Source organism: Phyllobates terribilis, unplaced genomic scaffold, assembly GCF_046119375.1.
Source record: "Phyllobates terribilis strain yellow unplaced genomic scaffold, ASM4611937v1 Scaffold_2__4_contigs__length_985480577, whole genome shotgun sequence".
Lineage (NCBI taxonomy): Eukaryota > Metazoa > Chordata > Amphibia > Anura > Dendrobatidae > Phyllobates > Phyllobates terribilis.
In genome coordinates this window covers 953,830,501-954,983,933 of record NW_027362762.1, presented here as the reverse complement: position 1 = coordinate 954,983,933, position 1,153,433 = coordinate 953,830,501, and the positions used below count along the sequence as shown (strand labels likewise).

At 45.4% G+C, this 1,153,433-nt stretch overlaps 2 protein-coding genes and 2 long non-coding RNA genes across 5 annotated transcripts; 2 read left to right on the top strand and 2 right to left on the bottom strand.

Moving 5' to 3' along the window:
- Positions 1-311,464: 311,464 nt before the first annotated feature.
- On the bottom strand, positions 311,465-829,611 carry IGSF11 (immunoglobulin superfamily member 11). The gene is made up of 7 exons (XM_073668585.1): positions 828,934-829,611; positions 353,523-353,686; positions 352,532-352,739; positions 333,007-333,162; positions 323,128-323,250; positions 320,525-320,672; positions 311,465-320,223 (listed from the first exon to the last, which is right to left on the bottom strand). Exons 1-7 carry the CDS (start codon positions 828,995-828,997, stop codon positions 319,773-319,775), a joined length of 1,314 nt encoding a protein of 437 aa, XP_073524686.1. The 5' UTR covers positions 828,998-829,611; the 3' UTR covers positions 311,465-319,772.
- A 128,193-nt stretch (positions 829,612-957,804) lies between these two features.
- On the bottom strand, positions 957,805-958,616 carry LOC141253103 (uncharacterized). Its single transcript, XR_012314228.1, has 4 exons — positions 958,313-958,616; positions 958,134-958,206; positions 957,993-958,058; positions 957,805-957,882 (listed from the first exon to the last, which is right to left on the bottom strand). It is a non-coding gene; the product is annotated as an uncharacterized lncRNA (long non-coding RNA).
- A 6,642-nt stretch (positions 958,617-965,258) lies between these two features.
- Positions 965,259-965,925, top strand: LOC141253102 (uncharacterized). Its single transcript, XR_012314227.1, has 4 exons — positions 965,259-965,416; positions 965,523-965,595; positions 965,671-965,736; positions 965,847-965,925. It is a non-coding gene; the product is annotated as an uncharacterized lncRNA (long non-coding RNA).
- A 16,252-nt stretch (positions 965,926-982,177) lies between these two features.
- On the top strand, positions 982,178-1,056,905 carry TEX55 (testis expressed 55). Of its 2 annotated transcripts, XM_073668583.1 has the most exons (6): positions 982,180-982,346; positions 983,918-983,967; positions 1,003,527-1,004,549; positions 1,018,708-1,018,845; positions 1,033,329-1,033,391; positions 1,056,593-1,056,905. In XM_073668583.1, the coding sequence occupies exons 2-6, from the start codon at positions 983,920-983,922 to the stop codon at positions 1,056,626-1,056,628; spliced, it is 1,308 nt and encodes a 435-aa protein (XP_073524684.1). In that variant the 5' UTR covers positions 982,180-982,346; positions 983,918-983,919; the 3' UTR covers positions 1,056,629-1,056,905. The 2 variants fall into 2 exon arrangements, with proteins under 2 accessions (XP_073524685.1, XP_073524684.1); XM_073668584.1 differs by lacking the exon at positions 1,033,329-1,033,391 and having other exon boundaries at positions 982,178-982,346.
- The last annotated feature ends 96,528 nt before the right edge of the window (positions 1,056,906-1,153,433 follow it).

The following is a 1,153,433-nucleotide window of genomic DNA, read 5'->3' as shown; positions in this document are numbered from 1 at the left end:
GATCCCCGTCCCTGGTGGCCGCAGGACTCCGCGAGGAGCAGGGAGTCGCCTTCCCGCTAACATCTCTGAGTGAGTAAATCCTTGGAAGTTCACCCCTATGGCCTCCGGACTGTTCATTACGCGCCATACCACGCGACGCGGTGCCCGTACTCCCCGCGCTACTGCTACCCCCCCTCATCCTGTTTGCCTGCCCTGAGGCCTTGCTCCGCCTGTGGGGAGCAGTAATAACTTTAGCCGCCATGACACCGGGCATCAGTGGACTGCTAGCGGCGCTGGTGACCCTTCACCAGACACCACAGGTGGCGTAGTCGTTAATCAGCCACTCAACCCGGACAAGCCCACACCATCTCTTTCTAATGTGATGGCCCTGAGCACGGGTCGGGCCCGGGCCACGGCTGCATCCCATCTCTCCATCACAGGGCCCGACACCGAGTCCCCCAACACCCAGGGTAAAACACGGGCTTTCTGAATAGAGGCGTCACACATCATTCACACTGAAGAACTGCTAAAATCTGCCTTGTAAACAGGGACAACCAGTTCACTGAGTTATCAGGTTACAGCTGCTGTTCAAAACTATGGAGATAGGAAGGGGACTGAAAAAAACGAGCAAAGTCATAGAGAGAGGCAGAGAGAGAGGAACATACACAGACAGATGGTGCTGCTGCTTCAAGCATTTTGTCTCACTCCATAGCTGTATTCACAGATACATTACTCAGTACTTGTATATAATGTCCTCCATGCTACAGTTTCTTGCTAGGCTCAACTGGTGAGATGGTTTCACAAAGCCATTAGTAAAGGTGGACACACAGACCCAAAGCTTTATTACTGCAGGCGGGAAGGCACATGCAACTGTGAGGAAACAAGTTCTGCTGACAGACAGGCAACAGAAGCGGGACACACCAGAAGCCACTGGACCAGGAGGGCAGATGCCGGTCTGAAACAGCCTGTCTGAAGCAGCACACATACTGTATGTAGGTAGAAAGTTCACAGCAGGTAGCAACGTAATATGAACTGACGCTAATAACAGCTCTCAACAGACACTTACAGCAAACGATGGGTTATCCAGAACAGATGCAAGTTATAGAATCCACTGCAGAATGTTACATAGTGAAAACATTCTCTAATAACAGTTTGTTATTAGTGATGAGCGAACGTGCTCGCCACTACTCGGTACTCGCCTGAGCTTCACGGTGCTCGACAAGCTCGGCGATCGGCGAGTATTTCCTGGATGCTCGGGCAGGAGCTCGGGTCCCCTCCCTGCATGTTTGGTGCTCTTTAGAGAGCCAATGAACATGCAGGGTTTGCCTGCCACTCACAGCAATGCCGTACCATTTTGGTTGTGGGCATTACAGTGATTGGCTGGCCGCACAGCGTCATCAGGTTTATATCAGACCTTGCGCCGCCATGCTCGTCACAGTCACTCCAGATCAGACAGTGTAGGGAGAGGTGCTGCTGCTGCGTCAGGGAGAGATTTGCTTGTTTATTAGTTAGTGTAGGTATTCCACAACATATCTATATATCCATCTGAACTAACAGTCCTTCTGAGGACTAATCCAACTGCATATATTCATATTCAGTGGTGATAGCAGGAGTTAGGTAGGCAGCCAGGGTATGTGGCAGTGTATACAGCACAAGAGGGTCCATTGCACATTCTGTCTGCTGCTGTTACTGATATTTGTAGACATAGCCTTAGGTATGAGGGGCCAGGGCAAATTTTTTTTATCTTAATCCTGATTATTTGCTTAAAAAGCAATCCAGAGTACACCATTTTTTTTTCTCCACTTGCTTGTTAGCACTGCAGAATACAGCCAGATCTTTTCCATATTACAGCGATAAAAATCCAGAAATTTGTAGTGAACGTGGAAAATATTGGCCTCCATTTACAGTTTGTTGCAGTGTGTCAGTAAAGTTATTCACACGTGCTCGATGTGAAGAATAGTAAGCTACAGGCCCGCTATTTAAAGTCGTGGTTGTCCATCAGACGCATCACATATAACTGTGTTCCAAATTCAGCCATTTCTGTCCTCCATTTACAGTTTGTTGCAGTGTGTCAGTAAAGCTATTCACACGTGCTCGATGTGAAGAATAGTAAGCTACAGGCCCGCTATTTAAAATCGTGGTTGTCCGTCAGACGTATCACATATAACTGCAGTCCAAATTCAGCCATTTATAGTGAACGTGGAAAATGTTGTCCTCCATTTAAAATGGGCAATTCGCATGGCAATGGACGGGGAAGTGGATGTGATGGTGATGGTGCATGCAGAGGCCGAGGCCGTGGGCAGGCTGAAATTGTGCCACAAACAAACACTCACATCTTGTCGCTCGACCTTCCTGTCCCAATTACTAGGGGACCACAGAACACCACTATTGAACCCAGAGCAGTGTCAAAAGGTTGTTGGTTGGATAGCAGATAATGCTTCCAGTCACTTTGCCACCACCACCCTGTCTTCCACATGGTCAAGTCTCAGTAGCCGTGAGTCTGGATCGCATATTTCTCACCCTGATCCTCCTTCCTCCCACCATGCCGAGTGCTCGAAGACAATTGATCGCACACTTGGACACTCCAAAGAGCTGTTCACTTTTCCATTTATAGATTCGGGCCTCTCGCCCGGCCAGCTTCAAGCGGGGCAAAAGGAGAACGCGTTTAGCGATGCCCAAATATTTTAGCAGCCACGGTCACACGAAGGCAACGGTGGGAAAGTGCAATTATTGCCGCAAGAGGTGGATGATGATGAGACACAATTGTCAGAAAGTCAGGAGGAGGACCAGGGTGCAGAAGTGAAAGATGAGGTGGTGGACGATATAGTCACTGACCTAACCTGGCCGGGGGACATGCAGAGAGAGGACAGCAGCACACAGGAGGAGGGAGGCGTAGCATCACAACAGGCAGGAAGAAGCAGTGTGGTGGCCAGCAGGAAAGCGTTCCCCATAACACCAACTGTCACGCAAGGTGTGGCAAAGACTTAGTGCAACACAAAGGGAAGAGGGAAAGGGAGCCCAGACTCTAGGGAAAGGGGGAAATTGGAGACCTCCTTGGTTGATCTAGGGTCACCCTGTCTCCCCTAACGTCCCTGTATTGGCTCTTCACCAATCGCTGCACGCATGCCTCGCCCTGTCTTTCCCTGGAGTATTGCTAAGGCTAGGAAAGGGAGGACATGAGCACTAGTCAATCTCCACTAAACACTAAAGACAACAAGGGTGGACAAACAGGGTAATTTGCTTAGCTTTAGACGAATTCAGACAAATGTGCCCACGTCCTCAAGCTCCAGAGAGGACGAAGTACTGCTCTGCTAAACCCTTCACAAGTAGTAATGATTATCGCTGGCACCTCCCTCTGAAACACAGCAAGTATTTATACACCCAGAGTCTTTAAGAAACAACCAGACTCGGGAAGACCTAACAGTTGGCAACTTCCATCGTGTTGATGTCACGGGTGTGTCAGAGGTGACAGACTGTCGCCCTGCAGTTGGTTGCAGGAGATCTCTATGTTTGGCATTGCAGACATCTTTTTAGAGGCTGTCTCTACGACCCAACAGCTAACTTCCTCTGGCTAACTAACACCCTGGCTTGTGTGTATAAATACCTGCTGTGTATCAGAGGTAGGAGCCAGCGATATTCATTACTTCTTGTGAAGGGTTTAGCAAGAGTAGTACCTCTTCCTCTCTGGAGCTTGAGGACGTGTACGCATTTGTCTGGAGTCATCTAAAGCTAAGCAATATCCCCCTGTTTTGTCATCCCTTGTTGTCTTTAGTGTGCAGTGGGTATCAACTAGTACTCATCTCCTCCCTTCCCTAGCCATAGTCATATGCCAGGGAAAGACAGGGCGAGGCACGCGTGCAGCGATTGGTGAAGAACCAATATAGGGTCATTAGGGGAGACAGGGTGACACTAGACCTGCCTAGGAAGTCTCCACTTCCCCCTTTCCCTAGAGTCTGGGCTCCCTTTTCCTCTTCCCTTTGTGTTGCACTAAGTCTTTCCCACACCTTGCGTGACAGAATTGTGAGCAGCAGAGGGCAGTTGTTGACTACCAGCATCAACACGGCGTGGATTGGGTGACAATGAGGAAGAGGAGGAGGAGGAAGAACAGGAGTTAGTTTTCTGCGCTATAGACAGTACTGCCAGCACAACTGTCATACCGTCTGTTCAGCATGGATGGCCTGAGGAGAGGGAGGAGGAGGATGAGGAGGAGAGCATGGTCAGTCGTCCTCTTGGTGAGGACACGGAAGTCGTGCCTGTTAGCAGTCTGGCACACATGGCTGAGTTTATGTTACACTGCCTTTCCCATGACCCTTGCGTTCTCCAAATTTTGCGTGACAGTCATTACTGGTTGGTGACACTTCTAGACCCACGCTACAAGGAGAACTTTCTATCTCTTATTCCCGCGGCGGACAGGTCTGCTAAAATGGGACAGTACCAGAAGGCCCTTGCTGCGGAATTATTAAAAAAATTCCCATCTGAAAATGCTGGCGGCAGAGGGCACAGTTCGTTGGACAACCAAGGAGTGTAGGCAAGAGATACACAAATCCAATCCAGCAGAGGCAGGTGAACACTCTGGGACAGTTTTCTCAGACCCTCCCATCGCACAAGCCCTGAGGCGCAGGGTAATCTCACAAGGAGGGAAAAGTTTGGCAAAATGATTAAGGAGTACCTTTCCGACCCTATCAACGTCCTCTGTGATTCCACTGTGCCTTATAATTATTGTGTATCCAAGCTGTACACGTGGCATGAACTGGCTCTCTATGCCTTGGAGGTCATGGCCTGCCCTGCCGCTAGCGTTTTGTCAGAGCGGGTTTTTAGTGCCGCTGGTGGAATTATAACTGATAGGTGCATCTGCCTGTCAACTGAAAATGCTGACAGGCTGACTCTTATAAAAATGAACAACGACTGGATTGGGTCAGATTTCTCAACACCACCGAATAATAGCAGCGTAACATAAACTCCGATCCAGTGTCTTTTCTTGGGAGGTGTATTCCCATGCACCTCTTCACACCCAGACATGGGTATACGCTTCCTGATTTTGTGTATTTGCTCTTGTCCTCCTCCTCCTCATCCTTCACCACCATATCACCACCATATATACCATATCATCATAGCTACGTCTCTTGCAAGGGGCATTGGGGTGCCTCCAAATTTTTGTCAGACATTACAGTCACTGCATAAGCAAGAACAGTATGGGAGACCCTCTCCTTTTTAATGGGAACATGTCGTTACTGTGGCCCTGCTCTATGTGTCTTTAAATAGGTATTGGGGTTTTTCCTAAATTTTGGCAGCCGTTGTACTCACTGCATACCCTACAACTGTATAGCAGACCCTCTCCTTTCTAATGGGAACATGTCGTTACTGAGGCCCAGCTCTATGTGTTTCTAAATAGGTATTGGGGTTTTTCACAAATTTTGGCAGCCCTTGCAGTCACTGCATGGGCATTACCACTATAGGAGACCCGCTCCTTTATAATGGGAACATTTTTTTTTTACTGAGGCCCTCCTCTATGTCTCTTCAATGGGGTATTGGGGTGCATCCAAATTTTTGGCAGCCCTTGCAGTCACTGCATACGCAATAACAGTATAGGAGACCCACTTGTTAATAATGGGAACAACAAAGCATGGCTGATGGCTCTCTAACAATAGCAAGGGCCGACAGCTGGCCCTTTAAGAATAGTAAGGGCTGCCTGATTGTCCTATAAAAATAGTCTTTGTGACTTTCAGAGTCCCTCCTTCATAAATGAAACAGGATGTGTCTGATGATGTGTCACACGCCACATGGCCAGATAAGGTTGTAAAATGTTAAAATTACATTTACCGGTGAACGCATTTTTCACTGTTGAAAGCAATACAAGGTGTGGAGGAGTATTTTTGGTTTTGGTTATTTATTTTGCCTTATACACAAGTCATTACCCTGGAAAGGATGTTCCTTAACATTTTTCCCAGGAAAACCCATTTTGGTTTCGTTTTTGTATGTTTTATTGTGAGTCTGTAAAAGTGGCGTAATACTCTGACAACGTTGTTCACAGCAGTGACCTGGGAGTCAGAAATGCTTCCATGGGTCTTCGCCATGCTGATCCCATGTCATTTGAGCACTGTTCCCATTGATTTGGGCAATTTTTAGGCCCTCTGCAGACCGCCGGGGGGGGCGCCGGAAAAATTCTCGAGTTTCCCATAGACTTACATTAGGCTCGTTGCTCGTCTCGAGCACCCGAGTATTCCAATTTGCTCGACTCGAATAAGTACCCGAGCATTTTAGTGCTCGCTCGTCACTATTTGTTATGCTAGCAGCGCACAATGAGTTAACCAGGAGCAGACTCAAGTATTGTGAACAAAGGCTAATAACTGTGCATAAGGCTTATGGCAAACAATGGGTGACCAACAGCAAAAGCAAGTTGCAGAAACGACTGAAGCCTGAGGAGGTAATAGCAACCAAAGAAGCTGGACATTGGCAGAGTCCAAAAACAAAGCAGCTAAACACAGTATTGTCATAACACTTCTAGTAAGTGTTTTATCTCGCCCAAAGCTGGATCCACAGCTATGCTACTCACTACTGCAATAGAATATATAATGTCCTACATGTTTTTAAATTTTAAGAATTTATGGCCCTGGTTGAATTATAATATCTTAAGATGAGTGATGTGAGATGTCCTGCTTTGCAATAAAAAAATAATGATTTTGTGACACTCTGTTGGGAGATGTTTATGCTGTAGGTGTCTAAATGTGGCCACCCAGTGGTTGTGATGTGCATTACAACCTGTTGAGTGTTTTGCTTCTCCACATTTCTATGATCACAGTGGTTTTCTGATTGGCCGTAATAGATTCAGTGAAAGTCATTAACATTCAGCTCTGTTTAGTCTAATTTATGCAAATTAAGTCACATGATCAAGGACTCCTGCGTCTCTCCAGTTTAGGCACACGTAATTGATATAAATGGCTCTATTTGGAAGAAATGCGGAGGATAAATGACTACAATGTGTCATGGATCGTTTGGAAAATTGATGGTCCTTTCTTCTACCTCATTTTACTTCATAAAGTCCCTCGCTGGTTTTATGAATGAGGAGTCAGGAGTAATGAGCCTTACACGTGTATTAGTGAAGACGAGAAATTATTAAAAATTAGTTTTACTTTGTTGTTTGCGACTTTGAACCTGTAAGAAAAAAGTTTCTGTTTTTCTTAAAGTGAACCAGACTTCAGGGATGGCTCGTCAAAGGGGGCGGGGCATGTGTCATGTGACTGCTGTCATGTGACTGCTGATGGATGACAAAGAAGGCTACAAAGGGGCGAGAAAATGTAACAATTTATGATTAGTGATTGGAACAGTAGAAATCATTCTGAGCTTGTGCTTGTTACAATGTATCAGTGTAAATCACACAGACAGGAGGTATGTGCTCTGTTTACTCATAGAGAATCACTTGGGCTGAGACAATGAAAGAACTCCATAAGATGTGTGAGCTGGACTAGATCAGGAGCAGACAGTATACAGCCACCCGCTGCATTAGGTCTTCTGTCATTGCTTTTGCACTCAGTATGCTCCTAAGCTAGTGGGCTCCCTCTAGTGGTGGCTTCAGAATCAGTACAAGATAAGTCTTGTAATGTATGTGTGTCACCCCAGGCCTGGATGCCACAAATTTGTAAGGCTGTGTCTGAGAGCAGGAGGGAGGTTCTCTGGTCATGGACCATTTGCATGCCGCACCTCCTGTCCCAGGCCAGTAGGGGGAACAGGCTGCCCCTATAAAAACTGGTACTGAGGGCAGGGTTAAAGAAACCAGGACCCACTTCTGAAGTATCCAGAAGGGTTCCCAGAAGCAGAGGGACAGGTCAGCCGCAGCTGAGGAGTCCAGGAGGCATAGAAGGAACACCAAGCCAGGGACAGAGGCGACGAGTGCCGGTCCTGGCAGAGAGGAAACTGCATACCGGACACTGGGGTCCGAGGCTGTCAGGATTGCAAGTCCTGCCGCAGATCATCTACCTGCGAGGGATTTTAGGTCCCTTGGCCTAAGAAGCCTGGAGGCTCCGCCACACAGAGGGACCGGTACAGCACGGAGAAGCTACAGGTACCTAAGGCCCGAGTCGCAAGCCATACAGGCGTAGTACACGGCAAGCTCAGGGACGTGGGCTATCATACCACTAAAGGGGGAGATAGTCAGCAAGGGCAGAGAGAGAACGGTAGGCCTACCCACTCACCCTGACCAGCGGAGCTCGCCCGAATGCCCTCAGACACCCAGGTCCATTCCTACCCTGTACTCCTGTTGGGTCTATGATAAGATCAGTAAAAGACCCTGGACTGCATTATTGGACTCTGTGTGGTTACTGCTGCGCCTGCACCATCACCCCCAGCATCCTATCACACGGCCCTGAGGCTACACTCCTCCCGTGGGGAGTTGTACTATTCCCTGCTGCATCCCCAACACCAGCCTCAGCGGTCTGCCTTGCAGCGGCGGTCCTCGCTGACCGCAATCCACGGGTGGCGTAGTCGGACATTACCTAAAACACATCATAGACTACCACTGGTCTGACCACCCTGAGCCACGGGACCGGGTCGCCACTACTACTCCCAGCATTGCCCTGAAGTCCGGTCTCGAGTGCCCCACGGTCCAGGGGGCGAGTCAGCTTTGGCATAGTCGGCAGGATTGAGACCAACCCGCCACAAATGGGTATTGCGTGCCTGAAAAAGACTGTACACGTACCTGAAGAAGAGGTTTCCCGCCATCCGGAGCCGTTTCCCGCCATTTTCAGCCGTCTCCCGCCATCTTCCGTCGGTTCCCGCCATCTTCAGCCGTTTTGCCGCCATCGGACGCCATCTTGAGGACGCCGCGCGGGAAGAAGAGGGGCGTGGACGTCCAAACCGCGCGAGACCCGAAGCTCCGCCCCACGCACCGATGCTGCGCAAGGTCCTGGAAGGGAGAGAGAGCGACGCTGACGTCACCAGGACGCGACGCAAGGTCCTCGTCCGGAGCAGCACCAGCGGAGCCGTGGCCTACAGAAGAAGATCGTCGGAAGGTAGACCACGCTTAACTAGGGGGGAGGAAGATGACGGACACGGAGGGGCCTTCTACAACCAGCGGGGCTGCAGCAGCGGTGATGCCGTTCTCTATGCCCTACATCCCCGGAGCAACCTGGCTACCCCAATACTCAGGGGAATCCCATACCTTAACTGACTTAGGGAAAGACTGCACAGCTTGTTCAAAGTTTATCCCCTGACAGAAGAACAGAAAGTGAGCATTCTAAAGGGGCAGCTCACCGGTGCAGCCCAGCGGGAAGTGAAATCATGGTCAGATGAAGAGAAAAAGACAGTAAAGGACATTCTGACCCGGCTGCGGAGTACCTTTGATACCCGTATCTCAGCAGAAATAAAAATGCGGTTCTATGGCTGTAAGCAGCGGGCCCAGGATAGTATCAGAGACTATGCCTTGAACCTGCAAGAAGCCCTGAGAGCTATCAAACAAGCTGACCCTGGTAGCGTGCAGGACTCTGATAAACTGTTGACTGACCAGTTCATAGAAGGTCTGCTGTCCAGCTCCCACAGAACCCAGCTGCGCCTCATGGCCCTACAGAACCCCGATTTGACTTTTGCGCAGTTCAAGGATCGGGCCATCCGGGTGCTCAGAGAACCCGCAGCAGGTGGCGCTGTAGCTTCCCAGCGCCCTGCCATCACTTACCACCAGGGGGCAGCACCCTACCCTGCAGACTTTGTGGGGGCTGATGCACAGGCCCTAAATCCATCCCAGCCTGCAGACCTGTTGCAGGTGCAGGTGGAACCGTCAAGACCAATCGAGCTGGCTTCCAGTCCGGAGGATGTCCCGTGGCGTCGACAGAGGAGGATCCCGCCGTTCAGAGGGAGGCCCGCCGACCGCTACGCTGAGGATGGACAGACGATTTGCCGCCGTTGCAGTCAGCCAGGACACATAGCAAGGTACTGTACTTTAAATGGGTCCGACCTGGGGCAGAGGGCCAACAACCAGGCATAAGGTCATCAGGCCCATCTAATTGGCGTGATAAGTACGTGGGAGGACGCCCGGTCTTACCCGTAGTACTGGACGGTATCCCCATGAGTGCACTGCTGGACACCGGGTCTCAAGTGACTACCATCCCCTACGTACTTTTCAAGCGGTACTGGAGTGACGCTGACATAACCCGCTACCCAGACAATGACTTAAGCATCATTGCCAGCAATGGCCAACCCGTGCCGCAGGTGGGGTTCAGAGAGATGACCATCAAGATTGGTAAGGTGGAACTGCCGGCTCAAGGAGTGATCATTGTGGATATTGACCGTCGTGAAAGTCACCCTAAAATAACTGTGGGTACTAATATAATTGAAAACTGTCTTTCAGAAGTAATTGTGATTTTACAGCAGGTGGCGATGAATGCGAGCTCCAGCCAACAGAGGGTCCTCCAGAAAGAGATAAGAGCCCTGATGAGACGGCAGCAGGTAGAACTGTCTGGTGGTGAGATCGGTAGCGTAAGAATGAGTGACCCATTCCCCATTTCCATGCCTCCCAAAAGTGAAATGATGATCTGGTGTCGGACTGCAATCGGGTTGAGAGGCAGAGACTACCAAGCCATGGTAGAACCCGTGTACTCAGACAGCAGGCCCACCATTTTGACAGCCCGGGGGGTGGTTGATGTCCGTCATGGGAGGGTGCCCGTTCGCATTCTCAACATTGGGGAGAGGGAGGTACACTTACCCAGGTACGCTACACTTGCCAAATTGTTTGCCGTCCAACACAAAGCTATCAGGGCCGTGGAACCCTTGCCTCCATCTCCACAGGCGGAGGGTAATGGCTCCCAGAAACAAAAGGAGGACTGGTGCCAGAAACTCTATGTGGGTGCTGACTCCACTCCCCTGCACCAAAAGCAAGGAGTCTACCGGGTGGTTCAGGAGTACGAAAGAATCTTTAGTAAGCACCCGCTGGACTTTGGCAGAGTAAAAGGGATAGAACACCATATCCCCACGGGGAGCCACCCACCAATAAAAGAGAGGCACAGGCCTGTACCCCCTGCACATTATCAGAACGCCAAGGGTATGCTGAGAGAAATGAAAGAAGCTGGGGTCATTAGAGATAGCAGTAGCCCCTGGGCAGCTCCCTTAGTTTTGGTAAAAAAGAAAGACGGTACCATGAGAATGTGCGTGGACTATAGGCAAATCAATCGTATCACCCATAAAGATGCGTACCGGTTACCTAGGATAGAGGAGTCTTTAGCAGCTCTAAAATCAGCTAATTTCTTCTCTACTTTGGACCTTACTAGCGGGTACTGGCAGGTTCCTATGGCAGAGGCTGAAAAGGAGAAGACTGCCTTCACCACCCCGATGGGACTGAGCGAGTTCAACTGTATGCCCTTCGGGCTCTGCAACGCACCAGGGACCTTCCAGAGGCTGATGGAATGCTGTCTAGGGCACCGAAACTTCGAGACGGTCCTCCTTTACCTGGACGACGTGATCGTCTATTCGAAGACTTACGAGGACCATGTAAAGCACCTGGCCGAGGTGTTCGAAGCCCTGGCAGGCTACGGCCTGAAAGTGAAGCCTTCTAAGTGCCACCTGTTAAAACCGAAGGTCCAGTACCTAGGACACGTGGTGAGTGCAGAGGGAGTAGCCCCCGACCCCGACAAAGTCACAGCCATCAAGAGCTGGCCAAGCCCCTCTAACATCAAGGAAGTGAGGCAATTCCTCGGGTTGGTAGGCTACTACTGAAGGTTCATCCCCGGGTTCACTAAGATGGCAGCCCCTATTCAGGACCTCCTGATAGGGCAATCTAAATCCAGAAGTCACAAGCCACCCTTCAAGTGGGACAAGCCGGAAGAGGAGTCCTTCCGCCAGTTGAAGATGGCCCTCACGGGGGATGAGATCCTGGCCTACCCCGATTATGGTCAGCCTTTTATCCTCCACACAGATGCCAGTAAAGTGGGGCTGGGAGCCGTACTGTCACAGAACCAACAGGGCAGAGAAAGGGTAATCGCGTATGCCAGCCGGAAGCTGAGGCCCACTGAAAGAAATCCGGAGAACTACAGCTCCTTCAAGCTAGAATTCTTGGCAGTGGTATGGGCCGTCACAGAACGGTTTAAGCATTACCTGGCCTCCGCAAAGTTCACCGTGTACACGGACAACAACCCGTTGACACATCTGGACAATGCAAGACTAGGTGCCCTAGAACAGCGGTGGTTGGCCCGGCTATCCAATTACGATTTCACAATCAAATACCGGGCAGGCAGAACCAACGCCAACGCAGACGCCCTATCAAGAATGCCCCACCTACCTGAAGGAGAAGACGACTCGGAAGAGCTGGAGGAAATAGAGCTCCCTGCGTTCCACCGGTATGGGGCCACTCAGTATTCTCACCGGGTAAGAGACAAAGACTTGACCACCGTCATGTTCAATCCCTTACCCCACCACGGCTGGGCTGAAACGCAAGATAGCGACCCTGCAATACGCCTGGTGAAAGACATGTTAATCCAGGAAGACGCTAGCCCTGGCCCGGACGCTCCAGAGGAAGCCAAGCAGATATGGAAGGAGAAAAGCAGGCTATTCCTCTACGAGGGTAAGCTGTGCAGAAGGCTTGTCAACCACCGGACGCACGAGCTGACCTGGCAGATAGTGGTCCCAAGGCGAGATGCAGCAATGGTCCTGGAGGCCTACCATGACAGAGCGGGACACTTCGGGTGGAAGAAACTGGAGTTCCTACTGAGAGAGCAGTTCTACTGGGTCGGCATGAGAAGGGCCATCGAGAAGTGGAGCAGGGACTGCGGCCCATGCCACCTCAGAAGGCAGGACCGTACCAGCCAGCAGACACCCTTGAGGCCCATCGTCACCAGGCAGCCTCTTGAGCTGGTAGCTGTGGACCATGTGAAATTGGCTCCAAGCCAGTCGGGCTACGTCTATGCCCTGACAATTGTGGACCGTTACTCCCGGTTCCTGGTAGTGGTCCCTGTTAAAGACCTGACAGCCCAAACAGCGGCCAGAGCCTTCCAGCAACACTTCTGCCGTCCACATGGGTATCCGGAACAGGTCTTGACAGATCAAGGTCCAGCGTTTGAGGCTGAAGTATTCCAGGAGTTGTGCAACCTCTACGGCTGTAGGAAGATTCGGACAACGCCTTACCACCCGCAAACCAACGGGCTGTGTGAGAAAATGAACAATATCGTCATCGATCTCCTCAAGACATTACCCCTGGAAGAACGCAGCCTGTGGCCGGAGAAGCTGCCAGACCTGATTGACTTGTACAACCATATCCCTGTGAATGCTACAAATTGCACCCCGGCTTTCCTGATGCGAGCAAGACCAGGTAAACTGCCGATAGACCTGGAGATGGGAGTCCTGACACCTGACGACACCTCCCCAGACGCAGACTGGGATACGGAACGGCGGCTACAGTACAAGAAGGTACAGGAGAGTGTGGAGAGGAGTCTGGCTCAAGCGAGAGAAAAGCAAGAGAGGCTCTTCAACCAACCCTGCTGGTCCCCTGGAACTTGGTGAGCAGGTCCTGAAGCGGAAGAGAAGGTTACACAAGCTGGATGACCAGTGGGAGAGAGACCCGTACACAGTACTGCAGTCCGACCACGACAACCCGAAGGTATGTGTGATTACCAAGGATGGAGGAGAAACCACTAGCACCGTCTCCAGAGACCACCTAAAAAGGTGCCCCGAGCAACTACAGAGTCCAAGTGAAGATCAAGATGACCTTGAACCCGCAGAGGACAAGGAAGAGATGATCAGCACAGTTCTTGGAGAGTTCCTTCGGACCTGGGCTCAGATAAATGGCGCAATAGTGGTACCCGTCCTACACTTCCTTCAGCCTACCCAGCAGGAGCCTACAGGAGGACAGGAAGAACAAGAAGAGCAAGCGGCCCCAGAGGCGGAAGAACCCACGCCAGCAGCCCAGGAGAGTCAACCCTCTGCTGACAGTGAGCCTGCCATGCCTGCAGTGAGCCAAAGGACCCGCAGACAGCTGCCTGCCCTGCCTGTACAACCAGCTAGTAGCGGTAACCTCAATGATGGTGGGGAAAGCCAGGTTGGTCCACCACCAGACAGTGGGTTAAGGAGGTCAACCAGGAGCACTAGGGGTCAAATGCCAGCTCGCTGGAAGATCTAAATGTATAATGTCTATATTTAATGTGTTATGTTTGTACCCTGGTTATTAATACTGTTTTCCAGTTTTTCATAGTGACAAATGGACTAAAAGGTTATGAACTTTGAGTAACCGGGACTTCCTTGTAAATATGTTCGGAACCTAACCAAAGGAAAGAATAAAGACTGTCAAGGACTCGGGGCAAGGACAGACCCCCACCTGCTTAAGGCTCCCGTTGTGTTGGTGAAATGGACACCCGGTCATGGATCATACTGTGACCCTCTTCTTTTGTTGGTGATATGGACACCCGGTCACAGGCCATACTGTGACCTAAAGAACTCAATATGTGGTGTTGTTTGTTGTTTTCTTCTCTGTTATGTTTATGTTATAATTTATACCCAGTATCTGTGTTTCTCGTTTAGTCCCGGAGTACTACGCTTTCCTAGGGGGGAATGTGTCACCCCAGGCCTGGATGCCCCAAATTTGTAAGGCTGTGTCTGAGAGCTGGAGGGAGGTTCTCTGGTCATGGACCATTTGCATTCCGCACCTTCTGTCCCAGGCCAGTAGGGGGAGCAGGCTGCCCCTATAAAAACTGGTACTGAGGGCAGGGTTAGAGAGACCAGGACCCACTTCTGAAGCATCCAGAAGGGTTCCCAGAAGCAGAGGGACAGGTCAGCCGCAGCTGAGGAGTCCAGGAGGCATAGGAGGAACACCAAGCCAGGGACAGAGGTGACGAGAGCCGGTCCTGGCAGAGAGGAAACTGCATACCGGACACTGAGGTCCGAGGCTGTCAGGATTGCAAGTCCTGCAGCAGATCATCTACCTGCGAGGGATTTTAGGTCCCTTGGCCTAAGAGGCCTGGAGGCTCTGCCACACAGAGGGACCGGTACAGCACGGAGAAGCTACAGGTACCTAAGGCCCGAGTCGCAAGCCATACAGGCGTAGTACACGGCAAGCTCAGGGACGTGGGCTATCATACCACTAAAGGGGGAGATTGTCAGCAAGGGCAGAAAGAGAACGGTAGGCCTACCCACTCACCCTGACCAGCGGAGCTCGCCCGAATGCCCTCAAACACCCAGGTCCATTCCTACCCTGTACTCCTGTTGGGTCTATGATAAGATCAGTAAAAGACCCTGGACTGCATTATTGGACTCTGTGTGATTACTGCTGCGCCTGCACCATCACCCCCAGCATCCTATCACACTGCCCTGAGACTACACTCCTCCCGTGGGGAGTTGTACTATTCCCTGCTGCATCCCCAACACCAGCCTCAGCGGTCTGCCCTGCAGTGGCGGTCCTCCCTGACCGCAATCCACGGGTGGCGTAGTCGGACATTACCTACAGCACATCATAGACTACCACTGGTCTGACCACCCTGAGCCACGGGACCGGGTCGCCACTACTTCTTCCAGCATTGCCCTGAAGTCCGGTCTCGAGTGCCCCACGGCCCTGGGGGCGAGTCATATGTACTGTACACAGTGACTGCACCAGCATAATAGTGAGTGCAACTCTGGAGTATAATACAGGATGTAACTCAAGATCAGTAATGTAATGTATGTACACAGTGACTGCACCAGCAGAATAGTGAGTGCAGCTCTGGAGTATAATACAGGATGTAACTCAGGATCAGTACAGGGTCAGTAATGTAATGTATGTACACAGTGACTGCACCTAGAATCATAGAATCATAGAATGGTAGAGTTGGAAGGGACCTCCTGGGTCATCTGGTCCAACCCCCTGCTCAAAGCAGGATTCACTAAATCATCTCAGACAGATGTCTGTCCAGCCTCTGTTTGAAGACGTCCATTGAAGGGGAACTCATCACCTCTCGTGGCAGCCTGTTCCACTCATTAATCACCCTAACTGTCAAAAAGTTTTTTCTAATATCTAATCTGTGTCTCCTCCCATTTAGTTTCATCCCATTGCTTCTAGTCTTTCCTTGTGCAAATGAGAATAAAGATGATCCTTCTACAATGTGACAGCCCTTGACATATTTGTAGACAGCTATTAAGTCTCCTCTCAGTCTTCTTTTTTGCAAGCTAAACATTCCCAAATCCTGCAACCGTTCCTCATAGGACATGGTTTGCAGACCAGTCACCATTCTGGTCGCTCTTCTCTGAACTTGCTCCAGTTTGTCTATGTCTTTTTTAAAATGTGGTGCCCAAAACTGTACACAGTATTCCAGATGAGGTCTGACCAAAGAGGAGTAAAGACCGATAATGACTTCACGTGATCTAGACTGTATGCTTCTGTTAATACATCCCAGAATTGTATTTGCCTTTTTTGCTGCTGCATCACACTGTTGACTCATGTTCAGTCTATGATCTATTAGTATACCTAAGTCTTTTTCACATGTACTGTTGCTTAGCTCTATTCCTCCTATTCTGTATATGCTTTTTTCATTTTTATTGCCCAGATGTAGTACTTTGCATTTTTCCCTGTTAAAAACCATTCTGTTGGTTGCTGCTCACTGCTCCAGTTTATTTAGGTCTTTTTGAATCCTCTCTCTCTCTTCTCTAGTATTAGCTATCCCTCCTAGCTTTGTGTCATCAGCAAATTTAATCAGTTTACCCTCAATTCCTTCATCTAAATCATTGATAAAGATGTTGAACAATACAGGTCCCAGGACGGAGCCCTGTGGTACCCCACTTGAGACATTCATCCAGCTGGATGTGAAGCCATTTACAACCACCCTTTGAGTCCGATCACTAAGCCAGTTATGAATCCACCTAACAGTTGCCTGGTCCATTGCATACTTGGTCATTTTTTCAATAAGGATGGTGTGAGATACTTTGTCAAATGCTTTGCTGAAGTCAAGATATACTATATCTACAGCATTTCCCTGATCCACCCAGTCAGTGATTCTGTCATAGAAGGAAATTAAGTTAGTCTGACATGACTTGTTAGTTACAAACCCATGCTGACTCTGGTTAATCACTTCATTCTTATCCATGTACTTACATACATGTTGTTTAATAATTTGTTCAAAGATCTTTCCTGGTATAGAAGTCAGACTCACCGGCCTATAGTTCCCTGGGTCCACCTTCTTCCCCTTTTTGAAGATAGGAACAACATTTGCTCTTCTCCAGTCTTCTGGGACTTCTCCTCTTCTCCAAGAATTTTCAAAGATTATGGAGAGTGGTTCTAAAATTTCTTCTATGATCTCCTTCAGTACTCTGGGGTGTAATTCATCTGGACCTGGAGACTTGAACTCATTTATGTTAGCTAAATATTCCCTCACAATCTTTCTGTTTACAGATAACTTGGATTCCTCTATTCCTTTAAAAGGACAGTGAAGATCAGTTGATGTTACATTTTCTTTCTGAGAGAAAACAGATGCAAAATAGGAATTAAAGAGTTCGGCCTTCTCAACATCCTCTCTTACCATTTCTCCATTTTCATCCTGTAAAAATCCTATAGCAGCTTTGACTTTTCTTTTACTTTTGACATACCCCCAAAATCCTTTTTTATTGCTTTTGACATCTTTTGCAAGCCTTAATTCATTGTCAGCTTTAGCTAACCTGATACGTGCCCTGCAGGATCTGCAGACTGCATTATAATCTTCTTTAGATATGCCTCCCTCTTTCCATTTAATAAACATTTCTTTCTTTCTTTTTAGCATGTGTTTAAGTTCTGTGTTCATCCATCCTGGTTTCCTTAAATGCTTCCCGTCTTTCCTACTTTTCGGGATTGTTAACGATTGCGCTTTGAGAATCTCATTTTTAAAAATTTCCCATCCTTCCTGGACATTTTTGTCCTTAAGAACATCCAGCCATTGGATCCCTCCTATTCTCTTTCTGAGTCTCTTAAAATCTGCCTTTCTAAAATCTAACCTTGAAGTTTGAGTCTTCACATGTCTTCCTCCTCTAGTTATCCAAAATTCTATAATAGCATGATCGCTGCCTCCTAGCGTCCCAGCCACCTTTACCTCCTCAACCATTTCCTCCCTGTTTATAAGGATTAGATCCAAAGTAGCAGATCCCCTTGTTTTCTCCCCTACCTTTTGGAAGATAAAGTTGTCAGCAAGAGAGGATAAGAATTTGCTTGACCTGTTAGTTTTACTTGAGAGAGATTCCCAACAAATGTCTGGATAGTTGAAATCTCCCATGACCACTACGTCATATTTTTTGGAGAACTTGGTCATTTGATACATAAAGAGTTCATCCATATCTTCAGCTTGCCCAGGTGGCCTGTAGTAAATGCCTACAATGGTGTCCTTTCCGTTGTTCTCTCCTTGTATTCTTACCCAAACAGTTTCCACAGAACTCCCAGTCTCTGAAGCTTCAATCTCTGTGCAGATATACGCTTTTCTAACATACAATGCGACACCTCCTCCTCGTTTATCAAGTCTGTTTCTTGCAAATAAGTTGTATCCTTTTAGCCTTTTATTCTAATCATGTGTATCGTCCCACCAAGTTTCAGTGATTCCAATGACATCATATTCCTTTTCCTGCGTTAGTAGTTCCAATTCTCCTTGTTTGTTGCCCATAGTTACATAGTTGCATAGTTTATAAGGCCGAAAAAAGACAAGCGTCCATCCAGTTCAGCCTATTTCTTGTGCACTGCAGCTATTCCGCAGCGTTGATCCAGGGGAAGGCAAAAAAAAAAAAACCATGCGGTATAGGCCAATTTACATCATTGAGGAAAAATTCACTTCCCGACACCAATCTGGCAGTCAGATTAAATCCCTGGATTAATTAACTATCACTAAGCATAAGATGTAATTTTATTGTTCTCAAGAAAGGCGTCCAGGCCTCTCTTGAACTCATTAAGTGAGTTGGACATCACCACTTCCTCTCCCAGAGACTTCCAGAGTCTCACGGCTCTGACCGTAAAGAATCCCCTTCTATGCTGGTGAAGGAACCTCCTTTCCTCCAGACGCATAGTGTGCCCCCTCGTCTTTGTCACCATCCTTGGTATAAACAGGTCATGGGAGAGATCTCTGTACTGCCCCCTGATGTATTTATACATGTTTATGAGGTCTCCCCTAAGCCTTCTCTTTTCCAACGTAAAGAGGCCTAATTTTGACAACCTCTCTGGGTATTCTAGTCCCTCCATTCCCTTTATTACCTTAGTCGCCCTCCTTTGTACCCTCTCTAGCTCCAATATGTCTTTCCTGAGCCCCGGAGCCCAGAACTGTGCACAATATTCTAAGTGCGGCCTTACCAGCGCTTTATACAGAGGAAGAACAATGTTCTCATCATATGCCCCTATTCCTCTTCTGATGCATGCCATGACTCTATTTGCCTTCGCAGCTGCTGCCTGACACTGGGCACTCCAATTTAATTTGCTATTAACCAAGACGCCCAGGTCCTTCTCCATGTCAGATTTCCCCAACGGTTTCCCATTTAATATGTATGGGTGACTGCTGTTTTTCTTTCCCATGTGCATGACCTTACATTTATCGGCATTGAACCCCATTTGCCATTTTTTGGCCCAACTCCCCAATTTATCTAAATCCTCCTGTAGCTGTGCCCTACCCTCATCTGTATTAACTACTTTACAAAGTTTAGTATCATCTGAAAATATTGCTATTTTACTATGCAACCCTTCCACTAGATCATTAATAAATATATTAAATAATATAGGGCCCAAGACAGACCCTTGAGGCACCCCGCTAGTAACCCTGACACCCCCGGAGCTTACTCCATTGATAACCACCCTCTGCTTTCTATCACTCAGCCAGCTATTTACCCACTCGCACACATTATCCCCCAGACCAAGCATTCTCATTTTATATACCAACCTTTTGTGTGGCACGGTATCAAACGCTTTGGAGAAGTCAAGGTCTACAACATCCACTGACTCTCCCCGGTCCAGCTGTGAGCTCACCTCCTCGTAGAAGGCCATCAGGAGCGATCCCTCATGAATCCATGTTGATATGGAGTTAGACAGTTATTATCATTAAGATATTCTACAATAGCATCTCTAAGAAATCCTTCAAACAATTTACCCACAACAGACGTTAAGCTGACTGGTCTATAGTTCCCAGGGTCACTTTTAGACCCCTTTTTGAATATTGGTACCACATTTGCTTGGCGCCAGTCTAGTGGGACAGTCCCTGTCCATAAAGAGTGCTTGAATATAAGATACAGCGGTCTGTCTATCACATTACTTAATTCTTTTAGTACCCGGGGGTGTATGTCATCTGGGCCTGGTGACTTGTCTATTTTGATATTATTTAGGCGTTTCTGAGCTTCCTCCTGGGTTAGGTGGGTGATATTTAGCGGAGGGTTTACTTTATCACTCTGCATTTCCTCCGATAAATTGTTTTCTTTTGTGAAAACAGTGGAGAAGAAGCTATTGAGTAGGTTTGCTTTACCCTCATCGCCCTCTATGATTTTACCCAGGTTATTTTTCAATGGGCCAACTCCATCAGTTTTAATCCTTTTACTGTTTATATAGTTAAAGAACAGTTTGGGATTCGTTTTTGCCCATGCTTTGTGCATTTGTATAAAAACATTTTAGTTTGTGATTGGTTTCTCTTCCTCCCATATTTTTATTATTTAAATTGTTTTGTCTTTGTTCTTCCTTTCCACTTCCAGTAGCAGAGATCTCAATAGTATTTGTCAGCTGTATGGCTTTTTCTGGCCTTTTGCTTCCTTTCCCACATTGTTCTAGTTTAAAGCTCTCCTGATGAGTGTAGCAAGGTGACTTCCAAATACATGTTTTCCAGTCTTCGTAAGGTGCACCCCATCTCTAGCAAGTAGTCCATCGTATAGGTAATTCATTCCGTGATCCAGAAATCCAAATCCTTGTTGACAGCACCATCGACGTAGCCAGTTGTTCACCTGTAGAATCTTATTCCACCTCATTGTTCCATGGCCATCCACTGGGAGGATGGATGAGAAGACCACCTGCGCTCCCAATTCTTTCACTTTCTTGCCTAAGTCTTCAAAGTCACTGCAGATGGTTTCCAGGTCCTTTCTTGCGGTGTCATTTGTCCCCACATGTATTAGCAGGAATGGGTAGTGATCTGTAGGTCTGAAGAGTCTTGATATCCTGTCAGACACATCTTTAATTTTTGCTCCTGGAAGACAGCACATTTCTCTTGAGGTTATGTCTGGTCTGCAGATAGCGGCCTCTGTTCCTCTTAACAGGGAATCCCCCATGACCACCACTCTCCGTTTTTTCTTCACAACATTCTTCTTTCTCCATCCAGGAGGATTCTGAGGGCTTACAAGGTTATTCATTGCTGGCAAAGTCTTATCTTGCTGTATTTCTTCATGGTTCTCCTGTGTGAGAGCCTGGTACTGGTTCCTGAGCAGTATGGGTGCTGACTGCCTCTCGATCCTCCTGCTTCTGTGGGTCACAAGCTTCCATTCCTGTTTCATCAGGTGCAGTTCGAATTTCTTCTCTTTCTGAATCATGAAGAGATAATTCTGCTCTGTCTAAGAACTCTTCACCTTCCTTAATGATTTTCAAGGTAGTTAACCTCTCTTCTAGATTTTGCAACTTTTCCTCCAACAGAGACACAAGCTTGCATTTCTGGCATGTGAAGTTTGGCTTTTCCACTGGCAAGTCTGTGAACATGTAGCAGGATATGCAGCTCACCAAATGGCTCCTGGACTCTTCCATGTTCTTATTGTTAATGTTCTGAAAACAGTGAAAAAAGCTTAAAAAAAAAAGCTTCAAAATGCGCGCGGTTTACCGATGTCCTCTTTTCAGCTCCAACAGCCAAAATCCAGTGTTCTTTGAGCTCGCGGAGACTCTTCACTTACCCCAAAATGCAGTGGGAATATGCAAATTATCTCCTCAGGACTCCTCCCCTGGTTTGACTGCACCTGTGACTGCACCTGCAGAATAGTGAGTGCAGCTCTGGAGTATAATACACGATGTAACTCAGGATCAGTAATGTAATGTATGTACACAGTGACTGCACCAGCAGAATAATGAGTGCAGCTCTGGAGTATAATACAGGATGCAACTCAGGATCAGTAATGTAATATATGTACACAGTGACTGCACCAGCAAAATAGTGAGTGCAGCTCTGGAGTGTAATACAGGAGGTAACTCAGGATCAGTAATCTAATGTATGTACACAGTGACTGCACCAGCAGAATAGTGAGTGCAGCTCTGGAGTATAATACAGGATGTAACTCAGGATCAGTAATGTAATGTATGTAGACAGTGACTGCACCAGCAGAATAGTGAGTGAAGCTCTGGAGTATAATACAGGATGTAACTCAGGATCAGTAATGTAATGTATGTACACAGTGACTGCACCAGCAGAATAGTGAGTGCAGCTCTGGAGTATAATACAGGATGTAACTCAGGATCAGTAATGTAATGTATGTACACAGTGACTGCACCAGCAGAATAGTGAGTGCAGCTCTGGAGTATAATACAGGATGTAACTCAGGATCAGTAATGTAATGTATGTAGACAGTGACTGCACCAGCAGAATAGTGAGTGAAGCTCTGGAGTATAATACAGGATGTAACTCAGGATCAGTAATGTAATGTATGTACACAGTGACTGCACCAGCAGAATAGTGAGTGCAGCTCTGGAGTATAATACAGGATGTAACTCAGGATCAGTAATGTAATGTATGTACACAGTGACTGCACCAGCAAAATAGTGAGTGCAGCTCTGGAGTGTAATACAGGAGGTAACTCAGGATCAGTAATGTAATGTATGTACACAGTGACTACACCAGCAGAATAGTGAGTGCAGCTCTGTAGTATAATACAGGATGTAACTCAGGATCAGTAACGTAATGTATGTACACAGTGACTGCACCAGCAGAATAGTGAGTGCAGCTCTGTAGTATAATACAGGTTGTAACTCAGGATCAGTAATGTATTGTAATGCAGCGACTTGCTGGCATTACGGTAATGGTCCAGGATGTGTTTTACCTGACCATGTACCTTCCCCCTCAGGTGACTGGTCACATGACTGTGACATAGCACAGGTCCTGAGCGCACAGAATGTCTGTCTGATCACATGACTGTGACATCAGCAAGGTCCTGTCAGTATGTGTGTGAGTGCACGGGATGCATATATAAACCCTGCTTGATGGGAGACAGATGTGTTCTGTGAGAGGCATGAGGCCTGTTCCCCATGTGTGTGGGACACCGTTCGTGTGAGGCCTAGTGAGGCTGAGTGAAGCCTGGCAGCCTGAGAGGTCGAGACTGGATCCTGTGAGTGGATGCTAGTGGCCTTGGAAGACAGAGGCTTGGTGAAGAGTCCTGAAAGGCAAAGCCTGGATCCTGTGTGGATGTCAGTGGCCTTTGAGGGAACAACGGCTGGAGACCCCACCTGGGAAGCCGCAAAGCCACAGTGGTGGCAAGCCTAAAGGACTGCAACAGCTAAACCCGGCAAAGGTAATATACTGTGTTATTTGGACATTGATATGGACACTGCTATTTTATTACCTTGCTGAAGGCTGTTACTTGGGCCACTTGGGCCTGTCTGCTACTTGAGAGACTCCCGGATGTTAAGTGTGTAAACATGCCGGTGATAAACTAAACTGTGTGAACTGCGGTTTATGATAATAATAAACGGCTGTATTGTGAAATACCGGAAGGACATTGCACGTGTGCTTAATTTACCCGGTGCAGCGAGTATCCCCCATTATGATGACTAGTGCTGCCTTACATATGGTTCGAGAATGCGGGCAACTGCAGCCCGGTTGCTAGGGCAACTGCAGCCCGGTTGCTAGGGGCAACTGCAGTCCGGTTGCTTGAGGCAACTGCAGCCCGATTGCTAGGGGCAACAGCACAGGACGACGAGTGTGGAATTAAAGCATCTGGCTGCAACTCGGCGGGGTTGCGAAGATTGTCGTCGCACTCAAATCCGGTTGTTTGCTGCAACTCGGCGGGGTTGCGAAGATTGTCGTCGCACTCAAATCCGGTTTTGCGGTGGCTAGGGGGGGGCCACGAAAGTTTTCGGGGAGAGCGGTGGAAAGTGTCTAGTGTGTACCGTGATGGCCATGAATGGTGCAGTATCTCCAGACGGAATGGAGAAGGAGTTAGATGACCGTGTGCAATCGCTCTTCGGCATAATGGAGTTTCCTGAAGAAATACAGGAGCAGATAATGATGGCTGTGAAGGGAGCAGCAGATGAGTCTGAAGCTGTTGAGCGATTGAAATGCCTGTTGGAGTCGCAGCAGCAGGTATTTGAGAAACCGCGACAGGACTCGCAGCAGGCATTGGAGTCGCAGCAGCAGCCATTGGAGAGACAACAACAGGACTCGCAGCAGGCATTTGAGAAACAACAGCAGGTATGGGAGAAACAACAACAGGACTCGCAGCAGTCATTTGAGAAACAACAGCAGGTATGGGAGAAACGACAAGAGGTCGTGGTGCAGGAAGGGCAGGAGCTGTTGGCCCGTTACAGAGAGGCGGCAGCGGACCATTCTGTGAACTCTCCGGGGGCGCCATTGTTGTCCCAGAGTGCCCGGGGAGGTGGTAAGAGCTGTTGTGAACTGAGTCCTAAGACTATTGTTGATTTTTCTTGTAAAAATTCCCCTGCCGGTGTGGTTGTTCAAAAGGGGGCGGAGTCTAAAAAAGGGGCGGTTGTTCAAAACAGCGTGGAGGATAGAAAATAGAAAAAAATTACTGGTGGTGGGTTGGTACCTCCTAAAAATGACAATGTGACCGTTGATAACAGGGTAGCTCCAGTAGAAGAGGTTGACGTCAAAGTGGGAGGTGACCTGTTAGTCCACAACACCATGGGGAGTGACACAGACCCCGTAGCTGACGGTGACGAAAGTAGAAGGGGAGGTCAGTCAGGAGGGGCTAGACGAGGTGAGAAAGTCCCCATCCCGCAGACCGCGCAAGGGCCACAAAAAGGTTGCTCTTGTAGACTTGGCTGAAAGAGAAAATAAGGAAAATGTAGTACTGTGTACCTTTGTTTCAAGGGTGGATCCTCCTTCCGAGGCAGAAGAGGAGGTGACGTTGCCAGTAGCAACCTCCGGTACGGTACCGAGTCAGAAGGATCTGACAGCCCTGAAAGAGGAGGCGGCCAGTCGTGACCAAGAGCTGGAGCCTATCAGCCTGCAGGGTCAGAGTGACGTGCAGCAACTATGTGGAAACCTGGAGATCGTGTCCTCAGACCAGCTGGGCCTGGAGTCTGAACGGCAGAAAATAAACCAGGTTGTGAGGAACTTGCAGTGAGAACTGGAGGAAAACAGCAAGGAAGTCAACAATTGGAAGGAAAAGTTCCGGAGAAATAAAGAGGAGGTTTTTCAGTTGGGGCTTGACAAAGCGGAGTTTGAAGATGAGCTGTGTGAGTTGAAAGATCGGTTCTCCCTGGTACACGTAGAGCTGTCTGCCTTAAAAGAGGCGCTGCAGGTTGAAGTTTCCGGACGTGACCAAAACCTAAAACGACTGCGCGAACAGTTCAACCGGGAGCTATGTGACTACAAGAAGGAATATGGTGAACGCAGTGGGGAACTGCAACAAATCAAGAGAGACTATGAGGATCTCCTCAGGGTTAAAGGAAAACTAGAGGATGATAAGGTGGATGCAGAGCACATGCGCCAAGTGGCTGAGACCACTCTGCAGGACAACCGTGATGAAAATGGTGATCTCCGCAGAAAGACCCTAGGTCTGGAAGCTCAGGTGAAGGAGCTGCGGACGTTCTGTGATAATCTCCAGAGGGCAGAGACGTGCCTTAAGGAAAGGCTCAGCAAGATGGAGGCTGAGCAGAAGCAGATGGAGGAGTCTATCGGAGAAGCCACAGACCAGGGCCAGGAGTGGGCTGCTGGTGATGGGAGGTATGAAGCAGATACCTCCTCGAGTGATGTGAGCTCGGATGACTCGGTGGATGTAGGAGCCGAGATCAAGGAGTCGCTACAAACCCATTGGAAGCAAGAGGAGCTTCAGAGACGGGCCGCTGAGAGGTGAGTGGCGGAGCTAGAGGAAGAAGTTTCCGGGCTCAAAAGTCGCCTGACAAAGTATCATTCAGTGAACGAGGCCTTCTTGGAGAAGGAAAAGGGCGAACACGTTGCACTCACTCCCTTATACCAAGAGAGGGTGGGCCTGAGGAGAGCTAAGAGAGTGTTAACCACAGATAAATATGAGATGGAAGTGGTCAAGACGAAAATTGGTGAATTTGTAGCTGTGAGTCAGCTCAGGGGAAGCGTAAAGGGGGAAGAAGCTGAAAGTCAGTTGTCCCTGAACCCTGAGCTGGTTGATCGTATGGAAATCACTGGTGAGACCGAAACGTCTTGGTACAAGTGCCTCATAGATGTGCCCGAGGATTTGAGGGAAGAATGCACCAGTGAGTCCGTGCATGAGGAGTTTAAGAAGGCCGTGGGAGCCTGTAAGGTGTACTTGACCTCAGAAGCTAAACAGCTGGTGGTCCTATCCACGACCAAAATCACAGTGAAGAGGGTGGCTATCCTAAGTGACATGCACTGGCGATGTATTCGCACAAAGCGGTTTCTCCGGTTGAAGACGGAACAAGCCATTAGACAACTGGAGTTGAGTTGATGAGGAAAGCTCACAGTATGCGTGAAGAGGTCATCCGGGTGCCTCATGTTCTGGTGAGGAAGCTCGTTGGGAGAAATGGTCGAGCCATGCAGATGATGGTCAAGAAGTCTGGTGTGGTGAAAGTAAACAGTCCACGTGATCGTAAGGACTGGATACCAGACGAAGACGGCATGGTATCATTCTCCGCTGTAAGAACAGAAGAAAGCCTGGGATATATGCGCATGCTGTTGGAGTACCGAGTGACCTACCTGCGAGAGGTGGAACAGTTAAATCTTGCTAGACTGCGAGTGGATAGACAACATCATCTGAGTAGCAGAAGATGGCAGCCGTCTAGAAATTATGAGACCAGACAGAGAAAGGGCCCCCTAAATAACAGAACAGCTATAGCTGGAGTTAGGGACCTTTCAAGATGTCGTGAGAGTAGTGGGCGTGAGTTTAGAGGTAGTGAGACCTCCAGTAACTCAGGTTTGAGCAGCCCATACAAACGACCCAATAGAGGACGGGACAGTACTGAGTCGAACCGGACCTTAGATACCAGGGTATGTGAGTCACACCGCTGTACGACTGACCGCTGGGAGCTGGGGAGGTCTGACAAGATTTTGACTGACCGCTGGGAGCGGGGGAGACCTGACAAGGTTACAGCTGACCGCTGAGAGCGGGGGAGGTTACGACCCGGAAAGGTGACCTGACTAAGTCAGTGACAGTGACAAATGGTAGGTCCCTAAGGAATGGGCTAATGTCGTTGACTAATGTTCCAGGGGCTGAGTAGCACAATTGTAAAGTATGTGGTCTCTATGTGAGCTGGGGGTTATAGTGGTTGTGTATATTATGTGTTCAACCCCACAAGTTTGAACAGAGGGGGGGGATATGTAATGCAGCGACTTGCTGGCATTACGGTAATGGTCCAGGATGTGTTTTACCTGACCATGTACCTTCCCCCTCAGGTGACTGGTCACATGACTGTGACATAGCACAGGTCCTGCGCGCACAGAATGTCTGTCTGATCACATGACTGTGACATCAGCAAGGTCCTGTCAGTATGTGTGTGAGTGCACGGGATGCATATATAAACCCTGCTTGATGGGAGACAGGTGTGTTCTGTGAGAGGCATGAGGCCTGTTCCCCATGTGTGTGGGACACCGTTTGTGTGAGGCCTAGTGAGGCTGAGTGAAGCCTGGCAGCCTGAGAGGTCGAGACTGGATCCTGTGAGTGGATGCTAGTGGCCTTGGAAGGCAGAGGCTTGGTGAAGAGTCCTGAAAGGCAAAGCCTGGATCCTGTGTGGATGTCAGTGGCCTTTGAGGGAACGACGGCTGGAGACCCCTACCTGGGAAGCCGCAAAGCCACAGTGGTGGCAGAGTAACGGACTGCAGCAGCTAAACCCGGCAAAGGTAATATACTGTGTTATATGGACATTGATATGGACACTGCTATTTTATTACCTTGCTGAAGGCTGTTACTTGGGCCACTTGGGCCTGTCTGCTACTTGAGAGACTCCCGGATGTTAAGTGTGTAAACATGCCGGTGATAAACTAAACTGTGTGAACTGCGGATTATGATAATAATAAACGGCTGTATTGTGAAATACCGGAAGGACATTGCACGTGTGCTTAATTTACCCGGTGCAGCAAGTATCCCCCATTATGATGACTAGTGCTGCCTTACAGTATGTACACAGTGACTGCACCAGCAGAATAGTGAGTGCAGCTCTGGAGTATAATACAGGATGTAACTCAGGATCAGTAATGTAATGTATGTACACAGTGACTGCACCAGCAGAATAGTGAGTGCAGCTCTGGAGTATAATACAGGGTGTAACTCAGGATCAGTAATGTAATGTATGTACACAGTGACTGCACCAGCAGAATAGTGCGTGCAGCTCTGGAGTATAATACAGGATGTAACTCGGGATCAGTAATGTAATGTATGTACACAGTGACTGCACCAGCAGAATAGCGAGTGCAGCTCTGGAGTATAATACAAGATGTAACTCAGGATCAGTACAGGATCAGTAATGTAATGTATGTACACAGTGACTGCACCAGCAGAATAGTGAGTGCAGCTCTGGGGTATAATACAGGATGTAACTCAGGATCAGTACAGGATCAGTAATGTATGTACACAGTGACTGCACCAGCAGAATAGTGAGTGCAGCTCTGGAGTATAATACAGGAGGTAACTCAGGATCAGTAATGTAATGTATGTACACAGTGACTGCACCAGCAGAATAGTGAGTGCAGCTCTGGAGTATAATACAGGATGTAACTCAGGATCAGTAATGTAATGTATGTACACAGTGACTGCACCAGCCGAATAGTGAGTGCAGCTCTGGAGTATAATACAGGATGTAACTCAGGATCAGTAATGTAATGTATGTACACAGTGACTGCACCAGCAGAATAGTGAGTGCAGCTCTGGGGTATAATACAGGATGTAACCCAGGATCAGTAATGTAATGTATGTACACAGTGACTCCACCAGCAGAATAGTGAGTGCAGCTCTGGGGTATAATACAGGATGTAACCCAGGATCAGTAATGTAATGTATGTACACAGTGACTCCACCAGCAGAATAGTGAGTGCAGCTCTGGAGTATAATACAGGATGTAACTCAGGATCAGTGCAGGATCAGTAATGTAATGTATGTACACAGTGACTGCACCAGCAGCATACTGGGTGCAGCTCTGATCAGCTGCTAGTCAGTGTGGTGATTGCGGGTGTGGTGGTTGCAGATACTGCTGTGAGCTCCTGATCTCTGAGAAACCAACACCTCTCCACCTGGGGACCTGCTTTCTCTCTTTCCCAGGGAGGGAGCGGGTTTCTGGGATGAGTGATGGAGCCAAGTCCCAGGCTTCTGCTTCCCGAACCAGGCCGGCGGGGGACAGAAGAAACCAGCAACCGGCCTGCACATCAGAGGACTCGGGGGTGAGACGCTGCACAAGGAGTCGCAGCAATGTGGCTCCTACTGCCCCCGGGATTGTGGAGACCCCCAGAAGCCGCAAGGCTTCCAGCATGGAGGAAAAGCCTGACAGCGGCGTGCAAGATGGCGCTCCTTCCGGAGGAAAGCTGAGTGCTCACGGAGGTGAGGCCGACCTCCCTGAGGGGGAATGGGCGCTGCAGGGACCCCGGGAGTCTGTGTCCACCTATGCCTCCCGGGTCATGATCCGCCTCCGTGAGTATGAAGATGCCAGTAAGCTCATCAGGAGGCTCCGGGAGGAGCTGCGCTGCACAAGCGCCAAAGCTGCGGGGGCCTCCAAACCAAGGAAGACAAAACTCCAAGCCGAGGTAAAAAGACTGAGCAGTGAAATTCAACGCCTGGAACTTAGGAAAGCCACCATCAGGGAGCAGAGTGGTCTTTTCAAAGAAAAACTTATAAATGAAGACCGCTACAGAGAAATGGCTGATACCAGAGAGCAAAGGCAGATAGGGCTGCAGCCTGAGAGCCAGGTGGATGATGAGAGTAATGATGACCAGCAGCAAGCCCCACCTGGCAGCCTGCAAAGTCACCCGCAGGCCACGTGCAGCGAGCTCCCTGCAGGACAGGCGACAGTGACATCCGGTCTCAGTTCTGCCGGCTCTGGGGAGGACAGCGGCCAGGGAGGGGCGCTAATGGCGGAGATTAAGCTCCTGGAGTCCCCAGTGTGCCTCCAAAACTTCCATCTTGGTGACGATCTACCAGAAGAGGCACCTGGGGGCCACAAAAAGGCAAAGAAGACCAAGCCAAAGCTGCAGGAAGCGGTAAGATACGTATATGCCCCCCTCCCTGTACCCCCTGAGTCGGCGGCAGGCTCAGCTCGCTGTATAAGCCCCGTTGCCCAGCCCAGCCCGGGTTCTGCTGTGGATCCGGTGCAAAGGCGCGGGGAGATTACAGAGCGCGGTAGTGAGGCGCAGAGCTCCGTCTCTGCTTGTAGTAGTGGGGACGTAGCAGGAAGTGCATCAGCCGAGAGGCTGGACAGTGAGGGCGGCCCGGCGGCGGGCGTTCCATCAGGCCACGATGCTGTGGTGCGCTCCTCAGTGGGAGGGGGGAGCAGCCCGGTGTCGGGGGCAGCTCCGGTAGCCTCGGCGCCTCTGAATGCTGTTGCCACTGATCACTTAGTTGAGAAGCGGCGGCAGTGTGAGGGGGCAGTTGGGGCTGAGCGTTCCGGTCCTCCCATGAAAGTGCTATTTTGTGTTGGCGTCGCTGGTCCAGAAGATCCTGATGCTAAAGATCAGCGGCGCCTAACTGCAGCTAGAGATCAGCGGCACATTATACCAAATGCCAAACAGCGGAAATTACCGACCGATGATGTGGAGGGCACACATAAGACCGGGGGTGAGGTCGCCTCCAGCTCTATGGAGGTGACTGAGCCCCTTGTGCCTGATGCGGAGGTCAAAAGGTCATCCACCATTGTTACTGGTCCAGCAGGAATGAATGTGGTGGTGGAGGTGAATGAGGATAATTCATTGTCTAGTGGTGTGGTTGCTGGTTTGGTGGAGGGTGAGATGGAGGTGGGTAATGGTGATACTGTTGGGGCTGATGTGGTCACTGGTCCGGTTGCCCCCCCCGGAGGTGGCAACACCTGTCCAGAGTTATGCCAGTGTCACCTCCGGGGCAAATAGGGCATCCTCCTCGTCTCCAGGCTTTGGGGACGGCATGTTGCAACGGAGCCTTCTGGAGGCTCTAAAGAAGGGGGAGAGATCACTAATGGTAGAGGGTCGAGAGGTTGATCTATCCTTCTGGATAGAGAGGCATGGCCTCGGGGCCTTCCGAGAGCAAAAAGGGGGAGATACAGTGTGGTCCCTCCCAACAGCCGGGCCAGGCAGTGTGCGTAGGAATGTGGTCCGTCTTCGGTGAAGGGGCAGTGATGCATGTCCGCCAAGGTCTAAAGTTGTGGAGCTCCTGCTGAGGATGGGCTTCAAGGCGATTGACATCTACGCCTTGATACATCCCTATTCCACGCCTGAGTTTGATGTCAGCTTTGTTCGGCCGGAGGGGCTTGAGCTCTTCTGGGCGAATTATGAGTTGGCAAAAAATGAGCCCGGCTGGCGAGACTTTGCCGTTCAGGCAGTGTCTCGCCAAAACCAGATCAAGAAAGTGACCGTGATGACTCGTAACGAGTCGCTTTCTTGCTATGACATCATGACGTGGCTTGGTCGGTATGGAGAGGTGGTGGAGATGCCAAAGAAAAACCGCGACGAGTTTGGTATCTGGTCAGGGGCCTGGACGTCTATGGTAAAACTTAAGCGTTCAGGTGGTACGGTTGCCCACATTCCATCGTCTGCCTTCCTGGGTAGGGATCGTATCCTGGTCTTCTACCAGGGGCAACCGAAGCTCTGTCACAGGTGCGGCGACCCCACACACTTCAGTGCAAACTACACCGTGCAGAAATGCGCGTTGTGTGGGGGTGTCGGCCATCTTGCCGCCTCTTGTGTGGAGATTAGGTGCCACCTGTGTGGTGAGTTAGGCCACCCATTCAGCCGTTGTCCTCGCTCCTTTGCTAATGCAGTCGAGACCCCGGTGGGAGTAAGCCGTGAGGCCGATTCTGCTGGAGAGGGGACTAGCAGGGGTGGGGGAGCTGAGGGGCCAGGGAAGAAAAGCAATAAAAAGACGCCTGCCCAGCTGAGGCGTCTAGACAAGCGCAGACAGGAGAGGGAGTGGGGCGAGCCCCAGACTACCGGGGCAGCCCCTGTCCTGGATGCCAGTGTTGCTGCTGAGGCCCCGAGGGATGATGAGTTGGATGAGGAGGTCAGGAGGATCCACAGGGAGGAAACTGCCTCTGCTTCAGAATCCTCCCATTATGAAAGTATGGATGAGGATAATAAGCGGTGGCTAGAGCACAAGCGTAAGCTCGGCACCAAAAAGAAGAGAAAGAAGGGAGATAAAACATCTTCTCCCGCTCTGACCAAGGTACCTAAGGAAGGTAAAACCGACTCCCCTCTAGTTGGTCTTTCTAACCGGTTCCAAGCCCTTGATAACATCTCTTCCTCTGAGGAGGAGGCTGAGGGTGAGGTTCCGGATTCAGCGGAGCTTACAGGGGGCGCCGAGTCTCCTTCTCCTGGGGATGCAAGGTCCTTGGGGGGAGGGACTGGCCCAGAGTCCGGAGACGAGGACGAAAAAAGAAGGAAAAATGTGGGAATGGACACCTCTGTGTCATTAAAGAGGGGGAAGGATTCCTCCTCTGAGGCAGAGGATAAGGGGAGTGGGAAGAAGAAAGCCATCTAACTCAATCACCATTGATGGCGGTACCCACTCCGTTGACGCTGGCGTCCATTAATGTCGCCAGCATTAAGTCAAACATGGCTAGATTTGCGGCCTTTGATTTTCTCAGCCGGGTTGAAGCTGACATTTTCTTTTTGCAAGAGACCAGGCTGCCAAATATGGCAGAGGTGTTTATAGCTAAGAGGGAGTGGAGACTCGGGCCCTCCTATTGGTCTCTTGCGGCCGAGCCGTATAGCGGAGTGGCGATTCTTTTTACCGCACCGGTAGAATGCCGACGGGTTATTGAGTTAGAAATGGGGAGGTGCCTGATATTAGATGTCCTCATGAAGGGACAAGAGCTTCGGCTCATTAACATCTATGGTCCCCAATCTAAATGAGACCGGAAGTGTCTCTTTATGAGGATCAAGCCCTACCTTTTTACGAGTCGGCAGGTCGTCTTTGGAGGGGACTTCAACACTGTCACGAGGCCCCGGGATAGAGGAGGTTCCAGAGACAAGCTGACTTATGATAGCGTCGCCCTTAATAGTATAGCTCGTGAGGCTCGCCTGGTGGATGTCCACATCCGGCACACCGCAGGCCACGAGGGGTTCACCTATCATAGAGGTAACTGTAGGTCCAGGATAGACAGGTTTTATTTAAAGGAGGAAGCCGTCTCTTCAGCAGTATCTGTTGTTGAGGTGGAGTTCTCCGATCACTGTATGATTTTGTTTTCCCTGAATGTTACAGAGACCCCCCGGATGGGAAGAGGCTTTTGGAGGCTCAATTCGTCTCTCTTGGAAGAAGCGGAGATAAGACAGTCCTTTGAGGATTTTCTTCAGAGCCAGGTACCCTTACTGGATCTTTGTAGTAGTAAGTCAGAGTGGTGGGAGATGTTTAAGAAAAGGGTGGCGAGATTCTTCCGCCAGCTCTTGAGCCTCAGGAGCCTGGACAGGTACCGCCTGTATCAGGGCCTGAGGAGGAAACTCGAGCATCTTGTCTCAACTGGAGGTAGCCGCGAGGAGATCTCCAGAGTGAAATCTTTGCTAATGAGGTGTCAGTATGATAGACACGCATCTTTGGTTTTTGAGAGGGATTACGGGAAGTACCGCTCGCCCGACCCTTATAGAAACTGCAAGATGTCAGTGAATAGTAAAGTTGTTACAGGACTGGTTGACACTGCGGGGTCCCTGAAAAGATCCAGATCAGGGATCCTGGAGGTCGTCAGATCCTTCTACTCGCACCTCTTGGGGAAGAGGGATCTGGATTGGGATGAGATGTCGGCTTTTCTGGCTGAAGCCATCCCCGAACCAGGGGTAGACCCCTCTCTTGGAGTTTTGACAGAGATGATCAGGGAAGAGGAAGTTAAGTTGGCGATTGAAGGGCTTGCCCTGAAGAAATCTCCCGGTCCGGATGGCTTAACATCTGAATTCTATAAGACCTTTAAGGACGCCTTGGTTCCCCTCTTGACTGAGGTATTCAATGAGTGTCTTTCCTCGGGCACTCTGCCAAAGTCAATGAGGAGGTCTGCCCTGATCATCTTGTCAAAGGGTAAGGACCCATCTTGCATTGAGAATTGGCGTCCCATAGCGCTTCTCAATGCAGACAGGAAGGTTTTGGCAAAGGTGCTGTTTAATCGGCTGGTGAAATTTGCACCCCAGCTCCTTTCGGGGGCCCAGCATTGCTCTGTTCCGGGCTGCAGTACAATTAGTGCTGTACTCTGTGTCCGAGAGGCGGTGGAGCAGGGTAGGGCTGGCCACTGGAAGGGGTACATGCTGTCATTGGACCAGGCAAAAGCGTTTGATCGGGTTAATCATGAGTACCTCTGGTCTGTCCTTCTGAGGTATGGCCTGCCGGGGGGGTTCGTTGATTGGCTTAAGACCTTGTACGCTGGTGCAGAGAGTTTCCCGCTTGTGAACGGTTGGATTGGCAGCTCTTTTGAGGTTGGGTGTGGTGTTCGCCAGGGTTGTCCCTTGAGCCCGCTACTGTACGTGTTTGCGATTGACCCACTTCTTAGGAGGGTGGAGCGTGGACCGTTGGCTGGGATCGGGAAGGACCGGGCAGCACCGGAAGCCACTCTGAGAGTGGTGGCGTATGCCGATGACGTCACCGTTTTTGTTTCCTCTGATGGGGAGGCAGAATGGCTGATGTCAGAGGTAAATCGCTACTCGGAGGCATCCGGGTCTAAGATCAACCGGGATAAGTGTGAGAGTCTCTGGCTGGGAGGAGGAGATCCTGGTTTTGATCTCCCGGACACCCTTCCAGAACCCAAAGTCTCTGCAAAAGTTCTTGGCATCGAATTTGGCCAGGGGGATTACCCCAAACAAAATTGGGACAGCAGGCTAGAGATCGCCACTCAGAAGGTGAACCAATGGAAAGGTTGGTCTTTGACCCTAAGGGAAAGGGTAAACCTGATCAAAACTTACCTGCTCCCTTTGCTGATCTATCTGGGCAGTGTGTGCATCTTGCCAGAGCCTCTCTGGACTCGGGTCTACAGTTTGTTCTTTCAACTGTTATGGGGGAATAGACTGAACCTGGTCAAGAGGGAGGTTACTTACCGTACGAGGAGACTAGGAGGGTTGGGTATGGTCAACCCTGTGGTATTCCTTGTGAATACCTTCATTAAGATCAATATTGCAAACCTCTGGAAAGAGAGGGCTCCTCCGTGGGTATTCTCGTGTAAGGGATGGTTTCAGCCTTTCTTCCAGGAATGGGAGACAGGAGGGCAAGTGAAGGATCTCCGCACACCGCATGGACATCTCCCGGCTTACGCTACCGTGGTTCTGAAGGTAATTCGCCGGTGGGGTCTGGGAATGTGGGAGGTCAGGACTCTGCCAAGGAAGCTCCTTGACAAAAGTGTTCTGTTGACCCATTTTCAGAGGCCTCTGGCGCTCAGTGATTGCCCAAGTCGGGATCTTGGGGTGGGTCTGCATCTTTTGAATTCTATCAGGATCCCCTCGAAGGTTTGGGACTTGGCTTGGCGCTGCTTCCATGGGAAACTGTGTGTGAGGGACAATCTGAAGTGTAGGAGCTCTGAGGACAGGAACTGTCCTCGGGAGCATTGTGGTACCATGCTTGAAAGCATGGACCACTTCCTGCTTCGTTGTCCCTTTAACACAGAGGTGTACAACAGGGTGGGCGCCTCCATTGGCTGGCCCCGGCTGGCCGGTCTCTCTTATGCGGAATGGGCCTATGGAGCATTCGGGGACCTGGGTGGTCGGGACCGCTGCACCTTATTTCTAGTTAGCGCAGTGGTTAGGTATCACACGTGGAACGGTGCTTAGTATCGACGCAGCGGAAAATCCTCCCAGTGGACGATGTGTTTAGGACCATACTCGGTGACCTGGTGAAGGTGCGTTCTCTGGAGTATGAGAGACTGGGTACACGGAGGGCCGCTCTCCTCTGGAGGGGCTTTTCTTTTAGTGTGCCCTAGTCTGGTCATCTCCTCATCTGGTGGTGGGCGGCTGCTGACACCATAGATTTTTCTTTTATTGATCAGTAGACAGTGATGTAGGGCTGCAGGCGCCGAACTTTGTCAGTTGTGGTTATTGTATTGTTTGTTTCTGTATATATTGTATATATGGGTTTGGGTGTAGGTGTTAGGTTGGGTGGAGGGAAAAGGGGGGAGGTGGGTTCATCTTGTGGGACACTGGTTATTTGGGTGAAAAACTGGCACTGCCTGATCTGGCCTATGGACGTTGGACATGGACTGAGGCATGAGGCGCAGGACCAGCTCTCAGGTCAGTGCCGGGGAGGGACTGGTGGGCTCGAGTGTGGAGGGTTTTGTTTTGTCTTGTATATATTTGTATAAATAGTATTTATTTTATTTATTTAAAAAAAAAAAAAAGAATGTATATATTAGTTTGTATATAATTTGTCGGTTATTGTTTATTATATTGTTATTATTTGTTTGGTAACCGGACCAGATGTCACAGTGTAGGTAGTTATTATTGTGTATATATGTATAATATGTGTGTGAGGAGAGAGGGAGCGGCTGGACCAGTTCATTACATTGTTTATTTTCTGGTTATTATTATTGTTATGTTTTTCATTTTTATAATAAAAGATCTACAGGATGTAACTCAGGATCAGTAATGTAATGTATGTACACAGTGACTGCACCAGCAGAATAGTGAGTGCAGCTCTGAGGTATAATACAGGATGTAACTCAGGATCAGTAATGTAATGTATGTACACAGGGACTGCACCAGCAGAATAGTGAGTGCAGCTCTGGAGTATAATACAGGATGTAACTCAGGATCAGTACAGGATCAGTAATGTATGTACACAGTGACTGCACCAGCAGAATAGTGAGTGCAGCTCTGGAGTATAATACAGGAGGTAACTCAGGATCAGTACAGGATCAGTAATGTAATGTATGTACACAGTGACTGCACCAGCAGAATAGTGAGTGCAGCTCTGGAGTATAATACAGGATGTAACTTAGGATCAGTAATGTAATGTATGTACACAGTGACTGAACCAGCAGAATAGTGAGTGCAGCTCTGGAGGATAATACAGGATATAACTCAGGGTCAGTACAGGGTCAGTAATGTAATGTATGTACACAGTGACTGCACCAGCAGAATAGTGAGTGCAGCTCTGGGGTGTAATACAGGATGTTACTCAGGATCAGTACAGGATCAGTAATGTAATGTATGTACACAGTGACTGCACCAGCAGAATAGTGAGTGCAGCTCTGGGGTGTAATACAGGATGTAACTCAGGATCAGTAATATAATATATGTACACAGTGCCTGCACCAGCAGAATAGTGAGTGCAGCTCTGGAGTATAATACAGGAGGTAACTCAGGATCAGTAATGTAATGTATGTACACAGTGACTCCACCAGCAGAATAGTGAGTGCAGCTCTGGAGTATAATACAGGATGTAACTCAGGATCAGTAATGTAATGTATGTACACAGTGACTGCACCAGCAGAATAGTGAGTGCAGCTCTGGGGTGTAATACAGGATGTAACTCAGGATCAGTAATATAATATATGTACACAGTGACTGCACCAGCAGAATAGTGAGTGCAGCTCTGGAGTATAATACAGGAGGTAACTCAGGATCAGTAATGTAATGTATGTACACAGTGACTCCACCAGCAGAATAGTGAGTGCAGCTCTGGAGTATAATACAGGAGGTAACTCAGGATCAGTAATGTAATGTATGTACACAGTGACTCCACCAGCAGAATAGTGAGTGCAGCTCTGGAGTATAATACGGGATGTAACTCAGGATCAGTAATGTAATGTATGTACACAGTGACTGCACCAGCAGAATAGTGAGTGCAGCTCTGGAGTATAATACAGGATATAACTCAGGGTCAGTAATGTAATGTATGTACACAGTGACTGCACCAGCAGAATAGTGAGTGCAGCTCTGGGGTGTAATACAGGATGTAACTCAGGATCAGTAATGTAATGTATGTACACAGTGACTGCACCAGCAGAATAGTGAGTGCAGCTCTGGAGTATAATACAGGATGTAACTCAGGATCAGTACAGGATACATACTGCATTTCTTTGCATTTACAATATCTTTGTGTTGTATCCGGTGATTCTCGCTGTCCACTAGAATAATACAGATATCTGAACCTCCAGTGTCCAGGAGTAATACACGTATTGTATGTAAAGCACACACAGCAGGAGCGCAGACACATAAATAACACTGCAGTGTAATCAAGTGCTGGGGAAAAGAACAATCCACTTTTCTCAGTGTTTTCTTCTCCGCAGTTTATGAAATTGAGGGAAATTGCCTAAAACACAATGACTCGTGAACGAAGAAAGATGAAAACTGCAGCAGAGAGTTGTTCTAATGACATCGGGCAGGAAACCTCATACTGAACGTCCATTAGTCCTTTATATAACAGGGAAACTGTGTGTGAAAACATTACAACAAGGGCTTCATTAAAGAAGAAAAACCCCTCCACACTCCCTGCTTGTTCAGTGGCTGCATACTGATTTACATTATGCGTCTTTACTCCAGGTACTTCTGATAGAGGAGAAACTAACTGCCCCCTTAAATATGGAAGCTTAGCTAATCAGTTAGGGGGTGTCAACAACATGCTTGCTGACTGTTTCCAATTAAAACAAGCAGAATTGTGAATGCAGCTCTAGATTAAAGTATATCATATAAATCGCGGTAGAAACGGCTCCTACTCCGTAGACCCAACTCATCCATAACATGACCATACAATGGGCAGATGAGTCTTCCCTGGTTAAACAATGAAGGTTCAAGTGGCCAAACCCTTGGCGATCAATTGATCTCTGAAGTTGCTGCTTTTATGAAGACTCTATTTGTCCAAAGACTACACAGCAGTACTTTGCAATTTGTATCTCTCCAGTTTTTGCAAAAACAAGATTATTAGAACCTTCAGCAATCACCTGCATTCAGTAAAGCCTCGGGAGCAAGTGTTTAGTATTTCTGCAGTGCCTGCAGAAGTATTACTATACTGTATATTAAGTTCTAGATGGTGGCCCGATTCTAACGCATCGGGTATTCTAGAATATGCATGCGGCTAACCGGGCGCAATCAGCAGAGCGGTGTTTAAATTTGGAACCAATGTCGCCGATTGGTCATGACCGCCGGCCGCAACCAATCGGCAGAGCGGTGTTTAAATTTGGCGCCAATGTCGCTGATTGGTCGCGTCCGGCGGCTGCGACCAATCAGCGTCATATTAGCGAGGACCGGGCAACGGTGCTGCCTGTGCGGGTACTTTCGCTGCGAGCTGCTGGGAGATGAGCGGCTGCTCGCAGCAGAAGTATCCCGACCGGCGGCGCCGCTCCCCGGTCCTCCGTTCACACTTGTCGTCGGGAGATCAGCGGTCCTAGCCGCTGATCTACCGACGTTAGCCGCATGGAGGTCAGCGGCGCCGCAGGTCAGGGTAGTTCTGCTGCTAGCGCCGCTCATCTCCCGGCTGCAGCGCCACTGACCTCCGTCCGGCAGATAAGCCGCTAACGGCCGCCATCTTTTTTCTGAAATCCCGCGTCGCTAATTGGCCGCGGCCGGACCAATGAGCAACGCAGGATTTCCTTGACAGACAGCGGCCGGACCAATGAGCGACGCTTGATTTCCTGGACAGACAGACAGAAAGACAGACAGACAGACAGACGGGATAAGACAATTATATATATAGATTAGTATACTGCCCCCTATGTGCAAGAATGTAACTGCTATAAAACTGCTCCTATGTACAAGAATATAACTATTATAATGCTGCCCCCTGTGTACAAGAATATAACTACTATAATATTGCTCCTATGTACAAGAATACAACTACTATAATACTGCTCATATGTTCAAGAATATAACTACTATAATACTGCTCCTATGTACAAGAATATAACTACTATAATACTGCCCCTATGTACAAGAATATAACTACTATAATACTGCTCCTATGTACAAGAATATAACTACTATAATACTGCCCCTATGTACAAGAATATAACTACTATAATACTGCTCCTATGTACAAGAATATAACTACTATAATACTGCCCCCTATGTACAAGAATATAACTACTATAATACTGCTCCTATGTACAAGAATATAACTACTATAATACTGCCCCTATGTACAAGAAAATAACTACTATAATACTGCCCCCTATGTACAAGAATATAACTACTATAATACTGCTCCTATGTACAAGAATATAACTACTATAATACTGCTCCTATGTACAAGAATATAACTACTATAATACTGCTCCCTATATACAAGAATATAACTACTATAATACTGCTCCTATGTACAAGAATATAACTACTATAATACTGCCCTCTATGTACAAGAATATAACTACTATAATACTGCTCCTATGTACAAGAATATAACTACTATAATACTGCCCCTATGTACAAGAATATAACTACTATAATACTGCCCCTATGTACAAGAATATAACTACTATAATACTGCTCCTATGTACAAGAATATAACTACTATAATACTGCTCCTATGTACAAGAATATAACTACTATAATACTGCTCCTATGTACAAGAATATAACTACTATAATACTGCCCCTATGTACAAGAATATAACTACTATAATACTGCTCCTATGTACAAGAATATAACTACTATAATACTGTCCCCTATGTACAAGAATATAACTACTATAATACTGCTCCCTATATACAAGAATATAACTACTATAATACTGCTCCTATGTACAAGAATATAACTACTATAATACTGCCCCTATGTACAAGAATATAACTACTATAATACTGCCCCCTATGTACAAGAATATAACTACTATAATACTGCCCCTATGTACAAGAATATATCTACTATAATACTACCCCTATGTACAAGAATATAACTACTATAATACTGCTCCTATGTACAAGAATATAACTACTTTAATACTGCCCCCAATGTGCAAGAATATACAGTTAAGTCCATATATATTTGGACAGAGACAACATTTTTCTACTTTTGGTTCTAGACATTACCACAATGAATTTTAAACAATTGAGATGCAGTTGAAGTTCAGACTTTCAGCTTTCATTTGAGGGTATCCACATTAAAATTGGACGAAGGGTTTAGGAGTTTCAGCTCCTTAACATGTGCCACCCTGTTTTTAAAGGGACCAAAAGTAATTGGACAGATTAAATAATTGTAAATAAAATGTTCATTTCTAGTACTTGGTTGAGAACCCTTTGTTGGCAATGACTGCCTGAAGTCTTGAACTCATGGACATCACCACACGCTGTGTTTCCTCCTTTTTGATGCTCTGCCAGGCCTTCACTGCGGTGGTTTTCAGTTGCTGTTTGTTTGACTCCAAGGCTATTTCATGGACAGGTGTGGGCAATCCCTTCGTTGTGTCATTCTCAATTAAGCGGATAAAAGGCCTGGAGTTGATTTGAGGTGTGGTGCTTGCATTTGGAAGGTTTTGCTGTGAAGTAAACATGCGGTCAAAGGAGCTCTCCATGCAGGTGAAACAAGCCATCCTTAAGCTGCAAAAACAGAAAAAACCCATCCGAGAAATTGCTACAATATTAGGAGTGGCAAAATCTACAGTTTGGTACATCCTGAGAAAGAAAGAAAGCACTGGTGAACTCATCAATGCAAAAAGACCTGGGCGCCCACGGAAGACAACAGTGGTGGATGATCGCAGAATAATCTCCATGGTGAAGAGAAACCCCTTTACAACAGCCAACCAAGTGAACAACACTCTCCAGGAGGTAGGCGTATCAATATCCAAATCTACCATAAAGAGAAGACTGCATGAGAGTAACTACAGAGGGTTCACTGCACAGTGCAAGCCACTGTATAGAACCAAAGTTAGAAAAATGTTGTCTCTGTCCAAATATATATGGACCTAACTGTAACTACGATAATACTGCCCCCTATGTACAAGAATATAAGTACTATAATACTGCTCCTATGTACAAGAATATAACTACTATAATACTGTTCCTATGTACAAGAATATAACCACTATAATACTGCTCCTATGTACAAGAATATAACTACTATAATACTGCTCCTATGTACAAGAATATAACTACTATAATACTGCCTCCTATGTACAAGAATATAACTGCTATAATACTGCCCCTATGTACAAGAATATAACTACTATAATACTGCCCCTATGTACAAGAATATAACTACTATAATACTGCTCCTATGTACAAGAATATAACTACTATAATACTGCCCCTATGTACAAGAATATAACTACTATAATACTGCTCCTATGTGCAAGAATATAACTACTATAATACTGCCCCTATGTACAAGAATATAACTACTATAATACTGCCCCTATGTACAAGAATATAACTACTATAATACTGCCCCTATGTACAAGAATATAACTACTATAATACTGCTCCTATGTACAAGAATATAACTACTATAGTACTGCCCCTATGTACAAGAATATAACTACTATAATACTGCTCCTATGTACAAGAATATAACTACTATAATACAGCTCCTATGTACAAGAATATAACTACTATAATACTGCTCTCTATGTACAAGAATATAACTACTATAATACTGCTCCTATGTACAAGAATATAACTACTATAATACTGCCCCTATGTACAAGAATATAACTACTATAATACTGCCCCTATGTACAAGAATATAACTACTATAATACTGCTCATATGTACAAGAATATAACTACTATAATACTGCTCCTATGTGCAAGAATATAACTACTATAATACTGCCCCTATGTACAAGAATATAACTACTATAATACTGCTCCTATGTACAAGAATATAACTACTATAATACAGCTCCTATGTACAAGAATATAACTACTATAATACTGCTCCCTATGTACAAGAATATAACTACTATAATACTGCTCCTATGTACAAGAATATAACTACTACAATACTGCCCCCTATGTACAAGAATATAACTACTACAATACTGCCCCCTATGTACAAGAATATAACTACTATAATACTGCTCCTATGTATAAGAATATAACTACTATAATACTGCCCCCTATGTACAAGAATATAACTACTATAATACTGCCCCCTATGTACAAGAATATAACTACTATAATACTGCTCCTATGTATAAGAATATAACTACTATAATACTGCTCCTATGTACAGGAATATAACTACTATAATACTGCCCCCTATGTACAAGAACATAACTACTATAATACTGCTCCTATGTACAAGAATATAACTACTATAATACTGCCTCCTATGCACAAGAATATAACTACTATAATACTGCCTCCTATGTACAAGAATATAACTGCTATAATACTGCCTCCTATGTACAAGAATATAACTGCTATAATACTGCCCCTATGTACAAGAATATAACTACTATAATACTGCCCCTTTGTACAAGAATATAACTAGTATAATACTTCTCCTATGTACAAAAATATAACTACTATAAAACAGCTATGTACAAGAATATAACTACTATAATACTGCTCCTATGTACAAGAATATAACTACTATAATACTGCTCCTATGTACAAGAATATAACTACTATAATACTGCTCCTATGTACAAGAATATAACTACTATAATACTGCTCCTATGTACAAGAATATAACTACTATAATACTGCCTCCTATGCACAAGAATATAACTACTATAATACTGCCCCCTATGTACAAGAATATAACTACTATAATACTGCTCCTATGTACAAGAATATAACTACTATAATACTGCCTCCTATGCACAAGAATATAACTACTATAATACTACCCCTTATGTACAAGAATATAACTGCTATAATACTGCCCCTATGTACAAGAATTTTAACTACTATAATACTGTTCCTATGTACAAGAATATAACCATTATAATACTGTTCCTATGTACAAGAATATAACTACTATAATACTGCCTCCTATGTACAAGAGTATAACTACTATAATACTGCCCCCTATGTACAAGAATATAACTACTATAATACTGCTCCCTATGTACAAGAATATAACTGCTATAATACTGTCCCTATGTACAAGAATATAACTACTATAATACTGCCTCCTATGTACAAGAATATAACTTCTATAATACTGCTCCCTATGTACAAGAATATAACTGCTATAATACTGCTCCCTATGTACAAGAATATAACTGCTATAATACTGCCCCTATGTACAAGAATATAACTACTATAATACTGCCCCCTATGTACAAGAATATAACTGCTATAATACTGCCCCTATGTACAAGAATATAACTAATATAATACTGCTCCTATGTACAAGAATATAACTACTATAATACTGCTCCCTATGTACAAGAATATAACTACTATAATACTGCCCCTATGTACAAGAATATAACTACTATAATACTGCCCCCTATGTACAAGAATATAACTACTATAATACTGCTCCTATGTACAAGAATATAACTACTATAATACTGCCCCTATGTACAAGAATATAACTACTATAATACTGCTGCTATGTACAAGAATATAACTACTATAATACTGCCCCCTATGTGCAAGAATTTAACTACTATAATACTGCTCCTATGTACAAGAAAATAACTACTATAATACTGCCCCTATGTACAAGAATATAACTACTATAATACTGCCCCTATGTACAAGAATATAACTACTATAATACTGCCCCCTATGTACAAGAATATAACTACTATAATACTGCTCCTATGTACAAGAATATAACTACTATAATACTGCTGCTATGTACAAGAATATAACTACTATAATACTGCTCCTATGTACAAGAAAATAACTACTATAATATTGCCCCCTATGTACAAGAATATAACTACTATAATACTGCACCCTATGTACAAGAATATAACTACTATAATACTGCCCCCTATGTACAAGAATATAACTACTATAATATTGCCCCCTATGTACAAGAATATAACTACTATAATACTGCTCCTATGTACAAGAATATAACTACTATAATACTGCCCCCTATGTACAAGAATATAACTACTATAATACTGCTCCTATGTACAAGAATATAACTACTATAATACTGCTCCTATGTACAAGAATATAACTACTATAATACTGCTCCTATGTACAAGAATATAACTACTATAATACTGCTCCTATGTACAAGAATATAACTACTATAATACTGCTCCTATGTACAAGAATATAACTACTATAATACTGCTCCTATGTACAAGAATATACCTCCTATAATACTGCTCCTATGTATAAGAATATAACTACTATAATACTGCCCCTATATACAAGAATATAACTACTATAATACTGCCTCTATGTACAAGAATATAACTACTATAATTCTGCTCCTATGTACAAGAATATAACTACTATAATACTGCTCCTATGTACAAGAATATAACTACTATAATACTGCCTCCTATGTACAAGACTATAACTACTATAATACTGCCCCCTATGTACAAGAATATAACTACTATAATACTGCTGCTATGTACAAGAATATAACTACTATAATACTGCTCCTATATACAAGAATATAACTACTATAATACTGCTCCTATGTACAAGAATATAACTACTATAATACTGCTCCTATATACAAGAATATAACTACTATAATACTGCCCCCTATGTACAAGAATATAACTACTATAATACTGCTCCTATGTACAAGAAAATAACTACTACAATACTGCCCATATACCTCACTGCATTGAGGTATAGCACTGTTCCCATAAATATAAATGGTTTGTTTATGTATTGCAGGGACTGATGTGGTCCTCCAGAGAGGAAGAGGGTACAATTTTATATATTATATTAGAATAATATAATAGGAAATTAAAAAATGGGAAAAATAAGTCTTAAAAGGGCAAAGGCAAAAAAGTAAAATCAAAATATAAAAAAAAAATCCCTTTTCACCCATATAGCTTCTTACTATAATTTTCTTTTCTTTATTTAACCGGACTCTCACAAAAAAAAAAATCATTTTATTTTTAATCCTACAGCAAAAAAATGTGAAATCTAGCAGTGCCACCTAGTGGCATATTGTGTAATTACACGTCAGATCCTGTCCAGGTTCTGTAGGAGCTGACGGGCCTTGAGATGTGTTATTTCTAATTACGCTCACGGTATCTTATCTGCGGGAAAACAGAGCCATTCACCTGAAAGGTGCAGCACGCTCCGATGAAGGTATTCATGTTTCTCAGAGATAAAACCATTCAAAGCTGGATTCAATCCCCCCCTCCTCATCTATCCGGCTGGGGAGCTGATGCCATGTGGTATGTAAAATGGCGATACTCTTATTTTTGCCTTAGCCCGTTAAAGGAGCCACGCGCTATCTGATGGAAACTGTGAAATTTCCCTTCTGGATAAAGATTCTTTGTATATTTTTTTTTTTATTCTCCTTCTTCCTTTTCCATATTCACCTGAATTCCGAAAAAAGCTTCAATAATTTATAACGTTTAAGAAAAAATGGTGACAGTGAGCTGAACACGACTGCAATGTGAACGGACGCAAAAGACGCTGAAGCTCCTGCATTTATCTCCCGCACAGACAGAACTCGTCATAAAAGGTAAAGTGTTGGAACAATCGGATTCTTTACGTCCTCGCTATCTTCTCCCTGCCAGGACTGACATCCATATATCTGGACGGTGACTTCATTAAGAGGTTATTTAACCTTTATATATATATATATATATATATAAGTGCAGACGTTTCTCTGTAACGTGGGATAAAAAGTAATCAATGGAATAAGATATTAAAAAAGCGCACTCTGCTTTACACAACCTCTAATTATTAGGGCTTCTAAAACAAATGTAATCACAAAGTCCCCACTGCCTGAAAACAAGTGCCCAGTCTCTGTAGAATATAAATAATATAATACTGCCCCCTATGTACAAGAATATAACTACTATAATACTGCTCCTATGTACAAGAATATAACTACTATAATACTGCTCCTATGTACAAGAATATAACTACTATAATACTGCTCCTATGTACAAGAATATAACTACTATAATACTGCTCCTATATACAAGAATATAACTACTATAATACTGCTCCCTATGTACAAGAATATAACTACTATAATACTGCCCCTATGTACAAGAATATAACTACTATAATACTACTCCTATGTACAAGAATATAACTACTATAATACTGCCCCTATGTACAAGAATATAACTACTATAATACTGCTCCTATGTACAAGAATATAACTACTATAATACTGCTCCTATGTACAAGAATATAACTACTATAATACAGCTCCTATGTACAAGAATATAACTACTATAATACTGCCCCCTAAGTACAAGAATATAACTACTATAATACTGCCCCTATGTACAAGAATATAACTACTATAATACTGCTCCTATGTACAAGAATATAACTACTATAATACAGCTCCTATGTACAAGAATATAACTACTATAATACTGCCCCTATGTACAAGAATATAACTACTATAATACTGCCCCTATGTACAAGAATATAACTACTATAATACAGCTCCTATGTACAAGAATATAACTACTATAATACTGCTCCTATGTACAAGAATATAACTACTATAATACTGCCCCTATGTACAAGAATATAACTACTATAATACTGCCCCTAGGTACAAGAATATAACTACTATAATACTGCCCCTATGTACAAGAATATAACTACTATAATACTGCTCCTATGTACAAGAATATAACTACTATAATACTGCCCCCTATGTACAAGAATATAACTACTATAATACTACTCCTATGTACAAGAATATATCTACTATAATACTGCCCCCTATGTACAAGAATATAACTACTATAATACTGCTCCTATGTACAAGAATATAACTACTATAATACTGCCTCTATATACAAGAATATAACTACTATAATACTGCCCCCTATGTACAAGAATATAACTACTATAATACTGCTCCTATGTACAAGAATATAACTACTATAATACTGCTCCCTATATACAAGAATATAACTACTATAATACTGCTCCTATGTACAAGAATATAACTACTATAATACTGCTCCTATATACAAGAATATAACTACTATAATACTGCTCCTATGTACAAGAATATAACTACTATAATACTGCTCCCTATGTACAAGAATATAACTACTATAATACTGCTCCCTATGTACAAGAATATAACTACTATAATACTGCCCCTATGTGCAAGAATATAACTACTATAATACTGCCCCCTATGTACAAGAATATAACTACTATAATACTGCCCCTATGTACAAGAAAATTACTACTATAATACTGCCCCCAATGTACAAGAATATAACTACTATAATACTGCTCCTATGTGCAAGAATAAAACTACTATAATGCTGCCCCCTATGTACAAGAAAATTACTACTATAATACTGCCCCTATGTGCAAGAATATAACTACTATAATACTGCCCCCTATATACAAGAATATAACTCCTATAATACTGCTCCTATGTGCAAGAATATAACTACTATAATGCTGCCCCCTATGTACAAGAAAATTACTACTATAATACTGCCCCCTATGTGCAAGAATATAACTACTATAATACTGCCCCTATGTGCAAGAATATAACTACTATAATACTGCCCCCTATATACAAGAATATAACTCCTATAATACTGCTCCTATGTACAAGAATATAACTACTATAATACTGCCCCTATGTACAAGAATATAACTACTATAATACTGCTGCTATGTACAAGAATATAACTACTATAATACTGCTCCTATATACAAGAATATAACTACTATAATACTGCCCATATGTACAAGAATATAGCTACTATAATACTGACACCTATTTACAAGAATATAACTACTATAATACTGCTCCCTATGTACAAGAATATAACTACTATAATACTGCCCATATGTACAAGAATATAACTACTATAATACTGCTCCTATGTACAAGAATATAACTACTATAATACTGCCCCTATGTACAAGAATATAACTACTATAATACTGCTGCTATGTACAAGAATATAACTACTATAATACTGCTCCTATATACAAGAATATAACTACTATAATACTGCTCCTATGTACAAGAATATAACTACTATAATACTGCTCCTGTGTACAAGAATATAACTACTATAATACTGCTCCTATGTACAAGAATATAACTACTATAATACTGCCCCTATATACAAGAATATAACTACTATAATACTGCCCCCTAAGTACAAGAATATAACTACTATAATTCTGCTTCTATGTACAAGAATATAACTGCTATAATACTGCTCCTATGTACAAGAATATAACTACTATAATACTGCTCCCTATGTACAAGAATAGAACTACTATAATACTGCCCCCTATGTACAAGAATATAACTACTATAATACCGCCCCCTAGGTACAAGAATATAACTACTATAATACTGCCCCTATGTACAAGAATATCACTACTATAATACTGCCCCCTATGTACAAGAATATAACTACTATAATACTGCCCCTATATACAAGAATATGACTACTATAATACTGCCCCCTATATACAAGAATATAGCTACTATAATACTGACACCTATTTACAAGAATATAACTACTATAATACTGCTAACTATGTACAAGAATATAACTACTATAATACTGCCCATATGTACAAGAATATAACTACTATAATACTGCTCCTATGTACAAGAATATAACTACTATAATACTGCCCCCTATGTACAAGAATATAACTACTATAATACTGCTGCTATGTACAAGAATATAACTACTATAATACTGCTCCTATATACAAGAATATAACTACTATAATACTGCTCCTATGTACAAGAATATAACTACTATAATACTGCTCCTGTGTACAAGAATATAACTACTATAATACTGCTCCTATGTACAAGAATATAACTACTATAATACTGCCCCTATATACAAGAATATAACTACTATAATACTGCCCCCTAAGTACAAGAATATAACTACTATAATTCTGCTTCTATGTACAAGAATATAACTGCTATAATACTGCTCCTATGTACAAGAATATAACTACTATAATACTGCTCCCTATGTACAAGAATATAACTACTATAATACTGCCCCCTATGTACAAGAATATAACTACTATAATACTGCTCCTATGTACAAGAATATAACTACTATAATACTGCTCCCTATGTACAAGAATATAACTACTATAATACTGCTCCTATGTACAAGAATATAACTACTATAATACTGCTCCTATGTACAAGAATATAACTACTATAATACTGCTCCTATGTACAAGAATATAACTACTATAATACTGCTCCTATGTACAAGAATATAACTACTATAATACTGCTCCTATGTACAAGAATATAACTACTATAATACAGCTCCTATGTACAAGAATATAACTACTATAATACTGCCCCTATGTACAAGAATATAACTACTATAATACTGCCCCTATGTACAAGAATATAACTACTATAATACAGCTCCTATGTACAAGAATATAACTACTATAATACTGCTCCTATGTACAAGAATATAACTATTATAATACTGCCCCTATGTACAAGAATATAACTACTATAATACTGCCCCTATGTACAAGAATATAACTACTATAATACTGCCCCTATGTACAAGAATATAACTACTATAATACTGCTCCTATGTACTAGAATATAACTACATTAATACTGCCCCTATGTACAAGAATATAACTACTATAATACTGCTCCTATGTACAAGAATATAACTACTATAATACTGCCCCTATGTACAATAATATAACTACTATAATACTGCCCCTAAGTACAAGAATATAACTACTATAACACTGATCCTATGTACAAGAATATAACTACTATAATACTGCTCCTATGTACTAGAATATAACTACTATAATACTGCCCCTATGTACAAGAATATAACTATTATAATACTGCTCCTATGTACAAGAATATAACTACTATAATACTGCCCCTATGTACAAGAATATAACTACTATAACACTGATCCTATGTACAAGAATATAACTACTATAATACTGCTCCTATGTACTAGAATATAACTACTATAATACTGCCCCTATGTACAAGAATATAACTACTATAATACTGCTCCTATGTACAAGAATATAACTACTATAATACTGCCCCTATGTACAAGAATATAACTACTATAATACTGCTCCTATGTACAAGAATATAACTACTATAATACTGCCCCTATGTACAAGAATATAACTACTATAATACTGCCCCTATGTACAAGAATATAACTACTATAATACTGCTCCTATGTACTAGAATATAACTACTATAATACTGCCCCTATGTACAAGAATATAACTACTATAATACTGCTCCTATGTACAAGAATATAACTACTATAATACTGCCCCTATGTACAAGAATATAACTACTATAATACTGCCCCTATGTACAAGAATATAACTACTATAATACTGCCCCTATGTACAAGAATATAACTACTATAATACTGCTCCTATGTACTAGAATATAACTACTATAATACTGCCCCTATGTACAAGAATATAACTACTATAATACTGCCCCTATATACAAGAATATAACTACTATAATACTGCTCCTATGTACAAGAATATAACTACTATAATACTGCCCCCTATGTACAAGAATATAACTACTATAATACTACTCCTATGTACAAGAATATATCTACTATAATAATGCCCCCTATGTACAAGAATATAACTACTATAATACTGCTCCTATGTACAAGAATATAACTACTATAATACTGCCTCTATATACAAGAATATAACTACTATAATACTGCCCCCTATGTACAAGAATATAACTACTATAATACTGCTCCTATGTACAAGAATATAACTACTATAATACTGCTCCCTATATACAAGAATATAACTACTATAATACTGCTCCTATGTACAAGAATATAACTACTATAATACTGCTCCTATGTACAAGAATATAACTACTATAATACTGCTCCTATGTACAAGAATATAACTACTATAATACTGCTCCCTATGTACAAGAATATAACTACTATAATACTGCTCCCTATGTACAAGAATATAACTACTATAATACTGCCCCTATGTGCAAGAATATAACTACTATAATACTGCCCCCTATGTACAAGAATATAACTACTATAATACTGCCCCTATGTACAAGAAAATTACTACTATAATACTGCCCCCTATGTACAAGAATATAACTACTATAATACTGCCCCCTATGTGCAAGAATATAACTACTATAATACTGCCCCTATGTACAAGAAAATTACTACTATAATACTGCTCCTATGTGCAAGAATATAACTACTATAATACTGCCCCCTATGTACAAGAATATAACTACTATAATACTGCCCCTATGTACAAGAAAATTACTACTATAATACTGCCCCCTATGTACAAGAATATAACTACTATAATACTGCTCCTATGTGCAAGAATAAAACTACTATAATGCTGCCCCCTATGTACAAGAAAATTACTACTATAATACTGCCCCTATGTGCAAGAATATAACTACTATAATACTGCCCCCTATATACAAGAATATAACTCCTATAATACTGCTCCTATGTGCAAGAATATAACTACTATAATGCTGCCCCCTATGTACAAGAAAATTACTACTATAATACTGCCCCCTATGTGCAAGAATATAACTACTATAATACTGCCCCTATGTGCAAGAATATAACTACTATAATACTGCCCCCTATATACAAGAATATAACTCCTATAATACTGCTCCTATGTACAAGAATATAACTACTATAATACTGCCCCTATGTACAAGAATATAACTACTATAATACTGCTGCTATGTACAAGAATATAACTACTATAATACTGCTCCTATATACAAGAATATAACTACTATAATACTGCCCATATGTACAAGAATATAGCTACTATAATACTGACACCTATTTACAAGAATATAACTACTATAATTCTGCTCCCTATGTACAAGAATATAACTACTATAATACTGCCCATATGTACAAGAATATAACTACTATAATACTGCTCCTATGTACAAGAATATAACTACTATAATACTGCCCCCTATGTACAAGAATATAACTACTATAATACTGCTGCTATGTACAAGAATATAACTACTATAATACTGCTCCTATATACAAGAATATAACTACTATAATACTGCTCCTATGTACAAGAATATAACTACTATAATACTGCTCCTGTGTACAAGAATATAACTACTATAATACTGCTCCTATGTACAAGAATATAACTACTATAATACTGCCCCTATATACAAGAATATAACTACTATAATACTGCCCCCTAAGTACAAGAATATAACTACTATAATTCTGCTTCTATGTACAAGAATATAACTGCTATAATACTGCTCCTATGTACAAGAATATAACTACTATAAAACTGCTCCCTATGTACAAGAATAGAACTACTATAATACTGCCCCCTATGTACAAGAATATAACTACTATAATACCGCCCCCTATGTACAAGAATATAACTACTATAATACTGCCCCTATGTACAAGAATATAACTACTATAATACTGCCCCCTATGTACAAGAATATAACTACTATAATACTGCCCCTATATACAAGAATATGACTACTATAATACTGCCTCTATATACAAGAATATAACTACTATAATACTGCCCCCTATGTACAAGAATATAACTACTATAATACTGCCCCTATGTACAAGAATATAACTACTATAATACAGCTCCTATGTACAAGAATATAACTACTATAATACTGCTCCTATGTACAAGAATATAACTACTATAATACTGCCCCTATGTACAAGAATATAACTACTATAATACTGCCCCTATGTACAAGAATATAACTACTATAATACTGCCCCTATGTACAAGAATATAACTACTATAATACTGCTCCTATGTACAAGAATATAACTACTATAATACTGCCCCCTATGTACAAGAATATAACTACTATAATACTGCTCCCTATGTACAAGAATATAACTACTATAATACTGCCCCTATGTGCAAGAATATAACTACTATAATACTGCCCCCTATGTACAAGAATATAACTACTATAATACTGCCCCTATGTACAAGAAAATTACTACTATAATACTGCCCCCTATGTACAAGAATATAACTACTATAATACTGCCCCCTATGTACAAGAATATAACTACTATAATACTGCCCCTATGTACAAGAAAATTACTACTATAATACTGCTCCTTTGTGCAAGAATATAACTGCTATAATACTGCCCCCTATGTACAAAAATATAACTACTATAATACTGCCCCTATGTACAAGAAAATTACTACTATAATACTGCCCCCTATGTACAAGAATATAACTACTATAATACTGCTCCTATGTGCAAGAATAAAACTACTATAATGCTGCCCCCTATGTACAAGAAAATTACTACTATAATACTGCCCCTATGTGCAAGAATATAACTACTATAATACTGCCCCCTATATACAAGAATATAACTCCTATAATACTGCTCCTATGTGCAAGAATATAACTACTATAATGCTGCCCCCTATGTACAAGAAAATTACTACTATAATACTGCCCCCTATGTGCAAGAATATAACTACTATAATACTGCCCCTATGTGCAAGTATATAACTACTATAATACTGCCCCCTATATACAAGAATATAACTCCTATAATACTGCTCCTATGTACAAGAATATAACTACTATAATACTGCCCCTATGTACAAGAATATAACTACTATAATACTGCTGCTATGTACAAGAATATAACTACTATAATACTGCTCCTATATACAAGAATATAACTACTATAATACTGCCCATATGTACAAGAATATAGCTACTATAATACTGACACCTATTTACAAGAATATAACTACTATAATACTGCTCCCTATGTACAAGAATATAACTACTATAATACTGCCCATATGTACAAGAATATAACTACTATAATACTGCTCCTATGTACAAGAATATAACTATTATAATACTGCCCCCTATGTACAAGAATATAACTACTATAATACTGCTGCTATGTACAAGAATATAACTACTATAATACTGCTCCTATATACAAGAATATAACTACTATAATACTGCTCCTATGTACAAGAATATAACTACTATAATACTGCTCCTGTGTACAAGAATATAACTACTATAATACTGCTCCTATGTACAAGAATATAACTACTATAATACTGCCCCTATATACAAGAATATAACTACTATAATACTGCCCCCTAAGTACAAGAATATAACTACTATAATTCTGCTTCTATGTACAAGAATATAACTGCTATAATACTGCTCCTATGTACAAGAATATAACTACTATAATACTGCTCCCTATGTACAAGAATATAACTACTATAATACTGCCCCCTATGTACAAGAATATAACTACTATAATACCGCCCCCTATGTACAAGAATATAACTACTATAATACTGCCCCTATGTACAAGAATATAACTACTATAATACTGCCCCCTATGTACAAGAATATAACTACTATAATACTGCCCCTATATACAAGAATATGACTACTATAATACTGCCCCCTATATACAAGAATATAGCTACTATAATACTGACACCTATTTACAAGAATATAACTACTATAATACTGCTCCCTATGTACAAGAATATAACTACTATAATACTGCCCATATGTACAAGAATATAACTACTATAATACTGCTCCTATGTACAAGAATATAACTACTATAATACTGCCCCCTATGTACAAGAATATAACTACTATAATACTGCTGCTATGTACAAGAATATAACTACTATAATACTGCTCCTATATACAAGAATATAACTACTATAATACTGCTCCTATGTACAAGAATATAACTACTATAATACTGCTCCTGTGTACAAGAATATAACTACTATAATACTGCTCCTATGTACAAGAATATAACTACTATAATACTGCCCCTATATACAAGAATATAACTACTATAATACTGCCCCCTAAGTACAAGAATATAACTACTATAATTCTGCTTCTATGTACAAGAATATAACTGCTATAATACTGCTCCTATGTACAAGAATATAACTACTATAATACTGCCCCCTATGTACAAGAATATAACTACTATAATACTGCTCCCTATGTACAAGAATATAACTACTATAATACTGCTCCCTATGTACAAGAATATAACTACTATAATACTGCCCCCTATGTATAAGAATATAACTACTAAAATACTGCCCCCTATGTATAAGAATATAACTACTATAATACTGCCCCTATGTACAAGAATATAACTACTATAATACTGCCCCCTATGTACAGAGTAAAAAAATATATTTTTTCTTTTGCTAGCCACAGTCCACCAAAGATTTTCTTGTGTCACAGACGTGTTACACTCTACTATGAGCCACCTACTGACTTTAGTGGCGGTGAAATTAAGCTGTTTTCAGAGTTAAAAAATGAATTTTTTCTCATGCTAGTCAGAGTCCACAAAATATTTTTTGGTGTCGCAAACTTGATACACTTTGCTAAAAGTCACATACTGTTTTAGTGGCGGTGAAATTCAGCTGTATGCAGAGCTTATACAGAGTAAATAAATCTATTTTTTACTGAGACTAACGTGATACAGCAGGCTAGATCTAAGTTTGAAATATCTTGGAGCATAAATTCTATGTTATACTGGCCTCATCCACAGTCAAAAAATACTTTCTTTGATTCCTAACGTTATACAGCAGGGGACATCTCAGTTTGAATTAGTTTGGAGAATATCTCGTATGTTACACAGGCCTCATCCACAATAAAAAAAATACTTTCTTCTGTTACTAACGTCATACACTAGGGGACATCTCAGGGTGCCAAGGGAGGGTGGTTCACTGCGATCGAGGTGGGTTAGCGCTACTAGAAAAACTATTAGTGAAGGTGTTAAGGCCCCATCACACTTAGCGACGCTGCAACGATCCCAACAACGATACGACCTGTCAGGGATCGTTGCTGCGTCGCTATGTGGTCGCTGGTCAGCTGTCAAACAGGCAGGCTCACCAACGATCAGGGGAGCCGCGACATCGTGGAAAGAATCTTTCCACGATGTCCTGCTCCTGGTTACGAGCCTGCTGAAGCAGGAGCAGGCTGGTAACTATGGTAAACATCGGGTTACTAGGGGCACACGCGCTCCTAGTAACCCGTTGTTTATCATGGTTACCACTCTGCTAGAGTGAGCGGGAGGTTACCGCTCACTTTAGCAGGCTCGTAACCATGATAAACAACGGGTCACTAGGTGCGCGTGTGCCCCTAGTAACCCGATGTTTACCATAGTTACCAGCCTGATCGCCTCTCCCGCTGGTCACACACAGCGATGTGTGCTGACCAGCGGGAGAGCAACGACCAAAAAATGGTCCAGGACACTTTGCAGCGATCAGCGACCTCACAGCAGGGGCCTGATCGCTGCAAAGTGTCACACATAGCGACATCGCTGGTGAGGTCGCTGTTGCGTCCCCAAAACCGCGACACAGCAGCGATCTCGCTAGCGATCTCGCTATGTGAGACGGGGGCTTTAGTGAAGGTGAGGAACAAATGGAAGAGGTGTAGGGTGAGCAACAGTCAAAACATGAAAAGGATAATCATCCACTCTCTGTTTGTGTTTGGCAGGAGGGGACGGAGGAAACGAGCAACAGAATTACCCAGCCACCAACACAGCATGGGCTTGAACCTCAGGAAAGAGGCCGACGTATGAGCGCGTTCTTGCTGCACTATCTGCAACATGATCCCCGTATAGTTATGATTCAAAATAGTGCTGACAACTGGGTTGCCACTCTGTTAGATCCACGTTATACGAGTAAATTTTGCCAGATGCTTCCCGCCCTGGAAAGGGACCCGCAAATGCTTGAGTATCAAAACACTTTTTTACACAACCTTAAGATAGTGACTCGCCCCCAGGGCCGTGGGGTACTCGGCAGCCAGGCCTCTGGATGCCGATGGGGGATATCACGGTGGCTGGCCCGGTCCGTGGCCCAGGCCGGTCACCAAAAAGGGGATTATTATAGGGGATTTGTAAAGTGTTCGTGACGCCACCTGTGGTATGCAGCTAAAGGGAGCCGCCGCTGCGGAGCAGTCCTCTGAGGCAGATGGTAGGGCAGCTTGTGATGGTGTGGCTCCCCACAGGTGGAGCGGGCCTCAGGGCAGCGTGGGGGGTAATTGATGGTGGTGCAGGGGAGAGGCGGCCAGGGCGGGTCAGGGAGAAATGATGGACACTCACACTGGGGTTCGCCTCGGTACCTTTACTGATGTAGTTGCAGGTATGGTCCAGGGTACTCAGTAGGCAGGATGTACTTCTGGACTCTCCCCAGTGAGCGGGTATAGGGCCTCCTGATCCGTTGCTTCCACTTCTTAAGCTTCTGACCTGCCTGGAGCTAGGCCTGGCTTAATTGCTGTCTCTCTCTCTTGCACCTGCTGACCTGGTGATAGGGCCTCCTCTTGGAGATCACTCTCCCTGGACGCTGGGGCCTCCGTGACTCCTAGCCCTGGTACTGTAGTCAGCGTTGGTCGACCTGGGACTTGTAGTCCTCCAGGTGTCCGCTGGTCCCTACTGGGTATAAAGGGGCCCGGTAGGCGTGGACCCGGTGTCCGGTGTATATCTCAGGGTGAGCCTGGTACGCTCCTCTGCCCCCTCAACTCCTCTCTCCTCTCCTCCTTGCCGTCGGCCACACTCGGGGCCCTCACACGGCAGCAGCAGACGAGCTGCATCTTCGCTGCTCTCAGCGTCAGCACACTCTCAGACTCTTTCCTCTGACTAAAGACTAACTGAGCTGCCTGGCTCCACCCTCTCTATATATCTCCCTAACGGGCTCCCTCTGGTGGTGTGAGGTGGTAGGGTGGAGATGTGTGAATGTGTGAGGGCCTCTTGTGGGGAAGTCCATCCATGCACCCTACTGGGTTCTGTGGCACCTGTGCGGAGCAGGGCACCACAATAGGTTTTCCCCAAGCCAGCAGTGAGGCTCACAGAGTTCATCGCAGCTCTACACTTCCAATCTCCGGCACGTCAATTTGCCCAAGCCAAAATATTAGCAGCAGCAGTAGTGTAAGTGGCAGAAGCAATATCTGTGAGTCCTTTCACACATTTTTTAGACCAGCTCGTGCACCTGCACAACAGAGTACAAGTATGACATGTGGTGAACGACTGGAGAGGATGGTGCACTCCTGACTGTGTCTCCATCTGCTGGGTTGGCTGTAGTGGAAGAGGTTTTGGTTCCTAATTCTACAATTTCTACTGTAGTGAAATTAATGCCACTTTGCTGGTGTCTGCCACTAATTTTTGGAAATGTGGGGAATCCTGATTGGGTCTCCATCAATTGGGTTTGGCTGTAGTGGAAGAGGTTTCTATCTCCATTAAACTACTTCTACTCTGGTGAAATTGATGCCACTTTGGTGATGTTAGGCCCTAATTTAGGGAAATGTAAACACTTCTGATTGAGTCTACATCTACATCTACTGGGTTGGCTTTAGGGGAAGACGTGTGATTCCTAATTCTACAATTTCTACTGTACTGAAATTGATGCCACTTTGCTGGTGTCTGCCACTGCCACTAATTTTTGGAAATGTAAGGAATCCTGATTGGGCCTCCATCTATTGGGTTGGCTGTAGTGGAAGAGGTTTCTATCTTCATTAAACTACTTCTACTCTGGTGAAATTGATGCTACTTTGCTGGTGTCTGCCACTAATTTTTGGAAATGTGGGGAATCCTAATTGGGCCTCCATCTATTGGGTTGGCTGTAGTGGAAGCGCTGTAGGTCCCCATTATACTACTTCTACTCTAGTGAAATTTATGCCACTTTGGTGGTTTTAGGCCCTAATTTATTAAAATGTGAACTCCATCTATTGGGTTGGCTGTAGTGTCTCCACACTTTGCTGGTGTCTCCACAAATTTTTGGAAATGTGGAGAACCATAATTGGGTCTCCGTCTATTGGGTTTGGCTGTAGTGGAAGAGTTGTCTGTCACCATTATACTAGTTCTACTCTAGTGAAATTAATTCTTTGGTGCAGATATTTTTGTCACAGGGGTACACAAGATATAATCGAAATTAGTTTTCTTAGTACCGTGGTATATAAAGCAGGCTATATTTCATCTTTTCATTTTTTTGGTGCTGATATTGTTCTCCATACTGGGGTACATATTAGTAATGAGAGAGCACTAAATGCGCTCAACTTAATGGTTCAGCGGTTTCTCAAAACCTACCCAGAACTGCCAGAGCTGCTTGTGAAAGTATAACGCGTGTGTGCGCATTGCAGAAAGTCAGCTATAGATTCCGCCACCCTGGCAGTGCTTCAGCAGCATATGCAGCTTCCAGTTCACCGACTGTTGTGCGATGTCAGCACATGTTGGAAATGAACGTTGCAGATGTTGGGAAGGATTTGTGAGCAGCAGAAGGCAATTGTTGAGTACCAGCTTCAACACGCCCATCAGCATTCAGGTCAGCCTCCGCACATAAGAACTGATGAGTGGGCATGGAGGTCTGACATCTGTGCTGTCCTCCAAAACTTTGAGGACTCCACCAAGATGGTGAGCGGCGATGACATCATAATTAGCGTCACCATCCCGCTTCTCTGTCTACTTAAATGCTTGGTGCTCACAGTTAAAGAGGAGGCATTGCAGGCGGAGCAAGGAACTATGCAGCCCAGCCTCATCTCATCTCAATGCGGATTGGGTGATAATGAGGAGGAGGAGGAGGATAAGGAGGAGATCATGGACAGTCGTCCTCTTGGGGAGGACAGGGACTTCTTGGCTGTCTTGGAAGTCTTTATACCCCTCTTTCAGTCTGTGGGAAAGCTGTATGAGTTTCACTTAATGACCTTCAGTGACCTAAACCGTGGCTTTGCTTATGAATGTTATTTCTCAAAACGCATTGCTGATCAGGTCATTGTCCAACTTTGTAGTGATTAAATTCAAGGCGTAAAGAAAGATCTTTGTCTGTGGCTAAGCACCACCGAGAAGTGTGAGCTGATATTGGACAGGCTGCCATTGCTTATGCAACAAGCTGCATTAGAGGACTTCCTGGGTGAAATGACAGCCGGAGTAGATACGGTTTCCCTCTATGCCAGTTCTTTAAACGAGCTAAAGAATATGGCTGTGGTGAAATACAACTCTCACCGAGAAGCAATGTCAGACTGAAGAACATTGGGCCCAACAAAGGATTAGATTCTGAGGGACCACCTTTTTCTCCCACTAAAAAGCCCTATAGCAGCTGCAAGGTTTGCGCTATGAACTCTCCTGAACGAGAAGCCAGGGCCCACCATAGGAGTGTTCGGTTCTCTGGTGGGCCCGTCCAACCCTGCCAAGAAGCAGCCCTGGCTAAGAAAAGTGGGTGGGAAGATTCCCGGACACTCTATGGCTGTTTTTTTTTTACTGTGGACTGGCTCCGTACCGTCCCTGGCCACATTCACTTGTCCACGTGTTTGTAGTTAGGCGGTCCTTCCCATTAAGTGCACTGGGCAGGGCATGGGTAATGTTCTGGGACCCGTGCTTGTGGAAGGTGGGGACGACACCGGGAGAAATAGTGGCGGCTGGGGCCCGAGTATGAAGACCCGGCCGCCACCACCATGAGGTTGTGAAAAGCTTCCGCCTCCACGAGCCTAAAAGGCAACATTTCAAGTGCAAGCAGCTGTCCAGAAATGTGGCAGTTTAGTATTGAAGTCTGTGGGTGGGTGGGTGGCTGGCTGCATACTTGCGCTTGCATTCCAAGTAACAGAAAACTAAGGCGATGGATGGCCTCATCATCATCACAACCTGCAAGGTTTGCACTATGAGCTCTCCTGATGGAGAAGCCAGGGCCCACCGGAGGAGTCACCGTTTCTCTGAATGGCCTGTTCAACCCTGCCGAGAAACATCCCTAGCAAAGAAAAGTGTGTGGGAAGGTTCCCGGACACTCTATGGCTGCTTTTTTACTGTGCACTGGCTCCAGCAATCCATAAGATTGCAATCTATAAGATCCTTTCACTGGCTCCCAATTGCCCAGCGTATCCAGTTCAAACTACTAACACTGACGTACAAAGCCATCCATAACCTTTCGTCTCCATACATCTCTGAACTAATCTCCCGATATAGTCCCTTACGTAATCTCCGGTCCTCCCAAGACCTCCTTCTTTCCACAATTATTTGTTCCTCACCCAATCACCTCCAATACTTCTACCAAATATCCTCTGGAATTCTGTGCCTCAACACATCCGATTAGCCACCATATTCGGATCCTTCAGACACATCCTGAAAACCCATCCCTTCAAGACAGCCTACAGCCTGCCAGTGCCTCACTGCCACCTCACCTCAACACCACCAGAGCTAATGCAACTCCAAAACCTACTGTCTCCTTTCCCACCATCCTGTAGAATGTAAGGCCGCAAGTGCAGGGTCTATAAGACTTAAGATGTAATATGGCACCTTGGCAAAGCCCAGTTATGTTCTCCCTCTGATATCTATCAGTAACAAACAGGTCATGCTGGAGAAACTTCCACCTACTGCCACTCAGTGTCTTCAGCTCCTTTGTGAGAAACTAATGTTTGCTCAACCAGTCTACCAAATAAAATTCCTGAGGTACGGAAATTGTGGATGGCTTTGCTTCTGGTAACTGAGTGCTAATATCAAACCGTGGCGTGCCATTCACTGGATATTCCTAGCTGGTTTGAGACAAGCTCATTCCCACATCACGAAGGAGTTTGCTCGTTGTCTAGTAGTCTGGCTTTTATACTAAAGTAAGTGAGCATGCAGAGACCGTGGTTTCTGCAGCAGCGCACCCAGGCCTAGATAGTGGTGGAGAAATTGCTGTACCATTGAGGATACGAGCCATGCAAGTGGAAAAACACACTACAGGCTGATCCAACTTTGATGTAATGTCCTTAAAACAAGTCAAAATGAGGCTCAGTATTGTGTGTGACCTCCACGTGCCTGTATGACCTCCCTACAACGCCTGGGCATGCTCCTGATGAGGCTGAGTATTGTGTGTGGCCTCCACGTGCCTGTATGACCTCCCTACAACGCCTGGGCATGCTCCTGATGAGGCTGAGTATTGTGTGTGGCCTCCACGTGCCTGTATGACCTCCCTACAACGCCTGGGCATGCTCCTGATGAGGCTGAGTATTGTGTGTGGCCTCCACATGCCTGTATGACCTCCCTACAATGCCTGGGCATGCTCCTGATGAGGCTGAGTATTGTGTGTGGCCTCCACGTGCCTGTATGACCTCCCTACAACGCCTGGGCATGCTCCTGATGAGGTTGCGGATGGTCTCCTGTGGGATCTCCTCCCAGACCTGGATTAAAGCATCCGCCAACTCCTGGACAGTCTGTGGTGCAATGTGACGTTGGTGGATGGAGCGAGACATGATGTCCCAGATGTGCTCAATCGGATTCAGGTCTGGGGAACGGGCGGGCCAGTCCATAGCTTCAATGCCTTCATCTTGCAGGAACTGCTGACACACTGCAGCCACATGAGGTCTGGCATTGTCCTGCATTAGGAGGAACCCAGGGCCAACCGCACCAGCATAAGGTCTCACAAGGGGTCTGAGGATCTCATCTCAGTACCTAATGGCAGTCAGGCTACCTCTGGCGAGCACATGGAGGGCTGTGCGGACCTCCAAAGAAATGCCACCCCACACCATTACTGACCCACTGCCAAACCGGTCATGCTGAAGGATGTTGCAGGCAGCAGATCGCTCTCCACGGCGTCTCCAGACTCTGTCACGTCTGTCACATGTGCTCAGTGTGAACCTGCTTTCATCTGTGAAGAGCACAGGGCGCCAGTGGTGACTTTGCCAATCCTGGTGTTCTGTGGCAAATGCAAAGCGTCCTGCACGGTGTTGGGCTATGAGCACAACCCACATCTGTGGACGTCGGGCCCTCATACCACCCTCATGGAGTCGGTTTCTAACCGTTTGTGCAGACACATGCACATTTGTGGCCTGCTGGAGGTAATTTTGCAGGGCTTTGGCAGTGCTCCTCCTGTTCCTCCTTGCCCAAAGGCGGAGGTAGCGGTCCTGCTGCTGGGTTGTTGCCCTCCTACGGCCCCCTCCACGTCTCCTGGTGTACTTGCCTGCCTCCTGGTAGCGCCTCCAGCCTCTGGACACTACGCTGACAGAGACAGCAAACCTTCTTGCCACAGCTCGCATTGATGTGCCATCCTGGATGAGCTGCACTACCTGAGCAACTTCTGTGGGTTGTAGAGTCCGTCTCATGCTACCACGAGTGTGAAAGCACAACCAACATTCAAAAGTGACCAAAACATCAGCCAGAAAGCATTAGTACTGAGATGTGGTCTGTGGTCCCCACCTGCAGAACCACTCCTTTATTGAGTGTGTCTTGATGATTGGCAATAATTTCCATCTATTGTCTATTCCATTTGCACAACAGCATGTGAAATTGATTGTCAATCAGTGTTGCTTCCTAAGTGGACAGTTTGATTTCACAGAAGTTTAATTTACTTGGAGTTATATTCTGTTTAAGTGTTCCTTTTATTTTTTTAAGCAGTGTAGTTTAGTTCTCCATGTTCTGGTGTGAATTTATTTTTTTCTCCAATCCATCCATGCCCACCTCCAGGGGTTAACGTCTGGTGACGAGGGTTTGGATTCTTCTCGGACCCTACTTCATTCGGGCCCGGATCAACTGAAAATAAATTTTGGACATCGCTACACATGCTTTTCCCCTCTTGAGTCTGTGAAGCTTTGGATCAGATCTCTGATGCCCCGGAATAGAATGTGTGAACAGCTCTGCAGACTCGCCCATCTGTGCTTCCCCATAGTCAGTTGGAGAGTTGTGACATGGGTGAAAACAAGGGTAATTGAGGTGGTACCTCTGAGGACTGTACTGTGTGTGATGTTAATATGGAGGAAAAGGAGCAAAGACCACTTGATGCAGCGCTTGTCATCTACTGGAGCACATGTTCTTACTGCCCCTCATCTACAAGGCATACCGCTGTGCGACTGCCAAAGAAAGGGAGTGGAGTCCAGTAACAGAAGTTTTCAAAATGCTGCACAATTGCTTACTGCAGCAAAACAAACCTACTTCTCATCTCTCATATCATATGTGTCTCACAACCCTAAACAGCTATTCAGTACTTTCAAGTCCCTCCTCTGTCCACCAGCTCCCCCTCCCTCTCCTCTCCTCTCATCTCAGCTGAAAACTTAGCCTCATTCTTCAAGCAAAAGATTTACCTAATACCATCCCACCTCATTCCAAACCGTACCACAGTTTTCATGGCAAGCCTAACTCTCCTCTTCTACCTGTCACTAACAACTGGGATCTTCCCATCATGATTCAAACATACCTCGATCACACCCATCCTCAAAAAGCCCTCCCTTGACCCATCCTATGTTTAGCTATTGCCCCATCTCACTTCTCCCCTATGCCTCCAAACTACTGGATCAACATGTCTATTTTGAACTATCATCCCACCTCTCCTCCTGCTCCCTCTTTGACCACTTACAATCTGGCTTCCGACCTCACCATTCTATTGAAACTGCCCTGACTAAAGTCACCAATGACCTACTAACAACCTAATCCAAGCCAGACAACTCTGTCTTCCTCCTCCTAGATCTTTCATCTGCCTTTGACACAGTGGACCATTCCCTCTTACTACAGACTCTCATCTCTCGGCATCACAGACTTGGCCCTGTCTTGGATCTTTTCATACCTAACCGACAGGACATTCAGTGTCTCCCACTCACACACCACCTCCTCATCTCACCCTCTATGTGTCTGACGCGCTCCCCAGGGCCGTGGGGTACCCGGATCTGGGCCTGTAGACGCTGGGGGTTGTAGTCACCGTGGCGGTGACCAGGTCCGTGACCCAGGGCGGTCAAACCAAGGGTAGTCTGTGTAAAGGTGTTTAATGTCCGACTACGCCACCTGTGGAATGCGGTCAATAGGAACCGTCCTCTGAAGCTGGTGGTATAACAGCTAAGGTAGTGTAACTCCCCACAGGAAGAGTGTAGCTCCAGGGCAGCGTGTAGATGATGGTGGTTATGGTGCAGGTAGTCAGTAATAACACGGAGTCAGATAGTGCAGTCCCAGGGACTTTACTCACGATTATAGCAGTTCCAGTTACAGGTGCCAGTGCAAGGTCCACGGCGTCCTGTTTTCACGCAGTAAGGGGTTCAGTCAACCCTTAGGTAACTCCAGAGCATTTTACAGGACCCCCTTCTGTGTGTCCTCTCTCTGGCCTGCTCCCTGCACCTCACAACCAATGGCACTTCTATCCGGTCTCCTCGGGCCTTGGCGGGCGACGTGTGTTCCGTCCCCTGGGTCCTATGCGGCTACCTTCTTAGTGTGCTGGTGTGGACTTGTAGCCTGCGGTACTTGAAGTGCTGCAGCCTCCGGTTTCCTAGTTGGGCCTTGTAGCTCTGTGCTAGTTGAGGGACCAGTTCCCTTTTTCTGGCCTGACCCCCCTCCTTTCTAGTAGCGGTGGGCGTACGGGTGGCTTGCTGCACGGCCCGTACCCCTAGGGTCCCTTCTGTTCCTGGAGCCTTCCTGCTCCCACTCCTCTCAGGCTCAGGCCTCCTGACTAGGCCCACCTGTGGAGCAGAGCTCATACAGAGCCCTTGCTCCCTGTCTTCACCTCAGTCCATCTGGACTGGAACTCTCTGTCGGGACTCCCTTGATCTAAGATGGCTCCCATACTTATACTCCTACTCCAGTGCTCCCAGGATCTACGTCCTCCACCCATCCACTACATAGTTTCCCCTTTCTAAGTGGCTCCTCCCCACTCAGGCCAGGGATCAGGGACTGTGCTCTCCCGTAGGAGCAATCTCGCCCTGTCCCCCGGAAATGTGGTGTAGTGGATGTAGTGTTAGGGTCCTGAGCCAGACTCCTTCTTTACCTGAGAGTGAGGTACCACATCTCTGGATGAGATGCAATACCTCTGTGGCGACCGAACCCTTAGGGGCGCCACATGTCCGTGTCCCCCTAAGGCTCAGTTGTAGGACGAAGGCTCTTCTCCATCTACACTTTCGGCCTGGGACAGCTCATATAGTCTCACGGCTTTCAGTATCACCTCTATGCTGATAACACACAGATCTACCTCTCTGGACCTGATATCACCTCCTTACTAACTAGAATCCCACAATGTGTGTCCTGTATTTCATCTTTCTTCTCTGCTAGATTTGTAAAAATTAAGATAGATAAAACCGAATGCATCATCTTTCCACCATCTTATTCACCCCCCCTCAACTGACCTATCTATGAAAGTGAATGGCTGCCCACTCTCCCCAGTCCCGCAAGCTTGACTCTGATATGTCCTTCAAATGTCAGATCTAAGCCCTTTCCACTTGCTGCTGACTCCAACTCCAAAGTATCTTGGGCATCTGCACATTCCTCAACCATGAATGTAGGAAAACACCAGTGCACACCCTCATTATCTCCTGCCTCTACTACTACAAGCTTCTGCTCTGTGGCCTCCCTTCTACCACTCTCGCACCCCTCCAATCTATCTTAAACTGTGCTGGCCGATTAATCCACCTGTCACCCCGCTATTCCCAGGCTTCTCCCCTCTGTCAATCCCTGCACTGCCTCCCTGTTGCCCACAGACTCCAGTTGAAAAGCCTAACTTTGGCATACCAAGCCATCGAAAACCTGTCTCCTCCATACATGTGTGACCTAGTCTCCCTGTACTAGATACCTGCACGCAACCTCCCATCCTTCCAAGATCTCCTTCTCTACTTCCCTCTTATCTCTTAATGTCACGATAGCATACAAGATTTGTTCTGTGCATCTCCGCTACTGTGTATTGCTGTACCCCAACACATCAGACTCTCGCCTACCGTGCAAACCTTGAAAAGGAAGCTGAAGACCCACCTCTTCCGACAAGCCTACAACCTGCAGTAACCACCATTCCAACATACCGCTGCACAACCAGCTCTACCCTCACCTACTGTATCCTCACCCATCCCTTGTAGATTGTTTGTGCGCCCTGGTGGGAAGGGTCCTCTCTCCTGTTGAACCAGTCGATAAGTCACCGACAGTGACTCCTTTTCACATGAAAAGCACCACGGAATAAATGTTGCTGCAATAGTAATAATAATTATAGTACTTGTACTCTGCGTCAATTGATGGTGCTTTCCAGGTGTCTACCCCTAATTTGATGTATTTTGGCAACTTTTAGGCCTGTTTTAAGGTGTTGTGTATGCGTTTGTCCCCCCATTGAATCCTATGGCCTTCGGTAACGTTCGACGATCATTCGACGAATAAATCGGCGAATATTGCAAATTCGGCGATCGTAATCCAAATCGAATATTGAAACATTCGCTCATCTCTATTCATTAATAATCGGCTCCACTCCTCAGTTTGATTTCTGTTCCATATTTTAATTCAGCTGTATTGAAGATAATGGGACGGAGCTGCCATATCAGTCCGCACCCTATGGACCGGTGTCTCGTTCTTTTTACAAATCCATGAAGGAGCATCGTGCTGTAACCGGGTTGTTATTTTTCACTTTCTATTTAGTTAGTTCTCATCTGGAATTAGATACTTCTCTCGCAGATTATATCTGATTTCTGTGCTTTACAGTCATGGGAAAACCTGTGATCAGATAATTTTTACCTGGACACTTTATATAAAAAAAATGAACAATCCTTTTAAGGAAATGACACAGCAAGATGGTATAATATACTGTACTTACAATGTGCAATAGTAGAATTTTCCTTACTGTAAAAACAATGTAAAATTAGCTGTAAATCCAAAAACACAAAAACATCAGTCTGGAAGCGTCTCACGCAGCGCACATTATTTTCTATACATCCTGGAGTCCGTCTCCCATTCCAGCGGACCAAGTTCATCCATACATCCCATGGTCGGCCATTCATCTGATGATGCATGACTCTTCCCCAGTTGTGGGTTTGAGTAGCCAAACCATTGGCCATCACATGATCTCCGGGGGTGGCTACTTTTAGTAGAAGTGTTATTTAGCTTACATCTGTCCATTAACTGTAGAGATGAAAAAATCTATTTTGTTATGAATTTTTGCAAAAAGTCTCCCCAAAATATAATTTTTTTTTTGTGATTCCATTTTCTCAAATTCTATCAAAAAGGCCCTCACTGTACCTGTCCCACCGTCGCTCTTCCGATTGGCTTCTCTCTTCTATCTTTTTCTGTTCACTGGCTTCTGGTGCTGATATTCTTGACTGTGTCCCATTAAGTTGAGGACGTGTGCAGAGTGCCATGTGACAAAGTGGGACCAAGTGAAGAATGGCAGCACCAGAGACTAGAAGGAAAACCGAAGATACGAGAACATATTGGAGGACAAATATGGGGAGGGCCAAGGAGAGGTGAGTAAAGGAGGAGTTTTATTTATTTTTTTAATCCCCTCCTTTTTGATTCGATTTTCCTTATCCCAAAGGTATCAAAACCTCCCCTCCCGAAATGAGCAAATTGAGGCCTCATATATAATTTTCATTCATGATATATTTGTGGTGTCCCTTGGCTACATTTACTAATTCCTTTATCAATATGGCAACCAGCCAGAATAATTAACGGCTAAGTAACATCCGAAAGGAAAATAAAAACAATATCATCAATTATGGTAAACGAACTGACGGAACAATATAAAACACAATTAGAACCGAGCGCTTTCTCCTTCTAACATATTTCCTGCATTTTCTTCTCACCACAATGCTGTACTGTCAACAGAAAACAGATCATTCTGAAAACTCCCGATCGGCCCTAATTGTTTTCGCGAGTTGGAAGAAACAAATATGCTAATCTGGAAACCCAAAATGAAAGGTAAAACTAAGAGATGCAAGTAAGATAAATACTGTACCAAGAACATAGTGGGGAGCGGATCTAGAAGGGACCATCATATCCTGCGCTTTAAGACCTCGGAATCAGACACCTGTAGAAATAAAAGAATTAGTAAAATTGGCTTCCAAAAATTTGCATTCAGAATTTTTGAATTTTTAGGAAATCAGTCTAAAATCAACGATGGCACTGGGCAGCTCATGATGGTGCTGGGATCGAAAATCCTTGTGCCTTTTTGATGGCGGAAGGAAGGCAAAGCAAAGGAATATATGTTCGCTATTATGTCCCCTTTAAGAAATGTAGTCAATTTTATCACCATTTCATCTTCAAGATTTGGCCACTAACGAGCTTCGCACCAGCTTCCCATTGTGAGAGATATTGAGGCCGATCCATCTTTTTTTATATATATATAATTTTTTTTGTGTGTGATATTCATTGCCGGTTTTTGCACCAAGTTCTTCAAAATGTCACCTGCGGTTCTTGAATATTGCGCAAAGTTAAAAATGGTCTTTTGTTTTGCCTTGAACCTTTTTTTGTGACTTTTTAGCTCAATAAGTCGCACGTTTTACCAAATGGCGCTAAAAGTGTGCCAAAATCACTGATGTACATAAGAATAACTGGGGCGGTGGGGACAGGAGAACATTTGTGATAAATTTGTGATAAATTTTGTGACTTTTAGAAAAGTTGCAAGTGATAAATTGGGTGCAAACATCTGGAAACCCTAAACCGCGCCCAAAGTGGTGAACTGAAGATAAAAGCCAAGTGGACATGTACAAAATAGATTTTATAAAAGGCTCAATTGGAAAGATGAATATGGTGCAAACAAAGGTGAAAAACACTTAAAACTCGATATAGATATATATATATATATATATATATATATATATATATATATATATATATATATATATATATATATATATATATATATATATATATATATATATATATATATATATATATTTTTTTTTTTTTTTTTTTATGTGGAGCCATAATACTGTATGGAGCAATGTGGGGCCATTATTCTGTATGGAGGACTATGTGGGGTCCATAATACTGTATGGAGGACTATGTGATGCCCATTATACTATTTGGGGAACTATGTGGGGCCCATTATACTGTATGGAGGACTATGTGGGGCCCATTATGCTGTGTGGAGGACTATGTGGGGCCCATTATACTGTATGGAAGACTATCTGGAGCCCATTGTACTGTATGGAGGACTATGTGGGGCCATTATACTGTATGGAGGACTATGTGGGGCCCATTATACTTTATGGAGGGCTATGTGGGGCCATTACCGTGTATAGAGGACTATGTGGGGCCCATTATACTGTATGGAGGACTATGTGGGGCCCATTATACTGTATGGAGGACTATGTGGGGCCTTTCTGTATGTAGGACTATCTGGAGCCAATTGTACTGTATGGAGGACTATGTGGGGAACATTATACTGTATGGAGGACTATGTGGGGCCATTATACTGTATGGAGGACTATGTGGGGCTCATTATACTGTATGGAGGACTCTCTGGGGCCCATTGTACTGTATGGAGGACTATGTGAGGTCCATTGTACTGTATGGAGGACTATGTGTGGACAATTATACTGTATGGAGGACTATGTGGGGCCCATTATACTGTATGGAGGGCTATGTGGGGCCAGTATACTGTATGGAGGGCTATGTGATGCCATTATACTGTATGGAGGACTATGTGTGGACCATTATACTGTATGGAGGGCTATGTGGGGCCCATTATACTGTATGGAGGGCTATGTGGGGCCATTATACTGTATGGAGGGCTATGTGGGGCCCATTATACTGTATGGAGGACTATGTGGGGCCATTATACTGTATGGAGGACTATGTGGGGCCATTATACTGTATGGAGGGCTATGTGGGGCCCATTGTACTGTATGGAGGGCTATGTGGGGCCCATTGTACTGTATGGAGGGCTATGTGGGGCCCATTGTACTGTATGGAGGGCTATGTGGGGCCCATTATACTGTATGGAGGACTATGTGGGGATTACAGTTGGAGAATCATACTGTGATGGGGTCACCATTCTTTGTCTGGTGGATTGAGGGATGGGGTACAGCATGGTCATTATACCATGCATGTAGAAGGTATTGTGGAGGAATTCACTTTGGGGGTATCATATCTGCATTATACTTTATTATCTGTATTATTCAAGGTTTTTTATCCTTTGTTATTAAATATATAAATTAGGCCATTGGGCCTTATAATTTTTACTGCTCTTACGTAACATATTATATTATTCCAATATTTGATTCTAAGATCTATTAATTAAAATGTACTTTGTTAATGGGACAACCCCTTTAAGTTTATCATATGAATTAGTTAATCTTTATATTTGATGATAAGGAAAACTTCCTCAATTGTAGACGTTTTTTTTTTTTATAAATATCAAGGTTGGCCCGCAACTTTGTCCATGCTTTTAATTTTAGCCCTCTGTGTATTTGACATCCCTGGCTTAGATATTTCAGGCTTCAGGCTTAGATGTTTCAAGACTTACAGATCAAAATGAGCTCACTGACTGATCACTGGTAACTTATTCTTCACTCTGTGTACTATGATACATAAAAGTTGTAGAAGTAAAATGTTCCATCTGATTCTACAGTGTGCTATGTTCTGTGATAAACGATGATGTAGAAGTCATATGGTCCAACTCAGCTTTTTGCCTACTATGACACATAGAGGATGTAGAACCACGTTCTCCAAATCCTACTGCAGTCTGCTTTGTACTGTGATAAAAGCTGTTGAAGAAAAATGCTCCATCTTATTCTGCAGTCTGCTTGTTCTTTGATACACACTATATGTAGAAGACAAACTGCCGAACTCATTATTCATTTTACTTTGCACTGTGATACATAGAGGGTGTAGAAGTAAAAAAATCCAACTAATCCTACAGTCTTCTATGTACTGTGATACTGTACATAAAGGTTGTAGAAGCAAAATGCTGTAACTCATTCTGAAATCTTGTATGCACTGTGCTAAATAGAGGATGAAGAAGACAGAGACTACAACTCATTCTACAGTCTGCTATATTCTGCAATAAACAGAGGATATATAAGCCAAATGATCCAACTAATGCTGCAGTCTGCTATGTATTGCGATACAAAGATAATATGGATGCCAAACATTCCAACTCATTCTTCAGTGTGCAATGCATTCTGATAAATAGAGGATGTATAAGCCAAGAGTTCCAACTAATGCTGCAGTCTATGTACTGCGATACATAGATAATGTGGATGCCAAACATTCCAACTTATTCTTCAGTGTACTATGTACTGTGATAAATAGAGGATGTAGAAGACATATGCTTCAACTTATTCTGCAGTCTGCTATGTACTGTGATAAATAGAGGCCGTAGAAGACGAACAATTAAAATAAGTTGTAAGAAAAATGGAAGAAGTCAATTCACTAGCGATGAAAACACCTGTGCCATGAGGAGGAACGATGCACGGAGTGGCCCAGGTCAGGGCTGTAGGAGCAAATATAGGAAAAAAAGAGTTGATTCTCCAGCGATACGTCCTCAGGTAGGTAAAAACTAGATATTTATTTAAAAATACATTAAAACCAGGAATAATAGCACATACCAGACCAGACTAAAGAGAGATAGAGCCACAATCTACGCGTTTTGTCATATAGCCATAATCATGGTCAGCATTAAAGAGAATTTGTCACCCCCTTGACCGTACCTAAGCTATTAATATAGGAATACAGGTTCTAGAATACTTAAAATAGTCCTACCTATATGTCTCATATCTTGTTCTTAAGGAATCATCTTTTAATACTGTGTAGTTTCAGGCTCTGCGACGTACGGTGCCTAGAAGGAAGCTCTTCCTCCGGTCTTCATGTGAGTGCCTGTCGCCTCCCTACAGCGTCACAGTGCCCTGTGACGCCTTGTGGTAGTCCAGCACCTGCGCCCTGCAATTGTGAAATTCCACATTACTTTTCCGCCCTTCTATGGGCATTGGCTTCATGTTTCTTCTGCGCAAGTGCCGGTACCAATGCCTAAAGAAGAGTGGACTCATTCTGCAGTCTATGTACTGTGATAAATAGAGGATGTAGAAGACAGAGACTACAACTCATTCTCTAGCCTGCTGTGTATTATAATACATAGAGGATATAGAAGACAGAGACTTCAACTCATTCTCCAGTCTACTATGTACTATAATACATAGAGGATATAGAAGACAGAGACTTCAACTCATTCCCCAGTCTGCTATGTACTGTAATACATAGAGGATATAGAAGACAGAGACTACAACTCATTCTCTAGTATGCTATGTACTGTAATACATAGAGGGTATGGAAGATAGAGACTACAACTCATCCTCAAGTCTGCTATGTACTATAATACATAGAGGGTATGGAAGACAGAGACTACAACTCATCCTCCAGTCTGCTATGTACTGTAATACATAGAGGATATAGAAGACAGAGACTACACCTCATTCTCCAGTCTGCTATGTACTGTAATACATAGAGGATATGGAAGACAGATACTTCAACTCATTCCCCAGTCTGCTATGTACTGTAATACATAGCGGGTATGGAAGACTGAGACTACAACTCATTCCCCAGTCTGCTATGTACTGTAATACATAGAGGATATGGAAGACAGATACTTCAACTCATTCCCCAGTCTGCTATGTACTATAATACATAGAGGATATAGAAGACAGAGACTACAACTCATTCCCCAGTCTGCTATGTACTGTAATACATAGAGGATATGGAAGACAGAGACTTCAACTCATTCCCCAGTCTGCTATGTACTATAATACATAGAGGATATGGAAGACAGAGACTACAACTCATTCCCCAGTCTGCTATGTACTGTAATACATAGAGGATATGGAAGACAGAGATTTCAACTCATTCCCCAGTCTGCTATGTACTGTAATACATAGAGGGTATGGAAGACAGAGACTACAACTCATTCCCCAGTCTGCTATGTACTATAATACATAGAGGATATAGAAGACAGAGACTACAACTCATCCTCCAGTCTGCTATGTACTATAATACATAGAGGGTATGGAAGACAGAGACTACAACTCATTCCCCAGTCTGCTATGTACTGTAGTACATAGAGGATATCGAAGACAGAGACTGCAACTCATCCTCCAGTCTGCTATGTACTATAATACATAGAGGATATAGAAGACAGAGACTACAACTAATTTTCCAGTCTGCTATGTACTATAATATGACGCGCACAGGGGATGGGGATGACTACTCGGCGTCCAGGCCTTGCTGTTAGTTTTGGGGGAATATCGCGGTGGCCGGCTCCCGGGCCCGTACCCTGGGGTCACTCTTAAAAAGAAGGGGGAAAGTTATATGGGAAAGGGGAATGTTCGTGACGCCACCTGTGGTGTCTGGTGAGGATCACCAGCGCTGCGACAGTCCTCTGAGGCCGGTGTTCAGGCAGCTTAGTTGGTGCAGCTCCCCACAGGTGGAGCGGGGCCTCAGGGCAGCGTTGGAGAGGGGATGCAGGAAAGAGGGGACCCAGCGGGGTCAGAGGAAGGATAGAAGAATAGGCACGCACATCGGAGTTAACTTCAGTACCTTTACTGGTGGTGTTTCAGGCACGATCCAGGGCACTGTAGGGTGAAGGGTGCATATCAGGACTCTCCCCAGTGAGCGGGTGTGGGGCCTCCTGTTTCTTGCCTTTTCCTGATAAGTTTATGACCTGCCTAGAGCTAGGCCTATAACAGTCAGCTTTTGGTGTTCCTGGGACATATAGTTCGCCAGGGGTTCCGGTTGTTTCTGCTGGGCGTAGAGATCCCTGCAGACGCGGACCCGGTGTCCGGTAAATGGTCTTGGGGTGAGCTGACTAAGCTCCTCTGCCCCCTATGTAGCTTGCTTACTCCAATTGCCTTCGGCCACGCTAGGGGCCCTCGCTAGGCTTCACACGGGCAGTAGGCCTCACTACTCTTCACCGCTCTTATGGCGTCGGCACGCCCTAGGCTCACTAACTGAGCTCACTGAGTCTGTACTGACCTGACAACCTCTCTGGCTGCATCAGACTGACTTTAGACTGCGACTCCAGGCTTCAAACTTCAGACTAGACTGAACTGCCTAGCTCCACCTTCCCTTTTTTATATCCCTATCCAGTCTCCCTCTGGTGGTCTGAGGTGGAAGGTGGAGGTGTGTGAATGCTATGAGGGCCTCTTGTGGAGGAATCCGTCCATGCACCCCTCTGGGATCTGTGGCACCAATGCGCAGCAGGGCGCCACATTCCCCCCTAGCAAAGCTCAGTACTCCCGGACTGATGTCATTTTTATAACAGGTAACAACAATAACTTGCCTTTATGGGAGGCACTTTGCTTGAACGTTGCATAATAAAACATTATAAATAATATATGCATACATACAATAAGCAACCTCAGAATTTAAGTCTGTTCCGGTGAGGTCCCCTGACAGGGTGTCCATCTCAAGGTAGCTTGAGGGACCTGTCCAAAGCAAACCCTCAATGTAGGCCCTGGGGTGGCTGCAGGGCATGGCGATCCTGAGTTGGACCTCCACTTCTGCTATGCCAGACAGGTTTTTGTTCTGAGGTCACCTAAAGGAGCACTCCGGGGAGTGCAATTATTTACAGCAAACAGTTTTTGGGCTGCACACAGTCCTCAGCCACAAAGTTCTTTATGTACCCTTACGGGTAACTAGAGATAACAAGGGAAAGTGTCCATTTCACTTAGATTGTCCATTATAAGGCAAAACACAAGATAAATACATATACAGGAAAATACACAATATAATACCCCAAGGGCAACTATCTACACTGTCAGAGTTTCCTTCTCTATTCTCTGTCTCTGACAGGGGTCTGACCTCGTGTGCTACGTGTCGACCTACGTGGTACTGGGATGCGTGAGGCACTAGTGTTTTCACTACCTCCCATTCTGTCAGTTCTAAGTGTTGGGGAACTGCAGGGTTGCCTTAACCTCTCTACGGGACAGGCAAGTATACCATTGGCCAGGCCTTCTTGCTCTGCTCTAACCGGGGATCCTTATTCAGGGGATTCTTCTTGAGCAGGCTGTTCTGAAGCACTTACAGGCTCTACTTGCTGTGGGGGGGGTCTTCTGGCTGTTGAAAGAAGTGGATCACAGGTATTATTACTGCTCCTCCTAGTTGAGGCTAATCTGCCGGGAAATCTCCTAAGTCAGTATGGAGTACTGCTTCTTTAGGCTCCTCCGGTACAGTAAGAGGCACTTCTTCTTGGGGCTTTAGCAGGTTTGGACACAACTTCAGATGGTCTCTAGATACCGTTGCAGTCGTTATTCCTCCGTCTTTGCTAATCAAACAGGTCTTCTTGTTATCAAATCTTGAATTTAACACAGTGTAGGGTTCTCTCTCCCACTGGTCATCAAGTTTGTGGTTTCTCCTTTTCCTCTTTAACACCACTTCTCCTGGTGTGAAGGGTTCTGCGGGCGCACTTTTATTGTAGTGGGCTTCCTGCTTGTCCCTTACCCAAGTGAGACTGTCTTCGACACAGGCCTGTACTCTTCTGTACTGCTCCTGTCTGGTCGTGTCCCAGTCCTCAGTGGACATATCTGCTTCTGGTTCTACTACACCAAGCTCCAGGTCCATGGGCAACTTCTCGGGTCTTGCTCGCATGAGATATGCTGGAGTACAATTGGTGGAACTCACAGATCTACCAGGTCAGGTAGTAGGTCTGGCCACTGATTTCTCTCCTCTAGTGGTAAGGTCTTCAGCAGGTCGATGACGATGTTATTCATCTTTTCACAGAGACCGTTGGTTTGGGGATGGTACGGTGTAGTCCGGATCTTTTTACACCCGTACAAATGGCAAAACTCTTTGAACAATTCGGCTTCAATGGCAGGGCCTTGATCTGTCAGCACCTGCTCCGGGTATCCATGGGGCCTGCAGAAGTACGCCTGAAACGTCTTCGCCGCAGTTTCTGCCGTCAGATCCTTGACGGGGGCAACCACCAGGAACCGGGAGTAGTGATCCACCATGGTCAGGGCATAGGAATATCCTGACCTGCTGGGTGACAGCTTGACATGATCCAGGGCCTCGATCTCCAAGGGTCGAGTTGTCTTGATGGGTTGCAGGGGTGCCTTCTGGCTGCTGTAGTCTTTTCTTCTGAGGCTGCAAGGTCCACTATTCCGGCACCACCTCTCAATGGAACTGCGCATTCCTACCCAATAAAACCGACACTTCAGCAGGTTTTCTAGCTTCTTCCAGCCAAAGTGCCCCGCCTGATCGTGGTAGGCTTCCAACACCATCTGGATGTCTGTCTTGGGCACCACTATCTGCCATACCATCTCATGGGTTTGGGGGTTGACGAACATCCGGCACAGTTTCTCTGTATAGATGAACAGCCGGCTCTTCTCATTCCACAGTTGCTTGGCTTGTGGAGACGCGTCCTTCTCCAGGGAGGAACCTTCCTGGGTTATCAGTTCTTTGATACGGCTGACAACCGGGTCGCTGTCCTGGGTCTCCTTCCAGCTGTGGTGAGGCAGGGGGTTTAACGTCTTACGCGATGCCTCCTGGAGGCTTGTTGCTCATGGACCACTCCATTACGGTGGAAGGCAGGTAGCTCAATCTCTTCCAAGTCATCCACTTCTTCTTCAGTGTCCGACTGGTGAGGCATCCTGGACAGGGCATCGGCATTGGCGTTCTTGTGGCCCGCCCGGTACTTAATAGTGAATTGGTTGATTGACAGCCGACCATCCATCGTTGTTCCATGGCTCCTAGCTTGGCTGTTTCCAGATGAGTCAAGGGGTTTATTATCAGTGAAGGCAGTGAACTTACTGGAGGCTAGGTAGTGCTTGAACCGCTCGGTGATGGCCCAGACCAGGGCCAGGAACTCTAACTTGAAGCTGCTATAGTTCTCCGGGTTCCTCTCGGTCGGGCGGAGCTTCCTGCTTGCATAGGCGATCACCTTCTCTCGGCCATTCTGCTTCTGACTTAACACAGCTCCTAATCCCTCGTTGCTGGCATCAGTGTACAGCAGGAACGGTTGGCTGTAGTCAGGGTAAGCTAGGATCTCTTCGCCGGTCAGGATCTCCTTCATCACCTCAAAGGATTCAGCTTGCTCCTTACCCCACTGGAACGGGAGGTTTCTGCCTCTCCCGGACTGCCCTACCAGAAGATCTTGCAAAGGCGCCACTTTCTTGGTATAGTCCTTCACAAACCTCCGGTAATACCCGACTAGTCCCAGGAACTGACGTACCTCCTTGAGGCTCTTCGGCTCCGGCCATTTCTGGATGGCAGTGACCTTCTCCGGGTCTGGTGCTACTCCCTCTGGACTAACGATGTGCCCCAGGTACTGTACCTTTCGCTTGAGCAGGTGGCACTTTGAGGGCTTCAGCTTCATCCCATACTGGGACAGCGACTCAAATACCTCCGCCAGGTGCTTCAAGTGGTCCTCATACGTTTTGGAGTACACTATCACATCGTACAGGTATAGTAGTAGTACAGTCTCGAAGTTGCGGTGTCCCAGGCAGCACTTCATCAATCTCTGGAACGTTCCGGGGGCATTGCAGAGTCCAAACGGCATACTATTGAACTCGCAGAGTCCCATCGGGGTGGTGAAGGCCATCTTCTCCCGATCCTCCTCAGCAACAGCTACTTGCCAGTACCCACTAGTGAGGTCAAGGGTGGAGAAGTAATTTGCAGACTTTAAGGCAGCCAGGGATTCCTCTATAAGTGGTAAAGGGTATGCATCTTTATGTGTAATGCGATTTACTTGTCTGTAATCTACACACATTCTCATGCTTCCGTCCTTTTTCCTGACTAGAACTCGGGGAGCTGCCCAGGGACTACAACTGTCCCTTACTACCCCTGCCTTCTTCATGTCGTGCAACATCTCCTTCGCCTTCTGGTAGTGTGCTGGTGGTATAGGCCTGTAACCTTCTTTGATGGGTGGATGGTCACCTGTGGGGATATGGTGTTGAACCCCCTTAATCCTCCCAAAGTCAAGTGGGTGCTTACTGAATACCTGCACGTATTCCTGAACCACTCGGTGTACACCCTGCTTCTGATGGGCAGGAGTGGTGTCTGTCCCAACATGGAGCTGTTGACACCAATCCTCCACCTGGGTTCCCGGGTCATTATCCTCCACTGGTGAGGTTAAGGACTCCGTCGTGTGTATGGAGTTGTTATTTACTGTGTACAATATGGCAACAGTGGCATAGTGTGGTAATCTAACCTCGTCCTCCCCATAGTTCAGAAGACGGACGGGCACCCTCCCATTGCGTACATCCACTACCCCTCTGGCAATTAGGAGTGTAGGTCTGTGTTCGGAGCTAAGGGGCTCTACTACCGGTGGTAGCTCCGTCCTTTGAGACCTATTGCTGCTCTACACCAAATCAGCATTTCACTCATCGTGGGGATCGCAATGGGTATCGGTTCTGTCACCCGTACATTACCAATTTCACCACCTGATAGCTTTACCTGTTGCTGGTACATAAGGGCTCGGATCTCTTTCTGGAGCACCTTCCTCTGCAGCTATCTGTTGGAGCAAGAACACCACTTCTCCCAAACAGTTACTAACAATATTTGTGCCAAGCACCATATACAAGTCTGTATCATCAGGATTAGTCTCTACTACAATTAGTCCCTGGTCCTTCAGCTCCACTCTTCCCACCTTTACTGCCACATCCTTAACCCCGACTAGGTTAAGGGGGAGGCCGTTTGAGGCATACACGGAAAGATTTGGATCTGGTGGGTGAAGTTTGACTGTGGACCAGAACCTTTTGTAGAGGACATCAGGCATGATGGTTACCTGAGATCCTGTGTCCAGCAGAGCAGGAGTCGCGATGTCGTCCAGCACGATGGACAGGAAAGGTCTTCCTCCCACGAACCTGCAGTACCAGTTTGATGGGCCTGAGGGGTCTACTCCTGGGTGTCGGCCCTCGGCCCCAGGGTTTGCTCGTTTAAAGGACAGCTCCGGAAGGCGTGACCTGTCTTGTGGCAGCGGTGGCAGACAGGGTCCTTTGGCGGGCGGCGTTGGTCGCTGGTCCTCCTTCTCATCCAGGGGACATCCTCAGGGCAGTCGGCTAGCAGGATCCTTCCTTCCTCCTCGGGCTCCGTCCGCAGCTGCAGGGCACTCAGTACAGTGGTCAGGGTTTTGCTCAACTGACGCACTTCAGAGCGCAGGCTGTCCAGCTCACTAGGGGACGTTGCTGGAACCTTGGCTTCACCAGCCACTGGGGAAAGGGGGACAGTTATATGGTAAAGGGGAATGTTCATGACGCCACCTGTAGTGTCTGGTGAGGATCACCAGCGCTGCGACAGTCCTCTGAGACCGGTGTTCAGGCAGCTTAGTTGGTGCGGCTCCCCACAGGTTGAGCGGGGCCTCAGGGCAGCGTAGGAGAGGGGATGCCGAACAGAGGGGACCCAGCCGGGTCAGAGGAAGGATAGAATAGGCACGCACACCGGAGTTCACTTCAGTACCTTTACTGGTGGTGTTTCAGGCACAATCCAGGGCACTGTAGGGTGAAGGGTGCATATCAGGACTCTCCCCAGTGAGCAGGTGTGGGGCCTCCTGTTTCTTGCCTTTTCTTGATAAGTTTATGACCTGCCTGGAGCTAGGCCTAACTTGGTCTCTGTCTTGCACCTGCTGACCTGGTGGTAGGGCCTTCGGTTGGAGATCACACTCCCCGGTCTTTTGGGCCTCCGTGACTCCTGACCCTGGTATAACAGTCAGCTTTTGGTGTTCCTGGGACATATAGTTCGCCAGGGATTCCGGTTGTTTCTGCTGGGCGTAGAGATCCCTGCAGACGCGGACCCGGTGTCCGGTAAATGGTCTAGGGGTGAGCCGACTAAGCTCCTCTACCCCCTATGTAGCTTGCTTACTCCACTTGCCTTCGGCCACGCTCGGGGCCCCCGCTAGGCTTCACATGGGCAGTAGGCCTCACTACTCTTCACCTCTCTTATGGCGTCGGCACGCCCTAGGCTCACTAACTGAGCTCACTGAGTCTGTACTGACCTGACAACCTCTCTGGCTGCATCAGACTGACTTTAGACTGCGACTCCAGGCTTCAGACTTCAGACTAGACTGAACTGCCTAGCTCCACCTTCACTTTTTATATCCCTATCCGGGCTCCCTCTGGTGGTCTGAGGTGGAAAGTGGAGGTGTGTCAATGTTATGAGGGCCTCTTGAGGAGGAATCCGTCCATGCACCCCTCTGGGATCTGTGGCACCAATGCGCAGCAGGGCGCCACAAATACATAAAGGATATAGAAGACAGAGACTACAACTCATTCTCCAGTCTACTATGTACTGTAATACATAGAGGATATAGAAGACAGAGACTACAACTCATCCTCCAGTCTACTATGTACTGTAATACATAGACGATATGGAAGACAGAGACTACAACTCATTCTCCAGTCTACTATGTACTGTAATACATAGAGGATATAGAAGACAGAGACTACAACTCATCCTCCAGTCTGCTATGTACTGTAATACATAGAGGATATAGAAGACAGAGACTACAACTCATTCTGTAGTCTACGATGTACTATAATACATAGAGGATATAGAAGACAGAGACTACAACTCATTCTCCAGTCTGCTATGTACTGTAATACATAGAGAATATAGAAGACAGAGACTACAACTCATTCTGTAGTCTGCGATGTACTATAATACATAGAGGATATAGAAGACAGAGACTTCAACTCATTCTCCAGTCTGTTATGTACTGTAATACATAGAGGATATAGAAGACAGAGACTACAACTCATTCTCCAGTCTGCTATGTACTGTAATACATAGAGGATATAGAAGACAGAGACTACAACTCATTTTGTAGTCTGCGATGTACTATAATACATAGAGGATATAGAAGACAGAGACTACAACTCATCCTCCAGTCTGCTATGTACTGTAATACATAGAGGATATAGAAGACAGAGACTACAACTCATTCTCCAGTCTGCTATGTACTATAATACATAGAGGATATAGAAGACAGAGACTACAACTCATCCTCCAGTCTGCTATGTACTGTAATACATAGAGCATATAGAAGACAGAGACTACAACTCATTCTCCAGTCTGCTATGTACTATAATACATAGAGGATATAGAAGACAGAGACTTCAACTCATTCTCCAGTCTGTTATGTACTGTAATACATAGAGGATATAGAAGACAGAGACTACAACTCATTCCCCAGTCTGCTATGTACTATAATACATAGAGGATATAGAAGACAGAGACTACAACTCATTCTCCAGTCTGTTATGTACTGTAATACATAGAGGATATAGAAGACAGAGACTACAACTCATTCTCCAATCTGCTATGTACTATAATACATAGAGGATATAGAAGACAGAGACTACAACTCATCCTCCAGTCTGCTATGTACTGTAATACATAGAGGATATAGAAGACAGAGACTTCAACTCATTCTCCAGTCTGTTATGTACTATAGTACATAGAGGATATAGAAGACAGAGACTACAACTCATTATCCAGTCTGCTATGTACTGTAGTACATAGAGGATATAGAAGACAGAGACTACAACTCATTCTCCAGTCTGCTATGTACTATAATACATAGAGGATATAGAAGACAGAGACTTCAACTCATTCTCCAGTCTGTTATGTACTGTAATACATAGAGGATATAGAAGACAGAGACTGCAACTCATTCTGTAGTCTGCGATGTACTATAATACATAGAGGATATGGAAGACAGAGACTTCAACTCATTATCCAGTCTGCTATGTACTGTAGTACATAGAGGATATAGAAGACAGAGACTACAACTCATTCTCCAGTCTGCTATGTACTATAATACATAGAGGATATAGAAGACAGAGACTTCAACTCATTCTCCAGTCTGTTATGTACTGTAATACATAGAGGATATAGAAAACAGAGACTGCAACTCATTCTGTAGTCTGCGATGTACTATAATACATAGACGATATGGAAGACAGAGACTACAACTCATTCTCCAGTCTACTATGTACTGTAATACATAGAGGATATAGAAGACAGAGACTACAACTCATCCTCCAGTCTGCTATGTACTGTAATACATAGAGGATATAGAAGACAGAGACTACAACTCATTCTGTAGTCTACGATGTACTATAATACATAGAGGATATAGAAGACAGAGACTACAACTCATTCTCCAGTCTGCTATGTACTGTAATACATAGAGAATATAGAAGACAGAGACTACAACTCATTCTGTAGTCTGCGATGTACTATAATACATAGAGGATATAGAAGACAGAGACTTCAACTCATTCTCCAGTCTGTTATGTACTGTAATACATAGAGGATATAGAAGACAGAGACTACAACTCATTCTCCAGTCTGCTATGTACTGTAATACATAGAGGATATAGAAGACAGAGACTACAACTCATTTTGTAGTCTGCGATGTACTATAATACATAGAGGATATAGAAGACAGAGACTACAACTCATCCTCCAGTCTGCTATGTACTGTAATACATAGAGGATATAGAAGACAGAGACTACAACTCATTCTCCAGTCTGCTATGTACTATAATACATAGAGGATATAGAAGACAGAGACTACAACTCATCCTCCAGTCTGCTATGTACTGTAATACATAGAGCATATAGAAGACAGAGACTACAACTCATTCTCCAGTCTGCTATGTACTATAATACATAGAGGATATAGAAGACAGAGACTTCAACTCATTCTCCAGTCTGTTATGTACTGTAATACATAGAGGATATAGAAGACAGAGACTACAACTCATTCCCCAGTCTGCTATGTACTATAATACATAGAGGATATAGAAGACAGAGACTACAACTCATTCTCCAGTCTGTTATGTACTGTAATACATAGAGGATATAGAAGACAGAGACTACAACTCATTCTCCAATCTGCTATGTACTATAATACATAGAGGATATAGAAGACAGAGACTACAACTCATCCTCCAGTCTGCTATGTACTGTAATACATAGAGGATATAGAAGACAGAGACTTCAACTCATTCTCCAGTCTGTTATGTACTATAGTACATAGAGGATATAGAAGACAGAGACTACAACTCATTATCCAGTCTGCTATGTACTGTAGTACATAGAGGATATAGAAGACAGAGACTACAACTCATTCTCCAGTCTGCTATGTACTATAATACATAGAGGATATAGAAGACAGAGACTTCAACTCATTCTCCAGTCTGTTATGTACTGTAATACATAGAGGATATAGAAGACAGAGACTGCAACTCATTCTGTAGTCTGCGATGTACTATAATACATAGAGGATATGGAAGACAGAGACTTCAACTCATTATCCAGTCTGCTATGTACTGTAGTACATAGAGGATATAGAAGACAGAGACTACAACTCATTCTCCAGTCTGCTATGTACTATAATACATAGAGGATATAGAAGACAGAGACTTCAACTCATTCTCCAGTCTGTTATGTACTGTAATACATAGAGGATATAGAAAACAGAGACTGCAACTCATTCTGTAGTCTGCGATGTACTATAATACATAGAGGATATAGAAGACAGAGACTACAACTCATTCCCCAGTCTGCTATCTACTGTAATACATAGAGGATATGGAAGACAGAGAGTGCAACTCATTCTCCAGTCTGTTATGTACTGTAATACATAGAGGATATGGAAGACAGAGAGTGCAACTCATTCTCCAGTCTGCTATGTACTATAATACATAGAGGATATAGAAGACAGAGACTACAACTCATTCTCCAGTCTGTTATGTACTGTAATACATAGAGGATATAGAAGACAGAGAGTGCAACTCATTCTCCAGTCTGCTATGTACTATAATACATAGAGGATATAGAAGACAGAGACTTCAACTCATTCTCCAGTCTGTTATGTACTGTAATACATAGAGGATATAGAAGACAGAGACTGCAACTCATTCTGTAGTCTGCGATGTACTATAATACATAGAGGATATGGAAGACAGAGACTTCAATTCATTCTCCAGTCTGCTATGTACTATAATACATAGAGGGTATGGAAGACAGAGACTACAACTCATTCCCCAGTCTGCTATGTACTATAATACATAGAGGGTATGGAAGACAGAGACTACAACTCATTCCCCAGTCTGCTATGTACTATAATACATAGAGGATATGGAAGACAGAGACTACAACTCATTCTCCAGTCTACTATGTACTGTAATACATAGAGGATATGGAAGACAGAGACTACAACTCATTCTGTAGTCTGCGATGTACTATAATACATAGAGGATATGGAAGACAGAGACTTCAACTCATTCTCCAGTCTGCTATGTACTATAATACATAGAGGATATGGAAGACAGAGACTACAACTCATTCCCCAGTCTGCTATGTACTGTAATACATAGAGGATATAGAAGACAGAGACTACAACTCATTCTGTAGTCTGCTATTTAGTGTGATAAATAGAGGATGTAGAAGACAAACCATTAAAATAATTCTTCAGTCTGCTATACATTGTGAAAATAGAGGATGTAGAAGACTAATGCTTCAACTCATTCTTCAGTTTGCTACTGTGATACATAAATGCTAATGCTCCAAGTCATTCTGCAGTCTGCTATGTACAGTGAAACATACTGTGACAAATAAAGGATGTAGAAGACAAACTTTAAAGTCAGTGTGGTGCAGCTGATCCAGTGTGAAGTTGTCAGCCCTGAGAAACAGAGAGCGACCAGCAAATAGCGAGAGACCGGCGGTGAGCGAGAGACCGGCTGCCCTGAGGTCTGGGAATATCTCGCTTGTATGTTCCAGTCCCTTGGAGTGGATTGGTGTGGTGAAGAGCTTCAGTTTGAAGCTACGCAAAAGGGAATTCCTATAACTTTAACAAACCCTTAAAGAGGCAGTACATTATTTCTAACGGAAACTTTGTTAACCACTTTCTGGACTGGCACGCTGTACTTCTTTGTCATTATAGCCAAGGACGGCACAACCGCTGTGCCAGCACAAGTAATAGCAGGTTTACCATAAGACAGGGAAATCACAGTTTCCATTTGACACAGGTGGGGGAATTTCTGCACTGTATGCTACTAGGTTTCCACGCCATCGCTAGTGGGGTCTATTCACATGCAGCAAATTTAATGCTGAAATTTCCACAACTGCATAGTCACCAACATTGGTGTTGGCAAATTAAGGATGTCTAGGTATGTTTTAGTCATCCTGGCAGCTGCTCAATCCTGCTCAGCAATGCCCATTTGTTGAGGGGTTTATGCAAACAATTCTTTTTTTCAGCCCTGAACATCCGGGAATTTTCCTTGACTGTTCAGCAAAAATCGCAGGGACTGTTGGAAAGTACGCAGCTGTCCCATTTTCTGTAAATATGGCTTGTGAAAATCCATGCATCTGCTGCAGATATTCTTGCACTCGCTGCAGAATTCCATGAAATCACTGGAGAAATCCATGCACTCGCTGCAGACATCCAAACCATGCACCTGCTGAGGAAATCCATGCAATCGCAGTAAAAATAATTGCACTCACTGCAGAAATCTACGTACCCGCTGTAGGAATCCATGCACCCACTGCAGAAATACATGCATCTTCTGCAAAAATCTATGCACTTACTGTAAAAATTCATGCACTTGCTCCACAAATCCATGCGCATGTGACGCTCACAGCCCTAACCCTGGGAAGATGGGGGATTACTCGGAGTCGGGTCCTGTGTTTTGGTGGGGTGCGGCCGTGGCCCGGACCCGCTCCGTGCCCAGGGCCATAACATTAAAAAGGGTGGTACGGGCTTATCAGGGTTGAGTGGTTGCTATAGACTACGCCACCTGTGGTACCTGGTGAAGGCCACCAGCGCTGCTGCAGTCCGCTGAGGCAGGATGTTGTGGCAGCCGGTGATGATACTACTCCCCACAGGCGGAGCAGGGCCTCATGGCAGAGAGACAGTGCTGCGTAGTGCGGTGTAATGCAGAATAAAAAGTCCGGAGGCCATAGGGGTTGACTTCCAGGGTTTTTACTCAAGGTGGAGAGTACAGCTGCAAGGCTTCTCCCTGCTCCTCGCGGAGTTCTGCGGTCACCAGGAACAGGGGGGTCCGCCAACCTCCGAGTAAGTCAAGTGTTCAATCAAGTGTTCAATCAGGACCCCGCACTAGAGTGTTCCTAGACTTCAGACCGGGTCCTTTCCTGTCTGTGTGTGTGTGTAGATAGGCCGGGCCTCCCTCTGGACATCACTCAGAAAAAAGGGTACGGGTGGCAGCTCCGCTCCTTCCGTTACCCGGTGGGATCCTCTGGGCCTACCGGGCTTCCCTGACCAGGACGTAGTGTAGCAAGGTCAGGTGTCAGGGGCCGGTACCCCTCTTGCAGCCGGAATCCCTCTGACTAGATCAGATTAACGAGGACAGGTGGCGTATACCGCTCCGTCTGCATTCTCCCCGGGATCCATTTGCGGTGGAGCTACACTCCTAAGCTCCGGGCCTTCTTGGTCATGGTCCTTGACCGGGTTGAGACATACGTTATCTGCAACCTGCCCCTCAACCCAAGGCCAGGGTAGGAGGGCCGTGTCTCCATCTGCTGCAGGTCCACACAGAATCCACGTTCAGGGAGGGAGATCACAATCAAAGAACCAAGAGCCAAGATGGCTGTGTATTAAATATGAAATATTAAGTGTCACTAAAATGTGAGTCCTCCACCCTCACCCACTAATTGGTTCCCCCTATCTTTTGGTTCCCCAGTCTCCCAGTTTCCAGTAGGGGCAGCACCTAGTGCCTACTAGCCCCCTCTGGTGGGAGAAGTGTGTTGTTGGATGTGGAGGTGGGGTCCTGACCATCGCACCGTTCTTACCTCAAAGGAGGAACACTACACCCCATTAAAGAGATGCAGCATCCCTGTGGCTGTCGAACACTCAGGGACGCCACACGCGCACTACAGAAATCCATGCACCCGCTGCAGAAATCCATGCACTAGTTGCGGAAATCCTTGCATTTGCTGCAAAAATCAATGCATATTCAGGAGAAATCCATCCACTGGCTGCAGAAATTTATGGTATCGCTGCAGAAATACATGCACCTGTTGCAGAAACAACCATAATTAACTCATGCAACAAATCTTCTTTGTATAAATAACCATAAAAATTCCAAAAGTTCACAAAAATGTGTTGAGATGCATCATTGACGTACAATAAGAAGCATCTTAGGATTCAACTGCTTCTCAAGTATAATAATAAAAAAAAACAGCGAGAAACAGACGTCTTGTGAAATTTCCAGAACTGATGTTCAGCTGCTGAGAAGGCGCCACGAACTATAAAGCAGAACAATAATCTCCAAGGTTAAAACATCAATTAATAGGAGGCGCAGGGATGCTGTGCATGCTGCCTGCATATGCATGCTCTGCTTACAGGGAGCGACGCATTACATAGGAGACAGGTCTGAGCGATGGTGCAGCCAACTACATTGTGTATCCCAGAGACTGGGATGGCATCAATCTATTAACCTCTTATGGTCATTGATACCCCCCATACCTACAATATGCCATTATTGATAGTGGTGGTTCATATATGGCAGAGGGTTATTTAGGGACGCTCACACCCCAGGTCCGACTACTGCCCTTGGTAGAATTCCTCACTGATGAACATTAAGTCATACCTGTCATTTCAGGTGACTTTTCAAAATAAGTTGTAGTGGCTATACATGAGGAATAACACTATTTCTGACCATTATTGTATCCTGCTCTGTCACCAGTTTTGCTGCTCTGCAGGCTCTATTTCTAATTTTCAGTTGTCTCTGAGCTGGTGGGTGGAGACAAGCTGCCATGATGTCTGCCATACACAGCACACACAGACAAGAGGGATTCCTGCTTTCTTGACTCTATCTAGCACTTGTTCATATGCTACAGTAGTATGGAGGACATTTTAAAGCAGTACAGAGCAATGTAGCTGTGAATGCAGCCGTGGGCGAGAGAAAACACTTAATAGAAAACAGCAGCAGCAAGGAGGACAATATACAGCAGTACTGAGCAATGTAGCTGTGAATCCAGCAGTGTGTAGGATAAAACATTTAATAGTAAGCAACAGAATGAAGAACATTATGCAGCAGTACTGAGCAGTGTAGCTGTGAATCCAGCAGTGTGTAGGATAAAACATTTAATAGTAAGCAGCAGCATGAAGAACATTATACAGCAGTACTGAGCAGTGTAGCTGTGAATCCAGCAGTGTGTAAGATAAAACATTTAATAGTAAGCAGCAGCATGAAGAACATTATACAGCAGTACTGAGCAGTGTAGCTATAAATCCAGCAATGGGTTATATAAAACACTTAATAGAAAGCAGAGGATATTATACAAAAGTACTGAGCAGTGTAGCTGTAAATGCACTGCTGGGTAAGATAAGACATTTAAAGGGTTGTTCTCAAGTTTTGAAAGTAATCTCTTATCCAAAGGATAGGTAATAACTTTTTGATCACTGGGGCATTGACTGCTGTGGTCCCCACCAATCCCAAGAATGCAATCTCTGGTGCTCCCATTAAGAATGAATGGAGCAGTAGTGCACATGATCAATCTCTCTATTCAGCTGGGGCTCTTCAGAGCTCCATTTCTTGGGATCAATTGGGGGCCAAAGCGGTCAGACTCCAGTGATTGGAAAATTATCCTGTGTCCCGTGGATAGGGGATAACTTTTAATAGAGAACACTTCTTTAACAGAAAGCAGCAGCAGCACAGAGGACATTATACAGCAGTACTGAGCAGTGTAGCTGTAAATCCAGCACTAAAGTTAGATAAAACACTTAATAGAAAACATTAACACCCGTCTCTTTTCCTCTCTTTAATCCTCTTTCCACTTCCCCTCTCCATACACTTTAATAGGCAGCTGTAATCTGATCCCTCAGTGCGCTTGTATTCTGTCTTGTCTTCAGCTGGATGGATTTTATCAGTTTTTTAGAATAAATTATGCGTTCATGTTGCAGAGGGAGGAGAAGAAGTGGTTCATAAGTAGACAAAAAAGTAGATCTCTCTGATAAGATACATTACAAAGTTTCTTCTGTTCACCTGTACTATTGATTTATGCAAAGTTTGTTGAAACGACAAGGAAATATTAATCCTCCCTGAATCCTATGCAATGTAGATTTCCCTTTTCTTACACAGATGTATCATGCTTTCATCCTGACCTGCCTGATTCATGAATAGAATGCAAGACCTACAGTAAAGACTGACACAAAGGCCGAACAAGATTAAGCCTATGGCTCACGTGACTGCTGATTAACTGGGTACAATCTGAGTGTCTGTTAGTAAGATATTAAAGTGTCCTCAGTTGTTCTCTGGGAGAAAGAAAATGAGTTTTTGATTATAAATATCACCAGATACAGGAAATGAAAACCAATTGGATTGAAAAATTGTAAATTCACAATTATCATCAGGGAAACCACAAAAAAAAACAAAAGAACGAGAAGGAAGAGTAAGGAAAATGGGCCATGAAGATGAGTGATTATAGCGAGCCGTGAGAGGCGCGAGGCGCGGGGGAATTGTCACCTCGGGGAAGGGGGAGCAGGATAACTCGGAGCGAAAAATAAGCAACAGATAAAGGAGCAGCCGCAGCGCCGCCGAGGAATCCTATCTGGATGGGAAGGAAAAAAAAAAACAATTTGAATTTCATATTGTGCATTAACCCTGCAGGGCTGCGGGGAGCAACGCGGCGTTTATCCTGAATAAACATGATATGGAAATCTCCTACGGATAGTTGCACACATTTATATGGAAGTCAGCGGGCACCTGCAGCTATCGGCGGATGCTTTATTTAACCCTGTGGATCTACCGCCTCAACAGCTTCTCAGGAGTTTTCTGAGTGTCCTCATATAGCACAAGATAAACAACGCGCCTCAGAGGGACACAGTCAGCAATGTGGTGGTCCTAAACTCATTCCACCTGAGGAAGGGGTATAACGAGGTTATTTTCTTGGTTTCCATAGAAAATGAAGACAGTTACTGCAATATTATCAGACCATACAATGCAGCCACATAGTAGCAAGAAAATACTGCTGTATAGTAGCAAGAAAATACCGCTATATAGTACCAATAAAATACCACAATATAGTAACAAGAAAGTACTGCCATATAGTACCAAGAAAATACCGATTTGTGTGTGATGCATAAGCAGAAAATAGATTAAAGTGAGAAAAATATAGGCAAAAATTAAATTTATGGAATCAAATAACTAATAATTGTCATGTGCATATGTATTCACCCCTTTTGCAGTGAAGCCCCTAAGAATTTCTGGTGCAAGCAATTCCCTTCATAAGTCCCATGCTTAGTGACAGGACGTCCACCTGTGTGCAATCTAATGTCACATGTCTATCAGTATATACACCTTACCTTTTCTGAAAGGCCACAACGGCTGAAACACCATTAACAAGAGGCACCATTGACCGAACACCATGAAGACCAAGGAGATCTCCAAAGAACACCATGAAGACTAAGGAGATCTCCAAACAACACCATGAAGACCAAGGAGATCTCCAAACAACACCATGAAGACCAAGGAGATCTCCAAACAACACCATGAAGACCAAGGAGATCTCCAAACAACACCATGAAGACCAAGGAGAGCTCCAAACAATACAATGAAGACCAAGGAGATCTCCAAACAACACCATGAAGACCAAGGAGATCTCCAAACAACACCATGAAGACCAAGGAGATCTCCAAACAACTCCATGAAGACCAAGGAGATCTCCAAACAACAACCTGAAGACCAAGGAGATCTCCAAACAAGGCAGGGACTAAGTTGTTGAGAATTACAAGTCAGGGTTGGGTTATAAAAAAATATCCCAATTTCTGATGATCCCCAGAGCACCATCAAATCCATTATCATCAAATGGAAAGAACATGATACCACAACAACCTGTCAAGAGAGGGGGCCCACCAAAACTCTCAACTAGGGCAAGGAAGGCATTAATCAGAGGCAGCACAGAGACTAAAGGTAACCCTGAAGGAGCTGCAGAGTTCCCAAGCAGAGACTGGAGTATCTATCCATACGACCACAATAAGCCATAAACTCCATAGAGGTGGACTTTATGGAAGAGTGGGCAGAAAAAAGCCTTTTCTTACACAGAAAAATGGTAAGGCTATGTGCACACGAAGCGATTTTAATGTGTTTGTGCGGCGTATTTTCGCTGCGAAAACGCATTTAAATCGCTTGTTATAGGTCTGCCATTTACTGCAATGCAAATCCGCATGTGCTGTGCACATAATGCGGAAATTTCCGCTGCGAATTCGCATTGCAGTAAAACCCGCAGCAAGACCAATTCTAGTGCGATTTCGCTCTGAAATCGCCGCCATTGACTTGCATTGGATCGCATAAGATCCGCATGACTACATGTAGTCATGCGGATCTTTTGCAATTAATGTGCGGATGGTACCCAGATCTGGAGAAGAGAAGACTCTCCTCCAGACCCATGTACCATAGTACCTGTAAGTAAAAAAAGAATTAAAATAAAAAATAACATTATATTCACCTTCTGATGGCCCCGCTCAGCTCCTGGCATCGCTGCTGGCTCTGTGGGGGGTACCGGTAAAGTAAAAAGACCTTCCATGACGTCAGAGATCATGTGACAGGTCACGCGACCGCTGACTTTGGCAGACTTTTTTTTAACATTATGTTGGTCACACAATATAAATCCATGCCGGTTGCATGGATTTATATAGTGTGACCAACTTTCAAGCACTTTTCCAAGTGATGCTAAAATCTCTTGGAAAAGCGCTTGACAAAAGCATGCGAAATCGCATGCTAAAAATGCTTGACAAATGCTTGTCCCTGGCAGAAAAAACGCATGTAAAATGAGCATGCGTTTTTTCTGCCAGGAAGATGCAGAAACGCTCAGGAAAAATCCGGAGCATTTCTGCATCGTGGGCACATAGCCTAAGGCTCGTTTTGAGTTTGCCAAAACACATGTGGGAGACTCCCCAAATGTAAGTATGAAATAGAACTTTTTGGCCACCAAGGTAAATGCTACGTCTGGCGCTAAACCAACACAGCTCATCACCCCAAGAACACCATCCCCACACTGAAACATGGTGGTGACAGCATCATACTGTGGGGATGTTTTTCGGCAGCAGGGAAAGGGAAATGGTCCGACTCAAGGGGAAGATGAATGGTGCGAAATACAGGGATATTCATGAGCAAAATCTGTTTGTCTGTCAGTAATTTGAGAACGGGACAGAGGTTCACCTTCCAACAAGACAATGACCCAAAGCATACTGCTAAAGCAACACTCGGGTGGTGTAAGGGGAAATGTGTAAATGTTCTTGAGTGGCCGAATCACAGCCCAGACCTTAATCCAATGGAGAATCTGTGGTCAGATGTGAAGATTGCTGTTCACCAGAGGAAACCATCTGACCTGAAGGAGCTGGAGCAATTTTGCCTTGAGGAATGGACAAAAATCCCAGTGGCCAAATGTGATAAGCTCATAGAGACTTATCCAAAGCAACTTGCAGCTTTAATTGGCGCAAAAGGAGGCTCTGCAAAGTACTGACTTTATGGGGTGAATAGTTATACACACTGAAGTTCTCAGTTATTTTGTCCTATTTGTTGTTGGCTTCACAATAAAAAGAAAACCAAATGTTCACAGTTGTCAGCATTTTCTTTACGTGAACTGATGCAAACCCTCAGAAAAAACAGTGAAATCCCAGGTTGTGAGATAGCAAGACACAAAAAACGCCAAGGTGGGTTAATACTTTTGCAAGCCACTGTATAGCACCAAGAAAATACTGCTATATACCGTAATACCAATAAAATACCGCCAAAAAAGCCCATAGAATAAGAACATAGAGTGCCAAGTGTTATGTCTCACAAGGCGAGGTAGATTCTTGAAGCCTTTGGTCCATATAAGCATTTGTAATGCAGCATGGATAAATGATGCTGATGCAGCAGGAAGATGGATGGAACAACGGAAGATGTTGTGGCAAAACTGCAACTGAATGAGCATACAGGAAACATGGGATATGATGAAGCAGAGTTGAAATCCAAAGGTTGAAGAGACTCAGCGATGAAAAGTTGAGCTACACAATAATATGGCAAAGTTGACAGCAGAGCTAAGTTTGACACAGAGTCCAAAGCATAGCTTGCAGTAATATAGCACAGTTAACTCAGCTACATAGTAGAGGTGAGTGTTTCACAGAGTCCAATGCAAAACTGGCAGCAGTACTGCAGAGTTGACTCAGAAAAATATCAGAGCAAAGTCTGTCACAGAATCCAATGCAGAGCTGGCCAGCAGTATAGTAGCAGATACTGTATATACAACAATGTAGCAGAGCTGAGTTTGTGAGAGTGCAATGCAGCATTAGCAGAGGTACAGCAGAGTTGACTCAGCTATATATCAGAGCTAACATTGTCACAGGCTCCTATGCAGAGCTGTCAGTAGGACGGGAGTGATGATGATACAAAAATATAGCAGAACTGTGTTTGCTGCAGAGTACAATGCAGAGCTGGCCAGCGATATAGCAAAGTTATTCAGTGATTTAGTATATAGGTTATGGATGAAGGTAGACCATGCAATATCAAAAAAAAAGTGTAGAAAGGAAATCATCTTATCCATGTTTACCTGCGTGGACCCACTATGCCAGCAGCCTCAACGCTCGTTTTGCGTGAGCTTCCTCGGGAGGCTGTTAAGGAAGCCCACACGAAACGCGCGTTGGGGCTGCTGGCGTAGAGGGTCCAAGCAGATAAACATGAGTAAGATGATTTCCTTTCTACACTTTTTCCTTTGATATTCATTGGTCCACCTTCATCTATAACCTATATACTCTCACTAATACTACCCGGTGGGTTTTGTTAGCCTGGTTGGTTACACTGGATGAATACGTTTTGACTGTCACATGGCTATGAGATTAGGCTTTACTTTCCTATTGGATATTAATTTTGGTGATTATGCGCTAGCACTTTATTTGTCTATTGATTTATAGACACTGTAGTGGACCACTTTAATGGAGGAGAGGGACACTAGTTCATATACTGTTCTGATAATGTAAGGATCTGGGTTACCTTGGCCAGTTACATTATTGTGGATGGCCGGCTTAAACACTTGTGTTCTCGCTTCTTGACCTTTTTAATATTTATGTTATTTATGTCAGCCTGTCTTTTCCTGTATTTAATAAAGAAAGCTTTTGGTATTATGTATTGGACTTTGGTTCCATTGATTGTGGCCACTTACTTGTAGCGCGTGGCCATGATATACGTAAATTACTTATAATGTGTTCAGTATTGATTAACTGCACAGATTATCCAGAAGTGTAAGGTCTATATGATTGTAGCCGATCTCCCTGGACGCGGCCGCAAGAGGAAAATCAATGACAAATGGACCATGGAAATGCAGTGGATGTTGTGTATATGGACTTTTCAAAAGCTTTTGATACGGTTCCACACAAAAGGTTGATACATAAAATGAGAACAATGGGGATAGGGGAAAATATATGTATGTGGGTTAAGAATTGGCTCAGTGATAGGAAACAAAGGGTGGTTATTAATGGAAAACACTCAGACTGGGTCTCCGTTAACAGTGGGGTACTACAGGGGTCAGTATTGGGCCCCCTTCTTTTTAACATATTTATTAATGACCTTGTAGGGGGCACACAGAGTAGTATTTCAATATTTGCAGATGACACTAAACTCTGCAGGGTAATCAATACAGAGGAGGACAATTTTATATTACAGGAGGATCTATGTAAACTAGAAGCTTGGGCTGATAATTGGCAAATGAGCTTTAATGGGGATAAATGTAAGGTAATGCACTTGGGCAGAGGAAATAAAATGTATAATTATATGCTTAATTGTAAAAAACTGGGCAAAACTGTAACTGAAAAAGACCTGGGTGTATTGGTGGACGACAAGCTCACGTTTGGTGGCCAGTGTCAGGCAGTTGCTGCAAAGGCAAATAAAATAATGGGATGCATTAAAAGAGGCATAGATGCTCATGAGGAGAAGATAATTTTACCTCTATACAAGTCATTAGTGCGACCACACTTAGAATACTGTGTACAGTTCTGGTCTCCGGTGTATAAGAAAGACATAGCTGAACTAGAGCGGGTGCAGAGAAGAGCGACCAAGGTTATTAGAGGACTGGGGGGTCTGCAATACCAAGATAGGTTATTACACTTGGGGTTATTTAGTTTGGAAAAACGAAGGCTTAGGGGTGATCTTATTACTATGTACAAGTCTATGAGGGGACAGTACAAAGACCTTTCTACTGATCTTTTTACTCTGAGGCCTGAGACGGGGACAAAGGGGGCATCTTCTACGTCTGGAGGAAAGAAGGTTTAATCATAATCACAGACGCGGATTCTTTACTGTAAGAGCAGTGAGACTATGGAGCTCTCTGCCGCATGATGTGGTAATGAGTGATTCACTGTTAAAATTTAAGAAGGGCATGGATGCCTTTCTTGAAAAGTATAATATTACAGGTTATATATACTAGATTCCTTGATAGGGCGCTGATCCAGGGAACTAGTCTGATTGTCGTATGGCGTCGGGAAGGAATTTTTTCCCCAATGTGGAGCTTAGTGTTTGCCACATGGTTTTTTTTTTTTGCCTTCCTCTGGATCAACATGCTAGGCTATGGGTTGTACTAGATGGACTTAGTTTTTAAGGTTGAAGGAAGACTATGTTACTATGTTACTAAATAGGAGAGACGGATAAAACGAATGGGAACCACAGAGCCAAGAACAATTTCCAATGACTCAAGAGGTGAACTCCAAAGTCAGGGTCCATCAGTGTCAGATCACACGATCCGGCGCTGTCTTGGCCAAAGTGGACTTCATGGAAGATGATTGAGGAGGAAACCACTGGTGAAAGCAAATCATAAAAAAGCGACACTGGAATTTGCCAAAATGAATATTGACAAGTCACAAAGCTTCTGGGGGAACGTCCTGTGGACGGAGGAGACAAAACTGGATCTTTTGGCGTCACATCAGCTCTATGTTCACAGACACAAAAATGAAGCAAAGAAGAGAACATTGTTCCATGCTGTGACACATGGAGGAGATAAGGGATGTGTTGGGGCTTCTCTGCTGCATCTGGCACAGGAGGTCATGAATCTGTGCGGGGTACAATGAAATCTCAAGACTATTATGGCACCCCTGCGGGTTCAGTCGCCATAGAGGTACTGCACCTCACCCAGAGGTGTGGTATCTCACTCTCAGGTAAGGAGGGAGTGCTGCCTGGGACCCTAACACCTGCATCCAACACTACACTACTCCAGACCAGCAGGAGGAGCAAGATGCACTGCTGCGCTGTTGAGCCCTGTCCCTGGCTGGAGTGGGGGGAACCAAGAGAGGGGGAACCATGTAGTGCGTGTGGGTGGAGGAACAAGCTCAGGGGAGCACTTGAGAAGGAGGATATAAAAAGGGAAGCCATCTTGGGAGTCAGTTCAGTCAGTTCAGTCAGAGGAGGACAGTAAGAGGAGCAGGAGCTCTGTAGGAGCTCTGCTCAGGAGGAGCAGGCCTGAGTTGAGAGGCCCAGGAGGGAAGGCTGAAGAGGAAGGGAGCGGAGAAAGGCTCCAGAAGTGAGGGGATCCCAGGGGTACAGGAAGTGCCCCCCGTGCGCCCGAATCTACCAGGACTTGGAGGGATAAGGCCGCAGAGGGGACCAGCCCCTAAACTAGTGGAGAACTACAAGGCTCAGCTAGAAACCGGAGGCTGGTGTACTTGCAAGGTGCAGCTGCCAACCACCACAATTACATTGCCAAAAAGGTGGCCACAGAGGGTCCAGGGGACTGCAGGTCGCCCGACAAGATCCGAGGCTACCGGCTTGGGACACTGATTGTGAGGCGTAGGGCAGGAGGGTGAGGGCCAGCGCAGGAAGTCGACTGAGAAAGACACAAAGAACGGGGTCCCGTTTAAGTACTCCTGAAATACTTGAGAGATTGCTGAACCCCTTCCTTGATGAACGCAGAACGACGTGGGAGGTTACTCTGGTACTGGTAGCCTGGAGGTCAACAACTGTGAGTAAACCTGAAAGACTGCACCCCACTGTGTCCTAGAATTATTATCTGCGCATCACCTGCACTACACTGCACAGCAACATCTACCTCATTAACAATCACTGCACCGCCCTGGAGCTAAGCTCTGCCTGTGGAGAGCTGAACCAACTCTGCTGCATCACCATCAGCTCCAGAGAATCTGCACCGCAGCGGCGGCTCCATATAACCGCATACTACAGGTTGCGTCACGAACATTAAATTATAAAAAATATAAAATCTCCTTTTATTGACCGCCCTGGATCACGGACCGGTACACTGCCACTGTGACATCCGGAGCACCGACCGACCCGGCACCGAGTACCCTACGGCCCAGGGGGCACGTCACTATCAAGACATTCTAGAATTAAATGTGCTGCCGAGTGTCAGAAAGCTCGGTCTGAGCCACAGGTTATGGGTCTTCCAACAGGATAATCACCCAAAACACAGAACCTCCAAGAACGGCTGAGAGCAAAGCATCGGACTCTTCTGAAGAGGCTTCTATAGCCCTGATCTAAATCCTACAGAACATCTGTGGACGGAGCTGAGACCTGCAATCTGGAGAAGACACCACCACACCTGAGACACAAGGAGCCGTCAGCTCACGAGGAGCCACCAAAATATATATTTATTCACTGATTTAAATTTTTTTGTTAAATCAAAATTCAAAAGCAAAATCTGATTCTCATTATTGATAGTCAATAAATTTAAATTGAAAATGACTTTTGTCACATTCAAGTTACAGTAGTGTTCAAAATAATAGCAGTGCGTTCAAAAACATGAGTTAAGCACAAAATCTTGATACTAGTTTTTATTTCCCTGCATTGGGAACATTGCACACTGTTTTCTAAATCAAAACATGTAGAGAAATGTATATAATTTTTAAGTACTTTACAGAAAATAACAAATAATGAACATTGGGCTGTTCTAAAAAATAAGAGCGTCTGCATTTGTCTTTACAAACTCACAATATGTACTCTCTTTTTTTTTGTTGAGGATTTAGCATTCCTGTGAATCACTAACCTAATATTTAGTTGTATACCCGCAGTTTTTTTAGAACTGCTTCATGTCTATGTTGCATAGAGTCAACCAACTGCTGGCCCCTGTCACCTGTTATTCCAGCCCAGGATGCTTTGACTACATCCCACAATTTTTAGACTATGCTCTATCAGATTAAGGTCTGGGGATTGGGCTGGCCACTCCATAACCTCAATTTTGTTGGACTGGAAACGAGATTTTGCTCGTTTACTGGTGTGCTTATAAGGGTGTGACAGGGGCTGTCATATGCCTCTCCCTCTCTTCACAGTGTATGTACCAAGTGCATGGTTTTATTATATTTTTGTGGAGGAACGTTTGAGAAAGACAGAGGAAGAGTTCAGTGCCCTGGGGGCTGAAGGTCAGCAGAGATACAGAAGGAGGAAGAGGTAGATTAGATTAGGCAGCTTGGGTAATGAGAAAGTGGACAACTCTGAGGAGACTTCCCAAACTGTCCGAGGGCTACGGCCTGTAGAAGGACTGATGGAGCCAGCCTTCACTACTCCCAAGGAGGGGAGAACGGACGGGGACATACCTGTAGAGAGTGGCACCGTGTTCTCAGAAATTGCGGTACCGGGGAAACTAACTCCGAGGATAGAACAGGAAGGGACAGAAGAGAGAACTAAAACTGTAACGGCAACGTCCCAAAAGACTGTATCAGTGACCAAAACTGAACGACCAAAAAAGTTAAGTAAAGTTGTTTTTTATAAAAAAGAGACTGAGTGTGAAAGTTATTGTTTGCCTTCAGCTTCTGCACTCCTAAAGAAGATGGAAATTTCACAAAAAAATGTGAGTCTTGTGCACTACACTCAAATCTCAATACAACCCGGACATTATCTTTTATTTGTGGGCAGTCAGGGTGAGAATACAAAACCACAGCAAACCCTCGCCACTACTACCACCCTGCACCCCTCACATGTTTAGGGTCATTGTCTTGTTGAAACACCCATTTCAAGGGCAGCTCCTCTTCAGTGTAAGGCAACATGACCTCTTCAAGTATTTTAATATCTTCAAACTGGTCCATGATCCCTGATATGCGGTAAATAGGTCCGGCACCATAGTAAGAGAAACATGCCCATATCATGATGCTTGCACCACCATGCTTCACTGTCTGCAGGGTGTACTGTGGCTGAATGCAGAGTTTGGGGGTCGTCTGATGAACTGTCTGCAGCTCATGGACCCAAAAAGAACAATTTTACTTTCATCAGTCCACAAAATGTTTCTCCATTTTTCTTTAGGCCAGTTGATGTGTTCTTTGGCAAATTGCATCCGCTTCAGTACATGTCTTTTTTTAACAGTGGGACTTTGCAGGGACTTGTTGTTAAGAGATTAGTTTCACAGAGGTGTCTTCTAACTGTCACAGTCCTCACAGATAACTGGAGACTGTCTGTGATCATCCTGGAGCCGATCATTTTCTGAGCCTTTGCCATTCTGGTTATTCTTCCATCCATTTGAATGGTAGTCTTCCGTTTTCTTCCACATCTCTCTGGTTTTGCTTTCCATTTTAAACCACTGGAGATCATTTTAGCTGAACAGCCGATCATTGTCTGCACTTCTTTATAAGTTTTACCATCTCCAATCAACTTTTTAATCAAAGTACGCTGTTCTTCTGAACGGTGTCTCGAACGACCCATATTTCTCAGGCTTTCAAGGAGAAATGCATGTACAACATGTGCTGGCTTCACCCTTAAATAAAGGCCACCTGATTCACACCTGTTTCTTCACAGAATGATTGACATCACTAATTGAACTCCACACTGCTATTATTTTGAACACATCCCGTACAATTAATTATTCACATACACAGACTCAGAAACCTGTAGATCATGAATGTGGAGTCTGGGGTTTTTCTTACAATCTACTGCACCAACTCGTGAATTGACTGACATGTGGTGATTTAATTTATACCAAGAACAGTGATTATTCTGGTTAGTCATATTGGACGGCTATTATTTTGAACACTACTGTATTTCAGTGACCAGTGTGGGGATTTTTTACTTCACCAGAAGGAACCAACAATTTTGTCCATGTGTGTTGTAATTATAATATGTGCATGTAATTACTGGCAGAGAAATTGCAGTTATATACTGCTCCTATGTACAAGAATATTACTACTATAATACTGCCCCTATGTACAAGAATATTACTACTATAATACTGCCCCTATGTACAAGAATATAACTACTATAATACTGCCCCTATGTACAGGAATATAACTACTATAATACTGCCCCTATGTACAAGAATATAACTACTATAATACTGCTCCTATGTTCAAGAATATAACTACTATAATACTGCCCCCTATGTACAAGAATATAAATACTATAATACTGCCCCTATGTACAAGAATATAGCTACTATAATACTGCTCCTATGTACAAGAATATAACTACTATAATACTGCCCCTATGTACAAGAATATATCTACTATAATACTGCTCCTATATACAAGAATATAACTACTATAATACTGCCCCTATGTACAAGAATATATCTACTATAATACTGCTCCCTATGTACAAGAATATAACTACTATAATACTGCTCCCTATGTACAAGAATATAACTACTATAATACTGTTCCTATGTACAAGAATATTACTAATATAATACTGCTCCTATGTACAAGAATATAACTACTATAATACTGCCCCCTATGTACAAGAATATAACTACTATAATACTGCTCCTATGTACAAGAATATAACTACTATAATACTGCCCCCTATGTACAAGAATACAACTACTATAATACTGCTCCTATGTACAAGAATATAACCACTATAATACTGCTCCTATGTACAAGAATATAACTACTATAATACTGCCCCTATGTACAAGAATATAACTACTATAATACTGCCCCTATGTACAAGAATATAACCGCTATAATACTGCTCCTATGTATAAGAATATAACTACTATAATACTGCCCCTATGTACAAGAATATAACTACTATAATACTGCCCCCTATGTACAAGAATATAACTACTATAATACTGCCCCTATGTACAAGAATATAACTACTATAATACTGCCCCTATGTACAAGAATATAACCACTATAATACTGCTCCTATGTATAAGAATATAACTACTATAATACTGCCCCCTATGTACAAGAATATAACTAGTATAATACTGCTCCTATGTTTAAGAATATAACTAGTATAATACTGCTCCTATATTCAAGAATATAACTACTATAATACTGCCCCTATGTATAAGAATATAACTACTATAATACTTCCCCTTTGTACAAGAATATAACTACTATAATACTGCTCCCTATGTAGAAGAATATAACTACTATAATACTGCTCCCTATGTACAAGAATATAACTACTATAATACTGTCCCTATGTACAAGAATATAACTACTATAATACTGCCCCTATGTACTAGAATATAACTACTATAATACTGCCCCTATGTACAAGAATATAACTACTATAATACTGCTCCCTATGTACAAGAATATAACTACTATAATACTGCTCCTATGTACAAGAATATAACTACTATAATACTGCCCTCTATGTACAAGAATATAACTACTATAATACTGCCCCCTATGTACAAGAATATAACTACTATAATACTGCTCCTATGTACAAGAATATAACTACTATAATACTTCCCCTTTGTACAAGAATATAACTACTATAATACTTCCCCTTTGTACAAGAATATAACTACTATAATACTGCTCCTATGTACAAGAATATAACTACTATAATACTGTCCCTATGTACAAGAATATAACTACTATAATACTGCTCCCTATGTAGAAGAATATAACTACTATAATACTGCTCCCTATGTACAAGAATATAACTACTATAATACTGTCCCTATGTACAAGAATATAACTACTATAATACTGCCCCTATGTACTAGAATATAACTACTATAATACTGCTCCTATGTACAAGAATATAACTACTATAATACTGACCCCTATGTACAAGAATATAACTACTATAATACTGCTCCCTATGTACAAGAATATAACTACTATAATACTGCTCTCTATGTACAAGAATATAACTACTATAATACTGCCCCCTATGTACAAGAATATAAATACTATAATACTGCCCCCTATGTACAAGAATATAACTACTGTAATACTGCCCCTATGTACAAGAATATAACTACTATAATACTGCCCCCTATGTACAAGAATATAAATACTATAATACTGCCCCCTATGTACAAGAATATAACTATTATAATATTGCCCCCTATGTACAAGAATATAACTACTATAATACTGCTCTCTATGTACAAGAATATAACTACTATAATACTGCCCCTATCTACAAGAATAGAACTACTATAATACTGCCCCCATGAACAAGAATATAACTACTATAATACTGCCCCCATGTACAAGAATATAACTACTACAATACTGCTCCCTATGTACAATAATATAACTACTATAATACTGCCCCCTATCTACAAGAATATAACTACTATAATACTGCCCCTATGTACAAGAATATAAATACTATAATACTGCCCCCTATGTACAGCAATGGCAGATAACAGTTTGCCTGCTAGGACATAGCTGATGCACTATAGTTACAGTCTCTCTGACTTTTCGTGGTGACAGTTTTGCAGTTTACAGTCTCTGGCTTCTGATTTTCACGTCCGCCTCTTACATCCCATAAGGAAATAATAAGACTGACATTTGGAGCATTTGGGGCTGGTGTGGGTCTTATTCTCTCAGCTGATTATTTTTTTCTAGGTCCCAGAGATTAAATAATGGGGTGACTATTGTGGTCAGCAGGTTAATGAACCTCTCAGTGAGGAAATGGAAAATGAAATGAGACGCTGCGTTCTCCAGGTACAGAAAGCAGAAACTTCTACAAACTGGAATAAATATTTCTCCTTCAAGTAATTGAAACCCAATGAAACGACGTGGCTGGGTGTATAGAAGTGCATGTGGCACTCTGGCCTTCTGTCTGTCTATCTGTAGGGGTTTGTATACTTTTGCAATCATTTTTATGCTCTTTAAATTGAAAAGGCAATTTACAGTTTTTATTAAAAATCTTTTCCCATGTTGTGAATGCTGCTCGCTGGCTGCAGCAGTGATACTAATCCGAACCGAGCAGAAAGTTCAGAGACCATTGACGGACCGGGGCAACACTGGAGAAAATATTTATATATTCGGAGAAAACTACTTCTTTATCCACTCATGAGCAACTTCTTCATGTCCCTCCATCTCCTGAACTCATCAATTACTCTTTAAACAGCTAAAAACAGTCCTGCTCAAGACAGGACAGAAGGCCAAGTCACTGAGGTATCAGATTTCAGCCACTATGTGGAGAAAGAAGAGAGAAGCAGATTGAATGAGAAATATACAGACATATAATTACCAAAGCTGTTGATTTCTAGTAAGTGTGTTATCTCACCCAGTGCTTGTTTTACAGCTACACTGCTCAGTACTGCTGTGTATGATTTCCTCCATGCTGCTGCTGTTTCTGAACATGTGTTACATAAAAGACAGGAGAGCAGGAACTAATTACAGCTGCATCTCACTAAATTACAATATCATCAAAAAGTTACTTTATTTCAGTTCTTCAATACAAAAAGTGAAGCTCCTATATTATATAGAGTCATTATATAATATAGTAAAGATTACTATAAATCGAGTAAAGATCTCATCTGCAATACCAAAGTTCTATCAATATGTCAAATGTCCTACACGGGACAACAACACACTGGATCTCCTCTTTGCTAATGTTAAGAATGCTTATTCATCGGCTGCATTACCCCCCCTGGGGAAATCTGACCACAACCTCATACTATTGTCTCCTGCTTACCAACCAGACGTCCGCAAACAACCAGTGACAATTAAAAAGATAAGGAAGTGGTGTCCAGCAGCAGAGGAGGCGTTACAAGACTGCTTTGACTGTACAGACTGGGAGGTGTTGTGTACCATGAAAGAGAAATGTAATGTTAATGAGATTACTGGCAGAGTTACTGATTACATCAACTTCTGTATGGACATTGTAGTACCTGTTCAAGAGATTCGGTGTTATGCAAACAATAAGCCATGGATTACAAAAGAGTTGAAACATTTACTAAACATGAAAAAACTGGCTTTTAAAAGGAAGGACAAGGAGGCATTGAAAATTATACAGCGAGACCTAAAGGGGAAAATTAAGATTGCCCGTGAGGCATTCAGAGTTAAATTAGAAAATCAATTTGCACAAAAAAGCTCCAGAGAGGTGTGGGCTGGAATGAAGCTAGTGACTGGGTTTAAGGCAAGGTCGGAGCAGGGGGGTGGTGGACTTACAATGGCTAATGAAATGAATCAGTTCTTCAATAGATTCAGCAATAAAGGTGCGGTAGCAGCAGGGAAGGGGGAGGAGGCCGGGGAACAACTAGCTAAATTATCAGGGGGTGAAATAGATCATTTCTCGGTCTCCAAAAATGACGTGAGGGACCAGTTTAGTAAGCTGGCCATTGGCAAAGCAGCAGGGCCTGACGGTCTCAGTCCACGTGTCCTCAGAGTGTGTGCAAATGAGTTATGTACTGTCTTCCAGCATCTCTTTAACCAGAGCTTACAATCAAAGAGAGTACCAGTGCTATGGAAGACTTCCTGCCTGGTGCCGATTCCCAAGACTACCTTCCCGGCTTCCCCGGGGGACTATAGACCGGTGGCCTTAACATCGCATGCGATGAAGTCCTTGGAGAGAATAGTACTTGCTCATTTGTGTCCGAGGGTGATGGCGCATACTGATGCTCTTCAGTTTGCGTACCGGCAGGGACTGGGTGTGGACGATGCTGTAGCGTCTCTGCTACAAACAGTACATTCCTTTTTGGACAATGATGGAACCACAGTGCGTGCTTTGTTCTTTGATTTCTCTAGTGCGTTCAACACATTACAGCCACTCTTACTGCGAGGAAAGTTGATTAAAATGGCGGTGGATGAGGGACTTGTGAATTGGATAATTGACTACCTGTCGGATAGGCCACAGTTTGTTAGGTGGGGGACGGCTACATCAGATAGTGTACTGAGCAGTGTCGGAGCCCCGCAGGGAACAGTGCTGTCGCCATTCCTCTTTACATTGTACACAGCTGACTTTCAGTATAAATCAGACCGTTGTCACCTCCAGAAGTACTCGGATGACTCTGTGATAGTTGGCGGTATTGGGAAGGACCAGGACGAAGAGGAATATAGAAGGGTGGTTGCGGACTTTGTAGTATGGTGCCAGGCTAACCATCTAGAACTAAATGTTAAGAAAACCAGGGAGTTGGTGATGAGCTATGGAAGGTGCAAGAAGGTATGCCTACCTGTTACCATTGACGGTCAGGATGTGGAGATGGTGGACAGTTTCAAATATTTGGGGGTTTACCTGGATAGCAAGCTAGACTGGAAGTGCCACATGGAGAAGGTCTACAAGAAGGGGATGAGTAGATTGTACTTCCTAAGGAAGTTAAGGTCTTTTAATGTGTGTGGCAAAATGCTTGAGGTGTTCTACCAATCCATTGTGGCTAGTGCCACCTTTGCGGCAATAATTTGCTGGGGTAACAGTGTGCGTGTTGCTGACGCCAACAAGCTCAACAAACTTATAAAGAAGGCTAGCGCGACGGTGGGCCTACAGCTTGGGACTTTTGAAGAGGTGGTAGAGGATAGGATTAAGAAGAAGTGCAGAGCTATAATGGGCAACAACACACACCCGCTTTATGAACTGTTTGCGAAACAGAAGAGCACATTCAGCAATCGCCTAATACAACTAAGGTGTAAAAAGGAAAAATACAGGAGATCGTTTGTTCCAACAGCTATGGGGGTGTTTAACAAATGTCTGAAAAGCAATGTCTAAAGCATTCCAAATGTTTTGTTATTATATGTGTCATGTTCGAGATCTGTGTTCTGCTGCTGTGATACCGCAATTTCCTCCGGGATAAAATAAAGTATATCTTATCTTATCTTATCTTATTACACACAGAGGGATCTATTATATAGAGTCATTACACACAGAGGGATCTATTATATAGAGTCATTACACAGAGGGATCTATTATATACAGTCATATGAAAAAGTTTGGGCACCCCTATTAATCTTAAGCTTAATGTTTTATAAAAATTGGTGTTTTTGCAACAGCTATTTCAGTTTGATATATGTAATAACTGTTGGATACAGTAATGTTTCTGCCTTGAAATGAGGTTTATTGTACTAACAGAAAATGTGCAATCTGCATTCAAACAAAATTTGACAGGTGCATAAGTATGGGCACCTCACCAGAAAAGTGACATTAATATTTAGTAGATCCTCCTTTTGCAAAAATAACAGCCTCTAGTCGCTTCCTGTAGCTTTTAATGAGTTCCTGGATCCTGGATGAAGGTATTTTTGACCATTCCTCTTTACAAAACAATTCCAGTTCAGTTAAGTTTGATGGTCGCCGAGCATGGACAGCCCTCTTCAAATGATCCCACAGATGTTCAATGATATTCAGGTCTGGGGACTGGGATGGCCATTCCAGAACATTGTAATTGTTCCTCTGCATGAATGCCTGAGTAGATTTGGAGCGGTGTTTTGGATCATTGTCTTGCTGAAAGATCCATCCACTGCGTAACTTCAACTTTATCACTGATTCTTGAACACTATTGCCAAGAATCTGCTGATACTGAGTGGAATCCATGCGTCCCTCAACTTTAACAAGATTCCCAGTGCCGGCACTGACCACACAGCCCCAAAGCATGATGGACCCTCCACCAAATTTTACTGTGGGTAGCAAGTGTTTTTCTTGGAATGCTGTGTTTTTTTGCCACCATGCATAACGCCTTTTTGTATGACCAAACAACTCAATCTTGGTTTCATCAGTCCACAGGACCTTCTTCCAAAAAGAAATAGGCTTCTTCAAATGTGCTTTTGCATACCTCAGCCGACTCTGTTTGTGCGTACTTGCAGAAACGGCTTCTTTCGCATCACTCTCCCATACAGCTTCTCCTTGTGCAAAGTGCGTTGTATAGTTGACCGATGCACAGTGACACCATCTGCAACAAGTTGATGCTGCAGCTCTCTGGAGGTGGTCTGAGGATTGTCCTTGACTGATCTCACCATTCTTCTTCTCTGCCTTTCTGATGTTTTTCTTGTCCTGACACTTCTGGCCTTAACAAGAACTGTCCCTATGTTCTTCCATTTCCTTACTATGTTCCTCACAGTGGAAACTGACAGGTTAAATCTCTGAGACAGCTTTTTGTATCCTTCCCCTGAACAACTATGTTGAATAATCTTTGTTTTCAGATCATTTGACAGTTGTTTTGAGGAGCCCATGATGCCACTCTTCAGAGGAGATTCAAACAGGAGAACAACTTGCAAGTGGCCACTTTAAGTAGCTTTTCTCATGATTGCATACACCTGGCTATAAAGTTCAAAGCTCAATGAGGTTACAAAACCAAAAAAAGTGCTTTAGTAAGTCAGTAAAAAGTAGGCAGGAGTATTTAAAACAAGAAAATGATAAGGGTGCCATACTTATGTACCGGTCAAATTTTGTTTGAATGCAGATTGCACATTTTCTGTTAGCACAATAAACCTCATTTCAAGGCAGAAACATTACTGTGTTCAACAGTTATTACATAGATCAAACTGAAATAGCTGTTGCAAAAACACCAATTTTTATAAAACATTAAGCTTAAGATTAATAGGGGTGCCCAAACTTTTTCATATGACTGTAGAGTTATTACACACAGAGTGATCTATTATATAGAGTCATTACACACAGAGGGATCTATTATATAGAGTCATTACACACAGAGGGATCTATTATATAGAGTCATTACACACAGAGGGATTATTATATAGAGTCATTACACAGAGGGATCTATTATATAGAGTTATTACACACAGAGTGATCTATTATATAGAGTCATTACACACAGAGGGATCTATTATATAGAGTCATTACACACAGAGGGATCTATTATATAGAGTCATTACACACAGAGGGATCTATTATATAGAGTCATTACACACAGAGTGATCTATTATATAGAATCATTACACACAGAGGGATCTATTATATAGAGTCATTACACACAGAGGGATCTATTATATAGAGTCATTACACACAGAGTGATCTATTATATAGAATCATTACACACAGAGGGATCTATTATATAGAGTCATTACACACAGAGGGATCTATTATATAGAGTCATTACACACAGAGTGATCTATTATATAGAGTCATTACACGCAGAGTGATCTATTATATAGAATCATTACACGCAGAGGGATCTATTATATAGAGTCATTACACGCTGAGGGATCTATTATATAGAGTCATTACACGCAGAGGGATCTATTATATAGAGTCATTACACGCAGAGGGATATATTATATAGAGTCATTACACGCAGAGTGATCTATTATATAGAGTCATTACACGCAGAGTGATCTATTATATAGAGTCATTACACGCAGAGGGATCTATTATATAGGATCATTACACGCAGAGGGATCTATTATATAGAGCCATTACACGCAAAGGGATCTTTTATATAGAGCCATTACACGCAGAGGGATCTATTATATAGAGTCATTACACGCAGAGGGATCTATTATATAGAGCCATTACATGCAGAGGGATCTATTATATAGAGTCAATACACACAGAGGGATCTATTATATAGAGTCATTACACACAGAGGGATCTATTATATAGAGTCATTACACACAGAGGGATCTATTATATAGAGTCATTACACACAGAGGGATCTATTATATAGAGTCATTACACACAGAGGGATCTATTATATAGAGTCATTACACACAGAGGGATCTATTATATAGAGTCATTACACACAGAGGGATCTATTATATAGAGTCATTACACGCAGAGTGATCTATTATATAGAGTCATTACACGCAGAGTGATCTATTATATAGAATAATTACACGCAGAGGGATCTATTATATAGAGTCATTACACGCAGAGGGATCTATTATATAGAGTCATTACACGCAGAGGGATCTATTATATAGAGTCATTACACGCAGAGGGATCCATTATATACAGTTATTACACGCAGAGTGATCTATTATAGAGTCATTACACGCAGAGTGATCTATTATATAGAGTCATTACACGCAGAGGGATCTATTATATAGAGTCATTACACGCAGAGGGATCTATTATATAGGATCATTACACGCAGAGGGATCTATTATATAGAGCCATTACACGCAGAGGGATCTTTTATATAGAGTCATTACACGCAGAGGGATCTATTATATAGAGTCACTACACACACAGTGATCTATTATATAGAGTCATTACACACACAGGGATCTATTATATAGAGTCATTACACACAGAGTGATCTATTATATAGAGTCATTACACACAGAGTGATCTATTATACAGAGTCATTACACACAGGGATCTATTATACAGAGTCATTACACACAGAGGGATCTATTATACAGAGTCATTACACACAGAGGGATATATTATACAGAGTCACTACACACAGATGGATCTATTATATAGAGTCATTACACACAGAGGGATCTATTATATAGAGTCATTACACACAGAGGGATCTATTATATAGAGTCATTACACACAGAGGGATCTATTATATAGAGTCATTACACACAGAGGGATCTATTATATAGAGTCATTACACAAAGAGGGATCTATTATATAGAGTCATTACACGCAGAGGGATCTATTATATAGAGTCATTACACACAGAGGGATCTATTATATAGAGTCATTACACACAGAGGGATCTATTATATAGAGTCATTACACGCAGAGGGATCTATTATATAGAGTCATTACACGCAGAGGGATCTATTATATAGAGTCATTACACGCAGAGGGATCTATTATATAGATCCATTACACGCAGAGGGATCTATTATATAGAGTCATTACACGCAGAGGGATCTATTATATAGAGCCATTACACGCAGAGGGATCTATTATATAGAGTCATTACACGCAGAGGGATCTATTATATAGAGTCATTACACGCAGAGGGATCTTTTATATAGAGTCATTACACGCAGAGGGATCTTTTATATAGAGTCATTACACGCAGAGGGATCTATTATATAGAGTCATTACACACAGAGGGATCTATTATATAGAGCCATTACACGCAGAGGGATCTATTATATAGAGTCATTACACGCAGAGGGATCTATTATATAGGATCATTACACGCAGAGGGATCTATTATATAGAGCCATTACACGCAGAGGGATCTTTTATATAGAGTCATTACACGCAGAGGGATCTATTATATAGAGTCATTACACACACAGGGATCTATTATATAGAGTCATTACACACAGAGTGATCTATTATATAGAGTCATTACACACAGAGTGATCTATTATACAGAGTCATTACACACAGGGATCTATTATACAGAGTCATTACACACAGAGGGATCTATTATACAGAGTCATTACACACAGAGGGATCTATTATACAGAGTCATTACACACAGATGGATCTATTATATAGAGTCATTACACACAGAGGGATCTATTATATAGAGTCATTACACACAGAGGGATCTATTATATAGAGTCATTACACACAGAGGGATCTATTATATAGAGTCATTACACAAAGAGGGATCTATTATATAGAGTCATTACACGCAGAGTGATCTATTATATAGAGTCATTACACGCAGAGGGATCTATTATATAGAGTCATTACACGCAGAGTGATCTATTATATAGAGTCATTACACGCAGAGGGATCTATTATATAGAGTCATTACACGCAGAGGGATCTATTATATAGAGTCATTACACGCAGAGGGATCTATTATATAGAGTCATTACACGCAGAGGGATCTATTATATAGAGTCATTACACGCAGAGGGATCTATTATATAGAGTCATTACACGCAGAAGGATCTATTATATAGAGCCATTACACGCAGAGGGATCTATTATATAGAGTCATTACACGCAGAGGGATCTATTATATAGAGTCATTACACGCAGAGGGATCTTTTATATAGAGTCATTACACGCAGAGGGATCTTTTATATAGAGTCATTACACGCAGAGGAATCTATTATATAGAGTCATTACACGCAGAGGGATCTATTATATAGAGCCATTACACGCAGAGGGATCTATTATATAGAGACATTACACACAGAGGGTTCTATTATATAGAGTCATTAAACGCAGAGTGATCTATTATATAGAGTCATTACACACAGAGGGATCTATTATATAGAGTCATTACACACAGAGTGATCTATTATATAGTCATTACACACAGAGGGATCTATTATATAGAGTCATTACACGCAGAGTGATCTATTATATAGAGTCATTACACGCAGAGGGATCTATTATATAGAGTCATTACACGCAGAGGGTTCTATTATATAGGATCATTACACGCAGAGGGATCTATTATATAGAGCCATTACACGCAGAGGGATCTTTTATATAGAGTCATTACACGCAGAGGGATCTATTATATAGAGTCACTACACACACAGGGATCTATTATATAGAGTCATTACACACACAGGGATCTATTATATAGAGTCATTACACACAGAGTGATCTATTATATAGAGTCATTACACACAGAGTGATCTATTATACAGAGTCATTACACACAGGGATCTATTATACAGAGTCATTACACACAGAGGGATCTATTATACAGAGTCATTACACACAGAGGGATCTATTATACAGAGTCATTACACACAGATGGATCTATTATATAGAGTCATTACACACAGAGGGATCTATTATATAGAGTCATTACACACAGAGGGATCTATTATATAGAGTCATTACACACAGAGGGATCTATTATATAGAGTCATTACACACAGAGGGATCTATTATATAGAGTCATTACACAAAGAGGGATCTATTATATAGAGTCATTACACGCAGAGGGATCTATTATATAGAGTCATTACACACAGAGGGATCTATTATATTGAGTCATTACACACAGAGGGATCTATTATATAGAGTCATTACACGCAGAGGGATCTATTATATAGAGTCATTACACGCAGAGGGATCTATTATATAGAGTCATTACACGCAGAGGGATCTATTATATAGATCCATTACACGCAGAGGGATCTATTATATAGAGTCATTACACGCAGAGGGATCTATTATATAGAGCCATTACACGCAGAGGGATCTATTATATAGAGTCATTACACGCAGAGGGATCTATTATATAGAGTCATTACACGCAGAGGGATCTTTTATATAGAGTCATTACACGCAGAGGGATCTTTTATATAGAGTCATTACACGCAGAGGGATCTATTATATAGAGTCATTACACACAGAGGGATCTATTATATAGAGCCATTACACGCAGAGAGATCTATTATATAGAGCCATTACACGCAGAGGGATCTATTATATAGAGTCATTAAACGCAGAGTGATCTATTATATAGAGTCATTACACGCAGAGGGATCTATTATATAGAGTCATTACACGCAGAGGGATCTATTATATAGGATCATTACACGCAGAGGGATCTATTATATAGAGCCATTACACGCAGAGGGATCTTTTATATAGAGTCATTACACACACAGGGATCTATTATATAGAGTCATTACACACAGAGTGATCTATTATATAGAGTCATTACACACAGAGTGATCTATTATACAGAGTCATTACACACAGGGATCTATTATACAGAGTCATTACACACAGAGGGATCTATTATACAGAGTCATTACACACAGAGGGATCTATTATACAGAGTCATTACACACAGATGGATCTATTATATAGAGTCATTACACACAGAGGGATCTATTATATAGAGTCATTACACACAGAGGGATCTATTATATAGAGTCATTACACACAGAGGGATCTATTATATAGAGTCATTACACAAAGAGGGATCTATTATATAGAGTCATTACACGCAGAGTGATCTATTATATAGAGTCATTACACGCAGAGGGATCTATTATATAGAGTCATTACACGCAGAGTGATCTATTATATAGAGTCATTACACGCAGAGGGATCTATTATATAGAGTCATTACACGCAGAGGGATATATTATATAGAGTCATTACACGCAGAGGGATCTATTATATAGAGTCATTACACGCAGAGGGATCTATTATATAGAGTCATTACACGCAGAGGGATCTATTATATAGAGTCATTACACGCAGAAGGATCTATTATATAGAGCCATTACACGCAGAGGGATCTATTATATAGAGTCATTACACGCAGAGGGATCTATTATATAGAGTCATTACACGCAGAGGGATCTTTTATATAGAGTCATTACACGCAGAGGGATCTTTTATATAGAGTCATTACACGCAGAGGAATCTATTATATAGAGTCATTACACGCAGAGGGATCTATTATATAGAGCCATTACACGCAGAGGGATCTATTATATAGAGCCATTACACGCAGAGGGTTCTATTATATAGAGTCATTAAACGCAGAGTGATCTATTATATAGAGTCATTACACACAGAGGGATCTATCATATAGAGTCATTACACACAGAGTGATCTATTATATAGAGTCATTACACACAGAGGGATCTATTATATAGAGTCATTACACACAGAGGGATCTATTATATAGAGTCATTACACACAGAGGGATCTATTATACAGAGTCATTACACACAGAGGGATCTATTATATAGAGTCATTACACACAGAGGGATCTATTATATAGAGTTATTACACACAGAGCGATCTATTATATAGGGTCATTACACACGGAGGGATCTATTATATAGAGTCATTACACACGGAGCGATCTATTATATAGAGTCATTACACACGGAGGGATCTATTGTATAGAGTCATTACACACGGAGGGATCTATTGTATAGAGTCATTACACACGGAGGGATCTATTGTATAGAGTCATTACACACGGAGGGATCTATTGTACAGAGTCATTACACACGGAGGGATCTATTGTATAGAGTCATTACACATGGAGGGATCTATTTTATAGAGTCATTACACACGGAGGGATCTATTATATAGAGTCATTACACATGGAGGGATCTCTTATATAGAGTCATTACACATGGAGGGATCTATTATATAGAGTCATTACACACGGAGGGATCTCTTATATAGAGTCATTACACATGGAGGGATCTCTTATATAGAGTCATTACACACAGAGGGATCTATTATATAGAGTCATTACACACAGAGGGATCTATTATATAGAGTCATTACACACAGAAGGATCTATTATATAGAGTTATTACACACAGAGGGATCTATTATATAGAGTCATTACACACAGAGGGATCTATTATATAGAGTTATTACACACAGAGGGATCTATTATATAGAGTCATTACACACAGAGGGATCTATTATATAGAGTCATTACACACAGAGGGATCTATTATATAGAGTCACTACACATAGAGGGATCTATTATATAGAGTCATTACACACAGAGGGATCTATTATATAGAGTCATTACACACAGAGGGATCTATTATATAGAGTCATTACACACAGAGGGATCTATTATATAGTTATTACACACAGAGGGATCTATTATATAGAGTCATTACACACAGAGGGATCTATTATATAGAGTCATTACACACAGAGGGATCTATTATATAGAGTCTTTACACACAGAGGGATCTATTATATAGAGTCATTACACACAGAGGGATCTATTATATAGAGTCATTGCACACAGAGGGATCTATTATATAGAGTCATTGCACACAGAGGGATCTATTATATAGAGTCATTGCACACAGAGGGATCTATTATATAGAGTCATTGCACACAGAGGGATCTATTATATAGAGTCATTACACACACAGGGATCTATTATATAGAGTCATTACACACAGGGATCTATTATATAGAGTCATTACACACAGAGGGATCTATTATACAGAGTCATTACACACAGAGGGATCTATTATATAGCGTCATTACACACAGAGGGATCTATTATACCGAGTCATTACACACAGAGTGATCTATTATATCGAGTCATTACACACAGAGTGATCTATTATATAGAGTTATTACACACAGAGTGATCTATTATATAGAGTCATTACACACAGAGGGATCTATTATATAGAGTCATTACACACAGAGGGATCTATTATATAGAGTCATTACACACAGAGGGATCTATTATATAGAGTCATTACACACAGAGGGATCTATTATATAGAGTCATTACACACAGAGGGATCTATTATATAGAGTCATTACACACAGAGTGATCTATTATATAGAGTTATTACACACAGAGTGATCTATTATATAGAGTTATTACACACAGAGGGATCTATTATATAGAGTCATTACACACAGAGGGATCTATTATATAGAGTCATTACACACAGAGCGATCTATTATATAGAGTCATTACACACAGAGGGATCTATTATATAGAGTCAATACACACAGAGGGATCTATTATATAGAGTCATTACACACAGAGGGATCTATTGTATAGAGTCATTACACACAGAGGGATCTATTGTATAGAGTCATTACACACTGAGGGATCTATTATATAGAGTCATTACACACAGAGGGATCTATTATATAGAGTCATTACACACAGAGGGATCTATTATATAGAGTCATTACACACAGAGGGATCTATTATATAGAGTCATTACACACAGGGGGATCTATTATATAGAGTCATTACACACAGAGTGATCTATTGGATAGAGTCATTACACACAGAGGGATCTATTATATAGAGTCATTACACACAGAGGGATCTATTATATAGAGTTATTGCACACAGAGGGATCTATTATATAGAGTCATTACACACAGAGGGATCTATTATATAGAGTCATTACACACAGAGTGATCTATTATATAGAGTCATTACACACACGGATCTATTATATAGATTCATTACACACAGGGATCTATTATATAGAGTCATTACACACAGAGGGATCTATTATACAGAGTCATTACACACAGAGGGATCTATTATACAGAGTCATTACACACAGAGGGATCTATTATATAGAGTCATTACACACAGAGGGATCTATTATATAGAGTTATTACACACAGAGCGATCTATTATATAGGGTCATTACACACGGAGGGATCTATTATATAGAGTCATTACACACGGAGCGATCTATTATATAGAGTCATTACACACGGAGGGATCTATTGTATAGAGTCATTACACACGGAGGGATCTATTGTATAGAGTCATTACACACGGAGGGATCTATTGTATAGAGTCATTACACACGGAGGGATCTATTGTACAGAGTCATTACACACGGAGGGATCTATTATATAGAGTTATTACACACAGAGGGATCTATTATATAGAGTCATTACACACAGAGGGATCTATTATATAGAGTCATTACACACAGAGGGATCTATTATATAGAGTCACTACACACAGAGGGATCTATTATATAGAGTCATTACACACAGAGTGATCTATTATATAGAGTCATTACACACAGAGGGATCTATTATAAAGAGTCATTGCACACAGAGGGATCTATTATATAGAGTTATTACACACAGAGGGATCTATTATATAGAGTCATTACACACAGAGGGATCTATTATATAGAGTCATTACACACAGAGGGATCTATTATATAGAGTCTTTACACACAGAGGGATCTATTATATAGAGTCATTACACACAGAGGGATCTATTATATAGAGTCATTGCACACAGAGGGATCTATTATATAGAGTCATTGCACACAGAGGGATCTATTATATAGAGTCATTGCACACAGAGGGATCTATTATATAGAGTCATTGCACACAGAGGGATCTATTATATAGAGTCATTACACACACAGGGATCTATTATATAGAGTCATTACACACAGGGATCTATTATATAGAGTCATTACACACAGAGGGATCTATTATACAGAGTCATTACACACAGAGGGATCTATTATATAGCGTCATTACACACAGAGGGATCTATTATACCGAGTCATTACACACAGAGGGATCTATTATATCGAGACATTACACACAGAGTGATCTATTATATAGAGTTATTACACACAGAGTGATCTATTATATAGAGTCATTACACACAGAGGGATCTATTATATAGAGTCATTACACACAGAGGGATCTATTATATAGAGTCATTACACACAGAGGGATCTATTATATAGAGTCATTACACACAGAGGGATCTATTATATAGAGTCATTACACACAGAGGGATCTATTATATAGAGTCATTACACACAGAGTGATCTATTATATAGAGTTATTACACACAGAGTGATCTATTATATAGAGTTATTACACACAGAGGGATCTATTATATAGAGTCATTACACACATAGGGATCTATTATATAGAGTCATTACACACAGAGCGATCTATTATATAGAGTCATTACACACAGAGGGATCTATTATATAGAGTCATTACACACAGAGGGACCTATTATATAGAGTCATTACACACAGAGGGATCTATTGTATAGAGTCATTACACACAGAGGGATCTATTGTATAGAGTCATTACACACAGAGGGATCTATTATATAGAGTCATTACACACAGAGGGATCTATTATATAGAGTCATTACACACAGAGGGATCTATTATATAGAGTCATTACACACAGAGGGATCTATTATATAGAGTCATTACACACAGAGGGATCTATTATATAGAGTCATTACACACAGAGGGATCTATTGGATTCAGTCATTACACACAGAGGGATCTATTATATAGAGTCATTACACACAGAGGGATCTATTATATAGAGTTATTGCACACAGAGGGATCTATTATATAGAGTCATTACACACAGAGTGATCTATTATATAGAGTCATTACACACACGGATCTATTATATAGATTCATTACACACAGGGATCTATTACATAGAGTCATTACACACAGAGGGATCTATTATACAGAGTCATTACACACAGAGGGATCTATTATACAGAGTCATTACACACAGAAGGATCTATTATATAGAGTCATTACACACAGAGGGATCTATTATATAGAGTCATTACACACAGAGGGATCTATTATATAGAGTCATTACACACAGAGGGATCTATTATATAGAGTCATTACACACAGAGGGATCTATTATATAGAGTTATTACACACAGAGGGATCTATTATATAGAGTCATTACACACAGAGGGATCTATTATATAGAGTTATTACACACAGAGGGATCTATTATATAGAGTCATTACCCACAGAGGGATCTATTATATAGAGTTATTACACACAGAGGGATCTATTATATAGAGTCATTACACACAGAGGGATCTATTATATAGAGTCATTATACACAGAGGGATCTATTATATAGAGTCATTACACACAGAGGGATCTATTATATAGAGTCATTACACACAGAGGGATCTATTATATCGAGTCATTACACACAGAGTGATCTATTATATAGAGTCATTACACACAGAAGGATCTATTATATAGAGTTATTACACACAGAGTGATCTATTATATAGAGTCATTACACACAGAGGGATCTATTATATAGAGTCATTACACACAGAGGGATCTATTATATAGAGTCATTACATACAGAGGGATCTATTATATAGAGTCATTACACACAGAGGGATCTATTATATAGAGTCATTACACACAGAGCGATCTATTATATAGAGTCATTACACACAGAGTGATCTATTATACAGAGTCATTACACACAGAGTGATCTATTATACAGAGTCATTACACACAGAGGGATCTATTATATAGAGTCATTACACACAGAGGGATCTATTATATAGAGTCATTACACACAGAGGGATCTATTATACAGAGTCATTACACACAGAGGGATCTATTATATAGAGTCATTACACACAGAGGGATCTATTATATAGAGTCATTACACACGGAGGGATCTATTATATAGAGTCATTACACACAGAGGAATCTATTATATAGAGTCATTACACACAGAGGGATCTATTGTATAGAGTCATTACACAGAGTGATCTATTATATAGAGTCATTACACACACAGGGATCTATTATATAGAGTCATTACACACAGGGATCTATTATGTAGAGTCATTACACACAGAGGGATCTATTATACAGAGTCATTACACACAGAGGGATCTATTATTTAGAGTCATTACACACAGAGAGATCTATTATATAGAGTCATTACACACAGAGGGATCTATTATATAGAGTCATTACACACAGAAGGATCTATTATATAGAGTCTTTACACACAGAGGGATCTATTATATAGAGTCATTACACACAGAGTGATCTATTATATAGAGTCATTACACACAGAGGGATCTATTTCACTTGTTTATTTCTGTTACTGTTGATGATTATGGCTTACAGCCAATGAAAATACAAAAGTCATTATCTCAGTAAATTAGAATACTTTATAACAACAGCTTGAAAAATGATTTTAAAATCCGAAATGTCCTCCTGAAATGTCTGTTCAGTAAATGCCTCAATACTTGGTCGGCTCCTTGTGCATCAATTACTGCATCAATGTGGCATGGAGGGATCAGCCTGTCGCATGGAGGTATCAGCCTGTGGCTGCTGAGGCGTTATGGAAGCCCAGGTGGCTTTGATAGCATCTTCAGCTCGTTTGCATTGTTGGGTCTGGGGTCTCTCATCTTCCTCTTGACAATACCCCATAGATTCTCTATAATAGATCCTCTATGGGGTTAAGGTCAGGCGAGTTTGCGGCCAATCAAGCACAGTGATACTGTTGTGTGTAAACCAGGTATTGGTACTTTTGGCCGTGTGGACAGGGGCCAAGTCCTGCTGGAGAAGGACATTTCCATCTCCAAAAAGCTTGTCGGCAGAGGGAAGCATGAAGTGCTGTAAAATGTCCTGGTAGACGGCGGCGCTGACTTTGGTCATGATAAAACACTGTGGACCTACACCAGCAGATGACATGGCCCCCCAAACCATCACTGATTGTGGAAACTTCACACTAGACCTCCAGCAGCTTGGATTGTGGCCTCTCCACTCTTCCTCCAGACTCTGGGACCTTGTGGAGTGTGTCAGTGACTGCCTTCTGGACATCTATCAAGTCAGCAGTCTTCCCCATGATTGTGGAGCCTGCTGAAACAGACTAAGGGACCTTGTTAAACGCTTAGGAAGCCTTTGCAGGTGTTTTTTGTTAATTATTCTAATTTACTGAGTTAATAACTTTTGTATTTTCGTTGGCTGTAAGCCATAATCATCAACAATAACAGAAATAAACACGTGAAATATATCCCTCTGTGTGTAATGACTCTATATAATAGATCCCTCTGTGTGTAATGACTCTATATAATAGATCCCTCTGTGTGTAATGACTCTATATAATAGATCCCTCTGTGTGTAATGACTCTATATAATAGATCCCTTTGTGTGTAATGACTATATAATAGATCCCTCTGTGTGTAATGACTCTATATAATAGATCCCTCTGTGTGTAATGACTCTATATAATAGATCCCTCTGTGTGTAATAACTCTATATAATAGATCCCTCTGTGTGTAATGACTCTATATAATAGATCCATCTGTGTGTAATAACTCTATATAATAGATCCCTCTGCGTGTAATGACTCTATATAATAGATCACTCTGTGTGTAATGACTCTATATAATAGATCCCTGTGTGTAATGACTCTATATAATAGATCACTCTGTGTGTAATGACTCTATATAATAGATCCCTCTGTGTGTAATGACTCTATATAATAGTTCCCTCTGTGTGTAATGACTCTATATAATAGATCCCTCTGTGTGTAATGACTCTATATAATAGATCCCTCTGCGTGTAATGACTCTATATAATAGATCCCTCTGTGTGTAATGACTCTATATAATAGATCCCTCTGTGTGTAATGTCTCTATATAATAGATCCCTCTGTGTGTAATGACTCTATATAATAGATCCCTCTGTGTGTAATGACTCTATATAATAGATCCCTCTGTATGTAATGACTCTATATAATATAGGAGTAACACTTTTTGTATTGAAGAACTGAAATAAATTAACTTTTTGATAATATTCTAATTTAGTGAGAAGCGCCTGTATTTCTGTGTTCTGGGTATAGGAGACATCATAGCAGCTAGCCTCCATGCACTAGATCACAGACAACTAATTTCATCATTCTCTCTGAAAAGCACAAATCTGCATTGCTGCTTTCTAATAAATGTTTTCTCACAAAAGCTGATTCACAGCTACACTGCTCAGCACTGTTGTATAATATCCTCCATGCTGCTGCTTTCTAGTAAGCTTTTTAGCTCACACAAAATATGGATACACAGCTACACTGCTCAATACTGTTGTATAATATCCTCCATGCTGTTGCTTTGTAGTAAGTGTTTTATATCACTCTGTCGCTGGATTTACAGATATACTGCTTAATACTGCTGTATTATTTCCTCTTCGTACATTTTTTTCACACTCCTCAGTATTGCTGTGTACTATGTCCTCTATGCTACTTCTTCCTCTGAACATGTGTTACATCAAGACAGGACAGCAGGAACCAATTATTTTTGTGTGTTCTGGGTATAGGAAACATCATTGCAGCTAGTTTCCACCCACTAAATCATAGACAAATAATTTCATTATTCTCACTGAAAAACACAAATCTGCACTGCTTCTTTCCAGTAATTGTTTCATCTCACACAGAAGCTGGATTCACAGCTACACTGTTCAACACTGTTGTGTAATATCCTCCATGCTGCTGATTTCTAGTAAGTGTTTTACCTCACTCTAGCACTGGATTTACAGCTATACTGCTTAATATTGTTGTCTTATCTCAACCCAGTGCTTTTTTTCATTACCTACACTCTTCAGTACTGCTGTGTATAATGTCTTCCATGCTGCTTCTTCCTTGAACATGTGTTAGATAGAGACAAGAGAGCAGGAACCCCTTATACTTGTGTGTTTTGAGTATAGGAGGTGTCCTAAAGAGGGATTAAAATCCATAAGACATCTCCAGGGAGGGGACATTAACCCATTTCTGACATTTGTGGTAATAGTATGTCGTTGTGCCCTGGGCCTATTGGGCGAAGGATGTACTATTACTCAGAATGTGATCGCGCCCGCACACAAGAGGTGCAGTGCGGGGCGATCGCCGCTGGGTGTCACTTGATTGTCACAGCTAACACCCAGTACTATGTGCCAGGAGAGGTCCAGCATGGCTCCCGGCACATTAACCCCTGAAGTGCTGCAATCGAAGTTGATCACAGAATTCTGGTGGCAAGGGGAGGTAATCATCAATACTTACCTCCTCTCTGGTATCCCACACTGTCTGTGCGGGGTCCCAGTGGTTGTCATGGTGACCCGATATCGTCATGACGACATCTGGGTCACCAGATAGCAAGAATTTAGGTAGACCTTGCTCAGTGCGCGGTCTAACTAACTTGTGTGCAGGGGCTGCAGCCTGCATAGCATACAGATGCTGCTGCAGCATTTCTATGCTATGCAAGCGATCTGGGTGAAAAATAGTGGGATAAAGTGTAAAAGTTAAAAAAGTGTAAGAAAGTGAAAAAAAAATTGTAAAACATTTTTAAAAAAAATTACAAAAATAATCCCAAAAGAATAAAAATATATTGTACCCATGAATAAATATTATTCTGCAAAAAAAAAGCAAAACAATAAAAATAAACATATTTGGTATCGCCGCGTCCGGAATGACCTGACCTATAAAACTGTCCCACTAGTTAACCCCTTTAGTGAACACGGTAACAAAAAAAAAAAACTAAGCAAAAAACTGTGCTTTATCATCATACCGCATATCATATGAATCTGGTATCTCTGTAATCGCACCGACCCGAAGAATAAAGTTGTCTAATCACTTATACTGTACGAGGAAAGGCGTAAAAAATAAACTCTAGGGTCAGGGTTGTCCTAGGGTTAGGGTTGTGCCAGGGTTAGGGTTGTGCTAGGGTTAGAGCTAGGGTTAGGGTTGTCCTAGGGTTAGGGTTGTGCCAGGGTTAGGGTTGTGCTAGGGTTAGTGCTTGAGTTAGAGTTAATGCTAGGGTTAGGGTTGTGCTAGGGTTAGTGCTAGGGTTAGGGTTAGTGCTAGGGTTAGGGTTTTGCTAGGGTTAGGGTTGGGATTTTTTCAAAAGTAAAGAAAAAAAATGATGACGATATGGCGACTAGTGTTGAGCTTAAGTGCTCACTACTTGAGTTGGCATCGTGTGCTCGGGTATGCACTGAGTATCGTGGGTGCTCAAGTGACATGCTTGAGTCTCCCCCCTATATGCTTTGCGGCCAAAAAAAACTTGCGGGGATTACCTGCCATGCACGAGCGATCTCCAGCATTTTTTGGGTGTCTAACAACCATGAAACATATGGGGCGGGGACACGAGCATGTCACTCGAGCACCCGTGATACATGGTGCATACCTGAGTACCCGATATAAACTCAAGTAGCGAGCACTTGATGATGACCTAATGTTATCAAATTCTGTGTCGTACTTCTGGGTTTAAAATGTTCACTATACCCCTTGATAAAATCCTTGAGGGGTGTAATTTCCAAAACGGGGTTTCCACTATTTAGGCGCATCAGGGGCTCTCCAAACGCGACATGACGTCCGTTCTCGATTCCAGCCAATTTTATGTTCAAAAAGTCACACAGTGCTCCTTCTCTTCTGAACCCTGCCGTGCTTCCAAACAGTGTATTTTCCCCACATATGGGGTATCGGTGTACTCAGGAGAAATTGCACAAAAGTTTTTGGGGTCCATTTTCTCCTCTTACCATAGTGAAAATAAAAAAATTGGGGCTAAAACATCATTTTTGTGGAAAAAGTTAGATTTTTTTATTTTCACGGCTCCATGTTATAAACTTCTGCGAAGCACCTGGGGGTACAGGGTGTTCACCACAAATCTAGATAAGTTCCCTGAGGGGTCTAGTTTCCAAAATGGTGTCACTTATGTGGGGTTTCTACTGTTTAGGCACAGCAGGGGCTCTTCAAACGCAACATGGCGTCCACTAATTATTCAAGCAAATTTTACATTCAAAAAGGCAAATGGCGCTCCTTCCTTTCCAAGCCCTGCCGTGCTCCCAAACAGTGGTTTTCCCCCACATATGGAGTATTGGCGTGCTCAGGAGAAATTGCACAACAAATTTTGGAGTCCATTTTTTCTTGTTACCCTTGCAAAAATAAAAAATTTGGGGTCTAAAGTAACATTTTTGTGAAAAAAAAATAAATATAATTTTTTTTCTTCCATATTCCACAAATTCCTGTGAAGCACCTGAAGGGTTAATAAACTTCTTGAATGTGGTCTTGAGCACCTTGAGGGGTGCAGTTTTTAGAATGGTGTCACTTTTGTTTATTTTCTGTCATAAAGGCCCCTCAAAGTCACTTTGAAAGTGATGTGGTCCCTAAAAAAATGGTTTTGTAAATTTTGTTGGTAAAATAAGAAATCGCTGGTCAACTTTTAACCCTTATAACTTCCTAACAAAAAAAATTTTGGTTCCAAAATTGTGCTGATGTAAAGTAGACATGTGGAAAATGTTATTTATTAGCTATTTTGTGTGACATATGTGGCGCCCCTGCGGGTCCAGTTGCCACAGAGGTACTGCATCTCAGCCAGAGGTGTGGTACCCCACTCTCAGGTAAGGAGGGAGCACTACCTGGGATCTACACACTCACATCCAACACTACACCACTCCATCAGGGAAGGGCAAGATTGCTCCTAAGGGAGAGCACAGACCTGGTCCCTGTCTGGAGGATGGAACTAAGTAGAGGAGGTGGGTGGAGGAAGTAGTTTAGGGGAGCACTAAAGGAAGCACTGAAGGTAGAAGGGACGACATAGAGTGACAGTTGGTGACGTGGGTCGCATGACAGAGAATATAAAAGACAGGTAGAAAGATCTAGAAGCGGCCAGCCAGTAAGTGAGGAACATTGAGGAGTAGGGCCCAGGCAGAGTGAGGGCCCAGTCAGAGGGGCCCAGTAGGAGAGTGAGGAGAGAGGACCGGAGCAGTGAGAGGGGCTCCAGAGAGAGAAAGGATCTTAGGGGCATGGGAAGTGCGGAGTCCACCTGTGCGCCCGAGTTCACACTGACCATGAAAAGATCAGGTCGCAATAGGGGACCGGCCCCAGACTAGTGGAGGACTACAAGATTCAGCTAGCAAACCGGAGGTTGCGGTATCTCTATGCGCCGTAGCCAAAAACCACACACATTCGTTGAAAAGGTGGCTATATAGGACCAAGGGGACAGAGATGACGTCGCCCGACAAGGCCCGGGGCCACTGGCTTGGGACACTGTGTGTGAGGCGCAGGGCAGGAGGGCGAGAGCCTGCGCAGAGAGACGACCCGGGAAGGTACATAAGAAAAGGGTCCCGATCAAGTGCACCCAAGTTATCTGAGAGTTGGCTGGATCACTTCCCCGGAGGACACAGGACTCGGTGGGCTGTTATAACCTGCTGGCAGTTGTAATCTGGAACACCATAAAAACTGTGAGTAAACACTTGAAGACTGCACCCCGCTGTGTCCTAGACTTAATTGCTGCGTCACCTGCCTTGCACTACAACACCAACATTCAAAATTCTCCTATTTAACTGCTCTGGGGCCTAGCTCTACCCGTGGAGAGCTGAACCATCTCTGCTGAGTCACCAACAGCCCCAGTGGATCTGAACAGCAGCCGCGGCCACCTATAGCCGCATACCACAGGCGGCGTCACGAAACCTTATTCCCAAAACTTTATTCCCCTCCTTTTTCTTTTCTTATTTGACCGCCCTGGGCCACGGACCGGGTCACTGCCACCGTGACTACCCCAAATAGAACCGACCGGCCCGGCTACCGAGTACCCCACGGCCCCAGGGGGCGCATCAACTTGGCATCACGAACAGGATGTACCGACCAGTTACACCGGGTCTCGTGCACACCAAGACTGTGTTTGAGACTGAGTAGTGGCGCCCGCCCAGAAAGAACAGGCACCATGTATATGTCTAAGGAAGATAAACAACCTCCCATCGTGGGCCGGGCTAGAAGACGGTGCAAAGAGCCATGCCCGCCCGTTGCAATGATGGCCACATCAATAGACTTGTCCATCAGTCAACGGGACCCGCCCCCTGGTGTGGCCGACAGTGAAATGGGAAAGATCCACCCACGATAAGGGAGAGGGAAGAAGAAGTCCTGGGAGAAGGACAGATACACTGGCGGCTGCGGAGAAGTCGCCATAAACTCAGTACGCGTGATGGCGAAAGAAGGTGGAAAGGCTCAGGTGCGAGGAGTGGACATGGAAGACTTCCTCAGCTACCCCAGCTACCCGGAGGGAGCTTTGGAGCAGATGCCCCAAGGAGTCCCGAAGTTTCTGCAGAAGTACAGGAACTGGGTCAGCATATGAGGCAGGCCCAGATGGACGCAGTCGAAAGGTGGAAGGACGTGCTGTTGGAGTAGATCTCCCGGCAGTGGACGGAGTTACGGCCTGCTTTTTCAACTCCAGCCCAGGAAGAAGACGAGAAGGAGACAAGCGGCACCGAAGAGGCAGCTGCAGCAAGTAACACCCCTGCCCCGGTGGCTGATGATATATTAATTGGGCCCCTGGATCGCCCCAACAGTCCCTATGTGGCGCCCCTGCGGGTCCAGTTGCCGCAGAGGTACTACATCTCATCCAGAGGTGTGGTACCCCACTCTCAGGTAAGGAGGGACCCAAACACTCACATCCAACACTACACCACTCCATAAGGGAAGGTCCAGATAGCTCCTAAGGGAGAGCACAGGTCTGGTCCCTGTTAGGAAGGTGGAACTAAGTAGAGGAGGTGGGTGGAGGAAGTAGTTTAGGGGAGCACAGACAGAATGGTATAAAAGTGTAAGAGGGTGACCAGGACGGTCATGCGCCTCTTACCTCTTAATGCACATAATGCTGTGTTCAATGTTTTTATATGAGCATTCGTATGATCTAATGTCTGATGGGTTACTTATAGGTTCAGTATAGGTTAGTGCGGGTAGACTATTAGCTTAATAGAAGAAGTAGTGCAGAGGAGGGCACTGTAGCACACAGAGTATGCAGTTATAAGTTAGGAAAGAGTTAAGCGGTTTAGGAGCTGCTCCAGTGTGGGAATGGCAGGTTTAGTGAAGAACTGAGACACATCCTGATTGCAGACAGTTCCAGTTGAGTGAGGGACAGTGACTAGTGAGGACTTGTCAGGAGGACACAGGAGAAAGTACAGGAGAAGGGTGTGTGTGTGTCACAGTCTGGGAGTTTTTGGACAACCATATCTGCCAAGACAGGACAGCCTCATCAGGAAGGTGAATCCAAGCCGGTTAGGCAGTGGGACAGAGAATGGAGTTGCCCAGAGAGCTGGCGCGCTCGGCATTGGTCTTCAAGTCCAAATCGGTGTCCGTGACTTTCATCACTGGTAAAGTGCCGCTGTATGTGAAGAGATCACAAAGAGACTGTATCACTTGTTACTCCCTGTATGTGACTGTGGCTGCAAGTAAAGACATTTTTACGTGTTTAAGCTGGTCTGGTTTTCTCCTTCTGAAGGCTAAAAGACTCAACAGCCGGGACGGCGGGTCAGAAGTGAGTATGGAGGTCCCCTCCACGGAAGTACCACAACGCACACAGACCCAGGGATTCTCCGAGTCCCCTTTTTCTGTAGCGGGCCAGGGTGAGGATTTAATCACTGAAACTAACATGCCACTCGCCACCGACTGCCACCCTGACCCCCGTTACATTTGGCGTAGTCGGCAGGATATGAAGTCCTCGCATCCAAACAGCGGGGTGAACAGGTTCTGTGGCAAGAGAAAAGATGCCGGATAAGGAGTGCAAGAAAAATGCCCCTGGCACAGATGAGGCGCCTGAAGATAAACAGATTTCACGGAAAGAATTGAAAAACGTGCAAACCAAGATGGCGGACGAAAATGGCAATCTCAAGATGGTGGCCAGCAACATGAGTCCCATGGTGGATGATAGCGTGGAGGCTGGCGATAGCTCCCCCCATAGTGGGCGTCCTGAGCGCAATACGGCGCAAAAAACTGTATGGCATGGACGCCGGGCCGGGCTGAAATTACGGCCCCCTGTGAGCGGTGCCCGCCTGCGGTGCACGCGGCGAAGAAAGAAGAGACCCGGCTTACCATTGAAGATCCCAGACCAAGTGTCAGAGTGGAAGGAATTGCTGAAGGAGACGGTGAAGCAGCAACAGCCTGAGACCATGTCACATCGCGGTGACCTTGGACGCATGGACTGGGAGCAGCGCAGGCAGCGCCAGGAGGAAGTGCCAGAACCAATCTGGGTGGCAGGAGAACCAACGGCAGTGGTGGTGCCTGCGGATGATGGAGAGCCAGCTTCGGTGACCATGGCGCCGATGAGTCTTGATTCAGTTCCTGCCCCTAGTCCATCGCCCCATACTTACCAAGAAGTGGTGAGAACCCCCAGAGAGGAGGAGGAATGGTGGATCGCGGAGGCAATCGCCAATAAGAAGAGGCATTCGTGAGGAGCTGCAGAGCCCGGGGGGAGGAGCCATGTCCAGCCGCACTACGTACAGCCTAGTGAGGTACTATGAGTTTTCCCGCAGCTATGGGTTCATTCAGGAGACTGATACCGGCCACAAAGTATACGTGAATGCCGGATCTGTTCGTGGCTGCAGCCCCTTGCTATGGGGCAGTCGAGTGTCATTCGTTAAGGAGTATGGTCCCCGAAGGCCAGTATGCAGTGGCCTTCACCATATTGCCTGAGGCAGAACAGCAGCAGGACACAAACCGTCCTGTGCGGAAGGAAACCGCAGCCATCGTGCAGCAGTTGATTGTGGTGCCTGCAGATCAGGAACCAGACCCCAGTGAGATGACCTCGCAAATATCGGAGTCTGTTACTCAGCTGCAGCAGACCCTGTCTACAGCCCCGATGCGGCAGGAACCAGAGGGAGCAGTGGCTGCCGACCCGCAACAAGTACCCCTACAGAGGAGGCTGGCCCAGCAACTAACCCAGCTGTACGTGAGAGGACCAGGAGAGAGAGTGGAGGCTCCTCGTTTTCTACAGGATCGTCAGTCCTAATCTTCAAGGACAATGAGGTGGTTAACTACAGCCGCTATGCAGAAGCCGCTGACTAAACGGGCGCTGTGTGAACCGCCACCCAAGTTGTGCTAGTTGCACTGTGAAACAAGCAAAAGGAACTGTTCCGCGTTCCTAGGGGCAGGAGCCCCTGTTCAGCCCAGTGACGACCGGAGGTGGCCAAGGATGTGGTCATCAATAGAGACTGTTCTGCATCTCTGAAAGGGCAAGCAGCCCTGATAGCACCAGGAAGAAATGGTGCTGGCCAGAAGGCCAGAAGATGGCTTTATGTTTATGTGTTTCCCACTCTCCAAGTTCTGTTGCGCATGTTTGCGCATTCCCCTGCTGGATTACGGGACTGAACCCTGATAGGGTTAATTGAAGGACTGTGTGCATCTGCCCCATGGACAGTGCTCTTGTATGGGAGCTAGTGAGCAGTACATGGTTCTTAAATGGACCATACTCAGCAAAAAGGAGGGAGAAACTGTCAGGACGACCCGAGGATCGTGCTGGGTCACTGCTCAAGGACTGTCGGAGCAGGATTTGTTGGCCAGCGGGCCTGTGATGGACATTTTTTTGTGGATCCCAGGAGCAAGGGGACCGGGGTCAGACGGACACATATTCAAAGGAACTTGAACTCTGTGTTCCAGGGTCCCAACAGAGTGGGACCGAGGTCAAGGTTGACCAGCAAGAAGAAGTGATTAAAGTGAATTGATCTATCGTGCATTTTGATATAAACATATGTGTTGAATGTTTTAAATGTGCATTGGTGTTTCTTTTTTCAGGTGTTGTCATGGTCCGGGCGACCATGTTTTAGGAGGGAGGTATGTAAGAGGGTGACCGGGACGGTCATGCGCCTCTTCCCTCTTAATGCACATAATGCTGTGTTCAATGTTTTTATATGAGCATTCATATGATCTAATGTCTGATGGGTTACTTATAGGTTCAGTATAGGTTAGTGCGGGTAGACTATTAGCTTAATAGAAGAAGTAGTGCAGAAGTGGGCACTGTAGCACACAGAGTATGCAGTTATAAGTTAGGAAAGATTTAAGGGGTTTAGGAGCTGCTTCAGTGTGGGAGGAGCAGGTTCAGTGAAGAACTGAGACACATCCTGATTGCAGACAGTTCCAGTTGAGTGAGGGACAGTGACTAGTGAGGACTTGTTAGGAGGAAACAGGAGAAAGAACAGGAGAAGGGTGTGTGTGTGTCACAGTCTGGGAGTTTTTGGACAACCTTATTTGGAAGGTGAATCCGAACAGTCTAAACAGTGGGGACAACAGGAACAGATGTACATGGAGAGGTCAATGTGGGAACTTCACCTTACGTGCCAAGACAGGACAGCCTCATCAAGGAGGTGAATCCAAGCCGGTCAGGCAGTGGGACAGAGAATGGAGTTGCCCAGAGAGCTGGCGCGCTGGGCTTTGGTCTTCAAGTCCAAATCGGTGTCCGTGACTTTCATCACTGGTAAAGTGCCGCTGTATGTGAAGAGATCACAAAGAGACTATATCACTTGTTACTCCCTGTATGTGACTGTGGCTGCAAGTAAAGAAGTTTTTACATGTTTAAGCTGGTCTGGTTTTCTCCTTCTGAAGGCTAAAAGACTCAACACCCGGAACGGCGGGTCAGAAGTGAGTATGGAGGTATCCTCCATGGAGACACTCAGGTATTCTCCGAGTCCCCTTTTTCTGTAGTGGGCCAGGGTGAGGATTTAATCACTGAAACTGACATGCCACTCGCCACTGACTGCCACCCTGACTCCCGTTACAAAAGCAAGGGTAGAAACATCTAGAAGGGTCCATTTCTCCTATTCCATTGCTTGGAGCAGGAGTACAGTTCAGTTTGGGTCCATTTCTCCTGGCTCCAGTCCTAGGAGCAGGAGATCTAGAGGAGAGTGAGGAGAGAACACCGGAGCTGTGAGGAGGGCTCCAGAGATAGAAGGGATCCTAGGGGCACGGCGAGTGCGGGATGCAAACCGAGTACACGCTGACCGTGGAGGGATCAAGGCCGCAGGCTCAGGACACTGTGTGTGAGGCGCAGGGCAGGAGGGCGAGAGCCAGCGCAGAGAGAGAGACGACCTGGAGAGGTACACAGAAAGGGGTCCCGTCCAAGTGCACCCAAGTTATTTGAGAGTTGGCTGGATCACTTCCCCGGGGGACACAGGACGACGTGGGTGGTTATAATCCGGGGGTTGTAACCTGGAGCAGCTTAACAACTGTGTCCTTGCTTAATTACTGCGTCTCCTACCCTGCAATACACTGTCCCTGCTGACAACATCTACCTCTTCAAATCACCATATACTGCCCTGGGGCCTAGCTCTACCCATGGAGAGTTGAACTAACTCTGCTGCGTCACCATCAGCCCCAGTGGACCTGCATCGCAGCGGCGGCCCCATATAGCCGCATACCACGTGTGGCATCACAAACATTGTTTCCTAAAACTTTATTTCCATAATTCACTTTCCCTTTTCTTTATTTGACCGCCTCGGGACCACGACCTGGGTCACTGCCACCGTGACTACCCCGAAACGGACCGGCCCGGCTACCGAGCACCCCACAGCCCCAGGGGGGCGCATCACCTACACCCGGCTGGGTGAAATGCAACGTGGAGTGGGACTGGTCGGCGCAAGAAGAGGGTAGGCTGGCGGTTCCCTTAATACCTGTGCCAACGCCCCGGGCCGTCTGCATAGGCAGAGTAAAGTGCAGATGAGAGAACCCAGGAGGGGACCTGATGGGATTTCCTGGGGCCCAAGTAAGAGAAACCTGGGAGGAAACTCTAAAAAGAGAGGAGTTCTGCCGGCAACAAATCCAGAAGTGGAAGGCGGAGGAAAAGGAGTGGCAGACCCGATGGCAGGCCATGGAGGAGCAGAACATGAGAGCCAAAGCCCAGGCCCTTAAGGCCAAACCCGCCAACCGGGGTCAGAGAGTGCTGGGAATGGTTGTTAAGTTCAACCTGGACAAGGGCTGGAGTTTCATTCGGGAGCTCAATAGATCCCAGGACATATTCGTGACCAGGAGGGATGTAGAGTCGAACCTCCAGCAAGGTAATCCAGACCGCAACCTATATCCTTGCGACTGAGTCACTTACACCCGGCATCGAGGAGCGAAGGGGTGGTACGCGCTTGGTGTGTGGAAGGCGAGCACGGAGGACTTGCCCCTGACTTCTGGTGTCAAAGATCCTGGCCGTCCACAAGCAGCTTCTGCTCCGGCTGCAGCTAAGTACACATATCTCTCTGATTTAAGGGCATGAAAATTTAAAGTTTGAAAATTGCGAAATTTTAAAAATTTTCTCCAAATTTCCGATTTTTTCACAAATAAACGCAAGTGATATCGAAAAAATTTTACCACTATCATGAAGTACAATATGTCACAAAAAAACAGTCTCAGAATCAGTGAGATCCATTGAAGCGTTCCAGAGGTATTACCTCATAAAGTGACAGTGGTCAGAATTGTAAAAATTGATCCGGTCATAAATGTGCAAACCACCTTCGGGGGTAAAGGGGTCAAACCCACCCCCTTACCCACCACATAGAACAGCTGGGACAAGAGCTTACACTTCAGAATATAGACCTCATTGATATAGACCTCATTGGAGTAGGGGAAAAGGGAGAATTACATATCGCTGGGAAGTGAGAAAACCGATTAAGTAAGGAAGAACTAACCATTCAAGTTCCTTTTAAAGCCAGAACTCCCTGCAGTGTACAGGTAATAACACAAGAAAAGTCTTCTCTTGGAAGCAGATAAAAAAAGGATGTGTTTACCAGGGGAGGATAAATATGCTTTCCCAGGCTCAGACAGCCCGGCTCCAGGGCCCAGATAGGAATATTGGGCTTTGCATTGATCTGATATTTATGGGATATTGATTTCTGGCATTGTAGCGAAAGGACAAACGTAACACATCCACTCACACATGGGGCCACTAGAATCCCTCCAATTAAATAACATTCTGATAGATGGTGCAAACCAGGTCATAGTAACATAGTAACATAGTTTGTAAAGCCGAATAAAGACTTGCGTCCATCAAGTTCGACCTGTTAGTTCTGTAATTGCTAAAGTTGATCCAGAGGAGGGCAAAAACCCCAAATGATTTAGCCAATCTTCACCTGAGGAAAAATTCCCTCCCGACTCTGAAACCAGCAGTCAGAATAAATCCCTGTATCAACCTACTATTTTATTTTATTTTTAAGTATACGCTGAAATCTGCCTGGTATCTAGAAAAGCATCCAGTCCCCGCTTGAACTGGTGTAGTGAATCCGACATTACCGTCTCCTCACTCAGTGAATTCCATATTCTCACTGCTCTTACCGTAAAGAACCCCTTCCTATGCTGGTGCTGAAACCTTTTCTCTTCCAGTCTTAGTGAATGCCCTCTTGTTACCCTAATATCCCTCTTTTTGAACAAATCCCGGGCAAGATCTCTATACTGTCCCCTAACATATTTGTACACATTTATTATGTCCCCCCTCAACCTTCTCTTTTCCAGGCTGAATAGTCCTAGTTTTGCCAACCTCTCTGGGTATTGCAGTCCCTCCATTCCCCTTATTAATTTTGTTGCCCTCCTTTGTACCTTTTCAAGCTCATTTATATCCTTTCTATATATTGGGGCCCATAAGTGAGCACAGTATTCCAAGTGTGGTCTGACCAGTGCTTTGTACAGTGGAAGAACAATGTTCTCCTCCTTTGCAGCTATACCTCTTCTGATACATCCCATTACCCTGTTTGCCCTTACAGCAGCGGCCTGACTTTGGGCACTCCAATTTAGTTTGCTATCAATCAAGATGCCCAAGTCCTTCTCCATCTCTGAATTCCCCAATGATTCCCCATTCAGTGAGTACTGGTGACTTCCATTTTTCCTTCCCATATGTATGACCTTACATTTCTCCTTGTTAAACCTCATTTGCCATTTAATGCTCCACCTACCCAGCTTATCCAAATCCCTCTGTAGGTCTTCACTATCCTCTTTTGTATTAATTGTTTTACATAACTTTGTGTCATCTGCAAATATTGATATTTTACTATTTATCCCGTTGACTATGTCGTTAATAAAGATATTAAATAACATTGGGCCTAGTACAGACCCCTGTGGTACCCCACTAGTGACGCTTACCCAATCTGAGTATATTCCATTTATAACCACCCTCTGCCTTCTATCCTTTAGCCAGTTAGCTACCCACTTGCAGACATTTTCCCCCAGCCCCATCATTCTCATTTTGTATACCAACCTATTATGTGGCATGCTATCGAACGCTTTTGAGAAGTCGAGATACACGACATCCACTGGTTCCCCCTGATCTACTCGAGAGCTAACCTCCTCGTAGAAGTCAATCAGGTTTGTTTGGCAGGAGCGATTCCTCATGAATCCATGTTGGTTCGGGGTTAAAAGATTATTAGCATCAAGATGCTCCGTAATTGCCTCTTTAATGAAGCTTTCAAAAATTTTGCCCACAACGGACGTCAGACTCACCGGCCGATAGTTTCCGGCGTCACTTTTCGCTCCCTTTTTGAATATTGGCACTACATTCGCCTGTCGCCAATCAAGTGGCACAGACCCAGTCTCAACAGAGTCCTTAAATATAAGATATAACGGTCTGTCTATCACATTACTTAGTTCCCTTAGTACCCGTGGGTGTATGCCATCAGGTCCTGGTGATGTGTTTATTTTAATGTTACTGAGGCGTTTCTGTACCCCAGCTTGGGTTAGATTAGTCATACTTAGTGGAGGATTAAGCTTGTCACTTCTCATTTCTCCTGTTAGTTATATTTCCTTTGTGAAAGTTGTCGAAAAAAAAATATTTAATAGATTAGCTTTATCCTCATCTTCCTCTATGATTTTGCCTTCATCACTTTTTATCGGTCCAATATTATTCGATTTAGTCCTTTTACTATTTATATACGTAAAGAACAGTTTGGGATTTGATCTACTTTCCCTAGCAATACGTCTCTCTGTTTCCTCCTTTGCTATTTTTATTTGTTTTTTGCAGGTTCTCGTTTTTTCCTTGTAACACATTAGTGCCTCCTTACTGTTTTCCTGTTTTAATCTCTTGAATGCCTCTTTTTTGCTATTTAACGCCCCTTTTACGTTCTTGTTCAACCATATTGGTTTCCTCTTATTTCGGGCCCTTTTATTCCCATACGGTATATACCTCTCGCACTGAGTATTCAGAATTCTTTTGAAGGTTTCCCATTTACTATTCGTATTTCCTTTGATTAAGAACTTTGTCCCAGTCAATAAGTTGAAGGTTTTCTATCAGCTGATCAAACTTCGCCCTCCTAAAGTTTAATGTTTTAGTTGTTCCCTTATTGATAACCCTACTGAAGGGCATTTTGAAGTTGATAATATTATGGTCGCTATTACCTAGGTGCCCCCCTATCTGTACCTCAGTTATTCTATCAGGCCTATTAGTCAATATTAAGTCCAACACGGCCTTCCCTCTCGGTTCCTGCACTAGTTGGGAGAGATAATTATCCTTAATATTTGTCAAGAACCTTTTTCCTTTCTGAGATCTACAGGTTTCTGTTTCCCAGTCAATATCCGGGTAGTTGAAATCCCCCATTACAATCACTTCATTATGTTTTGCTACTTTGTCTATTTGTCCTAAGAGCAGATTCTCATTCTCCTCTGTTATATTTGGTGGCTTATAGCAGACCCCCAGTAATATTTTATTATTATTTTTTGCCCCCTCTATCTCGACCCACATGGACTCGACCCCCTCTTCTCCCTCTCCTATATCTTCCATTAGTCTGGGTTTTAGACATGACTTTACATATAAGCAGACTCCTCCGCCTTTCCCCTGTTTCCGGTCCCTTCTAAATAAACTATAATCTAATAAATTTACCGCCCAGTCGTAGCTATCGTCTAGCCAAGTCTCTGTTATACCTACGATGTCATACCTCTCCTCCGATATAAGCGCCTGCAGCTCATCCGCCTTATTGGTCAGGCTTCTTGCATTGGTCAGCATGCAAGATAAAACTTTGGGGTTATTTAGCATCCTATTCTTCTCTAACGATCTAACTGTACTATCCCCACCCCCCTCTCCACCCTCATTATATTCACTTCTCCCCTTCCCCCTTGCTTGCCTCACATCCCACCTATTTCCTTGGTTTCCCCCCCCATCTCTAGTTTAAAAACTCCTCCAACCTATTAGCCATCTTCTTCCCCAGCACCGCTGCACCCTCCCCATTGAGGTGCAGCCCGTCCCTACGGTAGAGCCTGTAGCCGACCGCGAAGTCGGCCCAGTTCTCCATGAACCCAAACCCTTCTGCCTTGCACCAACTCTTTAGCCACTTATTCACCTCCCTAACTTCCCGTTGGCGCTCCTGTGTGGCTCGCGGGATTGGTAGTATTTCTGAGAAAACTACCTTGGAGGTCCTTGCCCTAAGCTTCCTACCTAGGTCCCTGAAATCATTTTTAAGAACCCTCCATCTACCACTCACTTTGTCATTGGTGCCGATGTGGACCATGACCGCTGGGTCTTCGCCAGCCCCACCCAGTAACCTGTCAACCCGATCCACGATGTGCCGGACTCGAGCGCCAGTGAGGCAGCACACCGTTCGGCGATCCCGGTCTTTGTGACAGATTGCCCTGTCTGTCCCCCTAATAATAGAGTCACCCACTACCAGAACCTGTCTTGCCTGCCCTACACTTCCCCCCTCCCCCTCATTACTGGAGCATACACTCCCCCGGCGGTCAGAGGATCTGTCGTGCTCCAATAATGCCGGTTCTGAACCAGCCTTCCTATACTTCTTCCCTCTATCCCTCCTAACTGTTATCCAGCTCCCTGCCTGTTCAGCCTGCACTTCCCCTCTATGCTCCACCCCCAGTATTGACCCATTGAGTGTCTGCTCGGTGAGCAGCAAACTCCGTTCCATGTTGTCGATGCTCCTCAGTACCGCTATCTGAGCACTTAGATCCAGAATTTGGGCTTCCAAGTGCACGATATGCTCACATCTCTCGCAGCAGTATGGATCCTCGAGCGGTTGCTCACGGAATGCATACATTGCGCAAGATGTACACTGCACGGCTCCGGCCAAAATGGACGTCATTCTAAATATGGGGATACAGTCAGTATATATATACAAGTACAAAACACAATTATTTATATATAGGTGTATGGACGGGGATCAATTAGGGATGTGCAAGTGTATCAATTAGATATCGGCGGGGGATCAGTTAAGTATCAAGTATGGACGGGGGAATCAGTTAAGTAGGTCAGGTGGATTAATTAAGTAAAAATTAAAGTAAAGAAAGAATGAAATAAAGTCAGCAATTCAGTCCTAAGTCCTCCCTTCCAAACTCCCTGAATCCAAAGTCACTGAAAAACAAGTCACACACTTACTTTCGTTCGCACTTACGCTCCGGACACACGCAGCTCGTTCACACTCGCAAACTAAGAGATTTAAAGAGTTTTTTTTTGTTTTGTTTTTTTCTTCCTTTTCCAGCAATGTACCCTTCACCTCAATGCACTTCCAAAGGACTTGATGTCCAACCAGCTGCCCCTTATAAACCCTTAATTATGACCCCTTCCCCTTAATTAACCCCTTGTGAGTAAATCTACACCTCAGGATTTTAGTGCAATGTAGTTAACCCTTAAATACACAGGTAGTAAACTAAGAAACTAAAACTGTAGTGAGAAAATAGGTTTTAAAAAGCCCAATAAATCTAAACAGGTAGAAAAGCACTCAGCAGGTCACAATGCAGCACTCACCGCAATTCACACAGGTATTTTCTGCAGGATTCCCAAATACCTCTTCACTGAAAAACAAGTCACACACTTACTTTCGTTCGCACTTACGCTCCGGACACACGCAGCTCGTTCACTCTCGCAAACTACGAGATTTAAAGAGTTTTTTTTTTTTTTTTTTTTTTCTTCCTTTTCCAGCAATGTACCCTTCACCTCAATGCACTTCCAAAGGGTCATGTTTGGTCTCTGTGTAATGGTAAAATCATGATAGGAAAGATGACGGTAATATCTCCCGCCTATGACCCCCAGAGGCGGAGATATTTTGGAAGTTGAGAATTTCATAATTTTCTGAAACTGAAGCTGAATCCCATGACCAGCCCTGTTATGAGTCACCATTGGGGAGGTAACTTGTATTAATAAAAGGCAAATGCCTGATATTGGTCCTGGTCAGTCCTTGGAGGTGCAGCTAACTGTGGGTCCTGTCCTTTTTCTCTCTGGAGTACCCCCCCCCTCCATAAATCTGAAGCTATTGTAGTGACTTCAGGTTTAGTAATTTTCTTTTATTTATCCTTTTATTTTATGTAATTGCATATGCTGTATTGTTTTGTCCCCTTTGTAAAATATTTTGTATATTTTTATAAACAGTGCCTATATTTCTGGATTAAATATAAAATGTAATAGTTCTGTTCCTCTTGCTATGTGAACTTCACCCTAAAGCCATATGCTACCTGTAATAGGTGTCCAATCGGCCTATAAAACGATTGGTCGGGGCAGCTAATAATCTTTCTTGGGTTATTGTAGAGTTGGCAGTGACCGTACCGAGGTTTATATATACATGTATTCGATGCGTTGGAATCAGTTGTATATATACTGTACATACACTGCGAGTTCCCCAATAATCGGTCTAGTAGTGGAAATTACGTAATTGTCCTGACTATTTGGGGCAGCAGAGGGCTGTTCAGGACGGGAGACATTATAGCAGCTAGTTTCCACACACTAAATCAGAGAAAAGTGAACTCATCATTCACTCTGAAAAATACAGATCTGCTTCTTTCTTGCAAATGTTTTAGCTCACCTCAGAGCTGGATTCAGAGCTACACGACTCAGTACTGATTTATTTTTTTATTTTTTTATTATGCATTGCTTATATAGCGCTATCATATTCCGCAGTGCTTTGCAAACATTATTATTATTGCTGTCCCCAATGGGGCTCACAATCTACATTCCCTATCAGTATGTCTTTGGAGTGTGGGAGGAAACCCACGCAAACACGGGGAGAACATACAAACTCCACACAGATGTTGTCCTTAGTGGGATTTGAACCCAGGACCCCAGCGCTGCAAAGCTGCAGTGATAACCACTGAGCCACTGTGCTGCCCTTGATGTATAATGTCCTCCATGCTGCTTCTTTATTGTAAGCAATTTATCTCACCCTGCAGCTGGATTCACAGCTGCACTGTTCAGTACTCTTTCATAATGTACTCCATGCTAAGACTCTCTAGTAAGTATTTTATTTTATCAAAGAGCTGGATTCTCAGCTAGAGTGCTAATTACTGTTGTATAATATAATCTATGCTGATGTTTTCTAGGAAGTGTTTTTCTCACTATACTGCTCAACAGTGATGTAGAATATCTGTAATGCCACTATTGCTTTTACACGTATGCATATAAAAACAGAGGAGCAAAAATGCCACATAGTTGCATGTGTTGCTCCAGCTACTCTCTACTCACTAGCTCAGAGTAAAGAGAAATACAGGATACAAATCATAGAGTGATCAGAAATACTATTTTCCTCATTTGCAGACAGCCGATGGCTCATTCTGAAATGTCACTTGAAATGACAGGTAGAACAGGTACGCTTTAAGGACCCACTTCCTACACCGATAGTGTAAAGAGCAGTATTTGTTTGGTAATTTCTGATGATCATACTGTATGGTTATTATTTAGTATTCTGCTACTACGTCCTGGGAATGCAGAATGTTGTGTTCTCTACATAGGCAATCTCCTAGACGATCACAGCATGAGAATTATTTGTTATTATTTTCCTAATTCGGAAAGTCTCGCTCTGCGCGGATCACAGCTGAAATCAATTTACAATGAAATGTTTGTTTAAAAAAATTGCAATTTTGTAAAAATAAAATTAAGCTAAAAGAATTTGTGCAATATCCAGCCCTCCCGAAATAAAGGACCCAGAGCAGCAGTGCAGTAAAGCATACAGTGGTGGCCAAAAGTATTGGCACCCCTGCAATTCTGTCAGATAATACTCAGTTTCTTCCTGAAAATGATTGCAATCACAAATTCTTTTGTATTATTATTTCCATTTAATTTGTCTTCAATGAAAAAACACAAAAAGAATTGTCCTAAAGCCAAATTGGATACAATTCCACACCAAACCTAAAAAAGGGGGTGGACAAAAGTATTGGCACCCTTTGAAAAATCATGTGATGCTTCTCTATTTCGTGTAATTAACAGCACCTGTAACTTACCTGTGGCACCTAACAGGTGTTGGCAATAACTAAATCACACTTGCAGCCAGTTAACATGGATTAAAGTTGACTCAACCTCTGTCCTGTGTCCTTGTGTGTACCACATTGAGCATGGAGAAAAGAAAGAAGACCAAAGAACTGTCTGAGGACTTGAGAAACCAAATTGTGAGGAAGCATGAGCAATCTCAAGGCTACAAGTCCATCTCCAAAGACCTGAATGTTCCTGTGTCTTCCGTGCGCAGTGTCACCAAGAAGTGTAAAGCCCATGGCACTGTGGCTAACCTCCCTAGATGTGGACGGAAAAGAAAAATTGACAAGAGATTTCAACGCAAGATTGTGCGGATGGTGGATAAAGAACCTCGACAACATCCAAACAAGTTTAAGCTGCCCTGCAGTCCAAGGGTACAACAGTGTCAAACCGTACTATCCGTTGGCGTCTGAATGAAAAGGGACTGTATGGTAGGATACCCAGGAAGACCCCACTTCTTACCCCGAGACATAAAAAAGCCAGGCTGGAGTTTGTCAAAACTTACCTGAGAAAGCCTAAAACGTTTTGGAAGAATGTTCTCTGGTCAGATGAGACAAAAGTAGAGCTTTTTGGCAAAAAGCATCAACATAGAGTGTACAGGAAAAAAAAGAGACATTCAAAGAAAAGAACACGTTCCCTACAGTCAAACATGGCGGAGGTTCCCTGATGTTTTGGGGTTGCTTTGCTGCCTCTGGCACTGGACTGCTTGACCGTGTGCATGGCATTATGAAGTCTGAAGACTACCAACAAATTTTGCAGCATAATGTAGGGACCAGTGTGCAAAAGCTGGGTCTCCCTCAGAGGTCATGGGTCTTCCAGCAGGACAATGACCCAAAACACACTTCCAAAAGCACTATAAAATGGTTTGAGAGAAAGCACTGGAGACTTCTAAGGTGGCCAGCAATGAGTCCAGACCTGAATCCCATAGAACACCTGTGGAGAGATCTCAAAATGGCAGTTTGGAGAAGGCACCCTTCAAATATCAGGGACCTGGAGCAGTTTGCCAAAGAAGAATGGTCTACAATTCCAGCAGAGCATTGTAAGAAACTCATTGATGGTTACCGGAAGCGGTTGTTCGCAGTTATTTTGGCTAAAGGTTGTGCAACCAAGTATTAGGCTGAGGGTGCCAATACTTTTGTCTGGCCCATTTTTGGAGTTTTGTGTGAAATGATCAATGATTTGATTTTTGCTTCATTCTCTTTTGTGTTTTTTCCTTGCAAGCAAATTAAATGAAGAGAATAATACCAAAGAATTTGTGATTGCAATCATTTTCAGGAAGAAACTGAGTATTATCTGATAGAATTGCAGGGGTGCCAATACTTTTGGCCACCACTGTATGACCTATATAAACAAACAGCAGAAAAACATTGCGATATGTGGCTCATTATCTCCAAAAATGGCTGGATTTGTGACATTTTTTGCAGGCAATAATTCATAATATTTGGGCACATAAAAAGAAAGAGGGGGTCACATGGCTCGTGTTATGGATATACAGATGTGGGCAGAGATGCACAATAAGAACAGGGATTGTGATAACAGTAGACACTAGTGATGAGCGAGCACTAAAATGCTCGGGTGCTCGATGCTCGGGACTAGTGTTGAGCCACCCCCGTAGTGTTCGAGTTCGGTTCGGTTCGTCGAACACCCGTGTGTTCGCCGAACTGTTCGTCGAACTGTTCGTCGAACACCTTCGAACACCGTTAAAACCAATGGCAAACAAAAACACATAGAAACACATAGAAAACACCTTCAAAGGTGTCCAAAAGCTGACAAACTGCTCAGAAGACATATCTAACACATGGAAAAGTGACAAGTACATATAGTCATGCGAAAAGAAAAGAGGTGGAGGAGTAAAAGGAGGGGGAGACACAGATATAGGCATGTCATGCCCTTCTAAAATCCAAAAAGTGAGAAGCCGACACGGCCAGTCCGCTCCTGCCCGTGCCACCTCCGTGTCGCCGGGTTTGTGCCAGAGCCGCGGTGAACCCTGATGGCCAGCCCCCCTCTCCCAATACTGGTGCCTGTCCGCTGGTGGGTCGAGCGAGCCCCCCTGTGGTGGAGGCAGCTCTAAGCTTTTTAATTTAAATTGTCTCTCTAATTTGAATGAATACACTTTAAATCCATTTACAAGGATCTATTGGAGGGCAAGTCTCATGCCAGCAGCCGCGTAATTCCAGCTCCAGTAGCGTCCACTAAAGCTGCTGCAGTTAAAAAGCTTTTATAAGGATCGAGCTCGGCTGTCCACCGCAAGGCATCCTACCGCCAGTCCCAGCCCCTATGCCTTGGGGTGCCTCCTGATGCTCTTCACTGAGTATCCCATGGTCCCGAAACATTTCCTTTGAAAAAATTAAGTGTCTAAACTACAGGTGGTGTAGCTTGCTTAACAGCCGGGATAATCCGCTGACTAGCAGACACTGCTACTAGGCACAAAGTATTTCCTGGGCTAGATGCAGTTAAAAATTTGTAATTAGATACTCTCGTTGAATGCTGAGAAAGCATTCCATAGAGTCTCCTGGCACGCCATATATGATTCTCTTAAAAAGCTTGGGGTAGGGGTCTAGGGGACCCTTTTATAGCCAAAATCACGGCCCTGTATCACAATACGTCACCTAGGCTGAAGATAAATGGAACTGTAGCACCCTGAGGGCTCGGTTGCTACAGAGGTATTGCACCTCACCCAGAGGTGTGATATCTCACTCTCAGGTAAGGATGGAGTGTGGATCAGGACCCGACACCTGCATGCATTACACCACATTGCCGTGGGGCAGGGCGACCAATATGCCTCTGAGATGGGCACGACAGTCCCTGTCCCTGGCTGGAGTGGGGGGAGGGAACACTGAGGAAGGGGAACCCTGTACTGCAGGAGCAGGGAGGAAGCAGTTCCTGGGTGCATTGAGAAGGGAGTATAAAAGGTGGGCACCATCTTAGTTCAGTGCAGAGAAGTCTGAGCAGAAGTGGCAGGGAGCAGGGGCTCTGCATGAGCTCTGCTCCGGAGGCGGGCCTAGTAACAGAGGCCCAGGCCTGGAAGAGGGAGAAGGAAGGAAGAGGAGCGGAGAAGGCTCCAGGAACGAGGAATGAAGGGATCCCAGGGGTGCGGACGGGCGAGTCGCCACCGCACGCCCGAATCCACCTGCGTGGAGGGGTCAGGCCAAAGGGGAAGACCGGTCCCCGAAACTAGTGGAGGCAGGAAACGACCCTCAGCTAGAAACCGGAGGCTGTGACATTTTATGTGGCGCAGCCCCTCGCTACACCCGCTAGGAAGGCACCACATAGGGTCAGGGAAACTGGCGCCAAGTTTACCAAGAGGAGGCCCGAGGCAGCCGGACAGAAGGGTTGGTAAGAAAGGCCAGACAAAGGACACACAAAGGGGGTCCTGTGAAGCACTCCAAAGTTATCTGGGAGTTGTCTGAGCCCCTCACCTGGTGAGCACAGTACGACGTGGGCAGCCGTTACCTGCAGGCGTGGTCTGGATAATAAGAACTGTGAGTAAAGGCCCTGAACTGCATCACTGACTCCGTGTCGTTACTGCTGCTGCCCTGCACCATCACCCCCATCCTCCGCATACACTGCCCTGAGGCTATACTCCTCCCGTGGGGAGTTATGCTACGCTCTGCTGCACCCACAACACCAGCCTCAGCGGTCTGCCCTGCAGCGGCGGTTCACTCTGACCGCAATCCACGGGTGGCGTAGTCAGACATTTAAACATCAAAACCACATAAATAGTTCCGCCACTGGTTTGACCACCCTGAGCCACGGAACCGGTTCGCCGCCACGAAGACTACAACCACCAGCATCCACCAAAAAGGGTCCGGCTCCGGGTGTCCCAAGGCCCAGGGGGTGCATCAGAACATTTTCATCACCTTTCACAATCACCAATGGGACAAGGCAGGGATGTCCTCTGTCCCCTCTCTTATACATCCTAGTGACGGAGCACCTGCTCTCATCAATTCGCCATAACCCCAATATTAGGTGGATTGAGGTGGGAGGCACCGAGTACAAGTGCTCTCTATTTGGTGATGATGTCCTAGTATATATCACTCAATCACATATATCCATCCATGCTGTTATGGCTGAAATAGATCACTTTGTTACATGGTCAAATTTTAAAATCAATGCAGCGAAGTCTGAGGCCCTCGATGTCTCCCTCCCCAAATCCAAATAGGATTCCATCCAGTCCAACTTTCCCTTTGCCTGGCCCTCACAGGGTATCAAATACTTAGGAATTCCTATTCATAGAGACCTCTCCCATCTATGTTATCTTAATTTTGGGCCCTTTATTGAACAACTCCATACAGACCACGGTTGGCAAAGAAAAAGGATGTGTCGGCTGCTGAGAAGCAACAAATTGTGGAGTGTTTAGGTCAAGGCATGACTACAATCAACATTGTGCGATGATCAGGATGAAGTGTCTTGGCAATCAAGAAGTATGTAGCTGATTCACAGTACACACGTGTGCGTGCTGATAAGGGCAAATTGAGGACTCTTTCCTACAGGCAATTACGTCAGGTTGAAAGAGCAGCGGCAAAAAAGCCTTGTCATAGCAGCAGACAAGTTTTTGAAGCTGCTTGTGCCTCCAACGTCCCCCGAACAACAAGATGCAGGGTCCTTCAGAGGTTTGCAGCTGTGCATACGCCATCCTGTCGACCTCCTCTATCCTCTTCACACAAGCAGAAACGGCTCCAGTGGGCCAAACATTACATGAAGACTGATTTCAAAACTGTTTTGTTCACGGATGAGTGCCGTGCAGCGCTCGATGGTCCAGATGGATGGAGTGGAGGATGGCTGGTTGATGGACACCCCACGCAAACACGGCTACAGCGCCAACAAGGAGGAGGTGGAGTAATGTTTTGGGCTGGAATCATGGGGAGAGAGATTGTCGGCCCCTTTAGGATCCCTGAAGGCGCTAAAGATGAACTCCATAATGTATGTGGATTTTCTCAAACAGCACTTCCTGCCATGGTTCAAGAAGAAGAACCGTGTATTTCACAGCAAGATCATTTTTCTGCATGATAATGCACCATCTCATGCTGCACATAAAACATCTGCATCTCTGGCTGATATGGGCATAAAAGGGGACAAACTTATGGTGTGACCCCCATGCTCCCCTGACCTGTACCCCATTCAGAACCTTTGGAGCATCATTAAAAGGAGTGTCTATGATGGCGGGAGGCAGTTCACATCTAAGCAACAGCTCTGGGAGGGTATTCTGTCCTCATGCAAAACAATTGAAGCAGAAACCATCCAAAACCTGACAAATTCAATGGACGAGAGAGTTCAGAAGCTCCTTTCGAACAAAGGGTCCTATGTGAAAATGTAACATCACCTAGAATAAAGTTTTGAGTTGAAAACTGTTTGATTTCAGTTTCTAACAACCTGCTAATGCTTATAATTTCAAAAATGACCATTTTTTTGGTCTTTATTAAAATGAAAAGGTTGATCGAAAAGTTTGGGGGATCTAAGAGTGTGGCAACCCAGTAGTCATGATTACTTCGAATTCTGACAATATGAGGGTCATGCTGCAGGTAGTGCAGCAAGAAGGCACTTATGTGTCTTGCGCATCTCGGAGCCCCAAAATTATTTTCCGGGCTAGATGCAGCTAAAAATTATTATTAATTTTAAATCTGGTGAAGCTTTAGTATAGATGGCCTAATAGGATCAGTGCTGCACACTGCTACAAAGCCCAAATTATTTTCCAGTCAAGATACAGATAAACATGATTAGTAATTTTAAATCTGGTGGAGCTTATTATAGATGGCCTAATAGAATCAGTGCTGCACACTGCTACAAAGCCCAAATTATTTTCCAGCCAAGATACAGATAAACATGATTAGTAATTTGAAAGCTTAAAACGGTTGGTAGGGTGATTTTAACCAATCATCAAGCTTTTACTCTCCCCAGGATGACACAGGGGTAGAAAAGTCGTTTCGGATCCATGATTTGTTCATCTTTATGAACGTGAGTCTGTCTACATTATCAGTGGAGAGCCGCGTGCGCTTATCTGTCAGCACACCACCAGCAGCGCTGAACACACGTTCAGACAGAACGCTGGCTGCGGGGCATGACAAGATCTCCAAGGCGTAAGTGGCTAGCTCCGGCCATTTATCCAGATTGGAAGCCCAAAAAGAGCAAGGGTCCAGTGACACAGTCGTGGCTTCAATGTTTACTTGGAGATACTCCTGTACCATCGTCTCTAGGCGTTGACTATGTGTCAGACTTCTTGTCTCCTGTGGCCTTGCAAAGGATGGGCTAAAAAAGTGGTGAAATGATTCCGCAAAATTGATGTTACCAGCAGATACTGTGGTTCTGTTACGGTTTGAGTGCTGAACACTTGACGGTCCCACGGTTGGCAAGTTGGAACTGTGAGATTCACTACGTGCACCACTGGTATTTTGTGGAAAAGCACATGTAAGATTCTGCAACAGTCTCTGCTGATACTCCTGCATGCGTGCATCCCTTTCTATGGCAGGAATAATTTCTGCAAATTTACTTTTGTACCGGGGATCTAACAGTGTGGCAACCCAGTAGTCAGGATTATTTCTAATTCTCACAATTCGAGGGTCATGTTGCAGGTAGTGCAGCAAGAAGGCACTCATGTGTGTTGCGCATCCAGGAGCACCAAGTCCCTGTTGTGTTGGTGGCGAGGTAACAATCATGCTTCCTTCCTCTGTCCTCTCCCCCCAACCTCGCACAACAGAAATGTGATCAAGGTCTCCCTCATCTGATGAGTCTTCCATCAGTTCGTCCTCCACTTCTTCCTGGGCTCCTGCACATTCCTCACTAGTTTGGCTGCTACCATGCGCCCTGGTAAAACCATCTCCCCCACCCTCACATGCCTTCCGCCTTGGTGCTGCCGACCGTCTGGACCTTGCAGATGTTAGCCCTTCCGCATACAACTCCTCCTCCTCTACTTCCTCCACCTCCTCTTGTGCCACCACCTGACTCCGAATTCTGTTTAACATGTGCTCCAGCATGTAAATCACCGGAATAGTCATGCTGATAATGGCATCGTCAGCACTAAACATCTTCGTCGCCATTTCAAAACTGTGCAGAAGGGTGCATAGGTCCCTGATCTGAGACCACTCCTCCAGCGTAATTTGCCCCACCTCTGAATCTCGTTGGCCCAGGCTATACGTCAGAACGTATTGCACCAGGGCTTGTCGGTGCTGCCACAGTCGCTGCAACATGTGCAGAGTTGAATTCCACCGGGTAGGCACATCGCATTTTAGCCGGTGAAGTGGCAGGCCCAACGACTTCTGTAGAGATGTAAGTCGCTGAGCTGCGGGATGCGAACGGCGGAAGTGAGCACACAGCGACCGTGCCCTCTGCAGAAGGCCATCTAGTCTGGGATAGTGGGCTAAAAATTGCTGGACAACCAGGTTCAACACGTGAGCCATACAAGGCACGTGTGTGACATTGCCCCGGCGAAGGGCCGCACCCAGGTTTGCAGCATTGTCGCACACGGCCTTCCCTGGTTTCAGGTCCAGTGGAGACAACCATTCATGAAATTGGTTCTCCAGAGCTGACCACAACTCCTCAGCTGTGTGACTCACATTTCCCAGACATTTCAATGTAAAAACCGCCTGATGACGTTGAGCCCTACAGCCAGCATAGTAAGGAGGTGTGCAGGATCCCTTCTGCGCAGTTAGAAAGCTTGTGGCATGACCAGACAGGCTTTGGGTGCAGGTGGAAGACCGAGAGGAGGTTGAGGAGGCAGAAGCAGTGGAGGAACTTTGACATAAAGAGGATTGACGCACAACTCGTGGGGACGGCAAGACTTGGACAGCAGCCCCTTGTCCTGCTGTCACCATAGTTACCCAGTGCCCAGTCAGCGACATGTAACGCCCCTGTCCATGCCTACTCGTCCAAGTGTCTGTGGTGAAATGCACCCTGTCACACACAGAGTTTCTCAAAGAAGCGGTGATGTTGTGTGCGACATGCTGGTGGAGCGCAGGCACACCTTTCTTTGAGAAGTAGTGCCGACTGGGCATCTGGTACTGGGGCACTGCGACGGACATAAGGTCTCGAAAATCCTCTGTGTCCACCAGGCGGAAAGGCAGCATTTCTGTAGCCAAGAGCTTGCAGATGGTGAAATTCAACCTCTTAGCTTTCTCATGGCTAGGAGGAAATGGTCTTTTACTTGTCCACATCTGAGGGACCGAGGGCTGGCTATTGTGCTTAGACGGGGTTGATAAGGGTGTCCCCGGCAAACTGCCGGTCTGTGAGGAAGATGCAGGCGGACATGTTAGGTTGCCTTGATCCAAAGGTGGTGCTATCGATGTCGGACAGCGCTCAACACCAGCTGGTGTTACCACCTCCAAAGAAAATGATGACCTGCCAATCACGCTGGCTGTTGCGGGTAAAGAGGTGGCAGGTCTGCGCCCCAAAACAGGTGTGACTGCTGTCCCCCCAGTCACAGAGGATGAAGAGGCCGCGGATGCACAAGATATGGCAGACGGTGGTTGGCCCGGCCGGCTAGGCCGCATTGTAGCACACTGAGCTTCCCACTGCAACTTATGCTTCATGTCCATGTGCCGGTTCATGCATGAAGTACTCAAACTATGTATTTTTTGGCCTCTACTTAGCTTTTGCTGACAAATGTTACAGATAACACGAGTTGGGTCATCTTTATCGATCTGAAAAAATGCCCAGGCTATGCAAGGCTTAGCACCCATGCGACCTGAAGAGCCACCACGACTTGTGGTGAGAGGCAGAGTTGTGTTTGAGGATGCAGTTGTTGACGTGCTTCCAGTACTACGTCTCTGTCCAGGAAGGCGCAACCTGACCTCGTCGTCACTAGCATCTTCCTCCACCTCCTCTGCTGACCTCATCTCTTGGCTGACTGTGGGTTGACAGTAAGTGGGATCTCCAACCTCATCATCATCACCCTGTGCGTTATCACACCCGTCGTCCTCAGAGCCAACCTGTTCCTGCCCTGACAAAAAACTAAAGTTGTCGCTCCAATCAGGTATTTGAGTCTTATCATCGTCTTCCTCATTGTCTCCACCAACAGGAGTTACAGTTTGGGAATGAGGGTCTACATTATGGTCAGAACCTTCTGCGTCTGGTCCTGGATCCGACTCATAAAGATTCTGGGCATCAGTGCAGATCATTTCCTCGTCTAGATTCACAGAAGCGCTGGAGTCGACCTCTGATTCCCAGGCTATAGTATGAGTAAACAGCTCTGCAGACTCAACCATCTGTTCTACCTCATACTCAGACGGGCAGCTGGAGATTTGGGAGCTGTGAGGAAGCAAGTGCGATTGGGGTGACACCTTTGAGGACTGGAGTATTTGTGATGTTGAAGTTGATGTGGAGGAGAGCCCACTTAAAGGAGCACTTGATATCCGTTGAAGCACCTGCTGTTTTTGTGCCTCATCTGGAATTTGTAGCGATTGGCGTGGCCGTAAGAAAGGGATCTTATCACATTGTCCGCTAAAAAAAGTAGACATTTTAGTTTGGCTGGAAGATGGTCTTTCTTCTGCAGATGTTACTGTTGCTTTAACACCTACCCCACGGACACAACCTTTTTTCCCCTTCCCAACACGCCTATTCCCCTTTCCACCAGCAGCAGGCCTTTTTCCACTCATTTTGGTGGTTAACTAATTCACAACTCTGGAGTTGTTTGCACAAAAAAACAATGGATGGGAACCGAGCAGAGCTGAGTGGCCAAACTGTGGTATTAGGCCAAAACTATTGGCTGGGTTAGATGCAGAAAAAAATTATATTCAATTTGCAACCTGATGGAGGTCTGTATAGATGGATTAATAGAACAAGTCCCACACACAGCTAGAAGCCCAATATTTTTTCAGAGGTAGATGCAGAAAAAAATATATTCAGTTTGCAACCTGATGGAGGTCAGTATAGATGGATTAATAGAACAAGTCCCACACACTGCTAGAAGCCCAATATTTTTTCAGAGCTAGATGCAGAAAAAAAATATATTCAATTTGCAACCTGATGGAGGTCAGTACAGATGGACTAATAGAATGATGCTATGCCCAAAAGATTTTACTTCACTAGGTGCAGTAAAAAAATTGGTATTCTATACACAGGTGGTATATCTTGCAACACAGATAGGCTACTCCACTGACTAACACACTCTGCAATAGGCCAAAAAGGATTAACTTTGCTAGATTCAGCCAAATGCTGTGAAAAAAACTTGCACAGCACTGGCACAGACCTGCCTGGCAAAAACTGATAGGAACTGATGTAACCTAGTCCTGAAAAGGACTCCAATTACAATTAGTCTTTACTCCCACAATCTATCTATTTAAGAGCACAGACCTGCCTGATAAAAGTCGTAGGAAATGCTGTAACCTAGTCCTTAAAAGGACTGCAATCACAACTATTCCCTACTCCCAAGCTATCTGTAGATTTGTGCGAAAATTGGCTTGAAATTAACAAGGTATAGCGCACACAGCAACAGCGGTGCCGTCTAACACGCAGCTGCAGCAGTGAGAAAATGGTGGCGACGGGGAAAATGGCTGGGTCTTATAGGGCAAGGACATGTGACATACACTGCCAATGACACATGCCCTTGCTTGTGTGAAAAACAGCAGTTCGCTCCGTGTGTGTGACGCGCCCCCTGGGACATATTCCTTTTTGAGGGGAATACCCGGTACCGGATCAGATGGAGGGTTGTAGTCTCCGAGCGGCTGAGACCCGGTCCCGTGCCCAGGGCGTCAAGCTATGTGTTATGTGGCAGTCCTTACTGATGTTATAAGAGTTCTTTTGTGTCGACTACGCCACCCGTTGTAATGCGGTCACTGTGGCCGCCGCTGCAGCAGGGTCCGCTGAGGCTGATGGTGGATGTGCAGCTTGGTGGGATAACCCCCAACGGGAGGGGTATAGCCTCAGAGGGGACAGGCGCAGAGGATGGGGGTTGTGGTGGTGCGGTGCAGCCGGCAATGAAGACAGACTCGGGTTGTGCAGTTAAGGGAGTTTACTTACTGCTGATGTTTCGGTCACTCCAGCTGTTAGTGACCACCCGAGCCGTGCTGCGTCCACCAGGTCCTGGATCCGGCCAACCCCCAAACAAGTCCGGAGCGTGGCCCTGAGCTCTCCCTCTGTCCTTTCTTCAGCCGTCCCCACCAGTGATCCACCTAGGTCCAGCTCCCTCGGGCCTTCTGTTGGGCAACCCTTGGCCTTAGGTTCCCTGACCCTCCATGTGGTATGCCTTCAGGGTGGATGTAGTGGGTGGCCGTGGCAGATGCTGCCCACAGCCTCCGGTCTCTGGCTAGGGATGTTTTTGCCCCCACCAGCTTGGGTTCCGGTACCCTTGTGCTGACTCCTCACCCGGTGCTCTAATTTGGGTTCTTGGGTCCCTTCAGTCTTCCCCCTCTGGGTCTTTCTCTTTCTTTCTCCTCTCTCTCTCTCCAGGGCTGCTGTTTCCTTCTCTGCAGCTGACTTGTTCTCAGCGTCTGACCCTGATCTAAGTTGGTGCCCTCCTTATATATCCCTCTATGTGTGAGCTCAGGTGACCAGCACCCAATGAGCTCCTATCACTACCCAGACTGCTCCCCCTATCTGCCCCTACACTACATGGGATGTACCACCCCCCTCCCACTCCAGCCAGGAACAGGCTCGGTTGTACCTGCACATTTCTAAGTGGGAGTACCGTCGGCCTGCTCCTCTGGAATGGGATGTATGTAGTGCATGCAGTCTATCTGAGCTCAGTTCCACACTCCTTCTTTACCCGGGAGTGGAATATCACACCTCTGGGTTGAGGTGCAATACCCCTGTAGCAGCCGAATCCTCAGGGTGCTACATTCCCCCCTGGTAAATCACAGCACGTCCTCGGGCTGTAAGACATCAAACACCAAAACATACAAAATTTTTATATGAACATATAAACATATAAACATTATATATAACTTTTCATATAAAACATTCTCGTAGACTTCTCTGGTTTCAGGTTCCTCCTCCGGACACTGTGCAACGTGTGTCCGGGAAAAGTGCGACAGTCTTTCTAGAAAAATGGTTTCTCCTATAAAACCGGTAGGGGGCGCTTTAGGAAGCGCAACTATATACAGGGGAATTTGGCCGTTCTCAGTCCCCGGCCAAGTAAAGGGAAAGGGATGGCTGCTCACAGTCCTCAGCCTGGTTTGGGTAGGGGACACACGGGTTAAACTGTTCACTGGTCCCAACGGGGACTAAACTTTAAAGCAGCCACGGTTACTTGGGTACCCCGACAGGTAACTATATACAGTCCTTTGTACTATCTCAGTCATAGTACCTTCTAGCCTTGAACCCGTCCGGGTCTTCTGGCTCCTCCTCCCTACACCGCAACTTCTCCTCTGTCAGGCGATGCACGTGGAGGGCGTAAGGTCCCTTGGCACACTTGTGCCGGGTGAACGTTACCTCGTCACCGACGTAGAGGTCACGGCCTTTGTGACCCTCTGGCAGGTGGGACTCGACGTCCCGTCGGGTAACGAAGACGTCACCCATGGTGTTCCGGTCCTTTATGAAGCCCCACCCATGCTGCGCATTAAACTTTATTACCGTCCCGATGGTACGGGGACGATTTGCTGCACAGGGGTCCCTTCTGGTCCGACTCTTTTGCTCCGCGCTGCGGGTCTGGGCCCATTGCTCTCTGACCCGCCTCTCCTCCCGTTCTCTCTTAAACTCTGCCAGCTGTTGACGGCAACACTCTGTGCGTTCAGCTGCAGCTGCCCGAGTCTCTCCGGTGAACCCCATCAAATCTTCTCCCGTGGGGTCCCACACGAATTGGGCTTCTTCTAGTGGAGGCGAGACCCGAGTCACGGGCTTTGGAGCCGGAATCAGGGGCTCACACAGGGGACCTAACTTCTTTTGTCGCTCCAGTTCCAAGAATTCTTCGGGCCAGATGAAAGGCCGCCCGTCCGGCCACGCTAGCTGGCTGAAGGGGTCCTCTCCCAGATATGGCACCCTTGGTGTTTCGGGTGCGGGCGCGATGGTGGGGGCGCCCAGGTTACCCAGGCCTTGCGGCCAGGCCGGGGGCATCTGGAAGGTAAATGGAACTGTTAACACGGCGGCGCCCTGGGCTACCTGGCCTTGCGACCAGGCCGGAGGCTCCGCGGAGGTAGATGGCTCTGCTGGGGATGCGGCGCCCGGAAACGCTAGGCCCTGCGACCAGGCCGGAGGCTCCTCTTCCTTCGCCACGCTCCGGGTCACGACGCGTGACGTCACCGGGGTCGCGACGGCGGCTTCCGGTCGGGGCCTAGTCGGTGGCGGTGTCATGGCGGTCTCGGGTACGGCCGGGGGACCTTCGGGCTCTGCGACGGGGAGCTGGGGCAGATAAGCGGTCTTCCGGTATGGGGTATAGGCGTCCCCCTTACCTGCTGCCATGCGTCTCGCTCCCTCTTCTGCGCCGTCTCCGGCCTTGGGTCCTCCCGCGTCATCCGCAGAGGCAGTCGATGTCTTCTTCCAAGGGAGCGGGTTCCGTGGACGGGCTCCAGCTTGCTGGGCCATCTCCCGACCCCACTCCGCCAGGATCTCCCTCTGCACTCGGGCCATCCTTCCCGCGAGGCCCTCCAGGGCACTCCGCGCGCACTCCCGATCTCGGGGAAGCTGCGCCAGGATCTCCGCTAAGCCTAGCGGGGTTGTTGACTCCAGCAGGCTCCTGACCATCGGGTCGGTGCTGCTCTGCTCTCCTCTTTCTTCCTTTTGCAGGCTCCTGGCCAGCGGGCCGGTGCTGCGCTGCTGCCGCTCCATTCCCGGGTCTATTCTTCCTCTCCTCGACTCCGGGTGCTCTCGCTCTGGACACCTTGCCTCCGGGTGCGCTCGTTCTAGACTGCTCCAAGCGACACCCATCTTTTCTCTTCTCTTTCGTCTCCTCCCACTTCGAGGGCGGTCCCGGGGCAACTCGGTGACTGTCAGCTCCAGGGGGAGTTCTTTCACGCTGACAGACACCTCCAGCATCACAGTCTCCGTTGGTGGGGGCGGTTTCCACTTTTGGCGCCATTTTCTGTCCTGGCCCACGATGGGAGGTGGCCTCTTGCCCTCCTTTGGCACGCCCATAATGGCGTCCGCTGCTCTTCCAAGGCGGGAAATCTGCGGTTTTGGCGGGAAGCGTCGCCCAGTGGCGGGAAACTCTGCAGATGGCGGGAACAAGTTGGAAATGGCGGACAATCGGCGGGAAACGACTGGTGATGGAGTCCGATGGCGTGGACCCTCCGGAACCGGCAGGAGTCTTCTTTCTGAGGTAAACTTGCACTTTTCTTCAGGCACGCAGTACCCGGGTGTTGCGGGCACGTAATCCTGCCGACTACGCCAAAGTTGACGCGCCCCCTGGGACATATTCCTTTTTGAGGGGAATACCCGGTACCGGATCAGATGGGGGGTTGTAGTCTCCGAGCGGCTGAGACCCGGTCCCGTGCCCAGGGCGTCAAGCTATGTGTTATGTGGCAGTCCTTACTGATGTTATAAGAGTTCTTTTGTGTCGACTACGCCACCCGTTGTAATGCGGTCACTGTGGCCGCCGCTGCAGCAGGGTCCGCTGAGGCTGATGGTGGATGTGCAGCTTGGTGGGATAACCCCCAACGGGAGGGGTATAGCCTCAGAGGGGACAGGCGCAGAGGATGGGGGTTGTGGTGGTGCGGTGCAGCCGGCAATGAAGACAGACTCGGGTTGTGCAGTTAAGGGAGTTTACTTACTGCTGATGTTTCGGTCACTCCAGCTGTTAGTGACCACCCGAGCCGTGCTGCGTCCACCAGGTCCTGGATCCGGCCAACCCCCAAACAAGTCCGGAGCGTGGCCCTGAGCTCTCCCTCTGTCCTTTCTTCAGCCGTCCCCACCAGTGATCCACCTAGGTCCAGCTCCCTCGGGCCTTCTGTTGGGCAACCCTTGGCCTTAGGTTCCCTGACCCTCCATGTGGTATGCCTTCAGGGTGGATGTAGTGGGTGGCCGTGGCAGATGCTGCCCACAGCCTCCGGTCTCTGGCTAGGGATGTTTTTGCCCCCACCAGCTTGGGTTCCGGTACCCTTGTGCTGACTCCTCACCCGGTGCTCTAATTTGGGTTCTTGGGTCCCTTCAGTCTTCCCCCTCTGGGTCTTTCTCTTTCTTTCTCCTCTCTCTCTCTCCAGGGCTGCTGTTTCCTTCTCTGCAGCTGACTTGTTCTCAGCGTCTGACCCTGATCTAAGTTGGTGCCCTCCTTATATATCCCTCTATGTGTGAGCTCAGGTGACCAGCACCCAATGAGCTCCTATCACTACCCAGACTGCTCCCCCTATCTGCCCCTACACTACATGGGATGTACCACCCCCCTCCCACTCCAGCCAGGAACAGGCTCGGTTGTACCTGCACATTTCTAAGTGGGAGTACCGTCGGCCTGCTCCTCTGGAATGGGATGTATGTAGTGCATGCAGTCTATCTGAGCTCAGTTCCACACTCCTTCTTTACCCGGGAGTGGAATATCACACCTCTGGGTTGAGGTGCAATACCCCTGTAGCAGCCGAATCCTCAGGGTGCTACATGTGCGCTGCTGATAGGCTGACAGATTGCACCTCCCCACTGTAAATGCGGGAAAGAGAAAAAAAAATGGAGATCTTCATTGTTCCTGCAGAGATTCATCCCCTGCCCCTCCCCCCGCCCCGCTGTACACTCAAACTGCGTATTAACATTAATTTTCATCATTACTGAGAAAAATTCCAGTTATGATTTTGGTGCACGAACAGTTATCGAACATAACCTCGAACAGCCGAATTTTTCTCAAATTGTTCGTGTTCGCCGAACGGCTCGAACACCGCCCAAAACAGCTCGAATTTGAGATTGGCGAACAGTTCGAGTAGAACAACGCTCATCTCTACTCGGGACGAGCAAATTGGAATACTAGGGTGCTAGACCCAAGCAACGAGCCCAATGTAAGTCTATGGGAGACCCAAGCATTTTTCAGGTGGCTCCCCCCGGCTGTCTGCAGAGGGCCTAAAAATTGCCCAAATCGATGGGAACAGTGCTCAAATGACATGGGGACAGCATGGGGAAGACCCCTGGAAGCATTTCTGACTTCCAGGTCACTGCTGTCAGCAACGTGGTCAGAGTATTACGCCACTTTTACGGACTCACAATAAAACATACAAAAGCTAATCCAAAATGGATTTTCCTGGAAAATATGTTAAGGAACATCCTTTCCAGGGTAATGACTTGTATATAAAGCAAAATAAATAACCAAAACCAAAAATACTCCTCCACACCTTGGGCTATGTTCACACGTAGCGTTTTTGATGCGTTTTTGCACTTTTGCATTGCTTTCAACCAAGACAAATGCATTCACTGGGAAATGTCATTTTAACATTTTACAACCTTATCTGGCCATGTGCTGTGTTACACATCATCAGACACATGCATACAGTGCTGAAAAGACAGCATGGGGAAGACCCCTGGAAGCATCTCTGACTCCCAGGTCACTGCCTAAAAGTGTGCCCATCAGAAGTGATCCTTGGCGCATGCGAAGATGCCTCCCACCATGCAGCTGTCATTGCAGACTTGCAACAATCACCGTCCATGTCCTTGTCCCACTGCAGCGTTCAGTTGTCCCTACCCCATTCCTTGCAATGCAAGCGCAAGTATGCAGCCAGCCACCCACCCACAGGCTGAAAAACTAAACTGCCAGATTTCTGGGCAGCTGCTTGCACTTGAAATATGGCCTTTTAGGCTCGTGGAGGTGGAATCTGTCCACAACCTCATGCCGGTGGCTACCGGGTGTCCATACTCGGTCCCCAGCCGTCACTCTTTCTCCCGGTGTTGTCTCCGCCTTCTACAAGCGCGGGTCCCTGAACATTACTGCTGGTACTTTTCTGTGGGAATCTGCTTGCCTCCTACCAGCCTGGAATATTTCCAGTGAACTATGGTACGACGCCATGGTATTAGCACTGCCCCCAGTACCAGTAGCGAAGCCATCCCTACTTTCCTTCTCAGGAATTTTATTTGGTAGACTGAGTGCCCAAATACATTAGTTTCTCACAAAGGAGCTGAAGATAGAGTGGCAGTAGGTGCAAGTTTCTCCAGCCTGTTAGATGTCAGAGGATGAACAGCAGCACATTGGATCAGTGGTTAGCACTGAAGCCTTGCAACGCTGGGATCCTGGGTTCAAATCCCAGCAAGGACAACATCTGCAAGGATTTTGTATGTTCTTCCCGTGTTTGCATGTGTTTCCACCTCAGTTAAAAAAACAGCCATAGAGTGTCCGGGAAGCTTCCCACACACTTTTGTTAGCCAGGACTGCTTCCCGGCAGGGTTGGACAGTCCCACCAGAGAATCCTTGGGTGGGCCCTGACTTCTCCATCAGGAGAGTTCATGATAGCACAAACTTTGCAGCTGCTATGGGGCTCTTGAGCGGGGGAGAAAGGTTAGCCCTCAGAATCAAATCCTCTGGTGGGCACAATGTTTTTCAATCTGAAACAGCTTCTCAATGGGAGTTGTATTTCACCACAGCCATATATTCTTTAGCTCGGTGAAAGGGCTGGCATATCTACTCCGCCTGTCATTTCTCCGTCACCAGGTTCCGCCCATTGTCACACACGACCATGCCTGGCTGTATGTTCAGCGGTGAGAGCCACAGATCAGGCTGCTGTGTTACAGCTTTCAACAACTCTGCAGCGCTGGGTAGTTTGTCACCTAAGCATTAAGCATGTTATCTTCAGCACAGCCTGTTGCCGCTTGGCCAAGGCAGTGCTGCAGTGCTGTCAGCTTGTGACTGATGTGGTCATTTTGGAGATGGAGGAGGAGGTGCAGGAGCTGAACAATGTGATTACATTGAAGTTACATTGGCGACTCTGTTTTTTACACTAAAGAAAGAAACTACTGGGGGGTTTTTTACGTTATTTTTTAAGACAAATGAATTCACCTGGAAATGTCATTTTACAACCTTATCTGGCCATGTGTTGTGTGAGATATCATCAGACACATCCTGTTTAATTTATGATGGAGGGACTCTGAAAGTCACAAGCCTATTTTTATAGGGCCATCAGGCGGCCCTTACTATTCTTAAAGGGGCAGCGGTCGGCCCTCGCTATTGTTAGAGAGCCATCAGCCGGCTATGCTTTGTTGTTCCCATTATTAACGAGTGGGTCTCCTCTACTGTTATTGCATATGTAGTGAGTGCAAGGACTGCCAAAAATTCGGACGCAACCCAATACCCCTTTGAAGAGATATAGAGGAGGGTCTCAGTAAAAAAAATGTTCCCATTATAAAGGAGCGGGTCTCCTATAGTGGTACTGCTATGACTGCAAAGGCTGCCAAAATTTGGGAAAAACCCCACTAACAATTTAAAGACATATAGAGCAGGGCCACAGTAATGACATGTTTCCATTACAAAGGAGCGGCTGTGCTATACAGTTATAGGGTATGCAGTGAGTCAAACAGCTGACCAAATTTAGGAAAAACCCCACTAACAATTTAAAGACACATAGAGCAGGGCCACAGTAACGACAAATTCCCATTAGAAAGGAGAGGGTCTCCCATACTGTTTGCCTATGCAGTGAAGCAACAGCTGCCAAAAAATTGGAGGATCTCCAATGCCCCTTGCAAGAGACGTAGAGGTCAGAGGACCTCCTGAAAACAATGTTCCCATTATTAGGAAGTGGGTCTCCCATAGTGTTTGCCTATGCACTGAATGCAAAAGCTGCCAAAAATTGGGAGGCACTCCAATGCCCCTTGGAAGAGACGTGGAGGAGGGCCTCATAAAAAAATGTTCCCATTAGAAAGGAGCGGGCCTCCTATACGTTTAATGCCCATGCACTAAGTATATGGGCTGACAAACATTTACCCTTGGTGGGTATACATGAACATACTGTATAAAAAAAATATTTTACGGGCATCATAAAGACCCTTTAAAAAAATTATGTGGGTGTTGCATCACGGACCACGGTCACCCTGGTGATATGGTGGTTGAGGATGAGGATGAGGAGAAGGAGGAGGACAAGAGCAAATAGCCAAAATCAGGAAGAGTATACCCATGTGTGGGTGTGAAAAGGTGCATGGGAATACACCTCCCAAAAAAAAAAAACTGGTTTTGAGTTTATGTCACGCTGCTATTATTCGGTGGTGTAGAGAAGTCTGACCCAATCCAGCCCTTGTTCATTTTTATAAGAGTCAGCCTGTCACCATTGTCAGTTGACAGGCGGATGCGCTTATCAGTTATAATTCCACCAGAGGCACTAAAAACCCGCTCTGATTAAACGCTGGCGGCAGGGCAGGCCAGGACCTCCAAGGCATAGAGAGCCAGTTCATTCCATGTATCCAGCTTGGATCCACAATAATTATAAGGCACAGAGGAATCACGGAGGATGTTGGTACAGTCGGCAAGGTACTCCCTCAGCATCTTCCCAAACTTTGCACTCCTTGTGAGAGTACCTTGAGCCTCAGGGCCTGTGTGATGGGAGGGGATGAGAAAACTTTCCCAGAACTTTGACAGTGTTCCCCTGCCTCTACTGGATTGGAGTTGTGTCTCTTTCGCCTGTACTCCTTGGTTGTCCAACGAACTGTGACCCAGATGGGATTTTTTTAATAGTTCTGCAACAAGGGCCTTCTGGTACTGCCCCATTTTTGTAGACCTGTCTGCCTCAAGAATAAGAGATATGAAATTCTCCCCTTTAGCGTGGGTCTAGAAGTGTCACCAACCAGTAATGACTGTCACCCAAAATTTTGAGAATGCGAGGGTCATGGGAAAGACAGCGTAACATAAACTCAGCCTTGCGTGCCTGACTGCTAACAGGCAAGACTTCCGCGTCCTCACCAAGAGGACAAGTGACCATGCTCTCCTCCTCCTTCTCTCTGTCCGTCGCTGAACAGACGGTATGACAGTTGTGCAGGTAGTACCGTCTATAGCGCATGAAACTAGCTCCTGTTCTTCCTCCTCCTCTTCCTCATTGTCACTCAATCAACGTTGGGATGAGATGAGGCTAGGCTGTGTGTAATTGTGGCGCCCCTGAGGGTTCAGTCGCCACAGAGGTACTGCATCTCACCCAGAGGTGTGGTATCTCATTCTCAGGTAAGGAAGGAGTACGGCCTGACCCTAACACCTGCATCCAACACTACACTACTCCAGACCGGCAGGAGGGGCAAGATGCGCTGCTCCTCTGCTGAGCCCTGTCCCTGGTTGGAGTGGGGGGAACCAAAGTAGGGGGAACCATGTAGTGGGTGTGGGAGGAGGAAGAAGTTCAGGGGAGCTCAGTAAGAAGTGATATAAAAAGGGATGGAACCATCTAGAAGGGTTCCAGTCAGAAGAAGTGAGTTCCAGTCAGAAGAAGTGAGAGAGAGTTAGAGGAGGAGTTGGGAGCAGGAGCTCTGCTCAGGGAAGCACGGGCCTGAGTGAGGAGGCCCAGGAGAAGGAGAGGAGGAAGGAACGGGAGCAGAGAGAAGGCTCCAGGAGTGAAGAAAGGATCCCAGGGGTACGGGCAGTGCTGGAGGCCACCCGTACGCCCGAATCTACTAGGCGGTGGAGGGATCGGGTCGCAGAGGGGACCGGCCCCTAACTAGTGAGAATTGCAATATTCAACTAGGTAACCGGAGGGTGCAGCATTTCAGGTGCTGCAGCCACAAGCCACATCTATCTCACCGAGAAGGTGGCCATAGAGGACCCAGGGAACAGAGAAGACGTTGCCCGACAAGGTCCGCGGTCACTGTATTGGGACACTAGGCGTGAGGTGCAGGGTGACCACCTGAAGGGAAACACAGAAGGGGATCCCGTTATGTACTCCGGAGGTACCTGAGGGTTGGCTGAACCCCTCCCTGAGTAAGCACAGGACGACGCGGGAAGTTATGATCTGCAGTTGTAACCAGGAGCAAAGTGAGAACTGTGAGTAAATCCGGAAGACTGCACCCCACTGTCTCTGTCAATTATTACTGATGAGCCACCCCCCCGCTCACGACACTGCACCACAACCGCTACAGCAACATCTATAACATCACCATTTACTGCCCTGGAGCTAAGCTCTACCTGTGGAGAGCTAAACCAACTCTGCTGCATTCACACCAGCTCCAGAGGACCTGCTCCGCAGCGACATCTCCACATAGCCGCATACCACAGGTGGCGTCACGAACTGTATATAAAAACTTTATTCACTTTCTCAAATTCCCCTTTTATTGACCGCCCTGGGTCACGGACCGGGTCACCGCCACTGTGACATCTCCCCTAGCAACGACGGGCCCTGCTACCGAGTACCCCACGGCCCAGGGGGCGCGTCATAATCACCCTGTATGGTTCCTTGCTCCATCTCATCGTGCTCCGCCTGCAATGCATCCTCTTTGATTGTGAGCAGAGAGCGTTTCAGAAGACAGAGAAGCGGGATGGTGACGCTAATTATGGCGTCATCGCCGCTCACCATCTTGGTGGAGTCCTCAAAGTTTTGGAGGATGGTACATATGTCTGACTGTTATGCACACGCCCGGACTGACTGGCGTGTGTGTGTTTAGTGATCCCACTGGACCATGAACCGGAGAGTGCCTGGAGGGGCGTAACTAAGTATCTACCCGATCCGACCAAGGTCGCACCACGGCTAGCGACGCCAGTGCACCAGGGAGGAACCGAGCAGAGGGACCAGGTGCAACTCCAGGTCAGACCCCGGACACGGCTGTTGACCCACACCGGGGAATACAGGAACAGGCAGGTTAGAGCACAGGCTGGGTAGGGTCCAGTACAGACTAGGAGATGGATTCAGAGCCGCAGATGCGGTAATCAAGCAGAGCCAAGCGAAACCGCAGGTGCTGTGGACAAGGCAGAGCAGAGCGAAACCGCTAGTGCGGTGGACAGGGCTGAGCAGAGCGAAACCGCAAGCATGGTGGACAGGGCTGAGCAGAGCGAAAACGCAAGTGCGGTGGACAGGGCTGAGCAGAGCGAAACCTCAAGTGCGGTGGACAGGGCTGAGCAGAGCGAAACCGCAAGTGCGGTGGACAGGGCTGAGCAGAGCGAAACCGCAAGTGCGGTGGACAGGGCTGAGCAGAGCGAAACCGCAAGTGCGGTGGACAAGGCTGAGCAGAGCGAAACCGCAGATGCGGCAGACAAGGCTGAGCAGAGCGAAACCGCAAGTGCGGTGAACAAAGCAGAGCAGAGCGGGCAGAAACCGCCAGAGCGGTAAGTAAGGCAGAACAGAGATAAACCGCCAAGGCGGTGAGCAAAGACAGAGCAGAGGGGACAGGGCTCTGATGACATGGAACAGACTGGAAGGGAAAGGCAGAACCAGATACACACAAGGAACTTGCAAAGAAGTAGCGAGTGGACTCCAAACTCACAAGCAGAAGTACAGCGACAACGAGTAGGAGTTAAGTGCAGGTTCAGACTCTGCAGAAAAAGAGAGGAAACGGACACAGAGACAAAACAGGTAAGAGGCCAGGAGACAGTTCAGACAAGAATTGTACTGCAACGTAATACAGGAACGAGCTTAGGTAAAGCCAAGTGCTGGTTCAGACACTGCAGCAAAAGGGAGGAAACGGACATAGAGACAAAACAAATAACAGGTTAGGAGACAGTTCAGACAGGAACTGTTACTGCAACGAAATACAGGAACGAGCCTAGTTAAAGCCAAGTGCTGGTTCAGACACTGCAGCAAAAGGGAGGAAACGGACATAGAGACAAAACAAGTAACAGGTTAGGAGACAGTTCAGACAGGAACTGTTACTGCAACAGAATACAGGAACGAGCCTAGGTATAGCCAAGCGCTGGTTCAGACACTGCAGCAAAAGGGAGGAAACGGACATAGAGACAAAACAAGTAACAGGTTAGGAGACAGTTCAGACAGGAACTGTTACTGCAGCGAAATACAGGAACGAGCCTAGGTATACGGCCCCCAGAGGCAGAAACGAACAGGCCAGGAACGTGTTCAGACAGGCCTGGAAATACAGCCTCCAGGAAGGCGGATAGGCAGGCAAGAAAACAGAACAGGACCTGGCACATTCAGAGTCAAAGAGCACACTGAATGTTAAAGTTGCTCAGGCATCAGCTTCCAAGTGAAGCTGGTTTAAATATCCAGTGACAGACAGAAATAGGCTGAGGATGTATTAGGGGTGTGCCCACAGCAGCTACAAGAATCAGGAAGTAACCGGGCCGCCGCCCTAAGCAGTCAGAACAGAGACAAACAGACAGCATGGAAAGAAGCCAGGCTAGCAGACTGGACTGATGATCAAGTTTGCGATCTAGCCTAGTGAGAGATGGTGCACTCTGCAAGCCCGCCACCAGGTATGTCACACTGACATCCTTGTCCACTCCTGAGGTCTTATGTGTGGAGTCTGAACTGAATACCGACGGCCTTGTTGATGCTGGTATTCAACAACTTCCCTCTTCTGCTCACAAATCCTTCCTAACATCTGCAGTGTAGAGTTGCAACGCGTGGGGACATCACACACCAGTCTGTGAGCCGAAAGCTGCAAATGCTGCTGAAACACGGCAAGGGCGGTGGAAGCTGTTGGTGACTTTCTAAAATGGGCACACAGGTGGCGTACTTTAACATGCAGATCCGGCAGCTCCGGGTAGGATTTCAGAAACCGCTGAACCACGAGGTTAAGCACATGGGCAAGGCATGGTATCCACCAGGTTCCGGCCATTGTCACACATGACTATGCCTGGCTGTAGGTTCAGTGGTGTGAGCCACATTTCTGCCTGCTCTTTCAGAGCTGTCCACAACTGTTCAGCATTGTGGGGTTTGTCACCTAAGCATATTAGCTTCAGCACAGCCTGTTGCCGCTTGGCCGAGGCAATGCTGCAGTGCTTCCAGCTTGTGACTGATGTGGTCATTTCGGAGATGGAGGCTGAAGAGGAGGAGGAGGCTGAGGAGGAAGAGGTGCAGGAGCTGTAGACTGTGGGGGCAACCCTGATTGACCTAGGGCCCGCAATCCTTGGCGTCGGGAGGACGTTTTCCGTCCCAAGGTCTGACTGGGTCCCGGTTTCCACTATGTTAACCCAGTGTGCCGTCATCCTATAAAGTATAATGCACCCTCATAGTAATCATATAAAGTATAATGCATCCCCATAATCATCCATAGTAGTATAATGCATCCCCATAATCATCCATAGTAGTATAATGCACCCCATAGTCATCCATAGTAGTGTAATGCACCCCATAGTCATCCTATAAAGTATAATGCACCACCATAGTCATCCATAGTAGTATAATGCACCCCATAGTCATCCATAATAGTATAATGCACCCCCATAGTCATCATATAAAGTATAATGCACCCCCATAGTCATCCATAGTAGTATAATGCACCCCATAGTCATCCATAGTAGTATAATGCACCCCCGCAGTCATCCATAGTAGTATAATGCACCCCCATAGTCATCATATAAAGTATAATGCACCCCCATAGTCATCCATAGTAGTATAATGCACCCCATAATCATCCATAGTAGTATAATGCACCCCATGGTCATCCTATAAAGTATAATGCACCCCCATAGTCATCTATAGTAGTATGGCCTCTGATTTAGTAAAAGTAAATAAATAAATACTCATCGTTCCTTCGCTGCCACGCCGCATGCGTCCTCTTGTGAAGCCAGCAGCTGACTTCTGCATGCAACGGGAGCATGTAACATCACTGCCATGCGCCCGTCATGTGCACACCTACATCAGCTGCTGGTCTCTGGCCGGCAGTGTGTATTTTGGCGCATTAACACGAGCGCAGAAATACACTTGGACTGTATGTGCGTCCAAGGACGCACATCTAGTTGGAGTTTTTGCGGGCGTCGGCGACAGTCCTAACCTATTACCTTTTGCCCACGTCGCAGACTTCACCAGCCCTGACCTTCTATCTGTTACCTGTGTTGCAAGAACTCCAGCAACTCTGACATTTTACCTGAGTTGTAAGAATTAGACCAGCCCTGACCTAATTCCTATTGTGTTGCTAGAACTCTGCTAGCCAGTAGCTATGGGGCCGCTATGGGGCTTGTGAGCCAGAGGGAAGACTCGGTGCTAGCGCTGGGCACTGGGCCTCCCGCCTGTCATCGTAAGTTCAACTGTATCGGCAGATGCTGATACAGTTAAAAGCAATGATGAAAGAGGGAGCGTCAGCTGACGTCCCCTCCACCATGATTCTTCCTCGGCATCTGACGTCTCCTGGCGCGATGACATCACTACATCAAGGGGAAGGAGGAAGAGAGGTGAGCATTGTATTTTTTATTTCAAATCAGTGAGAACATTGTGGTGGCCATAATTCTGTATAGATGACTATAGGGTGCATTATACTATATGAAAGGCTATGTGGGGGCTATTATAATAGTTGGAGGGCTATGTGTATGTGTGTCACCCCAGGCTTGGATGCCACAAATAATAAAGGCTGTGTCTGAGAGCAGGAGGGAGGGACAATCAGCATACAGCACCTCCTGTCCCAGGCCAGTAGGGGGAGCAGGCTACCTTATAAAAGCTGGAACTGGGGGCAGGGTTAGAGAGAACTGGACGACCTATCTCAGGAGCGAGACTAGTCCCAGAGAAGGAGGGACAGTTCAGCTGTAGCTGAGGAGGTCGTGAGGTTGTGGAGGAACTGCTAGCCAGGGACGTACGGCGCCGAGAGCCTGTCCTGGCAGAAAGGGAGAATAGTCTACCGGACATTGGGGTCCGAGGCTGTAAAGACTCTAAGTCCAGCAGCAGAGAACCAATCCGCGAGGGATTTCATGTCCTTTGGCCTAGAAAGCCCGGAGGCTCCGCCACAACAGAAGGGACCATCAAAGCCAGAGGTAAAAGGAGCCCAAGTTGCAAGCCATACGGGTGAGAATACATGGCACACTCAGGGACGTGGGCTATTTTACCACTAAAGGGGGAACTAGTCAGAAAGAGCATAGAGAGCACGGTAGGCCTACACCCTCACCCTGACCCTGACCAGAGGGGCTTCCCGAGTGTTGTCAGACATCCAGGCCCCCTTCTAGCCGGTACTGTTGTTGAGTCATTACCATCTGTTATAATAAAGACCCTGAACTGTTTAAGCGGACTCTGCATTTTAACCGTCGCGGACGGAACTATCACCCCCAACATCCACCTACACTACCATGGGGCTACACTCCTCCCATGGGGAGTTATTCTACCTCTGTGCTGCACACCAACACCAGCCCCAGTGGCCTGCAGCAGCGGTTATCCCTGACCGCAATCCACGGGTGGCGTAGTCGGACATTCAAAACACTGATAAATAGACCGCCACAATTTGGTCTGACCACCCTGAGCCACGGGATCGGGTTGCCACTACTACCCCCAGCATCGTACAGAAGCCCGGTTCCGGGTGCCCCACGGCCCAGGGGGCGAGTCATATGCAAGCAATGAAACAGTGTGAAGGTTTGTGTGGGGTCCATCATACTATGTGCAGGGCTGTGTGGGGGCCATTATACTGCATGGAGGGCTAGTAGGGCCATTAAAGTGTGTGGAGAGGTGTGAGGCTATAATACTGTATGTAGGCCCATTATACTGCATGGTGGGCTGTGTGCGGATCACAGTTGGGGGATCGTACTGTGTTGGGGTCACCATACTTTGCCGGGGGAGTTAGGGGGTGGGGTACAGTAGGGTCATCATACTGTGCGTGTGGAGGGTACTGTGGAGCAATTCAGTCTAGGGTATCTTACAGTGTTTAGTAGGCACTTTTGTTGGCATCATACTTTATGGGGGCAATGAAAGGGGAACCTCGCGTTCCAGTAGGATGGAAAATACTTTGTAAAGGCTGGAAAGTTGTGAGATCTGCTCTTCTGTGACCCCAACGAATATTTTCTTTTTTTTCTTTTGGGGGGGGGCAATTAGAACGTCTGCTATGGTGCCCCATGATTTCTATGTACGCCCCTGCTGATAGCCCTGCCCTCCTGCCTATTACTCGTATTTCTAGATCTCTGCTAGCCCTGACTTCACGCACATTACTCATGCTGCTAGAACTCTGATGGCCCTGACCTACTGCCTTTTTTACTATAAACTCTTCCTAATGTCTTGAAAATCTGGACTAGGTTCCTTGCGTACACCAGGGGCGATGATTATAGGGTCCACCCTATATATAGAGATCATAAATGGACCTTGGTAATTGAGCAGACCTAAATACCCCTCTACCACATACCAACGTTAGTGTTGTGGGGACAGAGATGTTTAATGTAAGACCTCCCAGATATGCCCCTGATCCACAAACGCCGCCCGCCTCTGCTCAGGATACCCGAATTTACCAGGACTGAATCTGAAAATTGGGGACATTCCTAGTAAATTCCGGTCAAGTGGCAAGTATGGCTGATAGTTCAGATGAAAAAAATCAATTTACAGATATCTGGTCTAGTGGACTCATCAGTAGTCCGTGACCACCAGACAGGAGCCCTACGAAATGGCATCCTTAGCATCTCTTCTGACTAGTAGGTGTGACGCAATGTCATGTGTGCGTCACACCGCAACGATGGCATCATGCTGGGCCTACAAATTGGTAGAGGTACTAGAGATTCTGGCAGGTAGGAGGAAGTTTGCAGGGCACACGTCCTGTGGCCATGGACTACTGACGTGGCCAGTGGACCAGGGTCCTGTAAATGTATTCACTCAGCAGGAGTCTGTGTTACAGATTTTGCTTAGGCACACGAAAGCTTAAAGGGGCTGTCCAACCTAAAAAAAAAAAGGTCAGAGGATGTTAAAAAAAAATAAAAGAAGGTGTACGACCCACCACTGTCGCTCCAGGGAAGGTCTCGCTGGTGGTCTTTGCCAGGCCTTGAAGTGATGATGTCCTGTTCTCCAACCACTTGAAAGATGAGGCTTGTGATTGGCTTCAGCAGTCATGTGATTGAAATGGGACGTCATCGGACGTACCAATTGCTGACTTCAGCAGTCATGTGACTGAAGACCGGGAGGTCCTCACTGGCAGAGAGGAGACCACAGTGAGGACCTGCAGTGAAGTCATGGAGGTTGTAACCGAGCACGCTCACTTTCTTACCGATTGTCATTCCGTCGGATGGAGCGTTATTTACACTCGTGGCTGCAGATACACATTAGAACTAAAATACTATTTGTTTGGAAATGATAACGTCGCTCCGTCCCTGGGTGTGTGTAATGTATGTGAAAACTACATAGTTACATTTGCATTCATTTTCTCGGCACAAATTGCCTTCATTTCTGTTTTTTATTTTTACATCTTCTACCACCGATATTTTCTTTGCTTTTTTTTTTTTCTTTCAGTTGTTGGCAAATATTGAAATAAAAGAAAATTGTTGAATTATTCAGATCCGATCGCAGCTGCATGTGAATCGTAAACCTCAACTATCATTTGTGTAAGAGCAAACTTCAGCAAGATACTCGTTACTGGCGCGGCGTCCATCATGATGGGGCAGACTGAGCATTGAGCATTGTCATGCAGATGTAGTGATTTTAGCCGCAACTCAGTGATCGCTGAACGCCGCTGCTACATCGTAACATAATGCAAGTGAATGGGGCTGCATCGTGAAATGCAAGGTACCTGCGACTTGCCTATTGTACTCATGGTACCTTGCGAGCTGTAATTTGGCAGGACCATCCACTACACTGGCTGGTGGCATGTGCTCGTGCATAATACCAATAGGAGGTTGCCCATTTCTGGAGTATAATTTGCTCAGTAGGGATTTTTTTTTTTTTGTTGCGGAAGGACCGGAACAAGACTAGAGTTCCATTTTTATCACAAAACATATAAAAGGTTTCCAAAAAACAAAAGGTCTTCTATACTGCTGAAAAAGTTGGCAAATCTACTGTCCACTGAAAATAAAACTCCAAGAAACCAGCTCTTCTGGAAAGTTTCTTGCATAAAACACATCATCAGATGGTGCCCATGCGTCCCATGCATGAAGGGAAGATGACTGTGGAAGGGTGCCACCTATAATAGAGGCACGGCTATGGGTATAAATTTTCACTTTGCACCCCTCAAGCATCTATTTCTCAGACAGCTGGCTGCATTTTCTTGGACAACCACTTCCAGATTGCCCATTTCTGGAGAATGAATTACTTAGTAGGGTTTTATTTATTTTGGGTGGAGGATGTGAGGGGGAAGGACCAGAAAAGGACTAGAGTTCCAGTTTTTGGCACAACTCTCCAAAAACATATGGGTGGCTTGAAGGCTTCCAAAGAAAAGTCCTCTTGCACGCCTGAAAAAGATCTCCTGGGCATCAAAAAAAACTCTCCCAAAAACCAGTTGTTCTGGAAAGTTTCTTGTACAGGATGCATCATCTGATGGAGCCCATGTGTCCTCTGTGTGAAGAGTACATGGCATTGGAAGGCTATGGCTATAATAGAGGCACGGCTATGGGTACAAATATTCATTTTGTGCACCTCAAAAATCTATTTCTCAGAAAGTCAGCTGTATTTCTCAGAAAACCGCTCCCAGGTTGCCCATTTCTTGATCAATATTGTTTTATTTTATTTCTGGAGGGTGTGGGCTATGGGGGAAGGACCGGAATAGGACAAAAGTTCCACTTTTTGATACATGTGCCAACTTTCCCAAAGCAAAAGGGTGAGTTGAAAAGTTTGGTAAATCTCATGGGCACCAATAATACCTTCTGTAAAGTTTCTGGTACTAAATACAGCATCAGATGGGACCCATGAGTCCAGTTGTCTGAAGTAAAAATAAGCATGGAAGGGTATGACCTATAATAGGGACATGGCTATGGGTACAAATTTTCACCATGAACCCCTCAAAAATCCTGGCTGTAAAAGATGGAACTCTTTTTGGGAAGAAGAAAGATATTCCCACACCATGCACATCACCCACTGTCACTAGTAACGTAAAGACTGAATGACTCCTCTGCTGCTTGAAGACACCAATATAAGTAACGTACTTGGGGGTATTTTTGGAGATCTCACATTGGGGCCACGAATTTTGGAGTTATGACTATTTGGGCCCTTTGATGGAGTCTAGGGATATAATCTTAGCCCCCATATTGCTGTAGGTTGACCATCACTGAAAAAAAAAATTGGGTTCATGTCTGGTGTCTGAAATAATTTTGGGGTCTGAACTGGGGTTTTAATTATCTTTTGTGGTGTATTCTAGGTTCTGAATTTATTTAGGGGTCTGAATTGGGAATTTGGTCTAGTCTACGGTGTATTGGGTACCGATGACCACATAGTATTTATCTGGGGGCATATACAGTATGTTGATACATTATACAGCAGTCTAATGATCAGTTGTCAGACTGTGCCCCTCTTGGGGGTGGAGGCTGTCACCCAAAACTTTGCTATGAGATGCAGGAATTTCTAGTTACTCCATTGCTGACTTTCTGATAAGTTTTTTATTGACTTAGAATGTTACAAAATAGCCAATATAAACAAGCTGAGCTGCAGTGTAAAGCATGAGAAGTGAGGGAAGGGCCTGAGCCTCCAATGCAGTAGTTTCCAGCTATTGCAAATCTACATCTCACAGTGTACTGATGACAGACAGCACTTGTTCGGGCACACTCATTGTATTGTCTGTTTGCAACAGGCGTACGCTGCAGGTCGAGACTGGAGACAACTCTAATACACAAAGCTTCTAAGCTGGAGACACTGATCAATTATAGCAATGTTTAGACAGGACACTGCTGCAGTGACATCACCTGTTGTGAATGGTGGATCCTGTGTTATCTACTGAATATAGAGGTGTTATCAGTCATTGTACAGGAGGAGGAGGTGAGCTGTGACATCACCTATTGTGAATGGTGGATCCTGTGTTATCTACTGTATATAGAGGTGTTATCAATCATTGTACAGGAGGAGGAGGTGAGCTGTGACATCACCTATTGTGAATGATGGATCCTGTGTTATCTACTGTATATAGAGGTGTTATCAGTCATTGTACAGGAGGAGGAGGTGAGCTGTGACATCACCTATTGTGAATGATGGATCCTGTGTTATCTACTGTATATAGAGGTGTTATCAGTCATTGTACAGGAGGAGGAGGTGAGCTGTGATATCACCTATTGTGAATGGTGGATCCTGTGTTATCTGCTGTATATAGAGGTGTTATCAGTCATTGTACAGGAGGAGGAGGAGGTGAGCTGTGACATCACCTATTGTGAATGGTGGATCCTGTGTTATCTACTGTACAGTCATGGCCAAAAGTTTTGAGAATGACACCAAAATTATATTTTCACATGATCTGCTGGCCTCTGGTTTTTATTAGTGTTTGTCTGATGTTTATATCACATACAGAAATATAATTGCAATCATATTATGAGGACCAATAGGTTATATTGACAGTTAGAATGAGTTAATGCAGCAAGTCAATATTTGCAGTGTTGCCCCTTCTTCTTCAAGACCTCTGTAATTCTCCCTGGCATGCTCTCAATCAACTTTTGGACCAAATCCTGACTGATAGCAGTCCATTCTTGCATAATCAATGCTTGCATTTTGCCAGAATTTGTTGGTTTTTGTTTGTCCACCCGTCTCTTGATGATTGACCACAAGTTCTCAATGGGATTAAGATCTGGGGAGTTTCCAGGCCATGGACCCAAAATCTCTATGTTTTGTTCCATGAGCCATTTAGTTATCACCTTTGCTTTATGGCAAGGTGCTCCATCATGCTGGAAAAGGCATTGTTGGGCGCCAAACTGCTCTTGGACGGTTGGGAGAAGTTGCTCTTGGAGGACATTCTGGTACCATTCTTTATTCATGGCTGTGTTTTTAGGCAAGACTGTGAGTGAGCCGATTCCCTTGGCTGAGAAGCAACCCCACACATGAATGGTTTCAGGATGCTTTACAGTTGGCATGAGACAAGACTGGTGGTAGCGCTCACCTCTTCTTCTCCGAATAAGCTGTTTTTCAGATGTCCCAAACAATCGAAAAGGGGATTCATCAGAGAAAATGACTTTGCCCCAGTCCTCAGCAGTCCACTCCCTGTACCTTTTGCAGAATATCAGTCGGTCCCTGATGTTTTTTCAGGAGAGAAGTGGCTTCTTTGCTGCCCTCCTTGAAACCAGCCCTTGCTCAAAGAGTCTCCGCCTCACAGTGCGTGCAGAAGCACTCACACCAGCCTGCTGCCATTCCTGAGCAAGCTCGGCACTGCTCGTAGTCCGATCCCGCAGCTGAAACAGTTTTAAGATACGGTCCTGGCGCTTGCTGGTCTTTCTTGGGCGCCCTGGAGCCTTTTTGACAACAATGGAAGCTCTCTCCTTGAAGTTCTTGATGATGCGATAGATTGTTGACTGAGGTGCAATCTTTGTAGCTGCGATACTCTTCCCTGTTAGGCCATTTTTGTGCAGTGCAATGATGGCTGCACGTGTTTCTTTAGAGATAACCATGGTTAACTGAAGAGAAACAATGATAACAAGAATCAGCCTCCTTTTAAAGTGTCCAGTGATGTCATTCTTACTTAATCATGACTGATTGATCGCCAGCCCTGTCCTCATCAACACCCACACCTGTGTTAATGGATCAATCACTAAAACAATGTTAGCTGCTCCTTTTAAGGCAGGACTGCAATGATGTTGAAATGTGTTTTGGGGGTTAAAGTTCATTTTCTGGGCAAATATTGACTTTGCAAGTACAGTAATTGCTGTTAAGTTGATCACTCTTTGACATTCAGGAGTATATGCAAATTGCCATTACAAAACATGAAGCAGTAAACTTTGAAAAAATTACTATTTGTCTCATTCTCAATACTTTTGGCCATGACTGTATATAGAGGTGTTATCAGTCATTGTACAGGAGGAGGAGGTGAGCTGTGATATCACCTATTGTGAATGGAGGATCCTATGTTATCTACAGTATATAGAGGTGTTATCAGTCATTGTACAGGAGGAGGTGAGCTGTGACATCACCTATTGTGAATGGTGGATCCTGTGTTATCTACTGAATATAAAGGTGCTACCAGTCATTGCACAGGAGGAGGAGGTGAGCTGTGACATCACCTATTGTGATCCTGCTTCTGATGATAAGGAAGCTGCTGAAAACTCTTACTGAAAGGCCAGAGTCTAAAAAGCTCCAGTATCCAGTGTGAAAATTGCAAGATTACAAACATTTTTTAATAAAAATCGTGATATGAAAAGATGCCAATTTTTGAAAAAATAATTAATGTAACACGGTAACATTTCCTGATGACACATTTCCTTTAAAGGACACGTTGTCAGTTCACATGTTGGGAATGGAAAGCGTACCGCTCTCCTCACTTATCATAAGTTCCAAAGTGAATTTAGTGAATGACTTTGGAAGATGAAGTTTCTAAAACTTTCTCTCCGGTTCAGGTTTCATAAAGCGCTCGCGCTAAAGTAAAATTCCACTTGAGCGTTAAGAGACTAAAAGTCGATGGCCGAACCATTTGTGAAGATGAAGATGGAAAAAAAAAGCAAGAAAAAGAAAGAATTTGCTTACGCAGCAGCATTCTCTGTATTGTCGAGCCTCTCACAAGCAATCAGCACAACAATACATTGTGCTGGAGGAAGATAGCGCAGTATCCGCACCGGCCGGCAGCGCTAAGTGCTATTTCATAAAGCACCCGGCGTACGTGAAAGTGGCCACTATTGTATCTAGCGCACTTGAGTGAAGGTAAAATGGTCACTCGACCTTCTCACAGGACATGTAAGAAACAAGAATTCAGCAAGAGCAAAGTCCTTAAAGACGGAGTCTAAAATACTAAAGGCGGCATTGTTCTTCCATCCAAAAGAGTAAGAAATACATTGTATGTTAGTCCACTGAGTAGAATGAAGCAATCATCTGAGGATCATCTGATGATCTGGTGGACCATTCCATCCCACGAATCTGACCAAACTGCAGAAAATGTGGGGAGGAGAGAGCAGGGTCTCGCTATTTCTATGAAGCCTGGGTGACTCTGTGACTAAATTTCCATACCTTCCCGAGATATTTTTCTATATCTACTCACCGGACCCTGCAGCAGAAGAAGAATGATTCAGGCGCATCAATTATCCAAAAATTACCGTAAACAGATAACAAGATTTTCCAGCGCAGATGAGGTTGACACTCGATGCACATTTCTAACACGTCGATCTAAAATTAAGTAATTAAGAGCCATAAATCACAGAAAATGAAGATTACACACAGAAGCGAGTGCGGATGCTTAGCGTTGCGGCAATCTATTAATATTACTCCTATCGTCTCCCTTTACCACTGTAATTAGATAATACAACAGGGCGTTTGATTCACGCGGATTTTCCCAGGCGGAATAATTATAATTGAGTTTTAGCAAATTAAGAATAAATGTTTTCACTGGTTCGAATAACAACAAAATCCTCAATTACATTTCTATCAGAAGAGAAAAAAAAAAAAGTGGCGAAAATGGTTAACTCTTTAAGGAGTAATTTTTCACATTAGCACTTTCGTTTTTTTTCCTCCCCTTCTTCCAAGAGCCATGTCTTTTTACTTGTTTTTTTTATTTCTGAGGGTCAAATTAAAAAATTTTTTGACACCATCAATTTAACTGTAAAATTTACTAAAAAACGGTAAAAAAAAATCCGAATGAGATGAAATTGTGTAACAACAAAAAAAAAAAAATTCCTCCATTGTTTTTGAGGTTTTGTTTTTATGGCTCTCATCGTAGAGTAAAAATTACCCGGAAACTTGATTCTCCAGGTAAGGGCGATATCAAACAAGTTACATATGATTGTTATGCCGTACCATTGTGTACTTTAACTTTATATGTATGCGGCCAGACAGATTGCCACAAAAATGTGACATCAATGTATGAGGCGCCGCATGGAAATGCAAGTGAGCAGTGGCGTCAGAGCTATCGATTACATGGGAGAGACTCTCTGGATCAATGTAAGCCCTAGATAGAGTGCTGCAAGGTAGCAGTATAGTAATTTGCAGGCAAAAGTGAGGGTTTTGCACGATCATTATGGTTTTTGTACACTGAATTGCTGATGACATGGGTAAGTCAGATGACAGTGTGTGGCTGCTGTTATCATGCGTCTCCACACCTCTGTACCTACCAGAGGACTTAAAAACCAAAAATTTCCCACACCATTAGAAGTCAGACACGTGCAGACAGAGCAGTCAGGCAAAGGTGGAAAAGATGTGTAATACCGATAAATGTCTGCACCTTAGCTAGGAAGCAAGTGGGGGTGAGGAACACTTTCTAATAAGTCTCTACCGAAGGGATTAGGAAGAGCATAAAAAAACTACAGCCTCGTTAAACAACTACACCCTAAGCTAAAGTTTTTGTACTTTTGTCCCAGGTGGAGGAGACCAGTTTACCTGCATGACAGTACCCTAATTAGAAGAGGGTGAAGATTGCCATAAAAGAGGGTAGTATAGAGGTTTGTTTTTAAGCGTGAAGAGGCAATGCATTGGATAAGTCATGGAGGGGGGGGGGGGGATAGACACATCAGAGGAGTGTAAGTGCTGATGCCCGAGTGTGCAGAGGAGTATAACCACAGAAATTGGCGCATGAGTGTGAGAAGTAGGCACAAGCATTTGTAAAGTGCCCGAAATTATACTGGAGGATATACAGCCAGGGAGAAGTGACTGTAAGATTGGTGATTAGGATGCTACAGAGTGGCAGAGCAGTGGAAAGTGGAGAAGTGGCAAAGGGCAAATAGGGTAAAGAGTGGAGAAGGACAAATGTTGTCCCTATCTTCAAAAAAGTTAAGAATATGGAGCCAGGAAATTACAGGCCAGTGAGACTTACTTCTATACCAGGAAAAATCTTTGAACAAATTATTAAACAGCATGTACGTAAGTACTTGGATAAGAATACAGTAATTAACCAGAGCAAGCATGGGTTTGTAGCAAATAAGTCATGCCAGACTAATCTTCTATGATGGAATCACTGACTGGGTGGATCAGGAAAATGCGGTAGATATAGTATATCTCGACTTCAGCAAAGCATTTGATAAAGTATATCATACCATCCTTATTGAAAAAAATGACCAATTATGAGATTGACAAGGCTACGGTTATGTGGATTCATAACTGGCTCAGTGATCATACTCAAAGAGTGGTAATACATGGTTGCACATCCAATTGGAAGAGTGTATCAAGTGGGGTACCACAATGCTTTGTCCTCGCCCCAGTGTTGTTCAACATTTTTAAAAATGATCTAGTTAAGGGAACTGAGAGTAAACTAATCAAATTTGCAGACGAATCAAAGCGTAGAGGGATAGCTAATACTAGAGAAGACAGAAAGGATTCAGAAGGATCTAGATAAGCTTGAACAATGGACAGTGACCAATAGAATGGTATTTAAAAGGGAGAAATGCAAGATTCTACATCTGGGCAAGAAAAACGAAAATGACATCTACAGAATGGGAGGAATAGAACTAAGCAACAGCACGTGTGAAAAAGACTTGGGTATACTAATAGATCACAGACTGCACATGAGTCAAAAGTGTGATGCAGCAGCAAAAAAAGGCAAACACAGTTCCGAGATGTATTAAGAGAAGCATAGTGTCTAGGTCACGTGAAGTAATTATCCCCATCTACTCCTCCTTGGTCAGACCTCATCGGGAATACTGTGTCCTGTTCTGGGCACCACATTTTAAAAAAGACATGGAGCAAGTTCAGAGAAGAGCGGCCAGGATGGTGAGTGGACTGCAAACTGTGTCCTACGAGGAACGGTTAGAGGATTTGGGAATGTTCAGCTTGCAAAAAAGAAGACTGAGAGGAGACTTAATAGCTGTCTACAAATATCTGAAGGGCTGTCACATTGTAGAGGGATAATTCTTATTCTCATTTTCACATGGAAACACGAGAAGCAATGGGATGAAACTGAAAGTGAGAAGATACAGATTAGATATTAGAAAAAACTTTTTGACAGTGAGATGATCAATGAGTGGAACAGGCGGCCACGAGAGGTGGTGAGTTCTCCTTCAATGGAAGTCTTCAAACAGAGGCTGGAAAGATATCTGTCTGAGATGGTTTAGTGAATCCTGCAGGGGGTTGGACACGAAGACCCTGGAGGTCCCCTCCAACGAGAACATTCTAGGATTCTATGAGAGCAATAAACCCTTCATTGTCATTACCAATTGTCTTCCTCTCCTCAAGACAATCTGTTGCCTCCAGTGAAACTATCAAGCTTGTTGCCTCCCTGTGGGTATAGAGAGACATTTGTGTGCTCCTTGTATATTTCCCCATGGACAAGCATTGCATAGAGCATCTTATCCAGCTCCTGAAGCCCAGTGGACCCCGGCCTCCGCCCAGGTTTTTCCTTCACAGTCGAGCCAGCGTTGGTCCTGCTCTTATGAAATGGCTCCCTGAGATATGTAATAAGAGAAATATATCAATATGTGTTTTGTAAAAACCAAACAGAACCAGGGTCGAGTCAGCGAGGACATCAGGTCTGCAGCATCAGAGCGAACAGCGCGGCACTGCGGGGTGAGTTGTGCCGCCCCTCATTATCAGCCCCGTTTTCCGAACCCATTAACAAGCTGAAGCACATAACCGCCTCTGCATGCTAATGGAGGATCCGGCTGCCAGGATATTAATTAGGGACGACACTTCTGCTACAAGTTCACGTTTTCCGTCTCTCGGTGCCACTTGAAAGAAGCGATAAGATGTGAAGAAAATACAAATAAAAGCTGGCAGGCGACCAGAAGAAAAGGCGGACGTGAATGATACGGTGCGCGGGTCATAGGTCAGGAACGGCGGAGGAGAAAATCACAACGTCTATACATCACAGACTCGCAATGTGATCTTACACCACAGGCTGCGGAGGAAAAGGAATCTGAGACTTTATCCTGAAATATTCTGTGCTGCTGAGAGCTCTTGTCTCTGCACTGTACTGAGGATCTCTATTTCTTTTAAAGTGTCATTCATTCCCTTTAAACTCTTTGGATCCTAGGGGCCTAAACAAGACTGTGTATCATGAAGAGGCAGTCTGCTGTACAGCAGATAAAAGGGCTAAAAGTCATTGTAGTGAAATACTAGTCATAATTATATCAACATGCCATCTTCTATATATACTTATGTATGTACAGATGGTATAACCTGGGCATCTTCTATATATAATTATATATGTACAGCTGGTATAACCTGAGCATCTTCTATATATAATTATATATGTACAGCTGGTATAACCTGAGCATCTTCTATATATAATTATATATGTACAGATGGTATAACCTGGGCATCTCCTATATATAATTATATATGTACAGCTGGTATAACCTGGGTATCTCCTGTATATAATTATATATGTACAGCTGGTATTACCTGGGCATCTTCTATATATAATTATATATGTACAGCTGGTATAACGTGAGCATCTTCTATATATAATTATATATATACAGCTGGTAAAACCTGAGCATCTTCTGTATATAATTATATATGTACAGCTGGTATAACCTGGGCTTCTCCTGTATATACAGTAATTATATATGTACAGGTGGTATAACCTGGACATCTCCTGTATATAATTATATATGTACAGCTGGTAAAACCTGAGCATCTCCTGTATACAATTATACATATACAGCTGGTATAACCTGGACATCTTCTATATGTAATTATATATGTACAGCTGGTATAACCTGGTCATCTCCTGTATATAATTATATATGTACAGCTGGTATAACCTGGACATCTTCTATATGTAATTATATATGTACAGCTGGTAAGTATATATTTATTTATTTTATTCTTTTTTTTTTACAGTTTTCTATGGTACCCAGCTCCGGAGGAGAGTCTCCTCTCCTCTAGACCTGGGTACCATCCGCACATTAGAACGCTTGGATTACGCATCTACATATACAGTGATGCGTAATCCATGCATTCTAATGCAAGTCAATGGCGGCGAAAACGCAGCACTTCCACAAAATAATTGGTAGTGCTGCGTTTTTTTCCGCAATGATAATCCGCAGCGGTAATTTCCGCAGCATGTGCACAGCACATGCGGATTATCATTGGGGAACATGGCTGACCTTCTACCATGCGTTTTTTAAGCGTTTCTGCAGCGTTTTTGCTGCTGCGGAAACGCTTAAAAAACGCATCGTGGGCACACAGCCTTAGTTGGTAACTGATCTCCAACACTCCATAAGCAATCCATCCATCGGCTCCACGTCCACAGCCATAGATCCTATCCCTTTGGCATCCTTCCACCCACTTCTCACTAAAACATGTAGCTTCTCTCCCTCTGAGCTCAGCCCCCTCAAAGGTCAGAAGTGATGACACCCTCCCCTTAAGCATTTACTGTTAGCTGAAACAAAGAAGAATATTCCAGGAGCCTTCACCTGAGACAGCATGTAAGACCCCCTGTGGTGACGTCTCCACTGTGTGTACAATCAACACTTACTCAATTGGCCTAGTCCCTGTTTGGACAATGATATAAGGCTTCTGAGATACTGATGAGATTACTGTAATGCTGAAGAATTTACAAGTAAAATTACTGTACATAAACTGACGAGCAAGCAGAACATTAATAAAACCCAGCCAGCAAAGTTCTAATAAACAATAATATTGGTGGAACTGGTGCTCTGTCCGGAAAAGTCAAATGTTTGATCTGCTGCACCTCATCCAAAAGTGGTTACAGCTGGAGTCCTCTACACCAGCGCAGATGGTAGAGCGTGTTGTAATGGACTGGTTGGTGCTCTCCCTTCCGAGCCCGTTGCAGACTTGGGTTGTCCAGGGAGATCCCCGTAACGCCAATGACTTGGTCGGACTGGTTGAAAGGCATTGGGGTCGACGGGTCCTTGGGGAGGCAACCCATTCCATACAGGGGGGCGGTGGTTAAAAAGGGTGTGGGGTGTCCACAGTCCAAGGGGGTGGCAGAGGTCATGCCGAGGGCCTCATCAGGGGATGTAATTTGCTGGAGATGTCACGGCCCAGGTCATATAGGTACCCATTGTCCTCTGACCACCAAGCAAATGGACTGTAGCATGGGACGCAGTTGTTCATTCTACGTGCATCCAGCTTGCAGTGTGGACTGTCCACCCGGCGAGAGCCCTCAAATGGGTGTCCCGGGGTGAAGAGGAGAAGGTAGTATCCCTTGAGGCAGACATTCCTGAGATAGGGGTGACCATAAAAAATGTTGGGTTCACCCAACATAGGGACCTAACTCTAAAAGTGGTGTTCAATAAGGTAACAGTTCTAAACGGCATAGCACAGGAGTCAGGGGCTAACACCAGCTTTCCTTATTTCATGTTAAGTGGGGACTTATTGTACCGGGCTACTAAACTGAGGGAGGAGATAGTGGAGCAATTGTTGGTACTAGGACCCTATAGACAAAGGATGTTGGATAGAGCTCATTCACATGTCTTGGGTGGTCATCTGCGGATGGACAAAACTCAAGAATGGGTCATGCAGAGATACTATTGGCCCAGATGTCACCAGGAAATCCTAAGGTATTGCAAGTCCTGTCCCACCTGCCAGTTAACCACCTCTCATTTCCAAAATCCGCTCATGCCGCTACCCATCAAGGCAGGGCAGCAGAGAAACCCCATTGAAACTCCATGTTGGCTGGACAGGCAAGAAGGGAACGCTGAGGATGTCACCGTGGCAGAGACACTGTCACCGGCCCAGAAACAATAGTACCGAGAACTGCTTCAGCGGAATCGGGACCTGTTTTCGGAGTTGCCAGGACGTACGCAGGTGGTTGAACATGGAATTCTGACGGAACCACATGTACAGGTGAACCAAAAGCTGTATAGAATCCCTGAAGCCCACCGCAAGAGGATTTCGAAGGAGGTGGCTAAATTTGAAGTGTATCCGATACTCTGCGACGATGAACTCATATCGAATCTAGAATCAGCCAGATACATCACCTCACTGGACCTAACGAAAGGTTACTGGCAAATCCTCCTCTCTCATACTGCCAAGGAGATGATGGCCTCTTTTACACCAGATGATTGCTTCAAGTATACCAGAAGCCTATTCGGGCTGCAATGAGACCCGGCTACCTTCCAGAGGGCCATAGACTGGCTCTTAGCCCTTCACAAAAAGTACGCCGCAGCTTACCTTGACGATATTGTGATATTCAGCCCGGACTGGGGAAGTCATTTGCAGAAGGTCCAGGCTAAGCTGGATGCACTGAGGAAGGGAGGGTTTACCATAACCCAAAGAATTGTGCCATCTGGAAAAATAAAGGAAAATACCTGGGCTACATCGTCAGAAGAAGCAAAGAAAAGCCACAAGTTAAAAAGGTGGAGGCAGTCCAAAACTGGCCGTAACCAGTCTCCAAGAAACAGGTTTGGGCATTTATGGGAATGGTGGGATACTATCAGGGGTGTATCCTGCATTTCACCATGATAGCCGCACCCCTGACCAACCTTCTTAAGGACACGAAGACGTCGCTGGCCAAATTGTCTCTTGAAACAGAGATGGCGTTCCAATAGTTGAAATTCAGGGCTACAGGACTTCATCTTTCATGTGGAACACAGGCCTGGAAAGCTGCACGGTAAAGCAGATGCCCTGTTTAGACTTCCCAGTTTGGTGACTGAAGGTGCCAAAACTCCCGGCTTTGGGCAGAGGTGGGGGATATGTGACAAAGTCACTGGCAAAGTATTGGAGGGGAGATATGTAGCACTGAGATTCTTAGCTCCAGTAAGATACGCATAGGAAAATGATCCAGCATGCGAAGCGCTGAGAGGGGTTAATCAGCCATGTTTAGTGCTAGGGTGATTAAACAGCTGCAGAGTGGGAGAAGTCCAGAGGATAAATACCCAGCTTTCTAGAGCAGTGTGTGTGGGGTGGGCCTGGAGGTGAAAGTTCTGGAGCTGTGTTTTCATGTGAAGTAAAGTTAAACCTTGGGTTGTTTGTTCCTGAAGCCGGCAGTTACCCATAGCCACAAGGACTGTGCCGTAAATTATGTTTTGTTTTTCCTGTTAGAATTGGAAGGCCATGTTCGTTTTGCTAATGCTGCCCTGATTTATTCAGTGCTCTTAATAAACCCAGCAGAAGATTTAAAGATACAGTGTCCCCGTGTTTACCGGTTTGTGCAGTTGAGTGAGCCGATCTACCACAATATGTACAGCTGGTATAACCTGGACATCTCTTGTATATAATTATATATGTACAGCTGGTATAACCTGGGCGTCTCCTGTATATAATTATATATGTACAGCAGGTATAACCTGGACATCTAATGCATATAATTATATATGTACAGCTGGTATAACCTGGGTATCTCCTGTATATCATTATATATGTACAGCTGGTATAACCTGGACATCTCCTGTATATAATTATATATGTACAGCTGGTATAACCTGGGCATCTCCTGTATATAATTATATATGTACAGCTGGTATAACCTGGGTATCTCATGTATATAATGATATATGTACAGCTGGTATAACCTGGGTATCTCCTGTATATAATTATATATGTACAGCTGGTATAACCTGGGTATCTGCTGTATATAATTATATAAATACAGCTGGTATAACCTGGGTATCTGCTGTATATAATATACAGTACAGACCAAAAGTTTGGACACACCTTCTCATTTAAAGATTTTTCTGTATTTTCATGACTATAAAAATTGTACATTCACACTAAAGGCATCAAAACTATGAATTACCACATGTGGAATTATATACTTAACAAAAAAGTGTGAAACAACTGAAAATATGTCATATATTCTAGGTTCTTCAAAGTAGCCACCTTTTGCTTTGATGACTGCTTTGCACACTCTTGGCACAAATGTGGCAATTCATAGTTTTGATGCCTTCAGTGTGAATGTACAATTTTCATAGTCATGAAAATACAGAAAAATCTTTAAATGAGAAGGTGTGTCCAAACTTTTGGTCTGTACTGTATATATATACAGAGAGAGAGATATAGATATATAAATTTCTAGCCACAATTCTTACTTTACGAGACTTTTATTTCCCAAAGAAAGAACATTCTCACCTTTCTTAAAGTAAAGGGGAAGCTCTCTGTAAATTACAATGTAGCTCTCGTGTATTGTTAGGAAACGACACTCCAATTAAAATCCTTATTAAGACTCCAAACAGCTGAAATGACCTTATTCTGCCACTAATAAATTTCAGGCTGCAATAAAAATTAGTAAAATTCCCTTCTGCTCATGGAATGAATCACCATCTACTCTAATAAATTGATTCTTGGATTAAAGCGAACGCCGGCATACCGTCCAATGTACCCTGTGCGCTGCAAATCCTCATAAATGGCTTACTACGGCCGTAAGTGAAAAACAAAGCAAAAATAAATAAGTGTTTAACAAAGGCAGAAAAATATTAAAAGAAATGTTATTTTAATGTAATTCCTTTGTTTTATAATCTGAAGAAACAAACCAACGAGCAGCTGCGCGAAATAAATCCCGGAGTCTACTGATATTTAGTAAACTCATTTTTAGAACTTTCATTTTGAAAAGTTAAACTCGGGACAAACTTCTTCATCAGATGAGAAGTTTTTTTAAAAGGGGTTTTAAAGTACCCGGACCACCCCTTCATAAATTAAGCAGCCCCCCATTCCAGTGATGTCGGGGCCAGGTGTGCCGGGTTGTTATGTCACGTGAGCCCTGCAGCCAATCATTGGCCGCTAGGTTGGAGAAGCAGAAAAAGTGAGAGTGCAGTAGCCCAATAGTGGGCACTGATTGGCTGCAGGTTTTTTTTTTTTTAGTTTACAAGGGGGTCTACTTCAATTAAAATGCGTTGTCTATTATTTTAAACGAAAAACCTAGGCTGATCTCTGTATGTAGGAAAGCAATGCTAAGGCCCTTTACTTCCCCCAGTAGTCACTGCAGGCCCTACATTGGCACCACCACTCCCACTACCTCAATAGTCACTGCAGTCTCCAACACATTTCCAAAATGTTTAGCAACCTCAGCACTTGTCCTACACTCGTAATCACCCACAACTTCTTAGTGATTCAAGCAGCTCCCTAATTAATCCCCAGCAACCAGCAGCACTCCATGTCCTTAGTAGTCAAGTTTCTAGTAGTCAATGTCACATTCCCCAGAGGACACAGCAATCACAGCTTTACTGGTATACTTAATGCTCCCTCTAATTTTCCAGTAGTCACACCAGTTCCTTTAAATTCCATTAAGTCACAGCAAGCTCCCCAACTAAATCCCTTATAGTCACAAAAAAGCATTTTCTTGTACCTTCGGTTAGAGCTAAGGTAAGGTCAGGGCTAGGTTTTGGGCTATGGTTGAGGCTAGGATAGTAGCCAATGTTAGGGCTAAGGTTAGGGCTAGAATGGAGGCTAGTGTGAGGGCTAAGGTTGTGGCTAGAGTTAGGGCTATGGTTGTGCTGGGGTTGAGGCTAAGTTTAGGGTTGAGGCTAAGGTTAGGGCCAGGGTTGAGGCTAAGGTTATTGCTAAGGTTGAGGCTTGGGTTGAGGCTATGTTTGGTGCTAGGGTTGGGGCTAAGTTTAGGGTTAGGGCTAGAGTTGAAGCTAGGGTGAAGGCTAAGGTTGTGGTTAGAGTTAGGGCTATGTTTGTGCTGGGGTTGAGGCTAAGTTTAGGGTTGAGGCTAAGGTTAGGGCCAGGGCTGAGGCGAAGGTTAGTGCTAAGGTTGGGGCTTGGTTGGAGCTATATTTGGTGTTAGGGTTGGGGATAAGTTTAGGGTTAGGGCTACAGTTGAGGCTAGGGTTGGGGTTAAGGTTAGGGATAAGGTTGAGGCTAGGGCTATGTTAATAAAATAGTGGCATAAAAAAGCACAACAAATGTAAAAAAAATAAAAAATACAAGTGATAACAATGTATAACTTTTTTTTATTTAAAATTTTATATCTGATTTCAGCAAAGGGAAAAAAATAGAGGGGCATAGGTCAAACTATAATTATATCAGTATTTACTTAAAATACAATACATGTGTTTGAGGATATTGTGGATAAGTGGTTCAAGTTTTCTTTCTGACACATAGATATGTATTCTGTCAGCAGCAGCTCTGCTGGTCCCGATTGAGGTTCTCCTTTGCTCTGACTTTGGTTTAGTTGTTGGATTCTGCTTGTGTTTCACTCCTTGGTTTTCCCACCTGTTTATTTACGCTAGATTCTGACCACATCTACATCTCATCCTCAGATTCGGCACACATTTGGACACTTTTCTGGTGACAACTTTGACATTGTTCCTTGATTTGTTGCAGTTCATTCAGGGCACCTGCCGACAATCGCAGTGACCTGGGAAAGTTCATATCTCCTTGAGTGGTTTTGAGGGTAAAGAACTGAGAGATCCATTAGACTCCACACAGCAGTCTAGCCTGCCCAAACTCTTAGGCTTAGAGGATCCAATTTTTTTGGTAACAGATTTAACATTAATCTTGGCCAATGCATTTTTGATTCAACACCTATAGTCGGGAGGTCATTGGTTACCCAGTTTCTTGCTTAGGTTTAGGATTCAGTATACGTTTTGGGTGTTGAGTTGTAGTTATGGATTGGGTTTGACCCATGGAGATGACCTACTACAAGTCTCAACACTGTCATTCATGAGGTTAAATATTGAAAAAGGTTATCTCAAGGTGTACATGATCATTTGCCTAGAATGACTTAACTTTTTTTTACAATTGGTCTTTTGTTGAAAAGGACAATGTAGACAATGAACCCGTGCCCAGAACTGGCCGAGAGCACCATCGATTTCCATCAAAGCGAAGACAATAGCACAAATATAGACTTGAATATAAACCTGAAATGAATCGATTTTGCTACTAATTCGTCTCGTTTTTTTTCTTTTAAAGTTAAAATAATTTGTTAAAAATCTCATGTAAAAGTACACAAAGAATATAAAGAAAATCCCCACAATTCTTTCCTACATGAGATAATTCATCAATGCTATTCTGGCTGTTCTCCAAGTATAGGGCGCTGTGAAACACTGTTTCCAGACTGCCTCCTCACCTTACTTACAAGGGCGATGTTCTCAGATAGCTCGGCCTAAGGCAGGCTCATTGTGAAGATTTAGAAGAAACTTTATTCTTTCTTGCAAAAATCTGGTTGTAGTACATCAAGCAGCAGGAAAAAAGACTTTTCCTGAGAGATAGGCTTAGAGCACATGAGCTTCTAATGGTGGTTAAGATGGAGAATGAGGAGAAGCAGGAAGAAGAAGGGAGGGGTTAGTTACATCACAGCCACATCAGAGGGAGACAGGGAGAGAGAAGGGACAAACTTTAAGGAAAGTAAACATTACAGCAATGCAATAAAACAGTAATACATAGCAGCTGTAAGAAGTCCAATATAGTCTATGAAATTCCCAATCATGGGACATAACACTCCCCGCCTGAAATCTTTAGATTTCACAATGATTCTTTTGACATGATGTCTTCTGAGGATGTCACAGTAGACCTGAAAGACAAAAAGAAATATACAAGCATGCAACAATAACACTAACAGTAGTCCAATTTTCAGTTGGAGGCCTGAAGTCCTCAACAGCCGGATAATCCGAGTCCAAATGGAAACCCATCTTCGGATTGGGGAAGCCGCAACGTGCAAACACTTCCACCAACCCAACAATCCACTGGAGAAAGTTCCAATGATCTAACACAGCTGGACACAGCTCCCCGCCGTAAGCTGTGTCCAGTAGCAATGTCCTTCATGTGATACCTTCTCCCATGAAGCAATTGGCGGTATAAGTCAGGTGAATACCAGCCTGCACAACTGGTGACCAGATCGAGAAGCGTCCAGAGTGATGAGGCCTCAGCTTCAACTTTGGTGTCACAGGTATGCAGCGTGTAGAGACAGCGACTACTTCCTCAAGTTCAAATGTGCTGCCAGCATTGACAGAACAAGGGTCCTGAAGAACAAAACTTGGAAACGACAGCCAGGTGTTGTCACAAAGGCTTGGTGCAGCTAGGAGTCCTGATCCTTGGTAAGGTCAGTGGAGATGTGGTGCCACTGTTCAAGGTCAACTTCGGCAACCTCCACCACGAATATAGCAACACAAAGACCAAGTCTTGGTGCAGTGTGAGCAGGCCTTGAGGCTAGTTTGGCCCTGTCCAGGACAAATCAACAGTGTACCTTGTTGACGGCTCCTGAGGTCTTCAGGTAGGCTACTGCAGCTATGACCCTTGTAGGTGCGTCAGAGAAAATGTGGACTTCTCTTCTCGTGGCGGCTGAAAGAGACCTTAAGGCAGAACAAGATAGGAATGAGATGGGATGTTCTAAGATCTTCAGAGACGTTTTCCATGTCTCCCACATTTGTGGTTTCTGGGACGGTAGTGGAGTGTTCCAATCCATGTTCTCAGCACTCAACTGTCTCAACAGTATCTTACCTTGGATGGTGATGGGTGATGTAAACACGAGAGGGTCGTAGATGCTGTTCACGACAGATAAGACTCCTCGTTTGGTGAAGGGTTTATCGCAGACTGACACCTGGAATGTGAATGTGACGCGCCCTGTGGGCCGTGGGGTACTCGGTGCCGGGCCGGTCATTGCTAGGGGAAATGTCACAGTGGCGGTGACCCGGTCCGTGACCTAGGGCGGTCAGTAAAATGGGGTTATTTACAGGGGAATTAAAGTTCTTATATAATGTTCGTGACGCCACCTGTGGTATGCGGCTAAGGGGAGCTGCCGCTGCGGGGCAGATCCTCTGGAGCTGGTGTGAATGCAGCAGAGTTGGTTCAGCTCTCCACAGGCAGAGCTTAGCTCCATGGCAGTGTAGATGTTGCTGTTATGGAAGTAGCAGTGTAGTGCAGGGGGTGATGGCGCAGCAGTAATAATTGACAGAGACAGTGGGATGCAGTCTTCCGGATTTACTCACAGTTCTTACTTTGCTCCTGGTTAAAACTGCAGATCATAACTTACCACGTCATGCTGCGTTCTCCGGGCAGGGGCTCAGCCAACCCTCAGGTACCTCCGGAGTACATAGCGGAACACCATTCTGTGTGTTCCTTCTGGCCGTCTCCCTGCACCTCACATCTAGTGTCCCAATCCAGTGACCGCGGACCTTGCCGGGCGACGTCTTCTCTGTCCCCTGGGTCCTCTATGGCCACCTTCTTGGTGAGACAGATGTGGCTTGTGGCTGCAGTACCTGAAATACTGCAGCCTCTGGTTTCCTAGTTGAGGCTTAAAGAACTCTGCTAGTTTAGGGACCGGTCCCCTCTGTGCGACCTGACTCCTCCACCTCCTGGCAGATTCGGGCGTACGGATGGCCTCCAGCACTACCCGTATCCCTGGGGTCCCTTCCACGTTCCTGGAGCCTTTCTCCTGCTCCTCTCCTCTTCAGTCTGTCCAGGGCCTATCTCTAGGCCCTCCTCCTGAGCAGAGCTCCTACAGAGCTCCTGCTCCTCTCACTGTCCTCCTTGTGCCGTACTAGGAACCTAAGGTAGTTTCCACTGTCTTCTCTTGCAGAATTTAACACTGTTGACCCAAGGTTGTCATCACAGGACAGGAACATATTCATGTTGTCAGGGGTTTCTTGCTGCCACTTACTGTCACTCATCTTCTCTTTCACCCAGTAATGATGTGGGCATGGCTGAAAGTATGTGCTGCAACCATTTGGCAAGACATGAGTCTTAAATGAGAAGATTCTTGTAGGTCTCTTCGTCCTTTCCATGCAGACATCACCTATGATAACCCAGCCTAGATCATTTTTGAGCAAATGGAGCATCATGTGGCCAGTTGATTTGCCGACCTACCTTGTGTAGCCGCAGAATGTCTCAGCCAAGCAGAATTAGGATATTTACGCTGCTGCCAAGAGCTGGTATCTTGTTGGCTATAGTCTTTAGATGGAGGAGACAAAGAGCAGTCTCTGGAGTTGGGATCCCCTCTCTTTTGGATGGTATCTGGTTGCACTCGATTAAAGTGGGTAGGGGTATCGTTACATTGTTCTCAAGAGAAGATACTATGAGACCATTGGCTCTTCTCCCAGAGATCTCTGTAACACCACTACAGGTGCCCAAGGGAGTAGGAGTGAGCGTTTCCTTTTAAGTCAAACAAATCAAAGAGTTCTGACCTTGCAAGGGATCGGTTGCTCTGATCGTCCAGAACATATCTTCACACAGGACTTGTCACATAGGTCTTCTGCACAGACTTTGGTACATGAAGAAGATATTGTGGTTGGACTTGCCGCTTACACTGCATCCTCCCCGCCATGCTTTGTGGTGGGAGAAGGCGGAAGCAGTGCAGAGTCAGGTTGGGATGGATGGAGCACTTGTACGTGGTCCTCACTGTCACACTCAAAACACTTAATAGAGATTTTACAGTCTTTAGCAAAGTGTTCAGTAGACGCACAACATCTGTAACATACCCCAAACTTCTTTAGAAGCTCCTTAAGTTCCTGGAGCAGTTTCTTTCTGAAGCCAATGCACTTTTAGTGGATGTGGCATCCTATGGATGGGACACGTAAGATTAGGATTTTCGATCTTTTCACATACCTCGCCCTTGTCTGGAGCTGGTGAAGGTGTGGGAAGAACATCAGTCTTCTTCACTGACACTGGACTGCTGGGGTTTCTGTTGCTTGAACGTGGACTTTCATACTTGGGAGGAAATGAACCAGGGCCGTTGGGTTCTCCATTGAAAAAGCTTGAATCAGTCTTACACTCTGCAATATTTTTGATAAACTGACAGAAGTAGGAAAATGGAGGAAAGGAGACTTGGTAGCTTATAAACTATTGGGTTTACCCCACGAGCAGTGTCCAGTTAGCTGAGGCCAGGTAGGTGCGGTTCTGCTTTGGCCAGCTGAAGCTCTAACAGGAGGTCACTGAGCTCTTGGAATTTTAGACTGTCCTTACTGGATATTTTTGAAAAATCCTCTAGACTTTTGAACAGGGCATTTTCTATGGCCTCAGGACTACCATACCTTCGTTCTAGTCTCTCCCATGCAGCAGTGATACCAGCCATTGAATTACTGATGTGGACAGATCTGAGTCTCTTGACCTGTTCTGTGGATTGTGGCCCAAGCGACCTGATCAACAGGTCTAGCTCTTCAGCAGCGGTGATGCCGAAGTCACTAGTTGCAGTTTTAAAGGCACATTTCCAATCTCTATAGTTTTCGGGTTGATCATCAAACCTTGTAAGACCTGTCTTAGTTAATTCATGACGAATCATGTGACGCACCCCCTGGGCCGTGGGGTACTCGGTGCCGGGACGGTCGTTACTAGGGGAGATGTCACAGTGGTGGTGACCCGGTCCGTGACCCAGGGCGGTCAATAAAAGGAGATATTTACAGGGGATTTATAGTTTTTATATACAGTTTGTGACGCCACCTGTGGTATGCGGCTATATGGAGCCGCCGCTGTGGTGCAGAACCTCTGGAGCCGTTGTTAGTGCAGCAGAGTTGGTTCAGCTCTCCACAGGCAGAGCTCAGCTCCATGGCAGGAAGTAGTGATTTTATAGATGTTGCTGTGCGGTGTAGTGCAGAGGATGGCGCAGTTAATAATCAGTCCACAACTTAATGGCTGTTTCCTCTTATGTTTACTTGCGGTGGTTAGGCAGACCGGGGCACGGGTACTAGCTGGTAGTAGAGGTCCAGGCGGCCTGGAAGCAAGTTGTGAGATCCACCTAGCCAGGTGGAGTTGTAGGCCTTCCCTTTGCGCTACCTCTTTGGCCCTGATGCGTATAGCTATGCTGCGGCCCTTGTCCCTGAGTAAAACGTCTTTGTGCTCACCCGTATGGCAGGCAGCAAGGGCCTTTCTGGAGTGTCGCTCCCACGTGGCGGTGCTGGGCCCTATCGTGCAACTGAGCCTCCGGGCGTCTGATGGGGCCAGGAGACCGACAGTCTCCTGCCCTCCGGTTTCTGCTGCTGGGCCTTCGGTGCCCCACAACCTCGGATTCCGGTGTCCGGTTCTTCTGCACGTTCCTCTGGGGTGAACTGCCGTGCAGCTCCACTCCCTGGGTCTTTCCTCGTCGACGTCCTGACTTCAACTCCTCTCTGTTCTCCTCACACTAACTAACCCCGCCTCCAGATCCAGTTGCTAAGGGGAGGAGCTCCCCTTGCTGGTCTGGAGCCAGGAAAGTGTTGCATGCTAGCAAAACCTGATTAGGGGACCCCAGCTTGCTTCCAGGCATGGCATCGCCTCTTGTGAGGGAGACAATGCCACTGTGTCAACCGGACTCCTGGGGTGCCACATTCCCCCCTAGTTAACTTCAGTACTCCCGGACTGAGGATACCTTTTAAAATTAACAATCAACAATAACAATTCCCATTACAAACAGTTTACAAAATCTCAAAAAGCAAAAACCCAAGCAAAAACGTACAGCAGTCACTGCTTCGCTTAGTCTTTACACCACAATCCGGGTAACTGAAATTTTGCTGGTGGGAACCACATCAACCCACTTTGTGTATTGTCCCTGGGCGTGGCTTCAGGGCACTCTTTCGGTGGACCTGGTCTTCAGCCACGCCTGTGGTTTATTTTCTAGGCCAATTAGTAACTATATCCAACATTGTCCTGACCACACCTAGTCCTGTGGTCCAATTGTCCATAAATGTAACAAATATATATATTTCTAGCATTATTTAACGATTAAAACTATTTATAACATACTCTTTAGTTCTCTTACACGTTAGTTCCTCCAGCGGGCAGGGAGCTGACCTTTAGTACTCCGGGTCGATCTACATAGTACATTTGTTGTCACTGACCTACCCTGGTCCCTAGTGTATACCCCTGGTGTGGTGGGTTCAGTGTGAACTACACTACAGGCAGTCTGAGGTAACCCCGGTAGGCTGGGTAAGCTCCTACGAATTCTTTGACTCACCCTGGGTACGACAGGTTCACTGCTAGCAGAGGGTAGTTTCTCCTCATCTGCTGCTGATGAAGCATCTGTCTCTGGGGCTGACTGGTCTTCCAGATGTTCTGGAGCCTCTGCAGCTTCCAGTGAGGCCACTTGGAGAAAGGTCAGGACCGGTACCACAATTGCTCTGTTCACCTGCGTCCAAGACCGGGGAAATGCTCCAAGGACTGTCTGGACCGTTTCTTCCACCTCTTCTGTGGGCTGAGGGCTGTCTTCGTCTTCTTCTTTGTGTTTCAACTGTTCAGGACATATCTTCAAGTGGTCTTTTGAGACTGCCGCTGAAGTTTCCCCTCCATCTTTACTGATGAGGCACACTTTGGTGTTATCGTAATTCTAGGGTAGGACTGTGTATGGCTCATCCTCCCACTGGTCATCTAATTGATGGACTCGTCTCTTCCTCTTAAGTACCTGTTCTCCAGATGACAAGGGAACAGCAGGTGCGTGCTGATTGTAAGTTTTCTCCTGCTTCTGTCTCGCCTGGGACAAACTTCTTTCCACACATTCTTGCACCTTGCAGCATTGTTGCTGCCGCTCTGTATCCCAATCTGCATCTGGTGATGTCGTCTCTGGTGTTAAGACTCCCATGTCTAAGTCGAAGGGTAGCTTACCAGATCTTGCTCTCATCAGGTAAGCGGGTGTACAGTTGGTGGAGTTCACCGGGATGTGGTTATATAGGTCCTATATAGGTCCACCAAATCTGGTAACTTCTCTGGCCACAGGCTACGTTCTTCAAGGGGCAACGTCTTCAACAGGTCTATTACCACCTGATTCATCTTCTCACACAACCCGTTGGTGTGGGGATGATACGGCGTCGTCCTGATTTTCTCGCAGCCGTACAAGTTACAGAATTCCTGGAACACCTCTGCTTCAAAGGCTGGATCTTGGTCGGTGAGCACTCGTTCAGGGTAACCGTGCGGACGACAAAAGTGTTGTTGAAATGCTTTGGCTGCCGTCTGATCTTTCACTGGCACTACTACAAGGAATTAGGAGTAGTGGTCTACTATGGTGAGAGCGTAGACATAGCCTGACCGGCTTGGGGCTAGCTTCACGTGGTCCAAGGCTACCAGTTCAAGTGGTTGTTTGGTGATTATGGGTTGCAGGGGAGCCCTCTGGTTGTCACGGTCTTTCTGTCTCAGGTCGCATGGACCACATTCTCGACACCATCTCTCGATTGCTTTCCTCATGCCAACCCAGTAGAATCGCTCACGTAGCAGGACCTCCAACTTCTTCCACCCGAAGTGTCCTGCTCCATCGTGGTACGCTTCTAAGACCATTGGCGCATCCCGCCTCGGGACTACCACCTGCCAGACCAGTTCGTGTGTCCGGGAGTTGATACTTCTTCAACACAGCTTTCTCTCGTAGATGAACAGTTTGCCCTTCTCCTTCCACAACTGTTGGGTCTCCTGTGGAACATCTCGATCAGGGTGCGAGTCAGCTTGTGTTAGCAACTCCTTTACCAGGCGGACAGCTGGATCGCTATCCTGCATCTTTGCCCTTCCATGATGTGGCAATGGGTTGAACGTGGCCTCTCTGCTGGTGGAGCGCTTGTCCCTCACACAGTGGGAGCACTGGGTCACCCGGTGACGATGGAAAGCGGGTAGCTCTATCTCCTCCAGATCTTCCGGGTCTTCTCCCACATCTGGCAAGTTGGGCATCCTGGACAGCGCATCAGCATTAGTGTTTTTATTCCCTGCCCGATACTTGGATCTGGTCTCTCTGTTCCTTCACTTGTAACGATCGGAACGCCGGTCGAATGTGTATGAGGGATACGACGCTGCTATGAATGACTCCGACCTCGGTATAGTGGCAAATAACTTTCTTTATACTGGTCAAACAAATAACAGGGTTAAACATTTCTACAAAATATGGGCCACAACAGCCACGAACACAAAATACAAGTTATGCAGCCCGAGAGAGCCCAAGTGCCAATCTAGCGGGAATGAGCCAAACTACCCCTGGGCTATGCCGCTTCCACCCTTATTCAGTACAGGGCCTACCCAGGATGTTACCGCGGATGTGGCACGTGGTCCTCCCAGGAATATAACCTTACACCCCCCTCCCACACTAATACAATGGGATCCAGGTACCCTTGTTTTCTCCTTGAAGAACACTCATATATATTTAGCCAATGCGTTACCTATACAGTGTACAGTTTCTCTTCCTCTCAGACTTAATACATATACAAACAGTTAATAAACTAAACCTTTTATTAGACCCTGATCTCCGGCCACAGAGTTTGATCAGCTTCTCCTTCTCACCAAGCTGTCCAGCACATCCAGGTGTAAGCAGGAATTAGAATCAATCTCAGTCTCAAAGTGTAGTTCACAACAGGGCTCCTTTGTAGTATCCACATAAACAGAGTCTTAGTATACCAGATCCTTCACAATCTCTGGATCAAATCTGATCAGTCCATCAGCAGTGATATACACCATGCAGTTCTCAGCACTACTGGAATCACTAACTAGCTTTCCCTAACTGACTATACAGTTGGTGACCGGTCACATTTCTCAGTTACTCACAAGGCACAGCTTCTTCTTGGACACACCATCCAGCTCAAGTCTCTACAAGCTCCAAGCGTCTCTGGACACCAGACACGTCTCATCTCCTCAGAGGACTTCCTGGTTCTGTGTTTTCTGGACTTTTTACAGATCCCTGGGCTTTTCTTTACTTGTCTCTTGCTGACCCCTAATGGCCGGACTAAGTCATTGCAGGAGAAATTTATACTGTCAGTAATATGAACTCATTACTAGAAAGACATGTCAACATGTTACACACTCACATCTGGTCTCTCTATTCTTTCACTCGGATCAGGTCTCTCAGTTCCTTCACTCAGATCTGGTCTCTGTTGCTTCACTCAGATCTGATCTCTCGGTTCCTTCACTCGGATCTGGTCTCTCGGTTTCTTCACTCGGATCTGGTCTCTCGGTTCCTTCACTCAGATCTGTATTCTTGGTTCCTTAATTCGGACCTAGACTCTATTCTTTCACTTGGATCTGGTCTCTCGGTTCCTTCACTCGGATCTGGTCTCTCAGTTCCTTCATTCAGATCTGGTCTCTCAGTTCCTTCACTTGGATCTGGTCTCTCGGTTCTTTCATGCGAATTTGGTCTCTCAGTTCCTTCAATGGGATTAGGTCTCTTGGTTTCTTCACTCGGATCTGGTCTCGCTATTGTTTCACTTGGATCTGGTCTCTCTGTTCCTTCACTCACATCTGGTCTCTCTATTCTTTCACTCAGATCAGGTCTCTCGGTTCCTTCGCTCGGAACTGGTCTCTCGGTTCCTTCACTCAGATCTGATCTCTTGGTTCCTTCACTCGGATCTGATCTCTTGGTTCCTTCACTCAGATCTGATCTCTTGGTTCCTTCACTCGGATCTGATCTCTCGGTTCCTTTACTCCAATCTGATCTCTCGGTTCCTTTACTCCGATCTTGTCTCTCGGTTCCTTCACTCGGATCTTGTCTCTCGGTTCCTTCACTCGGGTCTGGTCTCTCGGTTCCTTCACTCAGATCTGATCTCTTGGTTCCTTCACTCAGATCTGATCTCTTGGTTCCTTCACTCGGATCTGATCTCTCTGTTCCTTTACTCCGATCTGGTCTCTCAGTTCCTTCACTCGGATCTGGTCTCTTGGTTCCTTCACTCGGATCTGGTCTCTTGGTTCCTTCACTCGGATCTGGTCTCTTGGTTCCTTTACTCGGATCTGGTCTCACGGTTCCTTCACTCGAATCTGGTCTCTATGTTCCTTCATTTGGATCTGCTTTCTTCATTAATTCACTCGCATCTGATCTCTTGGTTCCTTCACTCGGATCTGATCTCTCGGTTGCTTCACTCGGATCTGGTCTCTTGGTTCCTTCACTCGGATATGGTCTCTTGGTTCCTTCACTCGGATCTGGTCTCTCGATTCCTTCACTCAGATCTGGTCTCTCGGTTCCTTTACTCGGATCTGGTCTCTCGGTTAATTCACTTGGATCTGGTCTCTCGGTTCCTTCAATCGGATCTGGTCTCTTGGTTCCTTCACTCGGATATGGTCTCTTGGTTCCTTCACTCGGATCTGGTCTCTCGATTCCTTCACTCGGATCTGGTCTCTCGGTTCCTTTACTCGGATCTGGTCTCTCGATTCCTTCACTCGGATCTGGTCTCTCGATTCCTTTACTCGGATCTGGTCTCTCGGTTAATTCACTTGGATCTGGTCTCTCGGGTTAATTCACTCGGATCTGGTCTCTCGGTTAATTCACTTGGATCTGGTCTCTCGGGTTAATTCACTCGGATCTGGTCTCTCGGTTAATTCACTCGGATCTTGTCTCTCGGTTCCTTCACTCAAATCTGGTCTCTCGTAATGGCAGCTTTAAGCCAATTCCGTGGCCTTACACATCTGTCCTGCTACAGGTCCAGGCGTCGACTCCTCCTCTTCTTCGCCCTCCTGAGCCTTTTATCATTATTAACTGCAGCACAGCTACCAGCTGGTTTAGCGTATCTTTCAAACTCTTCCCCCCAGGAACCATGTATGTCGTCTTAAAGTTCCTGCTGATGCGGCTCTTGCCCTTCAATATTTTATCTGGAGATGGCAGTGTAGCACCCTGAGGATTCGGCTGCTACAGGGGTATTGCACCTCAACCCAGAGGTGTGATATTCCACTCCCGGGTAAGGATGGAGTGTGGAACTGAGCTCAGTTAGCTGCATGCACTACACACATCCCATTTCCGAGGAACAGACCGATGGTACTCCCACTAGAGAAATGTGCAGGTACGACAGTGTCTGTTCCTGGCTGGAGTGGGAGGGGGGTGGAACATCCCAGTAGTGTAGGGGCAGATAGGGGGAGCAGCCTGGGTAAAGCTAGGAGCTCATTGGGTGCTGGTCACCTGAGCTCACACATAGAGGGAGTATATAAGGTGGGCACCATCTTAGGACAGGGTCTTTTGTAGAGAAGTCTTTGTGCAGAGTCAGAGGAAGAGAGCAGAGGAGAAGAGCAGCTCCAAGGCCAAGAGAGAGAGAGGAGTCAGAAGGACCCAGAGAAAACAAGCAGGAACTCCAAGAACCCAAAATTAGATCAGAGGGTGAAGAGTTGGCACCTAGGGTACCGGATCCCAAGCTGGCAGAGAGAAAAGCACACCTTAGCCAGAGACCGGAGGTCGTGGGCAGGATCTGCCACGACCCTCACCAAATCCACCAGGAAGGCAGACCAAGTATAGGGTCAGGGAACCCAGAGGAGGTGTACCCACCAAGAGACCCGAGGGAGCCGGACATAGGTGGATCCCTGGTGAGAACGGCCAGAAGAGAGGGAAAGTCAGACAGGAGCTCAGGACCACGCTCCAGAACTGCCTGGGGGTTAGCCGAGTCCAGGACCTGGTGGACACAGCACGGCTCGGGTGGTCGCTTCAGGCCAGAGTGACCATAAGAACACCCGTAAGTAAAAACCCCTGAACTGCACAGCCCGACTCTGAGTCTTCTTGCTGATTCATCCTGCACCTTCACAACCACCATCCTCTACATCTGACCCCCTGAGGCTATACCCCTCCCGTTGGGGGTTATACTACCAAAGCTGCACACATACCAACAGCCTCAGCGGACCCTGCTGCAGCGGCGGCCTTTTGACCGCAAATCAACGGGTGGCGTAGTCGACACAAAGAACTCTAATAACATCTGTAGGACTGCCACACACTGAGTTTGACACCCTGGGCACGGACCGGGTCACAGCCACTCGGAGACTACAACCCCCATCTGATCCGGCTCCGGGTATCCCTAACAACATGGCCCAGGGGGCGCGTCAACTTTGGCGTAGTCGGCAGGATAACGTGCCCGCAACAACCGGGTACTGCGTGCCTGAAGAAAAGTTCACCGTTACCTCAAAAAGAAGTCTCCTGCCGGTTCCGGAGGGTCCCCGCCAACGGACCCCATCACAGGTCGTTTCCCGCCGGTTGTCCGCCATTTGCAGCTTTTTCCCGCCATTTCCGAAGATTTCCCGCCTTGGGGGAGCGGACGCCATTATGGGCGTGCCAGAGGGTGGCAAAAGGCCACCTCCCATCGTGGGCCAGGTCGAAGAATGGCGCCAAAAGCGGAAACCGCGCCCACCAACAGAGACTGTGATGCTGGAAGTGTCCATCAGCGTGAGAGAACTGCCCCTGGAACTGAAGTTGCCCCGGGACCACCCTCAATGTGGGCGGAGACAGAACAAGAGAACGAAGATGGGTGCAGCCTGGAGGAGTCTGGAGAGAGCGCACCCGGAGACAAGACGTCTGGAGGAGAGTCCAGAGAGAGCGTACCCGGAGATGGAGGGAGAGTCAGGCAGCACCGACCCAGTGGTCAGGAGCCTGTTGCAGGTCGCCACTCCAGAAGGCCTGCTGGAGATCCTAGCACAGCTCCCCCGAGACCGGGAGTGTGCACAGACCGCGCTGGAGGGCCTCGCACGGAGGATGGCCCGGGTGCAGCGAGAGACGTTGGCGGAGTGGAGCCGAGAGATGGCCCAGCAGACCGGAACCCGTCAGCGGAGCACGCCGCCCGAGACGAGGAGACAGACCGCCTCTGAGGATGGCACAGGAGGAATGAAGGCAGGAGACGGCGCCGAGAAGGGAGCTGAACGGACGGAGGCAGGTAAAGGGGACGTCTCTACCCCGAGCCGGGAAACCGCGTGCCTGCCCCAGCTCCCCGTCGCAGAGCCCGAAGTTCCCCCTGCCGTGCCCGTCGCTGCATCATCACCGCCGCCGACTAGGCCTCAACCGGAAACCGCGGCCGCGACCCCTGTGACGTCACACGCCTCGACCCTGAGCGCGACCAAACAGGAAGTACCATCGGCCTGGTCGCAAGGCCTAGTACCTCCGGGCGCCGCAATACCAACAGCGCCCCCTGCCTCCGCGGAGCCACCGGCCTGGTCGCAGGGCCGAGTAACCCAGGGCGCCGCCGTTCTTACGGTGCCCTTTGCCTTTAGGGTGCCCCAAGCCTGGTCGCAAGGCCTGGTCGACCCGGGCGCAGCTACCATCAACGCACCCTCAACATCTAGAGTGCCGCACCTGGGTGAAGACCTGTTCGCCCAGCACACGTGCCCGGATGGGCAGCCCTTTGTATGGCCTCAGGAGTATATTCAGCTGGAACTCCAGAGAGCAAGGCCCATGTGCGAGCCCCTGATTCCGGCTCCGAAGCCCGCAAGGAGGACCTCGCCCCCACTGGAGGAGATCCAGTTCGAGTGGGACCCCACCGGAGAAGACTTCATGGGGTTCACTCAGGAGACTCGGGCGGCCGCAGCGGAGCGTGCAGAGTGCTGCCGGCAGCAGCTCGAGGTCTTCGAGAGGGAGCGGAGAGAGAGGCGGGTCCGGGAACAGCAAATGCAGATAAGGAGCGCGGAGCAGAAGAGCCGGACCAGGAGGAAACCCCGTGCAGCTCATGGTCCCCGTGCCACCGGGACTGTGATAAAATTCAATATGCAGCACGGATGGGGCTTTATTAGAGACCATCAGACCCCCGGCGACGTCTTTGTAACCCGCAGAGACGTAGAAAGCCATCTGCCGGAGGGACACAGAGGTCGTGACCTGTATGTAGGGGACGAGGTCACCTTCACCCGGCACAAGTGTGCCAAAGGACCCTACGCCCTCCATGTGCATCGCCTGACGGAGGAGGAGCTGCGGTGTGAGGAGGAGCAAGAGGACCCGGACGGGTCTGAAGAATCTAAAAAAGGAGCAGGAGGACGCCGTCGTTGAAGTACGGTAGAGAGAGACTGTATAAAGTTGCCCGTCGGGGTACCAAGAACTGTTACTTATTTAAAATATGTTCCCCGTTGGGACAAAGTGTGAACTGATGCCCGTGTGTCCCTAGTTCCTAAAACCTGGCCGAGGACTGAGAGCGGCCACCTTCCCTTTTGTATATAGATGCGCTTCCTAAAGCGCCCCCTACTGGTTTTATAGGAAAACCATTTTCTTAAAGAAACTGTTGCACTTTACCCGGTCACAAGTTGCACCGTGACCGGAGGAACCAGAAACAAGAATGTTTATATGAAAAGTTTATTGCTGCTGATGATGTTTTATATGTTTTATATGTTTATGTTTTATGAAAAAAAATGTATGTTTGTGGATGTTTATATCTTACAGCCCGAGGACGTGCTGTGATTTACCAGGGGGGAATGTAGCACCCTGAGGATTCGGCTGCTACAGGGGTATTGCACCTCAACCCAGAGGTGTGATATTCCACTCCCGGGTAAGGATGGAGTGTGGAACTGAGCTCAGTTAGCTGCATGCACTACACACATCCCATTTCCGAGGAACAGACCGATGGTACTCCCACTAGAGAAATGTGCAGGTACGACAGTGTCTGTTCCTGGCTGGAGTGGGAGGGGGGTGGAACATCCCAGTAGTGTAGGGGCAGATAGGGGGAGCAGCCTGGGTAAAGCTAGGAGCTCATTGGGTGCTGGTCACCTGAGCTCACACATAGAGGGAGTATATAAGGTGGGCACCATCTTAGGACAGGGTCTTTTGTAGAGAAGTCTTTGTGCAGAGTCAGAGGAAGAGAGCAGAGGAGAAGAGCAGCTCCAAGGCCAAGAGAGAGAGAGGAGTCAGAAGGACCCAGAGAAAACAAGCAGGAACTCCAAGAACCCAAAATTAGATCAGAGGGTGAAGAGTTGGCACCTAGGGTACCGGATCCCAAGCTGGCAGAGAGAAAAGCACACCTTAGCCAGAGACCGGAGGTCGTGGGCAGGATCTGCCACGACCCTCACCAAATCCACCAGGAAGGCAGACCAAGTATAGGGTCAGGGAACCCAGAGGAGGTGTACCCACCAAGAGACCCGAGGGAGCCGGACATAGGTGGATCCCTGGTGAGAACGGCCAGAAGAGAGGGAAAGTCAGACAGGAGCTCAGGACCACGCTCCAGAACTGCCTGGGGGTTAGCCGAGTCCAGGACCTGGTGGACGCAGCACGGCTCGGGTGGTCGCTTCAGGCCAGAGTGACCATAAGAACACCCGTAAGTAAAAACCCCTGAACTGCACAGCCCGACTCTGAGTCTTCTTGCTGATTCATCCTGCACCTTCACAACCACCATCCTCTACATCTGACCCCCTGAGGCTATACCCCTCCCGTTGGGGGTTATACTACCAAAGCTGCACACATACCAACAGCCTCAGCGGACCCTGCTGCAGCGGCGGCCTTTTGACCGCAAATCAACGGGTGGCGTAGTCGACACAAAGAACTCTAATAACATCTGTAGGACTGCCACACACTGAGTTTGACACCCTGGGCACGGACCGGGTCACAGCCACTCGGAGACTACAACCCCCATCTGATCCGGCTCCGGGTATCCCTAACAACATGGCCCAGGGGGCGCGTCAGCAGCATTTGCTTTCAGACACTCCACTAGACCTCACACTTCAGGAATTTCTCTTTTTGTCCACGTCCTTACAGCAACATGCCAACTATCAAGTGACATATTAAGTGCTGGTCTCCTCATATAGGTCAAGGGGGACATTTGGACTCCCTCAGTCTTTAGGATCCAGATGAGACTGCAACCTATACTCCTATGCCTAGGATTTTTTAAGCTTTGCTGTCGAATGACTTCAAGAATATATTTTTAGTGTGTAACATTTTCTTGACCCCTACGTCGAATTGTCCAAGCAGCTCTTGGGAGAGACCATACAGTTCTAACTAGTAAAGCAGAATGAAGTCTGGACCTGGACAAACCCACAAGCAGAGATCCAGAGCAACAATGACCTAAAAACTCTGGCTTTCTATTCACCATCACAGACCAGGCTTGCTGGGAGTTGTAGTCTCACAACAGTTGGAGGTCCACAATTTACAGACCACTGTCTTACTTGATGCTGTGAAATATTAACATGGTGTTACTTTCTGGTAAATGAAAAAAAAAACAGGCAAGTTGGTAAATATCATTGATAATTAGCAAGTGACTTTCCCGTCTCCTGCTAATTATCTACATCAAAATCAGCAAATGACACATTTTAAGACCTACATTTTCATCAGCTTAAAAAAGTTTTTGTCCTTATTGTAAATCGCTGTACATGTGGAAGTTTGGGGGGTGTTTTATCTTCAGATTGTTACACAAGTGCCATTATAATTTTCCACTCCCAGTGAACATATCACCAGAAACACAAATATATTACACTGTGAGATGCCCATTGAATAATACAATACAGCGTGAGCCTCGTCACCGTCTGAAGCAATTTGTCTACCTATGTCTCGTCTGCAGAGATGAAAGCTCAATCACATATGACGGCACAGTGAGAAAAAGCTTCTTATAAGTTATCGTTATTATCCTGTGTGGCAAATGTCAACAGTATGACAGGCTCGGTGGGTAAGGACTGCCCTAAATGTTCAACACGTAAAAGAATAATGACACCTAAAGTTATTTAAAAGGTACTTAAGTCACCTAGCCTTTTAACAGACAGTATAAGAGCATCTAGTTTTTTTTAAATATACTTTATAAGGCTCTGTTTCCTTATTATTGTGCTCAGCTCCTCTGTCCCACAATAGTCTAGTAAAAATCATAGTTCCTGTTGCCACCACTAGGGGGCGATCTGCATGCAGCTGCTGTAGACTCCAATTAACCTGATTAGTAGGTGTACAGCGCTCATCCCCCTACTGGCAGCTAGGAGTTTTTAATGTATCTGCATAGAAAAACTTTTGGAAAAGTCCAATTCCCACAATGTGGTGATGAGCAGAGCATAAAATGTATGACATAAGCATGGCTGGCATTAAACATCAGACCAAAAGCCCAGATTAAATCAGACCCTAGGACCGAACCGAAAACTAATTTAGACCAAAGCTCAGACCTCAAAATTATTTAAGACCCCACAATTATGTCTCACCTTCCTGGTTAGGTGGATTAGTAGAAATTAAGCAGCACGGACAGATGGTGCTGAACCAGTAGCTCGGAGAGTGGCACAGGGCGGATGTCAAAGATGCAATGACCTGCAGTAGTGGAGCAAATCTGATGTAGCAGAACTGGAACAGAGGAGAACAGATGCAGCAGAGCTGGAACAGAGGAGACTACATAATGCAGAGCTGGAGCAGCACAGTTAAGTAATAGAGTAAAGGAGAATTTATACAGCAGTGCTGAGCAACGTAGTGAGAGGGACTGATGGTGACGTAGTGAGAGGGACTGATGGTGACATAGTGAGAGGGACTGATGGTGATGTAGTGAGAGGGACTGATGGCGACGTAGTGAGAGGGACTGATGACGACGTAGTGAGAGGGACTGATGGCGACGTAGTGAGAGGGACTGATGGCGACGTAGTGAGAGGGACTGATGGCGACGTAGTGAGAGGGACTGATGACGACGTAGTGAGAGGGACTGATGGCGGAGTAGTGAGAAGGACTGATGGTGACGTAGTGAGAGAGACTGATGGCGACATAGTAGAGGGACTGATGGCGGCGTAGTGAGAGGGACTGATGGTGACGTATTGTGAAGGTCTGATGGTGACGTAGTGAGAGGGACTGATGGTGACGTATTGTGAAGGTCTGATGGTGACGTACTGAGAGGGAATGAAGGTGACATGGTGAAAGGGACTGGTGGTGACGTAGTGAGAGGGACTAATGGTGACGTAGTGAAAGGGACTGATGGTGATGTAGTGAGAGGGACTGATGGTGACGTAGTGAGAGGGACTGATGGCGACATAGTGAGAGGGACTGATGGCGGCGTAGTGAGAGGAATTGATGGTGACGTAGTGAGAGGGACTGATGGCGACGTAGTGAGAGGAACTGATGGTGACGTAGTGAGAGGAACTGATGGTGATGTAGTGAGAGGGAATGAAGGTGACATGGTGAAAGGGACTGGTGGTGACGTAGTGAGAGGGACTGATGGTAATGGGTGATGTAGTGAGAGGGACTGATGGCGACGTAGTGAGAGGGACTGATGGTGACGAAGTGAGAGGGAATGAAAGTGACATGGTGAAAGGGACTGGTGGTGACGTAGTGAGAGGGACTGATGGTGATGGGTGATGTAGTGAGAGGGACTGATGGCGACGTAGTGAGAGGGACTGATGGTGACGTAGTGAGAGGGACTGATGGCGACGTAGTGAGAGGAACTGATGGTAACGTAGTGAGAGGAACTGATGGTGACGTAGTGAGAGGGACTGATGGCGACGTAGTGAGAGGGACTGATGGCGACGTAGTGAGAGCGACTGATGGCGACGTAGTGAGAGGGACTGATCGCGACGTAGTGAGAGGGACTGATGGCGACGTAGTGAGAGGGACTGATGGCGACGTAGTGAGAGGGACTGATGGCGACGTAGTGAGAGGGACTGATGGCGACGTAGTGAGAGGGACTGATGGCGACGTAGTGAGAAGGACTGATGGCGGCGTAGTGAGAGGAATTGATGGTGACATAGTGAGAGGGACTGATGGCGACGTAGTAAGAGGAACTGATGGTGACGTAGTGAGAGGAACTGATGGTGACGTAGTGAGAGGGAATGAAGGTGACATGGTGAAAGGGACTAGTGGTGACGTAGTGAGAGGGACTGATGGTGATGGGTGCTGTAGTGAGAGGGACTGATGGCGACGTAGTGAGAGGGACTGATGGTGACGTATTGTGAAGGTCTGATGGTGACGTAGTGAGAGGGACTGATGGTGAAGTATTGTGAAGGTCTGATGGTGACGTAGTGAGAGGGAATGAAGGTGACATGGTGAAAGGGACTGATGGTGACGTAGTGAGAGGGACTGATGGTGACGTAGTGAAAGGGACTGATGGTGACGTAGTGAGAGGGACTGATGGTGACGTAGTGAGAGGAACTGATGGTGACGTAGTGAGAGGAACTGATGGCGGAGTAGTGAGAGGAACTGATGGTGACGTAGTGAGAGGGACTGATGGCGACGTAGTGAGAGGAACTGATGGCGACGTAGTGAGAGGAACTGATGGTGACGAAGTGAGAGGGAATGAAGGTGACATGGTGAAAGGGACTGGTGGTGACGTAGTGAGAGGGACTGATGGTGATGGGTGATGTAGTGAGAGGGACTGATGGCGACGTAGTGAGAGGGACTGATGGTGACGTAGTGAGAGGGACTGATGGCGACGTAGTGAGAGGAACTGATGGTGACGTAGTGAGAGGAACTGATGGTGACGTAGTGAGAGGGACTGATGGTGACGTATTGTGAAGGTCTGATGGTGACGTACTGAGAGGGAATGAAGGTGACATGGTGAAAGGGACTGGTGGTGACGTAGTGAGAGGGACTAATGGTGACGTAGTGAAAGGGACTGATGGTGATGTAGTGAGAGGGACTGATGGTGACGTAGTGAGAGGGACTGATGGCGACATAGTGAGAGGGACTGATGGCGGCGTAGTGAGAGGAATTGATGGTGACGTAGTGAGAGGGACTGATGGCGACGTAGTGAGAGGAACTGATGGTGACGTAGTGAGAGGAACTGATGGTGACGTAGTGAGAGGGAATGAAGGTGACATGGTGAAAGGGACTGGTGGTGACGTAGTGAGAGGGACTGATGGTAATGGGTGATGTAGTGAGAGGGACTGATGGCGACGTAGTGAGAGGGACTGATGGTGACATATTGTGAAGGTCTGATGGTGACGTAGTGAGACGGACTGATGGTGAAGTATTGTGAAGGTCTGATGGTGATGTAGTGAGAGGGAATGAAGGTGACATGGTGAAAGGGACTGATGGTGACGTAGTGAGAGGGACTGATGGTGACGTAGTGAAAGGGACTGATGGTGACGTAGTGAGAGGGACTGATGGTGACGTAGTGAGAGGAACTGATGGTGACGTAGTGAGAGGAACTGATGGCGGAGTAGTGAGAGGAACTGATGGTGACGTAGTGAGAGGGACTGATGGCGACGTAGTGAGAGGAACTGATGGCGACGTAGTGAGAGGAACTGATGGTGACGAAGTGAGAGGGAATGAAAGTGACATGGTGAAAGGGACTGGTGGTGACGTAGTGAGAGGGACTGATGGTGATGGGTGATGTAGTGAGAGGGACTGATGGCGACGTAGTGAGAGGGACTGATGGTGACGTAGTGAGAGGGACTGATGGCGACGTAGTGAGAGGAACTGATGGTGACGTAGTGAGAGGAACTGATGGTGACGTAGTGAGAGGGACTGATGGCGACGTAGTGAGAGGGACTGATGGCGACGTAGTGAGAGCGACTGATGGCGACGTAGTGAGAGGGACTGATCGCGACGTAGTAAGAGGGACTGATGGCGACGTAGTGAGAGGGACTGATGGCGACGTAGTGAGAGGGACTGATGGCGACGTAGTGAGAGGGACTGATGGCGACGTAGTGAGAGGGACTGATGGCGACGTAGTGAGAAGGACTGATGGCGGCGTAGTGAGAGGAATTGATGGTGACATAGTGAGAGGGACTGATGGCGACGTAGTGAGAGGAACTGATGGCGACGTAGTGAGAGGAACTGATGGTGACGTAGTGAGAGGGAATGAAGGTGACATGGTGAAAGGGACTAGTGGTGACGTAGTGAGAGGGACTGATGGTGATGGGTGCTGTAGTGAGAGGGACTGATGGCGACGTAGTGAGAGGGACTGATGGTGACGTATTGTGAAGGTCTGATGGTGACGTAGTGAGAGGGACTGATGGTGAAGTATTGTGAAGGTCTGATGGTGACGTAGTGAGAGGGAATGAAGGTGACATGGTGAAAGGGACTGATGGTGACGTAGTGAGAGGGACTGATGGTGACGTAGTGAAAGGGACTGATGGTGACGTAGTGAGAGGGACTGATGGTGACGTAGTGAGAGGAACTGATGGTGACGTAGTGAGAGGAACTGATGGCGGAGTAGTGAGAGGAACTGATGGTGACGTAGTGAGAGGGACTGATGGCGACGTAGTGAGAGGAACTGATGGCGACGTAGTGAGAGGAACTGATGGTGACGAAGTGAGAGGGAATGAAGGTGACATGGTGAAAGGGACTGGTGGTGACGTAGTGAGAGGGACTGATGGTGATGGGTGATGTAGTGAGAGGGACTGATGGCGACGTAGTGAGAGGGACTGATGGTGACGTAGTGAGAGGGACTGATGGCGACGTAGTGAGAGGAACTGATGGTGACGTAGTGAGAGGAACTGATGGTGACGTAGTGAGAGGGACTGATGGCGACGTAGTGAGAGGGACTGATGGCGACGTAGTGAGAGCGACTGATGGCGACGTAGTGAGAGGGACTGATGGCGACGTAGTGAGAGGGACTGATGGCGACGTAGTGAGAGGGACTGATGGCGACGTAGTGAGAGGGACTGATGGCGACGTAGTGAGAGGGACTGATGGCGACGTAGTGAGAAGGACTGATGGCGGCGTAGTGAGAGGAATTGATGGTGACATAGTGAGAGGGACTGATGGCGACGTAGTGAGAGGAACTGATGGTGACGTAGTGAGAGGAACTGATGGTGACGTAGTGAGAGGGAATGAAGGTGACATGGTGAAAGGGACTAGTGGTGACGTAGTGAGAGGGACTGATGGTGATGGGTGCTGTAGTGAGAGGGACTGATGGCGACGTAGTGAGAGGGACTGATGGTGACGTATTGTGAAGGTCTGATGGTGACGTAGTGAGAGGGACTGATGGTGACGTATTGTGAAGGTCTGATGGTGACGTAGTGAGAGGGAATGAAGGTGACATGGTGAAAGGGACTGGTAGTGACGTAGTGAGAGGGACTGATGGTGACGTAGTGAAAGGGACTGATGGTGACGTAGTGAGAGGGACTGATGGTGACGTAGTGAGAGGAACTGATGGTGACGTAGTGAGAGGAACTGATGGCGGCGTAGTGAGAGGAACTGATGGTGACGTAGTGAGAGGGACTGATGGCGACGTAGTGAGAGGAACTGATGGCGACGTAGTGAGAGGAACTGATGGTGACGTAGTGAGAGGGAATGAAGGTGACATGGTGAAAGGGACTGGTGGTGACGTAGTGAGAGGGACTGATGGTGATGGGTGATGTAGTGAGAGGGACTGATGGCGACGTAGTGAGAGGGACTGATGGTGACATAGTGAGAGGGACTGATGGCGACGTAGTGAGAGGAACTGATGGTGACGTAGTGAGAGGAACTGATGGTGACGTAGTGAGAGGGACTGATGGCGACGTAGTGAGAGGGACTGATGGCGACGTAGTGAGAGCGACTGATGGCGACGTAGTGAGAGGAACTGATGGTGACGTAGTGAGAGGGAATGAAGGTGACATGGTGAAAGGGACTGGTGGTGACGTAGTGAGAGGGACTGATGGTGATGGGTGATGTAGTGAGAGGGAATGATGGCGACGTAGTGAGAGGGACTGATGGTGACGTAGTGAGAGGGACTGATGGCGACGTAGTGAGAGGAACTGATGGTGACGTAGTGAGAGGAACTGATGGTGACGTAGTGAGAGGGACTGATGGCGACGTAGTGAGAGGGACTGATGGCGACGTAGTGAGAGCGACTGATGGCGACGTAGTGAGAGGGACTGATCGCGACGTAGTGAGAGGGACTGATGGTGACATATTGTGAAGGTCTGATGGTGACGTAGTGAGAGGGACTGATGGTGAAGTATTGTGAAGGTCTGATGGTGACGTAGTGAGAGGGAATAAAGGTGACATGGTGAAAGGGACTGATGGTGACGTAGTGAGAGGGACTGATGGTGACGTAGTGAAAGGGACTGATGGTGACGTAGTGAGAGGGACTGATGGTGACGTAGTGAGAGGAACTGATGGTGACGTAGTGAGAGGAACTGATGGCGGAGTAGTGAGAGGAACTGATGGTGACGTAGTGAGAGGGACTGATGGCGACGTAGTGAGAGGAACTGATGGCGACGTAGTGAGAGGAACTGATGGTGACGTAGTGAGAGGGACTGACGGTGATGGGTGATGTAGTGAGAGAGACTGATGGCGACGTAGTGAGAGGGACTGATGGTGACGTAGTGAGAGGGACTGATGGCGACGTAGTGAGAGGAACTGATGGTGACGTAGTGAGAGGGACTGATGGCGACGTAGTGAGAGGGACTGATGGCGACGTAGTGAGAGGGACTGATGGCGACGTAGTGAGAGCGACTGATGGCGACGTAGTGAGAGGGACTGATCGCGACGTAGTGAGAGGGACTGATGGCGACGTAGTGAGAGGGACTGATGGCGACGTAGTGAGAGGGACTGATGGCGACGTAGTGAGAGGGACTGATGGCGACGTAGTGAGAGGGACTGATGGCGACGTAGTGAGAGGGACTGATGGCGACGTAGTGAGAAGGACTGATGGCGGCGTAGTGAGAGGAATTGATGGTGACATAGTGAGAGGGACTGATGGCGACGTAGTGAGAGGAACTGATGGTGACGTAGTGAGAGGAACTGATGGTGACGTAGTGAGAGGGAATGAAGGTGATATGGTGAAAGGGACTAGTGGTGACGTAGTGAGAGGGACTGATGGTGATGGGTGATGTAGTGAGAGGGACTGATGGCGACGTAGTGAGAGGGACTGATGGTGACGTATTGTGAAGGTCTGATGGTGACGTAGTGAGAGGGACTGATGGTGACGTATTGTGAAGGTCTGATGGTGACGTAGTGAGAGGGAATGAAGGTGACATGGTGAAAGGGACTGGTGGTGACGTAGTGAGAGGGACTGATGGTGACGTAGTGAAAGGGACTGATGGTGACGTAGTGAGAGGAACTGATGGTGACGTAGTGAGAGGAACTGATGGTGACGTAGTGAGAGGAACTGATGGCGGCGTAGTGAGAGGAACTGATGGTGACGTAGTGAGAGGGACTGATGGCGACGTAGTGAGAGGAACTGATGGCGACGTAGTGAGAGGAACTGATGGTGACGTAGTGAGAGGGAATGAAGGTGACATGGTGAAAGGGACTGGTGGTGACGTAGTGAGAGGGACTGATGGTGATGGGTGATGTAGTGAGAGGGACTGATGGCGACGTAGTGAGAGGGACTGATGGTGACGTAGTGAGAGGGACTGATGGCGACGTAGTGAGAGGAACTGATGGTGACGTAGTGAGAGGAACTGATGGTGACGTAGTGAGAGGGACTGATGGCGACGTAGTGAGAGCGACTGATGGCGACGTAGTGAGAGGAACTGATGGTGACGTAGTGAGAGGGAATGAAGGTGACATGGTGAAAGGGACTGGTGGTGACGTAGTGAGAGGGACTGATGGTGATGGGTGATGTAGTGAGAGGGACTGATGGCGACGTAGTGAGAGGGACTGATGGTGACGTAGTGAGAGGGACTGATGGCGACGTAGTGAGAGGAACTGATGGTGACGTAGTGAGAGGAACTGATGGTAACGTAGTGAGAGGGACTGATGGCGACGTAGTGAGAGGGACTGATGGCGACGTAGTGAGAGCGACTGATGGCGACGTAGTGAGAGGGACTGATCACGACGTAGTGAGAGGGACTGATGGCGACGTAGTGAGAGGGACTGATGGCGACGTAGTGAGAGGGACTGTTGGCGACGTAGTGAGAGGGACTGATGGCGACGTAGTGAGAGGGACTGATGGCGACGTAGTGAGAAGGACTGATGGCGGCGTAGTGAGAGGAATTGATGGTGACATAGTGAGAGGGACTGATGGCGACGTAGTGAGAGGAACTGATGGTGACGTAGTGAGAGGAACTGATGGTGACATAGTGAGAGGGAATGAAGGTGACATGGTGAAAGGGACTAGTGGTGACGTAGTGAGAGGGACTGATGGTGATGGGTGATGTAGTGAGAGGGACTGATGGCGACGTAGTGAGAGGGACTGATGGTGACGTATTGTGAAGGTCTGATGGTGACGTAGTGAGAGGGACTGATGGTGACGTATTGTGAAGGTCTGATGGTGACGTAGTGAGAGGGAATGAAGGTGACATGGTGAAAGCGACTGGTGGTGACGTAGTGAGAGGGACTGATGGTGACGTAGTGAAAGGGACTGATGGTGACGTAGTGAGAGGGACTGATGGTGACGTAGTGAGAGGAACTGATGGTGACGTAGTGAGAGGAACTGATGGCGGCGTAGTGAGAGGAACTGATGGTGACGTAGTGAGAGGGACTGATGGCGACGTAGTGAGAGGAACTGATGGCGACATAGTGAGAGGAACTGATGGTGACGTAGTGAGAGGAACTGATGGTGACGTAGTGAGAGGGACTGATGGCGACGTAGTGAGAGGGACTGATGGCGACGTAGTGAGAGCGACTGATGGCGACGTAGTGAGAGGAACTGATGGTGACGTAGTGAGAGGGAATGAAGGTGACATGGTGAAAGGGACTGGTGGTGACGTAGTGAGAGGGACTGATGGTGATGGCGACGTAGTGAGAGGGACTGATGGTGACGTAGTGAGAGGGACTGATGGCGACGTAGTGAGAGGAACTGATGGTGACGTAGTGAGAGGAACTGATGGTGACGTAGTGAGAGGGACTGATGGCGACGTAGTGAGAGGGACTGATGGCGACGTAGTGAGAGCGACTGATGGCGACGTAGTGAGAGGGACTGATCGCGACGTAGTGAGAGGGACTGATGGCGACGTCGTGAGAGGGACTGATGGCGACGTAGTGAGAGGGACTGATGGCGACGTAGTGAGATGGACTGATGGCGACGTAGTGAGAGGGACTGATGGCGACGTAGTGAGAGGGACTGATGGCGACGTAGTGAGAGGAACTGATGGTGACGTAGTGAGAGGGACTGATGGTGATGTAGTGAGAGGAACTGATGGTGACGTAGTGAGAGGAACTGATGGCGGCGTAGTGAGAGGAACTGATGGTGACATAGTGAGAGGGACTGATGGCGACGTAGTGAGAGGGACTGATGGTGACGTAGTGAGAGGAACTGATGGTGACGTAGTGAGAGGGAATGAAGGTGACATGGTGAAAGGGACTGGTGGTGACGTAGTGAGAGGGACTGATGGTGATGGGTGACGTAGTGAGAGGGACTGATGGTGACTTAGTGAGAGGGACTGATGGCGACGTAGTAAGAGGAACTGATGGTGACGTAGTGAGAGGAACTGATGGTGACGTAGTGAGAGGGAATGAAGGTGACATGGTGAAAGGGACTGGTGGTGACGTAGTGAGAGGGACTGATGGTGACGTAGTGAAAGGGACTGATGGTGACGTAGTGAGAGGGACTGATGGTGATGGGTGATGTAGTGAGAGGGACTGATGGCGACGTAGTGAGAGGGACTGATGGTGACGTAGTGAGAGGGACTGATGGCGACGTAGTGAGAGGAACTGATGGTGACGTAGTGAGAGGGAGTGATAGTGACGTAGTGAGAGGGACTGATGGCGACGTAGTGAGAGGAACTGATGGTGACGTAGTGAGAGGGAGTGATGGTGACGTAGTGAGAGGGACTGATGGCGACGTAGTGAGAGGAACTGATGGCGACTTAGTGAGAGGAACTGATGGTGACGTAGTGAGAGGGAGTGATGGTGACGTAGTGAGAGGGACTGATGGCGACGTAGTGAGAGGGACTGATGGTGATGGGTGATGTAGTGAGAGGGACTGATGGCGACGTAGTGAGAGGGACTGATGGTGATGTAGTGAGAGGGACTGATGGCGGCGTAGTGAGAGGAACTGATGGTGACGTAGTGAGAGGAACTGATGGTGACGTAGTGAGAGGAACTAATGGCGACGTACTGAGAGGGACTGATGGCGACGTAGTGAGAGGGACTGATGGCGACGTAGTGAGAGGGACTGATGGTGACGTAGTGAGAGGAACTGATGGTGACGTAGTGAGAGGGACTGATGGCGACGTAGTGAGAGGGACTGATGGCGACGTAGTGAGAGAGACTGATGTTGATGTAGTGAGAGGGACTGATGGTGACGTAGTGAGAGGGACTGATGGCGACGTAGTGAGAGGGACTGATGGTGACGTAGTGAGAGAGACTGATGGCGACGTAGTGAGAGGGACTGATGGCGACGTAGTGAGAGGGAGTGATGGTGACGTGGTGAGAGGGAGTGATGGTGACGTAGTGAGAGGGACTGATGGCGACGTAGTGAGAGGGACTGATGGTGATGTAGTGAGAGGGACTGATAGTGATGTAGTGAGAGGGACTGATGGTGACGTAGTGAGAGGGACTGATGGCGACGTAGTGAGAGGGACTGATGGCGACGTAGTGAGAGGGACTGATGGTGACGTAGTGAGAGGGACTGATGGTGACGTAGTGAGAGGGACTGATGGTGACGTAGTGAGAGGGACTGATGGCGACGTAGTGAGAGGGAGTGATGGTGACGTAGTGAGAGGGACTGATGGCGACGTAGTGAGAGGGACTAATGGCGACGTAGTGAGAGGGACTGATGGCGACGTAGTGAGAGGGACTGATGGCGACTTAGTGAGAGGGACTGATGGCGACGTAGTGAGAGGGACTGATGGCAACATAGTGAGAGGGACTGATGGCGACGTAGTGAGAGGGACTGATGGCGACGTAGTGAGAGGGACTGATGGCGACGTAGTAAGAGGGACTGATGACGACGTAGTGAGAGGGACTGATGGCGTAGTGAGAGGGACTGATGGTGACGTAGTGAGAGGGACTGATGGTGACGGATTGTGAAGGTCTGATGGTGACGTAGTGAGAGGGAATGAAGGTGACATGGTGAAAGGGACTGGTGGTGACGTAGTGAGAGGGACTGATGGTGACGTAGTGAAAGGGACTGATGGTGACGTAGTGAGAGGGACTGATGGTGACGTAGTGAGAGGGACTGATGACGACATAGTGAGAGGGACTGATGGCGGCGTAGTGAGAGGGACTGATGGTGACGTATTGTGAAGGTCTGATGGTGACGTAGTGAGAGGGAATGAAGGTGACATGGTGAAAGGGACTGGTGGTGACGTAGTGATAGGGACTGATGGTGACGTAGTGAAAGGGACTGATGATGACGTAGTGAGAGGGACTGATGGTGACGTAGTGAGAGGAACTGATGGTGACGTAGTGAGAGGAACTGATGGCGGCGTAGTGAGAGGAACTGATGGTGACGTAGTGAGAGGAACTGATGGTGACGTAGTGAGAGGAACTGATGGTGACTTAGTGAGAGGGAATGAAGGTGACATGGTGAAAGGGACTGGTGGTGACGTAGTGAGAGGGACTGATGGTGATGGGTGATGTAGTGAGAGGGACTGATGGCGACGTAGTGAGAGGGACTCATGGCGACGTAGTGAGAGGGACTGATGGCGACGTAGTGAGAGGGACTGATGGTGACGTAGTGAGAGGAACTGATGGTGACGTAGAGAGAGGGACTGATGGCGACGTAGTGAGAGGGACTGATGGCGACATAGTGAGAGGGACTGATGGCAACGTAGTGAGAGGGACTGATGGCGACGTAGTGAGAGGGACTGATGGCAACGTAGTGAGAGGGACTCATGGCGACGTAGTGAGAGGGACTGATGGCGACATAGTGAGAGGGACTGATAGCGACGTAATGAGAGGGACTGATGGCAACGTAGTGAGAGGGACTGATGGCGACGTAGTGAGAGGGACTTATGGCGACGTAGTGAGAGGGACTGATGGCGGCGTAGTGAGAGGGACTGATGGTGACGTAGTGAGAGGGACTGATGACGACGTAGTGAGAGGGACTGATGGCGGCGTAGTGAGAGGGACTGATGGTGACGTATTGTGAAGGTCTGATGGTGACGTAATGAGAGGGAATGAAGGTGACATGGTGAAAGGACCTAGTGGTGATGTAGTGAGAGGGACTGATGGTGACGTAGTGAGAGGGACTGATGGTGACGTAGTGAGAGGGACTGATGGTGACGTAGTGAGAGGAACTGATGGTGACGTAGTGAGAGGAAATGATGGCGGCGTAGTGAGAGGAACTGATGGTGACATAGTGAGAGGGACTGATGGCGACGTAGTGAGAGGGACTGATGGCGACGTAGTGAGAGGGACTGATGGTGACGTAGTGAGAGGAACTGATGGTGACGTAGTGAGAGGGAATGAAGGTGACATGGTGAAAGGGACTGGTGGTGACGTAGTGAGAGGGACTGATGGTGACGTAGTGAAAGGGACTGATGGTGACGTAGTGAGAGGAACTGATGGTGACGTAGTGAGAGGAACTGATGGTGACGTAGTGAGAGGAACTGATGGCGGCGTAGTGAGAGGAACTGATGGTGACGTAGTGAGAGGGACTGATGGCGACGTAGTGAGAGGAACTGATGGCGACGTAGTGAGAGGAACTGATGGTGACGTAGTGAGAGGGAATGAAGGTGACATGGTGAAAGGGACTGGTGGTGACGTAGTGAGAGGGACTGATGGTGATGGGTGATGTAGTGAGAGGGACTGATGGCGACGTAGTGAGAGGGACTGATGGTGACGTAGTGAGAGGGACTGATGGCGACGTAGTGAGAGGAACTGATGGTGACGTAGTGAGAGGAACTGATGGTGACGTAGTGAGAGGGACTGATGGCGACGTAGTGAGAGCGACTGATGGCGACGTAGTGAGAGGAACTGATGGTGACGTAGTGAGAGGGAATGAAGGTGACATGGTGAAAGGGACTGGTGGTGACGTAGTGAGAGGGACTGATGGTGATGGGTGATGTAGTGAGAGGGACTGATGGCGACGTAGTGAGAGGGACTGATGGTGACGTAGTGAGAGGGACTGATGGCGACGTAGTGAGAGGAACTGATGGTGACGTAGTGAGAGGAACTGATGGTAACGTAGTGAGAGGGACTGATGGCGACGTAGTGAGAGGGACTGATGGCGACGTAGTGAGAGCGACTGATGGCGACGTAGTGAGAGGGACTGATCACGACGTAGTGAGAGGGACTGATGGCGACGTAGTGAGAGGGACTGATGGCGACGTAGTGAGAGGGACTGTTGGCGACGTAGTGAGAGGGACTGATGGCGACGTAGTGAGAGGGACTGATGGCGACGTAGTGAGAAGGACTGATGGCGGCGTAGTGAGAGGAATTGATGGTGACATAGTGAGAGGGACTGATGGCGACGTAGTGAGAGGAACTGATGGTGACGTAGTGAGAGGAACTGATGGTGACATAGTGAGAGGGAATGAAGGTGACATGGTGAAAGGGACTAGTGGTGACGTAGTGAGAGGGACTGATGGTGATGGGTGATGTAGTGAGAGGGACTGATGGCGACGTAGTGAGAGGGACTGATGGTGACGTATTGTGAAGGTCTGATGGTGACGTAGTGAGAGGGACTGATGGTGACGTATTGTGAAGGTCTGATGGTGACGTAGTGAGAGGGAATGAAGGTGACATGGTGAAAGCGACTGGTGGTGACGTAGTGAGAGGGACTGATGGTGACGTAGTGAAAGGGACTGATGGTGACGTAGTGAGAGGGACTGATGGTGACGTAGTGAGAGGAACTGATGGTGACGTAGTGAGAGGAACTGATGGCGGCGTAGTGAGAGGAACTGATGGTGACGTAGTGAGAGGGACTGATGGCGACGTAGTGAGAGGAACTGATGGCGACATAGTGAGAGGAACTGATGGTGACGTAGTGAGAGGAACTGATGGTGACGTAGTGAGAGGGACTGATGGCGACGTAGTGAGAGGGACTGATGGCGACGTAGTGAGAGCGACTGATGGCGACGTAGTGAGAGGAACTGATGGTGACGTAGTGAGAGGGAATGAAGGTGACATGGTGAAAGGGACTGGTGGTGACGTAGTGAGAGGGACTGATGGTGATGGCGACGTAGTGAGAGGGACTGATGGTGACGTAGTGAGAGGGACTGATGGCGACGTAGTGAGAGGAACTGATGGTGACGTAGTGAGAGGAACTGATGGTGACGTAGTGAGAGGGACTGATGGCGACGTAGTGAGAGGGACTGATGGCGACGTAGTGAGAGCGACTGATGGCGACGTAGTGAGAGGGACTGATCGCGACGTAGTGAGAGGGACTGATGGCGACGTCGTGAGAGGGACTGATGGCGACGTAGTGAGAGGGACTGATGGCGACGTAGTGAGATGGACTGATGGCGACGTAGTGAGAGGGACTGATGGCGACGTAGTGAGAGGGACTGATGGCGACGTAGTGAGAGGAACTGATGGTGACGTAGTGAGAGGGACTGATGGTGATGTAGTGAGAGGAACTGATGGTGACGTAGTGAGAGGAACTGATGGCGGCGTAGTGAGAGGAACTGATGGTGACATAGTGAGAGGGACTGATGGCGACGTAGTGAGAGGGACTGATGGTGACGTAGTGAGAGGAACTGATGGTGACGTAGTGAGAGGGAATGAAGGTGACATGGTGAAAGGGACTGGTGGTGACGTAGTGAGAGGGACTGATGGTGATGGGTGACGTAGTGAGAGGGACTGATGGTGACTTAGTGAGAGGGACTGATGGCGACGTAGTAAGAGGAACTGATGGTGACGTAGTGAGAGGAACTGATGGTGACGTAGTGAGAGGGAATGAAGGTGACATGGTGAAAGGGACTGGTGGTGACGTAGTGAGAGGGACTGATGGTGACGTAGTGAAAGGGACTGATGGTGACGTAGTGAGAGGGACTGATGGTGATGGGTGATGTAGTGAGAGGGACTGATGGCGACGTAGTGAGAGGGACTGATGGTGACGTAGTGAGAGGGACTGATGGCGACGTAGTGAGAGGAACTGATGGTGACGTAGTGAGAGGGAGTGATAGTGACGTAGTGAGAGGGACTGATGGCGACGTAGTGAGAGGAACTGATGGTGACGTAGTGAGAGGGAGTGATGGTGACGTAGTGAGAGGGACTGATGGCGACGTAGTGAGAGGAACTGATGGCGACTTAGTGAGAGGAACTGATGGTGACGTAGTGAGAGGGAGTGATGGTGACGTAGTGAGAGGGACTGATGGCGACGTAGTGAGAGGGACTGATGGTGATGGGTGATGTAGTGAGAGGGACTGATGGCGACGTAGTGAGAGGGACTGATGGTGATGTAGTGAGAGGGACTGATGGCGGCGTAGTGAGAGGAACTGATGGTGACGTAGTGAGAGGAACTGATGGTGACGTAGTGAGAGGAATTAATGGCGACGTACTGAGAGGGACTGATGGCGACGTAGTGAGAGGGACTGATGGCGACGTAGTGAGAGGGACTGATGGTGACGTAGTGAGAGGAACTGATGGTGACGTAGTGAGAGGGACTGATGGCGACGTAGTGAGAGGGACTGATGGCGACGTAGTGAGAGAGACTGATGTTGATGTAGTGAGAGGGACTGATGGTGACGTAGTGAGAGGGACTGATGGCGACGTAGTGAGAGGGACTGATGGTGACGTAGTGAGAGAGACTGATGGCGACGTAGTGAGAGGGACTGATGGCGACGTAGTGAGAGGGAGTGATGGTGACGTGGTGAGAGGGAGTGATGGTGACGTAGTGAGAGGGACTGATGGCGACGTAGTGAGAGGGACTGATGGTGATGTAGTGAGAGGGACTGATAGTGATGTAGTGAGAGGGACTGATGGTGACGTAGTGAGAGGGACTGATGGCGACGTAGTGAGAGGGACTGATGGCGACGTAGTGAGAGGGACTGATGGTGACGTAGTGAGAGGGACTGATGGTGACGTAGTGAGAGGGACTGATGGTGACGTAGTGAGAGGGACTGATGGCGACGTAGTGAGAGGGAGTGATGGTGACGTAGTGAGAGGGACTGATGGCGACGTAGTGAGAGGGACTAATGGCGACGTAGTGAGAGGGACTGATGGCGACGTAGTGAGAGGGACTGATGGCGACTTAGTGAGAGGGACTGATGGCGACGTAGTGAGAGGGACTGATGGCAACATAGTGAGAGGGACTGATGGCGACGTAGTGAGAGGGACTGATGGCGACGTAGTGAGAGGGACTGATGGCGACGTAGTGAGAGGGACTGATGACGACGTAGTGAGAGGGACTGATGGCGTAGTGAGAGGGACTGATGGTGACGTAGTGAGAGGGACTGATGGTGACGGATTGTGAAGGTCTGATGGTGACGTAGTGAGAGGGAATGAAGGTGACATGGTGAAAGGGACTGGTGGTGACGTAGTGAGAGGGACTGATGGTGACGTAGTGAAAGGGACTGATGGTGACGTAGTGAGAGGGACTGATGGTGACGTAGTGAGAGGGACTGATGACGACATAGTGAGAGGGACTGATGGCGGCGTAGTGAGAGGGACTGATGGTGACGTATTGTGAAGGTCTGATGGTGACGTAGTGAGAGGGAATGAAGGTGACATGGTGAAAGGGACTGGTGGTGACGTAGTGATAGGGACTGATGGTGACGTAGTGAAAGGGACTGATGATGACGTAGTGAGAGGGACTGATGGTGACGTAGTGAGAGGAACTGATGGTGACGTAGTGAGAGGAACTGATGGCGGCGTAGTGAGAGGAACTGATGGTGACGTAGTGAGAGGAACTGATGGTGACGTAGTGAGAGGAACTGATGGTGACTTAGTGAGAGGGAATGAAGGTGACATGGTGAAAGGGACTGGTGGTGACGTAGTGAGAGGGACTGATGGTGATGGGTGATGTAGTGAGAGGGACTGATGGCGACGTAGTGAGAGGGACTCATGGCGACGTAGTGAGAGGGACTGATGGCGACGTAGTGAGAGGGACTGATGGTGACGTAGTGAGAGGAACTGATGGTGACGTAGAGAGAGGGACTGATGGCGACGTAGTGAGAGGGACTGATGGCGACATAGTGAGAGGGACTGATGGCAACGTAGTGAGAGGGACTGATGGCGACGTAGTGAGATTGACTGATGGCAACGTAGTGAGAGGGACTCATGGCGACGTAGTGAGAGGGACTGATGGCGACATAGTGAGAGGGACTGATAGCGACGTAATGAGAGGGACTGATGGCAACGTAGTGAGAGGGACTGATGGCGACGTAGTGAGAGGGACTTATGGCGACGTAGTGAGAGGGACTGATGGCGGCGTAGTGAGAGGGACTGATGGTGACGTAGTGAGAGGGACTGATGACGACGTAGTGAGAGGGACTGATGGCGGCGTAGTGAGAGGGACTGATGGTGACGTATTGTGAAGGTCTGATGGTGACGTAATGAGAGGGAATGAAGGTGACATGGTGAAAGGACCTAGTGGTGATGTAGTGAGAGGGACTGATGGTGACGTAGTGAGAGGGACTGATGGTGACGTAGTGAGAGGGACTGATGGTGACGTAGTGAGAGGAACTGATGGTGACGTAGTGAGAGGAAATGATGGCGGCGTAGTGAGAGGAACTGATGGTGACATAGTGAGAGGGACTGATGGCGACGTAGTGAGAGGGACTGATGGCGACGTAGTGAGAGGGACTGATGGTGACGTAGTGAGAGGAACTGATGGTGACGTAGTGAGAGGGAATGAAGGTGACATGGTGAAAGGGACTGGTGGTGACGTAGTGAGAGGGACTGATGGTGACGTAGTGAAAGGGACTGATGGTGACGTAGTGAGAGGAACTGATGGTGACGTAGTGAGAGGAACTGATGGTGACGTAGTGAGAGGAACTGATGGCGGCGTAGTGAGAGGAACTGATGGTGACGTAGTGAGAGGGACTGATGGCGACGTAGTGAGAGGAACTGATGGCGACGTAGTGAGAGGAACTGATGGTGACGTAGTGAGAGGGAATGAAGGTGACATGGTGAAAGGGACTGGTGGTGACGTAGTGAGAGGGACTGATGGTGATGGGTGATGTAGTGAGAGGGACTGATGGCGACGTAGTGAGAGGGACTGATGGTGACGTAGTGAGAGGGACTGATGGCGACGTAGTGAGAGGAACTGATGGTGACGTAGTGAGAGGAACTGATGGTGACGTAGTGAGAGGGACTGATGGCGACGTAGTGAGAGCGACTGATGGCGACGTAGTGAGAGGAACTGATGGTGACGTAGTGAGAGGGAATGAAGGTGACATGGTGAAAGGGACTGGTGGTGACGTAGTGAGAGGGACTGATGGTGATGGGTGATGTAGTGAGAGGGACTGATGGCGACGTAGTGAGAGGGACTGATGGTGACGTAGTGAGAGGGACTGATGGCGACGTAGTGAGAGGAACTGATGGTGACGTAGTGAGAGGAACTGATGGTAACGTAGTGAGAGGGACTGATGGCGACGTAGTGAGAGGGACTGATGGCGACGTAGTGAGAGCGACTGATGGCGACGTAGTGAGAGGGACTGATCACGACGTAGTGAGAGGGACTGATGGCGACGTAGTGAGAGGGACTGATGGCGACGTAGTGAGAGGGACTGTTGGCGACGTAGTGAGAGGGACTGATGGCGACGTAGTGAGAGGGACTGATGGCGACGTAGTGAGAAGGACTGATGGCGGCGTAGTGAGAGGAATTGATGGTGACATAGTGAGAGGGACTGATGGCGACGTAGTGAGAGGAACTGATGGTGACGTAGTGAGAGGAACTGATGGTGACATAGTGAGAGGGAATGAAGGTGACATGGTGAAAGGGACTAGTGGTGACGTAGTGAGAGGGACTGATGGTGATGGGTGATGTAGTGAGAGGGACTGATGGCGACGTAGTGAGAGGGACTGATGGTGACGTATTGTGAAGGTCTGATGGTGACGTAGTGAGAGGGACTGATGGTGACGTATTGTGAAGGTCTGATGGTGACGTAGTGAGAGGGAATGAAGGTGACATGGTGAAAGGGACTGGTGGTGACGTAGTGAGAGGGACTGATGGTGATGGGTGATGTAGTGAGAGGGACTGATGGCGACGTAGTGAGAGGGACTGATGGTGACGTAGTGAGAGGGACTGATGGCGACGTAGTGAGAGGAACTGATGGTGACGTAGTGAGAGGAACTGATGGTAACGTAGTGAGAGGGACTGATGGCGACGTAGTGAGAGGGACTGATGGCGACGTAGTGAGAGCGACTGATGGCGACGTAGTGAGAGGGACTGATCACGACGTAGTGAGAGGGACTGATGGCGACGTAGTGAGAGGGACTGATGGCGACGTAGTGAGAGGGACTGTTGGCGACGTAGTGAGAGGGACTGATGGCGACGTAGTGAGAGGGACTGATGGCGACGTAGTGAGAAGGACTGATGGCGGCGTAGTGAGAGGAATTGATGGTGACATAGTGAGAGGGACTGATGGCGACGTAGTGAGAGGAACTGATGGTGACGTAGTGAGAGGAACTGATGGTGACATAGTGAGAGGGAATGAAGGTGACATGGTGAAAGGGACTAGTGGTGACGTAGTGAGAGGGACTGATGGTGATGGGTGATGTAGTGAGAGGGACTGATGGCGACGTAGTGAGAGGGACTGATGGTGACGTATTGTGAAGGTCTGATGGTGACGTAGTGAGAGGGACTGATGGTGACGTATTGTGAAGGTCTGATGGTGACGTAGTGAGAGGGAATGAAGGTGACATGGTGAAAGCGACTGGTGGTGACGTAGTGAGAGGGACTGATGGTGACGTAGTGAAAGGGACTGATGGTGACGTAGTGAGAGGGACTGATGGTGACGTAGTGAGAGGAACTGATGGTGACGTAGTGAGAGGAACTGATGGCGGCGTAGTGAGAGGAACTGATGGTGACGTAGTGAGAGGGACTGATGGCGACGTAGTGAGAGGAACTGATGGCGACATAGTGAGAGGAACTGATGGTGACGTAGTGAGAGGAACTGATGGTGACGTAGTGAGAGGGACTGATGGCGACGTAGTGAGAGGGACTGATGGCGACGTAGTGAGAGCGACTGATGGCGACGTAGTGAGAGGAACTGATGGTGACGTAGTGAGAGGGAATGAAGGTGACATGGTGAAAGGGACTGGTGGTGACGTAGTGAGAGGGACTGATGGTGATGGCGACGTAGTGAGAGGGACTGATGGTGACGTAGTGAGAGGGACTGATGGCGACGTAGTGAGAGGAACTGATGGTGACGTAGTGAGAGGAACTGATGGTGACGTAGTGAGAGGGACTGATGGCGACGTAGTGAGAGGGACTGATGGCGACGTAGTGAGAGCGACTGATGGCGACGTAGTGAGAGGGACTGATCGCGACGTAGTGAGAGGGACTGATGGCGACGTCGTGAGAGGGACTGATGGCGACGTAGTGAGAGGGACTGATGGCGACGTAGTGAGATGGACTGATGGCGACGTAGTGAGAGGGACTGATGGCGACGTAGTGAGAGGGACTGATGGCGACGTAGTGAGAGGAACTGATGGTGACGTAGTGAGAGGGACTGATGGTGATGTAGTGAGAGGAACTGATGGTGACGTAGTGAGAGGAACTGATGGCGGCGTAGTGAGAGGAACTGATGGTGACATAGTGAGAGGGACTGATGGCGACGTAGTGAGAGGGACTGATGGTGACGTAGTGAGAGGAACTGATGGTGACGTAGTGAGAGGGAATGAAGGTGACATGGTGAAAGGGACTGGTGGTGACGTAGTGAGAGGGACTGATGGTGATGGGTGACGTAGTGAGAGGGACTGATGGTGACTTAGTGAGAGGGACTGATGGCGACGTAGTAAGAGGAACTGATGGTGACGTAGTGAGAGGAACTGATGGTGACGTAGTGAGAGGGAATGAAGGTGACATGGTGAAAGGGACTGGTGGTGACGTAGTGAGAGGGACTGATGGTGACGTAGTGAAAGGGACTGATGGTGACGTAGTGAGAGGGACTGATGGTGATGGGTGATGTAGTGAGAGGGACTGATGGCGACGTAGTGAGAGGGACTGATGGTGACGTAGTGAGAGGGACTGATGGCGACGTAGTGAGAGGAACTGATGGTGACGTAGTGAGAGGGAGTGATAGTGACGTAGTGAGAGGGACTGATGGCGACGTAGTGAGAGGAACTGATGGTGACGTAGTGAGAGGGAGTGATGGTGACGTAGTGAGAGGGACTGATGGCGACGTAGTGAGAGGAACTGATGGCGACTTAGTGAGAGGAACTGATGGTGACGTAGTGAGAGGGAGTGATGGTGACGTAGTGAGAGGGACTGATGGCGACGTAGTGAGAGGGACTGATGGTGATGGGTGATGTAGTGAGAGGGACTGATGGCGACGTAGTGAGAGGGACTGATGGTGATGTAGTGAGAGGGACTGATGGCGGCGTAGTGAGAGGAACTGATGGTGACGTAGTGAGAGGAACTGATGGTGACGTAGTGAGAGGAACTAATGGCGACGTACTGAGAGGGACTGATGGCGACGTAGTGAGAGGGACTGATGGCGACGTAGTGAGAGGGACTGATGGTGACGTAGTGAGAGGAACTGATGGTGACGTAGTGAGAGGGACTGATGGCGACGTAGTGAGAGGGACTGATGGCGACGTAGTGAGAGAGACTGATGTTGATGTAGTGAGAGGGACTGATGGTGACGTAGTGAGAGGGACTGATGGCGACGTAGTGAGAGGGACTGATGGTGACGTAGTGAGAGAGACTGATGGCGACGTAGTGAGAGGGACTGATGGCGACGTAGTGAGAGGGAGTGATGGTGACGTGGTGAGAGGGAGTGATGGTGACGTAGTGAGAGGGACTGATGGCGACGTAGTGAGAGGGACTGATGGTGATGTAGTGAGAGGGACTGATAGTGATGTAGTGAGAGGGACTGATGGTGACGTAGTGAGAGGGACTGATGGCGACGTAGTGAGAGGGACTGATGGCGACGTAGTGAGAGGGACTGATGGTGACGTAGTGAGAGGGACTGATGGTGACGTAGTGAGAGGGACTGATGGTGACGTAGTGAGAGGGACTGATGGCGACGTAGTGAGAGGGAGTGATGGTGACGTAGTGAGAGGGACTGATGGCGACGTAGTGAGAGGGACTAATGGCGACGTAGTGAGAGGGACTGATGGCGACGTAGTGAGAGGGACTGATGGCGACTTAGTGAGAGGGACTGATGGCGACGTAGTGAGAGGGACTGATGGCAACATAGTGAGAGGGACTGATGGCGACGTAGTGAGAGGGACTGATGGCGACGTAGTGAGAGGGACTGATGGCGACGTAGTAAGAGGGACTGATGACGACGTAGTGAGAGGGACTGATGGCGTAGTGAGAGGGACTGATGGTGACGTAGTGAGAGGGACTGATGGTGACGGATTGTGAAGGTCTGATGGTGACGTAGTGAGAGGGAATGAAGGTGACATGGTGAAAGGGACTGGTGGTGACGTAGTGAGAGGGACTGATGGTGACGTAGTGAAAGGGACTGATGGTGACGTAGTGAGAGGGACTGATGGTGACGTAGTGAGAGGGACTGATGACGACATAGTGAGAGGGACTGATGGCGGCGTAGTGAGAGGGACTGATGGTGACGTATTGTGAAGGTCTGATGGTGACGTAGTGAGAGGGAATGAAGGTGACATGGTGAAAGGGACTGGTGGTGACGTAGTGATAGGGACTGATGGTGACGTAGTGAAAGGGACTGATGATGACGTAGTGAGAGGGACTGATGGTGACGTAGTGAGAGGAACTGATGGTGACGTAGTGAGAGGAACTGATGGCGGCGTAGTGAGAGGAACTGATGGTGACGTAGTGAGAGGAACTGATGGTGACGTAGTGAGAGGAACTGATGGTGACTTAGTGAGAGGGAATGAAGGTGACATGGTGAAAGGGACTGGTGGTGACGTAGTGAGAGGGACTGATGGTGATGGGTGATGTAGTGAGAGGGACTGATGGCGACGTAGTGAGAGGGACTCATGGCGACGTAGTGAGAGGGACTGATGGCGACGTAGTGAGAGGGACTGATGGTGACGTAGTGAGAGGAACTGATGGTGACGTAGAGAGAGGGACTGATGGCGACGTAGTGAGAGGGACTGATGGCGACATAGTGAGAGGGACTGATGGCAACGTAGTGAGAGGGACTGATGGCGACGTAGTGAGAGGGACTGATGGCAACGTAGTGAGAGGGACTCATGGCGACGTAGTGAGAGGGACTGATGGCGACATAGTGAGAGGGACTGATAGCGACGTAATGAGAGGGACTGATGGCAACGTAGTGAGAGGGACTGATGGCGACGTAGTGAGAGGGACTTATGGCGACGTAGTGAGAGGGACTGATGGCGGCGTAGTGAGAGGGACTGATGGTGACGTAGTGAGAGGGACTGATGACGACGTAGTGAGAGGGACTGATGGCGGCGTAGTGAGAGGGACTGATGGTGACGTATTGTGAAGGTCTGATGGTGACGTAATGAGAGGGAATGAAGGTGACATGGTGAAAGGACCTAGTGGTGATGTAGTGAGAGGGACTGATGGTGACGTAGTGAGAGGGACTGATGGTGACGTAGTGAGAGGGACTGATGGTGACGTAGTGAGAGGAACTGATGGTGACGTAGTGAGAGGAAATGATGGCGGCGTAGTGAGAGGAACTGATGGTGACATAGTGAGAGGGACTGATGGCGACGTAGTGAGAGGGACTGATGGCGACGTAGTGAGAGGGACTGATGGTGACGTAGTGAGAGGAACTGATGGTGACGTAGTGAGAGGGAATGAAGGTGACATGGTGAAAGGGACTGGTGGTGACGTAGTGAGAGGGACTGATGGTGACGTAGTGAAAGGGACTGATGGTGACGTAGTGAGAGGAACTGATGGTGACGTAGTGAGAGGAACTGATGGTGACGTAGTGAGAGGAACTGATGGCGGCGTAGTGAGAGGAACTGATGGTGACGTAGTGAGAGGGACTGATGGCGACGTAGTGAGAGGAACTGATGGCGACGTAGTGAGAGGAACTGATGGTGACGTAGTGAGAGGGAATGAAGGTGACATGGTGAAAGGGACTGGTGGTGACGTAGTGAGAGGGACTGATGGTGATGGGTGATGTAGTGAGAGGGACTGATGGCGACGTAGTGAGAGGGACTGATGGTGACGTAGTGAGAGGGACTGATGGCGACGTAGTGAGAGGAACTGATGGTGACGTAGTGAGAGGAACTGATGGTGACGTAGTGAGAGGGACTGATGGCGACGTAGTGAGAGCGACTGATGGCGACGTAGTGAGAGGAACTGATGGTGACGTAGTGAGAGGGAATGAAGGTGACATGGTGAAAGGGACTGGTGGTGACGTAGTGAGAGGGACTGATGGTGATGGGTGATGTAGTGAGAGGGACTGATGGCGACGTAGTGAGAGGGACTGATGGTGACGTAGTGAGAGGGACTGATGGCGACGTAGTGAGAGGAACTGATGGTGACGTAGTGAGAGGAACTGATGGTAACGTAGTGAGAGGGACTGATGGCGACGTAGTGAGAGGGACTGATGGCGACGTAGTGAGAGCGACTGATGGCGACGTAGTGAGAGGGACTGATCACGACGTAGTGAGAGGGACTGATGGCGACGTAGTGAGAGGGACTGATGGCGACGTAGTGAGAGGGACTGTTGGCGACGTAGTGAGAGGGACTGATGGCGACGTAGTGAGAGGGACTGATGGCGACGTAGTGAGAAGGACTGATGGCGGCGTAGTGAGAGGAATTGATGGTGACATAGTGAGAGGGACTGATGGCGACGTAGTGAGAGGAACTGATGGTGACGTAGTGAGAGGAACTGATGGTGACATAGTGAGAGGGAATGAAGGTGACATGGTGAAAGGGACTAGTGGTGACGTAGTGAGAGGGACTGATGGTGATGGGTGATGTAGTGAGAGGGACTGATGGCGACGTAGTGAGAGGGACTGATGGTGACGTATTGTGAAGGTCTGATGGTGACGTAGTGAGAGGGACTGATGGTGACGTATTGTGAAGGTCTGATGGTGACGTAGTGAGAGGGAATGAAGGTGACATGGTGAAAGCGACTGGTGGTGACGTAGTGAGAGGGACTGATGGTGACGTAGTGAAAGGGACTGATGGTGACGTAGTGAGAGGGACTGATGGTGACGTAGTGAGAGGAACTGATGGTGACGTAGTGAGAGGAACTGATGGCGGCGTAGTGAGAGGAACTGATGGTGACGTAGTGAGAGGGACTGATGGCGACGTAGTGAGAGGAACTGATGGCGACATAGTGAGAGGAACTGATGGTGACGTAGTGAGAGGAACTGATGGTGACGTAGTGAGAGGGACTGATGGCGACGTAGTGAGAGGGACTGATGGCGACGTAGTGAGAGCGACTGATGGCGACGTAGTGAGAGGAACTGATGGTGACGTAGTGAGAGGGAATGAAGGTGACATGGTGAAAGGGACTGGTGGTGACGTAGTGAGAGGGACTGATGGTGATGGCGACGTAGTGAGAGGGACTGATGGTGACGTAGTGAGAGGGACTGATGGCGACGTAGTGAGAGGAACTGATGGTGACGTAGTGAGAGGAACTGATGGTGACGTAGTGAGAGGGACTGATGGCGACGTAGTGAGAGGGACTGATGGCGACGTAGTGAGAGCGACTGATGGCGACGTAGTGAGAGGGACTGATCGCGACGTAGTGAGAGGGACTGATGGCGACGTCGTGAGAGGGACTGATGGCGACGTAGTGAGAGGGACTGATGGCGACGTAGTGAGATGGACTGATGGCGACGTAGTGAGAGGGACTGATGGCGACGTAGTGAGAGGGACTGATGGCGACGTAGTGAGAGGAACTGATGGTGACGTAGTGAGAGGGACTGATGGTGATGTAGTGAGAGGAACTGATGGTGACGTAGTGAGAGGAACTGATGGCGGCGTAGTGAGAGGAACTGATGGTGACATAGTGAGAGGGACTGATGGCGACGTAGTGAGAGGGACTGATGGTGACGTAGTGAGAGGAACTGATGGTGACGTAGTGAGAGGGAATGAAGGTGACATGGTGAAAGGGACTGGTGGTGACGTAGTGAGAGGGACTGATGGTGATGGGTGACGTAGTGAGAGGGACTGATGGTGACTTAGTGAGAGGGACTGATGGCGACGTAGTAAGAGGAACTGATGGTGACGTAGTGAGAGGAACTGATGGTGACGTAGTGAGAGGGAATGAAGGTGACATGGTGAAAGGGACTGGTGGTGACGTAGTGAGAGGGACTGATGGTGACGTAGTGAAAGGGACTGATGGTGACGTAGTGAGAGGGACTGATGGTGATGGGTGATGTAGTGAGAGGGACTGATGGCGACGTAGTGAGAGGGACTGATGGTGACGTAGTGAGAGGGACTGATGGCGACGTAGTGAGAGGAACTGATGGTGACGTAGTGAGAGGGAGTGATAGTGACGTAGTGAGAGGGACTGATGGCGACGTAGTGAGAGGAACTGATGGTGACGTAGTGAGAGGGAGTGATGGTGACGTAGTGAGAGGGACTGATGGCGACGTAGTGAGAGGAACTGATGGCGACTTAGTGAGAGGAACTGATGGTGACGTAGTGAGAGGGAGTGATGGTGACGTAGTGAGAGGGACTGATGGCGACGTAGTGAGAGGGACTGATGGTGATGGGTGATGTAGTGAGAGGGACTGATGGCGACGTAGTGAGAGGGACTGATGGTGATGTAGTGAGAGGGACTGATGGCGGCGTAGTGAGAGGAACTGATGGTGACGTAGTGAGAGGAACTGATGGTGACGTAGTGAGAGGAATTAATGGCGACGTACTGAGAGGGACTGATGGCGACGTAGTGAGAGGGACTGATGGCGACGTAGTGAGAGGGACTGATGGTGACGTAGTGAGAGGAACTGATGGTGACGTAGTGAGAGGGACTGATGGCGACGTAGTGAGAGGGACTGATGGCGACGTAGTGAGAGAGACTGATGTTGATGTAGTGAGAGGGACTGATGGTGACGTAGTGAGAGGGACTGATGGCGACGTAGTGAGAGGGACTGATGGTGACGTAGTGAGAGAGACTGATGGCGACGTAGTGAGAGGGACTGATGGCGACGTAGTGAGAGGGAGTGATGGTGACGTGGTGAGAGGGAGTGATGGTGACGTAGTGAGAGGGACTGATGGCGACGTAGTGAGAGGGACTGATGGTGATGTAGTGAGAGGGACTGATAGTGATGTAGTGAGAGGGACTGATGGTGACGTAGTGAGAGGGACTGATGGCGACGTAGTGAGAGGGACTGATGGCGACGTAGTGAGAGGGACTGATGGTGACGTAGTGAGAGGGACTGATGGTGACGTAGTGAGAGGGACTGATGGTGACGTAGTGAGAGGGACTGATGGCGACGTAGTGAGAGGGAGTGATGGTGACGTAGTGAGAGGGACTGATGGCGACGTAGTGAGAGGGACTAATGGCGACGTAGTGAGAGGGACTGATGGCGACGTAGTGAGAGGGACTGATGGCGACTTAGTGAGAGGGACTGATGGCGACGTAGTGAGAGGGACTGATGGCAACATAGTGAGAGGGACTGATGGCGACGTAGTGAGAGGGACTGATGGCGACGTAGTGAGAGGGACTGATGGCGACGTAGTGAGAGGGACTGATGACGACGTAGTGAGAGGGACTGATGGCGTAGTGAGAGGGACTGATGGTGACGTAGTGAGAGGGACTGATGGTGACGGATTGTGAAGGTCTGATGGTGACGTAGTGAGAGGGAATGAAGGTGACATGGTGAAAGGGACTGGTGGTGACGTAGTGAGAGGGACTGATGGTGACGTAGTGAAAGGGACTGATGGTGACGTAGTGAGAGGGACTGATGGTGACGTAGTGAGAGGGACTGATGACGACATAGTGAGAGGGACTGATGGCGGCGTAGTGAGAGGGACTGATGGTGACGTATTGTGAAGGTCTGATGGTGACGTAGTGAGAGGGAATGAAGGTGACATGGTGAAAGGGACTGGTGGTGACGTAGTGATAGGGACTGATGGTGACGTAGTGAAAGGGACTGATGATGACGTAGTGAGAGGGACTGATGGTGACGTAGTGAGAGGAACTGATGGTGACGTAGTGAGAGGAACTGATGGCGGCGTAGTGAGAGGAACTGATGGTGACGTAGTGAGAGGAACTGATGGTGACGTAGTGAGAGGAACTGATGGTGACTTAGTGAGAGGGACTCATGGCGACGTAGTGAGAGGGACTGATGGCGACATAGTGAGAGGGACTGATAGCGACGTAATGAGAGGGACTGATGGCAACGTAGTGAGAGGGACTGATGGCGACGTAGTGAGAGGGACTTATGGCGACGTAGTGAGAGGGACTGATGGTGACGTAGTGAGAGGAACTGATGGTGACGTAGTGAGAGGGACTCATGGCGACGTAGTGAGAGGGACTGATGGTGACGTAGTGAGAGGAACTGATGGTGACGTAGAGAGAGGGACTGATGGCGACGTAGTGAGAGGGACTGATGGCGACATAGTGAGAGGGACTGATGGCAACGTAGTGAGAGGGACTGATGGCGACGTAGTGAGAGGGACTGATGGCAACGTAGTGAGAGGGACTCATGGCGACGTAGTGAGAGGGACTGATGGCGACATAGTGAGAGGGACTGATAGCGACGTAATGAGAGGGACTGATGGCAACGTAGTGAGAGGGACTGATGGCGACGTAGTGAGAGGGACTTATGGCGACGTAGTGAGAGGGACTGATGGCGGCGTAGTGAGAGGGACTGATGGTGACGTAGTGAGAGGGACTGATGACGACGTAGTGAGAGGGACTGATGGCGGCGTAGTGAGAGGGACTGATGGTGACGTATTGTGAAGGTCTGATGGTGACGTAATGAGAGGGAATGAAGGTGACATGGTGAAAGGACCTAGTGGTGATGTAGTGAGAGGGACTGATGGTGACGTAGTGAGAGGGACTGATGGTGACGTAGTGAGAGGGACTGATGGTGACGTAGTGAGAGGAACTGATGGTGACGTAGTGAGAGGAAATGATGGCGGCGTAGTGAGAGGAACTGATGGTGACATAGTGAGAGGGACTGATGGCGACGTAGTGAGAGGGACTGATGGCGACGTAGTGAGAGGGACTGATGGTGACGTAGTGAGAGGAACTGATGGTGACGTAGTGAGAGGGAATGAAGGTGACATGGTGAAAGGGACTGGTGGTGACGTAGTGAGAGGGACTGATGGTGATGGGTGACGTAGTGAGAGGGACTGATGGTGACTTAGTGAGAGGGACTGATGGCGACGTAGTGAGAGGAACTGATGGTGACGTAGTGAGAGAAACTGATGGTGACGTAGTGAGAGGGAATGAAGGTGACATGGTGAAAGGGACTGGTGGTGACGTAGTGAGAGGGACTGATGGTGACATAGTGAAAGGGACTGATGGTGACGTAGTGAGAGGGACTGATGGTGATGGGTGATGTAGTGAGAGGGACTGATGGCGACGTAGTGAAAGGTACTGATGGTGACGTAGTGAGAGGGACTGATGGCGACGTAGTGAGAGGAACTGATGGTGACGTAGTGAAAGGGAGTGATAGTGACGTAGTGAGAGGGACTGATGGCGACGTAGTGAGAGGAACTGATGGTGACGTAGTGAGAGGGAGTGATGGTGACGTAGTGAGAGGGACTGATGGCGACGTAGTGAGAGGAACTGATGGCGACTTAGTGAGAGGAACTGATGGTGACGTAGTGAGAGGGAGTGATGGTGACGTAGTGAGAGGGACTGATGGCGACGTAGTGAGAGGGACTGATGGTGATGGGTGATGTAGTGAGAGGGACTGATGGCGACGTAGTGAGAGGGACTGATGGTGATGTAGTGAGAGGGACTGATGGCGGCGTAGTGAGAGGAACTGATGGTGACGTAGTGAGAGGAACTGATGGTGACGTTGTGAGAGGAACTAATGGCGACGTACTGAGAGGGACTGATGGCGACGTAGTGAGAGGGACTGATGGCGACGTAGTGAGAGGAACTGATGGTGACGTAGTGAGAGGAACTGATGGTGACGTAGTGAAAGGGACTGATGGCGACGTAGTGAGAGGGACTGATGGTGATGTAGTGAGAGGGACTGATGGTGACGTAGTGAGAGGGACTGATGGCGACGTAGTGAGAGGGACTGATGGTGTTGTAGTGAGAGAGACTGATGGTGACGTAGTGAGAGAGACTGATGGCGACGTAGTGAGAGGGACTGATGGCGACGTAGTGAGAGGGAGTGATGGTGACGTGGTGAGAGGGAGTGATGGTGACGTAGTGAGAGGGACTGATGGCGACGTAGTGAGAGGGACTGATGGTGATGTAGTGAGAGGGAGTGATAGTGATGTAGTGAGAGGGACTGATGGTGACGTAGTGAGAGGGACTGATGGCGACGTAGTGAGAGGGACTGATGGCGACGTAGTGAGAGGGACTGATGGTGACGTAGTGAGAGGAACTGATGGTGACGTAGTGAGAGGGAATGAAGGTGACATGGTGAAAGGGACTGGTGGTGACGTAGTGAGAGGGACTGATGGTGACGTAGTGAAAGGGACAGATGGTGACGTAGTGAGAGGGACTGATGGCGACGTAGTGAGAGGGACTGATGGTGACGGAGTGAGAGGGACTGATGGCGACGTAGTGAGAAGAACTGATGGTGACGTAGTGAGAGGGAGTGATAGTGACGTAGTGAGAGGGACTGATGGCGACGTAGTGAGAGGAACTGATGGTGACGTAGTGAGAGGGAGTGATGGTGACGTAGTGAGAGGGACTGATGGCGACGTAGTGAGAGGAACTGATGGCGACTTAGTGAGAGGAACTGATGGTGACTTAGTGAGAGGGAGTGATGGTGACGTAGTGAGAGGGACTGATGGCGACGTAGTGAGAGGGACTGATGGTGATGGGTGATGTAGTGAGAGGGACTGATGGCGACGTAGTGAGAGGGACTGATGGTGATGTAGTGAGAGGGACTGATGGCGGCGTAGTGAGAGGAACTGATGGTGACGTAGTGAGAGAACTGATGGTGACGTAGTGAGAGGAACTAATGGCGACGTACTGAGAGGGACTGATGGTGACGTAGTGAGAGGAACTGATGGCGACGTAGTGAGAGGAACTGATGGTGTTGTAGTGAGAGAGACTGATGGTGACGTAGTGAGAGGGACTGATGGCGACGTAGTGAGAGGAACTGATGGCGACGTAGTGAGAGGGAGCGATGGTGACGTAGTGAGAGGGAGTGATGGTGACGTAGTGAGAGGGACTGATAGCGACGTAGTGAGAGGGACTGATGGTGATGTTGTGAGAGGGAGTGATAGTGATGTAGTGAGAGGGACTGATGGTGACGTAGTGAGAGGGACTGATGGCGACGTAGTGAGAGGGACTGATGGTGATGTAGTGAGAGGGAGTGATAGTGATGTAGTGAGAGGGACTGATGGTGACGTAGTGAGAGGGACTGATGGCGACGTAGTGAGAGGGACTGATGGCGACGTAGTGAGAGGGACTGATGGTGACGTAGTGAGAGGAACTGATGGTGACGTAGTGAGAGGGAATGAAGGTGACATGGTGAAAGGGACTGGTGGTGACGTAGTGAGAGGGACTGATGGTGACGTAGTGAAAGGGACTGATGGTGACGTAGTGAGAGGGACTGATGGCGACGTAGTGAGAGGGACTGATGGTGACGGAGTGAGAGGGACTGATGGCGACGTAGTGAGAAGAACTGATGGTGACGTAGTGAGAGGGAGTGATAGTGACGTAGTGAGAGGGACTGATGGCGACGTAGTGAGAGGAATTGATGGTGACGTAGTGAGAGGGAGTGATGGTGACGTAGTGAGAGGGACTGATGGCGACGTAGTGAGAGGAACTGATGGCGACTTAGTGAGAGGAACTGATGGTGACTTAGTGAGAGGGAGTGATGGTGACGTAGTGAGAGGGACTGATGGCGACGTAGTGAGAGGGACTGATGGTGATGGGTGATGTAGTGAGAGGGACTGATGGCGACGTAGTGAGAGGGACTGATGGTGATGTAGTGAGAGGGACTGATGGCGGCGTAGTGAGAGGAACTGATGGTGACGTAGTGAGAGAACTGATGGTGACGTAGTGAGAGGAACTAATGGCGACGTACTGAGAGGGACTGATGGCGACGTAGTGAGAGGGACTGATGGTGACGTAGTGAGAGGAACTGATGGCGACGTAGTGAGAGGAACTGATGGTGTCGTAGTGAGAGGGACTGATGGCAACGTAGTGAGAGGGACTGATGGCGACGTAGTGAGAGGGACTTATGGTGATGTAGTGAGAGGGACTGATGGTGACGTAGTGAGAGGGACTGATGGCGACGTAGTGAGAGGGACTGATGGTGTTGTAGTGAGAGAGACTGATGGTGACGTAGTGAGAGGGACTGATGGCGGCGTAGTGAGAGGAACTGATGGCGACGTAGTGAGAGGGAGCGATGGTGACGTAGTGAGAGGGAGTGATGGTGACGTAGTGAGAGGGACTGATAGCGACGTAGTGAGAGGGACTGATGGTGATGTTGTGAGAGGGAGTGATAGTGATGTAGTGAGAGGGACTGATGGTGACGTAGTGAGAGGGACTGATGGCGACGTAGTGAGAGGAGCTGATGGTGACGTAGTGAGAGGCAGTGATGGTGACATAGTGAGAGGGACTGATGGCGACGTAGTGAGAGGGACTGATGGTGATGTAGTGAGAGGGAGTGATAGTGACGTAGTGAGAGGGACTGATGGTGACGTAGTGAGAGGGACTGATGGCGACGTAGTGAGAGGAACTAATGGCGACGTAGTGAGAGGGACTGATGGGGACGTAGTGATAGGGACTGATGGTGACGTAGTGAGAGGGACTGATGGCGACTTAGTGAGAGGGACTGATGGCGACGTAGTGAGAGGAACTGATGGTGACATAGTGAGAGGGACTGATGGCGACGTAGTGAGAGGGACTGATGGTGATGTAGTGAGAGGGAGTGATAGTGACGTAGTGAGAGGGACTGATGGTGACGTAGTGAGAGGGAATGAAGGTGACATAGTGAAAGGGACTGGTGGTGACGTAGTGAGAGGGACTGATGGCGACGTAGTGAGAGGAACTGATGGTGACGTAGTGAGAGGGAGTGATGGTGACGTAGTGAGAGGGACTGATGGCGACGTAGTGAGAGGAACTGATGGCGACTTAGTGAGAGGAACTGATGGTGACTTAATGAGAGGGAGTGATGGTGACGTAGTGAGAGGGACTGATGGCGACGTAGTGAGAGGGACTGATGGTGATGGGTGATGTAGTGAGAGGGACTGATGGCGACGTAGTGAGAGGGACTGATGGTGATGTAGTGAGAGGGACTGATGGCGGCGTAGTGAGAGGAACTGATGGTGACGTAGTGAGAGGAACTGATGGTGACGTAGTGAGAGGAACTAATGGCGACGTACTGAGAGGGACTGATGGCGACATAGTGAGAGGGACTGATGGCGACGTAGTGAGAGGAACTGATGGCGACGTAGTGAGAGGAACTGATGATGTCGTAGTGAGAGGGACTGATGGCGACGTAGTGAGAGGGACTGATGGCGACGTAGTGAGAGGGACTGATGGTGTTGTAGTGAGAGAGACTGATGGTGACATAGTGAGAGGGACTGATGGCGACGTAGTGAGAGGAACTGATGGCGACGTAGTGAGAGGGAGTGATGGTGACGTAGTGAGAGGGAGTGATGGTGACGTAGTGAGAGGGACTGATAGCGACGTAGTGAGAAGGACTGATGGTGATGTAGTGAGAGGGAGTGATAGTGATGTAGTGAGAGGGACTGATGGTGACGTAGTGAGAGGGACTGATGGCGACGTAGTGAGAGGAACTGATGGTGACGTAGTGAGAGGGAGTGATGGTGACATAGTGAGAGGGACTGATGGCGACGTAGTGAGAGGGACTGATGGTGATGTAGTGAGAGGGAGTGATAGTGACGTAGTGAGAGTGACTGATGGTCACGTAGTGAGAGGGACTGATGGCGACGTAGTGAGAGGGACTGATGGTGACGTAGTGAGAGGGACTGATGGTGACGTAGTGAGAGGAACTGATGGCGACGTAGTGAGAGGGACTGATGGCGACGTAGTGAGAGGAACTGATGGCGACGTAGTGAGAGGGACTGATGGTGACGTAGTGAGAGGGACTGATGGTGACGTAGTGAGAGGGACTGATGGTGACGTAGTGAGAGGGACTGATGGCGACGTAGTGAGAGGAACTGATGGTGACGTAGTGAGAGGGACTGATGGCGACGTAGTGAGAGGAACTGATGGTGACGTAGTGAGAGGGACTGATGGCGACGTAGTGAGAGGGACTGATGGTGACGTATTGTGAAGGTCTGATGGTGACGTAGTGAGAGGGAATGAAGGTGACATAGTGAAAGGGACTGGTGGTGACGTAGTGAGAGGGACTGATGGCGACGTAGTGAGAGGAACTGATTGCGACATAACGTCACATCAGCGCATTGAGTTGCTGCTGAGAAGAGATTGCACTGGCTGAGGAAGAGGAGCGATGGGGCAGAGGGCACTCGATCTGGAGCAGGTGCGTAACTAGACCTCAGGCCACCTCAAAATAGTTTCAATTCCTAAATTGGACTATACTATTAAATCAGACCATAGACCAGATCTCAAATTCATACCTTAAACCAGACACCACAATTCACCCATGAGCGCCAATATCAATTCAGACCTTAGATGAGACCAAAATAAATTAATTGTTTTGTATCAAGAATGCAAGTTATCCTCTATAGACAGGATTATGGATAATTTCATGATCACTGCAGTTCGCTGAGACCCCCATCAATCCCGAGAACGGTGCTCAGCAGAGCCCCATATAAATGGAGCTGAGGTTGAGCTAAGATCTAAATTCATTTTTCTAAATGCCTGGTGCCTCCAGTGAGTCCTGGTGGTGGTCGTGTCCTTATGTAGGACACATAAGTGCTGCTAGTGTTGGGGGGTACATGAGCTGCTGGTGTCGGGGGCTACATGTCATTGATGAGATAGTGGATTCACAGATGTGCTGCTCTATAGTGACAGAGATGATGCCGCCATCACTCCGTGCTCTTGGTAGACGTGCACTTTTGCAACATCACAATGATCCAAAACTCACATGTGCTGCATTTCTGAAGAAGACTACGGTGACATTGACTCCGTGGCCAAGTGTCTCCTGATCTGACCCAACCGGACACCTATGGGGGATTGTGAAGAGACAAGTTATCGCCACTCTCCATCCGGCATCCAGGCTCTAGAAGAACTCGTTCTGAAGAATGGAAAAAAAGATGGATTTTGCAATATGTCGCCAATTTGTTCTTTCCATGTCTAGAAGACTCGGTGCCATCCTTACATGGAGGTCACACAAAATACTAGATATAGGAGTTTTTCATGTGGGGTGTACTCATTTTTGCATCAATTAATTAGAGTAAAACTGAAGATTTTGTAGTGAAAGTTGTATCATTGATCTTACTGTTACGTTATGGGTCAAAGAAATATTTTATGAAACTCAGTCTTGTCAAAATTTTGGAAATTGTTTTTGTGCTCAGTGAGATATTGATTAAAATCTTACTTGTTAAAGGGGGTGTACTCATTTATGCTGAGCGCTGTATATATTTGCTAACTTCTGTACATTACCCATCTCCATCCGTACACGGCAGGTAACACTCACATGTGTAATACCCAGACACCGCCTGACACAACCTCACACTGTTCATGAGAAAAATGTGCAAAAAGTCCATATCTATACACGTGACACTGCTGCCCCCTAGCAGTGAATACTGATTATTACAGTACAAACCAGAGGTTACAGAGCACAGCATCTTCTGTGCAGATTTGTAGTTAGTTTTTTGTTTTGTTACATGAATCTTATTTTTCATCTCCTCTATTTCCTATGAAGTTGTATTCAGTCTATTGTTCTCTGTTATCATCTATTCCAGATTGCAGCGCTCTCCATGCTATGACTGACAATTTATTGCCCGAAGTGATCCCCAGAAGTTCTAAGAAAAATTCCACGAAACGGAGAAAGTTTAACCAAGAAAAAGTTGACACAAGCCCGCAGATGTAGCAGAGCTGAGTCTGTGTTACTCTCTAATCATTCAAGACATTTTTGGCAAAAAAAAAAAAAGAGAAAGTGGCAATAAATAAAAGCACATAAAGTAACACTAAAAAAGTATTTCTTCAGATGACAGGAGAGATTTAAGCTCAGCTTTGGATGCGACTGGAGTATAACATAATGTCACTTGCATTGTACAAAGAATTCAAAAGCCCAAACCCATACCACCGTAAACACTCAAAAGCCAAAACTTACATAGAGCTACAAAATAATCTAGAAAGGTTATCATTCCAACAATAACTTCCGATATCAATGAAATCTAATGTAACCTTGACTTTCAAAGAAACATCCGATGTGCAATACAAAGTTATATTGTGGTACCGTGCTAGCCACAAAAATCAATGTAAATACTTTTATGCCCAAAAATGACACAAGTATTCTCGGAGTGATACCTTTATTGGCTAACTAGAAAAAAATATATATATGCAAACTTTCGGAGCGCAGAGGCTCCTTCTTCAGGCGATATTACAAATGAATTGATAAGACACAAGGCACAACATTTAAGAGATGTTACAGCAAGACATTGGTTCAAGAGGTGTAAGGGGTGATGCCTCCTAATGATAAGTCAAGGATCAAATTTAGGGTTTTTAGTTGCAAATGGCAAGTCTGTGGGAATGTTTAATTATCTGTAGACCATCTGGTGGAGGTGTGAATTGTGTCCATGTAGTGAGTCATAAATCCAGGTATTAGATTGAGTCCTGTTGTCAAGGAATTGAACATTCTTATCAATTTGAATTCCCAATTTTTTCTCTCTGTGTCATCCTTGAAATGACCTTTTAGTATTAAAACTTTTAGATCTGTCATACAGTGTCTGGGGCAGAGAAATGTTTTCCCACAGGCATGTCCAGTTCATTCTTAATCGAGTGTTTGTGTAAATTCTTTCTCGTTTGCTGTTTTTGCATTGTTTCTCCAATATAAACTCCTTACGGGCACCTTATACATTGTATCATGTACACCACATTGGAGGATGTACGTGAAAAGACATCCATGATTTTGTAGTCCTGATGTGTGTTTGGTATGCAGGCTGGATTTCATGGTAATATGTGGGTACAAGTTTTGCATTTTTTGTTTTTACATGGGAATGTGCCCGTCACTGATGGTGATGAGAGGACACTTCTGACAAGGAGATTCCTTTAGTTAGGGGGCTGTTTGTAGGAGAGAAGTGGCAGTTCTGGGAATATTATTATTATTATTTATTATTATAGCGGGATACTGTATGACAGATCTGAAAGTTTTAATTCTAAAAGGTAATTTCAAGGATGACAGAGAGAAAAATTTAGGAATTCAAATTGATAAGAATGTTCAATTCCTTGACAACAGGACTCAATCTAACACATGGATTTATGACTCACTACATGGAGTCAATTCACACATCCACTAGATGGTGTCCAGATAATTAAATATTCCCACAGACTTGCCATTTGCAAATAAAAACCTTAAATTTGATCTTTGACTTATCATTAGGAGGCATCACCCCTTACACCTCTTGAACAAATGTCTTGCTGTAACATCTCTTAAATGTTGTGCCCCTTGTCTTATCAATTCATTTGTAATATTGCCTGAAGAAGGAGCCTCTGCACTCTGAAAACTTGCATATATAATTTTTTTTCTGGTTAGCCAATAAAGGTATCACTCCGAGAATACTTGTGTCATTTTTGGGCATAAAAGTATTTACAAAGAAGCATATGAAAATTGTTGCAATAGAATTCAGTGTAACCGCTCTTTAAGTAGAGAATCCATAGAATGACCGATCTTACAATAGAGAATCCATAGTGTGACCGCTTTTACAGTAGAGAATCCATAGTGTCACTGCTCTTACAGTACAGAGCTCTATAGTGTGACCGCTCTTACAGTACAGAGCTCTATAGTGTGACCATTCTTACAGTACAGAGCTCTATAGTGTGACCATTCTTACAGTAGAGAATCCTCAGTGTGACTGCTCTTACAGTACAGAGCTCCATAGTGTGACCCCACTTACAGTAGAGAATCCACAGTGTGACTGCTCTTACAGTACAGAGCTCCATAGTGTGACCGCTCTTACAGTAGAGAATCCACAGTGTGACCGCTCTTACAGTACAGAGCTCTATAGTGTGACCGCTCTTACAGTACAGAGCTCCATAGTGTGACCGCTTTTACAGTACAGAGCTCTATAGTGTGACCGCTCTTACAGTACAGAGCTCTATAGTGTGACCGCTCTTACAGAACAGAGCTCTTTAGTGTGACCGCTCTTAGAGTACAGAGCTCCACAGTGTGACCGCTCTTACAGAACAGAGCTCTTTAGTGTGACCGCTCTTACAGTACAGAGCTCCACAGTGTGACCGCTCTTACAGAACAGAGCTCTTTAGTGTGACCGCTCTTACAGTACAGAGCTCTATAGTGTGACCGCTCTTACAGAACAGAGCTCTTTAGTGTGACCGCTCTTACAGTACAGAGCTCTATAGTGTGACTGCTCTTACAGTACAGAGCTCTATAGTGTGACCGCTCTTACAGTACAGAGCTCTATAGTGTGACCGCTCTTACAGCACAGAGCTCTATAGTGTGACCGCTCTTACAGTACAGAGCTCTATAGTGTGACCGCTCTTACAGTACAGAGCTCTATAGTGTGACCGCTCTTACAGTTCAGAGCTCCACAGTGTGACCGCTCTTACAGTACAGAGCTCCATAGTGTGACCGCTCTTACTATACAGAGCTCCACAGTGTGACCGCTCTTACAGTACACAGCTCCATAGTGTGACCGCTCTTACAGTACACAGCTCCATAGTGTGACAGCTCTTACAGTACAGAGCTTCACAGTGTGACCGCTCTTACAGTACAGAGCTCTATAGTGTGAACGCTCTTACAGTACAGAGCTCTATAGTGTGACCGCTCTTACAGTAGAGAATCCACAGTGTGACCGCTCTTACAGTACAGAGCTCCATAGTGTGACCGCTCTTACAGTACAGAGCTCCATAGTGTGACCGCTTTTACAGTACAGAGCTCTATAGTGTGACCGCTCTTACAGTACAGAGCTCTATAGTGTGACCGCTCTTACAGAACAGAGCTCTTTAGTGTGACCGCTCTTACAGTACAGAGCTCCACAGTGTGACCGCTCTTACAGAACAGAGCTCTTTAGTGTGACCGCTCTTACAGTACAGAGCTCCACAGTGTGACCGCTCTTACAGAACAGAGCTCTTTAGTGTGACCGCTCTTACAGTACAGAGCTCTATAGTGTGACCGCTCTTACAGAACAGAGCTCTTTAGTGTGACCGCTCTTACAGTACAGAGCTCTATAGTGTGACTGCTCTTACAGTACAGAGCTCTATAGTGTGACCGCTCTTACAGTACAGAGCTCTATAGTGTGACCGCTCTTACAGTACAGAGCTCTATAGTGTGACCGCTCTTACAGTTCAGAGCTCCACAGTGTGACCGCTCTTACAGTACAGAGCTCCATATTGTGACCGCTCTTACTATACAGAGCTCCACAGTGTGACCGCTCTTACAGTACACAGCTCCATAGTGTGACCGCTCTTACAGTACACAGCTCCATAGTGTGACCGCTCTTACAGTACAGAGCTTCACAGTGTGACCGCTCTTACAGTACAGAGCTCTATAGTGTGAACGCTCTTACAGTACAGAGCTCTATAGTGTGACCGCTCTTACAGTACAGAGTTCTATAGTGTGACCGCTCTTACAGTACAGAGCTCTATAGTGTGACCGCTCTTACAGTAGAGAATCCACAGTGTGACCGCTCTTACAGTACAGAGCTCCATAGTGTGACCGCTCTTACAGTACAGAGCTCTATAGTGTGACCGCTCTTACAGTACAGAGCTCTATAGTGTGACCGCTCTTACAGTACAGAGCTCCACAGTGTGCCCGCTCTTACAGTAGAGAATCCACAGCGTGACCGCTCTTACAGTACAGAGCTCCACAGTATGATCGCTCTTACAGTAGAGAATCCACAGTGTGACCGCTCTTACAGCACAGAGCTCCATAGTGTGACCGCTCTTACAGTACAGAGCTCTGTAGTGTGACCGCTCTTACAGTACAGAACTACATAGTGTGACCGCTCTTACAGTAAAGAATCCACAGTGTGACCGCTCTTACAGTATAGAGCTCTATAGTGTTACCACTGTTACAGTACAGAGCTCTATAGTGTGACCGCTCTTACAGTACAGAGCTCTATAATGTGACCGCTCTTACAGTACAGAGCTCTATAGTGTGACCGCTCTTACAGCACAGAGCTCTATAGTGTGACCGCTCTTACAGTTCAGAGCTCCACAGTGTGACCGCTCTTACAGTACAGAGCTCCATATTGTGACCGCTCTTACTATACAGAGCTCCACAGTGTGACCGCTCTTACAGTACACAGCTCCATAGTGTGACCGCTCTTACAGTACACAGCTCCATAGTGTGACCGCTCTTACAGTACAGAGCTTCACAGTGTGACCGCTCTTACAGTACAGAGCTCTATAGTGTGACCGCTCTTACAGTACAGAGCTCTATAGTGTGACCGCTCTTACAGTACAGAGCTCTATAGTGTGACCGCTCTTACAGTACAGAGCTCTATAGTGTGACCGCTCTTACAGTAGAGAATCCACAGTGTGACCGCTCTTACAGTACAGAGCTCCATAGTGTGACCGCTCTTACAGTACAGAGCTCTATAGTGTGACCGCTCTTACAGTACAGAGCTCTATAGTGTGACCGCTCTTACAGTACAGAGCTCCACAGTGTGCCCGCTCTTACAGTAGAGAATCCACAGCGTGACCGCTCTTACAGTACAGAGCTCCACAGTATGATCGCTCTTACAGTAGAGAATCCACAGTGTGACCGCTCTTACAGCACAGAGCTCCATAGTGTGACCGCTCTTACAGTACAGAGCTCTATAGTGTGACCGCTCTTACAGTACAGAACTACATAGTGTGACCGCTCTTACAGTAAAGAATCCACAGTGTGACCGCTCTTACAGTATAGAGCTCTATAGTGTTACCACTGTTACAGTACAGAGCTCTATAGTGTGACCGCTCTTACAGTACAGAGCTCTATAGTGTGACAGCTCTTACAGTGCAGAGCTCTATAGTGTGACCGCTCTTACAGTACGGAGCTCCATAGTGTGACCGCTCTTACAGCACAGAGCTCTATAGCGTGACCGCTCTTACAGTACAGAGCTCTATAGTGAGACCGCTCTTACAGTACAGAGCTCTATAGTGAGACCGCTCTTACAGTACAGAGCTCTATAGTGTGACCGCTCTTACAGTACAGAGCTCTATAGTGTGACCGCTCTTACAGCACAGAGCTCCATAGTGTGACCGCTCTTACAGTACAGAGCTCTATAGTGAGACCGCTCTTACAGCACAGAGCTCTATAGTGAGACCGCTCTTACAGTACAGAGCTCTATAGTGTGACCGCTCATACAGTACAGAGCTCCATAGTGTGACCGTTCTTACAGTACAGAGCTCCATAGTGTGACCGCTCTTACAGCACAGAGCTCTATAGTGTGACCGCTCTTACAGCACAGAGCTCCATAGTGTGACCGCTCTTACAGTACAGAGCTCTATAGTGTGTCCGCTCTTACAGTACAGAGCTCTATAGTGTGACCGCTCTTACAGTACAGAGCTCTATAGTGAGACCGCTCTTACAGTACAGAGCTCTGTAGTGTGACCCCTCTTACAGTACAGAGCTCTATAGTGTGACCGCTCTTACAGCACAGAGCTCTATAGTGTGACGGCTCTTACAGTACAGAGCTCCACAGTGTGACCGCTCTTACAGTACAGAGCTCTATAGTGTGTCCGCTCTTACAGTACAGAGCTCTATAGTGTGACCGCTCTTACAGTACAGAGCTCTATAGTGTGACCACTCTTACAGTACAGAGCTCTATAGTATTACCGCTCTTACAGTACAGAGCTCTATAGTGTGTCCGCTCTTACAGTACAGAGCTCTATAGTGAGACCGCTCTTACAGTACAGAGCTCTATAGTGAGACCGCTCTTACAGTGCAGAGCTCTATAGTGTGACTGTTCTTACACTACAGAGCTCTATAGTGTGAGCGCTCTTACAGTACAGAGCTCCATAGTGTGACCGCTCTTACAGTACAGAGCTCCAGAGTGTGACCGCTCTTACAGTAGAGAATCCACAGTGTGACCGCTCTTACAGTACAGAGATCCATAGTGTGACCGCTCTTACAGTACAGAACTACATAGTGTGACCGCTCTTACAGTAAAGAATCCACAGTGTGACCACTCTTACAGGATAGAGCTCTATAGTGTGACCACTGTTACAGTACAGAGCTCTATAGTGTGACCACTCTTACAGTACAGAGCTCCATAGTGTGACCGCTCTTACAGTACAGAGCTCCATAGTGTGACCGCTCTTACAGCACAGAGCTCTTTAGTGTGACCGCTCTTACAGTACAGAACTCTATAGTGAGACCGCTCTTACAGTACAGCGCTCTATAGTGAGACCGCTCTTACAGTACAGAGCTCTATAGTGTGACCGCTCTTACAGCACAGAGCTCCATAGTGTGACCGCTCTTACAGTACAGAGCTCCATAGTGTGACCGCTCTTACAGTAGAGAATCCACAGTGTGACCGCTCTTACAGTACAGACCTCCATAGTGTGACCGCTCTTACAGTACAGAACTACATAGTGTTACCGCTCTTACAGTAAACAATCCACAGTGTGAACCCTCTTACAGTACAGAGCTCTATAGTGTGACCGCTCTTACAGCACAGAGCTCCATAGTGTGACCGCTCTTACAGTACAGAGCTCTATAGTGTGACCGCTCTTACAGTACAGATCTACATAGTGTGACCGCTCTTACAGTAAAGAATCCACAGTGTGACCGCTCTTACAGTATAGAACTCTATAGTGTTACCACTGTTACAGTACAGAGCTCTATAGTGTGACCGCTCTTACAGTACAGAGCTCTATAGTGTGACAGCTCTTACAGTACAGAGCTCTATAGTGTGACCGCTCTTACAGTACGGAGCTCCATAGTGTGACCGCTCTTACAGCACAGAGCTCTATAGTGTGACCGCTCTTACAGTACAGAGCTCTATAGTGAGACCGCTCTTATAGTACAGAGCTCTATAGTGAGACCGCTCTTACAGTACAGAGTGTAGCGCTGGCGTCCCTGCCCTCTGCTAGGCAGGGACGCTGCTCCCCTCACCGCTCTGCTGTCAGCGCGCGCTCCGTCCCGGCGTCCTCTCCCCGCTCTGCTGTCAGCGCGCGCTACGTCCCGGCGTCCTCCTCCTGCTCTGCTGTCAGCGCGCGCTCCGTCCCGGCGTCCTCCTCCTGCTCTGCTCTCAGCGCGCGCTCCTTCCCGGCCCCTGTGCTTAGGGCGCGCGCGCGCGCGCTTCCCTCCTCTTAAAGGGGCCGCGCGCGCCGCCCTAAAGAGTCCCCGGCCAATGGCCGGAGGACTTCATCATATATAAGGCACCTCCTCCAAAATGGAGGTGCCCGAGCAATGTTGTTTGCACCTGTTTCTCACCTGTGCTTCAGCCCTCAGGTCCCGTTGCCAGTTACCTGCCAGTTACCTGCCAGTTACCTGCCAGTTACCTGCCTGATTCCTGCCTGAATACTTGCTACCTGTCTGCCAGTCTGAGGCTCCGTTGTCACGTGCTGTGACCACCAGCTATCTCAGAGACTCTTGCCCGCTCACCTGGGAGCGCATCTCCGTTACCTGCCTGCTTGCCAGCCCGGAGGTCCCGTTGTCACTTGCGGTGACCACCAGCTATTCCAGAGACTCTTGCCCGCTCACCTGGGAGCGCTTCTCCGTTACCTGCCTGCCTGCCAGCCCGGAGGTTCCGCCGTCACGTGCCGTGACCACCTGCTATTCCAGAGACTCTCGCCTGCTCACCTGGGAGCACCCATCTACCATCTGCCTGCTAGCCTACCCGGAGGCTCTGCCATCACAGGTCGTACCTACCCCTTACCCAGAGACTGCCCTGATCACTTGCCGTATCTCCCTGTCCGTTCACCCAGAGACTGCCCTGATCACTTGCCGTATCTCCCTGTCCGTTCACCCAGAGACTGCCCTGATCACTTGCCGTATCTCCCTGTCCGTTCATCCAGAGACTGCCACCCGCTCCCTTACAAGGGCCGCCCCCTTGTATAGTAGCTCAGAGGTTCCGCCTCCCGGACCCGTTACACAGAGCTCTATAGTGTGACCGCTCTTACAGTACAGAGCTCTATAGTGTGACCGCTCTTACAGCACAGAGCTCCATAGTGTGACCGCTCTTACAGTACAGAGCTCTATAGTGAGACCGCTCTTACAGTACAGAGCTCTATAGTGTGACCGCTCTTACAGTACAGAGCTCTATAGTGTGACCGCTCTTACAGTACAGAGCTCTATAGTGTGACCGCTCTTAAAGCACAGAGCTCTATAGTGTGACCGCTCTTACAGTACAGAGCTCTATAGTGTGTCCGCTCTTACAGTACAGAGCTCTATAGTGTGACAGCTCTTACAGTACAGAGCTCTATAGTGTGACCGCTCTTACAGTACAGAGCTCTATAGTGAGACCGCTCTTACAGTACAGAGCTCTATAGTGAGACCGCTCTTACAGTACAGAGCTCTATAGTGAGACCGTTCTTACAGTACAGAGGTCTATAGTATGACCGCTCTTACAGTACAGAGCTCTATAGTGTGACCGCTCTTACAGTACAGAGCTCTATAGTGAGACCGCTCTTACAGTGCAGAGCTCTATAGTGTGACCGCTCTTACAGTACAGAGCTCTATAGTGTGTCCGCTCTTACAGTACAGAGCTCTATAGTGAGACCGCTCTTACAGTACAGAGCTCTATAGTGAGACCGCTCTTACAGTGCAGAGCTCTATAGTGTGACTGTTCTTACACTACAGAGCTCTATAGTGTGACCGCTCTTACAGTACAGAGCTCCATAGTGTGACCGCTCTTACAGTACAGAGCTCCATAGTGTGACCGCTCTTACAGTAGAGAATCCACAGTGTGACCGCTCTTACAGTACAGAGCTCCATAGTGTGACCGCTCTTACAGTACAGAACTACATAGTGTGACCGCTCTTACAGTAAAGAATCCACAGTGTGACCACTCTTACAGTATAGAGCTCTATAGTGTGACAACTGTTACAGTACAGAGCTCTATAGTGTGACCACTCTTACAGTACAGAGCTCCATAGTGTGACTGCTCTTACAGTACAGAGCTCCATAGTGTGAACGATCTTACAGCACAGAGCTCTATAGTGTGACCGCTCTTACAGTACAGAGCTATATAGTGAGACCGCTCTTACAGTACAGCGCTCTATAGTGAGACCGCTCTTACAGTACAGAGCTCTATAGTGTGACCGCTCTTACAGCACAGAGCTCCATAGTGTGACCGCTCTTACAGTACAGAGCTCCATAGTGTGACCGCTCTTACAGTAGAGAATCCACAGTGTGACCGCTCTTACAGTACAGAGCTCCATAGTGTGACCGCTCTTACAGTACAGAACTACATAGTGTTACCGCTCTTACAGTAAACAATCCACAGTGTGAACCCTCTTACAGTATAGAGCTCTATAGTGTGACCACTGTAACAGTACAGAGCTCTATAGTGTGACCGCTCTTACAGTACAGAGCTCCATAGTGTGACCGCTCTTACAGTACAGAGCTCTATAGTGTGACCGCTCTTACAGTACAGAGCTCTATAGTGTGACCGCTCTTACAGTACAGAGCTCCATAGTGTGACCGCTCTTACAGTAGAGAATCCACAGTGTGACCGCTCTTACAGTACAGAGCTCCATAGTGTGACCACTGTTACAGTACAGAGCTCTATAGTGTGACCGCTCTTACAGTACAGAGCTCCACAGTGTGACCGCTCTTACAGTACAGAGCTCCATAGTGTGACCACTCTTACAGTACAGAGCTCCATAGTGTGACCGCTCTTACAGCACAGAGCTCTATAGTGTGACCGCTCTTACAGTACAGAGCTCTATAGTGAGACCGCTCTTACAGCACAGCGCTCTATAGTGACACCGCTCTTACAGTACAGAGCTCTATAGTGTGACCGCTCTTACAGCACAGAGCTCCATAGTGTGACCGCTCTTACAGTACAGAACTACATAGTGTTACCGCTCTTACAGTACGGAGCTCCATAGTGTGACCGCTCTTACAGCACAGAGCTCTATAGTGAGACCGCTCTTACAGTACAGAGCTCTATAGTGTGACCGCTCTTACAGTACAGAGCTCTATAGTGTGACCGCTCTTACAGCACAGAGCTCTATAGTGTGACCGCTCTTACAGCACAGAGCTCCATAGTGTGACCGCTCTTACAGTACAGAGCTCTATAGTGAGACCGCTCTTACAGTACAGAGCTCTATAGTGAGACCGCTCTTACAGTACAGAGCTCTATAGTGTGACCGCTCTTACAGTACAGAGCTCTATAGTGTGACCGCTCTTACAGCACAGAGCTCCATAGTGTGACCGCTCTTACAGTACAGAGCTCTATAGTGAGACCGCTCTTACAGTACAGAGCTCTATAGTGAGACCGCTCTTACAGTACAGAGCTCTATAGTGTGACCGCTCTTACAGTACAGAGCTCCATAGTGTGACCGCTCTTACAGTACAGAGCTCCATAATGTGACCGCTCTTACAGCACAGAGCTCTATAGTGTGACCGCTCTTACAGCACAGAGCTCCATAGTGTGACCGCTCTTACAGTACAGAGCTCTATAGTGTGTCCGCTCTTACAGTACAGAGCTCTATAATGAGACCGCTCTTACAGTACAGAGCTCTATAGTGTGACCGCTCTTACAGTACAGAGCTCTATAGTGTGACCGCTCTTACAGCACAGAGCTCTATAGTGTGACGGCTCTTACAGTACAGAGCTCCACAGTGTGACCGCTCTTACAGTACAGAGCTCTATAGTGTGTCCGCTCTTACAGTACAGAGCTCTATAGTGTGACCGCTCTTACAGTACAGAGCTCTATAGTGTGACCACTCTTACAGTACAGAGCTCTATAGTGTGTCCGCTCTTACAGTACAGAGCTCTATAGTGTGTCCGCTCTTACAGTACAGAGCTCTATAGTGAGACCGCTCTTACAGTACAGAACTACATAGTGTGACCGCTCTTACAGTAAAGAATCCACAGTGTGACCACTCTTACAGGATAGAGCTCTATAGTGTGACCACTGTTACAGTACAGAGCTCTATAGTGTGACCACTCTTACAGTACAGAGCTCCATAGTGTGACCGCTCTTACAGTACAGAGCTCCATAGTGTGACCGCTCTTACAGCACAGAGCTCTATAGTGTGACCGCTCTTACAGTACAGAACTCTATAGTGAGACCGCTCTTACAGTACAGCGCTCCATAGTGAGACCGCTCTTACAGTACAGAGCTCCATAGTGTGACCGCTCTTACAGCACAGAGCTCCATAGTGTGACCGCTCTTACAGTACAGAGCTCCATAGTGTGACCGCTCTTACAGTAGAGAATCCACAGTGTGACCGCTCTTACAGTACAGACCTCCATAGTGTGACCGCTCTTACAGTACAGAACTACATAGTGTTACCGCTCTTACAGTAAACAATCCACAGTGTGAACCCTCTTACAGTACAGAGCTCTATAGTGTGACCGCTCTTACAGCACAGAGCTCCATAGTGTGACCGCTCTTACAGTACAGAGCTCTATAGTGTGACCGCTCTTACAGTACAGAACTACATAGTGTGACCGCTCTTACAGTAAAGAATCCACAGTGTGACCGCTCTTACAGTATAGAGCTCTATAGTGTTACCACTGTTACAGTACAGAGCTCTATAGTGTGACCGCTCTTACAGTACAGAGCTCTATAGTGTGACAGCTCTTACAGTACAGAGCTCTATAGTGTGACCGCTCTTACAGTACGGAGCTCCATAGTGTGACCGCTCTTACAGCACAGAGCTCTATAGTGTGTCCGCTCTTACAGTACAGAGCTCTATAGTGTGACCACTCTTACAGTACAGAGCTCTATAGTATTACCGCTCTTACAGTACAGAGCTCTATAGTGTGTCCGCTCTTACAGTACAGAGCTCTATAGTGAGACCGCTCTTACAGTACAGAGCTCTATAGTGAGACCGCTCTTACAGTGCAGAGCTCTATAGTGTGACTGTTCTTACACTACAGAGCTCTATAGTGTGACCGCTCTTACAGTACAGAGCTCCATAGTGTGACCGCTCTTACAGTACAGAGCTCCAGAGTGTGACCGCTCTTACAGTAGAGAATCCACAGTGTGACCGCTCTTACAGTACAGAGCTCCATAGTGTGACCGCTCTTACAGTACAGAACTACATAGTGTTACCGCTCTTACAGTAAACAATCCACAGTGTGAACCCTCTTACAGTGTAGAGCTCTATAGTGTGACCACTGTAACAGTACAGAGCTCTATAGTGTGGCCGCTCTTACAGTACAGAGCTCCATAGTGTGACCGCTCTTACAGTACAGAGCTCTATAGTGTGACCGCTCTTACAGTACAGAGCTCTATAGTGTGACCGCTCTTACAGTACAGAGGTCCATAGTGTGACCGCTCTTACAGTAGAGAATCCACAGTGTGACCGCTCTTACAGTACAGAGCTCCATAGTGTGACCGCTCTTACAGTACAGAACTACATAGTGTGACCGCTCTTACAGTAAAGAATCCACAGTGTGACCGCTCTTACAGTACAGAGCTCTATAGTGTGACCACTGTTACAGTACAGAGCTCTATAGTGTGACCGCTCTTACAGTACAGAGCTCCATAGTGTGACCGCTCATACAGTACAGAGCTCCATAGTGTGACCACTCTTACAGTACTGAGCTCCATAGTGTGACCGCTCTTACAGTACAGAGCTCTATAGTGAGACCGCTCTTACAGTACAGCGCTCTATAGTGACACCGCTCTTACAGTACAGAACTACATAGTGTTACCGCTCTTACAGTACGGAGCTCCATAGTGTGACCGCTCTTACAGCACAGAGCTCTATAGCGTGACCGCTCTTACAGTACAGAGCTCTATAGTGAGACCGCTCTTACAGTACAGAGCTCTATAGTGAGACCGCTCTTACAGTACAGAGCTCTATAGTGTGACCGCTCTTACAGTACAGAGCTCTATAGTGTGACCGCTCTTACAGCACAGAGCTCTATAGTGAGACCGCTCTTACAGTACAGAGCTCTATAGTGAGACCGCTCTTACAGTACAGAGCTCTATAGTGAGACCGCTCTTACAGTACAGAGCTCCATAGTGTGACCGCTCTTACAGTACAGAGCTCCATAGTGTGACCGCTCTTACAGTACAGAGCTCCATAATGTGACCGCTCTTACAGCACAGAGCTCTATAGTGTGACCGCTCTTACAGCACAGAGCTCCATAGTGTGACCGCTCTTACAGTACAGAGCTCTATAGTGTGTCCGCTCTTACAGTACAGAGCTCTATAGTGTGACTGCTCTTACAGTACAGAGCTCTATAATGAGACCGCTCTTACAGTACAGAGCTCTATAGTGTGACCGCTCTTACAGTACAGAGCTCTATAGTGTGACCGCTCTTACAGCACAGAGCTCTATAGTGTGACGGCTCTTACAGTACAGAGCTCCACAGTGTGACCGCTCTTACAGTACAGAGCTCTATAGTGTGTCCGCTCTTACAGTACAGAGCTCTATAGTGTGACCGCTCTTACAGTACAGAGCTCTATAGTGTGACAGCTCTTACAGTACAGAGCTCTATAGTGTGACCGCTCTTACAGTACGGAGCTCCATAGTGTGACCGCTCTTACAGCACAGAGCTCTATAGTGTGTCCGCTCTTACAGTACAGAGCTCTATAGTGTGACCGCTCTTACAGTACAGAGCTCTATAGTGTGACCACTCTTACAGTACAGAGCTCTATAGTATTACCGCTCTTACAGTACAGAGCTCTATAGTGTGTCCGCTCTTACAGTACAGAGCTCTATAGTGAGACCGCTCTTACAGTACAGAGCTCTATAGTGAGACCGCTCTTACAGTGCAGAGCTCTATAGTGTGACTGTTCTTACACTACAGAGCTCTATAGTGTGACCGCTCTTACAGTACAGAGCTCCATAGTGTGACCGCTCTTACAGTACAGAGCTCCAGAGCGTGACCGCTCTTACAGTAGAGAATCCACAGTGTGACCGCTCTTACAGTACAGAGATCCATAGTGTGACCGCTCTTACAGTACAGAATTACATAGTGTGACCGCTCTTACAGTAAAGAATCCACAGTGTGACCACTCTTACAGGATAGAGCTCTATAGTGTGACCACTGTTACAGTACAGAGCTCTATAGTGTGACCACTCTTACAGTACAGAGCTCCATAGTGTGACCGCTCTTACAGTACAGAGCTCCATAGTGTGACCGCTCTTACAGCACAGAGCTCTATAGTGTGACCGCTCTTACAGTACAGAACTCTAAAGTGAGACCGCTCTTACAGTACAGAGCTCTATAGTGTGACCGCTCTTACAGCACAGAGCTCCATAGTGTGACCGCTCTTACAGTAGAGAATCCACAGTGTGACCGCTCTTACAGTACAGACCTCCATAGTGTGACCGCTCTTACAGTACAGAACTACATAGTGTTACCGCTCTTACAGTAAACAATCCACAGTGTGAACCCTCTTACAGTACAGAGCTCTATAGTGTGACCGCTCTTACAGCACAGAGCTCCATAGTGTGACCGCTCTTACAGTACAGAGCTCTATAGTGTGACCGCTCTTACAGTACAGAACTACATAGTGTGACCGCTCTTACAGTAAAGAATCCACAGTGTTACCACTGTTACAGTATAGAGCTCTATAGTGTGACCGCTCTTACAGTACAGAGCTCTATAGTGTGACAGCTCTTACAGTACAGAGCTCTATAGTGTGACCGCTCTTACAGTACGGAGCTCCATAGTGTGACCGCTCTTACAGCACAGAGCTCTATGGCGTGACCACTCTTACAGTACAGAGCTCTATAGTGAGACCGCTCTTACAGTACAGAGCTCTATAGTGTGACCGCTCTTACAGTACAGAGCTCTATAGTGTGACCGCTCTTACAGTACAGAGCTCTATAGTGTGACCGCTCTTACAGCACAGAGCTCTATAGTGTGACCGCTCTTACAGCACAGAGCTCCATAGTGTGACCGCTCTTACAGTACAGAGCTCTATAGTGTGACCGCTCTTACAGTACAGAGCTCTATAATGTGACCGCTCTTACAGTACAGAGCTCTATAGTGTGACCGCTCTTACAGCACAGAGCTCTATAGTGTGACCGCTCTTACAGTACAGAGCTCCACAGTGTGACCGCTCTTACAGTACAGAGCTCTATAGTGTGACCGCTCTTACAGTACAGAGCTCTATAGTGTGTCCGCTCTTACAGTACAGAGCTCTATAGTGTGACCGCTCTTACAGTACAAAGCTCTATAGTGAGACCGCTCTTACAGTACAGAGCTCTATAGTGAGACCGCTCTTACAGTACAGAGCTCTATAGTGAGACCGCTCTTACAGTACAGAGGTCTATAGTATGACCGCTCTTACAGTACAGAGCTCTATAGTGTGACCGCTCTTACAGTACAGAGCTCTATAGTGAGACCGCTCTTACAGTGCAGAGCTCTATAGTGTGTCCGCTCTTACAGTACAGAGCTCTATAGTGTGTCCGCTCTTACAGTACAGAGCTCTATAGTGAGACCGCTCTTACAGTACAGAGCTCTATAGTGAGACCGCTCTTACAGTGCAGAGCTCTATAGTGTGACTGTTCTTACACTACAGAGCTCTATAGTGTGACCGCTCTTACAGTACAGAGCTCCATAGTGTGACCGCTCTTACAGTACAGAACTACATAGTGTGACCGCTCTTACAGTAAAGAATCCACAGTGTGACCACTCTTACAGTATAGAGCTCTATAGTGTGACAACTGTTACAGTACAGAGCTCTATAGTGTGACCACTCTTACAGTACAGAGCTCCATAGTGTGACCGCTCTTACAGTACAGAGCTCCATAGTGTGACCGCTCTTACAGCACAGAGCTCTATAGTGTGACCGCTCTTACAGTACAGAGCTCTATAGTGAGACCGCTCTTACAGTACAGCGCTCTATAGTGAGACCGCTCTTACAGTACAGAGCTCTATAGTGTGACCGCTCTTACAGCACAGAGCTCCATAGTGTGACCGCTCTTACAGTACAGAGCTCCATAGTGTGACCGCTCTTACAGTAGAGAATCCACAGTGTGACCGCTCTTACAGTACAGAGCTCCATAGTGTGACCGCTCTTACAGTACAGAACTACATAGTGTGACCGCTCTTACAGTAAACAATCCACAGTGTGAACCCTCTTACAGTATAGAGCTCTATAGTGTGACCACTGTAACAGTACAGAGCTCCATAGTGTGACCGCTCTTACAGGACAGAGCTCCATAGTGTGACCGCTCTTACAGTACAGAGCTCTATAGTGTGACCGCTCTTACAGTACAGAGCTCTATAGTGTGACCGCTCTTACAGTACAGAGCTCCATAGTGTGACCGCTCTTACAGTAGAGAATCCACAGTGTGACCGCTCTTACAGTACAGAGCTCCATAGTGTGACCGCTCTTACAGTACAGAACTACATAGTGTGACCGCTCTTACAGTAAAGAATCCACAGTGTGACCGCTCTTACAGTACAGAGCTCTATAGTGTGACCACTGTTACAGTACAGAGCTCTATAGTGTGACCGCTCTTACAGTACAGAGCTCCATAGTGTGACCGCTCTTACAGTACAGAGCTCCATAGTGTGACCACTCTTACAGCACAGAGCTCTATAGTGTGACCGCTCTTACAGTACAGAGCTCTATAGTGAGACCGCTCTTACAGTACAGCGCTCTATAGTGACACCGCTCTTACAGTACAGAGCTCTATAGTGTGACCGCTCTTACAGCACAGAGCTCCATAGTGTGACCGCTCTTACAGTACAGAACTACATAGTGTTACCGCTCTTACAGTACGGTGCTCCATAGTGTGACCGCTCTTACAGCACAGAGCTCTATAGCGTGACCGCTCTTACAGTACAGAGCTCTATAGTGAGACCGCTCTTACAGTGCAGAGCTCTATAGTGTGACCGCTCTTACAGTACAGAGCTCTATAGTGTGACCGCTCTTACAGCACAGAGCTCCATAGTGTGACCGCTCTTACAGTACAGAGCTCTATAGTGAGACCACTCTTACAGTACAGAGCTCTATAGTGAGACCGCTCTTACAGTACAGAGCTCTATAGTGTGACCGCTCTTACAGTACAGAGCTCCATAGTGTGACCGCTCTTACAGTACAGAGCTCCATAATGTGACCGCTCTTACAGCACAGAGCTCTATAGTGTGACCGCTCTTACAGCACAGAGCTCCATAGTGTGACCGCTCTTACAGTACAGAGCTCTATAGTGTGTCCGCTCTTACAGTACAGAGCTCTATAGTGTGACCGCTCTTACAGTACAGAGCTCTATAATGAGACCGCTCTTACAGTACAGAGCTCTATAGTGTGACCGCTCTTACAGTACAGAGCTCTATAGTGTGACCGCTCTTACAGCACAGAGCTCCATAGTGTGACGGCTCTTACAGTACAGAGCTCCACAGTGTGACCGCTCTTACAGTACAGAGCTCCATAGTGTGTCCGCTCTTACAGTACAGAGCTCTATAGTGTGACCGCTCTTACAGTACAGAGCTCTATAGTGTGACCACTCTTACAGTACAGAGCTCTATAGTATTACCGCTCTTACAGTACAGAGCTCTATAGTGTGTCCGCTCTTACAGTACAGAGCTCTATAGTGAGACCGCTCTTACAGTGCAGAGCTCTATAGTGTGACTGTTCTTACGCTACAGAGCTCTATAGTGTGACCGCTCTTACAGTACAGAGCTCCATAGTGTGACCGCTCTTACAGTACAGAGCTCCATAGTGTGACCGCTCTTACAGTAGAGAATCCACAGTGTGACCACTCTTACAGTACAGAGATCCATAGTGTGACCGCTCTTACAGTACAGAACTACATAGTGTGACCGCTCTTACAGTAAAGAATCCACATTGTGACCACTCTTACAGTATAGAGCTCTATAGTGTGACCACTGTTACAGTACAGAGCTCTATAGTGTGACCACTCTTACAGTACAGAGCTCCATAGTGTGACCGCTCTTACAGTACAGAGCTCCATAGTGTGAACGCTCTTACAGCACAGAGCTCTATAGTGTGACCGCTCTTACAGTACAGAGCTCCATAGTGAGACCGCTCTTACAGTACAGCGCTCTATAGTGAGACCGCTCTTACAGTACAGAGCTCTATAGTGTGACCGCTCTTACAGCACAGAGCTCCATAGTGTGACCGCTCTTACAGTACAGAGCTCCATAGTGTGACCGCTCTTACAGTAGAGAATCCACAGTGTGACCGCTCTTACAGTACAGAGCTCCGTAGTGTGACCGCTCTTACAGTACAGAACTACATAGTGTTACCGCTCTTACAGTAAACAATCCACAGTGTGAACCCTCTTACAGTATAGAGCTCTATAGTGTGACCACTGTTACAGTACAGAGCTCTATAGTGTGACCGCTCTTACAGCACAGAGCTCCATAGTGTGACCTCTCTTACAGTACAGAGCTCTATAGTGTGACCGCTCTTACAGTACAGAACTACATAGTGTGACCGCTCTTACAGTAAAGAATCCACAGTGTGACCGCTCTTACAGTATAGAGCTCTATAGTGTTACCACTGTTACAGTACAGAGCTCTATAGTGTGACCGCTCTTACAGTACAGAGCTCTATAGTCTGACAGCTCTTACAGTACAGAGCTCTATAGTGTGACCGCTCTTACAGTACGGAGCTCCATAGTGTGACCGCTCTTACAGCACAGAGCTCTATAGCGTGACCGCTCTTACAGTATAGAGCTCTATAGTGAGACCGCTCTTACAGTACAGAGCTCTATAGTGAGACCGCTCTTACAGTACAGAGCTCTATAGTGTGACCGCTCTTACAGTACAGAGCTCTATAGTGTGACCGCTCTTACAGTACAGAGCTCTATAGTGAGACCGCTCTTACAGTACAGAGCTCTATAGTGAGACGGCTCTTACAGTACAGAGCTCTATAGTGTGACCGCTCTTACAGTACAGAGCTCTATAGTGTGACCGCTCTTACAGCACAGAGCTCTATAGTGTGACCGCTCTTACAGTATAGAGCTCCACAGTGTGACCGCTCTTACAGTACAGAGCTCTATAGTGTGTCCGGTCTTACAGTACAGAGCTCTATAGTGTGACCGCTCTTACAGTACAGAGCTCTATAGTGTGACCGCTCTTACAGTACAGAGCTCTATAGTATTACCGCTCTTACAGTACAGAGCTCTATAGTGTGTCCGCTCTTACAGTACAGAGCTCTATAGTGAGACCGCTCTTACAGTACAGAGCTCTATAGTGAGACCGCTCTTACAGTGCAGAGCTCTATAGTGTGACTGTTCTTACACTACAGAGCTCTATAGTGTGACCGCTCTTACAGTACAGAGCTCCATAGTGTGACCGCTCTTACAGTACAGAGCTCCATAGTGTGACCGCTCTTACAGTAGAGAATCCAAAGTGTGACCGCTCTTACAGTACAGAACTACATAGTGTGACCGCTCTTACAGTAAAGAATCCACAGTGTGACCACTCTTACAGGATAGAGCTCTATAGTGTGACAACTGTTACAGTACAGAGCTCTATAGTGTGACCACTCTTACAGTACAGAGCTCCATAGTGTGACCGCTCTTACAGCACAGAGCTCTATAGTGTGACCGTTCTTACAGTACAGAGCTCTATAGTGAGACCGCTCTTACAGTACAGCGCTCTATAGTGAGACCGCTCTTACAGTACAGAGCTCTATAGTGTGACCGCTCTTACAGTACAGAGCTCTATAGTGTGACCGCTCTTACAGTACAGAGCTCCATAGTGTGACCGCTCTTACAGTACAGACCTCTATAGTGTGACCGCTCTTACAGTACAGAGCTCTATAGTGTGACCGCTCTTACAGTACAGAGCTCCATAGTGTGACCGCTCTTACAGTACGGAGCTCCATAGTGTGACCGCTCTTACAGTACAGAGCTCCATAGTGTGACCGCTCTTACAGTACAGAGCTCCATAGTGTGACCGCTCTTACAGTACAGAGCTCTATAGTGTGACCGCTCTTACAGTACAGAGCTCTATAGTGTGACCGCTATTACAGTACAGAGCTCTATAGTGTGACCGCTCTTACAGTACAGAGCTCAACAGTGTGACCGCTCTTACAGTACAGAGCTCCACAGTGTGACCGCTCTTACAGTACAGAGCTCTATAGTGTGACCGCTCTTACAGTACAGAGCTCCATAGTGTGACCGCTCTTATAGTACAGAGCTCCATAGTGTGACCGCTCTTACAGTACAGAGCCCTATAGTGTGACCGCTCTTACAGTACAGAGCTCCAGAGTGTGACCGCTCTTACAGTACAGAGCTCCATAGTGTGACCGCTCTTACAGTACAGAGCTCTATAGTGTGACCGCTCTTACAGTACAGAGCCCTATAGTGTGACCGCTCTTACAGTACAGAGCTCTATAGTGTGACCGCTCTTACAGTACAGAGCTCCATAGTGTGACCGCTCTTACAGTACAGAGCTCTATAGTGTGACCGCTCTTACAGTACAGAGCTCCATAGTGTGACCGCTCTTACAGTAGAGAATCCACAGTGTGACCGCTCTTACAGTACAGAGCTCCATAGTGTGACCGCTCTTACAGTACAGAACTACATAGTGTGACCGCTCTTACAGTAAAGAATCCACAGTGTGACCGCTCTTACAGTACAGAGCTCTATAGTGTGACCGCTCTTACAGTACAGAGCCCTATAGTGTGACCGCTCTTACAGTACAGAGCTCTATAGTGTGACCGCTCTTACAGTACAGAGCTCCATAGTGTGACCGCTCTTACAGTACAGAGCTCTATAGTGTGACCGCTCTTACAGTACAGAGCTCCATAGTGTGACCGCTCTTACAGTAGAGAATCCACAGTGTGACCGCTCTTACAGTACAGAGCTCCATAGTGTGACCGCTCTTACAGTACAGAACTACATAGTGTGACCGCTCTTACAGTAAAGAATCCACAGTGTGACCGCTCTTACAGTACAGAGCTCTATAGTGTGACCGCTCTTACAGTACAGAGCTCCATAGTGTGACCGCTCTTACAGTACAGAGCTCCATAGTGTGACCACTCTTACAGTACAGAGCTCCATAGTGTGACCGCTCATACAGCACAGAGCTCTATAGTGTGACCGCTCTTACAGTACAGAACTACATAGTGTGACCGCTCTTACAGTAAAGAATCCACAGTGTGACCGCTCTTACAGTACAGAGCTCTATAGTGTGACCGCTCTTACAGTACAGAGCTCCATAGTGTGACCGCTCTTACAGTACAGAGCTCCATAGTGTGACCGCTCATACAGCACAGAGCTCTATAGTGTGACCGCTCTTACAGTACAGAGCTCTATAGTGAGACCGCTCTTACAGTACAGCGCTCTATAGTGACACCGCTCTTACAGTACAGAGCTCTATAGTGTGACCGCTCTTACAGCACAGAGCTCCATAGTGTGACCACTCTTACAGTACAGAACTACATAGTGTTACCGCTCTTACAGTAAAGAATCCACAGTGTGAACCCTCTTACAGTATAGAGCTCTATAGTGTGACCACTGTTACAGTACAGAGCTCTATAGTGTGACCGCTCTTACAGTACAGAACTACATAGTGTTACCGCTCTTACAGTAAAGAATCCACAGTGTGAACCCTCTTACAGTATAGAGCTCTATAGTGTGACCACTGTTACAGTACAGAGCTCCATAGTGTGACCGCTCTTACAGTACAGAGCTCCATAGTGTGACCGCTCTTACAGTACAGAGCTCTATAGTGTGACCGCTCTTACAGTACAGAGCTCCATAGTGTGACCGCTCTTACAGTAAAGAATCCACAGTGTGACCTCTCTTACAGTACAGAGCTCCATAGTGTGACCGCTCTTACAGTACAGAACTACATAGTGTGACCTCTCTTACAGTAAAGAATCGACAGTGTGACCGCTCTTACAGTATAGAGCTCTATAGTGTGACCGCTCTTACAGTACAGAGCTCTATAGTGTGACCGCTCTTACAGTACAGAGCTCCATAGTTTGACCGCTCTTACAGTACAGAGCTCCATAGTGTGACCGCTCTTACAGTAGAGTTCTATAGTGTGACCGCTCTTACAGTACAGAGCTCTATAGTGTGACCGCTCTTACAGTACAGAGCTCCATAGTGTGACCGCTCTTACAGTACAGACCTCTATAGTGTGACCGCTCTTACAGTACAGAGCTCTATAGTGTGACCGCTCTTACAGTACAGAGCTCCATAGTGTGACCGCTCTTACAGTACGGAGCTCTATAGTGTGACCGCTCTTACAGTACAGAGCTCCATAGTGTGACCGCTCTTACAGTACAGAGCTCCATAGTGTGACCACTCTTACAGTACAGAGCTCTATAGTGTGACCGCTCTTACAGTACAGAGCTCTATAGTGTGACCGCTATTACAGTACAGAGCTCTATAGTGTGACCGCTCTTACAGTACAGAGCTCAACAGTGTGACCGCTCTTACAGTACAGAGCTCCACAGTGTGACCGCTCTTACAGTACAGAGCTCTATAGTGTGACCGCTCTTACAGTACAGAGCTCCATAGTGTGACCGCTCTTACAGTACAGAGCTCCATAGTGTGACCGCTCTTACAGTACAGAGCCCTATAGTGTGACCGCTCTTACAGTACAGAGCTCCAGAGTGTGACCGCTCTTACAGTACAGAGCTCCATAGTGTGACCGCTCTTACAGTACAGAGCTCCATAGTGTGACCGCTCTTACAGTACAGAGCTCTATAGTGTGACCGCTCTTACAGTACAGAGCCCTATAGTGTGACCGCTCTTACAGTACAGAGCTCTATAGTGTGACCGCTCTTACAGTACAGAGCTCCATAGTGTGACCGCTCTTACAGTACAGAGCTCTATAGTGTGACCGCTCTTACAGTACAGAGTTCCATACTGTGACCGCTCTTACTGTACAGAGCTCTATAGTGTGACCGCTCTTACAGTACAGAGCTCTATAGTGTGACCGTTCTTACAGTACAGAGCTCTATAGTGTGACCGCTCTTATAGTACAGAGTTCTATAGTGTGACCGTTCTTACAGTACAGAGCTCTATAGTGTGACCACTCTTACAGTACAGAGCTCCATAGTGTGACCACTCTTACAGCACAGAGCTCCATAGTGTGACCGTTCTTACAGTACAGAGCTCTATAGTGTGACCGTTCTTACAGTACAGAGCTCTATAGTGTGACCGTTCTTACAGTACAGAGCTCTATAGTGTGACCGCTCTTACAGTGCAGAGCTCTATAGTGTGACCGCTCTTATAGTACAGAGTTCTATAGTGTGACCGTTCTTACAGTACAGAGCTCCATAGTGTGACCGCTTTTACAGTACAGAGCTCCATAGTGTGACCGCTCTTACAGTACAGAGTTCTATAGTGTGACCGCTCTTATTGTACAGAGCTCTATAGTGTGACCGCTCTTACAGTACAGAGCTCTATAGTGTGACCGCTCTTACAGTACAGAGTTCTATAGTGTGACCGCTCTTACTGTACAGAGCTCTATAGTGTGACCGTTCTTACAGTACAGAGCTCTATAGTGTGACCGCTCTTATGTAGCGCCCCGAGGGTTCGGCTGCTACAGGGGTATTGCACCTCAGACCAGAGGTGTGGTATTCCACTCCCGGGTAAGGATGGAGTATGGACCAGGGCTCAGTTAGCTGCATGCAGCACACACACCCTATTTCCGAGGGACAGCTCAACGGTGTTCCCACTAGACAGAAGTGCAGGCACGACCGACTATGTCCCTGACTGGAGTGGGGAGGGGGGTGGAACACCCAGTGCTGTAGGAGCAGATAGGGGTTGGTTCCTGAGCGTAGATAGGAGCCCATTGGTTGCTGGTCACCTGGGCTCATGGCTAGAGGGAAGTATAAAAGGGAGGCGCCATCTTAGATCTGGGTTCAGTCTGTGAGGAGAAGTTGAGAGGAGAGCTGACAGGGAGCAGCAGCTCAGGCTGAGTGCTGCTCCAGAGGCAGGCCTAGAGAAGAGGCCGGAGCCTGAGAGGAGAAGGAACAGAGGAGAAGAGAAGGAACAAGAAAGGAAGAGAGTGAGGAACAGAAGGGCTCAGGAACAAGAAGGTGGAAGGGACCCTAAGAACCCACGAGAATAATGGGTGAAGGGTCAGGCAGATTAAGGGTACCGGATCCCAAGTTGGTGGAGGAGAAACTACCCTCAGCCAAAGACCGGATGTCGTGATCATTTATTGGTGCGACACCTCATCAAACCTGCTAGGAAGGCACCATATAGGACAGCGGGGAACGGGGCCCACGTTTACCTGCGCAGGTCCGCGGCAGCTGGACAAAAGTGGGTCACTGGTGAGGCAGGCCAGAGAAAGGAAAGAAGGGGGTCCTGTGCCATATTCCTGTACTGCCTGGGAGTTGACCGAGCCCCACACCTGGTGGACGCAGCACGGCTCGGGCAGTCATTGCCAGCTGAAGTGACTTGGATATTAACCGTGAGTAAAGACCCTGGACTGCAGTACGTTGTCTGTGTGCTTTTTCGCTCTTCCGGCACTACCGGTACTGGGACTCTCATCACCATCACTCCCACCATCCACTACACTGCCCTGGGGCCGTACTCTTCCCGTGGGGAGTAACACCATCCCAGCTGCATACATTATCAGCCCCAGCGGACTGCCTTGCAGCGGCGGTTCCTAATAACCGCAATCCACGGGTGGCGTAGTCGGACATTATCTAAAGTACGGTAGCAGACTACCATTGGTCTGACCACCCTGAGCCGCGAACCGGGCCGCCACTACTACTCCCAGCATCTCCCTATTGCCCAGTTCCGCGTGCCCCACGGCCCAGGGGGCGAGTCAGCTTTGGCGTATTCGGCAGGATCGTTACCCGCCCACCACAAGCAGGTATTGCACGCCTGAAAAGAGACTGTTATATTGTACCAAAGATGGCGCCCGCCCCAGAAGAACGAGCGCCATAATGTGCGCGCCAAAAGACAACAGGAAGCCACCTCCCATCGTGGGCCAGGTCCCAGAATGGCGCGAAAGAAGGAGCCCACCCCCAACAGCCATGAGTGCGGCTGTGGAGATGTCCGTCAACGTGGGGGGGCTGCCCCTGAGAGTGATTGTCAGCAAAATGCCCCAGGACCACCCCTCATGGGGGCGGAAAGAGAAGAAAACTGCGGGGCAGGGGGTGGTCTGGATCAGTCTGGCCAGGCCGCACCCGAAGGTAGAGACAGGAACCAGCTCCAGCGCCCTGGCGCGTGGCCTGCTGCAGGCCGAATCCCCATGCAGCTTCACGGAGCTGCTAGCACACCTCCCCAAGGAAGACCCCGAGTATGTGTGGGCTGCGCTGGAGGAGCTGGACCGGAGGATGGTCCGGGCGCAGCGGGACGTGATTGCCGGGTGGAAAGAAGAAATGGCCCGGCGGGCCGTGATCCTGCAGCAGGAGGCGCCGTCGACATCCAGCGGCACACCAGCCACCGAGGGCAGTGAAAGCAGAGCAGAGGACGACGCCGCGGAGGAGGCCGCGACAGCAGAGGCAGGTAACGGAGACGCCCCTACCCCGAACCCTGGGGCCGCCGACCTGCCCCTGCACCTGAACCCGCCGTCGACACCGTGCCTCCACCGCTACCAACCGGTTCCCAGGCCATCGACACCGCCAGCGAGCCCCGCCCCACGCCGTGCCCTCTGACCCCGGGCGTGATCAGCAGACCACAATCGCAGGCCCGGTCGCAAGGCCTAGCGCCCCCGGACGCCGCCCGTCGACGGGAGTACTGCCGCCAACAGCTGGAGATGTTCGAGAGGGAGCAGCGGGAGCGGCGCATGAAACAGGAGGAGCTGCAGGTCCAGAGTGCGGATCAGAAGATGAAGACCCGGCGAGATCCCCGAGCTGCCCGCGGTCCCCGAGTTACCGGGACTGTCGTGAAATTTCACATGGAACATGACTGGGGTTTCATTAAAGATCCTGAGACCATCAGCAACTTGTTCGTGACTAGGAGGGATGTAGAGAGCCACCTGCCAGAAGGTCATCGAGGGCGGGATCTATATCCAGGAGACGTGGTGTCCTACACCCGACACCAAGGCGTGAAGGGATGGTACGCCCTGCACGTTCACAGAGTGGTAGAAGAGGAGGAGCAGTACCACTTGGACTCTGAGTACCAAGAGGGCCCGGACGGGCCTGAAGATCATCACCAGGAGGAGCAAGGCGCATATGGAGGACGACTGTAGAAAGTAAGAAAAAGCGCCAATGTACATAGTTACCCGTTGGGGTACAAAGGACTTTCGTGAAACTGTTTAACGTTACCCCCTACATCCCCTATTTGGCTGAGGACTGAGAGCAGCCATCCCTCTTCCCTTTACCTGGCTGAGGACTGAGAGCAGCCACTCCCCCTTTCTAACCGGCCGAGGACTGGGAACGGCCAATCCCTTGTATATAGTTGCGCTTCCTAAAGCGCCCCCTACTGGTTTTATGAAAAAAAAAAAAAAAACTGCAACGTCTACCTCAAGACAAGTTTGCTGGACTGTTGCACCTTTAAGAAGAAAGAACACCTGGTCGCAAGTTGCACCGCAGCGATGATCCAAGAATCCAAGAATGTGCTTTACTTAAAAATGTTTTACATGAGAAAGTTTTATATGCTGCTAGGTGATAATGCAAATGTTTTACAAGATGTTTTATACAAAAGAGTTCCAGAAGTATTGAAAGTGTTTTTTATAATGTCTAGTGAAAAGAAAAGTGTGTCCCATAAAGGGAATTGAACTGTGTCGTCCGTTTCTAAATGTAAAAAGTTATTGAAAAAGTTTTGCATGTCCTGTATTCAACTGTTTTTGCTCTTTTCCAGCCCGAGGACGTGCTGTGGTTCACCAGGGGGGAATGTAGCGCCCTGAGGGTTCGGCTGCTACAGGGGTATTGCACCTCAAACCAGAGGTGTGATATTCCACTCCCAGGTAAGGATGGAGTATGGACCAGGGCTCAGTTAGCTGCATACAGCACACACACCCTATTTCCGAGGGACAGCTCAACAGTGCTCCCACTAGACAGAAGTGCAGGCACGACCGACTATGTCCCTGACTGGAGTGGGGAGGGGGGTGGAACACCCAGTGCTGTAGGGGCAGATAGGGGTTGGTTCCTGAGCGTAGGTAGGAGCCCATTGGTTGCTGGTCACCTGGACTCATGGCTAGAGGGAAGTATAAAAGGGAGGAGCCATCTTAGATCTGGGTTCAGTCTGTGAGGAGAAGTTGAGAGGAGAGCTGACAGGGAGCAGCAGCTCAGGCTGAGTGCTGCTCCAGAGGCAGGCCTAGAGAAGAGGCCGGGGCCTGAGAGGAGAAGGAGAAGTGGGCCTGGAGAAGAGGCCAAGGGAAGGAGGAGAAGACAGAACAGAGAAAGAAGGAGAAGAGAGAGAGGAACAGAAGGGCTCAGGAACAAGAAGGTGGAAGGGACCCTAAGAACCCACGAGAATCCAGGGTGAAGGGTCAGGCAGATTAAGGGTACCGGATCCCAAGTTTGTGGAGGAGAAACTACCCTCAGCCAAAGACCGGACGTCGTGATCATTTATTGGTGCAGCACCTCATCAAACCTGCTAGGAAGGCACCATATAGGACAGCGGGGAACGGGGCCCACGTTTACCTGCGCAGGTCCGTGGCAGCTGGACAAAAGTGGGTCACTGGTGAGGCAGGCCAGAGAAAAGAAAGAAGGGGGTCCTGTGCCATATTCCTGAACTGCCTGGGAGTTGACCGAGCCCCACACCTGGTGGACGCAGCACGGCTCGGGCAGTCATTGCCAGCTGAAGTGACTTGGATATTAACCGTGAGTAAAGACCCTGGACTGCAGTACGTTGTCTGTGTGCTTTTTCGCTCCTCCGGCACTACCGGCACTGGGACTCTCACCACCATCACTCTCACCATCCACTACACTGCCCTGGGGCCGCACTCTTCCCGTGGGGAGTCACACCATCCCAGCTGCATACATCATCAGCCCCAGCGGACTGCCTTGCAGCGGTGGTTCCTAATAACCACGGGTGGCGTAGTCGGACATTATCTAAAGTACGATAGCAGACTACCATTGGTCTGACCACCCTGAGCAGCGAGACCGGGCCGCCACTACTACTCCCAGCGTCTCCCTATTGCCCGGTTCCGCGTGCCTCACGGCCCAGGGGGCGAGTCACTTACAGTACAGAGCTCCGCATTGTGACCGTTCTTACAGTAGAGAGCTCCATAGTGTGACCGCTCTTACAGTACAGAGTTCTATAGTGTGACCGCTCTTACAGTACAGAGCTCCATAGTGTGATCGCTCTTACAGTACAGAGCTCTATAGTGCGACCGTTCTTACAGTACAGAGCTCTATAGTGCGACCGTTCTTACAGTACAGAGCTTCACAGTGTGACCGCTCTTACAGTACAGAGCTCTATAGTGTGACCGCTCTTACAGTATAGAGCTCTATAGTGTGACCGCTCGTACATTACAGAGCTCTATAGTGCGACCGTTCTTACAGTACAGAGCTTCACAGTGTGACCGCTCTTACAGTACAGAGCTCTATAGTGTGACCGCTCTTACAGTACAGAGCTCTATAGTGTGACCGCTCTTACAGTACAGAGCTCCATAGTGTGACCGCTCTTACAGTACAGAGCTCTATAGTGTAACAGCTCTTACAGTACAGAGCTCCATAGTGTGACCGCTATTACAGTGCAGAGCTCTATAGTGTGACCGCTCTTACAGTACAGAGCTCTATAGTGTGACCGCTCTTACAGTACAGAGCTCTATAGTGTGAGCGCTCTTACAGTACAGAGCTCTACATTGTGACCGCTCTTACAGTACAGAGCTCCATAGTGTGACCGCTCTTACAGTACAGAGCTCTATAGTGTGACCGCTCTTACAGTACAGAGCTCTATAGTGTGACCGCTCTTACAGTGCAGAGCTCTATAGTGCGACCGTTCTTACAGTACAGAGCTTCACAGTGTGATCGCTCTTACAGTACAGAGCTCTATAGTGTGACTGCTCTTACAGTACAGAGCTCTATAGTGTGACCGCTCTTACAGTACAGAGCTCCATAGTGTGACCGCTCTTACAGTACAGAGCTCCATAGTGTGAGCGCTCTTACAGTACAGAGCTCCATAGTGTGACCGCTCTTACAGTACAGAGCTCCATAGTGTGACCGCTCTTACAGTACAGAGCTCTATAGTGTGACCGCTCTTACAGTACAGAGCTCTATAGTGTGACCGCTCTTACAGTGCAGAGCTCTATAGTGCGACCGTTCTTACAGTACAGAGCTCCATAGTGTGACCGCTCTTACAGTACAGAGCTCTATAGTGAGACCGCTCTTACAGTACAGAGCTCCATAGTGTGACCTCTCTTACAGTACAGAGCTCTATAGTGTGACCGCTCTTACAGTACAGAGCTTCATAGTGTGACCGCTCTTACAGTACAGACCTCCACAGTGTGACCGCTCTTACAGTATAGAGCTCTATAGTGTGACCGCTCGTACATTACAGAGCTCTATAGTGCGACCGTTCTTACAGTACAGAGCTTCGAAGTGTGACCGCTCTTACAGTACAGAGCTCTATAGTGTGACCGCTCTTACAGTACAGAGCTCCATAGTGTGACCGCTCGTACAGTACAGAGCTCTATAGTGTAACAGCTCTTACAGTACAGAGCTCCATAGTGTGACCGCTATTACAGTGCAGAGCTCTATAGTGTGACCGCTCTTACAGTACAGAGCTCTATAGTGTGACCGCTCTTACAGTACAGAGCTCTATAGTGTGACCGCTCTTACAGTACAGAGCTCTATAGTGTGAGCGCTCTTACAGTACAGAGCTCTACATTGTGACCGCTCTTACAGTACAGAGCTCCATAGTGTGACCGCTCTTACAGTACAGAGCTCTATAGTGTGACCGCTCTTACAGTACAGAGCTCTATAGTGTGACCGCTCTTACAGTGCAGAGCTCTATAGTGCGACCGTTCTTACAGTACAGAGCTTCACAGTGTGACCGCTCTTACAGTACAGAGCTCCATAGTGTGACCGCTCTTACAGTACAGAGCTCCATAGTGTGAGCTCTCTTACAGTACAGAGCTCCATAGTGTGACCGCTCTTACAGTACAGAGCTCCATAGTGTGACCGCTCTTACAGTACAGAGCTCTATAGTGTGACCGCTCTTACAGTACAGAGCTCTATAGTGTGACCGCTCTTACAGTGCAGAGCTCTATAGTGAGACCGTTCTTACAGTACAGAGCTCCATAGTGTGACCGCTCTTACAGTACAGAGCTCTATAGTGAGACCGCTCTTACAGTACAGAGCTCCATAGTGTGACCTCTCTTACAGTACAGAGCTCTATAGTGTGACCGTTCTTACAGTACAGAGCTCTATAGTGAGACCGCTCTTACAGTACAGACCTCCACAGTGTGACCGCTCTTACAGTACAGAGCTCTATAGTGTGACCGTTCTTACAGTACAGAGCTCCGCATTGTGACCGTTCTTACAGTAGAGAGCTCTATAGTGTGACCGCTCTTACAGTACACAGCTCTATAGTGTGACCGTTCTTACAGTACAGAGCTTCACAGTGTGACCGCTCTTATAGTACAGAGCTCCATAGTGTGACCGCTCTTACAGTACAGAGCTCCATAGTGTGACCGCTCTTACAGTACAGAGCTCTATAGTGTGACCGCTCTTACAGTACAGAGCTCCACATTGTGACCGTTCTTACAGTAGAGAGCTCTATAGTGTGACCGCTCTTACAGTACACAGCTCTATAGTGTGACCGTTCTTACAGTACAGAGCTTCACAGTGTGACCGCTCTTATTGTACAGAGCTCGATAGTGTGACCGCTCTTACAGTACAGAGCTCTATAGTGTGACCGCTCTTACAGTACAGAGCTCCATAGTGTGACCGCTCTTACAGTAGAGAGCTCCATAGTGTGACCGCTCTTACAGTACAGAGCTCCACAGTGTGACCGCTCTTACAGTACAGAGCTCTATAGTGTGACCGCTCTTACAGTACAGAGCTCTATAGTTTGACCGCTCTTACAGTACAGAGCTCTATTGTGTGACCGCTCTTACAGTACAGAGCTCAACAGTGTGACCGTTCTTACAGTACAGAGCTCTATAGTGTGACCGCTCTTACAGTACAGAGCTCTATAGTGTGACAGCTCTTACAGTACAGAGCTCTATAGTGTGACCGCTCTTACAGTGCAGAGCTCCACAGTGTGACCGCTCTTACAGTACTGAGCTCTATAGTGTGACCGTTCTTACAGTACAGAGCTCTATAGTGTGACCGCTCTTACAGTATAGAGCTCTATAGTGTGACCGCTCTTACAGTACAGAGCTCCACAGTGTGACCGCTCTTACAGTACAGAGCTCTATAGTGTGACCGCTCTTACAGTACAGAGCTCTATAGTTTGACCGCTCTTACAGTACAGAGCTCTATTGTGTGACCGCTCTTACAGTACAGAGCTCAACAGTGTGACCGTTCTTACAGTACAGAGCTCTATAGTGTGACCGCTCTTACAGTACAGAGCTCTATAGTGTGACAGCTCTTACAGTACAGAGCTCTATAGTGTGACCGCTCTTACAGTGCAGAGCTCCACAGTGTGACCGCTCTTACAGTACTGAGCTCTATAGTGTGACCGTTCTTACAGTACAGAGCTCTATAGTGTGACCGCTCTTACAGTATAGAGCTCTATAGTGTGACCGCTCTTACAGTGCAGAGCTCCACAGTGTGACCGCTCTTACAGTACAGAGCGGTGATCTTCACCTACTGCTGGTAATTACCACACCCTTGCTGGATCCTTAAAGGGGTTGTCCAGTACTTTATATTACCCCCCCCCAACGTATCCCCCCTTGGCCCTAAGGATTTTTTGTAATTTCCTTACGTTGCAGATACTGCCTGTGAGCGGCGCTATCACTGGCCGCTCACTCGCGTCACGTGACCCCCGGCTCTAGCCAGCTCTGACATCCACTGATGTCACAACAAGTGCTGGCAGCAGCTGGGGGTCTTTGTCTTCCACATTCCAGGTGGATACCAGGCTGTCACACCCAGCATCCACCGCGCGCTCTGCCTTTCCCTATTCATTGGGAAAGCGCGCGGGGGATGCTCGGTGTGACGCCCGGGGGTAACCCAGTACCCAGCAGCCACCGCGGGGACCCCAGCGCTGAGTCACGGCTCACTTGTCGTGACGTCAGCGCGGGGTCACGTGATGCCTGTGAGCGGCCACCGATAGCGCCACTCACAGGCATTATCAGCAACATAAGGTAATTACAAAAAGTCTTAGGGGCCCCGGGGGGATACATTTGGGGGGTAATATAAAGTAGTGGACAACTTCTTTAAATACACTCAGTTTCTCCAGTGAGTTGCTGGTGATAGAGTTTCCTCTTCTATTCAGGTCTGGAATTCTAGTAGTCGGCTAGAATTTCCTTGGAGTTTCTTTGTGGATTGTAGCCGTGTTCTTTCCGGTGTCATCTTAAAGCTAAGTGTATTCCCTTGTTTGTTTCCCCGGCTTGTACTTTAGTTTGCAGTTTGGCTGACTAGTGCTCACCCCTTCCTCTCCCTACCTAGGCCCTATCACTAGGGTCGGCTGGGGCTAAGGTATCCTGCTCGGCGATAGGTGTGGAATCTATTTAGGGTCGATAGGGGAGTCAAGGTGTTAGATCTGCTTAGAGATCTCCACTCTCCCTTTCCCTAGTTGTAGGGCTCCCTCCCCTGTTCCTGTCGTTATACTTTCTTTTGTGTGTGTGTGTTGTTTTTTTTGTGTGTGTTTTTTTTAGCTGTGTTGTTATGGATCCTGTTTCGGAGCTGGTAGAGCATCTTTGGAGTTTATCACTGGAGGTAACTGATCTTTGATCAGCTGTTCAGCAGCAACTGCAGCAGTCGCAGACTCCTAAAGTTGGGGACTCTGCGGATAGGCCGGTTCAGCTTGAGCCCATAATTGCCCTTCCGGACAGGTTTTCAGGAGGTAGAGACAAGTTTTTTGTATTTAAAGTAGCCTGTAAATTGTACTTTAAGCTTTGACCTTACTCCTCTGGAGATGAGGAGCAGCAAATGGGGATTGTGATCTCACTGTCACAAGAATATCCTCAATCCTGGGCTTTCTCTTTGCCACAGGGCTCTGCTTGCCTCCGATCGGTTGAAGGATTTCTTGGGGGCTCTGGCCCTCATCTATGATGATCCTGACTGAATCTCCTTGGCTGAATCCAGGCTGCGTTGCCTTCAGCTGGGGGTTCGGTCAGTGGAGACTTAGAATTCCATATTCCGTAGATGGCAACCGATACCAAGTGGAATGACCCGGCTCTTAGAAGCCAATTTTGTCAGGGCTTTTCAGAAAGGTTGAAGGATGCCTTGGCAGTTTACGAAAACCCTGGGTCCTTGGAGGCTGCCATGTCATTAGATATACGCGTCGATAGACGCCTTCGGGATAGGTGGGTGAGACCACCTTCTCCTTTTTGGGGCAACGCCCCACTGCCGGGGGCGGTCTGGGGCTGAATCTATACTTATGGATTTGGAGGAACCAATGAAGTTAGGGAAAGCTTCTGCGTCACATATTTTCCCTGAGATCCGCAAGAGAAAGGGTGTGTGGTATTTTTTGTGGTAAAAAGGGACATTTTATTGGGGTCTGTCCCAAGCAAAAAGGAACATCTGGAACTCGATTGACCCTTGGTAGTGTGGGGTTGGATAATCATGGGGTGTGTCTGTCTTCAACATGCAGTTCTCGGTTTGTCCTGATGACAGCGGTGGTGCTAGAGTCCAAGATTGAGAAAATTTCTGTGTTTTTGGACAGTGAAGCTGGAGTCAGCATAGTTAATGCTGAGCTTGTGGGAACTCATGGGCTTACTTGCTGTACGTTAACTAAGCCCATCCCTATTTATGCCATCGACTCAGAGCCACTTGCACAGAGATGTCTGACACAGATTGTACATAATATAAGACTGAGGGTGGGGCCTTTTCATTATGAAGTAATTCCTTGTTATGTCCTGTAGGGCCTTCCTACTCCAGTTGTACTGGGTCTACCCTGGTTGGTGAAACATAATCCGGTAGTGGATTGGCAATCTAGGGAAATTGTGGAATGGGGAGACTACTATCATGAGAACTGTTTAAACATTTCCTTTTCTGCAGTCTCTACAGAGACCTTACCTGCATTTTTGTCTGTTTTAAGGATGTATTTTCTGACAAGGGGTGTCAGGATTTGCCTCCTCATCGTGCATATGACTGTCCTATTAACCCTATTCCGGGAGTTAAACTACCCATCTCCAGACTGTATAATCTTTCTGGTCCTGAGAGACAAGTCATGAAGGATTTCATTTCTGAGAGTCTGGAGAAGGGCATATCAGATCCTTATCTTCGCTCCGTCTCTGTTTAGATTTCCAGGGATTTAATCAAATTACCGTCCGAGATCCTTATCCTCTTCCTCTGATTCCGGATTTATTCAACCAGGTTGTAGGAGCTAAAGTGCTCTCCAAGTTGGATTTAAGGGGAGCCTATAATCTGGTTAGAATCAGAGGGGATGGGGGGTGAATGGAAAATGGCTTTCAATACCCCTGAGGGGCATTTCAAGAGTCTGGTTATGCCTTTTGGTCTGACCAATGCACCTGCGGTTTTCCAGCATTTCATTAAACAATATTTTCCACCATTTAGTGGGCAGGTTTGTAGTGGTCTAGCTGGATAATATTTTGGTTTTCTCACCTGATTTAGAGACACATCAGTGTCATGTTGTAGCGTCGGCGTCCCTGCCCTCTGCTAGGCAGGGACGCTGTTCCCCTCACCTCTCTGCTCCAAGCCCGGCGTCCTCCTCCCGCTCTGCTGGCAGCGCGCGCTCCTTCCCGGACACTGTGCTTAGGGCGCGCGCGCGCGCGCTCCCTCCCTCTTAAAGGGGCCGCGCGCGCCGTCCTAAGGAGTCCCCGGCCAATGGCCGGAGGACTTCACCATATATAAGGCACCTCCTCCAAAATGGAGGTGCCCGAGCAATGTTGTTGCACTGTTCACTACTCTGCTTCAGCCCTCAGGTCCCGTTGCCAGTTACCTGCCAGATACCTGCCAGATTCCTGCCAGCCTGCTGTCTTATTCCTGCCTGATATTCTGCTACCTGCCTGCTAGCCTGAGGTCCGACGGTCTGCCTTACTACTCCTGTCAGTCTGTCTAAGGACCAGCTTGCCCGCTCACCTGGGAGCACACATCAACTACCTGCCTGATTGCCTGAGGTCCGACGGTCTGCCTTCCAACTCTTGTCAGTCTGTCTATGGACCAGCTTGCCCGCTCACCTGGGAGCGCACATCTGCTACCTGCCTGCTAGCCTACCTGGAGGCTCTGCCGTCACGTGCTGTGGCCACCTGCCTGTCCAGTGACTCCTGCCCGCTCACCTGGGAGCGCTCATCTGCTGCCTGTCTGCTAGCCTACCTGGAGGCTCTGCCGTCACGTGCTGTGACCACCCGCCTGTCCAGAGACTTCTGCCCGCTCACCTGGGAGCGCTCATCTGCCGCCTGTCTGTTGGTCTTCCTGGAGGCTCCGCCGTCACATGCTGTGACCACCCGTTTATCCAGAGACTCTCGCCTGCTCACCTGGGAGCTCACGTCTACCATCAGCCGCCACAGGTCGTACCAACCCTTTACCCAGAGACTGCCCCGGTCACTTGCCGTGACCATCTGCCCGTTCACCCAGAGACTGCCCCGGTCACTTGCCGTGACCATCTGCCCGTTCACCCAGAGACTGCCCCGGTCACTTGCCGTGACCATCTGCCCGTTCACCCAGAGACTGCCCCGGTCACTTGCCGTGACCATCTGCCCGTTCATCCAGAGACTGCCCCGGTCACTTGCCGTGACCTCCTAACCCGTTCTTCTAGAGACTGTCCCGGTCACCTGCTGTGACTGCCTGCCTGGTCGCCACCCGCTTCCTTACAAGGACCGCCCCCTTGTATAGTAGCCCAGAGGTTCCGCCTCCCAGACCCGTTGCAGTTTGCTCGGGCCATGGAACCCGGTGGCACCCAAGCTCCCTCGCTCTCGGACCTCTGTCATGAACTGTCCCGTCAGAGGTCCCAACAGGAGTCCATCCTGGGTCACCTGCGGAATGTCAATTCTCGTCCGGACACTCTGACTGCTCCACCAGCAACCACCGCCAGTGCCATGACTCGCAACCCGGCAGCTCCGCTGCCCACCAATACCATGGTATCCTACCCCGGACCCCGGCTTTCTGCACCTCCTCGCTTCGGAGGCGACTCCGCCCAGGCTCGGGGCTTCATAAATCAGTGCACCCTGCACTTTGAACTCCTGTCCCACCAGTTTAACTCCGACCGGGCCAAAATTGCCTTCATCATGTCCCATCTCACCGGGGAGGCCCTGGCCTGGCTAAATCCTCTATGGGAGAGAGGAGACCCCCTGGTGTCCGACTTGCCTGCCTTTCTCATGGCTTTTCGACGAACCCGGACGGAAGACCTCATCCGCATCATCTCTGCTACGCCTCCGTCAGGGAAGTCTCACCGTGGGCCAATATGCCATACGGTTCCGTACCCTTGCCTCGGAGCTGGCCTGGGATAACGACGCTCTGGTATCCGTCTTCTGGGAGGGTCTGTCCGGCCGTATTAAACATGAACTTGCCGGTCGGGACATTCCTACCACTCTCGATAACCTAATAACTCTTGCCACCCGGATTGACCTACGGTTCCAGGAGCGTGCCAAAGAGGTCACCCGTGAGAGGAGGTTTCCACGTCTAGCTCCTACTTTTCAGAAATCCGTCTCTCCCCAGGTACACTCTCCTGAGCCTATGCAGGTCGACCAGACCAAGATGGTCAAAACCCGTCAGGACTTACGCCGTGCCGAAGGGAGTGGCAGTAAGGAGCACCGGATCCGTACCTGCCCGGAGAGGTCGGGAAACGCCTGTGTCTAGGTTCGCTCAGAGAGGTCAACCTAGACAAGAATAAATCCTCTCCATCTCTGCTACTGTCAGTCTCTATTATCTGCGGGGAGAATCGTTATTTCGAACTAGCCCAACTTGACTCTGGAGCGGCCGGGAATCTTATCTCACAGTCCCTGGTAGAAAAATACCGCATTCCCACCAAACCTCTGGCTGTACCAATATCTGTCGCTGCTGTGGATGGGGGCCTCTTACCACGTCCCATCCAACTCATCACCGAATCCGTAACTCTGCAGGTGGGAATGCTGCATTCTGAGAGCATCTCTTTTCATGTTCTGCCTGGACTCTCTCACGCCCTCTTACTAGGTCTACCTTGGCTCCAGAGACATGCACTCGTGCTTGACTGGCAGACCGGAGAAGTCCTTCGCTGGGGACAGGACTGTCATAAGACTTGTTTGGTTCCTGTTCATCCCGTCCGTCCTTCTCCTACCCCAACTAATCTACCTGGACTTCCGATTCCCTATTGGTCATTTGCTGATGTCTTTAATAAAAAGGAGGCAGAGACATTACCCCCTCATAGACCATACGACTGTCCTATCGACCTGTTACCCGGTACTACTCCTCCCAGTGGGCGTATTTACCCATTGTCCGCTGCTGAGACCCGGTCGATGTCCGAATATATTGAGGAGAATTTGGCCAGGGGATTCATCCGGAAATCTACCTCCCCGGCGGGAGCAGGCTTCTTCTTCGTAAAAAAGAAGGACGGCTCTCTCCGTCCCTGTATAGACTATAGAGGCCTTAACCAGATCACGGTGAAGAATAAGTACCCCCTTCCGCTCATTCCAGAATTATTTGATCGCCTGAGGGGGGCTAGAGTCTTCACCAAACTGGACCTCCGTGGGGCGTACAACCTGGTCCGTATCCGTCAAGGGGATGAATGGAAGACTGCATTCAACACCCGGGACGGCCACTATGAATATCTGGTAATGCCCTTTGGTCTCTGTAACGCTCCTGCCGTCTTTCAAGAGTTGGTCAATGACAACTTCCGGGACCTTCTCTACTCCTGCGTTGTGGTGTACCTGGACGACATCTTGGTCTTCTCTCCGGATCTCCAGACTCACCGGAGGGACGTTCGTCAGGTCCTGCTCAGGCTCAGGCAGAACCACCTCTTCGCTAAATATGAGAAGTGCCTCTTTGAGCAGACCTCGCTTCCGTTTTTGGGCTACATTATTTCTCAGACCGGCCTACGAATGGATCCAGAGAAACTGTCTGCCATCGAGAAATGGCCCCGACCGGAGGGGTTGAAGGCCATTCAGCGGTTCCTGGGCTTCGCCAACTACTACCGCCTCTTCATACCGCACTTCTCTTCCCGGACTGCCCCAATTTCCGCGCTCACCCGTAAGGGTACTAATCCCAAAGAGTGGCCGCCCGAAGCAGAGGAGGCCTTTCTTTCCTTAAAACAGGCCTTCACTTCCGCCCCGGTGCTGCATCGTCCGGACGGCAACAAGCAGTTCTTTCTGGAGGTTGACGCCTCCTCCTCTGGAGCCGGAGCTGTACTTACTCAAAAATCTTCTTCCGGGAGGATGGTAACTTGCGGCTTCTTCTCTAAACTCTTCTCCTCCTCAGAGCGCAATTATTCCATAGAAGACCGAGAGTTATTGGCCATCAAGCTGGCATTGGAGGAGTGGCGTTACCTACTCGAGGGGGCTCTTCATCCGGTAATAATTTACACTGACCACAAGAACTTGGCTTATCTCCAGCATGCCCAGAGACTTAATCCACGCCAAGCCCGGTGGTCCTTGTTTTTTGCTCGCTTTGATTTTGTTCTACATTTTCGCCCGGCTGACAAGAACATTAAAGCAGACGCCTTGTCCCGATCCTTTCTGGTATCTGATCTCGAGGAAGAACCTAAACATATCATCGATCCCGCCAGAGTAATGCAGGTGGCTCCCGTGAGTCTAAATCGTCTCCCTCCCGGTAAGACGTTCGTATCGGTACCTGATCGGGAGAAGATCCTACACTGGGGTCATTCGTCTAAACTAGCTGGCCACGCCGGTCAGAAAAAGACCCTCCAGCTTATTTCCCGGCACTACTGGTGGCCTAACCTGCGCAAGGATGTAATAGACTTTGTTTCTGCCTGTGTGTCCTGTGCCCGCAACAAAGTTCCGAGACACCTGCCAGCCGGTCGCCTTCTTCCTCTGCCAGTACCTGCTGCCCCCTGGCAGCATATAGCGATGGACTTCATAACTGATCTTCCCGTCTCTGCCGGTTGTACGGTCATTTGGGTGGTCGATGACCGCTTTTCCAAGATGGCTCACTTCATTCCCCTGCCAGTTCTCCCGTCTGCACCCGAGCTGGCTAAAGACTTTATCCGCCACATCTTCCGTCTTCATGGCCTGCCCCGTCACATCGTGTCGGATCGTGGGGTACAGTTCACTTCTCGTTTCTGGAGAGCCACTTGTAAATTGCTAGACGTCACCCTGGACTTCTCCTCCGCTTACCACCCACAGTCTAATGGTCAAGTGGAGCGGATCAATCAGATCCTGACCAGTTACCTCCGGCACTTCGTTAATGCCCACCATTCTGACTGGGTGGATCTCTTGCCATGGGCCGAATTCTCGTACAACAATCACGAGAGCGAATCTTCCTCCAAATCCCCGTTTTTTGTAGTCTTCGGTCAGCATCCTCGGATCCCGTTTCCCGTCTCCACCTCGGTGGACAATCCGGCTGCGGAATCTCTTGTTAACAAATTTTCCTCCACATGGGAGAGTACCCGGTCCGCACTCCTTCTGTCATCCGAGCGTATGAAAAGACATGCTGACAAAAAACGTCTGGATCCTCCTCAATTCCGTCCAGGGGATAAGGTCTGGCTCTCGTCCAAGTATGTCCGGCTCAAGATTCCTTCCTATAAGTTAGGGCCTCGGTTCATCGGTCCTCTGGAGGTCATCAGTCAGATCAACCCGGTGGCCTATAAATTGAAACTCCCGGCCAACTTGCGGATCCCTAACTCCTTCCATGTATCTCTCCTCAAACCTGTGGTACTTAACTCTTTTTCCAAGTCTACAGGCACGCCTCCTGCTCCGGTTTCCGCTGAAAACGAATTTGAGGTAGAGAACATTCTGGCCACCAAAAGGGTAAGAGGGAAGACCTTTTTTCTAGTAGATTGGAAGGGGTTTGGTCCTGAAGAGAGAACGTGGGAGCCCCGGGAGAACATCCATGCCCCTCTCATCCTTGCTAAATTTCTGTCTGGCCTAAAAAAGGGGGGGCCTAAAGGGGGGGGTACTGTAGCGTCGGCGTTCCCCTCACCTCTCTGCTCCGAGCCCGGCGTCCTCCTCCCGCTCTGCTGGCAGCGCGCGCTCCTTCCCGGACACTGTGCTTAGGGCGCGCGCGCGCGCGCTCCCTCCCTCTTAAAGGGGCCGCGCGCGCCGTCCTAAGGAGTCCCCGGCCAATGGCCGGAGGACTTCACCATATATAAGGCACCTCCTCCAAAATGGAGGTGCCCGAGCAATGTTGTTGCACTGTTCACTACTCTGCTTCAGCCCTCAGGTCCCATTGCCAGTTACCTGCCAGATACCTGCCAGATTCCTGCCAGCCTGCTGTCTTATTCCTGCCTGATATTCTGCTACCTGCCTGCTAGCCTGAGGTCCGACGGTCTGCCTTACTACTCCTGTCAGTCTGTCTAAGGACCAGCTTGCCCGCTCACCTGGGAGCACACATCAACTACCTGCCTGATTGCCTGAGGTCCGACGGTCTGCCTTCCAACTCTTGTCAGTCTGTCTATGGACCAGCTTGCCCGCTCACCTGGGAGCGCACATCTGCTACCTGCCTGCTAGCCTACCTGGAGGCTCTGCCGTCACGTGCTGTGACCACCTGCCTGTCCAGTGACTCCTGCCCGCTCACCTGGGAGCGCTCATCTGCTGCCTGTCTGCTAGCCTACCTGGAGGCTCTGCCGTCACGTGCTGTGACCACCCGCCTGTCCAGAGACTTCTGCCCGCTCACCTGGGAGCGCTCATCTGCCGCCTGTCTGTTGGTCTTCCTGGAGGCTCCGCCGTCACATGCTGTGACCACCCGTTTATCCAGAGACTCTCGCCTGCTCACCTGGGAGCTCACGTCTACCATCAGCCGCCACAGGTCGTACCAACCCTTTACCCAGAGACTGCCCCGGTCACTTGCCGTGACCATCTGCCCGTTCACCCAGAGACTGCCCCGGTCACTTGCCGTGACCATCTGCCCGTTCACCCAGAGACTGCCCCGGTCACTTGCCGTGACCATCTGCCCGTTCACCCAGAGACTGCCCCGGTCACTTGCCGTGACCATCTGCCCGTTCACCCAGAGACTGCCCCGGTCACTTGCCGTGACCATCTGCCCGTTCATCCAGAGACTGCCCCGGTCACTTGCCGTGACCTCTACCCGTTCTTCTAGAGACTGTCCCGGTCACCTGCTGTGACTGCCTGCCTGGTCGCCACCCGCTCCCTTACAAGGACCGCCCCCTTGTATAGTAGCCCAGAGGTTCCGCCTCCCAGACCCGTTACACATGTTAAACAGGTACTACAGATTTAGTTTGGCAAACTATATGCCAAACTAGAGAAATGTATGTTCACTGTCCATGAGGTGGAATTTTTGGGGTACCTGTTGTCATTGTTGGGTTTTCAGATGGATCTGGAGACGATCCGTGCTGTACTTGATTGGGACTGTCCCGAGAATCTGAAGGCATTACAGCACTTTCTGGTTATTAATAATTTTTACCGGAAATGTATCTAAAATTATTTCGTAATTGTGAAATCCCTCACTGACATGACAAGAAAGGGGTCAGATTTCTCTAAATTGTCGAATGCCGCCCAGCAGGCTATCCCTATCAGGGCTCCCTCTGCTTGTCTGAGGTGGTAGGGTGGAGGTGTGTGAATGTGTGAGGGCCTCTTGTGGAGAAGTCCATCCATGCACCCTTCAGGGTTCTGTGGCACCAATGGGCAGCAGGGCGCCACATTGGGGCTGTGTTGTCTCGGGGTCCATCCTCTGGTAAATGGCGTCCATGCGCTTTCTCTTCCAAAAAGTTGTCTTCGGCCGGCAGAAATTATGATGTGGGTAATAGGGAGTTTTTGGCGTTTAAATTGGCTTTCGAGGAATGGCGACATTGGTTGGAGGGGGCAGTCCATCCTATTACTGTTATCATGGACCATAAGAACCTGTCATATCTTCAGTCTGCTAAACGTCTCAACCCTAGGCAGGCTAGGTGGTCTCTGTTTTTTACTATGTTCAATTTTGCTGTCACTTTTCGTCCAGGGGTTAAAAACATCAAGACTGATGCTTTATCCCATAGCTTCTCTGGTGGTTGTTATTTTGGTCTTGTGCCCTGACCTGGAGGGGGAGATGTTGGAGGCTCAGGGGGATGCCTCTGTCTCCTGCCCCTTGGGGAGGTTATTTGTACCATCTAATCTGCACCGTAAAGTAATTAGGGAACATCACAACTCTGTGCTTGCTGGTCATCCAGGTGGTAAGGCAATCGCGGAACTCCTTTCTCATCATTTTTGGTAGTTGAACGTGTCTGCATGCAGTACTTGCGCGCGTTCTAAAGTATCACATACGAGTCCGTCTGGTTCTCTTCTGCCACTACCTATTCCTAGCAGACCATGGACACACTTGTCCATGGATTTTATTACTGACCTACCAGTATCTGCAGGCACTGTGGTTCTGGTGGTTGTAGATAGGTTCAGTAAGATGGTTCATTTCATCGCATTACCGGCACTTCCGAATGCCAAAACTTTTGCTCAATTATTCATTAATGAGATCGTGAAGCTTCACGGGGTTCTTTCGATGTGGTGTCAGATCGAGGGACCCAGCTTGTTTCTAAATTCTGGAGACCTTTCTGTATTCGGCTGGGGGTGCAGTTGTCTTTTTCTTCTGCCTTCCATCCTCAGTCGAATGAACAGACCGAGTGTATAAATCAGAATTTGGAGACTTACCTCAGGTGCTTTGTCTCCGAGAACCAGGTGGATTGGGCATCTTACTTACCGTTGGCCGAGTTTGCTATAAACAAGCATCGCCAAGAGAAGAGTCTACTGGCAGGTTTCAGCATCGGAGGTGAATGCCCCTAGGTTGGTTCATTCATTCCAGGCCTCCCATCCAGAGAAACCTGGTCCTGAGACCACTTTTAGAAGGGGGGATACTGTCACGGGTGTGTCAGGTTTGACAGACAGTCATATGGGTCCGGCTGTAGAAGGTTGCTGCGTTTGGCCTTGCAAACATCTTCCTGATCCTTTCATTATTTTTCTCTCTAGGACCCCAGCAGTGATCTTCACCTGGCTTGGGGATTATACCTTTAGGACCCAGCGGTGATCTTCAACTTCTGCTGCTAATTACCACACACTTGTTGGATCCTTAAATACACTCAGTTTCTCCAGTGAGTTGCTGGTGATAGAGTTTCCTCTTCTATTCAGGTCTGGAATTCTAGTAGTCGGCTAGAATTCCTTTGTGGATTGTAGCCGTGTTCTTTCCAGTGTCAACTTAAATCTAAGTGTATGCCCTAGTTTTTTTCCCTGGTTTGTAGTTTAGTTTGCAGTTTGGCGTACTAGTGCTCCCCCTTACCCTTACCCTTCCTACCTAGGGCCTAGCTCTAGGGTCAGCTAGGGCTAAGGTATCCTATTCGGCGATAGGTGCAGAACCTATTTAGGGTCGATAAGGGAGTCAGGTTGTCGTTAGATCTGCTTATGGATCTACACTCTCCCTTTCCCTAGTTGTAGGGCTCCCTCCCTTGTTCCTGTCATTATATGCTAAGTTCTCCCCATACCTAGCATGACAACCAGCTGTAAGGGGCAAGGTGATAACCACCTGTGAAGGGTGAGGAGATAACCACCTGTAAGTGACAAAAGATAACCACTTCAGAGGGCAAAGAGATAACCATGTGTGAGATGCAGGGAGATAAGAATCTGTTAGGGTAAAGGAGATAACCACCTGTGAGGTGTGAGGACATAAACTACCTGTGAGGGTCAAGGAGATAACCACCTGTAAGGGGTAAGGACTTAAACCTCCTGTGAGGGGCAAGGAGATAACACCTCAGAGGGGTGAGGAGATAATCACCTGTGAGGAGCATGGAGATAATCAGCTGTGAGTGGCATGGAGCTAATTACCTGTGAGGGGAAAAGTGATAACCACCTGTGAGGGGCAAGGAGATAACCACCCATGATGATCATGGCGATAACCAGCTGTGAGGTGTGTGGATCTAATTACTTGTGGTGACAAGGAAATAATCACCTATGAGAGACAAGGAGAAAACCTCTTGTGTGGGGTGAGAAAACTACCTCAGAGGGTCGGGAGTAGATAACCACCTGTGAGGGGCAAGTTGATAAACACCTGTGAAGGTAGAGAAGATAACCACCTGTGAGTAACAAGAGATATAATAATAATCTTTATTTTTATATAGCGCTAACATATTCCACAGCACTTTACATACATTATCGTCGCTGTCCCCATCGGGGCTCACAATCTAGATTCCCTATCAGTATGTCTTTGGAGTGTGGGAGGAAACCGGAGAACCCGGAGGAAACCCATGCAAACACGGGGAGAACATACAAACTCCTTGCAGATGTTGTCCTTGGTGGGATTTGAAACCAGGACCCCAGCGCTGCAAGGCTGCAGTGCTAACCACTGAGCCACTGTGCTGCCCATAATATCCACTTCAGAGGGGCAAAGAGATAACTACCTGTGAGGGGTAAGAAGATAAACACCTGTAAGGGATGAAGGGATAGCAACCTGTAAGAGGCAAAGACATGAACCAACTGTAAGAGGCGAGGAGATAACCACCTGTGAGGGGAGGCCATAAATCACATGTGAGAAGGGGGGACATAAACCACCTGTGAGGGGTGAGGAGATAACCACCTGTGAGGGGGAGGACATAAACCACCTGTGAGGGATGAGGACATAAACCACCTGTGAGGGATGAGGACATAAACCACCTATGAGGAGCAAGGAGATAACCACCTGTGAGGTGTGAGAAGATAACCACCTTTAAAGGGTGAGGAGATATCCACTAGTGAGGGGCAAGGAGACAACCACTTGTGAGGATCATGGAGATAACCACCTGTGAGGAGCGACGAGATAACCACCTGTAAAGGGAGAGGAGATAACCACCTGTGAGGGTTGAAGTGCTAACCACTTGTGACGGGCGAAGACATAAACGACCACTGAGAGGTGATGAGATAACTGCCTGTGAGAAGCAAAGGGGTAACTACCTGTGAAGTGCGAGAAGATTACAACCTGTGAAGGGAGAGGAAATTACTATCTGTGAGAGGCAAGGAGATAACCACCTGTGAGGTGTGAGAAGGTGAGGAGATATCCACTAGTGAGGGGCAAGGAGACAACCACCTCAGCGGCACCAGGAGATAACTGCCTGTTAGGAGAGTGGAGACAATCTGCCAAGAGCGTCTTGGAAATAACTGTGAGGGGCAAGGAAATAACCAACTGTGAGAAGCGTGGAGATAACCAACTGTGAGGGGCGAGGATATAACCACCTGTAAAGGGAGAGGAGATTACTACCTGTGAGAGGCAAGGAGATAACCACCTGTGAGGTGTGAGAAGGTGAGGAGATATCCACTAGTGAGGGGCAAGGAGACAACCACCTCAGAGGGACCAAGAGATAACAGCCTGTGAGGAGAGTGGGGACAATCTTTTAAGAGCGGCTTGGAGATAACTAGCTGTGAGATTCAAGGAGATAACCATCTGTGAGGGGCGAGGATATAAACCACATGTGAGAGGCGAGGAGATAACCACCTGTGAAGGACAAATAGGTAACCACCAGTGAGGTGCGAGAAGATGATGACCTTTGAATGGCGAGGAAATAACCACCTGTGAGAGACAAGGAGATAACCATCTATGTGGGGCAAGTGGATAACCGCCTATGATGAGCATGGAGACAACCAGCTGAAAGGGGCAAGGAGCTAACTAACTAATACCAGCCTTTAAGGGGTGATGATCACCTCACCCCTCACAGGTACTTATCTTTTCATCCTCCACAGGTGTTTATCATCTTGCCTCCCGTGAGGGGTGGAGATAAAACCACCTGTGAAGGGCAAGGTGATAATGACTCGCCCCCTGGGCCGTGGGGAACCCGGAACCGGGCCTTTTAGGATGAATACTGGGTGTTGTAGTCCTTGCGTGGCGATGACCCGGTCCCGTGGCTCAGGGTGGATTTACTGGGTTTTTATGGTTTTATGTCCGACTACGCCACCCGTGGATTGCGGTCAGTGCGGACCGCCGCTGCAAGGCCGACCGCTGGGGCTGATAGTGTATGCAGCTGAGGTAGTGTGACTCCCCACGGGAAGAGTGCAGCCCCAGGGCAGTGTAGTAGATGGTGGGGATGATGGTGCGGGCGTCCCAGCACTAGTAGTGCTGTTTGCGGTGAGAAAGCACAGAGACAAGGTGTTGCAGTTCAAGTTCTTTACTCACAGTTCTCATCCAGGTCACTTGTGCACAGATAGGACCGCCCGAGCCGTGCTGCGTCCGCCAGGCTGGGGGCTCGATCAACCCCCAGGTAATTCCGGAGTGTGGCACAGGACTCCCTTTTATCCTTTCGTCAGCCGTGCCTCACCAGTGACACTACTTCTGTCCAGCTGCCTCGGGCCTTCTCTTGGGAGGCTGGGTGTCCACTTCCCTGACCCTATGTGGTGTGCCTTTCTAGTAGGTGTAGTGAGGGGTCGCACCAGTAAATGGTCACGACCGCCGGTCCTTGGCTGAGGATTAGTCGCCTCCACCAACTTGGGATCCGGTACCCTGTTCTGCCAACCTGTCACCCGCAATCTCCTGGGTCCTTAGGGTTCCTTCTGCCTTCGTGTCTCTGGGCCTCTCTTGGTGTTCTGTTCCTTCTTATTTTCCTTTCTGTTCCTTTCTGTTTCCGTTCCTCTCCTCTGGCTCTGGCCTCAACTCCAGGCCTGCCTCGTGGAGCTGGGCCCAGACTGAGCCATAGCTCCCTGTCAGCCCTCTCTGGCTGAACTCCTTCTCTCCTCCAACTCTCTGCACTGACTTCTTCTCTTTCAGTGCTGGCTGGGCCTCACAGGCTAGGCCCACCTCCGGAGCAGAGCTCCACAGAGGCCCTGCTCTGTCACTTCCTCTCAGACTGAACACTGATCTAAGATGGTGCCCACCTTATATACCTCCCTCTCTGTGTATGAGCCCAGGTGACTTGCAACCAATGGGCTCCTACCTATGCCCAGAAACCGTCCCCTCCTGCTCCTACATCACTGGGTTTTCCTCCACCCTCCCCACTCCAGCCAGGGACAGGTTCTGTCGTGCCTGCATTACTGTACTAATGGGAGCACCGTTGAGCTGTCCCCCGGAAATGGGGTGTATGTGATGCATGCAGCTAACTGAGTCCCGGTCCACACACCATCCCTACCCGGGAGTGGGATATCACACCTCTGGTTGAGGTGCAATACCTCCGTAGCGACCGAACCCACGGGGCGCTACATTCCCCCCCGGTAAACCACAGCACGTCCTCGGGCTGGAAAAGAGTAAAGACAATTCAAAAACATGCAATACTTTTTCAAAACTTTTCACATTAGAAACCGGCCGGCATTATTCAACTTCCCTTTATGGGAAACACTTTCTCTTTACTAGACATTATACTGCACTTTTAATATTACTGGAACTCTTTTGTCATATAACATTTTCTAGCAGCATATAAAACTATTCAGTATATCAAACTTTTCCAGGTAAAACATTTTTTTTTTTTTTTTTTAGTAGATTCTCTTCTTCACTGGCCACTGTGCAACTTGCGACCAGGTGTCCATTTTTCTATTAGGGGAATGGCTGCTCTCAGTCCTCAGCCAGGTAGGGAAGAGGGATGGCTGCTCTCAGTCCTCAGCCAGGTAACAGTTCAATCGGGATCAACTTTGTATCAGACAAACAGTTCCTTTTACCCTGACGGGCAACTATGTACACAGGTACTCTGCCACTCACTAGTAGCGGTATCCTCCTGATGCTCCTTCCTCATATTGATCTTCAGACCCGTCTGGGTCCTCTGAAGTGTGACTCTCTGCGCCCACCCGGTGGATGTTGAGGGCATACCAGCCCCTTGCGCCGCGGTGCAGTGGGCCTTGCGGCGGGGTCTGGAGAGGGCCGCTGTTGATGACGCCCGGGGTCAGAGGGCGCGGGCTGGTGGTGGCAGCGCCCAGGGCTGGAGGGCTCGGCTGCAGGGCTTGTTGCGGGGTCTGGAGCAGGTCAGTGTCTGCAGTGCCCGGGATCGGCGGCTCCACCAGGGGGCCCGGGAGCAGGCTGACGCTGGCAGCGTCCGGGACAGGGAGACTCCTCTTACCTGCTCCCGCGACCGCTCCTGCGTCAAGCGTCTTCTCCTGGCGCTGGTCGGGACCCGCGACGGCTGGGGCACTGCCGATGCTGGGCAGCTTAGTCTGCTGCTGGTCCGCCATCTTGCTCTCCGTTCCTGATGTCTTCCTCCCCCCCGGTTAACCGTGGCCTACCTTCCGGCGATCCTCTTCTGTAGGCCGCGGCTCCGCTCACGATGGTCTGCGTTGAGGACCTGGTGTCGCGCGCTGCTGACGTCGGCGCTCACTGGGCTCCTTCCAGGACCTTGTGCGGCATCAGCGCGTGGGGCGGGGCTTCGGACTTCGCGCGTTTTTGACGTCCACGCCCCTCTTCTTCCCGCGCGGCGTCCCAAAGATGGCGTCCGACGGCGGGAAAACGGCCGAAGATGGCGGGAAACGACTGAAGATGGCGGGAGACGACTTAAGATGGCGGGAAACGGCTCCGGATGGCGGGAAACGTCACTCAGGTAAGTGCAAAGTCTTTTTCAGGCACGCAATACCCGTTTGTGGCGGGTTGGTAACGATCCTGCCGACTAAGCCAAAAGTTGACTCGCCCCCTGGGCCGTGGGGAACCCGGAACCGGGCCTTTTAGGATGAATGCTGGGGGTTGTAGTCCTTGCGTGGCGATGACCCGGTCCCGTGGCTCAGGGTGGTCAGACCAGTGGCGGATTTACTGGGTTTTTATGGTTTTATGTCCGACTACGCCACCCGTGGATTGTGGTCAGTGCGGACCGCCGCTGCAAGGCCGACCGCTGGGGCTGATGGTGTATGCAGCTGAGGTAGTGTGACTCCCCACGGGAAGAGTGCAGCCCCAGGGCAGTGTAGTAGATGGTGGGGGTGATGGTGCGGGCGTCCCAGCACTAGTAGTGCTGTATGCGGTGAGAAAGCACAGAGACAAGGTGTTGCAGTTCAAGTTCTTTACTCACAGTTCTCATCCAGGTCACTTGTGCACAGATAGGACCGCCCGAGCCATGCTGCGTCCACCAGGCAGGGGGCTCGATCAACCCCCAGGTAATTCCGGAGTGTGGCACAGGACTCCCTTCTATCCTTTCGTCAGCTGTGCCCCACAAGTGACACTACTTCTGTCCAGCTGCCTCGGGCCTTCTCTTGGGAGGCTGGGTGTCCACTTCCCTGACCCTATGTGGTGTGCCTTTCTAGTAGGTGTAGTGAGGGGTCGCACCAGTAAATGGTCACGACCGCCGGTCCTTGGCTGAAGATTAGTCGCCTCCACCAATTTGGGATCTGGTACCCTGTTCTGCCAACCCGTCACCCGCAATCTCCTGGGTCCTTAGGGTTCCTTCTGCCTTCGTGTCTCTGGGCCTCTCTTGGTGTTCTGTTCCTTCTTATTTTCCTTTCTGTTCCTTTCTGTTTCCGTTCCTCTCCTCTGGCTCCGGCCTCCACCCTAGGCCTGTCTCGTGGAGCTGGGCCCAGACTGAGCCACAGCTCCCTGTCAGCCCTCTCTGGCTGAACTCCTTCTCTCCTCCAACTCTCTGCACTGACTTCTTCTCTTTCAGTGCTGGCTGGGCCTCACAGGCTAGGCCCGCCTCCGGAGCAGAGCTCCACAGAGGCCCTGCTCTGTCACTTCCTCTCTCAGACTGACGACTGAACACTGATCTAAGATGGTGCCCACCTTATATACCTCCCTCTCTGTGTATGAGCCCAGGTGACTTGCAACCAATGAGCTCCTACCTATGCCCAGAAACCGTCCCCTCCTGCTCCTACATCACTGGGTTTTCCTCCACCCTCCCCACTCCAGCCAGGGACATGTTCTGTCGTGCCTGCATTACTGTACTAATGGGAGCACCGTTGAGCTGTCCCTCGGAAATGGGGTGTATGTGATGCATGCAGCTAACTGAGTCCCGGTCCACACACCATCCTTACCTGGGAGTGGAATATCACACCTCTGGTTGAGGTGCAATACCCCTGTAGCGACCGAACCCACGGGGGCGCTACAATAATCACCTGTGGAGGGCGAAAAGATGAGCACTTCTGAGGAATGAGGTGATAACCATGTCTCATCACCACTTAAAGGCTGTTAAGTCCTTGCCCCTCACAGTTAGTTACCACCACTTCCCTCTCAGCTGGTTGTCTCCATGCTCCTTGTAGGCGGTTATCCCCTTGCCTGATACAGGTGGTGAGGGGCAAGGAGATAACAACCTGTGAGGGGCGATGAGATAATCACCTGCGAGGAGTGAGGAGAAAAGCTCCTGTAAGGGGCGAGGATATAACCACATGTGAAGGTCAAGGTGATAAACAACTGTGGAGGGCAAAAAAAAAAAGTGTCTGTGAGGGGCGAAGTAATAACCATGTGTGAGGGGAGAGGAGATAAACATCTGTGAGGGCTGAGGATATACCCACCTGTGAAAACCGAAGAGATGTCCATTTGTGAGGGACAAGATGAATCTAGACCAGAGGAGTCCTCCTTACGTGTTGTCAGTAGTGTTGAGCGAGTATGTTCTGTCCGAGTACGCTCGGGCCGAGCTCCGAGTATTTACAGCTGCTCGGTGATATGGTTGAATCGCTCCCGTGTGCATGATTAGCAACTGTTTGACAGTTTTATTACATTTGAGGAATGTGTAAGAAATAGACATTCCTCACCACATGTAATAAAGCTGTCAAACAGTTGCAAATCATGCACACGGGAGCGATTCAACCTTATCACCGAGCAGCTGTAAATACTCGGAGCTCGGCCGAGCATACTCGGAACAGAACATACTCGCTCAACACTACTTGTCAGCTGTCTAACTTCCCCTGTTGCCTCCTGTGTAATTATCCAGCTCGTTGCCTCGTTTGTAAAGTTCCTCTTCTACATCTGTCTGCACTTACACTATAATCTCCTGCCTTCCGATTGAGGGTCCACTGTACCACAAAGGCCACTATTATATTTATAGAGTGACGCATCGTCTCATTTCAATTTAATAAGGGATTTTACATCACACATTGCACTACTTGGTATAAGTAACCACTCGATTTATAATCCTTCTGCAGTCGCTGGTTACATTTATTGATCCACCGTCCATCTCCGATTTTTACTTCTTCTATACTGGTGCGTCTCCCACCCACGTGTCCGCATGCAGCTAATCACAGGCTGTGGATTGGCCATTAGGATGGAGCAAGTCAAAATGTAGAACAAGACTGGAGAGAGGTGTTGAATATTTTTTTTTAACCCATTCCATCCCCTGACGGCAAATAGTGCAGTTTTGATTCCGTCTGAATCTATTTGGACTGAATCAAATTGGCTGCGCTAGTTCAACCGAATCATCTTTATTAAGAATACTTCACTTGCCTTGGCAACAGCTTGCCTGATATTTATTTCCAAACTTAAAGAGAACCTGTCAACCTGGAAAACGCTATTTACCTGCAGCCATGGGGTTAATCTGCCGGTAAATATCATTGCAATGCTGCCCGGCCGCCTTACTGAAAATGTGACTACTGAAAGAAAATTAACTTATTTCCTCCTGGGAGCCGGCAATTTTCATCCATAGGGGTGTGCACAAAGCGGCTACAGTCATCGCACAGAGCATTGTGAGCGGCGGCTGTAAACAAGTCCGTAACTTTTATTGACAGCTTGCTCTGCACACGTGCTGCACAGCTGGCTGTCAATCAAATTGTCAGGGCGTACTTACAACCGCCACTTACAGTACAGTGAGCAGACTCTGAAGCGCCTCCGTGCACGCCTCCATGACTGAAAGGAAATAAATAAGTTCATTTTAGCCCAGTAGCTGCACTTTCAGTAAGGCGGCCAGGCAACATTGTATACCTGCAGATTAACTCCATATCTGCAGGTAAATAGCATTTTCCAAGGTTATAGGTTCGCTTTAAGGTTATTGTCTTTTATGTCAATTACTTTTACAATTTAGCATCAACTTAAGATATTTAATTTATACTGTGTAAACCATGTAGAATGTTATTACTGCATGTGTTAAAGAGAAGAGGGCCCAATACTGATCCCTGTAGCATCCCAGCATGATGCGGAGAGATATTTACCCTCTTGCATCCTCTCTGCCACTATAGAATGTCAGTTGTTATTGTATTCATCAATAAGGAGGCACAGGATGGACAGAACTCAATGTCTACATGGTTGGAGTGGCTCCTAATCAAGATGCCAATGGGTCATAGATCAATTTATTTTATTTAATGTCCAATCCCCCAGGCTTGTGATAAACTTATATTACACAATCCTCTACTGGAGCTGGATATACATTATTAATGAATCCTATGCAACATTACTGACACGTTCCACTGTCCAAAGCTATTAAGTCACCGCCGACCTTCCTAGGTAATAAAGGCAGTTCTGCTGGACAATTCTACATATGGGATAAGGCCGTAGAATATACATGGTCTTCAATGACTCCCCGCAGGGCGGCGCTGTCCCGTATATTGGAATTTAATAATTCAGTAACTTATAAAGCAATGTTATACACACAGAAACCCGTCAGGTTTTTTTAACCTTACAGCACAAAGAAATGATCTTGGGACATATTTTATTTCATGAGGAGAGATGCAAACCTTAAAGGGATTGATTGTCCACTCGGGTACACTATGCTATTGTTTTTATTCTAAATAGCTTTCTAATGTTGTAATTAATTTGACAATATATCATTATTGGATTAGGAGCTTGGGTTTTTGTGAGCCAGAACTCCAAATAGCCTGCATAGAAATAGATCAAACTTATAAAATTATTTCTGTCTTCAGCCACCACTTGTGGAAATTCAAATCCAGACTCCAATCTGTATCTAGGAGGAAAACAGGTGGGGTGCACTTGTGTCGCCCCAGGCCTGGATGCCACAAATATTAAAGGCTGTGTCTGAGAGCAGGAGGGAGGTTCCCTGGTCAGGGACAATTAGCATACAGCACCTCCTGTCCTAGGCCAGTAGGGGGATCTGGCTGCCCCTATAAAAGCTATAACTGAGGGCAAGGTTAGAGAGAACTGGACGACCTAGCTCAGGACTGAGACTAGTCCCAGAGAAGGAGGGACAGTTCAGCTGTAGCCAAGGAGTCCGTGAGGCAGAGGAGAGACTGCGAGCCAGGGACAGAGGTGACGAGAGCCGGTCCTGGCTGAGAGAATCACCACCGGACATTGAGGTCCAAGGCTGTCAGGGTTGCAAGCCCGGCAGCAGATATCCAACCCGCAAGGGATTTCAGGTCCCTTGGCCTAAGAAGCCTGGAGGCTCCGCCACACAGAGGGACCGGTACAGCACGGAAAAGCAAAAGGTACCTAAGGCCCGAGTCGCAAGCCATACAGGCGAAGTACACGGCCAGCTCAGGGACGTGGGCTATTACACCACGAAAAGGGGGATAGTCATCAAGGGCAGAGAGAGAACTGTAGGCCTTCACACTCACCCTGACCAGTGGGGCTCGCCCGAATGCCCTCAGATACCCAGGCCCATTCCTGCCCGGTACTCCTGTTGGGTCAGTAGTAATACCTACAATAAAGACCCTGGACTGTTTGAAGCGGACTCTGAACTCTTATTACTGCGGCCTACACCATCACCCCCAGCATCCACCTACATTGCCCTGAGGCTACATTCTTCCCGTGGGGAGTTATCCGACCCCTGTGCTGCACACCAACACCAGCCTCAGCGGTCTGCCTTCCAGCGGCGGTCATCCCTGACCGCAATCCATGGGTGGCATAGTCGGACATTCATAACTCTACAAGTAGACTGCCACAGCATTTGGTCTGACCACCCTGAGCCACGGGATCGGGTTGCCACTACTACCCCAATCATCGCACTGAAGCCCGGTTCCGGGTGCCTCACGGCCCAGGGGGCGAGTCACAGTCAGTAGTGGAACACCATCAAGCTACCTAATGTAATGGTCTGAGGTATCTCCCAGGCAGCATTTTGCTATTCCTCCTGGGAGTGGAAATTGGCCTTTTTCAGAGCTGGTTATCAAACGGACAGCCAGCTCTGATAATCTGTAAAACGCTTACTCCCTGAAATTATATTCGCATCTTTCAGGAGTGACTTGATCACCTGATTACACTTCTGATGTCACTCCTGTGCTGCAGATGAGGAGGGCAGTCAGCGATAAGGTAAGTGTTCGAAATGATACAGAGGAGTCTTGGGGAAGAACTGGGGACAGTATGAAGGAGTTTTGGTGGACAATATGGGGGAGAAAATTGTAAATGACCAGCATGAGAGGGAGAAAAGTGTAAGGGAACATAATGGGGATGAGGTGATAGTATAGTCTGGAAGTGTGTGAGGGGACAGTATGGGTGGGTAGTGTGTGAGGGGACAGTATTGAGGGCAAAATGTGGGAGAAGTGTAGGGGAGAAAATTGTGAGGGGACAGAAATGGGGGATAAAAATGAGAGGAGGATGTATGGGGGAGAAAAATGTGATGGAACAGAATTGGGTGAGAAATGTGTGAACGTACAGTCTGGAAGGGAAAGTTAGAGGGAACAGTATGGAGGGGAATAGTATGAGAGGATAGTATGGAGGAGAAATGTGCGAGAATACAATATGGAATGAAATAGTGGACAGTATGGAGGGAAAAATGTGCGAACGAACAGTGTGGGTGGAAGAAGTGGGGTCGAACAATATGGGAGGAGTGTGAGGGGACAGTATGGAGAAGAGTAGTGTGAGGGGACATTATCATAGAATCATAGAATGTTACTGTTGTAAAGGACCTTCAGGTTCATCGTGTCTAACCCCCTGCTCAATGCTGGGTTCACTAAACCATCTCAAACAGATTATGGAGGGGAATAGTGTGAGGGGACAGTTTGAGGGGAAAAATGTGTGAGGGGACCGTATGGGGAGAGAAATGTGAGGGAACAGTATGGGGGGGATGTGAGGGGAAAGTATGGAGAGGAATTGGGCGAAAAATGTGAGGGGATAGTATAAGGGAAAATATTAGGAGACAGTATGAGAGGGAAAGAGCGAGGAGTCACATAATAGAGACTGGGTAGTGTGGAGGGCAGTGTAGAGAGGGGGCATTGTGGGGAGACAGTGTAAGGGCACAGCAAGTAAGGGAAAGTTTGCAGAGTGGGGGAAAATTTGAGGGGGTGGCATGGGGAGAAAAGTGTGAAGGGACAGTATGAGCAGAAAAAAGTGTGAGGGGAATAGCAAGCACAATTGATGCCCTGTCTGCCACCACTTCCGGCTCAGAGCAACGCCAGCAGCATGATCAGGTGACTTGATCCAGCTTGTCATCCTTCAGAGACATTGCCTGCGCTCCGCAGTGTCTCTGAAGGATGACAAGCTGGATGGCAGTGTTTTGCTACCATCCAGCCTGCCATCTCAATGCCGTCCCAGCGTGGGAGAATTCTCCTGCTCAAGCGGTGACGTAATTTGCCAGCACCGCATGCGCAGGAGAATTCTCCCACGCTGTCAGTGATGTGCATGAGGTGAGCTGAGTTCATTGTCGGCTCATCGGGATGCCGTCACAGCCAGACACTGAGGAGCGCAAGCATGCCTGGGCTTCTCAGTGTCTGCGGCATGACAGGCTGGATGGCAGCTTTCTGCTGCGGTCCAGCCTGTCATCTCGATGTAGCAGAGCTGAAGCTGTCCTGGGAACCATGGAAAGGTAAGGATGAGGTTGCTTTATTATTTTTCTTTTATTGCAGGAGATCATTGGCTTCAGCTGGAATGGGCGTGATGGTAAGTATGGTTTAATTTAGAACAATAAAGAATTGTGTGTTTATTTCAATTAAAGGACTTTATTCTGGGTGTTTGTGTGTTTTTTTTAACTTTGACTATGGGGTTAGTAATGGGGGTGTGTTATAGACGCCTCTCCATTACTAACCTGGGCTTGATGTCAGCTGGCATTATAAGCTGACATCAACCCCAGCCCTATTACCCCACTGCCACCGCTACAGGGCAGTGGGAAGAGCGAGGCTAAGTGCCAGAATTGGCGCATCCTATGGATGTGCCTTTTTTGGGGCAGCTGACGGCTGGTGTTTCTAGCCTGGGAGGGGGCCAATATTCATGGCACCCTTCCTGGGCTATTAATATCATCCCCCAGCTGTCTGCCTAGCTATTAAAATAGGGGGGGCCCCAAGTCATTTTTTTTGGGGTCCCCCATTCTAATAGCTAGTAAAGGGTAGGTATTCAGCTGGGCGCTGATATTAGTAGCCTGGGAAGCTCCGTGGGTATTACCCTCTTCCCAGGCTTCAAACATCTGCCCCAGCCGTCTGCTTAACCTCCGCTAGAGACTAAAATTATGGGGAACCCCACGCCAATTTTTTTTTTTTTTAAATAAATCCTTTATTTTAACACTAAATGACAAGTACAGTAACCAACACTGTCACTGTACTTCATATATATGTGACTGACATGTTTATATCTATCTAATCTATGTGTGAAGCTCTATTCTTTCTGTTGTAAATTGTCGGGTACCGGTGTATGCCGCTGATGAATTGCCGGCTTTTCATGTTTCACTGTGAGCACTGTTCCCATCGATTTGGGCAACCACTGTAATGCCACAACCACCATGGCTGTGGCATTACAGTGAGTGGCAGACAATCCCTGCATGATTGGTGCTCTAAATAGCGCCAGACATGCAGGAAGGGGACCCGAGCTCCCGCCCGAGCATCTGGAAAATACTCGGCGAGCTCCGAGCATCTCGAGTACTGAGATGCTCGGGCGAGTACAGAGCAGTGGCGAGCATGCTCGCTCATCACTATTAATAAAGTATTGTGTCATCTAACAAGAGTTAAAAAATCTTTATTTATGTTAGGAGGATTAATTATAAAATTCCGCACTATAGCATGCGAAATCCTAATATAGTCACTTTCAGGATTCAACTCTGTTTGCCAGCTCCTGCAGTCATCACATGACGACTCACATGCAATTTTCATACTTATGATCACGTGACGCCTAGCTTCTCTATCTGCTTCTCTCTGTGAATCAGGGGCTGTAGTATTTCACTGAACATTGAATGAATTAGGAAGAGCAGCTCGTCGGCACGTGACTGTAAGTGTGCAAATCGCATATGAGCGGTCACATGAAAACTACTTCAACCGTTCAAGCTGTGTATAGGAGGCACCAAAAAGATTTTTTTGAGTGCAGGAAAACCTAAATTCACCTCTGCCTTTTCCAGAACCCAGATAAGAGAAGAATAAAACTTAAACTCCAGACCGGACTGTTAAACTTACCCTTTTTGCTCCTAGGATTAAAAACATTATTCTACTCCCTAAAGGGAAAATTCAGGGAAACTACAAAAGAGCAGACTTTATTTGAGCAGGGGCGAATCCTTAGGCTGCACAGACTCGCCACAGCAATGAACTTGATAGTGATGCACTGCGGGCATCCGTGGGCCTCCTGTGAGCCTCTAATCCCACACAGCCTCCCTGAGTCACGTAGTGTTCATGTGTGACTATTACCCAATGTCTGCTCACTATCACAATAACATTTCAACATTGTAGCAGTTTGGGGCCATTATCTACACTGTGTGCAGAATTATTAGGCAAGTTGTATTTTAGAGGATTATTTTTATTATTGATCAACAACTATGTTCTCAATCAACCCAAAAGACTCATAAATATCCAAGCTTAATATTTTTGGAAGTTGGAGTGTTTTTTTTTTAGATTTGGCTATCTTAGGAGGATATCTGTTTGTGCAGGTAACTATTACTGTGCAGAATTATTAGGCAACTTAATAAAAACCAAATATAATCCCATCTCACTTGTTTATTTTCGCCAGGTAAACCAATATCAGTGCACAAAATTTAGAAATAAACATTTCTGACATGCAAAAGCAAAAACCAAAAAAATTAGTGATGAATATAGCCACCTTTCTTTACGATGACACTCAGCAGCCTCCATCCATAGATTCTGTCATTTGCTTGATCTGTTTTCGATCAACATTGCGTGCAGCAGCCACCACAGCCTCCCAGACACTGTTCCGAGAGGTGTACTGTTTTCCCTCCCTGTAGATCTCACCACAGCCTCCCAGACACTGCTCCCAGAGGTGTACTGTTTTCCCTCCCTGTAGATCTCACATTTTATGATGGACCACATGTTCTCTATGGGGTTCAGATCAGGTGAACAAGGGGGCCATGTCATTATTTTTTCTTCTTTTAGACCTTGACTGGCCAGCCACGCTGTGGAGTAGTTGGATGCATGTGATGGAGCATAGTCCGACATGAAAATCATGTTTTTCTTGAACAATACCAACTTCTTCCTGTACCACTGCTTGAAGAAGTTGTCTTCCAGAAACTGGCAGTAGGTCTGGGAGTTGAGCTTCACTCCATCTTCAACCCTAAAAGGTCCCACAAGTTCATATTTGATGATACCAGTCCATACCAGTACCCCACCTCCACCTTGCTGGCGTCTGAGTCGGAGTGGAGCTCTCTGCCCTTTACTGATCCAGCCTCTGGCCCATCCATCTGGCCCATCAAGAGTCACTCTCATTTCATCAGTCCATAAAACCTTTGAAAAATCAGTCTTAAGATATTTCTTGACCCATTCTTGACGTTTTATCTTATGTTTCTTGTTCATAGGTGGTGGTTTTTCAGCCTTCCTTACCTTGGCCATGTCCTGAGTATCGCACACCTTCTGCTTTTTGATACTCCTGTAACGTTGCAGCTCTGAAATATTGCAAAACTGGTGGCGAATGGCATCTTGGCAGCTTCACGCTTCATTTTCCTCAATTCATGGGCAGTTATTTTGCGCCTTTTTTGGCCAACACGCTTCTTGCGACCCTGTTGGCTATTTGCCATGAAACACTTGATTGTTCGGTGATCACGCTTCAAAAGTTTGGAAATTTCAAGACTGCTGCATCCCTCTGCAAAACATCTCACAATTTTGGACTTTTCAGAGCCGTCAAATCTCTCTTCTGACCCATTTTGCCAAAGGAAAGGAAGTTGCCTAATAATTAAGCCCACCTTATATAGGGTGTTGATGTCATTAGTCAACACCCCTCCTCATTACAGAGATGGACATCACCAGATTTACATAATTGGTAGTTGGCTCTCAAGCCTATGCAGCTTGGAGTAGGACAACATGTATAAAAAGTATCATGTGATCAAAATACTCATTTGCCTAATAATTCTGCACATAGTGTATATGGTAGTAGGTCAATATATGAGTCAGACTCCACATATTGTGTTCCAAATTAAGAGTTATAAATGGAAAATATAAGAAAAGAGTATTACAGTAGTTATATTCTTGTACATAGGAGCAGTATTATAGTAGTTATATTCTTGTACATAGCAGCAGTATTATAGTAGTTATATTCTTGTACATAGGAGCAGTATTATAGTAGTTATATTCTTGTACATAGGAGCAGTATTATAGTAGTTATATTTTTGTACATAGAAGCAGTATTATAGTAGTTATATTCTTGTACATAGGATCAGTGTTATAGTAGTTATATTCTTGTACATAGGAGCAGTATTATAGTAGTTATATTCTTGTACATAGGGCAGTATTATAGTAGTTATATTCTTGTACATAGGGGCAGTATTATAGTAGTTATATTCTTTTACATAGGAGCAGTATTACAGTAGTTATATTCTTGTACATAGGAGCAGTATTATAGTAGTTATATTCGTGTACATAGGAGCAGTATTATAGTAGTTATATTCTTGTACATAGGAGCAGTATTATAGTAGTTATATTCTTGTACATAGGAGCAGTATTATAGTAGTTATATTCTTGTACATAGGAGCAGTGTTATAGTAGTTATATTCTTGTACATAGGAGCAGTATTATAGTAGTTATATTCTTGTACATAGGAGCAGTGTTATAGTAGTTATATTCTTGTACATAGGAGCAGTATTATAATAGTTATATTCTTGTACATAGGGCAGTATTATAGTAGTTATATTCTTGTACATAGGGGCAGTATTATAGTAGTTATATTCTTTTACATAGGAGCAGTATTACAGTAGTTATATTCTTGTACATAGGAGCAGTATTATAGTAGTTATATTCTTGTACATAGGAGCAGTATTATAGTAGTTATATTCTCGTACATAGGGGCAGTATTATAGTAGATATATTCTTGTACATAGGGAGCAGTATTATAGTAGTTATAATCTTGTACATAGGAGCAGTATTATAGTAGTTATATTATCGTACATAGGGGCAGTATTATAGTAGTTATATTCTTGTACATAGGGGGCAGTAGTATAGTAGTTATATTCTTGTACAAAGGGGCAGTATTATAGTAGTTATATTCTTGTACATAGGGGGCAGTAGTATAGTAGTTATATTCTTGTACATAGGGGGCAGTGTTATAGTAGTTATATTTTTGTACATAGGGGGCAGTATTATAGTAGCAATATTCTTGTATATAGGAGCAGTATTATAGTAGTTATATTCTTGTACATAGGGGTAGTATTATAGCAGTTATATTCTTGTACATAGGGGGCAGTAGTATAGTAGTTATATTCTTGTACATAGGGACAGTATTATAGTAGTTATATTCTTGTACATAGCGGCAGTATTATAGTAGTTGTATTCTTGTACATAGGGGGCAGTATTATAGTAGCTATATTCTTGTATATAGGAGCAGTATTATAGTAGTTATATTCTTGTACATAGGAGCAGTATTATAGTAGTTATATTATCGAACATAGGGGCAGTATTATAGTAGTTATATTTTTGTGCATAGGGGGCAGTGTTATAGTAGTTATATTCCTGTACATAGGAGCAGTATTAAAGTAGTTATATTCTTGTACATAGGGGGCAATGTTATAGCAGTTATATTCTTGTATATAGGAGCAGTATTATAGTAGTTATATTCTTGTACATAGGAGCAGTATTATAGTAGTTATATTCTTGTACATAGGGGGCAGTATTATAGTAGTTATATTCTTGTACATAGGAGGCAGTATTATAGTAGTTATATTCTTGTACATAGGGGCAGTATTATAGTAGTTATATTCTTGTACATAGGAGCAGTATTATAGTAGTTATATTCTTGTACATAGGGGCAGTATTATAGTAGTTATATTCTTGTACATAGGGGGCAGTATTATAGTAGTTATATTCTTGTACATAGGAGCAGTATTAAAGTAGTTATATTCTTGTATATAGGGGGCAGTATTATAGTAGTTATATTCTTGTACATAGGGGGCAGTATTATAGTAGTTATATTCTTGTACATAGGAGTAGTATTATAGTAGATATATTCTTGTACATAGGAGCAGTATTATAGTAGTTATATTCTTGTATATAGGAGCAGTATTATAGTAGTTATATTCTTATACATAGGAGCAGTATTATAGTAGTTATATTCTTGTACATAGGAGCAGTATTATAGTAGTTATATTCTTGTACATAGGAGCAGTGTTATAGTAGTTATATTCTTGTACATAGGAGCAGTATTATAGTAGTTATATTCTTGTACATAGGAGCAGTGTTATAGTAGTTATATTCTTGTACATAGGAGCAGTATTATAATAGTTATATTCTTGTACATAGGGCAGTATTATAGTAGCTATATTCTTGTACATAGGGGCAGTATTATAGTAGTTATATTCTTTTACATAGGAGCAGTATTACAGTAGTTATATTCTTGTACATAGGAGCAGTATTATAGTAGTTATATTCTTGTACATAGGAGCAGTATTATAGTAGTTATATTCTTGTACATAGGGCAGTATAATAGTAGTTATATTCTTGTACATACGAGCAGTATTATAGTAGTTATATTCTTGTACATAGGAGCAGTATTATAGTATTTACATTCTTGTACATACGAGCAGTATTATAGTAGTTATATTCTCGTACATAGGGGCAGTATTATAGTAGATATATTCTTGTACATAGGGAGCAGTATTATAGTAGTTATATTCTTGCACATAGGAGCAGTATTATAGTAGTTATATTCTTTTACATAGGAGCAGTATTACAGTAGTTATATTCTTGTACATAGGAGCAGTATTATAGTAGTTATATTCTTGTACATAGGAGCAGTATTATAGTAGTTATATTCTTGTACATAGGGCAGTATTATAGTAGTTATATTCTTGTACATAGGAGCAGTATTATAGTAGTTATATTCTTGTACATACGAGCAGTATTATAGTAGTTATATTCTCGTACATAGGGGCAGTATTATAGTAGATATATTCTTGTACATAGGGGGCAGTATTATAGTAGTTATATTCTCGTACATAGGGGGCAGTATTATAGTAGTTATATTCTTGTACATAGGGGCAGTATTATAGTAGATATATTCTTGTACATAGGGAGCAGTATTATAGTATTTATATTCTTGCACATAGGAGCAGTATTATAGTAGTTATATTATCGTACATAGGGGGCAGTAGTATAGTAGTTATATTCTTGTACATAGGGGGCAGTGTTATAGTAGTTATATTCTTGTATATAGGAGCAGTATTATAATAGTTATATTCTTGTACATAGGAGCAGTATTATAGTAGTTATATTCTTGTACATAGGAGCAGTATTATAGTAGTTATATTCTTGTACATAGGGCAGCATTATAGTAGTTATATTCTTGTACATAGGAGCAGTATTATAGTAGTTATATTCTTGTACATAGGAACAGTATTATAGTAGTTATATTCTCGTACATAGGGGCAGTATTATAGTAGTTATATTCTTGTACGTAGGTCAGTATTATAGTAGTTATATTCTTGTACAGAGGAGCAGTATTATAGTAGTTCTAGTATTGTACATAGGGCAGTATTATAGTAGTTATATTCTCGTACATAGGAGCAGTATTATAGTAGTTATATTCTTGTACATAGGAGCAGTATTATAGTAGTTATATTCTCGTACATAGGGGCAGTATTATAGTAGTTATATTCTTGTACATAGGAGCAGTATTATAGTAGTTATATTCTTGTACATAGGAGCAGTATTATAGTAGTTATATTCTCGTACATAGGGGCAGTATTATAGTAGATATATTCTTGTACATAGGGAGCAGTATTATAGTAGTTATATTCTTGTACATAGGAGCAGTATTATAGTAGTTATATTATCGTACATAGGGGCAGTATTATAGTAGTTATATTCTTGTACATAGGGGGCAGTAGTATAGTAGTTATATTCTTGTACATAGGGGCAGTATTATAGTAGTTATATTCTTGTACATAGGGGGCAGTAGTATAGTAGTTATATTCTTGTACATAGGGGGCAGTGTTATAGTAGTTATATTTTTGTACATAGGGGGCAGTATTATAGAAGCTATATTCTTGTATATAGGAGCAGTATTATAGTAGTTATATTCTTGTACATAGGGGTAGTATTATAGCAGTTATATTCTTGTACATAGGGGGCAGTAGTATAGTAGTTATATTCTTGTACATAGGGACAGTATTATAGTAGTTATATTCTTGTACATAGCGGCAGTATTATAGTAGTTGTATTCTTGTACATAGGGGGTAGTATTATAGTAGCTATATTCTTGTATATAGGAGCAGTATTATAGTAGTTATATTCTTGTACATAGGAGCAGTATTATAGTAGTTATATTATCGAACATAGGGGCAGTATTATAGTAGTTATATTTTTGTACATAGGGGGCAGTGTTATAGTAGTTATATTCTTGTACATAGGAGCAGTATTAAAGTAGTTATATTCTTGTACATAGGGGGCAGTGTTATAGCAGTTATATTCTTGTATATAGGAGCAGTATTATAGTAGTTATATTCTTGTACATAGGAGCAGTATTATAGTAGTTATATTCTTGTACATAGGGGGCAGTATTATAGTAGTTATATTCTTGTACATAGGAGGCAGTATTATAGTAGTTATATTCTTGTACATAGGGGCAGTATTATAGTAGTTATATTCTTGTACATAGGAGCAGTATTATAGTAGTTATATTCTTGTACATAGGGGCAGTATTATAGTAGTTATATTCTTGTACATAGGGGGCAGTATTATAGTAGTTATATTCTTGTACATAGGAGCAGTATTAAAGTAGTTATATTCTTGTATATAGGGGGCAGTATTATAGTAGTTATATTCTTGTACATAGGGGGCAGTATTATAGTAGTTATATTCTTGTACATAGGAGCAGTATTATAGTAGATATATTCTTGTACATAGGAGCAGTATTATAGTAGTTATATTCTTGTATATAGGAGCAGTATTATAGTAGTTATATTCTTGTATATAGGAGCAGTATTATAGTAGTTATATTCTTGCACATAGGAGCAGTATTATAGTAGTTATATTCTTTTACATAGGAGCAGTATTACAGTAGTTATATTCTTGTACATAGGAGCAGTATTATAGTAGTTATATTCTTGTACATAGGAGCAGTATTATAGTAGTTATATTCTTGTACATAGGGCAGTATTATAGTAGTTATATTCTTGTACATAGGAGCAGTATTATAGTAGTTATATTCTTGTACATACGAGCAGTATTATAGTAGTTATATTCTCGTACATAGGGGGCGGTATTATAGTAGATATATTCTTGTACATAGGGGGCAGTATTATAGTAGTTATATTCTCGTACATAGGGGGCAGTATTATAGTAGTTATATTCTTGTACATAGGGGGCGGTATTATAGTAGATATATTCTTGTACATAGGGGGCAGTATTATAGTAGTTATATTCTCGTACATAGGGGGCAGTATTATAGTAGTTATATTCTTGTACATAGGGGCAGTATTATAGTAGATATATTCTTGTACATAGGGAGCAGTATTATAGTAGTTATATTCTTGTACATAGGAGCAGTATTATAGTAGTTATATTATCTTACATAGGGGGCTGTAGTATAGTAGTTATATTCTTGTACATAGGGGGCAGTGTTATAGTAGTTATATTCTTGTATATAGGAGCAGTATTATAATAGTTATATTCTTGTACATAGGAGCAGTATTATAGTAGTTATATTCTTGTACATAGGAGCAGTATTATAGTAGTTATATTCTTGTACATAGGGCAGCATTATAGTAGTTATATTCTTGTACATAGGTGCAGTATTATAGTAGTTATATTCTTGTACATAGGAACAGTATTATAGTAGTTATATTCTCGTACATAGGGGCAGTATTATAGTAGTTATATTCTTGTACGTAGGTCAGTATTATAGTAGTTATATTCTTGTACATAGGAGCAGTATTATAGTAGTTCTATTCTTGTACATAGGGCAGTATTATAGTAGTTATATTCTCGTACATAGGAGCAGTATTATAGTAGTTATATTCTTGTACATAGGAGCAGTATTATAGTAGTTATATTCTCGTACATAGGGGCAGTATTATAGTAGTTATATTCTTGTACATAGGAGCAGTATTATAGTAGTTATATTCTTGTACATAGGAGCAGTATTATAGTAGTTATATTCTCGTACATAGGGGCAGTATTATAGTAGTTATATTCTTGTACATAGGGGGCAGTAGTATAGTAGTTATATTCTTGTACATAGGGGCAGTATTATAGTAGTTATATTCTTGTACATAGGGGGCAGTAGTATAGTAGTTATATTCTTGTACATAGGGGGCAGTGTTATAGTAGTTATATTTTTATACATAGGGGGCAGTATTATAGTAGCTATATTCTTGTATATAGGAGCAGTATTATAGTAGTTATATTCTTGTACATAGGGGTAGTATTATAGCAGTTATATTCTTGTACATAGGGGGCAGTAGTATAGTAGTTATATTCTTGTACATAGGGACAGTATTATAGTAGTTATATTCTTGTACATAGCGGCAGTATTATAGTAGTTGTATTCTTGTACATAGGGGGCAGTATTATAGTAGCTATATTCTTGTATATAGGAGCAGTATTATAGTAGTTATATTCTTGTACATAGGAGCAGTATTATAGTAGTTATATTATCGAACATAGGGGCAGTATTATAGTAGTTATATTTTTGTACATAGGGGGCAGTGTTATAGTAGTTATATTCTTGTACATAGGAGCAGTATTAAAGTAGTTATATTCTTGTACATAGGGGGCAGTGTTATAGCAGTTATATTCTTGTATATAGGAGCAGTATTATAGTAGTTATATTCTTGTACATAGGAGCAGTATTATAGTAGTTATATTCTTGTACATAGGGGGCAGTATTATAGTAGTTATATTCTTGTACATAGGAGGCAGTATTATAGTAGTTATATTCTTGTACATAGGGGCAGTATTATAGTAGTTATATTCTTGTACATAGGGGCAGTATTATAGTAGTTATATTCTTGTACATAGGGGGCAGTATTATAGTAGTTATATTCTTGTACATAGGAGCAGTATTAAAGTAGTTATATTCTTGTATATAGGGGGCAGTATTATAGTAGTTATATTCTTGTACATAGGGGGCAGTATTATAGTAGTTATATTCTTGTACATAGGAGCAGTATTATAGTAGATATATTCTTGTACATAGGAGCAGTATTATAGTAGTTATATTCTTGTATATAGGAGCAGTATTATAGTAGTTATATTCTTGTACATAGGAGCAGTATTATAGTAGTTGTAGCGTCGGCGTCCCTGCCTCCTGCTAGGTAGGGACGCTGTTCCCCTCACCTCTCCACTCCGTGCCCGGCGTCCTCCTCCCGCTCTGCTGGCAGCGCGCGCTGCTTCCCGGCCACTGTGCTTAGGGCATGCGCGCGCGCGCTCCCCCTCTCTTAAAGCGGCCGCGCGCGCCGTCCTAAGGAGTCCCCGGCGAATGGCCGGAGGACCTCACCATATATAAGGCACCTCCTCCAAAATGGAGGTACCCGAGCAATGTTGTTGCAAAGCCTTCACTCTGCTTCAGCCCTCAGGTCCCGTTACCAGTTACCTGCCAGTCACCTGTCAGATTCCTGCTTGATACCTGCCTGATATCCGTTTACCTGCTTGCAAGCCTGCGGTCCGACGGTCTGCCTTCCGACACCTGTCAGTCTGTCTATGGACCAGCCTGCCTGCTCACCTGGGAGCGCTCACCTGCTACCTGCCTGCTAGCCTACCTGGAGGCTCCGCCGTCACTTGCCGTGACCACCTGCCTGTCCAGAGACTCTCGCCCGCTCACCTGGGAGCGCTCACAAGCCACCTGCCTGCTGTCCTTCTACCCAGAGACTGTCCCTGTCACTTGCCGTGACTACCTGCCCGTCTTCCCTGGGAGCCACCCGCTTCCTTACAAGGACTGCCCCCTTGTATAGTTGCTCAGAGGTTCCGCCTCCCAGACCCGTTACAGTAGTTATATTCTTGTACATAGGAGCAGTATTATAGTACTTATATTCTTGTACATAGGAGCAGTATTATAGTAGTTATATTCTTGTACATAGGGGGCAGTATTATAGTAGTTATATTCTTGTACATAGGGGCAGTATTATAGTAGTTATATTCTTGTACATAGGGGCAGTATTATAGTAGTTATATTTTTGTACATAGGACAGTATTATAGTAGTTATATTCTTGTACATAGGAGCAGTATTATAGTAGTTATATTCCTGTACATAGGGAGCAGTATTATAGTAGTTACATTCTTGTAAATAGGGGGCAGTATTATAGTAGTTATATTCTTGTACATAGGGAGCAGTATTATAGTAGTTACATTCTTGTAAATAGGGGGCAGTATTATAGTAGTTATATTCTTGTACATAGGAGCAGTATTATAGTAGTTATATTCTTGTATATAGGAGCAGTATTATAGTAGTTATATTCTTGTACATAGGGGGCAGTATTATAGTAGTTATATTCCTGTACATAGGGGGCAGTATTATAGTAGCTATATTCTTGTACATAGGGGCAGTATTATAGTAGTTATATTCTTGTACATAGGGGGCAGTATTATAGTAGTTATATTCTTGTACATAGGGAGCAGTATTATAGTAGTTATATTCTTGTATATAGGGGACAGTATTATAGTTATATTCTTGTACATAGGGGCAGTATTATAGTAGTTATATTCTTGTACATAGGAGCAGTATTATAGTAGTTATATTCTTGTACATAGGGGGCAGTATTATAGTAGTTATATTCTTGTACATAGGGAGCAGTATTATAGTAGTTATATTCTTGTATATAGGGGACAGTATTATAGTTATATTCTTGTACATAGGGGCAGTATTATAGTAGTTATATTCTTGTACATAGGGGGCAGTATTATAGTAGCTATATTCTTGTACATAGGGGCAGTATTATAGTAGCTATATTCTTGTACATAGGAGCAGTATTATAGTAGTTATATTCTTGTACATAGGAGCAGTATTATAGTAGTTATATTCTTGTACATAGGGGGCAGTATTATAGTAGTTATATTCTTGTACATAGGGAACAGTATTATAGTAGTTATATTCTTGTATATAGGGGACAGTATTATAGTAGTTATATTCTTGTATATAGGGGACAGTATTATAGTAGTTATATTCTTGTACATAGGGGGCAGTATTATAGTAGTTATATTCTTGTACATAGGGGGCAGTATTATACTAGTTATATTCTTGTATATAGGGGCAGTATTATAGTAGTTATATTCTTGTACATAGGGGGCAGTATTATAGTAGTTATATTCTTGTATATAGGGGACAGTATTATAGTAGTTATATTCTTGTACATAGGGGGCAGTATTATAGTAGTTATATTCTTGTATATAGGGGACAGTATTATAGTAGTTATATTCTTGTACATAGGGGGCAGTATTATAGTAGTTATATTCTTGTATATAGGGGACAGTATTATAGTTATATTCTTGTACATAGGGGCAGTATTATAGTAGTTATATTCTTGTACATAGGGGGCAGTATTATAGTAGCTATATTCTTGTACATAGGGGCAGTATTATAGTAGTTATATTCTTGTACATAGGGGCCAGTATTATAGTAGTTATATTCTTGTACATAGGAGCAGTATTATATTAGTTATATTCTGTACATAGGGGGCAGTATTATAGTAGTTATATTCTTGTACATAGGGAGCAGTATTATAGTAGTTATATTCTTGTATATAGGGGACAGTATTATAGTAGTTATATTCTTGTATATAGGGGACAGTATTATAGTAGTTATATTCTTGTACATAGGGGGCAGTATTATAGTAGTTATATTCTTGTACATAGGGGGCAGTATTATACTAGTTATATTCTTGTATATAGAGGGCAGTATTATAGTAGTTATATTCTTGTACATAGGGGGCAGTATTATAGTAGTTATATTCTTGTATATAGGGGACAGTATTATAGTAGTTATATTCTTGTACATAGGGGGCAGTATTATAGTAGTTATATTCTTGTACATAGGGGGCAGTATTATACTAGTTATATTCTTGTATATAGGGGGCAGTATTATAGTAGTTATATTCTTGTACATAGGGGGCAGTATTATAGTAGTTATATTATTGTACATAGGGGCAGTATTATAGTAGTTATATTCTTGTACATAGGGGGCAGTATTATAGTAGTTATATTCTTGTACACAGGAGCAATATTATAGTAGTTATATTCTTGTACATAGGGGCAGTATTATAGTAGTTATATTCTTGTACATAGGAGCAGTATTACAGTAGTTATATTCTTGTACATTGGGGCAGTATTATAGTAGTTATATTCTTGTACATAGGGGCAGTATTATAGTAGTTATATTCTTGTATATAGAAGCAGTATTATAGTAGTTATATTCTTGTACATAGGGGGCAGTATTATAGTAGTTATATTCTTGTACATAGGGGGCAGTATTATAGTAGTTATATTCTTGTACATAGGAGCAGTATTATAGTAGTTATATTCTTGTACATAGGAGCAGTATTATAATAGTTATATTCTTGTACATAGGAGCAGTATTATAGTAGTTATATTCTTGTACATAGGGGGCAGTATTATATTAGTTATATTCTTGTACATAGGAGCAGTATTATAGTAGTTATATTCTTGTATATAGGGAGCAGTATTATAGTAGTTATATTCTTGTACATAGGAGCAGTATTATAGTAGTTATATTCTTGTATATAGGGAGCAGTATTATAGTAGTTATATTCTTGTACATAGGAGCAGTATTATAGTAGTTATATTCTTGTACATAGGAGCAGTATTATAGTAGTTATATTCTTGTACATAGGAGCAGTATTATAGTAGTTATATTCTTGTACATAGGAGGCAGTATTATAGTAGTTATATTCTTGTACATGGGAGCAGTATTATAGTAGTTATATTCTTGTATATAGGGAGCAGTATTATAGTAGTTATATTCTTCTAAATAGGGGCAGTATTATAGTAGTTATATTCTTGTACATAGGAGGCAGTATTATAGTAGTTATATTCTTGTACATAGGAGCAGTATTATAGTAGTTATATTCTTGTACATAGGAGCAGTATTATAGTAGTTATATTCTTGTATAAAGGGAGCAGTATTATAGTAGTTATATTCTTGTACATAGGGGGCAGTATTATAGTAGTTATATTCTTGTACATGGGAGCAGTATTATAGTAGTTATATTCTTGTACATAGGGGCAGTATTATAGTAGATATATTCTTGTATATAGGATCAGTATTATAGTAGTTATATTCTTGTACATAGGAGCAGTATTATAGTAGTTATATTCTTGTATATAGGGAGCAGTATTATAGTAGTTATATTCTTGTATATAGGGAGCAGTATTATAGTAGTTATATTCTTGTACATAGGAGCAGTATTATAGTAGTTATATTCTTGTACAAAGGGGGCAGTATTATAGTAGTTATATTCTTGTATATAGGGAGCAGTATTATAGTAGTTATATTCTTGTATATAGGGAGCAGTATTATAGTAGTTATATTCTTGTACATATTTGTCTTTGTACAGTTGTTTTATTCATTTACCATATAAGAGTTTTCAATGTCATGGTGTGACATAGTGATATTATTGGCTAACTGTATGAGTAACTATTAGATTTATACCATGATATTTAGACTAGCACTTATAACACGGCAGATTATTTGGGGACAGATATTTACACATACACTTTCATGGCAACACAGTGTTGGTTATAAATCTATTTCCAGATCCAGTGTCCTGATGAGGGAGAGTATCTCGGCATATCTTGTGTTATAAAAAGTTTTTTTTAAGCATTCATCTAAAATAATCTACTAGGAGATTAAAATCTCTTCTAACGAGCAAGTCTAAATAATACCCCAAATTCATTGTACCATGTCCAGCACGCTGGAGTATATTCCTGGTCCTATATTACTACCCTTGCATCACACACAAGCAACATACGTAAACTCTCACATTCAATGTTGAAATTCTATTGTTTGTGAACTTGTTTATCTGTTGAACTTTTGGTTTTTGGTTTTTTTTTTTGCAAATTTCTACATATCCAGCAGGTGGCAGCACAACACAACAGATTGAGACTCGTAGAAAATAGACACGGATTCCTCATTTGATTAAAGAATATTTATCAACTGTTATAATACAGAACTGAAAACAGGAAAGTCCAGGAAATCTTTTTTTTCCGTTAGTATATTTCTTTTTAATTTTTTTTTTTTTTTTTACAAAATATACAAAAAAAATAGTTTTAACCGCTTCTTCCAAGGTGTTTACATGCTCATAACACATGATGAAGCTCCCTGATTTGTAGGTCTCATGCGTCTACAGTATCTTATAAGCCATTACCATCCCATAACCAGATGGGAACAATCTGGAATAAATCTGCTACATTCTGAGAGAAGGACCTTTAAGTAGTGGACAGCAGATGGTTAGTGGTGCTAGATTCTATTGAGCCCTATGAGGCTGGGTTCCCCTATAGCGGTTGGGACTTGAACATTTCTTTTGCATTGTTTTATTTATTTTTATTTTTTAGCCTGGTTCCAGACTCCAAAAAAAAGTTTTTTTTTATTTAATTCATCAATTTTTGGCAAGAAAATCCAACACAGATGGTTAATGTGTCCCTCAAGGTCGCAGTCGCTCTATGGGAACCTCAAGGTCGCAATCGCTCTATGGGAACCGTGCCTTACAGTGTATAAATGCATTTCACATCTTCATGACTGTGACCCAAACTTTTATCTCTACCCCCCTCCCTCCCCCATTTGGCTAATCAAAGTATTTTGTAAACAGTTGAAACTTTTTTTGAAACAAAAAGATACTTTGTAACACGAATGGAACTATCGCCTCTTCTAGGTCTGTTCCGTCATTGAGGACCAATCCTGGGTTAACGGAATTTGGAAGGGAGCGGACGGGATTTTCGGGGGAGAGGGAGGGTGGCCATAGATCCTGCTCTGGACATAAAGCCACACAGAAACTTTGGGGTCATAAACTGAAATTTTTGCCAATAACTTCCAAAAATTTGGAATCGTTTGCAGTAAATTTGGGAGAACAGATGCAAATATTGAGTTTCAATGTGAAACATGGAGTAAAACTGGAGGATTCCAAAGAAATATCCTAAACATTTGTTTGGATCCAAAGTAGAAGTTTAAATACAGCTGAGGGGTAGTCGAAATAGGCAGCTGCCTAGGGCACCATTGATGGAAGGGCGCCGTATATGGACTTTCTAAAAAAAAAAATAACGCCTCTGATAGAAGAGTAATCGGACAGTGAAGAAGAGGAGCTGCAGAAAGCTGGTGGGCCCTTGTAAAAATACATGGTAAGGGGCCCAGATGAGACTGCATTGGGAACTGTCGGACATTTTTTTGAGGGACAGTTAATAGATTTATCTTGGATTTTTTAAAGGATTTTTTCACTTTCTCCTATTTGGGTGGCTACAGATCTTCCAGAATTTGGGCTCCTATCTGGGGGTGCATGGCACGTCTCTTGGGGATACTCGGACTCCTCTTTGTGCATTTTGTAGGTGCAGCTCGATACGTACATAGATTTGGGGGCACTTACATGTCATTTATTTAATTTAGGTTTACCTGACTTAAAAATATTGAAAATCCTTGTTCAAGAAAGTTTCAGGTGTTAAAGGGTTTGCCCCAATTTTACAAGTTATCACAGGGTATTGCCGATACCTGGGGGTCTGGCTGCTGGGACACCCCCACTAATCCAGGTACTAAAAGCCTCTGTTATATCAGGCAGTGTCAGGTACACGCAAGAAATCCGTAAAAGTCCCTTTTTAAAGGGTGTGAACACTTTTGCAACTATTCATATTCCTCCACTGTTGCAAAAATAGGAAGTCATTTTGCAATTGTTCAAACAAATAAAATCACCTAGTGTTTGTTTGTATGCAGCTGTTTATTTACATGCATTCCGTGTGTCTCCATGGTGACAGACTACAAAAGAGCCGTCTGTAGTCTGATCCTGCAGTCAAGGGGTAGAAGGGGCAGGGTGACCGATGGCTGCAAGATCAAACTGTACACAGGAGATTTTAAATCAAGACGACTTGCAACATTGTTTTCATTTTATATGCAAAGAATAAAGGCATGCAAAAGTATTCACGCCCTTTACTGTTACATTTTTACCAATAAGTTGATTTTACGCTTGTTATTCGGGGTGAAATCTGATGCATAATGGTAGACGCAAGGTCATGGTGGATCCCAGTAAGTGCTCGGTGTAAGACTCGGTGACGACAGCTGGTGCTAATGTTTCTGCAGTGTCTTAGTGTCTCCCGTTCCCTCGACTGCATTGTGCTGCAGCCAGGGACACTGATGTTTGAGAGTCGCAATGCTTCACGCACTCGGCTGCCTTGCCAATATAGAGGGAAATGCAGAGATCCGTATAGAAATATCCATCCTGAGGGGGTGAACTTTACGCTACTTAATGTGCAGAGGCCAAAAAAAGAACACGGGATTATATACACAAAAACCATAAAACTGAAAATCTAGACGTTAGAATAATAAAGAATTCCCCCCCTCCTTTGTCTTTACAGCTCATCCGGGAAACTGAATTTCGGGAAATGGGTAACGTAAATTAATTGAGCAATTCGGACCCTTGGAGATGAGATAGGGATAAATGTAAAATTATAGAGGATAGTCATTAGGATTAGCTCTGCAAGGTGAAAATGGATATAGACCGCGGGTTATTCTCACACCGTTCCCAAAAACGTTATATTCCCATCTCAAGAAGACAACCTAGTTTGGGAAAACTTAACCAACTGGAAGCACTCAACAAACTGGGACCACTGCAACCAACTGGGACCACTGCAACCAACTGGGGCCACTGCAACCAACTGGGGCCACTGCAACCAACAGGGACCACTGCAACCAACTGGGACCACTGCAACCAACTGGGACCACTGCAACCAACTGGGACCACTGCAACCAACTGGGATCTCTGCAACCAACTGGGACCACTGCAACCTGCGAAGTTGCTCAAGGGCAACCTACAATTGTTAACCCCATGGAGGTGACTCCAAACCTTGCTGACTTCTCCTTAGGATAAACCACTCATATTAAGATTGGTGGTGTCCAAACTTTCACCACCCCTGGTGAAGTTATTGATTGCCAAGCATTGTTCTTTTGGTAGGGGTAATCATATGACGGCTCAGTCCTATCTAAGTGAATTGGACAAGGATGTAATACCAGGCACCTCCACTATCAAACGCATGGCGCTGTCTCTGGAGGATGGTCTCTTCCATCAGCGCATGAACCTACAGCCACCACTGATCAGACGTTCTAAGATTGGGCCAACAATATGTCGTCTCGGAAAACCTCTTCAATACACTCAATGATGACATGAGAATGGGTAAGATTACGTGGGATGTTCCAAAATTTGAGAATGACCTTAGAGTACCCTAAAAATATTAATACGCTGCTGTTTTTGAACACCGATTTGAAGGGACCACCTCTACGAGAGTGGCTCCGACTCGGGTCAACTTAGGTCCTCCAAAGCTATGATGCCACGATGAGTTGGTGACAATTCCGCAACCTCTTTATTTCACTGAACCTTCTAGGAAATGATGTTTGGCTTAGGGTAATCAAAAAGGTACCGGGGGGGGGACCCTCTATTCATGAGCTGAAATGCGTCAAGAAAAGGAAGGGGGTCTAGGATCCACCTTGGTCCACCAGCAATCGATTTGTCATTTCGAAAGTATTGTTGCAAAAATTTTGGGAATTCCAATCAACGTAGCAAAGAAATGTCTCCATTGTGGAGGGCGACCTGCTACTAGATCAATGTGAGGATTGCGGTGGTCCCTACTTCAGTCCTGGGTTGTCCCTTCTGAGCTGATCACTTTGTAAATTCTCAAAAATTTCGACCCTCGTTACCGTTTAGTTGCCTTCAGTGGTACAAAGTATCAAAGTTTCCGGTCACGTTATATTTATGCATTAGAAAAAACAATCCGGGCATTCTTTTTTTTTGTTTGTTTGTTTTCTTTTTTTTTTATCGTATTTTTTTTTTTTACCAATATCACTCAAGAAACAGGATTTCATGCGGCAGGCCGGGCATCTCAAAACATTATGCAAGATGCAGGAAACCGAGTTTTACAATTTTTACGTTTTTTTCTTCTTTTTTTTTTATTTTATCGGCCACAGCAAATGTAAACATAGCAGGAGGACGACAGTAATTTACTGACTGCTGAGACCCAATGAACTGTCAGAGAGTCACTGGGGGGGGGGGATGGGGTGTACAGAAAACGCACTCAGGCATCGCCCATTACCCAACCCCCACCCATGATTAGTGGATGCCCAGCACCCATATAGTAACACTAAGAAGAAGGGAACTTATCAAATCCATTGAAGGGAACCTGTCCGGTGTTATTATGGCCAAAACCGGCCTCCACAACCATCCAGCGCTGCTCCAGATCAGTCTTTCTTAGACTCATCAGGGACCTAATTTTGCTAAAATAATAAATATAAAGACAACTTGCGCTTTATAAATTAGAGATGCTGTCAGGCTTTATCCATCCAATAATGATTTATGTCCCAAGACTCTTTAAATCCTGTGCATGCGCCATTGACATCCACATCCGGTGCATCCACAATGATGCAGGCTGTACTCTCCTTGCTCTTGAGGTGCATGGATAAATCCAGGAAAAAAGCATTACAATTATCGTACATGCAGCAGAAGACATCATCGGCGCATGCGCAGGATTTAATAGACTGGGCATGATGTACCTCGTCTTAGGGATGTCCATCAAGCCATAGAAAGGGCACAGCGCTTTTCATCCACCCAATATTGCTTGATATCCCAAACCCTTCTGAAATCCTGCGTGTGTGCCATTAACGTCTACGTCCGGCACATGCGCAGTGAGGATGGTTGTGAATTCCTTGCTTTTGCAGTGCATGGATAAATCCAGGAAAAAATCACCACAATTATCAAGTAGACATCATCGGCGCATGCGCAGGATTTAAGAGACTGGCCATGATGTACCCGATCATCAGAGATGTCCATCAAGCAATAGTCCTCTCCATCGACACAATATCGACTGTTGTCCCAAGCCTTTCTGAAATCCTGCGAATGTGCCGTTGACGTCAATGCATGCACACTGAGACAGGTTGTACTTTCCTTGCTCGTTCTGTGCATGGATGAATCCAGGAAAAAAACAACACAGTTATCATACATGCGCCAGGAAGAGACATCATCGTTGATGTCCACTTCTAGAGAATGAATGCGCAATGAGGATGGTTGTACTTTCTTTGATTGTGCAGTGCATAGATACATTTGGGGAAAGTACATTATAATTTACTCTGCATGCGCCAGGAGTAGACATCATTGGCGCATGCTCAGGATTTCAGGCACTGGCCATGATGTAGTCCGTCATTAGGGATGTCAACCAAGCCATAGCTTGACTTTTGGACATAGTCTCCACAACTTCTTGACTTGGAACCTGTAAATTTGCCATTAGTTACCTTTACGCTACTTCAGGCCATTACTATGGCTAAGAAACCCTGATCGAGACAGTAATGTACACCACTGGCGAGTCGTGGTGGTGGCGGCAGTTTGGGGGTTAAAAAAATACCTAACAGGTTCCCTTTAATGAGAAATCTGTCTGGTACAAGACCTACAAGCAAGTGCAACCTCTGACCCCAATTATTGTATTAATCAAACCAAATGTTTTACCCAACCCCCCATTAAAAATAGTGGTATCCATACATTTTATAGATTACTACCATGCAAGCCATACATACCCACATTAGTGTGCTGCCAAGCATTCCACCCCATGGGTGGCTGGCACATCGAATGCCGCAAAGCTTTGCTTTAAATATTGAGTTTCTGTATTCAAGTCATTAAGAAGGTATATGTACCCCTGGTAATATTAGAACTATTATTAGAAACATTCTTCCTCGGCCAAAATGCATATATTTTTCTTTTGTAGAGGACATATGGAAAATTTGAAAATGGATGCATGGATTACTTTGAAGATATTTTTCTCTATTTCCAAAATATTAGAATAACTCCCCCTCCCTCAACCCACGTATCCATAATATATTAGTGAAGGGATAAGTCAGGGTATAGGCAGCACCTGTCTGGAACCCATTACCGTGCCGGTGAGTTAATGCTCTACTGTAATAATGCAGCAGTTGGTTAATTGACATCATATTCCGAAAGGGAAACAAAAGTGAACAGTGAATAACACATTTATGGAACATTTGGATGAAATTATAACGGGGAAATAACAAGAACGACCATCAGATAAACTATTGACCTATGGAAATTTTTGCAAAAAAACTTCACTCGTTGGAATCCTGGACCCAGTCTCTTCAACTCGGATAGTAAGATTGGTGGTAAATTGAATATTGAAGGGGACCAGTCACCAGATCGGGTGATACCTTCATAATAGCTGAATTGATGGGCAAAATGGCTTCCAAAAAATAACCCCAAAGGGCCAAAAGACCCATGATTCTTTATAAACAACCATAAGACCAATATAGGCTTTACCCAATGGGAGAGTGGTTGCCAATATGGCAATGGTTTCTCCAGATTGCCCAATTGGGAGGCCATTTAGTGGGGTCAACAAGTATCCACTTGTTCAGTTTTACTATCGTAACTGGGGCCAAGTTACCAATACCGAACATTGTGGCCATAGACATTAGATTTTACTTTCCAGGAGGATCCCAACATCTCCCACTGGGAAAAATCTGAGGATTTCAACCCAATCTACCTTTGTCTCCCCAAGAGGTAAGGATCTAACATAGAAACTACATGCTTGTTCGGCAAGACTGAAGCATGTTCATGGCCATAAATAACGATCATGGGTTTCTATCAAGGATTTTGACATTGGAAACCAAAAGATGAAAATCTTATCTTAGAGATATCTAGAGAGAGGTATAGAACGTATGACCTTTGAACAAAAGTTTTTTCAACATGGTAAAGTTTGGCTCTGGTATATATATAATGCGGTAACTCTGCAGACATCAATTATCAGGCACATAAACTCTGGAGATCCAGTATTTCAACCAAGGTCCGCTTCGAATGGAGTTTGTCCCCCTTTTTCCGTTGCCACTTGGATGGATTTGCAGCATAAGGAGACTTAACTGTTCCTTATAGGTTGCCTTCTCCCACTTAATAATAGTAATACATGATAGCTTCAGCCCTTGTCTGGGTCAAAAGACAGGAGTTGAAGGATAACACTCAACGCCAAGGCTGGTTGACCCATTGGTGTTCATGTAGGACAAACACTAGAGATCTCAATTCCTTGCCAGTCATTCATCATTATATTCCCCCCCGGAAACTCTGCATGGCCCCAAGATCACATCACCAGGATGTAACCTTCTGAAGACCACAGCAAATTTCTTAAAAAAAATTCTTCCATAGTTCATATAATTCATCTCAAGTGGACAACCCCTCGCTTCCTGAGAAATGGTGGAACTAAAGGTTCACGCATGGTCTCGAACAGAAGCTGAAAGACCATGATAGGACATCTAGTTCTAAAACCGCTTAAACCAAGTTTCATTTAAAAAGAAATATATATATATATATATATAAAAAAAAAAAAACAACAATGGGAATTTTTGTTGGGAGAAAATACATGAATACATTTGCCAAACACGATACGATGGTCTAGTTTTCGAACGTTGACACAATGATGACTAGAGAGCCCCTAAAAAAATAATCAAGTACGGCTAAAAATATTCTTCACACATAATAAATTCTGTAAAAGAATGCAAAAGAGGTTCTAACATCTCAAAGTATGACCAAATGTTTGAAGGAGGAAAAAAAAAAAATCTTGATCTTGAACTGATGCAGTTTATGGGATCTTGAGGGATCTTTCCATGATGAAGTCCTCCTGTGTTGGGGGGGGATCATATAATGTTTCGCACAGTTGGATGTTCTTCCATGGAGATGAGTATGGTAAGGTAACATGAATAAAGTGCTGGAGTGATTTGGGATTGGGATGATCATTTCTTTAGCTGGTGACTTGTAGGGTGGTGGAGACAGGGTGGGTATGGGTGGTGGAGACATGGTGGGTCTGGGTGGGGAGGGGGCTCGTTAGCACCATCTTCAATGAACAAGATATCTGGTTGGATTCCAAGTAAGGTGGATGTTACAAAAATAAAGCCTCTAATGGGGCTTCTTCATGTGAGTGAGATGAGCTGAACAAGAGTACGGGAGGCACATATGTTATTCTGTGTTGGAAGCCCCGGGGCTGTGCTTGGCACTACAAGGACAAGTTCTAATCTCGGGAATACCGTCCACACTTCATCTGTTTAATCCTTGTCTTAGGGTATGTCTGCTCTGACAAGAGCAAATTACCAACCTCTTCCAGTTGTAGATTGCCTGGATGAAAGGAAGGAACAGAGAAGCACACGTGATGTTCTTTCATCCCACATGCTAACACGGCTCTTCTTTGCCCCAAGATGACTTTAGGCTCTTTCTATACCAGCGACCCCGCTCTACTCTGAGCCGGTATCATGACTGGTACGGCACCTATCCTTTCTAACGTGGCTTGGCTCACAGCGTAAGACCTAGTTTGAGACGGTTTAGCTTTCCTGCCAACCGTGCCGTTGCTTCTACCTCCAGTCTTTGGAGAAGGGGCCGTGTTAGCGGTCACCACCAATGTCTTTGGAGGACCTGAAGAAGGTTGTCCACCATTAGCATACGTTGGTCTTGGGTGACCAGTGACTGATCGAGCAGAGGGTTGGCGGCAACCGTTGCAGTTGTAATGGACGTAAGAACCGGTGTTAAAATTGGACTTGGAGTTACTCCAGTAGTGACCGTTGAAGGTGTTCGTGTTGGTGGACGTAAGTGTATCATGCTCGGAGGAGGAGGCATCGGGGTGAAAGACTTTGGTAGACAATGAGCACTTTGGAGGAAGATCGTCCTCTCTAGAAAGATAAGGAAAGTAAGATATAAATAGTTGGGCTTTACTTCATCATAAATCATCTTTAGTTTTACATTATATTAGTACAATGACCATAATAAGGCTAGCAGCGTGGGCAACAACATGATGTTCTTCTGACAGCAGAGCTCAATGTCAAGCAGCAGCTGCCAAAGCAAATATTGGATATAACTCTTTCCATCATTATGCAAACCCATAGTAGACCCAACTCTATGACTGAGCGTGAAGACAAATAAGACATATTCTTGTAACACAGACAATCCGAAGATGTCCTCCTTCCATCATACCTGATCTCATTCGGGATTTCATCTTCCTCTTCTTTGTGCCTGTTCCTCCAGTAGAACAACCCAACAGCCACCACGACTATACAGATGACCAGCACCAACAACCCCCCCGCGATGGCTCCGGCTATAAGACTCATGCTCTGGTGCTGGGCTAAGGACATAAGAGGGAGTACGGTTAGCACAATATTGCTACACAAAGGAGATCTGATGAGGAGGAGAAATGGGTCATTAAAGGGATTGTCCAACCTCACATAAAAGCCATCAGGGCGATCAGCTGATCACCATATTCTGGATGCCATGGACCCCTCTGATCAGCAGAAGGAAGCAAATAAAAGGGATGACCGCGTAATACACGGTCAGCCCATGCGAGAGCTACTCTGCCCATCTACAAGCCACTCCGACTAATAGGCCGTATACTTCTCTTACAACTCCATCATAGAGAAAGCAGCTCACCACTGGCCCACCAGGTTGGTTTTATTAACCTACTAAATACCAGGAATACTATTAAATATTACAATTATTAACCCCACAAGCCACCAGGAATATTATTAACTAATGCAACACATAATATAATAATCATTAACCCACGAGCCACCAGGAATATTATTAACTAATGTAACACTTAATATATTAATTATTAACCCACGAGCCACCAGGAACATTATTAACTAATGTAACACTTAATATATTAATTATTAACCCACGAGTCACCAGGAATATTATTAACTAATGCAACACATAATATATTAATTATTAACCCACGAGTCACCAGGAACATTATTAACTAATGTAACACTTAATATATTAATTATTAACCCACGAGCCACCAGGAATATTATTAACTAATGCAACACATAATATAATAATTATTAACCCACGAGCCACCAGGAATATTATTAACTAATGCAACACATAATATAATAATTATTAACCCACGAGCCACCAGGAACATTATTAACTAATGCAACACATAATATATTAATTATTAACCCACAAGCCACCAGGAACATTATTAACTAATGCAACACATAATATATTAATTATTAACCCACAAGCCACCAGGAACATTATTAACTAATGCAACACATAATATATTAATTATTAACCCACGAGTCACCAGGAATATTATTAACTAATGCAACACATAATATATTAATTATTAACCCACGAGTCACCAGGAATATTATTAACTAATGCAACACATAATGTATTAATTATTAACCCACGAGCCACCAGGAACATTATTAACTAATGCAACACATAATATATTAATTATTAAGCCACGAGTCACCAGGAATATTATTAACTAATGCAACACATAATATATTAATTATTAACCCACGAGCCACCAGGAATATTATTAACTAATGCAACACATAATATATTAATTATTAACCCACGAGCCACCAGGAATATTATTAACTAATGCAACACATAATATATTAATTATTAACCCACGAGTAACCAGGAATATTATTAACTAATGCAACACATAATATATTAATTATTAACCCACGAGCCACCAGGAATATTATTAACTAATGCAACACATAATGTATTAATTATTAACCCACGAGCCACCAGGAATATTATTACTAATTATTAATAACTAACCCACACCACTAGGAATATGCTTTAATTATTAATTACTAACTCAGTAGCCACCAAGAATATTATTACTTAACCGACTAGATGCCAGGACTATTACATAATATTCCTGTTGGTTAGTGGGTTAATAATTAAAATTATACCAGGACTATTGTTACCTAATTATTAATTACTAACCACGAGGAATATTATTATTTTATTATTAATTACTGACCCAGTAGCCACCACGAATATTATCACTTAATTATTAACCTACTAGATATCAGGACTATTATTACCTAATTATTAATTACTAACCCACCAACCATCAGGAATATTATTACTTTATTATTAATTACTAACCCAGGAGCCAAAAGGAATCTTATTACATAGTTATTAATTATTAACCACCAGGAATTATGACCTTTTATAATACCTAATATAATAATCATCAATCCATTAGCCAATAGGAATATTATTAATGCTTCTAAAAGCTAGTATTTTACTTATTAACCCATTAGCCACCAGGAATATTAAATATAACACCTAGTATATTACTTACTAACCTACTAACCACCAGGAATAATATTATTATTATTCTTAGACTAAATATATTCATTATTAACCCACAAGCCACCAGGACTATTATTAAATATTAAAAGACTAAACATATTAATAATTAACCTACTAGGCCACCAGGGATATTATTAATCCTCTCATGAATCTGTGATTTTTCAGGGGTTTTTTTCGCTTCCCTTTTATTTTTTTTTCTCCCCTTCATAACTTTTTTTTCCCCACCAAGTGCTTGTGACTTGTGGGACAAGTTGTAGCCAACAGGGCTAATAAGCGAAAACCACCAGGTCACCATCTATGATTATTACTCCACAAGGTGGTTAGATTTTAATGCCCTCTAGGTGACCAGGGATGTTTTTTTATTAACCACTAGACTACCAGGAGCCATGTCCCAAATTTTCAGCAGAGCTTCTATCTGATAGAAAGAAAAAGGAGGAGGAACTTACGAGCAACAACTTGCAGGTCGAGAAGGCAGGTTCGGGCACCCATGAGATTGGATGATACACACTGATATCGCCCTGAGGATGCAGTGCTTATGTTCTTTAGTAAGATAGTACCTTGAAACTGGTCTGAAAATGAAAGAAGATGTCAGAAAATGCTGAATTCGGACTCTAAGGACCGGTGCTAAAGTCAGGAACTCTGTATATAAAAGAGTGCAAGAAGAAGAGAAGGGACCAATGGCAAACTGGGCCAGCTCCGAGGGCTCCGAGCATTTAGGGGGGGGGGCTCTATGGATATGTTCACACGTTTTGTTTTTGCAACTTTTTTTTTGTTGCGTTTTTTTTTTTTTTTAATGCAAATTAAAAAAACTGCTTTTCCATTTCCAGCAAAGTCCAATCTTGTTGCGCTCTTTAAAATCCACAGAATAGTCAATTCTTTCAATGTTTTTTGCAGAATTTTTAACCCATAGAAAGTAATGAGAAAGTGCAAAAAAAAAAAAAGCTGCAACAACGTTGTTTGCGGCATTATTCGCAGCGCTTTTTAAGTGTTTTTGGTGAATAAAACTAGCTTTATTAAGCATGTACTGTAGACAAAGCACACAAGCAGTCCGCACTTAAAAAACGCTGCAAAAACAAAAGTTTCAAAAAACCGCTGCGAAAATGCTGAAAAAAAGGAGAGTTTTGGCTGCAGAAAAGGCAGCATGTGAACACAGCCTTAGTGTTACGTCTATAAAATATAAGTGAGCAAAATAAATAAATAAATAAACTGCACCAGAGGTGATAAAATTCTGGCTGCCTGCTGCCACCACTAGAGGGAGCTCACTGTAGTCCTATGCTGTAAACTGCTCGAGTGGCAGCTAAAGGGGGTTTGCTTGTAACCTGTAAATGTGGAGACACATAGATCTGCATGGGAGCTGTATACACAAAACGGTAATAGGGTACAGAGGGGATAAAGTATCACTATGCAGACTACACAGGGTTCTAATCTGTAACTGTGGAGACACATAAATCTGCACAGCAGCTGTGTACACAAAATGGAAAGAGATTTTGACTGCAATTGATCAGTAATGTTGATTTCTTTCCTTTTCTTATAATAGATGTACTAAAGCTATCAAAAGATGGCTGCAAAACTAATCACGCCCTTTATGAGGTCAAATAACCTGAATATTAAAGGGATTTTACCAAGTTTAGAAGTTATCCTCTATCAATAGGATAGGGCATGACTTCCCAATCGCTGGGGGTCCGGCCGCTGGGACCCCCACCAATCCCGAGAACCGGAGCTCTGATCAGCGCCACGTGAACGGAGCGGTGGTCGATCGTGCGCTCTACTGCTCCACTCATACTTCTGGGAGGTCCGAACACCAACTGAACGCTGCACTCGGCTGTCTCCGGCGGTCTCATAGGGAATAAATCAAGTGGCAGCACACATGATCCACAACCACTCCATTCACACGGTCATCACTCTGGACTGATGGGGGTCCCAGTGGTCGGACCCCCAGTTATTGGAAAAATATATCCTATCCTGTGAATAGGAGAAAACTTCCAAACTTGGTACAACCTCATTAAGAATTGAATCACGTATGTCACTAGCTGCAGCAGTCTATTTCTCACGTATGTCACTAGCTGCAGCAGTCTATTTCTCACGTATCTCACTAGTTACAGCAGTCTATTTCTCACGTATGTCACTAGTTACAGCAGTCTATTTCTCACGTATCTCACTAGCTGCAGCAGTCTATTTCTCACGTATGTCACTAGCTGCAGCAGTCTATTTCTCACGTATGTCACTAGCTGCAGCAGTCTATTTCTCACGTATGTCACTAGTTACAGCAGTCTATTTCTCACGTATGTCACTAGCTGCAGCAGTCTATTTCTCACGTATGTCACTAGTTACAGCAGTCTATTTCTCACGTATGTCACTAGCTGCAGCAGTCTATTTCTCATGTATGTCACTAGCTGCAGCAGTCTATTTCTCACGTATGTCACTAGTTACAGCAGTCTATTTCTCACGTATCTCACTAGCTGCAGCTGTCTATTTCTGACGTATCTCACTAGTTACAGCAGTCTATTTCTCACGTATGTCACTAGTTACAGCAGTCTATTTCTCACGTATGTCACTAGCTGCAGCAGTCTATTTCTCACGTATGTCACTAGTTACAGCAGTCTATTTCTCACGTATCTCACTAGCTGCAGCTGTCTATTTCTCACGTATCTCACTAGTTACAGCAGTCTATTTCTCACGTATGTCACTAGTTACAGCAGTCTATTTCTCACGTATGTCACTAGCTGCAGCAGTCTATTTCTCACGTATGTCACTAGTTACAGCAGTCTATTTCTCACGTATGTCACTAGCTGCAGCAGTCTATTTCTCACGTATGTCACTAGTTACAGCAGTCTATTTCTCACGTATCTCACTAGCTGCAGCAGTCTATTTCTCACGTATCTCACTAGTTACAGCAGTCTATTTCTCACGTACCTCACTAGCTACAGCAGTCTATTTCTCACATATGTCACAAGCTGCAGCAGTCTATTTCTCACGTATTTCACTAGCTGCAGCGTCTATTTCTCACGTATGTCACTAGCTGCAGCAGTCTATTTCTCACGTATGTCACTACCTGCAGCAGTCTATTTCTCACGTATGTCACTAGTTACAGCAGTCTATTTCTCATGTATGTCACTAGCTGCAGCAGTCTATTTCTCACGTATGTCACTAGCTGCAGCAGTCTATTTCTCACGTATGTCACTGGATGCAGCAGTCTATTTCTCACGTATGTCACTAGTTACAGCAGTCTATTTCTCACGTATGTCACTAGTTGCAGCTGTCTATTTCTCACGTATCTCACTAGTTACAGCAGTCTATTTCTCACGTATGTCACTAGTTACAGCAGTCTATTTCTCACGTATGTCACTAGCTGCAGCAGTCTATTTCTCACGTATGTCACTAGTTACAGCAGTCTATTTCTCACGTATCTCACTAGCTGCAGCAGTCTATTTCTCACATATCTCACTAGTTACAGCAGTCTATTTCTCACGTACCTCACTAGCTACAGCAGTCTATTTCTCACATATGTCACTAGCTGCAGCAGTCTATTTCTCACGTATGTCACTAGCTGCAGCAGTCTATTTCTCACGTATATCACTAGCTGCAGCGTCTATTTCTCACGTATGTCACTAGCTGCAGCAGTCTATTTCTCACGTATGTCACTACCTGCAGCAGTCTATTTCTCACGTATGTCACTAGCTGCAGCAGTCTATTTCTCACGTATATCACTAGCTGCAGCGTCTATTTCTCACGTATGTCACTAGCTGCAGCAGTCTATTTCTCACGTATGTTACTACCTGCAGCAGTCTATTTCTCACGTATGTCACTAGTTACAGCAGTCTATTTCTCACGTATGTCACTACCTGCAGCAGTCTATTTCTCACGTATCTCACTAGTTACAGCAGTCTATTTCTCACGTATATCACTAGCTGCAGCAGTCTATTTCTCACGTATGTCACTGGATGCAGCAGTCTATTTCTCATGTATGTCACTAGTTACAGCAGTATATTTCTCACGTGTCTCACTAGCTGCAGCAGTCTATTTCTCACGTATATCACTAGCTGCAGCAGTCTATGACGCGCCCCTGGGCCTGTGTCGCGCTGCGTTGCGCACGCGGGAGCTTACCCGGAGCCGGATCTGTTGAGGGTTGTAGTCTCGTGGCGGTGACCCGGTCCGTGCCCAGGGTGTCAAACTAAGTGGCAGTCTATGACAGTAGATGTTAACTTGGATGTCGACTACGCCACCCGTTGAGTGCGGCTTTGCAGCCGCCGCTGCAGAACAGTCCGCTGAGGCCGGTGGTATGGGTGCAGCGATGATGTTATAACCCCCAACGGGAGGGGTATGGCCTCAGGGCAGCAGGTGAAGATGATGGGGGTTGTGACGGTGCAGTAAGAAGAGTCAGAGTCAGGAGATGCAGTTTCAGGGTTTTTACTCACGGGTGTTCTCTCAGTCACTCTGGCCTTGAGTGACCACCCGAGCCGTGCTGCGTCCACCAGGTCCTGGACTCGGCTAACCCCCAGGCAGTTCCGGAGCGTGGTCCTGAGCTCCCTTCTCTCTCTCTGTCTCTGGCCGTTCCCACCAGGGATCCACCTTTGGCCGGCTCCCTCGGGTCTCTTGGTGGTCAAACCTCCTCTGGGTTCCCTGACCCTATACTTGGTGTGCCTTTCTGGTGGATTTGGTGAGGGTCATGGCAAATCTTGACCACGACCTCCGGTTCCTGGCTGAGGATAAGTGGCCTCCACCAGTTCGGGTTCCGGTACCCGTGTCCGCCAACCCTTCACCCTTTTTGGTCTGATTCTGGGTTCTTAGGGTTCCCTCTGGTCTTCCACTCTGGGCCTTTCTTTCTCCTCTCTCCTCTGCAGGCTTGGCTCTGGAGCTGGGCCCAGCCGGAGCCACAGCTCCCTGTCAGCCCTCCTGGCTGAACTCTTCCTAAAGACTCCCTCAGCTCTCCCTGTCCTAAGATGGTGCCCACCATATATACTCCCTCTATGTGTGAGCCCAGGTGACTAGCACCCAATGAGCTCCTAGCTTTACCCAGAGTACTCCCCCTATCTGCCCCTACACTACTGGGATGTTCCACCCCCCTCCCACTCCAGCCAGGGACAGACGCTGTCGTACCTGCACATTTACTTGGTGGGAGTACCGTAGTTCTGTCCCCCGGAAATGGGATGTATGTAGTGCATGCAGCCTACTGAGCTCAGTCCCACACTCCATCCTTACCCGGGAGTGGAATACCACACCTCTGGGTCGAGGTGCAATACCCCTGTAGCAGCCGAGTCCTCAGGGTGCTACATTCCCCCCTGGTAAATCACAGCACGTCCTCGGGCTGTAAAAGAATAAAATATCCAAAAACATACAATTTTTTTCAAAACATACAAGAACATATCAAACATTAAACATTATCAGATTTAAACAATATAAACTTTTTCTTTCATATAAAACTCTTTCATAATAATGTTCTTTGAGTTACTGGCCACTGTGCGCTTGTGACCAGGTAGAAGTGCAACAGTCAGTTCAAGAACAACAGTTTCCTATAAAACCAGTAGGGGGCGCCTTAGAAAGCGCAACTATATACAAGGGGAGGTGGCCGCTCTCAGTCCTCGGCCAGTGGGGAAAAGGAATGGCTGTTCACAGTCCTCAGCCTGTTAAGGGATAGGGGACACACGGGTTTAAGTTCACACTTGTCCCAACGGGGAACATATTTAAATTAGCAGCAGTTCTTATACCCTTACGGATAACTATGTACAGTTCTTTTTTTACCGTACTCTAATAACGGCGTTCTCCTGATGCTTCCTCCCTGTATTCTTCAGACCCGTCCGGGTCCTCTTGCTCCTCCTGACACCTCAGCTCTTCCTCCGTCAACCGGTGTACATGAAGGGCATAGGGTCCTTTGGCACATTGGTGCCGGGTAAAGGTGACCTCATCACCCAGGTATAGGTCACGACCACTGTGTCCCTCCGGCAGGTGGGACTCAACATCCCTGCGGGTCACGAAGACGTCGCCAGGGGTGCGGTGATCCCGGATGAAGCCCCAACCGTGCTGCAGTTGGAATTTAATTACAGTCCCGGTGGCACGGGGACCGTGGGCTGCACGGGGGTTCCGTCGGGTCCGGCTCTTCTGTTCTGCACTCCTCACTTGCAGCCGCTCCTCGCGGACCCGCCTCTCTCGTCGTTCCCGGTCGAAAACCTCTAATTGCTGCCGGCAGCACTCTGCTCGCTGGGCTGCGGCCGCCCGGGTCTCTTGAGTGAACCCGATGAGGTCTCCTCCAGTGGGGTCCCACGCAAACTGCGCTTCCTACAGCGAGAGTGGGGTGATCTTGGCGGGCACCGGAGCCGGGATCAGGGGCTCATCCAGGGGTCTTTCTTTCCGGAGTCGGGGATGGTAGTACTCCGGTGACCACTCAAAGGGCTGCCCATCCGGGCAAATATGCTGGGCTAACAAGTCTTCACCCAGGTGCGGCACTGTGGAGGTTGAGGGCGCGGTGGTGGTAGCGGCGCCCGGGTTCACCAGGCCTTGCGACCAGGCCTGGGGCACCCTGAAGGTGAAGGGCACCGTGAAGACGGCGGCGCCCGGGTGTACTTGACTTTGCGACCAGGCCGGTGGCTCGGTAGAGGGCGCTGTTGGTACTGCGGCGCCCGGGGGTACTCGGCCCTGCGACCAGGCCGGTGGCGTCTCCTGCTTGGCCGCGCTCAGGGTTGAGGCGCGTGACGTCACAAGAGGCGTGGCCACGGCTCCTGCTTGAGGCCTAGTCTGGAACGGTAGCGGTGCGGCAACGGGCACGATCGGTGGGATTTCGGGCTCTGCGACGGGGAGCGGGGGTAGGCTTACGGTGGCTGGGCTTGGGGTAGTGACGTCCCCTTTACTTGCCTCCGTCTCTTCAGCTCCCTCTGCGGCGTTGTCTCCGGCCTCCGTCCCTTCTGCATCCTCTTCAGGGGCAGGCGTGCTCCTCGTTGCGGGTGGTGTGCTTCGCTGGCGGGTTCCAGCCTGCTGGGCCATCTCCCTGCTCCACTCCGTCAGCGTTTCTCGCTGCACCTGGGCCATCCTCCGTGCGAGGCCCTCCAGCGCGGTCTGTGCACGCTCCCGATCTCGGGGGAGCTGTGCCAGGATCTCCACCAGGTCTTGTGGAGTGGTAGCTTGCAACAGGCTCCTGACCACAGGGTCGGTGCTGCCTGACTCTCCCTCCATCTCCGGGTACGGCTTCTCTAGACTCCTCCAGGCTGCACCCATCTTCTCTGTTTTGTTCTGTATCCGCCCCCATTGAGGGCGGTCCTGGGGCAACTTGGTGATTGTCAGTTCCAGGGGCAGACCCCCCACGCTGATGGACATCTCAATCATTGCAGTCTCTGCTGGTGGGGGCGGTCTTCGTTTTTGGCGCCATTCTTGGTCCTGGCCCACGATGGGAGGTGGCCTCTTGCCACCCTCTGGCACGCCCATAATGGCGTCCGCTCTGCCAGGGCGGGAAATCTTCTCAGATGGCGGGAACCGCTTCCCAATGGCGGGAAACTCTGTGGATGGCGGGAAAAGACTGCAGATAGCGGGCAAACGGCGGGAAACGATCCGAGATGGCGTCCGATGGCGGGGACCCTCCGGAATTGCCGGGAGACTTCTTTTTACAGTAAATATGAACTTTTCTTCAGGCACGCAGTACCCGGTGGTTGCGGGCACGTTATCCTGCCGACTACGCCAAAGTTGACGCGCCCCTGGGCCTGTGTCGCGCTGCGTTGCGCACGCGGGAGCTTACCCGGAGCCGGATCTGTTGAGGGTTGTAGTCACGTGGCGGTGACCCGGTCCGTGCCCAGGGTGTCAAACTAAGTGGCAGTCTATGGCAGTAGATGTTAACTTGGATGTCGACTACGCCACCCGTTGAGTGCGGCTTTGCAGCCGCCGCTGCAGAACAGTCCGCTGAGGCCGGTGGTATGGGTGCAGCGATGATGTTATAACCCCCAACGGGAGGGGTATGGCCTCAGGGCAGCAGGTGAAGATGATGGTGGTTGTGACGGTGCAGTAAGAAGAGTCAGAGTCAGGAGATGCAGTTTCAGGGTTTTTACTCACGGGTGTTCTCTCAGTCACTCTGGCCTTGAGTGACCACCCGAGCCGTGCTGCGTCCACCAGGTCCTGGACTCGGCTAACCCCCAGGCAGTTCCGGAGCGTGGTCCTGAGCTCCCTTCTCTCTCTCTGTCTCTGGCCGTTCCCACCAGGGATCCACCTTTGGCCGGCTCCCTCGGGTCTCTTGGTGGTCAAACCTCCTCTGGGTTCCCTGACCCTATACTTGGTGTGCCTTTCTGGTGGATTTGGTGAGGGTCGTGGCAATTCTTGACCACGACCTCCGGTTCCTGGCTGAGGATAAGTGGCCTCCACCAGTTCGGGTTCCGGTACCCGTGTCCGCTAACCCTTCACCCTTTTTGGTCTGATTCTGGGTTCTTAGGGTTCCCTCTGGTCTTTCACTCTGGGCCTTTCTTTCTCCTCTCTCCTCTGCAGGCTTGGCTCTGGAGCTGGGCCCAGCCGGAGCCACAGCTCCCTGTCAGCCCTCCTGGCTGAACTCTTCCTAAAGACTCCCTCAGCTCTCCCTGTCCTAAGATGGTGCCCACCATATATACTCCCTCTATGTGTGAGCCCAGGTGACTAGCACCCAATGAGCTCCTAGCTTTACCCAGAGTACTCCCCCTATCTGCCCCTACACTACTGGGATGTTCCACCCCCCTCCCACTCCAGCCAGGGACAGACGCTGTCGTACCTGCACATTTACTTGGTGGGAGTACCGTAGTTCTGTCCCCCGGAAATGGGATGTATGTAGTGCATGCAGCCTACTGAGCTCAGTCCCACACTCCATCCTTACCCGGGAGTGGAATACCACACCTCTGGGTCGAGGTGCAATACCCCTGTAGCAGCCGAGTCCTCAGGGTGCTACATCTATTTCTCACGTATGTCACTAGCTGCAGCAGTCTATTTCTCACGTATGTCACTAGCTGCAGCAGTCTATTTCTCACGTATATCACTAGCTGCAGCAGTCTATTTCTCATGTATCTCACTAGCTGCAGCGTCTATTTCTCACGTATATCACTAGTTACAGCAGTCTATTTCTCACGTATGTCACTAGCTGCAGCAGTCTATTTCTCACGTATATCACTAGCTGCAGCAGTCTATTTCTCACGTATGTCACTAGCTGCAGCAGTCTATTTCTCACGTATGTCACTAGCTGCAGCAGTCTATTTCTCACGTATATCACTAGCTGCAGCAGTCTATTTCTCATGTATCTCACTAGCTGCAGCATCTATTTCTCACGTATATCACTAGCTGCAGCAGTCTATTTCTCACGTATCTCACTAGCTGCAGCAGTCTATTTCTCACGTATCTCACTAGTTACAGCAGTTTATTTCTCACGTATCTCACTAACTGCAGCAGACTATTTCTCACGTATGTCACTAGCTGCAGCAGTCTATTTCTCACGTATCTCACTAGTTACAGCAGTCTATTTCTCACGTATCTCACTTACTGCAGCAGACTATTTCTCACGTATGTCACTAGCTGCAGCAGTCTATTTCTCACGTATCTCACTTACTGCAGCAGACTATTTCTCACGTATGTCACTAGCCGCAGCAGTCTATTTTTCACGTATATCACTAGCTACAGCAGACTGTTTCTCACGTATGTCACTAGCTGCAGCAGTATATTTCTCACGTATGTCACTAGCTTCAGCAGTCTATTTCTCACGTATATCACTAGCTGCAGCAGTCTATTTCTCACGTATGTCACTAGTTACAGCAGTCTATTTCTCACGTGTCTCACTAGCTGCGGCAGTCTATTTCTTAAAGCTACGGCACACATTTCACGAGAGCTTCCACTACATGCCGCCACTGACTACAATCAATTAGAAAATAAAGGCGCCCTGAATTAATAAGCGTTATTATTCCTCCGCCGCTCTCCGCACCTCTCAGAATACAGGAGACACTTAAATCATGAGGTCCAGTAGGAAATGAGTAACGACAATGTGAGTCATTACTCGCTGGATCTCCGAGATGATTTATGATACAGCAAAACTCATTAATTTTGTGCTTTGCAAGCTACGTCTCTGTCAGCAAATTCCAGACAAGTGAAAAAGTCGAAGGGACTGAAGGGTGATACTAGCGAAACAAATACAGAAGGGTGCCGAGACTTTTGCAACTAATTTATTGTATCACTGCAGTGCATCAACGGAATAAAATAAAGACTGTAAAATTATAGTCTGAAAACAAAATCTATAGTTGTGTGTATACAGCTCCGGTGATTAGTGTCGGCCGAAGCTCGTGGACTTCAGACATATCTTCAGTATTGTCTGGTGGAGTTCCCCTTTAAGTCCAAGCACTCACCTTGAATCGCTGACGCAGGGAGGACGGGATTGTTATCCACTTTCTGCCATAAATATGTCGGCCTGGGAATTCCTTCCTCTGAGCTGCAAGTCAGAGTAACATCACTCCCAATATCCAGGGATCCCTGAATGTTGCAGAGGGGTTCAGAGGGAAGCACTGGGAAAAAGACACAAAAAGAACAAACACAATGAGTCCGAAATGTATCAACTGCATGAGTATAATAAGAAGGGGACAGGCCATGGAAAGGCCGCATTCTCAGTGATGTCACCGCTCTCTAGAGAATGGATAGGCTGTATCTTCAGTGATGTCACCGCTCTCTAGTGAATGGATAGGCCGCATTCTCAGTGATGTCACCGCTCTCTAGTGAATGGATAGGCCGCATTCTCAGTGATGTCACCGCTCTCTAGTGAATGGATAGGCTGCATTCTCAGTGATGTCACCGCTCTCTAGTGAATGGATAGGCCGCATTCTCAGTGATGTCACCGCTCTCTAATGAATGGATAGGCCGCATTCTCAGTGATGTCACCGCTCTCTAGTGAATGGATAGGCTGCATTCTCAGTGATGTCACCGCTCTCTAGTGAATGGATAGGCTGCATTCTCAGTGACGTCACCGCTCTCTAGTGAATGGGTAGGCTGCATTCTCAGTGATGTCACCGCTCTCTAGTGAATGGATAGGCTGCATTCTCAGTGATGTCACTGCTCTCTAGTGAATGGATAGGCAGCATTCTCAGTGATGTCACCGCTTTCTAGTGAATGGATAGGCTGCATTCTCAGTGATGTCACCGCTGATCTCTAGTGAATGGATAGGCTGCATTCTCAGTGATGTCACTGCTCTCTAGTGAATGGATAGGCTGCATTCTCAGTGATGTCACCGCTCTCTAGTGAATGGATAGGCTGCATTCTCAGTGATGTCACCGCTCTCTTGTGAATGGATAGGCTGCATTCTCAGTGATGTCACCGCTCTCTAGTGAATGGATAGGCTGCATTCTCAGTGATGTCACCGCTCTCTAGTGAATGGATAGGCTGCATTCTCAGTGATGTCACCGCTCTCTAGTGAATGGATAGGCTGCATTCTCAGTGATGTCACCGCTCTCTAGTGAATGGATAGGCTGCATTCTCAGTGATGTCACCGCTCTCTAGTGAATGGATAGGTTGCATTCTCAGTGATGTCAAAACTCTCTAGTGAATGGATAGGCGGCATTCTCAGTGATGTCAAAGCTCTCTAGTGAATGGATAGGCTGCATTCTCAGTGATGTCACCGCTCTCTAGTGAATGGATAGGCTGCATTCACAGTGATGTCACTGTTCTCTAGTGAATGGATAGGCTGCATTCTCAGTGATGTCACCGCCCTCTAGTGAATGGATAGGCTGATTTTCTCAGTGATGTCACCGCTCTCTAGTGAATGGATAGGCGGCATTCTCAGTGATGTCAAAGCTCTCTAGTGAATGGATAGGCTGCATTCTCAGTGATGTCACCGCTCTCTAGTGAATGGATAGGCTGCATTCTCAGTGATGTCACTGCTCTCTAGTGAATGGATAGGCTGCATTCTCAGTGATGTCACCGCTCTCTAGTGAATGGATAGGCTGCATTCTCAGTGATGTCACCGCTCTCTAGTGAATGGATAAGCTGCATTCTCAGTGATGTCACCGCTCTCTAGTGGATGGATAGGCTGCATTCTCAGTGATGTCACCGTTCTCTAGTGAATGGATAGGCGGCATTCTCAGTGATGTCACCGCTCTCTAGTGAATGGATAGGAAGCATTCTTAGTCATGTCACTGCTCTCTAGTGAATGGATAGACTGCATTCTCAGTGATGTCACCGCTCTCTAGTGAATGGATAGGCTGCATTCTCAGTGATGTCACCGCTCTCTAGTGAATGGATAGGCTGCATTCTCAGTGATGTCACTGCTCTCTTGTGAATGGATAGGCTGCATTCTCAGTGATGTCACCGCTCTCTAGTTAATGGATAGGCTGCATTCTCAGTGACGTCACCGCTCTCTAGTGAATGTATAGGCTGCATTATCATTGACGTCACCGCTCTCTAGTTAATGGATAGGCTGCATTCTCAGTGATGTCACCGCTCTCTAGTGAATGGATAGGATGCATTCTCAGTGATGTCACCGCTCTCTAGTGAATGGATAGGCTGCATTCTCATTGACGTCACCGCTCTCTAGTGAATGGATAGGCTGCATTCTCAGTGATGTCACCGCTCTCTAGTGAATGGATAGGCTGCATTCTCATTGACGTCACCGCTCTCTAGTGAATGGATAGGCGGCATTCTCAGTGATGTCACCGCTCTCTAGTGAATGGATAGGCTGCATTCTCAGTGATGTCACCGCTCTCTAGTGAATGGATAGGCTGCATTCTCAGTGATGTCACCGCTCTCTAGTGAATGGATAGGCTGCATTCTCAGTGATGTCACCGCTGTCTAGTGAATGGATAGGCTGCATTCTCAGTGATGTCACCGCTCTCTAGTGAATGGATAAGCTGCATTCTCAGTGATGTCACCGCTTTCTAGTGAATGGATAGGCTGCATTCTCAGTGATGTCACCGCTCTCTAGTGAATGGATAGGCTGCATTCTCAGTGATGTCACCGCTCTCTAGTGAATGGATAGGCTGCATTCTCAGTGATGTCACCGCTCTCTAGTGAATGGATAGGCTGCATTCTCAGTGATGTCACCGCTCTCTAGTGAATGGATAGGCTGCATTCTCAGTGATGTCACCGCTGTCTAGTGAATGGATAGGCTGCATTCTCAGTGATGTCACCGCTCTCTAGTGAATGGATAAGCTGCATTTTCAGTGATGTCACCGCTCTCTAGTGAATGGATAGGCTGCATTCTCAGTGATGTCACCGCTCTCTAGTGAATGGATAGGCTGCATTCTCAGTGATGTCACCGCTCTCTAGTGAATGGATAGGCTGCATTCTCAGTGATGTCACCGCTCTTTTGTAAATGGATAGGCTGCATTCTCAGAGATGTCACCACTCTCTAGTGAATGGATAGGGTGCATTCTCAGTGAAGTCACCGCTCTCTCGTGAATGGATAGGCTGCATTCTCAGTGATGTCACTGCTCTCTAGTGATTTGATAGGGTGCATTCTCAGTGATGTCACCGCTCTCTAGTGAATGGATAGGCTGCATTCTCAGTGATGTCACTGCTCTCTAGTGATTGGATAGGGTGCATTCTCAGTGATGTCACCGCTCTCTAGTGAATGAATAGGCTGCATTCTCAGTGATGTCACCGCTCTCTAGTGAATGGATAGGCTGCATTCTCAGTGATGTCATCGTTCTCTAGTGAATGGATAGGCTGCATTCTCAGTGATGTCATCGTTCTCTAGTGAATGGATAGGCTGCATTCTCAGTGATGTCACCGCTCTCTAGTGAATGGATAGGCTGCATTCTCAGTGATGTCACCGCTCTCTAGTGAATGGATAGGCTGCATTCTCAGTGATGTCACCGCTCTCTAGTGAATGGATAGGCTGCATTCTCAGGGATGTCACCGCTCTCTAGTGAATTGATAGGCAGCATTCTCAGTGATGTCGCCGCTCTCTAGTGAATGGATAGACTGCATTCTCAGTGATGTCACCGCTCTCTAGTGAATGGATAGGCTGCATTCTCAGTGATGTCACCGCTGTCTAGTGAATGGATAGGCTGCATTCTCAGTGATGTCACCGCTCTCTAGTGAATGGATAGGCTGCATTCTCAGTGATGTCACCGCTCTCTAGTGAATGGATAGGGTGCATTCTCAGTGATGTCACTGCTCTCTAGTGAATGGATAGGCTGCATTCTCAGTGATCTCACCGCTCTCTAGTGAATGGATAGGCGGCATTCTCAGTGATGTCACTGCTCTCTAGTGAATGGATACGCTGCATTCTCAGTGATGTCATCGTTCTCTAGTGAATGGATAGGCTGCATTCTCAGTGATGTCACCGCTCTCTAGTGAATGGATAGGCTGCATTCTCAGTGATGTCACCGCTCTCTAGTGAATGGATAGGCTGCATTCTCAGTGATGTCACCGCTCTCTAGTGAATGGATAGGCTGCATTCTCAGGGATGTCACCGCTCTCTAGTGAATTGATAGGCAGCATTCTCAGTGATGTCGCCGCTCTCTAGTGAATGGATAGACTGCATTCTCAGTGATGTCACCGCTCTCTAGTGAATGGATAGGCTGCATTCTCAGTGATGTCACCGCTGTCTAGTGAATGGATAGGCTGCATTCTCAGTGATGTCACCGCTCTCTAGTGAATGGATAGGCTGCATTCTCAGTGATGTCACCGCTCTCTAGTGAATGGATAGGGTGCATTCTCAGTGATGTCACTGCTCTCTAGTGAATGGATAGGCTGCATTCTCAGTGATCTCACCGCTCTCTAGTGAATGGATAGGCGGCATTCTCAGTGATGTCACTGCTCTCTAGTGAATGGATACGCTGCATTCTCAGTGATGTCACCGCTCTCTAGTGAATGGATAGGCAGCATTCTCAGTGATGTCAACGCTCTCTAGTGAATGGATAGGCTGCATTCTCAGTGATGTCACCGCTCTCTAGTGAATGGATAGGCTGCATTCTCAGTGATGTCACCGCTCTCTAGTGAATGGATAGGCTGCATTCTCAGTGATGTCACCGCTCTTTTGTAAATGGATAGGCTGCATTCTCAGAGATGTCACCACTCTCTAGTGAATGGATAGGGTGCATTCTCAGTGATGTCACCACTCTCTAGTGAATGGATAGGCTGCATTCTCAGTGATGTCACTGCTCTCTAGTGATTTGATAGGGTGCATTCTCAGTGATGTCACCGCTCTCTAGTGAATGGATAGGCTGCATTCTCAGTGATGTCACCGCTCTCTAGTGATTGGATAGGGTGCATTCTCAGTGATGTCACCGCTCTCTAGTGAATGGATAGGCTGCATTCTCAGTGATGTCACCGCTCTCTAGTGAATGGATAGGCTGCATTCTCAGTGATGTCACCGTTCTCTAGTGAATGGATAGGCTGCATTCTCAGTGATGTCTCCGCTCTCTAGTGAATGGATAGGCTGCATTCTCAGTGATGTCACCGCTCTCTAGTGAATGGATAGGCTGCATTCTCAGTGATGTCACCGCTCTCTAGTGAATGGATAGGCTGCATTCTCAGTGATGTCACCGCTCTCTAGTGAATGGATAGACTGCATTCTCAGTGATGTCACTGCTCTCTAGTGATTGGATAGGCTGCATTCTCAGTGATGTCACCGCTCTCTAGTGAATGGATAGGCTGCATTCTCAGTGATGTCACCGCTCTCTAGTGAATGGATAGGCTGCATTCTCAGTGATGTCACAGCTCTCTAGTGAATGTATAGGCAGCATTCTCAGTGATGTCACCGCTCCCTAGTGAATGGATAGGCGGCATTCTCAGTGATGTCACCGCTCTATAGTGAATGGATGGCTGCATTCTCAGTGATGTCACCGCTCTCTAGTGAATGGATAGGATGCATTCTCAGTGATGTCACTGCTCTCTAGTGAATGGATAGGCTGCATTCTCAGTGATGTCACCGCTCTCTAGTGAATGGATAGGCTGCATTCTCCATGATGTCTCCGCTCTCTAGTGAATGGATAGGCTGCATTCTCAGTGATGTCACCGCTGTCTAGTGAATGGATAGGCTGCATTCTCAGTGATGTCACCGCTCTCTAGTGAATGGATAGGCTGCATTCTCAGTGATGTCACCGCTCTCTAGTGAATGGATAGGCGGCATTCTCAGTGATGTCACTGCTCTCTAGTGAATGGATACGCTGCATTCTCAGTGATGTCACCGCTGTCTAGTGAATGGATAGGCTGCATTCTCAGTGATGTCACCGCTCTCTAGTGAATGGATAGGCTGCATTCTCAGTGATGTCACCGCTCTCTAGTGAATGGATAGGCTGCATTCTCAGTGATGTCACTGCTCTCTAGTGATTGGATAGGCTGCATTCTCAGTGATGTCACCGCTCTCTAGTGAATGGATAGGCTGCATTCTCAGTGATGTCACCGCTCTCTAGTGAATGGATAGGCTGCATTCTCAGTGATGTCATCGCTCTCTAGTGAATGGATAGGCTGCATTCTCCGTGATGTCACCGCTCTCTAGTGAATGGATAGGCTGCATTCTCAGTGATGTCACCGCTCTCTAGTGAATGGATAGGCTGCATTCTCCGTGATGTCTCCACTCTTTAGTGAATGGATAGGCTGCATTCTCCGTGATGTCACCGCTCTCTAGTGAATGGATAGGCTGCATTCTCAGTGATGTCACTGCTCTCTAGTGAATGGATAGGCAGCATTCTCAGTGATGTCACCGCTCTCTAGTGAATGGATAAGCTGCATTCTCAGTGATGTCACAGCTCTCTAGTGAATGGATAGGCTGCATTTTCAGTTATGTCATCGCTCTCTAGTGAATGGATAGGCTGCATCCTCAGTGATGTCTCCGCTCTCTAGTGAATGGATAGGCTGCATTCTCAGTGATGTCACTGCTCTCTAGTGAATGGATAGGCTGCATTCTCAGTGATGTCACCGCGCTCTAGTGAATGGATAGGCTGCATTCTCAGTGATGTCACCGCTCTCTAGTGAATGGATAGGCTCCATTCTCAGTGATGTCACCGCTCTCTAGAGAATGGATAGGCTGCATTCTCAATGATGTCACCGCTCTCTAGTGAATGGATAGGCTGTATTCTCAGTGATGTCACCGCTCTCTAGTGAATGGATAGGCTGCATTCTCAGTGATGTCTACGCTCTCTAGTGAATGGATAGGCTGCATTCTCCGTGATGTCACCGCTCTCTAGTGAATGGATAGGCTGCATTCTCAGTGATGTCACCGCTCTCTAGTGAATGGATAGGCTGCATTCTCAGTGATGTCACCGCTCTCTAGTGAATGGATAGGCTGCATTCTCCGTGATGTCTCCGCTCTTTAGTGAATGGATAGGCTGCATTCTCCGTGATGTCACCGCTCTCTAGTGAATGGATAGGCTGCATTCTCAGTGATGTCACTGCTCTCTAGTGAATGGATAGGCAGCATTCTCAGTGATGTCACCGCTCTCTAGTGAATTGATAGGCTGCATTCTCAGTGATGTCACCGCTCTCTAGTGAATGGATAGGCTGCATTCTCAGTGATGTCACCGCTCTCTAGTGAATGGATAAGCTGCATTCTCAGTGATGTCACCGCTCTCTAGTGAATGGATAGGCTGCATTTTCAGTTATGTCATCGCTCTCTAGTGAATGGATAGGCTGCATCCTCAGTGATGTCACCGCTCTCTAGTGAATGGATAGGCTGCATTCTCAGTGATGTCACTGCTCTCTAGTGAATGGATAGGCTGCATTCTCAGTGATGTCACCGCTCTCTAGTGAATGGATAGGCTGCATTCTCAGTGATGTCACCGCTCTCTAGTGAATGGATAGGCTGCATTCTCAGTGATGTCACCGCTTTCTAGTGAATGGATAGGCTGCATTCTCAGTGATGTCACCGCTGATCTCTAGTGAATGGATAGGCTGCATTCTCAGTGATGTCACTGCTCTCTAGTGAATGGATAGGCTGCATTCTCAGTGATGTCACCGCTCTCTAGTGAAAGGATAGGCTGCATTCTCAGTGATGTCACCGCTCTCTTGTGAATGGATAGGCTGCATTCTCAGTGATGTCACCGCTCTCTAGTGAATGGATAGGCTGCATTCTCAGTGATGTCACCGCTCTCTAGTGAATGGATAGGCTGCATTCTCAGTGATGTCACCGCTCTCTAGTGAATGGATAGGCTGCATTCTCAGTGATGTCACCGCTCTCTAGTGAATGGATAGGCTGCATTTTCAGTTATGTCATCGCTCTCTAGTGAATGGATAGGCTGCATCCTAAATGATGTCACCGCTCTCTAGTGAATGGATAGGCTGCATTCTCAGTGATGTCACTGCTCTCTAGTGAATGGATAGGCTGCATTCTCAGTGATGTCACCGCTCTCTAGTGAATGGATAGGCTGCATTCTCAGTGATGTCACCGCTCTCTAGTGAATGGATAGGCTGCATTCTCAGTGATGTCACCGCTCTCTAGTGAATGGATAGGCCGCATTCTCAGTGATGTCACCGCTCTCTAGTGAATGGATAGGCCGCATTCTCAGTGATGTCACCGCTCTCTAGTGAATGGATAGGCTGCATTCTCAGTGATGTCACCGCTCTCTAGTGAATGGATAGGCTGCATTCTCAGTGATGTCACCGCTCTCTAGTGAATGGATAGGCTGCATTCTCAGTGATGTCACCGCTCTCTAGTGAATGGATAGGCTGCATTCTCAGTGATGTCACTGCTCTCTAGTGAATGGATAGGCAGCATTCTCAGTGATGTCACCGCTTTCTAGTGAATGGATAGGCTGCATTCTCAGTGATGTCACCGTTGATCTCTAGTGAATGGATAGGCTGCATTCTCAGTGATGTCACTGCTCTCTAGTGAATGGATAGGCTGCATTCTCAGTGATGTCACCGCTCTCTAGTGAATGGATAGGCTGCATTCTCAGTGATGTCACCGCTCTCTTGTGAATGGATAGGCTGCATTCTCAGTGATGTCACCGCTCTCTAGTGAATGGATAGGCTGCATTCTCAGTGATGTCACCGCTCTCTAGTGAATGGATAGGCTGCATTCTCAGTGATGTCACCGCTCTCTAGTGAATGGATAGGCTGCATTCTCAGTGATGTCACCGCTCTCTAGTGAATGGATAGGCTGCATTCTCAGTGATGTCACCGCTCTCTAGTGAATGGATAGGTTGCATTCTCAGTGATGTCAAAGCTCTCTAGTGAATGGATAGGCGGCATTCTCAGTGATGTCAAAGCTCTCTAGTGAATGGATAGGCTGCATTCTCAGTGATGTCACCGCTCTCTAGTGAATGGATAGGCTGCATTCTCAGTGATGTCACTGTTCTCTTGTGAATGGATAGGCTGCATTCTCAGTGATGTCACCGCCCTCTAGTGAATGGATAGGCTGCATTCTCAGTGATGTCACCGCTCTCTAGTGAATGGATAGGCGGCATTCTCAGTGATGTCAAAGCTCTCTAGTGAATGGATAGGCTGCATTCTCAGTGATGTCACCGCTCTCTAGTGAATGGATAGGCTGCATTCTCAGTGATGTCACTGCTCTCTAGTGAATGGATTGGCTGCATTCTCAGTGATGTCACCGCTCTCTAGTGAATGGATAGGCTGCATTCTCAGTGATGTCACCGCTCTCTAGTGAATGGATAGGCTGCATTCTCAGTGATGTCACCGCTCTCTAGTGGATGGATAGGCTGCATTCTCAGTGATGTCACCGCTCTCTAGTGAATGGATAGGCGGCATTCTCAGTGATGTCACCGCTCTCTAGTGAATGGATAGGAAGCATTCTCAGTCATGTCACTGCTCTCTAGTGAATGGATAGGCTGCATTCTCAGTGATGTCACCGCTCTCTAGTGAATGGATAGGCTGCATTCTCAGTGATGTCACCGCTCTCTAGTGAATGGATAGGCTGCATTCTCAGTGATGTCACTGCTCTCTTGTGAATGGATAGGCTGCATTCTCAGTGATGTCACCGCTCTCTAGTTAATGGATAGGCTGCATTCTCAGTGACGTCACCGCTCTCTAGTGAATGTATAGGCTGCATTATCATTGACGTCACCGCTCTCTAGTTAATGGATAGGCTGCATTCTCAGTGATGTCATCGCTCTCTAGTGAATGGATAGGATGCATTCTCAGTGATGTCACCGCTCTCTAGTGAATGGATAGGCTGCATTCTCATTGACGTCACCACTCTCTAGTGAATGGATAGGCTGCATTCTCAGTGATGTCACCGCTCTCTAGTGAATGGATAGGCTGCATTCTCATTGACGTCACCGCTCTCTAGTGAATGGATAGGCGGCATTCTCAGTGATGTCACCGCTCTCTAGTGAATGGATAGGCTGCATTCTCAGTGATGTCACCGCTCTCTAGTAAATGGATAGGCTGCATTCGCAGTGATGTCACCGCTCTCTAGTGAATGGATAGGCTGCATTCTCAGTGATGTCACCGCTGTCTAGTGAATGGATAGGCTGCATTCTCAGTGATGTCACCGCTCTCTATTGAATGGATAAGCTGCATTCTCAGTGATGTCACCGCTCTCTAGTGAATGGATAGGCTGCATTCTCAGTGATGTCACCGCTCTCTAGTGAATGGATAGGCTGCATTCTCAGTGATGTCACCGCTCTCTAGTGAATGGATAGGCTGCATTCTCAGTGATGTCACCGCTCTTTTGTAAATGGATAGGCTGCATTCTCAGAGATGTCACCACTCTCTAGTGAATGGATAGGGTGCATTCTCAGTGATGTCACCGCTCTCTCGTGAATGGATAGGCTGCATTCTCAGTGATGTCACTGCTCTCTAGTGATTTGATAGGGTGCATTCTCAGTGATGTCACCGCTCTCTAGTGAATGGATAGGCTGCATTCTCAGTGATGACACCGCTCTCTAGTGATTGGATAGGGTGCATTCTCAGTGATGTCACCGCTCTCTAGTGAATGAATAGGCTGCATTCTCAGTGATGTCACCGCTCTCTAGTGAATGGATAGGCTGCATTCTCAGTGATGTCATCGTTCTCTAGTGAATGGATAGGCTGCATTCTCAGTGATGTCATCGTTCTCTAGTGAATGGATAGGCTGCATTCTCAGTGATGTCACCGCTCTCTAGTGAATGGATAGGCTGCATTCTCAGTGATGTCATCGCTCTCTAGTGAATGGATAGGCTGCATTCTCAGTGATGTCACCGCTCTCTAGTGAATGGATAGGCTGCATTCTCAGGGATGTCACCGCTCTCTAGTGAATTGATAGGCAGCATTCTCAGTGATGTCGCCGCTCTCTAGTGAATGGATAGACTGCATTCTCAGTGATGTCACCGCTCTCTAGTGAATGGATAGGCTGCATTCTCAGTGATGTCACCGCTGTCTAGTGAATGGATAGGCTGCATTCTCAGTGATGTCACCGCTCTCTAGTGAATGGATAGGCTGCATTCTCAGTGATGTCACCGCTCTCTAGTGAATGGATAGGGTGCATTCTCAGTGATGTCACTGCTCTCTAGTGAATGGATAGGCTGCATTCTCAGTGATCTCACCGCTCTCTAGTGAATGGATAGGCGGCATTCTCAGTGATGTCACTGCTCTCTAGTGAATGGATACGCTGCATTCTCAGTGATGTCACCGCTCTCTAGTGAATGGATAGGCAGCATTCTCAGTGATGTCACCGCTCTCTAGTGAATGGATAGGCTGCATTCTCAGTGATGTCACCGCTCTCTAGTGAATGGATAGGCTGCATTCTCAGTGATGTCACCGCTCTCTAGTGAATGGATAGGCTGCATTCTCAGTGATGTCACCGCTCTTTTGTAAATGGATAGGCTGCATTCTCAGAGATGTCACCACTCTCTAGTGAATGGATAGGGTGCATTCTCAGTGATGTCACCGCTCTCTAGTGAATGGATAGGCTGCATTCTCAGTGATGTCACCACTCTCTAGTGATTTGATAGGGTGCATTCTCAGTGATGTCACCGCTCTCTAGTGAATGGATAGGCTGCATTCTCAGTGATGTCACCGCTCTCTAGTGATTGGATAGGGTGCATTCTCAGTGATGTCACCGCTCTCTAGTGAATGGATAGGCTGCATTCTCAGTGATGTCACCGCTCTCTAGTGAATGGATAGGCTGCATTCTCAGTGATGTCACCGTTCTCTAGTGAATGGATAGGCTGCATTCTCAGTGATGTCTCCGCTCTCTAGTGAATGGATAGGCTGCATTCTCAGTGATGTCACCGCTCTCTAGTGAATGGATAGGCTGCATTCTCAGTGATGTCACCGCTCTCTAGTGAATGGATAGGCTGCATTCTCAGTGATGTCACCGCTCTCTAGTGAATGGATAGACTGCATTCTCAGTGATGTCACTGCTCTCTAGTGATTGGATAGGCTGCATTCTCAGTGATGTCACCGCTCTCTAGTGAATGGATAGGCTGCATTCTCAGTGATGTCACCGCTCTCTAGTGAATGTATAGGCAGCATTCTCAGTGATGTCACCGCTCCCTAGTGAATGGATAGGCGGCATTCTCAGTGATGTCACCGCTCTATATTGAATGGATGGGCTGCATTCTAAGTGATGTCACCGCTCTCTAGTGAATGGATAGGCTGCATTCTCAGTGATGTCACCGCTCTCTAGTGAATGGATAGGCTGCATTCTCAGTGATGTCACCGTTCTCTAGTGAATGGATAGGCTGCATTCTCAGTGATGTCTCCGCTCTCTAGTGAATGGATAGGCTGCATTCTCAGTGATGTCACCGCTCTCTAGTGAATGGATAGGCTGCATTCTCAGTGATGTCACCGCTCTCTAGTGAATGGATAGGCTGCATTCTCAGTGATGTCACCGCTCTCTAGTGAATGGATAGACTGCATTCTCAGTGATGTCACTGCTCTCTAGTGATTGGATAGGCTGCATTCTCAGTGATGTCACCGCTCTCTAGTGAATGGATAGGCTGCATTCTCAGTGATGTCACCGCTCTCTAGTGAATGTATAGGCAGCATTCTCAGTGATGTCACCGCTCCCTAGTGAATGGATAGGCGGCATTCTCAGTGATGTCACCGCTCTATATTGAATGGATGGGCTGCATTCTAAGTGATGTCACCGCTCTCTAGTGAATGGATAGGATGCATTCTCAGTGATGTCACTGCTCTCTAGTGAATGGATAGGCTGCATTCTCCATGATGTCTCCGCTCTCTAGTGAATGGATAGGCTGCATTCTCAGTGATGTCACCGCTGTCTAGTGAATGGATAGGCTGCATTCTCAGTGATGTCACCGCTCTCTAGTGAATGGATAGGCTGCATTCTCAGTGATGTCACCGCTCTCTAGTGAATGGATAGGCGGCATTCTCAGTGATGTCACTGCTCTCTAGTGAATGGATACGCTGCATTCTCAGTGATGTCACCGCTCTCTAGTGAATGGATAGGCTGCATTCTCAGTGATGTCACCGCTCTCTAGTGAATGGATAGGCTGCATTCTCATTGATGTCACCGCTCTCTAGTGAATGGATAGGCTGCATTCTCAGTGATGTCACCGCTCTCTAGTGAATGGATAGGCTGCATTCTCAGTGATGTCACCGCTCTCTAGTGAATGGATAGGCTGCATTCTCAGTGATGTCACCGCTCTTTTGTAAATGGATAGGCTGCATTCTCAGAGATGACACCACTCTCTAGTGAATGGATAGGGTGCATTCTCAGTGATGTCACCGCTCTCTAGTGAATGGATAGGCTGCATTCTCAGTGATGTCACTGCTCTCTAGTGATTTGATAGGGTGCATTCTCAGTGATGTCACCGCTCTCTAGTGAATGGATAGGCTGCATTCTCAGTGATGTCACCGCTCTCTAGTGATTGGATAGGGTGCATTCTCAGTGATGTCACCGCTCTCTAGTGAATGGATAGGCTGCATTCTCAGTGATGTCACCGCTCTCTAGTGAATGGATAGGCTGCATTCTCAGTGATGTCACCGCTCTCTAGTGAATGGATAGGCTGCATTCTCAGTGATGTCACCGCTCTCTAGTGAATGGATAGGCTGCATTCTCAGTGATGTCACCGCTCTCTAGTGAATGGATAGGCTGCATTCTCAGTGATGTCACCGCTCTCTAGTGAATGGATAGGCTGCATTCTCAGTGATGTCACCGTTCTCTAGTGAATGGATAGGCTGCATTCTCAGTGATGTCTCCGCTCTCTAGTGAATGGATAGGCTGCATTCTCAGTGATGTCACCGCTCTCTAGTGAATGGATAGGCTGCATTCTCAGTGATGTCACCGCTCTCTAGTGAATGGATAGGCTGCATTCTCAGTGATGTCACCGCTCTCTAGTGAATGGATAGGCTGCATTCTCAGTGATGTCACTGCTCTCTAGTGATTGGATAGGCTGCATTCTCAGTGATGTCACCGCTCTCTAGTGATTGGATAGGGTGCATTCTCAGTGATGTCACCGCTCTCTAGTGAATGGATAGGCTGCATTCTCAGTGATGTCACCGCTCTCTAGTGAATGGATAGGCTGCATTCTCAGTGATGTCATCACTCTCTAGTGAATGGATAGGCTGCATTCTCAGTGATGTCACCGCTCTCTAGTGAATGTATAGGCTGCATTCTCAGTGATGTCACTGCTCTCTAGTGAATGGATAGGATGCATTCTCAGTGATGTCACTGCTCTCTAGTGAATGGATAGGCTGCATTCTCAGTGATGTCACCGCTCTCTAGTGAATGGATAGGCTGCATTCTCCGTGATGTCTCTGCTCTCTAGTGAATGGATAGGCTGCATTCTCAGTGATGTCACCGCTCTCTAGTAAATGGATAGGTTGCATTCTCAGTGATGTCACTGCTCTCTAGTGAATGGATAGGCTGCATTCTTAGTGATGTCACCGCTCTCTAGTGAATGGATAGGCAGTATTCTCAGCGATGTCTTCGCTCTCTAGTGAATGAATAGGCTGCATTCTCAGTGATGTCACTGCTCTCTAGTGAATGGATAGGTTGCATTCTCAATGATGTCACTGCCCTCTTGTGAATGGATAGGCAGCATTCTCAGTGATGTCACCGCTCTCTAGTGAATGGATAGGCTGCATTCTCAGTGATGTCACCGCTCTCTAGTGAATGGATAGGCTGCATTCTCAGTGATGTCACCGCTCTCTAGTGAATGGATAGGCTGCATTCTCATTGATGTCACCACTCTCTAGTAAATGGATAGGCTGCATTCTCAGTGATGTCACCGCTCTCTAGTAAATGGATAGGCTGCATTCTCAGTGATGTCACCGCTCTCTAGTGAATGGATAGACTGCATTCTCAGTGATGTCACCACTCTCTAGTGAATGGATAGGCTGCATTCTCAGTGATGTCACCGCTCTCTAGTGAATGGATAGGCAGCATTCTCAGTGATGTCACCACTCTCTAGTGAATGGATAGGCTGCATTCTCAGTGATGTCACCACTCTCTAGTGAATGGATAAGCTGCATTCTCAGTGATGTCACCGCTCTCTAGTGAATGGATAGGCTGCATTCTCAGTGATGTCACCGCTCTCTAGTGAATGGATAAGCTGCATTCTCAGTGATGTCACCGCTCTCTAGTGAATGGATAGGCTGCATTCTCAGTGATGTCACTGCTCTCTAGTGAATGGATAGGCAGCATTCTCAATGATGTCACCGCTCTCTAGTGAATGGATAGGCTGCATTCTCAGTGATGTCACCTCTCTCTAGTGAATGGATAGGCAGCATTCTCAGTGATGTCACCGCTGATCTCTAGTGAATGGATAGGCTGCATTCTCAGTGATGTCACTGATCTCTAGTGAATGGATAGGCTGCATTCTCAGTGATGTCACCGCTCTCTAGTGAATGGATAGGCTGTATTCTCAGTGATGTCACCGCTCTCTAGTGAATGGATAGGCTCCATTCTCAGTGATGTCACCGCTCTCTAGAGAATGGATAGGCTGCATTCTCAATGATGTCACCGCTCTCTAGTGAATGGATAGGCAGCATTCTCAGTGATGTCACCGCTGATCTCTAGTGAATGGATAGGCTGCATTCTCAGTGATGTCACTGATCTCTAGTGAATGGATAGGCTGCATTCTCAGTGATGTCACTGATCTCTAGTGAATGGATAGGCTGCATTCTCAGTGATGTCACCGCTCTCTAGTGAATGGATAGGCTGTATTCTCAGTGATGTCACCGCTCTCTAGTGAATGGATAGGCTGCATTCTCAGTGATGTCACCGCTGTCTAGTGAATGGATAGGCTGCATTCTCAATGATGTCACCGCTCTCTAGTGAATGGATAGGCTGTATTCTCAGTGATGTCACCGCTCTCTAGTGAATGAATAGGCTGCATTCTCGGTGATGTCTCCGCTCTCTAGTGAATGGATAGGCTGCATTCTCAGTGATGTCACCGCTCTCTAGTGAATGGATAGGCTGCATTCTCAGTGATGTCTCCGCTCTTTAGTGAATGGATAGGCTGCATTCTCCGTGATGTCACCGCTCTCTAGTGAATGGATAGGCTGCATTCTCAGTGATGTCACCGCTCTCTAGTGAATGGATAGGCTGCATTCTCCGTGATGTCTCCACTCTTTAGTGAATGGATAGGCTGCATTCTCCGTGATGTCACCGCTCTCTAGTGAATGGATAGGCTGCATTCTCAGTGATGTCACTGCTCTCTAGTGAATGGATAGGCAGCATTCTCAGTGATGTCACCGCTCTCTAGTGAATGGATAAGCTGCATTCTCAGTGATGTCACAGCTCTCTAGTGAATGGATAGGCTGCATTTTCAGTTATGTCATCGCTCTCTAGTGAATGGATAGGCTGCATCCTCAGTGATGTCTCCGCTCTCTAGTGAATGGATAGGCTGCATTCTCAGTGATGTCACTGCTCTCTAGTGAATGGATAGGCTGCATTCTCAGTGATGTCACCGCTCTCTAGTGAATGGATAGGCTGCATTCTCAGTGATGTCACCGCTCTCTAGTGAATGGATAGGCTCCATTCTCAGTGATGTCACCGCTCTCTAGAGAATGGATAGGCTGCATTCTCAATGATGTCACCGCTCTCTAGTGAATGGATAGGCTGTATTCTCAGTGATGTCACCGCTCTCTAGTGAATGGATAGGCTGCATTCTCAGTGATGTCACCGCTCTCTAGTGAATGGATAAGCTGCATTCTCAGTGATGTCACCGCTCTCTAGTGAATGGATAGGCTGCATTTTCAGTTATGTCATCGCTCTCTAGTGAATGGATAGGCTGCATTCTCAGTGATGTCACCGCTCTCTAGTGAATGGATAGGCTGCATTCTCCGTGATGTCTCCGCTCTTTAGTGAATGGATAGGCTGCATTCTCCGTGATGTCACCGCTCTCTAGTGAATGGATAGGCTGCATTCTCAGTGATGTCACTGCTCTCTAGTGAATGGATAGGCTGCATTCTCAGTGATGTCACTGCTCTCTAGTGAATTGATAGGCTGCATTCTCAGTGATGTCACCGCTCTCTAGTGAATGGATAGGCTGCATTTTCAGTTATGTCATCGCTCTCTAGTGAATGGATAGGCTGCATTCTCAGTGATGTCACCGCTCTCTAGTGAATGGATAGGCTGCATTCTCAATGATGTCACCGCTCTCTAGTGAATGGATAGGCTGCATTCTCAGTGATGTCACCTCTCTCTAGTGAATGGATAGGCAGCATTCTCAGTGATGTCACCGCTGATCTCTAGTGAATGGATAGGCTGCATTCTCAGTGATGTCACTGATCTCTAGTGAATGGATAGGCTGCATTCTCAGTGATGTCACCGCTCTCTAGTGAATGGATAGGCTGTATTCTCAGTGATGTCACCGCTCTCTAGTGAATGGATAGGCTGCATTCTCAGTGATGTCACCGCTGTCTAGTGAATGGATAGGCTGCATTCTCAATGATGTCACCGCTCTCTAGTGAATGGATAGGCTGTATTCTCAGTGATGTCACCGCTCTCTAGTGAATGAATAGGCTGCATTCTCGGTGATGTCTCCGCTCTCTAGTGAATGGATAGGCTGCATTCTCAGTGATGTCACCGCTCTCTAGTGAATGGATAGGCTGCATTCTCAGTGATGTCTCCGCTCTTTAGTGAATGGATAGGCTGCATTCTCCGTGATGTCACCGCTCTCTAGTGAATGGATAGGCTGCATTCTCAGTGATGTCACCGCTCTCTAGTGAATGGATAGGCTGCATTCTCCGTGATGTCTCCACTCTTTAGTGAATGGATAGGCTGCATTCTCCGTGATGTCACCGCTCTCTAGTGAATGGATAGGCTGCATTCTCAGTGATGTCACTGCTCTCTAGTGAATGGATAGGCAGCATTCTCAGTGATGTCACCGCTCTCTAGTGAATGGATAAGCTGCATTCTCAGTGATGTCACAGCTCTCTAGTGAATGGATAGGCTGCATTTTCAGTTATGTCATCGCTCTCTAGTGAATGGATAGGCTGCATCCTCAGTGATGTCTCCGCTCTCTAGTGAATGGATAGGCTGCATTCTCAGTGATGTCACTGCTCTCTAGTGAATGGATAGGCTGCATTCTCAGTGATGTCACCGCTCTCTAGTGAATGGATAGGCTGCATTCTCAGTGATGTCACCGCTCTCTAGTGAATGGATAGGCTCCATTCTCAGTGATGTCACCGCTCTCTAGAGAATGGATAGGCTGCATTCTCAATGATGTCACCGCTCTCTAGTGAATGGATAGGCTGTATTCTCAGTGATGTCACCGCTCTCTAGTGAATGGATAGGCTGCATTCTCAGTGATGTCACCGCTCTCTAGTGAATGGATAAGCTGCATTCTCAGTGATGTCACCGCTCTCTAGTGAATGGATAGGCTGCATTTTCAGTTATGTCATCGCTCTCTAGTGAATGGATAGGCTGCATTCTCAGTGATGTCACCGCTCTCTAGTGAATGGATAGGCTGCATTCTCCGTGATGTCTCCGCTCTTTAGTGAATGGATAGGCTGCATTCTCCGTGATGTCACCGCTCTCTAGTGAATGGATAGGCTGCATTCTCAGTGATGTCACTGCTCTCTAGTGAATGGATAGGCTGCATTCTCAGTGATGTCACTGCTCTCTAGTGAATTGATAGGCTGCATTCTCAGTGATGTCACCGCTCTCTAGTGAATGGATAGGCTGCATTTTCAGTTATGTCATCGCTCTCTAGTGAATGGATAGGCTGCATTCTCAGTGATGTCACCGCTCTCTAGTGAATGGATAGGCTGCATTCTCCGTGATGTCTCCGCTCTTTAGTGAATGGATAGGCTGCATTCTCCGTGATGTCACCGCTCTCTAGTGAATGGATAGGCTGCATTCTCAGTGATGTCACTGCTCTCTAGTGAATTGATAGGCTGCATTCTCAGTGATGTCACCGCTCTCTAGTGAATGGATAAGCTGCATTCTCAGTGATGTCACCGCTCTCTAGTGAATTGATAGGCTGCATTCTCAGTGATGTCACCGCTCTCTAGTGAATGGATAGGCTGCATTCTCAGTGATGTCACTGCTCTCTAGTGAATGGATAGGCTGCATTCTCAGTGATGTCACCGCTCTCTAGTGAATTGATAGGCTGCATTCTCAGTGATGTCACCGCTCTCTAGTGAATGGATAGGCTGCATTCTCAGTGATGTCACCGCTCTCTAGTGAATGGATAAGCTGCATTCTCAGTGATGTCACCGCTCTCTAGTGAATGGATAGGCTGCATTTTCAGTTATGTCATCGCTCTCTAGTGAATGGATAGGCTGCATCCTCAGTGATGTCACCGCTCTCTAGTGAATGGATAGGCTGCATTCTCAGTGATGTCACTGCTCTCTAGTGAATGGATAGGCTGCATTCTCAGTGATGTCACCGCTCTCTAGTGAATGGATAGGCTGCATTCTCAGTGATGTCACCGCTCTCTAGTGAATGGATTTAGATATGCTTTTGGCAAACATGGATAGTAATCTATGTACTGAATGATATAAGGGAAATCTTGATCATACAGTTTAACATTCAATTTGCTTTTTGAAACCAACCACAATACTTCTACTGTATCTCACCTAAAACGGTAAATCCCACTAAGCCGATATTGCGCCGCGCTCGATCGGGGAAGTTGTTGACCATGCACTGGTAGGTCCCCGTGTCGGACAGCTGGGTGTTATTGATGTAGATTGAAGCGTTGGTGCTCGGCATGGTTTGCATAAATCCCACTCGTCCCTGGAACTGCGCCGCCGTCGTGAAGACCTGCCCGCCCTGATATATAATGATCTGGATAGAGAAGAATAAATTCATTATTCTGGGGTGAGGATTTCTCACTTTTATGTATCACACCTTTCCGTTAAGTTCTGCTTCACCTGATCACGTTTTCAATATCTCTTCTTGCCGTCGGTGAATGGGAACAATCTGATTTGCGTCTAGTGGCTGTGGACCAATCCTGACCTAATACTTCTCACGGCTGAAGATTTGGTTCAATTGAATCCAGTCTGGACAATTCTAAACTCCTCAGAAGCACAAATCTCCCTCCTGATCTGATAGTTTGTTACAATGTATCAGTCTGGGTTAATCTGCTTAGCTCACAGAGGATTGTCTAGATATCCCGGGAAGATTTTGCAGCCTATGGATGCATGAAATTATGTTCCCATTCACTGACAGCAAACAGAAGTATGGAACGTGGTGAAGAAAAACAATATTAACAAGTAAATTAAAAAGTTTCAAAAACTTTTTATCATTATATTTCCACCAGACTGGAAAACTCCAACTTCTCCAATCACCCCCAGAGCTGAATTCCGAATGTTGCTCATTTCCTATTCAATAGTTAGAGCTAAAATGATTAGCTCATATGTCTATCACAGTCATTCGCAGCTTTGGATGTGACTGCAGTATAAAGCATGGTGTAACTGAAAAGCAACTAATATATCAGAAAGTAAAAGCATTTTCAACATTGCTTCTCACGACTTATATGTGCAGCTTCGGAGGTGACTGCACGGTGTTAAAACATCAATAAATAATATTTTTTTGTAGACTTCTGCTTTAAGTTAACCCTTCCTATACCTGTTCAGGTTGGTTGGCGTTGGACAAAGGGGTCACAGTCCAGATGATGTTGAGGTTGGTAAGTGCCGCACTTGTGGTGAACGTGCAGAAGAGCGCCGCAGACTGACCACGGGCGACCTGGATGTTATCCTTGTCAATCATCACTTGCAGGGCGGTCACGAAACCTGCAATGCAAGAATCCATTACTGGGACGCCGTCCTTGTAACCTTGCGAATGCAAAAGGTAAAGACTTTAATCTAATGCACCTAAAAATCTGCTTACGGCACCTGGAGGTCTGTTCACATTACACAGCAGTCTATTATCCATATCAAATTATGTACACGAGCGGGATATTGAATATCTCACGCTCGCGGACGTCCTTTTGTTCTGCATCCAGTTAAAGGGAAACTGCTGTAACATTTGATGCAAGTAAATATATATAATAAGTAAATACACGGCATGAACAAAATAACAAAGCAACAAAGCATCAATGTATCAATCTTGATAGAGCAGATTCTCAAGCGTCCACAGGGGGGCGATATATCACTGGCCTTCCTGACATTTATTAGCTTTACGGCCCCTCTCAGACACATTATTAAACGGCAAAGTGGTTTTTATATTTTATGGAGAACGGGGGGAATATACCGGCTCCGTGCAGATGTTGTCCCCGCTGGGATTTGAACCCATGACCCTCGATGCTGCCAGACAAGAGTTCGAATCACGTCACCGTCCAAATAATGAAATAAAGTAAAAAAAAGAATAAATAATATATAGTATATTGTGCCTTTATTATACATGATCTGCATATATAATGGCCAAAATCTGATGCCTGCATGAAAATTAAAAGGCAATCTGTCACCAGATTTAAATAATCTGAGAGCAGCATAATGTGGAGACTGAGACCCTGATTCCAGCGACGTGGCACTTACTGGGCTGCCTGTTGTCATTCTTACAAAGTCAGTGTTTTATCAGCAGGAGATTATCACTAGAGGACTACTTGGTCAGCTGCCAGATAGTCCAACCTCGCCCCCAGCACTGATTGGCTGTGCGCACAGAAAGCTGCCAATCAGTGGTGTGGGCGGAGTTATGCACACAGAAAGCAGCCAATCAATGGTGTGGGCGAGGTTATACAGAGCTCAGCATTCAGAGAACTTAGAGATCAGACAACTGTTTTATCAAAACTGCAGCAAGCAGCCCAGTAAGTGACACATCGCTGGAATCAGGGTCTCTACCCCACATCGTGCTGCTCTTAGATCCAAAAATGGATAACGGATTCCACGTAAGTTGACATAACGAAAAGCCGTAAAAGTTTCCCGGATTGGACTTTTCGTGGTGACACAATCCTGGGATCTGTAAGCTCAATGCCAAGAGGCAGTAGTAAAGCCTCTGTCATCAGATCATGAAATGGGATCATTTGTACAACTGCAAGTCCCAGCAAACCTCCCGACCCACAATTACTATAAAAACCCTATGGAATGATCCTGTGCATTCTACATCCCTGAATGTAGCAGAGCCGGCGGTGCAGTGACGGTGTAGATGGCGCTGGGCTGTGCCACGTCTGCACTCACATCTCAGCTCTCTGGGGCGCGTTCATTAGGGATATGAGGCCGTGCGGCTGATTGCCGGGCAGAGGAATAATAGACTCCAGCCCGGAGGCCGCTTCATGCTCCATAAAGCCGCGACAGAGGAGTCACTGGATCCAGCTGCTCCCAACATCAGTGTCAGCGGCTGGTACTCACAAGACGCACAATGCTGGCCTCCAGAACCAGGCATGGGTGGCACTGAGCCGGGTACCCAAGCTGACGTGTGCTACTGAGCCGGGTATCCAAGCTGACGTGTGCTACTGAGCCGGGTATCCAAGCTGACGTGTGATACTGAGCCGAGTATCCAAGCTGACGTGTGATACTGAGCCGGGTATCCAAGCTGACGTGTGATACTGAGTCGGGTATCCAAGCTGACGTGTGCTACTGAACTGGGTATCCAAGCTGACGTGTGCTACTGAGCCTGGTATCCAAGCTGACGTGTGCTACTGAGCCGGGTATCCAAGCTGACGTGTGATACTGAGCCGGGTATCCAAGCTGACGTGTGATACTGAGCCGGGTATCCAAGCTGACGTGTGATACTGAGTCGGGTATCCAAGCTGACGTGTGCTACTGAGCCAGGTGTCCAAGCTGATGTGTGCTACTGAGCCGGGTATCCAAGCTGACGTGTGCTACTGAGCCGGGTATCCAAGCTGACGTGTGCTACTGAGCCGGGTATCCAAGCTGACGTGTGCTACTGAGACGGGTATCCAAGCTAACGTGTGATACTGAGCCGGGTTTCCAAGCTGACGTGTGCTACTGAACCGGGTATCCAATCTGACGTGTGATACTGAGCCGGATATCCAAGCTGACGTGTGCTACTGAGCCGAGTATCCAAGCTGACGTGTGATACTGAGCCGGATATCCAAGCTGACGTGTAATACTGAGCCGGTTATCCAAGCTGACGTGTGATACTGAGCCGGGTATCCAAGCTGACGTGTAATACTGAGCCGGGTATCCAAGCTGACGTGTGATACTGAGCCGGGTATCCAAGCTGACGTGTGCTACTGAGCCGGGTATCCAAGCTGACGTGTGCTACTGAGCCGGGAATCCAAGCTGACGTGTGATACTGAGCCGGTTATCCAAGCTGACGTGTGCTACTGAGCCGGGTATCCAAGCTGACGTGTGCTACTGAGCCGGGTATCCAAGCTGACGTGTGATACTGAGCCGGATATCCAAGCTGACGTGTGCTACTGAGCCGGGTATCCAAGCTGACGTGTGCTACTGAGCCGGGTATCCAAGCTGACGTGTGATACTGAGCCGAGTATCCAAGCTGACGTGTGATACTGAGCCGGGTATCCAAGCTGACGTGTGATACTGAGTCGGGTATCCAAGCTGACGTGTGCTACTGAACCGGGTATCCAAGCTGACGTGTGATACTGAGCCGGTTATCCAAGCTGACGTGTGATACTGAGCCGGTTATCCAAGCTGACGTGTGCTACTGAGCCGGGTATCCAAGCTGACGTGTGATACTGAGCCGGGTATCCAAGCTGACGTGTGATACTGAGCCGGGTATCCAAGCTGACGTGTGATACTGAGCCGGTTATCCAAGCTGACGTGTGCTACTGAGCCGGGTATCCAAGCTGACGTGTGCTACTGAGCCGGGTATCCAAGCTGACGTGTGATACTGAGCCGGGTATCCAAGCTGACGTGTGATACTAAGCCGAGTATCCAAGCTGACGTGTGATATTGAGCCGAGTATCCAAGCTGACGTGTGATACTGAGCCGGGTATCCAAGCTGACGTGTGATACTGAGCCGGGTATCCAAGCTGACGTGTGATACTGAGCCGAGTATCCAAGCTGACGTGTGATACTGAGCCGGGTATCCAAGCTGACGTGTGATACTGAGCCGGTTATCCAAGCTGACGTGTGATACTGAGCCGGGTATCCAAGCTGAAGTGTGATACTGAGCCGAGTATCCAAGCTGACGTGTGATACTGAGCCGAGTATCCAAGCTGACGTGTGATACTGAGCCGGGTATCCAAGCTGACGTGTGATACAGAGCTGGGTATCCAAGCTAACGTGTGATACTGAGCCAGCTATCCAAGCTGACGTGTGATACAGAGCCGGGTATCCAAGCTAACATGTGTGATACTGAGCCAGGTATCCAAGCTGACGTGTGATACAGAGCCGGGTATCTAAGCTGACGTGTGTTATTGAGCCGGGTATCGAATTTGACGAGTGATACTGAGCCGGGTATCCAAGCTGACGTGTGTGATACTGAGCTGGGTATCCAAGCTAACGTGTGATACTGAGCCGGGTATCCAAGCTAACGTGTGTGATAGTGAGCCGGGTATCCAAGCTAACGTGTGTGATACTGAGCCAGGTATCCAAGCTGACGTGTGCTACTGAGCCAGGTATCCAAGCTAACATGTGATACTGAGCGGGGTATCCAAGCTAACATGTGTGATACTGAGCCGGGTATCCAAGCTAACGTGTGTGATACCGAGCCGGGTATCTAAGCTAACATGTGTGATACTGAGCCAGGATAATTAAGCAGGGTATCTAACATATCATGGGTGATACTGTCTGCTGAGCTGTGTATCTAATCCTATCCTGTGTGATACTGTCTGCTGAGCTGTGTATCTAATCCTATCCTGTGTGATACTGTCTGCTGAGCTGTGTATCTAATCCTATACTGTGTGATACTGTCTGCTGAGCCGTGTATCTAATCCTATCATGTGTGATACTGTCTGCTGAGCTGTGTATCTAATCCTATCCTAAGTGATACTGTCTGCTGAGCCGTGTATCTAATCCTATCCTGTGTGATACTCTGCTGAGCCGTGTATCTAATCCTATCCTGTGTGATACCGTGTATCTAATCCTCTCCTGTGTGATACTGTCTGCTGAGCCGTGTATCTAATCCTATCCTGTGTGATACTGTCTGCTGAGCTGTGTATCTAATCCTATCCTGTGTGATACTGTCTGCTGAGCCGTGTATCTAATCCTATCCTGTGTGATACTGTCTGCTGAGCTGTGTATCTAATCCTCTCCTGTGTGATACTCTGCTGAGCCGTGTATCTAATCCTATCCTGTGTGATACTGTCTGCTGAGCCGTGTATCTAATCCTGTCCTGTGTGATACTTTCTGCTGAGCCGTGTATCTAATCCTATCATGTGTGATACTGTCTGCTGAGCCATGTATCTAATCCTCTCCTGTGTGATACTGTCTGCTGAGCCGTGTATCTAATCCTATCCTGTGTGATACTGTCTGCTGAGCCGTGTATCTAATCCTATCCTGTGTGATACCGTGTATCTAATCCTCTCCTGTGTGATACTGTCTGCTGAGCCGTGTATCTAATCCTATCCTGTGTGATACTGTCTCCTGAGCTGTGTATCTAATCCTATCCTGTGTGATACTGTCTGCTGAGCCGTGTATCTAATCCTATCCTGTGTGATACTGTCTGCTGAGCCGTGTATCTAATCCTATCCTGTGTGATACTGTCTGCTGAGCTGTGTATCTAATCCTCTCCTGTGTGATACTGTCTGCTGAGCCATGTATCTAATCCTATCCTGTGTGATACTGTCTGCTGAGCTGTGTATCTAATCCTCTCCTGTGTGATACTGTCTGCTGAGCTGTGTATCTAATCCTATCCTGTGTGATACTGTCTGCTGAGCCGTGTATCTCATCCTGTCCTGTGTGATACTTTCTGCTGAGCCATGTATCTAATCCTATCCTGTGTGATACTGTCTGCTGAGCTGTGTATCTAATCCTATCCTGTGTGATACTGTCTGCTGAGCTGTGTATCTAATCCTCTCCTGTGTGATACTCTGCTGAGCGTGTATCTAATCCTATCCTGTGTGATACTGTCTGCTGAGCCGTGCATCTAATCCTATCCTGTGTGATACTGTCTGCTGAGCCGTGTATCTAATCCTATCCTGTGTGATACTGTCTGCTGAGGTGTGTATCTAATCCTATTCTGTGTGATACTGTCTGCTGAGGTGTGTATCTAATCCTATCCTGTGTGATACTGTCTGCTGAGCTATGTATCTAATCCTATCCTGTGTGATACTGTCTGCTGAGCTATGTATCTAATCCTATCCTGTGTGATACTGTCTGCTGAGCCATGTATCTAATCCTATACTGTGTGATACTGTCTGCTGAGCCGTGTATCTAATCCTCTCCTGTGTGATACTGTCTCCTGAGCCATGTATCTAATCCTATCCTGTGTGATACTGTCTGCTGAGCTGTGTATCTAATCCTCTCCTGTGTGATACTCTGCTGAGCCGTGTATCTAATCCTCTCCTGTGTGATACTGTCTGCTGAGCCGAGTATCTAATCCTATCCTGTGTGATACTCTGCTGAGCCGTGTATCTAATCCTATCCTGTGTGATACTGTCTGCTGAGCCGTGTATCTAATCCTCTCCTGTGTGATACTGTCTGCTGAGCCGTGTATCTAATCCTATCCTGTGTGATACTGTCTGCTGAGCCGTGTATCTAATCCTATCCTGTGTGATACTGTCTGCTGAGCTGTGTATCTGATCCTATCCTGTGTGATACTCTGCTGAGCCGTGTATCTAATCCTATCCTGTGTGATACTCTGCTGAGCCGTGTATCTAATCCTATCCTGTGTGATACTGTCTGCTGAGCTGTGTATCTGATCCTATCCTGTGTGATACTGTCTGCTGAGCCGTGTATCTAATCCTATCCTGTGTGATACTCTGCTGAGCCGTGTATCTAATCCTCTCCTGTGTGATACTGTCTGCTGAGCCGAGTATCTAATCCTATCCTGTGTGATACTCTGCTGAGCCGTGTATCTAATCCTCTCCTGTGTGATACTGTCTGCTGAGCCGTGTATCTAACCCTATCCTGTGTGATACTGTCTGCTGAGCAGTGTATCTAACCCTATTCTGTGTGATACTCTGCTGAGCCGTGTATCTAATCCTATCCTGTGTGATACTGTCTGCTGAGCAGTGTATCTAATCCTATCCTGTCTGATACTGTCTGCTGAGCCGTGTATCTAATCCTCTCCTGTGTGATACTGTCTGCTGAGCTGTGTATCTAATCCTATCCTGTGTGATACTGTCTGCTGAGCCGTGTATCTAATCCTATCCTGTGTGATACTGTCTGCTGAGCCGTGTATCTAATCCTATCCTGTGTGATACTGTCTGCTGAGCCGTGCATCTAATCCTATCCTGTGTGATACTGTCTGCTGAGCCGTGTATCTAATCCTATCCTGTGTGATACTGTCTGCTGAGGTGTGTATCTAATCCTATTCTGTGTGATACTGTCTGCTGAGGTGTGTATCTAATCCTATCCTGTGTGATACTGTCTGCTGAGCTATGTATCTAATCCTATCCTGTGTGATACTGTCTGCTGAGCCATGTATCTAATCCTATACTGTGTGATACTGTCTGCTGAGCCGTGTATCTAATCCTCTCCTGTGTGATACTGTCTCCTGAGCCATGTATCTAATCCTATCCTGTGTGATACTGTCTGCTGAGCTGTGTATCTAATCCTCTCCTGTGTGATACTCTGCTGAGCCATGTATCTAATCCTATCCTGTGTGATACTGTCTGCTGAGCCGTGTATCTAATCCTATCCTGTGTGATACTCTGCTGAGCCGTGTATCTAATCCTCTCCTGTGTGATACTGTCTGCTGAGCCGTGTATCTAATCCTATCCTGTGTGATACTGTCTGCTGAGCCGTGTATCTAATCCTCTCCTGTGTGATACTGTCTGCTGAGCCGTGTATCTAATCCTCTCCTGTGTGATACTGTCTGCTGAGCCGTGTATCTAATCCTATCCTGTGTGATACTGTCTGCTGAGCCGTGTATCTAATCCTATCCTGTGTGATACTGTCTGCTGAGCTGTGTATCTGATCCTATCCTGTGTGATACTCTGCTGAGCCGTGTATCTAATCCTATCCTGTGTGATACTCTGCTGAGCCGTGTATCTAATCCTATCCTGTGTGATACTGTCTGCTGAGCTGTGTATCTGATCCTATCCTGTGTGATACTGTCTGCTGAGCCGTGTATCTAATCCTATCCTGTGTGATACTGTCTGCTGAGCCGTGTATCTAATCCTATCCTGTGTGATACTCTGCTGAGCCGTGTATCTAATCCTCTCCTGTGTGATACTGTCTGCTGAGCCGTGTATCTAACCCTATCCTGTGTGATACTGTCTGCTGAGCAGTGTATCTAACCCTATTCTGTGTGATACTCTGCTGAGCCGTGTATCTAATCCTATCCTGTGTGATACTGTCTGCTGAGCAGTGTATCTAATCCTATCCTGTCTGATACTGTCTGCTGAGCCGTGTATCTAATCCTCTCCTGTGTGATACTGTCTGCTGAGCCGTGTATCTGATCCTGTCCTGTGTGATACTGTCTGCTGAGCAGTGTATCTAATCCTATCCTGTGTGATACTGTCTCCTGAGCCATGTATCTAATCCTATCCTGTGTGATACTGTCTGCTGAGCCGTGTATCTAATCCTATCCTGTGTGATACTGTCTGCTGAGCCGTGTATCTAATCCTATCCTGTGTGATACTGTCTGCTGAGCTATGTATCTAATCCTATCCTGTGTGATACTGTCTGCTGAGCCGTGTATCTAATCCTATCCTGTGTGATACTGTCTGCTGAGCCATGTATCTAATCCTATCCTGTGTGATACTGTCTGCTGAGCCATGTATCTAATCCTATCCTGTGTGATACTGTCTGCTGAGCCGTGTATCTAATCCTATCCTGTGTGATACTGTCTGCTGAGCCGTGTATCTAATCCTCTCCTGTGTGATACTGTCTGCTGAGCCGTGTATCTAATCCTATCCTGTGTGATACTGTCTGCTGAGCCGTGTATCTAATCCTATCCTGTGTGATACTGTCTGCTGAGCCATGTATCTAATCCTATCCTGTGTGATACTGTCTGCTGAGCCGTGTATCTAATCCTCTCCTGTGTGATACTGTCTGCTGAGCCGTGTATCTAATCCTATCCTGTGTGATACTGTCTGCTGAGCCGTGTATCTAATCCTCTCCTGTGTGATACTGTCTGCTGAGCTGTGTATCTAATCCTATCGTGTGATACTGTCTGCTGAGCTGTGTATCTAATCCTATCCTGTGTGATACTGACTGCTGAGCCGTGTATCTAATCCTCTCCTGTGTGATACTGTCTGCTGAGCCATGTATCTAATCCTATCCTGTGTGATACTGACTGCTGAGCCGTGTATCTAATCCTCTCCTGTGTGATACTGTCTGCTGAGCTGTGTATCTAATCCTCTCCTGTGTGATACTGTCTGCTGAGCTGTGTATCTAATCCTATCCTGTGTGATACTGTCTGCTGAGCCATGTATCTAATCCTATCCTGTGTGATACTGTCTGCTGAGCCGTGTATCTAATCCTCTCCTGTGTGATACTGTCTGCTGAGGTGTGTATCTAATCCTATCCTGTGTGATACTGTCTGCTGAGCCGAGTATCTAATCCTATCCTGTGTGATACTGTCTGCTGAGCTGTGTATCTAATCCTCTCCTGTGTGATACTGTCTGCTGAGCCGAGTATCTAATCCTATCCTGTGTGATACTCTGCTGAGCCGTGTATCTAATCCTCTCCTGTGTGATACTGTCTGCTGAGCCGAGTATCTAATCCTATCCTGTGTGATACTCTGCTGAGCCGTGTATCTAATCCTCTCCTGTGTGATACTGTCTGCTGAGCCGTGTATCTTACCCTATCCTGTGTGATACTGTCTGCTGAGCCGTGTATCTAATCCTATCCTGTGTGATACTGTCTGCTGAGCTGTGTATCTAATCCTATCCTGTGTGATACTGTCTGCTGAGCTGTGTATCTAATCCTATCCTGTGTGATACTGACTGCTGAGCTGTGTATCTAATCCTATCCTGTGTGATACTGACTGCTGAGCCGTGTATCTAATCCTCTCCTGTGTGATACTGTCTGCTGAGCCATGTATCTAATCCTATCCTGTGTGATACTGACTGCTGAGCCGTGTATCTAATCCTCTCCTGTGTGATACTGTCTGCTGAGCTGTGTATCTAATCCTCTCCTGTGTGATACTGTCTGCTGAGCTGTGTATCTAATCCTATCCTGTGTGATACTGTCTGCTGAGCCATGTATCTAATCCTATCCTGTGTGATACTGTCTGCTGAGCCGTGTATCTAATCCTCTCCTGTGTGATACTGTCTGCTGAGGTGTGTATCTAATCCTATCCTGTGTGATACTGTCTGCTGAGCCGAGTATCTAATCCTATCCTGTGTGATACTGTCTGCTGAGCTGTGTATCTAATCCTCTCCTGTGTGATACTGTCTGCTGAGCCGAGTATCTAATCCTATCCTGTGTGATACTCTGCTGAGCCGTGTATCTAATCCTCTCCTGTGTGATACTGTCTGCTGAGCCGAGTATCTAATCCTATCCTGTGTGATACTCTGCTGAGCCGTGTATCTAATCCTCTCCTGTGTGATACTGTCTGCTGAGCCGTGTATCTTACCCTATCCTGTGTGATACTGTCTGCTGAGCCGTGTATCTAATCCTCTCCTGTGTGATACTCTGCTGAGCTGTGTATCTAATCCTCTCCTGTGTGATACTGTCTGCTGAGCTGTGTATCTAATCCTATCCTGTGTGATACTGTCTGCTGAGCCGTGTATCTCATCCTGTCCTGTGTGATACTTTCTGCTGAGCCATGTATCTAATCCTATCCTGTGTGATACTGTCTGCTGAGCTGTGTATCTAATCCTATCCTGTGTGATACTGTCTGCTGAGCTGTGTATCTAATCCTCTCCTGTGTGATACTCTGCTGAGCGTGTATCTAATCCTATCCTGTGTGATACTGTCTGCTGAGCCGTGTATCTAATCCTATCCTGTGTGATACTGTCTGCTGAGCCGTGTATCTAATCCTATCCTGTGTGATACTGTCTGCTGAGGTGTGTATCTAATCCTATTCTGTGTGATACTGTCTGCTGAGGTGTGTATCTAATCCTATCCTGTGTGATACTGTCTGCTGAGCTATGTATCTAATCCTATCCTGTGTGATACTGTCTGCTGAGCCATGTATCTAATCCTATACTGTGTGATACTGTCTGCTGAGCCGTGTATCTAATCCTCTCCTGTGTGATACTGTCTCCTGAGCCATGTATCTAATCCTATCCTGTGTGATACTGTCTGCTGAGCTGTGTATCTAATCCTCTCCTGTGTGATACTCTGCTGAGCCATGTATCTAATCCTATCCTGTGTGATACTGTCTGCTGAGCCGTGTATCTAATCCTATCCTGTGTGATACTCTGCTGAGCCGTGTATCTAATCCTCTCCTGTGTGATACTGTCTGCTGAGCCGAGTATCTAATCCTATCCTGTGTGATACTCTGCTGAGCCGTGTATCTAATCCTATCCTGTGTGATACTGTCTGCTGAGCCGTGTATCTAATCCTCTCCTGTGTGATACTGTCTGCTGAGCCGTGTATCTAATCCTATCCTGTGTGATACTGTCTGCTGAGCCGTGTATCTAATCCTATCCTGTGTGATACTGTCTGCTGAGCTGTGTATCTGATCCTATCCTGTGTGATACTCTGCTGAGCCGTGTATCTAATCCTATCCTGTGTGATACTCTGCTGAGCCGTGTATCTAATCCTATCCTGTGTGATACTGTCTGCTGAGCTGTGTATCTGATCCTATCCTGTATGATACTGTCTGCTGAGCCGTGTATCTAATCCTATCCTGTGTGATACTCTGCTGAGCCGTGTATCTAATCCTCTCCTGTGTGATACTGTCTGCTGAGCCGAGTATCTAATCCTATCCTGTGTGATACTCTGCTGAGCCGTGTATCTAATCCTCTCCTGTGTGATACTGTCTGCTGAGCCGTGTATCTAACCCTATCCTGTGTGATACTGTCTGCTGAGCAGTGTATCTAACCCTATTCTGTGTGATACTCTGCTGAGCCGTGTATCTAATCCTATCCTGTGTGATACTGTCTGCTGAGCAGTGTATCTAATCCTATCCTGTCTGATACTTTCTGCTGAGCCGTGTATCTAATCCTATCATGTGTGATACTGTCTGCTGAGCTGTGTATCTAATCCTATCCTAAGTGATACTGTCTGCTGAGCCGTGTATCTAATCCTATCCTGTGTGATACTGTCTGCTGAGCCGTGTATCTAATCCTATCCTGTGTGATACCGTGTATCTAATCCTCTCCTGTGTGATACTGTCTGCTGAGCTGTGTATCTAATCCTCTCCTGTGTGATACTGTCTGCTGAGCTGTGTATCTAATCCTATCCTGTGTGATACTGTCTGCTAAGCCATGTATCTAATCCTATCCTGTGTGATACTGTCTGCTGAGCCGTGTATCTAATCCTCTCCTGTGTGATACTGTCTGCTGAGGTGTGTATCTAATCCTATCCTGTGTGATACTGTCTGCTGAGCCGAGTATCTAATCCTATCCTGTGTGATACTGTCTGCTGAGCTGTGTATCTAATCCTCTCCTGTGTGATACTGTCTGCTGAGCCGAGTATCTAATCCTATCCTGTGTGATACTCTGCTGAGCCGTGTATCTAATCCTCTCCTGTGTGATACTGTCTGCTGAGCCGAGTATCTAATCCTATCCTGTGTGATACTCTGCTGAGCCGTGTATCTAATCCTCTCCTGTGTGATACTGTCTGCTGAGCCGTGTATCTTACCCTATCCTGTGTGATACTGTCTGCTGAGCCGTGTATCTAATCCTATCCTGTGTGATACTGTCTGCTGAGCCGTGTATCTAATCCTCTCCTGTGTGATACTGACTGCTGAGCTGTGTATCTAATCCTATCCTGTGTGATACTGTCTGCTGAGCTGTGTATCTAATCCTATCCTGTGTGATACTGACTGCTGAGCCGTGTATCTAATCCTCTCCTGTGTGATACTGTCTGCTGAGCCATGTATCTAATCCTATCCTGTGTGATACTGACTGCTGAGCCGTGTATCTAATCCTCTCCTGTGTGATACTGTCTGCTGAGCTGTGTATCTAATCCTCTCCTGTGTGATACTGTCTGCTGAGCTGTGTATCTAATCCTATCCTGTGTGATACTGTCTGCTGAGCCATGTATCTAATCCTATCCTGTGTGATACTGTCTGCTGAGCCGTGTATCTAATCCTCTCCTGTGTGATACTGTCTGCTGAGCTGTGTATCTAATCCTCTCCTGTGTGATACTGTCTGCTGAGCTGTGTATCTAATCCTATCCTGTGTGATACTGTCTGCTGAGCCATGTATCTAATCCTATCCTGTGTGATACTGTCTGCTGAGCCGTGTATCTAATCCTCTCCTGTGTGATACTGTCTGCTGAGGTGTGTATCTAATCCTATCCTGTGTGATACTGTCTGCTGAGCCGAGTATCTAATCCTATCCTGTGTGATACTGTCTGCTGAGCTGTGTATCTAATCCTCTCCTGTGTGATACTGTCTGCTGAGCCGAGTATCTAATCCTATCCTGTGTGATACTCTGCTGAGCCGTGTATCTAATCCTCTCCTGTGTGATACTGTCTGCTGAGCCGAGTATCTAATCCTATCCTGTGTGATACTCTGCTGAGCCGTGTATCTAATCCTCTCCTGTGTGATACTGTCTGCTGAGCCGTGTATCTTACCCTATCCTGTGTGATACTGTCTGCTGAGCCGTGTATCTAATCCTCTCCTGTGTGATACTCTGCTGAGCTGTGTATCTAATCCTCTCCTGTGTGATACTGTCTGCTGAGCTGTGTATCTAATCCTATCCTGTGTGATACTGTCTGCTGAGCCGTGTATCTCATCCTGTCCTGTGTGATACTTTCTGCTGAGCCATGTATCTAATCCTATCCTGTGTGATACTGTCTGCTGAGCTGTGTATCTAATCCTATCCTGTGTGATACTGTCTGCTGAGCTGTGTATCTAATCCTCTCCTGTGTGATACTCTGCTGAGCGTGTATCTAATCCTATCCTGTGTGATACTGTCTGCTGAGCCGTGCATCTAATCCTATCCTGTGTGATACTGTCTGCTGAGCCGTGTATCTAATCCTATCCTGTGTGATACTGTCTGCTGAGGTGTGTATCTAATCCTATTCTGTGTGATACTGTCTGCTGAGGTGTGTATCTAATCCTATCCTGTGTGATACTGTCTGCTGAGCTATGTATCTAATCCTATCCTGTGTGATACTGTCTGCTGAGCCATGTATCTAATCCTATACTGTGTGATACTGTCTGCTGAGCCGTGTATCTAATCCTCTCCTGTGTGATACTGTCTCCTGAGCCATGTATCTAATCCTATCCTGTGTGATACTGTCTGCTGAGCTGTGTATCTAATCCTCTCCTGTGTGATACTCTGCTGAGCCATGTATCTAATCCTATCCTGTGTGATACTGTCTGCTGAGCCGTGTATCTAATCCTATCCTGTGTGATACTCTGCTGAGCCGTGTATCTAATCCTCTCCTGTGTGATACTGTCTGCTGAGCCGAGTATCTAATCCTATCCTGTGTGATACTCTGCTGAGCCGTGTATCTAATCCTATCCTGTGTGATACTGTCTGCTGAGCCGTGTATCTAATCCTCTCCTGTGTGATACTGTCTGCTGAGCCGTGTATCTAATCCTATCCTGTGTGATACTGTCTGCTGAGCCGTGTATCTAATCCTATCCTGTGTGATACTGTCTGCTGAGCTGTGTATCTGATCCTATCCTGTGTGATACTCTGCTGAGCCGTGTATCTAATCCTATCCTGTGTGATACTCTGCTGAGCCGTGTATCTAATCCTATCCTGTGTGATACTGTCTGCTGAGCTGTGTATCTAATCCTATCCTGTGTGATACTGTCTGCTGAGCTGTGTATCTAATCCTATCCTGTATGATACTGTCTGCTGAGCCGTGTATCTAATCCTATCCTGTGTGATACTCTGCTGAGCCGTGTATCTAATCCTCTCCTGTGTGATACTGTCTGCTGAGCCGTGTATCTAATCCTCTCCTGTGTGATACTCTGCTGAGCCGTGTATCTAATCCTCTCCTGTGTGATACTGTCTGCTGAGCCGTGTATCTAACCCTATCCTGTGTGATACTGTCTGCTGAGCAGTGTATCTAACCCTATTCTGTGTGATACTCTGCTGAGCCGTGTATCTAATCCTATCCTGTGTGATACTGTCTGCTGAGCAGTGTATCTAATCCTATCATGTCTGATACTGTCTGCTGAGCCGTGTATCTAATCCTCTCCTGTGTGATACTGTCTGCTGAGCCGTGTATCTGATCCTGTCCTGTGTGATACTGTCTGCTGAGCAGTGTATCTAATCCTATCCTGTGAGATACTGTCTCCTGAGCCATGTATCTAATCCTATCCTGTGTGATACTGTCTGCTGAGCTATGTATCTAATCCTATCCTGTGTGATACTGTCTGCTGAGCCGTGTATCTAATCCTATCCTGTGTGATACTGTCTGCTGAGCCATGTATCTAATCCTATCCTGTGTGATACTGTCTGCTGAGCCATGTATCTAATCCTATCCTGTGTGATACTGTCTGCTGAGCCGTGTATCTAATCCTCTCCTGTGTGATACTGTCTGCTGAGCTGTGTATCTAATCCTATCCTGTGTGATACTGTCTGCTGAGCCGTGTATCTAATCCTATCCTGTGTGATACTGTCTGCTGAGCCATGTATCTAATCCTATCCTGTGTGATACTGTCTGCTGAGCCGTGTATCTAATCCTCTCCTGTGTGATACTGTCTGCTGAGCTGTGTATCTAATCCTATCCTGTGTGATACTGTCTGCTGAGCCGTGTATCTAATCCTCTCCTGTGTGATACTGTCTGCTGAGCCGTGTATCTAATCCTATCCTGTGTGATACTCTGCTGAGCCGTGTATCTAATCCTCTCCTGTGTGATACTGTCTGCTGAGCTGTGTATCTAATCCTATCCTGTGTGATACTGTCTGCTGAGCTGTGTATCTAATCCTATCCTGTGTGATACTGACTGCTGAGCCGTGTATCTAATCCTCTCCTGTGTGATACTGTCTGCTGAGCCATGTATCTAATCCTATCCTGTGTGATACTGACTGCTGAGCCGTGTATCTAATCCTCTCCTGTGTGATACTGTCTGCTGAGCTGTGTATCTAATCCTCTCCTGTGTGATACTGTCTGCTGAGCTGTGTATCTAATCCTATCCTGTGTGATACTGTCTGCTGAGCCATGTATCTAATCCTATCCTGTGTGATACTGTCTGCTGAGCCGTGTATCTAATCCTCTCCTGTGTGATACTGTCTGCTGAGGTGTGTATCTAATCCTATCCTGTGTGATACTGTCTGCTGAGCCGAGTATCTAATCCTATCCTGTGTGATACTGTCTGCTGAGCTGTGTATCTAATCCTCTCCTGTGTGATACTGTCTGCTGAGCCGAGTATCTAATCCTATCCTGTGTGATACTCTGCTGAGCCGTGTATCTAATCCTCTCCTGTGTGATACTGTCTGCTGAGCCGAGTATCTAATCCTATCCTGTGTGATACTCTGCTGAGCCGTGTATCTAATCCTCTCCTGTGTGATACTGTCTGCTGAGCCGTGTATCTTACCCTATCCTGTGTGATACTGTCTGCTGAGCCGTGTATCTTACCCTATCCTGTGTGATACTGTCTGCTGAGCCGTGTATCTAATCCTATCCTGTGTGATACTGTCTGCTGAGCCGTGTATCTAATCCTCTCCTGTGTGATACTGTCTGCTGAGCTGTGTATCTAATCCTATCCTGTGTGATACTGTCTGCTGAGCCGTGTATCTAATCCTATCCTGTGTGATACTGACTGCTGAGCCGTGTATCTAATCCTATCCTGTGTGATACTGACTGCTGAGCCGTGTATCTAATCCTCTCCTGTGTGATACTGTCTGCTGAGCCGTGTATCTAATCCTATCCTGTGTGATACTGTCTGCTGAGCCGTGTATCTAATCCTATCCTGTGTGATACCGTCTGCTGAGCCGTGTATCTAATCCTCTCCTGTGTGATACCGTCTGCTGAGCCGTGTATCTAATCCTATCCTGTGTGATACTGTCTGCTGAGCTGTGTATCTAATCCTATCCTGTGTGATACTGTCTGCTGAGCTGTGTATCTAATCCTATCCTGTGTGATACTGTCTGCTGAGCCGTGTATCTAATCCTATCCTGTGTGATACTGTCTGCTGAGCTGTGTATCTGATCCTATCCTGTGTGATACTGTCTGCTGAGCTGTGTATCTAATCCTCTCCTGTGTGATACTGTCTGCTGAGCTGTGTATCTAATCCTATCCTGTGTGATACTGTCTGCTGAGCTGTGTATCTGATCCTATCCTGTGTGATACTGTCTGCTGAGCTGTGTATCTAATCCTATCCTGTGTGATACTGTCTGCTGAGCTGTGTATCTAATCCTCTCCTGTGTGATACTGTCTGCTGAGCCGTGTATCTAATCCTATCCTGTGTGATACTGTCTGCTGAGCTGTGTATCTAATCCTATCCTGTGTGATACTGTCTGCTGAGCCGTGTATCTGATCCTATCCTGTGTGATACTGTCTGCTGAGCCGTGTATCTAATCCTATCCTGTGTGATACTGTCTGCTGAGCTGTGTATCTAATCCTATCCTGTGTGATACTGTCTGCTGAGCTGTGTATCTGATCCTATCCTGTGTGATACTGTCTGCTGAGCTGTGTATCTAATCCTATCCTGTGTGATACTGTCTGCTGAGCTGTGTATCTAATCCTCTCCTGTGTGATACTGTCTGCTGAGCTGTGTATCTAATGCTCTCCTGTGTGATACTGTCTGCTGAGCTGTGTATCTAATCCCATCCTGTGTGATACTGTCTGCTGAGCTGTGTATCTAATCCTATCCTGTGTGATACTGTCTGCTGAGCCGTGTATCTGATCCTATCCTGTGTGATACTGTCTGCTGAGCTGTGTATCTAATCCTCTCCTGTGTGATACTGTCTGCTGAGCTGTGTATCTAATCCTATCCTGTGTGATACTGTCTGCTGAGCTGTGTATCTAATCCTATCCTGTGTGATAAGGTCGGCTGAGCTGTGTATCTAATCCTATCCTGTGTGATACTGTCTGCTGAGCCGTGTATCTAATCCTCTCCTGTGTGATACTGTCTGCTGAGCCATGTATCTAACCCTATCCTGTGTGATACTCTGCTGAGCCGTGTATCTAATCCTATCCTGTGTGATACTGTCTGCTGAGCTGTGTATCTAATGCTCTCCTGTGTGATACTGTCTGATGAGCTGTGTATCTAATCCCATCCTGTGTGATACTGTCTGCTGAGCTGTGTATCTAATCCTATACTGTGTGATACTCTGCTGAGCTGTGTATCTAACAGTGCGGTACGCTTGTTTGGTCAATACTAAGAACATTTCCAAGGACAAAATCTATAAAATGTGAGGATTTCCCTGGAGAGCGATTCTGTAATCCTTCAAGAAGACGCAATACAAGGAGCGAGTGTCTCTCACCCCCTGTGTACCGTGCACTGCGCTGGGCTGAGATACAGCGCACACTACATGTAGGAAAGTACCGGGAAAGTACCCCTAGATAATGCTGTGGGCTGTTATCAGGGGGCTGCCTCGGACCCTCAGCTCCAATGAAGGGAAATCTTAATCTTCAGCACAAAACATTGTGGACAATTGTAGCTTCAGCTTTATGGGAACAGTTTGGGGTTATGGTTAGTGTTAGGGTTGGGTACATTAGGGCAATGGTTAGGGCTAGAGTTATCTTTAGGGCAATGGTTAGGGCTCTGGTTAGTGCTAGGGTTATGCCTATAGTTAGGGTTAAGATTAGTGCTATAGTTAGTGCTAGGGATAGGGCTATGGTTAGGATTGGGGCTAGGGCTATGGTTAGAGTTGGTGCTAGGGTTATGGCTAGAGCTAGGTTTAGGGCTATGGTTTTGCTCTGGTTAGTGCTAGGGTTTTGGCTATAGTTAGGGCTATGGTTAGTGTTAGGGTTGGGTACATTAAGGCAATGGGTAGGGCTAGAGTTATCTTAAGGGCAATGGTTAAGTCTATGGATATGCCTATAGTTAGGGCTAAGGTTAGGGCTATAGTTCGTGCAAGGTTTAGGGCTATGGTTAGGATTGGGGCTAGAGTTATGGCTATGGTTAGAGTTGGTGCTAGGGTTAGGTTTAGGGCTATGTATCGGGCTATAGTTAGTGCTAGGGTTATAGCTATAATTAGGACTAAGGTTAGGGCCATGGTTAGCATTACGGTTATGGTTAGTGTTAGGGACGGCTACATTAGGGCCAGAGTTATATTTAGGGCAATGGTTAAGGCTATGGTTAGCTCTAGGTTTAGGGCTATAGTTAGGGTTAGGGCTATGGTTAGGGTTGGGTACATTAGGGCTAGAGTTAGGATTGGGGCCTGGGTAATAAATCAGTTATATAAAAAGAGCAATAAGAAATATAAAAAGTAAAAAAAAAATTTATATTATAACAATGTAGAACTTTTTATTTTTTAAACATGGGATAACATTCTAGATTGATGGGGCTGTGACATTTGAGACCCCTGGTGATCAGCAGACCAAGGGACTTCTGTCTCCCCTTTGACTTTGTATACAGAAAGATTGATTGAAGAAGCACTTCTGCTCCATTTAACTAAGGCACAGCGTCCCCCTCTCTGGTGATCAGTTGAGGGTCTCAGCAGTCGGATCCCACTGATCTGGAATGTGTTAGCTTTCCTGTGGAATAGTTATAATTTCTCGTTACACTAATACCCCATAATGAGATACATGATCATTTCTGGATTATTAGGATAACTGCTAATAATATACTATATACACTACATGGAGAAAATACTATGTGCCCCCTCCACATTCCCCTACAAGATCTTTCCTGACCTCCCATCCTACATCCATAGACATTAATATGGAGATATAGCGGCTCCGCTCTTCTGGGAAGGATTTCTACAAGATTTTTAGAGGTGTCTGTGGGAATTTTTGCCTCTTCATTCACAAGAGCATTTGTGAGAGCAGACCCTAATGTTGGGTGTCTGGGCTCACAATCTCCGGTCTAGGTGTTGGATGGGGTTGAGGTCCGGGCTCTCGCCCAATCATGTCATGGGGAACAGATTGTTAATGCTAACCATAGCCCTAACTATAGTCATAACCCTAAAACTAACCATAGCCCTAACCTTAGCCTTAACTATAGCCATAACCCTAGCACTAACCATAGCCCTAACTATAGCCATAACCCTAACACTAACCATAGCCCTAACCTTAGCCCTAACTATAGCCATAACCCTAGCACTAACCATAGCCCTAACTATAGCCATAACCCTAACACTAACCATAGCCCTAACCTTAGCCCTAACTATAGCCATAACCCTAGCACTAAGCAAAGCCCTAACACTAACTCTAGCCCCAACCCTGATCATAGCGCAAATGTACCCAACCCTAACGAATGCCATAATGCTAACCATATCCCTATTCTTAGCCCTATCTATAGTCATTACCCAAGAACTAACCAAAGCCGTAACCCAAGCCCCAACTTTATCCATAGCCCTAAACCTAACTCTAGCCCTAACCTCAGCCCCAACTCTAACCATAGCCCTAACCCAAGCCCCAACTTTATCCATAGCCCTAAACCTAACTCTAGCCCTAACCTCAGCCCCAACTCTAACCATAGCCCTAACCCAAGCCCCAACTTTATCCATAGCCCTAAACCTAACTCTAACCCTAACCTCAGCCCCAACTCTAACCATAGCCCTAACCCAAGCCCCAACTTTATCCATAGCCCTAAACCTAACTCTAGCCCTGACCTTAGCCCGCAAAGTCTATGGGCAGCAAAGATAGCTTTTCTTTTATACACCTTTCATAAATAAGCATCATCGTATTTTTTTATTCTACCCCTTCTTCATCCATATGTACAAATTAGTGTGAAATATTGTTTATAGTTTTTATACCACTGTAATATATTTTTATTGCTTTGAGACCCCTTTTAGTCGTTGACCCCATTCACCAGCACCGGTTGCATGAACTCTATTGTGATGTGATAAACAGGGCAGAAGGGGGGCTCCGCTTTGACACAGATACATGTTGGCAGCAGGAGAAGAGGCACAATCTGTTCAGATGTTTAAAAGATGAAGTTCGGAGCCCTCCGCCGCCGCCACCACCTGATTTAAATACTTGTCGGCCCTCGGCGGTTTCGCTGAAGGGGTCTCCAGTCCGGCTCCCATAACTTATTCTAATTCTGGAGATTTCCCCAGTGACGTCTCTGCAGCAGAAGATACATGGACGTTATCGAATGATTCCGGACTCCATGGATTCCAAAACTTATGGGCATTGGGGAAATCCCCCTTAGACCTTTTCTGTGCCCCACATACACATAAAAAGACAGAAAACCCACAACAACACAGGTGAAAAAGCAAAAAGCAAAATGCAAATATTCAAAAAGTTGCTTCCTGTATACAAAGATACATGATAAGATTCTGTCTGTAGCCACCACTAGGGGGAGCTCCCTGTATACAGAGATACATGATAAGATTCTGTCTGCAGCCACCACTAGGGGGAGCTCCCTGTATACAGATATATGATAAGATCCTATCTGCAGCCACCACTAGGGGGAGCTCCCTGTATATAGAGATACATGATAAGATTCTGTCTGCAGCCACCACTAGGGGGAGCTCCCTGTATACAGATATATGATAAGATTCTGTCTGTAGCCACCACTAGGGGGAGCTCCCTGTATATAGAGATACATGATAAGATTCTGTCTGCAGTCACCACTAGGGGGAGCTCCCTGTATACAGAGATACATGATAAGATTCTGTCTGCAGCCACCACTAGGGGGAGCTCCCTGTATATAGAGATACATGATAAGATTCTGTCTGCAGTCACCACTAGGGGGAGCTCCCTGTATACAGAGATACATGATAAGATTCTGTCTGCAGCCACCACTAGGGGGAGCTCCCTGTATACAGAGATACATGATAAGATTCTGTCTGCAGTCACCACTACGGGGAGCTCCCTGTATACAGAAATACATGATAAGATTCTGTCTGCAGCCACCACTAGGGGGAGCTCCCTGTATACAGAGATACATGATAAGATTCTGTCTGCAGTCACCACTACGGGGAGCTCCCTGTATACAGAAATACATGATAAGATTCTGTCTGCAGCCACCACTAGGGGGAGCTCCCTGTATATAGAGATACATGATAAGATTCTGTCTGCAGTCACCACTAGGGGGAGCTCCCTGTATACAGAGATACATGATAAGATTCTGTCTGCAGCCACCACTAGGAGGAGCTCCCTGTATACAGAGATACATGATAAGATTCTGTCTGCAGTCACCACTACGGGGAGCTCCCTGTATACAGAAATACATGATAAGATTCTGTCTGCAGTCACCACTAGGGGGAGCTCCCTGTATACAGAGATACATGATAAGATTCTGTCTGCAGTCACCACTACGGGGAGCTCCCTGTATACAGAAATACATGATAAGATTCTGTCTGCAGCCACCACTAGGGGGAGATCCCTGTATATAGAGATACATGATAAGATTCTGTCTGCAGTCACCACTAGAGGGAGCTCCCTGTATACAGAGATACATGATAAGATTCTGTCTGCAGCCACCACTAGGGGGAGCTCCCTGTATATAGAGATACATGATAAGATTCTGTCTGCAGTCACCACTAGGGGGAGCTCCCTGTATACAGAGATACATGATAAGATTCTGTCTGCAGCCACCACTAGGGGGACCTCCCTGTATACAGAGATACATGATAAGATTCTGTCTGCAGTCACCACTACGGGGAGCTCCCTGTATACAGAAATACATGATAAGATTCTGTCTGCAGTCACCACTAGGGGGAGCTCCCTGTATACAGAGATACATGATAAGATTCTGTCTGCAGTCACCACTATGGGGAGCTCCCTGTATACAGAAATACATGATAAGATTCTGTCTGCAGCCACCACTAGGGGGAGCTCCCTGTATACAGAGATACATGATAAGATTCTGCCTGCAGTCACCACTACGGGGAGCTCCCTGTATACAGAAATACATGATAAGATTCTGTCTGCAGCCACCACTAGGGGGAGCTTCCTGTATACAGAGATACATGATAAGATTCTGTCTGCAGTCACCACTACGGGGAGCTCCCTGTACACAGAGATACATGATAAGATTCTGTCTGCAGTCACCACTACGGGGAGCTCCCTGTACACAGAGATACATGATAAGATTCTGTCTGCAGCCACCACTAGGGGGAGCTCCCTGTATACAGAAATACATGATAAGATTCTGTCTGCAGCCACCACTAGGGGGAGCTCCCTGTATACAGAGATACATGATAAGATTCTGTCAGCAGCCACCACTAGGGGGAGCTCCCTGTATACAGAAATACATGATAAGATTCTGTCTGCAGCCACCACTAGGGGGAGCTCCCTGTATACAGAGATACATGATAAGATTCTGTCTGCAGTCACCACTACGGGGAGCTCCCTGTATACAGAAATACATGATAAGATTCTGTCTGCAGTCACCACTAGGGGGAGCTCCCTGCATACAGAGATACATGATAAGATCCTGTCTGCAGCCAACACTAGGGGGAGCTCCCTGTATACAGAGATACATGATGAGATTCTGTCTGCAGCCACCACTAGGGGGAGCACCCTGTGTACAGAGATACATGATAAGATCCTGTCTGCATTCACCACTAGGGGGAGCTCCCTGTATACAGAGATACATGATAAGATTCTGTCTGCAGCCACCACTAGGGGGAGCTCCCTGTATACAGAGATACATGATAAGATCCTGTCTGCATTCACCACTAGGGGGAGCTCCCTGTATACAGAGATACATGATAAGATTCTGTCTGCAGCCACCACTAGGGGGAGCTCCCTGTATACAGAGATACATGGTAAGATTCTGCCTGCAGCCATCACTAGGGGAAGCTCCCTGTATATAGAGATACATGATAAGATTCTGTCTGTAGCCACCACTAGGGGGAGCTCCCTGTATATAGAGATACATGATAAGATCCTGTCTGCAGCCACCACTAGGGGGAGCTCCCTGTATACAGAGATGCATGATAAGATTCTGTCTGCAGCCACCACTAGGGGGAGCTCCCTGTATATAGAGATACATGATAAGATCCTATCTGCAGCCACCACTAGGGGGAGATATGATAAATAAATAATATATAGATGATGATAGACAGTATGTAGCAGGGGAGATACTGAGCGTTCTCTTCCATCACATCCTGGCGGCCCCTCTCCACGTCTCGCTGTGACTCCGGCTCGCAGTAAATCTGCCTTTCAGCAATCAATAACAGATTGTTCCGTCAGTTGTCAGCACTTCGCTGAGTGATCCGGACGACACAGCAGGATGATGGTAATTAATTACATTAACGAAGGGCCGTGCGGCAGACGCTGGGCATTGATTACACACTGCTACCTCAGCACTACTACTCCGGACGGAGGCGCGGGTTATTAACGTGCGGCGTCATCTCATTCTCAATAATGGCATTACAAGATTTATCAAAATACATTCCCGACTCCATGGAAAGATGTTTTCAAACGTTCCATGATTTAAATCTGCGTCCCCCAAAATACCGGGGGTTGTTGTTTGCTTCTCATCTGTTCCTTTAGAGGGATGCAGCCATCACATACAGCCCTGGAACCGCACATGAGCGTCTCTTTTAGGACCTCACCTGATTCTACAGACAATGGCTCTTTTTTCTGTGAATTCCCCATACCTGCTACCAGTTCTGGTTTTACAGGGATAATCCTGCAAAAATCAACCATAAAACCATACATCCCAACTTTGTAAGACAGGAAAGAGGGAAAGGGAATGTATCGCGTCCAGCAAGATGAGATAACAGATCAGCATCTTCCCTAACCCCACCGGTCCGTTACATGAGCCCGCACAGTAATAGTGCCCCTAGTGAAGTTGTTCCCATAGTCTATGGTACCTCTTATATGGCCTCAATTTAGTATGACGCCCTCAAGATTCCAAACACACATTATAATTGTTATGTTCTGCTACCAAAGCTAAGGAAAGAGAGGAGATCTGTCCCTACTATAAGACTCAGCTGAATCCCTACGATGTAACAGGGAACCTGATCCTGCGATCAGACCTGCTAAAGTCCTAATCTAGTCTGTACGGAGACCTATAGATTTGGGGAGGGAATCCCTACAAGTACTAAGGACTGGGAGGAATATGGGACACCTCCTAACAGAAATAGCAGCAGACAGACGAACAAACAAAATAGATAGAACCTAGAGGTCCGTAGACCAAGCAAACTAACAGAGCTAGATACAGAGCACAGGCTAGCTAGAAAGTAGATATACAATGAAGTCCAGCAAAGCCAGAAGGGCGGAGCAGGATTAAATAGGCCAACAAGGTCATGTGACCAGCAAAGGAAAAAAAACCTAAGAGCAAGGTTCTAACAGTACCCCCCCTTCTAAGAGGATCCTCCGGATCCCCTAGGACCGGGCTTATCAGGAAATCTCCTGTGAAACGCTCTGATAAGTCTGGACGCGGAAACATCATCTGACCTCACCCAAGAGTTATCCTCGGGTCCGAAACCTTTCCAGGCCACAAGATACTGCAAACTACCTCTATACCGTCTAGAGTCAAGGATGCGAGAAATTTCATATTCCCCGTCCTCCACCACCGGAGGAACAGAGGCAGAGGCGTCACCATCCGACACAACAGCTTTTTTTAACAGAGAGACATGAAAGACCGGATTAATTCTCCAGGAGGTAGGAACCTCCAACCTAACAGCAGATTGGTTGACAACCTGAAGCACCTTAAAGGGCCCTACAAACTTGGGACCCAATTTCTTAGAAGGAATCCTCAACCGCAGATTCCTAGAGGACAACCAAACCATGTCACCAACAGCGAACAAAACCTCCTGTCGTTTCCTATCAAAGTAGTCTTTAGATTTTCTGTTGGCCTCCTGAAGATTACCCCGCACATCCGTCCAAACTCTCTCCAAATCACCGGAAAAATTCTCCTCCTCAGGCACGGCAGATCCCAACTTGGAGAACGACCCAAACGACGGATGTCTCCCAGAACAACAAAAAAAAGGCGAACAACCAGCAGAAGAAGATGTATGATTGTTCAGAGCAAATTCGGCAAGTGGCAGAAACTCAGACCACCCCTCTTGATTGTCTGCCACAAAACAACGCAAGAACTGCTCAACATCCTGGTTTTTCCTTTCTGTCTGGCCATTAGATTCAGGATGATATCCGGACGAAAACGACAAATGAATTCCCAACCTGTCACAAAAGGCACGCCAAAAACGAGCCACGAACTGAGGACCCCTATCAGAAACAATGTCAGTAGGAACGCCATGAAGTCTGACAATTTCCTTGACAAAGGCCTTAGCGAGAGTTTTAGCGCAGGGCAGTTTGACGAAGGGAACCAAGTGACACATCTTGCTAAAACGGTCCACGACCACCCAGATGACAGTAAAACCCTCAGAGGGGGGAAGGTCAGTTATAAAGTCCATAGCCAAATGTGTCCAAGGAGCACTGGGAACCTCCAAAGGACAAAGCAACCCCGCAGCAGGAGTATGTGAGGACTTAGATCTAGCACATATAGTACATTGGCGCACCCACTTAATGACTTCCTTCTGCCATCCAGGCCACCAAAAACTGCGACCCACCAGTCTCTTGGTCTCAGAGATTCCGGGATGACCTGCCAACCGAGATTCGTGACACTCAACAAACAAATCTCTCCTAAAGGTCCCAGGCACAAACAACCTCCCATGAGGAGTGTTAGATGGGGCATTCTCCTGAGCTTTAAGAATCTCATCTTCCAAAACGGAGTCTAAAGCAGCTATCACAACACCTTCTTGTAAAATGTTTTCCTCTTTCTCAGCACCGACTATGGGAGAAAAACTGCGAGACAAGGCATCCGCCTTAACATTCTTAGTACCAGGGATGTAAGTAACGGAGAAATTAAACCGCGAGAAAAACAGTGCCCACCTAGCCTGACGGGCATTCAGGCGCTTGGCAGCATCAAGATATATCAGATTTTTATGATCCGTAAGAACCTGAACGGGAAATTCCGCACCTTCCAAGAAGTGGCGCCAGTGTTCAAATGCGAGTTTAATAGCCAATAATTCCCGATTACCAATATCGTAATTCAATTCAGTCTCCGAAAATTTTTTTGAAAAAAATGCACAGGGATGTAATCCATCCCCGTTATCCTGAGACAATACTGCGCCAACCCCCACAGAGGAAGCATCAACCTCAACCAAAAACGGCCTAGTAACATCAGGCTGCATAAGGATGGGAGCAGAGGTGAACCTCTCCTTGAGATACACAAAAGCTTCAATGGCCTCAGAAGACCACTGAACCGCATCAGCACCTTTCCTGGTGAGATCAGTCAGAGGTTTGACAATACTAGAAAAATTTTTTATGAATTTTCTATAGTAATTGGCGAAACCCAAAAACCTCTGTATTGATTTCAAACCAATAGGCCTAGGCCATTCCTGCACAGCCTGAACCTTAACCGGATCCATCTCAAAACCTTTGCTGGAGATAATGTAGCCCAAAAAACTAATTCTCTGTACAGCGAACTCACATTTCTCCAGCTTAGCAAAAAGCGAATTGTCCATTAATAACTGTAATACCTCACGCACGCTCCGCCAATGAGACTCCAGATCTGGCGAATAAATCAAAATGTCATCCAAATACACAACCACATTTTTACCGATCAAAGGTCTAAGGATGTCATTAATCAGATTCTGAAAAAATGCAGGAGCATTAGTAAGACCAAAAGGCATAACCAGATTCTCAAAATGACCCACAGGAGTGTTAAAAGCAGTCTTCCATTCATCACCCTCCTTCATGCGCAACAGATTGTATGCCCCCTTAAGGTCAATTTTAGAGAACCACTTGGCCCCCAATAACTGGTTAAACAGATCAGGAATCAATGGCAGTGGGTAAGGATTGCGTACCGTAATTTTGTTAATCTCACGAAAATCCAGACAAGGACGTAAACCGCCGTCCTTTTTTTTTTACAAAAAAAAATCCAACCGCCACAGGAGACTTAGAGGGCCTAATGTGACCGGCGGCCAAACTTGTCTGTATGTATTCCTCCAAAGACTTCCTCTCAGGAATAGTAAGGTTAAATAAACGACTTTTAGGAAGAATCGCTCCAGGGACAAATTCAATAGAACAATCATAGTCTCTATGGGGAGGCAAAACCTGCGATTCCTTCTCAGAAAAAACTCTCCAAAAATCCTGAATAGGAACAGGCAATTCTCCCCTATCCAAAGCTGCAATACGCCCGTTACAACACTTGTCATAACATTTATGGCTCCAGGATTTAATTTCACTGGTAGACCAATCCAGTACAGGATTGTGAAATTTTAACCAGGGCAAACCCAATATTACTGGAGAAGGCAAGTTATTCAACACTACCAAATCCAATTTCTCATGGTGAACACCATTAATAGTGAGAGGAAATTCACTGACCTTGAGAGTAATATTCTTCAAAGGGGAACCATCCACAGAAACCACAGCAATGGGGGATGATAAAGGTTCAGGTTTTAAATTGAGTTTTTCCACGAATCCCCCATCAATAACATTCAGTGTAGACCCGCAATCAACAAACACCCGAAATTCCATTAATTTTTCCTGAGCAATCGTGGAAGCAGCTAAAAATACACCCTTGGAATTTAAACAGGCAATACGGGCGTGACTGACCATTTTTTTTTCTTTCTTCATACGAAGCTCACAGTCTTTAATCAAATGACCAGATTTTCCACAATAGAAACACAAGCCTTCTGAAAAACGACGGTGTTTTTCTTGAGAGCGAGGTGCCACCGATCCAATCTCCATCGGTTCACCACTGTTAGTACACACATTATCATAACCAGAAACTGACATAGCAGAGGATTTGCTCTCATTAACCCTAGCACGCAGTCTTCTGTCCACCCGTATAGCTAATTGCATAGCCTGTTGCAAATCCTCAGGTGTAGGATAAGCAATTAGCAGGTCTTTAACCTTTTCACTGAGCCCAGCAAGAAATAGACTTTTCAGAGCAGAATCGTTCCACCCTGTTTGAGTGGACCAACGACGAAAATGTGTACAATATTTTTCCATATTACCTGATCCTTGTTTTAAACGTCTCAACTCAGTCTCAGCTGATGCCACACGGTCAGGATCATCATATAATAGTCCTAAAGCAGAAAAAAAACTATCCACTGATCTGAAGCATGTATCACTAGGTTGCAAAGAAAAGGCCCACTCCTGAGGCTCTTTGCGCAAAAGTGACATTATGAACCCTACGCGCTGGGATTCATCCCCAGAGGACTTGGGTCTCAAACGAAAATACAATAAGCAAGCATTTTTAAATGAAAAAAAATTCTCGATGTTCACCAAAAAATAAATCCGGCAAACATACCTTAGGCTCCAAGAAATATGCTCCAGGACAGTTACTCACATGCTGACGGAGCTCGGCCACTTCCAGAGAGAGTCCCTGCAGGTGTTTAGCCAAATCCTGAACCGACACCATGATGGAACAAAAAAAAATCTTTCCTTAGAGAATTTACAGGCTGGACTTACTGTTATGTTCTGCTACCAAAGCTAAGGAAAGAGAGGAGATCTGTCCCTACTATAAGACTCAGCTGAATCCCTACGATGTAACAGGGAACCTGATCCTGCGATCAGACCTGCTAAAGTCCTAATCTAGTCTGTACGGAGACCTATAGATTTGGGGAGGGAATCCCTACAAGTACTAAGGACTGGGAGGAATATGGGACACCTCCTAACAGAAATAGCAGCAGACAGACGAACAAACAAAATAGATAGAACCTAGAGGTCCGTAGACCAAGCAAACTAACAGAGTTAGATACAGAGCACAGGCTAGCTAGAAAGTAGATATACAATGAAGTCCAGCAAAGCCAGAAGGGCGGAGCAGGATTAAATAGGCCAACAAGGTCATGTGACCAGCAAAGGAAAAAAAACCTAACAGCAAGGTTCTAACAATAATGGCCCAGTGCCCCACACATAGTAAAATACTCCAACAGTGCACCCCGCATTATAAAACGCCCTAAAATATTCCACACACAGTAAGATGCCCCCACATTACACTCCACACTATACAACGCCCCAAAGTACTCCATACACAGTAAGATGCCCCCACAGTACACCCCACACTATACAACACCCCAAAATACTCCATACACAATAAGATGCCCCCACAGTACACCCCACACTATACAACGCCCCAAAGTACTCCATACACAGTAAGATGCCCCCACAGTACACCCCACACTATACAACACCCCAAAATACTCCATACACAATAAGATGCCCCCACAGTACACCCCACACTATACAACGCCCCAAAGTACTCCATACACAGTAAGATGCCCCACACACAGTAAGATGCCCCACAGTACACCCCACACTATACAACGCCCCAAAATACTCCATACACAATAAGATGCCCCCACAGTACACCCCACACTATACAACGCCCCCAAATACTCCATACACAATAAGATGCCCCCACAGTACACCCCACACTATACAACGCCCCAAAGTACTCCATACACAGTAAGATGCCCCACACACAGTAAGATGCCCCACAGTACACCCCATACTATACAACGCCCCAAAGTACTCCATACACAGTAAGATGAAGCACACACAGTAAGATGCCCCCACAGTACACCCCACACTATACAACGCCCCAAAGTACTCCATACACAGTAAGATGCCCCACACACAGTAAGATGCCCCTACAGTACACCCCACACTATACAACGCCCCAAAGTACTCCATACACAGTAAAATGCCCCAAACAGTAAGATGCCCCCACAGTGCGCCCCACACTATACAATGCCCCAAAATACTCCATACACAGTAAGATGCCCCACACACAGTAAGATGCCCCAACAGTACACCCCACACTATACAGTGCCCCAAAGTACTCCATACACAGTAAGATGCTGCACACAGTAAGATGCCCCAACAGTATACCCCACACTATACAACGCCCCAAAGTACTCCATACACAGTAAGATGCCCCAAACACAGTAAGATGTCCCCACAGTACACCCCACACTATACAACGCCCCAAAGTACTCCATACACAGTAAGATGCCCCAAACACAGTAAGATGTCCCCACAGTACACCCCACACTATACAACGCCCCAAAGTACTCCACACACAGTAAGATGACCCACACACAGTAAGATGTCCCCACAGTACACCCCACACTATACAACGCCCCAAAGTACTCCACACACAGTAAGATGACCCACACACAGTAAGATGTCCCCACAGTACACCCCACACTATACAACGCCCCAAAGTACTCCACACACAGTAAGATGACCCACACACAGTAAGATGTCCCCACAGTACACCCCACACTATACAACGCCCCAAAGTACTCCATACACAGTAAGATGCCCCAAACACAGTAAGATGCCCCCACAGTACACCCCACACTATACAACGCCCCAAAGTACTCCATACACAGTAAGATGCCCCAAACACAGTAAGATGCCCCCACAGTACACCCCACACTATACAACGCCCCAAACTACTCCACACACAGTATGATGCCCCCACATTCCCTCCATATAGTATGATTCCCCATCTTGCTCCCACATATCATTCCCCCATAGTGCCCACCACACATTTCGACGCCGCCTCAGTGTCTCCACATTATAATGCCCTTAAAGTAACACACACATAGTATGATTTCTCTAAGCTCCCCACCCAAACAGAATAAGGCCCCCACAGTGCTCCACACAAGTTTTAATGCCCCTACAGTTTGCAAAGTAAAAAAAAATGATTGCCCCCTACCCTGTCTGTTTCCAGTGCAGCAGATGCAATGTAGTGACGTCATCGCGCCTCCTGCACCGAGCCTCGGCCCATGGTGGAGCGGGAGCTGAGGGCTCCACCATTATATGCTGCTACATCTTTTTTCCGGAGACGCAGATACAATTGAAAACAGAACCTGATGCCAACATTTTGGGACAGCGCCCCAAATCCAGGACTGTCCCACAGGATCCATTAATTTTGCCGCCTGACCTGTCATACTCTGTACTGTATCTGGAGCTCACGTTACTCCTACTCCAACCTTAGGATCGTCCAAAAAAGCACCCCAATAATATCTGCCATGGCCGAACCCTGTGTTCTTTAAAAATATAGATTTGATAGAATTATTCCAAGAATATAAAGAGTGAGAAAAATTGAGGTTAGTGGCCCTTTAAGGCCATTACGTATTGCATCTAATTATTCTAAAAAAGTGCAGGAAGCTTCTGGAAGGAGTTCTAACAAGTTTCCCTTCTCGAGGTTCCTGTGCTGGCTAATAAGTGTCCAGACACAGCAGGACGAGAGCCACAACCATCTGCCGACCTCCTGTCACAGAGAACGGGGGCAAGCGAGGCCCCCGCAGGGGCCAGCTGGACAGGCTCAAGGAATGCAAATCACTAAAGCCATTGTGCCGGCTAACTGGCTTTATAAGGTGTTACACAAAAAATGTAGAAAAAAAAATAAAAATAAAAAAAAGAAAGAAAAAAGTTACAAAAAGGGGAGAGAGCCCGGATCCGTCCGACTAGGTCTGATCAGAAATGCAAAATCCCCCTTGATGCGAATAAAAACATCCGCTACTAGGACAATTTTTTTTTGTTTCAAAAAGTTCAAAATAATTAAAAAAAAAAAAAATGTTTCCTTTCTGTGATTCAGTAAATCAAGGAGACATGAGAGGAAGGGAAATGATGGTTGGTTCCTCGTGGTCAGAGATGAATGATGTGGACCAGTAATGAGAACCAGAGTCTTATTCCTGAGCTCTTCAGAATTTCTTGTCTTCTGTTTGAGCCTTCGGTTTCCTAAATGTCATCTGCATGATTGTCTTGTTATCTGTTTTTTTTTCCAAGTTCTCCGGGGGTGTCATTACTTTTGCAATCACACTAGTTTTCATCATGTCCATAAGGAGCCGGAAAGAAGAACTAATTGTCCTCACCAGACCGGGAGCTAAACCTTCTACCTGCACATTGTATGCATGTCCACAAATCAAGCGGCTGTTCATTTTACATGGGACTTCCCAAAAACAGACAGCGCCCGGCTGCGGATATGAGTGACCCCCTGTATTGTCAATTGACAGATTTAGAGGTTTGCCGTGGTGCGGCCCACTAAGGTCTGTAGGAGGCAAAATATTCACTTGGGATTACCGAAGCAACTAATACAAAATTGCAGCAAAAAAATGCAACATTGTTTGTAAATAATGGTAATAAATGTAACATTAGAGAGAGAGAAACAAGTCAGGGGTTGATGTGGATGGATGAATAGAGATAAATACCATGGACTCCCATAGCCCCCACCCTGGATGTGCCCCCCAACCATCATCCCCACAGTCCCTATTCCCTATTGCACACTTGCTTTGGCAAAATGAATGTGTATTTAGTCCTGACAATGAAGCTTCTTTGAAATGACACAGGGAAAAAGTATTGAACACATAAAGAAAGAGAGGAACAAAAAGTCCTGGAAAGTTCTGACACCGGCTCAGATCTATCAGTAATTAGAAAAAAACGCTGCCACTTAGTGACAAATAATATCAGCTGGTTCATCTGATGGCCTATAAAAAGGTGTCTCATTACCAAGAAACATCTCATGATGGGTAAAACCAGTGAGCTGACTCAAGACCTTCACAACCTTATTGTTGCAAAACATACTGATGGCATTGGTTACAGAAGAATTTCTAAACAACTGAAGGTTCCAGGGTTTCAAAGAAAACAATAAGTAATGCACTCAACCTCCATGGCCTGTATGTACGCTCGCCACACTGCCTCCAAGACCTGTATGCACGCTCACCACGCAAAACTCCATTGTTGAACAAAAAGCATGTTTAAGTGGGTTTAACGTTTGCTCAACAGTATTTAGACAAGCCTGTGAAATACTAGAATATAGTCTGGTCAGATGAGACCAAAATTGAACTCTTTCGATACCATAACACACACCATGACCATCACCTCAGAAAAAACACCATACCAACAGTGAAGTGTGGAGGTGGGAACATCATGGTGTGGGGCTGTTTGTCAGCATAAAGCACTGGAAAACTGCATATAATTGATGGAAGGATGAATGGACAAATGTACCGAGACAGTCTTGATAAAAATCTGCTGCCATCTACCAGGATGATGAAGATGATACGAGGGTGGAAATTTAAGCAAGACAATGATCCCAAACACACAGCCGAGAATTTCATGTCAATATCACCTTTAGAAATAGATTTACTAAGAAAATTGGTGATGTGTTCAATACTTATTTCACCCGCTGTATATAGTGGCACAAGTCGTTTTCCATCAACGTGACCTGCGCCCTCCCTTGAGACCCCCGTGTACAGGATTTTCTGGGGGGCCATACTTTATAGTAATTTGCTTTCAGGCAGTTCTATTCATACCGAGTGATTCACATTAGTTAAAATGCAAACAAGATGCCAAGTGTGGCCCACGGCTCCCCGAATCTCGCCTGCGAGGTTGTTACCTCCTGAGTTCACACGTCGCACTGCCTGGAAGGAGTCGTACAAGCAGAACAGTGCCGAGACGCGGCTGCAAATGAAATATTTACTCTGCATTCACATTAGGTGACATTTAGTGGTTTGGAGCGTGTGAAAGCAGAAGGAGGCGCCGCTCAGCATCACACACCCGGACGCCATGTCACCAAGAACTCCTCACTGGTGAAAACTTCCAAGATAGCCCCAAAAATATGCTCCTCTGCCTAGGAACCATCGCCATTTTAGGAGTCAGTTCAGATGGGTGCAATTGAGAGCTTGGTAAACTGTAGATTCCCTGGTGGTTTAGAGGGGTTTATTGTAAATTCCCTCTGGTGGTCTAGAGGGGTTTACTGTAAATTCCCTGGTGGTCTAGAGGGGTTTACTGTAAATTCCCTGGTGGTCTATAAGGGTTTACTGTAAATTCCCTGGTGGTCTAGAGGGGTTCACTGTAAATTCCCTGGTGGTCTAGAGGGGTTTACTGTAAATTCCCTGGTGGTTTAGAGGGGTTTACTGTAAATTCCCTGGTGGTCTATAAGGGTTTACTGTAAATTCCCTGGTGGTCTAGAGGGGTTTACTGTAAATTCCCTGGTGGTCTAGAGGGGTTTACTGTAAATTCCCTGGTGGTCTATAAGGGTTTACTGTAAATTCCCTGGTGGTCTAGAGGGGTTCACTGTAAATTCCCTGGTGGTCTAGAGGGGTTTACTGTAAATTCCCTGGTGGTTTAGAGGGGTTTACTGTAAATTCCCTGGTGGTCTATAAGGGTTTACTGTAAATTCCCTGGTGGTCTAGAGGGGTTTACTGTAAATTCCCTGGTGGTCTAGAGGGATTTATTGTAAATTCCCTGGTGGTCTATAAGGGTTTACTGTAAATTCCCTGGTGGTATAGAGTGGTTTACTGTAAATTCCCCGGTGGTCTATAAGGGTTTATTGTAAATTCCCTGGTGGTCTAGAGGGGTTTATTGTAAATTCCATGGTGGTCTAGAGGGGTTTACTGTAAATTCCCTGGTGGTCTATAAGGGTTTACTGTAAATTCCCTGGTGGTCTAGAGGGGTTTACTGTAAATTTCCTGGTGGTCTAGAGGGGTTTACTGTAAATTCCCTGGTGGTCTAGAAGGGTTCACTGTAAATTCCCTGGTGGTATAGAGGGGTTTACTGTAAATTCCCTGGTGGTCTATAAGGGTTTTCTGTAAATTCCCTGGTGGTATAGAGGGGTTTACTGTAAATTCCCTGGTGGTCTATAAGGGTTTACTGTAAATTCTCTGGTGGTCTAGAGGGGTTTACTATAAATTTCCTGGTGGTCTAGAAGGGTTCACTGTAAATTCCCTGGTGGTATAGAGGGGTTTACTGTAAATTCCCTGGTGGTCTAGAGGAGTTAACTTTACACTGCCAATTAGTTTATGGCAGTAAATTGGTTAATTATACATTTCCTGGTGGTCTACAAAGTTTGATTACACTTTCCCAGGTGGTCACCCTGGGAATGACAAAATCTCTGGCATTCTAGACAGTTTTATTTTCCATTTGCGTATGGTCTAGAGCCATTTTATATTCCATAGTGGTTTAGGGTTGTAAATTCCCTGGTGGTCTGAAGTGCGTTTATTTATTACATGATGGTGTAGGGTAGTGAATATCTGAACGTCATTTTTTCTAGTCATCTAGAGAGGATTATTTCACAATCCCTGGTGGTCTAGAGGGATTATTTCACAATCCCTGGTGGTCTAGAGGGATTATTTCACAATCCCTGGTGGTCTAGAGAGGATTATTTCACAATCCCTGGTGGTCTAGAGAGGATTATTTCACAATCCCTGATGGTCTAGAGGGATTATTTCACAATCCCTGGTGGTCTAGAGAGGATTATTTCACAATCCATGGTGGTCTAGAGAAGATTATTTCACAATCCCTGGTGGTCTAGAGAGGATTATTTCACATTCCCTGGTGGTCTAGAGGGATTATTTCATATTCCTTGGTGGTCTAGAGAGGATTATTTCACAATCCCTGGTGGTCTAGAGAGGATTATTTCACAATCCCTGGTTGTCTAGAGAGGATTATTTCACAATCCCTGGTGGTCTAGAGAGGATTATTTCACAATCCCTGGTGGTCTAGAGAGGATTATTTCACAATCCCTGGTGGTCTAGAGGGATTATTTCACAATCCCTGGTGGTCTAGAGAGGATTATTTCACAATCCCTGGGGGTCTAGAGGGATTATTTCACAATCCCTGGTGGTCTAGAGAGGATTATTTCACAATCCCTGGTGTTCTAGATAGGATTATTTCACATTCCCTGGTGGTCTAGAGGGATTATTTCACAATCCCTGGTGGTCTAGAGAGGATTAATTCACAATCCCTGGTGGTCTAGACAGGATTATTTCACAATCCCTGGTGGTCTAGAGAGGATTACTTCACAATCCCTGGTGGTCTAGAGGGATTATTTCACAATCCCTGGTGGTCTAGAGAGGATTATTTCACAATCCCTGGTGTTCTAGATAGGATTATTTCATAATCCCTGGTGGTCTAGAGGGATTATTTCACATTCCCTGGTGGTCTAGAGGGATTATTTCACAATCCCTGATGGTCTAGAGGGATTATTTCACATTCCCTGGTGGTCTAGAGGGATTATTTCATATTCCTTGGTGATCTAGAGGGATTAATTCACAATCCCTGGTGGTCTAGAGAGGATTATTTCACAATCCCTGGTGGTCTAGAGGGATTATTTCACATTCCCTGGTGGTCTAGAGGTCTAGAGGGATTATTTCATATTCCTTGGTGGTCTACAGGGATTAATTCACAATCCCTGGTGGTCTAGAGAGGATTATTTCACAATCCCTGGTGGTCTAGAGAGGATTATTTCACAATCCCTGGTGGTCTAGCCAGGATTATTTCACAATCCCTGGTGGTCTAGAGAGGATTATTTCACAATCCCTGGTGGTCTAGACAGGATTATTTCACAATCCCTGGTGGTCTAGAGAAGATTATTTCACAATCCCTGGTGGTCTAGAGAAGATTATTTCACAATCCCCGGTGGTCTAGACAGGATTATTTCACAATCCCTGGTGGTCTAGACAGGATTATTTCACATTCCCTGGTGGTCTAGAGAGGATTATTTCACAATCCCTGGTGGTCTAGAGAGGATTATTTCACAATCCCTGGTGGTCTAGACAGGATTATTTCACAATCCCTGGTGGTCTAGGGCAATGAAGTTTTCAAAAGCAAATTTGGGTTGCTACTGCTGGCCCTGTCCTCTGGAGAGCCCCAGAACATGGGTGGCCTGGGGAACTGCCCAGTTTACCTGCACTTTAACACTTTAAAGACACTTTAGTAAAGAGACAGAGCGGTGACATCACTTTGCTTTTGAGATTCTTCTTGCTGTCAGTGAATGTGAACACTCGAGATTTCACTGAGAAGCTGAAAACCCGTCCTGACCTCATACTGCTCGCAGCAGAAGATTTGGTGCAGATACACCCAGCAGACAGAACTCTGAGCTGAACACTTCTTCCAGAGCAGAAATCTCTCTGCTGTCTTGACGTTTGGTGCAATGTATCAGCGCAGGACCATTCCAGAGTTGGAGACTTGTGGGGTTTTTCTCCACTGCAGCCTCTACATAATAACTCCACACGACTGTTTGCAGCTCCATCTTTGTCGCCGTCACCTTCCCAGCAGCGGAATAAATAAGAGAGGGGATTTGATGGCTGACTACGAGAGGCCAGCTATCTCGCTGTGTGAATACAGTGCAGGGCCTGGGGGGAGCGAGACATTTCATAACCCTGACGGCCTCTACTGAGAACCGGATAGGAGAAACCCCCCGGACCGCCGCAACACACACCATATATATTTATTAAGCGTTTCAAAAACAGACGACATCACAGGCGCCAAGAGCAGAAAGGGTTAAATGGATTAATTGTGTATTATTTGTACGGGTCCTCGTTGTTGCTATTATCCATTTTCATGAATTTATAAACTAATAGGAAAAGAGATTAACAGACATTTACGGCATAACTATAGGTAAAAGCCTCATTCTTCATCCCATAACTATAGGTAAAAGCCTCATTCTCCATCCCATAAATATAAGTAAAAGCCTCATTCTCCATCCCATAACTATGGGTAAAAGCCTCATTCTCCATCCCATAACTATAGGTAAAAACCCATTCTCCATCCCATAACTATAGGTAAACGCCTCATTCTCCATCCCATAACTAGAGGTAAGAGCCCCATTCTCCATCCCATAACTAGAGGTAAAAGCCCCATTCTCCATCCCATAAATAGAGGTAAGAGCCCCATTCTCCATCCCATAACTAGAGGTAAAAGACTCATTCTCCATCCCATAACTAGATCTAAGAGCCTCAGTCTCCATCCCATAACTAGAGGTAAAAGACTCATTCTCCATCCCATAACTAGAGGTAAGAGCCCCATTCTCCATCCCATAACTAGAGGTAAAAGACTCATTCTCCATCCCATAACTAGAGGTAGAGCCCCATTCTCCATCCCATAACTAGATGTAAGAGCCTCAGTCTCCATCCCATAACTAGAGGTAAAAGACTCATTCTCCATCCCATAACTAGATGTAAGAGCCTCAGTCTCCATCAAATAACTAGAGGTAAAAGACTCATTCTCCATCCCATAACTAGAGGTAAGAGCCCCATTCTCTATCCCATAACTAGAGGTAAGAGCCCCATTCTCCATCTCATAACTAGAGGTAGAGCCCCATTCTCCATCCCATAACTAGAGGTAAAAGACTCATTCTCCATCCCATAACTAGAGGTAAAAGCCCCATTCTCCATCCCAAGATTCATTCTCCATCCCATAACTAGAGGTAAAAGACTCATTCTCCATCCCATAACTAGAGGTAAAAGACTCATTCTTCATCCCATAACTAGAGGTAAAAACCCCATTCTCCATCCCATAACTAGAGGTAAGAGCCCCATTCTCCATCCCATAACTAGAGGTAAGAGCCCCATTCTCCATCCCATAACTAGAGGTAAAAGCCCCATTCTCCATCCCATAAGTAGAGGTAAGAGCCCCATTCTCCATCCCATAACTAGAGGTAAAAGTCCCATTCTCCATCCCATAACTAGAGGTAAAAGCCCTATTCTCCATCCCATAACTATGGGTAAGAGCCCCATTCTCCATCCCATAACTAGAGGTAAAAGCCCAATTCTCCATCCCATAACTAGAGGTAAAAGCCCCATTCTCCATCCCATAACTATGGGTAAGAGCCCCATTCTCCATCCCATAACTAGAAGTAAAAGCCCCATTCTCCATCCCATAACTAGAGGTAAGAGCCTCAGTCTCCATCCCATAACTAAAGGTAAAAGCCCCATTCTCCATCCCATAACTAGAGGTAAAAGCCCCATTCTCCATCCCATAACTAGAGGTAAGAGCCCCATTCTCCATCCCATAACTAGAGGTAAAAGCCCCATTCTCCATCCCATAACTAGAGGTAAGAGCCCCATTCTCCATCCCATAAGTAGAGGTAAGAGCCCCATTCTCCATCCCATAACTAGAGGTAAAAGCCCCATTCTCCATCCCATAACTAGAGGTAAAAGCCCAGTTCTCCATCCCATAACTAGAGGTAAGAGCCTCAGTCTCCATCCCATAACTAGAGGTAAAAGCCCCATTCTCCATCCCATAACTAGAGGTAAGAGCCCCATTCTCCATCCCATAACTAGAGGTAAAAGCCCCATTCTCCATCCCATAACTAGAGGTAAAAGCCCCATTCTCCATCCCATAACTAGAGGTAAGAGCCTCAGTCTCCATCCCATAACTAGAGGTAAAAGCCTCATTCTCCATCCCATAACTAGAGGTAAGAGCCCCATTCTCCATCCCATAACTAGAGGTAAAAGCCCCATTCTCCATCCCATAACTAGAAGTAAGAGCCTCATTCTCCATCCCAAAACTAGAGGTAAGAGCACCATTCTCCATCCCATAACTAGAGGTAAGAGCCTCAGTCTCCATCCCATAACTAGAAGTAAGAGCCCCATTCTCCATCCCATAACTAGAGGTAAAAGCCCCATTCTCCATCCCATAACTAGAGGTAAGAGCCCCATTCTCCATCCCATAACTAGAGGTAAGAGCCCCATTCTCCATCCCATAGCTAGAGGTAAAAACCCCATTCTCCATCCCATAACTAGAGGTAAGAGCCCCATTCTCCATCCCATAACTAGAGGTAAAAGCCCCATTCTCCATCCCATAACTAGAGGTAAAAGCCCCATTCTCCATCCCGTAACTAGAGGTAAAAGCCCTATTCTCCATCCCATAACTATGGGTAAGAGCCCCATTCTCCATCCCATAACTAGAGGTAAAAGCCACATTCTCCATCCCATAACTAGAGGTAAAAGCCCCATTCTCCATCCCATAACTATGGGTAAGAGCCCCATTCTCCATCCCATAACTAGAAGTAAAAGCCCCATTCTCCATCCCATAACTAGAGGTAAGAGCCTCAGTCTCCATCCCATAACTAAAGGTAAAAGCCCCATTCTCCATCCCATAACTAGAGGTAAAAGCCCCATTCTCCATCCCATAACTAGAGGTAAGAGCCCCATTCTCCATCCCATAACTAGAGGTAAAAGCCCCATTCTCCATCCCATAACTAGAGGTAAGAGCCCCATTCTCCATCCCATAAGTAGAGGTAAGAGCCCCATTCTCCATCCCATAACTAGAGGTAAAAGCCCCATTCTCCATCCCATAACTAGAGGTAAAAGCCCCATTCTCCATCCCATAACTAGAGGTAAGAGCCTCAGTCTCCATCCCATAACTAGAGGTAAAAGCCCCATTCTCCATCCCATAACTAGAGGTAAGAGCCCCATTCTCCATCCCATAACTAGAGGTAAAAGCCCCATTCTCCATCCCATAACTAGAGGTAAAAGCCCCATTCTCCATCCCATAACTAGAGGTAAGAGCCTCAGTCTCCATCCCATAACTAGAGGTAAAAGCCTCATTCTCCATCCCATAACTAGAAGTAAGAGCCTCATTCTCCATCCCAAAACTAGAGGTAAGAGCCCCATTCTCCATCCCATAACTAGAGGTAAAAGCCCCATTCTCCATCCCATAACTAGAAGTAAGAGCCTCATTCTCCATTCCAAAACTAGAGGTAAGAGCCCCATTCTCCATCCCATAACTAGAGGTAAGAGCCTCAGTCTCCATCCCATAACTAGAAGTAAGAGCCCCATTCTCCATCCCATAACTAGAGGTAAAAGCCCCATTTTCCATCCCATAACTAGAGGTAAGAGACCCATTCTCCATCCCATAACTAGAGGTAAGAGCCCCATTCTCCATCCCATAGCTAGAGGTAAGAGCCCCATTCTCCATCCCATAACTAGAGGTAAGAGCCCCATTCTCCATCCCATAACTAGAGGTAAAAGCCCCATTCTCCATCCCATAACTAGAGGTAAAAGCCCCATTCTCCATCCCATAACTAGAGGTAAAAGCCCTATTCTCCATCCCATAACTAGAGGTAAGAGCCCCATTCTCCATCCCATAACTAGTGGTAAGAGCCCCATTCTCCATCCCATAACTAGAGGTAAAAGCCCCATTCTCCATCCCATAACTAGAGGTAAAAGCCCCATTCTCCATCCCATAACTATGGGTAAGAGCCCCATTCTCCATCCCATAACTAGAAGTAAAAGCCCCATTCTCCATCCCATAACTAGAGGTAAGAGCCTCAGTCTCCATCCCATAACTAAAGGTAAAAGCCCCATTCTCCATCCCATAACTAGAGGTAAAAGCCCCATTCTCCATCCCATAACTAGAGGTAAGAGCCCCATTCTCCATCCCATAACTAGAGGTAAAAGCCCCATTCTCCATCCCATAACTAGAGGTAAGAGCCCCATTCTCCATCCCATAAGTAGAGGTAAGAGCCCCATTCTCCATCCCATAACTAGAGGTAAAAGCCCCATTCTCCATCCCATAACTAGAGGTAGAGCCCCATTCTCCATCCCATAACTAGAGGTAAAAGCCCCATTCTCCATCCCATAACTAGAGGTAAGAGCCCCATTCTCCATCCCATAAGTAGAGGTAAGAGCCCCATTCTCCATCCCATAACTAGAGGTAAAAGCCCCATTCTCCATCCCATAACTAGAGGTAAAAGCCCCATTCTCCATCCCATAACTAGAGGTAGAGCCCCATTCTCCATCCCATAACTAAGAGTAAGAGCCCCATTCTCCATCCCATAACTAGAGGTAAAAGCCCCATTCTCCATCCCATAACTAGAGGTAAGAGCCCCATTCTCCATCCCATAACTAGAGGTAAAAGCCCCATTCTCCATCCCATAACTAGAGGTAAAAGCCCCATTCTCCATCCCATAACTAGAGGTAAGAGCCCCATTCTCCATCCCATAAGTAGAGGTAAAAGCCTCATTCTCCATTCCATAACTAGAGGTAAGAGCCCCATTCTCCATCCCATAACTAGAGGTAAAAGCCCCATTCTCCATCCCATAACTAGAGGTAGAGCCCCATTCTCCATCCCATAACTAGAGGTAAAAGCCCCATTCTCCATCCTATAACTAGAGGTAAGAGCCCCATTCTCCATCCCATAAGTAGAGGTAAGAGCCCCATTCTCCATCCCATAACTAGATGTAAAAGCCCCATTCTCCATCCCATAACTAGAGGTAAAAGCCCCATTCTCCATCCCATAACTAGAGGTAGAGCCCCATTCTCCATCCCATAACTAGAGGTAAAAGCCTCATTCTCCATCCCATAACTAGAGGTAAGAGCCCCATTCTCCATCCCATAACTAGAGGTAGAGCCCCATTCTCCATCCCATAACTAGAGGTAAAAGCCCCATTCTCCATCCCATAACTAGAGTTAAGAGCCCCATTCTCCATCCCATAACTAGAGGTAGAGCCCCATTCTCCATCCCATAACTAGAGGTAAAAGCCCCATTCTCCATCCTATAACTAGAGGTAAGAGCCCCATTCTCCATCCCATAAGTAGAGGTAAGAGCCCCATTCTCCATCCCATAACTAGAGGTAAAAGCCCCATTCTCCATCCCATAACTAGAGGTAAAAGCCCCATTCTCCATCCCATAACTAGAGGTAAAAGCCTCATTCTCCATCCCATAACTAGAGGTAAGAGCCCCATTCTCCATCCCATAACTAGAGGTAGAGCCCCATTCTCCATCCCATAACTAGAGGTAGAGCCCCATTCTCCATCCCATAACTAGAGGTAGAGCCCCATTCTCCATTCCATAACTAGAGGCAAAAGCCCCATTCTCCATCCCATAACTAGAGGTAAGAGCCCCATTCTCCATCCCATAACTAGAGGTAAAAGCCCCATTCTCCATCCCATAACTAGAGGTAAAAGCCCCATTCTCCATCCCATAACTAGAGGTAGAGCCCCATTCTCCATCCCATAACTAGAGGTAAAAGCCCCATTCTCCATCCTATAACTAGAGGTAAGAGCCCCATTCTCCATCCCATAAGTAGAGGTAAGAGCCCCATTCTCCATCCCATAACTAGAGGTAAAAGCCCCATTCTCCATCCCATAACTAGAGGTAAAAGCCCCATTCTCCATCCCATAACTAGAGGTAAAAGCCCCATTCTCCATCCCATAACTAGAGGTAAGAGCCCCATTCTCCATCCCATAAGTAGAGGTAAAAGCCCCATTCTCCATCCCATAACTAGAGGTAAGAGCCCCATTCTCCATCCCATAAGTAGAGGTAAGAGCCCCATTCTCCATCCCATAAGTAGAGGTAAAAGCCCCATTCTCCATCCCATAACTAGAGGTAAAAGCCCCATTCTCCATCCCATAACTAGAGATAAAAGCCCCATTCTCCATCCCATAACTAGAGGTAAAAGCCCCATTCTCCATCCCATAACTAGAGGTAAAAGACTCATTCTCCATCCCATAACTAGAGGTAAGAGTCCCATTCTCCATCCCATAACTAGAGGTAAAAGCCCCATTCTCCATCCCATAACTAGAGGTAGAGCCCCATTCTCCATCCCATAACTAGAGGCAAAAGCCCCATTCTCCATCCCATAACTAGAGGTAGAGCCCCATTCTCCATCCCATAACTAGAGGTAAAAGCCTCATTCTCCATCCCATAACTAGAGGTAAGAGCCCCATTCTCCATCCCATAACTAGAGGTAGAGCCCCATTCTCCATCCCATAACTAGAGGTAAAAGCCCCATTCTCCATCCCATAACTAGAGTTAAGAGCCCCATTCTCCATCCCATAACTAGAGGTAGAGCCCCATTCTCCATCCCATAACTAGAGATAAAAGCCCCATTCTCCATCCCATAACTAGAGGCAAAAGCCCCATTCTCCATCCCATAACTAGAGGTAGAGCCCCATTCTCCATCCCATAACTAGAGGTAAAAGCCTCATTCTCCATCCCATAACTAGAGGTAAGAGCCCCATTCTCCATCCCATAACTAGAGGTAGAGCCCCATTCTCCATCCCATAACTAGAGGTAGAGCCCCATTCTCCATCCCATAACTAGAGGTAGAGCCCCATTCTCCATCCCATAACTAGAGGCAAAAGCCCCATTCTCCATCCCATAACTAGAGGTAAGAGCCCCATTCTCCATCCCATAACTAGAGGTAAAAGCCCCATTCTCCATCCCATAACTAGAGGTAAAAGTCCCATTCTCCATCCCATAACTAGAGGTAGAGCCCCATTCTCCATCCCATAACTAGAGGTAAAAGCCCCATTCTCCATCCCATAACTAGAGGTAAAAGCCCCATTCTCCATCCCATAACTAGAGGTAAAAGCCACATTCTCCATCCCATAACTAGAGGTAGAGCCCCATTCTCCATCCCATAACTAGAGGTAAAAGCCTCATTCTCCATCCCATAACTAGAGGTAAGAGCCCCATTCTCCATCCCATAAGTAGAGGTAAGAGCCCCATTCTCCATCCCATAACTAGAGGTAAAAGACTCATTCTCCATCCCATAACTAGAGGTAAGAGTCCCATTCTCCATCCCATAACTAGAGGTAAAAGCCCCATTCTCCATCCCATAACTAGAGGCAAAAGCCCCATTCTCCATCCCATAACAAGAGGTAGAGCCCCATTCTCCATCCCATAACTAGAGGTAAAAGCCTCATTCTCCATCCCATAACTAGAGGTAAGAGCCCCATTCTCCATCCCATAACTAGAGGTAGAGCCCCATTCTCCATCCCATAACTAGAGGTAAAAGCCCCATTCTCCATCCCATAACTAGAGTAAAGAGCCCCATTCTCCATCCCATAACTAGAGGTAGAGCCCCATTCTCCATCCCATAACTAGAGGTAAAAGCCCCATTCTCCATCCCATAACTAGAGGCAAAAGCCCCATTCTCCATCCCATAACTAAAGGTAGAGCCCCATTCTCCCTCCCATAACTAGAGGTAAAAGCCTCATTCTCCATCCCATAACTAGAGGTAAGAGCCCCATTCTCCATCCCATAACTAGAGGTAGAGCCCCATTCTCCATCCCATAACTAGAGGTAGAGCCCCATTCTCCATCCCATAACTAGAGGTAGAGCCCCATTCTCCATTCCATAACTAGAGGCAAAAGCCCCATTCTCCATCCCATAACTAGAGGTAAGAGCCCCATTCTCCATCCCATAACTAGAGGTAAAAGCCCCATTCTCCATCCCATAACTAGAGGTAAAAGCCCCATTCTCCATCCCATAACTAGAGGTAGAGCCCCATTCTCCATCCCATAACTAGAGGTAAAAGCCCCATTCTCCATCCCATAACTAGAGGTAAAAGCCCCATTCTCCATCCCATAACTAGAGGTAAAAGCCACATTCTCCATCCCATAACTAGAGGTAGAGCCCCATTCTCCATCCCATAACTAGAGGTAAAAGCCTCATTCTCCATCCGATAACTAGAGGTAAGAGCCCCATTCTCCATTCCATAAGTAGAGGTAAGAGCCCCATTCTCCATCCCATAACTAGAGGTAAAAGCCCCATTCTCCATCCCATAACTAGAGGTAAAAGCCCCATTCTCCATCCCATAACTAGAGGTAAAAGCCCCATTCTCCATCCCATAACTAGAGGTAAAAGCCCCATTCTCCATCCCATAACTAGAGGTAAAAGCCCCATTCTCCATCCCATAACTAGAGGTAAAAGCCCCATTCTCCATCCCATAACTAGAGGTAGAGCCCCATTCTCCATCCCATAACTAGAGGTAAAAGCCCCATTCTCCATCCCATAACTAGAGGTAAGAGCCCCATTCTCCATCCCATAAGTAGAGGTAAGAGCCCCATTCTCCATCCCATAAGTAGAGGTAAAAGCCCCATTCTCCATCCCATAACTAGAGGTAAAAGCCCCATTCTCCATCCCATAACTAGAGGTAAAAGCCCCATTCTCCATCCCATAACTAGAGGTAAGAGCCCCATTCTCCATCCCATAACTAGAGGTAAAAGCCCCATTCTCCATCCCATAACTAGAGGTAAGAGCCCCATTCTCCATCCCATAACTAGAGGTAAGAGCCCCATTCTCCATCCCATAACTAGAGGTAAGAGCCCCATTCTCCATCCCATAAGTAGAGGTAAAAGCCTCATTCTCCATCCCATAACTAGAGGTAAGAGCCCCATTCTCCATCCCATAAGTAGAGGTAAAAGCCCCATTCTCCATCCCATAACTAGAGGTAAGAGCCCCATTCTCCATCCCATAACTAGAGGTAGAGCCCCATTCTCCATCCCATAACTAGAGGTAAAAGCCCCATTCTCCATCCCATAACTAGAGGTAAGAGCCCCATTCTCCATCCCATAACTAGAGGTAAAAGCCCCATTCTCCATCCCATAACTAGAGGTAGAGCCCCATTCTCCATCCCATAACTATAGGTAAAAGCCTCCTTCTCCATTCCATAACTAGAGGTGAGAGCCCCATTCTCCATCCCATAACTAGAGGTAAAAGCCCCATTCTCCATCCCATAACTAGAGGTAAGAGCCCCATTCTCCATCCCATAACTAGAGGTAGAGCCCCATTCTCCATCCCATAACTAGAGGTAGAGCCCCATTCTCCATCCCATAACTAGAGGTAAAAGCCCCATTCTCCATCCCATAACTAGAGGTAAAAGACTCATTCTCCATCCCATAACTAGAGGTAAAAGACTCATTCTTCATCCCATAACTAGAGGTAAAAACCCCATTCTCCATCCCATAACTAGAGGTAAGAGCCCCATTCTCCATCCCATAACTACAGGTAAGAGCCCCATTCTCCATCCCATAACTAGAGATAAAAGCCCCATTCTCCATCCCATAACTAGAGGTAAAAGCCCCATTCTCCATCCCATAACTAGAGGTAAGAGCCTCATTCTCCATCCCATAACTAGAGGTAAGAGCCTCAGTCTCCATCCCATAACTAGAGGTAAAAGCCCCATTCTCCATCCCATAACTAGAGGTAAGAGCCCCATTCTCCATCCCATAACTAGAGGTAAAAGCCCCATTCTCCATCCCATAACTAGAGGTAAAAGCCCCATTCTCCATCCCATAACTAGAGGTAAGAGCCTCAGTCTCCATCCCATAACTAGAGGTAAAAGCCTCATTCTCCATCCCATAACTAGAAATAAGAGCCTCATTCTCCATCCCAAAACTAGAGGTAAGAGCCCCATTCTCCATCCCATAACTAGAGGTAAAAGCCCCATTCTCCATCCCATAACTAGAAGTAAGAGCCTCATTCTCCATCCCAAAACTAGAGGTAAGAGCCCCATTCTCCATCCCATAACTAGAGGTAAGAGCCTCAGTCTCCATCCCATAACTAGAAGTAAGAGCCCCATTCTCCATCCCATAACTAGAGGTAAAAGCCCCATTCTCCATCCCATAACTAGAGGTAAGAGCCCCATTCTCCATCCCATAACTAGAGGTAAGAGCCCCATTCTCCATCCCATAGCTAGAGGTAAAAACCCCATTCTCCATCCCATAACTAGAGGTAAGAGCCCCATTCTCCATCCCATAACTAGAGGTAAAAGCCCCATTCTCCATCCCATAACTAGAGGTAAAAGCCCCATTCTCCATCCCATAACTAGAGGTAAAAGCCCTATTCTCCATCCCATAACTAGAGGTAAGAGCCCCATTCTCCATCCCATAACTAGTGGTAAGAGCCCCATTCTCCATCCCATAACTAGAGGTAAAAGCCCCATTCTCCATCCCATAACTAGAGGTAAAAGCCCCATTCTCCATCCCATAACTATGGGTAAGAGCCCCATTCTCCATCCCATAACTAGAAGTAAAAGCCCCATTCTCCATCCCATAACTAGAGGTAAGAGCCCCATTCTCCATCCCATAACTAGAGGTAGAGCCCCATTCTCCATCCCATAACTAGAGGTAAAAGCCCCATTCTCCATCCCATAACTAGAGTTAAGAGGCCCATTCTCCATCCCATAACTAGAGGTAGAGCCCCATTCTCCATCCCATAACTAGAGGTAAAAGCCCCATTCTCCATCCCATAACTAGAGGCAAAAGCCCCATTCTCCATCCCATAACTAGAGGTAGAGCCCCATTCTCCATCCCATAACTAGAGGTAAAAGCCTCATTCTCCATCCCATAACAAGAGGTAAGAGCCCCATTCTCCATCCCATAACTAGAGGTAGAGCCCCATTCTCCATCCCATAACTAGAGGTAGAGCCCCATTCTCCATCCCATAACTAGAGGTAGAGCCCCATTCTCCATCCCATAACTAGAGGCAAAAGCCCCATTCTCCATCCCATAACTAGAGGTAAGAGCCCCATTCTCCATCCCATAACTAGAGGTAAAAGCCCCATTCTCCATCCCATAACTAGAGGTAAAAGTCCCATTCTCCATCCCATAACTAGAGGTAGAGCCCCATTCTCCATCCCATAACTAGAGGTAAAAGCCCCATTCTCCATCCCATAACTAGAGGTAAAAGCCCCATTCTCCATCCCATAACTAGAGGTAAAAGCCACATTCTCCATCCCATAACTAGAGGTAGAGCCCCATTCTACATCCCATAACTAGAGGTAAAAGCCTCATTCTCCATCCCATAACTAGAGGTAAGAGCCCCATTCTCCATCCCATAAGTAGAGGTAAGAGCCCCATTCTCCATCCCATAACTAGAGGTAAAAGACTCATTCTCCATCCCATAACTAGAGGTAAGAGTCCCATTCTCCATCCCATAACTAGAGGTAAAAGCCCCATTCTCCATCCCATAACTAGAGGTAGAGCCCCATTCTCCATCCCATAACTAGAGGCAAAAGCCCCATTCTCCATCCCATAACAAGAGGTAGAGCCCCATTCTCCATCCCATAACTAGAGGTAAAAGCCTCATTCTCCATCTCATAACTAGAGGTAAGAGCCCCATTCTCCATCCCATAACTAGAGGTAGAGCCCCATTCTCCATCCCATAACTAGAGGTAAAAGCCCCATTCTCCATCCCATAACTAGAGTTAAGAGCCCCATTCTCCATCCCATAACTAGAGGTAGAGCCCCATTCTCCATCCCATAACTAGAGGTAAAAGCCCCATTCTCCATCCCATAACTAGAGGCAAAAGCCCCATTCTCCATCCCATAACTAAAGGTAGAGCCCCATTCTCCCTCCCATAACTAGAGGTAAAAGCCTCATTCTCCATCCCATAACTAGAGGTAAGAGCCCCATTCTCCATCCCATAACTAGAGGTAGAGCCCCATTCTCCATCCCATAACTAGAGGTAGAGCCCCATTCTCCATCCCATAACTAGAGGCAAAAGCCCCATTCTCCATCCCATAACTAGAGGTAAGAGCCCCATTCTCCATCCCATAACTAGAGGTAAAAGCCCCATTCTCCATCCCATAACTAGAGGTAAAAGCCCCATTCTCCATCCCATAACTAGAGGTAGAGCCCCATTCTCCATCCCATAAATAGAGGTAAAAGCCCCATTCTCCATCCCATAACTAGAGGTAAAAGCCCCATTCTCCATCCCATAACTAGAGGTAAAAGCCACATTCTCCATCCCATAACTAGAGGTAGAGCCCCATTCTCCATCCCATAACTAGAGGTAAAAGCCTCATTCTCCATCCGATAACTAGAGGTAAGAGCCCCATTCTCCATTCCATAAGTAGAGGTAAGAGCCCCATTCTCCATCCCATAACTAGAGGTAAAAGCCCCATTCTCCATCCCATAACTAGAGGTAAAAGCCCCATTCTCCATCCCATAACTAGAGGTAAAAGCCCCATTCTCCATCCCATAACTAGAGGTAAAAGCCTCATTCTCCATCCCATAACTAGAGGTAAAAGCCCCATTCTCCATCCCATAACTAGAGGTAAAAGCCCCATTCTCCATCCCATAACTAGAGGTAGAGCCCCATTCTCCATCCCATAACTAGAGGTAAAAGCCCCATTCTCCATCCCATAACTAGAGGTAAGAGCCCCATTCTCCATCCCATAAGTAGAGGTAAGAGCCCCATTCTCCATCCCATAAGTAGAGGTAAAAGCCCCATTCTCCATCCCATAACTAGAGGTAAAAGCCCCATTCTCCATCCCATAACTAGAGGTAAAAGCCCCATTCTCCATCCCATAACTAGAGGTAAGAGCCCCATTCTCCATCCCATAACTAGAGGTAAAAGCCCCATTCTCCATCCCATAACTAGAGGTAAGAGCCCCATTCTCCATCCCATAACTAGAGGTAGAGCCCCATTCTCCATCCCATAACTAGAGGTAAAAGCCCCATTCTCCATCCCATAACTAGAGGTAAGAGCCCCATTCTCCATCCCATAACTAGAGGTAAAAGCCCCATTCTCCATCCCATAACTAGAGGTAGAGCCCCATTCTCCATCCCATAACTATAGGTAAAAGCCTCCTTCTCCATTCCATAACTAGAGGTGAGAGCCCCATTCTCCATCCCATAACTAGAGGTAAAAGCCCCATTCTCCATCCCATAACTAGAGGTAAGAGCCCCATTCTCCATCCCATAACTAGAGGTAGAGCCCCATTCTCCATCCCATAACTAGAGGTAAAAGACTCATTCTCCATCCCATAACTAGAGGTAAAAGCCCCATTCTCCATCCCATAACTAGAGGTAAAAGCCCCATTCTCCATCCCATAACTAGAGGTAAGAGCCTCAGTCTCCATCCCATAACTAGAGGTAAAAGCCTCATTCTCCATCCCATAACTAGAAATAAGAGCCTCATTCTCCATCCCAAAACTAGAGGTAAGAGCCCCATTCTCCATCCCATAACTAGAGGTAAAAGCCCCATTGTCCATCCCATAACTAGAAGTAAGAGCCTCATTCTCCATCCCAAAACTAGAGGTAAGAGCCCCATTCTCCATCCCATAACTAGAGGTAAGAGCCTCAGTCTCCATCCCATAACTAGAAGTAAGAGCCCCATTCTCCATCCCATAACTAGAGGTAAAAGCCCCATTCTCCATCCCATAACTAGAGGTAAGAGCCCCATTCTCCATCCCATAACTAGAGGTAAGAGCCCCATTCTCCATCCCATAGCTAGAGGTAAAAACCCCATTCTCCATCCCATAACTAGAGGTAAGAGCCCCATTCTCCATCCCATAACTAGAGGTAAAAGCCCCATTCTCCATCCCATAACTAGAGGTAAAAGCCCCATTCTCCATCCCATAACTAGAGGTAAAAGCCCTATTCTCCATCCCATAACTAGAGGTAAGAGCCCCATTCTCCATCCCATAACTAGTGGTAAGAGCCCCATTCTCCATCCCATAACTAGAGGTAAAAGCCCCATTCTCCATCCCATAACTAGAGGTAAAAGCCCCATTCTCCATCCCATAACTATGGGTAAGAGCCCCATTCTCCATCCCATAACTAGAAGTAAAAGCCCCATTCTCCATCCCATAACTAGAGGTAAGAGCCTCAGTCTCCATCCCATAACTAAAGGTAAAAGCCCCATTCTCCATCCCATAACTAGAGGTAAAAGCCCCATTCTCCATCCCATAACTAGAGGTAAGAGCCCAATTCTCCATCCCATAACTAGAGGTAAAAGCCCCATTCTCCATCCCATAAGTAGAGGTAAGAGCCCCATTCTCCATCCCATAACTAGAGGTAAAAGCCCCATTCTCCATCCCATAACTAGAGGTAAAAGCCCCATTCTCCATCCCATAACTAGAGGTAAGAGCCTCACTCTCCATCCCATAACTAGAGGTAAAAGCCCCATTCTCCATCCCATAACTAGAAGTAAGAGCCCCATTCTCCATCCCATAACTAGAGGTAAAAGCCCCATTCTCCATCCCATAACTAGAGGTAAGAGCTCCATTCTCCATCCCATAACTAGAGGTAAGAGCCTCAGTCTCCATCCCATAACTAGAGGTAAAAGCCTCATTCTCCATCCCATAACTAGAAGTAAGAGCCTCATTCTCCATCCCAAAACTAGAGGTAAGAGCCCCATTCTCCATCCCATAACTAGAGGTAAAAGCCCCATTCTCCATCCCATAACTAGAAGTAAGAGCCTCATTCTCCATCCCAAAACTAGAGGTAAGAGCCCCATTCTCCATCCCATAACTAGAGGTAAGAGCCTCAGTCTCCATCCCATAACTAGAAGTAAGAGCCCCATTCTCCATCCCATAACTAGAGGTAAAAGTCCCATTCTCCATCCCATAACTAGAGGTAAGAGCCCCATTCTCCATCCCATAACTAGAGGTAAGAGCCCCATTCTCCATTCCATAGCTAGAGGTAAGAGCCCCATTCTCCATCCCATAACTAGAGGTAAGAGCCCCATTCTCCATCCCATAACTAGAGGTAAAAGCCCCATTCTCCATCCCATAACTAGAGGTAAAAGCCCCATTCTCCATCCCATAACTAGAGGTAAAAGCCCTATTCTCCATCCCATAACTAGAGGTAAGAGCCCCATTCTCCATCCCATAACTAGTGGTAAGAGCCCCATTCTCCATCCCATAACTAGAGGTAAAAGCCCCATTCTCCATCCCATAACTAGAGGTAAAAGCCCCATTCTCCATCCCATAACTATGGGTAAGAGCCCCATTCTCCATCCCATAACTAGAAGTAAAAGCCCCATTCTCCATCCAATAACTTGAGGTAAGAGCCTCAGTCTCCATCCCATAACTAAAGGTAAAAGCCCCATTCTCCATCCCATAACTGGAGGTAAAAGCCCCATTCTCCATCCCATAACTAGAGGTAAGAGCCCCATTCTCCATCCCATAACTAGAGGTAAGAGCCCCATTCTCCATCCCATAACTAGAGGTAAGAGCCTCATTCTCCATCCCATAAGTAGAGGTAAGAGCCCCATTCTCCATCCCATAACTAGAGGTAAAAGCCCCATTCTCCATCCCATAACTAGAGGTAGAGCCCCATTCTCCATCCCATAACTAGAGGTAAAAGCCCCATTCTCCATCCCATAACTAGAGGTAAGAGCCCCATTCTCCATCCCATAAGTAGAGGTAAGAGCCCCATTCTCCATCCCATAACTAGAGGTAAAAGCCCCATTCTCCATCCCATAACTAGAGGTAAAAGCCCCATTCTCCATCCCATAACTAGAGGTAGAGCCCCATTCTCCATCCCATAACTAAGAGTAAGAGCCCCATTCTCCATCCCATAACTAGAGGTAAAAGCCCCATTCTCCATCCCATAACTAGAGGAAAGAGCCCCATTCTCCATCCCATAACTAGAGGTAAAAGCCCCATTCTCCATCCCATAACTAGAGGTAAAAGCCCCATTCTCCATCCCATAACTAGAGGTAAGAGCCCCATTCTCCATCCCATAAGTAGAGGTAAAAGCCTCATTCTCCATCCCATAACTAGAGGTAAGAGCCCCATTCTCCATCCCATAACTAGAGGTAAAAGCCCCATTCTCCATTCCATAACTAGAGGTAGAGCCCCATTCTCCATCCCATAACTAGAGGTAAAAGCCCCATTCTCCATCCTATAACTAGAGGTAAGAGCCCCATTCTCCATCCCATAAGTAGAGGTAAGAGCCCCATTCTCCATCCCATAACTAGAGGTAAAAGCCCCATTCTCCATCCCATAACTAGAGGTAAAAGCCCCATTCTCCATCCCATAACTAGAGGTAAAAGCCCCATTCTCCATCCCATAACTAGAGGTAAGAGCCCCATTCTCCATCCCATAAGTAGAGGTAAAAGCCCCATTCTCCATCCCATAACTAGAGGTAAGAGCCCCATTCTCCATCCCCTAAGTAGAGGTAAGAGCCCCATTCTCCATCCCATAAGTAGAGGTAAAAGCCCCATTCTCCATCCCATAACTAGAGGTAAAAGCCCCATTCTCCATCCCATAACTAGAGATAAAAGCCCCATTCTCCATCCCATAACTAGAGGTAAAAGCCCCATTCTCCATCCCATAACTAGAGGTAAAAGCCTCATTCTCCATCCCATAACTAGAGGTAAGAGCCCCATTCTCCATCCCATAACTAGAGGTAGAGCCCCATTCTCCATCCCATAACTAGAGGTAAAAGCCCCATTCTCCATCCCATAACTAGAGGTAAGAGCCCCATTCTCCATCCCATAACTAGAGGTAGAGCCCCATTCTCCATCCCATAACTAGAGGTAAAAGCCCCATTCTCCATCCCATAACTAGAGGCAAAAGCCCCATTCTCCATCCCATAACTAGAGGTAGAGCCCCATTCTCCATCCCATAACTAGAGGTAAAAGCCTCATTCTCCATCCCATAACTAGAGGTAAGAGCCCCATTCTCCATCCCATAACTAGAGGTAGAGCCCCATTCTCCATCCCATAACTAGAGGTAAGAGCCCCATTCTCCATCCCATAAGTAGAGGTAAGAGCCCCATTCTCCATCCCATAACTAGAGGTAAAAGCCCCATTCTCAATCCCATAACTAGAGGTAAGAGCCCCTATCTCCATCCCATAACTAGAGGTAAAAGCCCCATTCTCCATCCCATAACTAGAGGTAAAAGCCCCATTCTCCATCCCATAACTAGAGGTAGAGCCCCATTCTCCATCCCATAACTAGAGGCAAAAGCCCCATTCTCCATCCCATAACTAGAGGTAAAAGCCCCATTCTCCATCCCATAACTAGAGGTAAAAGCCCCATTCTCCATCCCATAACTAGAGGTAAAAGTCTCATTCTCCATCCCATAACTAGAGGTAAGAGCCCCATTCTCCATCCCATAAGTAGAGGTAAGAGCCCCATTCTCCATCCCATAACTAGAGGTAAAAGCCCCATTCTCCATCCCATAACTGGAGGTAAAAGCCCCATTCTCCATCCCATAAGTAGAGGTAAGAGCCCCATTCTCCATCCCATAAGTAGAGGTAAAAGCCCCATTCTCCATCCCATAACTAGAGGTAAAAGCCCCATTCTCCATCCCATAACTAGAGGTAAAAGCCCCATTCTCCATCCCATAACTAGAGGTAAAAGCCCCATTCTCCATCCCATAACTAAGAGTAAGAGCCCCATTCTCCATCCCATAACTAGAGGTAAAAGCCCCATTCTCCATCCCATAACTAAGAGTAAGAGCCCCATTCTCCATCCCATAACTAGAGGTAAAAGCCCCATTCTCCATCCCATAACTAAGAGTAAGAGCCCCATTCTCCATCCCATAACTAGAGGTAAAAGCCCCATTCTCCATCCCATAACTAGAGGTAAGAGCCCCATTCTCCATCCCATAACTAGAGGTAAAAGCCCCATTCTCCATCCCATAACTAGAGGTAGAGCCCCATTCTCCATCCCATAACTAGAGGTAAAAGCCCCATTCTCCATCCCATAACTAGAGGTAAGAGCCCCATTCTCCATCCCATAACTAGAGGTAAGAGCCCCATTCTCCATCCCATAGCTAGAGGTAAAAACCCCATTCTCCATCCCATAACTAGAGGTAAGAGCCCCATTCTCCATCCCATAACTAGAGGTAAAAGCCCCATTCTCCATCCCATAACTAGAGGTAAAAGCCCCATTCACCATCCCATAACTAGAGGTAAAAGCCCTATTCTCCATCCCATAACTAGAGGTAAGAGCCCCATTCTCCATCCCATAACTAGTGGTAAGAGCCCCATTCTCCATCCCATAACTAGAGGTAAAAGCCCCATTCTCCATCCCATAACTAGAGGTAAAAGCCCCATTCTCCATCCCATAACTATGGGTAAGAGCCCCATTCTCCATCCCATAACTAGAAGTAAAAGCCCCATTCTCCATCCCATAACTAGAGGTAAGAGCCTCAGTCTCCATCCCATAACTAAAGGTAAAAGCCCCATTCTCCATCCCATAACTAGAGGTAAAAGCCCCATTCTCCATCCCATAACTAGAGGTAAGAGCCCCATTCTCCATCCCATAACTAGAGGTAAAAGCCCCATTCTCCATCCCATAACTAGAGGTAAGAGCCCCATTCTCCATCCCATAAGTAGAGGTAAGAGCCCCATTCTCCATCCCATAACTAGAGGTAAAAGCCCCATTCTCCATCCCATAACTAGAGGTAAAAGCCCCATTCTTCATCCCATAACTAGAGGTAAGAGCCTCAGTCTCCATCCCATAACTAGAGGTAAAAGCCCCATTCTCCATCCCATAACTAGAGGTAAGAGCCCCATTCTCCATCCCATAACTAGAGGTAAAAGCCCCATTCTCCATCCCATAACTAGAGGTAAAAGCCCCATTCTCCATCCCATAACTAGAGGTAAGAGCCTCAGTCTCCATCCCATAACTAGAGGTAAAAGCCTCATTCTCCATCCCATAACTAGAAGTAAGAGCCTCATTCTCCATCCCAAAACTAGAGGTAAGAGCCCCATTCTCCATCCCATAACTAGAGGTAAAAGCCCCATTCTCCATCCCATAACTAGACGTAAGAGCCTCATTCTCCATCCCAAAACTAGAGGTAAGAGCCCCATTCTCCATCCCATAACTAGAGGTAAGAGCCTCAGTCTCCATCCCATAACTAGAAGTAAGAGCCCCATTCTCCATCCCATAACTAGAGGTAAAAGCCCCATTCTCCATCCCATAACTAGAGGTAAGAGCCCCATTCTCCATCCCATAACTAGAGGTAAGAGCCCCATTCTCCATCCCATAGCTAGAGGTAAGAGCCCCATTCTCCATCCCATAACTAGAGGTAAGAGCCCCATTCTCCATCCCATAACTAGAGGTAAAAGCCCCATTCTGCATCCCATAACTAGAGGTAAAAGCCCCATTCTCCATCCCATAACTAGAGGTAAAAGCCCTATTCTCCATCCCATAACTAGAGGTAAGAGCCCCATTCTCCATCCCATAACTAGTGGTAAGAACCCCATTCTCCATCCCATAACTAGAGGTAAAAGCCCCATTCTCCATCCCATAACTAGAGGTAAAAGCCCCATTCTCCATCCCATAACTATGGGTAAGAGCCCCATTCTCCATCCCATAACTAGAAGTAAAAGCCCCATTCTCCATCCCATAACTAGAGGTAAGAGCCTCAGTCTCCATCCCATAACTAAAGGTAAAAGCCCCATTCTCCATCCCATAACTAGAGGTAAAAGCCCCATTCTCCATCCCATAACTAGAGGTAAGAGCCCCATTCTCCATCCCATAACTAGAGGTAAAAGCCCCATTCTCCATCCCATAACTAGAGGTAAGAGCCCCATTCTCCATCCCATAAGTAGAGGTAAGAGCCCCATTCTCCATCCCATAACTAGAGGTAAAAGCCCCATTCTCCATCCCATAACTAGAGGTAGAGCCCCATTCTCCATCCCATAACTAGAGGTAAAAGCCCCATTCTCCATCCCATAACTAGAGGTAAGAGCCCCATTCTCCATCCCATAAGTAGAGGTAAGAGCCCCATTCTCCATCCCATAACTAGAGGTAAAAGCCCCATTCTCCATCCCCTAACTAGAGGTAAAAGCCCCATTCTCCATCCCATAACTAGAGGTAGAGCCCCATTCTCCATCCCATAACTAAGAGTAAGAGCTCCATTCTCCATCCCATAACTAGAGGTAAAAGCCCCATTCTCCATCCCATAACTAGAGGAAAGAGCCCCATTCTCCATCCCATAACTAGAGGTAAAAGCCCCATTCTCCATCCCATAACTAGAGGTAAAAGCCCCATTCTCCATCCCATAACTAGAGGTAAGAGCCCCATTCTCCATCCCATAAGTAGAGGTAAAAGCCTCATTCTCCATCCCATAACTAGAGGTAAGAGCCCCATTCTCAATCCCATAACTAGAGGTAAAAGCCCCATTCTCCATCCCATAACTAGAGGTAAAAGCCCCATTCTCCATCCTATAACTAGAGGTAAGAGCCCCATTCTCCATCCCATAAGTAGAGGTAAGAGCCCCATTCTCCATCCCATAACTAGAGGTAAAAGCCCCATTCTCCATCCCATAACTAGAGGTAAAAGCCCCATTCTCCATCCCATAACTAGAGGTAAAAGCCCCATTCTCCATCCCATAACTAGAGGTAAGAGCCCCATTCTCCATCCCATAAGTAGAGGTAAAAGCCCCATTCTCCATCCCATAACTAGAGGTAAGAGCCCCATTCTCCATCCCATAAGTAGAGGTAAGAGCCCCATTCTCCATCCCATAAGTAGAGGTAAAAGCCCCATTCTCCATCCCATAACTAGAGGTAAAAGCCCCATTCTCCATCCCATAACTAGAGATAAAAGCCCCATTCTCCATCCCATAACTAGAGGTAAAAGCCCCATTCTCCATCCCATAACTAGAGGTAAAAGACTCATTCTCCATCCCTTAACTAGAGGTAAGAGTCCCATTCTCCATCCCATAACTAGAGGTAAAAGCCCCATTCTCCATCCCATAACTAGAGGTAGAGCCCCATTCTCCATCCCATAACTAGAGGCAAAAGCCCCATTCTCCATCCCATCACTAGAGGTAGAGCCCCATTCTCCATCCCATAACTAGAGGTAAAAGCCTCATTCTCCATCCCATAACTAGAGGTAAGAGCCCCATTCTCCATCCCATAACTAGAGGTAGAGCCCCATTCTCCATCCCATAACTAGAGGTAAAAGCCCCATTCTCCATCCCATAACTAGAGGTAAGAGCCCCATTCTCCATCCCATAACTAGAGGTAGAGCCCCATTCTCCATCCCATAACTAGAGGTAAAAGCCCCATTCTCCATCCCATAACTAGAGGCAAAAGCCCCATTCTCCATCCCATAACTAGAGGTAGAGCCCCATTCTCCATCCCATAACTAGAGGTAAAAGCCTCATTCTCCATCCCATAACTAGAGGTAAGAGCCCCATTCTCCATCCCATAACTAGAGGTAGAGCCCCATTCTCCATCCCATAACTAGAGGTAGAGCCCCATTCTCCATCCCATAACTAGAGGTAGAGCCCCATTCTCCATCCCATAACTAGAGGCAAAAGCCCCATTCTCAATCCCATAACTAGAGGTAAGAGCCCCATTCTCCATCCCATAACTAGAGGTAAAAGCCCCATTCTCCATCCCATAACTAGAGGTAAAAGCCCCATTCTCCATCCCATAACTAGAGGTAGAGCCCCATTCTCCATCCCATAACTAGAGGTAAAAGCCCCATTCTCCATCCCATAACTAGAGGTAAAAGCCCCATTATCCATCCCATAACTAGAGGTAAAAGCCCCATTCTCCATCCCATAACTAGAGGTAAAAGCCTCATTCTCCATCCCATAACTAGAGGTAAGAGCCCCATTCTCCATCCCATAAGTAGAGGTAAGAGCCCCATTCTCCATCCCATAACTAGAGGTAAAAGCCCCATTCTCCATCCCATAACTGGAGGTAAAAGCCCCATTCTCCATCCCATAACTAGAGGTAAAAGCCCCATTCTCCATCCCATAACTAGAGGTAAAAGCCCCATTCTCCATCCCATAACTAGATGTAAAAGCCCCATTCTCCATCCCATAACTAGAGGTAAAAGCCCCATTCTCCATCCCATAACTAGAGGTAGAGCCCCATTCTCCATCCCATAACTAGAGGTAAAAGCCCCATTCTCCATCCCATAAGTAGAGGTAAGAGCCCCATTCTCCATCCCATAAGTAGAGGTAAAAGCCCCATTCTCCATCCCATAACTAGAGGTAAAAGCCCCATTCTCCATCCCATAACTAGAGGTAAAAGCCCCATTCTCCATCCCATAACTAGAGGTAAAAGCCCCATTCTCCATCCCATAACTAGAGGTAAGAGCCCCATTCTCCATCCCATAAGTAGAGGTAAAAGCCCCATTCTCCATCCCATAACTAGAGGTAAGAGCCCCATTCTCCATCCCATAAGTAGAGGTAAGAGCCCCATTCTCCATCCCATAAGTAGAGGTAAAAGCCCCATTCTCCATCCCATAACTAGAGGTAAAAGCCCCATTCTCCATCCCATAACTAGAGATAAAAGCCCCATTCTCCATCCCATAACTAGAGGTAAAAGCCCCATTCTCCATCCCATAACTAGAGGTAAAAGACTCATTCTCCATCCCTTAACTAGAGGTAAGAGTCCCATTCTCCATCCCATAACTAGAGGTAAAAGCCCCATTCTCCATCCCATAACTAGAGGTAGAGCCCCATTCTCCATCCCATAACTAGAGGCAAAAGCCCCATTCTCCATCCCATCACTAGAGGTAGAGCCCCATTCTCCATCCCATAACTAGAGGTAAAAGCCTCATTCTCCATCCCATAACTAGAGGTAAGAGCCCCATTCTCCATCCCATAACTAGAGGTAGAGCCCCATTCTCCATCCCATAACTAGAGGTAAAAGCCCCATTCTCCATCCCATAACTAGAGGTAAGAGCCCCATTCTCCATCCCATAACTAGAGGTAGAGCCCCATTCTCCATCCCATAACTAGAGGTAAAAGCCCCATTCTCCATCCCATAACTAGAGGCAAAAGCCCCATTCTCCATCCCATAACTAGAGGTAGAGCCCCATTCTCCATCCCATAACTAGAGGTAAAAGCCTCATTCTCCATCCCATAACTAGAGGTAAGAGCCCCATTCTCCATCCCATAACTAGAGGTAGAGCCCCATTCTCCATCCCATAACTAGAGGTAGAGCCCCATTCTCCATCCCATAACTAGAGGTAGAGCCCCATTCTCCATCCCATAACTAGAGGCAAAAGCCCCATTCTCAATCCCATAACTAGAGGTAAGAGCCCCATTCTCCATCCCATAACTAGAGGTAAAAGCCCCATTCTCCATCCCATAACTAGAGGTAAAAGCCCCATTCTCCATCCCATAACTAGAGGTAGAGCCCCATTCTCCATCCCATAACTAGAGGTAAAAGCCCCATTCTCCATCCCATAACTAGAGGTAAAAGCCCCATTATCCATCCCATAACTAGAGGTAAAAGCCCCATTCTCCATCCCATAACTAGAGGTAAAAGCCTCATTCTCCATCCCATAACTAGAGGTAAGAGCCCCATTCTCCATCCCATAAGTAGAGGTAAGAGCCCCATTCTCCATCCCATAACTAGAGGTAAAAGCCCCATTCTCCATCCCATAACTGGAGGTAAAAGCCCCATTCTCCATCCCATAACTAGAGGTAAAAGCCCCATTCTCCATCCCATAACTAGAGGTAAAAGCCCCATTCTCCATCCCATAACTAGATGTAAAAGCCCCATTCTCCATCCCATAACTAGAGGTAAAAGCCCCATTCTCCATCCCATAACTAGAGGTAGAGCCCCATTCTCCATCCCATAACTAGAGGTAAAAGCCCCATTCTCCATCCCATAAGTAGAGGTAAGAGCCCCATTCTCCATCCCATAAGTAGAGGTAAAAGCCCCATTCTCCATCCCATAACTAGAGGTAGAGCCCCATTCTCCATCCCATAACTAGAGGCGAAAGCCCCATTCTCCATCCCATAACTAGAGGTAGAGCCCCATTCTCCATCCCATAACTAGAGGTAAGAGCCCCATTCTCCATCCCATAACTAGAGGTAGAGCCCCATTCTCCATCCCATAACTAGAGGTAAAAGCCCCATTCTCCATCCCATAACTAGAGGTAAGAGCCCCATTCTCCATCCCATAACTAGAGGTAGAGCCCCATTCTCCATCTCATAACTAGAGGTAAAAGCCCCATTCTCCATCCCATAACTAGAGGCAAAAGCCCCATTCTCCATCCCATAACTAGAGGTAGAGCCCCATTCTCCATCCCATAACTAGAGGTAAAAGCCTCATTCTCCATCCCATAACTAGAGGTAAGAGCCCCATTCTCCATCCCATAACTAGAGGTAGAGCCCCATTCTCCATCCCATAACTAGAGGTAGAGCCCCATTCTCCATCCCATAACTAGAGGTAGAGCCCCATTCTCCATCCCATAACTAGAGGCAAAAGCCCCATTCTCCATCCCATAACTAGAGGTAAGAGCCCCATTCTCCATCCCATAACTAGAGGTAAAAGCCCCATTCTCCATCCCATAACTAGAGGTAAAAGCCCCATTCTCCATCCCATAACTAGAGGTAAAAGCCCCATTCTCCATCCCATAACTAGAGGTAAAAGCCTCATTCTCCATCCCATAACTAGAGGTAAGAGCCCCATTCTCCATCCCATAAGTAGAGGTAAGAGCCCCATTCTCCATCCCATAACTAGAGGTAAAAGCCCCATTCTCCATCCCATAACTGGAGGTAAAAGCCCCATTCTCCATCCCATAACTAGAGGTAAAAGCCCCATTCTCCATCCCATAACTAGAGGTAAAAGCCCCATTCTCCATCCCATAACTAGAGGTAAAAGCCCCATTCTCCATCCCATAACTAGAGGTAGAGCCCCATTCTCCATCCCATAACTAGAGGTAAAAGCCCCATTCTCCATCCCATAACTAGAGGTAAAAGCCCCATTCTCCATCCCATAAGTAGAGGTAAGAGCCCCATTCTCCATCCCATAACTAGAGGTAAAAGCCCCATTCTCCATCCCATAACTAGAGGTAGAGCCCCATTCTCCATCCCATAACTAGAGGTAAGAGCCCCATTCTCCATCCCATAACTAGAGGTAAAAGCCCCATTCTCCATCCCATAACTAGAGGTAAAAGCCCCATTCTCCATCCTATAACTAGAGGTAAGAGCCCCATTCTCCATCCCATAAGTAGAGGTAAGAGCCCCATTCTCCATCCCATAACTAGAGGTAAAAGCCCCATTCTCCATCCCATAACTAGAGGTAAAAGCCCCATTCTCCATCCCATAACTAGAGGTAAAAGCCCCATTCTCCATCCCATAACTAGAGGTAAGAGCCCCATTCTCCATCCCATAAGTAGAGGTAAAAGCCCCATTCTCCATCCCATAACTAGAGGTAAGAGCCCCATTCTCCATCCCATAAGTAGAGGTAAGAGCCCCATTCTCCATCCCATAAGTAGAGGTAAAAGCCCCATTCTCCATCCCATAACTAGAGGTAAAAGCCCCATTCTCCATCCCATAACTAGAGATAAAAGCCCCATTCTCCATCCCATAACTAGAGGTAAAAGCCCCATTCTCCATCCCATAACTAGAGGTAAAAGACTCATTCTCCATCCCTTAACTAGAGGCAAGAGTCCCATTCTCCATCCCATAACTAGAGGTAAAAGCCCCATTCTCCATCCCATAACTAGAGGTAGAGCCCCATTCTCCATCCCATAACTAGAGGCAAAAGCCCCATTCTCCATCCCATCACTAGAGGTAGAGCCCCATTCTCCATCCCATAACTAGAGGTAAAAGCCTCATTCTCCATCCCATAACTAGAGGTAAGAGCCCCATTCTCCATCCCATAACTAGAGGTAGAGCCCCATTCTCCATCCCATAACTAGAGGTAAAAGCCCCATTCTCCATCCCATAACTAGAGGTAAGAGCCCCATTCTCCATCCCATAACTAGAGGTAGAGCCCCATTCTCCATCCCATAACTAGAGGTAAAAGCCCCATTCTCCATCCCATAACTAGAGGCAAAAGCCCCATTCTCCATCCCATAACTAGAGGTAGAGCCCCATTCTCCATCCCATAACTAGAGGTAAAAGCCTCATTCTCCATCCCATAACTAGAGGTAAGAGCCCCATTCTCCATCCCATAACTAGAGGTAGAGCCCCATTCTCCATCCCATAACTAGAGGTAGAGCCCCATTCTCCATCCCATAACTAGAGGTAGAGCCCCATTCTCCATCCCATAACTAGAGGCAAAAGCCCCATTCTCAATCCCATAACTAGAGGTAAGAGCCCCATTCTCCATCCCATAACTAGAGGTAAAAGCCCCATTCTCCATCCCATAACTAGAGGTAAAAGCCCCATTCTCCATCCCATAACTAGAGGTAGAGCCCCATTCTCCATCCCATAACTAGAGGTAAAAGCCCCATTCTCCATCCCATAACTAGAGGTAAAAGCCCCATTATCCATCCCATAACTAGAGGTAAAAGCCCCATTCTCCATCCCATAACTAGAGGTAAAAGCCTCATTCTCCATCCCATAACTAGAGGTAAGAGCCCCATTCTCCATCCCATAAGTAGAGGTAAGAGCCCCATTCTCCATCCCATAACTAGAGGTAAAAGCCCCATTCTCCATCCCATAACTGGAGGTAAAAGCCCCATTCTCCATCCCATAACTAGATGTAAAAGCCCCATTCTCCATCCCATAACTAGAGGTAAAAGCCCCATTCTCCATCCCATAACTAGAGGTAGAGCCCCATTCTCCATCCCATAACTAGAGGTAAAAGCCCCATTCTCCATCCCATAAGTAGAGGTAAGAGCCCCATTCTCCATCCCATAAGTAGAGGTAAAAGCCCCATTCTCCATCCCATAACTAGAGGTAGAGCCCCATTCTCCATCCCATAACTAGAGGCTAAAGCCCCATTCTCCATCCCATAACTAGAGGTAGAGCCCCATTCTCCATCCCATAACTAGAGGTAAGAGCCCCATTCTCCATCCCATAACTAGAGGTAGAGCCCCATTCTCCATCCCATAACTAGAGGTAAAAGCCCCATTCTCCATCCCATAACTAGAGGTAAGAGCCCCATTCTCCATCCCATAACTAGAGGTAGAGCCCCATTCTCCATCCCATAACTAGAGGTAAAAGCCCCATTCTCCATCCCATAACTAGAGGCAAAAGCCCCATTCTCCATCCCATAACTAGAGGTAGAGCCCCATTCTCCATCCCATAACTAGAGGTAAAAGCCTCATTCTCCATCCCATAACTAGAGGTAAGAGCCCCATTCTCCATCCCATAACTAGAGGTAGAGCCCCATTCTCCATCCCATAACTAGAGGTAGAGCCCCATTCTCCATCCCATAACTAGAGGTAGAGCCCCATTCTCCATCCCATAACTAGAGGCAAAAGCCCCATTCTCCATCCCATAACTAGAGGTAAGAGCCCCATTCTCCATCCCATAACTAGAGGTAAAAGCCCCATTCTCCATCCCATAACTAGAGGTAAAAGCCCCATTCTCCATCCCATAACTAGAGGTAAAAGCCCCATTCTCCATCCCATAACTAGAGGTAAAAGCCTCATTCTCCATCCCATAACTAGAGGTAAGAGCCCCATTCTCCATCCCATAAGTAGAGGTAAGAGCCCCATTCTCCATCCCATAACTAGAGGTAAAAGCCCCATTCTCCATCCCATAACTGGAGGTAAAAGCCCCATTCTCCATCCCATAACTAGAGGTAAAATCCCCATTCTCCATCCCATAACTAGAGGTAAAAGCCCCATTCTCCATCCCATAACTAGAGGTAAAAGCCCCATTCTCCATCCCATAACTAGAGGTAGAGCCCCATTCTCCATCCCATAACTAGAGGTAAAAGCCCCATTCTCCATCCCATAACTAGAGGTAAAAGCCCCATTCTCCATCCCATAAGTAGAGGTAAGAGCCCCATTCTCCATCCCATAACTAGAGGTAAAAGCCCCATTCTCCATCCCATAACTAGAGGTAGAGCCCCATTCTCCATCCCATAACTAGAGGTAAGAGCCCCATTCTCCATCCCATAACTAGAGGTAAAAGCCCCATTCTCCATCCCATAACTGGAGGTAAAAGCCCCATTCTCCATCCCATAACTAGAGGTAAAAGCCCCATTCTCCATCCCATAACTAGAGGTAAAAGCCCCATTCTCCATCCCATAACTAGAGGTAAAAGCCCCATTCTCCATCCCATAACTAGAGGTAAAAGCCCCATTCTCCATCCCATAACTAGAGGTAGAGCCCCATTCTCCATCCCATAACTAGAGGTAGAGCCCCATTCTCCATCCCATAACTAGAGGTAAAAGCCCCATTCTCCATCCCATAACTAGAGGTAAAAGCCCCATTCTCCATCCCATAAGTAGAGGTAAGAGCCCCATTCTCCATCCCATAACTAGAGGTAAAAGCCCCATTCTCCATCCCATAACTAGAGGTAGAGCCCCATTCTCCATCCCATAACTAGAGGTAAGAGCCCCATTCTCCATCCCATAACTAAAGGTAAAAGCCCCATTCTCCATCCCATAACTAGAGGTAAGAGCCCCATTCTCCATCCCATAACTAGAGGTAAGAGCCCCATTCTCCATCCCATAACTAGAGGTAGAGCCCCATTCTCCATCCCATAACTAGAGGCAAAAGCCCCATTCTCCATCCCATAACTAGAGGTAAGAGCCCCATTCTCCATCCCATAACTAGAGGCAAAAGCCCCATTCTCCATCCCATCACTAGAGGTAGAGCCCCATTCTCCATCCCATAACTAGAGGTAAAAGCCTCATTCTCTATCCCATAACTAGAGGTAAGAGCCCCATTCTCCATCCCATAACTAGAGGTAGAGCCCCATTCTCCATCCCATAACTAGAGGTAAAAGCCCCATTCTCCATCCCATAACTAGAGGTAAGAGCCCCATTCTCCATCCCATAACTAGAGGTAGAGCCCCATTCTCCATCCCATAACTAGAGGTAAAAGCCCCATTCTCCATCCCATAACTAGAGGCAAAAGCCCCATTCTCCATCCCATAACTAGAGGTAGAGCCCCATTCTCCATCCCATAACTAGAGGTAAAAGCCTCATTCTCCATCCCATAACTAGAGGTAAGAGCCCCATTCTCCATCCCATAACTAGAGGTAGAGCCCCATTCTCCATCCCATAACTAGAGGTAGAGCCCCATTCTCCATCCCATAACTAGAGGTAGAGCCCCATTCTCCATCCCATAACTAGAGGCAAAAGCCCCATTCTCAATCCCATAACTAGAGGTAAGAGCCCCATTCTCCATCCCATAACTAGAGGTAAAAGCCCCATTCTCCATCCCATAACTAGAGGTAAAAGCCCCATTCTCCATCCCATAACTAGAGGTAGAGCCCCATTCTCCATCCCATAACTAGAGGTAAAAGCCCCATTCTCCATCCCATAACTAGAGGTAAAAGCCCCATTATCCATCCCATAACTAGAGGTAAAAGCCCCATTCTCCATCCCATAACTAGAGGTAAAAGCCTCATTCTCCATCCCATAACTAGAGGTAAGAGCCCCATTCTCCATCCCATAAGTAGAGGTAAGAGCCCCATTCTCCATCCCATAACTAGAGGTAAAAGCCCCATTCTCCATCCCATAACTGGAGGTAAAAGCCCCATTCTCCATCCCATAACTAGAGGTAAAAGCCCCATTCTCCATCCCATAACTAGAGGTAAAAGCCCCATTCTCCATCCCATAACTAGATGTAAAAGCCCCATTCTCCATCCCATAACTAGAGGTAAAAGCCCCATTCTCCATCCCATAACTAGAGGTAGAGCCCCATTCTCCATCCCATAACTAGAGGTAAAAGCCCCATTCTCCATCCCATAAGTAGAGGTAAGAGCCCCATTCTCCATCCCATAAGTAGAGGTAAAAGCCCCATTCTCCATCCCATAACTAGAGGTAGAGCCCCATTCTCCATCCCATAACTAGAGGCGAAAGCCCCATTCTCCATCCCATAACTAGAGGTAGAGCCCCATTCTCCATCCCATAACTAGAGGTAAGAGCCCCATTCTCCATCCCATAACTAGAGGTAGAGCCCCATTCTCCATCCCATAACTAGAGGTAAAAGCCCCATTCTCCATCCCATAACTAGAGGTAAGAGCCCCATTCTCCATCCCATAACTAGAGGTAGAGCCCCATTCTCCATCCCATAACTAGAGGTAAAAGCCCCATTCTCCATCCCATAACTAGAGGCAAAAGCCCCATTCTCCATCCCATAACTAGAGGTAGAGCCCCATTCTCCATCCCATAACTAGAGGTAAAAGCCTCATTCTCCATCCCATAACTAGAGGTAAGAGCCCCATTCTCCATCCCATAACTAGAGGTAGAGCCCCATTCTCCATCCCATAACTAGAGGTAGAGCCCCATTCTCCATCCCATAACTAGAGGCAAAAGCCCCATTCTCCATCCCATAACTAGAGGTAAGAGCCCCATTCTCCATCCCATAACTAGAGGTAAAAGCCCCATTCTCCATCCCATAACTAGAGGTAAAAGCCCCATTCTCCATCCCATAACTAGAGGTAAAAGCCCCATTCTCCATCCCATAACTAGAGGTAAAAGCCTCATTCTCCATCCCATAACTAGAGGTAAGAGCCCCATTCTCCATCCCATAAGTAGAGGTAAGAGCCCCATTCTCCATCCCATAACTAGAGGTAAAAGCCCCATTCTCCATCCCATAACTGGAGGTAAAAGCCCCATTCTCCATCCCATAACTAGAGGTAAAAGCCCCATTCTCCATCCCATAACTAGAGGTAAAAGCCCCATTCTCCATCCCATAACTAGAGGTAAAAGCCCCATTCTCCATCCCATAACTAGAGGTAGAGCCCCATTCTCCATCCCATAACTAGAGGTAAAAGCCCCATTCTCCATCCCATAACTAGAAGTAAAAGCCCCATTCTCCATCCCATAAGTAGAGGTAAGAGCCCCATTCTCCATCCCATAACTAGAGGTAAAAGCCCCATTCTCCATCCCATAACTAGAGGTAGAGCCCCATTCTCCATCCCATAACTAGAGGTAAAAGCCCCATTCTCCATCCCATAACTGGAGGTAAAAGCCCCATTCTCCATCCCATAACTAGAGGTAAAAGCCCCATTCTCCATCCCATAACTAGAGGTAAAAGCCCCATTCTCCATCCCATAACTAGAGGTAAAAGCCCCATTCTCCATCCCATAACTAGAGGTAAAAGCCCCATTCTCCATCCCATAACTAGAGGTAGAGCCCCATTCTCCATCCCATAACTAGAGGTAGAGCCCCATTCTCCATCCCATAACTAGAGGTAAAAGCCCCATTCTCCATCCCATAAGTAGAGGTAAGAGCCCCATTCTCCATCCCATAACTAGAGGTAAAAGCCCCATTCTCCATCCCATAACTAGAGGTAGAGCCCCATTCTCCATCCCATAACTAGAGGTAGAGCCCCATTCTCCATCCCATAACTAGAGGTAAAAGCCCCATTCTCCATCCCATAAGTAGAGGTAAGAGCCCCATTCTCCATCCCATAACTAGAGGTAAAAGCCCCATTCTCCATCCCATAACTAGAGGTAGAGCCCCATTCTCCATCCCATAACTAGAGGTAAGAGCCCCATTCTCCATCCCATAACTAAAGGTAAAAGCCCCATTCTCCATCCCATAACTAGAGGTAAGAGCCCCATTCTCCATCCCATAACTAGAGGTAAGAGCCCCATTCTCCATCCCATAACTAGAGGTAGAGCCCCATTCTCCATCCCATAACTAGAGGCAAAAGCCCCATTCTCCATCCCATAACTAGAGGTAAGAGCCCCATTCTCCATCCCATAACTAGAGGTAAGAGCCCCATTCTCCATCCCATAAGTAGAGGTAAGAGCCCCATTCTCCATCCCATAACTAGAGGTAAGAGCCCCATTCTCCATCCCATAACTAGAGGTAAGAGCCCCATTCTCCATCCCATAAGTAGAGGTAAAAGCCTCATTCTCCATCCCATAACTAGAGGTAAGAGCCCCATTCTCCATCCCATAACTAGAGGTAAGAGCCCCATTCTCCATCCCATAACTAGAGGTAGAGCCCCATTCTCCATCCCATAACTAGAGGTAAGAGCCCCATTCTCCATCCCATAACTAGAGGTAAGAGCCCCATTCTCCATCCCATAACTAGAGGTAAGAGCCCCATTCTCCATCCCATAAGTAGAGGTAAAAGCCTCATTCTCCATCCCATAACTAGAGGTAAGAGCCCCATTCTCCATCCCATAACTAGAGGTAAGAGCCCCATTCTCCATCCCATAACTAGAGGTAGAGCCCCATTCTCCATCCCATAACTAGAGGTAAGAGCCCCATTCTCCATCCCATAACTAGAGGTAAAAGCCTCATTCTCCATCCCATAACTAGAGGTAGAGCCCCATTCTCCATCCCATAACTAGAGGTAGAGCCCCATTCTCCATCCCATAACTAGAGGTAAAAGCCCCATTCTCCATCCCATAACTAGTGGTAAGAGCCCCATTCTCCATCCTATAACTAGAGGTAAGAGCCCCATTCTCCATCCCATAACTAGAGGTAAGAGCCCCATTCTCCATCCCATAACTAGAGGTAAGAGCCCCATTCTCCATCCCATAACTAGAGGTAAAAGCCCCATTCTCCATCCCATAACTATAGGTAAAAGCCCCATTCTCCATCCCATAACTAGAGGTAAGAGCCCCATTCTCCATCCTATAACTAGAGGTAGAGCCCCATTCTCCATCCCATAACTAGAGGTAAGAGCCCCATTCTCCATCCCATAACTAGAGGTAAAAGCCTCATTCTCCATCCCATAACTAGAGGTAGAGCCCCATTCTCCATCCCATAACTAGAGGTAGAGCCCCATTCTCCATCCCATAACTAGAGGTAAAAGCCCCATTCTCCATCCCATAACTAGTGGTAAGAGCCCCATTCTCCATCCCATAACTAGAGGTAAAAGCCCCATTCTCCATCCCATAACTATAGGTAAAAGCCTCCTTCTCCATCCCATAACTATAGGTAAAAGCCTCCTTCTCCATCCCATAACTAGAGGTAAGAGCCCCATTCTCCATCCCATAACTAAAGGTAAAAGCCCCATTCTCCATCCCATAACTAGAGGTAAGAGCCCCATTCTCCATCCCATAACTAGAGGTAGAGCCCCATTCCCCATCCCATAACTAGAGGTAAAAGCCCCATTCTCCATCCCATAACTAGTGGTATAAGCCCCATTCTTCCAATTTGACAGCTCCCGGTCTCCTGTTGGGGGCGCTGGTGTTACTTGTTATCCTACAGAGGGGCTCAGGGTGCCAATGCGCCAGGGGGTGCAGCTTATATTTCCATCTCTCCTCCAGAGGGTTCTTGGTGAACGGCGAAACCTGTCAGACTCCTAGAAAAGTTGGCAAATGTCCCAAAAGTTTTCCCAGAAGTTCTCGCCTGAACGTCTCCTGCACATGGTGCCTGGTTCCTTATCAGAGTCTGGAAACTCAGGGAGACAGGAAAGAGTCTGACCTAAGACGCTGCGTGGTTAGGACATAAAATGTTGGAATTACCTGTATGACCTTTTTCAAAAAGTAGACCAGTATGGAAAGGGGAGGAGGTAGCAGTCACTGCCGGGCGCTGGATCTCAGAGTCTGCATCTATGGGCTGGTTTTGAATTTTTTATTATTATATTTTCAGTTGTCGTTTCTGCTTTATTTTGTTTATTTAGAGCAAAGTTTAATTAAGGAACTTGTAAAAAGTAACGCCGCCAATATTAATTCTGGAGCTGGAGGAAATTTTGTCTCCTGGAAGAAATTCAAGTCTGAAGTCATAAATATGTTTTCTGTCTCACACATAAAATACAAATAGAATTTTAATGTAATTTTTTTTTTTTTGCCATAGAGTATTCCGCCTTCATCAGGTCCAAACGTGATAATTATTTCATATTCAGGTACAAAATCTCTGTCCTGATTCATGTCTTACTACATCAGTATAGCAATTGGAACTTTGTTTCGGTCATACGTTGCTCCACATCCTCTGAATAGACAGAAATTCTATCGCCTGCAGTTACCTCTAGAGGGAGCTGAAGCGCATACTGCATACACAGAGAGCTCCCTCTGGTGGCAGCTGCGAGTAGTAAGAAATGTAGCATGCAACTCAATGACTGGAAGCTTTGGAGACTTTGGAGCTTTGTATCAGAAAGTTCTACTAATGCTACAATATCTATGGACCAAGTGTATAATAGTATCGAGATACATGAACAATAACCCGAGAGGCACTCGTAGGAGAACAATGAGAACAATGTTCCAGATAATATCAAGACAAGATAATTTTTTTACCGATTTCCATCAAAGGACATTGCGAAAGTATTCACACCACTTCGCTTTGTCCACACTTTTTAGGATTGTAGGTCCAGCAGAACTCATTTTTTAAATGAAAAAAAGTTTGGAAAGTTTGATAACTCTTCAGGGAGAAGTGGTGAGAACCCAAAAGTAAATGATGGGAGAATCGATTTTGAAACTAATCAAATCTATTTCGAATCTTACCAAATTTGCGGATTTCAGTGAATCCAAATTTTTGGAAAATTAAGTTTGCTCGAATTCGGGAAGGAATGAGAAAACAATAAGAAAGATCAGTCTCCTGGTCCCTCACTTGTGTCGGTCGGCAAAGCTCTCCACCGGTCCTCTGTTGAATTCCGGAGTCCCCTCTCCGCTCCGGTGACCTCTTTCGGAGCAGACTAGGTCTCTGCGCACATTGTGACATCATGTCGTGCGCCCGCTAAAAGTGAAGAGGAGAGCGGTGCCGGAGCGGAGCAGGACACCTAGGACTGGCAGGGAGCTGTGCCGACAGGGACAGGTGAGGGGCGAGGTACATATGATGTTTTATTGCTTTTTAACCCCTTTTGTGGCCCGTCAGTAAATTAAGCTTTGGGGTTGAGAGACTTCAGAGCATAAAAAGGCAACTGAGTCTCGTTAGATTCGCGTAGAAGAAATTTGATGCAAATCGATTTTCTTCGACCCGAATTCGAGCAAATTTGGAATTTGTCTCATCCTCACCCAATAGCCATTCTGACGAGGGCAAATTTAGAGATGAGACACCCTTCCAGGAGGACAATCATTGCCCCATCATGGGGCCAAATGGGTCAGATAGAAGCCGCTCTCAAGTGACAGCCGCACGACAGCCCACATGGAGTTTGCCAAAAAAGAGACTGTCAGACCAGTAAGAAGATTCTCTGGTAAAACATGGAAGACTGATGAGGATGAGCGAAAGCCGCTACAACTGAGTAACGGGTGTGAATACTTATGCAAGAGCGATGTGTCTGGAAAGATCGGCGCCGGATTTAGGCTTAGTACAGCGAGGGGTGCAGCGCGGCGGAGGGCGGGCAGAATCGGGCCGGTGATTGCTGATTATAGGTCTTCGCAGATAAAAAAAAATCTCTTGCTAATTTCTAAATGATTGCAATTAATGTTTTTTTCTCTCTCAAGAAGGAAATATTCCTTTCCGCAGGTGTAAATAAGAGAAACGCCGAGAGCGATCAAGGATGAGAGCGCTGCAGGATCGGCGGCATCCAAAACCTGCAAGACCCAGCAACGCTGGCGCCGTGCCCAGGCTCCGATCCACAATGGAGCCCTGGAAGAATGGCGCTCATTACACTGCAACGTCCGCCGGCAGATTCCAGAGGATGAAGAAGGACGACTGGCAGCATCCGGACCGCGGCCAGAAAATAGGCGTAATTACCAGGACTACTCCATATGTGGCAGTGAATCCCGCAGATGGAGGCGCTTGTGTTACTATAACTGTCTGGATGTGACAGCCTATTATTATATCTGCTGAGCCGGCAATTAGAAATAATCACAGACGGAAATGAAATCCCGGACAAAAACATTTACAAAAATTGCAAGTTTGTGGACGTCCGATCCAGACAATCCCTCGAAAAAAAAAGAGGCGCAAACAAAACCTTTGGGGCCACTGCTAAGGATTTTAAAGGAGGGACTTTTTGTTTTTAGTTAAATGCATTAATTTGGGGCAAAAAAAATAATTTTAACCATTGGGTTTCACAAAAAAAAAGGTCAGCTTTTGCCTTCTAAAGCCACTGTGCACCACTGCGGAATGAGTTAACTGACAATCAGTCAGTGAGCTGGTTCTGATGGGGGAGCTTGTAACTCCTTCACCTTTCTCTTTCTGAGCTCCTCTCAGCTGATTTATGCCCACATCAAAGCCAAACGGGGCAACATGTTTAATGGTACCCAATCATCAAAATGATTTTAGCAATCTGAGGCTCTCCGTCCTCCCTCTGCACCGACTAGATTTTTCTGCTCTTTTGACCGTTTGGTGAAACGAGAACCTCTGAGGTCACAATTAAAGGCCTTGTAGGCCAACCCAGCAGCGGTACACAACCTGAGTATTCTGGTAGTTGGTGAGGACACCATGGGCTGCTTCCCTGCTAGCTGTACTACTACGCTGGGGACTCTGCCAACTGCTGAGCTGCAGTACTAAGCCTCCAGCCATATCCATGTCTGCTATGTTGCTGGGTTCTGCTACAAAGCTACAGTGTGAATTCCTATATCCTCAACTCTGCTACATTGTTACAGTGAATTTTCTGACCTACTCAACTCTGCTTCATCATTGGGCTCTGCTATAATACTACAATGAGTCTGCTAGCTGATTCAACTATGCCTCACTACAATAGGGAGTCTTCAGCATTACTCATCTCTGCTTCATCATTGGGCTCTGCTATATCAATAAAATGAGGCTTCTGGTTGATTCAACTATGCCTCACTACAATAGGGAGTCTTCAGTATTACTCATCTCTGCTTCATCATTGGGCTCTGCTATATCACTACAATGAGGCTTCTGGTTGATTCAACTATGCCACATTACAATAGTGAATCTCGAGCCTTACTCAACTCTGCTACATCATTACAGTGAGTGTTCTGACCCACTCAACTCTGCTACATCACTGGGCTCTGCTACATCATTACAGTGAATATTATAACCTACTCAACTCTGCTACATCACTAGTGTCTTTGCTACATACCTACAGTAAGTCTTCTGAATTACTCAACTCTGCTACATCACTGGGCACCCCAACAACACTACAGTGAGTCTTCTGATCTACTTAACTCTGCTACATCACTGGTCTCTGCTACATCACTACCATGAGTATTCTGACCTACTTAACTCTGCTACAAATCACTGGGCTCTGCTACATCACTACCATGAGTATTCTGACCTACTTAACTCTGCTACAAATCACTGGGCTCTGCTACATCACTATAGTGAGTCTTGTGACCTATTCAACTCTGCTACATCACTGGGCTCTGCTACATCATTACAGTGAGTCTTGTGACCTACTCAACTCTGCTACTGTGCTTCGCTTCAGTGAGAGTCCATGATCTACACAACTTTGCTGTGCCTTTTACTCTACCTTGCTTCATGTCTCCCTACGCAGCCTCTAGTCTCCGTTCAGCCGCCTTCCAGCCTCCACAGCCTCCATGGCTCCCACAGGTTCATCATTGCATCAGTCATCGGTCTGTGCTGCGTCACCTGCACCAAGCACCTACCTCACTGTGCGAGATATAAAACCTACACGCAACCAATCCAAAAGCAGCTATTGGGAAACCGCTGCACATACAAGCAGCTCTCAATCAGGGGTAGGGTGCACTTACTTTTAACGGAAGGAATTTACAGACGACATATAATAAGCGGAGCTATTTTTAACTATCGCTTCATTAATACCTTCCTCCTCATCGTTCCCTCTCACACATACATCAGCCCGTTACACCTTCGGGTGCGATTTCACCGGAAACCTAAAATAAGAACGCTACTAGGGGTAACATCCCGACGCTGCCCTGAACGGCGCCATCTGTGAGTAAACACGCTCATTACGGCGTAGTGGGGTCTGAGACGGAGACTCTGCTTAAATTTTCATATGTGATTAAATATGAATAACGTCTGGAAATCTTACAAGTCGCATCCATTATTCAACACAAATCTGGTTTCTCACTCCGGGTTGTTGACTACAAGACATTTCCATCGCGAGAGAGAAGGAAAGGATTGATTCTGGGTGAGAACATGGAGCTTCCTCTGACGATCATTTACTTTCATGGAAGAACTGTGTAAAATGTATTATAAGGAATCTAAGGACCAAACGTCGCCACTGGAATCCAAAACTGGCTTCTTTTATACAATGAGAGGATCCTCATCCAATCAGATGAATAGATGGCCCAGTGCCGACCCTGTGCTCCTGAACACGAGTGCAATATTGTGACCGACTCCTGCTGGGAGCCGGGACGTAATAACGACCGTTCCGAGAACTTCTGCTGTTACTTCTGATCTATTACTAATAACCAGGTCACAAAAAGTGGTGGCTCGGCAGCTCCAACAATTCCCTGAAGAACAAGATCTCTCCCTGTGACGGCAACTCGACGGAGCTCATTGATTTCTACTAAATTCTTTGATTTCTTTCCAGTTACTGAACGTTTTACTAGAAAGATATCAATCACATATTGGACACGTGCACTACATATTAGTTATATTGTGTCCACGGGTCACACACATGTAGAACACATGCCGTACACACACCACTTACATGCTGGATACATGGCGCACACACACCACTTACATGCTGGACACATGGCGCACACACACCACTTACATGCTGGACACATGGCGCACACACACCACTTACATGCTGAACACATGGCGCACACACACCACTTACATGCTGGATACATGGTGCACACACACCACTTACATGCTGGATACATGGTGCACACACACCACTTACATGCTGGATACATGGTGCACACACACCACTTACATGCTGGATACATGGTGCACACACACCACTTACATGCTGGATACATGGTGCACACACACCACTTACATGCTGGATACATGGTGCACACACCACTTACATGCAGGATACATGGTGCACACACACCACTTTCATGCTGAGCATACCCTCCTCACTCACTGGCCCCGTGCTGCCCCTGTGCAGGGCGCTCCTGTGCTGCCCCTGTGCAGGGCGCACCTGTGCTGCTCCTGTGCAGGTCGCCCCTGTGCAGGTCGCCCCTGTGCTGCCCCTGTGCAGGGCGCCCCTGTGCTGCTCCTGTGCAGGTCGCTCCTGTGCTGCCCCTGTGCAAGTCGCTCCTGTGCTGCCCCTGTGCAGGGCTCTCCTGTGCTGCCCCTGTGCAGGGCGCTCCTGTGATACCCCTGTGCAGGTCGCTCCTGTGCTGCTCCTGTGCAGGTCGCCCCTGTGCTGCCCCTGTGCAGGTCGCCCCTGTGCTGCCCCTGTGCAGGTCGCTCCTGTGCTGCCCCTGTGCAAGTCGCTCCTGTGCTGCCCCTGTGCAGGGCGCTCCTGTGCTGCCCCTGTGCAAGTCGCTCCTGTGCTGCCCCTGTGCAGGGCGCTCCTGTGCTGCCCCTGTGCAGGGCGCTCCTGTGCTGCACCTGTGCAGGGCGCTCCTGTGCTGCACCTGTGCAGGGCGCTCCTGTGCTGCCCCTGTGCAGGGCGCTCCTGTGCTGCCCCTGTGCAGGGCGCTCCTGTGCTGCCCCTGTGCAGGGCGCTCCTGTGCTGCCCCTGTGCAGGGCGCTCCTGTGCTGCCCCTATGCAGGGCGCTCCTGTGCTGCCCCTGTGCAGAGCGCTCCTGTGCTGCCCCTGTGCAGGGCGCTCCTGTGCTGCCCCTGTGCAGGGCGCTCCTGTGCTGCCCCTGTGCAGGGCGCTCCTGTGCTGCCCCTGTGCAGGGCGCTCCTGTGCTGCCCCTGTGCAGGGCGCTCCTGTGCTGCCCCTGTGCAGGGCGCTCCTGTGCTGCCCCTGTGGAGGTCGCTCCTGTGCTGCCACTGTGCAGGTCGCTCCTGTGCTGCCACTGTGCAGGTCGCTCCTGTGCTGCCCCTGTGCAGGGCGCTACTGTGCTGCCCCTGTGGAGGTCGCTCCTGTGCTGTCCCTGTGCAGGGCGCTCCTGTGCTGCCCCTGTGGAGGTCGCTCCTGTGCTGCCCCTGTGCAGGGCGCTCCTGTGCTGCCCCTGTGCAGGGCGCTCCTGTGCTGCCCCTGTGCAGGGCGCTCCTGTGCTGCCCCTGTGGAGGTCGCTCCTGTGCTGCCACTGTGCAGGTCGCTCCTGTGCTGCCCCTGTGCAGGTCGCTCCTGTGCTGCCCCTGTGCAGGGCGCTCCTGTGCTGCCCCTGTGGAGGTCGCTCCTGTGCTGTCCCTGTGCAGGGCGCTCCTGTGCTGCCCCTGTGCAGGGCGCTCCTGTGCTGCCCCTGTGCAGGTCGCTCCTGTGCTGCCCCTGTGCAGGGCGCTCCTGTGCTGCCCCTGTGGAGGTCGCTCCTGTGCTGCCCCTGTGCAGGGCGCTCCTGTGCTGCCCCTGTGCAGGTCGCTCCTGTGCTGCCCCTGTGCAGGGCGCTCCTGTGCTGCCCCTGTGGAGGGCGCTCCTGTGCTGCCCCTGTGGAGGTCGCTCCTGTGCTGCCCCTGTGCAGGTCGCTCCTGTGCTGCCCCTGTGGAGGTCGCTCCTGTGCTGCCCCTGTGCAGGGCGCTCCTGTGCTGCCCCTGTGGAGGTCGCTCCTGTGCTGTCCCTGTGCAGGGCGCTCCTGTGCTGCCCCTGTGCAGGGCGCTCCTGTGCTGCCCCTGTGGAGGTCGCTCCTGTGCTGCCCCTGTGCAGGGCGCTCCTGTGCTGCCCCTGTGCAGGTCGCTCCTGTGCTGCCCCTGTGCAGGGCGCTCCTGTGCTGCCCCTGTGGAGGGTGCTCCTGTGCTGCCCCTGTGGAGGTCGCTCCTGTGCTGTCCCTGTGCAGGGCGCTCCTGTGCTGCCCCTGTGCAGGGCGCTCCTGTGCTGCCCCTGTGGAGGTCGCTCCTGTGCTGCCCCTGTGCAGGGCGCTCCTGTGCTGCCCCTGTGCAGGGCGCTCCTGTGCTGCCCCTGTGCAGGGCACTCCTGTGCTGCGCCCGTGCCCCTGACTTTCGGACACACACCCTGCACCGATCCTTCTCTAGCTATAGCATGATCTACAATCTGCCCTCTATCCCTCCTCGGCGTTCTTCTTTCTGGCGGCGTCCTCCTCACGTGGTATTTTGTTTTTCGTTCTTTCTGCGCAATAACTGGATTAATACGCGGCAGCTGGTTCCTTTAATTACCCAGTTCTGCGGTGCGTACGGTGCATCCAGCGCAGCTTCATTTACCGAAAAGCATTAATGCAAAAAAATGCAAAGTCAGAGCTGAAGACTCTGCAGCGTGGCCATTGTTTCCCTCCAATTAAAGCCCCAATGAATCAGGGTGTCACATTGAAGCCGAGGAACCATTTATTACAGACGGAGCGCTCCATGTTCCCCGCGTTTCTGCTGAATCTCACAAAGGCCGGAGAGATGTTTGATGCTCGTTTATGGGATAAATAGACAGCGCTGCGCCGGTTAACTCCTTCCGGCCGCGGATAAGTTTTATTTTTGCACTTTTGTCTTCTTTTTTTTTATCCTCTGACATAGCGGCAGGAGGGCTTGGATTTTGCAGGGTGAAGTTTTCACTTTTCTGGTGTAAATACAACTTTTTAAATTACTTTTTATCCCATTTTTGGGGTTGACCAAAAAACTCTTAATTCTGACTTTTTTATTATTTTTATATTTTTATCATTGTTTTTTTTTATTGTGCAGACGTCTTCTACTTATTTTAACTATAATTTTATACTTCAGACCATTTTTTTTTTTTTTTTTACTTGTATAATACACTTAAATATTTTATAGGAGTGTCATCATGATAAACGGAGCGGCCATCACTCCTGAGACAGCTTCATACTACTTCGGCACCCGAAAGACATTTCTGTGGGAATTCAGATCTTTTCAGTCCAAAAAGCAGGTTTGTGCTCACAGCCGGGGGGCGATGTAGGGTCACTTTATATTGATAGGATTTGCTGCCGTCAGTGGTAAGAGATGGTATTGCAGGCAGAAAAATAAAATGATACGACATGAGGTTCTCAGATTGAGCCTAGTCCTTTGCAGGGGCCATGTTTAGGTTGTCTTTCTACTAGGAGCTTAACCTAAATACTCATCCATGACATATCCAATCACTCAAATTAAATATTTAAAGGGTTATTTCCAAAGAAATGTCCTTCATTGCTAAAGGTCCAAACATTAGGACCCCCAGGAACTCTAAAATTGGGTCTGAGGAACATTAAGAACAAGGTTCTGCAACCCTGACTTAGGAGGAGCGGAGGTGCACCACTGCTCCATTTAGCATGGGGTCTACAGAGACCCCTGTTGTAGCGATCAGCAAGTTCTCCTCTATCCTTTAGTAAGGGGATATATTTTATTGGGAATACCCCTTTAAGCACATGGAGATCACAGAGGGTCACAATCTGTGACTCAATTTCTTACACTATGAACCCAATACATTATCACCACATGATAGCAAAGTCCTAACAGGCTGCAATTCACATCCCAACCACAGGGTGGCCACATACAGACACCTACAGCATAAACATCTCCCGAAAGAGTATCGCAAAATCATGATCACAGGTAATATCATAGATTCATGCTATATATTTTCAGCAAAAGAGTCTTAAAGTGGGATCTATCATCAGAAATCGCAATAAAAAATGCCATACATTGTTCCATAAATGTCTTAGCCTGATAGGGCTGGAGTACTTACCAAGAAAATTTATGTCAGAATGGCACGATAATCTTTTTTTTTTTTTTCTGAATAATATCAAGCTTATTTCAATTTGAGAAATATACAGCCATTCTAAGAGGAATTTTCACAGTAAGTACACCAGCCTCATCAGGTATAAGAGATCTAACCAATAAAGTATGCAGTTTGAATAGTGAAATCTGATGACAGATCTGCTTTAAAGAGCAAGAGAATCGTGCCGTGTGTGTACGGGGATCTAGCACTGCTTTCTTTCTTATCTCGACCCATCTGACCTCCTATTTCCTTTGCATGAGACCTTTCCGGATATAATACAGATTATTAATCCATAGGACCGTGTGTTAGGGATGCACTGGGGTCCTGTTAAATATAACACAATGGTATTACACTATGGCATTAGTACCACGGAGTTTTGTCTGTTGCATACAAACCCCGGAGGGAAGGGCAAGGGTTAAACAGAATCCATTAAACCAGTCAAATTCCCATTATTAAGTGGTTGTGCGAGCGCCGGTGCCAGCCATTTTACTGTAGAATTTAATTAACATTAATGCCTCCTTCAATCTCCTATTATTAATACTGATGTCATCTAACTGAGGATGTCAGCCTGAAATTACACCGGAAGGGGGAGGGAGACGGCGAGAAAATAAACCCCCAATCCAAATAATGAGCAGCCGATCCCATCCTCTCACTGCACGTGGCGGTAACACAGAGGTGGCAGAAAGTGGCCTCATCACATGGTGTACGAGAAGCGGTATACAGCTACAGTACAGATCAAAAGTTTGGACACACCTTCTCATTTAAAGATTTTTCTGTATTTTCATGACTATGAAAATTGCACATTCACACTGAAGGCATCAAAACTATGAATTAACACATGTGGAATTATATACTTAACAAAAAAGTGTGAAACAGCTGAAAATATGTCTTATATTCTAGGTTCTTCAGAGTAGCCACCTTTTGCTTTGATGACTGCTTTGCACACTCTTGGCATTCTCTTGATGAGCTTCAGGAGGTATTCACCGGAAATGGTCTTCACTTCACAGGTGTGCCCTGTCAGGTTTAATAAGTGGGATTTCTTGCCTTATAAATGGGGTTCGGACCATCAGTTGTGTTGTGCAGAAGTCTGGTGGATATACAGCTGATAGTCCTACTGAATAGACTGTCAGAATTTGTATTATGGCAAGAAAAAAGCAGCTAAGTAAAGAAAAACGAGTGGCTATCATTACTTTAAGAAATGAAGGTCAATCAGTCTGAAAAATTGGGCAAACTTTGAAAGTGTCCCCAAGTGCAGTTGCAAAAACCATCAAGCGCTACAAAGAAACTGGCTCACATGAGGACCGCCCCAGGAAAGGAAGACCAAGAGTCACCTCTGCTTCTGAGGATAAGTTTATCCGAGTCACCAGCCTCAGAAATCGCAGGTTAACAGCAGCTCAGATTAGAGACCAGGTCAATGCCACACAGAGTTCTAGCAGCAGACACATCTCTACAACAACTGTTAAGAGGAGACTTTGTGCAGCAGGCCTTCATGGTAAAATAGCTGCTAGGAAACCACTGCTAAGGACAGGCAACAGCAGAAGAGACTTGTTTGGGCTAAAGAACACAAGGAATGGACATTAGACCAGTGGAAATCTGTGCTTTGGTCTGATGAGTCCAAATTTGAGATCTTTGGTTCCAACCACCGTGTCTTTGTGCGACGCAGAAAAGGTGAACGGATGGACTCTACATGCCTGGTTCCCACCGTGAAGCATGGACGAGGAGGTGTGATGGTGTGAGGGTGCTTTGCTGGTGACACTGTTGGGGATTTATTCAAAATTGAAGGCATACTGTACCAGCATGGCTACCACAGCATCTTGCAGCGGCATGCTATTCCTTCCGGTTTGCGTTTAGTTGGACCATCATTTATTTTTCAACAGGACAATGACCCCAAACACCTCCAGGCTGTGTAAGGGCTATTTGACCAAGAAGGAGAGTGATGGGGTGCTACGCCAGATGACCTGGCCTCCACAGTCACCAGACCTGAACCCAATCGAGATGGTTTGGGGTGAGCTGGACCGCAGAGTGAAGGCAAAAGGGCCAACAAGTGCTAAGCATCTCTGGGAACTCCTTCAAGATTGTTGGAAGACCATTTCCGGTGACTACCTCTTGAAGCTCATCAAGAGAATGCCAAGAGTGTGCAAAGCAGTCATCAAAGCAAAAGGTGGCTACTTTGAAGAACCTAGAATATAAGACATATTTTCAGTTGTTTCACACTTTTTTGTTAAGTATATAATTCCACATGTGTTAATTCATAGTTTTGATGCCTTCAGTGTGAATGTACAATTTTCATAGTCATGAAAATACAGAAAAATCTTTAAATGAGAAGGTGTGTCCAAACTTTTGATCTGTACTGTATATACTATAATACTGCCCCTATGCACAAGAATATAACTACTATAATACAGTCCCTATGTACAAGAATATAACTACTATAATACTGCTCACTATGTACAAGAATATAACTACTATAATACTGCTCCTATGTACAAGAATGTAACTACTATAATACAGTCCCTATGTACAAGAATATAACTACTATAATACTGCTCACTATGTACAAGAATATAACTACTATAATACTGCTCCTATGTACAAGAATATAACTACTATAATACTGCCCCTATGTACAAGAATATAACTACTATAATACTGCTCCTATATACAAGAATATAACTACTATAATACTGCCCCCTATGTACAGGAATATAACTACTATAATACTGCCCCCTATGTACAGGAATATAACTACTATAATACTGCTCCTATGTACAAGAATATAACTACTATAATACTGCCTCCTATGTACAAGAATATAACTACTATAATACTGCCCCCTATGTACAGGAATATAACTACTATAATACTGCTCCTATATACAAGAATATAACTACTATAATACTGCTCCTATGTACAAGAATATAACTACTATAATACTGCTCCTATGTACAAGAATATAACTACTATAATACTGCCCCCTATGTACAAGAATATAACTACTATAATACTGCCCCCTATGTACAGGAATATAACTACTATAATACTGCTCCTATGTACAGGAATATAACTACTATAATACTGCCCCCTATGTACAGGAATATAACTACTATAATACTGCTCCTATGTACAAGAATATAACTACTATAATACTGCCCCCTATGTACAAGAATATAACTACTATAATACTGCCCCCTATGTACAGGAATATAACTACTATAATACTGCTCCTATGTACAAGAATATAACTAATATAATACTGCTCCTATGTACAAGAATATAACTACTATAATACTGCCCCCTATGTACAAGAATATAACTACTATAATACTGCCCCCAATGTACAAGAATATAACTACTATAATACTGCTCCCTATGTACAAGAATATAACTACTATAATACTGCTCCTATGTACAAGAATATAACTACTATAATACTGCTCCTATGTACAAGAATATAACTACTATAATACTGCCCCCTATGTACAGGAATATAACTACTATAATACTGCCCCTATGTACAGGAATATAACTACTATAATACTGCTCCTATGTACAAGAATATAACTACTATAATACTGCCCCCTATGTACAAGAATATAACTACTATAATACTGCCCCCTATGTACAGGAATATAACTACTATAATTCTGCTCCTATGTACAAGAATATAACTACTATAATACTGCCCCCAATGTACAGGAATATAACTACTGTAATACTGCCCCCTATGTACAGGAATATAACTACTATAATACTGCTCCTATGTACAAGAATATAACTACTATAATACTGCCCCCTATGTACAAGAATATAACTGCTATAATACTGCCCCCTATGTACAGGAATATAACTACTATAATACTGCTCCTATGTACAAGAATATAACTACTATAATACTGCTCCTATGTACAAGAATATAACTACTATAATACTGCCCCCTATGTACAAGAATATAACTACTATAATACTGCCCCCAATGTACAAGAATATAACTACTATAATACTGCTCCCTATGTACAAGAATATAACTACTATAATACTGCTCCTATGTACAAGAAAATAACTACTATAATACTGCCCCCAATGTACAAGAATATAACTACTATAATACTGCTCCCTATGTACAAGAATATAACTACTATAATACTGCCCCCTATGTACAAGAAAATAACTACTATAATACTGCTCCTATATACAGGAATATAACTACTATAATACTGCCCCCAATGTACAAGAAAATAACTACTATAATACTGCTCCTATATACAGGAATATAACTACTATAATACTGCCCCCAATGTACAAGAATATAACTACTATAATACTGCTCCCTATGTACAAGAATATAACTACTATAATACTGCTCCCTATGTACAAGAATATAACTACTATAATACTGCTCCTATGTACATGAATATAACTACTATAATACTGCTCCTATGTACAAGAATATAACTACTATAATACTGCCCCCTATGTACAAGAATATAACTACTATAATACTGCTCCTATGTACAGGAATATAACTACTATAATACTGCCCCCTATGTACAGGAATATAACTACTATAATACTGCCCCCTATGTACAGGAATATAACTACTATAATACTGCTCCCTATGTACAAGAATATAACTACTATAATACTGCCCCCTATGTACAAGAATATAACTACTATAATACTGCCCCCAATGTACAAGAATATAACTACTATAATACTGCCCCTATGTACAAGAATATAACTAGTATAATACTGCTCCTATGTACAAGAATATAACTACTACAATACTGCCCCCTATGTACAAGAATATAACTACTATAATACTGTCCCCTATGTACAAGAATATAACTACTATAATACTGCTCCTATATACAAGAATATAACTACTATAATACTGCCCCCTATGTATAAGAATATAACTACTATAATACTGTCCCCTATGTACAAGAATATAACTACTATAATACTGCTCCTATGTACAAGAATATAACTACTATAATACTGCCCCCTATGTATAAGAATATAACTACTATAATACTGTCCCCTATGTACAAGAATATAACTACTATAATACTGCTCCTATGTACAAGAATATAACTACTATAATACTGCTCCTATGTACAAGAATATAACTACTATAATACTGCCCCGATGTACAAGAATATAACTACTATAATACTGCCCCGATGTACAAGAATATAACTACTATAATACTGCCCCGATGTACAAGAATATAACTACTATAATACTGCCCCGATGTACAAGAATATAACTACTATAATACTGCCCGTATGTATAAGAATATAACTACTATAATACTGCTCCTATGTACAAGAATATAACTACTATAATACTGCTCCTATGTACAAGAATATAACTACTATAATACTGCCCGTATGTATAAGAATATAATTATAGTATAGTAATCACAGCACTGACATTTCCATTCGTTCTTATTTGCGGTGTTTTGGTTGTTACTCGTTGATTATGGTTTTCGTGGTGCGGGTTCTTTAATGTTGGTAGAATCAGCCCGTCAGATCTGTCGGGCTTTGGGGGTCTCGGTGAGACCTTTGGATGAACGTCGCCACCAGCAGTGAAACAAGTAGGACAGACAGTGGACGCAGAAAGGGCTACATGGATGATGGGATGTAATCCTGCGATTAATGTGTTTTGTAAGGAGATTAGTGGAATCTCTTGTAGATGCCAGGACTCCATCCTAAACCGCTGTTCACCCTCGTTAGCAAAATGGAAATGATAAATCCTGTGAGTGCGAAGATGATGCTCCACAGTCAGCGCCGGCGCCATAACCGCATGATCAGCGGATAACGATCATATTACAAGGCACACATATGTAATAATGTCCTGAGCTGTATCTAAGCCTGTCATGTGTGATAGTGTCTGCTGAGCTGTGTATCTAATCCTCTCCTGTGTGATACTGTCTGCTGAGCTGTGTATCTAATCCTATCCTGTGTGATACTGTCTGCTGAGCCGTGTATCTAATCCTATCCTGTGTGATACTGTCTGCTGAGCTGTGTATCTAATCCTACACTGTGTGATACTGTCTGCTGAGCCGTGTATCTAATCCTATCCTGTGTGATACTGTCTGCTGAGCTGTGTATCTAATCCTATCCTGTGTGATACTGTCTGCTGAGCTGTGTATCTAATCCTATCCTGTGTGATACTGTCTGCTGAGCTGTGTATCTAATCCTATCCTGTGTGATACTGTCTGCTGAGCCGTGTATCTAATCCTATCCTGTGTGATACTGTCTACTGAGCCGTGTATCTAATCCTATCCTGTGTGATACTGTCTACTGAGCCGTGTATCTAATCCTATCCTGTGTGATACTGTCTGCTGAGCCATGTATCTAAGCTTGTCATGTGTGATAGTGTCTGCTGAGCTGTGTATCTAATCCTATCCTGTGTGATACTGTCTGCTGAGCTGTGTATCTAATCCTCTCCTGTGTGATACTGTCTGCTGAGCTGTGTATCTAATCCTATCCTGTGTGATACTGTCTGCTGAGCTGTGTATCTAATCCTATCCTGTGTGATACTGTCTGCTGAGCCGTGTATCTAATCCTATCCTGTGTGATACTGTCTGCTGAGCTGTGTATCTAATCCTATCCTGTGTGATACTGTCTGCTGAGCCGTGTATCTAATCCTATCCTGTGTGATACTGTCTGCTGAGCCGTGTATCTAATCCTATCCTGTGTGATACTGTCTGCTGAGCCGTGTATCTAATCCTATCCTGTGTGATACTGTCTGCTGAGCCGTGTATCTAATCCTATCCTGTGTGATACTGTCTACTGAGCCGTGTATCTAATCCTATCCTGTGTGATACTGTCTACTGAGCCGTGTATCTAATCCTATCCTGTGCGATACTGTCTGCTGAGCCTTGTATCTAAGCCTGTCATGTGTGATAGTGTCTGCTGAGCCGTGTATCTAATCCTATCCTGTGTGATACTGTCTGCTGAGCTGTGTATCTAATCCTATCCTGTGTGATACTGTCTGCTGAGCCGTGTATCTAATCCTATCCTGTGTGATACTGTCTGCTGAGCCGTGTATCTAATCCTATCCTGTGTGATACTGTCTGCTGAGCCGTGTATCTAATCCTATCCTGTGTGATACTGTCTGCTGAGCTGTGTATCTAATCCTATCCTGTGTGATACTGTCTGCTGAGCTGTGTATCTAATCCTATCCTGTGTGATACTGTCTGCTGAGCTGTGTATCTAATCCTATCCTGTGCGATACTGTCTGCTGAGCCTTGTATCTAAGCCTGTCATGTGTGATACTGTCTGCTGAGCCGTGTATCTAATCCTCTCCTGTGTGATACTGACTGCTGAGCTGTGTATCTAATCCTCTCCTGTGTGATAGTGTCTGCTGAGCTGTGTATCTAATCCTATCCTGTGTGATACTGTCTGCTGAGCAGTGTATCTAATCCTATCCTGTGTGATACTGTCTGCTGAGCCGTGTATCTAATCCTATCCTGTGTGATACTGTCTGCTGAGCTGTGTATCTAATCCTATCCTGTGTGATACTGTCTGCTGAGCTGTGTATCTAATCCTATCCTGTGTGATACTGTCTGCTGAGCCGTGTATCTAATCCTATCCTGTGTGATACTGTCTGCTGACCTGTGTATCTAATCCTATCCTGTGTGATACTGTCTGCTGAGCTGTGTATCTAATCCTATCCTGTGTGATACTGTCTGCTGAGCTGTGTATCTAATCCTATCCTGTGTGATACTGTCTGCTGAGCTGTGTATCTAATCCTCTCCTGTGTGATAGTGTCTGCTGAGCTGTGTATCTAATCCTATCCTGTGTGATACTGTCTGCTGAGCCGTGTATCTAATCCTATCCTGTGTGATACTGTCTGCTGAGCTGTGTATCTAATCCTCTCCTGTGTGATACTGTCTGCTGAGCTGTGTATCTAATCCTCTCCTGTGTGATACTGTCTGCTGAGCTGTGTATCTAATCCTATCCTGTGTGATACTGTCTGCTGAGCTGTGTATCTAATCCTATCCTGTGTGATACTGTCTGCTGAGCTGTGTATCTAATCCTATCCTGTGTGATACTGTCTGCTGAGCTGTGTATCTAATCCTATCCTGTGTGATACTGTCTGCTGAGCTGTGTATCTAATCCTATCCTGTGTGATACTGTCTGCTGAGCTGTGTATCTAATCCTATCCTGTGTGATACTGTCTGCTGAGCTGTGTATCTAATCCTCTCCTGTGTGATACTGTCTGCTGAGCTGTATCTAATCCTATCCTGTGTGATACTGTCTGCTGAGCCGTGTATCTAATCCTCTCCTGTGTGATACTGTCTGCTGAGCTGTGTGTCTAATCCTATCCTGTGTGATACTGTCTGCTGAGCCGTGTATCTAATCCTATCCTGTGTGATACTGTCTGCTGAGCTGTGTATCTAATCCTATCCTGTGTGATACTGTCTGCTGAGCCGTGTATCTAATCCTATCCTGTGTGATACTGTCTGCTGAGCCGTGTATCTAATCCTATCCTGTGTGATACTGTCTGCTGAGCTGTGTATCTAATCCTCTCCTGTGTGATACTGTCTGCTGAGCTGTGTATCTAATCCTATCCTGTGTGATACTGTCTGCTGAGCCGTGTATCTAATCCTATCCTGTGTGATACTGTCTGCTGAGCTGTGTATCTAATCCTCTCCTGTGTGATACTGTCTGCTGAGCTGTGTATCTAATCCTCTCCTGTGTGATACTGTCTGCTGAGCTGTGTATCTAATCCTATCCTGTGTGATACTGTCTGCTGAGCTGTGTATCTAATCCTATCCTGTGTGATACTGTCTGCTGAGCTGTGTATCTAATCCTATCCTGTGTGATACTGTCTGCTGAGCTGTGTATCTAATCCTATCCTGTGTGATACTGTCTGCTGAGCTGTGTATCTAATCCTATCCTGTGTGATACTGTCTGCTGAGCTGTGTATCTAATCCTATCCTGTGTGATACTGTCTGCTGAGCTGTGTATCTAATCCTCTCCTGTGTGATACTGTCTGCTGAGCTGTATCTAATCCTATCCTGTGTGATACTGTCTGCTGAGCCGTGTATCTAATCCTCTCCTGTGTGATACTGTCTGCTGAGCTGTGTGTCTAATCCTATCCTGTGTGATACTGTCTGCTGAGCCGTGTATCTAATCCTATCCTGTGTGATACTGTCTGCTGAGCTGTGTATCTAATCCTATCCTGTGTGATACTGTCTGCTGAGCCGTGTATCTAATCCTATCCTGTGTGATACTGTCTGCTGAGCCGTGTATCTAATCCTATCCTGTGTGATACTGTGTGATATCTGACTATCCAGTGTAATAACGTATCTAAGCCGATTATGTGTGATACCGTCTCAGCCTCCCGCTCTTATTCATCTCTTATTCAGGACTCTCTTCTGCTTTTGGGATAAATGACTTTCTCAGTGTCACGATGTGCAGTCACTGCAGTGAGCGCTGCTCCTCACCCGTCTGTATTGTGGGGTCCCTCGGGGGCCACAATGCCAAAAAGACAAGTGAGGAAAAACCAGGAGAGTACGAGGGTCTTCTATATGTGTAAGATGATGAGGAAAGGACAGCAAGCTGCTGATTACACATACAGTATCTATTTCTAATAAAGCTTACAGAATGTCTGTATTACACCCCAGAGCTGAACTCTCAATTCTACTGCTTTTACACTACTTTATATTCTTAAGTTATGCATTTTCATAATATTCTCAAAAATAATATCCTCAGATATCTGCTCTTATTGCTACATGTCACGTGATGCTCAGCCTGCTCTAACACCGCTCTGCCCGAGATTATATCAGGATCAGTAATGTAATGTACAGTACAGACCAAAAGTTTGGACACACCTTCTCATTTAATGATTTTTCTGTATTTTCATGACTATGAAAATTGTACATTCACACTGAAGGCATCAAAACTATGAATTACCACATGTGGAATTATATACTTAACAAAAAAGTGTGAAACAACTGAAAATATGTCTTATATTCTAGGTTCTTCAAAGTAGCCACCTTTAGCTTTGATGACTGCTTTGCACACTCTTGGCATTCTCTTGATGAGCTTCAAGAGGTAGTCACCGGAAATGGTCTTCCAACAATCTTGAAGGAGTTCCCAGAGATGCTTAGCACTTGTTGGCCCTTTTGCCTTCACTCTGCAGTCCAGCTCACCCCAAACCATCTCGATTGGGTTCAGGTCTGGTGACTGTGGAGGCCAGGTCATCTGGCGTAGCCCCCCATCACTCTCCTTCTTGGTCAAATAGCCCTTACACAGCCTGGAGGTGTTTGGGGTCATTGTCCTGTTGAAAAATAAATGATGGTCCAACTAAACGTAAACCGGATGGAATAGCATGCCGCTGCAAGATGCTGTGGTAGCCATGCTGGTTCAGTATGCCTTCAGTTTTGAATAAATCCCCAACAGTGTCACCAGCAAAGCCCCCCCACACCATCACACCTCCTCCTCCATGCTTCACAGTGGGAACCAGGCATGTAGAGTCCATCCGTTCACCTTTTCTGCGTCGCACAAAGACACGGTGGTTGGAACCAAAGATCTCAAATTTGGACTCATCAGACCAAAGCACAGATTTCCACTGGTCTAATGTCCATTCCTTGTGTTCTTTAGCCCAAACAAGTCTCTTCTGCTTGTTGCCTGTCCTTAGCAGTGGTTTCCTAGCAGCTATTTTACCATGAAGGCCTGCTGCACAAAGTCTCCTCTTAACAGTTGTTGTAGAGATGTGTCTGCTGCTAGAACTCTGTGTGGCATTGACCTGGTCTCTAATCTGAGCTGCTGTTAACCTGCGATTTCTGAGGCTGGTGACTCGGATAAACTTATCCTCAGAAGCAGAGGTGACTCTTGGTCTTCCTTTCCTGGGGCGGTCCTCATGTGAGCCAGTTTCTTTGTAGCGCTTGATAGTTTTTTGCAACTGCACTTGGGGACACTTTCAAAGTTTTCCCAATTTTTTGGACTAACTGACCTTCATTTCTTAAAGTAATGATGGCCACTCGTTTTTCTTTACTTAGCTGCTTTTTTCTTGCCATAATACAAATTCTAACAGTCTATTCAGTAGGACTATCAGCTGTGTATCCACCAGACTTCTGCACAACACTACTGATGGTCCCATCCCCATTTATAAGGCAAGAAATCCCACTTACTAAACCTGACAGGGCACACCTGTGAAGTGAAAACCATTTCCGGTGACTACCTCTTGAAGCTCATCAAGAGAATGCCAAGAGTGTGCAAAGCAGTCATCAAAGCAAAAGGTGGCTACTGTGAAGAACTTAGAATATAAGACATATTTTCAGTTGTTTCACACTTTTTTGTTAAGTATATAATTCCACATGTGGTAATTCATAGTTTTGATGCCTTCAGTGTGAATGTACAATTTTCAAAGTCATGAACATACAGAAAAATCTTTAAATGAGAAGGTGTGTCCAAACTTTTGGTCTGTATTGTATGTCCAGTGACTGCACCAGCAGAATAGTGAGTGCAGCTCTGGAGTATAATACAGGATGTAACTCAGGATCAGTAGAGATCAGTAATGTAATGTATGTACACAGTGACTGCACCAGCAGAATAGTGAGTGCAGCTCTGGAGTATAATACAGGATGTAACTCAGGATCAGTAGAGATCAGTAATGTAATGTATGTACACAGTGACTGCACCAGCAGAATAGTGAGTGCAGCTCTGGAGTATAATACAGGATGTAACTCAGGATCAGTAGAGATCAGTAATGTAATGTATGTACACAGTGACTGCACCAGCAGAATAGTGAGTGCAGCTCTGGAGTATAATACAGGATGTAACTCAGGATCAGTAATGTAATGTATGTACACAGTAACTGCACCAGTAGAATAGTGAGTGCAGCTCTGGAGTATAATACAGGAGGTAACTCAGGATCAGTAATGTAATGTATGTACACAGTGACTCCACCAGCAGAATAGTGAGTGCAGCTCTGGAGTATAATATAGGATGTAACTCAGGATCAGTAATGTAATGTATGTACACAGTGACTGCACCAGCAGAATAGTGAGTGCAGCTCTGGGGTATAATACAGGATGTAACTCAGGATCAGTAATGTAATGTATGTGCACAGTGACTGCACCAGCAGAATAGTGAGTGCAGCTCTGGAGTATAATATAGGATGTAACTCAGGATCAGTAGAGATCAGTAATGTAATGTATGTGCACAGTGACTGCACCAGCAGAATAGTGAGTGCAGCTCTGGAGTATAATACAGGATGTAACTCAGGATCAGTAATGTAATGTATGTACACAGTGACTGCACCAGCAGAATAGTGAGTGCAGCTCTGGAGTATAATACAGGATGTAACTCAGGATCAGTAATGTAATGTATGTACACAGTGACTGCACCAGCAGAATAGTGAGTGCAGCTCTGGGGTATAATACAGGATGTAACTCAGGATCAGTAATGTAATGTATGTACACATTGACTGCACCAGCAGAATAGTGAGTGCAGCTCTGGGGTATAATACATGAGGTAACTCAGGATCAGTAATGTAATGTATGTACACAGTGACTGTACCAGCAGAATAGTGAGCGCAGCTCTGGGGTATAATACAGGAGGTAACTCAGGATCAGTAATGTAGTGTACTTCCATCAGTCCTGCGTGGTATTTATACCCTCTTACCCTCTGTACTCGTTATAGGTGGCAGTTTCCCCGTTACGCAGATGACATTGTTTCTCGCTGATGGTGAATGTGCTGATACAGAGCTGTTAATTCCAGCGCCAATTAGCTGTGAGCACATAATGAGAGCTGGTGTTGACTTTATACATGGAAGGTGAGCGGGGGAATATGCTCGTTATGCTTCACTGAGCGACATTTGTAGACTTTATTAAAGAGAATTAACTCCTTGTTGCGGGGACCACAGCGGCTCAGCGCGGCATTTGTGCTGCATTATCTGCTAGAAGATGCCACCTCCCGATCGCCTGTACTCTTACTAATGGCGGGTCCAGATATCTACATGGGCGGTGTGACAGAGGAGGAGCGGAGATGGGGTAATGGATCAACAAATGGCAAACAATCCGGTGACCCGTGGAGAAAATCCAAGACCCAAATCCGCTGTGGAGTCCACCGGCACTGCCCATCCGATGAGATCTATGGGCATCTATACCATGCAAATGGGGCATCATTACTGCATAAGGGGCACTAATGGGGCATAATTACCGTGAGACTACTATTACTGTGTGAGGAGACACTACAGGTCATAATTACTATATACAGTGGTTTGCAAAAGTATTCACCCCCCTTGGCTTTTTACCTGTTTAGTTACATTACAACCTGTGTGTAAATATTTTTGTTATCCGATGTGTGTGTGATGCACCAGCACTGAATAGTCGTAAGTTGGTGAAGTGAGAAAAATATTGGCATAAATTAAATTTATGGGATCAAATAACTAAAAATTGCCATGTGCATATGTATTCACGCCTTTTGCTATGAAGCCCCCAAAAATTTCTGGAGCATGCAATTCCCTTCATAAGTCCCATGCTTAGTGACAGGACGTCCCCCTGTGTGCAATCTAAGTGTCACATGTCAGTCACTATATACACTTTACCTTTTCTGAAAGGTCACAGAGGCCACAACACCATTAACAAGAGGCTCCACTAACCAAACACCATGAAGACCAAGGAGATCTCCAAACAACACCATGAAGACCAAGGAGATCTCCAAACACCACCATGAAGACCAAGGAGATCTCCAAACACCACCATGAAGACCAAAGAGATCTCCAAACACCACCATGAAGACCAAGGAGATCTCCAAACAACACCATGAAGACCAAGGAGATCTCCAAACAAGACCATGAAGACCAAGGAGATTTCCAAACACCACCATGAAGACCAAGGAGATCTCCAAACAGCACCATGAAAACCAAGGAGATCTCCAAACAGCACCATGAAGACCAAGGAGATCTCCAAACAACACCATGAAGACCAAGGAAATCTCCAAACAACATCATGAAGACCAAGGAGATCTCCAAACAATACCATGTAGACCAAGGAAATCTCAAAACAACACCATGAAGACCAAGGAAATCTCCAAACAACACCATGAAGACCAAGGAAATCTCCAAAAAAACACCATGAAGACCAAGGAGATCTCCAAACAACACTGTCATGGAGATATTAAGAAAATATTAACAATTTCTCCCAAACCCCTCATCCCCCCTCCCCTACAGTAATTGTCAAAAGAAGAGCTAACAATCTAAAGAGCGATCTCTCTGCAAATTATCGCCTACAGCAGAAGTGACTTGTAAACAAATTTTGGCACAGAAGGCGCTACCAACCCACTTAAAATGCGAGTATATTTCACCCTGGCAGAGGCAGGGGATAATTAAACACAGGCTTGCAACAATTTACATGGACCTATATTTTTAGTGACAGAGTCAGCTAGGGAACAATATGGATAATTTGCCGTCACTGTAAGCCCCTCCGGGGGGCTGTGGCGCAAAAGTAGTAAAATAGCAGACGGAAGCTATATCGTGTGTCATCTCTGGAGAAAGGTAAAATCATAACGGAAAATATGGTATCACTTTCGGGCCTCTGCGATCAACCCACGATAAGTTATCGCAAAAACTAGATATCTAATAAAAATACGAAGGCTGGAGACCACCCCCCATGATGTCATAACAGGGGGTGTGTGGGCAGGTCTCCCCTTAGGCATAAAAGAATCCACGGAGGATGGATCAGCACTCATGTTGGAAGTTACATATTTTGTGTAGCACAGGTCACGTTTGCTGAACGGGCATCGGAGTGCTTCCCTCTACCTATACTGAGTCGTCCCTGCGAACTGTAGAGAGTAAGTTTCTTCTTTAATCCTGTTTATTTTGTGTAACTGTATATTCTGTACTGAATTGTCCCCTTTGTAAAATCTTTGTATATTTTTCATAACACTGCCTCCATTTTGGATTAAATATAAAATGTAATAGTTCTGTTTCTTTTGCTCTGTAATTGTTCCCTCCCCCGAAGCCATACGCTACCAGAACGCAGGCATCCGGACAGGCCTGTATTATATTTCAAACTCGGCCGGTGGTAGCAGCGAATAATAATAATTGGGGTATCGTGAAGCCCGCAGTAACCATGGGCGTACACACATATTACATGCGTTGGAATCCGGAGGTGTGACGCCATACGCTTTCTGCTCACTTGCCGATATCTGCATAGTGAGTAGTCTGGATCGTGTGCTCGCGAATCCCTGACGAAATCCTGACAGAGTGACAGCAGTGGTGAGATATTGTGTGATCTCCCCGGTGTCGTTGCTGTGAAACCCTGACAAACACCATGAAGACCAAGGAGATCTCCAAACAACACCATGAAGATGAAGGAGATCTCCAAACAAGTCAGGGAGAAAGTTGTTAAGAAGTACAAGTCAGGGACAGATTATAAAAAAAATATCCCAATCTTTGATGATCCCCCCCAGAGCACCATCAAATCCATTATCATCAAATGGAAAGAACATGGTACCACAACAAACCTGCCAAGAGAGGGCGCCGACCAAAACTCTCAACCCAGGCAAGGAGGGCATTAATCAGAGACGCAACACAGAGACCAAAGTTAACCCTGAAGGAGCTGCAGAGTTCCCAAGCAGAGACTGATGTTCTGTCCATACGACCACAATAAGCCGTACACGCCATAGAGGAGGCCTTTATGGAAGAGTGGGAAGAATAACACCTTTGCTTACGCACAAAAATTGTAAGGCTTGTTTTGAGTTTGCCAAAGGACATGTGGGAAACTCCCTTAATGTATGGAGGAAGGTGCTGTGGTCAGTTGAGGCGAAAACTGAACTTTCTGGCCACCAAGGCAAATGCTAAGTCTGGTGCCAAACCAATACAGCTCATCACCCCAAGAACACCATCCCCACAGTGAAACATTGTGGTGGCAGCATCATGCTGTGGGGATCTTTTTCGGCAGCAGGGACAGGGAAAATGGTCCGAGTCGAGGGGAAGATGGATGGTGCGAAACACATATATTCTTGAGCAAAACATGTTTCAGTTTGTCAGTGATTTGAGACTGGGACGGAGGTTCATCTTCCAACAAGACAATGACCCACAGCATACTGCTAAAGCAACACTCGAGTGGTGTAAGGAGTAAGGTGTAAATGTTCTGGAGCGGCCGAGTCACAGCCCAGATCTTAATCCAATGGAGAATCTCTGGTCAGACTTGAAGATCGCTGTTCACCAGAGGAAACTATCTAACCTGAAGGAGCTGGAGCAGTTTTGCCTTGAGGAATGAGAAAAAATCCCAGTGGCAAGATGTGGAAAGCTCATAGAGACTTATCCAATGTGACTGCAGCTGTAATTGGCGCAAAAGGAGGCTCCACAAAGTACTGACTTTAGGGGGGTGAATAGTTATGCACACTAAAGTTTTCAGTTATTTTATCCTATTAGTTGTTTGCTTCACAATAAAAAGAAAACCAAATGTTCACAGTTGTCGGCATGTTGTTTACATGAACTGATGCAAACCCTCAGAAAAAAACAGTGAAATTCCAGATTGTGAGGTAGCAAAACACGAAAAATGCCAAAGGGGGTGAATGCCACTGTAGGAATACACCAATACTATGAGGAGGGGGACAATATTAATGTGCAAGGGGTCACCAAGTAGGCACTATTGGTGTGTGTGGCACATGGGGGCACTATTAATGTTTGTGGGGCGTAAAGGTTCTCCGCTGCTCCATGGGGCCAGTGTTACTGTGTGGTGGCACTATTAATCTCTGCAGCACAGAGATGGGTAATTTTACCGTCAAGGCCCCAAGAGATAACTAAAACTATGCGCCATAGAAATCCAGCAGCGTTACTGTGTCGGAGGCATCAGTGTGTAGGGAGCAGTGTAGGGTGGCACAAGGGGCACCATTACTGTTTAGTCTACAACGGGGGCACTATCCATTTGCCAATATTACTTTACAGGCAGCGTTTTTGTAGAAAGAAATATAGGTTGAAAATAGGTGAATGCTGGAAAAGTCATGAGTCAAAACCGCGTGAGCAGAAGGCTGGGAGAAAACGCCGTGGTGGTCTGGGCTGGATGGAGAAGAAAAAAGTGAATGAGTCAATTAGAGGAGCGTCACTAGTGATCACTGATAACGGTATTGAACTGGACGATTGTAATCTACAAAGCACCAATAGAGGACTGCCGTGTGACAACTGTATTGCGGTATTATTGTTACACTGCACTTTGCACAATGTATTTAAGGTCACGGAGGGAGATTTTTGTTACATAACTATTGCAATAAATACAACCCCATCTGCGCGCACAGATGAAAGGAGCGCTGCTGCGGTCGCCGCTTTGACATTTCCTCTGTGTGTGCGACACTTGATCTGTAATGAAGTGTCTGGCAGATCTATAAACACTTTCACACAAACATGAGCAGAAGTGTCTCCTGCCATCCCCGTCACAAGTCCTGCGCCTCTTTAATTAATATCAGAGTAATTACTATTGATTTCTTCGTGCCGGATTGCAGTCATATGATTGAACTGGTGGGGATCCCTCGGGCCGCGTTCTCCCGCGTTCTGTGTGACCACCATTGACCAGCTGTTCTGTCCGAAGTGACGCAGGAGGTTCATTTCATGCTCGACTTCAGTATGACTTTCCGTCAATCTCTATTTCCATCATGGAGTCAGATTCAGCTCCAAAATTCTGTGCTGCTTCTTCTCTTAATATATCTGTACGTTTTGTGATACAATGCTCAAAACTCCCTACATAGACATAGAGCTAAAGATAGAGATAAAATGGTCTCTGCTTACTGCCACCACTAGAGGGAGCTTACGAGCGAGCTGAATACTGTATTATCATTGAGTCCACTATATATACTGTAGGCAGTTGCCAGAGCTCCTCCTAGTGGTGGCTACAGGCAGGGAGAATTTTATCATTTGGCCTTGTTTATGCAGGGAATTCTGAGCATGATGAAGGAGGGAAAGGAAAAGGAGGGAATGAAAGTGAAATTTTCAAGATTGCAGATCAGACCCCTAAATACAGGTCCAAACTGAGACCCCAAACAAATATGATCTTCTATCAAGCCTCCCTAAATAAACAAACATCTAGTCCAGACCTCTAAACTAATACATACCCCATACTGGACCCCGTAAATAATACACACCTCGGACCTGAGCACCTAAACTAATACAGGCCCCCAGACCCAAACCATAACTACAGGTCCAACCTGAGACCCCCTCAAAAGAATGTGATCTTCTACCAAGACCCCTAAATAAGCAAACACCTAGTCCAGACCCCTAAACTAAAACATACCCAGTGTCGTCGTTGGGGGAGTGCAGACTGGATAATTGCCCAGGCCCCTCATTTCCTTGGGAGCCCCCAGCATCTGCAGCAGGAGCTACACTAATAACTTTATCAATGTAGCTTCCAATGTGGACACTGCTTCAGAACCTTTGGTGACACCATGATCATGTGACCATGATGTCACCACAGGTCCTGCACTCTGAGTCAGAAGAACTGAAGAGGAGATAGATTAGTGGTAAGTCCTCTATTGTCTGTGTGTGTGTGTTTGTATCTATCTTTGTGTGTCTCTGGGTGTGGTTGAGCCTAGAACGTATAGGTTACTGGTGGTATACAGTGGGTACGGAAAGTATTCAGACCCCTTGAAATTCTTCACTATTTGTTTCATTGCAGCCATTTGGTAAATTCTAAAAAGTTAATTGTTTTTCTCATTAAAGTACACTCTGCACCCCATCATGACTGAAAAAAAAACAGAAATGTAGAAATTTTTGCAAATTTATTAAAAAAGAAAAACTGAAATATCACATGGTCATAAGTATTCAGACCCTTTGCTCAGACACTCATATTTAAGTCACATGCTGTCCATTTCCTTGTGATCCTCCTTGAGATGGTTCTACTCCTTCATTGGAGTCCAGCTGTGTTTAATTAAACTGATAGGACTTGATTTGGAAAGGCGCACACCTGTCTATATAAGACCTCACAGCTCACAGCGCATGTCAGACCATATGAGAATCATGAGCTCAAAGGAACTGCCCAAGGAGCTCAGAGACAGAATTGTGGCAAGGCATAGATCTGACCAAGGTTACAAAAGAATTTCTGCATTACTCAAGGTTCCTAAGAGCACAGCGGCCTCCATAATCCTTAAATAGAAGAAGTTTGGGACCACCAGAAGTCTTTCTAGACCTGGCCGTCCAGCCAAACTGAGCAATCGTGGGAGAAGAGCCTTGGTGATAGCGGTAAAGAAGAACCACAAGATCATTGTGGCTGAGCTCCAGAGATGCAGTAGGGAGATGGGAGAAAGTTCCACAAAGTCAACTATCACTGCAGTCCTCCATCAGTGGGGCCTTTATGGCAGAGTGGCCCGACGGAAGCCTCTCCTCAGTGCAAGACATATGAAAGCCCGCATGGAGTTTGCTCAAAAACACATGAAGGACTCACAGACTATGAGAAATAAGATTCTCTGGTCTGATGAGATGAAGATAAAACTTTTTGGTGATAATTCTAAGAGGTATGTGTGGAGAAAACCAGGCACTGCTCATCACCTGCCCAATGCAATCCCAACAGTGAAACATGGTGGTGGCAGCATCATGCTATGGGGGTGTTTTTCAGCAGCAGGGACAGGACGACTGGTTGCAATTGAAGGAAACATGAATGCGGCCAAGTACAGAGATATCCTGGATGAAAACCTCTTCCAGAGTGCTATGGACCTCAGACTTGGCCAAAGGTTCACCTTCCAACAAGACAATGACCCTAAGCACACAGCTAAAATAACAAAGGAGTGGCTTCAGAACAACTCTGTGACCATTCTTGACTGGCCCAGCCAGAGCCCTGACCTAAACCCAATTGAGCATCTCTGGAGAGACCTGAAAATGGCTGTCCACCAACGTTCACCATCCACCCTGACGGAACAGGAGAGGATCTGCAAGGAAGAATGGCAGAGGATCCCCAAATCCATGTGTGAAAAACTTGTTGCATCATTCCCAAGAAGACTCATGGATGTACTAGCTCAAAAGGGGGCTTCTACTCAATACTGAGCAAAGGGTCTGAACACTTATGACCATGTGATATTTCAGTTTTTCTTTTTTAATAAATTTGCAAAAATTTCTACATTTCTGTTTTTTTTCAGTCAAGATGGGGTGCAGAGTGTACTTTAATGAGAAAAAAAATGAACTTCTTATAATTTACCAAATGGCTGCAATGAAACAAAGAGTGAAAAATTTAAAGGGGTCTGAATACTTTCCGTACCCACTGTATAATAGATCCCTCTGCGTGCAATAACTCTGTATAATAGATCCCTCTGTGTGCAATGACTCTGTATAATAGATCCCTCTGTGTGCAATGACTCTGTATAATAGATCCCTCTGCGTGCAATGACTCTGTATAATAGATCCCTCTGCGTGCAATGACTCTGTATAATAGATCCCTCTGCGTGCAATGACTCTGTATAATAGATCCCTCTGCGTGCAATGACTCTGTATAATAGATCCCTCTGCGTGCAATGACTCTGTATAATAGATCCCTCTGCGTGCAATGACTCTGTATAATAGATCCCTCTGCGTGCAATGACTCTGTATAATAGATCCCTCTGCGTGCAATGACTCTGTATAATAGATCCCTCTGCGTGCAATGACTCTGTATAATAGATCCCTCTGCGTGCAATGACTCTGTATAATAGATCCCTCTGCGTGCAATGACTCTGTATAATAGATCCCTCTGCGTGCAATGACTCTGTATAATAGATCCCTCTGCGTGCAATGACTCTGTATAATAGATCCCTCTGCGTGCAATGACTCTGTATAATAGATCCCTCTGCGTGCAATGACTCTGTACAATAGATCCCTCTGCGTGCAATGACTCTGTATATTAGATCCCTCTGCGTGCAATGACTCTGTATAATAGATCCCTCTGCGTGCAATGACTCTGTATAATAGATCCCTCTGCGTGCAATGACTCTGTATAATAGTTCCCTCTGCGTGCAATGACTCTGTATAATAGATCCCTCTGCGTGCAATGACTCTGTATAATAGATCCCTCTGTGTGCAATGACTCTGTATAATAGATCCCTCTGCGTGCAATGACTCTGTATAATAGATCCCTCTGCGTGCAATGACTCTGTATAATAGATCCCTCTGCGTGTAATGACTCTATAATAGATCCCTCTGCGTGCAATGACTCTGTATAATAGATCCCTCTGCGTGCAATGACTCTGTATAATAGATCCCTCTGCGTGTAATGACTCTATATAATAGATCCCTCTGCGTGTAATGACTCTATATAATAGATCGCTCTGTGTGTAATGACTCTATATAATAGATCCCTCTGTGTGCAATGACTCTATATAATAGATCCCTCTGTGTGTAATGACTCTATATAATAGATCCCTCGGTGTGTAATGACTCTATATAATAGATCCCTCGGTGTGTAATGACTCTATATAATAGATCCCTCGGTGTGTAATGACTCTATATAATAGATCCCTCTGTGTGTGTAATGACTCTATATAATAGATCCCTCTGTGTGTAATGACTCTATATAATAGATCCTTCTGTGTGTAATGACTCTATATAATAGATCCCTCTGTGTGTAATGCCTCTATATAATAGATCCCTCTGTGTGTAATGACTCTATATAATAGATCCCTTTGTGTGTAATGACTCTATATAATAGATCGCTCTGTGTGTAATGACTCTATATAATAGATCCCTCTGTGTGTAATGACTCTATATAATAGATCCCTCTGTGTGTAATGACTCTATATAATAGATCCCTCTGTGTGTAATGACTCTATATAATAGATCCCTCTGTGTGTAATGAGTCTATATAATAGATCCCTCTGCGTGTAATGACTCTATATAATAGATCCCTCTGCGTGTAATGACTCTATATAATAGATCGCTCTGTGTGTAATAACTCTATATAATAGATCGCTCTGTGTGTAATGACTCTATATAATAGATCCCTGTGTGTGTAATGACTCTATATAATAGATCCCTCTGTGTGTAATGACTCTATATAATAGATCCCTCTGCGTGTAATGACTCTATATAATAGATCCTCTGCGTGTAATGACTCTATATAATAGATCCCTCTGCGTGTAATGACTCTATATAATAGATCCCTCTGTGTGTAATGACTCTATATAATAGATCGCTCTGTGTGTAATGACTCTATATAATAGATCCCTCTGTGTGTAATGACTCTATATAATAGATCCCTCTGCGTGCAATGACTCTGTATAATAGATCCCTCTGCGTGCAATGACTCTGTATAATAGATCCCTCTGCGTGCAATGACTCTGTACAATAGATCCCTCTGCGTGCAATGACTCTGTATATTAGATCCCTCTGCGTGCAATGACTCTGTATAATAGATCCCTCTGCGTGCAATGACTCTGTATAATAGATCCCTCTGCGTGCAATGACTCTGTATAATAGTTCCCTCTGCGTGCAATGACTCTGTATAATAGATCCCTCTGCGTGCAATGACTCTGTATAATAGATCCCTCTGTGTGCAATGACTCTGTATAATAGATCCCTCTGCGTGCAATGACTCTGTATAATAGATCCCTCTGCGTGCAATGACTCTGTATAATAGATCCCTCTGCGTGTAATGACTCTATAATAGATCCCTCTGCGTGCAATGACTCTGTATAATAGATCCCTCTGCGTGCAATGACTCTGTATAATAGATCCCTCTGCGTGTAATGACTCTATATAATAGATCCCTCTGCGTGTAATGACTCTATATAATAGATCGCTCTGTGTGTAATGACTCTATATAATAGATCCCTCTGTGTGCAATGACTCTATATAATAGATCCCTCTGTGTGTAATGACTCTATATAATAGATCCCTCGGTGTGTAATGACTCTATATAATAGATCCCTCGGTGTGTAATGACTCTATATAATAGATCCCTCGGTGTGTAATGACTCTATATAATAGATCCCTCTGTGTGTGTAATGACTCTATATAATAGATCCCTCTGTGTGTAATGACTCTATATAATAGATCCTTCTGTGTGTAATGACTCTATATAATAGATCCCTCTGTGTGTAATGCCTCTATATAATAGATCCCTCTGTGTGTAATGACTCTATATAATAGATCCCTTTGTGTGTAATGACTCTATATAATAGATCGCTCTGTGTGTAATGACTCTATATAATAGATCCCTCTGTGTGTAATGACTCTATATAATAGATCCCTCTGTGTGTAATGACTCTATATAATAGATCCCTCTGTGTGTAATGACTCTATATAATAGATCCCTCTGTGTGTAATGAGTCTATATAATAGATCCCTCTGCGTGTAATGACTCTATATAATAGATCCCTCTGCGTGTAATGACTCTATATAATAGATCGCTCTGTGTGTAATAACTCTATATAATAGATCGCTCTGTGTGTAATGACTCTATATAATAGATCCCTGTGTGTGTAATGACTCTATATAATAGATCCCTCTGTGTGTAATGACTCTATATAATAGATCCCTCTGCGTGTAATGACTCTATATAATAGATCCTCTGCGTGTAATGACTCTATATAATAGATCCCTCTGCGTGTAATGACTCTATATAATAGATCCCTCTGTGTGTAATGACTCTATATAATAGATCGCTCTGTGTGTAATGACTCTATATAATAGATCACTCTGTGTGTAATGACTCTATATAATAGATCCCTCTGTGTGTAATGACTCTATATAATAGATCCCTCTGTGTGTAATGACTCTATATAATAGATCCCTCTGCGTGTAATGACTCTATATAATAGATCGCTCTGCGTGTAATGACTCTATATAATAGATCCCTCTGCGTCTAATGACTCTATATAATAGATCCCTCTGCATCTAATGACTCTATATAATAGATCCCTCTGTGTGTAATGACTCTATATAATAGATCGCTCTGTGTGTAATGACTCTATATAATAGATCCCTCTGTGTGTAATGACTCTATAATAGATCCCTCTGTGTGTAATGACTCTATATAATAGATCCCTCTGCGTGTAATGACTCTATATAATAGATCCCTCTGTGTGTAATGACTCTATATAATAGATCCCTCTGTGTGTAATGACTCTATATAATAGATCCCTCTGTGTGTAATGACTCTATATAATAGATCACTCTGCGTGTAATGACTCTATATAATAGATCCCTCGGTGTGTAATGACTCTATATAATAGATCGCTCTGTGTGTAATGACTCTATATAATAGATCCCTCTGTGTGTAATGACTCTATATAATAGATCCCTCTGTGTGTAATGACTCTATATAATAGATCCTTCTGTGTGTAATGACTCTATATAATAGATTCCTCTGCGTGTAATGACTCTAAATAATAGATCCCTCTGTGTGTAATGACTCTATATAATAGATCCCTCTGTGTGTAATGACTCTATATAATAGATCACTCTGCGTGTAATGACTCTATATAATAGATCCCTCGGTGTGTAATGACTCTATATAATAGATCGCTCTGTGTGTAATGACTCTATATAATAGATCCCTCTGTGTGTAATGACTCTATATAATAGATCCCTCTGTGTGTAATGACTCTATATAATAGATCCCTCTGTGTGTGTAATGACTCTATATAATAGATTCCTCTGCGTGTAATGACTCTATATAATAGATCCCTCTGTGTGTAATGACTCTATATAATAGATCCCTCTGTGTAATGACTCTATATAATAGATCCCTCTGTGTGTAATGACTCTATATAATAGATCCCTCTGTGTGTGTAATGACTCTATATAATAGATCACTCTGTGTGTAATGACTCTATATAATAGATCCCTCTGCGTGTAATGACTCTATATAATAGATCCCTCTGTGTGTAATGACTCTATATAATAGATCCCTCTGTGTGTAATGACTCTATATAATAGATCCCTCTGTGTGTAATGACTCTATATAATAGATCCCTCTGTGTGTAATGACTCTATATAATAGATCCCTCTGTGTGTAATTACTCTATATAATAGATCCCTCTGCGTGTAATGACTCTATATAATAGATCCCTCTGTGTGTAATGACTCTATATAATAGATCCCTCTGTGTGTAATGACTCTATATAATAGATCCCTCTGTGTGTAATGACTCTATATAATAGATCACTCTGCGTGTAATGACTCTATATAATAGATCCCTCGGTGTGTAATGACTCTATATAATAGATCGCTCTGTGTGTAATGACTCTATATAATAGATCCCTCTGTGTGTAATGACTCTATATAATAGATCCCTCTGTGTGTAATGACTCTATATAATAGATCCCTCTGTGTGTAATGACTCTATATAATAGATTCCTCTGCGTGTAATGACTCTAAATAATAGATCCCTCTGTGTGTAATGACTCTATATAATAGATCCCTCTGTGTGTAATGACTCTATATAATAGATCACTCTGCGTGTAATGACTCTATATAATAGATCCCTCGGTGTGTAATGACTCTATATAATAGATCGCTCTGTGTGTAATGACTCTATATAATAGATCCCTCTGTGTGTAATGACTCTATATAATAGATCCCTCTGTGTGTAATGACTCTATATAATAGATCCCTCTGTGTGTGTAATGACTCTATATAATAGATTGCTCTGCGTGTAATGACTCTATATAATAGATCCCTCTGTGTGTAATGACTCTATATAATAGATCCCTCTGTGTAATGACTCTATATAATAGATCCCTCTGTGTGTAATGACTCTATATAATAGATCCCTCTGTGTGTGTAATGACTCTATATAATAGATCACTCTGTGTGTAATGACTCTATATAATAGATCCCTCTGCGTGTAATGACTCTATATAATAGATCCCTCTGTGTGTAATGACTCTATATAATAGATCCCTCTGTGTGTAATGACTCTATATAATAGATCCCTCTGTGTGTAATGACTCTATATAATAGATCCCTCTGTGTGTAATGACTCTATATAATAGATCCCTCTGTGTGTAATGACTCTATATAATAGATCCCTCTGTGTGTAATGACTCTATATAATAGATTCCTCTGCGTGTAATGACTCTATATAATAGATCCCTCTGTGTGTAATGACTCTATATAATAGATCCCTCTGTGTAATGACTCTATATAATAGATCCCTCTGTGTGTAATGACTCTATATAATAGATCCCTCTGTGTGTGTAATGACTCTATATAATAGATCACTCTGTGTGTAATGACTCTATATAATAGATCCCTCTGCGTGTAATGACTCTATATAATAGATCCCTCTGTGTGTAATGACTCTATATAATAGATCCCTCTGTGTGTAATGACTCTATATAATAGATCCCTCTGTGTGTAATGACTCTATATAATAGATCCCTCTGTGTGTAATGACTCTATATAATAGATCCCTCTGTGTGTAATGACTCTATATAATAGATCCCTCTGTGTGTAATGACTCTATATAATAGATTCCTCTGCGTGTAATGACTCTATATAATAGATCCCTCTGTGTGTAATGACTCTATATAATAGATCCCTCTGTGTGTAATGACTCTATATAATAGATCCCTCTGTGTGTAATGACTCTATATAATAGATCCCTCTGTGTGTAATGACTCTATATAATAGATCCCTCTGTGTGTAATGACTCTATATAATAGATCCCTCTGTGTGTAATGACTCTATATAATAGATCCCTCTGTGTGTAATGACTCTATATAATAGATTCCTCTGCGTGTAATGACTCTATATAATAGATCCCTCTGTGTGTAATGACTCTATATAATAGATCCCTCTGTGTGTAATGACTCTATATAATAGATCCCTCTGTGTGTAATGACTCTATATAATAGATCCCTCTGTGTGTAATGACTCTATATAATAGATCCCTCTGCGTGTAATGACTCTATATAATAGATCACTCTGTGTGTAATGACTCTATATAAAAGATCGCTCTGTGTGTAATGACTCTATATAATAGATCCCTCTGTGTGTAATGACTCTATATAATAGATCACTCTGTGTGTAATGACTCTACATATTAGATCCCTCCTTGTGTAATGACTCTATGTAATAGATCCCTCTGTGTGTAATGACTCTATATAATAGATCCCTCTGCGTGTAATGACTCTATATAATAGATCCCTCTGTGTAATGACTCTATATAATATAGGAGTTTCACTTTTTGTATTGAACTGAAATAAACTTACTTTTTGATGATATTCTAATTTAGTGAGATGCTCCTGTAGGTCCAGTCTATATCTGGAGCACAATATGGCTGATTGTCTTCTCCTTTGTCTTCCTGCAGGAGGACACCTGTGTGTTGTGCATAATGCCGCTCATTATAATACCAGGCGCCGCTCCTCATTATTCTGCCCCCCTCGTTCCCTGACTGTTAGCAGCGTTATTATGCAGATTACCAGTGATTAATATACGTGTCGGTTTTAATGTCGGCCTCGTTATCATGTCTGTGTCCCTGGATACATGTGACTGACGGCCGAGACCCTCTGATGACCGGGAGGCCACAGCCCAGAGCGGCTCCTCATCCAGACACAGCAGAGCAGAGTGTGTCAGACGCAGCAGAGCAGAGTGTGTCAGACGCAGCAGAGCAGAGTGTGCCAGACGCAGCAGAGCAGAGTGTGTCAGATGCAGCAGAGCAGAGTGTGCCAGACGCAGCAGAGCAGAGTGTGTCAGACGCAGCAGAGCAGAGTGTGCCAGAAGCAGCAGAGCAGAGTGTGCCAGACGCAGCAGAGCAGAGTGTGTCAGACGCAGCAGAGCAGAGTGTGTCAGACGCAGCAGAGCAGAGTGTGTCAGACGCAGCAGAGCAGAGTGTGTCAGACGCAGCAGAGCAGAGTGTGCCAGACGCAGCAGAGCAGAGTGTGCCAGAAGCAGCAGAGCAGAGTGTGTCAGACGCAGCAGAGCAGAGTGTGCCAGACGCAGCAGAGCAGAGTGTGTCAGACGCAGCAGAGCAGAGTGTGCCAGACGCAGCAGAGCAGAGTGTGCCAGAAGCAGCAGAGCAGAGTGTGCCAGACGCAGCAGAGCAGAGAGTGTCAGACGCAGCAGAGCAGAGTGTGCCAGACGCAGCAGAGCAGAGTATGCCAGAAGCAGCAGAGCAGAGTGTGCCAGACGCAGCAGAGCAGAGTGTGTCAGACGCAGCAGAGCAGAGTGTGTCAGACGCAGCAGAGCAGAGTGTGCCAGACGCAGCAGAGCAGAGTGTGCCAGACGCAGCAGAGCAGAGTGTGCCAGAAGCAGCAGAGCAGAGTGTGCCAGACGCAGCAGAGCAGAGTGTGTCAGACGCAGCAGAGCAGAGAGTGTTAGACGCAGCAGAGCAGAGTGTGCCAGACGCAGCAGAGCAGAGTGTGTCAGACGCAGCAGAGCAGAGTGTGCCAGACGCAGCAGAGCAGAGTGTGTCAGACGCAGCAGAGCAGAGTGTGTCAGACGCAGCAGAGCAGAGAGTGTCAGGCGCAGCAGAGCAGTGTGCCAGACGCAGCAGAGCAGAGTGTGTCAGACGCAGCAGAGCAGAGTGTGTCAGATGCAGCAGAGCAGAGTGTGTCAGACGCAGCAGAGCAGAGTGTGTCAGACGCAGCAGAGCAGAGTGTGTCAGACGCAGCAGAGCAGAGTGTGCCAGACGCAGCAGAGCAGAGTGTGCCAGACGCAGCAGAGCAGAGTGTGTCAGACGCAGCAGAGCAGAGTTTGTCAGTCGCCGCAGAGTATGTCAGTCGCAGCAGAGCAGAGTGTGTCAGACGCAGCAGAGCAGAGTGCTTCAGACGCAGCAGAGCAGAGTTTGCTATGTGGTGCCACTAATGGTGATGTGTAATCTTCGGGAATTTCATGGGATTACCAGTAATCCTTCTATTTATCAATGCACCAAAAGAACAGTCTGATGAGATATTCAGCTCTGCTACATCTGTCTGGGTATTGCCTACACCACATGCTTTACTCAAGGAAAGGGTTGATTTGGGCGTCCCGATAGGTCTCTATTACTGAGAGCATAAAAGTATAGTCTGATAATCGGGACGTACAAATATAGGCGGCTTTACAGCACGCTACCTGGCATTGAGCAGTACAAAGCTCCTTTCAATATCACTGCTGCTCTAAAAAGACGGCCAGAGGGGCACCTGGATTTTCTTGCTCAGGCCAAATTAACGGGATCATTATCCGAACCTTTAAAATTAAAAGGAGCTTTTAGGAACCCGATACAATGGGGTATTGTTCTAAGCACAGAATAACTTGTGCTCCACAAAATACTGCCTAATAGTCCCCAAATAACAGTCTCATACAGTGTGCGAATAATGTCACCAGTCATGGACAGAAAGCATAATATAGTGGCTGAATAATACCGCTATAAAACTCTTAAATTATACAACCATACAGTGCCCAAATGAAACTGTATTTCAGTCTCAGAGAACACGGTTTTATAGTGTCTACATTACACTGTACAAATCATGCCACCATACAGTGCCCAAATAATACCTCAATCACAGTGCCATACTGTACCCAGATAACATACCTATACAATTCCATAACAAAGGCCTTTAGGCTTATAATACTACTATATAGTGTCTAAATAACAGCGTCATACAACATCCAAGTAACACCAACATGTAGTGCTCAAATAATAGCGTCATACCGTGTCAAACATCATAATACAATAACTTTACTATATAATGCCTAATAAATAATGCTGCTGCCTAAATAATACCACCATACAGTGCCTGTATAACAGCGTCATACAATGTCCAAGTAACACCAACACAAACTAACTAAATAACGGTGTCATACCTCGTCAAACACTATAATATAACAGTACTATATAGTGCCTGATTAATAATACTGATGGTGACCACCTAAATAATGCCACCATACAGTGCCTAAATAAGAACGTCACTTACTAAATAACACAGTAGCCAAATAATGGTGTTATATTGTGTCAACCATGATAAGACAATAACTGTAATATTTAATGACTAATACACAATGGTGCTGTAACCTGCCTAAATAATACCACCATACAGTGTATAAATAACAGTGCCATACAATGTCCAAGTAATACCCACAACAATCTAACAGTATCATTCTGATACCACCACAATCCAGTAACAAACACAAGTGCCATATAGTGCATAAACAATAGTGCCACAAACAACACATATAATACAACCACACAGCGCACAATTAACAATACAGACGCCTGCGTTACCACGTCTGACAGTAGTCCTGACACATCCGGAGGGGGTTTTGGAGACCCCTAAACAAAGTGGACTGTGTGGTCATTATTTTTCTTCGTTTCCAGTAATACCGCACTATTGTCAATCCAGGGCCATGGCAAACAACAACAGTGCCCCTAGTGATCACATTAGATAAACATGGTATCGCACTCCTACTGGTCAAACCATGTATAACAAGTGCAGAACGGTACTGTAATAAAGATATAGCAATGAAGGACAAGCACCCCTAGTGGTTATACTATATACATATGGAGTAACACTGCAGAACAGAAATACAAATGGTACAGGTGTTGTCATTAATAACAGTGCCCCTAGGGGTAATACATGAACATGGCATAGCACTGCAGAACAGTACCACAAATGGTACCACTATGGCGACATAAAACAGTACCCAGAGTGGTAGCAATGCTAGCATGGTATAGCACTCCTACAGGTCAAACCATGTACAACAAAACTGCAGGACCTACTCCTACTAATAATGGAAATTTAGAACAGTGCCCCTAGTGGTCATACCATATTATAAAACTATTCTGCTCCTACTGGTCAAACCATGAATAATACAAACTGAAGAATGTACTCCTACTATGGTGATACCGAACAGTGCCCCTAGTGGTGATATCATATAAATATTGTATATAGAACAGTGCCCCTAGTGGTCATACCATATAATATTGTGTATAGAACAGTGCCCCTAGTGGTTATATCATATAAATATTGTATATAGAACAGAGCCCCTAGTGGTCATACCATATAAATATTGTGTATAGAACAGTGCCCCTAGTGGTTATATCATATAAATATTGTATACGGAACAGTGCCCCTAGTGGTCTTACCACATAAATATTGTATATAGAACAGTGCCACTAGTGGTCATACCATATAAATATTTTGTATAGAACAGTGCCCCTAGTGTTCATATTATATAAATATTATATATTGAACAGTGCCCCTAGTGGTGATATCATATAAATATTGTGTATAGAACAGTGCCCCTAGTGTTCATATTATATAAATATTATATATTGAACAGTGCCCCTAGTGGTTATATCATATAAATATTGTATATAGAACAGTGCCCCTAGCGGTCATACCACACAAATATTGTATATAAAACAGTGCCTCTAGTGGTCATACCATATAAATATTTTGTATAGAACAGTGCCCCTAGTGTTCATATTATATAAATATTGTGTATAGAACAGTGCCCCTAGTGGTCATACCATATAACTATTGTATATAGAACAGTGCCCCTAGTGGTTATATCATATAAATATTGTATATAGAACAGTGCCCTTAGTGGTTATATCATACTAGATGGTGGCCCGATTCGAACGCATCGGGTATTCTAGAATAGGTATACGGCCGACGGGGCGCAATTAGCAGAGCGGCGTTTAAATTTGGCGCCCAAATCGCTGATTGGTCGCGTTAGGCAACCGCGACCAATCAGCAAAGCGGTGTTTAAATTTGGCGGCAATATCGGTGATTGGTCGCGGGCGGCGGCCGCGACCAATCTGCGAACCGTGTTAGTGAGGACTGGAGAGCGTGTTTAAATTTGGCACCAAAATCGCTGATTAGTCGCGACCAATCAGCAGAGCGGTGTTTAAATTTGGCGCCAATACTGCTGATTGGTAGCGGCCGCCGACCACGACCAATTAGCAGAGCGATACAGAGTGGGGTTTAAATTTGGCACCAAAATCGCTGATTGGTCGCCGGCCGCGACCAATCAGCAGAGCGGTGTTTAAATTTGGCGCCAAAATCGGTGATTGGTCGAGGCCGTCGGCCGTGACGAATCAGCGATTTTGGCGCAAAATTTAAACAACGCTCTGCTGATTGGTCGCGGCCGTCAGAGGCGACTAATCAGCGACTTTAGGGCCAAATTTAAACCCCGCTCTGCATCGCTCTGCTGATTGGTCGCGGTCGCCGGCCTCGATCAATCAGCAGAGCGTTGTTTAAATTTGGCGCCAATCTCGCTGATTGGTCGCGGGCGGCGGCCGCGACCAATCAGCGAACCGTGTTAGTGAGGACTGGAGAGCGTGTTTAAATTTGGCACCAAAATCGCTGATTAGTCGCAACCGCGACCAATCAGCAAAGAGGTGTTTAAATTTGGCGACAATACTGCTGATTGGTCGCGGCCGGCGACCGCGACCAATCAGCAGAGCGATGTTTAAATTTGGCGCCAAAATCGCTGATTAGTCGAGGCTGACGGACGCGACCAATCAGCAGAGCGTTGTTTAAATTTTGCGCCAATCTCGCTGATTGGACGCGTCTGGCGTCCGCGACCAATTAGCACAGCAGTGTTTAAATGTGGCGGCAAGATTGGTGATTGGTCGCGGCCGCTATTTAAATGTGGCGCCCAAATCGGTGATTGGTCGCGGGCAGCGGCCGCGACCAATCAGCAGAGCGGTGTTTAACTTTAGCGCCAAGATCACTGATTGGTCGCGTGCGGAGAGCGCGACCAATCAGAGAATCGTATTGGTGAGGAGCGGAATCGTATTAGTGAGGACCGGGGAGCGGCGCTGCCTGTGTGGCTACTTCCGCTGCGAGAACCCGGGACATGAGCGACTGCTCGCAGCAGAAGTATCCGACCCGCAGCGCCGTTCCCCGGTCCTCCCTTCACACCCTAGCCGCTGATCTCCCCACAGTATCCGCATGGTGTTACAAAGGTCCGGACATTTGTGTTAAAAATCGCTGATTGGTCGCAGGCGCTGCCCGCGACCAATCACCGATTTGGGCGCCAAATTTAAATATCGGCCGCGACCAATCACCGATCTTGGCTCCACATTTAAACACCGCTGTGCTGATTGGTCGCCGACGCTGGGCGCGACCAATCACCGATTTTGGCGCCACATTTAAATAGCGTCCGCGACCAATCAGTACAGCGGTGTTTAAATGTGGAGCCAAGATCGGTGATTGGTCGCGGCCGATATTTAAATTTGGCGCCCAAATCGGTGATTGGTCACGAGCAGCGCCAGCGACCAATCAGCGATTTTTAACACAAATGTCCGGACCTTTGTAACACCATGCGGATACTGTGGGGACATCAGCGGCTAGGGTGTGAAGGGAGGACCGGGGAGCGGTACTGCGGGTCGGGATACTTCTGCTGCGAGCAGTCGCTCATGTCCCGGGTTCTCGCAGCGGAAGTATCCGCACAGGCAGCGGCGCTGACATCCATTCGGCTAGGGTGCGAAGGGAGGACCGGGGAGCGGCGCTGACATCCAATTGGTCGCGGCCGCTATTTAAATGTGCCGCACAAATCGGTGATTGGTCGCGGGCAGCGGCCGCGACCAATCAGCAGAGCGGTGTTTAACTTTAGCGCCAAGATCAGTGATCGGTCGGGTCCGAAGACCGCGACCAATCATCGAATCGTCTTGGTGAGGACCGAGGAGCGGCGCTGTCTGTGCGGCTACTTCCGCTACGAGAACCCGGGACATGAGCGGGCGCTCGCAGCAGAAGTATCCCGACCCGCAGCGCCGCTCCCCGGTCCTCCCTTCCGCATGGATGTCAGCGACGCCGGCGGTCCTTCCACAGCTGCCGGCCGGGACATGAGCGCCTCACGCCGCTCATCTCCCGGCTGCATCTCCGTCCCACAGATGGGTCCAGCGGTCGGGGTCCTTCTGCTGGTACCGGCTGGGAGATGAGCGCCTCGCGGCGCTCATCTCCTGGCTGCAACGCCGCTGAGCTCCGTCCCGCAGATGAGCCGCTAACGGCCGCCATCTTTTTTCTGAAATCCCTCGGCGCTGATTGGCCACTGCCGGACCAATGAGCGACGCGGGATTTCCTGGACAGACAGACAGACAGACAGACAGACGGGATAAGACAATTATATAGTAGATAAATATTGTGCATAGAACAGTGCCCCTAGTGGTTATATCATATAACTATTGCATATAAAGCAGTGCCCCTAGTGGTCATACAATATAAATATTTTGTACAGAACAGTGCCCCTAGTGGTGATAATAGATAAATATTGTATACAGAATAGTGCCCCTATTCTAGGCATCGGTCCAAGGTTTTATCGGCAGTAAGTGACTGGAGTAATGTCCAGTGTCCGTCCCCAATCTGATTCATCATAGTCCGCTGATGGCGATAGTAGAGTTCCCCTTTAAATCTGGCCATTGATGTGGGACCCCCGGTAAACTCTGCGTCATTTTCATGGCTGAATCGCCCCCCCGTTCCTCGTCATAAATCCCAGACCCCGCTCGCCCCATACAGACATAAAGCAGCTTTATCCGGCGAGTTTCCGCCCGCTGCCGTCACAATGGCGGGAGCAGAGGTCACTGCCGCCTCCGCGCTGCCAGGAAAACTGCGCCTCGCCTTTGATGATTGAACAATCGCTCACCGCCGGGTTGTGATTAAAAGCGTCTGCTACAGAGCGCAGGATAAAGGCGCCATCTGCTCGGAGCCGCTGCCGCCACCACCGAGAGGTCCCCGCCGCGCTGTACATGCCGCTGCTCTTAATAGCCATGGCGTGCGGTGCTGGAGCCGGCGGTGTGCGGGCAATACTGTATTATAATGGGAGAAGCGGCAGAGGAAGATCACCGAGAAGAGCCACAGCCACCACACCGAGCGCAACAATGGTCCCCGCCACACAGGACACAGGAGCCACATACACAGGAGCCACATACACAGGAGCAACAGACACAGGAGCCACGGACACAGGAGCCACAGACACAGGAGCCACAGACACAGGAGCCACGGACGCAGGAGCCACGGACGCAGGAGCCACGGACGCAGGAGCCACAGACACAGGAGCCACGGACACAGGAGCCACGGACGCAGGAGCCAAAGACACAGGAGCCACAGACACAGGAGCCACGGACACAGGAGCCACGGACCAGGAGCCACGGACGCAGGAGCCACGGACACAGGAGCCACAGACACAGGAGCCACGGACACAGGAGCCACAGACGCAGGAGCCAAAGACACAGGAGCCACAGACACAGGAGCCACGGACACAGGAGCCACGGACACAGGAGCCACAGACACAGGAGCCACAGACACAGGAGCCACGGACACAGGAGCCACTGACACAGGAGCCACGGGCACAGGAGCCACGGACACAGGAGCCAAAGACACGGGATCCAAAGACACGGGAGCCAAAGACACAGAAGCCACGGACACAGGAGCCACGGGCACAGGAGCCACAGACACAGGAGCCACGGACACAGGAGCCACGGACGCTAACATTAAAGAGATCCCAGAAGCCACAAAAACCCATGTAGGAGTCTGGGGAAGAGGATACACAGCTCAGCGGACAGTATCACACAGGATAGGATTAGATACACAGCTCAGCAGACAGTATCACACAGGAGTGGATTAGATACACAGCTCAGCGGACAGTATCACACAGGATAGGATTAGATACACGGCTCAGCAGACAGTATCACACAGGATAGGATTAGATACACGGCTCAGCAGACAGTACCACACAGTGTAGGATTAGATACACAGCTCAGCAGACAGTATCACACAGGATAGGATTAGATACACAGCTCAGCAGACAGTATCACACAGGATAGGATTAGATACACAGCTCAGCAGACAGTATCACACAGGATAGGATTAGATACACAGCTCAGCAGACAGTATCACACAGGATAGGATTAGATACACAGCTCAGCAGACAGTATCACACAGGATAGGATTAGATACACAGCTCAGCAGACAGTATCACACAGGATAGGATTAGATAAACGGCTCAGCAGACAGTATCACACAGGATAGGATTAGATACACGGCTCAGCAGACAGTATCACACAGGAGAGCATTAGATACAAGGCTCAGCAGACAGTATCACACAGGATAGGATTAGATACACAGTTCAGCGGACAGTATCACACAGGATAGGATTAGATACACAGTTCAGCGGACAGTATCACACAGGTCAGCATTAGATACACAGCTCAGCAGACAGTATCACACAGTGTAGGATTAGATACACGGCTCCGCAGACAGTATCACACAGGATAGGATTAGATACACGGCTCAGCCGACGGTATCACACAGGATAGGATTAGATACACGGCTCAGCAGACAGTATCACACAGGAGAGGATCAGATACATGGCTCAGCAGACAGTATCACACAGGATAGGATTAGATACACGGCTCAGCAGACACTATCACACGGGATAGGATTAGATACACGGCTCAGCAGACAGTATCACACAGGATAGGATTAGATACACAGCTCAGCAGACAGTATCACACAGGATCGGATTAGATACACGGCTCAGTAGACGGTATCACACAGGATAAGATTAGATACACGGCTCAGCAGACAGTATCACACAGGATAGGATTAGATACACAGCTCAGCAGACAGTATCACACAGGATCGGATTAGATACACGGCTCAGTAGACAGTATCACACAGGATAAGATTAGATACACGGCTCAGCAGACAGTATCACACAGGATAAGATTAGATACACGGCTCAGCAGACAGTATCACACAGGATAGGATTAGATACACAGCTCAGCAGACAGTATCACACAGGATAGGATTAGATACACAGCTCAGCAGACAGTATCACACAGGATAGGATTAGATACACGGCTCAGCTGACAGTATCACACAGGATAGGATTAGATACACGGCTCAGCAGACAGTATCACACAGGATAGAATTAGATACACAGCTCAACAGACAGTATCACACAGGATAGGATTAGATACACGGCTCAGCTGACAGTATCACACAGGATAGGATTAGATACACGGCTCAGCAGACAGTATCACACAGGATAGGATTAGATACACGGCTCAGCAGACAGTATCACACAGGAGAGGATTAGATACACGGCTCAGCAGACAGTATCACACAGGATAGGATTAGATACACGGCTCAGCAGACAGTATCACACAGGATAGGATTAGATACACGGCTCAGCAGACAGTATCACACAGGATAGGATTAGATACACGGCTCAGCAGACAGTATCACACAGGAGAGGATCAGATACACGGCTCAGCAGACAGTATCACATATGATAGGATTAGATACACAGCTCAGCAGACAGTATCACACAGGATAGGATTAGATACAGGCTCAGCAGACAGTATCACACAGGATAGGATTAGATACACAGCTCAGCAGACAGTATCACACAGGATAAGATTAGATACACAGCTCAGCAGACAGTATCACACAGGATAAGATTAGATACACAGCTCAGCAGACAGTATCACACAGGATAGGATTAGATACACAGCTCAGCAGACTGTATCACACAGGATAGGATTAGATACACGGCTCAGCAGACAGTATCACACAGGATAAGATTAGATACACGGCTCAGCAGACAGTATCACACAGGATAGGATTAGATACACAGATCAGCAGACAGTATCACACAGGATAGGATTAGATACACGGCTCAGTAGACAGTATCACACAGGACAGGATTAGATACACGGCTCAGCAGACAGTATCACACAGGATAGGATTAGATACACGGCTCAGCAGACAGTATCACACAGGATAGGATTAGATACACAGCTCAGCAGACAGTATCACACAGGATAGGATTAGATACACGGCTCAGCAGACAGTATCACACAGGAGAGGATCAGATACACGGCTCAGCAGACAGTATCACACAGGATAGGATTAGATACACGGCTCAGCAGACAGTATCACACAGGAGAGGATCAGATACACGGCTCAGCAGACAGTATCACACAGGATAGGATTAGATACACGGCTCAGCAGACAGTATCACACAGGATAGGATTAGATACACGGCTCAGCAGACAGTATCACACAGGATAGGATTAGATACACGGCTCAGCAGACAGTATCACACAGGATAGGATTAGATACACGGCTCAGCAGACAGTATCACACAGGATAGGATTAGATACACGGCTCAGCAGACAGTATCACACAGGATAGGATTAGATACACGGCTCAGCAGACAGTATCACACAGGATAGGATTAGATACACAGCTCAGCAGACAGTATCACACAGGATAGGATTAGATACACAGCTCAGCAGACAGTATCACACAGGATAGGATTAGATACACGGCTCAGCAGACAGTATCACACAGGATAGGATTAGATACACGGCTCAGCAGACAGTATCACACAGGATAGGATTAGATACACGGCTCAGCAGACAGTATCACACAGGATAGGATTAGATACACGGCTCAGCAGACAGTATCACACAGGAGAGGATTAGATACACAGCTCAGCAGACAGTATCACACAGGATAGGATTAGATACACGGCTCAGCAGACAGTATCACACAGGATAGGATTAGATACACAGCTCAGCAGACAGTATCACACAGGATAGGATTAGATACACAGCTCAGCAGACAGTATCACACAGGATAGGATTAGATACACGGCTCAGCAGACAGTATCACACAGGATAGGATTAGATACACGGCTCAGCAGACAGTATCACACAGGACAGGATTAGATACACAGCTCAGCAGACAGTATCAAACAGGAGAGGATTAGATACACAGCTCAGCAGACAGTATCACACAGGATAGGATTAGATACACAGCTCAGCAGACAGTATCACGTAGGAGAGGATTAGATACACAGCTCAGCAGACAGTATCACACAGGATAGGATTAGATACATGGCTCAGCAGACAGTATCACACAGGATATGATTAGATACACAGCTCAGCAGACAGTATCACACAGGAGAGGATTAGATACACGGCTCAGCAGACAGTATCACACAGGAGAGGGTTAGATACACGGCTCAGCAGACAGTATCACACAGGATAGGATTAGATACACGGCTCAGCAGACAGTATCACACAGGAGAGGGTTAGATACACGGCTCAGCAGACAGTATCACACAGGATAGGATTAGATACACGGCTCAGCAGACAGTATCACACAGGATAGGATTAGATACACGGCTCAGCCGACGGTATCACACAGGATAGGATTAGATACACGGCTCAGCAGACAGTATCACACAGGAGAGGATCAGATACATGGCTCAGTAGACAGTATCACACAGGATAGGATTAGATACACGGCTCAGCAGACACTATCACACGGGATAGGATTAGATACACGGCTCAGCAGACAGTATCACACAGGATAGGATTAGATACACAGCTCAGCAGACAGTATCACACAGGATCGGATTAGATACACGGCTCAGTAGACGGTATCACACAGGATAAGATTAGATACACGGCTCAGCAGACAGTATCACACAGGATAGGATTAGATACACAGCTCAGCAGACAGTATCACACAGGATCGGATTAGATACACGGCTCAGTAGACAGTATCACACAGGATAAGATTAGATACACGGCTCAGCAGACAGTATCACACAGGATAAGATTAGATACACGGCTCAGCAGACAGTATCACACAGGATAGGATTAGATACACAGCTCAGCAGACAGTATCACACAGGATAGGATTAGATACACAGCTCAGCAGACAGTATCACACAGGATAGGATTAGATACACGGCTCAGCTGACAGTATCACACAGGATAGGATTAGATACACGGCTCAGCAGACAGTATCACACAGGATAGAATTAGATACACAGCTCAACAGACAGTATCACACAGGATAGGATTAGATACACGGCTCAGCTGACAGTATCACACAGGATAGGATTAGATACACGGCTCAGCAGACAGTATCACACAGGAGAGGATTAGATACACGGCTCAGCAGACAGTATCACACAGGATAGGATTAGATACACGGCTCAGCAGACAGTATCACACAGGATAGGATTAGATACACGGCTCAGCAGACAGTATCACACAGGATAGGATTAGATACACGGCTCAGCAGACAGTATCACACAGGAGAGGATTAGATACACGGCTCAGCAGACAGTATCACATATGATAGGATTAGATACACAGCTCAGCAGACAGTATCACACAGGATAAGATTAGATACACAGCTCAGCAGACAGTATCACACAGGATAGGATTAGATACACAGCTCAGCAGACAGTATCACACAGGATAGGATTAGATACACGGCTCAGCAGACAGTATCACACAGGATAAGATTAGATACACGGCTCAGCAGACAGTATCACACAGGATAGGATTAGATACACAGATCAGCAGACAGTATCACACAGGATAGGATTAGATACACGGCTCAGTAGACAGTATCACACAGGACAGGATTAGATACACGGCTCAGCAGACAGTATCACACAGGATAGGATTAGATACACGGCTCAGCAGACAGTATCACACAGGATAGGATTAGATACACAGCTCAGCAGACAGTATCACACAGGATAGGATTAGATACACGGCTCAGCAGACAGTATCACACAGGATAGGATTAGATACACGGCTCAGCAGACAGTATCACACAGGATAGGATTAGATACACGGCTCAGCAGACAGTATCACACAGGAGAGGATCAGATACACGGCTCAGCAGACAGTATCACACAGGATAGGATTAGATACACGGCTCAGCAGACAGTATCACACAGGATAGGATTAGATACACGGCTCAGCAGACAGTATCACACAGGATAGGATTAGACACACGGCTCAGCAGACAGTATCACACAGGATAGGATTAGATACACGGCTCAGCAGACAGTATCACACAGGATAGGATTAGATACACGGCTCAGCAGACAGTATCACACAGGATAGGATTAGATACACAGCTCAGCAGACAGTATCACACAGGATAGGATTAGATACACGGCTCAGCAGACAGTATCACACAGGATAGGATTAGATACACGGCTCAGCAGACAGTATCACACAGGATAGGATTAGATACACAGCTCAGCAGACAGTATCACACAGGATAGGATTAGATACACAGCTCAGCAGACAGTATCACACAGGATAGGATTAGATACACGGCTCAGCAGACAGTATCACACAGGATAGGATTAGATACACGGCTCAGCAGACAGTATCACACAGGACAGGATTAGATACACAGCTCAGCAGACAGTATCACACAGGAGAGGATTAGATACACAGCTCAGCAGACAGTATCACACAGGATAGGATTAGATACACAGCTCAGCAGACAGTATCACGTAGGAGAGGATTAGATACACAGCTCAGCAGACAGTATCACACAGGATAGGATTAGATACATGGCTCAGCAGACAGTATCACACAGGATATGATTAGATACACAGCTCAGCAGACAGTATCACACAGGAGAGGATTAGATACACGGCTCAGCAGACAGTATCACACAGGATAGGATTAGATACACGGCTCAGCAGACAGTATCACACAGGAGAGGATTAGATACACGGCTCAGCAGACAGTATCACACAGGAGAGGATTAGATACACGGCTCAGCAGACAGTATCACACAGGATAGGATTAGATACACGGCTCAGCAGACAGTATCACACAGGATAGGATTAGATACACGGCTCAGCAGACAGTATCACACAGGATAGGATTAGATACACAACTCAACAGACAGTATCACACAGGATAGGATTAGATACATGGCTCAGCAGACAGTATCACACAGGATAGAATTAGATACACAGCTCAACAGACAGTATCACACAGGATAGCATTAGATACACGGCTCAGCAGACAGTATCACACAGGAGAGGATCAGATACACGGCTCAGCAGACAGTATCACACAGGAAAGGATTAGATACACAGCTCAGCAGACAGTATCACACAGGATAGGATTAGATACACGGCTCAGCAGACAGTATCATACAGGATAGGATTAGATACACGGCTCAGCAGACAGTATCACACAGGATAGGATTAGATACACAGCTCAGCAGACAGTATCACACAGGATAAGATTAGATACACAGCTCAGCAGACAGTATCACACAGGATAGGATTAGATACACGGCTCAGCAGACAGTATCACACAGGATAGGATTAGATACACGGCAAAGCAGACAGTATCACACAGGATAGGATTAGATACACGGCTCAGCATACAGTATCACACAGGATAGGATTAGATACACAGCTCAGCAGACAGTATCACACAGGATAGAATTAGATACACGGCTCAGCAGACAGTATCACACAGGATAGGATTAGATACACAGCTCAGCAGACAGTATCACACAGGATAGGATTAGATACACAGCTCAGCAGACAGTATCACACAGGATAGGATTAGATAAACGGCTCAGCAGACAGTATCACACAGGATAGGATTAGATACACGGCTCAGCAGACAGTATCACACAGGAGAGCATTAGATACAAGGCTCAGCAGACAGTATCACACAGGATAGGATTAGATACACAGTTCAGCGGACAGTATCACACAGGATAGGATTAGATACACAGTTCAGCGGACAGTATCACACAGGTCAGCATTAGATACACAGCTCAGCAGACAGTATCACACAGTGTAGGATTAGATACACGGCTCCGCAGACAGTATCACACAGGATAGGATTAGATACACGGCTCAGCCGACGGTATCACACAGGATAGGATTAGATACACGGCTCAGCAGACAGTATCACACAGGAGAGGATCAGATACATGGCTCAGCAGACAGTATCACACAGGATAGGATTAGATACACGGCTCAGCAGACACTATCACACGGGATAGGATTAGATACACGGCTCAGCAGACAGTATCACACAGGATAGGATTAGATACACAGCTCAGCAGACAGTATCACACAGGATCGGATTAGATACACGGCTCAGTAGACGGTATCACACAGGATAAGATTAGATACACGGCTCAGCAGACAGTATCACACAGGATAGGATTAGATACACAGCTCAGCAGACAGTATCACACAGGATCGGATTAGATACACGGCTCAGTAGACAGTATCACACAGGATAAGATTAGATACACGGCTCAGCAGACAGTATCACACAGGATAAGATTAGATACACGGCTCAGCAGACAGTATCACACAGGATAGGATTAGATACACAGCTCAGCAGACAGTATCACACAGGATAGGATTAGATACACAGCTCAGCAGACAGTATCACACAGGATAGGATTAGATACACGGCTCAGCTGACAGTATCACACAGGATAGGATTAGATACACGGCTCAGCAGACAGTATCACACAGGATAGAATTAGATACACAGCTCAACAGACAGTATCACACAGGATAGGATTAGATACACGGCTCAGCTGACAGTATCACACAGGATAGGATTAGATACACGGCTCAGCAGACAGTATCACACAGGATAGGATTAGATACACGGCTCAGCAGACAGTATCACACAGGAGAGGATTAGATACACGGCTCAGCAGACAGTATCACACAGGATAGGATTAGATACACGGCTCAGCAGACAGTATCACACAGGATAGGATTAGATACACGGCTCAGCAGACAGTATCACACAGGATAGGATTAGATACACGGCTCAGCAGACAGTATCACACAGGAGAGGATCAGATACACGGCTCAGCAGACAGTATCACATATGATAGGATTAGATACACAGCTCAGCAGACAGTATCACACAGGATAGGATTAGATACAGGCTCAGCAGACAGTATCACACAGGATAGGATTAGATACACAGCTCAGCAGACAGTATCACACAGGATAAGATTAGATACACAGCTCAGCAGACAGTATCACACAGGATAAGATTAGATACACAGCTCAGCAGACAGTATCACACAGGATAGGATTAGATACACAGCTCAGCAGACTGTATCACACAGGATAGGATTAGATACACGGCTCAGCAGACAGTATCACACAGGATAAGATTAGATACACGGCTCAGCAGACAGTATCACACAGGATAGGATTAGATACACAGATCAGCAGACAGTATCACACAGGATAGGATTAGATACACGGCTCAGTAGACAGTATCACACAGGACAGGATTAGATACACGGCTCAGCAGACAGTATCACACAGGATAGGATTAGATACACGGCTCAGCAGACAGTATCACACAGGATAGGATTAGATACACAGCTCAGCAGACAGTATCACACAGGATAGGATTAGATACACGGCTCAGCAGACAGTATCACACAGGATAGGATTAGATACACGGCTCAGCAGACAGTATCACACAGGATAGGATTAGATACACGGCTCAGCAGACAGTATCACACAGGAGAGGATCAGATACACGGCTCAGCAGACAGTATCACACAGGATAGGATTAGATACACGGCTCAGCAGACAGTATCACACAGGATAGGATTAGATACACGGCTCAGCAGACAGTATCACACAGGATAGGATTAGATACATGGCTCAGCAGACAGTATCACACAGGATAGGATTAGATACACGGCTCAGCAGACAGTATCACACAGGATAGGATTAGATACACGGCTCAGCAGACAGTATCACACAGGATAGGATTAGATACACAGCTCAGCAGACAGTATCACACAGGATAGGATTAGATACACGGCTCAGCAGACAGTATCACACAGGATAGGATTAGATACACAGCTCAGCAGACAGTATCACACAGGATAGGATTAGATACACAGCTCAGCAGACAGTATCACACAGGATAGGATTAGATACACGGCTCAGCAGACAGTATCACACAGGATAGGATTAGATACACGGCTCAGCAGACAGTATCACACAGGACAGGATTAGATACACAGCTCAGCAGACAGTATCAAACAGGAGAGGATTAGATACACAGCTCAGCAGACAGTATCACACAGGATAGGATTAGATACACAGCTCAGCAGACAGTATCACGTAGGAGAGGATTAGATACACAGCTCAGCAGACAGTATCACACAGGATAGGATTAGATACATGGCTCAGCAGACAGTATCACACAGGATATGATTAGATACACAGCTCAGCAGACAGTATCACACAGGAGAGGATTAGATACACGGCTCAGCAGACAGTATCACACAGGAGAGGGTTAGATACACGGCTCAGCAGACAGTATCACACAGGATAGGATTAGATACACGGCTCAGCAGACAGTATCACACAGGAGAGGGTTAGATACACGGCTCAGCAGACAGTATCACACAGGATAGGATTAGATACACGGCTCAGCAGACAGTATCACACAGGATAGGATTAGATACACGGCTCAGCCGACGGTATCACACAGGATAGGATTAGATACACGGCTCAGCAGACAGTATCACACAGGAGAGGATCAGATACATGGCTCAGCAGACAGTATCACACAGGATAGGATTAGATACACGGCTCAGCAGACACTATCACACGGGATAGGATTAGATACACGGCTCAGCAGACAGTATCACACAGGATAGGATTAGATACACAGCTCAGCAGACAGTATCACACAGGATCGGATTAGATACACGGCTCAGTAGACGGTATCACACAGGATAAGATTAGATACACGGCTCAGCAGACAGTATCACACAGGATAGGATTAGATACACAGCTCAGCAGACAGTATCACACAGGATCGGATTAGATACACGGCTCAGTAGACAGTATCACACAGGATAAGATTAGATACACGGCTCAGCAGACAGTATCACACAGGATAAGATTAGATACACGGCTCAGCAGACAGTATCACACAGGATAGGATTAGATACACAGCTCAGCAGACAGTATCACACAGGATAGGATTAGATACACAGCTCAGCAGACAGTATCACACAGGATAGGATTAGATACACGGCTCAGCTGACAGTATCACACAGGATAGGATTAGATACACGGCTCAGCAGACAGTATCACACAGGATAGAATTAGATACACAGCTCAACAGACAGTATCACACAGGATAGGATTAGATACACGGCTCAGCTGACAGTATCACACAGGATAGGATTAGATACACGGCTCAGCAGACAGTATCACACAGGATAGGATTAGATACACGGCTCAGCAGACAGTATCACACAGGAGAGGATTAGATACACGGCTCAGCAGACAGTATCACACAGGATAGGATTAGATACACGGCTCAGCAGACAGTATCACACAGGATAGGATTAGATACACGGCTCAGCAGACAGTATCACACAGGATAGGATTAGATACACGGCTCAGCAGACAGTATCACACAGGAGAGGATCAGATACACGGCTCAGCAGACAGTATCACATATGATAGGATTAGATACACAGCTCAGCAGACAGTATCACACAGGATAAGATTAGATACACAGCTCAGCAGACAGTATCACACAGGATAGGATTAGATACACAGCTCAGCAGACAGTATCACACAGGATAGGATTAGATACACGGCTCAGCAGACAGTATCACACAGGATAAGATTAGATACACGGCTCAGCAGACAGTATCACACAGGATAGGATTAGATACACAGATCAGCAGACAGTATCACACAGGATAGGATTAGATACACGGCTCAGTAGACAGTATCACACAGGACAGGATTAGATACACGGCTCAGCAGACAGTATCACACAGGATAGGATTAGATACACGGCTCAGCAGACAGTATCACACAGGATAGGATTAGATACACAGCTCAGCAGACAGTATCACACAGGATAGGATTAGATACACGGCTCAGCAGACAGTATCACACAGGATAGGATTAGATACACGGCTCAGCAGACAGTATCACACAGGATAGGATTAGATACACGGCTCAGCAGACAGTATCACACAGGAGAGGATCAGATACACGGCTCAGCAGACAGTATCACACAGGATAGGATTAGATACACGGCTCAGCAGACAGTATCACACAGGATAGGATTAGATACACGGCTCAGCAGACAGTATCACACAGGATAGGATTAGACACACGGCTCAGCAGACAGTATCACACAGGATAGGATTAGATACACGGCTCAGCAGACAGTATCACACAGGATAGGATTAGATACACGGCTCAGCAGACAGTATCACACAGGATAGGATTAGATACACAGCTCAGCAGACAGTATCACACAGGATAGGATTAGATACACGGCTCAGCAGACAGTATCACACAGGATAGGATTAGATACACGGCTCAGCAGACAGTATCACACAGGATAGGATTAGATACACAGCTCAGCAGACAGTATCACACAGGATAGGATTAGATACACAGCTCAGCAGACAGTATCACACAGGATAGGATTAGATACACGGCTCAGCAGACAGTATCACACAGGATAGGATTAGATACACGGCTCAGCAGACAGTATCACACAGGACAGGATTAGATACACAGCTCAGCAGACAGTATCACACAGGAGAGGATTAGATACACAGCTCAGCAGACAGTATCACACAGGATAGGATTAGATACACAGCTCAGCAGACAGTATCACGTAGGAGAGGATTAGATACACAGCTCAGCAGACAGTATCACACAGGATAGGATTAGATACATGGCTCAGCAGACAGTATCACACAGGATATGATTAGATACACAGCTCAGCAGACAGTATCACACAGGAGAGGATTAGATACACGGCTCAGCAGACAGTATCACACAGGATAGGATTAGATACACGGCTCAGCAGACAGTATCACACAGGAGAGGATTAGATACACGGCTCAGCAGACAGTATCACACAGGAGAGGATTAGATACACGGCTCAGCAGACAGTATCACACAGGATAGGATTAGATACACGGCTCAGCAGACAGTATCACACAGGATAGGATTAGATACACGGCTCAGCAGACAGTATCACACAGGATAGGATTAGATACACAACTCAACAGACAGTATCACACAGGATAGGATTAGATACATGGCTCAGCAGACAGTATCACACAGGATAGAATTAGATACACAGCTCAACAGACAGTATCACACAGGATAGCATTAGATACACGGCTCAGCAGACAGTATCACACAGGAGAGGATCAGATACACGGCTCAGCAGACAGTATCACACAGGAAAGGATTAGATACACAGCTCAGCAGACAGTATCACACAGGATAGGATTAGATACACGGCTCAGCAGACAGTATCATACAGGATAGGATTAGATACACGGCTCAGCAGACAGTATCACACAGGATAGGATTAGATACACAGCTCAGCAGACAGTATCACACAGGATAAGATTAGATACACAGCTCAGCAGACAGTATCACACAGGATAGGATTAGATACACGGCTCAGCAGACAGTATCACACAGGATAGGATTAGATACACGGCTCAGCAGACAGTATCACACAGGATAGGATTAGATACACGGCTCAGCATACAGTATCACACAGGATAGGATTAGATACACAGCTCAGCAGACAGTATCACACAGGATAGAATTAGATACACGGCTCAGCAGACAGTATCACACAGGATAGGATTAGATACACAGCTCAGCAGACAGTATCACACAGGATAGGATTAGATACACAGCTCAGTAGACAGTATCACACAGGACAGGATTAGATACACAGCTCAGCAGACAGTATCACACAGGAGAGGATTAGATACACAGCTCAGCAGACAGTATCACGTAGGAGAGGATTAGATACACAGCTCAGCAGACAGTATCACACAGGATAGGATTAGATACATGGCTCAGCAGACAGTATCACACAGGATAGGATTAGATACACAGCTCAGCAGACAGTATCACACAGGATAGGATTAGATACATGGCTCAGCAGACAGTATCACACAGGATAGGATTAGATACACGGCTCAGCAGACAGTATCACACAGGAGAGGGTTAGATACACAGCTCAGCAGACAGTATCACACAGGATAGGATTAGATACACAGCTCAGCAGACAGTATCACACAGGATAGGGTTAGATACATGGCTCAGCAGACAGTATCACACAGGATAGGATTAGATACACGGCTCAGCAGACAGTATCACACAGGATAGGATTAGATACACAGCTCAGCAGACAGTATCACACAGTGTAGGATTAGATACACGGCTCAGCAGACAGTATCACACAGGATAGGATTAGATACACGGCTCAGCAGACAGTATCACACAGGATAGGATTAGATACACGGCTCAGCAGACAGTATCACACATGGGTCAGCTAGATACATATATACACTTTATACTGGACTCCTCTGTGTCCCCCAGGACTTTATACATTGCTATACAGGGTGCCGGGGCCCAGAGGTCAGTTTGTCTCATATGACAAGATCATTACTATTTATACATTGCAATGATTGGGGCCACGAGCTTTAATTCTCCCCCTCCAGCAGCACTGTATATATATACAAGTGCATCTGACTAAATTAGAATATCATCAAAAAGTTACTTTATTTCAGTTCTTCCATACAAAAAGTGAACCTCCTATATTATATAGAGTCATTACACACAGAGGGATCTATTATATAGAGTCATTACACACAGAGGAATCTATTATATAGAGTCATTACACACAGAGGGATCTATTATAGAGAGTCATTACACACAGAGTGATCTATTATATAGAGTCATTACACACAGAGGGATCTATTATATAGAGTCATTACACACAGAGGGCTCTATTATATAGAGTCATTACATACAGAGTGATCTATTATATAGAGTCATTACACACAGAGGAATCTATTATATAGAGTCATTACACACAGAGGGATCTATTATATAGAGTCATTACACGCAGAGGGATCTATTATATAGAGTCATTACACACAGAGGGATCTATTATATAGAGTCATTACACACAGAGGGATCTATTATATAGAGTCATTACACACAGAGGGATCTATTATATAGAGTCATTACACGCAGAGGGATCTATTATATAGAGTCATTACACACAGAGGGATCTATTATATAGAGTCATTACACACAGAGGGATCTATTATATAGAGTCATTACACACAGAGTGATCTATTATATAGAGTCATTACACACAGAGGGATCTATTATATAGAGTCATTACACACAGAGGGATCTATTATATAGAGTCATTACATACAGAGTGATCTATTATATAGAGTCATTACACACAGAGGGATCTATTATATAGAGTCATTACACACAGAGGGATCTATTATATAGAGTCATTACACGCAGAGCGAACTATTATATAGAGTCATTACACGCAGAGGGATCTATTATATAGAGTCATTACACGCAGAGCGAACTATTATATAGAGTCATTACACGCAGAGGGATCTATTATATAGAGTCATTACACGCAGAGGGAACTATTATATAGAGTCATTACATGCAGAGCGATCTATTATATAGAGTCATTACATGCAGAGTGATCTATTATATAGAGTCATTACACGCAGAGGGATCTATTATATAGAGTCATTACACACAGAGGGATCTATTATATAGAGTCATTACACACAGAGGGATCTATTATATAGAGTCATTACACACAGAGGGATCTATTATATAGAGTCATTACACGCAGAAGGATCTATTATATAGAGTCATTACACGCAGAGGGATCTATTATATAAAGTCATTACACGCAGAGCGAACTATTATATAGAGTCATTACACGCAGAGGGATCTATTATATAGAGTCATTACACGCAGAGGGATCTATTATATAGAGTCATTACACGCAGAGGGATCTATTATATAGTCTTTACACGCAGAGGGATCTATTATATAGAGTCATTACACGCAGAGCGATCTATTATATAGAGTCATTACACGCAGAGGGATCTATTATATAGAGTCATTACACGCAGAGGGATCTATTATATAGAGTCATTACACGCAGAGCGAACTATTATATAGAGTCATTACACGCAGAGGGATCTATTATATAGAGTCATTACACGAGGAGCGATCTATTATATAGAGTCATTACACGCAGAGGGATCTATTATATAGAGTCATTACACGCAGAGCGATCTATTATATAGAGTCATTACACGAAGAGCGAACTATTATATAGAGTCATTACACGCAGAGGGATCTATTATATAGAGTCATTACACGCAGAGCGATCTATTATATAGAGTCATTACACACAGAGCGATCTATTATATAGAGTCATTACACGCAGAGCGATCTATTATATAGTCATTACACACAGAGGGATCTATTATATAGAGTCATTACACACAGAGGGATCTATTATATAGAGTCATTACACGCAGAGGGATCTATTATATAGAGTCATTACACGCAGAGCGAACTATTATATAGAGTCATTACACGCAGAGGGATCTATTATATAGAGTCATTACACGCAGAGGGATCTATTATATAGAGTCATTACACGCAGAGGGATCTATTATATAAAGTCATTACACGCAGAGCGAACTATTATATAGAGTCATTACACGCAGAGGGATCTATTATATAGAGTCATTACACGCAGAGGGATCTATTATATAGAGTCATTACACGCAGAGGGATCTATTATATAGTCTTTACACGCAGAGGGATCTATTATATAGAGTCATTACACGCAGAGCGATCTATTATATAGAGTCATTACACGCAGAGGGATCTATTATATAGAGTCATTACACGCAGAGGGATCTATTATATAGAGTCATTACAAGCAGAGCGAACTATTATATAGAGTCATTACACGCAGAGGGATCTATTATATAGAGTCATTACACGAGGAGCGATCTATTATATAGAGTCATTACACGCAGAGGGATCTATTATATAGAGTCATTACACGCAGAGCGATCTATTATATAGAGTCATTACACGCAGAGCGAACTATTATATAGAGTCATTACACGCAGAGGGATCTATTATATAGAGTCATTACACGCAGAGCGATCTATTATATAGAGTCATTACACACAGAGCGATCTATTATATAGAGTCATTACACGCAGAGCGATCTATTATATAGTCATTACACACAGAGGGATCTATTATATAGAGTCATTACACACAGAGGGATCTATTATATAGAGTCATTACACGCAGAGGGATCTATTATATAGAGTCATTACACGCAGAGCGAACTATTATATAGAGTCATTACACGCAGAGGGATCTATTATATAGAGTCATTACACGCAGAGGGATCTATTATATAGAGTCATTACACGCAGAGGGATCTATTATATAGAGTCATTACACGCAGAGGGATCTATTATATAGCGTCATTACACGCAGAGCGATCTATTATATAGAGTCATTACACGCAGAGCGATCTATTATATAGAGTCATTACACGCAGAGCGATCTATTATATAGAGTCATTACACGCAGAGGGATCTATTATATAGAGTCATTACACGCAGAGCGAACTATTATATAGAGTCATTACACGCAGAGGGATCTATTATATAGTCTTTACACGCAGAGGGATCTATTATATAGAGACATTACACGCAGAGCGATCTATTATATAGAGTCATTACACGCAGAGGGATCTATTATATAGTCATTACACGCAGAGGGATCTATTATATAGAGTCATTACACGCAGAGCGAACTATTATATAGAGTCATTACACGCAGAGGGATCTAATATATAGAGTCATTACACGCAGAGCGATCTATTATATAGAGTCATTACACGCAGAGGGATCTATTATATAGAGTCATTACACGCAGAGGGATCTATTATATAGAGTCATTACCCGCAGAGGAATCTATTATATAGCGTCATTACACACAGAGGGATCTATTATATAGAGTCATTACACGCAGAGCGATCTATTATATAGAGTCATTACCCGCAGAGGGATCTATTATATAGAGTCATTACCCGCAGAGGGATCTATTATATAGAGTCATTACACGCAGAGGGATCTATTATATAGCGTCATTACACGCAGAGCGATCTATTATATAGAGTCATTACACGCAGAGCGATCTATTATATAGAGTCAATACACGCAGAGCGATCTATTATATAGAGTCATTACACGCAGAGGGATCTATTATATAGAGTCATTACACGCAGAGCGATCTATTATATAGAGTCATTACACGCAGAGCGAACTATTATATAGAGTCATTACACGCAGAGGGATCTATTATATAGAGTCATTACACACAGAGTGATCTATTATATAGAGTCATTACACACAGAGGGATCTATTATATAGAGTCATTACATACAGAGTGATCTATTATATAGAGTCATTACACACAGAGGGATCTATTATATAGAGTCATTACACACAGAGGGATCTATTATATAGAGTCATTACACGCAGAGCGAACTATTATATAGAGTCATTACACGCAGAGGGATCTATTATATAGAGTCATTACACGCAGAGGGATCTATTATATAGCGTCATTACACGCAGAGCGATCTATTATATAGAGTCATTACACGCAGAGCGATCTATTATATAGAGTCAATACACGCAGAGCGATCTATTATATAGAGTCATTACACGCAGAGGGATCTATTATATAGAGTCATTACACGCAGAGGGATCTATTATATAGAGTCATTACCCGCAGAGGAATCTATTATATAGCGTCATTACACACAGAGGGATCTATTATATAGAGTCATTACACGCAGAGCGATCTATTATATAGAGTCATTACCCGCAGAGGGATCTATTATATAGAGTCATTACCCGCAGAGGGATCTATTATATAGAGTCATTACCCGCAGAGGGATCTATTATATAGCGTCATTACACGCAGAGCGATCTATTATATAGAGTCATTACACGCAGAGCGATCTATTAAATAGAGTCAATACACGCAGAGCGATCTATTATATAGAGTCATTACACGCAGAGGGATCTATTATATAGAGTCATTACACGCAGAGCGATCTATTATATAGAGTCATTACACGCAGAGCGAACTATTATATAGAGTCATTACACGCAGAGGGATCTATTATATAGAGTCATTACACACAGAGTGATCTATTATATAGAGTCATTACACACAGAGGGATCTATTATATACAGTCATTACACACAGAGGGATCTATTATATAGAGTCATTACATACAGAGTGATCTATTATATAGAGTCATTACACACAGAGGGATCTATTATATAGAGTCATTACACACAGAGGGATCTATTATATAGAGTCATTACACACAGAGGGATCTATTATATAGAGTCATTACATACAGAGTGATCTATTATATAGAGTCATTACACACAGAGGGATCTATTATATAGAGTCATTACACGCAGAGGGATCTATTATATAGAGTCATTACACACAGAGGGATCTATTATATAGAGTCATTACACACAGAGGGATCTATTATATAGAGTCATTACACACAGAGTGATCTATTATATAGAGTCATTACACACAGAGGGATCTATTATATAGAGTCATTACACACAGAGGGATCTATTATATAGAGTCATTACATACAGAGTGATCTATTATATAGAGTCATTACACACAGAGGGATCTATTATATAGAGTCATTACACACAGAGGGATCTATTATATAGAGTCATTACACGCAGAGCGAACTATTATATAGAGTCATTACACGCAGAGGGATCTATTATATAGAGTCATTACACGCAGAGCGAACTATTATATAGAGTCATTACACGCAGAGGGATCTATTATATAGAGTCATTACCCGCAGAGGGATCTATTATATAGAGTCATTACACGCAGAGGGATCTATTATATAGCGTCATTACACGCAGAGCGATCTATTATATAGAGTCATTACACGCAGAGCGATCTATTATATAGAGTCAATACACGCAGAGCGATCTATTATATAGAGTCATTACACGCAGAGGGATCTATTATATAGAGTCATTACACGCAGAGCGATCTATTATATAGAGTCATTACACGCAGAGCGAACTATTATATAGAGTCATTACACGCAGAGGGATCTATTATATAGAGTCATTACACACAGAGTGATCTATTATATAGAGTCATTACACACAGAGGGATCTATTATATAGAGTCATTACATACAGAGTGATCTATTATATAGAGTCATTACACACAGAGGGATCTATTATATAGAGTCATTACACACAGAGGGATCTATTATATAGAGTCATTACACGCAGAGCGAACTATTATATAGAGTCATTACACGCAGAGGGATCTATTATATAGAGTCATTACACGCAGAGGGATCTATTATATAGCGTCATTACACGCAGAGCGATCTATTATATAGAGTCATTACACGCAGAGCGATCTATTATATAGAGTCAATACACGCAGAGCGATCTATTATATAGAGTCATTACACGCAGAGGGATCTATTATATAGAGTCATTACACGCAGAGGGATCTATTATATAGAGTCATTACCCGCAGAGGAATCTATTATATAGCGTCATTACACACAGAGGGATCTATTATATAGAGTCATTACACGCAGAGCGATCTATTATATAGAGTCATTACCCGCAGAGGGATCTATTATATAGAGTCATTACCCGCAGAGGGATCTATTATATAGAGTCATTACCCGCAGAGGGATCTATTATATAGCGTCATTACACGCAGAGCGATCTATTATATAGAGTCATTACACGCAGAGCGATCTATTAAATAGAGTCAATACACGCAGAGCGATCTATTATATAGAGTCATTACACGCAGAGGGATCTATTATATAGAGTCATTACACGCAGAGCGATCTATTATATAGAGTCATTACACGCAGAGCGAACTATTATATAGAGTCATTACACGCAGAGGGATCTATTATATAGAGTCATTACACACAGAGTGATCTATTATATAGAGTCATTACACACAGAGGGATCTATTATATACAGTCATTACACACAGAGGGATCTATTATATAGAGTCATTACATACAGAGTGATCTATTATATAGAGTCATTACACACAGAGGGATCTATTATATAGAGTCATTACACACAGAGGGATCTATTATATAGAGTCATTACACACAGAGGGATCTATTATATAGAGTCATTACATACAGAGTGATCTATTATATAGAGTCATTACACACAGAGGGATCTATTATATAGAGTCATTACACGCAGAGGGATCTATTATATAGAGTCATTACACGCAGAGGGATCTATTATATAGAGTCATTACACACAGAGGGATCTATTATATAGAGTCATTACACACAGAGTGATCTATTATATAGAGTCATTACACACAGAGGGATCTATTATATAGAGTCATTACACACAGAGGGATCTATTATATAGAGTCATTACATACAGAGTGATCTATTATATAGAGTCATTACACACAGAGGGATCTATTATATAGAGTCATTACACACAGAGGGATCTATTATATAGAGTCATTACACGCAGAGCGAACTATTATATAGAGTCATTACACGCAGAGGGATCTATTATATAGAGTCATTACACGCAGAGCGAACTATTATATAGAGTCATTACACGCAGAGGGATCTATTATATAGAGTCATTACACGCAGAGGGAACTATTATATAGAGTCATTACACGCAGAGCGATCTATTATATAGAGTCATTACATGCAGAGTGATCTATTATATAGAGTCATTACACGCAGAGGGATCTATTATATAGAGTCATTACACACAGAGGGATCTATTATATAGAGTCATTACACACAGAGGGATCTATTATATAGAGTCATTACACACAGAGGGATCTATTATATAGAGTCATTACACGCAGAAGGATCTATTATATAGAGTCATTACACGCAGAGGGATCTATTATATAAAGTCATTACACGCAGAGCGAACTATTATATAGAGTCATTACACGCAGAGGGATCTATTATATAGAGTCATTACACGCAGAGGGATCTATTATATAGAGTCATTACACGCAGAGGGATCTATTATATAGTCTTTACACGCAGAGGGATCTATTATATAGAGTCATTACACGCAGAGCGATCTATTATATAGAGTCATTACACGCAGAGGGATCTATTATATAGAGTCATTACACGCAGAGGGATCTATTATATAGAGTCATTACACGCAGAGCGAACTATTATATAGAGTCATTACACGCAGAGGGATCTATTATATAGAGTCATTACACGCAGAGCGATCTATTATATAGAGTCATTACACGCAGAGGGATCTATTATATAGAGTCATTACACGCAGAGCGATCTATTATATAGAGTCATTACACGCAGAGGGAACTATTATATAGAGTCATTACACGCAGAGCGATCTATTATATAGAGTCATTACACGCAGAGCGAACTATTATATAGTCATTACACGCAGAGGGATCTATTATATAGAGTCATTACACGCAGAGCGATCTATTATATAGAGTCATTACACACAGAGCGATCTATTATATAGAGTCATTACACGCAGAGCGCTCTATTATATAGTCATTACACACAGAGGGATCTATTATATAGAGTCATTACACACAGAGGGATCTATTATATAGAGTCATTACACGCAGAGGGATCTATTATATAGAGTCATTACACGCAGAGCGAACTATTATATAGAGTCATTACACGCAGAGGGATCTATTATATAGAGTCATTACACGCAGAGGGATCTATTATATAGAGTCATTACACGCAGAGGGATCTATTATATAGCGTCATTACACGCAGAGCGATCTATTATATAGAGTCATTACACGCAGAGCGATCTATTATATAGAGTCATTACACGCAGAGGGATCTATTATATAGAGTCATTACACGCAGAGCGAACTATTATATAGAGTCAATACACGCAGAGGGATCTATTATATAGAGTCATTACACGCAGAGGGATCTATTATATAGTCTTTACACGCAGAGGGATCTATTATATAGAGACATTACACGCAGAGCGATCTATTATATAGAGTCATTACACGCAGAGGGATCTATTATATAGTCATTACACGCAGAGGGATCTATTATATAGAGTCATTACACGCAGAGCGAACTATTATATAGAGTCATTACACGCAGAGGGATCTATTATATAGTCTTTACACGCAGAGGGATCTATTATATAGAGACATTACACGCAGAGCGATCTATTATATAGAGTCATTACACGCAGAGGGATCTATTATATAGTCATTACACGCAGAGGGATCTATTATATAGAGTCATTACACGCAGAGCGAACTATTATATAGAGTCATTACACGCAGAGGGATCTAATATATAGAGTCATTACACGCAGAGCGATCTATTATATAGAGTCATTACACGCAGAGGGATCTATTATATAGAGTCATTACACGCAGAGGGATCTATTATATAGAGTCATTACCCGCAGAGGAATCTATTATATAGCGTCATTACACACAGAGGGATCTATTATATAGAGTCATTACACGCAGAGCGATCTATTATATAGAGTCATTACCCGCAGAGGGATCTATTATATAGAGTCATTACCCGCAGAGGGATCTATTATATAGAGTCATTACACGCAGAGGGATCTATTATATAGCGTCATTACACGCAGAGCGATCTATTATATAGAGTCATTACACGCAGAGCGATCTATTATATAGAGTCAATACACGCAGAGCGATCTATTATATAGAGTCATTACACGCAGAGGGATCTATTATATAGAGTCATTACACGCAGAGCGATCTATTATATAGAGTCATTACACGCAGAGCGAACTATTATATAGAGTCATTACACGCAGAGGGATCTATTATATAGAGTCATTACACACAGAGTGATCTATTATATAGAGTCATTACACACAGAGGGATCTATTATATAGAGTCATTACATACAGAGTGATCTATTATATAGAGTCATTACACACAGAGGGATCTATTATATAGAGTCATTACACACAGAGGGATCTATTATATAGAGTCATTACACGCAGAGCGAACTATTATATAGAGTCATTACACGCAGAGGGATCTATTATATAGAGTCATTACACGCAGAGGGATCTATTATATAGCGTCATTACACGCAGAGCGATCTATTATATAGAGTCATTACACGCAGAGCGATCTATTATATAGAGTCAATACACGCAGAGCGATCTATTATATAGAGTCATTACACGCAGAGGGATCTATTATATAGAGTCATTACACGCAGAGGGATCTATTATATAGAGTCATTACCCGCAGAGGAATCTATTATATAGCGTCATTACACACAGAGGGATCTATTATATAGAGTCATTACACGCAGAGCGATCTATTATATAGAGTCATTACCCGCAGAGGGATCTATTATATAGAGTCATTACCCGCAGAGGGATCTATTATATAGAGTCATTACCCGCAGAGGGATCTATTATATAGCGTCATTACACGCAGAGCGATCTATTATATAGAGTCATTACACGCAGAGCGATCTATTAAATAGAGTCAATACACGCAGAGCGATCTATTATATAGAGTCATTACACGCAGAGGGATCTATTATATAGAGTCATTACACGCAGAGCGATCTATTATATAGAGTCATTACACGCAGAGCGAACTATTATATAGAGTCATTACACGCAGAGGGATCTATTATATAGAGTCATTACACACAGAGTGATCTATTATATAGAGTCATTACACACAGAGGGATCTATTATATACAGTCATTACACACAGAGGGATCTATTATATAGAGTCATTACATACAGAGTGATCTATTATATAGAGTCATTACACACAGAGGGATCTATTATATAGAGTCATTACACACAGAGGGATCTATTATATAGAGTCATTACACACAGAGGGATCTATTATATAGAGTCATTACATACAGAGTGATCTATTATATAGAGTCATTACACACAGAGGGATCTATTATATAGAGTCATTACACGCAGAGGGATCTATTATATAGAGTCATTACACACAGAGGGATCTATTATATAGAGTCATTACACACAGAGGGATCTATTATATAGAGTCATTACACACAGAGTGATCTATTATATAGAGTCATTACACACAGAGGGATCTATTATATAGAGTCATTACACACAGAGGGATCTATTATATAGAGTCATTACATACAGAGTGATCTATTATATAGAGTCATTACACACAGAGGGATCTATTATATAGAGTCATTACACACAGAGGGATCTATTATATAGAGTCATTACACGCAGAGCGAACTATTATATAGAGTCATTACACGCAGAGGGATCTATTATATAGAGTCATTACACGCAGAGCGAACTATTATATAGAGTCATTACACGCAGAGGGATCTATTATATAGAGTCATTACCCGCAGAGGGATCTATTATATAGAGTCATTACACGCAGAGGGATCTATTATATAGCGTCATTACACGCAGAGCGATCTATTATATAGAGTCATTACACGCAGAGCGATCTATTATATAGAGTCAATACACGCAGAGCGATCTATTATATAGAGTCATTACACGCAGAGGGATCTATTATATAGAGTCATTACACGCAGAGCGATCTATTATATAGAGTCATTACACGCAGAGCGAACTATTATATAGAGTCATTACACGCAGAGGGATCTATTATATAGAGTCATTACACACAGAGTGATCTATTATATAGAGTCATTACACACAGAGGGATCTATTATATAGAGTCATTACATACAGAGTGATCTATTATATAGAGTCATTACACACAGAGGGATCTATTATATAGAGTCATTACACACAGAGGGATCTATTATATAGAGTCATTACACGCAGAGCGAACTATTATATAGAGTCATTACACGCAGAGGGATCTATTATATAGAGTCATTACACGCAGAGGGATCTATTATATAGCGTCATTACACGCAGAGCGATCTATTATATAGAGTCATTACACGCAGAGCGATCTATTATATAGAGTCAATACACGCAGAGCGATCTATTATATAGAGTCATTACACGCAGAGGGATCTATTATATAGAGTCATTACACGCAGAGGGATCTATTATATAGAGTCATTACCCGCAGAGGAATCTATTATATAGCGTCATTACACACAGAGGGATCTATTATATAGAGTCATTACACGCAGAGCGATCTATTATATAGAGTCATTACCCGCAGAGGGATCTATTATATAGAGTCATTACCCGCAGAGGGATCTATTATATAGAGTCATTACCCGCAGAGGGATCTATTATATAGCGTCATTACACGCAGAGCGATCTATTATATAGAGTCATTACACGCAGAGCGATCTATTAAATAGAGTCAATACACGCAGAGCGATCTATTATATAGAGTCATTACACGCAGAGGGATCTATTATATAGAGTCATTACACGCAGAGCGATCTATTATATAGAGTCATTACACGCAGAGCGAACTATTATATAGAGTCATTACACGCAGAGGGATCTATTATATAGAGTCATTACACACAGAGTGATCTATTATATAGAGTCATTACACACAGAGGGATCTATTATATACAGTCATTACACACAGAGGGATCTATTATATAGAGTCATTACATACAGAGTGATCTATTATATAGAGTCATTACACACAGAGGGATCTATTATATAGAGTCATTACACACAGAGGGATCTATTATATAGAGTCATTACACACAGAGGGATCTATTATATAGAGTCATTACATACAGAGTGATCTATTATATAGAGTCATTACACACAGAGGGATCTATTATATAGAGTCATTACACGCAGAGGGATCTATTATATAGAGTCATTACACGCAGAGGGATCTATTATATAGAGTCATTACACACAGAGGGATCTATTATATAGAGTCATTACACACAGAGTGATCTATTATATAGAGTCATTACACACAGAGGGATCTATTATATAGAGTCATTACACACAGAGGGATCTATTATATAGAGTCATTACATACAGAGTGATCTATTATATAGAGTCATTACACACAGAGGGATCTATTATATAGAGTCATTACACACAGAGGGATCTATTATATAGAGTCATTACACGCAGAGCGAACTATTATATAGAGTCATTACACGCAGAGGGATCTATTATATAGAGTCATTACACGCAGAGCGAACTATTATATAGAGTCATTACACGCAGAGGGATCTATTATATAGAGTCATTACACGCAGAGGGAACTATTATATAGAGTCATTACACGCAGAGCGATCTATTATATAGAGTCATTACATGCAGAGTGATCTATTATATAGAGTCATTACACGCAGAGGGATCTATTATATAGAGTCATTACACACAGAGGGATCTATTATATAGAGTCATTACACACAGAGGGATCTATTATATAGAGTCATTACACACAGAGGGATCTATTATATAGAGTCATTACACGCAGAAGGATCTATTATATAGAGTCATTACACGCAGAGGGATCTATTATATAAAGTCATTACACGCAGAGCGAACTATTATATAGAGTCATTACACGCAGAGGGATCTATTATATAGAGTCATTACACGCAGAGGGATCTATTATATAGAGTCATTACACGCAGAGGGATCTATTATATAGTCTTTACACGCAGAGGGATCTATTATATAGAGTCATTACACGCAGAGCGATCTATTATATAGAGTCATTACACGCAGAGGGATCTATTATATAGAGTCATTACACGCAGAGGGATCTATTATATAGAGTCATTACACGCAGAGCGAACTATTATATAGAGTCATTACACGCAGAGGGATCTATTATATAGAGTCATTACACGCAGAGCGATCTATTATATAGAGTCATTACACGCAGAGGGATCTATTATATAGAGTCATTACACGCAGAGCGATCTATTATATAGAGTCATTACACGCAGAGGGAACTATTATATAGAGTCATTACACGCAGAGCGATCTATTATATAGAGTCATTACACGCAGAGCGAACTATTATATAGTCATTACACGCAGAGGGATCTATTATATAGAGTCATTACACGCAGAGCGATCTATTATATAGAGTCATTACACACAGAGCGATCTATTATATAGAGTCATTACACGCAGAGCGCTCTATTATATAGTCATTACACACAGAGGGATCTATTATATAGAGTCATTACACACAGAGGGATCTATTATATAGAGTCATTACACGCAGAGGGATCTATTATATAGAGTCATTACACGCAGAGCGAACTATTATATAGAGTCATTACACGCAGAGGGATCTATTATATAGAGTCATTACACGCAGAGGGATCTATTATATAGAGTCATTACACGCAGAGGGATCTATTATATAGCGTCATTACACGCAGAGCGATCTATTATATAGAGTCATTACACGCAGAGCGATCTATTATATAGAGTCATTACACGCAGAGGGATCTATTATATAGAGTCATTACACGCAGAGCGAACTATTATATAGAGTCAATACACGCAGAGGGATCTATTATATAGAGTCATTACACGCAGAGGGATCTATTATATAGTCTTTACACGCAGAGGGATCTATTATATAGAGACATTACACGCAGAGCGATCTATTATATAGAGTCATTACACGCAGAGGGATCTATTATATAGTCATTACACGCAGAGGGATCTATTATATAGAGTCATTACACGCAGAGCGAACTATTATATAGAGTCATTACACGCAGAGGGATCTAATATATAGAGTCATTACACGCAGAGCGATCTATTATATAGAGTCATTACACGCAGAGGGATCTATTATATAGAGTCATTACACGCAGAGGGATCTATTATATAGAGTCATTACCCGCAGAGGAATCTATTATATAGCGTCATTACACACAGAGGGATCTATTATATAGAGTCATTACACGCAGAGCGATCTATTATATAGAGTCATTACCCGCAGAGGGATCTAATATATAGAGTCATTACCCGCAGAGGGATCTATTATATAGAGTCATTACACGCAGAGGGATCTATTATATAGCGTCATTACACGCAGAGCGATCTATTATATAGAGTCATTACACGCAGAGCGATCTATTATATAGAGTCAATACACGCAGAGCGATCTATTATATAGAGTCATTACACGCAGAGGGATCTATTATATAGAGTCATTACACGCAGAGCGATCTATTATATAGAGTCATTACACGCAGAGCGAACTATTATATAGAGTCATTACACGCAGAGGGATCTATTATATAGAGTCATTACACACAGAGTGATCTATTATATAGAGTCATTACACACAGAGGGATCTATTATATAGAGTCATTACACACAGAGGGATCTATTATATAGAGTCATTACATACAGAGTGATCTATTATATAGAGTCATTACACACAGAGGGATCTATTATATAGAGTCATTACACACAGAGGGATCTATTATATAGAGTCATTACACGCAGAGCGAACTATTATATAGAGTCATTACACGCAGAGGGATCTATTATATAGAGTCATTACACGCAGAGGGATCTATTATATAGCGTCATTACACGCAGAGCGATCTATTATATAGAGTCATTACACGCAGAGCGATCTATTATATAGAGTCAATACACGCAGAGCGATCTATTATATAGAGTCATTACACGCAGAGGGATCTATTATATAGAGTCATTACACGCAGAGGGATCTATTATATAGAGTCATTACCCGCAGAGGAATCTATTATATAGCGTCATTACACACAGAGGGATCTATTATATAGAGTCATTACACGCAGAGCGATCTATTATATAGAGTCATTACCCGCAGAGGGATCTATTATATAGAGTCATTACCCGCAGAGGGATCTATTATATAGAGTCATTACACGCAGAGGGATCTATTATATAGCGTCATTACACGCAGAGCGATCTATTATATAGAGTCATTACACGCAGAGCGATCTATTATATAGAGTCAATACACGCAGAGCGATCTATTATATAGAGTCATTACACGCAGAGGGATCTATTATATAGAGTCATTACACGCAGAGCGATCTATTATATAGAGTCATTACACGCAGAGCGAACTATTATATAGAGTCATTACACGCAGAGGGATCTATTATATAGAGTCATTACACGCAGAGTGATCTATTATATAGAGTCATTACACACAGAGGGATCTATTATATAGAGTCATTACACACAGAGGGATCTATTATATAGAGTCATTACATACAGAGTGATCTATTATATAGAGTCATTACACACAGAGGGATCTATTATATAGAGTCATTACACACAGAGGGATCTATTATATAGAGTCATTACACGCAGAGCGAACTATTATATAGAGTCATTACACGCAGAGGGATCTATTATATAGAGTCATTACACGCAGAGCGAACTATTATATAGAGTCATTACACGCAGAGGGATCTATTATATAGAGTCATTACACGCAGAGGGAACTATTATACAGAGTCATTACACGCAGAGCGATCTATTATATAGAGTCATTACACGCAGAGCGATCTATTATATAGTCATTACACACAGAGGGATCTATTATATAGAGTCATTACACACAGAGGGATCTATTATATAGAGTCATTACACGCAGAGGGATCTATTATATAGAGTCATTACACGCAGAGCGAACTATTACATAGAGTCATTACACGCAGAGGGATCTATTATATAGAGTCATTACACGCAGAGCGATCTATTATATAGTCATTACACACAGAGGGATCTTTTATATAGAGTCATTACACACAGAGGGATCTATTATATAGAGTCAGTACACGCAGAGGGATCTATTATATAGAGTCATTACACGCAGAGCGAACTATTATATAGAGTCATTACACGCAGAGGGATCTATTATATAGAGTCATTACACGCAGAGGGATCTATTATATAGAGTCATTACACGCAGAGGGATCTATTATATAGTCTTTACACGCAGAGGGATCTATTATATAGAGACATTACACACAGAGCGATCTATTATATAGAGTCATTACACGCAGAGGGATCTATTATATAGTCATTACACGCAGAGGGATCTATTATATAGAGTCATTACACGCAGAGCGAACTATTATATAGAGTCATTACACGCAGAGGGATCTAATATATAGAGTCATTACACGCAGAGCGATCTATTATATAGAGTCATTACACGCAGAGGGATCTATTATATAGAGTCATTACACGCAGAGGGATCTATTATATAGAGTCATTACACGCAGAGGGATCTATTATATAGAGTCATTACACGCAGAGGGATCTATTATATAGCGTCATTACACGCAGAGCGATCTATTATATAGAGTCATTACACGCAGAGCGATCTATTATATAGAGTCATTACACGCAGAGCGATCTATTATATAGAGTCATTACACGCAGAGGGATCTATTATATAGAGTCATTACACGCAGAGCGATCTATTATATAGAGTCATTACATGCAGAGCGAACTATTATATAGAGTCATTACACGCAGAGGGATCTATTATATAGAGTCATTACACGCAGAGGGATCCATTATATAGAGTCATTACACGCAGAGGGATCTATTATATAGAGTCATTACACGCAGAGCGAACTATTATATAGAGTCATTACACGCAGAGGGATCTATTATATAGAGTCATTACACACAGAGGGATCTATTATATAGAGTCATTACACGCAGAGGGATCTATTATATAGAGTCATTACACGCAGAGGGATCTATTATATAGAGTCATTACACGCAGAGCGATCTATTATATAGAGTCATTACACGCAGAGGGATCTATTATATAGAGTCATTACACGCAGAGGGATCTATTATATAGAGTCATTACACGCAGAGCAAACTATTATATAGAGTCATTACACGCAGAGGGATCTATTATATAGAGTCATTACACGCAGAGCGATCTATTATATAGAGTCATTACACGCAGAGGGATCTATTATATAGAGTCATTACTCGCAGAGGGATCTATTATATAGAGTCATTACCCGCAGAGGAATCTATTATATAGCGTCATTACACGCAGAGGGATCTATTATATAGACTCATTACACGCAGAGCGATCTATTATATAGAGTCATTACACGCAGAGGGATCTATTATATAGAGTCATTACACGCAGAGGGATCTATTATATAGAGTCATTACACGCAGAGGGATCTATTATATAGCGTCATTACACGCAGAGCGATCTATTATATAGAGTCATTACACGCAGAGCTATTATATAGAGTCATTACACGCAGAGGGATCTATTATATAGAGTCATTACACGCAGATGGATCTATTACATAGAGTCATTAGACGCAGAGGGATCTATTATATAGAGTCATTACACGCAGAGGGATCTATTATATAGAGTCATTACACGCAGAGGGATCTATTATATAGAGTCATTACACGCAGAGGGATCTATTATATAGAGTCATTACACGCAGAGGGATCTATTATATAGAGTTATTACATGCAGAGGGATCTATTATATAGAGTCATTACACACAGAGGGATCTATTATATATAGTCATTACACACAGAGTGATCTATTATATAGTCATTACACACAGAGGGATCTATTATATAGAGTCATTACACACAGAGGGATCTATTATATAGAGTCATTACATACAGAGTGATCTATTATATAGAGTCATTACACAGAGGGATCTATTATATAGTCATTACACACAGAGGGATCTATTATATAGAGTCATTACACGCAGAGCGAACTATTATATAGAGTCATTACACGCAGAGGGATCTATTATATAGAGTCATTACACGCAGAGCGAACTATTATATAGAGTCATTACACGCAGAGGGATCTATTATATAGAGTCATTACACGCAGAGGGAACTATTATATAGAGTCATTACACGCAGAGCGATCTATTATATAGAGTCATTACACGCAGAGTGATCTATTATATAGAGTCATTACACGCAGAGGGATCTATTATATAGAGTCATTACACACAGAGGGATCTATTATATAGAGTCATTACACACAGAGGGATCTATTATATAGTCATTACACACAGAGGGATCTATTATATAGAGTCATTACACGCAGAGGGATCTATTATATAGAGTCATTACACGCAGAGGGATCTATTATATAGAGTCATTACACGCAGAGCGAACTATTATATAGAGTCATTACACGCAGAGCGAACTATTATATAGAGTCATTACACGCAGAGGGATCTATTATATAGAGTCATTACACGCAGAGGGATCTATTATATAGTCTTTACACGCAGAGGGATCTATTATATAGAGTCATTACACGCAGAGCGATCTATTATATAGAGTCATTACACGCAGAGGGATCTATTATATAGAGTCAATACACGCAGAGGGATCTATTATATAGAGTCATTACACGCAGAGCGAACTATTATATAGAGTCATTACACGCAGAGGGATCTATTATATAGAGTCATTACACGCAGAGCGATCTATTATATAGAGTCATTACACGCAGAGGGATCTATTATATAGAGTCATTACACGCAGAGCGATCTATTATATAGAGTCATTACACGCAGAGGGATCTATTATATAGAGTCATTACACGCAGAGCGATCTATTATATAGAGTCATTACACGCAGAGCGAACTATTATATAGAGTCATTACACGCAGAGGGATCTATTATATAGAGTCATTACACGCAGAGCGATCTATTATATAGAGTCATTACACGCAGAGCGATCTATTATATAGAGTCATTACACGCAGAGCGATCTATTATATAGTCATTACACACAGAGGGATCTATTATATAGAGTCATTACACGCAGAGGGATCTATTATATAGCGTCATTACACGCAGAGCAATCTATTATATAGTCATTACACGCAGAGCGATCTATTATATAGAGTCATTACACGCAGAGCGATCTATTATATAGAGTCATTACACGCAGAGGGATCTATTATATAGAGTCATTACACGCAGAGCGAACTATTATATAGAGTCATTACACGCAGAGGGATCTATTATATAGAGTCATTACACGCAGAGGGATCTATTATATAGTCTTTACACGCAGAGGGATCTATTATATAGAGACATTACACGCACAGCGATCTATTATATAGAGTCATTACACGCAGAGGGATCTATTATATAGTCATTACACGCAGAGGGATCTATTATATAGAGTCATTACACGCAGAGCGAACTATTATATAGAGTCATTACACGCAGAGGGATCTATTATATAGAGTCATTACACGCAGAGCGATCTATTATATAGAGTCATTACACGCAGAGGGATCTATTATTTAGAGTCATTACACGCAGAGGGATCTATTATATAGAGTCATTACACGCAGAGGAATCTATTATATAGCGTCATTACACACAGAGGGATCTATTATATAGAGTCATTACACGCAGAGCGATCTATTATATAGAGTCATTACCCGCAGAGGGATCTATTATATAGAGTCATTACACGCAGAGGGATCTATTATATAGCGTCATTACACGCAGAGCGATCTATTATATAGAGTCATTACACGCAGAGCGATCTATTATATAGAGTCATTACACGCAGAGCGATCTATTATATAGAGTCATTACACGCAGAGGGATCTATTATATAGAGTCATTACACGCAGAGGGATCTATTATATAGAGTCATTACACGCAGAGCGATCTATTATATAGAGTCATTACACACAGAGCGAACTATTATATAGAGTCATTACACGCAGAGGGATCTATTATATAGAGTCATTACACGCAGAGCGATCTATTATATAGAGTCATTACACACAGAGCGATCTATTATATAGAGTCATTACACGCAGAGCGATCTATTATATAGAGTCATTACACGCAGAGGGATCTATTATATAGAGTCATTACACGCAGAGGGATCTATTATATAGAGTCATTACACGCAGAGGGATCTATTATATAGAGTCATTACATGCAGAGCGAACTATTATATAGAGTCATTACACGCAGAGGGATCTATTATATAGAGTCATTACACGCAGAGCGATCTATTATATAGAGTCATTACACACAGAGGGATCTATTATATAGAGTCATTACACGCAGAGGGATCTATTATATAGCGTCATTACACGCAGAGCGATCTATTATATAGAGTCATTACACGCAGAGGGATCTATTATATAGAGTCATTACACGCAGAGCGATCTATTATATAGAGTCATTACACGCAGAGCGAACTATTATATAGAGTCATTACACGCAGAGGGATCTATTATATAGAGTCATTACACGCAGAGCGATCTATTATATAGAGTCATTACACGCAGAGCGATCTATTATATAGCGTCATTACACGCAGAGGGATCTATTATATAGAGTCATTACACGCAGAGCGATCTATTATATAGAGTCATTACACGCAGAGCGATCTATTATATAGAGTCATTACACGCAGAGGGATCTATTATATAGAGTCATTACACGCAGAGGGATCTATTATATAGAGTCATTACACGCAGAGGGATCTATTATATAGAGTCATTACACGCAGAGCGAACTATTATATAGAGTCATTACACGCAGAGGGATCTAGTATATAGAGTCATTACACGCAGAGGGATCTATTATATAGAGTCATTACACGCAGAGGGATCTATTATATAGAGTCATTACACGCAGAGCGATCTATTATATAGAGTCATTACACGCAGAGGGATCTATTATATAGAGTCATTACACGCAGAGGGATCTATTATATAGAGTCATTACACGCAGAGCGAACTATTATATAGAGTCATTACTCGCAGAGGGATCTATTTTATAGAGTCATTACACGCAGAGCGATCTATTATATAGAGTCATTACACGCAGAGGGATCTATTATATAGAGTCATTACACGCAGAGGGATCTATTATATAGAGTCATTACCCGCAGAGGAATCTATTATATAGCGTCATTACACGCAGAAGGATCTATTATATAGAGTCATTTCACGCAGAGCGATCTATTATATAGAGTCATTACACGCAGAGGGATATATTATATAGAGTCATTACACGCAGAGGGATCTATTATATAGAGTCATTACACGCAGAGGGATCTATTATATAGCGTCTTTACACGCAGAGCGATCTATTATATAGAGCCATTACACGCAGAGCGATCTATTATATAGAGTCATTACACGCAGAGGGATCTATTATATAGAGTCATTACACGCAGAGGGATCTATTATATAGAGTCATTACACGCAGAGGGATCTATTATATAGAGTCATTACACGCAGAGGGATCTATTATATAGAGTCATTACACGCAGAGGGATCTATTATATAGAGTCATTACACGCAGAGGGATCTATTATATAGAGTCATTACACGCAGAGGGATCTATTATATAGAGTCATTACACGCAGAGGGATCTATTATATAGAGTCATTACACGCAGAGGGATCTATTATATAGAGTCATTACACGCAGAGGGATCTATTATATAGAGTCATTACACGCAGAGGGATCTATTACATAGAGTCATTACACGCAGAGGGATCTATTACATAGTCATTACACGCAGAGGGATCTATTACATAGAGTCATTACACGTAGAGGGATCTATTACATAGAGTCATTACACGCAGAGGGATCTAATATATAGAGTCATTACACTCAGAGGGACCTATTATATAGAGTCATTACACGCAGAGGGATCTATTACATAGAGTCATTACACGCAGAGGGACCTATTATATAGAGTCATTACACGCAGAGGGATCTATTATATAGAGTCATTACACGCAGAGGGATCTGTTATATAGAGTCATTACACGCAGAAGGACCTGTTATATAGAGTCATTACACGCAGAGGGATCTGTTATATAGAGTCATTACACGCAGAGGGACCTGTTATATAGAGTCATTACACGCAGAGGGACCTATTATATAGAGTCATTACACGCAGAGGGATCTATTATATAGAGTCATTACACGCAGAGGGATCTATTATATAGAGTCATTACACGCAGAGGGACCTATTATCTAGAGTCATTACACGCAGAGGGATCTATTATATAGAGTCATTACACGCAGAGGGATCTATTATATAGAGTCATTACACGCAGAGGGATCTATTATATAGAGTCATTACACGTAGAGGGATCTATTACATAGAGTCATTACACGTAGAGGGATCTATTATATAGTCATTACACGCAGAGGGATCTATTATATAGAGTCATTACACGCAGAGGGATCTATTACATAGAGTCATTACACATAGAGGGATCTATTATATAGTCATTACACGCAGGGGGATCTATTACATAGAGTCATTACACGTAGATGGATCTATTACATAGAGTCATTACACGGAGAGGGATCTATTACATAGGGTCATTACACGCAGAGGGATCTATTATATAGAATCATTTCACGCAGAGGGACCTGTTATATAGAGTCATTACACGCAGAGGGATCTGTTATATAGAGTCATTACACGCAGAGGGACCTGTTATATAGAGTCATTACACGCAGAGGGACCTGTTATATAGAGTCATTACACGCAGAGGCACCTATTTTATAGAGTCATTACACGCAGAAGCATCTATTATATAGAGTCATTACACGCAGAGGGATCTATTATATAGAGTCATTACACGCAGAGGGATCTATTATATAGAGTCATTACACGCAGAGGGATCTATTATATAGAGTCATTACACGCAGAGGGACCTATTATATAGAGTCATTACACGCAGAGAGATCTATTATATAGAGTCATTACACGCAGAGGGACCTATTATATAGAGTCATTACACGCAGAGAGATCTATTATATAGAGTCATTACACGCAGAGGGACCTATTATATAGAGTCATTACACGCAGAGGGACCTATTATATAGAGTCATTACATGCAGAGGGATCTATTATATAGAGTCATTACACGCAGAGGGATCTATTATATAGAGTCATTACACGCAGAGGGATCTATTATATAGAGTCATTACACGCAGAGGGATCTATTACATAGAGTCATTACACGTAGAGGGATCTATTATATAGAGTCATTACACGCAGAGGGATCTATTACATAGAGTCATTACACGTAGAGGGATCTATTATATAGAGTCATTACACGCAGAGGGATCTATTACATAGGTTCATTACACGCAGAGGGATCTATTACATAGGGTCATTACACGCAGAGGGATCTATTACATAGGGTCATTACACGCAGAGGGATCTATTACATAGGGTCATTACACGCAGAGGGATCTATTACATAGGGTCATTACACGCAGAGGGATCTATTACATAGGGTCATTACACGCAGAGGGACCTATTACATAGGTGCATTACACGCAGAGGGATCTATTATATAGGGTCATTACACGCAGAGGGACCTATTACATAGGGTCATTACACGCAGAGGGATCTATTATACAGGGTCATTACACGCAGAGGGACCTATTACATAGGGTCATTACACGCAGAGGGACCTATTATATAGGGTCATTACACGCAGAGGGACCTATTACATAGAGTCATTACACGCAGAGGGATCTATTATATAGAGTCATTACACGCAGAGGGACCTATTATATTGAGTCATTACACGCAGAGGGATCTATTATATAGAGTCATTACACGCAGAGGGATCTATTATATAGAGTCATTACACGCAGAGGGACCTGTTATATAGAGTCATTACACGCAGAGGGATCTGTTATATAGAGTCATTACACGCAGAGGGACCTGTTATATAGAGTCATTACACGCAGAGGGATCTGTTATATAGAGTCATTACACGCAGAGGGATCTATTATATAGAATCATTTCACGCAGAGCGACCTGTTATATAGAGTCATTACACGCAGAGGGATCTGTTATATAGAGTCATTACACGCAGAGGGACCTGTTATATAGTGTCATTACACGCAGAGGGACCTGTTATATAGAGTCATTACACGCAGAGGCACCTATTATATAGAGTCATTACACGCAGAGGCACCTATTATATAGAGTCATTACACGCAGAGGCACCTATTATATAGAGTCATTACACGCAGAAGCATCTATTATATAGAGTCATTACACGCAGAGGGATCTATTATATAGAGTCATTACACGCAGAGGGATCTATTATATAGAGTCATTACACACAGAGGGATCTATTATATAGAGTCATTACACGCAGAGGGACCTATTATATAGAGTCATTACACGCAGAGAGATCTATTATATAGAGTCATTACACGCAGAGGGACCTATTATATAGAGTCATTACACGCAGAGGGATCTATTATATAGAGTCATTACACGCAGAGGGATCTATTATATAGAGTCATTACACGCAGAGGGATCTATTATATAGCGTCATTACACGCAGAGCGATCTATTATATAGAGCCACTACACGCAGAGCGATCTATTATATAGAGTCATTACACGCAGAGGGATCTATTATATAGAGTCATTACACGCAGAGGGATCTATTATATAGAGTCATTACACGCAGAGGGATCTATTATATAGAGTCATTACACGCAGAGGGATCTATTATATAGAGTCATTACACGCAGAGGGATCTATTATATAGAGTCATTACACGCAGAGGGATCTATTATATAGAGTCATTACACGCAGAGGGATCTATTATATAGAGTCATTACACGCAGAGGGATCTATTATATAGAGTCATTACACGCAGAGGGATCTATTATATAGAGTCATTACACGCAGAGGGATCTATTATATAGAGTCATTACACGCAGAGGGATCTATTACATAGAGTCATTACACGCAGAGGGATCTATTACATAGAGTCATTACACGCAGAGGGATCTATTACATAGAGTCATTACACGTAGAGGGATCTATTACATAGAGTCATTACACGCAGAGGGATCTATTATATAGAGTCATTACACTCAGAGGGACCTATTATATAGAGTCATTACACGCAGAGGGATCTATTATATAGAGTCATTACACGCAGAGGGACCTATTATATAGAGTCATTACACGCAGAGGGATCTATTATATAGAGTCATTACACGCAGAGGGATCTGTTATATAGAGTCATTACACGCAGAAGGATCTGTTATATAGAGTCATTACACGCAGAGGGATCTGTTATATAGAGTCATTACATGCAGAGGGACCTGTTATATAGAGTCATTACACGCAGAGGGACCTATTATATAGAGTCATTACACGCAGAGGGATCTATTATATAGAGTCATTACACGCAGAGGGATCTATTATATAGAGTCATTACACACAGAGGGATCTATTATCTAGAGTCATTACACGCAGAGGGATCTATTATATAGAGTCATTACACGCAGAGGGATCTATTATATAGAGTCATTACACGCAGAGGGATCTATTATATAGAGTCATTACACGTAGAGGGATCTATTACATAGAGTCATTACACGTAGAGGGATCTATTATATAGTCATTACACGCAGAGGGATCTATTATATAGAGTCATTACACGCAGAGGGATCTATTACATAGAGTCATTACACGTAGAGGGATCTATTATATAGTCATTACACGCAGAGGGATCTATTACATAGAGTCATTACACGTAGATGGATCTATTACATAGAGTCATTACACGGAGAGGGATCTATTACATAGGGTCATTACACGCAGGGGGATCTATTACATAGAGTCATTACACGCAGAGGGACCTATTACATAGGGTCATTACACGCAGAGGGATCTGTTATATAGGGTCATTACACGCAGAGGGACCTATTATATAGAGTCATTACACGCAGAGGGATCTATTATATAGAGTCATTACACGCAGAGGGACCTATTATAGAGTCATTACACGCAGAGGGATCTATTATATAGAGTCATTACACGCAGAGGGATCTATTATATAGAGTCATTACACGCAGAGGGATCTATTATATAGAGTCATTACACGCAGAGGGATCTATTATATAGAGTCATTACACGCAGAGGGATCTATTATATAGAGTCATTACACGCAGAGGGACCTGTTATATAGAGTCATTACACGCAGAGGGATCTGTTATATAGAGTCATTACACGCAGAGGGACCTGTTATATAGAGTCATTACACGCAGAGGGATCTGTTATATAGAGTCATTACACGCAGACGGATCTATTATATAGAATCATTTCACGCAGAGGGACCTGTTATATAGAGTCATTACACGCAGAGGGATCTGTTATATAGAGTCATTACACGCAGAGGGACCTGTTATATAGAGTCATTACACGCAGAGGGACCTGTTATATAGAGTCATTACACGCAGAGGCACCTATTTTATAGAGTCATTACACGCAGAAGCATCTATTATATAGAGTCATTACACGCAGAGGGATCTATTATATAGAGTCATTACACGCAGAGGGATCTATTATATAGAGTCATTACACGCAGAGGGATCTATTATATAGAGTCATTACACGCAGAGGGACCTATTATATAGAGTCATTACACGCAGAGAGATCTATTATATAGAGTCATTACACGCAGAGGGACCTATTATATAGAGTCATTACACGCAGAGAGATCTATTATATAGAGTCATTACACGCAGAGGGACCTATTATATAGAGTCATTACACGCAGAGGGATCTATTATATAGAGTCATTACATGCAGAGGGATCTATTATATAGAGTCATTACACGCAGAGGGATCTATTATATAGAGTCATTACACGCAGAGGGATCTATTATATAGAGTCATTACACGCAGAGGGATCTATTACATAGAGTCATTACACGTAGAGGGATCTATTATATAGAGTCATTACACGCAGAGGGATCTATTACATAGAGTCATTACACGTAGAGGGATCTATTATATAGAGTCATTACACGCAGAGGGATCTATTACATAGGTTCATTACACGCAGAGGGATCTATTACATAGGGTCATTACACGCAGAGGGATCTATTACATAGGGTCATTACACGCAGAGGGATCTATTACATAGGGTCATTACACGCAGAGGGATCTATTACATAGGGTCATTACACGCAGAGGGATCTATTACATAGGGTCATTACACGCAGAGGGACCTATTACATAGGGTCATTACACGCAGAGGGATCTATTATATAGGGTCATTACACGCAGAGGGACCTATTACATAGGGTCATTACACGCAGAGGGATCTATTATATAGGGTCATTACACGCAGAGGGACCTATTACATAGGGTCATTACACGCAGAGGGACCTATTATATAGGGTCATTACACGCAGAGGGACCTATTACATAGAGTCATTACACGCAGAGGGATCTATTATATAGAGTCATTACACGCAGAGGGACCTATTATATTGAGTCATTACACGCAGAGGGATCTATTATATAGAGTCATTACACGCAGAGGGATCTATTATATAGAGTCATTACACGCAGAGGGACCTGTTATATAGAGTCATTACACGCAGAGGGATCTGTTATATAGAGTCATTACACGCAGAGGGACCTGTTATATAGAGTCATTACACGCAGAGGGATCTGTTATATAGAGTCATTACACGCAGAGGGATCTATTATATAGAATCATTTCACGCAGAGGGACCTGTTATATAGAGTCATTACACGCAGAGGGATCTGTTATATAGAGTCATTACACGCAGAGGGACCTGTTATATAGTGTCATTACACGCAGAGGGACCTGTTATATAGAGTCATTACACGCAGAGGCACCTATTATATAGAGTCATTACACGCAGAGGCACCTATTATATAGAGTCATTACACGCAGAGGCACCTATTATATAGAGTCATTACACGCAGAAGCATCTATTATATAGAGTCATTACACGCAGAGGGATCTATTATATAGAGTCATTACACGCAGAGGGATCTATTATATAGAGTCATTACACGCAGAGGGATCTATTATATAGAGTCATTACACGCAGAGGGACCTATTATATAGAGTCATTACACGCAGAGAGATCTATTATATAGAGTCATTACACGCAGAGGGACCTATTATATAGAGTCATTACACGCAGAGGGATCTATTATATAGAGTCATTACACGCAGAGGGATCTATTATATAGAGTCATTACACGCAGAGGGATCTATTATATAGAGTCATTACACGCAGAGGGATCTATTATATAGAGTCATTACACGCAGAGGGATCTATTATATAGAGTCATTACACGCAGAGGGATCTATTATATAGAGTCATTACACGCAGAGGGATCTATTACATAGAGTCATTACACGTAGAGGGATCTATTATATAGAGTCATTACACGCAGAGGGATCTATTACATAGAGTCATTACACGTAGAGGGATCTATTATATAGAGTCATTACACGCAGAGGGATCTATTACATAGGTTCATTACACGCAGAGGGATCTATTACATAGGGTCATTACACGCAGAGGGATCTATTACATAGGGTCATTACACGCAGAGGGATCTATTACATAGGGTCATTACACGCAGAGGGATCTATTACATAGGGTCATTACACGCAGAGGGACCTATTACATAGGGTCATTACACGCAGAGGGATCTATTATATAGGGTCATTACACGCAGAGGGACCTATTACATAGGGTCATTACACGCAGAGGGATCTATTATATAGGGTCATTACACGCAGAGGGACCTATTACATAGGGTCATTACACGCAGAGGGACCTATTATATAGGGTCATTACACGCAGAGGGACCTATTATATAGGGTCATTACACGCAGAGGGATCTATTATATAGGGTCATTACACGCAGAGGGATCTATTATATAGGGTCATTACACGCAGAGGGACCTATTATATAGGGTCATTACACGCAGAGGGACCTATTATATAGGTTCATTACACGCAGAGGGACCTATTATATATGGTCACTACACACAGAGGGATCTATTATATAGGGTCATTACACACAGAGGGATCTATTATATAGAGTCATTACACACAGAGGGATCTATTATATAGAGTCATTACACACAGAGGGATCTATTATATAGAGTCATTACACACAGAGGGATCTATTATATAGAGTCATTACACACAGGGATCTATTATATAGAGTCATTACACACAGAGTGATCTATTATATAGAGTCATTACACACAGGGATCTATTATATAGGGTCATTACACACAGAGGGACCTATTATATAGGGTCACTACACACAGAGGGATCTATTATATAGGGTCATTACACACAGAGGGATGTATTATATAGGGTCACTACACACAGAGGGATCTATTATATGGGGTCACTACACACAGAGGGATCTATTATATAGGGTCATTACACACAGAGGGATGTATTATATAGAGTCATTACACACAGAGTGATCTATTATATAGAGTCATTACACACAGAGGGATCTATTATATAGAGTCATTACACACAGAGGGATCCCTCTGTGTGTAATGACTCTATATAATAGATCCCTCTGTGTGTAATGACTCTATATAATAGATCCCTCTGTGTGTAATGACTCTATATAATAGATCCCTCTGTGAGTAATGACTCTATATAATACATCCCTCTGTGTGTAATGACTCTATATAATAGATCACTCTGTGTGTAATGACTCTATATAATAGATCCCTCTGTGTGTAATGACTCTATATAATAGATCCCTCTGCGTGTAATGACTCTATATAATAGATCCCTCTGCGTGTAATGACTCTATATAATAGATCCCTCTGCGTTTAATGCCTCTATATAATAGATCACTCTGTGTGTAATGACTCTATATAATAGATCCCTCTGCGTATAATGACTCTATATAATAGATCCCTCTGCGTGTAATTACTCTATATAATACATCCCTCTGTGTGTAATGACTCTATATAATAGATCCCTCTGTGAGTAATGACTCTATATAATAGATCCCTCTGCGTTTAATGACTCTATATAATAGATTACTCTGTGTGTAATGACTCTATATAATAGATACCTCTGCGTATAATGACTCTATATAATACATCCCTCTGTGTGTAATGACTCTATATAATAGATCCCTCTGTGAGTAATGACTCTATATAATAGATCCCTCTGTGTGTAATGACTCTATATAATAGATCCCTCTGCGTGTAATGACTCTATATAATAGATCCCTCAGTGTGTAATGACTCTATATAATAGATCCCTCTGTGAGTAATGACTCTATATAATAGATCCCTCTGCGTGTAATGACTCTATATAATACATCCCTCTGTGTGTAATGACTCTATATAATAGATCCCTCTGTGAGTAATTACTCTATATAATAGATCCCTCTGTGTGTAATGACTCTATATAATAGATCCCTCTGCGTGTAATGACTCTATATAATAGATCCCTCAGTGTGTAATGACTCTATATAATAGATCCCTCTGTGAGTAATGACTCTATATAATACATCCCTCTGTGTGTAATGACTCTATATAATAGATCCCTCTGTGTGTAATGACTCTATATAATAGATCCCTCAGTGTGTAATGACTCTATATAATAGATCCCTCTGTGAGTAATGACTCTATATAATAGATTCCTCTGCGTGTAATGACTCTATATAATACATCCCTCTGTGTGTAATGACTCTATATAATAGATCCCTCTGTGAGTAATTACTCTATATAATAGATCACTCTGTGTGTAATGACTCTATATAATAGATCCCTCAGTGTGTAATGACTCTATATAATAGATCCCTCTGTGTGTAATGACTCTATATAATAGATCCCTCTGTGTGTAATGACTCTATATAATAGATCCCTCTGTGTGTAATGACTCTATATAATAGATCCCTCTGTGTAATGACTCTATATAATAGATCCCTCTGCGTTTAATGACTCTATATAATAGATCCCTCTGCGTTTAATGACTCTATATAATAGATCACTCTGTGTGTAATGACTCTATATAATAGATCCCTCTGTGTGTAATGACTCTATATAATAGATCCCTCTGCGTTTAATGACTCTATATAATAGATCACTCTGTGTGTAATGACTCTATATAATAGATCCCTCTGTGTAATGACTCTATATAATAGATCCCTCTGTGTGTAATGACTCTATATAATAGATCCCTCTGTGTGTAATGACTCTATATGATAGATCACTCTGTGTGTAATGACTCTATATAATAGATCCCTCTGTGTAATGACTCTATATAATAGATCCCTCTGCGTTTAATGACTCTATATAATAGATCCCTCTGCGTTTAATGACTCTATATAATAGATCACTCTGTGTGTAATGACTCTATATAATAGATCCCTCTGTGTGTAATGACTCTATATAATAGATCCCTCTGCGTTTAATGACTCTATATAATAGATCACTCTGTGTGTAATGACTCTATATAATAGATCCCTCTGTGTAATGACTCTATATAATAGATCCCTCTGTGTGTAATGACTCTATATAATAGATCCCTCTGCGTTTAATGACTCTATATAATAGATCCCTCTGCGTTTAATGACTCTATATAATAGATCACTCTGTGTGTAATGACTCTATATAATAGATCCCTCTGCGTTTAATGACTCTATATAATAGATCACTCTGTGTGTAATGACTCTATATAATAGATCACTCTGTGTGTAATGACTCTATATAATAGATCCCTCTGTGTGTAATGACTCTATATAATAGATCCCTCTGTGTAATGACTCTATATAATAGATCCCTCTGTGTAATGACTCTATATAATAGATCCCTCTGTGTAATGACTCTATATAATAGATCCCTCTGTGTGTAATGACTCTATATAATAGATCCCTCTGTGTAATGACTCTATATAATAGATCCCTCTGTGTGTAATGACTCTATATAATAGATCCCTCTGTGTGTAATGACTCTATATAATATAGGAGCTTCACATTTTATATTGAAGAACTGAAATAAATTAACTTTTTGAAGATATTCTAATTTTGTGAGATGCAGCTGTATATAACACATAATAGGAGGCTGAGCGGTGGTCCGGGCGGAGGCCAGCGCAGTAACATTGGATTCTCCCCTCCTGGGCGGCGCGGCGACACCCGGCCATTATCTGGAGTCAGATGAGACCCCCGGGCTCCGGTTACTCCACGGTCACATTCTCACCTCTCACTAACACTTACCCATTATATATAAATAGTAACTTCCACTCATTAGTTATTATGGGTATGAAGGAATGTACCACTGCCGGGGGAAGGGGGGATAAATCACATTAAAGGTATGTACAGAACTGCTCATAAACACAGCACTGTGCTCAGATGTATCTAATCCTGTCATATGTGATACCGTCAAGTATATCTAATCAAGTATATGTGATACTTGATGCCAAAAGTAGCAAAATTCAGAGGGGAGCGAGTAATGAGACAAGTGCATGCTGACAGTTGGAACTCCTTACAACATACCGCACTATTTCCATTGCAGTACCACTTTTCACCACCGGAGGCAACATAGAAAAACCTTTCTGGTCCATTACCCTCTTGTCTGGATCAGTGATCGTCCTGACAAAATACTGTTTTTTTAATGACAATAACTTTGCTGCGGAAACTCTCATAAAACCGTCAGACCCCTCATTTGAATCGGCAAGAAGAGCTCTAAAAGGTGCACACGTCTGTATGAACTGTGATACAATCCCTTTAATTCGAGTCATTATACCCCCCTTCTATAGAGTTGTAGCGGCAGATGTTTCCCCATAACAATGTTACGATGCATGAGGCATCAGACACTGCCAGGAGAGATTATCGCCCTGGCAGGTTGGATCCCTGCAATGTTCCCATAAAATGTTCTTTATGGTGCGCAGCGCTGAGTACTCCCCCTCCCATGCACCGCATGGACCCCGACGTCCCGTCCTCCGCTCGGGGTGTACAGTTTACGGTACTACGTCCTCTCCGCTCCCCGCCCACCACATCTTTATGTTTTTCTAATAGGAAATCCTCGGAGCACTTAGGAGACAAATTTATGGTTTCCTCGTTAGGAAAAGTTAATTTAAAGCCCGGAACGGAGCAGATTCACTTCCTGCACTGCAGTAAACCAGTTGGATAGATTGGCCACGTGACCGCTGACCAGGCAGAAATCCGTTCCACCGCGCCAGCAATAACCGCCGCTCGGCCAGGACGGGGCGCGGGGGAAACACAGGTGGCGAGCGTTTAACTAAAAGGATCGATTATTGCATTTTACATCAAGGTATTTTAACTGAGGTCTTAAAGGGGTTCTCCACCCCGGAATGATGGTCGGTCAGACATGTCCAACATTTGGTGCTTATTATTGTTTATTATTATTATATATCTTCATCGTGGTTTGAGATCTTTTCACTTTCCGGAAGTCGAAATCTCCTGCATAGTATTATATGCTAAATATATATATATATATATATATATGTTATGTCCTTTAGCTGCCACAAGGGGGAGCTCACTGCATACCGTGTTATTATTGCGTTCTGAGTAGAACCAGGATGCAGTGAGCTCCCTCTAGTGGTGACCGATGTTAGCTAGCATTTTAGCATTTCACTTTATGGCTATGCAGGGAATATAGAGCCCTGTACACAGTGCCTCCATAACAGAGCCAGACATAAAGCCTCAATAACAGTGCCGGACACAGTGCCTCCATAACAAAGCCTGAATAACAGTGCCAGACACAGTGCCTCCATAACAGAGCCAGACATAAAGCCTGAATAACAGTGCCAGACACAGTGCCTCCATAATAGTGCCAGACACAGTGCCTCCATAACAGAGCCAGACACAGTGCCTCCATAACAGTGCCAGACATAAAGCCTCAATAACAGTGCCAGACACAGGGCCTCCATAACAGTGCCAGACACAGTGCCTCCATAACAGAGCCAGACACAGTGCCTCCATAACAGAGCCAGACACAGTGCCTCCATAACAGAGCCAGACACAGCGCCTCCATAACAGCGCCAGACACAGTGCCTCCATAACAGAGCCAGACACAGTGCCTCCATAACAGAGCCAGACACAGTGCCTCCATAACAGAGGCAGACACAGTGCCTCCATAACAGCGCCAGACACAGTGCCTCCATAACAGAGCCAGACATAAAGCCTGAATAACAGTGCTAGACACAGTGCCTCCATAACAGTGCCAGACACAGTGCCTCCATAACAGAGCCAGACACAGTGCCTCCTTAACAGTGCTAGACACAGTGCCTCCATAACAGAGCCAGACACAGTGCCTCCATAACAGAGCCAGACACAGTGCCTCCATAACAGAGCCAGACACAGCGCCTCCATAACAGCGCCTGACACAGCGCCTCCATAACAGCGCCAGACACAGTGCCTCCATAACAGCGCCAGACACAGTGCCTCCATAACAGAGCCAGACATAAAGCCTGAATAACAGTGCTAGACACAGTGCCTCCATAACAGTGCCAGACACAGTGCCTCCATAACAGAGCCAGACACAGTGCCTCCTTAACAATGCTAGACACAGTGCCTCCATAACAGAGCCAGACACAGTGCCTCCATAACAGAGCCAGACACAGTGCCTCCATAACAGAGCCAGACACAGTGCCTCCATAACAGTGCCTCCATAACAGTGCCAGACACAGTGCCTCCATAACAGAGCCAGACACAGTGCCTCCATAACAGAGCCAGACACAGTGCCTCCATAACAGTGCCAGACATAAAGCCTCAATAACAGTGCCAGACACAGGGCCTCCATAACAGTGCCAGACACAGTGCCTCCATAACAGAGCCAGACACAGTGCCTCCATAACAGAGCCAGACACAGTGCCTCCATAACAGAGCCAGACACAGCGCCTCCATAACAGCGCCAGACACAGTGCCTCCATAACAGCGCCAGACACAGTGCCTCCATAACAGAGCCAGACATAAAGCCTGAATAACAATGCTAGACACAGTGCCTCCATAACAGTGCCAGACACAGTGCCTCCATAACAGAGCCAGACACAGTGCCTCCTTCACAGTGCTAGACACAGTGCCTCCATAACAGTGCCAGACACAGTGCCTCAATAACAGTGCCAGACACAGTGCCTCCATAACAGAGCTAGACACAGCGCCTCCATAACAGAGCCAGACACAGTGCCTCCATAACAGAGCTAGACACAGCGCCTCCATAATAGAGCCAGACACAGCGCCTCCATAACAGTGCCAGACACAGTGCCTCCATAACAGAGCTAGACACAGCGCCTCCATAACAGAGCCAGACACAGTGCCTCCATAACAGAGCTAGACACAGCGCCTCCATAACAGAGCCAGACACAGTGCCTTCATAACAGAGCCAGACACAGCGCCTGCATAACAGAGCCAGACACAGCGCCTCCATAACAGTGCCAGACACAGCGCCTCCATAACAGTGCCAGACACAGCGCCTCCATAACAGAGCCAGACACAGCGCCTCCATAACAGTGCCAGACACAGTGCCTCCATAACAGAGCCAGACTCAGCGACTCCATAACAGAGCCAGACACAGCGCATCCATAACAGAGCCAGACACAGCGCCTCCATAACAGAGCCAGACACAGTGACTCCATAATAGAGCCAGACACAGTGACTCCATAACAGAGCCAGACACAGCGCCTCCATAACAGTGCTAGACACAGTGCCTCCATAACAGTGCCAGACACAGTGCCTCCATAACAGTGCCAGACACAGAGCCTCCATAACAGTGCCAGACACAGAGCCTCCATAACAGAGCCAGACACAGTGCCTCCATAACAGAGCCAGACACAGCGACTCCATAAGAGAGCCAGACACAGCGACTCCATAACAGAGCCAGACACAGCGCCTCCATAACAGTGCTAGACACAGTGCCTCCATAACAGAGCCAGACACAGTGCCTCCATAACAGAGCCAGACACAGAGCCTCCATAACAGTGCTAGACACAGCGACTCCATAACAGAGCCAGACACAGTGACTCCATAACAGTGCCAGACACAGAGCCTCCATAACAGTGCTAGACACAGTGCCTCCATAACAGTGCCAGACACAGTGCTTCCATAACAAAGCCAGACACAGCGACTCCATAACAGAGCCAGACACAGCGCCTCCATAACAGTGCTAGACACAGTGCCACCATAACAGAGCCAGACACAGTGCCTCCATAACAGAGCCAGACACAGAGCCTCCATAACAGAGCCAGACACAGAGCCTCCATAACAGTGCCAGACACAGAGCCTCCATAACAGTGCCAGACACAGCGCCTCCATAACAGTGCTAGACACAGCGCCTCCATAACAGTGCCAGACACAGCGCCTCCATAACAGTGCCAGACACAGCGTCTCCATAACAGAGCCAGACACAGCGCCTCCATAACAGAGCCAGACACAGTGCCTTCATAACAGTGCTAGACACAGTGCCTCCATAACAGTGCCAGACACAGTGCCTCCATAACAGTGCCAGACAGTCCCTCAATAACAGAGCCAGACACAGCGCCTCCATAACAGTGCTAGACACAGTGCCTCCATAACAGAGCCAGACACAGTGCCTCCATAACAGAACCAGACACAGTGCCTCCATAACAGAGCCAGACACAGCGCCTCCATAACAGAGCCAGAAACAGTGCCTCCATAACAGAGCCAGACACAGTGCCTCCATAACAGTGCCAGACACAGTGCCTCCACAACAGTGCCAGACACAGTGCCTCCATAACAGAGCCAGACACAGTGCCTCCATAATAGAGCCAGACACAGCGCCTCCATAATAGTGCTAGACACAGTGCCTCCATAACAGTGCTAGACACAGTGCCCCCATAACAGAGCCAGACACAGTGCCTCCATAACAGAACCAGACACAGTGCCTCCATAACAGAGCCAGACACAGCGCCTCCATAACAGTGCCAGACACAGTGCCTCCATAACAGTGCCAGACACAGTGCCTCCATAACAGTGCCAGACAGTCCCTCAATAACAGTGCCAGACACAGTGCCTTCATAACAGTGCTAGACACAGTGCCTCAATAACAGTGCCAGAAACAGTGCCTCCATAACAGAGCGAGACACAGCGCCTCCATAACAGAGCCAGACACAGCGCCTCCATAACAGTGCCAGACACAGCGCCTCCATAACAGAGCCAGACACAGTGCCTCCATAACAGAGCCAGACACAGTGCCTCCATAACAGAGCCAGACACAGCGCCTCCATAACAGTGCTAGACACAGTGCCTCCATAACAGTGCTAGACACAATGCCTCCATAACAGTGCCAGACACAGTGCCTCCATTACAGTGCCAGACACAGTGCCTCCATAACAGTGCTAGACACAGTGCCTCCATAACAGTGCCAGACACAGCGCCTCCATAACAGTGCCAGACACAGAGCCTCCATAACAGTGCCAGACACAGTTCCTCCATAACAGAGCCAGACACAGCTCCTCCATAACAGAGCCAGACACAGCGCCTCCATGCCAGAGCCAGACACAGTGCCTCCATAACAGAGCCAGACACAGTGCCTCCATAACAGTGCCAGACACAGTGCCTCCATAACAGAGCCAGACACAGTGCCTCCATAACAGTGCCAGACACAGTGCCTCCATAACAGTGCCAGACACAGAGCCTCCATAACAGTGCCAGACACAGAGCCTCCATATCAGAGGCAGACACAGTGCCTCCATAACAGAACCAGACACAGTGCCTCCATAACAGAGCCAGACATAAAGCCTCAATATCAGTGCCAGACACAGTGCCTCCATAACAGTGCCAGACACAGTGCCTCCATAACAGTGCCAGACAGTCCCTCAATAACAGTGCCAGACACAGTGCCTCTATAACAGTGCTAGACACAGTGCCTCCATAACAGAGCCAGACACAGTGCCTCCATAACAGAGCCAGACACAGCGCCTCCATAACAGAGCCAGACACAGTGCCTCCATAACAGTGCCAGACACAGCGCCTCCATAACAGAGCCAGACACAGAGCCTCCATAACAGAGCCAGACACAGCGCCTCCATAACAGTGCTAGACACAGCGACTCCATAACAGTGCCAGACACAGCGCCTCCATAACAGAGCCAGACACAGTGCATCCATAACAGAGCCAGACACAGCGCCTCCATAACAGAGCCAGACACAGCGCCTCCATAACAGAGCCAGACACAGCGCCTCCATAACAGTGCCAGACACAGAGCCTCCATAACAGTGCCAGACATAAAGCCTCCATAACAGAGCCAGACACAGTGCCTCCATAACAGAGCCAGACACAGTGCCTCCATAACAGAGCCAGACACAGCGCCTCCATAACAGTGCCAGACATAAAGCCTCCATAACAGAGCCAGACACAGTGCCTCCATAACAGAGCCAGACACAGTGCCTCCATAACAGAGCCAGACACAGCGCCTCCATAACAGAGCCAGAGACCGTGCATCAATAACAGTGCCAGACACAGTGCCTCCATAACAGAGCCAGACACCGTGCATCAATAACAGTGCCAGACACAGCGCCTCCATAACAGTGCCAGACACAGCGCCTCCATAACAGAGCCAGACACAGTGCCTCCATAACAGCGCCAGACACAGTGCCTCCATAACAGTGCCAGACACAGTGCCTCCATAACAGTGCCAGAAACAGTGCATCAATAACAGTGCCAGACACAGTGCCTCCACAACAGAGCCAGACACAGTGCCTCCATAACAGTGCCAGACACAGTGCCTCCACAACAGAGCCAGACACAGTGCCTCCACAACAGAGCCAGACACAGTGCCTCCATAACAGAGCCAGACACAGTTCCTCCATAACAGAGCCAGACACAGCTCCTGCATAACAGAGCCAGACACAGCGCCTCCATAACAGAGCCAGACACAGCGCCTCCATAACAGTGCCAGACACAGCTCCTCCATAACAGTGCCAGACACAGCGCCTCCATAACAGAGCCAGACACAGCGCCTCCATAACAGAGCCAGACACAGCGCCTCCATAACAGTGCCAGACACAGAGCCTCCATAACAGTGCCAGACACAGAGCCTCCATAACAGTGCCAGACACAGCGCCTCCATAACAGAGCCAGACACAGCGCCTCCATAACAGTGCCAGACACAGCGCCTCCATAACAGTGCCAGACACAGCGCCTCCATAACAGAGCCAGACACAGTGCCTCCATAACAGAGCCAGACACAGTGCCTCCTTAACAGAGCCAGACACAGTGCCTCCTTAACAGTGCCAGACACAGCTCCCCAATAACAGTGCCAGACACAGTGCCTCCATAACAGTGCCAGACACAGCGCCTCCATAACAGAGCCAGACACTGCGCCTCCATAACAGAGCCAGACACAGTGCCTCAGTAACAGTGCCAGACGCAGTGCCTCCATAACAGAGCCAGACGCAGTGCCTATATAACAGAGCCAGACGCAGCGCCTGCATAACAGTGCCAGACGCAGCGCCTGCATAACAGTGCCAGACGCAGCGCCTCCATAACAGTGCCAGACACAGTGCCTCCATAACAGTGCCAGACACAGTGCATCAATAACAGTGCCAGACACAGTGCCTCCACAACAGAGCCAGACACAGTGCCTCCATAACAGTGCCAGACACAGTGCCTCCACAACAGAGCCAGACACAGTGCCTCAATAACAGAGCCAGACACAGTGCCTCCATAACAGAGCCAGACACAGTTCCTCCATAACAGAGCCAGACACAGCTCCTCCATAACAGAGCCAGACACAGCGCCTCCACAACAGAGCCAGACACAGTGCCTCCATAACAGTGCCAGACACAGTGCCTCCACAACAGAGCCAGACACAGTGCCTCCATAACAGTGCCAGACACAGTGCCTCCACAACAGAGCCAGACACAGTGCCTCAATAACAGAGCCAGACACAGTGCCTCCATAACAGAGCCAGACACAGTTCCTCCATAACAGAGCCAGACACAGCTCCTCCATAACAGTGCCAGACACAGCGCCTCCATAACAGAGCCAGACACAGCGCCTCCATAACAGAGCCAGACACAGTGCCTCCATAACAGTGCCAGACACAGAGCCTCCATAACAGTGCCAGACACAGAGCCTCCATAACAGTGCCAGACACAGCGCCTCCATAACAGAGCCAGACACAGCGCCTCCATAACAGTGCCAGACACAGCGCCTCCATAACAGTGCCAGACACAGCGCCTCCATAACAGAGCCAGACACAGTGCCTCCATAACAGAGCCAGACACAGTGCCTCCTTAACAGAGCCAGACACAGTGCCTCCTTAACAGTGCCAGACACAGCTCCCCAATAACAGTGCCAGACACAGTGCCTCCATAACAGTGCCAGACACAGCGCCTCCATAACAGAGCCAGACACTGCGCCTCCATAACAGAGCCAGACACAGTGCCTCAGTAACAGTGCCAGACGCAGTGCCTATATAACAGAGCCAGACGCAGCGCCTGCATAACAGTGCCAGACGCAGCGCCTCCATAACAGTGCCAGACACAGCGCCTCCATAACAGGGCCAGACGCAGTGCCTATATAACAGAGCCAGACGCAGTGCCTATATAACAGAGCCAGACGCAGTGCCTCCATAACAGTGCCAGACACAGTGCCTCCATAACAGTGCCAGACACAGTGCCTCCATAACAGAGCCAGACACAGTGCCTCCATAACAGTGCCAGACACAGTGCCTCCATAACAGTGCCAGACACAGTGCCTCCATAACAGAGCCAGACACAGTGTCTCCATAACAGTGCCAGACACAGTGCCTCCATAACAGAGCCAGACACAGCGCCTCCATAACAGAGCCAGACACACCGCCTCCATAACAGTGACAGACACAGTGCCTCCATAACAGTGCCAGACACAGTGCCTCCATAACAGTGCCAGACACAGTGCCTCCATAAGAGAGCCAGACACAGTGCCTCCATAACAGAGCCAGAGACAGCGCCTCCATAACAGTGCCAGACACAGTGACTCCATAACAGTGCCAGACACAGTGCCTCCATAACAGAGCCAGACACAGTGCCTCCATAACAGAGCCAGACACAGTGCCTCCATAACAGTGCCAGACACAGTGCCTCCATAACAGAGCCAGACACAGTGCCTCCATAACAGTGCCAGACACAGTGCCTCCATAACAGTGCCAGACACAGTGCCTCCATAACAGAGCCAGACACAGTGCCTCCATAACAGTGCCAGACACAGTGCCTCCATAACAGAGCCAGACACAGCGCATCCATAACAGTGCCAGACACAGTGCCTTCATAACAGTGCCAGACACAGAGCCTCCATAACAGTGCCAGACACAGTGCCTCCATAACAGAGCCAGACACAGCGCCTCCATAACAGAGCCAGACACAGCGCCTCCATAACAGAGCCAGACACAGCGCCTCCATAACAGTGCCAGACACAGCGACTCCATAACAGTGCCAGACACAGCGACTCCATAACAGTGCCAGACACAGTGCCTCCATAACAGAGCCAGACACAGCGCCTCCATAACAGAGCGACACAGTGCCTCCATAACAGAGCCAGACACAGCGCCTCCATAACAGTGCCAGACACAGTGCCTCCATAACAGAGCCAGACACAGCGCCTCCATAACAGAGCCAGACACAGTGCCTCCATAACAGTGCCAGACACAGTGCCTCCATAACAGAGCCAGACACAGCGCCTCCATAACAGTGCCAGACACAGCGCCTCCATAACAGTGCCAGACCCAGTGCATCAATAACAGTGCCAGACACAGTGCCTCCATAACAGAGCCAGACACAGCGCCTCCATAACAGTGCCAGACACAGTGCATCAATAACAGTGCCAGACACAGTGCCTCCATAACAGAGCCAGACACAGTGCCTCCATAACAGTGCCAGACACAGTGCCTCCATAACAGAGCCAGACTCAGCGACTCCATAACAGAGCCAGACACAGCGCCTCCATAACAGAGCCAGACACAGCGCCTCCATAACAGAGCCAGACACAGTGACTCCATAATAGAGCCAGACACAGTGACTCCATAACAGAGCCAGACACAGCGCCTCCATAACAGTGCTAGACACAGTGCCTCCATAACAGTGCCAGACACAGTGCCTCCATAACAGTGCCAGACACAGAGCCTCCATAACAGTGCCAGACACAGAGCCTCCATAACAGAGCCAGACACAGTGCCTCCATAAAGGAGCCAGACACAGCGACTCCATAACAGAGCCAGACACAGCGACTCCATAAGAGAGCCAGACACAGCGCCTCCATAACAGTGCTAGACACAGTGCCTCCATAACAGAGCCAGACACAGTGCCTCCATAACAGAGCCAGACACAGAGCCTCCATAACAGTGCTAGACACAGCGACTCCATAACAGAGCCAGACACAGTGACTCCATAACAGTGCCAGACACAGAGCCTCCATAACAGTGCTAGACACAGTGCCTCCATAACAGTGCCAGACACAGTGCTTCCATAACAAAGCCAGACACAGCGACTCCATAACAGAGCCAGACACAGCGCCTCCATAACAGTGCTAGACACAGTGCCACCATAACAGAGCCAGACACAGTGCCTCCATAACAGAACCAGACACAGAGCCTCCATAACAGTGCTAGACACAGTGCCTCCATAACAGTGCTAGACACAGTGCCTCCATAACAGAGCCAGACACAGTGCCTCCATAACAGAGCCAGACACAGAGCCTCCATAACAGTGCCAGACACAGCGCCTCCATAACAGTGCTAGACACAGCGCCTCCATAACAGTGCCAGACACAGCGCCTCCATAACAGTGCCAGACACAGCGTCTCCATAACAGAGCCAGACACAGCGTCTCCATAACAGAGCCAGACACAGCGCCTCCATAACAGAGCCAGACACAGTGCCTTCATAACAGTGCTAGACACAGTGCCTCCATAACAGTGCCAGACACAGTGCCTCCATAACAGTGCCAGACAGTCCCTCAATAACAGAGCCAGACACAGCGCCTCCATAACAGTGCTAGACACAGTGCCTCCATAACAGAGCCAGACACAGTGCCTCCATAACAGAACTAGACACAGTGCCTCCATAACAGAGCCAGACATAAAGCCTCAATAACAGTGCCAGACACAGTGCCTCCATAACAGTGCCAGACACAGTGCCTCCATAACAGTGCCAGACAGTCCCTCAACAACAGTGCCAGACACAGTGCCTTCATAACAGTGCTAGACACAGTGCCTCAATAACAGTGCCAGACACAGTGCCTCCATAACAGAGCAAGACACAGCGCCTCCATAACAGAGCAAGACACAGCGCCTCCATAACAGTGCCAGACACAGCGCCTCCATAACAGAGCCAGACACAGTGCCTCCATAACAGAGCCAGACACAGTGCCTCCATAACAGAGCCATACACAGCGCCTCCATAACAGAGCCAGACACAGTGCCTCCATAACAGAGCCAGACACAGTGCCTCCATAACAGTGCCAGACACAGTGCCTCCACAACAGTGCCAGACACAGTGCCTCCATAACAGAGCCAGACACAGTGCCTCCATAATAGAGCCAGACACAGCGCCTCCATAATAGTGCTAGACACAGTGCCTCCATAACAGTGCTAGACACAGTGCCTCCATAACAGAGCCAGACACAGTGCCTCCATAACAGAACCAGACACAGTGCCTCCATAACAGAGCCAGACATAAAGCCTCAATAACAGTGCCAGACACAGTGCCTCCATAACAGTGCCAGACACAGTGCCTCCATAACAGTGCCAGACAGTCCCTCAATAACAGTGCCAGACACAGTGCCTTCATAACAGTGCTAGACACAGTGCCTCAATAACAGTGCCAGAAACAGTGCCTCCATAACAGAGCGAGACACAGCGCCTCCATAACAGAGCCAGACACAGCGCCTCCATAACAGTGCCAGACACAGCGCCTCCATAACAGAGCCAGACACAGTGCCTCCATAACAGAGCCAGACACAGTGCCTCCATAACAGAGCCAGACACAGCGCCTCCATAACAGTGCTAGACACAGTGCCTCCATAACAGTGCTAGACACAATGCCTCCATAACAGTGCCAGACACAGTGCCTCCATTACAGTGCCAGACACAGTGCCTCCATAACAGTGCTACACACAGTGCCTCCATAACAGTGCCAGACACAGCGCCTCCATAACAGTGCCAGACACAGAGCCTCCATAACAGTGCCAGACACAGTTCCTCCATAACAGAGCCAGACACAGCTCCTCCATAACAGAGCCAGACACAGCGCCTCCATGCCAGAGCCAGACACAGTGCCTCCATAACAGAGCCAGACACAGTGCCTCCATAACAGTGCCAGACACAGTGCCTCCATAACAGAGCCAGACACAGTGCCTCCATAACAGTGCCAGACACAGTGCCTCCATAACAGTGCCAGACACAGAGCCTCCATAACAGTGCCAGACACAGAGCCTCCATATCAGAGGCAGACACAGTGCCTCCATAACAGAACCAGACACAGCGCCTCCATAACAGAGCCAGACATAAAGCCTCAATATCAGTGCCAGACACAGTGCCTCCATAACAGTGCCAGACACAGTGCCTCCATAACAGTGCCAGACAGTCCCTCAATAACAGTGCCAGACACAGTGCCTCTATAACAGTGCTAGACACAGTGCCTCCATAACAGAGCCAGACACAGTGCCTCCATAACAGAGCCAGACACAGCGCCTCCATAACAGAGCCAGACACAGTTCCTCCATAACAGTGCCAGACACAGCACCTCCATAACAGAGCCAGACACAGAGCCTCCATAACAGAGCCAGACACAGCGCCTCCATAACAGTGCTAGACACAGCGACTCCATAACAGTGCCAGACACAGCGCCTCCATAACAGAGCCAGACACAGTGCATCCATAACAGAGGCAGACACAGCGCCTCTATAACAGAGCCAGACACAGCGCCTCCATAACAGAGCCAGACACAGCGCCTCCATAACAGTGCCAGACACAGAGCCTCCATAACAGTGCCAGACATAAAGCCTCCATAACAGAGCCAGACACAGTGCCTCCATAACAGAGCCAGACACAGTGCCTCCATAACAGAGCCAGACACAGCGCCTCCATAACAGTGCCAGACATAAAGCCTCCATAACAGAGCCAGACACAGTGCCTCCATAACAGAGCCAGACACAGTGCCTCCATAACAGAGCCAGACACAGCGCCTCCATAACAGAGCCAGAGACCGTGCATCAATAACAGTGCCAGACACAGTGCCTCCATAACAGAGCCAGACACCGTGCATCAATAACAGTGCCAGACACAGCGCCTCCATAACAGTGCCAGACACAGCGCCTCCATAACAGAGCCAGACACAGTGCCTCCATAACAGCGCCAGACACAGTGCCTCCATAACAGTGCCAGACACAGTGCCTCCATAACAGTGCCAGACACAGTGCATCAATAACAGTGCCAGACACAGTGCCTCCACAACAGTGCCAGACACAGCGCCTCCATAACAGTGCCAGACACAGAGCCTCCATAACAGAGCCAGACACAGTTCCTCCATAACAGAGCCAGACACAGCTCCTGCATAACAGAGCCAGACACAGCGCCTCCATAACAGAGCCAGACACAGCGCCTCCATAACAGTGCCAGACACAGCTCCTCCATAACAGTGCCAGACACAGCGCCTCCATAACAGAGCCAGACACAGCGCCTCCATAACAGAGCCAGACACAGTGCCTCCATAACAGTGCCAGACACAGAGCCTCCATAACAGTGCCAGACACAGAGCCTCCATAACAGTGCCAGACACAGCGCCTCCATAACAGAGCCAGACACAGCGCCTCCATAACAGTGCCAGACACAGCGCCTCCATAACAGTGCCAGACACAGCGCCTCCATAACAGAGCCAGACACAGTGCCTCCATAACAGAGCCAGACACAGTGCCTCCTTAACAGAGCCAGACACAGTGCCTCCTTAACAGTGCCAGACACAGCTCCCCAATAACAGTGCCAGACACAGTGCCTCCATAACAGTGCCAGACACAGCGCCTCCATAACAGAGCCAGACACTGCGCCTCCATAACAGAGCCAGACACAGTGCCTCAGTAACAGTGCCAGACGCAGTGCCTCCATAACAGAGCCAGACGCAGTGCCTATATAACAGAGCCAGACGCAGCGCCTGCATAACAGTGCCAGACGCAGCGCCTGCATAACAGTGCCAGACACAGTGCCTCCATAACAGTGCCAGACACAGTGCATCAATAACAGTGCCAGACACAGTGCCTCCACAACAGAGCCAGACACAGTGCCTCCATAACAGTGCCAGACACAGTGCCTCCACAACAGAGCCAGACACAGTGCCTCAATAACAGAGCCAGACACAGTGCCTCCATAACAGAGCCAGACACAGTTCCTCCATAACAGAGCCAGACACAGCTCCTCCATAACAGAGCCAGACACAGCGCCTCCATAACAGAGCCAGACACAGCGCCTCCATAACAGTGCCAGACACAGCTCCTCCATAACAGTGCCAGACACAGCGCCTCCATAACAGAGCCAGACACAGCGCCTCCATAACAGAGCCAGACACAGTGCCTCCATAACAGTGCCAGACACAGAGCCTCCATAACAGTGCCAGACACAGAGCCTCCATAACAGTGCCAGACACAGCGCCTCCATAACAGAGCCAGACACAGCGCCTCCATAACAGTGCCAGACACAGCTCCTCCATAACAGTGCCAGACACAGCGCCTCCATAACAGAGCCAGACACAGTGCCTCCATAACAGAGCCAGACACAGTGCCTCCTTAACAGAGCCAGACACAGTGCCTCCTTAACAGTGCCAGACACAGTGCCTCCATAACAGAGCGAGACACAGTGCCTCCATAACAGTGCCAGACACAGTGCCTCCATAACAGAGCCAGACACAGCGCCTCCATAACAGTGCCAGACACAGCGCCTCCATAACAGTGCCAGACACAGCGCCTCCATAACAGTGCCAGACACAGTGCATCAATAACAGTGCCAGACACAGAGCCTCCATAACAGTGCTAGACACAGTGCCTCCATAACAGTGCCAGACACAGCGACTCCATAACAGTGCCAGACACAGTGCCTCCATAACAGAGCCAGACACAGCGCCTCCATAACAGAGCCAGACACAGTGCCTCCATAACAGAGCCAGACACAGCGCCTCCATAACAGTGCTAGACACAGCGCCTCCATAACAGAGCCAGACACAGCGCCTCCATAACAGTGCCAGACACAGTGCCTCCATAACAGTGCCAGACATAAAGCCTCAATAACAGTGCCAGACACAGTGCATCAATAACAGTGCCAGACACAGCGCCTCCATAACAGAGCCAGACACAGTGCCTCAATAACAGAGCCAGACACAGTGCCTCCACAACAGTGACAGTGCCCCGAGTGACAGCTTCTATCAGCCTAAAATAGTGTCAGGCATAACGGAGCCATCATAACAGTGTCACGGGCACCATGACAGAGGCAGCGCCAGTCTCCCCATAATAATTGCCATCTGCAACGAACTTCTGCCCTACTGATACTGGACGGTGCACCCGTGGTACGATGTGTTCGCTGCAGGGTACGGTAATAAAAACACTTCACGTCTCATCCTGGTGACCACTATTCGATCATATATGTGCCTATCTCTACTGAAGTGGGTCCAGCAAAATCTGCTATATAGTTGACTCCCTATCAATTCTAAACTGACTTGTTTTAGGTTCCTCATTAGATAGTAAGATAGAAATCACATAGAAAGAAGATAAGCTGTAAAAGATAGATGTAGCTTTACATATATACAGAAGTAATCGCATAAAGTCCTATTTGTCACACAATACACTGCCTCTCCATGCTGCACAGACTTGTTTTAGGTCGTTCATTAGATGATAGAACAGGAAATGACAAACAAGCATAAGATGTAAAAAAAAAATAAAAAAAAATACAAGTTGCTTTATATGCCGGAAGTAATCACATAAAGTTCTATTTGTCATACAATACACTGCCTCTCCGTGCTGCACAGACTTATTTTAGGTTGCTTATTAGATGATGGAACAGGAAATCAGAAACAGGCACAATAGGATGTAAAAAATATAAGTATCTTTAAAGTTAATGGTCACATAAAATCATATTTGTCATACAGTGTGCTGCCTCTCCATACTGCACAGACTTGTTTTAGGTCTCTAAGATGATGGAACAGGAAATCAGAAACAAGCATAACGAGATGTGATACCTACAAGTAGATTCGTAAGAAGAGATCACATGAAGTCCTATTTGTCATATGATATGCGGCCTCTCCATGCTGCACAGACTTGTTTTAGGTCTGTCATTAGGTGTTAAACAAGGAATCACAAACCAACCAGAAGATATAAGAAAATAGAAGTACTGTAGCTTTATAAATCAGAAGTGATCACATTAATCCTGTTTGTCATACGATATACTGCCTCTCCACTCTGTACAGACCTGTTTTAGGTCCGACAGCATGGATAAGATTCTGGTAAAGTTCTGTGATATAAAACAGTGAAGAAAAGGATATAAAAGGTGCAGAATAACAATATGGTATCGAAACAATGAGAAGGGTAACACTAAATCTCCATTATAGCAAAACACCATAAAAATGCCCAAAAAGAAAAAAAAGAAGAAAAAAACTTCTTGGAGACGCCTTCTCATTAGGATCTTATTTTTGAGGCAACGTCCCGGGAATGTGACTAATGCAATAAAGGGGAAACCTTACACCTTCCTCTCCTGAAATAGGGCATCTTCCCATCAGCAGGCAAGAATGACCGTAGCGGTGAGAGTGCGGAGAGCGCGCCGGCCCGAAATAAGACATGACCATGTTAAGACAGGTGCGTCTGAGGAGACTGGAGACCGACATCAACAGATCGGGGAAAATATTCCCCAGAGGAACAGGTAGAAGACCCCGAGTACAGCCAGATACAGAAAGCAGTGACTGGAAAATACGGCGAAAATACATGAAAATGTAATATATTCTGAAAAAAAGAAAAATCCAACATCATGGACGGAAAGTTTTCTAACTTTATGAAAGTTTCAAAAATTAAAAAAAAAATAAAAAAAATACAAAGCTAAAGTTATAAAAATATTCAACGCTAATGAATACTTATAGTAAGACCCTTAGTGCTTAATAATTTTTTTGTCCCGGGGCCACATAGATTGTAACAGCTTCCTCATTTTCATGATTTTTGGGGACCCAGAGATGGAGCCTCTAATTACCCGACCATTATGGCATTTACAGTTATATAATAATTTAAGTGGATTAAGTAGGACTTAAAGTAGAACTGCGTCATATAACGGATATAAGTCCAGGACCTGAGAGAGGGAGGAGCTTATCATGCCCCGCCCCCAAAGAACTTTTCACATTGATATCAAACTTTTTTCACAGTTGTTTCTTTCTAAACTATCGAGACAAGGCAAGTAGGATCACAAAAGTTACAAATTTGATATAATTTGTTCTATCAGTGTGTAAACTGATATATGTGTACAGGACCTGAGAAGGTGGAGCTTATCATGATCCGCCCCCCAAGGAACTTTTCACATTGATGTCATAGATGTGAATTTTCACAGTCTCGTCTTTCTAAATTATTGAGACAGGCAAGTATGATCACAGACGTTAGGGTCCTGATCAAATTTGCTATGTCAGTGTGAAAACCGTGGTAATGTGTTATGTCTAGAACTAGACCTGAGAAAATGGAGCTTGATAGGCCCCACCCCCGAGGAACTTTTCATATTAAAATCATAGGCATTTCTCAAAGTCAGGTCCTTCTGAACTACCCAGACAGACACATATGATCACAAAACTTGGGGTACTCAAAAAACAAATTGTGTGCCGCATGCAGTCCCTGGACTGTACACGGTGCGCCCCTACTCCAAACCTAAGGTTCTTGCATGGACATTGATATTGCATCCTTTTAAGCATATAATGAGGTTCCAATGGTGTAAAACTTGGATAGTTCATGTAATAGAATTAAAGAAAGACAGAGGGTTTTTTTTTTAAATGTAGCAGCTCAGTTTGCTGACAAGTTTTAATGCCATCCCGTGTAAACGAGCCCTATAGCTGATGATTTAAAACAAAAACAAAAATTACAATTTTGGGGTAAATATTATAATGCTTTTTACCCAAGATCATCTGTCAGCAACTCAGATCATTTAAGACCCTATATAGTGCCAGAAAGCTTTTAGCTTGGTGCTGGGGATTGTATCTAGGGCATAGAAGTTGCACAGCTCTAATCAATTTGTCATTATGCCAACTGAGACTCAATTATAAAGTTCCATCAGTTGTCAGAAATTGACGAGCAAAGTAATTTTACTCCATTAATGCTCTCGAATAACAAAAAAAAAACACAAATTGCTGAAACTTTAAAAAAAAAAAAAGAAGGCAACGCAATGGGGTAATGATTCATTCCTGTTTGGGGTGAATGTAGACCCCATGGCCATTCTGCTGTAACAGTCAATTAGTATTAACAGTTTTACATAGAAGGGTCAGAATTTTAGATCTGGTGACCGGACAGAAGGGACTTTAGGGCAATGGGCATGTCCTTGTCAGCTTTGCAAGATATGATTTGATGGCAGGATCTCCATAACAGAGATATGACAGTCACTATGCACAGTTACTTTTTTGTCTGATTGGGAAAAGGAAAGAGACGGGAATAAAAGGAGCCTGAATATATCATTCGATAAATGTAAACTCTGCTGCTTAAATCATCTTTAATGGACATAGTCAAAATGACAAACCCAGCAGCGGCTGACGTGGGCAGAAAAATCTCATTTCATTCCAGGAAAACCATTATGATCTAAAAGGACTCTGATAATTATTGTATCAATCACGGGTATTTTTCCTGCTGATATCGCAGTGTTAAATGACTTCCTCTGGACGGCTGCAGCCGCTCTGAACCTAAAGGAAGAATGGCAGCCCTGCTTCAGCAACCAGAGGGTTAATGTCAGGCAGCATACTCTGCTGGAAGACGAACAAGGCCCATGTAATAATGTGTGAAACCTATTTCCCAAACCGACTTCTCTGAGACCTGTCTAAAAAACATACATTTTCCATTTCCAAGATTGCTAAGTAGCGTTGTCACAGAAAGTGAGGATAACATGGCATATACCACAGAAACCGTTCTCTACCCCACTAACCTGACAACTAGTTAGTGACGGGAAAACGGTGAACACCTTCAAAATAAGAAAAATCATACTGCACCATGTGTATACGAAAATATAACTACTATAATACTGCCCCTATGTACAAGAATATAACTACTATAATACGGCTCCTATGTACAAGAATGTAACTGCTATAATACTGCCTCCTATGTACAAGAATATAACTACTATAATACTGCCCCTATGTACAGGAATATAACTACTATAATACTGCCCCCTATGTACAGAAATATAACTACTACAATACTGCCCCTATGTACAAGAATATAACTACTATAATACTGCTTCTATGTACAAGAATATAATTACTATAATACTGCTCCTATGTACAAGAATATAACTACTATAATACTGCTCCTATGTACAAGAATATAACTACAATACTGCCTCCTCTGTACAAGAATATAACTACTATAATACTGCCCCCTATGTACAAGAATACAACTACTATAATACTGCTCCTATGTACAAGAATATAACTACTATAATACTGCTCCTATATACAAAAATATAACTACTATAATACTGCTCCTATGTACAAGAATATAACTACTATAATACTGCCCCCTATTTACAAGAATATTACTACTATAATACTGCTCCTATAATAATGCCCCTATAAACAAGAATATAACTACTATAATACTGCACCCTGTGTATAAGAATATAACTACTATAATACTGCACCCTGTGTATAAGAATATAACTACTATAATACTGCCCCTATGTACAAAAATATAACTACTATAATACTGCCCATATAAACAAGAATATAACTACTATAATACTGCCCCCTATGTACAAGAATATAACTACTATAATACTGTCCCTATGTTCAAGAATATAACTACTATAATACTGTCCCTATGTTCAAGAATATAACTACTATAATACTGTCCCTATGTTCAAGAATATAACTACTATAATACTGCCCCTATGTTCAAGAATATAACTGCTATAATACTGCTCCTATGTACAAGAATATAACTACTATAATACTGTCCCTATGTACAAGAATATAACTACTATAATACTGTCCCTATGTACAAGAATATAACTACTATAATACTGTCCCTATGTTCAAGAATATAACTACTATAATACTGCACCCTGTGTATAAGAATATAGCTACTATAATACTGCCCCCTATGTACAAGAATATAATTACTATAATACTGCTCCTATGTACAATAATATAACTACTATAATACTGCTCCTATGTACAAGAATAAAACTACTATAATACTGCTCCTATGTACAAGAATATAACTACTATAATACTGCCCCAATGTACAAGAATATAACTACTATAATACTGCCCCAATGTACAAGAATATAACTACTATAATACTGCCCCTATGTACAAGAATATAACTACTATAATACTGCTCCAATGTACAAGAATATAACTACTATAATACTGCTCCTATGTACAAGAATATAACTATAATACTGCTCCGATGTACAAGAATATAACTACTATAATACTGCCCCCTATGTACAAGAACATAACTACTATAATACTACTCCTATGTACAAGATTATAACTACTATAATACTGCCCCTATGTACAAGAATATAACTACTATAATACTGCCCCCTATGTACAAGAATATAACTACTATAATACTGCCCCTATGTACAAGAATATAACTACTATAATACTGCCCCTATGTACAAGAATATAACTACTATAATACTGCCTTATGTACAAGAATATAACTACTATAATACTGCCCCCAATGTACAAGAATATAACTACTATAATACTGCCTCCTATGTACAAGAATATAACTACTATAATACTGTTCCTATGTACAAGAATATAACTACTATAATACTGCCCCAATGTACAAGAATATAACTACTATAATACTGCCCCAATGTACAAGAATATAACTACTATAATACTGCTCCTATGTACAAGAATATAACTACTATAATACTGCCCCTATGTACAAGAATATAACTACTATAATACTGCTCCTATGTACAAGAATATAACTACTATAATACTGCTCCTATGTACAAGAATATAACTACTATAATACTGCTCCCTATGTACAAGAATATAACTACTATAATACTGCCCCCTATGTACAAGAATATAACTACTATAATACTGCCCCTATGTACAAGAATATAACTACTATAATACTGCCCCCTATGTACAGGAATATAACTATTATAATACTGCTCCTATTTTCTTGTACATAACTACTATAATACTGCCCCTATGTACAAGAATATAACTACTATAATACTGCCCCTATGTACAAGAATATAACTACTATAATACGGCTCCTATGTACAAGAATGTAACTGCTATAATACTGCCTCCTATGTACAAGAATATAACTACTATAATACTGCCCCTATGTACAAGAATATAACTACTATAATACTGCCCCCTATGTACAGAAATATAACTACTACAATACTGCCCCTATGTACAAGAATAAAACTACTATAATACTGCTCCTATGTACAAGAATATAACTACTATAATACTGCTCCTATGTACAAGAATATAACTACTATAATACTGCTCCTATGTACAAGAATATAACTACTATAATACTGCTCCTATATACAAAAATATAACTACTATAATACTGCTCCTATGTACAAGAATATAACTACTATAATACTGCCCCCTATTTACAAGAATATTACTACTATAATACTGCTCCTATAATAATGCCCCTATAAACAAGAATATAACTACTATAATACTGCACCCTGTGTATAAGAATATAACTACTATAATACTGCACCCTGTGTATAAGAATATAACTACTATAATACTGCCCCTATGTACAAGAATATAACTACTATAATACTGCCCATATAAACAAGAATATAACTACTATAATACTGCCCCCTATGTACAAGAATATAACTACTATAATACTGTCCCTATGTTCAAGAATATAACTACTATAATACTGTCCCTATGTTCAAGAATATAACTACTATAATACTGTCCCTATGTTCAAGAATATAACTACTATAATACTGTCCCTATGTTCAAGAATATAACTGCTATAATACTGCTCCTATGTACAAGAATATAACTAGTATAATACTGTCCCTATGTACAAGAATATAACTACTATAATACTGTCCCTATGTACAAGAATATAACTACTATAATACTGTCCCTATGTTCAAGAATATAACTACTATAAGACTGTCCCTATGTTCAAGAATATAACTACTATAATACTGCACCCTGTGTATAAGAATATAGCTACTATAATACTGCCCCCTATGTACAAGAATATAATTACTATAATACTGCTCCTATGTACAATAATATAACTACTATAATACTGCTCCTATGTACAAGAATATAACTACTATAATACTGCTCCTATATACAAGAATATAACTACTATAATACTGCTCCTATGTACAAGAATATAACTACTATAATACTGCCCCAATGTACAAGAATATAACTACTATAATACTGCCCCAATGTACAAGAATATAACTACTATAATACTGCCCCTATGTACAAGAATATAACTACTATAATACTGCCCCTATGTACAAGAATATAACTACTATAATACTGCTCCTATGTACAAGAATATAACTACTATAATACTGCCCCTATGTACAAGAATATAACTACTATAATACTGCCCCCTATGTACAGGAATATAACTATTATAATACTGCTCCTATGTACAAGAATAAAACTACTATAACACTGCTCCTATGTACAAGAATATAACTACTATAATACTGCCCCCTATGTACAAGAATATAACTACTATAATACTGCCCTCTATGTATAAGAATATAACTACTATAATACTGCCCCTATGTGCAAGAATATAACTACTATAATACTGCCCCTATGTACAAGAATATAACTACTATAATACAGCTCCCTATGTACAAGAATATAACTACTATAATACTGCTCCTATGTACAAGAATATATCTACTATAATACTGCCCCCTATGTACAAGAATATAACTACTATAATACTGCTCCCTATGTACAAGAATATATCTACTATAATACTGCCCCCTATGTACAAGAATATAACTACTATAATACTGCTCCCTATGTACAAGAATATAACTACTATAATACTGCCCCTTATGTACAAGAATATAACTACTATAATACTGCTCCCTATGTACAAGAATATAACTACTATAATACTACTCCTATGTACAAGAATATATCTACTATAATACTGCCCCCTATGTACAAGAATATAACTACTATAATACTGCCCCCTATGTACAAGAATATATCTACTATAATACTGCCCCCTATGTACAAGAATATAACTACTATAATACTGTCCCTATGTACAAGAATATAACTACTATAATACTACTCCTATGTACAAGAATATAACTACTATAATACTGCCCCCTATGTACAAGAATATAACTACTATAATACTGCCCCCTATGTACAAGAATATAACTACTATAATACTGCCCCCTATGTACAAGAATATAACTACTATAATACTGCCCTCTATGTATAAGAATATAACTACTATAATACTGCCCCTATGTGCAAGAATATAACTACTATAATACTGCCCCTATGTACAAGAATATAACTACTATAATACAGCTCCCTATGTACAAGAATATAACTACTATAATACTGCTCCTATGTACAAGAATATATCTACTATAATACTGCCCCCTATGTACAAGAATATAACTACTATAATACTGCTCCCTATGTACAAGAATATAACTACTATAATACTGCCCCCTATGTACAAGAATATAACTACTATAATACTGCCCCTATGTACAAGAATATAACTACTATAATACTGCTCCTATGTACAAGAATATAACTACTATAATACTGCTCCCTATGTACAAGAATATATCTACTATAATACTGCCCCCTATGTACAAGAATATAACTACTATAATACTGTCCCTATGTACAAGAATATAACTACTATAATACTACTCCTATGTACAAGAATATAACTACTATAATACTGCCCCCTATGTACAAGAATATAACTACTATAATACTGCCCCCTATGTACAAGAATATAACTACTATAATACTGCCCCCTATGTACAAGAATATAACTACTATAATACTGCCCTCTATGTATAAGAATATAACTACTATAATACTGCCCCTATGTGCAAGAATATAACTACTATAATACTGCCCCTATGTACAAGAATATAACTACTATAATACAGCTCCCTATGTACAAGAATATAACTACTATAATACTGCTCCTATGTACAAGAATATATCTACTATAATACTGCCCCCTATGTACAAGAATATAACTACTATAATACTGCTCCCTATGTACAAGAATATAACTACTATAATACTGCCCCCTATGTACAAGAATATAACTACTATAATACTGCCCCCTATGTACAAGAATATAACTACTATAATACTGCTCCCTATGTACAAGAATATAACTACTATAATACTGCTCCCTATGTACAAGAATATAACTACTATAATACTACTCCTATGTACAAGAATATATCTACTATAATACTGCCCCCTATGTACAAGAATATAACTACTATAATACTACTCCCTATGTACAAGAATATAACTACTATAATACTGCCCCCTATGTACAAGAATATAACTACTATAATACTGCTCCCTATGTACAAGAATATAACTACTATAATACTGCTCCTATGTACAAGAATATAACTACTATAATACTGCTCCTATGTACAAGAATATAACTACTATAATACTGCCCCCTATGTACAAGAATATAACTACTATAATACTGCCCCTTATGTACAAGAATATAACTACTATAATACTGCTCCTATGTACAAGAATATAACTACTATAATACTGCCCCCTATGTACAGGAATATAACTACTATAATACTACTCCCTATGTACAAGAATATAACTACTATAATACAATGTTTCTAATTTCACTGCTGATTAACTCTTCCATTACCACTCTGGTTCAGTTATCACTTGTGGACCTATTTTCCTGCTTTCATCAGAATTTCACAGTTTACCCTTCTGGCGTCTACTTTGCATTTCTCCCCCAGGACAATCTGTACTTTCTTGTGAGTGTGTAATCCGTACACTAGCGGGAATTTATCATAACACGACAAGTACTTTAAAGCTTTGTTTAATTTTTACTTAGTTAAAAGGAATACATTTGATATAAAATGTTCAATAAAAAAGTTGGAATAGTTTTACAGAGTTGTTATGTGATGGTGGTTGAAGTCCTGTGTGTACCTCATGGTGGGGGCAACTGGGGGACGTATCACCAATAAAAGGCTTAGATACACCAATGAGGATTACAGACCTTTTGCAATGTTTATAGTTATTTCCCTGATGACAGATAAGAGATAGATAGATAGATCTCATGATTTAATCGTGTAATTTTCAATGCAGCTCTAGATGTGACTATAGTATACACTGGAGCTTGAAAGTTTCTAAACTCTTTAAGATTTTCCATATTTCTGCATAAATTAAGCTTAAAACTACATCAGATTTTCACATAAACACGGTCAAAATTGTTGGTACCCCTCGTTTAATGACAGAAAAACCCACAATGGTCACAGAAATAACTTGAATCTGACAAAAGTAATAATAAATTAAATATCTATGAAAATGAACAAATGAAAGTCAGACATTGCTTTTCTGCTTCCACAGAATTTTTGAAAAAATTAAACTCATGAAATCGGCCTGGACAGAAATGATGGTACCCTGAAAATTACTTTTGTAAGATTCAAGTTATTATGTGACCATTGTGGGTTTTTCTTTCATTAAACGAGGGGTACCAACAATTTTGACCACGTGTGTAAGTCCTAAAAGTAGATAAAAAGGTAAATCCAACAAAGGAGTCAAAAATAAAATATTAGACTTTATTTTTTATTGAGGAAAATGATCCAAAATAACATGTATGTGAATGAAAAAAAAAAACAAGAAAAAAAACACAAAATGTTTGTATTGTAAAATACAATACAAAAAGCGTAAGCTTCATTTTTCCATCCAAGAGACATGGTTTTGATGCAGAAATGTCTGCAGCAAATAATTAAAGTGTGCACATACCCTAATGTTAGCTGTGTGAGAGAGGCCTTTAGATGCTTAGAAGTTACCTTGGGTCACTTTGTAACCTCACAGACTACTTTACACATTGCTTTTGGAGTCATCATTGTTGGTCGACCACTCCTGGGAAGAGTAACATTGGTCTTGAATTTCACCAACTCTTCCTCTAAGGTCCTCGAAAATCTTTGTTCGTTCCATGATACTAATCCACAAACATGTGAAGATCAGACATTTATATATCACTGTTCTTTACACAAAACAGGTCACCCACTCACACCCGATTGTCATCCCATTGATTGAAAGATCCAGACTCTAATTTCATCTTCAAACTATCTGCTAAGCATAAAGGTTCATAGACTTTTACCATGCACAGACATGTGATATTGGATCATTTTTCTCAATAAAAGAAAATTACTAAGTCTAATATTTTTGCATCTTTTGTTTGATTTGGTTCTTTATCTACTTTTAGGACTGATGTAGTTTTAGGTCAAATTTACAGTGGGTACGGAAAGTATTAAGACCCCTTTAAATTTTTCACTATTTGTTTCATTGCAGCCATTTGGTAAATTCTAAAAAGTTCATTTTTTTCTCATTAATGTACACCCTGCACCCCATCTTGACTGAAAAAAACAGAAATGTAGAAATTTTTGCAAATTTATTAAAAAAGAAAACCTGAAATATCACATGGTCATAAGTATTCAGACCCTTTGCTCAGACACTCATATTTAAGTCACATGCTGTCCATTTCCTTGTGATCCTCCTTGAGATGGTTCTACTCCTTCATTGGAGTCCAGCGGTGTTTAATTAAACTGATAGGACTTGATTTGGAAAGGCACACACCTGTCTATATAAGACCTCACAGCTCACAGCGCATGTCAGACCATATGAGAATCATGAGCTCAAAGGAACTGCCCAAGGAGCTCAGAGACAGAATTGTGGCAAGGCACAGATCTGGCCAAGGTTACAAAAGACTTTCTGCATTACTCAAGGTTCCTAAGAGCACAGCGGCCTCCAAAATCCTTAAATGGAAGAAGTTTGGGACCACCAGAAGTCTTCCTAGACCTGGCTGTCCAGCCAAACTGAGCAATCGTGGGAGAAGAGCCTTGGTGAGAGAGGTAACGAAGAACCCCAAGATCACTGTGGATGAGCTCCAGAGATGCAGTAGAGAGATGGGAGAAAGTTCCACAAAGTCAACTATCACTGCAGCCCTCCACCAGTTGGGCCTTTATGGCAGAGTGGCCCGACTGAAGCCTCTCCTCAGTGCAAGACATATGAAAGTCTGCATAGAGTTTGCTCAAAAACACATGAAGGACTCCCAGACTATGAGAAATAAGATTCTCTGGTCTGATGAGACGAAGAGAGAACTTTTTGGTGATAATTCTAAGCGGTATCTGTGGAGAAAACCAGGCACTGCTCATCACCTGCCCAATACAATCCCAACAGTGAAACATGGTGGTGGCAGCATCATGCTATGGGGGTGTTTTTCAGCTGCAGGGACAGGACGACTGGTTGCAATTGAAGGAAACATGAATGCGGCCAAGTACAGAGATATCCTGGATGAAAACCTCTTCCAGAGTGCTCTGGACCTCAGACTTGGCCGAAGGTTCACCTTCCAACAAGACAATGACCCTAAGCACACAGCTAAAATAACAAATGAGTGGCTTCAGAACAACTCTGTGACCATTCTTGACTGGCCCAGCCAGAGCCCTGACCTAAACCCAATTGAGCATCTCTGGAGAGACCTGAAAATGGCTGTCCACCAACGTTCACCATCCAACCTGACGGAACTGGAGAGGATCTGCAAGGAAGAATGGCAGAGGATCCCCAAATCCAGGGGTGAAAAACTTGTTGCATCATTCTCAAGAAGACTCATGGCTGTACTAGCTCAAAAGGGGGCTTCTACTCAATACTGAGCAAAGGGTCTGAATACTTATGACCATGTGATATTTCAGTTTTTCTTTTTTAATAAATTTGCAAAAAGTTCTACATTTCTGGTTTTTTTTTCAGTCATGATGGGGTGCAGAGGGTACCTTAATGAGAAAAAAAAGAACTTTTTAGAATTTACCAAATGGCTGCAATGAAACAGACTGAAAAATTTAAAGGGGTCTGAATACTTTCCGCACAGACAACGCCATATCCAGAAATCAGGTGTAACATTTTATACAGCCCAAGTGGCAACTTTTTGGCTTAATATATTTCAGAGAAGGAAGGAAGAGCAAGAAAGAATTTAAGAAAGAAAGAAAGAATGGAAGGAGAAAAAGTGTTAGAACCCTCCTGTTAGTTTTTCCATCTTGTGTTTTGCGGTCACGTGACCATCTGCCTCTATATTCCAGCTCCGCCCTTCTGGCTGTGCTGGACTTCAGTGTTTGACTGTCTCTCTAGCCTGGTGCATCTGTGCCTTTCTCTGTTAAGTTCGCTTGGTCCTCTGGGACCTCTAGTACTTTTTGTCAGTTTGTCTTTTGTGTTCTACAACAACTTCTGTTTAGGAGGTGTCCCATTTTTGTCCCAGTCCTTAGTTCTTTTAGGGACCCCTCCCTTAATTCTATAGGTCTTCGTTCAGACTAGCCGAGGACGAAGGCGGGTCTGTTCACAAGGAACATCGTAGGGATTCAGCTGAGTCTTACTTTAGGGACAGCTTTCCCCTATCTTTCCTTAGTTCTTGTTGCAGATCATAACAAAAAGAAATAAAGAGATCAAATAAAGAAATGCAGAAAAAAGGAAAGAAAGAAATAAAAGAACGGAAGAAAGAAAGAGAACAAGAAAGGAAGGAAAAGAAAGAATGATAGAAAAAAGGAAAGAAAGAAAATTATCCCGGTGCAAGAATAGTATAAGGCCTCTCTTTGTGTCTGTGATAGAATTGGCTTGCTAATTTGAAGGTGGAAGTGAGTCCCCCCCCTCACCTCTTGAGCCTCTGAGTGGCTGCACATGTTGTAACAATGATATGTCCGCCCCTGGATAGATAGATAATGATAGAAGATAGATGGATCGATAGATAGATAGATAGATAGATAGATTATAGATAATAGATAGATGATAGATAATAGATAGATAATAGATAATAGATAGATGATAGATAGATGATAGATAGATAATAGATAGATAATAGATAGATGGATAGATAATAGATAGATAATAGATAGATAGATGATAGATAATAGATAGATGATAGATAGATGATAGATAATAGATAGATGATAGATAGATGATAGATAGATAATAGATGATAGATAATAGATAGATGATAGATAGATGATAGATAATAGATAGATGATAGATAGATGATAGATAGATAATAGATGATAGATAATAGATAGATGATAGATAGATGATAGATAGATGATAGATAGATAATAGATAGATAATAGATAGATGGATAGATAATAGATAGATAATAGATAGATAGATGATAGATAATAGATAGATGATAGATAGATGATAGATAATAGATAGATGATAGATAGATGATAGATAGATAGATGATAGATAGATAGATAATAGATAGATGATAGATAGATGATAGATAGATGATAGATAGATGATAGATAATAGATAGATGATAGCTAGATAATAGATAGATGATAGATAGATGATAGATAATAGATAGATGATAGATAGATGATAGATAGATAATAGATGATAGATAGATAATAGATAGATAATAGATGATAGATAGATGATAGATAGATGATAGATAATAGATAGATGATAGATAATAGATAGATGATAGATAGATGATAGATAGATAATAGATAGATGATAGATAGATGATATATAGATAATAGATGATAGATAGATAATAGATAGATAATAGGTAATAGATAGATGATAGATAGATGATAGATAATAGATAGATGATAGATAGATAGATAGATAGATGATAGATAGATGATAGATAGATGATAGATAGATAGATGATAGATAATAGATAGATGATAGATAGATGATAGATAGATAGATAATAGATGATAGATAGATAATAGATAGATTATAGATGATAGATAGATGATAGATAGATAGATGATAGATAGATGATAGATAGATGATAGATAGATAGATAGATAGATAGATAATAGATGATAAATAACAGATCTGGGTCACTGATATGAGACTTGTTACATCGGCCGCAGGTGTTGGGTGATTCCATGTCCTCATCCATTATATCGTCCAGCTTTCGGGGGTCTCTGGGGTGGGTGGGGAGCGCAGATATTACGACTTTCTCTCCATGACGTCGGCCCATCTTGGACATGAATGTTTCATGCTGCGGTCCTCTGGAGGACGCCACTTTTCTGCCACTTCTGTGATAAATAAGTGATTGGACGGAGCGCTGTGGAATGAGGATGAGGCGGGAAGTTACGGTGACTCCGGATTACTCCGCTCCCCCCGGGTTCGGTATTAGACGTCTTATGTTTTGTGTCTTTTCTGGAAGTTTATTAAAAATAGATTCAAAAACATGAAGGAGTCCAACACTGACTATTCCCAGACCGCTGTCTGGTCTTAAAGGGGAATACACAGCTTGTAACGCCAGCACTGACAGCAGCAGACCCAGGTGCAGCGCTGCATGGAGAACATCCTGCTGGTGTATATCGGGAGATGTAGGGTTTCTACACCACGCTGCCTGTCCCTGCCAGAGCTGCAAGTGGCAGCCGGTAACTGAAACTGCAGCTCGGGATGTGACTAGAGAATAGGACATGTGTGATATCACTGACGATAGATACAACGTGGAGCATTTTGACTGCAGCTCTAGATGTGACTAGAGCATAGAACATGATATCACTGAAGACAGATACAATGTGGAGCATTTTGAATGCAGCTCTGGATGTGACTAGAGCATAGAACATGATATAACTGAAGATGGCTACAATCAGAATAATTCTGAATGCAGCTATGGATGTGAATGGAGCACAGAACATGATATCACTCAAGGTGGATACTATCTGGAGCATTTTGAATGCAGCTCTGGCTGTGACTGGAGCAAAGAACCTGATATCACTGAGAATGGATACAATGAGGAGCATCTTGAATGCAGCTCTGGATGTGGCTAGAGCATAGAACGTGGTGTAACTGTAGATGGCTACAATCTGTAGCATTTTGACTGCAGCTCTAGATGCGACTAGAGCATATAACATGATATAACTGAAGATGGCTATACTCTGGAGAATTCTGAATGCAGCTCTGGATGTGACTAGAGCATAGAACATGACATAACTGAAGGGGACTACACTTGGGAGAATTCTAGAGTGCAGCTCTGGATGTGACTGGAGCATAGGACATGATATCACTGAAGGTGGATACTATCTGGAGCATTTTGAATGCAGCTCTGGCTGTGACTGGAGTACATGAAATAAATACAGGTAAATGAAGTTTGCAGTGATGGCGTCTCTACACGACAGGGATTTAACCCATGATGTAACAGTACCAATCTGCATAATTTTGAATGCAGCTCTAGATGTGACTGGAGTATAACTCAGATCTATTTTTTTAATATGGTTTTACAGCTGAAAGAAGAAGGAACGACCCCCACAGGACAGGCGGCGTCACAGCGTCACAATGTTCTCCGAAACAATTCTACCGGGAGGAATAAAAAGGCGAGACGCTTCTACCCGGGGCGAGGGCGGACCCCGAGGGGTCATCAGCACCGCTTACCCTAAATCTGTCTGCAGCGCGGGGGCCACAGCTGTAACATCCGTCACCGCAGACAGTAATAGTCCCACTGGCTCCTGTGACCTCGGCAGACCCCACACCGCGGACCCCAAAACACCAGCAGGCGGCCATTCTGGTGAATCATGATCCTAATAAGAGCCGCCGTCCCCGGCACCATCCACATCAATAACTGGGAGGATGAAGCCGATCGCCAGAGCTGCATTCAAAACTCTGCTGCTCGCCAATAAATAAAAAGTAACCCTTGGGATTATTAATACCGTACTGATATATATGGTCTCCAGCTTGGTTACTTTCTCACCTATTGTCAAAAGCAAAGTGCAAACTTGTGCTTGCAGCTTTGGCTGTGACTTGAGCATATGGGAAAATGTAAGTTAAGAAGAAAATCGGTTGTAAAGTTAATTGACATTATTTGGAGATTGAAGGCTTTGTACTTTATGTCGCCTTCCCCACTAAAAAATTTTCCCAGAAAGGGGTTCAACTGGATTTCCCCCTATTCTCTTTATAAATGTTGTGGCCCCTAAAGAAATGTACAGTGTGGTGGATCATACCATTTGTAACGGAGGGGAGTTGGCCAGACCTGAGTTGGAGATTTTTTTAGAGCACCTCTTTGGGTGAAGTAATATAAGTCTGGGCCCCTCTGTCCAAGGGCCCCGCAGCAGCTGCCTGGTCTGCCTCTATGCTATGTACGGCCTTGATTATTGCGTTTTGGACAGTAAAGGGTGCATCCGCCGCCGCTGAACGCCGGCTCATCACCGACACCAGTGACCATTCATTTGCTCGCGCTCCATTACGCTGGCGATTTATCCGATTGCAGGAAGGACATTACTTGCGCAGAAAACTCGCTGACGCCGCCATTCACACTGACTGACTGCGCTCCGAGCAGCTGCCGCCTGTCACCTGAACGCAGAGGACGCCGCAGCCATGGAAGGGATGAAGATATTTCACATTAATCATTTATGTATCCTCCGGCGGCTCAGCCCATAGATACAGGCGAGGAGCGGAGACAACAGCGAGAAGATTAACGTCAACGTCCTCAGCCCCCCCCAAATAAAGAGCGACACAACGAGAGCTGCACGCGGCCCCCCATGATCCGGCACTTAGCAGATGAGAGGATTAGTGCGTCACTTTACACTACTATAATCCCACGTCCGCTAAGAGCAGATTAACAACCGCTTCATCTATTACTCAGACACTGTGACTTATATATAATGTATACCGACACTGCGGGCAGAAAAATAATACTGCTACGCCAGAGGGGCTCACACACTTATCAATGGAGAGGAAATATAATACATAGGGGGCAGAATCAGAACAGTTATATTCCAGTACATACGGAGCAGTATTATAGTAGTTATATTCCTGTACATGGGGGCAGTATTATAGTAGTTATATTCTTGTACATAGGAGCAGTATTATAGTAGTTATATTCTTGTACATAGGAGCTGTATTATAGTAGTTATATTCTTGTACATAGGAGCAGTATTATAGCAGTTATATTCTTGTACATAGGAGCTGTATTATAGTAGTTATATTCCTGTACATGGGGGCAGTATTATAGTAGATATATTCTTGTACATAGGGGCAGTATTATAGTAGATATATTCTTGTACATAGGGGCAGTATTATAGTAGTTATATTCTTGTACATAGGTGCAGTATTATAGTAGTTATATTCTTGTACATAGGGAGCAGTATTATAGTAGTTATATTCTTGTACATAGGGGGCAATATTATAGTAGTTATATTCTTGTACATAGGAGCAGTATTATAGTAGTTATATTCTTGTATATAGGGGGCAGTATTATAGTAGTTATGTTCTTGTACATAGAGGTCAGTATTATAGTAGTTATATTCTTGTACATAGGGAGCAGTATTATAGTAATTATATTCTTGTACATAGGGGCAGTATTATAGTAGTTATATTCTTGTACATAGGAGCAGTATTATAGTAGTTATATTCTTGCACATAGGGAGCAGTATTATAGTAGTTATATTCTTATACATAGGGGCAGTATTATAGTAGTTATATTCTTGTACATAGGGAGCAGTATTATAGTAGTTATATTCTTGTACATAGGGGCAGTATTATAGTAATTATATTCTTGTACATAGGGGCAGTATTATAGTAGTTATATTCTTGTACATAGGAGCAGTATTATAGTAGTTATATTCTTGTACATAGGAGCAGTATTATAGTAGTTATATTCTTGCACATAGGGAGCAGTATTATAGTAGTTATATTCTTGTACATAGGGAGCAGTATTATAGTAGTTATATTCTTGTACATAGGGAACAGTATTATAGTAGTTATATTCTTGTACATAGAGAACAGTATTATAGTAGTTATATTCTTGTACATAGGGAACAGTATTATAGTAGTTATATTCTTGTACATAGGGAGCAGTATTATAGTAGTTAAATTCTTGTACATAGGGAACAGTATTATAGTAGTTATATTCTTGTATATAGGGGGTAGTATTAGAGTAGTTATATTCTTGTACATAGGGGGCAGTATTATAGTAGTTACATTCCTGTACATATAGGCAGTATTATAGTAGTTATATTCTTGCACATAGGGAGCAGTATTATAGTAGTTATATTCTTGCACATAGGGAGTAGTATTATAGTAGTTATATTCTTGTACATAGGGAACAGTATTATAGTAGTTATATTCTTGTACATAGGGGGCAGTATTATAGTAGTTACATTCCTGTACATATAGGCAGTATTATAGTAGTTATATTCTTGCACATAGGGAGCAGTATTATAGTAGTTATATTCTTGTACATAGGGAGCAGTATTATAGTAGTTATATTCTTGTACATAGGGAGCAGTATTATAGTAGTTATATTCTTGTAAATAGGGAACAGTATTATAGTAGTTATATTCTTGCACATAGGGAGCAGTATTATAGTAGTTATATTCTTGTACATAGGGAGCAGTATTATAGTAGTTATATTCTTGTACATAGGGAGCAGTATTATAGTAGTTATATTCTTGTACATAGGTAACAGTATTATAGTAGTTATATTCTTGTACATAGGGATCAGTATTATAGTAGTTATATTCCTGTACATAGGGGGCAGTATTATAGTAGTTACTAGATGGTGGCCCGATTCGAACGCATCGGGTATTCTAGAATAGGTATGCGGCCGACGGGGCGCAATTAGCAAAGCGGCATTTAAATTTGGCGCCCAAATTGCTGATTGGTCGCGTTCGGCAACCGCGACCAATCAGCAAAGCGGTGTTTAAATTTGGAGGTAATATCGGTGATTGGTCACGGGCGGCGGCCGCGACCATTCTGCGAACCGTGTTAGTGAGGACTGGAGAGCGTGTTTAAATTTGGCACCAAAATCGCTGATTAGTCGCGACCAATCAGCAGAGCGGTGTTTAAATTTGGCGCCAAGACTGCTGATTGGTCGCGGCCGCCGACCGCGACCAATCAGCAGAGCGATACAGAGCGGGGTTTAAATTTGGCACCAAAATCGCTGATTGGTCGACGGCCGCGACCAATCAGCAGAGCGGTGTTTAAATTAGGCGCCAATACTGCTGATTGGTCGCGGCCGCCGACCGCGACCAATCAGCAGAGCGATGCAGAGCGGAGTTTAAATTTGGCCCCAAAGTCGCTGATTAGTCGCGTCTGACGGCCGCGACCAATCAGCGATTTTGGCGCAAAATTTAAACAACGCTCTGTTGATTGGTCGCGGCCGTCAGACGCGACTAATCAGCGACTTTGGGGCCAAATTTAAACCCCGCTCTGCATCGCTCTGCTGATTGGTCGCGGTCGCCGGCCGCGACCAATCAGCAGAGCGTTGTTTAAATTTGGCGCCAATCTCGCTGATTGGTCGCGGGCGGCGGCAGATGCAGAGCGGGGTTTCAATTTGGCGCCAGAATAGCTGATTGGTCGCCGGCCGCGACCAATCAGCAGAGCGGTGTTTAAATTTGGCGACAAAATCGCTAATTAGTCGCGGCTGACGGCCGCGACGAATCAGCAGAGCGTTGTTTAAATTTTGCGCCAATACTGTTGATTGATCTCGGCCAGCGACCGCGATCAATCAGCAGAGCGTTGTTTAAATTTACCGCCAATCTCGCTGATTGGACGCGTCTGGCGTCCGCGACCAATCAGCAGAGTGTTGTTTAAATTTGGCGCCAAGCTCGCTGATTGGTCGCGGCCGCTATTTAAATGTGGCGCCCAAATCGGTGATTGGTCGCGGGCAGCGGCCGTGACCAATCAGCAGAGCGGTGTTTAACTTTAGCGCCAAGATCACTGATTGGTCGCGTGCGGAGAGCGCGACCAATCAGCAAATCGTATTAGTGAGGACCGGGGAGTGCCGCTGCCTGTGCGGCTACTTCCGCTGCGAGAACCCAGGACATGAGCGGGCGCTCGCAGCAGAAGTATCCCGACCCGCAGCGCCGCTCCCCGGTCCTCCCTTCACACCCTAGCCGCTGATGTCCCCACTGTATCTGCATGGTGTTACAAAGGTCCGGACATTTGTGTTAAAAATCGCTGATTGGTCGCTGGCGCTGCCCACGACCAATCACCGATTTGGGCGCCAAATTTAAATATCATCCGCGACCAATCAACACAGCACAGGCAGCGCCGCTGACATCCATGCGGCTAGCGTGTCAAGGGAGGACCGGGGAGCGGCGCTGCGGGTCGGGATACTTCTGCTGCGAGCGCCCGCTCCTATCCCTGGTTCTCGCAGCAGAAGTATCCGCACAGGCAGCGGCGCTCCCCGGTCCTCCCTTCCGCATGGAGGTCAGCGGCGCCGGCGGTCCTTCCGCTGCTACCGGCCGGGAGATGAGCGCCTCACGCCGCTCATCTCCCGGCTGCATCTCCGTCCCGCAGATGGGTCCGGCGGTCGGGTTCCTTCTGCTGGTACCAGCCGGGAGATGAGTGCCTCGCGCCGGTCATCTCCCGGCTGCTTCGCCGCTCAGCTCCGTCCCGCAGATGAGCCGCTAACGGCCGCCATCTTTTTTCAGAAATCCCGCGGCGCTGATTGGCTGCTGCCGGACCAATGAGCGACGCGGGATTTCCTGGACAGACACACAGACAGACAGACAGAAAGACAGACAGACAGACAGGATAAGACGATTATTTATATAGATATTCTTGTACATAGGAGCAGTATTATAGTAGTTATATTCTTGTACATAGGGGTCAGTATTATAGTAGTTACATTCCTGTACATATAGGCAGTATTATAGTAGTTATATTCTTGTACATAGGGGGCAGTATTATAGTAGTTATATTCTTGTACATAGGGGCTGTATTATAGCAGTTATATTCTTGTACATAGGGGCAGTATTATAGAAGTCATATTCTTTTACATAGGGGCAGTATTATAGTAGTTATATTCTTGTACATAGGGAGCAGTATTATAGTAGTTATATTCTTGAACATGGGGGCAGTATTATAGTAGTTATATTCTTGTACATAGGGGGCAGTATTATGGTAGTTACATTCCTGTACATATAGGCAGTATTATAGTAGTTATATTCTTGTACATAGGAGCAGTATTATAGTAGTTATAGTCTTGTACATAGGGAATAGTATTATAGTAGTTATATTCTTGTACATAGGGATCAGTATTATAGTAGTTATATTCCTGTACATAGGGAGCAGTATTATAGTAGTTATATTCTTGTACATAGGGGCAGTATTATAGTAGTTATATTCTTGTACATAGGGGGCAGTATTATGGTAGTTACATTCCTGTACATATAGGCAGTATTATAGTAGTTATATTCTTGTACATAGGAGCAGTATTATAGAAGTTATATTCTTGTACATAGGGAACAGTATTATAGTAGTTATATTCTTGTACATAGGGATCAGTATTATAGTAGTTATATTCCTGTACATAGGGAGCAGTATTATAGTAGTTATATTCTTGTACATTGGGGTCAGTATTATAGTAGTTACATTCCTGTACATATAGGCAGTATTATAGTAGTTATATTCTTGTACATAGGGAGCAGTATTATAGTAGTTATATTCTTGTACATAGGGGCAGTATTATAGTAGTTATATTCTTGTACATAGGGGCAGTATTATAGTAGTTATATTCTTGTACATACTGTAGGAGCAGTATTATAGTAGTTATATTCTTGTACATAGGGGCAGTATTATAGTAGTTATATTCTTGTACATAGGGGCAGTATTATAGTAGTTATATTCTTGTACATAGGAGCAGTATTATAGTAGTTATATTCTTGTACATAGGGAGCAGTATTATAGTAGTTATATTCTTGTACATAGGGAGCAGTATAATAGTAGTTATATTCCTGTACATAGGGAGCAGTATTATAGTAGCTATATTCTTGTACATAGGTGTCAGCATTATAGTAGTTATATTCTTGTATATAGGAGCAGTATTATAGTAGTTATATTCTTGTACATAGGAGCAGTATTATAGTAGTTATATTCCTGTACATATAGGCAGTATTATAGTAGTTATATTCTTGTACATAGGGACAGTATTATAGTAGTTATATACTTGTACATAGGGACAGTATTATAGTAGTTATATTCTTGTACATAGGAGCAGTATTATAGTAGTTATATTCTTGTACATAGGGAGCAGTATTATAGTAGTTATATTCTTGTACATAGGGAGCAGTATTATAGTAGTTATATTCCTGTACATAGGGAGCAGTATTATAGTAGCTATATTCTTGTACATAGGGGTCAGCATTATAGTAGTTATATTCTTGTATATAGGAGCAGTATTATAGTAGTTATATTCTTGTACATAGGAGCAGTATTATAGTAGTTATATTCCTGTACATATAGGCAGTATTATAGTAGTTATATTCTTGTACATAGGGACAGTATTATAGTAGTTATATTCTTGTACATAAGAGCAGTATTATAGTAGTTATATTCTTGTACATAGGGGCAGTATTATAGTAGTTATATTCTTGTACATAGGGGCAGTATTATAGTAGTTATATTCTTGTACACAGGAGCAGTATTATAGTAGTTATATTCTTCTACATAGGGAGCAGTATTATAGTAGTTATATTCTTGTACATAGGGAGCAGTATTATAGTAGTTATATTCCTGTACATAGGGAGCAGTATTATAGTAGCTATATTCTTGTACATAGGGGTCAGCATTATAGTAGTTACATTCCTGTACATATAGGCAGTATTATAGTAGTTATATTCTTGTACATAGGGACAATATTATAGTAGTTATATGCTTGTACATATGGACAGTATTATAGTAGTTATATTCTTGTACATAGGAGCAGTATTATAGTAGTTATATTCTTGTACATAGGAGTCAGTATTATAGTAGTTATATTCTTGTACATAGGGGGCAGTATTATAGTAGTTATATTCTTGTAAATAGGGGGCAGTATTATAGTAGTTATATTCTTGTACACAGGGGGCAGTATTATAGTAGTTATATTCCTGTACATAGGGAGCAGTATTATAGTAATTATATTCTTGTACATAGGGGGCAGTATTATAGTGGTTATATTCTTGTACATAGGAGGCAGTATTATAGTAGTTATATTCTTGTACATAGGAGCAGTATAATAGTAGTTATATTCTTGTACATAGGGACAGTATTATAGTAGTTATATTCTTGTACATAGGAGCAGTATTATAGTAGTTATATTCTTTTACATAGGGACAGTATTATAGTAGTTATATTCTTGTACATAGGGGCAGTATTATAGTAGTTATATTCTTGTACATAGGAGCAGTATTATAGTAGTTATATTCTTGTACATAGGGACAGTATTATAGTAGTTATATTCTTGTACATAGGAGCAGTATTATAGTAGTTATATTCTTGAACATAGGATGCAGTATTATAGTGGTTATATTCCTGTACATAGGGGGCAGTATTATAGTAGTTATATTCTTGTACATAGGAGGCAGTATTATAGCAGCTGTATTTTTGTACATAGTTGGAAGTATTACAGTTGTCAGTTGTTTTCTATATGGCGGGATTTGTATTTGCAGGATACATACATAATATTACATAGTGGGGACGGTTTTCCCAGTGTGAGATGACAATATCACTATGTCGCGCCCCTGGTCGCCATACTGGCACTGGTTACGCCGTGGCTCATGGGCAGCACTATTCTGCGCCCTGCAGTATTACAGTACGGTTCTGTTCCCGCAGACTGATGCAGTCAGACAGCCGACAATCTGGATTTTTCAGTAATGATCTCGCTGTAGCCGGGATTCGCACTGCAGACATTAAGCAGAGTCTCCCCCATCGCTGCGGACATGTACAGTCTGTTCATCAAATATCTGCGCACACAAAGCGAACGCCGAGTTCTGCCATTACTGAACTGCTGAAGCGGAAACTACGACTCAGAACAAAGTTCTCAGACGGCGCTCACCTCTCTCGTCGGTATAAATAATACCGCAGGACCGGTCAGAGTCTGGACAGAAACAGGCGGCAAAAGGTAAAGGTTCTGATGAAAGAGCAAAATCCGTTAATCCGGCCTTAAAGGGATCAGACGCCGGTTTATCAGACATTCTGGTTTATCAGACAGTCATGAAAAAAAGTAAAGAAAAGTTAGAGAGTTATTGGTGTTTTTTATTTTGTGACTGTGGCACCAATAATCAGTCGTTTTTGGATATTCTTATAGGGCTTTTATTTTTCTGGCCCCAAACAACCACTTTAAGGAAAAATACGAAGCACGAAACATTTTCCCGGACATGAACATCATGTATCCGTCCATGGCCGATCCTCTGCCAGCTGTGACGTCACACACATTACTCCAGTGATCCCGGACGACGGCGGCGGCACCAACACCCGGCCTTCAGATGACATCTCATTCACAGAACTGATGTCCGTACGAGTGAGATCCGCCATGACAGTGCCAATTACACTGACTGATGGGTTTCTGCAGGAATTTTGCATTCGAATAAACTCAGCACAAACGTCCATGAAGCAGAACATCATCTAAATACAATGTTTAGCACTGCGTGCACAAAATGCACCGGAGACGCTGCAGTACAATTATATAGGGCGTTATTGGGGTTAGTGTTCAGTCAGGAAAAACGAAGAAGAATGGATAAATCCATCACATAATCCCATATAACTCATCCAACAGAAGTCATATCCTTAAAACTCTATACATATATTATATAACTGATCCTGAGTCACATCCTGTATTATACTCCAGAGCTGCACTCACTATTCTGCTGGTGGAGACACTCTGAACATACATTACATTACTGATCCTGCACTGATCCTGAGTTACTTCCTGTATTATACTCCAGAGCTGCACTCACTATTCTGCTGGTGCAGTCACTGTGTACATACATTACATTACTGATCCTGAGTTACATCTTGTATTATACTCCAGAGCTGCACTCACTATTCTGCTGGTGCAGTCACTGTGTACATACATTACATTACTGATCCTGAGTTACCTCCTGTATTATACTCCAGAGCTGCACTCACTATTCTGCTGGTGGAGTCAATGTGTACATACATTACCTTACTGATCCTGAGTTACATCCTATATTATACTCCAGAGCTGCGCTCACTATTCTGCTGGTGCAGTCACTGTGTACATACATTACATTACTGATCCTGTACTGATCCTGAGTTACTTCCTGTATTATACTCCTGAGCTGCACTCACTATTCTGCTGGTGCAGTCACTGTGTACAGACATTACATTACTGATCCTGAGTTACATCCTGTATTATACTCCAGAGCTGCACTCACTATTCTGCTGGTGCAGTCACTGTGTACATACATTACATTACTGATCCTGAGTTACCTCCTGTATTATACTCCAGAACTGCACTCACTATTCTGCTGGTGGAGTCAATGTGTACATACATTACCTTACTGATCCTGAGTTACATCCTGTATTATACTCCAGAGCTGCGCTCACTATTCTGCTGGTGCAGTCACTGTGTACATACATTACATTACTGATCCTGTACTGATCCTGAGTTACTTCCTGTATTATACTCCTGAGCTGCACTCACTATTCTGCTGGTGCAGTCACTGTGTACAGACATTACATTACTGATCCTGAGTTACATCCTGTATTATACTCCAGAGCTGCACTCACTATTCTGCTGGTGCAGTCACTGTGTACATACATTACATTACTGATCCTGAGTTACCTCCTGTATTATACTCCAGAGCTGCACTCACTATTCTGCTGGTGCAGCCACTGTGTACATACATTACATTACTGATCCTGCACTGATCCTGGGTTACATCCTGTATTATACTCCAGAGCTACACTCACTATTCTGCTGGTGCAGTCACTGTGTACATACATTACATTACTGATCCTGAGTTACATCCTGTATTATACTCCAGAGCTGCACTCACTATTCTGCTGGTGCAGTCACTGTGTACATACATTACATTACTGATCCTGTACTGATCCGGAGTTACATTCTGCATTATACTCCAGAGCTGCGCTCACTATTCTGCTGGTGCAGTCACTGTGTACATACATTACATTACTATCCTGTACTGATCCTGAGTTACCTCCTGTATTATACTCCAGAGCTGCACTCACTATTCTGCTGGTGCAGTTACTGTGTACATACATTACATTACTGATCCTGTACTGATCCTGAGTTACATCCGGTATTATACTGCAGAGCTGCACTCACTATTCTGCTGGTGCAGTCACTTATACTACGACAAAGTCACTGGCAAAGCACTGGAGGGGAGATGTCTAGCATTGAGATTGTTAGCTCCAGTAATATAAACACAGAAAAAGTGTTCCAGCACATGAAGTATAGAAAGGGGTTAATCAGCCATCTTAGTGCTAGGGTGATTAAACACCTGTAGAGTGGGAGAAGGTCAGAGGATAAATTCACAGTCTTCTAGAGCAGTGTATGTGTGTGGTGGGTCTGGAGGTGAAAGCTCTGAAGTTGTCATGTTAAGGAAAGCTAAACCTTGTGTTGTTTGTTTCTGAAATGGGCGGTTACCCATAGCAATAAGGACTGTGCCATACATTATGTTTTGTTTTTCCTGTAAGGCCAGGAAGACCGTGTTTGCTTTGCTAACATTGCCATGGTTTATGCCGTATTCTTAATAAACCACCGGAAAATTTAAAGAGACAGTGTTCCTGTGTCTACCTCTATGTGCAGCCAAGTGAGGCGATCTACCACAGTCGGTGCTAGAAGTGCGGGTAAGATCCCCAGGAAGCAAGTGTGACGGCTGTGGACAGACTGCATGTCCTGGCTGAAGGCAGCTGTGAGGATAGAACAGCGGTCAGACAAAATGGAGGAGCTGATCAAGCTTCTGGTCCAAAGCCAGCACCAGCAGCAGCTACAACAGCAATAGTTCCAGCAGCAGCAGCAGCTACAGTACCAGCAACAGCTCCGATAACAATAGCAGTTTGATTTACGCACAAAGGCGGCTCATGGCGCGGCAGCGGCTCCGACTCCAACATCAGCTGATGATTTCTCTGTCAGTGAGGTGAGCCTTCCAGAAGATGAACTCGGGTAATGACAGAGAGGCCATTTTAACAGTTTTTGAAAGGGTCGCAGATAGAGAGAAAATCCCGCCAGAGCAGTGGGCAAAAGTCCTGGCGCCATACTTAACGGGGGAGCCACAAAAGGCCTACTATGATTTGGCCTTACAGAACGCCAAAGAATATGAAAAATTGAAAACAGAAATTTTGGCGAGCTTGGGGGTTAACCATGTCTGTCAGGGCTCAACGGCTCCACCACTGGGCATATCACCATGACAAACCCCCTCGCTCCCAAATGTTTGATCTGCTGCACCTCGTCCAAAAGTGGTTACAGCCGGAGTCCTCTACACCAGCGCAGATGGTGGAGCGAGTTGCAATGGACCAGTTTGTGCACTCCCCTCCGAGCCCGATGAAGACTTGGCTTGCCCAAGGAGATCCCCGGAACGCCGATGACTTGGACGAACTGATCGAAAGGTATCAGGGTCGACGGGTCCGTGGGGAGGCAACCCATTCCAAACTGGGGGGGGGGGGGAAGGGTGGAGGTTAAAAAAAGGGAAGGGTGTCCAAAATCCAAGGGGCCGGCAGAGGTCGTGCCAAGGACCTCATCGGGAAATGTAATTTGCTGGAGCTGTCACGGTCCAGGTCATATAGCAGCTCATTGTCCCCTGGCCGCCGAGCAAATTGACTGTAGCATAGGACGCCGGTGTTACTTCTACGCATATCCAGCTTTCACTGTGGACTGTCCCCCCGGCAAGGGGTCCCAAGCTTGTCCTGTAAAAGTGAATGGCCTGCAAATGACTGGTTTACTAGACTCAGGGACTTTGGTGACCCTCGTGAGGGCCACACTTCCCCTCCAATTGACCCATGGGAAGAAGGTTGGCAACCGCTGCATTCATGGGGATGCTAAAGACTATCCGGTGGCCAGAGCGGTCATTGAGACAACACGAGGTACTGAGTCACATGAGGTCGGGGTGGTCCCGGATTTGTTGCACTCAATTATCATAGGCCGGGACTTTGTGTTATTTTGGGACTTGTGGGGGAGGGGCGGAGACCTCGATCGTTCGGGTAAGAAACATGTTGGCCCTAAAAAAGTCTCATCAACCCAAGAGTCTGACGGGTGTCCCTTCTGTGTAATGGGAGAAGAGGAGAAAGTAGTATCCCGTGAGGCAGACATTCCTGAGATAGGGGTGACCAGAGAAAATTTTGGGTTCACCCAACATAGGGCCCTATCTCTAAAAGAAGCGTTCAATAAGGTGACCGTCATAAACGGCATAGCACAGGAGTCGGGGGCTGACACCAGGTTTCCCTATTTCATGTTGAGTGGGGGCTTATTGTACTGAGTTGCTAAGGTAAAGGAGGAGATAGTGGAGCAATTATTGGAATCAGGACCCTATAGACAAAGCGTGTTGGACATGACACATTCACATGTCCTGTGTGGTCATCTGGGGGTGGACGAAACTCAAGAACGGGTCATGTGGAGGTTCCATTGGCCCAGATGTCACCATGAAATCCTATGGTATTGGAAGTCCAGTCCCACATGCCAGTTGACCGCTATCTGTCAAGGCAGAACCACAGAGGGACCATGTTAAACCTCCATGTTGGATGGACAAGCCAGAAGGGGAAACGGAGGAGGATGTCACAGTGGAGGAGACACTGTCACCAGCCCCGAAGCAGTAAAGCCGAGAACTGCTTCAGCGGAAGGAACCAGGACCTCCTTTTAGGTATCAACTCCACTCACCACGTTTGGAGGAAGAAGCTGTGTATCTAATCCTCTCCTGTGCGATACTGTCTGCTGAGCTGTGTATCTAATCCTACACTGTGTGATACTGTCTGCTGAGCTGTGTATCTAATCCTATCCTGTGTGATACTGTCTGCTGAGCTGTGTATCTAATCCTATCCTGTGTGATACTGTCTGCTGAGCTGTGTATCTAATCCTATCCTGTGTGATACTGTCTGCTGAGCTGTGTATCTAATCCTATCCTGTGTGATACTGTCTGCTGAGCTGTGTATCTAATCCTATCCTGTGTGATACTGTCTGCTGAGCTGTGTATCTAATCCTATCCTGTGTGATACTGTCTGCTGAGCTGTGTATCTAATCCTCTCCTGTGTGATACTGTCTGCTGAGCTGTGTATCTAATCCTCTCCTGTGTGATACTGTCTGCTGAGCTGTGTATCTAATCCTATCCTGTGTGATACTGTCTGCTGAGCCGTGTATCTAATCCTATCCTGTGTGATACTGTCTGCTGAGCTGTGTATCTAATCCTATCCTGTGTGATACTGTCTGCTGAGCTGTGTATCTAATCCTATCCTGTGTGATACTGTCAGCTGAGCTGTGTATCTAATCCTATCCTGTGTGATACTGTCTGCTGAGCCGTGTATCTAATCCTATCCTGTGTGATACTGTCTGCTGAGCTGTGTATCTAATCCTATCCTGTGTGATACTGTCTGCTGAGCTGTGTATCTAATCCTATCCTGTGTGATACTGTCAGCTGAGCCGTGTATCTAATCCTATCCTGTGTGATACCGTCTGCTGAGCCGTGTATCAAATCCTCTCCTGTGTGATACTGTCTGCTGAGCTGTGTATCTAATCCTATCCTGTGTGATACTGTCTGCTGAGCCGTGTATCTAATCCTATCCTGTGTGATACCGTCTGCTGAGCCATGTATCTAATCCTATCCTGTGTGATACTGTCTGCTGAGCTGTGTATCTAATCCTATCCTGTGTGATACCGTCGGCTGAGTCGTGTATCTAATCCTATCCTGTGTGATACTGTCTGCTGAGCCGTGTATCTAATCCTATCCTGTTTGATACCGTCTGCTGAGCCGTGTATCTAATCCTATCCTGTGTGATACTGTCTGCTGAGCTGTGTATCTAATCCTATCCTGTGTGATACTGTCTGCTGAGCCGTGTATCTAATCCTCTCCTGTGTGATACAGTCTGCTGAGCCGTGTATCTAATCCTATCCTGTGTGATACTGTCTGCTGAGCCGTGTATCTAATCCTATCCTGTGTGATACTGTCCGCTGAGCCGTGTATCTAATCCTATTCTGTGTGATACTGTCTGCTGAGCTGTGTATCTAATCCTCTCCTGTGTGATACTGACTGCTGAGCCGTGTATCTAATCCTATCCTGTGTGATACTATCTGCTGAGTTGTGTATCTAATCCTATCCTGTGTGATACTGTCTGCGGAGCTGTGTATCTAATCCTATCCTGTGTGATACTGTCTGCTGAGTAGTGTATCTAATCCTCTCCTGTGTAATACTGTCTGCTGAGCTGTGTATCTAATCCTCTCCTGTGTGATACTGTCTGTTGAGCCGTGTATCTAATCCTCTCCTGTGTGATACTGTCTGCTGAGCTGTGTATCTAATCCTATCCTGTGTGATACCGTCTGCTGAGCCGTGTATATAATCCTATCCTGTGTGATACTGTCTGTTGAGCTGTGTATCTAATCCTACACTGTGTGATACTGTCTGCTGAGCCGTGTATCTAATCCTCTCCTGTGTGATATCGTCTGCTGAGCCGTGTATCTAATCCTACACTGTGTGATACTGTCTGCTGAGCCATGTATCTAATCCTATCCTGTGTGATACTGTCTGCTGAGCCGTGTATCTAATCCTATCCTGTGTGATACGGTCTGCTGAGCCATGTATCTAATCCTACACTGTGTGATACTGTCTGCTGACCTCATGTATCTAATCCTATCCTGTGTGATACTGTCTGCTGAGCTGCGTATCTAATCCTACACTGTGTGATACTGTCTGCTGAGCCGTGTATCTAATCCTCTCCTGTGTGATACCGTCTGCTGAGCCGTGTATCTAATCCTACACTGTGTGATACTGTCTGCTGAGCCGTGTATCTAATCCTATCCTGTGTGATACGGTCTGCTGAGCCATGTATCTAATCCTACACTGTGTGATACTGTCTGCTGACCACATGTATCTAATCCTATCCTGTGTGATACTGTCTGCTGAGCCGTGTATCTAATCCTACACTGTGTGATACTGTCTGCTGAGCTGTGTATCTAATCCTATCCTGTGTGATACTGTCTGCTGAGCTGTGTATATAATCCTATCCTGTGTGATACTGTCTGCTGACCCCATGTATCTAATCCTATCCTGTGTGATACTGTCTGCTGAGCCGTGTATCTAATCCTACACTGTGTGATACTGTCTGCTGAGCTGTGTATCTAATCCTATCCTGTGTGATACTGTCTGCTGAGCCGTGTATCTAATCCTACACTGTGTGATACTGTCTGCTGAGCTGTGTATCTAATCCTATCCTGTGTGATACTGTCTGCTGAGCCGTGTATCTAATCCTACACTGTGTGATACTGTCTGCTGAGCTGTGTATCTAATCCTACACTGTGTGATACGGTCTGCTGAGCCGTGTATGTAATCCTACACTGTGTGATACTGTCTGCTGAGCCGTGTATCTAATCCTATCCTGTGTGATACTGTCTGCTGAGCCGTGTATCTAATCCTATCCTGTGTGATACTGTCTGCTGACCCCATGTATCTAATCCTACACTGTGTGATACTGTCTGCTGAGCTGTGTATCTAATCCTACACTGTGTGATACTGTCTGCTGAGCTGTGTATCTAATCCTATCCTGTGTGATACTGTCTGCTGAGCTGTGTATCTAATCCTATCCTGTGTGATACTGTCTGCTGAGCCGTGTATCTAATCCTACACTGTGTGATACTGTCTGCTGAGCTGTGTATCTAATCCTACACTGTGTGATACTGTCTGCTGAGCCGTGTATCTAATCCTATCCTGTGTGATACTGTCTGCTGAGCCGTGTATCTAATCCTATCCTGTGTGATACTGTCTGCTGAGCTGTGTATCTAATCCTATCCTGTGTGATACTGTCTGCTGAGCTGTGTATCTAATCCTACACTGTGTGATACTGTCTGCTGAGCCGCGTATCTAATCCTATCCTGTGTGATACTGTCTGCTGAGCTGTGTATCTAATCCTATCCTGTGTGATACTGTCTGCTGAGCTGTGTATCTAATCCTCTCCTGTGTGATACTGTCTGCTGAGCCGTGTATCTAATCCTATCCTGTGTGATACTGTCTGCTGAGCCGTGTATCTAATCCTCTCCTGTGTGATACTGTCTACTGAGCCGTGTATCTAATCCTATCCTGTGTGATACTGTCTGCTGAGCCGTGTATCTAATCCTCTCCTGTGTGATACTGTCTGCTGAGCCGTGTATCTAATCCTCTCCTGTGTGATATTGTCTGCTGAGCCGTGTATCTAATCCTCTCCTGTGTGATATTGTCTGCTGAGCCGTGTATCTAATCCTACACTGTGTGATACTGTCTGCTGAGCCGTGTATCTAATCCTATCCTGTGTGATACTGTCTGCTGAGCCGTGTATCTAATCCTATCCTGTGTGATACCGTCTGCTGAGCCGTGTATATAATCCTATCCTGTGTGATACTGTCTGTTGAGCTGTGTATCTAATCCTACACTGTGTGATACTGTCTGCTGAGCCGTGTATCTAATCCTCTCCTGTGTGATATCGTCTGCTGAGCCGTGTATCTAATCCTACACTGTGTGATACTGTCTGCTGAGCCGTGTATCTAATCCTATCCTGTGTGATACTGTCTGCTGAGCCGTGTATCTAATCCTATCCTGTGTGATACGGTCTGCTGAGCCATGTATCTAATCCTACACTGTGTGATACTGTCTGCTGAGCTGTGTATCTAATCCTATCCTGTGTGATACTGTCTGCTGAGCTGTGTATCTAATCCTATCCTGTGTGATACTGTCTGCTGAGCCGTGTATCTAATCCTACACTGTGTGATACTGTCTGCTGAGCTGTGTATCTAATCCTACACTGTGTTATACTGTCTGCTGAGCCGTGTATCTAATCCTCTCCTGTGTGATACGGTCTGCTGAGCTGTATCTAATCCTATCCTGTGTGATACTGTCTGCTGAGCCGTGTATCTAATCCTATCCTTTGTGATACTGTCTGCTGAGCCGTGTATCTAATCCTACACTGTGTGATACTGTCTGCTGAGCCGTGTATCTAATCCTCTCCTGTGTGATACGGTCTGCTGAGCTGTATCTAATCCTATCCTGTGTGATACTGTCTGCTGAGCCGTGTATCTAATCCTATCCTTTGTGATACTGTCTGCTGAGCCGTGTATCTAATCCTACACTGTGTGATACTGTCTGCTAAGCCGTGTATCTAATCCTACAATGTGTGATACTGTCTGCTGAGCTGTGTATCTAATCCTATCCTGTGTGATACTGTCTGCTGAGCCGTGTATCTAATCCTACACTGTGTGATACTGTCTGCTGAGCCGTGTATCTAATCCTACACTGTGTGATACTGTCTGCTGAGCCGTGTATCTAATCCTACACTGTGATACTGTCTGCTGAGCCGTGTATCTAATCGTATCCTGTGTGATACTGTCTGCTGAGCTGTGTATCTAATCCTATCCTATGTGATACTGTCTGCTGAGCTGTGTATCTAATCCTATCCTGTGTGATAGTGTCTGCTGAGCCGTATATCTAATCCTATCCTGTGCGATACTGTCTGCTGAGCCGTGTATCTAATCCTCTACTGTGTGATACTGTCTGCTGAGCCGTGTATCTCATCCTATCCTGTGCGATACTGTCTGCTGATCTGTGTATCTAATCCTCTCCTGTGTGATACTGTCTGCTGAGCCGTGTATCTAATCCTATCCTGTGCGATACTGTCTGCTGAGCCGTGTATCTAATCCTCTACTGTGTGATACTGTCTGCTGAGCCGTGTATCTAATCATATCCTGTGTGATACTGTCTGCTGAGCCGTGTATCTAATCCTATCCTGTGTGATACTGTCTGCTGAGCCGTGTATCTAATCCTATCCTGTGTGATACTGTCTGCTGAGCTGTGTATCTAATCCTATCCTGTGTGATACTGTCTGCTGAGCTGTGTATCTAATCCTACACTGTGTGATACTGTCTGCTGAGCCGTGTATCTAATCCTATCCTGTGTGATACTGTCTGCTGAGCTGTGTATCTAATCCTATCCTGTGTGATACTGTCTGCTGAGCTGTGTATCTAATCCTACACTGTGTGATACTGTCTGCTGAGCCGTGTATCTAATCCTATCCTGTGTGATACTGTCTGCTGAGCCGTGTATCTAATCCTCTCCTGTGTGATATTGTCTGCTGAGCTGTGTATCTAATCCTACACTGTGTGATACTGTCTGCTGAGCCGTGTATCTAATCCTCTCCTGTGTGATATTGTCTGCTGAGCCGTGTATCTAATCCTCTCCTGTGTGATATTGTCTGCTGAGCCGTGTATCTAATCCTACACTGTGTGATACTGTCTGCTGAGCCGTGTATCTAATCCTATCCTGTGTGATACTGTCTGCTGAGCCGTGTATCTAATCCTATCCTGTGTGATACGGTCTGCTGAGCCATGTATCTAATCCTACACTGTGTGATACTGTCTGCTGACCTCATGTATCTAATCCTATCCTGTGTGATACTGTCTGCTGAGCTGCGTATCTAATCCTACACTGTGTGATACTGTCTACTGAGCCGTGTATCTAATCCTCTCCTGTGTGATACCGTCTGCTGAGCCGTGTATCTAATCCTACACTGTGTGATACTGTCTGCTGAGCCGTGTATCTAATCCTATCCTGTGTGATACTGTCTGCTGAGCCGTGTATCTAATCCTATCCTGTGTGATACGGTCTGCTGAGCCATGTATCTAATCCTATCCTGTGTGATACTGTCTGCTGACCCCATGTATCTAATCCTATCCTGTGTGATACTGTCTGCTGAGCCGTGTATCTAATCCTACACTGTGTGATACTGTCTGCTGAGCTGTGTATCTAATCCTATCCTGTGTGATACTGTCTGCTGAGCTGTGTATCTAATCCTATCCTGTGTGATACTGTCTGCTGAGCCCATGTATCTAATCCTATCCTGTGTGATACTGTCTGCTGAGCCATGTATCTAATCCTACACTGTGTGATACTGTCTGCTGAGCTGTGTATCTAATCCTACACTGTGTGATACGGTCTGCTGAGCCGTGTATCTAATCCTACACTGTGTGATACTGTCTGCTGAGCCGTGTATCTAATCTTACACTGTGTGATACTGTCTGCTGAGCCGTGTATCTAATCCTACACTGTGTGATACTGTCTGCTGAGCTGTGTATCTAATCCTATCCTGTGTGATACTGTCTGCTGAGCTGTGTATCTAATCCTATCCTGTGTGATACTGTCTGCTGACCCCATGTATCTAATCCTATCCTGTGTGATACTGTCTACTGAGCTGTGTATCTAATCCTACACTGTGTGATACTGTCTGCTGAGCTGTGTATCTAATCCTATCCTGTGTGATACTGTCTGCTGAGCTGTGTATCTAATCCTATCCTGTGTGATACTGTCTGCTGAGCCGTGTATCTAATCCTACACTGTGTGATACTGTCTGCTGAGCTGTGTATCTAATCCTACACTGTGTGATACTGTCTGCTGAGCCATGTATCTAATCCTATCCTGTGTGATACTGTCTGCTGAGCCGTGTATCTAATCCTATCCTGTGTGATACTGTCTGCTGAGCTGTGTATCTAATCCTACACTGTGTGATACTGTCAGCTGAGCCGTGTATCTAATCCTATCCTGTGTGATACTGTCTGCTGAGCCGTGTATCTAATCCTACACTGTGTGATACTGTCTGCTGAGCCGTGTATCTAATCCTATCCTGTGTGATACTGTCTGCTGAGCCGTGTATCTAATCCTATCCTGTGTGATACTGTCTGCTGAGCCGTGTATCTAATCCTACACTGTGTGATACTGTCTGCTGAGCCGTGTATCTAATCCTCTCCTGTGTGATACTGTCTGCTGAGCCGTGTATCTTATCCTATCCCGTGTGATACTGTCTGCTGAGCTGTGTATCTAATCCTATCCTGTGTGATACCGTCTGCTGAGCCGTGTATCTAATCCTATCCTGTGTGATACTGTCTGCTGAGCCGTGTATCTAATCCTATCCTGTGTGATACTGTTTGCTGAGCTGTATCTAATCCTATCCTGTGTGATACTGTCTGCTGAGCTGTGTATCTAATCCTATCCTGTGTGATACCGTCTGCTGAGCCGTGTATCTAATCCTATCCTGTGTGATACTGTCTGCTGAGCCGTGTATCTAATCCTATCCTGTGTGATACTGTCTGCTGAGCCGTGTATCTAATCCTATCCTGTGTGATACTGTCTGCTGAGCCGTGTATCTAATCCTATCCTGTGTGATACTGTCTGCTGAGCCGTGTATCTAATCCTATCCTGTGTGATACTGTCTGCTGAGCTGTGTATCTAATCCTATCATGTGTGATACTGTCTGCTGAGCCGTGTATCTAATCCTCTCCTGTGTGATACGGTCTGCTGAGCTGTATCTAATCCTATCCTGTGTGATACTGTCTGCTGAGCCGTGTATCTAATCCTATCCTTTGTGATACTGTCTGCTGAGCCGTGTATCTAATCCTACACTGTGTGATACTGTCTGCTGAGCCGTGTATCTAATCCTACACTGTGTGATACTGTCTGCTGAGCCGTGTATCTAATCCTACACTGTGTGATACTGTCTGCTGAGCCGTGTATCTAATCCTCTCCTGTGTGATACGGTCTGCTGAGCTGTATCTAATCCTATCCTGTGTGATACTGTCTGCTGAGCCGTGTATCTAATCCTATCCTTTGTGATACTGTCTGCTGAGCCGTGTATCTAATCCTACACTGTGTGATACTGTCTGCTGAGCCGTGTATCTAATCCTACAATGTGTGATACTGTCTGCTGAGCTGTGTATCTAATCCTATCCTGTGTGATACTGTCTGCTGAGCCGTGTATCTAATCCTACACTGTGTGATACTGTCTGCTGAGCCGTGTATCTAATCCTACACTGTGTGATACTGTCTGCTGAGCCGTGTATCTAATCCTACACTGTGTGATACTGTCTGCTGAGCTGTGTATCTAATCCTACACTGTGTGATACTGTCTGCTGAGCTGTGTATCTAATCGTATCCTGTGTGATACTGTCTGCTGAGCTGTGTATCTAATCCTATCATATGTGATACTGTCTGCTGAGCCGTGTATCTAATCCTATCCTGTGTGATACTGTCTGCTGAGCCGTGTATCTAATCCTATCCTGTGTGATACTGTCTGCTGAGCCGTGTATCTAATCCTATCCTGTGTGATACTGTCTGCTGAGCCGTGTATCTAATCCTATCCTGTGTGATACTGTTTGCTGAGCTGTATCTAATCCTATCCTGTGTGATACTGTCTGCTGAGCTGTGTATCTAATCCTATCCTGTGTGATACCGTCTGCTGAGCCGTGTATCTAATCCTATCCTGTGTGATACTGTCTGCTGAGCCGTGTATCTAATCCTATCCTGTGTGATACTGTCTGCTGAGCCGTGTATCTAATCCTATCCTGTGTGATACTGTCTGCTGAGCCGTGTATCTAATCCTATCCTGTGTGATACTGTCTGCTGAGCTGTGTATCTAATCCTATCATGTGTGATACTGTCTGCTGAGCTGTGTATCTAATCCTCTCCTGTGTGATACGGTCTGCTGAGCTGTGTATCTAATCCTCTCCTGTGTGATACTGTCTGCTGAGCCGTGTATCTAATCCTCTCCTGTGTGATACGGTCTGCTGAGCTGTATCTAATCCTATCCTGTGTGATACTGTCTGCTGAGCCGTGTATCTAATCCTATCCTTTGTGATACTGTCTGCTGAGCCGTGTATCTAATCCTACACTGTGTGATACTGTCTGCTGAGCCGTGTATCTAATCCTACACTGTGTGATACTGTCTGCTGAGCCGTGTATCTAATCCTACACTGTGTGATACTGTCTGCTGAGCCGTGTATCTAATCCTCTCCTGTGTGATACGGTCTGCTGAGCTGTATCTAATCCTATCCTGTGTGATACTGTCTGCTGAGTCGTGTATCTAATCCTATCCTTTGTGATACTGTCTGCTGAGCCGTGTATCTAACCCTACACTGTGTGATACTGTCTGCTGAGCCGTGTATCTAATCCTCTCCTGTGTGATACTGTCTACTGAGCCGTGTATCTAATCCTACAATGTGTGATACTGTCTGCTGAGCTGTGTATCTAATCCTATCCTGTGTGATACTGTCTGCTGAGCCGTGTATCTAATCCTACACTGTGTGATACTGTCTGCTGAGCCGTGTATCTAATCCTACACTGTGTGATACTGTCTGCTGAGCCGTGTATCTAATCCCACACTGTGTGATACTGTCTGCTGAGCCGTGTATCTAATCCTACACTGTGTGATACTGTCTGCTGAGCTGTGTATCTAATCGTATCCTGTGTGATACTGTCTGCTGAGCCGTGCATCTAATCCTCTCCTGTGTGATACTGTCTACTGAGCCGTGTATCTAATCCTACAATGTGTGATACTGTCTGCTGAGCTGTGTATCTAATCCTATCCTGTGTGATACTGTCTGCTGAGCCGTGTATCTAATCCTACACTGTGTGATACTGTCTGCTGAGCCGTGTATCTAATCCTACACTGTGTGATACTGTCTGCTGAGCCGTGTATCTAATCCTACACTGTGTGATACTGTCTGCTGAGCCGTGTATCTAATCCTACACTGTGTGATACTGTCTGCTGAGCTGTGTATCTAATCGTATCCTGTGTGATACTGTCTGCTGAGCTGTGTATCTAATCCTATCATATGTGATACTGTCTGCTGAGCCGTGTATCTAATCCTATCCTGTGTGAAACTGTCTGGTGAGCCGTGTATCTAATCCTATCCTGTGTGATACTGTCTGCTGAGCCGTGTATCTAATCCTATCCTGTGTGATACTGTCTGCTGAGCTGTGTATCTAATCCTATCATGTGTGATACTGTCTGCTGAGCCGTGTATCTAATCCTCTCCTGTGTGATACGGTCTGCTGAGCTGTATCTAATCCTATCCTGTGTGATACTGTCTGCTGAGCCGTGTATCTAATCCTATCCTTTGTGATACTGTCTGCTGAGCCGTGTATCTAATCCTACACTGTGTGATACTGTCTGCTGAGCCGTGTATCTAATCCTACACTGTGTGATACTGTCTGCTGAGCCGTGTATCTAATCCTACACTGTGTGATACTGTTTGCTGAGCCGTGTATCTAATCCTACAATGTGTGATACTGTCTGCTGAGCTGTGTATCTAATCCTATCCTGTGTGATACTGTCTGCTGAGCCGTGTATCTAATCCTACACTGTGTGATACTGTCTGCTGAGCCGTGTATCTAATCCTACACTGTGTGATACTGTCTGCTGAGCCGTGTATCTAATCCTACACTGTGTGATACTGTCTGCTGAGCCGTGTATCTAATCCTACACTGTGTGATACTGTCTGCTGAGCTGTGTATCTAATCGTATCCTGTGTGATACTGTCTGCTGAGCTGTGTATCTAATCCTATCATATGTGATACTGTCTGCTGAGCCGTGTATCTAATCCTATCCTGTGTGAAACTGTCTGGTGAGCCGTGTATCTAATCCTATCCTGTGTGATACTGTCTGCTGAGCCGTGTATCTAATCCTATCCTGTGTGATACTGTCTGCTGAGCTGTGTATCTAATCCTATCATGTGTGATACTGTCTGCTGAGCCGTGTATCTAATCCTCTCCTGTGTGATACGGTCTGCTGAGCTGTATCTAATCCTATCCTGTGTGATACTGTCTGCTGAGCCGTGTATCTAATCCTATCCTTTGTGATACTGTCTGCTGAGCCGTGTATCTAATCCTACACTGTGTGATACTGTCTGCTGAGCCGTGTATCTAATCCTACACTGTGTGATACTGTCTGCTGAGCCGTGTATCTAATCCTACACTGTGTGATACTGTCTGCTGAGCCGTGTATCTAATCCTCTCCTGTGTGATACGGTCTGCTGAGCTGTATCTAATCCTATCCTGTGTGATACTGTCTGCTGAGCCGTGTATCTAATCCTATCCTTTGTGATACTGTCTGCTGAGCCGTGTATCTAATCCCACAATGTGTGATACTGTCTGCTGAGTTGTGTATCTAATCCTATCCTGTGTGATACTGTCTGCTGAGCCGTGTATCTAATCCTACACTGTGTGATACTGTCTGCTGAGCCGTGTATCTAATCCTACACTGTGTGATACTGTCTGCTGAGCCGTGTATCTAATCCTACACTGTGTGATACTGTCTGCTGAGCCGTGTATCTAATCCTATCCTGTGTGATACTGTCTGCTGAGCTGTGTATCTAATCCTATCCTGTGTGATACTGTCTGCTGAGCCGTGTATCTAATCCTACACTGTGTGATACTGTCTGCTGAGCCGTGTATCTAATCCTACACTGTGTGATACTGTCTGCTGAGCCGTGTATCTAATCCTACACTGTGTGATACTGTCTGCTGAGCTGTGTATCTAATCCTACACTGTGTGATACTGTCTGCTGAGCTGTGTATCTAATCGTATCCTGTGTGATACTGTCTGCTGAGCTGTGTATCTAATCCTATCATATGTGATACTGTCTGCTGAGCCGTGTATCTAATCCTATCCTGTGTGATACTGTCTGCTGAGCCGTGTATCTAATCCTATCCTGTGTGATACTGTCTGCTGAGCTGTGTATCTAATCCTATCATGTGTGATACTGTCTGCTGAGCCGTGTATCTAATCCTCTCCTGTGTGATACGGTCTGCTGAGCTGTATCTAATCCTATCCTGTGTGATACTGTCTGCTGAGCCGTGTATCTAATCCTATCCTTTGTGATACTGTCTGCTGAGCCGTGTATCTAATCCTACACTGTGTGATACTGTCTGCTGAGCCGTGTATCTAATCCTATCCTGTGTGATACTGTCTGCTGAGCTGTATCTAATCCTATCCTGTGTGATACTGTCTGCTGAGCCGTGTATCTAATCCTATCCTGTGTGATACTGTCTGCTGAGCCGTGTATCTAATCCTATCCTGTGTGATACGGTCTGCTGAGCTGTATCTAATCCTATCCTGTGTGATACTGTCTGCTGAGCCGTGTATCTAATCCTATCCTGTGTGATACTGTCTGCTGAGCTGTGTATCTAATCCTATCATGTGTGATACTGTCTGCTGAGCCGTGTATCTAATCCTCTCCTGTGTGATACGGTCTGCTGAGCTGTATCTAATCCTATCCTGTGTGATACTGTCTGCTGAGCCGTGTATCTAATCCTATCCTTTGTGATACTGTCTGCTGAGCCGTGTATCTAATCCTACACTGTGTGATACTGTCTGCTGAGCCGTGTATCTAATCCTATCCTGTGTGATACGGTCTGCTGAGCTGTATCTAATCCTATCCTGTGTGATACTGTCTGCTGAGCCGTGTATCTAATCCTATCCTTTGTGATACTGTCTGCTGAGCCGTGTATCTAATTCTATCCTGTGTGATACTGTCTGCTGAGCCATGTATCTAATCCTATCCTGTGTGATACTGTCTGCTGAGCCGTGTATCTAATCCTACACTGTGTGATACTGTCTGCTGAGCCGTGTATCTAATCCTATCCTGTGTGATACTGTCTGTTGAGCTGTGTATCTAATCCTACACTGTGTGATACTGTCTGCTGAGCCGTGTATCTAATCCTATCCTGTGTGATACTGTCTGCTGAGCTGTGTATCTAATCCTACACTGTGTGATACTGTCTGCTGAGCAGTGTATCTAATCCTACACTGTGTGATACTGTCTGCTGAGCAGTGTATCTAATCCTACACTGTGTGATACCGTCTCCATGTGTAATGAGAGGATTCCCCCTTTTGCTGGCGGTTTTCGGATGCGCTCGGCGCTCCACCTGTCAGGACGGGCGGCTGCAGACGGCGCGGAGGAGACATTTGTAGATACTTGTATGTGATTGATAGTAACAATTTTTAGTTCTTTTGCCATTTTCAGCAGAATCATGTTTTGATGATGAGTTACCATGGGAACAGCGAGGACAGATAATATCGGCGTCGCTCCGAGGGATCTTATAACACAGAAGCTGCTGAACAATCCTTCACTCCTCACTCCACCTCCGAGAGACCGGCCGAGGCGAGACCGCACAGAGACTGACGAGAGACACCGTGCTTAAAGGGGAACTCCACTGACAGACCCTCGGCTTTATGGAAGTGCATCCAAAGTACATCCATGAGATACAGCAGATAGATAGAAAGATATTAGATAAATTATAGACATATAATAGATAGATGATAATAGATAATAGATAGATAATAATAGATAATAGATAGATAATAGATATATAATAGATAGATAATAATAGATAGATGATAGATAATAGATAGATGATAGATAATAGATAGATAATAGATAGATAATAGATAGATAATAGATAGATAATAGATGATAGATAATAGATAGATAATAGATAGATAATAGATAGATAATAGATAGATAATAGATAGATAATAATAGATAGATAATAGATAGATAATAGATAGATGATAGATAATAAATAGATAATAGATAGATAATAGATAGATAATAGATATATAATAGATAGATAATAATAGATAGATAATAGATAGATGATAGATAATAAATAGATAATAGATAGATAATAGATAGATAATAGATAGATGATAGATAATAGATAGGTAATAGATAGATATTATATAGATAATAGATAGATAGATAATAGATAGATGATAGATAGATAGATAATAGATAGATGATAGATAATAGATAGATGATAGATAATAGATGATAGATAGATGATAGATAATAGATAGATAACAGATAGATGATAGATAATAGATAGATGATAGATAGATAATAGATAATAGATAGACAGATAATAGATAGATGATAGATAGATAGATAATAGATAGATACATAATAGATAGATAGATAATAGATAGATAGATAATAGATAGATAATAGATAGATAGATAATAGATAGATGATAGATAGATAATAGATAGATAGATAATAGAGTTCCTTTAAAATTGCATTGCGTTCACGAGTGTGATTTCTTCTCAGTATAACTACAGCTGTTGTGTGAAGGCCTCAGAGGTTTGTGTGAGAAGAACATTAAAGATCAAACACCATCATGAAAACCAAGGAGCACACCAGACAGATCAGGGATAAAGTTGTGGAGAAGAGTAAAGCAGGGTTAGGTTATAAAATAGTAGCCCAAGCTCTGAACATCTCACGGAGCACTGTACCATACATCATCCAAAAATGGAAGACGTATGGCTCAACTGAAAATCTACCAAGACATGGCCGTCCACCTAAACTAAGATCCCAAGCAAGGAGAGCACTAATTAAAGAAGCAGTCAAGAGGTCCATGGTCACTCTGGAGGAGCTGCGGAGATCCACAGCTCAGGTGGGAGAATCTGTCCACAGGACAACTATTAGTCATATACTGCACAAATCTGGTCTTTATGGAAGAGCGGCAAGAAAAAATACATTATTGAAAGCAGCCATAAGAAGTTCTGTTTGCAAAAAGCCATGTAATGGACAAAGCGAGCTTGTGGAAAAAGGTGCTCTGGTCAGGTGAGACAAAACGAGATCAATTTGGGCTAAATGTAAAACGCTCTGTGTGACAGAAAACTAACACTGCATATCACTCTAAAAACACCATCCCCACCGTCACACATGGTGGTGGCAGCATCATGCTGTGGGGAGGCTTTTCTTCAGCAGAGGCAGGGCAGCTGGTGAGAGATGATGGGAAGATGGATGGAGATAAATACAGGGCAATCATGGAGGAAAACCTATAAGAGGCTGCAAAAGACTTGAGACTGGGGTGTAGGTTCACTTTCCAGCAGGACAACGACCTTAAACATCCGGCAAGAGCTACAATGGGGGGTTTATATCAGAGCATATTCCTGTGTGTGAACGGCCCAGTTACAGTCCAGACTTAAATCCTAGTGGGAGTTTGTGACAAGACTTGGAAATTGCAGATCAGGCGCCTCCTATGACGCTAGTCATTACTCACAGACCGGATAGCCAAAAGGCAAGGGGTCAGTACCAAGAGAGCTTGTAATAGACAAAGACAAAAGCATAGTCAGGTCACAGTCCGAGGTCAGAGAGTCAGGAAAGTAGTGGATCAAGACAAAGAGGTAAGTCAAACGGATGGTCAAAGGTAAATACAAGGTCAGCAACAGCGATCAGAATACAACTCAGAGCACAGCGCAAACACACAACACTTGAGCAATGCAACAAATGGCAAAGGTCTGACAACTGTCAGAGCGATAAATAGCCCTGTAATCACCCAGAATGGATGACACCTGGAGGAGATCTCACAGACCCAGCCAGATATAACGGCTGAGCTGTCAATCACAATACTCACACCTCTGCTTCAGATTGGGCGGTAGATCTGTCACTCACAGCAACCATAGGACACCGTGAGTGGTGGAAGTGTGACGGCTCCATCCAATCTCACTGAGCGAGAGCAAAGAAGGGGTAAAATGTCACCTCTAGATGTGCAAAGCTGGAGAGACCCCAAAAGACTGCAGCAGTAACTGCAGAGAAAGGTGGTCCAACAGAGTACTGACACAGGGGCTGAATACAAATTCACATTGCAATTATCAGATTTATATTTATAATACAGTGGGTACGGAAAGTATTCAGACCCCTTTACATATTTCACTCTTTGTTTCACTGCAGCCATTTTGTAAAATTCTAAAAAGTTCATTTTTTTCTCACTAAAGTCCACTCTGCACCCCATCCTGACTGATAAAAAAGAAATGTAGAAATTTTTGCAAATTTATTAAAAAAGAAAAACTGAAATATCACATGGTCATAAGTATTCAGACCCTTTGCTCAGTATTGAGGAAAAGCCCCCTTTTGAGCTAGTACAGCCATGAGTCTTCTTGGGAATGATGCAACAAGTTTTTCACACATGGATTTGGGGATCCTCTGCCATTCTTCCTGGCAGATCCTCTCCAGTTCCGTCAGGTTGGATGGTGAACGTTGGAGGACAGCCATTTTCAGGTCTCTCCAGAGATGCACAACTGGGTTTAGGTCAGGGCTCTGGCTGGGCCAGTCAAGAATGGTCACAGAGTTGTTCTGAAGCCACTCCTTTGTTATTTTAGCTGTGTGCTTAGGGTCATTGTCTTGTTGGAAGATGACCCTTCGGCCAAGTCTGAGGTCCAGAGCACTCTGGAAGAGGTTTTCATCCAGGATATCTCTGTACTTGGCCGCATTCATGTTTCCTTCAATTGCAACCAGTCGTCCCTGCAGCTGAAAAACACCCACATAGCATGATGCTGCCACCATCATGTTTCACTGTTGGGATTGTATTGGGCAGGTGATGAGCAGTGCCTGGTTTTCTCCACACATATCACTTAGAATTATCATCAAAAAGTTCTATCTTCGTCTCATCAGACCAGAGAATCTTATTTATGATAGTCTGGGAGTCCTTCATGTGTTTTTGAGCAAACTCTATGCGGGCTTTCATATGTCTTGCAATGAGGAGAGGCTTCCATCAGGCCACTTTGCCATAAAGGCCCAACTGGTGGAGGGCTGCAGTTGACTTTGTGGAACTTTCTCCCATCTCCCTACTGCATCTCTGGAGCTCAGCCACAGTGATCTTGGGGTTCTTCTTTACCTCTCTCACCAAGGCTCTAATCCCAAGATTGCTCAGTTTGGCTGGACAGCCAGGTCTAGGAAGACTTCTGGTGGTCCCAAACTTCTTTCATTTAAGGATTATGGAGGCCACTGTGCTCTTAGGAACCTTGAGTAATGCAGAAATTCTTTTGTAACCTTGGCCAGATCTGTGCCTTGCCACAATTCTGTCTCTGAGCTCCTTGGGCAGTTCCTTTGAGCTCATGATTGTCATTTGGTCTGACATGCACTGTGAGCTGTGAGGTCTTATATAGACAGGTGTGCGCCTTTCCAAATCAAGTCCTATCAGTTTAATTAAACACAACTGGACTCCAATGAAGGAGTAGAACCATCTCAAGGAGGGTCACAAGGAAATGGACAGCATGTGACTTAAATATGAGTGTCTGAGCAAAGGGTCTGAATACTTATGACCATGTGATATTTCAGTTTTGCATTTGTAATAAATTGGCAAAAATTTCTACATTTCTGTTTTTTTCAGTGAAGATGGGGTGCAGAGTGGACTTTAATGAGAAAAAAAATGAACTTTTTAGAATTTACCAAATGGCTGCAATGTAACAAAGAGTGAAAAATTTAAAGGGGTCTGAATACTTTCCGTACCCACTGTATATTTAGAAAACTCTGTAACATTTCATTTACATGTCACAAATACTTGTTACTTAGTGTTGCTATCGCAGAAAATCCCAATAAAGTACATTTAAGTTTGTGGATGTAACATGAAAAATTGTGGAAAAGTTCACGGGGTATGAAGACTTTTTCAAGGCGCTGTATATAAATGGAGCCTCAAGTTGTTTACTCAAATGTCAGTAGTACATTTCTTCAAGTGAGTGGGACATGGCAGATTAACAGTCCCCGGCCATCACATTATGTAATGGTGATAATGTCGTGAGCACTGGAGGGTTGGTGGCAGGTGCAGGCAGCCCCCCCCTCACCAGCAGAGACCCTCCAGAAACTGTAAAGGAAAGAATGCAAACCAAGTGTCAGCAAAGAAGGGCGAGAAGACAATGTACTTACAGTATTCCCTGTTCATGTAATACACCTACACCGTCCCATCTGTGATACCACAGTGTAGGGGGAGAACAGATTGCCTCATTATTCTCTAAGACATTCAGCGAAAAAGGAGTTAAATTATACTCAAGATTTTCACTCTGGTACATTACTCAAAGGATAAAAAAGTATCTTTAAAGGGCAACTCCAGCTCATTACTAACAATGGAGTAATGTTATCACAATAATACTGCCAATATTTACAAGAATATAACTACTATAATACTGCTCCCTATGTACAAGAATATAACTACTATAATACTGCCCCTATGTACAAGAATATAACTACTATAATACTGCTCTTATATACAAGAATATAACTACTATAATACTGCCCCCTATGTACAAGAATATAACTACTATAATACTGCTATGTACAAGAATATAACTACTATAATACTGCCCCCTATGTACAAGAATATAACTACTATAATACTGCTCTTATATACAAGAATATAACTACTATAATACTGCTCCTATGTACAAGAATATAACTGCTATAATACTGCCCCTATGTACAAGAATATAACTACTATAATACTGCTCCCTATGTACAAGAATATAACTACTATAATACTGCCCCCTATGTACAAGAATATAACTACTATAATATTGCCCCTATGTACAAGAATAGAACTACTATAATACTGCCCCCTATGTACAAGAATATAACTACTATAATACTGCCTCTATGTACAAGAATATAGCTACTATAATACTGCTACTATGTACAAGAACATAACTACTATAATACTGCAGCCTATGTACAAGAATATAACTACTATAATACTGCTCCTATGGACAAGAATATAACTACTATAATACTGCTCCTATGTACAAGAATATAACTATTATAATACTGCCCCCTATGGACAAGAACATAACTACTATAATACTGCCGCCTATGTACAAGAATATAACTACTATAATACCGCTCCTATGTACAAGAATATAACTACTATAATACTGCTCCTATGTACCAGAATATAACTACTATAATACTGCCCCTATGTACAAGAATACAACTACTATAATACTGCTCCTATGTACAAGAATATAACTACTATAATACTGCTCCTATGTACAAGAATATAACTACTATAATACTGCCTCTATGTACAAGAATATAACTACTATAATACTGGCCCTTATGTACAAGAATATAACTGCTATAATACTGCCCCTATGTACAAGAATATAACTACTATAATACTGCCCCTATGTACAAGAATATAACTACTATAATACTACTGCTATGTACAAGAATATAACTACTATAATACTGCCCCTATGTACAAGAATATAACTACTATAATACTGCCCCTATGTACAAGAATATAACTACTATAATACTGCTCCCATGTACAAGAATATAACTACTATAATACTGCTCCTATGTACAAGAATATAACTACTATAATACTGCCCGTATGTACAAAAATATAATTACTATAATACTGCCCCTATGTACAAGAATATAACTACTATAATACTGCCCCCATGTACAAGAATATAACTATTATAATACTGCTCCTATGCACAAGAATATGACTACTATAATACTGCTCATATGTACAAGAATATAACCACTATAACACTGCTCCTATGTACAAGAATATAACTACTATAATACTGCCCCTATGTACAAGAATATAACTACTATAATACTGCTCCTATGTACAAGAATATAACTACTATAATACTGCTCCTATGTACAAGAATATAACTACTATAATACTGCCCCTATGTGCAAGAATATAACTACTATAATACTGCTCCTATATACAAGAATATAACTACTATAATACTGATCCTATCTACAAGAATATAAATACTATAATACTGCTCCTATGTACAAGAATACAACTACTATAATACTGCCCCTACGTGCAAGAATATAACAAATATAATACTGCCCCTATGTACAAGAATATAACTACTATAATACTGCTCCCATGTACAAGAATATAACTACTATAATACTGCCCCTATGTACAAGAATAAACCTACTATAATACTGCCCCTATGTAAAAGAATAAACCTACTATAATACTACCCCCTATATACTAGAATATAACTACTATAATACTGCCCCTATGTACAAGAATATAACTACTATAATACTGCCCCTATGTACAAGAATATAACTACTATAATACTGCCCCTATGTACAAGAATATAACTACTATAATACTGCCCCTATGTACAAAAATATAAGTACTATAATACTGCTCACTATGTACAAGAATATAACTACTATAATACTGCCCCCTATGTACAAGAATATAACTATTATAATATTGCTCCTATGTACAAGAATATAACTACTATAATACTACCCCCCATGTACAAGAATATAACTACTATAATACTGCCCCTATGTACAAGAATATAACTACTTTAATACTGCCCCTATGTACAAGAATATAACGACTATAATACTGCCCCCATGCACAAGAATATAACTATTATAATACTGCTCCTATGTACAATAATATGACTACTATAATACTGCTCCTAAGTACAAGAATATAACTACTATAATACTGCTCATATGTACAAGAATATAACAACCATAAAACTGCCCCTATGTACAAGAATATAACTACTATAATACTGCATCCTATGTACAAGAATATAACTACTATAATACTGCTCCCCATGTACAACAATATAACTACTATAATACTGCCCCTATGTACAAGAATATAACTACTATAATACTGCCCCCTATGTACAAGAATATAACTACTATAATACTACCCCCTATGTATAAGAATATAACTACTATAATACTGCCCCTATGTACAAGAATATAACTACTTTAATACTGCCCCTATGTACAAGAATATAACGACTATAATACTGCCCCCATGCACAAGAATATAACTATTATAATACTGCTCCTATGTACAATAATATGACTACTATAATACTGCTCCTAAGTACAAGAATATAACTACTATAATACTGCTCATATGTACAAGAATATAACAACCATAAAACTGCCCCTATGTACAAGAATATAACTACTATAATACTGCATCCTATGTACAAGAATATAACTACTATAATACTGCTCCCTATGTACAAGAATATAAGTACTATAATACTGCCCCCTATGTACAAGAATATAACTACTATAATACTGCCCCCTATGTCCAAGAATATAACTACTATAATACTGCTCCTATGTAAAAGAATATAACTACTATAACACTGCCCCCTATGTACAAGAATATAACTACTATAATACTGCCTCCTATGTACAAGAATATAACTACTATAATACTGCTCCCTATGTACAAGAATATAAGTACTAAAATACTGCCCCCTATGTACAAGAATATAACTACTATAATACTGCCTCCTAGCTGTGAGGACGTGTGTCAGTGGTTCTCCTGATGTCTGGAGCAAGCCCGGGGAGGGGCCTCCCTGGGCGGGTAAGCTCTCCAAGCAAGGCCCAGGCTTCCAGGCCTACACTGGGAGGAAACTCCCAAGCTCTTTCTAATGTGGATGCAAATCCCAAAGTGACTTTTGAGGAGAAGAAAGCTCCGAATGGAAGTAACAGCAGCAACAAGAAAGATGGAGTTTTGAAAGTGAGTAAAGTAAAGGAAGAAGGAAAAGCCGTGGTCGTATGTAAGAAGGTCGCAGTAAAGCAGTCGGCCAGCCAAGGCAAGCAGAGTGAAGTGCAATTAGGAAAGATCCAGAAGGAATCTACTGCTGGGAAGCTGAATGGAGGAAAGCAGCTTGTTGGCCAGGAGGTGAGGCAGATCCCATCACCAGCCTCAGGTGTGCAGCTCACTCCAAGCCGGCAGAGGAGGACATCTCTGGAGAGACAGACCCTCCAGGAGAACCTGCAGCAGAAGCACGTGGTGACCAGCATGGCGGGCTCTGGACGCACGAGGTCGCAGTCAGGTGGCAGCAGTAATAGTGCTGTGGAGCCTGGAGCCACGAAACCAGCGGTTGTAAAACCCAAGGAGACATCTAAGTCCAAGCAGCCAGAGAGCTCGCTGAAGGCAGGATCCCAGGAGACTCCATGTGCACCTGGGCCACAGATTGCAGAGGACATCCCAGGACTGGTGGAGAGGCTGCGTGTGTTACAGCAGCAGAAGCAGCTAATACAGGTATCAATAGACTGTGCATATAAAATAAAGGCTGAGGATCCCGGGGATCACACTGTGTATGACCGGAAGCTGAACTCAATGGGTGTAGAGCTGGCAAATGTGGTGAAGGACATAGACTGTGTGTTTGAGAGGATGGGGCCCCTGGCAGAGACTTACAGGAACCAGAAACCGTTTATGTTCAATCTGCCGTACTCTGCTGATTCGCAGTCAGACATTGTCCCAGGTGGGCCCCAGAAGCAGGTGCGGCCAGTGCTGCAACCCGCAAGCTTCTTGTTCCAAAAGGGACTGCACCAGGAGCCGCAACAGCCTGCAGCAGATCCCAAGCAGGAGCATGGAGTGCAGGGTACAACGGTGGTACCACAAGTCCCAGGATGCCCAGCACAGCAGCCGGACAGTGGACATGTGTCATTAGTTTCTGGTGGTGCCCAGCAGGACTCTCATGCTTGGGATAATCATACTGTATCTGTGGGGTCGGGGGCTGGAGGGAGCACAGAATCTGTGGTGGACATGGCGCAGTATGATAATGACATTGATGTTGATGATAACAATGTGCATGATAATGTCTGTGATTTTCCTCCTTTGATTCCAAGCACACAAGGTCCCCCTGCAGCAGACCCTCACCCTGTCAGTCAGCCCAGTGTGACCCCGCAAGTTCCCCCCAGTAATGCCTGGAGCCGTGGTGCTCCGTCCTTTACCTCTGGCGCTAATTATACCGGCCAGGCGTTTAAACGGAGGAACGTCGTGCGTTTCAGGCACAGAGGTGCCAAGGAAGATCTGCCGGACAGGAGGTTTGTGGTCAGGGAGCTCCTGTGCCACCAGATGGGGTTTGCGCCAGTTAACATCTGGGCGGTAATTAATCTACCAGACAGGCAGGGCTATGATGTCAGCTTTAAGCTCATGTCTGATCTGGACAGATTCTGGGCCAATTTCCCCAAGTTCAGAGACGCTGAGGGCTGGAGTAAGTTCAGCTTTATTCCCATCTCTAAGCCAGATACGGTTACGGTTAATGTCATCTTCTGGAATGAGTCTGTTCCCCCGCAGGACATTGTGGTGTGGCTCCGGAGGCATTGCGACCTCGTCTCTGACCTCACCAGAAGCAGAGATAACGATGGTATCTGGACGGGTGGGTGGAAGGTCCTGGTGAAGCTGCGCCAGTGTAATAACATCACTGCCCACCTACCCAACTCCTTCTTTATTGGGAGGGAGAAGGGTGTATGTTTCTACCCCGGCCAGCCCAGAAAGTGCTTCAAATGTGGCAAGGCGGGTCACCTGGCGAATACCTGTACAGTGGTGAAGTGCAGCCTGTGCGGGGAAGTCGGCCATGTAGCTGCAGACTGTCAGAACATCAGGTGCAACCTCTGTGGTAAGATCGGCCACCCTCACCGGGACTGTCCAGACGCCTGGCACAACATCTGTAAGGACTTTCCTGATGAGGATTTGGTGGCGGGGGCAGAGGTTCTGGAAGAGGAGGCTTTATTGTCAGAGGTCCACCAGGGGTTCACTCAGGTACCACCAGAGCAGCAGCGCTCAGAGGGGGCACAGGGGAGCATGGAGGTCGTCCCTCAGGAGCAGCAGTCACAGGAAGGCGCTACTTCAGTATTACCATCTGTATCTGAAGGAAATAGCCAGAATCAGAGTAAAAGGAAGAAAACGGACAAGACCTCCCGTAAACCTGAGGAGGAGCATGACACTGGCCAGAGTGCCAGGAGGAAGGTCCAGAGTTCTGCAGGAGTAATGGTCGTGTCTAATAGGTTTGATGTTCTGTCTAACGGGGATTTTGAGGATGAACTTAAAAAAATAGACACAGAGTGTGATAGGGATGTTGAGGACTGTCCCCCGCCAAAGCGGAAGCCCTTACCTGTGGGCACTCAGGTAGAGACTGGTATGGAGACCGGTGGTGGACAGGATGACTCCGACTCAGATCTATGAACCGTCAACCAGATATTGTCCGAGCCCAGATAAAATCATGAGAAATCAGGAGGAGTCAGAAAAGTGTAAAGTTATGGAAGGATGTGTAACTGTGCTGAAATATGATGGTTTCTTTTACAAAGTGTTTATTTTTCATTTTTCCAACCACAGGTGTGGACTCTTTATATTGACTTTATGTGTATAATCTAGAGATGTAACGAATGTATGTACAATTCAAGTGAATCTAGTTTTGTATTATTGCAGGAATTTTGTTAATTTTTAATTGTATTTGTTTGGTTTTTATAATAAAAATTGCCCCTATGTACAAGAATAGAACTACTATAATACTGCCCCCTATGTACAAGAATATAACTACTATAATACTGCCTCTATGTACAAGAATATAGCTACTATAATACTGCTACTATGTACAAGAACATAACTACTATAATACTGCAGCCTATGTACAAGAATATAACTACTATAATACTGCTCCTATGGACAAGAATATAACTACTATAATACTGCTCCTATGTACAAGAATATAACTACTATAATACTGCCCCCTATGGACAAGAACATAACTACTATAATACTGCCGCCTATGTACAAGAATATAACTACTATAATACCGCTCCTATGTACAAGAATATAACTACTATAATACTGCTCCTATGTACCAGAATATAACTACTATAATACTGCCCCTATCTACAAGAATACAACTACTATAATACTGCTCCTATGTACAAGAATATAACTACTATAATACTGCTCCTATGTACAAGAATATAACTACTATAATACTGCCTCTATGTACAAGAATATAACTACTATAATACTGGCCCTTATGTACAAGAATATAACTGCTATAATACTGCCCCTATGTACAAGAATATAACTACTATAATACTGCCCCTATGTACAAGAATATAACTACTATAATACTACTGCTATGTACAAGAATATAACTACTATAATACTGCCCCTATGTACAAGAATATAACTACTATAATACTGCCCCTATGTACAAGAATATAACTACTATAATACTGCTCCCATGTACAAGAATATAACTACTATAATACTGCTCCTATGTACAAGAATATAACTACTATAATACTGCCCGTATGTACAAAAATATAATTACTATAATACTGCCCCTATGTACAAGAATATAACTACTATAATACTGCCCCCATGTACAAGAATATAACTATTATAATACTGCTCCTATGCACAAGAATATGACTACTATAATACTGCTCATATGTACAAGAATATAACCACTATAACACTGCTCCTATGTACAAGAATATAACTACTATAATACTGCCCCTATGTACAAGAATATAACTACTATAATACTGCTCCTATGTACAAGAATATAACTACTATAATACTGCTCCTATGTACAAGAATATAACTACTATAATACTGCCCCTATGTGCAAGAATATAACTACTATAATACTGCTCCTATATACAAGAATATAACTACTATAATACTGATCCTATCTACAAGAATATAAATACTATAATACTGCTCCTATGTACAAGAATACAACTACTATAATACTGCCCCTACGTGCAAGAATATAACAAATATAATACTGCCCCTATGTACAAGAATATAACTACTATAATACTGCTCCCATGTACAAGAATATAACTACTATAATACTGCCCCTATGTACAAGAATAAACCTACTATAATACTGCCCCTATGTAAAAGAATAAACCTACTATAATACTACCCCCTATATACTAGAATATAACTACTATAATACTGCCCCTATGTACAAGAATATAACTACTATAATACTGCCCCTATGTACAAGTATATAACTACTATAATACTGCCCCTATGTACAAGAATATAACTACTATAATACTGCCCCTATGTACAAGAATATAACTACTATAATACTGCCCCTATTTACAAAAATATAAGTACTATAATACTGCTCACTATGTACAAGAATATAACTACTATAATACTGCCCCCTATGTAAAAGAATATAACTATTATAATATTGCTCCTATGTACAAGAATATAACTACTATAATACTGCTCCCCATGTACAAGAATATAACTACTATAATACTGCCCCTATGTACAAGAATATAACTACTATAATACTGCCCCCTATGTACAAGAATATAACTACTATAATACTACCCCCTATGTATAAGAATATAACTACTATAATACTGCCCCTATGTACAAGAATATAACTACTTTAATACTGCCCCTATGTACAAGAATATAACGACTATAATACTGCCCCCATGCACAAGAATATAACTATTATAATACTGCTCCTATGTACAATAATATGACTACTATAATACTGCTCCTAAGTACAAGAATATAACTACTATAATACTGCTCATATGTACAAGAATATAACAACCATAAAACTGCCCCTATGTACAAGAATATAACTACTATAATACTGCATCCTATGTACAAGAATATAACTACTATAATACTGCTCCCTATGTACAAGAATATAAGTACTATAATACTGCCCCCTATGTACAAGAATATAACTACTATAATACTGCTCCCTATGTACAAGACTATAACTACTATAATACTGCTCCTATGTACAAGAATATAACTACTATAATACCACTCCTATGTACAAGAATATAACTACTATAATACTGCGTCCTATTTACAAGAATATAACTACTATAATACTGCTCCCTATGTACAAGAATATAAGTACTACAATACTGCCCCCTATGTACAGGAATATAACTACTATAATACTGCCCCTATGTACAAGAATATAACTACTATAATATTGTTCCTAGGTACAAGAATATAACTACTATAATACTGCTCCTATGTACAAGAATATAACTACTATAATACTGCCCCTATGTACAAGAATATAACTACTATAATACTGTTCCTAGGTACAAGAATATAACTACTATAATACTGCTCCTATGTACAAGAATATAACTACTATACTACTGCCCCCTATGTACAAGAATATAACTACTATAATACTGTTCCTAGGTACAAGAATATAACTACTATAATACTGTTCCTATGTACAAGAATATAACTACTATACTACTGCCCCCTATGTACAAGAATATAACTACTATAATACTGCTCCTATGTACAAGAATATAACTACTATAATACTGCCCCTATGTACAAGAATATAACTACTATACTACTGCCCCATATGTACAAGAATATAACTACTATAATACTGCCCCCTATGTACAAGAATATAACTACTATAATACTGCTCCTATGTACAAGAATATAACTACTATAATACTGCCCCTATGTACAAGAATATAACTACTATAATATTGTTCCTAGGTACAAGAATATAACTACTATAATACTGCTCCTATGTACAAGAATATAACTACTATAATACTGCCCCTATGTACAAGAATATAACTACTATAATACTGTTCCTAGGTACAAGAATATAACTACTATAATACTGCTCCTATGTATAAGAATATAACTACTATAATACTGCTCCTATGTACAAGAATATAACTACTATAATACTGCCCCCTATGTACAAAAATATAACTACTATAATACTGCTCCTATGTACAAGAATATAACTACTATAATACAGCTCCAATGTACAAGAATATAACTACTATAATACTGCCCCCTATGTACAAGAATATAACTACTATAATACTGCCCATATATACAAGAATATAACTACTATAATACTGCCCCCTATGTACAAGAATATCACTACTATAATACTGCCCCTATGTACAAGAATATAACTACTATAATACTGCCCCTATGTACAAGAATATAACTACTATAATACTGCCCCTATGTACAAGAATATAACTACTATAATACTGCTCCTATGTACAAGAATACAACTACTATAATACTGCTCCTATGTACAAGAATATAACTACTATAATACTGCTCCTATGTACAAGAATATAACTACTATAATACTGCCTCTATGTACAAGAATATAACTACTATAATACTGCCCCTTATGTACAAGAATATAACTGCTATAATACTGCCCCTATGTACAAGAATATAACTACTATAATACTGCCCCTATGTACAAGAATATAACTACTATAATACTACTCCTATGTACAAGAATATAACTACTATAATACTGCCCCTATGTACAAGAATATAACTACTATAATACTGCCCCTATGTACAAGAATATAACTACTATAATACTGCTCCCATGTACAAGAATATAACTACTATAATACTGCTCCTATGTACAAGAATATAACTACTATAATACTGCCCGTATGTACAAAAATATAATTACTATAATACTGCCCCTATGTACAAGAATATAACTACTATAATACTGCCCCCATGTACAAGAATATAACTATTATAATACTGCTCCTATGCACAAGAATATGACTACTATAATACTGCTCATATGTACAAGAATATAACTACTATAACACTGCTCCTATGTACAAGAATATAACTACTATAATACTGCCCCTATGTACAAGAATATAACTACTATAATACTGCTCCTATGTACAAGAATATAACTACTATAATACTGCTCCTATGTACAAGAATATAACTACTATAATACTGCCCCTATGTGGAAGAATATAACTACTATAATACTGCTCCTATATACAAGAATATAACTACTATAATACTGATTCTATCTACAAGAATATAAATACTATAATACTGCTCCTATGTACAAGAATATAACTACTATAATACTGCCCCTACGTGCAAGAATATAACTAATATAATACTGCCCCTATGTACAAGAATATAACTACTATAATACTGCTCCCATGTACAAGAATATAACTACTATAATACTGCCCCTATGTGCAAGAATAAACCTACTATAATACTGCCCCTATGTAAAAGAATAAACCTACTATAATACTACCCCCTATATACTAGAATATAACTACTATAATACTGCCCCTATGTACAAGAATATAACTACTATAATACTGCCCCTATGTACAAGTATATAACTACTATAATACTGCCCCTATGTACAAGAATATAACTACTATAATACTGCCCCTATGTACAAGAATATAACTACTATAATACTGCCCCTATGTACAAAAATATAACTACTATAATACTGCTCACTATGTACAAGAATATAACTACTATAATACTGCCCCCTATGTACAAGAATATAACTATTATAATATTGCTCCTATGTACAAGAATATAACTACTATAATACTGCTCCCCATGTACAAGAATATAACTACTATAATACTGCCCCTATGTACAAGAATATAACTACTATAATACTGCCCCCTATGTACAAGAATATAACTACTATAATACTACCCCCTATGTATAAGAATATAACTACTATAATACTGCCCCTATGTACAAGAATATAACTACTTTAATACTGCCCCTATGTACAAGAATATAACGACTATAATACTGCCCCCATGCACAAGAATATAACTATTATAATACTGCTCCTATGTACACTAATATGACTACTATAATACTGCTCCTAAGTACAAGAATATAACTACTATAATACTGCTCCTATGTACAAGAATATAACAACCATAAAACTGCCCCTATGTACAAGAATATAACTACTATAATACTGCATCCTATGTACAAGAATATAACTACTATAATACTGCTCCCTATGTACAAGAATATAACTACTATAATACTGCTCCCTATGTACAAGACTATAACTACTATAATACTGCTCCTATGTACAAGAATATAACTACTATAATACTACTCCTATGTACAAGAATATAACTACTATAATACTGCGTCCTATTTACAAGAATATAACTACTATAATACTGCTCCCTATGTACAAGAATATAAGTACTATAATACTGCCCCCTATGTACAGGAATATAACTACTATAATACTGCCCCTATGTACAAGAATATAACTACTATAATATTGTTCCTAGGTACAAGAATATAACTACTATAATACTGCTCCTATGTACAAGAATATAACTACTATAATACTGCCCCTATGTACAAGAATATAACTACTATTATACTGCTCCTAGGTACAAGAATATAACTACTATAATACTGCTCCTATGTACAAGAATATAACTACTATACTACTGCCCCCTATGTACAAGAATATAACTACTATAATACTGTTCCTAGGTACAAGAATATAACTACTATAATACTGCTCCTATGTACAAGAATATAACTACTATACTACTGCCCCCTATGTACAAGAATATAACTACTATAATACTGCTCCTATGTACAAGAATATAACTACTATAATACTGCCCCTATGTACAAGAATATAACTACTATACTACTGCCCCATATGTACAAGAATATAACTACTATAATACTGCCCCCTATGTACAAGAATATAACTACTATAATACTGCTCCTATGTACAAGAATATAACTACTATAATACTGCCCCTATGTACAAGAATATAACTACTATAATATTGTTCCTAGGTACAAGAATATAACTACTATAATACTGCTCCTATGTACAAGAATATAACTACTATAATACTGCCCCTATGTACAAGAATATAACTACTATAATACTGTTCCTAGGTACAAGAATATAACTACTATAATACTGCTCCTATGTATAAGAATATAACTACTATAATACTGCTCCTATGTACAAGAATATAACTACTATAATACTGCCCCCTATGTACAAAAATATAACTACTATAATACTGCTCCTATGTACAAGAATATAACTACTATAATACAGCTCCTATGTACAAGAATATAACTACTATAATACTGCCCCCTATGTACAAGAATATAACTACTATAATACTGCCCATATATACAAGAATATAACTACTATAATACTGCCCCCTATGTACAAGAATATCACTACTATAATACTGCCCCTATGTACAAGAATATAACTACTATAATACTGCTCCTAAGTACAAGAATATCACTACTATAATACCGCCCCCTATGTACAAGAATATAACTACTATAATACTGCCCCCTATGTACAAGAATATAACTACTATAATACTGCCCCTATGTACAAGAATATAACTACTATAATACTGTCTCCTATGTACAAGAATATAACTACTATAATACTGCCCCCTATGTACAAGAATATAACTACTATAATACTGCCCCCTATGTACAATAATATAACTAATATAATATTGCTCCTATGTACAAGAATATAACTACTATAATACTGCCCCCATGTACAAGAATATAACTACTATAATACTGCTCCCCATGTACAAGAATATAACTACTATAATACTGCTCCTATGTACAAGAAAATAACTACTATAATACTGCCGCCATGTACAAGAATATAACTACTATAATACTGCCCCTTATGTACAAGAATATAACTACTATAATATTGCGCCCTATGTACAAGAATATAACTACTATAATACTGCTCCCTATGTACAAGAATATAACTACTATAATACTGCCCCCTATGTACAAGAATATAACTATTATAATATTGCTCCTATGTACAAGAATATAACTACTATAATACTGCCCCTATATACAAGAATATAACTACTATAATACTGCTCCTATGTACAAGAATATAACTACTATAATACTGCTCCTATGTACAAGAATATAACTACTATAATACTGCCCCCTATGTACAAGAATATAACTATTATAATATTGCTCCTATGTACAAGAATATAACTATTATAATACTGCCCCTATATACAAGAATGTAACTACTATAATACTGCTCCGAATGTACAAGAATATAACTACTATAATACTGCTCCCATGTACAAGAATATAACTACTATAATACTGCTCCTATGTACAAGAATATAACTACTATAATACTGCTCCCATGAACAAGAATATAACTACTATAATATTGCTCCCCATGTACAAGAATATAACTACTATAATACTGCTCCTATGTACAAGAATATAACTACTATAATACTGCCCCCTATGTACAAGAATATAACTACTATAATACTGCTCCTATGTACAAGAATATAGCTACTATAATACTGCTCCTATGTACAAGAATATAACTACTATAATACTGCCCCTATGTACAATATAACTACTATAATACTGCCCCTATGTACAAGAATATAACTACTATAATACTGCCCCTATGTACAAGAATATAACTACAATAATACTGCCCCTATGTACAAGAATATAACTACTATAATACTGCTCCTATGTATAAGAATATAACTACTATAATACTGCCCCCTATGTACAAGAATATAACTACTATAATACTGCTCCCTATGTACAAGAATATATCTACTATAATACAGCCCCCTATGTACAAGAATATAACTACTATAATACTGCCCTCTATGTACAAGAATATAACTACTATAATACTGCCCCCTATGTACAAGAATATAACTACTATAATACTGCCACCTATGTACAAGAATATAACTACTATAATACTGCTCCTATGTACAAGAATATAACTACTATAATACTGCCCCCTATGTACAAGAATATAACTACTATAATACTGCCCCTATGTACAAGAATATATCTACTATAATACTGCCCCCTACGTACAAGAATATAACTACTATAATACTGCCTCTATGTACAAGAATATAACTACTATAATACTGCCCCCTATGTACAAGAATATAACTACTATAATACTGCCCCCTATGTACAAGAATATAACTACTATAATACTGCCCCTATGTACAAGAATATAACTACTATAATACTGCCCCTATGTACAAGAATATAACTATTATAATACTGCTCCTATGTACAAGAGTATAACTACTATAATAATCTTTTTATTTAAAACTGACAACCAAATATTACAGAATAATTACATTAAAATCACAAAATAATAAATATTAAAGAAAATAAATACTGTGTTGTTACATCACTTACACAATAATATTAGATAACATTGATAAATCCCGCCACATGAATGTTCCTCCAGTTCACATTACCTGAGTTAATTTTTATGTCCTTCTTATACACTGACTTGAGACTTTCCAGGATCTTATACCTGACACTATCACAGGACAGGACCTCCTTATTGATGAGCAGGCAGCACCGTGCACACCACAGATGATAGATGGTCACCACATTTATTACATATAGTGAGCTTCGGTTATACGCCCTGAGCTCAGGCTGGAAGTCTCCGTACAGCAGCTGACCATACGACTGTCCCACCAGGTGCGGTAACTTTAGGGACAAGGACACACACTCCCATACCTGCATACTGAAGGGACACTCTAGCAGCAGATGCTCCATAGTCTCCTGTATATGGGGACACTCTTCTCTAGGACAGGATCTGTCTGATACATTCCTGCACTTTAGGTTATCTCTGACGTACATCTTACCATGGAGCCCCAGCCACGCCACATCTCTCATATGAGTGGGAATTCTGGGATCTAGTACGTTTTTTGCAGCCTGTTTTACATCTAGACTTGGGGCGCCCCTCAATTGAACATGGACACTAAAGTGAGATGACAGCACGTTCTTATACAGCTCCTTCCTACTGAGCTGCCTGACGTCCTCATACAGGATCCTCCATCTAATAACCTTACTTATTACATGGACACCATACCAAGAAACATTATTCTTTAGTCGGCCTGAGATTCTCTTGATGGGGTCCCCTACCGACCACACGGACACAAACTGCTGGATCTGGCTCTTAAACAAACAAGACCATGGCGTCTTCTCTGAATTCTTACAAAAAGAGAAATTCTTCATAAGAAACATGAGATTAAAGAAGAGCTCAGGACAGGGCATGGAGAGACCACCCTCCTTATGGGGGAGATAGACAATGTTTCTCCTGACCACATTCACTCTGTTACCCCACAAGAAGTGAAAGAAGACATTGGTAAGTCTGGGGAGTAACGCATCGGGCACAGGGAACACCACACTGATATAGAGGAAGAGCGGGAACAGGAAGGTCTTCAGCAGGCGGACCTTCTCCAGATACGTCAGCTTCCAGTGTCTCCAGCTCTGCACCTTCTGCTCACACACCACCAGCTTCTCCTCCCAGTTCACCTTCCCATCATCTACAGCTCCAAACACTACTCCCAAAATCTTTATCTGACCCTGAACTGTTCTGAAGGGCCCAGAGAAGACATCACTGTCACCCCCCAACCACAACGCCTCGCTCTTCTCCATGTTCACAGAGGAGTTAGACACATTGGAGAAGGCTGTCATCTCCTGCTGTAGAGCCGTACAGTCTTCTCTAGAAGACACCACCACCGACACGTCATCCGTATAGGCGCAGAACTTTACATCCTCCACTGTACTCTGCAGGCAACATCTCAGCCCTGTGAAACCTCTATGATCCTGCACTTTTCTGAGGAAAGGATCCAGACTAAAGACTAGAGATGAGCGTTGTTCTACTCGAACTGTTCGCCAATCTCAAATTCGAGCTGTTTTGGGCGGTGTTCGAGCTGTTCGGCGAACACAAACAATTTGAGAAAAATTCGGCTGTTCGAGGTTATGTTCGATAACTGTTCGTGCACCAAAATCATAACTGGATTTTTTCTCAGTAATGATGAAAATTAATGTTAATACGCAGTTTGAGTGTACAGCGGGGCGGGGGGAGGGGCAGGGGATGGATCTCTGCAGGAACAATGAAGATCTCCATTTTTTTTTCTCTTTCCCGCATTTGCAGTGGGGAGGTGCAATCTGTCAGCCTATCAGCAGCGCACACACGGAGCGAAGTGCTTTTTTTCACACAAGCAAGGGCAAGTGTCATTGGCAGTGTATGTCACATGTCCTTGCCCTATAAGACCCAGCCATTTTCCTCGTCGCCACCATTTTCTCACTGCTGCAGCTGCGTGTTAGACGGCACCGCTGTTGCTGTGTGCGCTATACCTTGTTAATTTCAAGCCAATTTTCGCACAAATCTACAGATAGCTTGGGAGTAGGGAATAGTTGTGATTGCAGTCCTTTTAAGGACTAGGTTACAGCATTTCCTACGACTTTTATCAGGCAGGTCTGTGCTCTTAAATAGATAGATTGTGGGAGTAAAGACTAATTGTAATTGCAGTCCTTTTCAGGGCTAGGTTACATCAGTTCCTATCAGTTTTTGCCAGGCAGGTCTGTGCCAGTGCTGTGCAAGTTTTTTTCACAGCATTTGGCTGAATCTAGCAAAGCTAATCCTTTTTGGCCTATTGCAGAGTGTGTTAGTCAGTGGAGTAGCCTATCTGTGTTGCAAGATATACCACCTGTGTATAGAATACCAATTTTTTTACTGCACCTAGTGAAGTAAAATCTTTTGGGCATAGCATCATTCTATTAGTCCATCTATACTGACCTCCATCAGGTTGCAAACTGAATATAATTTTTTTCTGCATCTAGCTCTGAAAAAATATTGGGCTTCTAGCTGTGTGTGGGACTTGTTCTATTAGTCCATCTATACTGACCTCCATCAGGTTGCATATTGAATATAATTTTTTTCTGCATCTAGCTCTGAAAAAATATTGGGCTTCTAGCTGTGTGTGGGACTTGTTCTATTACTCCATCTATACTGACCTCCATCAGGTTGCAAATTGAATATAATTTTTTTCTGCATCTAGCTCTGAAAAAATATTGGGCTTCTAGCTGTGTGTGGGACTTGTTCTATTAATCCATCTATACAGACCTCCATCAGGTTGCAAACTGAATATATTTTTTTCTGCATCTACCTCTGAAAAAATATTGGGCTTCTAGCTGTGTGTGGGACTTGTTCTATTAGTCCATCTATACTGACCTCCATCAGGTTGCAAACTGAATATATTTTTTTCTGCATCTACCTCTGAAAAAATATTGGGCTTCTAGCTGTGTGTGGGACTTGTTGTATTAGTCCATTTATACTGACCTCCATCAGGTTGCAAACTGAATATATTTTTTTCTGCATCTACCTCTGAAAAAATATTGGGCTTCTAGCTGTGTGTGGGACTTGTTCTATTAATCCATCTATACAGACCTCCATCAGGTTGCAAACTGCAAACTGAATATATTTTTTTCTGCATCTACCTCTGAAAAAATATGTGGCCTTCTAGCAGTGTGTGGGACTTTCTCTATTAGTCCATCTATACTGACCTCCATCAGGTTGCAAACTGAATATAATTTTTTTCTGCATCTAGCTCTGAAAAAATATTTGGCCTTCTAGCAGTGTGTGGTACTTTCTCTATTAGTCCATCTATACTGACCTCCATCAGGTTGCAAATTAAAAATAATTTTTATCTGCAACTACAGTACCTCTGAAAAAATATTTGGGCTTCTAGCTGTGTGTGGGACTTGTTCTATTAGTCCATCTATACTGACCTCCATCAGGTTGCAAATTGAATATAATTTTTATCTGCATCTAGCTCTGAAAAAATATTTGGCCTTCTAGCAGTGTGTGGGACTTTCTCTATTAGTCCATCTATACTGACCTCCATCAGGTTGCAAACTGAATATAATTTTTTTCTGCATCTAGCTCTGAAAAAATATTTGGCCTTCTAGCAGTGTGTGGTACTTTCTCTATTAGTCCATCTATACTGACCTCCATCAGGTTGCAAATTAAAAATAATTTTTATCTGCAACTACAGTACCTCTGAAAAAATATTTGGGCTTCTAGCTGTGTGTGGGACTTGTTCTATTAGTCCATCTATACTGACCTCCATCAGGTTGCAAATTGAATATAATTTTTATCTGCATCTAGCTCTGAAAAAATATTTGGCCTTCTAGCAGTGTGTGGGACTTTCTCTATTAGTCCATCTATACTGACCTCCATCAGGTTGCAAACTGAATATAATTTTTTTCTGCATCTAGCTCTGAAAAAATATTTGGCCTTCTAGCAGTGTGTGGGACTTGTTCTATTAGTCCACCTATACTGACCTCCATCAGGTTGCAAATTCAAAATAATTTTTTGTCTGCATCTAGCTCTGAAAAAATATTTGGCCTTCTAGCAGTGTGTGGGACTTTCTCTATTAGTCCATCTATACTGACCTCCATCAGGTTGCAAATTAAAAATAATTTTTATCTGCATCTAGCTCTGAAAAAATATTTGGCCTTCTAGCAGTGTGTGGGACTTTCTCTATTAGTCCATCTATACTGACCTCCATCAGGTTGCAAACTGAATATAATTTTTATCTGCATCTAGCTCTGAAAAAATATTTGGCCTTCTAGCAGTGTGTGGGACTTTCTCTATTAGTCCATCTATACTGACCTCCATCAGGTTGCAAATTAAAAATAATTTTTATCTGCATCTACCTCTGAAAAAATATTTGGGCTTCTAGCAGTGTGTGGGACTTGTTCTATTACTCCATCTATACTGACCTCCATCAGGTTGCAAACTGAATATATTTTTTTCTGCCATCTACCTCTGAAAAAATATTGGGCTTCTAGCTGTGTGTGGGACTTGTTCTATTACTCCATCTATACAGACCTCCATCAGGTTGCAAATTCAAAATAATTTTTTGTCTGCATCTAGCTCTGAAAAAATATTTGGGCTTCTAGCTGTGTGTGGGACTTTCTCTATTAGTCCATCTATACTGACCTCCATCAGGTTGCAAACTGAATATATTTTTTTTCTGCATCTACCTCTGAAAAAATATTTGGGCTTCTAGCTGTGTGTTGGACTTGTTCTATTAATCCATCTATACAGACCTCCATCAGGTTGCAAACTGAATAAAAAATTTTTCTGCATCTACCTCTGAAAAAATATTTGGGCTTCTAGCGGTGTGTGGGACTTTATTAGTCCTTCTATACTGACCTCCATCAGGTTGCAAATTGAATATAATTTTTTTCTGCATCTAACCCAGCCAATAGTTTTGGCCTAATACCACAGTTTGGCCACTCAGCTCTGCTCGGTTCCCATCCATTGTTTTTTTGTGCAAACAACTCCAGAGTTGTGAATTAGTTAACCACCAAAATGAGTGGAAAAAGGCCTGCTGCTGGTGGAAAGGGGAATAGGCGTGTTGGGAAGGGGAAAAAAGGTTGTGTCCGTGGGGTAGGTGTTAAAGCAACAGTAACATCTGCAGAAGAAAGACCATCTTCCAGCCAAACTAAAATGTCTACTTCTTTTAGCGGACAATGTGATAAGATCCCTTTCTTACGGCCACGCCAATCGCTACAAATTCCAGATGAGGCACAAAAACAGCAGGTGCTTCAACAGATATCAAGTGCTCCTTTAAGTGGGCTCTCCTCCACATCAACTTCAACATCACAAATACTCCAGTCCTCAAAGGTGTCACCCCAATCGCACTTGCTTCCTCACAGCTCCCAAATCTCCAGCTGCCCGTCTGAGTATGAGGTAGAACAGATGGTTGAGTCTGCAGAGCTGTTTACTCATACTATAGCCTGGGAATCAGAGGTCGACTCCAGCGCTTCTGTGAATCCAGACGAGGAAATGATCTGCACTGATGCCCAGAATCTTTATGAGTCGGATCCAGGACCAGACGCAGAAGGTTCTGACCATAATGTAGACCCTCATTCCCAAACTGTAACTCCTGTTGGTGGAGACAATGAGGAAGACGATGATAAGACTCAAATACCTGACTGGAGCGACAACTTTAGTTTTTTGTCAGGGCAGGAACAGGTTGGCTCTGAGGACGACGGGTGTGATAACGCACAGGGTGATGATGATGAGGTTGGAGATCCCACTTACTGTCAACCCACAGTCAGCCAAGAGATGAGGTCAGCAGAGGAGGTGGAGGAAGATGCTAGTGACGACGAGGTCAGGTTGCGCCTTCCTGGACAGAGACGTAGTACTGGAAGCACGTCAACAACTGCATCCTCAAACACAACTCTGCCTCTCACCACAAGTCGTGGTGGCTCTTCAGGTCGCATGGGTGCTAAGCCTTGCATAGCCTGGGCATTTTTTCAGATCGATAAAGATGACCCAACTCGTGTTATCTGTAACATTTGTCAGCAAAAGCTAAGTAGAGGCCAAAAAATCCATAGTTTGAGTACTTCATGCATGAACCGGCACATGGACATGAAGCATAAGTTGCAGTGGGAAGCTCAGTGTGCTACAATGCGGCCTAGCTGGCCGGGCCAACCACCGTCTGCCATATCTTGTGCATCCGCGGCCTCTTCATCCTCTGTGACTGGGGGGACAGCAGTCACACCTGTTTTGGGGCGCAGACCTGCGACCTCTTTACCCGCAACAGCCAGCGTGATTGGCAGGTCATCATTTCCTTTGGAGGTGGTAACACCAGCTGGTGTTGAGCGCTGTCCGACATCGATAGCACCACCTTTGGATCAAGGCAACCTAACATGTCCGCCTGCATCTTCCTCACAGACCGGCAGTTTGCCGGGGACACCCTTATCAACCTCGTCTAAGCACAATAGCCAGCCCTCGGTCCCTCAGATGTGGACAAGTAAAAGACCATTTCCTCCTAGCCATGAGAAAGCTAAGAGGTTGAATTTCACCATCTGCAAGCTTTTGGCTACAGAAATGCTGCCTTTCCGCCTGGTGGACACAGAGGATTTTCGAGACCTTATGTCCGTCGCAGTGCCCCAGTACCAGATGCCCAGTCGGCACTACTTCTCAAAGAAAGGTGTGCCTGCGCTCCACCAGCATGTCGCACACAACATCACCGCTTCTTTGAGAAACTCTGTGTGTGACAGGGTGCATTTCACCACAGACACTTGGACGAGTAGGCATGGACAGGGGCGTTACATGTCGCTGACTGGGCACTGGGTAACTATGGTGACAGCAGGACAAGGGGCTGCTGTCCAAGTCTTGCCGTCCCCACGAGTTGTGCGTCAATCCTCTTTATGTCAAAGTTCCTCCACTGCTTCTGCCTCCTCAACCTCCTCTCGGTCTTCCACCTGCACCCAAAGCCTGTCTGGTCATGCCACAAGCTTTCTAACTGCGCAGAAGGGATCCTGCACACCTCCTTACTATGCTGGCAGTAGGGCTCAACGTCATCAGGCGGTTTTTACATTGAAATGTCTGGGAAATGTGAGTCACACAGCTGAGGAGTTGTGGTCAGCTCTGGAGAACCAATTTCATGAATGGTTGTCTCCACTGGACCTGAAACCAGGGAAGGCCGTGTGCGACAATGCTGCAAACCTGGGTGCGGCCCTTCGCCGGGGCAATGTCACACACGTGCCTTGTATGGCTCACGTGTTGAACCTGGTTGTCCAGCAATTTTTAGCCCACTATCCCAGACTAGATGGTCTTCTGCAGAGGGCATGGTCGCTGTGTGCTCACTTCCGCCGTTCGCATCCCGCAGCTCAGCGACTTACATCTCTACAGAAGTCGTTGGGCCTGCCACTTCACCGGCTAAAATGCGATGTGCCTACCCGGTGGAATTCAACTCTGCACATGTTGCAGCGACTGTGGCAGCACCGACAAGCCCTGGTGCAATACGTTCTGACGTATAGCCTGGGCCAACGAGATCCAGAGGTGGGGCAAATCACGCTGGAGGAGTGGTCTCAGATCAGGGACCTATGCACCCTTCTGCACAGTTTTGAAATGGCGACGAAGATGTTTAGTGCTGACGATGCCATTATCAGCATGACTATTCCGGTGATTTACATGCTGGAGCACATGTTAAACAGAATTCGGAGTCAGGTGGTGGCACAAGAGGAAGTAGAGGAGGAGGAGTTGTATGCGGAAGGGCTAACATCTGCAAGGTCCAGACGGTCGGCAGCACCAAGGCGGCAGGCATGTGAGGGTGGGGGAGATGATTTTACCAGGGCGCATGGTAGCAGCCAAACTAGTGAGGAAGGTGCAGGAGCCCAGGAAGAAGTGGAGGATGAACTGATGGAAGACTCATCAGATGAGGGAGACCTTGATCACATTTCTGTTGTGCGAGGTTGGGGGGAGAGGACAGAGGAAGGAAGCATGATTGTTACCTCGCCACCAACACAACAGGGACTTGGTGCTCCTGGATGCGCAACACACATGAGTGCCTTCTTGCTGCACTACCTGCAACATGACCCTCGAATTGTGAGAATTAGAAATAATCCTGACTACTGGGTTGCCACACTGTTAGATCCCCGGTACAAAAGTAAATTTGCAGAAATTATTCCTGCCATAGAAAGGGATGCACGCATGCAGGAGTATCAGCAGAGACTGTTGCAGAATCTTACATGTGCTTTTCCACAAAATACCAGTGGTGCACGTAGTGAATCTCACAGTTCCAACTTGCCAACCGTGGGACCGTCAAGTGTTCAGCACTCAAACCGTAACAGAACCACAGTATCTGCTGGTAACATCAATTTTGCGGAATCATTTCACCACTTTTTTAGCCCATCCTTTGCAAGGCCACAGGAGACAAGAAGTCTGACACATAGTCAACGCCTAGAGACGATGGTACAGGAGTATCTCCAAGTAAACATTGAAGCCATGACTGTGTCACTGGACCCTTGCTCTTTTTGGGCTTCCAATCTGGATAAATGGCCGGAGCTAGCCACTTACGCCTTGGAGATCTTGTCATGCCCCGCAGCCAGCGTTCTGTCTGAACGTGTGTTCAGCGCTGCTGGTGGTGTGCTGACAGATAAGCGCACGCGGCTCTCCACTGATAATGTAGACAGACTCACGTTCATAAAGATGAACAAATCATGGATCCGAAACGACTTTTCTACCCCTGTGTCATCCTGGGGAGAGTAAAAGCTTGATGATTGGTTAAAATCACCCTACCAACCGTTTTAAGCTTTCAAATTACTAATCATGTTTATCTGTATCTTGGCTGGAAAATAATTTGGGCTTTGTAGCAGTGTGCAGCACTGATTCTATTAGGCCATCTATAATAAGCTCCACCAGATTTAAAATTACTAATCATGTTTATCTGTATCTTGACTGGAAAATAATTTGGGCTTTGTAGCAGTGTGCAGCACTGATCCTATTAGGCCATCTATACTAAAGCTTCACCAGATTTAAAATTAATAATAATTTTTAGCTGCATCTAGCCCGGAAAATAATTTTGGGGCTCCGAGATGCGCAAGACACATAAGTGCCTTCTTGCTGCACTACCTGCAGCATGACCCTCATATTGTCAGAATTCGAAGTAATCATGACTACTGGGTTGCCACACTCTTAGATCCCCCAAACTTTTCGATCAACCTTTTCATTTTAATAAAGACCAAAAAAATGGTCATTTTTGAAATTATAAGCATTAGCAGGTTGTTAGAAACTGAAATCAAACAGTTTTCAACTCAAAACTTTATTCTAGGTGATGTTACATTTTCACATAGGACCCCTTGTTCGAAAGGAGCTTCTGAACTCTCTCGTCCATTGAATTTGTCAGGTTTTGGATGGTTTCTGCTTCAATTGTTTTGCATGAGGACAGAATACCCTCCCAGAGCTGTTGCTTAGATGTGAACTGCCTCCCGCCATCATAGACACTCCTTTTAATGATGCTCCAAAGGTTCTGAATGGGGTAGAGGTCAGGGGAGCATGGGGGTCACACCATAAGTTTGTCCCCTTTTATGCCCATATCAGCCAGAGATGCAGATGTTTTATGTGCAGCATGAGATGGTGCATTATCATGCAAAAAAATGATCTTGCTGTGAAATACACGGTTCTTCTTCTTGAACCATGGCAGGAAGTGCTGTTTGAGAAAATCCACATACATTATGGAGTTCATCTTTAGCGCCTTCAGGGATCCTAAAGGGGCCGACAATCTCTCTCCCCATGATTCCAGCCCAAAACATTACTCCACCTCCTCCTTGTTGGCGCTGTAGCCGTGTTTGCGTGGGGTGTCCATCAACCAGCCATCCTCCACTCCATCCATCTGGACCATCGAGCGCTGCACGGCACTCATCCGTGAACAAAACAGTTTTGAAATCAGTCTTCATGTAATGTTTGGCCCACTGGAGCCGTTTCTGCTTGTGTGAAGTGGATAGAGGAGGTCGACAGGATGGCGTATGCACAGCTGCAAACCTCTGAAGGACCCTGCATCTTGTTGTTCGGGGGACGTTGGAGGCACCAGCAGCTTCAAAAACTTGTCTGCTGCTATGACAAGGCTTTTTTGCCGCTGCTCTTTCAACCTGACGTAATTGCCTGTAGGAAAGAGTCCTCAATTTGCCCTTATCAGCACGCACACGTGTGTACTGTGAATCAGCTACATACTTCTTGATTGCCAAGACACTTCATCCTGATCATCGCACAATGTTGATTGTAGTCATGCCTTGACCTAAACACTCCACAATTTGTTGCTTCTCAGCAGCCGACACATCCTTTTTCTTTCCCATTTTGGCAGAAAATGTAGGCTGCTTAATAATGTGAGAGAGCCTTCTTAAGTAGTCTTGCCTTTCATTGGACACACCTGCCAAACTAATTAGCACAGGTGTCTGCAATTGCTTACAGTGATATAAAGAGCCCTGACACACATCACCATCAATGAGTTTAACTGACAAACAAACAAATTCTTCCCTTATCACTCCTAAACACTTTTTGCATAATAATTTGGAACACAGTGTACATGTGCTTTTCCACAAAACACCAGTGGTTCACGTAGTGAATCTTACAGTTCTAACTTGCCAACCGTGGTCTGTATGAGTTGTTCAATAAAGGGCCCAAAATTAAGATAACATAGATGGGAGAGGTCTCTATGAATAGGAATTCCAAAGTATTTGATACCCTGTGAGGGCCAGGCAAAGGGAAAGTTGGACTGGATGGAATCCTATATGGATTTGGGGAGGGAGACATCGAGGGCCTCAGACTTCGCTGCATTGATTTTAAAATTTGACCATGTAACAAAGTGATCTATTTCAGCCATAACAGCATGGATGGATATATGTGATTGAGTGATATATACTAGGACATCATCAGCAAATAGAGAGCACTTGTACTCGGTGCCTCCCACCTCAATCCACCTAATATTGGGGTTATGGCGAATTGATGAGAGCAGGTGCTCCGTCACTAGGATGTATAAGAGAGGGGACAGAGGACATCACTGCCTTGTCCCATTGGTGATTGTGAAAGGTGATGAAAATGTTCTGACGCGCCCCTTGGGCCTTGGGACACCCGGAGCCGGACCCTTTTTGGTGGATGCTGGTGGTTGTAGTCTCCGTGGCGGCGACCCGGTTCCGTGGCTCAGGGTGGTCAAACCAGTGGCGGAACTATTTATGTGGTTTTGATGTTTAAATGTCCGACTACGCCACCCGTGGATTGCGGTCAGAGTGAACCGCCGCTCCAGGGCAGACCGCTGAGGCTGGTGTTGTGGGTGCAGCAGAGCGTAGCATAACTCCCCACGGGAGGAGTATAGCCTCAGGGCAGTGTATGCGGAGGATGGGGGTGATGGTGCAGGGCAGCAGCAGTAACGACACGGAGTCAGTGATGCAGTCCAGGGCCTTTACTCACAGTTCTTATTATCCAGACCACGTCTGCAGGTAACGGCTGCCCACGTCGTACTGTGCTCACCAGGTGAGGGGCTCAGACAACTCCCAGATAACTTTGGAGCACTTCACAGGACCCCCTTTGTGTGTCCTTTGTCTGGCCTTTCTTACCAACCCTTCTGTCCGGCTGCCTCGGGCCTCCTCTTGGTAAACTTGGCGCCAGTTTCCCTGACCCTATGTGGTGCCTTCCTAGCGGGTGTAGCGACGGGCTGCGCCACATAAAATGTCACAGCCTCCTGTTTCTAGCTGAGGGTCGTTTCCTGCCTCCACTAGTTTCGGGGACCGGTCTCCCCCTTTGGCCTGACCCCTCCACGCAGGTGGATTCGGGCGTGCGGTGGCGACTCGAACACTACGGGGGTGGCTCAACACTACTAAAGACATACAACAATGGGCTGAGAGGACAGCCCTGCCTCACCCCTGACATGATCCTGAAGGGCTCAGCCAAGTGACCATTAATCAGCGGCAGGCTTACAGCCTCCTTATACACAACCTGCAGCCACTGCACAAACCGCACCGGGAGGCCATAGTGTAACAACACCTGGTACAGGTAGTCATGATGGACTCTATCAAAGGCTTTACTCTGGTCTAAGCCCACAATATACGCCCCCACATTGTGCTGCTTAATGTACGTCACAGCTTCTCTCACCAGCAGCAATGAGTCCTCTATCGTCCGACCCTTCACACCACACGTCTGGTTGGCGATGATCAGCTCACCCGCCACCTCACTCAGCCGATAATACAAGATCTTGGCCAGGATTTTATAGTCAGTGTTTAGCAAAGACAGTGGACGCCAGTTCAACTCGCTGGTCAGGTCGTCCAGTCCTGGGCTCTTGTTGGCCTTTAAGGAGTCAATGCTCCTCTTCACCTCATCCTCAGTTATGGGATCGGCCATACTATCTGCCTGCACCAGGTCTAACGTTGGTAGGGACACCCCCTTCAGATAAGCTTTAATGTCATCCTTATTAATATGAGCCCCTTTATACAGATCTCTATAATAATCCCCAATGATCCTGTGGACTTTCTCCGGCTCTGACTGCTCCACCCCATTCTCATCTAACAAGCCAGTGATCAGCTTCTTACTAACCCTGTTCTTACAGGCAATAAAGGGATCTGGGTTATGGACGCCCCAACTATCAAACTGTCCCTCCGCCTTGAGAGACTTGAGGCGATCGTACTGCAGCTCCCTCATCCGCTGCTTTATATGGCTGACGCTCCGTCCGTCCACCTCCTCACCACCATTCACCCTGCTGTATAGCCGGCTGAGGTGCAGTCTCAGGGCTGTGTATCTCATATAATCCATATTACTACGTCTTCTGGCTGCTCGTATAATAAACTGCTTGATGTCACTCTTCATGATCTCCCACCACTCAGCTGTGTCATCACACATACACTGGGTGGTCCTACGTTCATTATAGAATGTGGTGAAGGCCTCTCTGAACCGAGGATCTTGGACCACAGAGCTGTTCACCTTCCAGTACCCCTTTCCACAGACCACAGCTTGGGCCAGATCCAGCGTCACACTCACCATACAATGGTCCGAATACCTCAGGGGGCTGATCCTGTACTGAGAGCATCTCACCTCCCTCTTTATATACACCCGGTCTATCCTACTGGCATTACCACCCTTATGGTAAGTGTACGTCTTACTGGTATGATGAGACCCATAGGGGTCTACTAGGTGGGCCTGCTGGACTATATTATTAAGGAATGTCTCATCATATCTTAGTTGCTTATGACTGCTGGATCTGTCCACATTACAGGACACATTATTAAAGTCCCCACACAATATAAATACTTTAGATGTAAAGCAATATGGTTTCATGTGGTCAAATAGTTCCCTCCGCTCTTTCCTGGTCTGCGGAGCATAAATGTTTATCGCTCTATAATGGATGGAGTCCAATGTAAAGTCCAGCATCAGACAGCGACCCGGACAGATCTCCAGGACTCTGTCCACCTGGACATTCATGGTATTAAAGAGGACCCCACACCGTCATTTCTCTCCAGACCGAAGGACCAGTATGACGGCCCAAGTCTCCAGTCTCTCTTGGCTGCATACACATGAGCATTGCTCTTCAAATACGTCAGATCTCTCGTCAGACAAACGCTGGCAAATCGCCTGCCGCCGGCTCACAGTCCTCACACTGTTCACATTAATGGAGTTTATTCTCAGCCGCATCCTGATCACTTAGACTTTTTGGTCTTCTTCCTCCTTCCACTGCTGTCACCTGTAGTGCCCCATCTCTTTGTGGACACTGGAGGGTCAGGATCCCCCTCATCAGAGACGTTTTCGAGGACGCATGAAGGACTTTGCTCCATTTGTGACTCTTCATCTTGGTCTTCTCCCAGCACATTGTAACGTCCAGGACTTATCGTCAGCACTGGAGGCTCAGAGGTTTTCTGTACTGTTGTGACTTTTCTGGTGGGATCCACAGATGCATTTTTTCTTTAGACGGTCACAAAGCCTTCCTCATCCACACTGGACAGTGCAGGCGGACTAACTGCTTCCACAGATGTACTGGGCTGATGTTTGGATGGTTTGGTGGCAGGCTTTCTGGACACCTTAGGCCTCTCTTTAACAACTGGCGTTTTAGGCCCTACTTTAGTGGCTGATCGAAGCTTAGGTCTTATTATATTGGCTGATGGCGGTTTAGGTCTTTCTTTAGTGGCTGGTGGGCCTTTAGGTGCTTCTTCAGTGGCTGGTGGTCCTAGTAGTGCAGCATCCGTTAGTACCTCAGACTCTGGAGCAGGTTCACTGATACTGTGACTTCTCTCCTCATCCATACCAGCTTCTGGGACATCAGAACCTTTGGTGACATCTTCCTGAATAACTTCTGAGGAGGTCTGGCCATTATATTTATTGTGTTCTGCATGCCGGCAATCCCGGAACGTATGCCCTGGTTCTGAGCACAGATTACAGATGACGGGTCCTGTGCATTTGTCCTTTGTATGACCTGACTGTCCACATAATGAGCATGTGATACGAGAGCAGTTTATGGCGAGATGCCGGCCCCCACATCTATGGCACAGACGTGGCTGACCAGGGTAGTAGCAGATCCCCCTCTCTGAGCCCAGGTAGAAGGAGTGCGGCAGATGTCTGGTCACACCGCTCTCTTGTATCAGCTGGATTTTCAGTGTATATCCTCCATTCCATATCTGCTCCTCATCAAAGATCTTGTCAGGATGACTTCTCACTATGCACTGCCGGTTCAGCCAGTGCTGCAGATCCGCCACCGCCACCACCTCAGACTGGAACAGGACAGTGGCCGTTATCTCTTGCGGCTTAGACAGCTGGATACAATGGAGGTGATCCCAGATCTCATCTTCTCTGGTGTCATTATAGATGTTCCAGAACAAATCCAGATCACACTGGAGCTTAAAGCTGATGTCATAGATCCTGCTGGATGGGATATGGATCAGAGCGTAGACCTCAGACGCATTGAACTTCATGAAGTCTTTTAGGAGAACTTTCCCAATGTAAATTCTGGATGGGATGTTCTCCTCTGGTCCTGTGTATTTTATCCTTACAGCGTTTCTCCTCTGAGGCGGGGGGTTCACTGGTCTGGTGACATTAGAGAACAGTCTCCTGAACTGATGGTCAGCAGATGGGTCAGTGCCGGAGCTTTCACCAGCCGCAGATGGGTCAGTGCCGGAGCTTTCACCAGCCGCAGGTGGATCAGTGCTGGAGATCTCCACCGCTGCTGGAGGATTAGTGCTGGAGCTCTCCCTAGCTCCATGATTACTGACACCTGACTGTGCTGCAACAACACCCAGATCTACTACTAATGGTTGCACAGTATTGTCTCTATTCACTGACATGGAGGGTTGAGAGTCCATTACCACTGCAGTGTGGTCACCATCCGCTGACATACATGACATAGAGTCCATCACCACTGATTGCTGCACAGTATTATCTCCATTCACTGACATGGAGGGTTCAGAGTCCATTATAATATTTGTATTATCTGCTGTAGACAGATATTCACTAGCACCAGTGAGCGGGGTCTCACTCACAGCGCTGAGGGGGGTCTCACTCACAGTATCAGTACAGGGTGCACTTTCTTTCTCACTCTCAGCAGCTGAGCTCACTTCATTGCTGCATACAGAGGTCACTGCAGTTAACCCCTCGTTTGCTGGCACACTTTCCTCTGCAGCACTTTCTGGTGTCTCGGACCCCTCACATTGTGCCCCTGATATCAGCGCTGCACTTCTCACTGGGCTTCCTTGCTCCACAATGCTGTACACAGTTTTATATTTAATGTCCTTATTCCCAATAAAGCGTTTTCTGCTCACAGTCTGGGCTCTGGATTCTTTTTTTTTCTCTGTAGCCCAAGTCTCCTTTCTGGGCACAGAGATTAAATCTTTCTCCAGTTTTTCTTTCCTGATCAGCAGCTCTCGGCTGCAATCATCCAGACGCTCACACTTCATCAGTTTTACCTTAGGATCAGTCTCTTTCTTAATTTCTTCTTTTAGTTTGCTGATATGCAATTCCAGCTTAAATATACTTTGCCTTGTAACTTTAGCATTTAATCCTCCAACATAACAAGCAGGTTTAGAAGACTCACCAGCCACCATCTCCAGCTTTCCATTACCATCAGGTTCAGGCTGCAGGCCGGACTCCAGACCAGGGGCTTTCCCTGGATCATCAGCCCAGCTCCCCTCCCCTCCACCTGGGTCAGAAGCCTCCGCCCTGCTGAGAGCTCTCAAGCACACGTCTATCCTCTCCTAGGGACAAGAATAGAACTACTATAATACTGCCCCTATGTACAAGAATATAACTACTATAATACTGCTCCTATGTACAAGAATATAACTACTATAATACTGCCCCTATGTACAAGAATATAACTACTATAATACTGCTCCTATGTACAAGAATATAACTACTATAATACTGCTCCTATGTACAAGAATATAACTACTATAATACTGCCCCTATGTACAAGAATATAACTACTATAATACTGCTCCTATGTACAAGAATATAACTACTATAATACTGCTCCTATGTACAAGAATATAGCTACTATAATACTGCCCCTATGTACAAGAATATAACTACTATAATACTGCTCCTATGTACAAGAATATAACTACTATAATACTGCTCCTATGTACAAGAATATAACTACTATAATACTGCTCCTATGTACAAGAATATAACTACTATAATACTGCTCCTATGTACAAGAATATAACTACTATAATACTGCCCCTATGTACAAGAATATAACTACTATAATACTGCTCCTATGTACAAGAATATAACTACTATAATACTGCTCCTATGTATAAGAATATAACTAATATAACTGCTATAATACTGCCCCTATGTACAAGAATATAACTACTATAATACTGCCTCTATGTACAAGAATATAACTACTATAATACTGCTCCTATATACAAGAATATAACTACTATAATACTGCCCCCTATGTACAAGAATATAACTACTATAATACTGCCCCCTATGTACAATAATATAACTATTATAATATTGCTCCTATGTACAAGAATATAACTACTATAATACTGCCCCCATGTACAAGAATATAACTACTATAATACTGCTCCCCATGTACAAGAATATAACTACTATAATACTGCTCCTATGTACAAGAAAATAACTACTATAATACTGCCGCCATGTACAAGAATATAACTACTATAATACTGCCCCTTATGTACAAGAATATAACTACTATAATACTGCGCCCTATGTACAAGAATATAACTACTATAATACTGCTCCCTATGTACAAGAATATAACTACTTTAATACTGCCCCCTATGTACAAGAATATAACTATTATAATATTGCTCCTATGTACAAGAATATAACTACTATAATACTGCTCCCCATGTACAAGAATATAACTACTATAATACTGCTCCCATGTACAAGAATATAACTACTATAATACTGCTCCTATGTACAAGAATATAACTACTATAATACTGCTCCCATGTACAAGAATATAACTACTATAATATTGCTCCCCATGTACAAGAATATAACTACTATAATACTGCTCCTATGTACAAGAATATAACTACTATAATACTGCCCCCTATGTACAAGAATATAACTACTATAATACTGCTCCTATGTACAAGAATATAGCTACTATAATACTGCTCCTATGTACAAGAATATAACTACTATAATACTGCCCCTATGTACAAGAATATAACTACTATAATACTGCCCCTATGTACAATAATATAACTACTATAATACTGCCCCTATGTACAATAATATAACTACTATAATACTGCCCCTATGTACAAGAATATAACTACAATAATACTGCCTGTATGTACAAGAATATAACTACTATAATACTGCTCCTATGTATAAGAATATAACTACTATAATACATAATACTGCCACCTATGTACAAGAATATAACTACTATAATACTGCCCCCTATGTACAAGAATATAACTACTATAATACTGCTCCCATGTACAAGAATATAACTACTATAATATTGCTCCCCATGTACAAGAATATAACTACTATAATACTGCTCCTATGTACAAGAATATAACTACTATAATACTGCCCCCTATGTACAAGAATATAACTACTATAATACTGCTCCTATGTACAAGAATATAGCTACTATAATACTGCTCCTATGTACAAGAATATAACTACTATAATACTGCCCCTATGTACAAGAATATAACTACTATAATACTGCCCCTATGTACAATAATATAACTACTATAATACTGCCCCTATGTACAAGAATATAACTACTATAATACTGCCCCTATGTACAAGAATATAACTACAATAATACTGCCCATATGTACAAGAATATAACTACTATAATACTGCTCCTATGTATAAGAATATAACTACTATAATACATAATACTGCCACCTATGTACAAGAATATAACTACTATAATACTGCCCCCTATGTACAAGAATATAACTACTATAATACTGCTCCCTATGTACAAGAATATATCTACTATAATACAGCCCCCTATGTACAAGAATATAACTATTATAATACTGCCCTCTATGTACAAGAATATAACTACTATAATACTGCCCTCTATGTACAAGAATATAACTACTATAATACTGCCACCTATGTACAAGAATATAACTACTATAATACTGCTCCTATGTACAAGAATATAACTACTATAATACTGCCTCTATGTACAAGAATATAACTACTATAATACTGCCCCCTATGTACAAAAATATAACTACTATAATACTGCCCCTATGTACAAGAATATAACTACTATAATACTGCCCCCTATGTACAAGAATATAACTACTATAATACTGCTCCTATGTACAAGAATATAGCTACTATAATACTGCTCCTATGTACAAGAATATAACTACTATAATACTGCCCCTATGTACAAGAATATAACTACTATAATACTGCCCCTATGTACAATAATATAACTACTATAATACTGCCCCTATGTACAATAATATAACTACTATAATACTGCCCCTATGTACAAGAATATAACTACAATAATACTGCCCCTATGTACAAGAATATAACTACTATAATACTGCTCCTATGTATAAGAATATAACTACTATAATACATAATACTGCCACCTATGTACAAGAATATAACTACTATAATACTGCCCCCTATGTACAAGAATATAACTACTATAATACTGCTCCCTATGTACAAGAATATATCTACTATAATACAGCCCCCTATGTACAAGAATATAACTACTATAATACTGCCCTCTATGTACAAGAATATAACTACTATAATACTGCCCCCTATGTACAAGAATATAACTACTATAATACTGCCACCTATGTACAAGAATATAACTACTATAATACTGCTCCTATGTACAAGAATATAACTACTATAATACTGCTCCTATGTACAAGAATATAACTACTATAATACTGCTCCTATGTACAAGAATATAACTACTATAATACTGCTCCTATGTACAAGAATATAACTACTATAATACTGCCTCTATGTACAAGAATATAACTACTATAATACTGCCCCCTATGTACAAAAATATAACTACTATAATACTGCCCCCTATGTACAAGAATATAACTACTATAATACTGCCCCTATGTACAAGAATATAACTACTATAATACTGCCCCTATGTACAAGAATATAACTATTATAATACTGCTCCTATGTACAAGAGTATAACTACTATAATACTGCCCCTATGTACAAGAATATAACTACTATAATACTGCCCCCTATGTACAAGAATATAACTACTATAATACTGCTCCTATGTACAAGAGTATAACTACTATAATACTGCCCCTATGTACAAGAATATAACTACTATAATACTGCTCCTATGTACAAGAATATAACTACTATAATACTGCCCCTATGTACAAGAATATAACTACTATAATACTGCTCCTATGTACAAGAATATAACTACTATAATACTGCTCCTATGTACAAGAATATAACTACTATAATACTGCCCCTATGTACAAGAATATAACTACTATAATACTGCTCCTATGTACAAGAATATAACTGCTATAATACTGCTCCTATGTACAAGAATATAGCTACTATAATACTGCCCCTATGTACAAGAATATAACTACTATAATACTGCTCCTATGTACAAGAATATAACTACTATAATACTGCTCCTATGTACAAGAATATAACTACTATAATACTGCTCCTATGTACAAGAATATAACTACTATAATACTGCTCCTATGTACAAGAATATAACTACTATAATACTGCTCCTATGTACAAGAATATAGCTACTATAATACTGCCCCTATGTATAAGAATATAACTAATATAACTGCTATAATACTGCCCCTATGTACAAGAATATAACTACTATAATACTGCCCCTATGTACAAGAATATAACTACTATAATACTGCACCTATGTACAAGAATATAACTGCTATAATACGTCACACGGGTCCCACCCTCAGAATTATGGTGGGGAGTTGAATAATGTACGGTGTCCGGACTCCTCTACTCTTTATTCCAGGTGCACTTACTCCTCGACGTTATATTAATTTGGTGGTGGAACAAGGTGTGCGGCTTTTTCTCCGGCAGGCGCCATGTTTCTCGTGTTACTGTGTAACGTGTAAGACGTCTATTGATCCTGTGATTTCCATCATTCCATGACTTCCTGCTGTTTCAGTTTCAGTGTTGCGGAGTACATGATCAGCCCTTCTTCTTCTAGACGCCACACTGTCCTCTCTTTCTGGTAGTGTCTATGCCGGTAATATATCTTTATCAGGAAGCTTCCCATATAACCTCAGCGCTGGCGTATGGGGCGGCTTCCACCTGTCACCAGCTCAGGACCTTCGTGCCCTTTACAATTACGGCTTTCCTCTACTGGTCACAGGGCCAAGTGTCTCACTGATTAGCCTCTACCCTCCTCGGGGCCGTGTCCACTCGAGCGAGACTCCTTGGAATCTCAAGCCTCCATCTACCATCAAAGTCTGATCCTTTTTAATGTGTCGGCCCCTCTACAGGACGGCAGGTGCTTGAGGGTCCCGTAGTGTGCTCGCTGTCCACCTGTCCGGTCACCTCCAACCTTGATGGTTTCTACAGAGAATCTAAATGGAAAACATGACAGCTATGAAGCCGCTAATTAAGGAGAAGTAGAGATTTTAATTTCCATATTAAATAGCCCTGACATCCCGGGAACCATCAAGCTCCTGGCTCCAAAATACGAGCAAAGAAGGTACAAAAATAACATTGAAATCACTACCCAGAACATAAAGAGGCTGAAGCCATCCATACGTCTCATTATGGCTGATGCGGATGCGCTCCCTTCCCCCAATCGTCTGGCAGGAAAACTAGATCTGATGTATGAGGACTACGAACAATGGATGAGATTAGCTTGGAGTCAAAATAGCGCATTCAGCGAGATTTAGGGAAAAGCAAAGATGCACGGTGGACGACTATGGCGCCTGAGGGTTGGAAAAACCCAATTTGGCTCGTCAATATTGATCCATAGAATGTCACGCAAGGTGAGGGAAGGAACAAGTGTACAATGACGGAAAGAGGGGGAAGGGAGACCAACAACTAGGGAAAGGGGGAGTGGAGACCCCTAGGCAGATCTAATATCACACTGACTACCCTATCATCCCTATATAGGTTTCGCACCTGTCGCCGAGCAGGAAACCTAATCCCTGAATGTCCCTAGAGCTAGGCCCTAGGTAAGGAGGAGACGGGGTGAGCACTATTCAGGCCCCACTGCAACTAAAGACAACAAGGTAAACAAAGGGGATACACTTAGCTTGAGCAGACACCAGAGAGATAACACCAACTGTCCTCCAAGGGAAGTCCAAGAAGAAACTGGCCGACTACTAGTACTCCACGCATGGACAGACCACTGGGATCCTGTTAGATGCCCCGACAGAACAGGGCAATGTCCTTGCATGTGCACGGTGGCTCAGTGGTTAGCACTGCAGCCTTGCAGCGCTGGGGTCCTGGGTTGAAATCCCACCAAGGACAACATCTGCAAGGAGTTTATATGTTCTCCCCATGTTTGCGTGGGTTTCTTCCGGGTTCTCCGGTTTCCTCCCACACTCCAAAGGGGGCAGAGGTGATAATGTATGCAAAGTGCTGCGTAATATGTTAGAACTATATAAAAATAAAGATTATTATTATTATGTGCACCACAATCTATGGGACTGCCGGAGATTGCGGAGCGCTGCACTCAGCAGTGCAATGAAAGAAGCAGTGCTGCGCATGCGCGGCCTCCAATGCATTCCAGTGGTGCATTTCTCAGCCCTGTTCTCGGGATCTATGGGGGGGGTCCCAGAAGTCGGAACCGCACCATTTACCAATTGATCACCTATTCTGTGGATTGGTGATACTTGATGAACTAGGAATATCCTCCTTTGCGGTATTGTTTTTTCCTCTCTTTTTTTCAGTGTTTTATGCATCTTTTTGCTTAGTTAGATAGCAGGTTACATAGTTTTGACTCTTTGGCATTTTTACTTTTTTTTATATATATAAAATTGTAGCTGATCTGGGTATTTGCATTTTTTCTGTCTTTTTTTCCCTCCATGAGTTTTCCTATAAAACTTTAAAAAAATGGAAGAAACAACTCATGTGCAGAACATCACTAAATGAAAAAGAAAAAAAATGAGAAAAATAAACACCATAAATGCTAAAGGTAAATGTAGTCTAGAAACTGCAAAACTACAAGTGAAGCCTAAATCGCTACATTTGAGGCATTTTGTCACATAACAATAGATTGTTACAGCAAATAATGAAAAAACAATCAATAACAAATACTAAACTGTATATAAAAAGGTAATTCCTCTATATCACTCATCTCCTACTCTACCTATAACTCTCCGGCTGTTACAAAACTACAAACCCCAGCCAGAAGAATAGGGCGTAGAAGCAAAACTATTCACAACAAATAAAACAAAAGCTACAAAAAAAAGAAAAACAAAGTAAAGCTATAAATGAGGGATCGACACACAGAATCTCTCCAGCTGTTGCAAAACTAAAAAGTCCCAGCCCGAGAGAGCTTTGCACAAAGAATACAGCCTTACACAAGAACCAAAACTATTCACAAGGAACAAATGAAATAAAGAAAAAAGATATAATAGTGGCACTGAAAAGAGTCATCCCCAACTTTTGAGTAACCATGAGTCAATTATGTCCAATCAGTAAAACTTCAGCACTTGCAAAACTAAAACTCCCAAAACAGTTATATGAGAGGCTTATTTCCTTTGAATTTGAACGCTTTATTAAAAAAATAAATACAAAAACAAAATATAAAATAATAATAATAATAAACTTTGCTCAGATGTAGAGGTCTCTGATAAGTATCACTCCAGCTGTTGAAACGTTACAACTCCTACCCTGAAAGAGCAACAATAATAATTGGTATGGAACTAAAATAATTAGTAAAAAAAAAAATTAAATTAATAATAATACAAATAATAAAATAATAAAAATATAATAATAATAATATTATTATTAATACTACTAATAATAAAAATAATAAAATTAAATAATAATTAAATATTAATACTAAAAAACTAAAATAAAAAATTATAATATTAATAATAAAATACATAAAATAATAATAAAATGGTAATAATAAAATAAAGAAATAATAAATAAAACAATAATAATATTAAAGCTAATACTAATACAATAATAGGTAATAAAAATAAATACAATAATTAAAATATGAATACTAAAAATAAAAGTAAAATAATAATACTAATAGCAATAAAATAATAATAAATTAATAATAATATTAATAATACTACTAAAATACTAATAAAACTAATACTACTACTAATAATAATAATAAAAATAACAATAACATAAATAAAATTAAATAATAATAAAATATAATAATAATATTAATACTAATCAAAAAAATACTAAAATTAAATAGTAATTAAAATATTAATACTAAAAATCTAAAATTTAAAATAATTATATTAATAATAAAATAATACATAAAATTATAATAATAAAATTAAAAAATAATAAAAATAAAACAATAATAATATTAAAGTTAATACTAATACAATAATAAATAATAAAAATAAATACAATAGTAATTAAAATATTAATAAAAATAAAAGTAAAATAATACTAATAGCAATAAAATAATAATAAATTAATAATAATATTAATAATACTATTAAAATACTAATAAAACTAATACTACTACTAATAATAATAATAAAAATAACAACATAAATAATAAAATTTAATAATAATAATAATAAACATAATAATAAAAATAATAATAATTGTTTTCGAAATCGTGATTTCTTATCAGTATCACACCAGCTAGTGAAAATTTTAAATAAACAAATTAAGATTAAATAAAAAATAATAATAATAGCTTTAAATTGGCGATCTTCGATCGGCATCACTCCAGCTGTTGAAAGACTACAACTCCCAGCATATCCTAAAACCACTGCTCTGAATAAACAATTCAACAACAAAGTAAAAGTAAAAAGTACATAGCCCACAATCTAGGTTAATTATCTAGATCAGTTTTAACCCCAAACTAATCCTCCGGCTCCCCAAAGAGCGGAGCAGATGGGCACTTATTTTCGGAGCGAGCTGCATAGCGAGAGGATCTCCTTAATCCTCATCCAGGCCGTGGTGTGACTGTCAGGTCAGGGGAAAGCTTCAATTTTGAGAGCAATCCCAGAATACGTCAAGGTAAGTTACCGTCATGGCAGTGCCAACAGGCGCCAGCACGGGCAATACCGTACTGTACCAACAGGAAGCCGAGCAGCAACCCAGCATGTAAGAATCTGCACAAATCATGGAGGAAAAGCGGAACAATGTGCGCCCCTCTATGGCAATGTCAGGGTTTTAATCCCACCAAGGACGACATCTGCGAGGACTTTGTATCTTCTCCCCGTGTTTGTGTGGGTTTCCTCCGGGTTCTCCGGTTTCCTCCCACACTCCAAAGACTGATAGGGAATGTAGATTGTGATTCCCAATGGGGACAGTGATGATGTCTTTAAAGCGCTGCGAAAATAATGGCGCCATATAAGCGAGTAAAATAAATTCGGTAACGCTGACAAATATTACCGCCTAAATAGATGGTGGGAGAATACAGGCATGTAGGGCCCGATTCATCATTGCATTTTCGCCAGTTTTTTGGCGCGACCACCTCCCAATTTGCAACGTTGTTCAGTTAGTTTTCTGATTCTTACGTCTTATGTGGCTTTTAGACATTTTAGGGTTTTTTTTATTCATTTTTGGATACATTTTTAGATTCATAAAATGAAACATTTTTAAAAAAAATTAAAAAAATTTGGCGCAGCTCTGCTTCAGTTTCCCCTGGAGTGTTTTTATTTATGTCAATTTAAAAATCGCATTTTCATGACATTTTGCAAAACGTGACACTTTTGCACTAAAAAAAAAAAAAAGCAAAATGAGCTAAAGTGACATCAAATGATGAATAAGACACTTTGTGTCTAAATCCCACATAATAGTACCAATTAGTGTCCAAATAAAACTGTCATTTGGAGTCTAAATAATACCACCACGAAATGCTTAAATAATACCTCTATATAGTAAAAAATAATACTATTATATAGTGCTTTAATAACGTTATCATTTATTTCCTATACAGTAGTACCAGTGTCCAAATAAAACTGTCATTAAGTGTCCATATAATACCACTTCAAAATGCTTAAAATATCTCCATACAGTAAGAAAGTAATACTGCCATATAGTGCTTCAGCACTGCCATATATTTCCTATTCAATAGTACTAATCAATGTCCAAGTGTAACAATTAGATGACCAAATAATATCATTTAAACTACCTTTACATAGGAAGAATATTAATATGACTATATAGTACCAAACAATGCATAAATATATCTACTATTAGGTGTATAATAATATTGCCTTAAAATGTCTAAATGAAACCATAGCATAAGAAAATAATACTGCCATATAGTGCTCACACAGCACTACAATTTACTGCTCTTACAATAATACAACAATACTGTAACTACCCAAATAAAGCTGCCATCATGGGTCCAAATTATATAGCCTTAAAAAGTTTAAATACCTCCACAGAGCAAGAACATAATACTACCATATAGTGCACACATAGCACTGACATTTTTTTTCTTATGAAGCAGTATCAATCAATGCCAAATAAAACAACTATTACGTGTCCTTCAGGAGCTGCCACCTCACCACCACCAGGGCTGTCACCTCAGTCTCACGGAAGCTGTCACCTCACCACCACCAGGGCTGTCACCTCACCACCACCAGAGCAGTCACCTCACCACCACCAGAGCTGTCACCTCACCCCCACCGAAGCTGCCACCTCACCCCCCCCCCGGAGTTGTCACCTCACCCCCACCAGAGCTGTCACCTCACCACCACCAGATCTGCCACCTCAGTCCCACCGAACCTGTTACCTCACCACCACTGGAGCAGTCACGTCACCACCACCAGAGCTGTCACTTCACCACCACCAGAGCTGTCACCTCACCACCACCAGAGCTGTCACCTCACCACCACCAGAGCTGTCACTTCACCACCACCAGAGCTACCACCTCACCACCACCTGAGATGCCGCCTCACCCCACCGGAGCTGTCGCCTCACCACCACCGGAGCTGTCACCTCACCACCAGAGCTTCCACCTCACCACCACCGGAGCTGTCACCCCCCCCCCCCCCACCAGAGCTTCCACCTCAACACCACCAGAGCTTTCACCTCAACACCACCAGAGCTTCCACCTCACCACCACCGGAGCTGTCATCTCCCCCCCACCAGAGCTGTCACCTCACCACCACCAGAGCTTCCACCTCAACACCACCAGAGCTTCCACCTCACCACCACAGGAGCTGTCATCTCCCCCCCACCAGAGCTGTCACCTCACCACCACCAGAGCTGACACCTCAACACCACCAGAGCTTCCACTTCACCACCACCTGAGCTGCCACCTCACCCCCACCGAAGCTGCCACCTCACTCCCACCAGAGCTGTCACCTCAGCCCCATTGGAGCTGTCACCTCACCCCCATTGGAGCTGTCACCTCACCACCACCAGAGCTGCCACCTCACCACCATCAGAGCTTCCACATCACCACCACCTGAGCTGCCGCCTCACCCCCACCGAAGCTGCCACCTCACTCCCACCAGAGCTGTCACCTCACCCCCACCAGAGCTGTCACCTCACCCCCATTGGAGCTGTCACCTCACCGCCACCGGAGCTGACACCTCACCCCCACCACAGCTGTCACCTCACCATCACCAGAGCTGTCACCTCACCACCACCAGAGCTGTCACCTCACCACCACCAGACCTGTCACCTCAGCCCCACAGGAGCTGTCACACTACCCCCACCGAAGCTGTCACCTCAGCCCCACCGGAGCTGCTACCTCAGTCCCACCGGGGCTGTCACCTCAGCCCCTCAGGAGCTGCCACCTCACCACCACCAGAGTTGTCACCTCACCCCCACAAGAGCTGTCACCTCACCACCACCGGAGCTGTCACCTCACCACCACCAGAGCTGCCACCTCACCACCACCAGAGCTGCCAACTCACCACCACCGGAGCTGCCTCCTCACCCCCCCACCGAAGCTGCCGCTTCACCCCCCCTGAAGCTGCCACCTCACCACCACCTGAGCTGCCACCTCACCACCATCGGAGCTGCCACCTCACCACCACCAGAGCTGTCACCTCACCACCAGAGCTTCCACCTCACCACCACCGGAGCTGTCACCCCCCCCACCAGAGCTGTCACCCAACCCCCACCAGAGCTGTCACCTCACCACCACCAGAGCTGTCACCTCACCACCACCAGAGCTTCCACTTCACCACTACCTGAGCTGCCGCCTCACCCCCCCCGGAGCTGCCACCTCACTCCCACCAGAGCTTTCACCTCACCCCCATTGGAGCTGTCACCTCACCCCCCCCACAGCTGTCATCTCACCACCACCAGAGCTTCCAGCTCACCCTCACCGAAGCTGCCGCTTCACCCCCCCTGAAGCTGCCACCTCACCACCACCTGAGCTGCCACCTCACCACCATCGGAGCTGCCACCTCACCACCACCAGAGCTGTCACCTCACCACCAGAGCTTCCACCTCACCACCACCGGAGCTGTCACCCCCCCCACCAGAGCTGTCACCCAACCCCCACCAGAGCTGTCACCTCACCACCATCAGAGCTGTCACCTCACCACCACCAGAGCTTCCACTTCACCACTACCTGAGCTGCCGCCTCACCCCCACCGAAGCTGCCACCTCACTCCCACCAGAGCTTTCACCTCACCCCCATTGGAGCTGTCACCTCAACACCACCGGAGCTGTCACCTCACCCCCACCACAGCTGTCACCTCACCACCACCAGAGCTGTCACCTCACCACCACCAGAGCTTCCACTTCACACCACCTGAGCTGCCGCCTCACCCCCACCGAAGTTGCCACCTCACACCACCAGAGCTGTCACCTCACCTCCATTGGAGCTGTCACCTCACTACCACCGGAGCTGGCACCTCACTACCACCGGAGCTGGCACCTCACCCCCACCACAGCTGTCACCTCACCACCACCAGAGCTGTCACCTCACCACCACCAGGGCTGTCACCTCACCACCGCCACAGCTGCCACCTCACCACCACCGGACCACTCACCTCAGCCCCACAGGAGCTGTCACGCTACCCCCACCGGAGCTGTCACCTCAGTCCCACCGAAGCTGCCACCTCAGTCCCACCGGAGCTGTCACCTCAGCCCCTCAGGAGCTGCCACCTCACCACCACCAGAGCTGCCACCTCACCACCACCGGAGCTGCCACCTCACCACCACCAGAGCTGCCACTTCACCACCACCAGAGCTGCCACCTCACCACCACTGGAGCTGCCACCTCACTCCCACTGGATCTGTCACCTCACCACCACTGGACTGCCGCAATCCTCCAATCTTCGGTCTCCTTCCCCATTATCCTGTAAACTATAAGCCCGCAAGGGTAGGATCCTTTAACCTCCGTACTTGTCTGCCATTGTTAGTTTGTTTATTGTAATTTAGATCTGTATCCTGTATGTAACCCCTTCTCATGTACAGCACCTGGGGATCAATGGTGCTCGGAAAATATATAATAATAATAATGGCTAAATAATACCTCCATATAGTTAGAACATAATACTACCGTATAACTATCAGGGTTCTCACATACTGTAGCACTGCCATTTATTTCCTATACAGTAGTACTAATCAATGCCAAATAAAAATGTTATTAGATATCCAACTATTACCACCTTAAAATGCCTAAATGATACCGCCATACAATAGGAAAAAAATACTACTATAATGCCCACACTCTATATAATAGTACCAATCAATGCCCAATAAAACTGCAATTCAGTATGCAAATAATACCGCTCTACAATATCTAAATAACTAAAGGATTATTGGTAAAACATGGGTAAAAGCCCTGATGGTAAGGTCTCAGGTTGCTACCAGGGGTTAATTTTTGGGGGCCACAAGGAAACAGGGGCCCGGTCGGCCAGGCCTGGCCCAGGACTATAATTCTACACCTAGAGATGGAGAAATATTTAGGTGATCCATAAAGATCTGAAAATCCAACCTCGAGCATTAACCTTGCACGGGAAGTACAATAATCAATTCCTAATTTTCGACATCAGTAACGATGATTCCTCTGATCGGCCATGAATAATAAGCATCATTTAATCAGCACATAAAGCCATCGTGCGCCTGTGCCGCCATCTATCAGCGAGCGGCTCCGGCGAGCAGCATTGATTATCTGAATGTAATAAATAGTCCTGAATTCTGCATACACCCAGGATGGGACACATAAAAATATTAAAAAAACGAGAAAAAATGATGACGGCACAAGAGGCCCTGATCCTGATTTATCGCCACAATCACCGGAGAGATGGGGCTCCGGGGACAACGCAAAGTGATGTGTACGGGGAGGACTCGGAGAAATGTGCTGGAGATTAATATGGGGCCGGATGGTCACAGACCGAATATAACCCACGAGAGCTTGGCCACGAGATCGGCTTTGTTTCTAGAGATGCCAGATCCATGGGCAACATACACTAGAAGGGGCACCATAGACTACAAGGGGCAACATAGTCTAGAAGGGGCTCCATAGACTGGAAGGGGCTCCATAGACTAGAAGGGGCACCATAGACTAGAAGGGGCAACATACACTAGAAGGGGCACCATAGACTAGAAGGGGCAACATACACTAGAAGGGGCACCATAGACTAGAAGGGGCTCCATAGACTAGAAGGGGCTCCATAGACTAGAAGGGGCAACATACACTAGAAGGGGCACCATAGACTAGAAGCGGCACCATAGACTAGAAGGGGCTCCATAGACTAGAAGGGGCTCCATAAACTAGAAGGGGCACCATAGACTAGAAGGGGCACCATAGACTAGAAGGGGCTCCATAGACTAGAAGGGGCAACATAGACTAGAAGGGGCAACAAAGACTAGAAGGGGCTGCATAGACTAAAAGGAGCTCCATAGACTAGAAGGGGCTCCATAGACTAGAAGGGCCACCATAGACTAGAAGGGGCTCCATAGACTAGAAGGGGCACCATAGACTAGAAGGGGCACCATAGACTAGAAGGGGCAACATACACTAGAAGGGGCAACATACACTAGAAGGGGCTCCATAGAGTAGAAGGGGCAACATACACTAGAAGGGGCACCATAGACTACAAGGGGCTCCATAGACTAGAAGGGGCTCCATAAACTAGAAGGGGCACCATAGACTAGAAGGGGCACCATAGACTAGAAGGGGCTCCATAGACTAGAAGGGGCAACAAAGACTAGAAGGAGCTCCATAGACTAGAAGGGGCTCCATAGACTAGAAGGAGCTCCATAGACTAGAAGGAGCTCCATAGACTAGAAGGGGCTCCATAGACTAGAAGGGGCACCATAGACTAGAAGGGGCTCCATAGACAAAAAAGGGCACCATAGACTAGAAGGGGCAACATAGACTAGAAGGGGCTCCATAGACTAGAAGGGGCACCATAGACTAGAAGGGGCACCATAGACTAAAAGGCTATAAGGGGCTCCATAGACTAGAAGGGGCTCCATAGACTAGAATGGACACCATAGACTAAAAGGGGCACCATAGACTAGAAGGGGCAACAAAGACTAGAAGGGGCAACAAAGACTAGAAGGGGCTCCATAGGCTAGAAGGGGCTCCATAGACTAGAAGGAGCTCCATAAACTAGAAGGAGCTCCATAGACTAGAAGGGGCTCCATAGACAAAAAAGGGCACCATAGACTAGAAGGGGCAACATAGACTAGAAGGGGCACCATAGACTAGAAGGGGCACCATAGACTGCAAGGCTATAAGGGGCTCCATAGACTAGAGGGGATCCATATACTAGAAGGGGCTCCATAGACTAGAATTGGCTCCATAGACTAGAAGGGGCTCCATAGACTAGAATTGGCTCCATAGACTAGAAGGGACACCATAGACTAGAAGGGCACCATAGACTAGAAGGGGCACCATAGACTAGAAGGGGCATCATAGACTAGAAGGGGCAACATAGACTAGAAGGGGCAACATAGACTAGTAGGGGCACCACAGACTAGAAGGGGCATCATACACTAGAAGGGGCTCCATAGACTAGAATTGGCTCCATAGACTAGAAGGGGCTCCATAGACTAGAAGGGACACCATAGACTAGAAGGGGCTCCATAGACTAGAATTGGCTCCATAGACTAGAAGGGGCTCCATAGACTAGAAGGGACACCATAGACTAGAAGGGGCACCATAGACTAGAAGGGGCACCATAGACTAGAAGGGGCTCCATAGACTAGAAGGGGCACCATAGACTAGAAGGGGCAACATAGACTAGAAGGGACATCATAGACTAGTAGGGGCAACATAGACTAGAAGGGGCAACATAGACTGGTAGGGGCACCACAGACTAGAAGGGGCATCATACACTAGAAGGGGCTCCATGGCAAAATGAGGCAGGAGAACTGCAGCCAATGTGGAAGGGGCACTAATTTCTTGCAATGATAATAGGGGCGCCCGCTAGCTGGGACTGTTTCTTGGGGCTTTCTCTGGCAGCGACACATTAGGGCACATTAATTACACCATTGTGTACAGGGCAGTGGTATTGGGCGCCATTAGTGGGCGCTCTCTGGCTAGCTTTGCTTGTGGGAGCATTATTTGGTGTACAGGGTAGCTGTATGGATGGATACTGTGTATAGGGTAGCTGTATGGATGGACACTGTATATAGGGTAGCTGTATGGATGGACACTGTGTATAGGGTAGCTGTATGGATGGATACTGTGTATAGGGTAGCTGTATGGATGGACACTGTATATAGGGTAGCTGTATGGATGGACACTGTGTATAGGGTAGCTGTATGGATGAACACTGTATATAGGGCAGCTGTATGGATGGACACTGTATATAGGGTAGCTGTATGGATGAACACTGTATATAGGGTAGCTGTATAGATGGATACTGTGTATAGGGTAGCTGTATGGATGGACACTGTGTATAGGGTAGCTGTATGGATGGACACTGTGTATAGGGTAGTAGTATGGATGGACACTGTATATAGGGTAGCTGTATGGATGGACACTGTATATAGGGTAGCTGTATGGATGGACACTGTGTATAGGGTAGCTGTATGGATGAACACTGTATATAGGGTAGCTGTATGGATGGACACTGTATATAGGGTAGCTGTATGGATGGACACTGTGTATAGGGTAGCTGTATGGATGGACACTGTGTATAGAGTAGCTGTATGGATGGACACTGTGTATAGGGTAGTTGTATGGATGAACACTGTATATAGGGTAGCTGTATGGATGGACACTGTATATAGGGTAGCTGTATGGATGGACACTGTGTATAGGGTAGCTGTATGGATGGACACTGTGTATAGGGTAGCTGTATGGATGAACACTGTATATAGGGTAGCTGTATGGATGGACACTGTATATAGGGTAGCTGTATGGATGGACACTGTGTATAGGGTAGCTGTATGGATGAACACTGTATATAGGGTAGTTGTATTTATGGACACTGTGTATAGGGTAGCTGTATGGATGGACACTGTATATAGGGTAGCTGTATGGATGGACACTGTATATAGGGTAGCTGTATGGATGGACACTGTATATAGGGTAGCTGTATGGATGAACACTGTATATAGGGTAGTTGTATTTATGGACACTGTGTATAGGGTAGCTGTATGGATGGACACTGTATATAGGGTAGCTGTATGGATGGACACTGTGTATAGGGTAGCTGTATGGATGTACACTGTATATAGGGTAGCTGAATGGATGGACACTGTGTATAGGGTAGCTGTATGGATGGACACTGTGTATAGGGTAGCTGTATGGAAGGGCACTGTATACAGGGTAGCTGTATGATTAGAAACTGTATATAGGGTAGCTGTATAGATGGACACTGGATATAGGATAGCTTTATGGATGGACACTATATATAGGGTAGCTGTATGGATGGACACTGTACAGGGTAGCTGTATGGATGGACAATGTGTACAGGGTAGCTGTATGGATGGACACTGTATACAGGGTAGCTGAATGGATGGACACTGTATATAGGGTAGCTGTATGGATGGACACTGTATATAGGGTAGCTGTATGGATGGACACTGTATATAGGGTAGCTGAATGGATGGACACTGTATATAGGGTAGATGCATGGATGGACACTGTATATAGGGTAGCTGTATGGAAGGGCACTGTATATAGGGTAGCTGTATGATTAGGAACTGTATATAGGGTAGCTGTATGGATGGACACTGTATATAGGGTAGCTGTATGAATAGACACTGTACAGGGTAGCTGTATGGATGGACACTGTATATAGGGTAGCTGTATGGATGGACACTGTATATAGGGTAGCTGTATGGATGGACACTGTGTACAGGGTAGCTGTATGGATGGACACTGTGTACAGGGTAGCTGTATGGATGGACACTGTATACAGGGTAGCTGAATGGATGGACACTGTATATAGGGTAGCTGTATGGATGGACACTGTATATAGGGTAGCTGAATGGATGGACACTGTATATAGGGTAGATGCATGGATGGACACTGTATATAGGGTAGCTGTATGAAAGGGCACTGTGTATAGGGTAGCTGTATGGATGGACACTGTGTACAGGGTAGCTGTATGGATGGACACTGTATATAGGGTAGCTGAATGGATGGACACTGTGTATACGGTAGCTGTATGGATGGACAATGTGTACAGGGTAGCTGTATGGATGGACACTGCATATAGGGTAGCTGTATGGATGGACACTGTGTATAGGGTAGCTGTATGGATGGACCCTGTGTACAGGGTAGCTGTATGGATGGACCCTGTGTACAGGGTAGCTGTATGGATGGACACTGTATATAGGGTAACTGTATGAATAGACACTGCACAGGGTAGCTGTATGGATGGACACTGTATATAGAGTAGCTGTATGGATGGACACTGTATATAGGGTAGCTGTATGGATGGACACTGTGTACAGGGTAGCTGTATGGATGGACACTGTATATAGGGTAGCTGTATGGATGGACACTGTATATAGGGTAGCTGTATGGATGGACACTGTGTACAGGGTAGCTGTATGGATGGACACTGTATATAGGGTAGCTGTATGGATGGACACTGTATATAGGGTAGCTGTATGAAAGGGCACTGTGTATAGGGTAGCTGTATGGATGGACACTGTATATAGGGTAGCTGAATGGATGGACACTGTGTATAGGGTAGCTGTATGGATGGACACTGTATATAGGGTAGCTGTATGGATGAACACTGTATATAGGGTAGCTGTATGATTGGGCACTGTATATAGGGTAGCTGTATGGATGGACACTGTATATAGGGTAGCTGTATGGATGGACGCTGTATATAGGGTAGCTGTATGGATGGACACTGTGTACAGGGTAGCTGTATGGAAGGACACTGTATATAGGGTAGCTGTATGGATGGACACTGTACAGGGTAGCTGTATGGATATATATGGTGTATAAGGTAGGTTTATGGTGGGGCACTGTGTATAAGGTAGGTCTATGGTGGGGCACTGTGTATAAGGTAGGTCTATGCTGGGGCACTGTGTATAAGGTAGGTCTATGGTGGGGCACTGTGTATAAGGTAGGTCTATGGTGGGGCACTGTGTATAAGGTAGGTCTATGCTGGGGCACTGTGTATAAGGTAGGTCTATGGTGAGGCACTGTGTATAAGGTAGGTCTATGGTGGGACACTGTTTATAAGGTAAGTCTATGGTGGGGCACTGTGTATAAGGTAGGTCTATAGTGAGGCACTGTGTATAAGGTAGGTCTATGGTGGGGCACTGTGTATAAGGTAGGTCTATGGTGAGGCACTGTGTATAAGGCAGGTCTATGGTGAGGCACTGTGTATAAGGTAGGTCTATGGTGGGGCACTGTGTATAAGGTAGGTCTATGGTGGGGCACTGTGTATAAGGTAGGTCTATGGTGGGGCACTGTGTAAAAGGTAGGTCTATGGTGAGCCACTGTGTATAAGGTAGGTCTACAGTGGGGCACTGTGTATAAGGTAGGTCTATGGTGGGGCACTGTGTATAAGGTAGGTCTATGGTGGGACACTGTGTATAAGGTAGATCTATGGTGGGACACTGTGTATAAGGTAGATCTATGGTGAGGCACTGTGTATAAGGTAGGTCTATGGTTTGGCACTGTGTATAAGGTAGATCTATGGTGGGGCACTGTGTATAAGGTAGATCTATGGTGAGGCACTGTGTATAAGGTAGGTCTAAAGTGGGGCACTGTGTATAAGGTAGGTCTATGGTGGGGCACTGTGTATAAGGTAGGTCTATGGTGGGGCACTGTGTATAAGGTAGGTCTATGGTGGGGCACTGTGTATAAGGTAGATCTATGGTGGGGCACTGTGTATAAGGTAGATCTATGGTGAGGCACTGTGTATAAGGTAGGTCTAAAGTGGGGCACTGTGTATAAGGTAGGTCTATGGTGGGGCACTGTGTATAAGGTAGGTCTATAGTGGGACACTGTGTATAAGGTAGGTCTATGGTGGGGCACTGTGTATAAGGTAGGTCTATGGTGGGACACTGTGTATAAGGTAGGTCTATGGTGGGGCACTGTGTATAAGGTAGGTCTATGGTGGGGCACTGTGTATAAGGTAGGTCTATGGTGAGGCACTGTGTATAAGGTAGGTCTATGGTGAGGCACTGTGTATAAGGTAGGTCTATGGGACACTGCTGCTTATGAAACAGAAGGAAACTAAAATAAATGCACTTGGAACCTTCATTTTTTTTCCTGGAGTTCCCCTTTAAGGAGTTGTTTTTACAGACCATATTGAGTTCTCAGCTCCCACTGTATGTTTATTTGGCAAATAATGGAAACATCCCCCAGAAGGAGGAAGAACAAAAACCTTCTGGGAGTTATTCCAGCTTATGGCACAAAAAAAAAAGAAAAACAAAAAAATCTCCTGGGAACGTGGACCCCAAATACACTAATGAGACGATCCCCACTCAGGGGGACATCACCGGGCACATGATATTTAGGATTGCTGTCACTTCTCTTCTTTCATTTCATCCATAAACTATAAACTGTACATCTGTACCTCCTGAAACCCCGCAAAGTTGGGGGCCACTAAGGTACAGGGGTTCTCTGACCCAGCAGAGTATCAGTGAATCCTGCAGTCGGCGCATGCTAAAACACAATAACGGACCCAAAAAGGATCAGCCAAAGACAACCCAAGGAAATTGAGACCTGGGTGACAAGCAAAACACAATCTCTTTCATAATTAAAAAAAAAAGCATATAAATACAAAATAATACCACCATATCGTGCTTAAAATATACCTCCATCTAGTATATTACCATATAATGTCTATATAACAATGTCACATATTGCCTTCACATCACAGTGCACTATAAAATACCCCCATACCATATAAAGACAACACTCTCATATAGTGCCTATTAATACTGCCAATATCTGAACACTACTTTCATACAATGTCTAAACAATGTTGCCATACAGTATACACTGCTCAAAAAAATAAAGGGAACACTTAGGCTATGTGCCCACGTTGCATTTATGAAGCAGAAAATTTCTGCTGCATAAATGCAAGTCCTCTCCCGGGAAAACGCATGCGGAATTCCGCATGCGTTTATCGCGCGTTTTTCGCGCGTTTATCACGCGTTTTCCACATGCGGAATTGCCTTGCGTTTTTTATGCATTGAACAAAGGCAATTCTGCTTGCGGAAACGCAAAATTAAATGACATGCTGCGGATTTTTGAACGCAGCATAAACGCTGCGGAAAAATCCGCAGCATGTGCATAGAACTTGCGGAATCCCATTGGGGACCATGGGGTGCGTGTTACCAAGCGTTTTTCAAGCGTTTACGCTGCGGAAATTCCGCATCAAAAACGCTTGAAAAATGCTACGTGGGCACACAGCCTCAAACAACAGAATATAACTCCTTGTAAATCAAACTTCTGTGAAATCAAACTGTCCACTTAGGAAGCAACACTGATTGACAATCAATCTCACATGCTGTTGTGCAAATGGAATAGACAATAGATGGAAATTATTGGCAATTATCAAGACACCCTCAATAAAGGAGTGGTTCTGCAGGTGGGGACCACAGACCACATCTCAGTACCAATGCTTTCTGGCTGATGTTTTGGTCACTTTTGAATGTTGGTTGTGCTTTCACACTCGTGGTAGCATGAGATGGACTTTACAACCCACAGAAGTTGCTCAGGTAGTGCAGCTCATCCAGGATGTCACATCAATGCTAGCTGTGGCAAGAAGGTTTGCTGTGTCTGTCAGTGTAGTGTCCAGAGGCTGGAGGCGCTACCAGGAGACAGGCCAGTACACCTGGAGACGTGGAGGGGGCCGTAGGAGGGCAACAACCCAGCAGCAGGACCGCTACCTCCGCCTTTGTGCAAGGAGGAACAGGAGGAGCACTGCCAGAGCCCTGCAAAATTACCTCCAGCAGGCCACAAATGTGCATGTGTCTGCACAAACGGTTAGAAACCAACTCCATGAGGGTGGTATGAGGGCCCAACGTCCACAGATGGGGATTGTGCTCACAGCCCAACACCGTGCAGGACGCTTGGCATTTGCCACAGAACACCAGGATTGGCAAAGTTGCCACTGGTGCCCTGTGCTCTTCACAGATGAAAGCAGGTTCACACTGAGCACATGTGACAGACGTGACAGAGTCTGGAGACGCCGTGGAGAGCAATCTGCTGCCTGCAACATCCTTCAGCATGACCGGTTTGGCAGTGGGTCAGTAATGGTGTGGGGTGGCATTTCTTTGTAGGGTTGCACAGCCCTCCATGTGCTCGCCAGAGGTAGCCTGACTGCCATTAGGTACCGAGATGAGATCCTCAGACCCTTTGTGAGACCATATGCTGGTGCGGTCGGCCCTGGGTTCCTCCTAATGCAGGACAATGCCAGATCTCATGTGGCTGGAGTGTGTCAGCAGTTCCTGCAAGATGAAGGCATTGAAGCTAAGGACTGGTCGCCCGTTCCCCAGACCTGAATCCGATTGAGCACATCTGGGACATCATGTCTCACTCCATCCACCAACGTCACGTTGCACCACAGACTGTCCAGGAGTTGGCGGATGCTTTAGTCCAGGTCTGGGAGGAGATCCCACAGGAGACCATCCGCAACCTCATCAGGAGCATGCCCATGCGTTGTAGGGAGGTCATACAGGCACGTGGAGGCCACACACAATACTCAGCCTCATCAGGAGCATGCCCAGGCGTTGTAGGGAGGTCATACAGGCACGTGGAGGCCACACACAATACTCAGCCTCATCAGGAGCATGCCCAGGCGTTGTAGGGAGGTCATACAGGCACATGGAGGCCACACACAATACTGAGTCTCATCAGGAGCATGCCCAGGTGTTGTAGGGAGGTCATACAGGCACGTGGAGGCCACACACAATACTGAGACTTACATCAAAGTTGGATCGGCCTGTAGTGTGTTTTTCCACTTTAATTTTGGGGGTGACACCAAATCCAGGCCTCCATTGGTTAATAAATGTGATTTCCATTGATGATTTTTGTGTGATTTTGTTGTCAGCACATTCAACTTTGTACAGAACAAAGTATTCAATGAGAAGATTTCATTCATTCAGATCTAGGATGTGTTATTTGAGTTCTCCCTTTATTTTTTTGAGCAGTGTATAAATAATACCGCCATACAACAAATAATAATACTCTAAGAAAGTATCTACATAATTAAGACTCTCATACAGTGCACTATATAATACTGCAATACTATATAAAGATAACTAACACTCTCATATAGTGTCTAATCAAACTGCCAATATCTAAATACTACTTTCATGTCTAAATAATACTATCAATAATATATATATATAGTTATATGAAAAAGTTTGGGCACCCCTATTAATCTTAAGCTTAATGTTTTATAAAAATTGGTGTTTTTGCAACAGCTATTTCAGTTTGATCTATGTAATAACTGTTGGACACAGTAATGTTTCTGCCTTGAAATGAGGTTTATTGTACTAACAGAAAATGTGCAATCTTCATTCAAACAAAATTTGACAGGTGCATAAGTATGGGCACCCTTATCATTTTCTTGTTTTAAATACTCCTACCTACTTTTTACTGAGTTACTAAAGCACTTTTTTTGGTTTTGTAACCTCATTGATCTTTGAACTTCAGAGCCAGGTGTATGCAATCATGAGAAAAGCTACTTAAAGCGGCCACTTGCAAGTTGTTCTCCTGTTTGAATGTCCTCTGAAGAGTGGCATCATGGGCTCCTCAAAACAACTGTCAAATGATCTGAAAACAAAGATTATTCAACATAGTTGTTCAGGGGAAGGATACAAAAAGCTGTCTCAGAGATTTAACCTGTCAGTTTCCACTGTGAGGAACATAGTAAGGAAATGGAAGAACACAGAAGAGAAGAAGAATGGTGAGATCAGTCAAGGACAATCCTCAGACCACCTCCAGAGAGCTGCAACATCAACTTGCTGCAGATGGTGTCACTGTGCATCGGTCAACTATACAACGCACTTTGCACAAGGAGAAGCTGTATGGGAGAGTGATGCGAAAGAAGCCGTTTCTGCAAGCACGCCACAAACAGAGTCGGCTGAGGTATGCAAAAGCACATTTGGAGAAGCCAATTTCTTTTTGAAAGAAGGTCCTGTGGACTGATGAAACCAAGATTGAGTTGGTCATACAAAAAGGCGTTAAGCATGGCGGCAAAAAAACACAGCATTCCAAGAAAAACACTTGCTACCCACAGTAAAATTTGGTGGAGGTTCCATCATGCTTTGGGGCTGTGTGGCCAATGCCGGCTCCGGGAATCTTGTTAAAGTTGAGGGACGCATGGATTCCACTGAGTATCAGCAGATTCTTGACAATAATGTTCAAGAATCCGTGACAAAGTTGAAGTTACACAGGGGATGGATCTTTCAGCAAGACAATGATCCAAAACACCGCTCCAAATCTACTCAGGCATTCATGCAGAGGAACAATTACAATGTTCTGGAATGGCCATCCCAGTCCCCAGACCTGAATATCATTGAACATCTGTGGGATCATTTGAAGAGGGCTGCCCATGCTCGGCGGCCATCAAACTTAACTGAACTGGAATTGTTTTGTAAAGAGGAATGGTCAAAAATACCTTCATCCAGGATCCAGGAACTCATTAAAAGCTACAGGAAGCGACTAGAGGCAAAAGGAGGATCTACTAAATATTAATGTCACTTTTCTGGTGAGGTGCCCATACTTATGCACCTGTCAAATTTTGTTTGAATGCAGATTGCACATTTTCTGTTAGTACAATAAACCTCATTTCAAGGCAGAAACATTACTGTGTCCAACAGTTATTACATATATCAAACTGAAATAGCTGTTGCAAAAACACCAATTTTTATAAAACATTAAGCTTAAGATTAATAGGGGTGCCCAAACTTTTTCATATAACTGTATTTATATACACTACTCTCACACAGTGTCTATAAATGCTCCCATACTATATATAAATAATACTGTCCTACAGTGCCCAAATAATAGGCAACATCTAATAATACTCCCTTACAGATCCCGCATAACACTGCCATTATGCCTCCTGATGTTAGCGTTTACTTTGGAGGCGCTGTCCCGTCTTGTACATTTATGGGGCATCTTGTGGAGCGGACATAAGTGTCCGATAGATGCGGACAGACGTCTCGGACGGCAGATATTTGGACAATGAGTCCGGCTGCGCGCCCCTGGTGGTGGAGAAGTGGCCACAAATGGTGGATGTCTCCATTTTTTGGTGGCTTCTGAGCTCGAGGTCCTCCAGCCCCGCAGGATTCTGGGAGGGCAGTGATGGCGGCCATGTTGGTTGTCACACAGATTTCCACCAAATGAGTAAAAAGTTGAAGAGGATTTGTCAGAAGTCGCCGTTTGCGGTCGGTGCAGATGACAGGATGACTTATAATCAGGGAGCGCTCCGACCGCAGAGCGGGATGTAGAACACACGACTATCCATCTTATACCCGTCACCACGGCGACGCCAACCTAAAACTAAGTATTTTCTTTCTTCACTCCCGAATCTTCTAAATGAATATTTCACATTTCTATTTTGAACCTTTTACATCTGGATAAAGCACTTTACAAAAAAAAACCCAATGCAATATTCATGTAATCAACCGAAGAGAAATGTCATGTACCAGACGCCGGATCCGGACACTAAGAGGTCACATGGCCCCGAAAAATCAGGAGAACCTCGTCATTCCAGGACAGCGCCACATAAGAAGCCTTGTTCTAAGGAGCCGCGCGGACTCATGTGACACCGGCGTGACCAAGCACCGCTACAAAACACGCACCAGCTAATGGCCATGTTGTCAGGAGGACAATCACCCCCATTATCCCCAGAAACCACAGCTCCAGATTCAGAGGAGCCATCTCCTGGGCTCAGTGCTGCCTCCTGCTGGGGAAAGCACAAGGTGCCAGATGGTGGGAAGAGAGGGGCATTGTCACTAAAGAGTAATAGGTATAGTGCCTCCACAAGGAGAGCGCGCCAGAAAGCCCCCCATAATTGGTGTCAGAAAGTGCCCCCAATGTGTAGTATTAGGGGGAGCGCCCCCATGTGTAGTATTAGGGGAAGCGCCCCCATGTGTAATTTATGGGAAGCGCCCCCATGTGTAGTATCAGCGGGAGTGCCCCCATGTGTAGTATTAGCGGGAGTGCTCCCATGTGTAGTATTAGGGGGAGCGCCCCCATGTGTAGTATTATGGGAAGCGCCCCCATGTGTAGTATCAGCGGGAGTGCTCCCATGTGTAGTATTAGCGGGAGTGCTCCCATGTGTAGTATTAGGGGGAGCGCCCCCATGTGTAGTATTAGGGGGAGTGCCCCCATGTGTAGTATTAGCGGGAGTGCCCCCATGTGTAGTATTAGCGGGAGTGCCCCCATGTGTAGTATTAGGGGGAGTGCCCCCATGTGTAGTATCTGGGGGAGTGCCCCCATGTGTATTATTAGGGGGAGTGCCCCCATGTGTATTATTAGGGGGAGCGCCCCCATGTGTAGTATTAGGGGGAGCGCCCCCATGTGTAGTATTAGGGGGAGTGCCCCCATGTGTAGTATTAGGGGGAGTGCCCCCATGTGTAGTATTAGCGGGAGTGCCCCCATGTGTAGTATTAGGGGGAGTGCCCCCATGTGTATTATTAGGGGGAGTGCCCCCATGTGTAGTATCAGGTGAAGCACCCATGTGTAGTATTAGGGGGAGCGCCCCCATGTGTACTATTAGGGGGAGTGCCCCCATGTGTAGTATTAGTTACTGAAATTGCCCTCTTGAATAGTGTTCCTGATAGTGCCCCCATGAATAGTGTTACTGACAGTGCCCCCATGAATAGTGTTACTGACAGTGCCCCCATGAATAATATTCCTGATAGTGCCCCTATGAATAGTGTTACTGACAGTGCTCTCATGAATAGTGTTACTGACAGTGCCCCCATGAATAGTGTTACTGACAGTGCCCTCATGAATAGTGTTACTGACAGTGCCCTCATGAATAGTGTTACTGACAGTGCCCCCATTAATAGTGCTACTGACAGTGCCCCCATGAATAGTGTTCCTGATAGTACCGCCATGAATAGTGTTACTGACAGTCCCGCCATGAATAGTGTTACTGACAGTGCCCCCATGAATATTGTTACTGACAGCGCCCCCATGAATAGTGTTACTAACAGTGCCCCCATGAATAGTGTTACTGACAGTGCCCCCATGAATAGTGTTACTGACAGTGCCCCCATGAATAATGTTCCTGATAGTGCCCCCACGAATAGTGTTACTGACAGTGCCCCCATGAATAGTGTTACTGACAGTGCCCCCATGAATAGTGTTACTGACAGTGCCCCCATGAATAGTGTTACTGACAGTGCCCTCATGAATAGTGTTACTGACAGTGCCCTCATGAATAGTGTTACTGACAGTGCCCCCATTAATAGTGCTACTGACAGTGCCCCCATGAATAGTGTTCCTGATAGTACCGCCATGAATAGTGTTACTGACAGTCCCGCCATGAATAGTGTTACTGACAGTGCCCCCATGAATATTGTTACTGACAGCGCCCCCATGAATAGTGTTACTAACAGTGCCCCCATGAATAGTGTTACTGACAGTGCCCCCATGAATAGTGTTACTGACAGTGCCCCCATGAATATTGTTACTGACAGTGCCCCCATGAATAATGTTCCTGATAGTGCCCCCACGAATAGTGTTACTGACAGTGCCCCCATGAATAGTGTTACTGACAGTGCCCTCATGAATAGTGTTACTGACAGTGCCCTCATGAATAGTGTTACTGACAGTGCCCCCATTAATAGTGTTACTGACAGTGCCCCCATGAATAATGTTCCTGATAGTACCCCCATGAATAGTGTTACTGACAGTCCCGCCATGAATAGTGTTACTGACAGTGCCCCCACGAATAGTGTTACTGACAGTGCCCCCATGAATAGTGTTACTGACAGTGCCCTCATGAATAGTGTTACTGACAGTGCCCTCATGAATAGTGTTACTGACAGTGCCCCCATTAATAGTGTTACTGACAGTGCCCCCATGAATAATGTTCCTGATAGTACCCCCATGAATAGTGTTACTGACAGTCCCGCCATGAATAGTGTTACTGACAGTGCCCCCATGAATAGTGTTACTGACAGTGCCCCATGAATAGTGTTACTGACAGTGCCCCCATGAATAGTGTTACTGACAGTGCCCCCATGAATATTGTTACTGACAGTGCCCCCATGAATATTGTTACTGACAGTGCCCCAATGAATAGTGTTACTGACAGTGCCCCCATGTGTAGTATTAGTTACTGAAATTGCCCTCTTGAATAGTGTTACTGACAGTGCCGCCATGAACAGTGTTACTGACAGTGCCCACATGAATAGTGTTACTGACAGTGCCGCCATGAATAGTGTTACTGACGGTGCCGCCATGAACAGTGTTACTGACAGTGCCCTCTTGAACAGTGTTACTGACTGTGCCCCCATGAATATTGTTACTGACAGTGCCGCCATGAATAGTGTTACTGACAGTGCCCCCATGAATAGTGTTACTGACAGTGCCCTCATGAATACTGTTACTGACAGTGCCCTCATGAATAGTGTTACTGACAGTGCCCCCATGAATAGTGTTACTGACAGTGCCGCCATGAACAGTGTTACTGACAGTGCCCCCATGAATATTGTGACTGACAGTGCCGCCATGAATAGTGTTACTGACGGTGCCGCCATGAACAGTGTTACTGACTGTGCCCCCATGAATATTGTTACAGACAGTGCCCCCATGAATTGTCTTACTGACAGTGCCCTCATGAATAGTGTTACTGACAGTGCCCTCATGAATAGTGTTACTGACAGTGCCCTCATGAATAGTATTACTGACAGTGCCCTTGAATAGTGTTACTGACAGTGCCCTCTTGAATAGTGCCAGCTAGACTGTCCCCTAATAATGCCAGGCAGAATTTTCTCAATGTCAAACTAAGGGCAGCATGAATCAGACACTGGCTGCAACATTTCAGAGAAAACACAAGCCGGAGAGGAAACTATGCTGCCGGGTGACTAGTCCATGAGACGGTCCTTTCCCTGCTCCCTTGAGTGACAGGTCTCTCCCTATACACACACATGTAGGGGCTCACGGACTGATCACCTGAGGGGCATGATCCAAGGTCAAACTGTCCTAAACGTAGAGTACAAATGGCACCCAAAATGGCGGGTGTGCTCAGTTATAAGGACATCACCGGGCGCCAGTGCTGCTCCGGACCTGCGGAGTTTGCATTAATGGCGGTCACCCTATAATAGGTGTACTGAATAAAGGACCGGTACGCAGCATCGGCGAGGGTGATGGATGTGTCCATGTGATTCATAAAGAAATGACATATCTTATGTAGACAGAGATTCATCGAGCCGCGGCCTTATCAGCGCAGCACAGGAGCCGCCGCTGATCTCCAGCAGACGGTAATCACGGGGCCAGCTCCATACAGCACCGTTCTCAATGTCAGGAGGGTGCAACAAAGGTCACAAACTGAGAGGGACTACGTAATACAGAAATCCTCTAATCCAATATCAATGGGACCTGAGAAGTGCCGGATTATCAGATATTCCGGATATAATATTATCTGGTATTCCAGAGGATGCTGCCGCTTATGGGAATTATATGGTAACGTAGCATAATAGTGTCCCATAAATCCCCTCCCCCTTTCAAGGGCATTTACTGCATTGCTAGGATGTACTATAAACAAGTCATCAGTGGGGGTCTGACTGCTAGAGGGTCTGTGATGGTGTACGGCGAGTGAAGAGGACCTGAAGAACCAGGGAGGTGGGCATCAGCAGGTCTGATCTGGGGTCTGTATTTTGTGGTCTGTATTTGGTGGTCTGGGGTCTGTATTTGGGGGTCTAGGGTCTGTATTTGGTGGTCTGGAGTCTGTATTTAGGGAGTCTGGTCAGGGGTCCGTCTTTGGGGGTCTGGTCTGGGATTTGTATTTGGGGACCCGGTCTGGGGTCTGTATTTGGGGGTTAGATCTGGGGTCTGTATTTGGAGATCAGGTCTGGGGTCAGTATTTGGGGATCTGGTCTGGGGTCTGTATTTGGGGGTTTGGTCTGGGGTCCGTATTTGGGGATTTGGTCTGGGTTCTGTATCTGGGGTTTGGTCTGGGGTCTGTTTTTGGGGGTTTGGTCTGGGGTCTGTATTTGGGGGTTTGTATTTGGGGGTTTGGTCTGGGGTCTGTATTTGCGGGTTTGGTCTGGGGTCTGTATTTGGAGGCTTGGTCTGGGGTCTGTATTTGGGGGTTTGGTCTGGGGTCTGTATTTGGGGGCTTGGTCTGGGGTCTGTATTTGGGGTTCTGGTGTCTGTATTTCAGGGGTCTAGTTCTGATTTAGCAAGAGAGTTTCTGCATTAGTTTAGGGCGTCTGGTATGGAGTCAGAGTTAAGGGGTCTCCTCTGCGGTATGTATAGGGCAATGCATTAAATTAGTGGATCTGTTCTCATTTTGGGGTGCGGTAAGGGGGGTTATATACACGACTGGTGGCTTGAATATCGTAGATTGGCGGTGTGCCCCATTTAAATTTGCAGGGCATGAGTCCAAAAATGCCTAACGTCTCTCCTCAGAATGATGTCAGGAATGTTCAATATCCTGAACCTAGGAGACCCAATTTACTAAAATCCCAAATATAAGAGGATTTGTAATGTCCCTGACCCTGCGACCAGCCGTGAGAACAAGGAGATGACTTTGAAGTGAGAACAATGGTGGGTGAATTTATCGTGTCCATCATTTCTCAGTATTACGTAGTAAGGGATTCCTGACAAAAGACGGATTGTTACCGGGTAACAACGGCCCTCGCTCGCTTTCTTTTCGGAAAGTGTTTACTTTAAGAATAATGGTACAAAGTGAGGGGCGGACAATGCCCCCATTGTGGTCCCCTGAGAATTCCAGACTTCGGTGCCACTCGGATAAATTATTTGGATCGATCTGAGATGCCGGAGGCTCCAGAGCGGAATTTTTGCAGTTTGTCGCTAATGGATTTTGTAAGAGAACATATTGCCAAAATAATGCCACTGCTAAAACTGCAATCGATGGCACAACGTGAGATCTGCCATCTGCGGAGGTCCCTGCCTTCTATGAAGCCACGCGCTTGTTTTCTATAATCTTGGGACATTGACTCAGCTCCCGGACAAAGAAAACCTGATTAACCATCAACAACTTCACAGCGCTCAGGATGCAGACTTTATTTGTTTTTTTTAAGAGGGGGGATGGGGGGTCGTCAAAAATAAGCGGCCATGGACCCATAATTCACAGGATAGCGGATTACAGGCTGCAGCGAGTTGGTAACCAATGCATCGGCTGTCAATCTAAGCCTGCAGTCTCTTCCCTGTTTGCAGTTCAGTTGCAGATATTCTATTGTCCACTGGTATCAGCCACTATCTAGTAAACAGTTCTTATTATTAGTTTGACATATTTAGGTATTTTGCTGGCGGCCAGTGCAACTCTTACATTCATTCTTCATCTCCTGTTTATAGGACAGCAGCACAGAGTATTTCAGGAGAGGAATCGGCAGAGGAGTGTGACTTTGTGACACAAAAGAGCAGGGTCCCTATCAGTATAGAGAATTTCAGAAAAGTGTGCTGATTTCATGGAAGGTCAAAGTCTGGGAATTTTATAGTTGAAGAATTAGGGCCCTAAGCAGCACAGAGCATTTCAGCAGAGGACACGTGCTGGTCTTATGGGAGCTCATAGATTGAGCGTCTCATAGTGAAAGGAGAGGGGTCTCCCGGCAGCATAGACCGTTTCAGAAAAAGAGCAGATCTTTGTAACCTGTCAAAGTGGGAGGAGCAGGGTATTCAGCAGCACAGAGTATTTCAGGAGTGGAATGTGCTGATCTTATAGGAGGTCACAGACTGACAATTATATAATAGAGGTAGCAGGGCCCCAAGCAGCACAAAGTATTTCAGGAGAATAACCATCTGAACTTGTGGGAGGTTACAGACATGTTAGAAGCCACAGCACCCCTGGCAGCACAGAGTATTTCAGGATAGGAGAGATACTGATCGGGAATTCAGATTGTGAGCCCTAACGCTGACAGTGATTATGTATGTAAAGAGTTTCGGAATATGATGGCGCTGTATAAAGGAGTAAAATAACTAAAAATGAACTGGTCTTATGGGGGGCACACAACTGAGTTATGTAGTGTAAGAAGCAGGTTCCTCGTAAGCACAGAGCATTTCAGGATTGGAGTGGGCTGATTTTGTGAGTCATTCAGTGGAGTGAGCAGGGTATCCAGCAGCACAGAGCATTTCAGGAGAGGACAGTGCCGATCTTATGGAAGGTCACAAACTGATAGTAATAGAACAGAAAGAGGAGGGTCTTCAGCAGTGCAGAGTATTTCAGGAGAGGAACGTGCGGATCTGCATCCTACAGCAGCGCAGAGTATTTCAGGAGAGGAACGTGCGGATCTGAATCCTACAGCAGCGCAGAGTATTTCAGGAGAGGAGTGTGCGAGTCTGCATCCTACAGCAGCGCAGAGCATTTCAGGAGAGGAACGTGCGGATCTGAACCCTACAGCAGTGCAGAGTATTTCAGGAAGGGAGTGTGCGAGTCTGCATCCTACAGCAGTGCAGAGTATTTCAGGAGATGAGTGTGCGGATCTGCATCCTACAGCAGCGCAGAGTATTTCAGGAGAGGAGTGTGCGGATCTGCATCCTACAGCAGCGCAGAGTATTTCAGGAGAGGAGTGTGCGAGTCTGCATCCTACAGCAGCGCAGAGTATTTCAGGAGAGGAACGTGCGGATCTGAACCCTACAGCAGTGCAGAGTATTTCAGGAAGGGAGTGTGCGAGTCTGCATCCTACAGCAGTGCAGAGTATTTCAGGAGATGAGTGTGCGGATCTGCATCCTACAGCAGCGCAGAGTATTTCAGGAGAGGAGTGTGCAAATCTGCATTCTACAGCAGCGCAGACTATTTCAGAAGAGAAGTGTACGGCTCTGCATCCTACAGCAGCGCAGAGTATTTCAGGAGGGGAGTGTGCGGATCTGCATCCTACAGCAGTGCAGACTATTTCAGAAGAGAAGTGTACGGCTCTGCATCCTACAGCAGCGCAGAGTATTTCAGGAAGGGAGTGAGCGGATCCGCATTTTACAGCAGCGCAGAGTATTTCAGGACAGGAGTGTGCAGATCTGCATTCTACAGCAGCGCAGAGTATTTCAGGAAGGGAGTGTGCGGATCCGCATTTTACAGCAGCGCAGAGTATTTCAGGAGAAGAGTGTGCAGATCTGCATCCTACAGCAGAGCAGAGTATTTCAGGAGGGGAGTGTGTGGATATGCATCCTACAGCAGTGCAGAGTATTTCAGGAGATGAGTGTGCGGATCTGCATCCTACAGCAGCGCAGAGTATTTCAGGAGAGGAGTGCGCGGATCTGCATCCTACAGCAGCGCAGAGTATTTCAGGAGAGGAGTGTGCAGATCTGCATCCTACAGCAGCGCAGAGTATTTCAGGAGAGGAGTGTGCCGATCTGCATCCTACAGCAGCGCAGAGTATTTCAGGAGAGGAGTGTGCGGATCTGCATCCTACAGCAGCGCAGAGTATTTCAGGAGAGGAGTGTGTGGATCTGCATCATACAGCAGCGCAGAGTATTTCAGGAGATGAGTGTGCGGATCTGCATCCTACAGCAGCGCAGAGTATTTCAGGAGAGGAGTGTGCAGATCTGCATCCTACAGCAGCGCAGAGTATTTCAGGAGAGGAGTGTGCGGCTCTGCATCCTACAGCAGCGCAGAGTATTTCAGGAGAGGAGTGTGCGGATCTGCATCCTACAGCAGCGCAGAGTATTTCAGAACAGAAGTGTACGGCTCTGCATTCTACAGCAGCGCAGAGTATTTCAGGAGATGAGTGTGCGGATCTGCATCCTACAGCAGCGCAGAGTATTTCAGGAGAGGAGTGTGCAGATCTGCATCCTACAGCAGCGCAGAGTATTTCAGAAGAGAAGTGTACGGCTCTGCATCCTACAGCAGCGCAGAGTATTTCAGGAGAAGAGTGTGCAGATCTGCATCCTACAGCAGCGCAGAGTATTTCAGAAGAGGACTGTGCGGCTCTGCATCCTACAGCAGCGCAGAGTATTTCAGGAAGGGTGTGTGTGGATCTGCATCCTACAGCAGCGCAGAGTATTTCAGGAAGGGAGTGTGCGGATCTGCATCCTACAGCAGCGCAGAGTATTTCAGGAGATGAGTGTGTGGATCTGCATCCTACAGCAGCGCAGAGTATTTCAGGAGATGAGTGTGCGGATCTGCATCCTACAGCAGCGCAGAGTATTTCAGAAGAGAAGTGTACGGCTCTGCATCCTACAGCAGCGCAGAGTATTTCAGGAAGGGAGTGTGCAGATCTGCATCCTACAGCAGCGCAGAGTATTTCAGGAAGGGAGTGTGCGGATCTGCATCCTACAGCAGAGCAGAGTATTTCAGATGAGTGTGTGGATCTGCATCCTACAGCAGCGCAGAGTATTTCAGGAAGGGAGTGTGCGGATCTGCATCCTACAACAGCGCAGAGTATTTCAGGAGAGGAGTGTGCGGATCTGCATCCTACAACAGCGCAGAATATTTCAGGAGAGGAGTGCGCGGATCTGCATCCTACAGCAGCGCAGAGTATTTCAGGAGAGGAGTGTGTGGATCTGCATCCTACAGCAGTGCAGAGTATTTCAGGAAGGGAGTGTGCGGATCTGCATCCTACAACAGCGCAGAGTATTTCAGGAGAGGAGTGTGCGGATCTGCATCCTACAGCAGCGCAGAGTATTTCAGGAGAGGAGTGTGCGGATCTGCATCCTACAGCAGTGCAGAGTATTTCAGGAGAGGAGTGTGCGGATCTGCATCCTACAGCAGCGCAGAGTATTTCAGGAGAGGAGTGTGCGGATCTGCATCCTACAGCAGTGCAGAGTATTTCAGGAGAGGAGTGTGCAGATCTGCATCCTACAACAGCGCAGAATATTTCAGGAGAGGAGTGTGCGGCTCTGCATCCTACAGCAGCGCAGAGTATTTCAGGAGAGGAGTGTGCGGCTCTGCATCCTACAGCAGCGCAGAGTATTTCAGGAGAGGAGTGTGCGGATCTGCATCCTACAGCAGCGCAGAGTATTTCAGGAGAGGAGTGTGCGAGTCTGCATCCTACAGCAGCGCAGAGTATTTCAGGAGAGGAACGTGCGGATCTGAACCCTACAGCAGTGCACAGTATTTCAGGAAGGGAGTGTGCGAGTCTGCATCCTACAGCAGTGCAGAGTATTTCAGGAGATGAGTGTGCGGATCTGCATCCTACAGCAGCGCAGAGTATTTCAGGAGAGGAGTGTGCAAATCTGCATTCTACAGCAGCGCAGACTATTTCAGAAGAGAAGTGTACGGCTCTGCATCCCACAGCAGCGCAGAGTATTTCAGGAGGGGAGTGTGCGGATCTGCATCCTACAGCAGTGCAGACTATTTCAGAAGAGAAGTGTACGGCTCTGCATCCTACAGCAACGCAGAGTATTTCAGGAGAGGAGTGCGCGGATCTGCATCCTACAGCAGCGCAGAGTATTTCAGGAAGGGAGTGAGCGGATCCGCATTTTACAGCAGCGCAGAGTATTTCAGGAGAGGAGTGTGCAGATCTGCATTCTACAGCAGCGCAGAGTATTTCAGGAAGGGAGTGTGCGGATCCGCATTTTACAGCAGCGCAGAGTATTTCAGGAAGGGAGTGTGCGGATCCGCATTTTACAGCAGCGCAGAGTATTTCAGGAAGGGAGTGTGCGGATCCGCATTTTACAGCAGCGCAGAGTATTTCAGGAAGGGAGTGTGCGGATCCGCATTTTACAGCAGCGCAGAGTATTTCAGGAAGGGAGTGTGCGGATCCGCATTTTACAGCAGCGCAGAGTATTTCAGGAGAAGAGTGTGTAGATCTGCATCCTACAGCAGAGCAGAGTATTTCAGGAGGGGAGTGTGTGGATATGCATCCTACAGCAGCGCAGAGTATTTCAGGAGAGGAGTGCGCGGATCTGCATCCTACAGCAGCGCAGAGTATTTCAGGAGAGGAGTGTGCAGATCTGCATCATACAGCAGCGCAGAGTATTTCAGGAGATGAGTGTGCGGATCTGCATCCTACAGCAGCGCAGAGTATTTCAGGAGAGGAGTGCGCGGATCTGCATCCTACAGCAGCGCAGAGTATTTCAGGAGAGGAGTGTGCAGATCTGCATCCTACAGCAGCGCAGAGTATTTCAGGAGAGGAGTGTGCCAATCTGCATCCTACAGCAGCGCAGAGTATTTCAGGAGAGGAGTGTGCGGATCTGCATCCTACAGCAGCGCAGAGTATTTCAGGAGAGGAGTGTGTGGATCTGCATCATACAGCAGCGCAGAGTATTTCAGGAGATGAGTGTGCGGATCTGCATCCTACAGCAGCGCAGAGTATTTCAGGAGAGGAGTGTGCAGATCTGCATCCTACAGCAGCGCAGAGTATTTCAGGAGAGGAGTGCGCGGCTCTGCATCCTACAGCAGCGCAGAGTATTTCAGGAGAGGAGTGTGCGGATCTGCATCCTACAGCAGCGCAGAGTATTTCAGAACAGAAGTGTACGGCTCTGCATTCTACAGCAGCGCAGAGTATTTCAGGAGATGAGTGTGCGGATCTGCATCCTACAGCAGCGCAGAGTATTTCAGGAGAGGAGTGTGCAGATCTGCATCCTACAGCAGCGCAGAGTATTTCAGATGAGAAGTGTACGGCTCTGCATTCTACAGCAGCGCAGAGTATTTCAGGAGAAGAGTGTGCAGATCTGCATCCTACAGCAGCGCAGAGTATTTCAGAAGAGGACTGTGCGGCTCTGCATCCTACAGCAGCGCAGAGTATTTCAGGAAGGGTGTGTGTGGATCTGCATCCTACAGCAGCGCAGAGTATTTCAGGAAGGGAGTGTGCGGATCTGCATCCTACAGCAGCGCAGAGTATTTCAGGAGATGAGTGTGTGGATCTGCATCCTACAGCAGCGCAGAGTATTTCAGGAGATGAGTGTGCGGATCTGCATCCTACAGCAGCGCAGAGTATTTCAGAAGAGAAGTGTACGGCTCTGCATCCTACAGCAGCGCAGAGTATTTCAGGAAGGGAGTGTGCAGATCTGCATCCTACAGCAGCGCAGAGTATTTCAGGAAGGGAGTGTGCGGATCTGCATCCTACAGCAGCGCAGAGTATTTCAGATGAGTGTGTGGATCTGCATCCTACAGCAGCGCAGAGTATTTCAGGAAGGGAGTGTGCGGATCTGCATCCTACAACAGCGCAGAGTATTTCAGGAGAGGAGTGTGCGGATCTGCATCCTACAACAGCGCAGAATATTTCAGGAGAGGAGTGCGCGGATCTGCATCCTACAGCAGCGCAGAGTATTTCAGGAGAGGAGTGTGTGGATCTGCATCCTACAGCAGTGCAGAGTATTTCAGGAAGGGAGTGTGCGGATCTGCATCCTACAACAGCGCAGAGTATTTCAGGAGAGGAGTGTGCGGATCTGCATCCTACAGCAGCGCAGAGTATTTCAGGAGAGGAGTGTGCGGATCTGCATCCTACAGCAGTGCAGAGTATTTCAGGAGAGGAGTGTGCGGATCTGCATCCTACAGCAGCGCAGAGTATTTCAGGAGAGGAGTGTGCGGATCTGCATCCTACAGCAGTGCAGAGTATTTCAGGAGAGGAGTGTGCAGATCTGCATCCTACAACAGCGCAGAATATTTCAGGAGAGGAGTGTGCGGCTCTGCATCCTACAGCAGCGCAGAGTATTTCAGGAGAGGAGTGTACGGCTCTGCATCCTACAGCAGCGCAGAGTATTTCAGGAGAGAAGTGTGCGGCTCTGCATCCTACAGCAGCGCAGAGTATTTCAGGAGAGGACTGTGCGGCTCTGCATCCTACAGCAGCGCAGAGTATTTCAGGAGAGGAGTGTGCGGATCTGCATCATACAGCAGCGCAGAGTATTTCAGGAGATGAGTGTGCGGATCTGCATCCTACAGCAGCGCAGAGTATTTCAGGAGAGGACTGTGCGGCTCTGCATCCTACAGCAGCACAGAGTATTTCAGGAGAGGAGTGTGCGGATCTGCATCCTACAGCAGCGCAGAGTATTTCAGGAGAGGAGTGTGCGGATCTGCATCCTACAGCAGCGCAGAGTATTTCAGGAGAGGACTGTGCGGCTCTGCATCCTACAGCAGCGCAGAGTATTTCAGGAGAGGAGTGTGCGGATCTGCATCCTACAGCAGCGCAGAGTATTTCAGGAGAGGAGTGTGCGGATCTGCATCCTACAGCAGCGCAGAGTATTTCAGGAGAGGACTGTGCGGCTCTGCATCCTACAGCAGCGCAGAGTATTTCAGGAGAGGAGTGTGCGGATCTGCATCCTACAGCAGCGCAGAGTATTTCAGGAGAGGAGTGTGCGGATCTGCATCCTACAGCAGCGCAGAGTATTTCAGGAGAGGAGTGTGCGGATCTGCATCCTACAGCAGTGCAGAGTATTTCAGGAGAGGAGTGTGCAGATCTGCATCCTACAACAGCGCAGAATATTTCAGGAGAGGAGTGCGCGGATCTGCATCCTACAGAAGCGCAGAGTATTTCAGGAGAGGACTGTGCGGCTCTGCATCCTACAGCAGCGCAGAGTATTTCAGGAGAAGAGTGTGCAGATCTGCATCCTACAGCAGCGCAGAGTATTTCAGGAGAGGACTGTGCGGCTCTGCATCCTACAGCAGGGCAGAGTATTTCAGGAGAGGACTGTGCAGCTCTGCATCCTACAGCAGCGCAGAGTATTTCAGGAGAGGAGTGTGCGGCTCTGCATCCTACAGCAGCGCAGAGTATTTCAGGAGAGGACTGTGCGGCTCTGCATCCTACAGCAGGGCAGAGTATTTCAGGAGAGGACTGTGCAGCTCTGCATCCTACAGCAGCGCAGAGTATTTCAGGAGAGGAGTATGCGGATCTGCATCCTACAGCAGCGCAGAGTATTTCAGGAGAGGAGTGTGCGGATCTGCATCCTACAGCAGCGCAGAGTATTTCAGGAGAGGACTGTGCGGCTCTGCATCCTACAGCAGCGCAGAGTATTTCAGGAGAGGACTGTGCGGCTCTGCATCCTACAGCAGCGCAGAGTATTTCAGGAGAGGAGTGTGCAGATCTGCATCCTACAGCAGCGCAGAGTATTTCAGGAGAGGAGTGTGCGGATCTGCATCATACAGCAGCGCAGAGTATTTCAGGAGATGAGTGTGCGGATCTGCATCCTACAGCAGCGCAGAGTATTTCAGGAGAGGACTGTGCGGCTCTGCATCCTACAGCAGCGCAGAGTATTTCAGGAGAGGAGTGTGCGGCTCTGCATCCTACAGCAGCGCAGAGTATTTCAGGAGAGGACTGTGCGGCTCTGCATCCTACAGCAGCGCAGAGTATTTCAGGAGATGAGTGTGCGGATCTGCATCCTACAGCAGCGCAGAGTATTTCAGGAGAGGACTGTGCGGCTCTGCATCCTACAGCAGCGCAGAGTATTTCAGGAGAGGAGTGTGCGGCTCTGCATCCTACAGCAGCGCAGAGTATTTCAGGAGAGGACTGTGCGGCTCTACATCATACAGCAGCGCAGAGTATTTCAGGAGAGGAGTGTGCGGCTCTGCATCCTACAGCAGCGCAGAGTATTTCAGGAGAGGACTGTGCGGCTCTGCATCCTACAGCAGCGCAGAGTATTTCAGGAGAGGACTGTGCGGCTCTGTATCCTACAGCAGCGCAGAGTATTTCAGGAGAGGAGTATGCAGATCTGCATCCTACAGCAGCGCAGAGTATTTCAGGAGAGGAGTATGCAGATCTGCATCCTACAGCAGCGCAGAGTATTTCAGGAGAGGAGTATGCGGATCTGCATCCTACAGCAGCGCAGAGTATTTCAGGAGAGGAGTGTGCGGATCTGCATCCTACAGCAGCGCAGAGTATTTCAGGAGAGGACTGTGCGGCTCTGCATCCTACAGCAGCGCAGAGTATTTCAGGAGAGGACTGTGCGGCTCTGCATCCTACAGCAGCGCAGAGTATTTCAGGAGAGGAGTGTGCAGATCTGCATCCTACAGCAGCGCAGAGTATTTCAGGAGAGGACTGTGCGGCTCTGTATCCTACAGCAGCGCAGAGTATTTCAGGAGAGGAGTATGCAGATCTGCATCCTACAGCAGCGCAGAGTATTTCAGGAGAGGAGTATGCAGATCTGCATCCTACAGCAGCGCAGAGTATTTCAGGAGAGGAGTATGCGGATCTGCATCCTACAGCAGCGCAGAGTATTTCAGGAGAGGACTGTGCGGCTCTGCATCCTACAGCAGTGCAGAGTATTTCAGGAGAGGACTGTGCGGCTCTGCATCCTACAGCAGCGCAGAGTATTTCAGGAGAGGAGTGTGCAGATCTGCATCCTACAGCAGCGCAGAGTATTTCAGGAGATGAGTGTGCGGATCTGCATCATACAGCAGCGCAGAGTATTTCAGGAGATGAGTGTGCGGATCTGCATCCTACAGCAGCGCAGAGTATTTCAGGAGAGGACTGTGCGGCTCTGCATCCTACAGCAGCGCAGAGTATTTCAGGAGAGGACTGTGCGGCTCTGCATCCTACAGCAGCGCAGAGTATTTCAGGAGAGGACTGTGCGGATCTGCATCCTACAGCAGCGCAGAGTATTTCAGGAGATGAGTGTGCGGCTCTGCATCCTACAGCAGCGCAGAGTATTTCAGGAGATGAGTGTGCGGATCTGCATCCTACAGCAGCGCAGAGTATTTCAGAAGAGGACTGTGCAGCTCTGCATCCTACAGCAGCGCAGAGTATTTCAGGAGATGAGTGTGCGGATCTGCATCCTACAGCAGCGCAGAGTATTTCAGGAGAGGACTGTGCGGCTCTGCATCCTACAGCAGCGCAGAGTATTTCAGGAGATGAGTGTGCGGATCTGCATCCTACAGCAGCGCAGAGTATTTCAGGAGAGGACTGTGCGGCTCTGCATCCTACAGCAGCGCAGAGTATTTCAGGAGAGGAGTGTGTGGATCTGCATCATACAGCAGCGCAGAGTATTTCAGGAGATGAGTGTGCGGATCTGCATCCTACAGCAGCGCAGAGTATTTCAGGAGAGGACTGTGCGGCTCTGCATCCTACAGCAGCACAGAGTATTTCAGGAGAGGAGTGTGCGGATCTGCATCCTACAGCAGCGCAGAGTATTTCAGGAGAGGAGTGTGCGGATCTGCATCCTACAGCAGCGCAGAGTATTTCAGGAGAGGACTGTGCGGCTCTGCATCCTACAGCAGCGCAGAGTATTTCAGGAGAGGAGTGTGCGGATCTGCATCCTACAGCAGCGCAGAGTATTTCAGGAGAGGAGTGTGCGGATCTGCATCCTACAGAAGCGCAGAGTATTTCAGGAGAGGACTGTGCGGCTCTGCATCCTACAGCAGCGCAGAGTATTTCAGGAGAGGAGTGTGCGGATCTGCATCCTACAGCAGCGCAGAGTATTTCAGGAGAGGAGTGTGCGGATCTGCATCCTACAGCAGCGCAGAGTATTTCAGGAGAGGAGTGTGCGGATCTGCATCCTACAGCAGTGCAGAGTATTTCAGGAGAGGAGTGTGCAGATCTGCATCCTACAACAGCGCAGAATATTTCAGGAGAGGAGTGCGCGGATCTGCATCCTACAGAAGCGCAGAGTATTTCAGGAGAGGACTGTGCGGCTCTGCATCCTACAGCAGCGCAGAGTATTTCAGGAGAAGAGTGTGCAGATCTGCATCCTACAGCAGCGCAGAGTATTTCAGGAGAGGACTGTGCGGCTCTGCATCCTACAGCAGGGCAGAGTATTTCAGGAGAGGACTGTGCAGCTCTGCATCCTACAGCAGCGCAGAGTATTTCAGGAGAGGAGTGTGCGGCTCTGCATCCTACAGCAGCGCAGAGTATTTCAGGAGAGGACTGTGCGGCTCTGCATCCTACAGCAGGGCAGAGTATTTCAGGAGAGGACTATGCAGCTCTGCATCCTACAGCAGCGCAGAGTATTTCAGGAGAGGAGTATGCGGATCTGCATCCTACAGCAGCGCAGAGTATTTCAGGAGAGGAGTGTGCGGATCTGCATCCTACAGCAGCGCAGAGTATTTCAGGAGAGGACTGTGCGGCTCTGCATCCTACAGCAGCGCAGAGTATTTCAGGAGAGGACTGTGCGGCTCTGCATCCTACAGCAGCGCAGAGTATTTCAGGAGAGGAGTGTGCAGATCTGCATCCTACAGCAGCGCAGAGTATTTCAGGAGAGGAGTGTGCGGATCTGCATCATACAGCAGCGCAGAGTATTTCAGGAGATGAGTGTGCGGATCTGCATCCTACAGCAGCGCAGAGTATTTCAGGAGAGGACTGTGCGGCTCTGCATCCTACAGCAGCGCAGAGTATTTCAGGAGAGGAGTGTGCGGCTCTGCATCCTACAGCAGCGCAGAGTATTTCAGGAGAGGACTGTGCGGCTCTGCATCCTACAGCAGCGCAGAGTATTTCAGGAGATGAGTGTGCGGATCTGCATCCTACAGCAGCGCAGAGTATTTCAGGAGAGGACTGTGCGGCTCTGCATCCTACAGCAGCGCAGAGTATTTCAGGAGAGGAGTGTGCGGCTCTGCATCCTACAGCAGCGCAGAGTATTTCAGGAGAGGACTGTGCGGCTCTGCATCCTACAGCAGCGCAGAGTATTTCAGGAGAGGACTGTGCGGCTCTGCATCCTACAGCAGCGCAGAGTATTTCAGGAGAGGAGTGTGCAGATCTGCATCCTACAGCAGCGCAGAGTATTTCAGGAGAGGACTGTGCGGCTCTGTATCCTACAGCAGCGCAGAGTATTTCAGGAGAGGAGTATGCAGATCTGCATCCTACAGCAGCGCAGAGTATTTCAGGAGAGGAGTATGCAGATCTGCATCCTACAGCAGCGCAGAGTATTTCAGGAGAGGAGTATGCGGATCTGCATCCTACAGCAGCGCAGAGTATTTCAGGAGAGGACTGTGCGGCTCTGCATCCTACAGCAGTGCAGAGTATTTCAGGAGAGGACTGTGCGGCTCTGCATCCTACAGCAGCGCAGAGTATTTCAGGAGAGGAGTGTGCAGATCTGTATCCTACAGCAGCGCAGAGTATTTCAGGAGATGAGTGTGCGGATCTGCATCATACAGCAGCGCAGAGTATTTCAGGAGATGAGTGTGCGGATCTGCATCCTACAGCAGCGCAGAGTATTTCAGGAGAGGACTGTGCGGCTCTGCATCCTACAGCAGCGCAGAGTATTTCAGGAGAGGACTGTGCGGCTCTGCATCCTACAGCAGCGCAGAGTATTTCAGGAGAGGACTGTGCGGATCTGCATCCTACAGCAGCGCAGAGTATTTCAGGAGATGAGTGTGCGGCTCTGCATCCTACAGCAGCGCAGAGTATTTCAGGAGATGAGTGTGCGGATCTGCATCCTACAGCAGCGCAGAGTATTTCAGAAGAGGACTGTGCAGCTCTGCATCCTACAGCAGCGCAGAGTATTTCAGGAGATGAGTGTGCGGATCTGCATCCTACAGCAGCGCAGAGTATTTCAGGAGAGGACTGTGCGGCTCTGCATCCTACAGCAGCGCAGAGTATTTCAGGAGATGAGTGTGCGGATCTGCATCCTACAGCAGCGCAGAGTATTTCAGGAGAGGACTGTGCGGCTCTGCATCCTACAGCAGCGCAGAGTATTTCAGGAGAGGAGTGTGCGGCTCTGCATCCTACAGCAGCGCAGAGTATTTCAGGAGAGGACTGTGCGGCTCTGCATCCTACAGCAGCGCAGAGTATTTCAGGAGAGGAGTGTGCGGCTCTGTATCCTACAACAGCGCAGAGTATTTCAGGAGAGGAGTGTGCGGATCTGCATCCTACAGCAGCGCAGAGTATTTCAGGAGAGGAGTGTGCGGCTCTGCATCATACAGCAGCGCAGAGTATTTCAGGAGAGGAGTGTGCGGCTCTGCATCCTACAGCAGCGCAGAGTATTTCAGGAGAGGACTGTGCGGCTCTGCATCCTACAGCAGCGCAGAGTATTTCAGGAGAGGACTGTGCGGCTCTGTATCCTACAGCAGCGCAGAGTATTTCAGGAGAGGAGTATGCAGATCTGCATCCTACAGCAGCGCAGAGTATTTCAGGAGAGGAGTATGCAGATCTGCATCCTACAGCAGCGCAGAGTATTTCAGGAGAGGAGTATGCGGATCTGCATCCTACAGCAGCGCAGAGTATTTCAGGAGAGGAGTGTGCGGATCTGCATCCTACAGCAGCGCAGAGTATTTCAGGAGAGGACTGTGCGGCTCTGCATCCTACAGCAGCGCAGAGTATTTCAGGAGAGGACTGTGCGGCTCTGCATCCTACAGCAGCGCAGAGTATTTCAGGAGAGGAGTGTGCAGATCTGCATCCTACAGCAGCGCAGAGTATTTCAGGAGAGGAGTGTGCGGATCTGCATCATACAGCAGCGCAGAGTATTTCAGGAGAGGAGTGTGCGGATCTGCATCCTACAGCAGCGCAGAGTATTTCAGGAGAGGACTGTGCGGCTCTGCATCCTACAGCAGCGCAGAGTATTTCAGGAGAGGACTGTGCGGCTCTGTATCCTACAGCAGCGCAGAGTATTTCAGGAGAGGAGTATGCAGATCTGCATCCTACAGCAGCGCAGAGTATTTCAGGAGAGGAGTATGCAGATCTGCATCCTACAGCAGCGCAGAGTATTTCAGGAGAGGAGTATGCGGATCTGCATCCTACAGCAGCGCAGAGTATTTCAGGAGAGGAGTGTGCGGATCTGCATCCTACAGCAGCGCAGAGTATTTCAGGAGAGGACTGTGCGGCTCTGCATCCTACAGCAGTGCAGAGTATTTCAGGAGAGGACTGTGCGGCTCTGCATCCTACAGCAGCGCAGAGTATTTCAGGAGAGGAGTGTGCAGATCTGCATCCTACAGCAGCGCAGAGTATTTCAGGAGAGGAGTGTGCGGATCTGCATCATACAGCAGCGCAGAGTATTTCAGGAGATGAGTGTGCGGATCTGCATCCTACAGCAGCGCAGAGTATTTCAGGAGAGGACTGTGCGGCTCTGCATCCTACAGCAGCGCAGAGTATTTCAGGAGAGGACTGTGCGGCTCTGCATCCTACAGCAGCGCAGAGTATTTCAGGAGAGGACTGTGCGGATCTGCATCCTACAGCAGCGCAGAGTATTTCAGGAGATGAGTGTGCGGCTCTGCATCCTACAGCAGCGCAGAGTATTTCAGGAGATGAGTGTGCGGATCTGCATCCTACAGCAGCGCAGAGTATTTCAGGAGAGGAGTGTGCGGCTCTGCATCCTACAGCAGCGCAGAGTATTTCAGGAGAGGAGTGTGCGAGTCTGCATCCTACAGCAGCGCAGAGTATTTCAGGAGAGGAACGTGCGGATCTGCATCCTACAGCAGCGCAGAGTATTTCAGGAGAGGAGTGTGCGGCTCTGCATCCTACAGCAGCGCAGAGTATTTCAGGAGAGGAGTGTGCGAGTCTGCATCCTACAGCAGCGCAGAGTATTTCAGGAGAGGAGTGTGCGGATCTGCATCCTACAGCAGCGCAGAGTATTTCAGGAGAGGAGTGTGCGGATCTGCATCCTACAGCAGCGCAGAGTATTTCAGGAGAGGAACGTGCGGATCTGCATCCTACAGCAGCGCAGAGTATTTCAGGAGATGAGTGTGCGGATCTGCATCCTACAGCAGCGCAGAGTATTTCAGGAGAGGAGTGTGCGAGTCTGCATCCTACAGCAGCGCAGAGTATTTCAGGAGAGGAGTGTGCGAGTCTGCATCCTACAGCAGCGCAGAGTATTTCAGGAGAGGAGTGTGCGGCTCTGCATCCTACAGCAGCGCAGAGTATTTCAGGAGAGGACTGTGCGGATCTGCATCCTACAGCAGCGCAGAGTATTTCAGGAAGGGTGTGTGTGGATCTGCATCCTACAGCAGCGCAGAGTATTTCAGGAGAGGAGTGTGCGGATCTGCATCCTACAGCAGCGCAGAGTATTTCAGGAGAGGAGTGTGCGAGTCTGCATCCTACAGCAGCGCAGAGTATTTCAGGAGAGGAGTGTGCGGCTCTGCATCCTACAGCAGCGCAGAGTATTTCAGGAGAGGACTGTGCGGATCTGCATCCTACAGCAGCGCAGAGTATTTCAGGAGAGGACTGTGCGGATCTGCATCCTACAGCAGCGCAGAGTATTTCAGGAAGGGTGTGTGTGGATCTGCATCCTACAGCAGCGCAGAGTATTTCAGGAGAGGAGTGTGCAAGTCTGCATCCTACAGCAGCGCAGAGTATTTCAGGAGAGGAGTGTGCGGCTCTGCATCCTACAGCAGCGCAGAGTATTTCAGGAGAGGACTGTGCGGATCTGCATCCTACAGCAGCGCAGAGTATTTCAGGAGAGGACTGTGCGGATCTGCATCCTACAGCAGCGCAGAGTATTTCAGGAAGGGTGTGTGTGGATCTGCATCCTACAGCAGCGCAGAGTATTTCAGGAGAGGAGTGTGCGGATCTGCATCCTACAGCAGCGCAGAGTATTTCAGGAGAGGAGTGCGCGGCTCTGCATCCTACAGCAGCGCAGAGTATTTCAGGAGAGGAGTGTGCGGCTCTGCATCCTACAGCAGCGCAGAGTATTTCAGGAGAGGAGTGCGCGGCTCTGCATCCTACAGCAGCGCAGAGTATTTCAGGAGAGGACTGTGCGGCTCTGCATCCTACAGCAGCGCAGAGTATTTCAGGAGAGGACTGTGCGGCTCTGCATCCTACAGCAGCGCAGAGTATTTCAGGAGAGGACTGTGCGGATCTGCATCCTACAGCAGCGCAGAGTATTTCAGGAGAGGACTGTGCGGCTCTGCATCCTACAGCAGCGCAGAGTATTTCAGGACAGGACTGTGCGGATCTGCATCCTACAGCAGCGCAGAGTATTTCAGGAGATGAGTGTGCGGCTCTGCATCCTACAGCAGCGCAGAGTATTTCAGGAGATGAGTGTGCGGATCTGCATCCTACAGCAGCGCAGAGTATTTCAGGAGAGGAGTGTGCGAGTCTGCATCCTACAGCAGCGCAGAGTATTTCAGGAGAGGAACGTGCGGATCTGCATCCTACAGCAGCGCAGAGTATTTCAGGAGAGGAGTGTGCGGCTCTGCATCCTACAGCAGCGCAGAGTATTTCAGGAGAGGAGTGTGCGAGTCTGCATCCTACAGCAGCGCAGAGTATTTCAGGAGAGGAGTGTGCGGATCTGCATCCTACAGCAGCGCAGAGTATTTTAGGAGAGGACTGTGCGGCTCTGCATCCTACAGCAGCGCAGAGTATTTCAGGAGAGGAGTGTGCGGCTCTGCATCCTACAGCAGAGCAGAGTATTTCAGGAGAGGAGTGTGCGGCTCTGCATCCTACAGCAGCGCAGAGTATTTTAGGAGAGGACTGTGCGGCTCTGCATCCTACAGCAGCGCAGAGTATTTCAGGAGAGGAGTGTGCGGATCTGCATCCTACAGCAGCGCAGAGTATTTCAGGAGAGGAGTGTGCGGATCTGCATCCTACAGCAGCGCAGAGTATTTCAGGAGAGGAACGTGCGGATCTGCATCCTACAGCAGCGCAGAGTATTTCAGGAGATGAGTGTGCGGATCTGCATCCTACAGCAGCGCAGAGTATTTCAGGAGAGGAGTGTGCGAGTCTGCATCCTACAGCAGCGCAGAGTATTTCAGGAGAGGAGTGTGCGAGTCTGCATCCTACAGCAGCGCAGAGTATTTCAGGAGAGGAGTGTGCGGCTCTGCATCCTACAGCAGCGCAGAGTATTTCAGGAGAGGACTGTGCGGATCTGCATCCTACAGCAGCGCAGAGTATTTCAGGAAGGGTGTGTGTGGATCTGCATCCTACAGCAGCGCAGAGTATTTCAGGAGAGGAGTGTGCGGATCTGCATCCTACAGCAGCGCAGAGTATTTCAGGAGAGGAGTGTGCGAGTCTGCATCCTACAGCAGCGCAGAGTATTTCAGGAGAGGAGTGTGCGGCTCTGCATCCTACAGCAGCGCAGAGTATTTCAGGAGAGGACTGTGCGGATCTGCATCCTACAGCAGCGCAGAGTATTTCAGGAGAGGACTGTGCGGATCTGCATCCTACAGCAGCGCAGAGTATTTCAGGAAGGGTGTGTGTGGATCTGCATCCTACAGCAGCGCAGAGTATTTCAGGAGAGGAGTGTGCAAGTCTGCATCCTACAGCAGCGCAGAGTATTTCAGGAGAGGAGTGTGCGGCTCTGCATCCTACAGCAGCGCAGAGTATTTCAGGAGAGGACTGTGCGGATCTGCATCCTACAGCAGCGCAGAGTATTTCAGGAGAGGACTGTGCGGATCTGCATCCTACAGCAGCGCAGAGTATTTCAGGAAGGGTGTGTGTGGATCTGCATCCTACAGCAGCGCAGAGTATTTCAGGAGAGGAGTGTGCGGATCTGCATCCTACAGCAGCGCAGAGTATTTCAGGAGAGGAGTGCGCGGCTCTGCATCCTACAGCAGCGCAGAGTATTTCAGGAGAGGAGTGTGCGGCTCTGCATCCTACAGCAGCGCAGAGTATTTCAGGAGAGGAGTGCGCGGCTCTGCATCCTACAGCAGCGCAGAGTATTTCAGGAGAGGACTGTGCGGCTCTGCATCCTACAGCAGCGCAGAGTATTTCAGGAGAGGACTGTGCGGATCTGCATCCTACAGCAGCGCAGAGTATTTCAGGAGAGGACTGTGCGGCTCTGCATCCTACAGCAGCGCAGAGTATTTCAGGACAGGACTGTGCGGATCTGCATCCTACAGCAGCGCAGAGTATTTCAGGAGATGAGTGTGCGGCTCTGCATCCTACAGCAGCGCAGAGTATTTCAGGAGATGAGTGTGCGGATCTGCATCCTACAGCAGCGCAGAGTATTTCAGGAGAGGAGTGTGCGAGTCTGCATCCTACAGCAGCGCAGAGTATTTCAGGAGAGGAACGTGCGGATCTGCATCCTACAGCAGCGCAGAGTATTTCAGGAGAGGAGTGTGCGGCTCTGCATCCTACAGCAGCGCAGAGTATTTCAGGAGAGGAGTGTGCGAGTCTGCATCCTACAGCAGCGCAGAGTATTTCAGGAGAGGAGTGTGCGGATCTGCATCCTACAGCAGCGCAGAGTATTTTAGGAGAGGACTGTGCGGCTCTGCATCCTACAGCAGCGCAGAGTATTTCAGGAGAGGAGTGTGCGGCTCTGCATCCTACAGCAGAGCAGAGTATTTCAGGAGAGGAGTGTGCGGCTCTGCATCCTACAGCAGCGCAGAGTATTTTAGGAGAGGACTGTGCGGCTCTGCATCCTACAGCAGCGCAGAGTATTTCAGGAGAGGAGTGTGCGGATCTGCATCCTACAGCAGCGCAGAGTATTTCAGGAGAGGAGTGTGCGGATCTGCATCCTACAGCAGCGCAGAGTATTTCAGGAAGGGTGTGTGTGGATCTGCATCCTACAGCAGCGCAGAGTATTTCAGGAGAGGAGTGTGCGGCTCTGCATCCTACAGCAGCGCAGAGTATTTCAGGAAGGGAGTGTGCGGATCTGCATCCTACAGCAGCGCAGAGTATTTCAGGAGAGGAGTGTGCGGATCTGCATCCTACAGCAGCGCAGAGTATTTCAGGAGTGGAGTGTGCGGCTCTGCATCCTACAGCAGCGCAGAGTATTTCAGGAGAGGACTGTGTGGCTCTGCATCCTACAGCAGCGCAGAGTATTTCAGGAGAGGAGTGTGCGGATCTGCATCCTACAGCAGCGCAGAGTATTTCAGGAGAGGAGTGTGTGGATCTGCATCCTACAGCAGTGCAGAGTATTTCAGGAGAGGAGTGTGCGGCTCTGCATCCTACAGCAGCGCAGAGTATTTCAGGAGAGGAGTGTGCAGATCTGCATCCTACAGCAGCGCAGAGTATTTCAGGAGAGGAGTGTGCGGCTCTGCATCCTACAGCAGCGCAGAGTATTTCAGGAGAGGAGTGTGTGGCTCTGCATCCTACAGCAGCGCAGAGTATTTCAGGAGAGGAGTGTGCGGATCTGCATCCTACAGCAGCGCAGAGTATTTCAGGAAGGGTGTGTGTGGATCTGCATCCTACAGCAGCGCAGAGTATTTCAGGAGAGGACTGTGCGGATCTGCATCCTACAGCAGCGCAGAGTATTTCAGGAGAGGAGTGTGCGGATCTGCATCCTACAGCAGCGCAGAGTATTTCAGGAGAGGACTGTGCGGCTCTGCATCCTACAGCAGCGCAGAGTATTTCAGGAGAGGAGTGTGCGGATCTGCATCCTACAGCAGCGCAGAGTATTTCAGGAGAGGACTGTGCGGCTCTGCATCCTACAGCAGCGCAGAGTATTTCAGGAGAGGAGTGCGCGGATCTGCATCCTACAGCAGCGCAGAGTATTTCAGGAGAGGAGTGTGCGGCTCTGCATCCTACAGCAGCGCAGAGTATTTCAGGAGAGGAGTGTGTGGCTCTGCATCCTACAGCAGCGCAGAGTATTTCAGGAGAGGAGTGTGCGGCTCTGCATCCTACAGCAGCGCAGAGTATTTCAGGAGATGAGTGTGCGGATCTGCATCCTACAGCAGCGCAGAGTATTTCAGGAGAGGACTGTGCGGATCTGCATCCTACAGCAGCGCAGAGTATTTCAGGAGATGAGTGTGCGGATCTGCATCCTACAGCAGCGCAGAGTATTTCAGGAAGGGTGTGTGCGGATCTGCATCCTACAGCAGCGCAGAGTATTTCAGGAGAGGAGTGCGCGGCTCTTGTGGGAAGTTAGTGGAGATTTGCTCCGCTCTCTTTCCTTGGTCTACAATCTTCTCCACCTTCTCACCTTGTGAAGTTCAGAGCTGACCACGAGGGCATCGGGGGGCACAGATGTTCCGTCTCCACATAGAAGCAGACCATCTTAAGGACAAGGAGGCTGATCCTGAGACGCCGCAGACTTTCCTCTCCCGCTGCCCGGCTTTGTGTACAGATGTCGGATCAGACACAATATAGCGAGTCCTGGGGTGACTGCGGACGCTGCGGGATTACAAGGAGCCTTAGAAGACAGATGGGCAGCGGATTAGGCAGCGTACGAGCGAGAGACGTCAACAGCGCGATCAACGGAGGAGAATGCCATCACTTTTCGTTAGATCCCCCAAAGGTCTGATGGACACGGAGCATTTGCCGTCCTGTGAAACGTGCCGCTAACTTAAAGGAAAAAAATAAAGAATACAAAAAAAAGTCTTCTCCAAGAGTCATTGAGCCTGAATTAGATTTGCCTCTTGATCTGTAAGTGACCACCAGGGTAATAAGAATAATCTGTTACTACAGCAGACTGATAGGGATGTGGAAATGGACATTCTCGTTCTCCTAGACCACCAGGATTGTTCTCTTAACCAGCTATTTACTAAATAGAACATCACAACTCTAGACCCCCAGAGATAACGGCATCAGGCACTTACTGAAGGAGACAACACTAGTACCTGAAATTGTTCTCTAGACCACCAGGGATGCCAACATTAACAACATTATAACCTTTTACACTAGACCACCAGGGATGTTAAAATGGACCCCTTTAACTCACTAGACCGGGAGGATACTGACATTCAAGGCTCATACTCATTCGCGAGAAAAACGGACGAGAGTAATCCGATAAAAAAATCAGTTTACCCTGTGATTAATGTTATTCTATGATTCCCTGCTCACCTGCAATTTTTTTCTCGGCTCAGTGGCCGCGTATCTCGGACGAGACTCGCCAATACAAGTCAATGGGTGCGATTAAAAAAAAAATCACACGGCACTCGGACCATGCGGGTGGCCATCCGATTTTTACGCACCCATCTCCTTGAAAACCCGACATTTCATCAGCCGAGTGCAGTAAAATCACTGCATTATAAGTCAGAATACAATATAAAGAATAGATATATACATAGAGTAGATAGAAAGAAGTCAGTGACATATATAGTTAGTGTGTGTGTGTAAGTTACTGTACATGTATTTAATTACTAAATGAATACATTTCTGAAAAAAATAGTGTGGAATCCCCTGAAAATTTATTAACCAGCAAAGGGAAAACGGACAAGTTTATAGCCTGGAAATAGCCTAGGAGGGGGTCAATATCCATGGCCCAAGAACATCAGCTCTCAGCCGCCTACGCTGACGTCATTGAGGTGAACGGAGTTCATTGGCTATCAACTCCGCTCACCTTTTTCCCGTCACCGCAAGGCACTGATACGGCGCTAGCATGCGCAGCTCAGTGACTCTGCAGGATGGCAGGCTTTATACTCAAATCACATCATGCAAACATTCAGCCTGCCATGTAGATGTAGCAGAGTAATCCAGTAACAGACTGGCTTAGTCAGTGCCCTTGGCCACCAGGGGCGCTCACACTTATCCCTTTACAAAGATCCCAAAATCCTGCTTTAAAATCCCACCTGCTTTATATCCAGAAGGTTTCTGTTCCTTGTAAAAGTTAGGACCCGACATTCAGATACGACGGCCGAATGATTCTCTAACCCCTCCAGTGCAACCGCTGCTTGTACAGAGACCCCCAGGCTTACTATCCCCCCGCAGACGAGACCTGCTTGGCTTACATGGGACCACCACATTGCTTTGACTTTCTTTGGTTTTGTTTTATTTTCTGTCTTTGAAAGTCAAATAAAAAATTCTAGAAAGAAAAAAAAAAAAACGTTCAGTATAAAAACACAATGCGGAGGATCCATCACAGTCCGGTACTGTATGACGGGCGAGATCTATGCCGCCATCTCCATATAGGCAAACACAGCAACACAAATACCAGGGGGGGCTGGGGAGTCAGACGTTCTACAGCAGCAGCACAGAGTATTTCAGGAGCAGAGTGTGGGGATTTGTTTTACAACCTCCTGACAAGATCCTTCAAAACTGTGTACAAGTGACAAGAAAAAGCAATGGAGGTGAAGGGCGGTCACCAGATACTGAAGATGGAGGAGATGGGCGATCACCAGATACTGAACATGGAGGAGACGGGCAGTCACCAGATACTGAAGATGGAGGTGACGGGCGGTCACCAGATACTGATGATGGAGGAGATGGGCGATCACCAGATACTGAACATGGAGGAGACGGGCAGTCACCAGATACTGAAGATGGAGGTGACGGGCGGTCACCAGATACTGATGATGGAGGTGACGGGCGGTCACCAGATACTGAAGATGGAGGAGACGGGCGATCACCAGATACTGAACATGGAGGAGACGGGCAGTCACCAGATACTGAAGATGGAGGTGACGGGCGGTCACCAGATACTGAAGATGGAGGAGATGGGCGATCACCAGATACTGAACATGGAGGAGACGGGCAGTCACCAGATACTGAAGATGGAGGTGACGGGCGGTCACCAGATACTGATGATGGAGGTGACGGGCGGTCACCAGATACTGAAGATGGAGGAGATGGGCGATCACCAGATACTGAACATGGAGGAGACGGGCAGTCACCAGATACTGAAGATGGAGGTGACGGGCGGTCACCAGATACTGAAGATGGAGGAGATGGGCGGTCACCAGATACTGAACATGGAGGAGACGGGCAGTCACCAGATACTGAAGATGGAGGAGATGGGCGGTCACCAGATACTGAACATGGAGGAGACGGGCAGTCACCAGATACTGAAGATGGAGGAGATGGGCGATCACCAGATACTGAACATGGAGGAGACGGGCAGTCACCAGATACTGAAGATGGAGGTGACGGGCGGTCACCAGATACTGATGATGGAGGTGACGGGCGGTCACCAGATACTGAAGATGGAGGAGATGGGCGATCACCAGATACTGAACATGGAGGAGACGGGCAGTCACCAGATACTGAAGATGGAGGTGACGGGCGGTCACCAGATACTGAAGATAGAGGAGATGGGCGGTCACCAGATACTGAACATGGAGGAGACGGGCAGTCACCAGATACTGAAGATGGAGGAGATGGGCGGTCACCAGATACTGAACATGGAGGAGACGGGCAGTCACCAGATACTGAAGATGGAGGCAACAGGTGGTCACCAGATACTGATGATGGAGGCGACGGGCGGTCACCAGATACTGATGATGGAGGAGACAGGCAGTCACCAGATACTGATGATGGAGGAGACAGGCAGTCACCAGATACTGATGATGAAGGGGATGGGCGGTCACCAGATACTGATGATGAAGGTGATGGGCGGTCACCAGATACTGATGATAGAGGCAACGGGCGGTCACCAGATACAGATGATGGAGGTGACGGGCGGTCACCAGATACTGATGATGAAGGTGACGGGCGGTCACCAGATACTGATGATGGAGGTGACGGAAGGTCACTAGTTACTGATGATGAAGGTGACGGGCGGTCACCAGATACTGATAATGGAGGTGACGGGAGGTCACCAGATATTGATGATGGAGGTGACGGGAGGTCACTAGATACTGATGATGGAGGTGACGGGCGGTCACCAGATACTGAAGATGGAGGAGATGGGCGATCACCAGATACTGAACATGGAGGAGACGGGCAGTCACCAGATACTGAAGATGGAGGTGACGGGCGGTCACCAGATACTGATGATGGAGGTGACGGGCGGTCACCAGATACTGAAGATGGAGGAGATGGGCGATCACCAGATACTGAACATGGAGGAGACGGGCAGTCACCAGATACTGAAGATGGAGGTGACGGGCGGTCACCAGATACTGAAGATGGAGGAGATGGGCGGTCACCAGATACTGAACATGGAGGAGACAGGCAGTCACCAGATACTGAAGATGGAGGAGATGGGCGGTCACCAGATACTGAACATGGAGGAGACAGGCAGTTACCAGATACTGAAGATGGAGGCAACAGGTGGTCACCAGATACTGATGATGGAGGCGACGGGCGGTCACCAGATACTGATGATGGAGGAGACAGGCAGTCACCAGATACTGATGATGGAGGAGACAGGCAGTCACCAGATACTGATGATGAAGGGGATGGGCGGTCACCAGATACTGATGATGAAGGTGATGGGCGGTCACCAGATACTGATGATAGAGGCAACGGGCGGTCACTAGATACAGACGATGGAGGTGACGGGCGGTCACCAGATACTGATGATGAAGGTGACGGGCGGTCACCAGATACTGATGATGGAGGTGACGGAAGGTCACTAGTTACTGATGATGAAGGTGACGGGCGGTCACCAGATACTGATAATGGAGGTGACGGGAGGTCACCAGATACTGATGATGGAGGTGACGGGAGGTCACTAGATACTGATGATGGAGGTGACGGGCGGTCACCAGATACTGAAGATGGAGGAGATGGGCAATCACCAGATACTGAACATGGAGGAGACGGGCAGTCACCAGATACTGATGATGGAGGTGACGGGAGGTCACCAGATACTGATGATGGAGGTGACGGGCGGTCACCAGATACTGATGATGAAGGTGACGGGCGGTCACCAGATACTGATGATGGAGGTGGCGGAAGGTCACTAGTTACTGATGATGAAGGTGACGGGCGGTCACCAGATACTGATGATGAAGGTGACGGGCGGTCACCAGATACTGATGATGGAGGTGGCGGAAGGTCACTAGTTACTGATGATGAAGGTGACGGGCGGTCACCAGATACTGATAATGGAGGTGACGGGAGGTCACCAGATACTGATGATGGAGGTGACGGGAGGTCACTAGATACTGATGATGGAGGTGACGGGCGGTCACCAGATACTGAAGATGGAGGAGATGGGCGATCACCAGATACTGAACATGGAGGAGACGGGCAGTCACCAGATACTGATGATGGAGGTGACGGGAGGTCACCAGATACTGATGATGGAGGTGACGGGAGGTCACCAGATACTGATGATGGAGGTGACAGGCGGTCACCAGATACTTATGATGGAGGTGACGGGCGGCCACCAGATACTGATGATGGAGGTGACGGGAGGTCACTAGATACTGATGATGGAGGTGACGGGTGGTCACCAGATACTGATGATGGAGGTGACGGGAGGTCACCAGATACTGATGATGGAGGTGACGGGAGGTCACTAGATACTGATGGGATTTAAATTTCTCTTTTATTCATTCACTTTGCATTTTGTTAATTGATAAAAATAAACTATGAACATTTCTATTTTTGAAAGCTTCTTTCCCTGCAGCATTTTTTTCTCACCTGCCAAAAGCTTTTGCACAATGCTGTAGCGATTTAATGTGGGTAAGAAATGTAATGTCATATAATACTACATAATGCTATGCCATGTTGTAATATTATGTTATATTTTTTATATGCAGACAGTACCGGTCAAAAGTTTGGACACCCCTGGTCCTGCAATAGTTTTTCCTTGTTCTTATTGCAATGTGCATTTTGTAGATTCAGACTGAAGGCAGCAAAATCACGAAGAAGTAAAAAAACACTTGTGAAGCAAACCAGAATATATGTTCCACCTTAGATTCCTCACATTCCCCCTCTTTTACTCTGATATCGGCTTTACACCCCCTTGTCTTGAGCTCATTTGTGGAATCACCGACCTTCAGAAAGTGACTGCGACCATCAGGTGTGTTTTGTAAAGGTTCACATCCATACAGTGCTGAGCTTATTCCACAACTGTCTGTCCTAAGCCATAATACAGCAAGAACAGCACTCAGTAAAGTGAAACAACAGTCTATCATTACATTAAGACACGAAGTTCAGTCAATCTGGAAAATTGCTAGAACCTTGAAGGTATCCTCAAGTGCACGCATGAAAACCATCAATTGCTATGATAAAACTGGCTCTCATGAGGACCACCTTAGGAAAAGAAGAACAGGAATGACCTCTGCTGCAGAGGATAAGTTCATCACAGTTGAAAGCCTCAAAAACGCAATTTGGCAGAGCCTCTGACAACAGTCCATAATTAATGAACGGACATGAAGTAGCAGACTCATCTCAGCAACAACTGTCCAGAGGAGACAGTGAGAAACCGCATTCTTGGTGAAATTGTTGCAATGAAGCCACGAATGAGGACCGCTAACAAGAAGAAACGTATTCGTGCCGAGTAACAAAAGGACTGAGCACTATATCAGTGGAAATCTGTAATGGCCGCCATGACTTTGTGAGATGCAGAAAAGGTGAGCGAATGGTATCTATGTGTGTGATGCCCCCTGGGAAGCATGGAGGGGGAGGTGTGATGGTGTCCGGGGCTCTGCTGATGACCCTGCTGGTGACTTATTCCAAATTCATGGCACATTACATTACATGCTGGATGGCTACCACAGCACTCTGCAACAACCGCAATCCCATCTGGTTTGAGCATGGTGGAGCCATCATGTGTTGCATCAAGATCATGACCCAAAGGCGATGTAAGGGCAATATAACCAAGAAGGAGAGGGATGGTGGCAGCGGAAGCGGACATGGCCTCTACAATCATCCGACCTAAACCTGATGGAGATGGTTTGGTATGAGATGGACACAGAGTGAAGACAAAGAAGCCAACAAGCGCTCAGCTCCTCTGGGAACTTCAAGACTGTTGAAAGCCACTCCAGGAGACACCTGATGAAGCTGCCGGAGAGATGCCGAGGAGGTGTAAAGCCGTCATCAGAGTAAACGGGAGGTGATGTGAGGAATCTAAGTTTTAACACATTCTGTTTTACTTTTTAACATGTGTCTCATTACTTCTTGCCTCCATATGTGCTCCTTTGTGGTTTTGCTGCCTTCAGCCTGAATCTAAAATGTGCAAATCCCAATAAGAACAAGGAAAACCACTGCAGGAACAGGGATGTCCAAACTTTTGACTGGTACTGTTTGTGTATATAAATACTATATATCATTATATTACAAAATATAGTATTATGTAACATTATATTATATGACATTACATTTCTTACCCACATTTGCTGCCTTTAGTCTGAATTCGTAATGTGCACTTTTCCAATAAGAAGCAGGAAAAATCATTGGATAAACAGGTGAACTGTAAATGTGTTTATATGTGTATGTGTACAGTATATATATATATATATATATATATATATATATATATATATATATATATACACACATGTATAACGTTTTATATCTCCTCGATGAGCCGGGTAAGAGCATCAAAAGAAAATGCCATTAAGAATTTTTAAAAATATATTTTTGAAAAAAGATGAATTTCTATCAACTGCAACAAAACTTCAGTATCTGATGTTTCTATAATTGCTCGTTACAAGAGATGTGGGGGCTGGGGGGGGCGCTCATTCAGAAGAGTTGTTAATTAGCGATTGTATGCTCTTTCCAGTCTGAGCTAAAAATAATCCTGGAGAGCTCATTGCAGCTCCGCGCGAGCAGCGGAACGTGATCAGCAACCATCAGAGCGCTGCCGTCACCCAGCTGTTTATAAACTTCAGTGTCTTATAATAACCACTTCCCCCCCCCAAAAAAAAAAATAAAATAAACAAAGTTTCCTAGGTGGGCCGCCTTCAAGCCCTTTTGGAGAGTTGTCACCCCTTAATTCCACAATTCTCAACTATTTATGGAGTGATACATTCGGTGTTCCAAATTTGTGGTTTAGGGAAATCTTTCTGACAACTCATCTGGATGCTACATTGCACGCCAAATTGGTTGTCGACCAAAACAAAATGCAATCCCGGATAGATGTGTCATTCAGAAGTCTTTTTTTATTAATTATTATTATTATTATTATAAAGCCCCAGAGAACAAAAAAATAAAATAAAATGTCACAGGGAGAAGATGCAATATATTATAGTAACCCCGGCCACTCTATATCATTGTTGATTTTTATGCTTTTTTACAGTTTTTTTTTTTTTTACATTAATTTTTATCCATCCTCCCGCTTCTCCACCCGTGGACACAACTTTCCAGGAAAGCGATGAGGCCACCACATAATGACGTGGCCTCCGGCGGTGTCCTCCGACGCGCGCTCCTCATCTGTGGAATATTAGCATATCACAAGGAATTAAATAACGGGAGAAAGACACCAAATAAAAGACAAGTGTGGGCAATTACAGAAGCCAGCGCTATTCTCCGCCACATGACTGCTGCTGCTGCGGGTGGGGGAAGATTCATTCATCTGGATAAACTGGGAAAATGGTTTGATGATTCTATGTCGCTTTAAGGGAAGTGAATGTAATAACCGGAGACGGAGGCTGCGAACACGACTCATTATATGAGATAATAAACGCCGATATATCACATGTAGCTGAGCTGACAATGTGCGTTTAGTGGTTGCCACAGTACCTAGGTGCAGGGTAATTGATCTACCAACAGTCCAATTAAAGCCCTTCCCTCCTGGGCGATTTTTCATTTTTGTGCTTTCGTTTTTTTCTTTTCTTTTTCCAGGACCATAACCATTTAAAAACATAGCCACGCAATTTTTTTAAAAAAATTTTATTACACTGGATCAGTACTTAAAAAAATAAAAAACAGAAAAAAATCCCAAGTGAAAAAAAAAATGTTTTCTTGGTTTTGTTTTTAATGGATTTATTGCACAATAAAAATGAATTAGCAACAGGTCAGTAAGATTATACCAAATTTGTACAGGTTTTTTTTTTTTCCATTTTTTAAGTAACTTAAAAAAAATCACGAACTTTGTAAGACAAAAAAAAAATGTAGTTTGCCTTGCCATGTTTTGAGACCCGTAACTTATTTTTTCGATGATCAGCCTGTGTCAGTGCCTATTTTTCTTTTTTTTTTGCGAGCTTTTGTTATTATTGATACTGTTTTGGAATACAATGATTTGATAGCATTTTATTAAATCTTTTGAGAAGGGCAAAAAAAAAAAAATGGCAGTCCTGTTGTTTTTTTTCTTATCGGCGTTTTACTTATAGGTTAAATAGTTTTATTATTTTGATAGTTCGGACTTTTACAAACAAATATGTTTATTTTTTTTTTACATTACTTTATTTTGTAATTGGGAAGAAGAGTGATTGAAACTTTAAGATATTGTTTGACATTTTCAAATTAATTTGTATTTATTTATTTTTTTTATTCCTCTGCAATCATTTGATTGCTTACTATTGCATTGTGGTGTGTAGTAAAATTAATGATCTGCCATGGAGCCCAGCCCATTAGTGTCAGGTGCTGGCTGTATAAGACAGCTGACACCTGCCGAGTATGCAGAAGGCTCAGACCTGAGTCCTCGCCCCATACACCTGCACCCAACATTGGACATACCAGTACATCCAGTGTAGGGAATGGGTTAAAGCAGATGGTTCATTTGAAGCTCCTGGGCCGTAATGGAGTTTTCTCAAGTTTGAAAGTTATCTCCTATCCAAACGATAGGGGCTAACTTTTCAATAGCTGAGGGTCCGACAGTCATAGGTACCCAGAATCCTGGGAACCAGAATGGAGTAGAATTCGATCATGCGCTCTACCGCTCCATTAGCTCTTACTCAGAGCGCCAGAGATTGTCGAGCACAACGCTCAGTTTATCTTCGGCACGCATATTTGAATGACAGAAGAGGCAGATCGACCTCCGCTCCATTCAGCCGGGGGGCTCTGAAGAGAGTATTTCAAATAGGTGGGCTGAAGATAAAACCGAGCTTTGCACTCGACAGTCTCCAGCACTCCCATTAAGAATGAATGGAGCGGTAGAGCGCATGATCGGCATCCGCTCCATTCCAGTTCTCGGGATCGGTGGGGTCATGGCGGTTGGACCCCCAGCGACTAAAAAGTTGTTCCCGATTCTGCAAATAGGGGAAAACTTTTAGATTTGAGAACATCCATTTAATGCAAAATCTGTAATATTGCGTCAACCTACCATGTGCCATTTGCAGAAGGTCCTTTGGGCCTCATCAGAAACCAAGGCCCTGCTACTTCTGAGTCCTGTAAACCTACACCCTTGGTTGCTAATTTTCAATAATCTGACACCATAGTAGTCCAAAGACCAAAAAATTTTTACCCTTATAAAAAATGCCCCTAATCCACACCCCCTACATAAAAGAAAACTTCTGTAACATTTCAGGGTGCCCAAGAACTTTGCTGACTCTTCCAGGAGTACAGGAGCTCTCCCCTTTTTCCGGGAGCCTCTTGGACTTCCGAAAGATTTAACAAGTATGATTTACACCATATTTAGACCCTCCGGACCCCTGAAAGAGCCTCGGTACCGCTGAAACCTTCTACGTGAAACCTAATTCGTGAAACCTTCCACGAATTAGCGATTCTGGAAAGTTTCCTCTGGGTTGACATCTCAGGGACAACAGACGTGAATGGATAATGGAAGTTATGTGACTTCAGCCATTGACTTTTACAGTAAAGTGACTCATGGCGGAATCATTTAACTTTTTTTTTTTTAAGAAGCCGTGAGATATTTACTGGAAAAAATAGTTTATATCATTAAAAAGATCAGTACCCCATTTGGAAAAAAAAAAAAAAAAAATGGAAATGCCCTGGTATCAGGGGAAATCTTTCGGTCTTCGGTCGGCTTCGTTCAAATCTCATGATACGGATCATTAGCGCCACAGCTAAATTCATCATGTAATGCCAGCATTAGCCGGAGACTGGAGTTCTTCCAACAAACTTTATCAACAGCTTTGTACAGAAACAAAATTAGTTTACAAGAAGACTTTGAACGGAAGGAAGCCTTCAATATAGAGGATGGAAGGCGGCCATTTTGAATTCCTTAAAATAGCGCTGAGGGCCGACATTAGACTTCCAGATGTGTTATTGTTTACACATTCATTTTATTTCATCCCTCAAAAGCAGGTTAAGTGAAGGCATCGAGCATATAACACTGATTAATGAGCAGTAACGAGATGTAGTAATCTCAGGGGACACATTACAGAGGCACGATGCATCATTATAATATATACACAGACTCTTGGGTTGCATTAGTATTAGTGTCGAGAATCTTTACAGGGACAGTGTAAATAAAGTTTATTGCTAAAAAAACACTTTAGGCATATCGTACACATTGCTGGCAATAAAAGATGGAGCAGTTGCACATAGCAACCAATCAGATGTCTGCTTTCATTTTCCCAGTGCAGTTTAGAAAATAGAAGCTGTGATTCGATTGGTTGCTATGTGCACATTTAATGCTTTCCACAATAAACTTTATTTCTCTACCAGTATATGAACACACACAGGGCTCTTCTTTTTCTACTAGCTTTATTTATAGCAAACCTGAGAACAGAGAGGACCTTATTTATCGAAACTATCTAACAGAGAAGATATCGTCTGTGCTGCCCATAGCAACCAATCAGAGCTCAGCTTTCATTTCTTAAAACTACCCTGGTAAAATAAAAGCTGTCTTGTGATTGGTTGCTACGGGCAACAAAAATAGTTACTCTTTATAACAATTTAGATAATTGTTACCAAGTTTGTGTAAAAAAAATATTCCCTTCTTGATGGTTTTGGGTATATCTTTCAACATTTGAATGGCCATTTTCAGGATATTTTAAGCTCAATCCCCAATCTGTCCAAGAAAGTCCAAAAAATGGAAATATGCTTTAAATTGGATGTACAGTATTTAGTTACATGGGTTGTCAGAGCCATTTTTATAATTTAGCAGCGAGTCTAACGTGGAATCCTAACAGCGTGTAATGTATTAATAGTGATAGACAACGGCCCCCCTATCAGTATTCGGTCAGTATTCGGTCAGTATTTTTTCTCAGGAGTGGGGGCCAAAACCGGGTGAGGAACAATCAGAGAAAAGGAATAATAGAAACAAGTCACCAATTCTGCATTTATCACCCACTCCTGGTTTTGGCTCCCACTCCTGAGAAAAAATACTGATCGAATACTGACCAAATACTGACAGTGGGGCCGTGGCCTGAGGTTTCGGCTCTATATCGACACTCCCGGCGCTCGTCATGTGACCGCTCATATGCGACTTGCGATCATGTGCCGACCACTTTCTCTTCCGCTTCTCTTAATGGAGACCATTAGGAAGAGAAATGTCCCAGACAACTCTTTTCAGTCCTATCCCTGATGTATATTTAATATCACACCTCTTAACCGTCTGGTCCAGCAGGACAGATCCTGAATTTGGGGAGCTATCCCATAGTGTCCCCAGATTTCGGGGTAAGGACACTGAAAAACACAGATATGGTTGAATGTAATGGTGAAGCAGAGAGCCTTAATAGCCATCGGATCTCTGCTCCACTATTCCCTCTTTGTAGAGACTAAAGGATCTACATGGTCATTTGGCATTTTCAAGTTACGTGACTTGCAGTAGAGTCCAGTTATAATAATATATTAATAATTTTTTTATTAATATAGCGCCAACAAATTCCGCAGCACTTTACAATTAAGCGGGGACATGTACAGACAATAAAGTCAATACAAGGTGAGACAGTTTAAACAGTTACATTAGGAGTGAGGGTCCGGCTGCTCGCAAGCTTACATTCTACAAGGAAATGGGGGGACACAATAGGTGAAAAGTGCTCGTTATTTCAGGTCTGGCAATTATAATAAATAGGGATTTTCATATAAAGCTGTATGATCCGGTCATCAGCCCATATGTTTAAGTGCAATACTAGAGTACCGAGTGCAGTTATCGTGTGAATGGAGGGTGTGGAGACAGATGAAGAGTAGGGAACAGATTCTGAATGATATTTAGAAGGAGGGAACAGGGGAAAGTTAATTTACTGAGTAGTTAAGGTGGTAGGCTTGCTTAAAGAGATGGGTTTTTAAAGCGCGCTTGAAGATATGGGGGCTAGGCATCAGTCGGATCGCCTGGGGTAGAGCATTCCAGAGAACTGGCGCAGCACGAGAGAAGTCTTGGAGACGGAGGTGCGAGGTTCGGATTATGGGGGATGTTAGTCTTAGGTCATTTGTAGAACGGAGGGCACGGGTAGGGCGATAGACAGAGATGAGAGAGGAGATATAAGGCGATGCAGAACTGTGGAGAGCTTTGTGGGTGAGAGTGATGAGTTTATATTGGACCCTGAGGCGGACCGGCAACCAGTGTAAAGACTGGCACAGTTCAGTAAAAAAGCAAGACACGTGTGGAGACATCTCACGGTGTGGGGGGTATGAGGGTGAATGTACAGTGGGAGGTTAGGGGGGGATCATACTGTGTAAGTAGATGCAGTGGGGATTCATACTGTGTGTGGAGCTGTGGGGGCATCATATTGGGAGGGGCACTGAAGGAGCATCATACTGTGTGTGGGGAGCTGTGGGGGCATCATATTGTGAGGGGCACTGTAGGGGCATCATACTGTGTGTGGGGAGCTGTGGGGACATCATAATGTGAGGGGCACTGTAGGGATATCAGTCTCTGTGTGGGTGAATGTGGGGGCATTTTATGATGAGGAGCTGTGGGGGCATCATACTGCGTGGGTGGAAGTTGTGGGGGCATCATACTGTGTACAGCTGTGGGGCATCATATTGTGAGGGCACTATAGGGGCATCATACTGTGTGTGGGGAGATGAGGTGGCATCATATTGTGAGGGACACTGTAGGGGCGTCTTATGATGAGGGGCTTTGGGGGCATCATATTGTAAGGGTAGAAGCTGTGGGGCATCATACTGTGTGGAGCTGTGGGACATCATATTGTGAGGGCACTATATGGGCATCATACTGTGTGTGGGGAGATGTGGGGGCATCATATTGTAAGGGGCACTGTCGGGGCATCTTATGGTGAGGGCTGTGAAGGAATCATAGTTTGTGAGGGGAGCTGTGGGGGCATCATACTGCGTGAGGGGAGCTGTGGGGGCATCATACTGCGTGAGGGGAGCTGTGGGAGCATGCTATTATGAGAGGCACTATAGGGGCATCATACCGTGTGTGGGGGGGAGTGGGGGAATTTTATGATGAAAGGCTGAGGAGAAATCATACTGTGTGTCGGACTCTGAGCATCATATTATGTAGTGGGGCTGTGGAGGCATCACATGATGAGGAGCACTGTAGGGGCATCATACCGAATGGGGAGCACTGTGGTGGCATCACATTGTATATAAAAGACATCATATTGTGGGAGCTGTGGGAATATCATTCTGTGTGTGGGGCATTATACTGTGTGGGGGACACTGTGAGGGAATCACACTATGTGTGGTGAGCAATGTGGGAGCCCTAAAAAGGGTACTATACTGTGTAGGGGGAATGTACAATGTGGCTGTAACGCTAGTCACTACTCATGGACAAGCCGTGAGGCTGGGTAGTCAAGAGGTCCGAGGTCAAAAGCCAGGAGGCTAGTCATAGACAGAGGAGTGAGACAAAGGCATAGTCAGGGCACAATCCAGGGTCAAAATTGCAAGAAGGTAGTGGAACACGACAGGGCTAGGCAAATGGATGGTCAAAGGCAAGGTCCAAGGCAGGGCAACAAAGATCAGAATACAAGACTAGGAGCACAGAGGAAACGCACACCGCTTTAGCAAAGCTACAACTGACAGTAATCTAAGGCAGAGAGCTGGTTAAATAGCCAAGTAATTACTCTGAACAGGTTTCTAGCTTAGCGTAAAAGAAAAATTCCTGCTGCGAGCGTAGTAGGTGTAACTCTTTCTTATCTTTTAAAGTTGGGCTGTATGTAATACGAGTATTGTCTTTAATTTTTAATGAATTATTATTTTAAATCTCAACTAAATAGTTGTAATATGGATCTTTGTGTTTCCATTATAATTACCAGAAAAAATAGAAATCTACCATAGAACTTACGAGTTAGCACATTTTTGACACCAAATTTGTATTAAAAAAAAAAAAAAGAAAAATCGTTGCCGAATCGATCCGCCTATTGTATTCTATGACTTGTTCGCCTGTGTGTAGGCTGTGTACTCGCCACGCGAGGCAGAGATCATCTGAAGTCGCCGTTTCATTGTTCCAGTTATTAATAACAACAAAGAAAGCAAAAAAAATCGTAAAGTGCACGTTTTATTAATCTCAAACTACACAAAGAGACGTCAGTGTGTGCTAATAAGGCTCATTGATTGTGCCGCCATGTACGGTACTCAAGAGTAAAAACAATTACATTGTACCAAACTTTCCGCACTACGTGACAATACGTAACAACTGCTGCATCCAGTCCCCGGTACTGCGCGCAGGGCTGACTCCTCAAGCACGATCAATCATAAATAGATTAGTCCTGCCTATCAGATCACAATGAAGTGTGTGAATGCGCTAATGTATTGATCGGGCATCGATTAGACCGGCCTGGCAGACCTTGAAGTAGACTCCGGAGAGAGAGATCTACGGATTGCAGATTGATTAGGCATGCCTGTTAAGGAGGAGGCGGAAGGGGATCTAATAATTAGATATAGTTTTAAGAAGATATATCTACAGTAAGGTTCCCGCTGCAGTGCGTTTCCAGTTCCGATTTATGGTAGATGTATAATGTGTTACTATATAGCTTGCAATTTTTTGTCAAAGACTAAACCTTTCACACCCCATGATATATCCACCTTGGAGCGCGTCGGGAGGGGGGGGGTAGGTGGAGCAGACACGCGTCGGGGGGTGTGTAAGACTAAGTGCACATTTGTTTGTTTTTTTTAAGTGGTCAAAAACAACAAATTTTCTAGTGGAAATTACTTCAGGATCACGCACCTTCTGTGGAGAGTTTTTGGAGGAGTTTTTCCATTTCCTGATGCGTTTCCTAAAGCGGTTTTGCAGACAGAGTTTTTTCTGAGTGGGTCCGCTCCAACAAAAATGCATGAAAAATCATTCAAAAAAACAATTCTCATGGAAACTGGATTGTTTTGGAAGTTTTCGGAGGAGTTTTTCATTTCCAGAAATGGGTGAAAAAACGCTGAAAGAAGTGACATGCTGCAGTTTTCAAAAAAGCAAAAACTGGAGAAAACTGAGTACACGGCATAAATAGAAAAAGCTTTATTGAAAATAGAAAAGTCACAATAAAAGGTAAATATCTCAAATACATGCGAGTTGCAGGACACATCAGAATGTAGGGATAGATAAAAAAATAGCCATAGTCATACTGCAGCAAAGAATAGAAGGTACCTGTAGTAGTAGATAGTCGGAACAAAGTCCTAATTTAGACTGCAAATAAATAGGTCCTCACAAAGCGCAGGACTAGAAAGGCCTATGTATATATTAAAGCAGCAAAGTAGGAGCAATCAATATATGACTCTAAAGACCGATGGCAGCATGGATATTAAATGTGTAAACATATAAGCAGCTTAAAAAAGTGTCAAGCATCAAACATTTAGAAATATCCAAGATATATATTTCGTCAGGTATAAATAACTCACCGGTATGGACACCAAAGATTGCTCCAGAGGGGGAAGGGAAACGTGGGAAGAGGTGAGGGAGTGGGCAGAAAAGGCAGGAGCTAGCAAGTGTGGGACCTGCAAGTCTCGACGCGCGTTTCACGTGATTGGCTTTATCAACTATCTACTACTACGGGTACCTTCTATTCTTTGCTGCAGTATGACTATGGCTATTTTTTTATCTATCCCTACATTCTGATGTGTCCTGCAACTCGCATGTATTTGAAATATTTACCTTTTATTGTGACTTTTCTATTTTCAATAAAGCTTTTTCTATTTATGCCGTGTACTCAGTTTTCTCCAGTTTTTGCACATTTATTCTTGAGTAGGCAATTTCTCATGGTTATGGAGCATAAGTCGTATTTCCTCTATATCTCCCACCCATGATGTTTTGTATGTTGGCCGATGTGTTTACAACAGTTTTCAAAAAAGCAGCAGTTTTCCAATTCAGTCAGGAAAAAAAAAAACAATGTGTGTGCATGAGATTTCTGAAATCTCATAGCTTTTGCTGATACTGTAAAATAAAGCTTAACATTTGCATAAAAAAAGCAGCAAAAACACAACATGTGAACATAGCTTTAGAGCTTGTTCTCACCGATGTTTTTTTTTTAAGCATTTTTGGAGCAAAAGCTGAGCAGAAACTCCACATGCTCCTCCAAAACTCATAACTCCTCAAAAACTTGCAGTTTCTCCTCAGAAAACTCACCAAAAAGACTTGAACTTCTTCTTTCCACCCGTAGAAATATGAAGAAGCGATAATCTGAGACAATGCTGGGAGCATTGACAAGAAGTAAAGAGTCAGCTCCTTTTCCCTCTCTCTGCACAGCATGCTCACATCTCCCATAGAAGTCAATGTGTCATATGTGCAAGTGCAAACTGTACAGAAAATATCTGGGGCTGCTGTTGCTTCCTCATTATATCATTTTAATACATGTTGCGCATCTACAAAAATGATGTGAATATTTACGTAACTTTTTATTATTTTTTTTTCTCTTCTCAATCACAGCAAAAGAGAAAATGCCGCTTTCCATACACATTTGCCTGTGAAGGAGCTGACCTTTCCAAGCTACTTCTCTAGATAATCTCTCATTTCTCAAAAGGCCGGCAGTTGGCTAATGTTTATCTGGGTAAGAGCATTACCCATGCATCATGAATCTCTCAGCTCGCTCGCTGCTGGTAAAAGCTTTCCCTGTACTGGAAGTAGAGAGATCTTATACTGGTGCACGCACTTGTCTGACTACTGGGGGATCAGTTCATGGGTGGTGAACCTTTTCTATCAGAGGAGATCAAGTTACTGGTTTTACAAGGTCATTATCTGTTTATTGAGGGGGGTCATTTTGCCATAGATGATCACAAGAAACCTTCCGCAAGTGCTTTTTGGGAATTTTAGGCACCCCCGGGACAACATCTCTACGAGGTCTATTATCTACGCCAAGACTTCCATATGTTCCAGACGAGTTGACATTCTTCACCCTTAAGAATGAGAGATACAAATTTTCCCCCCGGCTGAAACACAGTTGGCCGAAATTGGGATTAGATGTAGTGATGGTCAGGGCAGGCGGAGCTAAGTAATAAATATAGATCAGCACAAGAAACCTTCCACAAGTGCTTTTTGGGAATTTTAGGCAGCTCCGAGACATCTTCTCCAGCAGCACATGAGGATATAGATCAGCCCAATAAACCTTTCTCAGGTACTTTTTGGGAATTTTAGGCAGCCCCGAGACAGCTTCTCCAGCAGCACATGAGGTCTATCATCTATGGCAAGACACCCATATGTTCCAGAGGAGTTGAAATTCTTTACCCTTAAGAATGAGTGATATAAATTTTCACCCAAGAAAATCCCCCCTGGCTGAAATACAGTGGACAGAAATTGTGATTAGACGTAGTGACGGTCAGGGCAGGTGGAGCTAAGTAATAAATATAGATCAGCATAAGAAACCTTCCGCAGGTGCTTTTTGGGAATTTTATGCGGCCCCGAGACAGCTCCTCCAGCAGCACATGAGGTCTATCATCTATGGCAAGACTCCCATATGTTCCAGAGGAGTTGAAATTCTTTACCCTTAAGAATGAGTGATATAAATTTTCCCCCAAGAAAATCACCCCTGGCTGAAATACAGTGGACAGAAATTGGGATTAGACGTAGTGACGGTCAGGGCAGGCGGAGCTAAGTAATAAATATAGATCAGCATAAGTAACCTTCCGCAGGTGCTTTTTGGGAATTTTATGCAGCCTCGAGACAGCTTCTCCAGCAGCACATGAGGATATAGGTCAGCCCAAGAAACCTTTTGCAGGTGTTTTTTGGGGATTTTCGGCAGCGCCGAGACAGCTTCTCCAGCAGCACATGAGGTCTATCATCTACAGCGAGACTGCCATATGTTCCAGAACAGTTGACATTCTTTACAATTAAGAATGAGAGATACAAATTTCCCCTCCCGAGAAAATCCCTGGCTGAAATACAAGTAGTAGAAATTGGGATTAGATGTAGTGACGGTCAGGGCAGGCAGAGCTCAGTCATGAATAAAGATCAGCCAAGGAATCAGGGCAGGCGGCAGACAAGACAACGACATCAGTTCAACAAGCCAAGTACTAAAAATATTGGTACGCATCAGATTAGGAACCAAATGGATCTCACTGTTCAGGGCAAGAGTGGTGAGAAGAAAGTCGGGGGGCCACTACCCTTGGCTGGAGATGGGTAATTTTTTATGCACTAACCCTTTATTAGGTCAATGCACCCAAGTAATTAAAGAACTGTACAGTAGGAGAATGGCAGCCAGGAGACCACTGCGCATCTAGAAAACACCACTGGGAAGTAGAGTTCAGGGGTGACATCAGAACCGATGATGGAGAAAGTAGCTAACTTCTCGTCCTACTAGATTTCAATAGAAATCAACAGATTTAGAATCAGGGGTTAATGAAAAAATTTAAATAAGCCTTAATTTTTGAACAAATACACTAAATAAAGTCTTAAAATATTACTTAATTACTCCCCACCCTTTGGCTTAAGGAGAAATCTTCCTGAGCATTTCTGCATCTCCTTGGCAGAAAAACGTATGCGGTTTTCCCATACGTTTTTGACACGTATTTCGTTTTTGCATGCGTATTTCATGCGTTTTTGATGCGTATTTCATGTGTTTTTGCATGTGTATTTGCCATGCGTTTTTCCAATGCATTGTATACGCACATACGCATGCAGAAACGCACAAGAATTGGTCACGTCCGTATTTTTTCTGCGAGTAAAATCAGCGCAGAAAAAATCCTGACCATGTGCACAGAACTTGCAGAATGTCATAGGAAGTCATAGGATAAGGTATGCAATGCGTTTACGCGCTGCAAATCCGCACCAAAAACGCATCGTGGGCACACAGCCTTAAAGGGACCAACCTGTAACTGACATTTTAAGGGGGCGGCACTTCGCATTAACAAATACAGGATTAAACATTTCACAACTGCAGAATTAAACGAGCCCAATAATTACTGGTGAAGATTTTTGCCGGCCATCAGTACACAAGGAATCTGCTGGAGACTGAGGGTCGGTCCATCTGCCCCTGTGTACGGGAACTCGAAACTCTACAGCATTAACACCACAACCTTAAGATGGTGACAAGACGGTCTAATTATAAAACGTCCTGCAGCCTCCAGACCCCGAGCACATGTGCTGGTTAAGGGGCTCAACAGCGGTGCCGGGGAGAAGACACATATTATATGGATATTATGTTACGCGCATTATCCAGTTACAGGAATGACAGAAGTAATGTAAGGCTCTGACCTTACAAATGTTCCCAGATTATGGTTCAATCAGTCAAGAGCATCCCAATAGCTGGAGACTAAAAATACCAAAAATCTGATGAGCTCAGTGTCCGCCATGCATTAATTATTAACCAGGCACTTACATAGACACAAGCAAATACACCACTCACTGCGGGACATTATAGCAACGTAAGGTCCTTAAAGTGTCCCAGCACCATTTTACAATAACTGGTGCAGTCACTGTTCATACACCTTGTATTATACTCCAGAGCAGCACTCACTATTCTGCTGGTGCAGTCACTGTATACATACAGTGGTGGCCAAAAGTATTGGCACCCCTGCAATTCTGTCAGATAATACTCAGTTTCTTCCTGAAAATGATTGCAATCACAAATTCTTTGGTATTATTATCTTCATTTAATTTGTCTTCAATGAAAAAACACAAAAAGAATTGTCCTAAAGCCAAATTGTATATAATTCCACACCAAACCTAAAAAAGGGGGTGGACAAAAGTATTGGCACTGTTTGAAAAATCATGTGATGCTTCTCTAATTCGTGTAATTAACAGCACCTGTAACTTACCTGTGGCACCTAACAGGTGTTGGCAATAACTAAATCACACTTGCAGCCAGTTAACATGGATTAAAGTTGACTCAACCTCTGTCCTGTGTCCTTGTGTGACCACATTGAGCATGGAGAAAAGAAAGAAGACCAAAGAACTGTCTGAGGACTTGAGAAACCAAATTGTGAGGAAGCATGAGCAATCTCAAGGCTACAAGTCCATCTCCAAAGACCTGAATGTTCCTGTGTCTTCCGTGCGCAGTGTCATCAAGAAGTGTAAAGCCCATGGCACTGTGGCTAACCTCCCTAGATGTGGACGGAAAAGAAAAATTGACGAGAGATTTCAACGCAAGATTGTGCGGATGGTGGATAAAGAACCTCGACTAACATCCAAACAAGTTCAAGCTGCCCTGCAGTCCGAGGGTACAACAGTGTCAACCCGTACTATCCGTCGGCGTTTGAATGAAAAGGGACTGTATGGTAGGATACCCAGGAAGACCCCACTTCTTACCCCGAGACATAAAAAAGCCAGGCTGGAGTTTGCCAAAACTTACCTGAGAAAGCCTAAAACGTTTTGGAAGAATGTTCTCTGGTCAGATGAGACAAAAGTAGAGATTTTTGGCAAAAAGCATCAACATAGAGTGTACAGGAAAAAAAAGAGGCAAAGAAAAGAACACGGTCCCTACAGTCAAACATGGCGGAGGTTCCCTGATGTTTTGGGGTTGCTTTGCTGCCTCTGGCACTGGACTGCTTGACCGTGTGCATGGCATTATGAAGTCTGAAGACTACCAATAAATTTTGCAGCATAATGTAGGGCCCAGTGTGAGAAAGCCGGGTCTCCCTCAGAGGTCATGGGTCTTCCAGCAGGACAATGACCCAAAACACACTTCCAAAAGCACTATAAAATGGTTTGAGAAAAAGCACTGGAGACTTCTAAGGTGGCCAGCAATGAGTCCAGACCTGAATCCCATAGAACACCTGTGGAGAGATCTCAAAATGGCTGTTTGGAGAAGGCACCCTTCAAATATCAGGGACCTGGAGCAGTTTGCCAAAGAAGAATGGTCTACAATTCCAGCAGAGCATTGTAAGAAACTCATTGATGGTTACCGGAAGCGGTTGTTCGCAGTTATTTTGGCTAAAGGTTGTGCAACCAAGTATTAGGCTGAGGGTGCCAATACTTTTGTCAGGCCCATTTTTGGAGTTTTGTGTGAAATGATCAATGATTTGATTTTTGCTTCATTCTCTTTTGTGTTTTTTCCTTGCAAGTAAATTAAATGAAGATAATAATACCAAAGAATTTGTGATTGCAATCATTTTCAGGAAGAAACAGCATTATCTGACAGAATTGCAGGGGTGCCAATACTTTTGGCCACCACTGTACATTACATTACTGATCCTCAGTTACCTCCTGTATTATACTCCAGAGCTGCACTCACTATTCTGCAGGTGCAGTCACTGTGTACATACATTACATTACTGATCCTGAGTTACATCCTGTATTATACTCCAGAGCTGCACTCACTATTCTGCTGGTGTAGTCGCTGTGTACATACATTACATTACTGATCCTGAGTTACATCCTGTATTATACTCCAGAGCTGCACTCACTATTCTGCTGGTGCAGTCACTGTGTACATACATTACATTACTGGTCCTGAGTTACATCCTGTATTATACTCCAGAGCTGCACTCACTATTCTGCTGGTGCAGTCACTGTGTACATACATTACATTACTGATCCTGAGTTACATCCTGTATTATACCCCAGAGCTGCACTCATTATTCTGCTGGTGCAGTCACTGTGTACATACATTACATTACTGATCCTGAGTTACATCCTGTATTATACTCCAGAGCTGCACTCACTATTCTGCTGGTGCAGACACTGTGTACATACATTACATTACTGATCCTGAGTTACATCCTGTATTATACCCCAGAGCTGCACTCACTATTCTGCTGGTGCAGTTACACTGCAGAGCTGCACCAGGACTTTCTGCTGTGGTAGAGGGAAGCAGAGCTACTTCATTATTCTGGAATATAAAGGTTCTGCACTTAGATGGTAGCAGCCTCTGATGTTCTGTGGGGTAATAGATGCAGTAAAGACACAAAGCCTCAGACATTACTGAAATATACAGAGAAACTCTCCAGATTCATCCGGAAACCGAAGATGTTCAAAATGATCAAACCAGAGGAGCACTTTAAATGTGCAGAAGCACCAACAAAGCGGCCGAGCGCCAACTCTCCCCCGAATATCTGTAACAATCTGGTTGCCATTGTTCATTGCGGATTCTCCACCTAATTGCCTGGCAATATAATGACGCCGTTACAATGTATCCGCTGCATTCAGCCTCCAGAGCTGCTGATCTATTTATCACTGCAAAGCTGGCAATGTTGTGACAGAAAGCAATCTGGATTTCATTTTCCACTTGCAGCTGTGTCATATGTAAGCAACGTATTAATCGGGTTTGATAGTGATCATTAGTAAGAGGGAGATTATGCCACATCCTTTCTGCCGGATTTATATGACGCCGATACTTTATGTGAATCTCTCTGAACTCATAAAAGCCGAGATAAAACAAAGCACTGGACCAAAATGCGCTGTGGCATCCGAACGACAAATGCGATGGGAGAAGTGAACGTCCCGAGAGGAGACGTCGGCTCCGATATGCGTCGCCTCACAACACGAGCTGCAACCATTTCAGTTCGTTTTTGCTGCATTTCGAAAGGTTAAAAAAAGGGTTAAAAGATTAAAGGACAAGATCTATGGGTGCACGCACCAATTTAGGATCTACAGAAACCAGGGACAAACCATTAAATATCCTCCGTCACATGCGATACATTGTGGCCACATCATAATGGTCACGAGGCGCCATAGTTTAATAGTAACGGCCAATAAGAATCAAAGGATCGCTGGGAATATGACGCCATGGACACTTATGATACCCAAGGGGTATGGCCCTTTAAGAAATGGCTATAAGGAACCCCACGCATGGATTTCTTAATTTCCTGGGCATGTCCAGTAAAGCTGGGTGTACTTGTCTTGGATTCAATTGTGCATTGCGAATACTTTGGAAGTTATAGGACAGTCCCGACTCTCAATATCCCGGCGCATGCTCAGTACAGCTGTGTAAATCTGACTTGGCTCGACCCCCATGTACTGTACATGAGCCAGAAGTTGTCACGGGTGTGTCAGGTGTGACAGACAGTCGTTCTGGATCCGGTTGTAGAAGGTCATTGCGCTTGGCTCTGCAGGCACCTTCTTGATCTTTTCATCTCTGCAGTGTAGTGATATCCTTCTCCCTCTAGGACCTAGCAGTGACCTCCACTTTCTGCTGCTAATTGACACACCCTTGCTGGATGTTTAAATACCTTCAGTCTCTCCAGAGAGTCGCCGTTGATAGCTCTATTTTCCTCTGTCCAGGCTGGAAGTACTAGTAGTCGGCTAGTGTCTTCTCGGAGTTCCCTTGGAGGATAGTTGGCGTGATCTCTCTGGCGTCTTCTCAAGCTACAGGTGCATCTCACTAAATTAGAATATCATCAAAAAGTTACTTTATTTCAGTTCTTCAATACAAAAAGTGAAACTCCTATATTATATAGAGTCATTACACACAGAGTGATCTATTTCAAGTCTTTATTTCTGTTAATATTGATGATTATGGCTTACAGCCAATGAAAACACAAAAGTCATTATCTCAGTAAATTAAAATAATTAAGCATTTAAAAAGGTCCCTTAGTCTGTTTCAGTAGGCTCCACAATCGTGGGAAAGACTGCTGACTTGACAGATGTCCGGAAGGAAGAATTGAAGAACTGAAATAAACTTTAAGGTGATACTATAATTTAAAGAGATGCACCTGTAAGTGTATCACTTTGTCTGTTTACCTGTTTGTCTTTAGTGCTCACCCCGTCTCCTCCTTACCTAGGGCCTATCACTAGGGGCAGTCAGGAATTAGGTTTCCTGCCCAGCGATAGGTGTGGAACCTATTTAGGGACATTAGGGGAGCTAGAGTGTTGTCAGATCGGCCTAGGGATCTCCACTCTCCCTTTCCCCAGTGTTTGGGCTTCCTCCCCCACTTCCCGTTGTTGTGCACTTAGTCTTTCCCTCACCTGGAAAATGACCGGAAGTCATTTTCTCAATGGAAGTCTATGAGACTGAGAGCAAATCTCACGTAAACTTACATTAAGAAGGAACTAACAGTCCGCTTTGTAAGCTGGCAACAAAGAGCTGAGGTCAAAGGAGAGAGACCAGACCAATGAAATAAACAGCAAAAGACAGAGACCGGTAAGTATTTTAATGCATGCACTGACTATACATACTGAACTGATAGTGGACGGACACTGAAAAAAAAACAAACAAAGAAAAATGCTGTAACGGTGTCAGGGATTCCACAGAGACGACACCGGGGAGATCACACAATATCTCACTGTGACGTCACTCTGTCAGGATTTCGTCAGGGATCCGCGAGCACACGGTCCCCACTACTCACTACATAGGTATCGGCAAGCGACCAGTGAGCGTATGGCGTCACACCTCTGGATTCTAATGCATGGAATATGTGTTTAAGCCCTCCGTATGGTAACTGTGTGAGCAGGGAGGCAGTGTTTAGGAAAAATATACAAAAGATTTTACAAAAGGAGACAATACAATACATAAGCAGTTACACAAAATAATAAGGATTAAAGAAGAGACTTACTATAAGATCGCTGAGATGATTCAATATAGGTGGAGGAGGGGCTCCCCGAACGTTATCGAACATGACCTGTTGCTTATAGTATCTATACCTCCCTGGCAATGAGTATGAATCAATCTTCAGTTGGCTCCTTTATGCCTAAGGGGAGATATGCCCACACACCCCTGTTGTGACATCACGTGGGCTCGGGCTCCACCCTTCATGTTTTTATTAAAATAACTAATTTCAGCTATAACTTATCCCTTGTTGCTTGCAGAAACTTGCAAACGACGCCATTATTTCCGTTATGAATTTACCTTTGTGTAGAGACCACGCATGGCATATTAGCGAACTATTATTCTGGTGCTTTTGATCTACAGCTCCACGGAGGGGTTTACAGTGACAAGAAAATATCCCTCTCGTTCCCTAGCTGAATGTCACTAAAAATATGGATCCCATCATTATCAGATGTATAGAACTTTAGTTATTCTATATTTCGTTTTCGGCTCCGATCAGCCTGGAGACTTTTGTTAAACTCTTTTTGAAGCCCTGGGAATGAAATTTCAACAGGTATCTGTAGATTTATCGCAAGCCTGCGTCTAATTGTCCCCTGCCTTTGCCAGGGGAAATCTACTTGCATTTTAAGTAGGTTGGTGGCACCTATCTTGTCAGCATTTGTGTACAAGGCCCTACTCAGGAGTGTGTTAATTGGGGTTTTGTGCTGAGATTCACATGGAGACAGCTCTTGTACTGACAAGTGGTCGATTGCTAGCTCTTGTCTTGTGACAAAAGGTGGATAAGGGAGGGGTGGAGAGGGGCTTGGGAGAAGGACTTCTTTTTATCTATGACAGGGGGAGAAAGAATATTTTCAATATTTTAGTACGTTAAAAAGCAGGGATTTATCAACATCTGATCTTCACAAGGCATGTTTGTGGGAGTGTATCATGGCACAAAGGAGATTTCTGAGGATCTCAGGATAATTGTTGATGCTCATCAGGTGGGAAAAGTTTACAAAACCATGTCTAAAAAGTTTGAACTCTACCAATCCACAGTCACAGGAATCCAAGGTCACAAAGGAACCCAAGGCAACCTCTAAGCAACTAAAGGCCTCTCACATTATCTAATGTTAATGTTCATGAGTCCACCATTAAAACCAAACTGAATTACAATGGTGTGCATGGCAGGATTGCAAGGAGAAAGTCAAGGCTCTCCAATAAGAGAATTGCTGCTTGTCTGTAGTTTGAAGAAAAATTACATGGCGAAGGGAGAAGGCCACTGGAACAATGTTTTGTGGACGGATGAGACCAAAATAAAGTTTTGTGGTTTAAGTGAGAAGTGTTAAGTTTGGAGAAATAAAACCACTGTGTAGCATCGGCGTCTCTGCCCCCTGCCAGGCAGAGACGCCGTCCCTCTCACCTCCTCGCTCCCCGCTCAGCCTCCTCCAGCGCTCCTCTTCCTGCTGCGGCCAGCGCTCCCTCTCTCTTAAAGGGGCCGCGCGCACTGTCCTAAGGAGTCCCCGGCCAATAGCCGAGGGTCCTCCCATATATAAGGCACCTCCTCCAAAATGGAGGTGCCCGAGCAATGTTGTTGCACAGTGTTTCTGATCTCAGCTTCAGCCCTCAGGTCCCGCTGCTAGCCTGACTTCCAGTCTTGCCCGCCAGCCTGTTACCTGCCTGTTACCTGCCGTGCCTGCCAGTCCGCTCACCTGGGAGCACTTGGATGCTGCCAGCCTGTTACCTGCCGTGCCTGCCAGCCCGCTCACCTGGGAGCACTTGCCTGTTGCCTGCCTGTTACCTGCCGTGCCTGCCAGTCCGCTCACCTGGGAGCACTTGCCTGTTGCCTGCCTGTTACCTGCTGTGCCTGCCAGCCCGCTCACCTGGGAGTACTTGCCTGTGACCTGCCTGTTACCAGCCGTCACTTGCCGTGACCACCTAGAGACTCCTGCCGTCACTTGCCGTGACCACCTAGAGACTCCTGCCGTCACTTGCCGTGACCTCCTGCAGCCCACCTAGAGACTCCTGCCGTCACTTGCCGTGACCTCCTGCAGCCCACCTAGAGACTCCTGCCATCTCTTGCCGTGTCTACCTGATAGCCTACCTGGAGGCTTCCGCTCGCCAGCCTGCCTGCTGTGCCTACCTGCTATTCCGGTCAGTCCCTGCCATCTGTACCGTGGGAGTCACCTGCTCCCTTACAAGGTCGTCCCCAGAGTAGCACCTGGTCCCTCGGCTCGGTCCCTCCCTGGTCACGGAGTCGTTAGCCGCCGTACGACCAGGGTCGGTCCGGGTTGATACTGAGTTACGCCCCTCTGGGTCCCTCCTTGCACCGTAGCACAGAGGTTTCACCCCCCGGACCCGTAACACACTGCATAAACAAATCCTATCTTCTGTGATAGCGTCATGGTTTGCGATTTTTTTGCTGCATCTGGGCCAGAACGGCCGCCATCATTGGTGGAACTATGAATTATACCTGCAAATGCTAAAGGAAAATGATGATTCTAACAGTCCTGGGAGCATAGCTATGCTTTATACTACGGCGCAGTGTACAAGTGGCATGGTTCCTTCAATGAGGTGTGTGGATAGTTTGTCACTTCCCCTCCTCCACAGAGCATTAAATACTGCGCCGCCTCTTCAACGCATCGTGGTCCCGACATTCGGGACCCTGAACAGTGGATGCCAGCAGATGATCATATGTTCCGCAGGTGGCGATGCAGCATACCCCCTTATTCTTTCCTTTGCCCTGCCCGGTCTTACATAGTCATGCAGAGCTAATAACGTGGTTCGGGGAGGAACAGAGCGACAGTTACCGCAATATTTGACTTGGAGCTTCCTGCTAACGTTCTGCCGTCGACCCCAAGAGGCAGCGAACCAGGATTTAATTACCAATTAGGTCTGAATTTGTAGCGAGGGAAATATGTGCGCGGAAACGGCAGAACCGACAGAATCTTATATTTTTGGCGTATCGGGACTGAAACAGTTAACGGAGGCTGATTGTGGAATAATAAAGGGGCTGGCGCTGTCATGGCAGATGTTTTACTAGTTAATCGCTGCAGCGTTCTAATAAACTTTCTCTTACAATTCCGAACTAATTTCAAGATCTCGTCTTGCTGTCAGTGAATGAGAAAACTCCTGCTGACATCCAGAAGATGATGAAAGCCCCGCAGCGTTTAATGCTCTGTGAGCTGATACAATGCATCCCGGCAGGTGACAGGTAACAAACTATCAGAGACTCTAGACACGATACAATTGTAACAACCCCTCAGCTGTGACAGATTCTAAATCTCTTACATGATAAGAAACCTTTAATATAAACACAAAAGGAAGCTCAGAAGTAACAACGCAGGGTCTTGGGTCATCACCTGAAGTATCGCCCCCAAATCACATTATTAACCCCTTCCGGGCGTATATTTGTTTTTGCGATTTCTTTTTTCCCCTCCCTCCCTGTAAAAGCCATAAAACTTTCTTACTTTTCCATCCACATCGCTGTATAAGGGCTGAATATATACAGGAAAAAGGTGCAGTATTGAATAACACCATTAACTTTACCATATAATGTACTGAGAAACGGGAAAAATATTCAAGCGAGGAGAAATGGTGAAAAAAATGACAATATAATTGTTTTTGTCATTTTGTTGTTATGAAATTCATTGTCAGGTAAAGGTGACCTGATCACATATTTATCCACCTGCAGATTAGTCAGTGCAGATCTGAAGTATACAACCCCTGGCAAAAATGATGGAATCAACGGGCTCGGAGGATGTTCATTCAGTTGTTTAATGTTGTTGAAAAAAAGCAGATCACAGACATGGCACAAGACTAAAGTCATTTCAAATGGCAACTTTAGGGCTTTAAGAAACACTAAAAGAAATCAAGATTAAAAATGTGGTACTCAGTAAGGGTAATTGTTTTCAGACCAAGCAGAGGGAAAAAAAATATGGAATCACTCAATTCTGAGGAAAAAATTATGGAATCACCCTGTAAATTTTCATTTCCAAAATTAACACCTGCATCAAATTAGATCTGCTCGTTAGTCTGCATCTAAAAAGGAGTGATCACACCTTGGAGAGCTGTGGCACCAAGTGGACTGACATGAATCATGTCTCCAACAAGAGAGATGTCAATTGAAACAAAGGAGAGGATTATCAAACTCTTAAAAGAAGGTAAATCATCACACAATGTTGCAAAAGATGTTGGTTGCTCACAGTCAGCTGTGTCTAAAATCTGGAACAAATACAAACAACATGGGAAGGTTGTTAAAGGCAAACATACTGGTAGACCAAGGAAGACATCAAAGTGACAAGACCGGAAACTTAAAGCAATATGTCTCCGAAACAGGAAATGTACAACAAAACAAATGAGGAACGAATGGGAGGAAACTGGAGTCAATGTTTGTGACCGAACTGTAAGAAACCGCCTAAAGGAAATGGGATTTACATACAGAAAAGCTAAACATAAGCCATCATTAACACCTAAACAGAAAAAAAGAAGGTTACAATGGGCTAAGGAAAAGCAATCGTGGACTGTGGATGACTGGATGAAAGTCATATTCAGTGATGAATCGCGAATCTGCATTGGGCAAGGTGATGATGCTGGAACTTTTGTTTGGTGCCGTTCCAATGAGATTTATAAAGATGACTGCATGAAGAGAACATGAAAATTTCCACAGTCATTGATGATATGGGGCTGCATGTCAGGTAAAGGTACTGAAGAGATGGCTGTCATTACATCTTCAATCAATGCCCACGTTTACATTGATACTTTGGACAGTTTTCTTATCCCATCAATTGAAAGGATGTTTGGGGATGATGACATCATTTTTCAAGATGATAATGCATTCTGCCATAGAGCAAAAACTGTGAAAACATTCCTTGAAAGAAAACACATAAGGTCAATGTCATGGCCTGCAAATAGTCCGGATCTCAATCCAATTGAAAATCTTTGAAAATCCATGACAAGGCTCCAACCTGCAAAGCTGATCTGGCAACAGCAATCAGAGAAAGTTGGAGCCAGATTGATGTCAGAGACTGCAAGCTGTTATTAAAGCCAGAGGTGGTGCAACAAAATACTAGTGATGTATTGGAGTGTTCTTTTGTGTGTTTGTTTTTCATGATTCCATAATTTTTTCCTCAGAATTTAGTGTTTCTATAATTTTTTCCCTCTGCTTGGTCTGAAAAAAATTACCCTTACGGAGTACCACATTTTTTATCTTGATTTCTTTTAGTGTTTCTTAAAGCCCTAAAGTTGCCATTTGAAATGACTTTAGTTTTGTGCAATGTCTGTAATCGTTTTTTTTTCAACAACATTAAACAACTGAATGAACATCCTCCGAGCCCGGTGATTCCATAATTTTTGCCAGGGGTTGTAATACAGGATGTAACTCAGGATCAGTACAGGATCGGTAATGTAATGTATGTACACAGTGACTGCACCAGCAGAATAGTGAGTGCAGCTCTGGAGTATAATACAGGATGTAACTCAGGATCAGTAATGTAATGTATGTACACAGTGACTGCACCAGCAGAATAGTGAGTCCAGCTCTGGAGTATAATACAGGATGTAACTCAGGAACAGTACAGGATCAGTAATGTAATGTATGTACACAGTGACTGCACCGGCAAAATAGTGAGTGCAGCTCTGGAGTATAATACAGGATGTAACTCAGGATCAGTAATGTAATGTATGTACACAGTGACTGCACCAGCAGAATAGTGAGTGCAGCTCTGGAGGATAATACAGTTTGTAACTCAGGATCAGTAATGTAATGTATGTACACAGTGACTGCACCAGCAGAATAGTGAGTGCAGCTCTGGAGTATAATACAGGATGTAATACAGGATCAGTAATGTAATGTATGTACACAGTGACTGCACCAGCAGAATAGTGAGTGCAGCTCTGGAGTATAATACAGGATGTAACTCAGGATCAGTAATGTAATGTATGTACAGTGACTGCACCAGCAGAATAGTGAGTGCAGCTCTGGAGTATAATACAGGATGTAACTCAGGATCAGTAATGTAATGTATGTGCACAGTGACTGCACCAGCAGAATAGTGAGTGCAGCTCTGGAGTATAATACAGGATGTAACTCAGGATCAGTACAGGAATCAGTTATGTAATGTATGTACACAGTGACTGCACCAGCAGAATAGTGAGTGCAGCTCTGGAGTGTAATACAGGATGTAACTCAGGATCAGTAATGTAATGTAATGTATGTACACAGTGATTGCACCAGCAGAATAGTGAGTGCAGTTCTGGAGTATAATACAGGATGTAACTCAGGATCAGTAATGTAATGTACGTACACAGTGACTGCATCTGCAGCATAGTGATCGCAGCTCTGGAGTATAATACAGGATGTAACTCAGGATTAGTAATGTAATGTATGTACACAGTGACTGCACCAGCAGAATAGTGAGTGCAGCTCTGGAGTATAATACAGGAGGTAACTCAGGATCAGTAATGTAATGTATGTACATAGTGACTGCACCAGCAGAATAGTGAGTGCAGCTCTGGAGTATAATACAGGATGTAACTCAGGATCAGTAATGTAATGTAATGTATGTACACAGTGATTGCACCAGCAGAATAGTGAGTGCAGCTCTGGAGTATAATACAGGAGGTAACTCAGGATCAGTAATGTAATGTATGTACATAGTGACTGCATCTGCAGCATAGTGATCGCAGCTCTGGAGTATAATACAGGATGTAACAGGATCAGTAATGTGATCTACGTCTGTCAGATTTCACTTCAGTACTTGAAAGTCCACATTGAATTCGAGCCTCTTGGAGACTCATGGCGTCTGATGAAGCGTCCTGGATGATTTTAGGTCAGCGGTGACTGAGGATCCATCACTTATCTTACCAGGGTTATGCTTCTGCCTGGCATCATCTGAAGGACAAATCTGAAAATGTCTGGGGGGGGCTTGTCAGTCCGGATCCTCTTCGGACCACAGTAATGAGATTCTCTAGGCAGCATGAGGGATGCATCGGGGAAGAGAAAAAAATCACAGAGTGAACTGCAATGTTATGTATCCCAGCGCAGCACACCCTGGTGCAATGGTGCAGTGTGCCGCTGCCAGCTCGCACAGACGGGGACCTTGAGAAGTTGGCACAGACCTTAAACTAATCTTGTAACAGACACGACAAACTTATAAGCACAGGCCTCACATGGCCTTTAGCAGAGGGGAGAAATCAATAGCTTCAGCATATGCTCCATATATATATATATATATATATATACGTCACTACAGATTCCATCATTTAAAGGGAAACTCCGCTCTGGCTCAGAACTCCGTCCATACTAAACAAAATCATGGTAAAATGTATTTTCTATATTCTCAGGCCCTTGTGACCCCCCAGGGTTTGAGAAATAGCAGACACAATATCTGAGCATCCTTACTGGAGTCATCCAAGGTAAAGGCAACGATGTATCCTGTAACCCAGCTTTTCTAGACTCCTGAATTTGGTTTTATGATCGCGAGTGAATCATTATATAGCTCAAATATTGGAAAACATAATTAATTATGTCACTGGAAATGTTCCCCCTTAATTCCAGAATCGTCGCTCCCCCCCCATAATCCTTCCTTCCCTTTGGGTCGTCTTATTTAACAAGACGTTCCGGCCTTTGGAGAAGGAGATGAAAGTGGGATTATCAGTTTTTGCGCTGTTTTCCCCGGGGCAGGGCGCCATCCCTGGGGGAGGACCAGGCTTTGTAGTGTTTTTTTCTGCCTCAGATTCGGCTTCCAGCAATTAGCAGAAAGAATCATTTCCAGGAACGAAACCTCATTTATTTTCAGATTTGCATAATAATTTAGATCTTACACCAAATTTAACAGGCAAGACATAGAAAATGCAGAGTTTGTACTGGGGTTGAACAGAGAATTGTGGCCACCATCCCTTACAAGAAGATATGTTGTGTTTTCCCTGTTCTGGCTGTTATAACCTGTTATGGATATTGGGGCTGGAGACATATTGTGTTTATGCTCTTCTAGCTGTTATAATCTGTTAATAGTGTTGGGACTTGAGTCATGCTGTGTTTATACTGCTCTGGCTGTTATAAGCCGTTATGGTTTATGAGACTTGAGACATGTTGAATATATTTTCTTCTAGCTGTTATAACCTGTTACTAGGGTTGGGACTTGAGACGTGTGGTGTTTATGTTGTTCTGGCTGTTTTAAGCTGTTTATGGGTGTTGAGACTAGAGACATATTTTGTTTATGCTCTTCTAGCTGTTATAACCTATTTATAGTGTTGGAACTTTAGTCATGCTGTGTTTATACTGTTATGGCTGTTATAACCTGTTACCGGTGGTGGGACTTGAGACACGCTGTGTTTATGCTGTTCAGGCTGTTATAACCTATTAATAGTGTTGGGACTTGAGACACGCTGTGTTTATGCGGTTCTGGCTGTTATAATCTGTTACAGGTGTTGAGACTTGAGACATGTTGTGTTTAAGCTCTTTTGGCTGTTTTTTAACCTGATATGAGTGTTGAGACTTAAGTCATGCTGTGTTTATACTGTTCTGGCTGTTATAAACTGTTACAGGTGTTGGGATTTGGGACATGCTGTGTTTATGCTGTTCTGGCTGTTATAACCGGTTACAGGTGTTAGGATTTGATACACGCTATGTTTATGCTGTTCTGGCTGTTATAACCTATTAATAGTGTTGGGACTTGAGACACGCTGTGTTTATGCTGTTCTGGCTGTTATAACCTATTAATAGTGTTGGAACTTTAGTCATGCTGTGTTTATACCGTTCTGGCTGTTATAACCTGTTACCGGTGGTGGGACTTGAGACACGCTGTGTTTATGCTGTTCTGGCTGTTATAACCTATTAATAGTGTTGGAACTTTAGTCATGCTGTGTTTATACTGTTCTGGTTGTTATAACCTGTTACCGGTGGTGGGACTTGAGACACGCTGTGTTTATGCTGTTCTGGCTGTTATAATCTGTTACAGGTGTTGAGACTTGAGACATGTTGTGTTTAAGCTAATTTGGCTGTTTTTTAACCTGATATGAGTGTTGAGACTCGAGTCGCGCTGTGTTTATACTGTTCTGGCTGTTATAAGTTATGGTTGTTAGGACTTGAAACATGTTGTGTTTGCTGTTCTGGCTGATACAACCTGTTAATAATATTGGGACAAGTTGTGTTTATGCTATTCTGGCTGGTATAACCTGTTATGGGTCTTGGGAGTTGAGACATGTATTTATGCTGTTGTAATTGTTATACCTTATTGTATTTATGCTATTTTGGCTGTTATAACCTGTTATGGGAAGCTGGGGCATGAAAAAGAGGGTCTGTGTGACAAGTGGTGATGTGACCTGTGATGACGAGCCTTCCCATGGCTTGAGATACTGGAGATAACTTACTGATGTAGTAGAGAGTGTTTCTGCAGACAGCTGTAACCACCAAGCTCAGCGCCTCAATAGTGATGTGTAACCATCAAGAAGAATCCTCATATTAAGCCGTGTCCAAGGGAAGGGAAACTTTTCCTTGTAGGTAAAAGATTTCAGATTTGTTTAGTGTCCAGCTCGGACGGCCAGGGGTCAAAGTCGTCACAGGTACTTGCCCAAAAAGCCACCTGCTCCAGGTAACCGAAAACCGTCAGGAGCCACCTCTCCGATGTATCAAAGGGCTATTTCAGACTGCCCCTTTAATGCTTAACGACTCTGCGTGAATATTTTTGCACCAGGGCGTTGGTGGCGAGATGTTCTCCCGCAGAAGCCTTTGATACAAAGTGAATTATCTAGATAAATCAGAATCCATGTGACACAAACAGGAATCAGAGAGGTTTTTCACTGAAGACCCGAGAAGAATGCCCCTGTGATGTGCCCCCCCCCCGGCGGCGGCCCACCCCTCACATGAACACCCTGAATAACCCACATTCACACAGAAGAAAACACCCTCGTCAGCACTGGCACCGGGTTCAAGTCCCGGAACAGATGAAGCCTTGTGTGCAGGAGACGGACACAGCGTTTCCAGCAGAAAGTCGCCAATTCAGATGGTAATGAGCGAGCGGCCCCCGCGACACCGGCTCTGCTGCATGGAGAACAGAGGGGTCTCTGCCGAGAACAGAGGAAAAAGCATCTGCAAGTCCCTCATAATCCGGACAAGTAATGGCAGATTATCAGATGCTCTGATAACAAAGAGTTCAATCCCTCCATCAAAATGTCATTCAATGGCATGTAGAAGACATACATGTGTCTCTAATGTACGGAGAGGAAGACACGCGTCTCCTATGTGAAGAGCAGATGAGCTCACGCGTTTCTGATATGTGAACGTACTCGCACGTATCTTGTATGTAGATGTGCTCGCGCGTTCTTATATGTAAATGTAGTCATGCGTTCTTATATATATAGATGTACTCGCGCGTTTCTTATGTATATGGATGTACTCGCGCGTTTCTTATATATAGATGTACTCGCGCGTTTCTTATATATAGATGTACTCGCGCGTTTCTTATGTATATGGATGTACTCGCGCGTTTCTCATGTATATGGATGTACTCGCGCGTTTCTCATGTATATGGATGTACTCGCGCGTTTCTCATGTATATGGATGTACTCGCGCGTTTCTCATGTATATGGATGTACTCGCGCGTTTCTCAGGTATATGGATGTACTCGCGCGTTTCTCAGGTATATGGATGTACTCGCGCGTTTCTCAGGTATATGGATGTACTCGCGCGTTTCTCAGGTATATGGATGTACTCGCGCGTTTCTCAGGTATATGGATGTACTCGCGCGTTTCTCAGGTATATGGATGTACTCGCGCGTTTCTTAGGTATATGGATGTACTCGCGCGTTTCTTAGGTATATGGATGTACTCGCGCGTTTCTTAGGTATATGGATGTACTCGCGCGTTTCTTAGGTATATGGATGTACTCGCGCGTTTCTTAGGTATATGGATGTACTCGCGCGTTTCTTAGGTATATGGATGTACTCGCGCGTTTCTTAGGTATATGGATGTACTCGCGCGTTTCTTAGGTATATGGATGTACTCGCGCGTTTCTTAGGTATATGGATGTACTCGCGCGTTTCTTAGGTATATGGATGTACTCGCGCGTTTCTTAGGTATATGGATGTACTCGCGCGTTTCTTAGGTATATGGATGTACTCGCGCGTTTCTTAGGTATATAGATGTACTCGCGCGTTTCTTATGTATATAGATGTACTCGCGCGTTTCTTATGTATATGGATGTACTCGCGCGTTTCTTATGTATATGGATGTACTCGCGCGTTTCTTATGTATATGGATGTACTCGCGCGTTTCTTATGTATATGGATGTACTCGCTCGTTTCTTATGTATATGGATGTACTCGCTCGTTTCTTATGTATATGGATGTACTCGCTCGTTTCTTATGTATATGGATGTACTCGCGCGTTTCTTATGTATATGGATGTACTCGCGCGTTTCTTATGTATATGGATGTACTCGCGCGTTTCTTATGTATATGGATGTACTCGCGCGTTTCTTATGTATATGGATGTACTCGCGCGTTTCTTATGTATATAGATGTACTCGCGCGTTTCTTATGTATATAGATGTACTCGCGCGTTTCTTATGTATATAGATGTACTCGCGCGTTTCTTATGTATATAGATGTACTCGCGCGTTTCTTATGTATATGGATGTACTCGCTCGTTTCTTATGTATATGGATGTACTCGCTCGTTTCTTATGTATATGGATGTACTCGCTCGTTTCTTATGTATATGGATGTACTCGCGCGTTTCTTATGTATATGGATGTACTCGCGCGTTTCTTATGTATATGGATGTACTCGCGCGTTTCTTATATATAGATGTACTCGCGCGTTTCTTATGTATATAGATGTACTCGCGCGTTTCTTATGTATATGGATGTACTCGCGCGTTTCTTATGTATATGGATGTACTCGCGCGTTTCTTATGTATATGGATGTACTCGCGCGTTTCTTATGTATATGGATGTACTCGCGCGTTTCTTATGTATATGGATGTACTCGCGCGTTTCTTATGTATATAGATGTACTCGCGCGTTTCTTATGTATATAGATGCACTCGCGCGTTTCTTATGTATATAGATGTACTCGCGCGTTTCTTATGTATATGGATGTACTCGCGCGTTTCTTATGTATATAGATGTACTCGCGCGTTTCTTATGTAGATGTACTCGCGCGTTTCTTATGTATATAGATGTACTCGCGCGTTTCTTATGTATATGGATGTACTCGCGCGTTTCTTATGTAGATGTACTCGCGCGTTTCTTATGTATGTAGATGTACTCGCGCGTTTCTTATGTATATGGATGTACTCGCGCGTTTCTTATGTATATGGATGTACTCGCGCGTTTCTTATGTATATGGATGTACTCGCGCGTTTCTTATGTATATAGATGTACTCGCGCGTTTCTTATATATAGATGTAGTCGCGCGTTTCTTATGTATATAGATGTACTCGCGCGTTTCTTATGTATATGGATGTACTCGCGCGTTTCTTATGTATATGGATGTACTCGCGCGTTTCTTATATATAGATGTACTCGCGCGTTTCTTATGTATATGGATGTACTCGCGCGTTTCTTATGTATATAGATGTACTCGCGCGTTTCTTATATATAGATGTAGTCGCGCGTTTCTTATGTATATAGATGTACTCGCGCGTTTCTTATGTATATGGATGTACTCGCGCGTTTCTTATGTATATGGATGTACTCGCGCGTTTCTTATATATAGATGTACTCGCGCGTTTCTTATGTATATGGATGTACTCGCGCGTTTCTTATGTATATAGATGTACTCGCGCGTTTCTTATGTATATAGATGTACTCGCGCGTTTCTTATATATAGATGTAGTCGCGCGTTTCTTATGTATATAGATGTAGTCGCGCGTTTCTTATGTATATAGATGTACTCGCGCGTTTCTTATGTATATGGATGTACTCGCGCGTTTCTTATGTATATGGATGTACTCGCGCGTTTCTTATGTATATGGATGTACTCGCGCGTTTCTTATATATAGATGTACTCGCGCGTTTCTTATGTATATGGATGTACTCGCGCGTTTCTTATGTATATAGATGTACTCGCGCGTTTCTTATATATAGATGTAGTCGCGCGTTTCTTATGTATATAGATGTACTCGCGCGTTTCTTATGTATATGGATGTACTCGCGCGTTTCTTATGTATATGGATGTACTCGCGCGTTTCTTATGTATAGATGTACTCGCGCGTTTCTTATGTATAGATGTACTCGCGCGTTTCTTATATATAGATGTACTCGCGCGTTTCTTATGTATATGGATGTACTCGCGCGTTTCTTATGTATATGGATGTACTCGCGCGTTTCTTATGTATATAGATGTACTGGCGCGTTTCTTATGTATATAGATGTACTCGCGCGTTTCTTATGTATATAGATGTACTCGCGCGTTTCTTATGTATATGGATGTACTCGCGCGTTTCTTAGGTATATGGATGTACTCGCGCGTTTCTTAGGTATATGGATGTACTCGCGCGTTTCTTAGGTATATGGATGTACTCGCGCGTTTCTTAGGTATATGGATGTACTCGCGCGTTTCTTAGGTATATGGATGTACTCGCGCGTTTCTTAGGTATATGGATGTACTCGCGCGTTTCTTAGGTATATGGATGTACTCGCGCGTTTCTTAGGTATATGGATGTACTCGCGCGTTTCTTAGGTATATAGATGTACTCGCGCGTTTCTTAGGTATATGGATGTACTCGCGCGTTTCTTAGGTATATGGATGTACTCGCGCGTTTCTTAGGTATATGGATGTACTCGCGCGTTTCTTAGGTATATGGATGTACTCGCGCGTTTCTTAGGTATATGGATGTACTCGCGCGTTTCTTATGTATATAGATGTACTCGCGCGTTTCTTATGTATATAGATGTACTCGCGCGTTTCTTATGTATATGGATGTACTCGCGCGTTTCTTATGTATATGGATGTACTCGCGCGTTTCTTATGTATATGGATGTACTCGCGCGTTTCTTATGTATATGGATGTACTCGCTCGTTTCTTATGTATATGGATGTACTCGCGCGTTTCTTATGTATATGGATGTACTCGCGCGTTTCTTATGTATATGGATGTACTCGCGCGTTTCTTATGTATATGGATGTACTCGCGCGTTTCTTATGTATATGGATGTACTCGCGCGTTTCTTATGTATATGGATGTACTCGCGCGTTTCTTATGTATATGGATGTACTCGCGCGTTTCTTATGTATATGGATGTACTCGCTCGTTTCTTATGTATATGGATGTACTCGCTCGTTTCTTATGTATATGGATGTACTCGCTCGTTTCTTATGTATATGGATGTACTCGCGCGTTTCTTATGTATATGGATGTACTCGCGCGTTTCTTATGTATATGGATGTACTCGCGCGTTTCTTATGTATATGGATGTACTCGCGCGTTTCTTATGTATATGGATGTACTCGCGCGTTTCTTATGTATATAGATGTACTCGCGCGTTTCTTATGTATATAGATGTACTCGCGCGTTTCTTATGTATATAGATGTACTCGCGCGTTTCTTATGTATATAGATGTACTCGCGCGTTTCTTATGTATATAGATGTACTCGCGCGTTTCTTATGTATATAGATGTACTCGCGCGTTTCTTCTGTATATAGATGTACTCGCGCGTTTCTTCTGTATATAGATGTACTCGCGCGTTTCTTCTGTATATAGATGTACTCGCGCGTTTCTTCTGTATATAGATGTACTCGCGCGTTTCTTCTGTATATAGATGTACTCGCGCGTTTCTTCTGTATATAGATGTACTCGCGCGTTTCTTATGTATATAGATGTACTCGCGCGTTTCTTATATATAGATGTACTCGCGCGTTTCTTATGTATATAGATGTACTCGCGCGTTTCTTATATATAGATGTACTCGCGCGTTTCTTATGTATATAGATGTACTCGCGCGTTTCTTATGTATATGGATGTACTCGCGCGTTTCTTATGTATATGGATGTACTCGCGCGTTTCTTATGTATATGGATGTACTCGCGCGTTTCTTATGTATATGGATGTACTCGCGCGTTTCTTATGTATATGGATGTACTCGCGCGTTTCTTATGTATATAGATGTACTCGCGCGTTTCTTATGTATATGGATGTACTCGCGCGTTTCTTATGTATATAGATGTACTCGCGCGTTTCTTATGTATATGGATGTACTCGCGCGTTTCTTATGTATATAGATGTACTCGCGCGTTTCTTATGTAGATGTACTCGCGCGTTTCTTATGTATATAGATGTACTCGCGCGTTTCTTATGTATATGGATGTACTCGCGCGTTTCTTATGTAGATGTACTCGCGCGTTTCTTATGTATGTAGATGTACTCGCGCGTTTCTTATGTATATAGATGTACTCGCGCGTTTCTTATGTATATGGATGTACTCGCGCGTTTCTTATGTATATGGATGTACTCGCGCGTTTCTTATGTATATGGATGTACTCGCGCGTTTCTTATGTATATAGATGTACTCGCGCGTTTCTTATATATAGATGTAGTCGCGCGTTTCTTATGTATATGGATGTACTCGCGCGTTTCTTATGTATATAGATGTACTCGCGCGTTTCTTATGTATATAGATGTACTCGCGCGTTTCTTATATATAGATGTAGTCGCGCGTTTCTTATGTATATAGATGTACTCGCGCGTTTCTTATGTATATGGATGTACTCGCGCGTTTCTTATGTATATGGATGTACTCGCGCGTTTCTTATATATAGATGTACTCGCGCGTTTCTTATGTATATGGATGTACTCGCGCGTTTCTTATGTATATAGATGTACTGGCGCGTTTCTTATGTATATAGATGTACTCGCGCGTTTCTTATGTATATGGATGTACTCGCGCGTTTCTTATGTATATAGATGTACTCGCGCGTTTCTTAGGTATATAGATGTACTCGCGCGTTTCTTAGGTATATAGATGTACTCGCGCGTTTCTTAGGTATATAGATGTACTCGCGCGTTTCTTAGGTATATAGATGTACTCGCGCGTTTCTTATGTATATGGATGTACTCGCGCGTTTCTTATGTATATAGATGTACTCGCGCGTTTCTTATGTATATGGATGTACTCGCGCGTTTCTTATGTATATAGATGTACTCGCGCGTTTCTTATGTATATAGATGTACTCGGGCGTTTCTTATATATATAGATGTACTCGCGCGTTTCTTATGTATATGGATGTACTCGCGCGTTTCTTATGTATATAGATGTACTCGCGCGTTTCTTATATATATAGATGTACTCGCGCGTTTCTTATGTATATAGATGTACTCGCGCGTTTCTTAGGTATATAGATGTACTCACGCGTTTCTTATATATATAGATGTACTCGCGCGTTTCTTATATATATAGATGTACTCGCGCGTTTCTTATGTATATAGATGTACTCGCGCGTTTCTTCTACATATAGATGTACTCGCGCGTTTCTTCTACATATAGATGTACTCGCGCGTTTCTTATGTATATAGATGTACTCGCGCGTTTCTTATGTATATAGATGTCCTCGCGCGTTTCTTATGTAAATAGCAGATGTGCTCACGCGTTTCTGATATGTGAATGTAGTCGCGCGTTTCTTGTATGTACTCGAACGTTTCTGATATGTGAATGTGCTCGCGCGTTCTTATATGTACTCCCGTGTTTTTTCTATATAGATGTTCTCTCTTTCTTCTATGTAAATGTAGTCATGAGTTCTTATATATATATATATATATAGATGTACTCGCGCGTTTCTTATGTATATAGATGTACTCGCGCGTTTATGTGTATATATAGGAGTAATCACGTGTTCGTTTCTTATGTATATGGATATACTCACACATTTCTTATATATAGATGTACTCACGCGTTTCATATATATACAGTACAGACCAAAAGTTTGGACTCACCTTCTCATTTAAAGATTTTTCTGTATTTTCATGACTATGAAAATTGTACATTCACACTGAAGGCATCAAAACTATGAATTAACACATGTGGAATTATATACTTAACAAAAAAGTGTGAAACAACTGAAAATATGTCTTATATTCTAGGTTTTTCAAAGTAGCCACCTTTTGCTTTGATGACTGCTTTGCACACTCTTGGCATTCTCTTGATGAGCTTCAAGAGGTAGTCACCGGAAATGGTTTTCACTTCACAGGTGTGCCCTGTCAGGTTTAATAAGTGGGATTTCTTGCCTTACAAATGGGATTGGGACCATCAGTTGTGTTGTGCAGAAGTCTGGTGGATACACAGCTGATAGTCCTACTGAATAGACTGTTAGCTGCTTTTTTCTTGCCATAATACAAATTCTAAGTAAAGAAAAACGAGTGGCCATCATTACTTTAAGAAATGAAGGTCAGTCAGTGCGAAAAATTGGGAAAACTTTGAAAGTGTCCCCAAGTGCAGTTGCAAAAACGATCAAGCGCTACAAAGAAACTGGCTCACATGAGGACCGCCCCAGGAAAGGAAGACCAAGAGTCACCTCTGCTTCTGAGGATAAGTTTATCCGAGTCACCAGCCTCAGAAATCGCAGGTTAACAGCAGCTCAGATTAGAGACCAGGTCAATGCCACACAGAGTTCTAGCAGCAGACACATCTCTACAACAACTGTTAAGAGGAGACTTTGTGCAGCAGGCCTTCATGGTAAAATAGCTGCTAGGAAACCACTGCTAAGGACAGGCAACAAGCAGAAGAGACTTGTTTGGGCTAAAGAACACAAGGAATGGACATTAGACCAGTGGAAATCTGTGCTTTGGTCTGATGAGTCCAAATTTGAGATCTTTGGTTCCAACCACCGTGTATTTGTGCGATGCAGAAAAGGTGAAAGGATGGACTCTACATGCCTGGTTCCCACCGTGAAGCATGGAGGAGGAGGTGTGATGGTGTGGGGGGGCTTTGCTGGTGACACTGTTGGGGATTTATTCAAAATTGAAGGCATACTGAACCAGCATGGCTACCACAGCATCTTGCAGCGGCATGCTATTCCATCCGGTTTGCGTTTAATTGGACCATCATTTATTTTTCAACAGGACAATGACCCCAAACACACCTCCAGGCTGTGTAAGGGCTATTTGACCAAGGAGGAGAGTGATGGGGTGCTACGCCAGATGACCTGGCCTCCACAGTCACCAGACCTGAACCCAATCGAGATGGTTTGGGGTGAGCTGGACTGCAGAGTGAAGGCAAAAGGGCCAACAAGTGCTAAGCATCTCTGGCAACTCCTTCAAGATTGTTGGAAGACCATTTCCGGTGACTACCTCTTGAAGCTCATCAAGAGAATGTCAAGAGTGTGCAAAGCAGTTGTGGCGCCCCTGAGGGTTCGGTTGCCACAGAGTTATTGCATCTCATCCAGAGATGTGGTATCTCACTCTCAGGTAAGGAAGGAGTACAGCTCAGGACCCTAACACTACATCCACTACACCACATTTCCGGGGGACAGGGCGAGATTGCTCCTACGGGAGAGCACAGTCCCTGATCCCTGGCTGGAGTGGGGAGGAACCACTTAGAGAGGGGGAACTATGTAGTGGATGGGTGGAGGACGTAGATTCTGGGAGGACAGTAGTAAAAGGTATATTAGTAAGGAACCATCTTAGATTAGTCAGTCAGTGGGAGAGTTCCAGTCAGACAGACTGAGGTGCAGATGGGGGGGGCAGAGGCTCTGTATGAGCTCTGCTCCACAGGCAGGCCCAGCCAAGAGGCCTGAGCCTGGAAAGGAGAGGGAGCAGGACGGCTCCAGGACGAGGAGAGAAAGGACCCCAGGGGTACAGGCCATGCAGCAAGCCACCCGTACGTCCGCCGTTACTAGAAGAGTAAGAGGGTCAGGCCAGAGAAGGGGAACCGGGTCCCCCAACCAGCAGAGACTACAGGGCTCAACTGGGAACTGGAGGCTGCAGCACTTCAAGTACAGCAGGCCGCCCACACCAACCACCAGGAAGATAGCCACATAGGGTCAGGGGACGGAACACACGTCGCCTGCCAAGGCCCGAGGACACTGGACAGAGGTGCCGCTAGTATGAGGTACAAGGAGAGAGGCCAGAAAGGACACACAGAAGGGGGTCCTGTTAAGTGCTTCAGAGCTACCTGGAAGTCGACTGAGCCGCTCACTCGGTGAACACAGTACGACGCGGGAAGTTATAAACCTGCAGTGATCACTTGGGGTGAAAGAACTGTGAGTAAAGACCCTGAGACTGCATTGCAAAGACTCCACGTTGTCACTACTGATTCCCTGCACCATCACCCCCATCATCCACTCACGCTGCCCTGAAGCTACACTCCACCTGTGGGGAGTTACATCACCCTGTTGCGCACACCACCAGCTTCAGCGGACTGCCCCGCAGAGGCGGTCACCAATGACCGGAATCCACAGGTGGCAGTGTCGGACTATTTAAACCAAATACACATAGACTACCCTGGTTTGACCGCCCTGAGTCACGGACCGGGTCGCCGCCACGGTGACTACTACCCCCAACGTCTACAAGGCCCGGCTCCGGGTGTCCCCCACGGCCCAGGGGGCGCGTCACAGTCATCAAAGCAAAAGGTGGCTACTTTGAAGAACCTAGAATATAAGACATATTTTCAGTTGTTTCACACTTTTTTGTTAAGTATATAATTCCACATGTGTTAATTCATAGTTTTGATGCCTTCAGTGTGAATGTACAATTTTCATAGTCATGAAAATACAGAAAAATCTTTAAATGAGAAGGTGTGTCCAAACTTTTGGTCTGTACTGTATATATATACACAGCTCAAAAAATAAAGGGAACACTTAAACAACAGAATATAACTCCAAGTAAATCAAACTTCTGTGAAATCAAACTGTCCACTTGGGAAGCAACACAGATTGACAATCAATTTCACCTGCTGTTGTGCAAATGGAATAGACAATAGATGGAAATTATTGGCAATTATCAAGACACCATCAATAAAGGAGTGGTTCTGCAGGTGGGGACCACAGACCACATCTCAGTACCAATGCTTTCTGGCTGATGTTTTGGTCACTTTTGAATGTTGGTTGTGCTTTCACACTCGTGGTAGCAAGAGACGGACTCTACAACCCACAGAAGTTGCTCAGGTAGTGCAGCTCATGCAGGATGGCACATCAATGCGAGCTGTGGCAAGAAGGTTTGCTGTGTCTGTCAGCATAGTGTCCAGAGGCAGGACGCGCTACCAGGAGATAGGCCAGTACATCAGGAGATGTGGAGGGGCCGTAGGAGGGCAACAACCCAGCAGCAGGACCGCTACCTCCGCCTTTGTGCAAGGATGAACAGGAGGAGCACTGCCAGAGCCCTGCAAAATGACCTCCAGCCGGCCACAAATGTGCATGTGTCTGCACAAATGGTTAGAAACCGACTCCATGAGGGTGGTATGAGGGCCCGATGACCACAGATGGGGGTTGTGCTCACAGCCCAACACTGTGCAGGACGCTTGGCATTTGCCACAGAACAACAGGATTGGCAAAGTGGCCACTGGCGCCCTGTGCTCTTCACAGATGAAAGCAGGTTCACACTGACCACATGTGAGAGACGTGACAGAGTCTGGAGACGCGGTGGAGTGCGATCTGCTGCCTGCAACATCCTTCAGCATGACCGGTTTGGCAGTGGGTCAGTAATGGTGTGGGGTGGCATTTCTTTGGAGGGCCGCACAGCCCTCCATGTGCTCACCAGAGGTAGCCTGACTGCCATTAGGTACCGAGATGAGATCCTCAGACCCCTTGTGAGACCATATGCTGGTGCGGTTGGCCCTGGGTTCCTCCTAATGCAGGACAATGCCAGACCTCATGTGGCTGGAGTGTGTGAGCAGTTCCTGCAAGATGAAGGCATTGAAGCTATGGACTGGCCCGCCCGTTCCCCAGACCTGAATCCGATTGAGCACATCTGGGACATCATGTCTCGCTCCATCCACCAACGTCACGTTGCACCACAGACTGTCCAGGAGTTGGCGGATGCTTTAGTCCAGGTCTGGGAGGAGATCCCACAGGAGACCATCCCCAACCTCATCAGGAGCATGCCCAGGCGTTGTAGGGAGGTCATACAGACACGTGGAGGCCACACACAATACTCAGCCTCCTCAGGAGCATGCCCAGGCGTTGTAGGGAGGTCATACAGGCACGTGGAGGCCACACACAATACTCAGCCTCATCAGGAGCATGCCCAGGCGTTGTAGGGAGGTCATACAGACACGTGGAGGCCACACACAATACTCAGCCTCATCAGGAGCATGCCCAGGCATTGTAGGGAGGTCATACAGGCACGTGGAGGCCACACACAATACTCAGCCTCATCAGGAGCATGCCCAGGCGTTGTAGGGAGGTCATACAGGCACATGGAGGCCACACACAATACTCAGCCTCCTCAGGAGCATGCCCAGGCGTTGTAGGGAGGTCATACAGGCACGTGGAGGCCACACACAATACTCAGCCTCATCAGGAGCATGCCCAGGCGTTGTAGGGAGGTCATACAGGCACGTGGAGGTCACACACAATACTGAGCCTCATCAGGAGCATGCCCAGGCGTTGTAGGGAGGTCATACAGGTACGTGGAGGCCACACACAATACTCAGCCTCATCAGGAGCATGCCCAGGCATTGTAGGGAGGTCATACAGGCACGTGGAGGCCACACACAATACTCAGCCTCATCAGGAGCATGCCCAGGCATTGTAGGGAGGTCATACAGGCACGTGGAGGCCACACACAATACTCAGCCTCATCAGGAGCATGCCCAGGCGTTGTAGGGAGGTCATACAGGCACGTGGAGGCCACACACAATACTGAGACTCATTTTGACTTGTTTTAAGGACATTACATCAAAGTTGGATCAGCCTGTAGTGTGTTTTTCCACTTTAATTTTGGGGGTGACTCCAAATCCAGGCCTCCATTGGTTAATAAATGTGATTTCCATTGATGATTTTTGTGTGATTTTGTTGTCAGCTCATTCAACTTTCTACAGAACAAAGTATTCAATGAGAAGATTTAATTCATTCAGATCTAGGATGTGTTATTTGAGTGTTCCCTTTATTTTTTTGAGCAGTGTATATATATATATATATATATATATATATATATATATATATATACAGTGGATGTACACATATTTGTTATGTATATAGTTGTTCACAATAGTTTTTCATTTATATAGCAAATGTACACGTTTCTTATATATATTTAAACATAAAGTCTGGGATTTTGTAGGATTATAGTCGGGTCTATGAGTAAACAATTATAGCAGACAGGGGATAATGATCATCATTTTCATATGTACACCGTCAGTAACTGAAATAGAAACAGCTGTGTAGGAAGTTGAAAAACTGGGCGAGGAACAGAAAAATTCTACTACAAAAATGAGGATGTGGAAGACATTTTCAAGGCACAGATCATACACCATGATAAGACTGAGCGCAGCAACAAGACACAAGGTAGCTATACTGCATCAGCCAGGTCTCCCCCAGGCAAGGATTTGGGGTTTCAAAATGTACTTTTTTAAAAAAACACCAAGAAATGGGCGACGCTGAGGACCATAGACGCAGTGGTTCGTCAAATAAACTTAGTGCAGGAGATGAAAGACACATCATGTTACTTTCCTTTGAAATCAGAAGATGTCCAGCAGTGGCATCAGCTCAGAACAGACAGCGGCCAGTGGCATCAGCTTCACCATCTACTGTAAGGAGAGGTCTGACCCAGAAGTCGTCTTAATGGAAGAATTGAGGCCAAAAACCAAAGCTTATAAAAGGAAACAAGGAGAAGTGACTCTACAATGATACATAAAACACAGGACTCGCGGAGGAAAGAAAAATGTCAGCAGGTCTGTGGACTGAGGAGTCGCAATGTGAAATATTTGGCTGTAACAGAAGGGCTGGAGAGCGGCACAATAATGAGGGTCTGCAGCAGCAGGGATGTGCGGTGGAGGGTCTGAAGGAGCAGGGATGTACGGTGGAGGGTTTGCAGGAGCAGGGATGTACGGTGGAGGGTCTGCAGGAGCAGGGATGTACGGTGGAGGGTCTGAAGGAGCAGGGATGTACGGTGGAGGGTCTGCAGGAGCAGGGATGTATGGTGGAGGGTCTGCAGGAGCAGGGATGTACGGTGTAGGGTCTGCAGGAGCAGGGATGTACGGTGTAGGGTCTGCAGGAGCAGGGATGTACGGTGTAGGGTCTGCAGGAGCAGGGATGTACGGTGGAGGATCTGAAGGAGCAGGGATGTATGGTGGAGGGTCTGAAGGAGCAGGGATGCATGGTGGAGGGTCTGAAGGAGCAGGGATGTACGGTGGAGGGTCTGAAGGAGCAGGGATGTACGGTGGAGGGTATGCAGGAAAAGGGATGTACAGTGGAGGGTCTGTAGGAGCAGGGATGTACGGTGGAGGGTCTGCAGGAGCAGGGATGTACGGTGGAGGGTCTGCAGGAGCAGGGATGCACGGTGGAGGGTCTGCAAGTCTGAGGCTGAATTTCTGAAAACCGAGTTAGGGGAATCGTATCAACACAGTATAGCTAAACGTGCGTATACCATATATATATAGATAGATAGATAGATAGATAGATAGATAGATAGATAGATAGATAAAAAATCATGTGATGCTTCTCTAATTCGTGTAATTACCAGCACCTGTAACTTACCTGTGGCACCTAACAGGTGTTGGCAATAACTAAATCACACTTGCAGCCAGTTAACATGGATTAAAGTTGACTCAACCTCTGTCCTGTGTCCTTGTGTGTACCACATTGAGCATGGAGAAAAGAAAGAAGACCAAAGAACTGTCTGAGGACTTGAGAAACCAAACTGTGAGGAAGCATGAGCAATCTCAAGGCTACAAGTCCATCTCCAAAGACCTGAATGTTCCTGTGTCTTCCGTGCGCAGTGTCATCAAGAAGTGTAAAGCCCATGGCACTGTGGCTAACCTCCCTAGATGTGGACGGAAAAGAAAAATTGACGAGAGATTTCAACGTAAGATTGTGCGGATGGTGGATAAAGAACCTCGACTAACATCCAAACAAGTTCAAGCTGCCCTGCAGTCCGAGGGTACAACAGTGTCAACCCGTACTATCCGTCGGCGTCTGAATGAAAAGGGACTGTATGGTAGGATACCCAGGAAGACCCCACTTCTTACCCCGAGACATAAAAAAGCCAGGCTGGAGTTTGCCAAAACTTACCTGAGAAAGCCTAAAACGTTTTGGAAGAATGTTCTCTGGTCAGATGAGACAAAAGTAGAGCTTTTTGGGAAAAAGCATCAACATAGAGTGTACAGGAAAAAAAAGAGGCATTCAAAGAAAAGAACACGGTCCCTACAATCAAACATGGCGGAGGTTCCTGATGTTTTGGGGTTGCTTTGCTGCCTCGGGCACTGGACTGCTTGACCGTGTGCATGGCATTATGAAGTCTGAAGACTACCAATAAATCTTGCAGCATAATGTAGGGCCCAGTGTGAGAAAGCCGGGTCTCCCTCAGAGGTCATGGGTCTTCCAGCAGGACAATGACCCAAAACACACTTCCAAAAGCACTATAAAATGGATTGAGAGAAAGCACTGGAGACTTCTAAGGTGGCCAGCAATGAGTCCAGACCTGAATCCCATAGAACACCTGTGGAGAGATCTCAAAATGGCAGTTTGGAGAAGGCACCCTTCAAATATCAGGGACCTGGAGCAGTTTGCCAAAGAAGAATGGTCTACAATTCCAGCAGAGCATTGTAAGAAACTCATTGATGGTTACCGGAAGCGGTTGTTCGCAGTTATTTTGGCTAAAGGTTGTGCAACCAAGTATTAGGCTGAGGGTGCCAATACTTTTGTCCGGCCCATTTTTGGAGTTGTGTGTGAAATGATCAATGATTTGATTTTTGCTTCATTCTCTTTTCTGTTTTTTCCTTGCAAGCAAATTAAATGAAGACAATAAGGCTGTGTGCCCACGTAGCGTTTTTCAAGCGTATATGCTGCGGAATTTCCGCAGCGTAAACGCTTGAAAAACGCATGTAGATCCGCACCCCATGGTCCCCAATGGCATTCCGCAATGTCAATGCCCATGCTGCGGATTTTTCCGCAGCGTATATGCTGCAGTCAAAAATCCGCAGCATGTTCATTAATTTTGCGGAAGCGCAGCGGAATCAATGTGCGGATGGTACCCAAGTCTGGAGGAGAGGAGACTCTCCTCCAGACCTGGGTACCAAAGAACATGTAAAAAAAAGAATAAAATAAAGTTTATACTTATCTTATGATGTTTTCCCTCCGTCGCGCTGTTGTCTGAAGGACCTGCCACGTCATTGAGTCATGTGACCCACCACATGACTCAATGACGTCACCGCAGGTCCTGCACACAACAGCGTGAGCCGCTCAAGACTCCGGACGGGGCAGAGAATGCATCAGAAGGTGAGTATAAAGTTTATTTTTTTATTTTTTACCATTCTGAACAAGTTGTCAAGCACTTTTCCAAGTGATGCTTGGAGAAGTGCTTGATAACCCGCATGCGGAAATGCATGCAAAGACGCCTCACAAACGCTTCTACCTGGCGGGAAAACCGCATGTAATATCCGCATGCGATTTTCCCGCCAGGGAGAAGCGTAAAAAATATGCTTCAGGTCCGCAACGTGGGCACATAGCCTTATACCAAAGAATTTGTGATTGCAATCATTTTCAGGAAGAAACTGAGTATTATCTGACAGAATTGCAGGGGTGCCAATACTTTTGGCCAGCACTGTATATGGAAGATATAGATCACTTCTCATGTATATAGTGAATATACAGGCGTGTCTCATGTATATAGTGAGTATACAGGGGTGTCTCATGTATATAGTGAGTATACAGGGGTGTCTCATGTATATAGTGAGTATACAGGCGTGTCTCATGTATATAGTGAGTATACAGGGGTGTCTCATGTATATAGTGAGTATACAGGCGTGTCTCATGTATATAGTGAGTATACAGGCGTGTCTCATGTATATAGTGTGTATACAGGCGTGTCTCATGTATATAGTGTGTATACAGGCGTGTCTCATGTATATACTGAGTATACAGGCGTGTGTCATGTATATAGTGAGTATATAGGCGTGTCTCATGTATATAGTGAGTATACAGGCGTGTTTCATGTACAGTTATATGAAAAAGTTTGGGCACCCCTATTAATCTTAAGCTTAATGTTTTATAAAAATTGGTGTTTTTGCAACAGCTATTTCAGTTTGATCTATGTAATAACTGTTGGACACAGTAATGTTTCTGCCTTGAAATGAGGTTTATTGTACTAACAGAAAATGTGCAATCTGCATTCAAACAAAATTTGACAGGTGCATAAGTATGGGCACCTCACCAGAAAAGTGACATTAATATTAAGTAGATCCTCCTTTTGCAAAAATAACAGCCTCTAGTCGCTTCCTGTAGCTTTTAATGAGTTCCTGGATCCTGGATGAAGGTATTTTTGACCATTCCTCTTTACAAAACAATTCCAGTTCAGTAAAGTTTGATGGTCGCCGAGCATGGACAGCCCTCTTCAAATGATCCCACAGATGTTCAATGATATTCAGGTCTGGGGACTGGGATGGCCATTCCAGAGCATTGTAATTGTTCCTCTGCATGAATGCCTGAGTAGATTTGGAGCGGTGTTTTGGATCATTGTCTTGCTGAAAGATCCATCCCCTGAGTAACTTCAACTTTATCACTGATTCTTGAACATTATTGTCAAGAATCTGCTGATACTGAGTGGAATCCATGCGTCCCTCAACTTTAACAAGATTCCCGTTGCTGGCATTGGCCACACAGCCCCAAAGCATGATGGAACCTCCACCAAATTTTACTGTGGTTAGCAAGTGTTTTTCTTGGAATGCTGTGTTTTTTTGCCGCCACGCATAACGCCTTTTTGTATGACCAAACAACTCAATCTTGGTTTCATCAGTCCACAGGACCTTCTTCCAAAAAGATATTGGCTTCTCCAAATGTGCTTTTGCATACCTCAGCCGACTCTGTTTGTGGCGTGCTTGCAGAAACGGCTTCTTTCGCATCACTCTCCCATACAGCTTCTCCTTGTGCAAAGTGCGTTGTATAGTTGACCGATGCACAGTGACACCATCTGCAGCAAGTTGATGCTGCAGCTCTCTGGAGGTGGTCTGAGGATTGTCCTTGACTGATCTCACCATTCTTCTTCTCTGCCTTTCTGATGTTTTTCTTGGCCTGCCACTTCTGGCCTTAACAAGAACTGTCCCTGTGTTCTTCCATTTCCTTACTATGTTCCTCACAGTGGAAACTGACAGGTGAAATCTCTGAGACAGCTTTTTGTATCCTTCCCCTGAACAACTATGTTGAATAATCTTTGTTTTCAGATCATTTGACAGTTGTTTTGAGGAGCCCATGATGCCACTCTTCAGAGGAGATTCAAACAGGAGAACAACTTGCAAGTGGCCACTTTAAGTAGCTTTTCTCATGATTGCATACACCTGGCTATGAAGTTCAAAGCTCAATGAGGTTACAAAGCCAAAAAAAGTGCTTTAGCAAGTCAGTAAAAAGTAGGTAGGAGTATTTAAATCAAGAAAATGATAAGGGTGCCCATACTTATGTACCGGTCAAATTTTGTTTGAATGAAGATTGCACATTTTCTGTTCGTACAATAAACCTCATTTCAAGGCAGAAACATTACTGTGTCCAACAGTTATTACATATATCAAACTGAAATAGCTGTTGCAAAAACACCAATTTTTATAAAACATTTAGCTTAAGATTAATAGGGGTGCCCAAACTTTTTCATATAACTGTATACAGTGAATATACAGGCGTGTCTCATGTATATAGTGAGTATACAGGCGTGTCTCATGTATATACTGAGTATACAGGCGTGTGTCATGTATATAGTGAGTATACAGGCGTGTGTCATGTATACAGTGAGTATACAGGCGTGTCTCATGTATATAGTCAGTATACGGGCGTGTCTCATGTATATAGTCAGTATACGGGCATGTCTCATGTATATGGTGAGTATACAGGCGTGTCTCATGTATATAGTGTGTATACAGGGGTGTCTCATGTATATAGTGAGTATACAGGCGTGTCTCATGTATATAGTGAGTATACAGGCGTGTCTCATGTATATAGTGTGTATACAGGCGTGTCTCATGTATATAGTGTGTATACAGTCGTGTCTCATGTATATAGTTTGTATACAGGCGCCTCTCATGTATATAGTGAGTATACAGGCGCGTCTCATGTATATAGTGTGTATACAGGCGTGTCTCATGTATATAGTGAGTATACAGGCGTGTCTCATGTATATAGTGAGTATACAGGCGTGTCTCATGTATATAGTGAGTATACAGGGGTGTCTCATGTATATAGTGAGTATACAGGCGTGTCTCATGTATATAGTGAGTATACAGGCGTGTCTCATGTATATAGTGAGTATACAGGCGTGTCTCATGTATATAGTGAGTATACAGGCGTGTCTCATGTTTATAGTGTGTATACAGGCGTGTCTCATGTATATAGTGAGTATACAGGCGTGTCTCATGTATATAGTGAGTATACAGGCGTGTCTCATGTATATAGTGAGTATACAGGCGTGTCTCATGTATATAGTGAGTATACAGGCGTGTCTCATGTATATAGTGAGTATACAGGCGTGTCTCATGTATATAGTGAGTATACAGGCGTGTCTCATGTATATAGTGTGTATACAGGCGTGTCTCATGTATATACTGAGTATACAGGCGTGTCTCATGTATATAGTGAGTATACAGGCGTGTCTCATGTATATAGTGTGTATACAGGCGTGTCTCATGTATATAGTGAGTATACAGGCGTGTCTCATGTATATAGTGAGTATACAGGCGTGTCTCATGTATATAGTGAGTATACAGGCGCCTCATGTATATAGTGAGTATACAGGCGTGTCTCATGTATATAGTGAGTATACGGGCGCGTCTCATGTATATAGTGAGTATACAGGCGCGTCTCATATATATTGTGTATACAGGCGTGTCTCATGTATATAGTGAGTATACAGGCGTGTCTCATGTATACAGTGAGTATACAGGCGCGTCTCATGTATATAGTGAGTATACAGGCGTGTCTCATGTATATAGTGAGTATACAGGCGTGTCTCATGTATATAGTGAGTATACAGGCGTGTCTCATGTATATAGTCAGTGTACAGGCGTGTCTCATGTATATAGTGTGTATACAGGCGTGTCTCATGTATATAGTGTGTATACAGGCGTGTCTCATGTATATAGTGTGTATACAGGCGTGTCTCATGTATATAGTGAGTATACAGGCGTGTCTCATGTATATAGTGTGTATACAGGCGTGTCTCATGTATATAGTGAGTATACAGGCGTGTCTCATGTATATAGTGAGTATACAGGCGTGTCTCATGTATATAGTGAGTATACAGGCGTGTCTCATGTATATAGTGAGTATACAGGCGTGTCTCATGTATATAGTGAGTATACAGGCGTGTCTCATGTATATAGTGTGTATACAGGCGTGTCTCATGTATATAGTGAGTATACAGGCGTGTCTCATGTATATAGTGAGTATACAGGCGTGTCTCATGTATATAGTGAGTATACAGGCGTGTCTCATGTATATAGTGAGTATACAGGCGTGTCTCATGTATATAGTGAGTATACAGGCGTGTCTCATGTATATAGTGAGTATACAGGCGTGTGTCATGTATACAGTGAGTATACAGGCGTGTCTCATGTATATAGTCAGTATACGGGCGTGTCTCATGTATATAGTCAGTATACGGGCGTGTCTCATGTGTATAGTGTGTATACAGGGGTGTCTCATGTATATAGTGAGTATACAGGCGTGTCTCATGTATATAGTGAGTATACAGGCGTGTCTCATGTATATAGTGTGTATACAGGCGTGTCTCATGTATATAGTGTGTATACAGTCGTGTCTCATGTATATAGTTTGTATACAGGCGCCTCTCATGTATATAGTGAGTATACAGGCGCGTCTCATGTATATAGTGTGTATACAGGCGTGTCTCATGTATATAGTGAGTATACAGGCGTGTCTCATGTATATAGTGAGTATACAGGCGTGTCTCATGTTTATAGTGTGTATACAGGCGTGTCTCATGTATATAGTGAGTATACAGGCGTGTCTCATGTATATAGTGAGTATACAGGCGTGTCTCATGTATATAGTGAGTATACAGGCGTGTCTCATGTATATAGTGAGTATACAGGCGTGTCTCATGTATATAGTGAGTATACAGGCGTGTCTCATGTATATAGTGTGTATACAGGCGTGTCTCATGTATATACTGAGTATACAGGCGTGTCTCATGTATATAGTGAGTATACAGGCGTGTCTCATGTATATAGTGTGTATACAGGCGTGTCTCATGTATATAGTGAGTATACAGGCGTGTCTCATGTATATAGTGAGTATACAGGCGTGTCTCATGTATATAGTGAGTATACAGGCGCCTCATGTATATAGTGAGTATACAGGCGTGTCTCATGTATATAGTGAGTATACGGGCGCGTCTCATGTATATAGTGAGTATACAGGCGCGTCTCATATATATATTGTGTATACAGGCGTGTCTCATGTATATAGTGAGTATACAGGCGTGTCTCATGTATACAGTGAGTATACAGGCGCGTCTCATGTATATAGTGAGTATACAGGCGTGTCTCATGTATATAGTGAGTATACAGGCGTGTCTCATGTATATAGTGAGTATACAGGCGTGTCTCATGTATATAGTCAGTGTACAGGCGTGTCTCATGTATATAGTGTGTATACAGGCGTGTCTCATGTATATAGTGTGTATACAGGCGTGTCTCATGTATATAGTGTGTATACAGGCGTGTCTCATGTATATAGTGAGTATACAGGCGTGTCTCATGTATATAGTGTGTATACAGGCGTGTCTCATGTATATAGTGAGTATACAGGCGTGTCTCATGTATATAGTGAGTATACAGGCGTGTCTCATGTATATAGTGAGTATACAGGCGTGTCTCATGTATATAGTGAGTATACAGGCGTGTCTCATGTATATAGTGAGTATACAGGCGTGTCTCATGTATATAGTGAGTATACAGGCGTGTCTCATGTATATAGTGAGTATACAGGCGTGTCTCATGTATATAGTGAGTATACAGGCGTGTCTCATGTATATAGTGAGTATACAGGCGTGTCTCATGTATATAGTGTGTATACAGGCGTGTCTCATGTATATAGTGAGTATACAGGGGTGTCTCATGTATATAGTGAGTATACAGGCGTGTCTCATGTATATAGTGAGTATACAGGCGTGTCTCATGTATATAGTGAGTATACAGGCGTGTCTCATGTATATAGTGAGTATACAGGCGTGTCTCATGTATATAGTGAGTATACAGGCGTGTCTCATGTATATAGTGAGTATACAGGCGTGTCTTATGTATATAGTGAGTATACAGGCGTGTCTCATGTATATAGTGAGTATACAGGCGTGTCTCATGTATATAGTGAGTATACAGGCGTGTCTCATGTATATAGTGTGTATACAGGCGTGTCTCATGTATATAGTGAGTATACAGGCGTGTCTCATGTATATAGTGAGTATACAGGCGTGTCTCATGTATATAGTGAGTATACAGGCGTGTCTCATGTATATAGTGAGTATACAGGCGTGTCTCATGTATATAGTGAGTATACAGGCGTGTCTCATGTATATAGTGAGTATACAGGGGTGTCTCATGTATATAGTGAGTATACAGGCGTGTCTCATGTATATAGTGAGTATACAGGCGCGTCTCATGTATATAGTGTGTATACAGGCGTGTCTCATGTATATAGTGTGTATACAGGCGTGTCTCATGTATATAGTGAGTATACAGGCGTGTCTCATGTATATAGTGAGTATACAGGCGTGTCTCATGTATATAGTGTGTATACAGGCGTGTCTCATGTATATAGTGAGTATACAGGCGTGTCTCATGTATATAGTGAGTATACAGGCGTGTCTCATGTATATAGTGAGTATACAGGCGTGTCTCATGTATATAGTGAGTATACAGGCGTGTCTCATGTATATAGTGTGTATACAGGCGTGTCTCATGTATATAGTGAGTATACAGGCGTGTCTCATGTATATAGTGAGTATACAGGCGTGTCTCATGTATATAGTGAGTATACAGGCGTGTCTCATGTATATAGTGTGTATACAGGCGTGTCTCATGTATATAGTGAGTATACAGGCGTGTCTCATGTATATAGTGAGTATACAGGCGTGTCTCATGTATATAGTGAGTATACAGGCGTGTCTCATGTATATAGTGTGTATACAGGCGTGTCTCATGTATATAGTGAGTATACAGGCGTGTCTCATGTATATAGTGAGTATACAGGCGTGTCTCATGTATATAGTGAGTATACAGGCGCGTCTCATGTATATAGTAGATGATTTTTCTCATTATAACTTTAAATTGAAGGATATTTTTGCCATCTCGTTCCTCTGTAACATCTCAGAAGTGCGAGCAATTAACTCGGTTTTGTCTAATTAAACCCCTGACATCCGCACTTCACAAGACGCCATTCACATGACAAGAAAGTCGACTTTGAATAAATTTACACTGCATTAAAGTGACAGTCCCCCGTCAGAGGCGGAAAGGACGGAAAACGCAATATTTACTGCACTAACACGCAACTTACTGGATTTGTTTTTATTTTTTGTACTTAGTATTTCAAGTTCCATCACAGTATCTGTATGCAGCATTGTCTTTCAGTTCCTCCATTTATAAACCACACAGTATACGCCAGAAAACATACAGCAATCCTACATAAAGAGCTAACACTGAGAAAATACACTGCTCAAAAATATGAAGGGAACACTGAAATAACACATCCTAGATGTGAATGAATGAAATCTTCTCATTGAATACTTTGTTCTGTACAAAGCTGAATGTGCTGACAACAAAATCACACAAAAATCATCAATGGAAATCACATTTATTAACCAATGGAGGCCTGGATTTGGAGTCACCCCCAAAATTAAAGTGGAAAAACACACTACAGACTGATCCAACTTTGATGTAATGTTCTTAAAACAAGTCACAATGAGGCTGAGTATTGTGTGTGGCCTCCACGTGCCTGTATGACCTCCCTACAACGCCTGGGCATGCTCCTGATGAGGCTGAGTATTGTGTGTGGCCTCCACGTGCCTGTATGACCTCCCTACAACGCCTGGGCATGCTCCTGATGAGGCTGAGTATTGTGTGTGGCCTCCACGTGCCTGTATGACCTCCCTACAATGCCTGGGCATGCTCCTGATGAGGCTGAGTATTGTGTGTGGCCTCCACGTGCCTGTATGACCTCCCTACAACGCCTGGGCATGCTCCTGATGAGGCTGAGTATTGTGTGTGGCCTCCACGTGCCTGTATGACCTCCCTACAACGCCTGGGCATGCTCCTGATGAGGCTGAGTATTGTGTGCGGCCTCCACGTGCCTGTATGACCTCCCTACAACGCCTGGGCATGCTCCTGATGAGGCTGAGTATTGTGTGTGGCCTCCACGTGCCTGTATGACCTCCCTACAATGCCTGGGCATGCTCCTGATGAGGGTGAGTATTGTGTTTGGCCTCCACGTGCCTGTATGACCTCCCTACAACGCCTGGGCATGCTCCTGATGAGGGTGAGTATTGTGTTTGGCCTCCACATGCCTGTATGACCTCCCTACAACGCCTGGGCATGCTCCTGATGAGGCTCAGTATTGTGTGTGGCCTCCACGTGCCTGTATGACCTCCCTACAATGCCTGGGCATGCTCCTGATGAGGCTGAGTATTGTGTGTGGCCTCCACGTGCCTGTATGACCTCCCTACAACGCCTGGGCATGCTCCTGATGAGGCTGAGCATTCTGTGTGGCCTCCACGTGCCTGTATGACCTCCCTACAACGCCTGGGCATGCCCCTGATGAGGCTCAGTATTGTGTGTGGCCTCCACGCGCCTGTATGACCTCCCTACAACGCCTGGGCATGCTCCTGATGAGGCTGAGTATTGTGTGTGGCCTCCACGTGCCTGTATGACCTCCCTACAACGCCTGGGCATGCTCCTGATGAGGCTGAGTATTGTGTGTGGCCTCCACGTGCCTGTATGACCTCCCTACAACGCCTGGGCATGCTCCTGATGAGGCTGAGTATTCTGTGTGGCCTCCACGTGCCTTTATGACCTCCCTACAACGCCTGGGCATGCTCCTGATGAGGCTGAGTATTGTGTGTGGCCTCCACGTGCCTGTATGACCTCCCTACAACGCCTGGGCATGCTCCTGATGAGGCTGAGTATTCTGTGTGGCCTCCACGTGCCTGTATGACCTCCCTACAACGCCTGGGCATGCTCCTGATGAGGCTCAGTATTGTGTGTGGCCTCCACGTGCCTGTATGACCTCCCTACAACGCCTGGGCATGCTCCTGATGAGGCTGAGTATTCTGTGTGGCCTCCACGTGCCTGTATGACCTCCCTACAACGCCTGGGCATGCTCCTGATGAGGCTCAGTATTGTGTGTGGCCTCCACGTGCCTGTATGACCTCCCTACAACACCTGGGCATGCCCCTGATGAGGCTGAGTATTGTGTGTGGCCTCCACGTGCCTGTATGACCTCCCTACAACGCCTGGGCATGCTCCTGATGAGGCTGAGTATTGTGTGTGGCCTCCACGTGCCTGTATGACCTCCCTACAACGCCTGGGCATGCTCCTGATGAGGCTGAGTATTGTGTGTGGCCTCCACGTGCCTGTATGACCTCCCTACAACGCCTGGGTATGCTCCTGATGAGGCTAAGTATTGTGTGTGGCCTCCACGTGCCTGTATGACCTCCCTACAACGCCAGGGCATGCTCCTGATGAGGCTGAGTATTGTGTGTGGCCTCCACGTGCCTGTATGACCTCCCTACAACGCCTGGGCATGCTCCTGATGAGGCTGAGTATTGTGTGTGGCCTCCACGTGCCTGTATGACCTCCCTACAACGCCTGGGCATGCTCCTGATGAGGCTGAGTATTGTGTGTGGCCTCCACGTGCCTGTATGACCTCCCTACAATGCCTGGGCATGCTCCTGATGAGGCTGAGTATTGTGTGTGGCCTCCACGTGCCTGTATGACCTCCCTACAACGCCTGGGCATGCTCCTGATGAGGCTGAGTATTGTGTGTGGCCTCCACGTGCCTGTATGACCTCCCTACAACGCCTGGGCATGCTCCTGATGAGGCTGAGTATTGTGTGCGGCCTCCACGTGCCTGTATGACCTCCCTACAACGCCTGGGCATGCTCCTGATGAGGCTGAGTATTGTGTGTGGCCTCCACGTGCCTGTATGACCTCCCTACAATGCCTGGGCATGCTCCTGATGAGGGTGAGTATTGTGTTTGGCCTCCACGTGCCTGTATGACCTCCCTACAACGCCTGGGCATGCTCCTGATGAGGGTGAGTATTGTGTTTGGCCTCCACATGCCTGTATGACCTCCCTACAACGCCTGGGCATGCTCCTGATGAGGCTCAGTATTGTGTGTGGCCTCCACGTGCCTGTATGACCTCCCTACAATGCCTGGGCATGCTCCTGATGAGGCTGAGTATTGTGTGTGGCCTCCACGTGCCTGTATGACCTCCCTACAACGCCTGGGCATGCTCCTGATGAGGCTGAGCATTCTGTGTGGCCTCCACGTGCCTGTATGACCTCCCTACAACGCCTGGGCATGCCCCTGATGAGGCTCAGTATTGTGTGTGGCCTCCACGCGCCTGTATGACCTCCCTACAACGCCTGGGCATGCTCCTGATGAGGCTGAGTATTGTGTGTGGCCTCCACGTGCCTGTATGACCTCCCTACAACGCCTGGGCATGCTCCTGATGAGGCGGAGTATTGTGTGTGGCCTCCACGTGCCTGTATGACCTCCCTACAACGCCTGGGCATGCTCCTGATGAGGCTGAGTATTCTGTGTGGCCTCCACGTGCCTTTATGACCTCCCTACAACGCCTGGGCATGCTCCTGATGAGGCTGAGTATTGTGTGTGGCCTCCACGTGCCTGTATGACCTCCCTACAACGCCTGGGCATGCTCCTGATGAGGCTGAGTATTCTGTGTGGCCTCCACGTGCCTGTATGACCTCCCTACAACGCCTGGGCATGCTCCTGATGAGGCTCAGTATTGTGTGTGGCCTCCACGTGCCTGTATGACCTCCCTACAACGCCTGGGCATGCTCCTGATGAGGCTGAGTATTCTGTGTGGCCTCCACGTGCCTGTATGACCTCCCTACAACGCCTGGGCATGCTCCTGATGAGGCTCAGTATTGTGTGTGGCCTCCACGTGCCTGTATGACCTCCCTACAACACCTGGGCATGCCCCTGATGAGGCTGAGTATTGTGTGTGGCCTCCACGTGCCTGTATGACCTCCCTACAACGCCTGGGCATGCTCCTGATGAGGCTGAGTATTGTGTGTGGCCTCCACGTGCCTGTATGACCTCCCTACAACGCCTGGGCATGCTCCTGATGAGGCTGAGTATTGTGTGTGGCCTCCACGTGCCTGTATGACCTCCCTACAACGCCTGGGTATGCTCCTGATGAGGCTAAGTATTGTGTGTGGCCTCCACGTGCCTGTATGACCTCCCTACAACGCCAGGGCATGCTCCTGATGAGGCTGAGTATTGTGTGTGGCCTCCACGTGCCTGTATGACCTCCCTACAACGCCTGGGCATGCTCCTGAGGAGGCTGAGTATTGTGTGTGGCCTCCACGTGCCTGTATGACCTCCCTACAACGCCTGGGCATGCTCCTGAGGAGGTTGAGTATTGTGTGTGGCCTCCACGTGCCTGTATGACCTCCCTACAACGCCTGGGCATGCTCCTGAGGAGGCTGAGTATTGTGTGCAGCCTCCACGTGCCTGTATGACCTCCCTACAACGCCTGGGCATGCTCCTGATGAGGCTGAGTATTGTGTGTGGCCTCCACGTGCCTGTATGACCTCCCTACAGCGCCTGGGCATGCTCCTGATGAGGGTGAGTATTGTGTGTGGCCTCCACGTGCCTGTATGACCTCCCTACAACGCCTGGGCATGCTCCTGATGAAGGTGAGTATTGTGTGTGGCCTACACGTGCCTGTATGACCTCACTACAACGCCTGGGCATGCTCCTGATCAGGCTGAGTATTGTGTGTGGCCTCCACGTGCCTGTATGACCTCCCTACAACGCCTGGGCATGCTCCTGAGGAGGCTGAGTATTGTGTGCAGCCTCCACGTGCCTGTATGACCTCCCTACAACGCCTGGGCATGCTCCTGATGAGGCTGAGTATTGTGTGTGGCCTCCACGTGCCTGTATGACCTCCCTACAGCGCCTGGGCATGCTCCTGATGAGGGTGAGTATTGTGTGTGGCCTCCACGTGCCTGTATGACCTCCCTACAACGCCTGGGCATGCTCCTGATGAGGCTGAGTATTGTGTGTGGCCTCCACGTGCCTGTATGACCTCCCTACAGCGCCTGGGCATGCTCCTGATGAGGCTGAGTATTGTGTGTGGCTTCCACGTGCCTGTATGACCTCCCTACAATGCCTGGGCATGCTCCTGATGAAGGTGAGTATTGTGTGTGGCCTACACGTGCCTGTATGACCTCCCTACAACGCCTGGGCATGCTCCTGATGAGGCTGAGTATTGTGTGTGGCCTCCACGTGCCTGTATGACCTCCCTACAGCGCCTGGGCATGCTCCTGATGAGGCTGAGTATTGTGTGTGGCTTCCACGTGCCTGTATGACCTCCCTACAATGCCTGGGCATGCCCCTGATAAGGCTGAGTATTGTGTGTGGCCTCCACGTGCCTGTATGACCTCCCTACAACGCCTGGGCATGCTCCTGATGAGGCTGAGTATTGTGTGTGGCCTCCATGTGCCTGTATGACCTCCCTACAACGTCTGGGCATGCTCCTGATGAGGCTGAGTATTGTGTGTGGCCTCCACGTGCCTGTATGACCTCCCTACAACGCCTGGGCATGCTCCTGATGAGGCTGAGTATTGTGTGTGGCCTCCACGTGCCTGTATGACCTCCCTACAACGCCTGGGCATGCTCCTGATGAGGCTGAGTATTGTGTGTGGCCTCCACGTGCCTGTATGACCTCCCTACAATGCCTGGGCATGCTCCTGATGAGGCTGAGTATTGTGTGTGGCCTCCACGTGCCTGTATGACCTCCCTACAACGCCTGGGCATGCTCCTGATGAGGCTGAGTATTGTGTGTGGCCTCCACGTGCCTGTATGACCTCCCTACAACGCCTGGGCATGCTCCTGATGAGGCTGAGTATTGTGTGCGGCCTCCACGTGCCTGTATGACCTCCCTACAACGCCTGGGCATGCTCCTGATGAGGCTGAGTATTGTGTGTGGCCTCCACGTGCCTGTATGACCTCCCTACAATGCCTGGGCATGCTCCTGATGAGGGTGAGTATTGTGTTTGGCCTCCACGTGCCTGTATGACCTCCCTACAACGCCTGGGCATGCTCCTGATGAGGGTGAGTATTGTGTTTGGCCTCCACATGCCTGTATGACCTCCCTACAACGCCTGGGCATGCTCCTGATGAGGCTCAGTATTGTGTGTGGCCTCCACGTGCCTGTATGACCTCCCTACAATGCCTGGGCATGCTCCTGATGAGGCTGAGTATTGTGTGTGGCCTCCACGTGCCTGTATGACCTCCCTACAACGCCTGGGCATGCTCCTGATGAGGCTGAGCATTCTGTGTGGCCTCCACGTGCCTGTATGACCTCCCTACAACGCCTGGGCATGCCCCTGATGAGGCTCAGTATTGTGTGTGGCCTCCACGCGCCTGTATGACCTCCCTACAACGCCTGGGCATGCTCCTGATGAGGCTGAGTATTGTGTGTGGCCTCCACGTGCCTGTATGACCTCCCTACAACGCCTGGGCATGCTCCTGATGAGGCTGAGTATTGTGTGTGGCCTCCACGTGCCTGTATGACCTCCCTACAACGCCTGGGCATGCTCCTGATGAGGCTGAGTATTCTGTGTGGCCTCCACGTGCCTTTATGACCTCCCTACAACGCCTGGGCATGCTCCTGATGAGGCTGAGTATTGTGGGTGGCCTCCACGTGCCTGTATGACCTCCCTACAACGCCTGGGCATGCTCCTGATGAGGCTGAGTATTCTGTGTGGCCTCCACGTGCCTGTATGACCTCCCTACAACGCCTGGGCATGCTCCTGATGAGGCTCAGTATTGTGTGTGGCCTCCACGTGCCTGTATGACCTCCCTACAACGCCTGGGCATGCTCCTGATGAGGCTGAGTATTCTGTGTGGCCTCCACGTGCCTGTATGACCTCCCTACAACGCCTGGGCATGCTCCTGATGAGGCTCAGTATTGTGTGTGGCCTCCACGTGCCTGTATGACCTCCCTACAACACCTGGGCATGCCCCTGATGAGGCTGAGTATTGTGTGTGGCCTCCACGTGCCTGTATGACCTCCCTACAACGCCTGGGCATGCTCCTGATGAGGCTGAGTATTGTGTGTGGCCTCCACGTGCCTGTATGACCTCCCTACAACGCCTGGGCATGCTCCTGATGAGGCTGAGTATTGTGTGTGGCCTCCACGTGCCTGTATGACCTCCCTACAACGCCTGGGTATGCTCCTGATGAGGCTAAGTATTGTGTGTGGCCTCCACGTGCCTGTATGACCTCCCTACAACGCCAGGGCATGCTCCTGATGAGGCTGAGTATTGTGTGTGGCCTCCACGTGCCTGTATGACCTCCCTACAACGCCTGGGCATGCTCCTGAGGAGGCTGAGTATTGTGTGTGGCCTCCACGTGCCTGTATGACCTCCCTACAACGCCTGGGCATGCTCCTGAGGAGGTTGAGTATTGTGTGTGGCCTCCACGTGCCTGTATGAACTCCCTACAACGCCTGGGCATGCTCCTGAGGAGGCTGAGTATTGTGTGCAGCCTCCACGTGCCTGTATGACCTCCCTACAACGCCTGGGCATGCTCCTGATGAGGCTGAGTATTGTGTGTGGCCTCCACGTGCCTGTATGACCTCCCTACAGCGCCTGGGCATGCTCCTGATGAGGGTGAGTATTGTGTGTGGCCTCCACGTGCCTGTATGACCTCCCTACAACGCCTGGGCATGCTCCTGATGAAGGTGAGTATTGTGTGTGGCCTACACGTGCCTGTATGACCTCACTACAACGCCTGGGCATGCTCCTGATCAGGCTGAGTATTGTGTGTGGCCTCCACGTGCCTGTATGACCTCCCTACAACGCCTGGGCATGCTCCTGAGGAGGCTGAGTATTGTGTGCAGCCTCCACGTGCCTGTATGACCTCCCTACAACGCCTGGGCATGCTCCTGATGAGGCTGAGTATTGTGTGTGGCCTCCACGTGCCTGTATGACCTCCCTACAGCGCCTGGGCATGCTCCTGATGAGGGTGAGTATTGTGTGTGGCCTCCACGTGCCTGTATGACCTCCCTACAACGCCTGGGCATGCTCCTGATGAGGCTGAGTATTGTGTGTGGCCTCCACGTGCCTGTATGACCTCCCTACAGCGCCTGGGCATGCTCCTGATGAGGCTGAGTATTGTGTGTGGCTTCCACGTGCCTGTATGACCTCCCTACAATGCCTGGGCATGCTCCTGATGAAGGTGAGTATTGTGTGTGGCCTACACGTGCCTGTATGACCTCCCTACAACGCCTGGGCATGCTCCTGATGAGGCTGAGTATTGTGTGTGGCCTCCACGTGCCTGTATGACCTCCCTACAGCGCCTGGGCATGCTCCTGATGAGGCTGAGTATTGTGTGTGGCTTCCACGTGCCTGTATGACCTCCCTACAATGCCTGGGCATGCCCCTGATGAGGCTGAGTATTGTGTGTGGCCTCCACGTGCCTGTATGACCTCCCTACAACGCCTGGGCATGCTCCTGATGAGGCTGAGTATTGTGTGTGGCCTCCACGTGCCTGTATGACCTCCCTACAACGCCTGGGCATGCTCCTGATGAGGCTGAGTATTGTGTGCGGCCTCCACGTGCCTGTATGACCTCCCTACAACGCCTGGGCATGCTCCTGATGAGGCTGAGTATTGTGTGTGGCCTCAACGTGCCTGTATGACCTCCCTACAACGCCTGGGCATGCTCGTGATGAGGCTGAGTATTGTGTGTGGCCTCCACGTGCCTGTATGACCTCCCTACAACGCCTGGGCATGCTCCTGATGAGGCTGAGTATTGTGTGTGGCCTCCACGTGCCTGTATGACCTCCATACAACGCCTGGGCATGCTCCTGATGAGGCTGAGTATTGTGTGTGGCCTCCACGTGCCTGTATGACCTCCCTACAACGCCTGGGCATGCTCCTGATGAGGCTGAGTATTGTGTGTGGCCTCCACGCGCCTGTATGACCTCCCTACAAGACCTGGGCATGCTCCTGATGAGGCTGAGTATTGTGTGTGGCCTCCACGTGCCTGTATGACCTCTCTACAACGCCTGGGCATGCTCCTGATGAGGCTGAGAATTGTGTGTGGCCTCCACGTGCCTGTATGACTTCCCTACAACGCCTGGGCATGCTCCTGATGAGGCTGAGTATTGTGTGTGGCCTCCACTGCCTGTATGACCTCCCTACAACGCCTGGGCATGCTCCTGATGAGACTGAGTTTTGTGTGTGGCCTCCACGTGCCTGTATGACCTCCCTACAACGCCTGGGCATGCTCCTGATGAGGCTGAGTATTGTGTGTGGCCTCCACGTGCCTGTATGACCTCCCTACAAAGCCTGGGCATGCTCCTGATGAGGCTGAGTATTGTGTGTGGCCTCCACGTGCCTGTATGACCTCCCTACAACGCCTGGGCATGCTCCTGAGGAGGTTGAGTATTGTGTGTGGCCTTCACGTGCCTGTATGACCTCCCTACAACGCCTGGGCATGCTCCTGAGGAGGCTGAGTATTGTGTTCAGCCTCCACGTGCCTGTATGACCTCCCTACAACGCCTGGGCATGCTCCTGATGAGGCTGAGTATTGTGTGTGGCCTCCACGTGCCTGTATGACCTCCCTACAACGCCTGGGCATGCTCCTGATGAAGGTGAGTATTGTGTGTGGCCTCCACGTGCCTGTATGACCTCCCTACAACGCCTGGGCATGCTCCTGATGAGGCTGAGTATTGTGTGTGGCCTCCACGTGCCTGTATGACCTCCCTACAACGCCTGGGCATGCTCCTGATGAGGCTGAGTATTGTGTGTGGCCTCCACGTGCCTGTATGACCTCCCTACAACGCCTGGGCATGCTCCTGAGGAGGTTGAGTATTGTGTGTGGCCTTCACGTGCCTGTATGACCTCCCTACAACGCCTGGGCATGCTCCTGAGGAGGCTGAGTATTGTGTTCAGCCTCCACGTGCCTGTATGACCTCCCTACAACGCCTGGGCATGCTCCTGATGAGGCTGAGTATTGTGTGTGGCCTCCACGTGCCTGTATGACCTCCCTACAACGCCTGGGCATGCTCCTGATGAAGGTGAGTATTGTGTGTGGCCTCCACGTGCCTGTATGACCTCCCTACAACGCCTGGGCATGCTCCTGATGAGGCTGAGTATTGTGTGTGGCCTCCACGTGCCTGTATGACCTCCCTACAACGCCTGGGCATGCTCCTGATGAGGCTGAGTATTGTGTGTGGCCTCCACGTGCCTGTATGACCTCCCTACAATGCCTGGGCATGCTCCTGATGAGGCTGAGTATTGTGTGTGGCCTCCACGTGCCTGTATGACCTCCCTACAACGCCTGGGCATGCTCCTGATGAGGCTGAGTATTGTGTGTGGCCTCCACGTGCCTGTATGACCTCCCTACAACGCCTGGGCATGCTCCTGATGAGGCTGAGTATTGTGTGCGGCCTCCACGTGCCTGTATGACCTCCCTACAACGCCTGGGCATGCTCCTGATGAGGCTGAGTATTGTGTGTGGCCTCCACGTGCCTGTATGACCTCCCTACAATGCCTGGGCATGCTCCTGATGAGGGTGAGTATTGTGTTTGGCCTCCACGTGCCTGTATGACCTCCCTACAACGCCTGGGCATGCTCCTGATGAGGGTGAGTATTGTGTTTGGCCTCCACATGCCTGTATGACCTCCCTACAACGCCTGGGCATGCTCCTGATGAGGCTCAGTATTGTGTGTGGCCTCCACGTGCCTGTATGACCTCCCTACAATGCCTGGGCATGCTCCTGATGAGGCTGAGTATTGTGTGTGGCCTCCACGTGCCTGTATGACCTCCCTACAACGCCTGGGCATGCTCCTGATGAGGCTGAGCATTCTGTGTGGCCTCCACGTGCCTGTATGACCTCCCTACAACGCCTGGGCATGCCCCTGATGAGGCTCAGTATTGTGTGTGGCCTCCACGCGCCTGTATGACCTCCCTACAACGCCTGGGCATGCTCCTGATGAGGCTGAGTATTGTGTGTGGCCTCCACGTGCCTGTATGACCTCCCTACAACGCCTGGGCATGCTCCTGATGAGGCTGAGTATTGTGTGTGGCCTCCACGTGCCTGTATGACCTCCCTACAACGCCTGGGCATGCTCCTGATGAGGCTGAGTATTCTGTGTGGCCTCCACGTGCCTTTATGACCTCCCTACAACGCCTGGGCATGCTCCTGATGAGGCTGAGTATTGTGTGTGGCCTCCACGTGCCTGTATGACCTCCCTACAACGCCTGGGCATGCTCCTGATGAGGCTGAGTATTCTGTGTGGCCTCCACGTGCCTGTATGACCTCCCTACAACGCCTGGGCATGCTCCTGATGAGGCTCAGTATTGTGTGTGGCCTCCACGTGCCTGTATGACCTCCCTACAATGCCTGGGCATGCTCCTGATGAGGCTGAGTATTCTGTGTGGCCTCCACGTGCCTGTATGACCTCCCTACAACGCCTGGGCATGCTCCTGATGAGGCTCAGTATTGTGTGTGGCCTCCACGTGCCTGTATGACCTCCCTACAACACCTGGGCATGCCCCTGGTGAGGCTGAGTATTGTGTGTGGCCTCCACGTGCCTGTATGACCTCCCTACAACGCCTGGGCATGCTCCTGATGAGGCTGAGTATTGTGTGTGGCCTCCACGTGCCTGTATGACCTCCCTACAACGCCTGGGCATGCTCCTGATGAGGCTGAGTATTGTGTGTGGCCTCCACGTGCCTGTATGACCTCCCTACAACGCCTGGGTATGCTCCTGATGAGGCTAAGTATTGTGTGTGGCCTCCACGTGCCTGTATGACCTCCCTACAACGCCAGGGCATGCTCCTGATGAGGCTGAGTATTGTGTGTGGCCTCCACGTGCCTGTATGACCTCCCTACAACGCCTGGGCATGCTCCTGAGGAGGCTGAGTATTGTGTGTGGCCTCCACGTGCCTGTATGACCTCCCTACAACGCCTGGGCATGCTCCTGAGGAGGTTGAGTATTGTGTGTGGCCTCCACGTGCCTGTATGACCTCCCTACAACGCCTGGGCATGCTCCTGAGGAGGCTGAGTATTGTGTGCAGCCTCCACGTGCCTGTATGACCTCCCTACAACGCCTGGGCATGCTCCTGATGAGGCTGAGTATTGTGTGTGGCCTCCACGTGCCTGTATGACCTCCCTACAGCGCCTGGGCATGCTCCTGATGAGGGTGAGTATTGTGTGTGGCCTCCACGTGCCTGTATGACCTCCCTACAACGCCTGGGCATGCTCCTGATGAAGGTGAGTATTGTGTGTGGCCTACACGTGCCTGTATGACCTCACTACAACGCCTGGGCATGCTCCTGATCAGGCTGAGTATTGTGTGTGGCCTCCACGTGCCTGTATGACCTCCCTACAACGCCTGGGCATGCTCCTGAGGAGGCTGAGTATTGTGTGCAGCCTCCACGTGCCTGTATGACCTCCCTACAACGCCTGGGCATGCTCCTGATGAGGCTGAGTATTGTGTGTGGCCTCCACGTGCCTGTATGACCTCCCTACAGCGCCTGGGCATGCTCCTGATGAGGGTGAGTATTGTGTGTGGCCTCCACGTGCCTGTATGACCTCCCTACAACGCCTGGGCATGCTCCTGATGAGGCTGAGTATTGTGTGTGGCCTCCACGTGCCTGTATGACCTCCCTACAGCGCCTGGGCATGCTCCTGATGAGGCTGAGTATTGTGTGTGGCTTCCACGTGCCTGTATGACCTCCCTACAATGCCTGGGCATGCTCCTGATGAAGGTGAGTATTGTGTGTGGCCTACACGTGCCTGTATGACCTCCCTACAACGCCTGGGCATGCTCCTGATGAGGCTGAGTATTGTGTGTGGCCTCCACGTGCCTGTATGACCTCCCTACAGCGCCTGGGCATGCTCCTGATGAGGCTGAGTATTGTGTGTGGCTTCCACGTGCCTGTATGACCTCCCTACAATGCCTGGGCATGCCCCTGATGAGGCTGAGTATTGTGTGTGGCCTCCACGTGCCTGTATGACCTCCCTACAACGCCTGGGCATGCTCCTGATGAGGCTGAGTATTGTGTGTGGCCTCCATGTGCCTGTATGACCTCCCTACAACGTCTGGGCATGCTCCTGATGAGGCTGAGTATTGTGTGTGGCCTCCACGTGCCTGTATGACCTCCCTACAACGCCTGGGCATGCTCCTGATGAGGCTGAGTATTGTGTGCGGCCTCCACGTGCCTGTATGACCTCCCTACAACGCCTGGGCATGCTCCTGATGAGGCTGAGTATTGTGTGTGGCCTCAACGTGCCTGTATGACCTCCCTACAACGCCTGGGCATGCTCGTGATGAGGCTGAGTATTGTGTGTGGCCTCCACGTGCCTGTATGACCTCCCTACAACGCCTGGGCATGCTCCTGATGAGGCTGAGTATTGTGTGTGGCCTCCACGTGCCTGTATGACCTCCATACAACGCCTGGGCATGCTCCTGATGAGGCTGAGTATTGTGTGTGGCCTCCACGTGCCTGTATGACCTCCCTACAACGCCTGGGCATGCTCCTGATGAGGCTGAGTATTGTGTGTGGCCTCCACGCGCCTGTATGACCTCCCTACAAGACCTGGGCATGCTCCTGATGAGGCTGAGTATTGTGTGTGGCCTCCACGTGCCTGTATGACCTCTCTACAACGCCTGGGCATGCTCCTGATGAGGCTGAGAATTGTGTGTGGCCTCCACGTGCCTGTATGACTTCCCTACAACGCCTGGGCATGCTCCTGATGAGGCTGAGTATTGTGTGTGGCCTCCACTGCCTGTATGACCTCCCTACAACGCCTGGGCATGCTCCTGATGAGACTGAGTTTTGTGTGTGGCCTCCACGTGCCTGTATGACCTCCCTACAACGCCTGGGCATGCTCCTGATGAGGCTGAGTATTGTGTGTGGCCTCCACGTGCCTGTATGACCTCCCTACAAAGCCTGGGCATGCTCCTGATGAGGCTGAGTATTGTGTGTGGCCTCCACGTGCCTGTATGACCTCCCTACAACGCCTGGGCATGCTCCTGAGGAGGTTGAGTATTGTGTGTGGCCTTCACGTGCCTGTATGACCTCCCTACAACGCCTGGGCATGCTCCTGAGGAGGCTGAGTATTGTGTTCAGCCTCCACGTGCCTGTATGACCTCCCTACAACGCCTGGGCATGCTCCTGATGAGGCTGAGTATTGTGTGTGGCCTCCACGTGCCTGTATGACCTCCCTACAGCGCCTGGGCATGCTCCTGATGAGGGTGAGTATTGTGTGTGGCCTCCACGTGCCTGTATGACCTCCCTACAACGCCTGGGCATGCTCCTGATGAAGGTGAGTATTGTGTGTGGCCTCCACGTGCCTGTATGACCTCCCTACAACGCCTGGGCATGCTCCTGATGAGGCTGAGTATTGTGTGTGGCCTCCACGTGCCTGTATGACCTCACTACAACGCCTGGGCATGCTCCTGATCAGGCTGAGTATTGTGTGTGGCCTCCACGTGCCTGTATGACCTCCCTACAACGCCTGGGCATGCTCCTGAGGAGGTTGAGTATTGTGTGTGGCCTCCACGTGCCTGTATGACCTACCTACAACGCCTGGGCATGCTCCTGAGGAGGCTGAGTATTGTGTGCAGCCTCCACGTGCCTGTATGACCTCCCTACAACGCCTGGGCATGCTCCTGATGAGGCTGAGTATTGTGTGTGGCCTCCACGTGCCTGTATGACCTCCCTACAGCGCCTGGGCATGCTCCTGATGAGGGTGAGTATTGTGTGTGGCCTCCACGTGCCTGTATGACCTCCCTACAACGACTGGGCATGCTCCTGATGAAGGTGAGTATTGTGTGTGGCCTACACGTGCCTGTATGACCTCACTACAACGCCTGGGCATGCTCCTGATGAGGCTGAGTATTGTGTGTGGCCTCCACGTGCCTGTATGACCTCCCTACAACGCCTGGGCATGCTCCTGAGGAGGCTGAGTATTGTGTGCAGCCTCCACGTGCCTGTATGACCTCCCTACAACGCCTGGGCATGCTCCTGATGACGCTGAGTATTGTGTGTGGCCTCCACGTGCCTGTATGACCTCCCTACAGCGCCTGGGCATGCTCCTGATGAGGGTGAGTATTGTGTGTGGCCTCCACGTGCCTGTATGACCTCCCTACAACGCCTGGGCATGCTCCTGATGAAGGTGAGTATTGTGTGTGGCCTACACGTGCCTGTATGACCTCCCTACAACGCCTGGGCATGCTCCTGATGAGTCTCAGTATTGTGTGTGGCCTCCACGTGCCTGTATGACCTCCCTACAACGCCTGGGCATGCTCCTTATGAGGCTGAGTATTGTGTGTGGCCTCCATGTGCCTGTATGACCTCCCTACAACGTCTGGGCATGCTCCTGATGAGGCTGAGTATTGTGTGTGGCCTCCACGTGCCTGTATGACCTCCCTACAACGCCTGGGCATGCTCCTGATGAGGCTGAGTATTGTGTGCGGCCTCCACGTGCCTGTATGACCTCCCTACAACGCCTGGGCATGCTCCTGATGAGGCTGAGTATTGTGTGTGGCCTCAACGTGCCTGTATGACCTCCCTACAACGCCTGGGCATGCTCGTGATGAGGCTGAGTATTGTGTGTGGCCTCCACGTGCCTGTATGACCTCCCTACAACGCCTGGGCATGCTCCTGATGAGGCTGAGTATTGTGTGTGGCCTCCACGTGCCTGTATGACCTCCATACAACGCCTGGGCATGCTCCTGATGAGGCTGAGTATTGTGTGTGGCCTCCACGTGCCTGTATGACCTCCCTACAACGCCTGGGCATGCTCCTGATGAGGCTGAGTATTGTGTGTGGCCTCCACGCGCCTGTATGACCTCCCTACAACGCCTGGGCATGCTCCTGATGAGGCTGAGTATTGTGTGTGGCCTCCACGTGCCTGTATGACCTCCCTACAACGCCTGGGCATGCTCCTGATGAGGCTGAGTACGGTATGTGGCCTCCACGTGCCTGTATGACCTCCCTACAACGCCTGAGCATGCTCGTGATGAGGCTGAGTATTGTGTGTGGCCTCCACGTGCCTGTATGACCTCTCTACAACGCCTGGGCATGCTCCTGATGAGGCTGAGAATTGTGTGTGGCCTCCACGTGCCTGTATGACTTCCCTACAACGCCTGGGCATGCTCCTGATGAGGCTGAGTATTGTGTGTGGCCTCCACTGCCTGTATGACCTCCCTACAACGCCTGGGCATGCTCCTGATGAGACTGAGTTTTGTGTGTGGCCTCCACGTGCCTGTATGACCTCCCTACAACGCCTGGGCATGCTCCTGATGAGGCTGAGTATTGTGTGTGGCCTCCACGTGCCTGTATGACCTCCCTACAAAGCCTGGGCATGCTCCTGATGAGGCTGAGTATTGTGTGTGGCCTCCACGTGCCTGTATGACCTCCCTACAACGCCTGGGCATGCTCCTGAGGAGGTTGAGTATTGTGTGTGGCCTTCACGTGCCTGTATGACCTCCCTACAACGCCTGGGCATGCTCCTGAGGAGGCTGAGTATTGTGTGTGGCCTCCACGTGCCTGTATGACCTCCCTACAACGCCTGGGCATGCTCCTGATGAGGTTGCGGATGGTCTCCTGTGGGATCTCCTCCCAGACCTCGACTAAAGCATCCGCCAACTCCTGGACAGTCTGTGGTGCAACCTGACGTTGGTGGATGGAGCGAGACATGATGTCCCAGATGTGCTCAATCGGATTCAGGTCTGGGGAACGGGCGGCCAGTCCATAGCTTCAATGCCTTCATCTTGCAGAAACTGTTGACACACTCCAGCCACATGAGGTCTGGCATTGTCCAGCATTAGGAGGAACCCAGGGCCAACCGCACCAGCATATGGTCTCACAAGGGGTCTGAGGATCTCATCTCGGTACCTAATGGCAGTCAGGCTACCTCTGGCGAGCACATGGAGGGCTGTGCGGCCCTCCAAAGAAATGCCACCCCACACCATTACTGACCCACTGCCAAACCGGTCATGCTGAAGGATGTTGCAGGCAGCAGATCGCTCTCCACGGCGTCTCCAGACTCTGTCACGTCTGTCACATGTGCTCAGTGTGAACCTGCTTTCATCTGTGAAGAGCACAGGGCGCCAGTGGCCACTTTGCCAATCCTGGTGTTCTGTGGCAAATGCCAAGCATCCTGCACGGTGGTGGGCTGTGAGCACAACCCCCATCTGTGGACGTTGGGCCCTCATACCACCCTCATGGAGTCAGTTTCTAACCGTTTGTGCAGACACATCCACATTTGTGGCCTGCTGGAGGTCATTTTGCAGGGCTCTGGCAGTGCTCCTCCTGTTCCTCCTTGCACAAAGGCGGAGGTAGCGGTCCTGCTGCTGGGTTGTTGCCCTCCTACGGCCCCCTCCACGTCTCCTGGTGTACTGGCCTGTCTCCTGGTAGCGCCTCCAGCCTCTGGACACTACGCTGACAGACACAGCAAACCTTCTTGCCACAGCTCGCATTGATGTGCCATCCTGGATGAGCTGCACTACCTGAGCAACTTCTGTGGGATGTAGAGTCCGTCTCATGCTACCACGAGTGTGAAAGCACAACCAACATTCAAAAGTGACCAAAACATCAGCCAGAAAGCATTGGTACTGAGATGTGGTCTGTGGTCCCCACCTGCAGAACCACTCCTTTATTGAGGGTGTCTTGATAATTGCCAATAATTTCCATCTATTGTCTATTCCAATTGCACAACAGCATGTGAAATTGATTGTCAATCAGTGTTGCTTCCTAAGTGGACAGTTTGATTTCACAGAAGTTTAATTTACTTGGAGTTATAGTCTGTTGTTTAAGTGTTCCCTTTATTTTTTTGAGCAGTGTATATTACATTGCTGATCCCGTACTGATCCTGAGTTATCTCCTGTATTATACTCCAGAGCTGCACTCACTATTCTGCTGGTGCAGTCACTGTGTACATACATTACATTACTGATCCTGTACTGATCCTGAGTTACATCCTGTATTATACTCCAAAGCTGCACTCACTATTCTGCTTGTGCAGTCACTGTGTACATACATTACATTACTGATCCTGGGTTACATCCTGTATTATACTCGAGAGCTGCACTCACTATTCTGCTGGTGCAGTCACTGTGTACATACATTACATTACTGATCCTGTACTGATTCTGAGTTACATCCTGTATTATACTCCAGAGCTGCACTCACTATTCTGCTGGTGCAGTCACTGTGTACATACATTACATTACTGATAGTGTACTGATCCTGAGTTACATCCTGTATTATATTCCAGAGCTGCACTCACTATTCTGCTGGAGCAGTCACTGTGTACATACATTACATTACTGATCCTGAGTTACATCCTGTATTATATTCCAGAGCTGCACTCACTATTCTGCTGGTGCAGTCACTGTGTACATACATTAGATTACTGATTCTGAGTTACATCCTGTATTATACTCCAGAGCTGCACTCACTATTCTGCTGGTGCAGTCTCTGTGTACATGCATTACATTACTTATCCTGTAATATATTCCAGAGCTGCACTCACTATTCTGCAGGTGCAGTCACTGTGTACATACATTACATTACTGATCCTGAGTTACATCCTGTATTATAATCCAGAGCTGCACTCACTATTCTGCAGGTGCAGTCACTGTATACATACATTACATTACTGATCCTAAGTTATATCCTGTATTATAATCCAGAGCTGCACTCACTATTCTGCTGGTGCAGTCACTGTGTACATACATTACATTACTGATCCTGAGTTACATCCTGTATTATACTCCAGAGCTGCACTCACTATTCTGCTGGTACAGTCACTGTGTACATACATTACATTATTGATCCAGTACTGATCCTGAGTTGCATCCTGTATTATACTCCAGAGCTGCACTCACTATTCTGCTGGTGCAATCACTGTGTACATACATTACATTACTGATCCTGAGTTACATCCTGTATTATACCCCAGAGCTGCACTCACTATTCTGCTGGTGCAGTCACTGTGTACATACTTTACATTACTGATCCTGAGTTACATCCTGTATTATACTCCAGAGCTGTACTCACTATTTTCCTGGTGCAGTCACTGTGTACATACATTACATTACTGATCCTGTACTGATCATGAGTTACCTCCTGTATTATACTCCAGAGCTGTACTCACTATTCTGCTGGTGCAGTCACTGTGTACATACATTACATTACTTATCCTGAGTTACATCCTGTATTATACTCCAGAGGTGCACTCACTATTCTGCTGGTGCAGTCACTGTGTACATACATTACATTACTTATCCTGAGTTACATCCTGTATTATACTCCAGAGCTGCACTCACTATTCTGCTGGTGCAGTCACTGTCTACATACATTACATTACTGATCCTGTACTGATCCTGAGTAACCTCCTGTATTATACTCCAGAGCTGCACTCACTATTCTGCTGGTGCAGTCACTGTGTACATACATTACATTACTAATCCAGGGTTACATCCTGTATTATACTACAGAGCTGCACTCACTATTCTGCTGGTGGAGTCACTGACCGCTCGCTGAGATCATGAATATTGTGGGTTAATGTTACACATGATATATTTGAAAATAAAAACTAGAACACTCCTTAATACGAGGTATAAATAGGATCTTGTGGATCTGCGGTGCCGCTGTGGGGGAATCCGTGGCTCGGCAGCAGATCCTGCAGGATCACCCGTTACCAGTGGATATAATCTTAAGTACAAGGAAATGAAGTCGTCGGTGTTTAGATTTAGTGACCCTTTAAATTACTAATTAAACAAGTCATTAAGTTTCAGTAGAAGTGAAATCTCCACAAGGAAATAAGAAAAGATCAAGTAAATAATGAATCCATTTTCCGCCAAAGAACTATCTTATACTCCAGTCACATCCAGAGCTGCGATCAAAAACTGGCAGCCTCCACTTGTGTCTATTGTTTATCTCATTGTGTGATGGAACTTCTCAGTATCGATTATTATACAATACACAGAGGGAGTTTAGTTCGACCAAGAGCAGAACTCTCTGCAGCTTTGGTTGAGACTGGAGTCAGGTTTAAAGGAGAATGAATAAGATATTGACATCTGACAGCCGGATTCTGATTGGTTGCTCTGAACGGCAGTGTCCCTACCATTAATATGTTTCTAGGATAATGACAGGAAGTGTTGTCATAAGGATCCAAGTACAGTATAATAATAATGAATTAATACCGCTGATACGTCTACACAGATGAATTTAAAGTCTATAGACGCGGAGGAATAAATCTTCTGGGGATTCTCCTTTAAGCTGTCACTAAAATCCACAAAAAGGATAAATACATACATTTTTTTTTTAGCAAAACATTCCCTAATAATTCTGTCAGTCTCACCCGGATCAGCCATCAATCAAATACGAGAAATGTCTCCCGGTATCAAACCCGCCATGTGTCAGTCATCAGCAGAACGACGCTGCCTCCATCTCTGCACTGTAATTATGTGTGATGTGCGCAGCTCGAAGCCATAACAAGCTGTCATATAACATACACCCAACCGCTGCCGAGACTAGCGCTGCTCCTACCACCACACACCACACCACCAGGTGTATCATCTGCCCACCGCAATATATCACTGCTCCAATACGGTCATGGGTACATCACACCAGTAATGATCCTGTACATAGGAGCAGTATTATAGTAGTTATATTCTTGTACATAGGGGCGGTATTATAGTAGTTATATTCTTGTACAAAGCGGCAGTATTATAGTAGTTATATTCTTGTACATAGGAGCAGTATTATAGTAGTTATATTCTTGTACAAAGCGGCAGTATTATAGCAGTTATATTCTTGTACAAAGCGGCAGTATTATAGTAGTTATATTCTTGTACATAGAGGCAGTATTATAGTAGTTATATTCTTGTACATAGGGGCAGTATTATAGTAGCTATATTCTTGTACATAGGGGGCAGTATTATAGTAGTTATATTCTTGTACATAGAGGCAGTATTATAGTAGTTATATTCTTGTACATAGGGGGCAGTATTATAGTAGTTATATTCTTGTACATAGGGGCAGTATTATAGTAGTTATATTCTTGTACATAGGGGCAGTATTATAGTAGTTATATTCTTGTACAAAGCGGCAGTATTATAGTAGTTATATTCTTGTACATAGGAGCAGTATTATAGTAGTTATATTCTGGTACATAGGAGCAGTATTATAGTAGTTATATTCTTGTACATAGGGGGAAGTATTATAGTAGTTATATTCTTGTACATAGGGGCAGTATTATAGTAGTTATATTCTTGTACATAGGGGCAGTATTATAGTAGTTATATTCTTGTACAAAGCGGCAGTATTATAGTAGTTATATTCTTGTACATAGGAGCAGTATTATAGTAGTTATATTCTGGTACATAGGAGCAGTATTATAGTAGTTATATTCTTGTACATAGGGGCAGTATTATAGTAGTTATATTCTTGTACATAGAGGCAGTATTATAGTAGTTATATTCTTGTACATAGGAGCAGTATTATAGTAGTTATATTCTTGTACATAGGAGCAGTATTATAGTAGTTATATTCTTGTACATAGAGGCAGTATTATAGTAGTTATATTCTTGTACATAGGGGGCAGTATTATAGTAGTTATATTCTTGTACATAGGGGGCAGTATTATAGTAGTTATATTCTTGTACATAGGGGCAGTATTATAGTAGTTATATTCTTGTACATAGAGGCAGTATTATAGTAGTTATATTCTTGTACATAGAGGCAGTATTATAGTAGTTATATTCTTGTACATAGGGGGCAGTATTATAGTAGTTATATTCTTGTACATAGGGGGCAGTATTATAGTAGTTATATTCTTGTACATAGGGGCAGTATTATAGTAGTTATATTCTTGTACATAGAGGCAGTATTATAGTAGTTATATTCTTGTACATAGGGGGCAGTATTATAGTAGTTATATTCTTGTACATAGGGGCAGTATTATAGTAGTTATATTCTTGTACATAGGGGCAGTATTATAGTAGTTATATTCTTGTACATAGAGGCAGTATTATAGTAGTTATATTCTTGTACATAGAGGCAGTATTATAGTAGTTATATTCTTGTACATAGGGGCAGTATTATAGTAGTTATATTCTTGTACATAGGGGGCAGTATTATAGTAGTTATATTCTTGTACATAGGGGCAGTATTATAGTAGTTATATTCTTGTACATAGAGGCAGTATTATAGTAGTTATATTCTTGTACATAGAGGCAGTATTATAGTAGTTATATTCTTGTACATAGGGGGCAGTATTATAGTAGTTATATTCTTGTACATAGGGGGCAGTATTATAGTAGTTATATTCTTGTACATAGGGGCAGTATTATAGTAGTTATATTCTTGTACATAGAGGCAGTATTATAGTAGTTATATTCTTGTACATAGGGGGCAGTATTATAGTAGTTATATTCTTGTACATAGGGGCAGTATTATAGTAGTTATATTCTTGTACATAGAGGGCAGTATTATAGTAGTTATATTCTTGTACATAGGGGGCAGTATTATAGTAGTTATATTCTTGTACATAGGGGGCAGTATTATAGTAGTTATATTCTTGTACATAGGGGCAGTATTATAGTAGTTATATTCTTGTACATAGAGGCAGTATTATAGTAGTTATATTCTTGTACATGGGGGCAGTATTATAGTAGTTATATTCTTGTACATAGGGGGCAGTATTATAGTAGTTATATTCTTGTACATAGGGGCAGTATTATAGTAGTTATATTCTTGTACATAGAGGCAGTATTATAGTAGTTATATTCTTGTACATAGGGGGCAGTATTATAGTAGTTATATTCTTGTACATAGGGGGCAGTATTATAGTAGTTATATTCTTGTACATAGAGGGCAGTATTATAGTAGTTATATTCTTGTACATAGGGGCAGTATTATAGTAGTTATATTCTTGTACATAGAGGCAGTATTATAGTAGTTATATTCTTGTACATAGGGGGCAGTATTATAGTAGTTATATTCTTGTACATAGGGGGCAGTATTATAGTAGTTATATTCTTGTACATAGGGGCAGTATTATAGTAGTTATATTCTTGTAAAAAGCGGCAGTATTATAGCAGTTATATTCTTGTACATAGGAGCAGTATTATAGTAGTTATATTCTTGTACATAGGAGCAGTATTATAGTAGTTATATTCTTGTACATAGGAGCAGTATTATAGTAGTTATATTCTTGTACATAGGGGCAGTATTATAGTAGTTATATTCTTGTACAAAGCGGCAGTATTATAGCAGTTATATTCTTGTACATAGGAGCAGTATTATAGCAGTTATATTCTTGTACATAGGAGCAGTATTATAGTAGTTATATTCTTGTACATAGGGGCAGTATTATAGTAGTTATATTCTTGTACATAGGGGCAGTATTATAGTAGTTATATTCTTGTACATAGGGGCAGTATTATAGTAGTTATATTCTTGTACATAGAGGCAGTATTATAGTAGTTATATTCTTGTACATAGGGGCAGTATTATAGTAGTTATATTCTTGTACATAGGAGCAGTATTATAGTAGTTATATTCTTGTACATAGGAGCAGTATTATAGTAGTTATATTCTTGTACATAGGGGGCAGTATTATAGTAGTTATATTCTTGTACAAAGCGGCAGTATTATAGTAGTTATATTCTTGTACATAGGGGCAGTATTATAGTAGTTATATTCTTGTATATAGAGGCAGTATTATAGTAGCTATATTCTTGTACATAGGGGGTAGTATTAGTAGTTATATTCTTGTACATAGGGGCAGTATTATAGTAGTTATATTCTTGTACATAGGGGGCAGTATTATAGTAGTTATATTCTTGTACATAGGGGGCAGTATTATAGTAGTTATATTCTTGTACATAGGAGCAGTATTATAGTAGTTATATTCTTGTACATAGGAGCAGTATTATAGTAGTTATATTCTTGTACATAGGGGCAGTATTATATTAGTTATATTCTTGTGTATAGAGGCAGTATTATAGTAGTTATATTCTTGTACATAGGGGGCAGTATTATAGTAGTTATATTCTTGTACATAGGAGGCAGTATTATAGTAGTTATATTCTTGTATATAGAGGCAATATTATAGCAGTTATATTCTTATACATAGGGGGTAGTATTAGTAGTTATATTCTTGTACATAGGGGCAGTATTATAGTAGTTATATTCTTGTACATAGGGGGCAGTATTATAGTAGTTATATTCTTGTACATAGGGGGCAGTATTATAGTAGTTATATTCTTGTACATAGGAGCAGTATTATAGTAGTTATATTCTTGTACATAGGAGCAGTATTATAGTAGTTATATTCTTGTACATAGGGGCAGTATTATATTAGTTATATTCTTGTGTATAGAGGCAGTATTATAGTAGTTATATTCTTGTACATAGGGGGCAGTATTATAGTAGTTATATTCTTGTACATAGGGGGCAGTATTATAGTAGTTATATTCTTGTATATAGAGGCAATATTATAGCAGTTATATTCTTATACATAGGGGGTAGTATTAGTAGTTATATTCTTGTACATAGGGGCAGTATTATAGCAGTTATATTCTTATACATAGGGGGTAGTATTATAGTAGTTATATTCTTGTACATAGGGGCAGTATTATAGTAGTTATAGTCTAGTACATAGGGGGCAGTATTATAGTAGTTATATTCTTGTACATAGGAGCAGTATTATAGTAGTTATATTCTTGTACATAGGAGCAGTATTATAGTAGTTATATTCTTGTACATAGGGGGCAGTATTATAGTAGTTATATTCTTGTACATAGAGGGCAGTATTATAGTAGTTATATTCTTGTACATAGGGGGCAGTATTATAGTGGTTATATTCTTGTACATAGGAGCAGTATTATAGTAGTTATATTCTTGTACATAGGAGCAGTATTATAGTAGTTATATTCTTGTACATAGGAGCAGTATTATAGTAGTTATATTCTTGTACATAGGGGCAGTATTATAGTAGTTATATTCTTGTATATAGAGGCAATATTATAGCAGTTATATTCTTATACATAGGGGGTAGTATTAGTAGTTATATTCTTGTATATAGAGGCAGTATTATAGCAGTTATATTCTTATACATAGGGGGTAGTATTATAGTAGTTATATTCTTGTACATAGGGGCAGTATTATAGTAGTTATAGTCTAGTACATAGGGGGCAGTATTATAGTAGTTATATTCTTGTACATAGGAGCAGTATTATAGTAGTTATATTCTTGTACATAGGAGCAGTATTATAGTAGTTATATTCTTGTACATAGGGGGCAGTATTATAGTAGTTATATTCTTGTACATAGAGGGCAGTATTATAGTAGTTATATTCTTGTAAATAGGGGGCAGTATTATAGTGGTTATATTCTTGTACATAGGAGCAGTATTATAGTAGTTATATTCTTGTACATAGGAGCAGTATTATAGTAGTTATATTCTTGTACATAGGAGCAGTATTATAGTAGTTATATTCTTGTACATAGGGGCAGTATTATAGTAGTTATATTCTTGTACATAGGGGGCAGTATTATAGTAGTTATATTCTTGTACATAGGGGGCAGTATTATAGTAGTTATATTCTTGTACAAAGGGGGCAGTATTATAGTAGTTATATTCTTGTACATAGGGGGCAGTATTATAGTAGTTATATTCTTGTACATAGGGGGCAGTATTATAGTAGTTATATTCTTGTACATAGGGGGCAGTATTATAGTAGTTATATTCTTGTACATAGGGGGCAGTATTATAGTACTTATATTCTTGTACATAGGAAGCAGCATTATAGTAGTTATATTCTTGTACATAGGAGCAGTATTATAGTAGTTATATTCTTGTACATAGGGGCAGTATTATAGAATTTTTATTCTTGTACATAGGGGGCAGTATTATAGTAGTTATATTCTTGCACATAGGGGGCAGTATTATAGTAGTTATATTCTTGCACATAGGGGGCAGTATTATAGTAGTTATATTCTTGTACATAGGGGCAGTATTATAGTAGTTATATTCTTGTACATAGGGGCAGTATTATAGTAGTTATATTCTTGTATATAGGGGCAGTATTATAGTAGTTATATTCTTGTATATAGGAGCAGTATTATAGTAGTTATATTCTTGTACATAGGGGGCAGTATTATAGTAGTTATATTCTTGTACGTAGGGGCAGTATTATAGTAGTTATATTCTTGAAAATAGGGGCAGTATTATAGTAGTTATATTCTTATACATAGGGGGCAGTATTATAGCAGTTATATTCTTATACATAGGGGGCAGTATTATAGTAGTTATATTCTTGAACATAGGGGCAGTATTATAGTAGTTATATTCTTATACATAGGGGGCAGTATTACAGTAGTTATATTCTTATACATAGGAGCAGTATTATAGTAGTTATATTCTTCTACATAGAGGGCAGTATTATAGTACTTATATTCTTGTACATAGGGGGCAGTATTATAGTAGTTATATTCTTGTACATAGGAGCAGTATTATAGTAGTTATATTCTTGTACATAGGAACAGTATTATAGTAGTTATATTCTTGTATATAGGGGCAGTATTATAGTAGTTATATTCTTGTATATAGGAGCAGTATTATAGTAGTTATATTCTTGTACATAGGGGGCAGTATTATAGTAGTTATATTCTTGTACATAGGAGCAGTATTATAGTAGTTATATTCTTGTACATAGGAACAGTATTATAGTAGTTGTATTCTTGTATATAGGGGCAGTATTATAGTAGTTATATTCTTGTATATAGGAGCAGTATTATAGTAGTTATATTCTTGTACATAGGGGGCAGTATTATAGTAGTTATATTCTTGTACATAGGGGGCAGTATTATAGTAGTTATATTCTTGTACATAGGGGGCAGTATTATAGTAGTTATATTCTTGTACATAGGGGGCAGTATTATAGTAGTTATATTCTTGTACATAGGGGGCAGTATTATAGTACTTATATTCTTGTACATAGGAAGCAGCATTATAGTAGTTATATTCTTGTACATAGGAGCAGTATTATAGTAGTTATATTCTTGTACATAGGGGCAGTATTATAGAATTTTTATTCTTGTACATAGGGGGCAGTATTATAGTAGTTATATTCTTGCACATAGGGGGCAGTATTATAGTAGTTATATTCTTGCACATAGGGGGCAGTATTATAGTAGTTATATTCTTGTACATAGGGGCAGTATTATAGTAGTTATATTCTTGTACATAGGGGCAGTATTATAGTAGTTATATTCTTGTATATAGGGGCAGTATTATAGTAGTTATATTCTTGTATATAGGAGCAGTATTATAGTAGTTATATTCTTGTACATAGGGGGCAGTATTATAGTAGTTATATTCTTGTACGTAGGGGCAGTATTATAGTAGTTATATTCTTGAAAATAGGGGCAGTATTATAGTAGTTATATTCTTATACATAGGGGGCAGTATTATAGCAGTTATATTCTTATACATAGGGGGCAGTATTATAGTAGTTATACTCTTGAACATAGGGGCAGTATTATAGTAGTTATATTCTTATACATAGGGGGCAGTATTACAGTAGTTATATTCTTATACATAGGAGCAGTATTATAGTAGTTATATTCTTCTACATAGAGGGCAGTATTATAGTACTTATATTCTTGTACATAGGGGGCAGTATTATAGTAGTTATATTCTTGTACATAGGAGCAGTATTATAGTAGTTATATTCTTGTACATAGGAACAGTATTATAGTAGTTATATTCTTGTATATAGGGGCAGTATTATAGTAGTTATATTCTTGTATATAGGAGCAGTATTATAGTAGTTATATTCTTGTACATAGGGGGCAGTATTATAGTAGTTATATTCTTGTACATAGGAGCAGTATTATAGTAGTTATATTCTTGTACATAGGAACAGTATTATAGTAGTTGTATTCTTGTATATAGGGGCAGTATTATAGTAGTTATATTCTTGTATATAGGAGCAGTATTATAGTAGTTATATTCTTGTACACAGGGGGCAGTATTATAGTAGTTATATTCTTGTACATAGGGGGCAGTATTATAGTAGTTATATTCTTGTACATAGGAACAGTATTATAGTAGTTGTATTCTTGTATATAGGGGCAGTATTATAGTAGTTATATTCTTGTATATAGGAGCAGTATTATAGTAGTTATATTCTTGTATATAGGAGCAGTATTATAGTAGTTATAGTCTTGTACATAGGGGGCAGTATTATAGTAGTTATATTCTTGTACATAGGAGCAGTATTATAGTAGTTATATTCTTGTACATAGGAGCAGTATTATAGTAGTTATATTCTTGTACATAGGGGCAGTATTATAGTAGTTATATTCTTGTACATAGGGAGCAGTATTATAGTAGTTATATTCTTGTACATAGGGAGCAGTATTATAGTAGTTATATTCTTGTACATAGGGGCAGTATTATAGTAGTTATATTCTTGTACATAGGGAGCAGTATTATAGTAGTTATATTCTTGTACATAGGGGGCAGTATTATAATAGTTATATTCTTGTAAATAGGAGCAGTATTATAGTAGTTATATTCTTGTACATAGGGGCAGTATTATAGTAGTTATATTCTTGTACATAGGGGGCAGTATTATAGTAGTTATATTCTTGTACATAGGGGGCAGTATTATAGCAGTTATATTCTCGTACATAGGAGCAGTATTATAGTAGTTATATTCTCATACATAGGAGCAGTATTATAGTAGTTATATTCTTGTACATAGGGGCAGTGTTATAGTAGTTATATTCTTGTACATAGGAGTAGTATTATAGTAGTTATATTCTTGTACATAGGGGCAGTGTTATAGTAGTTATATTCTTGTACATAGGGGCAGTATTATAGTAGTTATATTCTTGTACATAGGAGCAGTATTATAGTAGTTATATTCTCGTACATAGGAGCAGTATTATAGTAGTTATATTCTTGTACATAGGGGCAGTGTTATAGTAGTTATATTCTTGTACATAGGAGTAGTATTATAGTAGTTATATTCTTGTACATAGGGGCAGTGTTATAGTAGTTATATTCTTGTACATAGGGGCAGTATTATAGTAGTTATATTCTTGTACATAGGAGCAGTATTATAGTGGTTATATTCTTGTACATAGGGGCAGTATTATAGTAGTTATATTCTTGTACATAGGGGCAGTATTATAGTAGTTATATTCTTGTACATAGGGAGCAGTATTATAGTAGTTATATTCTTGTACATAGGGGGCAGTATTATAGTAGTTATATTCTTGTACATAGGGAACAGTATTATAGTAGTTATATTCTTGTACATAGGGGGCAGTATTATAGTAGTTATATTCTTGTACATAGGGGGCAGTATTATAGTAGTTATATTCTTGTATATAAGGTGCAGTATTATGGTAGTTATATTCTTGTATATAGGGGGCAGTATTATAGTAGTTATATTCTTGCACATAGGGGGCAGTATTATAGTAGTTATATTCTTGTACATAGGGGGCAGTATTATAGTAGTTATATTCTTGTACATAGGGAGCAGTATTATAGTAGTTATATTCTTGTACATAGGGGGCAGTATTATAGTAGTTATATTCTTGTACATAGGGGGCAGTATTATAGTAGTTATATTCTTGTATATAAGGTGCAGTATTATGGTAGTTATATTCTTGTATATAGGGGGCAGTATTATAGTAGTTATATTCTTGTACATAGGGGCAGTATTATAGTAGTTATATTCTTGTACATAGGGAGCAGTATTATAGTAGTTATATTCTTGTACATAGGGGGCAGTATTATAGTAGTTATATTCTTGTACATAGGGGGCAGTATTATAGTAGTTATATTCTTGTATATAAGGTGCAGTATTATGGTAGTTATATTCTTGTATATAGGGGGCAGTATTATAGTAGTTATATTCTTGTACAAAGGGCAGTATTATAGTAGTTATATTCTTGTACATAGGGCAGTATTATAGTAGTTATATTCTTGTACATAGGAGTAGTATTATAGTAGTTATATTCTTGTACATAGGGGCAGTATTATAGTAGTTATATTCTTGTACATAGGAGCAGTATTATAGTGGTTATATTCTTGTACATAGGGGCAGTATTATAGTAGTTATATTGTTGTACATAGGGAGCAGTATTATAGTAGTTATATTCTTGTACATAGGGGGCAGTATTATAGTAGTTATATTCTTGTACATAGGGAGCAGTATTATAGTAGTTATATTCTTGTACATAGGGGGCAGTATTATAGTAGTTATATTCTTGTACATAGGGGGCAGTATTATAGTAGTTATATTCTTGTATATAAGGTGCAGTATTATGGTAGTTATATTCTTGTATATAGGGGGCAGTATTATAGTAGTTATATTCTTGCACATAGGGGGCAGTATTATAGTAGTTATATTCTTGTACATAGGGGGCAGTATTATAGTAGTTATATTCTTGTACATAGGGAGCAGTATTATAGTAGTTATATTCTTGTACATAGGGGGCAGTATTATAGTAGTTATATTCTTGTACATAGGGGGCAGTATTATAGTAGTTATATTCTTGTATATAAGGTGCAGTATTATGGTAGGTATATTCTTGTATATAGGGGGCAGTATTATAGTAGTTATATTCTTGTACATAGGGGCAGTATTATAGTAGTTATATTCTTGTACATAGGGAGCAGTATTATAGTAGTTATATTCTTGTACATAGGGGGCAGTATTATAGTAGTTATATTCTTGTACATAGGGGGCAGTATTATAGTAGTTATATTCTTGTATATAAGGTGCAGTATTATGGTAGTTATATTCTTGTATATAGGGGGCAGTATTATAGTAGTTATATTCTTGTACATAGGGGGCAGTATTATAGTAGTTATATTCTTGTACATAGGAGCAGTATTATAGTAGTTATATTCTTGTACATAGGAGTAATATTATAGTAGTTATATTCTTGTACATAGGGGCAGTATTATAGTAGTTATATTCTTGTACATAGGGGCAGTATTATAGTAGTTATATTCTTGTACATAGGGCAGTATTATAGTAGTTATATTCTTGTACATAGGGCAGTATTATAGTAGTTATATTCTTGTACATAGGGGCAGTATTATAGTAGTAATATTCTTGTGCATAGGATCAGTATTATAGTAGTTATATTTTTGTATATAGGGGGCAGTATTATAGTAGCTATATTCTTTGTGGGATAAAATGACTATTATAATTTGTGGGATAAATGTGAATATTTATATATGTTTTAGCACCTGGCTGACAATGTGACACTTACTCCTCGTACAATGACTTTAGCGCTTTGTGGCCGCACACGATGACGTCATAACATGTAAAGAAAAAAAGTCACAACTGTGAGAACAGAAGTTGTTATTCAGGTAGGAGATGGTGAATCAGATTTGGAGGAAAGCTGAGGAATATTTCTTCTTATTTTTAGCACCTGCAGATCGGGGCTCGGGGAGCTGACACTTCCTACACAAACAGTTAATTAGCTCCTGAGTAGAACTAAGAAAATGTGAGAAATCGGTTTAAGTGCATCAGGATAAGTTCATTAAAGTAGCACTCCGGCGTTGTTAGTATTTTGCACACACTATGGGAACCCGCCAGAAATGTTCTAGTTTCATTCCGGCTTGGTTACATCCATACGGGGCACTTTCCTGTCTGCACTATGGGCAGCTGCGTCCTGTCACTGAGACTCTGCAATGGGAAGATTCGTTAAACTGGACATCCCCTTTAAGGTTTGCGATGGTCACACTCCTCGGGTGCTAAGCCCTCCATTTCGCCACCTTTAGCAAGGAAGCCGTGTGCTACCCGCCAAGTTGCACAATCCTAAGGACATGTTCACACTTAGTTTTGCAAACTATTTTTTTTGCTGCGGATAAAAAAAAAAAGTTTCAAATCTGCTTTTAATAAGTTTCCCGTTCATTTCAATGAGAAAAAGTACCTACACTGCACATGTTGCATTTTTTAAAAAAAAATAAAAATAGCGCAATATCAATTTTTTGGTGCATTTGAAGCAAAGCTTTTATATCGATTTTTTTAAGTATATTTGGCAAGGTTTTTGCACAAAAAAAAATATCCCACCGTATTGCTACACCCCCATAGTATAATTACAAAACACATTAAAAAAACACTTAGCAAAATATGCGCTTGTTTTTAAATCCTGTGTCTTTTAGAGGTGGTTTTTTTAGATGGGGACTTTTTAAGACAGTAAAATCCATGGGCAAAAACATCCCCTAAAATGTTTCCGAGTTACAGGAGAGTCATAGAAAAATGAAATTTACAGGAAATAGTAGAAAATTCAGTGCAAAAAAACAAAAACAAAAAACATTTGACTGGATCACTTTGTAGCAGGGGAGGCTATGTTCGCACGTTGCGTTTTTGCTGGTTTTCTTTTTGGTGCATTTTTTTTATGTAAATTTAAATACTACTTTTTACACTACCAGCAAAATCTATGAGATTTCAGAAATCAGCACACTTGGTTTTATTTCCTGACTGAATTGGAAAACTGCTGCTTTTTTTTTTTTTTTTTTTTTTAAATCTGCAGCATGTGAATTTTTGCAGCGTTTTTAGTGTCTTTTTTTCACCATAGAAAGCAATGAGAAACTGCAAAGATGCTTAAAAAAAGAACCCCCTTTTTGTTGCAATGAGAAACTGCCATGATGCTCCTTTTTGTTATGTGTTTGGTGAATAAGGCTACGTTCCCACAATGAGCTTTTGATGAGTTTTTCATGTTGCAGATTTTCTGCATCCATTAAGTCAAATAGGTTACTTGCGTAAAAAAACTCACCGAAAACTCATTGTGAGAACGTAGCCTTAAAACAACTTTATTAAAAATGTACTGTAGACAAAGGACACGTAATCTGCACCAAAAGAAGCAGCAAAACCTGTTTTTGTAGGCAGCTTCTTTACTGCTGAGAGAGCAAGTTAAAAAAAAAAAAAAAGCCGCAAAAACGCAACGTGTGAACATAGCCTTATGATTTAATTCAAGTTTTATGTTCTTCAGAAAGTCCTGGTGATTTTTCTGCAGTTCTGAGTGTCGGAATGTCAGAATTTGGGGTTTTTGGAGGAAGGAGCGACACATGGATATGACTCCTATTTCCACTCGTACCGCCATAGACAGATTGATACGTGAGATTTCCTCTACCTGCTGAGAGTGGAACTGGAGTGAATCAGCGAGCGTGGCGTGCGCTGACGGAGCCGCATCACGAGTGCTCCTCGCATTAGTTACCGCCGCCTGACACCCTCTCCCCGAGCCTCGGGGTCATTCTAATGAAAATACTCTATATTTAGCTGGAAAAAATAATCAGGGTGGAAGGCCCCATCTGCTGCCGCTCCTCTCTGCAACTTAAATCATTCCGTGTTTCTGCTCCAGTTTTTCTCAGTTTGCATCAGAGGCTGCGAAATAAAGACAAAGAGCCGAGCGCGGTATAGTCAGGGGGATCTGCCTCCCCCACTAAAAATCACATCGAAAACTTCTGGAAATTCTTCATTTTTCAAACTATTTTCAGGCTCTGTTCCTGCTGTCAGTGAATGGTCACATACTTGTTTACTGGGGATTCGTTACAGTTGCATCCAGTGACACAGTTTTGTAGCAGGTAAACACATCAGTAACACAAAACTGTGTCTTCTGATGACGGCTCGTTACAATGCATCAGCGCAGGTCAAATCTATCAGCCTGGAGTGAATCTGAATCTGCAGAGAATCAGGTGAGGTGAAGCTTTGTGGGTTTGGAGCTGCGAACATTATGGAGCCTCTAGATCTGGGAGGCCCCGTAATCAGCGCACAGGTCGCGTTTCTTCATCCAAACAGGGGTTGGGGGCACCGTGCACTTTCATCAATATAAGGGTCCTACAGTGCTGGCCAAAAGTATTGGCACCCCTGCAATTCTGTCAGATAATACTCAGTTTCTTCCTGAAAATGATTGCAATCACAAATTCTTTGGATACAATTCCACACCAAACCTAAAAAAGGGGGTGGACAAAAGTATTGGCACTGTTTGAAAAATCATGTGATGCTTCTCTAGTTCGTGTAATTAACAGCACCTGTAACTTACCTGTGGCACCTAACAGGTGTTGGCAATAACTAAATCACACTTGCAGCCAGTTAACATGGATTAAAGTTGACTCAACCTCTGTCCTGTGTCCTTGTGTGTACCACATTGAGCATGGAGAAAAGAAAGAAGACCAAAGAACTGTCTGAGGACTTGAGAAACCAAATTGTGAGGAAGCATGAGCAATCTCAAGGCTACAAGTCCATCTCCAAAGACCTGAATGTTCCTGTGTCTTCCGTGCGCAGTGTCATCAAGAAGTGTAAAGCCCATGGCACTGTGGCTAACCTCCCTAGATGTGGACGGAAAAGAAAAATTGACGAGAGATTTCAACGCAAGATTGTGCGGATGGTGGATAAAGAACCTCGACTAACAACCAAACAAGTTCAAGCTGCCCTGCAGTCCGAGGGTACAACAGTGTCAGCCCGTACTATCCGTCGGCGTCTGAATGAAAAGGGACTGTATGGTAGGATACCCAGGAAGACCCCACTTCTTACCCCGAGACATAAAAAAGCCAGGCTGGAGTTTGCCAAAACTTACCTGAGAAAGCCTAAAACGTTTTGGAGGAATGTTCTCTGGTCAGATGAGACAAAAGTAGAGTTTTTTGGGAAAAAGCATCAACATAGAGTGTACAGGAAAAAAAAAGAGGCATTCAAAGAAAAGAACACGGTCCCTACAGTCAAACATGGCAGAGGTTCCCTGATGTTTTGGGGTTGCTTTGCTGCCTCTGGCACTGGACTGCTTGACCGTGTGCATGGCATTATGAAGTCTGAAGACTACCAACAAATTTTGCAGCATAATGTAGGGCCCAGTGTGAGAAAGCCGGGTCTCCCTCAGAGGTCATGGGTCTTCCAGCAGGACAATGACCCAAAACACACTTCCAAAGGCACTATAAAATGGTTTGAGAGAAAGCACTGGAGACTTCTAAGGTGGCCAGCAATGTGTCCAGACCTAAATCCCATAGAACACCTGTGGAGAGATCTCAAAATGGCAGTTTGGAGAAGGCACCCTTCAAATATCAGGGACCTGGAGCAGTTTGCCAAAGAAGAATGGTCTACAATTCCAGCAGAGCATTGTAAGAAACTCATTGATGGTTACCGGAAGCGGTTGTTCGCAGTTATTTTGGCTAAAGGTTGTGCAACCAAGTATTAGGCTGAGGGTGCCAATACTTTTGTCAGGCCCATTTTTGGAGTTTTGTGTGAAATGATCAATGATTTGATTTTTGCTTCATTCTCTTTTGTGTTTTTTACTTGCAAGCAAATTAAATGAAGAGAATAATATCAAAGAATTTGTGATTGCAAACATTTTCAGGAAGAAACTGAGTATTATCTGACAGAATTGCAGGGGTGCCAATACTTTTGGCCAGCACTGCACAGACACTTTATAGAAAAAGTCTGTCAGCATTCATCGTAACAGCCGTGAACAACCCATATAATACCATCATACAGTGCCACGATAATACTGCCAACATAATACCACCTTATACTGGCCGGCTATACTGCCCAAAACAACCCATATAATACCACCATATAGTGCTAAGATCATACTGCTATAAACAGCCAAAATAATACCACCATATAGTGCCAAGATTATACGGACATGAAAAACCCATATACAGTGACTTGCGAAAGTATTCACCCCCTCCTCCCCTGTTTTGCTACCTCACAACCTGGAATTTCACGGTTTTCTTGAGGGTTTGCATCAGTTTATGTAAAGAACATGCCGACAACTCTGAACATTCAGTTTTCTTTCGTTTGTGGAGCAAACAACAAATAGGATAAAATAACTGAGAACTTCAGTGTGCATAACAATTCACCCCCCCAACTAAAGTCAGTACTTTGTGGAGCCTCCTTTTGCAGCAATTCCAGCTACCGTCACATTGGATAAATCTCTATGAGCTTTCCACATCTGGCCACTGGGATTTTTGCCCATTCCTCAAGGCAAAACAGCACCAGCTCCTTTAGGTCAGATGGTTTCCTTGTGTGAACAGCGATCTTCACGTCTGACCAGAGATTCTCCATTGGATTAAAGGGAATGTGTCACCCCCTTGGGAGTTATCAGACCTCTACTATATGCATACAGGGTATAGAAAAGTAAATCTATACTTACCTGTATGGCCAATAGTAGAGGTCTGATTGCAGAGAAATGTGTTTTTATAAACTCTGTTTTCCACAGGTTTGGGGTCCGGGAGACGGGAAGAAATCCCCGCCTAACTGTTTATTATTCCTCGAAATCCCCACCTATATGTTTAGTTACCATATTCCCCCCCCTCCCCTGCACATCACAGGGCCTTGTCACGTGCACTGTGCTCCCTGACTTACCGGGCATGCGCAGAGCGCCGCTCACATAGAGCGCGCTTTGCTTCCTCCCGGCCCGTCTCTCTTTGCACTGCGCCGCAGGGTTCTATTGAGCAGGCGCAGGGGAGTCACTGTCACTTCCCTGCGCAATAGAACCCTGCGGCGCAGTGCAAAGAGAGACGGGCCGGGAGGAAGCAAAAAGCTCTCTATATGAGCCCTATGTGAGCGGCGCTCTGCGCATGCCCGGGATCAGGGAGCACAGTGCACGTCACAGGGCCCTGTGATGTGCAGGGGAGGGGGCAATATGGTAACTAAGCACATAGGCGGGGATTTCGGGGATTACTAAGAAGAGTGACAGGACACAGCTCCTGAGCTGAGCTCAGTGAGTGACAGGACACCGCTCCGGAGCTGAGTTCAGTGATGACAGGACACCGCTCCACAGCTGCGTTCAGTGATGACAGGACACCGCTCCGGAGCTGCGTTCAGTGATGACACGACACTGCTCCTGAGCTGCATCTCTGGAGCGGCTCATTATCCTCGGCAGCAGTGGTCGCATGGATGACAGCGGGGCACACCTAGGAGAGGTGAGTATAAGGATTTTATTATTTTATTCTTCATTTTACAGGTGGGGACACTGAGGGTACACTACTACCACCCTCATCATGGTCCCTGCTGGTGCTGATCACAGCGCCGGCAGGAACCATGATGAGGGCAGCGTTCAGCACCGGCGCTTGGGAACAGCACAATTCCCAGGTGCCAGCATGTGTCGCACGGATGACACATGGATGTCATCCATGTGGTACGTTTTGTGGACCGTGTGTCCGTAAAAAAACGGATTTGTCTCCGTCTGGAGCACACGGACACACGGTCCGCAAAAACACACTGAGGTGTGCAAAGACCCATTTATTTGAATGTATCTACATGTGCTACTCGTACTGGAGATACTGACGTGTGAAAGAGCCCTTATAGAGAGAGGGCGGACGATGGGGGCTGTAGTTTGGTGTCCTGGGTGCAGGGATATTTAGACGACATACCCCGTCCTTCTTCTTCTTACATAGGACTGCTGGCAGGAACGCGGAGGCATTTCTATAGCGGGCACATGAGGAGCAGCTGTTATTAGTGATCGGCGAAGAGGAGCGTCAGGAAGTGGAATTGTGGGTAAAAAAAAATGCAAATAATTGATCTTATAAAGATCCGCGGACGCTGCCGGACACTGACGGGCGACGAATCCTACATTCCCGGTGATGGCGCCAGAAGCAGTCTCGGTGAATCCGCTCGCTCTGCAGCTTCTCAGGCGCTTGACACTGTGATCTGAAGTTAACGCGGGTTGCAAAGGAGGAACAAAGTGGCTCCCACAAGGGGAATGAGCGCGATCCCATTAAAACATCCGTACGCATGATGGGCGCCCGGGCGAGACAGCTCTTTTGTCTGAAGACGAATCCACATCGCATTCCCGCAAAGCGTACGAGGCGCTCGGATCCCCCTGAGGTCGCCGCATCTAAGAGGTTGCTGTCATTTACAAACTCAGACAGAAGGAATAATTTTAAATATATTAGGTATACGTTACCACGGCAACCTGACAGCGAAAAGTGCCTTTCCTTTAATTTGATCGCAGAGGAGTGAGTACGGGAATAATGTCGGAGTTCTGCGATGGCGGAGACCTGGAGCAGAGCGCGCCGAGTTGTATCACTGTTATTATTGCTAATATTTGTAATATTTAATGTTGTTTATTATTATTGTGCATTTATTCAATATATACTGTATATAATCTCACATCCTGCCTATATTACTGGGAGAGACACACAGACCTCACATCCAGCCTATATTACTGGGAGAGAGACACAGACCTCACATCCAGCCTATATTACTGGGAGAGAGACACAGACCTCACATCCAGCCTATATTACTGGGAGAGAGACACAGACCTCACATCCAGGCTATAATACTGGGAGACACACAGACCTCACATCCAGTCTATAGTACTGGGAGAGACACACAGACCTCACATCCAGCCTATATTACTGGGAGAGACACAGACCTCACATCCAGCCTATATTACTGGGAGAGAGACACATACCTCACATCCAGCCTATATTACTGGGAGAGAGACACAGACCTCACATCCAGCCTATATTACTGGGAGAGAGACACAGACCTCACATCCAGGCTATATTACTGGGAGAGACACAAACCTCACATCCAGTCTATAGTACTGGGAGAGACACACAGACCTCACATCCAGCCTATATTACAGGGAGAGAGACACAGACCTCACATCCAGCCTATATTACTAGGAGAGACACCAATTCCTCACATCCAGCCTATATTACTGGGAGAAACACCCAGACCTCACCTCCAGTCTATATTACTGGGAGAAACACGCACACCTCACCTCCAGCCTATATTACTGGGAGAAACACCCAGACCTCACATCCAGCCTATATTACTAGGAGAAACACCCAGACCTTACATCCAGCCTATATTACTGGGAGAGACACACAGATCTCAAATCCAGCCTATATTACTGGGAGAAACACAGAGACCTCACATCCAGCCTATATTACTGGGAGAAACACCCAGACCTCACATCAAGCCTGTATTACTGGGAGAGACACACAGATCTCACATCCAGCCTGTATTACTGGGAGAGACACACAGATCTCACATCCAGCCAATATTACTGGGAGAGACACACACAGCTCACATCCAGCCTATATTACTGGGAGAGACACACAGAGCTCATATCCAGCCTATATTACTGGGAGACACACAGACCTCACATCCAGCCTATATTACTGGGAGACACAAACAGACCGCACATCCAGCCTATATTACTGGGAGAGACACACAGATCTCACATCCAGCCTATATTACTGGGAGAGACACACAGAGCTCATATGCAGCCTATATAACTGGGAGAGACACACCGACCTCACATCCAGCCTATATTACTGGGAGAGACACACAGACCTCACCATCCAGCCTATATTACTGGGAGACACACACAGACCTTACATCCAGCTTATATTACTGGGAGAGACACACAGCTCACATCCAGCCTATATTACTGGGAGAGACACACAGAGCTCTTATCCAGCCTATATTACTGGGAGACACACAGACCTCACATCCAGCCTATATTACTGGGAGAGGCACAGACCTCACATCCATCCTATATTACTGGGAGAGACACAGACCTCACATCCAGCCTGTATTACTGGGAGACACACAGACCTCACATCCAGCCTATATTACTGGGAGAGACACACAGAGCTCTTGTCCAGCCTATATTACTGGGAGACACACAGACCTCACATCCAGCCTATATTACTGGGAGAGGCACAGACCTCACATCCATCCTATATTACTGGGAGAGACACAGACCTCACATCCAGCCTGTATTACTGGGAGACACACAGACCTCACATCCAGCCTATATTACTGGGAGACACACAGACCTCACATCCAGCCTATATTACTGGGAGAGACACACAGAGCTCACATCCAGCCTATATTACTGGGAGACACACAGACCTCACATCCAGCCTATATTACTGGGAGAGACACCAAGACCTCACATCCAGCCTATATTACTGGGCAGACACACAGACCTCACATCCAGCCTATATTACTGGGAGAGACACCCAGACCTCACATCCAGCCTATATTACTGGGGGAAACACACACACCTCACATATAGCCTATATTACTGGGAGACACACACAGACCTCACATCCAGCCTATATTACTGGGGGAAACACACACACCTCACATCCAGCCTATATTACTGGGAGACACACAGACCTCACATCCAGCCTATATTACTAGAAGAGACACAGATCTCACATCCAGCCTATATTACTGGGAGACACACAGAGCTCACATCCAGCCCATATTACTGGGAGACACACAGACCTTACATCCAGCCTATATTACTGGGCAACACACAGACCTTACATCCAGCCTATATTACTGGGCGACACACAGAGCTCAATAACTGGGAGACACACAGACCTCATATCCAGCCTATATTACTGGGAGACACACAGACCTCACATCCAGCCTATATTACTGGGGGAAACACACACACCTCACATCCAGCCTATATTACTGGGAGACACACAGACCTCACATCCAGCCTATATTACTAGAAGAGACACAGATCTCACATCCAGCCTATATTACTGGGAGACACACAGAGCTCACATCCAGCCCATATTACTGGGAGACACACAGACCTTACATCCAGCCTATATTACTGGGCAACACACAGACCTTACATCCAGCCTATATTACTGGGCGACACACAGAGCTCAATAACTGGGAGACACACAGACCTCATATCCAGCCTATAGTACTGGGAGACACACAGACCTCACATCCAGCCTATATTACTGGGAGAGGCACAGACCTCACATACAGCCTATATTACTGGGAGAGACACACAGACCTCACATCCAGCCTATATTACTGGGAGAGACACACAGAGCTCACATCCAGCCTATATTACTGGGAGAGACACCAAGACCTCACATCCAGCCTATATTACTGGGAGAGACACCCAGACCTCACATCCAGCCTATATTACTGGGAGACACACAGACCTCACATCCAGCCTATATTACTGGGGGAAACACACACACCTCACATCCAGCCTATATTACTGGGAGACACACAGACCTCACATCCAGCCTATATTACTAGAAGAGACACAGATCTCACATCCAGCCTATATTACTGGGAGACACACAGAGCTCACATCCAGCCCATATTACTGGGAGACACACAGACCTTACATCCAGCCTATATTACTGGGCAACACACAGACCTTACATCCAGCCTATATTACTGGGCGACACAGAGAGCTCAATAACTGGGAGACACACAGACCTCATATCCAGCCTATATTACTGGGAGACACACAGACCTCACATCCAGCCTATATTACTGGGAGAGGCACAGACCTCACATACAGCCTATATTACTGGGAGAGACACACAGACCTCACATCCATCCTATATTACTGGGAGACACACAGTCCTCACATCCAGCCTATATTACTGGCAGAAAAACACAGACCTCATATCCAGCCTATATTACTGGGAAAGACACAGATCTCACATCCAGCCTATATTGCAGGGAGAGAAACACAGACCTCATTTCCAGCCTATATTACTGGGTAGACACACAGACCTCACATCCAGCCTATATTACTGGGAGAGACACACAGACCTCACATCCAGCCTATATTACAACTAGAAGACACACAGACCTTACATACTCTCTATAATGATTGGGAAAAAAGGCATCACAACCAGCCTATATTACTAGGAGGGATACTCCTCCAAGAAAAAAAGAAAAAAAAATTGGATAATACTGCAAACGTCATATCAGGGCATCTGAGAATGGAGAAATGAAGATTGCAGACTGAAATCTCGTTCAACTTTATTAACTAAAGGTGAAAAATCTTTTTTTTACATGTAAATATGAGTTCATAGCTTTATATTATATATAGAATGTTTTTGTCCATATATAAATGCATTATATATACAGTATATATATAATTCATTTATACAAATATCTATCTATAACCATCTGTATAATACCTAGCCATTATATATATATATATATACAGTGGGTACGAAAAGTATTCAGACCCCTTTAAATTTTTCACTCTTTGTTTCATTGCAGCCATTTGGTAAATTCTAGAAGTTCATTTTTTTTTCTCGTTAATGTACACTCTGCACCCCATCTTGACTGAAAAAAAACAGAAATGTAGAAATTTTTGCAAATTTATTAAATAAGAAAACCTGAAATATCACATGGTCATAAGTATTCAGACCCTTTGCTCAGACTCTCATATTTAAGTCACATGCTGTCCATTTCCTTGTGATCCTCCTTGAGATGGTTCTACTCCTTCATTGGAGTCCAGCTGTGTTTAATTAAACTGATAGGACTTGATTTGGAAAGGCACACACCTGTCTATATAAGACCTCACAGCTCACAGTGCATGTCAGACCATATGAGAATCATGAGCTCAAAGGAACTGCCCAAGGAGCTCAGAGACAGAATTGTGGCAAGGCACAGATCTGGCCAAGGTTACAAAAGAATTTCTGCATTACTCAAGGTTCCTAAGAGCACAGCGGCCTCCATAATCCTTAAATAGAAGAAGTTTGGGACCACCAGAAGTCTTCCTAGACCTGGCTGTCCAGTCAAACTGAGCAATCGTGGGAGAAGAGCCTTGGTGAGAGAGGTAAAGAAGAACCCCAAGATCACTGTGGCTGAGCTCCAGAGATGCAGTAGGGAGTTGGGAGAAAGTTCCACAAAGTCAACTATCACTGCAGCCCTCCACCAGTCGGGCCTTTATGGCAGAGTGGCCAGACAGAAGTATCTCCTCAGTGCAAGACATATGAAAGCCCGCATGGAGTTTGCTGAAAAACACATGAAGGACTCACAGACTATGAGAAATAAGATTCTCTGGTCTGATGAGACGAAGATAGAACTTTTTGGTGATAATTTGAAGTGGTATGTGTGGAGAAAACCAGGCACTGCTCATCACCTGCCCAATACAATCCCGACAGTGAAACATGGTGGTGGCAGCATCATGCTATGGGGGTGTTTTTCAGCGGCAGGGACAGGACGACTGGTTATAATTGAAGGAAGCATGAATGCGGCCAAGTACAGAGATATCCTGGATGAAAACCTCTTCCAGAGTGCTCTGGACCTCAGACTTGGCCGAAGGTTCACCTTCCAACAAGACAATGACCCTAAGCACACAGCTAAAATAACAAAGGAGTGGCTTCAGAACAACTCTGTGACCATTCTTGACTGGCCCAGCCAGAGCCCTGACCTAAACCCAATTGAGCATCTCTAGAGAGACCTGAAGATGGCTGTCCACCAACATTCACCATTCAACCTGACGGAAACGGAGAGGATCTGCAAGGAAGAATGGCAGAGGATCCCCAAATCCAGGTGTGAAAAACTTGTTGCATCATTCCCCAGAAGACTCATGGCTGTACTAGCTCAAAAGGGGGCTTCTACTCAATACTGAGCAAAGGGTCTGAATACTTATGACCATGTGATATTTCAGTTTTTCTTTTTTAATAAATTTGCAAAAATTTCTACATTTCTGTTTTTTTCAGTGAAGATGGGGTGCAGAGTGTACTTTAATGAGAAAAAAAAGAACTTTTTAGAATTTACCAAATGGCTGCAATGAAACAAAGAGTGAAAAATTTAATGGGGTCTGAATACTTTCTGGACCCATTGTATGCATATATATATATATATATATATATATATATATATATATATATATATATATATATATATATATATACACACACATACACACACACTGTGACCCCAATGATTATGCTTTATGACATTTTTTATCCTTTCCTCCTGCCTCCTCTGAGCGCCGGCTGCACAGTTGGCTGCAGCGGTTGATGTGATGCAGCACTACTAAGCGGTAACGTACGACCTGCTGGCAGAACAGATGACACCGGCGTGTGGCGTGGAGGGCACCTGTGGAGAAGCTGCAAACCTCCTGGCTATAAAAAAAAAATGCTTGAAAAATGAATAAAATAGAATAAAAACTAATAAAAAATGGAATTCTCCAAGAGTGAAATTTTTAAAATAAAAAGGAGAATAATTCTGGGCACCAGTTTTGTCAGTCAGCAGCTTCTCCTGTGTTGGGCGCAGTGCCGTCCATCCTGCGCTTGTTCCTGAGGCTTTATAACACGAGGGGCGATTATTCCCCAATTTCTACATCAGTGTTTGCTGTCAGTGAATGGAAACATTTTTGTTCTTAACTTCCCAAGATTAAATATCGAGCTCATTAGAAGATTTCTGATCCACTGTAACGAGTCCTGCATCTGTGTTAGTGAAACATGAAGAAAAAAAAAACATTCACTGACAGCAAGCGGAAAACACAAAACGGAAACTTTCAGTGAGTCAGATGTAGAAGACGAATGTGTCAGAGGCGGCAGAGGCGAGTGTGTCAGAGGCGGCAGAGGCGAGTGTGTCAGAGGCGGCAGAGGCGAGTGTGTCAGAGGCGGCAGAGGCGAGTGTGTCAGAGGCGAGTGTGTCAGAGGCGAGTGTGTCAGAGGCGGCAGAGGCGAGTGTGTCAGAGGAGGCAGAGGCGAGTGTGTCAGAGGAGGCAGAGGCGAGTGTGTCAGAGGAGGCAGAGGCGAGTGTGTCAGAGGCGGCAGAGGCGAGTGTGTCAGAGGCGGCAGAGGCGAGTGTGTCAGAGGCGGCAGAGGCGAGTGTGTCAGAGGCGGCAGAGCCGAGTGTGTCAGAGGCGGCAGAGGCGAGTGTGTCAGAGGCGGCAGAGCCGAGTGTGTCAGAGGCGGCAGAGGCGAGTGTGTCAGAGGCGGCAGAGGCGAGTGTGTCAGAGGCGAGTGTGTCAGAGGCGGCAGAGCCGAGTGTGTCAGAGGCGGCAGAGCCGAGTGTGTCAGAGGCGGCAGAGCCGAGTGTGTCAGAGGCGGCAGAGGCGAGTGTGTCAGAGGCGGCAGAGGCGAGTGTGTCAGAGGCGGCAGAGGCGAGTGTGTCAGAGGCGGCAGAGGCGAGTGTGTCAGAGGAGGCAGAGGCGAGTGTCAGAGGAGGCAGAGGCGAGTGTGTCAGAGGAGGCAGAGGCGAGTGTGTCAGAGGAGGCAGAGGCGAGTGTGTCAGAGGAGGCAGAGGCGAGTGTGTCAGAGGAGGCAGAGGCGAGTGTGTCAGAGGAGGCAGAGGCGAGTGTGTCAGAGGCGGCAGAGGCGAGTGTGTCAGAGGCGGCAGAGGCGAGTGTGTCAGAGGCGGCAGAGCCGAGTGTGTCAGAGGCGGCAGAGGCGAGTGTGTCAGAGGCGGAAGAGGCGAGTGTGTCAGAGGCGGAAGAGGCGAGTGTGTCAGAGGCGGAAGAGGCGAGTGTGTCAGAGGCGGCAGAGGCGAGTGTGTCAGAGGCGGCAGAGGCGAGTGTGTCAGAGGCGGCAGAGGCGAGTGTGTCAGAGGCGGCAGAGGCGAGTGTGTCAGAGGCGGCAGAGGCGAGTGTGTCAGAGGAGGCAGAGGCGAGTGGGTCAGAGGCGGCAGAGGCGAGTGGGTCAGAGGCGGCAGAGGCGAGTGGGTCAGAGGAGGCAGAGGCGAGTGGGTCAGAGGAGGCAGAGGCGAGTGTGTCAGAGGCGGCAGAGGCGAGTGTGTCAGAGGCGGCAGAGGCGAGTGTGTCAGAGGCGGCAGAGGCGAGTGTGTCAGAGGAGGCAGAGGCGAGTTTGTCAGAGGAGGCAGAGGCGAGTGTGTCAGAGGCGGCAGAGGCGAGTGTGTCAGAGGCGAGTGGGTCAGAGGCGGCAGAGGCGAGTGGGTCAGAGGCGGCAGAGGCGAGTGGGTCAGAGGAGGCAGAGGCGAGTGGGTCAGAGGAGGCAGAGGCGAGTGGGTCAGAGGAGGCAGAGGCGAGTGTGTCAGAGGAGGCAGAGGCGAGTGTGTCAGAGGAGGCAGAGGCGAGTGTGTCAGAGGCGGCAGAGGCGAGTGTGTCAGAGGCGGCAGAGCCGAGTGTGTCAGAGGCGGCAGAGCCGAGTGTGTCAGAGGCGGCAGAGGCGAGTGTGTCAGAGGCGAGTGTGTCAGAGGCGGAAGAGGCTAGTGTGTCAGAGGCGGAAGAGGCGAGTGTGTCAGAGGCGGCAGAGGCGAGTGTGTCAGAGGCGGCAGAGACGAGTGTGTCAGAGGCGGCAGAGACGAGTGTGTCAGAGGCGGCAGAGACGAGTGTGTCAGAGGAGGCAGAGGCGAGTGTGTCAGAGGCGGCAGAGGCGAGTGTGTCAGAGGCGGCAGAGGCGAGTGTGTCAGAGGCGGCAGAGGCGAGTGTGTCAGAGGCGGCAGAGGCGAGTGTGTCAGAGGCGGCAGAGGCGAGTGTGTCAGAGGCGGCAGAGGCGAGTGTGTCAGAGGAGGCAGAGGCGAGTGTGTCAGAGGAGGCAGAGGCGAGTGTGTCACAGGCGGCAGAGGCGAGAGTGTCAGAGGCGGCAGAGCCGAGTGTGTCAGAGGCGGCAGAGCCGAGTGTGTCAGAGGCGGCAGAGCCGAGTGTGTCAGAGGCGGCAGAGCCGAGTGTGTCAGAGGAGGCAGAGGCAAGTGTGTCAGAGGCGGCAGAGCCGAGTGTGTCAGAGGCGGCAGAGGCGAGTGTGTCAGAGGCGGCAGAGGCGAGTGTGTCAGAGGCGGCAGAGGCGAGTGTGTCAGAGGAGGCAGAGGCGAGTGTGTCAGAGGAGGCAGAGGCGAGTGTGTCAGAGGAGGCAGAGGCGAGTGTGTCAGAGGAGGCAGAGGCGAGTGTGTCAGAGGAGGCAGAGGCGAGTGTGTCAGAGGCGGCAGAGGCGAGTGTGTCAGAGGCGGCAGAGGCGAGTGTGTCAGAGGCGGCAGAGCCGAGTGTGTCAGAGGCGGCAGAGGCGAGTGTGTCAGAGGCGGAAGAGGCGAGTGTGTCAGAGGCGGAAGAGGCGAGTGTGTCAGAGGCGGAAGAGGCGAGTGTGTCAGAGGCGGCAGAGGCGAGTGTGTCAGAGGCGGCAGAGGCGAGTGTGTCAGAGGCGGCAGAGGCGAGTGTGTCAGAGGCGGCAGAGGCGAGTGTGTCAGAGGCGGCAGAGGCGAGTGTGTCAGAGGCGGCAGAGGCGAGTGTGTCAGAGGCGGCAGAGGCGAGTGTGTCAGAGGAGGCAGAGGCGAGTGGGTCAGAGGCGGCAGAGGCGAGTGGGTCAGAGGCGGCAGAGGCGAGTGGGTCAGAGGAGGCAGAGGCGAGTGGGTCAGAGGAGGCAGAGGCGAGTGTGTCAGAGGCGGCAGAGGCGAGTGTGTCAGAGGTGGCAGAGGCGAGTGTGTCAGAGGCGGCAGAGGCGAGTGTGTCAGAGGAGGCAGAGGCGAGTGTGTCAGAGGAGGCAGAGGCGAGTGTGTCAGAGGCGGCAGAGGCGAGTGTGTCAGAGGCGAGTGGGTCAGAGGCGGCAGAGGCGAGTGGGTCAGAGGCGGCAGAGGCGAGTGGGTCAGAGGAGGCAGAGGCGAGTGGGTCAGAGGAGGCAGAGGCGAGTGGGTCAGAGGAGGCAGAGGCGAGTGGGTCAGAGGAGGCAGAGGCGAGTGTGTCAGAGGAGGCAGAGGCGAGTGTGTCAGAGGAGGCAGAGGCGAGTGTGTCAGAGGCGGCAGAGGCGAGTGTGTCAGAGGCGGCAGAGCCGAGTGTGTCAGAGGCGGCAGAGGCGAGTGTGTCAGAGGCGAGTGTGTCAGAGGCGGAAGAGGCTAGTGTGTCAGAGGCGGCAGAGGCAAGTGTGTCAGAGGCGGCAGAGACGAGTGTGTCAGAGGCGGCAGAGACGAGTGTGTCAGAGGCGGCAGAGACGAGTGTGTCAGAGGCGGCAGAGACGAGTGTGTCAGAGGAGGCAGAGGCGAGTGTGTCAGAGGCGGCAGAGACGAGTGTGTCAGAGGCGGCAGAGACGAGTGTGTCAGAGGCGGCAGAGACGAGTGTGTCAGAGGCGGCAGAGACGAGTGTGTCAGAGGAGGCAGAGGCGAGTGTGTCAGAGGCGGCAGAGGCGAGTGTGTCAGAGGCGGCAGAGGCGAGTGTGTCAGAGACGGCAGAGGCGAGTGTGTCAGAGGCGGCAGAGGCGAGTGTGTCAGAGGCGGCAGAGGCGAGTGTGTCAGAGGAGGCAGAGGCGAGTGTGTCAGAGGAGGCAGAGGCAAGTGTGTCACAGGCGGCAGAGGCGAGAGTGTCAGAGGCGGCAGAGCCGAGTGTGTCAGAGGCGGCAGAGCCGAGTGTGTCAGAGGCGGCAGAGCCGAGTGTGTCAGAGGCGGCAGAGCCGAGTGTGTCAGAGGAGGCAGAGGCAAGTGTGTCACAGGCGGCAGAGCCGAGTGTGTCAGAGGCGGCAGAGCCGAGTGTGTCAGAGGAGGCAGAGGCGAGTGTGTCAGAGGAGGCAGAGGCAAGTGTGTCACAGGCGGCAGAGGCGAGAGTGTCAGAGGCGGAAGAGCCGAGTGTGTCAGAGGCGCAGAGCCGAGTGTGTCAGAGGCGGCAGAGGCGAGTGTGTCAGAGGCGGCAGAGGCGAGTGTGTCAGAGGCGGCAGAGGCGAGTGTGTCAGAGGCGGCAGAGGCGAGTGTGTCAGAGGCGGCAGAGGCGAGTGTGCCAGAGGCGGAAGAGGCGAGTGGGTCAGAGGCGGCAGAGGCGAGTGTGTCAGAGGCGGCAGAGGCGAGTGTGTCAGAGGAGGCAGCGGCGAGTGTGTCAGAGGCGGCAGAGGCGAGTGGGTCAGAGGCGGCAGAGGCGAGTGAGTCAGAGGCGGCAGAGCCGAGAGTTAGATGAGGCAGAGCTGAGTGTGTCAGATACAGAAGACATAATAAGGCCACGGCCCCACTGTCAGTATTTGGTCAGTATTCGATCAGTATTTTTTCTCAGGAGTGGGAGCCAAAACCAGGAGTGGGTGATAAATACAGAATTGGTGACTTGTTTCTATTATTCCTTTTCTCTGATTGTTCCTCACCTGGTTTTGGCTCCCACTCCTGAGAAAAAATACTGACCGAATACTGACCGAATACTGATAGGGGGGCCATGGCCTAAATCAAATGTACATTTTGCAGAGCAGAATCAGGTTATGTTCAGGCAGCAGAAGAAATTATACATCGGATGTAGCAGAGCTGAGTCGGTGTGAAGACATTACGCCATAATGTTTGTGTGCAGTTTTACATGGGACTGCAGCTAAGCCCACTAAGCTCTCAGAACTCGCACAGCAACATGGAGAAGCGCAGACTCGGCTCTGCTACATCTGTGTGAAGTAAGTAACATAATAAAGGATAATTACCAATGACAATAATTGGCGCAAGCGGTGACACGTGCGGCGCAGACATTTATCTGCCCGGCGGTTAGCGGCCCTTTCCGCCCGCTGAGGATCGGCCTCACCTGGGGTAATACGTCCTCTGACACCAATAACCCGGCGTATAATGGCGTCCTCCCCGCTCAGTAAATATTACGGATGGGACACAGGGGATGAGCGGAGATGCCGGAACGCACGGAATAAATCACTTCATGTTTACGATGGAATCTCTGGGAGACGGCGGAGGTAAGCGGTGTCAGGACTCCGCACACGTCAAGCGGAGACGAGTTTGTCATTTATCTCTTTGTTCGACTCCGGGTCAGCACCAGGACAAATCTCTGGGTTACGACATGAGCTGTGGGTTTTATTGGTATCATTTTGGGGTCCGTACAATATTTGCCCACATTATGCCCAACGAGACAAAAAATCCAAGATCAGTTTCTGGAGCCCCATAAACCGAGGACATAATCCCGGTTTACTATGTTCTCTCACATTTCCATACACTGCACTTATAGTTTTGCTTATCCTGAGGCTCCTGGTTCATGAATAGAATGCCAGAACTTTAGTGAAGACTGACACTCAGTCAGCACAGACGGCGGCTGTGTCACCAGTGCCAATCTATATGCCAATCTCGGTCTATAGAACATGGGTGACAACCCCTATAGGCATTGTGAGGGCATCCATTAGTGCTTCCCACAATAACTACATATTGACGTGACGACCTACCCATAAGATTTTGGGTCTTTTTTCCCATATTGGGTGTCTCTGGGAAGCTTGTGGGTGTTCCTTGTGCTCATCTGGGGTGGGTGACACCTCTGCCCCCCAATTACGGTGCAGAGGAAATTTGCTCCAAATATTTTGTCCCACTCAAGGCCAAAAAAAATGATGAATTGAAGTCTCCTGCCCGGCTATTAAAGAGTTAAAAGCGCCCACATGTGCGGGAAATGCCAAGTGCACGCGGCTTGAAAAACTGATGATGAAGATGTTCTGACCTGTTAACAGAAGTATTCAAGCAAAATGAGCGCAGCTGCCTGGTACGTGCCAGGGGAGGGTGACATGAGGCTGGCAGCACAGGCCTGGCTATCCGACCATGGGGGCAGCTGCGCTGCAGACTGTGCTGGGCACAACCCGGTCTGGTAGTCACAGCAAGTGCCCCGGACACACAACAATCACATCTATGGGTGGCACGTCACCTCTGGAGGAAAGAAGAGGCCGAGAGGTTGCTGTAGGTCCAGAAGAGGCGTCCAGAGATGGTCCTGAGACACAAAAGGAAACTACTGTACCTGGTATCAGACTCTGGACCCGAACCATAGACTATAAGTACTCTGCCAGACATACTGGAGGAGCTACAACTGATCGACGATATATCCAACTGATCACCTGATCAATAATATATCCAACTGATCGCCTGATCAATAATATATCCAACTGATCGCCTGATCAATAATATATCCAACTGATCAATAATATATCTAACTGATCACCTGATCGATTATATATCCAACTGATCGATAATATATCCAACTGATTGCCTGATCGATAATATATCCAACTGTTCGCCTGATAAATATATCCAACTGATCGATAATATATCTAACTGATCACCTGATCAATAATATATCCAACTGATCAATAATATATCCAACTGATCGCCTGATCAGTAATATATCCAACTGATCACCTGCTTGATAATATTTCAAACTGATCACCTGATCGATAATATATCCAACTGATCGCCTGATCGATAATATATCCAACTGATCGCCTGATCGATAATATATCCAACTGATCACCTGATCAATAATATATCCAACTGATCACCTGATCAATAATAAATCCAACTGATCACCTGATCAATAATAAATCCAACTGATCGTCTGATCAATAATATATCCAACTGATCGCCTGATCGATAATATATCCAACTGATTGTCTAATCAATAATATATCCAACTGATCACCTGATCGATAATATATCTAAGTGATCACCTGAGCGATAATATATCCAACTGATCGATGATATATCCAACTAATCAATAATATATCCAACTGATTTCCTGATCGATAATATATCTAACTGATCACCTGATCGATAATATATCCAACTGATCGATGACATATCCAACTGATTGCCTGAAAGATAATATATCCAACTGATCACCTGATTGATAATATATCCAACTAATCGCCTGATTGCTAATATACCCAACTGGTCAATACTGTACCCAACTGATTGTTTGATGGATAGTGTACCCGACTAATCGCCTGATAGATTGTGTACCCAACTGATTGCCTTATCAATTGTCAACCCAACTGAGCACAGGATCAATAGTGCACCCAACTGATCGCCTGATAGATAAGTGTACCCAACTGAGCGCAGGATCGATAGTGTACCCAACTGAGCGCAGGATCGATAGTATACCCAACTGAGCGCAGGATCGATAGTGTACCCAACTGAGGGCAGGATCGATAGTGTACCCAACTGAGGGCAGGATCGATAGTGTACCCAACTGAGCGCAGGATCGATAGTGTATTCAACGGAGCGCAGGATCGATAGTGTATTCAACGGAGCGCAGGATCGATAGTGTATCCAACTGAGCACAGGATCGATAGTGCACCCAACTGAGCGCAGGATCGATAGTGTATCCAACTGAGCGCAGGATCGATAGTGTACCCAACTGAGCGCAGGATCGATAGTGTACCCAACTGAGCGCAGGATCGATAGTGTACCCAACTGAGCGCAGGATCGATAGTGTATCCAACTGAGCGCAGGATCGATAGTGTATCCAACTGAGCGCAGGATCGATAGTGTACCCAACTGAGCGCAGGATCAATAGTGTACCCAACTGAGCGCAGGATCGATAGTGTACCCAACTGATCACCTGATTGATAGTGTACCCAATTGAGTGTTTGATCCATAGTGTACCCAACTGATCGCCTGATCGGTAGTGTACCCAACTAATCGCCTGATCGATAAGTGTACCCAACTGAGAGCAGCATCAATAGTGTACCCAACTGAGCGCAGGATCGATAGTGTACCCAACTGATCACCTGATCGATAGTGTACCTAACTGAGCGCAAAATCGATAATGCATCCAACTGAGCGCAAGATCGATAGTGTACCCAACTGAGCGCAGGACCGATAGTGTATCCAACTGAGCGCAGGACCGATAGTGTATCCAACTGAGCGCAGGACCGATAGCTTACCCAACTGAGCCCAGAATCGATACAATACCCAACTGAGCGCAGGATCAATAGTGTACCCAACTGAGCGCAGGATCAATAGTGTACCCAACTGAGCGCAGGATCAATAGTGTACCCAACTGAGCGCAGGATCAATAGTGTACCCAACTGAGCACAGGATCGATAGTGTACCCAACTGAGCGCAGGACCGATAGTGTACCCAACTGAGCGCAGGACCGATAGTGTACCCAACTGAGCGCAGGATCGATACAATACCCAACTGAGCGCAGGATCAATAGTGTACCCAACTGAGCGCAGGATCAATAGTGTACCCAACTGAGCGCAGGATCAATAGTGTACCCAACTGAGCGCAGGATCAATAGTGTACCCAACTGAGCACAGGATCGATAGTGTACCCAACTGAGCGCAGGACCGATAGTGTACCCAACTGAGCGCAGGACCGATAGTGTACCCAACTGAGCGCAGGATCGATAGTGTACTCAAATGATCGCAGGATCGATAGTGTACCCAACTGAGCGCAGGATCGATAGCTTACCCAACTGAGCCCAGAATCGATACTATACCCAACTGAGCGCAGGATCGATAGTGTACCCAACTGAGCGCAGGATCAATAGTGTACCCAACTGAGCGCAGGATCAATAGTGTACCCAACTGAGCGCAGGATCAATAGTGTACCCAACTGAGCACAGGATCGATAGTGTACCCAACTGAGCGCAGGATCGATAGTGTACCCAACTGAGCGCAGGATCGATAGTGTACCCAACTGAGCGCAGGATCGATAGTGTACCCAACTGAGCACAGGATCGATAGTGTACCCAACTGATCACCTGATTGATAGTGTACCCAACTGAGTGTTTGATCCATAGTGTACCCAACTGATCGCCTGATCGATAGTGTACCCAACTGAGCGCAGGATCGGTAGTGTACCCAACAGAGCGCAGGATCGATAGTGTACCCAACAGAGCGCAGGATCGATAGTGTACCCAACAGAGCGCAGGATCGATAGTGTACCCAACAGAGCGCAGGATCGATAGTGTACCCAACAGAGCGCAGGATCGATAGTGTACCCAACAGAGCGCAGGATCGATAGTGTACCCAACAGAGCGCAGGATCGATAGTGTACCCAACAGAGCGCAGGATCGATAGTGTACCCAACAGAGCGCAGGATCGATAGTGTACCCAACTGAGCGCAGGATCGATAGTGTACCCAACTGAGCGCAGAATCGATAGTGTACCCAACTGAGCGCAGGATCGATAGTGTACCCAACTGAGCGCAGGATCGATAGTGTACCCAACTGAGCGCAGGATCGATAGTGTACCCAACTGAGCGCAGGATCGATAGTGTACCCAACTGAGCGCAGGATCAATAGTGTACCCAACTGAGCGCAGGATCAATAGTGTACCCAACTGAGCGCAGGATCAATAGTGTACCCAACTGAGCGCAGGATCAATAGTGTACCCAACTGAGCGCAGGATCAATAGTGTACCCAACTGAGCGCAGGATCAATAGTGTACCCAACTGAGCGCAGGATCAATAGTGTACCCAACTGAGCGCAGGATCGATAGTGTACCCAACTGAGCGCAGGATCGATAGTGTACCCAACTGAGCGCAGGATCGATAGTGTACCCAACTGAGCACAGGATCGATAGTGTACCCAACTGATCACCTGATTGATAGTGTACCCAACTGAGTGTTTGATCGATAGTGTACCCAACTGATCGCCTGATCGATAGTGTACCCAACAGAGCGCAGGATCGATAGTGTACCCAACAGAGCGCAGGATCGATAGTGTACCCAACAGAGCGCAGGATCGATAGTGTACCCAACAGAGCGCAGGATCGATAGTGTACCCAACAGAGCGCAGGATCGATAGTGTACCCAACAGAGCGCAGGATCGATAGTGTACCCAACAGAGCGCAGGATCGATAGTGTACCCAACAGAGCGCAGGATCGATACTGTACCCAACTGAGTGCAGGATCGATAGTGTACTCAACTGAGCGCAGGATCGATACTGTACCCAACTGAGCGCAGGATCGATAGTGTACCCAACTGAGTGCAGGATCGATAGTGTACCCAACTGAGTGCAGGATCGATAGTGTACCCAACAGAGCGCAGGATCGATAGTGTACCCAACAGAGCGCAGGATCGATAGTGTACCCAACTGAGCGCAGGATCGATAGTGTACCCAACTGAGCGCAGGATCGATAGTGTACCCAACTGAGCGCAGGATCGATAGTGTACCCAACTGAGCGCAGGATCGATAGTGTACCCAACTGAGCACAGGATCGATAGTGTACCCAACTGATCACCTGATTGATAGTGTACCCAACTGAGTGTTTGATCCATAGTGTACCCAACTGAGCGCAGGATCGATAGTGTACCCAACTGAGCGCAGGATCGATAGTGTACCCAACTGAGCGCAGGATCGATAGTGTACCCAACTGAGCGCAGGATCGATAGTGAACCCAACTGAGCGCAGGATCAATAGTGTACCCAACTGAGTGCAGGATCGATAGTGTACCCAACTGATCACCTGATCGATAGTGTACCCAACTGATCACCTGATCGATAGTGTACCCAACTGAGCACAAAATCGATAATGTATCCAACTGAGCGCAAGATCGATAGTGTACCCAAATGAGCGCAGGATCGATAGTGTACCCAACTGAGCGCAGGATCGATAGTGTACCCAACTGATCACCTGATTGATAGTGTACCCAACTGGGTGTTTGATCCATAGTGTACCCAACTGAGCGCAAGATCAATAGTGTACCCAACAAAGCGCAGAATCGATAGTACACCCAACTGAGCGCAGGAACGATAGTGTACCCAACTGAGCGCAGGATCGATAGTGTACCCAACAAAGCGCAGGATCGATAGTGTACCCAACAAAGCGCAGGATCGATAGTGTACCCAACAGAGCGCAGGATCGATAGTGTACCCAACTGAGCGCAGAATCGATAGTGTACCCAACAGAGCAGAATCGATAGTGTACCCAACAGAGCGCAGGATCGATAGTGTACCCAACTGAGCGCAGGATCAATATTGTACCCAACAGAGCGCAGAATCGATAGTGTACCCAACTGAGCGCAGGATCGATAGTGTACCCAACTGAGCGCAGAATCGATAGTGCACCCAACTGAGCGCAGGATCGATAGTGTACCCAACTGAGCGCAGGATCGATAGTGTACCCAACTGAGCGCAGGACTGATAATGTATCCAACTGAGCGCAGGATCGATAGTGTACTCAACTGAGCGCAGGATCGATAGTGTACCCAACTGATCGCAGGATCGATACTGTACCCAACTAAGTGCAGGATCGATAGTGTACTCAACTGAGTGCAGGATCGATACTGTACCCAACTGAGCGCAGGATCGATAGTGTACCCAACTGAGTGCAGGATCGATAGTGTACCCAACTGAGTGCAGGATCGATAGTGTACCCAACAGAGCGCAGGATCGATAGTGTACCCAACAGAGCGCAGGATCGATAGTGTACCCAACTGAGCGCAGGATAGATAGTGTACCCAACTGAGCGCAGGATCGATAGTGTACCCAACTGAGCGCAGGATCGATAGTTAACCCAACTGAGCGCAGGATCAATAGTGTACCCAACTGAGCGCAGGATCAATAGTGTACCCAACTGAGTGCAGGATCGATAGTGTACCCAACTGATCACCTGATCGATAGTGTACCCAACTGATCACCTGATCGATAGTGTACCCAACTGAGCACAAAATCGATAATGTATCCAACTGAGCGCAAGATCGATAGTGTACCCAACTGAGCGCAGGATCAATAGTGTACCCAACTGAGCGCAGGATCGATAGTGTACCCAACTGATCACCTGATTGATAGTGTACCCAACTGGGTGTTTGATCCATAGTGTACCCAACTGAGCGCAAGATCAATAGTGTACCCAACAAAGCGCAGAATCGATAGTACACCCAACTGAGCGCAGGAACGATAGTGTACCCAACTGAGCGCAGGATCGATAGTGTACCCAACAAAGCGCAGGATCGATAGTGTACCCAACAAAGCGCAGGATCGATAGTGTACCCAACAGAGCGCAGGATCGATAGTGTACCCAACTGAGCGCAGAATCGATAGTGTACCCAACAGAGCAGAATCGATAGTGTACCCAACAGAGCGCAGGATCGATAGTGTACCCAACTGAGCGCAGGATCAATATTGTACCCAACAGAGCGCAGAATCGATAGTGTACCCAACTGAGCGCAGGATCGATAGTGTACCCAACTGAGCGCAGAATCGATAGTGCACCCAACTGAGCGCAGGATCGATAGTGTACCCAACTGAGCGCAGGATCGATAGTGTACCCAACTGAGCGCAGGACTGATAATGTATCCAACTGAGCGCAGGATCGATAGTGTACCCAAATGAGCGCAGTATCGATAGTGTACCCAACTGAGCGCAGGATCGAGAGAGTACCCAACTGAGCGTAGGATCGATAGTGTACCCAACTGAGCACAGGATCGATAGTGTACCCAACTGAGCGCAGGATCGATAGTGTACCCAACTGAGCGCAGGATCGATAGTGTACCCAACTGAGCGCAGGATCGATAGTGTACCCAACTGATCGCAGGATCGATACTGTACCCAACTGAGTGCAGGATCGATAGTGTACTCAACTGAGTGCAGGATCGATACTGTACCCAACTGAGCGCAGGATCGATAGTGTACCCAACTGAGTGCAGGATCGATAGTGTACCCAACAGAGCGCAGGATCGATAGTGTACCCAACAGAGCGCAGGATCGATAGTGTACCCAACAGAGCGCAGGATCGATAGTGTACCCAACTGAGCGCAGGATAGATAGTGTACCCAACTGAGCGCAGGATCGATAGTGTACCCAACTGAGCGCAGGATCGATAGTGAACCCAACTGAGCGCAGGATCAATAGTGTACCCAACTGAGCGCAGGATCAATAGTGTACCCAACTGAGTGCAGGATCGATAGTGTACCCAACTGATCACCTGATCGATAGTGTACCCAACTGATCACCTGATCGATAGTGTACCCAACTGATCACCTGATCGATAGTGTACCCAACTGAGCACAAAATCGATAATGTATCCAACTGAGCGCAAGATCGATAGTGTACCCAACTGAGCGCAGGATCGATAGTGTACCCAACTGAGCGCAGGATCGATAGTGTACCCAACTGAGCGCAGGATCGATAGTGTACCCAACTGATCACCTGATTGATAGTGTACCCAACTGGGTGTTTGATCCATAGTGTACCCAACTGTGCGCATGATCAATAGTGTACCCAACAAAGCGCAGAATCGATAGTACACCCAACTGAGCGCAGGAACGATAGTGTACCCAACTGAGCGCAGGATCGATAGTGTACCCAACAAAGCACAGGATCGATAGTGTACCCAACAGAGCGCAGGATCGATAGTGTACCCAACTGAGCGCAGAATCGATAGTGTACCCAACAGAGCGCAGGATCGATAGTGTACCCAACAGAGCGCAGGATCGATAGTGTACCCAACAGAGCGCAGGATCAATATTGTACCCAACAGAGTGCAGGATCGATAGTGTACCCAACTGAGCGCAGGATCGATAGTGTACCCAACTGAGCGCAGGATCGATAGTGCACCCAACTGAGCGCAGGATCGATAGTGTACCCAACTGAGCGCAGGATCGATAGTGTACCCAACTGAGCGCAGGACTGATAATGTATCCAACTGAGCGCAGGATCGATAGTGTACCCAAATGAGCGCAGTATCGATAGTGTACCCAAATGAGCGCAGTATCGATAGTGTACCCAACTGAGCGCAGGATCGAGAGAGTACCCAACTGAGCGTAGGATCGATAGTGTACCCAACTGAGCACAGGATCGATAGTGTACCCAACTGAGCGCAGGATCGATAGTGTACCCAACTGAGCGCAGGATCGATAGTGTACCCGACTGAGCGCAGGATCGATAGTGTACCCAACTGATCGCAGGATCGATACTGTACCCAACTGAGTGCAGGATCGATAGTGTACTCAACTGAGTGCAGGATCGATAGTGTACCGAACTGAGTGCAGGATCGATAGTGTACCCAACTGAGTGCAGGATCGATAGTGTACCCAACTGAGTGCAGGATCGATAGTGTACCCAACTGAGTGCAGGATCGATAGTGTACCCAACAGAGCGCAGGATCGATAGTGTACCCAACAGAGCGCAGGATCGATAGTGTACCCAACTGATCGCCTGATGGATACTGTACCCAACTGAGCGCAGGAACGATAGTGTATTCAACTGAGCGCAGGATCGATAGTGTACCCAACTGATCGCCTGATGGATACTGTACCCAACTGAGTGCAGGATCGATAGTGTACTCAACTGAGTGCAGGATCGATAGTGTACCCAACTGAGTGCAGGATCGATAGTGTACCCAACTGAGTGCAGGATCGATAGTGTACCCAACTGAGTGCAGGATCGATAGTGTACCCAACTGAGTGCAGGATCGATAGTGTACCCAACTGAGTGCAGGATCGATAGTGTACCCAACAGAGCGCAGGATCGATAGTGTACCCAACAGAGCGCAGGATCGATAGTGTACCCAACTGATCGCCTGATGGATACTGTACCCAACTGAGCGCAGGAACGATAGTGTATTCAACTGAGCGTAGGATCGATAGTGTACCCAACTGAGAGCAGGATCGATAATGTACCCAACTGATCGCCTGATGGATAATGAATAAAAATTAGCTTCCCATCAATAGTGAAGCTCTGCCTAAACTGTTGCATCAACTGATCTCATAATAGCCGGATTTCCCAATCTATCGCAAGAGTCAAGGTGTTCATTGATTACCTGATGTGTCAGACTGATCTCCATTTGGGGACAAATGACACCGCAAGAAACGACCTGGAAACCATCTGCAGTGACTTTGAAGACTTAGGCAAGAAAGTGAAAGAATTGGGAGCGCAGGTGGTCTTCTCATCCATCCTCCCAGTGGATGGCCATGGAACAATGAGGTGGAATAAGATTCTACAGGTGAACAACTGGCTACGTCGATGGTGCCGTCAACAAGGATTTGGATTTCTGGATCACGGAATGAATTACCTATACGATGGACTACTTGCTAGAGATGGGGTGCACCTTACGAAGACTGGAAAACATGTATTTGGAAGTCGCCTTGCTACACTCATCAGGAGAGCTTTAAACTAGAAGAATGTGGGAAGGGAAGCAAAAGGCCAGAAAAAGCCATACAGCTGACAAATACTATTGAGATCTCTGCTACTGGAAGTGGAAAAGAAGAACAAAGACAAAACAATTTAAATAATAAAAATATGGGAGGAAGAGAAACCAATCACAAACTAAAATGTTTTTATACAAATGCACAAAGCATGGGCAACAAACAAGGAGAATTGGAACTACTAATGCAGGAAAAGGAATATGATGTCATTGGAATCACTGAAACTTGGTGGGACGATACACATGATTGGAATAAAAGGCTAAAAGGATACAACTTATTTGCAAGAAACAGACTTGATAAACGAGGAGGAGGTGTTGCATTGTATGTTAGAAAAGCGTATATCTGCACAGAGATTGAAGCTTCAGAGACTGGGAGTTCTGTGGAAACTGTTTGGGTAAGAATACAAGGAGAGAACAACGGAAAGGACACCATAGTAGGCATTTACTACAGGCCACCTGGGCAAGCTGAAGATATGGATGAACTCTTTATGTATCAAATGACCAAGTTCTCCAAAAAATATGACGTAGTGGTCATGGGAGATTTCAACTATCCAGACATTTGTTGGGAATCTCTCTCAAGTAAAACTAACAGGTCAAGCAAATTCTTATCCTCTCTTGCTGACAACTTTATCTTCCAAAAGGTAGGGGAGAAAACAAGGGGATCTGCTACTTTGGATCTAATCCTTATAAACAGGGAGGAAATGGTTGAGGAGGTAAAGGTGGCTGGGACGCTAGGAGGCAGCGATCATGCTATTATAGAATTTTGGATAACTAGAGGAGGAAGACATGTGAAGACTCAAACTTCAAGGTTAGATTTCAGAAAGGCAGATTTTAAGAGACTCAGAAAGAGAATAAGAGGGATCCAATGGCTGGATGTCCTTAAGGACAAAAATATCCAGGAAGGATGGGAAATTTTTAAAAATGAGATTCTCAAAGCACAATCGTTAACAATCCCGAAAAGTAGGAAGAATGGGAAGCATTTAAGGAAACCAGGATGGATGAACACAGAACTTAAACACATGCTAAAAAGAAAGAAAGAAATGTTTATTAAATGGAAAGAGGGAGGCATATCTAAAGAAGATTATAATGCAGTCTGCAGAACCTGCAGGGCACGTATCAGGTTAGCTAAAGCTGACAATGAATTAAGGCTTGCAAGAGATGTCAAAAGCAATAAAAAAGGATTTTGGGGGTATGTCAAAAGTAAAAGAAAAGTCAAAGATGCTATAGGATTTTTACAGGATGAAAATGGAGAAATGGTAAGAGACGATGTTGAGAAGGCCGAACTTTTTAATTTCTATTTTGCATCTGTTTTCTCTCAGAAAGAAAATGTAACATCAACTGATCTTCTCTGTCCTTTTAAAGGAATAGAGGAATCCAAGTTATCTGTAAACAGAAAGATTGTGAGGGAATATTTAGCTAACATAAATGAGTTCAAGTCTCCAGGTCCAGATGAATTACACCCCAGAGTACTGAAGGAGATCATAGAAGAAATTTTAGAACCACTCTCCATAATCTTTGAAAATTCTTGGAGAACAGGAGAAGTCCCAGAAGACTGGAGAAGAGCAAATGTTGTTCCTATCTTCAAAAAGGGGAAGAAGGTGGACCCAGGGAACTATAGGCCGGTGAGTCTGACTTCTATACCAGGAAAGATCTTTGAACAAATTATTAAACAACATATATGTAAGTACCTGGATAAGAATGAAGTGATTAACCAGAGTCAGCATGGGTTTGTAACTAACAAGTCATGTCAGACTAACTTAATTTCCTTCTATGACAGAATCGCTGACTGGGTGGATCAGGGAAACGCTGTAGATATAGTATATCTTGACTTCAGCAAAGCATTTGACAAAGTATCTCACACCATCCTTATTGAAAAAATGACCAAGTATGCAATGGACAAGGCAACTGTTAGGTGGATTCATAACTGGCTTAGTGATCGGACTCAAAGGGTGGTTGTAAATGGCTTCATATCCAGCTGGATGAATGTCTCAAGTGGGGTACCACAGGGCTCCGTCCTGGGACCTGTATTGTTCAACATCTTTATCAATGATTTAGATGAAGGAATTGAGGGTAAACTGATTAAATTTGCTGATGGCACAAAGCTAGGAGGGATAGCTAATACTAGAGAAGAGAGAGAGAGGATTCAAAAAGACCTAAATAAACTGGAGCAGTGGGCAGCAACCAACAGAATGGTTTTTAACAGGGAAAAATGCAAAGTACTACATCTGGGCAATAAAAATGAAAAAAGCATATACAGAATGGGAGGAATAGAGCTAAGCAACAGTACATGTGAAAAAGACTTAGGTATACTAATAGATCATAGACTGAACATGAGTCAACAGTGTGATGCAGCAGCAAAAAAGGCAAATACAATTCTGGGATGTATTAACAGAAGCATACAGTCTAGATCACGTGAAGTCATTATCGGTCTTTACTCCTCTTTGGTCAGACCTCATCTGGAATACTGTGTACAGTTTTGGGCACCACATTTTAAAAAAGACATAGACAAACTGGAGCAAGTTCAGAGAAGAGCGACCAGAATGGTGACTGGTCTGCAAACCATGTCCTATGAGGAACGGTTGCAGGATTTGGGAATGTTTAGCTTGCAAAAAAGAAGACTGAGAGGAGACTTAACAGCTGTCTACAAATATGTCAAGGGCTGTCACATTGTAGAAGGATCATCTTTATTCTCATTTGCACAAGGAAAGACTAGAAGCAATGGGATGAAACTAAATGGGAGGAGATACAGATTAGATATTAGAAAAAACTTTTTGACAGTTAGGGTGATTAATGAGTGGAACAGGCTGCCACGAGAGGTGTTGAGTTCCCCTTCAATGGACGTCTTCAAACAGAGGCTGGACAGACATCTGTCTGAGATGATCTAGTGAATCCTGCTTTGAGCAGGGGGTTGGACCAGATGACCCAGGAGGTCCCTTCCAACTCTACCATTCTATGATTCTATGATTCTATGATTCCTGACCACGTGTCCGGCAGATCTCTGAAGATCCACATCTCTCTTTTCCTATGGCTTGATAAAGGCCATGCACGGTAAAGTTATCAAAAGGAGGACGTCTGGTGCCCCAGTTCCCGGACCTCTCAATGTGAACCTAACTTCACCACCAACCTATAGTGCGGCCTAGGAATTATTAATCTCTAACTCCCAAATCACAGGAACAACAAATGTAAAAATTAGTTAATTCCTCTTATTTTAGACAAGTAAAATGTGTGATAAAACGCATCTCCTCTGCGGAGTCCATGGACCTGACCGAAAGGAAAATGAGTCCAGACAACGGCGACTTCAGCCCAAGTGTCTGTGCATAAATCCTCCAGCAGCATTGTGTGCAAGGAAATAGAATATTCTAACAGATTGCAATTCAATCATGAGAAATATCAAGAGAGTCGCCCTGGGGAGACGTCTATTCAGCCGCTGTGAAGATGACCACGAGGCAGAGCGCATCAGAAGAGATCCTGAGGGTAATCCACATTCAATTACACACACGGAAACAATCACTTTACTGGCACTTTGTCTTTTGGGACATCAAAAATTAACACTGTAAAACTAAATTATTAAAAAAACAAAGTAAAATTCTGAAGTCTATTTATTCACTATAGAGCGGTGACATCACTGAGAATGCAGCCTATCCAATCACTAGAGAGCAGTGACATCACTGAGAATGCAGCCTATCCAATCACTAGAGAGCGGTGACATCACTGAGAATGCAGCCTATCCATTCACTAGAGAGCGGTGACATCACAGAGAATGCAGCCTATCCATTCACTAGAGAGCGGTGACATCACTGAGAATGCAGCCTATCCATTCACTAGAGAGCGGTGACATCACTGAGAATGCAGCCTATCCATTCACTAGAGAGCGGTGACATCACTGAGAATGCAGCCTATCCATTCACTAGAGAGCGGTGACATCACTGAGAATGCAGGCTATCCATTCACTAGACAGCGGTGACATCACTGAGAATGCAGCCTATCCATTCACTAGAGAGCGGTGACATCACTGAGAATGCAGCCTATCCATTCACTAGAGAGCAGTGACATCACTGAGAATGCAGCCTATCCTTTCACTATAGAGCGGTGACATCACTGAGAATGCAGCCTATCCATTCACTAGAGAGCAGTGACATCACTGAGAATGCAGCCTATCCATTCACTAGAGAGCGGTGACATCACTGAGAATGCAGCCTATCCATTCACTAGAGAGCAGTGACATCACTGAGAATGCAGCCTATCCATTCACTAGAGAGCGGTGACATCACGGAGAATGCAGCCTATCCATTCACTAGAGAGCGGTGACATCACTGAGAATGCAGCCTATCCATTCACTAGAGAGCGGTGACATCACTGAGAATGCAGCCTATCCATTCACTAGAGAGCAGTGACATCACTGAGTATGCAGCCTATCCATTCACTAGAGAGCGGTGACATCACTGAGAATGCAGCCTATCCAATCACTAGAGAGCGGTGACATCACTGAGAATGCAGCCTATCCATTCACTAGAGAGCGGTGACATCACTGAGAATGCAGCCTATCCATTCACTAGAGAGCGGTGACATCACTGAGAATGCAGGCTATCCATTCACTAGACAGCGGTGACATCACTGAGAATGCAGCCTATCCATTCACTAGAGAGCGGTGACATCACTGAGAATGCAGCCTATCCATTCACTAGAGAGCGGTGACATCACTGAGAATGCAGCCTATCCATTCACTAGAGAGCGGTGACATCACTGAGAATGCTGCCTATCCATTCACTAGAGAGAGGTGACATCACTGAGAATGCAGCCTATCCATTCACTAGAGAGCGGTGACATCACTGAGAATGCAGCCTATCCATTCACTAGAGAGCGGTGACATCATATTTTGGTAGCATTGTTAAAATAGAAAAATTGTAAATAACCTCATGTGTCTTTTTTCTTTAATTCCTTGTCTTGTATGATCCAGCATCTGCTCAGCGAGCTCCTACAGCACTGACAAAAGATTAATGATCTCTTCTCGACATTGCAGAAGCAGCATGCCCATGTCAAGACTGAAGCTTTACTTACAAGTTCACTAGAATTCTCCAAATGGAAAATACACAGATAATGTAATTATATAGTTATTCATATGAGGCAGTATTATAGTACAGATGTAGCCATGGACAAAAGAACGGACATAACACAGAGCAGAAAAGTGCAATCTGCCTCCCAACCTGAGATCAGTCAATGGCTTTTGCAATGTTAACCTATCTTATGAAATAACTTTAGGGAAAAGTTATCAAAATGGTGTATTTTTTGTGCAGCTAAGCTTGGCTAAATCTAGTACTTATATTCTTGTAAATAGGAGCAGTATTATAGTAGTTATATTCTTGTACATAGGGGTCAGTATTATAGTAGTTATATTCTTGTACATAGGAGCAGTATTATAGTAGTTATATTCTTGTAAATAGGAGCAGTATTATAGTAGTTATATTCTTGTACATAGGAGCAGTATTATAGTAGTTATATTCTTGTACATAAGGGGCAGTATTATAGTAGTTATATTCTTGTACATAGGAGCAGTATTATAGTAGTTATATTCTTGTACATAGGGGGCAGTATTATAGTAGTTATATTCTTGTACATAGGAGCAGTATTATAGTAGTTATATTCTTGTACATAGGAGCAGTATTATAGTAATTATATTCTTGTACATAGGGGCAGTATTATAGTAGTTATATTCTTGTACATAGGGAGCAGTATTATAGTAATTATATTCTTGTACATAGGGGCAGTATTATAGTAGTTATATTCTTGTACATAGGAGCAGTATTATAGTAGTTATATTCTTGTAAATAGGAGCAGTATTATAGTAGCTATATTCTTGTACATAGGGGCAGTATTATAGTAGTTATATTCTTGTACATAGGGGGCAGTATTATAGTAGTTATATTCTTGTACATAGGGAGCAGTATTATAGTAATTATATTCTTGTACATAGGGGCAGTATTATAGTAGTTATATTCTTGTACATAGGAGCAGTATTATAGTAGTTATATTCTTGTAAATAGGAGCAGTATTATAGTAGTTATATTCTTGTACATAGGAGCAGTATTATAGTAGCTATATTCTTGTACATAGGAGCAGTATTATAGTAGTTATATTCTTATACATAGGGGGCAGTATTATAGTAGTTATATTCTTGTACATAGGGAGCAGTATTATAGTAATTATATTCTTGTACATAGGGGCAGTATTATAGTAGTTATATTCTTGTACATAGGAGCAGTATTATAGTAGTTATATTCTTGTACATAGGAGCAGTATTATAGTAGTTATATTCTTGTACATAGGGTCAGTATTATAGTAGTTATATTCTTGTACATAGGGGGCGGTATTATAGTAGTTATATTCTTGTACATAGGAGCAGTATTATAGTAGTTATATTCTTGTACATAGGAGCAGTATTATAGTAGTTATATTCTTGTACATAGGGTGCAGTATTATAGTAGTTATATTCTTGTACATAGGAGCAGTATTATAGTAATTATATTCTTGTACATAGGGGCAGTATTATAGTAGTTATATTCTTGTACATAGGGGGCGGTATTATAGTAGTTATATTCTTGTACATAGGAGCAGTATTATAGTAGTTATATTCTTGTACATAGGAGCAGTATTATAGTAGTTATATTCTTGTACATAGGGTCAGTATTATAGTAGTTATATTCTTGTACATAGGGGGCGGTATTATAGTAGTTATATTCTTGTACATAGGAGCAGTATTATAGTAGTTATATTCTTGTACATAGGGGGCGGTATTATAGTAGTTATATTCTTGTACATAGGGAACAGTATTATAGTAGTTATATTCTTGCACATAGGAGCAGTATTATAGTAGTTATATTCTTGTACATAGGAGCAGTATTATAGTAATTATATTCTTGTACATAGGGGCAGTATTATAGTAGTTATATTCTTGTACATAGGAGCAGTATTATAGTAGTTATATTCTTGTACATAGGAGCAGTATTATAGTAGTTATATTCTTGTACATAAGGGGCAGTATTATAGTAGTTATATTCTAGTACATAGGGGAGAGTATTATAGTAGTTATATTCTTGTACATAGGGGGCAGTATTATAGTAGTTATATTTTTGTACATAGGGGGCAGTGTTATAGTAGTTATATTCTTGTACATAGGGGACAGTATTACAGTAGTTATATTCTTGTACATAGGAGCAGTATTATAGTAGTTATATTCTTGTACATAGGAGCAGTATTATAGTAGTTATATTCTTGTACATAGGGGGCAGTATTATAGTAGTTATATTCTTGTACATAGGGAGCAGTATTATAGTAATTATATTTTTGTACATAGGGGCAGTATTATAGTAGTTATATTCTTGTACATAGGGAGCAGTATTATAGTAGTTATATTCTTGTACATAGGGGGCAGTATTATAGTAGTTATATTCTTGTACATAGGAGCAGTATTATAGTAGTTATATTCTTGTACATAGGAGCAGTATTATAGTAATTATATTCTTGTACATAGGGGCAGTATTATAGTAGTTATATTCTTGTACATAGGGAGCAGTATTATAGTAGTTATATTCTTGTACATAGGGGGCGGTATTATAGTAGTTATATTCTTGTACATAGGAGCAGTATTATAGTAGTTATATTCTTGTACATAGGAGCAGTATTATAGTAGTTATATTCTTGTACATAGGAGCAGTATTATAGTAATTATATTCTTGTACATAGGGGCAGTATTATAGTAGTTATATTCTTGTACATAGGGAGCAGTATTATAGTAGTTATATTCTTGTACATAGGGGCAGTATTATAGTAATTATATTCTTGTACATAGGGGCAGTATTATAGTAGTTATATTCTTGTACATAGGAGCAGTATTATAGTAATTATATTCTTGTACATAGGGGCAGTGTTATAGTAGTTATATTCTTGTACATAGGAGCAGTATTATAGTAGTTATATTCTTGTACATAGGAGCAGTATTATAGTAGTTATATTCTTGTACATAGGGAGCAGTATTATAGTAATTATATTCTTGTACATAGGGGCAGTATTATAGTAGTTATATTCTTGTACATAGGAGCAGTATTATAGTAATTATATTCTTGTACATAGGGGCAGTATTATAGTAGTTATATTCTTGTACATAGGGGCAGTATTATAGTAGTTATATTCTTGTACATAGGGAGCAGTATTATAGTAATTATATTCTTGTACATAGGAGCAGTATTATAGTAGTTATATTCTTGTACATAGGGAGCAGTATTATAGTAGTTATATTCTTGTACATAGGAGCAGTATTATAGTAGTTATATTCTTGTACATAGGAGCAGTATTATAGTAGTTATATTCTTGTACATAGGAGCAGTATTATAGTAATTATATTCTTGTACATACGGGCAGTATTATAGTAGTTATATTCTTGTACATAGGAGCAGTATTATAGTAGTTATATTCTTGTACATAGGGAGCAGTATTATAGTAGTTATATTCTTGTACATAGGAGCAGTATTATAGTAGTTATATTCTTGTACATAAGGGGCAGTATTATAGTAGTTATATTCTAGTACATAGGGGAGAGTATTATAGTAGTTATATTCTTGTACATAGGGGGCAGTATTATAGTAGTTATATTCTTGTACATAGGGGGCAGTGTTATAGTAGTTATATTCTTGTACATAGGGGACAGTATTACAGTAGTTATATTCTTGTACATAGGAGCAGTATTATAGTAGTTATATTCATGTACATAGGAGCAGTATTATAGTAGTTATATTCTTGTACATAGGGGGCAGTGTTATAGTAGTTATATTCTTGTACATAGGGGACAGTATTACAGTAGTTATATTCTTGTACATAGGGGCAGTATTATAGTAGTTATATTCTTGTACATAGGAGCAGTATTATAGTAGTTATATTCTTGTACATAGGAGCAGTATTATAGTAGTTATATTCTTGTACATAGGGGCAGTATTATAGTAGTTATATTCTTGTACATAGGGGTCAGTATTATAGTTGTTATATTCTTGTACATAGGAGCAGTATTATAGTAGTTATATTCTTGTACATAGGGGCAGTATTACAGTAGTTATATTCTTGTACATAGGAGGCAGTATTATAGTAGTTATATTCTTGTACATAGGGAGCAGTATTATAGTAGTTATATTCTTGTACATAGGAGCAGTATTATCTACTATATAATTGTCTTATCCCGTCTGTCTGTCTGTCTGTCTGTCTGTCCAGGAAATCCCGCGTCGCTCATTGGTCCGGCAGCGGCCAATCAGCGCCGCGGGATTTCAGAAAAAAGATGGCGGCCGTTAGCGTCTCATCAGCGGGACGGAGCTCAGCGGCGTTGCAGCCGGGAGATGAGCGCCGCGAGGCGCTCATCTCCCAGCCGGTACCAGCAGAAGGACCCCGACCACTGGAACCATCTGCGGGACAGAGATGCAGTCGGGAGATGAGCGGCGTGAGGCGCTCATGTCCCGGCCGGCAGCAGCGGAAGGACCGCCGGCGTCGCTGACATCCATGCGGAAGGGAGGACCGGGGAGCGGCGCTGCGGGTCGGGATACTTCTGCTGCGAGCGCCCGCTCATGTCCCGGGTTCTCGCAGCGGAAGTAGCCACACAGGCAGCGCAGCTCCTCGGTCCTCACCAAGACGATTCGATGATTGGTCGCGGTCTTCGGACCCGACCAATCACTGATCTTAGCGCAAAAGTTAAATACCGCTGTGCTGATTGGTCGCGGACGCTGCCCGCGACCCATCACCAATTTGGGCGCCAAGTTTAAACATCGGCCGCGACCAATCAGCACAGTAGTGGTTAACTTTAGCCGCAAGATCAGTGATTCGTCGCGGGCCAAGACCGCGACCAATCACCGATTTGTGCGGCACATTTAAATAGCGGCCGCGACCAATTGGATGTCAGCGCCGCTCCCCGGTCCTCCCTTCACACCCTTGCCGCAAGGATGTCAGCGCTGCTGCCTGTGCGGATACTTCCGCTGCGAGAACCCGGGACATGAGCGGGCGCTCGCAGCAGAAGTATCCCGACCCGCAGCGAGATGAGCGGCAAATTTAAACAACGCTCTGCTGATTGGTCGCGGACGCCAGACGCGTCCAATCAGCGAGATTGGCGCCAAATTTAAACAACGCTCTGCTGATTGGTCGCGGCCGTCAGCCGCGACTAATCAGCGATTTTTGCGCCAAATTTAAACACCGCTCCACTGATTGTCCGCGGCCGGCGACCAATCAGCGATTTTGGTGCCAAATTTAAACCCCGCTCTGTATCGCTCTGCTAATTGGTCGCGGTCGGCGGAAGCGACCAATCAGCAGTATTGGCGCCAAATTTAAACACGCTCTCCAGTCCTCACTAACACGATTCGCAGATTGGTCGCGGCCGCCGCCCGCGACCAATCACCGATATTGCCACCAAATTTAAACACCGCTTTGCTGATTGGTCGCGTTAGGCAACCGCGTCCAATCAGCGATTTGGGCGCCAAATTTAAACGCCGCTCTGCTAATTGCGCCCCGTCGGCCGCATACCTATTCTAGAATACCCGATGCGTTCGAATCGGGCCACCATCTAGTAGTAGTTATATTCTAGTACATAGGAGGCAGAATTATAGTAGTTATATACTTGTACATAGGAGCAGTATTATAGTAGTTATATTCTTGTACAAAGGGGCAGAATTATAGTAGTTATATTCTTGTACATAGGGGGCAGTATTATAGTAGTTATATTCTTGTACATAGCAGCAGTATTATAGTAGTTATATTCTTGTACATAGAAGCAGTATTATAGTAGTTATACTCTTGTACATAGGGGGCAGTATTATAGTAGTTATATTCTTGTACATGAGGGGCAGTATTATAGTAGTTATATTCTTGTACATAGGGGGCAGTATTATAGTAGTTATATTCTTGTACATAGGAGTAGTATTATAGTAGTTATATTCTTGTACATAGGGGAGTATTATAGTAGTTATATTCTTGTACATAGGGGTAGTATTATAGTAGTTATATTCTTGTACATAGGGGCAGTATTATAGTAGTTATATTCTTGTACATAGCAGCAGTATTATAGTAGTTATATTCTTGTACATAGAAGCAGTATTATAGTAGTTATATTCTTGTACATAGGAGCAGTATTATAGTAGTTATATTCTTGTACATAGGGGCAGTATTATAGTAGTTATATTCTTGTACATAGGAGGCAGTATTATAGTAGTTATATTCTTGTACATAGGGGCAGTATTATAGTAGTTATATTCTTGTACATAGGAGCAGTATTATAGTAGTTATATTCTTGTACATAGGGGCAGTATTATAGTAGTTATATTCTTGTACATAGGAGGCAGTATTATAGTAGTTATATTCTTGTACATAGGAGCAGTATTATAGTAGTTATATTCTTGTACATAGGGGGCAGTATTATAGTAGTTATATTCTTGTACATAGGAGAAGTATTATAGTAGTTATATTCTTATGTATAGGGGCAGTATTATAGTAGTTATATTCTTATGTATAGGGGCAGTATTATAGTAGTTATATTCTTGTACATAGGGGCAGTATTATAGTAGTTATATTCTTGTACATAGGAGCAGTATTATAGTAATTATATTCTAGTACATAGGGAGCAGTATTATAGTAGTTATGTTCTTGTACATAGGAGCAGTATTATAGTAGTTATATTCTTGTATATAGGAGCAGTATTATAGTAGTTATATTCTTATGTATAGGGGCAGTATTATAGTAGTTATATTCTTATGTATAGGGGCAGTATTATAGTAGTTATATTCTTATGTATAGGGGCAGTATTATAGTAGTTATATTCTTGTACATAGGAGCAGTATTATAGTAGTTATATTCTTATACATAGGAGCAGTATTATAGTAGTTATATTCTTGTGTATAGGGGCAGTATTATAGTAGTTATATTCTTTTGTATAGGGGCAGTATTATAGAGGACAGGATATGATTAAAATCACACCTATGTTTTTAAGCCGATCACATAGATTGTGAGTTTCAGCCTTTTTCAACCCGGAGAACAGAAGAAAGTTCTTCCCATTGTTATCTCTCGGCTGATATTAAGATTAATAGAGACTGAAGCGGTTTCCTAATATCCAGACATTATTTATATTCCACGGCTTCATACTGTTTAATCAAATCTTTTGATCGTACCTTCCAGAAACATTGCCCCCAGTGGACCCACCAATAAAAAAAGAAAAAAGAAAAAAAAAACACATTCCAAGCAGCAGAATATCATAGCGAGGTCCGTTCTACCGTCCTTTACTCTGTGAAATGAGATGTAAATAGGATATTATGTAGCGGTCTGCGGGGCCTCGTGATTTCGAGGTGTTACATAAACCTCAGTTCTTCCGCTAAATTGTTATTGTAATTATGTCTAAAGATTGGATGGAAATAATTACGGTCGGATTATGTCCTCTTCTTCCTAATGGCGACTGTACAGCTGCCAGATCCCCCCCGTCCACCTGCAGGCGGAGGTTTTATTAGAAGCTGCAGGTCTTTTGTGCTGGGAGATGGGTTGCGAAACGCGTGGAAAAATATGTTCTATATACAAACAGGCCGATTCCCTCCTCCATATAATTCGCCCTCTGCTAAACTCTTAATATCTCCCCAAGTTAAACCCATGGAGACCCCCGAACGGGTCGTTATCGTCTTCCACCGGGAGAGAAGAGTTAACGCACAGAGTATCTAATTGTCACGTATACAGCCCAGCGATCTGAATGAAGCCTTTTAGGGCCTCGCTGAGATGTGTTTGCCGGAGGCGCGCAGAGGCAGGGAGACGGAAGAATCGCCCGGAGGGGTGAGAAATGGTTTCTCCGGGTTTTTTTTGTTTTTTTTTCCAAGGAGATGGTCTTACAATGGAAAGTTTGGCAGAAGCTTTATATCCAGAAGAGAAGTCGGCCGTAAACGTAACATAGTGACGATGACAATAAAGGTCACGATACTAAATATCCGCTGGTTTAGGCATTGACGAAGGTGGAAATGTTCCAGATTCGTCTTAAAAGGGGCAGCCTTGTTGGACTGATTGATCATGATCCCAAAAGTACACCGCCCCTTTAATATCGACATATTCTCCAGTAAGGGACTTAATTTGGTCACTGTAGAGGATACTCTACAACTTAGATGCCTCTATGAATAATTTTAAAGGGATCATAGACCCCTAACATTGGTGGTGACCCCAAACTAAACATTGAGCTTTGGTCTAGTGAATGGAATAAATTTTATATAATACTGCAAATTTTGGTAAATACAGGGTGGCTTTTGGTTGTAGAGGTCCATGCATTGCCTACTTTTATTTGGGGTAGCTGTGGACGCTCATAGTATGATCTGGGTACATCCGGTGCTTTGCCTTCAGTGTCGTTAGAAGGTGTGTATACTTTTGCAACCAACTTTTTTTACGATATTAGCATATCTAAAATAAAAAATTATTGCAACTTTGCCAGCAGTTTTGGATTAAAACTCTTCTGCCGTTTTCTGTATGCAGCCCCTATTCGGACCTATACGTCTCCGCGGTTACTACAAACAAACTCCATGCGCTGTCTGATTCGGCATCATATCTTTATCTTTTCCATCCGTCTACAGAAATGAAAGGAAAAAAAAAAAAAAGAGAAAAGCAAAGCAGGATCAGACTACACAAATTGTAGTCTGTCGCCATGGAAACACATCGATTTGCAGTGGAGCTGGAGTCAGAAAATTATAGAATATTTCTATCTCATCAAGTGGGAGCCTATTTCTATCTCATCAAGCAGAGGTGGAAAATCTTTATATATATATTAGTATTGGGAAATGGTTACAATGTTGGAAAGAAAAAAAAAAGTTGCAATAAAAGTAAAAAAAAAAAAATTGGGGAGGTCCCAAAAAAAAATATTACATTTGTCTTTTGAAGGATCACTGCAATGCAGTGGTCAAAGAAGGGTTGGTCTGGGCGTCCATGATTGATAGACGGCAGCCTGGAAAACCCGGGACGGCCGCCAATTATAATCATTTAATTAGTAAAGAACAAAGGGACGGCGGCGGCAGGTCGAGCCTGGGCACCAGTAGGATACCTGCTGAACTCAGGAGAAATCCAGTCCAAACCTAAAGCAGGTGAAGTATGTTGAAGACTTGAAATTCAGAACGAGGTCTGCAAAGTGCAAGGCAGCATAATTCGGTGGCAAGCAGCGAGGAGGCAGCGGAGACATTAATCATGTTCAAGATTCAAGATCTATGTGTTATGATGCTCGGCCAAAAAAGAAAAAAATAACTGGTTGTAATCCATCTACCAACTTGTCTGCGGAGAGTTCAGGGAACGGAGGTATAGCAATCATCATGCAGCCATAAGAGGCTCAATAATAATAACACTACTCATAATAAGAAGGACAAATCAAAAAATATATTAGCTTCCACAGGTGTGGATAGTACTGAGAGCCTGTTTCTTCCTTGTCCGACTCATCAGCGCAGGTTCATATCTCACTATGGACCAAAAGTCAAGTTTTCCAGAATAGTTTGTCCGCATATTAAAAGGGTCATCCACTACTCATATCAGGAAGGACAAATCAAAAAATATATTAGCTTCCAGATGTGTGGATAGTACTGAGAGCCTGTTCCTTCCTTGTCCGACTCATCAGCGCAGGTTTGTATCTTACTATGGACCAAAAGTCAGTTTTCCAGAATAAATAGTTCGTCCACTACTCATATTAGGAAGGACAAATCAAAATATATATTAGTTTCCAGATGTGTGGATAGTACTGAGAGCCTGTTTCTTCCTTGTCCGACTCATCAGCACAGGTTCATATCTCACTATGGACCAAAAGTCAGTTTTCCAGAATATAAATACTTTGTCCGCATATTAAAGGGGTCGTCCACTACTCATATCAGGAAGGACAAATCAAAACACATATTAGTTTCCACAGGTGTGGATAGTACTGAGAGCCTGTTTCTTCCTTGTCCGACTCATCAGCACAGGTTCATATCTCACTATGGACCAAAAGTCAGTTTTCTGGAATAAATGGTTCGTCTACATATTAAAAGAGTTGTCCACTACTCATATTAGGAAGGACAAATCAAAAAATATATCTGTTTCCACATGTGTGGATAATACTGAGAGCCTGTTTCGTCCTTGTCCAACTCATCAGCACAGGCTCGTATCTCACTATGGATCAAAAGTCAGTTTTCCAGAATAAATACTTCTTCTGCATATTAAAGTGGTTGTCCATTACTCATAATAGGAAGGACAAATCAAAAAATATATTAGTTTCCACAGGTGTGGATAGTACTGAGAGCCTGTTTCTTCCTTGTCCGACTCATCAGCGCAGGTTCGTACCTCACTATGGACCAAATGTCAGTTCTCCAGAATGAATGGATCATATTAAGTAATGGCTTTTATTATATTTGGTACGTAAGAGATTTTCCAATTTGGATAGTACTGAGTGGTGTCAATCAGTTACGCCTTGGGAAATACTCATCAGTGCAGTGCTTAAAAAAAATAAATAATCGATATTATATGAATATGATAGCAAAATATATAGAAATAATGATAGTGATTATTTTCAATATCCTATCCTGAACTAATGAAAGCTAAGGTTATGTTCACACGTAGCATTTTTTTCATCTATCGAAAACAGTGAAAAAGTATTAAAACACTGCAAAACACGCAGCAAACAGCAGCGTTTTTTGCAGCACTTTGGATAATAACACTAACTTTATTACACATTTATTGTAGACAAATTACACGTGTAATCCAGAGAAAAAACGCTGCGTATGAACATAACCTAAAGGTATGGACTGCAAGTTTCATCCTTGGAGGAACTCATCAGTGCAATTCTGAATGTCTGTATGGAAGAAAAGATGCCATTGGTACAAAAGTATATGCCACGATTCTAAACAGAATAACTACTACTTTGCAACTTATTCTTGAGCAATTTTAGTGATCGATTTGCTCATTTGATATACTATCCCAAACTAATGAGAAGAGTGAATCTGACTTCCTTTAGTGCGCTAGGACATATTAAAATAGGTAATGTATGGGCCACTGGGCAAACATCAAATTAAGGGTTTTGACAACCGGTTTCGTTCTTGTAGCAGCTCATCAGTGCAAATCTGAATGAGGTATAATCAGTATATGATCCCAGCAGAAAACATGGCACAGTTTAACAAGTCTTATATCTTTAAATTACACATTATCCATTTGCTTTATTTTAAAACAAAGCTGAAAAATTCACATTTTATTAATTCATCTGCTGACTTGGAACCATCATATTCTGAATTATGGGATCCTGACAAGTGCAAAACCGCATTTTTATAAGATGTCCGGACATAAGGTAGGTAAAGCATGGGCTGCTGAGCTATTAAATTGATGAGGATTTGGGGGTTATTTTTATACAGCGAGCTAAAAGCTTGTTTCAGCCTCGTTAGGTCTCATCAGCGCCAATACAATGTATCACTAAGTAATATAAATTCAGAACAAGATTTTTTTTATGGGTCATAAGAGTTGATCAGGAACTGAGGAAACCTAATAAATATGAAACCTGTTTTTGAAGGAGTGTTCACTGGGAGTTTAGGAACTTGGGCTGAGTTTTTGCAAACTTTTTTCTTTCATTTTTTTTTTTGCTTTTACTAATTTGCTTCCTGCACTGCAGAGCTCCTGTGATTGACTATATAGACTGTGGACTCTTCTGATTGGGCAATCAGCAAATGTCTAATTCTTACCAAGGCACCGATGAAAAGATTTCGTTATGACATGGAAATAAAGAAGAAGCAAAAAAGATGTAGAATAGAATGTGCCGGATGAGCTGGCGAGCGCTCAAGTGTCTCTCCAGAGGAATGAAATGCCAGGAAAACAGAGTTGTGGAGTTTGATAGATCGGCCTTTATCTTTGTGCTTAACTTCTGCACAATCATATGATAATTAGCAGCCCGACTCTCGCTGCAGATATTACCCTGACGGAACGACATAATATCACAGCTGAAATCTAGATATACATCATTAAGACAAAAATATCCGGAGAGCTTCTGTGTGATCGGGCACTGGCGTACCGTAAAATGTGCCATACTGGGACGTGATGGGAAGTCCTGGCGTACGCTCCCCCATTACCGTGCAGTCATTAGGAGGCTGTTAATGAAGCCACTGCTTGGCTACTGCTAAATGCCAAGGGGTCACAAAATGTCTAAAAACATCAGCTCCGAATAAAGTCGCCCCCCCACACAGCGGACCAGCCAGAGTGGACCATCCATACTCCTGGGAGGCAGTTACACCATCCAACTTAATTTAAAGTGGCTTGCAAAAGTATTCACCCTCTTGGCTTTTTACCTGTTTTGTCACATTACAACCTGTGTGTAAATATTTTTGTAATCCGATGTGTGTGTGATGCATTAGAGCTAAAGAGTCTAAGTTGGTGAAGTTAGAAAAATATAGGTATAAATTACCTTTATGGGATCAAATAGCTAAAAATTGGCATGTGCATATGTATTCACCACTTTTGCTATGAAGCCCCTAAAAATTTATGGTGCAAGTAATTCCCTTCATAAGTCCCATGCTTAATGACAGGACGTCCCCCTGTGTGCAATCTAAGTGTCACATGTCTGTCAGTATATACACCTTACCTTTTCTGAAAGGTCACAGAGGCTGCAACACCATTAGCAGGAGGCATCACTAACTAAACAACACCATGAAAACCAAGGAGATCTCCAAACAACACCATGAAGACCAAGGAGATCTCCAAACATCACCGTGAAGACCAAGGAGATCTCCAAACAACACCCTGAAGGCCAAGGAGATCTCCAAACAACACCATGAAGACAAAGGAGATCTCCAAACAACACCATGAAGACAAAGGAGATCTCGAAACAACACCAAGAAGACCATGGAGATCTCCAAACACCACCCTGAAGACCAAGGAGATCTCCAAATAGCACCATGAAGGCCAAGGAGATCTCCAAACAACACCATGAAGACCAAGGCGATCTCCAAACAACACCATGAAGACCAAGGAGATCTCCATGCAACACCATGAAGACCAAGAAGATCTCCAAACAACACCATGAAGACCAAGGAGATCTCCAAACAGCACCATGAAGGCCAAGGAGATCTCCAAACAACACCATGAAGACAAAGGAGATCTCAAAACAACACCATAAAGACCAAAGAGATCTCCAACCAAGTCAGGCACAAATTTGTCGGGTTATAAGAAATATCTCAATCTCTGATGATCCCCGGAGCACCATCAAATTCATTATCATCAAATGGAAAGAACATGGAACCACATCAAACCTGCCAAGAGAGGGGGCCCACCAAAACTCTTAACCCGGGCAAGGAGGGCATTAATCAGAGAGGCAGCACAGAGACCAAAGGTAACCCTGAAGGAGCTGCAGAGTTCCCAAGCAGAGACTGGAGTATCTATCCATACGACCACAATAAGCCATACACTCCATAGAGGAGGCCTTTATGGAAGAGTGGGCAGAAAAAAGCCTTTACTTACACACAAAAATTGTAAAACTGGTTATCAGCTTGCCAAAAGACATGTGGGAGACTCCCCAAATGGATGGAGGAAGATGCTGTGGTAAGATGAGACCAAAATGAAACTTTTTGGCCACCAAGGTAAACGCTATGTCTGGCGCCAAACCAACACAGCTCATCACCTCAAGAACACCATCCCCATAGTGAAGCATGGTGATGGCAGCATCATGCTGTGGGGATGTTTTTCGGCAGCAGGGACCGGGAAAATAGTCCCAGGTGAGGGGAAGATGGATAGGGCAAAATACAGGGATATTCTTGAGCAAAACCTGTTTCAGTCTGTCAGTGATTTGAGACTGGGACTGAGATTCACCTTCCAACAACACAATGGCCAAAGCATACTGCTACAGCAACACTCGAGTGGTTTAAGGGGAAATGTGTAAATGTTTTGGAGTGGCCGAGTCACAGCCCAGACCTTAATCCATTGGAGAATCTGTGGTCAGATGTAAAGATCGCTGTTGACCAGAGGAAACCATCTGACCAGAAGGAGCTGGAGCAGATTTGCCTTGAGAAATGGGCAAAAATCCCAGTGGCCAGTTGGGGAAAGCTCATAGAGACTTATACAAAGCGACTTGCAGCTGAAGTGCTGCAAAAGGAGGCTCCACAAAGTACTGACTTTAGGGGGTGAATAGTTATGCACACTGAAGTTTTCAGTTATTTTGTCCTATTTGTTGTTCGCTTCACAATAAAAAGAAAACCCAAATGTTCACAATTGTCGGCATGTTCTTTACAGGAACTAATGCAAACCCTCAAAAAAACAGTGAAATTCCAGGTTGTGAGGCTGCAAAACACGAAAAATACCAAGGGGGTGAATACTTTTGCAAGCCACTGAACATTAGTGAATGCTAAGAGATCACATAATACAACTATAAAATTAGAGTTTGGGGGGTCGAATATTATACCTGGCATCCAGCTGAACAGGACATATGGGACATAGGTATGCAAAGTCTTAATTGTCAGCCAGCATTAATGGAAATATTCCCAGCAATGCCGATAGGCTGAGTGCAGCTGGTAGACAACACTTTCTTTACAATGTCCTTTCCAGCTGGATGCCAGTCACAGTGGCTGCATGTTGCATAGTAATTTAAGTATTTATACAGGGTATACCCACAACATTTTTACATCAGTCTGTGGTAACAGATTCATCTATGCAGGTCCCAAAATTAAAGTTTTTTTGTGGTTAATTACTATACACTATACTATGGCATCCAGCTAAACAGGACATATGGGAGGTACAATGTGAGAAGAGTCCTAATTGTTAGCTGCTCCATGTCAATCAGCATTAATTGAAATGTTGTCAGCAATGCTCTCCTTACATTGCTCCTCCCAAATGTTCTTTCCAGTTAAATGCCAATGCAATATACAGCATGAGCATCTCGCATACTTGTATAACTAACAACTTTCATCTCATAGTTGTAGTATAGATAATAGCCCAAGCCCCTCAACAATCGTGTGATGTCAGTGGATGTTAAGAGAGTTTGAGTGTTGAATATTTTACCTGGCCTCCTGCTAAACAGGACATACTGTATGGGAAAAGCAATGTAAGGATAGTTCTGACTGTCAGCTGCTCCTAGCCAATCAGCAGTAATGTAAATGTTCCCAGTGATGACAATGGGGTAAGTACAGCTGGCAGAGAACACTATTTTTGCAATGCTCCTCGCAAATGTCCTTTCCAGTAAGATGCCAGTCACAGGACACAGAAGCTGCATCTTGCATTGTAATTTAAACTGTTATTTTAATCCTGTAGACACTTGGTATTTATACAGATTAGCACCCCTAAGAGAGAGCACCCCCTTTACATAAGTTCCCAAAACTACACTATGGCATCCAGCTGAACAGGACTAATTGTCAGAAGGACCAGGCCAATCATCATTAATGGAAATCATGTCAACAATTCTCTCCTCACAAATGTCCTTTCTAGTTAAATACCAGTCACAATGCAAATTGGGAGAACCTTGCATACAACTTTAACACATTATTTTAATCCCATAGTTATCATGAACACAGTATCGTCCATACTCCTAACTATTGTTTTTTTTACGTCAATGGGCGCTAAAAGAACTCACTACATAGCTCCTTCGGGGGGACGTACCCTATCCTGGCATTAGGCTGAACAGGGTATTTGGGAGGAGCAATGAGAAGAAAAGGGGGTGAACCTTTGTAAACGTTTTTTTTTGCATGTATTTGGGGCTTAAAATCATTTTTTTGCAATTGGGTTTCATCAAAAATTTTGCACAGTTTATATTCTGTGTCGCACGGTCCATTGTTGGCTGCAAAGTGACGCTCGTCCTCCAGTTTTCAAAGGAGTGTCTGTAACCGCAGACCACATTAATGCTAAAGAGAACCTATCACTAGTCTGGGGGCTTCCATTTTTATTTAAAGAATAGAGTAGGCAGCCTCGGACTTGGTAATTTTTCTAAATATTTTGCTAGAAAATTGGGTCTTTACGGAGAGTATCAAGGACCCTGCTGGCTAAATTTGCTATAATAAGTGATAAATAGTCCCAGACTGCCCCATCTAGGGCTGCCCCAGACTGGTGAAGGGAAATAAAGAGCCTATAAAAACCAAACAATGCAAAAATTTTAATAAAAATCAATTGAAAAAAAAAAATGATTTTTTACTTCCCAATACATGCATTTAAGTAAAAAAAAAAAATTGTAGAAAACCCCTTGGAGCCCCTTTAAGAAAAAAAATTGTGCGTTAACCCTTACCCCACCTATGGTATCCAGAAATAACTATTACTATAATTCCCATGTCATAATCTAGCGGTAAAGACGTTATAATGACATCATGAACATGGCGCCGGCCTACACAGAAATCGGGATAAAATGAGCCTGCGGACTACGGTGAAAGGTGAAATATACGATGAATAAAAAAACTATTCAAAAATTACACCTTTAGCTTTAAAAAGCCCAATTTTTTGAGAATATATATATATATTTTAGGCAGCGACTTAAAAAAAGGAAAAAAGTGGGAATTATTATTAATATTATTTAGAAGGCGAGAGAGCTTTGTCAGAAAATCATCTCCCTCCGTGACTGCACTGGATACGAGGGTGTTCAGACACAAGACTATTTTCAGTAGTACCTCAACCATTATTAGTATCGTCATGGTAACGGAATGCCGGATCGGAGATTGTCTGGCGTGGAGCGCGTCAAAGAACTGAAGACAGCGAGGTGTAGAGCAGCTTCAAGGGCCCCGACAAGAGCGGAGAAGACTCGGGCACGCCGCATTGTTCTGATTGGCGATCACAGAGAAGCTGCGCAGCGGCAGCCGCGGGTGCGGATTCGACATAATTATTATTAAATTAACGCTATAATATCTGATAACGTCTTCATTTAAAGGGCACTTACCCCTTAAAAATAGGAAAAAATTGAACTAAATCTAATTCCGTGAGTGGGGGAAGAGCAATATGACCGCCTTTACACTCGGAGATATACTGATGGCAATGCACGGGGAAGGAAATGATTGCCTCCATGGGAATAGACAGAGAAGACTGACGCCCCTAATGGCAGCTTACTGACATTACACATCTTTGATCCCATTCGCCTTTCCCCCCCCCCCCCGAGCTGCTCATTCTTAGTTTTTCACTTTTGGCTCATTCACATCCTGGTCCTGGTAATACAAAATTCAATTACGAGTCCATGATGTGTTCATTAGTAAGTGCACCCCTCCACAGCCCCGAGCAGCAAATACAATTAATCTCATTTATTAGATATAAATCAATTGCGCTTTTTCTTTTTTTTTTTTTACGGAAACTTATTGTGAGATAATTAAAACGGCGGCTAAAAACATTTATCAATAGAGTGATTAAAGGCATATTCCCCGGGACGGGCATCAGGCTGATGAAATGGCTCAGACAAGGTTATTCCAGGCCTAAAGCGAACGGCCCGGGCACCAGACAATCATGTATGGAGATACATCCTACTAGACTGACTAACCTCTGCCAGTGTCAGATATCTGCCCTCACCTCTGCCAGTGTCAGAAATCTGCCCTCACCTCTGCCAGTGTCAGAAATCTGCCCTCACCTCTGCCAGTGTCAGAAATCTGCCCTCACTTCGGCCAGTGTCAGAAATCCGCCCTCACCTCTGCCAGTGTCAGAAATCTGCCCTCACTTCGGCCAGTGTCAGATATCCGCCCTCACCTCGGCCAGTGTCAGATATCCGCCCTCACCTCGGCCAGTGTCAGATATCCGCCCTCACCTCTGCCAGTGTCAGATATCCGCCCTCACCTCTGCCAGTGTCAGATATCTGCCCTCACCTCTGCCAGTGTCAGATATCCACCCTCACCTCTGCCAGTGTCAGATATAAGCCCTCACCTCTGCCAGTGTCAGATATCCGCCCTCACCTCTGCCAGTGTCAGATATCCACCCTCACCTCTGCCAGTGTCAGATATAAGCCCTCACCTCTGCCAGTGCCAGATATCCGCCCTCACCTCTGCCAGTGTCAGATATCCGCCCTCACCTCTGCCAGTGTCAGATATCCACCATCACCTCTGCCAGTGTCAGATATCTGCCCTCACCTCTGCCAGTGTCAGATATCCGCCCTCACCTCTGCCAGTGTCAGATATCCGCCCTCACCTCTGCCAGTGTCAGATATCCGCCCTCACCTCTGCCAGTGTCAGATATCCGCCCTCACCTCTGCCAGTGTCAGATATCCACCATCACCTCTGCCAGTGTCAGATATCTGCCCTCACCTCTGCCAGTGTCAGATATCCGCCCTCACCTCTGCCAGTGTCAGATATCCGCCCTCACCCGTGCCAGTGTCAGATATCCGCCCTCACCCGTGCCAGTGTCATTACAAGTACAATATTTTAAAATTCAATCATTTGTTACTTTTTTGTGGATTGCTGCTGTCAGATTTTCTTTTCAGAAACAACAGAGGTCAGACACAACTTTAACTTAATTTTCGCTGTAACAGGCAGGAGTATTAATTTACAGATCACTTCATATCTGTTACTTCAAATGTGAATCATGAGAATTCTTAATACACAAAACGATATTCTATAAAAATCCTTCCCACCCCCAAGAAAAAAATACCAGGAGCCAAATCCTATTTTCAGGTACTTTATATCAAGAAGACAGTGTTTTCTGAAGCTGCGAAAACAGTGAAAATTACACCAGTGCTCCACAATCATCTGCCAACTCCATCTGACAGCAGCGAGCGCAGCAACGATAATAACAAATCTGGTGAAAAATCTGATGGATCAATGCGATTCACCGTCTCCCCAGAACTAAAACCTCCAAACATGTCGCAATATACAACAACATCTAGATACACGTCCCTGTAATAACCTCCATACAAATGCGCTACACAAAGCATAGAAGATACAACACATCCCCAACACAATCAAATCCAAAATCATATCCACAGCAGGCAGCATTATAGTAGTTATATTCTTGTACATAGGGGCAGTATTATAGTAGTTATATTCTTGTACATAGGGGCAGTATTATAGTAGTGATATTCTTGTACATAAGAGCAGTATTATAGTAGTTATATTCTTGTACATAGGGGCAGTATTATAGTAGTTATATTCTTGTACACAGGGGCAGTATTATAGTAGTTATATTCTTGTACACAGGGGCAGTATTATAGTAGTTATATTCTTGTACATAGGGGCAGTATTACAGTAGTTATATTCTTGTACATAGGAGCAGTATTCTAGTAGTTACATTCTTGTACATAGGGGCAGTATTATAGTAGTTATATTCTTGTACATAGGGGCAGTATTATAGTAGTTATATTCTTGTACATAGGGGCAGTATTATAGTAGTTATATTCTTGTACATAGGGGCAGTATTATAGTAGTTATGATCTTGTACATAGTAGCAGTATTATAGTAGTTATATTCTTGTACATAGGGGCAGTATTATAGTAGTTGTATTCTTGTACATAGGGGGCAGTATTATAGTAGTTATATTCTTGTACATGGGGAGCAATATTATAGTAGTTATATTCTTGTACATAGAAGCAGTTTTATAGTAGATATATTCCTGTACATAGGAGCAGTATTATAGTAGTTATATTCTTGTACATAGGGGGCAGTATTATAGTAGTTATATTCTTGTACATAGGAGCAGTATTATAGTAGTTATATTCTTGTACATAGGAGCAGTATTATAGTAGTTATATTCTTGTACATAGAAGCAGTTTTATAGTAGATATATTCCTGTACATAGGAGCAGTATTATAGTAGTTATATTCTTGTACATAGGGGGCAGTATTATAGTAGTTATATTCTTGTACATAGGAGCAGTATTATAGTAGTTATATTCTTGTACATAGGGGCAGTATTATAGTAGTTATATTCTTGTACATAGGGGCAGCATTATAGTAGTTGTATTCTTGTACATTGGGGGCAGTATTATAGTAGTTATATTCTTGCACATAGGGGGCAGTATTATAGTAGTTATATTCTTGTACATAGGGGGCAGTATTATAGTAGTTATATTCTTGTACATAGGGGCAGTATTATAGTAGTTATATTCTTGTACATAGGGGGCAGTATTATAGTAGTTATATTCTTGTACATAGGAGCAGTATTATAGTAGTTATATTCCTGTACACAGGGGCAGTATTATAGTAGTTATATTTTTGTACATAGGGGCAGTATTATAGTAGTTATATTCTTGTACATAGGAGCAGTATTATAGTAGTTATATTCCTGTACACAGGGGCAGTATTATAGTAGTTATATTTTTGTACATAGGGGCAGTATTATAGTAGTTATATTCCTGTACACAGGGGCAGTATTATAGTAGTTATATTCTTGTACACAGGGGCAGTATTATAGTAGTTATATTCTTGTACACAGGGGCAGTATTATAGTAGTTATATTCTTGTACATAGGGGCAGTATTACAGTAGTTATATTCTTGTACATAGGAGCAGTATTCTAGTAGTTACATTCTTGTACATAGGGGCAGTATTATAGTAGTTATATTCTTGTACATAGGGGCAGTATTATAGTAGTTATATTCTTGTACATAGGGGCAGTATTATAGTAGTTATATTCTTGTACATAGGGGCAGTATTATAGTAGTTATATTCTTGTACATAGGGGCAGTATTATAGTAGTTATGATCTTGTACATAGTAGCAGTATTATAGTAGTTATATTCTTGTACATAGTAGCAGTATTATAGTAGTTATATTCTTGTACATAGGAGCAGTATTATAGTAGTTATATTCTTGTACATAGGGTCAGTATTATAGTAGTTATATTCTTGTACATAGGAGCAGTATTATAGTAGTTATATTCTTGTACATAGGGGACAGTATTATAGTAGTTATATTCTTGTACATAGGAGCAGTATTATAGTAGTTATATTCTTGTACATAGGGGCAGTATTATAGTAGTTATATTCTTGTACATAGGAGCAGTATTATAGTAGTTATATTCTTGTACATAGGGGCAGTATTATAGTAGTTATATTCTTGTACATAGGAGCAGTATTATAGTAGTTATATTCTTGTACATAGGGGACAGTATTATAGTAGTTATATTCTTGTACATAGGGGGCAGTATTATAGTAGTTATATTCTTGTACATGGGGAGCAATATTATAGTAGTTATATTCTTGTACATAGAAGCAGTTTTATAGTAGATATATTCCTGTACATAGGAGCAGTATTATAGTAGTTATATTCTTGTACATAGGGGGCAGTATTATAGTAGTTATATTCTTGTACATAGGAGCAGTATTATAGTAGTTATATTCTTGTACATAGGAGCAGTATTATAGTAGTTATATTCTTGTACATAGAAGCAGTTTTATAGTAGATATATTCCTGTACATAGGAGCAGTATTATAGTAGTTATATTCTTGTACATAGGGGGCAGTATTATAGTAGTTATATTCTTGTACATAGGAGCAGTATTATAGTAGTTATATTCTTGTACATAGGGGCAGTATTATAGTAGTTATATTCTTGTACATAGGGGCAGCATTATAGTAGTTGTATTCTTGTACATTGGGGGCAGTATTATAGTAGTTATATTCTTGCACATAGGGGGCAGTATTATAGTAGTTATATTCTTGTACATAGGGGGCAGTATTATAGTAGTTATATTCTTGTACATAGGGGCAGTATTATAGTAGTTATATTCTTGTACATAGGGGGCAGTATTATAGTAGTTATATTCTTGTACATAGGAGCAGTATTATAGTAGTTATATTCCTGTACACAGGGGCAGTATTATAGTAGTTATATTATTGTACATAGGGGCAGTATTATAGTAGTTATATTCTTGTACATAGGAGCAGTATTATAGTAGTTATATTCCTGTACACAGGGGCAGTATTATAGTAGTTATATTTTTGTACATAGGGGCAGTATTATAGTAGTTATATTCTTGTACATAGGAGCAGTATTATAGTAGTTATATTCCTGTACACAGGGGCAGTATTATAGTAGTTATATTCTTGTACACAGGGGCAGTATTATAGTAGTTATATTCTTGTACACAGGGGCAGTATTATAGTAGTTATATTCTTGTACATAGGGGCAGTATTACAGTAGTTATATTCTTGTACATAGGAGCAGTATTCTAGTAGTTACATTCTTGTACATAGGGGCAGTATTATAGTAGTTATATTCTTGTACATAGGGGCAGTATTATAGTAGTTATATTCTTGTACATAGGGGCAGTATTATAGTAGTTATATTCTTGTACATAGGGGCAGTATTATAGTAGTTATATTCTTGTACATAGGGGCAGTATTATAGTAGTTATGATCTTGTACATAGTAGCAGTATTATAGTAGTTATATTCTTGTACATAGTAGCAGTATTATAGTAGTTATATTCTTGTACATAGGAGCAGTATTATAGTAGTTATATTCTTGTACATAGGGTCAGTATTATAGTAGTTATATTCTTGTACATAGGAGCAGTATTATAGTAGTTATATTCTTGTACATAGGGGACAGTATTATAGTAGTTATATTCTTGTACATAGGAGCAGTATTATAGTAGTTATATTCTTGTACATAGGGGCAGTATTATAGTAGTTATATTCTTGTACATAGGAGCAGTATTATAGTAGTTATATTCTTGTACATAGGGGCAGTATTATAGTAGTTATATTCTTGTACATAGGAGCAGTATTATAGTAGTTATATTCTTGTACATAGGGGACAGTATTATAGTAGTTATATTCTTGTACATAGGGGCAGTATTATAGTAGTTATATTCTTGTACATAGGGGCAGTATTATAGTAGTGATATTCTTGTACATAACAGCAGTATTATAGTAGTTATATTCTTGTACATAGGGGCAGTATTATAGTAGTTATATTCTTGTACACAGGGGCAGTATTATAGTAGTTATATTCTTGTACACAGGGGCAGTATTATAGTAGTTATATTCTTGTACATAGGGGCAGTATTACAGTAGTTATAATCTTGTACATAGGAGCAGTATTCTAGTTGTTACATTCTTGTACATAGGGGCAGTATTATAGTAGATATATTCTTGTACATAGGGGCAGTATTATAGTAGTTATATTCTTGTACATAGGGGCAGTATTATAGTAGTTATATTCTTGTACATAGGGGCAGTATTATAGTAGTTATATTCTTGTACATAGGGGCAGTATTATAGTAGTTATATTCTTGTACATAGGGGCAGTATTATAGTAGTTATGATCTTGTACATAGTAGCAGTATTATAGTAGTTATATTCTTGTACATAGTAGCAGTATTATAGTAGTTATATTCTTGTACATAGGAGCAGTATTATAGTAGTTATATTCTTGTACATAGGGTCAGTATTATAGTAGTTATATTCTTTTACATAGGAGCAGTATTATAGTAGTTATATTCTTGTACATAGGGGACAGTATTATAGTAGTTATATTCTTGTACATAGGAGCAGTATTATAGTAGTTATATTCTTGTACATAGGGGCAGTATTATAGTAGTTATATTCTTGTACATAGGAGCAGTATTATAGTAGTTATATTCTTGTACATAGGGGGCAGTATTATAGTAGTTATATTCTTGTACATAGGAGCAGTATTATAGTAGTTATATTCTTGTAGATAGGAGCAGTATTATAGTAGTTATATTCTTGTAGATAGGAGCAGTATTATAGTAGTTATATTCTTGTACATAGGGGACAGTATTATAGTAGTTATATTCTTGTACATAGGGGCAGTATTATAGTAGTTATATTCTTGTACATAGGGGCAGTATTATAGTAGTTATATTCTTGTACATAGGGGAAGTATTATAGTAATTTCTGGATAAGGAGAATATGAAATCTGTGCTCCATCCTGACACATGATGGGGGCGACATTCAGAACACAATAATATATAATTCTCTGTATCTCATGTACATACAGTACTATGGTACTTCGGGTTAATTACTGCATCATTGTGGTTCCTATTAGTTCAGGCTGGAGTTGCCCTTTAATTGGTCTTATTGTCTAGCAGTCATTATAACAAAGTCTCCGACAATCTGAAGATCTAATTATATCCAGTAAGAGTATTATGGGTTGTTTGGTATCACTACCTCCATTATCCCGATTATTCTCTCTGTAGACGCCTGTGACGACCCCCGTTTTCTGACACATATTCCGCTGCGCTGATAACTAAGTGCTCCATTCATAGTATGAATTATGGAGAATATTGTTACAGAGGAGAATTGGCTTCCTGTGCCAGACATCAGCATGACGAGCCCGATGCTATCACCAAATACAAAGTAAGTATATACAGTAATTTCCCTATGGTTTGACCATCTGATTCTTAAAGGGACACAAGTCTATCTTAAAGGTCAATCCTCGAGACCTAAGGGTGTACACCTAAGGGTGTACAAAAGAATTCTGCACACCCTAATATTTGGCTACATATACAGAGACACATAATATCCAGGGCAGTGAAGATAACGGTCAGCATCCCTCGAGTTCAGCAGGAGCAGGAAAGCGCATTCCAGAGATTCGGTGCAGCACAAGAGAAGTCCTGCAGATGGGAGAGAGATAATGGCATAAAGAAGGATGACTGTGGGAGATTATGTTTAGGCATTTTTTTTAATACAGAAGTCTAATGAAGTTGAACGTGTGAGCCGTGAAGGAAGCCATATTGTCAACCGGCTTTCCCAGGAGCAGATATAAGTAAGAACCTCTCATCTGGCCGTCAGGACTTCTCTCGTGCTGCACGTATTTAGCCAGATGCACTCGACACGTGTTCGAGACTAATGAAGACGAAATAAAGACCCTTTGACTGAAACGCCTGACACGGTAGAATCGACGGGCGCCGCGCTGCGGGACGTAAAGGTCGCTGCGGCAGAGACACGCCGAGCCGCTTATTACAGGGAATCTAATAAACGACGTCCGAAGGCGAAATAATAGGTTTGTGCTAACGAGCGGAGATTAAGACGCTTTCCTGAAACTTAGAGGCCCCTTGTAAAAATCAGGAAGCTGCCACCGAACGTGAAGGAGCTACGGCTCCCCGAGGACGGCGCCTAAGCGGCTGCTTAATTAGGCGATGTCTGATAATCTGTCAGCGGCCGCGGGAAAATGGCAGCCGGACGACCGTCCATATCCCCAACCCCCACAGTAAGGAGACGCATTGTTACTGCAGCCGTAATATCACAGCACAGAGTATATAATATACAGTATATAGCATCTCATACACCGAGTATATAACGTCCTCATACACCGAGTATATAATGTATCATACACAGAGTATATAATGTATTATACACCGAGTGTATAATATACAGTATATAGCATGTCATACACCGAGTATATAATGTCCTCATACACCGAGTATATAATGTCCTCATACACCGAGTATATAATGTCCTCATAAACCGAGTATATAATGTATCATACACCAAGTATATAATGTATCATACACCGAGTATATAATATACAGTACATAGCATGTCATACACCGAGTATATAATGTCCTCATACACCGAGTATATAATGTATCATACACCGAGTATATAATGTATCATACACCGAGTATATAATGTATCATACACCGAGTACATAATGTCCTCATACACCGAGTATATAATGTCCTCATACACCGAGTATATAAAGTCCTCATACACCGAGTATATAATGTCCTCATACACCGAGTATATAATGTCCTCATACACCGAGTATATAATGTCCTCATACACAGAGTATATAATATATGATACACCGAGTATATAATGTATCATACACCGAGTATATAATGTCCTCATACACCGAGTATATAATGTCCTCATACACCGAGTACATAATGTATCATACACCGAGTATATAATGTATCATACACCGAGTATATAATGTATCATACATCGAGTATATAATGTCCTCATACACCGAGTATATAATGTCCTCATACACCGAGTATATAATGTCCTCATACACCGAGTACATAATGTCCTCATACACCGAGTATATAATGTCCTCATACACCGAGTATATAATGTCCTCATACACCGAGTATATAATGTCCTCATACACCGAGTATATAATGTCCTCATACACTGAGTATATAATGTATGATACACCGAGTATATAATGTATCATACACCGAGTATATAATGTCCTCATACACCGAGTATATAATGTATCATACACCGAGTATATAATGTCCTCATACACCGAGTATATATTGTATCATACACCGAGTATATAATGTATCATACACCGAGTATATAATGTATCATACATCGAGTATATAATGTATCATACACCGAGTATATAATGTCCTCATACACCGAGTATATAATGTATCATACACCGAGTATATAACGTCCTCATACACCGAGTATATAATGTCCTCATACACCGAGTATATAATGTATCATACATCGAGTATATAATGTCCTCATACACCGAATATATAATGTATCATACACCGAGTATATAATGTATCATACATCGAGTATATAATGTCCTCATACACCGAGTATATAATGTATCATACATCGAGTATATAATGTCCTCATACACCGAGTATATAATGTCCTCATACACCGAGTATATATTGTATCATACACCGAGTATATAATGTATCATACACCGAGTATATAATGTATCATACACCGAGTATATAATGTCCTCATACACCGAGTATATAATGTATCATACACCGAGTATATAATGTATCATACACCGAGTATATAATGTCCTCATACACCGAGTATATAATGTATCATACACCGAGTATATAATGTCCTCATACACCGAGTATATAATGTCCTCATACACCGAGTATATAATGTATCATACACAGAGTATATAATGTCCTCATACACCGAGTATATAATGTCCTCATACACCGAGTATATAATGTATCATACACAGAGTATATAATGTCCTCATACACCGAGTATATAATGTCCTCATACACCGAGTATATAATGTCTTCATACACCGAGTATATAATGTATCATACACCGAGTATATAATGTCCTCATACACCGAGTATATAATGTATCATACACCGAGTATCCGAGTATATAATGTCCTCATACACCGAGTATATAATGTATCATACACCGAGTATATAATGTATCATACATCGAGTATATAATGTCCTCATACACCGAGTATATAATGTCCTCATACACCGAGTATATAATGTCCTCATACACCGAGTATATAATGTATCATACACCGAGTATATAATGTATCATACACCGAGTATATAATGTCCTCATACACCGAGTATATAATGTCTTCATACACCGAGTATATAATGTATCATACACCGAGCATATAATATACAGTATATAGCATGTCATACACCGAGTATATAATGTCTCATACACCGAGTATATAATATACAGTATATAGCATGTCATACAACGAGTATATAATGTCCTCATACACCGAGTATATAATGTATCATACACAGAGTATATAATGTATGATACACCGAGTATATAATGTCCTCATACACCGAGTATATAATGTCCTCATACACCGAGTGTTTAATGTCCTCATACACCGAGTATATAATGTATCATACACCGAGTATCCGAGTATATAATGTCCTCATACACCGAGTATATAATGTATCATACACCGAGTATATAATGTATCATACACCGAGTATATAATGTATCATACACCGAGTATATAATATACAGTATATAGCATGTCATACAACGAGTATATAATGTCCTCATACACAGAGTATATAATGTATCATACACCGAGTATATAATGTATCATACACCGAGTATATAATGTCTCATACACCGAGTATATAATATACAGTATATAGCATGTCATACACGGAGTATATAATGTCTCATACACCGAGTATATAATATACAGTATATAGCATGTCATACAACGAGTATATAATGTCCTCATACACCGAGTATATAATGTCCTCATACACAGAGTATATAATGTATGATACACCGAGTATATAATGTATCATACACCGAGTATATAATGTATCATACACCGAGTGTTTAATGTCCTCATACACCGAGTATATAATATACAGTATATAGCATGTCATACACCGAGTATATAACGTCCTCATACACCGAGTATATAATGTCCTCATACACCGAGTATATAATGTATGATACACCGAGTATATAATGTCCTCATACACCGAGTATATAATGTCCTCATACACCGAGTATATAATGTCCTCATACACAGAGTATATAATGTCCTCATACACCGAGTATATAATGTCCTCATACACCGAGTATATAATGTATCATACAACGAGTATATAATGTATCATACACCGAGTATATAATGTATCATACAACGAGTATATAATGTATCATACACCGAGTATATAATGTATCATACACCGAGTATATAATGTATCATACTATAACGTCCTCATACACCGAGTATATAATGTATCATACACAGAGTATATAATGTATCATACACCGAGTATATAATGTCCTCATACACCGAGTATATAATGTATGATACACTGAGTATATAATGTATCATACACCGAGTATATAATGTCCTCATACACCGAGTATATAATGTCCTCATACACCGAGTATATAATGTATCATACACCGAGTATATAATGTCCTCATACACCGAGTATATATTGTATCATACACCGAGTATATAATGTATCATACACCGAGTATATAATGTATCATACATCGAGTATATAATGTCCTCATACACCGAGTATATAATGTATCATACATCGAGTATATAATGTCCTCATACACCGAGTATATAATGTCCTCATACACCGAGTATATAATGTCCTCATACACCGAGTATATAATGTATCATACACCGAGTATATAATGTCCTCATACACCGAGTATATAATGTATGATACACTGAGTATATAATGTATCATACACCGAGTATATAATGTCCTCATACACCGAGTATATAATGTCCTTATACACCGAGTATATAATGTCCTCATACACCGAGTATATAATGTCCTCATACACCGAGTATATAATGTATCATACACCGAGTATATAATGTATCATACACCGAGTATATAATGTATCATACATCGAGTATATAATGTCCTCATACACCGAGTATATAATGTCCTCATACACCGAGTATATATTGTATCATACACCGAGTATATAATGTATCATACACCGAGTATATAATGTATCATACACCGAGTATATAATGTCCTCATACACCGAGTATATAATGTATCATACACCGAGTATATAATGTATCATACACCGAGTATATAATGTATCATACACCGAGTATATAATGTCCTCATACACCGAGTATATAATGTATCATACACCGAGTATATAACGTCCTCACACACCGAGTATATAATGTCCTCATACACCGAGTATATAATGTATCATACACCGAGTATATATTGTATCATACACCGAGTATATAATGTATGATAAACCGAGTATATAATGTCCTCATACACCGAGTATATAATGTATCATACACCGAGTATATAATGTCCTCATACACCGAGTATATAATGTATCATACACCGAGTATATAATGTATCATACACCGAGTATATAATGTCCTCATACACCGAGTATATAATGTCTTCATACACAGAGTATATAATGTCCTCATACACCGAGTACATAATGTCCTCATACACCGAGTATATAATGTATCATACACCGAGTATATAATGTCCTCATACACCGAGTATATAATGTCCTCATACACCGAGTATAAAATGTATCATACACCGAGTATATAATGCATCATACACCGAGTATATAATGTCTCATACACCGAGTATATAATATACAGTATATAGCATGTCATACACCGAGTATATAATGTCTCATACACCGAGTATATAATATACAGTATATAGCATGTCATACAACGAGTATATAATGTCCTCATACACCTAGTATATAATGTCCTCATACACAGAGTATATAATGTATGATACACCGAGTATATAATGTATCATACACCGAGTATATAATGTATCATACACCGAGTGTTTAATGTCCTCATACACCGAGTATATAATATACAATATATAGCATGTCATACACCGAGTATATAATGTCTTCATACACAGAGTATATAATGTATCATACACCGAGTATATAATGTATCATACACCGAGTATATAATGTCTCATACACCGAGTATATAATGTCCTCATACACCGAGTATATATTGTATCATACACCGAGTATATAATGTATCATACACCGAGTATATAATGTATCATACACCGAGTATATAATGTCCTCATACACCGAGTATATAATGTATCATACACCGAGTATATAACGTCCTCATACACCGAGTATATAATGTCCTCATACACCGAGTATATAATGTAATATACACCGAGTATATAATGTATCATACACCGAGTATATAATGTCCTCATACACCGAGTATATAACGTCCTCATACACCGAGTATATAATGTCCTCATACACAGAGTATATAATGTCCTCATATACCGAGTATATAATGTCCTCATACACCGAGTATATAATGTCCTCATACACCGAGTATATAATGTATCATACACCGAGTATATAATGCATCATACACCGAGTATATAATGTCTCATACACCGAGTATATAATATACAGTATATAGCATGTCATACACCGAGTATATAATGTCTCATACACCGAGTATATAATATACAGTATATAGCATGTCATACAACGAGTATATAATGTCCTCATACACCTAGTATATAATGTCCTCATACACAGAGTATATAATGTATGATACACCGAGTATATAATGTATCATACACCGAGTATATAATGTATCATACACCGAGTGTTTAATGTCCTCATACACCGAGTATATAATATACAATATATAGCATGTCATACACCGAGTATATAATGTCTTCATACACAGAGTATATAATGTATCATACACCGAGTATATAATGTATCATACACCGAGTATATAATGTCTCATACACCGAGTATATAATGTCCTCATACACCGAGTATATATTGTATCATACACCGAGTATATAATGTATCATACACCGAGTATATAATGTATCATACACCGAGTATATAATGTCCTCATACACCGAGTATATAATGTCCTCATACACCGAGTATATAATGTATCATACACCGAGTATATAATGTATCATACACCGAGTATATAATGTATCATACACCGAGTATATAATGTCCTCATACACCGAGTATATAATGTCCTCATACACCGAGTATATAACGTCCTCATACACCGAGTATATAATGTCCTCATACACCGAGTATATAATGTAATATACACCGAGTATATAATGTATCATACACCGAGTATATAATGTCCTCATACACCGAGTATATAATGTATCATACACCGAGTATATAACGTCCTCATACACCGAGTATATAATGTCCTCATACACCGAGTATATAATGTCCTCATACACCGAGTATATAACGTCCTCATACACCGAGTATATAATGTCCTCATACACAGAGTATATAATGTCCTCATATACCGAGTATATAATGTCCTCATACACCGAGTATATAATGTCCTCATACACCGAGTATATAATGTATCATACACCGAGTATATATTGTATCATACACCGAGTATATAATGTATCATACACCGAGTATATAATGTCCTCATACACCGAGTATATAATGTATCATACACCGAGTATATAATGTCCTCATACACCGAGTATATAATGTAATATACACCGAGTATATAATGTATCATACACCGAGTATATAATGTCCTCATACACCGAGTATATAATGTATCATACACCGAGTATATAACGTCCTCATACACCGAGTATATAATGTCCTCATACACCGAGTATATAATGTCCTCATACACCGAGTATATAATGTATCATACACCGAGTATATAATGTCCTCATACACAGAGTATATAATGTCCTCATACACCGAGTATATAATGTCCTCATACACCGAGTATATAATGTCCTCATACACAGAGTATATAATGTCCTCATACACCGAGTATATAATGTCCTCATACACCGAGTATATAATGTATCATACACCGAGTATATAATGTCCTCATACACAGAGTATATAATGTCCTCATACACCGAGTATATAACGTCCTCATACACCGAGTATATAATGTCCTCATACACAGAGTATATAATGTCCTCATATACCGAGTATATAATGTCCTCATACACCGAGTATATAATGTCCTCATACACCGAGTATATAATGTATCATACACCGAGTATATAACGTCCTCATACACCGAGTATATAATGTCCTCATACACCGAGTATATAATGTCCTCATACACCGAGTATATAATGTATCATACACCGAGTATATAATGTATGATAAACCGAGTATATAATGTCCTCATACACCGAGTATATAATGTCCTTATACACCGAGTATATAATGTATCATACACCGAGTATATAATGTCCTCATACACCGAGTATATAATGTATCATACACCGAGTATATAATGTATCATACACCGAGTATATAATGTCCTCATACACCGAGTATATAATGTCCTCATACACCGAGTATATAATGTCTTCATACACCGAGTATATAATGTCCTCATACACCGAGTATATAATGTCCTCATACACCGAGTATATAATGTATCATACACCGAGTATATAATGTATCATACACCGAGTATATAATGTCTCATACACCGAGTATATAATATACAGTATATAGCATGTCATACACCGAGTATATAATATACAGTATATAGCATGTCATACAACGAGTATATAATGTCCTCATACACCTAGTATATAATGTCCTCATACACAGAGTATATAATGTATGCTACACCGAGTATATAATGTATCATACACCGAGTATATAATGTATCATACACCGAGTGTTTAATGTCCTCATACACCGAGTATATAATATACAGTATATAGCATGTCATACACCGAGTATATAATGTCCTCATACACCGAGTATATAATGTCCTCATACACTGAGTATATAATGTATGATACACCGAGTATATAATGTATCATACACCGAGTATATAATGTCCTCATACACCGAGTATATAATGTCCTCATACACAGAGTATATAATGTCCTCATACACCGAGTATATAATATACAGTATATAGCATGTCATACAACGAGTATATAATGTCCTCATACACCTAGTATATAATGTCCTCATACACAGAGTATATAATGTATGATACACCGAGTATATAATGTATCATACACCGAGTATATAATGTATCATACACCGAGTGTTTAATGTCCTCATACACCGAGTATATAATATACAGTATATAGCATGTCATACACCGAGTATATAATGTCTTCATACACAGAGTATATAATGTATCATACACCGAGTATATAATGTATCATACACCGAGTATATAATGTCTCATACACCGAGTATATAATGTCCTCATACACCGAGTATATAATGTATCATACACCGAGTATATAACGTCCTCATACACCGAGTATATAATGTCCTCATACACCGAGTATATAATGTATCATACACCGAGTATATAATGTATCATACACCGAGTATATAATGTCCTCATACACCGAGTATATAATGTCTTCATACACAGAGTATATAATGTCCTCATACACCGAGTACATAATGTCCTCATACACCGAGTATATAATGTATCATACACCGAGTATATAATGTCCTCATACACCGAGTATATAATGTCCTCATACACCGAGTATAAAATGTATCATACACCGAGTATATAATGCATCATACACCGAGTATATAATGTCTCATACACCGAGTATATAATATACAGTATATAGCATGTCATACACCGAGTATATAATGTCTCATACACCGAGTATATAATATACAGTATATAGCATGTCATACAACGAGTATATAATGTCCTCATACACAGAGTATATAATGTATGATACACCGAGTATATAATGTATCATACACCGAGTATATAATGTATCATACACCGAGTGTTTAATGTCCTCATACACCGAGTATATAATATACAATATATAGCATGTCATACACCGAGTATATAATGTCTTCATACACAGAGTATATAATGTATCATACACCGAGTATATAATGTATCATACACCGAGTATATAATGTCTCATACACCGAGTATATAATGTCCTCATACACCGAGTATATATTGTATCATACACCGAGTATATAATGTATCATACACCGAGTATATAATGTATCATACACCGAGTATATAATGTATCATACACCGAGTATATAATGTCCTCATACACCGAGTATATAATGTATCATACACCGAGTATATAACGTCCTCATACACCGAGTATATAATGTCCTCATACACCGAGTATATAATGTCCTCATACACCGAGTATATAACGTCCTCATACACCGAGTATATAATGTCCTCATACACAGAGTATATAATGTCCTCATACACCGAGTATATAATGTCCTCATACACCGAGTATATAATGTCCTCATACACCGAGTATATAATGTATCATACACCGAGTATATATTGTATCATACACCGAGTATATAATGTATCATACACCGAGTATATAATGTCCTCATACACCGAGTATATAATGTATCATACACCGAGTATATAATGTCCTCATACACCGAGTATATAATGTAATATACACCGAGTATATAATGTATCATACACCGAGTATATAATGTCCTCATACACCGAGTATATAATGTATCATACACCGAGTATATAACGTCCTCATACACCGAGTATATAATGTCCTCATACACCGAGTATATAATGTCCTCATACACCGAGTATATAATGTATCATACACCGAGTATATAATGTCCTCATACACAGAGTATATAATGTCCTCATACACCGAGTATATAATGTCCTCATACACCGAGTATATAATGTCCTCATACACCGAGTATATAACGTCCTCATACACCGAGTATATAATGTCCTCATACACAGAGTATATAATGTCCTCATATACCGAGTATATAATGTCCTCATACACCGAGTATATAATGTCCTCATACACCGAGTATATAATGTATCATACACCGAGTATATAACGTCCTCATACACCGAGTATATAATGTCCTCATACACCGAGTATATAATGTCCTCATACACCGAGTATATAATGTATCATACACCGAGTATATAATGTATGATAAACCGAGTATATAATGTCCTCATACACCGAGTATATAATGTCCTTATACACCGAGTATATAATGTATCATACACCGAGTATATAATGTCCTCATACACCGAGTATATAATGTATCATACACCGAGTATATAATGTATCATACACCGAGTATATAATGTCCTCATACACCGAGTATATAATGTCCTCATACACCGAGTATATAATGTCTTCATACACCGAGTATATAATGTCCTCATACACCGAGTATATAATGTCCTCATACACTGAGTATATAATGTATCATACACCGAGTATATAATGTATCATACACCGAGTATATAATGTCTCATACACCGAGTATATAATATACAGTATATAGCATGTCATACACCGAGTATATAATATACAGTATATAGCATGTCATACAACGAGTATATAATGTCCTCATACACCTAGTATATAATGTCCTCATACACAGAGTATATAATGTATGCTACACCGAGTATATAATGTATCATACACCGAGTATATAATGTATCATACACCGAGTGTTTAATGTCCTCATACACCGAGTATATAATATACAGTATATAGCATGTCATACACCGAGTATATAATGTCCTCATACACCGAGTATATAATGTCCTCATACACTGAGTATATAATGTATGATACACCGAGTATATAATGTATCATACACCGAGTATATAATGTCCTCATACACCGAGTATATAATGTCCTCATACACAGAGTATATAATGTATCATACACCGAGTATATAATGTATCATACACCGAGTGTTTAATGTCCTCATACACCGAGTATATAATATACAATATATAGCATGTCATACACCGAGTATATAATGTCTTCATACACAGAGTATATAATGTATCATACACCGAGTATATAATGTATCATACACCGAGTATATAATGTCTCATACACCGAGTATATAATGTCCTCATACACCGAGTATATATTGTATCATACACCGAGTATATAATGTATCATACACCGAGTATATAATGTATCATACACCGAGTATATAATGTATCATACACCGAGTATATAATGTCCTCATACACCGAGTATATAATGTATCATACACCGAGTATATAACGTCCTCATACACCGAGTATATAATGTCCTCATACACCGAGTATATAATGTCCTCATGCACCGAGTATATAACGTCCTCATACACCGAGTATATAATGTCCTCATGCACCGAGTATATAATGTATCATACACCGAGTATATATTGTATCATACACCGAGTATATAATGTATCATACACCGAGTATATAATGTCCTCATACACCGAGTATATAATGTATCATACACCGAGTATATATTGTATCATACACCGAGTATATAATGTATCATACACCGAGTATATAATGTCCTCATACACCGAGTATATAATGTATCATACACCGAGTATATAATGTCCTCATACACCGAGTATATAATGTATCATACACCGAGTATATAACGTCCTCATACACCGAGTATATAATGTCCTCATACACCGAGTATATAATGTCCTCATACACCGAGTATATAATGTATCATACACCGAGTATATAATGTCCTCATACACAGAGTATATAATGTCCTCATACACCGAGTATATAATGTCCTCATACACCGAGTATATAATGTCCTCATACACCGAGTATATAACGTCCTCATACACCGAGTATATAATGTCCTCATACACAGAGTATATAATGTCCTCATATACCGAGTATATAATGTCCTCATACACCGAGTATATAATGTCCTCATACACCGAGTATATAATGTATCATACACCGAGTATATAATGTATCATACACCGAGTATATAACGTCCTCATACACCGAGTATATAATGTCCTCATACACCGAGTATATAATGTCCTCATACACCGAGTATATAATGTATCATACACCGAGTATATAATGTATGATAAACCGAGTATATAATGTCCTCATACACCGAGTATATAATGTCCTTATACACCGAGTATATAATGTATCATACACCGAGTATATAATGTCCTCATACACCGAGTATATAATGTATCATACACCGAGTATATAATGTATCATACACCGAGTATATAATGTCCTCATACACCGAGTATATAATGTCCTCATACACCGAGTATATAATGTCTTCATACACCGAGTATATAATGTCCTCATACACCGAGTATATAATGTCCTCATACACCGAGTATATAATGTATCATACACCGAGTATATAATGTATCATACACCGAGTATATAATGTCTCATACACCGAGTATATAATATACAGTATATAGCATGTCATACACCGAGTATATAATATACAGTATATAGCATGTCATACAACGAGTATATAATGTCCTCATACACCTAGTATATAATGTCCTCATACACAGAGTATATAATGTATGCTACACCGAGTATATAATGTATCATACACCGAGTATATAATGTATCATACACCGAGTGTTTAATGTCCTCATACACCGAGTATATAATATACAGTATATAGCATGTCATACACCGAGTATATAATGTCCTCATACACCGAGTATATAATGTCCTCATACACTGAGTATATAATGTATGATACACCGAGTATATAATGTATCATACACCGAGTATATAATGTCCTCATACACCGAGTATATAATGTCCTCATACACCGAGTATATAATATACAGTATATAGCATGTCATACAACGAGTATATAATGTCCTCATACACCTAGTATATAATGTCCTCATACACAGAGTATATAATGTATGATACACCGAGTATATAATGTATCATACACCGAGTATATAATGTATCATACACCGAGTGTTTAATGTCCTCATACACCGAGTATATAATATACAGTATATAGCATGTCATACACCGAGTATATAATGTCTTCATACACAGAGTATATAATGTATCATACACCGAGTATATAATGTATCATACACCGAGTATATAATGTATCATACACCGAGTATATAATGTCCTTATACACCGAGTATATAATGTATCATACACCGAGTATATAACGTCCTCATACACCGAGTATATAATGTCCTCATACACCGAGTATATAATGTATCATACACCGAGTATATAATGTATGATAAACCGAGTATATAATGTCCTCATACACCGAGTATATAATGTCCTCATACACCGAGTATATAATGTATCATACACCGAGTATATAATGTCCTCATACACCGAGTATATAATGTATCATACACCGAGTATATAATGTATCATACACCGAGTATATAATGTCCTCATACACCACGTATATAATGTATGATACACTGAGTATATAATGTATCATACACCGAGTATATAATGTATCATACACCGAGTATATAATGTCCTCATACACCGAGTATATAATATACAGTATATAGCATGTCATACACCGAGTATATAATGTCCTCATACACCGAGTATATAATGTCCTCATACACTGAGTATATAATGTATCATACACCGAGTATATAATGTATCATACACCGAGTATATAATGTCCTCATACACCGAGTATATAATGTCCTCATACACAGAGTATATAATGTCCTCATACACCGAGTATATAATGTCTCATACACCGAGTATATAATATACAGTATATAGCATGTCATACACCGAGTATATAATGTCTCATACACAGAGTATATAATATACAGTATATAGCATGTCATACACCGATTATATAATGTCCTCATACACCGAGTATATAATGTCCTCATACACAGAGTATATAATGTATCATACACCGAGTAGATAATGTATCATACACCGAGTATATAATATACAGTATATAGCATGTCATACACCGAGTATATAATGTCCTCATACACCGAGTATATAATGTCCTCATACACAGAGTATATAATGTATGATACACCGAGTATATAATGTATCATACACCGAGTGTTTAATGTCCTCATACACCGAGTATATAATATACAGTATATAGCATGTCATACACCGAGTATATAATGTCCTCATACACCGAGTATATAATGTCCTCATACACTGAGTAGATAATGTATCATACACCGAGTATATAATGTATCATACACCGAGTATATAATGTCCTCATACACAGAGTATATAATGTCCTCATACACCGAGTATATAATGTATCATACACCGAGTATATAATGTATCATACACCGAGTATATAATGTCCTCATACGCAGAGTATATAATGTCCTCATACACCAAGTATATAATGTATCATACACCGAGTACATAATGTCCTCATACACCGAGTATATAATGTCCTCATACACCGAGTATATAATGTATCATACACCGAGTATATAATGTCCTCATACACGAGTATATAATGTATGATACACCGAGTATATAATGTATCATACACCGAGTATATAACGTCCTCATACACCGAGTATATAATGTCCTCATACACCGAGTATATAATGTCCTCATACACCGAGTATATAATGTATCATACACCGAGTATATAATGTCCTCATACACCGAGTATATAATGTATCATACACAGAGTATATAATGTCCTCATACACCGAGTATATAATGTCCTCATACACCGAGTATATAATGTATCATACACCGAGTATATAATGTATCATACACAGAGTATATAATGTCCTCATACACCGAGTATATAATGTCCTCATACACCGAGTGTTTAACGTCCTCATACACCGAGCATATAATGTCCTCATACACCGAGTATATAATGTCCTCATACATCGAGTATATAATGTCCTCATACACCGAGTATATAATGTCCTCATACATCGAGTATATAATGTCCTCATACATCGAGTATATAATGTATCATACACCGAGTATATAATGTATCATACACCGAGTATATAATGTCCTCATACACCGAGTATATAATGTCCTCATACACCGAGTATATAATGTCCTCATACACCGAGTATATAATGTATCATACACCGAGTATATAATGTATCATACACCGAGTATATAATGTCCTCATACACCGAGTATATAATGTCCTCATACACCGAGTATATAATGTCCTCATACACCGAGTATATAACGTCCTCATACACCGAGTATATAATGTATCATACACCGAGTATATAATGTATCATACACCGAGTATATAATGTATCATACACCGAGTATATAATGTCCTCATACACCAAGTATATAATGTATCATACACCGAGTATATAATGTATCATACACCGAGTATATAATGTCCTCATACACCGAGTATATAATGTCCTCATACACCGAGTATATAATGTCCTCATACACCGAGTATATAATGTATCATACACCGAGTATATAATGTCCTCATACACCGAGTATATAATGTCCTCATACACCGAGTACATAATGTATCACACACTGATTACAGTGAATATAAAAAGTCTTCACACCCCTGTTAAATATTCAGGTTAAAAAGAAGAAGAATTTCAGAACTTTTTCCCATATTTATTATCACCCAGAATCTGTACAAATCCATTGAGAACCATTTTAAGTGTGAAAATAAAACAGAAATAATGTGGTTGCATAAGTGTGAACACCCTCTTATAATTGTGGATGTGGTTGTGTTCAGAATTAACCACATTTACCCTAATGTTACTTAGTAGTCAATGCCCGGCCGCCGTCATTAGCCCCATATAACGCTTGGCTGTATTAGTAGGATTATCTGACATGGTAGGATAAATCATCAATATCTGATCAGTGGGGGTTGAACACCCAAGACCCCCGGCGATCAGTTGCTCCTGGTGCCAGCGGCTTCCAGATGTGCACAGTAGCGGAGCTGCACAGTAGCGGAGCTGCACAGCAGCATCATCTGCGCACTGGCTGCGGCCAGGTGCTGCACATCTGCCCCCTATTCCAATCAATATACTGATCAGATATTGATGACCTTTCTTAAGGCTAGACCATCAGTATAAAAGTCATAGACAAGCCCTTTAAATATGGCACAATAGTGACATTACCTAGACCTGGAAGTCCATCAAAAAATGATGAAAAGACAAGAGGAAAATTGGTCTAGAAGCCAGACAAAAAGCCTACAGCAACATTAAAGGAGCTGCAGGAATTTCTGACCAGTACGGTTGTGGCCTGCATGTAACAACGATCTACTTTATTCTTCATATGTCCGGCCTGTGGGGCCAGGGGGCAATGTGGAAGCACTTTCCTAAGGAAAAACATCCAAGCCCGACTATGTTTGGCCAAAACTAACATCAAGTCTGCCAAAGGCACATGGGAAAACATGTTCTGTCTGATGAAAACTTTTTGGCCTTAATTCCAAAAGATGCAAAGCCAACACTGCACATCACTAAAAAAAACACCACCCCCACAGTGAGGAATGGTGGAGGTAGCATTGTGCTATGGGGCTATTTATCGGCAGCTGGAACTGGGGCTTTAGTCAAGGTGGAGAGAATTATGAATAGTCCAAATATTGGTCAATTTTGAAACAAAACATTTCAGGCCTCTGCTAAAAAGCTCAAGATGAGGAGGAATTTCTCCTTTCGGCATCACGACAATGACTCTAAGCGACCTCCAAATCAAAAAAAGAATGGCTACACCAGCAGCAGTTTACAGTTTTGGAATGGCCCAGACCTGAATCCTAGGGTGACCTGACGAGGGCGCTGTACTGAAGAGATGCCCCAGCATGTGGCGCTACTGCGGGAGGAGCAGGCAAAAATCTGCAAATCTAGATGTAACGTGCTAATAGACTACGACCCAAAAAGACTGAATGCTGTCATAAATCCATAGGGGACTTCAGCAAAGTATCAGTGTAAGGGTGTGCAGATTTATGCAATCCCATTATATTACTTTTTTATTTTTCATTTTCCACCCGAAAAGATTTCAGTTTATTTTTCAATGGATTTGTACAGATTACGGGCGACATTAAAGGTGGAAAAAGTTCTGAAATTCTTCTTCTTGGTAGGATTATTTTTACCAGGGGTGTGTAGACTTTTTACATCTATTGCATATAATGTTCCTATATAGGGCTTGTTGGGTGAATCCCAATGGTGTCATCACATCTCCCATCAGGCGGCCCTCGGCCTCGTATAGCTCTTGGCTAATATTAGGGCGCCCATACCGCGCCCCGCCATGAGTGAGGACGTATCGTTATTCCTCACGCTATCCCATCCGCGTCTATTACTTGAATTGCCATCGCTATTACATTTTACAAATACATCTGCAGATTTACACTAAAAACTCATTAAAAATCTGGAAAACATTTTTTTTTTTAAAACTTTGGAACCGTTAAAGTGAAATCTAAAAGAAAAAATAAGATTCAAAAACCAAAATGTTTCCTGACTGTTAAGGGGTTAAATTCCATAAGAGAAACATTCTATGAACAATGATACAAAGTATAGGGATAGATGTGAGCCTGTACACCATGGCAGAGCTCCTGGGCGGCGGGGTGTCACCATGGGGCTCTGCGGTGCAGGTGATTAGCGCTCGCTCTACGCTCCCCTGGCCACAAGCTATATTCCATTTTAGCTAATTACGCCTGGGACATTAACCCTTCGCCGGCAGGCCGGTGGCAGTTGTGCTGACTTCTCACCATCGAGCAGAGCGCTTCTAGCTCTTATTGAGTAGGTGTCACTGTCTTAAATGGTCCTGAACCACATAACTCATTACTGAGCACACTCCTAAATTACCAAACCAATTAAGAGAAGCAGCGTGGCCCGGGCAGGAGGAAAGCGCTCCCCGAGGGCTGCCGGCCCTGTAAATCAGCGGAAACAGAGCAGGTTGTGGAGGGAAAGTCTGGTGTTGTGTGACTTATAGTCCCCAAGGAATCACTGGTGACTAGTTTAGGGGGAAAAAGAAGATGGAGGGAGTGCACCCCGAATGTCATTATCCTGTACCCCGAGTGTCAGTGTCATTATCCTGTACCCCGAGTGTCAGCGTCATTATCCTGTACCCGAGTGTCATTATCCTGTACCCCCAGTGTCAGCATCATTATCCTGTACCCCGAGTGTCAGTGTCATTATCCTGTACCCAGAGTGTCAGTGTCATTATCCTGTTCCCCAAGTGTCAGCGTCATTATCCTGTACCCGGAGTGTCAGCGTCATTATCCTGTACCCGGAGTGTCAGCGTCATTATCCTGTTCCCCGAGTGTCATTATCCTGTACCCCGAGTGTCATTATCCTGTACCCCGAGTGTCAGTGTCATTATCCTATACCCCAAGTGTCAGCGTCATTATCCTGTTCCCCGAGTGTCATTATCCTGTACCCCGAGTGTCAGCGTCATTATTCTGTACCCCGGGTATCATTATCCTGTACCCCGAGTGTCAGCGTCATTATCCTGTACCCCCAGTGTCAGTGTCATTATCCTGTACCCCGAGTGTCAGCGTCATTATCCTGTACCCGAGTGTCATTATCCTGTACCCCCAGTGTCAGCATCATTATCCTGTACCCCGAGTGTCAGTGTCATTATCCTGTACCCAGAGTGTCAGTGTCATTATCCTGTTCCCCAAGTGTCAGCGTCATTATCCTGTACCCGGAGTGTCAGAGTCATTATCCTGTACCCGGAGTGTCAGCGTCATTATCCTGTTCCCCGAGTGTCATTATCCTGTACCCCGAGTGTCATTATCCTGTACCCCGAGTGTCAGTGTCATTATCCTATACCCCAAGTGTCAGCGTCATTATCCTGTTCCCCGAGTGTCATTATCCTGTACCCCGAGTGTCAGCGTCATTATTCTGTACCCCGGGTATCATTATCCTGTACCCCCAGTGTCAGTGTCATTATCCTGTACCCCGAGTGTCAGCGTCATTATCCTGTACCCCGAGTGTCAGTGTCATTATCCTGTACCCCGAGTGTCAGCGTCATTATCCTGTACCCCGAGTGTCAGTGTCATTATCCTGTACCCCGAGTGTCAGCTTCATTATTCTGTACCCCGAGCGTCAGTGCCATTATCCTGTACCCCCAGAGTCAGCGTCATTATCCTGTACCCCCAGAGTCAGCGTCATTATCCTGTACCCCGAGTGTCAGCTTCATTATTCTGTACCCCCAGTGTCAGTGTCATTATCCTGCTCCCCGAGTGTCAGTGTCATTATCCTGTACCCCGAGTGTCAGCGTCATTATCCTGTACCCTGAGTGTCAGTGTCATTATCCTGTACCCCGAGTGTCAGTGTTATTATCCTGTACCCTGAGTGTCAGTGTCATTATCCTGTACCCCGAGTGTCAGTGTTATTATCCTGTACCCTGAGTGTCAGTGTCATTATCCTGTACCCCCAGTGTCAGTGTCATTCTCCTGTACCCCAAGTGTCAGTGTCATTATCCTGTACCCCCAGAGTCAGCGTCATTATCCTGTACCCCAAGTGTCAGCGTCATTATCCTGTACCCCAAGTGTCAGTGTCATTATCCTGTACCCCCAGAGTCAGCGTCATTATCCTGTACCCCCAGAGTCAGCGTCATTATCCTGTACCCTGAGTGTCAGTATCATTATCCTGAACCCTGAGTGTCAGTGTCATTATCCAGTACCCCCAGAGTCAGCGTCATTATCCTGTACCCCCAGAGTCAGTATCTTGTCCCCAGTATGTGTTGTTGCTCTCATTACACAGTCAGTTATTGATCCTGATTTCTTTCCATCTTGCAGTACTGTTGTTCACCACTTTGCTGACAGCAGATAATTTCCATAGAGCTCATTAGAACAGCGCCACCACTGGGATCATTCACATAAGTGATACTTGCAATGGAAGAACTTTGGACTATAGAATCTGATGGAAGTGTCCGCACCCTGCAAACCGGAGACTACAACGTACAATGTCACAGATGATGCGTGAATTACGTCCATATCTGTCTGTCTCATTACCTGTCCGTCTGTCTATATCGATCTCACATACTGTATATCTCTATCGATCCCTTTATTCTCTTATTTATTCATTCATCTCATATCTGGGTTCTTGTTTTTCATTTTATTGTGCAAAAAAATATCTCCTCCAGTCCTTATGTGTTTTTTTTAGGCTTTTAAGCAGTTGTCCAATGTGGACAGACCTTTCCTATAAGGGCATGAGGATGTCACAGTTGTGTGGGGGTCTCTCATGAGACCCCTCTATGAGCAGAAACACAGTCACAGAATAAAGCATCTGATGATCTGACGGATCCATGTACTGGTTGTGTTCAGAGCCTTAACCTGCAGATGGCATCAAAAGTGACAGAAAAAAAGACCCAAACCAGACGGAGCCATCACCGGGCGAGGAGGGCACAGCGGGGCACGATGCCAACAGACCGGACAGAACAATAAAGCGTTATAAGAAGGGATCCGTCACCAGCAGCTCGTGGACGCGGATATGTAGCAATGTTCACACACCGCAAAGAAGAAAACAAAAAAGTAACAAAGTCTGAATGTTACATTCTCCAACCACAAAACCAACAATGGAAGAGACAAATCCCGACGGACCCCCCACACGACGGACAGTCCACGGCTAAGGCCGAGTTCACATGTCCAGTAATCTAATGGATCCAGCACTTATCTGAGCCAGAGAAAAAGTTCTGCACAAATTACTTCGGCTAAGAAAACGAATTGTAAGCGGATCCGTCCTGATTAATGCGGAAGTGTCATTAAACAATCTCCCGATTCTCTACTATCTGGATCCGTGAGCTTTGTACTGGTCAGGACGGTCTGCACGGGACAGGGGGCAACAAGATGGGTCCGGGGGGTTCAGAACTGGTCAGTACCCAGAACAAAAACTAAAGAAATCTGACACAGAGTAACAACCCTGCACCAGGAACGGAACGTCCACAATCTGGAAAATGTAAAATATGTCATCTGTAATCAATAAAGAGAGCGGAGCTTGTCTATCATCTATCATCTATCTATTATCTATCTATCTATTATCTATCTATTATCTATCATCTATCTTTCATCTATCTATTATCCATCTATCATCTATATATTATCTATCTATCATCTATCTATCATCTATCTATTATCTATCTATCATCTATCTATCATCTATCTATTATCTATCTATTATCTATCATCTATCTATTATCTATCTATCATCTATCTATCATCTATCTATTATCTATCATCTATCTATCATCTATCTATTATCTATCTATCATCTATCTATTATCTATCTATTATCTATCATCTATCTATCATCTATCTATCATCTATTATCTATCTATTATCTATCATCTATCTATCATCTATCTATCATCTATTATCTATCTATTATCTATCATCTATTATCTATCTATCATCTATCTATTATCTATCATCTATCTATTATCTATCATCTATTATCTATCATCTATCTATCATCTATCTATTATCTATCATCTATCTATCATCTATCTATTATCTATCTATTATCTATCTATTATCTATCAATCATCTATTATCTATTATCTATCTATTATCTATCTATTATCTATCATCTATCTATTATCTATCATCTATCATCTATCTATTATCTATCTATTACTATCTATTATCTATCTATCATCTATCTAGTATCTTTCTATCATCTATTATTTATCGATTATCTATTATCGATTTTCTATCTATTATCTTTCTTTCTATCTTTCTAAGTCTCTCTAGATGCACAGATAAGACATTGGCAGCAGTCCCATGTAAGACAGGATGGAGGATCAGTGACTGTGCCGCTATCGCAGGGACCCCATATCCAGCAGATGTGCGGAGCAGCGTCCAGCCCCGTGTTGCCCCCTGTACAGACACATGCGGCGCCCAGTGCTGCCCCCGCAGACAGCAGGCAGACAGGTGTGTGGCAGCAGCAGCAGACAATGGGCAGCACTCACCTCTCAGCGCCGTCACTGCGCCCAGGACCAGGCAGATCCCCCAAGATCCCGTCCTCCTCCTCATCCTGCAGGGGGCACCTGTGCCCGGATGGGGGGTCCCTGGAAAACTCCAACTCTCCTAAATCCAGCTGTCAGCGGCGCAATCCACAGCGCATGAGGGAGGCGCCCACCGAGGTGCCCGCAGGGCACAGCATCCGTCTGTGATCCACTGGATCCCTAGAATCCCGGAGCAAGGAGGATCCTGCACCAACTCCAGGGAGGATGCGCACAAGACCCACCTGAAGTGGGGGGCACTGCGGGGTCCGGGTTGCACAGGACGCCGGGGCTGCCAGGGATGAGATCACCGGGCGGAGGTGCGGGGCTGGGGAGCGGGGCCGGGGGTCCTGGGCTGGGGGTCCTGGCTCCACAGGGGGAGGTTAACCCTTGCAGCGGCTGACCATGCACAGAGAGGTCAGGGGTGCAGAGGGGGCGCCGCTCCCAGGATGGGGACCCCTGGCTCTGTCGGGGATTAACCCTTGGCGGCCGGGGTGCAGGCAGGAGCTCCGGTCCTGAGGGCGGCTGCGGCGGGACAAGCACAGGGGAGGCAGGAGGCGGCAGCCGGCACTCCGGCCCTGTGCTGGGCACTGCTGTCTCCGGAGTGTCCGCTCCACACGTGTTCCCTCCCTTCTCCCCTCTCTCTCCATTGACAGAGCCGTCTCCGAGCAACCCGGGGACGCCGCCACCCCCGCCTGCCCGGACGGCCGGGGCTCAGGATGCAATCTATTTTTTTTGCCGTGAATGATGGCGGCCTCTGCCGGCGAGAGGTGAGAACTGCAGCTCTGAACGGAGGGATGCGGCAGCGGGACGGGTGCGGGAAGCTGCAGAGCTCGGGTCACCGAGAGGCTGCGGGACAGGGTGTGTGCAGGGTGACGGCATCACCTGGGTATGGCACCGTGCACACCACCCGGGAGTCTCTGCTGCTTCCCATACACTCCGTCCTGCGGGATCCGCACATTGCTGAAAGTCTACTGCTTCCTACAGGAGCTTCCCACAGCAGGCGGGATGGAGAGCACAGGGTGCTCTGCACTGAATACAGTGTGCTCTGCACTGAATACAGGGTGCTCTGCACTGAATACAGGGTGCTCTGCACTGAACACAGGGTGCCCTGCACTGAACACAGGGTGCTCTGCACTGAACACAGGGTGCCCTGCACTGAACACAGGGTGCTCTGCACTGAATACAGGGTGCTCTGCACTGAACACAGGGTGCTCTGCACTGAATACAGGGTGCTCTGCACTGAACACAGGGTGCCCTGCACTGAACACAGGGTGCTCTGCACTGAATACAGGGTGCTCTGCACTGAACACAGGGTGCTCTGCACTGAATACAGGGTGCTCTGCACTGAACACAGGGTGCTCTGCACTGAACACAGGGTGCTCTGCACTGAACACAGGGTGCTCTGCACTGAACACAGCGTGCTCTGCACTGAACACAGGGTGCACTGCACTGAATACAGTGTGCTCTGCACTGAACACAGGGTGCCCTGCACTGAATACAGTGTGCTCTGCACTGAACACAGGGTGCCCTGCACTGAATACAGTGTGCCCTGCACTGAACACAGGGTGCTCTGCACTGAACACAGGGTGCCCTGCACTGAATACAGTGTGCTCTGTACTGAACACAGGGTGCCCTGCACTGAATACAGTGTGCTCTGCACTGAACACAGGGTGCCCTGCACTGAATACAGTGTGCTCTGCACTGAACACAGGGTGCCCTGCACTGAATACAGTGTGCCCTGCACTGAACACAAGGTGCTCTGCACTGAATACAGGGTGCTCTGCACTGAACACAGGGTGCTCTGCACTGAACACAGTGTGCTCTGCACTGAATACAGGGTGCTCTGCACTGAAGACGGGGTGCTCTGCACTGAATACAGGGTGCTCTGCACTGAACACAGGGTGCCCTGCACTGAATACAGTGTGCTCTGCACTGAATACAGTGTGCTCTGCACTGAACACAGGGTGCTCTGCACTGAATACAGGGTGCTCTGCACTGAATACAGGGTGCTCTGCACTGAACACAGGGTGCCTTGCACTGAATACAGGGTGCTCTGCACTGAACACAGGGTGCTCTGCACTGAACACTGGGTGCTCTGCACTGAACACTGGGTGCTCTGCACTGAACACTGGGTGCTCTGCACTGAACACAGGGTGCTCTGCACTGAACACAGGGTGCTCTGCACTGAACACAGGGTGCTCTGCACTGAATACAGGGTGCTCTGCACTGAACACAGGGTGCCCTGCACTGAATACAGTGTGCTCTGCACTGAACACAGGGTGCTCTGCACTGAATACAGGGTGCTCTGCACTGAATACAGGGTGCTCTGCACTGAACACAGGGTGCCCTGCACTGAATACAGTGTGCTCTGCACTGAACACAGGGTGCTCTGCACTGAATACAGGGTGCTCTGCACTGAATACAGGGTGCTCTGCACTGAACACAGGGTGCCCTGCACTGAACACAGTGTGCTCTGCACTGAACACAGGGTGCTCTGCACTGAATACAGGGTGCTCTGCACTGAACACAGGGTGCCCTGCACTGAATACTGTGTGCTCTGCACTGAACACAGGGTGCTCTGCACTGAATACAGGGTGCTCTGCACTGAATACAGGGTGCTCTGCACTGAACACAGGGTGCTCTGCACTGAACACAGGGTGCCCTGCACTGAATACAGTGTGCTCTGCACTGAACACAGGGTGCCCTGCACTGAATACAGTGTGCCCTGCACTGAACACAAGGTGCTCTGCACTGAATACAGGGTGCTCTGCACTGAACACAGGGTGCTCTGCACTGAAGACAGGGTGCTCTGCACTGAATACAGGGTGCTCTGCACTGAACACAGGGTGCCCTGCACTGAACACAAGGTGCCCTGCACTGAAGACGGGGTGCTCTGCACTGAATACGGGGTGCTCTGCACTGAACACAGTGTGCTCTGCACTGAACACAGTGTGCTCTGCACTGAATACAGGGTGCACTGCACTGAACACAGTGTGCTCTGCACTGAATACAGTGTGCTCTGCACTGAACACAGTGTGCTCTGCACTGAATACAGGGTGCTCTGCACTGAACACAGTGTGCTCTGCACTGAACACAGGGTGCTCTGCACTGAACACAGGGTGCTCTGCACTGAAGACAGGGCGCTCTGCACTGAAGACAGGGCGCTCTGCACTGAACACAGGGTGCTCTGCACTGAATACAGGGTGCTCTGCACTGAACACAGGGTGCCCTGCACTGAACACAGGGTGCTCTGCACTGAATACAGGGTGCTCTGCACTGAACACAGGGTGCTCTGCACTGAACACAGGGTGCTCTGCACTGAATACAGGGTGCTCTGCACTGAACACAGGGTGCTCTGCACTGAACACAGGGTGCTCTGCACTGAACACAGGGTGCTCTGCACTGAATACAGGGTGCTCTGCACTGAACACAGGGTGCTCTGCACTGAATACAGGGTGCTCTGCACTGAACACAGCGTGCTCTGCACTGAACACAGGGTGCACTGCACTGAATACAGTGTGCTCTGCACTGAACACAGGGTGCCCTGCACTGAATACAGTGTGCTCTGCACTGAACACAGGGTGCCCTGCACTGAATACAGTGTGCCCTGCACTAAACACAGGGTGCTCTGCACTGAACACAGGGTGCCCTGCACTGAATACAGTGTGCTCTGTACTGAACACAGGGTGCCCTGCACTGAATACAGTGTGCTCTGCACTGAACACAGGGTGCCCTGCACTGAATACAGTGTGCTCTGCACTGAACACAGGGTGCCCTGCACTGAATACAGTGTGCTCTGCACTGAACACAGGGTGCCCTGCACTGAATACAGTGTGCCCTGCACTGAACACAAGGTGCTCTGCACTGAATACAGGGTGCTCTGCACTGAACACAGGGTGCTCTGCACTGAACACAGTGTGCTCTGCACTGAATACAGGGTGCTCTGCACTGAAGACGGGGTGCCCTGCACTGAATACAGGGTGCTCTGCACTGAATACAGTGTGCTCTGCACTGAACACAGGGTGCTCTGCACTGAATACAGGGTGCTCTGCACTGAATACAGGGTGCTCTGCACTGAACACAGGGTGCCTTGCACTGAATACAGGGTGCTCTGCACTGAACACAGGGTGCTCTGCACTGAACACTGGGTGCTCTGCACTGAACACTGGGTGCTCTGCACTGAACACAGGGTGCTCTGCACTGAACACAGGGTGCTCTGCACTGAACACAGGGTGCCCTGCACTGAATACAGTGTGCTCTGCACTGAACACAGGGTGCTCTGCACTGAACACAGGGTGCTCTGCACTGAATACAGGGTGCTCTGCACTGAACACAGGGTGCCCTGCACTGAATACAGTGTGCTCTGCACTGAACACAGGGTGCTCTGCACTGAATACAGGGTGCTCTGCACTGAATACAGGGTGCTCTGCACTGAATACAGGGTGCTCTGCACTGAACACAGGGTGCCCTGCACTGAACACAGTGTGCTCTGCACTGAACACAGGGTGCTCTGCACTGAATACAGGGTGCTCTGCACTGAACACAGGGTGCCCTGCACTGAATACAGTGTGCTCTGCACTGAACACAGGGTGCCCTGCACTGAATACAGTGTGCCCTGCACTGAACACAAGGTGCTCTGCACTGAATACAGGGTGCTCTGCACTGAACACAGGGTGCTCTGCACTGAAGACAGGGTGCTCTGCACTGAATACAGGGTGCTCTGCACTGAACACAGGGTGCCCTGCACTGAACACAAGGTGCCCTGCACTGAAGACGGGGTGCTCTGCACTGAATACGGGGTGCTCTGCACTGAACACAGTGTGCTCTGCACTGAACACAGTGTGCTCTGCACTGAACACAGTGTGCTCTGCACTGAATACAGGGTGCACTGCACTGAACACAGTGTGCTCTGCACTGAATACAGTGTGCTCTGCACTGAACACAGTGTGCTCTGCACTGAATACAGGGTGCTCTGCACTGAACACAGTGTGCTCTGCACTGAACACAGGGTGCTCTGCACTGAACACAGGGTGCTCTGCACTGAACACAAGGTGCTCTGCACTGAACACAGTGTGCTCTGCACTGAACACAGGGTGCTCTGCACTGAATACAGGGTGCTCTGCACTGAATACAGGGTGCTCTGCACTGAACACAAGGTGCCCTGCACTGAAGACGGGGTGCTCTGCACTGAAGACAGGGCGCTCTGCACTGAACACAGTGTGCTCTGCACTGAATACAGGGTGCTCTGCACTGAACACAGTGTGCTCTGCACTGAACACAGGGTGCTCTGCACTGAACACAGGGTGCTCTGCACTGAACACAAGGTGCTCTGCACTGAACACAGGGTGCTCTGCACTGAACACAAGGTGCCCTGCACTGAAGACGGGGTGCTCTGCACTGAAGACGGGGTGCTCTGCACTGAAGACAGGGTGCTCTGCACTGAACACAGTGTGCTCTGCACTGAACACAGTGTGCTCTGCACTGAATACAGGGTGCTCTGCACTGAACACAGTGTGCTCTGCACTGAATACAGTGTGTTCTGCACTGAACACAGTGTGCTCTGCACTGAATACAGGGTGCTCTGCACTGAACACAGTGTGCTCTGCACTGAATACAGGGTGCTCTGCACTGAATACAGGGTGCTCTGCACTGAACACAGGGTGCTCTGCACTGAACACAAGGTGCCCTGCACTGAAGACGGGGCGCTCTGCACTGAAGACGGGGCGCTCTGCACTGAAGACAGGGCGCTCTGCACTGAACACAGTGTGCTCTGCACTGAATACAGGGTGCTCTGCACTGAACACAGTGTGCTCTGCACTGAACACAGGGTGCTCTGCACTGAACACTGTGCTCTGCACTGAACACAGGGTGCTCTGCACTGAATACAGGGTGCTCTGCACTGAACACAGGGTGCTCTGCACTGAACACAAGGTGCCCTGCACTGAAGACGGGGTGCTCTGCACTGAAGACAGGGCGCTCTGCACTGAAGACAGGGTGCTCTGCACTGAACACAGTGTGCTCTGCACTGAATACAGTGTGCTCTGCACTGAACACAGTGTGCTCTGCACTGAATACAGTGTGTTCTGCACTGAACACAGTGTGCTCTGCACTGAATACAGTGTGCTCTGCACTGAATACAGGGTGCTCTGCACTGAACAAAGTGTGCTCTGCACTGAATACAGGGTGCTCTGCACTGAACACAAGGTGCTCTGCACTGAACACAAGGTGCTCTGCACTGAACACAGGGTGCTCTGCACTGAATACAGGGTGCTCTGCACTGAACACAGGGTGCTCTGCACTGAACACAAGGTGCCCTGCACTGAAGACGGGGTGCTCTGCACTGAAGACAGGGCGCTCTGCACTGAAGACAGGGTGCTCTGCACTGAACACAGTGTGCTCTGCACTGAATACAGTGTGCTCTGCACTGAATACAGGGTGCTCTGCACTGAACACAGTGTGCTCTGCACTGAACACAGGGTGCTCTGCACTGAACACAGTGTGCTCTGCACTGAATACAGTGTGTTCTGCACTGAACACTGTGCTCTGCACTGAATACAGGGTGCTCTGCACTGAACACAGTGTGCTCTGCACTGAATACAGGGTGCTCTGCACTGAATACAGGGTGCTCTGCACTGAACACAGGGTGCTCTGCACTGAACACAAGGTGCCCTGCACTGAAGACGGGGCGCTCTGCACTGAAGACAGGGCGCTCTGCACTGAAGACAGGGCGCTCTGCACTGAACACAGTGTGCTCTGCACTGAATACAGGGTGCTCTGCACTGAACACAGTGTGCTCTGCACTGAACACAGGGTGCTCTGCACTGAACACAGTGTGCTCTGCACTGAATACAGGGTGCTCTGCACTGAATACAGGGTGCTCTGCACTGAACACAGGGTGCTCTGCACTGAACACAAGGTGCCCTGCACTGAAGACGGGGTGCTCTGCACTGAAGACAGGGCGCTCTGCACTGAAGACAGGGTGCTCTGCACTGAACACAGTGTGCTCTGCACTGAATACAGTGTGCTCTGCACTGAACACAGTGTGCTCTGCACTGAATACAGTGTGTTCTGCACTGAACACAGTGTGCTCTGCACTGAATACAGTGTGCTCTGCACTGAATACAGGGTGCTCTGCACTGAACAAAGTGTGCTCTGCACTGAATACAGGGTGCTCTGCACTGAACACAAGGTGCTCTGCACTGAACACAAGGTGCTCTGCACTGAACACAGGGTGCTCTGCACTGAATACAGGGTGCTCTGCACTGAACACAGGGTGCTCTGCACTGAACACAAGGTGCCCTGCACTGAAGACGGGGTGCTCTGCACTGAAGACAGGGCGCTCTGCACTGAAGACAGGGTGCTCTGCACTGAACACAGTGTGCTCTGCACTGAATACAGTGTGCTCTGCACTGAATACAGGGTGCTCTGCACTGAACACAGGGTGCTCTGCACTGAACACGGGGTGCCCTGCCCGAAAACAAGGTGCTCTGCACTGAACACAGTGTGCTCTGCACTGAACACAGTGTGCTCTGCACTGAACACAGGGTGCTCTGCACTGAACACAGGGTGCTCTGCACTGAAGACAAGGTGCCCTGCACTGAAGACGGGGTGCCCTGCCCAGAAGACAAGGTGCTCTGCACTGAACACAGTGTGCTCTGCACTGAACACAGGGTGTTCTGCACTGAACACAGGGTGCTCTGCACTGAAGACAGGGTGCTCTGCACTGAACACAGGGTGCTCTGCACTGAAGACAGGGTGCTCTGCACTGAACACAGTGTGCTCTGCACTGAACACAGTGTGCTCTGCACTGAAGACAGGGTGCCCTGCACTGAACACAGGGTGCTCTGCACTGAAGACAAGGTGCTCTGCACTGAACACAGGGTGCTCTGCACTGAACACAGGGTGCTCTGCACTGAAGACAAGGTGCTCTGCACTGAACACAGGGTGCCCTGCACTGAAGACAAGGTGCTCTGCACTGAACACAGGGTGCCCTGCCCTGAACACAGGGTGCTCTGCACTGAACACAGGGTGCCCTGCAGTGAACACAGGGTGCCCTGCACTGAATACAGGGTCCCCTGCACTGAATACTGGGTGCCCTGCCCTGAACACTGGGTGCCCTGCCCTGAACACTGGGTGCCCTGCCCTGAACACAGGGTGCCCTGCCCTGAAGACAAGGTGTTCTGCACTGTATACAGGGTACTCTGCACTGAAGACAAGGTGCTCTGCACTGAATACAGGGTGCTCTGCACTGAAGACAAGGTGCTCTGCACTGAATACAGGGTGCTCTGCACTGAAGACAAGGTGCTCTGCACTGTATACAGGGTACTCTGCACTGAAGACAAGGTGCTCTGCACTGAATACAGGGTGCTCTGCACTGAACACAGTGTGCTCTGCACTGAATACAGGGTGCTCTGCACTGAATACAGGGTGCTCTGCACTGAACACAGGGTGCTCTGCACTGAACACAAGGTGCCCTCCACTGAAGACGGGGCGCTCTGCACTGAAGACAGGGCGCTCTGCACTGAAGACAGGGCGCTCTGCACTGAACACAGGGTGCTCTGCACTGAATACAGGGTGCTCTGCACTGAACACAGTGTGCTCTGCACTGAACACAGTGTGCTCTGCACTGAACACAGGGTGCTCTGCACTGAACACAGTGTGCTCTGCACTGAACACAGTGTGCTCTGCACTGAACACAGGGTGCTCTGCACTGAATACAGGGTGCTCTGCACTGAACACAAGGTGCCCTGCACTGAAGACGGGGTGCTCTGCACTGAAGACAGGGCGCTCTGCACTGAAGACAGGGCGCTCTGCACTGAAGACAGGGTGCTCTGCACTGAACACAGTGTGCTCTGCACTGAATACAGGGTGCTCTGCACTGAACACAGTGTGCTCTGCACTGAATACAGTGTGTTCTGCACTGAACACAGTGTGCTCTGCACTGAATACAGTGTGCTCTGCACTGAACACAGTGTGCTCTGCACTGAATACAGGGTGCTCTGCACTGAACACAGGGTGCTCTGCACTGAACACAAGGTGCTCTGCACTGAACACAGGGTGCTCTGCACTGAATACAGGGTGCTCTGCACTGAACACAGGATGCTCTGCACTGAACACAAGGTGCCCTGCACTGAAGACGGGGTGCTCTGCACTGAAGACAGGGTGCTCTGCACTGAACACAGTGTGCTCTGCACTGAATACAGGGTGCTCTGCACTGAACACAGGGTGCTCTGCACTGAACACGGGGTGCCCTGCCCAGAAGACAAGGTGCTCTGCACTGAACACAGTGTGCTCTGCACTGAACACAGAGTGCTCTGCACTGAACACAGGGTGCTCTGCACTGAAGACAAGGTGCCCTGCACTGAAGACGGGGTGCTCTGCACTGAAGACGGGGTGCCCTGCCCAGAAGACAAGGTGCTCTGCACTGAACACAGTGTGCTCTGCACTGAACACAGTGTGTTCTGCACTGAACACAGGGTGCTCTGCACTGAACACAGGGTGCTCTGCACTGAAGACAGGGTGCTCTGCACTGAACACAGTGTGCTCTGCACTGAACACAGTGTGCTCTGCACTGAAGACAGGGTGCCCTGCACTGAATACAGGGTGCCCTGCACTGAATACTGGGTGCCCTGCCCTGAACACTGGGTGCCCTGCCCTGAACACTGGGTGCCCTGCCCTGAACACAGGGTGCCCTGCCCTGAAGACAAGGTGCTCTGCACTGTATACAGGGTACTCTGCACTGAAGACAAGGTGCTCTGCACTGAATACAGGGTGCTCTGCACTGAATACAGGGTGCTCTGCACTGAAGACAAGGTGCTCTGCACTGTATACAGGGTACTCTGCACTGAAGACAAGGTGCTCTGCATTGAATACAGGGTGCTCTGCACTGAAGACAAGGTGCTCTGCACTGAATACAGGGTGCTCTGCACTGAAGACAAGGTGCTCTGCACTGAATACAGTGTGCTCTGCACTGAAGACGGGGTGCTCTGGACTGCACTGAAGACGGGGTGCTCTGGACTGCACTGAAGACGGGGTGCTCTGCACTGAACACAGGGTGCCCTGCCCTGAAGACAAGGTGCCCAGCACTGAATACAGGGTGCTCTGCACTGAAGACCGGGTGCTCTGCACTGAACATGGGGTGCCCTGCCCTGAAGACCAGGTGCTCTGCACTGAACACAGGGTGCTCTGCCCTGAACACAAGGTGCTCTGCACTGAATACGGGGTGCTCTGCACTGAACATGGGGTGCTCTACACTGAACATGGGGTGCCCTGCCCTAAAGACCAGGTGCTCTGCACTGAACACAGGGTGCTCTGCACTGAACACAGGGTGCCCTGCCCTGAAGACAAGGTGCTCTGCACTGAATACGGGGTGCTCTGCACTGAACACGGGGTGCTCTGCACTGAAGACCGTGTCCTCTGCACTGAACACAGGGTGCTCTGCACTGAAGACGGGGTGCTCTGCTTTGAAACCGGGGTACTCTGCACTGAAGACGGGGTTCTCTGCACTGAACACGGGGTGCTCTACATTGAACACGGGGTTCTCTGCTCTGAACACGGGTTTCTCTGCACTGAAGACGGTGTGCTCTGCACTGAAGACGGGGTGCTTTGCCCTGAACACGGGGTGCTTTGCCCTGAAAACGGGGTGCTCTGGCTTGAACACAGGGCGCTCTGCACTGAACACAGTGTGCTCAGTAACTATGACTGATATAAGGCTCCCTGCTATATCAGGCTGTATAAACATGTTTATGAAGGTCCTGTCTGATTGCTAGATCAGATTCTCCCATCCCCCCATTTTCCTCCTTGACTCCCCATCCTTCTCCTCTCCGACTCCCCATCCTTCTCCTCTCCGACTCCCCATCCTTCTCCTCTCCGACTCCCCATCCTTCTCCTCTCCGACTCCCCATCCTTCTCCTCCCCGACTCCTCATCCTTCTCCTCCCCGACTCCTCATCCTTCTCCTCTCCGACTCCTCATCCTTCTCCTCTCCGACTCCTCATCCTTCTCCTCCCCGACTCCTCATCCTTCTCCCTCACTCCCCATCCTTTTCCTCCTTGACTCCTCATCCTTTTCCTTCCTGACTCCTCATCCTTTTCCTTCCCGACTCCTCATCCTTTTCCTTCCCGACTCCTCATCCTTTTCCTCACCGACTCTTTATCCTTTTCCTCCCCTACTCCTCACCCTTTTCCTCCCCTACTCCTCACCCTTTTCCTTCCCGACTCCTCATCCTTTTCCTTCCCGACTCCTCATCCTTCTTCTTCCCGACTCCTCATCCTTCTTCTTCCCGACTCCTCATCCTTCTTCTTCCCGACTCCTCATCCTTCTTCTTCCCGACTCTTCATCCTTCTTCTTCCCGACTCTTCATCCTTCTTCTTTCCGACCCTTCATCCTCTTCTTCCCGACTCCTCATCCTTCTTCTTCCCGACTCCTCATCCTTCTTCTTCCCGACTCCTCATCCTTCTTCTTCCCGACTCCTCATCCTTCTTCCCGACTCCTCATCCTTCTTCTTCCCGACTCCTCATCCTTCTCCTGCTCCCCGACTCCTCATCCTTCCCCACCCTGACTCCTCATCCTTCTTCTCCCCGACTCCTCATCCTTCTTCTCTCCGACTCCTCATCCTTCTCCTGCTCCCCGACTCCTCATCCTTCTCCTTCTCCCCGACTCCTCATCCTTCCCCACCCTGACTCCTCATCCTTCTTCTCCCCGACTTCTCATCCTTCTTCTCTCCGACTCTTCATCCTTCTTCTTCCCGACTCTTCATCCTTCTTCTTCCCGACTCTTCATCCTTCTTCTTCCCGACTCTTCATCCTTCTTCTTCCCGACTCCTCATCCTTCTTCTTCTTCCCGATTCCTCATCCTTCTTCTTCTTCCCGACTCCTCATCCTTCTTCTTCTTCCCGACTCCTCATCCTTCTTCTTCTTCCCGACTCCTCATCCTTCTTCTTCTTCCCGACTCCTCATCCTTCTTCTTCTTCCCGACTCCTCATCCTTCTTCTTCTTCCCGACTCCTCATCCTTCTTCTTCCCGACTCCTCATCCTTCTTCTTCCCGACTCCTCATCCTTCTTCTTCCCGACTCCTCATCCTTCTTCTTCCCGACTCCTCATCCTTTTCCTCTCCGACTCCTCATCCTTTTCCTCCCGACTCCTCATCCTTTTCCTCTTTGACTCCTCATCCTTCCCCTCTCTGACTCCTCATTCTTCTCCTCCCCGACTCTCCTCCTCGACTACCCATCCTTTTCCTCCTAAACTCCTCATTATTATTATTTATTATTATAGCACCATTTATTCCATGGCGCTTTACATTTGTAAAAGGGGTATACATAGCAAACAACAAGTACAATAATTTTGAACAAAACATGACGGCGACTGGTACAGGAGGAGCGAGGACCCTGCCTGCGAGGGCTCACAGTCTACAAGGGATGGGTGAGGATACAGTAGGTGAGGGTAGAGCTGCTCGTGCAGCGGTATGGTGGAAAGGTGGTTAGTGCAGGTTGTACGCTTGTCTGAAGAGTTGAGTCTTCGGGTTCCTTTTGAAGGTTTCCACGGTAGGAGAGAGTATGATATGTTGGGGTAGAGCGTTCCAGAGTAGGGGGGATGCACGGGAGACATCTTGTATGCGATTGTGGGAAGAGGAGATGAGAGGGGAGTAGAGAAGGAGATCTTGTGAGGATCAGAGGTTGAGTGCAGGTAAGTACCGGGAGACTAGGTCAGAGATATATGGAGGAGACAGGTTGTGAATGGCTTTGTATGTCATGATTAGGGTTTTGAACTGAAGTCTGGGCAATGGGGAGCCAGTGAAGGGATTGACAGAGAGGAGAGGCCAGAGAATAGCGGGGGGACAGGTGGATTAGTCGGGCAGCAGAGTTTAGGATAGATTGGAGGGGTGCGAGAGTGTTGGAAGGGAGGCCACAGAGCAGGAGGTTGCAGTAGTTGAGGCGGGAGATGATGAGGGCATGCACTAGTGTTTTTGCAGATTCATGGTTGAGCAATGTGCGGATCCAGGAGATATTTTTGAGTTGGAGTCAGCAGGAAGTAGAAAGGGCTTGGATATGTGGTTTGAAGGAGAGGTCAGAATCCTGGATTACCCCAAGGCAACGAGCTTCCGGGACTGGGGAGAGTGGGCAGCCATTGACGTTGATAGGTCAGTTGGGGGCGTTGAGTGAGATGGCTGAAAGATGATGAATTTTGTTTTATCCATGTTAAGTTTTAGAAATCTAGCAGAGAAGAAGGATGAAATAGTGGACAGACATTGTGGGATTTTGGTTAGTAGGGAGGAGATATCGGGTCCAGAGAGGTAGATCTGTGTGTCATCAGCATAGAGGTGATACTGAAAGCCAATAGACTCTACGAGCTGTCCCAGGCCGAAGGTGTAGATGGAGAAGAGAAGGGGTCCTAGAACTGAACCTTGGGGGACACCGACAGATCGGGGGCGAGATGAGGAGGTGGTGTGTGAGTGGGAGACACTGAATGTCCGGTCTGTTAGGTATGAGGAGATCCAAGATAGGGCCAAGTCTGTGATGCCGAGAGATGAGAGAATCTGTAGTAAGAGGGAATGGTCCACTGTGTCGAAGGCAGATGACAGGTCTAGGAGGAGGACAGAGTAGTGTCGCTTGGATTTGGTCATTGGTGACTTTAGTCAGTGCAGTTTCAGCAGAATGGTGCGGTTGGAAACCAGATTGTAGGCGGTCAAAGAGGGAGCAGGATGAGAGGTGGGAGGACAGTTCAGAATAAACGTGTTGTTCCCTTAGTTTTGAGGCATAGGGGAGAAGTGATATGGGGCGATAGCTAGTCAGAGAGGAAGGATCAAGGGAGGACTTTTGAGGATGGGTGTGATCGAGGCATGTTTGAAGCATGAGGGGAAGATGCCAATTGTTAGTGACAGGTTGAAAAGGTGGGTTAGGGTTGGGATGAAGATAGTGGTAAGGTTTGGGATGAGGTGGGACGGGATTTGGTCGAGTTTACAGGTGGTGAAGTGTGATTTGGAGAGGAAAGTTGATCTTCAGTAATGGTGGAGAAGGTCGTTTTGGAGGAGGAGGGTTGAGTGGAGATGAGGAGGGGCTGTGGGGACTTTAGGCAAACGCTTTGTCTGATGGTGTCAATCTTCTGCTTGAAGAATGAGGCAAAGTCTTCAGCTGAGATGAGAGAAGAGGGACCTTTTCCATCTATGAGGAGGCCCGTCGCAGTTCTTTAGTTAGGCTGGTGTGCCAGGGTTGCCTGTTGATTGTGCGAGCTTTGGTATGTGTGAGGGGGGCGACCGAATTGAGAGCTGCAACTGTTGTGGTGTTGTATAAAGTGGCAGCAACGTCTGGATCATGTAAGGAACTAATGTCTGTAAGAGGGAGAAGAGATTCAGAGAGTGAGTGTAGTTCAAGGTGTTTAAGATTTCTGCAGGGGTGTGCTAGTTTGTAGAGTGGACCTGAGAGAGGAGGACCTGGAGAGGAGAGGGTAGAGAATGTAAGTAGGTTGTGGTTAGAAAGAGGGAGAGGTGAGTTAGAGAGGTTAGACAGGGAGCAGAGGAGGGTGAAGATGAGGTCCAGAGTGTTGCCATCTTTGTGGGTGGCTGCGGAAGACCACTGAGTAAGGCCGAAGGAGGAAGTGAGGGATAGGAGCTTAGAGGCAGCTGAGAGGGAAGTGTCAATGGGGATGTTGAAGTCGCCCATGAGGATAGTGGGGATGTCAGTGGAAAGGAAATGAAGTAGCCAGGTGGTGAAGTGGTCAAAGAAAGTGGTGGCTAACCCTGGGGGGCGGTAAACGACAGCCAGTTGGAGGTTGGAGAGGGAGTAGATGCGCACACAGTGCACCTCAAAAGAGGGGAGAGTAATGGAGGGCAGCAGTGGGATTTGGGTGAAGTTATCTGATAGGAGGAAACCTACTCCTCCACCATGCTTGCCATTGGGGGGGGGGTGTGGGAAAGGTGGAATCCACCGTACGCAAGTGCAGCAGGAGAGGTCATGTAGGAGGGGGTGAGCCAGGTTTCAGTGATGCCGAGGAAGGAAAGCTTGGTAGTGATGAAAAGATCATGATTGTAGGAAAGTTTGTTGCAGACGGAGCGAGCGTTCCATAGAGCTCCTGTTAGAAGGACTGCGGAAGCAGGGGCTGGGCGGACGGGTATAAGGTTAGAAGGGTTGCGAGAGTTTGTGATAGATCGTGGGTAGGAGGTGGAAGTGACTGTGGGGATGTGGTGAGGAGGACCAGGATTTGGGGAGTTATCACCAGCAGTGAGGAGGAGCAGAGAAAGTGTTATTAGGTGGGAGCAGGAGAGGGCATGAGGTGTCTGTCTGTGTTTTGAGACACAGGATAGAATGTTGAGGAATAGCTCTGAGGAGGAGGTGAGATGAATGGGGAAGATGGAAGGAGAGATGAAGAGTTCATTACTAGGTGTAGGGATTAGGGGTGGTTGTAAAAAGTGAAGGATTATGGGGGTGAGAGTGAAAACAAACACAAACATTGTTTACTGTGACTTAGTATCCAGTTTCCTTCAGTTCACTTCAGGCTCAATTTAGGTATAATTCATATTTCTCATCTTCATCCTTTTCCTTTACCTTTACATCATCATCCTTTTCTTCCCCGACTCCTCATCCTTCCCCTCCCCGACTCCTCATCCTTCCCCTCCCCGACTCCTCATCCTTCCCTTCCCCGACTCCTCATCCTTCCACTCCCCGACTCCTCAATCTTCCCCTCCCCTACTCCTCAATCTTCCCCTCCCCGACTCCTCTTCCTTCCCCTCCCCTACTCCTCAATCTTCCCCTCCCCGACTCCTCTTCCTTCCCCTCCCCGACTCCTCATCCTTCCCCTCCTCGACTCCTCATCCTTCCCCTCCCCGACTCCTCATCCTTCCCCTCCCCGACTCCTCATCCTTCCCCTCCCCGACTCCGCATCCTTCTTCTTCCCGACTCCTCATCCTTCCCCTCCCCGACTCCTCATCCTTCCCCTCCCCGACTCCTCATCCTTCCCCTCCCCGACTCCTCATCCTTCTTCTTCCCGACTCCTCATCCTTCTTCTTCCCGACTCCTCATCCTTCTTCTTCCCGACTCCTCAACCTTCTTCTTCCCGACTCCTCATCCTTCTTCTTCCCGACTCCTCAACCTTCTTCTTCCCGACTCTTCAACCTTCTTCTTCCGACTCTTCATCCTTCTTCTTCCCGACTCCTCATCCTTCTTCTTCCCGACTCCTCATCCTTCTTCTTCCCGACTCTTCATCCTTCTTCTTCCCGACTCTTCATCCTTCTTCTTCCCGACTCCTCATCCTTCTTCTTCCCGACTCCTCATCCTTCTTCTTCCCGACTCTTCATCCTTCTTCTTCCCGACTCCTCATCCTTTCCCTCCCCGCCTCCTCATCCCTTACTTTCCATCCTTGTCCTCCATTACTCCTCATCCTTCTCCTCCCTCACTCCCCATCCTTCTGCTCCCCGACTCCCCATCCTAATGCTCCCCGACTCCCCATCCTTCTGCTCCCCAACTCCCCATCCTTCTGCTCCCCGGCTCCTCATCATTTTCCTCCCCGACTCCTCATCCTTCTAATTCCCGACTCCTCATCCTTCTAATTCCCGACTCCTCATCCTTCTAATTCCCGACTCCTCATCCTTCTAATTCCCGACTACTCATCCTTCTTCTTCCCGACTCCTCATCCTTCTTCTTCCCGACTCCTCATCCTTCTTCTTCCCGACCCATCATCCTTCCCCTCCCTGACTCCTCATCCCTCCTCTCCCCGCCTCCTCATCCCTTACTTTCCATCCTTGTCCTCCATTACTCCTCATCCTTCTCCTCCCTGACTTCCCATCCTTCTCCCCGACTCCTCATCCTTCTCCCCGCTCTCCATGACTCCTTAACTTCTATCTCATTGTTTGTAAAAAATGGTGGAATAGTACCTCGAGCCCGGAAGACAGAAGCAGGTGCGCGGCTGCAGGTGATACAATGACTGCATAAGCCACCTATAACATGAACCATGAAGTGAAGAAGTCGGCAGTAGACAAATGATTGTAAAGCAAATACATATTGTTTTGAAGTTCACAGGATGCGACGTGTCAGCTGGAACTATGTGTGAAAAAGGCTGAGTTACTGCCCAAAAACGTCTCATCCAGTGAACTTCAATACAACATTTGGTTTGCAATTATTTGGAGTGCGTCTTCTTAACTTTATGAACTGTCTGCTCCTTGGTTTTTCAACCTCTTTATCCTCATTGCCTCCCCACTCTTCTCTCTAGCTCCCCTACATATTTTTCTTTTCTGGGTATCCATTGTTCTCCCATTTGACTCCCCATCCTTCTCCTTTCTGTCTCCCTATCTTTCTCCTCTGTGTATCTTCAACCTTCTCCTTTCTGTCTCCCCATCCTTCTCTCTGTCTCCAGAACTTTCTGCTTCTTCGCGCTCCATTCTTCTCCTGTCTCCTCATCTTTTTTCTGTTTCTCCAGATCTTTCTCCTTCCTGGCTCCCCATCCTTCTCCTCTCTGGCTCTAGAACCTTCTTCTCCCTGGTTTTTAATCCTTGTGCTCACCAACATTTTCTGAGTCCCCGTCCATCTGTTCCATGGCTTCCCATCCTTTTCCTTTGTAGCTACACATCCTGCTCCTTTCATCTTCCCCATCCTTCTCCTTTCTTTTTCCCCATCCTTCTGCACTTTGGCTCTCCATCGTTCTCCTCTTTTATTCCCCATCCTTCTCTTCCCTTGTCCCCATCCTTCTCCTTTTCTATTTCCCCATCCTTCTGCTCTTTGGCTCCCCATCTTTCTCCTACCCGACTCCTCATCCTTCTCCTTTCTATCTAAGATAAGATAAGATAAGATATACTTTATTTTATCCCGGAGGAAATTGCGGTATCACAGCAGCAGAACACAGATCTCGAACATGACACATATAATAACAAAACATTTGGAATGCTTTAGACATTGCTTTTCAGACATTTGTTAAACACCCCCATAGCTGTTGGAACAAACGATCTCCTGTATTTTTCCTTTTTACACCTTAGTTGTATTAGGCGATTGCTGAATGTGCTCTTCTGTTTCGCAAACAGTTCATAAAGCGGGTGTGTGTTGTTGCCCATTATAGCTCTGCACTTCTTCTTAATCCTATCCTCTACCACCTCTTCAAAAGTCCCAAGCTGTAGGCCCACCGTCGCGCTAGCCTTCTTTATAAGTTTGTTGAGCTTGTTGGCGTCAGCAACACGCACACTGTTACCCCAGCAAATTATTGCCGCAAAGGTGGCACTAGCCACAATGGATTGGTAGAACACCTCAAGCATTTTGCCACACACATTAAAAGACCTTAACTTCCTTAGGAAGTACAATCTACTCATCCCCTTCTTGTAGACCTTCTCCATGTGGCACTTCCAGTCTAGCTTGCTATCCAGGTAAACCCCCAAATATTTGAAACTGTCCACCATCTCCACATCCTGACCGTCAATGGTAACAGGTAGGCATACCTTCTTGCACCTTCCATAGCTCATCACCAACTCCCTGGTTTTCTTAACATTTAGTTCTAGATGGTTAGCCTGGCACCATACTACAAAGTCCGCAACCACCCTTCTATATTCCTCTTCGTCCTGGTCCTTCCCAATACCGCCAACTATCACAGAGTCATCCGAGTACTTCTGGAGGTGACAACGGTCTGATTTATACTGAAAGTCAGCTGTGTACAATGTAAAGAGGAATGGCGACAGCACTGTTCCCTGCGGGGCTCCGACACTGCTCAGTACACTATCTGATGTAGCCGTCCCCCACCTAACAAACTGTGGCCTATCCGACAGGTAGTCAATTATCCAATTCACAAGTCCCTCATCCACCGCCATTTTAATCAACTTTCCTCGCAGTAAGAGTGGCTGTAATGTGTTGAACGCACTAGAGAAATCAAAGAACAAAGCACGCACTGTGGTTCCATCATTGTCCAAAAAGGAATGTACTGTTTGTAGCAGAGACGCTACAGCATCGTCCACACCCAGTCCCTGCCGGTACGCAAACTGAAGAGCATCAGTATGCGCCATCACCCTCGGACACAAGTGAGCAAGTACTATTCTCTCCAAGGACTTCATCGCATGCGATGTTAAGGCCACCGGTCTATAGTCCCCCGGGGAAGCCGGGAAGGTAGTCTTGGGAATCGGCACCAGGCAGGAAGTCTTCCATAGCACTGGTACTCTCTTTGATTGTAAGCTCTGGTTAAAGAGATGCTGGAAGACAGTACATAACTCATTTGCACACACTCTGAGGACACGTGGACTGAGACCGTCAGGCCCTGCTGCTTTGCCAATGGCCAGCTTACTAAACTGGTCCCTCACGTCATTTTTGGAGACCGAGAAATGATCTATTTCACCCTCTGTTAATTTAGCTAGTTGTTCCCCGGCCTCCTCCCCCTTCCCTGCTGCTACCGCACCTTTATTGCTGAATCTATTGAAGAACTGATTCATTTCATTAGCCATTGTAAGTCCACCACCCCCCTGCTCCGACCTTGCCTTAAACCCAGTCACTAGCTTCATTCCAGCCCACACCTCTCTGGAGCTTTTTTGTGCAAATTGATTTTCTAATTTAACTCTGAATGCCTCACGGGCAATCTTAATTTTCCCCTTTAGGTCTCGCTGTATAATTTTCAATGCCTCCTTGTCCTTCCTTTTAAAAGCCAGTTTTTTCATGTTTAGTAAATGTTTCAACTCTTTTGTAATCCATGGCTTATTGTTTGCATAATCTCTTGAACAGGTACTACAATGTCCATACAGAAGTTGATGTAATCAGTAACTCTGCCAGTAATCTCATTAACATTACATTTCTCTTTCATGGTACACAACACCTCCCAGTCTGTACAGTCAAAGCAGTCTTGTAACGCCTCCTCTGCTGCTGGACACCACTTCCTTATCTTTTTAATTGTCACTGGTTGTTTGCGGACGTCTGGTTGGTAAGCAGGAGACAATAGTATGAGGTTGTGGTCAGATTTCCCCAGGGGGGGTAATGCAGCCGATGAATAAGCATTCTTAACATTAGCAAAGAGGAGATCCAGTGTGTTGTTGTCCCGTGTAGGACATTTGACATATTGATAGAACTTTGGTATTGCAGATGAGATCTTTACTCGATTGAAATCCCCAGAAATTACAGTTAGAGAGTTTGGGTGTTTAGTCTGAAGCCGGGCCATCACCCCTGACAACACATCCCCAGCAGCCTCTGGGTTCGCAGATGGTGGTATATACATCACAACTACAATAACAAGAGTGAATTCTCTAGGCAGATAGTAAGGCCTGAGGCCCACTGCTAACAGTTCAATATTTGGACAGCAATGTTTCTCCTTAACAGTTACATGCCCCTGATTGCACCATCTGTTGTTAATGTAGAGTATCACTCCTCCACCTTTTTTCTTGCCGCATCTAACTCTCTCTCTATCAGCCCGAACCATTTGAAACCCTGGTACCGAGACACATGAATCTGGGACCTCCTCATGCAGCCAGGTTTCTGTAAAGCACATGAGACTGCATTCCCTAAACTCCTTCTGGGTCTTACTCAGAGCCAGCAGTTCATCCGACTTATTTCCCAGCGATCGTACGTTACCCATGATAATGGATGGGACCACTGGTTTAAACCTTCTCCTCCAGGACTTGATCTTCTTGCCTGCTCTGCAGCCTCTGAAAGGTCTCCTTATTTCCCGTGGAACATTCAGTATTGCCACTGCTGGAGAAGACTTTATCCTGCGCAGTTCCAGAAGACGATCCCTAGAATACACTGCTCGTTTAGCAACAGACCTAGGGTCCACCATCCCGTCATTATTCCCACCCGTCACACCAGTCCTCTCCATGGCAAATCGTATACAGTGACCTCCACCGCTCACATATGGCTGTATCCCTGTCACAGGCTGTGGGTAGCAGCATGCATCCTTCAGTAGCATTAGCTGAGATGGTCCGTATTGCGTGCCCCAGAGTGTCTGTACCTGCAGGAGACTTGTAAGTGGTGGAAGAAGATCCAGGTGCAGATCTCGTGCTGTGTGCCCAGCAGCAGTTGATAGTGTGGGAAGTGTTGTATCTTCCATCCCCAATAGACGAGTATACAGGAACGTTGCAATCCAGAGAAGGTAATAAAATAAAATAACTGTAACAAAACTGTAACTAAAATAAAGTAGAAGCTTCTGCTGCTGCAATGGGCTGCCAGTAGTCCGGCGCCGTATTGTCTCCACAATCTAGCAGAGAGGCAGACAGGCATGTCCACACCCTCCGGAGTCAGAAAGTGAATAATAATAATCTCCCCTTCCTTTTCCTTTCTATCGCTCCATCCTTCTCCTCCTGGCTCCCCATCCTTCTCTTACCTTGCTCCTCATCCTTCTCCTTTCTATCTCCCCATCCTCCTCTCTGGTTCCCCATCCTCCTCCTTCCTGGCTCCTCATCCTTCTCCTCTCTGGTTCCTTACCCTTCTCCTTCCTGGCTCCCCATCCTCCTCCTCTCTGGTTCCCCATCCTCCTCCTTCCTGGCTCTTCATCCTTCTCCTCTCTGGTTCCCCACCCTTCTCCTCCTTGGCTCCCGTTCCTTCTTCTATCTGGCTCCCCAGCCTTCTCCTTCCTGGCTCCCAATCCTTCTCCTCTCTGGTTCCCCATCCTTCTCCTTCCTGGCTCCCCATCCTTCTCCTCTCTGGTTCCCCATCCTTCTCCTTCCTGGCTCCCCATCCTTCTTCTATCTGGCTCCCCATCCTTCTCCTTCCTGGCTTCCCATCCTTCTTCTTTTTGACTCCTCATCCTTCTCCTCCCTGGCTCCCCTTCCTTCCCCTCCCTGGCTCCCCATCCTTCTCCATCTCTTTCTTGGCTCAACTCCCTTCTTCTCTCTGGCTCTAAATTCTGCTCCTCCCTGGCTCAGCATCCTTATTATTTTTGATTCCCCATCCATTTGCTCCCTGGCTTTTCATACTTCTCCTCCTTCTTTCCCCATGCTTCTCCTCTCTGGCTTCCGATATGTTTCCTCATTGGCTTCCCATCCTCCTAGTCTTCGGCTCCTCATCCTTCTCGACTCCGCATTCCCTACCACCTCACTAGCTACTAATTCTCTTGTTCCTCCCTGGCTCCCTACTCATCTTCCTGGCATCTATCCTATTTCTCCTGGCTCCCCATCCTCTTTCTCCTGGCTCCCCATCCTCTTTCTCCTGGCTCCCCATCCTCTTTCTCCTGGCTCCCCATCCTCTTTCTCCTGGCTCCCCATCCTCTTTCTCCTGGCTCCCCATCCTCTGTCTCCTGGCTCCCCAACCTCTGTCTCCTGGCTCCCCAACCTCTGTCTCCTGGCTCCCCAACCTCTGTCTCCTGGCTCCCCATCCTCTGTCTCCTGGCTCCCCATCCTCTGTCTCCTGGCTCCCCATCCTCTGTCTCCTGGCTCCCCATCCTCTTTCTCCTGGCTCCCCATCCTCTTTCTCCTGGCTCCCCATCCTCTTTCTATCTCCCCATTCTCATTCTCCCACCCTCATGTGAAATTCTGGATAATTCTCATAATTCTCCTTTATTACACATACGAGGCAGTGGTGGGATTGCACATCATTCAGTTTAGCTTGCCTGAACTAAATGAGTGTGACAACTGTTTTTCTCAGACTCTGCCCTGAGCAGTTGTCACTTCCGTCCCCCGGCTCTTACAGCACATTACGCAGCAGTAGGCACCAATGAGCAAAGGGAGAAGTCCATAAGTGAGAAAGAATAGAAAATCTGTGCTCTATCAGCTGGGACAGATATTTAGAAACAACTAAGTAGAAAATGCAGATGACAGATCCGTGAACAGCAACTTGCTGACAGTTTCTACCTAACAATGACAGAAATGGTGGATTGTACATTTATTATACAGGTAATGTCAGTCACACTGGAGCTGTAATCTACATTCAGCACCATGGACAGCGGACAGTTCTGCATCAGGAAACATCTTCCATAAACTTCCCAGGTTTACCGGAACCAAACACCATGAAAAGTCTACAGACACCAAGGCCAATGGGCTCAGGGGCAGAATAAGGGATGGAGGGGGCAGAGTGACACATTAGTATCTTGTATCCAGCATGGATTGTGGGAAGAACACTTTTGTGTGTCCTATTCACCAGTGGATGTGGGCAGAGGGCACAGTGGTATCTTGTGTCCACCAGTGGATGTGGGCAGAGGGCACAGTGGTATCTTGTGTCCACCAGTGGTTCTGGGCAGAGGGCACAGTGGTATCTTGTGTCCACCAGTGGTTCTGGGCAGAGGGCACAGTGGTATCTTGTGTCCACCAGTGGTTCTGGGCAGAGGGCACAGTGGTATCTTGTGTCCACCAGTGGTTCTGGGCAGAGGGCACAGTGGTATCTTGTGTTCAGCAGTGGTTCTGGGCAGAGGGCACAGTGGTATCTTGTGTCCAGCAGTGGATGTTGGCAGAGGGCACAGTGGTATCTTGTGTCCAGCAGTGGATGTTGGCAGAGGGCACAGTGGTATCTTGTGTCCAGCAGTGGATGTTGGCAGAGGGCACAGTGGTATCTTGTGTCCAGCAGTGGATGTTGGCAGAGGGCACAGTGGTATCTTGTGTCCAGCAGTGGTTCTGGGCAGAGGGCACAGTGGTATCTTGTGTCCAGCAGTGGATGTGGGCAGAGGGCACAGTGGTATCTTGTGTCCAGCAGTGGTTCTGGGCAGAGGGCACAGTGGTATCTTGTGTCCAGCAGTGGATGTGGGCAGAGGGCACAGTGGTATCTTGTGGGAAGAGGAGCACATTAATATGAGGGTCAGAAGGGGGGCTTAGTGATATCTTGTGTCTACCGGGGGTTGGGGCAGAATGGGACATTAGTATATTGCAGACCTGGACAATGTGCGGCCCGCAGACCGTGACACCCGAAGGGCTGAAAACACTCGCCCATGGGCCTCACCCTGCAGCCGCCTCCCCCACCCGGCATCCCGATATCTACACTCTCTGCAACCTCTGGGGCATATAATGGTGGAGGAGCGACGCACCGGCCTCTTCTCCCACCATTCACCGTGTGCGGCTGGAACAGCAGAGGCGATGATGTCACTACAGGACCACGTGTCTGCTGTGCGGAGCCTCAGTGCACACAGTAGAGACTGTTTTTTACCCTTTTTATACTGTATGTGTGGAGGTCATATGACATATAAAGGGCTGTGTGAGATCATACTGTATATAGGGGGCTGTGTGGCGGATCATACTGTATATATGGATAACAAAAGACTGAATGTCACTTCCAAACAGAAAACAGGTGTGTACAGGTGCAAACTCAGAGTAGCCATCTCCCTATATAACCAACAGATAAAGGAGCACTGGGCAGCACTATAGCATGAAATAATCCCACCTACCCACATAATTCAGCCTAGGACAGGATTCACACTAGATCGGTTCCCAGCAATGAGAATCGCCATATCGTGGCTGCCGGGACACATGAATTGGCCAATCTAAGAGCAAACTATTCTCGATGTTTCCTATTTTCTAGAGCAGTAATGTAGTTTATGTTTCATATATTTCACGCTAAAGCGCTACAGAGTGCAATAGGTATTGGTCATAGTGTATATATGAGCTGTGTGTGGGATCATACTGTATATAGGGGCTGTGTGTGGGATCATACTGTATATAGGGGCTGTGTGTGGGATCATACTGTATATAGGGGCTGTGTGTGGGATCATACTGTATATGAGCTGTGTGTGGGATCATACTGTATATAGGGGCTGTGTGTGGGATCATACTGTATATAGGGGCTGTGTGTGGGATCATACTGTATATATGAGCTGTGTGTGGGATCATACTGTATATAGGGGCTGTGTGTGGGATCATACTGTATATAGGGGCTGTGTGTGGGATCATACTGTATATAGGGGCTGTGTGTGGGATCATACTGTATATAGGAGCTGTGTGTGGGATCATACTGTATATAGGGGCTGTGTGTGGGATCATACTGTATATAGGGGCTGTGTGTGGGATCATACTGTATATAGGGGGCTGTGTGTGGGATCATACTGTATATAGGGGCTGTGTGTGGGATCATACTGTATATAAGGGCTGTGTGTGGGATCATACTGTATATAGGGGCTGTGTGTGGGATCATACTGTATATAGGGGGCTGTGTGTGGGATCGTACTGTATATAGGGGCTGTGTGTGGGATCGTACTGTATATAGGGGCTGTGTGTGGGATCATACTGTATATAGGGGCTGTGTGTGGGATCATACTGTATATAGGGGGCTGTGTGTGGGATCATACTGTATACAGGGGGCTGTGTGTGCGACCATACTGTATATAGGGCTGTGTGTGGGATCATACTGTATATAGGGGCTGTGTGTGGGATCATACTGTATATAAGGTGTGTGTGTGGGATCATACTGTATATAAGGGCTGTGTGTGGGATCATACTGTATATAGGGGCTGTGTGTGGGATCATACTGTATATAGGGGCTGTGTGTGGGATCATACTGTATATAGGGGCTGTGTGTGGGATCATACTGTATATAAGGGCTGTGTGTGGGATCATACTGTATATATGAGCTGTGTGTGGGATCATACTGTATATAGGGGCTGTGTATGGGATCATACTGTATATAGGGGCTGTGTGTGGGATCATACTGTATATAGGGGCTGTGTGTGGGATCATACTGTATATAGGGGCTGTGTGTGGGATCATACTGTATATAAGGTGTGTGTGGGATCATACTGTATATAGGGTTGTGTGTGGGATCATACTGTATATAGGGGTTGTGTGTGGGATCATACTGTATATAGGGGCTGTGTGTGGGATCATACTGTATATAGGGGGCTGTGTGTGGGATCATACTGTATACAGGGGGCTGTGTGTGGGACCATACTGTATATAGGGGGCTGTGTGTGGGATCATACTGTATATAGGGGGCTGTGTGTTATAATACTGTATATACGGGATGTGTGTAATAATACTGTATATAGGGGCTGTGTGTAGGATCATACTGTATATAAGGGCTGTGTGTGGGATCATACTGTATATATGAGCTGTGTGTGGGATCATACTGTATATAGGGGCTGTGTGTGGGATCATACTGTATGTAGGGGCTGTGTATAGGATCATACTGTATATAGGGGATGTGTATAGGATCATACTGTATATAGGGGATGTGTGTGGAATCATACTGTATATAGGGGCTGTGTGTGGGATCATACTGTATATAGGGGGCTGTGTGTGGGATCATACTGTATATAGGGGCTGTGTGTGGGATCATACTGTATATAGGGGCTGTGTGTGGGATCATACTGTATATATGAGCTGTGTGTGGGATCATACTGTATATAGGGGCTGTGTGTGGGATCATACTGTATATAGGGGCTGTGTGTGGGATCATACTGTATATAGGGGCTGTGTGTGGGATCATACTGTATATAGGGGCTGTGTGTGGGATCATACTGTATATATGAGCTGTGTGTGGGATCATACTGTATATAGGGGCTGTGTGTGGGATCATACTGTATATAGGGGCTGTGTGTGGGATCATACTGTATATAGGGGGCTGTGTGTGGGATCATACTGTATATAGGGGCTGTGTGTGGGATCATACTGTATATAAGGGCTGTGTGTGGGATCATACTGTATATAGGGGCTGTGTGTGGGATCATACTGTATATAGGGGGCTGTGTGTGGGATCGTACTGTATATAGGGGCTGTGTGTGGGATCATACTGTATATAGGGGCTGTGTGTGGGATCATACTGTATATAGGGGCTGTGTGTGGGATCATACTGTATATAGGGGGCTGTGTGTGGGATCATACTGTATACAGGGGGCTGTGTGTGCGACCATACTGTATATAGGGCTGTGTGTGGGATCATACTGTATATAGGGGCTGTGTGTGGGATCATACTGTATATAAGGTGTGTGTGTGGGATCATACTGTATATAAGGGCTGTGTGTGGGATCATACTGTATATAGGGGCTGTGTGTGGGATCATACTGTATATAGGGGCTGTGTGTGGGATCATACTGTATATAGGGGCTGTGTGTGGGATCATACTGTATATAGGGGCTGTGTGTGGGATCATACTGTATATATGAGCTGTGTGTGGGATCATACTGTATATAGGGGCTGTGTATGGGATCATACTGTATATAGGGGCTGTGTGTGGGATCATACTGTATATAGGGGCTGTGTGTGGGATCATACTGTATATAGGGGCTGTGTGTGGGATCATACTGTATATAAGGTGTGTGTGGGATCATACTGTATATAGGGTTGTGTGTGGGATCATACTGTATATAGGGGTTGTGTGTGGGATCATACTGTATATAGGGGCTGTGTGTGGGATCATACTGTATATAGGGGGCTGTGTGTGGGATCATACTGTATACAGGGGGCTGTGTGTGGGACCATACTGTATATAGGGGGCTGTGTGTGGGATCATACTGTATATAGGGGGCTGTGTGTTATAATACTGTATATACGGGATGTGTGTAATAATACTGTATATAGGGGCTGTGTGTAGGATCATACTGTATATAAGGGCTGTGTGTGGGATCATACTGTATATATGAGCTGTGTGTGGGATCATACTGTATATAGGGGCTGTGTGTGGGATCATACTGTATGTAGGGGCTGTGTATAGGATCATACTGTATATAGGGGATGTGTATAGGATCATACTGTATATAGGGGATGTGTGTGGAATCATACTGTATATAGGGGCTGTGTGTGGGATCATACTGTATATAGGGGGCTGTGTGTGGGATCATACTGTATATAGGGGCTGTGTGTGGGATCATACTGTATATAGGGGCTGTGTGTGGGATCATACTGTATATAGGGGCTGTGTGTGGGATCATACTGTATACAGGGGATGTGTGTGGGATCATACTGTATATAGGGTTGTGTGTGGGATCATACTGTATATAGGGGTTGTGTGTGGGATCATACTGTATATAGGGGCTGTGTGTGGGATCATACTGTATATAGGGGGCTGTGTGTGGGATCATACTGTATACAGGGGGCTGTGTGTGGGACCATACTGTATATAGGGGGCTGTGTGTGGGATCATACTGTATATAGGGGGCTGTGTGTTATAATACTGTATATATGGGATGTGTGTAATAATACTGTATATAGGGGCTGTGTGTAGGATCATACTGTATATAAGGGCTGTGTGTGGGATCATACTGTATATATGAGCTGTGTGTGGGATCATACTGTATATAGGGGCTGTGTGTGGGATCATACTGTATGTAGGGGCTGTGTATAGGATCATACTGTATATAGGGGATGTGTGTGGAATCATACTGTATATAGGGGGCTGTGTGTGGGATCATACTGTATATAGGGGCTGTGTGTGGGATCATACTGTATATAGGGGCTGTGTGTGGGATCATACTGTATATAGGGGCTGTGTGTGGGATCATACTGTATACAGGGGATGTGTGTGGGATCATACTGTATATAAGGGGCTGTGTGTTATAATACTGTATATACGAGATGTGTGTAATAATACTGTATATAGGGGCTGTGTGTGGGATCATAGTGTATATAGGAGGCTGTATTGGATAATAATGTATATAGGGGCAGTGTGTGGGATAATACTGTGTATAGGGGCCTGTGTGTGGGATCAAACTACTGTTATGGCCGAAAGTGTTGTCACCCTTGAAATTATTCCAGAAAATTAAGTATTTCTCCCAGAAAATTATTCCAATTACTCACATTTTGTTATACACATGTTTATTTCCTTTGTGTGTATTGGAACAACACATAAAAAAAATGAGTAAAAAAGGCAAATTGGACATAATTTCACACAAAACCCCAACAGTGGGCCGGACAAAATTGTTGGCACCCTCAGCTTAATATTTGGTTGCACCCTTAGGAATAAATACCTGCAATCAATGGCGTCCTATAACCATCAGCCTCTTCCTCCTCTCAGCTGGATCTTGGACTCTTCTTACAATCTGCTCCCAGTTGCTCATATTTGAAGGCACAATTGTATCAGCGTACTGAAGAAGAGATGAAGAGATGCCGCCTACTGAAAAAGAGTGGAGGGCAAATGAGATCTCATAAGAATGGAGAAGGTTGCTGGAGATATTGCTCTCTAGGGCTATGGGCAGGGAGGCCATGCTTTATGCTGTAGGACAGGTGCACTTTAACACACGAGAAGTCACAATCACCCTTAATTAACTGTTTGAAGACTGCAGAATTAGCATTTAAATGAAGCTTAGAACTCTGCCAGTCTGGGAAATATCTCTGAAGTGGTCACTGAAGCAGCAATTTAATACTTGAGTGTATGAGCGGAAGGAAAATATATTAAGACGGGAATTTTCTTATTCGTGCCGGGAAGGAAAAATACTCAGCAGAAAATGACTTTTGATCCCTTGTGCGTGAGATAAGACAATGACCGGAATAGAAGCGTCTATCAATCCTGCGGCCGGTCTCAGCCCATTATTGGCCGCTATGAAATTGACACATTAATTACCTCCCAATAATACAATTAGATTTAATGTAATTAGAGATGTAGCAGAGCTGATTGTGCTACCACAACATTACAGGATCTGGGCTGATCTACGCTCACACAGGACTGATTAGACTACAGGCAATTTCAACACGTTTTTTGGCTAGAAGTATAAAAAAAAAGTCAAGAATGATTTTAGCGACTCAAGAGAAATAAGAGAAGGGGAAAGGCAAAGCGTAGGAGAAAGTGACACAAATGTGCAAGAATGATTCTATATGACATTGACAGCAAGCAGAGATCCCGAAACCGATAAAAAGAGCGAAATGGAAAGTTTAATAGAAAGTGGCAGAAGTTAGAAGGAAACTAAGAAGTGACAGCGAGAAGAGATCTGGAAATCCACGACAACAGGAGACGCAAGGAGTGATGCAGAAATACCTACTACAACACCCAGCAGGCGCAGACATGCTAGGAATGGAAAGCAGCAGGTTCTGGGTATAAAGATTTCTCTACCCCAAAAGCTACAAATTAACCCGAACTTCCCAAGTCTCTTACACTTTACGTACAACAAGATTATATCACCCGACAGAAATCTATAGAAGCGGCCACCGGATCCTCCACTACCAGGAATTCATTGTAACTACGTAACCTTGTGATATCTCACTGTGATGTCATTACAGCGATGACATCACTACTGTCTAATAAGAGAAAAAGTGATGAATCCCTAAAGAGCCACTACTGCTGTAATAGAGACCAAAGATCGCCTTGTTTCTATAGCATTATAGTAGTTATATTCTTGTACATAGGAGCAGTATTATAGTAGTTATATTCTTGTACATAGGAGCAGTATTATAGTAGTTATATTCTTGTACATAGGAGCAGTATTATAGTAGTTATATTCTTATACATAGGAGCAGTATTATAGTAGTTATATTCTTGTACATAGGGGCAGTATTATAGTAGTTATATTCTTGTACATAGGGAGCAGTATTATAGTAGTTATATTCTTGTACATAGGGGCAGTATTATAGTAGTTATATTCTTGTACATAGGAGCAGTATTATAGTAGTTATATTCTTGTACATAGGGGGCAGTATTATAGTAGTTATATTCTTGTACATAGGGGCAGTATTATAGTAGTTATATTCTTGTACATAGGAGCAGTATTATAGTAGTTATATTCTTGTACATAGGGGGCAGTATTATAGTAGTTATATTCTTGTACATAGGGGGCAGTATTATAGTAGTTATATTCTTGTACATAGGGGCAGTATTATAGTAGTTATATTCTTGTACATAGGAGCAGTATTATAGTAGTTATATTCTTGTACATAGGGGGCAGTATTATAGTAGTTATATTCTTGTACATAGGGGGCAGTATTATAGTAGTTATATTCTTGTACATAGGAGCAGTATTATAGTAGTTATATTCTTGTACATAGGAGCAGTATTATAGTAGTTATATTCTTGTACATAGGAGCAGTATTATAGTAGTTATATTCTTGTACATAGGGGCAGTATTATAATAGTTATATTCTTGTACATAGGAGCAGTATTATAGTAGTTATATTCTTGTACATAGGGGCAGTATTATAGTAGTTATATTCTTGTACATAGGAGCAGTATTATAGTAGTTATATTCTTGTACATAGGAGCAGTATTATAGTAGTTATATTCTTGTACATAGGAGCAGTATTATAGTAGTTATATTCTTGTACATAGGAGCAGTATTATAGTAGTTATATTCTTGTACATAGGGAGCAGTATTATAGTAGTTATATTCTTGTACATAGGGGCAGTATTATAGTAGTTATATTCTTGTACATAGGAGCAGTATTATAGTAGTTATATTCTTGTACATAGGGGGCAGTATTATAGTAGTTATATTCTTGTACATAGGGGCAGTATTATAGTAGTTATATTCTTGTACATAGGAGCAGTATTATAGTAGTTATATTCTTGTACATAGGGGGCAGTATTATAGTAGTTATATTCTTGTACATAGGGGGCAGTATTATAGTAGTTATATTCTTGTACATAGGGGCAGTATTATAGTAGTTATATTCTTGTACATAGGAGCAGTATTATAGTAGTTATATTCTTGTACATAGGAGCAGTATTATAGTAGTTATATTCTTGTACATAGGAGCAGTATTATAGTAGTTATATTCTTGTACATAGGGGCAGTATTATAATAGTTATATTCTTGTACATAGGAGCAGTATTATAGTAGTTATATTCTTGTACATAGGGGCAGTATTATAGTAGTTATATTCTTGTACATAGGAGCAGTATTATAGTAGTTATATTCTTGTACATAGGAGCAGTATTATAGTAGTTATATTCTTGTACATAGGAGCAGTATTATAGTAGTTATATTCTTGTACATAGGAGCAGTATTATAGTAGTTATATTCTTGTACATAGGGAGCAGTATTATAGTAGTTATATTCTTGTACATAGGAGCAGTATTATAGTAGTTATATTCTTGTACATAGGGGCAGTATTATAATAGTTATATTCTTGTACATAGGGAGCAGTATTATAGTAGTTATATTCTTGTACATAGGAGCAGTATTATAGTAGTTATATTCTTGTACATAGGGCAGTATTATAGTAGTTATATTCTTGTACATAGGGGCAGTATTATAGTAGTTATATTCTTGTACATAGGAGCAGTATTATAGTAGTTATATTCTTGTATATAGGGGGCAGTATTATAGTAGTTATAATCTTGTACATAGGGGCGGTATTATAGTAGTTATATTCTTGTACATAGGGAGCAGTATTATAGTAGTTATATTCTTGTACATAGGGGCAGTATTATAGTAGTTACAGTATATTCTTGTACATAGGAGCAGTATTATAGTAGTTATATTCTTGTACATAGGGGGCAGTATTATAGTAGTTATATTCTTGTACATAGGAGCAGTATTATAGTAGTTATATTCTTGTACATAGAAGCAGGATTATATTAGTTATATTCTTGTACATAGGGGCAGTATTATAGTAGTTACAGTATATTCTTGTACATAGGAGCAGTATTATAGTAGTTATATTCTTGTACATAGGGAGCAGTATTATAGTAGTTATATTCTTGTACATAGGATGTGTAACGGGTCTGGGAGGTGGAACCTCTGAGCTATTATACAAAGGGGCAGTCTTTGTAAGGAGGCAGGTGGCTCCCAGGGAAGGCGGGAAGGTAGACACGGCAAGTGACAGGAACAGTCTCTTGACAGGCAGGTGGTCACGGCAAGTGACAGCAGAGCCTCCAGGTAGGCTAGCAGGCAGGTAACAGGTGAGCGCTCCCAGGTGAGCGGGCAAGAGTCTCTGGACAGGCAGGTGGTCACAGCAAGTGACGGCAGAGCCTCCAGGTAGGCTAGCAGGCAGGTAGCAGGTGGGCGCTCCCAGGTGAGCGGGTAAGAGTCTCACGGCTGGCTGGCAGGTGGTCACGGCAAGTGACGGCAGAGCCTCCCGGTAGGCTAGCAGGCAGGTAGCAGGTGGACGTTCCCAGGTGAGTGGGCAGACTGATCCATAGACAGACTGGCAGGTGCTGGTAGGCAGACTGTCGGACCGCAGGAATGCAAACGGATAGACAGGTATCTGGCAGGTATCAAGCAGGAATCTGGCAGGTAACTGGTAACGGGACCTGAGGGCTGAAGCAGAGTTGATAGGCTTTGCAACAACATTGCTCGGGCACCTCCATTTTGGAGGAGGTGCCTTATATATGGTGAGATCCTCCGGCCATTGGCCGGCGACTCCTTAGGACGGCGCGCGCGGCCCCTTTAAGAGAGGGGGAGCGCGCGCCCTAAGCACAGTGGCCGGGAACCAGCGCGCGCTGCCAGCAGAGCGGGAGGAAGACGCCAGGCACGGAGCGGAAAGGTGAGGGGAACGGCGTCCCTGCCTAGCAGGAGGCAGGGACGCTGACGCTACAGTACCCCCCCCCTTTAGGCCCCCCCTTTTTTAGGCCAGACAGAAATTTATCAAGGATGAGCGGGGCATGGATGTTCTCCCGGGGCTCCCACGTTCTCTCCTCAGGACCAAACCCCTTCCAATCCACTAGAAAAAAGGACTTTCCTCTTACCCTTTTGGTGGCCAGAATGTTCTCTACCTCAAACTCGTTTTCAGCGGAAACCGGAGCAGGAGGCGTACCTGTAGACTTGGAAAAAGAGTTAAGTACCACAGGTTTGAGTAGAGATACATGGAAGGAGTTAGGAATCCGCAAGTTGGCCGGGAGTTTCAATTTATAGGCCACCGGGTTGATTTGTTTGATAACTTCCAGTGGGCCGATGAACCAAGGCCCTAACTTGTAGGAAGGAATCTTGAACCGGACATATTTGGACGAGAGCCAGACTTTATCTCCAGGACGGAATTGTGGTGGATCCAGACGTCTTTTGTCAGCCTGTTTTTTCATCCGCTCGGATGACCGAAGAACTGCGGATCGGGTACTCTCCCAAAGGGAGGAAAATTCGCTAACGAGAGATTCCGCAGCCGGATTGTCCACCGAGGTGGAGACGGGAAACGGGATCCGAGGATGCTGACCGAAGACTACAAAAAACGGGGATTTGGTGGAAGATTCGCTCTCGTGATTATTGTAGGAAAATTCGGCCCACGGTAAAAGATATACCCAATTGGAATGGTGAGCATTAACAAAGTGCCGGAGGAAACTGGTTAAAATTTGGTTAATCCGCTCTACTTGGCCATTGGACTGTGGGTGATAAGCAGAAGAAAAGTCCAAGGTGACCCCCAGCAATTTACACATGGCTCGCCAAAAGCGAGAGGTGAACTGAACCCCTCGGTCGGATACAATGTGGAGAGGAAGACCATGAAGACGGAAAACATGATGGATAAAGTCTTTAGCTAACTCAGATGCAGACGGGAGACCCGGCAGGGGAATGAAGTGAGCCATCTTGGAAAAGCAGTCAGCGACCACCCAAATGACCGTACAACCGGCAGAGACAGGGAGGTCCGTTATAAAGTCCATAGCTATATGCTGCCACGGGGCAGCAGGTACAAGAAGAGGAAGGAGGCGGCCGGCTGGCAGGTGTCTCGGAACCTTGTTGCGGGCGCAGGACACACAGGCTGAAACAAAATCTATTACGTCCTTGTGCAGGGTAGGCCACCAGTAATGCCGGGTGATAAGCTGGAGGGTCTTCTTCTGACCAGCGTGGCCAGCTAGCTTAGACGAGTGTCCCCAGTGTAGGACCTTCTCACGATCAGGTACTGTTACGAACGTCTTTCCGGGTGGAAGACGATTTAGATTCACGGGGGCCACCTGCATTACTCTGGCGGGGTCGATGATGTGCTTAGGCTCCTCCTCAAGATCAGAGACCAAAAAGGATCGGGACAAGGCATCAGCTTTGATGTTTTTGTCTGCCGGGCGAAAATGAAGAATGAAATCAAAGCGGGCGAAGAACAAGGACCACCGGGCTTGGCGCAGGTTAAGTCTCGGCGCTCTGGAGGTAAGCCAAGTTCTTGTGGTCCGTGTAAATTATTACCGGGTGAAGAGCCCCCTCGAGCACGTAACGCCACTCCTCCAGTGCCAGCTTAATGGCCAATAATTCTCGGTCTCCTATAGAATAATTGCGCTCAGAAGAAGAGAAGAGTTTGGAGAAGAAGCCGCAGGCTACCATTCTTCCGGAAGACGACTTTTGGGTAAGTACCGCTCCGGCTCCTTAGGAGGAAGCGTCAACCTCTAGGAAGAATTGTTTGTTGCCGTCCAGACGATGCAGCACAGAAGCGGAGGAGAAAGCTTGTTTTAAGGAAAGGAAGGCCTCCTCTGCTTCGGGCGGCCATTCTCTTGGATTAGCGCCCTTACGGGTGAGCGCAGAGATAGGGGCAGTCCGGGAAGAGATGTGCGGAATGAAGAGGCGGTAGTAGTTGGCGAAGCCCAGGAACCGCTGAATAGCCTTCAACCCCTCTGGTCGGGGCCACTTCTGGATGGCAGACAGTTTCTCAGGATCCAGTCGTAGGCCGGTCTGAGAGATTATGTAGCCCAGAAACGGAAGCGAGGTCTGCTCAAAGAGGCACTTCTCATATTTAGCATAGCGGTGGTTCTGCCTGAGCCTGAGCAGGACCTGACGAACGTCCCTCCGGTGAGTGAGAAGATCCGGAGAGAAGACCAAGATGTCGTCCAGGTACACCACCACGCAGGAGTAGAGAAGGTCACGGAAGATGTCATTGACCAACTCTTGAAAGACGGCGGGAGCGTTACAGAGACCGAAGGGCATTACAAGGTATTCATAGTGGCCGTCCCGGGTGTTCAATGCCGTCTTTCATTCATCCCCCTGACGGATACGGACCGGACCAGGTTATACGCCCCACGGAGGTCCAGCTTGGTGAAGATTCTAGCCCCCCTCAGACGGTCACATAATTCAGGAATGAGCGGAAGGGGGTATTTATTTTTCACTGTGATCTGGTTAAGGCCTCTATATCTCCTTTCATGTTCTGCCTGGACTCTCTCACGCCCTCTTGCTAGGTCTGCCTTGGCTCCAGAAACATGCACCCGTGCTTGACTGGCAAACCGGAGAAGTCCTTCACTGGGGACAAGACTGTCATAAGACCTGACTGGTTCCCGTCCATCCCGTCCGTCCCTCTCCTACCCCAGCTAATCTACCTGGACTTCCGATTCCTTATTGGTCTTATGCTGATGTCTTTCATAAAAAGGAGGCAGAGACATTACCCCCTCATAGACCATACGACTGTCCCATCGACCTGTTACCCGGTACTACTCCTCCCCGTGGGCGTATTTATCCTTTATCCGCTGCTGAGACCCGGTCGATGTCCGAATATATTGAGGAGAATCTGGCCAGGGGATTCATCCGGAAATCTACCTCCCCGGCGGGAGCAGGCTTCTTTTTCGTCAAAAAGAAGGACGGCTCTCTCCGTCCCTGTATAGACTATAGAGGCCTAAACCAGATCACGGTGAAGAATAAGTACCCCCTTCCGCTCATTCCAGAATTATTTGATCGTCTGAGGGGGGCTAGAATCTTCACCAAACTAGACCTCCGTGGGGCGTACAACCTGGTTCGTATCCGTCAAGGGGATGAATGGAAGACGGCATTCAACACCCGGGACGGCCACTATGAATACCTGGTAATGCCCTTTGGTCTCTGTAACGCTCCTGCCGTCTTTCAAGAGTTGGTCAATGACATCTTCCGGGACCTTCTCTACTCCTGCGTAGTGGTGTACCTGGACGACATCTTGGTCTTCTCTCCGGATCTCCAGACTCACCGGAGGGACGTTCGTCAGGTCCTGCTCAGGCTCAGGCAGAATCACCTCTTCGCTAAATACGAGAAGTGCCTCTTTGAGCAGACCTCGCTTCCGTTTTTGGGCTACATTATTTCTCAGACCGGCCTACGAATGGATCCAGAGAAACTGTCTGCCATCGAGAAATGGCCCCGACCGGAGGGGTTGAAGGCCAATCAGCGGTTCCTGGGCTTCGCCAACTACTACCGCCTCTTCATACCACACTTCTCTTCCCGGACTGCCCCAATTTCCGCGCTCACCCGTAAGGGTACTAATCCCAAAGAGTGGCCGCCCGAAGCAGAAGAAGCCTTTCTTTCCTTAAAACAGGCCTTCTCTTCCGCCCCGGTGCTGCATCGCCCGGACGGCAACAAGCAGTTCTTCCTGGAAGTGGACGCCTCCTCCTCTGGAGCTGGAGCGGTACTTACTCAAAAATCTTCTTCCGGGAGGATGGTAACTTGCGGCTTCTTCTCTAAACTCTTCTCCTCCTCAGAGCGCAATTATTCCATAGGAGATCGAGAGTTATTGGCCATCAAACTGGCATTGGAGGAGTGGCGTTACCTGCTTGAGGGGGCTCTTCACCCGGTAATAATTTACACTGACCACAAGAACTTGGCTTACCTCCAGCATGCCCAGAGACTTAACCCGCGCCAAGCCCGGTGGTCCTTGTTTTTTGCTCGTTTTGATTTTGTCCTTCATTTTCGCCCGGCTGACAAAAACGTCAAGGCGGACGCCTTGTCTCGATCCTTTCTGGTATCTGATCTCGAGGAAGATCCGAAACACATCATCGATCCCGCCAGAGTAATGCAGGTGGCTCCCGTGAGTCTAAATCGTCTCCCTCCCGGAAAGACGTTCGTATCAGTACCTGATCGGGAGAAGATCCTTCACTGGGGTCACTCGTCTAAACTGGCTGGCCACGCTGGTCAGAAGAAGACCCTCCAGCTTATTTCCCGGCACTACTGGTGGCCTACCCTGCACAAGGATGTAATAGACTTTGTTTCTGCCTGTGTGTCCTGCGCCCGCAACAAGGTTCCGAGACATCTGCCAGCCGGTCGCCTCCTTCCGCTCCCAGTACCTGCTGCCCCCTGGCAGCATATTGCAATGGACTTCATAACTGACCTCCCACTCTCTGCCTGTTGTACGGTCATTTGGGTGGTCGCTGACCGCTTCTCCAAGATGGCTCATTTCGTTCCCCTGCCAGGCCTTCCGTCTGCACCCGAGCTAGCTAGAGACTTTATTCGTCACATCTTCCGTCTTCATGGCCTGCCCCTCCACATCGTGTCGGATCGTGGGGTACAGTTCACCTCACGCTTCTGGAGAGCCACTTGTAAACTACTAGACGTCACCCTGGACTTCTCTTCCGCTTACCACCCACAGTCCAATGGTCAAGTGGAGCGGATCAATCAGAACCTGACCAGTTACCTCCGGCACTTCGTTAATGCCCACCATTCTGACTGGGTGGATCTCCTACCATGGGCCGAGTTCTCTTACAATAATCACGAGAGCGAATCCTCCTCCAAATCCCCGTTTTTTGTAGTCTTTGGTCAGCATCCTCGGATTCCTTTTCCTGTCTCCACCTCGGTGGACAACCCGGCTGCGGAATCTCTCGTTAGCAAATTTTCCTCCATTTGGGAGAGTACCCGATCCGCACTCCTTCAGTCGTCCGAGCGGATGAAAAGACACGCTGACAAAAAACGCCTGGATCCTCCTCAATTTCGTCCAGGAGATAAGGTCTGCCTCTCATCTAAATATGTTCGACTCAAGATACCCTCTTACAAGTTAGGGCCTCGGTTCATCGGACCTCTGGAGGTCACCAGTCAGATCAACCCGGTGGCCTATAAATTAAAACTCCCGGCCAACTTACGGATCCCTAACTCCTTCCATGTATCTCTCCTCAAACCTGTGGTACTTAACTCTTTTTCCAAGTCTACAGGTACGCCTCCTGCTCCGGTTTCTGCTGAGGACGAGTTTGAGGTAGAGAACATTCTTGCCACCAAAAGGGTTAGAGGAAAGACCTTTTTTCTGGTAGATTGGAAGGGGTTTGGTCCTGAGGAGAGAACGTGGGAGGCCCGGGAGAACATCCATGCCCCTCTCATCCTAGCTAAATTTCTGTCTGGCCTAAAAAAGGGGGGGCCTAAAGGGGGGGGGTACTGTAGTGCCGGCGTCCCTGCCCTCTGTTAGGCAGGGACGCTGCTCCCCTCACCGCTCTGCCCCGTGCCCGGCGTCCCTCTCCCGCTCTGCTGTCAGCGCGCGCTCCTTCCCGGCGTCCTCCTCCCGCTCTGCTCTCAGCGCGCGCTCCTTCCCGGCCCCGGTGCTTAGGGCGCGCGCGCTCCCCTCCTCTTAAAGGGGCCGCGCGCGCCGTCCTAAGGAGTCCCCGGCCAATGGCCGGAGGACTTCATCATATATAAGGCACCTCCTCCAAAATGGAGGTGCCCGAGCAATGTTGTTTGCACCTGTGTCTCACCTGTGCTTCAGCCCTCAGGTCCCGTTGCCAGTTACCTGCCAGTTACCTGTCAGATTCCTGCCTGATTACTTGCTACCTGTCTGCTAGCCTGAGGTCCGACGGTCTGCCTTACAACTCCGGTCAGTCTGTCAATGGACCAGCTTGCCCGCTCACCTGGGAGCGCTTCTCCGTTACCTGCCTGCTTGCCAGCCCGGAGGCTCCGCTGTCACGTGCTGTGACCACCAGCTACTCCAGACTCTTGCCCGCTCACCTGGGAGCGCTTCTCCGCTACCTGCCTGCTTGCCTGCCCGGAGGCTCCGCTGTCACGTGCTGTGACCACCAGCTACTCCAGACTCTTGCCCGCTCACCTGGGAGCGCTTCTCCGCTACCTGCCTGCTTGCCTGCCCAGAGGCTCCGCTGTCACGTGCTGTGACCACCAGCTACTCCAGACTCTTGCCCGCTCACCTGGGAGCGCTTCTCCGCTACCTGCCTGCTTGCCTGCCCGAAGGCTCCGCTGTCACGTGCTGTGACCACCAGCTATTCCTGAGACTCTTGCCCGCTCACCTGGGAGCGCTTCTCCGTTACCTGCCTGCTTGCCTACCTGGAGGCTCCGCCGTCACGTGCTGTGACCACCTGCTATTCCAGAGACTCTCGCTTGCTCACCTGGGAGCACACATTCTTCATCTGCCTTGCTAGCCTACCTGGAGGTTCAGCCATCACAGGTCGTACCTACCCTTTATCCAGAGACTGCCCCGATCACTTGCCGTGTCCTCCTGCCCGTACACCCAGAGACTGTCCTGGTCACCTCCTGTGACTACCTGCCTGGTCGCCACCCGCTCCTTTACAAGGACCGCCCCCTTGTATTGTAGCCCAGAGGTTCCGCCTCCCAGACCCGTTACAGAGGCCGCTCCCGATGAGGCAGTCAATGTGTCCAGGCGGGAGTTAACACTACGCAGTTGACTCAGGATGGACTCCTGTTGGGACCTCTGACGGGAGAGTTCATGACATAGGTCCGAGAGCGAGGGAGCTTGGGTGCCACCGGGTTCCATGGCCCGAGCAAACTGTAACGGGTCTGGGAGGTGGAACCTCTGAGCTATTATACAAAGGGGCAGTCTTTGTAAGGAGGCAGGTGGCTCCCAGGGAAGGCGGGAAGGTAGACACGGCAAGTGACGGGAACTGTCTCTTGACAGGCGGGTGGTCACGGCAAGTGACAGCAGAGCCTCCAGGTAGGCTAGCAGGCAGGTAACAGGTGAGCGCTCCCAGGTGAGCGGGCAAGAGTCTCTGGACAGGCAGGTGGTCACAGCAAGTGACGGCAGAGCCTCCAGGTAGGCTAGCAGGCAGGTAGCAGGAGGGCGCTCCCAGGTGAACGGGTAAGAGTCTCTGGACAGGCAGGTGGTCACAGCAAGTGACGGCTAAGCCTCCAGGTAGGCTAGCAGGCGGGTAGCAGGTGAGCGCTCCCAGATGAGCGGGTAAGAGTCTCACGGCTGGCTGGCAGGTGGTCACGGCAAGTGACGGCAGAGCCTCCAGGTAGGCTAGCAGGCAGGTAGCAGGTGGGCGCTCCCAGGTGAGCGGGCAGACTGATCCATAGACAGACTGGCAGGTGCGGGTAGGCAGACTGTCGGACCGCAGGAATGCAAGCAGATACACAGGTATCAAGCAGGAATCTGGCAGGTAACTGGCAGGTATCTGGTAACGGGACCTGAGGGCTGAAGCAGAGTTGATAGGCTTTGCAACAACATTGCTCGGGCACCTCCATTTTGGAGGAGGTGCCTTATATATGGCGAGATCCTCCGGCCATTGGCCGGGGACTCCTTAGGACGGCGCGCGCGGCCCCTTTAAGAGAGGGGGAGCGCGCGCGCGCCCTAAGCTCAGTGGCCGGGAAGCAGCTGCCAGCAGAGCGGGAGGAGGACGCCGGGCACGGAGTGGAGAGGTGAGGGGAACGGCGTCCCTGCCTAGCAGGAGGCAGGGACGCCGACGCTACAGGGTGCAGTATTATAGTAGTTATATTCATGTACATAGGAGCAGTATTATAGTAGTTATATACTTGTACATAGGAGCAGTATTATAGTAGTTATATTCTTGTACATAGGGGGCAGTATTATAGTAGTTATATTCTTGTACATAGGAGCAGTATTATAGTAGTTATATTCTTGTACATAGGGCAGTATTATAGTAGTTATATTCTTGTACATAGGGGCAGTATTATAGTAGTTATATTCTTGTATATAGGGGCAGTATTACAGTAGTTATATTCTTGTACATAGGAGCAGTATTATAGTAGTTATATTCTAGTACATAGGACCAGTATTATAGTAGTTATATTCTTGTACATAAGGGGCAGTATTATAGTAGTTATATTCCTGTATATAGGAGCAGTATTATAGTAGTTATATTGACGCGCCCCTGGGCCTGTGCTGTGCAGGGGATACCCGGAGCCGGATCGCTGGGGGTTGTAGTCCTCCGTGGCTGTGACCCGGTCCGTGCCCAGGGCGGTCAAACCAGTGGCAGTCTTAGTAATGTGACAAATGTCCGACTATGCCACCCATGGATTGCGGTCAATGGGGACCGCCGCTGCAGGGCAGACCGCTGAGGCTGGTATTATGTGTGCAGCTTACAATGGGATGACTCCCCACGGGAGGAGTATAGCCTCAGGGCAGTTAGTGTGGAGATGATGGGAATGATGGTGTGAGCGTCCCAGTACTGATGGTGCTGGTGCGGCGATGAAACACAGAGACGTGGGGCTGCAGTTTCCAATGCTTTACTCACAGTTGTTATTCGTGTCAATCCAGCAGGCGATGACTGCCCAAGCCGTGCTGCGTCCACCAGGCAGGGGACTTGACCAACTCCCAGGCAATTCCAGAGCGTGGCACAGGGCTCCCTTCTTTTCCTTTCTCTGGCCGTCCTCACCAGTGACCCACCTTTGTCCAGCTCCCTCGGGCCTTCTCTTGGCGAAACCTATCTCCGGTTTCCCTGACCCTATGTGGTATGCTTTCCTGGTGAATGTAGTGAGGGGTCGCACCAAGCTGTGGTCACAACCTCCGGTCCTTGGCTGAGGAATCTGTTGCCTCCACCAATTTGGGTTCCGGTACCCTGCTCTGCCAACCCTTCACCCGCAATCTCCTGGGCCTTTGGGGTTCCCTCTGTCCTCGTGTCTCTGGGCCTTTCTCTGTGTTCCTGTTCCTTGTTTCCTTTCTGTTCCTTCTCCTCTCTGCTGTTTCTGGCCTCTACTCCAGGCCTGCCTCGTGGAGCTGGGCCCAGACTGAGCCACAGCTCCCTGTCAGCCCTCTCTGGCTGAACTCCTTCTCTCACAGAACTGAACTCACTCTAAGATGGTGCCCATCTCTTATACCTCCCTCTATGTGTGAGCCCAGGTGACTAGCAACCAATGGGCTCCTACCTATGCCCAGAGACCCACCCCTATCTGCTCCTACACCACTGGGTTTTCCTTCCCCTCCCCACTCCAGCCAGGGACAGATGCTGTCGTGCCTGCACTCCTGTCTCGTGGGAGCACCGTTGACCTGTCCCTCGGAAATGGGGTGTGTGTGGTGCATGCAGCTAAACGAGTCCTGGTCCACACTCCATCCTTACCCGGGAGTGGAATATCACACCTCTGGTCTGAGGTGCAATACCCCTCTAGCAGCCGAGCCCTCTGGGCACTACATTCCCCCCTGGTAAATCACAGCACGTCCTCGGGCAGGAAAAGAGCAAAAACAATTTAAACATACAAATTTTTAAAGTGCACTCGCATATAAGACATTAACCAAAAACTCATCCCTTTATGGGAGGTACTCTTTTCTTAGAACGTTACTGGCATAAAACATTATAAAATACCTGGCTAATGCCACCGGAACTCTTTGATGAAACACTATATAAACTTTGGCATTTCTATTTTAGCAGCATATTAAACTTTTCACATTCAGGCATTTTGAAGTAAAACATTTTCAAAACATATTCTTGAGTTCTGGCCGCTGTGCAACTTGCGACCAGGTAAAGGTGCAACAGTCCAGTTAATCTTGAGGTAGACGTTGCGGTTTTTGTATAAAACCAGTAGGGGGCGCTTTAAGAAGCGCAACTATTTACAGGATGGCCGCTCTCAGTCCTCGGCCAGGTAGGGAGGGGTATGGCTGCTCACAGTCCTCAGCCTGGTTAGGGATTAGGGGCACACAGGTAACAGTCCTTTAACAGTTCCACACTAGTCCCAACGGGGACCACACTCCAATCAGTAACAGTTTCAGCAACAGTTCTCATACCCTGACGGGTAACTATATACAGTTCCACTTTACCGTTCACTGGTAACGGTGTCCTCCTTGCTCTTCTGGGTAGTCTTCAGGTCCGTCCGGGCCCTCTTGGTACTCGGGGTCTGAGTGGTACCGCTAAGGCAGGGGGCGCTGATGAGGCAGCGGCGCCCGGGTGTACTAGGCCTTGCGTCCCGGCCTGTGACGTCTCCTGCTTTACGGCGCCCGGGTTCAGAGGGCACAGCGCAGGGCGGGGCGTGTCAGCGACGCTTGCAGCCTGAGGCCTAGCTGGCGGCGGTGGAGGCGTGGTGTCAGGTACGGTCCCCAGGGCTTCGGGTCCCGCAACGGAGGGTGGGGGCAGGCTTGCGGCCTCAGGGCTTGGGGTGGTGTCGTCCCCGTTACCTGCCTTGGTCTTGACGGCCTCCTCCGCGGCGTCGTCTGCCACCGCCGGTCCTTCTTCACCGCGCTCAGCGGCAGGCGCGCTGCTCGGTCCTTGCGGGGTCCTCCGCTGGCTGTTTTCGTGCTGCCGGGCCAACTCCTCCTTCCACCCGGCAAACACATCTCGCTGCGCCCGGACCATCCTCTAGTTTAGGTCCTCTACGCGCAGCTCGTGCGCAGTCCGGGTCTCTAGGCAGTTGGGCCAGCAACTCTGTCAGGCTGCAGGGTGGCTCAGATTGCAGCAGGCTGCGGGCCAGGGTGCTGGTGGGGTTCGCTGCTTCCTCCATCTCCGGGTGCAGCAGGTCCAGACTGATCCAGGCTGCGCCCGGCCCCACAGTTTTCTTTCCTATCCGCCCCCATAGGGGTTGGTCTTGGGGGCATCTGCTGACAATCACTTTCAGGGGCAGCCCCCCTACGTTGATGGACATCTCCATTGCTGCACTCATTATTGCTGGGGGCGGGCTCCTTCTTTGGCGCCACTCTGGGACCTGGCCCACGATGGGAGGCGGCTTCCTGTTGTCTTTTGGTGCGCACATAATGGCGTCCGCTCTGCCAGGGCGGGAAAAACAGATGAAGATGGCGGGAAACGGTCCAAGATGGCGTCTGATGGCGGGAAACGACTCCGGACGGCGGGAAACTTCTGGAAATGGCGGGAGACTTCTATTCAAGGTATATGTACAATCTTCTTCAGGCACGCAATACCCGCTTGTGGCGGGTTGGTAAAGATCCTGCCGACTACGCCAAAGTTGACGCGCCCCCTGGGCCTGTGCTGTGCAGGGGATACCCGGAGCCGGATCGCTGGGGGTTGTAGTCCTCCGTGGCTGTGACCCGGTCCGTGCCCAGGGCGGTCAAACCAGTGGCAGTCTTAGTAATGTGACAAATGTCCGACTACGCCACCCGTGGATTGCGGTCAATGGGGACCGCCGCTGCAGTGCAGACCGCTGAGGCTGGTATTATGTGTGCAGCTTACAATGGGATGACTCCCCACGGGAGGAGTATAGCCTCAGGGCAGTTAGTGTGGAGATGATGGGAATGATGGTTGAGCGTCCCAGTACTGATGGTGCTGGTGCGGCGATGAAACACAGAGACGGTGGGGCTGCAGTTTCCAATGCTTTACTCACAGTTGTTATTCGTGTCAATCCTGCAGGCGATGACTGCCCAAGCCGCGCTGCGTCCACCAGGCAAGGGGCTCGACCAACTCCCAGGCAATTCCAGAGCGTGGCACAGGGCTCCCTTCCTTTCCTTTCTCTGGCCGTCCCCACCAGTGACCCACCTTTGTCCAGCTCCCTCGGGCCTTCTCTTGGCGAAACCTATCTCCGGTTTCCCTGACCCTATGTGGTATGCTTTCCTGGTGGATGTAGTGAGGGGTCGCACCAAGATGTGGTCACAACCTCCGGTACTTGGCTGAGGAATCTGTTGCCTCCACCAATTTGGGTTCCAGTACCCTGCTCTGCCAACCCTTCACCCGCAATCTCCTGGGCCTTTGGGGTTCCCTCTGTCCTCGTGTCTCTGGGCCTTTCTCTGTGTTCCTGTTCCTTGTTTCCTTTCTTTCTTTCCTTTCTGTTCCTTCTCCCCTCTGCTGTTTCTGGCCTCTACTCCAGGCCTGTCTCGTGGAGCTGGGCCCAGACTGAGCCACAGCTCCCTGTCAGCCCTCTCTGGCTGAACTCCTTCTCTCACAGAACTGAACTCACTCTAAGATGGTGCCCACCTCTTATACCTCCCTCTATGTGTGAGCCCAGGTGACTAGCAACCAATGGGCTCCTACCTATGCCCAGAGACCCACCCCTATCTGCCCCTACAGCACTGGGTATTCCACCCCCTCCCCACTCCAGACAGGGACATAGTCGGTCGTGCCTGCACTCCTGTCTCGTGGGAGCACCGTTGACCTGTCCCTCGGAAATGGGGTGTGTGTGGTGCATGCAGCTAAACGAGTCCTGGTCCACACTCCATCCTTACCCGGGAGTGGAATATCACACCTCTGGTCTGAGGTGCAATACCCCTGTAGCAGCCGAGCCCTCGGGGTGCTACAATATTCTTGTACATAGGGCAGTATTATAGTAGGCATTCTATAAGGTGCTTTTAATATGTATTGTGATTGGGGATATGTTGTCCTCTGAAGCTTTTGGGTGCTGTATCATATGCAGCTGGTTGATGGTGATAATACAGTTCTTTCTGGGCCTCAGACTGTTCTGTGATGTCATTAGTGAATCTTCCACTATCAGTACAGCTCAGTGAGTCCATTTTGCCAGTAGTGCTGCCTATAAACGCAGCTTTTAGAGATCCGCCACAATCTGGCTCCGGTCCTTCATACCTAGTGATCTGGAAAAACAGTGGAGCAGATGGAGATACAACTTAATGTAAAGCAAACAAATTTACGCAGTCACCTGATTCATGAGCCGCAACACCGAGGCACAAGGACAGGCATGGAGACTTAAGAAACCCCCTCGCCTTTTCTTGCTGGATATCATTGTTGTGTTGCACAGTATTCTTATTAATTGGACAATGTGACCTCCGTGGAGAAGATTACATGAATTTTTATCAGTTTATACACAGAGAAAACACAGCTTTACGATATGGAGCAAAACACAGGAACTTGTTCCTGATTCCGATGAAGAGAAAAACAGGCGTGTGCATGTGATATTGTGACATCACTGTGTGTATTATCCCTGTACTGTGACATCACTGTGTGTATTATCCCTGTACTGTGACATCACTGTGTGTATTATCCCTGTACTGTGACATCACTGTGTGTATTATCCCTGTACTGTGACGTCGCTGTGTGTATTATCTCTGTACTGTGACATCACTGTGTATTATCCCTGTACTGTGACATCACTGTGTGTATTATCTCTGTACTGTGACATCACTGTGTGTATTATCCCTGTACTGTGACATCACTGTGTGTATTATCTCTGTACTGTGACATCACTGTGTGTATTATCTCTGTACTGTGACATCACTGTGTGTATTATCCCTGTATTGTGACATCACGGTGTTTATTATCTCTGTACTGTGACATCACTGTGTTTATTATCTCTGTACTGTGACATCACTGTGTGTATTATCTCTGTACTGTGACATCACTGTGTGTATTATCCCTGTACTGTGACATCACTGTGTGTATTATCTCTGTACTGTGACATCACTGTGTGTATTATCCCTGTACTGTGACATCACTGTGTGTATTATCTCTGTACTGTGACATCACTGTGTGTATTATCTCTGTACTGTGACATCACTGTGTGTATTATCCCTGTATTGTGACATCACGGTGTTTATTATCTCTGTACTGTGACATCACTGTGTTTATTATCTCTGTACTGTGACATCACTGTGTGTATTATCTCTGTACTGTGACATCACTGTGTGTATTATTCCTGCACTGTGACATCACTGTGTGTATTATCTCTGTACTGTGACATCACTGTGTGTATTATTCCTGCACTGTGACAACACTGTGTGTATTATCCCTGTACTGTGACATCACTGTGTGTATTATCCCTGTACTGTGACATCACTGTGTGTATTATCCCTGTACTGTGACATCACTGTGTGTATTATCTCTGTACTGTGACATCACTGTGTGTATTATTCCTGCATTGTGACATCACTGTGTGTATTATTCCTGCACTGTGACATCGCTATGTGTATTATCCCTGTACTGTGACATCGCTGTGTGTATTATCCCTGCACTGTGACATCGCTGTGTGTATTATTCCTGTACTGTGACATCACTGTGTGTATTATCCCTGTACTGTGACATCGCTGTGTGTATTATTCCTGTACTGTGACATCGCTGTGTGTATTATCCCTGTACTGTGACATCGCTGTGTGTATTATCTCTGTACTGTGACATCACTGTGTGTATTATCCCTGCACTGTGACATCGCTGTGTGTATTATCCCTGCACTGTGACATCGCTGTGTGTATTATCCCTGTACTGTGACATCGCTGTGTGTATTATCCCTGTACTGTGACATCGCTGTGTGTATTATCTCTGTACTGTGACATCGCTGTGTGTATTATCTCTGTACTGTGACATCACTGTGTGTATTATCCCTGCACTGTGACATCACTGTGTGTATTATCCCTGTACTGTGACATCGCTGTGTGTATTATCTCTGTACTGTGACATCACTGTGTGTATTATCTCTGTACTGTGACATCACTGTGTGTATTATCCCTGCACTGTGACATCACTGTGTGTATTATCCCTGTACTGTGACATCACTGTGTGTATTATTCCTGTACTGTGACATAACTGTGTGTATTATTCCTGTACTGTGACATCACTGTGTGTATTATCCCTGTACTGTGACATCACTGTGTTTATTATCCCTGTACTGTGACATCACTGTGTGTATTATCCCTGTACTGTGACATCACTGTGTGTATTATTCCTGCACTGTGACATCACTGTGTGTATTATCCCTGCACTGTGACATCACTGTGTGTATTATCCCTCTACTGTGACACCACTGTGTGTATTATTCCTGCACTGTGACATCACTGTGTGTATTATCCCTGCACTGTGACATCACTGTGTGTATTATCCCTGCACTGTGACATCACTGTGTGTATTATTCCTGCACTGTGACATCACTGTGTGTATTATTCCTGCACTGTGACATCACTGTGTGTATTATCTCTGTACTGTGACATCACTGTGTGTATTATCCCTCTACTGTGACACCACTGTGTGTATTATTCCTGCACTGTGACATCACTGTGTGTATTATCCCTGTACTGTGACATCACTGTGTGTATTATCCCTGCACTGTGACATCACTGTTTGTATTATCTCTGTACTGACATCACTGTGTGTATTATTCCTGCACTGTGACATCACTGTGTGTATTATTCCTGTACTGTGACATCACTGTGTGTATTATCCCTGTACTGTGACATCACTGTGTGTATTTTCTCTGTAGTGTGAAATCTGTACCTGATCCTGCCGCCTCTGTCACTAGGTGCTGCCTCACTAACTCAATGGCGATGGCGTGGTGGCAGGTGGCAACCAAATGTTCCAGTGTTGGTACTGCCACCTGGCCAGGAAGTGTGTTTGCCTGCTGACCAGCGTATTATTGGATTGTTTTTGAACCATGGGGCAGCACCACGCCCTATTTATACTCCCTGCACTCTGATGGGAGTTGCCAGTTATGGCACTTCTATGTGGATGGCTTCCGGTGGGTTTTTATAGACTGACTCCCTGATAGCTGACCCAGCCTGTTATGTTTCTACACCACTTAATATTGTTTGGACTGGTACTCCCTTGACTACAGTCTTGGATATTACTTAGACTCAGGGGTGAACCTGTGTACCCACACAGGGGCTCAAGAGGTAGGGGGGCCCATTTTCATCTCCTAAGCAGATAGAATTTTGCATTATGATGATGTAACGGGTCTGGGAGGTGGAACCTCTGTGCAACTATACAAGGGGGCAGTCCTTGTAAGGAAGCGGGTGGCTCCCAGGGAAGACGGGCAGGTAGTCACGGCAAGTGACAGGGACAGTCTCTGGGTAGAAGGACAGCAGGCAGGTGGCTGGTGAGCGCTACCAGGTGAGCGGGCGAGAGTCTCTGGACGGGCAGGTGGTCACGGCAAGTGACGGCAGAGCCTGCAGGTGGGCTAGCAGACAGGTAGCAGGTGAGCGCTCCCAGGTGAGCAGGCAAGAGTCACTGGACAGGCAGGTGGTCACGGCAAGTGACGGCGGAGCCTCCAGGTAGGCTAGCAGACAGGTAGCAGATGAGCGCTCCCAGGTGAGCGGGCAGGCTGGTCCATAGACAGACTGACAGGTGTCAGAAAGCAGACCATCGGACCGCAGGCTTGCAAGCAGGTAAACGGATATCAGGCAGGTATCAAGCAGGAATCTGGCAGGTAACAGGCAGGAATCCGGCAGGTGACTGGCAGGTAACAGGCAGGAATCTGGCAGGTGACTGGCAGGTAACTGGTAACGGGACCTGAGGGCTGAAGCAGAGTGAAGGCTTTGCAACAACATTGCTCGGGCACCTCCATTTTGGAGGAGGTGCCTTAAATATGGGAGGTCCTCCGGCAATTGGCCGGGGACTCCTTAGGACGGCGCGCGCGGTCCCTTTAAGAGAGGGGGAGCGCGCGCGCGCCCTAAGCACACTGCCGGGGAAGGAGCGCGTGCCGGAAGCAGCGGGGAGAGAAGCGCTGGAGGACGCCGCGCCAGGAGCGGGGAGGTGAGAGGGACGGCGTCTCTGCCTAGTACGGGGCAGAGACGCCGATGCTACAGTACCCCCCCCCTTTAGGCCCCCTCTTTTTTTGGCCAGAAAGAAATTTTTCAAGGAGAAGAGGGGCGTTGATGTTCTCCCTGGGTTCCCAAGTTCTCTCCTCAGGACCAAACCCCTTCCAATCTACCAGAAAAAAGGACTTTCCTCTTACCCTCTTGGAGGCCAGAATACTCTCTACCTCAAAGACGTCATCAGCGGAAACCGGAGCAGGAGGCGCACCTGGACTATTGGAAAAAGAGTTAAAGACAATGGGTTTGAGGAGAGATACGTGGAAGGAGTTGGGAATCCGTAGGGTGGCCGGGAGTTTTAATTTGTAGGCCACAGGGTTAATTTGCCTGAGGACTTCGAAGGGACTGATGAATCGAGGGCCCAACTTGAAGGAGGGTACTTTGAGCCGCACATGTTTGGACGAGAGCCAAACCTTGTCTCCCGGACGGAATTGAGGCGGATCCAGACGTCTCTTATCAGCATATCTCTTCATCCGCTCAGAGGACAGAAGAAGAGCGGACCTGGTACTCTCCCAAATAGTAGAAAATTCGCTGACAAGAGACTCCGCAGCAGGGTTGTCCACAGAAACGGAGACAGGGAGCGGAATCCGGAGGTGCTGGCCATAGACAATAAAGAACGGGGACTTGGAAGAGGATTCGCTCTCGTGGTTATTATAAGAGAACTCGGCCCAAGGAAGGAGGTCCACCCAATCAGAATGGTGGGCATTAACAAAGTGCCGGAGATAGCTGGTAAGGATCTGATTGATCCGCTCCACTTGACCATTGGACTGAGGGTGGTAAGCGGAGGAGAAGTCCAGGGTGACGTCCAGCAGTTTACATGTGGCTCTCCAGAAGCGTGAGGTAAACTGAACCCCTCGATCCGACACGATGTGGAGGGGTAGGCCATGGAGACGGAAGATATGGCGAAAAAAGTCCTTAGCCAGCTCAGGTGCAGACGGAAGACCAGGCAGGGGAATGAAGTGGGCCATTTTAGAGAAGCGGTCCGCGACCACCCAAATGACAGTACACCCGGCAGAGACAGGAAGATCGGTAATGAAGTCCATAGCGATGTGTTGCCACGGGGCAACAGGTATGGGAAGCGGCAGGAGATGACCAGCTGGTAAGTGTCTGGGAATTTTGTTGCGGCCACAAGATGAACAGGCAGAGACGAAGTCTACCACATCCTTACGCAGGGTAGACCACCAGTAATGTCGGGAAATGAGTAGGAAGGTCTTCTTTTGGCCGGCATGGCCAGCTAGTTTAGAAGAATGACCCCAGCGAAGAACCCTCTCACGGTCTGGAGGCGCCACGAACGTCTTGCCGGGTGGAAGACGAGTCAAATCCAAGGGGGCCACATTCATCACCTTGGAGGGATCGATAATGTGCATAGGCTCCTCCTCTTGGTCGGAGGACAGGAAGGATCGGGACAAGGCATCAGCTTTGACATTTTTGTCCGCCGGGCGGAAATGAAGGATGAAATCGAAGCGGGCAAAGAACAAAGACCACCGGGCTTGACGTGGATTAAGTCTCTGGGCATTTTGGAGATATGCCAGGTTCTTGTGATCCGTATAGATGATCACCGGGTATAGGGCCCCTTCAAGCAGGTAACGTCACTCCTCCAGCGCCAATTTAACAGCAAGCAGTTCTCGGTCTCCTATGGAGTAATTGCGCTCAGAGGAGTAGAAGATTTTAGAGAAAAAGCCGCAGGTTACCATTCTCCCGGAGGAAGACTTCTGGGTGAGCACCGCTCCGGCTCCAGAGGAGGAGGCATCAACCTCCAGGTAGAACTGTTTGTTGCAGTCCGGACGGTGCAGCACAGGGGCAGAGGAGAAGGCTTGTTTCAGGGAAAGGAAGGCCTCCTCAGCTTCGGATGACCATACCTTGGGATTTGCTCCCTTACGGGTGAGCGCAGATATGGGCGCAGTCCGTGACGAGAAGTGAGGAATGAAGAGACGATAGTAATTAGCGAAGCCCAGGAATCGCTGTATCGCTTTCAAGCCCTCCGGACGGGGCCACTTTAGGACAGCAGAGAGCTTCTCGGGATCCATTCGCAAGCCTGTCTGGGAGATAACATAGCCCAGGAAAGGAAGAGAGGTCTGCTCAAAAAGGCACTTCTCGTATTTAGCATAGAGGTGGTTCTGCCTGAGCCTAAGCAGGACCTGACGAACATCCCTCCGGTGTGTGGGAAGATCCGGAGAGAAGACCAAGATGTCGTCCAGGTATACCACCACGCAGGAGTAAAGAAGGTCACGGAAGATGTCGTTGACCAGTTCTTGGAAGACGGCGGGAGCATTGCAGAGACCGAAGGGCATCACACGGTACTCAGTGTCCGTCCCGGGTATTAAATGCTGTTTTCCACTCGTCTCCCTGACGGATACGGACCAGGTTATAAGCTCCACGTAGATCCAGCTTGGAGAAGATCCTGGCGCCTTTAAGACGATCAAATAACTCAGAGATGAGCGGAAGGGGGTATTTATTTTTAACCGTGATCTGATTGAGTCCTCTATAGTCAATACAGGGGCGTAGCGAGCCGTCTTTCTTTTTGACAAAGAAAAATCCGGCTCCAGCCGGGGAGGTAGATTTCCGGATAAATCCCCTAGCCAGATTCTCTTCAATGTACTCAGACATGGCCCGGGTCTCGGCTGCAGACAACGGGTAGATACGCCCACGGGGAGGAGTGGTGCCAGGTACCAGGTCGATCGGGCAGTCATATGGCCTATGGGGTGGCAACGTCTCTGCTTCCTTCTTACCGAAGACGTCCGCATAGGGCCAGTAAGGAGCCGGGAGACCTGGTAAATCAGCTGGACTAGGCAGAGGGCGAACTGGGCGGACCGGAACCAGGTAGGTCCTATGGCAGTCTGGCCCAATCGGAGTACTTCACCGGATCGCCAGTTCAATACGGGTTTGTGTGTCTGGAGCCAAGGTAGACCTAGCAACAGGGAGTGGGAAAGTCCGGACAACACATGGAATGAGATTTCCTCAGAGTGCAGCATTCCCACCTGCAGGGTTATGGGTTCAGTGACGAGCAGGATGGTCTCCGAGAGAAGTCTTCCATCCACGGAGGCGACTGATAATGGTTCAGCCAGGGACTTGGTGGGAATACGGTATCTCTCTACCAGAGACTGGGAGATGAGGTTTCCAGCAGCTCCAGAATCCAGGTGGGCAAGTTCAAAGTGACGGTTTTCTCCCCAAGCAATAGAGACCAGTAAAGTCAGAGACGGAGAGGGCTTACTTTTGTCTAGGACGACCTCTCCGAGCGGTCCTAGACACTGGCGTTTCCCGGCTTCTCCGGGCAGGAACGGATGAAGTGCTCCATACTGCCACAATAGAAACAGCTTCCCTCGGCTCGGCGAGATTCTTGGCGAGATTTGACCATCTTGGTTTGGTCGATCTGCATAGGTTCAGACGAGGGCGCCCGCGGAGTGACTGATTGAGAGGCAGGTCTCAGGGAAGTAGGAGCAGAGCAAGAAAAGTCTTTCTCCCAGGTAGTCTCTTTGGCACGTTCTTGGAACCGGATGCCAATCCGGGTAGCTAGTGACACCAGGTCATCCAGAGTGGTAGGAATGTCCCGACCAGCTAACTCGTCCTTAATCCGACCGGAAAGACCCTCCCAGAAGACGGACACCAGAGCCTCATTTTCCCAGGCAAGCTCAGAAGCGAGGGTGCGGAACCGTATGGCATATTGGCCCACGGTGAGACTCCCTTGGCGGAGACGTAGCAGTGAGGAGGCAGAAGAAGTTTTCCGTCCAGGTTCATCGAAGACTTTCCGGAAAGCAACGAGGAAAGACGGCAGGTCGGACACCAGGGGATCCCCTCTCTCCCACAGGGGATTTAGCCATGCCAGTGCCTCCCCAGTAAGATGGGACATGATGAAGGCCACCTTGGCCCGGTCGGAGATGAACTGGTATGCCAATAGCTCAAAGTGCAGGGTGCACTGGTTTATGAAACCCCAAGCTAAAGTAGGTTCACCGGCAAAGCGTGGAGGTGCCAGAAGCCGAGGTCCATAGTCGGGTACCATGAAGGGACTGGATTGCGGTACCGCAGGAATGGGCACGGCTGGACCAGAGGTAGACATAGACAAGTCACACAATGCGCCTAGACGGGAGTTAACGGACCGTAGATAGGACAGTACCACCTCCTGCTGAGTTTTCTGACGTAAGACTTCCTGGTGCAGATCGGAGATCTGGGGGCCACCGGGTTCCATGGCCCGAGCAAACTGTAGCGGGTCTGGGAGGTGGAACCTCTGTGCAACTATACAAGGGGGCAGTCCTTGTAAGGAAGCGGGTGGCTCCCAGGGAAGACGGGCAGGTAGTCACGGCAAGTGACAGGGACAGTCTCTGGGTAGAGGGGCAAGTACTCACGGCAAGTGACAGGGACAGTCTCTGGGTAGAAGGACAGCAGGCAGGTGGCTGGTGAGCACTCCCAGGTGAGCGGGCGAGAGTCTCTGGACGGGCAGGTGGTCACGGCAAGTGACGGCAGAGCCTCCAGGTAGGCTAGCAGACAGGTAGCAGGTGAGCGCTCCCAGGTGAGCAGGCAAGAGTCTCTGGACAGGCAGGTGGTCACGGAAAGTGACGGTGGAGCCTCCAGGTAGGCTAGCAGGCAGGTAGCAGATGAGCGCTCCCAGGTGAGCGGGCAGGCTGGTCCATAGACAGACTGACAGGTGTCGGAAAGCAGACCGTCGGACCGCAGGCTTGCAAGCAGGTAAACGGATATCAGGCAGGTATCAAGTAGGAATCTGGCAGGTAACTGGCAGGTAACAGGCAGGAATCCGGCAGGTGACTGGCAGGTAACAAGCAGGAATCTGGCAGGTGACTGGCAGGTAACTGGTAACGGGACCTGAGGGCTGAAGCAGAGTGAAGGCTTTGCAACAACATTGCTCGGGCACCTCCATTTTGGAGGAGGTGCCTTAAATATGGGAGGTCCACCGGCAATTGGCCGGGGACTCCTTAGGACGGCGCGCGCGGTCCCTTTAAGAGAGGGGGAGCGCGCGCGCCCTAAGCACACTGCCGGGGAAGGAGCGCGTGCCGGAAGCAGCGGGGAGAGAAGCGCTGGAGGACGCCGCGCCAGGAGCGGGGAGGTGAGAGGGACGGCGTCTCTGCCTAGTACGGGGCAGAGACGCCGATGCTACAGATGAGTTATTGAACTGCTACGGGCAGGGCCGGGACAAGGTATCTTGGTGCCCTAGGCAGATGAACTCAATGGTGCCCCCCTATTCTGATGAACCCTCAGCCCCTAAGCAAAGGAAAAGGTCAGAGACTAAAGTAACAGGACCCCTAACGCACCCTCTACTCTGATGGGTCAGGTAAAGGTTCTGACGACCACTTCCACTAGAATTCTTATCTTTTTCACCAAAAAATACCAGCAAAAGTAAAAAACTGGTGTACTTTAGGGGTGAGGCTCATCAGCAAGTGGAATTTGAATTTCAAAGTTAGATATAGAATCACTCATTGTTTCTGGACCACTTACACAATACAAGGGACAAATAGCCATTTTCATCTCTGAAGTCTTATATTTTAAATGTCAGACACAAGGACAGTCATGGAAACTAATATTGCTTAACTATAATTGGGGCTGTTTGGTTTCAATTAATGTATTCAGCGTTTGGTGGATAGCCTAATGGAAACTAAACAGACCCCACTATAGATAAAGGGATACGTAAGATGGTATTTGCATCCATCATGCAACAAATACAGTTTGTAACAAAACTGATGATGGTTCTGATGATGTAGTCATGTAGTGATGATGGTTCTAGTGCTGTATACATCACCAGAGCTATCATCAGTAAATGAATACAAAACCGAAATCATCATCAGTACTTAACCCTAGAACGCATACCTGGGGCCTCGCAGGCCCGCCCTGTTAATTGTTTTCTATTTTCCGCAAGATTACTTTAGTTAGAATTTTGAAACTGTAGGTATTCCTCAGGTATATAGTTGTTTGTCATTTTTGTTTGAGTTATTCCATGTTATTTGCACAGGTATGTGAAAAAGTAGATTTTTATGGTCATGCGTTCTAGGGTTAAACAGAACACCAGACCCATGAATAGTACATAAATACAGCATCAGAAACATCATCAGTAAATGAATAGGTCACCAGAACCATCATCAGTACATGAATACAACACCAGAACCACCATCAGTACATGAACACATCACCAGAACCACCATCAGTACATGAATACATCACTAAAACCACCATCAGTTCATGAATACATCCCCAAAACCACCACCAGTACATTAATGCGTCTCTAGAACCACCACTAGTACATCAATACATCTCGAGAACCACCATCAGTAAGCACATACAAAACCGAAATCATCATCAGTATTTAACCCTAGAACGCATACCTGGGGCCTCGCAGGCCCGCCCTGTTAATTGTTTTCTATTTTCTGCAAGATTACTTTAGTTAGAATTTTGAAACTGTAGGTATTCCTCAGGTATATAGTTGTTTGTCATTTTTGTTTGAGTTATTCCATGTTATTTGCACACGGGCCTAAAAGGCCCAAGGTATGTAAAAAAGTAGATTTTTATGGTCATGCGTTCTAGGGTTAAACAGAACACCAGACCCATGAATAGTACATAAATACAGCATCAGAAACATCATCAGTAAATGAATAGGTCACCAGAACCATCATCAGTACATGAATACAACACCAGAACCACCATCAGTACATGAACACATCACAAGAACCACCATCAGTACATGAATACATCACTAAAACCACCATCAGTTCATGAATACATCCCCAAAACCACCACCAGTACATTAATGCGTCTCTAGAACCACCACTAGTACATCAATACATCTCGAGAACCACCATCAGTAAGCACATACACCAGTACCATCATCAGTACATGAATACATCAGCAGAACCACCGTCAACACATGAATGCATCACCAGAACCACCATAAGTACATGAATATATCACCAAGCTTAGTACATCAATCGTTATGTCAAGTCAGCCCCATATACATTTGTATCACATGAACCTACAACTCCCAATATGTCCTTAACAATGGTAAGGAGATGCTGGGAGTTGTTATCAGTCATTATCAGACTGTGGAACATACAGGAACCACAGTACCGATGAGACGCTGGCAGGATCACAAATAAACATTTTCATCCAGGTACCTTATAGGTGACATCTACTCTGATTGGAGTTGTTCTTTCTTTTCGTCTCTGTCTTGTCCAGACTCTATGATCACTTTTTCACATCCATATCTCGTCTCTGCAGACTTCCATCTTCTCTGGTTTTCTGCAGCACATCCCGACATGGTTCTCCCTAAAAATAAGAATGTTATTTAAATGCCCTCTGCATAAAAATATATGTCCATACTGTGAACTAAATAAGCCTCCTATGGTATATGGCCTCCACACTCTCTGACCTTCTGAGCTTCACCTACACCTGCCACACTTTCTTAATAATCTATAATCACCCCAATGTCATTATCAGCTACACCTGCCGCACCGTCCGCCCTTATAATCCACGGCCTATTCAATGGATGTCCCCTCTCCACTGTTTTCTCTTACACTCTCTATCACCACACTATCCGCCATGCTAACCTCTCTTCATACTGTGCCCCCATTTCACGCTGCCCCTCTTCGCACTATGCTCTCATACTGCCCACCACACTGCCCTCTCCAGACTGTACCCCTTCTTCACACTGTCCCCCAACACAGTATGATGGTCACCACAGCTACCCATACAGTATGATATCCACCACAGCCCCCCAATATATACTATGATGTCCACCACAGCCCCCAATGCAGTATGATATCCCCCACAGCCCCTCATTATACACTGACAAGCAAAAGGACAATGTTTTGAACTTTTGACTTTCCGGCTCCATATATGATAAAAAATATGACGCCAATGTTTAGCGCCTGCGACTCTCCGGAGCAAAGATATTGTGAATTTAGGGAATCTCATAATTTTCTGATGCCACATCCCATGACCAGCCCTGTTATCAAGGGGAGATGTGTGGGTGTAACTTAGGAGCTAATAAAAGGCAAATGCCATATTTTGGACCTGGTCAGTACTTGGAGGCACAGTTCACTGTAGGTTCTGTCCGTTTTCCTGGAGTGCCTGCCTCTGCTAAGCTCTGACGTCAGGTTTAGTAAGTTTCTTTTGTTAATCCTCTTTATTTTATGTAACTGTATATTCTTTATTAATTATTTGTCTAATCGGCCTGTATAAATGATTGGTGGTGGCAGCTAATAATCTCTCTTGAGTTATTGTTGAGCTGGCAGTGACCGTACCGAGGTATATATATATTCCAAGTGTTTGAATCAGCTGTGTATATACAATACGCTCACTGTTAGTTCTCCAATAACCGGCCTATTAGTGGAACCAGCCATGGCCTCCTATGTTAATCGTCGGTCAATTGCATAATTGTCCTAACGATAGGGGGCAGCAGAGAGCTGTTCGTGACAAAAAAGATAACAGCTTGGTAGGTTCAGCGTGATCCCCCCGGCTGTGATCTTTGACAGTTGCCCATAGCCAGCCCACAGTATAATGTCCCCCAGAGCCAGCCGCCAGTATAATGTTCCCCTCAGCCAGCCCCTCATGTGATAGCCCCCATTCATTAGGAAAGTAATATAAGCAAAATAAAAAAAAGATTATACTTACCTAATCCAGGCTCCCTGTCCAGCGGAGCCTCCTCTCCTCTTCTATGAAGTACAGCAGTGGACTCTAGATGGCGCGATGATGTCACTGCATTGCGCCATCCGTCATCCCCTGCGTGTGCCATCTCCAATAGGGCGCAGGATGGAAGTGTCCTGCGTTCTGCTAGAGTTCTTGGCAGAGCAGGCAGCGGATTACAGATTCTCTGCTTCTGCCCCGGGCGGCACCAACATCAATTGTATTCGCATCTTACACACGTGAATACAATTGAGTGCAGGGAGTGAGCTATAGCCGGAGTGCAGGCAGAGAGGTGAGCGGTGTCAGTGACTGCTCACCTTTATCCCTGCGTCCTGGCCACCAGTGTGCTAAATGCCTGCGGCTGGAGGAAGGTGTCGGGCGGCCACAGGCTTTCAACATTGTCAGTAGGCAGAAGGTAGCACCCTAGGTGGGTGCCTACCCTTTGTCACGGCCCTGAGCATGGGTCCATAAATTGTTCTTGCACAAGGGTCCTTTTCAGTCTGTGTCCGCTCCTGCTTAAACTGATACTCTCCTGACTACAGTCTTGAATATTACTTGGACTGATAGTCCACCTGATTATGGTCTTGGATATCCCTTGAACTGCTACTCACCTGACTATGGTTTTAGATATTGGACTGATACGCACCTGACTACAGTCTTGGATATCCCTTAGACTGACACTGACAGGACTATAGTCTTGGATATTCCTTGGACTGATACTCTCCTGACTACAGCCTTTGATATCACTTGGACTGATACTTTCTTCACTACGGTCTTGGACTGATACTCGCCTAGCTATGGTCTTGGATATCCCTTGGACTGACAACCCTCCCGACTACAGTTCAATTGGACTGATACTCTCCTGACTATGGTCTTAGATATTCTGTGGACTTATACTTGCCAGACTATGGTCTTAGATATCCCTTGAACTGAACCTCTCTTGACTATGGTCTTGGATATTCTGTGGACTGATACTCTACTTACTATGGTCTCTGATATTTCCTGGACTGCCTCTCTCCTGACTAAGGTCCTGAAAATCCTTTGGACTGATACTCTCTTGACTACAGTCTTGGAAATCCATTGGACTAATACTCAAGTGACTACGGTGTTTGATATATTACTTCCAAAAAATGGAAGCTGGCATGTTTAGGCGGGCTGCGCTGCGGGAATGAAGAGACTTGGGATTCCAAGACGGTTTTTATTAATACCAACATGTTTCTGCGCCGAACCGGTGCCTTTCTCAAGGTATAAAAACAAACCAAAATTACTTGGACTTATACTCTCCTGACTATGGTTTTTGATATCCTTTGGACCGATATTCTCCTGATTACGGTCTTGGATATTACGTGAACTGATTCTCTCCTGACTACGTTCTTGTCTCCTGAGTCTGCCACTGGTTTCTTCTCCCAATTATTGACCCGGCTAGTTTGACCATTCATGCCTCAATCTCGCTTCTCCGCAGCCCAATGGGCCTTATTGTAAGTCCCGATCACAGTATAGGGGTTAAAGTGTGAAGGCCAGGGTGCCTCTGAGACATGCCAAATCGAGTGGTTTACTCCAAGTCGGCACAAGGTAGCCTTTTTGAGCTGAAAGCCACTGAGAGACCCTTAAAACATCATTATGTTTTTATTTAATGGAACTAATCACAATGCTGTATAGAGGACCATAATATAAAAAAAAACACCATACGGCAAGATTAGGATAACAGCCCACTAGAGAAAAAACACATGGACCACCAAGCTGATCTCCAGTGACCATATGTGATCTGCACGAAAATCGGTCTGTATGTGTTCCCTTTTTCTGCAGCGCCACCACTGGGAAAATGAAGTTTTACATATTTCTAATGTAAAACATGGACGTGCCAAGTCCTCCAGGGAAAGAAATTTTCTTTTTAGAATTCTTAAAAAAAAAAATCCAACATTCAATATAATAAAAGATAAATCCTGCTTTTCTCCAATATGTGACTTTGGCAAAGCAGCAGGTTTCATTACCGCCGCTCTGAAAGCTTCTACTGTCGGAATGATTGACCACACAAACAATGAGATCATATACGCTGTAATCAGCGGTGAACCGTCACCGTACAATGCTGCCGAGCGGGAAAAAAAGCGAGAGAGAAAAAAAAGGAAAAAAACTTTATTATTTCCATGTAGTGTCACCGATTTTAATTTGAAAAGTTCAGCTCGGCTATTTGCGTTCTCATGACAACACGGAACATCAAAAGTATTCTTAGCGATTCAGTCTTTATATAATTTGGAATTAAACATGTTCACCTGTCTGATGTACGAACAAGATTTACCCTCTCCCCCCCCCCCCCAGGCTGAAGGAATTTTATTATTTCTTTTGCACATATTGAACGGTTAATGACATCCTCTCCGTCTCGGGCTTTGAGTCATTCTTTGCCATTTTCCTGAGTGTGCGCGCGTGAGTCGTCTGCCAATTAAACTTGAAACGGCCATTGTTGCTTTTTTCGCGGGGTTCCTGGATCCTTGACGCATGGATGATGATGAAAGGCATGTTATGTCGGTAGATAAAGTCTGGGTTGTGCTTATCTTCTGCTGTAGTTCAGGACTGGAAATGACACCAGCAACGGCACTAAAAAGAATCCGGTGCATCAGAACTTAAAATACTTCAGGTTACAGGTTGATGTTACAAAAAAAGGAATTTCTGTGATAAAATAGAAAAAGATTTCCAAATCATCTCAAATTACTTGTCCTTAGGTGCTCCTGGTGGCAACGATATAACAGTAGGAGAGCAAAAAGTGACGCAAAAAAAATGCCCAAGGGTGCAGTGTCACACAAGGTGTGGGAAAGACTTAGTGTAACACAGAGGGAAGAGGGAAAGGGGGCCCAGACACTAGGGAAAGGGGGGAGTGGAGACCTTCTAGTCTGGTCTAGTGTCACCCTGTTTCAGCTACCATCCCTATATTGGCTCTTCACCAATCGCCGCACATGTACCTCACCCTGACTTTCCCTGGCGTATGGCTAAGGCTAGGGAAGGAAGGAGATGAGCACTAGTCGATCTCCACTAAACTCTATAGACAAGGGTAGACAAACAGGGGGGAATTGCTTAGCTTTAGGCGACTCTAAACAAATGCGCACACGGCCTCAAGCTCCAGAGAGGACAAAGTACTGCTCTTGATAAAGCCTCACAAGTAGTAATGAATATCGCCGGCACCTCCCTCTCAGACACACCAGGTATTTATACACCCAGGCCAGGGAGCTAATTAGCCAGAGGGAGGTAGCTGCTGGGTCCTAGAGACAGCCAACCTCTAAGAAGATGTCTGTAATGCCAAACATAGAGATCTCCTGCAACCAACTGTCTGTCACCTCTGACACATTCATGATGACGCGCCCCTGGGCCTGTGTCGCGCTGCGTTGCGCACGCGGGAGCTTACCCGGAGCCGGACCTCTTGAGGGTTGTAGTCTCGTGGCGGTGATCCGGTCCGTGCCCAGGGAGTCAGACTAAGTGGCGCTGTATTAGCGGTAGATGTTGGACGACTACGCCACCCGTTGAGTACAGCTAAGGAGCTGCTGCTGCAGGGCAGACCGCTGAGGCCGGTGGTAGGATTGTGCAGCGTGATAGTATAACCCCCAACGGGAGGGTTATGGCCTCAGGGCAGCCGACGTGGATGATGGGGGTAGCAGGAACCACTCAGAGACGGTACGGTGTAGTTCAGGGTCTTTACTGGTGACAACGATAGACCCTCCCGGAGTACTGGCTAGCGATTGGAGCCTGGTCAGTCCTTGAGCAGATGGGATCTCCCCTGGCCAGGCGGAGTTGTAGGCCTCCCAAACTAACTGTACTCTTCTGGCTACCTTGCTAGAGGCGGGTATAAGTAGCCCACGTCCCTGAGTGTACCGTGTGGTGCTCACCCGTATGGCCGGTGACTCGGGGCCTTCTAGTAGCTTCCGCTCCACGACGGCGGTGCTGGTCCCATGCGTGTGACCGTGCCTTCGGGTTTCTTGGCCAGAGGACCTGAAATCCCCTGCCTGACGGATTCTGCTGCTGGGTAGGAGTTAGTCCCCACAGCCTCGGACTCCGGGTCCGGTAAGAAATCTTCTCAGTCAGGGCGAGCTCTGCAGCTGCCAGCCCCTGACTCCTTGTAACACTGCTCCCACAGAGCTCCTGTTGTTTCTTCCCATAGCTGCTTCTCTTCTCTGTCTCTACTTCTGGCATGGCCCAGGAGCTGGGCCCAGCCGGAGCCACAGCTCCCTGTCAGCCCTCCTGGCTGAACTCTCCCTCTGAACTCTCTAACCCTGCCTCAGCCCCAGGTTTATATAGGGGAAGTTCTTCCCCTCCCAGGACTGGGCAGGAGGTGTGGCATGCATAGGATTCCTGACCAAGAGACCTCCCACCTGCTCTCAGACATAACATTGCCGTTACTGTGGAAACCAGACCCCTGGGGTGCCACATTCCCCCCTAGTGAAATTTAGTACTCCGGGACTAAACATATTTTTAGAAAAACATAACAAGGTATAAACAATAATAATACAATAAGAAAAACACATAAAGATGGTTACGGCGTGTCCGCAACCGGGTGCAGTTTTGAAGAAAAGCAAGGTGTCCATTTCACCAAAACAGGGAGACGTAACCAGGTATGGGTCTGTCCTGCCCCGAGTCCTTAACAGTCTTTAGTCCATTCCTGGGTTACGCTCCAACCATGTACAAAGGATTCCCGGTAAATCCACCAAAGACTCCCATAAATTACTAGAAACACATAATTATTTACAGGATATGGCCGCTCTCAGTCCTCGGCCAGTGGGGATAAGGAATGGCTGCTCACAGTCCTCAGCCTGGTTTAAGATAGGGGCACATGGGGAACAATTCACTAATCCCAACGGGGACCATATTTTAATTAGCAGCAGTCCTTGTACCCTTACGGGTAACTATTTACAGCTCTTTATTCACGCTACTTCCCTTCAGTAGCTATGTCCTCTTTGTGCTCCCTCCTGAGGGTAGTCCTCAGACCCGTCCGGGTCCTCTTGGCTTTCCTCGTATTGGTAGTACTGCAGCTCCTCCTCGGTTAGCTGGGTTAGTATCTCTGCGACAGTCCTCCTCCCAGGTGGCCAGGACTTTACCTCCCTTTGGGCTGCCCCGGTTAATTGGGCCACCAGGATGCTCACTTTTTGCTCCTCTGTGAGGGGGTACACCTGGAAGAGGCTATCCAGCTTTTCTCTAAAGTCATGCAGGGTATGTGACTCCCCTGAGTACTGGGGTAGCCAGGCTGCCCCCGGGATATAGGGCATGGTGAAAGGCATGACCGCAACAGCGGTGGCGCTGGCGGGGGTTGAAGCGGTGAAGCTCTCCTCCGTATCCGGCATCCTTCTCCCCCCTAGTGGACCGTGGCCTACCTTGCGATGATCCTCTTCCGTAGGCCGCGGCTCCGCAGTGGATCGTCAGGGTTGAGGACCTTCCGTCGCGCTCCTGTGACGTCGGCGTCTGCTGGGCTCCTTCCAGGACCTTACGCAACGTCCGGACGTGAGGCGGGGCTTCAGTTCTCGCGCGCTTTCGGAGTCCACGCCCCTCTTCTTCCCGCGCGGCGTCCTCAAGATGGCGTCCAATGGCGGGAAAACTCCACGTATGGCGGGAAGAAGGCTGAAGATGGCGCCGGATGGCGGGAAAACTCCACCGATGGCGGGAAGGAAGCGGAAGATGGCGCCGGATGGCGGGAATCTTCACCACAGGTAAGTTTGAACAGTCTTTTTCAGGCACGCAGTACCCGGTGGTTGCGGGCACGAAATCCTGCCGACTACGCCAAAAGTTGACGCGCCCCTGGGCCTGTGTCGCGCTGCGTTGCGCACGCGGGAGCTTACCCGGAGCCGGACCTCTTGAGGGTTGTAGTCTCGTGGCGGTGATCCGGTCCGTGCCCAGGGAGTCAGACTAAGTGGCGCTGTATTAGCGGTAGATGTTGGACGACTACGCCACCCGTTGAGTACAGCTAAGGAGCTGCTGCTGCAGGGCAGACCGCTGAGGCCGGTGGTAGGATTGTGCAGCGTGATAGTATAACCCCCAACGGGAGGGGTATGGCCTCAGGGCAGCCGACGTGGATGATGGGGGTAGCAGGAACCACTCAGAGACGGTACGGTGTAGTTCAGGGTCTTTACTGGTGACAACGATAGACCCTCCCGGAGTACTGGCTAGCGATTGGGGCCTGGTCAGTCCTTGAGCAGATGGGATCTCCCCTGGCCAGGCGGAGTTGTAGGCCTCCCAAACTAACTGTACTCTTCTGGCTACCTTGCTAGAGGCGGGTATAAGTAGCCCACGTCCCTGAGTGTACCGTGTGGTGCTCACCCGTATGGCCGGTGACTCGGGGCCTTCTAGTAGCTTCCGCTCCACGACGGCGGTGCTGGTCCCATGCGTGTGACCGTGCCTTCGGGTTTCTTGGCCAGAGGACCTGAAATCCCCTGCCGGACGGATTCTGCTGCTGGGTAGGAGTTAGTCCCCACAGCCTCGGACTCCGGGTCCGGTAAGAAATCTTCTCAGTCAGGGCGAGCTCTGCAGCTGCCAGCCCCTGACTCCTTGTAACACTGCTCCCACAGAGCTCCTGTTGTTTCTTCCCATAGCTGCTTCTCTTCTCTGTCTCTACTTCTGGCATGGCCCAGGAGCTGGGCCCAGCCGGAGCCACAGCTCCCTGTCAGCCCTCCTGGCTGAACTCTCCCTCTGAACTCTCTAACCCTGCCTCAGCCCCAGGTTTATATAGGGGAAGTTCTTCCCCTCCCAGGACTGGGCAGGAGGTGTGGCATGCATAGGATTCCTGACCAAGAGACCTCCCACCTGCTCTCAGACATAACATTGCCGTTACTGTGGAAACCAGACCCCTGGGGTGCCACAATGACATGTAGTCTATCACAAGCCGTAAAGGCACCTGATAGAGATGAGCAAATCTGCTGAAATTCAATGCCTCAGATTCAGTCGTATTTGGCCAGGAAATTCAATTTGCATTGAATACAATTAAATTGCTGGAAAATTCTGGAGATGTCTCTCCAGAAACAAGAGGGGTTAAAAAAAATTAAAAAACATTATATTCACCTTGCTCCTCACCTGTCCTGGAGCTACAGCTCCCCGCCTGATCCTCCACTGACTCGTTTCCTCCTTCCAGCTCCAGTCTTCTCGTCCATCTCCACTCTTAGATGCCTCCGGAGCTCACTGGGCCTGATATCATATCATAATGCTTGCTATCATTTGAGCGGTGAAGATGGAAGTATAGACTGGAGCAGGCCACCATTGTTCTTGAGTTTAGCAAATTGAATCATAAAAAATTCAGCTTCTGGCAAATTTGAATTTCTTGTAAAATTTTAAGCAAATTCAATTCACTTCTAATCGATTCACTCATCTCTAGTACATGAATATTTCCTACTTCTCCACGACTGGTGGTGCCCCAAGAGACAAGAACACATGGTGACCCTCAACCAAAGTTCAGAGTGGCCCATCTCTGTGCTGGTGTTCTCATAGACTTCATAGTAGACATTTGAGAATATTTTGGAATATTTCTGACTTGTATTCTGCACTTACCCTGTAGTAAGCAAATTAATAAATAGCAATAGCACATGTAAATATCATAGGGGACTTAGTTAACATTGTTTTGATAAAAAAAAGCGTGAAAGTCATCCAACCCCGACAAGGTGTACCCAATCGGGACGGTCTCTAGCTCTTGAGGATCACCTCACTATGTGTCAGCAGACTTCAAAATGGATAAGGGCAGAGCATGATCGGGCCCCGTCTGTTCAGACACCTGCCCGTGGAAAGTTAAATAAGCAAAATAAACAGTCCAAAAATGGGGAGCCATGGCCCTGTATGTCCAAAGTACAAAAAAACTAAAACAAAACCCAAAAATTTGTCTCTATGTAGCACGTGTTCTGAAGCAGCATGGATGACGCTATATAGCAGTAGTGAATGGTGTAGCTGTGAATCCAGCTAGAAGAAGAGATGAAACAATTACTAGAAAGCAGCAATATGATCTGTCTGTGTCTTTGACTCTCTCTTCCGCTCTATTCCTTCCTCTCATCCTTTTTTCACAATCTGTAATCTGATCTCTGTGAGCCTTCTCACTGAGTTCTTCTCGTAGGAGCAAGACCGATTTTAGCTATTTTACACAGTGAATTATGAGTTCAGGGGAAGGAGAAAAAGTGTCTCAAAGGTGGAGAAAGAAGCAATTTTCTCAGACAAGATATATTACAAAGTTTCATATTTTCACTTGTACTATTGATACAAGCAAAAGTTGCTGATTATACGACTTTTTAGGAGAGCATAGATAGCTGTCAGACGAATGGTGATTTGGCCAACAATTATGTCTTACGATTTCCCACAGCTTAGTTTATGTGTATGGAGAAAGGGGAATGACACATCGGAAAAACGAAGGGATTAGACAGTTGAATTCAATCAGCCTGATCCTCATCTCCCCTGACATCTTTTATAGAAGAGTCGGGAGGTCCCCATACACATTTGCAGATCAGATGTGGAACTCTCTGGGAGAGGAAGTGGTGATGTCCAACTCACTTAATGAGTTCAAGAGAGGCCTGGACGCCTTTCTTGAGAACAATAAAATTACATCTTATGCTTAGTGATAGTTAATTAATCCAGGGATTTAATCTGACTGCCAGATTGGAGTCGGGAAGTGAATTTTTCCTCAATGATGTAAATTGGCCTATACCGTATGGTTTTTTTTTTGCCTTCCCCTGGATCAACGCTGCGGAATAGCTGCAGTGCACAAGAAATAGGCTGAACTGGATGGACGCTTGTCTTTTTTTGGCCTTATAAACTATGTATAAACTATGTATGACTTATCAATGGTGCAGAATGGATGACGGAGAAGATCAGATGTTACCCTTCTGATCTATTTGGACTATGAGTTTCAAAAATACCTTTTTGTCCATCAAGTTCAAATTTTGATCCAAAAGACTGGAAAGAAAAGAAAACTTTTTTTGTATCGATTTCCATGGTAAAATCCAGACTATATACAATTACTTGAGTATTTCTGAAACAATCGGTCCTAGAATTATAAATTATGATATAGGGGCCTTCATTAGTTAAATCAGGGTGGATAAAAGAAGTTTCTCTTGCTCCTGAGGACTCAACGCAGACATCCCTTCGATAAGACCCACTGACTGTGTCAAGTTTTAATTTCACCTGTGGTGGCGCTGTAGGGAAATGAAACACTTAGTACCATGTCACCTCCAAGGATTATAGTGATCACAGTAAAAAAAAAGGGATTGTCCAAAGTGGCCACCCTTTATTATTCACATACAAATATGATTAGTAAGCGGCACCGTCCGACCGTCTACCTCTCATCTCTAATCAAGGACATGGAGATGAATATATGGAGTGAGTGGTCAGAGCTCCGACCACAGACTTGTCTCGTTAATTATGAATACAGACTTCAGAACGTACTCTGTTATCCAGAAGTTTAATCAACAGACGGTCAGACAAATGGAGAATCGATGATAAAATCTGCACTATAGAAAGTGATGACTCTTTTATGTTTGGTTAAGCTCATTCCTTCGCAGGTCGGACTAAAAATAACCATCTGAAGTCGGTAAGTGGCGTTCTGCCAGCTGCCGGAGATGTGTTGTGGGCAGAAAGCTCCTGACCACATTGTTATATTCCTGGTGGAATAGATCTTTATGTTTACCGTGCAGACGGTAGAAATCCAAGGATCCATCAGGATGTCATCTGGCATTGAGCTATTGGCCACAAAATACCAACTAAGGACCATTTTAAAGTGCAGCCATGGGGGAACAGAGGTTGTCTTGGTGCCGCTTCTGGACTATCTTTAATATAAGAAAGACCAGAGTATTATAAATACCCCAACGGTAGGGGATGGGGTCCTGTTGCAAATTTTGCAGTTGGGCCAAGAATCTTCAGACTACTTCTTGATCTTTATTCAAGATCTCACTTGACAACTTTCCTAGAAAGTCCAGTAGGCTCATGAGAAAGAAAGGGAAAGCTCCCGGGCCATTCCAGAAATTTCTGGAAATCAGCAATACATACATTTTCTGTGCCCAGGCATCTTAGTGAGGCGGCAACCAAAATGTGAAAGGGGTGAAGAATAGGTGTGGAGAAGTAGAGAATAGGCATAAAAGGGGGGAGAATAGGAATGCAGGGGAAAAGAAAAGGCATGGAGGGGCAGAGAATAGGTGTGCAGGGGGAAAGAAAAGACATGGAGGGGCAGAGAATAGGTGTGCAGGGGGAAAGAAAAGACATGTGTGACACCCCAGGGGTCTGGTTGCCACAGTGATAGAGATATTATGTCTGAGAGCAGGTGGGAGGTCCTTTGGTCAGGGATCCTGTGCATGCCACACCTCCTGCCCAGTCTTGGGAGGGGAAGAACTTCCCCTATATAAACCCGGGGCTGAAGCAGGGTGAGCAGTCAAGGAGAGTAGAGACAAGAAACAGTCACAGGAAGAAACAGCAGAAGCTCAGTGGGAGCAATACTACTACAAGTCAGGGGCTGGCAGCTGCAGAGCTCGCCCTGACTGAGAAGCTTTCTTACCGGACCCAGCGTCCGAGGCTGTGGGGACTAACTCTTACCCAGCAGCAGAAGCCGACCGGCAGGGGATTTCAGGTCCTCAGGCCCAGAAACCCGAAGGCACGGTCACACGCGTGGGACCAGCACCGCCATCGTGGAGCGGAAGCCATTAGAAGGCCCCGAGTCACCGGCCATACGGGTGAGCACCACACGGTACACTCAGGGACGTGGGCTACTTATATCCGCTTCTAGCAAGGTAGCCAGAAGAGTACAGTCAGTTTGGGAGGCCTACAACTCCGCCTGGCCAGGGGAGATCCCATCTGCTCAAGGACTGACCAGGCCCCGTTCACTAGCAAGTACTCCGGGAGGGTCTATCGTTGTTACCAGTAAAGACCCTGAATTACACCGCACCGTCTCTGAGTGGTTCCTGCTACCCCCATCATCCACATCTGCTGCCCTGAGGCCATACCCCTCCCGTTGGGGGTTATACCATCTACGCTGCACCATCCATCCACCGGCCTCAGCGGACTGTCCTGCAGCGGCAGCTCCATAGCTGCATTCAACGGGTGGCGTAGTCGTCCTGCATCTACCGCTGTTACATCGCCGCTCAGTTTGACTCCCTGGGCACGGACCGGGTCACCGCCACGAGACTACAACCCTCAAGAGATCCGGCTCCGGGTAAGCTCCCGCGTGCGCAACGCAGCGCGACACAGGCCCAGGGGCGCGTCAACTTTGGCGTAGTCGGCAGGATTTCGTGCCCGCAACCACCGGGTACTGCGTGCCTGAAAAAGAGACTTTTCAAACTTACCTGTGGTGAAGATTCCCGCCATCCGGCGCCATCTTCAGCCTTCTTCCCGCCATCGGTGAAGTTTCCCGCCATCCGGCGCCATCTTCTGCCTTCTTCCCGCCATCCGTGGAGTTTTCCCGCCATTGGACGCCATCTTGAGGACGCCGCGCGGGAAGAAGAGGGGCGTGGACTCCGAAAGCGCGTGAGAACTGAAGCCCCGCCTCACGTCCGGACGTTGCGTAAGGTCCTGGAAGGAGCCCAGCAGACGCCGACGTCACAGGAGCGCGACGGAAGGTCCTCAACCCTGACGATCCACTGCGGAGCCGCGGCCTACGGAAGAGGATCATCGCAAGGTAGGCCACGGTCCACTAGGGGGGAGGAAGATGTCGGATACGGAGGAGAGCTTCACTGCCTCAACCCCCGCCAGCGCTACCGCTGCTGCAGTTATGCCCTTCACCATGCCCTATATCCCGGGAGCAGCTTGGCTACCCCAGTACTCAGGGGAGTCACATACCCTGCATGACTTTAGAGAAAAGCTGGATAGCCTCTTCCAGGTGTACCCCCTCACAGAAGAGCAAAAAGTGAGCATCCTGGTGGCCCAACTAACCGGGGCAGCCAAAAGGGAAGTAAAATCCTGGCCACCTGGGAGGAAGACTGTCGCAGGGATACTAACCCGGCTGAAGGACACCTTTGATACCCGCACCTCAGCCGAGATTAAGCTTAGATTCTACGGGTGCAAGCAGCGAGCGCATGAGAGTATAAGGGACTATGCACTAAACCTACAAGAGGCCCTGAGGGCCATTAAGCAGACCGACCCTGATGGAGTGGGAAACGAGGACAGGCTGTTGACCGAACAGTTTATAGAGGGACTGTATTGTAATACCCACCGAACCCAGTTGCGGGCAATGGCCTTACAGGATCCCCATCTGGGCTTTGCACAGTTCAAGGACAGAGCCATCCGGGTGCTCCGAGAACCGGCACCGGGTGGCGTTGTGACCCACAAGCGCCCTGCTATCACTTACCACCAGGAGGCGGCGCCCTTGTCGGCAGGGCCTGTGGGAGCTGATGCGCAGGCTTTGGACAATGACCCGGCTCCAGACCTACACCATCAGGTCCAAGAGCTAGCTAAGAGCGTTGCTGCGCTAACCCGAACTGTGCAGTCTTTACAGGCTTCCACCCCAGGGAAGATCCAGCTGGCATCCGGACCGGAGGACATCCCGTGGCGTCGACCAAGGAGGACCCCACCGGCCAGAGGAAGACCCAGTGACCGATACAGCGAGGACGGACGACCCATCTGCCGCCGCTGCAATCAACCTGGACATATGGCAAGGTACTGTTCTTTAAACGGGCACAACCTGGGGTAGAGGGCCAACTCCCAGGAAAAAGATCACCAGGCCCATCGAACTGGCGCGACAGATATGTGGGAGGACGTCCAGTCTTGCCTGTGGTACTGGATGGCATTCCCATGAGTGCCCTACTGGACACCGGGTCACAGGTCACCACCATCCCGTACGTGCTCTTTAAGCAGTACTGGAATGACTCGGATATTACCCGCTACCCTGACGACGACTTGAGTATCATCGCCAGCAATGGCCAGCCCGTGCCACAGATCGGATTTAAAGAGGTGACCATCAAAATCGGTAGAGTCGAACTGGCAGCACAGGGACTGATCATTGTAGATATTGACAAACATGAGAGTCACCCAAAAATAACTCTAGGAACTAATGTAATTGAAAATTGTCTTGCAGAGGTGATTTTCCTTTTACAGCAGGTTGCCAAGAACGCCAGCTCCGGCGAGCAGCGGGTGCTCCAGAAAGAGATCCGGGCACTGATGCGACGGCAACAGGTGGAACTCTCCGGCGGTGAGATTGGTAGCGTAAGAATGTGTGACCCTTTTCCTATTGCCATGCCCCCAAAAAGTGAAATGATGATTTGGTGCCGGGCAGCTATTGGTCTGAGAGGTAGAGATTACCAGGCAATGGTAGAACCAGTTTACTCAGACAGTAGGCCCACCATTTTGACAGCACGGGGGGTGGTCAATGTACGCCATGGGAGGGTGCCCGTTCGCATAATCAATATCGGGGAGAGGGAAGTGTACCTGCCCCGGTATGCCACGCTAGCCAAATTATATACCATTAACCAAAATGCTATACAATCTGTGGAACCCTTGCCTCCATCTCACCCGGAGGAAGGTAACGGCTCTAAGAAAACAAAGGAGGACTGGTGTCAGCAACTACATTTGGGTACTGACTCCACTCCCTCACATCAGAAACAGGGAGTCTATCGGGTGGTTCAAGAGTACGAGAGAGTGTTTAGTAAACACCCGTTAGACTTCGGGCGAGTCAAGGGGGTAGAACACCACATCCCCACGGGAGACCATCCTCCCATAAAAGAGAGGTATCGACCCGTACCCCCTGCACACTACCAACACGCCAAGGGGATGCTTAGAGACATGAAGGAGGCTGGGGTGATCAGGGATAGCTGTAGCCCCTGGGCAGCTCCACTAGTCTTAGTCCGAAAGAAAGACAACACCATGAGGATGTGTGTAGATTACCGGAAAATCAATCGTATCACACACAAGGATGCGTACCCCTTACCAAGGATAGAGGAGTCATTGGCTGCTTTAAGATCTGCTAACTTCTTCTCTACCTTGGATCTCACTAGCGGGTACTGGCAGGTTCCTGTAGCAGAGGCGGACCGGGAGAAGACCGCATTCACCACCCCGATGGGACTTAGCGAGTTCACCTGCATGCCGTTCGGACTCTGCAACGCACCGGGAACCTTCCAACGACTAATGGAGTGTTGTCTGGGCCACAGAAACTTCGAGACGGTCCTGTTGTACCTGGACGATGTCATCGTATATTCCAAGACGTATGAGGACCACCTGAAACACCTGGCGGAAGTGTTCGAAGCTCTGGCAAGTTACGGCCTAAAGGTGAAACCCTCCAAGTGTCACCTCCTGAAACCAAAGGTGCAGTACCTGGGACACGTGGTGAGCGCTGACGGAGTGGCTCCCGACCCTGATAAGATCACCGCAATTAAGGAATGGCCAAGCCCCTCCAGCGTAAAAGAAGTGCGGCAGTTCCTCGGGTTGGTAGGCTACTACCGAAGGTTTATTCCCGGTTTCACCAAAAAGGCAGCACCTATGCAGGACCTCCTGATAGGCCAGTCCCGGAAGGCCAAGAACCAGAAGCCGCCCTTCAAATGGGAGGAGCTGGAAGAAGAGTCCTTCCGCCAGCTGAAGATGGCCCTCACGGGGGACGAAATCCTGGCGTACCCGGATTATAGCCAGCCCTTTATCCTCTACACCGACGCCAGTAACATCGGGCTAGGAGCCGTACTGTCCCAGATCCAGCAGGGGAAGGAACGAGTAATCGCCTACGCCAGCCGAAAACTGCGACCCACCGAAAGGAACCCCGAGAATTACAGCTCATTTAAGCTAGAGTTCCTGGCCGTAGTATGGGCAGTCACCGAGCGCTTTAAGCATTACCTCGCTTCTTCCCGGTTCACCGTGTACACGGATAACAACCCGTTGACACACCTGGACACGGCAAGACTCGGTGCCCTGGAGCAGAGGTGGATGGCCCGTCTGTCCAACTACGAGTTCACAATCAAATACCGGGCAGGACGCTCCAATACCAACGCGGACGCCCTGTCCAGGATGCCCAACCTGCCGGACGGGGGAGAAGATCCGGAGGGACTGGAAGAAGTTGAACTCCCTGCGTTCCACCGTCATGGGACTATTCAGTATTCCCACCAGGTAAGGAGTAAGCAGACTGCTACGTTGAACCCCTTACCCCACTACAACTGGGCGGAAACGCAAGACAGCGACCCTGCCGTCCGACTGGTGAAGGAGATGCTGACTCGGCCGGAGGCTCGCCTTGAACCAGACGCTCCGGAGGAAGCCAAACAACTATGGGCAGAGAAGAGTCGACTGTTCCTTTACAAAGGGAAGTTGTGCCGCAGAATGGTTAACTCCCGGACGCATGAATTACTCTGGCAAGTAGTGGTGCCACGAAGAGACGCAGCCATGGTGATGGAGGCATACCACGACGGAGCTGGACACTTCGGGTGGAAGAAGCTGGAGTTCCTGCTGCGCGAGCGGTTCCACTGGGTAGGCATGAGGGGAACCATCGAGAAGTGGTGCAGAGACTGTGGCCCGTGCAATCTGAGAAGGAAGGACCGTGCCAGCCAGAAGACTCCCCTGCAGTCCATCGTCACCCGGCAACCGTTGGAACTGGTAGCCTTGGATCATGTAAAACTGACCCCAAGCAGAAGTGGCTACGTCTACGCGTTAACCATCGTGGATCATTACTCCCGGTTTCTGGTTGTCATCCCCGTCAAGGACTTAACGGCTCAAACAGCAGCTAGAGCCTTCCAGCAGCACTTTTGCCGTCCACACGGGTACCCGGACCAAGTGCTGACGGACCAGGGACCTGCCTTTGAAGCGGAGGTCTTCCAGGAATTCTGCAATCTGTATGGCTGCCGGAAGATAAGGACGACACCCTACCATCCGCAAACTAATGGACTTTGTGAGAAAATGAACCAGGTGGTAATGGATCTTTTAAAAACGTTGCCCCTGGAAGAACGCAGTCTGTGGCCTGAGAAGTTGCCCGATCTGGTGGACCTATACAACCACATCCCGGTAGGTTCCACCAACTGTACCCCGGCTTACCTAATGAGGGCAAGACCTGGTAAGTTACCTGTTGACCTGGAAATGGGAGTCCTGACACCCGAGGACACTTCACCAGAAACAGACTGGGACACAGAGAGGCAGCAGCAGTACCGGAGAGTACAGGAGAGCGTGGAGCGAAGTCTCTGTCAGGCTAGGGAAAGACAAGAGAAAACTTACAACCAGTATGCTCCCGCTGTTCCCCTGGTACCCGGAGAGCAGGTCTTGAAGAGGAAGAGACGGCTCCACAAGTTGGACGACCAGTGGGAAAAGGACCCGTACACCGTACTGCCCTCAAGCCACGAGAACCCGAAGGTTTGTACCATCAGTAAAGACGGAGGGGAAACCACAGCTATTGTATCCCGGGACCACCTGAAGAAGTGTCCCGAACAACTGAGGAACCCTGAAGAGGAACAAGAAGACCATCGACCCGTAGAGGAAAGGGAAGATATGGTTAGTACTGTGCTCGGGGACTTCCCTCGGTCTTGGACTCAAGTCAATGGTGCAGTTGTGGTACCCGTACTCACCTTCCTCCAACCAGCATCCCAAGCACCTACGGAGCAACAGGTAGAGCTGGAAGAACAGCCGGTCCAGGAGGCAGAAGACTCCACACAAGCAGAACAGGAGGATCAACCCTCTGTTTATAGTGAGCCTGCCGTACCCCTAGTGAGACAAAGAGCCGGTAGACAGCTGCCCAGTTTACCCTTGACAGCTCCTACACCCTGTAGTTCAGGGCCAGACAGTCAGCTCCGTAGGTCCACTAGGGCCACTAGAGGCCAGTTACCCGCACGCTGGAGGATTTGAAGTGTATAAATTGTTTTATTTATGTTTATCTGTGTATTGTTGCTTGTGTATAATTTTGTGTTTCCAGTTATTTTTAGGAATCCTTGGTGGATTTACCGGGAATCCTTGTACATAGTTGGAGCGTAACCCAGGATGGACTAGAGACTGTTAAGGACTCGGGGTAGGACAGACCCCTACCTGGTTACGTCTCCCTGTTTTGGTGAAATGGACACCTTGCTTTCTTCAAAGACTGCACCCGGTTACGGACATGCCGTGACCACCTTTATGTGTTTCTTTATTGTATTGTTATTGTTATATCTTGTTATGTTTTTCTAAAATATGTTTAGTCCCGGAGTACTAAATTTCACTAGGGGGGAATGTGACACCCCAGGGGTCTGGTTGCCACAGTGATAGAGATATTATGTCTGAGAGCAGGTGGGAGGTCCTTTGGTCAGGGATCCTGTGCATGCCACACCTCCTGCCCAGTCTTGGGAGGGGAAGAACTTCCCCTATATAAACCCGGGGCTGAAGCAGGGTGAGCAGTCAAGGAGAGTAGAGACAAGAAACAGTCACAGGAAGAAACAGCAGAAGCTCAGTGGGAGCAATACTACTACAAGTCAGGGGCTGGCAGCTGCAGAGCTCGCCCTGACTGAGAAGCTTTCTTACCGGACCCAGCGTCCGAGGCTGTGGGGACTAACTCTTACCCAGCAGCAGAAGCCGACCGGCAGGGGATTTCAGGTCCTCAGGCCCAGAAACCCGAAGGCACGGTCACACGCGTGGGACCAGCACCGCCATCGTGGAGCGGAAGCCATTAGAAGGCCCCGAGTCACCGGCCATACGGGTGAGCACCACACGGTACACTCAGGGACGTGGGCTACTTATATCCGCTTCTAGCAAGGTAGCCAGAAGAGTACAGTCAGTTTGGGAGGCCTACAACTCCGCCTGGCCAGGGGAGATCCCATCTGCTCAAGGACTGACCAGGCCCCGTTCACTAGCAAGTACTCCGGGAGGGTCTATCGTTGTTACCAGTAAAGACCCTGAATTACACCGCACCGTCTCTGAGTGGTTCCTGCTACCCCCATCATCCACATCTGCTGCCCTGAGGCCATACCCCTCCCGTTGGGGGTTATACCATCTACGCTGCACCATCCATCCACCGGCCTCAGCGGACTGTCCTGCAGCGGCAGCTCCATAGCTGCATTCAACGGGTGGCGTAGTCGTCCTGCATCTACCGCTGTTACATCGCCGCTCAGTTTGACTCCCTGGGCACGGACCGGGTCACCGCCACGAGACTACAACCCTCAAGAGATCCGGCTCCGGGTAAGCTCCCGCGTGCGCAATGCAGCGCGACACAGGCCCAGGGGCGCGTCACATGGAGGGGCAGAGAATAGGTGTGGGGGATCAGAAAATAGCCATTGAGGTGTGGAAAATAGGCATAGAGGGGCAGAAAAAAAGGCATTGGAGGGGTGAAGAATAGGCATGAAAGGGTGTAGAATATACATGGAAGGGGAATTGAGGGGTGCAAAATAAGTGTGGAACTGGGGAATAGGTGTTGTGGGTGGATAATAGGCATGGAGGGGCGGAGAATAGGCATGGAGGGGCGGAGAATTGGCGTGGTGGGGTGGAGAATAGGCATGGAGGGGCGGAGAATAGGCATGGAGGGGCGGAGAATTGGTGTGGTGGGGTGGAGAATAGGAGTGAAGGGGTGGAGAATAGCAATGGAGGGGCATATAATAGGTATGGAGGGGCAGAGAATAGGCAAGGAGTGGTGCAGAATCGGTGTGGAAGGGCAGAAAATGGGTGTGGGGGAGCAGAGAATAGGCATGGAGGGGTGAATAGTAGGTGTGGAGGGTGGGAATAGGTGTTTGGTCAGTAGAGAACAGGCAAGGAGGGGCGAAGAGTATGTGTGGAGAACCAGACAATAGACATGGAGGGGCGGAGAGTAGGCATGAAAAGATGAAGCATAGGCATGGATGGATGGAAAATAAGTGTGGGGGAGCAGAGAATAGGAGTGGAAGGGCAGAGAATAGGTGTGAATCAGTGGAGAATAGATGTGGGAGAGCACCGATGCATAGAGGGGTGGTGTATAGGCATGGAGGTGGTGGAAAAGAGGGGTGGAGAATAGCCTTGGCCTTTAAAAGGGGCATGACTATGTGTAACTGTGTATACTGTGCATGAGGCATCAGTGCCATTGTATGTAATGATCGTATCGATTGTGTGATCACCAGAACCACATGTCACGTCACAGAACTGCTGAGTCTAATTGGGCTGTTTTTTTCTCTACAACTGGAGAGACTACGGCAGCTCCAGTCACAGGGAGGATGAGTAATGTGAAAAAAGTAATAAAAAAATTAAAAAGGCTAAAAAATCCCTCCCAGGCTCTCCAACCACATTGATTTACTCCAGACACAAAACCCCCAACAAATCTATTTTATACCGTACACTAAAAAAAATAACAAGGAAAATATAATTTATTTTAGGAGGGTCTCTTTATTTGATTAATAAAAAAATATGAAAAATTTGATTATTTTTATTATTTTTCGCTCTCCTAATTTTAGAAAAAAAGCAAATACAAGGAGACACATTTATGAGACTGTTCAAAACCACAACTGTTTTTGTTGCCCTTAGCAACCAATTACAAGACAGAATTCATTGTACATTCAATGCGGAATTTGAAACGTTTGAAGTTCTGCAGTTACTGGTTGCTAAGGGCAACAAAGACAGTTTTTTTCTGTTAGGCAGTTAATTTCCCTCTGTATTTCTAAAAATGGCTAAAAAAAATACCAAATCCCTGCCTGCCAAGAAATGGGAAAATAAATTTAACACCTTCCCTTCCCTGAACGTAATAGTACGTATCTGTATATTGTAGTGTCTGTATGTAAATGGTACAATTCAAAAAAATAAAGTGAAAATTCTATATATATGTGTATATATATATATATATATATATATATATATATATATATATATAAATACAGATGCTGACATAAAAAATAAGCCCTCGTGATGCTCCATCAATGGAAGAATAAAAAAGTTAGGGGTGTCTAAAATGGTGACGCAAGCAAAATTTATTTTTATAAAGTTCTGAATTTTGTAAAGTTGCTAAAAAAAAGAAAAAAAAAGTTTGGTATTGCCTTAATCGTATTGACATGAAGAATCATGTTACCGAGTAATTTTTACCGCTCAGTGTATGCACAAAATTACTACACCAAGATTGCATTTTATTTTTCACAATTTCACATAATTTTTTTTCGTTTTTTTCCCCATACATTATATGGTAAAGTGAATGGAGTCATTCAAAAATTACAACTCGTCCCACAAAAAAAGGCAAAAAAGTTATGGCATTTGGAAGAATGGGAGCGTAAGTGCGTTGGGGCTGCGTGAGTAAGGAGTTAAGCCATAAAACAAATGTAACAGCCGTTTAACCAGTAATGGAAAATTCAGAAACGCCGACATGAGTTAAAGAGGGATACAAACTCTATATATTGATTTAATAGGTTTTTCCATACGATAATCCATATGTCCTCCTTCGCCGCATTGATTTACTTAACACCGGTAACTTGTCGCCAAAGCTTCATCATTGTTCGCCTTGTCGCAGTTCACCCGTCACGTCACTAATCTCCCATGCCTGTCACTTCTCCAGACTCCACTACATATCTGGTCAGGAGATAAATTCACCGATCGTCAGCGCCGAGTCTCTTAGCAACCTCACCCTGTGCGAACACCCTATTAACAACAGGTTCTGATGAATATATCTGTATTCCCAGAGGGGGCAACGATTTGTCAGGATGTAAAATGTTACAATGGATCATTAAGTATCTACCCACCGCTGCTCGCTGATCTGACTGTCAGCTCCCCGGCTCTAATCACATGTACAACTACTCAGTCACGTCTGCAACATGCTCCTAGAGGAGAATTATTAGACTGGGCGGCATTATTATTCTGCCAGAGACTATATCACTTTATACAGCGGAGGACTGATCGCAAACTGGAACATGTACAGTACAAAGATCTATCTTTACCAAAGCAGGAGCTTCCCCCTGTCCTCAGTATCAATCCCTGGTGAATAATGCTATTTCAATGCCGTAATGAAGGGAAACACCTACTATAATACTGCCCCCTATGTACAAGAATATAAATGCTATAATACTGCCCCCTATGTACAAGAATATAACTACTATAATACTGCTCCTATGTACAAGAATATAACTACTATAATACTGCCCCTATGTACAAGAATATAACTACTATAATACTGCCTCTATGGATAAGAATATAACTACTATAATACTGCTACTATGTACAAGAATATAACTACTATGATACTGCCCCTATGTACAAGAATATAACTACTATAATACTGCCCCCTATGTACAAGAATATAACTACTATAATACTGCCCCTATGTACAAGAATATAACTACTATAATACTGCTCCTATGTACAAGAATATAACTGCTATAATACAGCTCCTATGTACAAGAGTATAACTACTATAATACTGCTCCTATGTACAAGAATATAACTACTATAATACTGCTCCTATGTACAAAAATATATGTACTATAATACTGCTCCTATGTACAAGAATATAACTATTATAATACTGCACCTATGTACAAGAATATAACTATTATAATACTGCACCTATGTACAAGAATATAACTACCATAATACTGCCCCTATGTACCAGAATATAACTACTATAATACTGCTCCTATATTCAAGAATATAACTACTATAATACTTCCCCTATGTACAAGAAAGAATATGACTACTATAATACTGCTCCTGTGTACAAGAATATAACTATTATAATACTGCCCCCTGTGTACAAGACTATAACTTCTATAATACTGCCTCCTATGTACAATAATATAACAACTATAATACTTCCCCTATGTACAGGAAGATAACTACTATAATACTGCTCCTATATACAAGAATATAACTACTATAATACTGCCCCTATGTTCAAGAATATAACTACTATAATACTGCCCCTAGGTTCAAGAATATAACTACTATAATACTGCCCCTATGTTCAAGAATATAACTACTATAATACTGCCCCTATGTTCAAGAATATAACTACTATAATACTGCCCCTATGTACAAGAATATATCCACTATAATACTGCCCCTATGTTCAAGAATATAACTACTATAATACTGCCCCCTATGTACAAAAATATAACTACTATAATACTGCCCCTATGTTCAAGAATATAACTACTGTAATACTACCCCTATGTACAAGAATATAACTACTATAATACTGCCCCCTATGTACAAGAATATAACTACTATAATACTGCCCCCTATGTACAAGAATATAACTACTATAATACTGCTCCTATGTACAAGAATATAACTACTATAATACTGCTCTTATGTACAAGAATATAACTACTATAATACTGCCCCTATGTACAAGAATATAACTACTATAATACTGCCCCCTATGTACAGGAATATAACTACTAGAATACTGCCCCCTATGTACAAGAATATAACTACTATAATACTGCCCCCTATGTACAAGAATATAACTACTATACTACTGCCCCCTATGTACAAGAATATAACTACTATAATACTGCCCCTATGTACAAGAATATAACTACTATAATACTGCCCCTATGTACAAGAATATAACTACTATAATACTGCCCCCTATGTACAAGAATATAACTACTATACTACTGCCCCCTATGTACAGGAATATAACTACTAGAATACTGCCCCCTATGTACAAGAATATAACTACTACACTACTGCCCCCTATGTACAGGAATATAACTACTATAATACTGCTCCTATGTACAAGAATATAACTACTATACTACAGCACATACTTGCATTGTTTATTACTCTTTAAGTGATGTCTCTCGGTTGCGTTAACTTTGAGTGATTTGTCCCTAAATGACCACGTTGCTTTTCTTCCTCCGGTCCGTTATACCTGCATTTCCCTATATATCTGCAATCATCTGTATCCCTTTAATGTAAACATCACGTTGGCAATTACTTGTGCAGTACAGAGACTGAGATTTATCAAGGCTCCATAAAGGTTATCTTGGCTTTACGATTACATTAAAAGAATGAATTTGAAAAATGTCATCAGGAGCGCTGCTCTGGAGGTAATGTATAGCTGCATTGCTTAACTTGCATTAGCAAAATTAAGCGGCCGGTAGATATGTGTAGCCACAAGATCTGCTTAGAAAGCATTTATCTGATTACGCAAGGTAATAGCTGCGTTGCAGTCTCTTTCCATCAATCTCCTGTTGGGTATTTGGACTATAAACTGATATAAACCAGTGACGGAAAGGGAAAGCGGCAGAACATGGACGCAGGCGACACATTTATCATTCAGGATTGTAGCACTGAATGTTCATATGTAGCAGAGCTGAATGTATCGCTTAAGTCTGTGACACTCAGTAATGGTTAGATGCAGCCACCTGGGATACAAGGGGTTAACGCGGACATCTCAGCATTGCAGCCACCTATCCGTTGACGTGAGGAACGGCGCTGTCTTTTCTCAGTTCTTCTACGATGGGATCCTGATTCCTCCTGACAGATCTTTCAGTATCTATAAAACTACTTCTCCACAATGCGGCTGGCTGGCTGGCTGGCAGGCTCACCGAGGATCAGCACCTTCTGCATTATCCTTCCCGAAGTCTCCGAGGTCCAATATGAAGTCCTCCTAATGAACCGTGCAGCCAATATTTAAGATGGCAAGAGGGCAAATGCCCAAGAAAATAAAACGGTTTGAATCATTGACTCCGGTCGCCTGAATTCTATACAAAAAAAAATTAGAATCTGGAAAAGCAAAAATTAATTGTGCCACCAGCTTCCATCATTGGTGGTGGAAAGATCTCACAGCTAAGCATCAAGGGTGTGTCCAGGGGGCGGTGGGGAAATTGGCGTTCACCTTGTGTAGGTTTGTCTGTGACACCTGTGATTTATCTACGAGGAGTGGAAGATCCATGTCCTTTTATCAAAATATTGAAGGATCCGTGAAGAACCTTTTGAAGACCGTGAAGAACCTTTTGAAGACCCATTCTGTCCATTCAGAAGGTGAATGAAACCAACCTAAGCTGGTGCCTCCTCCTAACAGAAATCCATGGTATCTGACTTGACTACCAATATGCACCCCTACAAGACCCCATAACACAATACAATGAACCTACCAGCCCTTTTTTACTTTGTGGTCTGTAAATGAGTGCAACCAGTAGCACCCAGGTCAACATGTGTCATCTTTGATTTTGAAATCTGAACTATGCATGGTGCCACGAAACATGGGTCTGGGATCATCCATACCAAGTTTAACATATTGTCCAGTCTCTGGTGACATGGTGGAACGATATGTAGACCCTTTTGGTGGAGCATGTGTTCCTAGGTGACCTACCTATGCATTTTCTAGACTTTTCAGGCCATACGGTTCAATGACCAGGTCCTAAGATTCCATTGGTTTACCATTCTAGGTTCGATGGCATGCATAGAAAAGATGGGCAGGGGTCCCGTAACTCAGATTCTTCAGGTCTTCTTGCTCTTTTCAAAAACCAATTCTTCACCCCTTGGAGAAGGGCACAGGTTCTCACCAAAAGAGTTAGGAGCCACGGGAACTGGTCCTTCACTTTGTAATGGGCCCATAGGACCCATATGGTCTACCTCTTTGGTATGCACTTCATGTCGGTCTTACCAGAAGCTTTCCTAGAAATATTAGCCGTGTCCTAAGAGAAGGACCATGTGCAATCAACTTCTGACTCCTGATACTTTGTAGCACCCTTTCATCTGGTTAAAGAAAGAGTGACTTTTTATTTTCACCTTCATTGGACCAGAGCAGCCGCCCCCTCTCCCCCCTCTTTAATTATATTTCGATTTTGCACCATTAATAAATATGTTTTGATGCCGGCGCTCGTTTTTAATTAGAAATATAAAGTGAATGTCCATTCAATTATGTTTAGTGATTGTAAAATAAAGAAGATCTGCCAATACTCTTTATAGCCTGAGCCTCCGCCAACCGATCCCGTACTGTACATATTAAATATTCAACGGGGGTGTGAAGGGGGTTATTTATGTCTCTGGGATTTCCCATCGTGCACTGCTGATTAAGCACAATTTCCTATAATTGACTGGCGCTGGGTGCAGTTTACTGCAGAGAGTCTTAAAAGCGATGTCAAGCTTAGAAAGTACACCCTTTAAGGTTTTCAAAACTAGTAGAGGGGATCCCTGATTCATGAATTACAATATAAGAGCGAGGACCGCCTATCTTTGTGTATTGCAGGGACAGCCTATTGATTCTAATGGACAGCATGCAATGCTTAATTTCTCCTGCGGTGGCGCTGCTGAAAATCTGAGCACTTGTTATGAGGTCTTTCCTCAGATCACAACTGATCGAGGGAATCACAGCAGCAGGACACCAAGTCAACAGCCTATTTTTGGGAAAAGTGTCTAGAATGGACGATCCCCTTCTATCCTTGAGATGGTTCTTTCAGATTTTACTTAGAAAGCATTCATGGCAAAAGGAGTACCTCTTTCTTCACTGGAGTACCCCCCATCTTCGCACATTACTTGAACAGCCAATTGATTTTCATTGGCAGCTGTCACAGGTGTGTCAGAAGTGACAGTCGCCCTTGCAGTTGGTTGCAGGAGATCTCTTTGTTTGGCATTGCAGACACCTTCTTTGAGGCTGTCTCTCTAGGACCCAGCGGCTACCTTCCTCTTGATAATTAACACCCTGACCTGGGTGTATAAATACCTGTTGTCTGCTAGAGGGAGGTGCCGGCGATACTCACATTACCCCTTGCGAAGGCTCGGAGCAAGTGCATTACTTCTTCCTCTCTGGAGCTTTGAGGACGGGTGTTCATCTCTCTGAAGTCTAAAAGCTAAGCTATCTTCCCTTGTTTGTTCCCCCTTGTTGTCTTTAGTGGTCAGTGGGGATTGACTAGCGCTCATCCCCCTTCCTTCCCTTGCCAGGGCCAAACACCAGGGAAAGACAGGGCGAGGTTCGCATGCGGCGACTGGTGAAGAACCAATACAGGGACGATAGTGGACAGAGGGTGATATTAGATCAGCCTAGGTGGTCTCCACTACCCCCTTTTCCTAGAGTCTGGGCTCCTTTCCCTTTTCCCTTTGTGTTGCACTAAGTCTTTCCCACACCTTGCGTGACAGCAGCATGCAATGCTTCATTTTTCCTGTGACGGCACTGCAGGGAAATTAAGCACATGTGGCTGAGTGCTTCCACTGATCAATGTGAATCACAGCAACAGGAAGTGATTAGCTTAGTTTGGGAGAGCGCTGCTTACAAAAAGGGGTTGTCCACAATTGATGACCTTTTTAAACAACGAAATGGTTCTCAGGGCTTTTTAATTTAAGAAGCAAAAAAAGTCTCTCTTCCTGGAGGACTGGAGAACTTACCAACTTTGTGTATTATGTGAATATAAATTTTTATAGGCAGCATGTAATTCTTTATTTCTCCTCAGGTGGTGCTGCAGGAAAATTGAGCACTTGTTGAGAGGCTCCTCCGCAGATCGCAGTGGGTCCTTAGAGATCATAGCAGTTGGATACCAAGTGATTTACCTACTTTTGGGGAACCCTGATTGCAAAGAGGGATTGACTACTTCGGATGACCCCGTTTAGCCTTGAGATATTTCTTGCAGCCTTTTACTTAAGATGTGATCATAAATTAGGCAAAAAGCGAATCTCTTTCTCTCTGGAGGATCCACTATCCTTATACATAAACAAAAGAGGTAGCTGCAATACTTCATTTCTCCTGTAGTGGCGCTGCAGAAAAACTTAATGAATTAAGTAGGCTTACTTGAATGGGCAGCATGTAATGCCTCATTTTCCCTGTGGAGGTGCTGCAAGGAAACCGAGCACTTGTTGTAAAGTTCCTCCACAGATCACAGCTGATCACAGGGATCACAGCAGAAGGATACGAAGTGATTAGCTTATTTTGGGGAAATACTTTTTGGAAAAAAGGAATTGTCCACAGTGGATGTTCCGCTTCAAACTTGTGGCTCTTATTTAGAAAGCATTCATGAATTATTCTGCAAGCGCATCTCGCTCCCGGGAGAACTCACCATGTTTGTGCATTACATGACCCAACCTATCAACTTCTATAGGCAGCATGCAATGACTCATTTCTCCAGTGGTGGTGCTGCAGGAAAACTGAGCACTTGTTGCCACATTCCTCCACAGATCGCACCTGATCACTGTGGCTCATTTTGGGGGAAAGCTGCTTGTAAGAGATTGTTCACAATATACAGTATGTGTTAGGCTCATCTAGTGACGTGGAGCCTCCAAGCCCAAGGTCCGGGTGGGCACAGGGACCACAAGCTTTAGTACAGCAGGCAGGTGAAGCACTCAGGAAACAGGTAGCAAAGGTACTGTGGATTGCAGGCTGCAGGAGACGAGGAACAGGCAGCTGAGGTCCTGGAGACCACAGGCGGACGGGAGACCAGGCACATGTAGCCGAGGTCCTGGAGGCCGCAGGTAGACAGGAGACTGGGAACATGTAGCCGAGGTCCTGGAGACCGCAGGTAGACAGGAGACCGGGAACAGGTAGCAGAGGTCCTGGAGACCACAGGCAGACAGGAGACTGGGAACAGGGAGCACAGGTCCTGGAGACCGCAGGCAGACAGGAGACTGGGAACAGGTAGCACAGGTCCTGGAGACCGCAGGCAGACAGGAGACTGGGAACAGGGAGCACAGGTCCTGGAGACCGCAGACAGACAGGAGACTGGGAACAGGTAGCAGAGGTCCTGGAGACCGCAGGCAGAAGGGAGACCAGGAACAGGTAGCAGCGGTCCTGGAGACCACAGGCAGACAGGAGACTGGGAACAGGTAGCACAGGTCCTGGAGACCGCAGGCAGACAGGAGATTGGGAACAGGTAGCAGAGGTCCTGGAGACCGCAGAAAGGAGACCGGGGACAGGTAGCACAGGTCCTGGAGACCGTAGGCAGACGGGAGATCATGAACAGGGAGCACAGGTCCTGGAGACCGCAGGCAGACAGGAGACTGGGAATAGGTAGCAGAGGTCCTGGAGACCGCAGGCGGACAGGAGACTGGGAACAGGGAGCACAGGTCCTGGAGACCGCAGGCAGACAGGAGACTGGGAACTGGTAGCAGCGGTCCTGGAGACCGCAGGCAGACAGGAGACTGGGAACAGGTAGCACAGGTCCTGGAGACCGCAAGCAGACAGGAGACTGGGAACAGGTAGCACAGGTCCTGGAGACCGCAGGCAGACAGGAGAATGGGAACAGGGAGCACAGGTCCTGGAGACCGCAGGCAGACAGGAGACTGGGAACTGGTAGCAGCGGTCCTGGAGACCGCAGGCAGACAGGAGACTGGGAACAGGTAGCACAGGTCCTGGAGACCGCAAGCAGACAGGAGACTGGGAACAGGTAGCACAGGTCCTGGAGACCGCAGGCAGACAGGAGACTGGGAACAGGTAGCAGAGGTCCTGGAGACAGCAGGCAGATGGGAGATCAGGAGCAGGTAGCAGAGGTCCTGGAGACCGCAGAAAGGAGACCGTGGACAGGTAGCACAGGTCCTGGAGACCGTAGGCAGACAGGAGACTGGGAACAGGGAGCACAGGTCCTGTAGACTGCAGGCTGACAGGAGACAGGGAACAGGTAGCAGAGGTCCTGGAGACTGCAGAAAGGAGACCGGGGACAGGTAGCAAAGGTCCTGGAGACCGTAGGAAGACAGGAGACTGGGAACAGGGAGCACAGGTCCCGTAGACTGCAGGCTGACAGGACACAGGGAACAGGTAGCAGAGGTCCTGGAGACCGCAGGTGGACAGGAGACCGGGAACAGGTATCAGAGGTCCTGGAGACTGCAGGCAGACAGGAGATAGGGAATAGGTAGCAGAGGTCCTGGAGACCGCAGATGGACAAGAGACAGTGAATAGGTAGCAGAGGTCCTGGAAACTGCAGATAGGTAGCAGAGGTCCTGGAAACCGCAGACAGGTAGCAGAGGCCTTGGAGATCGCAGGCGAACAGGAGACCGAGAACAGGTAGCAGAGGCCCTGGAGACCGCAGGCAAACAGGAGACCGAGAACAGGTAGCAGAGGCCCTGGAGATCGCAGGCAAACAGGAGACCGAGAACAGGTAGCAGAGGTCCTGGAGACAGCAGGCGAACAGGAGACCGAGAACAGGTAGCAGAGGCCCTGGAGATCGCAGGCAAACAGGAGACCGAGAACAGGTAGCAGAGGCCATGGAGACAGCAGGCGAACAGGAGACCGAGAACAGGTAGCAGAGGTCCTGGAGACCGCAGGCGAACAGGACTCTAGAATACTTATAAATCTTAAAGCCATGACACAGGTATGAGTTTAGTGGACCGGGGTGAGGGGAGCAAAGCCCAGATCCGGGACAGGTGTGTAACAGTATGACTCCCTTTAACCTTTGGATGGTTCATGTGGCTTTTATTAAAGAAGAATTTATGAATGAAACAAAAACCCATCTCTCTGTCTCTGGAAGACCTCCCGTCTTTGTGCATTAGGTGTTCATGTACACTGTCAGCCTGTTGAGTGTATGAATTCTATGGGGAGCATGTAATTCTTTATTTCTCCTGTGGTGGCGCTGCAGGGAAACTGAACTCTTGTTTCATGGTTCCTTGAAGGATCGCAGCTGATCACTAGGTATCGCTGCAGCAGGATACTAAGCGATTAGCTTATTTTTTAGGCAGCTGGTTGCAAAAAGTGATTGTCCACGATGGATGACCCTCTTTAACTCTGAGATGGTTCTTGTAACTTTTTTTTTATTAAAGAAGCATTTAACTAATCAAGAAGAGGACCCACCATGTTTGTGAATTACATGACCAACCTATCAATTTCTATGGGCAGAATGCCATGCTTCATTTCTCCTGTGGTGGCGCTGTAGACTAACTGAGCACTTGTTTCGAGGTTCCTCCTCAGATCGCAGCTGATCACTGCGGATCACAGCAGCAGGGTAACCAATCGATTAACTTGTTTTTGAAGACGCTGCTTGCAAAAAGAGATTGTCCGGGGTGGATGACCCCCCTTTAACCTTGGGAAGCGCTGACATTTAAAAGATTTCATCCATAATGGCAGTGCAGTCTCGTCCGCGAACGTCTCCTTTCTTTTAAATTGCAGATTTCTGCATGCGGGATTTTAAGGTGATTGAAAAAAAAAAAAAAACACAAGAAGGATTAAGACGTTGCCAAAAAGCCTTCAATTCCACAGAAATTATAAAGGAAGAAAGGTTAATGAAATTGCGCATTTTGCTGATCAATATTCCAGATATGAACCTTGAAATGGGGTTGCGGGGGAGGGGGGTATGTGCGGCTGGTAGCACTCGCAGTTGTCTGCCAGCTGTCAGGGCCAGCAGCACCTTCGTGGGCAGTGACCCGCTGAGCGCCCTGCCGCCGGAATCTTGAAATGGAACTTTGATTCTTTGTGCTGCGGTTGCCGGAGCAACGCAAGGAGAAAAGCGAAACATTCTTTTTGTCACCTTGCAGGGAACTGCTAACGAGTGATACTTTATAATTGGGGGAAAATGTTGCATTAGGCGCCGTCTTGCGTAATGATATCGTACTATATGGAAACGCATTACTCTGCTATTTTTACTGCTTGGGGGGAAACTGATCACTGGATGCTATATAAAGACATAAAACTCGCTCCGCATGGGGCGCGGGCCGGCTGTTTCCTCACTGTCCATTTTACTTGGGTGGAGGCCCTACAAGAATTAAATACTGTAGTAAGTCATTTTCTTACAAGTTTCTTTTTATTACTTTATGCACATTTTAGTTTGATTTTATACCCTGGAAACTGTCAGCATGCAGCTTAACTGTTGACAGATCATATCATTGTTATATTGTAAGTAGCATATATTAAACACGACTATTACATTTTGGGACATTTTAAAGGCGTTGTCCGGCCTTAGGCTACAAGTCTGCAGTCACTCCATGTGACTGCAGACTTGGGAATCCTCACATTGCTCAAACTGCATACTGTCAGGATTCTGCGGTGATGGAAACGGGAGCGGGTGGTCATGTGACCACAAGTATGTGATTTGCATACTCCCGGCCACATTCCGACTAGACGTGTCTGGCCTCGCTCAATACACTTTCAATGTGCCATGTCTAGTCGGCACATGATCGAATGTATGCAAACCGCATATTTGCGGTCACGTGCCCACCGCTCCCGGCAGTGGAGAATCCTCACAGCTCACAGTGTCCGCGTTGTGAGGATTCTCAAGTCTGCAGTCACATAAACTCACTGCAGACTTGTAGTCTAAGGCTGGACAACCCCTTTTAATCCTAGCCCTGCCCAAATCTGCATGGATCACTTTTATGCAAATGTGCACAAACCCTGTTCCTTTTGCAGTACAGATCACACGACAAGATTTTTGTAAACCCCACTGGTCATGATAAGCTGAATACTGTACGTGTCCATATATGTCAGGCCGATAGACAATATGCAGCGGCATCGCGCATGCACAATCGCAGCGGCGTGCAAATGTGGGGGCCACAGGACTCCCATTTTTGAGATAGGTGCGGATCCTAGTAGTCAGACACTGGAATCCCCTATCTCCATCAGTCCCATAGACCATTTTTACGCAGCATTGCGCATGCGCGGCAACCAATGGTAGTCAGCCCCGGCCACAGCGATCAGACACCTATCCTTTCTAGAGATGATAAACTGTAATTGTAGGACACCCCCTTTAACAGAAATTCCTAAAATATAATAAACTTCCTAAATAGAACATAATGAGTACCAGAATATGAATATTCTGGATTATTGGATGAAAAGAAAAATATGACAAAAGAAAGAAAAAAATAATAAATTACAAGCTAAAAAATGTAATTATTTTTCATTTGTATTTTATTTTATTTTTAATACAATTCTATACTGGAAATCAATGCCAGATTATCAGACATTGTGGATCTGTGTATTCTGGATTTAAAGAATTATACTATATTTGCATTATGTGTTGCCTTACTTTCTACAAGGCACCGCTACACAGGGTGCTAATGAGACACAGAACAAGAACAGATCCATCAAGGTAGCACATTGCCTTTTTTTTCTGAAAAAAAAACAGGAAAAAAAAAAAAAAGGATTGAAGGTGTATTATAGACGCTGGATTATCCACTGCTGACTGCGGAGCCGATGTGAATCAGAGGTGGAGCAGAACTTTAATTGTGCATAATTACAAAATGATGTACCCCTCAATTAGTGCCACCCCATAAGCTGATTCCTGGGGTCTCCTGATTGTTTTCTTACAGAAATGTATTATTTGTGTAGGGAACACAGAGAAAATGCATTTCCACTGAACCAGAGATTATCTTGTTCCCTTAATTAGTGGTTATGTGAAGTTCAGTGTTGCTGCTTGCTCTTTCCTTGCGGGAGACGTCTTTATAGAGAAAACACGGCATTGATTAATTTCTTAATATATCTTTTTCCAGTTTGCTGATACAGAGCTGCAAATCCAATGCATAGACACAGAACTAAATACTAAAATTCTATGTGTCTGCAGTTATCACTGGGAAGGAGGGTTCTTCACACACAGAGATACAAAAAAAAGATTTTATCTGCAGCCACCACTAGGGGGAGCACCATGTATACAGCGATACATCATAAGATTCTGTCTGCAGTTACCACTAGGGGGAGCTCCGTGTATACAGAGATACATCATAAGATTCTGTCTGCAGTTACCACTAGGGGGAGCTCCGTGTATACAGAGATACATCATAAGATTCTGTCTCCAGCCACCACTAGGGGGAGCTCCCTGTATACAGAGATGCATAAGATTCTGTGTGCAACCACCACTAGGGGGAGCTCCCTGTATACAGAGATGCATGATAAGATTCTGTGTGCAGCCACCACTAGGGGGAGCTCCCTGTATACAGAGATACATGATAACATTCTGTCTACAGCCACCACTAGGAGGAGCTCCCTGTACACAGAGATACATAAGATTCTGTCTGCAGCCACCACTAGGGGGAGCTCCCTGTATACAGATATATGATAAGATCCTGTCTGTAGCCACCACTAGAGGGAGCTCCCTGTATACAGGGATACATGATAAGATTCTGTCTGCAGCCACCACCAGGGGGAGCTCCCTGTATACAGAGATACATGATAAGATCCTGTCTGTAGTCACCACTAGGGGGAGCTCCCTGTATATAGAGATACATGATAAGATTCTGTCTACAGCCACCACTAGGGGGAGCTCCCTGTATACAGGGATACATGATAAGATCCTGTCTGCAACCACCACTAGGGGGAGCTCCCTGTATACAGAGATACATGATAAGATCCTGTCTGTAGTCACCACTAGGTGGAGCTCCCTGTATATAGAGATACATGATAAGATTCTGTCTACAGCCACCACTAGGGGGAGCTCCCTGTATACAGAGATATATGATAAGATTCTGTCTGCAGCCACCACTAGGGGGAGCTCCCTGTATACAGAGATACATGATAAGATTCTGTCTGCAGACACCACTAGGGGGAGCTCCCTGTATACAGATATATGATAAGATTCTGTCTGCAGCCACCACTAGGGGGAGCTCCCTGTATACAGATATATGATAAGATTCTGTCTGCAGCCACCACTAGGGGGAGCTCCCTGTATACAGATATATGATAAGGTTCTCTCTGCAGCCACAACTAGGGGGAGCTCCCTGTATACAGAGATACATAATAAGATTCTGTCTGCAGTCACAACTAGGGGGAGCTCCCTGTATTCAGAGATACGCAAGATTCTTTCTGCAGCCACCACTAGGGGGAGCTCTCTGTATACAGAGATACATGATAAAATTCTGTCTGCAGTCACCACTAGAGGGAGCTCCCTGTATACAGAGATACATGATAAGATTCTGTCTGCAGCCACCACTAGGGGGAGCTCCCTGTATACAGATATATGATAAGGTTCTGTCTGCAGTCACCACTAGGGGGAGCTCCCTGTATACAGAGATATATAAGATTCTTTCTGCAGCCATCACTAGGGGGAGCTCCCTGTATACAGAGATACATGATAAGATTCTGTCTTCAGCTACCACTAGGGGGAGTTCCCTGTATACAGAGATACATGATAAGGTTCTGTCTGCAGCCACCACTAGGGGGAGCTCCCTGTATACTGAGATATTTGATAAAATTCTGCCTGTGCAGTTTGGTTTATTCTTATTTTGAGCATAAACTGCTACTTTGGTGGACTGTAGAATGTTACAACTAGTACATATCAAAAAGTAACAATATCTCGATAATAACAAGATAGATTAATTTCATTTTCTAATACTGGTATATGGATTGTCTTTTTTAGAGAACCCCTTTTCCATATGCCCTCTACTACAACCCCTGGCAAAAATTATGGAATCACCGGGCTCGGAGGATGTTCTTTCAGTTGTTTAATGTTGTTGAAAAAAAGCAGATCACAGACATGGCACAAGACTAAAGTCATTTCAAATGGCAACTTTAGGGCTTTAAGAAACACTAAAAGAAATCAAGATTAAAAATGTGGTACTCAGTAAGGGTAATTTTTTTCAGACCAAGCAGAGGGAAAAAATTATGGAATCACTCAATTTTGAGGAAAAAATTATGGAATCATGAAAAACAACACACAAAAGAACACTCCAATACATCACTAGTATTTTGTTGCACCACCTCTGGCTTTAATAACAGCTTGCAGTCTCTGAGGCATGGACTTAATGAGAGACAAACAGTACTCTTCATCAATCTGGCTCCAACTTTCTCTGATTGCTGTTGCCAGATCAGCTTTGCAGGTTGGAGCCTTGTCACGGACCATTTTCTTCAACTTCCACCAAAGATTTTCAATTGGATTGAGATCCGGACTATTTGCAGGCCATGACATTGACCTTATGTGTCTTCTTTCAAGGAATGTTTTCACAGGTTTTGCTCTATGGCAGGATGCATTATCATCTTGAAAAATTATGTCATCATCCCCAAACATCCTTTCAATTGATGGGATAAGAAAACTGTCCAAACTATCAATGTAAACTTGGGCATGTATTGAAGATGTAATGACAGCCATCTCCCCAGTGCCTTTACCTGACATGCAGCCCCATATCATCAATGCCTGTGGAAATTTGCATGTTCTCTCCATGCCGTCATCTTTATAAATCTCATTGGAACGGCACCAAACAAAAATTCCAGCATCATCACCTTGCCCAATGCAGATTCGCGATTCATCACTGAATATGACTTTCATCCGGTCATCCACAGTCCACGATTGCTTTTCCTTAACCCATTGTAACCTTGTTTTTTCTGTTTAGGTGTTAATAACGGCTTTCGTTTAGCTTTTCTGTATGTAAATCCCATTTCCTTTAGGCGGTTTCTTACAGTTCGGTCACAGACATTGACTCCAGTTTCCTCCCATTCGTTCCTCATTTGTTTTGTTGTACATTTCCTGTTTCGGAGACATATTGCTTTAAGTTTCCGGTCTTGTCGCTTTGATGTCTTCCTTGGTCTACCAGTAAGTTTGCCTTTAACAACCTTCCCATGTTGTTTGTATTTGGTCCAGATTTTAGACACAGCTGACTGTGAACAAGCAACATCTTTTGCAACATTGCGTGATGATTTACCTTCTTTCAAGAGTTTGATAATCCTCTCCTTTGTTTCAATTGACATCTCTCCTGTTGGAGCCATGATTCATGTCAGTCCACTTGGTGCAACAGCTCTCCAAGGTGTGATCACTCCTTTTTAGATGCAGACTAACGAGCAGATCTAATTTGATGCAGGTGTTAGTTTTGGAAATGAAAATTTACAGGGTGATTCCATAATTTTTTTCTCAGAATTGAGTGATTCCATATTTTTTTCCCTCTGCTTGGTCTGAAAAAAATTACCCTTACTGAGTATCACATTTTTAATCTTGATTTCTTTTAGTGTTTCTTAAAGCCCTAAAGTTGCCATTTGAAATGACTTTAGTTTTGTGCCATGTCTGTGATCTGCTTTTTTTCAACAACATTAAACAACTGAATGAACATCCTCCGAGCCCGGTGATTCCATAATTTTTGCCAGGGGTTGTATCATCTGGAGTGATAGGGAGTTCCTTCCTGGCAAGACAGATTTTGTCCAAAGTAGACAACCCCTTTAAAGCATACTTGAAACTTTTTGGTGGTTATCACCTGAATGTAGGCAGGTGAGATGCAGCATTCTAAATTTTCAGCTACAATCACTGCCCCTTTTCAAGGCCACATCCCAACACACCATGTCCGTGCCCCCTGAGTCGAACAAGAAACCTAGAGTAACCGGATTCAGGAAAGTTTTGAGGGTTTTCAATAAGGCTTTGGTAGTTTTTTTTCGGGAGCCTCCTTGACCTTATGCTTTAAAGAGGACCTGTCACCAAGTCAAAAGCGGACAGTTTTTTACTTTGTATTATTCCTGCTGAGTAATTTTTATAATTTTTTTTTTTTTTAAATCCAACCAATGATTCCAGAGATATCGACCTTTCTAGTTTTTATTCTTCCTGTTGAGCTGCCTAAAGACACGCCCCTGAGGAATCCTGTGAATTTGGGGTGAAAATCCTTTTTAAATTGCATGCAGGGACACAAAAGTATTATTTTTTTTTTTACTTTTTAAACTACGCCTTAAACAATATTTGTAGGAAAAAAAAAAAAAAGGAAAAGATAGCGAGCAATGACCTTCACTCATATATTAGGTTACCAAGTTAAAAATAGGCAGCATTTTAAAAATTTATAGCAACACACAATATTCCTGTACGCCACAGGATGCTCGTTCCTGGCAGATGAAACTTGCAAAATTTCAGATTCTATTGTGAAGGAAATAAAAAAAAAAATTGTTAAATATAATAAAAACAAAGGAAAAAAAAAAAAAAGATTTTTAAAATAAAAAAAACATAAATATAATAAACAATTAAAAATGAAAAAAATAAAATAAAATACTTGGTTCACGGGTTCACATCTGCAGGGTTTTATCTCCCTTTGGTTTGTATCCCTTTTGCCTTGTCGTCTTCTCCGCAGTTTGAAGTCTCACTGTAAAAACCAGAGAAGTATTTTTAGCCTTTTCCGATGAATTATGGAGATGGTAGAAAATGATAATTTATTGAACAATAGAAGCCGAGGAAGAAATGCAGATGAATCTGAATGATTAATTAATGTCAATTTTTATAACACAAAGAAAACTTTTAACGAGCTCCGTTCTTAATAGATTTATCGGCAGAAAAACGACTCCGCATCACGGACGGTCGCCAGTTGTGTTTGACCGAAAATTGGCCTTGATATGTGATGACTAATTATTCATAATGGATGGTGGTGACTGAGGGATAGCAGGGCTCTATCATACTATATGTGCAGGGTGACAGCTATTACCATAGTAATCACTGATGATTTAAGGGATGGACTCATAAATCACTTCTTCTCCTCCCCCTCCTTTCTTCAGCTCACATCAGAGATGGATTTACAGTGACATACCTCAGTACAACTGTATAATATCTTCCATGCTGCTGCTTTCTACTTTGTGTTTTATCACTGGTAGATTCACAGCTACACTGCTCAGTACTGCTGGCCACCATCTGACTGCTTTCAGTGTTTTATCTCAACCCAGAGCTGTATTCACAGCTACTCTCCTCAGTACCCCTGTATAAAGATCTCCACACTACTGCTGTCTAAAAAGTCTTTTTTTTCTCACTCAAAAGCTGAATTCACAGCCACACTCCCCAGTACTGATGAGTAATTTCCTCCATTCTGTTTCTGCTTTTGAACATGTACTACATGAGACAGGAGAGGAGGAATCTCTATATCTGTGTGCACTGTGTATGAATGCCATAACGACAGCTAGTCTCCACCCAGCAGCTCAGAGACATCTGAAAACTAGAAATAAAGCCTCCAGAGAGGAAATAGATGAAAAATGCTGGACTCACAATTACAAGAAATTGTGTTATTCCAGGCCTTATTCTCCTCTACACCACAACCCATTGTAAAATGAGGCACAAAAAAATGTCTAAAACACATGAGGAAACAAAAGGTGCAAATGCACATGTTTTATAACACCACAGAGCTGGATTTACAGCTACACTGCACAGTATTGATCTATAATATGCACAATGCTGCTGCTTTCTAATAAGTGTTTTCTCTCAACCAGAACTGGATTCACAGCTACATTGTTCACAACTTCTGTATTATTGTTATGATCTGCAACAAGTACTAAGGAAAGAAAGGGGAAAGCTGTCCCTACAGTAAAACTAAGCTGAATCCCTACGATGTAGCGGGCTGCCTGTTCCTTGCAAACAGACCCACCTAAGTCCTCGGCTAGTCTGAACGAAGACCTATAGCATAAAGGGAAGGGTTCCCTAAAAGAACTAAGGACTGGAACAAAAATGGGACACCTACTGAACAGAGAAAGTTGCTGCAGAACACAAAAAGATAAACTGACAGAATGGTACTAGAGGTCCCAGAAGGACCAAGCGAACTGACAGAGAAAAGCATAGAAGCACCTGGTTAGCAAAACAGTCAAACAACATTGAAGTCCAGCACAGCCAAAAGGGCGGAGCTGGAATATAAAGGCAGATGGTCACGTGACAGCAAAACACAAGATGGAAAAAACAAACAGGAGGGTTCTAACAATAATGTTCTCCATGCTGCTGCTTTCTAGTATGTGTTCATCTCTGATAGATTCACAGCTACACTGCTCAAAAATGCTACAGTGGGGACAATAAGTATTTGATACACTGCCGATTTTGCAAGTTTTCCCACCTACAAAGAATGGAGAGGTCTGTAATTTTTATCGAAGGTCACTTTACCTGTGAGAGACAGAATCTAAAAAAAAATCCAGAAAATCACATTGTATGATTTTTAAATAATTAAATTGCATTTTATTGCATGAAATAAGTATTCAATCACCGACCAACCAGCAAGAATTCAGGTTCTCACAGACCTGTTAGATTTTCTTTAAGAAGCCCTCCTACTCTGCACTCCCTGACACCTGTCCACACACTCAATCAATCAATCATACTCCAACCTCTCCTCCATGGCCAAGACCAAAGAGCTGTCTAAGGAAACCAGGGACAAAATTGTAGACCTGCACAAGGCTGGGATGGGCTACAGGACAATAGGCAAGCAGCTTGGTGAGAAGGCAACAACTGTTGGCGTAATTATTAGAAAGTGGAAGAAACACAAGATGACTGTCAATCTTCCTCATTCTGGGGCTCCAAGCAAGATCTCGCCTCATGGGGTAAGGATGATTCTGAGAAAGGTCAGGAATCAGCCCAGAACTACAAGGGAGGACCTGGTCAATGACCTGAAGAGAGCTGGGACCACAGTCTCAAACCTTACCATTAATAACACACTTCACCGTCATGGATTAAAATCTTGCAGGGCACTCAAGGTCCCCCTTCTCACGCAAGCACATGTCCAGGCCCGATTGAAGTTCGCCAAATGACCATCTGGATGATCCAGAGGAGGCATGGGAGAAAGTCAAGTGGTCAAATGAGACCAAAATAGAACTTTTTGGTATCAACTCCACTCGCCGTGTTTGGATGAAGAAGGATGAGTACAACCCCAAGAACACTGTCCCAACCGTGAAGCATGGTGGGGGAAATATCATATTTTGGGGGTGCTTTTATGCAAAGGACACAGGACGACAGCACAGTATTGAAGGGAGGATGGACAGGGTCATGTATTGTCAGATTTTGGCCAACAACCTCCTTCCCTCAGTAAGAGCATTGAAGATGGGTTGTGGCTGGGTCATCCAGCATGACAATGACCCGAAACATACAGCCAATGCAACAAAGGAGTGGCTCCGTAAGAAGCATTTCAGGATATTGGAGTGGCCTAGCCAGTCTCCAGACCTGAACCCAATAGAAAATCTTTGGAAGGAGCTGAAACTCAATGTTGACCAGCGACAGCCCCGAAACCTGAAAGATCTGGAGAATATCTGTATGGAGGAGGGGGCCAAGATCCCTGATGCAGTGTGTGCAAACCTGGTCAAGAACTACAGGAAACATCTGACCTCTGTAATTGTAACAGAGGTTTCTGTACCAAATATTAAGTTCTGTTTTTTTTTTTGTATCAAATACTTATTTTATGCAACAAAATGCAAATTAATTATGTAAAAATCAAACAATGAGATTTTCTCTTTTTTTTTCTAGTTTCTGTCTCTCACAGGTGAAGTGTACCTACGATAAAAATTACAGACCTCTCCATTCTTTGTAGGTGGGAAAACTTGCAGGATGGGCAGTGTATCAAATACTTATTTTCCCCACTGTATATAATGTCTTCCATTTGACCGCTGTAAGTGTTTTATTTCAACCTAGAACTTTATTCACAGCTACGCTCCTCAGTACTGGTGTTCAATCTCCTCCAGGCTGCTGCTTTCTAAAGTGCTTTTTTCTCACACTAGAGCTGAAGTCACAGCCACACTGCTCAGTACTGTTGAATAATGTTCTCAATTCTGCTGCTGCTGCTTCTAAACATGTATATAGACACAGGAGAGCAGGAATCTCTATTCTACACCTGCCTGTGCAGAGACAACTGAAAATTAGAAATAGAGCCTGCATAGAGGAAATGGATGAAAAATGCAGAATCCGCATTTTAGAATTGCCTGTGTTATTCCAAGCCTCATTCTCTTCTACCCCACAATTTTCTTGCCGGATGAGACAAAACTAATGTCTAAAAAACATGCTGAAGCTATAGGTGCAAATGCACATGTTTTATTTCACCATAGAGCTGGATTTGCAGATACACTGCACAGTACTGATGTATAATGTATGTAATTCTGCTGCTTTCTAGTAAGTGTTTTGTCTACACCAGAACTGGATTCACAGCTACATTGTTCACTACTTCTGTATAATGTCCTCCATGCTGCTGCTTTCTAGTATGTGTTTTATGTCTGCTAAATTCACAGCCACACTGCTCAGTACTGCTGTATTATGTCCACCATGTGACTGCTTTCAGTGTTTTATCTTAACCCAGAGCTGTATTCACAGCCACACTCCTCAGTACTGCTGAATAATGACCTCCGTTCTGCTGCTGCTTCTGAACATAAACTACAAAGACACAGGAGAGCAGGAATCGTGTATGGGACACATAATGGCAGCTAGTATCCATCTGGCAGCTCAGAGACATCTGAAAATTAGAAACACAGGCTGCAAAGAGGAAACTGATGAAAATGCAGAATCCACATTTTAGAATTTTCAAAAATTGTATTATTTCTGGCCTCATTCTCCTCTAGGCCACAACCCCTTGTCACATGAGACACAAAAATGTCTGAAAGCACATGTGGGAAGATACAGGTGCAAATGCACATGTCTATCTCATCCCAGAGCTTAATTTACAGCTACACTGCACAGTAGCGATGCATAATGTCTGCAATGCTGCTGCTTTCTAGTAAGTAACCTACATATATGACACAGGAACTAGGACATTATAAAATATAACATTTATTGATAAATAAAGACGATAAAAAATATATATGTAGACGGGAAAAGTGACACAACAAAACCAAAAGGTCATAAGGGGAGCAGTAGCTATTGCTTTGTATTCATACAAAAATCAACCAATTATATACCAAAACACGGAATAGATGTGCAACAGGGTTCTTAAAAAAATTGTAGAATAAAGTGCATAGTGCTACATATAAAATCTGTAGAGACCAGAGCATAGTTACACTGTCATGGAAAAGGTTGTATAGTGTAAATACATGTATGAAAGAAGTAAGAAGTAACTTCTATATAATGTTTTCCATGCTGATGCTTTCTAGTTTGTGTTTTATCTCTGCTAGATTCACAGCTACACTGCTCAGTACTGCTGTGTAATGTCTGCTATTTGACTGCTTTAAGTGTTTTATCTCAACCCAGAGTTGCATTCACAGCTACACTCTTGAGTACAGCTGTATAAAGTGCTGCTTTCTAAAGAGTGGGTTTTTTTTCTCACCCCAGAGCTGAATTCACATCCACACTCCCCAGTACTTCTGAATTATGTTCTCCATTCTGATGCTGCTTCTGGAACATGTACTACATAGACACAGGAGAGCAGGAATCTCTTATATCTGTGTATTCAGTATATGACAGAAATAATAGCAGCGAGCGTCCACCCAGCAGCTCAGAGACATCTGAAAATCAGAAATAGAGCATGCAGAGAGGAAAGTGATGAAAATGCAGGATCCACATTTTAAAATTGTCAGAAATTGTGTTATTTCATGCCTCTTTCTCCAATACGGCATAAACCCTTGTCAAATGAGGCACAAAATGTGTCTAAACACATGAGGAAACTATAGGTGCAAATGCACATGTTTTATCTCACCCAGAGCTAGATTTAAAGCTACACTGTACAGTACTGATGTATAATGTCTGCAATGCTGCTGCTTTCTAGTAAGTGTTCTGTTTCAATCAGAATTGGATTCACAGCTACATAGTTCACAACTTCTGTATAATGTTCCCCATGCTGCTGCTTTCTAATTTGTGTTTTTATCTCTTCTAGATTCACAGCTACACTGCTCAGTACTGATGTATAATGTCCTCCATGCGGCTGCTTTCTAGTATGTGTTTTATTTTACACCAGTGCTGGATATATGGCTTAACTGTTCAGAATTGCTGTATAATGTCCTCTATGCGCCTTCTTCTGAAGATTCACTATATAGATATAGGAGAGCAGGAATTCCTCATGTCTGAGTGTGTGGTGTAAGGGAGGCAGAGCAGCCAGTTGCCACCCACTAGCTCGGAAACAACTGAGAATTAGAGAAAAAAGTCTGCAGAGGAGAAAACAGATGAAAAATGCAAGAGAAAAAGTCATATAATGGGTGTAAATGGTGTTACTCTGGTCTGCACCCTTTTCCTTCTAGGCAACACCCCCAAAAAACACATAATAAATCGATCAAAAATTTGGTGTAAAAGTATAAGAGGAATTCATAATTTCCTCTGCATAGGCCTTATGACGTAAAAAAACGTCACAAAACTTTTTGCACATTTCTGAAAAATTCGTGCAGCTTATCAAATGAGATCAAACTTTGCATAAGTGACGCCAGAAAATTGATGTAAATTATATCAGAAGTCCACGCCAGCTCCCAGGCCACAAGCAGCTCAATTTATTTGTGTACGTTAATCTGGCTGGGTTAATGTGCTGCTGAGATGAAACAACCCCTTTAAAATGGTAAAATTCTAGAAGCCTGGAGTGGCCACTAGGGGGAGCTCACTGTATACAGCTCCTATTAAATTCAGTAATAAATCGATCACTATGCGTCTAAACTCCCTCTAGTGGTGACTGCAGAAATTAATCAGTGGCAAATTTTATATTCAAAAATAAAGTGTTGAAAAAAAATATAAAATGCTAAAAAAATAAAATAAAATGATGAAGAGTCCCTTGAAATTCACGCTTGTAGATCTGACACATTTAGCAATATGCCTTTAAGACTTCCCTGCCAGGCTGGTACCTTACACAGTGCAGATTCCTATAAGGAGTATAGACATAAAGTGGATAAGACAGTTCCAGCACAGAAAGTATCTGAAGCGATAATCCGCACTCACATAAAACACCGATATATATATTTATAAGCTAATTACATTCCTCCTCCAGAATCTGTAATGACCGGGCGGCTGCGGGATCAGAAAGTTTTGTAGGGCGATTAGTAAGAACGCGGCTGTTCCCGGGACACGGCAGACTTTCACTACATTAAACTACATATTACTGCAAAATAGACTCTCATGCCGTAAAACGTACTCAGCTTCCTGAAAACTTATACTTAAGAGTCGTTGTCGTCTTGTTTTTCCCGTGCCTTTAAAATTGACTTTTTTTGGGAAACGATGAGTACAAGACTATGCAAAAGGGGTTAACAGCCAGATAGTTACACTCCTGTAATGCTATATCTATGTGTATGCTTGTGGAGAATAAGGAAATTCACCTTATACTACCGCCATGTGTGCGTGTCAGTCTTTACTACGCTTCTGACTGTTATGCACACGCCCGGGCTAAGCGGCGTGTGCGTGTGATTGGTAGTGATTCCACTGGACCGTGCCGGAGAGTGAATGCCTGGAGGGGCGTGACTAAGTATTCACCCGATCCGACCAGGGTCGCACGACGGCATACGACGCCAGTGCACCAAGGAGGAACCGAGCAGAGGGACCAGGTGCTACTCCAGGACAGACCCCGGACACGGCTGTTGACCCACACAGGGGAATACAGGAACAGGCTGGTAGGCTGGCACACAGACTGGTGGGTATAGGCAGGCACGACTGGTATGCAGGCAGGCGGGTATGCAGGCAGGGGGGTAAAGACAAGCACAGCTAGAGTGCAGACAGGGAGGCACTAGCAGGTAGGAACACAGGCGGGATAGGACCCAGTACACACCGGGACTCAGGAACAATACAGGCAGAGGGTTACAGGCAAGCACAGCTAGAGTGCAGACAAGGCTGAGCAGGGAGGACAGGGCTCTGTTCACACGGAACAGACAGGAAGGGAAAGACAGAGCCAGATACTCACACAGTACTTGCAGAGACAACAAGCAGGAGTTAGGTACGAGTTCAGACTCTGCAGAAAAAGGAAGGGAACGGACATAGAGGCAAAACAGGTAAAGGACAGGAGAGAGTTCAGACTGGAACTGAGTGTACGGAGGAGACCGACACTGCAGAGGGATACAGGAGCAGGTCTGGGAATACGGCCCCCAGAGAGGCGGAACGAACAGGCAAGGAGCGTGTTCAGACAGGACAGACCAGACGCAGGAGCGGGTCTAGGAAATCGGCCACTAGAAGGCGGAACGAACAGGCAAGGAGCGTGTTCAGACAGGACAGACAAGAGAACACAGAAAGGACTCAGTTCAGACACGGGAGCTGATACCGCAAAGCAGGAGACATACAGGACTCAGTTCAGACACGGGAGCTGATACCGCAAAGCAGGAGACATACAGGACTCAGTTCAGACACGAGAGCTGATACCGCAAAGCAGGAGACATACAGGACACAGTTCAGACACGGGAGCTGATACCGCAAAGCAGGAGACATACAGGACTCAGTTCAGACACGGGAACTGATACAAAAAGCAGGAGACAAGAGACGGGACCTGGCACCTTCAGAGTGCAAGCACACACTGAAGGAAACACTATGCTCAGGCAGGGATAGAAGGGAGCTGCTGAGCTATATACCAAGTGACAGACAGCAATAGGCTGAGGACGCACAAGGGGTGTGACCCACAGCAGGTACAAAAGGCAGGAAGTGATCGGGCGCCGCCCTTAAGCAGCAGAAACAGACACAAACAGACAGCATGGAGGGAAGCCAGAGAGACATTCTGGACAGGAGATCAAGTGCGCCCTCTTGCACAGTGGGAGATGGACCACCATGCAAGGACGCCGCCAGGTATGTTACAGTACCTCCCCCCTTACGCCCCCTCTTCTTCAGGCCTGCCAGAATCTTCCGCAGGGAATTCGAGGACCAGTCGTTCACTGGGTTGGAGGGGGACAGAGACTTAAGGGTAATCTCTGCTTCGAGGTACATCTTGTCAAGCTCACAGGAAGAAATAGACGGGTTATCAGGTACATAATGAGGAAAAGTCACTGTCTCTTTGTTATCTGGTGGTATCCCGGAGGATTCAGGAAACAACTGGAGGTCCTCCGCCGGGTCAGAAGAGTGCAGAGGCTCAGAGAAAACAACTGCTTCAGAGTACACTAGGTCGGACTCACTGGAGGAAGCAGGCGAGGTATCGGGTACCGAGTATAGGAAAGTCTCTGTCCATTCACCACCAGGTGGCACCCCGAAGGGTTCTGGAGACAGCTGGCGGTCCTCCGCCTGGTCAGAGGGGTGTAGAGACTCACGGGTAACCTCTGCTTCAGAGTACACTAGGTCGGACTCACTGGACGAAGCAAGCGAGGTATCAGATCCAGGATATAGGAAAGTCTCTGTCCATTCACCACCAGGTGGCACCCCGAAGGATTCTGAACACAACTGGAGGTCCTCCGCCTGGTCGGAGGGGTGTAGAGACTCAGGAGTAACCTCTGCTTCGGAGTACACTAGGTTGGACTCACTGGACGAAGCGAGCGAGGTATCAGGTACAGAGTATAGGAGAGTCTCTGTCCTTTCGCTACCAGGTAGCACCCCGAAGGGTTCGGGAGACAACTGGAGATCCTCCGCCTGGTCGGAGGGGTGTAGAGACTCGGAGGTAACTACCACTTTGGGGTACCCATTGTCAGGCTCACAGGACGAAGCGGACAAAGTATTGAGTACCGGGTGTAGAGAAGTCTCTCTCCATTTGTCATCGAGTGGTATCCCGGAGGGTTCAGGAGGCAACAGGGGATCCTCCGCCAGGTAGTAGAGGTGCACAGACTCTGAGGTAACCACAGCTTTGGAGCATCCTTGGACATGCACACCGGTTAAAGAGAAAGAAGCATCTGATGCCGGGTGCAGGAAGTTCTCCTGTGTGGAGTCTGGATGGGCAGAAGTCTCTTCCGCCAGGAGAACTGGTGCACTACCCACGCACATTACCCATTGGGGTTTCTCCGGGATACAGGGAGATGAAGCTTCAGTAGGGACTCCAAGGCTGGGGTCAGGAGGTCTCAGGGAGGACAGACCCTGGCGTGACGGCTTGCCTCTAAGTCTAGCACGTCTGGACTGCCTCTTGAGGTTGAGAGAAGTATTCCGGAAAGCGTAGTCACCCTGTGAGGATTCTGGGTGGGCAGTAGTCTCATTGGGCTGGAGGACTATTGCGCTACCCACACACATTACCCGTCGGGGCTGCTCCGGGATATTGGGAAGTGAAGCTTCAGCAGGGGCTTCAGAGTTAGGGTCCTCGAAGACCATACGAAAGGCCACCAGGAAGGCCTGCAGGTCAAGGATGACAGGATCCCATGCTTCCCATAGGGGGGTGACCCATTTCAAGGCATCACCCGCTAGGTAGTCAATCATAAAGGCCACTTTAGCCCAATCGGAAGGAAAATAGAGAGGGTAGGCCTTAAAGTGTAGCATGCATTGCTCCACAAATGCACGACACTGTCTTGGATCCCCATAGTAACGTGGCGGATCCGCAGGAACGAGGGCTGATAGATCCATCTGGACGGGTGCGTAATTCGCCTGGAACTCAGCTAAAGGGGGAAAAAAAATTTATTTATTTTATTTTAATGCATGTATTCGCTGGAAAAACTTCTCAAAGAGCGAAGGCCGTGGGGCTCAACGGGAACCATGGCCTGAGCATGCTGTTATGCACACGCCCGGGCTAAGCGGCGTGTGCGTGTGATTGGTAGTGATTCCACTGGACCGTGCCGGAGAGTGAATGCCTGGAGGGGCGTGACTAAGTATTCACCCGATCCGACCAGGGTCGCACGACGGCATACGACGCCAGTGCACCAAGGAGGAACCGAGCAGAGGGACCAGGTGCTACTCCAGGACAGACCCCGGACACGGCTGTTGACCCACACAGGGGAATACAGGAACAGGCTGGTAGGCTGGCACACAGACTGGTGGGTATAGGCAGGCACGACTGGTATGCAGGCAGGCGGGTATGCAGGCAGGGGGGTAAAGACAAGCACAGCTAGAGTGCAGACAGGGAGGCACTAGCAGGTAGGAACACAGGCGGGATAGGACCCAGTACACACCGGGACTCAGGAACAATACAGGCAGAGGGTTACAGGCAAGCACAGCTAGAATGCAGACAAGGCTGAGCAGGGAGGACAGGGCTCTGTTCACACGGAACAGACAGGAAGGGAAAGACAGAGCCAGATACTCACACAGTACTTGCAGAGACAACAAGCAGGAGTTAGGTACGAGTTCAGACTCTGCAGAAAAAGGAAGGGAACGGACATAGAGGCAAAACAGGTAAAGGACAGGAGAGAGTTCAGACTGGAACTGAGTGTACGGAGGAGACCGACACTGCAGAGGGATACAGGAGCGGGTCTGGGAATACGGCCCCCAGAGAGGCGGAACGAACAGGCAAGGAGCGTGTTCAGACAGGACAGACCAGACGCAGGAGCGGGTCTAGGAAATCGGCCACTAGAAGGCGGAACGAACAGGCAAGGAGCGTGTTCAGACAGGACAGACAAGAGAACACAGAAAGGACTCAGTTCAGACACGGGAGCTGATACCGCAAAGCAGGAGACATACAGGACTCAGTTCAGACACGGGAGCTGATACCGCAAAGCAGGAGACATACAGGACTCAGTTCAGACACGAGAGCTGATACCACAAAGCAGGAGACATACAGGACACAGTTCAGACACGGGAGCTGATACCGCAAAGCAGGAGACATACAGGACTCAGTTCAGACACGGGAACTGATACAAAAAGCAGGAGACAAGAGACGGGACCTGGCACCTTCAGAGTGCAAGCACACACTGAAGGAAACACTATGCTCAGGCAGGGATAGAAGGGAGCTGCTGAGCTATATACCAAGTGACAGACAGCAATAGGCTGAGGACGCACAAGGGGTGTGACCCACAGCAGGTACAAAAGGCAGGAAGTGATCGGGCGCCGCCCTTAAGCAGCAGAAACAGACACAAACAGACAGCATGGAGGGAAGCCAGAGAGACATTCTGGACAGGAGATCAAGTGCGCCCTCTTGCACAGTGGGAGATGGACCACCATGCAAGGACGCCGCCAGGTATGTTACAGTACCTCCCCCCTTACGCCCCCTCTTCTTCAGGCCTGCCAGAATCTTCCGCAGGGAATTCGAGGACCAGTCGTTCACTGGGTTGGAGGGGGACAGAGACTTAAGGGTAATCTCTGCTTCGAGGTACATCTTGTCAAGCTCACAGGAAGAAATAGACGGGTTATCAGGTACATAATGAGGAAAAGTCACTGTCTCTTTGTTATCTGGTGGTATCCCGGAGGATTCAGGAAACAACTGGAGGTCCTCCGCCGGGTCAGAAGAGTGCAGAGGCTCAGAGAAAACAACTGCTTCAGAGTACACTAGGTCGGACTCACTGGAGGAAGCAGGCGAGGTATCGGGTACCGAGTATAGGAAAGTCTCTGTCCATTCACCACCAGGTGGCACCCCGAAGGGTTCTGGAGACAGCTGGCGGTCCTCCGCCTGGTCAGAGGGGTGTAGAGACTCACGGGTAACCTTTGCTTCAGAGTACACTAGGTCGGACTCACTGGACGAAGCAAGCGAGGTATCAGATCCAGGATATAGGAAAGTCTCTGTCCATTCACCACCAGGTGGCACCCCGAAGGATTCTGAACACAACTGGAGGTCCTCCGCCTGGTCGGAGGGGTGTAGAGACTCAGGAGTAACCTCTGCTTCGGAGTACACTAGGTTGGACTCACTGGACGAAGCGAGCGAGGTATCAGGTACAGAGTATAGGAGAGTCTCTGTCCTTTCGCTACCAGGTAGCACCCCGAAGGGTTCGGGAGACAACTGGAGATCCTCCGCCTGGTCGGAGGGGTGTAGAGACTCGGAGGTAACTACCACTTTGGGGTACCCATTGTCAGGCTCACAGGACGAAGCGGACAAAGTATTGAGTACCGGGTGTAGAGAAGTCTCTCTCCATTTGTCATCGAGTGGTATCCCGGAGGGTTCAGGAGGCAACAGGGGATCCTCCGCCAGGTAGTAGAGGTGCACAGACTCTGAGGTAACCACAGCTTTGGAGCATCCTTGGACATGCACACCGGTTAAAGAGAAAGAAGCATCTGATGCCGGGTGCAGGAAGTTCTCCTGTGTGGAGTCTGGATGGGCAGAAGTCTCTTCCGCCAGGAGAACTGGTGCACTACCCACGCACATTACCCATTGGGGTTTCTCCGGGATACAGGGAGATGAAGCTTCAGTAGGGACTCCAAGGCTGGGGTCAGGAGGTCTCAGGGAGGACAGACCCTGGCGTGACGGCTTGCCTCTAAGTCTAGCACGTCTGGACTGCCTCTTGAGGTTGAGAGAAGTATTCCGGAAAGCGTAGTCACCCTGTGAGGATTCTGGGTGGGCAGTAGTCTCATTGGGCTGGAGGACTATTGCGCTACCCACACACATTACCCGTCGGGGCTGCTCCGGGATATTGGGAAGTGAAGCTTCAGCAGGGGCTTCAGAGTTAGGGTCCTCGAAGACCATACGAAAGGCCACCAGGAAGGCCTGCAGGTCAAGGATGACAGGATCCCATGCTTCCCATAGGGGGGTGACCCATTTCAAGGCATCACCCGCTAGGTAGTCAATCATAAAGGCCACTTTAGCCCAATCGGAAGGAAAATAGAGAGGGTAGGCCTTAAAGTGTAGCATGCATTGCTCCACAAATGCACGACACTGTCTTGGATCCCCATAGTAACGTGGCGGATCCGCAGGAACGAGGGCTGATAGATCCATCTGGACGGGTGCGTAATTCGCCTGGAACTCAGCTAAAGGGGGAAAAAAAATTTATTTATTTTATTTTAATGCATGTATTCGCTGGAAAAACTTCTCAAAGAGCGAAGGCCGTGGGGCTCAACGGGAACCATGGCCTGAGCATGCTGTTATGCACACGCCCGGGCTAAGCGGCGTGTGCGTGTGATTGGTAGTGATTCCACTGGACCGTGCCGGAGAGTGAATGCCTGGAGGGGCGTGACTAAGTATTCACCCGATCCGACCAGGGTCGCACGACGGCATACGACGCCAGTGCACCAAGGAGGAACCGAGCAGAGGGACCAGGTGCTACTCCAGGACAGACCCCGGACACGGCTGTTGACCCACACAGGGGAATACAGGAACAGGCTGGTAGGCTGGCACACAGACTGGTGGGTATAGGCAGGCACGACTGGTATGCAGGCAGGCGGGTATGCAGGCAGGGGGGTAAAGACAAGCACAGCTAGAGTGCAGACAGGGAGGCACTAGCAGGTAGGAACACAGGCGGGATAGGACCCAGTACACACCGGGACTCAGGAACAATACAGGCAGAGGGTTACAGGCAAGCACAGCTAGAGTGCAGACAAGGCTGAGCAGGGAGGACAGGGCTCTGTTCACACGGAACAGACAGGAAGGGAAAGACAGAGCCAGATACTCACACAGTACTTGCAGAGACAACAAGCAGGAGTTAGGTACGAGTTCAGACTCTGCAGAAAAAGGAAGGGAACGGACATAGAGGCAAAACAGGTAAAGGACAGGAGAGAGTTCAGACTGGAACTGAGTGTACGGAGGAGACCGACACTGCAGAGGGATACAGGAGCGGGTCTGGGAATACGGCCCCCAGAGAGGCGGAACGAACAGGCAAGGAGCGTGTTCAGACAGGACAGACCAGACGCAGGAGCGGGTCTAGGAAATCGGCCACTAGAAGGCGGAACGAACAGGCAAGGAGCGTGTTCAGACAGGACAGACAAGAGAACACAGAAAGGACTCAGTTCAGACACGGGAGCTGATACCGCAAAGCAGGAGACATACAGGACTCAGTTCAGACACGGGAGCTGATACCGCAAAGCAGGAGACATACAGGACTCAGTTCAGACACGAGAGCTGATACCGCAAAGCAGGAGACATACAGGACACAGTTCAGACACGGGAGCTGATACCGCAAAGCAGGAGACATACAGGACTCAGTTCAGACACGGGAACTGATACAAAAAGCAGGAGACAAGAGACGGGACCTGGCACCTTCAGAGTGCAAGCACACACTGAAGGAAACACTATGCTCAGGCAGGGATAGAAGGGAGCTGCTGAGCTATATACCAAGTGACAGACAGCAATAGGCTGAGGACGCACAAGGGGTGTGACCCACAGCAGGTACAAAAGGCAGGAAGTGATCGGGCGCCGCCCTTAAGCAGCAGAAACAGACACAAACAGACAGCATGGAGGGAAGCCAGAGAGACATTCTGGACAGGAGATCAAGTGCGCCCTCTTGCACAGTGGGAGATGGACCACCATGCAAGGACGCCGCCAGGTATGTTACACTGACATTCTATTCCTAGGTTGTAAGGTTCAATGTAAACAATTGTGGCCAAAATGTTTGAGAATGACACATATTTTGGCATTCACAAAGTTTGCTCCTCCAGCGTTTTTTTTAGATCCTTCAAAACGTGGGTGGACGAAGAAAACCGCAGAAATTGTGATGAACTTCACTAAATAGGCAACAAAGGATCATCAGGTGGAAGTCAATATCCAGCTGCCAGGGCGAAGGTCAGAAGTCCGGAGAAATAAGGGGCAGTGCTGGAAATATTGAGACTTGGCATAAACTTCATGTATTTGTCAATAAAAGTGTAAAAATGTATTAAATGCCGATAATTGTGCATCAGTCACCAAAGAAACATCCGACTAAGGAATCTAAAAACACTGAAGCTACAGGAAGCCAAAACTGATGTCATTCTCAAAACGTATGGCCACGGCTGCAGAAGATAACCAAATCTAAGAGAACTGGAATGAAGAGAATAAAAATTAACTCAAATGGTGAAATAAATATTTTTTAATTAAGAATTTAATTATCATCAGTAATTGTCGCTCCAGTTTGAGAACATCTTCATAGGCAATTAAGAAATTTCGCAACACATATGTGGAATATATAGTACTGCCCCTATGTACAAGAATATAACTACTATAATACTGCCCCTATGTACAAGAATATAACTACTATAATACTGCCCCTATGTACAAGAATATAATTACTATAATACTGCCCCTATGTACAAGAATATAACTACTATAATACTGCCCCTATGTACAAGAATATAATTACTATAATACTGCCCCTATGTACAAGAATATCACCACTATAATACTGCTCCTATGTACAAGAATATAACTACTATAATACTGCTCCTATGTACAAGAATATAACTACTATAATACTGCTCCTATGTACAAGAATATAACTACTATAATACTGCTCCTATGTACAGGAATATAACTACTATAATACTGCCCCTATGTACAAGAATATAACTACTATAACACTGCTCCTATGTACAAGAATATAACTACTATAATACTGCCCCTATGTACAAGAATATAATTACTATAATACTGCCCCTATGTACAAGAATATAACTACTATAATACTGCTCCTATGTACAAGAATATAACTACTATAATACTGCTCCTATGTACAGGAATATAACTACTATAATACTGCCCCTATGTACAAGAATATAACTACTATAACACTGATCCTATGTACAAGAATATAACTACTATAATACTGCCCCCTATGTACAGGAATATAACTACTATAATACTGCTCCTATGTACAAGAATATAACTACTTTAATACTGCCCCTATGTACAAGAATATAACTACTATAATACTGCTCCTATGTACAAGAATATAACTACTATAATACTGCCCCCTATGTACAAGAATATAACTACTATAATACTGCCCCCTATGTACAAGAGTATAACTACTATAATACTGCCCCCTATGTACAAGAATATAACTACTATAATACTTCCCCTATGTACAAGAATATAACTACTATAATACTGCTCCCTATGTACAAGAATATAACTACTATAATACTGCTCCTATGTACAAGAATATAACTACTATAATACTGCCCCCTATGTACAAGAATATAACTACTATAATACTGCCCCCTATGTACAAGAATATAGCTACTATAATACTGCTCCTATGTACAAGAATATAACCACTATAATACTGCTCCTATGTACAACAATATAACTACTATAATACTGCTCCTATGTACAAGAATATAACTACTATAATACTGCTCCTATGTACAAGAATATAACTACTATAATACTGCCCCCTATGTACAAGAATATAACTACTATAATACTGCTCCTATGCACAAGAATATAACTACTATAATACTGCCCCCTATGCACAAGAATATAACTACTATAATACTGATCCTATGTACAAGAATATAACTACTATAATACTGCCCCCTATGTACAGGAATATAACTACTATAATACTGCTCCTATGTACAAGAATATAACTACTATAATACTGCTCCTATGTATAAGAATATAACTACTATAATACTGCCCCCTATGTATAAGAATATAACTACTATAATACTGCTCCTATGTATAAGAATATAACTACTATAATACTGCCCCTATGTACAAGAATATAACTATTATAATACTGCTCCCTATGTACAAGAATATAACTACTATAATACTGCTCCCTATGTACAAGAATATAACTACTATAATACTGCCCCTATGTACAAGAATATAACTATTATAATACTGCTCCCTATGTACAAGAATATAACTACTATAATACTGCTCCCTATGTACAAGAATATAACTACTATAATACTGCTCCTATGTACAAGAATATAACTACTATAATGCTGCTCCTATGTACAAGAATATAACTACTATAATACTGCTCCTATGTACAAGTATATAACTACTATAATACTGCTCCTATGTACAAGAATATAACTACTATAATACTGCCCCTATGTACAAGAATATAACTACTATAATACTGCCCCTATGTACAATAATATAACTACTATAATACTGCCCCCTATGTACAAGAATATAACTACTATAATACTGACCCCTATGTGCAATGATATAACTACTATAATACTGCTCCTATGTACGAGAATATAACTACTATAATACTGCCCTATGTACAAGAATATAACTACTATAATACTGCTCCCTATGTACAAGAATATAACTACTATAATACTGCTCCTATGTACAAGAATATAACTACTATAATACTGCCCCCTACATACAAGAATATAACTACTATAATACTGCTCCCTATGTACAAGAATATAACTACTATAATACTGCCCCCTACATACAAGAATATAGCTACTATAATACTGCCCCCTATGTACAAGAATATAACTACTATAATACTGCCCCCTATGTACAAGAATATAACTACTATAATACTGCCCCCTATGTACAAGAATATAACTACTATAATACTGCTCCTTATGTACAAGAATATAACTACTATAATATTGCCCCCTACATACAAGAATATAGCTACTATAATACTGCCCCCTATGTACAAGAATATAACTACTATAATACTGCCCCCTATGTACAAGAATATAACTACTATAATACTGCCCCCTATGTACAAGAATATAACTACTATAATACTGCCCCCTACATACAAGAATATAACTACTATAATACTGCCCCCTATGTACAAGAATATAACTACTATAATACTGCCTCTATATACAAGAATATAACTACTATAATACTGCCTCTATATACAAGAATATAACTACTATAATACTGCCCCTATGTACAGAAATATAACTACTATAATACTGCCCCTATGTACAAGAATATAACTACTATAATACTGCCCCCTATGTACAAGAATATAACTACTATAATACTGCCCCCTATGTACAAGAATATAACTACTATAATACTGACCCCTATGTGCAATGATATAACTACTATAATACTGACCCCTATGTGCAATGATATAACTACTATAATACTGCTCCTATGTACGAGAATATAACTACTATAATACTGCCCTATGTACAAGAATATAACTACTATAATACTGCTCCCTATGTACAAGAATATAACTACTATAATACTGCTCCTATGTACAAGAATATGACTACTATAATACTGACCCCTATGTGCAATGATATAACTACTATAATACTGCTCCCTATGTACAAGAATATAACTACTATAATACTGCCCCCTACATACAAGAATATAGCTACTATAATACTGCCCCCTATGTACAAGAATATAACTACTATAATACTGCCCCCTATGTACAAGAATATAACTACTATAATACTGCCCCCTATGTACAAGAATATAACTACTATAATACTGCCCCCTACATACAAGAATATAACTACTATAATACTGCCCCCTATGTACAAGAATATAACTACTATAATACTGCCTCTATATACAAGAATATAACTACTATAATACTGCCTCTATATACAAGAATATAACTACTATAATACTGCCCCTATGTACAGAAATATAACTACTATAATACTGCCCCTATGTACAAGAATATAACTACTATAATACTGCCCCCTATGTACAAGAATATAACTACTATAATACTGACCCCTATGTGCAATGTTATAACTACTATAATACTGCTCCTATGTACGAGAATATAACTACTATAATACTGCCCTATGTACAAGAATATAACTACTATAATACTGCTCCCTATGTACAAGAATATAACTACTATAATACTGCTCTTATGTTCAAGAATATGACTACTATAATACTGACCCCTATGTGCAAGAATATAACTACTATAATACTGCTCCTATGTACAAGAATATAACTACTATAATACTGCCCCCTATGTACAAGAATATAACTACTATAATACTGCTCCTATGTACAAGAATATAACTACTATAAAACTGCTCCTATGTACAAGAATATAACTACTATAATACTGCTCCCTATGAACAAGAATATAACTACTATAATACTGACCCCTATGTACAAGAATATAACTACTGTAACGGGTCTGGGAGGCGGAACCTCTGGGCTACAATACAAGGGGGCGGTCCTTGTAAGGGAGCGGGTGGCGACCAGGCAGGCAGTCACAGGAGGTGACCTGGACAGTCTCTGAGTGAACGGGACAGTCTCTGAGTGAACGGGACAGTCTCTGAGTGAACGGGCTGGAGGTCACGGCAAGTGACCGGGGCAGTCTCTAGGTATAGGGTTGGTACGACCTGTGGCGGCTGAAGATAGACGAGAGCTCCCAGGTGAGCAGGCGAGAGTCTCTGGATGAACGGGTGGTCACAGCATGTGACGGCGGAGCCTCCAGGAAGACCAGCGGACAGGCGACAGATGAGCGCTCCCAGGTGAGCGGGCAGAAGTCTCTGGACAGGCGGGTGGTCACAGCACGTGACGGCAGAGCCTCCGGGTAGGCAAACAGACAGGTAGCAGATGAGCGCTCCCAGGTGATCGGGCAGGAGTCACTGGACAGGCAGGTGGTCACAGCACGTGACGGCGGAGCCTCCAGGTAGGCTAGCAGGCAGATAGCAGATGTGCGCTCCCAGGTGAGCGGGCAAGCTGGTCCATAGACAGACTGACAGGAGTTGGTAGGCAGACCGTCGGACCTCAGGCAGGCAGGCAGGTAGCTGATGTGCGCTCCCAGGTGAGCGGGCAAGAGTCTCTGGAATAGCTGGTGGTCACAGCACGTGACAGCGAAGCCTCCGGGCAGGCAAGCAGGCAGGTAGCGGAGAAGCGCTCCCAGGTGAGCGGGCAGGCTGGTCCTTAGACAGACTGACAGGAGTAGTAAGGCAGACCGTCGGACCTCAGACTAGCAGACAGGTAGCAAGTAATCAGGCAGGAATCTGACAGGTAACTGGCAGGTATCTGGCAACGGGACCTGAGGGCTGAAGCACAGGTGAGACACAGGTGCAAACAACATTGCTCGGGCACCTCCATTTTGGAGGAGGTGCCTTATATATGATGAAGTCCTCCGGCCATTGGCCGGGGACTCCTTAGGACGACGCGCGCGGCCCCTTTAAGAGGAGGGGAGCGCGCGCGCGCCCTAAGCACAGGGGCCGGGAAGAAGCGCGCGCTGAGAGCAGAGCGGGAGGAGGACGCCGGGAAGGAGCGCGCGCTGACAGCAGAGCGGGAGAGGGACGCCGGGCACGGGGCAGAGCGGTGAGGGGAGCAGCGTCCCTGCCTAGCAGAGGGCAGGGACGCCGGCACTACAGTACCCCCCCCTTTAGGCCCCCCCCTTTTTTAGGCCAGACAGAAATTTAGCTAGGATGAGAGGGGCATGGATGTTCTCCCGGGGCTCCCACGTTCTCTCCTCAGGACGAAACCCCTTCCAATCTACCAGAAAAAAGGTCTTTCCTCTTACCCTTTTGGGGGCAAGAATGTTCTCTACCTCAAACTCGTCCTCAGCGGAAACCGGAGCAGGAGGCGTACCTGTAGACTTGGAAAAAGAGTTAAGTACCACAGGTTTGAGGAGAGATACATGGAAGGAGTTAGGGATCCGTAAGTTGGCCGGGAGTTTCAATTTATAGGCCACCGGGTTGATCTGACTGGTGACCTCCAGAGGTCCGATGAACCGAGGCCCTAACTTGTAAGAAGGTATCTTGAGTCGAACATATTTAGATGAGAGCCAGACCTTATCTCCTGGACGAAATTGAGGAGGATCCAGGCGTTTTTTGTCAGCGTGTCTTTTCATCCGTTCGGACGACTGAAGGAGTGCGGATCGGGTACTCTCCCAAATGGAGGAAAATTTGCTAACGAGAGATTCCGCAGCCGGGTTGTCCACCGAGGTGGAGACAGGAAAAGGAATCCGAGGATGCTGACCAAAGACTACAAAAAACGGGGATTTGGAGGAGGATTCGCTCTCGTGATTATTGTAAGAGAACTCGGCCCATGGTAGGAGATCCACCCAGTCAGAATGGTGGGCATTAACGAAGTGCCGGAGGTAACTGGTCAGGTTCTGATTGATCCGCTCCACTTGACCATTGGACTGTGGGTGGTAAGCGGAAGAGAAGTCCAGGGTGACGTCTAGTAGTTTACAAGTGGCTCTCCAGAAGCGTGAGGTGAACTGTACCCAACGATCCGACACGATGTGGAGGGGCAGGCCATGAAGACGGAAGATGTGACGAATAAAGTCTCTAGCTAGCTCGGGTGCAGACGGGAGGCCTGGTAGGGGAACGAAATGAGCCATCTTGGAGAAGCGGTCAGCGACCACCCAAATGACCGTACAACCGGCAGAGAGTGGGAGGTCAGTTATGAAGTCCATTGCAATATGCTGCCAGGGGGCAGCAGGTACTGGGAGCGGAAGGAGGCGACCGGCTGGCAGATGTCTCGGAACCTTGTTGCGGGCGCAGGACACACAGGCAGAAACAAAGTCTATTACATCCTTGTGCAGGGTAGGCCACCAGTAGTGACGGGAAATAAGCTGGAGGGTCTTCTTCTGACCAGCGTGGCCAGCCAGTTTAGACGAGTGACCCCAGTGAAGGATCTTCTCCCGATCAGGTACTGATACGAACGTCTTTCCGGGAGGGAGACGATTTAGACTCACGGGAGCCACCTGCATTACTCTGGCGGGATCGATGATGTGTTTCGGATCTTCCTCGAGATCAGATACCAGAAAGGATCGAGACAAGGCATCCGCCTTGACGTTTTTGTCAGCCGGGCGAAAATGAAGGACAAAATCAAAACGAGCAAAAAACAAGGACCACCGGGCTTGGCGCGGGTTAAGTCTCTGGGCATGCTGGAGGTAAGCCAAGTTCTTGTGGTCAGTGTAAATTATTACCGGATGAAGAGCCCCCTCAAGCAGGTAACGCCACTCCTCCAATGCCAGTTTGATGGCCAATAACTCTCGATCTCCTATGGAATAATTGCGCTCTGAGGAGGAGAAGAGTTTAGAGAAGAAGCCGCAAGTTACCATCCTCCCGGAAGAAGATTTTTGAGTAAGTACCGCTCCAGCTCCAGAGGAGGAGGCGTCCACTTCCAGGAAGAACTGCTTGTTGCCGTCCAGGCGATGCAGCACCGGGGCGGAAGAGAAGGCCTGTTTTAAGGAAAGAAAGGCTTCTTCTGCTTCGGGCGGCCACTGTTTGGGATTAGTACCCTTACGGGTGAGCGCGGAAATTGGGGCAGTCCGGGAAGAGAAGTGTGGTATGAAGAGGCGGTAGTAGTTGGCGAAGCCCAGGAACCGCTGAATGGCTTTCAACCCCTCCGGTCGGGGCCATTTCTCGATGGCAGACAGTTTCTCTGGATCCATTCGTAGGCCGGTCTGAGAAATAATGTAGCCCAAAAACGGAAGCGAGGTCTGCTCAAAGAGGCACTTCTCGTATTTAGCGAAGAGGTGATTCTGCCTGAGCCTGAGCAGGACCTGACGAACGTCCCTCCGGTGAGTCTGGAGATCCGGAGAGAAGACCAAGATGTCGTCCAGGTACACCACTACGCAGGAGTAGAGAAGGTCCCGGAAGATGTCATTGACCAACTCTTGAAAGACGGCAGGAGCGTTACAGAGACCAAAGGGCATTACCAGGTATTCATAGTGGCCGTCCCGGGTGTTGAATGCCGTCTTCCATTCATCCCCCTGACGGATACGAACCAGGTTGTACGCCCCACGGAGGTCTAGTTTGGTGAAGATTCTAGCCCCCCTCAGACGATCAAATAATTCTGGAATGAGCGGAAGGGGGTACTTATTCTTCACCGTGATCTGGTTTAGGCCTCTATAGTCTATACAGGGACGGAGAGAGCCGTCCTTCTTTTTGACGAAAAAGAAGCCTGCTCCCGCCGGGGAGGTAGATTTCCAGATGAATCCCCTGGCCAGATTCTCCTCAATATATTCGGACATCGACCGGGTCTCAGCAGCGGATAAAGGATAAATACGCCCACGGGGAGGAGTAGTACCGGGTAACAGGTCGATGGGACAGTCGTATGGTCTATGAGGGGGTAATGTCTCTGCCTCCTTTTTATTAAAGACATCAGCATAAGACCAATAAGGAATCGGAAGTCCAGGTAGATTAGCTGGGGTAGGAGAGGGACGGACGGGATGGACGGGAACCAGGCAGGTCTTATGACAGTCTTGTCCCCAGCGAAGGACTTCTCCGGTTCGCCAGTCAAGCACGGGTGCATGTTTCTGGAGCCAAGGCAGACCTAGCAAGAGGGCGTGAGAGAGTCCAGGCAGAACATGAAAGGAGATACTTTCAGAATGCAGCATTCCCACCTGCAGAGTAATGGATTCGGTGATGAGTTGGATGGGGCGTGGTAAGAGCCCCCCATCCACGGCAGCCACAGACAAGGGTACAGCCAGAGGTTTGGTGGGGATGCGGTATTTCTCTACCAGGGACTGTGAAATAAGATTCCCGGCTGCTCCAGAGTCCAGTTGGGCTAGTTCGAAATAACGGTTCTCCCCGTAGACGATTGAAACTGACAACAGCAGGGATGGAGAGGATTTATTCTTGTCTAGGTGGACCTCTCTGAGCGAACCTAGACACAGGCGTTTCCCGACCTCTCCGGGCAGGCACGGATCCGGTGCTCCTTACTGCCACAGTAGAAGCAGGTCCCCTCGGCACGGCGTAAGTCCTGACGGGTCTTGACCTTCTTGGTCTGGTCGACCTGCATAGGCTCAGGAGGGTGTACCTGGTTAGAGACAGAAGGAGTGACGGGTTTCTGAAAAGTAGGAGCTAGACGTAGTAACCTCCTCTCACGGGTGACCTCTCTGGCACGCTCCTGGAACCGTAGGTCAATCCGGGTGGCAAGAGTTATTAAGTCATCGAGAGTGGTAGGAATGTCCCGACCGGCAAGTTCATCTTTAATACGGCCGGACAGGCCCTCCCAGAAGACGGAAACCAGAGCGTCGTTATCCCAGGCCAGCTCCGAGGCAAGGGTACGGAACCGTATTGCATATTGGCCCACGGTGAGGCTTTCCTGACGGAGGCGTAGCAATGATGATGCGGATGAGGTCTTCCGTCCGGGTTCGTCGAAGACTTTCCGGAAAGCCGTGAGAAAAGCAGGCAAGTTGGACACCAGGGGGTCTCCTCTCTCCCATAGAGGATTTAGCCAGGCCAGAGCCTCCCCGGTGAGATGGGACATGATGAATGCAATTTTGGCTCGGTCGGAGTTAAACTGGTGGGACAATAGTTCAAAGTGCAGGGTGCACTGATTTATGAAGCCCCGAGCCTGGACGGAGTCGCCTCCGAAGCGAGGAGGTGCAGAAAGCCGGGGTCCGGGGTAGGATACCATGGTATTAGTGGGCAGCGGAGCTGCCGGATTGCGAGACATGGCACTGGCGGAGGTTGTCGGTGGAGCAGTCAGAGTGTCCAGGCGAGTATTGACATTCCGCAGGTGACCCAGGATGGACTCCTGTTGGGACCTTTGACGGGACAGTTCATGACACAGGTCCGAGAGCGAGGAAGCTTGGGTGCCACCGGGTTCCATGGCCCGAGCAAACTGTAACGGGTCTGGGAGGCGGAACCTCTGGGCTACAATACAAGGGGGCGGTCCTTGTAAGGGAGCGGGTGGCGACCAGGCAGGCAGTCACAGGAGGTGACCTGGACAGTCTCTGAGTGAACGGGACAGTCTCTGAGTGAACGGGACAGTCTCTGAGTGAACGGGCTGGAGGTCACGGGAAGTGACCGGGGCAGTCTCTAGGTATAGGGTTGGTACGACCTGTGGCGGCTGAAGATAGACGAGAGCTCCCAGGTGAGCAGGCGAGAGTCTCTGGATGAACGGGTGGTCACAGCATGTGACGGCGGAGCCTCCAGGAAGACCAGCGGACAGGCGACAGATGAGCGCTCCCAGGTGAGCGGGCAGAAGTCTCTGGACAGGCGGGTGGTCACAGCACGTGACGGCAGAGCCTCCGGGTAGGCAAACAGACAGGTAGCAGATGAGCGCTCCCAGGTGAGCGGGCAGGAGTCACTGGACAGGCAGGTGGTCACAGCACGTGACGGCGGAGCCTCCAGGTAGGCTAGCAGGCAGATAGCAGATGTGCGCTCCCAGGTGAGCGGGCAAGCTGGTCCATAGACAGACTGACAGGAGTTGGTAGGCAGACCGTCGGACCTCAGGCAGGCAGGCAGGTAGCTGATGTGCGCTCCCAGGTGAGCGGGCAAGAGTCTCTGGAATAGCTGGTGGTCACAGCACGTGACAGCGAAGCCTCCGGGCAGGCAAGCAGGCAGGTAGCGGAGAAGCGCTCCCAGGTGAGCGGGCAGGCTGGTCCTTAGACAGACTGACAGGAGTAGTAAGGCAGACCGTCGGACCTCAGACTAGCAGACAGGTAGCAAGTAATCAGGCAGGAATCTGGCAGGTAACTGGCAGGTATCTGGCAACGGGACCTGAGGGCTGAAGCACAGGTGAGACACAGGTGCAAACAACATTGCTCGGGCACCTCCATTTTGGAGGAGGTGCCTTATATATGATGAAGTCCTCCGGCCATTGGCCGGGGACTCCTTAGGACGACGCGCGCGGCCCCTTTAAGAGGAGGGGAGCGCGCGCGCCCTAAGCACAGGGGCCGGGAAGGATCGCGCGCTGAGAGCAGAGCGGGAGGAGGACGCCGGGAAGGAGCGCGCGCTGACAGCAGAGCGGGAGAGGGACGCCGGGCACGGGGCAGAGCGGTGAGGGGAGCAGCGTCCCTGCCTAGCAGAGGGCAGGGACGCCGGCACTACAACTACTATAATACTGCTCCTATGTACAAGAATATAAGTACTATAATACTGCTCCTATGTACAAGAATATAACTACTATAATACTGCCTCTATATACAAGAATATAACTACTATAATACTGCCCCTATGTACAAAAATATGACTACTATAATACAGCCCCTATGTACAAGAATATAACTACTATAATACTCCCCCTATGTGCAAGAATATAACTACTATAATACTGCCCCCTATGTACAAGAATATAACTACTATAATACTGCCTCTATATACAAGAATATAACTACTATAATATTGCCTCTATATACAAGAATATAACTACTATAATACTGCCCCTATGTACAAAAATATAACTACTATAATACTGCCCCTATGTACACGAATATAACTACTATAATACTGCTCCTATGTACAAGAATATAACTACTATAATACTGCCCCTATGTACAAAAATATAACTACTATAATACTGCACACTATGTACAAGAATATAACTACTATAATACTGCTCCTATGTACAAGAATATACCTACTATAATACTGCCCCTATGTACAAGAATTTAACTACTATAATACTGCCCCCTATGTACAAGAATATAACTACTACAATACTGCCCCCTATGTACAAGAATATAACTACTATAATACTGCTCCCTATATACAAGAATATAACTACTATAATACTGCCCCTATGTACAAGAATATAACTACTATAATACTGCCCCCTACATACAAGAATATAACTACTATAATACTGCTCCCTATGTACAAGAATATAACTACTATAATACTGCCCCCTACATACAAGAATATAGCTACTATAATACTGCCCCCTATGTACAAGAATATAACTACTATAATACTGCCCCCTATGTACAAGAATATAACTACTATAATACTGCCCCCTATGTACAAGAATATAACTACTATAATACTGCCCCCTACATACAAGAATATAACTACTATAATACTACCCCTATGTACAAGAATATAACTACTATAATACTGCCCCCTATGTACAAGAATATAACTACTATAATACTGCTCCTATGTACAAGAATATAACTACTATAATACTGCCTATGTACAAGAATATAACTACTATAATACTGCTCCTATCTTCAAGAATATAACTACTATAATACTGCTCCTATGTACAAGAATATAACTACTATAATACTGCTCCCTATATACAAGAATATAACTACTATAATACTGCCCCTATGTACAAGAATATAACTACTATAATACTGCTCCTATGTACAAGAATATAACTACTATAATACTGCCTATGTACAAGAATATAACTACTATAATACTGCTCCTATCTTCAAGAATATAACTACTATAATACTGCTCCTATGTACAAGAATATAACTACTATAATACTGCTCCCTATATACAAGAATATAACTACTATAATACTGCCCCTATGTACAAGAATATAACTACTATAATACTGCCCCCTACATACAAGAATATAACTACTATAATACTGCTCCCTATGTACAAGAATATAACTACTATAATACTGCCCCCTACATACAAGAATATAGCTACTATAATACTGCCCCCTATGTACAAGAATATAACTACTATAATACTGCCCCCTATGTACAAGAATATAACTACTATAATACTGCCCCCTATGTACAAGAATATAACTACTATAATACTGCCCCCTACATACAAGAATATAACTACTATAATACTACCCCTATGTACAAGAATATAACTACTATAATACTGCCCCCTATGTACAAGAATATAACTACTATAATACTGCTCCTATGTACAAGAATATAACTACTATAATACTGCCTATGTACAAGAATATAACTACTATAATACTGCTCCTATCTTCAAGGATATAACTGCTGTAATATAACTGCCCCATATGGGCTATCTTATATACTTACATTGTTAGGGAAATCTTTGTAGCTGTGCGTTCTACCTTTGCTTTGTACTATTTTTTGCGGCTTTCGGGAGACGTTGGAGACACGCCGGATCTTGGTGTATATAGAGTTCTGATTTATCGGACACGTTTGGGTTGTGTTCAAGCCTATCAATCTTTTTTATTCTGTTCCCGCTGCAGAATGTCCTGTATATATTACTTCAGTCGCGTTACTTTAAGTAATCCGCACATCTCAGCCGCTCTCTGGTCTCATGAATGCAAAGGTAAAATGCAGAAAGAAGAGGATGTATCGGGCAGCGTGTATATGATATCTCTTCACATCCACTTAAGCCTCATTATTTATGGCGGTGCACTGATAATAAGAGGACGAGTCGCGTATAAAGATTTCTTATGAGAAACGTAATAACACATCTTGACTTTCTCTGGATTTAAGTAATTGACGCCTGTGTCTTGTTACGGTATAGAATGGAATGAAGTAATATTCAACCTTTTCACAGTCCGACTGGGCTTAAAGGGGAAGTGCATCTGTTACCATCCAGAATAAAGGGACTGTACATCCGAAAAAAAAGATTTTACATACCTTATGATCAGCATAGGTGATAAATGTCTGATAGCTGAAGGTCTGATTGACGGGACCCCCAACGATCCAGATAACACGCGTCCTAAAGTTCTCCATGTTAGTAGAGAAGTAGTGTGGATGCAGAACAACAAATAGTGCGCATGCAGAACAACAAATAGTGCGCATGCACAACAACAAATAGTGCGCATGCAGAACAACAAATAGTGTGCATGCACAACAACAAATAGTGCGCATGCACAACAACAAATAGTGTGCATGCAGAACAACAAATAGTGTGCATGCACAACAACAAATAGTGCGCATGCAGAACAACAAATAGTGTGCATGTGTGGCACCCCAGGGGTCTGGTTTCCACAGTAATGCAATGTTATGTCTGAGAGCAGGTGGGAGGTCTCTTGGTCAGGAATCCTATGCATGCCACACCTCCTGCCCAGTCCTGGGAGGGGAAGGACTTCCCCTATATAAACCTGGGGCTGAGGCAGGGTTAGAGAGTTCAAAGGGAGAGTTCAGCCAGGAGGGCTGACAGGGAGCTGTGGCTCCGGCTGGGCCCAGCTCCTGGGCCATGCCAGAAGTAGAGACAGAGAAGCAGATATAGGAAAAGAACATCAGGAGCTCTGTGGGAACAGTGCTACAAGGAGTCAGGGGCTGGCAGCTGCAGAGCTCGCCCTGACTGAGAAGTATCACCGGACCCGGAGTCCGAGGCTGTGGGGACTAATCTCTACCCAGCAGCAGAAACCGACCGGCAGGGGATTGCAGGTCCTCTGGCCCAGAAACCCGAAGGCACGGTCACACGCGTGGGACCAGCACCGCCATCGTGGAGCGGAAGCCATTAGAAGGCCCCGAGTCACCGGCCATACGGGTGAGCACCACACGGTACACTCAGGGACGTGGGCTACTTTTACCCGCCTCTAGCAAGGTAGCCAGAAGAGTACAGTTAGTTGGGAAGGCCTACAACTCCGCCTGGCCAGGGGAGATCCCATCTGCTCAAGGACTGACCAGGCCCCGATTGCTAGCAAGTACTCCGGGAGGGTCTATCTTTGTCACCAGTAAAGACCCTGAACTACACCGCATCGTCTCTGAGTGGTTCCTGCTACCCCCATCATCCACGTCGGCTGCCCTGAGGCCATACCCCTCCCGTTGGGGGTTATACCATCCACGCTGCACCATCCTTCCACCGGCCTCAGCGGTCTGCCCTGCAGCGGCAGCTCCCTAGCTGCATTCAACGGGTGGCGTAGTCATCCACCATCTACTGCTAATAGACTGCCACTTAGTCTGACTCCCTGGGCACGGACCGGGTCACCGCCACGAGACTACTACCCCCATCTGATCCGGCTCCGGGTAGGCTCCCGCGTGCGCAACGCTGCGCGACTCAGGCCCAGGGGCGCGTCACATGCACAACAACAAATAGTGCGCATGCACAACAACAAATAGTGTGCATGCACAACAACAAATAGTGCGCATGCAGGACAACAAATAGTGTGCATGCAGGACAACAAATAGTGCGCAAGCACAGCAACAAATAGTGTGCATGTGCAACAATAAGTAGTGCACATGCGCAACAACAACTCCATTCACTTGTAACTTGTATAGCTTGATCAGCGCAGTAAGGCGCATTCATGATTACCTCTCCTGTAGAAGTGAATGGCGCATAACTAATCTATTAACTCTGAAGACTTTGAGACTCCCATTCTCCGGATCGTTGGGGGGGTCTCGTGATTTGTTGCCTATTCTGATCATAACCAAAAAAGTGTATTTAGTGGACAATCCCTTTAAACCTTGGGAATATCCACTTTAAAGTGTGCTCCCATCTGGGCAACATGCTAATGGGATACTCTCAACATGTCACCTATCTACAGGATCGGTGTGGATCCAACAGCTGGGACTTCCAAAGATCCCATTGCATCAGAATGGAGTGGTGGTCAACCATGCACGACCCTGGTCTATTAATTTTTTTGTGTGAATGCCAGAAAGAGCAGAGCGCTGTACTCGACTGTGGGGTGTTGGTGCGGCGACTATGGAGTGTTGGTGCGCGTGCATGGGATCAGCTCTTTTCCAAAGGCGCATAATAGAGCTTCGTTCTCAGGAGTGTTGGGGGTCCCAGCAGACTGACCCCACTGATCCGCAAGTCATCACCTATGCTACAAATAGATGACAGCTTTGTAAGTTGGGAATAATCCTTTAAGTATCATGGTAGGATATTTGGACCAAACAGAGGAGGTTCCATATGACCATGAAGTGGTTCATGGTCCGATTCACCGAGGGTTCCAGGAGACAGACTTGAAGCTCAGGGGCTCCCACCTGCCACGGGCCATATACGACACGGGGTATACATTACTCAGTTTTTGTTCTTTGTATCTATTTTTTTTCCCTTTAAATTCTTTCTCAATCATCGACTCTACGGTAGAGTGAGAACCACCACGACTACTGGGATCTTAGTTAAGATTTCTTTTTCTTGGGCTTGATGCAGCTGAGAAGTGTTCAGGGAGCTGGTCTGGAGATAAACATAGTGGCACAGAGCAGAATCCCACTGACGGTTATGTACAGGCTAAAAATAGGATACAGCGTGGCGATGCTGGACTTTACAGAAGTAATTGAGTCTGCTGATGTGTGCCCTCGTCCTGTACCACACTGCCCCTAGTGATCACTCCTAGCATAGCGCCATGGACAATAATAACACAATAATTATAATAACCATTATTATAGCACTAACATACATTATTAGGGTCTGAACTATTTAATTTAAACATATCTATGAATGTATATATCTATCAGTCTGACTATCTATCATCTATCTCTCTGTCCATCATCTATCTATTTCTCTCGTTTTCTGCAAAAATCACTTGTCACTTCTTACACAAGGACCATAATAAATAGATACTGTATATAAGAGGGTGGCCAAGTGATCCCCTTAAAAGAAACTGTCACAGGCGGGATTGTTTAAAACTAGAGGAGTTTACTTTTCCATTCTTCACTTTCTTCACATTGCCACCACGTGCTTGATGGTTACAGTCTCTTTGACAAGGCACAGTATGTGTAGTTGTTGCAACGCTCTCTAGTGGGTGCAGTTACTTGAATTCTCCAGCCAATCTTCAACCCTTTTGACTTAACCAATCAGGCCACGTCACAGGTCTCAGAGCGGCTGATCTTCGACTCTAGTCGCTTCTCTCCTGCAGTTGGGGCCATATCCAGGTATGAGTCCAGTACCACCCTAGCCGCCTTGACTTCCTCCAGGGCTGACAACTCTCACAATCCCAGCAGACTCCCCAAACGTGACCTCTTCCCAGGCTCTTCTGTGGCCTGATTGTTCTAGCCCACCTTTTCCAAGCAGCAATGACTCTTGGACCTGCATCCAGTTTACTCTCCATTAACCTCTCCAAGTCTTTCATGGCCGAGTCAAGATGACAACTCTTGCCTAAAGAATTTCCCAAGAACACACCAGGTTCTCTCCCTGTGGTCACAGTTTTGATTCTCCAGGCCCCTAACTCATTGGCAGAAGACAAGCAACTCGGGCCTTCTGGTATGTATACGTCCTGAATAAACAAGCCACTCCGGCCTTCAGGCACGAATACTTCCAGAATAAACAAGCCACTCTGGCCTTAAGGCACAATTAATTTCCAAATATACAAGCCACTTTGGCCTTCAGGCAAGGATACGTCCCGAATAAACAAGCCACTACAGTCTTCAGGCTCAAATACTTCCCAAAGAAACAAGCCACTCCGGTCTTTAGGCACAAATACTTAAAAGAATAAACAAGCCACTCCAGCCTTCAAGCAAATATAATTCTCCCATAAACAAGCCATTCAGACCCTTAGGCTGGGTGCCCATGATGCGTTTTACATGCGTTTCCGCTGCGAAATTTCCGCAGCGGAAACGCATCAAAAACGCATGGTAATCCGCACCCCATGGTCCCCAATGGCATTCCACAATGTCAATGCACATGCTGCGGATTTTTCCGCAGCGTTTCTGCAGCGCTCAAAAATCCGCAGCATGTTCATTAATTTTGCGGAAGCGCAGCGGAAGCGCCGCCATTGACTTGCATTGAGACGCATAGAATCCGTGTCAGTACATTTGTACAAGCGGCTTCTATGCGTTTCAATGTGCGGATGGTACCCAGTTCTGGAGGAGAGAAGACTCTCATCCAGACCTGGGTACCATTGTACCTGTAAAAAAAAGAATAAAATAATAAATAAAGTTTATATTCACCTGTCCGGCGGCCCCTGCAGCGCTTCTCCTTCCAGGACCTGAGATGACGTCGCGGTCATGTGACCACAGGCTGTCTCGCGATGTGCCGGCAACCCGGAAGAATCCAGGACGAGCGTGACAGCACATTCAGCAGGGCATCGGAGGTAAGTATAGCTTTATTTTTTTATTTTTACGGTCACACTATATAAATCTGTGCCTTTTGCATGGATTTATATAGTGTGACCTAGTTGTCAAGCACTTTCCAAGTGATGCTAAAATCGCTTGGAAAGCGCTTGTCAGTCCGCATGTATTCTGCAGGAAAAACGCATGTACAATCTGCATGCGTTTTTTCTGCCAGGGAGATGCAGAAATGCTGCAGAAATTTTCTGCTTCATTTCTGCATCGTGGGCACATAGCCTTAGGCACAAATACTTTCCGAATAAACAAGCCACTCCACCCATTAGGCACGGATATATCCCGAATAAACAAGCGATTACAGCATTAACTATCCCCGTAAATCAGGTTTAGGTTAGCAGCTTCTTTTCACTAATAGGTGGTGTTCACTGTTCAGACAAGTTACAGTCCCCTAAAAACATAGACTAGACCTTGTCAGTGGGGCTAGGAGGCCCTGCCTGCATCCACTCATAGGAGGAGCTGCACTCTCAACTGAAATGTCAAATCAGGTAAATCATATACACCGCGTGCAGAATTATTAGGCAAATGAGTATTTTGATCACTTTGATAGTTTTTATACATGTTGTCCTACTCCAAAAAAACAGAAATGAGGTATCTGCGCTGGTCTAGGTGATTAAAGATGAACTGTGACCAAAATAATTTAAAATATAAATATTTATTAATAGTAAAAAAGGTCTGAAAAATTAAAACTGGTATTATTTCAGGTATGATCAATGGGGGTAGCTGGCCTCCTAGGAGCACTATAAGAGCACAGTAAAGGATAAAAAGAGATTGGTGAAAATCTTGCTTGGAGTAGGCTCCAGGGAATGACAGAGATAATGACTGGAACTAAATGATGGGAACCTAGGAGGGAAGGAGAGGGAAAGGGTTAAAATAGGCCTGTAGTCTGGGAGTAAAGTAGCCTAATTAAAATGAGGAGAGAGAAAAAAAAATATATATATATATATAATTACCTAGTGGGGTATAGATGTAGACGTGGCGTTTAGTAAAACTACGAAGAGACGGTCTGGATTACAGATCTGTCGGGACACAATGGTGTTTAAGAAAAAGGACCCAAAGAGTAGCAGACAGACTCCTAGTGTTGGGAAAATTACCTTAGTAGAAAGGTGTAGGAGGTAGCTGGAAGGTATGGGTTATACGTAGGTAACGTGGCTGTATATGTCCTACCTGGTAGGGCCAGATGTAAATATTGATTAGGTATAGGTATAAATATATCACAGGAGATATAGATAAATATGAGTGTCGGAGGATAATCGGGTTATAAGAGACCAACCTGTGTTAAGGCTGGTAAGATATGGAATGATTCCAATTTATGTTTTAAGAACAAAGTCCATAATAACAGGCATCGATGAATAAAAGAAAAGCTTTGCTGTGGCGGGCACAGTGTGTGCTGGTGTACCTGATGTAGCGGAGGTGGCTGCTGTTGTTGCAGGCACGTTGATTCTTGAGTCTCCCCTTGTTGGAGGTACTGATAGGTCGTTCGGTCCTGACCTGATGATGAAGACTGTGAAGCTAGATTCTGTAGCACTGCACTCGGAGTCCCGGCCGGAGGCTCCGGTAGCAGCGAAAGTGTAGAGGTGCCTACTTCCTGCTCGCGGAGGGTGGCGGGGCGTCCGGTCACGTGGTAGGTGACGTCAGATCCCGCGATCTCTCGCGATGGAGCGGGTATGGGTAGCACTGAGGACCTTTCCGACGCGTTTCGGATTTGCACGGAATCCTTCGTCAGGGATGGTCCTCCAGTGCTGAGAGGTTCCTTAAATAGGTAGGTACTCGGTCCTCATGTGTTATTCAATTACAGGTGAAGGCAATCATTCGGTTCCTGTGATCACCATGGTTCGCATCTCAGACAACTTGATAACTCCACATTGCTGTAGAATTTGTTGTAGTTTTAATAATTGATGTTTGAGATCTATGGTTAACGGCGTGATACATATTAAGGTTCTGGTATTCATTAAAAAGCAAAAAGTTCAATCTCACTGTTGAGACCTTTTGGTCTTAGTGAATTAAGTTTAAAAATCCAGCCACTTTCAATGCGGGACATCTGGTTAATGTAGTGGCCCTGTCTCCAATGTTTTTGTACGATCTGAATGCCAGTAATTTGGATACCTTTAGTCGAGCCTCCGTGTTTATCAGCAAAATGTTTGGAGAGGGGGTGTTTAGCAAATTTGGTGCGTATATTACGTATGTGTTCGCCCACTCTCCTGGTAAGGGGACGTATTGTGCGGCCCACATATATCTTGTCACAGGGGCACTTAAGTCCGTAAATGACTCCCTTAGTGGTACACGTGATGAAGTCCTTGATTGGAAACTCTATATCTCCATGGGATATTTTGTTTTGTTTTTTAGTGTGTAGATGTTTGCATACTGTGCACTTCCCACATGGAAAGAAGCCGACTGGGTTTGTAGATGGGCTTTTAGGCAAGGGAGTAAATGAAGGAATTTTGATGGATGGGGCTACTAAATTGCCCAAATTTCTGGCTCTCCTAAATATGAATCTAGGTTTAGGGGGGATCATTTCCCCTACTATCTTGTCATCCTTGAGGATATTCCAATGTCGCTGGACAATTTTTCTAATGAGGTGGGTATTGGAATTGTAAGTGGTGATTATAGGGATATCAATGTTGAAGTCATTAAGTTGTTTATTGTTGGCACTTATGGTTTCTCTGGTAGCCATTATTTCTGTTCGGGGAGTTTTATATATCTCTTTTCTGGCCTTGGTCAAGAGTAATGGGTCATATCCTTTATCAAGGAATTTGGCCGTTAAAAGATTGGCTTCATTTTCAAAGTCATTTGGTTTTGAGCAATTTCTATAGAGTCTTTTAAACTGGCTGTTTGGTACATTTAGGAGCCAGCTGGGGAGATGACAACTGCTAGTGTGGATAAAACTATTGGTGTCGGTAGTTTTGAAGAAAGTGCGAGTGCATATTTGGTTATCTTTGATATATATGTCTAAGTCTAAAAAGTTAACCTGTTTGGTGCTTATTGATGAGGTGAATTGGAGAAAAAATTCATTATTATTAAGCTCTGTGAGGAATTGTTGGAGAGAATCCTGGTTCCCTGACCAAATAAACAAGATGTCGTCGATAAAACGGCGCCACAGGATTAGATCCGGGTGTAGTTTACCATTGGTAAAGATGTGGTGATGCTCCCACATCCCTACATATAAATTTGCGGAACTTGGCGCAAATCGTGTGCCCATTGCGGTGCCCCATCTCTGCCTGTAGTGTTTATCCTCATATTTAAATGAGTTATGGTTTAAAATAAAAAGCTTACCTCTCTCATATGTTTGGACCTTGGTATCCTACACATATAGATTTTTGTTGCTGTGGATTGAGGACTCGCGATATATATTTCTTTAGTGTCTCTATATATATTTTTTACATTTCTTGAATGACACCATCTGAACCCAGATCTATTTGCCAAACTGATTTCGTGTGATTCTTACCCCAAGGGATCTATTTACTGTTTTAAGCAAATTGTGTGTGTTTTTCTTTTTATATTGCAATTTAATAAAATTTATATTTTAGTAACTCTTTTGTCTTGTGGGATTTATACTCCATTCATTTGTAGGAGATGTGTCTAGTTGGGAGTATCCCTAGCATTTAATATGCTATTAATGTTATACCATTCTGTTCGGTTCACTGTTCAAGTCTGGTTAATTCTGTGTCTTTTCACAGCATCTGGGTCCGAACACATGGATCACAAAAAGCGTGAGCAGACCTGGCTCACCCAACTAAATAAGGTCTTTGGGGAGGAATCCACTGTGATTTTAAATACAAGGGAGAGTGATGATTTGATTTTTAAACTAAAAGACCTACACAATAAAAAGATCCGCCTTTGGTGGAATAAGGCCTTTTTGGAGCGCTACATTGTTAAAGGACTGATCCCTAGGGGTCTTCGTGTTCAGGTTTTTCCGGCATTTGAGTTTCAAGATGTCTCATTGGAACAACAATGGGAGGACATTTCATCTACCTGTTCTAAAAGGCACATGGAACTTCTAATTAGATCTAATGAACAGTCCCTACATAGCATTGAGTTGGAGATTACTCAACTCCAGGACTCACTATCCACCAAGTTAACCCCTGAAGCCCTAAATCAATTTAATCAGGATCTTGACAGGGAATTTGTGAAATGGGAAAAAGACATAGTGGCTTCCAAAACCAAGAAGTACCAAAGAGATCTTGCAGACTTTAAACAAAAACAGGTCTACAGATGGAGAGGTAGAAAAACTCACAATAAGACAAGGCCGGGGAATCGGTGGAATTCAATCTCCTCCTTATCATCTATGGAGGAAGAAGCACCAAAGGGAATGCAGGCTGGGAGTAGCAGTGCGTACCATGGTCAGTGGAAGGGGAAACATAACTCTAAAAGGAAAACAACCCCCCCACAACCTCTGGAGAAAAAATTGAGAACTAACAATTTAGAGGTAATTAATCTCTCTGCTCATACCCTCTCAGAAAGCCAAAATGAAGTACTGTCATTGGGTTTAACCTTTGTTCCGACTAATAATTATAATTTTTTTTCAGCACTAAAGGATTTACAACTTTTCCTCAGGAAGGTGCTATTATGCAAATTACACACCAAACCAACATGTCAGTTGCTGGATACGACCCAAGAGAGAGAGGCTTTATCCATATTGGAAGAATTGGAGAGAGAGAGTACTCCGGCCTCCTCAGGTACTTTTCCCATTACTGCCCTGGCCAGATCTACCACTTTCCCTCCCTTCTCTCTTTGTCCCCAGATTGAAATTTTTAATAAAATGGTGAGTAATGACCTGAGAAAACTCTGTGGACACTTGAGGAATGACAACCTCACATTAGAACAGAGAAAAGCACTCAGAGAACTCCAATCTATGAGGGACGTGGTATTTAAACCGGCAGACAAGGGAGGGAACGTTGTGATCTGGCCAGTTGCAAAATATGAGAAGGAGGCTTTTAGACAACTGCGGGATAGAGCCTCTTATATCTCTCTATCTAATAATCCATTAACAACCTTTATGGCTGAACTCTTTGACATTCTGGAACGAGCTTATGAGCAGGGTATTATTCCTAAAAAGATCTTTGATGGCCTATGCACTAAATTTCCAGTGACCCCAACATTTTATCTGCTACCTAAGGTCCATAAGAGCCTTGTGGACCCCCCGGGGCGTCCCATTGTCTCTGGCATTGGAGGGCTGTGTGATCCAGTTTGTAAGTTCATTGAATACTATCTTCATCCACTGGTGGAGACGCTGCCCTCCTATGTCAGGGACACTGGTGACGTCCTGAGAAAAATAGAGGGTTTGCATTTGGACACGGATATGACCCTGGTGGCTATTGATGTGGAGTCACTCTATACGAGCATAGGTCATGAGGATGGCTTACGAGCCGTTGAGTTCTTTCTGGAGTCTAGTGATTTAAATGCCCCACTTCGTGCACTGTTGATGGAATTATTACAATTTATATTGACTCATAATTTTTTCATTTTCAAAGATAGTTTTTTTTTACAGAAACGCGGCACTGCGATGGGCGCGGCGTGTGCCCCATCGTACGCTAATCTCTTCCTCGGCTATTGGGAGAGGGAGATTTTCGAGGATGGGGTGGGCGCCGCCTCCCATGCGCAGTGCTGGTATAGATACATTGACGATATTTTTTCTATCTGGCAGGGTCCCGAGCCTGAGCTACATGAGTTTATCTCCTCTTTAAATCATAACGATCGGAACATCAAACTCACATATAAGTACAATCGGAGTGAAATTGAATTCTTGGACATTAGGATCATTGTCCAGCAGGATGGCAGGATGGAGACCGACGTCTTCCGTAAGGAGACGTCGGTCAACTCTCTGTTGCATGCTACTTCAGCACATACTTCATCTACCATCCGGGCCATTCCTGTAGGACAATATCTAAGAATGAAACGTATTTGCTCTTCAGAGGTGGCTTTTGAGGCTCAGGCTCGGGACCTTAACCATAGATTTCGGGACCGTGGATACAGTGCACGAAGTATCAAAAGGGGCTACAGACGTGCAAGGAGGACTCCACGAGTCTCCCTCCTAGTAAATACAACAAAAAAACAGGAGGAGAGAGACTCTCCCATCAGATTTATTTCCACCTACAATAATCGGTGGCGGGAAATACGTGAGATCCTATCTAGACACTGGCCCATATTAAAAACGGAACCGATACTTAATCAAATCTTACCTGAGAGACCATTAATGACAGCAAGGCGGGGTAAAAGTTTAAAAGACTCTTTGGTAAGAAGCCACTATGTCGCCCCTTCAACTACTCTGTTTGGAGTTGGAAAACCAAAGTGGGGTTGCTATCCGTGTGGTTCCTGCTTGGCCTGCAGGAATATAGAAAGGGCCATGACATTTTCATCCACGGATGGCGTACGGAACTTTAAGATTACCCGTCATATTTCCTGTAGCTCCACGCATATTATTTATATGGCCCGATGTCCTTGCAATTTGAGTTATGTGGGGCTCACATCTAGGGAATTTCGGGTTCGAGTGAGAGAACACGTGCGAGCTATATTGGCGGCACGTGAGGTCTCTGATTTAGCGCTACTGAAGACTATCCCGCGGCACTTCAAGCTGCGCCACAATTGTGACCCCTCTTGCCTCAAATTTAGAGGCATCGATCAGATACACCTCGGTAGTCGGGGTGGGGACCACAAGCGTATTTTGGCGCAGCTGGAGTGCCGCTGGATAGCTGTCCTGGACACTGTGACCCCTAGGGGTCTCAATGAGCTCAATAGTTTTGCTCCTTATTTGTAGATTGATCTTTTTTCTCTCTCCCCTTTTTATGTGTGGATTTTAAATTATTATTTGTTTCATTGTTTTTTTCAGTATATTTGCTTTTTGGGTACATACTTGGACCATAATTGGACTGATCTCAACTTTATCTGGACATACCCTTCTTAGTATGGATGAAATGAATTCCCTACATGTTGAATCTTGGATACCATCAACATAATATGATCTACACTAAAAAGCCCCATTGAAGATATATATTTTTATTTAAATTCTTCTGATTACGAGATGTGGGTATTAGAATATTCTGGACGGATAACTTATGATGGCTATTTTCATTTTGGTATGTCTTGATGGCACATACAATGGGTGTCCACGCTGTGCTTATATATATTGTTATCGGGTGTATGGCCTGTATGTATCATTATACTTGCCCAGTTGTTATTCCCTTCTTACGTTGTCTACTGCTGAGCTGCGCGTGCGCAGGCCCGCCCCGGCCCGTCGCGTCATCAAGGCTTCCGTATGATGGGGAGGTGGGCCTTTGACGTCACTGGAACGCATTGTTCCGGCCCACGGCCCCGACAGGAAATGGCCGGATATGACGCGTCTCGGGGGGGCGGTAACTCTCGCACGCGCTGCATACACCGGCATTGACACCGGCATCCTAATTATTCTGGGCATTTAAAAATGGCGATCCACACGCTCTATCACAGCCTCCAGAAGAAGCAACACGCGAAACGCGCGTCGGGGCTTCAGTGCGGCATAGGGGCTACTACACAGATGGGTGAGTCATTTAGGAGTTTGCATCATATAACCTGTATTAACTCTATGGCACATAACCTTATGGGGTAGTCCATTATGTACAGCTCACACTATCCTTCATTCCATTTGAAGGAGGATGATGTTCTTAGCCACATATAATTATATTGTACTTTTTTGATTACAGAATTTGCATATTGTGGCTTACCTCTCTCATATGTTTGGACCTTGGTATCCTACACATATAGATTTTTGTTGCTGTGGATTGAGGACCCGCGATATATATTTCTTTAGTGTCTCTATATATATTTTTTACATTTCTTGAATGACACCATCTGAACCCAGATCTATTTGCCAAACTGATTTCGTGTGATTCTTACCCCAAGGGATCTATTTACTGTTTTAAGCAAATTGTGTGTGTTTTTCTTTTTATATTGCAATTTAATAAAATTTATATTTTAGTAACTCTTTTGTCTTGTGGGATTTATACTCCATTCATTAGTAGGAGATGTGTCTAGTTGGGAGTATCCCTAGCATTTAATATGCTATTAATGTTATACCATTCTGTTCGGTTCACTGTTCACCTCTACACTTTCGCTGCTACCGGAGCCTCCGGCCGGGACTCCGAGTGCAGTGCTACAGAATCTAGCTTCACAGTCTTCATCATCAGGTCAGGACCGAACGACCTATCAGTACCTCCAACAAGGGGAGACGCAAGAATCAACGTGCCTGCAACAACAGCAGCCACCTCCGCTACATCAGGTACACCAGCACACACTGTGCCCGCCACAGCAAAGCTTTTCTTTTATTCATCGATGCCTGTTATTATGGACTTTGTTCTTAAAACATAAATTGGAATCATTCCATATCTTACCAGCCTTAACACAGGTTGGTCTCTTATAACCCGATTATCCTCCGACACTCATATTTATCTATATCTCCTGTGATATATTTATACCTATACCTAATCAATATTTACATCTGGCCCTACCAGGTAGGACATATACAGCCACGTTACCTACGTATAACCCATACCTTCCAGCTACCTCCTACACCTTTCTACTAAGGTAATTTTCCCAACACTAGGAGTCTGTCTGCTACTCTTTGGGTCCTTTTTCTTAAACACCATTGTGTCCCGACAGATCTGTAATCCAGACCGTCTCTTCGTAGTTTTACTAAACGCCACGTCTACATCTATACCCCACTAGGTAATTATATATATATATATTTTTTTTTTTCTCTCTCCTCATTTTAATTAGGCTACTTTACTCCCAGACTACAGGCCTATTTTAACCCTTTCCCTCTCCTTCCCTCCTAGGTTCCCATCATTTAGTTCCAGTCATTATCTCTGTCATTCCCTGGAGCCTACTCCAAGCAAGATTTTCACCAATCTCTTTTTATCCTTTACTGTGCTCTTATAGTGCTCCTAGGAGGCCAGCTACCCCCATTGATCATACCTGAAATAATACCAGTTTTAATTTTTCAGACCTTTTTTACTATTAATAAATATTTATATTTTAAATTATTTTGGTCACAGTTCATCTTTAATCACCTAGACCAACGCAGATACCTCATTTCTGTTTTTAATTTACTTAGGCAGCCTTTTTGGTTCACTGCAAGTATCAGCTGCAGGTTGAAGGAAAGAGTCCACTAGCGCCCCCTACCAATACTTTGTCCTACTCCAAGCTGCATAGTCTTGAGAGCCAACTACCAATGAAGTAAATCTGGTGATGTGCACCTCTGTAATGAGGAGGGGTGTTGACTAATGACATCAACACCCTATATAAGGTGTGCTTAATTATTAGGCAACTTCCTTTCCTTTGGCAAAATGGGTCAGAAGAGAGATTTGACGGCTCTGAAAAGTCAAAAATTGTGAGATGTCTTGCAGAGGGATGCAGCAGTTTTGAAATTTCCAAACTTTTGAAGCGTGATCACCGAACAATCAAGCGTTTCATGGCAAATAGCCAACAGGGTCGCAAGAAGCGTGTTGGCCAGAAAAGGCGCAAAATAACTGCCCATGAATTGAGGAAAATCAAGCGTGAAGCTGCCAAGATGCCATTCGCCACCAGTTTTGCCATATTTCAGAGCTGCAACGTTACTGGAGTATCAAAAAGCACAAGCTGTGCGATACTGAGGGACATGGCCAAGGTAAGGAAGGCTGAAAAACCACCACCTATGAACAAGAAACATAAGATAAAACGTCAAGAATGGGCCAAGAAGTATCTTAAGCCTGATTTTTCAAAGGTTTTATGGACTGATGAAATGAGAGTGACTCTTGATGGGCCAGATGGATGGGCCAGAGGCTGGATCAGTAAAGGGCAGAGAGCTCCACTCCGACTCAGACGCCAGCAAGGTGGAGGTGGGTACTGGTATGGGCTGGTATCATCAAAGATGAACTTGTGGGACCTTTTCGGGTTGAAGATGGAGTGAAGCTCAACTCCCAGACCTACTGCCAGTTTCTGGAAGACAACTTCTTCAAGCAGTGGTACAGGAAGAAGTCGGTATCGTTCAAGAAAAACATGATTTTCATGCAGGACAATGCTCCATCACATGCATCCAACTACTCCACAGCGTGGCTGGCCAGTAAAGGTCTAAAAGAAGAAAAAATAATGACATGGCCCCCTTGTTCACGTGATCTGAACCCCATAGAGAACCTGTGGTCCATCATAAAATGTGAGATCTACAGGGAGGGAAAACAGTACACCTCTGGGAGCAGTGTCTGGGAGGCTGTGGTGGCTGCTGCACGCAATGTTGATCGAAAACAGAGCAACAGACAGAATCTATGGATGGAAGGCTGTTGAGTGTCATCATAAAGAAAGGTGGCTATATTCATCACTAATTTTTTTGGTTTTTGCTTTTGCATGTCAGAAATGTTTATTTCTAAATTTTGTGCACTGATATTGGTTTACCTGGTGAAAATAAACAAGTGAGATGGGATTATATTTGGTTTTTATTAAGTTGCCTAATAATTCTGCACAGTAATAGTTACCTGCACAAACAGATATCCTCCTAAGATAGCCAAATCTTAAAAAAAAAACACTCCAACTTCCAAAAATATTAAGCTTGGATATTTATGAGTCTTTTGGGTTGATTGAGAACATAGTTGTTGATCAATAATAAAAATAATCCTCTAAAATACAACTTGCCTAATAATTCTGCACAAAGTGTAGTCGTGGGCTTTTCTCTTCTACTAATCCCCATCTTCTAGGCCACGAATTGCATTAAACTTTTGGAGTACAGTGTAAGGGGGTGACCGGGACGGTCATGCGCCTCTTCCCTCCTTATGCACAATGTAAGATACTCTGTTTATTATATGTTATGAATATGCATGTGACTGCATGCATGACGTGTTAGCTGCAGGGTTAGTGTAGGTTCAGGTAGGTAAGAATGGGATAGTGCAGAAGGGGGGCACTTTAAGATAGGAAACAGTTAAGTTATGAGCTGCTCAATGTGGGAGGCGAAGTACAGTGAAGAGAAGGGAAAGTTCCTGTTACCCAGGCAGTTGGAAATGCAGGGGAGCAGCAAGAGCACGGTCTGTCTAGCAGCAGAGGAACGTCGGTCTGTAAATCTGACGCAGACTTTCCTGCAGCGTTCGGGACCTACGGTCCACAAGAGGTAGCAGTGAAGCTTTCCTCAAAAACCTCCCCAGGCTGGGGAATAGTTGGACGGGGATTAGTCCAGAGAAGACTGAGAGGGACTCATAAAGCTGCAAGTGTCTCAAGCATCTCAAGGGCCAAAGCAGCCACCTAAGAAAGAGATAGCTTAGAACGGACGGACAGTCATCAAGAGCATGTGCTGTACAACGATCTGTTACCCTGGAAAGGTAACTACTCATTCTTGTATGTTCTACTGTGTTGAATTGAAAGTGTCAAGTAAAGTTTGTTTTTACAAAATGGAGTGGAAGTCCCTTAATGTGCCTGAAGCGGTTCGTGAAGTGAAAGAACCAGAGGTAGCAGGGAGCCGGGGTGAAGGAGTACAGCATTCCCTCGCCATCATCGCCACCCTAGGTACCTTTCAGAATTGCCGCGGAGGCTGGCGCTAGCTCCGCCCATTATGGGCATCCTAGGCGCAAAATGGCGCGAAAAACGATGAGACATGGACGCAGAGCTGGGCTGGGACTGCGGCCCCCTGTAACTGGTGCCCTCCCGCAGTGGGTGCAGCGAACAAGGAAGAAACTCCGCCCACCAATGAAGATTCCAGAGATAGAATCAGAGTGGGAGGAATTACCGGAAGTGACTCCACCCACGGACGGGTGGAGCCTGGAGGGAGGATCCCTCGTGTTAAGCAGTGCGGCGCCACTGCTGAAGGTGACGCTGAAGGAGCATTAATTCAACACGATGTCTTACCATGGCGGTATTGGACGCATGAACTGGGAGTGGCACAGGCAGCGCCAGGAGGAAGAGAAACATCCTTGCAGCCGCTGGGGAGTCTTTTGTGGCACCCTGCTGTTCACAGGTACCACAGGACCAAAAAGGGTGCCTGGATGGACTTCTCCACAAGAAGACCTCATTACAAATAGACACCTCCACCCTTCCACCTCATACCACCAGAGGGAGCCCTGTTAGGGATATATATATGGAGGGTGGAGCCAGGCAGTTCAGTTAGTTATTCAGAGAGTGTGCTGCCGTTGAGAGCAGTGAAGACGCAGCACATCTGCTGCTGTATTGAGGGCCCCGAGTGTGGCCGGAGGCAAAGAGGAGAGGAGAGAGGAGTTGAGGGGGCAGAGGAGCATCATAGGCACACCTCAAGACACAAACCGGACACTGGGTCCGCGCCTACAGGGTCCTTTATACCCAGTAGGGATCACCGGCATACCAGGAGAACTACAAGTCCCTGGTCGACCTGAAGCTAAACCCTTGACAGGACTAGGAACCACGAAGGCCCCGGCATCCAGGGATTGTGGTTGCCAGAAAAAGGTCCTACTACCAAGCGACAGGTGAAGGAACAGCACGACACAGAAGCTAGGCCCAGTTGCAGGCTGGCCAGGAGCTTAGAGAGAGGGAGACACGGACCATCAGGCCTTATACCCGCTCACTGGGGAGAAGTTCTGAAGTGCACCCTTCCTACCGAGTACCCTGGACCGTACCTGACATCCACATCAGTAAAGGTACTGAAGTGAATCCCCTGTCTCTGTCAGTTACTCCTGCTGCGCCATCTCTCCTGCACTACAAGCCCCAGCATCACCACCATCTGCATCTACATTGCCCCGGGGGCCCGCTCCGCCTGTGGGGAGCAGGAACATCCCAGCTGCCATCCCATCACCCCTGGAGGTCAACAGCAGCGCCGGTAACCATTACCAGAAACCACAGGTGGCGTCACGAGACAAACTTTACACCAAAACCCCTTTTTAAAGAGAGACCCAGAGTACGGGCCCGGGAGCCGACTGCCGTGACCTCCTAAACAAGGTAAAAGGCCCGGGTACCGAGTCCCCTATATTCCCCCTGGGTGACACACTTTCATCTGCACGAATACCCGATGGAAGACGGTCTTTTACTCGTACCCGGCTGGTCCCCATATGCACACCCGCAGAGGGATATCGTGCCATTGGCGTAGTCGGTAAAGGCCCCTGTGATGATGTGTCAGGAAGCGAGAGAGACGGCGGCACTAAACCTAGCGACTGGAAGAACAACTACAGCGGCGATGACTGCAGATGACAGAGAGGCAGCTCCGGTGACCATGGCGGCGGTGAGTCTTGATCCGGGTCTCGGACCTAGCCCCTAGCCCCCTACTTACCAGGAAGCAGTGAGAGCCCCCGAGGAGGAAGAGGCCCGGTGGATAACAGGGGTGATTTCAGAGAAGAAGCGGGAGCGCCGTAAACGCGAAGAATTTCAGAGCCCGGGGGGAGGAGCTACGTCACATATGGCCTAGCCAGACATACAACTGCTCCCGTGGCTATGGCTTTGTACAAGCGTCAGAGACCGGCAAGAAAGTATACGTAAATGCCGGATCTGTCGACGGCCGCGGCCCCTTGTTAGGGGGCAGCTGAGTATCCTTTATTAAAGAGTATCGGCCCAGAGGCCTGTATGGAGTGGCTGTCACCATACTGCCTGAGATGGAGCAGCAGCAGGCTACAAACCATCCTGTGCGGTCGGAAACCATGGCCGTAGTTCAGCAGCTGACCGTGGCGCAGACTGGTCAGGAACCAGTGGGGCTGCTCTTCGGAAGCCCTGATGTCCCCCTGGATCTTTACCAGAGCCCAAGCGACATGTCCCCGAAGACGGCTGAGTCGCTTTCCCAGCTGCTGTCGTCCCTGTCCACGGCCCCGGCACGGCAGGAACCAGGGGCAGCGGCGGCTGCCATCCCTGCAGTAAGAACCTCCATGGGGGTGGTTGGCCCAACACCTAGCCCAGCTGTATGGGAGATGACCAAGAGAGGGAGTGGAGAGTCCTCTTCCTCTACTGGGTCGGCGGGCCAGACGGTCCTGATATTCAAGGACAATGGTGTAGTAAATTACAGCAGCCTTACAGACGCTGCGGAATAAGATTGGCGGTACATGAATAGCCATAAATGTTGTGCTGGTTGCACTGTAAGGTATAAAAGGAACTGTTCCGTGTTCCTAAGGGCGGGAGCCCTATTCAGCCCGGAAACGACTGGAGGTGGCCAAAGATGTGGCCACTACTAGAGACTCTTCTGCGTCTCTTAAAGTGCAAGGGGCCCTCATGGCATCAAGATTGAATTGGTGCTGGCCAGGCGGCCGGAAGCTTGTTTGTGTGAGTGTTTGTTTTCCCCCTCTCCAAGTTTCTTTGCTCATGTTTGCGCATTCCCCTGCTGGATTACAGGACTGAACCCAGACAGGGTTAAATACCCCTTGTCACTGGACTGTGTGCAGCTGCTCTATAGACTGTCCTCTTCTTACCCACGAACTGCCCCAGTTTTTACCCTGAACTTTCTTTACAGGGACTAATGAGCAGCAGGGGTCGTACCCAGCAAAAAGGGAGGGAAAAAAAACTGTCAGCATGACCCGAGGATCATGCCGGGTCACTACTCCAGGACTGTCGGAGCTGATGTAAGTGGGCCAGTGGCCATTGTGTTCTTAACAAGGACTTCCTGTGTTTGGTAAACCCGGAGCAGGATTTGTTGGCCAACGGGCCTGTGATGGATGCTTTTTGTGGGTCCCAAGAACAAGGGGACCAGGGTCAGATGGACCCATGTTCAAAAGAACTTGAACACTTGTATCGCATCCCTTACAGCGGAGGGACTAGAGTCAGTCGGACCCTTTCGGTTCTTCGGATGACCCGATGTGCATGCCGGGTCGAAGGACTTTGCCTCTGTGCATATGGGCAACTACTAAAATGGGCCAAAATGGTCTTAAGAAAAAAACCTGAACTTTGTGTTCCAGGGTCCCAACCGAGTGGAACCGAGGTCACGGCTGACCGTAGAGAATCATATTAACCTGTTGTGTATTTTAGTAGAAATAGTGGTATTAACTGTTTTAAATGTATAGTAATTTTGGTTTACAGGTGTTGTCAAGGCTGGGATGGCCATGTTCTAGGAGGGAGGAATGTAAGGGGGTGACCGGGACAGTCATGCGCCTCTTCCCTCCTTATGCACAATGTAAGATACTCTGTTTATTATATGTATATGAATATGCATGTGACAGTTGACGGACATGTTAGCTGCAGGGTTAGTGTAGGTTTAGGTAGGTAAGAATGGGATAGTGCAGAAGGGGGGCACTTTAAGATAGGAAACAGTTAAGTTAGGAGCTGCTCAATGTGGGAGGCGAAGTACAGTGAAGAGAAGGGAAAGTTCCTGTTACCCAGGCAGTTGGAGATCCAGGGGAGCAGCAAGAACACGGTCTGTCTAGCAGCAGAGGAACGTCGGTCTGTAAATCTGACACAGATTTTCCTGTAGCGTTCGGGACCTACGGTCCACAAGAGGTAGCAGTGAAGCTTTCCTCAAAAACCTCCCCAGGCTGGGGAATAGTCGGACTGGGATTAGTTCAGAGAAGACTGAGCGGGACTCATAAAGCTGCAAGTGTCTCAAGCATCTCATGGGCAAAAGAGGCCACCTAAGAAAGAGATAGCTTAGGACGGATGGACAGTCATCAAGAACATGTGCTGTACAACGAACTGTAACCCTGGAAAGGTACTGTAACTACTCATTCTTGTATGTTCTACTGTGTTGAATTGAAAGTGTCAAGTAAAGTTTGTTTTTACAAAATGGAGTGGAAGTCCCTTAATGTGCCTGAAGTGGTTCGTGAAGTGAAAGAACCAGAGGTAGCAGGGAGCCGGGGTGAAGGAGTACAGCATTCCCTCGTCATCATCGCCACCCTAGGTCCCTTACAACAGGACAACAGGGAACGCAGTTTCACCCCCTCTGTGCTTAACTCCTAGTCAAGCCTCTGACTAGACCCTATAAAACACAATCTTCAGATCAGATCCACCAAAATATACAGAGGTTAGTCTAAATTCGAATGTTTACAGACCCCAGACTAGACCCTGGGGTTAGATAGAATATAATATATTAAAATATATGGAATCTGCCCAGCAATGCTGATATAGAGGCCTCAGCACCGGTCGCCCGACTTTGAAACAGAGATAAGGTGAATAGCATTTTCTTAGTGGAATAAGAAGGTGGGTGATTTGTACGGGTGTCTATTAGGCCGTCATTATTAGCCAGGATTAATGCTGCGGAAACGAGGGGCGCTGAGCCTTGCTTATTGACAGAGTCCAGGCTGAGTTATTAGGAGCCGCGTCCTCTGGATTAATGACGGTGTACTGACGGAGTCATTACATGCGCGGTCACTTGGGGACTGATAGATAACTCAGCGACTTTCAGCGTTAGGACAGATAAATGGAAATCTGATAAAGGAAGACTTTACAGGTCAATTAAAAGATACTATTAAAGGGAACCTGTCAGCATAGTTTTACATAGAGCAGCCGTGGTATGGCCTTAATGGCTTGTGTCCCCCAATAAAAATACCATTTTTATAGAGATCCAATGTTCCAGTCATGGGAAATCTAGTGCAGAAGGCGTGTGTTAGACCTAACTTTGCGCAAATCCTTCTGTCTCTTGATGTGATCCCAGACAGACTGGATGATGGGCTCTGTGGGGGCCGGATTATCACCCCTAAGACTCCTTGTTCTTAATGGCATTAGCTGGATATTTGGGATCGTTGTTCAGTTACGGAATAAATTTGGAGCCAATCAGACGCCTCCTGATGGTATTACATGATGGGTAAGTATCAACCTAGTTTTCTCATCATTGAGGACACCATTAATCCTGACTAAATCCACAACTCTGTTTACAGAAATTCAGCCACAAATGTGCGGACCCTCCATGGTGCCTCACTGCTCCTGCAGACCCTCATTATTGTGCCGCTCTCCAGTCCTTCAGCACATCCTGAAACTGCCTCTGTTACAGCTGAATATTCCACATTGTGAGTCCTTAGTCCAGAGAAATTCTGCCTACACTACCGTCCCTATATACTTTCTGCACATATCGCCAAGCAGGATCCTAAACCCTGAATGTTCCTAGATATAGAACCTAGATAGGGAGGGTATGGGGCGAGCACTAGTCAGGCCCCACTACAAACTAAAGACAACAAGGAAAACAAACAAAGGGGATACACTTAGCTTGAGCAGACACCAGAGAGATGCCAACTGTCCTCCAAGGGCACCAAAGACGAGATTAGCCGACTGCCAGTACTCCAAGCCTGCATAGAGGTACATAGAACTATCACCGGCGACTCTCTGGAGGAACTGAGAGTTTTTAACTGCCAAGCAAGAGTGTGACAATCAGCAGCAGAAGGTGGAGGTCGCTGCTGGGTCCTAAAGGTAGAAGGATATAACTATACTACAGAGATGAGAGGATCAAGAAGGCATCTGCAATGCCAAGTGCAGTGACCTTCTGCTGCCAGATCCAGAGTGACTGTATGTCACACCTGACACACCCGACACACCCGTGACACATTGGACTTGTTTCCATGTAGAAAGTATCCTTTTTTGCCACAATTCTTCCATGAAGACCACTTCTAGCTAGATTTCTCCAAAACGTAGATGGTGTAGCTGGTCGCACTGGTTGCGGCCAGTTTTGAGCTGATGTCACTGCATGACATCTTCCGATTTTGAAGGGAAGTAGCATGAGCTGTCTTTCATCTGCTGCACTAAGCTCCTTGACTGACCACTGCGTCTACAAACTTCAATGTCGCCCATTTCTCTGTGCTCCTTCAAAAGAGCTTGAACAGCACATCCTGAAACCTCGGTCTGAAATGTTTGCCTTGATGAGACCTTGCTGATGCAGTATAACTACTGTAATGCAGCGGCTTGCGGCACTACTGTAATGGTCCAGGGTGTGTTTTGGCCGACCATGTAACTCTCCCAGGTGACTGGTCACATGACTGTGACATCGCACAGGTCCTGTGCACACAGAAGGTCTGATCACATGACTGTGACATCAGCACAGGTCCTGTGTGTGCACTAGAGGATATATAAACCCTGGTAGATTTGAGACAGGGGTGAAAGGCGTGAGGCCTGTTCCCTGTGTGGGACACTGTTAGAGTGTGAGGCCTAGTGAGGCCTAGTGAAGCCTGGTGATGCCTGAAAGGCAGAGGCTGGATCCTTATGTGTAAGCGATGCCAGTAGCCTTGGAGGGCAAGAGGCTTGGAAGGCAAGAGTCCTGTAAGGCAGAGGCTGGATGTTAGGTGTGAAAACATACCAGTAGCCTTTGAAGGTACAAGGGCTGGAGACTCTGAGTCATTACTCCCACGCACCATCACCCCCAACATCCACACTTGCTGCCCTGAGACTATACTCCCCCCGTGGGGAGTTATACTACACTCTGCTGCACCCACAACACCAGCCTCAGTGGTCTGCCCTGCAGCGGCGGTTCACTCTGACCGCAATCCACGGGTGGCGTAGTCAGACATTCAGAACGTATAGACTATCCCCTCTGGTTTGACCGCCCTGGGCACGGACCGGGTCGCCGCCACGGAGACTAGAACCCCCAGCATCTCACAGAGGCCCGGCTCCGGGTATTCCCCTACACACATGGCCCAGGGGGCGCGTCAGATACCTCCTCGAATAATACGAGCTCGGGTGATTCGGTGGATGTAAGAGCCAAGATCAAGAAGCTCAAGGAGACGCTACAAGCCCATTTGAAGCAAGAGAAGCTTGAGAAACTGGCTGTTGAGAGCCGAGTGGGCGCATTGGAGACAGAGAGGTCTGAGAGAACTCTACTGTTAAAGGAGCAGTTGAAGCAGGAAGAGCTTCAGAGATGGGCTGCTGAGAGGCGAGTAGCTGAGCTAGAGGAAGAAGTTTTCGGGCTCAAAAGTCGCCTGGCAAAGTATCACTCAGTGAACGAGGCCTCCTTGGAGAAGGAAAAGGGAAAAAAAGTTGCACTTACTCCTTTATACCATGAGAAGGTGGACCTGAGGAGAGCTAAGAGAGTGTTAAAAGAAGATAAGTATGAGATGGAAGTGGTCAAGACGAAAATTCTTGAATTTGTAGCTGTGAGTCAGCTCAGGGGAAGCATACAGGGTGAAGAAGCTGAAAGTCAGTTGCCCCTGAAACCTGAGCTAGATGATCATTTGGAGACCACTGGTGAGACAGAAACCTCTCGGTACAAGTGCCTCATAGATGTACCCGAGGATGTGAGAGAAGAATGCACCAGTGAGTCCGTGCATGAAGAGTTTAAGAAGGCCGTGGGAGCCTGTAAGGTGTACTCAACCTCAGAAGCTAAACAGCTGCTTGTCCTGTCCACAACCGAAGTCACAGTGAGGAGGGTGGCTATCCTAAGTGACATGCACTGGCGATGTATTCGCACGAAGCGGTTTCTCTGGTTGAAGACGGAACAAGCCATTAGACAACTGGAGCTTATGAGAAAAGCTCAAAGTCTGCATGAAGAGGTCATCCGGGTGCCTCATGCTCTGGTAAGAAAGCTTATTGAGAGAAATGGCTGAGCCATGCAGATGATGGTCAAGAAGTCTGGTGTGATGAAAGTAAGCAGTCCACGTGATCGTCAGGACTGGATACCAGATGAAGACGGCATGGTGTCATTCTCCGCTGTAGGAACGCAAGAAAGTCTTGCATATATACGCATGCTGATGGAGTACCGAGTGACCTACCTGCGAGAGGTAGAACAGTTGAATCTCGCTAGACTGCGAGTGGAAAGACAGAATCGCCTGAGCAGCAGAAGATGGCAGCTGTCTAGAAATTAAGAGACCAGACAGAGAAAGGGCCCCCTAAATAACAGAACAGCTACAGCTGAAGTTAGGGACCTTTCAAGATGTCCTGAGAGTAGTGGGCGTGGGTTTAGAGGTAGTGAGACCTCCAGTAACTCAGGTTTGAGAGGCCCATTACAAACGACCCAATAGAGTATGGGACAGTACGGAGTCTAACCGGACCTTAGATACTAGGGTGTGTGAGTCACACTGCTGTATGGACTGCTGGGAGTGGGGGAGGTCTGACAAGGTTACGACCCGGAAAGGTCACTTGACGAAGTCAGTGACAATGACAGATGGTAGGTCCCTAAGGAATGGGTTAATGTCGATGACTAATGTTCCAGGGGCTGAGCAGCTCAATTGTCAAGTACATGGTCTCAGTGTGAACTGTGGGTTATAAGGTGATTGTGTATATTATGTGTTCAACCCCACAAGTTTGAACAGAGGGGGGGATATGTAATGCAGCGGCTTGCGGCATTACTGTAATGGTCCAGGGTGTGTTTTGGCCGACCATGTACCTCCCCCAGGTGACTGGTCACATGACTGTGACATCGCACAGGTCCTGTGCACACAGAAGGTCTGATCACATGACTGTGACATCAGCACAGGTCCTGTGTGTGCACTAGAGGATATATAAACCCTGGTAGATTTGAGACAGGGGTGAAAGGCGTGAGGCCTGTTCCCTGTGTGGGACAACGTTAGAGTGTGAGGCCTAGTGAAGCCTGGTGAAGCCTGAAAGGCAGAGGCTGGATCCTTATGTGTAAGCGATGCCAGTAGCCTTGGAGGGCAAGAGGCTTGGAAGGCAAGAGTCCTGGAAGGCAGAGGCTGGATGTTAGGTGTGAAAACATACCAGTAGCCTTTGAAGGTACAAGGGCTGAAGACCCCCATCTGTGAAGCCGTAAAGCCACAGCTGTGGCAGAACAAATTTGAAGCAGCTAAAACCCAGTAAAGGTAAAACACCGCTTGATGTGGACATTTATATTGTTACCTTGCTGAAGGCTGTATCTGGAGCCAAGTGGACATTTCTGTCACTGGAAAGGCTCTTGGACATTATATGTATAATATGTCGGCGAGCCACGGAGTTGGACTTGGTTATAAGCAGTTATGAAGAGTAATAAACTGCCGGATTGTGAAATACTGGAAAATGTGGCTGGTGTGCTTTAATTGACCCGGTACAGCGAGTGTCCCCCAGCATGATGACTAGCGCTGCCTTACACTACCTTGTCTCTATGCTCAGTCTTGCCAGGGTGTATGACCTGTGACATGAAACTGTCTTCCTCAACCTCACCTTTGTAGCAAAGTTTGACAGTCCCTCACCCAGTTTTAAGCCTCTCATACAGCTGTTTCTGTTTCAGTTAATGACTGTGTTTCAATCTACATATTAAAGTGATGATCATTAACAGCTGTTTGGTATAATTACTCATACACTGAACTATAATCTTACAAAATCCTTGACTGTGCAAGTGTAACTAGAAAAATTGATGCAGGCCACTGGTGGTCACCAAATACTGATGGAATTTACATCTTCTGTTCATTCATTTTGGATTTTGTTAATTGATAAAAAATAAACTATCAACATTTCTATTTTTTAAAGCATTCTTACTTTACAGCATTTTTCCAAAAGCTGACTGACTGTTTTGTACAGTGCTGTATCTAGCATACATAATACAGTGCTGACATATCTATCACACATATATAATGCCTACATACAGTATATACCACCATATGGTCTCCTCTGGGACCTGCTCCTGCAACGTTTGCCTCTGTCAAAAGGTGCTGCCGTATTCATTCTGCAAGCGGCACTGGCGATTGGGGGAGACATCAGGATCAGAAGCTTTGGGCGGCGTAAGCTCTGTCCAGCTACTGTTAAGAGTGGCTGAGACCTGTAGTGCTATCCAGTCTAGAATGGGTATGTGTGCTGTCAGCTGGAATGATCCGCTCCCTACCTTCGCCACTTGGACCGCACCACACCCTACAAAGCTCTTAGCTTCCTCCTAGAAGCTGCCAGATATAGTTCTGCTTGCCGGGTTCACACATCCTGATTTTGAGCTCCTGTTTTCTTGTGGATTTTCCTCTTCATGATCTCAACTGGTTTACTGACCATTGTCTTGTCTGTTTCTCTTTACCTTTTCTACCTTTCTTGTTCTGACCTGGCTACCTTACTGTCAGAAGAACTCAGCCGGGGAATCACAGCGGATCTCCCGGCTAATACCAATGGTCAAGAACCAATACTCCGCCGCCTCCAATCATCAGGACAATTCCGCAATTGGCTGACGAGTGATGGACGAGGCCGCGGCTGTTTTCCCTACTAGGCCAGCTATTGGGGAACTCACAGTGAGCGTATAGTATATACACCTCCGATTCCAACATATGGAAAAAAAATGTTATATATATATATATATATATATATATATATATATATATATATATATATATATATATACACACACACACAGGTGCTTCTCACTAAATTAGAACATCATCAAAAAGTTAATTTATTTCAGTTCTTCAATACAAAAAGTGAAACTCCTATATTATATAGAGTCATTACACACAGAGGGATCTATTATATGGAGTCATTACACACAGAGAGATCTATTTATCTATTTCCAGTGTTTCTGTTAATGTTGATGATTATGGCTTACAGCCAATGAAAACACAAAAGTCATTATCTCAGTACATTAAAATAATTAACAAAAAACACCTGCAAAGGCTTCCTAAGCATTTAAAAATGTCCCTTAGTCTGTTTCAGTAGGCTCCACAATCATGGGGAAGACTGCTGACTTGACAGATGTCCCACACGGGAACAGGCCTCACGCCTTACACACCCTGTCTCAAGACTACCAGGGTTTATATATCTTCCAATGCACACAGGACCTGTGCTGATGTCACAGTCATGTGATCAGACCTACTGTGTGCACAGGACCTGTGTAATGTGACCGTCATGTGACCAGTCACCTGGGGGAGGTACATGGTCGGCCAAAACACACCCTGGACCATTACAGTAATGTCGCAAGCCGCTGCATTACAACCCCTAAAGGTCCCTGGCTAGAGATATTAATATTATATTTCCTATTATGATTTTAGCTTTCCATAGATAGGAAACATGGCATATATATTGTCGTCCATTTGTCAGATTTTAATTTGGGACTGATGTGGCGACCGCCCAGTGATGTAAGTCAATGCATTTTGTTCGACACTTCGTCACGATGCCGAAAATATGTTTTCCATAATTGTAGGACCTATGCTGTTCACAAAAACCCCAATATTCATAACTGGAATCCAGGCGCAAGGCAGTCTACTTGTAGTTCTTTTACATAGTAAGGCAAAGGAGATAAGACATCTTCCACAGGAGATAAATCTGTTGCCTTCCAAATCCTTTTGCAAGCTGTGCCTGGACTTTGTGTCTGCGATCCATCAGACAACCTACTTTAATTAACTGTTTACAGCGGGGGTGTAGGTTGAGGGGCAGCTGCACTGGGGTCATATAGAGTGTCTTAGAGTGCTAGCTTTTATTCCCTTCAATTCATGATGAAGCCATGCTTCAATGTTCACTGTGAGAACTATGTGATGGCTTTATAGATTTTACAATTACATCTATGACACGGACTATTCCAGCCTGCCTGTACCACTGAACAGCATCTTCCTGCCTCAGGCCCCAAGACTTCTTCCTTTTCTTTTTTTTCTCTCTGGACCGACTACAGACCCTAATCACTTCCCTTTCTTCGTCGCTTCTCCCGTAGACGGCTTACTACCTGCCTCAGTCGTCTCCCTTTTGCAACAAATGCACCCACTGAGGAGTTGTCTGTCAGTTGGGTAATGGGATGGAAGAGGAAGGATAAGTGTGACAAAGAGGAAATGCCCCGTGAGGTGGTCCAAAGGTGTCAATAAAGCGGAAAGATAAGTAGCGGCCATATTGGAATAGAAAACTCCTCTAAAGGGAGAAGGATGCGGAACCACAGGTGGAAGTATAGGTTTCTTGCTTGCTGGACTGTAGGGCCATTATTGGGAACAAGGAGGCTCCCACGGTAGTGTGCTTGGCTGTGTTGATGCAGAAGAGCTAAGCGAAGTAGAAAGTGAGAGTGACTTCAGGAAATAGAAGGGAAAGTGTCTGATGATTTCCATGTGAAAACATAAATGTCCACAAAGATAAATGCCTACTACCTGCTGTACATAGTTCCTCATAAGTTATTCTTCAGTAAAAATAAGTTTATGAACTATGGTCTCCCAAACTGAACTCTGTAACATCTGGTCCTGGTCAGCCGAATCCAACAGCACCTTGCGGTCTGCAAATTTTTTTATTTTTTTTTCTGCAATTTGACCCCATTTGGATTTTTTTCCCATTTTTATACATTTTATGGTAAAATAAATGGTGGCATTCAAAGCTACAACTCTTCCAGCAAAAATACAAGCCCTCACACAGCTATGGCGACAAAAAAAATAAAAAAGTTATGGCTCTTGGAAGAAGAAGAGGAAAAAAAATGTAAGCGCAAAAGTGTAAAATGATGGATACGGGAACGCGATAAACTCCACTCACTAAAAAAAGCCATCAGGGTGACACCATTAATGGTGTTGGTAGCGATGTGGTCATAATGGTCATTTTGCAGCTTTCCCGCACGTCCGGGACGGCTCTCGGAACGGTGATTTATCTCGGAGTTCAGTTATAATGATCCACTAATCTGGATGTGCTCGAAATCTGCTCCCTGATCCGGAGACCTCGACTTTGACGGCTCAGGTCGTTACAGGAGCGGACCATTAATGACTGAGACTCCGGAGCAGGCGGCGGGGGATAAGCGGCATGGTAATCTGAGCAGGATGTTCTGTGCCATTATCTAATGCACCTTCATTAAAGCGATTAGCGCCGACCGTGCCAAGAAATTGTAATTACAATTATGGACATTAATGGGACGGGGCACGAAATTAACGAAACAGACGCGTTCGGGGACGACGGACCAATCAGGAGCTCCGGCTTCAGTCTAACGAGCTGATGTGACGCCGGAGCACGTCGCGGAAATCCCCGGCGACAGATGGGAAACAATAGGACACATAAAAAAAATAAAAATGTCACTTTACAGGTGGCTTTCTGGTTTGCAAAATGTTTAACCCTTTGGCACATATGGAAATAACGGTAAACTCCGCGTGTGGTATACAGCCGGCGCCTGCCTGTAACCCCAGCGATCAGAGCTAGGGGTAGATGGCGTTACCCATGGCAACTGCCAGGGCTATATGTTAAAAAAAAAAAAAAATATATATATATATATATATGTATATATATATATATACTGCACTTACTATCACCCACCCCCTAAGTTAGAAAATTGGAAGTGATTTGTTTACATGCAAGTCAAAAAAAGGTTTAATTCCAACACTAACTTTGTTGCCATGACAACTGAGTGTTATGGCGACAAATTCAAAGTTGGAATTTCTTTCTACGGAAGCCGCAAGGGAACATATATCAGCAGCCACTCAGCGGAGGCAACAGGCTTTAGCTTGTTGCTGTGACGGCCGTGCGTCATCACGTGATCACAGTGAGCAGTCGTCATGGTGACGGGCTGAGCGTCTACACTACGGTGGTGGCTGAGGGACAATTCTAGACGACAAGCGCTGCCGTCTGACCCCTGACAGCCAGGGCAGTTCCAGAAGGAGGTCCGGGTACAGGTACGTGCTGCTCCGCTGTGGTAGTAATGGCAGAGCCTGCTGAGACTTGTTGTTCCCCTGCAGCAGCGGCTGCTCGGGTCAATTTGTAGTGGACGTGGTGTCGGCAGGAGAGCAGGGAAACGGACCGAAACATGGAGGCTGTGTTCACACTTGTCCGAGGCTGCAGTGTGACCCCTGTACACTCCCAGCCTTGTTACAGGGTCTCTCTTCCCATGGGGGGGTCTGTGGCTCCAGCGCTGATTGAGGGCTGTATTGGTATTTGGCAGTAGCTTGTGCTTCCTATGTAGGTTCATGAGTTTCCTGTGTGTCCTGTGAGGGGCGCCAGAACGTCCCATGTGCCAGAATAGCTGCGGTTTTTCTATCTGGATTTTCAGTTGGAAAACAGTAACACCCACAGGGTCGCCCTGTAACCAGCAACTGACTCAGGCTTCCTCCATAAGTAGTAACATATACAGCCTTTCCCTATAACGAATGACCCGCAGATGTCCCCCATAACTAGTAACACCCACAGATATTCCCCCATAACTAGTAACACCCACAGATATTCCCTATATCAATAACACCCACTTGGTTCACTGAAAACCCACTAGCACCCAGAGTTCCCCCATAGCCAGTAAAATACATAGAGTTCCCTCATAACAGTAACATCCACAGTGTTCATCCATAAATAGAAACACCCACATGGTTTCCTTCTTATCAGTAAAATACATCGGGTTCCCCCATGACAAGTAATACAGACAGGTTTCCCCCATAACCAGTAACACCCATAGGGTTCCCCCTATAACCAGTAACGCCCATAGGGTTCCCCCTATAACCAGTAACGCCCATAGGGTTCCCCCTATAACCAGTAACGCCCATAGGGTTCCCCCTATAACCAGTAGCGCCCATAGGGTTCCCCCTATAACCAGTAACGCCCATAGGGTTCCCCCTATAACCAGTAACGCCCATAGGGTTCCCCCTATAACCAGTAATGCCCATAGGGTTCCCCCATAGCCAGTAATGCCCACAGGGCTCCCCCCCATTACTAGTTACACCCACGGGACTCCCCCATAACCAGTAAAACAGATAGGGTTCCACAAAACCAGTAACACCCGAGGTGTTCCCTCATAACCAGTGACACCCACAGGGTTCCCCCATAGCTAGTAATACCCAAAGAGATTCTTTATAATCAGTAACACCCACAGATATTCTGTATATCTAGAACACCGTTAGGGGTCATCCAAAATCCGCTAGCGCTCACAGGGTTCCCCCATAACTAGTAACGCCCACAGGGTTCCGCCCATAACAGTAACACGTACAGAGTTCACCCAAAACCAATAATGCAGATAGGGTTCCCCTGTAATCAGTAATACCCAGAGGGATCCCCCATAACAAGTAACACATACAAAGTTTCCCAGTAATCAGTAACACCTCAGAGTTCCCCATATCCAGTAACACCCACAGGTTTCCCCGTAACAGTGATGACCCCAGGATTCTTATAAGCAGCTGTCTATTGCTGGCAGTGCTTTATACTTGCTATCGTCTCTCCCCCTTAGTATCTGTCTGATGTTTCTCTCTGTTCTTACCCCTAGATATGGACGTGCCGGAGGGGCCCCCGCCCGAACACTTCTCCCCGGAGCAGGTGAGTCCTCCGCCGCTCCAATATCTTACAGTAGGAAGGCTCCGGCGCTCCTCAGCTCTGCTGCATCGTGGAGATGTAGTGTGTGCACCTGACACTGTACAGTCACCGGATGGAGGAGAAAAAGGCCAAGCTCATCTTATACATTGTGCTTATTGTCACTGTCTACTGTTCCCTGTTATCAGCCATTTAAGACTTGGAAGAGTAGAACTGTGCCAGTGCAATGCAGTGCAGCACATTTGTGGATGCAGCTTCGTATGTGACTAGAGTATAAGCCAAACTTTTGAGCACTGGGGAATGTAAAAAAAGCTTTAGGCAAGGGGAGGCCGCTTGTCCATGAGTCTTGTGGTCAGAGGGACTGGCTGCCATCCAGCAATACTGCTCAGCAGATGGCACGTGCCCACGTTTGTGAGGGCAGCCCCCCGCTGGCTCATAGTTCCGGGATCACACGGTTAACCTAAAACTGCAGCCCCAGCAGTTGGAGAGCCGCCGCGCAGATAATAGAAACTAGCCGGAGCGAATCATAAATCCGCATGGCAGAAGTCAGATAGATTTAGGATTACAACCCGCGTCCGCTAAGTCATGAATCTGCGCGCACCCAGACGAGAATTAACCCTGTCCGAGGCGGCGTCCCTGATATACACACGGACACCGCTCCATATATCATACAGGAGGCTGATAACCACTGCAATGAATCACTGAGCAGAGAACACCTTTCATTATTAGGGTGACGCCGGGGTCTTTACTATTAAAAATGGCGGATGAAGAGAATACGGTTGTTTACTAGAGAAGCCTGTGGCCGGGCGTCATAGGAGAGCGCTAATTACACAGAAGTAGTAGTGGTGTCACATGCTCACTACCGCCCCATTCACTGTCTATAGTAGAGGTGGTCGCACACGCTCACTACCGCCCCATTCACTGTCTATAGTAGAGGTGGTCGCACATGCTCACTACCGCCCCATTCACTGTCTATAGTAGAGGTGGACGCACATGCTCACTACCGCCCCATTCACTGTCTATAGTAGAGGTGGACGCACATGCTCACTACCGCCCCATTCACTGTCTATAGTAGAGGTGGACGCACATGCTCACTACCGCCCCATTCACTGTCTATAGTAGAGGTGGTGGCACACGCTCACTACCGCCCCATTCACTGTCTATAGTAGAGGTGGTGGCACACGCTCGCAACCGCTCCATTCACTGTCTATAGTAGAGGTGGTCGCACATGCTCACTACCGCCCCATTGACTATCTATAGTAGAGGTGGTCGCACACGCTCACTACTGCTCCATTCACTGTCTATAGTAGAGGTGGTCGCACACGCTCACTATCGCCCCATTCACTGTCTATAGTAGAGGTGGACGCACATGCTCACTACCGCCCCATTCACTGTCTATAGTAGAGGTGGTCGCACACGCTCACTACCGCCCCATTCACTGTCTATAGTAGAGGTGGTGGCACACGCTCGCAACCGCTCCATTCACTGTCTATAGTAGAGGTGGTCGCACATGCTCACTACCGCCCCATTCAATGTCTATAGTAGAGGTGGTCGCACACGCTCACTACCGCCCCATTCACTGTCTATAGTAGAGGTGGACGCACATGCTTACTACCGCCCCATTCACTGTCTATAGTAGAGGTGGTCGCACACGCTCACTACCGCCCCATTCACTGTCTATAGTAGAGGTGGTGGCACACGCTCACTACCGCCCCATTCACTGTCTATAGTAGAGGTGGTGGCACACGCTCGCAACCGCTCCATTCACTGTCTATAGTAGAGGTGGTCGCACATGCTCACTACCGCCCCATTCAATGTCTATAGTAGAGGTGGTCGCACACGCTCACTACCGCCCCATTCACTGTCTATAGTAGAGGTGGACGCACATGCTTACTACCGCCCCATTCACTGTCTATAGTAGAGGTGGTTGCACACGCTCACTATCGCCCCATTCATTGTCTATAGTAGAGGTGGTCGCACACGCTCACTATCGCCCCATTCACTGTCTATAGTAGAGGTGGTCGCACATGCTCATTACCGCTGCAATTGCTGTCTATAGTAGAGGTGGTCGCACATGCTCACTACTGCCCCATTCGCTATCTATAGTAGAGGTGGTCGCACACGCTCACTACCGCCCCATTCACTGTCTATAGCAGAGGTGGTCGCACACGCTCACTACCGCCCCATTCACTGTCTATAGCAGAGGTGGTCGCACATGCTCACTACCGCCCCATTCACTGTCTATAGTAGAGGTGGTCGCACACGCTCACTACCGCCCCATTCACTGTCTATAGTAGAGGTGGTCGCTCACGCTCACTACCGCCCAGGTCACTGTCTATAGTAGAGGTGGTCGCACACGCTCACTACCGCCCCATTCACTGTCTATAGTAGAGGTGGTCGCACACGCTCACTACCGCCCCATTCACTGTCTATAGTAGAGGTGGTCGCGCATGCTCACTACTGCCCCATTCACTGTCTATAGCAGAGGGGGTCGCACACGCTCACTACCGCCCCATTCATTATCTATAGTATAGGTGGTCACACACGCTCACTATCGCCACATTCATTGTCTATAGTAGAGGTGGTCGCACACGCTCACTATCGCCCCATTCACTGTCTATAGTAGAGGTGGTCGCACATGCTCACTACCGCCCCATTCACTGTCTATAGTAGAGGTGGTCGCACATGCTCACTACCGCTGCAATTGCTGTCTATAGTAGAGGTGGTCGCACATGCTCACTACTGCCCCATTCGCTATCTATAGCAGAGGTGGTCGCACACGCACACTACAGCTCCATTCACTGTCTATAGTAGAGGTGGTTGCACATGCTCACTACTGCCCCATTCACTGTCTATAGCAGAGGTGGTCGCACATGCTCACTACCGCCCCATTCACTGTCTATAGCAGAGATGGTCGCACATGCTCACTACCGCCCCATTCACTATCTATAGTAGAGGTGGTCGCAATTGCTCACTATCGCCCCATTCACTGTCTATAGTAGAGGTGGTCGCACACGCTCACTACCGCCCCAGTCACTGTCTTTAGGAATAGTGGTTGCACACGCTCACTACCGCCTCCTTCACTATCTATAGTAGAGGTGGTTGAACATGCTCACTACCGCCTCATTCACTGCCTATAGTAGAAGTGGTCGCACATGCTCACTATCGCCCCATTCACTCTCTATACTAGTAGTGGTCGCACATGCTTACTACCGCCCCATTCACTGTCTATAGTAGAGGTGGTGGCACACGCTCACTACCACTCCAATTACTATCTATAGTAGAGGTGGCCGCACATGCTCACTACCCCCCCATTCACTGTCTATAGTAGAGGTGGTCGCACATGCTCACTACCGCTCCATTCACTGTTTATAGTAGAGGTGGTCGCACATGCTCACTACTGCTCCATTCACTGTTTATAGTAGAGGTGGTCGCACATGCTCACTACCGCCCGAGTCACTGTCTATAGTAGAGATGGTCGCACACGTTCACTACCGCCCCATTCACTGTCTATAGCAGAGGTGGTCGCACATGCTCACTACCGCCCCATTCACTGACTATGGTAGAGGTGGTCGCACATGCTCACTACCGCCCCATTCACTGTCTATAGTAGAGGTGGTCTCACATGCTCACTACTGCCCCATTCACTGTCTACAGCAGAGGTGCTTGCATATGCTCAATACCGCTCCATTAGCTGTCTATAGTAGAGGTGGTCGCACATGCTCACAACCCCCCAATTCACTGTCTATAGTAGAAGTGGTCGCACACGCTCACTACCGCCCCATTCACTGTCTATAGTAGAGGTGGTCTCACATGCTCCCTACCGCTCCAATTACTGTCTATAGTAGAGGTGGTCACACATGCTCACTATCGCCCCATTCACTACCGCCCCATTCACTGTCTATAGTAGAGGTGGTCGCACATGCTCACTACCACTCCATTCACTGTCTAAAGTAGAGGTGGTCTCACATGCTGACTTCCGTCACATTCACTGTCTATAGTAGAAGTGGTCGCACACGCTCACTACAGCCCCATTCACTGTCTGTAGTAGAAGTGGTTGCACATGCTCACTACTGCCCCATTCACTGTCTATAGTAGAGGTGGTCGCACATGCTCACTACCGCTCCAATTACTGTGTATAGTAGAGGTGGCCGCACATGCTCACTACCGCTCCATTCACTGGCTATAGTAGAGGTGGTTGTACATGCTCACTACCGCCCCATTCACTGTCTATAGTAGAGGTGGTCGAACAAGCTCACTACCGCCCCATTCACTGTCTATAGTAGAGGTAGTCTCACATGCTCACTACCGCTCCATTCCCTGTCTATAGTAGAGGTGGTCGCACACGCTCACTACCGCCCCATTCACTCTCTATAGTATAGGTGGTGGCACACGCTCACTACCACTCCAATTACTATCTATAGTAGAGGTGGCCGCACATGCTCACTACCCCCCCATTCACTGTCTATAGTAGAGGTGGTGGCACATGCTCACTACCCCCCCATTCACTGTCTATAGTAGAGGTGGTGGCACACCCTCACTACCGCTCCAATTACTGTCTATAGTAGAGGTGGCCGCACATACTCACTACCGCCCCATTCACTGTCTATAGTAGAGGTGGTGGCACACGCTCACTACCCCCCCATTCACTGTCTATAGTAGAGGTGGTGGCACATGCTCACTACCCCCCCATTCACTGTCTATAGTAGAGGTGGTGGCACACCCTCACTACCGCTCCAATTACTGTCTATAGTAGAGGTGGCCGCACATGCTCACTACTGCCCCATTCACTGTCTATAGTAGAGGTGGTGGCACATGCTCACTACTGCCCCATTCACTGTCTATAGTAGAGGTGGTGGCACATGCTCACTACCGCCCCATTCACTGTCTATAGTAGAGGTGGTCGCACACGCTCACTACTGCCCCATTCACTGTTTATAGCAGAGGTGGTCGCGCACGCTCACTACCGCTCCATTCACATTCTTTTGTAGAGGTGGTCGCACATGCTCACTACCACCCCATTCACTGTCTATAGTAGAGGTCGTCTCACATACTCACTTCCGTCACATTCACTTTCTAGAGGAGTGGTTGTCGCACATGCTCACTACTGGCCAAATCAGTGTCTATGATAAAGGTGGTTACACATGCTCACTACTGCCCCATTCACTGTATATATTAGTAGTGGTCGCATATGCTCACTACTGCCCCATTCACTGCCTATAGTAGAGGTGGTCGCACACACTCACTACCGCCCCATTCACTGTCTATGGTAGAGGTGGTCGCACACGCTCACTACCGTCCCATTCACTGTCTATAGTAGAGGTTTATGCACATGCTCACTACCGCCCCATTCACTGTCTGTAGGAGTGGTGTTCGCACATGCTCATTACCGACCCATTCACTGTCTATAGTAGAGGTGGTCGCACACGCTCACTACCGCCCTATTCACTATCTATAGTAGAGGTGATCGCACACGCTCACTACCGCTCCAATTACTGTCTATACTAGAGGTGGTCACACATGCTCATAACCGCTCTATTCACTATCTATAGTAGAGGTGGTCGCATATTCTCACTGCTGCCCCATTCACTGCCTATACTACTGGTGGTTGCACATGCTCACAATTGCCCCATTCAGTGTCTATAGTAGAGATGGTCGCACACGCTCACTACCGTCCTATTCACTGTCCTATAGTAGAGGTGGACGCACTTGCTCCCTACTGCCCCATTGACTGTCTATAGTAGAGGTGGTTGCACACGCTCATTACTGCCCCATTCACTGTCTATAGTAGAGGTGGTTGTACACGCTCACTACCACCCTATTCACTGTCTATAGTCGAGGAGGTCCCACATGCTCACTACCGCCCCATTCACTGTCTATAGTAGAGGTGGTCGCACATTCTCACTACTGCCCCATTCACTGTCTATAGTAGAGGTGGTTGCACATGCTCACTACTGCCCCATTCACTGTCTATAGTAGAGGTGGTTGCACATGCTCACTACCGCTCCTTTCGCTGTCTATAGTAAAGGTGGTCGTACATGCTCACTACCGCCCTGTACACTGTCTATAGTAGAGATGGTCGCACATGCTCACTACCGCCCCATTCACTGTCTATAGTAGAGGTTGTCTTACATTCTCCCTACCTCTCCAATTACTGTCTATAGTAGAGGTTGTCGCACATGCTGGCTACCACTCCATTCACTGTCTAAAGTAGAGGTGGTCTCACATGCTGACTTCCGTCACATTCACTGTCTATAGTAGAAGTGGTCGCACACGCTCACTTCAGCCCCATTCACTGTCTATAGTAGAGGTGGTTGCACATGCTTACTACCGCCCCATTCACTGTCTATAGTAGAGGTGGTCGCACACGCTCACTACCGCCCCATTCACTGCCTATAGTAGAGGTGGTCTCACATGCTCACTACCGCTCCATTCACTGTCTATATTCGAGGTGGTCACACATGCTCACTACTGCCCCAGTCACTGTCTATAGTAGAGGTGGTCGCAATTGCTCACTTCCGCCCCATTCACTGTCTATAGTAGAGGTGGTTGCACATGCTCACTACCGCCCCATTCACTGTCTATAGTAGAGGTGGTCGCACACGCTCACTACCGCCCCATTCACTGCCTATAGTAGAGGTGGTCTCACATGCTCACTACCGCTCCATTCACTGTCTATAGTCGAGGTGGTCACACATGCTCACTACTGCCCCAGTCACTGTCTATAGTAGAGGTGGTCGCACACGCTCACTACCGCCCCAGTCACTGTCTTTAGGAATAGTGGTTGCACGCGCTCACTACCTCCCCGTTCACTGTCTATAGTAGAGGTGGTCGAACACACTCACTACCGCCCCATTCACTATCTATAGTAGAGGTGGTCGCACACACTCACTACGGCCACAGTCACTGTCTTTAGGAATAGTTGTTGCACGCGCTCACTACCGCCCCATTCACTGCCTATAGTAGAGGTGGTTGAACATGCTCACTACCGCCCCATTCACTATCTATAGTAGAGGTGGTCGCGCATGCTCACTACCGCCCCATTCACTGTCTATAGTAGAGGTGGTGGCACACGCTCACTACCGCTCCAATTACTGTCTATAGTAGAGGTGGCCGCAGATGCTCACTACCACCCCATTCACTGTCTATAGGGGTGGTGGCCGCACATTCTCACTACTGCCCCATTCACTGTCTATAGTAGAGGTGGTCGCACACGCTCACTACCGCCCCATTCACTGTCTATAGTAGAGGTGGTCGCACATGCACACTACTGTACGATTCACTGTCTATAGTAGAGGTGGCTGCCCATACTCACTACCGCTCCATTCACTGTCTATAGTAGAGGTGGTCACACATGCTCACTACCGCTCCATTCACTGTCTATAGTAGAGGTGGGCGCACATGCTCTCTACCGCCCAATTCACTGTCTGTAGTAGAGGTGGTCGCACACGTTCACTACCGCCCCATTTTCTGTCTATAGTAGAGGTGGTCGCACATGCTCACTACCGCCCCATTCACTGTCTATAATAGAGGTTGTCGCACATGCTCACTACCGCCCCATTCACTGTCTATAATAGAGGTTGTAGCACATGCTCACTACCGCCCCATTCACTGTCTATATTAGAGGTGGTCGCACATTCTCACTACTGCCCCATTTACTGTCTATAGTAGAGGTGGTTGCACATGCTCACTACTGCCCCATTCACTGTATATAGTAGAGATGGTCACACATGCTCACTACCTTCCTATTCACTGTTTATAGTAGAGTTGGCCGCACATGCTCACTACCGTCACATTCACTGTCTAGAGGAGTGGTTGTCGCACTTGCTCACTACTGCACAAATCACTGTCTATAATAGAGGTGGTTGCACATGCTCACTACTGCCCCATTCACTATGTTTAGTAGTAGTGGTCGCATATGCTCACTACTGCCCCATTCACTGTCTATGGTAGAGGTGGTCACACATGCTCACTACTGCCCCATTGACTGTCTTTAGCAGAGGTGGTCCCACCCGCCCACTCTCGCCCCATTCACTGTATATAGTAGAGGTGGTCGCACACGCTCACTACCGCTCCATTCACTGTTTATAGTAGAGGTGGTCGCACACACTCACTACCGCCCCATTCACTGTCTATGGTAGAGGTGGTCGCACACGCTCACTACCGTCCCATTCACTGTCTATATTAGAGGTGGTCGCACACGCTCACTAGTGACCCATTCACTGTCTATAGTAGAGGTGGTTGCACATGCTCTCTACTGCCCCATTCACTGTCTATAGCAGAGGTGGTTGCACATTCTCACTACTGCCGCTTTCACTATCTATAGTAGAGGTGTTCGCACATTCTCGCTACTGCTCCATTCACTGTCTATAGTAGAGGTGGTCGCACATGCTCACTATCGCTCCATTCACTGTCCATAGTAGAGGTGGTCGCACATGCTCACTACCGCCCCATTCACTGTCTATAGTAGAGGCGGTCGCACATGCTCACTACCACTCCATTCACTCACTATAGTAGAGGTGGTCTCACATGCTCACTTCCGTCACATTCACTGTCTAGAGGAGTGGTTGTCGCACATGCTTACTACTGCCAAAATCACTGTCTATGATACAGGTAGTCGCACACTCTCACTACCGCCCCATTTAAAGTCTATTGTAGAGGTGGTCGCACATGCTCACTACTGCCCCATTGACTTTCTATAGCAGAGGTGGTCGCACCCGCTCACTATCGCCCCATTCACTGTATATAGTAGAGGTGGTTTCACACGCTCACTACCGCTCCATTCACTGTATATAGTAGAGGTGATCGCACACGTTCACTACCGCTCCATTCACTGTATATAGTAGAGGTGGTCGCACACGCTCACTACCGCCCCATTCACTATCTATAGTAGAGGTGGTCGCACACGCTCACTACCGCCCCATTCACTATCTATAGTAGAGGTGGTCGCACACGTTCACTACGGCCCCATTCACTTTCTATAGTAAAGGTGGTCGCACATGCTCACTGCCTCCCCATTGACTGTCTATAGTAGAGGTGGTCGCACATGCTTACTACTGCCCCTTCAATGTCTATATTAGAGATGGTCGCATATGCTCACTACCGCCCCATTCACTGTCTATAGTAGAGGTGGTCGCACATACTCACTTCCGTCACATTCACTGTCTATAATAGAAGTGGTCGCACATTCTCGCTACCGCCCTATTCACTGTCTATAGTAGAGGTTGTCGCACATGCTCACTACTGCTTCAATTACTGTCTATAGTAGAAGTGGCCGCACATGCTCAATACCGCTCCATTCACTGTCTATAGTAGAGGTGGTTGCACATGCTCAATACCGCTCCATTCACTGTCTATAGTAGAGGTGGTCGCACATGCTCACTACCACCCCATTCACTGTCTTTAGTAGAGGTGGTTGCACATGCTCACTGCCACCCCATTCACTGTCTATAGTAGAGGCGGTCGCACATGCTCACTACCGCTCCGTTCACTGTCTATAGAAGAGGTGGTTGCACATGCTCACTACCGCCCCATTCACTGTCTATAGTAGAGGTGGTCGCACACGCTAACTACCGCCCTATTTACTGTCTATAGTAGAGGTGGTCGCACATGCTCACTACCGCCTCATTCACTGTCTTTTGTAGAGGTGGTCGCACATGCTCACTGCTGCCCCATTCACTGTCTATAGTAGAGGCGGTCGCATATGCTCACTACCGCTACATTTACTGTCTATAGTAGAGGTGGTCTCACTCACATGCTCACTTCCGTCCCAATCACTGTCCATAGTAGAGTTGGTCACACATGCTCACTACCGCCCCATTCACTGTCTATAGTAGAGGTTGTCGCACACACTCACTACTGCCCCATTCACTGTCTATAGTAGAGGTGGTCTCACATGCTCACTACCGCTCCATTCACTGTCTATAGTAGAGGTGGTCTCACATGCTCACTACTGCCCTATTCACTGTCTATAGTAAAGGCAGTCGCACATGCTCACTACCGCTCCATTCACTGTCTATAGTAGAGGTGGTCTCACATGCTCACTACTGCCCCATTCACTGTCTATAGTAGAGGTGGTCGCACATGCTCACTACCGCTCCAATTACTGTCTATAGTAGAGGTGGCCGCACATGCTCACTACTGCCCCATTCACTGTCTATAGTAGAGGTGGTCGCACATGCTCACTACCGCTCCATTTACTGTCTATAATAGATGTGGTCGCACATGCTCACTACCGCTCCATTCACTGACTATAGTAGAGGTGGTCGCACATGCTCACAACTGCCTCATTCACTGTCTATGGTAGAGGTGTTCGCACACGCTCACTACCACCCCATTCAGTGTCTAGAGGAGTGGTTGTCGCACATGCTCACTACTGCCCAAATCATTGTATATAGTAGTAGTGGTCGCATATGCTCACTACTTCCCCATTCACTGTCTATAGTAGACGTGGTCGCACATTCTCACTACTGCCCCATTCACTGTCTATAGTAGAGGTGGTTACACATGCTCACTGCTGCCCCATTCACTGTATATAATAGTAGTGGTCGCATATGCTCACTGCTGCCCTATTCACTGTCTATAGTAGAGGTGGTCGCACACGCTAACTCCCATCCTATTCACTGTCTATAGTAGAGGTGGACACACATGCTCACTACCGCTCCATTCACTGTCTATAGTAGAGGTGGTTTCACATGCTCACTACTTCCCCATTGACTGTCTATAGTAGAGGTGGTTGCACATGCTCACTACTGCCCATTCACTGTCTATAGTAGAAGTGGTTGCACATGCTCACTACCGCCCCATTCACTATCTATAGTATAGGTGGTTGCACACGCTCACTATCGCCCCAATCACTGTCTATAGTAGAGGTGGTTGCACACTCTCACTACTGCCCCATTCACTGTCTATAGTAGAGGTGGTTGCACACGCTCACTACCGCCCCATTCACTATCTATAGTAGAGGTGGTCGCACACGCTCACTACCGCCCCATTTACTATCTATAGTAGAGGTGGTCGCACATGCTCACTACCGCCCCATTCACTGTCTGTAGTAGAGGTGGTCACACACGTTCACTACCACCCCATTCACTTTCTATATTAGAGGTGGTCGCACATTCTCACTACCGCCCCATTCACTGTCTATAGTAGAGGTGGTCGCACATGCTTACCACTGCCCCATTCACTGTCTATAGTAGAGGTGGTCGCACATGTTCACTACCGCACCATCCACTGTCTATGGTAGAGATGGTCGCACATGCTTACTACTGCCCCATTCACTGTCTATAGTAGAGGTGGTCGCACATGCTCACTACCGCTCCAGTTACTGTCTATAGTAGAGGTGGCCGCACATGCTCACTACCGCTCCATTCTCTGTCTATAGTAGAGGTGGTCGCACATGCTCACTACCGCACCATTCACTGTCTATGGTAGAAATGGTCGCACATGCTCACTACTGCTACCTTCGCTGTCTATAGTAGAGGTGGTTACACATGCTCACTACTGCCCCTTTTACTGTCTAGAGGAGTGGTGATTGCACATGCTCACTACTGCCCCATTCACTGTTTATAGTAGAGGTGGTCGCACACGCTCACTACCACTTCATTCACTGTCTATAGTAGATGTGGTCGCACACGCTCACTACCGCCCCATTCACTGTGTATAGGAATAGTGGTTGCACACACTCACTACCGCCGCATTCACTTTCTATAGTAGTAGTGGTCGCACATGCTTACTACCGCCCTATTCACTGTCTATAGTAGAGGTGGTCGCACACGCTCACTACCGCCCCATTCACTGTCTATAGTAGAGGTGGTCGCACACGCTCACTACCACTTCATTCACTGTCTATAGTAGAGGTGGTCGCACACGCTCACTACCACTTCATTCACTGTCTATAGTAGAGGTGGTCGCACACACTCACTACCTCTGCAATTACTGTCTATAGTAGAGGTGGTCGCACATTCTCACTACTGCCCCATTCACTGTCTATAGTAGCGGTGGTTGCAGATGCTCACTACTGCCCCATTCACTGTCTATTGTAGAGATGGTCTCACACGCTCACTACCAGCCTATTCACTGTCTAAAGTAGAGTTGGTCGCACACGCTCACTCCCGTTCTATTTACTGTCTATAGTAGAGGTGGACTCACATGCTCACTACCGCCCCAATCACTGTTTATAGTAGAGGTGGTCACACATGCTCACTATCGACCAAGTTACTTTCTGTAGTAGAGGTGGTTGCACATACTCACTACCGCTCCATTCACTGTCTATAGTAGAGGTGGTCGCACATGCTCACTACCGCCCCATTTACTGTCTATAGTAAAGGTGGTCGCACATGCTCAATACCGCTCCATTCACTGTCTATAGTAGAGGTGGTCGCACATGCTCACTACCACCCCATTCACTGTCTTTAGTAGAGGTGGTTGCACATGCTCACTGCCACCCCATTCACTGTCTATAGTAGAGGCGGTCGCACATGCTCACTACCGCTCCGTTCACTGTCTATAGAAGAGGTGGTTGCACATGCTCACTACCGCCCCATTCACTGTCTATAGTAGAGGTGGTCGCACACGCTAACTACCGCCCTATTTACTGTCTATAGTAGAGGTGGTCGCACATGCTCACTACCGCCTCATTCACTGTCTTTTGTAGAGGTGGTCGCACATGCTCACTGCTGCCCCATTCACTGTCTATAGTAGAGGCGGTCGCATATGCTCACTACCGCTACATTTACTGTCTATAGTAGAGGTGGTCTCACTCACATGCTCACTTCCGTCCCAATCACTGTCCATAGTAGAGTTGGTCACACATGCTCACTACCGCCCCATTCACTGTCTATAGTAGAGGTTGTCGCACACACTCACTACTGCCCCATTCACTGTCTATAGTAGAGGTGGTCTCACATGCTCACTACCGCTCCATTCACTGTCTATAGTAGAGGTGGTCTCACATGCTCACTACTGCCCTATTCACTGTCTATAGTAAAGGCAGTCGCACATGCTCACTACCGCTCCATTCACTGTCTATAGTAGAGGTGGTCTCACATGCTCACTACTGCCCCATTCACTGTCTATAGTAGAGGTGGTCGCACATGCTCACTACCGCTCCAATTACTGTCTATAGTAGAGGTGGCCGCACATGCTCACTACTGCCCCATTCACTGTCTATAGTAGAGGTGGTCGCACATGCTCACTACCGCTCCATTTACTGTCTATAATAGATGTGGTCGCACATGCTCACTACCGCTCCATTCACTGACTATAGTAGAGGTGGTCGCACATGCTCACAACTGCCTCATTCACTGTCTATGGTAGAGGTGTTCGCACACGCTCACTACCACCCCATTCAGTGTCTAGAGGAGTGGTTGTCGCACATGCTCACTACTGCCCAAATCATTGTATATAGTAGTAGTGGTCGCATATGCTCACTACTTCCCCATTCACTGTCTATAGTAGACGTGGTCGCACATTCTCACTACTGCCCCATTCACTGTCTATAGTAGAGGTGGTTACACATGCTCACTGCTGCCCCATTCACTGTATATAATAGTAGTGGTCGCATATGCTCACTGCTGCCCTATTCACTGTCTATAGTAGAGGTGGTCGCACACGCTAACTCCCATCCTATTCACTGTCTATAGTAGAGGTGGACACACATGCTCACTACCGCTCCATTCACTGTCTATAGTAGAGGTGGTTTCACATGCTCACTACTTCCCCATTGACTGTCTATAGTAGAGGTGGTTGCACATGCTCACTACTGCCCATTCACTGTCTATAGTAGAAGTGGTTGCACATGCTCACTACCGCCCCATTCACTATCTATAGTATAGGTGGTTGCACACGCTCACTATCGCCCCAATCACTGTCTATAGTAGAGGTGGTTGCACACTCTCACTACTGCCCCATTCACTGTCTATAGTAGAGGTGGTTGCACACGCTCACTACCGCCCCATTCACTATCTATAGTAGAGGTGGTCGCACACGCTCACTACCGCCCCATTTACTATCTATAGTAGAGGTGGTCGCACATGCTCACTACCGCCCCATTCACTGTCTGTAGTAGAGGTGGTCACACACGTTCACTACCACCCCATTCACTTTCTATATTAGAGGTGGTCGCACATTCTCACTACCGCCCCATTCACTGTCTATAGTAGAGGTGGTCGCACATGCTTACCACTGCCCCATTCACTGTCTATAGTAGAGGTGGTCGCACATGTTCACTACCGCACCATCCACTGTCTATGGTAGAGATGGTCGCACATGCTTACTACTGCCCCATTCACTGTCTATAGTAGAGGTGGTCGCACATGCTCACTACCGCTCCAGTTACTGTCTATAGTAGAGGTGGCCGCACATGCTCACTACCGCTCCATTCTCTGTCTATAGTAGAGGTGGTCGCACATGCTCACTACCGCACCATTCACTGTCTATGGTAGAAATGGTCGCACATGCTCACTACTGCTACCTTCGCTGTCTATAGTAGAGGTGGTTACACATGCTCACTACTGCCCCTTTTACTGTCTAGAGGAGTGGTGATTGCACATGCTCACTACTGCCCCATTCACTGTTTATAGTAGAGGTGGTCGCACACGCTCACTACCACTTCATTCACTGTCTATAGTAGATGTGGTCGCACACGCTCACTACCGCCCCATTCACTGTGTATAGGAATAGTGGTTGCACACACTCACTACCGCCGCATTCACTTTCTATAGTAGTAGTGGTCGCACATGCTTACTACCGCCCTATTCACTGTCTATAGTAGAGGTGGTCGCACACGCTCACTACCGCCCCATTCACTGTCTATAGTAGAGTTGGGCGCACACGCTCACTACCACTTCATTCACTGTCTATAGTAGAGGTGGTCGCACACGCTCACTACCACTTCATTCACTGTCTATAGTAGAGGTGGTCGCACACACTCACTACCTCTGCAATTACTGTCTATAGTAGAGGTGGTCGCACATTCTCACTACTGCCCCATTCACTGTCTATAGTAGCGGTGGTTGCAGATGCTCACTACTGCCCCATTCACTGTCTATTGTAGAGATGGTCTCACACGCTCACTACCAGCCTATTCACTGTCTAAAGTAGAGTTGGTCGCACACGCTCACTCCCGTTCTATTTACTGTCTATAGTAGAGGTGGACTCACATGCTCACTACCGCCCCAATCACTGTTTATAGTAGAGGTGGTCACACATGCTCACTATCGACCAAGTTACTTTCTGTAGTAGAGGTGGTTGCACATACTCACTACCGCTCCATTCACTGTCTATAGTAGAGGTGGTCGCACATGCTCACTACCGCCCCATTTACTGTCTATAGTAAAGGTGGTCGCACATGCTCACTACCGCCCCATTTACTGTCTATAGTAGAGGTGGCCGCACATGCTCACTACCGCCCCATTTACTGTCTATGGTAGAGGTGGTCGCACATGCTCACTACCTCCCCATTTACTGTCTATAGTAGAGGTGGTAGCATATGCTCACTACTGCCCATTCACTGTCTATAGTAGAGGTGGTTGCACATGCTTATTATCGCCCCATTTACTGTCTATAGTAGAGGTGGCCGCACATGCTCACTACCGCCCCAATCACTGTCTATAGTAGAGGTGGTCACACATGCTCACTATCGACTAAGTTACTTTCTGTAGTAGAGGTGGTTGCACATACTCACTACCGCTCCATTCACTGTCTATAGTAGAGGTGGTCTCACATTTCCCTACTGCCCCATTCACTATCTATAGTAGAGGCGATCGCACATGCTCACTACCACTCCCTTCTCTCTCTATAGTAGTGGTGGTCTCACATGCTCACTTCTGTCACATTCACTGTCTATAGTAGAAGTGGCCGCACACGCTTACTACCGCCCCCTTCACTGTCTATAGTAGAGGTGGTCGCACATGCTCACTACTGCCCATTCACTGTCTATAGTAGAGGTGGTTGCACATGCTCACTACTGCCCATTCACTGTCTATAGTAGAGGTGGTTGCACATGCTCACTACCGCCCTATTCACTATCTATAGTAGAGGCGATCGCACATGCTCACTACCACTCCCTTCTCTCTCTATAGTAGTGGTGGTCTCACATGCCCACTTCCGTCACATTCACTGTCTATAGTAGAAGTGGCCGCACACGCTCACTACCGCCCCCTTCACTGTCTATAGTAGAGGTGGCCGCACATGCTCACTATTGCCCATTCACTGTCTATAGTAGAGGTGGTTGCACATGCTCACTACTGCCCATTCACTGTCTATAGTAGAGGTGGTTGCACATGCTCACTACCGCCCCATTCACTATCTATAGTAGAGGTGGTCGCACACGCTCACTACCGCCCCAATCACTGTCTATAGTAGAGGTGGTCATACATGTTCACTACCGCTCCAATTACTGTCTATAGTAGAGGTGGTCGCACATGCTCATTACCGCCCCATTTACTGTCTATAGTAGAGGTGGCCGCACACTCTCACTACCGCCCCATTTACTGTCTATGGTAGAGGTGGTTGCACATGCTCACTACCGCCCCATTTACTGTCTATAGTAGAGGTGGTAGCACATGCTCACTACCGCCCCATTCACCGTCTGTAGTAGAGGTGGTCGCACATGCTCACTACCGCCCCATTTACTGTCTATGGTAGAGGTGGTTGCACATGCTGACTACCGCCCCATTTACTGTCTATGGTAGAGGTGGTCGCACACGCTCACTACCGCCCCATTCACTGTCTATAGTAGAGGCGGTCGCACATGCTCACTACTGCCCCATTTACTGTCTATAGTAGAGGTTGTCGCACATGCTCACTGCCGCCCCATTCACTGTCTATAGTAGAGGTGTTCGCACAATCTTACTACCGCCCCGTTCACTGTCTATAGTAGAGGTGGTCGCACATGCTCACTACTGCCCCATTTACTGTCTATAGTAGAGGTTGTCGCACATGCTCACTGCCGCCCCATTCACTGTCTATAGTAGAGGTGTTCGCACACGCTTACTACCGCCCCGTTCACTGTCTATAGTAGAGGCGGTCGCACATGCTCACTACTGCCCCATTTACTGTCTATAGTAGAGGTTGTCGCACATGCTCACTGCCGCCCCATTCACTGTCTATAGTAGAGGTGTTCGCACACGCTTACTACCGCCCCGTTCACTGTCTATAGTAGAGGTGTTCGCACACGCTCACTACCGCCCCGTTCACTGTCTATAGTAGAGGTGTTCGCACATGCTCACTACCGCTCCATTCACTGTCAATTCATTAACTCCTTTAATGCGATACAGTCGCCCGTTAATGGTGAAATAGAGGGCACCACTGAGCCTCTTTTGACATATGTCCCTCCCCTCTGTGACCTCTCTTAGCCAATCAGCGGAGCCCAAATCATTCGCATGACCCACCCCTGTGGCTCTGACTGTTTGGATCAGGAGAAGCTCTGTTTTAAGAAGTCTGGCGGCATGGTTACATCTTTTGCCCCTAAATTTTCCTTTCAGGTGGTAATGTATTAGTCACATTCATGCCCTTTGGTTCAGTTGGATAAGGTATAGTACTAATGCAATGATGGCGTGTCCTGGTACTGGTTCCCTTTAAATCCACGAACTACATGACCCTTTGCACCATGATACTAATTGATATCAATTAATGACGCGGCCGCGTTCCCCTATGTGTATAATGACTGCATGGCGCACATTGATTATGATCAGGGCGCCCGCTCCCTCTAGCGTGGAGCGATGATGTGTCTGGAGATGTTTGGCAGTGACGAGCAGGATCTGCCTTTCGTCTCCCGGATTAAAATAGCTGCGACAAGGGCGATTTTGCTGCATTTTCCTAAAATAGACACAAGCTATTTAGGAATGCGCTGCATAGCAGCAGATCCCGGGCCGTCCCCGGCTGATTATTGTCAAGTTGTTAAAGTGACTCCAACTGAGAGCGCGGCATCGGCGGAGCCTGGAAACGGGACAAAGCCTTCTCCGAGGAGGAAATCTCATCTGTGTAAAAATGAAGGGCTGGGACATGGTGTAGGAGGGGGCAGCAGAGTCCAAACAGACCCCCTGTGTACCCACCACCCTTGGCCTGACTAGAACATGTTTATCCAGAACACAGGAGAAGACACTGAATGTATAGTGCTTCTGTTTGTCCAAGGACCAGGTGTTCCCATTGCTTTTACTACTGATTGATTGACCAAGGGGCATTTCCTTGCTTTACCGTATGGTGTAACCCAGCATCATAGCGAGGGTCCACCTTGATCTTTGCCGTTTCTTTTCTGAATGCGATGATGATGATGATTATCCCACAGGCCGATCAGTCAACAATTCTAGTACTACATAGCGCTCCAAAGGGAAGACGGACCCACCTCCACCATTCACGTACACTTCATTCCCACACATGTCCCTGAATGTGCTGCTACAGGGGCCCTGAGTGTAGAGAGGCCATCGTCAGCTTCTATGGCCCACATCTGACCGAGTTGGTCGCAGGACGCTCATCATGGAGCTCGGAGCCAGTGTCACACGACAGGTGCTTTGCTTTTACCATATTTCCCATGTGGATCCCATATGCCTTAGATCGACACATTCGGCCGACAGCTATTTCTCCCACCCTCTAAACATACACACTCTGATTGTCCGAGCGTGTATTTGTTCTCGCCACTCGCAGATGCATCCGGCGGTGGCTTCTCTGCGTTGAAAATAAGGTATCTGCCATATTGCATGACCACTCATTCCCCCATCATCTGTCTTCTGGGGAAAGTTGGACACTTCCATACACATTAAGTGCTCGGCCGGTCCTCACTACATTGGTGGGCTCATCCGGCATTCGTCTGATGTGTTGTGTCACCCTAAGGATTGTGCGATCTGTCTAGTACCATTGAATAGTAACTAAAGAGGACCAGGGATAGGCTGGACAAACCTATGTTTGCTATGGACCAAAGCAGCACTTTACTGTACATACTTACATGTAGACTCTGCACCGGTGCCCTGAGGGTAAAGTAGGTCACCACCACCTACATATGTATTGAGAGTCAACTGTCAGAAAAAGTTAATTGACCGGTCCATATTTGGACTTCTTCCTATGCATAGCTCTACCCTTCTTGACACATAGAAGTGGTTGTCTCCAATCATGGAGATGGCAATGGCTGTCGAAGGATCACAAAAATAGACTTAAGAGAAAAATCAGGAGATCCACCTGTGGCACTCGATACCAGGGATGGATTGGGGTAACAGAGCTTTGGGCTCCATGACTAGGCAGTTTAACCACAGAACTCGAGCACAGGGAGGCAAAAATTACATATTGGTAAGGGTTTAACCAAGGCATCATTAGTAGAATACTTTTTACAAGTACCTCACATGGTAATTGCGCTCTTAGACAGGAAGGGACCCATTGTACCCGATCAAGGGCTATTTGAGGTCTCTTCTTGTTGTATGGTCAACACATTGTTGATAGGCTTCATCAACAGCAACTCTACTTTCAAACCATGTAAACAGGTATAATTGATGTGATGTTGTGTAATACTATTTAGCAGTAAGTACATAGAGTTCAGTTAGCGCTTCTGTCTGATTTCTTTCTGTTCACGTCAGGAAGCTGTAATTGCCGAGGGTGGCACAACCTCTGAAACATTGACACCATCACATCCTCAGGATGGTCAGCCCAAAGACGATGGGTTAGGAGAAGAGACAATCAAACAGGAGAACCTTGTAGTTGCCTCTGAGGAAGATGATGACCTGTCCTTTAAGAAGGTTGGAGAAGATTCGCCTATGAAGATATCTCAAAAAGAAAGAGGATCACCACCGCTGACTGAGAACACATCCACGGAGGAAGAACGGGGGGAACATTCTCTGAAGTTATTGAATGAAGAGACATCTCAAGAGGAGACTAGTTCACCACTGGTGTCCAAGAACACATCCATAGAGGAAGTACGGGTGCAAGAATCTCCGGTGATATTAAATGAGGAGATGCCTCAAGAAGAAAGATCACTTTTGCTGACCAAGAAATCATCCACTGAGGAAGAACAGGGGAAGGACACCACAAGTCTAAAGGGCTTACAAGAAAGCAACATCAAATTATCTAGTCATGGGGACGGGAAGGATGAACATATGGAAGATTCCTTAGAAGGAAAACCTGGTTTATCAAAGCTTGATATTGAATTTGGACCAGTTCCTGATCTGAACCTAGAAGCCATTGATCCTGTTAATAAAATAGGTCCAGCATCTATTGACGAAGGTTCCCAAGAACCCAAAATCCCAAATCACGAAACGATAGACACAAATGACAGTCACCCCAACTCCCACTCAATACAGTCAGCGGATACTTTTAAAGAAGATGTGACTGTAAACAGAAATGTTGGAGGTGAAGCGGTCAATCCTGTGGAAACTATGAGCAGCCACCATGTTGATGACCTTACCAAAGTTTTCGATAAAGAACTAGTACAAGCCAACAAAACTACTGGCAAGAAGGACCAAACCACTGAAGGAGAAGACGTACAAGCTGCTAAGGTGACGGAGAGCGAACAGATGGTTGAAAGCATCAAAGATGATATCACAGCAGCAGTCTCTGACCAGGAGACGGTCACTGCAGGACCACTGCAGCCCCCTGCCCAGGGGGTAAGTAGACGCCTTCATGACTATTAGTAATGTAAGAATCAGTGGTCCACAGCTTGTGACTCTGTAGCTGAGAAGTGAATACAGTTTATCCAGTTACATTGGATACTATTGCATCCACTACTTAGCTGAGAGCGGAGTTGGCCAGGATTGGATACAGGGTCCGCTTGGGTCCATGCATCAATCCCGCGTCTGATTTCCAAGTAAATAAGGCTGAGCTGCAATAACAATCCCAGCCACAAGAGTGGCGCTATTTCTATAAAAAAAAAAAAACAATTAGCCAGCCCATTCTTAAATTCAGCACAATCTCTTTCTGTCATAATTGTCTTATCTTCCCCACTAATTTGTTCCATTATGAGCAGAATATATCAGTTCTGGAAACATAAAACATGGGAATACTGACGGCTCCAGTGCACGGCCAGTGACACTGCTGTGGGGTTTGGAAGGAGGTTTGGTGCCAATTTTAAGACTGACATTGGCATTTTTAAAGGGTTTTTTTTACATTTTTTCCCATGTGACATATTCACAAGACCTTAGATTAGTGGAGGGCAACTATCGACTCACTGAGGACAACGCCATGCCCCTCCATGAGGCATAGTTCGGCCAGCAGGGGGCATCATCACACAGTGACACTATTCGTTTCAAGGAGAACAGAACAGGTAGTGGAGAGGACTGCATCCCTGGAGAGATAAGTATGGGGGAAAGAGCATGTAGATATGGTGCATGTGACTGCACTGTGACTGGGGGACATGTGACTGCACTGTGACTGGGGGACATGTGACTGCATTGTATATTGGGGCATGTTATGTTGCCCCATGATACAGTGGATCGACCACTGCAGCTCTGTATGAAGGGTGGACGTCGCCTCCCCTGGTCCCGCTGGGTCTAGCGCAGTTATCATTGTGTACGCAGCACAAGTGCCTTTATAGTATTTCTAATAACAATGATATTGCTGTATCGTGTATTTTACGGCTGCCCGGTGTCCTGCGGTACGGAACATTACCTCCGCCTATTGTTCTAGCTAATGCTGTCGAAGGAGTTATTAACATATCAGTCGAACTGTCTGTGTTTTCCATGGACATTTCACAATGACATTACACCAAGAAACCAATATCATTACCTACACACCCAGCGCTGCGGGAGGGAAGCAGCTCAGTGTCCCCCAAACATGAGCTTCAGCTCCAAGTACAAACACTACTGAAAATCCCCTGGTGCCCCTCATACATGTACACTCTCCACATCCTATAGGCAATGGGTGTCAGAATGTCTGCCCTGAGGTTTGGTCTATTGTCTGTACTAATTTAGAGGGTCTGGTCTTGGATCTGTATTCATCCCTTTCATGTACCCTGCCGTAAAGTCAGGGTACATGTGTATGAAGCGGGCTCAGGTCACTGGCAAAGTACTGGAGGGGAGATATGTTTCACTGAGGCTATTGGCTTCAGTGATTTGAAATCTAGAAATTTGCTCCAGCACACTACATGCTGAGAGGGGTTAATCAGCCATTTTTAATGGGCTAGGTTTTATTTGAACAGCTGTAGAGCAGATGGGAGGCTGTTCACCATATCTCTACCCTGAGGTGTGGTTTGGGATATAAAAAGCCAGCCTGTTGACTCATGTGGTGTTCAGTGTATCTGGAGAGACTAGCTCCAGAGAGAGGAGCTTGTGTTTGTATAACCTGAACCGTGTGTTGTGCTAAACCCTGAGCGGCCAGATTACTGTGGACATACGGACTATGCCGTAAAGTTATTTTTGTTTTGCCGTTATGCCAGAAGGGCCGTGTTGGATTTGATGAACTTTATGTTGGCTAATGTCATTTTTTAATAAACCAACAAAATATTTAAAGAGACAGTGTTCCTCCTGAATCTACCTCTGTGTGCAGCCGAATGAGCTGATAGAGAGAGAGAGAGAGAGATGTTCCAAGAATACATCCCTAGTTTCATTTTAATGGACCTGGCGAGTGCCCCACATTAAAGCTACACAACTCATATAAACTTTGAAAAGAGGAGGAGAACACGGAGTATGAGTTAAAAAACTTTTATTAATTCATTTCATTAAAAAATTGCATAAATATTTAAGGTCATTCAATATCGAGATGTGGAGATGAGTAGCCCAGTGCGAGGCTGGAACACCCAGACACAGTACACATGCATAGGTTATATATATATGTGTGTGTATATGTGTATGTATGTGTATGTGTGTATATATATATATATATATATATATATATATAATTTTGTAGGGATTTACGCTCTCAGGTAGGCATAGGTAGTATTCAGATAGGCAGTGCAGTTTGGTTCAAACAGGTGCAGTTTTATTGCAAGTAAACAGTTCATCCAGCAGCACATATGTCAGCCAGACAGATTACAGTCCTTTCTCCCAGGGCAAACTTTACTCAAATAAGAGGTACGGTCCTACCAGTCTCGGTAGCAGCTTCCAACGCCAAACAGATGGGTTCAACTCCATGCACAGTTCACACCGAGCAGGCTACAGCTTCCACACGTTACTCTGCAGCTCCAACACACAGACTGCTCAGGCTTTCCTAGCTGACCCATGCGGTCTCCATTTAGAGAGAGACTCTGGCTTGTCTCCCATCTACACCTCACATTTTGGCTGGCTAGCAGCACACTTGACTCTGCTCAGCATCCAGCAGAGTGACACACCTAGTGAACATAGGCCCTGGTTCTTAGTCAAAGCTAGTTAGGTGCATCTAATCAAGACCTGTAGTGCTAGGATTTACCCAAGTCCTATGTAGATAAATAGATTGCAAAACTGTGCAAGGGGACTAAAAGATAACTTAAAAAATTTATAAAAAGGCTTGAAATAAAAAACATAAAAGTTTAAATCACCCCCTTTTCCTAGTTTTAAAGTAAAGATTAAAATAAATAATAATAATAATGAACACAGATTTGCGGTTTTCCAGTCCTTGCTCCCCCCCCAAAAGGCAATAAAAAGTGATCAATATGTCATCTGTATCCCACGCAAAAAAAGGCCCTACATCAACAGGAAAATTAAAAACGTATGAGTTTCTTTTTTTTTCTTTTTTTACAATTTTTTTATTTTTTTATAGCTAAATTATTAAAAAAACACATAAAACAATGCAAGTTTGGTATTGTAATAAACATGCAGACCTGGAGAATCATGTTTCCAAGTAATTTTTAAAGCACAATGAACGCTATATAAATAAAACCCCTCAAAAAATGACGGTATTGTTTTTTTTTTTTTTTCACAATTTCATTACACTTGGAATTTTTTTCCCCGCACAGGATATAGAAAAATGATGGCTCTTGAAACATGGGAGGCGAAAAATTGTACTTTCGCAAAGGGGTTAAGACCTGTCACTCTCCATAAATGTGTAATTTTTTAAACTGGTGTAAATGCTGCTGTTCTCCTGAATCCAGCATTGTTTTTCTTTCATTCTTGCTCCTCTCTGTTCCTGAGATATGCCCCCCTCTTTCCTATACATAAATCTAGTCTTATTAGCTAAGTGGGTGTGGTCATTGATTCTTCTGTGGGCGTCTTCTTGAGAGCCACACCCAGTTTACTTACAAGCCCAGATTTAAATACAGGGAAGGGGGGGTCATATCTCAGAAACGGAGAGGAACAGGAACAAAAGAAAAACAGCGCCGGATTCAGGAGAACAACGGCATTAACATCAGGTAGAAAAAATATATATGTATGGCAAATGATAGATCCCTTTAATGGGTCTGACCAGGGGCGTACATAGAAATCATGGGGCCCCATAGCAGAAGCTCTAATTGGGCCGCTCCCCCACAAAAAATAAGTAAATATTTGTCTATGTCACAGAAGAGCAGATCTCACAAATTTCCAGCCTTTACTTAGTAATTTTCCTCTTGCTGAAGTCCTAGATTTCTCTTTCATTGCCCCCATAAAGTATGATGCCAATAAAAGGGCCCCCAAAACACAGTATGATACCCCCATGGTGCATTCCTCCACTTTAGCCTCCACATGCACAGTATGATTGTTACGCTCGCGCCTGGACTGACTGGCGTGAGCTTAATTAGTGATCGCACTGTACCATGAACCGAGGAGTGCCTGGAGGGGCGTAACTAAGTATCAACCCGATCCGACCAAGGTCGCACGGCGGCTCAGTCGACTCCGTGAACCAAGGAGGAACCGAGCAGAGGGACCAGGTGCTACTCCATGTCAGACCCCGGTCACAGCTGTTTACCCACACCGGGCAATGCAGCAACAGGCAGGTTAGGCTGGCATACAGACAGGTGGGTATTGGCAGGCACGGCTGGTATGCAGACAGGTGGGTACTGGTAAGCACGGCTGGTATGCTAACAGGTGGGTACTGGCAAGCACTGCTGGTATGCAGACTGGTGGGTACTGGCAAGCACGGCTGGTAGGCAGACAGGTGGCTACTGGCAAGCACGGCTGGAGTACAGACAGGGAGATACTGGCACGCACGGCTGGAGTGCAGACAGGGAGGTACTAGCAGGTTGGAGCGCAGGCTGGATAGGGTCCAGTACAGACTGGGAGACAGGAACAGAGCCGCAGATGCGGTAGACAGGCAGAGTAAAGCGAAACCACTGGAGCGGAGGACAAGACAGAGCAGAGCGGAACCGCCGGAGTGGTGGACAAGGCAGAGCAGAGCAAAACCGCCGGTGCGGTGAGTAAGCAGAGGAGAGCGAAACCGCAGGTGCGGTGGACAAGGCAGAGCAGAGAGGAACCGCCAGAGCGGAGGACAAGGCAGAGCAGAGAGGAACCGCTGGTGCGGTGAGCAAGCAGAGCGGAGCGAAACCAAAGGTGCAGTGGACAAGGCAGAGCAGAGCGAAACCGCAAGTGTGGTGAGCAAGCAGAGCAGAGCGAAACTGCAGGTGCGGTGGGCAAGGCAGAGCAGAGAGAAACTGCTGGCGCGGTGAGCAAGCAGAGCAGAACAGGGCTGCAGGTGCAGGCAGAGAGGACAGGGCTCTGTTCACATGTAACAGACTGGAAAATACAGGAAGATGGTTAGAACACAGGAGGTAGAGACGGAGGAAGGGAAAAGGGACAAACAGAACCAGATACACACAAGGTACTTACAATGAAGTAGCAAGTGGACACAAAACTCACAAACAGAAGTACAGAGACACCGAGTTGGAGTTAGGTGCAGGTTCAGACACTGCAGGAAAAGGGAGGATACGGACATAGAGACAAACAGGTAACAGGCTAGGAGACAGTTCAGACAGGAACTGACACTGCAACGAGATACAGGAACGAGCCTGGGTATACAGCCCCCAGGGTGGCAGAAATGGACTAGAAGTCACATAACAGGCCTGGGTATACAGCCCCCGGGGTGGCGGAAACAGACTAGAAGTCAGAGATAACAGGCCTGGGTATGCAGCCCCCAGGGTGGCAGAAACAGACAAGATACAGGACAAGACATGGCAACTCATAGGCAGAGAGCACACTGATAGTTAGTGTTGCTCAGGCACCTCCTTCTGCATGGAGGGGGTTTAAATATCCAGTGACTCACAGCAATAGGCTGGGGACGGATTAGGAGTGCGCCCACTGCAGCTACAAGAATCAGGAAGTAACCGGGCCGCCCCCCTTAGCAATCAGACAAGAGACATGCACACAGCATGAACTGGAGCAAGGTTTGCAGACTGGACTGATGGGTAAGATTGCGGTCTTGCATGGTGGGAGGTGGTGCACTATGCAAGCACGCCGCCAGGGATGTTACAGTGATGACCCTATTGTAACATAGTAACATAGTTTTTAAGGTTGAAGGAAAACTAAATCCATCTAGTTTAACCCATAGCCTAACATGTTGATCCAGAGGAAGGCAAAAAAAACCATGTGGCAAACACTAAGCTCCACATTGGGGAAAAAAATTCCTGACTCCATACGACAATCAGACTAGTTCCCTGGATTAACACTCTATCAAGGAATCTAGTATATATAACCTGTAATATTATACTTTTCAAGAAAGGCATCCATGCCCTTCTTAAATTTTAATAGTGAATCACTCATTACAACATCATGCGGCGGAGAGTTCCATAGTCTCACTGCTCTTACAGTGTCTGTGATTATGATTAAACCTTACTTCAACTCCCAAGGCAACGTTTGGTGACCCCAACACAGTATGATCCCACAACTGTTACCCCCACAGAGCCCTCCATACACTATAATGGGCCTACATACAGTATAATGGCCACCACACAGCCCTCCAAACAGTATGATGGACCCCACACAAACCTTCACACTGTATAATTGCTTTCAAACAGTATAATGGCCCCCCACATAGCCCTCAAAATATTATAAGTGCCCCACATAGCCTTCCATATAGTATAATACGCCCCCCCCGTAATCCTTCATATAGTATAATACGCCCCCCATAGTCCTCCATATACTATAATGCGAACACCATAATCCTCCATATAATATAATGCGCCCCCCATAATCCTCCTTATAGTAATAGTATAATGAACTTCCCATGGTCCTCCATAGAATATAATACACTCCCCATAGTCCTCCATACAGTACATTACACACCCCATAGGGTAAAAGGCAGCCCCCATATAGTATAATGCACCACACAGTCCTGCAGTATTATGGTCACCACATACTCACTGATTTTAAAATACCGTATATTTTAAATAAGCCGACCCGAGTATAATCTGAGGCCCCTAATTTTACCACAAAAAACTGGGAAAACGTATTGACTCGAGTATAAGCCTAGGGTGGGAAATGCAGCAGCTACTGGTAAATTTCTCCATCCTGATATGTATGGCATCCCCTTATCCCCCAATCCTGGTACTTATAGCACCCCTCATCCCCCAATCCTGGTACGTATGGCACCCCTTATCCCCCAATCCTGGTATGTATGGCATGCTTCATCCCCAGTCCTGCTATGTATGGCACCCCTCATCCCCCAATCCTGGTATGCATGGCCCCCTCATCACCCAATCCTGGTACATATGGCACCCCTCATCCCCCAATCCTGGTACATATGGCCTCCTCATCCCCCAATCCTGGTATGCAAGGCCTCCTCATCCCTCAATCCTGGTATACATGGCCCCCTCATCCCCAAATTCTGGTATGTATGGTACCCCTCTTCTCCCAATCCTGGTATGTGTGGCCTCCTCACCCCCAATCCTGGTATGTGTGGCCTACTCACCCCCCAATCCTAGTATGTGTGGGCCCCCTCATCCCCCAATCCTGGTATGTGTGGGCCCCCTCATCCCCCAATCCTGGTATGTGTGGCCCCCTCATCCCCCAATCCTGGTATGTGTGGCCCCCTCATCCCCCAATCCTGGTATGTGTGGCCCCCTCATCCCCCAATCCTGGTATGTGTGGCCCCCTCATCCCCCAATCCTGGTATGTGTGGCCCCCTCATCCCCCAATCCTGGTATGTGTGGCCTCCTCATCCCCCAATCCTGGTATGTGTGGCCTCCTCATCCCCCAATCCTGGTATGTGTGGCCCCCTCATCCCCCAATCCTGGTATGTGTGGCCCCCTCATCCCCCAATCCTGGTATGTGTGGCCCCCTCATCCCCCAATCCTGGTATGTGTGGCCCCCTCATCCCCCAATCCTGGTATGTGTGGCCCCCTCATCCCCCAATCCTGGTATGTGTGGCCCCCTCATCCCCCAATCCTGGTATGTGTGGCCCCCTCATCCCCCAATCCTGGTATGTGTGGCCCCCTCATCCCCCAATCCTGGTATGTGTGGCCCCCTCATCCCCCAATCCTGGTATGTGTGGCCCCCTCATCCCCCAATCCTGGTATGTGTGGCCCCCTCATCCCCTAATCCTGGTATGTGTGGCCTTCTCACTCCCCAATCCTGGTATCTGTGGCTCCCTCATCCCTCAATCCTGGTATGTGTGGCCCCCTAATCCCTCAATCCTGGTATGTGTAGCCCCCTCATCCCCAATCCTGGTACATATGGCACCCCTCATCCCCCAATCCTGGTATGTATGGCACCCCTCATCTCTCAATCCTGGTACACATGGCCCTCTAATCCCCCAATCCTGGTATGCATATCCCCCTCATCCCCCAATCTTGGTACATATGGCCTCCTCATCTCCCAATCCTGGTATGCAAGGCCTCCTCGTCCCTCAATCCTGGTATACATGGCCCCCTCATCCCCAAATCCTGGTATGTATGGTACCCCTCTTCCCCCAATCCTGGTATGTGTGGCCTCCTCACCCCCAATCCTGGTATGTGTGGCTCCCTCATCCCTCAATCCTGGTATGTGTGGCCTCCTCACCCCCCAATCCTAGTATGTGTGGGCCCCCTCATCCCCCAATCCTGGTATGTGTGGCCCCCTCATCCCCCAATCCTGTTATGTGTGGCCCCCTCATCCCCCAATCCTGTTATGTATGGCCCCCTCATCCCCCAATCCTGGTATGTGTGGCCCCCTCATCCCCCAATCCTGGTATGTGTGGCCCCCCTCATCCCCCAATCCTGGTATGTGTGGCCCCCCTCATCCCCCAATCCTGGTATGTGTGGCCCCCTCATCCCCCAATCCTAGTATATGTGGGGCCCCCTCATCCCCCAATCCTGGTATGTGTGGCCCCCTCATCCCCCAATCCTGGTATGTGTGACCCCCTCATCCCCTAATCCTGGTATGTGTGGCCTTCTCACTCCCCAATCCTGGTATCTGTGGCTCCCTCATCCCTCAATCCTGGTATGTGTGGCCCCCTAATCCCTCAATCCTGGTATGTGTGGCCCCCTCATCCCTCAATCATGGTATGTGTGGCCCCCTCATCCCCCAATCCTGGTATGCGTGGCCTCCTCACCCCCCACCCCAATCCTGGCATGTGTGGCTTCCTCACTCCCCAATCCTGGTATGTGTGACCCCCTCATCCCTCAATCCTGGTATGTATGGCCCCCTCATCCCTCAATCCTGGTATGTGTGGCCCCCTAATCCCTCAATCCTTGTATGTGTGGCCTCCTCACCCCCCCAATCCTGGTATGTGTGGCCCCCCTCATCCCCCCAATCCTGGTATGTGTGGCCCCCTCATCCCTCAATCCTGGTATGCGTGGCCTCCTCACCCCCACCCCAATCCTGGTATGTGTGGCTTCCTCACTCCCCAATCCTGGTATGTGTGGCCCCCTCATCCCTCAATCCTGGTATGCGTGGCCCCCTCATCCCTCAATCCTGATATGTGTGGCCCCCTCACCCCCAATCCTGGTATGTGTGACCTCCTCGTCCCTCAATCCTGGTATGTGTGGCCTCCTCACCCCCCAATCCTGGTATGTGTGGCCCCCTCACCCCCCAATCCTAGTATGTGTGGCCCCCTCACCCCCCAATCCTGGTATGTGTGGCCTCAATCCTGGTATGTGTGGCCCCCTCATCCCTCAATCCTGGTATGTGTGGCCCCCTCATCCCTCAATCCTGGTATGTGTGGCCCCCTCATCCCTCAATCCTGGTATGTGTGGCCCCCTCATCCCTCAATCCTGGTATGCGTGGCCCCCTCATCCCTCAATCCTGATATGTGTGGCCCCCTCACCCCCAATCCTGGTATGTGTGACCTCCTCGTCCCTCAATTCTGGTATGTGTGGCCTCCTCACCCCCCAATCCTGGTATGTGTGGCCCCCTCACCCCCCAATCCTGGTATGTGTGGCCTCTTCACCACCCCCCAATCCTAGTATGTGTGGCCCCCTCACCCCCAATCCTAGTATGTGTGGCCCCCTCACCCCCCAATCCTGGTATGTGTGGCCTCAATCCTGGTATGTGTGGCCCCCTCATCCCTCAATCCTGGTATGTGTGGCCTCCTGATCCATCAATCCTGGTATGTGTGGCCCCCTCATCCCTCAATCCTGGTATGTGTGGCCCCCTCATCCTTCAATCCTGGTATGTGTGGCCTCTTCACCCTCCAATCCTGGTATGTGTGGGCCCACTCATCCAGCAATCCTGGTATGTGTTGCCCCCTCATCCCCCAATCCTGGTGTGTGTGGTCCCATCACTGCACACACCAAAAAATAAACACTTGTACTCACCTTCCTTCCTCACCTCGGCTCCAGCGCTGCTGTCTCCTGTCTGCCAGCAGCTCATGTTGGCATCTGAGCAACGTGCTCTCTCAGAAGCTGATGTGAGCTGCCGGCATATTCACTCCTCTCCACGCCGGGACTATGGGCTTGAAGAAGAGTGAATATGCATTCTCTTTAGTAGCGGGCACTGTCAGCAGGAGCTGCGACTCAGCGCTCTTCCGTGCCTGCTACTAAAGAGAATGAATATTCCCTCTTCTCACGCCCATGGGAGTGGAGAAGAGGGAATATTCATGTCCCTTTAGCAGCGTGCACACGTGGTAGCTGCAGCAGCGGCTGCTGCGTATGTCCCGCTCCTTCGCCGCCACGACCTCCCTCCCTCACAATACTCACCTATTCTCCTCGTTCCCCGGCTGCTTCGGGGTCCCCCCCCCCGGCTCACGGCCCCATAGCAATGGCGTGGTCTGCCGCCATTGGCGGTACGCCACTCGCCACTGGGTCTGACCTATGGTTTGTTTTTAATTTTAGGCATCTGGGATCTACTTTAGTGTAGGGGTCTTTATTAGTTGGGAATTTGCTATGTATTTAGGGTGAATCACATTTCCTACAATGGGAACCGATATAACTCGGGAAAGGAATCTGAACTTGTCTATTAGGGGAGAAATAATCTGGAATAACTCCCTCACCATCAGAATGGAGAATTACATGGAAACGTAAATCCAATTTGAGCATATTAGTGAAGTTGCAGGAGGACGTGGGGACGGCGGCGCGGTAATCACATCAGAGGTGCGTACAGTAAGTAGTTGTATTCCTCCTCATTCTCCAGACACGCTCTGACCCTGAGAACGAAGCAGCCGCCGAATTACTCCACGGGATGAGGATAATCTCTTTAGTGCAGCACGGAGGTGTTTACATTCTGCTCCACCTGCGCAGGTGTGGCGAGACTGGACAGGAGGGTCTCAGTCTGCGGAGTCACTTTTACTTGACACTCGATCATCAGAGTTGTGTTACTATGGAGTCTCGTGCTCATGTCACATCCAAAGCTGCATCAGAACTCTGCTGACCTCACACGTTCTGCAGCGACCGGACTCGGGACCACCGCACGTCTTCCTGCCGCCGCCTGTGGGATTAGTGAGCGTGCTCATCTGCGGTGCATGGCAGGAGGTGTAGAAAGTACTACACCTTACCACCTACAAGGTGGAGGCAAGAAAGTCCAGACAGCAGCTCTGGATGTGAGTGGAGCAGAGGATGAGAAAAATCTGATTAATTGTACAAAGTGAGATGGGAAAGATGTATTGTAACTGTTTCCTAAAGTCACCCCACAGGTGCTAAGATCTAATGTTGGGCGGTTTGCCATTCCAGGGCATGGACAGTGGAAACCAGAGACCTGCGAAGGTGGGGAGAGACCTTATCCCCCATGTCAAACCTTCTGGTTGCTAGGGAGGCAATGCCTAACAACATACATGGGGTTGTCAGACACCTAGTGCCTAGTGTCCGTCCTGTGTCTGATTTCTCAGGTCTTCATCGTATCTGCTTTCTACCTGGCCTAAATATCTATAGAAAACACTGGTATAAGCTGATTTCATCCATATTTTGACAGTCTGGTTGCTAGGATGAGACATTAGAGGCAAAATGGTTGTCTAAAAAGATTCCTAGCAGCCATCCTGTTTCAGGTCTTGAATGGGTGGGCTTTATATCAGGTATGGGGAAGCCTTATCTAAATAAGTTAGGAATCACTGGTTGCTACAGACTAGTTTTCTGTGTTGCTTGGGAGACATTGCCTAACAACAGTTATGGGGTGGTCCTGAGCAACCATTTGGTCTAATCTTCACGGTCTTCATCATATCAGCTTTCTAGCTGGTTTGGGGTTACCTGTTAAACTAGTACAATCTGGTTGCTAAGGAGACACTGCATAACAACATATATGTAGTTGTCAAGCACCTGGTCCATAGTAACCATCCTCTCTCTCTTCTCTTAGGTCTTTAACATCTGGGCTTTCTTAAGAAGTTTAGTAATTACGGATCAGTCTGGGTTGTTAGGGAGACACTGGCTAACAACACTTATGGAGTTGTCAGGCACTATATCCTTAGCAACCATCCTGTATTACATCTTGTAGGTCTCCAACTTGTGGGCTTTCTAGCTGATTTAGGATTGCCTACTCTAAATAGGTTTAGGAATCACTGTTGTAAGTAATGCCGAGCTACTTTCTCCAATATTTAGACAGTCTGGTTGCTATGGAAACACTGCCTAACAACCTACAGTGAAGAGCAAAAGGGTAACAATGTTTTGAACTTCTGACTTTCCGGCTCCATATCTCACCATCCTCTACGGCTTGGAACATGAGACTCCCATCATTTTACAGACAATCATCTTGGCTATCTCATACATAAATGTGACTTACAACTATTTAGCATATGATTAGTTATGCAGATTCTTGTCATGTCACTGCATTGTTACTGTTTTGCTCCTGGTGGTACATAAATCCTTTTCTTCCTGTAAACTACAAAATACAACCTGTTCTCACATTCCCTAATAGCTCAGTGTGTTATTAGGTTGATTCCCAAGTGAAGGTCACTGGTTTGCATCGAGGAGCCGCCATGAAGAAGATTTCCCAAGAAAAGAGAAACAGCATCATCCAGCTCATCCATAGCGGTCTCTCTGCCAAGAAAATTGCCAAAGCGCATCATGTGAGCGCCATGACAGTGGGAATACTACGAAATGAAGTCCGTCCATCCATTCAAAAGCCAAGAGGTGGACGTCCAGGCAAAATATCGGAGTCAACAAGTCGGCTCATCACAAGGTCCATCAGTTCCGGCGCGATAAACACAGCAGTGGAGGAGGCTCGTAAGCTTCGTAATAGTGAGATCACAGACGTCCATGCAAACACCGTGCGACGCACGTTACACAAGTCTGGAATGGTGGCCCGAAAAAAGGTGAAGAAGCCTCGACTTCAATATCGTCATAAGAAGCATCGGCTCGAGTTTGCAAAAAAGTACGAAAACTGAACAGTAGAAGATTGGAAACGGGTGATTTGGAACGATGAGGTGAACATCAATAGACGAGGCTTTGATGGATGAAAATGGGTCTGGAAGAAAGAAGGGAAAAAGGGGCTAACGGGTGGAGAAATTGAAGCTCGGTGGAGGAAGCCTGGTGATATGGGATTGTTTCACAGCCAAAGGCGTTGGATACTTGACCAAGATTGATGGTAGTCTCAATACTGAGCTATATGTGAGAATCCTACAAGGCGAGTCACTTTGTACACTCGAGTACTATGGGTATAAAAAGGACGACATAGTGTTCCAGCAGGACAATGACCTGAAGCATACGTCGAGGTTGGCGAAGAAATGACCCAATGACAATGAAGTAGAGGTGCTGGATTGGCCCCAGAGTCCCCAAACCTCAACACAATCAAATACTTGTGGGTAGAGTTGAAGATAAAGCTGTATACAGACCCAAGTGAGTCGATCAGTATGCACCAACCTTGGGAATGTGTAGAAGAGACCTGGGATCAGATGTCGGTAGAGACATGTTTGAATCTGATAGAGAGCAAGAAGAATCCAGGCAATGCTGAAAGCCAAAGGTGGATTTACAAAATAATACAAATTTAAATTTTTAGATTTTTAGGAGCAAAACAGTAACAATGCAGTGACATTACGAGACTCTGCATAAGTAATCATATGCTAAATAGTTGCAAGTCACATTTACGTATGAGATATCCAAGATGGTTGTCTATAAAATGATGATTGTCTCACGTTGGAAGCCATAATGGATGGTGAGATATGGAGCCTGTTGAAAGTCAGAAGGTGAAAACGTTGTTACCCTCTTGCTTGTCACTGTATATGTCTTTGTCAAACACCCTCTCCGCGGCAACCATCCTGTCTCTAAACTCTCAAATCAAAGCAGAAAAGGGGCAGAGAAGCTCGGAGTTTACAGACTTTTCTATTCGACTTTTTTCATCTAACTCCTTGGCTGTTGTATGGACGCACTGGACAATTGGTCCTGGTGGGCTGGTGTGAGCCTGAAAATATCTGTATTACATCCACTCAGCTTTAAAGACACCGCACAAGTGGACGATTCATACGGCTCCTTTATATTATTCTTTCATGCTTCTTTTTATCCATTGTCAGGAGCCAGTGCCATCAGAAATATCCGCTACAGTCTCATAGTCTAGAAGGTTCTTGCTGTCAGAGTTTAGTGATACCGTCCTATTATTCTTCACTTTCTAGATGGATGGCAGGAAGGTCCTGATCACAGAGATAAGTCACCTGGCGAGCTCCGCTCCGCACACCCCACCGGTCTATGAGGATCCCTTTGATCGATCTCTGAAGTACATGGAGAGACACAACATCCTGCAGATATTTCAGGTAAAACATCCCAGATATCCAGCTGTAAACTGGACCGGAACCACAACAAGAGCAAGTGCTTCTCCACTACAGATCGGGGATACTGGAGCCGGAGGAGCGCGGTATATGGCACTCATACGTGTCCGGAGACGAGGCTCGTGGAGCAATACTGCCCCTGTGTGTCCACCGTTATTACTGCACTCCAATATCTATCTCTGATTATAATCTATATATATAATTGTCTTATCCCGTCTGTCTGTCTGTCTGTCCAGGAAATCCCGCGTCGCTCATTGGTCCGGCAGCTGCCAATCAGCGCCGGGGGATTTCTGAAAAAAGATGGCGGCCGTTAGCGGCTCATCTGCGGGACGGAGCTGAGCGGCGATGCAGCCGGGAGATGAACGCCGCGAGGCGCTCATCTCCCGGCCGGCAACAGCAGAAGGAACCTGACCGCCGGACCCATCTGCGGGACGGAGATGCAGCCGGAAGATGAGCGGCGCGAGGCGCTCATCTCCCGGCCGGTATCAGCGGAAGGACCGCCGGCGCCGCTGACCTCCATGCGGAAGGGAGGAGCGGCGCTGCGGGTCGGGATACTTCTCCTGCGAGCGCCCGCTCATGTCCATGGTTCTCGCAGCGTAAGTAGCTGCACAGGCAGCGACGCTCCCCGGTCCTCACCAAGACGATTCGATGATTGGTCGCGGTCTTCGGACCCGACCAATCACTGATCTTAGCGCAAAACTTAAACACCGCTGTGCTGATTGGTCGCCAACGCTGCCCGCTACCAATCACCGATTTGGGCGCCAAATTTAAATATTGGCCGCGACCAATCACCACAGCAGTGTTTAAATGTGGAGCCAAGATCGGTGATTGGTCGCGGCCGATATTTAAATTTGGCGCCCAATTCGGTGATTGGTCGCGGTCAGCGTCCGCGACCAATCAGCACAATAGTGTTTAACTTTGATGCCAAGATCAGTCATTGGTCGCGGGCCAAGACAGCGACCAATCACCGATTTGTGCGGCACTTTTAAATAGCGTCCGCGACCAATTGGATGTCAGCGCCGCTGCCTGTGCGGATACTTCCGCTGCAAGAACACGGGACATGAGCGGGCGCTCGCAGCAGAAGTATCCCGACCCGCAGCGCCGCTCCCCGGTCCTCCCTTCACACCCTAGCCGCTGATGTCCCCACTGTATCCGCATGGTGTTACAAAGGTCCGGACATTTGTGTTAATAATCGCTGATTGGTCGCTGGCGCTGCCCAGGACCAATCACCTATTTGGGCGCCAAATTTAAATATCGGCCGCGACCAATCAGCACAGCGGTGTTTAAATGTGGAGCCAAGATCGGTGATTGGTCGCGGCCAATCAGCGATTTTTAACACAAATGTCCGGACCTTTGTAACATCATGCGGATACTGTGGGGACATCAGCAGCTAGGGAGTGAAGGGAGGACCGGGGAGCGGCGCTGCGGGTCGGGATACTTCTGCTGCGAGCGCCCGCTCATGTCCCGGGTTCTCGGAGCGGAAGTATCCGCACAGGCAGCGCCGCTGACATCCATGCGGCTAGGGTGTAAAGGGAGGACCGGGGAGCGGCACTGACATCCAATTGGTCGCGGCCGCTATTTAAATTTAAATGTGGCGCCAAAATCGGTGATTGGTCGCGCCCAGCGTCGGCGACCAATCAGCACAGCGGTGTTTAAATGTGGAGCCAAGATCGGTGATTGGTCGCGGCCGATATTTAAATTTGGCGCCCAAATCGGTGATTGGTCGCGAGCAGCGCCAGCGACCAATCAGCGATTTTTAACACAAATGTCCGGACCTTTGTAACACCATGCGGATACTGTGGGGACATCAGCGGCTAGGGCGTGAAGGGAGGACCGGGGAGCGGTACTGCGGGTCGGGATACTTCTGCTCCGAGCGCCCGCTCATGTCCCGGGTTCTCGCAGCGGAAGTAGCCGCACAGGCAGCGGCGCTCCCCGGTCCTCACTAATACGATTCCGCTCCCCGCTCATCACCAATACGATTCGCTGATTGGTCGCGCTCTCCATACCCGACCAATCAGTGATCTTGGCGCTAAAGTTAAACACCGCTCTGCTGATTGGTCGCGGCCGCTGCCCGCAACCAATCACCGATTTGGGCGCCACATTTAAATAGCGGCCGCGACCAATCACCGATCTTGCCGCCACATTTAAACACTGCTGTGCTGATTGGACGCGGACGCCGGACGCGTCCAATCAGCGAGATTGGCGCCAAATTTAAACAACGCTCTGATGATTGGTTGCGGACTCCAGCCGCGACCAATCAACGAGATTGGCGCCAAATTTAAACCTCACTCTGCTGATTGGTCGCAACCACCGGCCGCGACCAATCTGCGTTTTTTGTGCCAAATTTAAACAACGCTCTGCTGATTGGTCACGGCCGGCGACCGTGACCAATCAGCAGCATTGGGGCCAAATGTAAACCCTGCTCTGCTGATTGTTCGCGGTCGCCGGCCTCGACCCATCATCGTTATTGGTGCCAAATTTAAACCCTGCTCTGCTGATTGGTCGCGGTTGTCGGCCGTGACCAATCAGCAGTATTGGCGCCAAATTTAAACCTCACTCTGCTGATTGGTCGCAACCACCGGCCGCGACCAATCTGCGCTTTTTGTGCCAAATTTAAACACCGCTCTGCTGATTGGTCGCGACTAATCAGCGATTTTGGTGCCAAATTTAAACACGCTCTCCAGTCCTCACTAACACGGTTCGCTGATTGGTCGCGGCCGCCGCCCGCGACCAATCATCGATATTGCCGCCAAATTTAAACACCGCTTTGCTGATTGGTCGCGGTTGCCGGCCGCGACCAATCAGCGATTTTGGCGCTACATTTAAACACAGCTCTGCTGATTGCACCCAGTCGGCCGCATACCTATTCTAGAATACCCGATGCGTTAGAATCGGGCCACCATCTAGTCATTTATATTTCTGTAGCACCAAAATATTCAGCAGCACTTTACAATTCAGAGTGGACACGTATAGACAATAAAGATCGAGTAACACATAGGTGTACAATTTATAGAAGAAAGAGGGCCCTGCTCACAAGCTTACAATCTATAAGGAGATAGGTGCTTGTCATGTATCATCAGTATAATTAATAAGAAAAGTAGAGCTGGAATAACCCGTCACCAGCCAGTATCGGTATATGTCCAGATACAAAGTACTACGAGGTGCATGGAGGGTGTGGAAACAGAAAATCGTTTCAGGGCGCGCAATAAACCGGGAATTAACCATATTGTCTGGGGTAGTGCATTCCAGAAAACTGGTAGAGCATGAGAGAAGCCCTGGAGACAGGAGTGGAAGGTTTGTATTATAACAGTGGGAGGATGTTAATTTTAGATGATTAGTGGAATGGAGATTACGTGTAGCATGGTAGACAGAAATGAGGGAGGAGATGTAGGGTGGTGGAGAGCTTTGTGGGTGAGCAAGAGAAGTTTATACTGAGCCTAAAAACCTGACTTGTTGGTGGCTCTTGAGGACCGGAGTTGGGGAAGCATTGCGGTAGTGGATGGGTAACCAGTGTAATGGCTGAACAGAAATACAACCCTGGCTGCTGCTTCAGGACAGATTGGAGAGGGGAGAGTTCAGTAAAAGGAAGACCGATTAGAAGAAAAATTGCAGTAGTCCTGATGAGAATTAATCAGAAAGAATGTCGTTCTGCAGAGTCAGAGGTAAGAAAAGATTTGAGCGAGTGAGTGATCGGATATAGAGAGTAAAGGAAAGATCTGAGTCAAATAGACCTCAAAGACAGAGTGCTGCTGGGAAGTAATGGTAGAAATGAGTGAACATTAATGCTCCTGTGCTTACAAATAATATGTGTGTTAGCACAAATGTATTAGGGTGATGGCCTCCTGATGTGTCCACCTTGTGTGTTTGGGGGGCGAAACATGTTGTGGCGAAATACAAATATAATTACAGTGACATGTAAAAGTTTGGGCACCCCTGATCAAAATTACTGTTATTGTGAACAGTTAAGCAAGTTGAAGATGAAATGATCTCTAAAAGGCCTAAAGTTAAAGATGTCATCTTTTACATTTTAAAAATTACAAAAAAAGAGAAAATGGGCCGATGCAAAAGTTTGGGCACCCTTGGAGCTTTGTGTGCTCAGATAACTTTGACCAAGGTTTCAGACCTTAATTAGCCTGTTAGGGTTATGGTTTGTTCACTATCATCGTTAGGAAAGCCCAGGTGATGTAAATTTCCCAGCTTTATAAAAACCCAGCCTCCTCTAACTTTATGCCAAAAAAACAGCAGCCATGGGTTCTTCTAAGCAGCTGCCTAGCACTCTGAAAATGTTGGAGGCCTACAAAGTAGGAGAAGGCTATAAGAAGATAGCAAAGCTTTTTCAAGTTGCCCTTTCCTCAGTTCGAAATGTAATTAAGAAATGTCAGTTACCAGGAACAGTGGAGGTCAAGATAAGGTCTGGAAGACCAAGCAAAATTTCAGTGAGACCTGCTCGTAGGATTGCTAGAGAGGCAAATCAGAACCTCCGCTTGACTACAAAAGACCTTCAGAAAGATTTAGCAGTTTTTGGAGTTGTGGTGCATTGTTTTACTGTTCAGAGACACTTGCACAAACATGACCTTCATGGAAGAGTCATCAGAAGAAAACCTCTCCTGCGTCCTCACCATAAAATTAAGTGTCAGAAGTATGCAAAGCCTGGTGCATGTTGGAAACAACTCCTGTAGAACGATGAGGTGAAAATAGATCTCTTTGGCCACAATGATCAAAGATACAGTGGGGAAAATAAGTATTTGATACACTGCCGATTTTTCAAGTTTTCCCACCTACAAAGAATGGAGAGGTCTGTAATTTTTATCGTAGGTACACTTCAACTTTGAGAGACAGAATCGTAAAAAAAATGAATCCAGAAAATCACATTGTATGATTTTTACATAATTAATTTGCATTTTATTGCACAACATAAGTATTTGATACAATAGAAAACCAGAACTTAATATTTGGTCCAGAAACCTTTGTTTGCACTTACAGAGGTCAGACGTTTCCTGTAGTTCTTGACCAGGTTTGCACACACTGCAGCAGGGATTTTGGCCCACTCCTCCATACAGATCTTTTCCAGATCTTTTAATTTTCTGGGCTGTCACTGGGCAACATTGAGTTTCAGCTGCCTCCAAAGATTTTCTATTGGGTTTAGGTCTGGAGACTGGCTAGGCCACTCAAGGACCTTGAAATGCTTCTTCTTAGCCAGTCCTTGGTTACTCTGGCTGTGTGTTTCGGGTCATTGTCACGACCCATCTTCAATGCTCTTACTGAGGTAAAGAGGTTATTGGCCAAAATCTCGTGATACATGACCCCATCTATCCTCCCTTCAATACGGTGCAGTCATCCTGTCGCCTTTACAAAAAAGCACCCCCAAAGTATGATGTTTCCCCCACCATGCTTTACGGTTGGGACTGTGTTCTTGGGGTTGTTCTCATCCGTCTTCTTCCTCCAAACATGGCGAGTGGAGTTGATTCCAAAAAGTTCTATTTTGATCTCATCTGACCGCATGACCTTCTCCAGTGCCTCCTCTGGATCATCCAGATGGTCATTGACGGACATCAAACGGGACTGGACATGTGCTGGCATGAGCAAGGGGACCTTGAGTGCCCTGCAAGATTTTAACCTATGACAGCGTAGTGTGTTACTAACGGTAATATTTGAGACTGTTGTCCCAGCTCTCTTCAGGTCATTGACCAGGTCCTCCCGTGTAGTTCTGGGCTGATTCCTGACCTTTCTCAGAATCATCCTTACCCCACAAGGCAAGATCTTGCATGAAGCCCCAGAATGAGGAATATTGACAGTCATCTTGTGTTTCTTCCATTTTCTAATAATTGTGCAAACAGTTGTTGTCTTCTCACTAAGCTGCTTGCCTATTGTCCTGTAACTGATCCCAGGGTGGATTTTTTTTCAATTCTGTCTCCAGCAGTTGAAGTGTACCTACGATAAAAATTACTGACCTCTCCATTCTTTGTAGGTGGGAAAACTTGCAAAATCAGCAGAGTATCAAATACTTATTGTCCCCACTGTATGTGTGGAGAAAAAATGGCACAGAATTTCAGGAGAAGAACATCTCGCCAACCATTAAGCATGGGTGTGGATCAATCATGCTTTGGGGTTGTGTTTCACTCAACGGCACAGGGAACATTTCACGGGTAGAGGGAAGAATGGATTTAATGAAATTTCAACAAATTCTTGATGCAAACATTACACCATCTGTAAAAAAGCTGAAGGTGAAAAGAGGATGTCTTTTACAAATGGATAATGATCCTAAACACAAAAAAAACCCACAATAGACGACCTCAAAAGGCGCAAGCTGAAGGTTTTACAATGGCCCTCACAGTCCCCTGATCTGAACATCATGGAAAATTTGTGGCTAGACCTCAAAATAGCAGCGCATGTAAGACTCCCCAGGAATCTCACAGAACTGGAAGAATTCTTCAAGGAAGAATGGATGAAAAACAAAGAATTGAGAGACTCTTGTCTGGCTACAAAAAATGTTTACAAGCTGTGATACTTTCAAAAGGGGGGCGCTACTAGGTACCAACCATGCAGGGTGCCCAAAGTTTTGCACACATGGACTAGATGTATTGGAAACCTGATGCCTGTTACTAGTTCTGCTCTGATATCATTAATTATAGGAGTATATGTATAGGGCAGGCTTTTAGGTTCACACCTGTGTTAGGGTCTTTCCAGGTAATGGAAGTGGTGCTTTATAGGTAATAAGAGCATCGTGACATATTCCTAAAGTGAATTATATATTGAGAGGGTATTAGTGCAATAATATCAGACTAATCTCTCATTAATAGTGAAATATCATTCAGGTTAACCATTGCACCAACAAGATACTTTGGTATAATTCTGTAATATAAACAGTAGAAAAGTCCTTAATCCTGCACTATTGTATATTACCGTCTGCGGCACCGGCAGACTGACTGATGTATATAGGACACCTGGGTGCATTTACCCTGTATTATATCCATAATATGACCTGATGGATGTATCAGGGCTATAGTGGATGGACTGTAAATGGCACCGTGGATTTGGAAATCAATTTTTATCAAATGTGAATAAAGGTTATATTTTATTGCATTAGTCCACCTCAGTTAGTGAATGAATTATGGTAGAACCCCACACAGAAATGGAATTATTGGGTTTAGTTAAGTTAGTAGAGGGAGGAAAGATTCAGTTTCAGATATAGGGAGGCCATAATGTTAGAGGCAGCGGACAGACAATCACTGGCATCTGTAGAAATGCAGGGGTGATGTCAGGAGACGATGTGTATAATTGGTGTCATCAGTATACAAACGGTGCTGAAAACCGAATCTAATGATGGTTTGTCCAATAAGGGCGGTGTATAGGGAGAAGAGGAGGGGACCTAGGATTGAACCCCGAGGAACCTGACAGTAAGAGGAGGGGACCTAGGACTGAACCCCGAGGAACCTGACAGTAAGAGGAGGGGACCTAGGATTGAACCCCGAGGAACCTGACCGTAAGAGGAGGAGGCCTAGTACAGAACCCTGAAGAACCACAACAGTAAGAGGAGGAGACCTAGGACTGAACCCCGACAGTAAGAGGAGGAAGCGGCCTAGGAGTGAACCCTGAGGAACCTGACCGTAAGAGGAGGGAACCTAGGACTGAACCCGGAAAGTAAGAGGAGGAGGCCTAGTACTGAACGCTGAGGAACCCTGACTGTACGAGGAGGAGACCTAGGTCTGAACCCCGACAGTAAGACGAGGAGGCCTAGGACTGAACCCTGAGGAACCCTGACAGTAAGAGGAGGAGGCCTAGGACTGAACCCCGACAGTAAGAGGAGGAAGCTGCCTAGGAGTGAACCCTGAGGAACCTGACAGTAAGAAGAGGGAACCTAGGACTGAACCTGGACAGTAAGAGGAGGAGGCCTAGTACTGAATGCTGAGGAACCCTGACTGTACGAGGAGGAGACCTAGGACTGAACCCCGACAGTAAGACTAGGAGGCCTAGGACTGAACCCTGAGGAACCCTGACAGTAAGAGGAGGAGGCCTAGGACTGAACCCTGAAGAACCACAACAGTAAGAGGAGGAGACCTAGGACTGAACCCCGACAGTAAGAGGAGGAAGCGGCCTAGGAGTGAACCCTGAGGAACCTGACAGTAAGAGGAGGGAACCTAGGACTGAACCCGGAAAGTAAGAGGAGGAGGCCTAGTACTGAACGCTGAGGAACCCTGACTGTACGAGGAGGAGACCTAGGACTGAACCCCGACAGTAAGACGAGGAGGCCTAGGACTGAACCCTGAGGAACCCTGACAGTAAGAGGAGGAGGCCTAGGACTGAACCCCGACAGTAAGAGGAGGAAGCTGCCTAGGAGTGAACCCTGAGGAACCTGACAGTAAGAGGAGGGAACCTAGGACTGAACCCGGACAGTAAGAGGAGGAGGCCTAGTACTGAACGCTGAGGAACCCTGACTGTACGAGGAGGAGACCTAGGTCTGAACCCCGACAGTAAGACGAGGAGGCCTAGGACTGAACCCTGAGGAACCCTGACAGTAAGAGGAGGAGGCCTAGGACTGAACCCTGAAGAACCCCCGACAGCAAGAGAAGGAAGCCTAGGACTAAACCCTGAGGAACCCTGATAGTAAGAGGAGGAGGCCTAAAACTGAACTCTGAGGAACCCTGACAGTAAGAGGAGGCAGCCTAGGACTGAATCCTGCGGAACCCCGACAGAAAGGGAAGGGCGTCTAGCACTGGACCCTAAGGATCCCTGACAGTAAGGGGATGGGGGCTAGGACTGAACCCTGAGGAACCCCAACAGTAAGAGTAGGAAGCCTAGGACTGAACCCTTAGGAACCCCAACAGTAACAGGAGGAAGCCTGACAATAAGAGGAGGAGGCCAAGGCTGAATCCCGAGGAACCCCGACAGTAAGAGGAGGAGGCCTAGGACTGATCCCTGAGGAACCCTGATAGTAAGAGGAGGAGGCCTAGGACTGAACCCTGAGGAACCCAAACAGTAAGAGGAGGAGGCCTAGGACTGAACCCTGAGGAACCCCTGCAGTAAGGGGAGGGGGCTTAGGTCTGAACCCTGAGGAACCCCAACAGTAATAAGAAGAGGAGAGGAAGAAGAACCAGCATATGATATCTATCTAGCTATAGTATCTCTCCATGTACAGTATCTATGTACAGTCGTGAGAAAAAACTAAGTACACCTTCTTTGAATTCTATGGTTTTACGTATCAGGACATAATAAAAAAAACTATGGTCTTGAAAAGGTCTTAAAATCAGGTAAATCCAACTTCAGATAAAGAACAGCACAAAACAAATTACGCAGTAGCATTATTTATCAAAACAAGGCCAAAATGTGAAGGCATTGGGTGAAAAATTAAGTACACCCTTATTGCTACCATAGGAATTAAGAGCGTAAGTAGCAGCCAGGTGATACTGATTTATTGTTCATCAGCCAGTGTGACAATTTCTGTAAAAAGCAGAAGTTTTGGCAATTTGTTGGCATGGATCTTTCAGTCGTGTGTTAACACAATGCCAAGGAAGAAAGACTTCAGCAATGATCTTAGAGAAGCAATTTTTGCTGCCCATCAACATCGGAATGGTTATAAGGTAATTTCTAAATAATTTATACAGTCAGTCATTCTACAGTGAGAATAATTATTTACAAATGGAAAACATTAAAGACAGTTGACAATCTCGCCTGGAGTGGACGGTCCCAACACATCCACCCCAAGATCTGACCATACAATGTTCAAAGAAATTATAAAAAAAAAAAAAAAAAAACAAGAGCTACAGCTCAGACTCTAAAGGCTTCAGTTTGTCAAAAGTGCAAGTTCATGAAAGTACAACAAAACAAGTATGGCTTGTTTGTAAGGATTGCCAGGAGTAAGCATCTTCTTTCTAAAAAGAACATAACAGCACTGTTAAAGTTAGCAAAGTTGCATCTGAACACCCCACAAATATTCAAGAAGAATGTCTTTTGGACAGACAAGACCAAAGTAGGGATATTTGTCCATAATGTGCTGTGTTGGTTAAAATCAAACACCGCACATCAGCACATATGCCTTGTTACTCACCTGTCTCCGCTCTAGGTCCACGGCCATGCTCCCACCTACTATGGTCACATCTCTTTCCTATAGTCCACTCCAGATTTTTCAAGTAACCTGGCGTGCTGTTTTGCCCTCATCATTCAAAACCTTTTAAGGCCAAATCTGTATGTGCTGCCTGAGTTTCCACCAGCTTTGCATTGAGTTACCATTTGTTCTTCAGGAATTTGCTATACCATCCTTCTTTCAGCTGGCTTATCATCTATCCAGTGAGTTACTGCTTATTTATCATCTATCTGCATTTACCTCCTAGCTCAGCTCTGCACTTAGCCATTCATCTGCTGTAAGCATAACAAACTCTTCTCTGGTAATAATGGTGCTGTTCACACTGTTACGCAGCTTTAACAGTGTATATTCTTTTCTGGAAGCTACAATGGATATAAAAACGTTTACACACACCTGTTAGCATGCCAAGTTTTTCAAAATTAAAAAAATCATACCAAGAAGAACCGTTTCAGAACTTTTTCCACCTTTAATGTCACTCATAATCTGTACAAATCATTTGAGAGACAAACTGAAATCAATTGGAGGGGGGAAATAGAAATAAAATAATGTGGTTGCATAAGTGTGAATACCCTCTTATAATTGTCATTGCACAGCTGCCATCTTTTACCGGGATTCTGATTAACCCCATATATAGTCTTGCTGTTGTAGGAGGATTTTCCTGACATTTTCTTAGTTGCGTTTTACAGCAAAAATCATGTTGTGTAAACAGCTGACAACACAGCAAAGAGATCTCAGTGTTGAAAGATATCAATCAGGAGAAGGGTGCAAAACAATTTCCAAGGCATTAGATCTGCGACGGACACTGTGAAGACATTCATCAAGAAGTGGCTTAAATTTGGCACAACAGTAACATTACCTAGAACTGGACGTCCCTCTAACTTTGATGAAAAGACAAAAAGAAAATTGGTCTGGGAGGCGGCCAGGAATCCTACAGCAACATTAAAGGAGCTTCAAGAAATCCTGGCAAGTACTGGTTGTGTACTGTATGTGACAACAATCTCCCTTATTCTTCATGCCTGACCTGTGGGGTAGAGTGGAAATATGGAAGCCTTTTTTTACTTAAATAAACATCCAAACCTGGCTATGTTTTAACAAATTCTACATCAAGTCTACCAAAAACATGTGGGAAACTTATGGTTTGAAAAGACCAAGGTGGAACTCTTGTCTATCATTCCAAAATATATGTTTGCCGCAAAGACAACACTGTGCATCGCCAAAAGAACATCATACCAAGAACATCATACCCACAGTGAGGCATGGTGGAGGCAGCATTATGCTTTGGGGCTATTTTTTGGCAGCTGGAACTGAGACTTTAGTCTAGGTGGAGGGAATTATTAACAGTTCCAAATATCAGTCAATTTTGCAACAAAACCTTCAAGTCTCTGCTATAAAACTTAAGATGTAGTGCTGAAAAGTAAAATTCCTCTGCAACAACCCTAAGCAACTTCCAAATCAGCAAAAGAAGAGTGGCTTCACCAGAAAAACATCAAAGCTTTGGAACGGTCAAGCCAGAGCCAGCCCTGACACCAAGTGAAAATCTGTTTGTGACGTGAAATGGGCACTGTACTGTCATGGCCAAAAGTATTGAGAATGAGACAAATAGTAATTTTTCCAAAGTTTACTGCTTCATTTTTTGTAATGGCAATTTGCATATACTCCTGAATGTCAAAGAGTGATCAGCTTAACAGCAATTACTGCACTTGCAAAGTCAATATTTGCCCAGAAAATGAACTTTAACCCCCAAAACACATTTCAACATCATTGCAGTCCTGCCTTAAAAGGAGCAGCTAACATCGTTTTAGTGATTGATCCATTAACACAGGTGTGGGTGTTGATGAGGACCGGGCTGGCGATCAATCAGTCATGATTAAGTAAGAATGACATCACTGGACACTTTAAAAGGAGGCTGGTTCTTGGTATCATTGTTTCTCTTCAGTTAACCATGGTTATCTCTAAAGAAACACGTGCAGCCATCATTGCACTGCACAAAAATGGCCTAACAGGGAAGAGTATCGCAGCTACAAAGATTGCACCTCAGTCAACAATCTATCGCATCATCAAGAACTTCAAGGAGAGAGCTTCCATTGTTGTCAAAAAGGCTCCAGGGCGCCCAAGAAAGACCAGCAAGCGCCAGGACCGTATCTTAAAACTGTTTCAGCTGCGGGATCGGACTACCAGCAGTGCCGAGCTTGCTCAGGAATGGCAGCAGGCTGGTGTGAGTGCTTCTGCACGCACTGTGAGGCGGAGACTCTTTGAGCAAGGGCTGGTTTCAAGGAGGGCAGCAAAGAAGCCACTTCTCTCCAGAAAAAACATCAGGGACCGACTGATATTCTGCAAAAGGTACAGGGAGTGGACTGCTGAGGACTGGGGCAAAGTCATTTTCTCTGATGAATCCCCTTTTCGATTGTTTGGGACATCTGGAAAACCGCTTATTCGGAGAAGAAGAGGTGAGCGCTACCACCAGTCTTGTCTCATGCCAACTGTAAAGCATCCTGAAACCATTCATGTGTGGGGTTGCTTCTCAGCCAAGGGAATCGGCTCACTCACAGTCTTGCCTAAAAACACAGCCATGAATAAAGAATGGTACCAGAATGTCCTCCAAGAGCAACTTCTCCCAACCGTCCAAGAGCAGTTTGGCGCCCAACAATGCCTTTTCCAGCCTGATGGAGCACCTTGCCATAAAGCAAAGGTGATAACTAAATGGCTCATGGAACAAAACATAGAGATTTTGGGTCCATGGCCTGGAAACTCCCCAGATCTTAATCCCATTGAGAACTTGTGGTCAATCATCAAGAGACGGGTGGACAAACAAAATCCAACAAATTCTGGCAAAATGCAAGCATTGATTATGCAAGAATGGACTGCTATCAGTCAGGATTTGGTCCAAAAGTTGATTGAGAGCATGCCAGGGAGAATTACAGAGGTCTTGAAGAAGAAGGGGCAACACTGCAAATATTGACTTGCTGCATTAACTCATTCTAACTGTCAATATAACCTATTGGTACTCATAATATGATTGCAATTATATTTCTGTATGTGATAGAAACATCAGACAAACACTAATAAAAACCAGAGGCCAGCAGATCATGTGAAAATATCATTTTGGTGTCATTCTCAAAACTTTTGGCCATGACTGTACACAGGAGCTGCCCACGCAATCTGACAGATGTGGAGCTATTGCAAGGAAAAGTTGGAAAAGATTGTTCAATGCTTTATGTGCCATGCTGATAAACTTGGACCCAAAAAGACTAAATGCTGCCATAAATAAAGGGTACTTCAGAAAGGTATTTGTTTAACTGTGTGCATATTTATGCAACCACATTAATTTACCTCTTTATTTTTCTTTTTCCCCCTTAAAAAATTGTACAGATTATGGGCGACATTAAAAGTAGAAAAAGTTATGAAATTATTTTTCTTGGTAGGATTTTTTTTTACATGCCAAAAACCTTGAATTTCATCACAGGTGTGTAAACTTTTTATATCCACTGTAGTATCCATTTTGCCTGTTTATCACTATTGCCTGCAGTTAACCATTCATTTGCTGATTGCATACAACTCTGCCATTAACTATTCCATTGCTGTAAGTACTGAGCTGACTATAAAATTACTGTTCTTGTCTACATAAACTCTATTTGCTCCATGTCATATAGTATATCCCTCTGTCCTCCACTGTCCTGCCTCTCGCTGATCCACGTGCTGTTTGGCTTGTCCTGCCTGCTGTACCATCGCCTTCCATCTATGTTGCTCACTCTAACTTATGAGAGAATCCACCTCACCAGCTGAGCCCATAACCCACCTCATACCAACTGTTCAGCACGGTGGTTTAGGGGCGATAATTTGTGTCTGTTTTCAGGCTACATGACCTGTGCACCTTGTGATCATGGTGTTGACCATGAACTCCTCTAAATATCAAAATATTCTAGAGTCAAATGTAAGGCCTTCAATCTAAAAGCTAAAGCTTGGCCTAAGCTAGATCATAGTATAGGACAATGATCACAAACAGAGCAACAAATCTACATCAGAATAGCTGAAAAAAGCACCATACTGCACAAAAAAGATCACCCATCAGAGAGAAGTTCAAGGTGGTCTTCCCACCAAACTGCATGACGATGCACATGTATTCGTTCCAGCTTTTCTTACCATCACCTAAAATAGCACGGTGAGCAGTTTTCAGTAGTCTGTACTGCAGACAAACTTTCTTTCAATAAGCAGAAGCATAGAAGCTCCCCCAAAATCTTCATGCACCCCTAGCTTACACTGCTCACTACAGACCCCATAGTAACGGGACCTCCATGGTAAGTACACCAGTGCTGTTCAGAAAGTGATGGTAGATCTGTCGCTCTGCTATTACCAGTTTATCTTTATCTTCTCTTTAATGTTTTGTTAGGAGATCACAGAAGATCTGGTTTTCGAAAAACCAGAGGATCCATTGGATTTTATGCTTGGAAAGGTAAATTCTGAATCTACCCGTACTATAAACGCAGAATACTTTTGGACTACTTTTACCATATCCCTTGTCGGGTGAGGTGCAGAGATTGTCTATAACACATAATATGGTGGAAGTCATGGAAGACAGTTATTTTTGGCACAAATTATGCCAGGATTGTGCAGCATTTACCTTGATACATATGTCGCAGTGTCTGAATATAAGAATACAAGAATATAATTACTATAATACTGCCCCTATGTACAAGAATATAACTACTATAATACTGCTCCTATGTACAAGAATATTACTACTATAATACTGCCCCTATGTACAAGAATATTACTACTATAATACTGCCCCTATGTACAAGAATATAACTACTATAACACTGCTCCTATGTACAAGAATATTACTACTATAATACTGCCCCTATGTACAAGAATATAACTACTATAACACTGCTCCTATGTACAAGAATATAACTACTATAATACTGCTCCTATGTACAAGAATATAACTACTATAATACTGCTCCTATGTACAAGAATATAACTACTATAATACTGCTCCTATGTACAAGAATATAACTACTATAATACTGCTCCTATGTACAAGAATATAACTACTATAATACAGCCCCTATGTATAAGAATATAACTACTATAATACTGCCCCTATGTATAAGAATATAACTACTATAATACTGCTCCTATGTACAAGAATATAACTACTATAATACAGCCCCTATGTATAAGAATATAACTACTATAATACTGCCCCCTATGAACAAGAATATAACTACTATAATACTGCCCCCTATGTACAAGAATATAACTACTATAATACTGCTCCTATGTACAGGAATATAACTACTATAATACTGCTCTTATGTACAAGAATATCACTACTATAATACTACTATGTACAAGAATATAACTACTATAATACTGCTCCTATGTACAAGAATATAACTACTATAATACTGCCCCCTATGTACAAGAATATAACTACTATAATACTGCCCCCTATGTACAGGAATATAACTACTATAATACTGCTCTTATGTACAAGAATATCACTACTATAATACTACTATGTACAAGAATATAACTACTATAATACTGATATTATATACAAGAATGTAACTACTATAATACTGCTCCTATGTACAAGAATATAACTACTATAATACTGCTCCTATGTAGAAGAATATAACTACTATAATACTGCCCCCTATGTGCAGGAATATAACTACTATAATACTGCCCCCTATGTACAAGAATATAACTACTATAATACTGCCCCCTATGTACAAGAATATAACTACTATAATACTGCTCCTATGTACAAGAATATAACTACTATAATTCTGCTCCTATATACAAGAATATAACTACTATAATACTGCCCCTATGTACAAGAATATAACTACTATAATACTGCCCCTATATACAAGAATATAACTACTATAATACTGCCCCCTATGTACAAGAATATAACTACTATATTACTGGCCCCTATGTACAAGAATATAACTGCTATAATATTACCCCTATGTACAAGAATATAACTACTATAATACTGTTCCTATGTACAAGAATATAACTACTATAATACTGCCCCCTATGTACAAGAATATAACTACTATAATACTGCTCCTATGTACAAGAATATAACTACTATAATACTGCTCCTATATACAAGAATATAACTAATATAATACTACCCCCTAAATACAAGAATATAACTACTATAATACTGCTCTTATGTACAAGAATATCACTACTATAATGCTGCCCCTATGTACAAGAATATAACTGCTATAATACTGCCCCTATGTATAAGAATGTAACTACTGTAATACTGCTCCTGTGTACAAGAATATAACTACTATAATACTGCCCCTATGTACAAGAATATCACTGCTATAATACTGACCCTATGTACAAGAATATAACTACTATAATACTGCCCCTATGTACAAGAATATAACTACTATAATACTGCTCCTATGTACAAAAATATAACTACTATAATACTGATATTATATACAAGAATGTAACTACTATAATACTGCCCCCTATGTACAAGAATATAACTACTATAATACTGCCCCTATGTACAAGAATATAACTACTATAATACTGCTCCTATGTAGAAGAATATAACTACTATAATACTGCCCCCTATGTGCAAGAATATAACTACTATAATACTGCCCCCTATGTACAAGAATATAACTACTTTAATACTGCCCCCTATGTACAAGAATATAACTACTATACTACTGGCCCCTATGTACAAGAATATAACTACTATAATATTACCCCTATGTACAAGAATATAACTACTATAATACTGTTCCTATGTGCAAGAATGTAACTACTATAATACTGTTCCTATGCAAGAATGTAACTACTGTAATACTGCCCCTATGTACAAGAATGTAACTACTATAATACTGCCCCAATGTACAAGAAAATAACTACTATAATACTGCCCCCTATGTACAAGAATATAACTACTATAATACTGCTCCCTATGTACAAGAATATAACTACTATAATACTGCCCCTATGTACAAGAATATAACCACTATAATACTGCTCCTATGTACAAGAATATAACTACTATAATACTGCCCCTATGTACAAGAATATAACTACTATAATACTGCTCCTATGTACAAGAATATAACTACTATAATACTGCCCCTATGTACAGGAATATAACTACTATAATACTACTCCTATGTACAAGAATATAACTACTATAATACTGCCCCCTATGTACAAGAATATAACTACTATAATACTGCCCTCTATGTACAAGATAATAACTACTATAATACTACCTCCTATGTACAAGAATATAACTACTATAATACTGCCCTCTATGTACAAGATAACTACTATAATACTGCCTCCTATGTACACACATATAACTACTATAATAGTGCCCCCTATGTACAAGAATATAACTACTATAATACTGTCCCCTATGTACAAGAATATAACTACTATAATACTGCCCTATGTACAAGAATATAACTACTATAATACTGCCCCCTATGTACAAGAATATAACTACTATAATACTGTCCCCTATGTACAAGAATATAACTACTATAATACTGCTCCTATATACAAGAATATAACTACTATAATACTGCCCCCATGTGCAAGAATATAACTACTATAATACTGCTCCTATATACAAGAATATAACTACTATAATACTGCCCCTATGTACAAGAATATAACTACTATAATACTGTCCCCTATGTACAAGGATATAACTACTATAATACTGCCCCCTATGTACAAGGATATAACTGCTATAATACTGCCCCCTATGTGCAAGGATATAACTACTATAATACTGCCCCCTATGTACAAGGATATAACTACTATAATACTACCCCCTATGTACAAGAATATCACTACTATAATACTGCCCAAGCTCTGAACATCTCACATAGCACTGTTCAATCCATCATCCAAATATGGAAGGCGTATGGCACAACTGCAAACCTAGCAAAATTTGGCCGTCCACCTAACCTGATATCCTAAGCAAGGAGAGCACTAATTAGAGAGGCAGGCAAGACACCCATGGTCACTCTGGAGGAGCTGCGGAGATCCACAGCTCAGGTGGGAGAATCTATCCATAGGACATCTATTAGTCATCTACTCCACAAATCTGACATTTATGGAAGAGTGGAAGTAAGAAAGACATTATTGAAAGCAAGCCATAAGAAGTCCAGTTAGCAAAAAGCCATGTAGGGGACAGAGCAGGCATGTGGAAAAAGGGGTTCTGTCAGATGAGACCATATTTATGGGCTAAATGCAAAATGCTATGTGTGGCGGAAAACTAACACTGCACATCACCCTGAAAACACCATCCCCACCGTCACACATGGTGGGGGGCAGAATCATGCTGTGGGGAGGCTTCTCTTCAGCAGGGGCACAGAAGCTGGTCAGAGTTGATTGGAAGATGGATGGAGCTAAATACCGGGCATTCATGGAGGAAAACCTGTTAGAGGCTGCAGAAGGCTTGAGCCTGAGGTGTAGATTCACCTTCTAGCAGGACAACGACCCTAAACATCCGGCAAGAGCTACAACGGAGGGTTTAGATAAGATCATATTCCTGTGCGTGAACGGCTCTGTCACCGTCCAGTCCAAATCCTAAAGACGTCTCCATCCAATCTCACAGAGCGAGTGTACAAAGAAGAAGGGGCAAAATGTCACCTCTAGATGTGAGAGCTGGAGAGACAGACCCCAATAGACTGCAGCAGTAACTGCAGAGAAAAGTGGTCCTACAGAGTACTGACTAGGGAGCTGAATACTAATGAACGGCACAGTGTTCAGATTAATATCTTTAAAATCGGCACTGTACAGGAATATAAATACTATAATGCTGCTCCCATGTGTCTAGGTTTCTTCTTCTTATGTTATGTGACATTTCTTCTAAGGTTATGGATTTCTCATTCACTGGTAATTTGTATGTTTCATCTTCCGCGCTCTCTGCTCCTGATTATTCGTTTCTGGCCTCCGTCCCGGGGTGAGCGCGGTGTAGCTGTTTGTGCCTCTGTAATATTAGTCCTGAATTACCCTGCATGGTTTATAATGTGTGTTCTGCAGATTACAGTAATGTCCTTGTGACTATATCTTGGGGTTGGTTAGCGGTGGAAACAGCAGATAGCGCAGCGTTATTTATTCTGCTGCTCATTCTATTGATATTTGCATTAGAGGTGGAAGGTAATGGCGGTGCCGCGGCTGTAACCAGACTCTCATTAGTGCCGGCGAAAAAGCCCAGAGATTAACGGAGCAATCAATATCATTTATCACTACAGAATCTACTGAACGAGAGTGGCCGCACTAAGTGTTTATTTCTGGATGTTCATATTTTCCTCACTGCTACTTACTAATATTGACTTTTCCGTGCTACTAAGTCTTCTGGCTAGAAATAAACTGCGGGGAGAACCTTGATTACCTAAAGGAAATGCCGAGATGATAGAGGGACTGTGTGAGAATTACATTACAGACCTGTGCAAGGAGCACATTATACTTATATTCTTATACATAACAGCAGTATTATACACTGTGTTCCAAATTATTATGCAAATAATATTTTCTCAGATTTTCCCAAATTACCTATATGAATTGCAGTCATTGTAATTTTCCAGTCAAATAACTATTAGAGTACAATGGAAAGGTTTTTGTACAAACTGCCTATGATAACAGGATATTTTTAAAAAAATAAAAAACTCAAACTGCACTCAAAATGCATGTTCCAAATTATTATGCACAGCAGAGTTTTCAACCTTTTCATTTTAATAAAGAACAAAAAAATGGTCATTTTTGAAATTATAAGCATTAGCAGGTTATTACACACTGAAATCAAACAGTTTTCAACTCAAAACTTTATTCTAGGTGATGTTACATTTGCACATAGGACCCCTTGTTGGAAAGGAGCTTCTGAACTCTCTCGTCCATTGAATTTGTCAGGTTTTGGATGGTTTCTGCTTCAATTGTTTTGCATGAGGACAGAATACCCTCCCAGAGCTGTTGCTTAGATGTGAACTGCCTCCCGCCATCATAGACACTCCTTTTGATGATGCTCCAGAGGTTCTCAATGGGGTTGAGGTCAGGGGAGCATGGGGGCCACACCATAAGTTTGTCCCCTTTTATGCCCATAGCAGCCAGAGATGAAGATGTGTTATGTGCAGCATGAGACGGGGCATTATCATGCATGAAAATGATCTTGCTGCGGAATGCACGGTTCTTCTTCTTGAACCATGGAAGGAAGTGCTGTTTGAGAAACTCAACATACATTATGGAGTTCATCTTTACCCCTTCAGGGATCCTAAAAGGGCCGACAATCTCTCTCCCCATGATTCCAGCCCAAAACATTACTCCACCTCCTCCTTGTTAGCGCCGTAGCCGTGTTTGCATGGGGTGTCCATCAACCAGCCATCCTCCACTCCATCCATCTGGACCATCGAGATCATTTCATGCATGATAATGCCCCGTCTCATGCTGCACATAACACATCTGCATCTCTGGCTGCTGTGGGCATAAAAGGGGACAAACTTATGGTGTGACCCCCATGCTCCCCTGACCTCAACCCCATTGAGAACCTCTGGAGCATCATCAAAAGGAGTGTCTATGATGGCGGGAGGCAGTTCACATCTAAGCAACAGCTCTGGGAGGGTATTCTGTCCTCATGCAAAACAATTGAAGCAGAAACCATCCAAAACCTGACAAATTCAATGGACGAGAGAGTTCAGAAGCTCCTTTCCAACAAGGGGTCCTATGTGCAAATGTAACATCACCTAGAATAAAGTTTTGAGTTGAAAACTGTTTGATTTCAGTTTGTAATAACCTGCTAATGCTTATAATTTCAAAAACGACCATTTTTTTGTTCTTTATTAAAATGAAAAGGTTGAAAACTCTGCTGTGCATAATAATTTGGAACATGCATTTTGAGTGCACTTTGAGTTTTTTATTTTTTTAAAAATATCCTGTTATCATAGGCAGATTGTACAAAAACCTTTCCATTGTACACTAATAGTTATTTGACTGGAAAATTACAATGACTGCAATTCATATAGGTAATTTGGGAAAATCTGAGAAAATATTATTTGCATAATAATTTGGAACACAGTGTAGTAGTTATATTCTTGTACATAGGGGCAGTATTATAGTAGTTATATTCTTGTACATAGGGGCAGTATTATAGTAGTTATATTCTTGTACATAGGGGCAGTATTATAGTAGTTATATTCTTGTACATAGGAGCAGTATTATAGTAGTTATATTCTTGTACATAGGAGCAGTATTATAGTAGTTATATTCTTGTACATAGGGAACAGTATTATAGTAGTTATATTCTTGTATATAGGAGCAGTATTATAGTAGTTATATTCTTGTATATACGAGCAGTATTATAGTAGTTATATTCTTGTATATAGGGGCAGTATTATAGTAGTTCTATTCTTGTACATAGGAGCAGTATTATAGTAGTTATATTCTTGTACATAGGGGCAGTATTATAGTAGTTCTATTCGTGTACATAGGAGCAGTATTATAGTAGTTATATTCTTGTACATAGGGGCAGTATTATAGTAGTTATATTCGTGTACATAGGAGCAGTATTATAGTAGTTATATTCTTGTATATAGGGGCAGTATTATAGTAGTTATATTCTTGTACATAGGGGCAGTATTATAGTAGCTATATTCTTGTACATAGGGGCAGTATTATAGTAGTTATATTCTTGTACATAGGAGCAGTATTATAGTAGCTATATTCTTGTACATAGGGGCAGTATTATAGTAGTTATATTCTTGTACATAGGTGCAGTATTATAGTAGTTCTATTCTTGTACATAGGAGCAGTATTATAGTAGTTATATTCTTGTACACATGAGTAGTATTATAGTAGGTATTTTCTTGTACTTAGGGGCAGTATTATAGTAGCTATATTCTTGTACATAAGAGCAGTATTATAGTAGTTATATTCTTGTATATAGGAGCAGTATTATAGTAATTATATTCTTATACATAGGAGCAGTATTATAGTAGTTATATTCTTGTACATAGGGGCAGTATTATAGTAGTTATATTCTTGTACATAGGAGCAGTATTATAGTAGTTCTGTTCTTGTACATAGGGGACAGTATTATAGTAGTTACATTCTTGTACATAGGTGCAGTATTATAGTAGATATATTCTTGTACATAGGAGCAGTATTATAGTAGTTATATTCTTGTACATAGGGAACAGTATTATAGTAGTTATATTCTTGTATATAGGAGCAGTATTATAGTAGTTATATTCTTGTATATACGAGCAGTATTATAGTAGTTATATTCTTGTATATAGGGGCAGTATTATAGTAGTTCTATTCTTGTACATAGGAACAGTATTATAGTAGTTATATTCTTGTACATAGGGGCAGTATTATAGTAGTTCTATTCTTGTACATAGGAGCAGTATTATAGTAGTTATATTCTTGTACATAGGGGCAGTATTATAGTAGTTATATTCGTGTACATAGGAGCAGTATTATAGTAGTTATATTCTTGTATATAGGGGCAGTATTATAGTAGTTATATTCTTGTACATAGGGGCAGTATTATAGTAGTTATATTCTTGTACATAGGGGCAGTATTATAGTAGCTATATTCTTGTACATAGGAGCAGTATTATAGTAGCTATATTCTTGTACATAGGGGCAGTATTATAGTAGTTATATTCTTGTACATAGGTGCAGTATTATAGTAGTTCTATTGTTGTACATAGGAGCAGTATTATAGTAGTTATATTCTTGTACACATGAGTAGTATTATAGTAGGTATTTTCTTGTACATAGGGGCAGTATTATAGTAGCTATATTCTTGTACATAAGAGCAGTATTATAGTAGTTATATTCTTGTATATAGGAGCAGTATTATAGTAATTATATTCTTATACATAGGAGCAGTATTATAGTAGTTATATTCTTGTACATAGGGGCAGTATTATAGTAGTTATATTCTTGTACATAGGAGCAGTATTATAGTAGTTCTGTTCTTGTACATAGGGGACAGTATTATAGTAGTTACATTCTTGTACATAGGTGCAGTATTATAGTAGTTCTATTCTTGTACATAGGAACAGTATTATAGTAGTTATATTTTCGTACATAGGAGTAGTATTATAGTAGCTATATTCTTGTACATAGGGGGCAGTATTATAGTTGTTATATTCTTGTACAAAGGAGCAGTATTATAGTAGTTATATTCTTGTACATAGGGGGCAGCATTATAGTTGTTATATTCTTGTACAAAGGAGCAGTATTATAGTAGTTATATTCTTGTACATAGGGGGCAGTATTATAGTAGTTATATTCTTGTACAAAGGAGCAGTATTATAGTAGTTATATTCTTGTACATAGGGGGCAGTATTATAGTTGTTATATTCTTGTACAAAGGAGCAGTATTATAGCAGTTATATTCTTGTACATAGGGGGCAGTATTATAGTAGTTATATTCTTGTACATAGGGGGCAGTATTATAGTAGTTATATTCTTGTACATAGGACCAGTATTATAGTAGTTTTATTCTTGTACATAGCAGCAGTATTATAGTAGTTATATTCTTGTACATAGGCGGCACTATTATAGTAGTTATATTCTTGTACATAGGGGGCAGTATTATAGTAGTTATATTCTTGTACATAGAAGCAGTATTATAGTAGTTATATTCTTGTACATAGGAGCAGTATTATAGTAGTTATATTCTTATACATAGGGGCAGTATTATAGTAGTTATATTCTTGTACATAGGAGCAGTATTATAGTAGTTATATTCTTGTACATAGGAGCAGTATTATAGTAGTTATATTCTTGTACATAGGAGCAGTATTATAGTAGTTATATTCTTGTACATAGTGGCAGTATTATAGTAGTTATATTCTTCTATATAGGAGCAGTATTATAGTAGTTATATTCTTGTACATAGGAGCAGTATTATAGTAGTTATATTCTTGCACATAGGAGCAGTATTATAGTAGTTATATTCTTGTACATAGGAGCAGTATTATAGTAGTTATATTCTTGTACATGGGAGCAGTATTATAGTAGTTATGTTCTTGTACATAGGAGCAGTATTATAGTAGTTATATTCTTGTACATAGGAGCAGTATTATAGTAGTTATATTCTTGTACATAGGAGCAGTATTATAGTAGTTATATTCTTGTATATAGGTGCAGTATTATAGTAGTTATATTCTTGTACATGGGAGCAGTATTATAGTAGTTATATTCTTGTACATAGGGGCAGTATTATAGTGTAGTTATATTTTTGTACATAGGGGCAGTATTATAGTAGTTCTATTCTTGTACATAGGGGCAGTATTATAGTAGTTATTTTCTTGTACATAGGGGGCAGTATTATAGTAGTTATATTCTTGTACATAGGGGCAGTATTATAGTGTAGTTATATTTTTGTACATAGGGGCAGTATTATAGTAGTTACATTCTTGTATATAGGGGCAGTATTATAGTAGTTATATTCTTGTACATAGAGGGCAGTATTATAGTAGTTATATTCTTGTACATAGGAGCAGTATTATAGTAGTTATATTCTTGTACATAGGAGCAGTATTATAGTAGTTATATTCTTATACATAGGGGCAGTATTATAGTAGTTATATTCTTGTACATAGAGGGCAGTATTATAGTAGTTATATTCTTGTACATAGAAGCAGTATTATAGTAGTTATATTCTTGTACATAGGAGCAGTATTATAGTAGTTATATTCTTATACATAGGGGCAGTATTATAGTAGTTATATTCTTGTACATAGGAGCAGTATTATAGTAGTTATATTCTTGTACATAGGAGCAGTATTATATTAGTTATATTCTTGTACATAGGGGGCAGTATTATAGTAGTTATATTCTTGTACATAGGGGGCAGTATTATAGTAGTTATGTTCTTGTACATAGGAGGAGTATTATAGTAGTTATATTCTTGTACATAGGAGCAGTATTATAGTAGTTATATTCTTGTACATGGGAGCAGTATTATAGTAGTTATATTCTTGTACATAGGAGCAGTATTATAGCAGTTATATTCTTGTCCATAGGAGCAGTATTATAGTAGTTATATTCTTGTACATAGGAGCAGTATTATAGTAGTTATATTCTTGTATATAGGTGCAGTATTATAGTAGTTATATTCTTGTACATGGGAGCAGTATTATAGTAGTTATATTCTTGTACATAGGGGCAGTATTATAGTGTAGTTATATTTTTGTACATAGGGGCAGTATTATAGTAGTTCTATTCTTGTACATAGGGGCAGTATTATAGTAGTTATATTCTTGTACATAGGGGGCAGTATTATAGTAGTTATATTCTTGTACATAGGGGCAGTATTATAGTGTAGTTATATTTTTGTACATAGGGGCAGTATTATAGTAGTTACATTCTTGTATTTAGGGGCAGTATTATAGTAGTTATATTCTTGTACATAGAGGGCAGTATTATAGTAGTTATATTCTTGTACATAGGAGCAGTATTATAGTAGTTATATTCTTGTACATAGGAGCAGTATTATAGTAGTTATATTCTTATACATAGGGGCAGTATTATAGTAGTTATATTCTTGTACATAGAGGGCAGTATTATAGTAGTTATATTCTTGTACATAGAAGCAGTATTATAGTAGTTATATTCTTGTACATAGGAGCAGTATTATAGTAGTTATATTCTTATACATAGGGGCAGTATTATAGTAGTTATATTCTTGTACATAGGAGCAGTATTATAGTAGTTATATTCTTGTACATAGGAGCAGTATTATAGTAGTTATATTCTTGTACATAGGAGCAGTATTATAGTAGTTATATTCTTGTACATAGGGGCAGTATTATAGTAGTTATGTTCTTGTACATAGGGGGCAGTATTATAGTAGTTATATTCTTGTACATAGGAGCAGTATTATAGTAGTTATATTCTTGTACATAGGAGCAGTATTATAGTAGTTATATTCTTGTACATAGGGGCAGTATTATAGTAGTTATGTTCTTGTACATAGGGGGCAGTATTATAGTAGTTATATTCTTGTACATAGGGGCAGTATTATAGTAGTTATGTTCTTGTACATAGGGGGCAGTATTATAGTAGTTATATTCTTGTACATAGGGGCAGTATTATAGTAGTTATGTTCTTGTACATAGGGGGCAGTATTATAGTAGTTATATTCTTGTACATAGGGGCAGTATTATAGTAGTTATGTTCTTGTACATAGGGGGCAGTATTATAGTAGTACATAGGAGCAGTATTATAGTAGTTATGTTCTTGTACATAGGGGGCAGTATTATAGTAGTTATATTCTTGTACATAGGGGCAGTATTATAGTAGTTATATTCTTGTACATAGGGGCAGTATTATAGTAGTTATATTCTTGTACATAGGAGCAGTATTATAGTAGTTATATTCTTGTACATAGGGGCAGTATTATAGTAGTTATATTCTTGTACATAGGATCAGTATTATACTAGTTATATTCTTGTACATAGGAGGCAGTATTATAGTAGTTATATTCTTGTACATAGGGGCAGTATTATAGTAGTTATGTTCTTGTACATAGGGGGCAGTATTATAGTAGTTATATTCTTGTACATAGGAGCAGTATTATAGTAGTTATGTTCTTGTACATAGGGGGCAGTATTATAGTAGTTATATTCTTGTACATAGGGGCAGTATTATAGTAGTTATATTCTTGTACATAGGGGCAGTATTATAGTAGTTATATTCTTGTACATAGGAGCAGTATTATAGTAGTTATATTCTTGTACATAGGGGCAGTATTATAGTAGTTATATTCTCGTACATAGGAGCAGTATTATACTAGTTATATTCTTGTACATAGGAGGCAGTATTATAGTGGTTATATTCTTGTACATAGGGAGCAGTAGTATAGTAGTTATATTCTTGTACATAGGAGCAGTATTATAGTAGTTATATTCTTGTACATTGCAGCAGTATTATAGTAGTTATATTCTTGCACATAGGGGGTAGTATTATAGTAGTTATATTCTTGTACATAGGAGCGGTATTATAGTAGCTATATTCTTGTACATTTGGTCTTTAAACTGAAGATATGCTGCTCTTTTTACATTTTTCTATGTGTGGCTTATATGGTATTACAATACACTTGCTGATCACAGTATAACCCAAATACATTATGTCAGTGATATCAATCTGTCCAATTAAGACGCAGAAGAAATTATAAATCGGTGTCGTCAGCTTAGTTCTGAATTAAATGGATAAGAGATACAATAGAGAATAACCCAAAAAAGGGAATGTTTGGAGCCCTATAAAAGCAGCATCTACTCGTGTGCATGTTTCTGACTACACTGTTAGTGGAGCCGCCTGTGAGTGTAGTTTTTATACTTTGATTTCTGGGTGATTTGGAGTCCAGCCCTTAATTGGCTTTTGGTTTCAATTCACCATTGATAATGAATCGCACAATTTATATAAGTAGAGATTTTCACTTTTAAATGGATTATGCTTTAGCAGTATGTTATTTACTTGTGTGCATTATGTGTGTACAGTGTGTATGGTGTGTGCAGCGTGTGTGTATGGTGTGTGCAGTGTGTGCAGCATGTGTGTACAGTGTGTGCAGCGTGTGTACAGTGTGTGCAGCGTGTGTACAGTGTGTGCAGCGTGTGTACAGTGTGTGCAGCGTGTGTGTATGGTGTGTGCAGCGTGTGTGTATGGTGTGTGCAGTGTGTGCAGCATGTGTGTACAGTGTGTGTGCAGCGTGTGTACAGTGTGTGCAGCGTGTGTGCAGCGTGTGTACAGTGTGTGCAGCGTGTGTGTACAGTGTGTGCAGCGTGTGTGTACAGTGTGTGCAGCGTGTGTGTATGGTGTGTGCAGCGTGTGTGTACAGTGTGTGCAGCGTGTGTACAGTGTGTGCAGCGTGTGTACAGTGTGTGCAGCGTGTGTGTATGGTGTGTGCAGCGTGTGTGTACTGTGTGTGCAGCGTGTGTGTGCAGCGTGTGTGTACAGTGTGTGTACAGTGTGTGCAGCGTGTGTGTATGGTCTGTACAGTGTGTGTGTACAGTGTGTGCAGCGTGTGTGTACGTTGTGTGCAGCGTGTGTGTACAGTGTGTGCAGCGTGTGTGTACAGTGTGTGCAGCGTGTGTGTATGGTGTGTGCAGCGTGTGTGTATGGTGTGTGCAGCGTGTGTGTGTACTGTGTGTGCAGCGTGTGTGTGCAGCGTGTGTGTACAGTGTGTGTACAGTGTGTGCAGCGTGTGTGGATGGTCTGTACAGTGTGTGCAGCGTGTTTGTATAGTGTGTATAGTGTGTGCAGCGTGTGTGTACAGTGTGTGCAGCGTGTGTGTACGTTGTGTGCAGCGTGTGTGTACAGTGTGTACAGTGTGTGCAGCGTGTTTGTATAGTGTGCAGCGTGTGTGTGTAGTGTGTACAGTGTGTGCAGCGTGTGTGTATGGTGTGTGCAGCGTGTGTGTGTAGTGTGTACAGTGTGTGTGTATGGTGTGTGCAGCGTGTGTGTACAGTGTGTGCCGCTTGTGTGTATAGTGTGTGCAGCATGTGTGTGTGTGTAGTGTACAGTGTATGTACAGTGTGTGCAGCGTGTGTATAGTGTGTGCAGCGTGTGTGTACAGTGTGTGCAGCGTGTGTGTATGGTGTGTGCAGCGTGTGTGTACAGTGTGTGCCGCTTGTGTGTATAGTGTGTGCAGCATGTGTGTGTGTGTAGTGTACAGTGTATGTACAGTGTGTGCAGCGTGTGTACAGTGTGTGCAGCGTGTGTATAGTGTGTGCAGCGTGTGTGTACAGTGTGTGCAGCGTGTGTGTGTAGTGTGTGCAGCATGTGTGCAGCATGTGTGTGTGTGTAGTGTGCAGCGTGTGTGTCTGGTATGTTCAGCGTGTGTACAGTGTGTGCAGCGTTTGTGTACAGTGTGTGCAGCGTGTGTGTACAGTGTGTGCATCGTGTGTGTGTGCAGCGTGTGTGTACAGTGTGTACAGTGTGTGCAGCGTGTATGTACAGTGTGTGCAGCGTGTGTGTGTAGTGTGTATGGTGTGTGCAGCGTGTGTGTAGTGTGTACAGTGTGTGCAGCGTGTGTGTATGGTGTGTATAGTGTGTGCAGCGTGTGTGTACAGTGTGTGCAGCGTGTGTGTACGTTGTATGCAGCGTGTGTGTGTAGTGTGTACAGTGTGTGCAGCGTGTGTGTATGGTGTGTGCAGCGTGTGTGTGTAGTGTGTACAGTGTGTGCAGCGTGTGTGTATGGTGTGTGCAGCGTGTTTGTGTAGTGTGTACAGTGTGTGCAGCGTGTGTGTATGGTGTGTATAGTGTGTGCAGCGTGTGTGTACAGTGTGTGCAGCGTGTTTGTATAGTGTGCAGCGTGTGTACGTTGTGTGCAGCGTGTGTGTAGTGTGTACAGTGTGTGCAGCGTGTGTGTATGGTGTGTGCAGCGTGTGTGTGTAGTGTGTGCAGCATGTGTGTATGGTGTGTGCAGCGTGTGTGTACAGTGTGTGCCGCTTGTGTGTATAGTGTGCAGCATGTGTGCAGCATGTGTGTGTGTGTGTGTAGTGTGCAGCGTGTGTGTACAGTGTATGTACAGTGTGTGCAGCGTGTGTACAGTGTGTGCAGCGTGTGTATAGTGTGTGCAGCGTGTGTGTACAGTGTGTGCAGCGTGTGTGTGTAGTGTGTGCAGCATGTGTGTGTGTGTAGTGTGCAGCGTGTGTGTCTGGTATGTTCAGCGTGTGTGCAGCGTGTGTGTACAGTGTGTGCAGCGTGTGTGTACGGTGTGTGCAGCGTGTGTGTATGGTGTGTGCAGCGTGTGTGTACAGTGTGTGCAGCGTGTGTACAGTGTGTGCAGCGTGTGTACAGTGTGTGCAGCGTGTGTATATGGTGTGTGCAGCGTGTGTGTATGGTGTGTGCAGCGTGTGTGTGTACTGTGTGTGCAGCGTGTGTGTGCAGCGTGTGTGTACAGTGTGTGCAGCGTGTGTGTATGGTCTGTACAGTGTGTGCAGCGTGTGTGTGTACAGTGTGTGCAGCGTGTGTGTACGTTGTGTGCAGCGTGTGTGTACAGTGTGTGCAGCGTGTGTGTATGGTGTGTGCAGCGTGTGTGTATGGTGTGTATGGTGTGTGCAGCGTGTGTGTACAGTGTGTGTACAGTGTGTGCAGCGTGTGTGTATGGTCTGTACAGTGTGTGCAGCGTGTTTGTATAGTGTGTATAGTGTGTGCAGCGTGTGTGTACAGTGTGTGCAGCGTGTGTGTACGTTGTGTGCAGCGTGTGTGTACAGTGTGTACAGTGTGTGCAGCGTGTTTGTATAGTGTGCAGCGTGTGTGTGTAGTGTGTACAGTGTGTGCAGCGTGTGTGTATGGTGTGTGCAGCGTGTGTGTGTAGTGTGTACAGTGTGTGCAGCGTGTGTGTATGGTGTGTGCAGCGTGTGTGTACAGTGTGTGCCGCTTGTGTGTATAGTGTGTGCAGCATGTGTGTGTGTGTAGTGTACAGTGTATGTACAGTGTGTGCAGCGTGTGTACAGTGTGTGCAGCGTGTGTATAGTGTGTGCAGCGTGTGTGTACAGTGTGTGCAGCGTGTGTGTGTAGTGTGTGCAGCATGTGTGCAGCATGTGTGTGTGTGTAGTGTGCAGCGTGTGTGTCTGGTATGTTCAGCGTGTGTACAGTGTGTGCAGCGTGTGTGTACAGTGTGTGCATCGTGTGTGTGTGCAGCGTGTGTGTACAGTGTGTACAGTGTGTGCAGCGTGTATGTACAGTGTGTGCAGCGTGTGTGTGTAGTGTGTATGGTGTGTGCAGCGTGTGTGTAGTGTGTACAGTGTGTGCAGCGTGTGTGTATGGTGTGTATAGTGTGTGCAGCGTGTGTGTACAGTGTGTGCAGCGTGTGTGTACGTTGTATGCAGCGTGTGTGTGTAGTGTGTACAGTGTGTGCAGCGTGTGTGTATGGTGTGTGCAGCGTGTGTGTGTAGTGTGTACAGTGTGTGCAGCGTGTGTGTATGGTGTGTGCAGCGTGTGTGTGTAGTGTGTGCCGCTTGTGTGTATAGTGTGCAGCATGTGTGCAGCATGTGTGTGTGTGTGTGTAGTGTGCAGCGTGTGTGTACAGTGTATGTACAGTGTGTGCAGCGTGTGTACAGTGTGTGCAGCGTGTGTGTACAGTGTGTGCAGCGTGTGTGTACAGTGTGTGCAGCGTGTGTGTACAGTGTGTGTGTGACGCATGAGTGTGCATGCAGTCTGTGATCTCGGTTCCCGCGTGCTCGCTGTGTAGTGAGCGGTGACTATTTATTGTCTCAGCTCCTCCCTGATGATTGGAGGAAAGCGGCTGCAGTGAGAATATAAGTTCATCATCTCCTTGCAGCCGATCTTCCAGTTAATACTGCCACATATGTGTAATCCGCTATTTACCGCTCTGATGTCTGAGTTACGTGTGAGCTTCGTTTTCTTTGTGCAGTGTAATAAATCTGTGGTGTAAGTGCACAATATTTCCTCACCACACTAGCGCATTCGCAGCATTGCAGATCTTTTCACACTCTGTGTGAGTGCGGTTATGTAATCAGTTGCTGTAGTATAAATTGTTTGGGGTTTGCTGTATTTCTGACACATCTGATTTCACTTTCATTTTAATTATATCCGTGCTATTTCCTCATGAAGAATCCATTCCCATACTGGTGAGATAACATCAGGTTGTGTCTTGGATTATAGGGATTTTCTTTTTGTACACAAGTCTCATTACGCTGCCTCGTCCTGTGTGGCAGAACAGAGTGTGACCTGCAGTCAGAATACAGATGACAGAAATGCAATCTGTACATAGCTGAAATAATGGATTATGCCCAGTGCAAGGTCTTCGGGGGCCGAGCATGACACAGGGATCTTCACTTAGTGTAGGGTCTGCGGGGGCCAAGCATGACACAGGGATCTTCACTTAGTGTAGGGTCTGCAGGGGCCAAGCATGACACAGGGATCTTCTCTTAGTGTAAGGTCTGCAGGGGCCGAGCACAACACAGGGATCTTCTCTTAGTGTAGGGTCTGCGGGGGCCGAGCACAACACAGGGATCTTCTCTTAGTGCAAGGTCTATGAGGGCCGAGCATGACACAGGAATCTTCTCTTAGTATAAGGTCTGCGGGGACCAAGCATGACACAGGGATCTTCTCTTAGTGTAGGGTCTGCGGGGGCCGAGCACAACACAGGGATCTTCTCTTAGTGCAAGGTCTATGAGGGCCGAGCATGACACAGGAATCTTCTCTTAGTGTAAGGTCTGCAGGGACCAAGCATGACACAGGGATCTTCTCTTAGTGTAAGGTCTGCGAAGGTGGAGCACAACACAGGGATCTTCTCTTAGTGCAAGGTCTGCGAGGGCCGAGCATGACACAGGGATCTTCTCTTAGTATAAGGTCTGCGGGGACCAAGCATGACACAGGGATCTTCTCTTAGTATAAGGTCTGCGGGGAGCAAGCATGACACAGGGATCTTCTCTTAGTGTAAGGTCTGCGAGGGTGGAGCATGACACAGGGATCTTCTCTTAGTGTAAGGTCTGCGAGGGTGGAGCACAACACAGGGATCTTCTCTTACTGCAAGGTCTGCGAGGGCCGAGCATGACACAGGAATCTTCACTTAGTGTAGGGTCTGCGGGGGCCAAGCATGACACAGGGATCTTCTCTTAGTGTAAGGTCTGCAGGGGCCGAGCACAACACAGGCATCTTCTCTTAGTGTAGGGTCTGCGGGGGCCGAGCACGACACAAGGATCTTCTCTTAGTATAAAGTCTGCGGGGACCAAGCATGACACAGGAATCTTCTCTTAGTGTAGGGTCTGCGGGAGCCAAGCATGACACAGGAATCTTCTCTTAGTGTAAGGTCTGCGAGGGCGGAGCATGACACAGGAATCTTCTCTTAGTGTAGGGTCTGCAGGGACCAAGCATGACATAGGGATCTTCTCTTAGTATAAGGTCTGCGGGGGCCAAGCATGACACAGGGATCTTCTCTTAGTGTAAGGTCTGCGAGGGTGGAGCATGACACAGGAATTTTCTCTTAGTATAAGGTCTGTGGGGACCAAGCATGACACAGGGATCTTCTCTTAGTGTAAGGTCTGTGAGGGTGGAGCATGACACAGGAATCTTCTCTTAGTGTAAGGTCTGCGAGGGTGGAGCATGACCCAGGAATGTTCTCTTAGTGTAAGGTCTGCGAGGGTGGAGCATGACACAGGGATCTTCTCTTAGTGTAAGGTCTGCGGGGGCTGAGCATGACACAGGGATCTTCTCTTAGTATAAGGTCTGCAGGGACCAAGCATGACACAGGACTCTTCTCTTACTGTAGGGTCTGTAGGGGCAGAGCATGACACAGGGATCTTCTCTTAGTATAAGGTCTGCGGGGACCAAGCATGACACAGGAATCTTCTCTTAGTGTAAGGTCTGCGGGGGCTGAGCATGACACAGGAATCTTCTCTTAGTATAAGGTCTGCGGGGACCAAGCATGACACAGGAATCTTCTCTTAGTGTAAGGTCTGCGAGGGTGGAGCATGACACAGGGATCTTCTCTTAGTGTAGGGTCTGCGGGGACCAAGCATGACACAGGAATCTTCTCTTAGTGTAAGGTCTGCAGGGGCGGAGCATGACACAGGGATCTTCTCTTAGTATAAGGTCTGCGAGGGTGGAGCATGACACAGGGATCTTCTCTTAGTATAAGGTCTGCGGGGGCTGAGCATGACACAGGGATCTTCTCTTAGTGTAGGGTCTGCGGGGGCCGAGCACGACACAAGGATCTTCTCTTAGTATAAAGTCTGCGGGGACCAAGCATGACACAGGAATCTTCTCTTAGTGTAGGGTCTGCGGGAGCCAAGCATGACACAGGAATCTTCTCTTAGTGTAAGGTCTGCGAGGGCGGAGCATGACACAGGAATCTTCTCTTAGTGTAGGGTCTGCAGGGACCAAGCATGACACAGGGATCTTCTCTTAGTATAAGGTCTGCGGGGGCCAAGCATGACACAGGGATCTTCTCTTAGTGTAAGGTCTGCGAGGGTGGAGCATGACACAGGAATTTTCTCTTAGTATAAGGTCTGTGGGGACCAAGCATGACACAGGGATCTTCTCTTAGTGTAAGGTCTGCGAGGGTGGAGCATGACCCAGGAATGTTCTCTTAGTGTAAGGTCTGCGAGGGTGGAGCATGACACAGGGATCTTCTCTTAGTGTAAGGTCTGCGGGGGCTGAGCATGACACAGGGATCTTCTCTTAGTATAAGGTCTGCAGGGACCAAGCATGACACAGGACTCTTCTCTTACTGTAGGGTCTGTAGGGGCAGAGCATGACACAGGGATCTTCTCTTAGTATAAGGTCTGCGGGGACCAAGCATGACACAGGAATCTTCTCTTAGTGTAAGGTCTGTGGGGGCTGAGCATGACACAGGAATCTTCTCTTAGTATAAGGTCTGCGGGGACCAAGCATGACACAGGAATCTTCTCTTAGTGTAAGGTCTGCGAGGGTGGAGCATGACACAGGGATCTTCTCTTAGTGTAGGGTCTGCGGGGACCAAGCATGACACAGGAATCTTCTCTTAGTGTAAGGTCTGCAGGGGCGGAGCATGACACAGGGATCTTCTCTTAGTATAAGGTCTGCGAGGGTGGAGCATGACACAGGGATCTTCTCTTAGTATAAGGTCTGCGGGGGCTGAGCATGACACAGGGATCTTCTCTTAGTATAAGATCTGCGGGGACCATGCATGACACAGGGATCTTCTCTTAGTATCAGGTCTGCGGGGACCAAGCATGACACAGGGATCTTCTCTTAGTGTAAGGTCTGCGAGGGTGGAGCATGACACAGGGATCTTCTCTTAGTATAAGGTCTGCGGGGGCTGAGCATGACACAGGGATCTTCTCTTAGTATAAGGTCTGCGGGGACCAAGCATGACACAGGGATCTTCTCTTAGTATCAGGTCTGCGGGGACCAAGCATGACACCGGGATCTTCTCTTAGTATAAGGTCTGCGGGGATGGAGCATGACACAGGGATCTTCTCTTAGTGTAAGGTCTGCGAGGGCGGAGCATGACACAGGAATCTTCTCTTAGTGTAAGGTCTGCGGGGATGGAGCATGACACAGGGATCTTCTCTTAGTGTAAGGTCTGCGAGGGTGGAGCATGACACAGGAATCTTCTCTTAGTGTAGGGTCTGCGAGGGCGGAGCATGACACAGGAATCTTCTCTTAGTGTAAGGTCTGCGAGGGTGGAGCATGATACAGGAATCTTCTCTTAGTATAAGGTCTGCGGGGACCAAGCATGACACAGGAATCTTCTCTTAGTGTAAGGTCTGCGAGGGTGGAGCATGACACAGGAATCTTCTCTTAGTGTAAGGTCTGCGAGGGCGGAGCATGACACAGGAATCTTCTCTTAGTGTAAGGTCTGCGAGGGCAGAGCATGACACAGGAATCTTCTCTTAGTGTAGGGTCTGCGGGGACCAAGCATGACACAGGGATGTTCTCTTAGTGTAGGGTCTGCGGGGACCAAGCATGACACAGGAATCTTCTCTTAGTGTAAGGTCTGCGAGGGCGGAGCATGACACAGGGATCTTCTCTTAGTATAAGGTCTGCGGGGACCAAGCATGACACAGGGATCTTCTCTTAGTATAAGGTCTGCGGGGACCAAGCATGACACAGGGATCTTCTCTTAGTATAAGGTCTGCGGGGACAAAGCATGACACAGGGATCTTCTCTTAGTGTAAGGTCTGCGAGGGCGGAGCATGACACAGGGATCTTCTCTTAGTATAAGGTCTGCGGGGACCAAGCATGACACAGGAATCTTCTCTTAGTGTAAGGTCTGCGAGGGCGGAGCATGACACAGGAATCTTCTCTTATTGTAGGGTCTGGGGGGGGGTGGAGCATGACACAGGGATCTTCTCTTAGTATAAGGTCTGCGGGGACCAAGCATGACTCAGGAATCTTCTCTTATTGTAGGGTCGGGGGGGGTGGAGCATGACACAGGGATCTTCTCTTAGTATAAGGTCTGCAGGGGTGGAGCATGACACAGGGATCTTCTCTTAGTGTAAGGTCTGCGGGGGCCGAGCTTGACACAGGGATCTTCTCTTAGTATAAGGTCTGCGAGGGTGGAGCATGACACAGGGATCTTCTCTTAGTGTAGGGTCTGCAGGGGCCAAGCATGACACAGGAATCTTCTTCATGTTTTTCATTTAGTGTATGGCAGGGATGTAAAACTCAAACACACAGAGGACCAAAATGAAAAACTTGGACAAAGTCGCAGGCCAACCAGTATACAGTATAATGGGCCCCACATAGTCCTCCATATAGAATAGTGGGTCCCACATAGTCCTCCATACAGAATAGTGGGCCCCACATAGTCCTCCATACAGAATAGTGGGCCCCACATAGTCCTCCATACAGAATAATGGCCGTACATAGTCTTCCATACAGTATAATGAGCCCCACATAGTCCTCCATACAGTATAATGGGTCCCACATAGTCCTCCATACAGTATAATGAGCCCCACATAGTCATCCATACAGTATAATGGCCCCACATAGTCCTCCATACAGTATAATGGCCCCACATAGTCCTCCATACAGTATAATGAACCCCACATAGTCCTCCATACAGTATAATGAGCCCCACATAGTCCTCCATACAGTATAATGAGCCCCACATAGTCCTCCATACAGTATAATGAGCCCCACATAGTCCTCCATACAGTATAATGAGCCCCACATAGTCCTCCATACAGTATAATGGGCCCCACATAGTCCTCCATACAGTATAATGGGTCCCACATAGTCCTCCATACAGTATAATGGTCCCACATAGTCCTCCATACAGTATAATGGTCCCACATAGTCCTCCATACAGTATTATGGGACCCACATAGTTCTCCATACAGTATAATGAGCCCCACATAGTCCTCCATACAGTATAATGATCCCCACATAGTCCTCCATACAGTATAATGGGCCCCACATAGACCTCCATACAGTATAATGGCCCCACATAGTCCTCCATACAGTGTAATGGCCTCACATAGTCCTCCATGCAGTATAATTGCCCCACATAGTCCTCCATACAGTATAATGGCCCCACATAGTTCTCCATACAGTATAATGGCCCCACATAGTCCTCCATACAGTATAATTGCCCCACATAGTCCTCCATACAGTATAATGGTCCCACATAGTCCTCCATACAGAATAATGGTCCCACATAGTCCTCCATAAAGTATAATGGCCCCACATAGTCCTCCATACAGTATAATGGGCCCCACATAGTCCTCCATACAGAATAATGGCCCCACATAGTCCTCCATACAGTATAATGGTCCCACATAGTCCTCCATACAGTGTTATGAGCCCCACATAGGGGTGGTGGTTCTGGTGTCACAGGCCAGAGTTTGACATGCGTGGTGTACGGTTTGCGGGGTAAAGCAGGACACAGGGATCTTCTCTTTCTTATTCTTAGTTTACTGTAGAGTCTGTGGGGGCCGAGCAAAACACAAGGATCTTCATGTTCTTCGTTTAGTGTAGGCTCTACGGGGGCCGAGAATGACTCAGGGATTTTTCTCTTTGGTATTGAGTAGAGTACAGTCTCACAAATAACACATTGTACGTAAGTAACTTTATAATGGATATAGATGTTATAATATAGATGTTATAATGGATGTTTGTGACAAAGAAGCATAAAGTTGTGCCTCTGCTTTTTAGGTCCAGTCTATGATCTCCAGCAAGAAGGACCAGTAATGACCCCTTCCCCGAGGAACCTATTGAGAAGAACTTCACACTCTTCAACCATTTAGATCAATGGCATCCGCTATAAAGGAGCGTGTAACATTTAGGAGAGACTATTCTAATCACTGATGGTATTAGACCTCCGGGTACTATCTCCCCCTGGAATTAATCCCCTAGGGCTGCACTCAGCCATAACTACGGTGTAATTACCGGATGATATTAGTGTGACCAGCGGCTCCGGTTCTGTTTTCACTGCAACATGGAATAAAAATTATGTATTGTTGGAAAATCCTTCATTGCCGATCTTCTATTTTATCTACATTTGGGACTGTATTAATCCTTCAGGATTTCCATGCTTGGAGCTCTGACTTTACTGTGTTGTATAACCTTCCAGAACTGATAATAATCCTCCAAGACAGGTGCTAGTCCCTCAGGACTAAAACTAGCGCTGCTAGACTGATTCTCCAGGCCTGGACTAGCCATTTGGGATTGGTACTAATCCTCTAGGAGGGGCATCAATCCTAACCCGTCAGGGATGGCACCAATCCTAACCCTTCAGGGATGGCATCAATCCTAACCCTTCAGGGATGGCATCAATCCTAACCCTTCAGGGATGGCATCAATCCTAACCCTTCAGGGATGGCACCAATCCTAACCCTTCAGGGATGGCACCAATCCTAACCCTTCAGGGATGGCATCAATCCTAAGCCTACAGGGATTGCACCAGTCCTAACCCTTCAGGGATGGCACCAATCCTAACCCTTCAGTGCTAACCCTTCAGTTTTGGCATCAGTCCTAACCCTACAGGGATGACACCAATCCTAACCCTTCAGGGATGGCACCAATCCTAACCCTTCAGGGATGGCACCAATCCTAACCCTACAGGGATGGCACCAATCCTAACCCTACAGGGATGGCATCAATCCTAACCCTTCAGGGATGGCATCAATCCTAACCCTTCAGGGATGGCATCAATCCTAACCCTACAGGGATGGCATCAATCCTAACCCTACAGGGATGGCATCAATCCTAACCCTACAGGGATGGCATCAATCCTAACCCTTCAGGGATGGCACCAATCCTAACCCTTCAGGGATGGCATCAATCCTAACCCTTCAGGGATGGCATCAATCCTAACCCTTCAGGATTGGCACCAATCCTAACCCTACAGGGATGGCACCAATCCTAACCCTTCAGGGATGGCACCAATCCTAACCCTACAGGGATGGCACCAATCCTAACCCTTCAGGAATGGCATCAATCCTAACCCTTCAGGGATGGCACACAAGCCTCTCTCCTCTCCTGGCAGTTGGTGCAATGTATCAGTGCAGGCAACATGTTAATAATAGTGTTGAGTGAGCACTAAAATGCTCGGGTGCTCGAAGCTCGGGCCGAGCTCACCTTGATACTCGGGTGCTCGACCCGAGCAACAAGCCCAATGTTAGTCTATGGGAGACTCGAGCATTTTTGCGGTGGCACCCCCGGCAGTCTTTTAAAAGCCTAACAAGTGCCCAAAACGATAGTGACAGTGCTCAAATGACATGGGGACAGCATGGGCATCGCCCCAGGAAGCATTTCTGACCCCCAGGTCACTGCTGTCAACAACGTGGTGAGAGGTATTAAGCCACTTTTACAGGCTCACAATAAAACGTTCAAAAACTAAAGTGAAACTTTTTTCCTGTGAAATATGTTAAGGAACATCCTTTCCAGGGTAAAGACTTGTGTATAAGTTAAAATAAATGACCAAAAACAAAAATACTCCTCCACACCTTCGGCTATGTTCACAAGTAGCATTTTTTATGCGTTTTTGCACTTTTGTATTGCTTTCAACTATGACAAATGCATTCACCGTGAAATGTCATTTTAACATTTTACAACCTTATCTGGCCATGTGCTGTGTGACACATGCATAAAGTGCTGAAAAGACAAGGGAACAGCATGTGGAAGACCCCTGGAAGCATCTCTGACTCCCAGGTCACTGTCTAAAAGTGTGCCCATCAGAAGTGATCCTTACCGCATCAGAAGATGCAGACTTGCAACTATCCCCATGCAAGTTCTAGTCCCAGGGCAGTGTTCAATTGTACCTCCCCCATTCCTTGCAATACAAGCTCAAGTATGCAGCCTGCCACCCACCCACCCCCAGGCTGCAATACCATACTGCTTGCTTGCTTGAACTTGAAATTGGGCCTTTTAGGCATGTGGAGGCGGAATCTGGCCACCACGTCATGGCTGTGTTGGCGGCCTGGAATCCATACTCAGTCCCCAGCCGCCCGGCGGCCGGGTGTCCATACTCGGTCCCCAGCCGCCCCGTGGCCGGGTGTCCACACACGGTCCCCAGCCGCCTGGGAGCAGCCGGGTGTCCATAAACGGTCCCCAGCCGCCCCTATTTCTCCTTGGAACATCCCCCCACACACTTTTCTTAGCCCGGCCTGCTTTAGGCAGCATTGGACGAGCCCACCAGAGAACCAGACTCCTCCGGTGGGCCCTGACTTCTCCATCGGTGGAGTTGAGAGTGCCAAGGTGAGGAGCATGATGATGATGACAGAAGTTAGCATCTGCTATGTTTTCTTTTAATGCAAGTGTAAGTGTGCAGCCTGCCACCCACCCACCCCCAGACTACAATTCCATACTGCTAGCTTGCATTTGAAATGGGGCCTTTTAGTTTGGAGGAGGCCGAAGCTGGCCACTACCTCATGGCTGCTTCGGCAGCGAGGTATCCATACTCAGTCCCCAGCCGCCCATATTTGTCCTGGTGTGCCTTATACATAAGATTAAGCGCGTATACCAAAACATTACCTGTGCCCTCCCCAGTGCATTTAGTGGGAAGGAGAGCCTATTCTGCTGTAGTGTGTGCATGCCAAACCCCTGTTCATGGTACATGCGAAGATGCCTTCCACCTTGCACCTGTCGTTGCAGACTTGCAACTATCCCCATTCAAGTCCTTGTCCCAGGGCAGTGTTCAATTGTACCTCTCCCATTCCTTGCAATGCAAGCGCAAGTATGCAGCCTGCCACCCACCCACCCCCAGGCTGCAATACCATACTGCTTGCTTGCTTGCACTTTAAATTGGGCCTTTTAGGCATGTGGAGGCGGAATCTGGCCACCACGCCATGGCTGTGTCGGCGGCCTGGTATCCATACTCAGTCCCCAGCCGCCTGGTGGCCGGGTGTCCCCGCTTGCTCCCCAGCCTCCAGGGGGTGGCCGGGTGTCCATACTCGGTCCCCAGCCACCCCTATTTGTCCCGGTAACCTTTCCCACACTTTTCTTAGCCTGGCCTGCTTTAGGGCAGCATTGGCCGAGCCCACCGGACTATCAGACTCCTCCGGTGGGCCCTGGCTTCTCCATCAGGGGAGTTGAGAGTGCCAAGGTGAGGAGCATGATGAGGATGATAGAAGTTAGCATCTGCTTTGTTTTGTTGTAATGCAAGCGCATGTATGTAGTAGCGGCTAGGCCTGAGGTGGTCAGTGTTTTGGCGCATATCCTACCTCCTCCGAGGATTGCTGGATGTTTTCCTGCTACTATCCAAGTTCTATGACTCCCGTTAAAACAAAGCTTCAGGTGATAAATGATGGATGAGGTAGTGGCAAAGGAGAAAGAGCAGGAGGAACAGGGACCATTCACATCAATATCAGGCCAGTCAACCAGATATGTCTTGTAGGATATGTTTCTGTAACAAAAGGAGCGGTTCGGCTACACAGTTATAGGGCATACAGTGAGTGCAATGCTTACCAAAAATTTCGAGCCACTCCAATGCCCCTTGGAAATGACATGGAGGTCAGAGGGCGTTAACTAAACCTTTTTTTCCATTTATAGCAACTGGGTCTCCCGTGCACTGTTGGCCTAAGCAGTGAATGGAAGGCTTTCCAAAAATTATGAGGAACTGCAATGCCCCTTACAAGAGCCATGTGTGGCACCCCAGGGGTCTGGTCACCACAGTAATAGAGATATTACGTCGGAGAGCAAGTGGGAGGTTTCCTGGTCAGGATCCCTTAAACATGCAACATCCTCCTGCCCCAATCCTGGGAGGGGAGAATTCTGCCCTTATAAACTGGATCTGGGGCGGGGTTGAGTGAGTCAGAGAACAGTCAGAGTCAGAGTTAGAGTGAGAGCAAGGGAAAGTAACAGCAAGGAGCTCTGTAGGAGCTAGGAGCTAAAGACCAGGGACTGGAAGCTGAGCAGAGCTCGCCCTGGCAGAAGACAATAGGAACCGGACACAGGAGTCCGAAGCTGTGAGGACTTATATATCCAGCAGCAGAAACCAGCCGGCAGGGGATTTCAGGTTCTCTGGCCATAGAAGCCCGGAGGCTCAGTCACAAGCAAGGGACCAGCACCGCCGTCGTGGAGCGGAGGCTAACAGAAGGCCCCAAGTCACCAGCCATTCGGGTGAGCACTACACGGTACACTCAGGGACGTGAGCTACTTCTACCCGCTTACAGCAAGGTAGCCAGGAAGAGTGCAGACAGATGGGGAGGCCTACACCTCCACCTGGCCAGGGGAACTCCTGCTTGCTCACAGACTGACCAGGCTTCTTATGCTAGCCAGTACTCCTGGTAGGGTCTACCTTATAATCATCAGTAAAGACCCTGAACTGCACCATCACCCCCATCATCCACACTCACTGCCCTGAGGCTATACTCCTCCCGAGGGGAGTTATCCCATTCTATGCTCCGCACACAACACCAGCCTCAGCGGTCTGCCTCGCAGCGGTGGTACTCCCTGACCGCAATCCACGGGTGGCGCAGTCGGACAATTAACCTCAAGACATAAGAAAGACTGCCTGAGCCACGGGACCGGGTCACCGCCACGGAGACTACAGACCCCAGAGACCCGGCACCGGGTATCCCACACACGTGTACACACGGCCCAGGGGGCGCGTCACATGCAGTACAGCATATTACAAACATAAGTCCCATTATTGGGGAGTGGGTGCCCCATAGTATTTGCTTATGCTTTCCCAGCAAAAGCTGCCAAAAATTAGGACGGAGCGACTTGCAATGCCCCTTACAAGAGCCATGCAGTACAGCATATTACAAACATAAGTCCCATTATTGGGGAGTGGGTGTCCCATAGTATTTGCTTATGCTTTCCAAGCAAAAGCTGCCAAAAATTAGGACGGAGCAACTTGCAATGCCCCTTACAAGAGCCATGCAGTACAGCATATTACAAACATAAGTCCCATTACTGGGGAGTGGGTGTCCCATAGTATTTGCTTATGCCTTGCAAGCAAAAGCTGCCAAAAATAAGGACGGAGGAACTTGCAATGCTGGCACCCTGGTGGTATAGTGGTGGTGGAGGCTGAGGATAAGGAGAAGAAGATTAAACAGCCGAAACGAGGAAGCGTATACCCATGTGTGGGTGTGAAGCGGTGCATGTGAATACACCTCCCGAAATAACACAGTGGATTTGACTTTATGTTACTCTGCTGTCATTTGGTGGTGATGAGAAGTCTGGCCCAATCCAGCCCTTGTTCATTTTGATAAGGGTCAGCTTGTCAGCATTGTCAGTTGACAGGCGAGTGCGCTTATCAGTTATAATTCCCCCAGCGGCACTAAAAACACGCTCTGATAACACGCTAGCGGCAGGGCAGGCCAGGACCTCCAAGGCGTACAGAGCGAGTTCATTCCAAGTGTCCAGCTTGGATACCCAATAATTAAAAGGCACAGAGGAATCACGGAGGACGCTGGTACGATCGGCAAGGTACTCCCTCACCATCTTTTGAAACTTTTCACTCCTTGTGAGAGTACTCCGCGCCTCAGGGCCTGTAAGCTGGGCGGGTGTCAGAAAACTGTCCCAGAACGTTGACAGTGTTCCCCTGCCTCTGCTGGATTGGAGTTGCATCTCTCTCGCCTGTACGCCTTGGTTGGGCAACGAACTGTGACCTCTACCGCTAGCGTGTTCAGATGGGAATTTTTTTAAGAGTTCTGCAGCAAGGGCCTTCTGGTACTGCTCCATTTTTGTAGACCTCTCCACCTCAGGAATAAGAGAGTGAAAGTTCTCCTTGTAGCGGGGGTCTACAAGTGTCACCAACCAGTAATGACTGTCACCCAACATTTTGAAAATGCGAGGGTCATAGTTAAGGCAGCGTAACATAAAGTCAGCCATGCGTGCCAGACTGGTAACGGGCAAGATTTCCGTGTCCTCACCAAGATGACGACTGACCATGCTCTCCTCCTCCTCCTCTTCCTCCTCCCCCCCGTCCTCAGGCCACCCACGCTGAACCGACGGTATGACACTTGTACAGGTACTACCGTCTACAACGCATGATAGCAGCTCCTGTTCTTCCTCCTCCTCCTCCTCCTCTCCCTCATTGTCCCCCAATGCACATTGGGATGAGATGAGGCTGGGCTGTGTGTAATCGCCCGCTACGGCTTCTTGATCCATCTCATCATACTCTGGCTGCAATGCCTCCTCTTTAATTCTCTGCAGAGAGCATTGCAAAAGACAGACAAGTGGGATGCTGACACTAATGATGGCGTCATCGCCACTCACCATCTTGGTGGCCTCCTCAAAGTTTGTCAGGATGGTACATATGTCAGACATCCAGGTCCACTCCTGAGGTCTTATGTGTGGAGTCTGACCTGAATATCGACGGCCTTGTTGCAGCTGGTACTCCACAACTGCTCTCTTCTGCTCACAAATCCTTTGCAACATGTGGAGGGTAGAGTTCCAACATGTGGGGACATCACACACCAGTCGGTGTGCCGGAAGCTGCAAACGCTGCTGCAACACAGCAAGGGCGGCGGAAGCTGTAGCCGACTTCCGAAAATGAGCTGACAGGCGGCGTACTTTCACGAGCAGATCTGGCAACTCGGGGTACGATTTAAGAAACCGCTGAACCACGAGGTTAAGCACATGAGCCAGGCATGGTACGTGTGTGATCTCACCTCGCCTCAGAGCCGCCACCAGGTTACGGCCATTGTCACACACGACCATGCCTGGATGTAGGTTCAGCGGTCTCAGCCACAGATCTGCCTGCTCTTTCACAGCTGTCCACAACTCACAAGCAGTGTGAGGTTTATCACCTAAGCTTATGAGTTTCAGCACAGCCTGTTGCCGCTTGGCGGAGGCAGTACTGCAGTGCTTCCAGCTTGTAACTGATGTGGTGATATCTGAGATGGAGGCTGAACATGAGGAGGAGGAGGATGATGATGCGCAGGAGCTGTACACTGTGGGGGCAATGGACATAGGGCCCGCAATCCTCGGTGTGGGGAGGATGTGTTCCGTCCCAAGGTCCGACTGGGTCCCGGCTTCCACTATGTTTACCCAGTGTGCCGTCAGAGAGATGTACCGTCCCTGGCCACAAGCAGTTGTCCACGTGTCCGTTGTCAGGTGGACTCTCCCAGTAACTGCGTTGTTGAGGGCACGGCAGATGCTTTGGGACACGTGCTTGTGTAGTGCGGGGATGGCACACCGGGCAAAATAGTGTCGGCTGGGGACCGAGTACCGAGGGACGGCCACCGCCATAAGATTGCGGAAGGATTCCGGCTCCACCAGCCTAAAAGGCAGCATTTCCAACGCAAGCAGTCGTGAAATGTGCGAATTTAGGACTGTGGCCTGTGGGGCGTTAGCTGCGAATTTCCGCTTTCGTTCAAAGGTCTGGGATATGGACAATTGAACGCTGCGGTGGGACGTGGACGTGGACGTTGATGCTGTTTCTTGAGAAACTGCCATAACAAGTGAAGACTGAGAGGAGGGGGCATCTTTACATGCAGTATGGACAGGGGATTGCCTTGCACACACAACAGGGGGTTCTATTGCACGCACAACAGCGGAAGAAGCATTGGTGACACCCGCTGACACTGGTCGTGGACCCTGGGTTTCGCCCCACAAAGTCGGGTGCTTTGCTGCCATGTGCCTGATCATGCTGGTGGTGGTCAGGCTGGTAGTTTTGTCACCCCTGCTGATGCTGGCATGGCAGGTGGAACATATGGCCTTTTTGGGGTTATCAGCAGAGTCTTTAAAAAAATTCCAGACTCTAGAAGACCTACCGCTTGTACTGGCAACGTCCCTCGTGTTGGTGTTACGGGGAACGGTTGCCTGCCTTCTGTGTGCGGCCACCACACTGCTTCTTCCTGCCTGTTGGAGTACTCTGCCTCCCTCCCCCTGTGTGCTGCTGGCCTCACTCTGCATGTCCTCCTTCCACGTTTGGTCAGTTACTAGATCATCCACCACCTCCTCCTCTTCCACTTGCGCACCACGATCCTCCTCCTCACTTCCTGGCAATTGTGTCTCGTCATCGTCCACCTCTTGTGACAGATTGCCAACGTCGACTTCCTGTGGCCGTGGTTGTTCAAATATTTGGGCATCGCAACATGGGATCTTCTCTTCCACCACTTCAAGCGTATCAGGCGAGGGGCCCAAATATGGAAATGGACCAGTGAACAGCTCTTCAGAGTGTCCAAGTGTGGGATCACTTGCTGTCTGACGACACTCGGCATGGTGGGAGGAAGGAGCATCAGGGTGAGGAGGAGTATGCGGTTGAGACTCACGGCTACTAAGAGTTGACCGTGTGGAAGACAGACCGGAGGTGGTGGTGCCCAGGTAACTGGAAGTATTGTCTGCTATCCAATTAATAACCTGTTCACACTGATCAGTTCTCAATACTGGTGTTGTTCTGTGCTTCCCTAGTAATTCGGTCAAGAAGTGGGAGCGAGAAGATGTGGCTGTTGGTTGTGGCACATTTTCACCTTGGCCACGGCCCCATCCTCTGCACGCACCATCACCAGAACGTCCACTTCCACGTCCCTTGCCACGCGCCTTGCCCATTGTAAGTGAAGTAAAATAGCTTACACTCGCACTATCAATGGAAAAAGGGTAATAAAGAGTAGATTAGAACCGTGGAAGAGGAAAACCACAGTTATTGTTTACTGGGGTATACCACACTTTTTTAAATAGAGATATTTGCGGCTGAACAGTGAGCGACACACTCAAACTGCTTTTTTTTTTTTAGATACAAATGGCCCAAAATGGATAATACAGAGGTTTGAACCGTGGAACTGCAAAACAACACTTCTGTTTCTCTAGCCTACACCAGACTATTTTCAACAGATATATTTGTGTCTGAAAAATCAGAGACACGCTTTTTTTTTGGGGGGGGGGGGGGGGGTGGACACACCAAAAGGTTAATAAAACCTGTATTTGTACAGTGTGAAGGAGGAAAAAAAAGGAGGATTTAGATGGAAAAAAAAGGATTTTTCCTGGCCCCCGACACCTGGTGCTAAGTCCAGCAATTTCAGCAACAGGAGGACACAGGACTGTAATGCAGCGTTTGCTGGTATAACCACTGCGTCTCCTATACAGCCTGCCTGCCTGATATCTGGGATGGATATTAGTCCTGAGAAGGACTGTTTGTTTGATCTGGCAGCCTTTACAGACCCTACACTAATTATTGCGCAGTATAAATCTCTCCCTAGCTCAGCAGCGCTGACCCTACACTGTCTGATCCCGAGCGACTGTGTCCAAGATGGCGGCGCCCGGTTTTAAATACTCGAGGTGACACTGTGCGGCCAGCCAATCACTGTAATGCCCACAAACAACATGGCTGCTGCATTACAGTGACTGGCTGGCAATCCCTGCATGTTCATTGGCTCTGTAAAGCGCGCCAAACATGCAGGGCGGAGACCCGAGCTCCCGCCCGAGTAACCCGGAAATGCTCGGTGCTCGCCGAACATCCGATGCTCGGGCGAGTACCGCGCAGTGTCGAGCATGCTCGCTCAACACTAGTTAATACCTGTTTAGAGTCCTTGGCCTTTACCCGCCTGCACTGATACATTGTAGCAGACTATCAGGGCAGGGAAGAGCATTTTGCACAGATGTGTTTAGTGCACAGAGGATTGTCTGGATTGAATACAACTGTAACAAAACTTCAGCTGTGAGCTGTATTATCTGCAGTGTTGTTATGTACAGGATTCCAGGCTGAAGATGGAAATGCCATCATCTCCATTCACTGACACAAGTGGAGTCAGGCCATGATTTTCTGGCCTTCTATCTATTAATGAACACTGCAGTCTACATACTGTCTGGAGTCAGCCCACACCATGGCTGAAATGGCTGATAACATAGAGCAATAGCATGTATACACCTGTGTCCTAAATCACCAGGCTGACAACTGGGGGCAATAGAGAACGGAGATAAGATGGGTGTTAATCCCGTGTGTGTCCGGCATCCATCACCACAAATCTGATGACTGCTGAGCTGTGTATCTAATCCTATCCTGTGTGATACTGTCTGCTGAGCCGTGTATCTAATCCTATCCTGTGTGATACTGTCTGCTGAGCTGGGTATCTAATCCTATCCTGTGTGATAGTCTGCTGAGCTGGGTATCTAATCCTATCCTGTGTGATAGTCTGCTGAGCCGTGTATCTAATCCTATCCTGTGTGATACTGTCTGCTGAGCTGTGTATCTAATCCTATCCTGTGTGATACTGTCTGCTGAGCCGTGTATCTAATCCTATCCTGTGTGATACTGTCTGCTGAGCTGTGTATCTAATCCTATCCTGTGTGATACTGTCTGCTGAGCCGTGTATCTAATCCTATCCTGTGTGATACTGTCTGCTGAGCCGTGTATCTAATCCTATCCTGTGTGATACCGTCTACTGAGCTGTGTATCTAATCCTATCATATGTGATACTGTCTGCTGAGGTGTGTATCTAATCCTATCCTGTGTGATACTGTCTGCTGAGCCGTGTATCTAATCCTATCCTGTGTGATACTCTGCTGAGCCGTGTATCTAATCCTCTCCTGTGTGATACTGTCTGTGAGCTGTGTATCTAATCCTCTCCTGTGTGATACTGTCTGCTGAGCCGTGTATCTAATCCTATCCTGTGTGATACTGTCTGTGAGCTGTGTATCTAATCCTATCCTGTGTGATACTGTCTGCTGAGTAGTGTATCTAATCCTCTCCTGTGTGATACTGTCTGCTGAGCTGTGTATCTAACCTATCCTGTGTGATACTGTCTGCTGAGCTGTGTATCTAATCCTATCCTGTGTGATACTGTCTGTTGAGCCGTGTATCTAACCTATCCTGTGTGATACTGTCTGCTGAGCCGTGTATCTAATCCTATCCTGTGTGATACTGTCTGCTGAGCCGTGTATCTGATCCTATCCTGTGATACTGTCTGCTGAGCTGTGTATCTAATCCTATCCTGTGTGATACTGTCTGCTGAGCTGTGTATCTAATCCTATCCTGTGTGATACTGTCTGCTGAGCTGTGTATCTAACCTATCCTGTGTGATACTGTCTGCTGAGCTGTGTATCTAATCCTCTCCTGTGTGATACTGTCTGCTGAGCTGTGTATCTAACCTATCCTGTGTGATACAGTCTGCTGAGCTGTGTATCTAATCCTATCCTGTGTGATGCTGTCTGCTGAGCTGTGTATCTAATCCTATCCTGTGTGATACTGTCTGTTGAGCCGTGTATCTAACCTATCCTGTGTGATACTGTCTGCTGAGCCGTGTATCTAATCCTATCCTGTGTGATACTGTCTGCTGAGCCGTGTATCTGATCCTATCCTGTGATACTGTCTGCTGAGCCGTGTATCTAATCCTCTCCTGTGTGATACTGTCTGTGAGCTGTGTATCTAATCCTATCCTGTGTGATACTGTCTGCTGAGTAGTGTATCTAATCCTCTCCTGTGTGATACTGTCTGCTGAGCCGTGTATCTAATCCTATCCTGTGTGATACTGTCTGTGAGCTGTGTATCTAATCCTATCCTGTGTGATACTGTCTGCTGAGTAGTGTATCTAATCCTCTCCTGTGTGATACTGTCTGCTGAGCTGTGTATCTAACCTATCCTGTGTGATACTGTCTGCTGAGCTGTGTATCTAATCCTATCCTGTGTGATACTGTCTGCTGAGCCGTGTATCTAATCCTATCCTGTGTGATACTGTCTGCTGAGCCGTGTATCTGATCCTATCCTGTGATACTGTCTGCTGAGCTGTGTATCTAATCCTATCCTGTGTGATACTGTCTGCTGAGCTGTGTATCTAATCCTATCCTGTGTGATACTGTCTGCTGAGCTGTGTATCTAATCCTCTCCTGTGTGATACTGTCTGCTGAGCCGTGTATCTAATCCTATCCTGTGTGATACCGTCTGCTGAGCCGTGTATCTAATCCTATCCTGTGTGATACAGTCTGCTGAGCTGTGTATCTAATCCTATCCTGTGTGATGCTGTCTGCTGAGCTGTGTATCTAATCCTATCCTGTGTGATACTGTCTGTTGAGCCGTGTATCTAACCTATCCTGTGTGATACTGTCTGCTGAGCCGTGTATCTAATCCTATCCTGTGTGTTACTGTCTGCTGAGCCGTGTATCTGATCCTATCCTGTGATACTGTCTGCTGAGCTGTGTATCTAATCCTATCCTGTGTGATACTGTCTGCTGAGCTGTGTATCTAATCCTCTCCTGTGTGATACTGTCTGCTGAGCCGTGTATCTAATCCTATCCTGTGTGATACCGTCTGCTGAGCCGTGTATCTAATCTTACACTGTGTGATACTGTCTGCTGAGCCGTGTATCTAATCCTATCCTGTGTGGTACTGTCTGCTGAGCCGTGTATCTAATCCTCTCCTGTGTGATACTGTCAGCTGAGCCGTGTATCTAATCCTATCCTGTGTGAAACTGTCTGCTGAGCCATGTATCTAATCCTCTCCTGTGTGATACTGTCTGCTGAGCCGTGTATCTAATCCTATCCTGTGTGGTACTGTCTGCTGAGCCATGTATCTAATCCTCTCCTGTGTGATACTGTCTGCTGAGCCGTGTATCTAATCCTATCCTGTGTGATACTGTCTGCTGAGCTGTGTATCTAATCCTATGCTGTGTAATACTGTCTGCTGAGCTGTGTATCTAATCCTACCTGTGTGATACTGTCTGCTGAGCCGTGTATCTAATCCTATCCTGTGTGAAACTGTCTGCTGAGCCGTGTATCTAATCCTATCCTGTGTGATACTGTCTGCTGAGCTGTGTATCTAATCCTATGCTGTGTAATACTGTCTGCTGAGCTGTGTATCTAATCCTATCCTGTGTGATACTGTCTGCTGAGCCGTGTATCTAATCCTATCCTGTGTGAAACTGTCTGCTGAGCAGTGTATCTAATCTTACACTGTGTGATACTGTCTGCTGAGCTGTGTATCTAATCCTATCCTGTGATACTGTCTGCTGAGCTGTGTATCTAATCCTATGCTGTGTAATACTGTCTGCTGAGCCGTGTATCTAATCCTATCCTGTGTGAAACTGTCTGCTGAGCCATGTATCTAATCCTCTCCTGTGTGATACTGTCTGCTGAGCCATGTATCTAATCCTCTCCTGTGTGATACTGTCTGCTGAGCCGTGTATCTAATCCTATCCTGTGTGATACTGTCTGCTGAGCTGTGTATCTAATCCTATCCTGTGTGATACTGTCTGCTGAGCCGTGTATCTAATCCTATCCTGTGTAATACTGTCTGCTGAGCTGTGTATCTAATCCTCTCCTGTGTGATACTGTCTGCTGAGCTGTGTATCTAATCCTATCCTGTGTGATACTGTCTGCTGAGCTGTGTATCTAATCCTATCCTGTGTGATACTGTCTGCTGAGCTGTGTATCTAATCCTCTCCTGTGTGATACTGTCTGCTGAGCTGTGTATCTAATCCTATCCTGTGATACTGTCTGCTGAGCTGTGTATCTAATCCTATGCTGTGTAATACTGTCTGCTGAGCTGTGTATCTAATCCTATCCTGTGTGATACTGTCTGCTGAGCTGTGTATCTAATCCTCTCCTGTGTAATACTGTCTGCTGAGCCGTGTATCTAATCCTATCCTGTGTGATAGTCTGCTGAGCCGTGTATCTAATCCTATGCTGTGTGATACTGTCTGCTGAGCTGTGTATCTAATCCTATCCTGTGTGATACTGTCTGCTGAGCTGTGTATCTAATCCTCTCCTGTGTAATTCTGTCTGCTGAGCTATGTATCTAATTCTATCCTGTGTGATACTGTCTGCTGAGCTGTGTATCTAATCCTCTCCTGTGTGAAACTGTCTGCTGAGCCATGTATCTAATCTTCTCCTGTGTGATACTGTCTGCTGAGCATGTATCTAATCCTATCCTGTGTGATACTGTCTGCTGAGCTGTGTATCTAATCCTCTCCTGTGTGATACTGTCTGCTGAGCTGTGTATCTAATCCTAGCCTGTGTGATAGTCTGCTGAGCCGTGTATCTAATCCTATCCTGTGTGATACTGTCTGCTGAGCTGTGTATCTAATCCTATCCTGTGTGATAGTCTGCTGAGCCGTGTATCTAATCCTATCCTGTGTGATACTGTCTGCTGAGCCGTGTATCTAATCCTATCCTGTGTGATACTGTCTGCTGAGCCGTGTATCTAATCCTATCCTGTGTGATACTGTCTGCTGAGCCGTGTATCTAATCCTATCCTGTGTGATACTCTGCTGAGCCGTGTATCTAATCCTCTCCTGTGTGATACTGTCTGCTGAGCCGTGTATCTAATCCTATCCTGTGTGATACTGTCTGCTGAGCTGTGTATCTAATCCTATCCTGTGTGATACTGTCTGCTGAGCTGTGTATCTAATCCTATCCTGTGTGATACTGTCTGCTGAGCCATGTATCTAATCCTCTCCTGTGTGATACTGTCTGCTGAGCTGTGTATCTAATCCTATGCTGTGTAATACTGTCTGCTGAGCTGTGTATCTAATCCTATCCTGTGTGATACTGTCTGCTGAGCCGTGTATCTAATCCTATCCTATGTGAAACTGTCTGCTGAGCCATGTATCTAATCCTCTCCTGTGTGATACTGTCTGCTGAGCCGTGTATCTAATCCTATCCTGTGATACTGTCTGCTGAGCTGTGTATCTAATCCTATCCTGTGTGATACTGTCTGCTGAGCTGTGTATCTAATCCTATCCTGTGTGATACTGTCTGCTGAGCTGTGTATCTAATCCTCTCCTGTGTGATACTGTCTGCTGAGCTGTGTATCTAATCCTATCCTGTGTGATACTGTCTGCTGAGCCGTGTATCTAATCCTATCCTGTGTGATACTGTCTGCTGAGCTGTGTATCTAATCCTATCCTGTGTGAAACTGTCTGCTGAGCCGTGTATCTAATCCTATCCTGTGTGATACTGTCTGCTGAGCATGTATCTAATCCTATCCTGTGTGATACTGTCTGCTGAGCTGTGTATCTAATCCTATCCTGTGTGATACTGTCTGCTGAGCCGTGTATCTAATCCTAGCCTGTGTGATACTGTCTGCTGATCTGTGTATCTAATCCTCTCCTGTGTGATACTGTCTGCTGAGCTGTGTATCTAATCCTAGCCTGTGTGATACTGTCTGCTGATCTGTGTATCTAATCCTCTCCTGTGTGATACTGTCTGCTGAGCTGTGTATCTAATCCTATCCTGTGATACTGTCTGCTGAGCCGTGTATCTAATCCTCTCCTGTGTGATACTGTCTGCTGATCTGTGTATCTAATCCTATCCTGTGTGATACTGTCTGCTGAGCCGTGTATCTAATCCTATCCTGTGTGATACTGTCTGCTGAGCCGTTTATCTAATCCTATCCTGTGTGATACTGTCTGCTGAGCTGTGTATCTAATCCTATCCTGTGTGATACTGTCTGCTGAGCCGTGTATCTAATCCTATCCTGTGTGATACGGTCTGCTGAGCTGTGTATCTAATCCTATCCTGTGTGAAACTGTCTGCTGAACATGTATCTAATCCTATCCTGTGTGATACTGTCTGCTGAGCATATATCTAATCCTATCCTGTGTGATACTGTCTGCTGAGCCGTGTATCTAATCCTATCCTGTGTGATACTCTGCTGAGCCGTGTATCTAATCCTCTCCTGTGTGATACTGTCTGCTGAGCCGTGTATCTAATCCTATCCTGTGTGATACTGTCTGCTGAGCTGTGTATCTAATCCTATCCTGTGTGATACTGTCTGCTGAGCTGTGTATCTAATCCTATGCTGTGTAATACTGTCTGCTGAGCTGTGTATCTAATCCTATCCTGTGTGATACTGTCTGCTGAGCCATGTATCTAATCCTATCCTGTGTGATACTGACTGCTGAGCCGTGTATCTAATCCTATCCTGTGTGAAACTGTCTGCTGAGCCATGTATCTAATCCTCTCCTGTGTGATACTGTCTGCTGAGCCGTGTATCTAATCCTATCCTGTGATACTGTCTGCTGAGCTGTGTATCTAATCCTATGCTGTGTAATACTGTCTGCTGAGCTGTGTATCTAATCCTCTCCTGTGTGATACTGTCTGCTGAGCTGTGTATCTAATCCTATGCTGTGTAATACTGTCTGCTGAGCTGTGTATCTAATCCTATCCTGTGTGATACTGTCTGCTGAGCCGTGTATCTAATCCTATCCTGTGTGAAACTGTCTGCTGAGCCATGTATCTAATCCTCTCCTGTGTGATACTGTCTGCTGAGCCGTGTATCTAATCCTATCCTGTGTGATACTGTCTGCTGAGCCGTGTATCTAATCCTATCCTGTGTGAAACTGTCTGCTGAGCCATGTATCTAATCCTCTCCTGTGTGATACTGTCTGCTGAGCCGTGTATCTAATCCTATCCTGTGTGATACTGTCTGCTGAGCTGTGTATCTAATCCTATCCTGTGTGATACTGTCTGCTGAGCCGTGTATCTAATCCTATCCTGTGTGATACTGTCTGCTGAGCCGTGTATCTAATCCTATCCTGTGTGATACTGTCTGCTGAGCTGTGTATCTAATCCTATCCTGTGTGATACTGTCTGCTGAGCCGTGTATCTAATCCTATCCTGTGTGATACTGTCTGCTGAGCTGTGTATCTAATCCTATCCTGTGTGAAACTGTCTGCTGAGCCGTGTATCTAATCCTATCCTGTGTGATACTGTCTGCTGAGCTGTGTATCTAATCCTCTCCTGTGTGATACTGTCTGCTGAGCATGTATCTAATCCTATCCTGTGTGATACTGTCTGCTGAGCTGTGTATCTAATCCTATCCTGTGTGATACTGTCTGCTGAGCCGTGTATCTAATCCTAGCCTGTGTGATACTGTCTGCTGATCTGTGTATCTAATCCTCTCCTGTGTGATACTGTCTGCTGAGCCGTGTATCTAATCCTATCATGTGTGATACTGACTGCTGAGCCGTGTATCTAATCCTAGCCTGTGTGATACTGTCTGCTGATCTGTGTATCTAATCCTATCCTGTGTGATACTGTCTGCTGAGCCGTGTATCTAATCCTATCCTGTGTGATACTGTCTGCTGAGCCGTGTATCTAATCCTATCCTGTGTGATACTGTCTGCTGAGCTGTGTATCTAATCCTATCCTGTGTGATACTGTCTGCTGAGCTGTGTATCTAATCCTATCCTGTGTGATACTGTCTGCTGAGCCGTGTATCTAATCCTATCCTGTGTGATACGGTCTGCTGAGCTGTGTATCTAATCCTATCCTGTGTGAAACTGTCTGCTGAGCCGTGTATCTAATCCTATCCTGTGTGATACTGTCTGCTGAGCATGTATCTAATCCTATCCTGTGTGATACTGTCTGCTGAGCTGTGTATCTAATCCTATCCTGTGTGATACTGTCTGCTGATCTGTGTATCTAATCCTCTCCTGTGTGATACTGTCTGCTGAGCTGTGTATCTAATCCTCTCCTGTGTGATACTGTCTGCTGAGCTGTGTATCTAATCCTAGCCTGTGTGATACTGTCTGCTGATCTGTGTATCTAATCCTATCCTGTGTGATACTGTCTGCTGAGCCGTGTATCTAATCCTCTCCTGTGTGATACTGTCTGCTGAGCTGTGTATCTAATCCTACACTGTGTGATACTGTCTGCTGAGCTGTGTATCTAATCCTATCCTGTGTGATACTGTCTGCTGAGCAGGTATCTAATCCTATCCTGTGTGATACTGTCTGCTGAGCAGGTATCTAATCCTATCCCGTGTGATACTGTCTGCTGAGCTGTGTATCTAATCCTATCCTGTGTGATACTGTCTGCTGAGCGGTGTATCTAATCCTATCCTGTGTGATACTGTCTGCTGAGCCGTGTATCTAATCCTATCCCGTGTGATACTGTCTGCTGAGCTGTGTATCTAATCCTATCCTGTGTGATACTGTCTGCTGAGCGGTGTATCTAATCCTATCCCGTGTGATACTGTCTGCTGAGCAGTGTATATAATCCTATTAGGTGTGATACAGTCTGTTTAACCTGCTGTATCTAAGCCTATAATTTATGAAACTCTCTAGTGTATCTAATCTTGTAATGTGTGATAATCTCCAGTGTATCTAAGTTGTGTGATACACCGCCTGCTTTGCCTCCTATGTAAATAATGGGCATATAGCTGGCGCCATCTCCTGGTCATGACTGTATATTACCTCTGGAGGAGTCTGTGAGATGATGAGGATGTAGTAGATGTGTTCGTGCTCAGCTTCACTTTATGTTTGTTGTCGCGCAGTAATGCGGTCCCCGGGGGGCGCTGCCGCCACCGACTCCTCGCCGTACACAGTAACATGTCTAATGAAGAAGCGGCTGCGTCTAGGCTCCTGCGTCCAATGCTTCGCTGAGATGAGAAAGAATATTATGGAAGTGAGAAGGAGCATTAGCCGAAAAATAACCGGACGTCCAGATAAAGTCTTAATATATAACGTTCAGCCCGGCGCCCTGTGTACATGTCTGTACACAAGGAATAACGCTATTTCTCTCTATTTTATGTATTTTTTTCCTGCAGTTTCCCCCCTGCAGACTCTATTTATATGTTATCTGTTGTCTCTGAGCTGGTGTGTAGAGACTAGGTGCAATAATGTCTCTTATACTCAATACATACACAGCTGCATGGGGGATATGATACAGCAGTACTGAGCAGTGTAGCTGTGAGATGGAATAAAACAATGGGATGAAGACACACAGTGGATATTATGCAGCAGTAACAAGCTGTGTAGCAATGAACTCAGCTCTGCAATTAGATAAAACACTTACTAGAAAACAGCAGCATGTACTGTACATCAGTATAAACTAGAACTGAGCTTTGTAGCTGTGAATCTATCTCTGGGGCGAGAGAAAACACTAAAATCATTCAGCACCATGGAGAACATTATAGAGCAGCACTGAGAAGTCTAGCTGTGAATCCAGGTTTTGGATAAGATAAATCTTTACTAGAAAGCAGAATCCGTATGAAGAACATAATACAGCGTACTGAGCAGTGTAGCTGTGATATTAGATAAAATACTTCTTAAAAAGCCAAAGTAGCACGAAGGACATGATAAAGCAGTACTAAGTAATGTAGCTGTGAATCCAGCACTGGAATTGGATAAACATTGCAGCATCACTGAACAGGGTAGCTGTGAATCCAGCGAGATAAACAGTTACTAGAAAGCAGCACCAGGGGTGGATATGCCATTGCACAGGCGCTCTAACCGTAATGGGGGCTCACTTATACCTTCAAAGCGGCAAGCAGCTTCTGCCACAAACTCATAAAGTGGTGCATTACAATGATCTATTGAACTGCACAGGACCCATATACTGTTTTTTTTTTTTTTTAACATGGGCCCCTTCTGTTTGCATCCATTCCTCAGCAGCGCCCCCATCTGAGCGAGTTTATGCCACTATCTCCCTGCTCTCTGCTATTTTACGTTCCCTCTCCATAGACTTTAATAGTTAGCTGCAATCTGATCCCTAAGTGAGCAGCCATGGTTTTTTTTTAGAGCAATTGATGAAATAGGACTAATGATTTTTTGCAGAGAATGGCAGAAAATTGTGAGAAAAAGGCCATGGGAAAAATATAAGAAGTATTAATAATAGGAGGTAGTGCTGTAGGGTCATAAAATCTGAATTTGAATGTGCGCTAATCATAGTAAATAAATAAAAGTACCTTAGGAGCTGTCGGGTGCTCCTGCTGCGTCTTTCATTCTTTGTTTTTGCACTGCACTCACAATAGATTTTCTTAGGAGGTGCTGAGTAATTTTGTATTTTATGTAGAACTTTGCACAATGGCTTTTATTTTTTTTTATAACAATGCTGCTATACACCTTATGGCCAGGAGGTGGCGGCAGAAATACACCCTGGTTTCCTAATGTTGGACAATTCATGCAAGAGGCAAAATAATAATTTCCTGATATTGTGCTTCTGTGCAGGTAAAGACATAGCGCCGTGGGTCCCTAATGAGCAATCACTGCTTGAGACATCAGCAGCCTGATCAAGGATACGTCATATAAGGCCAATTCTCTTCTGTCCAGACATGTTGAGAGTTGTTAGTTTTAAAAATAAGACTTTATTTAATAGTTAGTTTACATAGTTACATAGTTTATAAGGCCGAAAAAAGGCAAGCGTCCATCCAGTTCAGCCTATTTCTTGTGCACTGCAGCTATTCCGCAGCGTTGATCCAGGGGAAGGCAAAAAAAACCCATGCGGTATAGGCCAATTTACATCACTGAGGAAAAATTCACTTCCCGACTCCAATCTGGCAGTCAGATTAAATCCCTGGATTAATTAACTAAGCATAAGATGTAATTTTATTGTTCTCCAGAAAGGCGTCCAGGCCTCTCTTGAACTCATTAAGTGAGTTGGACATCACCACTTCCTCTCCCAGAGAGTTCCAGAGTCTCTCGGCTCTGACCGTAAAGAATCCCCTTCTATGCTGGTGCAGGAACCTCCTTTCCTCCAGACGCATAGTGTGCCCCCTCGTCTTTGTCACCATCCTTGGTATAAACAGGTCATGGGAGAGATCTCTGTACTGCCCCCTGATGTATTTATACATGTTTATGAGGTCTCCCCTAAGTCTTCTCTTTTCCAACGTAAATAGGCCTAATTTTGACAACCTCTCTGGGTATTCTAGTCCCTCCATTCCCTTTATTACCTTAGTCGCCCTCCTTTGTACCCTCTCTAGCTCCAATATGTCTTTCCTGAGCCCCGGAGCCCAGAACTGTGCACAATATTCTAAGTGCGGCCTTACCAGCGCTTTATACAGAGGAAGAACAATGTTCTCATCATATGCCCCTATTCCTCTTCTGATGCATGCCATGACTCTATTTGCCTTCGCAGCTGCTGCCTGACACTGGGCACTCCAATTTAATTTGCTGTTAACCAAGACGCCCAGGTCCTTCTCCATGTCAGATTTCCCCAACGGTTTCCCATTTAATATGTATGGGTGACTGCTGTTTTTCTTTCCCATGTGCATGACCTTACATTTATCGGCATTGAACCCCATTTGCCATTTTTTGGCCCAACTCCCCAATTTATCTAAATCCTCCTGTAGCTGTGCCCTGTCCTCATCTGTATTAACTACTTTACAAAGTTTAGTATCATCTGCAAATATTGCTATTTTACTATGCAACCCTTCCACTAGATCATTAATAAATATATTAAATAATATAGGGCCCAAGACAGACCCTTGAGGCCCCCCGCTAGTAACCCTGACACCCCCTGAGCTTACTCCATTGATAACCACCCTCTGCTTTCTATCACTCAGCCAGCTATTTACCCACTTGCACACATTATCCCCCAGACCAAGCATTCTCATTTTATATACCAACCTTTTGTGTGGCACGGTATCAAACGCTTTGGAGAAGTCAAGGTATACAACATCCACTGACTCTCCCCGGTCCAGCTGTGAGCTCACCTCCTCGTAGAAGGCCATCAGGAGCGATCCCTCATGAATCCATGTTGATATGGCGTTAGACAGTTATTATCATTAAGATATTCTACAATAGCATCTCTAAGAAATCCTTCAAACCATTTACCCACAACAGACGTTAAGCTGACTGCTCTATAGTTCCCAGGGTCACTTTTACACCCCTTTTTGAATATTGGTACCACATTTGCTTGGCGCCAGTCTAGTGGGACAGTCCCTGTCCATAAAGAGTGCTTGAATATAAGATACAGCGGTCTGTCTATCACATTACTTAATTCTTTTAGTACCCGGGGGTGTATGCCATCTGGGCCTGGTGACTTGTCTATTTTGATATTATTTAGGCGTTTCTGAACTTCCTCCTGGGTTAGGTGGGTGATATTTAGCGGAGGGTTTACTTTATCACTCTGCATTTCCTCCGATAAATTGTTTTCTTTTGTGAAAACAGTGGAGAAGAAGCTATTGAGTAGGTTTGCTTTACCCTCATCGCCCTCTATGATTTTACCCAGGTTATTTTTCAATGGGCCAACTCCATCAGTTTTAATCCTTTTACTGTTTATATAGTTAAAGAACAGTTTGGGATTCGTTTTACTTTCCTTGGCAATTAGTCTCTCTGTCTCCTCTTTTGCTATTCTTATTTGTTTCTTACAGATTTTGTTTTTTTCCCTATAAGATATTAGCGCTTCCTCGCTGCCTTCTTGTTTAAGTTTACCGAAAGCCCTTTTTTTGTTTTTCATTGCCCTCTTGACTTCCTTATTTAGCCACATTGGCTTCCTCCTATTCCTAGCCCTTTTATTCCCATAAGGTATGTACCTTCTACAGTGACTATGTAGGACTGTTTTGAAAATTTCCCATTTTCTATTCGTGCTCCTATTACTAAAGATACTATCCCAGTCTATAAGGTGAAGGATAAACCTTATAACCATATATATCTACTAACTATTGAACCCGTTCTACGCCTGGATGGTGAGCATTTTTATTGGTATATGGTGTCCCCTATCCTGGTAAATGCGCCCCCATCCTGGTATATGCTCCCTCATTCTGGTCCCCCATCCTGGTCCCCCATTTTTTTATATGCTCCCCCATCCTGGCATATGTTCACCCCCCATCTTGGTCCCCTATCCTGATATACTCTCCCCCAACCTGGTCCCCTATCCTGGTATATGCTCCCCCATCCTGGTATATGCTCCCCCATCCTGGTATATGCTGCCCCATCCTGGTCCTCCATCCTGGTACATGCTCCCCCATCCTGGTCCTCCATCCTGGTACATGCTCACCCATCCTAGTATATGCTGCCCCATCCTGGTCCCCCATCCTGGTACATGCTCCCCCATCCTGGTATATTCTCCCCAATCCTGGTCCCCATCCTGGTATATGCTCCCCCATCCTGGTATATGCTCCCCCATCCTGGTATATGCTCCCCCATCCTGGTATATGCGCCCCCATCCTGGTCCTTCATCCTGGTACATGCTCCCCCATCCTGGTATATGCTCCCCAATCCTGGTCCCCCATCCTGGTACATGCTCCACCATCCTGGTATATGCTCACCAATCCTGGTCCCCATCCTGGTATATGCTCCCCCATCCTGGTATATGCTCCCCAATCCTGGTCCCCCATCCTGGTATATGCTCCCCCATCCTGGTCCCCCATCCTGGTATATGCTCCCCCATCCTGGTCCCCATCCTGTTATATTCTCCCCCTTCCTGGTATATGCTCCCCAATCCTGGTCCCCCATCCTGGTATATGCCCCCCCATCCTGCTATATGCTCCCCAATCCTGGTCCCCCATCCTGGCATATGCTCCCCATCCATCCATAAATTAAAAAAAACAAAATACTCACCTTTCCACCGCTCCCCTGCAGTGCGTCGCCTGCAATATTTAAATAAAATGGTGCCGAAATCAGCGCATGCACATACCGCGACCTCCAGTTCCAGTGGGGCCATACCGGAGAAGGAGAGTGGCGCCGGAGTCTGCGCCTGTTCAGACAATAAAAATAAAATGGCACCGGAATCAGCGCATGCACATACCGTGCTAATCTGTGCCATTTTGTTGAAGACACTGTGATCTCCAGAGAGGCCGGAGGAGGAGTGTGGCGCCGGATTCAGCGCGGGATCTCCAGCACCATTTTGTTGAAGACAAATTTGCAGCTTCTTCAACGAAATGGTGCCGGAGAGCACGGTATGCGCATGCGCTGATTCCATTTTATTCTTATTGTCTGTGCTATGCACATGTGCGGACTCCGGCGCCACTCTGCTCTCCTGGCCTCTCTGAAGATCACGGTATGTCTCCACTGGTGCCGGAGATCGCGGTATGCGGTCAGCGCCTACGCATACCGCTATCCCTGGTGCCACACTCCTCCTCCAGCATCTTCCTCCTCCCTGTCTGGGATGTGTCTTTCTGTCTCTGGCCATTCTGCGCACGCGCAGTCTGTGGAGGCTCTGGACAGAAGGACACATCCCTGGTTATATCATAGATAAATGTGGCCAATATAAAAGAAAAACTGCCCCATTCCACATTAACCCCTTCCTGATATGTAGTGTTTCGGGTGTGAGCTCAAGAGGGGCTGGTACCAGCTGTGTTATGCAGCCAGCATCGCCCAGAGCTCTGGCAGCAGCATTTAAGCAGTTCAATAGCGTGTGGCTGCCCATTTGTCCTTCCGCAGCGCCATATTACTGTGCCAATGGGTTACCACGGAGGGGGGTAACCTATCTGGGTGCCTCTATGAAGTCTAACATTTCTCTGGGCTTCATAGGAGATTGTTAATTTAACCATATACAATAGTAACATTTTGCAGTATATGGTACAAAGAATCACAGGTTCACATAAAATACATGAAAAATAGTTTTAAAAAAATTATTTATAAAAAATAAAGTGTAACTAAAAGTTTAAAGCTCCTCCCCTTTTCCCAATCCAAAAAAATACTAAATTAATATGTATGGAATGAATATATCCATGTGGAGACCCGGGGTCTTCCGTAGGCGTAATACTACTCAGGCAACACAAGGTGAGGGAAAACAGCGTGGCAATACTTTATTATACTTTACCGCTGCGACTTTGGTACTTCCAGGGCCAACTACCTCAACCAGTGGCCCCCTGCTTTTGGCGGGCCCCCACCGAGAGGAGGTAACGGCAAGCTTAGGAAGCTAGCAGTCCATCGAGGTACAAGGCCAGGAGACCCGAGGGTCCCAACCTGGCCTCTCCGACAGTTTCCGTGGGGCCAGATGACCGGCGGGTCCCAATCTGGCTTTTCCAAATGTCTCCATCGGTTCCAGGCGACCGGTGGGTCCCTCCTGGCAACCCCAAACAAAATATCCATGGGGCCAGGTGACGTCATCGTCCCAACCTGGTCTCCCCAAATGTATCCATGGGCTCTCTGATGGTCAATGGAGCAGATCTGTATCTTTCCAGTCAGGGCCATATACCCTTAGGCTAGAATCATGTAGAATCCAAATCTGTGTCTGTTTGGTTAAACCTATGCTTCCAAGCTGATGGTCTCAGAGAGTCTGAGTGTTATTTTGCTTCACCTTGATTCTCCTTGCAGCAGGATAGAAAAAAAACTTTTTATATTTACATATGTGGCTAAGGTCGTCAGTAACAAGTTAGGGGGAAAGGGCAGCGCTCACAGGGCTCAGGTCTCATTGTTTGAGCTAATCTATTTAGATAGTTTGTATCTTTCCTGCTCTTTAAATTCACATCTAGCTGGCTTAGTACAATATGTCATTAGCATATTAACAAACATCATTGTTTCCAAAAGAAGAGAAGTCAACACTCAGTTTTATGGAAATACTGGTCTGTCCTTCTTGACCAGCCACAGAAATACACATACATTCACAAGTCAACATAAAGATAATAGTGTATTTCTCTTGGCTTAACAAATCTGGCTGATTAAGATTATAAGCTGTATCGTCACAGATAAGTAATGTAATATATGTACGCAATGATTGCACCAGCAGAATAGTGAGTGCAGCTCTGGAGTATAATACAGGATGTAACTCAGGATCAATACAGGATCAGTAATGTAATGTATGTACACAGTGACTGCATCAGCAGAATAGCGAGTGCAGCTCTGGAGTATAATACAGGATGTAACTCAGGATCAGTACAGGATCAGTAATGTAATGTATGTACACAGTGACTGCCCAAGCAGAATAGTGAGTGCAGCTCTGGAGTATAATACAGGATGTAACTCAGGATCAGTACAGGATCAGTAATGTAATGTATGTACACAGTGACTGCACCAGCAGAATAGTGAGTGCAGCTCTGGGGTATAATACAGGAGGTAACTCAGGATCAGTACAGGATCAGTAATGTAATGTAAGTATACAGTGACTGCACCAGCAGAATAGTGAATGCAGCTCTGGAGTATAATACAGGATGTAACTCAGGATCAGTACAGGATCAGTAATGGAATGTATGTACACAGTGACTGCACCAGCAGAATAGTGAGTGCAGCTCTGGAGTATAATACAGGATGTAACTCAGGATCAGTAATGTAATGTATGTACACAGTGACTGCACCAGCAGAATAGTGAGTGCAGCTCTGGAGTATAATACAGGATGTAACTCAGGATCAGTAATGTAATGTATGTACACAGTGACTGCACCAGCAGAATAGTGAGTGCAGCTCTGGGGTATAATACAGGAGATAACTCAGGATCAGTACAGGATCAGTAATGTAATGTATGTACACAGTGACTGCACCAGCAGAATAGTGAGTGCAGCTCTGGGGTATAATACAGGAGGTAACTCAGGATCAGTACAGGATCAGTAATGTAATGTAAGTATACAGTGACTGCACCAGCTGAATAGTGACTGCAGCTCTGGAGTATAATACAGGATGTAACTCAGGATCAGTACAGGATCAGTAATGGAATGTATGTACACAGTGACTGCACCAGCAGAATAGTGAGTGCAGCTCTGGAGTATAATACAGGATGTAACTCAGGATCAGTAATGTAATGTATGTACACAGTGACTGCACCAGCAGAATAGTGAGTGCAGCTCTGGAGTATAATACAGGATGTAACTCAGGATCAGTAATGTAATATATGTACACAGTGACTGCACCAGCAGAATAGTGAGTGCAGCTCTGGAGTATAATACAGGAGGTAACTCAGGATCAGTACAGGATCAGTAATGTAATGTATGTACACAGTGACTGCACCAGCAGAATAGTGAGTGCAGCTCTGGAGTATAATACAGGAGGTAACTCAGGATCAGTACAGGATCAGTAATGTAATGTATGTACACAGTGACTGCACCAGCAGAATAGTGAGTGCAGCTCTGGAGTATAATACAGGATGTAACTCAGGGTCAGTACAGGATCAGTAATGTATGTACACAGTGACTGCACCAGCAGAATAGTGAGTGCAGCTCTGGAGTATAATACAGGATGTAACTAGGATCAGTACATGATCAGTAAGGTAATGTATGTACACAGTGACTGCACCAGCAGAATAGTGAGTGCAGCTCTGGAGGATAATACAGGATGTAACTCAGGATCAGTACAGGATCAGTAATGTAATGTATGTACACATTGACTGCACCAGCAGAATAGTGAGTGCAGCTCTGGGGTATAATACAGGAGGTAACTCAGGATCAGTACAGGATCAGTAATGTAATGTATGTACACAGTGACTGCACCAGCAGAATAGTGAGTGCAGCTCTGGAGTATAATACAGCATCAGTACAAAATAAGTAATGTAATGTCTATACAATATCAATTTTAAAGGGACGCCGTCCTGTTGATAATGGTGTCTGATCTGCAGGCAGGATCTTATATAGCCGGAGGAGCTGATCAGATTATACATTTTTGTGGGAAAGGTTTCAGCACTTACTGCATTTTATACATTTAAATCCTCAATGTTTGTATACAGATGAGTCCAGTGGGCGGTCCTCTCAGTGACTGACAGTCTTCCCTGTATCACTGTGGATGCAGAGATAGCTGTCAATCACTAGTAGGACCGCCCACTTGACTCATCTGCATACAAACACCAAGGACTTCAATGAGTATAATACAAGTTATACTGAATCTTTTCCAGCAAGCTGATATATCATTCCGCTCCGCTGCGTCTTATTCTCTGTTCCGTGCTGTCCCCAAATGAGACTGTGAATACAATGAGACAGGTTCCCTTTAAATCTAGATTTATTCTGATAATGACATGAATTAATGCCCAAGGAATGCAAAGACCTTACTAATCCCCCGAGAACGCAGCCCCCCGCTCTCATGGTCTCTGTATTATACCTTCTTTATATTGGGTCCTGATTCACCTGTCAGAGGAGCCGTCAGGACACAGAATTTTCCACGGTTCTTGGAATTGCAGAACATTTTATGGTTCTGGGGATTTGCAGATCTGCACCAGTAATTCGGGTTCTCAGAGACTGGCGCTTTATTACTATGTGAGTAATGCGGGATCGCCATCAATAATTACAGCTGGTGACGGTGTCGGCTCATTAACGACTGGCTACACACACACCCAACTTGGCTAGTACCCAGCACAATGGGCAAACGCTTTGACTTCATTGCTTCGTACCTCTTGGTCCCAGCCATAACCACATCCAGTTTTATCTGCATACTACGTACAGTGCCCCTTCAGAATCACCAAGATCCGTGAACAGCAACCCCTATTCTTCAGTGTGCAGTTAAGGAGATGATTATAAGACCCCTGGACATAAGCCATTGCCAACTGGGGACGAGGGGACGAAATAACTGGACATATGTGGCTGAGACACTAACCACTAGTCACCAGGGACTGTTACACTCACCACTAGTCACCAGGGACTGTCACACTAACCACTAGTCACCAGAGACTGTTACAATAACCACTAGTCACCAGGGACTGTTACACTCACCACTAGTCACCAAGGACTGTTACACTAACCACTAGTCACCAGGGACTGTTACACTAACCACTAGTCACCAGGGACTGTTACACTAACCACTAGTCACCAGGGACTGTTACACTAACCACTAGTCACCAGGGACTGTTACACTCACCACTAGTAACCAGATACTATTACACTAACCACTAGTCACCAGATACTATTACACTAACCACTAGTCACCAGATACTATTACACTAACCACTAGTCACCAGAGACTGTTACACTAACCACTAGTCACCAGATACTATTACACTAACCACTAGTCACCAGAGACTATTACACTAACCACTAGTCAACAGAGACTGTTACACTAACCACTAGTCACCAGAGACTGTTACACTAACCACTAGTCACCAGGGACTGTTACACTCACCACTAGTCACCAGGGACTGTTACACTAACCACTAGTCACCAGGGACTGTTACACTCACCACTAGTCACCAGAGACTGTTACACTAACCACTAGTCACCAGGGACTGTTACACTAACCACTAGTCACCAGGGACTGTTACACTCACCACTAGTCACCAGAGACTGTTACACTAACCACTAGTCACCAGAGACTGTTACACTAACCACTAGTCACCAGAGACTGTTACACTAACCACTAGTCACCTAGGACTCTTACACAAACCACTAGTCACCAGGGACTGTTACACTAACTTCTAGTGATCAGGGACTGTTACACTAACCACTAGTCACCAAGGACTGTTACACTAACCACTAGTCACCAGGGACTGTTACACTAACTTTTAGTGATCAGGGACTATTACACTCACCACTAGTCACCGGGAACTCTTACACTAACTTCTAGTGATGAGGGACTGTTATACTAACCACTAGTCACCAGGGACTGTTACACTAACCACTAGTCACCAGGGACTCTTACACTAACCACTAGTCATCAGGGACTCTTACACTAAGTTCTAGTGATCAGGGACTGTTACACTCACCACTAGTCACCAAGGACTGTTACACTAACCACTAGTCACCAAGGACTGTTACACTAACCACTAGTGACCAGGGACTCTTACACTAACTTCTAGTGATCAAGAACTGTTACACTAACCACTAGTCACCAGGGACTGTTACACTAACCACTAGTCACCAGGGACTCTTACACTAAGTTCTAATGATCAGGGACTGTTACACTCACCACTAGTCACCAAGGACTGTTACGCTAACCACTAGTCACCAGGGACTGTTACACTAACTTCTAGTGATCCGGGACTGTTACACTAACCACTAGTCACCAAGGACTGTTACACTAACCACTAGTCACCAGGGACTGTTCACTAACTTCTAGTGATCAGGGACTGTTACACTCACCACTAGTCACCAGTGACTGTTACACTCAACACTAGTCATCAGGGACTGTTACACTCACCACTAGTCAACAGGGACTGTTACACTCACCACTAGTCAACAGGGACTCTTACACAAACTTCTAGTGATCAGGGACTGTTACACTAACCACTAGTCACCAAGGACTGTTACACTAACCGGTAGTCACCAAGGACTGTTACACTAACCGGTAGTCACCAAGGACTGTTACACTAACCACTAGTCACCACGGACTGTTCACTAACTTCTAGTGATCAGGGACTGTTACACTCACCACTAGTCACCAGGGACTGTTACACTCACCACTAGTCAACAGGGACTCTTACACTAACTTCTAGTGATCAGGGACTGTTACACTAACCACTAGTCACCAGGGACTGTTACACTAACTTCTAGTGATCAGGGACTGTTACACTCACCACTAGTCACCAAGGACTGTTACGCTAACCACTAGTCACCAGGGACTCTTACGCTAAGTTCTAATGATCAGGGACTGTTACACTCACCACTAGTCACCAAGGACTGTTACGCTAACCACTAGTCACCAGGGACTGTTACACTAACTTCTAGTGATCAGGGACTGTTACACTAACCACTAGTCACCCGGGACTCTTACTCTAACCACTAGTCACCAGGGACTCTTACACTAAGTTCTAGTGATCAGGGACTGTTACACTCACCACTAGTCACCAAGGACTGTTACGCTAACCACTAGTCACCAGGGTCTGTTACTCTAACTTCTAGTGATCAGGGACTGTTACACTAACCACTAGTCACCAAGGACTGTTACACTAACCACTAGTCACCAGGGACTGTTCACTAACTTCTAGTGATCAGGGACTGTTACACTCACCACTAGTCACCAGGGACTGTTACACTCAACACTAGTCAACAAGGACTGTTACACAAACTTCTAGTGATCAGGGACTGTTACACTAACCACTAGTCACCAGGGACTGTTACACTAACCACTAGTCACCAAGGACTGTTACACTAACCGCTAGTCACCAAGGACTGTTACACTAACCACTAGTCACCAGGGACTGTTCACTAACTTCTAGTGATCAGGGACTGTTACACTCACCACTAGTCACCAGGGACTGTTACACTCACCACTAGTCAACAGGGACTGTTACACTCACCACTAGTCAACAGGGACTCTTACACTAACTTCTAGTTATCAGGGACTGTTACACTAACCACTAGTCACCCGGGACTCTTACACTAACCACTAGTCACCAGGGACTCTTACACTAAGTTCTAGTGATCAGGGACTGTTACACTTACCACTAGTCACCAAGGACTGTTACGCTAACCACTAGTCACCAGGGACTGTTACTCTAACTTCTAGTGATCAGGGACTGTTACACTAACCACTAGTCACCAAGGACTGTTACACTAACCACTAGTCACCAGGGACTGTTCACTAACTTCTAGTGATCAGGGACTGTTACACTCACCACTAGTCACCAAGGACTGTTACACTCAACACTAGTCAACAGGGACTGTTACACTCACCACTAGTCAACAGGGACTGTTACACAAACTTCTAGTCACCAGGGACTGTTACACTAACCACTAGTCACCAGGGACTGTTACACTAACCACTAGTCACCAAGGACTGTTACACTAACCGCTAGTCACCAAGGACTGTTACACTAACCACTAGTCACCAGGGACTGTTCACTAACTTCTAGTGATCAGGGACTGTTACACTCATCACTAGTCACCAGGGACTGTTACACTCACCACTAGTCAACAGGGACTGTTACACTCACCACTAGTCAACAGGGACTCTTACACTAACTTCTAGTGATCAGGGACTGTTACACTAACCACTAGTCACCAGGGACTGTTACACTAACCACTAGTCACCAGGGACTTTTACACTAACTACTAGTGATCAGAGACTGTTATACTAACCACTAGTCACCAGGGACTGTTACACTAACCACTAGTCACCAGGGACTCTTACACTAACTTCTAGTGATCAGGGACTGTTACACTAACCACTAGTCACCAGGGACTGTTACACTCACCACTAGTCACCAGGGACTGTTACACTAACCACTAGTCACCAGGGACTGTTACACTAACCACTAGTCACCAGGGACTTTTACACTAACTACTAGTGATCAGGGACTGTTACACTAACCACTAGTCACCAGTGACTCTTACACTAACTTCTAGTGATCAGGGACTGTTTCACTAACCACTAGTCACCAAGGACTGTTACACTAACCACTAGTCACCAGGGACTTTTACACTAACTACTAGTGATCAGAGACTGTTACACTAACCACTAGTCATCAGGGACTGTTATACTCACCACTAGTCATCGGGGTCTGTTACACTATCAATTAGTCACCAGGAACTGTTACACTAACTTGTAGTGATCAGGGACTGTTTCACTAGCCACTAGTCACCAAGGACTGTTACACTAACTTGTAGTGATCAGGGACTGTTACACTAACCACTAGTTATCAAAGACTTTTACACTAACCTCTTGTCACCCGGGACTGGGCCACTAAGTTACTCTTCATAAGGGATGGGGATATTAGCCAATAGACATCATTGTCTAGTGGTTAATATCTCATTAATATAAGTGAGACACTAACCACTAGTCACCAGGGACAGGGGCGCTAAACCACTTTACATCAGAGACTAGAACACTAAATAATTGGATGTAAGTAAAACTAGTCACCAGGGATTATGGCACTAAATGGCTTTACATGTAGAGACTGAGACACTAATCACTAGTTTCCAGGGACTTGGGAACTAAATCACTTTTGATCAGAGACTGGGACCCTAATAACCAGAAGTAAATGAATGAGACACTAAACTATTTTTGACCAAGGACCGAGATCCTAAATTAGAAAGATGTAAATGACTGAGACACTAACCACTCGTCACCAGGGACCAGGGCACAAAATTATTGGACATTAGGGACTGGAGCACTAAACAGCTGGACACCAATGGCTTTAATATGAATCCACAAATGACCCCACCTCACCTGGCTCTTAAAATCTGCCAACAAAAAAAATCCAACATCAATTGGTGACATTAATGTCTGGGACCCGGGTTAGTTTTAATATTTGTATTTATTTACAAGTGAAAAAAAAGGCAAAAAAAGTGAAATCTGCAGCAATGCTAATGTATCCACTGCGAAGACGTATAATACATGGACTTCTGTGGCAATTAGGCCGCGCGTCTGAAGTACGAGCCTGTAACACGGGGATAATCTCTACAAATCCCATTTAATAGCAGTGATCAGCGGCTGAGTCCTTGTGAATTATAGGACTATAATGTGTAGATGACGCGCCCCTGGGCCTGTGTCGCGCTGCGTTGCGCACGCGGGAGCTTACCCGGAGCCGGATCTCTTGAGGGTTGTAGTCTCGTGGCGGTGATCCGGTCCGTGCCCAGGGAGTCAGACTAAGTGGCGCTGTATCAGCGGTAGATGTTGGACGACTACGCCACCCGTTGAGTACAGCTAAGGAGCTGCTGCTGCAGGGCAGACCGCTGAGGCCGGTGGTAGGATTGTGCAGCGTGATAGCATAACCCCCAACGGGAGGGGTATGGCCTCAGGGCAGCCGACATGGACGATGGGGGTAGCAGGAACCACTCGGAGACGGTACGGTGTAGTTCAGGGTCTTTACTGGTGACAACGATAGACCCTCCCGGAGTACTGGCTAGCGATTGGGGCCTGGTCAGTCCTTGAGCAGATGGGATCTCCCCTGGCCAGGCTGAGTTGTAGGCCTCCCAAACTGACTGTACTCTTCTGGCTACCTTGCTAGAGGCGGGTATAAGTAGCCCACGTCCCTGAGTGTACCGTGTGGTGCTCACCCGTATGGCCGGTGACTCGGGGCCTTCTAGTAGCTTCCGCTCCACGACGGCGGTGCTGGTCCCACGCGTGTGACCGTGCCTTCGGGTTTCTGGGCCAGAGGACCTGCAATCCCCTGCCGGTCAGTTTCTGCTGCTGGATAGGAGTTAGTCCCCACAGCCTCGGACTCCGGGTCCGGTGAGAAATCTTCTCAGTCAGGGCGAGCTCTGCAGCTGCCAGCCCCTGACTCCTTGTTGCACTGCTCCTACAGAGCTCCTGTAGTTTCTTCCTATGCTGCTTCTCTTCTCTACTTCTTCTCTACTCACTAACCCTGCCTCAGCCCTAGGTTTATATAGGGGAAGTTCTTCCCCTCCCAGGACTGGGCAGGAGGTGTGGCATGCATAGGATCCCTGACCAAGAAACCTCCCACCTGCTCTCAGACGTAATATCTCTATCACTGTGGCAACCAGACCCCTGGGGTGTCACATTCCCCCCTAGTGAAATTTAGTACTCCGGGACTAAACATATTTTTGGAAAAACATAACAAGGTATAACAATAATGATACAATAAGAAAAACACATAAAGGTGGTCACGGCATGTCCGTAACCGGGTGCAGTCTTTGAAGAAAAGCAAGGTGTCCATTTCACCAAAACAGGGAGACGTAACCAGGTAGGGGTCTGTCCTGCCCCGAGTCCTTAACAGTCTTTAGTCCGTCCTGGGTTACGCTCCAACTATGTACACAGGATTCCCGGTAAATCCACCAAAGACTCCTATAAACAACTAGAAACACATAATTATACACAAGCAACAAGAAAAACAGGTAACCACAAATAAAACAATTTATACACTTCAAATCCTCCAACGTGCGGGTAACTGGCCTCTAGTGGCCCTAGTGGACCTACGGAGCTGACTGTCTAGCCCTGAACTACAGGGTGTAGGAGCTGTCAAGGGTAAACTGGGCAGCTGTCTACCGGCTCCTTGGCTCACTAGGGGTACGGCAGGCTCACTATAAGCAGAGGGTTGATCCTCCTGTTCTGCTTGTGTGGAGTCTTCTGCCTCCTGGACCGGCTGCTCTTCCAGCTCTACCTGTCGCTCCGTAGGTGCTTGGGATGCTGGTTGGAGGAAGGTGAGTACGGGTACCACAACTGCGCCATTGACTTGAGTCCAAGACCGAGGGAAGTCTCCGAGCACAGTACTAACCATGTCTTCCCTTTCCTCTACGGGTCGAGGGTCTTCTTGTTCCTCTCCAGGGTTCCGTAGCTGTTCGGGACACTTCTTCAGGTAATCCCGGGATACAATGGTCGTGGTTTCCCCTCCGTCTTTACTGATGGTACAGACCTTTGGGTTGTCGTGGCTTGAGGGCAGTACGGTGTACGGGTCCTTCTCCCACTGGTCGTCCAACTTGTGGAGCCGTCTCTTCCTCTTCAAGACCTGCTCTCCGGGTACCAGGGGAACAGCGGGAGCATACTGGTTGTAAGTTTTCTCTTGTCTTTCCCTAGCCTGACAGAGACTTCGCTCCACACTCTCCTGTACTCTCCGGTACTGCTGCTGCCTCTCTGTGTCCCAGTCTGCTTCTGGTGAAGTGTCCTCGGGTGTCAGGACTCCCATTTCCAGGTCAACAGGTAACTTACCAGGTCTCGCCCTCATTAGGTAAGCCGGGGTACAGTTGGTGGAACCTACCGGGATGTGGTTGTATAGGTCCACCAGATCGGGCAGCTTCTCAGGCCACAGACTGCGTTCTTCCAGGGGCAACGTTTTCAGAAGATCCATTACCACCTGGTTCATTTTCTCACAAAGTCCATTAGTTTGCGGATGATAGGGTGTTGTCCTTATCTTCCGGCAGCCATACAGAGTGCAGAATTCTTGGAAGACCTCCGCTTCAAAGGCAGGTCCCTGGTCTGTCAACACTTGGTCCGGGTACCCGTGTGGACGGCAGAAATGCTGCTGGAAGGCTCTAGCTGCTGTTCGAGCTGTTAAGTCCTTGACGGGGACGACAACCAAGAACCGGGAGTAGTGATCCACGATGGTTAGTGCGTAGACGTAGCCACTTCTGCTTGGGGTCAGTTTTACATGATCCAAGGCTACCAGTTCCAACGGCTGCCGGGTGACGATGGACTGCAGGGGAGTCTTCTGGCTGGCACGGTCCTTCCTTCTTAGGTTGCACGGGCCACAGTCTCTGCACCACCTCTCGATGGTTCCCCTCATGCCTACCCAGTGGAACCGCTCGCGCAGCAGGAACTCCAGCTTCTTCCATCCGAAGTGTCCAGCCCCGTCGTGGTATGCCTCCATCACCATGGCTGCGTCTCTTCGTGGCACCACTACTTGCCAGATTAGTTCATGCGTCCGGGAGTTAACCATTCTGCGGCACAACTTCCCCTTGTAAAGGAACAGTCGACTCTTCTCAGCCCATAGTTGCTTGGCTTCCTCCGGAGCGTCTGGGTCAAGGCGAGCCTCTGGCCGAGTCAGCATCTCCTTCACCAGTCGGACGGCAGGGTCACTGTCTTGCGTTTCCTCCCAGTTGTAGTGAGGCAAGGGGTTAAACATAGCTGCTTGCTTACTCTTTACCCGATGGGAATACTGGATAGTCCCATGACGGTGGAACGCGGGGAGTTCAACTTCTTCCAGTCCCTCTGGATCTTCTCCTACGTCCGGTAGGTTTGGTATCCTGGACAAGGGCGTCCGCGTTGGTATTGGAGCGTCCTGCCCGGTATTTGATTGTGAACTCATAGTTGGACAGACGGGCCATCCATCTCTGCTCTAGGGCACCGAGTCTTGCCGTGTCCAGGTGTTTCAACGGGTTGTTATCCGTGTACACGATGAACCGGGAAGAAGCGAGGTAGTGCTTAAAGCGTTCGGTGACTGCCCACACCACTGCCAGGAACTCTAGCTTAAATGAGCTGTAATTCTCAGGGTTTCTCTCGGTGGGTCGCAGTTTTCGGCTGGCGTAAGCGATTACTCGTTCTTTCCCCTGCTGGATCTGGGACAGCACGGCTCCTAGCCCGATGTTACTTGCGTCGGTGTAGAGGATAAAGGGCTGGCTGTAATCAGGGTACGCCAGGATTTCATCCCCCGTGAGGGCCATCTTCAGCTGGCGGAAGGACTCTTCTTCTAACTTCTCCCATCTGAAGGGTGGCTTCTGGTTCTTGGCCTTCCGGGACTGGCCTATCAGGAGGTCCTGCATAGGAGCTGCCTTTTTGGTGAAACCGGGGATGAATCTGCGGTAATAGCCTACCAACCCGAGGAACTGCCGCACTTCTTTTACACTGGAGGGACTTGGCCATTCCTTAATTGCGGTGATCTTATCAGGGTCGGGAGCCACTCCGTCAGCGCTCACCACGTGTCCCAGGTACTGCACCTTTGGTTTCAGGAGGTGACACTTGGAGGGTTTCACCTTTAGGCCGTAGCTTGCCAGAGCTTCGAACACTTCCGCCAGGTGTTTCAGGTGGTCCTCATACGTCTTGGAATATACGATGACATCGTCCAGGTACAACAAGACCGTCTCGAAGTTTCTGTGGCCCAGACAGCACTCCATTAATCGTTGGAAGGTTCCTGGTGCGTTGCAGAGTCCGAACGGCATGCAGGTAAACTCGCTAAGTCCCATCGGGGTGGTGAATGCGGTCTTCTCCCGGTCCGCCTCTGCTACAGGAACCTGCCAGTACCCACTAGTGAGATCCAAGGTAGAGAAGAAGTTAGCAGATCTTAAAGCAGCCAAAGACTCCTCTATCCTTGGTAAGGGGTACGCATCCTTGTGTGTGATACGGTTGATTTTCCGGTAATCTACACACATCCTCATGGTGTTGTCTTTCTTTTTGACTAAGACTAGTGGAGCTGCCCAGGGGCTACAGCTATCCCTGATCACCCCAGCCTCCTTCATGTCTCTAAGCATCCCCTTGGTGTGTTGGTAGTGTGCAGGGGGTACGGGTCGATACCTCTCTTTTATGGGAGGATGGTCTCCCGTGGGGATGTGGTGTTCTACCCCCTTGACTCGCCCGAAGTCTAACGGGTGTTTACTAAACACTCTCTCGTACTCTTGAACCACCCGATAGACTCCCTGTTTCTGGTGTGAGGGAGTGGAGTCAGTACCCAAATGTAGTTGCTGACACCAGTCCTCCATCGTTTTCTTAGAGCCGTTACCTTCCTCCGGGGAAGATGGAGGCAAGGGTTCTACGGACTGTATGGAATCTTGATTGATGGTATACAATTTTGGTTAATGGTATATAATTTGGCTAGCGTGGCATACCGGGGCAGGTACACTTCCCTCTTCCCGATATTTATTATGCGAACGGGCACCCTCCCATGGCGTACATTGACCACCCCCCGTGCTGTCAAAATGGTGGGCCTACTGTCTGAGTAAACTGGTTCTACCATTGCCTGGTAATCTCTACCTCTCAGACCAATAGCTGCCCGGCACCAAATCATCATTTCACTTTTTGGGGGCATGGCAATAGGGAAAGGGTCACACATTCGCACGCTACCAATCTCACCACCGGAGAGTTCTAGCTGTTGCCGTCGCATCAGTGCCCGGATCTCTTTCTGGAGCACTCGCTGCTGGCCGGAGCTGGCGTTCTTGGCAACCTGCTGTAAAAGGAAAATCACCTCTGCAAGACAATTTTCAATTACATTAGTTCCTAGAGTTATCTTTGGGTGACTCTCGTGTTTGTCAATGTCTACAATGATCAGTCCCTGTGCTGCCAATTCGACTCTACCGATTTTAATGGTCACCTCTTTAAATCCAATCTGTGGCACGGGCTGACCATTGCTGGCGATGATACTCAAGTCGTCGTCAGGGTAGCGGGTGATATCCGAGTCATTCCAGTACTGCTTGAAGAGCACGTACGGGATGGTGGTGACCTGTGACCCGGTGTCCAGCAGGGCACTCATAGGAATGCCATCCAGTACCACGGGTAAGACTGGACGTCCTCCCACATATTTGTCGCGCCAGTTCGATGGGCCTGGTGATCTTTTTCCTGGGGGTTGGCCCTCTACCCCAGGTTGTGCCAGTTTAAAGGACAATACCTTGCCATATGTCCGGGTTGATTGCAGCGGCGGCAGATGGGTCGTCCGTCCTCGTTGTATCGGTCGCTGGGTCTTCCTCTGGCCGGTGGGGGTCCTCCTTAGTCGACGCCACGGGATGTCCTCCGGTCCGGATGCCAGCTGGATCTTCCCTGGAGTGGAAACCTGTAAAGACTGCACAGTTCGGGTTAGCGCAGCAACGCTTTTAGCTAGCTCTTGGACCTGATGGTGCAGATCTGGAGCCGGGTCATTGTTCAAAGCCTGCGCATCAGCTCCCACAGGCCCTGCCGACAAGGGCGCCGCCTCCTGGTGGTAAGTGGTAGTGGGGCGTCTGTGGGTCACAACGCCACCTGGTGCCGGTTCTCGAAGCACCCGGATGGCTCTGTCCTTGAACTGTGCAAATCCCAGATGAGGGTCCTGTAAGGCCATTGCCCGCAACTGGGTTCGGTGGGCATTGCAATATAAACCCTCTATAAATTGTTCAGTCAACAGCCTGTCCTCGTCTCCCATGCCGTCAGGGTCGGTCTGCTTAATGGCTCTCAGGGCCTCTTGTAGGTTTAGGGCATAGTCCCTTATACTCTCATGTGCCCGCTGTTTGCACCCGTAGAATCTAAGCTTGATCTCGGCTGAGGTGCGGGTATCAAAGGTGTCCCTCAGCCGGGTTAGTATCCCTGCGACAGTCCTCCCCCCAGGTGGCCAGGACTTTACCTCCCTTTGGGCTGCCCCGGTTAATTGGGCCACCAGGATGCTCACTTTTTGCTCCTCTGTGAGGGGGTACACCTGGAAGAGGCTATCCAGCTTTTCTCTAAAGTCATGCAGGGTATGTGACTCCCCCGAGTACTGGGGTAGCCAGGCTGCCCCCGGGATATAGGGCATGGTGAAAGGCATGACCGCCACAGCGGTGGCGCTGGCGGGGGTTGAAGCGGTGAAGCTCTCCTCCGTATCCGACATCCTTCTCCCCCCTAGTGGACCGTGGCCTACCTTGCGATGATCCTCTTCCGTCGGCCGCGGCTCCGCAGTGGATCGTCAGGGTTGAGGACCTTCCGTCGCGCTCCTGTGACGTCGGCGTCTGCTGGGCTCCTTCCAGGACCTTACGCAACGTCCGGACGTGAGGCGGGGCTTCAGTTCTCGCGCGCTTTCGGAGTCCACGCCCCTCTTCTTCCCGCGCGGCGTCCTCAAGATGGCGTCTAATGGCGGGAAAACTCCACGTATGGCGGGAAGAAGGCTGAAGATGGCGCCGGATGGCGGGAAAACTCCACCGATGGCGGGAAGGAAGCGGGAGATGGCGCCGGATGGCGGGAATCTTCACCACAGGTAAGTTTGAACAGTCTTTTTCAGTCACGCAGTACCCGGTGGTTGCGGGCACGAGATCCTGCCGACTACGCCAAAAGTTGACGCGCCCCTGGGCCTGTGTCGCGCTGTGTGCGCACGCGGGAGCTTACCCGGAGCCGGATCTCTTGAGGGTTGTAGTCTCGTGGCGGTGATCCGGTCCGTGCCCAGGGAGTCAGACTAAGTGGCGCTGTATCAGCGGTAGATGTTGGACGACTACGTCACCCGTTGAGTACAGCTAAGGAGCTGCTGCAGGGCAGACCGCTGAGGCCGGTGGTAGGATTGTGCAGCGTGATAGCATAACCCCCAACGGGAGGGGTATGGCCTCAGGGCAGCCGACGTGGACGATGGGGGTAGCAGGAACCACTCGGAGACGGTACGGTGTAGTTCAGGGTCTTTACTGTTGACAAAGATAGACCCTCCCGGAGTACTGGCTAGCGATTGGGGCCTGGTCAGTCCTTGAGCAGATGGGATCTCCCCTGGCCAGGCGGAGTTGTAGGCCTCCCAAACTGACTGTACTCTTCTGGCTACCTTGCTAGAGGCGGGTATAAGTAGCCCACGTCCCTGAGTGTACCGTGTGGTGCTCACCCGTATGGCCGGTGACTCGGGGCCTTCTAGTAGCTTCCGCTCCACGACGGCGGTGCTGGTCCCACGCGTGTGACCGTGCCTTCGGCTTTCTGGGCCAGAGGACCTGCAATCCCCTGCCGGTCGGTTTCTGCTGCTGGATAGGAGTTAGTCCCCACAGCCTCGGACTCCGGGTCCGGTGAGAAATCTTCTCAGTCAGGGCGAGCTCTGCAGCTGCCAGCCCCTGACTCCTTGTTGCACTGCTCCTACAGAGCTCCTGTAGTTTCTTCCTATGCTGCTTCTCTTCTCTACTTCTTCTCTACTCACTAACCCTGCCTCAGCCCTAGGTTTATATAGGGGAAGTTCTTCCCCTCCCAGGACTGGGCAGGAGGTGTGGCATGCATAGGATCCCTGACCAAGAGACCTCCCACCTGCTCTCAGACGTAATATCTCTATCACTGTGGCAACCAGACCCCTGGGGTGTCACATAGAGATAGAGGCGGACGGGGCCGGGTCCATGGCTTCAGTCCTCGGAGGTCTGACGGGTGTAATGTAACCTGCATATGTAACAGGTCTGCTGCCAGTAAGGAGGATGCACTGATGGCGCTTCAACAGCGCTGCAGACAATCCGGGAGCTCAGTGGCCCTACCCGAGTAGCTGCTCAGAGCCACTGAACTCAGTGACTGGCTGCAGTGCTGGAGACATGACGTCAGCACTGCTGACAATGATAGGCACTGGGATCAGCGGTGGAGACTCATCGCTGGACCTGGGGAGGATGAGAAAAGTAAAGTTTGTTTCTTTAAAACAAACTCTAGATGGGGGGACAAAGGATTTCCAGAATCCTTTTAAGGCTTAGCCACTGGTCCTGGATCCCTGGTATGATTTGGGTCATGTCTTGCTCCACCATGAATGGAGAGATGGCTGCACATTCACTTTTACAGGAGTTTTGAAAATTAGCACATAAGTAGTGAGCCCCGTCTGGGATATATGGAATATGCTATGGATATACCATTAATGTCTGAGATGAGACAACCCCTTTAAATACTGTACACTAAGTAGGTGATATATGTGGAATCACTGTCAAGGGATCAAATGCAATTATGGATGATGTAACAATGTGAAAGAAAGACAAATGGAGTAGCGATAGCGAAGAAGATCACACATAGGAAGAGTTCCAGTTGTCCAAATCTGATTTAATGGGGTTTTCCACCTCCCCTCATCCCCCCCCCCCCCAATCCCTGATTCCTGAAACCAGTGCAGAACTCCTTGGCCATTGACATATAGACTTGTCTCTTCCATTCTTGGATCACCATCCTACATCAGGTATTTACACTTCGGCTTATAAGCAGAGGATCGCACTTTCTTCTTGGGAAGATCCACCTAACTCTTATCTTCTAGCCTTCCATAGCTTAATATGAGAAGATCAAATTCTCCGAGCTCAAACCTGACTTACTGATATCAAGAACCAAAGGGTTGTGGAAATCCCGAACCCTTTTAGTCCAGTTCTCAGAAGTCCATTACCAGAAAGTTCTGACATAACATTCAATAACACTCAAAGCCCTCGTTTCCAGTTATGAAGGTCCAAGGGGTCTTAGACTTCCCACAGTGATCTTCTCATTACAATGGGGAATGTGAATAATCTGTTTTGGGTGGATTTTCCCAGGAGCAGTGTCCTGGTCTTGTGCTTACTTCATGGTTCCTTCAACAAGTGAAGACCCTCTAGCTTAAATCTCACTAAAAACCACCATGAGTGATCATTATGGAAGTCTGGATTTGCTTTACACCATATGTTTGGGGCGTTCTTTGATCATGAAGTTTCGTCCACATAACATTATTCCATCCTGTATGTTCACCTTGGATATCTGTGGATGGTCTCGTTAATCCTCTTCCATTAATTCCATTTTTGCTTGCCCACTATTGAGCATCTGTATCTAGTCCTGGTTTCTTCAACAAGCAAAAACCCTTCTTCTCACTAACACCACCATGTTCAACCACTATTGAAGCCTGGATTTGCTTTACATTTGGGGACATTTTTTTGTGCAAGGACTTACATTCCTCCATATACCATTATCCCATATTATTTTGGGACCATCCCAATTTGAGATGATCATTGATGTCCCTCTGTGGTGGGTCCAGTTGCTCTTCTACCATGAGTGCTATTTGGGTGTATAGGCATCTATTCATGGATTTATTGGGTCTGGACAGCTCCTTTTTGGGGTTGACCATTACCAAGCATCATCTTGGATAAATTTCTCGTGGGTACTGGACGGGGGACATCCTCAACCTTTAGAACAGGAGCTAACAAGGAATATGAAAAGCTCCTATATTTTCCAGGAAATTTGCCATAGCTGCCAGATCCCAAATATAACTAGGTCTTATGCCTCACCACATTTCTTCATCGCTCCTCAGCGTTGAAGGATTTATGGCATTACCTGTGGATTTATGGCTCTGTACAGATGACAGGTTTATACAATGGTCCAGAGGGAAAAATGCAACTTAATGATCATTTATAAACGGTGACTCCACCCAGAAGAGAGATCTCTGCATGACATATATATTCTTCTATGTGTTAAGATACAATGGCCTAGTGGGTTGTCTGATCCACCTGTAACTTTCCCCTTTTCTGGAGAATGAGGTCCATACGTGGGCACTCACCAGGTGCCTGGAACCAGAGGAGTAGTGCAGAATCTGAGGAGCACCTAAAGTTCCTCCAAATAGAAAGATCATAAATGGTGTAATACATTTTTCTGTAAAATTCTGCCCCAGTCCCTTCCACCGACCTCCGTAAGACCACCGCTCCCATGTAACCATGACCATAATGAATCACATCACTATGGTGGCCGACAGCTGTCAAGAGACCAAATGTTTTTATGTATGTGCGCTGTCTGATCACAAAGCACGCTGACCCATGTTATTTAATAGCGCTGTTCACATGAACAATTTTTCTCCCGGCCCGGCTGTCGGCAGCCTGCACTACTTTCTTGCATATATTGGATGAGACTCGCCCATTTAAGTCTATGGCTGCGTAAAAAAAAGGATCCCACAGAGAACATCCATGTAGCATCCGATTTTTAAGGATACATTTTTATCCCACCAAGGACGACATCTGCAAGGAGTTTGTATTTTCTCCCCGTGATTGTGTGGGTTTCCTCCGGGTTCTCCGGTTTCCTCCCACACTCCAAAGACATACTGATAGGGAATGTAGATTGTGAGCCCCAATGGGGAGAACAATAATAATGTCTGTAAAGCGCTACAAAATATGTTGGCGCTATATAAAAATAAAGATTATTATTATTCTATTATAAACATGGGAAGCTGTATTTGATCATGTACATTTTGTGATAGATAGATAATAGATAGATAATCTCATCAGTATCTGGTGATCGCCCGTCACCTCCATCATCAGTATCTGGTGACCACCCGTCACCTCCATCATCAATATCTGGTGCCCGCCCGTCACCTCCTTCATCAGTATTTGGTGACCGCCCGTCACCTCCATCATGAGTATCTGGTGACCGCCCGTCACCTCCATCATCAATATCTGGTGCCCGCCCGTCACCTCCTTCATCAGTATCTGGTGACCGCCCGTCACCTCCATCATGAGTATCTGGTGACCGCCCGTCACCTCCATCATCATTATCTGGTACCCACCCCTCACCTCCATCATCAGTATCTGGTGACCGCCCGTCACCTCCATCATCAGTATCTGGTGACCGCCCATTGCATCTATCATCAGTGTCTAGTGACCGCCCGATGCATCCATCATTAGTGTCTGATGACCGCCCGTCGCCTCCATCATCAGTATCTGGTGACCACCTGTAGCCTCCATCATCAGTATCTGATGACCGCCCGTCGCCTCCATCATCAGTATCTGGTGACTGCCCATCACCGCTATCATCAGTATATGGTGACCGCCCACTGCATCCATCATCAGTGTCTAGTGACCGCCCGATGCATACACCATTAATGTCTGATGACCGCCCGTCGCCTCTATCATCAGTATATGGTGACCGCCCGTCACCTCCATCATCAGTATCTGGTGACTGCCCATCGCCTCCATCATCAGTATATGGTGACCGCCCGTCGCCTCCATCATCAGTATCTGGTGACTGCCCATCACCGCTATCATCAGTATATGGTGACCGCCCATTGCATCCATCATCAGTGTCTAGTGACCGCCCGATGCATCCATCATTAATGTCTGATGACCACCCGTCGCCTCCATCATCAGTATATGGTGACCGCCCGTCGCCTCCATCATCAGTATCTGGTGACTGCCCATCACCGGTATCATCAGAATATGGTGACTGCCCATTGCATCCATCATCAGTGTCTAGTGACCGCCCGATGCATCCATCATCAGTATCTGGTGACCGCCTGTCGCCTCCATCATCAGTATCTGGTGACCGCCCGTCGCCTCCATCATCAGTATCTGGTGACCGCCCGTCACCTCCATCATCAGTATCTGGTGACCGACCGTCACCTCCATCATCAGTATCTGGTGACCGCCCATTGCATCCATTATCAGTGTCTGATGATCGCCCGTTGCCTCCATCGTCAGTATCTGGTGACGGCCCGTTGCTTTCATCACTTCTTTCCGTCGCTTGTACACAGTTTTTAAAGGATCTCGGTAGGAGATTGTTCCAAACATCTTGGAGAGCTGACCCCAGATCTTCTGTGTATGAGGCTTGTGTATGATCCTTCTGTCTCTTCATGACATCCCAGACAGACAGGATGATGTGAGATCAGGGCTCCGGGGCCAGATCATCACTTCCAGGACTCCTCGTTATTAAGTACATTGACTGGATGTTAGGGTTTGTTGTCTGGCTGCAGAATAAATTTGGAACCAATCAGACGCCTCCTGATGGTATCACATGATGGATAAGTATCAGCCTGGATTTCTCAGCATGGAGGATACCATTAATCCTCACCAATTCCACAACTTCATTTGCTGAAAGCCACAAACTTGCAGGTCCCTCCACCGTACATCCCTGCTCCTGCAGACCCTCCACCGTACATCCCTGCTCCTTCAGACCCTCCACCGTACATCCCTGCTCCTGCAGATCCTCCACCGTACATCCCTGCTCCTTCAGACCCTCCACCGTACATCCCTGCCCCTTCAGACCCTCCACCGTACATCCCTGCTCCTGCAGACCCTCCACCGTACATCCCTGCCCCTTCAGACCCTCCACCGTACATCCCTGCTCCTGCAGACCCTCCACCGTACATCCCTGCTCCTGCGGACCCTCCACCGTACATCCCTGCTCCTGCAGACCCTCCACCATACATCCCTGCTCCTTCGGACCCTCCACCGTACATCCCTGCTCCTGCAGACCCTCCACCGTACATCCCTGCTCCTGCAGACCCTCCACCGTACATCCCTGCTCCTGCAGACCCTCCCCCGTACATCCCTGCTCCTGCAGACCCTCCACCGTACATCCCTGCTCCTGCAGACCCTCCACCATACATCACTGCTCCTACAGACCCCCCACCGTACATCACTGCTCCTGCAGACCCTCATTATTGTGCCGCTCTCCTGCCCATCGGGATAAATCTGCTTCTGTTACAGCCGAATATTGCACATTGTGACTCCTCAATCCAGAGACCGGCTGACTGTTTTCTACTCCCCGGTTCCTATGTTTTTGTGCATTCACTTGTTATTGTTTGCATGTGGAAGGTTTGGTTTTTGCAATTCTTCCTTGAAGGCGACTTCTGGAGAGACTTCTCTGAATAGTGGATGGGTGTTGCTGGGTCCCACTTTTTTCTAACACTTTTGAGCTGATGACTCTGCTAGACACCTTCCAGTTGTGAAAGGGAATTAATATTATGTGTCTTTTCTCTGCTGCACTAAGTTTCCTTTGCCGACCACTGTGTTGGCGATTCTCAATGTTGCCTGTTCCTTAATGCTTCTTCAAAAGACTTAAACAGCACATCTTAAAACCCCGGTCTGTGGTGAAATCTTTGCCTGAAAGAGACCTTGCTGATGCAGTATAACTACCTTGTGTCTTGTTTTTGTCCTCAGACTTGAAAGAAGAACAGGGATCACATGAAGAGACAGGAGGATTTAAACAATTGAGATCCACTGAAGATCTGGGGACAGATGTCAAGATGTTTGGAAAAACCTAATACCAAGTTCCTTAAAACTGTGTATAAGTGATGAGAAGAAGTGATGGAGGTGACAGGTGGCGGTCACCAAATAATAATGGGATTTAGATTTCTCTTTTGTTCATTCACTTTACATTTTATTAATTGCTAAAAAAATAAACTATTAACATTTCTATTTTTGAATTTTTTTTTCTCGGAGGCATTTCTTACACCCATGACTAGTACTGTTGTACAGTACAGCAGATAGATAAATAGTCAGATTATTAAATAAGAAATTAATATTAGATAGATAATAGATAGCTAGATACAGTGGGTACGGAAAGTATTCAGCCCCGTTTAAATTTTTCGCTCTTTGTTTCATTGCAGCCATTTGGTAAATTCTAAAAAGTTCATTTTTTTTCTCATTAAAGTACACTCTGCACCCCATCGTAACTGAAAAAAACAGAAATGTAGAAATTTTTGCAAATTTATTAAAAAAGAAAAACTGAAATATCACATGGTCATAAGTATTCAGACCCTTTGCTCAGGCACTCATATTTAAGTCACATGCTGTCCATTTCCTTGTGATCCTCCTTGAGATGGTTCTACTCCTTCATTGGAGTCCAGCTGTGTTTAATTAAACTGATAGGACTTGATTTGGAAAGGCGCACACCTGTCTATATAAGACCTCACAGCTCACACTGCATGTCAGACCATATGAGAATCATGAGCTCAAAGGAACTGCCCAAGGAGCTCAGAGACAGAATTGTGGCAAGGCACAGATCTGGCCAAGGTTACAAAAGAATTTCTGCATTACTCAAGGTTCCTAAGAGCACAGCGGCCTCCATAATCCTTAAATAGAAGAAGTTTGGGCCCACCAGAAGTTTTCCAAGACCTGGCCGTCCAGCCAAACTGAGCAATCGTGGGAGAAGAGCCTTTGTGAGAGCGGTAAAGAAGAACCCCAAGATCACTGTGGCTGAGCTCCAGAGATGCAGTAGGGAGATGGGAGAAAGTTCCACAAAGTCAACTATCACTGCAATACTCCACCAGTCGGGCCTTTATGGCAGAGTGGCTCGATGGAGGCTTCTCCTCAGTGCAAGACATATGAAAGCCCGCATAGAGATTGATCAAAAACACATGAAGGACTCCCAGACTATGAGAAATAAGATTCTCTGGTCTGATGAGACGAAGATAGAACTTTTTGGTGATAATTCTAAGTGATATGTGTGGAGAAAACCAGGCACTGCTCATCATCTGCCCAATACAATACCAACAGTGAAACATGGTGGTGGCAGCATCATGCTATGGGGGTGTTTTTTAGCTGTAGGGACAGGACGACTGGTTGCAATTGCAAGAAACATGAAGGCGACCAAGTACTGAGATATCCTGGATGAAAACCTCTTCCAGAGTGCTCTGGACCTCAGACTTGACCGAAGGGTCATCTTCCAACAAGACAATGACCCTAAGCACACAGCTAAAATAACAAAGTAGTGGCTTCAGAGCAACTCTGTGACCATTCTTGACTGGCCCAGCCAGAGCCCTGACCTAAACCCAATTGAGCATCTCTGGAGAGACCTGAAAATGGCTGTCCACCAACGTTCACCATCCAACCTGACGGAAACGGAGAGGATCTGCAAGGAAGAATGGCAGAGGATCCCCAAATCCAGGTGTGAAAAACTTGTTGCATCATTCCCAAGAAGACTCATGGCTGTACTAGCTCAAAAGGGGTCTACTCAATACTGAGCAAAGGGTCTGAATACTTATGACCATGTGATATTTCAGTTTTTCTTTTCTAATGAATTTGCAAAAATTTCTACATTTCTGGTTTTTTTTTTCAGTCAAGATGGGGTGCAGAGTGGACTAATTTACCAAATGGCTGCAATGAAACAAAGAGTGAAAAATTTAAAGGGGTCTGAATACTTTCCGGATCCACTGTATATAAATAATAGATAGATAGACTGACAGACGGACAGATAGCTTTTAAAATCCACAGTGATTGAACTGCCCTGGAGGGCTCCCCATATTTTGGACTTCTTGTATATGGAGGAGTAGATGCCAGGATCGTGAGATTTGCACCCGTTCTTCTACATTCCTGAACTGTGCCGCTCGGCTCTGGTATTTTATATCTATAGATAGATAGATTTTATGAGCGATTCTAGCATCTGTGGTTTGTTAATCCAGTTATTACTAAGCAACAATGAAAAGTCATCATCTGATATAAAAGTATAATCACCACAATTAGTTTTACTGGAGCCGTTTATACTTCTGCTCGCAGCTATTTGCATTTTATGGAATATTTTTGGCAGTCGGTGTCTACAACACCCTGAGATTTCTCACGTGTCATGCCATAGACCATGTACTGTGACATTACCTGTGGTATCTGCTGAGATGCGCCTCTGTTGCAGACAATAAGCCGAATACCCGCAAGATCTTCATAAAGTATCATCTAAGGATCCGAATGTATGCAGATTGTATGTCAACAGGATTTGGGGCTTTACATTCAAAAAAGGAGGAAGAGAGATAGATACAATGGAGAAATATATGGTAGATAAAGAGATGATGGAGGATAGATAGATAATAGATAGATAATAGATAATAGATAGATGATAGATAATAGATAGATGATAGATAGATAATAGATAGATAATAGATAATAGATAGATGATAGATAATAGATAGATAATAGATAGATGATAGATAATAGATAGATGATAGATAATAGATAGATAATAGATAGATGATAGATAGATGATAGATAGATGATAGATAATAGATAGATAATAGATAGATTATAGATAGATGATAGATAATAGATAGATAATAGATAATAGATAGATGATAGATAGATAATAGATAGATAATAGATAGATGATAGATAATAGATAGATAATAGATAGATGATAGATAATAGATAGATGATAGATAATAGATAGATAATAGATAGATGATAGATAATAGATAGATAATAGATAGATAATAGATAGATTATAGATAGATGATAGATAATAGATAGATAGATGATAGATAATAGATAGATAATAGATAGATGATAGATAATAGATAGATAATAGATAGATGATAGATAATAGATAGATGATAGATAGATAATAGATAGATAATAGATAGATGATAGATAATAGATGATAGATAATAGATAGATAATAGATAGATGATAGATAATAGATAGATAATAGATAGATAATAGATAATAGATAGATAATAGATAGATTATAGATAGATGATAGATAATAGATAGATAATAGATGATAGATAATAGATAGATAATAGATATATAATAGATAGATGATAGATAGATGATAGATAATAGATAGATAATAGATAGATTATAGATAGATGATAGATAATAGATAGATAATAGATGATAGATAATAGATAGATAATAGATAGATAATAGATAGATGATAGATAGATGATAGATAATAGATAGATAATAGATAGATGATAGATAATAGATGATAGATAATAGATAGATAATACAGTTGAAACCAGAAGTTTCCATCCACTATATAAAAAGACACATTCATGTTTTTTCTCAATATCTGACATGAAATCAGAATAAATCTTTCCCGTTTTAGGTCAATTAGGATTACCATAATTTTTAATATTTGCCAAATGCCAGAATAATGAGAGAGAGAGAATGTTTTAAGGCATTTTTATTACTTACTGCAAAGTCAGAAGTTTCCATCCATTTCATTAGTATTTGGTGCCATTGCCTTTAAACTGAATGACTTGGGTCACACGTTTGGGATCTTCTTCCACAAGCTTCTCACAATAGTTGGTGGGAATTTGGGCCGATTCCTCCTGACAGAACTGGTGTAACTGATCCAGGTTTGTAGGTCGCCATGCTCGGCGCTCGCAGCCTTTTCAGCTTTGCCCATAAATTTTCAATAGGATTGAGATCAGGGCTTTGTGATGGCCACTCCAAAACATGGACTTTGTTATCCTTAAGCCACTTCCTGGCTGATGTCTTGAGATGTTGCTTCAGTATTGCCACATAATATTCTTTTCTCATGATGCCATCTATTTTATGAAGTGCACCAGTCCCTCCTGCAGCAAAACAACCCCACAACATGATGCTGCCACCCCCGTGTTTCACAGTTGGGATGGTGTTCTTAGGCTTACAAGCTTCTCCCTTTTTCCTTCAAACGTAACGATGGTCATTATGCGCAAAAAGTTCAATTTTAGTTTCATCAGACCACAGGACATGTCTTTAAAAATTAAGGTCTTTGTTCCTGTGTGCATTTGCAAACAGTCTGGCTTTTTTATGTTTCTTTTGGAGTAATGGCTTCTTCCTGGCAGAGTGGCCTTTCAGCCCATGTTGATACTGTACTCATTTCACTGTGGTTATTGACACAATCTTACCAGCTTCCACCGTCATCTTCACAAGGTCTTTTGCTTTCGTCCTTGGGTTGATATGCACATGTCGGACCAAAGCACGTTCATCTCTGGGACACAGAACCAGTCTCCTTCCTGAGCGGTATGATGGCTGGACATTCCCATCTTGTTTGTACTTGCGTATAATTGTTTGTACAGATGAACGAGCACCTTCAGGGATCTTGAAATTGTATCCAAGGATGAGCCAGACTTGTGCAAGTCCACAATTCTCTTCCCAATTTCTTGGCTGATTTCTTTAGACTTTCCCATGATGCTACACAAAGAAGCAGTGTGTTTCAGGTGTGCATTAAAATACATTCACAGGTGTGTCTCTAATTAACTCAGATGTTGCCAAAAAACTTCCATACACATGACATCATCATATGGGCAGTCCAGAATTGTTTAAAAGCATAGTAATATTACTGTATGGAAACTTTTGACTTTGCAGTAAGTAATAAAAATGCCTTAAAACATTCTCTCTCTCTCATTATTCTGGCATTTGGCAAATATTAAAAATTATGGTAATCCTAACTGACCTAAAACGGGAAAGGTTTATTCTGATTTCATGTCAGATATTGAGAAAAACATGAATGTGTCTTTTTATATAGTGGATGTAAACTTCTGGTTTCAACTGTATATAAATATAGATAGATGATAGATAGATAATAGATAGATACTAGATATATGATAGATAGACACGTGGTCAAAATTGTTGGTATCCCTCGTTTAATGAAAGAAAAACCCACAATGGTCACAGAAATAACTTGAATCTGACAAAAGTAATAATAAATTAAAAATCTATGAAAATGAACAAATGAAGGTCAGACATTGCTTTTCTGCTTCCACAGAATTTTTGAAAAAATTAAACTCATGAAATCGGCCTGGACAGAAATGATGGTTCTTCTTAACTTAATATTTTGTTGAACAACCTTTTGAGGCAATCACTGCAATCAAACGATTCCTGTAACTGTCAATGAGACTTCTGCACCTCTCGACAGGTATTTTGGAGACTCCTCATGAGCAAACTGCTCCAGTTGTCTCGTGTTTGAAGGTTGCCTTTTCCAGACGACATGTTTCCAGACGACATGTTTCAGCTCTTTCCAAAGATGCTCAATAGGATTTAGGTCAGGGCTCATAGAAGCCACTTCAGAATAGTCCAATGTTTTCCTCTTAGCCATTCTTGGGTGTTTTTAGCTGTGTGTTTTGGGTCATTATCCTGTTGCAAGACCCATGACCTGCGACTGAGACCAAGCTTTCTGACACTGGACAGCACATTTCTCTCTAGAATCCCTTTATAGTCTTGAGATTTCATTGTATCCTGCACAGATTCAAGACACCCTGTGCCAGATGCAGCAAAGCAGCCCAAGAACATAACAGAGCCTCCACCATGTTTCACAGTAGGGACAGTGTTCATTTCTTGATATGCTTAATTTTTCCATCTGTGAACATAGAGCTGATGTGCCTTGCCAAAACTTCCATTTTTGTCTCATTTGTCCATAGGACATTCTCCCAAAAGCTTTGCGGCTTGTCAACAAGTAGTTTGGCAAATTCCAGTTTGGCTTTTTTATGATTTTTTTCAACAATGGTGTTCTCCTTGGTTGTCTCCCTTGAAATCCACTTTAGATCAAACAACGACGGATGGTGCGATCTGACATTGATGTTCCTTGAGCTTGAAGTTCACCTTTAATCTCTTTAGAAGTTATCCTGGGCTCTTTTGTTACCATTCGTATTAGCTGTCTCTTTGATTTGTCATCAATTTTCCTCCTGCGGCCATGTCCACGATGGCTACAGTGCCATGGATCTTAAATTTCTGAATAATATGTGCAGCTGTAGTCACAGGAACATCAAGCTGCTTGGAGATGGTCTTATAACCTTTACCTTTAGCATGCTTGTCTATAATTTTCTTTCTAATCTCCTGAGACAACTCTTTCCTTTGCTTCCTCTGGTCCATGTTGAATGTGGTACACACCATGTCACCAAACAGCACAGTGAGTATCTGTAGCCCTATATACAGCACAGTGAGTATCTGTAGCCCTATATACAGGTCCACTGACTGATTACAAGATTGTAGACACCTGTGATGCTAATTAGTGGACACAACTTGATTTAACATGTCCCTTCTGTCACATTATTTTTAGGGTACCATCATTTCTGTCCAGGCCTATTTCATGAGTTAAATTTTTTTTTAAATTCTGTGGAAGCAGAAAAGCAATGTCTGACTTTCATTTGTTCATTTTCATAGATTTTTAATTTATTATTACTTTTGTCAGATTCAAGTTATTTCTGTGACCATTGTGGGTTTTTCTTTCATTAAACAAGGGGTACCAACAATTTTGACCACGTGTGTAGATAATAGATAGATTAAGGATAGATAGATGATAGATAATATATAGATAATAGGTGATAGATGATAGATAATAGATAGATAATAGATAATAGATAGATGATAGATAGATAATAGATAGATATATAATAGATAGATAATAAATAATAGATAGATAGATGATAGATAATATAAAGATAATAGTGTAAAAAAATACTTCTTTCTGTATTTTTTCTCTATCGAGGACGTCTCAAAGTATCAATATCAAGATATTCTTATAAAAAAATGTATCTATTTATTCTCGGGTTGTCCATTAAAAAGAATTATTGCAGAAGGTACATACCATAATTAGTTACAAAGTGATTGTCCATTTGTCCATAATTAGCTTAATTGTTGAGATTTACCCATCTTTCCCTGGGATCCTGGAAGGTAGATTGCGTTTGTCTGTGTCCAGCACGTGTGTCCGGATGACACCATGTGTCCTGGTAAAGAACGTGTTTCCTTGAGCCTACATCAGCAGCTGGTTTACACACAGACCCTCATCCTGTGGAATGGCCAGCGCCCCCCCCTGTCTCTAACATGGGCTTTTATAGGCCGGTCATATGGCACCTGTTCTTCTAATTATGGTGCTGAACCAAAAATACTCAAATAGCGCATGTCAGCTAAAAACCCTAACACGATGGCTGATGCAATCTGTATGTTACAGAATTCAGAATTAAGAATAAAATGAATATCCATAATTAATATTTAACAATTCCCCCTTTTTGAGGATGACAGACATCAATTTAAATCCTCAAAGAAGATAGGTTCATCATTAGGATAACAGGATCGTTTTCCTTTTTCTTCTTCCTTGGCAATATAATTAAATGTTCATAATAATAATATCAATATCGGATTATTGTTATATAATGATGTGAATTCATGCTATGGAAAGCCGTGACAAATATTCATTTAACATATATAATTATACTTCCCTAAATCGAAGCAATCACGGGTCCAATCGTCATCATCTGATGTCATCGGGTCGTCGTCTCGTCTTCTCCTTGGTTCTTTTAAAACACAGTGTTTAGATGAAAACTCCTTTGAAATAAATTATAGCGTGTAGATATTGTACAGTCCATAATTGTATTCATTATTGTTCAGTCCATAAACTGTACTCTTTATTAGGAAGATCATGTGTGTCAATTGATAAGAAAACAAAATCCATGGATGAAATGTAGCTTTAATATCTGTGCAGTGTCACCTGGACTTACGTTGGATTGTCTTTGGATAATTCTGGAATCCTCCGTGTCGTCCGCACTGATCTCGTGTCACTTTTGGAACAGATGTGACGTCTTTGGTCAGCAAAGCAAGAGTTAACTTGACACTTCCCTGCTTTATATAGCACCATAACCAGTACCTAATCCTTAATGTACAGGACACATATGTCAGGCTGGCAGAATCCTGACACTCCTTCATTATTCCCCAGCTTTCAGGTGATAGGAAACCACGGAACGTGATGAAACTTGAACACAACACAGTTCATATAGGATCATCGTCCTCTGCCGTCCTGGTGATCAGTGGTGTGAATTGTAATTGACACAGTCTAGTATAACACTCAGCATTCACAACCTTCTGAGACTTCCGGATATCGGCTGCTTCTTCTTGTAACTTTTAAGAATCTTTTTGATTTATAAAAATGAAAAGTCTTTATTAAGATAGAATTCATAATTGTGATGTCTTGATTGAAGTCTTCATTCCCTAATCTGATACCAAATCTGGCAATTTTCCTAACCTATAATATCACAGCGTACCATAGCAATCAATAATATCCATCTAATTATTATCAAAATATTAAAATAAATTATGTTTGGAATAATAAAACAATAATAGATAGTAATTCATTATTAATCAAGTTCTTCATGTGATAGAACATTTTTATGTCGTAGGTGTAATTACCTTTTCCAACCCATAGGTGTCAGCGTGTTTTGAAACAACAAGTGTTTATATCTTTATTAAACCAATAATACCAAAGAATGTATACTCATGAACCAAAATGAATAAATATATGAATGACTTGTTGTGTTTACTCAGAAAATTGAAACATTTTTCTTCTTATATTGGAACCATATCATTATATTTAATGAAGCAATATTCTAGTACCAGACATTACTTTATTAAATATTAATGTGTTTTCTCAATTGAGATATTGAACTGAAATAAAATAAAAAAATGAGAATTAAAAATGAAAAACGGAAAAATAAGAAGAAAGTAAGAATACAATTTAAAAATGAAAAATAAAATTAAGAGTAAAAATAAGAATAAAAATAAAAACAAGGCCTTTATATGTTAATGACAAATGCAGAGTAATTATATTCTTCATAAAAATATCCTTATATTTCCATTATCTGTATGATTTCATATTTGTCATAACCTTGCATTACCAAAAATGATTAAATGATGCAACTTTGCATTTAATACCCTTCTTAATTATACCATTGTACCTTATTAATATTTCTTCTTCATTAAAAATGTGTGAAAAATAAGTATTTAACTAAAGTGATTATGTAATCAGGATCAAAAACACATTTTCCCTCTTAATACCAAAAAATATTATTTTAGAAAATAATTTATGTATCAGAACCAAATTAAAAATAATTATTCTTCTATAAATATTTTGCAAAAATTTCATATCAATGTATAGCATAGATTTGTCTGAAGAGGTGTGTAACTATTTTGGTAACCATTAAAAAATAATAAACTTGAATACTAAAAAAATATAATATCGAAAAAATTATTCTAAATGTAAATTTGCTTTATAAACCATATTGATGTGTGGTTGCCCTTATCCACTACTAGATGGTGGCCCGATTCTAACGCATAGGGTATTCTAGAATAGGTATGCGGCCGACGGGGCGCAATCAGCAGAACGTTGTTTAAATTTAGTGCCAAAATCGCTGATTGGTCGCGGCCAGCAACCGCGACCAATCAGCAAAACGGTGTTTAAATTTGGCGCCAATATCGCTGATTGGTCGCGGCCGACGGTCGCGACCAATCAGCAGAGCGGGGTTTAAATTTGGCGCCAATAATTCTAATTGGTTGCGGCCGGGCGACCGCGACCAATCAGCAGAGCGGTGTTTAAATTTGGCGCCAATATCACTGATTGGTCGCGGCTGCCAGTCGCGACCAATCAGCAGAGCGGCGTTTAAATTTGGCGCCAATATCGCTGATTGGTCTCGGTTGTCGGTCGCGACCAATCAGCAGAGCGGTGTTTAAATTTGGCGCCAATAATGCTGATTGGTCGCGGCCGACGGTCGCGACCAATCAGCAGAGCGGGGTTTATATTTGGCGCCAATAATGCTAATTGGTTGCGGCCGGGCGACCGCGACCAATCAGCAGAGCGGTGTTTAAATTTGGCGCCAATATCGCTGATTGGTCGCGGCTGCCAGTCGCGACCAATCAGCAGAGCGGTGTTTAAATTTGGCGCCAATATCGCCGATTGGTCTCGGTTGGCGGTCGCGACCAATCAGCAGAGCGGTGTTTAAATTTGGCGCCAATAATGCTGATTGGTCGCGGCCGGCGACCGCGACCAATCAGCAAAGTGGTGTTTAAATTTGACGCCAATAATGCTGATTGGTCACGGCCGGCGACGGCGACCAGTCAGCAGAGCGGTGTTTAAATTTGGCGCCAATATCGGTGATTGGTCTCGGCTGACGGTCGCGACCAATCAGCAGAGCGGGGTTTATATTTGGCGCCAATAATGCTAATTGGTTGCGGCCGGGCGACCGCGACCAATCAGCAGAGCGGTGTTTAAATTTGGCGCCAATATCGCTGATTGGTCGCGGCTGCCAGTCGCGACCAATCAGCAGAGCGGTGTTTAAATTTGGCGCCAATATCGCTGATTGGTCTCGGTTGGCGGTCGCGACCAATCAGCAGAGCGGTGTTTAAATTTGGCGCCAATAATGCTGATTGGTCACGGCCGGCGACCGCGACCAATCAGCAAAGTGGTGTTTAAATTTGACGCCAATAATGCTGATTGGTCGCGGCCGGCGACGGCGACCAGTCAGCAGAGCGGTGTTTAAATTTGGCGCCAATATCGCTGATTGGTCGCGGCTGGCGGTCGCGACCAATCAGCAGAGCGGTGTTTAAATTTGGCGCCAATATCGCTGATTGGTCGCGGCCGGCAACCACAACCAATCAGCAGAGGGGTGTTTAAATTTGGCGCCAATATCGCTGATTGGTCTCGGCCTGCGACGGCAACCAATCAGGAAAGGGGTGTTTAAATTTGGCGCCAATAATGCTGATTGGTCGCGGCCGGCGACCGCGACCAATCAGCAGAGCGGTCACGGCCGGCAACCGCGACCAATCAGCAGAGCGGTGTTTAAATTTGGCGCCAATAATGCTGATTGGATTGTGTCCAGCGACCGCGACCAATCAGCAGAGCGTTGTTTAAATTTGGCGCCAATAATGCTGATTGGTCGCGGACAGCGACCGCGACCAATCAGCAAAGCGGTGTTTAAATTTCGCGCCAATAGTGCTGATTGGTCGCGGCCGGCGACCGCGACCAATCAGCAAAGCAGTGTTTAAATTTGGCGCACATAATGCTGATTGGTCGTGGACAGTGACCGCGACCAATCAGCTAAGCGGTGTTTAACTTTGGCGCCAATAATGCTGATTCGTCGCGGCCGGTGGCAGCGACCAATCAGCAGAGCGTTGTTTAAATTTGGCGCCAATCTCTCTGATTGGTCGCGGCCGCTGTTTAAATTTTGCGGTAAAATCGCTGATTGGTCGCAGGCAGCGTCTGCGACCAATCAGCACAGCAGTGTTTAAATGTGGCGCCAAAACCGCTGATTGGTCGCGGGCAGCGTCCGCGACCAATCAGCACAGCAGTGTTTAAATGTGGCGCCAAAATCGCTGATTGGTCGCGGGCAGCGGCCGCGACCAATCAGCACAGCGGTGTTTAAATTTTGCGCCAAGATCACTGATTGGTCGCGGCCGCTGTTTAAATTTTGCGGTAAAATCGCTGATTGGTCGCGGGCAGCGTCCGCGACCAATCAGCACAGCAGTGTTTAAATGTGGCGCCAAGATTGCTGATTGGTCACGGCCGCTGTTTAAATGTGGCGCCAAAATCGCTGATTGGTCGCGGGCAGCGGCCGCGACCAATCAGCACAGTGGTGTTTAAATTTTGCGCCAAGATCACTGATTGGTCACGTCCAGAGAGCGCGACCAATCAGCGAATCGTATTGGTGAGGACCGGGGAGAGTCGCTGCCTGTTTGGCGGTCGCGACCAATCAGCAGAGCGGTGTTTAAATTTGGCGCCAATAATGCTCATTGGTCGGTCCGGCGACGGCAACCAGTCAGCAGAGTGGTGTTTAAATTTGGCGCAAATATCGCTGATTGGTCGCGGCTGGCGGTCGCGACCAGTCGGCAGAGCGGTGTTTAAATTTGGCGCCAATATCGCTGATTGGTCTCGGCTGGCGGTCGCAACCAATCACCAGAGCGGTGTTTAAATTTGGCGCCAATAATGCAGATTGGTTGCGGCTGGCGGTCGCGACCAATCAGCACAGGGGTGTTTAAATTTGGCGCCAATATCGCTGATTGGTCGCGGCCGGCAACCGCGACCAATCAGCAGAGGGGTGTTTAAATTTGGCGCCAATATCGCTGATTGGTCTCGGCCGGCGACGGCAACCAATCAGGAAAGGGGTGTTTAAATTTGGCGCCAATAATGCTGATTGGTCGCGGCCGGCGACCGCGACCAATCAGCAGAGCGGTCACGGCCGGCAACCGCGACCAATCAGCAGAGCGGTGTTTAAATTTGGCGGAAATAATGCTGATTGGATTGTGTCCGGCGACCGCCACCAATCAGCAAAGCGGTGTTTAAATTTCGCGCCAATAATGCTGATTGGTCGCGGCCGGCGACCGCGACCAATCAGCAAAGCAGTGTTTAAATTTGGTGCACATAATGCTGATTGGTCGCGGACGGAGACCGCGACCAATCAGCTAAGCGGTGTTTAAATTTGGCGCCAATAATGCTGATTTGTCGCGGCCGGTGGCAGCGACCAATCAGCAGAGCGTTGTTTAAATTTGGTGCCAATCTCGCTGATTGGTAGCGGTCGCTTTTTAAATTTTTCGGTAAAATCGCTGATTGGTCGCAGGCAGCGTCCGCGACCAATCAGCACAGCAGTGTTTAAATGTGGCGCCAAAATCGCTGATTGGTCGCGGGCAGCGGCCGCGACCAATCAGCGCAGCGGTGTTTAAATTTTGAGCCAAGATCACTGATTGGTCGCGGCCGCTGTTTAAATTTTGCGGTAAAATCGCTGATTGGTCGCGGGCAGCGTCCGCGACCAATCAGCACAGCAGTGTTTAAATGTGGCGCCAAGATCGCTGATTGGTCGCGGCCGCTGTTTAAATGTGGCGCCAAAATCGCTGATTGGTCGCGGGCAGCGGCCGCGACCAATCAGCACAGCGGTGTTTAAATTTTGCGCCAAGATCACTGATTGGTCGCGTCCAGAGAGCGAGACCAATCAGCGAATCGTATTGGTGAGGACCAGGGAGCGTAGCTGCCTGTGCGGCTACTTCCGCTGCGAGAAGCCGGTAGATGAGCGGCTGCTCGCAGCAGAAGTATCCCGACCGGCAGCGACGCTCCCCGGTCCTCCCTTGACACCCTAGCCCAGGGGTCCTCAAACTTTTTAAACAGGGGGCCAGTTCACTGTCCCTCAGACCATTGGAGGGACGGAATATAGTTTTTTAAAAAAAACTATGAACAAATTCCTATGCACACTGCACATATCTTATTTTGAAGTAAAAAAAACAATACAGGAACAAATACAATATTTAAAATGAAGAACAAGTGAAGTTAAATTAACCGGTATTTCAATAGGCAGGTAAATGTCCCCAATAGGCAGCATAGGTCCCCAATAGGCAGGTAAATGTCCCCAATAGGCAGCATAGGTCCTCAGTGGGCAGGTAAATGTCCCCAATAGGCAGCATAGGTCCTCAATGGGGAGGTAAATGTCCCCAATAGGCAGCATAGGTCCTCAATGGGCAGGTAAATGTCCCCAATAGGCAGCATAGGTCCTCAATAAGCAGGCTGTTTCCCCCTTATAATGCCCTATGCAGGCTGTTCCCCCATTATAATGCCCCATGCAGGCTGTTCCCCCCTTATAATGCCCCATGCAGGATATCACCCCCCATATAGTGCCCCATGCAGGATGTCCCTTTCTCCCACCATATAATGCCCCATACAGGATGTCACCCCCCATATAATGCCCCATGCAGGATGTCCCTTTCTCCCACCATATAATGCCCCATGCAAGATATCACTCGCCTGTCTTTATAATGTTCCATGCAGGATGTCACCCCCACATATAATGCCCCATGCAGGATATCACTCCCCTGTCTTTATAATGCCCCATTCAGGATGTCACCCCCCATATAATGCCCCATGCAGGATGTCACCCCCCCATATAATGCCCCATGCTGGTTGTCACCCCCCATATAATGCCCCATGCAGCATGTCACCCCCCCATATAATGCCCCATTCAGGATGTCACCCCCCCCATATAATGCCCCATGCAGGATATCACTCCCCTGTCTTTATAATGCCCCATTCAGAATGTCACCCCCCCATATAATGCCCCATTCAGAATGTCACCCCCCCATATGATGCCCCATGCAGGATGTCACTCCCCTGTCGTTATAATGCCCCATTCAGGATGTCACCCCCCCATATAATGCCCCATGCAGCATGTCACTCCCCTATATAATGCCCCATGCAGCATGTCACTCCCCCATATAATGCCCCATGCAGCATGTCACCCCCCATATTATGCCCCATGCAGGCTGTTACCCCCCCATATAATGCCCCATGCAGCACGTCACTCCCCCCATATAATGCCCCATGCAGGATGTCACCCCCCCCATATTATGCCCCATGCAGGATGTCACCCCTAATATTATGTCCCATGCCTCCATACATTAAAAAAAAAATTAAAAAAAATGAAATACTCACCTCACTCCTCCTCACCTGCTGTCGCTGCTCTGGTCTGGACTCCAGGTTCGTCGGCGTCTTCCCGCTCTGTACTGCCTGTAATGGCTCAGGGGAGGGCGCGGTGTAAAGACGTCACCGCATCCTATGACCTAAGACGTCACAGGGAGCGCAGAGCAGGAAGACAGCGGATCTGCGGAGGCACAGGGAGAGGTAAGTATCCGGCTGCCGGGGCCCTGAGCAAGCGGGGGGGGAGCGGGCGCTGGCACTGCTCTCCTCCGCCCATAGCCCGGCGGGCTGGATAAAAATCCTCCGCGGGCCGCATGTGGCCCGCGGGCCGTAGTTTGAGGACCCCTGCCCTAGCCGCATGGAGGTCAGCGGCGCCGCCGCCAGTCGGGATACTTCTGCTGCCAGCAGCGGGAAGATGAGCGCCTCGCGCCGCCTCATCTCCCGGCTGCATCGCCTCTGACCTCCGTCCTGCAGATGAGCCGCTAACGGTCGCCATCTTTTTCTCAAATCCCGCGTCGCTGATTGGCCGCGGCCGGACCAATGAGCGACGCGGGATTTCCTGGACAGACAGACAGACAGACGGGATAAGACAATTATATATATAGACTAGATGGTGGCCCGATTTTAACGCATCGGGTATTCTAGCATATGTCTCCCGATCCTCCTTTATAATGCCCCATGCAGGATGTCACATCCCCCGTATATAATACTCAATGCGGGATGTCACATCCACCGCATATAATGCCCCATGCAGGAAGTCACATCCCCCCGCATATAATGCCCCATGCAGGATGTCACCTCTCCCCCATATAATGCCCCATGTAGGATGTGACCTCTCCCCCCATATAATGCCCCATGCAAGATGTGACCTCTCCCCCCATATAATGTCACATGCAGGATGTCACCTCTCCCCCATATAATGCCCCATGCAGGATGTGACCTCTCCCCCCATATAATGTTCCATGCAGGATGTCACCTCTCCCCCATATAATGCCCCATGCAGGATGTGACCTCTCCCCCATATAATGCCCCATGCAGGATGTCACCTCTCCCCCCATATAATGCCCCATGCAGGATGTGACCTCTCCTCCCATATAATGCCCCATGCAGGATGTCACCTCTCCCCCCATATAATGCCCCATGCAGGATGTGACCTCTCCCCCCCATATAATGCCCCATGCAGGATGTCACCTCTCCCCCCATGTATAATACCCCATGCAGGATGTCACCTCTCCCCCATATAATGCCCCATGTAGGATGTCACCTCTCCCCCCATATAATGCCCCATGCAGGATGTGACCTCTCCTCCCATATAATGCCCCATGCAGGATGTCACCTCTCCCCCCATATAATGCCCCATGCAGGATGTGACCTCTCCCCCCCATATAATGCCCCATGCAGGATGTCACCTCTCCCCCCATGTATAATACCCCATGCAGGATGTCACCTCTCCCCCATATAATGCCCCATGTAGGATGTCACCTCTCCCCCATATAATGCCCCATGTAGGATGTGACCTCTCCCCCCATATAATGCCCCATGTAGGATGTGACCTCTCCCCCCATATAATGCCCCATGTAGGATGTCACCTCTCCCCCATATAATGCCCCATGTAGGATGTGACCTCTCCCGCCATATAATGCCCCATGTAGGATGTGACCTCTCCCCCCATATAATGCCCCATGTAGGATGTCACCTCTCCCCCATGTAATGGCCCATGTAGGATGTCACCTCTCCCCCCATATAATGCCTCATGCAGGAAGTCACCTCTCCCTCCATATAATGCCCCATGTAGGATGTCACCTCTCCCCCCCATATAATGCCCCATGTAGGATGTCACCTCTCCCCCCATATAATGTCCCATGCAGGAAGTCACCTCTCCCCTCCATATAATGCCCCATGCAGAAAGTCACCTCTCCCCTCCATATAATGCCCCATGTAGCATGTCACCTCTCCCCCCATATAATGCCCCATGCAGGAAGTCACCTCTCCCTCCATATAATGCCCCATGTAGGATGTCACCTCTCCCCCCATATAATGCCCCATGCAGGAAGTCACCTCTCCCCTCCATATAATGCCCCATGCAGAAAGTCACCTCTCCCTCCATATAATGCCCCATGTAGGATGTCACCTCTCCCCCCATATAATGCCCCATGCAGGAAGTCACCTCTCCCCTCCATATAATGCCCCATGCAGAAAGTCACCTCTCCCCCCCATATAATGCCCCATGTAGCATGTCACCTCTCCCCCCATATAATGCCCCATGCAGGAAGTCACCTCTCCCCCCCATATAATGCCCCATGTAGGATGTCACCCCCCCCCCCATATAATGCCCCATGTATATGGGGCATTATATGGGTGACTGGGTGGATCAGGGAAATGCTGTAGATATAGTATATCTTGACTTCAGCAAAGCATTTGACAAAGTATCTCACACCATCCTTATTGAAAAAATGACCAAGTATGCAATGGACCAGGCAACTGTTAGGTGGATTCATAACTGGCTTAGTGATCGGACTCAAAGAGTGGTCGTAAATGGCTTCACATCCAGCTGGATGAATGTCTCAAGTGGGGTACCACACGGCTCCGTCCTGGGACCTGTATTGTTCAACATCTTTATCAATGATTTAGATGAAGGAATTGAGGGTAAACTGATTAAATTTGCTGATGACACAAAGCTAGGAGGGATAGCTAACACTAGAGAAGAGAGAGAGAGGATTCAAAAAGACCTAAATAAACTGGAGCAGTGGGCAGCAACCAACAGAATGGTTTTTAACAGGGAAAAATGCAAAGTACTACATCTGGGCAATAAAAATGAAAAAGCATATACAGAATGGGAGGAATAGAGCTAAGCAACAGTACATGTGAAAAAGACTTAGGTATACTAATAGATCATAGACTGAACATGAGTCAACAGTGTGATGCAGCAGCCAAAAAGGCAAATACAATTCTGGGATGTATTAACAGAAGCATACAGTCTAGATCACGTGAAGTCATTATCGGTCTTTACTCCTCTTTGGTCAGACCTCATCTGGAATACTGTGTACAGTTTTGGGCACCACATTTTAAAAAAGACATAGACAAACTGGAGCAAGTTCAGAGAAGAGCGACCAGAATGGTGACTGGTCTGCAAACCATGTCCTATGAGGAACGGTTGCAGGATTTGGGAATGTTTAGCTTGCATAAAAGAAGACTGAGAGGAGACTTAATAGCTGTCTACAAATATGTCAAGGGCTGTCACATTGTAGAAGGATCATCTTTATTCTCATTTGCACAAGGAAAGACTAGAAGCAATGGGATGAAACTAAATGGGAGGAGACACAGATTAGATATTAGAAAAAACTTTTTGACAGTTAGGGTGATTAATGAGTGGAACAGGCTGCCACGAGAGGTGGTGAGTTCCCCTTCAATGGACGTCTTCAAACAGAGGCTGGACAGACATCTGTCTGAGATGATCTAGTGAATCCTGCTTTGAGCAGGGGGTTGGACCAGATGACCCAGGAGGTCCCTTCCAACTCTACATTCTATGATTCTATGATTCTATGTAGGATGTCACCTCTCCCCCCATATAATGCCCCATGTAGGATATCACCTCTCCCCCCCATATAATGCCCCATGTAGGATATCACCTCTCCCCCCCATATAATGCCCCATGCAGGATGTCACCTCTCCCCCACATAATGCCCCATGTAGGATATCACCTCTCCCCCCCATATAATGCCCCATGTAGGATGTCACCTCTCCCCCCATATAATGCCCCATGTAGGATATCACCTCTCCCCCCCATATAATGCCCCATGTAGGATATCACCTCTCCCCCCCATATAATGCCCCATGTAGGATATCACCTCTCCCCCCCATATAATGCCCCATGCAGGAAGTCATATCCCCTGTATATCCATCCCCCCATAGTGCCCCATGCAGGTCCCCTATGGCCCCATACAAAAAAAAAAATCCAGTACTCACCTCTCTTCTCAGCTGCTTCTCTGGACTCCAGCGTAGCCGACATGTTGACGCTGTGCGCTGTGACCGGTCAGGAGAGAGCGCGGTGTAAAGACGTCACTGCGCCCTCTGACCTGAGATGTCACAGAGCATCAGTGGAAGACACAGGAGCTGCTGCGGAGGCATGGGGAGGGGTAAGTATGACGCCGGGGTCCTGATCGAGCGGGGGGAGGGACGGGAGGAGAGGGGAGGGACGGAACGGGAGGAGAGGAGAGGGGAGAGGAGGGGAGGGGAGGGGAGAGGAGAGGAGGGGAGGGGAGGGGTAAGTATGATGCCGGGTGCCGGGGTCCTGATCGAGCGGGGGGAGGGACGGGAGGAGAGGGGAGGGGAGGGGCGGGGAGGGGCGTCACACTTGTCCTTGGGAGATAAGCGGCCGTAGCGGATTCTATGCGTCTCAATGCAAGTCAATGGCTGCAATTCCACTGCGCTTCCGCAAAATTAATGAACATGCTGCGGATTTATGAGCGCTGCAGAAACGCTGCGGAAAAATCCGCAGCATGTGCATTGACATTGCGGAAATTCCGCAGCGGAAACGCATGAAAAACGCATTGTGGGCACGCAGCCTTAGATTCTTTTTTTTTTTTTTAACTGGCTACCAGGTATTAAGTTACGTCAGCTGAAAATAGAATGAATGGGATCCTATACTATTTGCTCAAAGTTCAAAGGCTGCAGCTGTCACACGTCATGCTGTAAAGCTACTTTAGTTATAAAGCAAACACTTCATGCACAGAAGAATTAATTAATAAGTGTTACACATAATATAGTTCAACTAGTTATATCGTTATTATTTTAAAATGTTATACACATAAGCCATGCAATTTTTTCCAACTTCGTGTGTGACTAAAGAAATAAATCCATTTTAGAGTTGTTTGATCAAATCCCGCTTTAGAATGAAAATTCTAAGGAAACATAAAAATAAAATTAAATATCAAATTCATACAGAAACAGAATTATTTAAATATCTTATACATATATTGGTTCTAATGCAATTCAAAATATTGCTACTTTAATTTATATATGAGGTTCTAATTTATTAATTAATATTTTGTTTATTATATTACTATAAATATATATAAATACAATTATACACAATCTCTTCTTAGACAAGTGTATATATATATTGTAGATATATATATATATACAGTACAGACCAAAAGTTTGGACACATCTTCTCATTTAAAGATTTTTCTGTATTTTCATGACTTTGAAAATTGTACATTCACACTGAAGGCATCAAAACTATGAACTAACACATGTGGAATTATATACTTAACAAAAAAGTGTGAAACAACTGATAATGTGTCTTATATTCTAGGTTCTTCAAAGTAGCCACCTTTTGCTTTGATGACTGCTTTGCACACTCTTGGCATTCTCTTGATGAGCTTCAAGAGGTAGTCACCAGAAATGGTTTTCACTTCACAGGTGTGCCCTGTCAGGTTTAATAAGTGGGATTTCTTGCCTTATAAATGGGGTTGGGACCATCAGTTGTGTTGTGCAGAAGTCAGGTGGATACACAGCTGATAGTACTACTGAATAGACTGTTAGAATTTGTATTACGGCAAGAAAAAAGCAGCTAAGTAAAGAAAAACGAGTGGCCATCATTACTTTAAGAAATGAAGGTCAGTCAGACCGAAAAATTGGGCAAACTTTGAATGTGTCCCCAAGTGCAGTTGCAAAAACCATCAAGCACTACAAAGAAACTGGCTCACATGAGGACCGCCCCAGGAAAGGAAGACCAAGAGTCACCTCTGCTTCTGAGGATAAGTTTATCCGAGTCACCAGCCTCAGAAATTGCAGGTTAACAGCAGCTCAGATTAGAGACCAGGTCAATGCCACACAGAGTTCTAGCAGCAGACACATCTCTACAACAACTGTTAAGAGGAGACTTTGTGCAGCAGGCCTTCATGGTAAAATAGCTGCTAGGAAACCACTGCTAAGGACAGGCAACAAGCAGAAGAGACTTGTTTGGGCTAAAGAACACAAGGAATGGACATTAGACCAGTGGAAATCTGTGCTTTGGTCTGATGAATCCAAATTTGAGATCTTTGGTTCCAACCACCGTGTCTTTGTACGACGCAGAAAAGGTGAACGGATGGACTCTACATGCCTGGTTCCCACCGTGAAGCATGGAGGAGGAGGTGTGATGGTGTGGGGGTGCTTTGCTGGTGACACAGTTGGGGATTTATTCAAAATTGAAGGCATACTGAACCAGCATGGCTACCACAGCATCTTGCAGCGGCATGCTATTCCATCCGGTTTGCGTTTAGTTGGACCATCATTTATTTTTCAACAGGACAATGACCCCAAACACACCTCCAGGCTGTGTAAGGGCTATTTGACCAAGAATGAGAGTGATGGGGTGCTACGCCAGATGACCTGGCCTCCACAGTCACCAGACCTGAACCCAATCGAGATGGTTTGGGGTGAGCTGGACCGCAGAGTGAAGGCAAAAGGGCCAACAAGTGCTAAGCATCTCTGGGAACTCCTTCAAGATTGTTGGAAGACCATTTCCGGTGACTACCTTTTGACGCTCATCAAGAGAATGCCAAGAGTGTGCAAAGCAGTCATCAAAGCAAAAGGTGGCTACTTTGAAGAACCTAGAATATAAGACATATTTTCAGTTGTTTCACACTTTTTTGTTAAGTATATAATTCCACATGTGTTAATTCATAGTTTTGATGCCTTCAGTGTGAATGTACAATTTTCTTAGTCATGAAAATACAGAAAAATCTTTAAATGGGAAGGTGTGTCCAAACTTTTGGTCTGTACTGTATATATATATATATATATATATATATATATATATATATATATATATATATATATATATGAACTAACTCATTATATATGATTATGTAACTACACAATTTTACTGTATAAAATAATAAATAACTAATGATACATTGTATAACACTTTGATACAACATATAATTACAGTTTTTTCCTTAGCGATTCCCTAAACCAAATCTTCTTTCTCTGTCAAAAATGTCTAGAAAAGCTTTATTTAGAAAAGACATTTTTTCATCCTTAAAGAGAGTCTTCAGCTTACATTCCATTATGTCATTCTGAGCCGATCCCATCTGTCCCTGTCTGTCAATTTCAGCCATTTTTATTTTTAGGGGAAGACGGCCAGAGCTTTGAAACTGTGAAGAAATTGACTTTTGAATCATCTGATATGGCTTATAACATATATGAAATCTTCTGCGTATTTCATAGATTTCATTATGGGGATGACTCAGTCTAGGAGAGTTTGATATTGGCTTTTGAGAAGATTTTACCTTTTCTGGTTTTACAAATTTAGCTTGATTTATTTTCTTTTCACGACTTTCATGTTTTCATGTTTTCTAGCAAAATCAAGCAACTGCGCACATTCAAATAAAGGTCTTTTTGTGACACATTAACTCGAGATGCTGGATTTAAGAATTTGAATTTTTGTACAAAAGTGGTTATCATTTGTTGTAATTTTCCATTTTTGATGAGAGCTTTGTACAACCGTTCAAATATGGACATGACTGTATCTGTACAGTCTTTCCTACCAATCTTTAATTTTTGTAGATCATCTATGTCTGGGAAATCCTTTGTGGCACAATAAATCAAATATTTTAATCTGTCCGAATCATTTTTTCATCCATTAGGAGAGTCATTTTCACAGGGCATTAAATTTAAACGTCTGGAGAATGTGACAGGAATCCACATTTTAAATAATTGATTCCTCTCCTCATTGGATAAATCAAACTTATCAGCAACGCTCTCAAATATCTCTGAATTTCTACAGACGTGGATTTTGACATCATATTTTGGCATGATTCTGTATAATTTTAGCAAATTTTTCCTTATTTTAATTTGAAGTTGGGCCTCGGTAGCTCCTAAGTTTTCTGCTATTTTTAGTGGCCCTTGTACGCCAGCTCCTCCTACGTCACTCATGTCTCCGCCCACATCACCTAATATGTCGGTTTCTCGTATGTCAATCATGTCTCCTCCCTTGTCAGGTTTTTGTATGTCCGTCTCTTCGTCAGACCCAAGGTCACCTATTACAGACACGTGTCTTACTTCTTGCTCAATTTCCACATTACAGTCAGAATCAGTATCACCATTTGACACTATTTCTACACTATTGTCCTGCTTAGACCTCTCAAGCACAAGACGATGAAATAGACGTATCAAATGTAGATTATTCCTCAATTTGTGTTTCTCTCGATTTACCAATTTAGAAGTTAACTGTAAATTCTGCAATTCACATTCTCTATATAAACTAAGCCACAAAACATCTAAGTCATTTCCTTCATTAACTCTGAAGTTAATCTTACTTTGCTTAGCAAAAGAAGAAATTATATCCATATTTTGCTTACCTTCAGAATTCTTAGCTTCTGATGATCAGCACGTACTATCCTCAGTTTGTCTAATCTGATCCTTGTAGTACCTCTGGTGCCTGTCAGTCCATCTGTAGAATAGATCAGTCCTCAGTCTGTAGGTTCCTTCTGATTCTTGTGACAAGGTTAGTGGATTTCCTGACACGTGAACAACAGCTGTTCAGCTCGTCTCGTCTCTTCTCTCCCCCCTTTGTTCAACAAGGAAATTCACTTGCAAACACGAAAAATCAGGACTGGCTAAGGCTCGCCAATGTAAAAAAATACTTCTTTCTGTATTTTTTCTCTATCAAGGACTTCTCAAAGTATCAATATCAAGATATTCTTATAAAAAAATTTATCTATTTATTCTCGGGTTGTCCATTAAAAAGAATTATTGCAGAAGGTACATACAATAATTAGTTACAAAGTGATTGTCCATTTGTCCATAATTAGCTTAATTGTTGAGATTTACCCATCTTTCCCTGGGATCCTGGATGGTAGATTGCGTCTGTCTGTGTCCAGCACGTGTGTCTGGATGACACCATGTGTCCGGGTAAAGAACGTGTATCCTTGGGCCTACATCAGCAGCTGGTTTACGCACAGACCCTCATCCTGTGTCCTGTAGAATGGCCAGCGCCCCCACTGTCTCTAACATGGGCTTTTATAGGCCGGTCATATGGCACCTGTTCTTCTAATTATGGTGCTGAACCAAAAATACACAAATAGCGCATGTCAGCTAAAAACCCTAACACGATGGCTGATGCAATCTGTATGATACATAATGAATATTTAACAAATAGATAGATAATAGATGATAGATAGATGATAGATAATAGATAGATAGATGATAGATAATAGATAGATGATAGATAGATAATAGATAGATAGATAATAGATAGATAATAGTTGATAATAGATGATAGATAATAGATAATATATAGATAATAAATAATAGATAGATAGATAATAGATAGACAATATATAGATGATAGATAGATAGATAGATAATAGATAGATGATAGGTAATAGATAGATGATAAATAGATGATAGATAGATAATAGATAGATGATAGATATGAGATAGATGATAGATAGATAATAGATAGATGATAGATAGATGATATATAATAGATAGATGATAGATAATAGATAGATAATATATAGATGATAGATAGATAGATAATAGATAGATACATAATATATAGATAGATGATAGATAATAGATATATGATAGATAGATGATAGATAGATAATAGGTAGATATATAATAGATAGATGATAGATAGATAATAGATAGATGATAGATAATAGATAGATAATAGATAGATGATAGATAGGTAATAGATGGATAATAGATAGATAGATAATAGATAGATAATAGATAGATAGATAATAGATAGAAAATAGATAATAGATATATAATAGATAATAGATAGATGATAGATGATAGATAGATAGATAATAGATAGATAATAGCTAGATAATAGATAGCTAGATAATAGATAATAGCTAGATAATAGATAGATCATAGATAGATAATAGATAATAGAAAGATAATATATAGATAATAGATAGATAATAGATGGATGATAGATGATAGATAGATAATAGATAATAGATAGATGATAGATAGATAATAGATAGATGATAGATAGATATATAATAGATAGATAATATATAATGGATAGATAATAGATAGAGAATAGATAGATGATAGATAGATAATAGATAGATAATAGATAGATAGATAGATGATAGATAGACGATAGATAATATATAGATGATAGATAATAGATAGATAATAGATAGATAATAGATAGATAATAGATGATAGATAGATAATAGATAGATAATAGATGATAGATAATAGATAGGTAATAGATATATAATAGATAGATAATAAATAATAGATAGATAATAGAAAGAGAATAGATAGATAACAGATAGATGATAGACAGATAATAGATGATAGATAATAGATAGATAATAGATAGATAGCAGATAGATGATAGATGATAGATAGATAATAGATAGATGATAGATGGATAATAGATCGTAGATAATAGATAATAGATGATAGATAATATATAGATGATAGATAATAGATAGATAGATAATAGATAGATGAAAGATAGATAATAGATAGATGATAGATAGATGATAGATAATAGATAGATAATAGATAGATGATAGATAATAGATAGGTAATAGATAGATAATAGATAGATGATAGATAGATGATAGATAGATAATAGATAGATAGATAATAGATAGATGATAGATAATAGATAGATAATACATAGATGATAGATAGATAATAGATAGGTAATAGGTGGATGATACATAATAGCGAGATAATAGATAGTAGATAATAGATAGATAACAGATATATGATAGATGGATAGATATACAGACTTTATTAGCCCATTTGGCTTGGTGTCAAGTTTCAATTCAAGTGAACCTTTCTCAAGCATTTACTTCACTTGAACCGAAATGTCGCCACGCCATATGGGCTAATAAAGTCCACTTGTTTTTGGTAACTATTGGGGTGCTGCCTACCTTTTTTACTTCTATATACTTTGACAAAATGTGGATTTTTTTTGTTGGGGAGGCTTGTGCACCCACATTGCATGTTTTCAAATGTGTCGTTCCATTTTTTACAATAGAAAGTTGGATAGATAGATACCTGCCCTGCGCCAGATGACGAAAAAAAGTGCAATAGTTTCCCCTTGGTGCCCTGCACAGTAACAATACCTCCTTTTTGTTCCCCACAGAGTAACGGCATCAGCAAAAATAAAACATATTACAATAGTGATGTTTCCCTTTGTGAACCCATCACAATAGAAATGCCCCCCTCCCCCACCACCTCCCGTGGCTTCCATACAGTATTGTCAGGAAAATATTAATGTCACGGACATATTAACAGAATATTAGCCCCTTCTCCCATGCCCTCTGCTGTAGTGTTTGTCCTGAGATGACAATCATACAGTGTCTTACTGCAAATTATCACCACTTGTCAGCACCAAGCTTTCCCCTTCTGCTCAGCACAAAAGCCCCAATTAGCACACGCCTAGGAAATAGCTTATGCAAATGTATTTCCTCTTAACGCAGACCTGAGATAGATTGACATCTTCTCCCAGGCCAGAGTTTGGAGGACAGAGGAAATGGTTTGTTAAGTTCAAAGGCACTCACAAACAATTGCCGGCCACCAGCCATAGCCAGATCGACTCCGATATGAAATATGAAATCTTATGAATTCCATACATCCGACAGTAACGGGACCCATATGTGTAGTGACCAAATCAGCCCAGGAATGTATAGGTAGTTTTCCAGGGCTGTAACCAAAATCAGGGAGCTGTAGCGCAAAAACACCAGAATGGCAGACTGCAGTTTTGTGATGTGTGAGATCTAAATAAAGATAAAATCATAAGGGAAAAAATGGCATAGTTTGCACGCTTCTGCGGTCAACGAGCGATGAGTTATCGCAGAAGTCAGCGTTTTTAAGAAAAATGTACAGGCTGAAGACCGGCCCACATGATGTCACCACAAAGGGCGTGTGGCCAGATCTCCCCTTAGGTATAAGAGAATCCATGGAGAAGACAGGGGGGAATAAGAATTATAAGCAATGGGTCCTGTTCAATAACAGCATATTCCAACTGGAGAGCCCCTCCTCCACCTATATTGAATCGTCTCTGTGATCGTATAGTGTAAGTTTCTTCTTTTAACCCTGTTTATTTTATGTAACTGCGTATGTATTTTAATGTCTTCTTTGTAACATACTTGTATATCTTTTTCCTAAACACTGCCTCCCTTTTGGATTAAATATAAAATTTAATAGTTGTGTTTCTTTTGTTCTGTAATCGTTCCCTTCCCCGAAGCCGAAGCCATATACGCTTCCAAAATGCAGGCGTCCGGCCAGGCCTGTATTATATTTTAAACTCGGCCGGTGGTGGCAGAGAGTATTAATAATTGGGCTATCGTGAAGCTGACAGTGACCGTACGGAGGGCGTTAAACACGGATTCCAGGCTGTGGAACCCAGGGTGTTGTGCCATACGCTCACTGGTCGCTTACCGATACCTACGTAGAGAGTAGTCTGGATCGCGTGCTCGCGACTCCGGATGAAATACTGACAGCGTGACGGCACGGTGAGATATTGCGTGATCTCCCCGGTGTCGTCCCTCTGTGTGTGTTGGAAATTCCTGACAAGTATTAATGCATAAGTCCTCTTTTGTGGCCCCCATGCAATACTAAAATTTCCCTGTGCCGCAGTACCTTTCAACTGAACGTGTGACCAATCATCACGCTGAAAAAGGTGCTGGCATCAGCAAACCCTCTTCCTCCACAGCCCCGGATGTGATATTTACGCCCCTGTGACGGTTATAGTTCATAAGGGCGGACATTTTGGCATCATAGTTCATAATGTGTTTGGTTTGGTGGCTATAGTTATGGGGGATAGTGTGGAGGAAATATTTTATGTGAGAGGACAGTTGTAAATCATAAGGTGGATGGCATGAAAGTAATACTTTATAGGTGAGGACAGTGTGGAGGCTATGTACCATATCTCCATGTGGAGACAAAAGGGATGAGAACGACTCCAATCTGAGAAGACGCCATCTATAAGGTACTTGGATGTACATGTTTAATATGTATTTAATTTATTTTACTTGCTTATATACAGGGGGGGAAATAAGTATTTGATACACTGTCGATTTTGCAATTTCCCCCCCTACAAAGAATGGAGAGGTCTGTAATTTTTATCGTAGGTCACTTCACCTGTGGGAGACAGAATCTAATATTAAAAACCAGAAAATCACATTGTATGATTTTTACATAATTAAATTGCATTTTAGTGCATGAAATAAGTATTTGATCACCTACCAACCAGTAAGAATTCTGGCTCTCACAGACCTGTTAGTTTTTCTTTAAGAAGCCCTCCTACTCTGCACTCATTACCTGTATTAATTGCACTTGTTTAAACTCGTTACCTGTATAAAAGACATCTGTCCACACACTCAATCAATCACACTCCAACCTCTCTACCATGGCCAACACCAAAGAGCTGTCTAAGGACACCAGGGACAAAATTGTAGACTAGGCTGGGATGGGCTACAGGACAATAGGCAAGCAGCTAGGTGAGAAGGCAACAACTGTTGGCACAATTATTAGAAAATGGAAGAAACACAAGATGACTGTCAATCTTCCTTAGTCTGGGGCTTCATGCAAGATCTCGTAAGCATGATTCTGAGAAAGGTCAGGAATCTGCCCAGAACTACACGGGAGAATCTGAAGAGAGCTGGGACCACAGTCTCAAACATTACCTTTAGTAACACACTATACGCCATCATGGATTAAAATCCTGCAGGGCACGCAAGGTCCCCCTGCTAACGCCAGCACATGTCCAGGCCAGTTTAAAGTACACCAATGACCATGTGGATGATCCAGAGGAGGCATGGCAAAAGGTCATGTGGTCAGATGAGACCAAAATAGAACTTTTTGGTATCAACTCCACTCACCGAGTTTGGAGGAAGAAGAAGGATGAGTACAACCCAAAAAACACTGTCACAACAGTGAATCATAGTGGGGGAAACATCATACTTTGGGGGTGCTTTTCTGCAAAGGGGACAGGATAACTGCACCATTTTGAAGAAAGAATGGATGGGGTCATGTATCTCAAGATTTTGGCCAACAACCTACTTCCCTCAGTAAGAGCATTGAAGATGGGTCGTGGCTGGGCCTTTCAGTATGACAATGACCTGAAGCACACAGCCAGGGCAACTAAGTAGCTCTGTAAGAAGCATTTCAAGGTCCAGGAGTGGCCTAGCCAGTCTCCAGGCCTAAACCCAATAGAAAATCTTTGGAGAGAGCTGAAACCTGAAAGATCTGGAGAAGATCTGTATTGAGGAGTGGGACAAAATCCCTGCTGCAGTGTGTGCAAACCTGGTCAAGAACTACAGGAAATCTCTGACCTCTGTAAGTGCAAACAAAGGTTTCTGGACCAAATATTAAGTTCTGTTTTTCTATTGTATCAAATACTTATTTCATGCAATAAAATGCAAATTAATTATGTAAAAATCATACAATGTGATTTTTTGGTCTGTATTTTTAGATTCTGTCTCTCACAGTTGAAGTGTACTTACGATAAAAATTACAGACCTCTCCATTCTTTGTAGGTGGGTAAACTTGCAAAATCGGCAGTGTATCAAATACTTATTTTCCTCACTGCAGCACCATTACTTCTACCGCGCTTCATAGACATCATCGTCTTTGTCCCCATTGGTGCTCACAATCTAAATTACCTAACAAGTGTGTCTTTTTGGAGTGTGGGAGGAAACCGAAGTTATTGATTGTGGCTCATCAGAATGACCTGTATGGTCTTCAGTCTGATGATGACTGGTAAGAAATATTCTGATCATCTCCTTACCATTGTTAAAAACTTACTGGGATTTGTACGTTGTAGGTTCATGCTATTCAAATATACAGTATATGGGGCTGACCTGACTTTGCAATTGATTACTGTATTAAGCTTGGTGCTGTATTCCTGTACTTTTGGTGTTTCTGGTGCTGTGTTCCTGTACTGATGATAATTTTTGTGCTGTATTCTTGTATTATTGATGGTTCTGGTGATGTAGTTCTGTACTTATGGTGATTCTGGTGATTTATTTCTGTACTGTTAGTGGTTCTGGTTATTTATTTCTGTACTTATGATGGTTCTGGTGCTGTATTCTTGTACTGATGGTGGTTCTGGTGATGTATTCATGTACTGATGGTGGTTCTAGTGATATATTTCTGTACTGTTGGTGGTTCTGGTGATGTATTCCTGTATTGTTAGTGGTTCTGGTGATTTATTTCTGTACTTATGATGGTTCTGGTGCTGTATACTTGTAATGATGGTGGTTCTGGTGACATATTCATGTACTGATGGTGGTTCTGGTGATGTATTTCTGTATTGTTAGTGGCTCTGGTGATTTATTTCTGTACTTATGATGGTTCTGGTGCTGTATACTTGTAATGATGGTGGTTCTGGTGACATATGCATGTACTGATGGTGGTTGTGGTGATGTAGTCATGTACTGATGATAGATCTGGCAAGGTATTCAGGTATTGATAACCAGAAAGGGAATATTAGCTCACCACTTTTTTCTCACAACGGCATAGTACTGTGATGTCGGCAAAGTGTCCAAAAAAATAAATTTAGCCTCAAAATCCAATGTTAATGAAAAATAACCTTCTATTTAATATCCATTAAAAATCAATGGATCAATTAATCACGGTGATACATACAGTGCTGCTCATAACTATTGGCACCCCTTTATTTTCTTCATAGACTGTATAATATCTTCAGAAATAAATGGAAATGTTCCAAAGTTATATCCTCAGGATTTTTTAATTAGTGGTCCAATGTAATACAACAATAAAACATTGTTTTTCAACTTCCATGTTGCAATTTCAAATAAAAAAACAGAATAAACAGAGCATGCAGCAATAAAGGCCCCCCTAATTCATTCTTGGTTGCCCCCCTGATTAATACTTGGTTGCACACCCTTTGGCATTGCTGACAGCCTCCAAACGTTTCTTGTAGCCGTCTATAAGCTTCTTGCTCTTCTCAGCTGGAATTTTCTCCCACACTTCTTTTGAACTTTGTTCAAGCTCTTGATTGTTTGCAGGGTTCTTTTTCCCAATAGCAGATTTCAGCTCACCCCAAAGATTTTCAATGGGATTGAGCTCAGGACTCATTGCTGGCCATTTTAAAACAGTCCATTTTTTGTTGTTCAACCATTCCTGTGTACTTTTGAATGTTGTGTGCTTTGGGTCATTGTCTTGCTGGAAGACTTATTATCTTAAAACCTTACGGTCTAAACGCATCAACAAATATGTATCGCAATGATGCTCATTGAATTTTGATGGATATTGAATAAAAGGATATTTTTCATTTACACTGGATTTTCTTTTTTTGGATTCATGTATTGATGGTGGTTCTAGTTATGTACTCATGTACTGATGGTGGTTCTAGTGCCGTATTCAAATACTGATATTGATTCTGGTGCTATATTTCTGTACTGATATTGGGTCTGTATTCATAAACTTTTTTTTTTTTCCAATCCTGTACAGATGTAGCAATTCACATCTTATTAGATGATGTGCTACATGGCTATGTTAATAAAGTATTGCACTGTCTGACAAGTTATGGATTACTTCTTCTATACTTGTGTTACGAGCATTAAACCTCTTATTTAGTGGGGATGAATGGGGGCAGAAAGATTGGATTCCTACCTCGGCGTGTGGTATGATCTGTGTACATTTTGTAATGCATACCTGTATTACATCTTCTACCTCCCTAAAAAGCAATAAAAATGTGGTATGTACCCCAAGATATTATCAATAAAAAAACATCAACACAGGGAGAACAAAAACAAGCCATACAATGAATACTGTAAAAGCAAAAGCCAAAAAATAATGTAGGAATTACGTTTATTCATATAGAAACAAAGTAACATAATTTGTACATTAAGAATTGCAGAAACCTAACTTTGACAGCAGCTGATTGGTTACTGCAGTTAAAGAGGTTGTCCACTACTTTTACACTGACGGCTTATGCTGATCAGCCGGGTTCTGACACATTGCACCACTGCCAATCAGCTGTTATTGGAGTCGGTAGCAGCGGCCGCCAGCCGGAAATACTTGGAGAGCTGGCTGTCTACTTGTAGTGTTCAGCGCAGGGTACTACACATCCTCCTCCTATTGATTTGAATTGGAGTCCCAAGCCCCATCCACTACAAGTAGACGGTCAGCTCCGCAAGCAAGTACTTCCGGGGCGGCGGCCGCCGACACCGATAACAGCTGATCGGCGGGGGTGCCGGGCGTCGGACCCTGGCTGATCAGACATTGAGTGAGAATATATGTGAATCTAATGAAAATGTACAGTCCCTGTGGGTGGAGATAAGGGGAGGGGGAAAAAATAATAAATTACTGATAGGGGTTTGTTATAAGTCTCCAAAAATAATGGAAGCTGCGGAGAATATCCTCATAAAGCAAATAGATGAAGCAGCGACTCAAGGAGAAGTCATTATTATGGGGGACTTTAACTGCCCTGAAATACATTGGGGAACAGAAACCTGTAGTTCAAGCAAAGGTAATAGATTTTTGACAACTTTGAGAGACAATTACCTTTCACAACTGGTTCAGAATCCAACAAGAAGGGGGGCACTGCTAGACCTAATATTAACCAACAGGCCAGACCACATATGAAATATACAAGTTGGGGGTCACTTGGGTAATAGTGATCACAAAATAATAAGTTTTCATGTATCCTTTAATAAGATGTGTAGTAGAGGGTTACAAGGACACTAAACTTCAGGAAGGCAAATTTCCAACGGTTGAGAGATGATCTTAGTGCAATAAACTGGGACGATATCCTGAGACATAAAACTACACAAAGCAAATGGGAGACATTTATTAGCATCCTGAATAGGACCTGTGCACAATATATACCCTATGGGAATAAACATGCTAGAAATAGGAGGAAACCACTATGGCTAAATAGAGCTGTAAGGGGCGCAATAAGTGACAAAAAAAGCATTTAGAGAACTAAAGCAAGTAGGTAGTGATGAGGCATTAAATAAATATAGAAAATTACATAAATTCTGTAAAAACCAAATCAAGGCAGCAAAGATTGAGACAGAGAGACTCATTGCCAGAGAAAGTAAAAATAATCCCAAAATATTCTTTAACTACATAGATAGTAAAAAACTAAAAAATGATAGTGTTGGCCCCCTTAAAATAGTCTGGGTGAAATGGTGGATGAGGATGAGGAAAAAGCCAATATGCTAAATGATTTTTTTTCAACCGTATTTACACAAGAAAATCGCATGACAGAAAACATGATCAGTGATGACAAAAATTCTCCATTAAATGTCACTTGCTTAACCCAGCAGGAAGTACGGCGGCGACTAAAAATCACTAAAGTTGACAAATCCCCGGGCCCGGATGGGATACACCCGCGAGTTCTGCAGGAATTAAGTACCGTCATAGATAGACCATTATTTTTAATCTTTAAAGATTCCATAATAACAGGGTCTGTACCACAGGACTGGCGTATAGCAAATGTGGTGCCAATATTCAAAAAGGGGACAAAAACTGAACTTGGAAATTATAGGCCAGTAAGCTTAACCTCTACTGTGGGTAAAATCCTGGAGGGTTTCCTAAGAGATGCTATACTAGAGTATCTGAAGAAGAATAACCTCATGACCCAATATCAACATGGGTTTACGAGGGACCGCTCCTGTCAAACTAATCTGATTAGCTTTTATGAAGAGGTAAGTTTTGGACTGGACCAAGGAAATGCAGTGGATGTTGTGTATATGGACTTTTCAAAAGCTTTTGATACGGTTCCACACAAAAGGTTGATACATAAAATGAGAACAATGGGGATAGGGGAAAATATATGTATGTGGGTTAAGAATTGGCTCAGTGATAGGAAACAAAGGGTGGTTATTAATGGAAAACACTCAGACTGGGTCTCAGTTAACAGTGGGGTACCACAGGGGTCAGTATTGGGCCCCCTTCTTTTTAACATATTTATTAATGAAAAATGTAAAAAGATCTACTGCGCTGGTAAACTTACTCTAAAATGACACGAGAGGGTTAATGGTAAAAAGAAGAATTTATTTATACAAAGAATTGTTTAAAATATATAGTTAAAATGCAAGGTTAAAATTCACAGAAGAAGTAGGGGTTCCTTGGAGGAATATGATCGGGATACCAGGTTTTCCTAGTTGGTTATTCTCGGTAAATCCAGGACGTACGAGTACCTGTGAGGGGTATATATATATACTATGGTAAGCTTAGGATCAGTTGGCGGATTACCTTTTTAGTATATGGAGGTTCTAATTACCTGGAAGGCAGTTAGGTGGTGGAAGAGTAATCACAGGAGTATGGATGCCTCTGGCTAGCTCTGCTGAAACGGTCAGCTGTGAGTAAAGAAGGGACTAATTATTAAGAGACAGGGTGTTACCATGTTTAGAGATTAAGTTGGGTATTTACCTGTTATAGTTGGGATCTTAGATAGGTGGTAAAGCCTGTTTACATCTGTTTGGACTAGAAAGTCACTGTCCTGGGTTTGCTTGAAGGACTATAGGGTATTATAAAGTGGGAACTCAAGAAGATAAAACGTGTATAGATATATAGTACACACTTTTACACAGTTGAGTATCTTACCCGTAAGGAGGTAGTTGTGTGGAGTCTAGATGGTAGTTGTTATCCAATGGTGGTGGATGTAGTCACAATTTAGTCATCCAGGTCATCAAGATTAATTTTTCAACCTAGGGAAGCTATGTGTCAATAATAATTAGTATAAAGATCGGTGCACATAGGGTTAAAAAGGAGGGTCAGATTTTCTATTATTATATAGTAAAGTTACGTAGTACTACAGTAGGGTGAGAGGTCTTACCACTGCTGGCTCTGTATGATGGATAAAATTCTGCTGTAGGGAAGGTCAGGTTATTGGTAAATATCCTTATCTGTAGCAGGAGTTTAAAGCGCTTATAGCGCTTTGTGGCTGTTTCTTTAGGCAGTGATGGTAGCAAGCATTTGTTGCTGTAAGTAGCCCAGCTTCTTTGGGAAGAGAGAGTAGATCGTACAAAAACCTTGTAGTCCCGGGAGTTGCGTGCTGCTGAGGTATTTACCTTAGTTGGCGTCGTGTGATAGAAGACTTGCTTCGTGGAGACGGGACGGGTGGGTGTCGGGGCTGAGGGATGTCGGAGTCCCGGCCGGAGACTCCGGCACCTGCGTACAGCGTCCGGAGATAGAAAGACGGTTATCACACTTATTGACACATAGCTTCCCTAGGTTGAAAAATTAATCTTGATGACCTGGATGACTAAATTGTGACTACATCCACCACCATTGGATAACAACTACCATCTAGACTCCACACAACTACCTCCTTACGGGTAAGATACTCAACTGTGTAAAAGTGTGTACTATATATCTATACACGTTTTATCTTCTTGAGTTCCCACTTTATAATACCCTATAGTCCTTCAAGCAAACCCAGGACAGTGACTTTCTAGTCCAAACAGATGTAAACAGGCTTTACCACCTATCTAAGATCCCAACTATAACAGGTAAATACCCAACTTAATCTCTAAACATGGTAACACCCTGTCTCTTAATAATTAGTCCCTTCTTTACTCACAGCTGACCGTTTCAGCAGAGCTAGCCAGAGGCGTCCATACTCCTGTGATTACTCTTCCACCACCTAACTGCCTTCCAGGTAATTAGAACCTTCATATACTAAAAAGGTAATCCGCCAACTGATCCTAAGCTTACCATAGTATATATATATACGCCTCACAGGTACTCGTACGTCCCGAATTTACCGAGAATAACCAACTAGGAAAACCTGGTATCCCGATCATATTCCTCCAAGGAACCCCTACTTCTTCTGTGAATTTTAACCTTGCATTTTAACTATATATTTTAAACAATTCTTTGTATAAAGAAATTCTTCTTTTTACCATTAACCCTCTCGTGTCATTTTAGAGTAAGTTTACCAGCGCAGTAGATCTTTTTACATTTAGGTTTTATTCTTATGTGGTATATGGTGCCCCTTACTACTTGCTGCAGGTAAACTAAACTATACCCACCAGCGCCCTTAATAACCCCCATATATTTATTAATGACCTTGTAGGGGGCACACAGAGTAATATTTCAATATTTGCAGATGACACTAAACTCTGCAGGGTAATCAATACAGAGGAGGACAATTTTATATTACAGGAGGATCTATGTAAACTAGAAGCTTGGGCTGATAAATGGCAGATGAGCTTTTAATGAGGATAAATGTAAGGTAATGCACTTGGGCAGAGGAAATAAAATGTATAATTATATGCTTAATTGTAAAAAACTGGGCAAAACTGTAACTGAAAAAGACCTGGGTGTATTGGTGGACGACAAGCTCACGTTTGGTGGTCAGTGTCAGGCAGCTGCTGCAAAGGCAAATAAAATAATGGGATGCATTAAAAGAGGCATAGATGCTCATGAGGAGAAGATAATTTTACCTCTATACAAGTCATTAGTGCGACCACACTTAGAATACTGTGTACAGTTCTGGTCTCCGGTGTATAAGAAAGACATAGCTGAACTAGAGCGGGTGCAGAGAAGAGCAACCAAGGTTATTAGAGGACTGGGGGGTCTGCAATACCAAGACAGGTTATTACACTTGGAGTTATTTACTGTGGAAAAATGAAGGCTTAGGGGTGATCTTATTACTATGTACAAGTATATGAGGGGACAGTACAAAGACCCTTCTACTGATCTTTTTACTCTGAGGCCTGAGACGGGGACAAGGGGGCATCTTCTACGTCTGGAGGAAAGAAGGTTTAATCATAATCACAGACGCGGATTCTTTACTGTAAGAGCAGTGAGACTATGGAGCTCTCTGCCGCATGATGTGGTAATGAGTGATTCACTACTAACATTTAAGAAGGGCCTGGATGCCTTTCCTGAAAAGTATAATATTACAGGTCATATATACTAGATTCCTTGATAGGGCGTTGATCCAGGGAACTAGTCTGATTGTCGTATGGAGTCGGGAAGGAATTTTTTCCCCCAATGTGGAAATTAGTGTTTGCCCCATGGTTTTTTTTTGCCTTCCTCTGGATCAACATGTTAGGCTATGGGTTAACTAGATGGACTTAGTCTTCCTTCAACCTTACAAACTATGTTACTTCCGGGGCGGAGGCCGCTGACACCGATAACAGCTGATCAGCGGGGGTACAGGGCGTCGGACCCTGGCTGATCAGACATTGATGACCTATCCTAAGGATAGGCCATCAATGGAAAACTGTGGACAACTTCTTTAAGTTGTCTTTGGTTTAATATTCCCAAATTCTTTAACATATCACTTTACCCAGTGTTTCCTATTAAAAGATTTCTTCTCCCTCCCGGCAGCAAGCAGGAAATTGAGAGGCTGGGGATCGGTCCGCTCTTGAAAGGATGTTGGGCGATAAATACTTCTTGATTGACAGTTCTGACCAGTGGTACTGTGGCAACACGGGTCTAAAATGTCCGCTCTCGATGTAGCACCTAAGAAGATGGAAATTACCGTTTAAGCAAGAACTGTTCGTCTGCAGTGTAGAAATGGAGAAAAACAAAAACCCATGAGGCAGAAGCCAGTCCTCCACAAGGTGGGAAAAATACATTCTGGACTCCAAATAGTACAATCAGTAAGAATCCTTTTCTATATTGGCCTTTTTCCTCTAGACATAGAAGATTTCCCCTTGATAAAGTTACAACCTAGGGTATTAATAGGTAATATAGATCTCTGTACTAATCACTGATATATTTATACCAAACTTGGCAGCAGCTGCCTGACACTAGTTGCTAGAATTAAAGCATATCTCTGGTTCCATTTTTCACCAGTCTTTCACTACTTTTCAGTTGTTTCTGATATAGTGGGTGGAGACTAGCTGCTATGATACATCCCATACACAAGGAGATTCCTCCTCTCCTGTGTCTATGTAGCCCAAACAGCAGTTTGGAAGACCATATACTGTAGTATTGAGCAGTGTAGCTGTAATTCCAGCTGTGGGGTGATGTAAAACACAAGAAAGCAGCAGCACGGAGGACTTTATACGACCGTATTGAACATTGTAGCTGTGAATACAGCTCTGGGATGAGATAAAACACTTACTAGAAAATAGCAGCACAGAGAACATTATACAGTAGTACTGAGCAGTGTAGCTTTGAATCCAGCTCTTGGGTGAAATAAAGTACCTTCTAGAAAGCAGCAGTATGGGGGACATTATACAGAAGAACTGAGCAGTGTAGCTGTTAGAACCCTCCTGTTTGTTTTTTCCATCTTGTTGTGCGGTCACGTGACCATGTGCCTATATATTCCAGCTCCGCCCTTTTGGCTGTGCTGGACTTCAGTGTTGTTTGACTGTTTTGCTAGCCAGGTGCTTCTGTGCCTATCTCTGTCAGTTTGCTTGGTCCTTCTGGGACATCTAGAACCTTTTTGTCAGTTTATCTTTTTATGTTCTGCAACAACCTTCTCTGTTCAGGAGGTGTCCCATTTTTTGTTCCAGTCCTTAGTTCTTTTAGGGACCCCTTCCTTTATGCTATAGGTCTTCGTTCAGACTAGCCGAGGACTAAGGCGGGTCTGTTCGCAAAGAACAGGCAGCCCGCTACATTGTAGGGATTCAGCTTAGTCTTACTGTAGGGACAGCTTTCCCCTTTATTTCCTTAGTACTTGTTGCAGATCATACAGTGCCTACAAGTAGTATTCAACCCCCTGCAGATTTAGCTGGTTTGATAAGATGCAAATAAGTTAGAGCCTTCAAACTGCAAACGAGAGTAGGTTTTATGAACAGAAGCATAAATCTTACAAACCAAAAAGTTATGTTGCTCAGTTGAATTTTATTAAATTTTAAACATAAAAGTGTGGGTCAATTATTATACAACCCCTATGTTTAATATTTTGTGGAATAACCCTTGTTTGCAATTACAGCTAATAATCGTCTTTTATAAGACCTGATCAGGCCGGCACAGGTCTGTGGAGTTATCTTGGCCCACTCCTCCATGCAGATCTTCTCCAAGTTATCTAGGTTCTTTGGGTGTCTCATGTGGACTTTATTCTTGAGCTCCTTCCACAAGTTTTCAATTGGGTTAAGGTCAGGAGACTGACTAGGCCACTCCAACACCTTGACTTTTTCCCTCTTGAACCAGGCCTTGGTTTTCTTGGCTGTGTGCTTTGGGTCGTTGTCTTGTTGGAAGATTAAATTACGACCCATCTTAAGATCCTTGATGGAGGAGCGGAGGTTCTTGGCCAAAATCTCCAGGTAGGCCGTGCTATCCATCTTCCCATGGATGCGGACCAGATGGCCAGGCCCCTTGGCAGAGAAACAGCCCCACAGCATGATGCTGCCACCACCATGCTTGACTGTAGGGATGGTATTCTTGGGGTCATATGCAGTGCCATCCAGTCTCCAAACGTCACGTGTGTGGTTGGCCCCAAAGATCTCGATCTTGGTCTCATCAGACCATAGAACCTTGAACCAGTCTGTGTCAGAGTCCTCCAAGTGATCATGAGCAAACTGTAGACGAGCCTTGACATGACGCTTTAAAAGTAAAGGTACCTTACGGGCTCGTCTGGAACGGAGACCATTGCGGTGGAGTACGTTACTTATGGTATTGACTGAAACCAATGTCCCCACTGCCATGAGATCTTACCGGAGCTCCTTCCTTGTTGTCCTTGGGTTAGCCTTGACTCTTCGGACAAGCCTGGCCTCGGCATGGGAGGACACTTTCAAAGGCTGTCCTGGCCGTGGAAGGCTAACAGTAGTTCCATAAGCCTTCCACTTACGGATGATGCTCCCAACAGTGGAGACAGGTAGGCCCAACTCCTTGGAAAGGGTTTTGTACCCCTTGCCAGCCTTGTGACCCTCCACGATCTTGTCTCTGATGGCCTTGGAATGCTCCTTTGTCTTTCCCATGTTGACCATGTCTGAGTGCTGTTCACAAGTTTGGGGAGGGTCTTAAATAGTCAGAAACCTGGCAAAAGAGATCTTTAATCCACACATGTGAAGCTCATTATTCTTGGTGCCTGAACTACTTCTTAATACTTTTGGGGGACCAAACAGAATTCTTGTGGTTTGAGGGGTTGAATAATAAATGACACTCTGAATTAACTTTTAACGTTTTTAAAAAAAAAATAAAAAAAAACAAAAACAAAATTTGCTGCAGTGCATTTCCCACTTCCAGGCTGATCTACAGTACAAATGTCACAATGCCAAGTTAATTCCGCATGTGTCAACCAGCTAAATCTGCAGGGGGTTGAATACTACTTGTAGGCACCGTAACAGTAAGTCCAGCCCAAAAAAACTAAAAGGAAAGAAATTCGGGGATCAGTATGGCTCCCATCCAGGATTGCAGGGATTGTCTCTGGAGGTGGCCGAGCTCCAGCAACACGTGAGTAGCTGTTCCGGAGCGCATTTTGTGGAACCCAAGGTAGGACTGCCTGATGTTTTTTATGGTAAACAGCAAGATTTTTTTTCCTTTAAAAATGCTTGTTTGGTATATTTTCATTTGAGACCAAGGTCCTCTGGGAATGAATCAGAGCTCATTGGTTTTATTATGTCACTTTTGTGCAATGAACCACAAGGGTGGGCCTTTTCTCTCCAACCTAATGATCTATGCTTAAGGTCGGTAGAAGAATTCTTTTCTGCTATGGGTCTATTATATGACGATCCTGATCGAATCTCATCTGCTGAGCAGAACTCAGGCGTTTGAATCAGGGGTCAGGTGATGTTGAAAATTATTGCACACACTTTAGAAGATGGGCTTCAGAAGTCAAATGGAATGATCCTGCTCTGAAATGTTTATTTCTTGCTGGTCTGAGTGAAAGGGTTAAGGATTTGCTAATTGCATTCCCCGCACCTGAGACTCTGCAGGATGCCATGCAATTAGCTGTTCGTGTGGATAGGAGGCTGAGATCTAGGCAGAATGAGGCAAAGACTCCTGTAATGCCAGGTCCTAGTCCCCAGAAAATCTGCTCAGATGGCGGAGAACCGATGGAGGTTGGGGCGATGTCGCTCCGCTCTCAGGAAAGAGACCGGAGGTTCGCCGAGGGATTGTGTCTTTATTGTGGTAAAGCTGACCATTTGATTAAGTTTTGTGAGCTTCATTTAAGTAAAGAAAAATAAAAGGTCAGGTACTCCCGTATAGCTTGTTTACGCTCTGCAGGAGTATTTCTTTCAGGGAGTACTACTTTGCAAGAAAATTTGATTGAATTTCAGGTATTTGTAGATTGTGGTTCAACACTTAATGTGATTGATAAAGGGTTTTTGGAAAAAATTAAATTGAAATCCAAACCTTTGTCATCACCTATTTCTCTGGTTGCAATTGATAACACTCCTTTGAAATGTATTACTCACAATGTTGCTGCATTTCCCCTCACTATCAATGGACTTCACCAAGAAATTTTCGACTTGGTTGTATTAAATAATTTACCCTCTCCGGTCATTCTAGGATTGACTTGGTTAAAACTGCACAATCCTTTACTGGACTGGTCTACTAATATGATAAAGTCTTGGAGTCCGAAGTGCTATGATAAATGTTATAATGGTTGCATTGCGGCTGTGGAAAAAGAGGAATTACCTGTACCTACTCAAGATTTTTGGAGGTTTTTTTCGGAGGAGGAGTCGCAAGTTTTACCTCCTAATAGGGATTATGATTGCGCCATTGAGTTTGTTCCGGGAGCTACTCTTCCCAAGAGTCGCTTGTTTAATCTGACTATCCCTGAAAGAAAGGCCTTGGAGGAGTACATACAGACTAGACTGGCTGTGGGTCACATTAGACCTTCTAAGTCGCCTGTGGCAGTTGGATTTTTATTTGTTAAAAAAAAGGACGGGGGTTTACGTCCATGTCTGGATTTTCGTGAAATTAATAAAATTACTGTATGCAATTCCTACCCATTGCCGTTAATTCCTGACTTGTTTAACCAGTTAGTGGGGGCCAAGTGGTTCTCTAACATTGATCTCCGGGGGGCATGCAATTTGTTACGAGTGAAGGAGGGTGATGAATGGAAAACTGCTTCTAACACTCCAGTAGATCATTTTGAGAATCTGGTGATGCCTTTTGGTCCTACCAATGCACCTGCATTTTTTCAGAACCTTATTAATGACATCCTGAGTAGTGTTGAGCCACCCCCGTAGTGTTCGAGTTCGGTTCGGTTCGTCGAACACCCGTGTGTTCGCCGAACTGTTCGTCGAACTGTTCGTCGAACACCTTCGAACACCGTTAAAACCAATGGCAGGCAAACAAAAACACATAGAAACACATAGAAAACACCTTCAAAGGTGTCCAAAAGCTGACAAACTGCTCAGAAGACACAACTAACACATGGAAAAGTGACAAGCACATATAGTCATGCGAAAAGAAAAGAGGTGGAGGAGTAAAAGGAGGGGGAGACACAGATATAGGCATGTCATGCCCTTCTAAAATCCAAAAAGTGAGAAGCCGACACGTTCAGTCCGCTCCTGCCCGTGCCACCTCCGTGTCGCCGGGTTTGTGCCAGAGCCGCGGTGAACCCTGACGGCCAGCCCCCCTCTCCCAATACTGGTGCCTGTCCGCTGGTGGGTCGAGCGAGCCCCCCTGTGGTGGAGGCAGCTCTAAGCTTTTTAATTTAAATTGTCTCTCTAATTTGAATGAATACACTTTAAATCCATTTACAAGGATCTATTGGAGGGCAAGTCTCATGCCAGCAGCCGCGTAATTCCAGCTCCAGTAGCGTCCACTAAAGCTGCTGCAGTTAAAAAGCTTTTATAAGGACCGAGCTCGGCTGTCCACCGCAAGGCATCCTACTGCCAGTCCCAGCCCCTATGCCTTGGGGTGCCTCCTGATGCTCTTCACTGAGTATCCCGTGGTCCCGAAGCATTTCCTTTGAAAAAATTAAGTGTCCAAACTACAGGTGGTGTAGCTTGCTTAACAGCCGGGATAATCCGCTGACTAGCAGACACTGCTACTAGGCACAAAGTATTTCCTGGGCTAGATGCAGTTAAAAATTTGTAATTAGATACTCTCGTTGGATGCTGAGAAAGCATTCCATAGAGTCTCCTGGCACGCCATATATGATTCTCTTAAAAAGCTTGGGGTAGGGGTCTAGGGGACCCTTTTATAGCCAAAATCACGGCCCTGTATCACAATACGTTACCTAGGCTGAAGATAAATGGAACTGTAGCACCCTGAGGGCTCGGTTGCTACAGAGGTATTGCACCTCACCCAGAGGTGTGATATCTCACTCTCAGGTAAGGATGGAGTGTGGATCAGGACCCGACACCTGCATGCATTACACCACATTGCCGTGGGGCAGGGCGACCAATATGCCTCTGAGATGGGCACGACAGTCCCTGTCCCTGGCTGGAGTGGGGGGAGGGAACACTGAGGAAGGGGAACCCTGTAGTGCAGGAGCAGGGAGGAAGCAGTTCCTGGGTGCATTGAGAAGGGAGTATAAAAGGTGGGCACCATCTTAGTTCAGTGCAGAGAAGTCTGAGCAGAAGTGTCAGGGAGCAGGGGCTCTGCATGAGCTCTGCTCCGGAGGCGGGCCTAGTAACAGAGGCCCAGGCCTGGAAGAGGGAGAAGGAAGGAAGAGTAGTGGAGAAGGCTCCAGGAACGAGGAATGAAGGGATCCCAGGGGTGCGGACAGGCGAGTCGCCACCGCACGCCCGAATCCACCTGCGTGGAGGGGTCAGGCCAAAGGGGGAGACCGGTCCCCGAAACTAGTGGAGGCAGGAAACGACCCTCAACTAGAAACCGGAGGCTGTGACATTTTATGTGGCGCAGCCCCTCGCTACACCCGCTAGGAAGGCACCACATAGGGTCAGGGAAACTGGCGCCAAGTTTACCAAGAGGAGGCCCGAGGCAGCCGGACAGAAGGGTTGGTAAGAAAGGCCAGACAAAGGACACACAAAGGGGGTCCTGTGAAGCGCTCCAAAGTTATCTGGGAGTTGTCTGAGCCCCTCACCTGGTGAGCACAGTACGACGTGGGCAGCCGTTACCTGCAGACGTGGTCTGGATAATAAGAACTGTGAGTAAAGGCCCTGGACTGCATCACTGACTCCGTGTCGTTACTGCTGCTGCCCTGCACCATCACCCCCATCCTCCGCATACACTGCCCTGAGGCTATACTCCTCCCGTGGGGAGTTATGCTACGCTCTGCTGCACCCACAACACCAGCCTCAGCGGTCTGCCCTGCAGCGGCGGTTCACTCTGACCGCAATCCACGGGTGGCGTAGTCGGACATTTAAACATCAAAACCACATAAATAGTTCCGCCACTGGTTTGACCACCCTGAGCCACGGAACCGGGTCGCCGCCACGAAGACTACAACCACCAGCATCCACCAAAAAGGGTCCGGCTCCGGGTGTCCCAAGGCCCAGGGGGTGCATCAGAACATTTTCATCACTTTTCACAATCACCAATGGGACAAGGCAGGGATGTCCTCTGTCCCCTCTCTTATACATCCTAGTGACGGAGCACCTGCTCTCATCAATTCGCCATAACCCCAATATTACGTGGATTGAGGTGGGAGGCACCGAGTACAAGTGCTCTCTATTTGCTGATGATGTCCTAGTATATATCACTCCATCACATATATCCATCCATGCTGTTATGGCTGAAATAGATCACTTTGTTACATGGTCAAATTTTAAAATCAATGCAGCGAAGTCTGAGGCCCTCGATGTCTCCCTCCCCAAATCCATATAGGATTCCATCCAGTCCAACTTTCCCTTTGCCTGGCCCTCACAGGGTATCAAATACTTAGGAATTCCTATTCATAGAGACCTCTCCCATCTATGTTATCTTAATTTTGGGCCCTTTATTGAACAACTCCATACAGACCACGGTTGGCAAGTTAGAACTGTAAGATTCACTACGTGAACCACTGGTGTTTTGTGGAAAAGCACATGTACACTGTGTTCCAAATTATTATGCAAAAAGTGTTTAGGAGTGATAAGGGAAGAATTTGTTTATTTGTCAGTTAAACTCATTGATGGTGATGTGTGTCAGGGCTCTTTATATCACTGTAAGCAATTGCAGACACCTGTGCTAATTAGTTTGGCAGGTGTGTCCAATGAAAGGCAAGACTACTTAAGAAGGCTGTCCCACATTATTAAGCAGCCTACATTTTCTGCCAAAATGGGAAAGAAAAAGGATGTGTCGGCTGCTGAGAAGCAACAAATTGTGGAGTGTTTAGGTCAAGGCATGACTACAATCAACATTGTGCGATGATCAGGATGAAGTGTCTTGGCAATCAAGAAGTATGTAGCTGATTCACAGTACACACGTGTGCGTGCTGATAAGGGCAAATTGAGGACTCTTTCCTACAGGCAATTACGTCAGGTTAAAAGAGCAGCGGCAAAAAAGCCTTGTCATAGCAGCAGACAAGTTTTTGAAGCTGCTGGTGCCTCCAACGTCCCCCAAACAACAAGATGCAGGGTCCTTCAGAGGTTTGCAGCTGTGCATACGCCATCCTGTCGACCTCCTCTATCCACTTCACACAAGCAGAAACGGCTCCAGTGGGCCAAACATTACATGAAGACTGATTTCAAAACTGTTTTGTTCACGGATGAGTGCCGTGCAGCACTCGATGGTCCAGATGGATGGAGTGGAGGATGGCTGGTTGATGGACACCCCACGCAAACACGGCTACAGCGCCAACAAGGAGGAGGTGGAGTAATGTTTTGGGCTGGAATCATGGGGAGAGAGATTGTCGGCCCCTTTAGGATCCCTGAAGGCGCTAAAGATGAACTCCATAATGTATGTGGATTTTCTCAAACAGCACTTCCTGCCATGGTTCAAGAAGAAGAACCGTGTATTTCACAGCAAGATCATTTTTTTGCATGATAATGCACCATCTCATGCTGCACATAAAACAAACCAGGGGAGGAGTCCTGAGGAGATAATTTGCATATTTCCACTGCATTTTGGGGTAAGTGAAGAGTCTCCGCGAGCTCAAAGAACACTGGATTTTGGCTGTTGGAGCTGAAAAGAGGACATCGGTAAACCAGGGGAGGAGTCCTGAGGAGATAATTTGCATATTTCCACTGCATTTTGGGGTAAGTGAAGAGTCTCCGCGAGCTCAAAGAACACTGGATTTTGGCTGTTGGAGCTGAAAAGAGGACATCGGTAAACCGCGCGCCTTTTGAAGCTTTTTTTTTAAGCTTTTTTCACTGTTTTCAGAACATTAACAGTAAGAACATGGAAGAGTCCAGGAGCCATTTGGTGAGCTGCATATCCTGCTACATGTTCACAGACTTGCCAGTGGAAAAGCCAAACTTCACATGCCAGAAATGCAAGCTTGTGTCCCTGTTGGAGGAAAAGTTGCGAAATCTAGAAGAGAGGTTAACTACCTTGAAAATCATTAAGGAAGGTGAAGAGTTCTTAGACAGAGCAGAATTATCTCTTCATGATTCAGAAAGAGAAGAAATTCGAACTGCACCTGACGAAACAGAGGAATGGAAGCATGTGACCCACAGAAGCAGGAGGATCGAGAGGCAGTCAGCACCCATACTGCTCAGGAACCAGTACCAGGCTCTCACGCAGGAGAACCTTGAAGAAATACAGCAAGATAAGACTTTGCCAGCAATGAATAACCTTGTAAGTCCTCAGAATCCTCCTGGATGGAGAAAGAAGAATGTTGTGAAGAAAAAACGGAGAGTGGTGGTCATGGGGGATTCCCTGTTAAGAGGAACAGAGGCCGCTATCTGCAGACCAGACATAACCTCAAGAGAAATGTGCTGTCTTCCTGGAGCAAAAATTAAAGATGTGTCTGACAGGATATCAAGACTCTTCAGACCTACAGATCACTACCCATTCCTGCTAATACATGTGGGGACAAATGATACCGCAAGAAAGGACCTGGAAACCATCTGCAGTGACTTTGAAGACTTAGGCAAGAAAGTGAAAGAATTGGGAGCGCAGGTGGTCTTCTCATCCATCCTCCCAGTGGATGACCATGGAACAATGAGGTGGAATAAGATTCTACAGGTGAACAACTGGCTACGTCGATGGTGCCGTCAACAAGGATTTGGATTTCTGGATCACGGGATGAATTACCTATACGATGGACTACTTGCTAGAGATGGGGTGCACCTTACGAAGACTGGAAAACATGTATTTGGAAGTCGCCTTGCTACACTCATCAGGAGAGCTTTAAACTAGAACAATGTGGGAAGGGAAGCAAAAGGCCAGAAAAAGCCATACAGCTGACAAATACTATTGAGATCTCTGCTACTGGAAGTGGAAAGAAAGAACAAAGACAAAAAAATCTAAATAAAAATATGGGAGGAAGAGAAACCAATCACAAACTAAAATGTTTTTATACAAATGCACAAAGCATGGGCAACAAACAAGGAGAATTGGAACTACTAATGCAGGAAAAGAAATATGATGTCATTGGAATCACTGAAACTTGGTGGGACGATACACATGATTGGAATAAAAGGCTAAAAGGATACAACTTATTTGCAAGAAACAGAATTGATAAACGAGGAGGAGGTGTCGCATTGTATGTTAGAAAAGCGTATATCTGCACAGAGATTGAAGCTTCAGAGACTGGGAGTTCTGTGGAAACTGTTTGGGTAAGAATACAAGGAGAGAACAACGGAAAGGACACCATTGTAGGCATTTACTACAGGCCACCTGGGCAAGCTGAAGATATGGATGAACTCTTTATGTATCAAATGACCAAGTTCTCCAAAAAATATGACGTAGTGGTCATGGGAGATTTCAACTATCCAGACATTTGTTGGGAATCTCTCTCAAGTAAAACTAACAGGTCAAGCAAATTCTTATCCTCTCTTGCTGACAACTTTATCTTCCAAAAGGTAGGGGAGAAAACAAGGGGATCTGCTACTTTGGATCTAATCCTTATAAACAGGGAGGAAATGGTTGAGGAGGTAAAGGTGGCTGGGACCCTAGGAGGCAGCGATCATGCTATTATAGAATTTTGGATAACTAGAGGAGGAAGACATGTGAAGACTCAAACTTCAAGGTTAGATTTTAGAAAGGCAGATTTTAAGAGACTCAGAAACAGAATAGGAGGGATCCAATGGCTGGATGTCCTTAAGGAGAAAAATGTCCAGGAAGGATGGGAAATTTTTAAAAATGAGATTCTCAAAGCACAATCGTTAACAATCCCGAAAAGTAGGAAGAATGGGAAGCATTTAAGGAAACCAAGATGGATGAACACAGAACTTAAACACATGCTAAAAAGAAAGAAAGAAATGTTTATTAAATGGAAAGAGGGAGGCATATCTAAAGAAGATTATAATGCAGTCTGCAGATCCTGTAGGGCACGTATCAGGTTAGCTAAAGCTGACAATGAATTAAGGCTTGCAAGAGATGTCAAAAGCAATAAAAAAGGATTTTGGGGGTATGTCAAAAGTAAAAGAAAAGTCAAAGATGCTATAGGATTTTTACAGGATGAAAATGGAGAAATGGTAAGAGAGGATGTTGAGAAGGCCGAACTTTTTAATTCCTATTTTGCATCTGTTTTCTCTCAGAAAGAAAATGTAACATCAACTGATTTTCACTGTCCTTTTAAAGGAATAGAAGAATCCAAGTTATCTGTAAACAGAAAGATTGTGAGGGAATATTTAGCTAACATAAATGAGTTCAAGTCTCCAGGTCCAGATGAATTACACCCCAGAGTACTGAAGGAGATCGTAGAAGAAATTTTAGAACCACTCTCCATAATCTTTGAAAATTCTTGGAGAACAGGAGAAGTCCCAGAAGACTGGAGAAGAGCAAATGTTGTTCCTATCTTCAAAAAGGGGAAGAAGGTGGACCCAGGGAACTATAGGCCGGTGAGTCTGACTTCTATACCAGGAAAGATCTTTGAACAAATTATTAAACATCATGTATGTAAGTACCTGGATAAGAATGAAGTGATTAACCAGAGTCAGCATGGGTTTGTAACTAACAAGTCATGTCAGACTAACTTAATTTCCTTCTATGACAGAATCACTGACTGGGTGGATCAGGGAAATGCTGTAGATATAGTATATCTTGACTTCAGCAAAGCATTTGACAAAGTATCTCACACCATCCTTATTGAAAAAATGACCAAGTATGCAATGGACCAGGCAACTGTTAGGTGGATTCATAACTGGCTTAGTGATCGGACTCAAAGGGTGGTTGTAAATGGCTTCACATCCAGCTGGATGAATGTCTCAAGTGGGATACCACAGGGCTCTGTCCTGGGACCTGTATTGTTCAACATCTTCATCAATGATTTAGATGAAGGAATTGAGGGTAAACTGATTAAATTTGCTGATGACACAAAGCTAAGAGGGATAGCTAATACTAGAGAAGAGAGAGAGAGGATTCAAAAAGACCTAAATAAACTGGAGCAGTGGGCAGCAACCAACAGAATGGTTTTTAACAGGGAAAAATGCAAAGTACTACATCTGGGCAATAAAAATGAAAAAAGCATATACAGAATGGGAGGAATAGAGCTAAGCAACAGTACATGTGAAAAAGACTTAGATATACTAATAGATCATAGACTGAACATGAGTCAACAGTGTGATGCAGCAGCAATAAAGGCAAATATAATTCTGGGATGTATTAACAGAAGCATACAGTCTAGATCACGTGAAGTCATTATCGGTCTTTACTCCTCTTTGGTCAGACCTCATCTGGAATACTGTGTACAGTTTTGGGCACCACATTTTAAAAAAGACATAGACAAACTGGAACAAGTTCAGAGAAGAGCGACCAGAATGGTGACTGGTCTGCAAACCATGTCCTATGAGGAACGGTTGCAGGATTTGGGAATGTTTAGCTTGCAAAAAAGAAGACTGAGAGGAGACTTAATAGCTGTCTACAAATATGTCAAGGGCTGTCACATTGTAGAAGGATCATCTTTATTCTCATTTGCACAGGGAAAGACTAGAAGCAACGGGATGAAACTAAATGGGAGGAGACACAGATTAGATATTAGAAAAAACTTTTTGACAGTTAGGGTGATTAATGAGTGGAACAGGCTGCCACGAGAGGTGGTGAGTTCCCCTTCAATGGACGTCTTCAAACAGAGGCTGGACAGACATCTGTCTGAGATGATTTAGTGAATCCTGCTTTGAGCAGGGGGTTGGACCAGATGACCCAGGAGGTCCCTTCCAACTCTACCATTCTATGATTCTATGATTCTATGATCTGCATCTCTGGCTGATATGGGCATAAAAGGGGACAAACTTATGGTGTGACCCCCATGCTCCCCTGACCTCTACTCCATTCAGAACCTCTGGAGCATCATCAAAAGGAGTGTCTATGATGGCGGGAGGCAGTTCACATCTAAGCAACAGCTCTGGGAGGGTATTCTGTCCTCATGCAAAACAATTGAAGCAGAAACCATCCAAAACCTGACAAATTCAATGGACGAGAGAGTTCAGAAGCTCCTTTCGAACAAGGGGTCCTATGTGAAAATGTAACATCACCTAGAATAAAGTTTTGAGTTGAAAACTGTTTGATTTCAGTTTCTAATAACCTGCTAATGCTTATAATTTCAAAAATGACCATTTTTTTGGTCTTTATTAAAATTAAAAGGTTGATCGAAAAGTTTGGGGGATCTAAGAGTG

What these genes read in the sequence shown, in the direction of transcription:
- IGSF11 (XM_073668585.1), bottom strand. Translation starts at nt 828,997, where the DNA reads ATGAGGAGGAGGACGGGATCTTGGGGGATCTGCCTGGTCCTGGGCGCA. An exon ending in CGACCTGCAAGTTGTTGCTC is followed by an intron (nt 320,673 to 323,127) that starts GTAAGTTCCTCC and finishes TTATGTCCTTAG; the next exon opens with CCCAGCACCAGAGCATGAGT. An exon ending in GAAATCCCGAATGAGATCAG is followed by an intron (nt 320,224 to 320,524) that starts GTATGATGGAAG and finishes TTATCTTTCTAG; the next exon opens with AGAGGACGATCTTCCTCCAA.
- TEX55 (XM_073668583.1), top strand. Translation starts at nt 983,920, where the DNA reads ATGGACGTGCCGGAGGGGCCCCCGCCCGAACACTTCTCCCCGGAGCAG. An exon ending in AACACTTCTCCCCGGAGCAG is followed by an intron (nt 983,968 to 1,003,526) that starts GTGAGTCCTCCG and finishes TGTTCACGTCAG; the next exon opens with GAAGCTGTAATTGCCGAGGG. An exon ending in ACATCCTGCAGATATTTCAG is followed by an intron (nt 1,018,846 to 1,033,328) that starts GTAAAACATCCC and finishes ATGTTTTGTTAG; the next exon opens with GAGATCACAGAAGATCTGGT.